The 1153433-nt window shown below is 33.7% G+C and overlaps 41 protein-coding genes, 2 long non-coding RNA genes and 2 other non-coding genes across 58 annotated transcripts; 21 read left to right on the forward strand and 24 right to left on the reverse strand.

The window, feature by feature from the left end:
• Positions 1-37417: 37417 nt before the first annotated feature.
• LOC137918868 (enhancer of split malpha protein-like) lies at positions 37418-38249 on the reverse strand. Its single transcript, XM_068761795.1, has one exon. The coding sequence runs from the start codon at positions 38200-38202 to the stop codon at positions 37726-37728; it is 477 nt and encodes a 158-aa protein (XP_068617896.1). The 5' UTR covers positions 38203-38249; the 3' UTR covers positions 37418-37725.
• Positions 38250-96157: 57908 nt separating this feature from the next.
• LOC137918870 (uncharacterized) lies at positions 96158-97905 on the reverse strand. The gene is made up of 2 exons (XM_068761797.1): positions 97733-97905; positions 96158-97622 (listed from the first exon to the last, which is right to left on the reverse strand). The coding sequence occupies exons 1-2, from the start codon at positions 97817-97819 to the stop codon at positions 97254-97256; spliced, it is 456 nt and encodes a 151-aa protein (XP_068617898.1). The 5' UTR covers positions 97820-97905; the 3' UTR covers positions 96158-97253.
• Positions 97906-153570: 55665 nt separating this feature from the next.
• On the forward strand, positions 153571-154660 carry LOC137918844 (enhancer of split mbeta protein-like). Its single transcript, XM_068761769.1, has one exon. The coding sequence runs from the start codon at positions 153571-153573 to the stop codon at positions 154285-154287; it is 717 nt and encodes a 238-aa protein (XP_068617870.1). The 3' UTR covers positions 154288-154660.
• Positions 154661-189444: 34784 nt separating this feature from the next.
• LOC137918800 (protein hairy-like) lies at positions 189445-191844 on the forward strand. 2 transcript variants are annotated; one of them, XM_068761706.1, is made up of 3 exons: positions 189445-189543; positions 189702-189853; positions 190488-191844. In XM_068761706.1, exons 2-3 carry the CDS (start codon positions 189716-189718, stop codon positions 191523-191525), a joined length of 1176 nt encoding a protein of 391 aa, XP_068617807.1. In that variant the 5' UTR covers positions 189445-189543; positions 189702-189715; the 3' UTR covers positions 191526-191844. The 2 variants fall into 2 exon arrangements, with proteins under 2 accessions (XP_068617807.1, XP_068617806.1); XM_068761705.1 differs by having other exon boundaries at positions 189705-189853.
• Positions 191845-193842: 1998 nt separating this feature from the next.
• Positions 193843-208982, forward strand: LOC137918792 (uncharacterized). Its single transcript, XM_068761693.1, has 3 exons — positions 193843-194214; positions 205570-205790; positions 207952-208982. The coding sequence occupies exons 1-3, from the start codon at positions 194097-194099 to the stop codon at positions 208846-208848; spliced, it is 1236 nt and encodes a 411-aa protein (XP_068617794.1). The 5' UTR covers positions 193843-194096; the 3' UTR covers positions 208849-208982.
• Positions 208983-356731: 147749 nt separating this feature from the next.
• TRNAS-UGA (transfer RNA serine (anticodon UGA)) lies at positions 356732-356813 on the forward strand. Its single transcript has one exon. It is a non-coding gene; the product is annotated as a tRNA-Ser (tRNA).
• A 352-nt stretch (positions 356814-357165) lies between these two features.
• Positions 357166-357258, reverse strand: TRNAY-GUA (transfer RNA tyrosine (anticodon GUA)). Its single transcript has 2 exons — positions 357222-357258; positions 357166-357201 (listed from the first exon to the last, which is right to left on the reverse strand). It is a non-coding gene; the product is annotated as a tRNA-Tyr (tRNA).
• A 4324-nt stretch (positions 357259-361582) lies between these two features.
• LOC137918856 (neurofilament heavy polypeptide) lies at positions 361583-453754 on the forward strand. The gene is made up of 8 exons (XM_068761783.1): positions 361583-361628; positions 384469-384952; positions 441690-441752; positions 443109-443306; positions 445684-445810; positions 447742-447932; positions 452378-452532; positions 453094-453754. Exons 2-8 carry the CDS (start codon positions 384785-384787, stop codon positions 453557-453559), a joined length of 1368 nt encoding a protein of 455 aa, XP_068617884.1. The 5' UTR covers positions 361583-361628; positions 384469-384784; the 3' UTR covers positions 453560-453754.
• LOC137918857 (malate dehydrogenase-like) lies at positions 394857-418725 on the forward strand. The gene is made up of 7 exons (XM_068761784.1): positions 394857-395103; positions 396254-396482; positions 401864-402008; positions 408347-408526; positions 415853-416053; positions 416747-416958; positions 418476-418725. Exons 1-7 carry the CDS (start codon positions 394857-394859, stop codon positions 418723-418725), a joined length of 1464 nt encoding a protein of 487 aa, XP_068617885.1.
• LOC137918881 (phospholipase A1) lies at positions 419174-439913 on the reverse strand. The gene is made up of 8 exons (XM_068761810.1): positions 439511-439913; positions 430313-430412; positions 428938-429086; positions 426113-426179; positions 423720-423907; positions 423196-423414; positions 419888-420041; positions 419174-419268 (listed from the first exon to the last, which is right to left on the reverse strand). Exons 1-8 carry the CDS (start codon positions 439569-439571, stop codon positions 419205-419207), a joined length of 1002 nt encoding a protein of 333 aa, XP_068617911.1. The 5' UTR covers positions 439572-439913; the 3' UTR covers positions 419174-419204.
• Positions 453755-456082: 2328 nt separating the features above from the next.
• ND-SGDH (NADH dehydrogenase (ubiquinone) SGDH subunit) lies at positions 456083-457669 on the reverse strand. The gene is made up of 3 exons (XM_068761678.1): positions 457479-457669; positions 457156-457366; positions 456083-456383 (listed from the first exon to the last, which is right to left on the reverse strand). The coding sequence occupies exons 1-3, from the start codon at positions 457631-457633 to the stop codon at positions 456177-456179; spliced, it is 573 nt and encodes a 190-aa protein (XP_068617779.1). The 5' UTR covers positions 457634-457669; the 3' UTR covers positions 456083-456176.
• Positions 457670-458935: 1266 nt separating this feature from the next.
• Positions 458936-481387, forward strand: LOC137918886 (brefeldin A-inhibited guanine nucleotide-exchange protein 3). The gene is made up of 24 exons (XM_068761816.1): positions 458936-459023; positions 460638-460771; positions 460856-460975; positions 461906-462083; positions 462964-463093; positions 463514-463693; positions 464222-464320; positions 465429-465656; positions 466550-466786; positions 467497-467549; positions 468539-468707; positions 469271-469385; positions 469756-469923; positions 470631-470802; positions 471521-471644; positions 472511-472688; positions 473836-473977; positions 475468-475678; positions 475879-475972; positions 476936-477088; positions 477709-477939; positions 478019-478192; positions 478282-480921; positions 481175-481387. Exons 1-24 carry the CDS (start codon positions 458939-458941, stop codon positions 481385-481387), a joined length of 6228 nt encoding a protein of 2075 aa, XP_068617917.1. The 5' UTR covers positions 458936-458938.
• A 109-nt stretch (positions 481388-481496) lies between these two features.
• Reck (Reversion-inducing-cysteine-rich protein with kazal motifs) lies at positions 481497-545716 on the reverse strand. The gene is made up of 18 exons (XM_068761568.1): positions 545365-545716; positions 531389-531532; positions 526781-526836; positions 494253-494321; positions 493707-493743; positions 492879-493061; positions 492163-492342; positions 491501-491727; positions 490556-490688; positions 490136-490277; positions 489374-489485; positions 488194-488347; positions 487166-487318; positions 486148-486333; positions 485474-485648; positions 483429-483574; positions 483116-483255; positions 481497-482932 (listed from the first exon to the last, which is right to left on the reverse strand). Exons 1-18 carry the CDS (start codon positions 545411-545413, stop codon positions 482297-482299), a joined length of 2922 nt encoding a protein of 973 aa, XP_068617669.1. The 5' UTR covers positions 545414-545716; the 3' UTR covers positions 481497-482296.
• A 6216-nt stretch (positions 545717-551932) lies between these two features.
• Positions 551933-553266, forward strand: LOC137918609 (uncharacterized). The gene is made up of 3 exons (XR_011106703.1): positions 551933-552046; positions 552855-553021; positions 553106-553266. It is a non-coding gene; the product is annotated as an uncharacterized lncRNA (long non-coding RNA).
• Positions 553267-557546: 4280 nt separating this feature from the next.
• ND-75 (NADH dehydrogenase (ubiquinone) 75 kDa subunit) lies at positions 557547-569323 on the reverse strand. 4 transcript variants are annotated; one of them, XM_068761429.1, is made up of 14 exons: positions 569266-569323; positions 568769-568936; positions 567857-568188; positions 566791-566932; positions 566289-566414; positions 565442-565537; positions 564364-564537; positions 563441-563606; positions 562687-562838; positions 562042-562248; positions 561471-561645; positions 560554-560716; positions 559346-559493; positions 557547-558402 (listed from the first exon to the last, which is right to left on the reverse strand). In XM_068761429.1, the coding sequence occupies exons 2-14, from the start codon at positions 568931-568933 to the stop codon at positions 558256-558258; spliced, it is 2193 nt and encodes a 730-aa protein (XP_068617530.1). In that variant the 5' UTR covers positions 568934-568936; positions 569266-569323; the 3' UTR covers positions 557547-558255. The 4 variants fall into 4 exon arrangements, with proteins under 4 accessions (XP_068617530.1, XP_068617532.1, XP_068617531.1 ...); XM_068761431.1 differs by lacking the exon at positions 569266-569323 and adding an exon at positions 569200-569243; XM_068761430.1 differs by lacking the exon at positions 569266-569323 and adding an exon at positions 569148-569166.
• Positions 569324-569940: 617 nt separating this feature from the next.
• eEF1beta (elongation factor 1-beta) lies at positions 569941-571356 on the forward strand. Its single transcript, XM_068761471.1, has 3 exons — positions 569941-570110; positions 570274-570526; positions 570954-571356. The coding sequence occupies exons 1-3, from the start codon at positions 570031-570033 to the stop codon at positions 571296-571298; spliced, it is 678 nt and encodes a 225-aa protein (XP_068617572.1). The 5' UTR covers positions 569941-570030; the 3' UTR covers positions 571299-571356.
• Positions 571356-575692, reverse strand: LOC137918634 (erlin-2-like). 3 transcript variants are annotated; one of them, XM_068761468.1, is made up of 7 exons: positions 575632-575692; positions 574229-574343; positions 573637-573717; positions 573449-573557; positions 572716-572867; positions 572272-572424; positions 571356-571976 (listed from the first exon to the last, which is right to left on the reverse strand). In XM_068761468.1, the coding sequence occupies exons 1-7, from the start codon at positions 575649-575651 to the stop codon at positions 571614-571616; spliced, it is 993 nt and encodes a 330-aa protein (XP_068617569.1). In that variant the 5' UTR covers positions 575652-575692; the 3' UTR covers positions 571356-571613. The 3 variants fall into 3 exon arrangements, with proteins under 3 accessions (XP_068617569.1, XP_068617571.1, XP_068617570.1); XM_068761470.1 differs by lacking the exon at positions 575632-575692 and adding an exon at positions 574566-574606 and having other exon boundaries at positions 571357-571976; XM_068761469.1 differs by lacking the exon at positions 575632-575692 and adding an exon at positions 574410-574515 and having other exon boundaries at positions 571357-571976.
• Positions 575693-576895: 1203 nt separating this feature from the next.
• On the reverse strand, positions 576896-583310 carry LOC137919011 (SET domain-containing protein SmydA-8-like). The gene is made up of 8 exons (XM_068761970.1): positions 583231-583310; positions 582587-582783; positions 581115-581338; positions 579831-580118; positions 578674-578917; positions 577549-577779; positions 577327-577415; positions 576896-577114 (listed from the first exon to the last, which is right to left on the reverse strand). Exons 1-8 carry the CDS (start codon positions 583272-583274, stop codon positions 576896-576898), a joined length of 1536 nt encoding a protein of 511 aa, XP_068618071.1. The 5' UTR covers positions 583275-583310.
• A 1157-nt stretch (positions 583311-584467) lies between these two features.
• Positions 584468-599688, reverse strand: LOC137918672 (protein lin-54 homolog). Of its 5 annotated transcripts, none has more exons than XM_068761540.1 (22): positions 599309-599688; positions 598974-599121; positions 598050-598135; positions 597672-597782; positions 596070-596247; positions 595648-595766; positions 594719-594791; positions 594512-594642; positions 593578-593677; positions 593338-593420; positions 592942-593016; positions 592510-592618; positions 591974-592066; positions 591042-591118; positions 590356-590670; positions 589568-589711; positions 589128-589218; positions 588409-588616; positions 587996-588107; positions 587276-587415; positions 586498-586696; positions 584468-584902 (listed from the first exon to the last, which is right to left on the reverse strand). In XM_068761540.1, the coding sequence occupies exons 1-22, from the start codon at positions 599354-599356 to the stop codon at positions 584891-584893; spliced, it is 2652 nt and encodes an 883-aa protein (XP_068617641.1). In that variant the 5' UTR covers positions 599357-599688; the 3' UTR covers positions 584468-584890. The 5 variants fall into 5 exon arrangements, with proteins under 5 accessions (XP_068617641.1, XP_068617640.1, XP_068617639.1 ...); XM_068761539.1 differs by having other exon boundaries at positions 591042-591115; positions 595992-596247; XM_068761538.1 differs by having other exon boundaries at positions 595992-596247.
• A 1176-nt stretch (positions 599689-600864) lies between these two features.
• CSN4 (COP9 signalosome subunit 4) lies at positions 600865-606623 on the forward strand. Its single transcript, XM_068762012.1, has 9 exons — positions 600865-601097; positions 601167-601243; positions 601315-601466; positions 603001-603104; positions 603189-603374; positions 604040-604158; positions 604324-604478; positions 604779-604995; positions 606030-606623. The coding sequence occupies exons 1-9, from the start codon at positions 601015-601017 to the stop codon at positions 606161-606163; spliced, it is 1227 nt and encodes a 408-aa protein (XP_068618113.1). The 5' UTR covers positions 600865-601014; the 3' UTR covers positions 606164-606623.
• LOC137919050 (voltage-dependent anion-selective channel-like) lies at positions 606618-610793 on the reverse strand. Its single transcript, XM_068762013.1, has 6 exons — positions 610686-610793; positions 609791-609949; positions 609484-609647; positions 609185-609412; positions 608414-608622; positions 606618-607129 (listed from the first exon to the last, which is right to left on the reverse strand). The coding sequence occupies exons 2-6, from the start codon at positions 609944-609946 to the stop codon at positions 607038-607040; spliced, it is 849 nt and encodes a 282-aa protein (XP_068618114.1). The 5' UTR covers positions 609947-609949; positions 610686-610793; the 3' UTR covers positions 606618-607037.
• Positions 610794-613107: 2314 nt separating this feature from the next.
• SmydA-3 (SET and MYND domain containing, arthropod-specific, member 3) lies at positions 613108-621612 on the forward strand. The gene is made up of 8 exons (XM_068761972.1): positions 613108-613234; positions 614751-614958; positions 615454-615652; positions 617123-617247; positions 618711-618937; positions 619810-619973; positions 620369-620561; positions 621213-621612. The coding sequence occupies exons 1-8, from the start codon at positions 613108-613110 to the stop codon at positions 621443-621445; spliced, it is 1476 nt and encodes a 491-aa protein (XP_068618073.1). The 3' UTR covers positions 621446-621612.
• On the reverse strand, positions 621522-624828 carry LOC137918658 (zinc finger CCHC domain-containing protein 9-like). Its single transcript, XM_068761517.1, has 4 exons — positions 624554-624828; positions 623525-624484; positions 622635-622742; positions 621522-621694 (listed from the first exon to the last, which is right to left on the reverse strand). Exons 1-4 carry the CDS (start codon positions 624689-624691, stop codon positions 621560-621562), a joined length of 1341 nt encoding a protein of 446 aa, XP_068617618.1. The 5' UTR covers positions 624692-624828; the 3' UTR covers positions 621522-621559.
• A 2883-nt stretch (positions 624829-627711) lies between these two features.
• Positions 627712-628878, reverse strand: LOC137918885 (uncharacterized). The gene is made up of 2 exons (XM_068761815.1): positions 628503-628878; positions 627712-628440 (listed from the first exon to the last, which is right to left on the reverse strand). The coding sequence occupies exons 1-2, from the start codon at positions 628557-628559 to the stop codon at positions 628036-628038; spliced, it is 462 nt and encodes a 153-aa protein (XP_068617916.1). The 5' UTR covers positions 628560-628878; the 3' UTR covers positions 627712-628035.
• Positions 628879-631677: 2799 nt separating this feature from the next.
• Positions 631678-633772, forward strand: LOC137918768 (sedoheptulokinase-like). The gene is made up of 2 exons (XM_068761665.1): positions 631678-632113; positions 632454-633772. Exons 1-2 carry the CDS (start codon positions 631833-631835, stop codon positions 633559-633561), a joined length of 1389 nt encoding a protein of 462 aa, XP_068617766.1. The 5' UTR covers positions 631678-631832; the 3' UTR covers positions 633562-633772.
• Positions 633773-634797: 1025 nt separating this feature from the next.
• On the forward strand, positions 634798-637173 carry heix (UbiA prenyltransferase domain-containing heix). Its single transcript, XM_068761662.1, has one exon. The coding sequence runs from the start codon at positions 635021-635023 to the stop codon at positions 636014-636016; it is 996 nt and encodes a 331-aa protein (XP_068617763.1). The 5' UTR covers positions 634798-635020; the 3' UTR covers positions 636017-637173.
• A 156-nt stretch (positions 637174-637329) lies between these two features.
• Ube4B (Ubiquitination factor E4B) lies at positions 637330-666997 on the reverse strand. Its single transcript, XM_068761626.1, has 20 exons — positions 666790-666997; positions 665994-666635; positions 664849-664990; positions 663216-663784; positions 662442-662690; positions 661210-661456; positions 656614-656787; positions 654705-654825; positions 652790-652921; positions 651998-652276; positions 650961-651134; positions 649711-649879; positions 648563-648658; positions 647913-648022; positions 647115-647253; positions 645938-646051; positions 645343-645463; positions 644468-644574; positions 639505-639598; positions 637330-638937 (listed from the first exon to the last, which is right to left on the reverse strand). Exons 1-20 carry the CDS (start codon positions 666811-666813, stop codon positions 638882-638884), a joined length of 3759 nt encoding a protein of 1252 aa, XP_068617727.1. The 5' UTR covers positions 666814-666997; the 3' UTR covers positions 637330-638881.
• A 697-nt stretch (positions 666998-667694) lies between these two features.
• LOC137918946 (serine/threonine-protein kinase mTor-like) lies at positions 667695-689112 on the forward strand. Of its 3 annotated transcripts, none has more exons than XR_011106710.1 (12): positions 667695-668091; positions 668519-669289; positions 670116-672697; positions 673605-673771; positions 674737-675022; positions 675095-676836; positions 677182-677341; positions 678657-678872; positions 679264-679635; positions 680376-680690; positions 681390-682141; positions 689042-689112. XR_011106710.1 is itself a non-coding variant. In XM_068761891.1 (11 exons), exons 1-11 carry the CDS (start codon positions 667869-667871, stop codon positions 681822-681824), a joined length of 7269 nt encoding a protein of 2422 aa, XP_068617992.1. In that variant the 5' UTR covers positions 667695-667868; the 3' UTR covers positions 681825-683710. The 3 variants fall into 3 exon arrangements, 1 of the variants encoding a protein (XP_068617992.1); XR_011106711.1 differs by lacking the exon at positions 689042-689112 and adding an exon at positions 683269-683710; XM_068761891.1 differs by lacking the exon at positions 689042-689112 and having other exon boundaries at positions 681390-683710.
• LOC137918947 (cytidine deaminase-like) lies at positions 686655-688576 on the reverse strand. Its single transcript, XM_068761892.1, has 2 exons — positions 688442-688576; positions 686655-688024 (listed from the first exon to the last, which is right to left on the reverse strand). Exons 1-2 carry the CDS (start codon positions 688476-688478, stop codon positions 687600-687602), a joined length of 462 nt encoding a protein of 153 aa, XP_068617993.1. The 5' UTR covers positions 688479-688576; the 3' UTR covers positions 686655-687599.
• LOC137919013 (serine/threonine-protein kinase mTOR-like) lies at positions 688528-689476 on the forward strand. The gene is made up of 2 exons (XM_068761973.1): positions 688528-688539; positions 689042-689476. Exons 1-2 carry the CDS (start codon positions 688528-688530, stop codon positions 689474-689476), a joined length of 447 nt encoding a protein of 148 aa, XP_068618074.1.
• Positions 689477-692635: 3159 nt separating this feature from the next.
• Positions 692636-695209, reverse strand: LOC137918814 (cytidine deaminase-like). The gene is made up of 2 exons (XM_068761728.1): positions 695075-695209; positions 692636-694657 (listed from the first exon to the last, which is right to left on the reverse strand). Exons 1-2 carry the CDS (start codon positions 695109-695111, stop codon positions 694233-694235), a joined length of 462 nt encoding a protein of 153 aa, XP_068617829.1. The 5' UTR covers positions 695112-695209; the 3' UTR covers positions 692636-694232.
• Positions 695210-695668: 459 nt separating this feature from the next.
• On the forward strand, positions 695669-696118 carry LOC137919014 (serine/threonine-protein kinase mTOR-like). Its single transcript, XM_068761974.1, has one exon. It carries the CDS (start codon positions 695669-695671, stop codon positions 696116-696118), a length of 450 nt encoding a protein of 149 aa, XP_068618075.1.
• Positions 696119-703016: 6898 nt separating this feature from the next.
• On the reverse strand, positions 703017-704952 carry LOC137918860 (cytidine deaminase-like). Its single transcript, XM_068761787.1, has 2 exons — positions 704821-704952; positions 703017-704406 (listed from the first exon to the last, which is right to left on the reverse strand). The coding sequence occupies exons 1-2, from the start codon at positions 704855-704857 to the stop codon at positions 703982-703984; spliced, it is 462 nt and encodes a 153-aa protein (XP_068617888.1). The 5' UTR covers positions 704858-704952; the 3' UTR covers positions 703017-703981.
• A 4469-nt stretch (positions 704953-709421) lies between these two features.
• Positions 709422-721597, reverse strand: mTor (serine/threonine-protein kinase Tor). Of its 2 annotated transcripts, none has more exons than XM_068761863.1 (10): positions 721261-721597; positions 720280-721077; positions 717607-720182; positions 716581-716753; positions 715917-716202; positions 713294-715177; positions 712868-713083; positions 711688-712053; positions 710780-711094; positions 709422-710393 (listed from the first exon to the last, which is right to left on the reverse strand). In XM_068761863.1, the coding sequence occupies exons 1-10, from the start codon at positions 721478-721480 to the stop codon at positions 709959-709961; spliced, it is 7269 nt and encodes a 2422-aa protein (XP_068617964.1). In that variant the 5' UTR covers positions 721481-721597; the 3' UTR covers positions 709422-709958. The 2 variants fall into 2 exon arrangements, with proteins under 2 accessions (XP_068617964.1, XP_068617963.1); XM_068761862.1 differs by having other exon boundaries at positions 720280-721095.
• A 966-nt stretch (positions 721598-722563) lies between these two features.
• Positions 722564-731592, forward strand: Arpc2 (Actin-related protein 2/3 complex, subunit 2). The gene is made up of 8 exons (XM_068761660.1): positions 722564-722747; positions 723289-723382; positions 723781-723880; positions 725677-725863; positions 726961-727096; positions 728364-728448; positions 728642-728849; positions 729634-731592. The coding sequence occupies exons 1-8, from the start codon at positions 722674-722676 to the stop codon at positions 729659-729661; spliced, it is 912 nt and encodes a 303-aa protein (XP_068617761.1). The 5' UTR covers positions 722564-722673; the 3' UTR covers positions 729662-731592.
• A 644-nt stretch (positions 731593-732236) lies between these two features.
• LOC137918763 (uncharacterized) lies at positions 732237-734052 on the reverse strand. Its single transcript, XR_011106708.1, has 2 exons — positions 733814-734052; positions 732237-732560 (listed from the first exon to the last, which is right to left on the reverse strand). It is a non-coding gene; the product is annotated as an uncharacterized lncRNA (long non-coding RNA).
• A 3120-nt stretch (positions 734053-737172) lies between these two features.
• On the forward strand, positions 737173-744872 carry LOC137918928 (UPF0047 protein YjbQ). The gene is made up of 4 exons (XM_068761865.1): positions 737173-737521; positions 737710-737846; positions 739356-739484; positions 740310-744872. Exons 1-4 carry the CDS (start codon positions 737365-737367, stop codon positions 740382-740384), a joined length of 498 nt encoding a protein of 165 aa, XP_068617966.1. The 5' UTR covers positions 737173-737364; the 3' UTR covers positions 740385-744872.
• On the reverse strand, positions 744464-794868 carry LOC137918929 (uncharacterized). The gene is given in 26 exon segments (XM_068761866.1): positions 744464-745105; positions 746245-746410; positions 746491-746550; positions 746995-747151; positions 748203-748363; positions 749393-749544; positions 750494-750661; positions 751034-751238; positions 751895-752137; positions 752810-753029; positions 760687-760754; positions 775907-775911; positions 777558-778332; positions 778743-779078; positions 780852-780948; positions 785798-785888; positions 786848-786947; positions 787532-787622; positions 787695-787776; positions 789944-790163; positions 791201-791297; positions 792341-792422; positions 793191-793293; positions 793811-793898; positions 794625-794706; positions 794780-794868. Coding segments are annotated over 26 exon segments (3945 nt in total). The 5' UTR covers positions 794802-794868; the 3' UTR covers positions 744464-745031.
• A 769-nt stretch (positions 794869-795637) lies between these two features.
• Positions 795638-815715, forward strand: PolrMT (mitochondrial RNA polymerase). Its single transcript, XM_068761682.1, has 24 exons — positions 795638-795857; positions 795977-796084; positions 796170-796740; positions 797519-797641; positions 797919-798093; positions 798514-798627; positions 799071-799232; positions 799973-800302; positions 800866-801006; positions 801484-801602; positions 802245-802419; positions 803397-803515; positions 804445-804660; positions 805140-805289; positions 806035-806244; positions 807716-807925; positions 808636-808790; positions 809708-809859; positions 811100-811259; positions 811884-812013; positions 812397-812525; positions 813324-813495; positions 814150-814241; positions 814536-815715. The coding sequence occupies exons 1-24, from the start codon at positions 795713-795715 to the stop codon at positions 814660-814662; spliced, it is 4185 nt and encodes a 1394-aa protein (XP_068617783.1). The 5' UTR covers positions 795638-795712; the 3' UTR covers positions 814663-815715.
• A 1331-nt stretch (positions 815716-817046) lies between these two features.
• LOC137919015 (protein KATNIP homolog) lies at positions 817047-831037 on the reverse strand. Its single transcript, XM_068761975.1, has 15 exons — positions 830964-831037; positions 830757-830849; positions 830277-830377; positions 828571-828759; positions 827145-827458; positions 826070-826252; positions 825013-825150; positions 824356-824641; positions 823757-823990; positions 823144-823321; positions 822078-822274; positions 820517-820667; positions 819369-819462; positions 818401-818516; positions 817047-817207 (listed from the first exon to the last, which is right to left on the reverse strand). Exons 1-15 carry the CDS (start codon positions 831035-831037, stop codon positions 817072-817074), a joined length of 2484 nt encoding a protein of 827 aa, XP_068618076.1. The 3' UTR covers positions 817047-817071.
• Positions 831038-831491: 454 nt separating this feature from the next.
• On the forward strand, positions 831492-833962 carry ArgRS (arginine--tRNA ligase-like protein). The gene has a single exon (XM_068761530.1). The coding sequence runs from the start codon at positions 831620-831622 to the stop codon at positions 833663-833665; it is 2046 nt and encodes a 681-aa protein (XP_068617631.1). The 5' UTR covers positions 831492-831619; the 3' UTR covers positions 833666-833962.
• Positions 833786-870648, reverse strand: LOC137918668 (monocyte to macrophage differentiation factor). The gene is made up of 4 exons (XM_068761531.1): positions 870308-870648; positions 866547-866737; positions 849202-849454; positions 833786-837683 (listed from the first exon to the last, which is right to left on the reverse strand). Exons 1-4 carry the CDS (start codon positions 870470-870472, stop codon positions 837498-837500), a joined length of 795 nt encoding a protein of 264 aa, XP_068617632.1. The 5' UTR covers positions 870473-870648; the 3' UTR covers positions 833786-837497.
• Positions 870649-871291: 643 nt separating this feature from the next.
• Positions 871292-872427, reverse strand: BORCS6 (BLOC-1 related complex subunit 6). Its single transcript, XM_068761817.1, has one exon. The coding sequence runs from the start codon at positions 872329-872331 to the stop codon at positions 871588-871590; it is 744 nt and encodes a 247-aa protein (XP_068617918.1). The 5' UTR covers positions 872332-872427; the 3' UTR covers positions 871292-871587.
• A 768-nt stretch (positions 872428-873195) lies between these two features.
• Positions 873196-900012, forward strand: LOC137918669 (ATPase family AAA domain-containing protein 2-like). The gene is given in 29 exon segments (XM_068761532.1): positions 873196-873503; positions 873908-873986; positions 874428-874512; positions 877020-877071; positions 877074-877149; positions 877777-877949; positions 878377-878460; positions 879166-879332; positions 879739-879812; positions 881872-882000; positions 884067-884147; positions 884836-884929; positions 885002-885095; positions 885852-886130; positions 887259-887395; positions 887739-887950; positions 888663-888769; positions 889450-889622; positions 890397-890577; positions 891497-891688; positions 892301-892457; positions 894022-894188; positions 894402-894550; positions 895771-895788; positions 896412-896599; positions 897815-897969; positions 898522-898706; positions 898975-899054; positions 899637-900012. Coding segments are annotated over 29 exon segments (3876 nt in total). The 5' UTR covers positions 873196-873410; the 3' UTR covers positions 899852-900012.
• Positions 900013-913930: 13918 nt separating this feature from the next.
• On the reverse strand, positions 913931-944946 carry LOC137918652 (protein jim lovell-like). The gene is made up of 3 exons (XM_068761504.1): positions 943964-944946; positions 918801-918929; positions 913931-915496 (listed from the first exon to the last, which is right to left on the reverse strand). Exons 1-3 carry the CDS (start codon positions 944691-944693, stop codon positions 914856-914858), a joined length of 1500 nt encoding a protein of 499 aa, XP_068617605.1. The 5' UTR covers positions 944694-944946; the 3' UTR covers positions 913931-914855.
• Between the last annotated feature and the right edge of the window lie 208487 nt (positions 944947-1153433).

Here is a 1153433-nt window from a genome sequence, read left to right on the forward strand (position 1 = left end):
CTGTGCAGTCATCTTAGCTCTTTACTAAGTAATATACATTATATTATAGGTAATATAATAGTTTATTCTGTTCTCAAATAAGAACAAAAGTATATAATGTAAGTACTGGGTGTTTGAGACATATAATTAATGGTCTTGATATAAACATTTGAGTCCATTGGTTGTAAATGTTTATGTGAATATGAATAGAAGATTAATTATGATGAGATTTTTTTTTGCACGTAGCAACATCTAGTTTCTCCTGGGGTTTACAGATAATTTGTTGTAACTTTTAGGACCTATCTTATACATTTTTGCGTCGACTATCAAGTTTTTGGATAAAAAAAAATACTGAAGTAACGTATCTTAAATAAGTTTTTTCGTTTTTGACCAGCTCTAAACTAGTCGTTTTACAACAGACTTGGTTGTTGTTTTGTAAGTGTATTGCAGCCATCGGTAGCATTTGAGTAGGCGGTCGCCTACGCGGGCCTGGTTGAGTTGACCGCAAGAGACCGATGCTCTTAACACGTTTCTCAAATGTCGCTGCCCACCCACTTTCACCAAAACACCCACTGGAATTATTTTTATTTTCGAGTCGTCACTGAAAAGGCGTGTGAACGCGCGCTAACGGGACTAAACTCGACTGACGTGCGTTTACAGATAACGTCGGTATTTTTTTTTAAATAATCTGTTAATGTTACGTTATGGCGAACTATTTAATTATCTTGTTTTTTTATTTTTACGGTTAAATATCTATTTATACTAAATTAAACTATATGAATCCTGCAAAAAACAATGCGTACTTGCATTTTCTCTGATGATCTTAATGCTGTTAGCCCTAAGGCTTTTACAACTTCATTGGTACTGAGTTCACGGAGCGGAAGGGTCCTAGAACTAGATAACAATGCGTACATGTATGTCACTTAATAAGCTAAAACTGTTTACGTTGTACTTCGTATATAGTAGAATCAAAAAAAAAAAACAATATTACCATGAAATAATAAATAAAATAGTAATAAAAATATTAAAGTTACAAAGTTTTTTAATGCACTTTATGATTTTTCTAAAGTTTTAACCTCTAATATTTACGGAATACTTAGAAAAGTTTCTGTATCGCATAATAAATTTAAAAAAAATTGCTAGTGTTGGTTATATGGCGAAAAAGACCGTAGCGTTCGTTTATTGCTTTTTTATGGAAAACACAATACACGTTTTTACGGCGAATATATTAACGCAATGGCAATTTCTTATAATTTACCCACCGATCCGAAATACCCCTTATCTTAAGTAAGGTTAATTACGATAATTTTGTGCAATAATGATAAAAAAAGTCGAAAGTCACTATCATTAACTAAATAAGTGCACGCAGATACTCATGTATACGTACGTCATAGAATAACAACTTTATCATAATTATAAAGTAAGTATATGATTTTTTTTATTCCTAAATTTTTGCATTTTATTAAAATAAAAATGCTTTAATTGCATAGTTACAGAAAAGATGACGTGTTAATAAAAATTAATATTGAACTATTTTTCTTATCAAAGGCAGTAAATTTTGATCAAATCGATAATTTTAATACATTTAGAATATTCTAGAATTATAGTTTTCACTAAATTCAATTTTTAAGGCCCAGCTTGGACTTTTATTTATAATTCTGTCAATATTTTGCCCATCTACTAGACAAAATTATCTAGGTGGCGTGCCGTTATCTTAATCTATACTAGGGTAACGCAATTTTTATCACCGCCCAATAATTGATACTTTGATAGGAATGGAACATTTCTAATAGGCGTGTTTAAATACGGCATTGTCAATTGCTTTGTGGAAATTTTGTGCCGCTTATCATCTAATAATCGAAACCTTTGTTTAGAAAATAAATAAAAATATTCACGTATAGTGGTTTAATCATGTATCGTAAATACTATTATATTTCTAAAATTTTTATTGTATAAGAAGATTATTTACACAAGAAACTAATCCCGCCATTTTTTATTTCGGGTTTCCCCCACATCGCTCTCGTATTATTAAGATAAGTTTACATGTTTATAAAGATTTCTTTTTCTGTGTGACGTTAGATTTTTATATTTGCGCTGTTAATTCCTTATATTATACGTATAAATTAAACCTTAAACAATCATTGGTGACTTTCAATTTATTATAAACAAATTCTTTGTGGTAATTATTTAAAAAAGTTATATGTATATATGTCTAATAATTAATATACATGTATATATATGTATATATACACATGTATACATACGTGTACAAATATGTAGTAGACATTTGGTTGAAATGGTTTAAACAAGGATTTTCACACCTTGATTGGTTATAGGTGTGAATCTAGCTTTTTAGGGGTGAATCTGTAGATTATTTGCTGTCAATTTATATATAAATATATATGTATATACATACATAAACAAACATACCCAAAAAACAAAAGTTTCAAAAATTATAAATAAGTTAATCTTCATAATGAATAGTACATATCAAAATTAATTATTGTTTCATATTTGTCTCTGCAGACTTTGTACTGTCAGAAATTATTGACCCATCGCGTTCAAATACAAAAATAAATTAATGCGACATATCTCAGAGTGATCACTTAATATTGGTTAATGAGAATCAGGTGAACATTGACTTCTTCAAGGCTTTTACACCTATTAGCAATCATTCCACGGTTTGTTTATGAGTGCTCAACTTTTTTTTAGCTTTAAACGCTTTTTTTTGATGATGTCAGTAAAATACGACGTCATCGATGTTTACTTGCGCTGACGTCATGGAATTCAGCCAGGGGCATCACTCGTGACGTTGGAGATACCAATGTGCTTTCCGATGCATTGAAATGTGATAACAAAGATGACTCACGCCTTCTTACTGGTAAAAGGATTTTATTTCTTCGTAATAACAGGTTTTGAGTTTGGTCAACTTTTTTATGAACGCCATGACTGATAATTTCAAAGATTTCTCGTATTTGACAGAAAAATAATTATCTTGAATCATTTAAAGAATGTTCATATTAATTACGTATTTTTAATATTTCAAATTTTTTTCACGTGTTCGTTAAGACCTGGATTGTTGAAATTAAAATTTATGAATATAGATAAGGTATTGTATTCGTTGTTTCTAGAAAGTTCCTGTTATTATTTACATTGGCTGACATTTAATCGCGGCGTCGGTTTCGACTTGCGTATTCAAGATTCGATAACCACATTTGGCGAGTTATCAGTCGGAATATTTTTAATATCACCAAAAAAGTTACGCTAAATTTTCCTTTTGATTATTGTATCCTAATGAATGAAGACATTTAAACGCCATTTGCTATCGCTCTATCAGTTATATATTCGGGTTAATGATCCCCGTTGTACTCACAATTGCTTGCACTTTATTGTAATAATAGGAATTTTCCTACATTAAATGACACGCGTCGGTTGGTTAATTTATTTACTAGGAGCGAGCGTACATGATTGCCCACTGACGCTATTTATGTGCATTTAACTGATAACTTCCTTGTGTAGCTATGCTCATATATTTTTTTGAGTCTCAACTCCAATACGACTGTGTCTTTTTGTTCTTGATTTTTAAATTTGTTTTATAAATATTTGCCTAGTTTTGTCATATTTCCTCTTTTAATTTTTCCACGCATGTGAAATTAGTGCGTAAACAATGTATGTGGATACTTTTTATTAGTAATCTGTAAAATTTACGTTTTTCTGTTTTGTTATATTTAAGGTTTCTTAATAATAAAATAAACTATTAAAGTGCAACTATACTTTAAAGAACACTGTGTTTATTACCACGTTTAGCGAAATTTTGAGTCCTCATTGTTAGGATTTAAAATTTCGCTTTGTCTTTTAAGAGTGCATGTCGAAGTAGAAATGACAAAAAAATGTAATATGTATTTTTTGGTATGAAAATTATAAAAAACTTTTACCCTTAGAGTAATAATATTTAACAATACATTGTCCACACATTCTCCTCAAATTAAAAAAAAATCACATGTCCAAAGAAAATATATATCCAGAAGATATAAGTTAAAATTGCACAAAAATCACCACACCTGATTATTTAATTAATATGGAGAAAGATATAAAAAGTCATAACATTACATCTGTTTGGTTATTATGAACATGTGAAAAAGCAGTGGTTTTTTAATTTAAAACGGCGATGTAATGTTACCATTTAAAAAGTACTTGTATAATTCATTCAGGCAAGATATTATCAAAGTTCCAGCTATTCTTATTCAGCTAGAACGTTTAACTTATATTAAAGGGCTTAGTTATTTAAATTCTTATATTTTAATGGCTGGCCTATACTGCTTCTAACCGTAATGAAGGTAAGATTACAAAATACGAAAAAATTAATAAATAAATAAAAATCTAGATGCAATCACCGAAGTAAAATAATTGGCAACATTAAATTGTTCAATAGAAAGAAAACTTTATGATAAATTAGATGATACTCACTAAGGCTACATCTGGAGGATTTTTTCGAGTGACTGACGAGGTTGTGTAAATTAAAATTATTTATTAAAAACATATTTATAATTGTATTACGTATTACAGACGAATATAAAAGTCAATACTAACTGTAAAACTACAAGTTACGTTTAATTTCGTCCTCTTAATCTATACGTAATGATAGGAGTGTACATAGTAAAGCCGGTGATTTAGTGCGGCGGGTGAAGAGGCACGTACTTGCGCCGGCGCTGTCGCTCGCGGGTGCGTACGTGATCGCCCGGCTGTATCGGAGGTCGCGCTTGCCACGCGACACTACTTACAAACACGGTGACCATTCTTTAGGCGAGACTAGAATTTTTTTTTAATTGTTACATTAACATAAATGTGTACTAGACAATATTACGCGGCAAAAATAAGATTAAGTGAATTTTAGCTATGTTTTATCAATTCTTTATTACTATAGTCTGCTTAGAAACATGCGGTACAGTGGTTACAGTTGAACGTACATATTCGTCCTACATCGCGCTTTTTGTGACATAACTGGACTTAGTTATAAAACCAAGATCAATCCCACAAAATGAGTACCTAATTCACACAGAACAACTGATTTTATTTATTAACAAATCCAAATAATATTATCACTAATTGAACATAAATTTAACTTGACGATTTCTTTGGTTGAGTGTAGTCATACGATAAATTATACCTGGAACCATATCACATGGTTGTAACTATTTAATGATTATTTATATTACATATGACGCATAAAATACAATAAGCAACATTGCGTAACCTTTTAAAATGGTTGTTTTTTTTTTAAATAAACTCAATCTTCACTTACCTTTGTCAATCGGACGAAACTATTCGATAAATTTTTGAATTAGGACTTTGTTTTATAAAGTTCTAGAAAAAATATTAAAAAGTTGATTAAGCTTATAAAATTATGAATAATGTTTGATACTAGTTAAGAGCTAAGTTTTTAAAAAAAATTATTTACAAATCGAGAATATTTATCTAAAATTATGTTAACACTACGCGTGATTTACGGAAATTCCGCTGCCGTGGCCGCACGCGCTGCGCTCCCACCAATCAAACACCTAGTTATATCTGACGTATAAACTTTATCGGAACGATTTTGAACGGGTTTTAATTTAAATATATTTAATAGACATTGAATTAGCAATTCGTATGCTAATACGTGTTGAAAGGCTTTCAAGTTGTGTCGTGTTTTTCAAATCTTGATATTATTGATCATGTTTTATCTTTGTTTGGAATTTTAGTTTTCCATATAAATTAACATATTCGTATAATTCCGAAGGTTATTATTGAACTTTTAATAAAGATTTTTTAAAACCGTTTTGATAAGATAAACACGGTTCAAACATAGTGGTACTGGTAACAAAAGGTAAGCAATTGTAAAGAGGTTATTTGTTTATTTACAAATTCATACTGTCCCTTGTTTCGTAGATTCGATTCTAAGCGATTTTGGTTGCTGATTAATAATATATTTAATTACTAAAAATTATATTAATAAAATTAATAATATAATTTGAAAGCATCTATTACCGTGAATAGCAAACTGATATTAATTACTGATTTATTCGTTATTTTCTTACTTAACACTTAAAAAAGTTGGTGCAGTAATATTCCATACTGATTCAGAATAATAATATTTCAGGTAATACATCATACATCTGTAATTAATATTAAATATAGATATCGTGGTAATAGGCGCTAGTGTATTTTACAAACACCAATTAAATAATCTCGTGTTAGAAATGCGCGTGCGCATAATACGTGCCGATTCGTCGAAAAGCAGGTACAAACTAATACAACCGAAGTAAAGAGCAGTCAAGATTTACGTGGGTGTGATGTTTTTAAAGGATTAAGATAGCGTGCGCCGTCAAATGTACGTTGTTACAGTTCATGACTCAGCAACGGTATGACGTCAGCAGCAAGATTATATACGATAATTTCTAAGCCGACGTTTTTATTAATGCATATACTTATATATACAATTATTTATATAATTACACAGCGTTGATGTATACATTATAAAAAAAAAATTATGTTTTTCTTGTATATATATTTAAGTAGGTTTTTACACCCACTATTGAATAATCAATTATGTTACATTACTAATGGTAAGTTATCACCGGTTCAGGATGCTGCTCTGCCGAGAAGGATCTCCTTTTTAAATGAAATTTTACAATGTTTGATGTTTACATTATATGTATACAATATCTATCATGCAAATGAGAAAACAAACCAAGATATACATTCACTTCGATCAACTAAGAACTTTTGAATGCTTTAATACGTTTTTTTTAAGAATATTCTTTTTAATTTTAGATTTAACACTAAGGAAAGGAAGTTCCAAGATATGTTTTGGAATTTTATTATATATGAGTATACTCAGATCTCTTGAGGATATCTTAACTTTCAAATGCAGCCGATTTCCTAAACAAAATAAAACCACATAAAATCAACTTCATAGGAACTTGAGTCACAAACTGGCTAAGTGTAGATTAAACTTAATGACGTCAGAGACAAGTATATGTGACTTAGGAGTCAGGCTATTCTCTGCGTCATGAGTCACTTGGTAAACCTCGGGCTTGCAACCATAAACCGGTTCCAGCTTCCTTTGAACACATAGTCAACAGATCCGGTAGTAGCGTCAGATGGTTATCGAGTAAATCCGTGATCTCGCACGGCACTAAATTCCACCGTATAGCACGTGATGTGAGAAATTTGCTGGGATTTTTAAATATGATAATAACTGCCGTGTATATGGAATTGGGGAATCACTTCACAAAATTTGTCGGAAAGCAAGTTTATCTATAAAAATACCTGTGATATAATAAGCAAAATTGTTATGTTTATTTGTCACTTTTAACTTACGGAAGAATATAATAAAATGATTACTAAAGTACATATTCAACACACTATATTTTCTGTCCAGTTTTCCTTTGTTTAGGTCTTTGATAATTAATAATAATGTGTACTTCGTAATGGGTGTAGAGATTCTTTTAATGTTTATATAGAAATCATCAGTTGTGAAGAACATAAGAATAAATAACTTAATAATACGTACTCAAAACCGACCGTAGTTTTTTAAAATAAAATTTTAAAATCTTTCGAGTTTTGTTTTAAATCCTAAATCCTTTCTAATCCTCTAAAGATGGACTCCAACAGATAAGTATTAACTTCTTTTTGCAATATTATTGCCAAAATAATAAAAAATAATTCTTCATAATTTGATTTTAATTTAGAGAGTGCAAGTAGTGTCAAAAATTGTTAAAGGTATAAAGGCTTATATGCTGGATATGTATGCGTTAATATCGGTTAATTATAAAGACACAAAAAAAGTCGTAAAGAATTTGTGCGTCCTCGGTTTTTTCCAAAAAACTCGTAAAGAATTTGTGCGTCTGCGGTTTTTTCACATCTTAATTTATATAAATTTTCGAATTATGTATTTTCTACAGTTTTTAAACGAACAATCATACTTAAGATTTTTATCTTATCTACGACGGTTACTTCATATTTTCCACAACTTTTTGTATCGCGGGGAAATCTTGTATATCATGCCCTTCCTACCGCTGACTTCGGGGGCAACGAAAGGGTTTTACGGCACTTGTAGCGGGTAAAACCCTACCTACTCCTTTTGTCAAAACTACAACACAACAAGGCTTATCATAGTTTTAACGATATCAGTGTCTCAACGTCTAAGGTAGAGCTGGAGTTCCCTGTTTGTTATCAATAAAATTCGAGCACAAGTACCTTGCGCGCCATGGCGGGCTAGGTCATAGGTCTGGTGGATATCCTACAACCTGCAGCCATGGCAGTATTATGGAGGTTGGAGGAAGGACAGGTAAAACCTCCTTCGACATTCAGGTCTACGACTACATGTAAAGAGCTTTGATGTTCCTACAGTCAGGTCGTAAGTGTGATATTTTGCCACATTAGAATATGAATTACATTTTAGTTGCGAATTTTTTTTTTAGTCTCGCAAAGTTTAATTTATACCGGAATTTCTTGACTATTATTCGAATTATATTTGTTATAATATAGTACTAGTCACGTAATTACAAGATTAAGCTAAAGTCACAGATTTAATAGTTCGAAATAGTATAGCTAGGAACAGTGGCGTACCTAGGGGGGGGGGCGGTGTTTGCGGTCCGCACCGGGCGGCACTTACCTTGGGGCGGCATTTTTTATATTTACTTATAGTTGTAAAAAGCAACTTTTTCATTTCAAATTTATTTTCTTTCTTGAATAATAAATGATTATTATAAGTTTAATATTTGATTTATATAAATTATGATTAACTTTATGATTCGAATGTTATTCTTCGGTGTATATAAATGCATTTTAGTGTAAATTTTGGATTCTAATTCAAGAACAAGAAAATATTTTTAATTTTATTGTATTCATAAAATTCTTTGAATTCGTAAAAGGATCTTTACGACTTTGTTCGGCATTTTTATCTAACTAAAATTTTTTGATGTCAGTTTATAAATGTCATTTCTTTTCAAAACTTTATATGATTACTTTGAAGTGATATATCAATATTTTTTTAAATCAAAAACCACTATTTGATTGACATATAATAGAAAGGGTGGCAAACTGGAGATCGCCCCGGGCGGCAATAGTTCTAGGTACGCCACTGGCTAGGAATAGATTATGTCAATGGCCTCTCGTGAGCAGTTAAAGGTATTGCAAAAATTTGTACGTTGTCTGAGAGAATCATATTTCTGTGTAAGCGATTTCCACTTATTTACTGACTCATATTGATGTTGAATTTAGCTTATAAACTCCTTCGATGTCTAGGTCTACGGCTGTGTATTAAATATTGTAATATTAGATAGATAAAGAGAGACTATGTGAAACAAAAAAAATAAGAAAAGCTAAAACTTATTTAAAGTAAAAAAAAACTGGTGATACTTTAGCCGGGGAATGTTTCAACACTTTGTTTTTATACGAGGATATTAGTTAACCCTTTTAAGGCTACGGTGTCAATACGTTTTCGATACCCAATCCTATGGTCATTTGTGTTCACCGCGCGTCTCGCTAAATATTATCATAGCTGCCGTTTCTTAAAAGCTACTTTTCTTGTCGGCGCGCACAAAGCGGCGGCGTCTGTCTTCCCGGTGGCGCCGAGTATGCGATCGTCGCCAAATATTTGAAGTCAAGTTGCCCGCCCTGACTAATGACATACATGTGCGACTCTATTTTTTTGCATATCTCGTGGACTTCGGCATTCCTTCCTTTAGTTAATAATTTACATTTTCAGAACGATGCCATTTTCAAATATACAAAGATTAACCAAGGAGTATAATCGATGCGACATCTTTATACGTATAAGGGATTCCCCTCTATATATACACATCACAATATCTTCGAAACCATAATATCTAAGAGACTCGAAATTTGATAGGAATTACGTTTTCTGATTTTTTTTACGGATTTTACAAAATTCATATTCTATTTTTTTCTATTCTCTTCTCGTTAAATAAAAGAAGCGGGTGAGGGATTTACTACATGGTGAGTTAAACCGTAGAAATATTCAGTTGTCTTTGTGGCATGTGCCGACAAAGAAAAAAATACAGAAACAATGATTCCCCTCTCAAAGACACGTGTTCATGTCTAATTCTTCCTAGAACTATAAACAATAACGAACGGAGGCTGTGAACAGGTACAGAGACAAGTGCAGTTGGGATAAACAAAGGCTGCTCGTACTTGAGACAGTTACGGGTCCCGGAGGGGTCGTGGTAATACAATGTGGCGCCAATTTTTTTGCCACTTTGCTTTAGGGATTACATTAGACAGCCGTTGGGAGGTGTCGGTACAAACGACGTGAAATGTCTGGCTTTTGTATTAATTGACAAGTGTCTGTAGGACGACATGCCACTTGAAATCTGGTAACTGCTAATAACATACTTCTAAAATAAAATCCTCCAGGGACTATTCTTTTGAACCCAGTTTTCTTGACATTATCATAACAATACATTATATGTTTCGATCACAAACAGGTTATGTGAAAAGGTTCAATTTAATTATTATTATTTATTTTGAAGGAATATGTATTTAATCACTTCGAGATTTAAATTTATTAATATGCATTACAACATAAGTAAATTGCAATTAAGATAATTAATATCAAATGTAATGACTTAATGAAATGGTCGATACCAGATCCGTAATAGAACAGTCATTAAAAAACTGTCGAAATATTGCGATTTTATACATTTTTAATGATTTTGTAAGTATTTCTAAATACAAGAAAAACTCATTTAATTACAAAATCGTTGACATTTTAAGCCACTGTCATTCCAAGGAAAGCGCGTAATATATTTGTTTGTTACAAGCTTACGGTTATTTAACCTTCACAAGTGATTAAACGTCGATTGAAATTTAAATTAAATCCTTGTTTTTGCACGATATTTTAGTTAAGTCTTTTTATGATTGTATTCTATTGAAGGTAAATACCACAATGGAAAATTTATAAACTAGTGGACTTTAATTCATTCATTCTGCTAAATCGAATAACCTCGCTACTGAATTAACAATGAATCGATTATCGTGTAGATTGTTGGAATGTATGGATGCGTAAGTTTTCTATTTTCGTAACAAATATTAACTGTTAAATAGAAATAAACTTTTGTTAAAGAAATTTATTCTAAAGCGGTCGACAAACGAAACGTTTGTAGTTTGAATGTACCCAATATTATTGGTGTACATGCCAATACAATAGTCGCATTGTTTTTTTGTCAAGGCACTTAAGAATTCTAAGAAGCTTGTAAAAATTGAAAACCCTTTTAGTTTGAATTGTCGGTTAGTAACACGTGCTTCAGCCGACAAACGGAACGTTGTCTTGGTTCCATTTATTATTTTTGAAGGACGCTAGAAATCATAAAACGCCTTGAAAGCCTTTAAAAATGCCGCCATTGTACAACTAATGATTTGAGACTTTTAAATCAAATTTTATTATAGAAAAGCCTTAATTTTACGGCGGTCGGGCGATTTAAAATGTTATAAACAGCATTGTTGTGTCCCAAAAGTTTTATGAATAGTTTAACTGTTATTTTATTAGAGACCAATAGATTTTATGTTAATACTACTCGGTATTTGTGATGCAAAACTATATATTATCTATCTTATATATCCAGATATTACGACACTGAACTATTTTCTTTGTTTGTACTACTAAATCATTTAGTAGAGAATATTTTGCCGCGATTTACTTATATTTATCTTTATAACTTTATCAGGTCGTTCCACCGTTAATTTTTGAATTTTATCATGAACTTTTAAAGTTTTCATGCATGTAAATTTTATAAGGTTGAGGTAGCAGTGGATAAGTCAGGTAGCGTGCAGAAGAGATGGCCGCAGGGTTTTAAATTTCTAGAGCCGAGACCACGGTCTGGCAAATGTATCATAAGAAGACGCTAGATGCGGCCGGCATTTTGTGAACAAATGTATACCATATAACAGTATACTGCGATGTATTATTTCTGAATTATCATGTAATAATTTAAGAGGTTCATTATATAAAAATTTGTAAAAACATAGTGTGAAGGATTTTGTAAATGATATTAAAGACTCAGAATTAATTACCCTAAAGTGACCACAAACTCTCCTCTGAGTTTGTTGTGAGCTCGTTTGAACTGTGGCGCATTTGAAACCTTTGTAGTTTTAAGTCGAATGATGCCAGTATAGTGAATCTCAATCTAATTCTAGTTTAGATTAGATGGATCTAATAGGTCTCTTCTGGCATTATTTATGTTTACAAATACACTAACAAAGGTCATTATAAATAAATAAGTTTATTTTAATATTATCCGAGTTATTCTAGAATTTCGATTCAAAATGTACCTCCGTAATTGAGTTACAAAGCCATGTATATTTTTTTAACGTATACAACCTATGGGGTGATATGTGTAGCATGTTAAGCGTTAAGGAAAAGTATTGCGTAAATCAGCTTGTCAGTAGGTAATAAGGATAATAAGAGGGCTGACCAGTAGCGGCATAAACGCACTTAACGTTTCCGTGTCATGAAAGCCTCCGCCGACTTGAGTTAAAATTATTATAATGTAGACTTTAAAGTTTTGAATAACACAACATCACATTATCTCGTTACCTAAAGACATGAGTTCCATTACCTTAGTAATTTCACTAACTACGACATCTTTTAAACCGGAAACCAATAATTTACTATTACTATTTAGTAAAGAGATTACACGATTCTCGGGATTAAATTTTATTTAAATCACACTTTGTGCATTAATGGTATAGGACTACCACTCCTTACAAATAAGTTTCTTGAGCATGGGCGGCAGCATCTTACGTGTGAAATTTCGTTTAATCAGTACAACAGCTATAAAAGCTGATCTTAGCTGAACTCTGGTGAAAGAAATATTGCTATCAAATTTCAAGCCCCGCTGTTGAGGACTGAGACTTGCGATCGTAGGTCGCGGGTTCGATACAATTTTATATCATTTACACTTTGTGCAATAATTATACAGGATTTTTTACTACTCACAAACAACTTTCCAGAGGATGGGTAGCGTTTGCTTCGTATTATAATAACACACTGCTATCACCAACCCGTCTGCCAAATATAAACGCTTGATATTATATCACCCCTTAGAAATTTTGATTGAGTTTTGTACCTTGCAGTGACCGTCACTTTGTGCAATAATTATATAGGACTGCCGCAGCTCACAAACAAGTTTCTAGAGGAAGAGCAGCAGCGTTTTCGACGTATTATAATAACACGGTCGATCGCCAACCCGCCTGCCAAGCGTGGCGATTATGGTTTATACATAGACATCTTTTGAGGACGCTTATTCCTTGCAGTGGGCGTCTATCGGCTAAAACGACAACGATGACTTGACTCTAGTCATGTAAGTTTTGTAAAAAAATCTTATAGACATTATTCGCAACCAGTTAAAAACAAGCTGGCCTTTCTTCGTAAATTACAGGCAACGATAACTTATAATTATTATAAATAAAATCGTTGCCGCAAGAAATTTGCCACTTCTCCCTGCCTAATTCTTTCCAAAGTCGTTATAAATAGCAAGTAAGAAAATCGAGGTTCCGGCTGCCTTGGAGTATAAATACTAAACGCCTTCTGAGTGACAATTCAAGCTGTAGTTCCCTCTTCAAGGTCTTTGTCCCAGGTCACGCTTGAGAGATCCGGTAATAAAGTAGAATATCCTGATGTAGCTCTCAAGTTTTGCTAATAACGAGGTTAAGGTTAAGTGCCATCTAAGACCTGCTGGTAGAAACCCGCGCAATGTAAGTGACCATTCGAAACGAAAATAAGAATGGAATGTTAGTTTGAATTTTTATTGTTCAAGGACAGCATTCCTTTATGTTATTTAAAAATGGAACAAAAGAATATAGACATAAATAAACTTTTAATCAGTTTGCATACAGATAATGAATTATGTATTCTTGGATTGATAATTATTGAAATTGAAATAAAAATTATTGAAACATAATTATTCTGGAATTTAAACCTTGTAATTTATGTAACGGTGATTTGAAATGTTCTTATTTTTTAAATTAAGAATTACAACGAATCAACTTTCGAATCCTTCAAGATATGTGGTCTTGCTATTACACCATTATACCGATGTTCGTTTTAATTAATCTTTGGTTAGATCCAACGCGGAGGTATAGATTAATGAGTGTTATTATTGGCTAAGCCCGGAGGCGCACAGAAGCTGCGTTATTTTAATGATAAATTGCTGTTTTTATTACGAGTTTAATTTTACGATACAGCATCGTGCAATGTGAATTTTGTCCGAAATGCTACATAGACACATTAGGACACATAAAAATCAATGATTTTCCATTTCATCATCATTATCATATCAACCGAACTAAAAGAAATAGGCTTCCCCCAAAGATTGTCATAATGTTGATGGTCTTGCATTTTTCTATTTAGTTAAAGATAAATTAATTTTTACTTTTTTCAAAACATGATGATATGTAATGATTTTGAAATAACTAAAAGAACGATGTTGGTAAAGTTTATCTAAACTAAAAGAAAAATAATAAGAGCACCTCATTATCCGATTTATCATTATTATTATATACACAGATAACAATATAGAATATATAAAGAGATTTAATGCAAGTTCATATCGAACAATGTCCGCACTTTGTACATTCGTCTAACTAAATATTTTTATTTATTCTCAATCGAGTGAAACTGGAGTATGTAGCAGCTTAAGCCGCGGCTCCCCAGGGAGTCTTTGAGTTTTATTACCTTGAAAGAGGTTTTAGTCAAAGCGCACTATACGCTCTGTTCGACGAATTCGCGCAATCTACAAATGCCACTTGGGCGACAGTGTACGTCAGATATTTCACAGTAAAACGAGTTTTAAATATAATAAGAATATTGAAATGGACGTCATCAAAGCAGTAAACTGAGTCAAAAAATGTTTGTAAAGTTCTGTTGGTAGTTTGTGCAAAAAATATTTTTAATTAGCCTTGCAGGTATTTAATTTAAAAAATATAATGGATCTTGAGCCGAGAATAAACACCTTCATTTGTCGAGAGGATCGACCGTGCCGTGATTAGTATCAGCTCTGTGGCCCGTTACGGCGCCCGTGCATTTACAGCGCCGATATAAATCCACTACAATCATCCGGATGCGTACAATCTGCCCCGCGGCCAATCCAAATACCTATCTTTATATCTCACTAATGACTACCGGGCATTGCTTTTTTTGTTGTAGATTAATTTTATTGATAGATCGAAGCCGAATCGCTCTGTCCGTTTTAAAAATAGAATACAACTTGTAAGATATTTTATGACCCACACTACTGTACTACGAAAGATTATGGTAAATGAGATCACAGTTTTGTAGGGTAATTTGTAATACACCTATTCCCCGATTTACACGGTAGATACGTTCCTGAGATAAACGTGTAAATCGAAAATTAAACATTTTCAAGTCAAAACCGTGTAAATCGAAAAGCTTGCATAAAATGCATAATTTTGCTGTTTAACAGTTGTGATTCTTTTCAATAATTTTAGGTATACACAGAAATAAAAATAAAATGCATTGACAAATTAAAATATTTAATATATTACGGAAAACTGTTTTTTTTTTATTAAATTACAATACATTAAACGAAAGAACAAAAAAGAAATTACTCTCATTCTTTTTTTCGGAATCGAAGGTTCGAATTCAGTTTCATCACTCGAAGTGATTTGTGCCGATTCGATGTTTGAAGCAGAAATATTTACATTATGAGAGTTATAAAATCGGTTATTAAAACAAAAAAAAAACTTTTTTGGAAAACCGTGTAAAAGCGAAAACATGTAAAATGAGTACCGTGTAAATCGGGGGATAGGTGTATTATATATATTAGCACCACGAAAAAAATATCATAAAAATTATTATACTTTGGATTAATTGATCTGTCGCTAAATTACAACGAGACTAGTCACAACTTTTAAAATTGATAGTGTACTTTGAAACGTTCACGTTTTATATTGCTGGCCACTACAGTCATTATTTTTTTGGTTTAAATAATTCTTGTGCGTTCTAATTAAAATTAGAATGCCGATTTGAATTCGGACGCCATTAGTGATGTTTATGCTGCCATTGCGTTCGGGTCCAAATTCTAGACTTTAAATATGTAATATATGCAATTACGGTCACTCCTGGCTATCATTTTCGTCGCTATCAAGAAGGAACAGATACTTGCTAGCCCGCTAAAGGCATATAACTTCATTGGAACAGTGTCTTCAGCCAACACCACCTCTCTACGAAAAAATGTTACAATAACCCAAATCTTTAAGAAGGTTATAAATCTTAGACTAATTTCAATATTTATCACTTAATAATTATAACGTTACAAAATCGATTTACAATATGTTAACTCACAGCTACATATAAAACTTCGATTCGAAACGAACTAATTATAATAACTTGAACATACTTTACGATACCTTGTCTTAATGACTTCATTACCCGTGATCCCTTATTAGATAAAATCTAAAATTATTTATTGTATAACAAATACAACCTTCTGATTTAATTGATTAAAAACGGTAGCAATGGCTTCTCGGTTCTAAGAATTTTTAATAGCAGTGAGTTATTACCTAATCGTCATCTTTTTACATTATTTCTTTTATTTTTAAGTAAAAAATTATTTCTAAAATGAATGCTTATAATATTTTCTTCTCAAATATTTAAGTTTTAATACGTGGACAAGTGATATTCGATTCACCTTACTTATAAATATAGACAATTTACTGTAATTACTATAGTAAAATCTATTTATTTACAAGAGTATAAATTAGCAGGTATATGATTCAAATTCTATTTAGAGAGCACTCCTATTACTAATAATATTGGTTAATAATTACTGTATAAGAGAAATAATTGAAAAATTTAAAACCAATCTCAGAAATTATTAATTACTTTTTCTACATAACAGAACAATGACAAAACCACGTGCCAACAAATCTTTTTACAATACCTCGATGATAATGATTTTTACAATTGTTAATGACAAATTAATGATAGAATCAATTTAAATCAGTAGTCTGTAAAATTACGTAAGCCATTTAGGAAACATGTGTTTGATAATGAGCTTTTTTAGTCATGTAATTGTTTTTGGTGATAAATGCTTTGAAATTAAATAGACTGTAAATTTGATGTTTTTAGTATTTTTTGGTCATAGAGAAAAATTCTACAACATTTATACTTTTTTTTAAGTACTTAGCATAAGTTTCTTTGCTATATTCGATTGGTGCTGGACGCTGTTAGTCATCCTAGCTTTTACAGCTTTTCGGATCTACGAGCTAATAAATAAGAAAATTAAGTTTCTTTACAATAACTAACTAGAGGGATCCCTCAGGAACTGTAAGATCCCAGATGTTTCTGTCTTAGGAGACTCTGCCTCACTGTTACCATGACTTTACTCATGCCAGCAATAGTAGCGCTCTCGTATTCTAGTTTATGAGGTACCTAGGTTGATGCTTCACTGCATGTAGTAACCTGGTGCAAGAGCCATACGGGACCTCGGTCTGGGCAGTCACTCTAAATGCTTTTACAAATGTTTTATTTAAAATAATTGATGATTCAAAAGTTCTTTTAAATGCGTACTTAATATATTAATAGATCTAAATAAAGCTATTTTGAATTTGAATTTTATCATTCCGATTCAAGACGCTCAAGAGAAATATCATAATTTGACATTTGAAATACTATACCATATTTAACTATAAAAGTTGTGCCTATTTACATATATATTTTGTTTTATGTAAACTATAATACGCACGGAACTAGGACGATAAAGCGGTTATACATATATATTTGAACATATTTTGTTTACTTACTAGTTTTTATTTTTTCTTCCTTATGTTGTGACTTATTTGTATCGTTTGTATTATTATACTGCATATGTTATCTGTGGACAATGTAGTCTTACATGTCAAATTTTTATTATGTAATTGTTTGTTTTTTCCTAAATAAAATAAAACTATAAAATAGATACCAGGTTACCATAATCATTACTAGATCGTGACTTGCGTTTATCGATCTAATGGTAACATATATTTAAAACTCATCAAGCTCTAAGTAAAAAGTGTTATAAAAAGGATCACATAGACCATTTGCGTTGCGCTACGTCTTAACGAAGGCGGTGAGAGGTTTGTACTTTATTTTTCTCATTTCCGATGTTGATAGATAGAAAATACAACGATTGAGTCCACCTATTCGACGAAATTGCGTCAAGAAGTCTCAGAAAAAGAAAAATAATGTTATAATTTTATGTTTCATTTACATTAACGTGTTTTTTTCACGACCTGTTGAATAAGACATGCTGTAATGTGTTTTCAATTTTATAGGATGATGTACTCGTATCTAGGTGCAGTTTTAACATTTTTTTTTAAAAATAATCTAACAGTAGTGTTAGGCTTTATACCGTAAATGTCAAAAATTTTTGGTACAACGAAAGTTTTTTTAAATATATATAATATTTCTCTCATCATATAGCATGTATAAGGGTTAAAATCCGTCATCATACAAATAACATATTACGTATTTCGATATACGGTCAACTGTACTAAATAGCCATAATTAAGTTCCATGGCTAATAAAATAAATCTTTTTTCGTTTTTTGCAGAATACCAAACCTAGTATATATATATGGTTTTGTATTTAAATTTTGTATTCATCATTACTTTAAACTTTTTTTATTTGCTTCACTAAACGTTTCGATTACACAAAGTAAAAACTATAAATAAAAAAGACATACACTAGATGTACTATTTTCAATAAGTGAATATGATATGTAGCTTTCCAATTCATTTATTTGACATTTAAAAAAAATGTTTTATTAAGTGTAATATTGTATAGTACTTTGTACGTAAAAAAATACAGAAAGCAATGGGTTACTCAAGTGAAATCAAATTCGTTTAGTCTGGCACCAACAAATAATTTACCGCCGCAAGTAGCTGACGGAGGCGGCCACAGATAATATACAATAACAAGTAACATTCGTCTGTGACTAATTGTGGTTTTATTTAACGTCACGATCGTATCGTATGGCGCATTCGGATGCATTAATCACAAATTCCATTTAAACTTAAATACAACTAAGTTGCTAAACTGCTGTAAATTGGTTTATGCACGTTTGTACATATTATTAAGATTTATTGCAGTATGTACTCTGCACCCTTCTACTTTGAACAACCGTACAATGTATATTTTTTTGTGGTTTTAATGTTTTAAATAATTACGCGGTGTTTCCAAGAACAAATTATTATAATAAATATCTATTAGAAATCAAATGTAAAAGGATGAGCGATACCGGTTATAATATTTTATGTTTTGATCTAATTATAACATACAGATTAAAAAAAAAAAACATCAAAAAATTTTAAACAATTTTTTTTATTTGATAAGTGAAATAAAAGTAAAATGTACAAAATGACGTTATTTTAAGCTTCTTGAGTATCATAATGTAGTCGCGTTAATTTTTTAATTATGAAATGATACGAATGAACAGCGCCAGTAATTAGCACTTATAAGAACTTACAATTCCACAGACCTAGCAATCAGCGCTTCGCTCGTGCTTGCCTGGAACACCCAAGAATGTTGTATCAGTTATGAATGAACGCAATTATTACATTGTTGATAAGATACTATAAAACTATTAAGATTATTAAAAAAAAAATTTAAATATTCTTCTCAATTATGAAAACGAGAAGAGTTGTGGTCAAAGTATCCTTTTGCAACTTAAAGAAAAAAAAACTTTATAAAACCTGTTACATAGGCATTAACCGTTATTTTAAAAATGGATTTACAGATGTAAGAAACAAAAATGCAGTCAGTCAGTATTCCCTTAAACACATAGACGTTTTCCTGAATTTATTAGTCAAACATAATTATATTAATATTTTTTCCATAAGTACGAGTATATCTATAATTTTAAATATCTTTAACGTGACGGTTTCTATACGAATTATCATTGTATAAAATATTAAACAGTAGATCAGTAATATATTACACGAAAAAGTACTTAATTTAGATAATATGACCATTAGTTACTTAATACGTAAAATCAATTAGCTGTCGAAACATAAAGAATAACCAAAAGAACAATTAATGTAAGTTAATCCGTGACGTGCGCCCGCCCACACGTAGTATAAAAAAATACGTCCACTAGCCACTATGGACACGCACACAACACAACACCGAAGCGTCACTCACACACAGAGCGGCGAAGCGTCACTCACACACACACGCCGGCTATTAGTATGTGAGGCGAGGACACTGCGCGTGCTCGCACTCGCTCCGCGGCTTCGTATTATTATTTATTGTTGAATAATGTGAATGGTAATGCGTGGCTGTTCACGATCCCGCACAACACCTGCCGTCTTTTCCCACAGTCGAGCTCGGGCGAGGCGCGAGCAGGAAGTGCGCGCGCGAGAGGGACGCAACGCTCGCGTGCACTACACGCGCGGGAATTGGCGCGAGCGGCTAAGACGACCGAATGGATACATAATATAGTTTGACCTTAAACGTTTTTGAGATACAGTTTCTTTTACATAATTATGTCGATACAATTAGTCCATCTATGTTAATGCTTTTATATATAATTAGATCATAATGTACGAGTATATTCTATACTATGATGTTTTATTATATAGTTGGAAAACATTTGAAATTACTCTCGGTGTTGGGTGACGCTCAGAACAGACGAAAATTATACCGACGGATGATCAAACAGTTCATTTGATCATTTGTTAGCAAGAAATTTTAAAGCTTTTACACCGATTTGAAATATGTTACATTAAGTTATTATTTTCTATTCGAGTACGACATGCCAATAATGTTTGGTAGTACAAAGTCTGCAGAGACAGATTGTATAGAATAATTTATTTTAATATTTAGTAGTCCGTTTTTAGAAAATGTGTTTTCTTATTACATTAGAAACACTAGATATTTTGATAGGGTGTACCATACATTAATTGACAGTAAATAAGCTTCACATTAATCTCTTTAAAGTTACACGGACCCTTCCGCTCCGTGAACTCAATACCGAAGAAGCTGTAAAAGCCTTAGGGCTAACAGCATTAACATCTTCAGAAACAATACCTCTTTATAGCTAGGTGTAAAAACCTATAAGCAATTACCCTGTGTAAATATGTTTTTTGTAGCAACATCATAAGGAACTTAATATAATTATTGTTATATTAAAAACTAATTTTGCCTTACTTTATAAAAATATTATTGTTATACCTGTTGACAATATTCAAAATGTCACAATTCGGTAATTTTTCTGTTAACCAAGTCTCTCTGTATTTTAGTATTATCTGAATTTACGTTTAGTTACTGATTTAATTAGGGTGCTGTTTTAATATTTTTTACAGCACGAAATTTATTTGTTGATCCAATAAAGATTTTATTGGATTATTTGTACTGTTGTAATATTTGGCATTAACATGTGTATTATGATAATTAATGAATCCATGTTGTATAAGAGTTCTGTTGGCGGGGTAAAATTAAATAACAGAGAGTCTGTTTAAACTAATTGTATTAACTAATTTACTTTTTGTACTACTTGAAACTCCAGATTTAAAACTGTATTAAATTTATATTTGTGCATAACTAATCTGGTATAACATGTGAACTTAAACTGTAGATGTGAGACATGTCGAAGTTACTCATTCTTGTTGATATAGCGGGAAATATTTATTAAGTTGATAAGGAAGCGAAATCATAACTTTCCATTTTTAATTTATCCGAAATTTATCTTGTTTAATGATTTTCACTTTCTAATCATTTTAACTTTTTTTTACGAAAATATAAATGAGAAGTCCACAATTGGATAAACAATATTGTTTAATGGCGCTTTATTAAGAGCGCCATTTAAATACTAGTCAAGGTCGTGTTAACCAATTGTACTTTTATTTGAGACCCCAATAAAATGTTTATAAAAATGTCTTGAAACCTAGAAAGATTTTGGATGAATAATAAAAAAATGTTTGGAAAATTAGTTACATATTCTTTTAAAACTACACTTTTTAAAGAAAATTATGAAATAATACTTATACAGATACAGATATATATATACAGATTCACAGATCTTAATGGGCGAGGTACGTGATATGTCTTTCAGTGGGCGTCTATCGGCTGACATAATGGTGATGATGAACGGAACAATAGGCAAGTTCTTCTTTGCACTGTGATGAAATTTATATCACCTCGAGAGTTACATTTTTTTTAAATAATTAGTTTTAAATTCCTCACTCATTTTGTATATATTTCATTTTTACGTACTTCAAACAGTTGAATGTTGGCTGTAATAAAGATTTGTTACAACCTTTTGCATAATTTTGTTTTCAAACTTTACATTTTGAGTTTGCACAAAAAAATACATGAATAGCTGAATTGAATAAGAAAATATTAGAAGAATATTACATTAAAGAGCATAAAATATCAAATTACAATGGTTTGCTTAAAGATTTAGTTAAGCACACATCCCTTGCAAGTTGAAAGAGAAGACGATGCAATTTTCCTCTTATACTTCATGTCAATAACACACAGGAGATAATGCATTGCAATAGCCACTACTCCAATAGGCACCCCGGATATTCGCAATTTAGTTTCGTTCAACCCAATGAATACAACCATAGTTGAGTTAACAATAAAAATTGCTCATCCCGTGCCTTCGACTTGTTTAAACTACAGCATCGAATTTCAACTTTAGTAGCTACGTAACAAATACTATTTTTGAGAAACACTATATTTATCTCGTATCCTTGGACGTTGTCTACCATGTAGGTCAGTTTATTAAATCGGGTTGTCACAAACCGGATGCGGTGATTAAGTTTCACAGATTTATAATAAAAAAAAATCTCTGAGCGCCGTGTACCTTATTATATAACTCATGTAGTTTTACAACACCCTTATATCGCCATTTAAAATGTAAAGAGTTATGCGGTGTCATTATTAGTTAACGTTCGTTGAAATTAAATATGGAACTCGATACCACGTCATGATTGAAGTTTAAGTCAGCTTCGTAATTTTAATAGATGTTACGGCAATTTTACGCCAGTCATCATTTCAGCAGGAGCACGTAGGCTTCCTGGACATAAGCCTCCATAGAGTTCCAATAGGACCGGAAGGTCCGATGGCCTTAACAAGGTATACCCACTTGTGGGCTGATATCATACGCAACGCTTAACGGTCCGTGGAATTTATTCCAGAACTTTAAGGCCCCAGATTCCATCTATGCTGCACGGTATGTCGCTTGCCTACTGCCTCTTTAACTCGCCAACACTTTACGCTACTTTAGTTCATCTACGATTTTCATACATTATTTAATATCGTAGAAAAATATAGCCCGTATACGGCCCGTCGAGCAACTGTGAGGTTACCAATTAAGCTCGGCGTGATTTCATAGTAAGAGAATTCTTTAAAGTGAATCAAAGCGTAGGATCAAAATTTCCATATTGGCTTTACGGTTCATTACCGACGGACCCTCAATGACGTGGTTTTTGCGACATTTGGCTGAGACTACAGTCAGTGTGGCCACCAAATGTGACCGTTGGTCAAGAAACTTGATCCTCGAAAGTCGATATCTTACGCCGAGATTCACGTCACATGTCCCTGCACATGGCGAGCCAATGGTTAACCGAAAACAGATTTACAAAAAATAAAACTCATTTTTGAAAAACACCGGACGTAAATTGGTTGTCTAACATTTTTTCTACCCCTTGGCAATCTTATGACCTTGCACGTGAAATATTATAGGAATTGCATTATTTTATTAATAGTTAAGAAATTAGAAATATTATTTAAGTAAAATGTAGTTTTGACAATGATAACAATTATAATATTTAAATGATACATTCTTAGTAATAAATAACTGTCTTAATAATTGTTATAATGACATTAAATAATTTTGAAATAAAATATATCAACTATCGAAGTTAAATGTATTAATTTTTTAAAATACTTTAAATATTTTATTAATAATAGTCATTATCGTAAAAACATAAAGTAAAAATGTTTTTGTCTTAAAATCTTTATATTTAACAAACTTCTATAGTTTTTCTTAATCTATATCTATCTAACTATCTATAATATTTCTTAATTGTGATACGCCCTACACCATTAAAACCGTTAATTGCAATTTAAATTATTTATATTACATCACTATTTGTCGAACTAATCAATGTAGAGATGGGTACATCTATAAATATGCCGCTTTCAATTCACGTAATCGTAATGAATGATCTCGGAACGCTTGAAATTGCCTCATAATGAGCGATAGTTAAACATCCAGTAGCAACGGCCAACAGCTACTCGAATAATAAATTAATAAATTCTTTAAGCATTATTTTCTTTAACAACGATGATTTAAAAATATATACAATAATTATATATAATATGTTCAAATATTTATATATATATATATATATATATATATATATATATATATATATATATATATATATATAATATTTAATGAATATAAAATATTATTATATCAAATTTATTATATTAATTAATCTATTAATCTAATTATATTTTATAGTTAAATTAATAATTATAGTTAATCTAATTTTATTATAAATTTTCTTGATCAAAATTTTAACGTATTTATTTTTAAACTGTATATTTGGTGACTGAGATATTCAAGAAATTACAATTCAATAGCTAGAGGATAATCTAGTCAAAATAAAATAGGATTGTTTGGGAAAAAATACGTTTCCTTTTTTTTTAAAAAAAATCATTTTTTTTAAATTGTTTTTTTTTTTCTGTCGAAACGTCACTGTTTTCTTAATGACATTTACATTTTACGCTGTTTAGTGTTGGCGGAGCATCGGAGGAGCATAGTCTAAACTTCTTGTAGTAACTAAGGTCGAAGATTTCATGAACCTCAACTCAGGCCGATGTATAGATATTTAGGATAGAGGATACATTAGTATTATAAGCCGCCGAGCTCCAGGAAAAGACTCTAGTTTAATCGGTCGCTTTTTTACTATTTTTCCTTATATTATAAAAGAGCTTCTTTTTACTAATATAATTTCTTTTGTATTAATGCTTTGTTGCACTAGAAACCAATTTTTAAATTAGGGCATAACACAAAGCCATTTCTTACTGTCCTTTTCACGGTTCATACAACTGAATTCGAACGTTCACAAATTACTGTTGGTTGTTGTTGTTTTATTGACATTATGATTTTTTCTTCTTATTTCGTTCTTGTTTCTCTGTCAATCTTGTGGTAAGTGTACTGTTCGTCTCGTTCGCACCCGTAGCGGTTGTGGTAGCGTCGCGAGCACGTGCGACGCGTTAAAGGCAGAGCGTTCCCACGGTCGCGGGCTCGAGCCAGACGCCCTCCCCTTGCGCTCGTGCCTCTTCCCCCTGCACCGCCCGCGCGCGTGATTCGGACACTCGTGCCAATGAAATAAAGTGCCCTCACAGAGCGATCCGATTGCAAAATACTATTTGATGATTTCGAAGCGATGAAAGTGTCAGACCATTTTTTAAATTATGTAATAACTATATTTAAAAGCGGTTTATTGACGGCTAAATAATGGTTATAGATAGTGATAAGATAACCCAAATAAATACATAATTTATCAATGGTAATAAATGCAATAATGTTATACTGTTTCTTCGTTCGCTTTTGTGTTATTTACTTAATTTTAAAATAAGAATATTAATATTATAAATTTCGAATTAGTTTTCCTAAAATTTTTTAATAATATTCATTATTATATGTTTTTTAATGTTGATTTGTGATTGCGATATTATTCCCAGGTTCAAACCATTTACGTTAAAAAAATTAAATTTACATAGAAAATTTTATAAACACTTATTATATTTTAATTAATTATTAGAGACGATTATTTATAAAAGTGCACATTCGTGTTGTTTATTTTAGAAAATGAATTTTAATTAATAAAATAAATTTATTACACCCTCTAACGTGCCTTTAGTTTAAGCCATTAAACATTGGCTTTGTATTGTTTAATGAGCCAACGCAATAAATTGTATTAAAGATGTTCAATCGATAAGGTTTATTAAGCTTATACAGGCTTGTAAATGGATATCGATAGTGTCACTAATAAAGGTATACTAAATTAATTAACCTTTCTATCTTTTATCTATTGGATTATGTTGCGAAACATTAACAAAGTTTATTTAGCGGAAAATATTTAAACATCTTTAACATGTTAAGTTTTTAACAGATCGATTCTGAATTGATAATAATTTATGGTTTTGATTTTAAAGGAAAAAAATCAACGCGTGTGTGTTTATTTAAATTAAATGTACTGTTAAAGAAATGTATAGAAATGATTTTCTCCAACAATTGTTGTAAGGTCATCCATAATGCTATTCATGATACAAAATTGTATTGCTAAAGAAACTATAAGTTCCGTGTAACAGTAGTAAAGCAATAATATAAACTTAAACACAATGGGATAAGGTTTAGTTTGTTTCAAATAATAAATTTAAAGTGACTATTTGTAAAACCGAAGCCGTTATGCGCAACGGAATATATAGTATATGTTTACGTAACTTAAGGGTGAATTTTCCGTTTCGCCGCCGAAGTGAGATTATGTATCGAAAGCCAGGAAGCACATTGTTAGGTCACGTTCTCACAACTCCCCTTATTCTTCGAGGGGGAATAAATAATTGCACTTTTTTCTGTCGCATATGGCCAAGGAAACGGTGGATTGTGCAAGATCGTTCCCACGGTACTCCCCCTGGGCATAAAGGGCGATCGGGGTCAAGAAAAAATACGTGCCGGTATAATGCGGGGGTTTCTTTAGCGCTGGCAGATGCACGACAACAGAGTAGAGTTACGCGTGGAATTGTGAAATTGTATTGATTGATGCGATTTTTTCAACTCTCGTATAACTGCTGCGAACACGTCGAACTGTCAGTGTTGCTGCTTACGTGAAATTTAATTGTTTATTTATATCTAATTATTATTTCTGATTAACATTTTAGAAATAAAGTATAAGGCCAACAGTTCAGAATTTGATCTTGAACTTTTTTATTAATGATTTTTTAATTTATGACTTCAAGCTATATATTTTTTTAGAGGTTATTGTTTAATTCAAGAAATTGATAACAGAAAGAATTAAATAGTTGATAATTTGTTCAATTTAAAGTAAAAGTCAAATTGACCGCTGCTAGGTATACCTACCACAAACATACCTAGTGGAGCCTATCCATGCTGAGTCTACCGACTCGTAGTGACCGTTTGAGAATTTTTCAGCACCTTTCACTGCACGAGCTATGTGACCTATCACTGCCATTTCGGACGAGCAATTCGTCCATCAACGTTGATGACCTTGGTTCTTCTGCGGATCTCCTCATTTCTAATTCGATCTGGCAGCCAAGCTTTAAATATAGCTCTCTCCATTGCTCTCTGCTTCAAATTAACATTTGTTTTAAATTATAATTTCTACTATACCAGCGGGTGGATAAATAAAAAGCGAGCGACATAAAAAAAAGAAATTGCACCTTTTCTAAGGCGTTACCCTGCATTTGAAAGCTCGTTGCGTTCCCACGATCGCTTGTGCCAGTTGCGCGTCTGCCATCAGTTTTTTATTTATTTTTTTGCGTCTCACTTTAAATAGACAATACCATTATAATTCTTTATAAATAAACAATATCTTTCTTTTTTACAATAAAGCTGTTAGATATAACCAGTATTAAAGAATTTTAAACTAATTTGACCTTTTTAAATGTTAGCAGCAACTTTAACATTTATTTTTTCATACGATTGTTTTTAAATTGAACTTGTAAAAAGTAATATTTGTTAAAAAAATGTTTACGCAAGTTTAGTATATAGGATGTAGGTTTATTAAGTATACTCTTAAAACGCTTGAATGTAAAGCTCATTTGTCAGCAAAAAGTTTTAAAAGCTTCAACACTTCTTAGACATTCTTTTCATATGAAATAATCTAAATTTCGAAAATGGTTTTTGTTACTGTATTATTAATTTATTCGGTACTTTTGATGTCATTGATTTTTGAATTTAGCACCTTAGTTTAATTGAAAGAATATGTAATAAAATTTACATTTTTCTAATGACGACTTTTGCTTATGAAGATAAAGTTCGAATTTGTGTAAAACGGCGTAGTGTTGACAGTTGAAAAAAAGGAGAGGTCGCCATTAGGGACGCGTTCCCACGATCCACGCGACACATGGCGCGAGCGGGGCGTGCTTACGCGTGATCAGCGGCAAAAAACACGCCGACTTAGCGGATCTATACACGAAGCTCGCTTCAATATTACTATTAAACCGGAATCATTTTACACTCGTTTTACGGTGAAATAGTTATACATTTAACTTTTTTAACAAGCGAAAGAATTTTAATGTGACTTATATCGATTTAAGTGTTAAACAAAATAGCGGAATGAGGTTAGCGATTAAAAACATTACCGATTTTTCGGATCTATATGCTTACATACATGACACTCCGTTCATAAATTTCTTTTACGGTGAAAAAGTTTCATATTTATTTAGTTTTTTACCTGACTTACATCCAGAGTCAGCTCCAGGGTTTTTTTTTTTTGGAACGGACTCTCACTGCTGGCATGGCCTTTGAATATTTAGGACAGCAGGGTGCAGAGGGCGCTTACCCTTTTTAAGGTAGCGAAGCTCGAGGATTCGATGTTACTACTTCACCGGATTGAGAGGTCGCTAAACTCTTAGATCGCTTTGGCTGAAACTCGGCTAAACTTCGACTTGGTTGCCCGCCTGTTCATCCACCGCTACTTACACTGCTGTGTTCTTACACCTGTGGGTACAGCTGATATATGTAGATTCCGTGTATTTCAGGTGGCAGGGCGCAGAAGGCGCCAACCCCAAGTCTTATTTTAAGGTAACGAAGCCCGGTGGGGCCCGCTTTGGGCTCGAGGTTTTACAAACACGTTTTCAGTGGCATGGGCTTGCATGTAGCTTTTCTGATAAGTAGTTTAAGCCTAAGGATTTTAATATTCATAGTTTTATGAGTTAATTATATAACGAAAACGTTGACATACCTCAATCGACAGCCACTCAACAGTTCCTCTTTTTAAATTAAACGTTAAACACAAATACAACGACGTATACATTATATGTACAAATTCTACATATTTCGATCATGGAAAGACTCTTAGGTGGCATAAAAAGATTTGTTTTAAAAAATACGCTTTATTTTAAAATTAAAAATAGAAGGTCGGTTATATAGTTGTAGAACAAGCGTACTCAGACTCATGAAGGATTTGTTAATCAGAATCAAAAAAGGATATTACCTGTAAGTAAATATTGCAATTAAAACATGTGTAAACAAATGGAAGGTCGTTCGAATTGTTCCAAATTCGAATTTCGAATTGTTTATGGCACGAGGCAGGTGGTACGATGAGCGAACCAACTGTCGCCGTTCCCACGGCCCGAACACCGGGCTGTCCAACTCTCTACGTCAGGGATGTCAAACTGAAATGCTAACTTGGGCCAATTAAACATTGCTTAACTTTGAGAAGCCAAAAATGAATGTTCGTAGAAATAAATATTTTTATTATGACTAGTAGTATTGTTTAATATATAAAGTTATATTTTTTAACGTCCAGATACTTAACATTTCTTTCTCTGATACTAATAACTTTTCTATTTCGGATGAAATTTTATTGGTCGAGACTACTTTCATAATTGATCCAACGGTTATACTAGCCGAGCCGAAAAAGTGATCACCTCGGGTTGCGAGTTTGACACCCCTGCTCTGCATGTATAAAGCCAGCGTCTGCTCGTATGCAAGTGTGTCAACTTTGCTAATTATAAATTTATTAATGTAATTCAATTTTACAATCTCCCCGTATCTTATCTTTTATTAGTGATATCATGAGTCATAATATACAACGAATAATGCAATATAGTAATCGTTTAAATGTTCGTTGAAAGTTAATACAGGTTTGTGAATAAATTTCAGGTTTTACGTAATACATATAAAGAAATTATATGTAAAAATATTACGTTTTTTCACATCTTCTTAAGGAAGGACGAACAGGTATAAATTATTTAAAGGGGTAAATGCGCATGTAAATCATTTACTTTTAATTAATGTATCTATCTATCTATCCATAAAAGTCATTGAAAACAAGTGTTAAGATTCTTTTGAAGTTTTTGCTGAGAAATGAGTTATATATTCGCTACTTTAATGCTTTTACACTGATAAATTATCTCTGTATTGTACATTAAACTAGTTTGTTTCAAAAATGAAGCAATCAACTTCCTATTTCTAAATAAGAACAAATAAAAAAACAAAAATATTTTCAACGTAAAATATATGACAAACCTTTATCGGCCCTTTATTATATTATGGCGTATTTTAGTACTTTATAAGGCAATTCATTGTTACTCGCTAATGTTAAACAAACAATGTAAAGTCGATTGTTGCAATAATTCCTACTTAGTCGACTCGACTAGTTGAGATGCGATGAATAGAAACAATACGCAATTATAGTACCGTATTGCTTATGCAATTGTTGTGGAAATGTCAGACGAGCGCGTGGATGGCGGGAACGCCTGTTTATTGCGTAACAAATACAGACTATAAATTAGACTATTAATACGTTTTAATATTTTAACACATTTTATTATCTGTAATTTCTTTACTATATTTTTTTAATAAAATCCCTGAAGCTATTTTTTAAATTTTTTCGCGCAAGAATTTAAAACTTATATTAAGACAAAATCGTTTAAAAGTGCATATTATTGTATTAAAAATTAAATAGGAGATATACATGCTTAGGGTCAGTATCATGCTGTTTTTCACGTGACAAAAAGTAGGTTTATAGCGGGGAAAAATTTTAAAACTCAATGTCTTGACTTTTTGAAATGCTTAGCAAAGTTTATTCGAAAGAATAAATATTTATTTCATTGTTTAATTTAATAATGTGGATATTTTATTTGACGGCAATTGAAATTAAGAAAAAAATTTATATTTTGGTAACTCTATCAAAATTGAAACACCTTTAATATAAAAATTATCGGGATATAAATGTAGTGTTTTTAAGCGATATTTTCTGATTTTATTTTATTTTGTGATTAATTATTACTGCTTATTTTAATCATTGATTTTATAACTTTAATATTTCATAGTATATTTGTCGACTGTCTACTATTTTACTTAATGTATGCTGTGTCTCCTTAGATACACATTGTTTTGTACTGTATTTTCAATGTAATTTGTAATTATTATTTGAGTAATAGTTTTTGGAGAAATGAAAAATAAAATTAAAGCTCATAATATTATTAATATATAGTTTAATGTTAAATTGTTGTTTTAGAACTTATTGTATTGTATGCGGTTGGAATCTGGCTAAGAAGTGAAACGAGTAATGCCCAATACATTACATTTTTGATTGTTTAAATACACATAGTATGTAAGTTAGAGATTCTCATTACTGAAAGAGTGCAAGAAGCCTTCAGACACATTATTCATTTAAGATGTGCCCGTTGATGAATGTGTTGACTATATCACTGTAATGAAAGGATCTTGGCTAATTTATTTTAAATTTTTATCTAGGTTAATTTAACCAGCAATTAATGCTCATGTAATAATATGTTTTTATTAAGAGTCGTTTAAACAGTTTTTCTATTATATGCATTTACTAACGTTTAGATATAGTTTAGATAGTTAGCATGTCTATGGCCACAGCTGAAAAAAAAAAACAAAAAACATAATTAATCTTGTACAATAAATGAAAAGTTAGCTTATATTACGTTTTGCTGTTGATGTGCTTATCAAGAATGAATAGATTAAAAAGAATAAAAACAAAAGTTTATTTCTAAAATTAGGTGTCATTTTAGCGCCATCTATCCGCAAATAATAAAAATAAAATTCAGAACATACATAAAAAAAGTTAAGGGGGAACTCGAGCGTTTGCAAAACAATCATTTCGCAGATAATAGGATCTACTTGGGTCAAAGTGTACGATGAATCGTGAGAATCTTTACCTTGTAATAAGAGGGTGATTCCTGTATATAATTTGTAGACGTTACGAATTCATGTTTAGTTGTTTTCGTGATGCCAACCTGGAAGTAACGGTACTTATCGATTGCATTGGATCACTTATATCCTCTCGTTTTTTTTATTTTTCAAAGAACTATTTACTGCAACCAGGAAATATTTTTTAATAATAAACAAGTGATTACTCGATGATTAGCCATAAACAGTGTTTACGTTTACATAAATTCAATATTATGTTCAATGATCTTCCGTGTTAATAATTATTTTATCTTCTGTGTTATCTGTGTTACATTAAATATGTTGTGTTTTGTGCAGTGCGTCTTAAGGTTTATGTAATTAACCATTAAATATGTGATATAAAAAAATATTCACAATTTAGTGAAATCATCAGGATCATTTGGATTTTGAGGGTTTGAGATTAGTACAGCATTGATGACGTCTAATCTAGACTTCTATGCTCTAAGTTCTCTTTCTTCCTAAATGGACTTTCTCTTCATAAGGTGCTTTATTGTTTATATAACTGAATTGGACACATGAATAAAATTTGTCTAGTTCATGCTAAAGAAATGTTTGAAGTTCGTGTTCGCTGGTGCAATCGGCGGTGAAAAGGTTTCTGAGTTCATACCACAAGCCAGTAGACGTGGGGTGGCTACCCTTCCACTAGGTGGACCAAGAAATAGCCAAGGCTGCTAGAAATCGCTGGATGCAGGCAGCGCAAGATCGGTCATCGTGGCGATCTTTGCGGGAGGTCTATGCCTTGCAGCGGGTCCATCAGCTGACGTGATGATGATAATGATTGGATTAAAAAACGAAAAAAAAGTAAATAATAAATTGGACGTGAATTAGTTTTGATAATCGTCTTAATTCCACAAATGACCTATCATTATGTTATGAATAATTCTATACATTAAAAGTTTCTCTGTAATTTGTCATTGTCGCCAGTTTAAAATCATTTTCGCTTATTATTTAATGTAAGTACCATATATTTAATTACCCGGTTACCAGAGTCCGAAGTGACAGTCATGTTTAAGAAATTTCATTATTGTTGACATTTTTTCTCAAGTAAAATTTTAACAGTTGTATAATGAGCGGCAATTGTCAACATATTTAATTATGGTGATTCACGTTTTTGTAGATTCTACTTAAGGCCAAGCTACTACACAAATTACAGATTATATCATATAAATTACTTTAAAAAAAACATATGAATTTATAATTGACAAACATGATGGTTTTTTTATAATCATTTTCTATCATGCTATCCATATTTATCTAAGTAGTTCATTACTTCAATAAGTTAAATTATTATTATTAATTGCTATTAAAAACAAAAAGTGATTATTATATTTATATGCAGAATTTAACAAACGTTATTTTTGCCCTGGTAATTTTAGCCACATACGTATCAGTATCAGTTTGAGCCGTAAGACTTATATATTTCCAAAAAGAACGACTGAAAGCGTCTAGCATCTTTTGAAAATATGATAGATTTCGAAATAATGTTGGCATAATTTTACCTGTCACATTGCACTCGTAATAACAGACGGTTTTAAAACAATAACAGTACAGCGTGATTGGTTACAAGTGTAAAAGCTTTAAGCAGGGGATGAATAGCTCGTTTGTGAGCAAAAAGCTTTTAATCTTTTACGTTTATTTTTAATCAACATGTATAAAGTGATCACTCTTCAATCAGTTTAAGTTTAATACGTAATAATTCTAATTTTGAAAACACTTTTTCTTACTATGTTATTTTTACGTTATTTATTATTTCAGAAATTATTAAGCTATAGGTCGTAAACTTAATTAAATTATTAAGTTTACGACCTATAGCTCGCACCTTTTAAGTTTTTACTGTAATAATCAACTACGCTGTATATCGAACAAGACTCTACATTATGTTTATTGAAACGAAATAATATTGCGAAAAATTCTGTGCGATTTATAGTGAATTATGGAGAAATAAATGTAGATCAGTGTTCTACGCAACAGTTACAATTGTGTTCGGAATATAAAGGAGGCGTTGGCCTTAACGGGCTCGGCGCCAGCTCACGCCACTTGACGCAGGACGCGTGTTGACACGATTACTGTACAACATCTGACCAAACACTGGATGATCTCACCGCCGAACTCGCATTATCGTTACACAGGTGTTAATTGCTACAATTGTTTGTTGTCTTTTGATAAGCACCGCACGTACACTGCCAGAACTCCGTCCGTCACATAACACACTCATAACGTTGACACATTTCTATTTGGGTGGCCTAAATATATATAGAATCGTAAATAAATGCCAAAAAATTGCCTCAAACATTTATATATTTTCCTATATATATATACAGTTATTAATTATTTTAATACCTACTCTTACAAGGAGTATGAAGTAAGTGGTAGTGGGGCAACACAGAGTGTAGAATACGTGACTCCTAGAGCCTAAAGGCGCAGCTTAGGGCGACAGATAACATACAAAAAATGTTATTTAAATATTTATAGTATTGTAAAACTGACTCTAAAATACAATTTAGTGGCATGTATAAATAGAATGCTTATAACATTTTTTCATTCATATAGTGTAAAAAAATGCTTCTCTATAAATGTCACTGGTTGGTTTAACAATTTTCATTTTATTTATGTTCAGTTATTTAATTTTAATGCACGGAGGAGAACCTTGATTTTTGGAACACAGGCGCATGCCTAGTACACAAGTCTGGTAACTCAATAATTAAAAAAAAATATATTGATGTGAACAAATATAATAAAAGTATCTCAAAAAGAATATTAAGATAGTTAATAAAGTTGCACAACTCGTTAATTTCTAATTCTGGAGCGAGTGAATTAATCGTGGCGGTCTTTAAAAGGGACGGTAAGAGAGCTGCATGACATCACTTCCACGTCAATTAAACTAAAATGCAACGAGCGTCGCTAAACAAGCGTATAAACCAGCCACCGGTATTAATTGAACTTAAACGGATCTTGTACGCAATACATAAACTTGAATTAACTTGAAAAAAGAACTGTATTATATAAACAGTGAGTTTAAATTTTTTTTTTTCAATTTCGGGATATCAATTATACTATTTATATCGGGCTGGTTATTTCACGGATAGAACAGATGACCTCCTGGGCGTTGAGGTTTTGGAGTCCACTCCAAAACCTCAACGGACCTGCAAGCGGTGCGTACGACGTCCAGCTACAAGGCGGACAGACAACGAAATCGCGGTAACAGCAAAAACCTTATCAAGTTCTTCAAAAAATGCTGGACGCAGGCTTCTCCCAACTGGTCATATTGGACAATGGGTTAGTCCTATCGCTGAAATATTAATAAAGATTGTCTACGAAATATAATTTACGGTTAGTATTCCCATGAAAGTATAATGAACTGTATTGTTTGCAACACCAACATTTCATAATGTGATCCTAATTGCATTTATTGATTGCCAACTATGTTCGCCAATTAAATCACAATCGCGAACTTATTACATTGGCGCCTTCATCTATCATTAATTAGCCATAAATAGCAATGACGTTTAGAAAATACACCAATTAAATTAAATATTATTAGTTTCGCAAACCCGCACGTGTACCAGTAGTTATGATAATTTCAAACATTCCAATATAACAATTGCGATGCACGTGAGCCTTTCGTTTAAAAAAAAAAGAAATAACCCAAATTTCGTAAGAGTTACGGAATTAGAAATAAGGGTTGCAAAAAATCCTTTCCAACCCGAACGTCCGAGTCCGTACACACGTGCATAGTGTAACAATGCGTCGATGACTCACGAGCGCTCAAAAGTTCGATGCCAAAGCTCCGAGTATTATTAAGAAAAAAAAAAACCAAGATAAGCGCTCGTCGTACCGCATCAAGGAATTGTACATCTGCCGAAATTTCTCACGGCTTCGCCGCGTAGGGTATTATTATGCCGAACTACTTCGCTATCAACCTACGTATACATCTCGGGGCCGTGGGTAATAGTGATTATGACAACTGGCCGCCTAGCGGTTCTAATCAATAGCACGCGATTAGCATATCCGGTTTTCGCGCGTTATCTTTCTCAACGGCCAGCTAATTACAAAATACGGTACACAGATTAATAACGAGTTGACTTTTAATAACGAGTTGACTTATAGTGCTGCCAATAATTTATAAACTCATTTTAAAATTCAATGCAAAACTTTATTTGTTATATTTTTATACAAATTTTACAAAGGGATGTGAAATGGATTTCTAACACACGCTTTAAAGTTTTAGCACAATAGTATTGTTACAAATACAATCGTAGACATAAGAATTTATTTCTATTATATTCACGAATTGCGTAAAAGTTTCTTTTAAACGCTGAAAAGTCGCTGGAAGCATGTTGCAACATGTTTAAACATTTCGGAACAGGTTTTGACTCGGTTCGCAGGGGTAGTTTTCACCTTATTCATTTACGCCTTTTTTTTCGTATCAAATGGATGTTAATGAGTAATCAAAAATGTTTGCAACTTTATCAACATAAAATGTTGCCATGCTAATTCGCTTTGTCTTTTTCAATATGTATTTATAATTTGTAATTGAATAAGAGATTATATTTCTTCCTCTGAACATCGAATTGTAAATTATAAATTTCTATTTAATTAGGAGCAATTTTAATTAAAAAAACAGTATCATATTATAAATTAACTTCTGTAGTAACTTAAGCTAGTTGTGACATTTTTTAAGTTACACTACAATTACATGAACGCAGTAGCGGACACTATATGTATAATAAAGTATTAAATATCTTTTTCAAATTCATTATTAATTTTATGGTTCAGGAAGTTATTTTTTTTAATTGTTAATTATTGTGAATAATCGAAACACCATTTAAGTCTTTTCATTTAGCAGATTAAATAAAAATTCAGTGAAATAAGTTTATCAATTTGTGTCCGAATTGTTGTAATTATTTATAACTAAATTTTTATAACGTTTTCAAAGGAGAAAATTTGGCGAAGAATATACGAATTTTGGAATACACATCTTTTCCCGCCAAAACTTTCAAGCCCTTTTCGTTAGTTCTTATCAGGAAAGGTATGTTGTATTTAAATAATTTTTACTGTAAAAAATAAAATGCATGAAAACTATTGCGAAAATACGACGTATAATTTCGCGCCAAAAAGTATATTTATATAATTGCTCGATTCTTATTGGTATAAAAAGCGCGGGAAATGAAATAACTTTATATGAATTCAGTAGCGTGAGTGGCCACGGGCCATGCACGTGCTGAGTCGTTTAAAATGCGGTCTCCGGAGTTGCCGAGCCGGTGTACAGCGCCAGAGATAAGTATAGCGCGCGCCGGCTTAACATCCCGTTTGACCACTTTTTGATATAGGCTCTAGAACGAGTCTTAAGACATAGCGGCAGGAACAGCCACTTTATATTAACAACGTTGAGATTTTAAATGTTTGCATGTGTTTCAGGAATTGTAATTAAAAGAAAGTAATTGTTTCTTAATTTTTGTTTTATTTTAACATTTAAAAATTATACTTAAATAAATAATTAAACCTAAAACAATTAAAGCTCAGATACGGATCACAATAAGCCTAGCCTAAACCTAAAATTAATTTATACAATACAAAAATATCACATAGATCAAAACTACTAAAGCTTTACTGGAGTTATCACGAAATATCTAATCTATTTATGGCACAATAGAACTATGTTTAAAGCTAACATCACAGACGGTTGAGGAAACCAACGGAGCAGTCGCTGGGTTTCACGGAAGACACTGATTGTTGTCGAAGTGTTCAGTTAGGCCTGTACCCAGCGGTCTTGGAAAACGGGATACTGTTGCTCCGCGGTCTGGCACTCGGTGTAACAGGCAGCCGCTGCGAAGTCGCTTTCAGATTTGTTGACGGTGGTCCAGAAGAAAGTGCCGGCGTCGGTCCTTGCAAAGTGCACAGGAATGTAGAATTCCTCGCGAGCGACTGGCACGAGGTCGTAGCTCTCGTCTTGATTGCAGACGAGGAATGCCGCGCCGGACTGGCATGCGTCCATTTCTTCATAGATCTTCCGCTCCAACATCTCGTTGCTGGAGTTTTGCTCGCTTTCATAGCACGTGTCGCATGCTTTGGGCGTCGTGCGTTTTGTTGTTTTCTTAATCATCTTCATCAGCGGCTTCAGGAGCGCTTTCAACCCGCTGTTCTTCACTTTATCACTGTTATATTTGTTCTCGTTCATCGAGTTGTTAGTCGAAATGATGTATTCGTTATTAGCGTAGTAAGACATTTTGGAAATTGGAATAGTTTCGATAGAACGTGTGTTGCTTGTGAGAGTAGAGGCGGGAATGTGGGGCTGTTATACCGGCTCGGCTTTTTATACCTTGCACGCCGCCCCCGGCACAAAAGCTTCGTGTATGTGAAAAGCTCTCGCTGCGCGTGTGTGGGTGCGTAACACAAGTGGAAAATATATCAGATAATTTATATTGTGCTTTTTCGTAAACGGTATCCTTTTTGTAATTATTTATAATAGTGTTATTGAATTGATTGGGTTCTTTATTGCTTGTTACTAACTTTTAATTGTGGTTGTTTAAATTTAGAGTTAAATTTAAGTGAAGACCTCTATATTAGTCAAATTGTAACATCAGTTCTGATTAATTAGTAAAGAGTTGTTTTTAAGGTTTTAAACAAGCTAAGAAAATTGCCATCCTTATCCCTATTTATTAAATAATAATAAAATATTTATTGGTTATGTAATCTATGTAATATAGAATTGATGAGAGTCAAATTTCTATGTTAAGTAATTCGGCCACGAGCTGTCACGAGTTGCCACGCGCCTCGGCGTGGGTAAATAGAGCATGTTGGTCATTAGCCCCCGTCCGTGTAAGAGTGGTGAGTTCACACAATGCGATTGTGATCGCTCGCCCCGCCGGGGTCACCGAGTCATGTCATGGGGTAACCCGACCCCTTTATTATGACCCCGGGTTGTTCACGCGCTTGACGTGTGCCATAATTTACGTGATGTATCATTATTTCATTTAACGTGATTTCGTCTATATTTTATAATTCTGCTTTTACTTCAATTTATGTGTAACTTAACTAATCAAGTATGCGTGTTATTCAAGTGGGTGTTCATTAGCGTTATGTTTACAAAAAGAAAGATTAAATTTGGGATGCCACCTACGCACATAATGTTTGGGCTCGTACAGGTCTGAACGTGTAAGATTTTTTTTACGACGTATGTCCGAAGTAATATAAAAAAAATAGTTTAAAAGAAATCAGTGTAGCGGTGAGAGTTCGGCGAGCCAATAGGACGCGCGGGCGGCGGCAGGTGTTCGGAATCGAGGCACACACACACTCGATCCCGGTTTAAATATACGATCTCTGAACACGTGCATCCGAAGGGGATGAACATACGAATAAACCCGCGATACGAAAGGGAGGCGCGATATTTTTTATCCATATGAATAGATTCACGACTCCTTCATATCCGAAATAGGGTAACGCAAAGGCTAATTTGGTTATTGAAAATTGAGGGGTTGTTCGTGGGAATGCTCTCCGCTTCTAGGTTCCCAGGGTTGCTCGCACATTTAGCTTTTTTTTCGGCGTCGCGAGTTTCGGCACGACAGATGGCAAGCGAAGGTTTTGCTTTTGTATAATCGTATGGGGTATTGGAATTAAACATTCCATTTTGATGGCTCATCGGGCTCGAGGGGCGAGGGGATGAAGATGTAAACAAGTGTAAAAGGGGTCAGTGGAACTCGGCGGAGACTGTAATTAAATGTCTATTAGAGGCGTTTTAAGATTATTAGGCGAGATTGTTAGGGACCCTCGAACAGTTTTTGAGTTTTTCGGATAATGATACAAATTAATGTATATATGATTTCAGAAGGGAAATTACGTACGTAATGGTTTATAAGTTGTTCATAAAAACTTATATTGTTAGATTTCATGCTGTGCATTATTACGTCTTGATTACGCATTTAAATCAAAATAATTTTTTATAAGTATCTTTACATCAATTAGTCTTAAGTTTATTTATCTTAAACAAGTACGCCAATAGCAAAACATTCTATTTTATTTTTATATTTACATAAGTGTAACATATGTAGTACAAATTTATATATGCCTATCGTAGGCACCGCTCTGGCCATAATTATACTAGTTTATATCTGAAAGTTTATATATTTATAAAACAGTAAAACAATATTAAGACTATAAAAAAATAATTATACAAACAATATAAAATAATGTGTACTTTCGAAAGTAATTTCAAAATGTAATAAATATATTAATTATTGTATTTAAAAATTATCATAATTTTTCTCTCGGCAAGTGTAGGCTAAACGTTGTTTATACTTTGCATTTGAGTGTATCCCGCACCCTTGTATTGTCCGTATTGTTTGGGATTACACTTGTCGTGTCGTAACGGTAGGGGAGTTCCGAGGGTGAAATTATTATACGGTTGAAGTAATCTCGACACGGAAAGGGGCTTTTGATTATGACTTAATGTCATATCTTTTTAAATAACTCCCGAATAATTTTTGTCAACAGTTTTAATTTCTCAAAAGATTCGTTTGAATTATAAAAAATTCAGCACATGCAACATTTATCATCGTTATCATTTTAGTTGTAAGAAGTCCATTGCTGGAAGAATCCTACAGATTTACAATTAGATCGATTGGAAGAACACTACATCCATACATACCACTAAATTAAATTCGATGTTGTTTTTTGACTAATTTCTTTTTCATTTATCTTTATAAATAAGTAGTAAAATTTTGGTCTGTTAGTAGAAGTAAAAGTGGGGTGCACTTTCTACTTGTGCTTAAAGAATTGACACAAAATAAAATAATTAGAAATCAAGTAAAAGTACTGATGAATGGTACTGCAAATATGGATCACGGTCCGCGCATTGCGCAAAGGGTGATCATGGGGGGGTTTCAGTGGGTAGGAATCCCACATAACCATGTCTTCCCCCCAGAGGCAGGGCATCTTGAACATCCGGAAGATTTCTCTCCGAAACCAAAAAAGAAGCCCTTCAACGAGTCTTGAAATGCTAATCGATTCTCTTGTACATAAAATTGCAGATAATTTCCGGAAAGATTGTTAATAGACTATCACGATTTCTCATTATGTAATTAATAATTCCAAAAACGTTATCAACGGTCAAATTTATTTAAATGCAACGCAAAAAGTAAAGTTAGTCTTACAAAGGTTCTATTGTATTCCAAGTGTGGGAATTTCGGTTACGACCTTCCATGGTATAATATCGGGGGTGGAAAATAAAGGGCGATGTATAAATCACCCCCTAATCGTTGCCTTTTTTGCATTGCACTTGTTGCGTCACCCGCACGATACCAGATTTCTTTGCAACAATACTGTGCAGCGTTCTTTATAACGACTATTAGAATATAGACTTTAATTGTATTGTTATAGATCATATTATATATCGACGTGTTTCTTCTGGCTGTATTTGTAAATTTGCAGTGAAGCATTCGAGGTGGGTTTCGAAAATTTCAGGGGTGGTTGAACAATTAATTGAATCACAGGTAAACTTATTTTAAATTTGTTAAGACTTCGTAGATTTTAAAAATGGATTAAAAATATCGTATTAATATTATGTTAATAACACAAACGATGTATTACTATTATTTTTTTAATAAAAAGTTTATATTTAGTATGTATTTAGTTTTTTTTTTAATTTACCCGATCCTACACTACCTCAATTAAATTTTCGTCGTTATTCCATTTGGCTATCGACATTCGATAAATATAAATGGTATATTATAAAATAGAAATTTTCTGTTGTATTAAAGACATTTTATTTTTATTGTTGTTTTATTTAAAAAACAAAAAGGAAAGAGAGAAAAAGATAAACAAAGGTATATAAAAATAAAGAATTATTGTACATGAAATTCGTTAAAGACCGCTGAATAAATTTCGGTTTCTTATTTCTTAACATCTGAGTTCATCCGTTGCTAACATGGCGGTATAATTATAGCATAACAAAACAAAACCGTGGCTCCCAAATTGATCAAATTACTATTCCTCTAAACCGGTGCAATAGCTTCCTTCATTTACGTTAATCGTTGGTTTCATGTGATCTTTTTTATTTTTTATGGCGTTATTAACTACGGGCTTTAATGCCGAGGCGTCATTAACGACTGGCGCGCTGCAGAGGTGATAATTACCCCCCACCATATCCGAACCTTCTCGTTAAGGTTGTGTTTTATTTTCAAATGGTACATGAGCCAGCTTTTTTGGAAAAGGTAAATAATACATTATATTTGATGGATAATGGACATGGACACCATTTTGTGTTTACATTTTCTATGGACAATTTTAGCCAAAGGGCGTTTATTGTTGATCCCAGGCCTCTCCCATAAATATGAAACAGGACGGAGTCGAAGCGGACTATAATTCACACGTAAAATAATTTAAATATTAATTGATATACTATGACAAGTTAAAGATGGTATATAAACAAATAATTGTTTGAATAATTACTATTATGTTTATGTTATTCAGTAGTTGCCCCTACATATTGTCAATAGTTAATGACCAGTGGCTGTCCATTATAAAAATCTATATAAAATATGTTTTAGAGAGATCATCATAATTAACAATTGTAATATATTATTGCAACACGATACTATTTATTTGGTTACATCCATAATGTCTTATTCAAGTTTGGATCGTCTTCAATCGTTTATTAGTTATAAGAAAAATGTTTCAACCACTTTTCTCGCGATTTTCTTGTAATTTAGTGAAGATATGAAAAATGGTAGCCTAAATAGTGGAGTCATTTTTGAGTTTTTCGCGTAGCTAATATTTTATGATACATTTTTATTTACATAGAATTATTATTTCAAGCAAGCACAGCGTAGGATGCTATCGATAAGGTTCGACTTTGTTAAGGTCTTCGGAAGACGATGGATACAGGCCGCCTCCAACCGGTACTTTAGAAAATATAGGGGGTTGTTAATGATCAACAGTGGACACCGTGCAGCTGAAAGGATGATTATGACATTACATGTATATGCATACACGGAAATATTAATATAGATAGTTGATCACCTCAAATCGAATCCAACTCAAGGTAATTAGATGTTTTAATTACGTAAGAAGAGGAATAATTGTTTTATACTCTCACATAAACAGGTGTTATAACTAGTTCACCGAGAGGAGGCTCGCTTCCAGTTTAAGATTTTAATTAAGGATTCGTCGCGCCCTGCGGGATCTAATGAAAAGTAATAACTTGTTCTCCGACGCGTACCCTGATGTTATCTTAGTTTTATCGTCGATGTGGTTTAAATATGGAATAAGATGGAAAGAGAATATAAAAAGCTATAAAAATAACTGGCTTTTTCAATGGCCTCAGTCGAAGAACTAGTTCATAAAAATAATATATACAAAATTTTATTTTATTTAAAACGACGGAGACTTAAATGCCCATCCGGCTGATATATATAATTTTAATATTGAACTCTTAAATTTACGAAGCTGTAAAAGCATAAAATAAACATACATACAAAAATAGATAACAATATTCAAGTTTGTATTTGTTGGGTGTAAAAACAAAAAAATAATTTATTACTGTAACAATATATTGTTTTAGCATTTTGGAATGTCTTTTATCAAATGAATAGAATCAAATGCCAAATTAGGAAATTATACTCTATATATATTCTCGCTATCTGACTGTAGGGTTAACATTTATAAAATAAATTTAATTACAATGAATAGAAAATGTTGTTTGATTACTTATCACTAGGATGTTGCTGGATGCGGTATGCGCAAGATTGGCAATAATAATAGAAAGAAATGAGTTGGCCCGTGAAATTATGTTGTGATAAACAAATATTCTAAATAGGATAACTTGATACAAATATTGTATAGTATAAAATTGAATATAAAGTCATACCTTTCGACGAATAAAATGAATTAAGTATATTTAACACTAAACATGTATATGTTTGTAGTGTTAAATTGACTGCTACGAAAATAATCAAAACTGTGTCCGTGCTTCGTATGTACGTATTGTTTCTATGGCGTACTTTGTAAGGCCATATCGGGGGTCGAGTATGGTGCACGGGACTGATGACCTGGGTAGCAAGTCTTGGCAGGTCTACTTGCGTTAATCATTGTTGTTTACCTTCACCAATCAGACCCCAATCCAGTCTATGATCCTGCTGACGCTGCCCGCCCTTTTCAGAAATGAGCCGATGCTCGCTCTTGACTTGTCTCTATAAACTGCTATTGATTGAGGCCTCAATCATTTTGCAATTATATGTCACATACAAATTCACTATGAATTTTACACTAATTATTTTCTAGACTAAATATTTCTATATACATACACACACACACACACACACACACACATATATATATATATATATATATATATATATATATTATATATATAAATACATTGGAATTTTCTTTCTTAATTTAACGTTGTATTATTAAAAGCAAAGAATGAGATCGCATCGCCGTTTTGGCCAACTTATAAACGTATTTTAAATACGTCGTCAAATATCAAAAAGAAAATCGTCTGTTAATGGCGTCCGGCGCCGTGTTTAAAAACAGAAATCCATTGGGTCATAATAAATACGAACTAATGATCGACCATTAGAGAGGGGAGCGAGATATCTTAGATGATTTTATTTTTACCTGACTAAATTAAATAAATTACTATTATCAACGTTGCCGCAAACGCGGACTGCGTGAAGGCAGCCAATAATTGTGCATCGAACCACTGACTTAGGAGAGATGGAAGTGACTTGTGTAGTTTAGTAAATATAATAATATGCCTTTTTATCATCACCTTTATTTCAGCCATAGAACATCCACTGTTTGAAATAGGTCTCCTCCACAGATTTCCAACAGAAATAAGGTTGTTTGCTCTGTTTGTCGGCGGAAGTTCTGCGATTCGCTTTCTGAACGGTGTTCGTTACTTCAAAACCTAGGTTCTAGCGGCTATCTATTGAAAGCGCTAAGCTTTGTGGCCTGCTCACTGCTATTTCGGCATGGAAGTCATTTGTCTTTGAATCTTATTTTCAATAAATAGTAATAGTTCAGCAGTAGACGTCTTACGACTGAAATAATGATGATGATATTTCATTTTGTAATCTGTTTAGAGAATTTTTAAATATAATAACTTATAGTATAGTTAAAGTACAATAAATGTGTTAAAGAAATTTTAAAATGAAAAATTTATTAAATTCACAAGAATTTTAACTGAAACAGTAACTTAAATAATAACGAATGAGTCTTGTCGGTAGAAAAGTGGCTTTATATGTAAATACGTAAAATATATAAAGTTACACATATTAAAATAATCATGTAAATTAATAGTAAGCAAACTAAACATTCATATTTAGCATTAACCGCAAAATAATTTAATACATGGCGATACTTAATCTTTATATCCGTGTATAAGCTGAGTTTATTGCGGATCCAGAAAAACGACATCCGCAATTTGTTACATACAGAACTATATAATAATGAACCGTTAGAAACTGTCCTGAGATTTTCAACGTTTATTTTTTTACTTATTAATACCTCTGTAAACGCATTTTTCAATAGTTTTAAATTTTTTATATTGATAAAGTTAAATGTTTTGCCAAAGCCACTTATTGACTTATAGATTTCATGTTATAGATATAACTTGCATCTTTGTAATCAGTTAGCGCTTGAATTTTAGCCCAGGACCCTTGATTATCGAATTCATAGGGTATTATATATTTATTATATATTGATAAAGTGTTATAGTTGTATATTGAATGACTTTACGTGTATTATGCGTACAAATATTTTGCAGCTTCTTAGTGAATTTGAACTTAGAGATTAGCCGAGATATGTTATTTAATTTAGTAGGGTTGATCATGATCAACCCTACTAAATTACAGATATTTACATACATGTATGTAAATATCTATGCACACGTTTATGTTGTTTATTGAAGGAAAGGGATTCTACGTTTGTTCAGTTCTATGGAAATAAACATATACTAATATTAGTGATATATAAAGTTTTATTTGCAACTAGCCAACCAGACAGACTTCGTATAATACTACCAAAAATAATTGACGATGTAGAAGTCGAATAAAGTAAAATAAATAAATTGTTTTTTAGGGTAATGACTTTATTTATTGGTTTGATATCTTGATACAAAATACGATCAAAATTTAATTTAAATATATTTATAAATATCGTATTTTGCATGACTGGCAATAATACATTATAATATTATTTTGATATTTTTTGGCTAAGATTGACGTCAAATATTTGACAGATGTTTTAATTTAATCTGTGGTATGTGTGGGCAAAGAAAAGTGTTTTTTTCCCATTGTAGTCTTTTCGTTCGTTTTTTAACTAATATATGAAGATTAGTTGAATTAAGTGAGCCGTTCAAGTTATATATATTTATTATGATACATTTTGAAATCGCAAGGCATTTTCAACTATTTATTATACAAATGTCATATCTTGTTAGCTTATAGCCGTTCATTATTTTTATTTCCTTATAAATTTTTTTCTTGTACAAATGCTTAAAAATCCTTATGGTCCTTTTTTCTCTTTTCTTGTGCTCCTGTAATTTGCGTAACCATAGCTAACATCGTGTTACCCTCGAAATTATTTATTACAAAATTAACACGTCAGTCAGGGGCTGTAGTTAGTTGATTGAGTAAAAAACTAACCCTTTTGTTGTGGCAAAACAGCAATTTAACCCTTCACGAGCGCCTTAACCCGCAATCAATCAGGTGGAGAGGCCCCTTGATTGTTAGTAATAGCGCCTACTGGTTACTTTCGTTACCGGGGATGGGTGGTTATTTTAATTGCATTTTAAAGTGCACTTTTAGGCTTGCAGCTTATAATGAGGTAGTGTACGTAAGGTGTAGTGTGGGGTATGCTGTAACATAAATAGATTTGTTCATACATCACCTTTTTTCTAAGCTTCACTAAGTTCATTAAGATCTTTGTAAATAGCTTAAGTGGTGTATTTAAAATCTTCGATTAAAACATAACTACAACTTATTTTTCTTTTCAGCCGAGAGACGCCCACTGTAAGGCATAGGCGTTCTCCAACGTTCACCACGATGACCAGTCTTGCAATCTCATTTTACTTATAATATTGTGAAGTTGTATACATACATTTCTTTGAATATGATATGAAACTAATTTTAAATACAAGATTTTTGTTTAAGGGTTTTTTATTACGAAACACTAATATTTCATTTGAGCCAAATTGTAAAGTCCTGTAACATTTGGCGCCAAAATCCTAAACATTTTCAAAAAGAGATCACGAATAACTTTCAAATTAATTAATTTTGAATTATATGTTTATCCCGAAATATATTCTAGTTCAATAAACGCTTTTAAGCTACATAGATGACGATGATAGCATCATCACCATCGTCATTAGCTATGGAAATACGTTTCCTCCTGTATCATGATCTAAGCTATGTAATTTAAAAAGATTTTAAGTAAATTTTAATAAGTGTTCGTATATTTTAGCAGATTTTAGTCTTGTTATTTTGTCCCACTTTCAACTTGCACCCAACAACGCATTGCGGTACTTAATTTCGCTTGCAAATAACATGCCTACAGCTTCGAGACACAACGAACGTGAGTTAATGTGTTGTCGGGTGAAACTACATTTATTGTAACACCTTTTTGAGGTAATATGGGTACGGAACGACTAATTATCGGCAATCGGTCTTACTGGTTGTTTCTCCTTAATGACTGAAAATTACCGCAGCGCACGCCTTCAGTACGAGCCGCGCTGTGGTTTTTTTCTCGCCATTTTTAGAACAAGCTACCGTTAATATTAAATACAACGAACACATCGTTCATTTTGTTTTCTCGATATAGCACGACCGATACTGATAACTTATATTGAACAAAAATACAACCTGAATTGTTTAAGATGTAGTGTTATAGTAGTGTCAAAAGTCGGATATACAGAAACCAAATCTGAAATAAATGTAGGTGTGTGCTGTACCGGGTAGAAGTGTGATACCATCTGCTTCTACTTGGATGGCCAGTGAATGATCGAGATGGTTTATTTACGTATATACAGTAAATATAATTTCGTCTCGAACGCTATGCACCACGTAACTAATGGCCAGTAAATACAAACTGGGATTCACAAAAAAGTGTTGTGGCCACAGTCGCTAGCAATACGGTTAGTTCACGCTACACAGGGTTACAGAAAAAAGCTACGAAATATTAGAAAGCGCATGTAAGGTCGAACAACTAAAGAATTAAATTATTTCTCTCTTTATTACCCTAGTTTTGGATGATGAATATAACTAAGTCTAGAAAAAACTTCAACCTAACCTAGAATCGAATTAATATTCCTAGAGTAAAAGTAAATACTTATAATTATGATCTACTCAGATCAGCGTGGCCGGACAAATTTACCCCGAGATATTCAAACCCCGGCTTCAACACTGTTGACAGACACAAATTTGAGAAATTAACAGAAAAACGAATCCTCCGAATTAATGAAATGTGATTGAATGATAATTCTTTTTATTACTAAAGTTTGTTCATAAACAATAAATCTCTAAGCCTTTATGATAGGGCCCCATCCAAAAGCAAGGGGACGTTAACGCTTTATCGCAACACTAAATAATAGTGATAAAGTGGCAAATAAAAAACGATACGAAACGAGAGATAAACATAATGCGTCATGGAGGGGTTTATCGTTTTGATAATGAAACATCGCTTAGCACAATAAAACCGGAGAGGCCGCTATCTTTCTTCGAGGGAGGCCACCGCGCGACCTTATCACCGGAGCCGACCTGTTCTGCTGATAAGCGGCTTCGAAACTCCTTGCTGAGTTGTTAAGAGAACGACAACCATTTGAGGACCGTTAAATTCATTAATGGCAATTTAATTACATAATAAACTTACACCCATATATTTTACACTGTAATTCCTTAATATTATTGTGATGTATGTATTTTTCATTTTATTTTCCATTAAGGTTCATTAACATGATACAAAAATAAGTTTTCTGGGTTGTTTACTCCAAGACTTCACTAATAATGCGATTACAAAGTAATGCTGCATTACTTTAAGTTCGTTTATATTAACACTAACACGACGTTTTTTGTTTTGATTGATGTCAAATAGTTGACAGGTTAATTAAGCTTATTCATATTATTATCTGCTTAGGATCATTTATTACTGTATACGCCACTTGTGTACGACATAAGAATAATACCAGAAGTGGCGAAATTGATGATGAGAAACTAGAATGAAACTGCGCTCTTCTGTAATGGTATCTCTTGACTTAAAGCCAAGAGGTTTCCGAATGAACCCTGATCTGAGAAGATCTCGCAACAAACTTATACGGGATATTTGAGGTAACCGATTTCCTTGATATAGTAGTAGAACAATTCTCACCCAAGCTTTGTCATTACTTATAAAATTCTATGTACTAAAATGAAATTTCTTAAGCGCTTCTTACTGTTTAATAAATGTTTTACATTCAGAGACATTAAAACAAAATGTATATTGTACAAAGTTGTCTACAAAAGAGGTACTAATTTTATAGGCTTTAAAGCAGTAGTTTTCAATCTTTTATATGCAATGCCATAGCTTAGCTTTTCTAGAATAATTACGCCCCCATATGTAGCATATATATATATTTTTTGCTTAAACTCGTATCGAGTTCCTTTTTGAATTGCTTGTAGAGCGTTGGAAAACACTGCTCTAAAGGAATTATCTAGACTTCTTGTGCTGTCTACATTGTTAATTTTCTTATATTTATCAACATTCTTGTGTACATAGGTCAGATAATTATAGCTTTATATATATATATATATATATATATATATATATATATACTATTGTAATTTTTCTTTGCTTGAAACTTTTCTCTGATAGAGTTAATATTGACTTCTCTTATAAGAACCAATGAAATTATTATTATAAATCATAAGCACTGCTTAAACAAGCGTGGTCTAACAGGGAAGAGAAAATAATTTCTGTATAATCTAGAGTGGATACAATTATATAATTTCAAATGCTTCCTTTAATTAAAGAGAATAATTGTGCCTAAAGAAATCGTATTATATATAAACTAATAATCATCACCATTTCAGTCTTAGGATGTGTGGTTTACAGTGTAAAATAAAGGCCACCTGTAGATTTCCAACAAGACTGGTCTCTGTATGTCATGTTCCGAAGATCCTGACAAAGTCCATCTATTCACCTTGTGGGTGAACCTCCTATGCTTGCGAGTGGACCTAGGATGAGCAAGTTTTTCCCTTCAACGTAAAACTATAACATCAGCATGAATTGGTATATGTTCTTATAGAGAGGACCAGCTACGTGTTTTGTCTCGTATGTTATAATTTTCCACTGTGTAGTTATTCTGTATATAGAGTTATTATTTAACTTGTAAGTGTTTTTTGCAGCGACTTTAATTTTACTCTTCACAGAGAGGATGACATGTTATATGAAAGAAAGATGTCGCTATGCAGAGGCTTGTAGGATAGAGATCGCCTAAGAATACCAAAAATTGTTTTTCGAAAGGTGTTGTCAGCTTTGCGATGGATGGACCACACGGTTTTCATAGAGTTGAAGAAGAGAAGGATCACGACTGCTCTGCTAGGATCTGATGACTAAGCTAAGAATAAAGAAGGTAATCTTATACATTATAATTATACTAATATTTTAACATAATAACATATTACCTTGCATCCATGGTCGACGCACATAATTCGTACGATAATTAAGGTTCTTGAACGTTTTAAACCACCCGACAATCGACCTGTGAAAACAAAGAGTCATCATCGATCATCGCCGGAATCGGTCCGTCCGTGAGCCGTAAAGCCGTGCTCCGAAAATTACTAGCCTAAGAAAATAAGAAAAAAAATCAGTCAGAAGATTTATTTAAGGGAGCGTAAAGATCTGTTTATGGTATGCGTCAGTAATTAAGGGGCGGCCTGCACACGTGCGCGATCGCAAAAACGAATACGAGAAAAAAGCTATACCTGTTCCCTTCTCGAGCGCGACAGGTCCGCTGACGTGCTCCTCGGGGGGCGGCCTTCTCAAACTTTTATACTCACGGAAAATTTATATCCGATAATACTCTTTGCAAACATCATAGCCTAATCGAATATGGGAATCGAACATAACCTAAAAGTTGATATGTTACGGACGATTATGTGGAAGCTTTAAAAAGTTAAAAGGAAATTCTGAATGACGATTAATTTTCCTTTTTTAATTATTATGCCATTCGAAATTTAAAAAAAAAATGTTCTCAATTAATATTCTTTTTTGTGTACCTTAACATTTATCATTTTACAATGAAATATAAAATATTTGTTTAATTTAATTACGGTTACTCAAAATTTTCTGAGCAACAGTTTTATAAGAAATAACTGTATAAAAAGTATTAAATAGGATATAACACTTTCCGTTTAATTATCTGTAAAGCAGACTGCAATTAAAACCTGTTTAAAAGAATCAATTATAAAACTATTTTGAGCTAGTTTTGACTAGTTTGACAATCAGTGGATTCGCGTACCCTTAATGTTATCTTATTATGCCTAAAATGACTTCGGTGTTCAAAGATAATAGCCGGCCTGGGGTTTCTTACCACCATTTTTTATTCGGAGTTTTTCGAACAACTTGAGATAATACTGCCTTTAGATATTGCATGTTAGTTGATTTGATTTGAGATGGCCTCTTGAACAAAACACTGAGCGTAAATTGTTTGAATGATGTCAAAAGTTTATTTATTAATTTCGTATCTCTTTGCTCTATTTTCTACCAAAATTTAGACAAACAACATTTACAACAACAATATTATAACGGTGGCTAAAATAGAGAATATTTACTTGAATTTAATGAAAATAATATTCTAATAAACTTACATGGATTGACTTTTTAAACTAGTTTATTTTCGAGATTGTACAATGAATGTAAAGAAATGTTAGAAATCAATTTTAATATAATTAATTCATTAATGTTAAAGCTAAGGAGCTTGGTTATTCAATCAACATGCAAACTAAAATTACAATACAATGAAGTGAAATTAACTACTTTCATATTTGAAAAGTGGCTTTGGGAAGTTATAAAACATCATTTGTTACGATCGAGATTACATCTAAAGAAATTCGTAAAGGATCCTCAATATCTTATCTGTAAAGAATGAACGGCGTATTAATATTAATCAATTTTATTCGAATCCAGGACCACAGCGGTATTGTATACGACTTGTTACTTCTCCAGGAACCATCGAATAACAATGTTATCTAACCATCGACGCGTGCGCCGAAAACAATCATCCATTTTTATGTCTATTCATTACGGTTTATGTTTTTTAAAATAAATATTACAAATGACTGACGTTTACAGTATGTAGTTATACGTATTTTTATTGTATATATAATTTTTTTTTGTAAAACAATTTTTTATAAAATATCTTCTCTAATTACGGAATCACTTCATCATAACAGTCGAAGGACGTCAACTGCTGGATATAGTCCTCCACCATAAATTTGCAATAAGACTGGTTTGTAGCAGCCTGCATACAGCTTCCAACGACCTTAAAAAGGTCTTTTGCCACCATAAGGATAGACGTCCTATACACTTAATTGTCGATGTTTTCCACTTCAGAACCTTAAGGTCCAATCGGCGATTCATTATTCGCGAGATGTGGCCTGCACCTTATCACTTCAACTTGCTAATCCGCTGAACTGTATCGGTTAGTTTCGTTTGTGTAAGGATATCCTCATTGTCGACACGACCTCGTAGAGAAATCCCGAGCATAATAGAGCATATTAACCATCTTAGTTCAGCAACTGTATCCTTGCCAGTAAGGCTCGAAGTGCCAGAAATGTCTGTGAAGACTAAGTTTCAGTGCCCGAAGTCACTACTGATTACACTCATTGATCATAAGCCTTCGTCTTGAGGCACTGTGGGACGAGAAGATGTTTCGGGTTTTTCCAAACATGGCCCAGCCGAGTTAGATTCGACGGAGCTCTTTCTCAAAGGTGGATCGGATCACCTAAAAATTCGCATTTACTTAACTAAAGTACATTTTGCCAAAACTTTAGAGAAATAAGCATTCGAGACTTAATTCATTTATAAAACGGTAAGTTACATAAAGTACCAGTTAGAATAAAGTACTGTTCAAATTAATTTTATAAACAAAGAACAGTCTTCGAACTATTCTTATGGCGGGATAAAAAAGTCGCAACAAAACTGTAAAAACTTTTGTAAAATTCATTGATATTGTCCTTAATTGGCGTAAGAGCAGTGCGTGTTATTATAATTATCTACAAAATCAAAACCCTTCGGCCCTATTAAGATATATTACCACTATTCGAGATTATTAATAACGTCTTGTTCCATAGCCCCTACTTCCTGTTCCCACTCGACGATATATCACGCGACGCGGGGGAGTCGACACGTTAAACGTTGACAGATACACCAGACTGCTAAGTTTTATTTGATCACTGTAGGGACGTGGGACATGTTAGAGATTCCGTTCGAAAGACTACGATTTTTTGTGGAGATTTGGTACATAATTTGTATGAATTCTGTGGAGAATTTTGTTGATAAATTTCAAAGGTTGATAGTAAGGGCTAAAACGAACTTAGACCTCGTAAGGTAACCAGTAACGCATTATAAGTCTGAAAATCTTTATTACAATACTCTCAAGTAAAGGCATTAACGACATGATGATTCCACACGTGTATATTTTATCTAAAATATTAGAATAAGCTGTTTAAAATATTAGGATAAGTTATCCTAATATTAGAGATTTTTTCCGGAGCCGGCCATTTATATTTTATATTATTCTACGAGTAAAATTACGCGTGCACTGCACAGTTCAAGACGGTATAAAAATAAAATTACTTACCAAAACTTGATCGATGTACAACTGGCTCAAAGAAGTTATTATCTTTTGTTTTGAAAAATGTCAGTATTTGTAACAGTAGTATGTATATATGTACATATACAGTGTGATTGGTTATAGGTGTAATATAGGCTTTAAAGGAAGGTATGCTTTGTTGAAGGTATGTTTTGTTGGCCTATTTGCTGCCACTTAATATTCGAAAAATTAATAGATTCAGGAATATTAAATAGCATTACTTAGATAATATATTGTAAGAATAAGCGTTTTCAAAGTTTGGATTAATTTATATTAAAATTAGGTATTGTATACTATTTCACCCTGAAAATTGTGTACTGCTAGAAGTTATTCGCCGGTCACATTTCACAAGAAAATATAAACTGAAGTTACTTATTTCCATTTATACAGAATAATTGTAAATATATGTTAATGCTTATGCTAAATATTAGTTATGGTTGCCAAATGGGTTACAGATTTACCCTTTTATAGCTTTTACACCTATAACCGATCACCCTATATACAATGGATTAATTTTTGGATTGAATTGAATTCTACAACTTATGGTTGTTTATTAGAATATAAAGTTTTATTCGTAGAGTTACTATAAAGAGCTATAAGTTAAGTTTATTGATTCGTCATTAAATAAAAAGAGGGCTGACCATATTAAAACCAGTTCATACGTAGTTAAATGTAACAAATGGGATAACCACGTTACACTTTTTGCCTTTATCTACGATCTGAGTCGAAATTTTGTGGTGTTGGTTACATTAAGGAGGCGCGACTGAGGCAATGGAATACGAAGATATGGGACGGTGATAGCTATCGCTGGCTTATCTGATCATGAGTCGGTTTGTCGACAACTTATAGTTAGGGACGTTTCCATCTGATATTGTTTGTTTGTTTTTTTTTTAGCACTTTTGGAATCATTGAGTTTTGAATCGTTTAATTGTATTGGACAAAAGTTATTAGGCTGTTAAAGTAGACCTACTATTTGTGTCAGGAATAAGAGAATATCGTTTAAACAATCTTATAAAATATTTAGAACATTTTAGTTTTTTTTTTATTTACGCTCTAGTCTTAGGTGATAATATTTTCTAAATTTATTACGACAAATTATATTAAAAAATAATTTTTGCCTACCTATAATCCGTATGACTATAGTAATATATACATATATTATAAGATTAAAACTTAAACTACCCTTAAATTAAAGTTAAATTAGGAGAGATTATCAATATTATAAATGAAAAATGTTCTATAAGATATCAGCTTCTAATAGCTCCTTTCAATTTTTTTATAACTGAAGATCGCTTCTGTCTTGAAAAAAACATGTACAAAATCGATGACTAGCCGTTTACTTGCCATTCTATCGTCTTCTTTCCTCAAAGCTGTAATAATAGAGAGTCCATTTATTAACTTAACTTCATGAGACCATCGAGTGGGTAACCCACCACGTAATCTGAACCGCTTAGTTTTCCTAAAGCCAGTAATTTGTCGAAGTTATCAGGTTTCCTGCAGGCGATGTGGTAAAATTAACTCAGGATTCTTTGGTAACATATTGTAGAGAGCCTAGTCCTGACCTGGACTGACCTTTGTACATCTTGCTGTACATAATATGCGTAATATTTCCTTTCAATACTACATCATAAATTTTTCAATCCTTTTTCAGTCTGCTATGGCATTGTCTTCTACTAAACAGTCATATTAAAATTTAAGCATGTGCTGTTTTCCGTATATAACTTCATCAAAAGTATCCAAGGCATATCTGCAATCTTCACAAAAGATATTTTCAAAATCTACAAAAAAGTATATGCACACGTTTTCATATAAACATTTGTATAACATTATAATCTTTTCACGCCACACTTGACACCAATATGTCGATGCATTCATCAAGGATTACTAGTGATGTGATGTTTATCGATATTGCCTTGCGAATTCAGGGACGGAGATCGCGAATACTGTTGTTGCGTGACAATGACGACATAATATTTTGCATTGTTGGTAAGATTATCTAAAGAATACGTCCCATTGTGTTGTTAAGACGTGATGCAAACGTTTGTTTGTGGATTTCTTATGATTTTGTTATCTATCTTTCACATTATAAAAATTGTGTAAAATGTTCAGTTAGATAAATGAAATAACTAATATGCGTGAAACATTTCATATTGCCTTATTTTTTTTACCTTTGGAATATTAAGCGTAATTTTTTGTTAGGGTAGCTTTATTATTTCCATTTATATACTGACTCATCGCGACATCTCTGGAACCTTAAAGTTTAAACACTTGAAATTAGGCAGAATAATACTTTTGCTAAGTTAAGCTCTGCTATGAATGGATTTTAAGAAATTCTACCCACAAGGGGATTTCAGGGGCTGTTCATTGAAAAAAGTTTTTTTTTGGCGTACGTTTTATGGGTATAAAAATTGGCCGGATATTTTTTTATCGTTTAAAAATTTATCAAAATCGATTTGATAAAGTACACCCACATAAGGCACCAGTAGCCACGTACCAGTTATTTCATTGATACTTGTTTAAATTAATTTATGTATGCGACGCGAATGCTTACCGAAAAGCTGAAAAGGTTTATTGTTATTTCACAATGAATAACACAAACATTTATACGCGGTCTAAAGAAATAATGGCGCGTTAGAAGGCGGCATAAGCGGAGCTTCCAAATGCCGAACCCTAAATCCTTCCTTATCGCATAGAGGCGATCTACGTCGGACGCGGTGTAGAGTTACAATAAGACACAAAACTACCGAGAAAATGCATTCAACGTAAGCCTTAACAATCCTCCGTTTGACCCTTGTGTGTAAAATTTACGCTTGAATAATTACCATTACTGATTTTTTTTTCTTGCGCCTCAGAAAAATTTAATTCTTCTGTATTTTACAATATTGTTAGGGTACACAGTACCGTATAAGTTATTTTTTTTAAACTTATAATAGTACAACGTAGTAGTAATCCCAACAGGACTCCTCTCAGACAAACACAGGAAGACGCTGGAAGCATCCCGATTACAACAAGTCCTAACATACGTAATTATATGTTATTTATTGTGTTTGAATATGGATATCTTAAAAAAAAAACACACTGATAGAATTGCCGTGGCATTGAGTAATAAATATATATAAACACACAATATATATATATATACACTTAGATATATATATACACATATATATACATATATATATATATATATATATATATATTTATATATATATATATATATATATATATATATATATATATATATATATATATCTTTATTCAAGTAGATATTTACATGCAACTTTGAATCGTCGATTATTTTAACATTATAAGTAGTAAGCTATATAATATCAATTATGTAAATGAGTCAACAAACCAAGTTCTACACATTTTGATCAACTAAAACTTGTGAATGTCTCAATAAGATTTATTTAATAATATACTTTAAATTTAAGATTTAAAACTAAGAAAAGTAAAGACTATGATATAATGTGTAACTTTGTTATATAAAAATTATTATACTTTATTATACATATTTATAATCCTTTACGTGAGTCACAGATACAAGTTAATAGGTGCGTTAGTAATAACTCCGATAATTACATGGTGCGGCTCTTTCGGGAACCACACTAAATGGGTATCCTATGAGAGTCCAAGTCAAGGTTCTCTCTTGAGGGAAGGGGAGTCGGCTTCGCGGGGGGGCTTCGCGGTCTCTTAATCTTTTATAATATTTAAACGGTCCGAGCAAAAGTTCCCTATAGGTATTCGGAGAAGAGATCCATATGTCCCCTGATAAGAAAGTGCATAGACTGGCACAGCGTAAGACGTCCACGGACGACCTTGTGGTCATCGGAAGGTATTTCACGCAGTTTACTTTTAATCGGACCTCTTCAAAATCTATGAGGAAGGCCTGTGTTCAGCAGTAAACATCTTACAGCTGGGTTATCATTTTCAAAATCCGTTTGTGTAATGTAATAAACTTTCTGAAATTTTATTTAAATAATTTGTTCTAATAACTACGCTTATTAGAATGTTAAATGTATATCCTGCATTTGAGTAAGACTAGATTCGCATATCTATACAGAAAGAATGTAAGTTTCCTGTAACGTTTTTTGGTTGATTCGGAATGTGATGGTTTCAAGTTCATCATATTGTAGTGAATTCCGACGGCAAGCGCCCGTCCGCCCCCGCCCGCCCGGGGCCACCAAGCGGCTTCACTTACAAATATTTTGGAAATATTTCTCCAACTTGTCCGCGTTTCATCTACCGCTTCTTTCCGTTTAGTCTATTGCATCGTTGTTAGTTGCACACATTCGTCTGTCGTATCTTCTTCAAATTTTTGTTCGTTTTTCGACTCTATCAGTGACCAATAGAGTACTAATTTGGATAATGATTAAAAATGACATATTATTCTATATCCGAAAAACTGTATGTTATCTAACAGCAAAATCTTTACGAGAAACTAAAAATGGTTGCGCGCAAAAACGCACGACCCCTGACAAGGAAATAGGGGTGTACAGTTAACGTTAATTTAATTATTTAATTAACTGTTATTGAATAATTTTAAACGTAATTAATTGATTTACAATTTGTTTAAAGCATTTTGACAACAGCTAGAATTAATATACTGCTAGTATTGGATTTGTGGTACCAAAAATTAAAAGTCAAAATTACCGTTGATTAAAAAATTTATTTAAAATTAAATTGGGATATTAAACTTTAATAAATATTTTATTTTCATTTTTGCAGATTATTTTAACTTTTTGATAAAAAGCGAGGGAATTTATTTTAAAAAAGCAATCAGATTTTGCCTATGAACATAACTATAATCTTTAGAGACAAAAGTTATTTAGAAACACTGACCTCGTGAATATTGTAAACAATTACTTTTTAAAAATGTATGTAATAAGCCTCTCAATATCTGACAAGCCTATAAGATTAAAACATGATCGGCTTTTTTTTAAAAAAAAAAGAAACATATTTTGTCGCGAGTATCAACCCTAATATTTATCTACCATCTCGTGCCACGTAATTTGACACTTTCCACTGACAAAGCCCACATTTACTCGACACAGACAGACCTATGGGCTGACGCAAAAACCGAGTAGAACTCTATTGAAAAAGCAATTAGTGTTTTTTGCGCGACTATTTCGCTCGAAATTAATATTTACAGGAATTTATTTTTTCGGTAAACGGTACCGCACGTGTTGAGTGCGGAGTTTTTTGGCGAAAGACAGCTTATTTTTCATAATTAGTCCGTGAAAGGTCTTTACGGTTTTAGTCGGTGAGCCAGAATGTTGAAGAATGTCAGTACCAAGTAATACGCCTACTTAGTTAAATTTTTTTTCTTCACTATTTGTTACATTGTGTACCTATTTATTATAAATGTGATCTATTAAACTAAACGGCAATTAAACAGTGAATATTTTTCAAAAAACTATTCAACTTGAATGTGACACCGTAATAATAAAAGAATTGTAAATATAACAAAACACCATCAATCAAACAGCGCGACACACTTGCCATTCGATTCCGCGATTGATCCGATGATATCGCAAATCGTAAGACTAGATCCGTATCTCGTAATCCGAACAGGAAGCTCATTGTGGATCCGCCAGATGCGAAATTCCTGTAGTCATACATGTCGTAATTGTGAGGCGCAGAATGCTCCCGTGGGCGTGGTCCGATTGTGCATTCTCTTTCTATAGTTCTGTTAGATCTAACGTTTCTTTGGTGTCTTTCGGGACTTTTGTTGTCTATGTCTGTTGGACTATGGATATATACACGCTTCAGTGGTCATGTAACAACGCCGCTGGTTGATGGTTTAGATCTTAGCAACAAAACTACTATTTTTTGTCTATTAAATAAGGAGATAATTGAAAATACTTACACTCGTTAACAAAAGTTAAGAGTTGGTGTGACCGTTTAACCTCACTTCACTGGATTCAACGGCTTTTGAATCTGAATATCATATAGTATGTTAGTACAAAAAGAAAGAAAATAGGTTTAAGTAAGATATCATTTTAGACGAACGACGATGAAGTGGCAATGGTTAGGCCACATATCGAGCAGGTTAGATGACGGCTGGGGCTTTAATCTTTTGGAGTGCAGGCAACAAACCGGTAAGGGCAGCGATCTTGTCACGATCGTTGGAAGACCCTAGATCTAGTCCGCATTCAACCGGACCTGTTAAAAATCCATGGGTACGTGAACGTTCTACGGCTGAAATGATTAAGAAAATCGCATTAAAGAGTAAATACGTGTTTATGAAAAAAACCAAACATTATACGTATCATCATTACATTAAATTGAGATTTAGTGATGGCTTGTATTGTAAAGTCGATGACGAATTCTGGGCATGTGCACTCTTGGTGTGAGATTATCTTTGTTTTATGAGCGGAAGGTATTGATTATTCAATGTGCTGTCGCATAATTAAATATTAATGGCGGGCGCAAAGTGGTTTCGGGTATTTTATTGTCACTTTGGTACGTAAAGTGGGTAAGAAATTTTATTTACAAAATTCTTTTTATAGGTTTGTTATATATTAACTTTTAGGTTACATCATCAATCAGACAGTCAGATAATTTCGCCAAACTACTGGTCGTATAGTAATTAGACGGTAAAAGACTTTCTGGACAAGCACCTACCAAGTCATCGGAAAAAGTCGACAATATCAGGGCTCTCGGATTAATACTGCTCTCAGGAAAGCAGAGGAAGGGCTTGTATGTAAAGAGCTTGTTATCGATTCTATCAAGTCGAACACAAAAATAATTTAAGTTATATCTCTATTACTACTCTATGGAAAAGACATAAAGCGGAACCTTCAAGTACTCCGTTATAGATCTATGTGTACCTATTATTATTTTTAAAAAATTAAAAAAACTGTTATTTGACTTTTCCGAATAGAACCTATCACGGTATACTGTTTTTAGAAGGTTTCTTACAGAATATTAACTGGAAAGAACAGGTAAATTTAAAAATAAATTATTTATACAGAGAAGAATAAAAAATTATGCAGTTAGAAAATATATATCCTTTAGTCAATAATTACCGATAGCTTGATAACAAGGAAATAAATCCTAAATACTTGATGATTTCGATACGCTACGAGGATAGCTAACAATCACGTATACTTTACGCTCTTCTATTATATTGCATAAAAACTTTAACATCCCTTTCAGTTATAAAAAAAATGTTTTAAAACACGCACCGATTGTTAAAAAGGGCACCGAACGAGCTCATTCACGCGTTAAATTGATATCGAAAAGGATTTCCTACTGTTTTCAAAATACTGGCCGTGCTCGGGCGGTGCACCTTGAGAAGGATTAGGAGCGCCGTAGAAGCTTTCTTATAGATTGTTTTTACAGCTTACAGAACCCTTTGTCGGTTTCGCGAATTACGAAGGCCATAAGAATAACATAATGCGAGGCGGCGGTTTGAAACGCCCTATTGAGGCAACGTTTTACGGTCGTTGAATGGTGCTTCGAGTCCTTTGACGCGGAGTCTACGTGGCCTTCAATAGACTTGTTTCTGTTTCATGCTTTAACCTTCAATGGAGACGCAAGAAGTGCCTCAGTCGCCTTCCAAGTGAAGTCTTTGTATACAACTCTTTCACAGTCGTCGGCAGCTGAATGCATTTGTTCTGTTCGTGTTAGGTGCGGTAAGGATTAGCTTGTGGAATATTTTCAGGTTTTACGGTAGGTTTTCAGGATGTTATCGGAGTTGTTAAGGTGAAACATTATGAACCGTGAGAAGTCGAGTTTTAGCCACTAGCGATATTGAAATTTAAAAGACCAGGGGTAATAAGAAACTCTGGATTGCAATGTTTATGAAGCCATATAAGCAGCCAAATCACAACCGATAGCGCGGTGAACATCGTGAACAAGGTGGTGGACATTAGTTTAGTTTGAGGAATACAGCGCAAAGAGAGGGTGGAACTGTAACGGGAACGGAAACGAGAAAATGCTTTAACCTTATTTTAGATTATGTTATATCTGTATTACAATACATTTTATATTTCAGGAAATAACATTTATAACAAATTGTATTGTAATACTATTTGTTAATTTGTTATTCGAAAACACACAACATAGCCTAGCGGATTGGTATTTTGAAGAGACGGTGGGCAGGGTACATAGGGCGCAGAACCGAGGGCCCCTGGACCTTAAGGATTTAGAGTGGATACCACGGACCAAAAAGCATAGCGTAACGTCTTTGGAAGGCAAAGAGTGAAAGTCACTTCTTAACAGGTCTTATTGGAAATCTTCGTAGGTGGTCTATGTAATCAGCAGTAGTGGACATCATACGGTTGAAATAATGACACTACGGCGCCTTTAAAGTTTATTTTACTATGACTAGTGCTGAAGACTTATGGTGTTATGTTTAACAACATTTTACATGTAATAAAGAAGAGCAATTCAAAACAACAGACAGTTATTAAAAAAACAGTTATTAAATCACATTTATTAAACACACATCAGTTATTAAAAAAAAACAATAGTTTTTTAAAAGTTTTATATACTAGTTTCACTCGGTTTAATGATATCTTTCATTTATACGGTTGATATTATTATGTAAACATCAAACATTATTAAATTTAATTTAAAAGTGTAACTGTTGAGCTTCCGGCTTTTCTTGGCTGATTAGAACTTTGAGCCGGTGGTAGCTTACCATTTATAAACTTAAAATAATTAACAATTCAAAAGTGCGTGTAAATTTGCCTATTCGGAAAATTAAATATTTTGAATTAAATTGAAGTAATATAATGCACACGCAATAAATGCACTAGGTATAAGGTAGCGCGATAACACTGTTTGCTACCGGCGTTTCGCAGGAGTGTGCAACATTTTTCACCGCGCTCATTAGCGTCTAATAAATATCCGACCCATTCCACGTGCTATTAGCGGGTTGCGTTGAAATTTAGCGGTAGGCCGCCGACGCTGTGTTTGCTCCCGGAGTACGGTAAATACAGCTTCTTGCGGCGTTCTTCTGTGACAAACCTTTTCAGATGAAGTAAATCATAAATTTGACTTTTATTTTTTTGTCCTTATTAAATACAAATTATATATATATATTCATTAAATTAATAAAGGTTCAGAAGTATGTTTTAGGGTAAATATATACAAGATGATCGGTTACAAGTGTGCATGGTGAATGTGCTACACATGAAAGTGCATGTGCTGTCAATTGATGTATGCAACACAATATTAAAAAAATAATTGGTTCAGAAATAATAAATAACATAGTGATAAAAAAAAATAAGAAAAAGCCTTTTAAAAATGTATATTACTATGTGTTAAAATTAATCATTGTTTATTATCTATCACTGCAGGATTTGTACTATCAGAAGTTACTAGCTTGTCGCCTTACAATAAGAAAAAAACAATGTAATGTGTTTTAGACGTATCACTTTATACAAGTCGATTGGAAACGGGTGAATATTCAACCCTTTATATGTTTTGCGCTTACAACCAATCATACTATATTATAGTATTGATATTATATGACACATATATACATAAAAAATACATTTGTATCTTTAGAGCCGGCCGACGCCTCCGTGTATTAAAATGAGTAGTGAAGATTAAATGGAACAGACTATTCTAGTAGTTTTTATTGTAATAGTAACCGAACTCTATATCTATATCAGCCTACCATAATATAGTAAGTTGATTACTGAATTCAGGTTATTGTTTACCATTTATAATTCTATATGCAATTCTTTGGGGAAATTACGAGTCATATTATATTAACAGAGTTTAAAACCTAACCTTTTTAATGTCGTTGGAAGACGTTGAATGCATGCTAATCTTACCAGTCCTAATGGAAATTTATCGGATGTAATAATGACGATGATCCGATGACTTTATATTTTAAAGTTATTAAAACTGAAAATATACCATTTTTTTATTTAAAAGAAGCCAAAGCTTATAGTTATTGAGACTGTCATCAATCAGACTTGATTTGATTTCACAATGTAACGAAAAAAAAAAGGTTTTCTATTTAGCATTTTTAGCGTAACCCACTCGAAGTAGCCGGAAACCATATGCGCACAAATATTTGGAAGCGGTTCGCCTGCGGACTTTTTTTTAAAAAAAAAAACTTTTTTTAAAACTTTATTTAATAGTTACTCTACCTATTGGATCTTTTTTGTGAAAAAGGGATGGCGGACCTGGGGGATTAGATACGTTTTGTGTTTTTTTTTATTGCGCCATAATTTTTTTGTCATCGATTCGTGACTGTTAATAAATAAGTATGGTAATATGAGACAAGATCGGAGCTTATATGTGTATTGTACAAGAAAATAATGTTTTTATTAAAACGGAGAATGCTTTTAATTTTGTGATTGCATTTTGACATATATACAAGGGTTATCTTTACGAGATTAAATAAAGAATATGAAGATTCTTAGATGAATGAAAATAATCCGCAATCGTAGCGTAGGAGATCTATTAACAAGGTCGATAGAGGCCTAAGAAAGGAACTTAATTCAAACAACATTTAGATCAGTAGGCATAGTGTAATTTTAATTTTGTTAACAATTAGCTATGCAAGACGGACGACTTTTTTACGGCCATCGAAAGATGCTGAACGCTGGCCGCTTCCAAATCCTACTGAAAGGAAGATGATGATGATATAATTTGTATATAGGTAATTTTGATTCTAAAGCCATAAGTTGAAGCCTACATTGTACACAAAGCATTAGTCGCGTATTTTTTACTTTTAAAAACATATTCTGCATGTGAACTCGACCATGTATATCCATATGCTTTGTAAATAACACGTAATAACAAGAAATCCACACCTCCAACTAACTGACCGTGAGTTTATCAATACAAAGCTCCAAGAATTATAACTGGAAGTAAGATTTCGTGCAGTTGCATTATTCGTTTGGATGCGACAATAAGAATGCATCGGCCCAAAGTGCGCCTTCCAAGTGTGTCCTATAAATAATACATTACACACCTCTTTGTTACCGATCTCAGTGTAAGGACGGATGATCTCTTAAAATAACAAGTGTTTGCTTCAATGATTATCGACAATGCCAACCTTAGCAGTCTTATAGAAGCCTTCTTACCTTGTAAATGTAAAACATTGTATACGTCAATTTATTATTACCTGAATTTAAATCTTACGTTATAAGGTTAAAGTTACATTTTGCTTAACGTTTTCATAAATTGTACTTAGAAATAGGAAAACAAATTTAAACTTTATGTTAACCGAATAAAGTTGTTTTTTCATTGAGTTATAAGGTATTAGTATTAGTTGAATTTGGATATAAAATAAAATGTGCGTGAAACATCACGGCCAAGTTGGTTCACCATAACATAAAGAAACATTCATCTATTGATGCTTCGCCGTTTAAATGGTTTTACACATTTATAATGCTAGCTTCGATAAATAGGTTGCATTGTGTAGGAGTTTCCTATTTTGTATCCAACTTATTGAATGAAAATAATGCTTCTAATTCTATTTCAATATTTAGACGATGAGTTATGAGAGCACTTGGTAAAGTTAGCGTGTTGGAGATTTTGTTGAATTGATATTGCTTTATTTGTTAAGATTTCTGATTGGTTTAAACAACCAATTCTGTGACGCCTTTATCCGGATTTAGTTTGTTTTACTGTCTCTGAATATTCATACAATAAATTTAAAAGTCTGTATTTCATTTAACATAAATTGATCATGCCCCTATTTACTATTATTTAAATAGCTGTTTAGTATTATTTTTCTATTCTATTCATTTATTAATTTTTAGATATAAGCTAGCAAGATATAGTCATAGATGTTTATACCTACAATATTCAGCATATTTAAATTTGTACCATGTTATATTGTTTATGATTTTGCTGTCAACTTAACATAAATAAATGACCATCAATTAAAAGTTATAAAAAATCTAGAAGTAATAAATATAGAGGAGCTAAATTTTATCCGAGTTTATATCAAGTTGAGTGGATCCGATATTTTTCTCAAGACAGAGAAATAGATAACATCTATTTCACATTTAATCAAAAAGTAAAATGATCATACCTATATAAGCTTTATTAATTATTTTTTTTAATTTGAACTGCAACCGTCTAATTAAAATCTGGTGGAACAATGTCTTTATAACTACTACTATAAAGCTAGTAAATTAAATTAATTATAACAAAATTATACGTTTAAAGATAAGTGTCATTGAAAAATTCCTAAGTAATTTGCTGTCAGAGATCTTTACAAGAACATGATTAATGCACAAGTGGAATTAATATTCGATTATGATTAAGAAAATGCGAGGTATGAAGAAGGAAAAAATAATCAATAATCTTATTTTACACTATTATTAGTCTCAGCTGCGAGGACCACGCCCTCTAGGAGATAATGACTGTTAAGACAGTCTGCATCACCTGCTTCAATGTATGAGAAGGTTGAAAATATAGACAGATTAAATATAAGATTTGTTCCCGCCCAAAAACCGATTCCGCCCAAACACAAAACAACGCGGCCACATCCAGAAGAAATGTGATTAGTATTGTGGTTATTAAATTTTTTGTAACAAGAATTTTGAAATTAAGATGCTAGTTGTTTTGATGGCTCGTTTTAAATTAAAACTTTTGATTTATTGCCGTGAAATGATATCGTCGTTATTTGATAAGATCAAATTTATTTTTAATAATTACTGCTTGCCTATTTATAGCAACAAAAGTTAATTCATATTTTGTTTATTAGTTGACCGTAGAAATAAATATATATAGTGGTTGTAGACATGTATGTAAATAATATTATTTTAGTATATATAACATATTTCCAACATTTGGTCAAGTTATAGCCAGCAAAGACGGTGACAACTGTCAGAAAATCTTTTGATCACATGAAAACGTGGATTGATGGCGACCACGAGGCTGTAGCCCCTTGCGTTGATCTGATCGAGTCAGAACCACGATCGATACTACAGTAGCCGAAGAAATACGCATCGCCGAAGACTGATACAGTCGTAATAACATAGTGTGCGACAAACTTTCCAAAAAAGGTCACGGTCCTGAGGAGAGATACAAAGCAAGATGTATTACATATTACTTATTTAACAGTCGCCATTATTAGAATAAAACAAAAAAGAACAAATAACAATGAGAGAATGGATTTTGCAGCTTGAGTTCCAAGATGTCCGCCCACGTAATTAATTTTCAACAAATTGGCGGCATCTCGTCGATTCACTAGTCAAATAGTTGTAGAGAGTAACGCCCAGGGTCTGCGGTACCCCGCCTCATCACGCCTGGAGTGCCACTCGGCGTTTTCAAAGGCGGTGCACAATTTAAAACGTGACATGTAAATTGTTTGGTCAAGATTACTGCTCCATTGTTAGAACGATCGGTTCTATTTAATACAAGAAATTGTATGGAGTGTGTAACTATTGTTAAATGCTCGTACAGAATGCCGCTTTCGTAAAGAAACATTCTGTATGTGTAGAATTAGTGTTCAGAAGCAAATAAATCTGTTAATACAGAAGTGATAGCTTAAGCTTGCATCGATAATTAATAGTTTATGGTAAATCGTGAATATTACTAATATCAAACTTGGCGAAATAATTATAGTTTGAACTACTCATGTAAAGACATTTGATGATAAATACAAGCAGTATAGAAAAGGTAACCTTACTAAAAAACCTTTGCTTGTATACTTCACAATTTGAATACTCAAGATGTCTTGCTTTACAACGAAGTTTTTATTAGAACGTAGAAACACTGAACTTTACTATATACTTTTAACTGGAAAATTAAAAATAAAAACAATTTGTTTGAATCATATTAATATTAGCTGATAAACACCGACGCCTCCCCCAAAGATCTCCTGTGATCCACCTTCTTGTGAACCTGCCCATGCCGACTTAAACCAAATACACAATTTAAATTATTCATTACGATTATTTACAGTAACGTCGTATTCAAGCGGTGACATTAGTTATCTCCTGTTTCTGTTTACAGTCGACGCTATTAACCTTGTATAGCTGTCACAGGTTCGTCAATCACAAGGCTTGCAGATTAAGGATTTGCGAGCTAAACTATAGTTTAAGCGAGATTTATTTTAAGCCTTGATAAATGATTTCTTTTTAATACATTTACTTAGCTATAATTTTCGATATATAATTATTCTTGTTCTGCTTCAAACGGTACATACCTATTGTTTTTTTTTAAATTCTTTTCCCTCATCCTACAACCTAACTTGTGATAAGGATTTTTAGGAATAAAAAGCTTGGCAATCAATACTCTAGTAAGTGACCACAAAAAAGATGACTGAGTTTAATGTAGGCTCTTGTAACGTTGCACGTAAGCGTTACAAAGGACTTAATTAAAATTTTAACTTAAAAATATGAACGCGAGAAATGTCACAAAATTGCAATACATTAAGAAATATTTGAACACTTGGCGGAGCACGGTACAAGTGGCGTCCTAAGTGGCGTGTGATCGTGGAAGCGTGCTATCGGTTTAGCGGACTTTTGTTTTTATAACAAATATTCCAATGCGCTCGCGCGCCATCCACAGGAGTTTAGATCCATTGCCCGGGAGAAGGATCCTGGCCTCGGTCGCGTTCACTACATAGGTGATGTCTCACGCACCGACGCACAACCTTTTGTGTTGGTTGCGTTCACCAACTTTGTGTCGTCTCACACGCCGGGGCTAATTTACGTTATATATTCTCGCCTCCGTTCTTCAACTTCGTTCTCGGAGCATCTTTAAAATCACGCCACAATCTTTATATCGCCTCGCATCCTAACGGGGCGAGTGTTGAACAATTGTTATAAAAACATCATAGTTCTATTATTATGTTTTCCTCATTATTTTTTAAATTTGTTTATCCCTTCTCTTTTCGTTTTACAATACTTTAAATTTTGTAACTCTGTTTTGACATTAAACAATGACTGTCATCAACTGCTTTAGGCTTCTCTTCTTCCTTCATCACAAGCCATCTCGGGGTTTACTATCAGCGGAGCAAATTGCACATATATTTATACATGTATAATTTAACTGTGACATCTATTCACGGGTGCGAGTTATGTTATTAAAATAATCTTCGGTCATTGAGGTTGAATATATTCGCACCCTGCACGAACACATTCTTTATTCCTTATTAAAAGCTTACCTACGTTGCAGTATTTAATAATAATGCACCAAACATCTTCGCGATCACTTTTAATATGAATAATTTTGGATTCAGTAAGGCTTAGCTAGTTGCAGTCACTATTTTCATAACCCAGCGGGGATTCCCCAGCTTATTAAATAAAATAACCATAGAATGTTGTACCGTTAGGCACAAAAACATTGATTGACATTTAGAGTCGACGTTCAGCCCAATTTTTTCTCCCTCTCCATCTCTCAATTTTTCAAAATTCGCTCTTCACCGTCGCTAACAATAGGACGTACAATGTTCTTATCTACAGAATCTTAAGTCGCGAGCTTGAATAGGCTCGCGATGTTATCGAGGTTCGATCTTAAACCCGACGGGTCCATAACTTTATATGGGACTTAAACAATGATTACCAGACACGTGGACGACTCTTGAAAAAAGTAATTGAGAGCCAACAACTTTCTGTTACCATAACATTTTAATTATCTATATTTTATGAGGTTTCATTGTGTACGTAATTAAAATGAATCCGAATGATGCGATTCCTCTTTATAATTTTATTATTGTTTATTATAAAAAAATAGTACTTTTAATACGAGCAAATTTAAGATCGCGGGAAGCCGGTAGAAGGTGGCGGCGTGAGACCAACCGTTCTTAAAGTGGAGAGCTTACGGGAATTGCAAGGCATAGAACTTTACAGTGAATGTCAGTTGGTTGACATAATAATGATGATGATAAAAAACGAGCATAAAGTATATGAAAGACTCTTTAAAATTGGTGATAGTAAATTATTAATATATATTATTTTCTATGTATTTGATTAATCAAATACTAAGTTAAAAGTACTAAGTAAGTTTAAACTTACCCAAAAGAAGAGAATTATTATTATAATAATGTACAGTTTCTCGTAAGATGAAAAATAAATAAACATGATTATTAATAGTCTTTAAAATTCTGATGAAATTGTAATAAATTGAAACGATACGATATGCACAACAAAAAGGAATAATGGTTTTAGTTAAGTACAAAGTCACGAGTTTTTTTATCAAAATTAAAAAAAACTTAGGCAAATGTATTTATTATCACATTTAATCACGCTCAATGGATTCAATTAAATGATTTGGAAGTAACCATTGTGCCGGCAGAATGTGTTCTTAAGGTGGTGAAGTCAAGTCATTATTTGTTAATAGTATAGAAATAATTGTGATTTATTCAAGCTAAATATCGTAAAAGGATGCGTCGACGCGTAAAACGTCACTTTATGTCTCACGTTATGGATGGTAATAGACTCTTTTGTAGTTTCATCACGATTATACAGGATGTTCTAAACTTTAACACATAGTTTTAAATAATAAAATACTTATTATGTACATTTAATAACAATTCGTTCCTTCAACATTAGTATGTAAAAAGCATAATATAAAATGTATTTTTTCCCACCATTTCTCTTGTAAAAGGAACAAACAATGTATAATAATATACATGTAAAATTATGTAAGTCCTTTCATAACATAATAACAAAAAAGTTGTTTTTAACTTTTAAAAAAAATTACAAAGCTCTTTAGCTTCTTTTGCAAAACATATAAAAGAAAAGAAATAGATATCAATAGAAAAAAAATCAAAATTCCTAAACGTATAATAAGAAAACTGAAATTCTTGGCAAAGTTTCCGCCCAAACCTGTGGAACATGTAATGAAACCACACAAGCCTGGGCTACTGACAGAGCCCATACTTAGTTACGCTGTAAAGAGATTTAGGGCTGATACCCTCAGTACGACGCCATCATAAACCTGGTGACGAAAAATGGTAGCTTCAAACATTTAGACTGGAATGTTCTGTTCGAATTACTTTTATTCATATTTAAATACGAAATTCTTGCCTACATTTTGGTAGCTATTCTATAAATTATCATGAATTCTGATGCACCATATATGTATTCAGTCTTTCGAAACTCTGACGTAAGTTTCTGCACATGTTTATTTATTTGACGCCAATCATGATCACTCCTTAAAGTAGTACTAGATTTTAAAAATTGTGGTAAACATCCTCGATTGAAGCGACTCCGTAATCCTAAAACAAGTTTTATACGATGCGAGTATGTGGTTGTTATGCGACAAGACGCGTGTATGGAGAGAAACTCGCCAACGCATCTGCATGAATTTACGGGAAACGTGCAGGATGTGAGGAAATACCTTATGTAATATCACATCCCGTGTTTCAACATTTATTAATTGGGTTAACGCATATTTTGCAAGGAATGTAAGTGTACCAGTCAGGTTGTTGTTACGTCATGAAAATAATATTTATAAAACAGAAAACAAGTTCTGATTGTTTTTATACGTAAGTAAAATCTTTGTGAAAAATGGACATCCTATATATATCGATCGAGGTGAACAAAGGGTGCACAAATGGACCGTTTAGTGAAATATAAAGATAAGTTCTCTTTAAAACTAAAATGTAAACTCATGCTTAGTGTCTTTACGTACGGTTTTTTCACGCACTTGAAATTGATTATGCATTTGTGTTAAATAATCAGTTTATGAATACACAAGGGTTGTAGTATTATTTAGAATTATTCTTGATTGAAATTTGGGTATATATTTTATTTTTATTACCTATCTTTTTATTAGCTAGAATTTAATTCATATAAATCAGATTTAAAAATACAATATTTAATTTCTTGCAATGTAAACAAATATTAATGTTTATGTGTTGAGTGTTTTGTGAAGAAAGTTAATATATTTTCTTTAATTTTGAAAATTAAGTTTCAGGATGACGCAATAGTACAATCAACTGTATAATGTAACATAAAAATGTTTAAAGCAGATGTTACAAAGCTGAGAAAACATCCTCATACATTGCTTCACGTCAAAACCTTCCTCGTTACGCCTAATATCATCAGAAATATGGACTCCATTGATATAATTATTGTCAAATGTCTACCTAATACATATTCTTGTACGCACGGTTGCATTTCTTTGCGGAATATAGAAATTATTTACGCCAAATGCACTAAATTGAATGGGCAAATCTTTGGAACGTGATCGTCTTTTAGATGCAAGGTTGAGGACAAAAGAGAACGGGATAAAGCATCATATTTATTTCATAATAAACGACAATTATCGTAAATTGATTTCCGAGTCGACAATGCGTCGACGCAGCTAACCAAACATTGGCCAAAAGGGATCGTCCGATGTCATTGTTGAAATGTTTAACAGTACAAAAGGCATCCTTCGCAGTTATAAGACGATGTTCTGAATGTCATGGAAAATGGTTTGTATTTATTATGCGTACCTACGGCAACAAATAGGTAACAATTGAATAATGTTTCTGTTATTTAAAATATCAAAATTTGTTATATATGGTTTATTTTGCTTATCAAGTGGATAGATAGCATAACAAGTAAACTGTAACTTGGTGGTAAGTGTTACCAGCTGAACATTACAACGTTATGCTTGCGAGGGATTAGAATTACATAGCTCTTACAACATAACATATAACATACGGATTTTATTAGGTGCTTGCGAGATACAATTACTTAGCTCTTACAACACAACATACGGGTCTCATTCTCCCCTTATTATTTTTGAATTAGAAAACACCTACGACTCAATTATCTTAAGAACAAGATGATTCTTTTAAACAAACTTTTGTGTAAACATCATCAGCTTATTGTTCGATATCCAAAAACAAATGAAATCCACCACTCATTTTCAAGTAAATACAAGCGAAGTTGATAATCTTATAATAAATATTTGTGCACTATATGTTATTGACGAGTTATCAGTTAATTTGGCTTCATTACTTGCAGATAACCAGATAAACGAACGGTGGACCGGTAAGAATGTCAAGGACGCGTGAAGACTCTGCATGCGAATAGCGCAAGACCTTGCAATTGATGCCTATCCGCTGATATGGTGATGATGAACTAGATAACTTCCACAGAGGTTGTAGATAAAGTAGAAGATAAACGTAGACGATCACCTACCCGCTAGTTTGATCAAGTTAATCAATAACTGGACTCTATCACTACAGACAAAAGCAGAGGGTGGGATGGGATGTAAAGAGCTTGTCATGGGTTCCACCAAGGGTTTCAAGATGGACACGACCTTCAAAATTGAAGAAACGACTGACAGAAAGGACTGCGGTATAAATAGGATACTAGATTGTGAAATGTAGTCGCTGCGGATATAAGAATCTTTAATGACATTTACACATTACTCATCTAATATCGGAAACATGTAATTACATATAATGTGTAGGGGTAGTGTCTTATATTAGAAGTTTCAGTATATTATTTAGTGTTTTACTGTTTGTATTTAGATATTTTTGATGCCACGAACTATATTACCGACTGGTTTTCTATTGTTTTTATCTCAGCCAAAATCAGATATTTTAAGGAGGGAATTAAATTAATTTTTAGAAATTACTACAAATAAACTTTCTTATAAATTAAGCACATCTATTGATTTAAGCGCAAGAATTCGTTTTCATAATTTGTATGCTAAAAAGAATCTCGCTCTTGTTGGTTTGTTCAGATAAAGTCGCAAGTGGATTAAGATCGGTATATTAATAATTATGAAATAACTTAAGAGTTGTTAAGTTGTTTAAGTTAAGCACAGGGCAGGTTTGTTCAGTTCAGTCAAAAGTCATAGTGTAACAGAAAGTAGATTAAAGATGATAACATATTTTGATTTTTTTTACAAAATATGAATCAGCATTTATTTAATCTACATTGCAATTATTCGAAATTCCGCAAACACTTATACGATAAGACGTCACGAAATTAGTTAGCTTTTTCAAATCTTTTACTTTGATTTTGTCCATTAGTGAAGACAATGAAATGTGATATTAAAAATCTGTTAGTAAAGTATTTTAAACATGATATTAGTCTATATGGTATGTATATATACGAGTATATGAATATATACGTTAATACAGGGGTGGCCATATTGCGGCTCGCGAGCCACATGCGGCTTCTTAATGATTATTTTTGGCTCCGATTGATTGTCGAATTATTTCAATATTTAAATATTTTTAACCTATGTCAGCTCCCTGGGAAATCCTGCTATAATGCATTAGTTTATACAGAAACCTAAGCAAGCGATATTCACAACGTGCGTTTTAAACTTGCTGAGTCCTAATGCCCCTTTATAGTTAGTGAACTGTAATTGTGTTAAAGAAATAAGACCTATTGGCATTCAAGTCAGCTGCAGAAATAAGTGAACTTCACATCGGTGTTCGCGAGTTGTATGACAAGCCAAACGAGTGGTCATCAATTAACCACCTACGGTTTCAATTCAGTTGCTCTAAAGTATGTCGTTCCAGTTAAAAACTAAATAACGGTCCAGGTGCGACTAGACAATTAGGGTATAATCACTATATTTGGAGTGCTGTCACGATTCTTCCGAGAAGCGCATTGTTGGCCGCCACCCAGTAGGGCAGTGTTTGCAAACGGACTGAATGGGCCTGGCCCAATATTTGCCTTACGAATGAACGAAACAATGCCTCCGTTGGGACAGTTAGCATTTTCTTGCGAGTCACGAGGACAATATTAAGGTTGAGTTTCACCGTAGCGAATGACGGTTATTTTTAATTTTAATAATTGTTTGTAAAAATATATTGTAATATTGTGTATGTTATTTTAATAAAAACTGTAGAGATGTGATGTAATATGAACATTGTAGTTCTAAATATTAATGTAAAATTTATTTTAAAAAATCTACAATTTTATATGGACGTCTCATTCAACTGCTAGTTTGCTATCAACATCCACTATGAAAATAGGTCACTTCCAGAGATTTTCAACTAGCAGTTGGAAGCAGCTGTCGTCTTCCGACGATCTAATCTAGGTTGTCTGTCAAGGTTGTGGATACCCACATCCTACGCTGTGTTTGCCTTTCTGTAGTCTCCATTTCAGAAATTTTAACTTCTACCTAGATATGAAGAACTAATGAGTTCAATGTGGATTTTAGCACCTATTTTTATTATAGTGAGGAATGGCGATATCGACTAACGTTAAAACACGACAATAGTTTATGTACAGTGAAAGTCAACCTTTTTTTGATTTTAGCGGTTATGTTGGCAACAATGTATGCACGTCGGCGGGCACTCCGCGGGAGGCGCCCGCCGCACATTTATTGTTACATATTTAAACGTCGCTCTCAAAACTATAATTCTTATAAAAGCAAATTTACTTAAGGTGTTTTCCATTCTGAAGTTTTTACTCGAACTGAACAATTGCAATGACATCTGTGTTGCTGTCCGGAGAAATTGATGCATTGGACGTGTGGATTTGAATTTAGAAGGATTTTGATTTTTTTATAAAAAGAATTACCTCCGTGGAAACAGACGCTTTTATTCTTCTATCATCGCAGTCAAACAAATCTTATTTGCCAAAACTAAAAATTATTACTGGTAACAATTGAAATATTAATACCTGTTAAGAAATTTTACTATGTTGATTTGAGTTTTGTGGGGACACGTTCCCGAAGCCATTAAACAAAGTCGGAATAAAAGCAAAACTAGTTTACTTTATCTATGTTAAAAGAGTCAACCGAAACTCCAAAGAACTATCTACTATAATCCTTAATGTTAATAAAAAAGGTAAGCTCACGAGCTACTTAGAAGCAAAGATAACAAGACACATCCTGTGTAGATAAATTTGGTTACTCCATGGCCGGTTGAGGTAGGACCACGGGTATTTTAAAAAGAGCCAACGACAAAAATGTCGTTATGTATTTTGGTTGTTGAAAAAAAATGAATGTCTCGTTTTAATTTATTCCCAAAGCGTTTATAACAAAAACGGATAGTTGATTTTAGATATAAATGGTTTATGTTGTAATACATTCAACATCATTCAAAAGCTATAGAATTGTCAATCAATTCTTTACATTTAACAATATTCGATCTAACCTATTAATATATTAATTCCATATAACCCTTTATAATATAAAAAGATGTTTAATTTTTAATAAGTCAATCCTTTTGTTTCTTTATTGATTACTAGTTGTTCTTCACCCGTTTCGCATAGACCCCCTTCAGTATTGTTATTTAAAAAAATCAATTGTTGGTCACTTTATCAAATTTTTTTAATGAATGTTCAACTCGTTTCGCAAGTGGAATTTCGTTGAATCCGTTATTAGCAGTCCTCTACTTCGCGAATTGATTTGGTTCAACCTATAGACGACCACTGCAAGACATGCCTGGCAGGCTGGTTGCCAATCGTAGTGTAATATTACTTGTTTTGTAGTCAGTGTCCTAAATAATTAACGCACAAAGTGTGAATTACTTAAGACTGTATCCCGGAAATCGAACCCGTGATCTTCTTGAAAGTCTCAGTCTACCGCTTCCAATTTTCTAATCCTTATGGTTTCCGAGTTTTCGTGATTAATAAATATATAGGTTATAAATACTTTGTAAGCCGATAAACGCCCACTACAAGGCATACCTCCTACAGATGTCGCAACGATGGTCGTTGTTGCGCGATCCGTATCCATACATAAATGACACACAGAACATATGTAGAAATGTATAATTAATATATAGATTTAAATCTTAAAAATAACTGTTAATTCATAAATTAATGCATCGAGTCGTTTTAAAGTGAGAGCCAATGGACAATGGGCACGCAGTATCACACTGTGCCATTATGCTCGTATTATATCACACCTAGCTTCGACGCGTCGCCACGATGGTGGAGAAGGGCTTCGGTGACCCGCAGCGATATTACCTCAATTGTTGGAACACGTGCTCCCTGAATGAGCCCTTAGGTGAGGCGATGTGACAATGCTATTTATGTTTCGCTTCTAATTGAATTACGACGGGATTTAATACCTAGTCCATCTTAATGGTTTATTTCTTAAACCCTTATTGGATTAAGGTTCATAATTTTATGAAAAGTTATTGTTAAGTTTAACACAGGTTTTAACAGATGATGTAAGAACATAGTTTTGATATTTAGGTAATATTTCTATATATCCTGTATATTTAACACATACTCGTAGTAACGCGAAACTTTTCTTAAGTAATTTTTTACAAAGAATGTTAAATTTCCTAAAAATGGATATAAGGAATACCATTATCTTATTGGGGTATTTCTATGTTTATTTCTATGTATATATATATATATACATATATATATATATATATTTATATATATATATATATATATATAAAATTATGATGATTATAATGTGTAAAATATTTACATTTCCAAAATGAACACTTATTAAATGTTAATATATGTGCAGCAACTCAGCGGTTAAGGAATGAGATTTGCGATTGTAGGCCGCGGGTTCGATTCCAGAATACAATCTTATATAGTTCACACTTTGTGCATTAATTCTATAGGATTGCCACTGCTAACAAACAAGATTCCCAAAAAACAGGATTCATTATACCACACTGCGATCAATAAACCCGCCTGCCAAACATGGCGATTATGGTATATCGCCCCATAAATATCTTTGGGGGGAGGCCGATGTCATGCAATAAGCGTCAATGTGCTGAAAAGAAAAAGTGTTAATAAGTGAATTATAATTTATTCTACATACGTAAAAATTAATAAAATTAATTTGTAACCGACTGTACTAATTTAATTTACCTTTTTCTTCTTTCTTATTTCTAATACTACGTAGAATATTTACAAAAATGAAATGTTTCAGCAAATGTAATGATCATTGGAACTTTGCACATTTGTCTGCCCGATTACAAAAAAACAATGTAATGTATTTCAGAGCAGTCATTTTATACAGAATAGTTCAAAATAGTAGTAAAATCTCTATGGCTTTTTGTTTACAAATGAGTTATATTGAATACGGTTAAAAATTAATTAATATTTTAAAGCTTTTACACCCATAACCAATCGTGTTGTATGTAAGTAAAAATGCAGATTTGTAAAAATCTTTTACAGCAAGGAGCAGACATCCTTTTGTTGGCGTATCGCACTACGTTTAATATAAACATAGTGGTGTCCTTGAGTGCAAGACACATATTTGTTTTGCCCGAAGCTTTAGGAATTGACTTGGATGTTATCTTTGCAAACAAGAGCGCGCTCTGTTTATTTATTGGGCATAAAATGGCCGCCAAGCGCGCCAAGTTGGCAAATAATGATGCATTTTGTTGGTATGTTTAGATTAGATTACCCGGATTTTCGGCAACATAAGGTAAATAAAACCTTTTATGTTCAAAAATAGATGAAATCGTATCACATTAAATGTATTAAGAGTTTACTGTATTAAATCGAAATATTTTGATGTGCTCTTTAAAGTAGCTACAAGCAGGAAAGTGAAAATTATTTACAAATAGTGGTTATGGTAGCCAAGCAGTGGTAGTCCAGCGTTAGGGGAACGAGAGGTATGATCATAGATCGCGGTTTTTATTCCCGAGATACAATCTTAAGTAATTCAGAGTTTGTGCATTAATTATATAGGATTACAAATTCTTACAAATAAGTTTCCAGAGGATGGCCAACCCACCTGCCAAGCAAGAAGCTTATGGTATATCCTACGGGAATATCTTTGAAGGGGGCCTATGCATCACTATCATATCACCTATATCATATCACCTATACATCACACAATAACGAGTGATTCTGAAGAGTACATATCGGCAAGTGTAGCGTTGGACGTCCACGCACGCAATGTGGATCTTATAGAGATAGTCGGAAGATGGTGGATGCAAGCCGCTTACTGATTGTATTGGATATTTATAGGAGAGGCTGAAATAATGACGATAAAAAGTTCGAAAATAATCAATTCATGTTTTGTTCGGATAGAGTTCGCCTTTTAACATAAGATATTTCATGAATTCTTGCGGAATCAGACAAAGAATTTGTTCACTCGAACATTCATCTCACACAATCAATTGTAAAAGTACTTAAACGATTTACTACTGCACTTGAATAGTTTCATCCAACAATAGGGATTCACTTAAAATGTACTCGATTCATATCACTGCGCGTATCCAATCGCCGCCTCGGGCTTATGTTCACAAAAAGGTTTCCTTTTCGATAATAAGGAAGTAAAAATTATACACTACGAGAGAGAATTGTATGTCTTCTAAAAGCGATTTTGCATACTTTACGCAATTTAATGAGAAACCTTACGTAGTCACCCATTCATGCTTGTGGAACGCGCAGTCCATTCATAAGAAGCCGTTTGATATTGCGTGCATGAAATACCTCTAGCTAAGTGCCTGTAAGTATATTAAGTGTGAAGTAACTTCCATGTTTTCTGGTTATTTAAGTGATGGCCAATTGATAAGTTCCTAAGTTAACACTGTATTTTTACTTAATTTAATACTTATTTTACTTTAATACTCTCTAAAATAAATGGGACAGGAGAAAACTAAAACATAGGGTTATAATAATTAAACTAAATAAAAAAATTGCGGTCTTATATCTCAAGGCAATTTCTTACAGACAACCATATTTGGAAACAGAAGGGACAAGTATAAAGTAGTCGACAAGTACATAGTACGAGATAGTTTAAATTGTGATAAATTTGTACTAGAAAAGTACATACATTTGTTTATAACATTATTTGGGCAGTGGCAGCGTAGCGGTGGAGTATTAAGACTTGCGATTATATGCGCGAATGCGCAAGTTCGATTTCCAGAATACAATGTTATATAATTCACAATTTGCATTAATTATATAGAATTGCCACCGCTCACAAACAAGTTTCTAAAGGATGGGCATCGACGTATTCTGCAATATTACCACGCTGTGATCGCCTGTGATCGCCTGTGATCGCCTTTGAAAATATTAAACCTTACTTAATTTATCACAAAAAAGCATTTAAATGAAGAATTTATATAATGTGAATGAATGTCTAGTAAAGATCGCTTCATATACTTCTATATGAATCGTTTCTTTTTTATTTAAGTTCTAATCTATGGTGTACGAAAAAGTGTAAATAAATAAATAAATTCTTAGCGCGGACGTTTAATTATTTTCTTACAAACTGCCAAAAGTCTCATTGCATTTGCACTGACGTCGCTAAATAAATGTGAAAAGTGTAAATGTAATTTAAAAAAAAAAAACTATTTAATTTTATTAGTTTGATAACGAACGGTCATGGTTTTTTTAAACTTTAGAGAATAGAAGTACTTTAATAAAAAAAATGTTACTTGTAGTAGACATGAACATTTAAATGATTTTGTAAAAGGATAGTATAACCTTATAAAAATTTATCTCAATGTATTAGGTGCAGTAATGTCGCTTTCTTAAGTTAAAATCACACGAGTACATTTTTAAAAAGTTTTTATTTTTTATCAACAATATATTCACCTTCGTTAGCAAGAACCTTTTGTCATCTAGTACACAAATTTTAAATGCCGGAACGGTAAATATAAAGAACGGTAAATAAACTAAAACTGTAAACGAAATTACTTACAGGTCCACATAATATTGACCACATAACATTTGACCTATGTCTCACCTTATGTTAAGCAAAGACGAGGTCTACGATGGTACATGCTTACTAAGAAGATACCTATTCACTCTTTATTTAAAGACTCCTAAGTGAGTTAGGTACAACAACGACACCAGGAGGGTGTTATAAAAGTAGTGGCAAAACGACTAGTGTGGGTTAAATGGATTTCAACGCTGATATTCAAAGCTGATAACGCTTTCCGATGGTAGTAGTGTTTTTCAGGGAATAATAACCGACCAAGTCGAGATTGGGTGCTGTGTGGCGCCCTTTAGTAGGATTACTAAATGCGTTTTAAGTGGCAGTCGAAGCAGAGGTTCACTCTCGCGGGGTCTTGCGCAGACAGTTACGTAAAGTTTAGGTTAGGCTAGGCGGCTTCTACGCTTTTCCCGATTAAGCCTAACTGTGTAGACCTATATTAAATGAAAAAAGAAATCGCCCGTAGATATAATAAAAAAATTATATATAAAGCGCTTTCAGTTTTAAGTAAAGTAGAATAATAATTTAAATAAAAAAAATTAAAGGTATATTCCGACTAGTATTGATGAAATTACAAATTTACACAGTTGATTTATAGTAATTCGTACCAATTTTCTGGAGAGTAAAAAGTGGTTATTCAGCAACAAAAACTGAAATTACAGGGACTATAATGAGCCCCTATAGCGCAGCGTGAGTCCGAAACACAATCAATAGAAATTTATTGCCCAGATTCGCAAAGGCTACGCTTCCTTTTGAGATTTCGATTGTTAGTCGGCGTGGATTTTTTTTTAATTTTTTCAATGCAGATAATAGTTCGGCGCGAGATGATGCCGCCAGCTATTATGCGTTTGAACCTGAATGACAGTTAAAGTAACGCCCACTTTTTTAAATCTTTTTGTACGCGTCTTCAAAAGTTTTTAAAGATTAAAGAATAAGGTGGGCGAATAAAGGTAAGGCATGGTCACATGTAAGCGGATGGCTGGATGAGAATTTTTATTATAATTATATTTAAAATTTCAAATTTATTTTCTTTAATTATCAACTGACTTATTTATTCACTAAGAGTTTTTCCTTATAAAAAATGTTTTTCACGTTAAAATTTACTAAACGAACTTTCACAGGAATATTTTACATCAACGAGAAACAAAAATAAATAAGAGTACAAAAAGCGGTCTTATTACAAACAGCTTTATCTCTTGGACAAACATTCTCCTAGATGTATCGTGTATGAATTTATGTATCTACATTTGTTTAAATTATCCTCGATGACGAAATTAAAAAAAAATTTATGGAAAATCAGAGAATCCCAGCACTACCATGTTCAGCATAAAGCCACCATTATCGTAGATACTCGTAAACAAGCTCGAATGACCCTCTAGTGGCCGTCTAACACGTGTTCAGACTATATGGTTACAGTTATGTCTAAAAATAAAAACGTTACAAAACCCGATACTTATCAATATAGATTAAACTTTAAACAGTAGGGTGTAAAGCAAAGTTTGGTTTGCAAAAATTTTGAGTACAATTTTAAAAAGAAGGAATATGATCAAGTGTTGTTGATAAAATTTGGACAATATTACTTAAACAGTAGAATGGAAATTCGTGTGTTTTGAAATTGGTGCTTACTTTTCCGACTCAACGGTATGGAGTTGAAAAATATCACTTGATTTTTAAGGGGCACTTTAAGGCAGTCTTGCACCGAATGATTGTGTTACGGCAATCCATCAAATCGTAGATTCGTATGTTTCTATAAGGCTTTTTGCCGCTTCGTCATTTCCTGTCCCCTAAGGGTATACTGCCCGGATTTTGCAGAGTACAATTAAATTTTTGAAAACTTTTTTCCTTTCGGTCAGTCGGCATTTTTTGAGGGATTTTGTAAAAACTGCGCAATTTTTTTTAATTTTTCGATTAGGTCGTAATGCTACGTCTTCGGCGGTCGACGCTTTTCAAATACTTTGGTAACTTTTTACCAATGTCTGCATAGGTTGCGATCCTTTGATGAAAGGAAAAAAATGCATATTCTTTGATATGCTTTCAAAAGAGTCTTTTTAACAGAAAATTTGGAATCGAGTATGTGTGTTCAATTTAATTTACTTGTTCCACTTTATATGTAGCTTAGGTTTAGACCGTCGTCATCGTAGCTATCTTTGGGGGTTGCTTATACCGTGTAGTGAGCGTCCGTCGGTTGATATAATGAAAATGAAGGTTGTCGAAAGATTTAGGCTTCCAAGTTATTAATAATATACGTACGACTGAAATCATGATGATAATTTCGTCGGTTTGAATATTGTGAAAAGCCTTATAAACAGTATAAAGCAATATTAAAGTGAAATTTAATTTTAAAATTATTTAACATCGTTAATGGTTAAGCCGCACTGTCCTTTAGTTGAATAAAATATTTAACAGGTTCATTATTAAAAAAAAATTTATCTAAAATTAAATTTATAGATTTAACCGTAAAAATTATATCGTATAAACTCTAATTATAGAGTAGTATAAAACTATAAAGTCTTATGTAGTAAACTATTTAAAAAATAATACAAATTTTTTTCAGTAATATTCAATTTTCATTAGAAAAGTCTTTATATGAAATTCTTAAAATAATGTGATATCACCCAAATGGACGTCACACGTAAATGCACGCTCGCACATAGTGTTTCTAGCTGGCACTATCTAGTTTGTTAATATGTCTAAATATACGGTAAAAGTCTTCTTTGTGTTAAAACATGCCAAAACGTTTCAACAAAGTCTATCTAAGCCAATATAGCTCACAAAGGCTTAGGAATATTTATATAGTTATATTAATTTATTTTTTGTATCGTATTGCGAACGATCAATTACTTCTGGGAGCACAAAACCTGTCAGCACAGATAAAAAGCAATACATTGTTAAAATTACAATAATAATTTCATTTTCTTTTCAGTCGATAGACGGCCACTGCAAGACCTGGCCAGCTTCAGAGATCGCCACCGCATCGTGGTGATCTTTAGTCTTGCCCTGCCTTTGTTTTCTCGCGATCTTAACTATGTCATAATTCCACATAGCGGTGATCTATCTCTGCAGTGTCTGAATATGTAGTAATTCGATTTTTTACATTTTTTCGATAGGGTATACCATCCATAGTTAACAGAAAATGACAAATACATTTACTCCTTAACTGCTTTTGCACGTAAAACCGGTCCCCTTGTATAGGCTGTCATTAAATAAGTAATTAACAAGTCTATAATATTTAAGCAAATGCTTATATTATTACTAATATAAATCATTGATAAATTTGGTGAAAAATAAAAAAATCGAAGGAAGTGTTTTTGCGCCATAACAAAATTAGATGCAATTAAAAAAAAAAGAGATAATTTTGGCAAACACGTCTAACCGTAGGCAGAACGCGTTTTTGTCAACACTCAAAAATCCGCCATTTCCGTTAAAAAAGGAATGCGAGGTAGTAATTTAAAACCGCACAAAATTGTACCCGCTACACACATGCAGTTATATATTTTTTTTCATTTGTAACTGTTTTTTGTACAAACAAAAAGGGAATGTAAGGTTGATGACACACAAGTTATTTTATTTTTGACACAACTTTTTTTTCAATATATTTTTATATATTTATATATATTTAATTTGCTATATGGATTTTTCTTCTTGCTATTTCAGTTATATTCATTATAATCTCTAAATGTGAGATGTACATTTTAAACAGGTTGATTGTTTATATATGTAATGTAGTAAAAACTTTAAGACGGTGAATTTGTAACCCTGTCAAGAAATAAATGGTGTCATAGATTTATTACGTAAATCATAAAGTGTTTTCAAAATTAAGATACTATATTAAAATTAGTACTATATTTAAATTATATATTAAAATTAATTAATGCCAAAAGTTATTCGCCTGTGGCATTCCAATAGAAAAAATATATTGGAAACTAACAAACATAACAAAACATATTCCCAGTGATCACTTTGTACAAGGCGATTGGAGATGTAAAATATTTAAAGTTTTTTTATTGACATTGTGTTCTACATTCACCCATTTAAAACTTTGAAACCTATAATCAATCTCCTTATATACGTAATTAATATAGTAATATGAATATTGTTCTACCACAAATAAGAAGTGTGTTAACAGCCTAACTAAGTGGATAGTTTCTTTAAATGTCTGGTTATGCATTCGCCACGTGTTTGTGATTTGTGCAGGCAACTAATGGATGTGCTTTAGCGCTTCCTTTACCGATTGCGTCAAATGCTACAGGTTGGTTGGCGCCTTTGTGTTTTGCACGCAACGTTTGATAACCAAACTTTTTAGATAAACAGGACATATGTCAATAAAAGATTACACGATTACATGAAAGTTCGTAAACTTTTTATTATTTATCACAATTTTATATACAGCGTGATTGGTTATAAGCGTAAAAGATTGACAGGGATGAATGCTCATTTATTATGTATATCTTTAAAGCTTTTACACCTATTTTCAATCACATTATACAAAGTGATAACTATGACGTAAGTGGGTAATTCTGCTGTTCACGATAAGCTGATTTTTTTCCCGAAAGTAGCACTCTTTCTCGAAAAATTTTCCTCATCCAAAACTAACTGATGGTTTTCTAGAGAAAAAAATCTGGATTTTGCTTTTATCTTTTAACTGTCCTATTTTGGTTTGACATTGATTTATGGGAAACATGTACATATTTAAACAAGTATATTTTAAAAATAAAGAGTGCTGAACACATATCCTTAAAAATACAAAGATATATATGCACCCTGCAAGCAATCGGAAGTCACTAAGTGTTGCACAACCGCACCTAATTATCTGCTCTTTGGTAATGATTTCCTGCGCACTTAACACGTCCTTGCGAAAGTCAACATTCGACAAAGTGTGTAAAACGAAATGTATTTTTCGTGTACAAGCCGGTTGTAGCCACTTCACGTTTACTTCACTCCAAATTCACTTCAAATGGTTTTTTTTTACTAAAGTTACGAAAAGTTTAACGACAATAATTCCCCCCTATATTTCAATAGAGCTGGTTAGAAGCGGCTTATATAACCATCTCCTTGGTGGACATTTTACTCTGCACTTGTTGTTTCGTGGTCTCAACTTCAGAACCTTAAAGTCCTAGCTATTTTTACACAGGGATGAATAACACGCGGCCCGCGGGCCACCTGCAATTTCGAAAATTTAATTTGTTTTGCTGATTTTCTTTTATTAATATTTAACTAAATAAAATATAATAATCATGTAGTACATACAAAACGAAAATATATTTTTTGGTGTGTATTACTCACACAACGACTTTTTCAAACATGCAATTCGAATGCGACCCGTATGCACGATTATTTTGTATTAAATATGTATATAAATATTTTTCTTTAATTTAAATATTTTCTTTTTACATCATTTATTCTAATTTTTATTATAAATAAAATTTGTTGATAATTATAAGTGTTATTTTATGTGCCAAACGTTTTTTAAATTTAAATTGATTGAAAAAATATCCTCTTTTGTGTAGTTAGACAAATTCCCAAGCCGTAAAATCGTTAAAAATCTTGTACACTGTAACAGTGTTCATATAGCTTCATATTTTATAAGCCTTTAAAATTTATTACACGATAATCCAAACGCAGGAGTTCATTGTACACAAATTTAACAAAATTTATTGCCTGCAAAGGATTTACTAGTTTTATAGAGCCATGGGAAGGCTCATGTTTTTCAAGCTTATCTTAGAGCTTACTTGTATGTACATCGTTATTTTACTATCCTTATGGACATAGATATTTAGACAGATAGTAGACATTGATTCTATAACATTGATGAATCTATAAAAAACTACTAAGCTTGAAAAAATTAATCTTTTAGTAAATTTAAAAAATTTGTTACGCACTAGCTCTCCCAAAAGCATATTATTCTATTTATTCTAATATTTCTATTTTTGAGTAATTTTTTTATACAATCATGAAAAAAAATACGAACTCCACTAAGTTTTTTGTTAGTTCAATAGATGGCGCATTTCGGACAAACGTAAAATTGGTTTTAAACATTCGATTATCATAATGATCTGTAATAACGTCATTTTGACTTCGACTTTGATTATTTCCTATCTTAGCTTTACGTCAACAATATTTTTTGATAAATTGTATAATCAGTTTGTTTCCGCAGTTAAAAGTTTGCATCAATTTTAAAATAAAAAATATTTCCTGTGACACATGTTGAAAAAATAACTAAAATTAACTTAAAAAAATAATTAGCTTACAGTGCTAGGATAATTGCTAGTTTATTTTAATTGAATATATTGCGGATGATAACAGTTAAACGTGTTAAGGGCGCCGGAAAACTCTAGATGCATGTTACCAGTCTTGTTGGAAATCTGCGTCCAACAGTGGCCGTCCCACGATTGAAATGAAGATGAAGAAATCAATGGAAGTAATTATGTCGGTAATTTCGCTCATAATTCGCTTACTTATTTTAAAGACTAAGTTCAGCCCCCATGATTTACAGAATGTGAAATAATTTCAATCCTTGTGTCGGTACTATTTTAGGTTTCAGTTGATACTTTATATTTGTCTGTAATAATACATTTCCATTGACTGTACTGCCGCTTTTTAGTCTCTATCTCTTGTCGACGCAATCGCAAAGCGTGAACGTGTCTATTTTAGCAGTTCAAGCGATAACGATAGCTATACTAACATGATAAGGTTTATTTTATTTTGTTTAATGTTCAAAATAAATAGTGTTATTTGTCACAAGTTGGTTCGCATACTATAGAGGAGAATTTTACGGAAGACTTGTTTGTTTTACATCGGGCGATCGAACAAAACACGTTTGCTGTGAATTTTAACAAGGCGGGCTCTGATTTTCACAGGTTCTTGGATGTCAATAAGATACCGAAGGTATTTAACGTTTGGTTAAAGTAAGTCGGCGGACTTTATTTGAACTATTTATTCACATGTTAGTGGTTTTGTGGCAAAACGATATTTTTTTGTAAAAGGAGGAATAAAAGATAGCATTAGACACAGTTTAGAGTAAATTCAAAAAGTTTTTGCCATAAGTATATAATGTTGCTCAAGATGTGAGAAAACCTATGGAATCATTACATATTATGTTATTCATATACAAATAGATAAAAATCGCCAAATGTGTTGTTAAACGCAAAAGTGGAAAGCTTGACCAATGCGGCATGTAGGAGGTTTCTACGGAGAGAAAAATTACATAGACCACAGTCAAAACATTACTTTTCTCATTAGCTGTCAAACATTTGACGTTAAAAAAAGTTGAAAACCAAGAACAAAAGACGTGTTTAATTATAGTGCCATCAAACATTACAATGAAAATGTTATCACTTATATCTTGCAGCGTACGAAATAGAAAATCCACTTTGTGATCTTTAAGGTCCCAACAGTCATCAGTTCTGTGCGTTATTTGGTCATCACTTCGGCCGTAGGATGTCGGATTTAGTCTAGCCTCGTAGAATATAAAACGGTTTGATAGCAGCCAGCGTTATGAATCTATCAACGTCTTTAACAAGGTCGTCAAAAATGTTGAATAATTTAATTAAATGACCACTGTGTAATACTGAATATATTATAAATACAATTAGTTTTAACTACTTTGATCTATATATATACTAAGTTGTATATAAAACATGTACTATAATCGTTATTAATTATGAAGAAATTAAATCGACAAAGAATTCAGCACATTTTTTCTTTTCTTTTCCTTTTGGAATGTAACAGGCAAATAATTTTGTACGAACGTAAATCTGGCGTAGCATCAAGTAAAAATAATAGAATTTGAAATTACACTATTAAATAATAATTTTTACATATTTATTTTCTTATAAAAGCATAGTAAAGCTTTTGTTTTATTTGCTATAAGATATATATACAAAAACGTGAATCGCAGTCCGTTTGTATAACGGGCTTACGACGGAAGTATTCAATAACTTAGATGACAGCAGAATTCGAGATAATCATTTGAGATAATATCGGGGTATCTGGTAGCAATATAATAAATTAACTGTAATTATCGTGTAACAGTTTAACACGGCTTTCGAAATATTATTACAGTGAGAATTTCCTTTCTACGCACGTAACTTCGAGTTTCGCTTTATTGCTGTGTGTTTAGAAATTCGATAAATCGTTTTATACTTTTGTGTAATGCCTTGGGTTTATCATGCCATCAATTAAAAAAGTTATTAACCAATATTTCGTAAGAAACCGTGGAACGTATTTTAGCGTGAATAAAGATTAAGAATTTTCATTAATTTATGTCAGCCAATAGATGCCCGCTACAAGGCATAGGCCTTTCCAAAAGATCGCCAAAACGACCGGTTTCATGCCGTCCGCATCAAGCGACCTCCGGCAACCTTTATTAAGCCGCGTCTACTGGCTCATGGTCACCGCTCGTGTAATTTTCAGCCCCAAATGCCGTCGGTTGCACAAGAAATATTTCCCACCAACTGCAACTTCCGACGGGCAATTCTTCCTGCTACGTAAGGTTGAGAGTGAATTGCTCTTACTATTGGACAAATATCCCTATTGATGAATGATTTTCGTATCTTCTCAGATCAGAGCGCGTTTGGAACCTTCAAAGCCAAATATTTTAAGTTTAACTATTCTATAAAAGAACTCAATTTAATTCTAGCACTTCTATTTGACACTAGTGATAAATGTAAATAATCCAAAGCGGATAGTAAAAATCAATCAATGAATACATAAAGAAGTTTTAGGTAAAGTGCCATTAATACTCTATTGTACTAAACTTAGTAAACCTGTGAACTCCGAACAAGATCCAATGCTTTGATAGTGCGTTACATAAAAGCTTTTGTTTAACACAAAGGCTCCGCGGCTATCCAGCAAATATTATAAGACTGACATGCAGTAATGTTATATTCGTACATTAAATTCCTTCTTGAAATAAAACTAAATTTGATTCTCTGATCTCTATAGAACCTCGTATTTGAGAATGTATTTAACAGCTTGCATATATTTGGCTGGTCATTATATTTTAATAACTAGCTAAATATAAGCAAACTAGTAAATTCATTCTAACTTTGAATTTATATTTTAATTTTGAATACGTTCCAAAATTCTTGCATATTTCGAGAGAAAATCTTCCGTAGTATTTAAAAATCTCTTGATATTTCCTTTGTTTCATTTATTCCAAAACTTTGATTATTCGACCTACAGCGAAATGCCATTGGTGGCGCTATAGTGACAATCCACAACTGGGTTATAGTCGATTGTTGTTAAGCACGGTTAGCCTTTAGGGCTTTTACATCTTTTAAGAGCTCAGGGTTCCTGGATTCCTAATCCGCGAGCTAATAAATTAAAAAAAAAACCAAGTCTGGTGCAACGCTTGACACATTGTACTAATTAATATTTACTCGATTGTCAGAGAAAGAAATAGATGTCTTCTCCAATAACTTAGCATAGCGTGGTCGTATTTATATGGATTTGTCGTACAGTAGCAAGAACACGTACAAACATGTTCGAACACCGCTCGAACTTGTTGTAGTGCGACTGTCTGTCGCGTCGGTAATTATATCTATCTAATATCTATCTATACATACATACATATATATATATATATCTTCCGTAAAGATACTAGGCAGTGAGTACTTTAACCTACTTGGCTCATGACGATACTTTTTATTTTTATATATTTCAACTGGCACTATAAGAAATGTCGCAGTCTTCTGGTTCCCGTAATGTTTGTGTGTAAGACATGGCATTACTTCAACTGCTGACGACGTTAGTGTTAGATTTTCTCACACTATTGTCTCAATTATTGTCACTAATTGTGAGTTTGTTTCTTTGAATAACTTGTCTGGGATTAATTAGCCATAATTGCAGCTGATTTCATGAGTGCGATAGGATAGGCCCAATTGTTGCTGCAGCATAGTTTCCGAAATCAGGCAAAGCCTTTCCAGCCGACACGTTCAACTGATCACCAGGTTCCGAGCAGACCCACGCTTCCGAGGTAGTAATCTAACTGTTCATACGAGTTGTACCGTCAACCTATATGATCAAAGTTTATTTCCTTCCTCAGAAAACGATTTCGTAATTTAGAATTTTAGTACTTATCTTACAATAAATTACTTCATTATCATTTCATTCAAAATTATATGAATGCAGTAGATGAACGGCTATTGAAGGTATCTTTGCAGTATCCCATAATGCGGGACATCAATTCCTACGTGTCACAAAATGGTCTGGAAACGTGACATTTGACAAAAGTACTGGACGTCCATTTAGCTGATATAATGCAACGCGCGGGCGAACGTTTAAGAATGATAAATCGCACGATATTTCTAAGGCCGATTCGTTCCGACCCCGCGATATAAGACAGGACAAAGGAGTATAACCATGTCGTAGCGTTCCGGGATCTACGTCGCACCGGCGAAGGACATGGTAATAGGGCACCGTGTAAATCGGTGCGCTGTGACGAATCGCAGAAAAATTTCGGTTTTTCGGTTATTTCTTAGGGATTTGTACGGGCTTTCTTCGAAGATTCGATACGCTGAACGGGTGTCAGTATTACAAACACATGTCTTTTGATTCTGCCCTGTATTGCATTGAGCGGTTCGCGACGGCTTTTCGTTTTCGCGTGCGATTTCACGCCATGCGACGCGTTACATTGATGTTGACTTACCTTCCGTCACAGCTGCTTGTTATTAATTTTATGGACCGACGTCTTGTTACACTGAGCAACGGCAATAGCTTTAGCTGTTTGGCTGATAATGAATTTATGTCACAAAATCCGAAGAAATAGTTCAGATGCCTCAAACATGGTACCAGAATCTTTTTTATGTATTCGAGCGTGAAAATCGCTACGGTACAAAACTTCTTCAAATGTGGCTTACGGTAGTGAAATGTAGTCTTTTAGTTTGGGACTCATTGTAAAATTCATAGTCGCTCATCGAGCAATTTAGAAGCAAATGCTTGCGATTTCTTTACGAGATTGAATCAAAGTGGTGGCTTTGTTTTATATAGAAATTGCAGTTGGCGCGCATAATAGATGGCCACTGGGGCTATAAGGTTCTGAATTAAAGATTACAGTATATATATGGATATAGCAAGCGTACGCTGCGCTTGCCAGACGTCCACCCTCAAGGTGGACATATGAATTTGCTGGATGCAAGCCGCATCCAGCCTATCCTATTGAAAATCAAGGGGAAGGCTTATATGCAATAGTGAACGTAGATGTTACAGCTAAAATAATGACCATTAAATATCTGCTAGACTGTATAAATGCTCTTGATTTAAGCTCGGCCTTTAATTTTCATTGATAAATATGTAATAAAAATAAAATGTCAATTCCCCCAATGTCTCTAAACGAAAAATTCGAATACATCTTAACGTTATAAAGAAAAAATGAGCGAGAAAAATGTTAAAAAATGCAGTTCACATGCTAATCATAGACGTGTTAATGTAATAAAATAAAAAATATCGCGTAATGAAAATATAGTAATTTCATTATTACTACATTCTTACAGAGAACAAAATAAAAAAGGGCAGTAGTTCCCAAATATCATTAAGGTAATAAGTCAATAAATAAATAAAATGATCGATCTGAGACGTTTTCTACACATTATTTGTTTGTAATGTTCTGGGAAAAGCCAATTACTTCTTTCCGGTACAGTATTAAACATTTTTTTAAAGAAATAAATGAAATGTTAAAATACTTAAAATCTTAATTATCCTAGACAGCAACTTGTCATATTTTTTTTTCTTTAATAAAAATAATATATAATAATATTAAACCTTTTCTTCTACTTGATTTATTTATGTACATTACTTATTGCAGAAATGGAAAGAGAGAAATTTAAATTTAAATTCAAAAACCCCTTATACGATGGTTTACATCTCTTGTTGACATCAAGTTGATTTTACCAGCTATTCGGATGAAGTGCCACAGACGTAAGAAAAGAAGGCGATTGAAACTCAACGGGACTAATATTTAAACATTGTAAAGTTACCTTTTTAATAACAAACAAAACTAAACATCATTGCCAGGTTGAGGCATCTTCTATAAATTCATTTACAGCAATAAGTCTTGTGTCTTTGACCTTAGCCATATGAATATTTTCTGGGATCATATTGTAAAAGCGTACAGGTTGTCCATAGAAAGATTGTCTAACTCAATGTCGAGTCTTAGGTACACAGAATTAATTTTTGCTTCTGTTATTAAATTTGTGTATATTACAGTTCCGAGAATAATCAAAAATGTATTAGTGACTTACAATAATTGCCAAAGAACGACATATTTCAATTTTTCTCTTAAAGAGAATTGACATCTTTAATTGTAAATAGAAAGACCATCAGAGCTCCTCATCTGCAGCCGAAGAATTGAGTATCGAAGAAGGCCCACAACATGGCCTTGGTGGCGGATTCGAGATGAACCGCAAGTAAGCCTTGGTCCGCTGTGATGTGCGAAATGCTACTGCTTGCAGTATAACATTCTCTGATTTTAACCATTGACGCACTTGACCAGCGACATTAAAATAACACGAGTATACGAAAGTGTTTCCTACATTTTAATAAAACGTGTTAATAATATCAATGTTGTTTAAAATAGCAGAAGTCCCTATCTTTGCCTTAGCGGAAGGAATATCTTACTAGGGGACATCTTAATGACACAAAGATTATTGAATGTCACAATATGTTATTATTGTCCATATATGTTAATTACGAACAGATCTCTAGATGAGTTGAGGTCACCGACGTAATTAAAAATTGCTCGTATAAAGTGGTAGGCGACGGGAAACATACTGGAAGTTTCTGGATGCGAGCAGCGCATGAGCAATCATCGTATCGAACTTTGGGGGAGACCTTGGTTTACATTGAGCATATATCAGCGGAGATTATGATGTTGATGATAGATGTGTCATCATGTTTTTAGTCTTGTACTGCATCCTCGATAATGTCGTCGTTCCATCTAGTATGTTGACTATTTTCTAATTTTCTCATAATATTTTCTTTAAGTCCCTAAGCAATCTTTCGAACATAGTAACCTAAAAAGAGTTTTGGAAAAGACTAAGAGTGCTCTGTCTTCTATCTGCATAAACTGTTAATGCTATTGAATAAACAGTAACCTAAGGTCACTGAAATGTTATAATAAAACTAATGATTACTTAATTAAAACTTAGTAAATAATTCCGTTGTAAAGCATTAGCATTTAACGCATTAAAGATAATTACTCCTAACAAAGTTACGCACAGATATTCCATAGCTAACCTTCATTATTGAACTATAAATCATTCCGGCATCAATGAGTGTCATTCTGCACCTGTTTTCATCATAGAAATACAAGATTTATTACACTAATGCGATATTGAATTGAAATGTTGTAAATAAACCATAATTTAAAATTTATAATCACCAATCATGACTTAATATCATTTGTCATTATTTCACGTAATCGTTTTAGTATAATCAGAATTTATTATAACAGTTACACAGGTGCCACAGGCGTTTATTGGATTCTTTGTTTTGTGGCTTTTATTGAATATGAAATTTTTTTAAGAAATTGAATGCATGTGTGGTATTTATTCATTGCTAAGTAATATATTATCATAATTAGTTATCTATTTATTAATATATTCCCATCATTATCCAGGTCATTAGAAGGCGCTGGATGCAGGTCACCTTCTGCTGGTCCTATTAGAAATAAACAGGGGAGGCCTATGTCCAGTTGTGAACGTCCTATAGTCTAAATGTTGATGACTATCCATTTAAAATTATATTTACAGTGACCACTTGCGTATTGTATTACTTATGAAATATGATAAGAATGTCAGAAATTATAGAAACTAAAATATGATCTATTTCTCCTGTAGTGGCATCATTTCATTTTAATATAAAAGTGTACCAATCAAGCTCTAATTTGAGAAGAACCGACAATAAACCTTCATCACGTGAGCATAGTACAGAATGGTACATGTCGCATATTTCTGGTGTTTAGCCCAAAGACGTACCGGTCACTTTAAGATGTTTTCTTTTCTAATTATGAGCAGCGGTTGTTATAGTTGTATGTTATATAGTTAAGATTAACTGCGTGTAATCAAACCTGAGGCTAAGATTGATCCTCATTCTTCCTCTTATAATCAATATTTTTGCTTCTTTTTATGATGGTTATCATTAAGTTATTATTAGAGCCTCGTAATAGTATCTACATCTTAGGGTTGGTATTTGTAATTGTATTAAAATCCATTACGTACTTATTACGTATTTCTACGTTAATTAAATAATGTGACCAGCCTTTAAAGACGAACTATTTTAATTGCATTATTTTTGTGTTTGCTGTTATTTAAAATTTTATTTACTTGTTTAATTCTACTAAATTTTGCAAAAAATGATTTTATAAGATATACTTCTTATCTCGAACTATTTATTGAAACGATCATAACGGTTCACAGTCCGATTAAATTGGAGTATGTTGATACGTAGATAGGTATAAGGCTTTTCAGGAGGCAGGCCAGGAGGAGCGGAATCTGCAAATGGCACTTAAGCAGCAGGGCAAGTAAGGTAAAAAAATCACAACGGTAATGAATGAACTGTATGTCAATATTTCAATCATTTTTAAGTGTGATTGATTTGCTGCATATTTATAAAACAGGTTGTGTTAAGAGTGTTTATTTAGTATATAGTTTTATATTACGGATTGTTATGTTGATTGTCAAGTTTAGTTTGGAAAGAAGATTAAAGTCATTCTAGAAACTGATTCATATGTTCAAAACCTGTTACTTCGATTTGAAGTCTTTACTATTGATAATTTGGTATTTCTGAATTTATAGTTTCCATACTTAGATAAAAAATACTTGAACATTTTCCGATTTAAAAGATTACAGGAATATATTCCAGCGAAATCGGTGTCGGTGATAGCTATGGTAACTGTAGCAGTTCCTAGGTTAGTTCAGTAATGTCTACCGAACGAGCTGAGATTCTGCTCTCCAGGGCGCCCTCTGTTCTTAATAAGTAGGTAATATATCAAATGAGAGCCTCTCGTGAAAACCCTTGTAACGAAATGCTTATGGAGAATCCGTTTGAGCGATCTAAGAAATCTATTGATTTAAGCCAAAGTTAACGAGGAAGTTCCGAGCACGATAACTGTAAAGTTTACACTAGAGCACTTTGAGCGCTTCGCCCCTATGACTCAATTGATGCTGTGAAGGACAAAAAGCAAAAAGTACTTGTAATTGAGAAAAAATATGAAAAATTACTTTCATAATAATATCTATTTCCATAATATCAGAAATACAATATTTTGTAGGTAATTTTTTTACGTAATATTCTACTTGGGTAGAATTGTACAGTTGTTGGAAAACACTGAAAAAAGATTAATGTAGAAAATAATATTGAACAAAAAAGAAAAAAAAAGTAAAAATAATAAAAGGCTACAATAATGTATTGTTTATTATCATAATTTCGACATAAATGCTCACTACGAGGCATAGGCCTCTACCAATGATCGCCACGATGTTACTTCAAGATTTTCATAGAATTTTGGGAAAGGTAGTACTAATTTATCATTTCTTGGGTGATTGTATTATTTTCCTAATGGCTGGCTTTGACTGTAATTTTTTTGAATTTTATTCAAGGCTTCATATTGAAACTAAAATGTTGATCAGACTGTTTGCAGTAGAGGCACCGGTATAGCAAATACATTCTTAATCGTTAGGTGTTAGAGTTTAGAAACGAGAGTCAGTACTAAGATATTCTAGAAGTGTCTCGAGAATAAATGACCTTCTAATGTTTTAAAAACGAGGTGTGCTTTATAAGAGTATAGAAGAGAAACAAACGTATTTTCAATTTAACTTTATTAAGATTCAGAGATCAAACGAAAGTCATGAAAGTTCTTATCAATAACATCAGTCTACAAAAGTGGCTTATATAACTTACTATCTAATTAAAAGAAACAATTAAGTAGGTTTACACTATACTAAACATTGACACATTGGAAGAATATAAAGTTCTAATTTTAAAATTTAAAACTAAATCTTAATTTAAGCTTAACATCTATAACTGGCATGCAAAGAAAAATATAATTAAAATAGTAATTCTAAAAGTTAAGATTGGCACGCTCGGCCTATTTCTGCTACGAAAAACCAAAATTTAAAAAAAAAGTAACACAAGGAAATGATAAGAAATCTAGAACTAGCTACACTTATATTCTATTAAAGCTTTCATGAAAGATATGTATACATTCATATCTAGATTATAAAGTAGATAGTTCACTGTGAATATTTGTAAATATAACTTACGCAAGACAGAGATATTACCCGTGTACAAGCATTTTATAACAATCTTTTTACAGATATACACAGTAAGTTTAAACCTTCCAAGCACATAGTTTACAAATAAAGCACATAAACTATTAAATCTCTATAATAATTCCTTCTTAAAACTAATTAAAGCTTTCATTCACGTGTATTTTTAAAATCACAGACGAACACTTATAAACTAATGGAAGACATCGATTGTTTAAAATAAACAAATACAGATTATACAGGAAGAGAAATGAAATTGCTAACCGGTTATTGGTGCTTTGATAATTACAGTGCAGTTGGGCTTTAAAGCTGTCTACCAAAATGCTGTCACAATTTACACTGTTTAATTATATCGAACAATTAATTTATAAAGATTGATGATGCCTCATTAAACTCCAAAATTGCAAATACAGCTAACAATCACAGACTTGAATCCTTAAGCAACATCACAATATGAACAACTTGAAGAAATATGTTGCACCAACAATCTTAGTTACTAATGCTAATGGAAGACATTGGTGTACTCTGCGATACGAGCACGCACTTAATCTAAACAATGGAAGACATGATTTTGTTTTCACTGCGCTAATAGTATGGAAAGTTTAATCTTTGATTGGAAAGCAAAGAGACAGAAGAGCAATGGAATTAAACTAAGCTATAGAGACATTAATAACAGAATTTACATACGAAACAGTTGGTCTTGGAGGCAGAGTAGCAGATTTCACGAACTTCGTTGGCCATATTGTCATTGATTTCTAGGTCCTCGGCGACGAGCTGGTACCGATTGGAGTTGATGATGTTCTGGTTTTCAACATTGTCAGTGTCTTCGACAACCTCCGGTTTGACCGGGTCAATAGGGAAGAAGTATTTAGAGAATGGTACTAAAACAGGTTCCTCAGGATATGCAGTCTTTTGTGATGGCAGGTCAGTGCGCGGTGAGGAGTTGGAGATTAGTTCTCCAAGTTTCGACCAGCACTTGTTAAGATTAACTCGCGTTGTGGTTCTCACTTCCCGCGGAAGTTTCAGCTTGACGCTCTGTAATTAAAAAACAAACACTAATTAGGACATTTTTGTTTAAATATCTATAATTTTTTTGGTTGATTGAGTGCGAAGAAACAAGTACAGAAAATATGTTTTTCAATTACCTGACGGTTTAAGAGCTTTTTCCAAGGCGATCGAGGCGAAGGTGCCTCCTTCTGCGGCGAAGATGATCCGTCTTTAGCGAGACACATTATTAAAAGCTAACTTTAAAGTAAACTTAGTGTAAACAATTACGACTACGTATATACAGGAGGGGCGTGGAGAGCGACACGCACACGCGGAGCGTCAGATAGGAATGATTGAATCAGGAAGGGCGCCGGGGTTTATATAGTGGGTCCCCTCTTAGCGCGTGCGACGGGCGAGGTACGGCGTACGCTTAGCACGCGAGCGACGGCTCGCGCCTACGGACTGGTTTTTACCAAGAACTCCTACGGATAGGTGCTTTGACGTGCCGCGACTTAGAATAGTCGTCCCTTACACTGTTTATAAAGCCTTAATGATGGCCACTAGTTGGAACGAGTGTTAACAAAATTAATTTTATTTTGAGGGGCTCCTTGTATTTTATTCTTTTTCATTTTGTATCATCATCTTCATCATCGTATCAGTCAATATATGCCCACAGTAAGGAATAGGCTACCCTAGAATCGCAACGATTCAGCGACTTCTAGCGAGTTTAACTATGGTTGCCAGTCCACCTAGTGTTCGTAAACATGCCGCATCTATCATACGTGGTCGCTATTCGAGAACCTTCGGTCCCAGCGGCTGTCGGTTGCAAATTTGGTATGCATAGTGTTAAATAATACTATGCATTATTATATTGCAGCGATTTCATGATTATAATACAACACAATAGGGACGTGGCTTGCATAATTCTTAATAATCAACCTTCCGTTTGCCGTCGGCGTCGGATTGCAAATTCTGAACGGAGTGACTATCGCAGAGTTATGAATCATGACCAGCTGGCGGTCGGATAGATAAGTTCCGTTGCAGATTTATCATAGTATGCCCGTGTCGCTTCCTGCGATTAAATCGTCTTTATACTGCAGCCAAGCGCTCGCAAATCACGCGCGCCGCTCTGATAAATCATTTCCTTCCATTACTTAAAGGATGCACAAACAATTATTTTAAATACTTTCTATACCTAGCTACTAAATAGAGCACAAAATAAATTAATCTCCATTTCATCATTTTCTTAAAATTAGTAAATCTTTCAGTAACGCGTATTACAGACCAACACTAATAAACTAATGGAGACGATAAAAGTTTAAATAAACAAATACAGATTATACAGAAATAAAATTAAATTGCTAACTGGTTATTGATGGTTTAATAAAGCTGCGCTACGACTAGCTAGCTACGTCTTCTTCGTTCGTCTTAGGAATGTTCAGATAAAATTATAACCTAACCCAGGAAAAATAAAAGTTATAAATTTTCTAATTCACAATAAACCATCGTTTGCTAAAACATTGCAATGAATACGTAACGATGTGCTACGAATTCGTAGACCATTCGTAGAAGTGACTAAACTGTCTTCACTTTTTACAAATTAGTTTTAATGTGACTATAAAAATCGAATACTTTATTGTTAATAATTCGATAATTGCTTATTTTAATTTTCAATAGATTAAACTAATATAGTACGTAACGCAATAAAAAAAATTTCAAATACTTTGATGAACTCTTAAAAATGTATATCCTACTTAACGTATGAGGATAAATTTTGACTTCCTTCCGTTAGCGAGCAAAAAAAACCATAAGAAGTTCATCACAGTCCAGTAGCTTATTAGCCCGTCATTTTTGTAAGTTTATATAATCTGTGTGGTGTAAAATTAGTAACGGAAAAAAAACTAATAAGAAAGTTATATTTTTGACTTCCGGTAATACTAAATGCAGGACTTTTAAATTACGAACTTAAACATTACTTTATTAATAAGAATCCTGTTTTTTTTTATAACTAGCGTAAGTTATCTATTTGCATAATTTAAAATTCGCTACGTAGACATTATAATTTTTATTTAATATTAAAATATAATTCATACTGGAACCTGTTTCCAATAAGAATCCACTTTCAATCACTCTATTGTAAATATATAAAGTGTATATATAATATTGAAGGATAATATTCTTTTTTGTAACTCTTTAAGCTTAACGGACAATGATACACAAAACCACAATCATTATACCCTGCCCATTGTTAAATACGCCAAATTTAATGAATCGTCCGTAAAAAGCTTCAAGGAATTCAATCAGTAAACTGGAACCGGTTAACATATTTTTTGTACATTCGCAGCTAACTGATTCTTTTAATAAGCCACGGTGACACTTTAAGCTGTCAAAGTGATTTATGACAGATGTCATTATAAAGTACGTTCTGCATGTAAATTAATTTAATGTTATCTTAATGACAGTGTCTAAAATTGGGAAACATTTTGATTGATCGTAAAATTTGTTTAAATATGTCAACACATTTTAACATTCGTATCTGTAGAGAATTTAAGGCAACATTTATTTTGCGTAGATATTTAAATGTCTTTATAATTAAATGTTAAAGGTTTAACCGGTTTAAAATATTTTAGTTTTATATAGTTTATTTTTATTATTTAGCATATTTATATGGTTGTCCTACTGTTTCATATGTATCTAATGAATTATTTGATGTACAAATTTAAATACAGTTCAATGAAACGAAAGATAATCAACGCCGGCACCGAAAGTCGTCGTAATTGATCCCCTCACACTCTCCGAAGAATTTTTCATAACATAATACTTTCGATAAAAGAAAAAAACAGCTAGACCACAACCCGACCACGTGCAGCCTTTGGCTTTTGAAAAAAGGAGGACAAAATCTTAACTTTTTTTGCCCGTCCCCACACAGGGTAGGGTTACAACAAATGGAACTTTGTATTTCGAACTTAACGTCAAAGCTTTTAACACTAACCGACACGGGTGGCTTTGTTCGTTTTCAATAAATAATTTTCACTTCAAATCAGATTGAAAATATGTAGAACCATAAGGGAATTTGCGTCTCGCGATATAAAATAAAATTGTTAGTGTCTTATTTCTAATAGTCATTGCAATTTAAATAATTAATTTTATTTTATTTCGTAAAAATCTTGTAAAACGTTATTATCTGTCAGAAGATTATTACAAAAATTTTAAAAGAAGTTTTTTATCAGCAAACTTGTAGCTTAAGTACTTAAGTTTTAATATTAGTGTGTAAGGTTCCCTAAAATTGTGAAATAAAACAAAATTAAATAAAAGGGGTAAAGCTTTATTAAAATGTGACAAATGGACAGTTGAATTTGATTGTAACATGTATACAGAGGGTAATACGTTAGTGTGTGTGAAGCGTGCACAACACACGCCTAAACGCTCCCTTACGTTGTTGTGCGTTGTTGACTTCGGGTTGGGGGATTTTGTGCCGTCAATTATGTCCGCGTGTCGAACTTTATTGTGTTGTTTGAATGTTCGACACTGTGTATCAATAACCCCCATTGTTCTTCACTAAATTGGATTCCGGAACGATAGCAGGAAACATTTCGTTGAACTGCGTTCTCAATTAGAATGCTAATGACTGCTATATATGGTTATGAATTTAGAGATGTGAAACTTGTTTTATGTGGACCACCTACGTAAATAGACGATTTTTTAAAATAATTCACCCATTTATTTAAATATATGAATATAATTTTGCTAACCAGTTCAAGTTTGTCACTATAATCAGATGTGTGTGTCACTATATATAAGTTAAAAATATCCATTTGTATTCATGTTCGCGGCACATAAATGAATTAACCATTCTTGGTTTTAGTTCGGCGAAATACATAATGTAACGACGGCAAAGCTTCTAAGGAAGTCTTCAAGATTAATTACAGTGAAGAGGGGTTGAGTGATTTCAGAACTCTACTGTTCATTTTCAGTGTTTCGTACGAATTTTATATTTAAACTAATTAACTGTCACTCGTCTGCTTCTTGCGGCGTAAAATGTTCTCATTTTTTATGAATACCGCCCCAAACCCTTGTGAAGGGAATTTTATAAAATCCGTTGTCTTCTTATATGTCATCTACTCGGAGAAAGAAATATCTTACTAAAGATACCGTAATGAGTCTGTATATAGGTAAAAATTCTTAAATGTATATATATATATATAAATTATATTAAATATTAATATATAAAATAAATTAAATAAAATTAAATATATATATTTATATATATATATATATATATATATATATATATATATATATATATATATATATATATTATGTACGGGTGATTAGTTATAGGTGTAAAAGCGTTAAAGGGGTGAATGTGTAACTCATTTGCTGTCAATTAATATATTGTGTACGCTATCTAAAAACAAAGATTTCAGCAATAACATAATAATATGGTAAAAAAATTGTTTTTAAAATTCGAATTACCATATAATACAATTAATTATTATTACCTACATGTCCCTGTACACTTTGTACTAACAGAAGTTATTAATCTGTCGTATTACAATAGAATTTCAAACTGAAACTAGAATTACACAAAGTGATGGGAAATCGGTGTAAAAGCTTCGTAGCTTTTTGCATGCATTCCTTCAAAGCTTTTACATGTATAGACAATTTTTTAAACATTTTTAGAATGATTTTAACATATATTCCGATATTTTGTCTTTGTTTTGCTAACCCTCCATGTTTAAGCCCTCTATTTATTTATCAAATCACATGCACTCGCTGTGGGTCGTCTGTAAAACAATCACGTGTACAGTCACGCGCCGACAATGCATTCCAACGCTTGCCCTATGCCATGCGGGTCGTAGTCCGGGAACCCCATCCAACGACCCTAAACAATTTCGAGTGCCCATAACATTTTTTTTAACTAATCTATTCCTGTACCTTTTGATTTGTTTTAAAATTTTATGTACAGTGTGATTGTTTGTAGGCGTAAGAAATTTAAAGGGGTGTGAATGTACAGCTCAATTGTCAGCAATTTGGAATGATCAATGATTTTTTTAAGAAATTTAACTCTTAACAATAGTAAAAACATAATCAGAACCATTGTCTACTAAATAGTATACTTAAAAAAGAAAACACTACCTTAAAAAACAAAACAGTTACAAAACTATAGGAAATTTTATAAGTAATTAAAGGTAGACGAAATTTATTAAAAAATAAGAGGATAAGTTACTTAGAATTACTTTTATATACATTTTCCGATCACATCTTGATCACTGTGAAGTACATCACATTAATTTTTTTATATATTAAAATGCGAAAAGCCAGTAACCTAGCTGTACAAAGTCTACAGGAACATGGGAGAATGTTTCTTATGCAAAACGTAACGCGTAAGAAACTTCTTATTGTTAAACCCATTGATCTTTGTTTAAGATGTAACAAACGTTATTTGACATCATATATTATATTCATCATATATTCACCCCTTTAAACCTAACACTGTATAAAATAAAAAAAAATTTTTTTTGAACACATATTATTTTCATAACATATCCTTTGGTATGTTAATTTTTAAATTTTCTACTGCAACAATAAAAACAGGTCGTAAATAGTTATAAAATTTGGTTAATATTATAAAACAAAGAAGTTAACATTACAAAACATAATCCAAATGTTTAGTTTAAATAAACAAACTTGAATCTAATGTCCCTCTAAAATATTAAGGGCGTGAACACACGAGCGAGGCACGCGTAGGCCGCGCGCGTCTCTCATTTAGATAACTCCTATTGTGTGCACTGGACTGCCGCTACTTTGTATGCAGTCTATAGTAGACAATCTTGATTGATTGTCTGTTTATGGGCTTATACAAAATAAAGAATGCGGAGTATAAAAGACAAGACTCTCTATATAATTATTGTTCCGGAAGCTCTAAACAGAATTTTCATTTTAATAAATTTTGTGTAACTTGTAAGTTGTTTTCCTGTTTACTTAATGTACTAAGCTAGATTAACCGCACAAAACTTCTTTTTAATTTTTTATATATTAAACCTGCATTAAATCTTATATAGAAGGCAAACATGATTAGTAATAGTATTATAGTGATTTTTAGATGACAAAAAGAAGATTTATGTAAAAAATAGTTATCTAGTATAATGTCTTAAAATAGTTAGTTCTTTTCATAATCAATATTTAATTTTCGGCAGTAGTACATAAAAAAATTGGGGCCAGTAGTTCTATATTTAAATGTACATTATATCAAAGCCTTGAGTCTTCAAAGTTGTTATGCAAAGCCTATTCCAAATATTAAATAATTGCTACGTATTCTTAAAAATAATTAGACAAGTAAACGTTTTGTTATTTAAAGAAGTGTGTTTCGGTAAAAATAAATCATAACCAAAAAACCAGAATGTAGGCACGTCTGATAATCATGCCTGCTCTAACACTCACCATCTGTCGAGGCATGACAGCGTGAACGCAAAGCACAACGTAAACAGCCCTTTTACAGTCACTTACTTCTGTAAATCCTGTAACGAGAGATCCTTTCCACAAACGAGCCGCACTCACACATCTATACAATGGTGTTCGTACGTCTACACGTACGCACACATGGGTAGAGCCAGCGCGTGTAAGAACGCGTGCGGGGGCACGCATACACACGCCGCTCGAGGCGGGCACACACGCGCGCTTCTAATCGGCACTTTCCTTCGCGTGGCAGGCGTGTGTGTAGCATCCCCGTTAAGGGGCGCAGGTGTTGCTTGGTGAATGACGCTGCCGTGGGAACTCGACTCAACCCCGAGTTCCCATGATCGCCGCCACCTGCCACCTGCCGTACTACGCATAATTCGCGCTCGTAAATGAACGGTAGTGACCACGTGTGTAAGTTTTTTTTTATTCACATCTCGGAGACGCGGAAGACCGGTGGGGCCCAATTAACTTTATCTTAATGACACCGATGCCTCATTGGCGATGTATCGAGGTGCGTTGATCAATTTCTCGATGCTAATCGATTATAATGGCGTGAGGAGACGATTAGAACTGCTAACGGAATAATTGTCTGATCGCTCAATTATGTCGGCAGAGCGCTCTGTTAAAATATTTTATGTTGTTCAGTCCATTCGTATAGAAAACTACACGATGTTACGTAACCCCGTCGGAGGAACCATAACTTTTTATTACTTTTAAGTTATGTTTGATTGAGTATTGTGCAAGTCACATCGAGTTGGGCAACAATTAAAAAAGATTCATAACGGCTTTTTAGTCATAAAATACGCATCTAAGATCTAACTATACCACGAGAGGTTAGTTTGGAAGTTATGAGACAAAGTTTTCGAAGAAGGTATTATCAAAGAATACTTTTATGGTAGTTTGTATGGAAATCTTGTTGAATAAAGTGATTAAAATCTGTATCCATGTTCATGGGAATAACCTGGAAGGCGTTAAAAAACAAAAAGTCATCACCGCAATCCTTTTTTAAATCATCATTAAATAAATAATTATTAATATTAAATACAAAGCCTAGAACCTCGGCATTCCTTTATTTTCTACATTTCGCAGTTTCCGAATTTATTGAAATAAAAGGTTTTTGTAGAAACTGTTTAACTCAAACTCATTTTGTATCATAAATTGTCTCTTGTAACAATGGCCATATACCCTTGCATTTTATTTTCTTTTGAAAAAACTATAATCACTATGTTTGTACTGATAAAATCTATAATAAAATATATAAAGTAATCAACACCAAACAAATAATAAAAGTTATATTTACGAATGGTGATAGCTTGCTTTGTTTATTCTTCACCTTTAAGTAATTCACTATATATATACTATGTACTGTGTAATATATATTTTGTACGGTGTGCTGTGTACTTCATATAACTATAACAATTTTATCAATCAAACGCATACTCCACATGGAATTCGCAAACAGTTTTGTAATTCAATTTGAATTAATATTAATGTGTAGTTTTTAATTGGCGCAATATAATAATTGATGTTTATATTCTATTACGTGTGAATTGTCAGCTGTGAATGACCTCATAATGAATTCCCTCCGTACGTGTCGATTCGAAAAAAAGTTTTTTGTGGAAATTTAAAAAATATCACTTGCGCATGTTAAACGAATGCATCATTCCATGCAATACAAAATATGTATATGTGAATATTTTAACAAGTTCACGTCGTATAATTATCATTCATAGTTCACAAGATGACCTTCAAATCGACCCTTGTATAAACGATTCCGGTTAGCGAGCAACTGAATTATATTTATGTGCCTGTAAAACCCTTGCTGCGGGCGGTTGTGCAGTGCCGTTGCGTGCACTACTTAACCGTCAACGGTTAGTCAATGTCTTCTTTGCAATTTAACGGTTACTTTGAAACTAACCATTACTCAGTGACCATAACTTGAACGATGAATATCTCGTTATTTTTTTTTATCATGGCCTCTAACGATCAACCTCTTAGATTTTATCAAGTATCAATAATGCTGCGCATAATGCGTAATTTAATTTTGTCACTCCCTTATTTTACTCCGGATAAGAAAATCAATAAAAAGTTAATTATATTCAAACACAGGAATATGGTAAAAGAAGCGGGGAAGAACCTATAATAAAATGATATACGTTAAAGTATATATTGTTGGAAAACCGATGTTTTATGACAGATTCAAAATGTTAAAAAAAAAACAATTGTAAAGTTTAGATTAATTACACGCTTAATTTATTACACAAGAGGTGGTAATAAAGTATTAGCGAGTTTTTCACGTACTTGCAGTCCTCTATATCAATCGGTTTTGTCTTTCAGGTAAAAGATCGTGTTTGGCTACCAGTCTCCAGTACCACGAGTGTGCAAATTACTTAATAAATCTTATATATTTGTAGACTGTATATCTGTTACTTTACAATTATCTATATGTTTGAATTCCATCATAATAATTGGCATCTCCTAAGTTGTCTGCGTGATATCCTTTGGTCACGCTTCTACTATTTGCATTTCGTGTTTGTTTATAATTAGTTATATAACATATTCCTAATTAGTAGAAATGAGTTTTATATTATCATTGTAAACTGTGACAACTATAAGTAGCATTTTAAATAATATAGATTTGCTGCCGTCATGTGTGAGGGTCGTTTTTTAAAAAATTGTAGACGTAAGAGCGTAACGTAAGACGTATCTATGTACATCGTCGCCTTGGTTACACCATTTATAACTCGAAGAATGGCTGGACCAATTTTTATGATTTTTCTGTTTTTGGATGTGTCTTCTTTGGGAATATATAATTTAGTATTAAAATGTAATAAAGGACTATTAAAAGTAAACAGTGAAAATATAAAACCAGTCAAAACATCAGTCTAGCCGGGCAAAAAATTCAAATTAAACATGTCGTGTAAATTTAAAAATCCGAATCCAATTCATTTATTAATTGTTAGGTGGAACGAAGTTCACAAAGTCAACTGGTATTAGAAAAAATAAATAAGAGTTCTTGAGATAAAGGTTGATACCTTTATCTCGGACTCTTTACTCAATATTTTTTTAAAGAATTCCTGCAGTTGTGTTTATGTATCTTACATATATGTATATATACGTCATGTATAAGTATTAAAAGCACACGCCTTAAAAGCATGGCATTTGGCAGAAGTTTTGTATAATAATATCCATGTTCCTATATTTATTCCGGTTGGAGAAAACTGTAACCTGTAAATTAACTATACTCATTAGTCCTATCAGTTGAAGTGTTAGAGTTTAGAGTGCTATTTATAACAAGATTTTGTATTTCAAAAGCATTTATTGCGTCATCATCATAATTTCAGCCGTGGACCTTCCACTATTAGACACAGGCCTGCCCCGTATGTTTCTAATCGAGCAGGTTTGAAACGGCCTACATTCAGCATCTTCCGACGACTTTAACAATATATATGTGCATCTTGTGGCTGGACATCCTTCTTTATTACTACTGCGCTAGCCGGTTAGGTCTCCATTCCAGAACCTAAAAGCACCAGCGGCTGATTCGTTACCGCTTCAAGTTGCGAATGTGGTGGGCTATGTCTGTTACTTTTGTTTATCTACAGGTCTCCTCATTTCTGATTCATCATATTAACTCATTGCAACAAATATAAGCTAATGACGCTGTATTTGATAAATAATTTCTCGTTGAAAAAACTGTCTTCGGCAATGAAGGCACTCTTTATATGTTTTCGCCAAAGGCTTTAGGAACGAAACTTTCGACTAAAAGTCAATTATTCACTCTGATGTGATCAAGTATCAAGGTATTTAAATTTTAAACTAAAACCTTTTGTAAAATCAAACATAAATTACCTTTAGAAGTAACAAATAACTAAGAGTAATAATTTATATAATGATTGTTACGGTTGTATAAATTTGCTTTCGACTGAATAAAATACATGAAAGTAATAAAAACGTATGATATATTTATGCTATGAATCCAGTTTCTTATTTCATAAACCTATAATTTCAATTCTTGTCTTTCTATTTGGAATACCCGAAGTACTAAGATTACTCTGTAAATACACATTTTGCGTTCTAGAACGACAATTATAAACCATCATTTTTTATTACTCGACCTGTAATAGACCTAAAAACAGTCATTAAGTTATATCCTACTGTTTTTGAAGTCCTCCATTACGAACTTGCATGTTTCTATTTATTACACAAATTGATCGGTCTCCGCTACATTGTATCAAAAAAATGTGAGCTACGAGTCAATTTGCGTTCAGAAAAATACTTTTTATTCTAGTCGAATAACACCTTGTGCTTAATGTTGTATCATTTTTACTGAGTTTTAATCCTCTAATATTAAGGAACTGCCGCTGAAGATTAGCATAATAATATCAAAGTAATGACTAACCTACATATCGTGCCAGTTTCCTTTTAAGCGACTAAACATGTTTTGTACAACAAAAAAATACAATTGTTATAATATAAATATAGTAAATTAATATGAAAAATACAAAAGAAGTTGACCAAATAGTAGTCATCACCTGGAAAAAATAATGGGCTCATAATGGCACACTCAAATCACATCTCCCACTGCCCATCAAGAAGATAGTTATGGATTCTGCGATTTTACCATGCCTCACCTAGGGATGCCAACCCTGCACGTTTGACCTGAAAACTAGTAACAAAATACAGACTACTCATCATCTTACGAGAAGAATGGAGAGAAGCTACTTCCATAACAAATTAAAAGACAAAATTAGGAACGCGGCCATCCGCAAAAAAACGTGTATATACTTACCTAATCTCTCCAAAGAAAGTGGAGCCGGGCAGGTCACGTGGCGAGGTTCGCTGATAACAAGAGGACACAAAGGGTTGTAAAATGGACGGGACCATGAAGTACCAGAGCGAGATGCGGACCTAATGACAGATGCTGTCAAAATCGTAGCTATGGCAGGTCACGAGAGCCTCCAAGTTGCCAAAGGTAAATAAAAATGGAAAGCTTTGGTGGAGGCTTTTACCCTGAGAGGGTCCATACAAATTTAGTATAAAATTATTATAACTATTATCTATAATTTAAAATTAGTTAATTTTACGTTATTTGTATGGAATAAAATAAAGCTTTATTATTATTATCTACACAAGAGTAGCTCTAGAAATACATACAAGTTGGATATATTTTACTTTATGCTCAATAAAATAAGTACCTTTTTTGTCTTACACATGGTTTAATAATAAACTCTCTTGTAATGTCTTGAAAAATCATGTAATAAATTTGAAAAGTTTTTCAAACAGATACTTTTAAAATCACGTATTAAAGAATTTTAAGACAGGTATTAATAACATTTGGAAAAATTAACATAAAAATACGAAGAAATTAAAAATGTCTGTTGTCTCTGACATATTTAATTTGTTTATGAACTATGTTTCGATTGCGTCATTTATTTTGTTCTATTGTCATTTCTTCACATATAGACTAGAATAATTGTATGTGTAAATTATTTTTTAATAAACTTTGTATTGTTTTCATGATTATACCAATGCGACAGTCTGTTCCGAGCTTAATATTCCACTAGCAATGTAAGTATAGCGCCTATGTAGATAATTCTTTATCATTACTACGGACACCTGGTCAGATGAGTTTTGTGGTTTAAAGAGAAAAAAAATATATAATTTCGCGTACACGATACACTCTTCTAGAAAGAAACATCATTCCCGTCACGAATCAGTTTCAGCTGTCAGTTTCTACATCGACAATTCAATGTTAATAAGAAATAAACATTAGCTCATATTCTATCGTGTTTTTATTTTATATTGACTACTTGACCAGCCAGCTATTTTTAAATATCATTTTAATATTTTGTGAATCGATATTTACCTAGAAAGCATAATATAACATAAAGTTAAATAATGTATTAGAAAATATTTCATTTCTGTCGTCCGTTACAAATGAATTTATGATTTTTATAGCAATCTAAATTCTAGTGTAATGTTTTTTCTTGAATAAATAAATTTTTACTTATCTTTAGTTGTTATTTATTAATGCATGTTTCCAAGTGATAGTTCGGATTTTTTTACCTACATATGTAAAAAAGTTTATGTTTTGATTTTTCTGAAATTACGCACGAACTTTCGTTCGAAAACATGTATTTTGGAAACTAAACAAAGTTGGCCTAACCGCTATCAAGCGATGCCGTTGCGAAACATTATTAAAACTACAATTTAAAACTATATTTTTTTAGGACAGTATAATGTTGAATACCGTTTGTTTTTGTCACTATAACTTTCCTTCATCGAGTGTAAAATAGGTTCATTTGGCGGTCATTGTTTAGACCACAGACCATCGAACGCGGCGTAACACGTCCACACAAAAAGTAGACGGACGATGTAGCCGAAGCCGTTAGAGGACTCTGAATGCAAGCCTCTTCCAATACATCTTATTGGAAATCTATAGTTCTACTGTGGACGTCTTACGGCTGGAATGTCCATGAGGTCTTATTACTAATTGGACTAAATCCGCTTGTCTGTTGTCGCCAATCTTTATGCTGTGACAATAGCAAAGCAAGGAGGAAAACGATGCGGGGAGAAGCTATGTGTCTATATATAATTAATAATTTATTTATACAATTTTAATTTATATAAATAATTCTATGGTAATTTATTTGAAAACGGATTTTCCGTATTATAATTCTGTAAAATTATATGTTTATGTTTAATATAAATTGTTTTCACTTTATTGAGGAAACCGGAATCCGGTGTGTAGTGTGGTATCGACATCTCGACCAATGGACAAATTAACTATTTATAATTTCACAATATATATTCAATACCAACATCGTAACTTTGATTATTTTTCGAATATCTTCTTCACTTAATTAATAACGACAAATTTATTTTCTTTAATACGTTAAGATTGTATGGTTATCTAATTAGGCAATCAATACTGGTGACTAGTGGCATGGATTCCATTACCATCATAATTACATACATAAAATTTTATACGACCGAGAAAATAAACGAAATTCAAAATTTATAGTGGCGTTATCGTATCTCTATGAAATTTAATTTATTCTTATGTTATCATTGAGGAAATTTGTTGAGAAATATTTTGTTGGAGATGGCAGGGTCGTTTGGTCATTCTATGGAGCTGCAGGTATTGTACTAGATTTTTTCATATTATTTTTATAATTAGGATATTTTTCCTTTTACACATTTAAATTTGACAAATATTAATTTGTGCAGCATGATTGGGAATTGGTGTAAAATTTGTAAAGACCATATCTTTACAAATTTTCGCCGTATTCAAAAAATCAATAGTTTTGTAGAAATATTAAATAGCGTTATTTATTAATAATATACTAAGATAAAACCTTTTCGAAATTTGAATTACTACGTATTTAAATTAATATGCTTATCGTATTTCAATAAAAAGATAATGTAACATATTTCAGAGTAATCATTTCATACAAGTGATTGAAAATAGGTGTTAAACATTTAAAGCATTTTGTTGACAAATGAGCTATAAATAAAGGAATGACCCTTGAAAGCTTTTACACTTATTTACAATTACCCCGTACGTGTGTATATCTTTTGACTTCCAAAGTTAATTATTAATTGAACAAATTCGAAACAAATAAAAATCATTCAAAGTAGTCAGTTAACGAACCAGAATTTTATAATTTTTAACGTTTTTCTAGCCATAAAGTAAGGACACCAGCAATACTTTTGTATAGGTATATTAGGACTTTCCGGTTCATAATTCCGTTGTAAACGCGATTTTGGAAAATGAAATATTTTGCGGTACCGCGTTTATGTCTTCTATGTTTTCTACGTTTGATATGTAAGGGTTAATATATAAGTTTTATCTAACACCGTAAAACAATTCTTTTACATTTTTTTTCTAATACACATAAATAATAAAATAGGTATAAAAGTCAATAAAAATAAGGTTTTAAATTTAAGAGGTACTGAACCTTTTTAAAGATATTTAAATACCAGGAAACGATCATTGTCTGCATGATTTCTTACTGGCCATTAAATTAATTTTGCGCTGTAATTATATAGGCCAGATTAAACAGCAGTGCATTCAGAAATAGCGTTTATAAAGCAAGACAAGACAGATAACGCACGCGTACAATATTAATGAGAATCCATTAAAGGCAACTACTCAACGGACACGCATGTATACGAAGCAGCGGAAAGGTCAAGATCTAACTGTGGCTCATCATTAACTGACACTAATAAAGGATGACTCAATAACGACTGAAATAAAACTGGCCCTCTAAAAGCGTTGCAAAAAACTGAACTGTCGCATGATAAACGCGCCAAAAAAAGGTAAGCAGAATCATTAAGCACACAAAATATGTTTCCATTTACACAAACGCTTCGAAGCGGTTATAATTTTGTATACGGCGAGTGTTTACTCAGTAAGAAGTGCTTCGGATCCGTAACACCTGCCTTGGTTTCCCACGCCGGCGTTCGGGCGACTTCGGCGCCGCTCGGCTATCTTCGGCCGTGCGCGTCCCCCGCATACAAATTACTTACAAAATGTAAGATACAAATAACATTTTGTTATCTGTGTCACGTGCAGTGTGGCACGAACCTAACGCATTTTACTCTACGTGATCTAACCTATCAATGACTCGTATCAAATATTTGTATTTTTTATTATTTAAATTACATTACATTACTAATTTTTCATTAGTATCTCTATAACGAACTAGTATGCAATGTTAAAAGACTCTCTTCAAAATTTAGATTAAAATTACGAGATTTTATTTTTAATATGTCTCCTCTACCACCGAGGGTAATTAACAAAGTGAACAAATCCTAATTCAAAGAAACAACGTTCTAGAAGTCTTTTATTTAAAAAGTTAAAGTTATAACTATACTTGTACAACTTCGTTATTTCCTTATTCGTGTTTCTGTAACTTGGTAGAAATTATTATCTGTGGTCCCATTACCTCTGAGTAAGCCAATTCCGGCCAAGCTGATCTAAATTGGCATTCATATGTATATTCTGAAGCGAGACATATTCTAGATTAAGTTAATGTTACGTTTCTAGATTTAGTTTTACTGATAACTAACTTCATCATCGAAAATTTTAGTAACCGAGAGTTTATTTTAGTAACAAGAGTGACAAAAACCCAAAATAAGAATCCATTGACTTACTATCTATTTTCTTGTTACGTCGTTTTAGCCAATAGACACTGATACCTCGATAAGGATATACTATAGTTGCCACGCTTGGCAGCCGGGTTGGCGATCGCACTGGCACATTATGCTATGCAGGATGCTGCAGCCAATGCTATAGAAACTAGTTCGTGAGCAGTGGCAATCTTATATAATTAATGCATAATTAATGAATTATATAAGATTGTATCTCGGAAATCGAACCCGCGATCTACGATCATAAGTTCCAGTCCTCTACCACTGAGCTACTTCTGATATATTTTTTTAAATTATTACTCTTAAAAATAAGCACAGTTCATTTCATGGAATAAAAGTAACTGTCCAGATAAACAAACTTAAAAACAACTTCTATAAATAGTGCGTCGTACAAACTTATTATTCGCGCCTTAAAAAAAAACAAAGTAAACACACAGTGTTGTATTTATAAAACTGTCGTCTCCGTTATAGTAAAGAGAATAAAAACTCGTATGTTTACGAACAACCAACGGCACTGTAAAAATAAAATGAAAAGGTCGATATAATTGGCCGAGAACAGGCCTAACTGCTAGTTAAGATTATTGTACTGTATTTTAGTGGAGGATAAAACAATTAAATAGAGCCTGTACCGTTACTGAAACCAGTCTGTAATGTATGCGTGCCCCTTGTGTTGCGGCCGTGAAATGCATCGAGTTAATCTATGGACCACACAATTGCTCCTTAGTATTTTTTTATCTATTTGTATAAGTCGAATATAAATTTATCCATACAGGCGTCTCTTGTAGTGACTTATATTCTGATTGTTATTTTTAATTTTTCATATGTTGCCATATAAAGACGTGTAAATTCGGATACTTTACAACACAATAATTTTAATGTGTTACGCAGTAATTGACTCATTCTGTTTTTTTTTTTTTAAAAAAGAATCAACTTATTTAGTATCAGAATATATAAAATACAGAGTATGACTTATGATTTATGACTGACTTAGTAATCATTATAAACAAAGCGTTATATTTTTGTAGATAGAGTATTCAGATTTATGAATTATAAGTGGACTTAAATATAAATGCATAACTTTAGCGATAATAGAGTACATAAGTATTTTATTATAATAATATAGATAACATAACATTTGACTTAAATACAAATGAGTATTTACTGATAATTTAAATATATTATTTAGCAAAATTTTGTGTTATTATGTTATATAACAAGGAAATTAATCAGTTCGAATATTAACAATAATTTTTAATTCAATAAATTGATATTTTTTAACTTATGTTCTTTGAATATGTATCAGTATTTATAAGTATATTTAAGTGGAGTTTTTTACATTTGTTTGTACATTAATTTATTGGTGAACCTTTCGACAATTTATCAAAGACTAAATAAAGATTACAGATACAAAGCCCGTTCCCATGACTTTATAAAAAGTGAGCGCATTTTCATTTCACCGTTCATCATTCGTCAACGCGAGTTCAAAAAATGTTTAAATATTTCATACATAAAACAGAAGTGCAATCAGAAGGCTAGAGCGGTTCCTGCGCGTTATAAATTGCATTTCGTGATCAGCTACAGTTACGATACTTCCTACGATAGTCGTTTTTTGCAATTTACGTCGACCGGCGTTAATTAAAAATCAATACGAGCGCGCAAAAAATACTCTTTGTCGTGTCTTGTACGTCGCGCAACGACGCCTCTCCCGCAACTAGGGTGCACATCATTTGTGATTATATAAGAAAACTTCCTTGTCTAATTTAATTTTTTTAATACCTTTACAATTGTAGCGTTCACGTGAGAAACTTCCGTATTACTGGAAACTACGATCGCAGTACTTTGTGGAGTAAAATTTATTTTTCTTTCTAATATGCCGCCTCCTACTGTTGGAACCAAATCCCATATAAAAATTACAATTAAATAATATGAAAAATCTACTAGTTAAATCTTTTTTTGTATTTTTATATGCGTTTAAAAGAGGTTTTATTTAATGTACTAAACTACTCATTTATTAAATTATTAGTTAAATTGTAAACAAATAATGAATTGCAATTTTTTTATTGGCCAGTCGCAATCTAAAAACATGTAATTAACATAAATTTCTTACAATCTTAACGAGAATGTTTGTTGAGGCCATGTCCTCCGTTTTCTAAATTAAAAGTATATTTTCTCTTTTATAATCATTCAGTTTTGTAAATAGCTTGATGACTGCTCGTGTGTGGTTGACAATATTTACGTTAAAATTTAAAGAAAAAATGTGTACGAGGTATATACTATACATATATATTGTAGTCTTTAAAATAAATAAAATGTTGTTACCCTACCGTAGCGCACAGAGCGCGTCCACCTGCTCGCTTCTCCCACGGTGTAACTCTGTTTTTTTTTTCCTTCATTGCATTTTTTGCAACTGTTTTGCATTTAAACCAACCACTTTCCTTCCAATTTTGCAATTTTCAACGGTTGCGTTCATCACGCTTCATAACATGAACGATCTTTCGTGACAAGAAATTATGGCTTAATGTTTTTGGGAATTTTGACTCTATTTTCGATCTAATGCGATCAACAAAGTTTTTTCTTTAATGTTTTGTTATATTATAATGTAGATTTTATACTACTTTTTATACTATAATAAACTATTAAATACAGTGTTCTGTTTACATTTATTTTTATATCTACGCAGGGATTACCAACGCTACTACGCAATATCTTTTATTAATCAATACGCGTTTTCTTTGATACAAACAAAACATTCTGTCTAAACCTCTAGCTTTGGCGACAGTTGTAAATGCCTGTAATGGGTGTACGTATCCGATATTATGTTATGACAACTTTGTCATAAGAAGTGAAAAATTGTAATTAGTGTAAAAGATATATAAAAAAATTGCAACCCTACTGGATGGTAATTAATAAACCGGAGTAATTAGAGTAAGTAAAACTTTTTCATAGCTTTCATAAGCAAAATTTGCTGAAATTTATTACAAAACAGTGCCTCACTACTACGTGCCATCAGGAAATTTGATGAGCGTCCTTCTAATTTATAAATAGAGTTATTCTGCATGGCTAGATTTGTGATTAGACGTAAACAAAGCCATCAATTTTTCTGTTCATAAAAATGTCCTTATAAATCTCATGTAGTTGGTGCAAATTTATCGAAACTTTGTATATATTACATAAAGGAGCTTTCTTTATAATAATAAAATAAAAAGAAAATTAAACATGTAGCACCCGTGTCCTTGAGTGCGGTGGTAGAGGACTGAGAATAACCATCGTAATTCGCAGTTACTATTCTCCGGATACAATCTTTTATAATCAACACTTGCCATTGCTCACAAACAAGTTTTCAAAGGATGGGCAGCAGTGTCCTTTGCGTACCTTATTGCCACACTCCGATTGCCAACCCTCCTGCCAAGCGTGGCGATAGTATGTGAAAAAAATCGTTAAAAGAAAATAAAGTCACTGTCCTAAAAAAGTTAGGGGTACAAGAGGACCCCAATAGCAGAGGGACCATAAAAAAATTGCATGCCGATTATGGTATACGCCCCGTGGATATATTTGGGAGACGCCACTGCTTTACAGTGAGCGTGTATGGGACGTATATGAAACGCTATATGGATAGTGTGTAAGGCAAAGTTAAAATAAAAAATGGACGCGGTATTTTCTAAAACAATTAATCCGATAAGAATAAAAAGTTAAGAACTATTGTTTTGCCGGGAAGGATATAAATCACGTAGAGTTAATTAATTTGTTTTACCATGCAGTAGGCGCCTATGGATTGAAACGACGACCTGTGTCTTGTATATTTTCATAACATTAACTTATGAAATCTCTTTTGTATTAAACTAATAGGTAAGCCAACATTAAGACGATAGCGTTACCATCTTTAGGATTTAGCTATTTGGAGTCCTCGAGTATCATGTTGCAATTGTTCTGAAAATTATGTAATACAAACTTTTACCTAGCACACTACAGTAATTAATAACAATAGCAAACACTTTTTGTTACGTCACCCTCATTATAAAAAGTCTTCTTGCAACTCATTGACAAGCCACGATGCTCTGTATTGTAACATAACACAAACGCAATTAAATCATAATTTAAATATAATTATATTATGTTAATTACGAATTGTGAAAGGAATTATTTACATAATTAAGACTATGTTACCGCTAAAATCTGTTATAGAATAAATGGACTGGTTCGCACAGCAAGAATTCGATTATCTACTTCACGTTTATATTAATTATTTTTTTATACTCCTATTAGATAAAAATTGTGTTCCGATTTTAATGTCGTCGTGAATAGAAAATGTATTACACTTATGAAATAAAATAAACATGATATTCTATTAGGAAGCCAGCAGTAGACATCTTAAGGTTAAAGTGATCTAATCTAGTTTACGCATGATAATCTAAAACAGAGGTTAATTGTACACGATTTCGACTTTGAAAAGAATTGCCAGGACTGCCTAACTTACTTATATTAATTACTAGATACCACAAGGGCGTTTTTCACGGTCATACTAGATAGAAACGTTGCTGGAGTTAATTCCACTACTTATTCTCTCAGCGTTAATGCTTTCCAAAGTGGTAGTAGTGATATTAGCAAGGCAAAAGCAACCCACACTTTCCACCCCCTTTCGGGCACCCTTGACGAGTGACAGCCCAAGCAGAGGTCCTCACGTGTGGGCCCTGATCACTCCATGTCTACTGAAGCTATCTAAGTGCTCCACGGCCTCCCAATCCGATAAAATAGTAGTATGTAGAGGCCTGAGCCGAGGCTGTCCCGGAAAACCTCGAGCTTCACAACTTCGAAAGAAGTCTAAGGCCATGGTTTTTCAGCGCCCTGCCACCTCAAGCGCTCGGAATCTGCAAATGCTATTTTTGCAGAAGCAATTGTCCGGTCTGAAATAGAACAAGGACTTTGGTGCATACATTATTTTAACATTAACATTAACGTTGTTGTAGCGTGTATATATACGATGCTATACTTTACAAGTTTGTAGCTTAACATCACGCAAAAGACTAGTGACAAAAATGTTTTTATTTATTCGAAAATTAAACTATGTATATTTACCTGAATGATCCATAATTGTTAAAAAAAACTCCACTTTGTTTTTAATATATTTTTGCAACGTTGGATGCAGTAAAACCATAAAACTTTCGATATCAGCAACTTAGTTCTCTACTATTTAACCGATTATTTTTGATAAGTAATATTTTATGTACAAAAATTAATTAAATTTCTTTCACGCAGAATGCTTCAGGTATTAAGTTCTACAGGAATAGTTGTTTTAAAAAATGTAAATTTGATACACATATGCGAAGGCTCCTTAGATCCAAAAGCAAAAGGGGTGATAAGTGAAAAACTTTTTTATTTCGTGATTTATATCTAAGTTTCTGCATACAATGGGAGCATTAAGATCCAGTAAATGTACAAAAACGAAACTAGTAACATTAGTTATATGAAAAAAAATCTTACACAGGTGTTCTATTGTTATTTGTGAAATATGCATGGGTATCATATTTTTATAAGCTATTGTGTCGCGAGGGCATTAGGGCAAAACTCTGTTTGGATTTTGGCCACTGCCTTTGTGTTGTTTTTTTCATTTCCAGCCGCTCTAATTCTCTTGCGTGAAATTTATTCAACGGTGCGAATGTAAAAAATATCATAGTGCACCTGATCCGAGAAAAAACATCAAGGCTCAATCTTTTTTTTAAATAAATGTCGTTCTGATTTCTGGCCAGTGGCAAAAAATAATGCAAATGTTATAACAATTTAATTTTACTCTTTATTGCGTTTACAATTAGATAAAAAGAGGGCAGGTTTTTATTTATGCGTAGATTTTAAGTTGATTTCTGAGTTCGTATAGTAGTTAGTTTTACCGTAAGTGTGTATTCTTGTAACCAGAAATATTTTTCTGTTCTTTCAATATAAAATTAAAAGAAAATAAAAAAGTGTTTTTTTATATATATAAATCTTGATTGATGCTTTAAAAAGAGTGAGAGTAAGATTTGAAGAAATAGAGTAATATTAGCAAATATGTCGATACTTTGATCAAAGTTTTTTTCAAATATTTTTCAGTTAGGATTTTAAGTTTCGCGTCTGCATATTTAGCCCCATAAAAAATAATACAGTGCTATTAAATAGAATAATCGCAACGGGCAATTGCCAACTGAATTTAGTGAAACCATCATTGGTTTAGAATAAATTCATTATTCATGGACGACATAGCCTAGGTTGCGGGCAGCGCAAGTTCTGACATCATGGCGATCTTTGGGGAAGTCTAGTAGTGGGCGTATATGAGCTCACATATTAATAAAGAAATTAATTGTATCTCTATTTAAAAACAAAATTTCTTGTTGGAAAACCCACAAAAAGTATTTTTCATTTTTTATTATTTACTTTAATAATGTCTCTTGCACTAATAGAACGTTCACTCGGTATTCGCTGACGAATTGGTTTAGTTCGTAACGTTAATCAGCCCGTTTGCGTTTGACAACGCTGTGACCAGCGACTAAGTTTGATTCCATTTTTGTTTTTGCGTGCGGAAGCGGAGGTGGGCAAATGTTACGTTCGCAGTATCTTCTTATGCGCTATACATATGAAACCGGCACAGTAATTTTTTTTTTCTTCTCCGGGTACGATTCAGCGCTTTTTTTTTCTTTAAATAGATTAATGAAATTATTATTTTTTTTAATTTTAGGGGAGACCCATATCCTGTAGTGGAAGTTCTATGGCAGTAATGACGACGATAATTTTACTGGTCATTTAATTTACCTCTATTTATCTACTTTTTTTATTTAGCGAGCGATTTTTTTTTGTAGCTATTGTTGTACGTCGACCGCAGGACTGTGTCGTGGAACTACCCAATTTGTGGGGCATTCTCATTACTCAAGGTATACGAACTTAGCACACTGGTAATATGTGTACAATATATACTGTTATGTTTTTATATACTTTTTATTAAAGTCATAAGTAAGAAATGCGCTGTTTGTTTATTCGTCAATTTATAGCTTTACCAGGTGTGAAGTGAAAGAGAGCTGAACTAATCCTATTCAGAATAAATAACCTCTAAACTTTGCGAAAGCTCACTTTAGGAACCTGTTTTCGAGTTTTATTTACTGTATAGGAATCAGTTTGTTTCATCGTTTCAGCTCATAGTCACATTTTTTGCTCAAAATAATATTCCATAATTATATTACATACTATAGGCGATATATACATTTTTATATCTATAATAAAACGTTTTTATTATTTGCAGTAATTTTTGATAACTTATAACTATTATCAAACTATGGAACTCCACACTGGCGAGTATTCTATGATGATCTAAGGATCATCATTGTAAAAACAAGTTTGGGAAGCACCTCAGTCATTTGATGATCATCCGGTCTCATCGGAAACGCGGCCAGATCGTTTATCACAGGGGACGACCACCCCTGATCATAATATACAGTAGCGTTACGGGAGTTTCTTCACCTTCGAGGTACGACCCTCATGGGTGTGCTTGTGTCGAAATACTAAGCGGGTATTACCGAGGAGTGAAAGCCAGGGCAGGATCCCCTCATGGAGCTCTTGTGCGAAGTAAGTGCCAAGGAGCGTTTATCGAAGCGATTCTAACTTCAAAGAGAGAGGCTAGATTTCTTCTGAGCCTTACTACCTCAAACCCGCGAAGTCAGTTTCACAATAAAAAGGGGAAGTCCTGGTTTAAGTAAAGGCGTTTACACTATGTTTCCTTTTGATTGATGGTAAGTTTCTATAACGAACATATTGCGTGAGCATAGTGGATTTGCCCGGCTAGATATATGTTACCTTTTTAAGTGTCAAAATGACGCGGTACTGTGTAGGATTTTACATCGCACAATCTTGGGTAACACTGACGTTTAATGTGCAAGGAATAAACATCTTTAATACTTTGAAATTATTGATTTATTACTTTTAGTCGTTTCTTATATCTTGATATACAACTATGTGCTTTTACACACCAAACACGAACTTTAATCTTTATAAGTCTATCATTATCCAATAAAATAAAATAAAGTAATTCTGTTCTATCAAAGGCTGCAATAAATTTAATTGCATTAAAAAGCAAGGAGCAAAGCTATAGCCACTCGCCCCAATTAACCTGAATTGTGTCTATGGTGTACATATTTATGGGTCTTTAAACGGCATCTCCAACTGCCAATTATATGTAATTTGTACTCGTGGATTTACCTCAATAAAAAATAAAACAGAACTGAAATTGCATATTTTATATTACCTATTTTAATTTTGTTTAATTTTTTAAAAAAGTCTAAGTAATATGTAGATGTTCTACTTTTTTTCACTAGAATTATGTTAGCCAGGCGTAAATATCGTCAACGAGAAACCTGACCTAATCTAATCAGATTAGGTTAGGTTTGTCGTTGAAATTTGCGCATTTTTGTTTACCGAAATTTAGTGATTCTAATTATTTATCAAAATTAATTATCAATAACAGTTATTTCAATTTACAAATGTCAACATCCGATTATATATACGAATGATTTTATTATAACGTCTCCTTTTCATTTAAATAAATATAAACGATTTTCCGCTTGCGCCGCGCTAACTCTAAATTAGCATTTTTTCTATTGGACGGCAAAAAGACTTGACTTCGAAACAGATGCCTATTAAGACAGCTAAATCGTAAAATCTAAGACAGAGATCATTATCATCATTAAAGCCGAAAAAGATTTACTTTTGGACCCCCACAGATGGACGGATCGGTTGAAAGCGGCCTGAAACCAGCGCATTCAGAATACCTTTAGGAAGGTATTATTCCTTAACAAGCTTGTACTTAAAGGTAAATGATTATCTGCAAAAGCAATAGTAAATAAATCGATTATTGTCAGTTTTTCCGTGACGTCCGACGTGGAAAATGCACCTCGGCTAGCTCGGCCTCGCGCTGCCATTGGCGGCCGCACAGCCAATAGTGAACTCGTACTCGCCACGCACGCCTACCTAATTTCTATTTTTGTATGCGAATAGAATCTCATTGCGTTCTGAAATCGAACGACTTACTTTTATGCATACAAACATAGTTATTTAAAATCACTATTGTATTAATTCTAGAATATCTTTGGCAGCTGCACAAATTACAAATTGTATTACAATCGTCAGCGTCTTCGTATACACAACAAATAATGTACACACAACAAATTTAAGCTCAAGTTCAAAATTCGTTTCTAATTTTAAATAGCCAGTTCAAAATTTATAATATTATATTTCATTAGTAAAATACATTAATTGCGTTAAAAACAATTGCTTTGTTTTATAAATAAATTTCGTAGTACGCAAGATATAACTAGTATTGAAAAGATCAATAACAGTCACCTTGGTGATATTTGGAGGAGGTATATGCCTACCAATGTGCGTATATCGGCTGATAAGATGACGATGATTGAAAGTATTATTGAGGACGACAAGGTGTTCACCCCGACACAGTAATGTATTCATTCACATTGTGTGATTTTATTATGGCTAACTTTGAAAGGTTTCACAGATTTTCAGAAAGTCAGAAATCTCGAAACCGCGTGTTGAAATTAGAATTGGTAAGTCAAAAATAATATTAAAGATAAAAACGCTAATATTCGATACTCTTTTATATATTGCAAATATTTTTTTAGAGGTAAAATGAGCTCAGTGTTGCTTGGTTTCGGAAACCACTCTGTAGAGAAAAGACTCTATTACTACTTACTTACCACTCAATATACAGTGATACAGGTACGACTGACAAGAACCGACATAGCCTGGCTAAATGGCAAGTTGGGATGCCAGTGGGCTACTAAGCCTGCAGTACAAATCGCCTCAACAGCCTTACAGCTCCGGAGTGTAGACCACGGATCGCCAAGTGTAGTGTAGGTTTTGTTGACCGGTTCCAACCAGTGATATCGCATAGTGGAGGCCTATATTCAGCAGTGAATGTCCCGTGGTTGAAATGATAAATATTCGTATAAATTTGTACCGTTCAAGTTTTATTCTTTTAAAGACATAGGCAAAACGTAACATTTGTATGAATTTCTAAAGAAAATTGTTATGTTACGGACCAACAAACCGTAATTATGTTTGACTATTATGGATTCTGTGTCGTTGTATGAAAACATCCGTCATTCTATTAAAATTATCTTGTATCTCATCGTATATTACAAATCTAATAGCATCCTTTTAAGCATTTATGTTTAAATGTATTTGTACTAATGGTTCACAGACCCACGTATAATATTATTACGTTCATTATAACACTCTGAGGATATGGCAGTGAAATCTAGATCGGACTTATTTCAAAAGCCAAATGAAACTTTCCGTTTAAAACACCGTATACAACTATAGTGAACTTGTACGACCTAATCAACGAAATAACTAAAAATATGTTCATAGAAAATATATCTGCGGTGGAATTAGGAACAAGAGGAATACAAACAACGAAATTTCTATAACATGCACACATTTCTGAAACAGGTTTCAGACGCAAAATTACGAGGATAATTTAAACTTTGGCTGTGTAGGAGTTTGATCAGCGAAGAGAGCATTTCGAAGAGATTTATATCGACAATATTATAATTTCAGTCGTAGGAGACCAATGCTGGACATAGGCCTCCGAATTTGGTTGTAAATAATTTGCAATATACAATAACAATGTAAAATACACTCGCTAAGCATGCCAAGCGTGGTATACATCTCTACTATTATAGATAGAGGTCTGCATGGTAATGTTAAAGTTAACGTTTTACGTACTCGATACACGACCTCTCAATCCACTATACGAGTCGAATTTCGGAGTCTTTTCATCTCTATTAGGCGAAAGGCATAATCCTACCAAATTTCAAAAGTCTAAGCATTATCGCTCCAGAGATATCGCGAGGCGTCACTAAATATCTGATTTAAGAATAATTGTTTTAAAAATTGTATAAAGTAAAATATTGGAAGATTAGAAAAATAGAAGTATGGTATGGCCATAAAAGTATGGTAAGTAATTAATAAAATAACAGTATATATAAATACACACATATATATATATGTTCTACTATGTGAGGTGTAACTCGTAACTTTAAAATCGTGATCACCCATTTTTCAGTTCAAACTTGGGTACGAAAAATACTTATAATATATAATGAACTTAAATGTTTAAACTTCAAAATACTTACTTAATACTTCATATAAAGCGCTTTATTTGGCCATTTCAGGGAAATAAGTTTTTGAATATATTTTTTATTATTGTAGATGTGTAGACAAGTAGCAATCTCAAAGTGGTCCATGAAAAAAAAAGTACTGTCATGTTTCACATGAAATAACCACAGAAAGCAGAGCAGTAATTACCCAGCGGGAGCAGTGGGGTAGCTCAGCCGTAGAGGACTGGGACTTGCGATCGCATGTCGCGGGTTCGGTGCCTGGTATACATTCTTCTACATAATTCACACTTTGTGGAATAATTATAAAGGATTGCCTCTGTATATGTGTGCCTGCCAAGCGTGGCGATTATGGTATATCCTTTCATAAATATATTTCGGAGAGGCCTTGCAGTGTTGTGGGCGTCTAAGGGCTAAAACGACAATCCAGAGAAAAATAAATATCACAGAGTACACACCTGTCCTGATTTGTTTCGGAATAAAAAAATGACATGACCAATGTCCATTTGTTAATGAAGCAATGGTTTCTGAGTTCATCTCATTACCATAACTAGATAATCCACGCGTAGCCTGACATTTGTTATAGAGCGGAAATTGGCTTTATACGCTTACTCGTTACGATACATAAAATGATTACGGTCCTCACGCTCACGCATCAATTTAAGTTTGTTAAAAATAATAAGTAAATATTTAATGATTCACAATTTAATTTCACCGTTAGAGGCCCCTTGAGAAATAATAAACCTAAAAAAATTTCTTTTCTGATTTATACATAGGTAGAAAACACATTAATTTTATATCATTCACTATATTTTATTATTATTAGGTACTAGTTTATTCACACCATTAACAAAATAATTTAAAAATAATTTTGCCTTTCATATTTTTGGATAATTGTTTGAATATGTTTTTAATTTTGTAAACGGTAATAGTGATTTTTTTTAAATGATTATTAGTAACGACATCTAGCGTATATTAAATAAACTAAAATTGTTGTGTTAGTCAGCCACGTGCGCTGATGTCGCTAGTTTTAACTTTTTAAACTACTAATACCAAACTATGTATCTGTGCAAAGCTTAACAAACCAATGCTTAGTATGTATGCTATAGATGTTCTTTGATAATATTACTAGTATATAGAAGACTACTATGTTATAAAATTTCAATAGAGAAATTACCTTATAAAAAATAAATATGTATATAAATCTATCCTTGTTTTAAAGAGAGCGTCAGTGGAACATTTTTAGAAGAACTGGTTTATGTAGATATTTGCAATAACAATATCGTAATAATAAATCTATTTAATTTACTTTCGATTCTATTTCAAATTGAAAATTTCAGTTAAGAACAAAAAAATGTATGTCCTACACAGCGCCATCTCTTATCATTTCTGAAAAATACTCTACCTGGGTGCCACGAGCCAAAACATCGCTATCTCTTTTCCACATATTGATGCTTATGTAAACCTCTCTTTCTATTCGCTTTACTAAAATGCCGTCGTGCGTCCCTCTCTTATCGCATCGATCATTGATCTTTGAAATTTGAATGCGGTAACTCGAGCGGCGCGCGCGCCTTTGGCCACCGACTCCCGTCTCTCTCACACGCGCGCGCCACTGTTACCGTTGTCTCGTGTTTCTTTTATTGCCGTTTTATTATTTCTTGTAGATGATCACGCGATTGTAAGCTGTCGCGCACACGTCACGTTATCCGTCCTTATTCAGTAAAGGCGCGAATTAGGTTTAGCGTCTCTTTCTCGCCGGCGCACGTCGTATTGCTGCCGTGCGTCGATGTTTTGGGAAGTGCACCCGCCCGACGTTCCCACGGTTCACCTTCGGCCGACTTCCTTACGAAAAAAACAAACAAGAGCGCTCTGTTGAAGAAAATCGACGTCTGCCGGTCGCGCTGAATGATTAATACAATTATGACCGCGCACGCCGCTACCTACTCAACTTGATAATAATAGCTCTTTGTAAAGGACGCGTGGACGCGGGCCCGATGACGAGGGCCGCTTTTAGATTTGATACACATTCGCCTAAATTAAAAACGTCATTTTGGCGCGAAGTGATTCATTATTTAGGTTCGTTTTTTTGCCTGGTTTACGCTGCTGCCCAATTGGCATTTGCAGATTCCGCAACACATTACAATTTCATCAGATTGGGTTATTTACGTACTGGGGAACTCAGATTCGCGTTGCAATTAGAAATAACGGTTTGCTTTTTGCATATATCTTTTTCAGTGGTTTTTGCGACTGTGAATCCAATTGCAGTTTTCATATTATTCTGACAAATATTTTATTTGATTTTATAAAACCGTAATCATTAATTAAGTTAATATTTTTTGTTAACAGTTTTAGTAGAATTAGGATTTCAGTAAGTTTTGAGGTTTTTAATCCGAATGTTGATAAAAAATTGATTTCATAATAAAATAAATATTTACAATTGGCTACATAATTAGCATAGTTTTATGGCAAAACGTTAAAAAATGTACTAGATTGAAATACAAAGTAATTTATTTATTATTAAATTCTTTTTGTACATTAACAAAATATAAAAAGAATCCAAGCTTAATAGCAAAAATAACTAAGTACAGTGGGCAGTTTTATAGCAGAATGAGATTTTTTCCTCACAAGCATTAGGTGGACTTGGTTCAATCGAAAAATAAATAGTAAGTAGTAGAGTTTTTTGACCAGGCTTACCCTGCTGCCCAAGCTGTCTCTACATATTACAATTTTACCGGATTAGGAGATCGAGTTCTTAGATCGCTTAAGCGAGCGTTCCATGATGTGCCTAGGTGCAAGGGCCCTGTAACTTGTCGAGAATACAGGTTAAAGATTTCGGCTTAATGGCGCACGAGATGGCCGTTCTTCGACTTGGTCAGTTGCCGTTACCTGGCTAAAATCAATACTAATTCCGGAGGGCTTTGGATCTGAGAGAAAAAGTGACGGAATAAACTCCAGCACACTTCTATGTTAAATTAAGATATTAATGATAATTATATCTAATTAGGACATCAAACATAGTTGGAAAACTTCCAAAAATTATTTTACACGGTCCCAATCGCGTGTAATTTATGATTCAGTGCATCGGAGCGAGGCGGCGACGCGAGGCAGATGGTGAATCTTCCTTTTATGCGGGACGCGTATTCAATCAAACGGGAGCTACGTTGTAAACATATGGATACGATTTTAAATTACTCATTACTTTTATAAACAGGATGATTTTTTGTAGATGTAAAAATTGTTAGAGGGTGAATGAAAATGCGTTTACATAATTAGGATTGCTACATATTAAAATTAATATTTTTTTTATTTTCGGTACCTACGGGCTTTCAGAAATTTTCAGAAACGAAATTTTCGTAATAGAAATTACGTTATACAGAGCTAATGGAAATAAATGAAGTTTTTTCCTGACAAAACGGCTATATTCATCCCTTTAAAGATTTTTCACCCATATCAAATCAACCTGAATACTTGGTAATTTATTTTCTTATTCAATTTAGATCGAAAAACCATCATTTTTATTAAAAATAAACATTTTCTTGCTGGTATTTTAAACATATAATATAGGCTTTGCCGGACATTATCATCAATATTCATGTAAGAATCTTTTTATCATTCGGTCAACTGCCTTAAAATAAATAATATTTTAAAATATTGAAAAATTGTTTTTAGAAAACATATGTAAACTAGGTCAATGACATTTTATTATTAGATTTCTGTATTAATTTACATAAAAACAGCGAAGGTTAACATGTTAACATGATATGGTTATTTTTTAAAACACATTTTGAAATAGTTTATTTTAATATAGTTTAAATTTAGAATACGAAATAAAATGAAAATAAACGAATTAATACGAAAATTCTAAATTTAACGAGCATTTATTTATTTTATATCTTAGTCATCTTTTTAGTTCAAAGAATATATAGGAACATAGCATCTAAGTGTAATTAAAATACTTCTGTCTGCTGTCCTCTCGACCATACACGTTGGTGGAATTTCGTAAAATTCATTCTCAAAACCTCTACTTGGCGAAAGTAACATTTATGCCAAACTTCAAGTACTTAAGTACTTAAGGCTTAGACCATATAGTTCTAAGAGATATCATAATCAGTCAGTACATAGGTGAAAATCTCTTATACATAGATTAGTGTAATTAATTATTAGTAATTGTACGTATATTTAATTCGACATTGATTTTATTATTATTATCGACTGTATGTAATTATAAATATTACATATCCACGTTAGTTCTTACTTTGGCCTGGCATGTGCTCAAGAAACAATATCCCTACTTGCGTGTACGCTAAGATGTCCCGAGGGAGCGTGATTCCCACGCTCTCCCCCTGTTCTTTTTATAGCCCACGTGTACACTTAATAATCTATACATAAATATGAATATATTCTTATCACAATGATATGATAGCCTTAAATTCCACCGTACTGAAGAAGCAAGAATTTTTGATTTTAGGATATACCGACGTATAATATTGTCTTTCATCTTATGAGGAATGTTGACGTGTTACCATGTCAGCTGGTAGACGGCCATTGTAAGGCATAGACCTCTTTGAAAGATTGCCGCGATGACCTGTCTTACGCTGCATTCAACGACTTCTTGCAACCTTGACTATGTCGTCAGGTCATTTCATGAGAAGCCTACCCACGTCGCGTTCTCTAGCTTATCAAACAAAAGATAACACCTTTTGGAAACTGACCCCAAACCTACGAATGCTAATTTTTGGTCGAAGCCACTAGAATAAGTCTAAACATTTACTTTTGAGAGAACGCATGATGATCATGTCTTTTTTATGACACCCACCAACCGCACTTTTGGTCTGCATCTGCGTTATATAAAAACATTGATATGCCCTAATACTGATTAACTGTCGTCAATTTGTTTATATTAGGTGGTCTCCGTCTGATAGGTTCATACCATCGCAGCCAGTTACACTGAAACTTGAGGACTACTTTGGGCACGGAAGGCTATCGTACAAGTACTCCGTACTTTCACTTTGGCATTTCCATCACAACTACTTTGCACCGCTAGTTTTACAGATGCCTCGCTTCCATTATCATCATAGTTCCAACCACACACATATGCCTCCCCCATAGGTTTCCAATAAGCGTCTACAGTCAATCTTATCAAGATCGTCTGTCCACTTTGTGCGTGGTCCTCTTTTGATGCGCTTCCCTTTCTACGAGCTACAATTCACAATCTAAAGGCCGAAGCGGTAATATGTTCTACGGTATGTGTACTGACACTTAAACATGCAAATCCGATGGGCTGTGTCGGTTTCGCGAAAGTATAATATTTACCGTCGCGAGCATTTTACTGCACGAAAGTACAGACTGTTAAATACTTTCTATATATAAATATAAAACTGTCTTTTCATTATTAAGTGTTTAATAATCAATCTGTAAGTGAATAAAATTAAAATATTAAATATTGATGCTAAAAAGTGCTAAATCGATACCGTATTTTATCTTAAAAGGTGATTGAACTAATATAAAATATTTGGCTAAAGAGACATGCCAAATTGAACTTGAATTGTATTTATCGGTGTCGTATTGCAATTTAAAAAAAATAACTTGTTTACATTGTGAAAATAATTCCAGAAAACTAATTTAATAACTAGAATGATTAAGCGCTACTCTATTTCGTTCAATTCAAAATACGTGTTCCGAGAAAGACCATGTTATAAGTCAATAAATCCTTTAAATTGTCGTAGAATTTTTTTGCTATTTTTTCTTTTTGTTTTCACAAGCATTAGTTGCGAGTATATTATAAACGCGTAAACACTTGCCTACAAAAGTCACTAATCCTAAGAAGCATATAAGAATGACTAGTATTTAAACTATTTATCTCTACATATTTATTATCTAAAAAAAATAAAATCGTTATAAATTTGATACGCATAAGCCATTTAATAGTTCGTAGTATTAATAACAAGTTCACAAATTTTGATTTTAATGAAGTGTATATTAAAAAAAGATATCAAGTCACTTTGCATTTATTTGGCTTTATGAAATTTTATACGCAGATAAGTTTTTTTATAAGATTTCAAGGCTAAAAAGTGGAAGTGGTTTAGATATTATCTTATTTTTTGGTAAGGCTTCATTCTCACGGTATTTTCAACGTAAAATGAGTCATTCTTGTTTTTTCGGTTCCGGGATTAATGACATGTTTCCAAAAATCCGTTTAATTTTTAATTGTATGTAAAAAACTGTCTTACCTACTAGGTCAGTTATATTTTTTTGCTTTTATTTTTGTAAACGAAACTTACAAAGTACGTATACATATATATACTTCTTAATTTCCGTTTTAGAGAGAAAGTGTTTAAGAAAAAACTCGAGTATAAAACTCGGTTTTTCAAGTTTTTATTCCGTAGTGATATGTTTTGAGTACTGGTAACCTAGCGGTAGAAGACTGTGACTTTCGATTGTGAGTCGCGAGTTCGATTCCCGGGATACAAAAAAATCATATTATTCATATTTTGTGCATTAATCATATAAAATAACTACTCCTCACTAACACATTTATAGATGGGCAGCAGCGTCCTTTGCGTACCACAATACTATAATTCGATTGCCAACCTGCCTGCCAAGCGTTGCGATTATGGCATATCCTCCATAGATATCTTTCGGGGAGGTCTACTCCTTGCTTGCCTTAGGCGTATATGGGCTGAAAGGAGGATAAAAATAGTGTGTATTAAAAATGGACGCCATATTTTGTGAACCAATTAACGGGTTAAGAATAAATAGTTTGGAATAATTATATTGGCAAGAAGGACAGGAATCTGATAGAGATAATTAGTTTATTTTCGAAACAAATATAGACAGAAGTCATTATCAACATATAAGCGACCTAAATAGTATACTTTACATAATATAAGTATTTTTGAATAATTAATGTACTTATTTCGCTTATACGCTATTATCTAATAAAATATTTATTAATATTATGTGTATACATGATAGTAATAAATATGTCCTAAAAATATATTTTGAATTACGTTTTTAACTATTTGTATAAAGTGTAATATATATAGTTGAGATAATACACGTGTACAAGATTGTTGGCTTTGGTAAATTTATTTATAATTATATATATAAATATATATATAAATCATATTATATATATTTTAATCTATATATAATTATTTATATTTTTTTATTTATTAAATCACGTAGAAAAACATAATTTTTTGAAACTTCTAAGTTTTCAACAACGTTAAGAATTGTGATGAGTCGCAGTAAAAATATTCATGATTTCAAACGTTTTTTCCTTTATGCACAAGGTACCATCTAAAGCAATCATGCACAAGTTCTAGTGTGAATGCTCAAATCTGAAGGAAGAAAAAAAGTCTTTTTGCTCTTGTAACAGGAGAAAATATGTTGCGAATGGATATTTTGAATTAACAAAACCCGCGAATACACACATGAAGAGATTCAACATCAACTGCACATAGCATTCTGAAGGGTGTTTCCCGTGGATATTAGAGTCCAAGTATTATTCATCTAAAATGAAAAATCAAAAATCTGTATTTTTATATCAAATTTAGTTACATTCAACTTCTAGTAATGAAATAGTCTCTTTTAAGAAAAATTTTTTTGCTTATATTAGTAGACTTCGCTTTTTCGGTGAGCTTTCTTCGAAATTATCATTACATTAATAATAATGATAATTTCATAGCCGTAAAATCATAATTACAATAAAACTTGGCACTTAGCGAAGCACTCTTCTACGCACAGCCAGTCTCGTTGAGTGAATTGGGTCGAAATAATATTTTGGACATGTGTGCAGTGTTAGACTGGACTTGTAAGGTTTAGATTTACTAGTTTTAATTCAATGTTTTCGCACGGCCAGGGTATGGTGCGATCTGCCGGCTTCCTTATTTCTCGAGAATTATTACATAAGTCTCTTTAGCATCTGAATGGACTACATCGTCGCTTTTCATGGCGTATCGGTGGTCAAACGGGCATAAATAAGCCTAAAAAACAGAATATTAGGTGAAGATTATGAAATCAAAGCTAATATAGACAAAAGTGAAGTTCAAAAAAAAAGAGATTATGTTAAATAAAAATTAATATTTCAATAGTTAGTAACATGTTATAAAAGCAGTAATAACTAGTGTGTGTGTGTGCGTGCATATATGAATACTATATTATTGTTTGTACAATGAGTTTTAATCAAAGTCATCATACTAACGCATTATAATATGTTCTTGTAAAATATAGGACCTCCCTGTGAATCATAACCAGTTGCTTCTGCGTGTAAAGTTCGCAAATGATACATGCAATGGCCATAAATTATTTGCAAATTATTTGCAACAGTATACCTGCGTCAATGTTTAGTTATCAGCAAAACAAATATACAAAGTCAACTTTCTTTGAAACAATTCATTGTCTTTGCTAGTACTTGGAAGAAGATTAAATGTTACATATTCCAAGGAGTTACACAAGCTCTTGGATTTTAACTATGTGAGTGTGATCTTTGAACATTCCTTTTTTTGCATCTCATTTTAATGGAATAGCCAAAGGCTTTATGGATCTATAAGAGAAGAGGAAGATGGAGCTTTTGAAGACTTATTTGTTTCACATGGACACTGAATTTTAATGATGGCAGGCGTTTGGGTGAAGGCTTTTGATAAGTGGCGTAGAAGGAAAATTACGTTCCGAACGCGAAACGAACGAACGTCTTGTTACTCAAGGAACTAAAAATGACCACGAGGTCTTTATCTATTTGTCTACAAAGATGGATGGAACTCCGAGATGCAGTAACATGCAAAAGACGACGAGACAAAGTCCATTCCAGACAGTAAAGTTTACGATGCTATACACGTAGCCGACAATCGCAAGCGATGGTGCATGTTCGTCAAGGAGAAAGTGATCCGTGGAGGGGGTCACGACCCTCAGCAATGAGAATAGCGACGCGAGGAGAAGACGGAGTTAGCAGCAAAAGCTGCTTATTATAATTTTAAATAAGTATTAATATAAAATGAAAGCAAGAAATGTTTAATAACATTGTAATTGTTTTGCATTGTTTTAATAAATGAAGAGGGATTGTATTTTTTTTGTAAAAAGTGATCCCGTTACATTATAATCGAAATTTATGTGAAATAAGGAGAACCAAAGACATAGATGTAGCTTGAATTGCTTGTATCCAATTGCAGTGGCTGGGGCATGTAGCCGATGTCTGTTGGAGCTGAAAGGTTCTAGAATATCGAGACAGCCTGTCAGATGGACTGCTGACACAGTTAACGTCACGGGATGCCGCTAGATGCAGGCATAGCGAAACCGGGGATCGTAACTATCTTTGGGGAGGCCTATGCTTTGTAGAAGAGGAAAAAAAGAAAATCGTTAATTTTTAAAATGAATTTCCTATAACAATTTATTAAAAAAGAATCTATCAAAGTTACAAAAAATCTTTAAATACAATATACTGTACATTTATGTGGCGTAATGCTTGTTTTATTTTTTATGTATACATGTTTTATATTATCTAAATTCAATTAACATAACGTTTTTATTATACCTAATTTAAATGAAAATTCATTGTACATATGTCCTTAGCGAATTACTTTCAAAATTTGATATAATGTTTTCCGTGTATGTTTATGTTTACGTTACGTTCATGTGCCTTAGAAATAAAAAAAAAACAAAGCGGTATGGCGGAGATTACAAAAAAATCTCTTCAACGCTCAATCTTCCGATGCAAACTGAGAAATTAAATATAATAAATTCCACTTCCCTATCGCGTGTGCTTGTCGGATTTTATTATAGGTTTCCAGATAACGCGACGTGTTACATCCGCCTCGCGGTGGGAAAGTAGACAGGTGGCGCTTATCACGTTACGTTACAGCGCTCTTCGTACCTGCATCACACAGTCATACCAATATGTTAAATGCATCAGAAGGAGAACTTTGAAAAGCAGCCAACATAGTACAGTTAACTAGTGATCTCCTTCAAGAACCGTGGCTCCGGAGGTCTCCAAGCTTTTAGTTTGTTACAGTTACTCCAGTAGAGCAATGACCATGACCAATTTCTAATTCCTCTACTCTAGCTAACATTAATAACCAAGCAACATTAACTAAGAATAACATTTCAAGCGCTGGGAGGAAATGTAACGGAAAAAACTTTAGCAAACATTAATTGAATTCACTGTGTTTCTTAGGCGTAGATCCTTAATTTCATCGAAATAAGCCCCATTTGTTGCTTTTTAGAAATTCGTAGTGCAAATACCACGGACTTCCTAAATCATTTTGGAAAAAACACTTTACGGACCTGATAGAATGAAGCTTTGCTCGTTAATTGCTCTATTTTATTATACAGAAACTTGTTTTATGCAATGCAATTACGCGAGAAAGAAAATATACATAGAACACCAAAGTAAAATTTATTACTATCTATTGTTACTCGGGATAGAAACTTGGAAAGCATGTAGCAAATATGTAAACTAACGCATGATAATTATAATAATCACGATTCTTTATTTCTATTGTAAAAGATGAATCTTACTTTTAATTAATCTGCTACCAAAACCAAGTGTTTCGTCGTTGTAGTTTCAGTCCATAGGCCATGGGGGATATACCGTAAAAGCCACGCTTGGCAAGCGGATTGGCGGTCGCAGTGTGGTATTATGGTACGCAGAGGATATTGCTTCTCGTCCTCTGGAAACTTGTTCAATAGCAGCGGTAATCCCATATAATTAATGAACAAAGTGTGAATGAAATTATATCAGACTGTGTCCTGGAAATTGAACCCGCAACCTGCGATCGCTGACCTCAGTTCTCTATCTTGGGCTACCACTAATACCAACTAAATGTATAATATATGTATATTACAATTATTACACAATAGGTTAAGTAGTATCTGTAATTTACAAATTGTACTTGGAAATCGATTAAAAAAAAACAATTACTTTTTAATTCATAGTCATCGATGGAATATTATAGATAGAGAGAGAGAATTTATATCGGAAGCTTTTTAAATACATCATGAGATTAACTAAAGAATATTATTACAAAAAATAATGTTTTCCTACCGAATAATAAATAAATGTAACCGTGTACCGGACGGTTGCGACAAATCAATATTACAAGCTATGCTTTATAGTGTCGGTGGGCGATAAATAATGAGCTATTGACCGCATCCGTTGGGATAAGATCATTAATTAGTCGCCTACAACTTCGTTACGGGACAGCGCCTGCTCTCCTCGGAACAACTGACGCCGGCTTTCATAATTTTATTTGCATTCACATGGCTTTTGTACGAATTCCGAACTTTTACGGCACTGAACATACGGCATAATTTCCTTTAAGAAGTTAAAACTGTAAGCATAAATAAAATGAATGTTATAATACGGTGTGCAATCGATTTCGCGTTTCCTTTTCGCCGTGCGATCGCAAATCAATTTGAAATAAGTCAACCTGGCACCGTCGGAATTTTCCAGAAACTTTTTCATAAAAACTGAAACCAATTAACTGAAGATTTGTAATAACAGTATGACGTTTTATTTCTTAAGTAATTTTTAATTTACGGTGATGTAAATGAAGTACTTTTTTCTGATTTACTCACCTGATCTGAAAAATAATTAATGTTATAACATGAATGTCTCGGAACCTCAAACCTAGGTGAAGTTGTAAATGTCAACTAGTAAACGTAAATAACATTCGCGATATAAAAAAACTTTTTCACTAAAATAATGTCTCAAACTAAATATAACCTAAAAAACTATAAAAAAAATTCACGATTTTCCTTTATTTATGATGTTGTAATAATTGATAAATAATTCTTACTTTTAGATATGATCATTTGATAATTTTATTTACTTCATGTTTTACTTTTTTATAACTTTTTTGATACTGTTTTTATTTAGATGTTAGAAATTGCTTTGGTGGTAAAATGAAATAAAATGTATGTTTTAATTTATATTACGATTATATATCTACGACTTATTAAATAACTTTAATAATGAGGCAGTGCCTTAAAGATAAAGAAGCAGCTATGCGTTCATACATATTAGTAACTTTTTTCAACTCCAGACCGGAAGTCGCTAACTGTTTCCTGCTGCGTGCGCTTAATTCTTTCGTTAAATACATTGCTTAATGAAGTGAGCTTGTTACTTATCTCTCGAAGGCCTGAATAAAATTAATATTAACTGGAATTTTAAGAACTTTAAATCAAGAATTAACTTTCGAATTATTTAAAGCATTTTGGTTTTTGCTAATTTACAGTAAGACACATAAAGAGCTTTTTAAAAAATAATATTTAATGAGAACCTATCGTTAATGAGCGTGTTGCATTGGTAACTTTTTAATTCGTTCTGGCTATCGTACAGAACATCTGAAAGGACCATATATATCCAAGAGATTGTCCAAAAGATACCACTTCCGCGGTATTTTTTTTTATTAATTTTAATTTGTATCGCTAGTGTTTTTTTGGCAATATTTTTTTTTCTCTTTTACTAAACGCAGACAGTTGAGAGAGGGTTGCCGCTATTTGATACGGAACTTTCTTCTCCCAGCTGAGAGGCACCACAGCGTTTTATAATTTTTACAATTTTTCTTACACAATTTTCTCTTATGGGTAAATACAGCTAAAATTTATACATATTACCAATACAATTTGGAAGTTTTACTTAATTATATATTAGTTAGTACATTATTTTATTTCAAGTCGCTGCCCAAGCGCTGCAGACCGTTAAATGCCTTGAGAATTAAAAAAAATGTGCCCGCTTAATAGTTGTGCATCTTCCGCGGTAGTTGATCAATAAAAACACCAATGTATCCAAACAACCGTCCCTATTTGAAAGGACATTTAAGCTGCTGTTAATTATTCTTTTCTTTTGTACGTAATTACTATTTTAGAAGGCGAAAGATGATTTATAGTGTGAATTGCTCAAAAATTGCCTATTTTACAGTGGACGTATCAAGATCAAGTAAGAGCATTCACGGAATCACTCCTGAAATTGTGTGTATGTTATGCCTTGAAGAAATAGTGGTAAATGTTCAAAATTTCTTTCAATGACGACTATGATCACGTCTGCTTGATCAAAACTACACGACTAAGAACATGATCGTTTATATAAATGTTGGCGATTTTAGAATTTCCAAGTTTTTCTAAGCATCTCTCTAACGAATGTCTTATTTTCTCTTCTATTTATTTGTTCTCTTATATTGCAATCATATTACAAATGACTTCATTTTAATTCCTTTTCACTACAATTACCGACCGATGATTTATTTTACTTCGAAACAGGAGTGAGAAGATCCAAAGACATCTGAAAGTAAAAGACATAACCCAGCGGATTGGTAAGATCAAGTGACAGTAGGTAGGCCACTTATCACACAGAATTGAGTGTCATTGAGGCTTTTAAGTTCAGGGGGAAAATGTGCTCGGAATAATGTAATGTCATCGGATGACGTAAAATGCACCATGTCCAGCAATAAACTTCCTAGGGCTAAAATGTTTGTTTTTGTTTTGTACATCATGTACTTTAAAATCTAAATTATAGGGATTATGTTTAGTACATATTTTATAAAAAAAAATCATATCATAATCATTTTTATAAAAATTGTAATTATAAGATGTATAAATGCCGATTTGTATCGTATATATCAGTTTGTATATATTTGTACCCTACATAGTTCCAATTAAAATAAAATACTCAAAACATTCACTCAAGCAGTAGTAGTTTGATTTCAGGTTAATTTATCATTAAAATTCTAGATTTAGATAAATTATTAACGAGTATAATAGAGAACTAGAGTAATATAAAGACAATCCACTTTTGAAAGACATCCGATGATTATATTTGATTTTTTTTAATAACAAAAAAAATTGTTTTAAAACCATGCTCTTATTTACACGCTACATTTGAATTAAGACGTATTAACACGAAGACGACAATTCTCACTAGTAAATACTGAGGTACGTAGCCACAAGGCCAAGATCAAGTTTAGTTCAACAAACATATCAATTGAATTGTAATTACAATAACACTTCAATTGCAAAGATCTGTTCTCTGATTGAATTATCTTACGTTAGTCACCATCCTGCAATCTCGACGGCTGTCAGCGGACCTTGGATGGATTGTGCATTGAAATAAATGAAACGTCGTAAAACAGGCAGTTGCGGGCATCGTTAAATCGACGATAAATTGTTTAAGACGAGTCGTCTAGTGGGGTAAGGGACATTGATTCCTGTTAACTTCAGATAACTGCAGAATTGTCGTCAACAGCGTCGCGTGATATTTTCTGGTTATTAAAAGATGACATCAACTGTGCGTGATATTACGTGGCAATATCGTAATGCATTCAATCGTTTTTAATAACTATAGCAGCCGGCATTTAATTTGGCACAACATAAAATAGAGATATAAGATTACTAAAATCAGTTGTGTTTAAAAGATCTTGACATTTCTTCAAAAGCATCATCAAAAAGCTTCGGTTTTAAGGGTACCGTAACTAGTAACTCGACTATGTTATGTTCGACTTAAAAATAGTGTCTTCTCATTGTAACATAACTTGGACACGCTCCTTGACCAATCAGATCGCACTAAATTGGAAAGCCGTGTTTACGTCGACTAAACTAAATAAGTCCGGCGGAAAGCATCGACGCGTCTTTTACTCGAATCAATAATAAGATCGCCTTTTTATTTTGACCTAGTTTACACTGCTGTTCGGTTGGAATTTGCAACTCCGCGGGTTCGGGGGCAGGGTGCAGTCTAAAACCTCTTTTAAGGGAGCGAAGTTCGAGGTATCCCTGGGGAACACAGTTCACCGAATTGGGAGGTTGTCGAGCACTTAGATCGTTTAGGCTCACGCTCCATGGAAGCTAACTCGGTCTCCAGGGCTTAGTAATTACTATTTCAACTCCGGGTAACTTAAATGTGTTTTTGCTATAGAATATTTATTTATTATGAGATGAATCCCCAGTAAGCTTTGTCATGTGATCTATAATTGCGTATTTTGGCCAACTTATCTTATGTCCTTTTTAACTCGATTAATTGTAAAAGCCGAAGGTGTATCTAAACGTGATTTAATAACCATTGACAATTACGTTTATTAGTCTTTATTCTCTTTTGGATATTGAATTTTTTTTGCGAGTACAAAGGATGTAAAAAATTCTTTAAAACGAATGTTTTGATAACTGTAAGCTTGTCCGACAGGCACTCTATCCTAGACAAATCAAACTGTGATCTATCAAAAAAGCCAAAAGAATTAGAGAGACTCGCAGACAACATTTTCCAATTTTCTGTGTACTTCTCAATTTATATTTTCTTATTTATCATTACAATTATGCAATTAGCGACTTGATCTTTAAATATTTTTGTTAAAAACAAACTTTCCAAATTGTTGCCACTCTCTGTAATAAATCATGTAGCAACTTTTTTTTCAAAAATATGTTTTAAACGAAACAATTAATCATCCATTTAAAGATACAGTGAAGTTTTACCAACCGAGTTGCCTGTTATAAAGCGGGATTTGCTGTAAGAAATTAACTTCGACATACGATCGAGCGTCTATTGAAACGTACATAATGGTTACTGGCTACAAATTAAGAACAAATCATGAAAGGAAGTAGACGGAGCATCTACCAATCGCATCGCAGCTGAAAGCACAACGGATGCCAGGCCGTTATTTCGCACCGTCGAAATAAGTACCGTTACACTGGTAATGAACTAAAATTCACTTTTGTGTGTGTGTATATATGTGTGTAAATGTGCAAAATCGTTTGTAAGTGTGGCTGCGTTCATAACAACATTCCGTGATACAATTTAAACACTAATAGTCTTATGCTTATACAATCTACTAAACTAACTACTAAAAAAGTAATTTTTGTTTCTTTATTAATAAGGAATTTCAAACATATAAACATTTAATTTATTTATGTATCATCATCATCATCATATGAGCCAAAAGACGCCCAAAACATAAGCCTCCCCCAAAGATCTCCATGATGACCGATCATGGTCCGCTCGTAGCCAGTACTACTCGTGACCTTGACTATGCCGTCAGTCCATCCAGTGGGGGCATACCCGAAGCTAAAATAAAAATATCAATTATTTTGCACACTACCTTACTTTACATTAACAAGCAAATGTAAACTTATGTTTAAATATGAATAAATAGATAGGTATATAAAGATTTAAATTATATACAACATAACCATCTCATTAATCTCTACTAATGATGTACGCAGTCGGTCTACATGTTAACAATTCTAAATAGAACAAAACCAATTTGAATTGCGCCTTTAATTCAGCCAATACAGAAACGATTGTCCACGCACCTTTTAGACCAATGTGTTTTGTAGGTAAATGAAGGCAAAAACGTAATCTGCTTATGCAGACGTCATTACCGCGGCGGACATTGGACATCGGACACAGTAAGTCACACAGACTGTCATACGGCCACGTTTCTTATACGTATTCCCACAGATCTTGCCCACAGGTGTCGGAGCGTGGTGCGCCAATTTAAATCGCATTACGATGACATCTCAATTGAAGATGGAACGGGCTGCAGAGCTTGGAAACTGCAGTGAGCTTTAGTGGCACAATTGGCGATTGGTCCACTTCACTTTTCAACAAGTCTAAATATATATGAGTTCAAAAGTAAACAGCGGACTATATCGTTGCCTAAAATAGCGGCTGCTACATTGCTAAATTTGGACTAACTGTTTATAAACGCATTTATTTATACACAAATTGAAACTGTACATTTTTAAATTTCGAATGAGTAACTTCAAAATTTTTTTGTGTATTATTAAATAATACTTACCAATCTTTGTCCTTGCATTACTTTATCTTGGGAAATTTTATTTTATTAAATATGAGTAAACAAAACAAAATTAGTTTAAAAATTAATATTAATAATAAAGGCTTAATTTTTAGAAACTAAACAGAATCTTTAAATTTGAATTAAATAAAGTGACGTGTATTAATATCTATGTAATACAGTTTTGTAATTTAAACAATTCGCCTACACATTACCTTCTCAATTACAAATCTCTCAAATGATCGGCTGTCAAGCGAGCAGTGTACTAATCATTATTAATTCACGCTGATAATACTCAACACATCGATCATGGTATCAATTATACAACACTAAGAAATAAGCTTGTAAAATATTTATATAACATGTCTGATTAATTCTAACTATATTTACACCTTCTCCGTCAACCTTAGAAAACCATGGAATTTAAATTATGCCGTAAGAAATTTGTTAATGTATCAATTTTGTTTTAGACCTGGAAATTAGTCAACGTAAAAATAAAAAATCGATTTTACATGTCGAAAATATGAATAAGAGAAACTAGACCTTTTAACAAGCTTCATAAACAAATAATAAGTGTACAGAGTGATTGCTTCTAAGTGTAAAAGCTATAAAGGAATTTATAGTTCAATCCGTCAATTTAAAATAGTTTCCGATATAATACCTAATGTAACGATAAAATAGTAAGAGAAAGCTTTTTAAAAATTCAGATTACTAATTGTTAAAGTTAGTTACTGTTTACTGTCCCTGTAACTTTCTATTGCTAGAAATTAATAGCCAGTCGCATTCCACTAAAAAAAAATTAAATGTAACATTTTTCAGTGTGAGCTTTTTCCTGACAAATGCTACCACACAAAAGCAAAAATATTAACACGTTTTAAACTTTATTAACACTTATAATCAATTACTCTGAATACATTTTTATAACGCGATTTACCTAATAAACTTTTTTATAATTTTGGAAGTAATAAACATAATCAAAGATATAAATAACATAAATATGGTAAGTATATTTAATTTGGTGGTAAAACTAATATCTATTTTAAATAGGAAACGCGTCTAAATCTTCGTAGCTCTCACGTAGTACGGAACGTTTCAGCATTATGGAAATAGGATCCATTAAGCTTGATTTAAATGTTAGTGCTGGTGTTGTGCCCTCAAGGGTAATTTGTCCAATAAAGGGCGCGCCATTAGTTGCAACAAATAATGCGCCACCGTATTTTAATGCGTAAATAGTGGTCCCGGAGGCAAGGATCGTTAAGGATTTCTTTCTTGTCCCGCCCCGAGTGACATGTCGAATCGCTCGTGGACTTAATTAAGATGCTCTTATCGTTTATCACGCTATCGTAAATTGAGATCTTTACAATGGGTGAGGTAATCAGCTAATTGTGCTCACGAAAACGCTTCAATACTTTTTACTAAGGTCAGCGCACTTGACCGGTTGCCAGTAAAGAACTTTGCAGGAGGCGAAAGCTGCTTTTAAACCATACCACGTACACGTAGTAAAAAAGACTAAGCGGACATTGATTTTATTTATTTTTTTACGAAAAACGAAAAAATAAAGAAACAAATTTTGCTTTTTATTTTTTTGTATTTAATATTTTTTATACCATTAGCTGGTAGTCCCCGAGTTGGTACGCCTCCCGCTAGGTGAGCCAACGACAAAATCAAGGTCGCGGGAAATAGCTAGATGCTGGCAGCGCGAGACCGGTCATCGGAGCGATCTTTGGGGAAAGCCTGTCATGCAAGGGATGTAGACATCATGACAGCTGACATAATGACGATATTTTTTTTTAACTATTTTAGGTAAAAGTAATGTTTACGAAGGAAAGTGACACATCACTTACAAAATATACAGATGTTTTAAAGACATCTATTGATATAGAAATCTGTTAATATATTATCTGTTCTATTGAATCTTTAAGCTGCTTTAGCAAAAGGAACTTTGAAGGCAATTCAATACAGTTTTTTATGAGTTTAATTGCTTTAACATGAAATAATGTACTACGAAACGTTTTTTTTGTTCAAAGTGTAATTGATAAACCGCTTCCCATTTGAAAATTTGACACCTTCAGATTAACCGCTCACCTGATGTTTTTGCGTAGTTTCGAATTTCGCACTCATGCCATGAGCGTGCGAACGGCTTTAATCGCCGGAGATTGACATTCTAGAGCTACCACGAAAATTCGACCTTAACGCTGATCAATACTTTCGAATAATGCTATTAACCGACTAAATTTCATAATAGACCCCATAACTGTTTCCAAATAAACACTTTAATAAAAATTAATTTTGTTCATTTAACATTCTCTTTTGAGTACTTCAGAAAATAAACACATAGATGTATAGGTCTAAAAAAAAATTACCATGGGCGGTCTTACAGCCCTAAATAAATTCTTACAGGTATTTATTTAGCGTGTGAACGTGACATATAAACCATACATTTATTTAAGTACGTGTATGTATACATACATTTATTTATATATAATACAACAACGCTAGTGCCTGAGAGAGAGAGAAATTTATTGATACGTATAGAATAAATAGTGAAAAAAAAAATTCAACTATTTTTTCAATCTTTGTTATTTTTGTACAAATATATTAATCAAGAAAATTTCTATTAAAATAGTTAATAAATAAAATTATCGTTATTAATAACGCATGTGTAAAATCATTAAAAACACGATATTTTGAATTTCGAGTTTATTTAGAATTTGATTACAATAGTAGCGATTACGTTTGGTTTACGTGAAGTTGTTAAAAAGTCGTTCAAATTCACATTGAGTACGCGATTAGGTAAAGTTAATGTCATGGAAAGTTTAGCCCGGGCACATTATTTGCACTACGCAGACCGGTGCACTTATAACTCGATTAACATGCAATCACATAGGTATTGAACCAAAAAAAAGGTTTTTTTTTTTATCACAAAGATACGAGACGAAAAAGGCATTTATTTTATTGTCATTATACGCCGTGTTAGTAAGAGTTTGGTGCTTAGTAGGCGTTTGTGGTACAGAAAAAATACTTTTTGATTCCATACATACTTTGGCGAGCGCTAATCTTCGGTATTCTATTGACAAGATTTTAGAGAGTATGCGTCGGAGTTACGTGAATAATTTCTCTCATCTATTTTAGTTTAGAGTTAGACGTACGGATTCTAAATATCATACAACGACAATCACATGGTTGAAATCCCTTTAAACCGCACTAAGCGTTTTGTTAAAATTTTTATAGTGCGAACAGCCAAGTAATGGAACAAACAATCGACGTCGTTGTTTCCAGATAGCTTCAAATTGGGAGTATTCAAGTGAAGAGGGAATACATGTAGACCTCGTTTTTGCTTACATTTATACCTATAACTAATGAAAAAAACAGTAAAGGTGTTTGTGCGTGACAGTTGAGACAAGGACAAAGGCGCCTACTTGGTCTTACTTAATATTTTTCAATTTTTTTCTATTTTTATATAACATGGTATTACATAATTATTAGCGCCAGTGCTGAGAACAAGATTAGTCACAAAGATAATACATATAGTCATATAGTGATTTTTATATATAAAAATTAAGTTCGTCATGCCAGTAAGTCATGACGTCTATATAACGACCAAAAATTCTAAATTTAATATTTTATCATCATATTGTTTTCACTCGTCATCGTTGTTACAGCCAATAGACGCCGACTACAAGAAATAAGACTTTCCCAAAGATATCTATTGGGGGATATACCATAATCGCCACGCTTGGCAGACGGGTTGGCGATCGTAATTTGGTATTATGGTACGCAGAGGACACTGCTGCTCATCCTCTGGTAACTAATTTGTGAGCAGTGGCAGTCTTATATAATTAATGAGAATGAATTATGGAGAATTGCAACCCAGAAATCGAGCCCCCGACCAACGATCACAAGTCCAGTCCGTACCGATGGGCTACCACAGTTCGTTACTTACATAGTTTTTATTACTTTTATAGGAATTGAAAATTGTGATTTACTCGTTTTTATAATGAAGATATTATTAGTGTATAATCCTAGTTGCGCAATAAAAAAGGTTCAAATTTGGCCATTTTTTTTACATTTAGTTGATGGCGGTTCATATGATGAAAAAAATATGAAAAAATTGGGAATAATCCATCACAGTATTTATTAAACACCTACGTCTATCTTACAAACATTTGTCGTTCATTAAAAAAACAAAAGAATTTGACTATTGAAGACATTAAACTAAAAATCAAAGAGGTCGTTCTGGAATAAGTTTTCTTTATTATGTTTGCGATGAGTAATAATTTTTGACAAGTCTATGAAAACAGTTCAGTAAATCAAAAATTTTGATTTACTACGTTATTCAGTTTTAAAAATGCTTATCTCTTTAATCTCCGAGCGTCAGTGTAACATCGTTTGTAGGTATGGTAGCGCGCGGCGCGCTATCTGTAAACAGTTATGAGTGGGTTTGGCGGTGGTGTCGTACGCGGTACTCTGTTTGCACAACTCTATCCGTGTTTGTACTCAGACGGCACAGGCGTGGTGGTAGGCGTACGCGAAACACGCTCAACCGTCAGGGTTGCCAGTGCTTCATGCTTCAACTATGCTATTTAATAATTTGCTTCGAATTTCAAACTCAACAAACCTTTGTATGTTTGGTTATGTTTCGTCCTCTACACATAATATTAACCGATATTTTTTATTTTTTGATTTTTATTTAAAACGCATTAACATGCACTAGTGAATCTTCAATTAAGATTATTAGTAGTAAGCTAGCAACGGCTCCGAATAGTGATCTGTTGAGAAGAGCAGAAATTTGGTTCACAGTTCTGAATATATACCAGTTATTCTAATTATTACCTATAATATCTAAACCATTGAACATAATATGCATAATTAAACTTGAACACCTAGTAAATAGGTTAATAAAAACTATATATACTTCGAATTTTACAAACAATAAATTAAACAGAACCAGAGGAACCATATAAAATTTTGATCTTACGAAGTTAATGTATGGAAAAAAAATCAATAAAGTTCAAGACGCAAAAAAAAACTAATTAATTGGCAACTTAATAAAATAAACTTGTTTTGATGTTACCTAACAAAAATAATAATTATATTAAATCTCGTCTTAATGAACCGAATATTAATTGTTCTTTATATGAAGGAAGAGGTCTAATAAAGCTCACGATAATATCATAATGTTAGAATTTATAGTCAAATCTGTAGCTCTAAAATGTAGCATTCATAATAAAAACAGTAACACTTCAAGTAATGCTGATATTATTCAGGATGTATTATTATGTAGTGTTGTATTTATTGTACTGTATTAAATCAATAAATTGCAATTACAAACTTAAAAAATATTTCTTCTTCATTATTAGTGTTTGTCGTACTAAACTTAAATGTAAATTTATATTGTCGTCACATAATTGGTAATAGGACAGTATTACATGAAGAAAAGGTGGAAAAATAATCAAGAATCCGTGGTCGAAAATATAGCTCGACTAGTTTAAGTAAGATATTAATCCTCGATTTTTCTTTTTCTTTCGAGGCCTTTCTCCATCTAGTCTTTTAGCAGAATTGAGAAATAGTTTTTTGTCAATTCAAATGAAGTAATTTCTACCAGATTAATGTCACATATATTCATACACACACAATGACAGTACGTATTTCACGATTTAAAATCTGTCACACCGAGCCATAAGTTTAAGCCGTCTATATTTTACCTTAAATCTGTATTTAAATATTTTACTGATTTATGCTTTAATGTTCGAATAAAAACGTAATATTTGAATTAACTTTACATATAATATCCATAAAATTATTGAATTATAGGAATTACAGTATCCATATTGTGTATTTTTTCCTAGTTTTATCTTTTATCGCAAATAATAACTTAATAGATAAGTAATGTTGCCAATTAATAGACGATTTGGTTTCCGGGCATAGCAAGGTGCAGCAACCTGTTTATTTCAGTATCATACCGATAACATGCGTATTTTTTATATCAAGTGCTTTGTACAAACATCAGCTTCATGTTGATTTTTTAACGATTAAGCCCTGATATTATAGCCAAAGTAAATAAGCCGCCCGTTCTGAGTTCAATACTCTCACAAAATATTCGGAAAAATGAAAAACACGTTTTTATCGATACTTGGTTAAATTGGATTGATATTTATTGATGACAGGGTGATTGGTTAAAGCTTTAAATGCGTAGCTCATTTGTCAGCAAAAATCTTTAAATTTTTTACACCTATTTCAAATCACCCTGTACAAGGTGATCACTCTGCAGTATGTTTCGTTAATTTATGTTTTATTCAATAACTTCTGGCAGTATAAAGTCTGCAGCGACACACTGTAAATTATAATTAATTTGGATTTGTAGTAATTCGTCTTTTAAAAACGCTTTTTTTACGTGTATTTATTTATTTCTAAAACCAGTGATTTTTGGATAGAGCGATTCATATATTGACTGCAAGTGAGCTATGCATTTAACTCCTTTTAAGCTTTTTAAGACTGCATTTTGGAGAGTCTGTAGCGGAATTACACCAAATAATTTTCCCACCACCTTTCTTCTATCGGACAACAAGACGCACGGAGTAAGCAGTAGGAGTGCAAGTAGCGGAAGTAGCTATATATCAGTCCTTTTCTTACTTAGGATGGACTTCCGCAAAGTAACACCTGAATCAACGAACATGGATTCACGAAATCCTTTACAGTTGAAATTCCTTCCATCGGTACTAAGCGTTTTACTTTTAATGTGAACAGCAAAGAGAGTACAGCCAAGGAGTGGAATTATATATTATAACTTAGGAGCCAATTATATACTATGACTAAGGAGTCTTTAAGGCAAGAGTAAATAGCTTTCTTATAGGCAAGCATATACCATCGTAGATCGCGTCAACGTTTGACATCACGCGAGGGAAGTCAACACTATGTACTTGTATACATAATTACTATATACTATATACTACCTTATAGATTGGTAACTTTCCCACAATTATAAGTAAAGCACCGAGCCGTTGTAATAGGTTACACAAGGATTTTTTTATAACAATATATCGTAGGCAGAGCTCTTGTTGAAACAGTTACTGCACTGAAACATAAGTTAAAATATAAAAACAATTACCTAAATAAATTAGTTGATAGTTCTTTTCTTTGAAACAAAAATACGAATTTAATTTGAAATAAATATTAAATTCCGATAATAATGTGTTAAACATAATTTAGAAGCTTGTATTAGACTGGTCTTAATATCATAGATAAACTTTTAATCGCTGTATAAATTAAAACACAAAATCTTTCTTTAGCATATTTTTAAATTGAATTAGTCAAGCTATATTTTTTGCTCACACGTCCTTGGCGGGCTAAAAATATTCCTTATTATTGCTCATTTCTAGACAGATTTTACTCTAATATTATAGCAAAGATTTTTATTAATATTTAATTTACGGATATGACCTGAGACGTGCGAATATCTTTCTCTTAAATATGTCAATGAAGAAGGTATATAGTTACAATAAGAGTTCACTATCATTTTAGAATGGCTACAATAAAAATGACCGTCGCAAGTATTTATATTTGTTATTTGCAAATTTAAATTTATTATTTGCGTATGTCATATAACAACCGTTTTTAACTTCATTTACAAAATAATTAAAAAAATATATGTTTTAAAAAATATATTTTTTTTTCGTTAATATAATAAAATTATTACACTATAAGCAGCTCTGATTCCAATGATATTTAAACGAAACACGTCTAATTTTATGTTTAAATTTGTAATGTAATCCCAATTCAGAGATTTTTATAGATATTTTCACCTCAGACAATTTTCTTTATATTTATCCGTTTACTCACTAATAATGAAGTAAAAAATAGATGAAAATGCAAAAATCTACATACAGGATGATTGCCTATAGCCATAAAAACATTAAGGTCGTGAATGTATAGCTCATTTTTTGTTAATTAATTGTAAACGCTATGCAAAAATAATCGGTGAAGAAAAATTAAATAACGTAATAATGATAAAGTAAACTAAAAGCATTTTTAAAGTTTATCTATCCTACTTATTGAAATCTGTCCTCGACTATATGTGTCTGCAGATTTTGTAGTGCCACAAGTTATTGGCCTGTTGAATCACATCTGAAAAGACGTTTTATGTGTTCAAAAGTTTTAAAGATTTTTGCTCACAAATAAATTCACTCATTTAAAGCATTTGCACCTATATCCAATCACCTGCATAAGTTGACATGATCTTAGCAATAACTTTAATCACTGATAAAAGGATTCTTGAGTCGGTGGAAAAATGTAAGTAAAAATTGTGATAAAGAAGACGAAGCGGGCAGTATTAACCTACTAGTAAACATTGCACAAGCTCTGCGAGACGCTCCACGTAATAGCATCCGGCTAAGCCGAGGTTCGGTTCCCTCGGGTACCCTAGAGTCAAAATGCTAAGCAGGTATTATCGACTAGTGACATCCGAAGGCGAGGTCTCCTCGTGGGGTCCCCTACCTCAGTGTAGTTACTTCATAGAGCGTCCGCCGACGCGATCTAAGAGCTCGTCGGCCTCTCAATCCAGTAAAATAATAGTGAGCAAAGATTCGAGTCGAGGTTCTTTCGCTACCTTGAAACAGATCTTAGGTCAGGCGCCCCCTTTGCCCTGCCACCTCAAACACCACGGAATTTGCAAATACCATTTGAAGAGCAGTAAAAGTCCGTACCAAAAAAAAAATTGCGGGTCGTGAATTTATAACAAAAATATTTATTTAACAGTTACGATCCCCGTGTAATCCACAACATAACAAACAATAAAATTTTGTTTATCTCTAGTTATATCAATGAATTAAATGTAAATAATATCTGTCTCAAAATATGAAAATAGTTTTAGCCCGCCAAGGACGTTTAAGCCGATGCTTAGCTAATTCTATTTATAATATATGCTAATAAAAATATTTTGTATTTTTATTTATATATTGATTAATAGTTTATCGGCAAAATTAAGTCTAGCGTATAGCTTCTAGTAAGCTTATAGCTTCTAAATAATGTTTAAAATGTTCTTATATCGGCTTTATTATCTAAAATTAATATTTACTTATTTGTAATTCATACTTAGGTTTCAAATGAATGAATTACCGATCAATTTCATTAGACAATTGTTGTTTTAGTTACAACAAATGTTTTAATTCAGTGACCGTTGAAACGAGAACTTCAAAAATAACAATAAAAAAGTTAACACAATAAATAACTTTTTATTTTACAGCAAACACTTAGAAAGTTATACTAATTTCAAAAATAATAAAAATAAATATAGTTCATGTTTACGTAAATAGAGATTTTAATTATGTAAATTATATAAAAAACCATATACACACTTTAATTATTATAATAATCATAGGAGAGAAAATAATCCTATATACATACATAAGAACAGTAGATATCATAAAAATATTGAAATCATTTGATTTCAATTGTTTTTTCGGAAACATTTTTAGTTTTCGAAAAGCAACCATATTTAATTTACTTTAAAAACTGTACTTGACTACTAGACTATATAATTATGCCATGTAACTAAAACAAACTGGTAAATTTAACTTCAAGTAATTTATAAAGTACATGAAATAATATTACCGGCTTCAGTTTACAGTATAATTAGTATATAATTTGCAATATCTTATACGAAAATTTCACTTGTGAAATACGCATATTTGTCAAACAAGCTAATCTCCAAAGTATGCATATAATGACGACACTAAGTTCAATAATGACGCTGTATAAAATATTTGTTATATTATTTCACTTCTACATCTCCTTAAAAGATTTTTATATAAACATATGATACATACTTCTGTTTAGAAAGTATTTACATCTCATACATAGTTTTCATCCTAGAGGGAACACTATAAATTAATAAGGACTTTTAATATTTTTGATAAGATATAATAACAAAGGAATAACTTGCTCGCAATAATACTGGTACAACAATATAACAAAACGGCTAACTTTTTTGCGAACATTCGCAGCTTTAGCGATTAAACTCAGTTACTTATGTTTTGATTCTACTGCCTTCTACTAGTATTTATTTTTAACATTATCTTTCGATATACGTGTATACGTATACATACATAAGGCATTTATCATTATGTACTGAATCATCACGATATCTGTGGACCCATGAAGCTTACACTCTTGAAGTTTGGCATGAATATTCTTTCTGCCAAGTTAATATTAGTTAAGAACATATTTTACGAAATTCTACCTGTAAATGGGGTTAATGGGGTGCTTATAAAGAATGCATATTTTTAAACAATAGATCTCGGGTATTCAACGTGACCAGAAGAGTTTTTTTGGCATGTAAAAATTACCAAGAATGGATTTAATACAATTCGTCAAAAGATAATGTCGGTAGTTAAAACAATAAAGTTTTTTAGTGTTAAAATAGCTTAGGTATACACTATGCTAAAAAACTTATTGAAAAAACTAATTGCCTATGGTAACATAAAAATATACTTTTATTTATATCTACTAATTATAACTATCCGTTGTTGTTTGTGACATAACGTAGAAGTGATAGAAAAGCAAGGAGCAAGTGGTTGTGGGTCCGAACCTGCGGCCCCGGGCAAGCGTTCCAACAAAGCGGTACCACGCGCTAATATATTCAGCGCGGCGATTGATGAAGTATAAAATTTCTTAGTATCGTCTCACTCACAATGGTATTATGATAATTTATCGGTTGGCTTGTGCCGGCCGAGTGTGTGGGAACACGAGCGAAACGGCCTTTCCCACGACATCGGGCCCAGAAGAAGAACGTCTCGGCGGCCACCAAGCGTGTCGTCGCTTACGACCTTAAATCACGCGTTACACACAGCGCCTTATTATTAAAAGGCCGTAACCGTCGAGTGGGTCGCAAGAAGCGGTACTTTCCGTCTATAATAAAGGCGCGTGTCGACACTTAAGACGTTTCGGTGTCTGGTTCCGTGGGACAGAATTAGAGTAAGTAGCGTCATGGAGTTTCCGACCGCACAATAGGTCGATGGAGTGTCGACTAGCGGTGTTGAGTACTCGAACACACCTTCGCGACACGATTGTTTTCGGATGACTAATTAAAGCGGTGTTTACATACCTTCCCAAGCCGTCGTGTTGATTACCATGACATCGACTCCCAAAGCTTTAACATATTTTTTTTATGATTTAGGTACAAAATTTAATATATTACGGTTATCTTTCAGGTGTATCGCTTGTGGAATAATTGCACTTTTCCATCTGGGTCAGGAATAATTTTAAAAAAGTAGTTAGGCGGTAAAGCGTGTGCAGTAATGTGTATCCGTCAGTCAGAGTGCGACGGAGGCGATAACGCACAGCGCGAACCTCCGTCGCTGCCGTCGCTCCGTCAGGGTTGACACAAAACCTTTTTTACCAAACAATTTAACTATATATATTTCTTTATCGATATATTAAAAAGCTAATAATTAATATTAATTTAAAACAACAGCAATTGTTCGAAATTTATAAAAAAAAATTAGGCTATTATAATTTTTTATGTTAAAAAATCATTGTAGTCCCGCGTAAAATGATTTCATTGTCTATTGTAAAATTGAAAAGTCTTTATATTGACAGCTGTTATAAATTGCCACGAGTCTTCTTCTGTGCAGTACCGTTATTGTGAGTTCCGATGTAGGGAAGCTTGCTTGCGTGTCTGTTAGTCACCCTCCTTGGGTGCGTGAGAAAGCGTGCTGGCCAGCTGCCGACTGCCGTCTCCCTTGATAACTTTGAATACAGCTGTTTCAAAGACGATTTTTTAAATAAATTAAATAAATAAAGTAATATCCAAAGAGATTATTACATTAAATATATTTTTTTATTAAAATTATGTACCAAAAACACTGAACCCAGAGTAAAATAGCATAAAAAATTGTAGCACGTGGTAATTATCGTACAGCTATAAGAAACAAAAATGTTATTTATTTTCTGATTAATTTAGATTTATCCTTCCATGATTCTAATTCTTCATTAATAGTTTAACCTTTGACCAAGAAAGAACATTACAAAACTTATTTTCGGATTTCTTCAAGCACATGGTAATTATCATTAGTTTCATGGATCTAAAGTACATAAACTTAATTTCTAATACAGCTAGATCTATATTCAGAGTGTGATTATAGATCTAGTTTTTGATTATTTAAACCTTACATTATGAGTTTAATTTTTAAATCAGGCAGAACGTAAAAAAAATCGTTAATTTTTTCGTCTTGATATTTTGCGAACAAATGAAGTATTAATAATTCAGTGCCATTTAAATTTTGATAACTGTTTGAAAAATTATAGGTGCAAAATTAAATAAATTATAAAGAATATCCGATCGCCACCCTTATTTTTATCACGGGCGTTTTGCCACAATCGGTGTAGGGCGCATAAAAGCGCTGAGGCGTCGGCGCGCGCGTCATTCGCTCTCAGACTGCCGCGCGCGCTACACCAATGATCTTGCCCGCGAGAGCCATGTCACCGCCGCACGGCGCCTACTCCGCGCCACTCCTCGAAGAAGAACCCGTATCCAGAACCTACCAGTACAGAAAAGTTATGAAGCCCATGCTTGAGAGAAAGCGACGGGCACGCATCAACCGCTGCCTCGACGAACTCAAAGACCTAATGGTCACAGCACTACAAGCGGAAGGCGAGAATGTCTCTAAACTGGAGAAGGCTGATATCCTGGAGCTTACAGTGCGGCATCTCCACAGCCTGAAAAGAAGAGGGCAATTAGTGCTGAAACCTGAAATGTCATATACGGAAAGATTTCGTGCCGGTTTCACACAGTGCGCGACGGAAGTGTCTCAGTTTATAGCGAATGCTACCTTGGCCGCAAATGCGATGCAAAGACAAGGGCCGGTCGACCCACAAGCGGGTGCGAGGCTTCTCCAGCACCTCAGCAATTGTATACGACGGTTAGAAAATCCACAAGTGGTTCAGCCACAGCCGATCGCACCCTCAGGTGTAGCAAGACCTACGCCTCTGCAGCCGATCGCTGTGCCTCCACCGCAATCTTTCCAGAGACCTTTGCACGAACGAGGCACGAAGAGGCCAGCGGAGGCGGTCGTCGAAGAGGTGACCTCGAAGCGAGCGTATGCACCGCCCTCGCCGCCGCACAGCCCCGCCTCCGAGACCGACTCCGCCCAGTCGATGTGGAGGCCCTGGTGACGGACCTGACCGCCAACACATCCTTGATCTCGCATGCTGTCCCTGGACTGTGTGACCGGACGTGTGATATAGTTACGTTGTTTAGCCCAGTTAACGTTCCTAGAACCGATGTGTGTTGAAAATCGGATATTATTTCCGTTCGCTTTGCTTGTTGAAGTTTTGTTTTTAATTTAATAAAGTAAGGTTTTTGTTTTTAAATTCTGTTGTTATTGTAAACCTGACTTCAACTTCTTCCGCATCGGATTTTTTCTTATTTGTTTAAACTTATGAAGTACCGTAGCACTTAAGTTAATCTGTGATATTCGTTGGTCGAATGAGCTGAGTAGTTCAAACCTGAAATGTTTGAGCGTAAGATTAATTTTTAGTATTAGGACAAAAGAATAATAAAACTGTGTTACAACTGTAGATATTGTTTCTTATAAACCCCTTGGAATTTTAACGAATCATATTCGTCTAATTAATAAATCATTCCAATTTAAGTAAACATCTATTCAAACTTTAAAGACGAAAAATCTGGAAATATATCGTATAATGATTCTGATCAATTCAAGTGAAATCGAAATTCACGATAGAGTTAATTAACATATGATTAAACGATAATCCAATGTTAAGATTTTCCCCAAAGGAATATTTTTTGACCGGTTTTACTAGCATTGCATCTTAATAAATCTAAATCCACATAAATAATTAAGTAAATCAATAATCATTGAATATAATTCACAAATTAATAAAATATTTTAATGCTAATAGCTTAATGAATAGTTATACATGGCATTTGCACAAGAAAAAATAATTATTCGCTAACATTTTTTAATTAAATTATAGATGAGCTATCAAGTTTTCAGCAATGTTGATCTTCAAATATTTTTAGTCACTAAGAAACTAGAGACGTCTTGTGTTACCGACATGTTATGGTTTGATATTGATAAATAAAACCAGAGTAAATTCTTAACATTTAATGTTAGTAAATACTGAATACATCTTAAATATGACATAAATATATTCTACGTAAGTAATTTTATAAGGAATGATATGAGTAACTCAAAATTTTTATTTCTACTCAATATTATTTCCGTATTCATTTAGAATTTCTTCCAGCTCTTTAATATAATAATGTTAACAGGGTAATGGCAACTGACCAGGTAGGTTTAACTGAAATGTTAAATAGGTATCATCGTCCTCGTCGTTTCAGCACACAGACAACAAGACGATATATCATAATCACCACGCAGACGGGTTGGCGGACGCAGTGTGGTGTATTGGTAAACAGAGTACTCTGCTGCACACCCTCTGGAAACTGTGTTTGTGAGTCGAGGCAAATCCCATAAAATTAATGCACAAAGTGTGAATTATATAAGATTGCATTTCGGTAATCGAACCAGCGATCTACGATTTCAAGTCTCAGTTCCCAACCACAGGGCCATCTTTGCTCTGTGGATATCAACGCATATCGATTGGCATCTGGAGCCAAAGAATCTTTTCGGAGGCCCTTGCGCCGGGTCAGTCAATTTAGCGTTCGTTGAAACGGCCTCAATACGATAAAGTAATGAAACGTACATAGAAGCCTGAATCGAGGCTCTCGGGGAGCCATACAACTTTAAAGATATTAAGGCTAAACGCCATCCTCCTGTCTCGAATCGGCGGAACTTAGAAATGTCATTTGTGTAGCAGTGTAAGTCAGGTCCAAAAACACTTTTTAAAAAATTAATTAAATCACTCCAAGCTGTAAACAAACGAGATTAATTAAAAATAATACTAATTTCGCTTAGAAATGAAGAATTATTCAATTAATTTAAGACGGTATTAAGATATATGTGAATAAGATATACAGTTGCCATATACATCCTGTTTTCCTTATCTTATTGTTTAAACTTTGGTAGCCAGTGTCTTAGTAGTTGCGAGTAATTGTGTCACTGTAGTATTGTAAAGTAAACAAATTTACAGCTTAGAAAAAGCAATCAGATCGATTGATGGTTTGTGATTAAAATTTTGTTTTAATTGACGTCTAATGATAATTTTTAACAACTTATATTACGTATATAGTATATAATAGTAGTAACGTTAGTTGCAGTGTAAAAAAACATTGCATATGATATTTTAGGTTAAAATATCGTTATTAAAATACAAGAATTTTTAAACTTGAATATTTACATGTGAATTATTTAAATTTATCTGAATCTCAGGAAAAGGTCAGTATGACCATCATTATTTCAGATATGGGACGTCCACAGCTGGGACATCGGCCTTTCTAATAGATTTCCATTAAGATCCGTGGGAAGCAGCAGCATACAGCGTTTTCATACTACCACACTAACTAGATTAACAAACACAATTTCTAGTATATTATCTATGATATAATATGTAACGCAAACTTTAGTATTTCGAAATGAACATACACTACTAGAATTCGATCTGTCGTTGTTATGTAAAAAATCTGTGTGGCCGTTACAATTTACCGCTTTTAGCCAAAACCTCTTTACAGCTACTAAGCTGCTCCAGCCATGGCCGTTACATTATTTATTTCACCTGGTTAAGAGGCCCTAAGGTAAAATTAGAGAAGGTTTTACATCTGAAAGCCGTGACGGCTAAATAATAATTAAGATATTTAACTGTAGGTGTAAAGGCTTTAGAGTGGCGTATGGTACACCCTATCTAAAAATCATAGATTCAAAAATAATAAATAACGTAATGGTAATATTTTACGAGAATGCGTTTACTAAATTCAGTTTACAACGAATTAATATAATAATTGTTTATTATATGTCCCTGTAGACTTTGTACTACCACAAGTCAGCAGAAAAACATAAATTAGAGTTCAAATTCTACTGCAAGTACGTGTTCACTTTATTTAAATTGAACAGAAATTGGTGTAAAAGCTTTAAAGCTTTTTGCTGACAAACGAGTTATACAAATATATCTTTCAATAATTTTCATATAAACAATGTGTACACAACTACATAGAGCACGTAACTTTAGTTATAGCTTTAGTTATATATATATATATATATATAACACTTATAATCGATATAAGTCCATGTTAATCGTGTGAGAGGTATAAACGCCTCGTTACCAGTAGTTAAATCTCTGTATCGGCCCCAGATTAATTACAGCGTAGCACTCTTAATCCGACGCGAAAGCATTCTAAAATAGGCGTCCGTTTCCCACAAACGTTCCCGCGTAAACACTATCGCGATGCCAGCGCGGGCGCACTTAGAAATTAGTTCGATCCAGTCTAATTGGGTCTTGTGGTTGCGTGCGCCACACCGTGGGAAGCTCCGGTGAAAATAACATGGATACTGGCAATTTGGGTTCGGTTATTGCCGTGAGATATTCGATTTAAAAATAGCAATGCATTCATTTTTATATCACGACGTGCACGGTTGTTTTTGTATGAAATTTAACAATAATATTAATACTCGGTTGTTTATTCATAAATACTAATAATCATTCACTTATAATCTATTCAACCAAAGTTGAATCCAAAAATTTGATGCCAAAGATTAAGTTATGGAAAAGCCGACGGAATCTGATAACTTTACATAAAAAGTGTAGTGTTGTTTTAGCAAGACAAGGATTGTATGCCCTTGCTGGGTTACTCCATATCTTTCGTCAAAAAAACCAATAACTCGGCGGCTTTTGAATCAAATAAGGTAATACTAAGAATGTAGCAGCTCGAAACGAAGATTTCGAAGGAATCCTGGAGCTTTGCTTCCTGTAAGAGTTTCAGTTTGGGATGCCCCATCTGATCTCTGCTCCCTCGAACAGACTAAATCTGCAATCAATTACTTAAGCAGCTGTGTAAAGTCAGGTCGTAATTTTTTTCTCATTATGCAATTATCACAAATGACGCTGTGAGGACGCGGGAGTAATTATGTATAATATCCTCGTCATAGAGTTGTAAGCAGTGTAGATTTGTAGCATATACGAGGGTCAAACTGAAAGTTCTTAGAAAATCAAAAACTAAGCATTCTAGCAAGTTATTAGTTTTATTATAACTTTTCAAAATAGCGTCCATTTACATCAATACATCGCTGCATTCGATGGAACCATTGAGAATTGCACCTTGCCCACTCGGCCTTAGGGGTCTCTTCGACGGCGTTTTGAAACGCAGCCACTGCTTCTTCGGCGTCCATAAAATGTTTTCCTCGAAGTTTTTCTTTTATTTTCGGGAATAAATAAAAATCGCAGGGTGCGAGGTCGGGGCTATACGGCGAGTGACCCAGTAATTCCACGTCTGAGGTCGCCAAATAGTCGATCGTTTGCCTGGCGGTGTGCGACGAGGCATTGTCGTGATGAAGGAGGATCCTGCTGCGAGGTCGTTTCTCTCGAACTTTTTCCAAGACAAGTGGCAAACAGTTGTTAGTGTACGACTCTGCATTAACCGTTTTCTGATCCTCTAAGACAACTGTCGCGTAATGACCTGTCTTTCCGAAGAACGAGGCCACCATCTTTTTTCCAACACTTCGACCTTTCTTCACTTTAGTTGGCAACTCTTCGGAAGGAACCACCCACTGAGCAGACTGTCTTTTGGTTTCCGGATCATAACAGTAAATCCAGCTTTCGTCACCCGTTAGTATGTCGAACACAGCATTTGAGTCACCTCCGTTAAATTTTTGGATCATTTCTCGGCACCAATCAACACGGCGGAGTTTTTGAGCCTCGGTCAAATTATGCGGTATCCAGCGGGCACAAAGCTTCCTGACCGCTAAGTGTTCATGGAGGATTTTGTGCACTTGACTCATACCTATGCCTAGACTTGTCCGAATCTGCTGATAGGTCACTCTTTTGTCAGTCTCTATCATACGCCGCACAACACTGATATTGTCTTCAGTCGTCGCTGTAGAAGGCCGTCCCTCACGCAAATCATTGGTGAGATTAGTTCGACCACGTTTGAATTCATTAAACCAGTTGTAAACTGTGGCACGAGATGGGGCTTCATCGTGAAAAGCCAATCGAAGTCTATCATAACTTTCTTGTTGACTTATATGACATCGAAAGTCATAAAAAATCATTGCACGAAAATTTTCTCGGCTTAAATTCATTCTGACGTGCACAGACAATTTTCAATTTGCCGCCAAATCGTAAAACAAATGACAAATGAATGAAATGTATACTCAATATTATTGGTAAAGAGTTCTATTTTCAAAATTTAAACTTATTTTTTTAATATAATGCTTTTAAGTTGCCAGTTCTAAAAACTTTCAGTTTGGCCCTCGTATAAATTAATGTATAATAATATGGAGTCAACGGTACCACAAGAAGAATTAAAAATTAATGTAAATGCGACTTATTTAATTTTGTTTGTACCAGTTTACTTGTTGTTAATTAGAAATAAAATACAAAATATACATCCAATTTTCCTTATCATATGGTTTAAAATTTCTACAGCGAGTCTTCTAAGTGCCGGTAAAAGCCTTCTGCACGAGCAATGGTGTAATTCTGTAACAAACATGTATAATTTCAATCGTATTTTAGTTTTTTTCAGAGAATCCGATGTTAAAGATTACGTTGTTAAAAAGCTGACGGAACCCTAAGTCTTGAAATAAAAAAAAATGTGAATTGTTTTAAGTTTGTACTGATTTTGTCATCATTGTTTAGTCTTTCAACGCATGCGGAATTCGCGTTAAAATCCGAAAATCCCAAATTCAATGGAACGCGGATTGAATTCTAAATATAATGTTTCACCCAAGGTTCTCCATCTAGTCACTTATCTTTTGTTTCATCATTATATTTTTGTTTATTATTTGTTTCCTTTTCATAATAATGAGGTTCTGTTCAGTATTATGTCTTACGAACAATAGCCAATACTAGAGTCATAAGTTAGAACGATTATGTTCAACTCTAAATGAATTACCTCAATTAAATTGAAACGTTAACATGATAGTAGGTAGGTTTCGTTTCGAAGAGATTTTATAATGGCAGTAATCGCTACATTAAATTAGGTAGAATAAATTTAAAATCTACTGATTTCTTGGTTCTTTTAAAGGCCGTCTAGAGAGCTACCACGACGTTAGTAATAGACGACGGTAACTAGATGAACAGAACAAATGGGACTTTGTTCAGAACTCGTTATTAATTTAAAAACAAATTGTTTGCTCTGTTGAATGTAAAGAATATTCATTTATTGTTATTTGTCATCACCATCATCACCATTTTATCTGTAAGACGTCCATCATCAGTTAAAGACTTACCACAGATTTCCAATAAAACCAAGTAGAAGCGGCCTGCGTCCAGTGTCATAATAATATTGATATTCAACCTGCTTGAATAGTCAAGTTCCCAAGGAAGTCGCTGGATGCAGGTAGTGCAAGGTCACTGGCGACTTTTGAGAGAAGCTTATGCCTTGTAATGACCGGCTGACAGAAAGATAATGATTTAACATTCTGCAGACCTCTGACGGCGCATAGACTACTCTTTATAGAAAATACGCTAGAATTTCTGTACAGAAAGCCCTGGATAAAGACAAAGTATTATGTTTGTTCAACGCTGACGCTGTTAAGTTCTGAGGTCGTTTCAGCGCTCTTTAGTTATACTGCGTAAGGCTACCCAAGAGAGCCGCTCGTTTCCATTGACAGCCCAGGCCAAGGTTCGATTCGAAGTTTTCTGATAAGGCTGATCCCGCCCCTTACGGTTACTATTTCTTACTGTAAAGAAGTTACAGTTTAAAACCAGTCTATTCGAAAGGGTGTTACGTAAATTCAGCGGCCGATTCGAGGCAGCGCGAATTGATACCTTTGACTTTTACTTTTTTTAAGTTACGCTATCCGGTAACCCGATGCGATTATTTATTATAGATTGGAGGGATTATTAAATTTCATAACCTTCGATAAATAAATTTGTTTTTAAGCACAATAATTTTACTTTGTTGCATTGAATGGAAGCGTTTTATATTAGATAGATTCTACGAAATATTTAACCTTTACATTAGCTTTACATTAGGCATATTGGACTCATATAGTTACTTCACGGCGACTGCATTAAAAAACCGATTAATTTTATTAATGTTTTATCTCAGTCACACTTTAATTTGAGATCGAATTTACCGTTTAATAATTTATCTTTTTAGAAAGATATAGAGAGAGTATTTCGGAGCAGGTTTTTTAAGCAAAAAAAGAATTAAAATCGCCGATTAACTTAAAAAAAAAAACAATGTCTATTGAATGTTTGCCCATTTTACAATTTGCTATGAACTTCGCGCTTTTGACAGGTTGACGCGCCGTAAATCGGTTGGTATTTATCAGTCACAACATTTTTTTTTAATTTCACTTAAAGCGGAACAGTCTAAAACATATTATTTTTATTTTCTTTTTGATAGCTAGTAAGCTTGCGGATGTTACAATTACATTGTAATATTTTTAAAGTAAACATCTTACTTGTAATACCTTACGAGTATAACATTACTCATACCATTAAGAGTCTTTAAAAAAAAATGAAACAGTGATATTTGCTCAAATATTTATACAAGAATTATTTACATACTACGGTTATGAAAAATGCTATCGGTTAAAAAAAATCAATACTCAGACTAATATTGTAAAAAAATTACGAAAGGAAGTTATGATAAAACCTCACTGTGCCAACAATAATGTTGTGACGATGCGTGTGGGCTCAATCATATTCTTTGCTGTTCACATTTTCTTCTTTGAAATCATCTGTAAACAATTTTACAAGAGAGTAGTATATAAAAGTGTAGCAAGAAAATACTTCTTGAACACTTTACGCATGCACTGAAACATTTTTTTGATAAAAATCTACGCTTAAATCTCTTTGTAGTGACTAAAATACTACCACAAATACCAATAATAGTATGCAAAGCGAGGCTTAAATAAAGATATAATACTTTTTCGAAAATTTATCATTGGTCATCCAATAATATATACTTATTAATTTACTCTTTCCTTACATACAGGAAATTAAAAGACATTTAAACAGGCTAAAAATAGTGTAGGCGGTCTTATCGCAGAAGTCAACTTCTTACAGGCAACCATTAGACAGGACACATCTTTCAACCATTTACATAACTAGAAAATAATAAAGTATTGAATAGAAAGATTTCTTCACAATATAGACCTAACCCAGATAGCGCAGTCGCTGCAAATCATTATGAACAATAAATTTACCATCAATACTCGTCAGTCAAAAGTGTCGCGTTCTCGCCTTTGTTGCAGTGACCATTGAACATATTTATATATTTGTTCGAAATTATATCAGAAATTGTAAACACGTAAACAATATATATAAATTAAATAAATACTCCATTTAAATTAACCATATTAATAGCTAGATTAAAATGTTCTTAGATTTTAGAATTCAAATTTAATTGCGAAGAAAATTAGTTGTTACAATAAACGTTTATGGTTATATGAAAATGAGGCGTCTTCCGTCCGATTCGGGTGTTTCATAAATTCACTTCTTGTATTTTAAATACAAGATGTTTAATTTTTTATTGAGCGTTCCTTTTTTCTTTTAACTACAATTCGTTCTTAGGTAACGTCGACTCTGCAAAAGGAATATTTCTACCAAATTTAAAGTCTCTTAAGCTTTTGGTTTCAGAACTTAGCTTGGTTTCGGTTGAAGTTGGTGCTGTTAGCCCGGGGGCTTTTACAGCTTCTTGGACCTGAGTTTACGGAGCGGGAGGATCCGTGAACTTGAAAATAAAACAGAATCTGGACAGACGCATTGCTGTTGTACGATGATGTTCGCACGTAGTGAATCGCTCTACCCGAGTAGAGCTATGTGTATACGGCTTGAGACGGCAGCGTGGACCACAGACAAGCCAAGGATGGATCCGGATCCAACCTGGGCTTGCCCACGCTGTTCGCGGTTAAGAAACGGGCGGCCGCCCCTTTAGAACCGGTATTGTGGTGGGTTTCAGAGACATCGTGAGTCAGCACATGCGGAATTATTTTATATATTCATATTAAGTATTTTTAGTTACAAATTTATATTTGTAAATAACTTACTAATTATAAAGAATCAAGACTATGCTATTTTTATCTAAAGATATTTATTAGAATTCGATAAACTCCCTTTCTCACTGCTAGAACAGAAATAAAGTATGCTTTTACTCTGTGAAATATTTTTAATAGTATATTAAAGTATTTTACGAAGCAATCTCCGCTTTAAAAGTTAGCACTTTAATGGCTCGTGTACAAAAACAAAGTAACGTCAAGTAATTAGAAACGTGATGACCTCCGCCTATCCGAGGCAATGTGGCTAATTGATTGCAGAAAAAAGTATTTCGTTATTGAGATGCGCTGTTAAACTGTTAGGAGATAGACGGGGATAAATGTTTCATTGTAATGTTGTAATGCAAGTAAATCGCTTAAAAATACATTTTATTCGCCATCACCATCTTTTCATCCATACGACGTTTACTACTAAGGACGTTTAGGAAGTGGCCTGTATCCAGCGTTTCCAACAACCTTAACAAGGCTGTTTGGCCATTTGTAGTTTCTGTACTGTGTGGGTCTGTGATGTCCACTCCAGATCCTTAAGGTCCTAGCAGCCATCTATACTGCATCTTATCTTAATCGTTTTACTTAAGAGTATTATATAAATAAATAAGAGCGTTGGGTAAGTAATCTAATAACTAAATCAATCTAAATAATTTTATTAGAATAATAACTCAGTCTGTAGTATTGTAATACTTTAGGATTAGTTCTTATCAAGAAAATTATCTTTAGGATGATTGGTATAGATGTAAAAGCTTTAAAGAAATGAATGCATAACTTAATTGTCATCAAAAAGCTTTAAAAGCTTCTACACCTTTTTTTAATCAACCTTTATAAGGTGATCACTCTGACAGTTATTGGATTGCGATAGACTGATAATTTCTTGTAGAACAAAGTTGGTTAAGTATTATAAATAATAAAGTTTGTAAACGTTTATAATTGTAAGTTTAGGTATAACTAACACAACCTTTATCATTAGATAATAAGTTGTTATTATAACAAAAGAATAAAGTTAAAAGAAAAACCACGTTGTCCAATACATGAGTCCAGTTTCATATCAAGTATTAAGATTGCGATCTTAAACATCAAAGCAGTCGGCAATATTTTAAAAATATTACGTCGATTGAACTTTTATACTTCTACTTGTACCGTTAACTGCCGTGTTAAATTGTATGTGTAATTTAATTATAAACGTTTTATGCAATCACTAACATGTAATTACATACAGGATGATTGTAAATAAGTATTAAAGTTTTAAAGGGGTGAATGTTTACCTCGTTTATCAGCGAAAAACTTTAAAAGTTTTACAGCTATTGCCAGTCACCTGTATAAAATGATCATTCGGAAACTCTATTGGAATGTGACAGTCTAATAAATTCTAGCGATACAAAGTCTGCATGGATAGGTAGTTAACAATAATTCAGTTTAATAATAATGATCTGAGTTATCCGAAAACGCTGTTTGTACTATGTTATCATGTAGTTGTTAATTTCTGAAATTGTTGATTTTTTGATAGGGAGTATGATACATATACAGTAAATGAGCATAACGTTTATTTTCATTCAAAAAACCTTTTACGTCTTTAACCCTATAAAATAACATTTTTTCATATTTAATGCTAATCAATCGAGTCGACTGAAAGTAAAATTTTTTTAAAAATAAAAAAGAGGAATATGCATTAAATGTCAAATTAATTTTGTATGTTAATCAAGCTACTATGTTGAGGTTCTGTTTTAGTCTAGTAAAATGCAGTGGGAATTACTTTATCGTAAACCTTTTCGCAAGTAAATCTGAATTTTCTTTTGTGTATTTATACTTTGAAATTAAAGATTTTAAATAGTAATAGTCGTATATATATAAAGACTTTATAGTGATTTAAACGTATGGTATATAATCTATAGTTCATTGTCATCATCATCATTCACTGCAAGACGTCGGACTTTCCCAAAATTTCAAACAGGATCGATTATCAGCGGCCTGCGTCCAGTATCTTCCGACGACCTGGTCGCCCACGACAAAGTCGTCAGATTTATTCGGCCACTGTTGAGAAGGCGTCTAAGCTTAATTTTTTTTCTGGAAACGTAAATAAATTTACCTTACTTTTTACTTTTTAGCTAATATAATACTATAAGTGAAGACTTGTAGCTTGTCTAGTTTAGTCTTCGATCCAGCACATAGAGATAAAGATGTCTATGACGAGATTTACCATAATCGCCACGCTTGGCTGGCGGCTTGGTGATAGCAGTATGGTATTATGGTAGGCAGAAGACGATGTTGCCCATCCGCTGGAAACTGGTCTGTGAACAGTGGCAATCCTATGTAATTATTACATAAAGTGTAAAATAGATTAGATTGTATTCTAGGTATCAAATCCGTGATCTATGAACTAAAATCACATTCCTCTCTCGCGGGGCTACCACTGCTCACGCTATAAGTACAGTAATACCCCACTTTACGCGACCCCGTTATACGCGGTTTCACTATAACGCGAATTGCAAATTTCGCGCTCAAATGCCTCGAATTACGCGAAAGAGTGCATATAAATATAATGTAGTCATCAACTTCTCTATGGTGTCTTGACCATCTGTCAAACAATTAAAAACAGTGTTGGGTGTTATGAACGTATTTTACAAGAACGTAAACAAAACGTTACCCAAAAGACAATAGATGTATTTTTCTGTAAAAAATAAGAGTATGTGTTGCATAAAGTGTTCCTAGAATTAAAGTGATTGATTAAAATGATTTGTATTTTTTTGTAATAATTTTTGACTATGTTTAATCATAGACCTCGTTATACGCGAATTGTAGTTAACGCGATATTTTTTGGAACGTATCCCTTGCGTAAAGCGGGGTATTACTGTAGAGACTTGTAATTGGCTCTCACTTTAATTTCTCTTATTATTATAAATAAATAAAAGTTTTGTCTACAAATTGAAATATTGTTGTATTTGAGATGTTTGTCTAAACATGCCGGTACCGGTTGGTGAGTGTCGGATAAAGGAATAAATTAAAGTATCGATCCCACAGTGGGCCCGGCGCGGTTACGTCAAGTCGCACGTCAAAGCTCGTGATTGCGGCGCGCGCCGCCGCCGTCACGCGCCCGTGGTCTCTGCACGAGCGCCCAGGGCCGTACTCGGATAACTAAAATATTCAACTGATCGATTCATCGCGGTTTTCCTGTTGTTAATTGACAATCCATTATTATTAAGTTTAAGCATAATCACACAATATTTATAAATTAAAAGTCAAATTCAAAATATCTTTATTCAAATTGTCATTTACATGCACTTTTAAATCATCGTTTATTTTAATATTTTGAGTAGTAACTTATCTCCGGCTTGGAATGCTGATTTCCTAAACAGTGCCTATTTAAAAATGAATAATGGCCGTCGCCATCTAGTCATTGCTTCCTCCAATATGAGGAATTTATAAATGACTTAAAAATAAAACGTTATCTTCCGTAGAAAAGGTCGTTCACGTTAATATGGCTATAATAATAATTACTTTCTTTGTTCACCGGCCAAGCCAAACATGCCATGCCATGCCATAAGTCGTTAGAGGCAGCCGTTGTCTTTAAAAGTATGCCTTTAACTACACAACGTTTTACATGGTTTTATTGAACACATGTTCGATTAACGTATGTTACTTCTTAAGGCAATAGCTGAATTTGACAATAATCTCGAACGAAAATAATCGATGTTATATTTAGAAAAAAACGCACCAGTAGCACATTCGAAATTTCCACACAATTTGAAAATTAAATTCAAACTGTATGCAAAGACTAATCTGAGTACTAATAATTATGATCTTTTTAATATATCAACAAACAAAAGTTTTGTTAGTAACTATTAAGTTCATAGAAAGCATATCTATTCTATTGCGCTGAAGTTTCAGGTAATTATTTTTTTTTTACAAAATATTTATATAGTTAATAAAAAACAATAATACTTCATGGGAATATTAAGTTGTATTCGATAATTAAATTTAATGCAATATTCACACTTCTTTACCCCACGTTAAAAAACGTTAAAATAAATTCTTGAGTATCGAGTACGGCCCTGCAGTCGGCTCGCCACGGGCGATAGTTTTCCCACGGTCGCGAACGCTCCGCGGCCAACAGCACTGCCATTTACATGCCCCCACTACCGTATTACACAATCAACATACCGTGAGCACGCCAATAGAGCCTGCAGTATAAACTTAAGTGCTTTATGCACTCGGCCGTATAATAATCGAGATCAGCCAATATAGATGCACGCGTATGAAACTCTGCCATCATATATTTAATTGGATAATCATTTACCATATTAAAAGTCTAATTAGATAATCAATATATCTTTTATAGCTTGAACAAGTTTTTATAGCATCTCCTATTTAGAGAAAAATGTTTATAAAACAACGCCGCAGTATTTTATTATTCGTTTATCAAAAGGTTTCACATAAATTTTCCAAAAAAAAATCAAAATTACTTATATAACCATGATCTTGGTTATCTAAACAATTTAATGTGTAAAAATGATATTTTATTGATTATATTTATAATACATTAAAATAAATTACTGATTTTGAAAATTCTATTAGCACGCGATAATGTCTAAAAGTAAATTTTGTCGAAACATATATTATAAGTATGTAATTTGTTATCGAATTCTGTAATTGTTATGATTTTAAAAGTCAATGATTAAAATGAATTCTTCATATCATATCGTTACGTTATCGTTACGTTGGCATGTATGTATGTACGCATGGCATAGGCCACCATCAAAGATATCTATGGGAGGATATACCATGCTTGGCAGGTAAGTTAATCACAGTGTGGTATTATGGTACGCAAAGGACGCAGCTGCTGCTCGTTCTCAGGAAACTCGTTTGTGAGCTGTGACATTACTATAATATAACTTATAATTAACGCATAAAATGTAAATTATAAAATTGTATCCCGGGAATCGAACCCGCGGCCTATGATCGGAAGTCTCTACCGCCAGGCTACTGTTACTTATATAAGTAACTGAAATCTAAATCAAGTAATATTAGTTAGAAGTTCGTGAATATTTTTGTTCGCAAAAAAACAAGTGTTTATTTAAACCTGTACCTTTATCTTTAGTTTGTGAATTTACGTAGTTTGGCATTATAGTAGATTATATTTGAAAATTCGTCCTTATAAAGCCCGTCTCTTGCCCATCCAATCAGTTTGGAAGCGAATTATTCAAGAGTAAACTTACTTTTTTCTTGCACCATCGTCTGCCTCAACGCGATAGCCGATATCTAGCGATACCTGGGTCTTCCCACTGGTCTTCGACCCTTCGGTTTTTCCAGTTACGCTACCTTCACGCTCCGATCCGATCCCATTCGCTCCAAGTGACCAAGCCAGCGGATTCGTTGAGCTTTATATTCGCCAATGATATTTGGCTGTGCTACTAAAGTCTCAATTTCGGCATTCTTTCGGAGCCTGCAAGATCCGTCTTGATTTCTCGCTGGTCCCAAGATCTTCCGCATGATTTTGCGTTCCGTCACTAGTAGTTTTTGTTCTTCTTTCAAAGTAAAACTAAATTAAAAAGTATAACCGAATCCGCTGCAGAAGTATAAATGACATATTTTTAGTTTACCAACAATTACACGACTTAAAGTTATTTTTTTTTCAATTAACGCAAAAATGCTACCAAGTGAGGTAGACGTTTTTAACAATCTTGGTGATAAGAAATTTAGAAGTTTAGGCGTCGCGCTCTCAACTCACTGCCACTTCCAATTGTCTGAAATTGTATTTGTTAATAAGGCCACGGTGACCTTCTGTCACTAAAAACAGATAAAAAATTCCAATAGCGATTAATGCCTTACTAAACAATGAAATGCTTAAAATGTACATTACAGCATTTAAGAGTTTTTAGTTGATCAAAATGTGTGGACTTTGGTTTGATGACTCATTTACACGAATGATATAATAAATTCCACATAAAAATTTTGTAAAATTTCGTTTAAAAGAGCAACAGTTGAGTTTCTGGCCGGCCTTTTTCATCAGATCAGCGTCCCAAGCCGGTGGTAGCTTATTACTTATAAAGATAAAATAATTGACTATTTGAAAACTCATGTCAATGCCTGCTTGAATAAAGATATTTTGATTTTCTTATAAATACGTATTTAATATACATTCATGTACCTCTATAAAGCTTTTACACGTGTAACCAAAGACTCCACATATCAATTTGAATTATTATACGAAGTTATCAATTTACAATTTTATATTACAATATGAATAAACAATGTAGTTTCCTATAGCACTAAAGAGATTTGCCTTATTTCAAAATTTATCAAACGATGAGCAAATTAACCATGAATGAATTCAAATTAAACTTGAAACTGTGGAAACTGGTTCCTGCGTAACGGATAAGAAGTCGTGTGTAATGTCACATATTTTATTCATTGCTTGATAGTGTCTAAACTATCTATACGAATTTACGAAATTACCCATCACATAACAATAATGCCTTCCTTATTATAAGCTTTACCTAAAGCCTTCAAGCTTTCTGTGTTCTCCGCATGCATTCATTTTTAACGTTATAGCCAGGGATGTTGGTCAATCTCGAAAGAGAGACTGTGTTACGTTGCGTGTTAGCATTTCATATGCCTAATTTAAAATTTTAGTTAAAAATATTTACGCAAGAAATGTCACATAAATTGCAATACAGTAAAAAAAAAATTTGAACACTTGGCGTGGGATCGTGGAAGCGTGCTATAGCGGACTATTGTTTTTCCAAGGCACCCGCGCGCCAACCACAGGAGTTTAGATCCATTGCCCGGGAGAAGGACCCTGGCCTCGATCGCGTTCTCTAGCTAGGTGACGTCTTACACACCGACGCACACTCTTTTGTGTCGGTTGCGTTCACCAGCTATGTGACGTCTCACGCGCTGGGGCTAATTCGAATTTACGTTATAAATTCTTGCCTCCTTTCTTCAACTTCATTCTCGGAGCATCCACCACAATCTTTATACCGCCTCACAAACTAGGTGCGAGTTTTATAATTATAATAACCTTCGGTCATTGAAGTTGAATATATTCGTTCCTCGCACTGGCACCAACACATCCTGTCAACTACTGGCACTTCCTGCTCTGACCTGCTGCGGTCTGACCAGTCCTGGGGCATCTTGCAGCTGCTTACCACCATGAACAGAGGAGTAGCGAACTGCGGTGTAAAATCAGACCAGGCCTTCTACCCACTACCCTTTATATACCAATATATTGTTCTTGTGTTGCCGAGTTCACAGTTTCTTTTTACCTTCCACACCTTAGGCAGACTTTAAATATAGAATCGGTACAACTGACATCTACAGCCTCATCTATTTGTAAAACACGCGTCCTCCCAAGACTTTCCTGTTTAATTTAAAGCCATTGCTACTTCAGTTTGCACATTTTAATACTTGTATGGACTACTTGAGGAGATATGTAAACGAACGATAAATAACCGATCTAGCCCAGAGAATTTGCAAGTTGAAGTCGCAGTGGGTCAGTAGTAGTCATACAGCGCGCATGCCAGATGGCTACTAGGGCTTTAAGGTTCTGAAGTGAAAACTAGGACCTCCGTCCAGAAGGTGGGCAGATGCGGGTTTTTTCCAACCGATCTTATCTAAGGGCAGACTTATGTCCAGCAGTAGACATCATCCGCCTGAATTCGCAACTTTAGGCATCATAAAATACTTTTTTAAATGTATAAAACAACTCTACAAAATAATTGATCTTTGACAAAATACACGCGTTTCTTAGAACCATAAAACTTCTGCTAAAGAAGCGACTATAAACTACGCGCAATAGTTAGTTACTTGTGCCGCCCATGCCATTCTGTTTACAGCCTAATATAATTCCTAATTAGCAAGTAGTTTGAAAAATTTTCAATTAATTAAAGGACTTCTTATATTTAGTTTCGCAAGGCATTTCGAAATTAAACGTGTTCTGTGTGGGTAATGCAAATAAAAATGCTAATATACCATAAGGTTCTTCATATGTGTCAAAGCCTTAAAGGGGTAGCTCATAAGTCATTAAAAGCTTTAAATCTTTTATACATATTTATATTCGCTCTTTATTGAATCATTATCATATCAGCCGACAGAGGCCTACTGCAAGAAATAAGCCTCCATCAAAGTTTGCCACAATGATTCACGCTGCCCGAATCCTGCGACTTACCGATACTTTAACTGTATTAAGTTATCACCCTGAAATAAGTTACATTAATTTATTTTTTATATTAGATTGCGACAGGAAAATAACTTCTGGCGCTACAAATTCTGCAGGGACAAATAGTAAACAATAATTATTATAAATATGTAGTAATATTTTTGAAAATGGTTTCTTTTTCGATATAATAATTACGATGTTTATTTTGTACGGAACCGTTGATGTTTGGATGAAGTGTATCATTAATTGACAGTACTTGAGCTTACATTCATCTCTTTAATGCTTATGAACCTATAACTAATCACTCCGTATTTAAATAAAATTATAAGTTTAGTTACAGTTGAAATGGACAAAAAAGTAAATAACGAAATGTTAGTTTCACGTAAAAAGCTATATTAATATTATTATATGTCTATATTAGTTAAAATCGCAGTCATTATCAAAAGTTGAAATTTCACGAAGCTATCATTGTTTAAAACTTTTGTTATAATTCGCGATTTATTGAGAAGAGCGATCGTCTCCCGTTCCCACGGCCAGGTTTCCGGCCGAAGCGAATTTTGACAGATAACTAAAGAATCACTAACAACTTCGGTACAGACAGAAAAAAAAACATTAATAATAAACAGTATTTTGATTAATTGATCTTTCGTTTTTTACGTAATCTTATACATCGGGTAACTAATTAAATTATGTTTTTAAAGAACTTAAGAGATAAGTTGTCGACGTGATTTATTATCAGCTGTAATATCATTTGTAAATTATTAAATACACTAATATAAAATAGAATGGCATTATTTATTACAATACAAGTGAGAAACCTCAAACTCTTTATGAGTTTCTTTCCTTTTGTTGTCTACTGCTCCTCATATGTTTATGCCCAATACGGTAATAAATAATGTGATGTAGCGGCCCGACCTGACATTCCCGGAAGAGTCCTTGAGCTTAGAAAACAACATCTTAACCCTAAACCCCCCTGGAGGGAGGACAAGGAATCCCACATAATCTAGTCCTCCTTCCACAGGGTTTCCTGAATATCCGGAAGATTCCCCCCCCCCCCCCACCGGTACGGTAAAGCTCCTTTTAACTGGGCGCAACTGCCCTCGACAACCTTGAGATTACTTAAGGTCGTCGGAAGACGTTGGATGCAGACCATTTGCAATCGTTTACATTGTAAATCTATGAAAGTTGCTCATGTCTAACAGTGGACATGGTACGGGTGAATTGATGATGATGAACTGTCCCGAACGAACCCAAAGGGAACCTCGAGTTCGTCTTTAACAGGTCTGACGAGTTTTATTTTTATCTCAATATTTTGAGACAAAATAATAAAGTAAGAGATTTTAAATAGGTTTGAATATTAATTATTCTATTTCAAGAATTTATATTCGCGTGATTTAATCGACCCGTTTTTGGTAAAACAAGTCGAATACAAGTATGATAAAACAGTTGTCTAGTTTTATTGTGTCCAGCGTAAAAAAAATTGTTGTACTCATGTAATTAAGTACATTATTTCCGTTTATTTGCAGAGAAATATTTACCTTTCTTGTTCACTGTTTTTACTACTTAATACTGTTTATTTCACCGCAAAACAGTATTAAGTATATCACGTCTAACTGCACCGCTTGCTTCTTGCTCTTTATTGGTACGAAAAATTTACCGTGTATAAATCTATATTCACACAAATCTGCTGAATATATTGGTTATACTGCATATTTAGGAATTCAATCTCTCTTTGTTACGTCAAATTTGAGGTTCTGGAATGGAGACCACAGGCCGGCAAATAGCGAAGCACGTCCACTTACATGTAGACCACTTCCAACCGGTCCCTTTGAAAATCTCTTTGAAAAGCTTCATGTTAAACTGAATTAAATTCCTAAAACTGACTCACCTGTAACTAGAAACGTGAATACCAATAGAAAACTTCAATTAATATGTTAATAAAACCTGTAGCTATTGATTTGATTTTGCATTGGTAATTTTTTTTAAAATATCAATAGCATTTACTCTCTTTGATTTAACAGTATACTGCTAATTGGTTATAGATGTAAAATCTCTAATATAATGAAAGTATAGCTCATTAAATGCTAATTACTGCATATTCAAATTAATTACTGTTTACTATCTGTCTCTGTAGTCATTTTATTGCCAGCGGTTATTTACATAGCTCTTGTACTTATTTGATGTAAACAACTAATTATCCTGTACATCTTTAAACTGATTAAAAAATATAAATCATCCGTCCGAATAATTTTACTTTTAAAATTATGAATTCGGTTTACGAATTTTAAATTCTTATGTTGTCTGTCCGAACAGGAGAGAATGAGCGGCGATTAGATCCACGGGCGCCGAACTACTTTGGTAAACTATCTACCGACACTCTTTTTATCATCGCCTTCAAGTTTTTGTGCCAATGTTTTTATTCATAAACTTTTTAGATTTACGAATGAAACGATTAGTTTGAGTTTAAGGTCATTTCGCTTTGTAGACAAGGTAATTAAATAATATTTAGTGCTTTTAAAATCATGTTTTAAATGTACTACAAGTTATAAGCCTCGCTGGCGATTTTTTAATTAATTATACTTACGATGATATTTTTAAATTAATCAAACAAGAATTCTTTAAAAGGTTTTTAAATATTATGATTTAATTTTTCACTAGACGAACAAAAGTAAACAAGGTACCCTAGCGCGCAGAACAGACGGCCGCTGGAGCCTTAAGGTTCTGGAAAGGAAACCAAGGATCTGTAAGCGCAAGCTAGGTCCACGCACAAGTTGGACAGAAGTCTTTGTTAAAGTTGTCGGAGGACATGATGCGGTCAAATTGTCCAAGGGATCAACACTCTCAACAATAACAGCGATCCACCATTATTTTAAGTTAATTTTAAAACTATTATTTTTTACGTAAAAAATATATAATTGCTATAGGACTATATACATGTACTGAAATACGCATTGAACAAATAATACTAGTTTTGCCCAAATAGTAGAGACTTGACAAAAATTAAAAAACCTATTTTTCCCTAATAAACGAAACGCTTTTAAATACCTACAATAGTAATAAAATATATTAATGAATAATGTATTAATCACATACAAACTTATTTTTTTAAGACTTTGGAGTTTGGTTACAAATTTATTGAACATTTCTTTGGGTGAAAAATCTGATAAGTATTGAGTTTCTTGTATAAAGTTACATATTGATAGGTTCACAGAACCCTTATACACTGTAATAATCGATTTGTAACTAATAATCGTTAACTGGCATCGCTTTCAAATCACATTATGTCGATTTTATAATCGTAATAAATGATAAACTCAACGCTGTTGCGATTGCAACTTCTTTTTGACGTGTACATATTTTTTAATTTCAATAAACGTGTTCGCTATGTGACATAATTGCTCCCCTGTGAGGTCCAAATGACCTCCTAAAGTCCTAAGCATAGCCACCCGAGTGGTTTTATAGGATATGAATCCCACACGGGGTTATTTTTGCTCAGGTTACATAACGATATTCTTCCACAACCCCTGAACCAATTCAACGGTCATCATTATTTCTGCCGCAGCATGTCCACTGCAGAATATAAGCCCTTTTACATAGAGCGGCACGTATCCAACGTCGCCGACCATCTATCTGAACAAGTGACGCGTAAAAAAATATATAATTTAATAAAACTTGCGCAAAAATATATGTATATCAGCGTGATTGCAATGTAAAATCGTGTAATTGTCGAAATTGATTATATAAGCGTAGACACATTGTCAATAAACATACGAGATTGTTAAAAAGTAATTATCAAAGGTGGACGATTATAAACAAGTTGCTGGGTATGAATAAGCACCCGACGGCACAAGGATATGACTGGTTGATCTTTAAGGATTTTATTACGCTATAAGGCGAATATTAGATTCTTCGAGACCGTGTTGTATTAAGTGTGTTTAATTCACCGAAATTATAGTAATATCGGCAAAGCTAACCTCATTTTATTTTCTTAAAAAAACTATCGAAGCTACTTCTCCGATATAAACAAAAAAGTTGCGCAATTTGTTATCTTTTGTATATGAGTGACTGAATTAAATAATTATATGGGTATGGTGTTTGATTAGAGCTTGTAAATACGCGATGCGCAGACCTTAATCGAAATGATAAGGATAAATAATGTGTCTTATTTATTATTAAGTATGTATAAGGTTTTATGACAAACTACTAAGCGACGCGGTAAATTTATCTCTAAGTAAATTCAAGAATTTTTTAAGCATAGGCTCTGCAAAAAGGCACATTAGCCAATTTTAGAATATATTCAAGATGTTTAGGGACAAATTGTTCTTATTTTAAAGATTTTTTTTTGTTAACGCAAACATAGAAAAAAATTAGAAACTTCTCTAAGTTTTTTCTCAGTAGGCGCCGCAGTACAAACTTACGTAAACTTAATTTTAAGCTGATGATTATAAATGATGCTATGCTAAGTTTGAACTATTTTAATAACATTGTTTAAAAATTTAAACATTAAACAAAAAGCTTTTAATGGATACATATAGCCACTCCGGCATAAAATGCTACACCATGATACCATATTTCGCTCACGGCGCCATCTTTTCAAACGAAAACATGTCTTACATAAGATAACTTCAGACGACATTTAGCAAAAAGACCCTGCAATAAGCCTCTAGAATTCTGGAATCGTTTGTAATAAATATTCTTATAATCGTAAGAGGAAAATAAAACTCAATATTAGAAAATTGGGTATACTTTAACTTTTAACATTGGCAGCCTACTAAAGTAAGTTTTATAGTTTTATATTTTTTGCAGGAAAACCTATCAATCTTGCCAAGTTACTTTTAAGAGCCTTCAATCGATTGATACGTAACAAGTAGTCGTGATTTAGACTAACAGTAATTAGATAGGCATTTCGTGATAAATCACGTTCGTAGACTCCAGTGGTTAAATAAGCATTTTATCTTTTAATGTGTGCATTCGTTAGAGAAAGCTTTGATGAACTCGATGCTTTGGTAAAAATAAAATTGTATCTATAGTTTATGCAGATAAATAATTAAATAGTATATAATACATTTTAAATTATTCTCAATTAAAAAGATATTTATGGTTAAATGATTAATATTTCTACTAAAATACTATTTTAGCAGAAAAATATATATCTAACTATATGTATGATGTTACAACTTTTTCAATATTTACTTTTAAATGCCTTTAGGATTATCACTGATAACGGCTCCTTTTTTAAAATCTCTCGCTTAGCCCTGAATGTCGTATATGGACATAGGTTACAAAGGTTTAAGTAGCCATTACGTTGTGGAGTGAAGACCACAGACCTCCGTCAAGTTGAACGATCGACAAGTTTTATTTCGTCGGAAGACACATGCTACCTGTCCTATTGGAACCGCTAGGGGTGGCCTCTGTCCACCAGTAAATGTCTTACGGCTGAAATAAAAGTAATAATGACGACTATTGCAACACGGGATTTCTTTTAGGAAGAGAAAGTCTACGGGCCGTATACCATTATCTTATATATCAATCCCATTCTTAATGTATACATAATGTATATTTTTCTGACCTTTACTCCTTCACCTTTATTTAGTTCATTATTTACGATTATTTCTTTCACCGTTTATGAATAGTGCTAATGTTATTCAGTTTACAATTGTGCGCATAACGGAAGTCTAACACAGTAATTACGATCTCAAACCAATTCTTAACACTTCACATATTACCGTCTGTGCATATACACATTCTTAATTTGAATGTGTCCCATTGTAAACACGTCGAGATCATGAGAATGCAGATCCAAGCGATGGATAAACGAAGTATGTAATATAATAATTTATTTATTATGTAATTATTACTCAATCATCAATTAATAAATGAAAAAAAAAATTGTTATTCCATATATATACATTTTATATACAAGACTGTTTTTTACTCCATACTTCGTCTCTGTGTATTTAATTTGTCAAAAATTGTGTCTTTAATATTTTGCAGACTGGGTAAAAAAACATTTATAGTATCAAAAACTTTTCCTGTTCACCGTATGAACTCTTGCGTTTTTATGGTTTTGATATTTCTTAAAAAAAAAACACGTACAAATTAATAAGGTAAGCAGAAAATAGAAGAAAGTTCATTAATAATATAATGTCAGCCTATAGATGGCTATAGCAAGGTATAGGCCTCTCCAAAAATCGCCACGATGACTAAGTCTTGCGCTGCTCGCATCCTGCGACTTCCCGAGACATTGATTATGACGTCGATCCGCCTCTTGAGGGGCCTACCCACGTCGCGTCTACTGGCTCATTACGACCTTAGAATAGTAGAGTAGAAGAATAGTAAGAAAAGGACCAAAATTTAGCCACTTCCGCACATGCAGTGGTAGTTGTGCAACAAAGTGCACCGCCAGTCAGCCCGCTGATAAATTCGTATACGGCAAACAATGCGAATTACACAACTGCCACCGTTAAACCACTCAACACGTATTTCACCCCTCCAAGAAGCTTCTTCAGGAGTTATGTTACATCGTCTCCTGTCCCTTATCGTCTCCCATACGCATTTATCAACAGGCTGGCGGGCGTTGCACTTTGTTGTACGACTACCACTGTACGTGCGGAAGTGTCTAAATATTGGTCCTTTTCTTAATTAGGATGGACTTCCGCAAGGTATCGCCTGATTCCATTAAATATAGAAGAATAGTAGTAGTAGAATAAATAGTAGAGTAGTAGTAGTAGTAGTTGTAGGATACATTATACTAGAGAATATCTCATCATAAAACTTTTCTTTTATTTGATTTCCTCGAAGCTGAGTTCAGTTGGAGTCATCGTCGAAATATGAGCCCTAATTTCGTCTAAGCGGTAATAGCCAGAAAGGCTAACAGCATCCAACACCAATAAAATATAGATATATCTGCTCATTGCTAGTTTTATTACATTAAAGAAAACTTACAGTAAATCATGTAGTTTTCTTACACTAGCTAATAAAATATATAACCACAACGATTAAATCGATCTGATAAAAGCTATACATGATTTTCAATTCAATCGAGCCACGCCCCTCCGCTCCAGTCGTGTGTGGAAAACTTTTCAAAGAAAATATGATTAATAACCATTTGTTACATCAATTATTTATAACTCAAGAACATTTGTCGTGAGATATTTTTACAGTACCAATGGCTGGCGTCTTGTAAAAGTAATGTCGAAATCGTTTATCTTGGCGTACACGACTACTAATTGCTAAAAGTTATATGTTTTATGGATTTATTTAATTATTGAGAAATTCTAATTTCTCGCTCTTACGCAGCTATATATGTTTTTACTCCATACTGTTTTCTTAGGACGGTATTATTATAGTGTGTATGCAAGTACTAGTCAATTTTATTTCAGATATCATCCAAGTTTTTGCTTAAAGGCTATGGTAGTTTTAAGTTAGCATTTTATAAGATTTTAAATAAACACAAACTTTACTTAATTTGTGATTTTTGGCAGATACTGAGGTATTTAATCAGAAAACATGGCAAGTTGACAAACATCAAATCATCTGATCTCAAATATCTCGTGTGTTTCTTGTGTATTGTACTCCTTGACTCACCGCTAATATATCTAGACTAGTGCTTCTGCGCACACTATTCTATAATAAAAATGCAAATCATTGGTTAATATTAACAAGATAATGACGCGTTCACACGGGGGCAACATGTCAGTCTACATATATCATTTACCGGGTGCAGATTAACGCTCTTGTCAATAACTTGATTGTTCCTACTTGCCTTAAAATTAGGCGAGTTCTTGGACTGCGTTGGAGGTCTGAGATCAAAGCAGTTTCTGTTGGACTATAACAGAAACAATGACAAAATATTATTATTGATATAGGATATTTAAAATTTTTTCATAACATATTTAAAAATTTAACTGCTATTTTCGCACCTCATTGAAAAGTTGGGTAAACGCATCTTTACACTTATTAACAATTGTTCATGCTCACTAAAAACATATGGAGCTCTCTATCTGATGAACATATTATATTATACACTGTAAATGTGTATGTACTGTACTATACATAATGTAAAATAATTTATTAATATTTTCAATTATATTCAACAATACTATTTGACAGTATTATAAATCCAATTTGAAATTATCTCAATATTTTCATTGTATTATGTGACTTTTACAAGTATATGTATAAAAGAGAAAGTGGAAAATATTATTTTAATAAGAATATAGTTTATGCTATCGATGTCCTATTCCTGCCTATTTGTGATTTCATTAATTTGCATTAAATTACGATTTATTAGAAATATATTTAATTACAAAAATAAATTATTTAAATAATCCATAAGGATGTCTTATCCTAACCTCAGCTTCGTTAACATAATAATACAATAAATCGTTATTCACGTATGCCACTTCAACGCGAAGTCATCATGTCCACTGACGGTACGCCAGACACCAAAACAACACACAACATTTGATATCCGTCACTCTATTCTGTTCCTTACTCCTTTAACTTTACAGACAAATATCCTTTACAAGGTTTTCATTCAAGTGTGTGGACTTAAGACGTGGTATGACAAGAGCTCTATGTGAGAACGGATCAGAGAGACCATTTCCCACGCGTGCCACGGTACTCTGTGGTAGGGATGCCATTATTTATATTAAAAAAACAACCGTTTTTAAAAATCGAAATTTTCGGTGTAAGGCAATTTGGACGTACTTTTTAAGATCTATACGAGTACAGGAAATGATTATGGTATATCTAACAAATCTTAACATAACAAGTGTTAAAATAAAAATGTGACATTCTGTCCAATAAATGGAACGCTATAAAAATAAATGATGCCAATGATCTCGTGTGTAAAGAAGCATTTTAATATCATATTTAAAGTATTGTCTATCGTTCAAAGGTCACACAGCGGGTGATGTAGCTTAGCACTCTTACATGTAAAGAGTATCGGAATTAAGAGATTCAAGATATGGCAAGAGGCTTTGATGGGTCCAGAAATATTTACATATCTTATGTTAGTGAGTCGATAGATGCGGGTGACTTAATACAATAGTAAACGGAAAAGGTTTTCTTGTACATAATTACTAAATAACTTTGATAACTTAAAAACAATCTAGATCATCTTAGCGACCATTACTTGCTGCATAGATAAGATGGCCTTAAACTATGAAATAAAAAAGAAATAGCAAAGCATTGTAGCTGGCACCCCATACTGCAAAAAAAAGTTTAACTGTTTTGAAAATAATGTAATGTGTTACCTGTAAACACAATACACATGATGGTTCATTATAAGTGTAAAAGTTGTACCTATAAAGTATTAAATGTATAGATCATTTACAGTCAATATACAAAATTATATATAACATAATAAAAAAAAAATTTCCTTAAAATTCGGATTACACGTTTTAATTATTGTGCATTAGTCGCTGCAAAAAATCAATTAATTTAACGTATTTAAGAGTGACTTGACATTATATATTGTGACTGTAAATAGTTTTAAAAGCTACGAAACTTTTTACTAGCATTAGCTAGTAGCACTTAGTAAACTATAAAGGCATTAATGCATAGTTTTAATAAACTATGCATTAATCCCTTTATAGTTTCATAACATATAACAATCTTGTTGACGTTTAAATAAGTAAAAAATAATTACACTACATTTACACTAAGTCTTACTTCAATTCATGGTATGTATCAAATACATGTTGGCAATCAACTATGTTCCATGATAATTATGATTGATGGTCACCCCATCAGCCATAGACACCCACGCCCGTGCATCCACCGACGTCCACTTTTAATGAAGCGAACTGATGCATAATACATGCAATAGTGTCAAGCTGTTATGTCGGATTGCATTTGATAACAAACTAAAGATTTAATTGTAAAGGCAAAATAAAACAAATTGTACGGCTGCCGTGAAATTGTAGTGAATGATTTCTATTATTATAATAAAACTACTAGATTATATACCCAGTAGGATACAGAGAAGACTATATTTATAATGATAATTATTTGGGTTCGCATTCAGGACGAAAAATACTTCAAAGCTAATACGATGTTATTGATATCTTCTATAAACCCTTTTAGTTTCATCTTTTAGTCTATAATTCGTCTACTTACTATTAAATACTTTTCTCCTCACTAAAAGTTAAGAATTGATGAAGAAAGTATAAAATTTAATGGGGTTTCTGCATATCCTTTACATTCGATTACATTCTTTGTCAGTGTTAATTGTACATCAAAATAATTCATTTAATTGCATTTCTGATTGAACCATTTATTTTACTATCCTTCCTGTTCATTATTTATTACTATATGCCTTTTACAACTAAGGACGTGACCAAACGAAATGCGAAAAAAGATTTTGCATATGCTATCCTAACATAAAAATTAAGTTTAATATTAAGTTAAGAGTAATCAGGCTAGTATGCTTTACCAAAGATAATTACATCACAACTAAACATGACATGATTACACATCTTCTCACAGCTTTGTGGTACAATGAAAATTTACGAAAGATTAATATGAAAATTCTTTAAGACGTAAGAATTTTATTTTACGATCTTGTGGGTGTCAGTAAAGAGCTAATTCGTATTCAACCTATGAAATTTAAAACGATTTCTTCAAACGTAAATATTTATACCATTAATACCGGCTTAGTGTAGGCGTCGGCACTTTGAATGTACTTGTCCTGTTACGCTTAGAGTTATATTTCCATGTCTGAAATTTATTTAATTAATATAACCTTTTTTAATATCTTTGTTTAGTTATTAGTTTCTTTAAAGTGTTTTAGCTAAAGAATAGATGTTCTTTCTTACATTTTTATTCAAATAATGTGATTCCTAGTTTAAAGATATTGTAACCATGAAATATCGATAAGTAAAAGTACGTAAAAAACCCATGTTTTTATTAATACTTTGACGAAATTAAATCATTCTTGCCTTTAAAGCGATTAAGCTACTTAGAGAAAATAAACATTATATATATGAGGTAAAAGTTTTTAATACTTTTGATCCTATTTTAGTAAATAGCAAATAAGCCCATAAGTTAATGAAGATTTTGTTGTTATATATGTTATACATAACTAACGGTGGTTTCTATTTCTAAATTACAAATTACAGAAAAAAAAACAAAACTAGTAAGGATCTTTAATCATCTGCAGAAAGCAATGGCAGTTTAAATCGTTTATCATAACCAATTAATTAAACTGTATTTGATACTCGTACCTACCACTTTTTTAATTAGTTGGTTTATTAATACAAATCATACGATTTTTATACTTTTATAAGGAAATAGACCAATGTAATATGCCCAGGGTGTTGAAAAACGTTTTTTTAGATAGGTAGCCTGTTTTTCAGACTATTTATATATTAATATTACAAATAATTGCTATATTTATAATATTTATGACATAAAACTTTCTGCTAAAGACGACAGAAACTGGTTAAAAAAACATGTTTAATTGCACCGGTCACTCTTCACAGTCAGACAAAACTGAAAGAACATTAGGTAAAAATATTTATAAATGGCAGATGTAAAACAATAAAGATAAGCATCTCTTGCGTATTGTGTTAAGGTAGATAATGCCATGCATTTCTGCAGATGTTGATAGTGCCAATGCACTGTTAAATATCAACGGACAGTTACAGTTTTTTTCGCACAGAAAACAATCGTTCAAAGCACACGACTCGCATTGTCTCTGCGCGCAAATCCAACACAAAGAAGCGACGGAAGTAAACAGGTAAAGATGAATATTAAATATGCCGCTATCTTTTGTCTATTGTCCTTAAATCTTGCGGCGAGCCTTTGCGTTTCGTTTTACTTGTACTTGTGTAATAACTTATTGTGTGCAAGAGAATGTAATTCTCTCTTTATTAGGGTTGCATAAAACTGAACGAAGCTTTCGTACAAACATATTCGGGCGATTTTATGGCATTTAATAACAATATCTTAGTAAATCCGTTAGAGGGAATTCCCATTTATTTATTTATTTAAATGGTTTTTTCACATTTTATGTATAACGGCGAGATTAATGCCGAAGGCAATCTGACAGTTGCAGAGGTTAAAAAAATAAAAAAGCAAAATCAAATTGAAATATAATAATCATATAAAAACTCCTATAAATATATAGTATATGGACACTACTTACTATAATTATATATAAACATACCATTTAGTACGATATGAGAAAAAATAAGTTTTGCCTTTTACCAATTTTAAATGTAATTGAAAGTATTTGACAAAGTTAACAATTATTGTCATATACAGTGGTACCTCGACATACGAGTGCCCCAACATGCGAGTTTTTCGAGATACGAGCCGACGAGCAAGCGATTTTTTGCTTTGAGTTACGAGCGAAATTCGAGATACGAGTTCGGTTCGGTAGTAACACGCAGTCGCGCCATCACGATCGCGTGCTTCCGCTGTGATAAGTTGTGTAGTGGTGTTTCAGTAGATGAGGAGATAGTATCTCTGGGGAAATCCATGGGTCTAGAGGTGGAAGAGAGAGACGTGAACGAGCTCATCGAGGAGCACACCCAGGAACTGACGACTGAGGAGATACAAGAGTTACAGTCACAGCAGCTTACTGAGGTTATGCAAGAAATTGGTTTTGAGGAGTCAGAGGAGGAAGTTATTTCTACAAGTGAGATAAAGGAGATCTTAAGAATGTGGGAGAGAGTTTCACAGTTCGTGGAAAAAAAAACACCCAGAAAAAGTTGCATAACTCATTTCCGGAACATTCTGAGAGGGAGGAAGAAACAAACCTCCTTGGACATGTTTTTTTTTTCTAAACGGCCTACAGGTGAAAGCGAGAAAAATGTAGCGAAAAAGGCGAAGACCAGTGAGGATATCTAATTTATTTCTTTACATTTTCTTTTTTGTTTTTGTGCAATAAATATTTGATATTTATAAATACGTTTTTATTATTCAAAACCACGTAACAAAAATAACTGGGGTGACATTTTGGAGTTTGGAACGGATTAATGGCAGTTCGATTGTTTTGTATGGGGAAATTTGCTTCGAGATACGAGTAATTCAAGATACGAGCAAGGTTGCGGAACGAATTAAACTCGTATGTCGAGGTACCACTGTACAATACAAATTTATAATTTTAAACAAAAATTATGAATAGCCATAAAAATTAAATCAAATAGGAACACGTGTATGTTCCTTTTTTAAATTGTATCGCGGTCATAAAAGTTCATTCAAAATTGCAAGATCATTATCAGTTAGACATCTGTTGCTGGAAACAAGCCTTCAACCAAAGAGGTCATTTCGTAAGGGTTTGTTTGTGATTTGTGCATCACAGACAGGTTTTGGAATCATAAATCTCTTGACAACAAATCTCTCCATAGCGTCATCATTCTAAAAAGTTTAGACGTTTCGATAGACTTTATATAGACATAGTAAAGTAGCAGAGGGCAGACCACTGGAGCCTTGAGGTTCTGAAGTGGAGACCACGGACTGGAAAGTACAGTGTAAAACGTCCACCAACAAGGTGTAGACAGCCATGGTTAGGTCGTCGGAAGACGATACTTCTTTTTTTAAAGTGCTATCTTATTACGAAGGTCGGCCGCCGTAAGAGCTATCTTAACGTTTGACGTCGCGGCTCTGAGCATCGAACAGGTGCTCTTTTCAAACCAATGACGTAAGTTATACAGCTAGGATATTCGTCTTCTACCAATACTTCGCTTTTATTTAATCTTAACCTGTACGAAGACTGGATGCTCCTCACCGGTTCTATAAGGAAACTATGGGGAGGCATAACCAATAGTGGATGTGTTACGGTTGGGTGATGATGATCATCGAGACAGTTTGATAGTGAACAATTGCTGAGAGGCTGTTTGATCGTGATGTTATTTCTTTATTCAAATTATTATCCACTTAAGATCATACAAAGTGATCGCTTGTGTAAGTTATAAAAATATTATAATACCAAAAGAGCCTAATTTAATAGAAACTATGATTGTAGTCATATATATATTATATAGTAATATGATTATACAGAGTAGGCACCCGAAGGTGGAATTTATTCCCAGCACATCATTTCCTAAGCATCGATGTGTTTTTTTTTGTTTGACTGTCAAAGGTTTGAATATTATAAAGTTGTGATTATGAGTGTACTAGCTATATCCTGTTTGCTAATTCTCTAACGTTGTTAATTAATTCATAATATTATTGTTAGACGTTGATGTGGGACTACGAAGAAATCATTGAAGATAGTGATTCGAAGAAGTGATAATGTCGCCAAGTCTGCAATTTGTGAGCCTACGCTCGTTAATCACACTAACAAAAGGGCTTATGTAAATTAGTTTTATATGTTAAACAGTTGACCACAATTCTACGTACTCATTTTGGAATTTTATAATATTATAGCTTATATGTATGTATGTATGATGCACTCTATTCAAAAACCTACAGTTTCAGTAACAACAAATAAAGTAATGATAATAAAATATGAAAAAGCGTTTTCAAAATTCGGATTACTACAAATTAAAATTATTTATTGTTTACTTTCCCTGCACACTTTGCACTGCGAGAATTTATTGGGCAGTAGAATTTGAAAAGAATAAATAAATTAATGTAACGTATTTCATAGCGATCACTTTGAAGCTTTAAATACAGTTTTAGAGCTTTTTGCTGACAAATGAGCTGTACAATCATTCTTTTGCTTTTGCAAAGCTTCTAGGTCTAAAATCAATCTTCGTTAATTATAATAAATTTCTCTTTAACTTTTTTGCCTTTCTTTCTTTTTGTCATAGGTAAATTTAATTAGATCATTAGCATACATATCTTCAGCTATTTTATACTTTAATGTAGCTAAGATCGACTGCTCTTCCCGAAACAAACAAGAAGATTCTTTCTCTTTGCATTGAGTTTAAACGCCACTAATTATAGCATTTGCAGAAACGTTTAGATTAGAACTTTTATACACATTTCTTAAAAGTATAAAGTAATCACTGTAAAATATGTTACATTAAACTATTTTTGTTTATTGAATTGCGAGGAGCCAACAACTTCCGGCAGTGCAAAGTATGCAGATAAAAAGTAAACTAAAATAATATGTAGTAATACGTTTTTTAAAAATCGTCGTCGTTTTAATCTATAGACGCCCAAAGGAGAGACCTCCATCCAAAGATATCTATGGGGACTATACCGTAACCGCCACTCTTGGCAAGCGGTTTGGCGATCGCAGTATTCTATTAAGGCACGCAAAGGACTCTGCTGCCCACCCTCAGGAAATTTGCGTGAATACTAGAAATCCTATATAATTAATGAACAAAGTGTGAATTATACATAAGAATGTGTCATTAGAATCGAACCCGCGATTTACTGCTTGATTAACCACTATTTTTTGGAAGTATGTGATACATAATGGAATATTAATATTAATAATTTTAATATTATCAACAATCAATTATTTGACTGCCTTTAAAGCTTTGACATATATAATCAATCAACCCGTATAAACATTAAAAAATATTTTTTATTAAGTTTGTTTATAATATCAAATATAGTTTTATTTAATTTGTTTAGTCTCAACCTCTAGTATCAGCGTTTGTATTTGGTTTAGACTAAACAACTAATGCGTTATCTCAAAGGCAATAACTAACCGTTATTGGAACTCTCGTAAATATTTAATCGACAATACCACCACGTGTTTAGTTTTTGGAATTTTTGTTCATGATACTAATTAGTAAAAGACCGTACCTTGAGTCTATTTTACAACGTTTAATACTTAAATTACTCTAAATGGTTTCCAAGTGATTGTAAACACTACGCTGTAACTGTAATTTTATTGTTTAACGACCGCCAAAAAGGTTTTAATGACAATGAAAACTATTCAAAGGACTCAGCTATCGGCTCGCGCCAAATCTCTACCTGGTTTGGAAAAAAAAGTTACCTCGCCGCCCGGGTCGTATCTCCTTCGACTATTTATTACCTATTTTTTTTTAAACTTTTGTCTTCATTATTTAGCAGACGACTTCAAAGTGGAATTAGGAAAGCCGCCCGGCATTTTTCAAAGTTTTTGACAATTAGCTCTCGTAAACAATGATCTTATTATCGAAGCCATTTAAACTAATAGCTTCAAATTAAAAAGTTTAATAACTTATTATGTCTAGTTAAATCGTTATTATGTCTAGGAAGTGATATAGAATGATTGGTTATAGAAGTAAAACATTTTATAGCGTTAATGTATTGTTTATTTGTTACCGAAAAGCTTAAAATGCAATAAAGTCTGCAGAGACAGATAGTAAAAAACATAATTTTAATACTAGAAGTTAGAATTTTTAATCAAATGTTTATTTATTATATCTGTAAGAGCATCGATTTTTTGACAAGGTGCCATATATTAATTGACAGAAAACGAGCTATACTTTCGCCACTTTAAAGCTTTCATACCAATTGGTATTTATCAATCATAGTGCAGATAACATTTAGTATAAAATAAAATTAACAAGTGCTATGGACACTTCAATTAATGCTATTAAGTACAACAATTTGTATAAAAATTAGGAGGACAAAGTTCACACAGATTGCTAAAGAGCACGTGAATTCTATAAGTGTAATGTGAAGATTTCAGTAATACTCTTTTTGTAATTAAAATCAAGAAGATTGCGAACATTTTTACAAAATAAAGTAACATATTTCAGAGTGATCAAAATGTTGATTGTAAATAGGTGTAAAAACTTTAAAGTATTTTTCCGGCAAGAGAGCTATTCATGTCCAATTTAAGTATCACCAAACATCCTGTGTATTTGTCGAAAAGATATACCTATATCAAACATAAATTAGAATGACAACATAGGTATAACACAAAAGTTAGTAGAAACTTTAGGAACAGGTAAAAAATAAAATATTTATTTAAATATGTAGATTACGAAATTACGAAATATAACAAAGATTATTTAAAAAAATAATAATTATGACGAAAAGTTATATTTATTTATCCATTAGTATATCGTATTATATATATGTATATATTGACTGGGTCGGATAATGTAGTTTCTATGGTAGTAGTGATGGTACTTCTGGCAACTGTAACAACAAAACAAGTACTACCATGATTTTTTTTTGCAGAGCGCAGGAATGGTTTTACAGTTAGTCAACCCCAGAGCCTCTATTTCGGCACTTACATATTTTAGCTTTAAAACGATGTTTGTATAAAAAGACAGATAATAATGCTTTTGAAATTAAGACTAATAAAAAATACAGTTTTAAAATGGTTAAATTCTCGTCCGACTTCTAAAAAAAAGGTACTGCTATTTATTCTGGCAGATAGCGATCATTATAGCACATAGCTATAGCATATATGTATATATCATCCACTAAGTGGACTGACAACATAGGTTAGGTCGCGGAATGTAGCTGGTTGCGGGCAGCGCATGACCTGTCATCGTGGCGATCTTTGGGAAGGCCTATGACTTGCAGTGGGCTTCATCAATTGAAAAGAAGATAGAGCCCATAGCAACAGATTGAGGTTCGAACTATTAGGGCAGCCGCGAATGCTCAACGCACTCCTTGTGCCAATCCTACCTGACGCGCTTGAGGACTCATTCGCCCAGTGATCCAAAGCCTAACTGACTTAGGCAGCTTCAGTGGACAAAGCAAACAGTTTGCAACAGAACAACTAGGAGATACTCATCTTTGCTGCCATTAAAATATATTTTAGAAATAGAAAACTAATTGCAAAAAGAATTTTTGTTCCTATAAAAAAATTAACTTAGCGCTTCGTTCGTTACATACTTAATCACCTACTTAACACCTACCAAGGGTTCTGATAACTATCATAACGGGTGTGTAGACAATAAATAGTAAAAGTTGCCTGTATTAGCATATTTTATGTCTTAGCTCTGCGTTTTAAGCCCTGGGAAAGTATGTTACGCATGCTGGAAACCCGATCGTTCGGCCACACGTGCTCTCGCTATGAATGGGCAAGGCGCAGGGTCGGGGGGACAGGGAGACGCAAGGGTCGCGGGGGAGACGCCGCGGGGAGAAGGCTTTTTTCAGGCAGTGCATTACGAACTACGGGTGAACGCGGGTGTCCCGACACGACGGGCTCCTCGGTCGAGTTTATTGTGCACAAAAAACATACCGTTGTATTCTCAGACTCCGTTTAATCGTTAAAAGGTTGGTTTATAACAATATGTATCGAAACTTGTATTTATAATTCCGATACAAAATTTAATATTCATATATTCAACTCAAATTGTGTTTCTGCCGCAACATTTGGATTATATATGCGTTAATTGAATTTAAAGGTATTCAAACTTTGTGTTTTATTGTAACAGTTACCGTCGAAATGTCATCGGAGCCTGCGCCGCTGTCGAAGACGGCCAAATATAAGAAAATCACGAAACCGCTTTTAGAGAGGAAACGGCGGGCGCGCATTAACCGATGCTTGGACGAACTTAAGGACCTCATGGTGGGAGCTTTGGAGGTATGTGACCGCTTGTTGGGTTAACACTTTTATATTCGCGATTATATTCTATGTTTACAATATAAACTTACATTTTACACATTTATAATGCTGTAATAGAGACATTATAACTAACATGAAAAGTTAATTTTAATATTTCATATAATAATAATATTTAAAATAATAGAAAAAGATATTTTAAATAATTGACTGAATTAAAAGTAATTTATGTGTTTATGAGGCCCATGACTTGCAGTGGGTATCTATAGGCTGACGTGAATGAATGTGTATATGTTATCCACAAGTATTATCGAATATAATTCGTGTAAATTATTTCATATTTCAAAATTTTCTGTCTTATTCTAATATCACCTAAATAGCTGGCGTCTTTTCTTTATCAACGAAAAATAATGATGAATTGAATATAAAATAATAGTAATAATATAATGTGAGCCATTCACACGCGTTATTTCTGCTTGCAACAAGTCGTCCTCGACTCTTGCGTGCGATGCGAAACTCGAATACAAAAGTACAGACCGTTAATAAACAGGACGAACCGCCCGCGCCCCCGTACGGTTATGTTAATGAAACGTTTACCCGGATAACGTGAGAAACTATTGCACCTGCACGCTTTAATAGGTTTAACCTTTTGCAGATCGATGACGACAACCTGAGCAAGCTGGAGAAGGCCGATATCCTTGAGCTGACAGTCAACCATCTAACAAAGCTGCACAGCCCGAAAGATCCCGTCGTAGAGGCGAAGAAGTTTCAAGCTGGCTTTGGACAATGCGCGGCAGAAGCTTGCAGGTTTATCATGTCGGTCCCGGACTTGGATGAGAAAGTCAGTCAGAATCTGATCAGTCATTTGTCCAGGTTGATAACGGCACAGCCACTAAGTATACAAGTGCCGGAGAGGCCTCCTTTCTCACCACCCACATCTCCATCGTCAGTTGTTTCCGACAGACATCAATATTATAGCGACCACGAGCGCTCGTCTTCTGACGCGGAAGATTCTGTTTACTCGAGCGACGGCGCGAAGCAGTGGGCGTATACGAGGCCGGTACGAGCGCAGCCGAAACCATATCCCATTGCCGGATTACTCACAACAGTCGATAAGCTACAACAACCGCCTCAAGACCACAGCGGAGTACCTCGGAATGATTACTTAAACAGAGTCCCAGCTGAAGCTAAAGACGTTATCTTACAAAAGATCAGACAGCATATAATGGACAAGAGAGGAAATGAAAACGTAGCTGCCGCTGACTTCAACGAACATCACGAGGCCAAATACGTACCAAAAGAAGAAATGTACAGAGGCGAATATGAATATCAAATTCCGTATCCCAGTAACAACGACACGTTAGACTTGAGAAAGATCAAATTACCCGCTGAAACGGCTGCCGAGGTCGGGTACTTGCCTAAAAACCTATCGCATCGTAACCTTAAAGAATTCGAACCGGCGCCCGTTCAAAACAAAGTCATTGCGCCGCCAACTCTTCCGGAACACTGCGAATCGCCGATGGACTACAGCAACTTACCGCCTAAGAAGAAAAGGAAACTAATCGAGTACCAGGAGTACAAAAAACAAGAGGAGGCTAAACGTCGATTGGACGCTTTTTATGCTGGGAACAAAGATCACCAAGGACCACCGGCGGATCTTGAAATGGACGTGAATAAATGGCGCCCGTGGTAGCACGCCCTCGCGCGATGTTAACTATCATTGTGATATTATCTCTTCCACGACAAAGCTTTAATTTGTTTGTAGTTTATATTTTTAAATGTATAGGTTAAAAGCGTATGTGCCTTAATAAGTCAAAGTCGAAAGACAGATAATAATTTTTAATGTGCCATTTAATTGATCTCGTCTTCCGAAAAATGAGTTTTATTATCTTCAAAATTAAAACACAAAACATGTTTAAGATTAAACTATATGCTCTTGTGCCTTATAAATATTAATGTTAGACCACTATTTATATTTATTAAGTGATGTGATTATCTTACAGATAAATAAAAAGATGTAATAAAATTATAAAATTTGTTATTCATTGACTTGTCGCTTTTGTAAAATATATCCTTAACAAACAGTGTAGTTTGGAAGATTCTACGGATCACTTCATCATCATACTAGCCAATAGGCGGCCACTGCAAGGCGTAGGCCTCCTGTAATGACCGTCACACCGGTCCTGCGCTACCTGCATCCAGCCACTTTCCCTGACCTTGACTATATCGTTGTTCGTCTACCGGCAAGAGGTCGCCACTCTAAAACCTTTTGGTCTCAACAGCCATCGGTCGCACAGGCAATGTGTCTTCCTACTAGCATGGTTCCTCCACGGATTTCCTCTCAATTGGCGTTTCTGATGCGCACTATCAGTTATTCGATTAAAATGACGATGAACGTCTGATTCAAGTGACTTAAGAAATATGCTTACTTCTGAATTTATTCTCTTAAAAAGATATATGTATAAAAAATAAAAAGTAACACGTATCTACAAGACGCAAGCAATACTTTATTGTGTTAAATGGCCTCGTAGCTATAGTAGAAGAGCCGTTCTAGACTAAGGCGGGTAACTATCTAAGTAACGGCTCAAGTTGTTCATCTTAGCTTAATACTCATCACTCATTTTACGCTTGTTAGCATCATAACTGTAGTCGGATAGTCATTTGTATGTGTACAATTAAAAAATCTTCAAAATTTAACACCTTTTCATTAATTTCAAGAAGCAATTTCGGAAAGGAAAAAAAAAACATGATTTCCAATAAATATTTAATTATATTTTGTATCCTTTTTACATAATTGTAAACAATGCTATATACTATTGTATCGTTATGAAATCGAAATTCTGTTTGTGAACAACGAACTTTAATTAGTGTAATCAACAATTTTTGTATTCAAGTAACGACATCTAGAAAATAAGTCGAATATATATTTCTTTTATTTTAGCGACATCTATTTTGATTTATAATAATTTACAAAAGGTCTACAAACGCTTAAACTTGTTTAGCGCCATCTATTTTCAATAGTTAAAGCTATCATGGATTATATATTTCTTTTCGTTTATACTTTACCCAACAGATGCTTACTTTCACAACTATAATTTTTTTTCATTTCCTGGGATGACTAAATTTAATTGATATCTTTCTTTTTATATTACTTTTTCATAAGTGTCTTAATAGATCTACTTTAACAAAACATAATAATAAATATGAGGGCTATAACATATTTCATCCTCATTAATAAAAGAAGGCAGAGATTTCTACAAGTGATTTGTTATAGGTGTAAAAGCTTTAAAGGGGTGAATGTGTAACTCATTTGCAATCAATTAATGTATAGTACAACTTAATAAAATATATATGGTTTTAGAAATAATAAATAATATAATGATACTATAGTAAGAACAGAGGGAGAGAGAGATTTTAAAATTTGTAGTAATATATTACAAGGTTTCAATTACAATATGTAGTGAAATTAGCTATTATTCATCTGTCCCTGTAGACTATATACTGCCTGATGTTATTGGCCGATTTTGATGTATGTGTGTAATTCATACTTTTTGCATTAATGATGTCATGATTGTCACTGCTCAGAGATAAATTTTCAGAGGAGTTCTGGATTTTCAGAGGCAGTAGCGTCCTCTATGTGGCACAATACTATACTGCGATCGCTAACCCGCCTACTAAGCGTGGCGATTTTAGAATGTCTCCCATAGATATGGCCGCTTGCAGAGTTCGTCTGTGGGCTAAAACGATTATTTTATAAAGGATTACGGGAAATAAGTGCAAGCACTCTATTGACTTTTGCTGACAAGTGAGTTACACATAAACTTTTTTAAAAATATCTTTTATTTACTAATTACTTTGTGTAAAGATTTGTTATATGTAATCTTTGGATTTTATGTTAATCTATTCGACGATAGGTGGCGCTGGAGATTGAAATAAAATCCCCGAGTTGTTTGTTATTGTTGCAAAGTAGTGGGGAGTACAAATCAACATCACGCACGTTTATTCATTCATTGATAGTTAAGTCGAGCGAGGAGTTAGTGACTGTCGGTAGAGTATCGCGGACACTTCAATGCGAAAAGTAATATGCGTTACACGGAATATGCAACGAACTATTTTGAAATGTAAATAGACAATCTGTCAAATTTGATGTTTAATTAAAACCAGTTGACAATTTACGATCTAGTTGGATATTTGTAGTGAATTAAGTGATGCTTCAGTGTTGTGAAATGTGTGTTCACCCAGAAAATTTGCCGTGAAGCAGGCGATGCTTGTTGGGGAGCAGTCGCCGGCGCCGCGAGTGGTGGCCGGCTTGCGAAAATTACGCCCAGAATTAACTCCCGGACCTGTGCCCACGCCTGCAGACCCCGACTTTAGGATTTCAGGTCAGCCGTAGCACTAACTAATCTTCAATATTTAAATAATACAATTAACGTTAATTCATAATTTGCTCTTGAATCAACCCTCGCTTTGAGTATATTACAAGTACATGAATTTAAAAACTTTTTGAATCCTTTTATCATGTATTAATCTTAAAAAATCTTCTTTAATATTATACGAATGAAAAGTAAATATTTCTAAATACTAGATTCATCAAAGTAATGCTTACTTCTGTTTATTACATTATTCACGACGTAGAAAAAAATAGGTAATTATTAGAACATAAACATAACAATTCGCGCGCCAAAAATGGAAACAAAACAAAACAAAAAAAAAACTTAACTCATTATCTGTGTGGAAAATACATTTTGTTCACAAGGATCCCTTAGTAATTAGCTATGCGAAGAACCTTTGATTACCTATATATTCATACCAGTTACCATATGTTTACTAAACTACTTTAAATAAATGGTGAAATTGTTCATAGACTCACGAAATCCTCTTCAATCTGTTTCCGTGAAATAACAACAAAATTTTTCTACATTCGCATAGATGCTATGAATTTTCATTTTTTTAAACAATGAACTTATTTATATGGGTAGGTCTTTATATTATTGAAATAAACATCGGGTTTGTTTTTCTTTAACTAAGAATTACAGATTAGCGTCTATTTTACCATTATATTGTTAATTACATAATAAAGATAAATCCGTCCGGACATCTGTCTTTTGCATGTGGAAAGTAGATGTGGTGAAGTAAAACTATACTACTATTACATTTACGCAGAAACAATCAACGAGTAAAGCTAAAGTCTAAACAGAGGTCTCCTCGTGGAGACCCTTAAGGCTACCGAAGCGATCTAAGAGCTTGACAGCTTCCTTATCCGGTTAAGTAGTATTCGTAGTATGTGACCCTCAAGCTTTGTTATCTTAAAAAAGATCTAGGGTTAGGCGCTCGTTGCATGCTTCTTGCCGCCTCGAACTCATGGCATCTCCAAACGCCTCATGGGCAGCAGTGAAAGTCCGGTCTCAAAAAAATCATAGGAACATTAAAACATTGATCAACTTACGGATACAGTAATATGAAGACATAGATGATTATACATTAAGAGCCATATATTCACCTTTTTAAAGCTTTTACATCTTTTAGCAATCACCTTGCATATTATGTGAACAACAGTTTCTAGAGCATAATACAGCGTCGATGTTTAAATAAAAAGAAATAATTATGTTGCTTTTCCAATGTTTTCCGATGACCTCTGTAATGTCGTCTGTCCTCCTTGTGAGTGAACGTTTTGATCTCCGTGGTCTTCATACTAGAATTTGGTTGGAGGCTAGTTTGGTTCACTTGTTGTCGAGAAAGTTGAAAACGATTCGAATCACGAACAAAGCTAGTCACTCCATGGAGTGCTCATCTAAGCGGCTTAAAACTTTGCGACAAAATTCTGTAAAGTAAGCAACGAGAGGTCTAGACTAAGCGTCTTCTATGGTCTTCAGATGAAACCATAAATGCCAACAGACATATTAAGCATTTGTAAATGACAAAAATAAAATTGTAAATATATAGAAGCGCTTGGCTGATCTCTGGTGGTTTTAACTATAGCCTCCGAATAATACTTGCATAGTTTTGTCTTGATGTGTTGACGTCTCCGTATGTATCTAGAATAAGTATGTAGAGTTCTCGGCCGTCAAACGTGAGGATGGTGGAAAATATCTGCGTCATAAATATACCATTTAACGTCTTGCGAACCAGCCTTAGCAGTGGTAGCTTAGTGGTAGAGGAACGAGATTTATGATCGTTGGTCGCGAGTGCGATTGCCGGGTGTATCTTATATAATTTACACAATTATACAGGATTGCCACTGCTCACAAACAAGTTTCCAGAGTATAGGCAGCAGTGCCCTCTGAGTTCTGCGATCTCCAATGTGCCAGAAGCGCGTGGTGATTACATTATATTCTTTCATTGATATCTTTGGGGGAGGCCTTGTAGTGGGCGTCAATAAGTTGAAAAGACGAAACCAACCCTATTTGCTTTAAAACAAAGTTGTGGATGTGTTTTATATAACCTTTTCACTTTTAGACTTAAAATGACAAAGTTTTTTTTTTTTATTTTTTCAAATATTAAAATTTAAAGTTGTCGAGCGTAGATGGATGGTTAGTATAGGTACAATATATTTTCTTGTCTTTAGAGTTTGAAGGCTACTGAATATTAAAGAACAACAGGTGATTCATCTTCATCATTATTGTTATTGCTACTGTTCTGCCGATGAAATTTGTAACTGTTTTTTTACATGTTGGTAATTGCTTTGACATCATGTTTGATAAGTTTGTGTAACTTTTTTTAAACTACTGTATGTTTCATGTACTTGACTAAAATAAATATAAATATGTGAATAATAATTATGTTAATTTCTAAGCGCAACATCCACCAGGTGTTGTTTTAAGGCAAAGGGTTTAGTATAAACAACAGCGTGCAGTTCGCATACGGCACCTACATACGCTTTTTCTGTTTTTTGTGACCTTACCTTTCAGTAAATGTTTGTTTTGGGACTGTCAACAACAACCTAATACGTAATGCCTACATTTAGCATAGACAGTGAGTGCTAAAAAATGTTAGACGAGTTACATGAAAAATCGATATAATCATGTTCACAGTGGTAGATCTTTCTTACTGAACTGCTACATTTTTGATGATATATTAGAATGAAGCGTGCAAGTATTAATCTGTTAACAAATTACAGAGTCGTAAGTTGAAATCATCGTCGTCATTTCAGCCATAAGACCTCCGCTATTGAACATAGGTCTCTCCATAGTTTTCTAATATGAATGGCTAGAAGCCCGTATTCAATGTATTCCGATGATCTTCACGAAGTAGTTGGTCCACATTATTGGTGGACGTACGAAGCTGCGCTTGCCGGTCCGAGGTCTGAACTCCAGAACCATAAAGCTTCATCTGTTCTGTGCGCTGTGTGGTCTGCCCACTACCACTTAATTTGCCAATACGCTAGGCTAAATCAGATTGCTTTTGTTTCTTTTGTTCGTCTACGATTCTCCTCATTCCTGACTTTATCTCGTAGAGAAATCCAGATCATAGGCCTCTCAAAAGCTTGTTGAGTGTCAAAAAGCGGTGTTGCATTAGATTTTGTATTTTTTTTTAATTAAATCCCACGCTGTGATTCAAACATATTGGAAGATATAGTTTCTGATCAAAAATCAGCCAATAATACATATTTATAATATTCATAAATGAGAACAACACATAAGTTTCTTTTCAATAAAACTACGTTAATTTATTAGTCGTATGTGTTCCACAACTGTTAATTATATAGTATCGTTTAATTACAGTGCTTATCACGGTGACGCGGCGTGCTTTTTTTAGCGATTTAATGCTTTTCATGTACAGAAAGTTGATTGCCCTCGTTCTCATGTAATTATTTTGAGTGACTGACATGACTCTTTGGCAATGCACACCCTATATATTACACTACAGGACACGCATTCCCTTGAGTACCAGAAAAAAACACTTTTGTTAGTAGTTTAGCATAAAATTAATATAAACAAGATACTGTGAAAACACCAACAATGTAAACATTTACTCAGCTATGTAATGAAGTACAGCTTAATCTGTACTTTAGCGTCGATTGAAAGGGATCCAGTTATTTGTATTTTGAGGACATGTCGCTACTTATTGTAACCGTAATTAAAAGTATGATTTGCAAATTGAAAACATAAAAATGGATAAAAATATAAATTAAATTATACATGCTTGGATAAAATTTTCGCCCATTACCCAGGGTCGAATTATTGGCAACATTGAACTATTCAATAGAAAACTATTTTATAACAAATAAAAGATGTGAATTAATCACATGTTGTGTGAATTAGTAATAATTTTTTAACCAATTAATATTTTATTGATAGACTATTAGTGTTTTATTTTATATTACACATTTTTGCTATGAATTTTACTTAAGCATGATGTTGCAAATTGTTTCTTTTTAGGTAAAAAACCTATTGAAAATCACTATACATTTACGATATTAAATAGAAATGTTCTCTAATTATTATTTTTTTTTAAATATCTATTGACTATGAAATATTTTAAGTGACACGGCTGACAACATTTAAAACATATTTTGTTTTTAAGTAAACTAGTCATAATATTTAAAATGTTTAAATGTACAGATATAACAGATATTGAGATCGCCAATTACATGTACTTCATAACAGTTCGATAATTAGCTTAATTAAACAATACTTTTAAATGTTGCCACTATAAATGATAGAGTTGGAAGTAATTAGCACAAGGCTGAAAATTATATAAATAAAAAGAAATAACTTGGTAGGTATAAAGGTGATTTGCTAAGATTGCCAGATGTTAATCCAAGGAGGAGATTGTCGATGGTGCCCAATAAAGTACCAGACGCAAATTCACCCTAAAGGTTTGAACTGTAACACCTTTTTGTAACATGATCGCCAGTAACAGCATGCCGACACAGCAGGGAGCGTTATTTGTGCGCGGCGTTCTTTGCTTATGCCGTTGACTGTACAACGCCCATTTTACTCTATATGCTATTGTAAAGGTTTATGACGATAATTACACATCAATGGGCTGTACTATGAACATTTATGGATGATTCACATGCATTATAAGCAGAGTGCTGCTGCATGTGATACTGTGAACATTTTAAAACATTTTCTTTCTTACTATTTTTTTATTTAAAAGATTTTAATGTTTAAGAACAACTTGCTTTTTAATACTCATGCTGTTAAGAAAATGGCTTCTTGTTTAGGTTGATTATCTAATACACGTGGATGTCATACAGCTGAAATGACGACGATTAAACTTATTATTTGAATTATGCTCTGATTGCTTATTACCTTATCACAGATAAAAAAAATGCCTCGTGTCCCTATTAGTGCATTTTACAACTGCATGTACTGACCGGGAAAGGGTTGGGCACTGAAGGAAAACCAGATTCTAATGACGAGAAACATAGTCTCAGTTGTTAGTAAAAGCATTAAATATAATCTGCATTTAAATTGCGTATAAGGAACGGATGTAGGAGGTTTGTACGTAGGTACGTGTTATTCTTACCGCGCTTGAGAGGAAAATAAATATTACTTTTATGTACGTGCTACATTTGAAAGAAAGTAACACTTGTTAGAGAGTCAAATGTTATGATGTTATTATTGAACCTATATTTGTAAATTAAAACAATGTATTTGAAATCATTTAACTTGAGAATCTATTCACCAATTTCAATAGAAATTTGAATCTGCGATCACCATTACTCTAATTTGCCACAGATATCGGTACTACCCATAATTAACCTTTATACGAGGGTCAAACTGAAAGTTCTTAGAAAATCAAAAACTAAGCATTCTAGCAAGTTATTAGTTTTATTATAACTTTTCAAAATAGCGTCCATTTACATCAATACATCACTGCATTCGATGGAACCATTGAGAAAAGCACCTTGCCCACTCGGCCTTAGGGGTCTCTTCGACGGCGTTTTGAAACGCAGCCACTGCTTCTTCGGCGTCCATAAAATGTTTTCCTCGAAGTTTTTCTTTTATTTTCGGGAATAAATAAAAATCGCAGGGTGCGAGGTCGGGGCTATACGGCGGGTGACCCAGTAATTCCACGTCTGAGGTCGCCAAATAGTCGATCGTTTGCCTGGCGGTGTGCGACGAGGCATTGTCGTGATGAAGGAGGATCCTGCTGCGAGGTCGTTTCTCTCGAACTTTTTCCAAGACAAGTGGCAAACAGTTGTTAGTGTACCACTCTGCATTAACCGTTTTCTGATCCTCTAAGACAACTGTCGCGTAATGACCTGTCTTTCCGAAGAACGAGGCCACCATCTTTTTTCCAACACTTCGACCTCTCTTCACTTTAGTTGGCAACTCTTCGGAAGGAAACACCCACTGAGCAGACTGTCTTTTGGTTTCCGGATCATAACAGTAAATCCAGCTTTCGTCACCCGTTAGTATGTCGAACACAGCATTTGAGTCACCTCCGTTAAATTTTTGGATCATTTCTCGGCACCAATCAACACGGCGGAGTTTTTGAGCCTCGGTCAAATTATGCGGTATCCAGCGGGCACAAAGCTTCCTGACCGCTAAATGTTCATGGAGGATTTTGTGCACTTGACTCATACCTATGCCTAGACTTGTCCGAATCTGCTGATAGGTCACTCTTTTGTCAGTCTCTATCATACGCCGCACAACACTGATATTGTCTTCAGTCGTCGCTGTAGAAGGCCGTCCCTCACGCAAATCATCGGTGAGATTAGTTCGACCACGTTTGAATTCATTAAACCAGTTGTAAACTGTGGCACGAGATGGGGCTTTATCGTGAAAAGCCAATCGAAGTCTATCATAACTTTCTTGTTGACTTATATGACATCGAAAGTCATAAAAAATCATTGCACGAAAATTTTCTCGGCTTAAATTCATTCTGATGTGCACAGACAATTTTCAATTTGCCGCCAAATCGTAAAACAAATGACAAATGAATGAAATGTATACTCAATATTATTGGTAAAGAGTTCTATTTTCAAAATTTAAACTTATTTTTTTAATATAATGCTTTTAAGTTGCCAGTTCTAAAAACTTTCAGTTTGGCCCTCGTACCTATTATATTATTAAAATCCCAGAAAATATAACCTAACCTAACTCTTTTTTTATATGATTTTTTAAACGTTAATGATATAAAGCGGTTATTTAACTGGAACAAATATACTTCTTTGGAAGATTTTTTGTTGTAATAGAAATCCATAGAATTGTTTTTATTTTAATGTGTACAATGCTTTTAGAAAAAATCTGCACATATAACGTATTTACTGATGATAGTATTTTTGGTCTAGTCCGTTATAAATGTGCTCGCTGGTCTAGTCAACTATCATAATATAATTTCAATTCGTATTATTATACGTTTAATGTTGAAATTTGACTGTACACTAATTTTAATATTTTTGTTATAAAAATTAATGGTTGTAGTTTTATCAATACATGTGTAGTATGGATTTCATTATTTTTCTTTTTGCACTTTTTTTTGGGAATATATAAACGAAGGTTTTCATTTCGTACGAATTTTTTAGAGTTGAATATATTTCCAAATTTATCATTTGTCATATGTATTTCTTAACACGAAATTTTTGGCACGCTTTTCTAAGAAAAGTATCGACACCGATGGCCGAATATCAGATACAAATAATGTGTATTAATGTATTTTTATCAAGGTCTCTTAATATCTCTGTTTAACAATTTAATTTACGTGCCATGACTGCCCGTAGCAAATGTATAGCCACTAATTCAGCACAAGATTGCTCGCGATTTGAAAGGAATTCAGATGATATTTTGAGTAGTCGTTGTAATGTAGCTAAATGTGTGGGCACCGGACAAACTAATTTAGAATCGATCGTAATGATTTTTCTAAGTTGTATTTGAAAATCGTACACAGTCGGACGTCTGTAAGTATAGGTCTTCTATTCACAAAACTCAAGCGCCACAAAGCTACGTACTTGCACTGTCTAAAACATGTTTGTTGTAGATAGGCTTATCATGGTCGATGAGACATGACTCTTCGATCCAATATTGACCCGTCCCAATGCCCGGCCGCCGGTCGTCTCTTGATAAAAACGAAATCGATGACACTTAATAAATGACAGGCAAGCTGCGTTAGCTGGCGCATCAAGGTTAGGTAGCATAGTTTTGCTTTATAGGCGAGATTTTTCGCCAGTGCCAATGCTTTGCAGCTGTTTACAAAGTCGTGTGTGCACAATTCAATTTGATGCAATATTTTTAATGCAGATAATTGCATAATGCCTTGCAGTGGGCGGCTATCGGCAGACATGATGATAATGATTCAATTCTATCATTTAATATTTCATATTGATTTGTGTGTTTAATTTTAGAAAGTAGGTTATGAAGCGAATGGAAATAACAATTATTTTCATTAAGTAATATACAATTACGTCGTTATTTATTAAACCATCAGTCTTCTAATACGATGTTATTGATTTTAAGCATTTAGAGTTTAATCAAACTAAAGAGACTACAATATATTCGGATTCTAAGACTATAACTTTATAACTTAATAAGCAAGTAATTTTCCAAATTTTCATAACAGTAAATGGCATGACGTTATATATATATATGTATATGTATATATATACATAGTTAAATAATAGTAAAATGTACAACGGCCGCCTTATCACACGAGGCAATTTCTTCCAGATAACCATGATATAAAAACACAAAAGGAATTAGTTAATTAACGTGTACATATATACAAAATATGCATATATACATATACTATACATATTCTCCTCCTTCCGCTGCGATTAATGGGATTATACCGTTATTAGGTCATTACCGTGTCTGGGCCTGCCGCCAGACAGTATTGTAAAAGCATTGTTATGATTTAACTTTAATGACTTAACTGTAGTTTATTCTATTGCTGGCAAAATATTTTTTTGGGAACGGACTGTCTATTACTGTTGCCCAAATGGCATTTACAGTTTCCGCGGGCTTGAGTTGGGAGGACGCAGAGGGCGCTTGGCTTGGCTCTTTTAAAGTCGCGAAGAGCGATGGTTTCTAGGGGAACCTAGACTCGGGCTGCTGCACGCTACTTTATCGGATTGGACTCTAATCTCATGTTGCTTAGGATATTGTGTTACAAATTCCTGTGCACTATCTATTATGGGCGTGTCATATTATCCGGTGAGCGAACTCTTGCGTTTGATAATTCATTCTGTCTACCCGTACTTGTATTATATTGTCATTTAAAAGGCGCCCCCGGTTATATTTATTTTGATAACACTATTCCATTGTTCAGACAGTTCGTCGTCTATTAATGTTAATAAAACTAAAATAAAATGACTTCATTTGTGTAATAATATTGTGTTTAGTGAATCATTATTCGGTGTTTGAGAGTTTTATTTTGAGGTATGATACAGAAAAAAATAAAGGTTGATCTTGTGCCTGTCGAACTGTCCGTCAGCTTGATGTTGGGTTGGTAACCTTAACCCTTTCCACTCCAATATAGGATTATAGTCTTGTTCAATTCGTTTCTGATCCGTTCTTGTATTACATACTATCATTTTCGATCGATTTGATTACGTTATAACTGTTTGGTTTTTAAAGAGAACAGTTACTGACGCTTTTACCTGATCATTACTTATGACTATAGAACAGCGAAAATCTAAATAAAATCTTTTTAATTTATTTATTTGTACACCATTGTGTGTATTGTACACCAAAAAACTTTAAAAAAGGAAAGGATATGTAACAAAATGACATAGATAATAATTAAAAAAGAAAAACTATTTATATGTATATACAGGTACAAGAGGCGGTCTAATCGTTCAAGGCGACCTTTACCAGACAAATTTTGGATGGAGATGAGAAACATCAAGGAGAGGACAGTTTAGGGTGTACATAATAAAATAAATAAACATTAAAATATACTACACTTGCATATACACTACGTGTAAAACTTATTCCATGAATACGAATAAATAAATGCTACACATTAATCTATTTTAGAGATCAAAGAATCTTGTTCGTATGTGTAAAAGTTAATACTAAAATTTTACGCCTAATGTAATTTGTATTCATCGATGAAACATACCTATACAGCTGTGTAATATTATTGACACCGCATACAATTGACACAGTTAGAAGAAAATACAATAGTGGATGCGGGTTTCCCACAGCGGCCCTTAAATTTCACTTTCGACGCGTTTGTCACTTTCGTTCGCTGTACATGATTGCTGGTAATCTTGAAAGGTTGTTGTGTAATGTTAGCTTCGCATTGCATATACATGTAAATAGCTTGCAATAACAAAGTCAACACATTAAAGAGTCTAAACTAAACATCGGTTATTACTAAACCCTTCTGCATATAGACCTTCTGTCGTCAAACAGTGTGTACTACCAGTATTTTTATATGTGACCAATATATCTATTTATTTATTCCTATCGCTTTCTACTAATTATAGATTACACCCAATGTAGTTGCGTATGATATTTTTAATAATGTATCATATATATCTAATTTTTCACTATAGTCTATTAATTAAGATACAAACAACCACTGTGAATTAAGTAAATAAACACGAAAATATAAGGTTAGACACAGCGTAGAGACGGTGTTACCTCGTGACACATAGAACAATGATGATCTCTACCTATCAGGACCACAACACAGAGGCTTTTAAGATCCAGGAATTATGTATTTAGTCACTTTAAATAGGTATTTAGCAAACAATACTAAGTTACAATTCGTGGCAACATGACATTTCTACTATATGTTACTATCATAAGCGGAAACTGAAAGGAATGAAACCAATCGAATATTAAATGTCGTGATTACTTGATAATCTTATTACTCTATTACTGGATTGCTTGCCGATCATGAATTTATTTAAGTCGCAAGGTAAAAATGAATATCGTAGGATATAATGTTAAGAATGAGCGACAATAGACTCTGTACTGTTTTGTTTTAGTTTTTTTTTGAAGTTTTTATTAATTATAGCAAAATAGATGCCATTTAAATATATGGTCTGTACGGTGAAATCAATTCGTATAAATCACAGAACACGCCATCTCCCGATCATATTGTAAAGAAATGCTGATGGAGCTACTTTCGCCACTTCTCTCGGTACTAACGCTTTCCTAATGAATAGGAAATATTAACCAGATATTAGCAACTAATCAAGCCGATGGCCTCTCGGTCGTTTTTGAGTCAGAAAGCTAAATGAGTTGTGAGGGTTAAGCCGACGTTCTCAGGTCCTTGCCAGGTTACTCCATGGGGCGATCGCCTAAACGAACTAAGAGATTGTCTGTCTGTTAATCCAGTAGTAGAATGAAGTGACCCGAACAGATGAATGAGGCTTCCTGTGGGGAATTTGACTGAATCATCAATTTTGTACTTCATGTTTTTAAGTTACAGCTATATATATTCTTACTGTTGATTGGTTTTTCGGTATTTATCTATCTTTTGGATCTTATAATGTCCGAAGATTTATATGGTGACCGGGTTGGTAGAACGTAAAGTTAGGCTATACGGAAGACCAATAATTCTTCCTTTTTAAAAAATGTTTATTATTAATGTAAAATTAAAGTAATCATAATTAACATCGTATTGGGTACATATTATTAGTTTTTAAGACTCTTAAGCTCGATACTTGTAGATGAATTAGGCACATGAATACCTACGAAATAGTTTTCAGTCAGGGTTGTCATCCGAGACGTATTCGTATTTCCGATTTCAATGTATCCGAGAAGACGGAACGTCTGATCGGTTGCTATTACCGTTTTATGAAGTGTCTAAATAACTTTGTTTTTATACAGGCGTTCTCAGACAGTACTACAATGACGACGAGGATTCGTGGGCGTGGGTGCGTGCAGCGGTGCGTAGCGGCTGCCTGCTGGCCTGGCGCGAGGGTACCCTGCCCCGCAGGCCTGCAGCCAGGCTCCCTCTGCGCCACTTGCACTTGCGCGCTGCCCCGAGACTGCCCAACGCGTTCCAGCTCTCTCGTTTACGAGATGACGCCTCCGTCGCCACTTTTCAGGTGGGATTATTGGCATTTTTTTATTTTTTCACTTTTTAACATACACCACTATCTCACTTTGCCTGATACGTTCCAAAAACACGGCGCAAATTGAAATGATGCAAAGTGAATTAAGGTTTTCGATAGCAAACCATGTGAAGACTCGAACATGTAATGAACAACGCAACTTCGAAAAAAAACTCAACAAAACGACGCTAAGCGAAGTATTGTTATATTATGTAATGTATACCAATACTAACACATATCATTACATTGTGATCTAATTTACGAAGTGTGCACATGTCCAGAAGTTTTAGTATTTGTTTCATAATCAATTTTCTTATATAAGTACTAAATAATTACTTACTTATTGTCGCCAATGTATTCGCGTCACATGAGCGACTGCTCAATAACTGTTGTAAATTTATGAAAGCATTGTCTCAAAACAATAGTCAGTAGCAGTATATCATCATAAACAACGTATGAACATCATTGTTAGGAATTGGTTTTTTAATTATATTATTATATTTTATTGTAATTACATGTTTGAACTGATTTATTAAAATTAAATCCATATTGTTAATTACACTCGATGACTTTGACGATAGAAAGTGGATTTGTATTCTGCAAAATACAATCTGAATATAAAGTCAAAATAATTGAAAATTTGAATTGAAAAAAATTTCCTCACGTTATCTGCTTCACATTGACTCTAATGTCAGAGAGAAATAATTTACCTGCCATAAGTTGTTACCTAAGTTAAAACTTTGAACGTGTTTAAGATTTAGTAGAGATCTATGGCAAACTAAATTTCTTTATGGATTTCTACTATTACGGATAGTCTGTACACAATAAAAGAAATTTTCATTAAAATAACATACTATACCAAATATAATAAAAATAAACATACATTATAACAATAAATTATTTATTTTATTTCACATTGTACCTAAAAAATTTAAAAACATGCTATTTTATCGTCGCCCACAGAAACCATTCTGTGCATCTTTTCAGACGTGTTACATATCTGTTTACACAATTTGAATATACCTATTACTCCGTTTTACGTGACCCACATTCAATATTTTTATGATGTAATAATGTGTACATTACGTAATGATTTACATTCAGTTCTCTCGTAGTCTTAAACAATAAAATATATTACTTAAAGGCTATTAAAAAAGTGTATATACGTAAAAATATGACTTTATAGTGTGTTTCACTAATAAATGAAGGCTATATTTAATATATTGTAATTATCGTTGTTTAATATTTTATAAATTCAAATTTAAAAACATAATGTTTCTTTTGAAGTAAGCGCTTTGGTTGCGTCGTTAACCTCATATATACTTTTAAGGTTTATTTAACAATATAACTTTAATTAGATATTTAAAACTAAGAAACAGAACGTGGTGATATCTTGTGTGTGTTACAAGTTTATTTTTATTTTCTGTATTTATCATGTTTCTATCACTATTTTTGATATAATATAAACATTTTATTAGAGATAATAAATTTTGATGCATACAACACTCTTTGGTTAGACAGTTAGTAAGATATAATTTTATACAAATATATCGAATAGTATATCCGTTAGTTATAGAAAGTTGGTGTCATCGTGCATTTGAATAAATCTGTTTTTATATAAAACACATTGCGACAAAAGCTTTCGCAAGGGGCTAACGTCTTCTAAGATGTGTCGACCCCTTACCAGCGCACCTTTCTCACGCACTCTTCATTTAATGGACCTCGACGTAACGGCACACACGTAAATCATAGTGCCGTGTATCGCGACCTTTTGATAGTCGTATTTACTGTAAAAAGGGCTAGATCACGATGGTGTCGACATTAGAATTCGTGTTTTGAATGCAACCCCTTATGTAATAGTACAGAATTAAACGATTCTTCGTTTCACAGTAAGCTCTCGGATGTTTATAATTTTTTTTAATACATTTTTTGCCTAGGATTTTGTAACGTTTTTTATTGATAAATTTTTTGGAATAAACTTAATAGTTATTAAGTACCTCCTTATAAACTAGCTTAATAGTCAGTTGAGTAATCTCGACCACTTGATTTCGGCTTGACGTGAATTTGTAGGACACCTTGTATATGTTTTGCGTATATTTTGTTAAAAAAATAGTTTAATATGAAGACACCATTAGAGTAATGTCTTTTGTTACAGGCATGCAACGAGACGGAGTACGCTCGCTGGGTACGTGCACTGTGCGTCGAAATATTGGGTCAGACGCCACTCCTCCAGGTCCGTTTCCTTGATGTATTGCCAGCAGCGGACACCAGTCGTGAACCAAAGAAAGAGATACCACAGCAGGAAACGCCATCCTGTCCCCCCAGACCGCCCCCGAGAGCGAGACGGAGGCTATTGACGTCGGAGACACAGCTGCCGAGACGTGACCACTCCCCGGCAGCCACGGACGAGGGCATCGTCGTGGAAGACGACGACTACGACTCATCGTCTGACCGCAGCCTAGACCTCTCGCTCTCCCTCGACGCTCTAAAGTCGATTGACGTGATCGACGCTCCAGTCAGAAAAGCCAAAATCATTAAATGCGATAACTGTAGCAAACTGAACGCCAGTCAACAGCATCATACATTGCCGCGTGTGTCGAGGACGGGCGAATCGGAAAAGAGACGGCATAGATACCTGAAACGATGGGAAGGTACAACTGGAGGGGCGGAGAGGGGCCGCTACGCACTCGAAGCGGCGCGACGGAAGACTGCTTCGTTGGAGAGTCGTGCGAGGTCATGTTCCCCAAACACGCACGAGGTAGTTTCGAAGTACGTCCCAGTACGCGAGCGGCGCGCTCTTTTCGAGTCGCTGTCAAAGAGTGGCGGTAGCTTAGCGCGGAGTAGTGAGCAGCTAGCGAGGCCGATAGTGACAACTGCTACGCCCAGGCGAGCAGCTTCTTTGCACGATCTTCAAGCGCCACCGACAAGGTCGGTTAGCGATTTGCGCCAGTTCTTCGAGGCAGTGGCCCGAGGCGCCGGGTCTTGCGGCGCTCGTCATAGCGCCCCCCCGAACCCCATTCCCCGCGCCTTCACCTCCCTCACCTGTGCATAATTGACTTCTTGTAAATATTGTAGATACGGCGTTAATCGCTACCTATCTCACTAAGTCGTTTGTTTTAAGACTGTTAAAAGTATTGTTATAGATGTATCTAATATAAATGAAACCTAATATCTATAAATATGTGTTTTATTTTTATTCCCTTAGAGAATAGAAACAAAAAGGTTTTTTCTTAATTACGTCGACACTTCACTGCTTTTAAAAGAATATGGCCTGTTTTGGAATGTTAATATGCCTAGTTTCTCAAACCATTATTAAATTTTGCATTCTTGTAATTGAGTTTATTAAAAATATTACAGAATGTTTCGCTGACAAATAAGCTTCATTTAACCTTTAAACTATTTTACATCTATAACCAATCACCCTGTAGATAAATAAAGACTTCTCTCCGTATGGTTCAACCATTTTCAATACACGTAGTTTATCTAAATTATTTCAAAGTAAATACAAAGGAGGGCCGTAACATAAAATGTCAGTGGCTTAGAACCACAAAGGTCGACCCGCGAGCCTCGATTTGTCCTTCGCTCGCTGTTGCGTCGTCGTAAAACATTCTCTTACTAAATGCTCTCTAAGCATGGCGCTTTAGCATTGTTTACATCGCAAACGTGTACTAACAAACATTACGGAATTAAATTTAGGCTTGTCACTTTAGTCATATGATGCAACTTATAACTACAAAGCTATTACATATTTTATTTATTTGCATCCACACCAGACTGAAACAAAAATATTTTTATCAAAAAAAAAATATATAAAACTAGTCACCAAGAGCATTATCGATATAAGCGGATACACATATTTGACTGAATTTTTTAATGAAAATAATAATAATTTAAATTGTAATACAAAAAAAATCGCGAAGTAAATTAATATTTGAAATCGTCATATACAAAGCAAATATGTATATATATATATATATATATATATATATATATATATAGTGGTAGCCCTGCGGTAGGGGACTGAGACTTGCGATTGTTGCGGTGGTAGGTTCGATTCCCAGGATGTAGTCTTATATAATTCACACTTTGTGCATTAAATATATGGATTGCTACTGCTCGCAAACAAGTTTCCAGAAGATCAGCAGCAGAGTTCTCTACGCACCATAAAACTAAACTACGATCGCCAACGCTCCTGCCAAGCGTGGCGATTATGGCATATCCTTCCGTAGAAATCTTTGGGCAGACCTTTGCCTTTCTGTTGGCATCTATGGCTTGAAAAAAAGTATGCCTGAAACTTTGAATTATAATAAAAATACGTAAATTATAATTAAATTCATTATATTAAGTTAATGTTTAAAATGAAAAACTGACAAGTATTTAAAACGAAGTTTATTTATTTTATTTTAAACATTTCAGCGTTGCTTTTTTAAAAATCGATTTGGTATACAATAAATAAATACAAATAAATATTTAAAAAAATTCCTTGATACTTCTAAAAGGGTAATATTACTACTAGGAAAGATGGTATCGGCAATGTCTAGCCGCTTTGTTTATAATTTCCATTGTTTAGAACCATGGAATGTCGGAGGTGGCGGGCCTAATGACTCCCTTGATTACAGATAAGATTTTGACTGGACTTCCGACAATGATAAGGGATGTGTCATTTGATAAATAATTAAGTAAAGTAACGCGGGAGGCGCAGGCGATGTAAATCATTGTGCAGAAGTCTTTTTTAGAATCATTGGTCTATATTTAGATAAATGACGTCATTTTGATTTTTTTATTACGTTCACCTCGGCATTTATTTCGACTATCATGTACTATTTTCTAACATTGCTATGTTATCACTTCAGCGTAGGTTGCGTCGCTAGTGTTTTTTCCGCCACTAATTCCAATGCTAATGGTAGTTTTGTCAGCTAGGTAAAACCAGCTAAGCAAGGCGACCTTCAGCCTTCTCGGGCGCCCTTGGATTGGAATGATAAACGCGTATTGATAGCTAAGCCGAGGTACCCTCTTGTGGGCCCTTGCCTCAGGTGGCCCAAACATTCGGCGGCCACTCATTCTGATATCATTGTTTGTGCTGTGAAGGCGCCAGTTAAACATCTCGAGAGATCGTTCGAGCTAACATACGTAAACGAAGTTACAGCTCTTCTGCGCTATGCTCCCCCAAGTCCGCGAAATCTGTAAATATCAACAAGGCAACCGTGTAAATCCATATAGAAAAAAAAACTTCTCGTATAATCTCTTTTGAAAATATTAGGCCAATGAAACATACCGAACATAAACAGACGGTATTAATTTCACCACAAAAATTGTTATTCAAAATACCAGGTAGCCCTCAATTATATGTATTATGTGTAGAGAATACATTCTAAATAAAAAAAGAAACAATGGTAGGTAATCTAGAGTATCTTACTTAAAAGTCAAATTAATAGTAATTTAATTTTTAATTTAATATTTTTATTGTACACGCTACAATACATTTATATTTTACTTTATATAGTAGTTATTAATTCAAAAGTTAAAAAGATAAATACATTTTAAAATAGTAAATAACCCATTCAACTGATCCTATGAGAAATGAATACAGAATATAGGCTTATGTGACCAACAGTAGGCGTATTATAAAAATATTTAAAATATTTTTTTTTAAAAGAGACTTGTAATGATTTACGCATGATAATATTTATTTTTGTTGATTAATTTACAAGAATGATATTACAATATTCAAATATTTTTTAAAAATTTCTTGTAAAAAGGCAACTGTTTGGCTGGCTCTTCTGAACAGATCATCTCTAAGCTGGTGGTAGCTTACCACAGTGTTAAAATAATCGACGGTTGAAAAGCACATGTAAATGTCTGCTTGAATAAAACAGCATAGTAAGGTTAGTTTAAAATCAAAACTGTGTAGCAAAACTAATAATTTCAAATAGAGCGCAGTCAGAACAAGATGTAGACGACACTATTAACGCTAATTAGTGAACATGCAATTATGTACATCGGCCGTAATTGAAATAACAACGTTTTAAATTTATAACAATCGTAAGTATTCTAACAAGCTATTAACATACAACAAAATTCTTCCGCAGATATTAAGATGACATAATTTGTGCAAAAGCATAATAAATATTACTTATGAAAAACAAGAAGGCAGTTAAGAAAATATTTAAATAGTAGAAACATTGTTAAAATCGAAATATGGTAAAGCATTTATTTATTCCCTAGTAAATCGGTAAAAATGAAATCACATCAAAAACATTAAATGTCAGATTACATTTCTCGAATTTATCACAAAACATATGCACAAGTATGTGTTTATATATAGGAATGTATAAAAAAGTAAATTAAAGTAATATACATAACGTTAAATAGATTCGTTCATTTTTGCACCTTTGTGGCCGGCAATTTAAAATAAAAATTATGAAAATAGCGGCGACTTATTTATGTTTACGTCATTACATTTGTTATTATTGTATTTTTTCTTTATTTTTCTGGTGGTGTGGCAAGAGAATGCTTTAAAGTGAAAAATTAAGCTCTAAGTAACTTTTGTTAAATATGACAATGCATATGTTATTAACATGTTGAAAGGCTTGTGTATTCGTTGAGTTCGTAGTACATACGAAAAATATTTTTTTACGATAACTTTGAATCAGCTTACATTAATTTAATATTCCATTGGTACAAAATATAGTGTATGTTACAAATAGATAGGTAAACTAATTGGTTAAAGGTGTAAAAGCCTTAAAGTGGTGAATGCATTTGCTGTTAATTAATGTATATTACTCCCTAGTCAAAAATGAAAGATTCCACAGACGTAATAAATAACGCAAGTACGATAAATCATTTTCAAAATTCTAATCATTATAAATTAAAATAAATTACTGTTTACTTTCTGTTCTCGTAGACTCTGTACTATCAGAAGTTATTCGTCTGTCACATTCCAACAGAAAAAATATATTAATATGACATAGCTTTTTGTTCACAAATATGCTATATGTTAATCTCTTAAACCTTTTAATCCAATATCCAATAACCCGGTATAATAAAATTTAATACTAATTAAATATAATTATTGAAAATTATGTATATAAATTATACACTAAACCTAAAATATACATTATAGAATATTTCATGTTTATTTTAATATACATACAGGTTTGATAGTGGAATACCTATCAGTTTAGCCCAACATACTTCTAATGTAAAACTACAAAATAAAAATAAACAAAACGTATAAATCTATAGAAAAAAACGAACAACGAAAAGAACGTAAGTTTGAAATTTATATAACAGATCCCTCATATGATGCTCCGAGAACAAATATTGAATGAAAAGAAATACGACGTCTTAAATCTAACGGACAACACTATCTCTTTCTAACATCAGTATACCATGTTTAATACGTCCAAATTAGCAGCTGGAATGCGGCCACATAGAATAGTGGCTACAACCTCACAACCCGTAATTCAATCTACAAAAAATATCAAACAAAGAGATAGTGGAGAGAAATAAGCACAAAGGGTGCCGAGGGATGAGACAGGTAGCGTGGATAAAACATCGATTTGGACACACGTGACGATGTGCTTTTGATGCTATGATTTATAATCTGTGACCGATTATAGAGAACGTTAAAATAGTGTCGATTTACAAAAATACATTTTTAATTCGTAATTTACACTCGATTTTCATTTTTATCTGTTGGTCCTACATAAATTTTCAATAAGACCAGTTGGAAGCTTGTAATGTCGCCTCTAGACGCCTACTGCAAGAAAGGCCTATGAAGATCTATGGCGGGATATATTATAACCGCTACTCTTGTAAGGTGGGTTGGCTATTGCATTGTGGTATTATGGTACGCAGAGGTCGCCGCGGCCCATCCTCTGAAAACTTTTTTGTGAGCAATGGCAATCCCATATAACTATCGCACAATATGTGAATTGTATAAAATTGTACCCCGGGAATTGAAACCGTGACCTGAGATTGCAAGTCTCAGTCCTTTACCTCTGTGCAACTAGTCCTCTAACAATATGTTCTGAACATAGCCTCGACAATGTTGAAATCTCCAAATCCATCATATGATGTCAAGAAATATTGAATGAAATTTTAGATTGATGAGTTCCTTGAATTGAAGCTTATTGCATTTCTATGGTAAAAATATTTTCAATATTTATCTTCGTTTTCTTATTATCTTCATGATTTTACATGAAAACGTAGAAAATAACGAGAAATTATTAACGAAATATGTATTTTAATGTATGTTAGGATTATATTTTTTCAAGGTGTTTATACTAAATGATTGTACGATATTATTAATTTAATCAAATAAAGGATCGCTTACGACGAATCTCATAAGAAAGCTTAAGGTCCTCCAGAAAGCAATGGAGATATGCTCGGTTTCGCTGCGAAATCGAATAAAAAATGAGGACATTCGCAAGAATCCAAATCACCGCCGTAGCTTAAAGAATTGCTCGTCTAAAATGACTGGTCGTGGAATATCACTCGTGCAAACGATGGCCGTTAGTACCAAAAGGTTCTCGAATGGTGACTACAAGCCAGTAGTCGCGGTGTGGGTGAGCCCACACACATCTATCTATATATATATATATATACATAAATGCAGCGCAAGACGACTTTTGGGACAAGGGCGTTTTTTGGGGAGGTGTATGCCCTGCAGTAAGTGTCTACCGGTCGATTTATTTAAATTATATATAGTAGAGAAATTTAAAATTACCCTGTATAAAAGTGGATTTTAAATTTAAAAAATTAGCTATGTTTTTCCTAACCGCAACCGTGTCACATCGTATTTGATTGACGCTGATATGCTAAAATTAGCAGCACAGCGTGACCTAAAGGTAGTCTCGTTACTATTTGGTATTTTGAATTAAAAAGGCCAAACACCTTCATTGCTTTCATATAATTTACACGAAGACAGGATCGTCTCGCTTATAGTACTGCAACGAATTTTTTAATGATCCTCAAACACAGGACCACTGTATTTAGAGGATCTTTCAAATATTGCTCTCACTACTGGAATAACATCCCACCTCCGTGTCGAAGTGAAAACGACAAGCCGAGCTTTAGATACTATAACTTTCCACAAAGTTTATAACTTACGTTATTAAAATTTAAAAAATATTAATATAGTTTTAAATTGAATTTACTACAAATTGTAGAAAATCGTATATTTGCATTTATATTTATTCATATAGAGCAGTAAGCACATGGGTAACTGTAGTAGTCAAAATCAGCGTTGTAGTACAGGTTAAGCTGTACTACTGTACGGTTTCCATTAATGGTACTGACCTGTAAAACCGTAAGACCTGTGTTTTAAAAATTTAATAGTAATACTTCTAATAGTTGTTAATAATAATTTAAAGCATAATTTAAATTTAAATACTTGTAATAATCGTAAGTCGTATGTAATAATTTTATAAAAGGTAGTTTAATTATTCTTATATGGCAACACTACTCGACCCCGTCACTCTTTTGTGACAACTTCCGGTAAAAGGATTGAGAGTGGTGGGATTGAAACAGCGTTTTGATTATTGAGTCGGGAGCTCGGTCACTCGTTCGATAACCATCGAATTGATAAGTTGTCTAGAGAAAACTATGCTAGTTGGCCTATAAGAGAATTAAAAGTAGAATAAAAGTATTTATTGTACTGTGAATTGAAGTTTTTTTTATACGTAAATGTAAGCCAAGGACTTCCTTTTTTCTTGTATCTGAAATGTAATTTTTTTTTAAAATAACGCTTACACGTGAGATCATAATAAAGAAATTTAAGGCGAGTGAAATCCTTTATGACCACAGCAGCCACCAAGCTACTACAGTTCGAAATTCAAAAGTAATCAATCTATATTTTATATTTTTTGAGAGCGGGAGTCTACGTTTGAAATCTGAGAACATCATCAAGCCCCAATAAACATCTAACCCTTAGGATGGTACCTCACAACAAAATTTATATTTAAAAATAAAATTAAACATTCGGTTTTCAATTTTTTTTTCGACTGCAATAGTTAGTGTTAAAAAAGAACAGTACAGTAAAATTTATAAAGGGGTTTTTTTTTCTTAATAAACCACTGTATAATTACACTATATGAACATTACTTATAATGCATTTTCTAATTTCGGATTACTACATACCATTATTAATTATTGTTCACAAAATATATTAATTTTTAAAGTAATATATTTTAAAGTGACACAAAAATCACTATATACAGAGTGATTAAAAATAAGTTTAAAAGCTTCAAAAATTTTTGTTGACCACTGATCAATCAGCTAATGTACCTCACACCTTGTGTTTTTTACGGACACAAGCAAATCCTGAAGACTCCATAAGTAATACTAAGATAATGACATTTAAATGAACCAAATATCTTTTGACCCACTTCAGACACGTTGACCCGCTGATGACTTTTTACTGTAGATGTAATCGAAAAAGCGACTGCACCCAGAGAAGGTATCAGAAAGCATTCGTGCGGTAAGCCTCAAGCGCTATCGTGTTACGTAAAACCAAGTCCCCGGACAACATCAAAACAAATACAACCGCTAGACAAATAATTCGGTCAGTGAATGCGATGCCCTTGAACGTGAATTAAGTTTTTTTTCGAATACCCTCGATCGGACGCAAGGTTGTTATTGTAAACAGAGTGTTTGGGTCACAAACTTGTCAAGTCTGTAGATAAACTAATCGAAAATGTTGACCGACATTCTCGTATCTCAAATAACGTTCTTTTTGACTGCAAAGGAAGAATTGTTATTGAATTATAATTTAATGTCTCTACTTGAACAACGTGGAAAAATTAAAAGAGCAACTCGTGTAATCTTTCTGGTTAAAGTAATAAAAAAGTAATTGTGTCGCAATAAAAATAAAGGAAACGTAAACAAAACAAGTCACTGGTAAAAACGTTAAACGAATTGCCTACCGATATTACCTGTATCCGCATTGTGGATAAACAAATGAAAGTAAAATAACATTAAATAACAATGCAAAATGTCTAGGCAGTCTTTCTACTGGCTCCAGGGCCAGCTTTAAGCGAAATCGATCTTTATGTTGAGAATACTAAAATTCTTAGTTGCTTGAGATTAATAACTTGCGTAACTTTGCTTTTATGATAACCTTCATGGCGCCAAACTTTTTACATAAACTTCCGTCTTGGTAAATAAGATCATACAAGACTCTTTAACGGACCGTTTACTGAGTGGTTGGAGTTTAAAAAAAATAATATCAAATTATGTCAATCAAGTCACGTATCACGCATGACATTATTGACATGTATTTATATCTAAGGTTCTTTGTGTATTTACGTGTACGTTTTTGTTCTTATGAATTTTATAAGAAAGAGGAGAAAGGTTTAATCTCACCTTACTAGGAAAAGGCAAAACTTCTTTATGACTAATATAGTAATAAATATAATATTGTGTGTGACGTTGAATTCTTCTATTTCTTCTTCTATTTAATCGAAAGACGCCCACAGCAAGGCATAGGCTTTCAATAACGATCGCTGACCACGATGACCTTTACTATGTCGGCGATCAACCGAGAGGTACCCCCACACATGCCCCGTCTACCAGGTCGTGGTCAACACCCTGAACCTTTCGACCCTGACCCCCATCGGTTGCAAGAGCGATGTACTTCGCCCACTGTCAATTCAGATGAGTAATTTTCCAGCTATGTCGGTGATATTGGTTCTTCTGTGGATCTCCTCATTTCTAATTCAATCTCGCTACGAAACTCTCTGGGTGACCGTGTGTTCTATCGTGAGGCATGTCGTGAGTCATGGCTTGTCATCACTGGCAACACACTTTGGTCAAAGACTTTGGTCTTCAGACATTGCGGTATTTTAGACGAGAAAATTTTTAGAAGCTTCCCGAACGCTGCCCATGCGAGTTGGACGGATATCTTTCGCGATGTCGGACTTACCAAACTGGACGGTTTATCCTGGGTATATATAATCGTCTACAACTTTAAACATAGCACATCCGAACACTACTTGCGTCGCATCGTGCCTACGATATGGACATTAGAACTGTAAACCCGGCATAGAGCCCCATTTACTTAGGTGAGTGTAGTATGAGGCGACAGTGATATCAGTTTCTAGAGAGTTGGCAATCGCGTCCTCTGCGTATGAAAAGTCCGCCCTGCGATCACCAACACGCCTGCCAAGCGTTGGGAATATTATATAACCCCCCCATGGATGACCTTTCGTTTTTAATTAACGAGTTAAAATCAGGAATAGTTGGACATCTATGACGGAAAAAAATTGTGATTTAAGATATGATTCTCTAATACTATTTCAAATTAAGGCTTATAGTAATATCTCATTATGATGTGTGCGTTAATTAAATAAGTACATTGCACTTACGAGTTAAACACACTGTTCTTATTTAAAACGAATAAAAAAAATCTCGGGTCATCTGCCTGTTCCATAAAACTAAAAAAAGGACGAGAAAAACAGCAATCAAGCAATCAATTTGATAGATGTGTAATTAATAGTATATTAAAGAAGCTAATTTTAGTTGTCGAGGGTACGCTATGGGTGGGTGAAATTAAATGATCTATTTTTATATTGATTTTTAGATTATTTATATTAACAGCATTATAAAGAATACACATTCTGAGTATGACTTTGAGGCTAGATTTATATAAGGTGATGGTATTTTAATAATTAACATACAGTTCAAGAAGTTATACATATAACATTATATTATGCATATATAAATTATTTTATGATATATTAAACATAATTTTAAATTAAAAAAATTGCGTTCTTCGATAAAGGGCTATAAACTGTTAGTTAATTTTGATCAAAAACTGCACACTCGTTATGAATTTCTAGTCTATCTAAAATTTGTATAGATCAAATTTAGTTTAAGGTTTTGTAATTGTTTCTGTCCTAGTTGTGATTAAGAAGTTGTGTTTAATACCAATTATTTTTATACGAAAACAAGTAATGAAACGTTTAGGCAATTAAAACCTTTCATTCTACATTAAGTAACAATAATTATGACAAGTAGAACAACGTGCCTATTTATGATATCTAAGCTTGTATAGCTAGAGTTCAAAATGCTGTGACATTTACGGCAATTAAATGTCACTAGGGATATAAAGCTGTTGTTTATAGCGGAGACAAAGAAATAGTCGACTAAAGTTCACTGGTATATTGAAATTTCCATTATTATTTTTATTTTACCTACCCGCTGGTCTGATCTGATCAAATCAATAACCGGACACACCTTAACTACTGGCATGAGGAAAGCAGGTGATAGTAAAGTATGGAAAGAGCTTGTTATCGGTTTCTTTAAAGTGTTTAAATTTGGACACAACTTTCAGAACAAAAAGACTAGTGTGGTGGAGTTTAACAGGTTAGGTTGGCAATGTTAGAGACACCTAACGAGCTGGAGCACAAAAATTAAAACACTTGGATGAAATATAGACACAGTTTATTCTAAAAGTCATCCGCCTACAACTTCAGATACATCAACGCCGTAATAAATTATTTGTCATGCGAATGAAATAATTATTACATAAACCTTTCACCACTCATTTGTACATGTTAAACATTGGTTTAAAATTAATATAAGATGGTCTTTAATTCCATATTCCATCACAACACTAAAGATTTAATACAAATTCATAAACACATATGTCATTTCACGACGTTCGCCATTTTTATATTTCATAATATTTTTCGGCGTGAGACGCGGTTTTAACAACCGCCTACAAATCATGCGCCGCGCGTTCTTAGATTTTGCGCATGCGTAGACCGATGGATTGATAGATAAGCGAAAGCATTTTGACAACTGTGATTATTTCGCTATGTTAGAAAAAAGAAGACATTAAATTTTTATCAACATTATCTAAGATGATGATTTTATAAATAATAAATACTTTTTCGTTTCGAACTTCCGTATCAAGGCGAAATTCTCCACTGTGTAATCATATTTTATAATAAAAAACTTAACTTATCGAATGATTAGAATGTACTTTTTGACATAAGAGCAATTGAGCTACATACATTTTAAAGTAATCTTTATAAAGTATTTATTTTAAGCTGTTATGTATTATATATTAATTACACGATTAAAAAAAAAATCTTATTTGATTTTAACCAAAAGCGGTCATTATGTTAAATACTTTACGATACATTGAAAATGTAAACATTATAAAATAAATGATGACCTGATGAGGAATATACATCGCATATGATTAATTTCTTATTTAGTTGAAACCGACAAGTTTAATTTTTTTAAATGTTGAAACCCGTTACCGTATCCGTGGGTACTATTCGAGATTGTCCTTCAGACGTCAAAACCGGTAAAATAGAGAACGCGGCCGTTAAAAAGAAAAAGTATTCTACGACTATGAGAAAGAAGTTTCTATGCGGGGATTAATTCCAAGTGCAGGCTACTAACAATCGGCGAAAGGGTATGCATGAAAAAGTTGGGAAGGCATAATCGAATTATTCTTGAAGACGTCATTTAACTGGTTCTTAGCTTTCAATAAGTATTGGATAAAGGGAGCAAGTTTGGGAACAATGATCTTTGTAGTAGTTCAATGGGCCATCATTACTGTCGTGTGACTTCTGGAGGGAATAGTCCAAGGAAACAAATTTTATATCACACTTACGTAAAGTTCCTACTGTCATTCCAGCGCTCAGCGGTTTCGGTATATTTTAAAATCTCGTTTAATATTCATGATTTTACTATATTAATTTCATAAAACTTTTTTAAGTTTAAAATTTAATTTATTAAAATTAATAATTTTTCTCTCTCTGCAAACTTTGTATTACAGAAGTTGTTAGACTTTCACATTATAGTAAAAAATCAATTAACGTAGCATATTTTATAGTGTATACAGAATGATTGAAAATAGTTGTAAAAGATTTAAAGTTTTTTGGTGAAATATGAGCTATACATTCACCCCTTTAAAGCTTTTACAGGTATACCCGACTACCCTGAATATTATAATGTTGAATATAATTATAAGAACACGAATTATTATAGAATAACAAGCATCTCGGCAAGTTTTAAATTATCTACTGCCTAGGTAAAAAATATAATAATTAATACCAGTAACGATGTAATTTTAGAAAGATATTTATCAAAATAATAATTTTTTCATTTGAAATGTTATTGTTTAAAAATCAAATTATTAGATCAAAATGTAGGCTAACATTTCAATTTATTCTTAATTAATCTGTACGATTATAGTGTCCAAGGATTGCGATATAAACAAACGTAACGGTGTTAAAAAAGTTTCTCAGTATATAATAAGCATGCGCCCATTGTACCCATGTGAATAGACATGTAGGCGGTCCGTTAGGATATTAACAAAAAATCTCTATCGCAAACAATGTAGATAAATATTTTAACAGTATGCAAATAGATTTGCGGTATTTCGATGAGTTGCGAAATGTTTGTTATATAGAGAAGCAACTACTTTCTTCTGTCGTTATATATGAACTGTGTACAGCCTAGATCTACATTTAAATAATTATTTACTTGTGGTTAATATCGAACCAAGATCTATTAATATTTTTTGACCTGACTTACACTGCTTTTTCATCGGTGAACAAGGTCTTCATTTACATTGTAATTATTCATATAATTTTAATTAATTTCCATACTCATCATTCGTACTTCACAGTATCTTTCATTCTTTCCCTTAATTTACTACTCAATATATTTCATTTCTTTCCATACTTTTCTTTCATACATCATCTCACTTTTCTTTGCGTTTCCTCCAGTGTGCTATAATTTTACGTTGATTATTTTTATCATTTGTTTAACAAGTTATTTATTCATAATTTATTTTCTTACTTAATCCCGCACTTAATTAACATTTCTAATATGACAGCTATTATATCACGCTTCTTTATTATTTTAATTATTCTTGCCCTTTGTTTTATTTATTCATTTATTTGTTTATTGTTTCTTATATTACATTATTGCAGAACTCCAAAAATTTTTGTCGATACTCCTCTTTGCGGTTTATACTGCTGGCCAAGCATTTACATATTCCTTAAGCATTTACAGATTCCGCGGGTTCGAATGCTGCCTCCACTTTGCTGAGGTCCTTAGTGAGCCAGAGGCGGGTGCTCAACGGATCCGTAATTTGATGAGTTTCTAAAAGAGTACACGACACAAAATAATTATAGTACAGTTTTAAATCAATTATTTCGATGAAGTGTCTATAATTATTCAGAAAATGTATAGTATACGATTGTTGATAATGGGTTCAACCTATGATATTCGCACACTGTGAATCAAATCGGGTAAATCATCGGTGAAAAAAAAAACGTCGCGTGAACTTTACATCTTAGGTTGCCAGAACTGATTAATACATAAGTGATTTGTTATGATAATTGTTTTGCCTCTATTTTGGCAATATTTAAAACGATATAGATGTCAAAGACGACGAGCTAAAGTCCGACGAGTAAAGTCGTATTGGACACATTTAAATTGGAAAGTTAAAACGTTAATCGTGTAACACGTGTCAGAGTCGAGATATCGTAGTTTTTTACGTAGATTGGACGCTACTGACCATCATGGTTTTCTTGGATCCTCCTAAGCAATATGAGACCTCCATGGTCTCCAAATCTGGTGAAGTCACTAAAGTAAGGCTTCTAGTCGTGGCTCAACCACCTCAAATCTGGTTAAGTTAAAAGACAAACGGTATTTGTCAATGACCAAAAACAGGCACGATATTGAACATTGCATTTAATAAAAAGCTGCCTGAAGGGCCACGAGTAGCTGGTGTGTTTAATTATAAAGACTTGAATCTCTCTTAGTGTTCGTGCGACGTGTATACCGATTTCCAGCGGTACCGGTTTTAACCGAATGACGTTTCAAAGCACCGGTAGCAAAAAGTGATTGTTTCCGATTAAAGTAAATATGATTGATTTTTTGATATTAACTATTAACGGTTACTTTGATTGACTCTGTGTTTGGCACTAATCGGTGTAACATAACTCCTGAAGATGGCCCGTGGAGGGGTGAAACACGTGTTGAGTAATTTGGTGGTGGCGGTTGTGTGATTCGCATTGTTTGCCGCATACGCATTTATCAGCGGGCTGGCGGGCGGTGCATTTCATTGCACGACTACCACTGCATGTGCGGAAGTGGCTAAATATTGGTCCTTTTCTTACTTTTGATTGATTTGTAGATATAAATGCGGTATGTTTCTTTTTTAAGGACATAAAACAGTCAAAATTCGAATATCTTTTTTCAAGCAAGCAATTGACATACATTATAAGATCAACTATGTAAATGAGTCAGTCAACAAACCAAACTCCACAAATTTCAGTTAACTAAAAACCCTTTGAATTCTATAATAGGATTTATTTAACAATGTACTTTTTAATGTACGAGTAAATTTAAAGCTAAGGAACGCAAGGTCTACGTTATCTAGTGCATCTTTATTTTATATACTAATGAACGGTTTTTTTTAACGTACCTAAGTAGATACCACTGCAACTCTACATCTTTTGTTGACTCATTCTGTTTATTTACCGGAACTTGCTGTTTCGGACTTAAGGTGCTATGGGGGATATACCATAATCGCCACACATGGCTGGCGGGTTAGCGAACGCAGTGTAGTATTATAGTACGCAGATGATGCTGCAACCCATCCTCTGGAAACTTCTTTGTAGACACTGACAAACGTATATTATCAATGCACAAAATGTGAACTATACAAGATTGTATCTCAGCAAGCGAACACGCAAACTACGATCGCAAGTCTCAATCCTCTATCGCCGAGTTATCACTGCTCAGTAAAGTATGGTATTGCTTACATACATACAGTTAGAAGTTAGTAGTTAGTAGTTAGTAGTTACTAAAAATGAATTAGTGGTGTTTACATAAAACTTATTGTGATTATTGTATGTCGTGTTTTAATTATTAGTTCTGTGGTTTAGTTAAATTATTATATCAGTTTATACAATCTATTCGATACGATGCCGAACAAATCCTATAAATCAAAAATATCGATCGATATCTATGTATCAAAAATTACCGTTATTCATATAAAAAACCTTTGAAGTCAAAGTATCGATAACATGTTGAATATTTATTTTACTCACCAAAATAGAGCCGTGATATAAGTCATGTTAAAACCCATCTAAACATTTCGTTGTTTTACTTTCTTTTCACTCCCGTCAAGATAAAAAGCATGGCTTATTTGAGAATGACCGTCTGGAGCGAGCTCTACGCTTACCGAGCTCATTTCGGCCGCTATAAATTCGAACGCACCTAATAAAATCAAATGTTTAAACAGAACGCCACTTTCGGAAACGGATGTTTGGGAAATCATAATTTTATTTACGTAAACCTTTATATTTTTGAATGATGCGTTAACGATACTAAGTGGTTATGCTCTGGATCTATCTAGAGATATGCGTCTGTTCCATTTTAAAGTTTATTACAATGTAATAGAGTTGCGTAATGCGGTCATACATTTAAACCAGTTTGAATTAATAGATAGGATAGTATCTGAGCAGCTGTATTGGCCCTCATTATTTGTATTTCATTCATAAGTATATATTTGTTTTATTTTGAATGCTGGTAAGGATAATAATGTAGGTAATGATATGTCATGTATTATTACTCAATTGTTATGCATTGTGTTGCTGCAATTTATTGAGGTTTGAAAGAAGTCAATTACAATACTGAAACCATGTTTTACTATAATTTACGTAATACTATATTCTATCATTTTGACTTTGATTGTGTTATAAACTGCTTAGACAGTGCTGTGCATTTTTTTTCTTCACACAGAGAAAATAAATTCTTTATTATGAGGTGAGGCGGCTTCTGGATCCAGAGCGATTTGTTCTATCTTAAAGAACTAGTCTCCTCTGCTCATTCTTCCCTCATTCTTCCCCAACCAAAGTATTTTTAAATATAAGGATAAATGATTGGAGAGACGCGTTGTTTGACTTTTAGCTCTTTGAGAATGTAGACATTAGCGCCGTGCTGAGACCCCGATACACTCGTAATATTCTTTGTCAACATCACATTACCAAGCCATCAATGGTCAAAGAGAGGATGAACTCTCTTTTACCGCACTCGTTTCAACACTTTAAAACAACAGTAATCTGTACATTTTACTGTTTTAAAAGTTTAAAAATAGAGGGAAAGAACATTAAAGCTTTCTGTCACAGACACCTGGATGTCAGAGGAAATTTTACCACGCAATCCTGCATCCATATAACATTAGCAGCGGATTAGATCTACAGCATGTATAACTTGGTCCTTTTTAACACGCGAGGTAATTATGCAAGCGTCCTTATGGTAACGGGGGGTACTCCGTATTTACCCTAACATGTTGAGGTACTAGGCCAACGCTGTTGAACCAATGGTAGTACGCGATACTTTTTCCGTGGATTTGACATAGACATTACGATTTTAGGTGGTAGAAGTCCGGGATAACCCTTTCCTTGTCCCCGCTACAGAACAGTATCCCAAGTAGGATGTTTCTTACTTAATCACGTTTTGAGTAAATCCGTTTTAAAAAAATAATAAAAGGCTTTATTTTATAAGTCCTTAATATATCGTAATTTAACTTAGATAGTACAATGATTGCGATGTTAATTATGGTTCATAGTTTTTATTTACAGTTATCTTGATGAAGATAATCTAACGACAGTTATTACGTAAAGAAATAATTCAATTTCAGAATCACAGACAATAGTTGAAATGTATAATTACGGTCCGTGTGGGAGTGTGGCTGCTTCAATTTGACTCAGAGCTGCCCAATTTAGTTGGTTTCGTAAAGAATACTCGGAGATGAGTCAGATGGTATAAATTAATCTCGAGCGACAGGCGATAGATGGCCCGGCGGGAACCAAGGCGGCTCATTACTCATTACTTACTTTTTAAGTAACAAACGAGCGTCTATGTTTTAAATCGTTAATGTGTTCTTTTTTGAATGCTTAAAACTACTTTCTATTTACGTCTAAAGTTCGAGGATATCGGTAAACCGTAAAATTAGAAATTATGTACAGGCTGATTGGAAATATGGGCAAAAGCTTTAAAGGAGTGAATGTATAAGTCTTTTGATATCAATTAATGTATAGCGCACAAAAATCTAATAATAAAATGAGAAAAATGCTTTTTCAAAATTAGGATTTCTAGTGGTTAAAATTAATCATTGTTTTTTATCTAATTCTTGTAGTATCTCTGCAGACTATGCACAGCCAGAATTTACTGGACTGTCGCATTCTAATAAAAAAATCTATCATCACATTAAACAGTGTGATTGGAAATAAATGTAAAAGCTGTAAATCATTTACCAACAAATGTGGCTGTGGATTCGCCTGTTTCAAGTTTTTACGTTTATTTTTAATCAACCTGTATTAAATAAACGTATGATTCATTATAAAATTAATACATTCATATTTTATTATAATATCACTTTATTTTCGTGTCTAGTATAGGTGTTAAGATAGGATAAGGATTGGAATGGAAAGCTGCAAATGGCTCACATAGAATTTTATTTATGTGCATTTATATGCAAATCTCAGCTAATTTCGATTCCAACTGTTCTTTTTTAGTTTAATTATTTTATTCGTTGTTCAATACGAGGGTCAAACTGAAAGTTCTTAGAAAATCAAAAACTAAGCATTCTAGCAAGTTATTAGTTTTATTATAACTTTTTAAAATAGCGTCCATTTACATCAATACATCGCTGCATTCGATGGAACCATTGAGAAAAGCACCTTGCCCTCTCGGCCTTAGGGGTCTCTTCGACGGCGTTTTGAAACGCAGCCACTGCTTCTTCGGCGTCCATAAAATGTTTCCCTCGAAGTTTTTCTTTTATTTTCGGGAATAAATAAAAATCGCAGGGTGCGAGGTCGGGGCTATACGGCGGGTGACCCAGTAATTCCACGTCTGAGGTCGCCAAATAGTCGATCGTTTGCCTGGCGGTGTGCGACGAGGCATTGTCGTGATGAAGGAGGATCCTGCTGCGAGGTCGTTTCTCTCGAACTTTTTCCAAGACAAGTGGCAAACAGTTGTTAGTGTACCACTCTGCATTAACCGTTTTCTGATCCGCTAAGACAACTGTCGCGTAATGACCTGTCTTTCCGAAGAACGAGACCACCATCTTTTTTCCAACACTTCGACCTCTCTTCACTTTAGTTTGCAACTCTTCGGAAGGAAACACCCACTGAGCAGACTGTCTTTTGGTTTCAGGATCATAACAGTAAATCCAGCTTTCGTCACCCGTTAGTTTGTCGAACACAGCATTTGAGTCACCTCCGTTAAATTTTTGGATCATTTCTCGGCATCAATCAACACGGCGGAGTTTTTGAGCCTCGGTCAAATTATGTGGTATCCAGCGGGCACAAAGCTTCCTGACCGCTAAATGTTCATGGAGGATTTTGTGCACTTGACTCATACCTATGCCTAGACTTGTCCGAATCTGCTGATAGGTCACTCTTTTGTCAGTCTCTATCATACGCCGCACAACACTGATATTGTCTTCAGTCGTCGCTGTAGAAGGCCGTCCCTCACGCAAATCATCGGTGAGATTAGTTCGACCACGTTTGAATTCATTAAACCAGTTGTAAACTGTGGCACGAGATGGGGCTTCATCGTGAAAAGCCAATCGAAGTCTATCATAACTTTCTTGTTGACTTATATGACATCGAAAGTCATAAAAAATCATTGCACGAAAATTTTCTCGGCTTAAATTCATTCTGACGTGCACAGACTTTTCAATTTGCCGCCAAATCGTAAAACAAATGACAAATGAATGAAATGTATACTCGATGTTATTGGTAAAGAGTTCTATTTTCAAAATTTAAACTTATTTTTTTAATATAATGCTTTTAAGTTGCCAGTTCTAAAAACTTTCAGTTTGGCCCTCGTATGTAGCCAAAATATGATATAAGTAAAATAAATATCTAAAACTATATAATAAATGTCGTCAAACGCGATTAGCACTGCTTGGTACAGATGAGTACCATTGTCAAATAACTTTAACAAGCTATAACTATTCTAGTTAAGTATGTAAGATAATTGTATTGTAAGACAAATGAAAACAGGTATAAAGAAATCGTAATTATTGTATATTACATTTAAAAAGATTTTTTTTAAAAGATGTCTACGGTTTGGTCTTTATATAACTTACTATCATTTACAAAAAAAAAACCATACAGGTTATTTAAATTGAACAGGAATTTTTTCTTAGCATACCAACCGGTTAATTTCACTCCGTCAAAGTATGAATTCCGATAGTTTATCTTTTGAAGAGATAAGAACAAAATCGCAAGAGTAGTTGTTCAGATAGACATTGCGAGATAACTTGTTAGATATCTTCTATCTAGGTTTACTAAAACGTACGGTATGGCTTTGATATGTTCCGCCATGTAGTATTCGACGTACAGCTAATTGGCAGAGGGGCAGACCGCATATTAGGCAGAGAAGATGGCCACTCGAGTCTGAAGGTTCTGGAGTAAGGACCATTGTTATGGTTTAAATATACATATATATAAGTTAAGACGAGATCCGTAGACGAACGAGAGTATCTGAGATAGTCCATCGGATAGACAAATTGGAAGCGCGCAGAACAGATCACCGCTTTAATTTTAAAGTTGTGGATGTTCACAAACAAAGTGAGCAGACGAAATTTATTGAAATACGTTGAAACCGGACGCAATCAGTCCTATTGAAAATCTATGGGAGAGGTCTCCTATCCCGTTAACTTTCTAAGGCTAAAATGATGATGACAAAATACTTACTATAAGAAATGTACAACTTCTCAATGACTTGCATTAAAGAGGTAAGCATGCGTTTACATTGAAACAAAATGTCGGTTTACAATTTACACGGTACGTATGTTTTTTTTTATTCTTACCATGTTTGTTTAGCAAACCGAGTACGATTTTTTATTTATCCAATTATTCAGTGTGTGATATGTAAATATTTACTTTTCGTCACTACTTAAATAATTTATACTTCAAGATGTTACGAAAGAAAAAATATAAAGTTATTAAATAGTTCCATAATTGAACACAAAGTATATTTGAAACTAGCCTAATGATTGGTTAAGAGCGAGGTCAGTCGGTCAACAGCACGTAATAATAATGCTACTTTTCCATTTCAATATTTATTACCACCTTTGACTAGCAATTAGTCAACGTAATTTTGAAATTAAGTTCGAAATTCAAATTTCAAATGATCACTTATTATTTCTGCAAGAACTGAATTGAAATATTTATTAATAATCATTATCATTACATCCTTTCGACACCTGCTACTGGCAATAAGCCTGTCCCATAGATTTCCAATAAGACTGGAAGGCAGCAGCCTACATCTAGTGCTTTCCAACAACCTTAACCATGTCATCTGTTCACCTGCGCTTGTTGGTCCTTGTTCTGCACAGTAAAACCGCTGTGTGGTGTAACCATTGCCTCCGGGCTATGTAGATTCTCTACTGAAAATTTAAATTTCTCCAAAATATTTTGCAATCAATATTTTAACGTATAATAAACAAGACGATATCGCAAATAAAGAATTTAAAGTGAAATAAGCGTTCATAAATTTCGTACTTTGTTAAAACCTTTTAGTATTGGCTTTATCGGGTTATGTGTACAAATTTTTGTATTGAATGTAAAAACGCATTACAGAGATCCATCTTCATGTTAGCCGATATACACCCACTGCATAGCATAGGTCTCCCCTAAATATCGTCACAATGACCGGCTTTGCGTGGCCCGCATCCTGCGACTTCGATGTCGATTTTCGCTTCGATCGGCTTGTGGTCACCACTTCGTGGTCGGGTAGAGAATATTTCGGCACTAACAGCCATCGGTTGCACGACCGGTTAATGCGCAGATTAATTAAAATGAATACCATATTTTGATACTTTAATGTAAAACAGATATAATTGAGAAACTTGTTTACCCAAAACAAAGGATGGTCACAGAAAAGGCGAGACTTGTTAATCGTATTTGGCGTATTAGGTCACTTGCTTAATCTGTTTTAATACTTTCTTGGCCACCTATATTAGGAGATTTATTATAATCCGCTTAAAATCTTTGATGTCCTTCTTCGATATGAATAGAGTGAAGGGGTATTCTTATTTAAAACGTCTGGTCGCGTTAATGTCGTCCATAGAAAATTGTGTTCATAACGTAATTACGTGCTTAAGTATCAGGGAAGAATTTTAAAATGATTTAGATTTAAATTATAACTAAAAAGTATGTTTATTTTTTCCTCAAAGAGATTTATGTTTTTTTTTCATAGTGTTTTAATTTGGGTTTGTTTTCGTCCGAAATAGGAAAATTAGTATGAAACAAGAATGAGAGATAACGTGAAGAAACAAAGCGGAAAAATCCAAGATATTGTGAAGGATATGAGAAAGTGAATGACAATGTTCTTGTCCAAAAAATAAGATAGGAAGAACGGGAGGTCCCCAAAAGAGGCCATTAAAGAGTAGGAAATTAAGTAGATAATATGACATTCTTACATTAAAAAAAAAGATTAAAAACAATTTCAATAAACAATTTAGATTTTAATTATTTTGACTTTCTGCAACTTTTAGGCAGACTAAAGTGTTCCGTATCACTTAATATTATATAAAGATTATTAATTTAAGGTTTAGGAAAGTAAAAATTGTTTTTACATCATATATTTATGACTAAACTAAGTGCACGCCGTCAAACAGAAATCATGTTATGTGTAAGCATTATTGTGTTCCGATTTTAGAGCGACGTAGCTATCGAAATTATTGGGCTAATGGCACTTGCTATTTCATGTCTGAAGGTAATAAACGAAGAAATGGTGTTGCGGTGGCTAATGTGTTACTAAATGTTTTTAGCACTACACAATTATAGTCGAGTTTTATTCTTCGAAACATGTACTTTCTGTCAGGTGTAAATTATATTTTATGTTTTTAAAAATACTTTCTCTTACATTTGTTTTGAGATAGTCGTGCGGTGTGGCTCTTAGCTTATCTTTGACTTGGACTAATGTTAACCAAGGCCGCCATGGTATTATATATCAAGGCGTATGCTCCATTGAAAGAATGGGCTCAAGTGCATCCGAGAGTAAACCTTCACTAAGGCTGCTACGCGTTTAATATGCGAATCCGTTTTGTAAACGAGATTAACTAATAGTGCTACTTAAACCGCTATGCCGCGTCTGATATGTGCGGCGAGACGCGGGGAAGTATCGACCGCTCAGTTCTGCGACGTTCAGTTTTTTTTTTCTCTCAGCTCCCACCTCGACGCGCTAGCCTAAGATACAGTACAGCGGTTGCGATATCACTATACTAAAATATAAGATAGATGACCAGTGGTAGCTCCGAGACAGAGACTGAGACTCGCGACTGTAGTTTGCGGGTTCAATTCCCTGTATACAGACTTATATAATTCACATTTTGTGTATTAATTATAAAGGATTGCCACTACTTACAGAAATAATACCAGAGGATGGGCAGCAGCGTCCTCTGCGTACGATAATACGGCACTGCACGCTTTATATCGATCACGTAATATTAAAAAAAAACATTAAAACCAATGACAGTAGTCTCAAAACTAATAATTAGCCACAAAGTCGTGAAAGTACAGCTTCAGTGCGAACATCTGGTACGGCGGCGAACAAAGAAGACCGCAGGCAGTCGTGCCGTCGGTAGCAAAGAAATATAAGACTCAGAGATACGGCAAAGTTTAAATATTATGTCACTTTTATTTTTTATCTACCTAATTTAAGCTCTTTATAGGATAATAGGTTGTAGTGTAAAAGCATTTAAGATATCTAATTTAAAGCTCATTTGCTGTTAATTAATATATAGATTAATTTCTCTGACCCAAAACCAATGATTTCAGTAATAATAAATATAATAATAAAAATCATTTTAAAATTGCGGTCACTACATATTAAAATTAAATTATGTTTACAATATGTCTCTGTAGGCTATGTACTGCTAGAAGTTAGTCCCTTTGCATTTCAATAAAAGAAGTTGTAATATATTTCAGAGTGATCATTGTGTACATGGTGACTGAATAAACGTGTAAAAGCTTTAAAGGTATTTGTTGACAAATGAGCTATATATTAATTCTTATTAAGATTTTACATCTATAACTTACAATTACCCTGAAAACGAAAATAGAAACGCTTGTAAATAGTATTTTTATAAAATAAAAATCGATAAACAGTCATTAGTTTAATGATAATTGATACGTCCTGTTTAAAACATCGCGGTGCCGCCAAATATTATGAAGTAGAGCTACCTATACCAAATAAATTACTTTGACAAGCATAGCCTTCAAACTGAAAATTGTCTTTACATCATTATCATCATCATATTGATATCAAATAGAAGCCTAATGCAAAGTCTTCCCCCAAAGATCGCCATTATGACTGGTCTTGGGTTACCAGCTTCAAGCGACTTCCGACGGCCGTGACTACGTCGTTGGTCCACATAGGGGAGCCACTCCATGTCTACTGTCTCGTGGTCGCTAATCGAGAACCTTGTTTCCCTTACGTCAAAAAGTATCTACCTGCAGAGTATTTTTAATGGTAGAAACTTCAAATAATCTTGGTATTAATTCTCCAAGATAGCTTATTGGATTGTTCTAGAATATTTTTTTTATTTCATTACCTACCTCCTTATGTTATGGCGTTAAATAAGAATAAATTATATTTTAATAGTACTTATTGACAGGTTTTTAACTCTACGCGGATGAGGCGGAAAGTGAGAGTGCCGGTACGCCTGAGTATATCGAGCTCTGTGCATCGTGATCACCGAGAGGAACAATTATTGAATGGCCATCGTATTGACGTAACCTTCGTCGTAAACGTCCTTTTACTTTCAAATATTAAGCAAAATGTTTATATACATTTACCGATATAAGAACGTGTGATAAAAACTTCTTATATTATATCTTATATATCTTATAATATAATTATATCTTTAATTTCAATTTACACAATAGGCTAAAAATAAATTGTGCAGAAGAAATTACTTAGAAAAAAATGGCGAACATAACCTAAGCCTTATGTTTGGTAGTCATTTTTTTGGAGTGGATTCCACGAGCTCAGCGTCCGATGTTCACAAGATGCAGGCCGTTCCCAACTGAACCTGTTTGAAATATATGGAGGAAACTTATGTCCAGCGTTGGACGCTCTATGGTTGAAAAGATGATAAATAAAAGAAAAAAATTAGTAAAATTATAATAATAATTTTCCCTATTATATAAATAATTCTCCATAACTATAATGATTAATAGCTACATTTTTTTATTTATCATGCAATAAAGTAAAAATGTAACAAAAAATCAGACATCTCATCTCGCTGGCAGCAAAGATTTTTGTTAATAATTTTACAAGTGTAAGAACAAAAATTGTATATAATGCATTATAAAAATTATAAAGATAATTTTTTTGTGTATCACTGAATAGATCAACAGTAAAAAATATCAAAATTAAAAAAATGTAAGCTTTATATAAACGTAATGATTTTTAAAACGATAGATGTGTATTTAAACAACAACACATATATTTTATGTGATATTATTGCGTTTATTCTGTCCGAGTTACAACATTTTGTTCGTGATACCGCGTCGTAACTCTCACAGTTTGAACCCGAGTTGGGCCATGCTTAAGTAAGCTTGTAATTAACCGACTTGGTTCCAGCTAATCGTCTTAATTGGGGCGTAACAGAGCATTGTCTACTTATTAAAGAGCGAGCGATGCTCTGATTAACTCCAGAAATGTTTTGTTTCGACTTCTATTTGTGTTTGCTGTGGAACATGTCTTTCTGATGTACATATCTAAAGTTCACATTAAATGAACAATTTTTCTGGATTTAAATAGAACATTTTTTTTTATTTATAACAAAACAATCGTAATTTTAATTCTGATGTTATAAAATTATATTTATAACGTTTTATGAAAAAGGTTTACTATCAAGTGCACAAGTAATATAAATAGCGATTCATAATAGTAACGGTTAGTAGTAGATAAAAAATCTAATTGACTTTTACATTGATTTTACACCAATGCTATCGGAGTCTTCAACCTTCTTACCTTAACCAAAATGTTATTATTATTACATAATGTAATTTACTATACAATGTAATATTATTATTCATTAATATTCAGTTGACCCGACAAATTTGGAATTTCTTTTCGACTTACAGTTAATGAAAGAACAGATATCAGATTTTAAAATTTACATAAAATTATTAATCTAAATGTATAGCAAATTTTTAATGATAATTTTTTTATTGAACAATGTCATATTTCAATACATGTTATAGGATAATAATGCCGAACGAATGCAAATCCATAAACATACAAATACTAAAATATGCTCCAGCTTTAATTGAATTATAATTGGAAACTTACACGTATATTGTACTACATAAACAAAAAAAAATTAAAGAAATAAAATTTGGTTTATATTTACATTTCTTCTTATATATCACGTTCCTTTCATTGCACTGTTCAATTAGGTCTTAAATACGAGCTTTGGGATTACTATCGCATATATAGTTAAATAATCAATAAACTATAACGTTTACATTTAAAAATTTCACTTGAATAATATTGTATAGAAAAATTTAAATATAGCTTTACTGCCCATTAAATGTTTAATTTACGATGCCTTCTTATTTTGGGAAAATATTTCCATACGCTCATACTTTTGTTATTTTAATTTAATAAGAACATGCGTACAGTTAATTGCTTCATAAATTAACCAATATCCTTTCTTAAGCGTGAAATAAAAAAAGTATTAATAATGTTGTATCTAAACAAGTTCTTGAATGAAACTGGTCCGGACAATACCAACAAAGAGACATTTCCGTCTCATTACCTCCTAGAAGCGACCGTCGTTATTTTAATACTGCATGAATTATATTAAAAGAAATCATAGATGCAAATATCACGCCGACAGCGTCCATTCCCACGGATGTTCGTACGATCGAGAATTGCGAAGGGTTCCGTTCTACATCGTTCTTTATTCATTCCCTTTGTCGGTTCTATTTGATTTTTTACCTCGAAGTGTCGTTTTAATGACCCGCACCCTTGCATGTTTACTTATTATCTGTCTTTGTTAAGATACAGTGGTGGTGATTTTTAGCTGTTGGAATAAAAATATCTACAATTGGAAAAAAAATTTATTCAAACTAAACACTAAAGTAATCATTGTACTATTTTTCAAGATTACACAATAATGGAATCATAGATACTCCTAAAAATTTTAAGTTATACTTGCAAACAGGGTGATTGATAATTGTTGCCGATTAATGCATACTTACCAAAAATAGACGATTTCAGAAATAATAAATAACGTAATGATAATACAGTGAGAAAAATCGTTTGAATATTTCTATTACAGATTATAACTAAGATATAATTATAGATTACTATTTGTCCCTTCAGACTTTGTATGGCCAGAAGTTATTGGCCTGTCGAATTCTAAAAGAAAAAAGTAAATTAAAGTAACCATTCGTTTAAAACTTCTACAACTATAGCCAACCCTTTTAATACAATATTGAATAATTAATAATTTTATGTAGGCGATTCACTTAATCATTATAAAAAATCGCACTATTGAATAAAAATAAATAACAATTATAACATAAATGGTGTATTTGATTTGTATTGGTGTAGTAAAAATAAGGACTTAAACGCTTTTATTAATTTTAATACGTTTTACTCCGGTCTTGCTGTGACATTTACGGGTAAGTTTACATAGATAATAAATGCATGTGCTGACATTTGGTTCTGTTATATTATCTATTGGGAATGGTCAACGTATTTGTATCACGCCACTTAAGAACCTGGTTAATGTGGTTGGTCTTGAACGGAATCTAGCTTAGATTATGATCGTGTTAGCCTTGGCTGATCGAAATAATTGAAATGCATGTGAAATGCGTTTCGAAATTCAAAACTGTAGGCATTTTATCCGATTGTCAATCTTCAGGAATGTTGTTTATCGTTTAGTTAAAACTTTCGTTGTAAGTCAATGGTTATTTATATCGGCAAGTGTCCGAATTGTTAGATTAAAACTTCTGCCGAGAAATATTGGGTGTGGTAATTATAATATAGGTCTACCAGTGAGCTAAACTTTGATTTTTTTGTCTAGGAAATGTCTTTCGATATCTTAATCGCTGCATATACTTAAATACTAATAATGTATTATTTATAAATATTTAATAATCGTAATTTTTTGGCCAATTGTAAATTTATGCAATCGTATCTGTGTGGCTTTCAAGTCAACGCCTACTGCAACGTATGGGCCTCTTCCAAAGATATTTTTGTAGGCATACAACAATCACCACGATTGGCAGATGGGTGTGGTCGCAGTGTAGTATTATGGTATGCAGATCAGCAGCAGCGTCTTGTCTATCCTCCGGAAACTTTTTCCGGGACCATGGGCAATCCCAAATAACTAATTTACAAAGTGAGATAGTTATTTGATCCCCAGAATCGAACTCGTGACCTACAATCGCAAGTCAGCCCTTTGCCAATTTAATGTAAAATAATTTTAGTAAATTTATCAAGATATTAAAGACGTTTTTACAAACAAAAATAAAAGTGTTTTTTCGTCTCCGATTCTACTTGCATATATCTTGCGATTGGTACTTCCTTGTGTCTTGTTACTAGTGTGTTATTTTATTGTTTTATGATAATATTCTCAATTGCACAAACATTTTCAATAAGTGAAACCTCTCTTTTTAGCGTGAGCTTCAAGGATACGAGAATTGGAGATTTTTTCTAAAAAAATATCGTGCAATTGATTGTTAATTTGCAGTTAATCATTAAAGTATAATGATCCTAGGGAGCTGCAGACTTCATGTAAACATAATATAAAATTTTAATTATAAGGTTCAATATTGCCTTATTGTTAATTAAATAAGTAGCTTACAGGGTTTATTCAAAACGAAATTACGGTCCCAGCAGACAATAGCAAAGACGAGAAAATTTAATAAACGAAAATATATAAAGAGAAATATGGAATTAAAAATTTCATGTCATATTTACAAAAAAGCTTCATTACTAAAATTTAATGATATTGTTATTAAAAAGCCGCAAAAAGCTTTGTGATTCACCGACGACGTATTGCCTTTTGTAATGGTTTGAAGAGCTCTATATCTAGTCAAATAATAGTAATTATAATAAATTTTATTTCAGAATCTGGGAGTCCATAGAATTATAGAATTACATAAAATGTACACTCGTATAAAAACTCAGAGGAATTATAAACAAAGAAAAAACTAGGAGGTCTTGAATAAAGGAAGACGAAAAAGATTACATCTACAACGGCGACTAAAATCCTGTCTTTAAATTTAAAGTAAAAATATTACGGCTTAGTAAAAACGATAAGAATTCTCTTTAGTTGAATTCCTAAGATATTTTTATGTTCGAATAGGATCCACGAAGTTACGTACAAATACCTCGTTACAAAATATGAACCGTCCACGCCGTCCCGCTGCCCCGTTGCCCCGTTCAATCACAACTCTCGCATTCCTTATCCGAATCAATTCATCTTAAAGACGTACCATTATGAAAAGTAACCCGACCCGCATTAAGGGATAATGGGGCATTCGTATAATAGCCTCATGGCCCATTGTACCACGGACTCACCCGTCCGTCAAACCTGGTACAGTCGCGAGGACTACCAAAAACGCTGCGGTAATTTAAACAGAATTACAACTGCGCATGGCTCACATGTTGTCAAACGTACTTGGCGATGACTGTACGTACATTAAACGTAAAGTCGGGTGCGTTTGAAAATTAACGCGCCTTTTTCTCCACTTTGAAAATTTTCGATTTATGATAGTGTTATTAAATATTTTGATTGTAAAATGCTTATTTACCGTTTTATTAATTTCTAAAGGCATTCAAAATAAATACATCAATTAATAATAAAATACCGAAGAGGAGACTGTTTTAATGCACTTACACTAGGTAGCATTATTTTTTTAACTTTTGATCCTTTAGACACCATCAAAGATTTTGCTTTTCGGACTGTATAATTTTGCATCGTTTTTATTTTTTTCTTATAAGATTTTTTTACTTTACAATAATATTATTTTATCTATTATAACCTTATGTATAATAAATAGAACAGTTAGCCTAGTTCTCATAAATGATGATTTTTTAATTTCAAAAAGGAACAAATATTGTGTACAAATATACCATCACCACTGCCGGCGAAAAGGAAAAACATCATTTATCGGAATAAAATTATAAGGAAAACAGGTGAACATTATCAGGTTGATAGCAAGACACAAAACAAAATACCTAGCGTCTCAGCAGGACCAGTGGACTTCAGTCAAATAACTGACATACAGGATGATTGGTTACAGTTGTAAAAATATGAAAAGGTTGAATGTATGGCTTATTTTTCAGTATTAAGATCTTAAGCTGTTACACATATTTCCAATCATTCTGAATAAAGTAGTGTAGTATTTTATCAACTACGAAACATTTTCTTATCGAATATCCTTCATTGCCCTGAGGCAAAAGTCTACGACCAATGTGTTACTAGTCATCACTTACGGACAAGAAAAACGTCTCTCACTCTGAACCCCATTGGCAAGTTCACAGTCGCTCCACGGGCCATGAAACGGGCTATGTTTAGGATTGCTACGTGAGATGAATCATAAATGGGAAGATGCAAATAAGAACACCCGACAGTCCCGGTGGATTGGCAAGTCAAAGGGTAGGGCGTCGAAGTAAGATCTGAATGAAGGCCACTGCCAACCATTATTTTATGGCTGATATATCGATAATATATGATGGACGATGTGTTACAGATTAAACAATACATTCATTACTAAAAACATATTTACTTTTATAAAAAAAGACAAGTGGTATTAATAAAGTAGAGAAAATAAAAAAATAATCCCGTTCAACGTGTTTTACTGACCTTAAACTTTTAAGTAAACATTCTTAATGCTTTCTGCGTTTCTCGTAACCGCATCGATATTGTAATGGAAAGTTTATAGCATATGATAGAGCAACATGTCCAATAGCGGATAATGGTTAGTTTTCCATTTCACAATCGAGTGAACACGACAAAAACATAAATTTAACATCATTTACGTGGCAATGTTTCGATTTCCTATAATCACTTTACAAGGAAACTCTTTCAGTAATTCATTACGCATTTTATCGATGTGCCAATTTTGTACAAAGAACTTTCGAGCGGCTATTGTTCCGTAATAAAGATTATTAATTTATAGCAGCATGATGCTAAATATTTGAATTGTGAAAGGCTTTATACTTAATTTACTTTCAATAGAATTTTTTCAAATCAATATAATTATTTTAACAGTTTAATCTAAAGCACTCTTCAAGAACGCTGAATAAAGGCTATTTCCATTCGGTTCTTTTTGGAAATCTATGGGGGGGAACCCACAATCAACAGTTGACTTCTGCGAATAGAATGATGATGGTATTAATATGTGATAGACACATTCCCCACTATCATTTAACGGAGATCAACAGTAAAAGTTCTACGGTTAAAATAATAAAGATGTTGATGATGACATTTCTTGCATATCCTACACGAAAAGGAGGGGCCTTTTGTGTAGCCAATACGAGATATATTAATTTTTAAAATTTACAATAGACTCGGCATTTCTAAAATATTTACTGCAAAAGGTCAATATGAACATGTCTTTCTAATTGATTTTCTTATCACGTATACACCATAGTGATTCATGACGGTGGCGTAAGTTATGGGTTTAATTCCTGTCTGGCTTTGGATACACTTTGTCGATTTATAAAGTCGTCACCGTTTACAAACGATTATGCAGAAACTGACATAGTTCAGGATCAAGCTCCGACAGCTATATGATAGCCGATAAACAGTAGAGGTTGGATTATTATCCGCCTGTCCTCTCTAGGAAAAACATTGTATCCTAGTAGAAACAGGAAAAAAAGTTTCTTATTTCGACTCTCAACTACACTGCTGCTCAAAAGATACAGGTGCCGCTTAGCCTAAACGTCTTATAAAGGAAGCTTGGGGTCTCTCGGAAAACTCATCTCAGGCTATTGCTTTTCACTGTCTTAACGGATAAGGATATTGCTAAGTTGTAAAATCGCTTAGGCAGTCGTTCTATGGAGTGGTCAGGTGCAAGAGCTCTGGAGATAAGCGTTTAGCAATCTTATATCTAACTCTTTAATTATAAAATATTCAACGTGGAGGACGGTGACGGTGATAGTTCTTGATAATTCAAAATATTTTTTTTCTAATAATTTCAAAATTGCTTCCGTCATATTGTATGTCTGGTACTTTACAGTTTCTCCTAGCTCTCTCTTGCTAGTTGACGCGTAGGTGTACGCTGTAATGCAATATGTATTCAATAGCCTTAAGTGAAGATTTACTCTATTTATGGACGCTAATCGTTATGCAGGGCAAATAGCCAGCACGCGCCTTGCACTTGGCCATGTTTTACACCTTTTGCCGATCCACGTCAACTTGATACATTATTTTATTGACCTGTACTGTATAAAATGTATTTATTTTTTTCTAGAGTATACGTTGAAATAACCAGGAATATCACCTACAGTTTTTGATCAACTGTGTACGGTATTACATACCTTCCGTATATTATCCCCATGGTATTATCTAATAAAATTAAGAAGTTTATAAAATAGAAAAACAAAAACAAATCGTAATATTGTGTGAAGGATTTAAATAAAGCATGGAAATAAATTGTTCTACTGTAGAATAAAGGATATTGTAAAAGTGACCACAGAAAACTTGTCTGAGTTTTAAACTTTTATCAGATTAGGCGCGTTTTAAACCTTTGTAGCTTTGAGTTGTTTCTATCTTTTTCTATCTTCTTTTCGTTACGTGTACAAGTAATCATTATAAACAATGTCATGTCGGTAATGTGATGAATAAATGTATATTTATATATTATATTTGCCATTGTTGATCAACAATTCTGTTGTAGTGAAGGTTTTACTTTCTGTTACGCGTAATATAGCATGGTTAAATGATTTTTTATTATTATTCAGTAAGTATCTCAGTAAATAAGATTTTTTAACAGGTGCTACACGTGTTTTAACACGTTCACTGCGGGCCCAATTTTGAAGAACTTTCAGCTGGTGCGGCTGAGGTCGAATCAGCCTCAAGCTGAACTTCCTAGTAGTGCGGTTGAGGCCTTTTATGCCTCATGTTCATCAATATTTTTTTACAATATTGAGTCAATGCTTCGCAGACATAAAGAAAGCTATATTTTTCTTTGTCATATCTCATACGGTTGAGTGTAAACAGCCGCCGCACTAGAGAGAAAACACGAGTTTTACGCGCCGCACCAGTGCAAAGTCTACCATGAGGCTGAATCGACCTCAAGCCGCAGTGAACGTGTTAATTAATAATATAGTTCGTAGTCCACCATAAAACAAAGTTCATTCTGTTTAGAAGCACGGGAAAAAATATTTTTGTTAACACAAGTTTTAAGTTTTGAATACGAGCTAATAATACCGTATCATATTTGATTCATCCTTAATCGGAACGTGGCCGGGGTCACGTATCCCCGTCGCATCGACGTACCTCACGCGAAGGGGCGGTGATCCCTCACAAGGGCGAGGCTGGAACACTCCCCACTGTGCCGTCATACTACCGGCATGCACCGTATAAATAACAAAAATATTCCATTTATATCCATCATGTCTGGTGCGAATGAAATTAATCATAAAACAATCTTTCAGTTGATACTCGTTGTACACTTATTTGTAACTAAATATATAAGTGCATACAAAATGATTAGTTACCTGTGTAAAAACTAGCACATTTGCTGTCAATTAATGTGTGATACACCTTATCCAAAATTGAATGGTTTGAGAAATGATAATTTGAATGTTGAATCAATGAAAAATGTTAATATAATTTTTATATTAAAATCAATAACTGTTTTCTCTCTGTTTTTGCAGACTGTTCTATACTAGCAAAAGTTATTCGCTTGTCGTGTTTCTATCGAAGAATAAATTAATGTTACATATTTCAGAGTGATCACTTTATATATTTTTGATTGAAAATAGGTGTAAAATGCTTTAAAGTTTTTTTGCTTACAAATCAGTTTTACATTCATCCGCTTAAAGCTTTTAATACTATAATAAAATACTTTACCTGTAATTGAATAAAAAATGAATTACAAAAACTAAATTAAATTATATCAAAGTTTGAATTTTTTAAAAACAATATTGTATTGCCAATTATAATTTTAATGGCTATGAATGAAATACTAAACGATACTTAAATCGAAACAATTGCAATCGATTATCTCACCTCGATTACTTTTAGCGATAAAACTGTTACATTCTATTGCAAAAGCTGTTCGAGCCTTGTAATGCGTTTTGATCGTGCAACAGTTTATGTTCCTTGACGGTTTAGAGCCGTTAAAATGCCACTCGGTGAGGAATAGGTATCTTTCATTCTAGGGAAATGTGATTTTATCTCCTAACACCGTGTCCAGAATACTATTCAATCGTAAATACAAGATCGTAAATATGTTGTAAGAAACATATAATGTTCATGAAAGTGAAAATTAAAAAAAAACACTTTTAGTATATTTAACAAGATATTTTCTGTTATTGATTTACGTGAAATATTTTATTCCCTAGGCAAAAAATATATATAAAAGGACCACACAAACGAAGTGAACGAACACTATGACCTAGTCAATAAAATAACTAGTAATAAATACATAGTATGTGGTGGCGATAAGTGCGTGAGGTATAACAGCAATAAAGTCTCTCTATAATTTAGTGAGACCAAATATTGGAAGTGAATTGCTCTATTAGATCAAGGATGCTTGTGCAATTGATCGCAAAATAAAACTCGACTGAGTTTCAAAGTGTCTCTTTTCGTTTGGAAAACCCGTTACCATGTTTGGCGTGAGAAAATATCCTTCATAAAAAGTTCAATTCAATTCCAATTGGTATTAAATTAGGCTCTTCCGGACTTTATACCTATTTCGAATCAACCTGTATAAAGATTCATACTTAAACATGTCAATTTTTTTATTGGAATACGACATACCGATTACTTCTGGCGTTACAAAATCTACAGAGACAAATAGTAAGCAATACTTAATTAAATTACTGAATATTAAATGCAGTAATCAGTTTTTTGAAAACACTTGGTTACTATATAATGATAACATTATTTGTTACTTCGGAAACCGTTAATTATTGAATTTGGCGTACAATACATTGATTATTAGCTAATGAACTATATATTTACCGCTTTAAAGAATTTACATTTAAAAGCGATTTTTGACAGCCTCTTATCAAAAAAACATAGCTGGTAAATTTATACATATTAATTTATAGTAAATATGGGCTTAAAACTTAATATATCAATATTTAGTATAAATACCTCCAGTATCTATACCACAAATTTAATAATTATCTTAAATTATTACCATAGCCACAAGGAGTTAATATTTATTTTATGTTCTTCGTCATGTTAATTCGGCATGTATTCATCATGATCATTTCAGCCACAAGACGTCCACCGCTGGGCAAAGGCCATACATTATCTACAGGAATTGTCTATATGATACCTATTTTTTGTAATAACTATGTTTTTTATTAGTAATAAAAAATAAATTACTATAGTCTTCGTAATAATTTTTTCCCTACAATTTTTCATATTTTGAAGAAGAGACAATTGGCTCTACACATTTTTTATTACATATCTGTCAGTGACCAGTAGCAGCTTTGTTACTTTATTAATATATAACAATACCGTATCGTACAAGCGGGCAAAACGTCCCGTGTTTATCTGATCTTTAGCGAGATATTTTGACAACAATTTAAAAGGACAATGCCCGGTCCATTGACGCATTGTGCTGACTCCGGATCCGATTGTGTCTGCATCTCTGAGATTACAGATATCGCCGTTTCGTGCTAAGAATGTCGTTACAGGAGTTTGCATGTCTGACGCGTCGCCTGCATATTCGATTGTATTCGTGGAATGTTACGCAAGATTTATTTTTGGCTTCAGTCGTTTAATGCTCTAAGTGCATTTGCTATTTGTGGAATTATAAAACTGCTCGGAATTCGTGTCGCAATCTTATGAAAAATGGTTGCAAGTTGAATCTATCATATGTTCAGATGATAAATGATTCAGACCTGAGAATAACAAGTAAAAGAAACTCAGTGAGACTTAGATTAAGATAAAATACATCATTTAATAAATATGGAAATAGTCTGGAAGCGAACGCATCATTCCCAAAGTATGCAGAAGATATTCTAGGAAGACTTTTACGATGTCGTAATCCTTAGCAAGAAAACGTTCTAGAAATTTGAAACATTGAAGATTAGTATGAACTTTTTATTTCGAAACATATCCACATTCGAATCAAATGTCGCCAAATTTTCTATAGTTGTCAAATTATAACGAAAGACTTTCGCAAGTCTTTAGTCTTTCAAAAGTCTAAGTTCACAGATACAAATAAAGAAAAAGTATTGAATTTTCTGGAAAAATTATATCCCAGTAACAGTGATTTATACACACGTAACTGAAAAAACAGTTATAAAATATATTAATTGCAAGAAAAATATTACAATCGCATGGCTTATTGTTCATCGGAACAATCAAAATATTCCCTCCAAATAAGCACACCTAATGATACTAGGATTCCGTAACAAGACATTTTACAAACACTTAGTCACACAAAGGCCTGTTTCCAAACAATTGAACTTCAAAGCAGTCTTTTGAAATGCGCTCTTAACTATGCCTTCAATTTTGTACACGATTTCGTCAAATAGTTTTGAAGTTGTTTAGGACTGGGAAATAGTATTCAATTGTAATGTGAAAGAAGCTGCTGAACTCTATTATTACGCATACAACATATTTAACATAAAATATTATATTATAAAATAAATATATAAACTTAACGCCTTTTAGTAATCCGTGCTATAGTCTCTTCACGTCACTCATTACACCACAGTGAATTAAAAATAGACGTCTATACTTTGTGAGAATCTTCCATTAGCTAGTAAATATGAACACAGCTTTCTAATTTAACTGATCCACAGGCTTGGCTAAACTGTATGACAACGATGAGTCACCGCGTTCTTAACGCAAAAAATACTAAATAAGTCAATCATTTTGGTACATTTTTATTTCACAGATTACGCGTTTATATAAAAATAATAAATTAATGAAGAATCATTGAATTTCTAGGAGATATATGTGTTTGAAGTTATCTACAACGAATTTTTCTGTACTTATTGAAAAAGCAATACATTCAAAGACAATGTAGGAATTAAAAATAAATAATTACATAAATAAAACATGCACTCTTTATTCTCAGACTCCTCGTATGCGTCACACTTAAAGGTCACCTTACTTCATAATCTATTGTTTCGAAATAATATTTCGGAGGGTTATTGTTTCCCACATCACTAGAACGCTGATGGATTACAAAGGCAGCTGATGACGCGGCAATTCGGACCACGGGTGGTCCTCCTGAATTACGCAGTCATCGGTTTGCTATTAATTTGTATTTTAGATTATGTACCGTTCGTGTGAACGTTAGGGTCGATCGGCGGTAGCCAATTTGCAATTGCCGTTGCAAACAAATCGTTAATAATAAAATGTTTTGGAATGAAAAGCGAAATCAATCGAGGCCCTTTGCATTAGTGAGTACATGAAAAATTATTTTACAGTGTTGTTTTGTTTTATTACTTTCTAGGGATCTATGTATAGGGATCTATGTATCGGATTCTATGTATATGGAATTAATTATAATATGTAATATTTAATGGAATCCGGAGTTGTCTTGCGGAAGTCCATCCTAAGTTAGAAAAGGACCAATATTTAGCCACTTCCGCACATGCAGTGGTGGCCGTGCAACAAAGTACACGCCAGCCAGCCCGCTTATAAATGCGTATGCGGCAAACAGAGTGCACTCTGTGTTTCGCACTAATCGGTGTAAGATAACTCCTGAAGAGGCCCATCAAATAACCTATACATTATTAAGCAATAACCCTGTATATTTGAGAAATGGTACAATCTTCTACTTTTCTTCAGCCAATATATGCCCATTACAATACACAGGCCTCTTTCAAAGATCACCACGACGACCAGTCTGTTACATTAATGTTTTTATCTATAAACACATCAAAAACTATAAATATTTACTTAAAACATAACATACAAGTCATTTAACATAACATGACGTGTTCATTATTTTATAGCTAAGCTTGAGACATAATACTAGTTGAAAGTAATTATGCAGATAGTACAAGCGTAATAAAATATAGAATAAATGTTTCACTGGCTTTTTGTTCTTCATTGAGTAAATTTATTTACAATTCGTCAGAATCTTTGATCGATGCGAAAGATATTTTTATTATATGTGAATCACACGTGTGTTTATGCCAATGGCATGTGAAGGTCGATGCAATCCAGTAATGTCAAATGAAAAAGTAGCATATAAGTTATTGCAATGAGACGCAGTATTGGCGTCTGTAAGAGGGCATAGTTACTCGTATTTAAAGGAATTGGCAACACTGTACGTATTCCCTGGGTGCTAAATGAGCAGCAACTCCAAGGATCAAAGGTTCAGTGGCCTAAGGACATTCAAATAACATCAAAAGACTGGTACGAAAAGAAATCGTAAACTAACATTACTTTATCCTGACAAAGCAACATGAACAATGACATTAAAGATAAAGATTTTTTGGGCGCTCCGAATCTCGGCACCAGGACGAATCCGAGGCGCACCAGGGACAGCAGTAAAATAAATGTTAGAGATGGGCGTATTTGCCACGACCGTCAGTCATGAGGAAGGGACTAAGAAGAATAATTAGATGCAATTTTTTGTGTTAAGTAATTCAATGTTTCTAACATCAAAATTTTGTTAAGGACACTAAAGAAGAGAATACGGGAAATTTATCTGGAAACGAACTGCGGTTGAAAAATAAAATCATATTCATTTCTTTCAATAAAAATTCATGGCGAATAATTTTAATAAAGACGTATTCTAGAATAGTTAACTTAGTTAATAGATATATTGTGTTGGTTTATGGTAGTTATAATGATATTGTGTTTGACCACCACTTTTATACCACCTATATCTATAATGTTGGCGACGTACTGGGTCATTGAGAACCTTTTTATATTTTTAATTGTTTTTTATATTTTTTACATTGACAGTCCGCGTCGCTGTGCAGTTTGGGCATGTTGATTTGTTCTGATAGTCTATTGTTACGTATTATTTTACTGTAACCTAGTTTTATAAAATTATTTTTGTATAATGTATGAAATACACGTCCATTTATTTTATTTTACACGCATATTCATCACCAATTCTGTAATATTGCATGTGATTTAACGGCCCAAACCGAGGTGCCCGAGGGAGCGTGCGAGCTTAGTTACGTAAACGATGTTTAGTTTAAGCGACTTCCGTGCTCTGGCCACGAAATCGGTACATGCAAATAACGCAGTGTCAATCCAAACAGAAAAAAGTACGCGCATACACACTCTGTCTCACACATAAAAAAACAATGAATGGTACTTAATTGTTTTTGTAAAATATCGTGGACAAAAAAAATATAATTTTATTGTTACTACTCAGATCTTTGCGATACAAACTTGTGAGCCTATTGCGTGTACCAGTAATTTAATCGTGTGCATAAAAATGTTATAATATATCTTTTAAAAACATGTTTTAGCATTACTTTTAGGTTATGAAATATTGAAATGTTTGTAAATAAATTACTGTAATCATTGTGTTTAAGAACAATATTCTATACGTGTTTAATGCAATATTTTTTATTAAGCAGATATTTATCGCTAGCAGATGTTGCGACCCAAATGGATTATTGCGTCACTGTTCATAACATCAGACAGCATTCATTTTTTTAAAGACTGCCAGTATCGACGTTTGTCTAATCAAACAATAAGCTTGCATAAGCGTTATTCAATCTTTCGACTAGTGTTTTCGAAAAATGAATCTTATGCGTAATGAAATAAAGATAATTTTGTGTTATTTAAAAGTATTGACTACAGAGGGTTAAAATGGAAAAGTGGGCTGTACGATGGTATGGGTTGACGAGTAGGCGATAAAAGGTCAGAATTCACGTAACCATCGTTACAGAGGCGACATATTTGCAAAGAACAGCTGTCAGTCAATATCTATGTACACACATTATCTTCGATCACTAAGATTCGCGGGTTATATTGCTCAGCGGGTAGCAAGTAACATTCACCGCGTTAGGGGCGATTTGATTTTGAAATTCACAAAAGCCCTGCGGGAAAGCACCTTAGCAGCTTTTCAATATTTCATTTAATTTTAGGCGATTATTAGTAAAGCTATTGCGAATTTTTATTGCATTCATATTATTAGTCGACGATTAATTGGATATGGCTATTGAATTATTTGTACAAAGGACTAGAAGGTAAATCGGAATGCCAAGTGCATTATTACGTTTCAACTAAATTTGTAAAACTTATTTTCAACGAATTATGTGGCGAATTATTACACGTTGAGATTTTTTTATAGCACCAATAGTTGTTGGGACGATTGAAATGCTGGAGATACGTACTTCATAGTCATTAAGAACCTTCAAACTTGTTCACTATTATTATTAGTCCGATCTACGCTATGTTTATCTAAGTGTGTATCTATGTTATGTTTTATTAATATTTTATTGTAATATAATTAAATCCAAAGATAAACAATAAATGTTAACCCTTAATATATAGTGACGACATTGTGCGTAACTTGGAAATAAAAAAAACGAAGATCTATAAAGATAAAGATCAATCGAAGTATGTTACAAGTGATGACTAAGATATATGGTTTCTTGTTTCAATTTTTTAAATTAAGGATTATATAGGATATACAAAACAGGATACAACCCAGGAACAGTATCAAACAATTTTTTTACAACAAGAAAGTGATAATTCTATGGTGCATTTTCAATTATGACATTGCACTAAGGGTAAAGAATTAAAATATAATTTTATTTGTTTTAAAGACATTAAGGTTGGGGTTCAAAATATCGATAATAATACTTTGTACTTTAATAGCATTATTATGAAGCCTCCTTGTTACAGGATTGTACAAAAAAGTATAATATTTATAAAACGTTAAAGAGTTATTTGGGACTCTTTTGAAATGACCACACACAAGGTCGATTATTTTAAGGTCGACGGAAAATAAGCAGGCAGCTTTCAACCGATCTAATTGGAAATATATGCTCGAGGCATATGTCCAGAATGAATGAATAGCATATTTGTTGAAAAAGTTTTAAAGCTTTTAAACGTGTCACTAAAATTGCAATTGTTTTCTATACCAAGGCTTACTTTACCATTTTTAAAAATAAAAATATTTTTAGTTGAACATCTATTAAAAAAAATCATATTCCACTTTCAAAAGTGATCTATACATCGTAACGAAATGCAGAACTATTACATCTATACAACTTTTACCAAAAACTCCGGACGTAATCGTTTAAACTGGCATTTAAAGGTGATAATTAAAAAATGAAATATTGACAATGTAATCAACCAGCAATAGACTACGTACGTGGAGTGATCAGATACCGCGATTGGATTAATTGCGCACATTCCACCGCATATATGAATTTATCATGCACGCACACACTGTTAGATTATGGAAGCCAAAAACATTAAAAGAGGTAGATACTTAATTTAATTTTGACATTATTATCAACTTTCGTGATCAAGAAAATAAATTTTCAGACTATACTATTATCGATTTGTAATACATTAAATGAAAGCAAGAAAAACAAAAAAAAAAACAGAATTAAGAGAAGAGCAGAATAACCAAGGTCACCGACGTAACTTGAAGAATTGAAAGAAAAGCTTGAAGAAAGGCGGAGAACATCGTCCGTGTAACCAATGGCCGTTAGAGCCTAAAGAATCTTGAGTAGCAAACGCGAGCCGGTATACGCGTTGACGAAGGTGGACCGACAACATAATAAGGGCGCTGGATACGGGCAGCGCAAGGTTAATCGTGGCTATTTTGGGAGAGCCCTATTCCTTATAGTGGGCGTCTATAGACTGAAAAGAAGAAGACACTTAATGGAATTAGGCGTTATTTTGCGGAAGTCGATCCTAAGTAAGAAAAGGTCCAATATTGAAGTGCACCGCCCGCCAACCCGCTGATAAATGCGCATGCGGCAAACAATGCGAATTACACAACTACCACCGTTAAATCACTCAACACGTGTGATTGCACGACTACCACTGCATGTGCGGAAGTGGCTAAACATTGGTCCTTTTCTTACTATAGAAGAAGACACTTTCATGTTCCTGGAAAGAAGCTGAGTAAGTGCTATCGAAACCGCTGTTCCATGTCTAAGGTAGCTGAGCCGTGGGCGTCGAAAGCCGTTATTCTACCCTATCTTGAAGGGCACATACCTAAAAGAGTGCTACTGAAACACCTATAACGCACTATAAGTGATCCGAATATAACCAATTCAATTGGTTACAGATTTTCGAAAGTCTTAACCAAAATTTGCCATCTTAAGTCATTACTTGTTAAGCACACATAACGTCGAGATAGAACTTTCTAGTTAAAAACCTAGACTTATGATCTCGCGAATAACTTGAAATTCATTATAAATGTTAAAAATTATTCGCAGTGCACAATATTGTCTATGAAATAGGTATAATACTTAAGCTACTTTAAATTGAATCGAAATTTGAAATTAGTACCAATATGTATTATAGATGGGAAAGTAATTGCGTAAACCCATGCAACTGTTTGATTTAACATGGCGTTGACGTGTTCACTGCTATTCACATGAATATACGTTGATATGTTTTGCCTCGACGTGAATTATAGAGTTTTGCGGAAGTCCTTTTAATTATATTTGATATGAGTGGTTACAAAATATTTTATAAGCAGGACTTAGAACGTATTTTGAATAGAGAATTAACAATAAATAAATTAAGTTAAACAAATGTATGAAAGCTAAAGACTAACTACTTACTACTACTTAATTGAAAATAGTAGAACTCTGGAGGTAGGGCGAAGGAAATAATGCGATATATGAAAAGGAAAGAGAGATATTATGAAGTAAATTAGAGGAAAAAATCAGTCAGGAAAAAGTCATTGAGAAGAACGAAAGATGAAAGACCCTGTCCACACACGACAGAAATTGAACGAAAAACCCTTAAAACACATATTATTTACTAACATAAATCTAAGTAGAACCAAGGTTATGTACGTAGAAGAATTACTAGTCTAAAGTGGCAGTAGGCAGCTAATTGTTTGTGCAACTGACGACTACTGGAGTCAAAAGATTCTCGAGTGTCAGCTACGAAGCGGTACATATGCTTTGGGTAGTACACCCACCGGGTGGACCAACTATACGGTCAAGGTCTCGGAAACTTACTAGAAGTGAGCAGCGCAAGACAGCGAGGCGATCTCTTGGGGAGGCCTAAGCTTTGCAGCGGGTGCTTATTGATTGACATGATAATCATGATAATGATTACTTTACAACACACGCAGACAAGCCGTTAATTGTTAAACAATAACGACGCTTAATCACTGACACATCGGCGGCAAAAGTGTGCATTATTTTCTACAGCGTCATTCAGTCTGCGCTATTACTTTCATTCATTTATGTCAATGGGTTGCACCTAACTGTCCATAGATTGCCTTACTTTTTTATTAAATACATTATATTATTGATAATATACCTAAATATTTATTTATTCATAGTCAATAATAATAAGATATTTTAATATTCAAAGTTTCTCTAAAATGTGACAACCCTAAACAAATCAATGATGCACGCTAGACAAGAATAAGATTATTGTCAACACACGATGCATCAACAGTATATACTAATTTATGCTGAAGAATTTGCACATGACGTAGTAAATATTTGTAAAACAACTATCTACGTAAGAATTCAAGGTCACGTGGAATAAATTTTATTGAAGTGTTTAAAAATCATCTGCTTACAATCAATACTTTCAAATTAATGAAAGAATTCTGACCAGACTCACCTTCTCATGACAGAGCCACCACGTGATCAAGTTTTATTTGCTAGCTAAGCGTATGCGCGTATGACAAAAAAAAAACTTACGTAAAATTAATAACATAAAATACAGATCATGAGTAAAATAAAGACATTTATGTATCTACAAATGTATACAGTCTCTTAACCAAAGCCATATTTTATACAAATTAAAATGTAGATGTACGCAAATCGGTACAAAAAATCCAAACATGAATGAATGTTCCTTGAAACTTATCCTTCGATGAACTTTATATTTGCATAAGAATTTAAAATGCTTGCATAAAATTGAAGGTGTGTACTTGACATGTATGGTAACTTTGAAGTTTTATTGGTCACCGTACCATCGCCTACTGGATTTTAATAATAAATAAACGGAGAGACAAAAGACATTACAACTAATGAACTCATACTAGCTGACCGGGTGAACTTCGTACCGCGTAACAATTAATGAGTTAAAACTTACACATAATTATTAAGAACATATTTAATAAACTTAAAGAAAATTTAATTTACTGTAAAATACAATATAATAATCCTTTATTAACTAACAAATATTACAGTTAATTAACAATATTATGGCCGCCACCGGTTTTCGGGTGTTCGTTTTGCCTATTTTTAGACCTCTGCTGTTGCTTTCTGGCTATCTTCTCATCTGCATGCTGGTCTTCTCTTGCGTTTACCTTTTCTCGGGTTTAATCTATTAAGTCTTTTGCCCACTGAGTTTTCATACATCTAATAGTATGTCCAGCCCATTCCTATTTCAGTCGTATTTCTTTTTTGTCCTTATCAACTTGAGACATACTTAAAATTTGTTTTTGATGTAATAGTAATAATTTTTTTATAAAAACTATGTATTTTCTTTTATTTATCCTTTATAGGCGAAGCATTTGACCTCTGTCTCGCCTGATGTTAAGCGAAAAAGAACTCTTTGATGGTACATCCTAGAGAAGAAACCTATTCACTCTTGTCTTGAAAAACCCTTAGTCATAATTGTCTGAAAACAAAAACGCCGATAGGTTGTTTCACTCTTTGACTCCTCACACTATAAAGACAATTAGCAAAATACTTACACTTATATTTTAATGACTATTTTAATTGATGGGTGTCATATCTTTATATATACTATCTTATTCCACTGGAAGACAAATTCAAAAACAGAAACATCATTAAAATATGTACAGCTGTTCTTTTGTTAAGTATGGTGTCCCTTAACGACTCCGTTTTTTCAAAGATTAATTGATTTTTGAAGCGATCATCGCTTGGAGGCACCTATAAACTTTGAAATTACTATAACGATCGTAAGTATATCTCATAAGAATGTTTATTGATAAATAAGCTTTTTAAAGAACAAGATCATTTAGAACAAGTAGATTATTTTTCGATAAATCCGACTAATTGTTTGTTAGTAAAAAAAACTCAAATGCTGTATAATAGTCACCATGAATTTAATCTGAGAATTAACATAAAATAAAACTCTTGCGTCAATGTTTACTGAATGCACACACCTTACAAAAACACGAGCCACAAAAAAGGCAATTTTTAATATAATAATAATTGCATGTTTTGTTTCAGTTGCGATAATTGTTTTTAATTTTTTTTATTGCATGTATTGAAAAATGTGTATTGACTATACGCACAAAGACTATTGTGTTTTTTTGTAATAGTAAATAGCAATGTGAATCAATTAGGGTTTCGCAAGAAGAACATTTCAGTTTTGTAAACAATATGGAATATACATGATTATTTTTTCAGACAGACTTTATACTACTGGACACGGGGCTACCCCATAGATTTACATTAGGAACGGTTGATAGCGGCCTGCATCCATCCGACCTTAACAAGGTCATTAAAATATACTAACTAATAAATAAAGGTGGTACGCAGAACAATTGTTTTGTTAACATATTTATTTCAAAGTTGTGTAGGTAAATAGAGTCTATGTTTAGACTTCAATCAAGGATTCAATCTCTGACTCAGCATACAGGGATTTTCGTGCTAAGCGTGGGATATGTTACAAGGTTTATGCCTTTGTCGATATCGCTAATAATTGATTCAAAAGAAACCACTTTACTTCCTCTAAAACTTTAAGCAATCACAGTATAGTACAAACAATAAAAAACTAATGTCATTACTTCCACTTTCGATAAAAAAAAACAGAATAACATTATTTTTTTTTATATGTTAAAACGTCGAGATGAACATTGGAAGTATTACATTTATTGATGTTGTGTAATACGCTATTTATTATCCGGAGAAAACTTAAGGTTTTCGAAAGAGAATAGATCTCACATCTCCTTAACTAAGCAATTTCAATTTTAGTATTGGTAGAAGTTTGATTAATAAAGATATTTTAATATTTAGTAGGCATAGGACTGCCATCGATAACTGAGTAGAGACACCATATTAAATTAAATCGAGAACCTTACTCAAACAGTTACATAACAATTAAGAACACCGCTAGACTTTCATAGTTAACTGCGTTACACTTGTGAATTATAAATAGCGTAAATATTTTTTTGCTGGCAAGCTCGGGATCAGTGAGCCCTGAGTTCGACGAAGCCAAAAGCTAAAAATCATTAAACATGGATTAATATTAAAAATTTCAGGTTAAACAGCCTTCAAGTTATTTTAGGAAATGTGACGAACACACATGAGGCAACTTGCGCAAACTTAATAATATGCTGAATTTTGTAATCAGTCAAAAATAACTTTTTAATATCGAATTCATAAAGCATTTTTATTATATTCTGAAGCTAATCATCATCATAATCATGGTCATTTCACATGTAGTAGATATACTTCTAGTACTATAGTTCTGTTGTCTGCTACTATGGGCCTCCCCTATGGATTTTCCATAGAACCGATTCTCTGCATTCAGCATCTTTCGAAGACTCTCCACTCCAGAAACTTAATGCCCCAGCGGCGTTAACTTGCTTGGCTATGTCTGTTACTTTCCCTTACGGATTTACTCATTCGATCTCGTAGACATATCCTGAGCATAGCTCTTTCCATGGCAAGTTAAGAGACTGTTACTTTGCCAGTCAGGTCCGAGTTGAGAGATCACGCTTAGTGCTGTCATCATTAGTTTCATCGTCATTAAATAAGTCAATTTAAACACAAAAAAATCTTTAAATTGTTACCTCAATAAATTTACTTCTTATTTAAACATACTACTGATAAATGTTTTAAAGTAAATTAATTTACGGAAACGATAATCTGAACTATAATTGACAAAATATAATTAAATCTCAACAAGTTACATATATAAGTAAGAGGTAACGGTGTATCAGAAACGATTTCGTCATTGACTTACGATAATGTTACAAACTAAGCTTCGACTAAAGCAGATTAAGTTTTACGTAAAAATCGAGCCATTTCAATAAAAACTGGCCCACGCGTAGCATTCGTAATTAACGCATAACAGTACTACTAAGTTATATCGATTAAGATATATCTTTGTTTAATATTTTCTTACATATTTATGGTTTTAATCTAAACCCGGTTAATTACACAATGCAATGTAAGTACCAATCGTTGTAGTATATTGTAATCAAACCCTAAATATAACATAAAACCAAAGACTATAGTCTAGTCGTGTTATTATTGTAAGTTAATAAAGTAAAAATAACAATTTTGTCATTAATAAAAAAGAACATAAACATAAATCCGATTATATTTTTTATATACAGAATGATTGGTGTAGAAGTTTAAAAGGGGGAAAGTATAATACATTTGTCCGCAAAAATCTTCAATTTATTAAGTGATCCCTCTGAAATAAGTTACATTAATTCATTTTATTCTGTTGGAATGCTATAGGCCTGTAACTTCTGTCAGTAAACAAACATCATATATAAAAAAGTAGAATGTGAAGTAAACTAAAATTTCAAATCATCATATACAATGCAAATACAATAATAATAATAACTAAACATGATCTGAAACTAAGATGTCATCATCATCATCTTCACCACCCGTGGGACGTTCACTTCTCAACTGATTCTTATGGCTAACCCTAGTCCCTGGCTAATAGTACAGAGAAGGTGACCTTGTTTCTTCTGCGGTTCTCCTCATTTCTGTTTCGATTTCGCAGCGAAACTCCGAGCATAGTTCTCTGATAAATAATCTGTGATACTTTGGAAATGGAGAAGTAGGATGATAGGCGTTAGTTGAATGACAATAATGATGATGTGAGTGATTTAACGGTCGCAGTTGTGTAATTCGCATTGTTTTCCGCATACGCATTTATCAGCGGGCTGGCGGGCGGTGCACTTTGTGGCACGACTACCATTGCATGTACGGAAGTGGCTAACTATTGGTTCTTTTCTTACTTAGGATTTACTTCCGCAAGGTAACTCCTGATTCCATTAAATAATGCTTTTGGCGCGAATGATTTTATGATAGTTGAAAAAAAAAGCATGAAAGACATTGTGAAGGAATTCAGAAGACAAACGTTAATTAAAAAATATATCTGAAAAACCCGTAATTATAATGTCCCTGTCCCATACCAAATAGAGGGAATGAGAGGCTCCCAGAACAGGGGGATATTTTAAAAAGCACAGTTAAGAAGAAACACAGATAAATAAATATAATTAAGCTTAAAGATTTGTGTTAGCATATGGGAGATGAGATAAGGATATTGCGCGACATTTATGACGCAAACTCAGCTATTTGTGATTCCTCTTCGTGACTTAAGTATTGCACAAGCTGCAAGCAATGGCTAGACAGTAGACGGGCATGCCTTATCTCAAATCGATATCGTAGACGCGAGGCACGTATACGGAGAATGTATCTTGCATCTTTTTGCGGATTTAGTTTACCTAAGTACGATTGACACGCAACATCAATATAAGACAGAATCACTTACATTTCTATACCAACTAAATACATAATAGTAACAAAATATATGATATTATGTTAATGCTATAAGTGGAATTATTGCGGATTGTGAGAGTTATCATATTCATAATTATGGCCGATAGCCTCTCAAAGGCGTAGGTAGGCCTTCATCAGAAATCACCACAATGATCGGTTTTACTCTGCTCACATCCAGCAACTTTTCCCGACCCTAACTAACATATATTATCGGTCTAACTAGTGAGGGCCATACGTCGAGTCACTATTGACCAATAATCATTATATGCAATTTTCTATGCTGATTCAACAACCTTTCAGACTTTCAGAACCTTTAAAAATCCTCTCTAGAACGAATTACACAACCGCCACCGTCAAATCACTCAACACCTGTTTCGCCCCGATTAATGCCAAATACTCGGTGTAACATAACTCCTGAAGATGCCCTGTGGAGGGGCGAAACACGTGTTGAGTGAATTGACGGTGGCGGTTATGTAATTCGCATTGTTTGCCGCATAAGCATTTATCAGCGGGCTGGCGGGCGGTGCACTTTGTTACATGACTACCACTGCATGTGCGGAATGCTAAATATTGGTCCTTTTCTTACTTAGGATGGACATCCGCAAGGTAACACCTGATTCTTCTCTAGAAGCTTTCAGCTTCAACGACTTCGATTGTGAGGGTAGATAATACAAATGATGTTTTTTTACGTGAATATATGGCTAATTTGCTGTCAGTTAATGTATGGTGCGCCCGTTATGCTTCTTAGTAAGAAATTACGTTTTCAACATTCGAATTAACATATATTAAAATTATTTATTGTTTATTATCTGTCCCTGCAGATTTAGTAGTTCCAGAATTTATTAGCCTATACAATAACATACTTCCAATATAGAAATAACCGGTAACAATGATAATTTCGTAAGGTAAACAATACAATGATGTTTATAACTAATTTATATGATTAAATTATTTATCATCAATCTTAAAATTAATACAACCATTTCCCGCCAACACAGCTTAGCTCATCCGATTTATTAGTTGCATTCCTTATTTAAAATCTTAACATTTATTTGTGTTTGATGTAGGCAGTCTTGAAGGTTGCGCATTGTTGGCATATGTTAGTCTTAATTTACTCCAAATGCAATTTAAAAGTAGAACACGTTAAAAAAAAACGTTTAGTATGTATTAACATGTCCGATATTAATTTTTCTGCGTAAATATTAATGTTTGATCGGTTTTAATTACCCTTTGTACATAGAAATCGTCGTTATTTCAGACCAAATACACCCACTGCTAGCCATAGAGCTCCTCAAAAGATATGTATAGCGTGATATACCGTAATCGCCTCCTTGGCTGGCGGGTTGCGATTGCATTGTGGTGTTATGGTACGCAGAGATGGTATGGTATGCTGCTGCCCCGCCTCAGGAAACTTGTTTGTGAGCAATGGCAATCCTATTTAATTACTTAGTGTGAATTATAAGACACTGCATTTCGGGAATCGAACAAGCGACCTTCACTCCCAAGTGTCAGTCCTTATCACTGGGCCAACATATTTCCAGCTATGTATTATATACTAATTGTATATTATAATTTAGTCATATTTGTGTTTATAAAATATGTGTTGGAAAAATAACCTCAATTAATACAAAAGACTTTCGGATAATCCTCTTCTATTTGACTAACTACGTAACAACGTCTTGAAGGATTCGAACGCACTGCGGGTTCAAGCAACAACTCAACCCTTTTTTCTTATCATCGTTGCCTTGCTATTAATACCCTTATACTTACCACCATTGAAGCAACAAACACGACATTTTGGTATTTCGGAAATATTAATATTTCCGAAATACCAAAACAAACGCCAGGAACGAAACCGTTATCACCACGATAGGTGGTCTTAGTACAAATCAGTGAATCAAATTTATGATTTAAAAGCAGCCGATAATTTTTGCGACGTTTTAGTCGAACGTCGATATTATAACAATTAGCTCTAAAGTATATACCGGTCGGTAAACTCGACTATCACAACTCAAGTAAATTGTATGTCGTAAAATGCCGTCTGGTTTGATATCGTTTTGGCGCCTCGTTCCGTCGCCAAGCAGTCGAGTGAAAACATAGGTTTAAATAAGTCCATACAATGAAATTTCAAGGCTAACGTTATATTCCAATTTATAAATAGTAAACATATATGTTTGTAATCATGATTGCAAATTTTTTTTTAATTTATGAAATAATATGATTATGATGACTTCTATTAAATAATTTTTAATAGTAGGTCATTCACCTTATACAAAATGGTACTTTTCACCTCTTTATATTTGAAGTTCGCCAAAAAAGATAACCCCAAAGATATCTATGGGGGATACACCATAATTGCCGCACTTGGCAGACGGGTTAACGATCGTGTATGTTACTATAGTACAAAGTAGAAACAAATGATAAGATAAACAGTGCAATACAAAAATGTATATTAGAACTAATTATAATACAAATAAATATGTAAATACTAATATTGAAAATAAGAGAAAAAAGAGAACTGTTATATATAGGTATATGTGATATATAGGATACAAAATTGACTAAAAAAGCTGTGATATACATAAATTTTATAAATAAACTAAACTGCAGTTATGGAGGATGGACGAAAGGATATTAGAGCGGAAGAGAAAAAATGACTGAATTATGGAATGAATAACAGAATGATAGAGATTGTGAAGAATGGAAGAAGAGTGAGAAAATAATAAAAAGGAAGTGAAAAGTTTAATAAAGATAGTAAATCCCTGTTCCCAACCAAAATAGGGGTGGAACGTAAGGACCCCAATAGCGGGACCACAAAAAAAAGTACATAGTAGACGCTGCTGCTCATCCTCTGGTAACATGCGAATAGTGGCAATCCTATATATTAAAGTGCTAGGTGTGAATTATATAAGATTGCATTTTAGGAATCAAACCTACGTCCTATGACCGCAAGTCTTGGTCCTTTATTGCTGAGGTACCGTTGCTTATGGCGTGTTGAAACGGCAGTTTATTCATTTTACTTCTATGAATAAGGTTTTAAGTTAAGATTTAAATTTATATTGTAATCTGCTTTTTAAAATAAATTTCAGAGCATAAAAAAACCCTAAATCTTCAAATAAGATGATGTCTAAGAAAATACAACATATTATCTGTTTGACTGGCCATATGCAAGTCAACATATAAATTGTTAAAAAAATATGTCACTGTCTCTTTAAAGTCAACTTGTATTAATTTTTTTTAATTATATAATTGTTTTTTTTTTTGTATATATAGCCAGTAATTCTATTTTGTGAATAACTGTTTCGTTACTGGTTAGTTCACAAAATAATTTCCTATCAACATGTTGAAACACTAAATTAACTACGGTTTTTATGTAATTGTGATAGATAATTCGCTAAAATAAACGACTGAGTACACCAAATTTGGCGAAAAACAACTAATTGTTCGTGTTTTTATCAGTGAACCAGTTTCAAAAATTGTTACCAACACGATATGAACGTAACTATGTGTTGCACACAGTTAATGCGGTGTAATATATTCCTAAATATTTGTTACGCATCACTTGCTGTTTCTAAATCAGAAAATTTATGCCCTGTAATGCTGCCTTCACAAAATGAATGTTATAAAGAAATAATTTTGAAATGAACAATACACCATAAATTAACTAAAACTGATTTTTTAGTATATTCATAAACAGGGTGGTTGGTTATACGTGTAAAACTATTGCAGGGGCAAATATTTAAATCATTGGGCAGAAAAAAACTTTAAGGCTGTTATTTACTACTGTTACATTTATTTTCAATTACATCGGATACAGTGATCACTCTGAAAAATATAACAATATTTTTTTTTCTATTATAATTCAATAGGCCACTAAGTATGGAGGGACAGATAGTTTACAATAATTATTTATAATATGCAGTGATCCGAATTTTGAAACCCATTTTTGTTACTATATTATTATTACCCTATTTATTATTACTCAAGCCATTAATTTTAGGGTAGGTATGGTACCTACACCCATGTAATAATTGACAGCAGCTGAATTTTTTTTTCTGATTATCCAATCGTCTGTATACATATTGAGAGTGTCCCTTGGTCTTTTAAATTTTTACGATAAGAAGTAAACATAGAGACATATTAATATAAGTTTAAGTAAACGTCGTATTTCATTTCAAATAAGTTATAGTGTCATACGGCGTTGACTCGGCGACCCGTAGTATATTTTGACCTCCGAGACGAGATGTCGCCATCGTTTACGATTGTAGAAAGCCACAGTATAAAGTTTTAATGGCTGTTGCTGTCGGCGAGGTAATGTCTCGATTCTAAATATTGACTTTAAACAACTGTTAAACTAACACGCTGTCCTTAAATTCACAAATTGCGTGAATAGTCCATGCATTTCGATAATTTGATGCTTCCTATAGCGATAGTAGAAAATACTTATGATCGTGTGTGTTTATTGCATCTTTCGCCTGCTCAGTTTGAAATAAAATAACTTATTACTTATATAAAGAGGAGAATAACTTGATAAGGAAACTTGACCAAGAATAATACTTAAAGCCTTCCAAACTATCCGTGTATTACGGCTCACTAAGTTTCCATTTCGAGAGGAAGGCCGACGTCCCAACAAAGAGTACAAAACAAGGCTGATATCATAACTTACCTCAATTCGTTGATATTGCTCTGGTAATACATGTGTGCGATGAAGTAAATGATGTAACGGTCCGAGGTTTGCTTCCTATATAACCTACCGTAAAGAATTTTATGTTAAACACCCTTAATATTTCAGCAATGTAAGAAGAAGGAGACTTGCGATCGTATGTCGTGTGATCGATTGGATTCTTAAGATGCAATCGTATATAATACACACTTTGTGCAATAATCATATAAGATTGCCACTGCTCACAAATGAATTTCCATAGGTTGGGCAGCAGCGTGATCTGCGTACTATAATACCGCAATGCTGTGGCTAACCCGTTTGCCAAGCTTAGCAATTATGGTATGTCCCCCCATAAATATCTTTGAGGGAGGCAGTGGGCTTCAATAGGCTGAAACGACGGCGACCCTTAATATTGTTCGAGCTTAAGCGTGATAAAGCTGTCAAATCAAACTACACAGCATTAGTCATTGACAAGTAAAATAGAGATATTCAATTCCTTCTTTCCATGTCTGCGGCCTGTGAACTTCTTTTTCAAATATTCATCTAGTTACATTTTAAATTTCATTACGTAATAACAATGACCTCGTTTTACTATTCTTTGTATTATTAAAGAAAATCCTCCTTATACTTTTAATAAGATGACAATAACTTTTACGGTTTGTTGTTTCGGCAAGAATATAAGAGACCAAACTGCTAGCATTGGTTTAATAAAAATACACATCTCTTATTTTATTAATTCACTAGTTAAACAAGTTTTTGTAAGTTCTGCACAATCTTCATCTAATTATCAGGAATCATGATCTTCTTTCTATAGGTCTTCAAATTTCCAACCGCCTTCAGCTATTGCCCACACAAATTTACACCACTTTTTGTCCAATTACCAAGTTGTGAAGGTTAAATAAAATTTTTCAGTTATAAAAATATTGTTATCAATAAAATATCTAAATATTATATTGTGATACACAAAGTACCACCAAAATCCTTGTATGTGCTTACTTAGCGTGCCTTTGTATATGCAGGCAAAGGTTATCGTAAGTTCGTGAATGCATTGCTATAATTAGTGAGCAATCACAGTTGCGTTTCGTTTATACGTATATAATAATACGTAATAGTAATATATAATTTTATATATTACTATTATTTAACTCTGAGCTATCTTTGTGATAGCAAATAGTTTAATCGAATAAACCAAAAGTGTTTGAATCGAGAATAGTCCAAATGACATCATTTGTTTATTGATATATTTAATCTTAGTAAATATTCTAAGCAAGCAGAAGAGATGGCGCTGGGTCCTTAAGGATGAGTGGAGACCACGGATTGACAAACACAGGGTGGGACGATCACCCAATGCCTCTCCTAACTGTCGGCTCTCGGTAAACGCAAAGAAAAATATATTGTAAACAAAACACCCTAGCGATACGAATTTGAATTAATTAAAAAAAGACTACTAAGTTGTATTTGAGGAGACCTGAGTCCAGCAGTGGACGTCTTGAAGTTGAAATGATGATGATGGTGATGAATAATTCATATTGATGTTTAAGTAATCATTTAAAAATTAGCGTAATCTTCATTTTTCCTTAGAAATGCTTTCCAGGTTTCTAGTATGTTTTTGCAATAATTTGTAGAAAGGTTATAGTTTTAGTATTTAAGTTCACGCATATTGTTTAGAATATAACATATATACAGAGGAAAGGCAGCTTCATTAAATAGCAGTCCGTAAGTGATGGGTATCGTCAAAAATTGTTAAAGACAGGATAAAACGTGAGGATAAAAATTAATTTATTCAACATTGGAACTTTTAACAGAACTTTTATGATCATCAATATGTTGTCTATTTATTTTTGACTCTTTCTTCTTTATTCGCAAGGTATTTTAGTTGTGGAGAAGAAGCAGGAAGAAACTCTGTAAGAATACATCTTTTAATAAAGGAACTGAGTAGCGATTTTTATTTTACTTACAGATATTGACAAGTCTTAGTTCCGTGTTCTCTTATTGCCTTGTTACCAAAGAAAAAAGTCACGAAACCTGCAAACTTAACACAGAATATCAATTTTCTCTATTAGGTAATCATTGTGATATTAAAGCCAATTTATGATTAACTTGACCGAACTGACTTGCACCGTGAAGCTCGGGTGCCAGACATTAGTTTGATAACTTAAATTATAATCTAAGTGGTTTCATTGTAACGGTAATTTTAATCCATTCCTCATATTCACTGCTCACTTTCGATTTCTTTAAATAAGTGACGAAAGGATTATTTTGCTAACGCTTAGTGGTTTTAGATAACACATGGACGTTAATTCTAAAATTTTATTTAGACTAAAAACGACAAGAGGCAGAGACATTATTAATAAAAATGAAGATTGCCTTATAAGAGAAACCATCATATAATATCCTCTTTGCATCATATATAGTGTTTATCTCTAAATATCATGAGTAACACAATTTGTTTAAAACTAGTATCAAATAGTCTAGTGTTAGGAGCGTTTTAAACGTGCTCTGTGCTAAGAAGAGCCCGCATCAAAGTCAAACAGGTGTTTTTGTGATCAGTTTTACAAATAGCCCAACGCAAAAGCTACCCTTTTGTGATCGGCTGGGAGTACCACTTCTCATCGGGAGAACATCCTGTGCGCTTTTCAACCATATAAAAGAAAAAGTATGTTTTCACTAAATAAAACACCAAATAATAATTAGTAAAATTTTTCACAACGTAGTTGTGATCGTGAATTTATAGTACATTATGAAACAATGTTTTGTAAAACAAAATTCTCTGGAGCCCGATTTGTACGATTAATAATTTACTTAAACCAAAATACGTGTACAATGCACAGACACGCGTACCATTGTTTGGCGAAAGATGGAGGAAGCTGTGTATCAAATTTATTTCTTCCTGTCTTCGTTGATTTGATGGTTCATCTTTTTCGACCTGCTTGCTAAGAAACACATGAACTTGAGCCCTCCCCTGTTCATTCCAATGATTTAGTATTGCCTTAAAGGGTGGATTTAAGTAGATAGTTTCTATAAATCTAAATAGTACGATAGTATGCCTAAGTTTACAAAGACAAAACTTGGTATTAATTAACAGTCTGAAATCTAACACATGCAAATAAATTACATATATGGTTATTATATATATATTTATGGTTAGCTGTCAGAATAACCGACCGCCGACAGCCAAGGCCTAGTTACGTAACGTTTATGGTTAATTCATGCCCTAACCGCGTGCAGGAATTTAGTTTACCTACAACGTATCACTACTGTATAAACAAGGAGCCGTAAACGAATACATCAGGTGTATATATTATGTATGACGAGTATAAAAAATCATTCGTAGACACATTAAGATTTTAAATAAGGATGGGCTACTGCCTACCAAAGGGACACTTCTAATGCAAATAAGGTAAATAATTCAACCTTGTTGTTCAGATTTGTTCGTTTTTCAAAAGTTTGATAACTTATTTTTTATAATAAATAAGATTATTGGAGATTATTACATGTCGGCATTGTCGTTGATAGATGCATAGTATAATTAATGAAAATAGTTTTTTTAGAGTAGTCACATATTCTATGAAATCGTTTATTTGTAAAAAGTAATTATAGAGGGAGGCAAAATACGCGCTATTTGTTGGGTGGTATGCATAACGGTGCATATCTTCCAATATAAGAAGGTTCTCTAAAAGTTTATTGTACTATTTCCTTACCCAGCACTGGACGTCCTAAGGCTGAAATGATGTTTACAAATTACATTTCGATGGAACAAACCATTCAATACTAATTGGAAGTGTGTTGTACTGACATAAGTGATGTTAGTGATATTGACGAAGTTGAAATCGCACACTTTTTTAAAAAAAAACACTGCAGGGTTTGTGGGAATCGTTAAGTTTTAATTTTAAAGTTATTTTTATTCCTGGTTTTATTTCTCCATTGTTACTATTTTTATAACACTATCAGAATATTAAATGAAAAATATATTTTAATATTCAGGTAACCAATGATCAAATATAGTAAAGGAATGGATTTATATTTATTTAGTTAAAAAGGTGTATAGAAACATTTTCTAATACGATATGCACCAATAATCAGTGTTTGAAACTTTTAAATATTTTCAAGTATTAATTATAACAGATGGCGGCTGGGCCCTAAGGAGATAACGGAGTAGCAAGCGCAATATTGGACGTCCACCCACAAGGTGTGACGGTATTAATATGGTCGTCGGAAAACGCCAGACGCAGACCTCTTTCAACCAGTCCTATAGAAAATCTCTGGAGGAAGCTTATTTGCGGCTGTGATCATGCATGGGCATAAATGATGGTGATGATAGTATTATTAAAAAAATTGTATTAAAAATGGCAAGCTGCACCAGTAGACTGGCTCCCCGCCAAAAAGCTCGCGGCAACAACGCCCTCGGAATATTATTATCTAATTGACATAACGACGCCGGACGGGAGTTATTTGCAATCGCATTGTACCACACATCTTTGCAATTGTTTATTGTGTCCATATCATAATGGATCTACTAGTTATACGGAACTCAAATAACAACGATTTAACCTCGATCAATATTCTCCCGGGGTAGATTTTAATTCGTTTCAAAGACAGGAAGCGTTTTACTTTTGCTTGAGTGATGCTTTTGCTTTGGCGATTTAGGACGAAATTATTGTGTGAATTTTAATTCAAACCTAAGTAGAAAAATATGTAGAAGATAGTAACTAAATCATTATCATTTCAACAAAATCTCTGTCGGTGAACATGAGCCTAACCATATGACGGGCTAGAAGCAGCTTGCAATGTATCATCATCTTCATGTCCTACTGCAAGCCAGGGTTTCAAGGTTCTCAGTGAAGGTTCATCCAGTAGGGGCTTAACCAGCTCGTGGTCACCACTCAAGAACCTTTGATCTCCAACAGCCGCGGTGTTCAATTGTAACTGTTTGTTTAACCTGTATTGATATTACATGTTGCAGCTTTTTGAAATCGTGGATGAATTTTTTTTGGATTAATGTTGTCAACAATTGCAAATGATAATGGTAAAGATTTCTATTCAATCACCTAGATTAATAAATGGACTTTAAGATACCGCTTCATATCGCGCAGGCGATTGCTAAATTGGAGGTTCCAGAGTCACTTGAAAGTTTCTTACTCATACTTCCTTCCAACTGATTCATCATATTGGAGGAAGGACGGCAGCCAATGAATCTTTGAATGAATTCTTTGAATCACGAACTTCACACAAAATGCCTTAACGTTAACTATGATATTTTGGTTAAATTAATATGATTTTTAATTTACGGTAAAGCGGCAATTTCTCTTGTTTAGACCTAAATCAGACCTGAATTAAAGCAATGTGTATTAACAAATTAATGCAACGAAAAAAATTCTCAGCAACAATGTATTTCTGTTTGTCTTTTGACTCTCAAGACAGGACATCGTGTTACGTAAGTGTTCAAAGTGCAATACCTTCTAAACCAGATAATACAATGTTTGCTGTAAAGCTTTTCATCTTACGTAGGCTTTAAGAAAGATTTATCATCAAATCAGGTTGCAATGTTATAATTTACAATTGGTATTAAAAAAAGTCACACGTGTAATCATGGGAAGAAAATCATAATCTAAGTAATCACGGAGTTAACGATAGATACATTCTTATATAACAAAGTGCGGCCAAGCTACTGTACCGCGTCTTTGGAAAGAATGGCGAGGTGGGGACTGAGGAAAGAAGATCGCGCTATCATTGACCGTTGACCGACGTAATGGAACAGCCGGTAGTTCCTCTCGCTTAGCCGCGCGTATATTTAAATCGCAGTATAGTGTTTACGGTTGCGTTGTAAGATGAAAACGCAAGCGTGGTATTACAAACTACATCTTAAAACTCTTGTAAGCGACATACTGCAATGATCAAATTTTATTTTATTGATTAAAAACTTATTTATTAAACTTACTTATTTATTACTTATATTTTGATTTGTTAAGTTACGGTTTCTAAAGTTCAAAACATCTCGATTTGCGTTTTTAAATTGAATTCTCTGCGAGTTTTGATCGACACACATACATATTTGATTCTACAAATAAAACAAAATTATTTATGACAACACATTCGTTAATTTATTTTAGCGATAAAACATGGGATATTACACCAAACAATATTGTTTAACAGTATCGTTGTACACAACAGACCCCACTGGGAGATCTTCTTTTAGTCACTTCATATTTTCCTTGTTTAAATAATGACAACATTTGTGGTTGAAGCGTAGGCAACTTACATATTTCAATACCACAATACTATTACAAAATGTGCAAACCGTGTCTAAATATCAATGAAATATTGATTTCTTTTCTTTCTAAATTTACCATAAGTATAACTCCAATTAATGTTTCTCTCGTTGAAAATTGTTTCGAAATAGTAACTGAATAATTACTAATCAAACGCCACGTACTCAATATAGTTTTGATAACAATTTATGCATATTTTGGTAAAGGAAAAAACAAATTCTTTGATTTGAGAGAGACCGAAGTCACACGTAACAATTGTGGTTTCCTCTCTAATATTTTTTTTAAATTAATGCAACCGTTTACCCTAAAGTTAACAAATGAATACTTGTTAACTCGCTATATTATAAAAACGTACATTAATAAGAAACAGATTAAGGTAAAATAAATAAATATTACTAAAAGGGTTGGATAAAATTACGAATACAATAGTTTCTAAAATATTATAATAATCATCACCATCATCCTATTAGTCGATAGATCACTGTAAGGCATAGGTTTCCGACTTCCCGCAACTTTAAGTATGTCGTCGGTCCATCTAGTGTAAGGCTTACACACGCCAGCTGGTAGAGCTGGTGATCTCCACCAAAAAATCTTTTGGCCGATCGGTTTGATATATTATCAAATATACTAGGTATAATATATATATATATAGCTTATAGTTGATAGGAATTACATAAAGTGGTTACATTATTTATGAACCGGTGGAAGTTTGTTTAACTAACAATAAGTTAATAATTTATTCTATTTTACAGTGTTACATTATGAATCTATTTGCTTCGCTCAAATAATAAAATGAAATAGAAAAAGAAATTACCTCGGAATATTCTGCAAAATCGTTTTTACGTTCACAACAAAAGAATTTCCTTTAATTGAATTTGAAATTCTGCAATATTTAATAGTGTTTTAGTGATAAAGACGTTCGTGAACGTAATAACAAAAACTAAGTTTGTTGTGAGGTCTTCTTAAATATGAGGGCGTTTATTATCTTAATCTCCTTTACTTTCATCTTGAAGTCTGCAAATGATCATTATAGTTGATTTAAAGCGGAAAATCATTAGTTATAATTAAAATTAATAATTAATTATATTAATAAATTAAAGTGTCTATAGTTTGTCAACCCAATAAAAGTATCACAGAATGACAGACAGAATTAGATTTTTTCATGAAAATTCACTTTTACATGCAGTCATTGATTTTGTTATTCATTTAAAGAAGTGTATGAAGCTTACAAATATCTTCGACAAAGTACTAGAAGATACTAGTAAAGCGGATGCTTGTCGACATTATCAGCACAAAACAAACTCAACTCAGTATCAATAACCAAACATCCTGCTAACGTGAAACATTCACTTTCTATTCAAGACAATTGATAAGGCACGGCCTTGTACATAATTGCAAAAACTCGTTCTTGAGGTGCCTTATAAACTTTATCGCGTTCGATTTTCTGTCTCTACAAGGTTTCACTCAAATGAAATGAGCGGTGACGGTTCTTTTTAACTTGAAACTTCAATAACAGGTGGTTAAAAATATTGTTCATCTAATTATTTAACCCTGTTAAGATGCTCAATAACCATTGAATGCAGGCCGCTTCCAACTAGCCTGATGGAAATCTATGAGGAAAGTTCTGCAGTGGGCGTCTTACAGCTGAAGTGACTTAGGCGGACGCTCTGTAGAATCACCTGGCTATCTCAACTTGGTCGATTGCTATTAGCAAACTAACATTACCACTTCGAAAACCGTTAGCACAGAAAGATGTTGTTGAAGCAACGCCAGCAAAACTTCCAAGAATAAAATGTGGTTACTAACCATCTAAGCTTGGTAAAAAAAAAAAATTATTTCGTTCCTCCTATTACAGTTAAAACACGGACTTTGATTTCTCTAATAATTTTCGACTTTTGCTTTTGTTTTTCGCGTTCATCTTTCACATTTTGTCCCAAACTTTTATTTAAAAACCTTCCTTGCATCATTTTTCACCCTTCACTAAAATTCCTACACCGTTTTATATTTCATTCTTTTTATTGTATTATTTATTACTGTTTTGCAGTAGCGTAAGAATATGTTGCGGCTATTGCCATCTCCCACCAGGAAGCAGCATTTCACACTCTGCTCTCTGTGCACTAAATACGGCACAGCGAATGATTATGTGCACCACTGCCTAGTCCACAGCTGGATCACGGGCACGCGAGAGATTCTCCTTGAGTTTAAATCTGTGTATATAATCCGAAAATCATTCATACCCCGTGTGATACTCCTTGGGAACATTGAATCGCTGTTGAATACCTCCAGTTTGAATGCTGTTAAAATATTGCGTTATATACGCAATATTTTTTTATGTTCATCAGAAATGGCAGTAAGTACGGCACATCACTTGTACAACCAACGGCCGTTGGGGCTGAAAGTTTCTCGAGTAACGATCCGGTAGACGCGACGTAATTATTTCTCTCACTAAGTGGACCGACGACACAGTCAAGCTCACAGGAAGTCGATGGATATGGTCAGCGCAAAACCATCATCGTTATTGTGGCGTTCTATAAGGGAGGTATGCGCCTTATAGTCAGCATCTATCGGCTAACATAATGTTGATGAATATGGTTACGAAGTTGACGTTTTACCTGATAGATGCTTAAATACTCAAAGTAATAAAAACTTTCTTGATGATTTATTATAGTAGAGCGTGAAACTCTACAGGCATTGTTGACTGAAATCACTGAACATGAAAAATGAAGTCATTGACCTCCGGGGTCATATAGTGTTAAGAATCATTGAGTCGTTGGCGCAGTACCAGCAATCAATATCGAAACAATAAAGACATTCGTTCCCATTATCGATACTTTGTCTTGTGCGCCCGGTTCGATATGTCATGTTCTTATTTGAGGATACAACTTGTGGACTTTTCAATTGCTTTCCGTTCTATATCTTTTATTTCCGAAAGATTTTGGTTTTTTATCATTTAAGCTACAGACATATAATATATCATAAGTAATTGTTACATAGTTGCTACAGAACAGAAACGTATAAATACACTGCGTTGAGTTTGCGTGCAAAAACAACGAACTTTTTGGTGTACTTTAACCTATTGTGTAACTAGTTTTATGTATGTTATTATACGTTATCAAAATATAGATAGTGGACATTATATTACGTTATCTCTAGTATCTAAAATAGGACTAAGAATGCAGTATATACTTAAAATTCGTATACAGTTTTAACCAAAATTTTTCTATAATTTTTATTTGTATGATCAAAAATAAAAGTGGAATAATATATATAAATTTTGAAATATATGGTGACTTGTTTATATGCATATGCCTGTTTAAGATTTAGGTAAATGTTTCTTCTTCTGTTTTTCGGCCGACAAACGTCTTCGGAAAGCATTGGCGTCTCTCAAAGCGTATATAACCGTGTCGTCTGCTCACCTAGTAGGTGGCTTAACCACGCCGCGTTTATCTGCTCGTGGTCGCCACACGAGAACCTTTCGGCCCCAACAGCCACCGACTGCGCGTGAGATGTGTTCTGCCCACTGGCATGCGCCACATCAGACGAGCAATCCTTCAAGTTACGTCGGTGATCTTGGTTCTTCTGCGGATCTCCACGTTTCTGATTCAATTTCCGTTGAAGTTTCCGTCGTTCCAAACGAAATATGAAAGTAATTCTGCATGCGTTTATTATCATCATCATTGCAACTATAGGATGTCCACTGCTAGATATAAACCTACCCGCAGATTTTGGAAGCGACCAGGTCCTTTGTTCACCTTATGACGTTACCTTCATCGTCACCTTACGACCTTATAACCCACTTCCAATAAAACCGTTGAATCCGTACGATAAAATTTCACAGATGGACGGACTATCTAGCCTAAGCAACGTCCCGAAAATCTCGAGCCGAGACTTCTGTGGACAGTTCTCCAAAATACTGAGAACAGCTTTAACCGTTTCATCCCTCTACCATCAAAAACCAAGAGCTGTAAATAATAAAGAAAAAAAAACTGACCGCTTACAATTTCATATAATCCTAACAGGATTTCCAAAACAAGTGCCGGCAATATTTTGGCGTTGATGTAGTAGGTATGTTTGTGCATAAAATCCTAACTGTAATTGGATCTGTCTAAATAGGGATATGAAATGATTATCGACTTTTATTATTTAACACTATAAACGTCACAGTCGTGACATTAATATTTGCTTAACATTACAGTTAGAGGACGCGTGATTTGCAACTTATTGAAATTAATATGTAGCAGTGAAATGTGCAGTCACGACCGTGTAAACTTTGTTGTACGAAAACATATTTATAATAACAGTATAGATTAATTATTGTTTCACTCGTATAAAGGGATAAACATACAGAAGAAAAATACATCTCTCTTTTTTATTACTAATTGCATAATGCTTGCCTCTAAACACTGTATTGTCAAAAACTTTTAACCGATCATAGAAAATAAACACGTATTTACACAAAAATAAGTTCTCAGTTTTGTTCACAGCAATATTTTAATAAGAATTATTGTATTTTCTTTGTAATTATATATTGTGTACCATATATGTTTTTATTGCAGTCCTACCTTTTTCTTTTTGGTTTCTGTTGACGCCTGATATTTGCCGCTCTCAACTAGTCCAATTGAAGTTCTCTGGAGGCTTATGTCTAGCAGAGGACTTCTTACGGCTGAAATAACGATAATAATGACTTGACAGCTAGAGAGACGTAACTTTTTAGCGTTTCATGGATTCACCGTACCGGGTCCATCGAGTTGTAGGAAGAGGAATTTAAATGTATTAGAATTCACTTTCACCGAGCGGACTCCTCTCTTTGCCTATCAAAATTTTTAATGATTATTGCTGCTTTGGAAACAGATCTGGAAAAGTACTGTTTGTTTTTCATAGGCCTAAATCCTGCAGCTGGTTACAGAATCATATTAGTTTACTAAGTGGTCTGTAGGTCTGTGGAAAAAAGAAAGCAGTTTTATTACTACTTCAATCTTTCGTTAACTCTTTCCATAACAAACTTTTTCGTGCTTTACAAAATATTAAAATTAGCCTATTTAGTAAAGCCGTATTATATTTACATAGGCGATATAAATTATTACTTACTAGAACATTACGCTCAAAATTGAGCAGTAGGTCGAAGGTCGCGAGCTCGATTCCCGGTTTGCATTTTATATAATTCAAACTTTGTACATTATGATATATGACAGCACTGTTCACAAACAAGTTTCTAGAAGATATAGAGCAGCGTCCTCGGCGTACCATAATACGTGGTGACCATGGTATAACCCTCCATATATATCTTGGGGCGATATGTCTCGCAATGGGTGTCATGTGCTAAAACTACGAAGACGACGATGTACAATATATGTGTTTTAAAAGTAGTATTCACATAGTTGAGGCATAAACTTCTTAATAAACTTCTCGGGAGTTTTATTAGTGCTCCGGTACTTTTTGAGAATAATTGACAAGAGCAGACAAACAAATACATTACTCAGGTGAGCTAATTGCACTAAAATGAGGAAAGGACAGTGTCACCATTGTTTTCCTTTACTGATAATTATGTTGTTACGCTTGACCTTTACTTTATGGTCTTTATTGGTACATAAAAACATTTTATAGAAGTTTACTCATAATAAACTTGTAGTGTTGCACATATGTACAAATACGATAAATAAAACTTCTCACTTATATATTATGACAATACATGTTACAATGTCAATAGAAAAAATTCTAATACTTTTCAAGAAACAAAATGAAACTATATTATATTAAGGCGAAACACATTGCTTGTTTTCGAACTTCAAATATTTCTATAAATTAACGGGTCCAAATTTATAAAAGTTTAAACGCAGAATGACGGAAAAATCCATTAATTAGTTGTATACGAGATCAGGATAAAATAACAAAAGGATTTCAATAGAAAAGAATTTCTCTAAAAGCCATTAGAATTAATGTTTATGTATAGTCAAAGAGTTTGAGAGTAAAATACGTTGCTAGCTAAAACTAAAATAGAACGATATGGTAGGCGTTTCCATAAATTGGAAGTTTGTTTTGGTTTAGTGAAATTTACGCATTTATCGTACTAAAAGAAATGAGTCATTGTTATTCTGTGCCATAGGAAAGGGAATCGCATAAATATAGATTTATTTTAACGTAAACTCAGACGTTATTTGTCTTTCGAATTCGGTTACGCTATTTGGACCGGTCGAATATGTTTAAAAATAAGACACTAAATTGATTCACTTCCGTTCACCAATCATTGCATTGACTTGTTGGTTCTTTATTATATGTGCTTCAATATCTACTGTATTTATATTATACAATTTGGGAGAAAATTCTACAATAATTTATTTATTTATTCAAATAACAAACGAACAATTCTTGTTGTTCTTCCTTTTTTCAGCTTTTTTTTAGTGATAACATTTCTTTAAATACCATTACACTAGTAAATACATGTTTATGGTATTAGTTTTAAAATTATATTATATTTAATTTATGACAAACTAAGCAGTAATGAAACAGTAATTTGATATTTGTTGATATAACCACATGCTATACTCATTGCTATATCAGTATAAGCCATGGCTTATGTGATTAAGTAGATAAAATATTATATCTAGAACTAAGGTCACCGAGGCAGGTCTAAGAATTGCGTGGCTGAAATGGCAGTGGACGGGGAACATCGTACATGCTACCGATCGTCGTTGGGGCTGAAAGGTTCTCGAGGCGACTAAGACCCGGTAGACGCGGCGTAGTTTATAGAGATAGCTCCCTACTAGATGGACCGACTACATATTTAAAGTCACAGGAAGTCACTAGATGCGGCGTGGGTGATCCGAGGTAGGATCAGTATCCTTTCTTAGATTGCCGAGTGGTCCACGCTGCCCTTCACACTTAACTCCTCATTTAGTACACTTCAGTATCACTGACCAGACAGGCGCGCTAGCCGCGAGTTCTGCCGGCCGACTGGGTCGCGCTGGGTTTGTGTCCTCGAGGGCTGGCTGGATGGGCTCCGCTGCTACTATCTCGCGGCCACTACCTTTGTGACTTCCTCGTCTCCCCGCCGAGTACTGATACGGGTTCGGAAACTCGAATCCTGTAATTTTATATAGTTCACGGACCCCTCCGTTTCGTGAACTCGTTTCCGATGAAGCTGTAAAAGCCGCAAAGCCAACAGCAAAAACTTCACATGAGACAATAGACTATTATAGATGCGGGCAAAGCAAGACTGGTCAACATGACGATCTTTAAGGGACGCCTATGCTTTGAAGTGGGCGTCTATCGACAGACAACATGTATGTAATATGTCTATATAAATTATAATATTAAAAATAAAATCCTACATGTGTCGCTAAGGACAAAATTAGCAGTTCTACAAAATCTATTATCTTTTTTACATATTTTAGTAAGGCACAAGCAATGTGCTCATTGAGAAAAGTAATGTATATAAAATAAATCTTTTTTACTCTTTTAAACTACAAAGCAAGTTAAAATAACACTAAACAGCAGCTATTGTATTGTTTAACGAAATTCTTCCTTCCAGAAATTAGAGGATTATTTTATAAAAATTACGATTAAAAACTTGTGCAACATTAACAAATATGATATAGTCATGTTTTATTTTGTAAAAGACTTTTATAAACATACTGTTTGAGTAAAAAAATATCTAATGAATTGCAGAGATAATCACAAAAAATACTATATGGGGATCTTTGAACTGTGTGTAGCGATATTAATTACAAAGATTTCTTTCGAAAACCATAAATAAAATAAATACTTCCGTCACTTCACAATTTATGTAAGCAGCTTCGGTAACGAGTTTAGGTCTTAAACGGTTTAAAGGAGAAAGTAGATATTAAATCATTCGACTAAAAAAATTTAACGAATTCAGAGAAACACTTTCTTTTGAAATTCGTCAGTTTAAAAGGTTACTAATGAACAAAATAAACGAACGAAGTGAAAACTTTATACATTACTCGGTCGACACGTTATTTTAAATGTCTTTATTAATGATTCTTTAATTAAGATATTAAAGCTTTATTACATCGAATTTCTGGCTCGAGTGCTTATTTTAAAATTACCATTTAAAATTTTACTGTCGGACTTTTTCTTTTGACGTCGCGCCGACTTGTAAATTTTATTTAAACACAAATATAAATTTTTAGTTGTTACAAATTTTTGTATGAGTGAGAAACGTAATAAAAATATCGGAAGTTCGTCGGAAGGAAAATTCATAATATATACTTATGTAAATATATATTTATATGTGTAATAATTAGTTAAATATTTTCTTGCATGAATATAATGAAAAGTAAAGTAAGAAGCCAACAAACAAACGAAAATTTGAAGTAGTATTTGAAACTTGAAACAAGTTATGAACGAAATTAAATCTTTTTACAACCAGTATGTAAGTACTTGTTTCAAGATTTAAATTTTTTACCTTAATTGTTTGTGATTATTTAGTAATACCACACATATACATATATTACTTAATTTATTGTGACACGACACTACTTACGAATGAATAAAGAGAATTTTTAACTTACAAATATTTAAGTTTTTTTTATTTTTTTAACAAAACTTTCTATTCATAAAAGTACTATTTATTGTTGGCAAGTAAATTTTGGTGGCTATTTTAAAACTTTAAATATTATTTATTGTAATTTTTGACTCTTTCAAACTCAAAAGTTTACCGCCCTATGGTCGAAACAAAAGAAACGTTATAAGTTTATTAAGAACAAGATTATACTGTAAAATACATTAGACGTGTGTTATAAAATCTAACATCTTAGAGAAGCTTTGCTTGATGGTCATTACGTTGCGTAATAAACGAGAGAACGAGTTTACGTTGGCGCAATGGCCCACTGGCTTGCAGGTGCGGCGCCATGCTGTCTGGCATGCCGCCATCTTGCTGAATATAAACAAACAACTTTTTTATTATTTTTTACAAAAGTACACACTGGCCAGACAGTTTTTTACACTTTTTTCAAATAGGAAAAAGACCAAGCTTTAATGTTTATTGCAAAATTCTTCGAAAAAGATAACACATAAAATAATCACATGTAACTTTTAATAAACAGTACAAAATGAGATATGTTTAAGAATATAAAACATTACTTATTTAAAAAAATTATTGCCGATAATGTTTATTTTTTTTAAGTAAGCCAGTAACGTTTAAAATTTAATTATGTTTTATAATACAATGGCTTACTTTGAAGTAAGTATAATCGTAAATGAAATGGTTACCAAAGCAATTTGTTAGGTAACATCTACGTGTACATAACATAATACGAAGTCTTAATCAGTAATATAAATAAAAATTAATTCTCAGGAAGAAGTTTCGTAATTATATCGGCAATTGCCAAGTACGTATTGCTTTTTTATTATTCTGTATATGTGTGTCTTATTACGTGCTTAATTACGTTGTACTCTCACTTTCAGCGCAAAGATGCATGAACTTACATGCCTTTGTGTGCCGAGTGTCAGTTCTTCAATTTCGGTGCCATTTTAAAAATTGAACACATAAAATTTTTAATTATAATTATTGTTTAACTTACATTGACATTAAATCTTTAATCTAATTAATCAATTTTGTACAATAAAAATTGCAACTTCTTGTTATTTTAAACACTCAGTACGCAGCCGTCTTGAAAATTGAGCTATTTCTATGCTATCCTATCTTTTGTTTCCTTAAGGCTGTAATAACAAAATCCCGTTATAAAGTAATCTTGATCAGTCCGGTGAGATCGTCCACGTGATAGTTTACTGTCTACTTTGCTTAAAACCAGTACTTTGTCTAAGTTATCAACAGTTATATGCGAGCGATATGGCCCAAATAGCTTAAGACTGGGTATAGCTTATTGTGGTGAACCTAGTCTAGGTCTTTAGTTGAGCGAGGATAGACTCGACCCAACAGAGGACTGAGAGTTGCGATGGCAAGTCGCGAGATCGAATCCCGGAACCCAATCTTGATTAATTAATACTTTGTGCATTTGTTACATGGAATTGCCACGGCCCACAAAGAAGTTTTCAATGGATGGGCAGCAGTGTACTCTGCGTATCATAATACCATACTGATCGCCAACCCGCCTGACAAGCGTGGCGATCATAATATATCCGTCTATATGATATCTTTGGGGATAGCCCTATTGGCTGGGACGACGAGTTACTATACATTGTATACGTAACATTTGCATTTATGTGTCAATTGTAAGTACTAGTAGCTCATTAATTAGCGTAAAGTATTGTAAACTACAACTTCCATTGATTGCGTTATGCGTCAATATTGTCATTTAACACAAACAAAAACCGCAATGACACTATTAAAATGCCTACGTTAATTAAATCGAATTATAGGTGAATATATTGTAGCGTTCTCAAAAGTTCATTGCCCCCAATTGGTACGCATTCAGATCAGTTTAATTGGTTATCGTTAATGATTAACAACGCTCCAATTGCCGCTTGGCAATGATAGCCGTATTGTGATTAGGGTGACCACACGCACTGCATTACACTTTTGGTGGACATTCCTAAATAATTACCTCTTATCTCTTAGATTTTCGTTTTTCATAAATACTTCAGCACGAAAAACTTATTACTATTGAGTTGTTATTAATTTTTTTCGATCAATGTTTCAGCCTTCGCAAGTTACGTTTCTATTTTATTATTATATTTTCCAGTAAATTCTCGTAACATCAGGTGAACTGTTTACTCATGTCCTCATTGAATAACAAATGTAGGACATCCAATGAAATATGACGCTGAAGTTGTATTCATTTAATAACCTACGTTTCACAGCTTAGTAATTATTATATAGAAAGCTTGTAGTTTTTCAAACATTCCACGGAAAAGCCATTTTACACGTCATAAATATTGACGTATTGTATACGCAGTCTTAATACGTGAACTACATTGTGTAAGTCACTGACGCGTCATCAATAAAGTAACTTGGCCGGTTTTTGATAAACTACATATTAAATTAATAATAATAAGCAAAAACTGGTTACTAAAATACATAAAAGAAGCAGTTAAAACAGATATGACCACTAAAATATTGTTAAATCAAAAACACTGTAAAATGTTTACATAAGTAAGCCTTAACATGCTTGTAAATTCAGTTCAGTATCTTTCAGACGCAGAAAAACAACTTTTTAGGTGAAAGTCTCTGTATAACAAAAATGTAACATACCCCTTACATGTTTTAATGTTCTCTACCGAAAATCAAGCTGATAACACAATAATACAAATATAATAAAAGATCGAATGATAGATCAGTTAGGATCACAAAGTTTTCCTATTCCACAGATCTCTTCGTTTAAAAAAGGCAAAACGTAAAGTATATTCTAATTTTAGAACTTTATGTCATATTGGCACTCAATGGTAACTCATAAATCCTGATTTACTGACAATAATAGCTGCGTTTAAATCTAACATAAATAAATATTCAATCTTTATCAAATCTTTTACTTGGCATCCCTCTCACTTCTGAGGTTTGTGGCTTCTCCTAACTTCGTCTACCAGCTATCTTCCTCGACTGCATCTCGTTGCTGCACTAATGGATAACTTCAGCTCTTAAATATAGATATTTTGAGACTTCGGCTTTTCGAATGTCGTCACAATGAAAGAAATGCAGTAAGAAATACGTTGCAAGCATTAAAAATGTAAAGGACTAAATTTTTTAAGAAATTATAATGGTATCTTGTGAAACAGCGAAATTAGTTATTTTTTTGTACTTGACTCTCATTGCTGCTTATATGGCATTTGCCTATTCCGCGGGTTACAGATCGCAGGGCGAAGTGGACACTTAGTACGAGACGTTTTTTAAAGGAGCAAAGCTCGAGGACTCCCGGAGAAGCCTCTTTTCGGACCGCTATATACTACTATTTCACCGGATTTTGGCCTCCACGAAGTGACTAAGCTCCACGACCGTCCACCACCACCAACCAGACCAAGTACAGGTTCCATGAACCTCTACTTGGTCTGATTGAACTTGACTGAGTTGGTATTGCCTGGCTACTAGCACTACTTATTTAACGTAAGTTATAATAAATCGCAATGTCAATTTCACGGTTAGAAAAAATCGAAAATTAAATGTAAAGGTGGTAAGCCCAACCATGACGCACAAACGGCACGCCTACAATGGTATCACGCAATGTTTAGTGCCAATTAATTACATAAAGTGATGTGACCTTACGCATCCCACTTCTTGTTGAAGAACAGAAATGTAATTTGTACAGTAGGCGGGCGTGTCCTTAATTTTACAGCAATCCTTAAAAAGCACAAATTACTAAAATTGTTACAATTTTTTAAACCTTTTTTTTATGAGTCGCAAAATTTTATTTAAAACTCTTGATATTTGTAATTAAATAAAATAATACCTTCAAATTTATGTTTCATAAAACATAGTTGGTTCTTGTATATCTTTTTGGCTCTATACTCCTTTACCTGTTATTATTCAGGCTTCAATTATTGTTGGGCGCTGTCAGCAATTCTAATTTTCACAGTTACGTGAGACTGAGTGCTTGCAGATACAGAATCCGCGAGCTAATAAATAATAAAAAACCTACGGGAGCCGCCTTACGGCTTATATAGGCTAAGTGTTACCTACTCTACTCAGACTGCCTGGTAGAGAATGCCTATACGGTAATATTGCCATAATTATACAATGCGTAAAAATAGAAATAAATAAAGGGACTCGAATCTTGATCATCGTAAGATCGTTTCAACTGAGATTCTAGTCATCTTGAAGATTATTCTTCATCTCTCGCACAGTAACGACCCGTTTCTCTTTGCATTCTAATAAACTTAAGAGAAGAGAGTAATGTCGTTTAATATTTTATCTCCAGTATCCGACTGATCTTTAGGCTAATCCTGTGGAAGTCGAAGTGAAGTCGGTCTGAAGGTCGAAGGCCACCTTTGCCTTAAATATATTCAAAATTTGCATTTATAACATTATAGATGTTTGTATAATCTATATAACAATAAGTAATCACAACAATTTCCATTTAAATTTAATAATCAACAGGCTAAAACGTATTACAATAGTTTATAGTAAGCGTAATTTGAATAAAATATTAACCATTTGTCGTTTCAGCCTTTGGACGCACATTGCAAGGCACAAGCCACCTGTCACTCATATATCCCATCATACAAATATGTATAGAGGCATATACCAAAATTGCCAAGTTTGGCAAGCGAGTAGACGATTGCAACGTGGTGTTATGGTATTCAGAGGATGCCGCTGCTTATCATATGGAAACTTGTTTGAAAGGAGTAACAATCCTGTATAATCAAGGCACAAAGTGTGAATTATAAACGATTATGATTCCGGAATCGAAACTGTTACCTACGGTCTACCGCTGGGCTACCACATTGACCCTTACCAATATCAATTTAGCTAGTTATTCAACTGCTAACTAATATTTACAAGTAATATTGTATTTGAAGATAAAATCACATCGTGGTACAAAACTTTATGTTATAACTTTTAGATGATGCAGCAATTATATTTTAACAACTTTAATTCTGCTCACGTTTATTCCTTGATTTACTTTTTATTCTCGGAATAATTGTTTGTGGCCATAACTGTTGCTAGCAAGGTATGTAAGTTGTTTATATAGAAGATGAGAGATTATTGATAATTTTTTTATCCATTTTTAATAATTTAATTTTTACGTAAACGATCTCCTGTTATATCTAAGAAATCGTTCATTTCTTAGTTTTAAACCTTTAATTTTAACTATTAATACATATCAAGAGAAATCTGTTTTTATTACGTATTTCTAGTCAAATGAAAACGTATTAAAAATGTAAAAATATGTATTTAACTATCCTCAATTTATAATTAAATAAAAATTATACAATAAAACAACAAAGCAGTAAATTATTTAAAATGTTTATATTAATTTGAATGAATTTTATCTGCGCTACTGTAAGTTTCAAACGTTCGACTACCTCAAAGGCCTCGCTAGATCCATGTCAAATGAATGTCAGATTAAATAATTCGTTTAAAACAAAGAACAAGGTCGATAAAGAGTAGCTTGCCACTAATAGGGATTGTGTTGTCGACACAAAACATTTTTTTAGAGGATATAAAATATGATGTAACTGTAATAAAAAATTTGACATGTTTTTATTACCAGAGACCGTCTGCGGAGGTTCTATAGCGGCGCCTATTTTCTATTAAGTTAAATGAGTGTGTTAAAATTACTCAGTTACCGTTTAAAGGCCTTATAATTTCTGAGAAAATAACGGCTAACGGTGGTGCAGATGCTGTAGATGAACGAGATCATGGGAGATGAGATGAATTATATATATCGTGCAGATATAATTTCCATAGGATATTGTATTTTAGAATAAGCAGACTGCACCAGTTATTATCTTGTCGATAATACCCAAAAAGTCTCGCCATTTCTTACATTTAAAAATTAAAAAAGAAAAGATACTTATGGAAAAATGTAAAAAACATTAATATTTATGATTGTAAAAATATATGCTGTTTATATTCATGAACATTTTGTTAACTTACTTGTTAAAATTATTTTCGAAACGTGTCGTTTTAATTTCACATTGGACAACAACACAACGCCTACTCAAAGCCTCTAACTATATGGGATCTCCGTGAATAAGTGACGTGCCTGTCACCTTGCATGAGAACACGCATGATCGTGCATCGCGTATGAAGGCTTCATTTGTAGTTATATGTAACGATCGTGATTAATAAAACATGAATAGGCAAAATTAATAGTTTCCTCCTTACCTTAATTTATATAATTAATTTCTTATAGGTACGTTAAGAATGCGATTCGCAAACAAAGTTCGAAAGTTGTCAACGCTTAAAAGTATTCTATAGTAGTAAAGAAATCATTTGCCAAGAATAAATTTAAGTCCTTTTTTAGCATCTATAAGCTTCTTAGGTAAAGAGAGAAGTCTGGTCGGTGAAGGTGAATAAAAATGCTTTCAGAGGAGGCCTTCTTAAATATATTACGCGGGTCGTCCACCACGACCACCGTACCTAGGTTACTACAACGCGATGGACCTGGCATCCGCACGGTGAATCCATGGACTGTAGTTACGTCTCTATAAAAATAAATTTCCAACTGAATTACTATTACAGAAAGGGTTCACCAAATCTGCTAATTATATTTAGCAATGATAAAACGTTCTTATGCAAAATCTTATAAAAAGGTATAGATAGATATACAAGTTACGACAACCAACGAGGTCGTGGTCAATTTTTTACTAGAGTTATGAATTGTCTCTTACACATTATGTCTACACTTTCGTAATAAGATTCCGCATAAATATAGAACTAATTACAATAGAGAAGCCACAAGACATCTTCAACCGACATACGTCTAATGAAACATGAATAAGTATTATATAAGGTTGAATAGATACATTGTAAGTGTAAAAGATATCCTATCCTCTACAACAAAAAAATATTACGCTTACCAATTTTTATTTTCTTTTGTATAATTATGTAATAAGACTAGAAGAATTTTGATCTGGCTGCGTACTTTGATCCGATAAATATAGTAATGCTATAAAATAACCTGAACACGACTACAACAGTACACAATACCTTAGATCTAAAGATGATGCAAGATAGACAGATTTCTAAGAGATCGAATCAGGAATGAGGACTTTAGTAGACGTAAATAACCGATGTAGCCCGGTGGATTAGCAATTTGATGTAGCTAGGTAAAAATGAATGCCAACGGGTAATGTTAGTCTATAACATAAAAAAAAAAGCTTAAAATTCAAATTCATATTCTTTATTCAATATACGATGGATTACATCTCTTTACATCGAGTTGATTATATGACATATTCGGATAATAAAGACCTGAGAAGAACAGGCGAAATAAATTCGGCAAGTCTATAATTACTTTTAATGATATTGCTTTCAAAAAACATATTTAATAAACATTAAAAAAGTCTAAAAGCGAACATATCGTCGCAAAAGTATGCTTGCTATCTTCTATGAAGTATTGTACAGTGTGTACCCTTAGTCCAAAAACGTTCTTTAACATTATTTTAAAATCTAGCAATGAAATTTTTCTGAACGCTTTCTAGGAGTCTATTGTAAAAGCGTAATCATAATGAAAAATAAAATAGAAATATTTGCTAACTCACTGAGTTATACAAAATTTGTTTTCGCTTTTGTAGATTGCGATATTGCGGTATATTGGACATACAATTTATTATCATATGTGTATTGAGTATCAATAGTTAATATTTTATTTTAATTTAAAAAACGGTGTAAAGAGAAAGTTAATTCAACAAAAAATATCAATAACGGGGCACATCTCAAATTGTAGGTAATACATTGGCGTTGTATTTACCGTGACCGGAAACCGGGTCTTCTTACTCCATTCGAAATATACTTACAATAGAGAGTATTAAAATGTAACTGGAAACACTCATTGTGAATCAGTATTGTGATTAAAAAAAACGTCGGCTTTTAACACGCGGCGCCGTTGGGGTTTGCGTAAAACTATACTATGTTCGACGTACGGTCTCGCTTGCATTTAAAATATTTTTAAGAATTTTCTGAACAACTTTACTTTTATTTATATAAGTAAAAGGAAAAGAAATTGTGTTTTTGTTATATATGTACAATACATTAATTGATCATAAAAACCTAAAATTAATTAAAGAGCAATCTGTAAAATATTAACTGTAAAACATAGCTTGATCATACCATATTTCATGAACTTTTTATTTATTTAGGTATACCGGCAGTGCACAAAGTTCAAAATTATGTACAATTGTACAATTATGCGTACCTGTATAGGTGACACAACATTTATAATTTACTATCCAAAACTTTATAAAATTAAGAAAAAAGAAGATAAAACTGATCGCAATGGCTTGCAGCTTTAGATATCCGAAGAGTAATGTCAAAATGTTTTTTCTGGCCTGTAATCTTCTTCAAGAGAATTGCTTGAAAATATTCATTTATAAAATCAATCATAGAACTTTTTATGTGTTTATTGAATTTTCAGACAAACAGCACACCAATATTTTCATGTTGTTATTCCGAATGTTAAGTGACACATCACGCTGTGGGCCACCGGACCGCAGCCGAAACAAAAAGGTCTTTATCTGGAAGCGTGGCGCCCGGCAGCCGTCTAACTGCAGTATTCGCTGCCATCTCGGCGGTCCGCTCCATAACGCTTTGTTATATTCGGAAGATTTGTTAATGTGTTAATAAAACTTTACTACCCCTTTTACTGGCACAAATAGATTAGACAACTAACAAATTTATCTTTATTAGGGTGTATGGCATCGTTCTTGTTGTTTGGCGATTACTGTCCAAAAATTCCGGTATTATATTGTAGAAAATTGGTCTGCTGTTGCATATAATTGTAGATATTCACTACCGCGATACATATTTATGTTAACAAACAATATTAGACATATATATGTATCTACTGTATTACGCTTTATAGTATCGAGCGCAGACGAGTACATCACTATATTGGGCATTACAATATGCTTAACATTGTTATAAATGTGATTGGTTATAGGTGTAAAATCTTTAAGGATTAAAAGATCAATGAAGTCAAAAATAACAAATGACGTAGTAAGAAAAAGCGATATCATATAATAAATATTAAAATTAATTATTCTTTTCTATTTGTCCTGCAAACTTTGTACTCCCAAAAGTTATTGGCCTGACATTGAAAAAATAAGTAATGTAACAAATTTCAGTTTGAAATTTTATACAGGATACTAAATAGGTATAAAATCTTTGTACCTTTTTGCTGACAAATGTGTAAAACATTCTTCCCTTTAAATTTTTTACACTCAACAAATCAATCTGTAGGCTATTAAATTGTATTAATAGTACTGATGGGTATGTCTTTATATTTCTAATATTATTGTTCGTTTTTATAAATCCATCCTTGTACAGTTATAGTAATTTTTTTAATGAACCTATGGTAGAAAAATAGGAAAGTAAGTTTAAAATATTGTAGTATACCAATATATTGAGACCCTTTTGGTACTAACTTTGTCGTTCTGGATTTTCTTGGCCTTGGCCTATAACATTCCTACAGAAAAAATAAATTAAAGATGCATATTTCAAAATGATTATACAGGTTTATTGGAAATAAGTGTAAAAGGTGTAATTTTTTTCTCTGATAAAGACAAATGCAATTTATTACCTCTTGAAGGCTATAGACAATGACTATGTCTAAAACAACTGGTTGGATTCATTGGCAAACTGTGTATTACACATATCTACGATATTATACCAAATGTAATGTATAAATATTATTAAAATTAATAAAAGAATGAAAATCACATGCTTAAACTTAGTTATTTTTCATAAAAAATCGTAAATCTTTCTTTAAAGCCATTATATAAATAAAAAACTCTCATCAATATTATCTTAGTGTACTATATTTCTTTCCTAAAAACATTTAAAAGTGAAAATATTACACTTCTTTAAATTGAATATGGCACTACGAAGCATTTGAAGTATAAAAAATTCAAAATATAAAAATCATAACAGTCAATCAACTTTTTATGATGATAAACCTTTTTTAAAAGATGTTCTTGCTTCTTGCGACGATCGTAAAAACTTACACTTTTTCAATTTCATCGATAGGAAACAGGTAGCGTTGGAAACGTATTAAAACTATTATGGCGGTCCTGGCCCTCAGTTTTTTAGTTCGTAGATAAATTACCTATTGTAAACCTTTTATTTTTATGACCTATAATTTCGATGATAGTTCACTAGACGACTTTTAACAGTTCAAAATATAATTTAAAAGTTACAACTATTCAAATCTCAAGCCGTTGAAATCATGAATCGGAAAATGGCTGTTAGTCAGGCTTGGTACTCCTAAAGGAAAATACCTAATAGCACCTAGTAAGAATCTATTTGATTTTCAGGGAATACTATAACTTGCCACCCCGGTATATGGTACTAAGGATTAATTTGATTCCATTAACAAATTATTTTATTACAACTCAAAATATCAATAAAAAATCAAAAATCAGTTCATATCCGTCCATAATTCTTAGGTATAATATTTTTTTTAAAATAATATTTTTTTTTAATCTGTGACTAATTGAAAAAAATATATAATAACTATATAATAAACACACACTACCAGAAGACAGCCTTAACAGGCCTTAATCCTTAATAACCTAGAGTTTCAATTTTGATACCAATCTTTTAAACCGAATGTTCACATTACTACTATTTTTTTGTAGGTACGTATTTTACTGTTGTATAATATTCTTTCCAACGAAATTTAAAAAAAATCTATTTTTCTCTTCATCTAAACCCTCAAGCAAACACAGTAATATATACTTTCGTAAATCCGGCTACTAAGAGCTAAGGTTCTGGAGGATGTTAACCACAGACTAGAAATAGAGTAGGTCGCCCGCCGACAAAGTGGACGTCTTTAACAAAAAGTCACCTAGACGCTTATTTACTAAGCTGATGGAAGAGAGGCATAACCTATCCAAAAGAGGATTTTTAACAGTTAACTTTTTTTGCTTTTAAATCTTTTGAAGCGCTGTTTAGGAAGCAGAGGAACGTATTTATCCCGAAGTGATAATCGTACTATAATAAGGTAAAAAAACAATGTTAGAGTTTAGTCAACAACCAACAAGACTAGCAAATTAATTCAAGTGACAATCAAAAATGAATAGATGAATTTAAGCTAAAATGTTTATTATGAAAGTCATTTACATGATTTGTATATATTGCATAACATTAGAGATAAGGCGTGATAAATATAAAACGAGATTGTAATTTATTTAAATGCATTCTAATTGATTAATCACTTCCGAATATACGCTCGGAGTTTGAATAATTTATAAATTACAAATGAATATTACGACGCTCCACCATTAAGAATGAAATTTACGGTTAATGACTATTGTTATTTCAGATTTCGGAGTTAGTGTTTAACGTCTTTTAACAGGCACGGTATTTACTCCGTATATCTATATGTATTTTTATCAACACACTGCTTGATCAGAAGCCGGCAATGATGATCATCAAAAAGAGGCTAATAGAACACAGGAAAATGTGAAAAGTATGAAATTCTTTAAAAATGTAAACAGAGTTTTGTTAAAAAAGACGAGTTTATCAGAACATACTTCAACTTGTTTTTTTTTCTAAATGTGTTCAATATTTCTTGACAATACAACAAATAAAACTTATATGTATATAATATAAAGATAATACATATTTAAAAACATCTAAACAGCTTCCTTTGTTAGATTAAAATTCGAAACTGTTCAGATTTTCAAGTTTTTCGATCATATTCCTAGATATTTCTTATCATTTTGAAATGAAGTAGAAATAAAGGTTTCAAAAATTAATAGATGATTCGCTAACCACCGTTTGTCGATCGCTATCTTAGGCTAACTAAGGCAGAATACCGTTACTAATCCAATAACTCAGTAAAATGTTATTACATTTTGAGGGCCTTTTTTTCTATTAAAGTTTTCATTTTAATATTACTGTGTTTCGGTTTATGAGTCGCAGTGGATAAAGAAGTTGATTTTTTATTTCAAAATTATTAGAGAAAAAGATCATTAGTAATGGGATTTAAAGAATTTTCTCAGATATTCTTTTGGATTGACCATAAATTAAGCTTTTTTTTTCAGATATTAATTTCAAAAATAAGCCGACCGTAACGTTGGCATAATAGCGTAAAATACTATCAGTAATAAACATCTCATTTTGAATCGTTAAAATTTTAACGACCTAAAAGTAGAAAAGGGCATTACGATTGTCGTAAACCATTGCCACCCGTTAGAATCTGGACAGATGTGTTGTATAAACTCATTTGTGTAATTTGGCATCGACACTTAACAATTTGGTCGTAAAAATATAATTGTTAGAATCTATTGTAGAAAGAATTCTAATAAAACTAGCCGTTGAGAAATTTAGTAATAAAATCGTTTATACATATCTGCGCGGGAATAATAAATAATAATAAGGTTTAATAAAATAAAAACGTTTCTTGGATTGTTATTACATATTACATTGACATTATGTTGACTTAAAGACGCAGACACATATCAGCATCGCAGTTAAATCACACCTCGCCTCGGTGAGAACGAACTACTATATAAGCGCTATACCGAGCAGTTTCTCCCATCATCGTGTCAGCTGATAGACGGCCACTGCAAGGCATAGACCTCCCCCGAACATTTCCATAATGAACAATCTTGGGCTGTCCGTATCCAGGGACTTCATACTTACATTAATATCAGAGTATCTACGCTAGACAGAAAAAAAGAAGTGGATCTATAATGTTATAGGGAATCTCTCGTACTCCCCTTTCTGATTTCGGGACAGGGCATTTACATTTATTTTTTTTAAATAATTCTCTTCGTATATTTTTTCATATTTCTTTACTCTTCTATCATTCGTCATATCATCTAACTTTCTTCATTTTTCATTCTATTTATCTCTAGAATTCCTCTGCATACTAATTTCTTTCATGCATCACCTCTCTTCCTTCACTTCGTTCCTCAAAAATCATAGGTTTAGGTAATCATCATATTTTTTTCGCTTTTAGCTTTATTTTTATGCTATATTGTCATGTATTCTTATTTCTTATACATATTTTACACAGACTATTATACATTTAGTCATAGATACATTTTTCAATTTCTTTCTAAACGCCATTTACAGATTTTGCCAGCTTGAGATAGAGAGCGGGAAGCCTCAAGCTCGTTTACATGATTGATTTGGGTCTCCCTCGCGATCTTCACCTTGGGCTAATACATCACATACATTATTACTGGAATATGTCATAAGAAGCGTTGCTGGAATTCCTTCCGCTACTTTATTCTCCGGCGTTAACACTTTCCGAAATGGTATATTTGCTGCAGAAGTTCTCCCGATTAACCAAAGTTCTCGTCTCTCGAACGGTAAACACATTTTTGGTTAGTTCGATTTTATTAAGCATCCGCCTAATCATTCTCAGAACGTGACGGTCTCTTCATCCTGTAAAATAAATAACAAAAAGAATTTGTTTTTATTTTCACAAATATGCGAAGAAGAAAGAGCTTACCACACACCGGTCACGCTTATAAGGAACCTTATGTTTAGCAAAAACAAAGAGTATTTTTTTGAATCCTGCAGCAGAACTGTCATAGTCACATTTGTAAATAATAAAAGAAAAATATCGTAAATTATCATAATCTTAACAAGAGCTCACTGTCTATGTTGACAGTTTCAAAGATTAGATGATAGAAGACTTCACACCTAATATGTCATCAATCTTACATTTTTTATAATCTCGAGATTTTACTGATTTCCGAGAAGGAATCATTTCACTAACATGTGGCCTGACATTTGGTGCATTGATAAATATTGTATCATAATATACATATAATGTTGAAGTTACAACTTTGTACCTTATGCCATAGAGTTCATTTTTATTTACAAGCTTATTTCAAATATGGTTTGCGTACGTGATTTTTCACCCTCAGTATGGTATAAACGCCTGAATAAACAAAAGAAAAAATACTTGAAAGTGAAACCCTTTTTTTGTATGAAAAGAGAAAAAAGCTTCTTTAATACGTTTTATAAAATATATAAAAAAAAAAATTACATTAAATCTCATTTTCTTTAAAAATATTATACTTATTGGAGAATAATAAACGACTTTTCAACAAGGTGAAACTCGAACTTAAGGTAAAAAATATTTAAAATAAGCCCTATTTGGCTTATTTTAAATATTTTTTACTTTTTTTTAAATATTGACATAATACAACGAAAACGTAGTAACTAATACAGTCCTTAGGCAGAATGCTTTTTAAGACTAATAAAATTAGCTAATATTTCTGTCTTGGATGGAGTACACTTCATAGGTTTTAAATGAATTATCAATAATTTCAAGATTTCCGGGAATAAAGTTATGTATATGCAACTAAAAAAAAACAGTTATTTTTGTTGATTATAAGTATGTAACTCATGCTTAATCAAATAATTTACAAGCTAAGCAAGGAATATAATCCCATAAAAATTGATAAATTGGTACTTCTCACACACCAAACGAATACTTTACGAAAAGCATTTAGGAAATAACATTTTTTTTACTTCTCCATAGTATTCTATATTAGTTTTAAGCATTTGTGCCTAGACCTTTATCTTTGTCATCTTATTTCAATATTGTTTAACACTGCACACTAGTTTAAAATGTTTTTTAAACCTAATTTACTCTATGAAACAGGAAGTGTGTATAGTAGAGTTTTGTTACACAATATATTTTATTGTAATCCCGATATAGAAATAAAAATTATCAAGACGTCCTTATTATAAATAATACGAGATATGATGTTTTTGTCTCTCGTGAAATATGAAATAAAACAAACAAGAACACACACATTTATGGATACCATATCGGTCCGAACAACTAAGAAATATTTATATGTATGTATTTATTTATCATTAGTACAGCTTTATTTTATTTTTGAATATCTACTCTCATAGATTATATTACTTGCAATAAATATATTTTTATGAATTAAAATTTTTGGTCTCTAATGAACACTTACATCTTTGTAATTACAATGTATTCTTTCTCTTCATATATAATGTTGCTGAGAATAGGAATAGATAACCGAGGAATGTCTAACGGAGTACAGTACCGATTAAATTTCATTTAAAATTATGACGTCTGATGAATATTAATCACAAGGAGAACCGAAATATCAAAAGAAGGGTTGTTCTGCCACCGCGGCTTCTTATTTCAACAGTGATAAATAACTCTATATAGTACTCCACATCGATTTTAATGTGCAGACAATTTTAATTGAACTTTAAACGAACAACAGAAGGTTCAAATTGCCATAACCAATGAAAAATTAACAGCAAAATGAACTTGTTTTCTTCGTCCTTCACCAAAACTAATTCCAGTTGCTTATTCAGATGCTTCCCCTCGATCCATAAATAAGGATTATGGCAGATTAAAGTAAAAGTTATATATTACAGGGGTATATTTGTTAAGGAAACCCCCAATAAAGGAGCAACGTCTGTAACCTGTTTAATGCGATATACAAATACATGCAAAATATTATTAAATCACTTTGACTTTTTTTTTGTTGTGGCCGAAGCAAAATTCATTTTTTTTTAAATCCATCATAGTATCTGTTATACGTCATTGTGTAAATCAAATAGTCAATTTTTAAAAATATTAAGTAGTGAATTTCAAATTAATATTACAAGTGTTCAATCTCCTCATGACAGTTAACATAAAGAGTTACCCACAAATAAACGTCGTCCTCTGTGTTGCTCACTAAATGAAAAAAAAAATCAGTTTTGATTATACGCTGATGACGACGAATCGAATTTAGTATGACAATTAAGAACGATAGCACGATACTTTTCTCTTGATACTCTGAATATTAATTATAAGTTTAACGCTTGTTCCTCTGAGTAAAGAAATAAAAAATACAATAAAATTTGCAGTCGCTTTTTGAACTTAATGAACGCTCCTAGATCCCAACCTAACATCATTACTGGTGGAAATACTTAAAAATTGTTTTTAGCTAATCTTTATTTACCAAAATAAATATTAGTAGTACATTTTAAGTCTCTGAACCTTATGGTTCTAGAGATATTGTGATGAGTCAGTATATAGATCGAAATCAGATGGAAAAATTATGCATGTCTACCTATATATATATATATATATATATATACATTGATAGGTATATATGTGTATATATATATATATATATATATATTTATACATTGATAGGTATACATGTATATATATAGATGTATATGTGTATATATATATAGTATATATATAAATGTGTGTGTGTGTGTTTGTATACATACATACATAATTACACCAAATATAATGGATATTTCTGCAAATTATATTTGAAAGTGTAATCATAAAGAAAGAAATATTTAATTTCTAATAATAAACGTGTAATTATAAACAATTATATAATCAATTATAACAACCTTAAATTTAATGGTTGTTTCTACAAGTTGTAGCCGGGGCGAGGGCCATATAGGTCACAGGTGGGTGTGGACCACAAGCCGAAAATTATTGGCCATTCATTCTTTACTTTCGAAATTACGGCACAGCAAAGAAAACGTATCGAATCGCCAACATCGTTGTATGATATTTATAGGAGCATTACACGAACTAACTTCAACCATACGAACTAAACCGCATTATTTTCTTCCGGAATATTATAATCACTTAATTTTAAATGATCACATTAAGTTTTACCTTTTAATAAATAATCTGGATTAACTTTTGTTATTAAATTTAAATTACAAGACATTACTTTAATTATGTCATATCTTTAATGTTAGTTTCACATACTACTTTTGAATAATTCTTATAGAGTTTTAATTAATTAAAAAAAATTTAACTAATAAATCTTTTCACTACGTTACCTCCTTGAATAAAAAACTAAATTAATTCTCACTATGTTACTGACTATCGTACTGCTAGATGCATTTTTGTAACGTTATTAAACTTTCTAGTGGCCAGTATTAATTCATCTCCATAAGCCTTATAGAAAAAGTTCTTAAATTATCTTTTATGGTTCGAAATTTGAATTTATTTTAATGCATTATCTCGTTATCCCATCTACGGGATCATCCTTTACCGATATAATAGGACAAATAACAACCGATTTAATTAAATTTTATGATTAACAAAAAAAACAATTATTGAGTAAGATTACGATCTTTTTATGTTTGAAACGTGGGTTATTATTAATAAGATTTAACTTTTATCTCGGTGTGTGGCGTTCTATTAACTTTAAACCTATTACATAAATAAATTTTCCAAATTGATTTTGTGTATTATATCCAGTGGTGTACCTAGAACTTTTGCCGCCCGGGGCGATCTCCAGTTTGCCGCCCTTTCTATTATATGTCAATCAAATAGTAATAGTTTTTTGAGTATAATATAAAATATTAGACTTATTAGACATTAAACTTATAATAATAATTTATTATTCAAGAAAGAAAATAAATTTGAAATGAAAAAGCTGCTTTTTACAACTATAAGTAAATATAAAAAATGCCGCCCCTAGGTAAGTGCCGCCCGGTGCGGACCGCACCCACCGCCCCCCCCTAGGTACGCCACTGATTATATCAATTCAATGTGTTTATATTTATTACAAGTCCCGTCTGTTGAAGCATAGATCCTATGTGTTTTTAGCTAAGTCATAAGTACTCGTTTTTTCGTACCTTTAACGTTCGCATTAAGACAGGCAAAAGGTAATTAAGTTAACTTGATGTCATATGCTATAATAAATAGGGACTCTTTAAAATGTAGTATTATTATCATCACTTCAGCCATAGGACGTCCACTTCTAGGCATAGGCCTGTCCTATAGATTTCCAATAGGGACAGTTGAAGGCGGCTTGCATCCTGTGTTTTTCGATGACCTTAATAAAAGGTCCATCTTGTGGTAAGACATCCCACGTTGCGCTTATCACTTCATGGTCTTCGCTTCCGAACCCTAACGGCGTCTTCTACGTGCTATATGACTTGCCTGCTGCCGCTTGGATATGCCAATTCACTGGGTTAGCCCAACCTGCCTTCGTATATGAATCTCCTCATTCCTAATTCGATCACGTAGAGAAATAACAGGCATAACTCTCCCCATAGCTTGTTGTGCGATGTTGGTAACTATTAATTTTACTTTATTTCATTTATCATGAATTTCCAACAAAATTATTATTTATATATTAATAGAATAAGGTTACCTCAAGTGGAACATAATTTTATTTTTATACATTTGACATCAAAAATTGTGCAATTTTGCAAATATTCCCACTCTGTACATCCCGCTTGACTCACCATGTGACACATTTAGGGCATCACCGGTATTATGATCATGTCCTTTAATAGAATCATTGCGCTACATTGTAATTTTAACTTTACTCGGCATACATTGCTGTTAGTGATTGAAGGTATAAATATTAACCAAATCTAAGCGGGCATTGGTTATAAAATTTGAGCACGTTACGAAATTACGAATCCCTCCGCTGCAGGGGAGCATCGCTCTGGCAGCTCCACGCGTAGACGTATTTTTAGGATTCGTATCTTGTTATTAGTCATTCTCTATCGCAGCTGCTGTTCATTACATGTTTCATTAAATAAATTGAACATTTTATTATAAACAAACCCTTTAAGGTCGCATACAATAAATAATGTAAGTTATTTGAAAAAAGCTCGTGTAAAATTAACTTTTAGGTCTGTTTTAATTTTAGGAGTATTTTAAAGTCATTTAAAGTAGACATTTTCTTTGCATTTTATGTAAACGCGTCCATTTTATAATTATTTATAAAGACTATATCTAAGAGATTTCTACTTATGTACTGAGTCATCAAGGTTTCTTATAGAAACATATACCGTTGTAGGAATATTCTTTCTTCCTAGTAAAAGTCAGTGAGTAAGTAAATAAAAATGGATTCGCTGAAATTCGATCCGCAAGGCTTTGTTGAACATTCATTAAAAAGCCTATTTTTAAAGTATATCTCATATAATTACAAAACTTGGCCAGCATATTTTTTGGCTATTACATAGAATTTTTATAACACCTTCAAACGGCGTGGCGTTAAAGAACAACTTTAAGATTATGCGAAACGGGAATAACTAGTAGATAAAATATTTTGTGATAAGTTCACAATTTGATCATAATTGTATATGTACTTTGTACTATGTACGCCTACAATAGGTAGACATATTTAATTTTGTATTATATTGTACGAAAATAATGCAAAATATGCTGTGCTTTCCTATTGGCGTGCAGATTTAGAAAGAATAAATAAATATAATTTCTTTGTTTATGATATGAAAATGTTTGAATGCTAATGTTCTGTTTTGGATAAACCCAATAACAGCGCATGTATCGTGTTCCGCGAAATGCATCGCGTCGTTAATCTGCATCTGGTTTTGCTGAAGCACCGCTGCCAACGACCCGACCAGATATGGCAATGCGTGGGAGACTCCTTAGCTCTCAATGGCCGTTATAAAATCACTTGACGTCGGATATTTATTAACTTTTACTCTTAGAAAGATATGGTTTAGACTTTCACTCGTAGGGCTTTTCGCAAAGATCTCTTTTGCAGAAAGGCCTACAAAGACGTCGAGAAAAATGACTGAGGTGAATAATGTTATTTTAACCAATGATAACGCACTGCTGCAGAATTATGATTAAAAAATGTTACTTTGTCATCAAATAAACCTATTACCATCATCATAACGTCATCATCTTCATCTATATCTTAGCCGTAGGTGGTCCACGGCTGGACAATGCTGCCTTCCCACGTGTCTTCCGGGTGGAAGTCTACCGTCGAAGAAATCCTTTATATTATCTATTTAATACAGGACGAATATACTACACAAGATTAAAATGACTGATTAAATCAATATTTTATTATATTGTGACCGGAACAGCTATACCGCGTACACAGGCATAGCTAGGCACTGAGTCGCATACTTCAAGGCGGACGATACCGATTTGCTGTGAATAAATTTATAATAAAGTAATTTTTTCTGTAATAAATGTTGAAGACGGCTTCTATCAGTTTCAATAGATAAATCAACTAAATGATTAACTGAAATGATTAACTATGTTTGGCTTACTAGCCAAAATCATTTCACCGGCACAAGCACGTCCAGCCCGATCATCTACATACATTTTATTTTTGAGTCAAAAGTTTTTCCATAATTAGGCAATATCTGGCCGCATTACGCGATAAAGGAAAAATTAATTTAATACGAAGTTATAAAGTTAATGTCCAGTGTTCAGGCCACGTAGCACGCTGAACAGATTGTTGCAAGCGTCTTAAGATTCTGGAGAGTCTACAAAGCGGCTAGCGCAGCGTAGGATGTCCAACCACACGGTAAAAATGCAATCTTATAAAGGTCATCTGAAGACTTTGAATACCGATTGCTACTAACTGGTCCTATTGGAAATCATTTCATCCGTAAGACGGTAGACATCTAATGGTAATGATACTGAAGTTATTAAAGTAATCTTCAAGATATCGCAAGAAAGTATGTAGAATTTAGTAAAAGAAGATTACAATGAAGATTCGAAATTATAAAAAAGTATTGTTACCCAAGTTTCTGAGGCAAATGGAGGTCATTATTTATAAAGTGAAAGTTCCATTATCAGAATAAGCAAAAACAGTTTTGTATCAACGAAACGAACCAAAGCTGCCCTGGTCGTTCATATTAAACGACGAAATTGGATTAATGAACTTTGAGCATTAATCCCTTGAACATAAATTAGCTGGAAGTGAATTGATTACAAAGCCCGCTTTGCTAATATTTACTAAGCCGCACATCTGCATTTAATCAACTGACAACGCATCTGACTGGACGAATGCTTGTCTTATTTTGTCTGGCTTCTTGACTTGTTTGTGTGCTTGTCTGCTATGTCAATTGCTGGTGCCCCCCAAAACGTATGTCCATTGTCCTCTGACGTTACGATACAGGAAGTCATTTTGATAATTTAAATTCGTTTTTTTAGTATTTTTTATTTATAAATATTATAACCTTTTATTGGGATCCCTTAATCTAATGAAGCAAATTCAATGATATTGTTTACATTTTGCTTCTCATCCCAAGAGACGGTGAAGGTTTGAAGCCGATGCCGAAGCTAAAAAAATCCACTAATTTGACCAGGAACTCAGCAAACTCTTCGTGTATTAGGCTAGGTGGTGCATAGTAATTGTAGAAATGTATTCCATTAAATTTGGCTCTTTCAAATCCAGAACCATTATTTTGATTACCCTGGAGAGGTTTAGTGCCACATGCCTATATGACAGCTTTTCCTTCCTTATCGGTGATCCAGTTTAGGCTACTGATGTGCTTACTGATATCAACTTATTATTATTTATTGATACATACACACGATACACACGAGTTATTTCTTGCTTCGTTTCGGTTGAAGTTGATGCTGCTAGCCCGGGGGCTTTTACTGCTTCATCGGAATTGAGTTCACGAAGCAGAAGGGTCTGTGAACTTTAAAATTGAACAGAAGCTGGACAGACGAATACTAGTTGTACGATGACGTTTGCACGTAGTAAACCGCTCTACTCAAGTAAGGCTGTTTATGTTGTGTTATGGGGCTTGAGTCGGCAGCGTGGACCACAGGCAAGCCAAGGAGGACCTGGTTCCAAAATCGGTCCGCCCACGTTGTTCGCGGTTAGTGAGTGGGCAGCCGCCTCGTAAGAACGGTGTGGTAGTTTCTTCTGTACATTATTTATCAATAATTTTCATTTAATTTCTTTTATTTTCTTTCATCATTAATTTTCACATTTTTTTTCTTTATAAATACTAAACACTAGTTTGTATCAGTACATATAAAATATACATAAAATTACGCATTTTCTCTTATATATTCCTAGTATGTCTCAAATCTACTTTAGCGTTGACACTAAATAGCGCAAATTTGAGCTTTCCTCTGAAACACTGAATTTTTAGCTTTTATAAAACTACATCATCATCATTTTAATCGTAAGATGTGGGCCTGCTGGATATTGGCGTCCTACTTAAATTTCCATTACGTACGGTTGGAAGTGGCTTGCATTCAGCGTATTCCGACATTAACAAGGACGTATAGAAAGGATCCAAAAATAAATAATAAGGATCTTGATTGGACAATGATATGACCGATGAGCTTCTGGACCATACATCAACAGGTGCATTGTCTCGTTACCATAAAAATGCCCTATCGTTAGCGGACAGTGGAAAAACGGTCAGACGCCTGCTGTTAACCCTATCGAAATGTCAAGTTAAAGGAACATTGTAATCGATGTTCTAATTGCCTTCGCTCGTATAATTGAACACATGTTCACAGATAATACAAAACGTTATTGTTTATTCAGTGGGAGAGGATTACAAAGTTTTTTTTTTATCTATCTTTTCGATATCTTCAATTTGTTTTTTTTTCTATAAATTTTGGTTACGTCTATAATAAATGCGCTGAGTGAATATTTCAACGTAATTGTTACTAAATTCATGTTTATTTTTTTTCTACAAGTTAACTAACTGTCATCATAAATTTAAATTTACGAAAAATCACCAATTTATTAAAATTTATAAAAGGTTGTATTGAATTTGATAATTGGATATAAGCAGCTGCAGCTTAACGGTTTGATTACCGGGATACAATCTTATGTAATTTACACTATGCATAAATTATATAGGATTGCCACTGTCCACAAAAAAGTTTCCAGAGGATAGGCAGCAGCGTCCTCTGCGTACCATAATACCACACTGCGATCGCCAACCCGCCTGCTAAGCGTGGCGATTATGGTATATCCTCTCATTGATATCTTTAGGAGAGGCTTATGCTTTGCAGTGGGCGCCTATAGGCTAAAAGGTTCTGTACTAAACTAAATATTTTTCTGCTAAGCGTTTCAAGAAAAAAACTAGAAAACAATTTTTTTGAAGTTAAAACGCTCTTTTTGTGACCTATAAAAAGTTTGTGAAATATAGAGTTTAGAAGAAAGAGATTAGAGAAGTCAGCGTCCAGAAATTCTACTAATTTTTCTTCCTTATCGATAGAATGTTACTTGTCTGGGATTTACAAATTCCGCGAGCTTGAAAGGACAGAGTGCGGATGACGCTTAGCCTAAACTTCGTATACGTAATTTAGATTGAAGACTCTGACTATGAAAAGTCGAGTCGTAGCATCGCAAGGGATTAAACATTAGTTTTATTTTCAGAACAATTTTAGCAACGAATCCCTAATAGCGTTCGTCTAATAAGAGTCACGATTTATTCTTGCAAGCAAGTTGATGCTGTCAGTTCAGGGGCTCTTACAACTTCATCGGAGCTGAGTTTACGGAAAGGAAGATTCCGTGAACTAAAAAATAAAATTATTACTGGACAGTCGCACTCCAGTTGCACGATGACGTTCGCACGTAGCAAACCGCTCTCCCGGAGTGTTGTGTACGCGACTTGGTACGACTGCGTGGGCTACTAAGCGAACCAAAGAGAGATCCGGATCCTTCCCCGGTTCCTCCACGTTGTTCGCGGTTAGGGAGCTAGCGACCGCCCCCTCAAAGCGGCCATTGAGGAAATGTCACTCATACCTAGGCGATATTACATCTATTTATTTGTATAATATTATTGTAAGTCTTAAGGAAAACCTCCTCTGCTCTTCTTGCCTCGAAAGTAAGGTTCCTGTTCAGATATCTAAAGGTAAGTTAGTCCAGCTAAGCTGATTTAAGTGGGCTGCCTTTGAAATCAATGAGGAAGAATTGAATGAGAATAATAAAAAAAATTCACGACGTCATCGCCATACGCATTGTGTTCGGCAACGGCGATACATATGAACGTTCTAACATCAACTAAAGTAGTATATACTACTAAGATCGCGTAACGTGTTATCCGACAACACAGCTCAGCGTTCGTAATTGATACACGTTCTACAATTACATTTTTATTTCTAATCACGTACCTACATTAAGAGTTGCCGCGTAATAGACGTAAGTAGATTACCTAAGCACGCGATCGCGGTTCCGCTTGGTAGATCAAGGTCTTTAGGTTGTGTCGAGTTTGCTTAACGGACGCTGCTCATTGGTAAACAGGGACACGAAAACAATGCTTATTACGCACATGGATATAGTGAATTTTAATTTAACTGTTTTAAAATATCTGCATTGTCTTAGGAAGCTAAGAAAAACATTAAATCAGAACTCTTGTTCACACGACATGGAACGTGTGTGTTTATTTATTAGCATTACTTGACTTATGAAAAACATTATTTGCTATCTTAACAACACTTTTGAGTTTGGAACATTTGAAACAGAATGGCGCCTGGAATAGCTTGTTGAAAATAGGAATCGGCTTTTGCTTTTATTTTAAACTAAGAATTCAAAACAAAATTATTAAAGTATTGTATAACAACCACTATCGAACACCAGCAACACATTTATGTGAACAAACTCAAACATTGAATTTGTAACAATTTTACAAAAAATTAAAAAAAAAAACGTGAGAACCAATTGTTATAAAACAAATTTCAAACAACACGGGGAAAGAACACCATATTGTTGAAAGGAGTATAGATGTACAATAGCATTTGTGCGTGCTGCAGTTTACATAGTATCCATCCGCCTGGTTTTAAAAATAGTTAATACATTGTGATATGATTTGTCTCATTTTACGTAACTTAGCATAAGTTTTATGAGAATAAATTCTTTAAACCCTATCATACTAATTTACTAAGAGATATGCAGTCGAATCAGTAAATCCTGGGACGTTTCTCAAAGCAGCAAGAACCATCATCTCAGGAGTTTTTATGAGTAAGTACAACAGAATAAATAGACACCAGGGCCTTGAGATTCTGGTGTTGAGGACCATGGATCGGCAAACGTAGCGTAGAACGTTCACTCACAAGGTGAACAAAGTACCTCGTTCAGGACGTTGAAAGACATGCAGGCCTCTTCCACCCGATCCTATTGAAAATCAATGGATGAGACCTATGTCCAGCATTGGTGGACATTTTACTTCTGAAATGATCAAGTATGTGAATACTTTAAACTTTACACATAGTTATATGTCTGTACAAGGTGTCTGTTGGAAATTCTCTGGACTTTTTCCAAAAATGACCAGTATTCTTTAAAAAACCTATCACGTCACTAAAATTTATTTAAAGATCAAGTAATAGTAATCATTTAGCTTATAAATAATCCAAAGGATGATAAAATCCACCACAAAAGTTATTGTAAAAACAATGTGCTTAACAAAGGATAGACATCAAAGCATGTTCGTAAAATATAAAATCATACTGTCGGCATATTGAATATGGCATGTGCTGCGCATCCCGATGCCACGTGTGGCTACTGCCGTTTTTGCTTCGCATTCCTTTGCCAACGATCTAAAAAAAAAGTAACCGTCTGATTTTGTGTCATTGTAATTGAGAACACGTCGATGTGGGCGAGGCCCAAGGACAAATCAGACTTGTTTATATGATCACTGATAACTATCTACGCGTGTCAAAGCCTCTTTACATTTGCTTAATGAATCTCGTTGTGTAGGTACACATATGAAAAATCTAAAATATCCTCAGCACTATTACAAAACTTGTGTCTTTGCATTAGCTTAGTGGATAAGCTTTATTACCTATGCCTTCATCATTCATGTTTGCATGAGAATATAGGTGATAGTAATTTTTGGACCAAATTTTTTTTTCTGAAAATCACTAATGTTTATAATAATATCAATACTTACTATTTAAGCACTATCTTAACTCGTTTTTTTTATTGTTATCGTTCCGATATTTTACGTTTTCTTCTTTTACTTTTAAGGCATATAACAACGCATGCATGAAAATAAAAGAAAAAAATCTAAGAACTTTTACATGCGGTAAAGACAAATGTGCACATCTTTGTTTAAATTTGTCACAAAATTCTATCCTTATTAAATAAACTAAGCAAAAAATAAAACATAAAGACATTAGTACTTACATTTAATAATGAAGTAAATACATAATAAATAATTTTAACGGTAAATACACAATGGAAGCTGTGTAATAGCAAGGAGTTCAATTCCAATGAAACTAATGATTGTTTTAAATGTCAAAGAGATGAGGCAGACCAGGCCACTGGCGGATTGATACTCACCATCATTGTCATTTCATCCTTCGCACGTCCATTGCTGGACAACAACCCTGATAGATTTTCAATAGGATCAAAAGCGGTTTGCATCCAGCGTCTAACGACGACGTTAACAAAGTCGTCGTTCCACCACGTGGGCGGACCTGCTCCGTTGTACTTGTAGGTCTGTGTGTTCTTGACGGCAGAACCCTAAGACCCCAGCTGTCATCCGTTCTGAGCGCTATGTGGCCTTCTAACTGTCTCTTTAACATGCTAATCCACTGTGCTATGACGGTTACTTCCGTTCGATCGGTTCGCCGAGATCTCTTATTTTCTGATTCGTTCTCGAGAAGAATTCCTGGGGGTACTTCTGTTCATGATTTATTGAGCGGCTGTGAGCTTATCAATAAGGACTAGAGAATTCTTTCCTTTTCCTATAAACACTATTTGTGCCTCGTAATAAATTTCCTTATCCTTTTAATTGTCCTGCGCGAAATTTCCACTCCAAAACCAAAGTTTGCTTATAACGTTATAATCTACATGCAGCAATCTCTTAGATCAAAATGTCGTCAACATTTTACGGCAAAATGGCTGTAATCTTGTCATCAGGCTTTCAAGTAACGTTCAATTTTCACTTTCTCATTTTCCAAGACACTTTTGCTCTTAAGGTTGTTCTTTTATTAGAGTTCTCAAATTGTAGTGAAATCGTGTCGAATTCGGAAAAGTTAAGTCGTTGGAGATACAAAACGCTATCAGTAAATGTATGGTTTTATGTATCGCTTTGCCCAGTTGCAATATCTATTATCATCATAAATTATATTTAGCAATATTAAGCACAAATTAATATCTATTCATTGATATTCGGTTACTGTTAGGCTAGTTTTTTACTTAATTAGATACTTCAAGAATCAATTTTTTAGCCACTTAAGTAATCGATACAATAAACGTACGACAAAATTTTTGTGTGCGAAATAAAATTTCTCATAATGCACTATAATTTAACTGGATAAGTTCATTCGCCTATAAGCAATAAATCATCTTTGTCCGCCGGCATAGCTACAACAGCCTAATTAAAAAGTCAAGTTCACATTGATCACTAAAAGGTATACTGTAATACGCGACGCCTAATTCATGTAATACATTTGTAACGCAAGTTGACGTTGCAGTGGGTAAGCCACAGCGCGCAGTACAGATGTCCGCTGAGTTCTTAGAGGTCTGGAGTAAAGACCGTACAATATGACCAGACGATCTAGTTAAATATGACGTAAGTTTGAAAATCTATGAAGGAGGTACAACAATGCACTTTCTGTGGTTTGAATAACGTTGTGGATGACTCTTAATAAACGTGAATCGTAGGCATAGTATAGTAGATAGGTGTCAGAAGTAAACACCACTATAGTGCCCATATGGACGTGCAAAACTGTCTTGGAAATCTTAGTTTTATGTGGTCAAACAGAAGAATAATACTTGATTTTAATTCATTACTTTAAGTCTAAGTTGTGGCCATTTCGAAAAGATGTTAAAAATAATAATAAAAGATTTAGAGGCAGGTAAGTTTAAAATGTATACAGATTGAAACCAAGCACACGGATAGTAATTCATTTGTATTTCTCCTTTTGGCTATATCAAATTATTTATTTTCTTTTCTTATGCCTACAATAAATAATATTGAGTAAATAAATAAACGTAGCTATAGGCAGAAATTAGTTAAATAGTTTGTGGAACCGAATACAAATGTCGCAATTGTAATAAATTGTGTAAACCGTTGCGTTCTTGTCGCGTTGGTTAAAAATATCGAGGGATTAGTGCGGAGATGTCAAATGAATTTGACTTTTTTATTTCAAAACAGTTTCCGTGCGCGACGTGACTGCATGCACGCAAGACGTCGACTTTCTCTTACAATTTACACACTATCGAGTTTTAAATCTATTTAATCTTGGTTCAGGGACCAAAGAGACACGGTATGTCGCAAACAAACCTATCATTTGACGTCAAAGCACTTTTGGTTGTTTATCCCAAGTAATTTTATGAGATTATTCATTACCATCATTATCATCATTGCAGCCGCAGGACGATCTCTGCTTTGTATTAGCCTCCCATATTTATTTCCCATAGGGCTGGCGGATGTATGAAGTGTCCGTTGTCGACCTTAACAAAATCTTTCCTTCGCGTGCATAACGACATATGCTGCGCTTGTCGAACCGTGGTCTTCACTCCGGAACTTGGTCTCCAGCGAGCATCTGTTCTGTGCGATTTATGGTCTGCCCATTGCCACTTCGACTTGCCAATCTACTGGGATACGTCGGTAACATAAATTCGTCTACAGAACTTGTTATTCCTGATGAAATATCGTAGATGAATCCCGGAGTAAGCTATAGCATGCTATAGCATAGCCCGAAGTGAGAGACCACATGTTATCACTACTAAGACAGTGAAATAGTAATTACGAATTTTGAATTTTAATTGTGTTTATAGCTTGATATGTATTTCACTATACACACATATACAAATATGTTAGTGTTAGATAGATCAATTCTTCCTAAGTTTAATATTTAATTAATCGTTAGATAGTAGGGTCAACTTCAGTGTTATATAATAGCAAATAATTGCACTAATCTAGTAGACTATTGGAAATCGACAGAACCGACTATGGACGTCCAACGGCTGATTTCTCAACGCATAACAAATCATGATTTTAAGCGCCGTCTGCTTCTTTTTTAAAACAAAAGACAAGAATTTATTTTAACATATCGTTAAAGTTTTCAAATTAATAATTTCGTTATTTTTATTTTCATTTTCTAATATTGGCCAATATTAGAAAAAGAAAATAAATAATTTTAACAGAATTTATGATATAACTGTTATATTTCACTTGTTGGAAACACTAAAACGAAACGTGAATACAGAGAACATTAATAAATACGTGTTGTACCAACTGTTACCATTTAGCAATTGTGTTAATTGCCGTCAAACGTTCCGCAAAGTCTTATAGTACTATTTTTTAAATGAAATTTAACTGAAACTTCACAGAGCACGAAAATAACGTGTAGATTATTTTTAGTAAATTTTAAAATTATGTCAAAGTTATGTCACGCTGTGATAATCTTACCCCAAATCTACATAAATTTAAATAATAACTTTATGTGATTTCAGTCGCTTCGTCATTTCGGGCGAAATGGCAACGAAACAAAGATTTAGAATGCAATTACTACGCCTAGATAAGGCATTATATAGTGGCATAATAATTTGCTAATTAATCGTCAAAATAGCAATCATAAGTAACTGCCTGAACAAATAATATGCCAGTCATCTGACCACTTTATGTTTAATAGTTATGTATGTATATATATGTTCATAATTATAAAAGAGGCATGCTTAATATGTAATAAAATATAGGTATTGAAAATACTTATTTTTCCTTAATGTTTTATTAATTTTATTGTGGTTTTAAATGACAATTTATCCTAAATTTTAATTATAATTATTTAGGTTCGCAAATATTTTTAACAAGCTCATTAAAATAAAATAATATTTTCTTTTATATTTTCTTACCTCCACGTCATCATTTTAAACCTAGGAGCGCGTTATATATAGACCTCCCTCAGATTTCCAATAGGTAGGAAGCGGTGTATATCCAGAATCTTCGCTGTGTTTGCCGATCCGTGGTTTCTACTCTAGAACCTTAAGGTTACAGCGGCAATCTGCTTTATGCACATATGGCCTGCCCATTGGCACTTTAATTTGCCAATAAACTGGGCTATATCGATTACTTTCATTTGTCTATGGATTGTAACAATATTTAAAAATATTGATAATAAAATTAATAAATAGATCAGTTTATCCATAATGTTATGTTTTCATTTGTTTTCACAATTACTGTTTCCAGTAATATACATATGCAGTAGATAAATAATTATTATTTAATTTACTAATGTGAAAATAATTTGAATATGACATGGAGCACCATTAAACGACCATTTCTAGTTAATTTATATCTTTGTTTATTCCAGTAGAACAAACTAACACTAGAATAACACAGACGGCTCCACTCAGCTATTATTATATCATTAACGTCCGTTAGAGTTCGTCTCTGGAACTGGGTCTCGAAATATCATTTAGTGGTTTCCTCGGCACGATTACAACGGAATGTTACGGGTAACTATTGCGATTGAGGCCGCAATCAGTTATTTATTAGCAGCGCTTTCCTGTACATGATACAGTCGGGCACGAAATGCTATGCTTAATAATAGCAACATTAAGTCGATGATATATTTTGATCCAATAACCCAGTAATACCGACTATACCATATTCATCCGACCGAGTTAATACATCTCTATTTCACACACAAAGTGTGTACAGACCAGTAAAGGTGATGATAGATCGTAATGAGCTTCTACAATTATAAATATATTAAAAGGTGCGTTCACACATGAGTTTTTCGTTTAGTTAACAAGATTTTCAAGTGGCAGTTTATTACATTATAAAGTAATTCAATATAATATGAATATATCTGGCCCTCTGTAACTTGCTTCGTTTTTTCAACTGATAATAAAAAAATTGTCATTGTAACCATAATAGTAATTTTTGATTTTGTGACTTCCGACATGTTTAAATCACCGATTAAATAGAAATTTGTCCAACAACACAAAATCCTAGGGTAAATGGAAACAAACATAAAAATAAAAGTACGTGTTTACACCGTGAAATTAACAGATGTAAGTACGTCACAGGTTCGATTCCCGGGATATAATCTTATATAATTTACACTTTGTGCATTATTAATATGTTTTTATTGCTCAGAAACAAGTTTCTCGAGGATAGGCAGCCGCGTCCTCTGTGTACATTTTTTTTATAAATTCTAATTTGTATACAATATTCTTTTTTTTCGCTTTTACTAAACGCAGACAGTTGGGAGAAGATTGCCGCTATTTGATACGGACCTTTCTTCTCCCAGCTGCGAGGTGACAGCGTTTTATAATTTTTTACAATTTTCCTTACACAGTTTTCTCTTATGGGTAAATAAGATAAAATTTATACATATTAACAATACAATTTGGAAGTTTTACTCAATTATATATTAGTTAGTACAATATTTTATTTCAAGTCGCTGCCCAAGCGCTACAGGCCGTTAAATGCCTTTCTGCGTACCTTTATAACTCAATGCGATCACCAACCCGCCTGCCATGCATTATGGACTATCCTCCCGATCCTCCCTTGGGGGAGGTTTTGCAGTGAGCGTCTATAGGCTGAAACAACAATGACGATACATTTTAGCTTCATATAAACGCATCCTTACCTCGTTATTATATTGGTTCCTAACCAATGATATAAGTACTAACGATTTTATACTAATGATACAGTTTAAATGCTTATACTTCAAAATGTTTCATTTTCATCACGTCAGCTGCAAAAGGAAGAACGTATAATTATATTATAAAAGACTCAAAATGTTTACACTAAATATATATCTATTAGTAAGTCTTGCACGGTTAACAAAATAGTAAAATGAGTCACTCGCAATTGTTAGTGACCTTGGTTGATAAAGCAAAATTCTCCTATCTCATATTCGTTGTTACCTCTGTGCAAACACTATTTGAAATTTTTTTTTAATAAAAAATTATTGAATTTTATAATTGCAATAAATTTTCTAGAGTTGTTAATGCCGAACCTGGTATTAAAAATGCCCTATGAAAATAATTTTAAACGAAATACAAAGAAAATATCTAGTAAAAAGAACCCTTCCAAATACATAAATAAGTTCAAAGGGGCATTAAATCGACCTCGTAGAGTTGTATTACGCAATCTAACATACGAGCGTGTACTTAATGTTTACGACCTTTATGTGTAAATCGCGAATTTATATTACCCTTGCCGCCGAATGCGTAAATAATTTCAATTCATAGTGTATTGTAGTTTATCTGTTTTATTTCATAGTTTCAATTCGTTTTAGCATAACTTGAAATCGTATAGATAAAAACGTGAAATAACAATTCGTCGCGATTGCTGTTACGAAACACCAAGGTCGGGTAAATTGATATGTTAGGATTGTTCCACCAGATGCTATTGTCACCAGGAATCTAATAAATCTTGGACATGCATGTTAAAAAATTTATCACTAATTGATATTCTTATTTTACTTAAACAACCAATAAACAATTATCTGTGTAATATATTATAAAATCTTTAGACGTAGAAAAATAAACTATTAAAAAAATAATATAAAGGGATAAATAACTACACATTTAAAGTGAATAATGCATATACAAACTATTTAAAACGATTAAAAGTATACGTGTTTAAGATCAAAACAGCCGAAATAAAACATAACGAAAGGAAAGAAATATCATATTTTGCCTTTTTTTAAGAATAACATTCTAACATTTTTTTTAATGACAATGACGTTATATGAAGACTTCTGAATATTTACGCTCGCTAGGTCGTTTTTAAAATATGTATTTAAAATATAAAATTTTTTATTCGATTACCTTTAAAAACACTTAGATGTTTTTAAAATTTCTTTCCTTTAAAAATTTGTTTTGTTTATATAAAAATCTAAATTAAAAAGTACATTACTCAACATTACATCTATAGGATTACATCTTTTATTGACTTCAAGATAAGTCTTAAAGAATAAAACTTAGGGAGACTACTTAGTTTTTAAAATTTGAATAGTGAACATAAAAAATAACATAATATAAAATAACTGCGCATACGTGTAGTTTTGGATTAAATAATAAAATAATTTATTTTAATTTTTACAAAACTGCAATGAACTTTTATAGCGATAGGATTAGCTAGGGTTTTCCTTACTATGGCTTTATTCCTATTATAAGAAAAAAATTCGTCCCACCACTAGAAAAATCATATCAATCCTAATATCGTAGCACTTGTCGGATTACCGAGCGCGCCAGCTGACCGTTCATTCAATATAACTCAAATATAGCTATTAACATTCGCTTATTATTCATGAATTTACGCTTACGCAAGCACGAACTGAAGCTGAATTGATATTCGAGAACAGGACCCGTTTGACTCGACGACGTTGATTGATTTGCTGTGTGAACAGGCATTGCTATATTGTCAGTGGAGAAGGGTTAAGTTGCTAAAATTATGTACCGCTGTTCAAGGCATTAATGTCTTCATATTATAAATATTAAAAGCGACAAGATGACAGCAGATTGTCCTATCTTTTTTACATTTATCTTTGATGCAAATACTCGCCGGAAAGACATGATTCTGTAGTAAACTTCCCAATGCAAATTTTTGCTGTGTTTGGTTACGTTGTTATGTGTTATATATGTATTACATCAACATTCGAATATAGCATATATGGATTACACATGTTAGATTAATTTTAGAAATGTAGATCATTGCATAACCTTTTGAAACTAGAAATACATTAAATTTGTTTCAATAGCAATACTTTCTTGTTGTCTTTTATAAATACCGCTTACCTATAAGCATGGAAAACTCCAACATTTAAGGCGGTAAAGAGCACTTAAGGCGAAAATCTTAGATCTCGTTACATAAACTAAGCTTGGAGATCTCCCATAGGAACGTTGGTTTGGATCATTAAATTATTTATCATACAAAATTGGAAGCATTATTGAAATAGTTTTATTCTTCTTTATATTGCGGTGTTCTATATTTAAAATAATCCCTTCAGAAGCACATGCAATAAAATAACCATAATCACCAAATTATTTTTTCATTCAAAGTAATTTGATACTTTGCTTGCAGCTAAAAAAGTTAGTACACGCTTCAGAATTCGTGTCGATCTCGTATTTGGCTAATTTTTAAAATCACAGAACATGTTGTTTTAAAATTTAATTGACCGTTAATGATATTTTCAGAACAGTTAAAAAAAGCAAATTTTAGCTGTTATGTTCGATTGCATTTTTTTAGTAAACAAATTTTGAAGATAAATACATAATATAACGTAACAATTATTTATAACAAATTCTGATTACTTGCTCGTTTAAGCAGAGTACTACATTTACAACACCTTTATATTAATAGTAACTAATAAGTGATTGAAGCCTTAAACAAAGCCCCATGCACACAATTAATGTAATAACCTCCTCATTGCTGACACGGAGTAGTTATCATATTTATTAAGCTGTATCACCTGTTCTTATCTATGGCATCGTGTAGTGCATCGCAAAGAATGGTAGAAAGTCACGAGCAGATTTAGCACGACCTATTGACGGAGCTATTGATGCAGATGACCCCTTGGATGTTGGCCCTCAACTGGTTCAGACATCATCGGTTGTTTGATGTGATAGCCGCCCTTTCTAGCTACGTGGACCAAACTCGACTACTCGGAACAGACAAATGGTAGAAACTGATTTTAATATTAATATCGTGCATTATGGATTTATTGATGAGCAGTATGTTCAGGGGCGAAAAAAGAGTAAATTTGGGTTGACCGACGAAATAGTTGAGGTCGCGAAAAGTCGCTGGATGCGGGTAGCGCTATATCGGTCATCACGAAAATTTTTGTCTGCCTTTCAGTGGGCGTCTAGTTGCTGAAAAGAAGAAGTTGTCCACGGGACTTACAGTTTATTCTTCCAGTACTGAATCTCTAAAGTGTCATCACGATATCAGTCCGCCTTCTTCAAATTCTACGTTTCTGACTCGTTACTGAATAAGTAAAAGCAATTGACCAGTTCTGTTTCTGGGCTTTGTCGTGATTTTCTGATCTTTCTGCTCAAAATTTATAAACAAGCTTTGAATTTTGTTTTTAATCCTCAATATTTTGTGCAGCTGCAACTTTTCTTTTTCAATCATATACACTTTATTTATTTTTAACGGAATCTTGTTGATAACTCGGTTATGTAAATTATAACGATTATTTTGTATGTATTTCATTGATTAAACGTTATAAATTTAAAGTTTGTCTTGTAACAGTACTCATTGTGGGACTTGTGTTTAACCTCGAGCTGTAATCTACTATTAGGATCGTAAGCGAACTGATGGATGTCTTTCAGATTTCTGTCGGTTTCTTTATAATGTTTGGAGAGACAGTGTAGGAATTTACGTAACGGTATAGAATTTAAACAATATCCGTTACTGCTAGGATTAGAATTGGCGATCGTGCTAGACAATGTTTAACCACTATACTGTCACTGCTCAACCAATTAAATTATATTTAGTTACAAACATTTACACGTAAACTTAAAATTTCTTATTACTACTTATGAATAGTCGATTCACTATCGATCTTTTAGTTTCTTGTTGATGCGATTTTCAGAAAGTTATTAGTATTAAGTTGAGTATTCCATTAAATAGCGTATCAATCAAATTCATCCTGATAATCATGATTAAGATTATACCTAATACATTGTTTTAAATGAACAACATAATACGAGATTGTTTATATTGATTTAAAAGTATTTTTCCAAATACTATATTCTGCAAACATTTATTTATTTTTGGTTACTTGAACTTTACATCTATCTTCTTAAAATTACTCCCAGATTAATTAAGAATTGAATTGAATTGTTTCTGAAGATGTTATTGCTGTTAGCCCTAAGGATTTTACAGCTTCATCGATGCTGAGTTCACGGAGCGGAAGTGTCTGTGAACTAGACGTTAAATAAGACTTGCCTGGATTGTTCATTTATAATGTTTTTACTAGTAAATAAACACACAGAGATTATTACATATTTATTCGTTAATATTAAATACATTACGCAACAAAAAGGATGAAACAACACAAAAATTCTTATTGATTGTACTGCCGAGGAGCCGCAGCCGCTCATCAAAATAGTCCTGACCGAAGAACAGCGATGTCACAGTGTTTTGGTCAACCTTCCTCAAAATATGCCGAGTTAGCTCCTTTTGTCAAAACAGTGTTGCTAACTGTAAAAATCCGATTTCAGATCATTAAGAGACTCATAACTATTGTATTGATTGAATAAATATGTAATTTATTCATTCATTCTTACATTTTAATAGTTAAGTGATTAGTTAGTTTTCTTTTCTTCATCACCGTCATCATTTTCGCCGTAAGACGTCCACTGGTAGACATAGGCGGCAAAATGTTTTCAATAAGACTGAATAGAAGCAATTTGTATCCAGCGACGAACCTAACAAACGTTATTCTTTTCTTCGATCACATCAATCATAAACAAAAATATATAAGTTAACAATGAAATCAATAATTCGTTTAAATACAAACATAAATATAACTTCATTTATAAACGCCAAATAACTTTATTGAATTTTGTGGAACATGCATTATTATAGTAACTTAAAAAAAATAAGCAACCAAATAATTATATCTCAGGACCTCTAGTGACGTCCACACACTATATGTTATATATAGTGTATGGTATACAAGATTAACTAACCGTTGCTGGAAATTACTCAAGTGCATTGACTCCTGTGCAGCCCAGAGATTATTCAAATATTTATATATGTCAAATAATCGTTACATGTATGGCCACCCTAAGACGGCTGCATTGTTTTTAAGTAAAGCTGCGTGCGAACCGTGTGTCCTTGGAAGGTAGCCACGTGTCAACTTATAAATACCCGGGAGTCGCATGGCGTTCTATTATACAATACTAGTTTGGCCATACTTAAGAATTTTGTTTCGGGATTATTATAAATTATTTAATATCAGGGTTTTACGATACCTATGATTTTTTAGCGTAACGTTATCTATATGTTGTCAAAGGCAAGACATGTATTGGTTTTATTTTATTAGTAGTCGTATATTAAAAAATAATTCATGTCTAAAAAAAAATATCATTTGTAAATATAAACTATTATTTGCCATATTGGCGTTAGTCGTAATGATCTTAAAGGATTGAAGATGACAGAACGCAAAATGACTATTTCTCCTTTTACTAGGTATGCTCGTTGACACTCGTGGGGATACTCTAGTGGCTTGATATGTTACATTGAAAACCATCAGATTAGATTGCAATCGAACTTTTATATCGCTTCGGTGGTTCTTCTATGGAGTAAACAGACGGAAAGGCCGAGATCACCTGTTTTTAAAAGTTACTCATTACGTGTTTATAGTGTTCCGATTCGAGAGAGACGAACTTTGGCTCTATATGTAGCTTTAGTTAATCTGCATATTATTATAAGTTTTAATTCAGCTACTTAAAATAAATAGGTGTGTAAAAAAAAACTCCGGTAATGGTTGCGTAAACTCGTTATCAAGGGTGGACTAAGAGATATTAATAAAATACATCATCAAGGTAATAAGATTATATTGGAGAAAGTATTGAAAGTTGCCACAAATTATTTATTTTGCTCACCATAAATGAATAAATATATAATAACATCTATTTTCACATTAACCGGTTATTGTTTATTAACTGAAGTCATTTAAGTGATCTTTAAGACCATATCATGGAATAAACTTAGCAAAGAAAAATAAACAAAATTTATTTAAAATTTAGGAATGTCCCACGTATAGCATAGACCCCCGACACTACCGGTTCCCTACGAGTCACTCGCAAGTTGGTTTCCAACAGATGTGAGTATCCCTTTGTTGAAATCAGCTGTGAAGGGACCGGTCACCGCTACACCCATTGTGCCAGCATTTAACCGGCACAGATAAAAAAGAATTTTAATTTGAAACGTACGTCTATGCTTGGAGTTTTTATACTTCAATTTAATAGTAAGTGTTTTATTTGCGACCTCTCTATTCTCTCTTTGACGACTTGCTATATTATAAATGGAAACAACTTCCTTCTACGTTTACTATAACTGACAGGTGTTGGATGCAATAATAATAAAAGCTCGAATAGGTTTCTTGTAAACAAGATACGATAATATTTAATGGATTCAGGCGTTACATTGCGGAAGTCCATCCTAAATAAGAAAGGACCAATATCTAGCCACCTCCGCACATGCAGTGGTTGTCGTGCATGAAAGTGCACCGCCCGCCAGCCCGCTCGTAAATGCGCATGCGACAGACAATGCAAACTACACAACCGCCACCGTAAATTCACTCAACACGTGTTTCACCCCTCCACGGGGCATCTTCAGGAGTTGTTACACAGATTAGTGCTAAACACCGAGTGAGCTTAGTCCGCTGTCGCTTTGTTATTTATATGTCACCTCCTCCCCACCACAACTTAATGTCACGTGATCGACCACGTGGGTATTTTTATTTTACCCTCTCTTACGCATTTGTTATATTTGAGATTTTACGTAATAGACGAGTGCCCCGACCGATTCCCCAGACAAACCTGCAATAATGGAGAGGAGGAGACATTGACCTGCTCATTAAATACAGGTCCACTACCCGCGTGTCTTATTATTTCTAGCCGTTCCAACACGTCCATACGTAATCCTTTGCTACAGGTGTGCAGCACGTCATAGGAATGACCATGGGGCAAACTATGTCCAGTCTCTAATAAATGTTTAGAAAAATGAGATCTTTCAGGGCGATCATTTCTATATGCGGAAATATGCTCCTTATAACGAATGTTGAAACTTCGACCAGTTTGGCCCACGTACACCCCTTCACACCCACCACACTTCAACCTATAAATACCCGACTTTTTGTCAACCTCTGTTTTTTCCTTGCCGTTGCAAATCGCACGCCGAATAGTGTTGTTGGTTCTGAATGAAACAGAAACGCCGTTTTTTCTTAATATTTTAGATAATTTTTCGGATATTGGTCCCAAATACACTAAACTAGACCTACAGTTTTGGACATCGCGCTCAGGTGTCACTGAGTATAAAAGGCCCCTCACTCGCTGGTTCATCTTCTTCCTAATTAAACCATCCACCATTCTCCGCTCGTAGCCATTTGCAACAGCTATTGCATAAATAGTATTAAGTTCTTTATTATATGCTGCTACATTTAACGGGTATGTCATCAATCTATTTATATATGAATTGAAGGCCGCAAGCTTATGTTGCCAAGGATGACAAGAAGAAGATGGAATTACCAAATCCGTATCAGTTGGCTTTCTATATATTTCAAAAACGTGCTGACAATGTTCCTTTTTGATCGTGATATCAAGAAAGTTAATTGAATTGTTAATTTCAACTTCTAATTTAAACTTAATTTTTGGATGAAATTTATTTAAATTAGTTACAAAATTGTCCAAGTCTTGCCTTGTACCTGTCCAGCATATAAGAATATCATCCACATACCTATAATAGTAAAGGATGTTACTATTACCCACAATATATTTATTCTCATAGTTGTCCATGAAGATCTCCGCCATCAAAGGGGATAACGGAGATCCCATAGCCAATCCTTCACTCTGTCTATAATAACTACCGTTAAACCTAAAATAATTTTGTCGCATGCAAATTTTTGTTAACGTTGCTATTTCGTTCAGCTCCTCCGGATGCAGTGCCCTTCTCTCCAATAGATCTGATAATAATGATAAGCTCTCTTGGTAAGGGACATTGGTAAAAAGATTATCTACATCCAGAGATAAGAACAACGAGTTTTCTGGTAAGGTAACATCCTTTACTTTATTTATCAAATCGAGAGTATTTTGTAAACTATATTTTGGAGAAAATGCCGATTTTGATTTTATTATACTTTTTAACTTTTTAGCTAACTGATATGCTGGACAGCCAATGCATGAAACTATCGGACGTACCGGAACATTGTCCTTATGTATTTTAGGTAACCCGTACAACACAGGTGGCTGCGGATTCATCGGAACAATATGTTTTGATGAATTTTCGTGACTAAAAACGAACTTGGAACTATCTATAGCTTTTTTGATTTCTGTGTTGTAGCGGGTTGTTGGGTCCGAGCGCAGAGCAACAAAATCACCACTGTGAATTATATTATTGACTTTTCCAATGTAATCATTGTGATCTAAAATAACTATACTATTACCCTTATCAGCTTTCGTAACTATTAAATTATTGTCTCTAATTTTACGTTTTAATGATTTCGCCACTCTGATTTCGTCCACAGACGTGTTACTAGGTGAATCGTGCTTTTTTAATTCCTCAGCCACCACCGCCCTGACCGTATTACTTTTACCATTCATCACGCATGCTATCTCCGAATCTATTGCTAGTTCCTCCCTTTCTTTTTGTGTTAGTATTGGTGTTATGTTATATTTGCTACCCTTCTCCAGAAATGTTAACTCTTTGTTGGTTAATCGTATGGTAGTCATGTTTTTTACCCGTGGGTAGAAAACATGATCAGACTGCCCGTCACCATTACCGGCGCTGCCACCGTTATTACATTGCCCTACTTCTCTATGTACACCACCATTTCTGCCACCGGTTCCACCACCCTGTTGAGCTGATGTTAACCTACGTAACTTATGAGACTGAATTATGTATTTATCATGCGCTGCCTGTGAAGCGAAATCTCTTGCCTTTTGGTCTAAAAGGTCAAATTCCACATTATGTAAATTGTAAACTAACTCGGTATGTAATACCTTCAAATGCAATTTCAGATTATCTCTAATCTTAAACCACCGGCGAGATTCCGCTTCTAACCAGACCTTCTGAGCCTTACGTATAGCCATATCAGCCGCATGGCTGACCGTGTTGGAACGGATATTAATATAACCCGGAATTACATTTAACCGCTTACACTGTTGGTTAAACCAAACGTTTTGAGCTGCCACCCGATGTAACTTAGTTAATTTAATGTATAACCTCGCCTGTTCAGCTAGGCATGCTGATCTTAAATATTTAATGGATTCAGGCGTTACATTGCGGAAGTCCATCCTAAATAAGAAAGGACCAATATCTAGCCACCTCCGCACATGCAGTGGTTGTCGTGCATGAAAGTGCACCGCCCGCCAGCCCGCTCGTAAATGCGCATGCGACAGACAATGCAAACTACACAACCGCCACCGTAAATTCACTCAACACGTGTTTCACCCCTCCACGGGGCATCTTCAGGAGTTGTTACACAGATTAGTGCTAAACACCGAGTGAGCTTAGTCCGCTGTCGCTTTGTTATTTATATGTCACCTCCTCCCCACCACAACTTAATGTCACGTGATCGACCACGTGGGTATTTTTATTTTACCCTCTCTTACGCATTTGTTATATTTGAGATTTTACGTAATAGACGAGTGCCCCGACCGATTCCCCAGACAAACCTGCAATAATGGAGAGGAGGAGACATTGACCTGCTCATTAAATACAGGTCCACTACCCGCGTGTCTTATTATTTCTAGCCGTTCCAACACGTCCATACGTAATCCTTTGCTACAGGTGTGCAGCACGTCATAGGAATGACCATGGGGCAAACTATGTCCAGTCTCTAATAAATGTTTAGAAAAATGAGATCTTTCAGGGCGATCATTTCTATATGCGGAAATATGCTCCTTATAACGAATGTTGAAACTTCGACCAGTTTGGCCCACGTACACCCCTTCACACCCACCACACTTCAACCTATAAATACCCGACTTTTTGTCAACCTCTGTTTTTTCCTTGCCGTTGCAAATCGCACGCCGAATAGTGTTGTTGGTTCTGAATGAAACAGAAACGCCGTTTTTTCTTAATATTTTAGATAATTTTTCGGATATTGGTCCCAAATACACTAAACTAGACCTACAGTTTTGGACATCGCGCTCAGGTGTCACTGAGTATAAAAGGCCCCTCACTCGCTGGTTCATCTTCTTCCTAATTAAACCATCCACCATTCTCCGCTCGTAGCCATTTGCAACAGCTATTGCATAAATAGTATTAAGTTCTTTATTATATGCTGCTACATTTAACGGGTATGTCATCAATCTATTTATATATGAATTGAAGGCCGCAAGCTTATGTTGCCAAGGATGACAAGAAGAAGATGGAATTACCAAATCCGTATCAGTTGGCTTTCTATATATTTCAAAAACGTGCTGACAATGTTCCTTTTTGATCGTGATATCAAGAAAGTTAATTGAATTGTTAATTTCAACTTCTAATTTAAACTTAATTTTTGGATGAAATTTATTTAAATTAGTTACAAAATTGTCCAAGTCTTGCCTTGTACCTGTCCAGCATATAAGAATATCATCCACATACCTATAATAGTAAAGGATGTTACTATTACCCACAATATATTTATTCTCATAGTTGTCCATGAAGATCTCCGCCATCAAAGGGGATAACGGAGATCCCATAGCCAATCCTTCACTCTGTCTATAATAACTACCGTTAAACCTAAAATAATTTTGTCGCATGCAAATTTTTGTTAACGTTGCTATTTCGTTCAGCTCCTCCGGATGCAGTGCCCTTCTCTCCAATAGATCTGATAATAATGATAAGCTCTCTTGGTAAGGGACATTGGTAAAAAGATTATCTACATCCAGAGATAAGAACAACGAGTTTTCTGGTAAGGTAACATCCTTTACTTTATTTATCAAATCGAGAGTATTTTGTAAACTATATTTTGGAGAAAATGCCGATTTTGATTTTATTATACTTTTTAACTTGAGTGAATTATATTATTGACTTTTCCAATGATTACATTGGAAAAGTCAATAATATAATTCACAGTGGTGATTTTGTTGCTCTGCGCTCGGACCCAACAACCCGCTACAACACAGAAATCAAAAAAGCTATAGATAGTTCCAAGTTCGTTTTTAGTCACGAAAATTCATCAAAACATATTGTTCCGATGAATCCGCAGCCACCTGTGTTGTACGGGTTACCTAAAATACATAAGGACAATGTTCCGGTACGTCCGATAGTTTCATGCATTGGCTGTCCAGCATATCAGTTAGCTAAAAAGTTAAAAAGTATAATAAAATCAAAATCGGCATTTTCTCCAAAATATAGTTTACAAAATACTCTCGATTTGATAAATAAAGTAAAGGATGTTACCTTACCAGAAAACTCGTTGTTCTTATCTCTGGATGTAGATAATCTTTTTACCAATGTCCCTTACCAAGAGAGCTTATCATTATTATCAGATCTATTGGAGAGAAGGGCACTGCATCCGGAGGAGCTGAACGAAATAGCAACGTTAACAAAAATTTGCATGCGACAAAATTATTTTAGGTTTAACGGTAGTTATTATAGACAGAGTGAAGGATTGGCTATGGGATCTCCGTTATCCCCTTTGATGGCGGAGATCTTCATGGACAACTATGAGAATAAATATATTGTGGGTAATAGTAACATCCTTTACTATTATAGGTATGTGGATGATATTCTTATATGCTGGACAGGTACAAGGCAAGACTTGGACAATTTTGTAACTAATTTAAATAAATTTCATCCAAAAATTAAGTTTAAATTAGAAGTTGAAATTAACAATTCAATTAACTTTCTTGATATCACGATCAAAAAGGAACATTGTCAGCACGTTTTTGAAATATATAGAAAGCCAACTGATACGGATTTGGTAATTCCATCTTCTTCTTGTCATCCTTGGCAACATAAGCTTGCGGCCTTCAATTCATATATAAATAGATTGATGACATACCCGTTAAATGTAGCAGCATATAATAAAGAACTTAATACTATTTATGCAATAGCTGTTGCAAATGGCTACGAGCGGAGAATGGTGGATGGTTTAATTAGGAAGAAGATGAACCAGCGAGTGAGGGGCCTTTTATACTCAGTGACACCTGAGCGCGATGTCCAAAACTGTAGGTCTAGTTTAGTGTATTTGGGACCAATATCCGAAAAATTATCTAAAATATTAAGAAAAAACGGCGTTTCTGTTTCATTCAGAACCAACAACACTATTCGGCGTGCGATTTGCAACGGCAAGGAAAAAACAGAGGTTGACAAAAAGTCGGGTATTTATAGGTTGAAGTGTGGTGGGTGTGAAGGGGTGTACGTGGGCCAAACTGGTCGAAGTTTCAACATTCGTTATAAGGAGCATATTTCCGCATATAGAAATGATCGCCCTGAAAGATCTCATTTTTCTAAACATTTATTAGAGACTGGACATAGTTTGCCCCATGGTCATTCCTATGACGTGCTGCACACCTGTAGCAAAGGATTACGTATGGACGTGTTGGAACGGCTAGAAATAATAAGACACGCGGGTAGTGGACCTGTATTTAATGAGCAGGTCAATGTCTCCTCCTCTCCATTATTGCAGGTTTGTCTGGGGAATCGGTCGGGGCACTCGTCTATTACGTAAAATCTCAAATATAACAAATGCGTAAGAGAGGGTAAAATAAAAATACCCACGTGGTCGATCACGTGACATTAAGTTGTGGTGGGGAGGAGGTGACATATAAATAACAAAGCGACAGCGGACTAAGCTCACTCGGTGTTTAGCACTAATCTGTGTAACAACTCCTGAAGATGCCCCGTGGAGGGGTGAAACACGTGTTGAGTGAATTTACGGTGGCGGTTGTGTAGTTTGCATTGTCTGTCGCATGCGCATTTACGAGCGGGCTGGCGGGCGGTGCACTTTCATGCACGACAACCACTGCATGTGCGGAGGTGGCTAGATATTGGTCCTTTCTTATTTAAGATACGATAATTTATTTTGGTGTGTACTGGTTCTAAGAACCGTTTACAAGATTCACAAATTGAATAATTGTATCGTCCCGAGCTAGACTGCTATGAAAGACGAAATATTTAAAATTCTTTTTCAATTATTCGTATTTTCTTTACTTTTGATTATTTATCATTTGTGTAAGTCAAATGGAAAACGATTGAATAGTTAATTATAATGGACTATAATACAATTAAACCCTTCTAAGGTTATTTTAATATTTTTGTGTCTAGCCAAAAAATTCGATTGAGTTTATAGTGTATGTAAATCACTATTATTTATATTTTTGTTGTTCTTATACAAGAAGGCAGGTTTCTATACAAGTACTGACTGTTTTATTGATACATTTCAATATGAGCACAAGTATCACTAAACACTTGAATAAATGCTGCCTTAATCTCTGTTTCTTTAAAGATCTTACAATCCAGCAGCTAATGCCTTGAATATCGTCTCGATAATATTTACTAAAGATTAAAGTGAATAAATGCAACGACCGAAACGGCCGCCACTACCAAAGAACTGCATCCGATCAAATCGATTTGCAATGTTCTATTTAATTCTAACCGCGAACTCGGTTGATTCAGGTATCAACCAAATAATAGACAAGCTCTTTAATAAACCATAACTATTAACATTGATGAGATTTCATTTAATTCGGAATTCAAATAATATCAACGGAAATTCTCGCAACGGCTTGACACGTTTATAAATCTACCGCAGACCTTGTCACACTGGCAGGCAAGCATAACGACAAACTATTTAATAGATCATTCATCTTGTCACAATGTTCACTTAAATCTCGTAAAAATCCATTCAACGCTATCTGCGAAGGCAAAATATCAATTTGTTATAACACAGATAATAATAAGATGTTTGACTCGACAGTGAGTTATTTTTACACCTTTGTTATAGTGAGATCGGTTGCGTGGTTTGTAACTTTTTTTCACCTTCGCGTGTTTCCCATCAGTGTGGAATTAACGAGGAATACATTTCGTCTACTATTAAGAAAGATAAATGTGTCTACGACGTATGAAACGAATGTGTATAACAGCAAACTGTTAGACGTAACAATGAGTTTTAATATTGTAAAGTATCGTGATGAGCATTGGTTTATGATACACCGTACCGGTAGCGCTGGTTACCCACGGTTTTTTTATTGAAAACATAGAACGATATAAACATATATTAATTTATTAATTATTAACAGTACAGTTTTTTTGCCTTTGTCAATAAAATTACACACAATACTTTAGAAGAGACTTCCACTTCCGTTATGTTTACTATTTGCAGTTTACAAAGTGTCAATGAATAAAGTGCATTAACAAAAGAAATTTCCAAGAAGGACGTAAAGTCATTGTTAATAAAACATATTTAAACTATTGACATTTTCACTATTTTTGTCACGTAGATCTACAACTAATTAATAATAGCTATTGTCAAGGATAAATTTAGTCACATACAATCTTCTTATCATTCACAATCGGTATACTGACGTTTATACCTCACGAACATCATTTTGCTTTGACGGTGTTCTTTATAAAAATACCGTCTTAATAGATTTGTATAAGATAAATTACATTCAATTGATTTTGTAAAAAAGATAATTGATATAATGAAAAAAAAGTCGAGGACACGAATCTTCTTCAGAATTATATTTATACTACGTTAAATTCATAGTTTTTTATGAATGTGATTTATTTAATGAAGAGCAGTGGGCAGGTCATATAGCGTGAAGAACAGATGGTAACTAGGGCTTTGAACACGAACCTGCAAGTGCAGCGTGGGACTATAAGGTGGACAGAAGACTTTGTTCGGGTCGACGGAAAACGCTGGATGCAGGCCAATCTCAACTGGATCAGTCCAATATTATCAATATTGGTTTTCTTTGGGTCAGGCTCATGTTCAGCAATAGATGGCTAAAATGATAAGGATTACAACTGTTAAAGACGTAGATTGGTCTTCACAGACACCAATCGGAATGCTGGTGCTGACAGTCCATGCCAATGTAAGGGACATTACAAAGAACCTTACCGATCATCTCTGATCTCATACTTCTTTAGCTTGGCGATATCTTAATCCGATGGAATATCTCATAGCCCGAGCCGAGGCCACTATTGAATCAAACTTAGTTACCGTATAGAGATTTTTGGTGAATCTGTAAACGCCAATAGGGAAACATAAAAAATAGAGATTACTACACATACTGTCATCCATAAAATTGTTTTGAATTTCGTTTAGTGATATGTAAAGTAGTTTGTTGTAAGCTCTCCTATTATAAGAGCACGTTTAAAACTCTCGTAGCTTTAAGCCCTTATGGAGAGAGGAAATTTGTGAGAAGAAGGAATTTATTCTCTTGTAGTATTCTTCTCGTAAGGTACAACAGAGCTGATGATAAATTACTGTCAATACGTTATATAAATATGTAAATAAAATGCTAAATTAATAGAATAATTTAAATTTTAAATCTATTACAGAACTCAGTTTTTTTGAAATTACCATTTTACTCCTATATATTTCCTGTTTAGTATTGAGTATCCTCCAATATAATTGACATAATTTATCTTACATTCTACAACCGCTAAATTTCTAATAATTTCGGATCAACAACAGGACAACGTATAGAAACGCCGATGACTACCGCCCGCATTACTTTAATCAATATTTGTTATTGCTATTAAAATCTGACATCCACTGTCTCATGTCTATGATAAATTTATTTACTACAATTAAAGCACGTAATATTTTACGAAGTACATCAAGGCATTTTTTACAAGCTTTCCCATGATTTGTAATAGCTTTGTATATATTGCCTCTGTTAGAGCACAAGCCTTCCCTCACAGGGCTTTTTTATTTTTATTAATACTCTGTAATATTTAGAGTTTAGTCGTCGAACTCAAAAAGAGAAGTCGGTCGCATTATGTACAGTGTAGATTGATGGATATCACGTACAATGTTTCAGATTTTTATTCCCATGTTTTTCTTTGTCGTCTCATATAATCAGAGAAAATGTAATATTAATGTGATAAGAATATTATATACTAATATAAATATCAGCAAGCACAGTATAAGATATTCACACGTAAAATGGACAGTCGACGTTATTAAGGTCGCCGGAAGAACCTGGATGCCAGCCGCTTCCAATCGCTTTCTATTGGAAATCTATGGGCAAAGCCTATGTCCAACTGTGAACATATTACGGCTGAAATTGTTTAAATTACAAATAAATTTCGAAGGGTTTTAATTCTGAAGTGAATAACAATTCCTGAAATTTAACTGAGAAGATGTCCTGCGTATGAAATAATAATGATGATGAATATTAATAACATAAATAACTTAAAGTGTTTCGTTACCCGGGAATGGAACTCGCGATTTACTTGAGTCATTAATCAATCATCAATTAACAGTGAGTCTTTTAATAAGACCACGTCTTTCTTAAATAGCGTAACATAATCTATGATATGGAGTCTTGAAAAGTTACAGACTATTTAGCTTCTAGTTTCAAGCTAAATTGCATTTATTGTTGGATAAAGTCGTATAAATGATATTAATCCACAGTACAAGGTTTCAGACGAATTGACTGTTCAGGTTGTTGACCCTTGTAACCGATATCTTAATTATCCGTCCAAACAATTAATCTGTAGTGCCCTCAATTAATCACAACTTATTTTTAATTTCACGCATTGGTACTGGAGCAGTAGAATCGAGCTGTGAAAGTGTGCCAACACTAATGAGCCGAAGTGCCTAGTTAGCACAAAACAACGCCACAGGTGAAAGGTGTCTTGACCACTCAGACGTACAGCGTTTGATGAAATACTTTCCTCTTTAGAATTAGCATCGCCGCAATCGATTGTTTTTTGAGGTCATGTTATAATGTAAACAAAATAGTCAATTATCGAGGAAGCAATTTGGTTAAAACAAACATACTATTTACGAATATTTACGAACAATTTAAACAGCTTATATCCAATGCCTAAAAGTGATCTGAAACGTCGAAGTACATAGTGCTCAATCATTATTGAATATGAGAAGTGCATAAAAATAACAACGTAAAACCGATTTACTATTAGTGTAATACATAACTCGAGTAGTCAAAATTTTTCTTACCCAAACACAAACATATTGTTTTGACCTGCTTTCGAATAGGACCTATATTCAATAATGATACGAATCTTGTAAGGATTGAATAATCTCAATTGTTATATAGGGTACGGGTCGAAAACAATCTCATGAAGCCACTGATAGTTATAAAGTCAGAGAAGCATTAAATTCATACGACATGTAACATCAATCAATTTTATGTAATAAAGGATATTAGGTTTTGTAATATTTCTGCCTTATTATTATTGTTTATTATAATTGTATAGTATTAATTTTTAATATTATATTATTCCATTTACAATATTATTATTATTTGAAAGCTTTGGAAATCTATGAGGGCGTGGATATAACAGGTCGTCCTACAGCTGATATCACGATAAAAGAATTAAAAATGAAACTAAATCATTTATTTTATTTCTGTAAAAAATCGTTCGTAATTTAAATTACAAGATAAAACTAAATTAGTCATAAGCTCAAACGAATATTTTTATGAAAAAAATATAATCAATCAATATACCAATTTAAACATATAGACAATGTCAAGTTTAAAGATATCAATGAAATACTGTTTTGGCAGCCGGAAACATGTGTAATCATTTTATAAAATTAACATATTCCTCGATAAACATTATTTTTGGGAAAACCCTGTTTTTATTTCATTTACAAACTATATTTGAACAGAAGATTTTTGCACCAGTTGTAAAAATAAATGTTTTAATAAAACTAGATTTATCTAAAACGTAAAAAGCAATTCAGCCTCTTAATCCTAACGATTACATTAAGATTACTGAAGAGTACTAGAACATAATTCCATTGTGCATACCAATTGTTTTTTTTGTAATGAGAGACATATTCAAAATACATGCGGGTCTCCTGATTGTAAATTACTGTGCCCTTGATTGTTTCTGAAACGGCACTCTAAGAACAAAAATAAAAGTAGAAATTTAAATTCTATGTTGGTTTAATATTAATATAGTGTATTTATTGTTATTCGCGAACAAAAAACTTGGAAAAAAAGCTTCACACAAATAGATAAATAAATATTGTTATTACTACCTACTTATTATTTTCGTACACGACCCAAACAAATTTGCGTCCCACGTGAAAGATAACAAGCAAATTGCGCGTTGTGAAGGACGATAACAGAATCATTAGCCGCGTATAAATAATAATTTTTAAAAATAATAAACTAATTTAAAAAAAATAATTATCCAATTTCTGATATTTTAAAATGAGCGCGATATTCATAAAATGGTAATGTTATGCAGCTTGCCTAAAACCAAAGTTTTTAAAGCCTTTTACATTATATAATCCTTTAAATAAGTGGTTAAAATTGTGAAGCACGTTTTAGTATTGTTAAACTAAAAAGAGTTTAGCCTAAAAATAAGCAGTGGTAGCTCAAAGGTAGAGGATTGAGTTTTGCGATCGCAAGTCGCGGCTTGGATTCTCGAGATACTAATATAATTCTCACTATGTGAATTAACTATATAGGATTGCCACTACTCACAAACAAGTTTCCTGAGGATAGGTAGCAGCGTTCTTTGCGTATCATAATATCACACTGCGATAGCAAACTCGCTTGCCAAGCATAGCGATTATGGTGTATCCCCTATAAGTATCTTTTGGGGAGATCTATGCGTTCAAGTGGTAGCTATGGGATGAAGCTACGACGACGTAATTACACTAAGAGATTCACACCATTTTAGTTAATAGCCGAGTCAATCTCTCAAAGAGTATTATATTGTCATAATTTCAGCTTCAGGACGTCCACTACTAAAATAAGCGACCAATATAGATTTCAGATAAGCAGTTGAAAATGGCCTGCATCCAGTTAGAGAGTATTTAATAATTTTTAAATAAAAGTAAAAATTTTGCAGCGAAAGTTGATAAACCAAATAACATTAAAATATGGGGTTAATACATTTAGTATTAAAATCGTTAATACAGTATAGAAATAAGATATTTTATTGAAAACAAAAATAAGACAGAATCGTCAGACATATGTTAATAAAATATTGCACACTATAAAATTATTGATCATTCACACGTATGTATAAAACGTCATGTAAACAGACATGGTGCGATCTACTGCAAAAATTTCCTTATTTATTGTTGCAAAACTAATGGAAACTTTGTAGCTTGTTCTATGGTATTTGCTAATTATGCACTAGAATCATTACTTTATTAAATATTATTATATATAATAATTGCTCGTTACATCGACGACCGCATTGTTGATTTATCAAGGCTTTTATACCATTTTGTCTGGCCATAGATTTTTTTTTATATATATGTATTTTTCTTCACGAAACTGTCGGTGTATTGTTATGTTAAAAATATGACATAGGTGAAGTATAGGTTATATTTTTTGTAATTCAAGAGGTATAAGACCGTTTTATAAAATGCATTGAAAAATTAACATCAATAAATTAAATTATACTTGTTAATTTTTTTCTGGAATAATACTTGATAATAATTTAAAAAAATCAGATACGTCAACAATGTTTTAAACATGGTGTTAAATGTTGTTTCTGGTTACCTTACTAGGATAGCATAATTATATTGCAATTGTACTCAACTACGAAAGGATTAATGTGAAATGTCAAGTTGTGGTGGCAGCGAGCGTGTTCAAAACGGAAGCCCGCTTAAGCCTAAAGGTTCGTGAGTAGGCCGCGGCTTGGCTAGTGCGGCATGGGACATCTATCGAAAAGTGTCCTCCTTTTACCGCTACCAACCAGTTCTGTAAGACCTCGATAAGGGAAGTCTGTGTCCAGCTGTAGACTCCTCACGGCTAAAATGTTGATCATCATCATCAACATTATCATCATGTCACTCGATAATCGCCCACTGCAAGGCACAGTCCTATCCCAAAAATTTTGTGCTGCATACAGCGACTAAAATTATGATTATAAAATAACTAATTAAAAAAGAATCGACTATTTACTGTTTTGAAAAACTGGTAAACAGTTCAATGAAACCTGATCTGAACGTTGACTAATGGACCCTGAAATACAAAATGATTTAACATTAATAAAAACGAGATGCGCCAACTAAAAAGCCATGAAGGCTATAGGTTGATTGTTGTCATAGAGTCCGTTAATAACAAAGAATTTTAAGTCCCATTGTGTATCAGTGGGCGACAAAATCCGCGGCGTCGGCAACCGACCAGGAAGTGGCCGTTAGATTAACGCCCGCAAACCATGAAGGTCGACGATAAACGTTTCCTGACCGAGTGCCGAGCTATCCGTGGGAAGAGAATGCTATCACAAATGTTTATAATTGTTTTCTATACCTAATGCAATGTGCGGACACGGCAATCTCATGGTAATTGAAACCGGCATCCTTCATATCGTCTGTCTCAAACCGTTGAATAAATACATCTTATTCAATTCATATTCTACATAATCCACACAAAGCATATGCTTATAATCATAAAGCAATATTTATATAACAAATTATAGAAGAGCTCATAATAAAAAATGATTTTGCTAATTCGATATATACATCCACAATAAGAAATATTAAATTAAACATGAATATAAATGGCAAAGGCAGGGTTACATTTTGACCCCACCATGTAAGCGGGTACGGGACGTAACTACGTAAGCCCTTACCAATCCGGTAATAATAAAACTATGTAACGGCCAAAGTCAAGGCTCTCTAGGGAGCTCTCGGGTCTAACTACTAGACTATGGCACCTTAATCGCGCAGTTAAATCATAACAATAAAAAAAAACCATGCCCTGTTAATGGATGATACCTTTGAAATTTTAATTCAATTATATATTTGTAGTTATTTTATTACAGCTCTTGTTGTTAAGACATAAGCCTAGAGAACTAACGGCGGACCTACAAAAGATTTGTACATGAGAACAATCCTTCACATTTTCAGCCCTGGGCCATACCGGTTTCCTTTCCTTTAACTTTTATAGTAGCAGTAAACACCATGTTATCGTAGCGATCTTTGGGGGAGGCCCATGCCCTGCAGTGGGCGTCTATCGGCTGAATAGAAGAAACATTATAACTTTTAATGTTTCCCGATTAGTAATGACATAATAAATCTAAACTTTAGTAATAAAAAGAACTTAAAACAATTGAATAATTGAAAAAAATAGTAACAAAAAATTATGGGAGTAAACCACACACGATTGTTTATTTTGAACCAACAGGGCCGCATCAGGCATATCGTATTTCCGACCCCAACCGTGCCGCCGCACATGGCACCAGTTCGAACAGCCTATTTACGTACGCGGTCCAAACGGAACGCCTTTCCGAGAATCGCGAGCCACTCTTCTAAACCAATTTATCTTCCGAACGCCACGAAACATCAAGATGACCCGGCAATCTGTTAATACAAGTATCGGGTTACTGAAAAAATGAGTGCTCCGACGCAGCGTGAAGATGATATCTATGTTACTACCGCCGAATATTGGACGCGGGATTTATTTATATTTTTTAAATCAACACAAAAATTTTGTCTATATAACGCAATAACATGCATTGTATTTTACGATCACTACTCTCGACCGAGCCCGTACTCCCTCGTACATATTGCTATTTTAAAATGTTATATCCATTTGCCTGTTGTTTAATGTTTACACTGTAAGAAATTATAAAAATTTTAACATTAAAATTTTCAATTGATGTATCCATATATATAACCATGTACAAAGATATGCCAAAACAACAGCAAAACGAAACAGATAAAAATAAAGTACTACCTACCTTATATATGTTAATACTGAGTTGGAACACACATCACTTCATAGCTTTTGCCGCGGGCCGAGTTTTGGGTGCTGCAGTAGCCTTCGTCACAGCCACGGGTAGTGCAGTGTCCACAGAGATCCAGCCGAGACCAGATAATGACAGAACTCGATGACGACCCCTGGATTTTAACACAAACACACTGCCCTAGTTTGTGCTATATTTGGTGACGCCGAACTCTCCGCGTGCCACCAGAAAGATGCCATGCCGTGCTCTAGTGATAAAATCTGTTTGGTGTCACACTAAGGTGTCCTGCAACTTTACAAGAATGAGTTTACATTTCCGCGAACCAGTCTCTGACAACGTTGTGTTTTGTCGGTTCTAAAATCCGTGATCCCCAGCCGTTGAACAACTAAGTCCGTAGTAACTTGCACAGTAGTTTCATTTTGTACTTCGCCAGCACCATGAATGAACAGGATTTTTCTACGTCTCTGCATCTCTATGATGTTGATGCTAAGATATAATGTGTCGATTTGTTGTTTGCAGCAAGTTATTTTTTTTTTAGTTTGTCTACGACAAAACTAATTAGATGCGATTTTATATTCATTGTAATGCTTTATTATTACATGAAGGGCCGGTGTTGTAGTTTATTCTGTGTTTCTTATGGGTAACGTGTTTACATAACACGTTAACATATAAAATAATATTCCCTAATAGTAGAAGCCGATCTTTGCGATAAACATTGACGATTAAGTTTTTGTTATACAAAGACTTATTGTATTAAATATAAAGCTATTTTTTAACATTATGTATTGTATTGTAGTTTTTCTGTGATGTTTTGCTGTTAGCCCTAAGGCTTTTACAGCCTCATCGTAATTGAGTTCACGGAACGGAAGGCTCTGTGAACTATAATAAAAACTAAAGCATTCGTGTTTTCGAACCTACATTAGAGAATCTGATGGAGGATGTGGCAGTAAAGACTAGGCCTTTCTGATCGAGTCTGTGTGTGATGGTATAAAGAGTGTAGAGTGAAAATTGAAGGGCAGCGTGTGATGGACCACTCGGCAATCTAAGGAAGTAGTACTGCGACGCGAAGGAGGCATACCGCCTCGAGGCGAGGCGCGCTCAGACCCATAGCTGGAAGCGTTTCTGCGAGAGACAGGATCGCGAGACCATGTGGGACGGGATTCACCGTGTGATGCGTCGCACGGAGGTGAGGCGAGAGGACGTCCCCCTCGTCCAGTCAGGTAAAGTGCTGGACGCAGCGGGATCAGCCAGGTTGCTGGCGGAGGTTTTCTTCCGGGAGGATGACCCCGGGAAGGACAATGCGGACCACAGAACTGTAAGAGCTAAGGCCGATGAAGTCAATTCGGGGGACCATGTCGGAACATGCGATCCCCCGTTTACGATGGAGGAGCTCCGATGGTCCGTATCAACCTTCAATGCCAAGAAGGCACCTGGCTCTGACGGACTCACCGCGGACATCTGCCGAGCGGCCGTCGCCGTGGACCCCGTTCTGTACCTCGCGCTCTCCAACCGGTGTCTCGCGCTTTCCCACTTCCCCACGAGATGGAAGGAGGCAGTGGTCGTAGCGTTGCGGAAGCCGGGTAAGGAGGACTACACGCACCCGAAATCCTACAGGCCCATCGGACTCTTGCCGATTCTCGGCAAGGTCCTAGAGAAAATGATGGTCCGTAGGATCCGGTGGTACACTGCACCGTATGTCAGCAGCCACCAATACGGCTTTATGCCGCAGAGGTGTACCGAGGACTCCCTATATGTCCTGATCCAGCATCTGCGAACTCGGTTGAAGGAGAAGGAGATCGCAGTGCTGGTATCATTGGACATAGAGGGAGCCTTCGATAACGCCTGGTGGCCTGCTATACGGTGCAGACTGGCAGAAACTCGCTGCCCCGTGAATCTGCGGCGCCTTGCCGACAGCTATTTTAGCGATCGCAAGGTGTCCGTACGGTACGCGGGGGCAAAGTGGGCCAGAGAGACCACCAAGCGGTGCGTGCAGGGATCCGTAGGCGGCCCAACCTTCTGGACCCTCCTCATCAACCCTCTCTTGGAGGAGGTGGTAAAGACCGGGACACACTGCCAGGCGTTCGCAGATGACATCGTGCTGGTCTTCTCGGGGCAGAAGGCCCAGGACATCTCGAGTCGGGCTAATGCCGTTCTCGCCCATGTTCATGAATGGGGAGTCAGGAACAAGCTGAGGTTCGCACCACACAAAACCAAGGTGATGGTGCTAACCAACAAGCAGAAGTTCGACTACCCATTACTGAGCATGGGGGGCGAGCCGCTTGGCCGGACTGGGGAGGTCCGGATACTAGGCCTCACAGTTGACGATAGGCTCACGTTCAACAGTCATGTGAAGAACGTGAGCAAGAAGGCACAGGGCCTCTATCGTCAGCTGTGCAGGGCTGCGAAGGTATCTTGGGGTCTGAACTCGGAGGTGATCAGAACGATGTATCTGGCGGTACTGGAGCCGACGATTTTGTATGCAGCGAGTGCATGGGCGCCGGCGGCTAGGAAGCTGCTGGTCCGCAGGCAGTTGGACGCGGTCCAGCGGGGCTTCGCGCAGAAGCACGCAGAAGCACTCGGCCCTTATACTTGCCGGGTTGCTTCCCCTGGACCTTCGGGTCCAAGAAGCAGCCCGCTTATTTGAAATAAGAAAGGGTCATTCCCGGCAGGTGGTAGGGGACCGAGACCTGGAGGTACCGGTCAGCTACCTGAGACTACCGCACCCGTCTGGTCAAGTTGGTGTGGAGTTCTCCTGTCGGGGGGAAAGTGCGGAGGAAGTCCGACTTGCCACCGCGGCTGCCGACTTGGTAATTTATACCGACGGCAGCCGCATAGAAGATAAGGTGGGTGCGGCGTTCTGCGTCAAGCGGGGCGCCGCAGAGCTGTACACAAAAAAGCTCAAGTTGGGCAACTTCTGCACCGTATACCAGGCAGAGCTGCTGGCTCTAGCTGAGGCAACAGGGTACGCGGCCGGCGAGTCAGCGCAAGCCTGCGCCATACTGAGCGACTCGCGGTCCGCCCTCGAAACTGTCGCAAGATCGGACACCCTCCACCCCTTAGCGTTAAGAGTGAAGGAGAATGTGAGGAAAGTGAGAGAAAAAGGGAAGGATGTAAGGTTGTTTTGGGTGAAAGCGCACGCGGGGATGGAGGGGAACGAGAGGGCGGACCAGCTGGCCAAGGAAGCGGCCCTGAAGAGTAAGAGACGACCTGAGTACGAGAGATGCCCCGTTTCATTCGTCAAGCGACAACTAAGACAGGAGTCGCTCGACGAATGGAACAGGAGGTATGTGGAAGGAACGACGGCTTCGGTGACGAGGATGTTTTTCCCGGACGCCGTCTCAGCCTACCGCGTGCTCCGCAGCATCGAGGTGGACGCGGTCTTGGTTCAGCTCTTCACGGGGCACGGGGGGTTCTCTGAGTACCTACATAGGTTTAAGCTCAAGGAGGACCCCTCGTGCTTCTGTGAACCGGGCGTGGACCAGACCGTGATCCACCTTGTGGCCCGGTGTCCCGCATTCGGGGGACTCCGGTTCGGCTTCGAGTGCCGGTCTGGGGTTCAAATCAGGGAGGAGTTAATAGCCTCCCTGATAGGCGAAAGTGTAACTAGGAACGAATTCCTCAAGTATTGCAAAACAATAATAACACAAGCAATACAAAAAAACAAAACTAGGTAAAAGAAAACAAAAAAGACTGAAGTAAAATAAATAATAACTATAAGTAAACAACTGTGATAACATACCTAGTAAATAAGATTTGTAAAACAAAATAAGAGGATGAAAGAAAGAAGAGTAGAGTAAAAGGGCATGAAAGAAAAGAAATATAACATGATAGAGAGAAAAGAATAAAAGATAATAAGATGAATGACAGATGATTATGGAAATAAAAAACTTTGTGAAAAAATATGTAAAAAAAGGTCCCTTTCCCAAACCAGATAGGGGTACGAGAGGCCCCCAATAGCGGGGGTCATAAAAAAAAAATCTAAGGAAGTAGACCAGAACATTATGTCACCATGTTGATCTATAAATATGCATAGCATATGATATCATATCCATAGCATATGATCTATGTATATCCACAACATATTCTTAGCGACCATAGTACATTTTATACTCAAACCTGATTCACATGATTGCCTTTTTATACAATAATATTAGGTAATAAGTTTTTCATAACAGACAAATTAGATATTTCTATATCTATGCAAATAATTATATCCGACTCTAAGACATAAATTACCTTAACAAAAACGCAATATCTTTTCGTCAAAAATCGACTACAAAACCACCGGCTAAGGAAAGTTAAAGATCGTCGTCTGATTAAAAAAGTTTATATTTAATTATAAAGGCAAAACCTAAAGCTCTACAAGACGAAACTAAATACGAAAGTAAAACATTAGCAAAAATGTCAATTTAATGAATGTAACAATACGCAACAACGGAACGACGTCTAGAGAGAAGTAATTCAATTTCAGCAATAATATAAAGCTTTCTGCGAACAAATAAATATCATTATTTTAAATCGCTCATTGTATTATACAGCACGAACATAGCCATGTGTTTTTACAGTTAAATCTCTTATAATAACATATAATGTTCGAAATTAAATTTTTCTCGGTCATAGTTACGGGAACGGTGTATTACATAGCAGGCACGCTGTTACTGTGATTGTTTTAATTTTCTCACCCGCCTGTTGTAATTTACGGTACATTACATATAATTTAATGACAATGCCCAATTTCCTTTGCGGTTCAACGACACGACATTTTGGCGCCTTTTTGCGACCGCTAGCCTTTGTCCTCCATTTTGAATATCCGTTTTAGTTTCCCAGCAATTGGCGCGAATAGAAGTTGCTATTGTATCTTACGTCACGCATATAAACATCTAATAAATGGAAATACGGTTATTTTATTGCATGCAAAAGATAATTCTAAAGTAGCATACATTTTATTGCTCTCAACAAAGAATAATTAAAAATTATATCATCGTAGAGTCTTTTACAATACAAATCAGTTGAACGAATATAAAATGATAGTTCATAATAATATTTTTTTTTAATTGCTTACGATTTTATTTATATTCACAAATAATCGGATTGGACTGAAAAAAATTCATCACATGATACAGTGACAATTTTGTTTGGTTAGTGAAACTTGTGACTGAAAAATTATATATGTAACTTAAACTAAAATTGCTTAACAAGCTAAACACTAGCATAATTGTTATGACAATCTGCGTTGTAGATTCCTGTATCATAGTAACTTGCTACCCACGACATGTATTCACCTATAAAGACGAGTTTACACGCGAGGTCGACCGTACGCGGAAGAGTTTGTTATGTAAATATTTTCACGATACGAACATAGTATACAGTTACATCCCCTTTGTGTTTGTCGGTCACTGACATGCCGACAACAGGGGCTATTATACACCCATCTTTATTTTCTAAACAAGCCAAAATTGATGCATAAGTGTCTGGGTGTTGAAATTATAAGTAAGTAATTTTGACACATAGCGTTCCCTGCGTTGTACTTAAAAAGAGAAGATTTAAAAATAAATGCTATATAGACCTATGGTAAAATTGCAGCTTTTATCACGAACTATCAACAATCGTTGAAGACGTCATAGATCTGACTGTTAATGTTATTTAGTGCTATCTTTGTTTTGTTTTATTTAACCTATTTGTATTTTCAATTAAAGATTTTGACTGGAAGTCACTGAAAATAAGGGCCTACGAGGTCAATGTCTTTGAAAATATTTTTTACCCTGAACGAATGAAGAATAAATGATCAAATTCAAGGTATATTTTTCAGGATTTTATAAATTATTTTATGCAATTAAAATTGCAAATTATTTACCATAAATTAAATGATTGCATTTTCAACTGGCAAACGTGCATTTTTTTATTTTTAATACGTCTATACAGCTCCTTATGTAACCCGTACTTCGATGTAAAAAAATTAGTTACCACTTCATTTTACGGGAGAAATAAATTTTGAATATCCATATGTTTTACCGCCCTACAAAGAGTTGGATACCAATGGCAGGACAATAAACATAAAAAGAAATCCTATGCAATAGGCCATAAAAAGTAAATCGGGCGGACTGATAAAACACGATTTCTTGCAGACAATCATTGGATGGACTTGGTTAATAAGGAAAAATAGATCGGACGGTCCACAAGCAATAGAAGGTGTTCAAATAGTTGTACATACATATCTTAAAAGAATAAACCCGACTTTCAAGTTAAATATGCTCGGTATGCTTTATAAGTTTTTTTCAAGTATTTTCCCGTAAGTGACTTGGATGCATTAAACAAAGTTGATGCTGTGAAAAAAGATTCCTTATTCGTCACAAACATATAAGGGTCCATTGATTCTCTAACTTCCGGAGACTCTTTCATTCCATCGCTACAGTAACGGTAAGACATTTAAGGAGACATATCGAGTGAAGCCGCATAAGTAAGGTATTTCCGAGCCGTGCCTCCACATCCTTCATCGGCTATATTTTGATTCCTTCGTGTAAGAGACAACACGACTAAACATTACAACGAAATTATACCATAAAAATCTAACAAGAAACAGTCATATCAAATACTTTTTGCGAGGATTCGTATGATCATCTTCCGTAAATCGACGACTTCCTGTTCAACGTTCAAAATTTATTCTGGTAATGTACATCTATTATAATACGATTTACCTAAGATATTCATTATTTTAAAATTTTGGGACGTATTATTCTTTTCTTATGAAAGATTTTTGATTGTCATTTTCTTAATTTTTTAACAATTGAACAGTATTCTAATATCAGAGTCATAAGCAAAATAAGATTTATTTAATTTTATGTGTCCTTAAGTAATAAATTTCATTAATCTTAACGTTGCAGATTATCTTTTTTTTAAACAAGATGATTAGTTATAAGTTTAAAATCTTTAAGGAGGAGAATATATATCTTATTTAATTTCAATTAGTATATGATTCATCCTATACTATCAATGGAATCAGGAATAATGTATCGTAATAAAAAAAAATATTTTCAAGACGGATTACCACATACTAAAATTAATTTTTGTTCAATCATATAAAAATGAAATTAGTATTTTAATGGGAAAAATAAATTAATGAAGCTAATTTCACAGTAATTACTTTATACATTATGACTTAAAAATAGATGTAAAGGCTCTAAAGTTTTTTACTGACCAATCACCCTTCAAAGGTTTTACGCGAATATACGATATAAGTCAAAAATACAACTATTTTATAATATCGTCTTAAATTTTATATTGATTAGGAAACATTTACGTGTATATTCATCCTAAAAATAAGTAAATTATCTGTTGTTAGTGAATATTTCGATTCGATTTCATTCGACATTCAATGACAGTTGACTGTTGACAGCTGTCACGGCTTTAACAGCATAGAACTTTGATCATCACTTACGATCCGATATCGTCAAAAAGAAGAATAACTGTGTTTCATAAGTCACGGGTTCTTTTTGCATTGAATAATTTTTTTTAATTTTACCGATTTTTAGTCAATTTTACAACTATCGGTTCTCTACGATGGTAGAGACATCGTAAAAAAATTATTATAAAATATCATCAACGCTATTGTAAATTGTACGAGGTCTGACAACACCACACTCTTGATATACAAAAACATTTATCTCCTTAGAATCTTAATTGCATCCAGTAATAATTAAAGTACATTTTGTTTTATTTTAATGGCGATGTAGAAAATGCATGCAGAATACACAAAAAGCTAACGCCACTAAAAGAATACATCGCGATGCTTGACAACGCCTTATACTGAACAGTTGAATCTCAATAGTCAATAATCTCAACAAAATGATGTTTCAACCTCCAGCGATAAATTCTATAAGTATCTGTGGGCGCAAATATTACTTATGATACGTAATCGGAAAAGTATAGAGAAAATAACACAAAACCACGTTTCATTGAATATTCATAACTGTAACGATATTGCAATAACTATGGGTAGGCGTAAAAAGGCTTGCGTTGTGTATATAAAAAAATTCTTTACTCAGACCAAATTATACGCAGATCATGAGAGCAATAAAACAAGTTTGATATACGAGGGTGAATCAAAAAGTTCTTAGAAGTGCATATATATGAAACCTTTTTGGATCAAGTTCGATATTCAAATTAAAGAGTGTCTATCACATTATATTTATGCAGACTGTCACTTGTTTTTGTCAGTTCGTTCGCATGTAATAAATTTTTTTGTGCAACGAGTTGCTAAAAAGTCAAAATTATGGATAAAAGTGAGTTACGTGCGGTGATAAAATATCTCAGTTTGAAAAAAATGTCTACGAAGGAATTTTTTTGGACATTCAGCAGACATTAGGGGGTGATGCTGTACCCTATTCTACGGTTGCGTACTGGGTGGCTGAATTTAAAAGAGGTAGATCAAGCTGTGAAGATGACCCGCGTTCTGGGCGGCCTTCTACCTCCGTTACAGAAAAAAATGTCAAAAAGGTTGAGAATCTGGTTTTGGAAGACAGAAGAATGACTATAAAACATATAGCTGAGATCCTAAAGATATCTTTTGGTAGCGTTCAATCCATTTTAATTGATTCACTGGGGTTCAAAAAAGTGTTTGCAAGATGGGTGCCACGAATGTTAACCGACGAAAACAAAAAGCGACGTTTGGAAATTTCCAAGCGTAATCTCGAAATGTTCCAGCGTAATTCGGATAATTTTTGCCGTCGTCTTGTCACCATGGATGAAACGTGGGTCCACCATTTTGATCCTGAAACTAAAAGACAAAGCATGTCTTGGAAACGACCATCCTCTCCATCCATTAAGAAATTTTGAGTTGCTCCTACCGCTGGCAAAGTAATGGCATCTGTGTTCTGGGATAGTGAAGGAATCCTTTTTATTGATTACATGCCAAAAGGCCAGACGATTACTGGACCCTATTATGCAAATTTAATCCCGAAAGTGCGTGAAGCGATTAAAGGAAAACGTCGTGGAAAACTGTCGTTGGGCGTGTTGTTCCTTCAAGATAACGCTCCTGCTCATCGATCGGAAGTTGCGCTCAACGTAATCCGCTGTCCTGGCTTCAATCTCCTTGACCACCCACCGTATTCTCCGGACTTAGCCTCAAGTGATTTTCACTTATTTCCAAAATTAAAAGAGGAAATTCGTGGAACAAAATTTCACGATAATGACGCGGTTATAGCTGCCGTAGAGGACTTTTTCGAGAGTCAAGAAAATAATTTTTTTAGAAACGCGTTATTCTAAATGCATTGCATTGGAGGGAGATTATGTAGAAAAATAAAATATTATTATTTAAATGTTTGCATTTTTTAATATTGATTCCAAGAATTTTTTGATTCACCCTCGTACAGTGATAACTTTGGCGTTCATTAAATCTTTCAAGTAAACTACTCAGGAATTATTTACCTAATATAAAAAGCTTAATTAAAATTTAAGTTTAGTTGTCAATACGACTTAACACCTATTTACGTTAAACAAACACTATAGAAATCGGTTTTAACATAGACTATATCATCAAAAAATGATGCACTAATTACTTGTAACTTTTAAAGTAGTGAAATGTTAATAGTATTAGTCTTTAAATATTTGCACTAAATCATGGTTACCCTTTCGGTATGCCTGTATCACAAACACAAATACAAACAAATAATCATGATCGATGCTTCTCTAAAGGATAATATTGCTAACGAGAGATTCACTGGATCATATTCACCATGACGCAGGTTAACTAATAAATTGAAAAGTTCCTTTAATGAGACTATTTAGCTGAAAAATAATTGGATATTTAAAGTAACATCTAGTTATGAGATATCTTACAAAAAGCTTATATTCGGGATTGTACATTACTAAGGGTACTATCTAAAATGAACATTGGTATCCCAGTGATAGACGACTGAGACTTGCGATCTTAGGTCGCGGCTTCGATTCCCGGTATACAATTTTGTATATTTCACACTCTGTGAATTTATTACATTGGATTGACACTGCTCACAAACGAATTATCCTCTGGGATAGACAACAGCGTCCTCTGCATTTCATAATACCACACTGCGATCGCCAAGTCCCCTGCCCAGTGTGGCTAAGATTATGGTATGTCCCCCCCCATTGATATCTTTGATTTATCATGACAGCGACCAATGCCCATATTAAGTAATAGCAGTTCCAAGGTCTGTGTCTAGAAGAGGACGTCTTACGACTGAAAGATCATGATAATGAATGGCAGACACCTTAAAGATTTTGAAGATGCCTGTCGTTGAAGTTACATTTCTTTCTATATCACATCATTACATTTTTAAGTAATTAATTCATGACCATTAATTCCGTACTGCTATTCATTTAATAATGATTAACGGTTGGGTCAAGAAGCTTTTTAACTGCCGATCGCACGCGCTTCCCATTATCATTAATTCTCATCGGAATTCATTAATATAATAGTTCATTAATGTTTCAATTTGTAATGCATATTTTGTACCTAAGTAGGTTAAAGCTAATAAATTTTATAAAAAAAAATATTTAATATTTTTGTGAAAAATTTACGTATTCATACGTAAATTTTTATCAGATACGTAAAAATATCAGAAATTTTATTCAGTAAGAATTTTTTTTCTAAAAGTTGTATATACTTATATTATATAGTTTTACTTTCCGAAAAGATTATAATGGGCCAGTTAATAGAAATCGAACATGACGAGGTTTAGTCCTCTTAGGCACCTTTTTTCCTTTTCTGGGTATTCTAATTTCTCTTCCTGAGAATTCTGAATTCGTAATGATTGAAAATCCCAGCCAAGTCTCTAGCTCCGCCGCCAAAGCTGCCTAAGGCTTAGGCGGCCTCCTGATCAAATATGTATGTAACGGCCCGAGCGATGACTTTCGAAGGAGCTAATGAGCTTAGTTATTACTAAAAGTTAAGAGAAACGAAGTTGAGAGAAAGCGCCCTCAGCGGAATTTAAATACGATCCAATTCAGTTTGTGGAATCATATTCCATCAAGGCAACTTTTGCAACTTTAAATAAAAAAATATTGAAAATAGTATTTTAAGTCCAGAAGATAAAATGCATTTTTTCACTTAAAAATTAACTCAAATTTTAGATGCCTTCTCGCAAATCTCACTTCGATCATTCTTCTTTTATGTCCAAAACTCTACTTTTGAATAATCTCCAATCAGAATTACAGAGTCAGCAAACCGTCGTATGTAGAAGGTTCGAGACCTATTGGCAGAAGAATTGACGTAAATTTCTTGTTGAATATTAAGTTATCAATATCATATCGGCCGATATAAGTCCACTGCAATATTATATAATAATTAGACATGTAATGTAGGTAGGTATGTGTATATTCTCCCATTCATATGTTTATTAGTAATTACATAACATGTAGAGTAATTATGTATATATTGTATGTAGTACATTATATGTTTTGTATTTTTTTCTATTATATTTAAACACCAGCTTTCTTGTAATCAATGCACGGCTCTCGGTTGAATAGTAGAGAATTACTAAAAGACAGGGATGAGCAACACGCGGCCCGCGGGCTGCTTTCAGATCTTTAAACTTGTTAAAGCGGCCCCCCTTAAGAAAATTTAATATATTTATTTTATTTACTTTCCCACCTCAATATATGATTACAAACTTTCTTATAACAAAATAGTAGTTCATACTAAACCAAAGCAATCTATTTGTGACCAGTTACTCGCACAGCGACTTATTTAAACATGCAATACGATCGCGACGCCCCTGCGCGATTTTTTTAAAAATTAACTTTTTTTAATTTAATCTTCTTATTCTGATGTTTATTATAATTAACGTTTCGTAGAGTATTAATAAGTGTTAATTTATGCGCGGCCCACCAAACAATTTTAAAATTTAAATTTACAAGATATTTAGACCACTGTTGCATCAATTGTAAAAAGAGTATAATAAAGAAATAATTAAGTAATTAAACATTAAAAATATTCTTTTAATAAATCGTTCCTTTATTTGAAGTACGTCTTATAGTTCTAAAAATATGGCGTTTCACTCTTATCTAAAAATCTAGTATAATTTTTTTTAATTGTCTTATTAATTTGACATGTGTCTTTCAATACGAATAACACGTTAATGTTATTTAACAAAGTTGACAATTGGATTCACTGTCGACCATATAAAGCGTACTACCTGACCGACTCTATAACGCAAGCCTCTGTGCCGGTGTCTCGTATTACACATCCAATTAGCCAAGCTAGGCAAGCTCAGTGGCTTGCAGACAATGGAAGTGCGGGTCGACGCACTCGGTGGGACGACAATATGCCAATACTTGTGTACCACAAAACAACACGCCAGGCTAATCTCGCGTCGTAGGCGGAAACGGATCAGCCCGACTTGCGATCAGTAATTAAGCGTTGAACATTTCACGCTGTTGTATCGCACTAGTCATTCTTTGTCAAGGTTATTTGAACGTCAACAAATCTATTATTGTCACTGCTTTAATACCTTCTTTTCAATTGGTCCCTCACTTTGACTCATGACTCTTAAAATTCAATGACTCTGAATTACTGAGTCTAGATGTTACCTTTTTGGACATTAACAACCACTGTTTATCCGCCGGCATATACAGTTTCAGTGAGTTTGAGGTGATAAGGCATCGAAGGCTGTTTTATCAACATCGTCATCATCATTATCATTCAATTAGCCATAACATATCCTCTACTGAACATAATTTTTACCCACATATTTCCAATAAGACTGGTTGGAAGGGTCCATAATGTAAATAAAATTCTTACTAAAATCGTATAGAATAAAACAATTTAGTTACATCGTCAGTTATATAAATAATTTAGATACACTTAAAAATTTAAAATTTGTAGCGGAGGCCTATGTCTAACAGAGGATTTCCTACTGTTGAAATGATGCTACTGTAGAGATTACTCTTAGTTTTCGTATTAGATCATCATCATCATCACAGGCTATTTAAACTATTGATTATATTGATAGACAAGAATAGATTGTGCTGCCTGTATGCATGTGCTGCCGAAACACAGTACTTCATCTGGAAAGCGTGGCGAAATGGGGACCAAGGAAAAACATGAGCCATTAACATTGACGGCGAGTTGACGGAACGTCGCAACGTTATTCCGACGATATTCCTCCTCTCCTCACCGCGCGCATACCTAAGGTACGGTACAGCGGTGTCGGTAGTACGTTTTATTCTTAAGGTCACGTAAAAGATCAATTATTCATCTGATATTAAGTGCAAGTTACTTTTAAAATGTGTTATTCGCAAAATGAATTACACTGAAATACAATTAATATTTCTCATTTCATTTCCATCATTAAAACAATACATTCACAATTATAATATACATATTGAATATGTATAACAGTTAATAACCATTATTAAAAATAAGACTTTAAATTATTTAACTAGCTAGATCATAATCGTAACATACCATTTTCTTATCTGAGCACAAATTATCATTTCTTGAACAAAGATAAAACATTTTTAAATTGACCACTTTTTGTTTCTTTTTTTATAAGAGTTTAAGCTATTGACTGTACAAAGGATGTCATGTAATTAGCGACGGCAAGATGTGACCTTATGACTCAGGCCGACATCCTGAACGCATTAAACGGTGAGCAATAGGCTATATATTTAATCAATGCAGATAAATATGCGTTCGTTTGTAACGTCGTACTTGAGTGCCCAGCTGTCTGATAATGCGGTTCAAGATGAAATCCTCGTTTCATTTTTACCTCGTTCACTATAATAACTAAGGAAATATTATTATTTTTATATTAATTTTCCCGTTGAAACTTATTAACTGGATTTATTCTTTGAGAAGTCATCTAAGTTAGTATGACGTATATGTATAATATCAAAAGCAAATTAAGTGTTATTGACTTTTTGTGACTGACCATGATTATTAAAGTTGCTTTTCTAACACAAAGGTAATTATATTCGCAGATGTTTGAATTTCAAGAACCCAGACATACATATTGAAAAATATATTTACAATAAAAGACCAAACAAAATAATCTTATTACAAAAAGTAACACATCTATAAAGCAGAGGTATTGTATTATGATTAAGGTTTTTTATGGCTCTCGTTGCACCTGCTTTTGTAAGGCAGGAACGTTGCGATATCGAGTTAAAAGTTTTTTTTTCAGTTTTTTATTTATCTTTCTCCATTACATTCTATACAATTTCTTCCATTCATCTCATTTTATCCTTTTTCGTCCATCACCTTATTTCCCACATCTACATTCCTTGTTAATTTTGGTTCTTATTACAGTATCTTTTTCGTTTTATTTTATTTATTAATAAATTTTAATCTAGAAATTTTGTTATCTGTTATTTTACTTTTTATTTATTAAAGTACATCGATGTTCACTTGATATCTTAAAACATTAAATGTTCTTATGGTCGGACTTTACCCGATTCTTTATTTTAATCCATACTATGGTCAAGGTTATCATAAAAGAAAACTCATAAAGTTAACAAATAAAATAAAACTCATATCAAATAACTAACGACATCTTGTTTTCCCTGGGGTAAAGTTGTTTCCGCTGACATTACAGCTAGTTGAATTGGCTAATGCTATGGTTTGATTTGATAAGCACTTATGAGTATGACAGTACTTGAAGATGGAACCGTAATGTCTAAACTGTCTTTATTCCTCACAATCAGTGTAACGTATAAAGTGAGTATTACATAAACTAAGACTTGTAATTATAGTTTAAGTACACTATAGCTGTATGTAATTACCTAGAGTAGTTATTCATGAATGTAAATAAGTAATTATAAACAGAAAAGAGCAAAACGATTTACGTAATGATTTTTATCTTTGTACAATATTGCATTTATCGCACCTTTAAGTAAGATAAAGATTTTATTCCTGACATCGAGTCGGAACTTGATTACTAAACTATTATTTACGAGTTCCTAGGTCAAATTTATCATTTCCATTTGATTTTCCAAAATCCACAAGATTGCATGCAGGCAACATCCAACCAGTCTTGTGGGAAATCTATGAGGAAAGCCCATGTCCAGTAGCTCCGATCCTACGGCTTGCTCAATCACCATCATATCTGAAATATAAGGCATTGATTTATTTTTTCTATTGGACTGCAACAGGTCAAAAACTTCGAGCATTTCAAACTCTATTGGGTTTTGTCTCTGTAAGCATAGTTAATTTCTGTATTAATATTACATTATTAATTATTTATGAAATCATTGAGTTTTGAATAGGTACACCTTACAAACTGTATGGTTTCGATACATTAATTGGCAGCAAATGAACACTACATTCATCTTTTAAAACTTTGACACCTATCGATGCCACCACCTCATCTCTCTTAGAAACGAAGAAAAACTAGTAGTGTGTATAAACTACTAATATTTCTCATTATTCCATAGAAATCACGTTGCAGATTCTTTAGACTAAAATCTTGACTAATGAAAAATGTTTCTATAAACAGTTTAATCTGTACAAAATATCAATTCATGTTACAAGAGTTATTTTTGTATTAATTCAAAACAACCATATCACGTTGCCTTTTCTTTAACGTAACATAATAACAGTGATTGAATGGAAACCGCCTTTATCATAAATATCATAATTGTTTATTATTCAATTCATTCTTAGCTCTTCGTAATAAAGTATAAATTTAATTAATCATCCATAATTCACTCATGAATCAACCTGCATTCATTTAACACTGCACGCCTTATACGTGTACTAACCGTGGGTTTTATAAATTCGATCTCCTTTGTTTTGCTTGTTTTTTTTTAACAACATTTGCAAAGCGCATCGATATCTGACTGTTACATACGTTCTTTAAACGCGAGTTCATTTGCCTCTTAACCTTAAACGCTTTAATCGTTCACAGTTAATTTCTTTAAACTCGTTAATTACAAACGCTCTGTTGCGAGGTTATTAAAAAGGTGCTTAATTAACAATGTAACCAAATAAGTGTGTATTTCCTTTAACATGAGTCATCATCTTCGTAAGCCTTCAGTAATCCACGTCTAGATGTACCCATCTTCCAATTCATACTTCCTATCCCGATCTCTAGCTTCAAGTATACGTTCTGTGCAAGCTGTCTAATTTTTGTTTTATTTAATTAAGAAACCAACCGTACTAGCGAACAAAATATTGAAAAATATCATTTTAATATTTAGACAGATTGATTATAATTATAAAATCTTTGAAAGGGTGAATGTATAATTCATTAATGTGTAAAAAGATTTAAAGTTTTACAACTATTTCTATTTCACTCTATATAAAGTAATTGCTTTGAAATATGTTATATTAATTAATGTTTTCTATTGGAATGCGACAGGCCAATGTCATCTGCGAGTACAAAATCGGCAAGGAAAGGTAACAATCAAGAAATAATTTTTATTAAAAGTAATCTTAATTTTAAAAATATTTTTCTTCAAATATTATCATTACCTTATTTATTATTTCCTAAAGTATTGATTTTTGGATTGAGTTTACTTTAAATTGCAAATGAACTATACATTCATCCGTATACAATACATTTACACCTATAAGCAATAATAAAAAGATAGAAAATGAAAGAAAGGGTAATTAATATACTGTCGATGATGAATAATAACATATAGCCGGGACATTTAACTAAAATAAGACTGACCTTCACAGATTATGTCTAAATCTTGCACGAGTATTCTTTTCTTTTATTGTGAATTTCTTCTGCAAAAATTATACTGAGAATTAATCTTTCAACGCACTTTGTCTAGCTATGGAATTAAAATTAATGACATTATTAATGCCTACGTTTTCACTTCATAAGTAACTATAAAAAGCAATCGTGTTCAAATAGACATATGGGTAAAATGGAGACATGTTCTTGGTAGGTAGGTTAGTTACAGCTTTATAATTTGAGCGAGGCAAACTACTTTGTCCAATTAATGTAGCTAAAAGTATACCAAATTTTACACTAGAATGGTACGAGTTGGTTTTATTAACCGATAAGAGATGCTAGGTTCTAGAGTCGAGATTACGATGCGTTAAGCGCCCCGTCAGCGCACATAGTGGTAAGTCGACTTTTTAAAGGTCAAAAGAAGCTGGATGCCGACCACTTCCAACTTTTGGAAATCTCGGGGGAAGCCCACTTCTTGCAGTTGACGACCTACAGCTGAAATTTTGTTAATTAGTATTACAAAGTCACAAACTAATTACCTTCAAACATGTTTCTATTACATTTGTACAGTAACTTCGTTAATTATGGCGGCACAAGGTAATGCTTACGAGATAATATTTAACAGGAAATTTACTCGTCATCATGGTAATGTATTGTATTGTTTCTGATGATATTAATGCTGTTAGCCCTAAGGCTTTTACAGCTTCGCCGGTACTGAGTTCAAGGAGCGGAAGGGTCCGTGAACGAGATCCATGGTAATGACATCGTCGACCTTTCAACGAAAGACTATAAAGTGCTCATAAAATATATATATATTAACAGGCTCTGAAGATATAAAAAAAGGTTTCTTATTATATTTTGGTAAATAAAAACACGATGTAACTACATGAGTTTTTTAAAAACCGAGTTGACAATTCAATTTGATTTTTTAAACGATCGTAACAGCCATGTTTCAATTATTACAACATCACCATTAACAGGCCGACGTAAAACGTACAAAGTGTGCCATTTCATTATCGACCAAACAACCTATCGCCACTCAGGTCCTTACCTAACCCAAATGTTATCGATAAAACAAAAAGTTTATCTGGACATTTCACTTTACTAATCTTATCGGTTCGGTTTATCGGACGGCTTTAGTCACGGCTGGCCACATGCTTTCGGTATCTCGTGTTTTGGAAAGTGGCTCTTCAATTTACGATATGTCGGAAACAGTTTCACTCGAAAATAATTTAATAAATAGAGTATCTACGATGTCTACGAATGATACCAGTAGGTTTTAACAGTGTAATTTATTTCAAGAACTTTCATTTTCAAATTAAATAAAAAAAAGATTTTACATTTTTTTTTTAAATTTTGGCATTTATAATAACAAAATTATATTGGAATGACGTCTTCCACAACAAGGCACACAAATGCTGATAACCTAAATAAGAAAATAAATTCAAATAATATTAACAATTTATAAATTTAAAATTAATCTAGTCATCTTGAGTTTTACACATTTGTATATCTCTTTGTAGTCTATTTTAAAGCATCGCTTTTAGTTATTCTTTCGTAACCTCATCCATATTATTAAAAATAGGCCCAAGAATGTTGCATTCATCTGTTTCTAATTTTAAATGTCCATGAACTTCGAAACAGCTTAAAGTTTAAAAATACAAACTAATTATCAGATCTCACACAGCCATTACCCTTCCCAAGGTCTAAAAGCAGATAAAATCAAGCAACGAGACGCAGGAATCTTAAAATAGCAAAGGTATGAAAAGTACACTTCATATTTATGTTTTTAATGGAAGTAGAAATACTTAATTTTGTATTATTAACCAATGGGATAATAGACCCAGATCAATACTCATTACCGCCTTAGGCGGTTTTGTACCAACGGATTCTTTCTTTTTGCGAGTCTTGTTAATACAGATTGTAAATATTCTTTTACTGTCAGTCCCTTGAGCATTCTACCTGCATGACTTAAAACGAGCTTTAATACCAAGGTCATTTTTTATTTTGGATTGTAATATTCAATTCTGTAAAACGAAGTGTATAAACTGATTACATCACTTTGATAATCCTAATAGTAACGGCATGTTTCAGATTTTTAACGGCATGTTTCAGAGTATTCAAAATTATTTTATACAGCAAAAGATTTTTTTAAAAAAATCTCAAAGGAAATTCCATTTTTTTCTGGACCAAACTTTCGCTGCAGCTCAAATTTGAAATTACATTTTCAGTTACGAGGTAAAGTTCATTCTTTGACAGGCCTAAACCTTTCAGCATATTATAGGGAGGTTTCACGGTTAAACCTCTCGTTTCTACTTCCACCGCATATAAATTCAATATTAATTTAATCCTAGTTATTTCATTGACTGTTGTGATCTTTACGTATATTTGTTTCCTAAGGAACTGTAAAATCCATTAGAACAACGGTTTCAAAACTACAGTTTCGAAATAAGTAATAAAAAGTAAAAACGTATCTATATTTAAATTTAAATTTACATAGTTTGTGTATAAATTCATATTTAAATGTTTCCTATATTAAAGACTTGAGTTTTCGAAGTTGCTTAGTAAAAAAAAGAACAAATATTTGTTTCACAATTTCTTTGCTGTTAACGTAACTCTAGCGTTTATTATAAATGAAGTTGTAGTTTTTCCCCAAAGATTCTATCCACAATAACAACACATATAACATCGTTTTTAATAAAGGCTCATAGAAAAGATTCTTCAAAATATCTTTTAGTTTTATATCACTCTGCGACCTCTCCGCGATCGGATTAAAAAAGTTTATCAACATTGACTTGTTAGTATTATCTGTACATTAACGGATATCCTTAACACAATTGTTAAACGGAATGTAGAACGTTACGCCAATTAGCTGTGTAAATGATTTTAATTACCGATCTACGTTCAATATCCTCGCTTCCTTCTTTACAAGTTTGGTGAAAAAACGCGACTCGTGATGGCGTTGACCTTTTAATAACATGTGTATTTTTTACCGCATGTGGCGGGCGCCTTTCTGTCTTTCTCAGTTGGTACAAATGCAATTTCTACCAGTGATATGACTAAACAACTAGTTCCAATTTATTCTATTAATCTACATTTGTCACGAATTATCCGTAAATTCTATTACTCGTAGATAGAAGTGATGCTAGAGTTTCTCCTTCCACTTCTCCTTTCCCTACCGCATACAAATTCACTATGAATTAATTTCTAGTTATTCTATTGACTAGATCGTAGTATTTCTAAGAATAAATCCATATCTATTTTCTAAGAAACAATAAGTTCTAATTAAAAATATTCCAAACCATTTAAATAGCTCCTGTACTTTTTTGCCACCTCTTTTCAGCTGATAGACCCCCACTATAAAGCATAAGCCTCTCCCAAAAATCGCCATGATCATAACCTTAACTATATCGTCGGTCCACCTAATAGGGTACCTGCTCACGCCGCGTCTACCAGCTTGAGGTTACCACTCACAAATTTTTGGCTCCAGCTACCCGAGCCACAGGATTTTTAATATAAAATAATATTATGGTCATTATAAACATTAACTTAATAACGACAAAATTATCAAAAAAAGATTAGCTGTTCACAGTTTCAAAGCGTACGCATCAACGCTTACGTCAATGTACATATCAATGGATACCAGATCATCATTGGCATGTTACACCTTTCTTCGAAATTGTACTTGCGTACGTGATTGTTTATATGCGCGCACGCGTCAAAACAACTGTGACGTGTGACGGGGAAACAATGAAAACGCGTTCAATGAATACGTAAATAACTATAGACAGTACCGCCAAACAAACACTCCTAAATGTTTGTTGTGTAAATTGCATTATCTGTGTCCTCTGCAAACAAAACAGTCTTCCGGCGGTCCGAAGACAAAGTATGATAATAAGACCGGCGCCACAGCCTTCTATGTACCGTAGGTCAGTTCTTCATCTGTACACAGACGATAAGGTATCATTAATTTTAATATATCATTACAAATTGGGAACTCCCTTAGTTCTATAGTGTCATTATAACATAAAATTACATACTTGAGATGCAGCATATTAAGTCAGGATATCAATGAATACAGGTTATTTAATGGTTAAATTATACAAAGCCATTCAGAAAGTTTTACTAAATTTGAGGTACTAGCGATTTATAAAATAGAATTATTAAAAATTAAAAATGAGTTTCTTCCAAATTTAAATTTTCTTCGAAGTTGTCTTCCCAGCGTTATGAAATTATCATGTATCAAAGGCAAATACATCTACAGATTTCAATTATATTTTATGAATATAACTCCTTCGAAAGCAACTGTTCATCGCTGATATAACGAACATGAGTGCGCTATTTAAATTAAAAAGATGAAGAAATAATTATTCATTTGACCGAAGTTATGGAATAAAACGTTCTACTCTTTAAAAACTTTAAGTAGTAAAACCAATCAAATGCGAAGAAATTTAACACAATCTGCAGAAAGAATCGAAGATTGTTTTAGGTATTTTACAGAAGCTCTGGAAATAAGGAAGATTTACTAAACACATCACTGGTAAAACTTTTGGGCCTTACAGCCCTGACTTCGCCTGATGTGACTTCTGTTTATTTTTTAAAAGTAAAATACCCGCTCGTGGGGATATACAGTTTTCGTCGCGGAAAGGTAAGCTCACTGCTTTCGAGCAGGCCTTTATTATAGACAGGGAAATGTGCTTTGAAAATTAGTTCAGTGGCTTGAAACTATAAATACATAGTATAAGTCGATGGCTGTTTAAATAGAAGCCATCGCTCCTCACCGTCTTTTAAAATAGTGTTAAAAATATAACATGAAAAGCATGCCCATATTTCTGAAAGCTTTCCGAGTGCAACACGTATAAAAGATACATTAATTTTGATGGCTTCATTCGAACATTCATTATAAAATAACCAAAGCATATATTTTAGTAGTAAGAAAAAAAAATCGATTTTCTATACGAAGGTATTATTTATTTTTGACGTTAGTAATTATGGAGAGAAGGAAATTCCTTTTTAAATAATATAGTACGACTAATTGAGCAAAACAGAGTTCAAACCAACAAAAGTCAATTATGCGTAATAGCAGCTTTTGTGATATACGTTAAGACAAATGTTGATGAGTATTCTTAGGCCTATACCACAACAAATTATAACAACCTCCTACCGTGACAGTCTACTATTTTTCAACAGAAGAAGGTATTAGTGAGGCAGGTAGATATTTACCAAAACGGCTTCTTTCAGATATAATAAAACTGCATTACAATAATTTTTAAATATTTTCTAAGCGAAAAATTATAGCATAAATCTTTTAAAAACGATAAAGAATTGAAAAAGACAAACTAAATAGTAGCAGCATACATATATAATAACAAAGCCTTCCCCGAGAATCGCCCCGGTCATCTTGTGGTGAGTTGTACAATCCTAGGAGTAAGTGGTTACTTTTTAATTTTATTTTTAATTACAATAACACTTTTTTTCTGCCGACAGACGTACGTTACAATATATCCCCCATAAATAACTCCCACAGATATTTATGGGGGATTTACCATAATAGCGACGCTTGACGGGAGGGTACGCGATCGCAGTGTGGTATTATGGTACACAGAGGACGATGCGATTGGGACGATTTAGTGAGCAAAAGCAATCCTGCATAATTAATGCCCAAAGCGTAAATTATATAAGTCAGTCCTCTACCACTGAAGTACCGCTCCTTAATATATAAGTATACATATTCTTATAGTATTTAAGTATATATACATATGCTATTTTTGTGATAGTAATTAAAAGCGTACATACGTTAGGTACCTAGAAGCTCGTTTCACCAAGTGGCGACCAACGACTCACTCACTGGCAGTGAAATAATCTCTGTAACTTCACTCACGTCATATGTTTGTCGACATTTTACCGAAACAGTCCTTTATTTTCTGTTAACGTTTCTTTTTAAAGCACTTCAAGTAAAGCCTATTAGAATGCGTGAATATTTGTAAAATCCAATAACTATAAAACGTTGAAGAGAAAGAACGCTTGTATGGAGGATTTAATCACCTCACCTATCCTTAAATTTCTTGTCTGTGTCCTATTGGATATGTACAGTCGCAAACAGAACCTAACCTATCCTAAGACGAACTAAAGTAACTGACTTAGCCAAACAGATTGGCATGCTAAAGTGCCAGTAGACGGAACACACAACGCGTTGCGCAGATTATCGCTGGAGTCGTAAGGTTCTAGAGTGGAGACCCACAAGGTGGACAGGAGAACACTTCCTACCGTTTCTATTGGAAATCGATCGTAGCTTGCGGGTTCGAATCTTATATAATTCACACTTTGTGCATAAACGGTTGCCCCTGCTCACATGTTTCCAAAGGATTGCTAGTAGCGTCCTTTGTGTACTAATGTGTGTGTGTGTGTGTGTGTGTGTAATACCACACTACGATCGCCAAGTCTACCAGCTAAACGTAGCGATTATGGTAAATCCTCCCATAGATATCTATGAAAGACGCCTATGAAAATAAAATGTATTATTGTTAATAAAAATGAATTTAATAATTAACCACTTATTTCAATGATTGTACTGTTTACGTTTTAGTAAACGGTGTCTAATGCAAGTTTTACGACGTATCCCCATACACTTTTGTTTTTACGTCCCGCGAGTGCCCGGCCTTAACAGAGACGTAGTAAAGTTTATGCTCTTGGTTTTTATTACTAGCTCGGTGGCGTATTAACGACCCCTTTCAAACCGTAAAAGGTTTCGTCTTAAGAACACGACCGGGTTGAAATTTAAATAGGATTATAACTATAGCTGCAGGGAGCACGGACTGTTGAGACAATTCAGCGTTGACCGATCGATGTCGGTAGATAGTTAATTAATTTTAAAAGTTAAATTATACAGGATGGCACGTAATAGGTTTTAAATCTTGAAAGAGGTGCATTTTAAGGTCATTTGCTGCCAATTACTGTACAGAACAGCTTATCGAAAAATCACTGGTTTCAGATATAATTAATTATTAATGTAATCAAAACTGAGATGACTGCTTATAAAAATTAATTATTGTCTACTATTGTCACTAATATTGTTGTGAAGTTTCTTCCTGTCTCTTCTCTACAACTATAATATCTTGCGAAGCAGAGTGGTGTCGAAAAGAAAATGGATTAAAAAAAATATTTGATAATAATTTGACGATCATATATAGTTCTATTAAGTTTCAATGATGAGGAAACGAATTTTATCTTATATTAGGGATACATACTTTATATTCCCAAAAGTTATTGACTTGTCAATTTAAAAAAAAAATAATGTAATATATTTCTCGACGGAACCTTTAAGCAAGTGATTAGAAATAAATGTAAATGTTTCAAAACACATGCGTTCATATTTTTCAGCAAAAAATACAAGTACATTTATCATTAACAAAAAAATCTTAATATTTTTGTACGTAATATTTTAGTTTCGTTTACATTTTGCATAGCTACTAAATATTTTGAAATTGAAAACCAATAATCACGCTTAAGCTTGTCGTCTTGGAACATATTGTATGGCGCCTATTTTCAGTCCGTTAACTTCATAACAACCAAAGTAATATTTACACAATTCTGCTTGGCAGTAAAATTAAATGTCGTAACGTTCACTAAACATAAAACAAGAGAACTTTCATATGACTGTATTGATTCTTTTCTATTATTATAGATTCGTTTTGTTTGTGTAAGATTAATGGTTGATTCTAAAAATGTTGATTATCCAAAAAAGTACTAGAATTGAAAGTTTTTAGAGTATACAACAGTGTCTTTACACTTCTTTAACTATATTTTTTATAATTGAAGATTGGTTTAGTGCTGTCTTCAATTTCAATGATTTATCGTGAACATAGATCTTGTTACTTATTTTGACTTGACTTAATTTTAAAATAACAATTCTACTATCAGAAGTTATTTTCTAATATGATCTTGGAAATTTATGCTTTTACTAAGAATATTTCCAGATGTCAAATGTCTGAGTCAGAATCAGATTACAGCTAACCATGAAATAGTTTTTGTTCTACCCGATTAAGAGTTTATCATCATTACCATCCCTCATAGATCTGCGATAGGACCAGTCTAACGCGGCCTGCCTTCAGCGTTTTCCGACTTTAACAAAGTCCTCCACCTTGGTGGACGTCTTACGTTGCGCTTGCCAGTCCGTGGTTTCTACTCCAGAATCTTGAGGCCTCAGCGGTCATCCATTCTTCGCGCTATTTGTCCTGCCCACTGACATTTGCCAATTTATTGGGCTTTTGTAGTTACTATGGCCGTAGTTGCTAAGTTTCAGGAATTATTATTTCACTTCTGAATTAAGACACTTCGAAATTTTTTTTCTAACCTGCCTGCCTCCAGCCTCTTCCGAAAACCTTAATAAGTTTTTGTATTTGCTATTTTTTATATATTTATAAAAGCTGAACAATTTATGTTTTAGATCCAAAAATTCTGTGAATTTGAATTCAATTTATATTGAATAAATTTAAAAGATTTAAAACTACAATCGATTGAAAAGGTAAAAAAACTTTCTTGTTCTACACAATAACAGCCGCAGAAGGTCGTGCACAATTTCCTGATTCGGTTTATGTAAAAAAGTAACTGGCAGACAGTTTTTCTGCGTCTAGTAACATCTAAAATCTGCCAATACTATTTGATCTCATTGGAGATCTATCCCGTCCAGTTATAAATCTCTTAACATATTCATTAATAGCGTTCTCAAATATAATAGAAACAATTCTATTTGATTATAACTAATTTTAAATCGCAAAAAATATTCTTATGTAACATAACGTGTATGCATGTGCGTATGATGAGGGACGTCACAATTACGGAAGCTCTCAGAAAAGCAGTTGATAGAGATATGTGGAGGCATGTTGTTGAATTTTCGACCACGGTTTTCCAAAAAAGTTGCGACCTACTGCAATTATTTCGCAGTAATTTTCATCAAATCATTCCTATGACGTCCGTTGCTATATATAGGGCTCCCCATAGATTTTGAAAGACCTATTGGAAGCGACCTCTGGCATCTTCTAACGACTTTAACAAAGTCGTCTATCACCTTGTCTACGTCTCACGCTGCACTTGCCGGTCCGTGTTACTCACTTTGGAACCATAACGTCCAAGCGGCTGCATGTTCTGCACCCGATATGGACTGACCACAGCCATTTCAATTTGACAATCCACAGGGCTATGTCGGTTACTATATGTCCATCTATTTGCAAATTCTTAAAATATTTTATGGACAATATTGCTCTTTATTATTCAATCTACTACTTTATTATGTTTACGATGGTCATTAATAAAATTACAATAAGATATGCGTATCATAAATTCATAAGAAAATTGTCGAGACAACTTGTTTACAAATATATTAACAAATACTCGTACTCTTCGATAAATATTAATTGGTATTTATTTACTAAATAATAATTTGTTAAGCACATTACGTTAATGGTGAAGGTGATTAGTAGGATGTTTCGTAGAAAAGAGAAATGTCCGGGTAAATAGTTTTTGACAAACATTATAGAGATTAGATTATGAATACTTTGTAAGTTTTCTTTGTACTTAGATAACCATAGTTTCTAGTTAAAAGCTATTATACTATCAAATTTGAACTACTTATGTAATAAAATACAATAATACAGAATAGAAAATTGTAGAGCGATTTTTTTTTAGAAAGTGGCATAAACCTGTATCAGTCATTAAATATTAACCTATCAAGGTTATATTACAATATAAAAGTTAAAAAAATTTTTTGTAATTATTATTGCAACAAATTCCTGTTTGCATTTCACCCATGATATATATCAAAAACATCACTAAGAACTGCAAAGAAAGCGCACCTGACTCGTCCGCGATGCATAGGCCTTTTTATAGATACATCTACTTTTAATTATGGAAACCAAGCATGTACAACTGTTTCTCTTTTTCGCTATACAATAAAGTAATTTTTTATTAATAAAAAAAACATATCAAATAACTGAATTTTACAACAGAGGATTAATGGAAACAAATTATTATACCTAGAATTTTTTTATTAGAAATAAACAATATTTACTTTATATGTATACAAATTCCTAAGAGATTTTATGCAGTTCATGTATAAGTTTAAGTAAAATGGACTCATATTATATTTCTTATCCTGTAGAACGTCATGAAAAGTTTTTGTTACTTTTGCTGCCATCTGTTGTTGAAAAGTATTAAAAGGAATAACTGCCCTCTTGCGTCAAATAGCAAGACTAAGACAAATAGTAGTTTCGCAAGCGCTGACATAACTTTTCACAAAAGAACAAATAAGTATGTATAATAAAAATTATTATTTTCACGATAGATGGCAAAAAATTATTTTAAATTGTCTTAATTTTATTCGTTTTTGTACACTTTTCCAGTAATAATATTATGCTAGTATAGTTCTAGTCTATGGCAATGCTAAAGGAAAATTGAAATTATATTACATAACTTCATACATGTAGGTTAAGCCAAATTGGTTTTTTAGAAATAAATACGCGTGATTGAAGGACATTGTATCCAAAATTAATACGTTTTATAAATTACTTCATGAATTTACATACTTAACTACATTTTCTTCATTTAAATTGTCTTTAGTATACCTGATTTTAACATTAGTATACGAAGCTGCGGTGTCCGAGTGGTTAAGGAGATGGACTTGAAATCCATTGGGTTCTACCCGCACAGGTTCGAATCCTGTCCGCAGCGATTTTTTTATGCAAATTGAATTTTTAAAAGTTTTACATTTAATTTTTAAAAGTAAATTAAATTTATAAAGTAAATTTACTAAATGAATATTTTGGTCGTTGAACTTGAAAAAAATAACTTCTTTAGAATTTATTGTCTACCTAAAGTGCTCTTTAATCATATAACAAAAATAATTCATTACAGTATGTCAAAATAGTGTACCAATAGCCAAATCATAACTAAAAAAATTGGCATTAATGACAACAAAAATTATTTACGAAATACTAGGAATAAAAAAAATCAAGTAATTGACAATTTTTATTGAAATTGTTTGTTCATGATTTTTCAAAACAAAATCGTGACAAAAAGGGACTCCTTCGAGCCGGATTTGAACCAGCGACCTATGGATGTCAATGTTAATATGTACCTCTACAGTCCACCGCTCTACCAACTGAGCTATCGAAGGTTGTTAACTTTAGGTGAAATTTTGGAACATTTAAAAATGATTAAAAATATTATTTTGTTAACATTTTTATAATAACTGTTCTCATATTTAATTATAGCTTCATTATTTACAACATTCTCTATAGTTAATAAAAAGATTTTTAAGATTGCGACATATTTTTTGTGTTTGATATTTTTTAACAACGATCAATATGCAACAACATATATTGATAGTAACACATTTCTAAACTTTACTATATGCTTCTTTATTTTAAAAGGTCTTAGTCTTGGTCACGGTACAAGTAAATTTTTGTAACGGCATAATGATATAAAACTTATAAACTTAACTAACTAAGCTTATAAACTTATCCATTGGAGAGCCATATGTCCAGCATTTGACTTGCTACAGATGAAGTAATGATAATGATGAAAAACTGTTGCAAAGTATAATCTCTAATTCTATTAAAATAACACTAACATCAACAAAAACGTCAGAAAATAGACGCCCGTTGCAAGGCTTATGCCTCCTCCAAGAACCGCCACGACGACCAGTCTTGCGCTGCATGCGTCCGTCGACTTCCTGCAACCTTAGCTATGTCGTCGATCCACCAAGAGTTGAGCCCACGCCGCGTCTACAAATTCATTGTCACCTATTGAGAAACATTTTCATCTTTTTGTAAAGCAAAAGTATGTAATTATTAACTTCAGCTGGATCACATTTATGGAGCGGTAAAATTATAACACAGACTATAAATAGCATCAGTTGTTTATGGCCGATATATAAACTCGAACGTTACCTTGCCGACTTCTTACTACTGTTGTAACAATTCATCTAAAATGAATATTTTGATACTAAAATAATAATTCTTTATTCCTCATTTATATGGTCCTTAGCACAAAATAAAAAAAAATTAACCCAAAAAATTATTGCATCAGGCGATCATCTTTACCCTTCGACGACACATTGTTATCTTAATTTAACGCTTTCTTGTCCATCTTTGACCACTAACTCGCTTAATGGAACGCGATGATATAATCGATGATGAAGCACCCGGACGCAGTAGGTTTTTCTGTTCACTCTGACCCTCGAGAGACCTGGGTTATTATTCCCGGGAATCATTAGCCTGAATGACAAGACTAATACTCAAGGAATTCTTACACGCAGAAACCCTTTACATAATAACGATATATGATGGTTGTTGTTGAATTATTAGCTTTATTCTGGAAATCGCTTATAGATAAAACCACATTAGACAAAATCCCAGGACTTGTTAAGATAACTACGGCTGTTTTTGGCTCTGTAGTATTGGTCCGAAAGTAATTAATAATTTTTAGAAACCAGTCCAAGCCGCCTCCATAACTTCTTTTCTCTTTTATTAAGATAATAAGCGTCGTGTGTGTTAAAACCATCGTACTTGAAGAACGGCGCCTATTTACTTCTGTATTATTGTGGAGATAGTTCAGCAGCTGATATTAGTTCGGTTTCTTTGAACAGACGTATTTGTGTATATGTGTGAATGTGAAATGTATATGTGCGAAAAGAGATTTATACTTCTCTCCGACAAATCAAACATCTCAAAAATCCAAAAAGCTGTACAATAGTGTCGTAAAATTGTTATGGACTTTTGTATCGATTTTAGGTTGTGGAATGTTTCTATTAAAACCCGAATAATAGGTCATCAGTATCGTTACTAAGCATAAATGAAGTGCATTGCCATGACTCTCTCCACACCCATGGCCTCATACTCAAAAGGAACCTCGCAAAACCCTTACTCTACAGATTATTTATTGATTAAATATATTATTATTTAATTAATAAATAATCTATATTATTATTAATAAAATATTGTATTTAACACATCGAAGTAATCAATTGTCTCAATTCTAACAATGACCCGTGTATGCAGGTCTTTTTTAGAAGCTATAATAACAGTGACAACCATGATAAGAACTATTTGTATTTAATACGATTTCCAAGTTGTAATTCTAATAAAAATATTAATAATAGTGCTACTATTATTTACGCTTTTATATTTAGTCGTACTTCATATAAAAATCCTGGGAAAGCTCTGCAAAGTGGGGGTCGTGGAAACAAAATCGGCCGATTCTCCCCTCATCTCGCCGTGCACATGCCTAAGGCGTGGTATTGCGCTTTCGGTATCACTATCTACAAATGTTCAGACGTACATACATAGGTGTAAACAAAGCAATTTTTGACTTAGTTGTTTGATTGCAGTAAAAAGATACAAACAACTATGTACTTTATTGCGAAGACAAGTATTATTATAATTACAAAATTCTTGCTAAAAGTGTAACAATATTTTGTTTACGATATTTTAAATATGTTTTACTAACTTTCATCCATAGATTTAATAAAAAAAAGTTGTTTTACTTTACAAGTGTACAAGGTTAGATTTATAAATACAAATAATCATGAAAATACAAATTTAACAGTGTACAGATTGGTTGGTTACGGGTGTAAAAAAATTAAAGGGGTAAATGTCCACCTATTTCCAATCACCTTAACCTTTCTGTAAAGAATGATACTCTGAAATATGTTACATTACTTATTTTTTCTACAATAATTTATTAGGCCAGTAACTTATGACAGTACTAAGCCTGCAGGGATAAATAGAAAATAATCATTAATTTTATTAAGTAGTAATCTGAATTAAAACAGCTTATGTTTTTAAATTATCATTGTGTTATTTTTAAATTATGAAACTATATTTTAGGAAAAGTGACATCCTTTCTTTCCATGGGAGGTTGTCATCGACGTTGACTTTTCAGCTCACAAACGCCCACTGCAAGGCATAGGGGGACACCCAAAGATATCTATAGAAGACACCATAATCGCTACGCTTGGCTGGCGGGTTGGCAAATGCATTGTTGCATTATGGTTGGCAGAGGACACTGCCATCCTCTGAGAACTTGTTTTGTGAGCAGTTTCAATCCTTTATAATTAATACACAAAGTGTGAATTATATAAGATAGTATGTCTACAATAGCGACTTACAATCGCAAGTTTCAGTCTTCTACCGCTGGGCAACCACTGCCTATATACAGTGTGTGGGTGGTGATATTTGACATATACATTCACCCTTTTAAAATTTATTCACCTAAAATGAGCAATCCTGTATTTAAGACTGTTTGTGTGTGTTTGATGTTTATTTGATTTTTATTATCTGTGTGATTTTTTTTTATATTGATGTTTATTATCTGTGTGAATAAATATTTACGTTTGTGTTCAACACTGCTCGATGAATTAAATTCAGAACCACCTAACAAAAGAGAGAATATTTAGATGTCAAATTGAATATTTTATATCCGATTGGTTTATTTCCGGTCGATCTATTTCAACCAGCGCGAATCTGACTTAGCGACTAACAGGGCACTGACCGCCGGTATGCAAACACTCTTGCCGAAAATACACCACTACAACAAATACTATTAGGAAATTTCCATTGATGCTTGACTGCAGTTGAACTCTTTTGAAGGAACACCTTAACTTATAAATTTTCGTATATATCACGTGTTCTTATGTAATTGTGATTTGATTAAATCACAAATAGCGCATTTCCAAAGGTATTTGTTGTACAACATGTGCTATTTTGCTAACAAGCTTCAGTATTTTGAGAAGAATGCAGATTCTTCGTGAAAAAACATCTGATAAATGTGTAACCCTTAATAAAGAAAATATAGATTATGTATTAATTTTATTTCTTTTATTAAGTATGAATAAAATGAACTTCATTCGTAACAAAGCTTCACGGCTCATTTACGTAACCTTTCAAATCATTAAAACTTTAAGAAGTTTATATCATTGCCTTCAGCCCCAAGACACAACTGAGGCTTGACGTCATCAGTATCATAGCACAGCCGCCGATGCTTGTGCTATTGTCAAACACATATTTAATTACCAACGTGTGCAGTGCGGCACGCGCGATTAGCTTCACAAATTGGCGTAACGGTTAAAATTATGTTGAGCTATTTATGTCTTTAACGCTCAAAAAATAAGATATAAAATTGTATAATTGTAATTTTTCGGTTATGACGTTCGTGAAAGCTACACATGGAGTGAATTTTGGCCGATCCTGTGTCGTATAGCGCATGCGCAAAGATCATTTTGCAAGCGCGTATTTCGTCAAAGTAAGGCGGCGCGCCGGCTAGCGCGCTCGCCCGCCATTAGGCTGGAGCCTGCCGCGTCTAATGAAATAATACAACATTTAAATAAAAAGATGTCTAATCCAGTGCTAACTAAAACTGTGTGACAGATCAACATGTCAATTTATATAAGTCCTTTCATTTCTATGTGAGAGCGTTAGAAACGTGTCTTCCTTTGTATGTTTCGCGATTGACTGATTACGAATGTGCACCGATTGTTTTGATGAGGTATGTATTAAGTTTAAGGCCCAAGGTCGTCCTTGGACAATGGCGATTTAAGGCCTCACGGCATATGGTCATATGTAGCAAATTACTTAGCGTGACTCTCTTAATTATCGGCAAATCATTGCTTTGTTTTGATGACCTTACCTCCGATTGTTGGTTTATATGTATATTAGTTTTATTACTAACTAATACACTTAAATTAAATATAAATAAACACGTGATAAATTATTATATTGTTCAGTAAGAAACAATTATTTGATTTTATTAAATAAAACCTCTACGCAGTAGAATGCTTATATCGTAACCGTAAATGGTTTTCGGCTATCTAACGTGACTTTAAAATTTATGTTTAAGCGTGTACGTGTAAAATACTGAAAAAGAAAAGCCTGTAATTTTTTTTAAATAATCTTTCGATGATGAATTACTTGGTTGTGAATAAAACGTCACATGAAAATATAGTGCGAAAATAAATCGTATATAAATTTAATTTTATATGTAATCAATATTTTCGATCTTGTTCTTATACTAGTGTTTACTGAATAATTGAGATTAATTCAACAATTTAAAAATAGATGATGCAATACGCGGTTTTAAAATCACTCAATTGCCCTCTTTGTCCTTATAGAAACTACGTAGGATTTCTTGTAATAAATTCTAATTTGAATTTTACTAGAAACGTATGACCAATGTTACGATTCACTGGGCCCTTGCGAGTTTTTAGTTTTCATGAGATTTGTATAATTTCTATCAAATAACATTTGTTAGGCTTCTTCGATTAAAATAAATCATCGTGTGTAGTTTAGTTATTTTATATTATATAGTGAACAATAATTCTTAAATTTTATTGATTTCCTTAATTTTAAAAGAATTAGAATAGGTATATTAATAGTATTAGGAGGACCGGAAAGTAACGTCGTTTCTTTCGACATATCTTACAGAAAAAGAGATTAATTTTTACCGCCCCGGAATTGAACATTTATATACTAGATGGTAAAAGGTTGTTAATAACGAAGGTGAATATAATGTTGATTAGAAACAAAAACTTGTTAAAAATGTAGTTTTGTGAATTTAACTTAAGAAAGCGACATTACTTTCCGGACTCCCTAATATTTTAGGTGTATATTATATATCTTGTATTCATATATTTTTTTTAAATTAATAGGTAATAAAGTTAAACGTTGTTTTTTTTTTAATTTAACGTTTTTCGTGTGCTTGTAAAAAATAAAAGTAACCATGGACTAGAATTATTAAGATGAACGATGCGTACAATCCCCAGACACGGACGTCTCTATCGAAATCCTCGAAAACGGGAAATGTCGTATCTCTATGGATTTAGACTCTTACCTGTAATCATTATATACGAGCGTACTTCAAGAAATCGTGAAATACTTTCGGGTGATCTGACTTTTATTGATTTAAATGGACGGGAATCGTCGTGAACTTTGAGAGACAGCTTTTTATATTAAGACGATCGGCTTTTTAAAAAAAATTTTATATAAGAAGATCATTAGTCATTCATAGTTTAAGCAATGACTAAGATAGCACCATTAATTTATGGTTCAATTCGCCAGACTTTTTAAGGCTCCTTAAGGAATTTACTAGTTGATCAAAAAGTTACTGTTATTACATTGAGATTTTATTTTATTAGGGGTTGTACAGGCTTATATATCTGTTTTTGTATCAAAAGCTTACACGAATAATGGACCATTTTGATTGTTGATTAATTGAGAACCTCCTTGAGGCTTTTATTAAACGCCGCCCAATGGTTCTTGAACTTTTATCGCAAAGCACTTACCTGAATTAGACTTTTAAGTCTCTGTTTTATCTTACCTATGAAGTTAATTTTTATTTTATATATACGATGATTGTTTATAGATGTAAAAGCTTTATAGGGATGTATGTATAGCTTATTTGGCAACAAAAAGGCTTTAATAAAGCATTGACACCTATTTTGAAACAATCTGTATAAAATTATTTCTTTGAAATACATATGTGACGTTAGTTTTTTATTGGCATGCTACAGGTCATTTACTTCTAGCAGTACAGATATGAATAATAATTATTTTTAATGTATAGTAATTCGAAATTTGAAAACGCCTTTTCTTACTATATAGCAAGTATTATTACGTTATTTATTACTACTGAAACCATTGATTTTTGGACCGCGTTCACTATACACTAAATGGGCTGTAGATTTACCCCTTGATAGCATTTACATCTATATATAATACTTTATAGTCTATCTTTATTTTATACATAAACCAATTTTAGGTAGTTATTTATATATATTAAATAATAGACTCGGTTTTATTTATTTTTTATTTTAACTGGTTATTTCGTTGCGTAAGCATGTTTTCTATCCTTAACTTTTAATCAAGTCTTCTTTCTAGAGTAAACATCAGAATGAACTTTGACCTTATTTGTGAAGTTTTATTTTTCCGCATCTAAACTTGCTTCTATAATGTGTCTTCTCGAAATTTCTTTTCATTTAATTAGTTTGAATCACTTAGGCTACTCAATGATTCGTAAATAATAATTATGTCAAAAATTAATTAAAAGTTATTAGTCCTAAATATGATTATGGTTTAAAGAGATATCGACAGGCTTCCATTTCAAATCGCTAAAATCGTTGAAACGTAAAGATTACTTCAAAAATAGTCCTTCACGCTTATCAACGAAGTTTTAATTTTGATTTTCAAGTGACTAAACTCGTAAATCAAGAAATTGGTTTGAATAGTAGAAAATAAAACTTGTCTTCTGATCAAACTAAACTCTTTTTATTTTTCTTTTAAATACTTTATAAGCATATTGGTTATCTATATATATTGAAAATGTTAAAATGAAGAAAAAAAAATAATTGAATAAATCCATCAATGTCATATCAAACCTGTACACTCAGAATAAAATTTGAATTTTTTTGGAACCAATACTATGCTGTAAGGTTTTTTTTTTTAACAAAGTAAAACATTTTCTTAACGGCATTATTGAAAATGTGCAAATAAAATCTTGTACAAAAAGTATGTGACACTTGCACTGCAATTTTTAAAAAGTCACAAAGTGAACGCGTGCCTACATTTGTTTACAATTAATCTCACTTCGAACATCATTGGGAAGTCCACAAGTTGCCTCAAGTTGCCACATAATGACCAAATGGCTGCTGAACTAATGGCCACCGGTGATTCTAGGTTCTAAAGAGTCGACAGACGGGCAAACACAGCGAAGGATTTCTACCTTCAAGGTAGACAAACGTTCTTTGTCGTCGAAAGACACTGGATGCAGGCTTCAAACTGCTACTATTGTAAATGTAAATCTATGGAGGAGGCCCATATCCAACAGTGGACGTTCTACCACTGAAATGATGGTGTTGAACGCCTTTAACATGAGTCACTGTTGTTCGAACTAATAGCTAAGAGCTTGGCACAGAATCTTTACCCCTCTGCGACCTACATTCATGTACAAAGACGGAACAATCGCAGCAAAGATAAACAGTAGAGTGCAAATGGAAGCCATCCGAAATTAAAAATCCACATTTTGCAATGCGCTAAAGAGAATTTATAAACATTTGTCAACGGCTCCATCACTTATTCCCTAACGGTTCTGCTATTCTTCCATTACTAATTTAGGTAGTAGCAAGAAATCTTAAATAATTGAGTAACTGTAAATATTAAAAGTAATTTATATATTGAATTTTCCACCTACGTACAGACTCATCACGATATCCCTGGAACCATAATGCATAGAGACATGAAATTTCGTATAAATTACTCTTTTGCAGGGTTGAGGTGGGATAAGAACGGAAAAACCTCTTGAACTAAACTTCTTGTAAGTAATTTGGTCAGTTATATTTTTTAGGCTTGTTTAAAATTGTTAAAAATAGATTTTATGAAATTTCACATATGCACATATATTAAAAGGGGGTTATTTAATTGCACGGTTACTAAAAAAAAACACTGTTAAAAAGTTGAAGAAGAATTGCATTGGCTGTGTTAGCCTCCCTCTATTGGGGAAAAGCTTCGAAATGTGCCGTAATAAATCCATCAGGCGATAAGATTTTGGTCACCGCATTATTGTTTATGTTTTGTTTTTTTTTTTCTTGACAGACAGTTTTCGCACAAACAGTGGGAATATTACATCATCATCAACGTATCATTCACAGTAGGTCCACTAGGTAGGCCTTCGCCATAGATTTAAGCGAATTTCAGCGTCATCCGACGACTTTAACAAGGTCTTTTGTCCACCTTGTGTTTGGCCGTCATGTTAATGAAATTCTCCTAATTTTTTGTAAACCTCATGGATTTAAATTGTGTAAAAACACGAGTAATTGATAACAGTCTTGATGAAGTTTGAATCTTTTATATAGCACACAACCTATATACCCATTCTTAATACACACAATTCTAGTTCAGTATATAAATATGCCATTCAACTGGAAAGGTTAATTCAGAACGGAGCCGTTCGCGGGTTTAACATTTCTATTGTGTGAAGCGTTCGTTTAATAACTGTTCCCGAAGTGCTTACAAATACCTTTGATATTTATGCGAGTTATTAAGGTTAGGGGCGTGTTCTTTATAAAGTCTTTAAACGTTTGCTCATGACTAGTAGAAAATAAATGTGAGTATTAATTGTTAAAAATCGTTAATATCATATCATTATCGTTATTCTATTCCATAGGAGATCCACTACTGGACAAAGGCCTCTCCATTGACTTAAAACAAGACCGGTTAAAAGCAGCCATCATCTAGTCTCCCAACGACATTAACAAGATTTGTCTGTCATATACCTGCCGAAAATTCTTAAGTGATAAAATATAATACATTATAAATAACAATTCTTCATTTATTACTTTTTAGTTTGATTGAGAAAAAAAAAACTCAAACGCAGTCTTTATCAAAATAGATTAAAAGATAGATCATAAAATAAAGCAGCAAATCCATGGTTTTGGATACTTTTTTAGTTTAAATTCCTTACGATCTGAATTAAAGATAATGAAAAAAAAAGCGAGGAAGGAATTTATCCAGGTAAATTTGAAAAGAATAAAACATGGAAAAACTTACGCGGCTGGGTAGAGCATTATAATACAAACAATTTAATTTTTTCATTAAACTACTTTTATTAAACAAACTAGAAGTTTTATATAAACTTCTTTATTTGACAAATAATATTATGTAATCCATGTATGTCTAAAATATTAATTAAACTAAATGTGATTTATTCACTTATTCTTGAATTAGATCGAAATGATTTTTTATGTAAAATACTTAAAACAGAGTTTCCGAAAAATCTATTTTATTCTTTTTAATTGAAATTGTCTGATAAGCTGGTTTACTTATGGAAGTTCTCTTTGCTTGATAGATAAAATGTTTAGTTCAATATATATATTAGATAATTGGTATACAGTTTGAAATCTTACATAAGTTAAGCGTTTGTATTATATTATATATTTTAAAATTAATCAACCGAATGTTAAAAACTTCCTGTATGTCGGCAAAAAGAACTATTTTATTAGTATCTTTCGATGTGTTTTAGAAAAACAAAGAAGAAAAGAAGGCAGTGAAAAGTAGCAAAAACAATTTCTATTAATTTTAAAGCCATGTGTGAACCTAAAGTTTGAAAAAATTCTTGTACTCTTTTATATAATTATGCGTAAAAGACTTTATTGGTATCTATCTCATCACCGTTGCTGGACATAGAGCTCCGCAATATATTTTTAATAAGACCCATAGAAAGTGGCATGCAATCTTCGTCTCTCGACAACCTTAACAAGGTGGTCTGTTGTGTATATTCTGGACGATGATTCTATACTGCGCTTGCTGTTACGTGTTCTCCACTCTAGAACCGCAGCCTTCGGCAAGCTCATCATTCACCACCAGGCAAGTCATTCACCACCAAGTGTACACTTGGTGGTGAATGACTAATTCCACTCATAACGCTCTGCTACATAGAATTTAGTAGTACAAAAAACTACGCTTGTGATCATTGAGAGAATATGTTTTGTTAGACCAGTAATCATATTAGTTACAGTAGACATGATTATATTGGATATAGCTCCCCTCCCCCCTCCTAGATTTTCTATATGAGCATTCGAAAGCGGTCTGCCTCTAGGTTCGGCTGACGACATTAACCAGATCGTCTGTACAACATGTGGTTGGACAGACATTGGTAATTTTTCGCTGCGCTTGCTGGTTCTTAGTCTTCATTCCATAACCTCAAGGTTTAACCCCAGTTTTTTTCATTTTCTTTTAAGCCAATAGGCGCCTACTGCTAGGCATAGGCGTACCGCGTAGATAGTCACAGTAATACGCTGACTTCTCACGATCCTTACTATATCATCGATCCACCTAGCGGAGGGCCTACCCACGCAACGTCTACCACCTCGTGGTCGCCAATCGAAAACCTTTCAGCCCCACCGAAAATCGGTAGCACGTACAGTGTGTTCCACCCACTGCCACTTCATACGAGAAGTTCTTCGAGCTATGTCAGTGACCTTGGTTCTTCCGCGAATATCCTTATTACTGATTTTGAAATCCGACCATGGATCTCCTCAAGTTTACTTATCAAAAATTTCTTTCATTTACTATCAGACATAATCCTTGTTTGTCTCATCTCTAAATGCGTTTAGCATTTAATTTTTACACGATACACGATTTACAACCACAAGATAACAAAGTCAAACTTTTGTGTTAAACAAAACAAATATCGCGTAGAGTTTCGATTTCTAAACTTCGTATAGATTACATCGTACACTGCGTGCTTCCGGGGAAGGTTTCTGTTAAAGGAAAACCAACAAACGCACCACATACGATGCTTTTGATGTATAGAAACCTTTGCGATAATTAGTACGCCCGAGTTTACTTCGCTTTATAAAGAAACTTCAACCAGCTAGCATCCACATGCGACTCCTGTGGCGTGGAGAGGATATCTAAGGAGTTTATCACCAATAACTTGGTTTTTTAAATAGAAAGTACCAAAGTAAATGTTTTTTATGTGTTGCTTTCGAAAGAGTAACTGTTGGAGATTTCAAAATTAAAATGGCAATTCGATGGATTTATTTTGATAATCCTGATAATGAGTTTTAATGCTTCCAGGAAGAACAGACCATTAACAAAAGATATTTAAAATGAATAGCATATTATTACAGCATACAAGAGTTTTTAATCAATAGGAATGTGTGGAACTTGGTGTGTTGACTCATTTGCAGATTTGATATAAAGTTTTAAAGTCAATCATTGTTAGATTTTATTTAAAAAATCATCTTTTTAATTTGTGTCTCTTCTAAGCAGATTCGTTCAAGCTACTCCTTATATTGTTAAAATATTCGACGTTTTAAAAGTGCATGCAAATGCGTACTTGTTTTAAGATATTTTGAATTTATTATTAAAGAAAATGCTTTTCTCTAGTCGTTATTTCACTATAGTAAAAAAAGTTAAAGCTATCTATTTAACACTGCACTCGGTCTTTATAACTCACAATGGCCTAACCGCGATGGATTCGAAATGTGACCAATATGCGGACGTGTGTAATGTCCGCGGTTGTTTGGCGCGCTGCGGCAGTCCCGGAGGGCGGTGCGGCGTGACGTCATCGCCCCCTCCCCTTGGCCGCTGTCCATAGCCCGGCAACTGCTTGTATAGTTAGGATCAGAGTAATTTACTGATTGTCACAAGATTATTGCATTATCATGCAAAAGCATACTGAAATCCGATTCTACCTATCCAACCTCCGCGATAAACGTATTTTCTGTTGACCTGTTTATGCACCAAAATCAAAATTTGACAACAAATAAGCCAACTTCGCAATCACTAACTCTGTTTCTAGAATTTGTAAGCTGAAGAGTGTACGGTAAGTGAAGCAAAAACGACATCATAATCAAGCACAAATAAAATAATCTAATTGTATGTTGAAAGATAAATAAATAAAACATATGAACGAAATAATGCCTGAAAGAATTTAAATAATAAGAATTTCTTTATTTTATTTTTAAGCAAGCTATCATTGAAAATACGGTATAAAACAATTTGTATATATCTCTAAGTATATATAGCATGTATTACTTAAAAATATATATTTAGCCAGTAAAAAAAAATAACCTTTAGGTACTGTGAAATATTAAAATTTAAAATTCATAAGAACCGAACCGTAATGAAAAATAGTCAAATCTTATATTAATTTTACAGTTACTATTCTTGAAGTTTTACTTAATGTAAGTAAAACTTTTAACTTAGCAGACTAAGTTATTTGCTCGTTCACTATCAGAGACGGATTTGAAGCAATGGAATTGAGTGAGGAGTAACACCCTTGTTATGAAGTTACATCATTGCACTTTATACAAGCTACTTTCTACCGGTGTTATAAATCTATGGTGGAAGCCTATGTCCGGCTATGAACGTCTTACGGCAGAAATGACGATGATAACATTAAAAAAGGTGCAAATATTAATGTCATATTAAATAAACTACACATTGCTGAGGCCAATATTTAAAATTTATTTTAACGATCAAAACAACAAAATTGTTTGTCGTAAAGTTCACGTTTGATTGTATCGGCCTTTGTAATGTAAATTGCCACTAATCGAATTTGGGACGCGTTCCGAATTTAAATACGGGTAGCTGTTAAATATGGGATGAAAACATCCATAACGTTTCATTCTTTTGGTTTATTAAAAATAATCTATATAAATGAAATTAAATGACCGAATGTATTCAGATCGGTACGAGGTGGGCTTTTTATTTAATATTATAGGCACGAAAAACAGAGAAGTTTTGTAAAATAAAACAGTTGTTGCGAGGAAAATAAGATTATTAGATTATAAATCATGTAGTAAATCAAACACTGTTCCCTTGCTGTAAACATCGGTAATTTAACTAAAAAAAAAGGCGTCTCAGGACGCCGTACGTCTGAAATTCGTTACATTTAGTTATTTTCTATTGGACTACGACATAACTTTAACTTTTGACAGAAAAAGGCTGTCAGGGCAGCTAGTATAGAATAGTTTTTGATCCAATCTCTGCGTTATCCTATTAGGTGACGTAACTGAATTATTGGTATTTATGTCATACAAAATGAATGAATTTTTCGTCTAATTTTGCTATTCGTAGGAGTATTCCGAACGAAAACTGTTAATTAAGAGGGAGCTACTTTCAATCAACACGTACCCATTACGTTTTAGGCGGCGTTCTATCTTTTGTCTTTTTTTGCGCTTTTGCATCGTGAAAATCTCCTCTGAAAAGTGTAGGGAGCTTTTTATTACTGGCCTTTTGACGACACACTGTGTTTTGTGTTAATGTTTGCAGCATACTTTCGCATGCAAATATCTTAGTTATTTTTAGTTTTACATTTCGAAATTACAAGTTTTTAACATTACTATATAGATATTAATTTGTGTTTACAATGATTTGTGTAGTACGTAATTGAATTAATTTCTACGAACAAATGTAAGCAGCGCCAGCGGATGGGTAAATTGCAGTGATAATGGGCAAGTTACATGGTCCGCAGAACAGATGGCCGATGGCGCTTTAAGGTTCTGGAGTAGAGACCACGGACCAGCAAACACAGCGAAAGATATCTATCCACAAAGTGGACAGATACAGGCCGCTTCCAACCGCTCCTATTGAAAATCTATGAGAGAGGCCTATGTCCAGACGTGGGCGCCCTATGCTTAAATGATGATGATGAATTGAATGGAATTAGTCATCTGATTGTCTTTTAAAAATGAACTCCTTGATTGCATAGATAATATTTAGAGAACATTAAAAATAATCTACACCGCCAATTACTAGTTACAATATCATAAACCGCAGGATACTCGCGTCTAAGATCGATAATTATATTTACCTGTCCGCTGTACATGTAATGATTTTATAACCTTTTTTTCCTTTTAAAGGTCGCTTACTTTATGGTTACTGCGTACGATAAGCAAATTCGCCTCTATCTAGTAAATCATTGTCTTAATTTTCTGCGACATACATTTTTTTAACATCCATTCTATCTGCAGTTTTGTTGGCACTCGTTCCACAAGATAAAAATCTTGTAATGGCGGGAGTGGTAATAAATAAAAAAAATGGTCTTTAATATCGTGACTTTAATTACATGACTTGAATTTAAACATCATTTAACTTTCAAGATAATTAATTAGATGTTTATGATTTTAATACGATTACTTCAATGGTATAAGTTTGTAACATTTTTGGTTCAATAACACCTTATGTGGTGTATAACATTTTACTTTTTATTTGTACATCTTGTTTCGTTGTGGTACAAATTCAGTACATTGAATATAGTAAGATCATATAATTTTCGATGATAATATTTTAGTAATCAAATCAAGCTGTAATAAATGTGACTCTTGCGTCCATGAAGCATTCTAAAAAAGTCTCCCCCCAGCTCGGTGGAATGAATAATGTACCAGGCTGAGCTGAAATTCCTACGAAAGCCCATAAGCTTATTTACTGCAAAATGATTTCGGCTGACCACTTTTTTACTTCAAAATCGGTGAAGCTGTAAATACCAATATTGGCATTTGTCCATAACAAAAAAATCATAAACAAGTAATTGATAAGTGCTACTAAAACCTCAACATGATCAAAATTTCGAATGTATCACACAAGATACCATAAGAAATTTTACACGGTGAACGTATAAAATAAAACCTTATATCACACATAATGTTAAAAATCCGTAAGAATGTTACAAAACTGACGTAATAACCGTTTCGCGAACCTAAGCAAGTTATCCGACGGAGCAATCAAGCGGAATTCATCTCGTTCGCGCCTCGTCGCCGGAGGTATTCGGGAACAAATGACGTGTAACAACATGAGCTGATATTACGCCTCCGTACGATGTTATATAATTTCCTACAATTACGATTCATTTACATCATGTTACTCCATTGACGTAGTTCAAATTCTTGATACATTTTTTTATCTTGTCGTGACATGGGTAGAAGTTCGGGTTAATATTTTCACCGGTTATTCTTTAAGAAGTTTCAACAAGGTTCAACCGGTTGGCGATTAATGAATTTTTTTCAAGTGACTTGAACTGCTGCTCAAGTAGCATTTGCCATTCCGCGGGTTCGACGGTGTAAGACTCAGAGAGCGCTTAGCCTAAAACCTCTTTTAAAGTAGCGATTCTCGAATGCTTGATCCACTTACTGAGGAACCTTCCCTCGCCGTAAGCACAACAGGCGATGACTAACCCTTCATGCAGTAACCAGTAGACACTACCACTGTGCTTTCACTAGTGTTTTTGTTACAATTATATAGATGGCGCTAATATTTCTTCTTTACGACTCTTAACTATTTTTATTTATGCCTATTAATATAAGTATTCACAATGCATTGCTTTTAGTTGGCAATTATATCCGAATAGTATCCAAACTACCAAAACTATAAATTTTAGTTGATTATCAATACTTTTTTGAATTTTGTATACAGAATGATTGGTCATAGTATATTATACTAACCTATCCTAAAATCTATGATTTTAAATATAATAAATAGTGTTTTTTATTTTAAAAAAATAAATATTTAAAAAAAGTTTTAAATATTAAGATGCTTTATATTAAAATTATATATTGTTTACTGTGTCTGTGAAAAATAAATTAATGTAACATATATCAGTGCGATCTCTTTATACATGTGATCGGAAAAGGGTGTAAAAACTTTACAGTTTTTTTCCCCTTTTTCCTTCAGCCATTCTGAACATTTTAAATGCGGCACTACATATGTTTCCGAGTTCCCAAAACTATGAACATATATACGACCTTATGCGTAAGATCGGTATTAATTATCCAAAATTTGTTACTAAAATCAATGTTATCTGTTGACAGTTCGTCGTTGTTCGGTTCGGAGTCGTGTCGGAAGACAAAAGATTTAATAACCCGTCCAAACACTGAAAAAAAATGTTTTACAAAGGAAGAAATGAACGAGACTCATTTTCCCGGGGTCGTGTTTACAAAAGAAAGTTTTTTTTTCTTTTTATTTACCGCGGTAAAGATTACAATGGTATCACGTGACCTATGTTGTTACGAAGGTCAGGTAATTTAGGTATGGGCTCATATTTTTATGTTTAAGCTTATGGCTATTTACTTACATGGACGTTTCATTATAAGCGGAAAGTCACATTTAAAATATAATATCGTTGAAATAAATAGAAATATTGGCATTTACAATTTTTTTTACAGCTTCACCGGGAGCAGAATGTAAAATGCAATTTATTTTTAATAAATACTTTAATGATATTAGTGTTAGAATTTGTTAATTTAAGAATAAACGAAAATCAATGGAAAACTGAGCAGTTGGACGCTGGTCTGGATGTTATATAGTATAGTATATTGTTATAAACAATTTACGATCATAAATACAAGTGAAAGAAATCAACTTTAAAAAACGAAATGTACACAGTTGTTCGATAATATTCGACTATTATGACCTTTTTTTTGTGGAAAAATCCTGCTTGGGTTACCCCTCCGCTGCGGGGGTAAAAGTGCGAAAGGGTATGCCGGACTCCTGCCGACTAAAACCCCAAGGATCTCTTTAACGCTTTTTGTTAAAACTACGGGAACGCTTTTGCATACTACCGTAGTTTCAACGGCGGTGGCCTAGTGCCTCAACTCCTTAGACTAGAGTTGCAGTCCCCCACCCATCATAAATACGCGGGATTTAATTCGCTTGCCATCGCAGTGCCAGGACATACTTGCGGCGGATCACCCCAGGTCCGTCGCCAGTTACTTTTATGACCTATACCGACCTGAGAGGGCTATTCCCGGGATACCTCTACGAAATAAAATCAAAGATCCGTAGATGATCCGCGGACCGGCAAGCGAAGCTAAGCTCGTCCTCCCACAAGACAGAAAGCCTTGTTAAAATCTTCTGAAGACGCAGGAGGCAGGTTGCTTTCAGTCGGTTCATTAGGAAATCTATCAGGGAAGCCTATGTCCAGATGTCCTATTCCACGACTGAAATAATCATGTTTACAATCTGTATTTATGTTATACGATTTAAAAGAGAATATATAAAATGTTCCTACCCATATTTTCATCTCTTACAATGCAATAAATTTAAGAATGTTTTAGTACCAATCTTTACAAATTTGCCCCTTTCCTGATATACATGAATAGTTTATACTATACGAATGGATTGTAAGTCTCCGACACAAAGTAGTTGAAACTGCTCAGAAGTACTTAGATAGTAGAATTCAAAGTATAACAATATAAATTATAATAAAGAATGCTATTTTACAAAATATCAAACTTTTTCTAGTTTCTATCAAAATGCGCCCTTCAGGTATACTTATTACGACGTATAAAAGTCACGATCACTTTAAATGATCACACGTGGACAATAATATGAAAAGGACGGATTATAGATAAGTAAACAGAGATGGTGTTAATAACACATTAAAAACATTTAATTGACACGCAGATTTACTACATAACTATAAATATGAGGCATACATACACGAAGCTAGTCAGAAAGTGATTTACATCATAACATATAATAATAATTACATCAAAACAAATGACGGTGTTCAAAATAGCAAACAACAGTTTCTTATATTAACTCTATTCATGGTCTAAACACCTCTATGATATATCAAGAGACGTGACGTCATGTTGTCTTTCATTTATTTGATAGCATGTTTCATATGCATAATCAGATTTTGTTACAACGTTTCACAGAGATTAAACTCAACTGTAAATAAAATAACTATTCAAAAATAAGTAAACAATAATCATAGCAATATCGTATCATTATAATTAAGTTTTTAAACTAAAATGTTAAAAAAGTAATTTTTTTTAATCCTCATTTATTGTCATACAACTATATGGCCAGCATTAAATATTTTAAATATATGTTTTTAATAAGAACTCTTCGAACGAGCTACGTTTTTATTTTTTGACAATCTATGTAATAATATTAAAATAAAATAAATTAATAATTTATGTATCAAATTCTGATCACAGATTTAAATATAAACGGCTACTTTTGGAAGCTTCTCACTATTTAGTAAGTTAATATAACTCGATTTTCTTTTTTCGAGAAAGTGGCTTTTCATTATGTCAAAAATCAATAGTAAGATGCATGCGACGCTCTTCATTGTTAGTTATTAATTCAAGCGATGTCGAGACAGTCGATTGATCCCGTAGCTCTAGGTGTCTGGGATAAACTAGTACGTAAAACCAGTCAGTCAAATCACATTTTAATAAATTAACAGTAAATAAAGGGATTTACAGCGAATCCTTGAGATTCCGTCTCTTTAAACGTAGTAACGAACTTCATGAAGATTCTTATTGTAAAGTAATACAGCTTATAATAATATATCGAAGTTAATCTAGAGAAAATGAAGACTCATTTTATTCATACTTTATTAATGGCCTAACATATTTGACACAAAAACTTGTTACACAAGTTGATTGGTTATAGGTGAACAAATTTTAAGAGAATATATTTACTCTCTTAAAATATAAAATATAAAGCTCATTTGCTTTCAATTAATGTATGGTTTACACCTTATCTAACCATCAATAGTTACAGAAATAATTAATATTTAGGATTAACAAATGTTTGCAAAATTTTTTTACTACATATTAATTACTATCGTTTACTTTCTGTCCCTGCAGACTTTGTACTGTTAGAAGGTATTTGCCTGAATAATTATAATACAATAGAAAATATAAATCAATTTAACATGTTTCAGAGTGATCACTTTAAACGATACTTTGAAACAGGTGTAAAAAGGGCTATACATTCACCCTTTTTAAGGCTTTTATAGCTTCAATTAATCATCCTGTATATGTTATTTTTCACAAATTTAAGCAATATTTAAAATAAATAATATTGCCGTTTTGCATGACCAGCGCCGGAAATGCTGCAGTTTCCGGTGCAGCCGCTCGCGTTCTATATTCCTTCCTGCATTTTGAAAGCTTTTATGTCATTGTAAATATATTGTCTATAATTTTGTTGTCATTTCGGTAAGAGCTTTCATGGAAAAATTTGCAAGAATCGCATATAACGGTGCAAAATTGTAGAATTAATAATCGTAATGCATTTTAAAGTGCTTTTGTATCGTAATTCGTCATTCTATAGTTACGTTGAAGTAATAAGATACTTCATATTACCACAAAGTAACTTAACTTATTTATTAAAACATAAAGTTGTTTGACATTTTAAAAGTTTAAATCAAATTACGCAAGTTATTCTTTTGGAAAATATTATTAATTACGTATATACCTTGCCTCCAAGTAGTAACTTATAATGTTAAAATAATCGTTGATTAAAAAGAAAGCGCGTGTAAATGCCTACTTGAATAAAGATATTTCGACTTTTGCGCAATATAAAAATCATCTATAATAACATATTAAAATGAAAAAATACATTATTAATAAGTCTCGCACTGTGCGAAACAGAAAACTTATTTACTTATATATAATTAAAAAATTAAATTGATGTGATCACTCTGAAATACGTTTTACCTGTTTTTTTCCGTTGTACCACAAGCTAATATAACCACTTCCGACTGTACGAAGTCTGTGAGGGAAGCTCCTAGTACAAATAGTTAAATACGCTTTTAGTTAGTGATATTTTATGCTGCTCGCAGCTCAGCACCAGAAAACAGATATAGTGTTATATAATACACGTTGTTTACATTAATTATATAGGAATGCCACTGCTCACAACTTTCCAAAGGATGGATACGCAGATGCCTATCAAACGTGGCAATTATGGTATATCCTCCCGTAGGTTTCTTCCGGGAAAGTCTTTTCCTTGCAGTACACGTCTTTGGGCTGAAGCAATGACGACTATATACATACATAATTCAGTCATTAGGTGATGCATGTCAAGTCTTCAGAAAGTATCACCATAAATTTATTTTGTTATGTGTATCTTGTGGGTTCATTGTCGATATCTATTTCACTTTATTCGCCTGGGATTAGAATGTTTGTACTCCACAAATTATATAAGATTATTACTAACACGTGTCAACGCTTTAAAAGAGTGAATATGTAGCTCATTTCTTTTCAATGGTACACCCTCACTGTAAATCAATGAAATCAGAAATAATAAATAAAATAATATATAAACCTTGTCAAAATTCAGATTACTACGTGCAGTATTATTTATTATCAGTCCGTGTAGAGTTCATATTGCTACAAGTATAACGCATTTCAAAAAAGATTCAGAGTGATAATCATATGATCACAGCGTAATTGGAAATAGGTATCACATTAAACCTTTTAAAACTTTTACACCTATAACCTTGTAAATTTTAAAAAAATCAGCTTGCCTTAAAACAAATATCTTTATTAATTTACGATTCACTTTTACGAAAATAGTTTTAATTCAACTACGAGAAACGATTAAAGAAATTCAAATATTTATTCAGCCAATTTTCTAATAAAAATGCATCTGGCAGGCAAAAAACAGAAAAATGTAAAAATAAATCCAACAAGTTAGAAAAGTAGCTTTTAATTTGTTGGTTACAGTGGAATAACTCGTGGGACGCTACTCGGCCTCGCTCTGGAACTAAATAATATTTTTGCTCCATCAAAGTTAATTTTGAACGCAGCGTCAAAAGCCTTATGAAGTTTGTAACTTTAAATAATTGAAAATGAAAACAAACTCCAAGCAACGCAAACATTGACTAGATGAAACACGTAATATATTTGTTTAAGGTTTCGCGGGTAGAAAATCGTATAGCATTTTAGTAGAAAAATATTTGTGTATATACAGGCGAACGTATTTGTGCATGTAAATAAATATATTGCTTTTGAGAATATATATTCGAAACAAAAATGTCTGCTGGTGAAAGTTATTTTGGATATGGTTTGTTTTTGCCAACAGGCCAATAACAGCACAAACTCAGGCAAGGACTACAAAAAACTACAAGCAGGAGCAGACAGTAAAAAAATAATTATTTTTAATATATAGCAGTCTGAATTTTGACGACGATTTTTTATTGCCTTATTTTTATTTTACTATAGCAGTAATGTCACTCTGAAAAATGTTACAATAATAATTTTTACTATTGGTATTCGACAGACCGATATATTATTATTACGTTATTTATTATTTTTAAAAAACATTTATTTTTGGATAGAGTGTATCATACATTAATTGATATAAAATAAGCAATACATTCATAAATTTAACCTTATACAGCCATAATCAATTATCTTGTATAATAGCAGCATTAACATGTCTTTAAAGTAGACGAAATATGAGAACATTCAACACAACAGTAAAAATCGTGTATAAGGAAAAGTGATTGTATAGCAAGAATAAATAGGCGCAACAAAACGAAAGCTCTTGAAGGCAACGAATATTAAAACATCCCTGTGCGATGTCAGTGATTCCGCTCGTCATTTCGCGCATGAGCGGATCACAAAGACCGCCAGAGATTTGCACCGTACTTTAATATCATCCCATGATCTTTGTCGTTTTTAAATAAATATTTCCCTTTTAATTGTTTTTCGAATAACATTGACATTACAAGTTAATACAATCTAATATAATTCAAACTTGCATTAAAATTTGACGATTATGGTATATCACCCCATAGATATCTTTCGGGGAGGCTTAAGCCTTACGGCGAGCGTCTTTACGCGGAAAAGACCACTATATCTATATTTTTTAAAATGTATCTTGTTCATAATTTTTACGTAAGTTAGGCACGGTGAAAAAAAAACATTAAAATTTAAAAATATGTAAATAAAGAAGTACGAAAAAATAACATAATATGTCATCAATTTACTGAATATAATATAAAATAATATAATATTAAGATATAATATCTATAAATTTACAATTAAATGAAATATCAATAATTTTATCATTGCCCTGTCATGATCATTAGTCATAGTTACACATTAGCCTCCCCCATAGATTACCAATAAGACTGGTTGGTAGCGGCTTACCTCCAGTGTTATCCAACGACAAGGTCATAATGTCCATCTTGTAGGTCCTAATCGATACTTTTAAAGTAAAAAAAAATTATCATTATTAAATATTTTTCTGACCTTTTTATCAGACTTATTACGACGACATTAAAAGTTACGCACAGGAAGATGTTAAGAAAAAAAATAAAAGCTAAAAAATACAAAGTTTGTTATTAAATCTTCTCTGTAGGTACTACGAATAAACGTAAACTTGATTTTAAACTGACCAATATAAATTATTTTAATGACTTACTAAATCTATTTTGACTTTATTATTATTATATATTAGTTCAAAATGCCTATGTTAAATGTTAAGCCGTTCGAAATTTGTTTAACAGCTGCATCTAACCAATCTGTAGCTATCTGAAGTTTATACCTGCCACTCAACGAAGCAATCAAGTGAGTCATTTCATCTCGTAGGCTCGCCGCCTTGGGGCGTGACTATATTCTATAGTTGGAACCCTGCCCTGCCAATTTTAAACAGAGGGAATAATTATAGTTTTTTTTCTACAAAACATTTAGTAGCCTTTCATGTTATAATTGTTAGGTAATGCTTTATATGTGCATTATTTAGTCTCCATTTATTATGACTGATATATTATAATTTAATCACATAGTTGTATTTTTATAACATTTTGTTATAAACATACTACCATGTTAATAAAACAATATACGATAAATTTTAGTCACTTAAGAATATGCTTTGTGCGTCAGAGATTTTACATATAAGTAGAATGATTTTATTCGTTATCTAAGTATTTGTATTTTATTAAACTTAAGTTTTTGCATAAAGCAGTAAGTTCATATGGTGCTTACTTCACCTTTTGTACACAAAGGAGTATCTGTAATAAATAAGGAGTATTTAGAAAAATAAATGAAAATGTTATAAATATATGTTGCTAATTCTTCGCAAATAATTTTTATTGGATTAAGAGTAGGCAACATAGCGCGCAAAATAGATAGGGTATCATCATGGAGGCAGACGACCTTGTTACGGTCGTTAAATGATCTAGGTGGTGGGCCCGTTATAACCGGTCTATAGGAAGGATTATGTCCAACCGTTGACGTTTTACGGCTGAAATAATAATTTTGTAAAAATTTAAGAATATTTTCAAACAGCTTGTTCAAAAAAACCGGGACATACTCTTAATGGTAGTCATTTTTTTTATAGAGACAATTAGATTTTAGCTAGTATGCCGCTATAGCTGATAGCAATAAATTAAATCTGCTAATAAGACTTACAAATTTACATTTAAAGCTGTGGACCGGAATTTTTTTTTTCGCTTATAAGTGAAAATCATCTTGTTAAAGAAAAACAATAAATAGACAAACAAAAATATTCTTAGGAACATTGCACACGATAGGTATATATAATATATAAATCAGTTTGGAAGATACGCTCTTATGTATTTAAAATAAACAGCTTAGTCGATCAATTTTTATTGAATGAAGGCCCCGCGACCCGCTTCGATTGTGACGGGCTGATATAAAAGGCCACAGCCTGGTACGGGCTAATACCGTACGACAAATATTACATCCTGTTGGATCTTCGCTCGCTACGTAAACATCAATATTGTTCAAGGGGAAACATTTTGCTTTACTCTTCCTTGTGTAAGAAGTCTGACTTGTTTTTGATTCTCAGTTTATTAACCGATTTAGTCAACAAATGTTTTCCCGAGGAACCTCCATAGTTAATTAAAATATAATATAAGATATAACATAACAATGAATGTTTAATAACTTTACAATACTATTAAATAAAAATTTTAATTCGTAAGAAAATTTCATATTTGGCAACCTTTCCGAACTTTATAGCATTTTTTAATTTGGTAGTTCAGCGGTAGAGGATTAAGACTTGTGGTCATAGGTCGTGGATTCAATTTCCGGAATAAAATCTTAAATAATATACACTTTTTGTATTAATTACATAGGATTGCCGCTGCTTACCAAAAAGTTTCCAGAGGATGGACATCAGTGATCACCACTTACCATAGTAACACTGCGATCTTGCATGAAGAACTCGGACCATGTTAAAGTCGTGGGATCGAGCTAGATGTAGGCTGCTCCGGTGTTATTGATGATGTCCAGCTGTTTTAAGGCTGAAATGATGATGATCTAACTCAAAGCTAAATTTAACTCACTCAACGGTCTAATTATAGTTATTTCAATATTTAGTATATTAAGTAATTTTTGTGTATTTGCTTACAAATCTATTATTTAGGTATCCTTTTTACTGTATTGTATACTTGCAGAATACTATTAAATAAAATATAAAATAATTTAAAAACGTTAATTTTTTTCAAGTATTCCAAATTTTATTATTCAACTCAGAACTTGATTTATTATAACGACCTATATAATTATAGTATTAAGACTACTTTAAAATATAAAATACAATTTAAAATGTATGTCATAAAGTCACTAACATAATATTGGTAATTATAACATACTTCCAAAATAAAACAGTTTCGGAGAATATTTTTGTTTGAATTTTTATGTTTGAAACTCTTCCTCGTGTCGTTGGACCAACAAACAGTTTGCTTATATTCAACCAAACACAACTATTTATTTTTTAAATATCACCTTTTGATGAAATATGTGTCTATCATACGATAATCGTTTTTCAGTAATGAAGCTTTTTACAACATTTATTTGTATTTTAAAAAGTAATTTCAAAAAGCTTGAACTAATTCAGGTTTCTCGGCAGTCGCAAGCTAAAAACACTCTAGTACTTACAATTCCATCATAAAACGTGGTATTGCCGCTCTGGCTCGACATTAAGCTAAAAATTTGATTCGACGAGGTAAAACGAAAAGTTTTTTCGTCGGCAGTTAATTGGAGCGCCAGAAGAGCATCGATCAACTCTTTTCACATTCATCGTTCCGGATAAGAGGCAAAATTTTATTTACCTGTGTTAAATCAACCTCGGTTACACTTCGGTTTATTTTTGTAATTTTATGAATGCAAATCCCTGGATCATTGCCGATGAAATCCAACTACTTTTTAACAATTTTGCTTAAATTGATTTCTGTATAATATTGTGTATTTATATATATATACTCTGTGTTTGGCACTAATCGGTGTAACATAACTCCTGAGGATGCCCCGTGGAGGGGTGAAACACGTGTTGAGTAATTTGGTGGTGGCGGTTGTGTGATTCGCATTGTTTGCCGCATGCGCATTTGTCAGCCTGCTGGCCGGCGGTGCATTTCGTTGCACGACTGCCGCTGCATGTGCGGAGGTGGCTAGATATTGGTCCTTTTCTTATAAAAATATCTGATAAAACTGCAGTTTGTAGGGGCACTCACCGAATCTGTTGTGAACAAGTTTCGCTGCCTTAACAGAAGTTTAGAACTCGAAATCGCAGAATGTGCGAAAATCACTCAAGCAGTAGTATAAGCCAGTCAAAAAATCAATATAATGTTATTGTCAGACATGTTTCTCGCACTAATTTGACGTTATGAATGCTATTTCGTACTGTTAATTTATTTTTGGTGCAACTCAATTAGTGATACCTTCTTCAATATGCCAATGCTTTCGAACTGAAGCCAGAATATTTTAATTGTGTTTCTTTTTATTTATCAATGCAATCGTATTGGAGAGATGTAAAAATATCCGCAAATAGACTGTTTGTCAGCTAGAGTACCAATTAATTTGATTTTCGATGCTTAATTAAAATATTTGTGTACTAGTTACAACGGCAGCATAGTTGTTGAGGACCTTGACAGTAGAGATATTCTGTGACAAATATAACATTGTCACTAGTTACAAACAACAAAGTGAAACATTGTGAGAAAATTGTTTAAAATTCAGAAGTAAAACTTCGTAATATATTACGTTCACACATCCACGAAGTAATCCCGGCTGAGAATGAGAATTGTTACGTTTTTGTGCATTCCCTCCAAGCTAAGTTCCCTCCAAGACTATTACAATATCATCATTATCATCATGTCAACCGATAGAGGCCCATTGTAAGGCAAAAGCTTTCACAGACGGTTACGATAACAGTTACTGAGGCCTTGACTATTTCATCAATCTACTGGGAAGCCTACCCACACCACGTCTACCGGCTTCGGTCACCACTCGAAAACCTTTTGGCCCAAACAGCCGTCGAACTGGCAATGTGCCCTGTCCACTGCATACATTCAACTTTCGAGCTTTGACGCTGACTTACTTCTGCGGATCTCCTCATTTCTAAAAAAAAACATTATTTGCACGCCTAACCCTTTGCAAATCCAGAGGAATCTGTCGGTCACTAATTGCGGCGTGTGATTAGACCCCCATTGTACTTTTTTCTTTATTGTTATGCAACCATGTATATATTTTCTAGCGTGTAAAGTAAATTGAATCAAATTAATTGCATCTATTACGGATTTACGTAAACTATCTACGCTGCGGTGCTGCAACTTTGTTGAAATCTAATTTTCCACGATAATCCATCGAGCTCTGAAGGCAAACGACGGCTAAATTGCAAATTTAAAGACTGACGACATTTATACGAAATCAAGCACGGTTTACGTCATAGTCTATAACAATTTTTATTTTAAGTATTGAATATCATCTTCACAATTGGTTTTTTACCACAGCTTCCCTGTTGTCTCCACATGTCCAGAAGAGACTGTGACCTTTTCTGACGGCTTCGGAAAAAGATATGACTAGACTTCTATTTTTTTTTTTAAATCTACTTTTGATTCATTAATAACATCTAATTAATATCAGAATTCATCTCATTGCGTCTTTCATAATCTTAACGACGCAGTAGATACTTAACTTTTGAATCTCAAACAGTTGTGAAATATAAATAGTTATATTTAATATTTCCGCGATAATTTAAATAAGCAAATTTTTTGTCGTTTTAATGTAAAAATATAGGACATAATTTTTTAATGTATAATACAAGCTTTTTTGTTACAGATGCGGGATCAATTCAATCTGATTAACAACGCAATGTACAACTAGGTCTATTACAAAAGCAATAAAGCAATTTAATGTAGAAACCCCGTAGTATATTTAGTGACGCTATAAAAAGTGCTAAAAGTCTAGTCGTAGTGCGTACAAAATCTTCCATATTAAGTCTGTAGCGTGGACGTTGTGAAAGTGCAAAATGATTTCTATGAAATTTGTGATAGAGTTTATTTCGGGTCGCGAACGATTCGTTCGCTACTCGGTGTCAATGTTGGTTGGTGATGATTGTGCGTAGTTAAACAGTAGAAATAATGATAATACGAAGATGCCACAACGCGCGTCCTCTTCGTCCAGCTTAATGCGACCTTTCGTAGTGTTGGCCCTGCCCGGGATGTATTTGCTGTACAAGTACAACCAGTATAGGCAGCAGCAAATGGAGACCGCACGGCGCCGGGTCACCGAGCGCGAGCTAATGCACCTCAACACTAAGATCGTAAGTCGTTTGTTTTTATGAGACTCTATTTTGTTTTTATTTTTATTATAATTTTTATAAGGAAGAACCTCTGTCAATCAAAAATCAAGATATGGCGTCTGCAATTGAAAGGTCAGTGAGATTACTATCATGTAAATGTAATATCAGCAATATCATATCAATTAATTTACTTATGTGTTGGTGTTTTATTTAAATAAAGTGCTAGTTCATTGAATTATATTAACAACTTTAAATTTCCTTTAAAAGCAATATAAATAATATATGTTTGGCATTGTCTAGTTGCCAAATAATAGATCAATATAATACTTAACTTATATATTTTATATTCTATTCCAACTATTAAAATAATTGAAACACGTCGCAGACAAACCTGTGTTTTACAAACTTGTATTTCCTAGAATGAAAGCCAATATTAGAGGATTCATTTTTCAATGCGCGGACACGTCTAATAAACCCTGAATAGTGGTACCAGTTAGTGATCTCTTCGTATGTGAAATCAGATTGGTTTTTCATCACCATTAAATTCTTTTTAGTCACTACGTGGAACATCTGCCAGACATCTCTACAATTATGCTAACATCAGCATGTTCGTAGATCTCAGAGACAGAAGGTCATTGACATACAAAATGAAAATTGCTTTAAAATATTTAATAATTGTAATCTACTACACTTAGTGCATATTTAAGTTAATACTGATTGAATAGGCTGTGAAATAAGTTAACATCTAATATCTACATAAAGACGAATTACCAACTAATTCGTGGTTGGAATGTTAGTATGTTACTGCGGTCAGTCAAGCGTTCAGAAATCCTGGCCGTCATAATTGCATAAACCGCTACACGTGTCAGCATGCGGCCCTCGAGGCTGCGGCTTAGTTAAGCTATTGGATTAATCGCATCGTTAATCTCATGCTATCACGTACAACCAATCCTATTTGAGAGTGTACCCGATAAAAATCTATTATAAAAACGCTGAATTGTCTTATACACTGTTCGGTACTTATGAACTGTATAGTATTGCAGTTCTTAGTATAAATAGACATAAGATTACACAATATAACAAATAAGTGCTTTTAACTGTATCTACTCATTTTAATATAAAAATTACATTTCACAGGACATTTATGAATGAACTGAACTACTTTTAAGTGGCCAATATTTGTATACACAGATTGATTTGTATGTACAAACATACAGACTCAACTTTATATTACTAATAAGTTTTTAACATTTCTAAAATAAGATATTAGCCAATATTTGTTTTGTGTTGAATTATAGTTTTTGTATATACTTTGATATATTGTGAATATTTGTGCACATCATTTTAATGAAGAAGATTCCTTTTTACCAGATTAAAGTTTAAGTTAGTGGCACATACGATGTCTGCGGATCGAAGGCGAAAGAGGTCTGAATCCGCTTAACCATAACCTCTTATATGGTAAATAAATTTGAGGATTTCCTTGGATACATAATATTAGGCCTTTACATATATAAATAATTTAATGGATTGGGAAGCCGCTGAGGTCATAGATTTCTTGACTAGACGTTTCATGGAGTTACTACGCGTGAAAGCCTCCGAAAAGAAACCTCATATAACTTGAAGGTCAGCGCTTATATTAGTGGCATTGACAATTTCTGGGGGCAGTTCTAAAAGCACCTAACATACGAAAACTTAACTTAAACCTTTTTAGTTGTCGTCGTTTTTCTACATAGAAACCCGCTGTAAGGTATATGCCTCTGCAAAGATATCTATGGAGGTATATAGCATAAACGTTACGCTTAACGGGCGAGTTGGCGATCGCAGTGTAGTATTATGGTACATATAAGACGCTGCAGCCCATACTCTGCAAACTTTTTTTGTTAGTAGTGGCAAAACAATTAATGCGTAATTTGTGAATTATATATATAACATTATTTTCTACGAATCGAACCCACGACTAGCGAGCGTCAGTCCTCTATTGCTAGTCTACAACTGTTCTTTTTTAGTAACTAAGCTAAAGTATTTGCTAGTTATATCGTTTCGGACATTACATAGGTAATATTTTACCAGATTTGGAGGTCACTGACCTCTTTGGGCCGTTTCATAGGGTGACCACGCGTATGTTTTTCCATGCGGAATTCTGAGCTTGCGCTACCACTTAACATGCGTTTGGAATTTCGATTCACAAGTAACCGAAATGGCTTGAAAAGAAGATTCTAAAAAACTCATCAATCACCTAAAACTTTACGTAGTACAATACAGCGTAAATACAGATTTTTTGTTTGAAAAAAATTAAAAACAATGAAGGAATAGAAACATTCACAGTGAAAATGCTTGTGAGGTGTGCAGGAACACCTCATAGGCATTTTCAACATTCTGATAAATATTTATCAGTTACTAGTAATGTTAGTATATTTGTTTACCGGAATATATTAGGCCATTCGGCTTTCCCCAATTAGCAGTTATGAGTAATTGCTTCAAATCAGTCAACCTTCATGGACATTTGCCATGCGCTGGTTCGTGATATATCAAATTAAAAATAAAACATTATTCAGAGAGCTTTTAACATTGCGCATATTGTACATATATATACGTATATGTGTTCTTATCGCCAAGTTCACGATTGCTCAACGAACCAATGGCTATGCTCGAGATTTCTGTACAAGATCAAATCAGGAGTGAGGAGATCTATAAATGTATGAAATGAAATAACAAAAGGAATAACACAGTCGAAATAGTAGTGCTTAAAGGTTTTGGTGCCGAGACCACGTATCGGGACTTACAGCCTAGGAAGTCCATTCAAGATGGATAAACGAAAATACCTATTAGTGGATGTGAGGCTGAAATAAGGTTTATTAAAAATCTTGAATAAACACTGTAAATGTGGCCTTTTAACAAATAACACATGGTAACCATTCCGGGCAGTTTGGCGTAGGCCATCGATGGGCGCGGTCGTCACGCGATTTCGTGGGCTAATGCGTGACTCACTATGTTTCGTTAGAAATATGAAAAATCCTAGTTTTGGCCATTGATGGTCATTACTTATATAGATAATCGGTTTGGAAACTAATGTATATAAAATAAAACTTCTCCATTTATGTTTCGTTTGAAACACCTTGCTATTAACTATTGTAGTATAATATTTTTACATGGAGTTAATAAAATCTAACATCTGAAAAATTTAAAAAGCTATTACCCAGTGCAATAGGGAAGACAAATAAATAAGACGTAATTCATTTATTGATTTAATCTATTAATAATTAAAAACGAGTTATGAACACAGCAGCTGGCATACTGTAGATCAATGCGCAAGCTTAACAAGAGATATCCTGTATTTGTTAAACCTTAGTTAAGTTGTCAGAAAGATTATGTAAACTTCCAATGTTCTGTCCCAGAACAACAAGTTAACAACTTGCAGGACATCGGATGACGATTGCTTCAGTTGTAACTTAGGCTCCGGTAGAATTACTGCTCTCCTGAGTAGTTGAGTAGTTAGTCTCTCGGAGTCCCAAAAACGACTCAAGGGGAATAGAATAGAGTCGCAAAAATACGGAATAAATGGGTATGCGTGGGTTTAAAAAAAAGTTTCCGAATAATGAAACTTGACTACTTATAAAACTATGCCTTCTATTTGATATACTACAAGATTTTAATAATATACGTAATTATATTTTCTTTCTAATGCCTTATTGTACTCTATTTTTTAGTTTGTTTAAATAATAACGGTCATCTTTTTTATTTTACAGCAGTTGTCAATTTACTGAATGGTTTGTGTAAGGAAAGAAAAAAAATCTAAGAACAATTTTAATTTTTTTTTCTGACAATTATAACCTTTGTGAATTATCAAAAGTAAAAAAAACTTTCGACTTGATCTAGCCGTTTCCGTGTTTAGTGCTTAGCAATACATTTCATTTTTTTCAGTTTCATTAGCATTTCATTGGCCACATCGCCAAAAAATTAAAATGTATCTTCTTAAAATGAATATTTCTTACACCGGTTGCGAATGGTAATATATATAACGTGCACACGTGCCAATACAGTGCCATAGTGGGAATAGTATCCGCTTGATCCTTTAGTTTCATGAAAGCCCTATTTATATAATAATATTTTAAAATTTCAAAAATTAAAAACATTCCTTTTGAAAAGTTTTTTTTTGTCTTACTTCTACACGTAAAATTTTATGACAAGCACAACAAGCAAAACAAAATAAAGAGAATTTAATTCTCTTTTTCTTAATCTTATTTAGTACTATCTGTCCAAAATGTTAGATCAACCTAATTCACTATACAAGACAGGCTATGCCTGATGTAGTGTAGTTTCGATAAGTAGTAAATTTTATTGTAATTCCGATTTGATGGCCATAAAAAGTAATGTATTTTGATTACCGTGCTGAGAATATTATTTTTATACATAACATGAAAATTATGTTTTCAGTATAAGAAACATGGAGGATTGGTTATTATGTACAAATGGGATTACCTTCTACTTAACACTATATTACTTTTCAATGACGTAACCATCAAGAAACAAACGCTTCTGAACTAATTATATAAAAAGGTCATGAAGAGAATTCATCCGAATGAGAATCTAGAGAATTAAACATTCACTTTTATTACATTACCCAACAAAAATCTGTTTCAATAACATTGCGTAACACTAAAGCACGAAACCATTGATTTTTACGGTCTACATTTCACCATAACTAATATAACGATTACGTTAACATTACAAAAGAAATATCACCATCGCTATCTTTTATTCGCGAAAAAATTGCGGACTACTTTAATGGTAAATATAAGTAAAAAGGATAATATAAATGTGTGGGTAAAAGGTATCATGAAACACATGAGAGCGATGTAGAAAATTAGTGAATATGTCAGTACAGTATACATGTATGTTTTGTCTATATGTATACGTTAACTATTCGTTATTTATCCCGCTTCTGTACATACTATGATTGTCTAGAATAAATTGCGTTGTGTGATAAGACCGCCCATTGTACTTTTTTCTTTACTCTTATGCAACTATGTATATATTTTCTAGAGTGTAGAAAAAAGAGTATTGTTGTTGTTACTGCGGCATCCGCAGGGAGCGCTCTAGCTTCCCATTAACATAGAATAGGCTGTGCACCTCTGCGTCCTCCCCTTTTGAACCTCAAACCTACAAATGCCTCTTAGTAAGATCAGAAAAGGTCAGGAAAAAAATTACAACACCGTTCTTAGCCAAACACTCGTTCGCTCGTACTTAAATCCGAAATGTCAAAACAAATTCAAGGTCTAGCTCGGACTAGGACTACTAGGACTACTGGGTACTATCTAGGACTAACTCGCTATGAAAATTCAAAACACTTTTTTTTATAAATATAACAGGCAAAGAAACTAATGACTCAGATAACGTAAACTATGTACAATACTGACATTTTATTTTTATTACTATCTATGCTATATATGTTATCTTACATGAAAATTTTGTGTTCTTTACTCTTGATTCTAAGATTAAAAACACCAAAGAAATACAAAGTTTAGTGTAGATACTCTAGAGAAGAGAAAGCTTTAGCATCATTTTATTCTATGTAATTATTAAATATATTTCAATACTGTTAGATACACACTAAATTCTATCGAGTAAGGACAATAAGCGATTGTTCGTTCATGTAGGGTACGTTACCCTCTTATCTTCTTGCGTTCGTTGTACTTCTTATCCGGAGTTATATAATCAAAGGTTTTACCAAAGCGAACGTAAAAGAACGTTTTTCCGTCACGCGACTTCCTGAAACAGGCGTCGTGATGGATCACGATATTTAGCTAATTATGCATTTCACTATCGCAATTTTAGATATTTCATGGCGTTTTTCTGGTCTACGTGGGACCAGAGTGCCGCGGCTCGTCCGTGTGCCCATGTCTATTAGGTCTGCTTGCACACAAACACATACTCTCAAAAACACGCACGCAGGTATACGCACACAATATAACACCCGCGCGCACACGCATAAACTCACGTGGATCCTACTTCGTTCGGGTCAACTAAGAAATATATTTTTTTTATTGTTGAAGATTTCTTAACTTTTTTTGAAAAAAATTGTGTGTATTCTTTATTTTTTGTGTTTATATGTTTTGTGAACAATTTTCTCAATAGTGACACTGGTGGTAAATCCATTTATTGTAGTGGGTTTCCCAAATGAAAAATTTCAAATATATCATACGCCTTTTGGTGAGTCTAATAGCAAATACATCACTGTACCGTGCCTTAGGAAAACGCGGCGTGGTGGTGGTCTATGTAAAAAGAGCAGTAGTCGTGAGCGTTGACGGCGGACCGACGGAACGGAACAGAAAATGCTCCCCTTGCCTCACCGCGTCTTTGCCTAAGGCGCGGTATTGCGGTTTGACTACTATTGTAGTGTAAATGTGCAATGTAAGATTTTTAGAAATGTTAAAAGTGATTAGTCACATAATATAGTACCACACATACAGATTTTTTTCAATATTTAATATTTCGAGACCTATTCGGAGTATGTCTTACGTGATTCTACAGTTTAGGATATTTAATGTAACACTAAATGAAATTAAACAATGTTTCCTTAACCATTTCAATTTAAAATTAATTCTTTCTTTAATAAAAATAAACTCTATCTAAAAACTGTTTAGAGTAAATAGAGTGTACAATTTTTATATTCTCACCAAGTAAAATTTGTTTTAGCTATCTAAAAATTTACTTTTATACTGCAGTATTTATTATAAATAACATTAATTTTTTTATCGAAATACAACAGACTATGTCTCCAATGAAATAGATAGTTACCGGATTAGTTCGACCGAGGTCGAGGGTATGATTGCTAGTGATGGGAACTTTGATGAGAAAAATCAGTTTGTTAATAACGTGTCTTGAAAGATTTATCAGAAAAACATTACTGCTCGTATTAATGAGTCATGATTAGACAGAATAATAACTAAAGGCGTTATTTTTCAAAAAAAATTATCATTAATGTACCTAAAACATCTCCGAGCGCAATAACTTATTTTAAGAAATAAAAATAAACTCGTAACGTTCAAATATTCACAAATCCCTCACGGGCCTGAGTATACGCTTACATATTAGTTTCACAAGATATCTTACTTCTTTTCTTAGGTATAAATGTATATTAAAACAAGGGTTTTTGATTGTTCAAAATATGTGAAACTTGATTTGTTGACATTATACATGGTTGATATTATAAACGTGAAAAAATGTTAAATTTCATTTTAAAAAAGCATCTGTTTCTGGCTGGCTCTTTTCAGCAGATCAACATTCCGAATCAGTGGTTGCTTACTACTTGTAATGTTAACAGTATCGGCTATTCAAAAGTGGACGTAATTGCCTACTTGAATAAATATATTTTGAATTTTAATTGAATCTAGAACATTTTTTCACTTTATTGAAGTATAACAGTTGGTCCAAACGTACATAAAAGAATCTTTGTCGGTGTGTGTGACGAGTATCCAGTTCCTTGAGATATAAATCAGTTAAAGAGTTCTAACATTTATTTTTTTTCTCTTATACTTTTTCTTTATCCTACGTACGTAAAGATAAGATTTTTCTGCTCTGCATTCAACTTTTTTTAGTTATCTTAAAGATTTTATATTAAAAACGAAATTCTTTGGTCGATTTATAATAAACATTATATTTAAAACATTTAAAACTCTGTTAATATTAACTTTGATAGATAAACGATTTATAAATTCACCATAAATAAATGTAATATATGTATATTAATATGTTAGGCAGGGGGAATGGGTACAAATGTAGAAGCTTTAAATACATACATGTATGATAAGTTTAAAGCGATCACTCTGAAGTATGGTCCATAAATTCATTTTCTCTATTGGAATGCGACTAATCAATAACTTATTATATATATATAATCTGAATATATATATATAATAACTTATTATATATATATAATCTGAATATATATAATATATATAATTATATATATAATCTGAATTTTGGAAACGCTTTTTCTTACTATATTATCTTTACATTATTTATTATTTCTGACACCATTGTTTTTGTAAACGGTGTGTACACTAAATGACAACAAGTAAATTGATCAGATAAAACTTATTAGGAAAATGAGGAATCTTTAAATTATTTTCATGTATTTGTTTACAAACTAACCTTTTTATGTACAATTTCTACAAAATTGACAGAAAAACTATACAACAATATTTTACAATCAATCAGAATTTCCTTATCGATAGCATAAGACATAGTAAAACAACACTATTGTCGCCAATGTCCGCTCAGCTGAATTCAATAATTGGTTGTCTCGGTAGGACCATAGGTCGAAATCTGTTGACTCATTGTGTTACGTGAACTGTCAACGATTTTACCCAACTGTAAATAAGTTATTTTGACATTTATTTCTAATAACGAAAATTATTTTTTGTTTTTATTAAAAGATATTTTTATGATGGTCTTTCAAATTTTTATTTGATGAAATATTTATCATAGTACATAACGTCAAAAATCATAATATTACCTGCAACAGTTTTTCAATTTCGGTCCGAAAAAGTTTAAAAAATCAGAAACATTTGTATATAATTTTTATACTTCAGCCACGGATGTCTTGTTAATTATTCTTTCATAAAAAATATTTTGAAATAGAAATTTTTTTTTCAAATGAAAGTAATATTTATTATTTCTAATAGGTTTTACTAAGCACCTTTGAAACATCAAAACATTAATATTAAGTACATTTAAAGTAATCGTATAATTGGTCCTAATTTTCTTTATATACTATTGCGAGGTTCGAAATGTTGTTTTGCTGACATTTTTTAATGTAATTAAATTTTTATTTCTCCTTCGAAAATCAGTATGATACAAATTTTAGGCATGTTTGTCTCCTTTATAATATTTATCATAAACATGTGATTTTAAGTTAATTTTTCCTTAATATTAACTTACATATTACTTTCAAAATATATACATGTAAATTTTATTTAGTTTCCCCGCTAACAATAACAAGAGCATTACTGTAGCGGAAATATGTGAATAACATACATTAAAACCTGTTAAGATGTATATATAAAGATAGTTGCATGACATCGGAGTAAATCCTCACCACTACATTATTTATTTCCGTTACACAAAAGTCTCAAATACTATGCGAATACGACCATGATAGTTCAGACTGCACTATTAATACGTCAGTGCCAAGGTAAACCGTTGCCCGGAGCACTTTCCCTCTCGACCCGGTCCATTGTTCACAGACTATAAATACCTTGGACGGCTATCGAACAGCAACAACAAATCGGAAATAAATTATAGTTCATCATTGACACTAAGATATTTTTATTAATTTATTCAAGCTGTAGCGTTCACGTAAGAACGCTTCGTATTGCTGGCGACTACGGTCCTAACGCTTGTCTTAAATCATTCCAGCTCGTTCGAATTTAAATTGGAACAAGGATTTGAATGCGGACTCCGATAGTAATGTGTGTTTACTTGCACAGGTGCTTGTTCACAACCACCCGCTAAACGCTTATAAGGTTATACAAAAATAAGCAACATAGCAGGAAGGGAAGAAGCGGCATGCAAGGGCGTCTTGCGTGGACAGATGACTTCGTTAAGATCATCGAAAAACATTGAATGCTTCCAACTGTCTCATTAGAAATTTATGAGAAAAGCCTATATCCAGTAGAGGTCTTGTGGTTAAAATGATGATGATGATACAAAAACATAAAGCATTCTAAGGAAACTCGTAAAAGATAATAAGGTCCTAATATTATTTGTGATAAATATAAAAAAGACTATTTTGTACTCTTTTCATATTTCTCAATTTTTAAAAAGTTGATGACTTATGAAAAGTCAGAAATGTTAAAATGATGACATTGCACCACACTCCGCAAATTTTTAAGTAATTTAATCTGTTAACCAAAATTTCACAATGTTCGCTTCAAATTTCATTTCCAAATCTAGATGTTTCTGGGCGAGCGTGTTTAATTTCAAGACTGATAACTTTGTACGTTTTTATGCCAAATCTAAAGATGAAAAGGAATGCCAGAGAGCTATCGTAGATATACCTCCGGCTAAGGACGAAGTTTGTCCTGAACCATGCGAAAGAAGAAAGACGAAGAAAGGAATTCTACACAGAATTAAACTAAAAATTTTAGAAGGCGGCAGTAATTTTGGCAGTATGTTTTATTTAACATTTATTAATCTAAAAGTTTGTTTTTATTTGTTCTTTTACATTATTACTAAACTTCTTTTACAAAGCGTGTCAGTTAACAATTTGGGCGACGTAGAAATAAATTGAAAAAATGCGTAAGAAATAAAAAAAAAACCTAATTAACTATTATAATGTATACATATAATCTATATACAGTAAACAGTTCAATAGGAAACAAGTGTAAAAGTTTTAAAGGCGTGGATTAAAAAAAACTTTTACCCCTCTTTCCAATCATTCTGTATTAAGTGAACTTTATGAAGTATGTAACGTCAATTTATTTTTTGTTGGAATGCAACAGGATAAAAACTTCCGATAGGTCAGAGTCTACAGTATAAGTTAGTAAACAATAGTTTTAATACATAGTGATTCGTATTTTGAAACGATTTTGCCAACTATATTATCTTTATGCTATTTATTATTTCTGGAACCATTAATTCTTGGAAAGGGTGTACCATATATTAATAGATTACAAATGAGATTTACATTTACCGTTTTAAAGCTTTTACACCTGTTTCCATTTGCCCTACATAAAAGAGATTTCCACTTATGTCTTAAGTCATCTTGACATCTTGGGTATCATAAGGCTTAGAGAATTAGAGACTTGGAATTTCGTAAGAATTTTCATTTTGCCCATTAGAGTTCAGTTAAGTACAGATTTTACTAAATATCTCCCGCAAGGAGATCGAGAGGGCGTTCATTAAGTTTGCGAAACGGGGAAGGGGATAGCTAGTATCATATACAGAGCTTTTGCCAAAATTATTAGGCATTCCCATAAAACACGTGCACCCCAAAATTTTATGAAAATATCACTTACCTGTTTAAAATTTAACGGCAATATTAAAATACTATTTTAAACTAAACATACATATATAAGGTTGAAGAAAGTTTTTTTTTAAATGTATAAGATATGTTTACAAACATATCTTATTTAAGACAAATGTCTTGTTTTGACAAGTTACAAGAAGTATGTCCCTGGATGCGGCAGCTTGGGACCAATAATCGCGGCGATCTTTGGGTTAGACCTTTGTCTTACATTTGGCGTCTATCGGCTGAAAAAAAAGAAAAATAATCAGTATATTTTACTTATTTATCAAAATTAAGTGAATATCTTGTAGCGCCATTTCATTTATTGCGCTGTGAGGAACCAGAGACTACAAAGAAGAGCGTTGTGCAGGCAGAAGAGAAGAAGGAGATTGTGTTGCAAAAGGCTCTGCCGCCACCCAAGCGCAAAGCCTTACCTCCACCGCCTCCTCGAGCCGGGCTCCAGGTATCGGTGCTTGGTGCAGAGACCAGCGTAGGACAATACATTGCATTATTGCTTAAGCAGTGTCCAACTGTTAAAAAGTAAGTTTTTATCAGAACGTTCTAATTTCGTGAGTTAATTATCAAGTTTATGGAATTATCATAAATATACATATATTTTTCTATACATACATTAAGAATATCAAATGACTGTATGTCTTTTATTTGACTATTCAACTTAAAGAGAAATTTGTCTTTGTAAAAGATTTTTTTCAAATTACATCATCAAGAAGATAGAAAGAAAAAAAATCATATCATCAGTATTTCAGCCATAGGACGTCTACTGGTAAATAAGTCTACTCTCTCTTTCTTTTTTTGTAAGAATGGTTGAAAGCGGCAAGCATTCGGAGTCTTCCAATTACATTAACATGGCCCTTTGTCCTCCGGTCTATGGATTCCACTTAGGAACATTTAAACCCCAGCGGACTTTTGTTCAGCGCGCTATGTGGCGTGCCTATTACAACTTCAACTGCACATCCGCTGATCATTTCTAATTCAGTTTCGTAGCCTAATCTTAATTTACGGTAATAAAATATTCTATTTTGTTTCTATAAGATAGTAAGTATCTATATTTTTAATGATTGGCAACAGTGCAGATGTTCTGTAATAATTTTAAGCTTCTATTGTTTTCGCTGATACCCAAAGCAACCGGAAATCCAGTGAACCTTCCAAACTACTTTCGCATGAACTTAGTAAACAGGTAAAAATAGAGCGAGCGGTATATAAGTAATAAAAGGATTTGGAAATTCAATGTACATAAATATTAAAGTACAGATTACTTATAACATAAAGTTCAAAAAATATTTATGGTACTATAATACACAAATAATGCACTTAAAATATAATGAATAGTATATCCAAATATTATATATGACAAGCGAAAATACAGAAATATAATACTACAGTGACAAATATGAAAGCCTTCTTGCCTTTTGAGTAATTGATCTTTTCCACAACCGTGCAATAGAATCAATAAATAATTTATGTAAAAAATTAGATACATACTATACTAGAGCATACATAAAGACGTTTTATAGCAGATTCTCTGATGATTAAATATAAATATTGTATGCTACTCTGAAAGTGGAAACACTTACTTTCTATTGACTATCCTCATTCTATTTTCAATTCATTTCAATCCATAAGAGACGTACTGCACGGTTTGTCTGTGCAAAAAATAAATGACGATACATTGCCTATAAAACTTTCGATTTACCCCTGCCCTAAAACTTCTGTTTCATAAATAGAAGTGGTCAGGGATCCATGACGTCATTCGCTCAAGCCGCGGGTCATAAAATCGCTCGGTTTGCTCCCCGGAGACCTTTCGGCTTATACTCAGCGACAGGGGTGTCACAACATGGATCTTATTCCCACCAAAACTTGAAGTTTATTGCGACCCGCGCAGGGTATCTATTTTACGGACGTCTGAATCTCCCCTGTATTTTGGAGACTTATAATATTAAAAATTCTCTTTTGTTTAACGATAATGCAGTTTTATTGAAATATACATTTGATTTGTATCCACTTACGTAATACTATCAATAAATTAGAGCATTACATTAATAGCTATAATAAAAAGTTATCAGTTTTTTTCACAAGGAGTCTAAGGACTGAAATCTAGTATGGATATTTTAAAATCACGATTTGTAAAGTTTTATTTCTCAAGATATGCCAATTTCTCTACGATGGTTTTCAGTAATATTTATAAGCATATTACTCAAAAAAAATGAGTCCCTCAGGAAAAAAAGCGTACTTTGAGAGCTCTGGAAAACGGAAACCGATACCGTAAACGGCTACTAGATAAGCATACATTTTTATGAAAACAGCCATATAGATTCACTCATAGCGTGACTCGGAAGAAATTTGTTGTAGCGTGACAACCTACGCAATTTTTAATAGCTACTTTTTGCTGGAAAAAATCTGCGTATTCAGTCCATGGTTCTTAGAATAGTGGTTAGGTATCCAACTACTATTGTATACAAGTTATAATATCTATTAGAGCTTATAAAATCAATTGCGACTTTATGACTGAAATTTAAAATTAACTTAAAAGGCCAGTACAGTCTTCCGGGAAATTATTTTCATTTCCCTTCAAAACACTGGTCAAATGTACATCGCAATGGTGTGATAATGGAATTTATAATGTGTTTTAGTAAAGCAATTAAATTTTACCATGAATGAGTGCTATATTATTCACGAGTAAAGTCAGGTGTTTTGGTTTCTTAATTTCATTTTTGATTTTTATTCTATATTTATTAGATATATTAAAAACGGTGAAGATTGAAATGATCCAAACGCAATAGCTATTTATTTAATGATTATAACGAAGAAACGGTATTTACAATCCGATTTATCATCCTCGTCATAATTTAAGCCATAAGGCGATCACTACGGGACATAGGTCCCCCCGTGGAACTGTTGGACCAGTTGAAAGCGACCTGCATCCAGCTTCTTCTTAACAAGGTCCACCTTGAGGATTGACGTCCTACACGGCATTTGCTGGTTCATGGTATCCATTTAAAAACCTTTATACCCCAGCGGCTATGTCTTCTGCGCGCTACATGGCCTGACAACTGCCATTTCAACTGCCAATCCGCTAGCCTATGTTTCCGTCGGATATCAGTTCTGATTCTGTCTCATAGACTGATCTTGGAATATATATATATATATATATATATATATTTATATATGTATATATGTATATAAATATATACACAATTGGCAAGAGTGGTGCCTTCTATACTAGTTTTAAACTTTTATTTTATCGATGATAGAACATTTGTATTAAAGTGGGCATAGGTTATAATTCAAGCGATCAAGACATGACGGATGCATAGATCATGCCAGTTTCCTCACGATGTCTTCTGGTTTAGTCAGGTTGTTAAATTCACAAAGATAATGTTCGTAAGGATCAATTACGTGACCTACACGTCAGTCATTTACCACTTGGCAACAATTGCCACATACCTTGCTATTTCGAGGTAATTTAAAAATTCTTGTAAATACGTAGGATGATTGGTTAAGGGTGTGAAAGCTTGTATTGTATGTGTAGCTCAATTGTCACCTGTTTCCTATTACTCTGTAGAAAGTGTTTAAATAAGTTGTATTAATTTGTTTTTTTCTGTAGGCATGCGACACACCAATAATTTTAAACAGTACAAAGTCAGGGATAGATAGTAAACATTTTCTTTTATTCTTTTAAACTAATGTAATAAACATCCTGTATATTTGATTGCACGCCAAAAAGCACTGAAATTTTGAATAGATTCATATTTTGTTTTTAAAGTAAGTACAACTAAATTGGCAATACGTCTTGGCGACTAATAAAACCGCCGTTGCCTATTCACCGCACGTGGAACCACTAAGTCACGGAATAGGCGGGCATCAAAGATTTACACAAACCTTAGACGCACTGTTATATGGAACGTTCAGCGAATGTAATAAAAGGAGCATAGATTTTACGAGTCCGCCCGCCACCGCCGCGACGGTCGCTGTTTATCATGCTTTTTATAGCGAGCGAAGTGATAATACAATATATTACGTTACACAGACTGCCATTGATAAAATTTCTTATAACTTACTATACTTTAAATATCTGTCGTATATTTTTATATCGCCGTTTTTTCATTGCTATATACATTTTTGCTCTAACTCTAAAATAAATAGTAAATATTATCATAAGTTATTTTTATGAAGTAGTAACTAAAGACATGGAGAGAGCGATGCTCGGAATTTCATTAATCAGAAATGATAAGATTCGTAGTTGAATGAATATTATTGATACCCAGCGGATTGGCAAGTTGAATTGGCAGTGGGTAAGCATAGCGCGCAGAACTGATGGCGGATGGGGCCGATGGGTTCTAGGTTGGAGACCACGGACAAGCAACGGCAGCATGACGTCTAAGTCATGAGGAGGAGAGACAACCTAGTTAAAGTTGTCGGAAAAAGCTGAATGCAGCCTGCTTTAAACAGGTATTTTTGGAAATTTTTAGGGTTTTTTTTTTGTCCTGTGGTTGCCCTCCAGAACTTTAAAGACTGCGCGGCTATTTGTTCTCCACGCTGTGTAGCTTGCCCAGTGTCACTTCAACATACCCACACGCTGGGCGACTACCCTCATAAAATCTACTGTATTACAACAGACTATAAGATTTCATAAGAAATAATCCCCTTGTTTATATGCATATAGCATCATTCAACTCAAGTTTAATGAAATAAATGAAATAAAAATATAAACTTTTCTTGCATAAATACGTATAATTATTTAGATAGAAACGTGGAAAGCTCTCTCTAACTGTTCTCATTTCCGTGTCAAGTGGCACCGGAGCGCGCTGCCTCGCATTTGCCAACTGCTTTACAGCCGCTGCACACAGAACAAATAGTTGATGCATTATTAGTTCGATACTTACATGGGCTAGAAAATCTTTATAATGATAGATAATGAAGTAGTTTGAGGACGAAGGTTTTTGCCCGGTGTGTGTGTTACCTGTGACGTCATATCTGAGACGTAGTCGTTTACGATGAATCTTATAAGAAGACAACACCTAGAGAGCGAAGAAGAGGGCTGTGAAGATAGAATAGAATTAGACATCAGCAGATCGCAGAAAAATCAAGGTTAAATTAACGATAACATTAACGATAACATTTTGAAGTTCAATAGAGCCAACCACTTTTTTTTTTTTAGTTAGAATACTTACACGCTAACACTAATAGTGGAAAACTTCAAAATATGTTTTATATGATTGGTTTTTATTAAAACGAAACTATTTTTATAGCTTAATTGTAAAAGTATAATCAAATATTGGATATTTGAATCCATATATGCAACAGCAACTCTGTTTAAACTTTTATTAAAAAATAGCCAGAGCTTATCGGAATTCATTTTAATGGATGAAAGTGATTTTAAAACCCACCAATTTTATTAAAAATTTTCGTTTTTCATATTCTAGGTATGAAATGGACCTATAGGTCCTATACAGTGTAACTTGCTATATGTTCAAAAGCTTTAAAGGCTTGAATATACAGTATCTATAAATCAATGCTTTCAAAATTAATAACTAACATAATTATAATATAGTACAAAAATCCGCTGTCAAATTATGCATTATACATATTAAAGTTAATAATTGGTTACTGTGTCCCCAGGTTTTGTCAGTAACAAAATAATAACAAGTTCGTATTTCAATAAAAAAAAAAATATTTATTTATCTAATTTCCGAGTGATCACTTTATACAAAGTGATTGAAAATAGGTGTAAAAGCTTGAAAGCTTTTTGCTGACAAATGAGTTATACATTCACTCTTTTAAAGCTTTTATAACTAACCAATCACCGTTTATACAAAATTACTGTTCTTTTTATGTCCAAAGCAAGGTTTACCTCGCGGTTTTATTTTCACTGATACGTAGAGACCGGAATTGAATTTCAGATTACGGCTGTACGAAGCGAAGTGCCCGGATCCATATTGTCAGCGCAATCTCTGCAGCGTGGTCCAAGATTTGCAACACATTAACACCAATTGTCACATACAGGCGTTCAGTTGTGCTTGCTGCGACCTCGAAAGATGCTTACAGGTTTTGTCTTCATATTAATCATCAATATAATTCGTAATATAACAAAAAATAATTATTTAATTTATGATTTTACTAAAATACATATAGGGAAGACCTCGGATCGGCAATTACAGCGTAAGGCCCACAAGGATGTACAAATGACCTATTTCAGGTCCTGTGACAACTCCGCATGTAGGCTTTGTCCAGCTGTGGACTCCCATGGCTGAAATGATAATGACAGGTCATGGAGACCACGGATCAGCAAGCGCAGCATAGGATGTACTTAGCCACAAAGCCGACAGATGACCTTATTAAGGTCCTTGGTAGACGCTGCTGATGCTGACCCCTTCCAATCGGTCTCATTAGAAATATTTAGGGGAGGCCTACGTCCAACAGTGGACATCCTATAGCTGAAGTGATGATTATGATACGTCATTACTGATTACGTATAATTCGACGACTCGTGGAAAATAATATTATACGGTATTAAATGTTTGACCCAATTCATAAAGGTCTCTCGGAAAGTTCAACGGTTTACCGTAATTATGGCAGGGGTACATGACTGAGTACCTTTTCTCTTGAGAGAGAATGCGGTAGTATCGCTTGTTTCAACCTATCGACACATTTTTTATTGTGAGCAAAAACAAACGAATTAGATTGAACATCAATGGTATTTGCGTCTCGAAAATTAAATGTTACATGATCTCTATCTTTTGTGAAATCGGTACGTAAAATTAAAAAATTATCTTCTTTTTTAAGTACGTCATAAAGCATGTTATGTATGTTATATGATAGGTAACATTTTCCTCACCTACGTACGATATTTGCATATTGGAGATTTCAGTTGGCCTCGACACTGCCGAGCCGGTCGGGTCGAAACAAGTTTGCTCCACTTCTGCAACTTTGCTATCGGCGACGTAGCAGTTGCTTCAATGTTGTTTAGCAGTTTACGTTCGTAATGATTCAGCATTAAATTGGGAAGTTTGTCAGTATTCCTTTTGCAATATTACTGTAATTTCTTTAAGAATTTGTTCTACTAAAATATTCATTCTTAGTGATTTATCGGCGTTATTAGTTTCAGACCATTGGCTTGCGGTAGTTTAATAAGCTTTTAGATTAGTCAAAATAATAAAAATATTTTTTGTATATACTCAAACTTTTTTTATGTGGTGAATATACCGCATAAAAGTCTTACGTAGAGAAAAACGAAAAACTCAATGAAGTCAAAGAATCGCTAAAACATGTAACCATTATCCTTCTTATTTAAACAATATCCGAATTTCCTTATGGTAAACTGATTTCATCACTTGATACTATCTCTCACACGTTTATATTTTTTTTCTTAACATGTAGCCTGTTATCAATTTTTGAGACGATTGTTGTTCCACTAGACGCTTGTAAACATTTCGGTAGTTAAGATATACGATATCTTACTTACTTATTATTTATCAATGTCTGTTTTAATTTGTTTGAGATTTTACACCACTCAAAAAACGCACAAATTAAATAGCTTAAAAATATGTTTGAGTGTTGATACATAAGAAACACTTCTATACCAGGGTGAATCAAAAAGTTCTTAGAAGTGCATATATATGAAACCTTTTTGGATCAAGTTCGATATTCAAATTAAAGAGTGTCTATCACACTATAATTATGCAGACTGTCACTTGTTTTTGTCAGTTCGTTCGCATGTAATAAATTTTTTTGTGCAACGAGTTGCTAAAAAGTCAAAATTATGGATAAAAGTGAGTTACGTGCGGTGATAAAATATCTCAGTTTGAAAAAAATGTCTACGAAGGAAATTTTTTTGGACATTCAGCAGACATTAGGGGGTGATGCTGTACCCTATTCTACGGTTGCGTACTGGGTGGCTGAATTTAAAAGAGGTAGATCAAGCTGTAAAGATGACCCGCGTTCTGGGCGGCCTTCAACCTCCGTTACAGAAGAAAATGTCAAAAAGGTTGAGAATCTGGTTTTGGAAGGCAGAAGAATGACTATAAAACATATAGCTGAGATCCGAAAGATATCTTTTGGTAGCGTTCAATCCATTTTAATTGATTCACTGGGGTTCAAAAAAGTGTCTGCAAGGTGGGTGCCACGAATGTTACCCGACGAAAACAAAAAGCGACGTTTGGAAATTTCCATGCGTAATCTCGAAATGTTCCAGCGTGATTCGGATAATTTTTGCCGTCGTCTTGTCACCATGAATGAAACGTGGGTCCACCATTTTGATCCTGAAACTAAAAGACAAAGCATGTCTTGGAAACGACTATCCCCTCCATCCATTAAGAAATTTCGAGTTGCTCCTACCGCTGGCAAAGTTATGGCCTCTGTGTTCTGGGATAGTGAAGGAATCCTTTTTATTGATTACATGCCAAAAGGCCAGACGATTACTGGACCCTATTATGCAAATTTAATCCCGAAAGTGCGTGAAGCGATTAAAGAAAAACGTCGTGGAAAACTGTCGTTGGGCGTGTTATTCCTTCAAGATAACGCTCCTGCTCATCGATCGGAAGTTGCGCTCAACGCAATCCGCTGACCATATTCTCTGGACTTAGCCCCAAGTGATTTTCACTTATTTCCAAAATTAAAAGAGGAAATTCGTGGAACAAAATTTCACGATAATGACGCGGTTATAGCTGCCGTAGAGGACTTTTTCGAGAGTCAAGAAAATAATTTTTTTTCACAAAGAATAAGGAAGTTAGAAACGCGTTATTCTAAATGCATTGCATTGGAGGGAGATTATGTAGAAAAATAAAATATTATTATTTGCATTTTTTAATATTGATTCCAAGAATTTTTTGATTCACCCTCGTACGAGGGCCAAACTGAAAGTTTTTAGAACTGGCAACTTAAAAGCATTATATTAAAAAAATAAGTTTAAATTTTGAAAATAGAACTCTTTACCAATAATATTGAGTATACATTTCATTCATTTGTCATTTGTTTTACGATTTGGCGGCAAATTGAAAATTGTCTGTGCACGTCAGAATGAATTTAAGCCGAGAAAATTTTCGTGCAATGATTTTTTATGACTTTCGATGTCATATAAGTCAACAAGAAAGTTATGATAGACTTCGATTGGCTTTTCACGATGAAGCCCCATCTCGTGCCACAGTTTACAACTGGTTTAATGAATTCAAACGTGGTCGAACTAATCTCACCGATGATTTGCGTGAGGGACGGCCTTCTACAGCGACGACTGAAGACAAAATCAGTGTTGTGCGGCGTATGATAGAGACTGACAAAAGAGTGACCTATCAGCAGATTTGGACAAGTCTAGGCATAGGTATGAGTCAAGTGCACAAAATCCTCCATGAACATTTAGCGGTCAGGAAGCTTTGTGCCCGCTGGATACCGCATAATTTGACCGAGGCTCAAAAACTCCGCCGTGTTGATTGGTGCCGAGAAATGATCCAAAAATTTAACGGAGGTGACTCAAATGCTGTGTTCGACATACTAACGGGTGACGAAAGCTGGATTTACTGTTATGATCCGGAAACCAAAAGACAGTCTGCTCAGTGGGTGTTTCCTTCCGAAGAGTTGCCAACTAAAGTGAAGAGAGGTCGAAGTGTTGGAAAAAAGATGGTGGCCTTGTTCTTCGGAAAGACAGGTCATTACGCGACAGTTGTCTTAAAGGATCAGAAAACGGTTAATGCAGAGTGGTACACTAACAACTGTTTGCCACTTGTCTTGGAAAAAGTTCGAGAGAAACGACCTCGCAGCAGGATCCTCCTTCATCACGACAATGCCTCGTCGCACACCGCCAGGCAAACGATCGACTATTTGGCGACCTCAGACTTGGAATTACTGGGTCACCCGCCGTATAGCCCCGACCTCGCACCCTGCGATTTTTATTTATTCCCGAAAATAAAAGAAAAACTTCGAGGAAAACATTTTATGGACGCCGAAGAAGCAGTGGCTGCGTTTCAAAACGCCGTCGAAGAGACCCCTAAGGCCGAGTGGGCAAGGTGCTTTTCTCAATGGTTCCATCGAATGCAGCGATGTATTGATGTAAATGGACGCTATTTTGAAAAGTTATAATAAAACTAATAACTTGCTAGAATGCTTAGTTTTTGATTTTCTAAGAACTTTCAGTTTGACCCTCGTATATCTTGTAATGCCATGTAAACACGAACACAAACGTAAATGTATCACTTAATTAATTCAGGCACAAATCTTACAGCTCCATATTTTGGATAAATATTTAAACATAGAAAACACCATATTTTTTGAGTATGAAAGAATAAATGTCCGATCCAATCTCGTCTATCAACCAGACATGGGTATACAGAATAAAGGAAACAAAAAAGAGAGAGTTGTTTATGTTACATCGTTCTTCGATTTATTTCGTAGACCGTAGTATTTTCGCTGTTCTGAGCCAGATAATTGTGTGTTGCATTTAATTGCTTACATTTGTTCATCGCCTTTTACTTCTTCTGGAACTGGGCAAAAAATGGTTATATCTTTAATAATTATTTTGTTTGTTTTGTGTTGCAAATTTTAGTAAAACTGGTTCAAGATGGTCGTAATAACAAGTAACGATTCATTATAATAATTATGTCTCGCTGTTTTATAGCCAACGCCAATATGAATTCAAAATTATTTTTTTATTCTAAATATATAAATGGCGCTACACCAAAGAGGTTAACAATTTCTTCGAGGAGGTTGCAATAGTATCTCATTACAATAACAAGTTTAGTCGTAGACGCAGCATAAACAAACTATTTTCGTATTCTTTCCTATCGAGTATTTTTTTTTGACGCCCGCTATTGGGCAACTCTCCTTCCACCCCCTATTTAACTAGGAACAGGGTTTTGTATTTCTTAATAATTTTTTCACTTGAATTTTTATTTTCGTTCTCGTCTTCCATAGTACACAATATTTTTTTTCCTCCTTCTATCATTCTACAATTCCATCTTCCTTTCTCAATCATTCCATTCCTTTCGTACATCCTCTAACACCTCAGTTTTCCATTTCTATTACAGTATCACAGTTTTAATTGGTTTAATTATTTTCTCGTGTACATCAATTTTATTTTCCATTTTTTTTAATATCAATGAATCTATTTTAATAACTTTACAATGTTTTATCCACCTATGTTTTGTTCCTGTCTATTGCATATTGTGCAACTTTCCTAAAGAATTTGAGGACGCACTCTCTTTTATCCTTTACATCGAATATATTAAAAAGCTATGTAAACTTGCTTCGATAGAGAAATATCACTAAGAAACAATAACGTAAAATAGCGAAAGCCCAAAACACCGTCGGCAACAATGGCGGTGGAATGAGACTTTCTTCGCTCGATTTCTTTCATCGGTCATGCATGGCGTTTGCAGGCGAGGGTGCCGTCGACCCCAGCGGCTGCCAATCAATACCACAAACGATCCCCAACCGCGAAATATACACGAATCTTCGCACAAATCGACGTATTACCTAAACTTGTTACATAACTCAATGTAAACATTTTTTTTCGTGGTTGTAAAGAAGCTAATATTTTGTGCTTTTACATCAGTGAAGCCCATTTTGTTTTAAATATTGAATATTATATATTATCTGTTTTAATATACAGAAATTTAAATACTTATTCCTCTATTAATTGCAATACCAATGCCTTGTAACGTTTAACACTCAAGACAGATATCTGGCTCTACATACATGTCTACGATTTTTCTTTGAGTATGTAGTTTAGCGAAAGTAAATTGGTTTGAAATTCACGGTATATTCATATCACATTTGTGTCCAGACCATATATAGTAAAGTTTAGAATAAAAAATTGATTTCCGATAATGGCATCCTTTTAATTAAAATACGTGGCTACGAGGGATCCAAACGCACTTTGATCTGAGAAGAGTTCTCAACCAACTCACTTCGCACATTTTTATCATCCTCACAAATACCGTTTATCACTTTAAAATCCTTGCTAGTTGATTTTCACTGGTTTATATGTGACATTTAATTTTATTGCACAATAATTCGAACACATTATAAGGGCGTTTCAATTTTCGAAAAATTCTGCTCTAACATAACATGTTTTTAAATGAAATATAATTTTTCAGGTGTTCCAGAATTAGACAAAACTGTTTTATCATCCTCATCATCAATAGCCGTAGAGCACCCACTGCTCAATATAGGCCTGTACAACGGCCTGCGTCTTCTGTCGACCTTAAGAAGGTTATCTTACTGCTTGCCGATTTGTGGTCCGGACTCCAGAAATTAAAGACCTCAACGGTCATTTGTTCTATGCGCGATATGAGCTGCCCACTGCCACATAAATGTTCCGCTAAGCTGTGTCGGTTATTAACAACTGTATAAAAATTGGAATTTAAAATAACTTTGATTTTTACTTTCTTTCTTAGAATACAGATGTAGTACTTATGATGGACGACGCATGCGCCGCGGATCATTTTGAAAAGCGTTTCAATGATCAAGCACCCATGGTGAAGCGATACGCGGATGTGATTGCAAGCGAATGTCCAAAGGCTTTCATCGTAGTTTGTACCACGCCTGTCGACTGTATGGTGCCACTGGTCGCTCAGGTTGTATTTCTTTTACATATATATGTTTTCATTGTATCACCTTGTGACGTATTTATCCAGGGTGATTGGTTATAGGCTTTAAATGGGTGAATGTACAACTTGTTTGATAAAAATAATACAATAAATATTGTAATAATCATACAGTAAAAGAGGCGATTTAAAATTGGTATTACTACTACATATTATAATTAATTGTTATTACCGGGTCCCTGTAGACTGTAAACATAGGCTGGCAGCGAAAACTTATTTCAGAATGATCACTTTATACAGTTTGATGGAAATAGGTGAAAAGGCTTTTTATTGACAAATCACGTGTACAGCCACCTCTTTAAAGTTTTTACATATAACAGCAGTAACATTTTATCTTGTAGTAACTCGTGACGTATTTATTAACAATTATTTTAACAGTTTTAATAATATACTTTATAGAACAGATAAAGCTAAGAACATTTAAAACTACATAACTTCCTTAATGCTAAGCTATTCCTAAGAATACAAATATCTGTTTTGTAATAATCACCTCCTCTGAACTAAAAATCAGGAAACTATTAGTTTTAAAAAAAGATTCCAGACGCGTTGGCGGAAGAATTTTCATAACTTCTCCTTTGTTAAGAATTAAGTAGTACGTATATAAGTACGTTATATGTGTATGTAGTATACTATTATTTAAGTACGTATTTATTGATACATAACAATTTGACGATATCATATATATAAAAGATAATAAGTATAGAATTTTTTCTTTATATCATTTATTAAAATTAAGTAATTTTTCTATAATATTTACACACCTGCTAATTTGTTATCTCTGAACCACTTTAGGTCGACTGATAGAGAACGCTCGAGGTATTAAATTCGCTATTACATAATATGTAAAAAGAGTAAACAAATAAAGGAATTAAAGAATATATAAAACCTCCCTGTATTATACTAATTTAAAGACACTCCGCGTTTACGCAAGCATGTGCAATTATTATCGGCTACTATACTGCCGTTAGGCAATGACATAGAACTTTACGAACTTATAACGTTGGATCATTAATACTTTATCGATGTGATATGAGTCATTAATTCCTGAGTATAGACGTAATAAGCGTTTTATGAATGGCCTACTAATACTTTGATGACGTGATTGTTTCATAAAGCCTAATTAAATTGTACGCAGGGTGTGAACAATGTAAACTGGGCTTTTATTAATTTTCTATTTACACTTTAAACAATACTGTTGTACTTTATAAAATATTTTTCATTATTAAGTGCATCTCTTCTTTATTTCTTAATATTTTATCTGTTATTATTTATGAGGCCGTTCATAAAATAAATTAGGTCGGTTACACGAGGGGACGGAAGAGCGGTTTCAGGAAAGATGACGATAACAGTTATGATACCTCAATTCTGGTTGAATTATGGTAGCGGTGATTGTATTTATATGTTTTTTTTTTTATTAATTTGAAAGATATAACTTGAATTTAAAAAGTTTTGTATGATTATCCATAGTTTTCAGGGGGAGAGAGGGGGTCTTGCTTTTACGACATGGAGAAGGTCGCAGAAAAAGTAGACGAGGCAGAGTGTTAAAGACAAAGATGTTAAAATAATTGGATAAACAGCCTTTAATATATGCATGCCGATGACTGTACAAGTCACATCATTTAGATATTCCATCATATTATTAATAAAAGTTATAATACTCGCATAACATAGATGTCACAAATGTGAGAAAAAAATTCAAATTCGAACACATTCTGAGCGTATTGTTATGTGACGTTGTAATCTGTGGTCGTGGATCTCGCTGCAAGCGTTTTCATTATGACTGATGCATTGCGTTCTGCAACGGAACGGATAAAAGCTGTTATTGCGATTGTGCATCGTGTGCACTGCAATCTCGCATTTTGTATTAAAATGTTCGGTTTACTACCTAAAGTAATATGATAAATATTTTTATAAAAGATTTCAGCTGTATGTATTGTTTTTAGTTTTTCGAATGTGAACCAGATAAACACGAGTCTTTTTATCATCACTATGTCAGCCGATAGACGGCCATTACTAGACAGACCTCCTCCAAAGATCGCTAGTTAATTTCAACGACCTTGATTATGGTCGGTCCACGTTGTGTACGTTATGGGAAATAACGTGCATAACGCAGAGAGAGGCCACCACGAGCCGTTGTAGTGGCCACTCTAGAACCTTTCGTGCCCGATTAAGATCGGTTGTAAGAGCGATTTGTCCCGTCCACTGCCACTTCTAACGAGCAATTCTTCGAACTTCGTCAATGAATTTGGTTCTTCTCCGAATCTCCTCATTTTTGATTTGATGTTATAGCAGAGCTCCTAGCTTAGTCATCTCCATCGCTGTCTAGGTCATCTTAGAGCCTTTCTGTAAGGCCAATCGTCAACGACCACGTCTTCGATCCATAAGTCAGTACCGACAACACAAATTATTCAATGACCTTCGTATTCAATCATTACGTTATTATGGAGATAAAATATTGATGAGTCAAATATTAATCATAAACTGGTCAATTTTTTATTATACTTGATCGCCATCATAATCTGTTTGAGTTATAAAATAATTTTGTTAAATCCAAACAGCATTTTGAACGATTCCTCTCTTACTTTAATCAAATTCACAAAGGTCTTTCATCTCATGAAATGGTCCGTTCTAGCTATCATTAGGCCAATCGACAAAGCCATCAATTTTCCGCCAACGTTTTTGTCCCATCTTGAGTAACGGTGGATCACGATTTTTTTTTTCATTGCCTTAATGAATAATAATTTGGCATAAAGGTTTTAAATATTTCATTTATTATAATTATTTGATTCACTGTACCATTTATTATAGGGATAAATACATTTAAAATTCACAAATTTTATAATAGAAAATTTACTGTTTCGGAATGTAAAAGATTAAAAATATTTGACCATAACCAAATGAAATTATTGACTTTATATAACAAGATCAATGTACTTCACGCAATTTTTAATTTTCACGTAATTCCTCATATGTCTTATATATAAGAGGTTCTTACCTATGTCCTGGCTCATCGCGATATTTTTTTTTATTTGATTATTTAGCAGAATTATTACTTTACCAAACTTACTTTTGCCGAGTAAAGTTCAGATATTATGAATATGTCCTCAACCGCCTTGTGTGAAGAATTTTGTTCATTATTAAAAATACATATCTTCAAATTATAGTTCTAATGGCCAAAATATTTTCGAGGCACGTTAAAAACTACCAAGAATGGATTTTATGAAATTACACCAATGAAGAAATGCGCGTCACAGATCTCTTAAAATTACGCCCATGAGGAACACATACGTCACAGATCTCTCCCAATGATTTCCACGATGATCGGTTTTGAGCTGCTCATATGTAGATACGTGATTCCCGTGAACTTGACTTTGTCGTCCACTTAAATAGCTAGTATATGATATTCAATAAAATATTTAATAAATGGTTATATGACAGAATACAAAGTCAAAAGTCCGAAGTTTTTGTGTTAGCTCTCGTTACTAATGTGGTCGTACCGTGATAGTTAAATATTATAACGGCGGCTAAATGAGGCCAGTCAAATTTTTCTAATGGCGCTGTTAACTGTGTCGTGAAACTGCGTCATTGTTCCCTTATCGCAAGGCAACTGAGGGCGAGGTCCACACGAGATCGCGAAGCCTAAATCGTGAAAGTGGAAAATTAATTTGTTAATTACCTTCACCAAATTATAAATGTACTTCTATCACTATATGTATAATAATTTATCATAAATAATAAATCGAAGGAATGACGAATGTATAGATGAGAAAGTTGAAGTATTTTTAGAAACAAATAGAGACAGAATAAGACATATGCTGGTCTTCTTCAAAATTACAGTTTCTCTCTTTTATTCATCATCATGCCCGTATCGACAGTCTATCGCTACGCCCACTGCAAGGCATAGGCCTCCCCCAAAATCGTCACAATGACTAGCTACTATACGAGACTTTGTCTGTGTCGTCAGTCCACTGATTTTTTATTATTCATTGCCAAAACTTCTATGTGTGTTTACCTTCAAAATTTAAAAGCAAAACATCCTCAACCTACGCTTTACCTTCTGAATCTACATTTTTATGAATATTAGGCTGTTAATGATATACGCCAGTCTACATAAAATATAACAAATATTATTCCTAAATATATGTTATGCTATAAAAACAATATTATCAAACTGGCAAGTCAATTAGTAAAGTTATTAATAAAAACAAATATAAAGTTTCTTTCTGTCACAACTGAATATAGATGTATGCTTGAACTATGTTTTGTAAAATAGATGTGACGCAAAATGTCCTTTGTTTGCGGATATCATCCCGTGGCGACAAGACAATACGACTATAAATAATTACTACGTAATAACATAACCATGTCTATACAACTGTTAAGGCAACGTCCTCAATAATTCCGCCCTTTGTTTTCAAATTAAATTCAAAATAATATACAATCAAAAGGAGTTAGTTACTGTAGGCGTGATATGTTACGCATGTTATTATTCTAAGGAAATTGAGCAAAAAATAGCTCTACATAAACCAATGTCTGACGTCAGCGTCGCGCTACGAAAACCGAAGTCGTTTTTGTGTAGACCCAAACCGGAGCCGTTTTAGCGTTGACGCACTGGAAGTAAAGACGTTTGTCGAGGCGATTGTTCACAAAGCCAATCAATTTTATAGGCCCATCAGGTTTAATTATGTTTGCTAGAGCGACTCCAATACGTTTTGGTTAGTAACAAAATGCTTATTTGTATGTTTTTGGTTGTTCATTACGAAGGTATTTTCCCGTGTTTTGATAGAAAAATTATTTTGATATTTTATTAATTATTAAGTAATAGAGCTAGGATAAGGAAACACCATGTTTCTTTTTTGTTTCTTTATATAGTTAACTGAATATGAATTATCGATTAAAATAGTTTACAACACAACTATTGTTACTTTATTTTACATCTTGTTAATTGTAGTTTGTAGTTAGTGACGACTGGTATAAAGGATAATTATATAACGTATAGAGAATACACGTGTAATTATTGATGACTTACTGACTGCTATTACATAAACATGTAATGAAAATAAAACATATAATATTAAAATATTATCATAATTTCAGCGGAGAGAGGTCCAATGATGGACCTAGGTTTCCCTCGAAAATTTTCAATAGGACCGGTCAAAACCTTGTACGTGTGGAAATCGTGCACTGCTCTTCCAGAACGCTCCCACTACCATCTGTTCAGCATGGTTTATAACCTGCACATTGCTACTTCAACTTGCAATTCAATGTAAAAAGGTTCCAAAAGGAACAAGTAAATAAAAAAATACGAATCCATAACATTTACAAAAAATGCAGTCACTGTACATATGAAGTTGTAGTACTCCTGCTTATATTAAGAAACAAGGCAGTTGAACTTTAAGGAATATAAACGCTAATTAAAACTTTACAGCGAAATATTTTTAATAATTTAATAATATCTTCACATTAACAAATATGAAAAAAAATGTCTCTTAACCCTCAGGGTTTCAAGTATTTCTATAGTTCAGTTCACAGCGGAACGAACTTCCGTGTTAAGTTTCAACGCTTACAGCAATTCGCTAATGAGCCGTGAATTACACAGCGAATGCTTAATATTTTTCGTCACATATTAATTAAAAATATATAATATTACACTTTTGTATAATGTACTCCACCAGAAAAATTATCTCGAGGTCGGATAGAGAACATATTGCAACAGTCTTTAAAAAAAGTAGGAAAACAACCGATAAATAATCTTATTTCAAGTATTATACGAATTAGTAACAAAACGAACGCTATGTTACTGCGTTATCGCATTGATATAATTAAATTAAGTCAATGAAGACGCAATCAGATTAATTTGTTCTGGAAATACGAGCGTCAAAATCCTTTTATATAACGCTTTTATATTAAGGTTTATTTAATATAAACAGAAATTTGTAAATTGTCACACACGCCCGCAATACACACACGCAGGCACACATACAAACATTATTATTTAATGGAATCAGGCGTTACCTTGCGGAAGTCTATCCTATGTAAGAAAAGGACCAATATTTAGCCACTTCCGCACATGCAGTGGTAGTCGTGCAACAAAGTGCACCGACGACGGGGCGACAAGTCACTGTGTTTGGCACTAATCGGTGTAACATAACTCCTGAAGATACCCCGTGGAAGGGTGCAACACGTGTTGAGTGGTTTAACGGTGGCAGTTGTGTAATTCGCATTGTTTGCCGCATACGCATTTATCAGCGGACTGCATGTGCGGAAGTGGCTAAATATTAGTCCTTTTCTTACAAACATTATTATTATGGCTGTCTGTTTTTTTATATTGTTGTCTTACAGAGTGTCCTAATACAAGTCTATAATACACTTTAATGGGGTCTTTAAACACGGTTTTATCGTATGTAGTTATTACATGATGAATTAACATTTTAATTTTGATGTATTGTAGATAAATTAATTTACATTTACTTTTATACAATTTCTTTTTTATTTGATGTTTGGCAAGTGTTTATAATTTTTTTATTAATATGTATGTAATAAAATGTTATATTTATGGTAACAAAAACAAAATTTAGTATAGTTTCTTTATTGATTAAAACAAAATCACGACTTTCCAATATTTAATTTCTCTTCATGATAATCATTACTTTTGCCGAAAGACGTTCACTGTTGTATATAGGCCTCTTCCATAGATTTCCAGTAAGACCGGTCGGCTGCATACTTTTTTGTAATTATTATTGAACCTATCTGTAAGTCTTCTAAAAAGAATCTATAAGTAATAAGCCTTTATAGTAAATAGTAACTTTTATATTGATCGATCGATCGATATATGTATCTCTTATATATCATATATACCATATCTACCACTGCTTTATGATTTCCTGTCATAACCTTTATCGACTTCGAAACTTCTGAAAAATTGTAAGCGGACGAGATAAACATTATTAATAACCACTGTGTGTTTATAAAAACTTTACTAAATAATGTTAAATTCGTATTGACTTCAGTGTTTAGGAGAAATATTACAAAGGTAATGAGATGTTTAAAGCTGTGGAGGAAAATTTTGCCTAACGCTTAGGTTTAAAAGTGTACCTGAATTTTTTTTATATTACTTATTCAAAAATTGATTGTACAACATAAAATGGATAACTTGTCTTATTGACGAATCTATCCCGTTGTTGCACGTGTTCGAACTATAAATGCCTCAGATCTGGCGAAATCAGACAAAAATAATCTACGTAATCAGTACTTAGGCGTCTATTGAAAATTAATAACATTATATGTGATTTCTAGACGCTAAAAGATCTTGGTTGGTACAATCCCCGAAGGCTATTGGGATCACTGGCAGTCCCTGAGATGCGAGCCAGTTCTTTGGCGGCTAGAGCCCTTGGTCTGGATCCGAGTTACACCAAGATTCCATGCGTGGGTGGTACCGAAGGAGAATCCTTAGTGCCATTGTTCTCGAAAGCTGTGGATTATTACGAGTTTTCCAGGGTATAAATTATTACTTGTATTCATCACTTCATTCATTTTTTTCGTAGTCCTAACGTAACCTAGTTTTATATCAGTCAATCCGTTATTTACTTTACGAACAAAGGAAAAATCGCGTCATTAAAATTGCGAGTATAAATTTTGAAATTTCTTATCTTTTTCCTCGCCCGGTGGTAGCGAAGCAATCAAATGCAAATGTCAATTCTCATGACAATACTCCCTGTTCTAATTTTATCTTTACTGTTTTTACTCTATACAGGGTATTTGGTAATATGTGTAAAACCTTTAAACTGGTAAATCATATCTTACCTGTCAAAAAAAAGGCTTTAAGGCTTTTATACCTATTTCCGATCGCCCTGTGTAATGTGATCATCCTGAAATATTGACGATAAATATATTTAATGATTTATTTCCAATTATTTTAAAATGCAGTAATTTTTTTAAACGCTTCTTACCTTATTCTTTACTACATTAATTGATAGAAAATGATGTGAGCAATGGTGGGTGTATAACACATTCAGCGCTTTAATCAACCTAAATCGTTTTTTCTCATACACTTAATGTAAATAAACACAAAATAAAAAAAAATATATATCAAAAGAAAGCCTCTCGACCACGGTCCGCCAGTTCATCGCCGGCTAATCTTTTCAGATGAAAAAATACGAGTACGATTCAAAGTGTTTTTTCATATTCCAGCAAAATGCGGAAATGTTAACAGAAACAGTGCGAAATACTCCCGTTTCTATAATACGATGTCACGACTCATGTGTGAAGGCAGCAGAGCTTAGTGAAGCGCACGCCATAGCCGGACTAGTGGCAAAAATTGCAAACGCACTACTCTGCAAAGATATCCCTCACGTCACTGGCTTTTGTCAAATGAATCCCGGTCAGGTTTTATTCCCTTCAAGGTAAATCTATTACATATAAACTTTCAACACGTTTTTAACGTCAAACCTTTAACATAACATTCTTGAAACGTAGCCCTCACAAAACGAATAATATTAAACTGTCTCTTTTATAATGTTATATTCGTCTATTGTCGGGCGCTGTTAGCCTTTCCGGCTTTTGAAATTTCATCAGACAAAGGGCTCGCGGATTCGGAAACTATGTGTTGGTAAATAAACAAACAAAACCTTCGTCAGATGTAACGCCTGACGTGTTATTACTAACTAAACGATGTCTACTCAATTGTCGGAGGGCGGTATGACCTCCTCCTCTTATAACTTTCGGTAGAATTGGTATCTTAGTTGGTAAGTGTCACTCCAACACTAATGCCCGCTTTTATAAGTGATGTTGCAATACTACTTACTATCTATCACTTGCAAGAATGCCCTCACTTTTAAAACTTCATTGAATTGTGACCAAAACATCTTACCGCGTAATGTAATATAATGTACCATATTTATACTTTTGTATATTTGTTACTTTATATATTATGGTTACGATTTTATAGAATAGTATGTGTAAAAATATTTGGAAGTTTGGTCATGTTTGTGCAAGAAATGTATTTTATTTCCCTGCACTTTCTTTTCTCTATCATGTTTTTATCTTTCCCACAAGAATGTAAAACGAATATTTAATATCGTGTTTCTGACAGTCTGGCTTATATTTAGACATAAGAAAATGTTTGCGGAGAAACTTATACTTATAATCAAATTCTAAAGATAATAGAACCATGAAAATTAATATCATTACGATACCATAATAAAAATTTATTCTCTGTAGCCAAGTCGTTTAATATAAAAACAATAACCCTCGATCTAATTTTAAAAAGAGAATTATCGTAGCGAGGAAAAATTCAATTGAACGCAGACATACTTTGTCAAACCCAGTCTCCCTATTTCATACTTTTTTCTCTGCTCGTATTTCCATAACATATAATATCTACATACATATATGATTACAATAGGGTTAGTACTTGTGATTCAATTGACATTTGCTTTGAAATTTACTGTTCGGATTTAACAATATTTTTAAATACTGATCCAAACACATAAACACTTGGTTCTCTATATTAATAAAATTTTATCATCAGTAAAGAAAGGCACTGTACTGATCCAAGTAGAACGTAGCGCAGTGAATGATGTCTACCCACAAGCTGGACAGACGACCTTCTGAAGGTCGTCAGAAGATGTTGGATCCAAGTTGCTTTCAGCTAGTCCTTTTGGAGATATACCATGACGATGATAAAACATACCAATCGTTTCTTGCATTACTATAACGAACATTACTTTTAATTCCTATGCAATAAAACATCTCAGTAAATATAAAAAAATTGCTTGACATTTTACAATGTTAAGATACATGACCTGATTGTAGACCTATATAATCAAGTACAAGAGTCTGGTGTTGCCAAAAACATACTTAGATTAATCGAATCACTGGACTTTATGGGACTATCGTACAGATAATGTTTTTTATACAGTTTTTTGGCAAACGCTGTGGAGATTAGCGGTTCAGGAATATCAAAGAATCTGGGCCTGCCCAAGTTGTCCGACACCGAAACCACATTGATGAACATTGCATTGACCGAATTAAACTACAAACAAAACTTGGTATCGAGTTGGTACAGTAGGTATTGTAGTTCGTCGTGTCGACTGGATGCTTGTCAAATACAATTTTTTACCCCAAAACACTATGAAAGGTTCGATGATTGTGCATACGCAAATATGTAACACAAATATTTATTTACAATAGCACTATTTTTCGTAACACCCAAAGTTTGTGAATTTGCATATTTTAATTTAAATCTTAATAAAACTTTTACAATTTTCTGTCTTACTTTTCATTTTCTTTGTATCTTTCGTTTGAGCTTCAACTGACTATTGCACATAATTTAATATTCTCTTAAGAACTTAAATTTGAATTTCGCACATACATTTATTCTAATCAAAACAATTTGAATTATAATAATGCATATAAATAATATTTTTTTGTATAAGCGTACTATATTTATTAATATGATAATTTGACCGACGTAAGAAATTATTTCTCATAAATTAAAATTAAGTAACTTGTACAAATAAAAAAAAAATATATATTCTCTGAATGCTAATTTTATCAAATAAAGGATGTGAACAAAAATTGAATATCTAAGGCAACAGTTTGTATTTTTTTAATTTAACAACAACAATTTTTAACAACGTTTAAAATGTTAAGGTCCATTTCTTGCAAAGGGCGGCTTCTTATTTGTTTCTAAATACATGATTCCTCTAATCCTGCGGAAAAAAGTTACATTATTTTTACAAAACCATACTGAATCAAAGATATCCATTTCATACGTAATACAAATCAATGTTATTATGATGATGATGATGAATTTAAATAAGTTTTTCTATATAAATAAAAATTAACTGCCAAAAGAAAAAGTTGCTAACCGTTCCCATTCGGCAGAACTAAGAAGATTTTTATAAAAAAAATGCATGGATCTAAATAAAATTTATTCATTCAGTGCAAACCACAGAGTAAATAAACCAAACCATAATCGCAGTCAGTAAATTTAGATCAGGTTCTTTTTTATTGTACCTATATTTTTCCTTTGCATTTTTTTTTCTTTAACATATACTTATTTGACTATTACTACTACTAACTATCTCTGCACTAGCCAAATGGCTACTTTGTAGAAAATACCTTTGTCGTTTTAAACATTGTATAAAAATTTGATAATAGAACTATAAATATTTATTTACCTTTGACGTAATGAAATCCAATAAAAGGCATGTTAAAAACTACGATTGGTCAATATAATAATAAATAATAATAGCTTTTGAGTGTATGAAGTCCATCGAGGCAAATAGTTTCGAATAAAATAGTAAAATGAACATGTTTAAAACTTACGGCGGTTGAGCTCCTAATCCCATATATCCGTCAACAGTAAAATTACAATTCCGCGAAGGATTCCTCCACTGCTTACATAAAGTGGCGGGAAAACCGGAGGGATTCCGCACAGACTCCGCGTAATAACGCCAAGCACGAATGTGGCTACAACCATCTGAAAAATTTACTCATAAATGAATCCATTTTTGTCGTGTTTTATGCTTGCTATATTTTTTGTACTCCACGAACAAACTGTATCATTCGTAGTTTCTTTAAATAATCAAAATTATCTTTGCTGTTAATATTATCACAACCATCATCATCGTTTCAGCGGTAGAACCCCCACGGTTGGACATAAGCCTTCCCCGTACATTTCCAATAGGATCCGTAGGAAACCTTTCGACAAGATCGTTTGTGGGTCTCCATTGCAGATTAAAATATTATCAAATTATTATATCATCATCAGATGTCTACTGTTTTACAGCTAAAGATTATAAATCCTTAGGAACTATGCACTAAAAAATTATGAACGTAACATATTTAAAAAGTGTGATAATGGTGACGGATCGAGCTGATATTCGACTCTATTGGGCGTCATGAAATTAAAGTTCTAAGCGCGTCCCGAAATAACCCTGCCCCAAGTGGGGATACTCTCTCTAGAGACCATGCGCTTATGTCACTTCAAGAAGCGTCCGTATATATTACATAATATCGCATTGACATTTTTACTTTAAAAAATTGCAGATTTTCCAACCCAGTGAAATAAATACTAATAAACCGACCTTCAAAAGCACAAACAACACAAACCTGTTAAAGCCGTTGATATGTACGCACCAACAAAGTAAGACGTTCTCTGTTGGACATAGACTTTCTCCACATACTTTCAATAAGGCTGATTAGAACCAGTCTACGACCTGCGTCATTCAACAAACTTAACAAGGTCGTCTGTCAATTGTGATGGTCATCAACGATTAAAAATTTTAAGCTATTAGATAAGTTAAATAAGACTAGCAAAAATTACGTAAAACTGACGTAATGACTGAAACACAAAAGTCTGGCAGAAACCATATATCGAATATCGCTACTATTGCTTAAACGAATGTGCGATAAGCAATCCGCTATTGACATTCGTACTTTTACGATCTTTGGCCGGACGCCAAACGGCGTGTACGGTCTGCTTTGCCGTGAAAGGTGCTTTACAAGCTACGCTTGCATTGCCGAGTAGGTCACGTGACCACGTTAGGAGCAGAACTCTTAGTTAACTGTCGGACTATCTAGGAGTAAAACTGTGAATAAACTATTTGAACTGGGACGTTAGTAGAGATATCTTCGTCTTCAAATATATTGCCGATAATTCTTTAAACAAATCGCGGCTCTACTACAAGATTTGGTGTGTGGAGTACTATAATTTAACTGATATCGTGACGTAATCTAAAGTGTTTGTAATTATTGGATTAAAAATTGTCTCTAGTGCTATACATCAAAGATAATAATTTTGTATAACGACGGCGTTATTTCAAAAACGTGTTTAAATTGGGTCATAACATCAGAACAAAAGTATTACTTATTGCTTATCAAAACAATCTACACCGGGCTGTTTAATAGAATGAATTACGTTGAAAGAACATTTTGCCATGGTATACAGAGTTATATAATTTTTAAGAAGATTAGGTAAATATAAAGGTTTCAGTACATACAATTATAACTAGGCCATAGAAAGGTCCAAAAGGAAATAAAAAATGTTACAAAATTATAAAATAATTTTTATCGGATGCTAAAATGTCACGCAGTGCATGTTGTTAAAATTAATAATACCTACCTTTAACTATCTAAATTTAAATGGAAAAGCCATATAATTCAATAATTCTAAGATGAAATTAACTTATAATTAAGATTTTTAAAGCTATTTTAACACTAGTAATGTTTATAACAAGGATCATGGATTAAGTTTTGTGTAAGTATTAAACCAGACAGTTGTACATAATTCGGAATAAGTTGATGAACCATTAAACAAGTTGTGTAAGCAAGGCGAGACATAAAACGTTATCGTAATAGCTCCTTCAGCACAAATAATCGTATTCGGCGTTGCTTGTAACAACCCCCTTCCTCTTTCTACTGTGCGTCCTCGCCCCTGCAGCATCCGAGCCGTGACGTCATAGAATCGATCGCTCGCAGCCGAAACACTGTTACGAGAGTTTTATCTCGTACAGAGGTAATGAAGGGTGCGCAACTCGTAAAGCCTTTGTTCTAAATGTTTATCAAGGAAGTCTGGAGTAAAATATTTTTATTTTAAGTTTCAAATAAACATCCGTTCTACCTGAATTTATAAAATACACAAAAATTAATTTGTTCTCCTTAAGTTAGTAGTAAGTTAGTCTATAATTTCAGCCACAGAACATTCACAGATGGCCATGGGCTATCCCATAGATTTCACATAGGACCTTAACAGGGTAAATATGTGTTGGACGTCCGTAGCTGCACTTGCCGGTCTGTGGTCTCCACTTCAGGATCTTCAGATCCCAGTGGCTATTTCTACAGCGTGGTATTTGACCTAGGCTATGTCGGTTACTTTTGTTTCTATGGATCTTTTTCTCTCGATCCCCATATTCCTGATTCGATCTGGCAGAGAAGCCCCATGCATAGCGTGACTAGACCAAGCATAGAGTGACTGTGAGCTGTCCGGTAAGGCCCGAAGTGAAACCACGTTTCACTGCTGGTCTTACAAGTCATGGTAACATGCATTCGTAAGCCTTAAGGCACTCGTCTTAGTTTACAGAAAGGTCGATATAAATTATAAAGTAGATTTTAATATTAAAGTGAACAAACGCAGTGTGTTTTAGTAAAATGCTCTCTTTTGTGAAGCATTTTAGATGGGTTGGGTATATATACCATAATGTGTTATCTAGTTCATAACCACTCTAAGGCTAGTATAATTACAGGAATAATAAGACTCATGATCTTAAATCTTAGATGCAACGCAAGATTTTGTAATTCAAAATCCACAACATATCTCGAAAGTCAACATAAAAAATGCTTACCATTAAGAAAATGTTCATGTGGCAATGAGAAACCACCTATGCACATTTCGTTCCTTTTTGATAACGAAAAAAATTTATGCTAGGTGTGATCGATGTGGTGTGAATTATGTTTACGGAGATTATTTAAAGTTGACTCAAATACCACAGCGACTGTTTCACTCTTGGCTTCCGAATTCAAATCATCGCAAAAATTATTCAATTATTCTCTAAATAGTATTTTGGCCATAGTGGCCAGTAATTCCAAGCGTTCTCAAAACACCCTTTAACTAATTAAAAAATCCATGTACTCACAAAAATATCTAAATTCCATATTTTTAATTAACTGATCGAACCAACACCCGGGCTGAATCCAAAAGCCATAATTAGGATAGAAGTCAACGTCGCCGATCGGAGTCAGGAAACCGAAGATTCCTGGGTTTGTGTGCATGACGTCAACGAACGCGGCGTCTCCTTTTGACAAATGGCCAGTTTTATCAGTGAATGTATACCCTGGATATGCGGGATCCAAACCTTGAAACAAAATGTAGTAAAAAGATAACATAACCACTATTAATTAGAATATTTATAATAACCACTATTAAAAAGAAGACTTTAAATTATATGACTAACTAGGTCATAATCGAAATGCGTCATTTCCTTAGCTGATCACAAATTACCATTTCTTAAGCACATATAAAATATCTAACATGTGATAAAAATAAACTATTTTAGTAGAGATTACAATTAATTCGTTCGAAATTTTATCACTATTCGGATATAAATGTCGAAGAAATGTTAATATTTATTTTAATGACAATAATAATCTCGTGACTAACCTGTAATTCTGCCAATTTGCAAGCCTCTTCTCCTCAATGTCTTCCCTGCAAAGCCAGCTGCTTCAGCGCCCAAAGAAAACCCCACTACGTGCAGTGTCGATGCTCTTACGCCTATGGAATCCAAATACTGGATAAAGTCGGCAAGTTTTGTTCCCATGTAACGCGTGTTTCGGACAGCCGAAATATACCTGGAAAGAAAATAGTTTATTGTATTTATATGTCTTAATTATAATAGACATATGAAAAATAATACTACTTTTGCTAATAAAAAAGTTTCTTATTTAAACTACAGTAATTCACGTTTAGCATTTCATCTTATCATCTTCGCACATTTTTTAAAAAAGTCTATTTAGCTCTATAATTTTACTAACACGGGAAGTGTTGGACTTCCTAGCCCAAATTATATACAACATGTTATAAAGCAAGTGGCATTGATGTTTTTATTTTTCAAAACTTTGAATTTTCTTAATATAGTCTTGAATGAGATGCTATCGAGTATACGTTTGTAATAGTTAGTAATTTATAGATCAAGACGTGCTTTTAAATATTTAATGGAATCAGGCGTTACCTTGCGGAAGTCGATCCTAAGTAAGAAAAGGACCAATATTTAGCCTCTTCCGCATATGCAGTGGTAGTCGTGCAACAAAGTGCACCGCCCGCCAGCCCGCTGATAAATGCGTATGCGGCAAACAATGCGAATCACACAACCGCCACCGCTAAATTACTCAACACGTATTTCACCCCTCCACGGGGCATCTTCAGGATGTAACATAACTCCTGGCTAAATATTGATCCTTTTCATACGTGCTTTTAAGTTCACGGACCATTCCGTGAACTCAGCTCCGATGAAGCTGTTAAAGTCCTAGAGCTAACAACATTAACAACACCGGAGCATAAGTCAAGACGTACGAATAGTGGTAAGCCACTCAGTGGTTCGATTCGTAGAACAGTGTTATATGTATTGAAAACTCTGTACATTATATAGGATTCACACTGCTTACGAACAAGTTTCCAGAGGATGAGATGCAGCGTCCTCTACGTATCATAATACCACATTGCGATCGTCAACTCGCCTGCTAAGCGTGGCGATTATGGTATATCCCCCCATAGATAATTTTGGGGGAGGCCTATGGTTTGCAGTGGGCATCTATGTATCTAAACAACGACGACGACGTCGAGGATTTTATTAGTAATTATATAAAGTAAAACATTTTACTTACTGTAATTAGATGCAGTTAAAATAGAACGCAAATCCGTTGGGAAATCCGCTAAAATTTCAAGCTAAATAACCTAGATGCTTAAAACCCAATTTCACCTTGAAGATTTGTTTTTTCATATTTATATCAAAATAAAAACATTTTCGTTTATTTTTATAACAACACGTGTTTGTTGTAACATATTAATAAAGTTAATAGTAATTTTTTGCCTCTTTATTATACATATTAATATGATAATAAGTTAATTTTGAAATAATGTAAAAACTTACGGAATTATTTATAAACTGCGCAAGAAGTGTCGGTACGAGAACATATAAATTGCGTGATGAGAACATTGCAAATATATTATTATGTAATATTTAACCATAGACTGTCATTGACATACGGTGTGCTTGGATTTAGGTGTAAAGGAGTTAATATTTAGCTCCTTTGCTGCCAACAAATGTATGGAACACTCTATCTAAAAAACAACCGTTTCAGAAATAATAAACTAAAAAAGCGTATATAAAATTCGAATGTTCACTATCTGTCCATGCGGCCGCAGTACTGCTAGAAGTTACTGCCTTGTTGCATTTCAATAGAGATATTAAATTAACAAAATATATTCGAGAGTGATAATTTTATACAAGGTGTTCGTAAATTACAAAAGCTTAAAGCTTTTTGCTGACAAATGAGCATTACATTCATCTTTATAAAGCTTTTGCGCCTGTAACCAATCACCCTGTCGATGGCTTAGTTAAATATATTAAAACATTGTTATTTTCATAAATAATTACTAGTCTATATGTGTAAAAAAATCGTTCATATGCATTGAGAAATAAATAATGCGATAATGGGAAAAATATTAAAGATGCACGTTAGGAAATTATGGAAGCGGCTTCATTGTTTACTAACAGATTAATTAACAGGAGGAACTAGTTTTGGACTCTCTACCTCAACACATAAAGGTGTTATTTGTCCTCTCACTCGCAAAAACTCCATCTCAACTCAACTCGCAGTCAACAATAACACTCGCACATAAAAGCGCTTTCCATAAGAAGCCATCGCTTTAAGTTTGGGCAAATAAGTAAGTAATAAATTCAAATATAATCTATAATTACTAGGTGAAGATAAATAATGATTCAATCAATCGTTTAATCGGCTTTTTATAACAATTTAGATACTAATTATTCTTACCATGGAAACACGATAAGTCGTGACCAGTCTACGGCAATGAAGTTACAATCCATAGCATCAAGGTAAGCTGAAATAAAAAAATCGTTATAATGTATTGGGCATTCGGTAGCAAACAATTTTTTTAGTCGATACAACCTGACTATCGATCGTCTACATAAAACCTATATAAAACTCGATTCTATTAATAATATGAGCAACAGATCTTATTCTTTCAATTGGAATATCATCTTGATTAATACGTATAATAATGACTATGGTAGTAATTTATTTATTATTTAATATTTAGGAAACAGGCCGACTAGTAACAAACTGACGAATGAAACAAGACATCGTAAGAGACCCCGAGATATATTAGGGGGACCGAAAATAATGTCGCTTTCTTAAGTTAAATTCACACTACTTTATTTTTAATCAATAATATATTCACATTCGTTATCAATAATCTTTTTCCATCTAGTGTACAAATTATCAATGCCGTAGCGGTAAAAATCAATCAATTTTTCTGTAAAATATGTCGACTGCCTTATGGATTGGTGATTATACACTGCACCTTCCGGACTGTGGTCTAAAGTAAATGTAGTGTTATGTAACAGGAGAAGGTACATATACCTAAGATCATTATTCATATATAAATATTCGTTTCATGATGACGGGAGATGCTTTAAAACAATATATATATATATATATATATATATATATATATATATATATATGTATATATATATATATATATATATATATAGTTGGTTTGCTGTGCGTGTGCCAGGTCTATGGAGTTACAGAAATGGGAGCTAGGTACAGAGATTGAGAATGATCCTACGAATGCTTTTTTATTAAATATATTTATAACACAGACATTAGCGTCTGTGCTTTCGATTTTACAACATCAGTTAATGTTTCACTATTGTTTTTGCTCACGTTTCTGGGTGTGTCGCAGTGTTTAATAAGCTCAGTTACTTTAGTCTCTTCTTAAATTATTTCCGGACTTCAATTTTAAGCTATTTTAAACTTTTTTCTATCTATTCTATCAGTGCTACTTTGAAAGCCCGTTCCAGAAATGAGCTGATCCTCGCTCTAGACGGGCCTAAATCTTTCAGCAGCTTGTAGAGAGATTTTGCCGTAACACGTCTCGCTCCTTCTTCCACCGCATACAAATCTACTATGCATTTATTTATATATATTTGGTTTATAAGGTCGTAGTACTTTTTTACCGCAGTTGGATGGTCTTTAGGTATATTTGTTTACCGAGGCATAAGAAATAAACCCCGTCTAGAAGACGTCACTATCATAATCTCGGAGCTATTACGTTATTTACGTTGACTTATAAATATGCAAAAATTATGAATAAATTAATAATTTCATGGCGTGTTTAACATTGATTGTTACCTCGTGGACCGTGATTGTGTTGTCATTGTAATTTTAACTTTAATATTCGCACACTAAAATAGTGACATAACTACTCTGTTTCTGTGGTAAGTCCCGCAAGTTAAATGAATATGCATTATACGTATTGTTCATTTGTTGTCAATAAATGCATGGTAAACCCTATCCAAAAATCAACAGTTTTAAAAATAATAGATAACGTAATGATAATAGAGGATTATTACATATTAATTATTATTAATCTATCTGTCGCTGTTGATTTTTTACTGCCCGAATTTATTGGCCTATCGCATTCCGAAAGAAAAATACAATTTTCCGTTCCCCCGCTATGCAGGGTGATTGGAAATATGTAAAGAAGCTTTAAAACTTCTTGCATCTATTACCAATCACCCTATATACGTATTTGCGTAATATTACCCTGTATGATCTTTTTTACGCAGATATTATAAAGTTCCACAAGATATCTTAAACTTTCGTTTTCTTAGTTTTAAATACACAGTATGTTATTTTATAAATGTCATAACATTCAAGAGTTTTTAATTGATCGAAACATGTAAATCTTGGTGAACACGAAAAACTGTTAAATTTAATTTGGGAGCAACTATTGAGCTTTTGGCCAGCTATTCTCAACAGATAAGCGTTCCGAGCCGGTGGTACTTACTACTTATTATGTAAGTGCCTACTTGAATAACAAATATTTTGAATTGAATTTGATTTGACAAATTCGTTTAAAATTTATAAAAATTAGCTAATTACTTACTTTCTACCTCAAGTTCGTGAGCCGCGTGAATGGCTTGAAGTACTTATTTTATAATTATAAATAATAAATTTATTAGGATTATCAATACAGACATTTTTACAGTAGCGCAAAAGTTTCGTTTGATAATAGCAGAGTTATATACGAAAGTTTCTTTACAAAGTATTGACAGGGCTTAATATATGATAATAGAATATATATCAACATTGTACACTCGCCTAAAATAGACTCAGAAAAATAATCTGTGAAAAGTAACCGAGATTTCTTTTTCAGAAAAAAAAAGAAAATGCTTTACAATGTAGAACTAATCACAACTTTTCGTAGATTGACAAATTTGGTTCCTTACCAATTTGAAAACTTTGCTAATGCTGTGTAAGATGTGATAAAATTTTGGCAACGCTTCTCTTCCAATATAACTTTTCTGAATTTTTACCTTCTTCTATGCATTTAATATGCCAATACTGTTTACGTAACGAAATTTTATATGTAACATATTTTCATGAAACGTTTGTTCGAAACGGGAACGACGTTAAGAGAATTAATAGTAGCTTTATTGTTTTATATTCGCAAGACTGAATGAATCACCCGTTTAGCAGAATATGCACTTTTACATCATTATTAAGAGCAAATGATCACCGTCACTTATCCTTTACAAACAAAAATAAACACAATTGGAAATATTTACCTGATCTCATGGTCAACGTGCTCGGACCCGTGGTAGCTTCCGAGAATCCCATTATGTATATAACCGTTGGTCTCGATGCGTTAAAATCTGTCCGTAATAACTCGCCGAAGTTGCCCGAAGGGACGGATAAAAAAGTGTTAGGGTGCGCTCTGTAATCCAATAACACATTGCAATTAATAATTACTGTAGTGCTTTCGAAACCGTTGTACCACGCCTGGAGTATGCGCGCGGTGAGACGTGACAAGTATCGGCCGATCCGTTGCATCAGTCTGAAGGCAACGCCACGATACAACACCCCCTCCCCCTCTTTCCTCGCTTTCCTAAAGCGCAGTACAGCGATTTTGGTAGGGCAGTAGTGTATATTACTTGAGATATATAGAGCAAATCATTTCCTTTATGATAAATTTAATTGCTGAACTAGTATCATTTCACTACACTTAGGGAAAATAAATTTCCTTGGTTGGTAGGGTAATGGCAAAAGTGCAGGTTGCTCGCTATAACTACAAACTCGTAAAAACTCCACGATGACCCGTGAGAAATTATACGCAGAAGTACGATAAAAGATAAAATTCGTTTATTCAACATTGGAACTTTTTATAAAATTCTTATTAATTATACACTAATTTTATCCATCTACTTTATTTTTACTCTACTCTGCTTCGCAAGGTGTTATTATTGTTGAGAAGAAGCAGGAAGAAACTCCACAATAATACTTCTTTAAATTAAATTTAACACAGATATATACATATACACTTCATCAGATATAGTCTTGACATGAACATGAAATCAAAATAATCATCTTATTGATTCTAATCATTTAAATATTCGTTTATTAAATACTAATTTTTTTCCATTTATTACAAATGTATTAGAGACTTTGCAGTGGAATTTTTGATATAGCCAGAGTCGAGTATTTCCTTGCACATCAACATCACTTCAGCTGTACGCCCACTGCCGGATATAGGCCTCTCCCATAAATTTCAATAAGACCAATTGGAAGCGACTTAAGTCTAACGTCTTTCTACTAGCTTTAAAAGGTTGTCTGTCCACGTTGAAATTAGTAGACGTACTGCTCTGAGCTTGCCGGTCCGTAGTCTGTATTAAGACTATAGATTCTGCGCGCTATGTAGCGTGTGCACACTGCGTGGATTAAATCTTTGATTCAGTTGCTAAAGGTCAATTGAGTCTATAAATAAGATCCACATAAGATTGGCTCTATGGTCTTCGATTCACCAGAGATATGCAAGACATAACTACGTCGCCGCGATAAAGAGAGAACCAGTTTAAAAATATTTCTTGTTTGTTCATAAAAGATGTAGCCTCTATGAACAAATAAGGAAGACTAACATATACAACTTATATTTAAAACACACACCTCGTAGCGATTTTGTACTGAATATCAACGGTGTCATCTCGTTGACAGCAAGAGTTACACTCTCCGACCGGTGCTGGCATAAAACAAACTTCTGCAGCACCTGAAAAATAAACATGGATTTGAATCAATAAATATATTGTTTAAAGTATGTTTATGTATGAACAATCGACTACAATGTTTTTATTACAAATATTTATTGGCACGGCAACAGCTATTTATACATGCAGAATAATTGGTTATAGGAGTATAAACTTTGAGGAAGTGAAAGTATAGTTCATTTGTCAGCAACAAACTTTGAAACTTTTATACCTATTTCAAATACAGGGTGTATTTGTGATCATTCTGAAATATATTAGATCAACATATTATTTCTATTAAACAGCTACAGGCAAGTCTGCAGAGACAGATAGTAATGAATGATTAAGTTTATTATATTAAAAAGACTATATTGTTATGAATTATTTCTGTAACCTTAAAATTTAGATATGGTGTGCCATACATTAATTCACAGCAAATGAGGTATGAACAGCAGTAATCACGAGTTTGATTCCCGGGATACAATATTATGTAATTCACACTTTGTGCATTAATTATATAGAATTGCCACTGCTCACATACAAGTTTCCAATTGATGGACAGCGGTAACTTATGTGTGTCATAATACTACACTGCGATCGCCTACCCGCCTGCCAAGCGGGAACTGATTATGATATATCTCCCCTTCAAATATCTTTGGAGGAGGCCTATACCTTGTAACAGACGTCTATAGTCTGAAACGACGACGACAACGAAATGAGCCATACATTCACCCTTTTAAAGCCTTTACGCCAATCACCCTGTTAACATATGTAAATATATTTATTTGAATGTTTGTAATGCACAATTTCATGCTTGAATTTTACGAATACATAAATAGTCGAATAAAACTAATAAAATTGTAATACTTAATAAAATTTTCGAGCTTAATAAATAATTTAAGTAATTTTTTTAATTAATGTACTTATTTACTTTACTTAATTATTACCTAAAATACACTTTGAACATCAATTCAAGAAGAATTAATGTTTCTAAATTTTTGTGCAAATGACTAAATGTAATATAATAAACAGATCGATGATGAATAATCAAGCATCAAGTACTTTTATCTATATAACATTTTATTATAACCACAAAGCAACATAATCAAGTAATCATACACGTGATCTATATTGCTTTCCGGATAAACAATTTTAACCGTTTAAACGCTATAAATTAATTTCAAACGTTATAAATCTATTATTTTGTTATTTAATATTTCCTAGTCGTTCTATTTTGGTCTTGTTTTGAATTATTTACGTGGGTGGTGTTTTTATATAAGCCCACACAACTAAGGTCAACGAGTACTGCGACCTATTAAAAAAATAACTGGAAATAAATTTATCGTGAATTTGTGTGCGTTGGAGACAGGAACAACATATATAGCAGTGAAATCTCTATAACTTTCTTAAGGGATTTAGGGCTGTCAAGAGCGAACAGCTCATTTCTAGAACGCTTCTAAAATAGCATTAGTGAAAATGTAAAAATTAAAAGGAATCTCATCGGTGAGTGAACGCATTGCTTTGGAGGCCTCCTTCAACCTGCTACGCGTAACTTCAGCCATGAGTAACGTACCTGACCTCTTTTCCGATGTACCCGGCACCATCACAGTAAATCCATAAAACGCAGAGCTATTCATCATAAAAGTGAAGATAGTTAATGGGTTTTGAAAAACGTCACTCCTATGCTATTAAACATAAGTATTTCTGTCTACTCAAATCATCTTTATCACATGATATTTTCCATGGCAACTACAGATCAGAAGTACCAACTTAACCTTTGACCTCGAGCCTCATACGTCTATCGGCGTATCGTGCAATGAAGTTGTATACATAAACAGTGTATTTACACTGCATTTACGGTGCATCACGCGATAATGATGTCCTCCGTAAGTGCACAAATGCATTGTTCATAACAACTATAATTCAATGACTTGCATTTTTAAACCGGCTTGTTACTATCCCAGAACTTCCTACTTATCAGCTATTGTTTATATTTATACTATTAAAGTATCAAGATTTGAATTCTACATATACTCGCCATTTCTTGACTAAAGATTATAATAATACATAATATACAAGACGTTTGATGATATATAACTTGTTTTTCATCAAAATGCTTTAAAGCTTTTACATCTATATCCGAATATCCTGTATAAAGTGATCACAATAGAATTGGTTACATCAATTTATTTTTACTTTTAAAATACGACAGGCTAATAACTTCTGGCAGTACAATGTCTAACGGGACACAAATATAACAATAATTAATTGTAATATGCAGTAATCTGAAAAGTTTTTGGTACTATATTATTATCAAGTAAATTATTATTTTAGAATCCATTAATTTTCAGGTAGGGCCTACCACACATTAATTGATAACAAATAAGGTTATGTATACACATTTAAATAATAACTCTGTATAGTGTAAAAGTATCAAGATTTAAATTCCTAGTTCCTTCGCAACTTCTTGATCACAGATAACAAAACACGTTTTCGGAAAACAGGATGTAAACGTCGATATTCAATAAATATTTACTGTTTTAGAAAATTTATTTATATTGTTTCTTGTATTAGCTTTATAGCTAAAACGAGAATAAAAGAATCCAGTTACTATTAGATTAAATTAGTTTCCGCATTTTGTTTTGATCGCAAGTTCGCCGTATGCTAGTGTCGAAATACAACGTCATCATTTTGTTTGTTACGAGTTAGTTTTGGTTAAAGAAATAAATATTTTCATTATCAAAAATATCAAATTAAAAAGCTAGGCATAATTACTTCTATACATATTGTTTGATGGTCAATCACAGTGGAACTTAGTCTCAATTTTACTCTATAAAAATATTTATGTACATTGCTCATATCGATTAAAAATTAGTAAAAATAATTATTTATTTTATTGTTATTGAGAATAAACGGTACATACTAAAGTCTCATCGTAAAATTCGATTTCTTTTCGATAATAATTAATAATATTTTCATGAGGAGAATAGAAATTAAATTATTTTAAAAGAAAATAATGTTTCAAAGTGGACAGGCGCTCTTGTAAAAGTGGTTGAAAGCAGACTGCTTCGAACCAGTCATATTACACTGATTTTCAACACATATTATTACTATATACAATTCTGGACATCCAATTGCTGTCTACGTTAATACATCTATATCACTTTTGTTGTACAATATAGTAACAAATTAAAAATGTTGTTATATTTCAATATGGCGACCACTTTGCTTTATCAGTAACATAAGAGAGTTTGAGCAGAAGTACTCCAGCGATAGATGACTGAGATTTTCTATCGTAGGGATACAATTTAATATAATTGACACTCTGTGCATTAATTATACAGGCTTGCCATTTTCACTAATAAATTACCAGAGGATGGGCAGCAGTGTCATCTGCGCACTATAATGGTCATCGATGACCATTCCGCCTGCCAAATATGGTCATTATGGTATATCCCCCCATAGATATTTTTGGACATAGCCTATTCATTGCAGTGAGCATCCACAGGCTGAAACGACGATCAGTAATTAAATCTTGTAAGTAATAATTAAATAAGTAATTACAAATACGTTACAAAAATTAATTCTTCAATTATAAGATATCGGTTTAAAATTATCAGAACCAAAATAAAATTTTGTGTATTATAATATAGGAAATTATAAGTAGATGTATAGTTTCCTGAATTAAATATCTTGTATGTGGTCTGATCGATCGATGATAATCACATCGAAAACTTTGCAACAATATTGTCAAAAGTTTTAAATTTATTGCAAGTACGTTCTTCATGGGGTATTCATCAAAAACCTGAGAAGGCCCTATATCTTATTAAGATATTGAATGGATTGTACTAATTTATTATACGATGAGAAGGACTTTATGCCTTCTTATCGTATAATAAATTAACACAATGGATAAACTATAAAGTCAAACCTTTCGTATCTTCGGTTGATTTATTAGAAGCATCCCCATCCATGTCATGGAAAGTGAACTTAGCTAGCCACCTCTATGCCCCAGAAGACAATATCTCGCCGATAAATTTTGTCTGAATTGCCAATACTGGTCTTGTAATAAAACCATGGAACTTATAACTATATTGAATAACTTATGTAGTTTATTGAAAAAATATAGAAAGCCCTTAATTTCAATTATATATACATATATATGAAACCAAAAAATTGCAGCCCATTACTTATACTTTACTCACATTTAGATTTGATATTTGGACTTCAAGTATAGATGTCTTTTTCTTCTTCTTTTCAGCCCGCCGCTGTAAGACATATAGGCCTCTCCGAAAGGTTACCCAATAACCGTTCTTTCGCTACCCGCATCCAGCTAACTATTGTCTATTTGCTCTATTTGTTGTGAATGATGTTGTGCTGCTAGCTGGATTAGGCTTTATACAGCTTCATCGTAATTGAGCCCGCGGAAACAGTGGTCCACGGACTAAAAATTTTACGCTGGGGATCGCACCTCAGTTACGACGAAGACGTCTACACGCGGAAAACTACAACCGTATAGGTGTATAGCGTAATGAGTGGGGAGTTGAGTATGTAGCACGAAGCGAGGACTACACGGCGATCGGGAGAGACACGGGCCTCTCCGGACCGCCCTCGCTTAAACGCGAGTTAGGCGGACGCGGCCGCCGTGTCATGTGTAGGTGTGTAGTGCATGACATGTGCATCGAGACCGTCGGGGTTCGATGTGAAGGGTGCGTCATAGCGTTGATACGGGGGAGCGGATGTTATTTAAATTCCGCTTTAAGGGCGGCGAACCAGCTAACTGGCTAGGCTATGGCTATTAAAGCTTCTTCGAACTCATGGCTCGCGGTTCCGATACCGCGAACTAATAAATTAACAACAGATCCTCGTCTACGTTGTCAAAGAAAAATTCACATCTTTTATCCGAAGACTTCCTCGATCTTTACTATGTTGTCTAGCCTAGTGGAGGCCTTCCCACGCCGCATTTACTGAATCGGCGTCGTCTCTCAGGAACCTTTCGGACTAACAGCCATCAGTTGAACTTGTTCTTATAAATTACATTTAGTTTTATCAAACACCAACTTTAAAACACTGACGTTAAATATTTTTATCTTATTTGAATTTGATTTTGAAAATCGCAAATAATACAGATACAATGAAACTATGTGCTCAAATACTTATGATAGATGATCTTGTTTAACAACGAAGAACGCTGCACGCAAGATGCTTCCAGCTGTGGAGTTCTCGCGACCGAATTGATGATGACGATGAAGGTCTTCTGTATCATTTGTACAATGTATTTAAAGGATGTACTCTAAATTGGTTGACAATAATTTTAAACGAAAAGTGGTAATATTCCTAATTTTTGGTTACATGTGCGACGTTACGGTCTTAATAAACTTCACATAACAGATTCCGTAGAATCTGTCACAAGTAAAGCTTAGTCTACATGTACTAAACCATAATGATTCCTTTGACAAATCCTCCTGAACGGAAACTTTTATTTTGATGTGACAAGTTATTTCATTATATCTCCGCAAACGTCATAATTAACGAATGTGAACAAAAAGAGTTCAGTAAATAATGTATATTGAGAAATATTATGAAAAAAGAAAGTACTATGTAGTCGCAGCATCAACATCAAGCTGCGAACCCGTTTGCTTCACTGTTACATCTGGCCTATTATACTGTACGGATGTGAGGCCTGGACCATAAAGGAAGACCTTCGTAAGCGTATAGAGGCTTTCGAAATGTGGACATATAGACGCATGCTGTCCATAAGGTGGACTCAGAAGGTGACCAACGTCGAAGTTCTGAAACGAATCGGCCATATACGCGCACTAATGCTCACAGTAAAACGAAGGAAAATCGCTTACTTGGGACACGTTCTTCGACACCAACGATACAATCTCCTTCAACTTATCATGATGGGAAAGGTCGCTGGTAAAAGGAAGGTTGGTAGGAGAAAGAAGTCGTGGCTTCGTAACATTAGAGAGTGGACCGGAATCGCCAGCGCTGCTGAGCTACTACGCAGAACCAAAAATAAAGAAGAGAGCAGGAAGCTAATAGCCAACCTCCACTAGTTGGAGAGGCACTTCAAGAAGAAGAATAAATATTAAATAAAAATTTTCATATAATTTGCGATCTATTTTAAAAAAAATAATTAAGATAACAGATGATTATAAATAAAAATGTTGAAGTTTAATTATATAAAAATAACAGATCAGAAAGACGAAGGTTTAGTTGTAATGATGTATTGAACCATCCAATGGTGGATTTTCTTCGTAAAAAAATATATTGTAATAAAATCTTTCATTTATTATAAAAAAAAACATTTTATTAATCAGAAAATAGTTAAATAGAAATTCAACATTTTCCATATAAAATAGGCATACATAATATAGGGACCCAGAATAAAAAAAAAACAGAGAAATACGGCGTGATATTTAAAATAAAAGGAAATATCTCGAAGAGAGTACTTCATTTTCAATTCAATGCGGCCGGATAAATAATCGTTTAAAACTGAATGCATTATATTTTTATAACCTATATATTGAAACCATGTCCATTAAACAAATTAAAAAAAAACTCGACATCAATCAACAGATGTTGTGAGAATGAAAATAATTAAATGTTTTTTTTTTAAACTATGCTTTATCTTACGACGTCATAAACTTCAATACGATTTTAAGAAAAATAATAGAACGTAATATTAAGAAATCAGTCTTCTACAAAAAAGACTATTGTTTTTTTTTTGTATATTGTAAAAATATTCGGTAAAACCTTTCTTTAAACATTAAAAATATCATCAATATATTTATCTATTATTTCCATCACAGTGAGACTGAAGAAACTAATTTATTGGATTTCCCAGTCCGATAAGAGATAGTGAATGCTACCAATTTGTCTGAAGACATCGATTAGCGAAGCGATTGGGAATTACATAGATCTATCTCTTTCATTCCCGATAATGCTGTATCCGGAAATGTTTATGGTTATCCCATGAATTATGTACCAAACGACTAAATATATTTTATATTATATTGGTATTATTAAGCGAATCTACATTTGAGTTTGCGATATTCGTTATAGAGAGACAAACACTAAGAAAATAACCCAAGACAAGTGTGTCATCATCATCATTTTAAACAAAACGTTTGTTCGTCTGATCCTCATAGGCATCTCTTGTAGATTTTCAATAGGACCATTTGAAAGCGGCCTTCGTCTTGCGTCTTCCGACAACCTTAAAATAGTCACCTGTCAACTTTGAGGATGGACGCTCTACTCTGAGTCTGCCGGTCCGCAGTCTTCATTTCAGTACTTTAAGGCATTGCCACTTTTCAATCCACTGTCACTTTCGTACATCTAAGGCTACGCCATAAAATTTAAATATTTTGTCTACATGATGACTCGTAGTGTAACGTTATCGTGATTAAAAAACGTATATTAAATACTTAAAAAAAGGCAAGAAATGATACGTGAACAAAAAATTTTCTTCGTGTTTAAATAAATAGTCAGATCAATTACGTATTACAAACTGTTCATTACTCAAAGAAGATCTGAGTGCATAATATAAGCAATTTACTTACACGCAAGGTCACATTAGACAACTGGATTAATCTGTCGATATATGTCTATGTATACATTATTAAAAACAAACGTAGAATAGTGTATTCGCATCTTAAGGTTAATCTTAAACTATTTTCTGAATTATTTTACAGAGGCTTGAATTTTGTAGTGCCTGAACTTACAGGCCTTCCGAATTTAAAAAAAAAATAATTAATGTAATAATCAGCGATATAGGAATGAGACTTGCGATCATAAGTCGCGGGTCCAATACTCGGATTACAATTTTGTATAATTCACATTTTGTGCATTAATTATGTAGGATTGCCTCTGCTCACGAACAAGTTTTAAGAAGATGGACAACAGTATCTTCTGCGTATCATAATGCCTTACTCCGTCAAATCACCTGCCAAGTCTATGGTATATTAATGAAATATACAATAAATAAATAAGTTTTATAATCAATAAATACTGACTGATACAGCTGTTACTGATCTTTCAACCGAGCGCAGTGTAAAATTGAACTATCAAATGTGAAACGATTCAATAGTCATTGTTTTTTTATACCTTTTACAAAGTATAAGGAAAGTTACAAAAGGTCAATGTCAAGTTTCAATTGATATAACATATATTTTGTTCTTTCTAATGATTGGTCATCTTCGTCGTCGTTTCAGCTCTTAGACGCCCACTGCAAGGCGTAGGCTTTCCCCAAAGATATCTATTACGAGAGATAAATCAAAATCGTCGCGCTAGGCGTACGGGTTGGCGATCGCTGTGTAGTTATGGTACACATAGAACGCTGCTGCCCACCCTCTGGAAACTTGTTTGTGGCAGTAGCAATTCTATACAATTTATACACAAAATGTGAAATATTTACGATAGTACCATGGGAATCGAACCCGCGGCCTGTGATCGCAAGTTTATCCACGCATGCATATATTAATATTTATCCTCGACCGCAGGGCTACCACTGCTAATAATGTGTATTAACAAGTAACAAGTTAATGAATTTTAAAAATAATATAACTTTTTAAATATTTTACTAATGTGTCAATTTTCACGTATTTCACGTCCTTTAAAATATAATTTCCGTCATTAAACATAACTTAGAATATAGTAATTGAAAAATAGACAAAAACAAGAGTGGTAATACAACATCGATGTCTTTATAATATAACTAATCTTCTTAATATCAAAATAATTCTTAATTCACAAGTGTACTATTCAACTTTGAATAAATTTTCCAGCCAGCAGGTTAAAAAAATTAATCAACATAAGCTTAATTCTATCAAGTGTAATTTCAGTTTTTATCAAGTTGGATCCCCGGGGCGTTTATCTAATGACGAACATAAGTGATTATTTTAAAGTATTCTAAGTAGATAATAATTATACAAAAATTAAAAGAATCTTTTTTGTAAGTTTGTTATACTATGTACTTAGCAATATTTAATGAAAAATGAAACCTTTTTATTTATATAACATTTATTTAAAGAACCGCAGTTATAATTTGTTTTAAATATTTATATTAATGTTTTGTAAATTATTATAAAGATTACAAAATAAGAAAACAACTCACCTATAATCACGGTCATTATCTGGCACACCGAGGCATTCATCTTGCAAACTCCAACATGCATATGCAACACAAGAAATGCTTCAACATACAACGGGAAATCATGTCAGAGCGCTGCAACCCCACATTTTCCCCGCCTAACAAGCTCCGGCGTGAAAATTTTCACAATGCCGCTTTCATGAGGTTCCGAAACTCATTAAAAACTTTTTTTTCAGTCTCCTCCACTGATGTCTAAGCGGCCAGTCCGTTACGTCTAATTACCATGTGCTCACTAAGTTCTTACGAAGAATACGACCTTATATAAACAGCGTGACGTATTTTATTTTACATATATAAAGGCCGGTTCTTAATTTGAATTCGAAATATAATCCACGCTGTTATCGACTACAGATGGTTGTCGGGCGAGATACTTTCAACGACTGTTGTCAATTTTTCTAAACGTAAACGGTGTCTACTCAATCGGTAATTGATTGCGCAATTTGCTACAAAAATTTCCTTTGACTAGCGTTACTCAATTTGTTTATTAGCATTTGCATTAAAATCTATTTAAACCGACATCGAAAACGGTTATTTGCAATAATGTAAGATACAATTTTTTATATGTAATTAATATATACATTAGCGACACCGGTCCGTCGCCATCATTTCGGCTTAGCATTTAGCAGGAAAGGCTCCTAAAGATTTCCAAAAGGATCGGGTGAAAAGGGCCTGCAGTCAACATTTTCCAACAACTTTGACAAAGTGGGACACAAATTACTATTATTTAATTAAATGTTTTCTAAATCCATAAAGATTTAATTTTAAATAGTATTCGTAAGCATGACTGAGATATTTAAATGGCACCGTTATTTTTGCGATTTCTTAGCATGTTAGATCTACCGTCATGTGTCTTAAAGTGACGTCGACGCGCTATTACGTATTTATTTCATTTCAAACCATGCGTAGCGATGTACTATTCGAATCGCATCGGACTGTCTCACTATACACTGTTCGTTTAATTAAAGTATGCATGACAAATGTTAATATAAAATAATGGCAATTGAAATTTATCATACGTTATTTCAGCCAACGTCCACTGCTGGGAATAGGCCTCTCCCATAAATTTCCAAAAGAACCGGTAGGAAGCGGTTTGCATACAACGTCTTCTGACGACATTATCAAGGTCGTCTGTCCTTTTTTATATCTGTAAAACTATTTTCATACAATATTCATATTTAATTAAGAGATTCGCAAACCAACAAAATTACCGGCATAGCCCAGCGGATTAATAAACTGAAACGGCAATGGGCAAGCCACACAGCGAGCAAAACTGATGACCTCTGGAGCCTTATGGTTCTAGCGAAGATTACGAACTTGCAAGCGTGCGTAGGACGTTCACCCACAAGGAGGACACATATCCTTATTAAGGATGTATTCCGCTTCAAGCCAGTCCTAGAAATCTATGGCGGAGGCTCAGTAGTGGCCATCCCATGGCTCAAATATTGATATGTACATTTACATTTAAACGTAAAAGCATTATAATTTATATTACAGCATCACGACTTTACGTCATATGTGAGTAATGAAAAGCACCAAACCCGATTAATCGCCCGTATAACAAAGACTGCCTAAATTTAATTAGAATCTAGTTAAAGCGGTTGAGACGCTTTATTAAATCCGGTGTTTAATCGGCTACCGGGTGAGCCGGTTATATGAGGTTTCAGAGATGCTTAAGATGCCTTATCGCGCCGGTATTTATAGCCGGCCACGATTTATAACGTAAACACTTTTTTTTCTGTTCTTAGTTCAAAGCATTTATGAATAAATTATGTGTAATAAAAATGCAACTTTATGTAATTTGTAACACATGGTTTATATTTAAATATACATAAATTTGAATGTGCAGATAGCGAACAATAAATAATTTCAAAACGTAGTAATCCAAATTTTGAAAAGGCTAATTATTAATATACATTATCATTATTTTATTTATTAGTTTAGAAACCGTTTATATTTAGATACCCATTCATTAATTGACAGCAATACTTATAATCGATCTTCCCGAATATTTATTAAAAACAAATCGAAAAATTATAAAAGAAATAACATTATAACAATAATGTCGGTAAAACAAATTATTTTTATTCATTGTATATCTCATGTAAGGCAGCTACCTAACAAAAAATTCTTTCATTTGTTACAGGACAAATTGCTCAATAAACTTGAGGAAAATGAGCCCGAATTAGCTTCGTCGCCCGAGGAAGAAGTAAGTAATGCAATAATTTATGTCAGATAAGGTGAGACGAATCTAAATGAGGACCTGATCTATTATTGGCTAGCTTCTATATTCAGATAATATTTTCACCACTTTCAGCATCAAAAAAGTACATAAATTTAAAATAGGAGTCTTTTTTTGCTTTTTATTTTTGTTTAAATATTTTCTGTCGTTGCCAAATTGTGTTTGCAAATTAACATTTGCAACTCCTTCGGGCGTGGTAGAGCGCTGAAGGTGTAAGGCTTTTTTACAGTAACTTAATGTTTTACTAGGCTTTGGTGAGCGCTAAAAAATAGCGGTCGAAACTTATTAAAGCGTTTTGTTACTACTTTTATAGTGCAAACAGCCAAGGAATCTAACAACTTAACGTTGTAGTTGTTTCCAGCTAACTCTAACTTGAGAGTCTTCTAGTCAAACATTTACTATCGTAGACCACATCATCGCTTAACATCAGGCAAGACAAAGGTCAAATAATTTGCCTATAACTTACAGAAAAAAAATTAACTCAAGAAGTCTTATGTGAACTTCTGTTAATTAATTTATTACACCGGTTTATATCGCCGCCATCTTCTAGGTCACTCCACTCAGATGAGGTTTCATTGATGCAAGGACCTCCAAAAATTACCCCGGCTTTGGTCTCATACGAAACACGTTTAGCCAATCGTAATACCTTCTTAGGTTGCCTAAGAATCTTAAATCTCGTCTCGATCGGTTACTATAACTATTATTTCAATTTTTTTATTATTTATTTTGTTTCACAAAAAATGCAGTATTGTTAAATATTGCACCATATAATTGTGTTCGTGCTTACATTCACTTAGATTATAAAGTAAATAAACTAATCATAATTGATATAATTTCACTATTAGCCAAGTTACATTATCTCATTACGTCGATATTAATGTCGAGGGCCAGGGTGAGAGGGGCCTCATTGGCAAGCCCATGGTCGCTTTACGAGACATGAAGAGAGAGATCCGTATACGAACGAACGTAACTTACATAACATGGTTAATTAAAGTTTGAAATAGCAGTGGGCAGGCCACATGGCGCGCAGAACAGATGGACGTTGGTACCTTAAGGTTGGGGTGGAGACTACGGTAGAGCAATCCCAACAAATGATATCCATCTACGAGGTGGAAGGATGACATTGCTAAGATCTTCGAAAGACGCTGGATGCACGCTACTTTCAAGGAGTCTTATTAGAAATTTTTGTGGGAGGCCTATGTGTGCCTACTAGTGGACGCCCTACGACTAAAATGATGACGATGATTAGTATAAATAATGATATTTTTAAATTTTTTTTAGAAAAAATGGTGGAATAAACTGCAACATTTCCTTGTTTTACAGTGTGTAATTTGCGTAAATGCAAAAGCAACGATGCAGACCTCGCCGTGCGGGCATCGCGTCGTGTGCAGGCGGTGCTTTGTGAAGACCATACAGATGGCGGTGAGCCAACGCTTGTTGCCACTTCGCTGTGTCATCTGTCGCGCCAAGATATTGCGCTTACGGCAAGCTCCGCGTCTTGTTACCAGCAAGAGTTGGCAAGTGAGTACAGCTTCCTATTATAACTATAATCTGATTCGTCAGTCGGAAGAAACGAATGTTGTGTTTTGTTTGAGTCCTTGGAATTTAAACAAAAATAAAAAAGTCAAAGCCTGTTTTCACTCTACCAAAACCTACGTTGGTTGTTAAGGTCGTCGCGAGACACTGAATGCAGGCTGCTCCCCACCGATCTTTTTATAAATTTACAGTGAAAACCTATACGATCGTCTACCACTGAAATGATGATGTTGCCTGTCGGGAATAGAACTCGCTATTTCGAATTCTAAACCACAGTGCTCAACTACTAAGCTGGCACTGCTCTGTAGTATAGAGATGGATGCGAAAATAACAATTAATTTCAAGCAAAAGAATTTTACGAATTGCCTTTCTGAAACAACTGTGTCATGGACAATGCCACGAGACCTTGTCAAATTTAACTGAAAAGTAGATATTGATCGACCATAAAAAATTGTCCTGTCTCGGTGCTACTGCAGCTTCATTCATTTACTTGTAAAAGTTAACAGAATGAATAAATAATAAATTATTTTAATGCAAATTTGCAAAAGTTGAATAAAAAATATACATACTTACATTGTGAATATTCATTAAGTTATTAAAAGTTATAACGTTTATAATTTTAACAGAATTTTTTTATTATAAGTATTTAAAGACTTCAGTGTATTTTAAGACATTCTAGTTAGTTTGCTGTCAAAGATGTAATTAGTTAATATAGGTGGAACGTGAGGATTACAAAAATTCAACAAACTGCACTATTGCACTTTACATATTTGATTTGAATTCCTTTCAACAAAAACACACATACACTATTGCAGTTTTCATAACTACGTTGCTTCCCACGGATACATTAAATAAATAAAACAACAAGACGCGATTTAACGGAACTTCTTGGATAAAATGATGAAGTTTATTTCAATAACAACTAAGTAGATCAGAAGATGCGCGGCTGTTTGAATGAGTGATGTTAACTGTACGCGGGCCGAGCCGGACTGATGCTCTGCCCAATGTGATGTGATTCTTCATTTCCGCACAGACCACAAAGAAATCGATACTCAAACATCTGTGGTCTTTATAATAGTGTCCTACCTAAGAAGTTTCATACATATCTTTTAAGATCGATTTTTAAGTCAATCATTCACCGAAAATCTTTTGTATTTTCATCTATCCACGCGTGTAATGATGATCCCTCTTATCTATAGTTTTTACTACCCTATTCACTGTGGTTTCTTTCGAAATGTAGTCCTCCGTTCGTAATTCACTTTGTTCATTTTCAAACATATTTTTACCTTTGATTCTCGACCGCTATACCTTGCTGTAGAGCTTGAGACATTGCGTTGTGTACTGCGGATGGTAATGGAGATAGACACGCGGAGTTGACACAAAACTAAATCAGAAGGCTTTCGATAAACATATGGTTAACCTCCGTATGTGTCGTAGCTAGCGACTATAGACATTTCAACAAGTGCTCCTATAACAGGAATGGTAATGGTACAGGTGCTCCGCTGTCGTTATCATCACAATCTTTTTCTTGAAATCATAACATGACAGAGTATCTACGAATTCACACACGGAAATATGACATATGTAACTATAAACATCATTTGCTTTAAACTCTCTGAAAACCGTCACTAAGCGAGTTGATATCATAAAGTAATAATATTATTACACTTTACAAGACAGGCCAGTCACTTGTCAGTTTTCAGTGTCTCAGAAATGAAACGTCTTCTTTTATTTATTTAATATAAATAAAAGAAGACGTCGAGTTAAAGAAACTCTGTCAATGTGAAACAATTTTCGAAATGCCCAAAAACAAGTTGTACGGATGCGCGGCAGTTTGAATACGCGATGTTTGCGTTACGCTGACCGTGCCGGACCGACGATCGGCCAGTGCGGTGTGATTCTTCATTCAAAGTCTGCAGGATCAAATGTATATGCAATAATTAATTTTAATATAAGTATATATAAGCAATATAAGTATATAAATATATATATAAGTAATCCGAACTTTAAAAAGTATTTTCTTACTATATATGTGGGAATGAGGCTCAATTTGAACACAATCTTTAACAACGGAAAATGCTTTATTTTCTTCTTAAAAATAACATGACGTCTGTCCTTCAACCCATCGCGCATAAACCTCTCCTGACGTACATCGTTTTTTGACAGTCGTAGGGATACCACTCACATAAAAATAAATCTAACTAATCTATTACAAAGTAATAAACTATAAACTTAAATATTCCCAAATATATTACTACATTATACACAATTTTTAAACCATTAGTTTTAAGAGGGTGTACCATACATAAAGCTTTTACAATTATTACCAATCATCCTTCATAATATTTTTTCTTAACGACAGGTGTCGACTGCGGGCAGCAAGTCGTGGGGTGTGCCCGGGTCTGTGTCCAGCTACTCAGTAGGTGCGCGTTCGGTGCCCGCCTCAGCATCCTTGTACTCCGTCACCAGCGGGGAATCTTCCATCTCCGGTAAATCTATCACGCTATTTCTAATAACTTATTATTAGTGTTCAATATTTTAAAACAAATAATAACACACAGAAAAAATAAAAACCAGAGTCTTTTTAATTTCTTCAACAATTGAAAATTATAAACTAAATAGAACCGGTAGATGCGGCGTGGATACACCCCCCCCCCCCCTTAATTGGACTGGCAATATAGACAAGGTCGCAGGAAGTCGCTCAATGTGGTCATCAAGCTGATCTTTGCAGGAGACCCATGCCTTGCAGTGGCTGCCATGAGAAATAACCTATACATTAACTCCTTTAAAACTTTTACATCTTAAACCTGCATCCCTGTCTATATTTGGACTATTTTAAAATGAAAAATAAACCCAGACATTTTAAATTAACTGAATAGTGGCCATAACTATTACAAATATACGTTTCGGGAATAAAATAAAAATAAAATAAAATATTTAACAACATAAATTGCTTGTCTAGCCATTAAGGTGCGTATAACGCTTCGATCCCTGTACCATGTGGACATTTGTCCGCGCCACGGACGTGCTAAGACTAAATGTACTTTGTTTTTTTGTTTTTGACGTATGTACTTAAAGTTTTTGTGAGGTTTTTTCTCATATATAAAAAAAATGTTGAGGTAAGATCATAATTGACGTAGTTTTTTAATAAAAAAAAATAGTAGATAGGTCCTCGTATATGTTGGTTACCGAGACATATACAAGCGCCTAGTGAAACATCAGTCGCCGCAAAAACTGATCACGGTTGTAAGTGAAAAAAAATAATTTTTAAAGATTGCGATTATCCTTAAGTGACGATAGCAATTTTAAACCAGTTTACTACTAGAAAATTCGGGTATTGGCAGGAATTGCTAGTTGTTTTCTAAGGTTATGCAGTTCCTAATCACCGAATAAAAATACTATAATGTTATTTTTTACGCGGTCAAATAGCTTTGAGCTTCTTACGCTTTTCTGTAAAAAAAAATAATAAGGTACACGTAATATGAAAAAAATAGAAACAAAATAATTTCTGAAATTTTAGTTATTATTTAATAGAATGAGTACTACTACGTTAAATATATACGATAGTTACGGACACGGTAAATGATTACAACATTGTTATTCTATTTTAATTGTATTATTCAAATAATTATATTCATTTGAATAGTAATTATTACAAATGTTCTCTTCACCTTCACCTGTGAAGGTCTTCCTGTGTCTCAGACAATTAAGGCTTGATGTTTTCACAAACGTATTTGTATATATTTTTAATTCTAATCATATTTTAAAACTGTTATTATAGAAAAGATTCATTTGGTTCCGTAACAAATTAGGCTCAGATTGCTCTAGAGGCGTTCTGTAATACGTCACCTGAAATTTTATATTTCTTGCCCTCTCATTGTAAAAACGTTACTCTTTCTGCGACCCACTCTGGAAAATTAACGTCACAAAAGCTAACGCTCCTTTGCTCTGAAAATAATAATTAAAAAAATTCTTAAATGTCCTAAGATAATCTTAACATAAAGAAATAATATATGTTAACATAAAGTATTAAAGTATCTTAACGGTGAACGGCCCCCGTACACATAGTAAAAGATGACTATAAATTAACGAAATTGGAAAATAATTTGGTATATTTAATTATTTATCACTAATACCTTACTAATAATACATTATAAAGCTATATTTCCTCGCAATACACTGCAACAAAGTATAACGTAAAGCGATGATAACAAAGTAGCGAAAATTTGATACTCTCGTGTTAACGCAAAACTCGGAAACGGCTGGAGTACTTCCCCATTTTTTTTCATATCCTCATTAAGAGGCATGAGAAAGGTCATCTAGTAATGAAATAGTAGCCTTTATTTCGACCGATACTTGTACAATATATATATACACGAATAACATACGCATCCCTACAGTGATGTACTTAATGTTCTAGGAGTGTCTTCCGTGTCGTCAAACAGTGGTGGCAATGTGAGCAACAGCTGTACAACCAAGCTGTGCGGTGGCTCCAAATGCGGCGGCGCTTGTCTCGGGGCCGTGCCGCGACCGCCGCCGGCAACAGCGCCGCCCAAGCCCCGGCAGCCCGCGTCCAACTCCCTGAGGCGGTCCCAACACCACAGCATGAAGGTATACTTGCTAAATTCAAATTTAAAGTATTCTTATTTTAGTAGGTAGTTATATGCACTATTGAATCGTCAGGTATTTTTGTACATTGTAAGTAGTAAGCTATCACCGGATATAAATGTTGATCTGCTGAGTAGAGCCATAAATTTTAAATTTTGATGTATACATTACAATATCACCGTGTAAATGAGTAAATATATATATACAAACTAGTTCAGATCACAAAAGACAGCATTGCTCATCGTCATCATTTCAGCATTTATCTACTGGACCTGGACAAGATAGGCCTCCCCTAAAGATTTTCAAATAATGCAGTTGGTAGCGGCCTACATCTAATGTCTTCTGACGATCTTAAGATAGGCAGACGACTTTGATGTGTCCATTTTGTAGGTTAACGTTCTACGTTGCGCTTGCCGATCCGTGGTATCCACTCCAGAATCTTAAAGCTCCAGCCCAGTGGCCATCTGTTCTGTGAGCAATATGGCCCATTCACTGCCACGCCAACTTGCTAAACAGGTGGAGTATGTCAGTTTCCTTCGTTCGTTTACCAATTACCGCATTCCTGGTTCGATCTCCCGAGTTTCAAGTATACCCCTCTTCATGGCTCAGTGAGATACTGTGAGGTCGCCAATGAAACACAAAACCTGTCAGAGTCCTTTATTGCTATTTTGGTATTCAACATTCAAACTGTTTTAAGGCAGCTATTCATGTAAATAAAGGTGATGTCGCCGATAAATCTTAACTCTCGAAATTTTGACCTCAAAAGATGCTGGTTTCCCCATAACTATAAAGACATAGTACTTAACCACTAAATCACCACCGCTGTTAACAACTTTGAGTAAATTAGAAAATATTATAAACCCCTATAATTTTTTTGTGTTCCTAAATAATTTTAATAAAATTCATTGAATAAAAGCGAATATTCGCTTAGTACTAAGCACTAGACTCAAATGCATTGCCGTAATTCAATCTACGACCTTAAATAATAATTTCGGCTAAAATTATAATACTCGTGTTTTAAGGTGATGAACGCAGATATGACGTTTCCACTGCTTTTGGCATTATGGAAATCTGTAGAACTGTAATGTTATGCGCGAACCTTGTTATAAGTCACTTGTTAATGATAATGAATATTCAGTTTTCGAAATGAAACTTTAAAAATATATTCATTCATATTCATACATTTTTTTATTATTATTGGCTACATTTCTTACTTCGTTTTATCGAAAGAACTAAATAATAATATCTTTATAAAATGTCCTCTATTAAATATGAAGAAATTGCGAAATAATACTGTTCCCTATAAATGGAGAATGCGTAATGGATCTCGATGTATTCACTTTGTTTCTTTGTTATAAAATGTCACTCGTTAATGGAATCGAGTTTTTTTTAACATAGCTCTTAGCTGTTTTGTTATAAATCCTATTTATTTTGGTTTAATTAAGACTCACAAAAGGCATTTTTTTTCAGTAGTGTATCATTTGCATATTTTTTTCTTAAAAAGTTATGGAAAAAATGCCCCTCAATTTTCGTTTCTCTGTTAGCTTGGCCTTCATTTACTAATCTAAATTTCCTGATTGCATAATTTCACGGATTTGTTGTTAAATGACCGTGCGATTTAACTTCCCTTTACATATGTTTAAGCACTAAAATTGAACGATATTCATTATATGTCTATACAATACAAGGAACTTAAGAACCTTCAAGATAATCAACACAAAATGTTATGCGACAAAATTAAGGAGCACAATAATATAGATTACTCGAGTTTCCGGAGGACGTGACGACAATAAGACACATCACGTCCATTAGATACAGCCATCGTCGCGGAATGCTAAACGTGTATTATCAACGAGTGACAGTCGAGGTCCCCTCATGGGAGCCCTTGGGCCTGGTCTGTACATAGAGTGTCCAATCAAGACCTCGGTCGTCTCCCAATCCGATGAAATAACAGTATGTAGCAGTTCGAGGCTCCTGGAATAGCATAGAATTCAGGTTGGCAATTGTCACAGACGCCATGGTGGATTACGAACTTTTATAGTTTGTGGGGAGTTTTTGTTTTCACAAACATCATTTCTAAAAAGTTCTTTTATCTGTTTGATTCTTTTCATAAATATTTAGATAGACTATTATTTCAATATGAATGATTTTATGCCAAGCTGGCACAGTTCATTGCTTTTCCATTACTGAAGTTGAAACCTTCCTCTCTGTAATAATGTAGATGTATATCTAGCTGTACGTGTATTACAATTTGATCACAAAAAAATAAAATGTTGAATCTTGTTTAAATTTACTTACGTATCTAAACCTGTGTATAACATAAATTATTTTTATTAGTCTATTGTTAATGTTATCTTTCGCAATCTATATAGAGACACACGAACTAAGACAAGTTTTTTTGTCTCTGTCTTTTAGGCAAACTTTGTTTAAATCATTTTGTTTGAATTTTTAGGCGAAAATAAAAGTCCGTGACGAAGTTAAAGAAATATGTCCGCCATTTTGTTCGCCAAATGTTTAATAATTTTATATAAATACTTTTTTATTAGTTTATGAAACTCGACGACTCGAGTCAAGTAGACAGCTAAAGCGCAACAGTAGTAAAACTCATGCACCGCGCAACTGTAAAAAACCTTCATAATGTCACTACCACAGGTTTATAATTCAGCAGGTTTATATATGCAGCTCCTATATCGCCGTTTCAGCCCATGGATGCATAAGACATGATTCTGTCTTATAGATATCTATGCAGGAATATACCATAATCTAGGCAATCTCAGTGTGATATTGTGGTACGCAGAGGACGCTGTTGCCCGTCCCATCCCATCCAACTTCTTTGTGAGTAGTGGCTATCATGTATAATAAATGGATAAAGTGAGAATTTTAAAATATTGTATTCCGGGAATCGAACCCGTGACCTACGATCGCAATTCTCATTACTCTATCGCAGAGTTACCTCTACTCTATTCTTACTATAATCTAAACGCTATATTCAGTGTCGTTAGAAGACGCTTCCAATCGGTTTTATTACTTATCTATAGCGGAGGCCTATTTCAGTGGACGTCGAATGATGATCTAGTTAATATATTTACAATTACGATTTATAATAATTTGATTAATTTAATTCAATATTATTTGTTGTACACTCTAGAATACATGTAAATAGTTTCATAACAATGAACAAAAAAGTACAATGGGGGACGGACTTTTCACACGAGGCAATTTCTTACAACCTTAGTATGGAAACAGTTGAAGTATGAATAATGGGTAGCTAAAGTGTACAAAACACATATACGAACATGCAAACATATGAATATAACATATATACTTATAATTAATAGGTAATGTTAAAGCTATGAACAATTAAAGGAGTCGTAATACTCCTTTATTTTCGTTTATAAGAAACCTGCAGATTGTATTGTTATGCAGAATGTCTTTTGGTCTTATTATTTTTTGACTGCCTCTTGTACTGGTATGAAAGTAATAAAGTATTTTTTTAAGATATGTGGCGTTACCTGGATGAGATCTTGGTATCCAGAGATTATAGTAAATCCCTTCATAACATGTGATAACGTCTGTAGCTGCTACTGCTACTAACTACAGACAATTATCGCAAAACCGTTAACCCATAAAATTTATAAAAATTATATTTTTACTCAACTAATGGCCTCATGTTTCACGCATTGTAATTTACATAGTCGACTTGTCCATTTATCACCCAAAAACGCCTACGTCCAGAAGCAATATGGTTACATCCATAGTTATATTTAGATATGAATCTCAATATATTATATGTTCTTACCATATATATTAGTTATTGGGTACACGCACAATCGGTCGGTATTAACTTTCATCACAGGAGTTACAAGAAACACGTATTGTTGTGGAATTTCTTCATGCTTCTCTACAAATATAACACGTTATTAAAAAAAATTGAAGATCAATAAGTCCCGTTATAAATTTCAATGTTGTTTAAATTTATTTTATCTTTATTTTTATCGTATAAAAATATTATCTATTTAATTTTTCACAGGCGCTATATTATCCGTATTATAGACTAAGTATTACTGATTATTATTGATATTACTGATCAAAAATTGTTAAAAGTTAGCTCTCGTAGAAATACTATACTTATACGATAAAGTAATCCTTTTGTGAAGTAAGTTTTCCTTTTTTTAAGTATCTAAGTCGAATCACTAAACATTCGTCTATTATTTGTAGTTAATAGACTGGGAAATAGATAGTCACGAAATAATAACGACTAACTGTTCTCTTTGAATCATTTTCAGACAATTTTCGGTTCAAGTTATTTTGAAATAAATCTTTGAATTTCCTATTTAAATAATTCCTATTTAATTCTATCAACATTATACATGTGTGTATATGTTTTGATAGATCGCTTTGTAATTTTTGCTAACAAAATTATATACTTTTAATTTTTTCTATTTCAGGTTCGACTTCAAGAATATCAAATGCATAGTTACACGGGCGGGCCCGCTGGCGAACCTTCCGGTAGGCTTCCGCCCATCAGAGAATTCCAGAGGGAGTTCCGCGAAGGGCGACGCGAAAGTGCTGCGGCGGCTTCTTGTGCGTCTACTCGAATCAGGTTATATGCGCATGAGAGATCACAAAAGAGAGTTGGTGATCATTTATCGATTTAAAACGACGATAAGAACAATAAATGTTCTGGAATGGCTTCAACCAAAGTAAAGAAGTTTTTCAAAGACATCTTTAATTTCTTTTGCTTAATTTCATCATCATCATCACCTTTTCAGCTGTCAAACGCCTACTGCTAGACATACATCTCCTTATTTACAATAAGATCAGTTGGGAGCGACTTGCATCCAGCATATTACTAACAAGGTCGTCTGTCCACCTCGTGGAGGTCCGACGCCGCCTTTGCCGATCCGTGGTTTCCATTCCAGAACCTTCAGGCTACAGCGGCTATCAGTTCAGCACGCTATGTGGCCTGCTCACTGCTACTTCAACTTGATAGGCTTTACTTAAGCTTAATTAAAAAAAAGAAACAAAAATATAGATTTTATATAATTAAACCCTTTGTCGTTTTATAAAAGTAAGGCAAAATATATCGACTATTGATTCCGTACAGCCTTTTATTTACAAAATGTAATATACAAAATTTCAAATACTTTTTTTTTCATTACAGATGCGCCCAAAAGATAGTTACGCAGTTAGAAAGTTCTCCACAGAAGGATAAACAACATTTCTTCTTACCTTTTAAGACTACAAACGACGAATCCCCAAAATCTAGAGACCACAGCAAAGAGACTGATAAGAAAAAAGATAACCCCAAAACTAAGCCCAAAAGAGAAGAAAAGAAAAAGAAAGAAGAAGAAAACACGAAGCCGGCAGAAAAAAGCAAAAAGGACGAAAGCATCGATAACAAGAAAAACGAAATAGCGGAAAAAAAGAAAGAAGAAAAATTAAGATTAAAAGCAGAAAAAGAGGCGAAAAAAGAAGCTAAACTGCTGGCTAAAGAAGAGGAGAGACAAGCCAAGTTATTAGCCAAAGAGGAAGAAAGGCAAGCTAAGCTTTTAGCGAAGGAAGAAAAAAAGAAGGCTAAGAAAGAAGCAAAGTTAGCAGCACAAGCAGAAAAAGAAAAAGCGAAATAAAGATGCCGTTTTAAATGTTTACGTCGTAGAAAATCGTAGCCGTCTTTAGGTTTTAGATTTGAGATCGTTATGAGGTATCGTAAAACTAAAGAAATAGAGTATAAGAGTTTTCGGAAGGCCATAAATTTCAATTTACTACTTACTAAGATTCGGTTAGCAGTATTATTTTATGACAATTAATTTTATTTTTTTAATAACTACAAAATAATATGGTACCGTAGGTATTTTTATGATACTAAAGTTTTGTTATAACATTTAGCTGGTTTGCAATGTTTCCTCTTCGAATTGTTATCTAATTAGAAATTTGTATATAGTTTTAAATTCAAATGTTATTATTAAAAGCAATCTGTAACGTGTTGAGTCAAATTTGGAAATAAATTGCGAAGACTGAGCGAACGGGATATTGAAATCATATCGTTTTGTAATTTACTTATGTAACAATATTATTAAGAGCTCTATGCATTACTATACTGCCCTTAATTTTCCTAATTTAAACATTTATACCCATTTCAATATTTGCCAGATCTGTCAAATAAATGGGAACTAAGCACACCCAAAATCAATTTAAAAACATCATGTTGTTTTATATATACTATTCGTGAAATGCAGTTATTACAATTTTAAAATCATTTTGTAATAAAACAGAATTGGTATAATAAATAGGCAAATTGTCAAAAATTAAAAAATTGCAACAGGCAACCCAGTAAAATAATTATTTTAGTATGCAATCATATTCTCTCATATTTACACAAATTATTTTAATAGTGCATGCTAAAAACACAATTATCTCTTTAAATATATCTCAGATATCTTATTTAAGTTAGCTCTCCGGACCTACCAGTCAATAAAAAAACAGGTAAAAAGTGGAAATTTAGTGTCATATCAAGTCGCATTACTACCATATAAGTGTTGACATTAATTTTGTAAGGATCCCTCACATCGGAATAATGTAAATCGTTAGAAATTCCTGTAAAATAAATAACAATGTTACCATACTTTATGCATTTTCTTTTTTATTTAAAGTAAAAGAAATACGAAACTAAAATTAAAAAGTAAGATAGAAATATATGTAGTTTTAATATCCTGTCGTGATATATTAATATCCTTTTATACCTCATACCATTTAAAGGATGTCCAATAATGTCTTTGAACTTACTGTTTCTAAATAGCCTCATGGCTTGTTATATACATAAATATATTTACGCAGTGATCTGAAAAAGGTGTAAAAGCATTGAAGTGGTAAATGTATATATTTGGTAAACCCTATTCAAACTCAATGCTTTCATGTTTAATAAATGACATAATAATAAAGTAAGAAAAAGTTTTTTTAAAATCTAACCTAAATTAATTATTGTTTCTTATACAGGCCACTGCTAGAAGTTATTAGCCTGTCATAATGTATGTTACATTTCAGAGTGATCCCTTCATATTCGCTTTTTATTTATTTTTGACAAACACTACATGAAAATTTCCATATAACAGAAATCCCTCCTTGTATATCCTATACATTTATTATAGGTAATATTAAATTATATATTATTCAACTAAACTGCTTTCTTGGTTAAATGTTATACAGTAAAGAGCACTTCAAATTTCCTTAAAAACTTATGGTTCGTGAATATAACTGTTTATAATTTCTACCAATTATATTCAATATTAAAATTTATACCATGCGAATATAACATACCATGAGTGGTAGACATAAAAATAATAAAAAGCGCCACATTTTTAGTCTTCTACAATTCCTATTCTGCATTGGTAATATTCAGAAATAGGATATTTGATTGCATATATTTACCTTAAGTAATATTGTTAGGTTTTAGCGAAAATATAATTTAAGTATTTTGTGAATGGCCAAGTGACACTTAAATTTGCTGAAACACGAGACAAAAAACCTCAACCTGTGCATAAGCAGTTATTAAAGCCACCTCCATAAGTTCTTATGCAATGAACAACTTTTAGACAAATATACATGTGATTATTCAAACTCTACTAATAATTCTTGATATAATGTAGTAACATCAACAAGAAAATTTTCTTTGAGAGAGACAGTAATTAGTTACAGGTGTGGTAGAGAAGAGGTAAAAGCATGATTAATCTGTTGTCCATTACTGTACGGTACACAACATTGAGAAATCAATGGTTTTATAACTAATGTAATGATTATACAGTAAGAAAGAAATCAAATTACTGCATATTAAAAGTAATCATTTATTATGTCTGTCCCTCCAGACTTTGTACTGTCTGAAGTTACCGGCCTGTCACAATCTAAGAGCAATATTTCATACTTTAAAATGATCACTATATACAGTGATAAAAAGATGTAAAATCTTTAAAACTTTTTCTGACCAATGAGCTATACAACTAACTCCTTTATAGCTTACCCATAACCAGTTTATGTTTTTAAATAAAATTTGTAGCAGTAAATTATCTAGCAAAAAGAAGAAAAAGCTGCTAATACACATTTATTTTAATTTTATATTCAATAAAAACAAGTACTTAGGTATTTTGAATAAATATAAATTAACAATAAATGTTTTATTTATCTACAAGAGCATATTGCATGATACACTTGATCACTAAATACAATCTATACCAGGATAAGCTCCAAATCATTTTAATCCTTATAATCATCACCAACACGGTTGTGGATGTCATCTCCAACTTGCTTGTTGATACGCAAGTATTTATTAACCATTGGTCTGTAATAGTAGGCCTGGTAGTCCTGGTTTTCTGACATTCTCTTTATTATTTGCTTTTCCAATTCCCGGAGTTTTGCTTTCTGTTGCTCCTCATCAAGGAAGTGCATAAATTTCTCATAATCCTGTAAATAAAAATTTGATGTTACTGTAATATGATAAAAAATTATAATTTAATTATATTAGATACTCTTAATCAATAAACCTGTTTTTGTGTAGTAGATGGGGCTGCATAAAGAAATTACAAAATACATGGCAAGTATCTGAACACCATAGTTTGTAACACAATTAAAAAGTATTTTTTGATTTGATTATAGGAATCACAAAAAGTCTCAAAGGACTTGTTTTGAGTTCTTTTTTTGTTACCATGTACAGTTTTTTCACTAGATGAATATTTTTTCAGATAAATTTATCAATTATGAGCCAATTTGATTGAAATTTTCATATACCGAACAAAAGTGGGTGTGAGTGAACATTATTTAGGCCAAAGGTTTTGACTTAATTATATTGAGCAAAATAAATAAGTAAATACTATTATGAGTTCCTCAAAGCTATTCCTTAAAAAATGAAATTTACAGACACATGCAACATTATGAGAGATGCAATTTATTTCATTTTTGGTAAAAAAAAACATTGACAGTCCTGGCTTCTTATTCAAAATAACACTTGTGATTCTTCTTTTGTTTTATTAACTCACAGTATTCTGTCTCGAAAAGTCAACTGACTCTGTAATAATCGGCAATATAATAAACTATTTTAACATTAAATGAAATATATTTTCAAGTGTATATAATAACTTGTCTTAAATGTTTTTACTATAAAATAAATAATGATTTCACAAATAATGCTAAGCAATAAGTTTGCATTATATCTATATACGAATGGTGGAAAAATTACCTGCTGTGGGTTGTTGTGGATGTAGCGAGCAATGAACCTTGTTATTGGGTGACGATAATATTCCCAATGTTTCGGATTATACCCATCAGGAATGGGCTCTAACTGCGCGGGGCCAATGAACACATTAGCGTAAAAAATAATTGCAGTTACAGGAATTAATCCGAGCATAGTATAAAAATGGAACATATCCTTGAATTTATGCCATTGCCACCTGTGTAAAATTTTATGTTATAGTTACAAATTAATACGATATCACAACTTTTTAAAACCTCACTTATATATTAAGAATTGGTTAGGTAATCAAGACTATAACGACGATATACCTCGATGGTTGTAACGCCATCACCTTCGGGCCATGGTCCCCGTTGAGTATTTTACTAGTAGAAAAATTCACATTTTGTACTCTAATTCCTGGTTTTGTTTGGTTTTTTAATAAATTAATGCCGAAAGATCGACCTAAAGCACTCCAGGACACCATTTTTCTATTATGATAGTTTTAACAGTGACAGTTAGTGGTGAGTCCAAGAAACAGCGAAGAAATCGATGAGCAGCAATATCGATTACATTAAAATCACTAGTAAATAATTAATTTCTGTTTTTAACAACAAAGGAAGATAAACCAGAAATTAAATCTTAAATAATATCTTCAATAAATATTTAAAAATGTTACTAAATTGATGTATATTTTCTGGATATAAAATAATTAATAAAATTGAATGAAAAAAGTGAAAAGATTTGAATTTCTTAATAGTGATTGATATCGAACTTTCTCATAACATTTTGAACTTATGTTAATTAGCTCAAATTTATTAAATTTTGTCACGGGAGTTATTACAATAATCAAGTGATAAAACGTTTGATTTGATTATTATAAAGATCTTATTGCCAGTTAAGTATAACGATAATTACGTAATTATTCTTAAAGAGCACGAGAAGTATTTTTACAAACTTCTCTGTTTACAGACATTAATTCCGAATTTTAGGCCTTGTTCTACAAAACCTTATTTTTAGTATGTACATTTCTTATAGTTTTCGACAATAACTTAAAAAATGTCTACAGACAAATTTGGTTATTGAATCGAAATTCTTAGTAGAAGGTGTAAGTTAAGTTAAGGGTGTAAATAAAATAATAATTTAAACTACTTTTTCAAGGCCTAAAATATCAATATTTAAATAGTACGTAACCGAAATAGAGGATTTATGAGAAAATCTAAATTAATTTTAGTGTAGCCAAATTTTTAAAAATTATTTTCTGCCAAAAAAATATATTTAGTATGTATGTAGAAAATTGTCATTCCTTATTTTTTTTAAAAAATGTAACTTTTATGTAAATCTATAATTTCGTTGTCGTTGCTATGATTGTAAACAATAAATATTAGAGTATTGTAATGAACCATTGCGTTAGATTAATTATCATACTTTTTAAAGAAACTGACAAAATATATAGACAGTAAACTGATAAAAGTTTGGCATGGTGATACAACCTGTTGATTCAATTTTAAAAGAAACGTGATGTGTAGAAAGTATAAGGGTATTGATTTTTTCCTGAGCATGCTCACAAATGCGTACGCTAAATTTCAACTAGTGATAACTGCGCACCAAACACCCACTCGCGTACAGACGACAGAATAAAAGATAATGGCTTAAAATACTAAAAACAAATATAAATTACTTTTACATTACAGTAAATTTTCAGCTTCATACAAGTTTTTCGTTTTTTCATCAAGTACAATCTTACACAGTAAAAAAGTGTCTAACAATATGTTTGGTATCCGTGATTGATATGGAGGAACTTTTGCAAGAGATTTTTAAAGAAGCTACAGGACCAAAGCTTACAGCACTGAAGAAATCATGTCAGGATGCATTAGGTAAGAAGCACCAATATTATTTGCTTTTGTATGTACAATATTGGGCACATAGTGATAATATTATAATTTGACAGTTATGTTCCGATTTATTTATACTACTTGTATTTAAATATAATTTTTTCTTTGTCTAAATATTAGCTGATCAGTAAAAACTACGTACGTCATCTATAAAATTGCGATCGATGTCGCGATTGTAATAACTTTTATTACTAGTAATTAAATCTACACTCTATTTTGCTTTTTTTTACATTTTCATTTTTAATACAAAATAATACAACTTTTTATTTAATATTATTGTGGTATAATATGGAGAAATAACTTGTCTTATAATAATCAAGAAATAGCATTAAGATCTTAAAAATGTAGAAGAATTGAGTGTAATAATACAACTGTGTATGTAACATATTTTAGGGTTAAAAGTCTAATGTTGCAATAAAATGCATTGCCGCGGTCATCTGCATTGTTTTGCGCGGTTACCTTGACCTTATCGGCAAATTTTTTGTATATGGGGAAGGGGGAGATCTTTAAAAGATATCAGTAATTTTCTCATAACTTTTCAAAAATAAATATTTTGCAGCTTAATTACTATTTATAGTAATTTGAGCAGAGATAATTAATTCGTATAAAATCAATGTGTCAAAAAAATTTTTTTTTGTGTTCTTCTAATTGTGCCGGTGTGTATTTATATCTATGCGTATATTTGTCCGAATAAGCACAATAAAGTGTTTTTAAATGTCCAAAGTACAAACCAATTTTTGTGCTTGTTTTTTTTTTTGGACAAAATTTCACTATTGATAAAATTATACTTTTAGCATTTACAAATTGTACACGGATTTGAGAGGACAGGGCACAGGTGCGTCGTAGCCTAAACCTCTTTTTTGGTACCAAAGTTCGCAGGCTCTCTTAGAAGCCTCGGCTCAGGTTGGAATATACTACTTTATTACCGAATTGGAAGGCCACAGAGCTCTTAGATCCCCTAGCTTGGCTTAGGCTGTTACTCAGAACGCGTTAATTATTCGGATTCAATGGCGCCCAGCAGCTCCGATTATTCAAGTGGTCTGCTGCAACTGCCTGGCGAACATTACTACTGCTTTCGAAAGCGTTAGCACTGGAAGAAGAATTAGCGGAAAAAAACTCCAGCCACACTTAATTCTATCTATATTAATGGTCCGTAGTCTGATCATGATATTAAGATTATCATCTAGAACGATCCTTAGATATTTAACTTGTCTATGGTTTCCTATGTGTAACTAATTATTGTTAAAATGGTCTATTTTTTTACATTAATAAGTACGGAATTCAAAATATGCACTGAATCTTAATTTTTATATTGTAAATAATAAAGACTACACAATACTGGAGAATGGTAAGTCTCTGGATGTGGGCAACGAAGTACCGGTCATCGTGGCGATGTTTTAGGGCGGCCTGTGACTTGCCGTGGGCGTCCATCAGCTGAAAAAAAGATGTGTACTTATCTACGGATCGGCAGTCACTCACACCGGCCGGTCATATTGGAAATCTATGGGGAGGCGAAGGTCCAGTAGTAGACCTTATCGTTTTTTAAAGTTGACTTTAAAAAATTGGGCTGTCTACAATTTGGATGTTGTTTTGTAGAAGTGCTCTGTATCCAAGAAAGCAACGGGCGCCGGCCATCATACGAGGTGCGGCGCGCTTGCCTGCTGCCGCTGCAGCTGGCCCTCGAGACCAAGCGCCCCCGCCTCGTAACATACGCTCTCCAGGGCTTCCATGTGAGTACAACTATACACTATACATGTGCTTTGTCCCTATTAAGTAATAGTTTATACTTATTATATACATATATTTTTTTTTAGAAAATACTTCGCGATGACCGATTTCATAGAGGTATAGAACCCGAAGACGATTCGCTATGGATGCCGTCACAGCTGCTTTGTGCTACTGCTTCGGTTATGTACCATTTGCCAGATACTCAGGTGACGTAAAATTATTTAAGGTATTACCTTTATTAGCGACAATTAGATTGAAGTTACATCGATTCTTCCGCCAATAAATCTCGAACTTTCTCTTTAAAAACCTACATATTTTTGCAAACCCGTACGCTTCGTGGCAGTAGCAGATTACGACTGGGCTGAAATAAGCAATGCAATAATAAAGCATATGCAATAATAATACATGCAATAGCAAAGCAAGCAATAATAATGCAATGAATAAAGCAATCAGACCAAATTTGGTGGCCTTTCACACCTGAATAACAAAATTAATAAAAAATACAAAATATTTTAAAAAATCAAGATTGCTATTAAAGTACTGTAAAACAGTTGTTCATTAAAAATAATGAAATAGTTATTTACTTACAAGTGATGCAAATTTATTACAGAATAACGTGCGCGTTTGAAATGTAAGTTATGCTATTCCTGTTAAATTTAGACTTAATAAGTGTAACATACGCGGTATTTTGTAATGCTATTTGTTTGGTTAAAAATGAATATAAAAATATTTTATTTCTCTATTCGCGCCTCATAATTTGGCACGGCCTATCCCCGTGTTTCAATGATTCGTGATCGCTACGGTGTATTGTTTACAAGATGTTTTTTCACGTTTACTGAGCGTAGACTGTTGGGAGAGGGATTACCTCTATTTACTACGGTACTTTCTTCTTCCAGCTGCGAGTTACGACAGCATTTTATTACACACAAATGAAAAAATTCAAAACGTTATTTTGTTCCTACGTCATTTTATTTGAGTCCCTGCCTAGCGCTATGGATCGTAAATGCCTGGAGGTTAAAGACAATGTGCCGGGGCAGCTTATCAAAAGATTCTACAGTAGATTTTTCTTGAGGAGGTCCGGTAAGTTGGACGAAAGTATGCCAAGGTTTTCGCGATGGATCACTATATATTTGCAGGTGCAAATATTCCGCATGTACCTATCGCTGGCATTATCACCGCGTCGCACGCTGAACGGGCGGCTGTGCGTGTGGGCTTGCGGACGCTGCGGGGAGGCGGCCGGCTCGGCGCCCCAGGTCGCCGCAGCAGCCCGAGCTGCCGCAGCGCAGGCTCTTCGTGCCTACTGCATGCAGCTAGGTAAACTCTTTCAGCCCCCTATCCTCTCATCTTCTTCCGTTCTTCTACTATACCTATTAGATTTTAGTTCTCTTAGAACTGTCCAGGCCTTAGAGGTCGCTGGCCATTACAGTCCCCGTTATTCTTCCTTCAAGTTATAGAGAACGATTGTCGAGAGACATTACTTGATCTTGAGTTGCTGGAGAACTATTATAGCAGCAATATGTTATTCATCATCATCGCCACATTTACATAACCTTTCCGCATTTTTCTTTTTCCGTCAATCAACACTGGTTATACTAATGCTACGATCTCTCTTTCTCTTATTACACATATGTATAAATCTTCAAGCTGATCTGTCCACGTGGACACGATAAAATGTCGAGACATTTTCTCGTCCAATATATACACTGCCTTAAGACAAAAGTGTGTTAGCAGTGATGATTTACGACACTGAAAGGTGATCTGTCACTCTGAGCCATGGAAAGGGTAACCCTTTCCGGATTCCTCAAAATTGATGGTAGATGAAAGCTTATTGTACTAGAGTGGGAAACATAGTCCAGTTAACACAGCGTGTAAAGATCTCCCATAAGGTAGACAGACGACCTTGTTAAGGTCGTCGACAGATGCTGGATGAAAGCCGCTTTAAATCAATCCTATTAAAAATCTACTTCGTAGGTTTATGACCAACAGTGGACGTCCTACAGTCGAAATGATAATGCTGAAAATCCATCCCCAAATTACATCTACATTTTAATCCCTGTAACTCACATATTATTCACCAGGCGTTGATGCGATAAAGAACGCATCTTAACCTTCAATAGGAAAAGTTTCAAAAACAAATTGATTCTGATAGTAGATGTAGAACATCAAATAGGTCTTTTCTATTTTAAACTTGTAGATGAAGAATGCCAAGAACTACTCTCCGAAGGGTCTCCGGTTGGCCGAAATCACCTGGTGGCAGTGGGATGCTATAGTGAAGTGATACCAGTGATACAATATTTGTGCGGTCGGCTCACAGAAACGCAACTGTAAGAAATAAATTTATTACTTAGAACTTTGAGGTGGCTTATACAGAATGATTTATTATACGTGTAAAAGCTTTAAAAGAATTAACTGCAAATTATTTATAATGACAATATAGCAAAACAAGTGTTTTTTTTTTATTCTAGATGCTAAATTAATTATTGTTTACTATCTGCCCCTGTAGAATTCGGAAAACCATAAGTTTTATTAACGTGTCGCATTCCAATAGAAAAAACGCAGCCTACTTAAAACGATCACTTTTGACAGGATGATTGGATATAGATGTATAATCTTGGAAGCTTTTTGCTGGCAAACGAGCTATACATCCACCCTTTTAAAGCTTTTACTTCTATAATCAATTACTCTGTGTGTACATGTCAAAAGTATATGAAACATACGCACAATATCTGTGTTTATGATTTCAGAGTACCAAAGCAGAATCCATTGGCCTTGTTCTTTCTGGATTGTCTGCTGACTCTCATGTCTAGTCTCTCGGAGCGAGTATGTGGTAACACACACTTCACCACCTTTCTGTGGCAGAAGTTCTGTCCATCTCTTATCTCTTTCCTGGGAACTCCGCGTGTTGATAAGAATATTAAAGCAAGGTAAGACACTTATTATATTCAATGTTAATTTTTTATTTATTTACAACGTGTAGCGACGTTCCCGCCCACTAAATATTGAACGTTCCCGACCGCAAAATTGAACGCGATATTCTCTGACAGCACTCTTTCACGCGCGCTACTTGAAGACATAAGACCTGCCTTAAAAATATTGATCTTTTCGATTTTATTGTGGATCTATAACTTACGCTACGTATAACCATTATAAAAGTCAACATTAATTGTTCAGGTTTCGACAGTATTACTAACAAGTTAAGACAATATCCCAGAAATGTATAATATATCGTGTGTGTTGTGGTTTAAAAGAGACTATAAACAAAATGAAAGACAACATTAAATTTAAAATATCGTGTTATTTTATGCCATTAAAAGTTTTTGCTCGATCGCCTGCCAAGTTAATGTTTAGCTACATAAAAAATGCTATATGATATAAATTTTCTGTTTAACTTTGTAGCAATTAAGTGGCAAAATATTATTGCTTTAAAAATTATTAAATTTAATCGTATTTAGGGAACACGATGGACACTTAGTGGATGATTCTGGCAGGGGATCTGGCGCGTTAGTGTGTGCGCCTAGCTTCAACAGCAAGCAAGCTAAAGCTATATATAGGTAGGTAACACATTAACAAATGTATGTTTATTTGTAATTTCCTAATAATAGGACTATGGTTTTAGTTGTATAGTGCAAATATAAGAACTTTTACAATCGTTTTAAAATAATTAATAGTAAACACATCTTTACCTAAGAATTAGTATGACTTCTTAAAGTTCGTCTACGAAGACATAACTCAATCTTCCTAATTCACATAAGATCATTTATATTGGCCGTTCGTGTAAGAAGCTTGTGTAAGAAACCCAATTTAATAGAAACAAGAATCAGATTGAACTCTCCTATGGCATCTTCAACCTGAAAGCAACGAGGGTTCCAAATGTACCCTGATCCGTGAAGAAGCATTACAAACTCAGACAGGGTTTTTTTGTAGTCACTTTAACAATGTTCTTAATACATTTATAGACATATTTACTTTATAGAAATCACTTTTGGTATTTTCAATAATTCTTCATTCCAATAATGTTAATATCTGTCAATGTACAGTTTTTAATACCCAAAACTATCGAAGTTCAACGATACTATGAGTATAATACCAAGTATGTTACTCATACTTTGGAACAACAAATCAGCGCAGCATTGCATGTGTGATCACCTTCTCAAGATATAGTGGTATTAACTTAGTAACTGATATGCAATAATGCATTTCAGCGGCAGAAGTAGCCATAGTAATCAAACAAATTGTTACAAAAGAAATCTCAAATGACACAATCATACTTGGTGCAGTCTTTTTGTTCCGGTATTGTTTTTGGTTCTATAAAGTTAGCTTGAGTGAATCCATCACTAGCTAGCTAACGATTTAGATCAGCTGGACTGACTTACCAGTATATAACATGATAATTCTTTGATTACACTATATGAACTAAAAAATGGAGATTCCTATCAATAATTCCACTACCCACGAGAGGGCGTTAGGCTCCCCCAATGGGAACTTCTGGAATAGTCGGATCAAGATAAAGTGCTATTTTGGAACTATTCATGTTTTATGACGGTCTAATAAAATATTGTGTCATGGATGGCTAATACTATATTTCCTTGCCTATCTTTCATTTATCGCCATTTTTAAATGTTTTATAAAAATTCATAATTATTGAGTCACTTTTAACAGCATAGCCAATCAATTGGTGCGATTAGTTGGATCGATTTCGAATCTTCGACCAGTGCTGGAAGCCCTGTACCACAGAATGTTATTGTACCCGCCGGTAACGCACCGTGTGGAACCTTTACGAAGCGCGCGGGACCTGCTGCAGCATCCGAAGCGACTGTGCCAATTGGTGTTGCTGAAGAAAACTGACCGCCTGGAAAGACACAGCGACGATATGGCTATTATCAGATTGTAAGTTACATTTTGTGTTACTGAACCTGTATTTAGGTTAAATAATATATTATCCGAACACGACATGCTTGTAATTAAGATTTTCTAACATTAACATACTTCATATAACAATACTAATGACCGAGACGACAGTTATGTCATTTTCCTAATAACTAAAGACTATATTGTAATTCTTTCAACTCAGTGCTATGGTATTTACTGTACTTCACGGTAGAAAATACGACGTATCGAAGGTTATTATTCAATAAAATAACAATACATCAAACCGGCCGTGCTTTCTCTGAGGTTTCAAATTCGGAACATTTACCCCGTTTAATGAAAACTCAAGCTAAGGTCCTCTCTTAGCAATCCACGTGTCTGTCAAAGCGACAAAAGAGTTGATATAGAGGTTCCCGTGATCATGATTAATATAGTTTAATTCGGAAAAGTCACTAAATCAATAAATGTCAAAGATCAAATTGCATCAGTCAATGATAAGTAAAGAAACATCTTGGTTTTCATTTTACTGAAATAAATTTATACAAGAAACATTACTATATATAGCAGTCAAATTTTTTATAGATGTTTTTTCAAAACTTATGATTTTTCTAGAAACTATCTACTTATGGTGCAAGTCGCACACCAACCATTTTTTGTTCAATCTGTTAATGTTAGTTCTGCTAGTCCGGAGGCTTTGTGCAGCTTTATTTTCATCCAGCACGACAATTGACCGGAGACGTTCGCATGATCGAAAACCTATGCGCGTGTAGGTAGTGTAATAAACGTGTGCGTGTAATACGAGGCGCGAAGTGACAACTAATCAGTGGCAGGGATTCAGACCCACTACCCCCTGATGTGAAACCTCTTGATACAGCAACTACTATAGTGAACTAACTAAAATCTTTTTCTTCTAGAATAATGGATGGAATAGAGGATTGCGGACGTAGTGGTAATCCAGAAGTAGTGGCAGCTGCTGTTGAATGCGTGGTTGCGTTACTCGATGCTCTGGAGAAGCTTTGCTCCGGTTCTAACGATTATTTATCTTCAGACATCGCTACACTTATATTAATGCACTGGCCGAAGCTACAAGATGCTGATTATACGGGGCCGTTGACCTACCAGACATTAGCTAGATTACCTAGTCCATACAGGTAAGATTAACCTTGAAAACTAAACTTCTACATTTTTTAATGATGAAATGTACGTTATTTTTGTTGGAGAAATAGCCTCAGTAATGATTTTAAAAAGTGTACTATGTTAAATTTTGAGAACACATCACTAATATAACTTTGAAGATTTCACGCTTACACATTTAGTAAAAAATATATGTCCTTTAGTGCTTTAAAACGAAAATCTATATCAAATGTGTTACGAGATAGCTGAAACGTGGTCTATCACTGTGGGCCACTTTGATAAGCTTACAGGCGTTCAACAAGCAATGGCTATGCTCAGGACTTCTCTACTAGATCGAACCAAGAATAAGGACATTCGTAAAAGAAGGTAACTGATATATATCCGAGCAGATTGGCATATTAAAATGGGAATAGCTGGCAAAACAGACTCCCTCAGCAGTCTTTGAGGTTCTGGAATTGAGACCACAGACTGACAAATGCATGTAAGACACCCGCCCAAAAGATGGACAGATGACTTTGTTAAGGTTTACGGAAGACGCTGAATGCTAGTCTTTTTCTACCTGTTCTTTGAAAAATCTATAAGACAAGCCAATGTCGAACGGTGGAAGTCCTATGACTGATATGGTAACAGTGACGACATAGATTTGAAAAGAAAATATTTTGATCAAGATGAAGAACAATTCAAATTCTTTTGAATAATATTCTAAATAGAATATTATTTGTTACAGAGATGTAGTGGCTGTTTTACAAAGCAACGAAGAAAAGGAACACGATTCTTCCGGTAATAGCTTTTAATCATTTTAATGTATAATTCGCGCATATATATTTCCAGACGAAAATTCTTAAGAAAATGCTTTTTTAGAATTCCTTAGATCATTCAGATTAATTTTAAATTAAATTAGTTTCCTTTTATAAAAATAAAAAAACAAAACAACAATAGAATTTTTTTAATTTTAATCATTAGTTTACTATGGAAATTTATCTCATAGATCATCTTAGTCGTGTTCTTTATCACTAAAGGCCGTGTCCGTCAATGATGCTCTGTTTTCGTATCAAACTATTGTGCGCCTTTTTCAGTGGTAATAGGAAGGTATGGGGATAGGGATCTGGGATGCGCCATCTTGGGCATGATAGCGCATCCCAGATCCCTATCCCCATCCCTTAGCTGTTCTAAAATTCTTACGCCTTCTATGTAACTTATATATTTTTTTATATTGAAGCGTAAGTGTTAAACTCATGTCAAGTCCACTTTCGAAATCCCTCCTTTAAAAATCAAATTGCCCCCTGTGGGGTATGGGCCTCACGTTGGGAAACACTAATATAAATCATCTTAATCACGTTCTGCACTGAATGTCGTGTTCATCTATAAGGCTTTAATGAAATCAATGGCGTTATGTTTCAATATCATTCTTTGTAAAACCCTAGACTTTATAAGATTTTTTTTCATTTTGATTAGACAAACGAATATGTAATCGTCCACGTGGTCATTTACTGTTTATCATCCTTATAAACAGAAGTTTGTCAAAGTTATCTGGCAGTTGATGTAAGGTTGCTAAAATGACTTACTTTTGTTTGAAGTTTATTGTTGAAAACCTAGATCTTCAGTCTTGCGACAACAGACTTGACGCATTTTCCTTAAATTTTTGTTAAACACCACAGTTCAGTTCAGCCCCTGTCTGGTACGATGCACCTGATATTCTTCACAAATACTATTAGTTAAGAGCTAATAGATTTGTTTGGGTCAAAAATATGTATATCCATACATTACAGATACATCTGGACCGGAAAACATTAGTTCTGGAAGCGACGGCGAGGTGGACTCTGACGCGGACAACGTGTTCCTACCGACGCGCGCCAGCGACCCGTCGCCGAACAAAACGCACAGTGACATCTTCGACGAGAAAACTAGAGCCGTTCCGAAGACTTTGAACCTTGGCAGGTAAAACAAACTTCTCTTTCAGACACATAAAATGATATATCAAAATTTAATAACTTTTCTTTTTGTGGGAACGTTCCCTCTAAGTAGAAGATATGTTAGAGTCATAGAAACTCGTTAGATACGAGTAGCGCAAAACCTGCTAACGTTATCTTTAGTGGAGGATGAATTTTCTTTCATAACAGGTCGTCCAATTCAGCAGTGTCTAACTCTGCAACTGAAAATTTCTGATCTACAATGAACCATATTATAATGCAAGTTGGCAAGGAAAAAGTAACTTATTCATTTATATATACTAGTTTGTGTAGTGCTACCGCTATCGCTGTACTACTACCCCTTAAAGTACGACCAATATTCCCCTCCGTTTTGCTGCGCACACACCTACAGCGCGGTACAGCGGTATCGGTTGGACTATACCATAAACTTGCTCATTTAGTTTATACAACGTTCAAGATTAAGATAATGTTTCAAGGCGCCTTAGATTGACGCACAAAATTTTTAAAGGATTCTAATTTGGAAGGTTAGTAAACGTGAAGAGGATTATTAAAATACTTTGCTAATTTCAGGTGCACCATAACTGAATGCAACGTAGATCTCGAAAGACATAATGCGAGACAGTTTGTTAAGACTCTGCAAAATTCTTTGTTGCCGAAACTTATTAATCTGAGAACTTGTATAGAAGTAAGTAAATTTCACAATCACCACCACTTTCTCTATCAACGAAAAAAATGACCTGCATATTTTATAACACAATTTTTATGTTAAAAAGTAATCTTTGTTTTTATTACCCTTAAAATCATATGTAATATATAATATTATTAATATTAATGTAAAGTAATATTAATGTTGTAAAATCAGATTTTATCAGGATTTAATTAAGAGTATTCTAAATTGCTGATTTGTCCTTCTGATGAGTATTCTAAAAGACTACGAAAAGTTTAAGTTCTTAGTTCTTAAACTGCTCTAGGTAAAACTCGAGATCTACCTGTGGTTCGATAAAGATCGGTTGGCTTGTCAAAAAAAGTGTTCACAATCAGAACTTCTGGTCTAGGTGGACGAGACGATGCAAGAGTTCGCTTCAAAGTGTTGCCAACATAACGCGTCTCAGCCACCGGCTACCTCCTGCATCATGAACGCAGACGGCGTCTACCTGGCCACGTACGCAGCCCTTTTGCTCACTTTGAAACAGAGACGCATCAAGTATTACATCCAACCTAACGTAAGTTACTGACTATAGCGATTGCATATTCTTAATATTTCGCTTTTGCTTTTCTGTACATCAATAACAAAAAACACTATTTATTACAAATTTGTTTATTAATTTTACTATTGATTTTATTTAATTTTAAATAAGGTCAAAGTTAATAAACGTAATCGTGAAGTCTGGCCAATCAAATAGTATGTAGTGTTAAGAAAATACTTAAAAATGTATGGTATATAATATACAGGGTAATTGGAAGTAAGGGGTGAATGTAAGGCTCATTGTTCAGCAAAATATCATATACTATATCATTTCGTGCTACCTACCTATTAATATAACATTGACTCTGAGTTCATTGAATGTTTATTTTAATCATGTTATTCTGTAATAAATAACGTAATGATAAAAGAGTAAAAAGAAGCACTTTCGAAATTCGAATTATTACTTATTAAAATTGGTTATTGTTCACTATCTGTCCTTGCAAACTTTATACTAACAGAATTAATTCTCTTGTCGCATTCTCATGGAAAAATTAAATTAATGTAATGATTGGAAATAGTAGTAAAAGCTCTAAAACTTTTAAATGCCAAATTTGCAAAATTTTCAACCCTTTACAGCTTTTAGACATATAACCAATCAATCTATCGATAATGAATGCTCTCTGCCTTACTTCCTTAAAGTTTCAGAAAAGAATTGCTTGATAACTTTATTTGCTCTACTTTCAGAAAGTTCAAGTTCCTTTAACGGAGGACGAGTTCGTAGAAGAGGTTCAAGGCAGCGGAGTCTTGGTATATTTGTCGGCCACGTGGCTCCGGGAATTGTATCAACAAGTTCTTTCGAATGATTTGCTCAAGGACGTTCCATCGTCCGATCATCCACTTATACACCTCTTGTCAGGTAAGATACTTTTAACATTTGGGATTTAATTAAACCCAATACTTTATTTCAGCATTTTTTTTAACGCCTGATCTTAAAATGTTCTGAAATTACCACAACAGAAAACTTGAGTTTTACCAAATTTAGCTATAGGAAGATTATAATAAGTCGATTCTTTTGAAATATTTAATATTGGTATTTAATTGTACAAGATCGTTAAAGCGTTGCTAATCCTTCCACCATTGTTGAGCAGTGCTTGCTCAGCTATAAGGACTGAGGCTTGCGATCGTAGCTTGATTCGATTCCCAAGTTACAATCTTATGTAATCCACACTTTATGCATCTATAAAATAGTTTACAGGATTGCAACTGCTCACAAACAAGTTGCCAGATGATGGGCAGCGGTGTCTTCTGCGTACTATAATACCATACTGCAATCGTCAACCCGCCTGCCAAGCGTGGTGATTATAGTATATCCTCTCGGAGATATATTTGAGGGAGGCCTATACCTTGTAGTGGGCATCTGTGGACTGAAACAATAACGATTACAACCATAGTCTTACATAAATGTATTAAAATGTCACATATTATGTGTTGAAACACAATAAGACCTAAAATTAAAAAATAGCATATTAATTCTAATATATACCGAATCCAAAGATGTACATATAAACAAATTGCATATAACTAAGAATTAAAAAAAAGGATTAGAACATTTTGATTACGATGTATACTTGCAGATCTCGGAGGCTTGGATCAAAATCCTGTAATGTCAGACTGGCAGAAGCTGAAGGAGGTGTCAAGGTTATACAATAGCTCTGAAGACTCTCCTCAGCACCAGGCCAGCTTGCGGTGGGCACGAAGGTAAATAATTTTCGTAGCTACTTACCTCAAAATTAAATTTAATATCCAATTTTTCTTATTCATGTGAGACAAATCACAAACGCTGCAAATACATGTATAATAAGAGCAATAGCAAAATTATTTTATGCTTCTGAAACCGCTGTGCCTCGCCTTAGGCATGCGCGCGGCGAGAGAGGAGGAGGGAGGGACGATTAGCCGTTTGTTAACACTAGTAGCAGTGTCGCTGTTGCATATTTTTCCGTAGTCCCCACCTCGCCGACCTTTCCTAAGGCGCACAATAAAGCAGTTTGGGTAGCACTATATAAACATAGTTTAGTCTGCCATTACAATATCCAATGTTAAATTAATATGTAGATAATTTATTTTAGCGATTAAAATATTAGTTAACAATAATGATCAACTGTTTGCGAATTTAAAAGTTGCTTGAACTGGATTCTATTCTGAATATTGAATGCCACCTCGAGACCTACACCACGGCCCTTGCACCCTTACGTTGCTGAATAAAGTGTGATATACTTATATACATCACATAATACTTGAGCAAGCACGAATACACCCTGTATTCATGCCTTCATAAACATTGAAAGCAAAAGCCCTAGCTTATTTGCGGTCAATTAATATTTAGAACACTTTATCCAAAAATCAATGGTTTCAGAAATAATGACCTAGTAATAATAATAATATATTTCCGAATGATCAGTTTTTATTAAGGGCGGTTAGAAATATTAAAAGCGTTGAAAGGATATAGATATCTTAACATGTAGCTCTTTTATACCTGGTACATTTAGAAAATCTTTATCTAGTTACACTTATATTTTCATCTTTGTACGTATACAAAGATATATGAAAGCCTGTGGTAATTCTAGGATCCTGACTTGCATCTGGGACTCTATGGTGACGGTGCTAAGTGTACCACTAACCGGATACAAGAACAAGAAATACAAGCTGCATGGAATTATTTCGAAGAAGATTAACACTTTCGCCAAAAGAAAGAGAATAGCGTGGGAAGGGTTAACTATACAATGCCTGGAGGGATTGCATAAGGTAAAAGCTTAGTTTAAGCTCTTGCTAATATCTCTCTCTCTCTCTTTCTACCAGAATTCGAAACAATTTTAAGCTTATTTCATTAACTACATAGAGTCTGTTTGTAAATACTGTTACTGGCACAAAAAGAGTAATTTAGAAATAAATGGAATTATATTACATGCATTCGATTTTTAAATAACAATATGGCGCTAAAATTAGAATATTTTTTTTAAGTTGAGTTAGACCCTTTTAAAGGTCGGGATTGCAGTATTTGCTTTACACCTTACTTTAATTACTCCCAAACTACCTTTTTCGACTTGCTCAAATGTCAAAGATTCGTTAATCGCACTATTAAGAGGTACAATGAAATGGCAAGTTAGTACTTTCTTTTAGTTTTATATTGATTGTAGTAATTATAAAAGATGGAACAATTAATAGCAAAGTAAACCTTATCAAAACTGCACAAACTGTAAGTAACAATAATCTACGTAAGTTTCTCGTGGTTTCTTCTTGTCCTATTAATATAATAGAGTGTAGTCCTATATTACGAGTGAACGTAACTTATAGCGTAAATTACAGCTTCAAATTCTAATCAGACTATTCAAGGTGGGTATTTACATGCAGTTTAAAATCGTCAATTGTTTTATCATAAAAAGATCAATCTTGTGCGTCCGCGAATAAGCTAACAGCTTGCAACGCCGACCTGCTGAGAAGAGCCGGGAGAAATTCTAAAGTTGCTCTTTTAGGATCTTTCAAACCTCGTAATGAACACACTCTTCAGTCACAATTTACTAATTTAGTAAAAATTTGTACAAAAAAACCAGCTTTATCATCTGACATCCTCCTCTTCGCAATGGCAAATACGGTGTGTTAGATTATGACCTGTGTTCTTTCTTTGAATGGTTTGTGCCTCGGCTGTAGGAACCTTTCAAGGTTGATAGGTCTCATAACCTTACGTAATGAAATTCAAACTATTATTTCAAATTGTTTGAAAGTTTAATAAAAAAAAACGTACACGAGCTATGCAGCTACTTTAACGTTGTGTTATAAACTATGATTTTATTGAATCGTAAATGAAATGGATGAAACTGAAGCCAAAACCAACATCGCTAAATTAAAAAATGTTAGTTTTAATTTTTCAAAACTTTTATATTATTTTTTCTAGGCGGCCAGGATAAGTAACACGTTGAGTCTGCAAAGTCGCTGCAGCAGTATTCTGGCTCTACTGGCCAACTCCGCCATATCACAGCCGCCGAATGGAAAGATTCTGGCAACACATGCTTTGTCACTCGACATACTTATAGCTGGTAACTATCATAGTTGTCGTTAACCTCTTTTGAGAGTACTATATATGCGGGTATTACTGTTTTACTTATGTATACTAGAACCAATTGTTGTCTACCAAGCTCCTTGGATACTGAGAATTTTTTGTACTATTTTGAGTTTCCAGATAGAATTAATTTACAGAAACTTTGAATTTTAGAGCCGTGTTTAACTTAACCATAATGATGTTTATTAAAACAACCTCTAACAAATCCACAATAATCCCTGTGTTCCACAATAATTGTAATGGAGCGGTATCCCAGTGGACTGAAACTTGTAATTGTTGGTCGCGAGTTTGATTCCCGGGATACTATCCTTACATAATTTGTGCACACTTTGTGCATTAATTGAATGGGATTGCCACTGCTCACAAATTTCCAGAGGATGAGCAACAGCGTCCTCTTAGTTCCACAAAACCACACTGCGTTCGCTTATTGTATATCCTCCCATAGATATCTTTGGGTCGACGACGACTAAGAATTCCTATTCCCAATACAATACATAATGTAAATAATAGAGTAAAATAATACTTAACACACACAATTATGGTTTTATATATTACTTTATCGTTTCCCGGCCTCTCGGCTAAGAATAAAGTGTAGTATTTTAAACTGATTCTTGTAAAACAAGTCCCATAATATTAAGACCTAGGTTAGTACTTAAAAGTTACTGTAAATAGGTTTGATTATTAGGTCAATTGTTGATATGCAAGAAAGTAAACGATAAATGCTAGTAAAAATAGTAAAAGGTAAAAATACATGTATGCCAAATGCCAACATTATCAAAAATATAAATATTAATTATTTGAAATATAAATAAATAATGTATACAATAACATTTAAGTTACGTTAGTTCAGTAAAAAGTGTAGAATGTAAAAACCTAATTTAGAAGAGATGATAAAAATAATCGTGATTATAAACTCTTTAATTGTTAATAATAGTTAGGATAGGCCTAATAGATAAGGCCGTAAATATTACATAAGAAAAATAAGAAAAATATTGAAAACTTAAAGGAAAATGAAAAGCGTATCATTAAATACCCATAAAAATTGTAGCCAATCAAATTACATGCGAGTTGCTGATCAATGGTAGAGGTATAAACTAACTGATACGAATAACATACAACTTTTACGCATTCGACATCTTTATTATATTTTTGCTGTGATTTTAAAGTTAAATATTAGCCTTTCAAATTAGCATAAGCATAATACGCCTTATTACAAATAAGTACCTGATATTGTTGAGGTCGTGAGGTTCTTGGAGCCTTAAGATTCTGGAGCAGAGACCGTAGATCGGCAAGCGCAGCGTAGAACATCCACACACAAGGTGGACAGACGAGGCGACATTATTAGGATCATTGGAATACTTTATATGCAGACCGCTTCCAGCCGGTTCTATTGTAAATCTATGGTAACGAGGCATTGGGCATCCTTCCGTTGAAATGACGATGATGATTGTTGTTTTTTAATTTCAGGAGGTTTAGAGTTAGGCTCGAAAGCGCCAGAGTGTTGGGAGCACATATTCGGTGCGTGCCATTATGTGTCAAGTCTAGAACATTCGCTGTTTGGGCAGCAAGGGAACAATGCCACGCCCATTGTCGCGATGCAAACCGGCAGGAACAAGACTGTGTCGATACTTCAGGCAGACGCCAAGCTCGGTCTCGACGGCAGGGACGACGAGACATGGTGCGTATGCTGTCCTTAATTTGTTCCTAGGGTTGTTCGACAGAAATAAAGATGATGAAAATGCAATCCATATAATATGGTTGCAAGCACTGTAGGCTATTAGTAGTCCAGTCTCGCTCGATTAAAATGATTTTTGATTCATAAATTGTATTATAAATGTATTTTCTTCTTAAATCTCATTGATAGGAATATGTTTGCAGTGTGGATGTATTCAACTTTTTACAACCAGTACTCGAGAACAACTTCAACAACGACATGTCGGTGGCGAAGATTGTTGAAACGTGTCGACAGGAGGTAGGTACTTACAATATTCGAAAAGAATAAAGAAGTCATTACTGAAAGTTTATTACTCTAAAAGTCTTCTAAAGACTTGTAATATCACTTTTAGTAGGTCTTTTATTTTTTTATTAAAGAAATTATCTAGGTGCGTCTAGAAATTACTATTTACGACGGCGCGATTTCGTGGATGGTTATAGCTATACAATAGCTACACCAAGTATTGATGGATCTTGTTTAAAGAACGACATTATAGTAGTACCGAAATTACTGTACTGCGCCTTAGGTATGCAGGCCGCGAGACAGAGCGAGTTTTGGCCGCTCTGTTTCGTCAGTCAGGAGTAAACAGCGCGACGGCGGCGCTCATGCTTTTTTTTTACCATCATTACGTCGCGCTTTTGTACGGTGCAATATAAACGTTGGTACCAGTACAGCGGAATGGCTGGTATAAGAAAACCCATAGCGTATATATCTATGTGCTGTAAAATTAAATGCAGCATTTTGTACTTTAAAACCCTATCTAAACGTAAATATATCTTACAGGAAAAACGAATCAAAGAATAACACTATAGTAAGTAATAACTTACCATCGAGTTCTTCTTTCAAGCTAAATAGAATTTTAAATCTAAAGCCCTCTCTTTTTTATTGCTGATAAATTTGAAGAAGTATGATGCCTTTTGGAATTTAAAACTTAAGGAGCTTCGCTGAGAATACTTCACTTCGTTGCATTAACTAAACTTGTGAACTTCCCTCGGTCACTTCAGCTCTGATCGTTTCCTTGTTTCATCATGCCCTTAAATCACTTCGGCAGATGCTCTTTGGAATGAGCTGACGTAAGCACATACGAGTGGTGATCAAGGCAACGTCACTTACTCCATACGAGCTTAAATTTATGATTCTATGGTACATGTGAGGACCAAACCACGAGTATAGGGATATGATGAAATGCATTTACATATGAGAGAATGTTGTGTGCGGTAGAGCGGCAATGTGATATCGGGCGCCGGGGCGGCGAGGGTTTGCTGCGCGTTGTCGGCGGCAGCGGACACGCTATTCACGCGTCTGGCGGCCACCACTACGCTGCCCACGCTGCGCGCAGCTTTGCAAAGACTCGTTGCGCATCAGCACCGCTTGGTAACTATCCTTAATCTTTGTCCAGAAACTTTGTACTCTCTCTGCAGTAAGAACGTAGTATCAAAAAAAGTTGCATAAGCTAATTTGAACGCGTGATACTGAGCAGAAGTAATAGCACAGTAGAAGAATGCTGAACGACACGGAAGAAAATTCTTTTAAAAGAGTAAGATAATGTGATGTTAGCTATGAATAGAACAAAAATATCCCTTTCTTATCGTTAAAGGCGATTGATTGAAAAGTTTTGTATTTGTGTGTTTGAAACAAGGACCCTCCATACCCTTGTGTAGAAGCATGTACAAAATCCGTCTATAGCTTCTCGGAGTAAACAGCGGCGGGGGCTAACGCGTAACTGTGGTTAAGTCAATGATTTCTTTCTTTTGAATTTGCCAACTTTTTCTTGTCAAATTGGTTCAAAATCACTTTCGTCAGTTGAATATATTACTTCGCTTATTGTACAAGTCTACCTATTTATTTTTTGCAGGTAACTAACACAATTACATTCCATTTTTATTGAAATATTAAACTCCTCAAAAATATTTCCATAATAAACTTGCACAAAAACGGATTTTTTTATATGGTTATCTGAAAACATTAGGATTTGATTAATTTTGATTGTACAGCTATTCTCTGTGTGGGAGCAAGACGTCGCGAACAATAACTCTGTGTGGTGGCGACGCGGGATGCGTGGTGCTGGTGGTGCAGGAGGCGCAGGGGGCGCGGGGGGTGGCGGGGCAGAGGCAGCGCGCGCCCTTTGTCGCGCTGGAGACGTAGCGCTACGCTGCTTACGTGCAACACGGCCCCTCGCCCACCGCATGGCGATATGGACAGTGGTCGGACCTCATTTCATGCAGGTTCGCGCCGTTATAATATAATATTATTCTAAGAATTTACATCTACATTTTCATTATGCCAAAAAATATATTGTTACAGGCAGCATGTCACAAAGATATTCAAATATCTAGTCTGGCCATACAGTGTCTACACGACTGTGCAACGACTTTGCTCAACCAACAAGTGGAGCTCCCCCACTTCCATTTTAACGAAGCTCTGCTCAAACCTTTTGAAAATTTACTTTGCTTGGAATTATGCGATGATGACATACAGGTATTATTGTATATTTTACGACATTTTATACCAAATATGCATTTAGACTCTTTCATCAAAATTTGTAATATGACTTACTTTATTTCTAGGAACAAATTATTTCTTGTATATGCGAGTTCGTTGAGACAAATCGCATGGAGATTAGATCCGGCTGGCGTCCCTTATTCAATACATTAAGGGCAGCAAATAATTCGAACCAATATTCAGCTATTTTAGAAATATTCAAAGTTTTTCTCAATACCGATAACACACTTGTTTTCGCTAATGCTGCACTAGACTGCATACTATGTTTACTCAGCCATATAAAAGGCTTACATTTCGAAGAAGTTCAGGCAACAGAAGTTAAAGCAAAAAAAGCTACAATTTCAACACAACCTAAACCAAGCTTAAGTCTAAAATTCTCCAAAAATAGCAAATTTATACCACTATGTGAAGAAAAATCAGAAAAAGTTATAGTGGACATGTGTAGAGAGGCGCTATTGCATTTGGAAAGCTGCGCAGACATTCTTACAATGATGTACAATATGCCTAAATGTCCGATATTTAACACAGGAAACAGAATCAAAGGAGATATGCCACTCTCTGTCGTTGATCCAATAATACCAAGTAGTTCACTAGATGTTACTAAATATATTACAAATGAAAACTTTGAAGAAGAATTAATTTCGTATCGTAAACTGTCAACAAGCTTGCATCCTTCTAATACTACAAACTCGTGTTTGTTAAAACTGGATAAGCCTAGTAATATTCTTAAAGTATGGTATGTACTCATCGAGGGTCTGATATCAGCAACTGTAGTGTGCTCCAAGAAAAATCAACCGGCAGCGATGGAAACTTTATTTAAATTACTAAAAAATACCGCCGATGTGCCTGGTTTACATTTTGGCTTGCATTGCATTAACCACCTTCTATTACCAATGGTCCAAAATTGGCTTAGACAAATTGCCAACGTCAACACCCACTGGGATACAATCATGCCAAACTTTAAACAGTGTTGTGGCATGACCACTGACACAATTGTCGCGTTTCTTCACCAATCACAGCAAATAAATATTGAACGGTCAACTACCGATGAGAATAATGATGTAATAGAAATTGAACCGATAGAAAATGCAGAAGCAACATTTGCGTTGAAACAAGTAATGTTGGTCTTAGTGGAATGCATAGCGCAACCTCAAGAACCAGTTGCAAGGTTGGGCGCATCATGCATTAGACACATTATACTCACATCAGGACACTTACTAACAGACAAGCAGTGGGAAATTGTATGTACCAGTCTTCACAGAGCGTGCAATGTTAGTCTTAGTCCTTTGAAACAGATAACTTATGCTTTTAAAGAAAACTCAAACAGCTTCTATGGTGACTTGGCTATGGTAAAAGTGGCTGCGAGGCGCGACTGTTCGGTCAATGATAACGTAAGGCTACATGCAATGGCACAGCAAGTATTTCTTACCGAACAGTTAAGGGTTGATAATATAACAAAACCCAATACGAAGAATAATAATCAAAACCAAATGCTAATAGATGACCGTAGTTATATTTTCCTTATATATCTGCAGGAGTCCGTCAACTCACTGAACCCTGAACTGTACACGGTGAGGATACCTTACCGTGGATTAGTCGTTGGATTATTGGCACATCAAATACTGATTCAGATTATCGCTACAGTTCTCATACAAGCATCGTCAGACGTATTTCAAGGGATCAATAACATTCTGTTGGAAAGCTTGAAAAGTGGGTCCAATGTTTGTAATTATAAATTTTTCTTAAATAAAGATAACGTAGACTTGCTCCTTAAAAGCTTGGAGATGTCCTACATGAGAGCTATGCAATTTGATTTGCGGCCCGGATTAAAATTTTTAGTTCAGAAAGTCTCTAACTTGGAGCATGCAGCTAACCTTTATAAGCAAACAACGTCATCGTGGTTAATTAAAATCATAGCACTTACTGAAATATTCTTTAGCGGTGTCTATACGTATAAACTCAAACCAAACGACATATCGATAATTTTAAATAATTACACATCATCCTTAAATTTGACTCTTGAGTATGACAGATTTGTTAGAAAAATATTTGATTTAAAAACCACTTGGGAGTTACTATGTAATAATTTCATCAAACATACAATTAGTGTGTCTGATTTTGATGAGATAGATAACGTTAAAGATAGACTTTCGTGTAGTTCCGAAGAAAGCGAATCGTCTTCCAATAATTACGAACAATATTACGCACAAGAACCAGATTGTCCTGAGCCATCGGCGAATAATTCTGATGTTGAAAATATAAACGATGAAACTGCAGAAGAAGTAACTAACAACCCTAAACCGTTTACTTTTGCTGACTTTAAAATGAATAACAGCAAGAATAAAAATGAGAACGAAACATTGGATAAAAATTACGATGAAACAAATAGAACTGGTAATTGCGTGACAATTGATGGAGAAATCAAGAATGTACCTATAACTAAAACTCATTCTGACAAAACTAAACGTGAACTTATTGAAGGAGCTACTCATCGTTCGTCGAGTAATAAACCCGGTAATGTACAAAGTCCTTCAGAAACCACAATTGGAAGTACGTCCAGTGTTATAGGCAACCACGCCCGCAAAGTAAACATTACCATTTGCGACGGCCCTACATATGCAACCAGCAAAAACTCTGAGTCAATCATTCCTCCTCAACCTGTGCCACCTGAAATTGAACAGCAAAGAACGTTAAGCATAAATAAAGTAAGAAAAACTTTTAAATTATTGAGCTTGATTTTACGACTAATGCAGGCTTATAAAGTGTTTTAATATTACCTTCGCTAAATACACTCTCATATTAGAACTACCTTCATACGACGAACCTTATATTCACATATAAATAATTGATTGATAGATTAAAAAAATATTATTATTGCCATTAAGATCTTTTAGTCATCATATAAAAAACTTTAATGGACATATTAGAGTGATGTTTAACATACAATTTTTTTTTCAGGACATAGACGTAAGACGCGCGTGCTTACAAAGCATACTGATGGCGTACTTGGAGTTGGTCCTTACATTTCCATTGGAAAGGTTCCAACTCATCAACCCAGTCCTCAACAACGGGTTCCTAGTACTCGCTAAAACGGTCACCGAACCGCAAATACTGGAGAGAATAAATATATTTTTCGATAAACAGGATTTATCTGAACTTAACTATAAGTAATCGATTTGTGATAGTATAATTCACTATATAATTATATAATCTTCTTTGCAGTGTTATCGTATAAATAAAACCAATCGTATCGAGATTATTTGTTTTAATACTCCTTTTATTTAGCTTTTAGCACATAAATCTAATTTCTTTTATAATATTTTTATTAACAAAATATAACAAATCAATAAATTGTGATACACTATTTGGTATTTAACACTACGTCATAAATTGTCTTTTATACATTTGTTACATACAACATAAGTCAGTTCGTTATCTATACAAATACGTTAGCTAAAACAATGCAGAAAATAATCAACAGGACCCTTTGAAGTGTGTTTTTTCGCCTCGTCTACCGGCCTGTGGTTGCCACTAGAGAACCACCGATATGCCATAACTTACAATTAATAATAATAATAATTATTAAATTGTCTATGATTATTTATTAACATCGGTATATAATGATAGATTTGTGAAATTTTTAATACTTCAATTCCTACTTGACCTTTTGAAATATAAAGTATGTGTGATAAATATGAGTGTATAGCTAAAATAGAACATCAAACGATGGCACAATGAACTCACAGCAATATAAGTAAAAGAAATCTAAATGTACAACCTTTTCATATAGTAAAAATAAAGCTACACGAAGCGTATATCATTTCTACGTTGTCTTTACATTCGATATATGGCACTCGTATTTGGTTTATACTCTCACTTATTTTAAATATCTATTTACAAAATATTAATACTTAACATCGTCAAACTTAAACTCCCTAGATTCATACAAAGATTAATGAATCAAAAACATGTCAGATGAAACATCCTGAGATTTAATTCTTTTCTTCGATTGTAATGTCGTACAAATTTGTACCATGTCTCTATTGTCATAAAGATATTTCTCAAACTAAATAATAAACCCTATCTGTAAACAAGAGCTAATAAACATGTAAACAATAACAAAACTATTGATATGTGCACAGCTGTGGCGCTCTGAGTCGGACTCGTGTGTACCGGTATCGCATAGGACAACGCACACAACGCCACGTCACTTTGTATCAACGCACTTCCGCGGTTTATCAAATCTCCTAACTTCTCAGCTTCGAGCACACACACATTCAACTGTAAATCTGTAGGATTGTCTAAAAGGGATTCCACTGATATGAAAAGTTCCATTTCAACCGTCAAGTAACCCCTTAAAGCGCACTCGGCGATCTTAACATGCCTTTCTAAAGTCTTCAAAATATTATTTAAATGAACAACGTTATCTGATATGTTTGTTCCATATAAAGCTCTGTCAAATTGTTTTTTCGCGTATAATACTCTGAGGGCTCCTCCGCATTTTGGACAGCAAGCGCCGGGTGCAGTGAATCCCAGACAATTTGGTCTTTTTAGTGGTGGACATAAGATTCTATCAAATTCGCACTTTGGTACCATTAGGTCTGTTATAGGTCCTACTGCAAAGCAAGGTCCGAGGTAATCCACACTGACGTATTCTGACCAAGCAGCGCACTCCGATGCATAGGTGACGCCGTTTACGCCGCAAACAGTTCCAGTCTAAAATAAAATGATTGGAATTAAATGTAAAATCTTTAAAGACAGACCTATTGCTTTTATTATTGTATAGTTCATTAGTGTCAAAAAGTTTTTGATGACATATGAGTCACATATTTGACCTTTTTAAACTATTTAAAGGTTATTTTTTACACATATTGTTATGTTAATTTATCAAACTCTTACCGTTGCACATCCTTTAAGGCAGTGCCCCCAGTAGGCGACTGTGGCGTGGCTCATGACGAGGTGGCACGGGCTGGAGTGAGTGCGCCCTTCAGTGTCGCACACCGGCATCGCTGGCTGGGACTTGCAGTTTGTTGTATTAACTATAACAACAACAAAATAATATTGTAATTAATGAGATAACTAATGTTAATTTAACATATTTAAGAAAAATTGGGTTATGGGATGCTTTGTGGTGTGGTGGTGACAAGACTCTTCAAAAGAGGATATCAGCGAAGATTATCTCTAGAATGTCCAGAAATAAAATGAAATTAACCGCAAATGTGCTGCGGGCAGACGTTGGAGAGCTGCGAAAGGCAGAGAGCAGGGCGTGGCAGGCACACGTGGCGACGCGGACAGGTAGCTCGCGCGCACGCTGGAGCCGCGCCGAACTCGATCAGCGCATCTGGTACACCAGCGCACCTGCAATCATATATCTTATATATAATTAATCACCCAAAAGAAGTGAACTGTGCCTAAAAATCGACTATTTTTAATAAATTTCGTAACGATCAGCAAAATGATGTTGATTTGGTCGATATACAGAACAATTGGTTACTGGTGCAAAAGCTTCAAAAACTGTATAAAATATTCACTTTGAAATATGTTATAATACTTTGATTTATTTTTTCTATTAGACAGGACAATAAATTTTGGCACTTAAGAATCAAGGACAGATATTAAGAATAATTTATTTTAATACGTAATAATCAGAATATTGAAAAGGCTATTGCTATACAATCATGATACCATTTATAATTTCTTAACACATCGATTTTTGTATAGGGTGTACCACAGTGGCGTAGCTATGGTATTTGGGGCCTGGGGCAGATTGGGGCTTGGTCCCCCCCCCCCGTCCCAAAAAGGGAAAATAATTTCAAAATTCAGAACAGAATGTAGTTAATATATTTTTTTTTGGTTCAAAGTAAGAATAAATATATATAAAATAACATTAGATCTTAATAAAATTTGGGAAAATTTAAAAATGAACATTCCTTGCTTTTTGGCCTGCAAAGTCATTAATCACATTTTCAAAATTAACAGTGTCGACTAGTTCATGTTCTATTGACATTATTGCAAGATTCATTAAATAATCTTGCTATAACGTATTAATTTATTATTTTGTCATTTAGGGCCCTTTTAAAAAACACTATGTGTTTTGCGAATAAAAGGGGTAAACACTGTGTATATTATAATTTGTAACTGTTTACTCTTTTTTAATGTTCATATTATTTAACAACTTTTTTAGCACAAAAATAGTAAAATTCGATATTGTTTTTATGTTATTAACTTTAAATTATGGTTTTCATTTTTATTTTAACATTTCATTATTCAAAAAAAAAATAAAAAAAATTATTTTCAACTTTGGTGCCCCTGCTTATGGTGCCTGGTGCGGCCGCCCCGCTCGCCACCCCCTAGGTACGCCACTGGTGTACCATACATTAATTGGCAGCAAATGAGCTACAACACCCATTTACCATTTACCCTTTTATGGCTTTTACACCTATAACCAACAACCCTGTATATAAGTGTAAATATAGATTTTTACCACCTATCTAACTGATCGCTGATATTATTTACAAACAATTTGCCGAATCACAAATCGCGGGGTCAGTTTCGACAGTAGGTTTTGATACGTGTGCCACAGTTATCTTCTAGCTACCAATCAACCTTTGTTACACACGATGTTAAATGATCTCGTATTTTCTATGTAAAGGTCTAGATACTGGTAGATTTAGTTTATCCAGCGAAAAGGCCTTCATTCTCGTGGTCACACCTACTTTTGAGGTTTCTTTTAGCCCTCATCCCCCTTCTCTTGTCGTATTCGTTCAAATGAGCAGGAGAAAAGGGAGTCACAGGTCACGAACAGTTTTCTCTTTCATGATGTTACGGGTTTATATTATTGTGGATTTAGTTTATTGAGCTTAATGAGCTTCTGTCCTATATTTATATATAGGGGCTTCTTTTAGTTTAACCTCGTCGTCGAATTACGTATAAAGCCTCGTGTATTTACTATTGCTCTAGTGTGTTAGACTTCTTATTAAATATAAGCTCCACAACGTTTCCTTTAGTTGATACATCATCATCATTTCAGACACAGAACATCTAGTATTAGATATAAGCCTGTCCACAGATGTCGTACGCTGTCCTTGCCGCATGGTCTCCACTTTAGTACCACATAGCCTCAGCGACCATCCGTGCTGCATCACCTGCTGACGGCTACTTCAATTTGATAATCCACTAGGCAATGAAGCTATTTTTTTTAATCCATAGAAGAAGAGAAATTAATTTTGTGGTGGGATTAAACTAAGAGTGGTTTACTTGGCGAGGCAGGCGTTGGGATGGTGACGCGCGGCAGCTGTGACGGGTATGTGGTGCGGCGGGCAGTTGCACGGCAGCCCCGTGAGCAATGCAGCACGGCCGCAAGCCCGCCGTGCACACACTCTTTCACCCAGCACGCACTTGCATGGGTTGCACTCCATGTAATACTTCTCACCTGACAAACAGAACATTTCACTTTAAAACACTAGATTTATTGAACACAACACTCACATAAAATACAAAATCAGATTTAGAATACGAGTAAAAATGAAAGAGGACGTACTATAGTACTAAGTAACTAAACCATACTACTTATGTATAATTATTATAATTAAATATATTGAATAATTAAAGAAATAAAATTTGATTAAATAATTAAAATCTAGACTATTTTAGTATGTGTATTAAACATATACCTTTCTTTTAAGAAAGGGGATTACTTAATGTGTGACCTGGAGCCCCTGGAGCCCTGGAGCCTTCTTATAAGGCTTATTGTAAGACGTGGTGCCTTCTCGGTTCCATATGTCATCACTGGCAACACACATTAGTCAAAGGCCTTTGTCTTCAGACGGTTGGGTGTCTAGGACGAAATGTTTCGGAGCTTCCCGAACGCTGCCCATTCAAATAAAAAATTAATATCACAATGTTAAATATATATATTTATTACTTCTTACCATCTTTAACGACCTTGTCATGTAGTCTGCAATTGGTAGAGTCGGGATATATCGGCGGTAACTGCTGACAATGCGCTAAACTGTGACCATCGCAGCGACAAACTTTGTAGCACAAATCGTTTCCGTAACACGGCACCGGCACTCGAACCCACGACCCGGTTGGAACCATGTATGAACTGCCATCACCTGCAATCATCATTATTTCAGCTGTAGGACGTCTAATACTGAACATAAGCCTCCGATAGGTTGACCATTCGCGAGTGGAGATTTTCGCAAGTTTCAACTTCTCTTTTCCTTACTGTCAAACACTTCGCTATCCTACTTGCTTGTCCTTGACTCCGAACACGAAAGATATTTACTCTTGCACACGCTCACGAACGCATTCGATATGCTATGCTAAATATTGCATCACTTGGAAATAATTATTGTGTTTTCATTTAAATCAATAATTTTTTACACAGTTCTTTATCGTTTAATTTAAAATTTTGCCTTTTTTACCAGTTTTTTATTCGGAGAAAATTTGTGTATTCTTGTATGAGAAATAGTGGTAACCCAACGGTAGAGGACTGAGACTTGCGAACATAGGTTGCGGGATCTATTCTCAGGATACAATCTTAAGTAACTCACACTTTGTAGATTTGTTATATAGGATTGCCCCAGCTAACAAGCGAAATTCCATACTTGCCAGTCCACCTGCCAAGCGTCGTGATTATGGTATATTTCCCATAGATATCATTGGGAAGGCTTAATAAATAAATAATTAGATGATAAACATAGTGTTAATTATATATATTTAACATACACATAATTTATGAAGTGTATAGTACTATAGACGTTTTGTATTATTTTTTCGCCTACTATCTCTGCGTTACTCTAGTTTGAAATGGGTATAAGGAATTAGGCCCATAATAAAAACAAGTAAGTAACATAAAAACAAAAAATATGTACTATGAAGACAGTTTTTGCTTTCCGAATATTGGAGATTTATTAGCAATAATGACGAAAGCTCGTATCTCACCCAAGGGGCAGCCGTCAAGGCAGGCGTAGCGTGCGCATGCGGCACCGTGTGCACAGTTTCGGTTGACGACGCACAGCTGACTCGCATTGCACGGCGAGCCTGCGCATGGCGAACTCACCACCTCGCGCGCCGAAAGCAATGCCGGCTCCGTGCCTGAATACACATAGCTTAAACTTAGAAATATTTAGGAAAGAACAAAGTAAAGTTTGCCTGTCTTTATTAAAGTAGGTGTTTATATGCATTTTTAATCGTTAAACATTTTTAAAATTATAATAATAGTCCAGTTATCTTGCTAGCCAGAAGCTCAATAACTGCCCTTTTAAATAAAATTTAACAATGTTTGATGTATACATTATAATATTATCTCTGCTAATGAGTCATAAGCCAAGAACTCCTAAATGCTATAATCTATGACTCTTTTTATAATATACTTTTAATTTTAGACTTAAAACTAAGAAAAGGGAAGTCTAAGATATTTCGCTGAATTTTATTATGTATGCGTACACTTAGACCCGCAAAGGACTTGTTAACTTTTTAGAAACGAAATTTAGGAGTAACGAGTTTATTTTTATTTCTTATATTTATTCAATATCCCTCCACACAATTAAATATATAATAAAAAGCAAGCCATGATTTACAACTAGGTATAAATGTAGATTTATAGGTGACATTTTTATAATTCTGAATTGATTTCAATCTTTTATCAGAAGTAAAAAAAGACAGGATGAACTTAGCGATCTAAACATCATCATTAGTATCATTTCAGGCGTGGTGGTTTCTTTAGTTTTTTTTTTTTTTAAGTCAGTCCTATAATTGATATAATGGATAGTAATAATTATAAGGTAAAATATTATCGTTATACAAAAAGATTCGTCGTAGTGTTTTATGGGTCGTTTGACCATTTTCTTTCATCTTAATCGACTCTAGCGAGTGCGTTGATTTTTGCAAAGCGTAAAGGTGCACACGCGCTTGCACATAGGAAATGTAGTTTAGCTATAACAGCAAATAAAAAACATTAAAACACTAACTTGGATTCATAAAGTCGTGCAGCGAAACGCAGGGCGGGCTCGAACGTGCAAGACGCGAACACAGCGCCGCCGCCGTCAGCCTCACACGCGACCAGTCCACGCACGCAGACACCACGCGCACGCAGTCTTCCGCGCAAAGCAGGCTGCTGTGACCCTACCGTCACAGTACCATGTCACACTCCACACGACTGACTACTGCTATTGACTTATAACTGAACATACAGGAGTGAAATGGAATCTTCTCCCTCATACATCAGTTCCGCAATAATAAGAAAAGTAAGGAGTTAAGAAAATATGGCAGACGAAAGTAAAAAATAGAGGGATAAGTTTCAATATCCCAGCACCAAGTAAACTTTACTTCATCATCATCATATAAGCCCTCTGCAAGACATCGGTCTCTCCCAAACACTGCCCCGATATCCGATCTTGCGCAACCTACATCCAGGGAAACCTTATAATAGTTATCCTAAATAAATCAAATAGTTTACAAAAGATTTTATTTCAAATTTATATTATTTATTTATTATACTTTCTTTGTAATGCATACAAAGGTGAACTTAATACCGAAGGCATTCATTTCCGGTTAACCTTTTAGAATAATTATTGACGGTAGGTTTAATCTTCATCATCTAGTACAAAACGAATAAGTAACATGTGATAAGTAGAATAAAAAAAATTTTACTTAATCAAGACCTTGCTTAAATGATTACGATATATACTTAATCTTAACATAAACAGTTACAATATAGGAACAAAATAAGAAATAAAAAATAACTTGTATTAATATATACATACAGATATAATATCTAATTATTGTGACGATTTAGTTTATGCTACATGTTATAATACAAATTTTCGCTTTGAATGCTTAACGATATTCATACTAGTATTTATTGGTGATGTTATTACAATTAGGCTTCTACTGTTGCAATGCAGGTTTGATTTAAGAGAAGTAATATCACATGTGAAACTTTAATAGTGCTACGTAATACGTACGCGCGAATATCGTTTTGTTTCGTTAGTCCAACAGTTGAAAACCTTTTAGTAACCTCTTTCAGAGAAGAAGCTTGCATCCGAAAAGCGGAAATATCAAAAGGAAGGCTTGCTATAAACTACTCGATGATTAAATTATACGACAAATATATTCTCAAACGACATATCCATTCTTTAAATAACTTACATGGTTGCTACATGGCTTCACGTGCAGCGTACAAGCCACGCTTTTCCAAAGCTCTGTCGGGCACTGGGAAGAATTTTTCAGCGGCAACGTCAATCCAGATATGAGAACAGAGCTGAAAATATTCAATGTAATCCTTTTAAAACTCTGGGTACATAAGAAATAAACAAACATACTTTTCTACATAACACAGACAATATAAAAATTAAAGGAATATATTATAGTTTTAAATGTAATTGAGAAAGATAATTGTTATTAATAACAATAGTACAGGAGTTGAGTATTTATTCCATTTCATCAGTATATTATATTAGTACTATTCGAATAACAAAATTCCATTAAACAAATCATCAAGTCTCGCTTAATTTCTTAAAAAAATGACTTAAAATTAAATGGTTTATTTATAGCAATAGCAATAGTCACACCAATTCATAATATAAGTTTGCATTCGTTTCATATAACGTTATACAAAATTAAAAATATTAAGGTAGGCGTACGGCTCTGTCCATGAATATGCTAATTGAAGTCTAAACGTTATCAACTAAATAAAACAAATAAAAATAATAAAGGGATTTCTAAATAATAATTAAATAAGAAACGAACAATTTGTTGTACATAAAATTAGTAGTAGGTAATATTTTTACTTATATATTGTGGGAAAAAAGAAAAGTAAATGTTGTTTTCCTTCAATATATGACGATTTAAAATGTTCACCCTTTGTCAGAGCAAATACAAAGATTTACGGATAGGCTTCAGTTGTCTTACCCCTTGTCTCTCCGCTCGGCGACGGCGACGTGCGCGTTGAGATCGGCTTGAGCGGAACACGCACGGAACAACGTGGTAGGCCGGTTGTTCAACTGGCTGCAATACGTAAGACCCGCGCAGCCCAGAGAGCACGGTGCCTCCACTGTGTACACGTAAACAATCGTTATCCCGATATTGTGACACAACTTTCCTTTTGACATATGCTTTGTTGACAGTGTAGCGTGGTTAGGATTCACTACTGTAGGTCACAGGTTTGGTTTCCGCCAAGCCCACACTATGTTAATGGGTTTTAATATTAAGTTGATTCTCACGTGACAAAAGAAAAAATTATAACAGGAAAAATGTAATTAATCTCAAGCAGAAGTCTTCCCAGTGATGAAAGCATGGTATTAAAAATAAATTAACGATTATGATCATAACCTTCCTCGATACATTCGATCAGCTTCATTTCCTGAGGATCCACCAGGCAATCGCTGTAGAATTTTTGTCCATTGGTCGGCCATCCGATATTGAAGGTTTCAAAACAAAGTTTCTTGCAGTTTATTGTTACAGCCTGAAACAAATCATAAAGTGTATATATTATTTTATAAGTTTTCAGTTTGAGTAATTCTATTTCTGATCAGAAATTAAACAAAAAATTTAATACATTAAAACATTTAAAAATAATAGATAACATCAGCTTGTAATCAATACTTTTAATAATCTTATTAATCTTTATAAAAAATATTCCTTTATCTATCTTAATTAATGTATCGCAACTGTTATTGAAGCATAGCTGGCTGAAAATGTCTTGGACATTACTAATTATAATAATACTAATAAAAATAAATACAGAAAGAGAGTGAAGAAAGTTATGTTCGCCTTTTAAAAGACATCTATGGAAAATATGTTTATTCTTTTAGTAACGTAACTGAAAAATTTTACATGGATACCACATCACCATCATCATCATTATTTCATAGAACGTCCACTGCTGAACATAGGTCTCCCTTAAAGATATTCTTCGATGCGGTGGTCTCCACCTCAGGACGATAAGGCCCCAGCGGCCATCAGTTCTGCGCACTGTGTGGCCTGCTCAGTGCTACTTGAACTTGCTAATCCTAGCCCATGTCCCATGTTACTTATGTCACTTACTTTCGATCGTCTACTGATCGTATTTCTTATTTACTTCGTACAGAATTCTCCTTGGCTTGTTGTGACTGCAAGCTTGCCGATTACGTTCAGAGTAAGGGACTCCGTGTTAATTTAAGACCCTTTTAAGAAACATTTAAGCATCTAAAGCTTTACTTTAAGATGAATGTTTTAGACAATTATTGGGAACATTGTCAACTATCTACATTACAAATTATAGATATTTTAGATTACCTTCTCGCAGCAATGCAGTTTAGCTGCGTCGTACGGTACGAAGTTCTTGGTGTTAACGGGAGCGTCTTTCCTCAGGAAGCATTGCCAAAGCTCGTCATGTATGGCGGGGGCTCCGCAGTTGAGGGCCAGAGCGTCAGCTATCTCCTGTGACTCGCCCGTGCGGTGCAGTACCTCCTCACAATTTTTACGGCACTCCGGACTAGCGGACTCCTGACAACACGGAAGATCTGCGCAGGAAAAGGATATAACATGTGAAAAATTTTAAATAACTTATTTATGTATATAGCCCAGTTGCTAGAACAAATAAGATTTAAGCTCCCTTACGTAAATAAGGCTTGTCTTATCAAACTGATTCGTTGGCCTCAACGAGAAATTTATTAACGACATAGAATTGTAGGGACTTATTGTGGTCTATACTTAATCTTAAGTCCCGTAAAATAATAAATAAACATACGCAAGTCATCAATATTCACTTCATTAAGATGGCAATCATTATAAAAATAAGTTATAACGCATCTGTTAAAATTTTTGTTATTGTACATCAGTTCTTGTGAATCGAATTACTATAAAAAACACTTGTATAGGGATGTGTATAGGAAGAGAACTGCTCAAAGAGAGACAAAGTCTCACATTTAGTCAGGTACATGTGTGAATTTGCTTACACTTCGATGTATCTGTGTGAACGGTAGAGGCGGTGAGGTCGTAGAGGCAGCGCAAAAGGGCCGGCGAGCCGTCGCAAAGCTCGGCTGCGTGGTCAGTGAGCGAGGAGTCGAAGCGGCCTAACCCCACGCGCCAAACTACCCGCTCGCACGCCTCGTGGCAGCTTAGCGACACCGTCTGCGCTGCAAGCACTCGTCCTTGAAGACATTGCTATTTTGCCATACTTATGTATCATTTGGTGGTACGCAATAAACAGAAAAAAAACATTATAAAAAACAAAGCGACGAAATTTTATCTATTTTTTATTTTACATGAAAGACCTGAAATTTTTATTATAAAACTTTGAGGGACGAATGCATCACAAAGCTTCAAAACTTACGCACTTATTTCCAAAGATCATTAATAAAGTGATCACTCTGAAACTCTATTACACAGTACAAAATCTGCAAGGACCAATAATAATCAATGACTATTTTTTAAATGTAGTAATCCGTATCTCGAAAAGGCTTTGTCTTGTAATAGTTACGTAATTTTTATTACTGAAACCTTTTTTAACTTTTGAAACATGTTTTAGATAGAGTGTACCACATAATAATTGACGATATAAGACATACATTCACCCCTTTAATCGTCAATCGGAACCTGGCAGTCGTCTGTGTATAAACACATATTTATATCAATATCTGTAACATTTTGAAGGTGAACAAAGTCTACTAACAACAGCACCACTGCGCCTCTTGCTGGCGCTGGACGCAGTCGAAGAAGGCGATCTCGTCGGAGCGACGGCAGACGGGAGCAAACGCACGAGCATCCGCTGCTGTCGCACACGTGATCCGGCACTGCCCACCGCGCGCCATGCCGCAGCATGTCTTTCCCCACCATCCCGATCCAGACACCACTTCTTCAAGAAACAACAAAAATATACATCATTCTTATTCTTTTGTCCAACTTGTTTTATAGAAGGGAATATAATTTAATAATTATATTCCCTTCTATAAAACAAGTTTACACCTAGCACAGAAATCAATTGACTGAACAAATTTGAATTACAAAATATTTAATGCAACTATGTCAACTATTATGTGTGTACATGCTAGCTATCAGACGCACGCATCGTGAACTTAATAAACCCATCTTAAATCCTAAAATTAAAGCGTCCCCTTGACCCCCTTGCGAGTGAATTTTTTTAAATTCTAAGTTGTCTTGTACTCTGCAAAAGGAATATTTCTACCAAATTTCAAGTCTCCAAGGTTACAAAAATATCGTGTTGAATCAGTTCATAGGTGGAAACTTCTTTTATCATATTCGTGTAACACACCACAAAGAAGTTTTGACATACCTAACTAAAAATTTTGCCGTCACCAAGTCTATATTCATAAAGGGATAAATGTTGAATAATAATAATCGTAATGAAATTAAAAACAAATCATTTTTTTATATATTATATGCATACTAACGTTTTTTTTTTGTTTTTATTATAATAATCGACGTCATATTTTTTTCCAAGTGCATGCAAAACATATTAAAATCAAAACTTTTATCTCACCCTGAATTGTTTGGTTCATGCATATCCAGAACTCGATCTGTAAAAAACGACAATAATCGACAGATAGTAAGCACCTTTATGCTTGGGTTTGTATTTTGTACTAGCCTATTACGCAGCGGTAACCCGATAGTCAGGTTCATTGGTAACCCAAGAACGATGTAAAGACATCCCCAATTACAATACAATACCGATAGGCGGTTTATTGACGACTGAAAAAAACCATTTCACCATGCGCAGGAGCTCAATGAAATGAATGAGATATCGCCTTACCAGTTCCCTCTCGATGGTATACAATTGTCTAAATTCATTGCAATTACCCGATTCAAAAATGGAATTGAAAAAATGTATGAAAAGATTTTAAAACTACACTGCCTATATTATGATTAAATTACTTACATTTTTAATATCATACCTACGTATAAAATCTATAAAAATATATTTTAAATTAATATATGTACTTGGTAATCACGAAATAATATTTCTAGCTCGTTGTTCTAAAATCAAATTTATGTAATTTATTATTTGGGTTATTAAATAAGTACTTACTAAGTCGGGTGTACAAAATTTGTAAATATTTTGTATTCTATCCTCACGAATTGTCGAGCCCACTGACATCTGAAATATTAAAAACATAATTACAACATCAAATAGAAAGATTTCATAAAATCGAATTATTTGATCTAATAATTTATTATCTGTACTACGTGTACTATACTACTATCAAAGAATACGCTTTGATGTATTTCAAGAAGACACAAGACATAAATCACTTTATGACACTCGCCTATAATTCATGCCCATTTTAAACATTTTAAATTAAGCGTTTAAACGATGACGGAAGATCTAAACATCATTATTTTGTTTACGTTGCTCTATAATTTATAGGATATGTTTATAATAACGCACATGTGGACAATCAGCGACACGGATTTTTTAAACATCGATAAAACTGGAGCATCGAACAATGTTGTCACACAGGCCACATGTGTTGTTCGGATACATTAGGATTGTCCAATGAAATTAATTGATACAAAAAGAATTCTCGTCTCGTCTCGAGTTTCTAATTACTGCGGGCGGCTAAATTTGTGTTTCATTATGTGAGAGATCCTATAATTAACTCCGAACATCGTCACATACACGTCGCAAGTATATACCTAAATATTTTAACTTCCGGGATGACAAATATACATATACATATTTTTAATTTTGCTTTGTATTGCGAAGTTACACTGTTAAAAACAGATTTCACTATTCTTTATAAATATTTCATAACAGCATACTTCGTGTGTAGTAACATGTGATATTCACTGCTATATTGATTTCATATTTTATTTATTTATTAACGTTTAGGTGTAATCTAGCATAAATATAGCCAGGGCTATATAATATTTAAAATGTTTGCTCTTGGCGTGTGTATTTAGAATTAATAAATAAATAATCTTCATTTCAGTCGGTAGACGTCCACTGCTGGACATAGGGCTCCCACATAAATTTACAATGAGCGTTAAAGGTGGCCTGCATCCAACGTTTTCTCACGACGTTAATAGAGTCGTCTGTACACTTTACGGGTGGACGTCATACGCTGGCTGTATGGAAGAATTTGAAATCTATTTTAATGACCTTTTTCATAAGATATCTACCATCGTCTATAAAATATTTTATTGTATTTGAATAATAATTGATCTGTTTTGAATTAAAAAATCAAATCATAATTATACTTGTTAAAAATTTAAACTTATTACTCGAATTGTAAAGATTTATAAGCATAAATATGAAAATGACCTTAAAAACGATATAGTTAATAAATATTATAATACATAGTTATAGATCACTGGACGAAACTAAGTAAATACGAAACATAAATTTGACGTCTCCTATCAAGTTGGGATCAGCATAAGTCTACAAGGGGATTGGCTATAGATGTAATAGCTTTAAATAAGTGAATGTATAACTCTTTAGCTGAATATAATACTTCCTTCAGTTAAAGAACCTCATTTCCAAAACCCAATGGTATCAAAAATAATATACGTTATGATAATATACTTTAAAAATCGATTCAAACGTTCGTAATAATACATATTAAGGTTATTATTCTTATTACTTTTGTTATTGTTTACTATTTGTCTCGGCTAACTTTGTACTGCCAAAAGTTATTCGCTTGACGCGTTTAAATAGAGTTTCAGATTGATCACATTATAGAAGATGATTGGAAATACATGTAAACACTAGTTTTGGTGATGAATGAGCCATGTATTTCTTCCTTTAAAGCTTTACACCTATAGCCAATCAACCTGTAAAATAATTTAACAAGAAAGTATAAAACAACTTTAAATTTTAAATTCAACATTTCTTTAATCAGCAAATGGCAAGTTGTTTTTAAAACTCAGTAATGATGCATTTTATTGCTGTTTTCGTTATCGTAGCACGTTATCAGCGCAAGTGTAAAAAAGGTTATCGCACTCCTCTGTTCCACATACCGATAAAGTAACGCACACTAATATTATTTAGTTACGAAATATGACCCTTTTATCTTAAAAGAAAGAAGCGGTGGATTTATACGTTACCAGATTACGAGAAATTACAAGATGTCATGAATCAATGTTTGTTATGATCATAATAATACAGAACAATGTCGCTAAAGAAGCAACAGGGAAGGCGAGATTTTTCTACGAAATCGAATCAGGATTGAGGAGATCCTGAAAGGAACAAAAGTAACCGATATAGCCCAGGGGATAATCAAAATCGCAATGGGATACCTCCCGGGGCCTTAAAGTTCTAGAGTGGACACTTCGAACCGACAAGCGCAGCTGTTGCCGTGCACCCACATGATGGACAAGCGTCTTGTTTAGGTTGTCGGAATACGCTGGATTCAGATCACTTCAAACCTAATGGAAATTTATAGGCCAGGTCTTACAGATAAATTGATGATGATGATGAATGCTGAACAACACGGATGCTAATGAGGACCTGGTTAAATTTGCTATAATTTTTTTTGGCAATAGACATTTTATATCATAGATAGTCCTATAGCACTAATATGTATAGAAGATACTATAACTGTCAACATATATTACGTATAGTAGTTACTTATGTGATTTAATAAAAACAATAAGATGGTACATTAAAACCTGCTATATTGAACACGGCGCCCCATTGTCCGTCGGACGCTGACAGAATAAGATCACATGTGAATATTAAGTTCTATCATGCAACACTTCGACGATTAACCTTCCGACGCATTTTCGCTCTTTAGGGCAAGTGCACACTGGTGAGACGAGGCTATGATTTCGTGTCTAACATTTTATAGTGGCATTACACTTCTCTTAATTATGCTAATAAATATATAAACAAGCCAATAGACGCGGCGTGGGTTGGACCCCTACTAGGTGGGACGATGACATAATAAAGGTCGCGAAAATTCGGATGATGCGGGTAGTAAGACCGGTCATTGTAATGATCTTAGGGAGAGGCATAAGCCATGCACCTATCGTCTGACATGAATGAATGAATGAATACAAAAATGTAATGACAACTATTTAAATATTAATCATTCTGCAGAAAAAAAAATATTTTATCTCTGCAGCAAATTTATTCGCTTTATTTACTACTTTGATACAATTACAGTGATCATTTATCGATCGTTTACTTCTACATTTTACATTTAAGAGCGTTATTTGACAGTAACTACAATCAAAATGATTTCTTCAATGACGACATACCGCAAGATCACTTCCGCCATCCCGTATTTTAAGTATTTAAATCAAAGTCATTAATTTTATTTATCGAAACAAAAATCACAGCTTGGTTTCATCGACCGCTGGCAAATGCTCTCTGATTGCGACCAGTCCACCTCTAACTCACTCGGGTAGCATGTTTCTAATAATTATCAGAAAATTTAGAATGTATGTAAAGGGCATTTAAAGTACACGAATTTATTTTTAGATAGAGGGTACGGAATATCGTATTAATTACCAATCCTTAACCACCAGTATATCCATACATAAGAGTGTATAAGGAGTGTATAAGGAGTGTACTTAAAAGTACGTGAGTACTTGGCTTTACATTAAGAGTTGTCGGAACAATGATCATTGTATACAAATCAGATGTCGTTAAAACAACTCTAATTCGGCCCACACCATCGGCGAACATTGTTTGTTCCGTTGAATTTGTATAGCAAAACAGATCAATGTAACTAAAATGTATGCATCAATTATGTTAATTAGCCTGTTAAATATCCTTTAAATTAAAACGTTGCTCATCTACACTTCATAGTATAATAAAAGCATTTTGCATTGATCTACCTAAAGAACAGTTAAGTACACGAGTGGTATAAATGACAGTGATGTAAATAATTTAATATAAAAATCACAAATGTAAACAAAAATATAACTCCTTTTGAATTTCTTTACTTCACAATATCTTCCAATAAGCATTAGAATTGCTATATACCTTAATACTGCTTAACTCCGTTAGTAATATATGTAACATTACGACTATGGGATATTGCATTTATGTCACCAAACTACGTGCATAAGTAATATGGCGTAATACTGCCGATATCACTAACATTAATTTGGTGATTACGATAAACTTCCAATAAAACACAGTTTCGCAGAATCTTCATCATATCTTCAGTTTAAGGACGTTAACTGCTGGACATAATCCTCACCTAAAGATTTACTACTGGACAGTTCGGAAGCAGCCCGCATCCAGAGCCTTCTAACAACCTAATCCAAGTCGTCTCTCCACCTTACTAGCGAAAGTCATACGTGAAACAGCATAACAATGGCCCTCTACTAAATCTCTATGCCCCCGAAGACTCGGTATTTAAACTCACTAATACGAATTAAATATTTCCTTATCCTCCGCAATATTTTTTTTAAAAGCAATTTTACAACGTGGTAATGCAAACATAAATGATAATAACAATGTCGTTATAAAATTACAAGTCGCTACTTTGTGTCATATTGTCTTACGAACCGCTAAGTTAACATAAGAGCTAATGAATGAGATCTAAAGAATAAATGAAAGAGCGGATTAAAATTGAGATTATATAGAATTCGCTTAATTATATATTTATATATTATCACCTAGACATTTGTCGAAAATACAACGTTTTAACAGGAGATATAGTTAAATTTCTACACTTTACTACTTACATTAAATGATTAAAATTAATTCATTATTTTGAAATAATCATTTAGGATTATATTCACCAAAAAGTTCTTAACATTTTTTTATAAAGTTATGTAAATGTACTTTTGTTTGGTTATTGTATACTATAAACAATCAACATATAAAGAATGAATAAAGTAATGTTAATAGGTGAAACAAACACGACTGAGTTGAATGTCATCCAAGTGATTTCGTTTATAGACAGAATACCGACAAGGCAATCGGCACGCATTATTATACAATACACCTTTACATCGAACTCAATATTCAAAACGTTAACGCGTGAGAATCAAACAACAGAATTGAGCCATATGTCGCATCGGCTTAGCTTGATGAACGTAACACGATAATAGAATATATTATTCACATGTAGAAAGCTATCAGCCGGTATGCATCTAGACTATTAGTAGCGCGTGAAAGGAGCGATTTCTATCTTAGATTAGAAGTGCATTAATATAAAAGTCTTGTTTGTCGTCGCTGCGTTTGTTCCTTAAAATTCCAATTTAATTTTAATTCCGCATACTAGAAATGACGGAACGATTGAATGATAGAATGATTTTGAATGATGTACTTTTGTCGTCTTAAAATATAATACACATTTTCATATTCAAAAAGAAATATGATCCACGCCAAATAAAAACTTTTATTTCAACATGATGAACATGTACATCTAGCTTTGTAAAACACTAGTTGCTCAATAATTTATCTGTTGTAAACAATTTATTTATGTGTGTCGGAGAAATAACCACAGTAGTGTTACATAAAAACTGATGTTAGCTTTGCCGATATCACTTACAGTATTTTGTTGATTATAAACTTTCAACACAATTTCGGAAAATCCTCTTATAACTAAGGCTAACAGCGGAACAATATCTTAAGGAATGTTACTAACCTTCCTAGCGGTTTAAGCAAGAAAGCTGTAAGACGTTTTTGATACCTTCTAGACTTAGAAATATTTGTCGTCTCCTAAACAAGTACTTTTTAATATTGAGGTGATTACAAAAAGTTCTTATCATAATTTTCGTATTAACCTATAGAAGCCCACTGCAAGGCATACACCTTCCCCAAAGATATGAAGGAGGGATATACAGTGATCGCCACGCTTGGCAAGCGGGTTGGTGATCGCGATGTGGTATTATGGTACGCAGTGTATGCTGCTACCCATCCTCTGGAAAGTTCTTTGTTTGCAGTGACAATCCTATATAATTAATATTTAAAGTTTGAATTATATTTAAAATTTAATCCCAGGAATCGATCCTGCGACGTATGATCACAATTCTGAATCCTTACCGCTTGGCTACCACTGCTCATCGCATTATAGTTATTAGTTATGTTAAGATTTATTTACTGAGATACAAGCCCCATCATGAACATCATAATTTTACCCGAAAGGCGACTAAGGCTCCACATAGGCCTTCGCCCTAAATTTATAGTAAGACCAGTTGGGCGCAGACTATATCCAACATCTGTCTAGTTTGTGGGTGAGCGTACCGCTTAACGATTGCCAGTCCATGGTTTCCGCTCCGGAACATTAAAGACTCAACCGCCATCTTTTTTTGCGCGCTATGAAGCATACCTATTGTCACATCAACTTTAATCAAGAAGCAAACGATTTTACAACGCACGTAATAAACGACGACATATTAAATCAATTCTTTATAAAAAATTCGAAATATTAGTATATTATCAATTGGTCTAGTGTGGAAATATCTTAAAAGAAATATTCAGTTATTCTTAAAATTGGATAAACGTCCAACACAAACATCGGTTATTAGACGTATAAACTCAAATACCAAATTTAGATCAAGATTCTGTCTGAAAGGATCGTTCCATATGTACGAGATACCGTATAAAACGAATTGATATTTTCTTGTATAAACTATTGACGTGGGCCGGAGCACCGGTACCCAAATGAAATTGTAACAGAGTAGGCAGATATTTATTCGAAAAATGGAAAGAATCATCCGAATGTATTCCGTTTTAGATTATATATTTTGGGCTTTTTTATTTTTACATCGTACATTACGTCAATTCCCCAGATCATTTAGTAATGCAGGTGGCTATGATCGGGATTAATCGAGAACATTGAATCAAGAATTAGAAGATCCTCAGACCAAAGAATATTACTGACCTAGCTCAGAGGCTTGGCAAGTTAAAATAGCAGTGGGCACTCCTATTCCCGCTTTACATTTACTACCAACATAAGCTGCAAGTATTAACTAAAACAATACTGCCAAAGGTACTATAAGTAGGTAGATACATACGTAAGTTCGAGGATCGAAAATTTTTGTTTTTTTCGCCCCTGACAACGTCGGTGCTATTAGCAAAGTTTTTTTCTGGAATCAAAATAGTTCAAGGAAATTTTGTGCGTAGTGCAGCCATTCACACAGTTACACGACGTATCTACGTGAATTTCGTCACCACTTTTAATTACACAGGATGATTGGTTATAGATGTAAAATCTTTAAATCTGTTAATGTATAGTTGATTTGTCAACAAAATTCTTTAAAGGTTTTACACAATTTTTCTTTTCAGCCGATAAACGCACACTGCAAGGCATACAAAGATATCTATGGAGGATGTACCATCGTCGCCACGCTTGGCAAACGTGTTGGCGGTCCTGGTGTTGTATTATGGTACGCAGAGTTGCTCATCCTCTGGAAGTTTTTGAGCAGTGACAGTGGCAATCCAACGCGCGACCTGCGATCACAACTCTCTATCCTCTTCCACTGGGCTACTACTGCACAATACACTTACTTAATGACATAATTCAGAAATATATTACATAAATTAATTTATTTTACTAGAATACGACAGGCTAGTAACTTCTGAGTGTACAAATCTGCAGAAATAGTAAACAATAATTAATTTTAATATGTAGTACTCAGAATTTTGGAAACTATTTTCTTACTATATCGTCATTACATTATTTGTTATTTTTGAAACTTTTGATTTTTGGATATGATGTGCTTCGACCCTTTAAAACCTTTACACCTGTAACCAATCACCCAGTTTAAAAAAGGTTTAAATTAAACAATATATTGGAAGATTTTGGAAACAGTATAATATTTTAAACCGGATAGTATTAAAAAAATTATATTTAAATTAGTCAAAAGTAGTACTCTTTAGCTTAAAATAATATCCAGCATTACTTGTTGAAGTTAAGATACCAGAGGTAATTAATTTTAAGTACGATATTAAAACTCGAAAATAATTTGAAAATAAAACAAAGCTGTCAACACAGTAATTGAAACTGAAAAGAAATATTATAATTCGTTCAGTTCCCGCTATATATACTTTCAATATCTTTTTCATCTAAAAATAATTACGTATATTAAAGGACGTCGCATTTAATATTTCAATATGGAAAGAGCACGACGCAGTGGAAATAAACGTGAGTTTATTTTTATGCATGTGTCTCCTGCATTCGAAAACGTATCTTATTATTCAATCCGCGGCAACCATTTGTCAATGGCGACAGAATAAAAAGTGTTCCGCGGTATCGCCGCGTTATAGGAGGTGGTCTCCCATGATATTACCATGGAGACAATCGAGGGGATGTTGACATCATTGGCATTGACGCGTCGACAGCCAACACGTCCTGTGTGGAACGTGTTCCGAATTCACCGCGCGCTTTACGTACGCTTCCTGGAAATACTTTCATATCGTAATGTAACCACCGCATGGTCTCATCAGTACCATGAATTAATTATCATAATTTATTTTAATGTTATATAACTTTATTAAAATAATAAATGTAATTAATAATTAGATAACATATCGTTCTTATTTATAGGTTTAGTCCAAAAATTATATAAAATGTAAAACATCACAAATCACGTTTTAGTATTATTTTTCTATTATGATTCGTTAAGCTATATACAGGATGGTTGGTAATAGATATAAAAAGTTAAAGAGATGAATGTATGGCACATTTGCTATCAATTAATGTATGGCAGACCCTATCCAACAATCAAAGGTTTCAGAAATAATAAATTACGTATTCATGATAAAGTAAGAAAATGCGTATTCAAAATTCGGATAAACACGTATTAAAATTAATTATTATTTATTATCTATCGCACAGACTTTGTACTGTCAAAAGATATTAATCAGTCATCACTTTGTACTAAGAGATAGAATAAACTCTAGACATAGGTTTAAAAGCTTTAAAGCTTTATGCTAACAAAGAAGCATTGTATTTCGTAATTGGTGTATTGTATATATTAATATTCATTTTCCGTTCAATTGTTAAGTGTGAAGAATTGTTATATAAATTAATAGTTTTAAATAAAATGACATATACACTGTATCCTATTTGTTAATTCTGCAACATTGGCCCTACAGTTTTATTCTACGAAAACATAAATATTTTTTGTATACTAAGGGACTGCGTTAATAACACCAAGGAGTCTATTCTGCGCGACATTAATATCAAAACTAAATTTTCAACCGTCTGCTTGCCCCAAGTACTGGAATTTTCAGCCCCATAACCAGTAAGGGACCTAAAACTATACATGATGTCAAATGTCTAAGAGGTTGAAGTCTCATTTACTGGTCGGACTAAATCCACTCGACACTTGACACCAATCTTCGTGCTGCGCTCCATGATGTCAAAGGCAAGTAACAGGCATAACACAAGGAAGATCGAGATTACTCCGTATCCAGAGGATCGTGACCCTCAGGATAGGACAATGATAAATTATTCGTTTGAATTTCAAATTTTAATAAATGCTTAAAATTTCATAAATACTTTAATGATCAGTTCTTTATGAAAATTAAAAAAATGATTATACTAATTTTGTTTAAGTGTGCCGGTTGAACTTGCAGAAGAAATTTAATATCCGTTTTTGCTTCGGTAATCAACGTAAAAGTTTTCAGTTCGAAGCCAGATGGTCTCCAAACTACGCTGACTATTTCTATTGATTTTAGGCGTGAAAACCTTGAGAAAAGTGCCTTAATACACTGAGGAAACAAGTTTCGTTTACTTCCACTGCCATTGAAACGGAATCAAACCATTTTGTAAACATTTTCGACGAAATTGAATTTTCGTTTTCGAAAATCTTTGTATTAGTTAAACAAATTAAATAAAAATTCCATCACAACAATAACCCTGTGCCTTTGATTATTACTTTCTGGACTTTATTATTATCGTCTGGAAAAAAAACGCCTTTTGCAATAAGACTGCCCCGTTTAAAATATTTTTTGGCTTATTTCTTCTGGCTTCTTTTTAAAACTCGTTGATGTTACAATAAATAGTAAATAAAATACTCCAAAAGTGTCTATGTTTTCCCATACAACATGATAAAAATACAGAATATAAAAAGGAGAGTATAAAAAGCAACAGGAAGTAATAATTTTGAGTGAGCTTCTGCCAAATAACGCAAGGTAAGAAAACATGTTTGGGAACCCCAACCGTAACGGATAGACTTATTCATAATAAACAAGACAATGAATCTATTAAAATTCCGAACGCAAACGCTTCGGCCATTTAGCTTACAGCCAATGGCAATGGGAACACTAATATTTTGACACACCTATAGAGTTATAGTACTTAGGTATTACTTAACTTCTGGGTGGCGTTAATTATCTTTACTAAATAATTAAAAAGGAATATTAGTTTTATAATACATGCTTCTGATAAAGATTGTGAAATTTTTTTAACACAAATATTAACAGTGTGCAAAAAATTAAAAGATGTTTACTTATTACTATCAATTTGACTTAATCGTATATATATTTACTTTTATTCACTAATTATTATTTTTTTATGTTTTATGTTATAGCTTAGTAATCTAATCATCAGCATATGCTATAATGGATGCAGGTTTTGAACCGGTAATATTGAAAATTGGGGGAGGCGTGTTTCTATCAGTATACATACTTCTGCTGAAATTATGACAGCGAAAAATCTTTTTATTGATTAATGAAAATGAATAATTCAGATTTTAGCAACTGAACTGAAACTATCTGTCAGAAAGACGTGAAAACTTTAAAGCACATTTACAAATAGACTTATTGGCAATGGGCGGCAATAGAAGCATCAAGTCTGTTAGCAGCGCAGTATAGAGAAGCAGTCTCGTTCGCCGCTAATTAAAACACAAAGGACACTCGGTTGACACAATAAAACAGCGGCCGCTGTACTACAGCACTCAGCGCGTGCCCTAAATAGTTTAGCAACTGGCCGCCTTTAATTATTGCCACGGGGAAACCGACCGTTTGTGGTAGCCTGCCTCCAGGTTCCAGGGCTGCTTCCTCAAGTGCACGCCGCGTTTTAAAATTAGCACGACTTATGCAGTTTTATTTATTAACCTTTACGATGAATGAGATGAAATGATTGATTAAGAAACTAGCACTTCATATATCCCAAATGTGCAACGCGTGTCATAAGACAACTAATAATGAAATGGGTTTTTCCTATTTTATAAATCGAACTTACAATGCTGTCCTAGTTGTCGGATTCGTGACAGGCTAAAGTCTCTCTTAAGGTGATGAACCTCGAGGGTTCCCAGGGCAGCTTAAGCTCGGGCTGCTACGTACGACATATATATATATATATATATATATATATATATATATATATGTGTGTGTGTGTGTGTATATATTGGAATCTTTTCTATAGTAATATCCACTTTTATGTGTCCATACATGGGGTAACTCTACAGACATCGATAGAGCCTTCATTGTACTTACATTAGCTGCAATTTAAATTATGTAAATATGTGCATTTGTACTCAAATATCCTAGTTATTTTACTAAACAAATTCGAAATCCCAGATTGAGAGAGATATTACAGCATTAGTGAAGTGAAGTAGAACATCCCTATATAAGAAAAACTGCTATGTGATGTCCATTACTATATATAATAAATTACCATTGCATATAAGGAAACTACTACAAAGGCTATTTTTACATAATTTAAGGATACGGTTAGTAGATAAACACTACTATACTGTTAAGTATTTTTTAGATGATATTGAATAGAATAAATACGTTATGTATATAATAAATAGTAGTTATAAATAGAATTGTTTTAAAACAGGTATAATACCAAGTTACTTCTGCACGCTGATATTGACTAAACATGTGATACTTATATTTATAAAATTGTAACAACCACTTAACCATGTTTATGCAAATAAAAATATTTCATTTCATTTCCATTATTTCACTACAAATTTTCCAAGATTATACACTCTCACTTCAAATTCTTTATAAACATCTACACATAACATTTTACCACGGAACTTTAATTATCGCTACCATATTTTATGTTACCAAAGAACCCAAACGTAATTTTAGCGGAATATTTTTAATTTTCTTATATCCGTTTTGCTGGCCTTATCCTGATTGTTATCACTTTTTATGTAGTAAATTAGATATAACAGACAAAAAAACTTTTTTTTTTAATAATTTGACATGTTTACTAACAATATGTTCAATAACAATACGAGACTTTTTATTGTTCTTACATCGTACAGATTCTACACCGTTTCTCTTATAATCTTTCCCCAATTGTATGCAAAATGTTAGGTTATAGGTGTAAAAATTATAAAGGTTTTACACTATATACATAGAGTAGCTCATTTGCGGCCAATAAATATCGTAGAGAGTATTATACACCCTATACAAAAAGCCCCTGTTTACTAAATAATAACGTTATGATAATATAGTAAAATAAATCGGATTATTAGCATATTAAAATTAATTATTGTATACTAGCTTTCACTGCAGAAGTTATATTGGCTTTTTACATCACAATAAAGTTTCAGAGTGATCACTGTGTATGTAGGAAATAATTGTAAAAGTAAAAGTTTAAAGCTTTTTGTTAACAACAAAGCGATTCATTCATCACTTTAAACACTACACCTATATTCTTTTATCCTGTAAATTTGGGCGCTTAAAACCGTCTTAAATCCAGAAACGAATATTTACTTAGAGTTTCGTAATTAGTGCAGATTCTACACGGTCTCTTTTATAGCGTTGTTTTGTATCTTCAAACCCAAATACATTATTCTCGATAAAAGCAATGTGAATTAGTGTAAACTAAAATGCGTAAGCATTAAATTCAAACTTCAATCTATGATGTAGTCATAAATCAGCAGGTTTGATAGCCCTACGCCTGTGTCACTCCAATATAGTGTCGGGTCGAAAATAGCGAGTGCGGTAGGGACTCGGTAATCAAAAGACAGAATCAAATTGCCGCCTCCATCTCTTTGATGTTTCTTTGCGTGTCGGTCGCGTCGGGAAACATTCCGACTCATTTTACATACGATCGCGCCGTACTTTGCAATTAACATGAGTTTGCGTTGCCAATTGGAAGACCAATGTCTGTAGACATGTCTTTACTTCATTACTCTAGGAGTTTATTTTTCAACTTTACTTATAACCCGAGTTTTTTTTGGGGCAAAGAAAACTTCGACGGTAACGAAACTTGCAAAAAGAACCGAAAAAATTGAAGAGTTTAAAAAGATCACTTTAAAAAATTTTAATCGTACAATATTATTTAACTTATATATACATGTTAAAAGTCATCGTGTTTATAAAAAATTAAAAGTAATTGTATTATTTTTTCAAAAGAGGGAATGAGATGGGGAGGAAGAACAAAAAATCATGTACCAACTTTTGATTATAAGCTTCCCCACAAAAAATAATTGACAAAAAACCTTTACTTCTAACAATTGAAATAATATCTATAACACAAATATTAATAAATTAATTTTAAATGCAAACTAAACGATACAAAATTGTATCAATGTCCTTCAGATATTATTCGATGCGCGATGAAATATTACATATATTTTAGTTATATGACAAAATTAGCAATCAATTGAGCCGACATTCGATTCTTTAGGGAATTATCAAAGGGTAATTCTTAACTTTAAATGCTAGCCATAACCGGCCCAAATCAGGAAGCAAGCCCCTGTACCTAGTTACTCTCTTTATCATCTACTTATACTCACTAAAAGCATGACGTCCTGCGATCCAGTGAAAAAAAAATTGTGACAACCCCAGCCGAGAAGCTTTCGAGCTTAATTACTAAGGCGATGTGCCTTTAGCCATGACACTTCAAATCTGATGAAGTTGTAAATGCAAATTGCACAAATGCAAAATTGCACAAATGCAGTTTAATCATGATCATCATCATTTTAGCCGTAGGATGCCCACAGCTGTACATGGCTCCTCCATAGTTTTAAAATGAGAGCTGGAAGCAGCCTGCATTCAGCACCTTCCGAAATTTTTAACAAAGTCGTATGCCCGCCTTGTGGGCGGACGCCCTATGCTGTTCTTACCGGCCCGTGGTCTCCACGCCAGAATTCACTCCTTAGACCCCAACGGCCATTAATTCTGCGGGCTATGTGGCATACCCACACCCATTACAACTTGCCAATACGCCGAGAAATGTCGGATACTTTCGTTGTCCACGGATATCGTCATTTCTGATTGGTATCTTATAAAGAAATCCCAATCATAACTCTCATGACTCGTTGAAATTTGCAAACACAGTTTGCTTATTGACGAGACTAAAGAACATAGGTTTTTTGATATATTAAATTTCAATTAACAAGGCTTACAATACTTCATAAGATAGTAAATTGAACAACCTACTCGGCGTATAATCCCGCGTAGCACTTTTGAAAGCGGTTTGAAAATACATCTTGAAAACAATACACTAGTAGAAACACTACTTCTGTCTTTCTATTCAGAATATAGAACCACTTGTTTTCTGCTTTTGCAAAAGACAAAGTGGTGTATGTAAAAACAGCTAAAGAGCAAGCTCTTTTGAAATAATTTCATTAACATAAATCGTTAACATTTTTAAATGCAAAAATAACGTCAACGTCCACCGTCCGGTCATAATAATTGCGCATTAACAATGATTTACGAGTATAGCGCATTGCGAAAACAATCTGAGCGAATGCGTGAAATGAAGTTGAGTTATCGCTGTCGCGGTGACGCTACCCGTTGACTCTAAATAAGCGAATTTAACCAATAAATCACGCTGGTTGTTATCCGTAAGTGTTATTTAAAACAACGCGGACGTTTACGACGCTGTGTTTACTAAACTCACGTCGCTGGAGTAATAAAGTTTAGGAGGAGCGTTCGAGACGTCACGGCGACGTTGACAGGCGTTGTGATTAACGAGCTGGAGCGATATGCTCCCCTAAGCAGTGAGGGGGGAGCCTCCCCTCCATTGCCTCAAAATGTCTTCTTAGTTTTGGGAAGCGATAAAAAAAGCTCGTAATTCTCATCCAATATCAGTGCTGTCTAACTAATCAGCAACTTGTGACAAAATAATCGTACTCTTTTCTCTTAGTACATATATTTCCAACGTTACGTGTGAAATATTTTAATTAAATTCAAATTCCACAATTCTTAATTCAACATTAGATGGATATGATTGCCAGTTTTTGACGGCAAGGTGAATCTACCACTTGTTCCGATAATCAATACCTGAGATCTAAGAAGAACACACGCCATTTTTAAAGAATATTAAATTTTATAATTTATTAACATTGGAAAAGCATGGAGGCGAATATAACACTGTAACAGTATGCTAATTTCTATAAAGTAATTTACGGAGTAAAGTACCCTCAGGAGACAAACGTTCTTTAGTTTTTTATTTTTAAATCTAACAAAAGCTTTTTGAATATTATTTGCAACCTTACTATCCACAGAAAGATGATCTCTACAAACTAACTCACGTATATAAAATTCATGATTCCTTCTGATATTTACATTAATCAAAGTTCCTATAAAAATTTGTGGATTGTATACATGTTCATACATGTATTGTGAAACAACAGTATGAATCAGTAAAAATAACGTTTGCATGTCATAAAAATTGAACGCAGAAAGAGAACTTCTTCTAGGCTAAGATTTGTGGTGGATAGAATCGTCGCTCTGGTAAGATAACGTCCCGATTATAGCCCGTGCGGGAATCATTTAGCTGAGTGACTGTAAGATCTAGAATAAGCGACTTTAGCTGTCTATTATATTAACCTTAGTGAAGCTGTTAATGCTAATGGGTAAATAGCATTTGTTTGAATAACAAAAATAATAAACGTCACACAGTTCTTAAAGTGACTTTATCAAGAGTGCAGTGATACCTCCGTAGAAGCAAGAAGAGTAAAAATACATTACAAAAGATCCATAGAAATGAAAATTCAAAGGCTCGTCTAAAATTACTAATAAATATCACTAAAAACCTAGGAATAACTAACAAAGTCTCAGAGACAAGTTATTGCTGGACTTGTTAAACTTAATGTCAATGATGTCTATTGTATTGCACATACTAAATCAATCCTAAGGGCCATATAACTTTCAGTGATGTAATAATTTAAAAAATATATAAAATTATGTTCTACATTAACTCCGTTCGCGTTTGCTATTCTCCATTAGACAAAAATGAACGATTTACTAAAAAATATCACACAGGCTTCAATTACCGTTTGATCTTTATCTCTCGTAAATATACGAGGAAAACTCATTACACTATATTTCAGAAGATTTCTTTGAAGTTATATTTCGCACGGCGACCACGCGAGTTTAAAAATATATCACATCACACCTAACCTCGCCGCAAGGTGTGAGTGAAGTGGCTGTCCTCTACGGTGCAGAGTCGTCTCAATATATAATTGACACGGTAAACTAATGTTCCCCGCAAACATTGGCAACTTTACGAGACGACGAACATAATACTACACACTTTTTAAAAAAATTATGTGCTAACCATGAATAACGTGCTAATCAAAGTTAACAGTTCTTTTTCATTATATAATACAACATCGAATGTTCGAGATTTCTCTACGAGATCAAATCAGGGACATCGAGATTCGTAGACGATCGGCAATGTCGGTTACTCTGTAATTGGCATGCTTAAACTTTTAAATTAAAAATAGAATATCAAAAAGAAGAAAAGATACGTAGACAAACGAAAGTGCGAGACATGAACTAACGGTTTGGTAAGTTTAAGTGCCAGTGGGCAGGTCATTTGGCGCGCAGAAAGACTGGCCGTTGGGGTTTTAAGGCAAGCGCAAAGATTTATGTTCAACTACAAGGATAGACCACCTTGATCATCGGAAGACGCTATATGTATTTCCAAATGGTTTTATTGAAAATCTATTGGAGAGGCAAATGTCCAACTATGGACCTTTTATAGCCATAATAATAATGATGGCATTGTCTTACATTATAAAATATATTTTGCAATGTACATTATTCCCCTACACATTGACAATTTTGGAACAAAGCGGCATTATAACATAACTATTTTAAGTAATTTAGTAGAGTGAAATAAATGATTAAAATAATTTCAATATATATTTTATTTAAAATTACCTCGCTTCTGTTGCCATTTTTATTATTATATTTATAATGATATGGCACAAAAGGAATTCACTTGAAGAAATTCTTTAGGAAAATAGTTAAATACTGGTCGATTAAGGTTCCATGCTTTGAAGTGCATGTCCTAGAAATGGGGCGTTGTGTGGACACCGTGTGGAGCGCTGCGCGACGTCCCACGGTGTCGCGGACGTGGGCCGGTCGGTCGGACAGACATGAAAGGATTTCAGATGAGTCTATTTTCACCCGCTTTGAACGTCCCCGGCGCATTAGTTTGTTTGCTTTCGCAACTTTCAAGTTGAAGGGGAATGAAACATTTGTGTTAGTGAGGGATTACTCTATTAATAGTACGTATGAGCTTTGTCTAATTGTCGAGTCTTTTGAGCGATTGACTCGAGGGTTATGAAGTGAAATAGAGAAAACTATTGTACTATTTTTGTCGTCCTTAGATGAGAATTTAATGTCACTTTATTAAAGGGACGATATAATTTTGAGTTAAAACATTTAGTCGATCTTTATTACTACGTTGTAATCAACCGCTTGCAATCATTGTGGTCATACAGACATAGACTGATAGTGTTACAATATAATTATATCTCATCATGGAAAAAAATGCTTTATAACAAATTAAATTTCATAAAAACCTAAATTTCACTCGCCCACTATTTAGACTTATGCGTGAAAAATTTAAATTAAAAATAAATTCAAAATTTCGTTTCTCAACACACGAGCGATGGAATAAACAACATACAATCGGATGATAAATACCTCAGACCCGAAAAGGACAGACGAAAGAAACACAGCATGAAATCGTTATGATTTTTTTTAAAAGAATATATAATCAGATATTTAATTAACATTGAGATAACAATACATGATTGCTAAGATGTAATGTCTTCTATGAAGTCACTTACGGTAAAGTAACTCCTAGCGCACAAGCGTTCATTGATATTTTTTTTTAAAACCAGCGATAGAAGCTTTATGTTCATTATTGTGAATTAGTTAGCTTAGCTTACAACTTGCTCATAGAAAGATTCGCTAACTCAATGAAGTCTAGTTTTAGGTTATATGTTTATTATGTGTATAGGGATAGACTGTGTGATTAAAAAAATACAATAGTGTATAAAGAACATTTAATACTTAACTTAAGTGTCTTAGATAAGCGTAACGCAAGCCGTGGCATTTTTGTCATGGTAATTCTTATGTAAAAGACACCTATGAATAGTACATTTTAAAACAAGAGTGCCGAAAGCTATAATATATCGGCAAGCAACGCTTTTTTTTAAATTTAAATGGAATTAGCCACTATTTTTATGTTTTTTTAACGCTTTCTTGTCCGCGTTAGACCGCCAACTCCTAATGGAAAGCGACAATGTGTCGAAGATGAGGCACGCTGACTAAGTAGGTATCTATTTGCTCTAAACTTTAATAGACCCGGGCTATAATTCATGGGAAATAAAGAAGCCAACAGATCGTTTCATACTCGGGCTTTGCGGATCAGAAATGTTTAGTAAAGCGCTTCGTATTGGAACACCTCAGTAAGCGAGTGCATTTTTATGAGTTGCCCGAAATTTTAATTTAAAAAATTCTGTACATTATCGCATTATCAATCAATTATGATGGTACATTTCATTTCATTCGTAATATCTCTTTCTACAATCATTGTATCGAAATATAATATTACAGTAGAAATCAATATAACAGTGATGCACAAAGAGCCACTCACAAATAAGACCTCCCACAGGTAAACTTATATTTAAAGTATTAGCACAGGATATGCAATAAAAAATTAAAATTAATTTAAATTTCTTCTAAAGTCGCTTATTAAAATGTTACGAAAGTAATAAAATTTTCATAATTTTTCAAAGATAACAAAAGCTAGTGAAATTTCATCTTGTTTTAATTCAATCTCAGTAATTTATTAAACTACTCATACACATGAAAAATAGTTTGTCTGCAAAAAGCTTTACAACTTTTACAACCATTTCAAACCTCCTTGTATAAAGTGATCACTATGAAATATGTTACCTTAATTTATTTTTTCTATTGTACAGGCCAATAACGCTGACCATACAGAAGTTTCAGGGACAGATAGTAAACAATAATTAATTTTAATATGTAGCGATAATCAGAAATTTTAAAACGCTTTCTTTCATGTAATTGTCATTACATTATTTACTACTTTTGAAAACATTGATTTTTGGATACCACAATGTCATATTCTAATTGACAACAATTGAGCTATAGATTTACTCATTTAAAACTTTTAGACCTACAACTAATCAACCTGTATGTAAAAGATAAATGCATTATTCAGAGAAAACATCCGTATTACTAAATTATAAAACATGCTATAAAAATCCATCAAAGCGAGGCGCTTGCCTGCATTGAAAAAAAAAAGTTATATACACTTTTAAGTAAAGCAAACACACGATATTAGATAAATCTTTCAACATCTGCCGAGCAATAAATCTAACATCAATATTGGTACAATTTATTGAAGCGAGGCAGCAAAATCGTGGACGTCGGGTAAACGCCGCTAAAGTTGTAGCTACGTGATGGGAATCCGATGAATGGCGCGGTATCGGCATCCCGATCACGCCGTCGAATTCCCGGTACGACGTGCGACGGGACCGTGACGAGATTGTCACGTTGCACGTCCACTGCCACCACGCTGCATTATAATAAATCTGGACATCGGACAAACGATCATTCAAGTGTCGGGGAATAAAAATTGTTTGCGTCTCATTTTTACATACCCTAGTACAGTTTAGATTAAATCATCTTTTATATTATACATGGTGACTGGCTATAGGTGTAAAATCTTTCAATATATAAGTACATTCCCCCGTACTGCTAAACGGGTGTGTACCCACTATTTCCGCAAAAATTTATAAAGCTTTTCACCTATTTTCAATAATTCTATACAAAGTGATTACCCGGAGTAATCTTTAGTAGTCTTTACAAGTAAACTTTAACTATAATTTTTGGCAGTACAAAATCTGCAGCGACAGATACTAAACAGTAAATAATTTAAATATTACTTATCCGAATTTTGAAAAGGCTTCTTACCATATTATCATTACGTTGATAATTACTTTTCAAACTATGATTTTTATTTTCAATTAAAGTCTTGTGTCGTATGTTATTCATTCATTCCTTCTGGTTTTCAATTATTTATTCAAACATTTAATCTTTTTTTTTTACAGATACTATTATAGCTATTAATAAATCTGTTGTACTACAAACAATATCACACACCCCGTAAATCTTTTAGGGATCAGTCATAAAATATACGAGTGTAATTATTAGCTTTTTACATACAAATGTTATTTACTTTTAAAATAATTGTAAAAGAATAAGGGACTATCCTAACGAATTCGTGATGAACACCAACGTGCACGCTGTGGCAGAAATTGTTGGAAAGTCTATTATCACATCAATAAATCCACAATTAACGAATATTTTAGTACAAATATGTCTTGCTAGTTTTTTTATATGCGGAAAAAAGTGTACCAGTCAAAGGATGACGCATTTAATTTGTGTGTATTTTATATTTGTATATAATCTCAGATGGCGTTAAGCATTCGGACTCAAGTTTACCCGGAAGGGCCAAAAATTGATTTGATCGACTGTTATTGCCTGGCTAATATAACTACCACTTCGGAAATAGTTAGCGCGGGGATAAGTGTTGGGAAAAACTATAACAACGCTTCTTTGTAATGGAAGTTAACGTCCGCTGTGTCGTTCTATAGAAAAAGAAGTATAACCTCTATTTATAACCTCAAATATTTAAACCATATAATTTTTATTAATTAACATTTCAGCCGAAGTCGCCCCAATACTGAGAATATAGCTTTAAATGTTTAAAGGTTGAATAAAATAGTAAATAATCAGAAATATCTGCCATGCCCAATTTTATTAATTATAAGTTGCCTGTAATTATTTCGCACTTACCGTCTGCCCAATGTTTAATTTACCTTAATAAAAGTAATTATTGGCGCAGCAGTTCAGCTAGGAAGCTGTGTGGCCGGAATAATAATGAGCACAAATGTTATTTGTTATAGCAAATATTCTTATATCGTTGTCTCTGTATAATAGGGCGTTCAATGTTTCTTTATTTAAAAGGTATCTTATCTAATTGTACAAATTTTATAATGCTATACAAAATAGACAACAATTATAAATATATTTAGTTGACTCTAGTGATTCAATTATTCGCATGATTGTTAATGATAATTTAGTTAGGTAGTAAACATAACACCGTTATCACCCGGAATCCCCGTTAAAAAAATGTATTTTAATGCTTCTTTCATATAAGACGCATATATAATTTGTCTCTTTTTCTTTAGGGTGTTTACTTAAGGTGTAAAAGCTTGTAAGGGGTGAATGCAAAACACATTTACTGTCAAAAGTATGGTACACTCTTTCCAAAAATCAATGGTTTCAAAAATAGTAAATAACGTAATGCGAATAAAAAGAAAATATTGGCCTGTTGCATTGCAGTAGAAAAAATATATTGATTTAATATATCTCAAAATGATCACTTCATGCAGGGTGATTCAAAATAGTTTTGAAGCTTCGTACTAACAAGTGAAACATAAATTCACTGTTTTAAAATTTTTACAAATGTAACCATGTATATAAAATAGACGCACGACTAGCGTTCGATAAATACGATATCTATTTAGATATTTAACTTTAGAAACAATTAATACCTCTAAACTATTTTTCTTTAAAAGCATTCAGATAAAATTTAATACAAAATAAATGAAAGATTGTTGCCATAAAAATAACTTAACGTCGTTGTTCGTGCGTATAAATTAATCAAATGTGTGAATTACTGTTTGGCGGACTACAAGTAAACACGGACGTGATTAAATTTAGAAGCAGCCGGTGCGGCCGCGACAAGTTGGGTCATACATAGCTACATCAAAGGCGCCGCAATCTTTGATCTAGTAGCCTGAAACGCACTCTGACGTACTTAACTGAAATATTAATAGAGAAAATTAGAATCCTCACCGATTACGACACCGTTTAAAAACGTAAACCGCTAATATAAATAAGCTAAGTTACGAGACCACGGGTACAAGCTGTTCGTTTTTATGTACCGTATTGCTACCGACTGATATAAATAAACTTATTAATTTATAACTTAGTCTGTGATGATTATATACCTTATGTCACTTTTTTAACAAAATTCTCCAATTAAAACAATAATTAATGTTAATATATAGTAATCCGAATTTTGAAATACTATATAATGACATTACCATTATATAATTACGTTATTTATCATCTCTGAAGCCATTGCTTTTAGATTGGAAATCGAAATGCGACCGGCCATTAACTCCTGGCAGTGCCATGTTTGCAGGGACAGATAGTAAATAACAATTAATTTTAATATTATATGTAATAATACATTGAAAAAATCAAATGAGCTGTACATTCGCCTTTTATATACATAACCAATCATCCTGTAGTATACTAATAAAATTTCATAACTTAACTACAATGTGCCTTACATTGGTAATTTATTCATAAAAAATTTATTTATATTTTTGAATCCGACCCAAATATTGTTACGAAAAATGAATATAAATTTGGAGGTGTCATTAGCTGAGATACTTACATAATATTTGCCGGTAGACACTGCACTTTAAAGACCCATAAGCACAGGGCTATCGAGAGTTGTCAAAAATTATTTTTGTCTGATTTGTATGTTTCTTCATATTTGAATATATTATCATCAGAATAATACATTTTTATACCCCATAAAAATAGGTATTGGAAGCCAATACTCAGTGAGCCGCGTAAATAATTACGCTTGTACCCTCTCGCTGCCAAGTTTTCATCCCCAAAACGAATAAATTAAATGACGAAAACTAAATGTTCTTATTTGCAAACATATATGACTCTTTTACATTTTATTGTTCTATTACAGATTTCCATCTGTGTACTGATAACGATATGTTTGAAACCAACTAAATTTGAAAACAGACTTGAAATTTGTTAGTAACAATCCTTTCTCTATAGAACCTCTATAGGTCGGAAAAGAAAGTTTATGAAATTAAAAAAGCGGAGCGCTCATAAAATTCGCGAAGCGAGCAAGAGATAATTTTTCTTGCTGATCAAATGGCATTTGCAGATTCCGCAGGTACGAAGCGGCAGGACGCTTAGCCTAAGACCACTTTTAAGGTAGCGAAGCTCAAAGACTCGCTGCCTCAGTACGGGCCACTACATACTTTCACGACGAGGTACAGTTAGTTTCTTATAAATGATCAGCAGTAACAACGAGTGAGGGGCTTAAAAATATTGTATAAAGGGTTTATTTATTATTTTTCCCAAATCAACGCCGAAACTGTGGATTAAAAATTAAGATTATGATACAATTCAAAATTCAAATTATGATTCCGTTACTTAGGTTTTAATATTTTTTAATTCAATGACAAATTAGAAAACATGCACATATTGTTACCCCTTTCGGTTATCATTGTTTTTTTCTTATTCTGTCTACGCTATACTGCTACGCTTCGTAACGTCTCTTATGTAGATACATTTCGTTTTTTACTGCTCGTTCTTTACAAATAACTCTTATGATTTTATTTATCGTGCTAAGTACCTCAAAATCTGGTTTTGTGGAGTACTTTTTCTGCGTAAATCTTAAAATGATGTCGTGTTGTAGCATTTACTAAGACAATTTATTTGATTCACGTTAGATGAATATTGATATACAAAAATATTACATTTCAATAATATAAACTGCAAACCCAAGATTTTTTTGTTAAAAGTTAGTAAAAATTAAATTTCTTTTTATAATCTTATAACAAATATGTGTATCTTTTATAAAAACATTATTAGAGACGTTAGTATAGATATTGAAAATTTTAATCCTAATACTGACGCTTTTTAAAAACAAATGAGGTTAGATATTTATTCATAAATTTCTCGTTTTTTCTGTACCATGCTGTGCACACATAATTTTGGATTTATCTTAGACTCGAAGCAAATTTATGGTAAAAAAATTATTGTGTTTTAACTATACCCTGTTGTATTTGCCTTATAAAAAAATATTAAAAATACTTTAAATGGCTTTCAAAAATGAAAAACAACTTCATTAATTAATGTTCATATTTGTTTTAGCAAATTCAAATTAAAAATTTCTTTATTCAACATTTAATGGATTTTATTTACCGCCCGTTCCGATGAATTGTCTGAGAAGAACAAGCGAAAAAAATCAGCGGATATTTTTTAAATAACGTAAAGTTATATATTTAATAAGCATTGGCATAGCTTCGAGACGAACACATCATTGCCAAAGTATACCTCAAAGTATCTGTAAAATAAGTAACGCTTTTGTAAACGATGAAAGAACCACAAAACGTTTATTGTAAAGAAAAAATATTCACTATTTTCACATAATGGTCACATATTTGCATACTCCACTAAAATTTTTATTTCACATGCACCTGCTACGCTAATTAATACATGTCGTAACAGCTCGCGTTCCAACTGTCGGATATTAGTTGCTGAAATTGGCCTGTCAAATGCCTGCCCAACTCTATATTTTCTTTAAAATAAATAATGGATGGCAATCTGGCAAAGGCTAAAAATGTTTAAAAGTTTCTTTATAATTACAAATAAACTAAAGGGGTGAACGTATAACAAGCAACTAGTCAGTTATTGTATGGTACACTCTATCTAAAAATCAATGGTATTAGAAATATCAAATAATGTAATGACACTAGTTAAAAAGTGTTTTCAAATTTCGACTAATATTTATTAAAAGTAATTATTACTTACTATCTATCCCTGTATTTACTACCGAAAGATTATCGGCCTGTCGCAGTTCAACAAAAGAAATAATTTAACATATGTCACTTTATACAGAGTTATTGGAAAAAGGCATAAAACACTTGCCAGGAGTAAATATATAGGTCATTTGTAGAATAAAGGCTCAACTACCTATTTCCAATCACCCGTATATGAGTCCATTACAACTTAATATTACATAAGGTATAAAAAATTACTTTTACTTCACATAAAACCTCTTTTATGACGACTTAAATAAAATATATTCATGGGATGTGTAAAGTATGAGAACATATAATGTGTACAATTAAAAAAATGCTTTTTTTTTTCAATTTAATAATTCAACTAATTACTATTCACTTAACACGGCCTCTACGTTTAACGGCACTTCGAAACATCTGGCGTCAATAATGCCCGATGTTATACTTTATTCAATTGAATGACATCTGTTTTTATACCAGTTTAAGAAGTGCTTGTTTCAATACCAAATATTTTTGACCTGCCTTTAAAGAAATATTAATACTTCTCATTATAACAAATAATAACTACTCAAAATTATAAAATTTCTTGTGTCAATTACAAGTGTTATACCATTTAATATTCAGGTTGATTGGATTTAAAGGAGTAAATAAATATGTCATTTGCTCTAAGTACTATGGTATGCCCTATCAAATATCCGTAATTTCAGAAATAATTAATAACGAAATGATAATATAATAAGAAAAAGCAATTCAAAATTCCCATTTGTATTTTTAAAAATTATGTATTATTTAATATCTGTCCCCGGAAAATTTGTACTGTCAGAAGTTATTGGCCCTTTCTATCTAAAAAGAAAAAATAAATTAGTGTAACGTATTTTAGAGTAATAACTTTATATAGCTAGTTCGGAAATAGGTGCAAAAGTCTTAAAGCTTTTTGCAAATAAATGAGCTATATATTTATTCCTTTTCAGGTTTTACACAGAAATCTATGTACAGATTTCTGTTTATTACTTTTTAAATAATATTATATATTATAAAACCTAACAGTTTTATGAGGTAATTAAAAGATTTTAGGAACAGTACATATTAAAGCACGTAAAATAAACCGCATAGTTTTGAAGAATATAATGACATATGTAGTAATTTCTCATAAGTTCGAACCCACTTGCGAAAAGATTCACGATCAAGTCGTCCCTTTTAACAAATTCTCACGTCGTACACACACATGTTTGCAGTATATTACAAGGGTTACATGCAATTCACTGATTCAGTTATGGGTTGACAGTCCACGTTTTTCGTAGTCATTAGCTATCACGCGGTCAATTAATTACAATGTTAATCAAAAAAAACTATTAATCTTTGAAATTCTAGTTAGATTTTATAGTTAAATTAATTATGGTTATTTTGAGGTAATTCAGACAGAGACTTCATTCAGTTAAAACGCACACAACCAAGTTAAGGTATATGGTCACAATTTTTAACTTGTTTAATTTTTTTTGTTTATATTTTACTTTTGAATGTATCATTTATTATTTCGCTTTTTAAAGAAAAGGACACTGACAGTTGTAACACAGTACAGCCGCCTACGAATTACTAGAATTAAACATCCTGTAATTTTAGATATATCAATGAAAATGAATTTAAATCAACAAGTAAGAAAACAAAATACAAGATGTAAAAGTATCCATTGTGTACTTTTAATGACGTTGTTGCAAAGAGAAACACGATAATGGATCACAGTGGCAATAATTTACTTTATAGTTGCAAATGTTATTTTTTTATTCTCGCAAATCTGGAATTAAGTATAAATAAGGGAATCCGTGACATCAAACTTGATTAATGCTGACATTTACAACTATATTCCTTTTAAGCATTATCTCTTATCTACCGTTCATGTTGTTGTTATGAAACCAATATCTGGTATAAGGGTGAATGCATTGCTTATTTGCATGTTTCACTTTCTTCAAAAAGTAATGTTTCCAGAAATAATAGATTTTCTATTTCGAAATTCGAATCACTACATATTAAAATTAATTATTGCTTACTATCTTTCCCTGCAAACTTTGTACTGTCCGTAATTATTGGCCTGACGCATTCCAATGAAAAAAAATAATGTAACATATTTTAGAATAATCAGTTTATACAGGAAGATTGGAAATAAATGTATGCTAGAAAACTTTCTGATGACGAATAAGCTATAGATTTACCACTTAAAAGTTTTTACACCTATAAACAATCGCCGTTTTTAGCGAGTAATTAAAATTTTGTATACTATCAAACTTATTAAAAGATTTGTGGAGAATTAGACAATTTCCGGGGTAATTGTTAGGCCAGGCTGAATCGTCAGGACGAACTAGTCAATGTAATGACTTAATGGACACGGCAGCCATGTTGCACAAGGGGACAATGGGACAGGGGTAATGACACCAGAAAGTCGTTACTTTAATAGCTGTTTCATTGGACATTTTATTGGGGTTTTCCTGATGGGAAAACTCGCTATTTAATACAATTTTAATCATTTGTTTAATTTGGTATAACTTAGGTGTTTTAGTTTAAAATATTACCTAATATCATAGTCATATTGCCTGCGAGCTGGTTGTACTTTGCAAGGTCGTAGTCCAAAGATTGTGTAAGAATTAATTAGCAATCTCTTTCTAACAATGTGCGTTTACATCAGTCACCGATCACTTAGATTACATTAATTTATTTTTACTATTGGAATGCAACAGACATATAACTTATCTTAACACAGTCTACAAGGACAAACAGAAAACGATAATTAATTTTATTATTCAATTATTCAAATTTCGAAAACGTTTTTCCTTACTATTATAATCCAAAAATCAATGGTACATCGTGCGTACCATGTATGAATTCATCACTTACAGTGGGCATCTATACGTATATATATATATATATATATATATATATATATATATATATATATATATGTATATATATGTATATATATATATATACACACATATACATATATATATATATATATTTATATATAAAATACCTATGTAGATATAGTCAAAAATACTTATCATTATTAAATACTCTTCCATATATCCTTTTAAATTATTTCACATAAAGCGACCGTTGGGTTAACCATTCACAAAGAGCTTAATAAGCCAATTTATTTAGATTGCCTTTGTCCCGATCGAGCATATTTAAAATTACGAATGCAATGAAACGTGGACACATTTGTTACGAGTTATTTACCTACACTCATTCATTATAATCATTTCAGCCGCAGAACATCAACTGCTGGACACAGGCTTCTTCCATAGATTTTTGAAAGAAACAGTTGAAAGCGAACTGTGTTCAGCGTGTTCCGAGGATATTTACAAGGACTTCTGTCCACCTTGTGGGTGAATGTCCCACGCTGCGCTTGTCAATCCGTGATCTCCACTCCAAAATCTTACCACTTTTACTTATCAATGGGATATATCGATTACATTTTTTTTTAACTACAGATATCCTCATAGCCCGCTTCATGACTCGTTGAGCAATTGTGAGCTCGACGAGACCATGTTTTAACAAATCATCATTACAAAACACGTTGGTCGTGGACTTTATACTTTAAGCACAGAGAGATGTATTAAACAAGAATATGCTTCGTAGTTTCCCGGACGCTCATTACCAAATTAAAATTTTTGTCACGTATTACATGCAAATATTAACAAAGATATATATTCAATTGATGTAGCGATAAAAACCCAAGATGCAACTATACTTCCGTCCGACCGTTTATTTGCTCCAACAGCTGTATTTATCCGTCATCGTGTCGATTATAATCGATACTAAATCGAGCATAGAATGATGCAGTCGATCGTAAGGTATTCAAAGAGTGTCGCGGTGAAGGAAGCGACTGTCACGCTTCCCTCTCTAACGAGACGGAATTAAATACGAATGTAAAGAGCGCACGCTCGCTACGTTTATACATTTTAATAATTTTCCTTTTCATTCAACGGACGAGTCTTCTTGGAACAGTTCACAACGAGAAGTGATTTTTAATTAGCAACAAAAACTTAATTCGGATATCACATAATTTATAATAATATATCTCTTCCTTACAAAAACCTATGTCTCACTTCTCTCTTTTCAGCCGATGAATGCCTACTGCAAGGCATAGGCTTCCCCAAAAGATATCTGTGGGAGGATGTACCGTAATCATCACGCTAGGCAGGCGAATCGGCGACCGCAGAGTGGTATTATGATACATGCAGAAGATACAGCTGCCCATCGTCTGGAAACTTCGTGGGCAACGGAAATCCTATACAATTAATGCATAAAGTATGAATTATATAAAATTGCATCTCGAGTATCGAACCCGCCATCTGTCGAATAGATAGGTCGAAGTCTTAGTCCTCCATCGCTTGGCGACCTCTGCTCAAAAAACTTTTTTTTACACAAAATTTAAGAACGCGTCGATTAATTTGGCTATTTTTCTTTTTCATATATTCATTTAGGCACGATGAAAGTTTACGGTGATAAAGATTTACAAAACCACGCAGAGGCATACAAAAACACCACCAAGCTGTCAAAAATTTGACATCAATCAAAAAAAAGTGTTAAATGTATATAAAGAGAAAAAATTGGGTACTATAAAACATTGCAATATACTAAAACCAAAGTCGTGAACAAAAATTAAAACAAATTTAGTAATAAAACGACATCTATTACTAAGAGATTAAATGAATAAAGTAATAATCCTGAATTGGGTAGTGATTGACAAATAATTTAACCAGTACAAAATTATTGGCGCACATACTAATAAACATAGAGTAATTGGTTAAAGGCAAAAAGCTTTAAAACTTCTACACCTATTTCCAATCAATAAAGCGATCTTCCTGGAAAATATCACATACATTTATTTTTTCTAATGGAATGCAACAGGCCAATTACCTCTGTCAGTACAAAGTCTGGAGAAACAGATAGTAAACAAGAATTATTATATATTTTTACCATTACGTAATTTTTAATTCTGAAACCATTGATTTCTGGAAGAGTGTACTATAAATTAATTGACAGCATACCAGCTATACATTCACTCCTTTAAAGCTTTTCTATCTATATCACCATGTATAATAAAACCGAAAAACATTTAAATTTTACGAACGTTAAATACAATGACATCGATTTATAAGACAATTGTTTAACAATGATTATTTAACAATTGTATTACTATAACATCGATGCAAAGCGCACTTAACATTAAGACAATGGTGTCAATCGCGTGAAGCGACACTGTGACTTGATTTTTAATACCAAGTACGCTCATATGCATACGAATTTAATTTGGTAAACGTACGCACATTGACATTATACCAAGCATTCCTATTAATCTTTTTTTCTTTCTTGTATTTAAATCATAAAGATTAAATTCATCTCCGAGTAATCGGAAGTATCATTTTTAACAAAATTATTTTTAAGCTAAGTTTCGATTTTATCAAGATTTTAATACTTCGAATTAAAACGGTTTGCCATTACTATTCTAGGACAAAAAAAACATAACATACATATTTTTAGAATTATTTACCTCCTTATTTATAGATCGAACTAGTCTATTGTGTTGAATTGTAATCTGTTTCCCTCGGCAGTGGAAAAATACAAAAAATATAGCATAATTTCCATCTCTACAGTAAACACATATTTTTTGGAAATTGGATATCACATCACCATTTTTTATAAGTTCCAGATATACAAAATATAATTTTTATAATATGTATATATAATAATCTTTTTTTAAATCAAATTATCTATAAAATATAACGCAAAGGATGACTAAAATATATTAACAAAAACTGTAACTTCGTGCCATAAAAGAATGTATACACATATTATATGTGGTCTCTCTGAAATAAGTCACAATAATTTATTTTTCTGTTGGAATGCGGCAGACCATTTCAAGCCAACTTCAAATTCTAATACATAGTAATCAGAATTTTGAAAAATCTCTTTCCTTCTATATTATGATTACGCTATTTATAATTTCTGAAACCATTTAATTTTAACATACTGTATAGACATATATAAATAGAGCAAGAGAGCAAATGAGCTTTACATTCACTCTTTTGAAGCATTTACATATATAATCAAACATTCTTTACAAATATACCAGAAAAATAAATTGTCAACTAGAAGTCAACTTCATAATTATTTAAATTACGTAAAATGCTACGTAACCTTATAAAAACGATTTACCTACATATTAAGTTACCCTTATAAACACAGCCCTTAGGTCTACGGTGTAAGCATTTTATTTTTTAAGCTATTTTTCATATTGTGTTACTTCTAAGGACAATAATTGTTTATTCCACGAAATAAATTAAAGAGCTCTGAACCGTCTACAATGTCGTGACATTAAAAAGTGGGATGACCTTAATATGGACCGGAGCGTTAAAAATATCACCAAGAGAAAAGTTGAAAGGAAGCAATAAATCGACTTAATTAGTCAATTTCGTTTTCCGAAAAGTTTTATAAAAATCATTGTAGGTATAAAGAATCGATTTTAGAGTTAAAGGCGTACACCTGAAAACTTTCTTATTTTCAATTTTTATTCCAAAAAAACTGTTAATTAAGGCCTGCATAATAGATTTATGAAACGAAAAACAACTTTCTATATTACAAATAGAAATTAAACATAAAATTAAAATAACAAAACTTCCAAGGTAATTTTTCTAACACAACTTGCTTATACAAATCAAATACATTATATAAATCCTTTTGCGAAAACAAAATTAATTTTTCTCTTAAAATTAATTTACTTTTAAATATTTTCCATACTATGATTGTCTGTAAGAGTTTGCCTGGTGTGATAAGAACGCCCATTGTAAACTATTTAAATGTATCCTAGCGTGTACATTAAAGAATACTTTAAAAAAAAGTAAAAATATCTAGGTTAAAATGACCACCGTAACAACCACCAAACAAATGATTTCTTGATAACTTTTTCATTATGGATACACCACACCTTGAACATAAAAATTCTATGACATTAATGTAAATATACCTTTTAATCACTCCCTTTGTCCTATACCAAAATTTTCAAATATCAGACGGCATAAAACCAACCTTTGACTACATCACCCGATTGCCACATGACATGGACATTTTTAGCCACTAAAAATATTTTCAAAATAGAATACTGAAACACCTATATGTACACAGAAAAATTACTTATTAATAATATTATACACTGTACTGTAAGTGTGCAAGACAGATGACCACTGGGGCCTTTAGGTGTCACAAGGTGGACAACCTTGTTTAAGCCGTCGGATGACGCAGGAAGCGAGCCGCTTCTAGCCGGTCATTGGAAATCTTTCGGGAAAGCCTTTGTCCTGTAGTGGACAACTTCCGGTTGAAGTAATGATGATGTTGACTTGAAATCTTATGTTAAATATTTTATTGGTTTGTGTACGCCTACAATGTTACTTTTTTATTGTATTAAATTACATAAAACTTATAAAAGTATGATATCAGGCGTCCATAAATAATAATAAGGTATGATGTTGACGTTCCTAAATCATTGTTTTTTAAATAATGAGAATATAATAAGACCTAATTTTTATTACGGTCACCCATATTGAAAATTTATTCTAATTCCATCAAGCTGAACTATAAATGACTCACATCAGAATGCAAAGTATTGCTTCAGTCAATACGAAAACTCCGCATAAATGGCAACGGGTCTCTACAACTGTCACGATTGAACATTTAAAATATAATCTTGTTAAAAATGATTTCACGTACCTTTTCACAAACACTCCGACAAGTACCTTCAGCTTTAGCGCAGCAAGCGGAGAGCTCTGTAATGATAAAACACAAGATATAATTCGAGTGAAGTTAGAAACGGACGGCTGGATATGTCAACGTGAGGCAACAGCTGGGCCCGTACCACAATAAAGTGCCTGCGACAGTTACAGATGACACTATAAAGCTTTTGATCTATTCCTCATAGCTCCAACTCGCGTCTACGATATTGTTCATGTTTACTGGAGCTGTAGCAATAATCGTTGATGGTTGTCTAGATGTTGATTGTTGCCTTTTACTTTGATGCTATATTTACGAATATATTTCTTGGTTCTAACACTTTTTGATCGTGTAATAAATCCGTAAATTATTATTATATAAGATTAAAATAATAATGGTGCACATTTTTATTAAATAAATTAATACATGTTATTAATTTTGTATATTTACGTTACTTATCCTACTTAAATAAATATAAAAAGTTTCTATACCTTGCAATCGAACGGAACTGCGAAAAAAAACTAGTAATTTTTATTTTTTTTTGTCTGACTAACAGGATATGAAGATATCTTTCTTCGTATAGCTTTAAATGCCATTCGAGAAAAAGAAATCTTTTTGCTGTAGATGCGATAGTTTTGTCTTATAATGGGTTTTTTCACTTTTATCTAATTTGCTCTTTCCTGGCGATCTTTGTCTAAGAGATCGCCGCTATCTGAGTCGTTTACCGGGTAAGCCAAGTGTTGTTTTGCCAATTTATTTATTTATTTACTCTTTATTGTACAACACAAACATAAAAAATCACAAATCGCTGGCTAAAAAAAAATAAAATGCGGGCGGTTTTGTCGTAAAATTATATCGAGATTCCTTTCAGACAACCTTTAGATGGACTTACTTAAGGAAACAAAAGTGAGATATCAGATGTTAAAAATGCATGCACATACAGACAAAATAAAATACTAAATAATACATGTAAAAAAGATATGATAACATACTGTTATAATACATAGAAATAAATAAATGTGCACAGTGATAAGAAGAAGTATACACAATACTCCAAGATTTAAGTTTTGTAATCACTCAGAGATTCAACTCATTAAGAAAAATAATTACACGAACAGCTAAATCAGGTACGATAGAGGTAATCATTACATGCAGTTAATTGGATACTCTTCGGTAATTGAAACAAATCATAAACGGGATGTTTCCTTCGAGTATCTGGCTTACTATGTTGTAAGCTCGCAATTATCAATCGCTTATCGGAAGCTGGACAGTCGACTTTATGCGATGCAAGAATAATCGATTAATTATATAAATACATCATTTATTACTTGGATTAGAGAAAGCGTTCGCTGTATAGTTAGTCGGAAACAACCTGCATAATGCTTTTCCCCGGAGCTTGGTCCGGCAAAATTATAGACGCGGCTAGATAAGGTAGAGAACGACTATCCAACACTGATTGCAGATTCGTTGAGACTGGATTTGTCGAACGCGCCTACTATATATAAAAGGTTTTTCACAAATGTATTGACTCATCACAAAATCCAATATTGCCAAAAAAGCCTCTTAGATTGTAACCATAAAGCTTTAGAATGAAAATTAAATCACATATTCATAAAAGTGTAAATAATCATTGTTTATTATTAAGACATTAATAAAATTAAGTAATCAATCTGAAATATGTTTTACTTATTTATTTTCTCTATTGAACTGCGTCAAGCCAATAAATATAGACCAAAAAATTTGTCTACCGGGACAGCAAATTACAGCGAAAAAAACAAAGTACAACAATATATAAATAGAGTAAATGAAATCATTTGAAATACCAAGAAATGTTTACATAATAACAATAGAATGTTGAACATTAACTATTAAGGAATGGAACAACTTCAAAGATTCCGATGCTCAAAGCAAGTATCCGTCTATCTCGTCTGCTTAATTTACTTGTCTGATACAGCTAACTCTTGAGATGCGATTGCGATTCCAGATGCGACTAATTCGCTTCATCATAAGAACGATTCAGGTCAAGTAATCTTATTAATCAATTCATCCATCAAGGAAGCGATTTATAAAGGAAATCTGTAATGTATGAACGAATTGTCTATTATATCACACAGCGAAGGACGTAATTAAAATAAATCACCTACTCCTGCGATGTGCAAAATCGGTACAATTAAAAATAATGTAATGATATTTCAGACAACTTTTAAATTAGACATCTTAAACCAATGGACGTTAATGTGTCATGTAAGTGAATTGATAATTAATACAGTGATTAATACTGGTTTTGCATACCGTGGTAATAAATGATCTTATATATACACAAAAAATGTGTATATCAGCCATGTGTTAACTACTGAACATAGGCCTCTCCTATGGGTTTCTAATAGCATACAGCATTTTCCAAAGACCTGGACAAAGTCATCTGTCAACCTTGTATATGTGGACGTTCTGACCTGCACTGGCCGGTCTGCGGTCTCCACCCTCTGGAGTTTGCAGACGGCCACTTTGTCGACTTAAAAGCAGCTATCGATTCTGCACATTGCCCATTGCCACATGAATTTAACAATCCGAAGGGCAATGTCGGTCAATTGCATTTGTTTAAGAAGCTCCTCATTCCTGATATGATCTCTTAAAACATTCATTTCCAATTAAGATTATCGTGTACAGGTCCTTTTTCTTTAAGTATAAGTTAAAAAAAATGAATTCAAATAAACAAACGAATCGTTAGCGATAACCATTTTTCTAATAAACCAAATAAAAGTTAGCAATTGCATGCGTAATATGGTTATGGGTTTTAAAAAGGGATTAACGGGCACATAACAATGGAAATCGAGTTAAAACAGAGAGGATTTCTCATTACGTATTCAGTACATCCAGTAAATAAATTAGCAATTTGTTGGGATCCATGCAGGGAATATGTGATTCAAGCGTGTGTACATTTTTATTGTTAGACTAAAAGATTTTTTGAAAATTAAAAAAACCTTTATACATATGTAATATATATATATAGCCGAAATCGACGACTTTTTAAAATAAATATCATATTCTAAGTTATGAAACCGATTTATTGGAAGCTATTTCGTTCGGGAATAAGTTCATAGCGTTTTTCTCCGCGTTTTTTTTTTAATTTTTTAAACAAAAATCAATAGTAATTACTGTAAATTATTCAATTATGTATTCACCGGTGCTAACTACGACCTCTTTCCGCCTCTCGACTAATTTGTCGTTGTCGTTCCTAGAAGACGCCGAGTATCAAAGTTCTTGAGCCACTTGTTAAAGTCATCTTCATTGAAGAAAGTTACGCCCGAGTCCCTATAGTGAGTCTGGCGTTGATGTGAAAAGGTATGGTGTTAACCATACACACGGGATCTTTTTTGTTGTTGACTTTGCTATACCGCTTTCGAATATGTTGCAATCGTGCCGAACAGTGAAGAGACGGGCTGTTAAGGTTTTTTTTTCGCCCAAATTTTCCATTCCTGAGCAACAATAGTGGTGATGACCACCGTTTTGTAGAACAGAAACCCCTTCGTTTCATCAAAATTAGATGTAAAAAAAGAATATTTTTTTTCTAATATAACGTTTTTAATTATCTTGACGAATGATCCCCAACGTTTTATATTAAAACTACATTGAACTATTTGTTTTAAATCTCGATGCGCATTTCGACGGGAAGTCTAGCGATTGCAAGTCTGTAGATACAAGTAGCCGATGTACACACAGATCGTCTTACGCCATTACATCGCATCTGCGCGTTTATTTCGATGAATCACCCGTCACACGTACCATTACTGCATAGAAATTGAAATGTTATCAACTTGTAACTTATCAAGCTCGCCCGCCCGCACTTTACTGCCTTATTTATTGTTTGATGGCATCCGTTCTGTACGCGAGTACATCTTGATGTACTTGTAAATAATTTTATAAAGTACGAAACACGACTTTATAAGCGCACACTGTTTATAAAAGCAGTTTTACAGAGAACAAAACAGTTTTACAGTACTTGAGAATCATGTTAAGTGTAACACTTCAGCGTGTTGGCATTACCGCATAAAACATAGCTTTATAATAATTGTGACTACAATTTTTTATTAAATATTTTTCTGTACTGGTATAAGAGTATGAAATTTTTACACTATAATATTACAGGAATGAGAAAATCTGAACTAGAACGTAGGTAACCGACATAGACCAGCAGATTGGCAAGTTAAAATGACAGTGAGGAAGTCTTTGCAAGGTTTTTTAATGGAGACTAGAGACTGAAAAGTGCAGAGTAGAACATCCACAGGCCGCTTCTAACCAGTCCTTTTAGAAAAATATGGTATAAGGGTATGTACTGCAATAGACGATCTTCCAACGAAATTATTATAATAAGGTTTTATACGTTGTTATGATATTGTTTATTACCTATCGCATCCCAATAGAAAAAATAAATTAATGAAACATATTTCTGTCTGATTATTAAGGGTATAGGAAGTAGGTGTATAAGCTTTAAATCTTTTTGCTCACAAATAATCTATACATTCACTGCTTTCAGTTTTTACATCTATAACCCTGTGCAACTATAAATATTGTACACAGTGTAATTTATAATAAAGAATAATTACTTACCTTGTGACTCTGCAAAAGCCAGAGTAAAACTGGCAAAGAAAAACTTAGTCCACCACCAGCAGCCGTTTTGAAGAACTTTCCTTGTTCTATCGGACATATTTCTGCATACCTTCTTCCCCGTGTTTCCTCGAGTTCCGGAATTTTCTAGAAAAACAATTTTTCAAATTAAATGTCAGGTTTATAAACATACGTCGTTCATCGCTCGTCTGTCTTTTATATCTCTAGATATCAAAGCCGAACAGTCGACCAGTGGTCGTTAATATATCGTATTACTGCTTTTATCGCCTCACTATTACATTTCTATAACTTGCGGACGCTGAAAACAAATTGTGATGTCGTTTTAGCTTATGTATATGTTAACTTTTTTGACTGATATTCTACTTCATTTCGCTTTGATATTTATGTGTTTTATGAAAGCGTAACGAATAATGGAATTAATCATATTAAAATAAATAAATAATAAAAATAACTATAACCTGTATTCCCAGCATTATTCTTATATCAATACAGTGCACTGTTGCAAATCTAAGGAGGAAGCCAACGTTCAGCAGAGGACGTTTTACGGTTGAAATAATGACGAAGTGTCACTCTTTCATTGGAACACTTTTTTGCGTACCTCAGTCTTAACTTTTCTCTTCTTCCCTTTCCTTCTCCTTTACTTTTCCGCTATAATTACTATTTTACCGCTCAACTGCCGTTAATCCACTAAGTCTATTTCTATTTACTGTAGCATATATGTAAGTCCTATGAATCTTTTTCTGATCCTATATTTAAAAAATCACTACAAATTATTTATTTGTTTTATTTTCATTGTTTTACTCGTTTATTTAAACTTTCACAAATCATTCTACTGCAGTTTTATTTACTTACATTATTACTAATATTTATTAGATAAGCAATGAAATTATTTTTAGAACAGTCATAGCCCAGCAGTAAATGACTGTGACTTCCGATAGTAGGTCGCGGTTTCGATTCACGGGATACAATATTTTATAATTCACACTTTGTGCATTAATTATGTATGATTTCTACAGTCCACAAACAAGTTTCCAAAGAATGGGCATGCTGCTGCCTCTGCGAACCATAATATCACACTGCGATAGCCAACCCGCCTGGTGTGGCGATTATGGTATATCCCCCATAGACATCTTTGAAGTAGACCCATGACTTGAAGTGCGCGTCTATGGGCTGAAACGATCACTAAAACTATCTTCACATATTTAATTTTAACTGCAAAAACGTGATTTGGTAAATTTTCAAAAAAGAAACATTTAAAAAAAGAAACAAAATCTCAAAGTATAAATAAGATCATGTCGGTAATAATATAATACATATTCGCACATGTTACAATGCACACATTATTTTAAAGGAATTTTTTTAATTGATCTTTAAATAAGTAAAAAGAGAAATAGAGCATACTATATACCAAGTTCGAATTGAAAATATTGATTTGTTTCAAAAAATTAGAAGGCGAAATTTAGGCGTTACGAGTTTATTTTTGTATAATATTTACCATGTATAAGATTTTAAATTTTGCCGGGTAACTAATATGATATTAAACTATTGTTAAAATACCAATTTCTTTAATAAAGTCTCTCAGGGTATCTCTAGCTTTTATGATATATGTATATTCAGATCAACTCCTTTTTTAAAAATAAAAATAGAATTAATTTCGGCGGCCTTACCCCTTAATAAAATACCGTAAGATAAAATGCTATGAAAATACCTAAAACTATATGTGTAGATATATCATCACATAACCTCAAAAATCGATGTTAAATCTTTTCGATGTTAGCTTTTTTGTATAACTTGCCTAGTCGTGAAGATCAACACGTTCATTCATTTTGAACAAAATGCCAAAAATAAGCCGAGCAAAAGTGTAATCCTATCGTTGGCTAATATTTCACACCAATGGGCCACCCGTCTTGCTCCTGTCAGGACATAAATCTCGCAGGGTGCGAGGTCGGTCCGCATCCCTTCTGCCAGAACTAAGCTCGCCACGAGGGCTACAACCAAAGAAAATAAAGCTTGAATTATTACGATTTAAATGCATTTTGCGATAAAGTTACCAAATGATGTCTATTATTTATATGTTTACCAGATATGCAGTATTGATTGTATAGCTTAAAATTATTCTACATCTTTATTAATTGAAATTTTTATAACACGGTATATTTTTAATTATTCTTTTTTCCTGAAGTAAAAATCACGAACCAGTAAGCGCAGCGCAGAACGTCTACCTCCAAGGTTAACAGACATTTTTGTTAAGGCGAATATGAAAACTGTATTTAAACGAGCCACGAAGAGTTATACTTGGGATTTCTTTACGAGATCGAATCAGTACTGAGGAGATCGGTAGGCAAACGAAAGCACAACAAACGACATAGAGATAGACTAGGCCACATAGCCCGTAGAACTAATGGCCGCTAGGGTGTATGAAGTAAATTCAGGCGAGGACACCACGAACCAGCTTAATCAATTTCGGGCGTCATCTAACAAGACGGACAGAGGACATTGTTAATGTTGACGGGAGACGCTGGATGCAGGCCGCTTCCAACCGGTCCTTTTAGAAATCTATAGGAGGGCCTATTGTTAGTGTGTATATAGGTTGAAATGAACACAATGACAGTTTTTGCTATATAAAGATCGACCTGTTACACCTCCGTAGAAAAGATTGCTTGTTTACTATATTAATTATATTGTTATTTTTGTCCTCATTATAATTGAATGTATGGATATATAAATAAATTTATTTGTTGCATTTATAATAAAAATATTTTGAAAACAAAGTTATTTTTTTCTAATAAAAACATAATGTTTACGGTGTTACAATTGCGATAGTATTCATATAATAACGCCTTAGAATCATATTATAGTCTTTTACGTCAGTCACTTCAAAAGTGAAACATTTGGTATTTCTACATAAAAGCATTCTTGCGTTTCCTATTTTGAGCTGCGGGATGAAGCTCTCGTCCTAACATCTCAGTGGTCACGTGTCATTACTAAACGTCAGCACTGTCATCGTAGACAAACTACGTCTTATCTCTAATGGTAAGATTATCATTATTCATATATATTCGTACTAACTGTCCCTCGCTCGCGTCGCGTGGCCCGCACTGCCTTTTGTTGGTTTAAATTAATAAAATCTGTTCTTGGTAATTTTTAATGTACTAAAAAAATATTTTAGCCAATTATACATATGATAGTTTGAAAATATGCATTTTCAATGCCTCCCTGCAGATGCAATTTCGTGAAATTCTTTCTTACCTGAATTTACTAGGCGAAAGGAATATTCCTACCTAAATTTGAAGTCTTTAAGCCATATGATTCCAGAGTTATCATGATCATTCAGAATATAGGCGATTTCTTATATAATAATATGTTTAGATAATACAATATTAAATCCAAATTAATCATGGAACAGCCTTTGCGGAGGTTCCTGAAGAAAAGATGTCTAGTCGAATCTCTCCCACTCTTATTGACGTCAACTCTATTACACTACATCTTTTTTCTTTGGACTACGTATTTTTTTTAATTATTTAATGAAATAACCTGGAAGTGAACACATCAATACCAAGGTTAAATCATTAACAGTATATTAAAGCTTAGCACACAAATATCCTTTGACATTTTTAAATCTTGTGAAAGTAGCTTCCTGAACATTATCAAGAATCCTATTGTAAAAGCGTATATATTGCATATAGAAAGTTTTACTTAATCGATGAAAACTAGTCGAAGGTACACAAAATTTGTTTTTGTTTCTGGTATTTATAATTTGTAACGTAATTTTTTATGGACATATTTTCATACACATAATCAGAAGAAACAGATAATACTTCAATTTCTTTAATTTTTCCTCTCAGAGGTACTTTACAACTGAAATTATAAATAGATAACAATCAATTTAGTTGCTTACATGCTCGGCAACGCTGAGCGACTACAAGAGAAAACACCTAAGTTCCAATCGTAAATGAAACTTTCAGCACAAATCACCAAGGAACGGAACAGACGCAAATAAAAATGCTTTATTGTCCTCCACGGAGAGAACTTCCGAACAAGTAAGCGTTGCGTGCCACCGGTAGAACTATGGAAGTCGTATTTGAAAAACTTTCTACGTATTGAAACAATGCCACCTTATCGGCTGTGCGGCGCGTAGGTACCTACAAATTGTCCTCGTGCTGTAGGATACGAAGTTTTACGCGAAGTTTCAATCATTCATTTTATTATTTTCGTTTACCATCTGCTGCTTTCTTAAACTTCTCTTGTAGAATAATATTCTGGTTAAAAATAGTCGAAATTTATATGTATTTATTTTATTTAATATTCTTTATTGTATACGCTTGAATTATATACATTTAAATAATTTCTCTCTTCAGTCTTACTAACAACCATGGTATGGAAAAGTTACAAATACAAACAATGGGCAGTTAACGTGTACAAAACATTCATATATACAAACGTATATACATAAACATTTTTTAGGAATTTACAGGGTTTAGTATGGATTAAGCGTTCTATAACCTTAGACAGAAATGGCAGGATTGATATTGGTCGGAAGTCCGACTAGGTAGAAGGGTTAGACTTACCAAGTGATTTGAGCATTTTTTCAAACTGTTGGGAACGTCCCGCTAGTAAAAGAGAAATTAAGGATATGGCAAATAATTGGTAAGATTGTCAAGAACAGTGAGGATCATTTTGAGACCCCGAACCCGAGTCCCTTCCAAATGCATGTATGTAAAATAACAATATAGTCTACTACTACAATAAAGCTAGAAAATGTATTGCTGTACTACTATTTGGCGTATTATAAAAGTGACCCCTAAAAAGACGGTTTGAGTTTGTAGACTCTCCGCAGAGCGCGTTTTGAACCCTCGTACTTTTAAGTTGAAGATGTCATATAAGGGAAAGCTCAATCAGATCAAAATTTTTATCAAGTTGGACTCTTTCAGCAATCGTCTCGTGACATATACAAAATGTCAGGGTAAATAAACATATGTAGATATTAATATTGATTAAATGAATAAATGAAAATAAGCGAAAGTTCTTTCTCAAACGAAAATTTTTAATAAACCTATTGCAGTTGAATTTATGATAGATTTTTACTCATAAAGTCCATTTTTACTACAATTCTTTGCAATCTTTAAGATTATTTGAGTTCACAAACTGACCAATGGTATATTCGTCAACAGCAGAAATCTACAGATTTAATACATATAATATTTTATCTGTCAATAATCTAACTTGCCTCTTTAATCCAATGAATGATGATATTTTAGGGTTATTTTAAATGAAGATACGTTTGACGAAAATTATTAATAAAGATGTATTTTCATTTCAAGTTTCATATTACATTTATTTCGTTTTGTTTTATCCAATAGATTCTTTGTGGTCACGGCACAGAACTTAGCACGGGGTCGGCTACAAATGTTTATTATAATTACACTAATGAATATATTATATTCTTAGACTAAATTTATGTAATTAGGAAATTTACAGAATATTGTTTTAATACTAAACGCTAAAATTAATATATTTTGTTTTTCTAAAATTAAAAATAAGTGTAAAAACTCTGCGCCATATACCTGACGATCCAACAGGAAAACGACAAGAAATACTGGAGTTCTGTAACATCGTTCATTAAAATATTACTTAACAGAATCACTACGCAAAGCGCATTTTAACGAGACAACTTTAATCATATTTTTACGTATATTTTCTGTATAAACTGTATCATTAAAAAAAAACTCGCACCAAAACCAAAGTATATTTTTTTTCAATACGACCATTACTTGATAATTAGTTTTCAAACGATATTTTATAATAAAAATTAATTTAAGAAATTACATACCCCATCATTACTGAATCTCTAAGCTTACATATGTAACTTACATACATAACTAATTTGGTAAAATATTTAAATTTTTTATTCAGGCACATAGAAAGTCCCATAGGCGAGAAAAAAATAAAAAAGCACAATAATGGTAAAAACTATACTTCGCTTATCCCTCTGATACACCATTGAGAGTAGCAGTGGTAGGCAGGCGATAGCGGACTGTGACTTGCTATCTTTGCTCAATTCCTGGGATACTCTTATATAATTTACACTTTGTGCATTTATTGTATAGGATTTCCGCTGCCCACAGGCAAGATTCCAAAGGATGTGTAACAGCGTCTTCTTCGTACTATAATACCACACTGCGATCGCAGACCCCGCTTGCCCAGCGTGGCGATTATTGCATATTCCACTATACATATATTTAAGCCCATGAATTCAGTGGGTGTCTTTTTTAACCCTGGCCGTCAAACAATAAACGTGAATCAAAACTAAAAAGCCTTACAGCATGACAATGAAATTTAATCTATTGCCAAGGTTTTACTTGCAGTGTACGAAATATAAAACGTATTTAGTAATATTGTCTTTTATTAAGACATTTAATTAAAATCTTTACTTAAACACGATCCATTTGTATATAGCGAAGTAAAACAGGCCATCAATATATTAATATAAACATTATTAAATAAAACAATCAATCTTTTATTCAATTTCCGCAGAATTATATTTTCAGAGAGTCTTGGGAAATTACGGAGCTTATAAAGATCATCTCCGAGATCCAGAGTAACACAAAATTCTCTATTGTTAATGCTTACAAATCTCCCTTTATTTCAAAACCTTGTTTATTTCGTTTCATAACAATATGAGAAAAAAGTAATTCAGGGGAGAAACATTGATATACGTTTCTGCAAGGCGATTTGTTATACGAGTAAAACCTTTAAAGAGATGCCAGTATAGCTTATTTGCTGTCCATTAATGATTCTCCATTAAAATATCCTAAGAAATAATTTAAAATCTAATGGTAATAATACATTTAGAAAAAGGGTTTCCAAAATTTTGATTACTACATATTTAAATTAATTATTGTTACTTAAGTTCACTTTCATATAACATGTTTGGAGAAAAGTGCAAAAGCTTTGAAACTTTAAGCTATTTATTCACCCTTATAATGCTTTTATATCTTGTATATATACAAGCGTAGTAAATATAATTGACGATATAATGAATAGACTATTGAAGTGAGAATTAGTATTTTCTACAATATTATTTCATTATGATTTCTATATAGTAAGAAGGCTATAGTCTCAATGATGCTCCAATATTAAAAGCTTACATAACCTGTGCGGTTAAACATTGCAAAACAGTAAAAAATAATATTGTTTTTAAGAAAAAAATTAGTATCTTAAAGAAGACTGTATGTAGTGGAATTAGTATTAGTAAAGTTCCTATATGATAGTATACAATACAGTTATATTTATATACTAGTACGGTATATATCTGCCACCAAATAGTAGCATATATACATATTGCTACTGCGATTTTAATTTGTTATCAAAACAGACCTATTCAAAAATTATATAACAATTTATTTTCAAAATTCGAAAATAGAACCCTTCATTAATATTTTCACGACAGTTACATCATTCTGTCATTTATTATTACAAATTATTCGGCCACTTAAAATTACTTATACTACAGTCAAATATGAATAGTTAATTTTAAGAGAAACGACACATTTAAGAAGTAAATATGCAATTATCAAGGAATGGGTACTCACGAATGAAAAGTTTAGAAGAATGATGGACTTTCTAACGCTACCATTTTATCATAATTACAATTAAGTAGTTACAGTTCTTATATCATTTCATTAACCCCAAAGCAAGATGTCGATAAACGTTTTAAAGCGTCCAATTGCGTAATTTACCAACGCTGCCGTGAGTAAAGGCCGGCCCGTCTTTAACCGGCATAAAGTAACATTTAATTCATACATCAAATTTGTTGGATTAATTTTTCAGATCTTTATGTAAAATACAGTGTATTATAAAATACATATCTCGCCGTCGTTTCTCAACTAAAGACAAGAACTGTCAATCACACTTTTTGCCTTGTTATAAAAATGCAGTCTGCGAATGACATATTGAATAAGTACTTTACGTGGTACCGAAATGTGTAGATGAAAAATAGGCCAAATGCTGAATTACAATAGCATAATTGAATACGACAGTGATTTATGAATTATGGATGACTTCTGAATTTATTTCGAAAAGTGAAGAATTTTTTTTTCATTATTATTTCAATGACTTATAAATAAAAATAATATTTATTAAAGACATGGATATATATTTATAGTGTAATGGATGTCAGCTGAATGAAAGCTATATATAGGGTGATTGGTTATAGATGTAAATGCTTTTAAGAGTTAAATATATATATCATTAGTCAACGATTAGCTTTAAAGCTTTAACATCTATTTCCAGTAACACTTTCTAAAGTGTATTAGAAGTAAAACTTCTGGTATTACAAAGTATGCAGGATAGAAAACAATAATTTATAAAACGCCCTTTCTTCCTCTATTACCTTTACGTTATTTATAATTTCTGTAATCATTTATTTTTGAGTAGAGTGTACCTTACAATAAATAGCAATAAGTAAGCTGTACATTCACCAAGTTTTTACACCTATAACCAATAAAGTCATTACAAATTGGTCGATATGATTGAAAAATTGTTATAGATCTCGGTATCTCATAACATGTACGTAATGTATAATAACTCTTGTCTCAAAGATTAGAAGAGGAATCTTATACTGTTACAGAAGTCTTTGGTAATGAAAATTTTCTTCCTTATAGAAATTTTATTATTAATGTATTAGATATTATGTATATTAAAATTACAAATTGTTGAATTTATAGAAGAAAATTGTTTGAACGAATTTTTTTAAATAATTTTGTCATCAATGTATATATCTTATACAAAAACCATTTAAGTGGCCATCTATGTGGTTTAAAATTTCGTAGGAATATTCCTTTTGCCGAATGGAGATTGGCAAAGATTCTACAATATAAGCGGGCTGAGAGGGCGTTTATTAAAAAATGTATATTATTGAGCTATATCATTTTTTGGCATTTTAAATTTATCAAAAATGTATGTCAAGATCTTATGAAGATTACTCTTTGAAATAATATAAGAAATATACACGTTGTGCTTTAATGAATATATATTTTTAATTGAACAAAGGTAGTCATGTTGTTAACATGTGATTTTTTTTCGTCAATTTATCCTTCATATCTTCGGGAACATTATTTCAAACAACGCTGAAGGTTTTCAAAACTCGCCTTCATGTTTAATTATTGGAACAATCGCAATCTTAAATATCTATCTTAAATCAAAATCTTAAATATATGTTAGTGTGTTATGGCAGCTGTTTTTATAATTATTTTCACCAAAGGAATTACAGACTGAATTTATATCTTTCAAATACAGAGTTATAAAATCTTTTCAATAATTCTAACGAAAATTAAATAAAGAATATTTCTTCATAGTAACTTTGCTTCGCACATTTTAAATTCTTTCGATGGCGTGCAATTCCTTTTACACGAACGACCAGGGCGGCTATTAAATGCGACAGCTCCACGAAATCGATGCGATCGTCCAGTGGACAAGCCATTTAAATTGTAGCACTCTAGTAGATAAAAGTCATGAAGAGATACTATGAAGTGCTACAGAAATAAAGCTATCTATCCTTCTAATTTCGTAAATCCTCTTATAAGTAGCGAACAAACTGTTTTTATGGTGTATTTTCAAAAATAAACCAAAAGACAAAAATAAACAACCATCTCTTTTGAAAAATACAGTTACTTTTTAAGGTAAAACATCATTACATTTATTACAAATTGTCTCTCACAATGACGAAGACCTCTATATTTAAAGACAAAAACGAAAAAGAGGAATAAGGAAAGAACGGAATTTTTTTAATATAATTTCAACTGGCACGTTGTTCAGGAGAGCTATATTCCAAATTTAAATTCAAAATATCATAGGCATTTATACACACATTTTAATCGTCAAGAAAAGAAAAAACTCAACAGATGCTCTTTTTAAAAGAAATGTATACATCAAAACATTATTTCCATCAAAATTTAAAAAAAAGGGACATACAATAATAATATGTACAAGAAATATTATATATTTTAATGTTTATATAAAAATTTAGCTAAGTTTGATGTATATAATGTATACATCAACTAATTTTTGAAATTTAGATTAATTTTTGAATTTTATAATGAGATTTATTTACAAACATATATAATGTTTTATTCTAGGTTTAAAACTAAAATAAGGGAAAAGCATGATATCTCTCGAAGAAATGAAAATATACTTTTCAAATTTAACAAACAATTACAAAAGAATATAACATTTAAAATTAGGTACCAAAAGAAAAAAAGAAAACCATTATTCCACAGATAATAATTAAATTTCAGTTGCAGTTTCATGTTCCGGTCCGGCGGGACACTCGGTTTCCACTCACCTGCCTGCCGCAAGACCAGCATTTTATAACAAATGGCACTTGTCACATATTAATAATTGAAATTTTCTGTAACATATATTTATTTTACAAAGACCTAAAATATAGTTACTGCCAACTTAAAAGCGTTTTTAGGATCAAGTAAATAAAATCGTCTATCGCATTTACCAACACCTCTTTGATATAAATGAATTTTTTTTTGTAACAGACGAATAAAATGGTCGATAATGACAAATCGTCGATATGGAGCAAATATTCGGTTCAATTCGTATGACGTTCCTGTCGGAAAACACTGACAGAGACGATTGAAGGATGTCGCATTCATCGGAAGATGTTGTAAGTCTACGTTACATGTATACAGAAAATAACTATTGATTGAGTTTTAAGAAAAACAGATTAATTTTATTTAAATTTTGATTCTTATTTATTTTTCAGGCATACGAAGATGAAACGAATTATTGTAATTTACTAATCATTCTAATAGTTGTTATAGAGTCAACGAGAACTGTGCGCATGATCTATATATAATATGGAATTAAGAGACTCTCTTTAAGAGAAATTTCGTGAAAAAATAACACGACAGCCACAATATTCAATATGTGAATTACAATCTGGTCTATGTGCCTAAGAATATTAATAAATAAAGTACCAAAAGCGATGTATATAAGATTATCATAAGCATTAAAAATAACCTTGATTATTTTTTTTCTAGGGTTTATTGTAATTGGTAACCCTTACGTAGGCAACCGTGTACAGTATTACAATCTCTGGATTATAATTTAAAAAAAAGAAATTTATTAAAAAAATATTTTATAATTTAAGAGAATTTTTAAGTGATAATAATAGCTTTGGATAATAATTTTTCCTTACTGTAAAAAGGATGTTGTAAAAGAGTTTACTAAGTTTCTTGAAGGCTCTTCTCAGATCTGCGAGAATTTGCATTCGTAGCTTTAATTGCTACGGTGCCATTAAGTGGAGCTCAATTTGATTCTAGTTTCTATCGAATTAGGCTCTTCTGATATTATTTTTTAATGACGTATAAAAATAGTCAAAGTAAATGATACTATGTGGATGTTATTGTAAAAAAAACATAAATTAGAGGCTTTCACCGTTTTCAGCTCTAGTAAAAAAATAATTTTACCAGGCCACTTGCAAAATTTTATAAATTAATTAAACTCGAAAATTCTACTGTCGCTTATTGATACCGAGCCTACCATCTATACGGGCGAAAAATGTTTCACCCTTGAAAAAAACAGGCGAAACTCAGCTTGAATGAAATGCTCTACTATTGTATTACGAATATTGTAAAAGAGAGCACAAAAAAACATTTGATTTTGTCGTGCGCTCTCCTCAAATCAGGGTACATTTGTAGGGAGACCTCGCCCGCAACTTTAAATTGAAAGATGCCATTAAAGAGACTTTTGTAATATATCAATATTATCAAAAGTATGGGCAAAGCGTTCTTCATTGTTCATAAATCAAATTGCGATTTGATCAAACGTTTTTAATTCAGCTGCAGCTGCATAACGCAAATGCGATACCTAAAAGCCTATTTCATCACAACCCTTAAACAATAGGCGCTCGATAACGCGGTAAAATAGGAAGCCGTTGCATTAATGACGGGAAGAGCTTTGTATTGCGATAGTGGCGCTATCAACGAAAGATGAATGACATCAATTACAAATTCATATCGCTAAATGGATTATCATTTTAATATTCTTTTTTTATGATTTTTAAAGATATATTTGTCAACGAGCCGATTAGACTGTAGATTTACTATTTTTATTTATTCAATATTTTTAATACCGTATTTACACATGTTTAATATTTTATTTTGCTTTTTAGACGCGCAGGCGAAGTTCTAAAAGGCTATAATTTAGATTTTTAGAACAATTAGTATTTTTTTATTAATAATTAAATAAAATTACTTTAAAGAGAGCATATCACTGCTAATGAGTGGATGTAATAATAAAAACAAAATATTACTTAATGCACTTTAATGTTAACTTTAATGTTTCTTTAAACTGTAATTTCAAAATCTTCATTAGTTGCGCAGATATGCATGAAAACAGAAAATGTGTCGCAGAAAAACTTTTCTTGTTTATCAAAGTAGGTAACTTTACATATGAAGCTATCCCGTCTGTGTTCCTATATCAACCAGTTGAACAGTAGTAGCCCAACGGTAGAAAACTGAGACTTGCGATCATAGGCTGTAATAAACAACACTTTGAGCACCTGCAAGCGTGGCGATTATAGTAAGCATTAAGCGTCTATGTGCTAAGACGATGTTGATATCTACCACAGAAAAGTAATTCATCAGGTTGGTAGATTTTCTAATTATATTTTTCTTTCTTTGGTCGTATAAAATATGCTTATAGCTATTTTTATACATTGAATTCGTAAGTACATTTTCAAATAATTTGTATTCCTTGTAATACTCTGCCGCATACCTTTGTTAAACTTCGGAATTCTTAAAACAAGAAAAATAAAACCTTGTGTATTGCAATGATCCATTTCTATATTTTAAAGTCGCTTCGATATACCTTTAATTAATTAATATAAAATAAATTCTTAAAATACAGACATCACAAATTTGTGAAAGTTTTTCCATTATTTTATAAACACTTGTATCAGTAAAATAATCATTTTTTTTATTTGTGCTAGCTCAGGGATAGTGGACTGAGACTTGCTATCGTAGGTCGCATGCACGATTCTCGGATTACAATTTTATGTATTTCACATTTTGTGCATTAGTTATAAACGATTGCCACTGTACACAAACAAATTTTCAGAGGATGAACAGCAGCTTCTTCTGCGTACTATAATACCACACTGCGATTATAGGATATCTCCTCGTAGATATCTTTGGGGGAGGCCTCTGCCCTTGCAGTGGGCGCTTATGAGCTAAAACAACGATGACAATTCTACTTTACCGTCTGCGTCTAACCTTGCTATTAGCAATATCATTAGCGCCGACGGCGGAGGTAGCATTTATGCAGACGTTAAAAGCAAGCTCCTTGATCATTAACAATATTTTCACATAAAATATTTCTTTTATCCTTCTACACTAAAAGTATTTTTTATAGTTATTGAAAAAATCTCTAGCATTAAATTATGCCCACTATAATACAGTAGCAATAATATGTAGATGTAATCTGTATTTTTTTTATTTACTACCTTAAAAATAATGTCATACTAGTTATTATGCATTGGTACCTTTTACTCCGTATAATATAATAGTTTGCTTTGTAAGTGTTCTTAACTGTTAAGTTCCAAAAGATTAATTAAAGATGCTGGATACAAGCCGCATCTAACAGGTCCTATTGGAAAAATTTTGGTCTGTCCAGGCATAGACTTCCTAAAACCTAACTGATGAAGAGAAAACGATTTTTTTTAAATTTATTGTAGATAAAAATCAGCGTGCAAGTAATTAAATTACTTTCATAATAGAACAGAAATAAACTTATTTAAAAACTGATAATGTCTTTAAATAAAAAATTAATAAAAAACTAAACATGTTTAGTGGAAGTAAAGGATTAACAAGAATTACAAATTGTAAAGACTAACTAACTAAACTAAATAGAAACTAACACAAAAATATTAAATGTTTCTCACATACCCGTGTCGTTGTTTTTTCCTGTATCTTCGTTATTTTTGACAGAGTACATCTCTCATGTTTTTCTCTCTTCAAAGTGTACTACTTAATACCTTATCTTTATAATGTGTACGTAATATTCCCTCTTCTCGGTAACGATAACATATACGCACAACACTAAATTAACTTTAAACACTACATTCTTAGAAAAATTAACACAAAATATTTAGGGTACATGTGAATTTTTTATATGTTAAGGTTTTTTTAAGGTAGTTAAATATTAAAGGAGATATTTATCCACTTATTGTCTCTTTCGAAATGCGTATAGCCAAACTCGCGCGCTTTTTACAGCTCTAAAAAATAACCCAACTCACAACCTTTCTCGCGCCAAATTGACGCGTTACTAAATAGACCGGCATAAATTCATTCAACTTCACGAATGGAGAAGCCATCCTCTTCTTCCGAGTGGTTTCCTGGCTTATGTTATCCTTGTCGCGCGCTTCCGCTTGATGAACCCTATTGAGCTCGTTAGTCATTAATTAATTCTGCATAAGAAAATTACTTTTAATTTAAACGGTACACAGATGTGACCGAAACAGAAGCAAGTGAAATATTGTACACGGTCAATTTGTACGTACTTCTTGGGCGGGCTATTAGAACAGCTTTAAATTTAATTAGAACCATTACCACGCTATGTATTTTTAAACCTCAATATTTTATTTCATACGAAACGAACGTTATAAAATATTTCAATTTGTTATAAATAATAAAAAAATATATGTAATTTAACTTTGGACAATTGGAACTCTAATAAAATTGAAACTTTTCGAAAACAAATTGAAATTTATGGTTTTTGAACTAAGAAGCTTTTAGAAGCGTACGAGAAACGCTCAGTTCGTATTTTTTCATTACAGATAAGTATACGGAATGAGGATGAATAGCTCAAATATCTCGCATATAAAATAAACTTAGAAAGATATTCACGTAATGAAAATTTGTTTGAACTCCTTTACTAAAACGTGAATACATAAATATAATAACCATAGCTGGGGTAACATGCTATAATTGTAACATTAGTAATGATTTCATTTGGTATTTTGGATAGTTGTTTACTGAGACGAGAGTAGATATTTATTTTCCATTACTATAAAGGTTTATGTGTCGCTACTTTGAACCTTATTGGCAAACTCATACTCGCTTAACGGGCTATGGAGAACAATATTCGGAATGTCTCTACAATATCAAATCAGAAATGAGTAGACGTAAGAGAGTAACCGACCAGCGGATTGGCAAATAGAAGTGGTAATTGACAATCGAAGCATATATCTCCAAGGACCTTAAGATTTCGGAGGGTACCTTTGTAAGCAGCTGTCATGTCAATTAAGAGTTAGAACATGAGTTTTTAACAGACGCGGTACAGCCACCTAGTGAACGCTGGAGCTTTTATGGAAGATGGATTTACAGAAAAATCGCGGCGTTACGTAATTTAATAATTTCATAAAAAAGTATTAAATTACTAAAACACGCTTGCCGGTCCGTGGTCTCCACTTCAAAACCTTAAGGCCCCAGCGGCCATTTGTTCTACGTGCTATGTGGCCTGCCTATTGTACTTTAACTCATTAATCCACTGAACTCTGTCAATTACTTTGGTCAGTTATAGATCTCCTCGTTTCTGATTTAATCTGATATGAGAAATCACGAGAATAGACCTTTTTCATGGCTTTTTGAGAGATTTATACACCTTATTATATTACTGTCGAAAAATCTTCGATAGCTAAATATATTATCGAATCAGAAAAAACAGAGTAGCCGTTTTTTATATTTTTATAATTATAAGCCTTATTGGCAAGTGCACAGTCGCCCAACGAGCCGTGGAGATTTGCCTAACGAAACTGTCTCTTAACAATCTTTACTATATCTTTCGTACCGAAAAAAAAATGGATATTAATAAAACTACACAGATTTAAATAAAAGGCCGCTGGTGCCTTAAGGTTCTAGAGTGGAGACCACGAACCGGTAAAGGCAGCGTAGGACATATGCCCACGAGATGGAAAGACGCCTTGTTGAAATCGTTGGAAGACGTTGGTTTTAAATTTTTTCAACCGGTCTTATTGGAAATCTAGGGGACTAACTATGTATATCAGAGTAGAAGAAAATGAAACTCGAAAATCTTTTTTACAAAACAGACTATTTCTGATGCAATGAGAAAGTAATAGTAGTATAATACCAATTTATCCATACATATTCAAGTAAAAATTCATATACCTAGTTTGATGACAGTATTCTATGTATGCAGATCAATGTTGACACACAAAATTGTAGCCTAACAATGTGACTAACGAACTAGCAAGCTGTATTGATTAATTATAAAAATCGACTCCGACACGGTAAACAATTTTTGATGGAAATTAAAAATATATATTTACATATTACTAATTTATGTTTCGTACTAGAGCGCTGACTATTAAAGTACTTGGTGTTTTCCAATTTAAAAGATAAATAAATTAAACGTCTTTTTAGAGAAATAAGCTTGTTTATTGATTTATTGTCTTAATCATTCATGACTTACAAAAATAAGTCGTGTTTTACATTTACTGCAGAATATTTGTAACTACCTCGGTCACTTTTGTTCATCTAGTCATCAAATTCTTGAGATGACGAAGTATTCTTTTTCGCTATTGGGTCGATTGTACTGAGCCGAAGAAAGCTCATACCGTTTGCCGGGTTCCAAAGACAGTGACAGTGACCGACCATGACCTAATGGTATCAGCAGTATAAATAATAAGTGTGGAAATTGCGACTGATCATTATTATATTATTATCCATTGAGTGAACGCTAATCAGGGACAAGAGTAGCTTTAACCTAACTTTAGTAATAAAAAACAGGTTTATTCGCTTAGTAAATAAAGAATAAAATGCATGTGGCTAGCCCTTGTTAGCGGTAATCAGGTAGCCGCTGAAAGCCCGAGCACACGCGTGGGACGTGCACTTGAATACTGTCTCATGCAGAGACTTAAGTGTCAAGGGGCGCCAGCTTTCTGTGTCGCTACAGAATTCTAATTTTTTTTAACACAACTCCATTTTAATGTTATACTATAGTAATTGTTTTCACTAAAGAGAAAAGATCTTTATTTTAGTAGAGTTAGAATCATACACTGCTATTTATACATATAATATCAAAATCATACAACAGTTAGACGTCACAAAAATGTTAAACACCATAAAATGCTCTGATTTAAAATTTTATTACTAGTTAATCATATAAAGATACTTTTACATTAAGGGCAAAACATTAGTCTATTATTATATAATATGCACATGTTAATACTTTAAAAGATGACTTCATAGCTCATTTGGCTACAAAAAAGACTTAAAAAAACATTTGCACTTATTTCTAATCATCCTCCTGTGTAAAAGGATCACTCTGAACAATTGTTACATTTTTTTAATATTGGAATACCTCGAGTCAATATCTACTGCAGATACAGATAGTGAACAATAATTAACTTTAATATTGAGTAATCTGAATATAGAAAACGCTTTTTATTAATACATTATCATTACGTTATTTATTGTTTCTCAAACCGTTAATTTTTAAATATGATGTTATTGGTTCTGTAGGGTGTGTTTATTGACAGCATATAAAGTACACATTCTCCTCTTTGAAAGTTTTACCCTTAAAAGCAATCAATCTCTATGTTTTAGTTTAAGGAATCAACGTATGTACCCTACCCATACCGCATCTACCGTCCTACCATCTCAGTGCCATATTGCATAATATTAAATATTAATAATATCAAAATAAAATTATGAAAGGGTCATTAATTTTAAATAATTATTTCTTAAACTATAATAATACGGATAGCAAACCGGGTTACGGTTTCCTGGTAAAAAAATGTATACAGGTAGGAATTTCAGTACCGTGATACACTCAAACCAATAACGGTGCACGCTGATTTTGTTAGCGGCGATGAAGGGAATCCTACCAATGCATAGAAAGCAGTTTCATGAATAAATTTACACGGCTCGCATTCGCATAAAAAGAAAAACATATATATGCTATTTATACTACTTGTATAAATAGCAATGTTTTTAGCAACGTTATATAGCAGTAAGACGACGCTTAAAATGTTTATGAAATGTATTCGCCGGAAAGAGTTAATACGAGAAAAGATTTAAATATTATTAGTTACTAATAATATGGTAAGGATGCCTGACGGAAAATTATCAGTCTGTTACTATTTATATATAATATTGTTTACAATCTGTCCATGCGAACTTTATACTGCCAGAAGTTAAGGGGGCTGTCGAAATTCAAGGGAAAAAATGAAATAATGTAACATATTTAAGAATTATCACTTACAGAAATTGTTTTATTAGAATAAAATAACTTTCATTTTTAAAATTTAATTATTATTATAACACATCCTGAAATAGGAATTTTCGGCAAAGATTAAAAAATATATTAGTCATGTGTAAAAGCATCTTTAGATTCTTTAAAAATTTTTACTTCCACTACTATTATCTGTCTCTTTCAATTATTTATAGAAATTGAAAGAGCACTATATTGAATGTTTCGGTGACTCCGTCTAAAGATCAAAATTAACATTACTAAATAATTTTGTTTAAATAAATAATAAATGTTAAGTCATGTTTATATAGCAACATAATAAATAGTTCAAACATACTGAAGTACATAACATACACATATTTATTATTTTTATCAGCTGAAAAATAAATTCCACCTTATTCACAATTAACATGCTAACTTTACAAATACGTATTCTCGGTTCGTAGGATAACATAGCAAATATGTAACGAATAGGAATAGTCATACAAAACATATCATCATTTTAACGACTTCAACGAACAAGTCTTTATTATTTATTACGCCGTAGATAATAAAGTTATGTGAGTTGTTAGTTCAAAACATTAAAAGGATCTAATATTTAAAACCATAAGCCGCCATATTGAACAAAATGTTCTCCGCCAAAATTTACGAGGACAGAGAGCCCACAATCTTGTTAGTAGCATCTGTGTTCTCTTACTCCAAACATACGTAAATGCTTACGCTTTTTGACAAATACGTTAATCAGTATGTGAAATCGATAATATTATTTTCTTTGTAATATACAATTTTCAGATTTTAAACACTTTACCATAAATATATAAATTTTATGCCCAAATAACAATGGCTTTATTTTATTTATTTATTTTCATCATCCAGTGATGGATAGGGTAATATTATTACTTAACTTAATTTAACCTTCATAAAACAAATATTTTCAATTAAAAACTATCCAATCTGTTAGCCATCGCAAAATTATGACTTCCTTATTGCAAATAAATATCGACCAAACGTCTCTTGATATTATATCCGGATACGGTGTAGTGGACAGATCTTATCACTGACCACCATTTTAATGTCCTGGTTGTTGGTAATTATATCCTGTAAAATATAAACGTTTTCCCAAAACAGAATAATTCACGACCAATTATCATATTAATAATTGTAAAATATTTCAAAAATCGCCGGAACGTTACAAATAGAATTAATAAAGCGGTATTATTCACAGACGTTATTTTTATGCAAAAATCGAGAGCGAACGCCGCATAAGCGACGTTGATGGATAGAGGCAAAGGGGCAAAGTGAAACGAGCCGCGTCCGTCGACTTGCTTCATTTCCTACGTCGCACCGAACTGACGCGACTATTTACACATCCAGAAGTAAGACACGACCTAAGAACATTCAGTTAATTCTCTTGTTCACCTCGTGTACTATGCATGTAATATCATTAAAAACTCTTATCATTTCATTGTAGTTATCCTGATTTTCATAGAAAAATCCTGAGCATAGAGCCGGCTCATTGTCCATTAGCTCGCCAACATACCGAAGTGAGAGACCACTTTTCATTGCCAGGTTTTACATATACGGCTAAGGTATATTTTCAAGTCATTACACTAACTTATACAGAATATGATTTTATATAGCTATTGCTCTCAATCATCCCAGTAATATGTAGTGGCACGAGCCGAGGCACCCCTTGGAACCTTAAGGCTTAAAATGAGTGTTAAGCTATACACCCTCTGCCCCTTCCATCTCGAACTTACGGAATCTTCAATACTACTTGAGCAACAGTTAAATTTTTTTTGTTAAATTAAAGACGTTGCTTTTACTGATTACATGATGATGAAAAATGCTGAACAAGTAAACACGTGACAGCCTTGTCGTTAAATACTATCGATTACAATCGGAATTCTCGACAGGCGCAATTATGAAACATTATCCATACACAAAAATAATATTTATATTCGAAGAACAAAAAATCCTAATTCACAGCGCTTATAGCGGGCTTTACGTTGCAACTTTTGACAAAATTAGCTGTCACAAATATTACTATATTTATCTGAGAGATAAAAACACTGTTCCATTTTTAAAAACAACTAAGATTTTAATTTTAAATGACACGATGGGTCATAACCATAGCGAAATATTGATTTTAATAATAACACATTTTATACAGTTTACAAGTGATTATATTATATGGGGTTACAAAGATTTCTTATCATTCATAGCAGTGAATGGGAAAGAATAAAAAACCAACACCGACCATGCGAAAAAGAAACTATTAATAATAATGAATATCTCAAACAAATGCATGAACAGTCACAAAAGTGGATAAAATCTTGGCCAGACACGGTGGAGGTAAAATAAAGAAACGATATGTTTTAAAATATCATCATTCACATTTCAGTCGAAGAACGTCTTCTGTCTTCTTTCCGAGAACTAGTTGGAAGCGGCGACATAGCGCGCAGGTCAGATGTCCCTTGCGGCCACAAGTTTCAGGAGGGAAGACCAGGACCAAAAAATATCTAATAGTCTGATAATAGCCAATGATCGGATACTTCTGAATCTGAAAGCTGAAGCGCCCCGTCTGACCAAACACACATCTTAGTGACTTCCAAGTCCTGAAAAATTTCAAATGTAATGACCCAAACCAAGACTTTCGATGGAGCTCTCGAACTCTATTACTATACAGAGGCCTAGGGTGTGAGCCTTCACCGTCCAATCGCCTGAAAGCTGTTGTAGCTATGAAATATGAACAGGGAAAACATTTGGCAATTTGCAAAAACACGTTAAAATAATAAAGTAAAGTTAAGATCATCGAGGCGATCTTGGGGGAGGCCTATACCTTGCAGGGGCTGATTATCGGGTGAATTGATGATGTTAATTACATCACATAATATCCGTTGTATCTAAAGATATGCTTTTGTTGCAAAGTTTCACACATTCACTGCAAGGTCCATTTTTGTGAACTTTCTGCTGGTACATTTAATCTACTCAACCTAAAACCGATCGCTTTCGAAGTTTGGGACACCACATCTGCTCAAAATTTACCTCGAGGCTTATTATTCCACATGCTGCAGGGAACAAGTCTGGTTGACTTAAATATCTCAGTGTAAAAAAATTATATACTCGTACAGTATGAAATACAGCAGACTTTTTATTACAGGGACAAGTCGAGCTTTATAACAAAAAAGAAAAACTTAATCGTAAAAAAAACCTAGCTGAAATACAAAAGTATGCTTCAAAAAAGAATAAAGATGATATCACTGTCGCACTGAAACAGGCAAGGCAAAAATTATTCGAAGATAGTTGCTATGGAAAACAACTGATAAGGTTTGAAGCAATTTTTACAGCAATGTTTATTATAACCTTTAGAAACATAAACTAAACAAAATTTCATGAAATTTTCTTTCCCAGTTGTCTTATACAATCAAAAACATTAGAAGAAAGAGACGCACAAGTTGAATTTCAAAATAAAATAAAACCTAGCATTATTTTAAAGGAAAAAGATATGGTATTGAAAGAGAAACAACAGAATGAAGATGTAATCAAAGAAGAAACGAGAATACTCCAAGAGAAAAGAGATGAGATTAGAAATATTGCGGCAATTAACAAAGCTACGTGAGTACATTTTAATAAATGTTATTACTTTACTTTATTACTTGTACTTATAAGCCTAAATGCAAATGCAAGAAGATAATGAAGATAATGCTTTCTAGATATGAAAGATTGGTTAAAAAGAAAGCACGGGATAAAATAATGGAGAAAAATAATGAAATTCAAAATATGCTTATAATCGAAAAACTTTTAAGAAACGAAAAGAACTTTGACGAAAATAACAAATCCGTGAGTATATGCACAACTATTGATTAATATTATCTGTAAAATATTTCTATTATAATACAAAATATTGTGCTGAAGGTTAAAAACAAAAGCATGTATGAAGAAAATATTGAATACAGTAAATTAAAGAATGTAATACAACAAAATAGAGTGAAAGAGCTAGAAACAAATGATCGTATTGATCAAGTGTGGCGTAATTACAATGAAAGAGTGCGTTATAAGGAAAAATTGATGCGAGAAAAGGTGATATATAATAAGCTTTATTAACTATTTTATTATAAGAGAAATAGATTAAAGAAATTTTATTGAGTATTTGAGTTCGCAAATTACCAATATATAAAGGAAATACTCTAAAATATGCACCATATTTTTCTGTTTAAAAATATAGAAAAGTATGGGACACGTTTTATTGTGGTAGAGAAAGCAATATAGTATTATTTAAGTGTCAAAATTTCACATCTTGCGTAAAAGAAATGACAGCCGAAATCTTGCCTTTAAAAAGTAAATAAATAAATCCTCCATTGGTCTGAGTGTACGTATATATAAAAAATATAAATAATATAAAAAATTATATTAAATGTAAAGTTCCACAAGATATCTTAGCCTTTTTTTTCTTAGTTTTTAATCTGTAATTAAAAGTGTATTTATCAATATTAATAAATATTATTATACGAGTAGCATGCGTGGAACCTGGTTTTTTGATATTATAATGTCAATAATGTTTGTTGTTATTATAATGAGCACATCGATAATTGTCAAATTGTTAAATTTAATATAAGAAGAGCTATTATTAAGTTTCTGGCCGGCTCTTCTCGGCAGATTTATATTTCAAGCAGGTGGTAGCTTACTACTTACGTCACGCACGACTGACAAAACGTCACATAGGTAGTGTGGGACAGGGATAATGCTCTACGAAGCCGAAATTAGCCGATTGTCTCTTTCCAAAGGTCGATGTGCAATATTTATCGGGTACTGTAAAATGTTATAAAATCGATTATTAAAAAGTAAATGTAAATGCCTACTTGAATAAAGAAATTTTGAAATTTTATGTATAAAATCGAAACCTAATGTTGGCTTTTGAATTCCTCCTTTTCTTTTTAAACAACTTATCTTAATATTAAAATTTTAATTATAAACTACCACTAAAGTATCGCTTTAAGGCTCGGAAAGAAACAAATGATTCTCATATAAAACAAATTCTTTACAAACAACTAGAAGAAATGATAAAGAAGAACGGAAACAAATACAACAAATTTGTTGAAATAGGAATGAAACGTATGGAGGAAAGGTGAGAAAATTTGTAAATAAAATTTCGTTCACTTATTGTCCGATAACGGTCAACGGATTACTTGTGCTTGTGATGTATTTGAAATTATGCTGCTAGCCAACCTGGGCTTTGTGCAGATACATCGAAATTGTGCCCGTGGAAACTTAGGTCCACGAACTAAAAAATTTAGCGCTGGAGATCGTACACACGTGGAGAACTATACCCGTGTAGGTGTTTAGTGTAGTGAATGAGGTATATTGTAAATAGGACGAAACGAGAACTACTCGGCGGTCGGAAGAGACACGGACCTCTCCGGGGTCAACGGATAACTTTAAGGTTAGCAAAAAGAACATTAAACATACTCAATGGGACCAACATGCCCTATAAGTTGTTCCGGCTTTATTAAAGAAATTATTGTTCAATCAAAGCTTAAATTATTAGTTTTGGATTTACATGTCTAAGCTGATATCGTTTCTACAGTTTATTAAAAGAAAAAAAAGAAACGAAGAAAATAAAAACTCAGGGTCAAGAGTGGAATAGTTCAAACAAAGCGAAAACAAACGACAAGAAATTAAAAGTTCCAAAAGAAACAGATCAAGTACACAGTAAGAAGTCGATAAATTCACTTTCATGTTGCCATTGTGATAGGCAAACGCTTATTTGCAACTCAAGAGACAAAACTAATAAGGCAATATTGCGAGGTAATTCTGACTAATTTTTAAGTGGTAAAATAATGTTTAACATATCAGGTAAAGAAATTGCGGTAACTAATGGTCAATGCAATGTGAGACGTAAATGTAACTTTATATTTATAAAAAAAAATTATTAAAAGTTTATTTCTTTTTATCGTTTTATGCGTTTATTATCCGAAATCCACTTCTGACGTTTTTTCCGATTAGATTTATAGCTAAGTGTAATCTAAAATAAATAAAATTTATTCATAGCTATATCCTAGCAATGAAGTGAACTTAACAAGCTCAGGAGCTGTAATAAAGTCATTAATTGAAGTAATAATTTTTTTTTTCGAATAGACTTTGATGAGCACATTCAAAACGTCAAAACATTAATAGAATGTACATTTAAAACATATTTATACAAAGTTTTTTTGCCCATGTTTTTCTTTATATTCTCCTGCTATGTTCGGAATGTTGATATTATGGAGAATTTAGAAAGAAACTCGAAAATTATTATTTCAAACAGCAATTCAAAATACCGAACACCGTACTTTGCTGTCTTCCGATTCCAGTATTACTTGTAGTTAAGGCATGGGCTCGTTTATGCTAACTTATTTAAAATCAACTTAATGTTGATTCTTCCACACAATCGAACTACGTGATTAGATCCTCATTATATTGTCCATGGTAGCTGATCAGCTTGGACTGGACTGACTTATCTCGATGCACACCCCTTTACATAAGACCCCTATTAAATAAGTAATTATCTTTTGAAATTACCAGATTGTTTTTTTTCTAGATTTTTGAAAAAACTCACGTACTGTTGATACTGACAGCCTTTATTCGTCTATGTCAGTGCTCCGCAACCGTTGGACACTGGTGTGCCGTAGGTCGGATACAAGTATGCCGCGGTAAAAAATGATAAATTAAAATCTTTTATTATACATATTTTGGTTTTAGAGACAGTGGCACGTCACCTTCACTCGTCTCTTAAATTTAGCTTTTCGGTGTGCCGCCAAATGCTAGGAAACATTTTAGTGTGCCGTAGATGAGAAAAGGTTGCGGATCACTGGTCTACGTAATGACTTAGAGTCTTTGATAGCGGTAACCAATAATACGACTGGTAATTTCTCCACACGAAAAACAACAAAATAATTAACAATTACTACAGCAACGAATGGTGATTAGTAAAATCCAAGTCATCATCCATGTTTCTTTACAGAACAACCGACCTTTGAATTTTTGACTCGTTCCAAATCATTATTAAACGATTTGAAAAAACGTCAAAAAGAACTATCACCGTGGAGCGGAACGAAAGCAGCTCATGAGCAATTTACGCAGCAAGCCAACGAAATTCTAAAGGAATGCCAATTTAAAACATTGGCGCGAAAAGTCATAAACGTAAGTATAATTTTTTTATACACCACTGACGTAATCTCTTTTTATTTTATATAGGCACACATACACACAAATTTGATTGTTTGCATATTGTACGCATAAACAACCCTGGCCATAATTATACTAGCTTATGTTCAAACTTTTTGAACGAATAATTTTTTAAAAAGAATGTATTAATAAGATGGGACATTAATAATCCATGTTAAATTAATTACAGACAAAATTTTGTACGTTCATTGCAGTGATATGGTATAAAAAGATATTTTAGTAATAAGCATATTTCTTATATAGTTCATTATTTTATCCATAAAGCGTCCACTGATGGACATTAGCCTCCCTATATATTTCTAATAGGAAACGTCCTGCATTCAGCGTCTTAATTCAAAAACCTTCAACAATGTCGCCTGCCCGCCTTGTAATTGGACGTCCTATACTAATCCGAAGCTTCCACTCCAGAGCCTCAAGTCTCTAGCGGCTATAAGTAGAAAGTTAATAACAGTTTTTAAGGTATTATCGTAAACAAATGTTTTAATTTATGCAATAAAGAAAACTGAAATTACTTTTTTTATTACAGAAATATAAAAAAGATCATTTATTGCAAGTGGGCAACTCATAGATCCTTTAGTAAAATTGTATCGGAACAAAGGGGAAATAAAATAAAAAATACAAATTCTACAATCATCATACATTTTATTTTATTCTATTTACAAACATATGTCCTTACAAAAACTCCACGATCCTTTAATCCTTTCCTTACGCATTCCAATGAACTATTGATTAATAATTTCAATTGAATAAAATGTTTATTTTATGGATAGTCGGTAACACTGATTGCGCTTAATCTAAATAAAAAATAAATAACTTCAATGTACAAGTACAGTCGGTAGCTTTAAATTGGTTCACTAAATAGCGAAGGAATGCGCTGCCGACTGTACCGGATGCATTTCTGAAGTATTTTCACCGTAAAAATGATTGCAGAAAGGCAATTTTTTTACTAAATACTAATTAACGACTGCTTTTGTCTAAGCGTTTAAGTGATATAAGGATTTTCATCCAGAAGTTCTAAAACAATTTTAAGTATTTACCATTATAATAAATACAACTTTAGAAGCTTGACACTTAGATAAGAGAAATCGAAAATATTTTCTTTCAACACACTAATATTTTATTTAAAAAAAACTTGATTAATTGAATAACGGTGCAGTTTACCATGAAAGCTAATTATAAACATTGTATTAAGAAACCGTTTATTACAATATTAATAAAAAACGTGAAGTAATTTTATTCTGTTTAACCAAACACTACAGATACAGTATTTTCTACGACTATTAATTTTGTAATTTAAAAGCACTGAATTAGTGTGTTGAATTATGTTGCTACACAGTCTAGTATGTAGACTGCTTTTGTTTAAGAACAGCCTGTACGCACTTAGCCATGGTCGGGGAAGCCCGACTGATGGCATCAGTCATGAAGTAATCCTCGAGAGTTTTCATCTGGACATCCAACTTGCCGGAAACTGGTTTCTTAAGACTCTGTACAAAGAATACATTTTAATATATTAGACTTAAAGACAACTAAAAAAATTTTTATATGTATGCCCTGATAATTGAGTAAATTAAAATTAAAATAAAAGTTATTTGCTAGGTCACAGACCAAAAATAAATAAATAAAGGATGTTTTCCCATTAACCTCTTTATTCATAATTTTTTGTCTGAATATTAATATAATAACATTTTCTGCTCTAAAGTTTACGATATTTTTAGTTTAATTATACCCTAACAAGTTTTTTAAAAAAGATTTATAAAATGATTTTTGACAGTTAAGCAGCTTTTGTAAGGAAAAAGAGTTGTTGGTATTGTTTCTCACGCAATTTTTAAATTTATTTTCCAGATCATTCCTTTTTTTGACGAAGGGTTAAAAAAAACTAGCGTCACATTTATTTTTATTTTTAAAATGATGAATGAAGTTAATTGTCAATAGCCTTTCTGTAATTAAGTTCTTTAGGTATAAGTATGACGGCGACTGTCTATACTGCGCGTTATATTGCTTGCATATTGCCATTACAATTTGCCAATTCTCTGGGCGTTGTCGTTCACATTCGTTCGTCTATAGATATCCTCATTCGTAATTCAATTTCTTATTGAAAACTCTAGCTCGTTGAGTCACTGTAAATTTGGATCTATATTTTATCTATAGTATTTCCTCCTTTGAAATTATGGCTGTGACTTCAAAAAATTATGGATAAATTATAATAGTCTACTTTTCTTTTGAATCTTTGTCTGCGCATAGGCCGTGTTAAGTTATCCGAATCACTCGCACCATACCTCCCAGGATTTTATCGATACAAAAGTATTCTCCACAATAAATTTGCACTCTTATTTAAGGTAAATTTGATTCTAAATATCTGATATCTGCTAGTCATTCATTGAACCCTATCTGGTGCTATCTTTTAACATTTTAAAAAAGTATACAAACCTCCGCCAACGCCCTGGCCTGCGCAAAGTAGTTGTTGTTCTGAACATCGCCATACGTGACGAGGGCGGGACTTATTTCACCGAGACGGCTTCGCACTTCATCCAGGTTGTCGTATGGCAACTTAGTGCCGACCACTTCCGAAAGAGCCCTTTTCAAGAAGAAACAAATTTGTCAATACATATTCATACATCGATCAAGATGGGGAACCGTTTTATTATCATCATATCAGCAGACAGACGCCAACCGCACGGCATTGCCCTCCCGCAGAGATCGTCACAATGAACGGTCTCCCCGCACTTAGCATATCCTGTCTACTTTAAACAAATGCTTAAGATTTTTTTTAAAAATTACACATCAAAAATATCGTAATGCCGATACATATAATATCGTAATGACATAAACAACACAATAAGATGCATTAAAATTTTAAAACCAATTAGAAGCAACGAAGATGTGATTAAAAAATAAACACAAATCAAATTTGATAATTAACAATAGGAATGTTATAACCTTAAATGCATATGGTAGACCTACTGGAAGAAATTTCTGGTTAGAAATAAGTAGTGCCTGTTGTGTCAGTTATATTTGTATTGTTACTTTAGTGTTTTTATTGTGTACAATAAACTGTTAAATAAATAAATAAATGGTCTGTAGTTATATCATCGCTAAGAAATTATAAAGACTACTTCAATTAGTTACTAATAGATAAAATTCACTCAAGATGATATAGTTTATAATCTTGTCCATTTGTATTCTGGAATTTTTTCGATACACAAATTCTTATTATAATGGACCAACACTTCAACCTTGGTATACTGTGATCAAAAAGTAAAGTAGAAATGTCATTTAAAACTCCCCAGCAATAGGACAGCAGGTGATTGATTTTTTCCTAGGTTGGTAGAATTGTCTACAACATTTAGGAAAGTGTATGTTTAGCAAAAGTTGAAATATCATTTCGCTAAGCCGAAACCATTTTGAAGAATGTTGTGTCTCAAACGCGTTAAATCTCGATTGGTGCCAAAATCGCTCAATTTTTTCCCGCAACCACAGTATTCGCCTGGTTTGGCTCCGTGCGACTTCTGGCTATTCAACAAATTCAAAAGGCCAATGCAGATACGCTGTTTAAAGGAGATAAAACCGAATCGAAGAAGATCTTGAACGAACCAGAGAACAAGTTGAAAAAAGAAAGTATGAAAAGCGCATATCACCTGATGATCTTCCAATCCTCGCGCGCCTTGCCTGGCGGCGTGACTGCGGGCAGGGTCTGCTGTGCTCGGCCCTCGGCGTTCACGTACGTGGCACGCTTCTCCGTGTACGCGGCCCCAGGGAGCACGATGTCTGCGATTGATGCACCAACATCTCCATGGTGTCCTTACATAAACAGAAATAAATATAAAAATTAATCAATCGAAATTTATTATAAAATCATATTTTTTACTTTTTTCATCATAAGAACCAAAGACATTGAAAATCCATTGGTACTTTCCATCTTAACTCATAGTAAATACTGTATATAATAATAATAATAAATACAGTCAATCCAAAGTCCTAGTGCGGTCTTTTCGCAGTTGCTTTATTTAAATTAAATTTAATACTTTTTTATCTAGAGAATATAACAATCACAATGCAAATAAGTGAACAAACCCAATTCCACACAATTCGATCAACCAAAAACTTTTTAATGTTATAAGAATTATTTAATCTTCTTCTAACATAATTTCTTCTAACATAAGTTGTGGATAACGTTCCACAACTTATGTTAGACCTACCTGTATTTCGTTTTAAATCAGAAATTAAAACTATATTATTAAATAATTCTTAAAACATTAAAAAGTTTTTGGTTTCCTACTTTTATACAAACGCGTATACTTAGACCCATGAAGGATTTAGAACTTTTTGAAGAAGTAATTATGGCTTTCAGAGGTTTTTTTTATTTCTTGTATTTATCGTGACCGAGTTCAGTTAAAATATCCTCCTTAATATTTTTAAAGTCACTAGAAGGAAGTCGGTATATGCATAAAATAATGATTTATTTCATATCAGAAAAAATGGCTGCAAAACAGAATTAAAAGTGTTAATAAAATGTCATCAGTTGAAAGGCATAAATTAGAATAAATAGTCAAACCTTGGTAAATAACGACAGCGTCTTTGGGTAAGTTTTCACGCGAAACAACTCCGCCGTCAGCGCCGAGTAAATAAACAACTTTGGGACCAGAGCTGAGCTGAGCACCCACACCAGGCTTGTAGCCAATGTCCAGGGCTGCCACCTGCGATGCTGTACGTTGCAGCACATTCAACACCTAGATAAGAAGACAAAAATACAACACTACAGAAATAGTAAGGTAAAAATTCTTATTATTCATCAATGATATCATAAATGTTGAATACAATCATCATCACCATCATCATGTCAGCACATAGACGCACAAAGATCGCCGTGGTGACCGGACTTGCACTGCCATTACTCAGTGACTTCCCGCAACCTTTTGAGAACCATTTATGCAACATCGCCCTCTTCATTGCTCTCTGTGCCTTGTCAAAAGGCTGTCGTAACACTATTGACATAATGCATAATTATCGAATGTTTTTTTAAGTACCCTTTTGATTATGTATTTATTACATTTGTCTATTTTTTGTCATAACATAATTTTCAGCACTAAAAAAAATATGTCACAAGCAAAAATTGACATCAGTACCTTCCATTTTTTATCAGGAAGTTTGTCTTGCAGGCGCAGGGCCAGCTCTTGAGTGTAAGCCAGTAGAGCAGCGCCCTCTTCTGTTTTGAGCTGATCGGCACCAAGAATAACGACTGGCCGCTGGGCTTGCTCCAATTTGCGCTGTAACTCATGTCCAGATGTTCCAGAGGCTAAATCCTTAACAATTGACGCTGAATCACCTACATGCTGCAAAATAAATATACAATTTGTACCCTAACACATAAAATTAAAAACAAAAACAGCAATTATAATCCGTTCACGTTAAGAATAAAGTCAATAGTTTAAAAACTTTCACTGGATAACTTATTATCCTAAGGTAAAGTCCAATCTAATTAGCGGCAGAGGAACTTGAGTGAAAACATAAAAAAGTAGCGATGGTTATATTTATTTACTAACTTTTTATTTACTTGAATTATCAAATATAGAATAATATAGTCTTCACAGTTATAGACACTCTCAATCATTACGTATTTTTAAAATTATTTCCATTGAAATGATAAAATGTTAGATATGTAGGCATTCTTTTTGTTTTAATAATTAGTCTGTGATTATAAATCACTAATAAAAAATTCTGTTCATATCATTGGTGAAATAAATAATATGAAATTTAGACAAAGTATTTACCGTGTAATCATAGGTAAGGTCAACTTTCGGTCCAATGAATGCAACGTCCGTCTCCTTGTGTATGAAAGCCTTCCTAATACGAGTGTTGAGAAGGGGCGCTTCAAAACGCACATTGGCTCCAATCAGAAGAACAAAGTCTGCGTCTTCAACATCTATAGAGTTTTCATAGAATAATCATATTATTAAGCATTAAATTTTAAATATGTAATGCATGCATGCAGGTAGGAAATTCAAAATGCCGAAAAACTGTATACACCATTACATGTTCCTTAATATACCCCAAGAAACACATAATTTACAGAAATAGAGCTGATAAATGATATCAATTCAATATATATTAGCTACATGTTGAACTTTTTTAAATGACCTATTTATAAATTTCATTTGGCATTTTATAAATCATTATATAGCCTATTATTAAGAACTTTACATCTTGCTGATTCTAGTATTTGTGTTTTATCACTGCTTCTTCGCTATGCAGATCCGTTTGCCAATCGGCAAACCCCTTTTTTGCCATCTCCATTCACGTGTATTGTTTGCGAATCTAAGGTTTTTAGTTTAATCTACTTCTCTGGGTTGACCTGGTCTTATTGAAAATTTAAAAGTGGAGCTATGTCATGTAGTGGACATACTACGGCTGAAATAATAATGATTGGGCACGAAAGCTAATATTTGAGTTACATAGACCCTAGTATTCTTTTCACTACAATAAATAAATTAAAATGACGAGATGAAGAGAAAAAGAAATACTTACTGGCAATTCCTGTATTCAGCAGGTAATTCGAACGAAGATCAATTCCGGCGCCCTCTAGCGGGAAATATTGTTCGGTGCAGGCATTTTCGGAACCGAGCCTATTAAGCAAGTCCTTCAGAGCCACTAGTGATTCAGCATCAGCCAAGTCTCCGGCCACAGCTAACAACTGTGAAGTTATATATTCCATTATTGTTTTTTTTTCTAATATTTTTTTTTAATTTATAATTAAATATGGTTTTTAATAAAGCGTGCAGCTTAACAACTACAATTAAAACTGGCAGAGTTTAAGTTGGTAAATTATAATCAAAAATACAAACCAAGCTTGTTTGCTACCACAAACAACTAGTTTAAATTGAGTTGCAATCTATACTAAGAAATCTGGAGACTCTTTTAGAAGAAAGTTTAGTTAAGGAATTATTACGATACGTAATAGATATATGACAATCTGATCTATATATATAAGAATATATTATGAAAAATAGCGATGTATGTAGATCCAGAGCTAGAAGTTAGAAATAAAGGTAAGCTTGTTATATCTTTCTCTAGGATTCATAAAATTAGTAACCCTTATATGAACAACTAGATACGGTATTACAAAACACTCTCATGTAATTTCATAAATTATCTTGTAATATATTTAAGAAGTCCAAACGAAAACTTAAAAAATTTAAGTGGTAGCAAATGAATGATTGATTTGTTCTATTACTTTATAAAGATGTTGTAAAAGTGACCACAAAAAAATCATCGATCTTTATTGTGGGCTCTTCTCAGATCACGGCGCGTTTATAGTAGCTTTAGTACAAATTATGCACTTCTGGCATGCTGAGAAGCCAGAGAATGACGTACAAAAATGGTCACTAAAACTTATAGGATCAGTAGATTTTATTATAAATAAATTAATTAGATTAAAAGTGAAGAAATACTTTATCAGGTGGGCAGTCACGGAGGGCTCTTGCAGCTGCCACAATAGCGTCCTCCCATTCCACAGGGGTGAGGTTACCGCGGCTGTCCGTCATCAGAGGGGTCACCAGCCGCTGACGTTTCAATCCATCGCACGCAAAACGAGATTTGTCCGATAACCATTCTTCGTTTATCTCCTGTTAAATATGTAACATTTTTATAGACATCAGTTTATGGATTAATAATTTATGCCAATTTTTTCCTTGATAGTTGCATGTGTACATACATTATAATTAAAAAAAAATATTTAAAACTCAAAAAAACTCATTACTACTTTTATTCTTTAATATATATTATAATTAATAATCAAGTAGGACAACCCGCAACTCACAAGCCACATTTGGCTCTTCGAAGGATTTTTTTTAGCTCTCAATAAAATATTCTCTTCACATTTTTGTGTTATAATTTTTTTAATAAATATTATCTAGAAAATCAAACACTGATCAGTATTAACCAGCGTCCGAAAACAAAATTACTGAAAATTTCTGTTACCAATAAATGAGTAAACTTTAAAGAATTATCTATAATTATTATTTTTACATTTCTAATACCTTTTGCATACCTTTCAAATATTTAATAAATATTAATTATTGTTCACTACCTGTCCCTGCAGACTTAGTGCTGCCAGAAGTAACATATTTCAGAGTGATCACTTCATACAATGTGACTTAAATAGATGTTAAAGGTTGAAAGAGGTAAATGTATAGAATATGTGTTAGCAAAACCAATCACCCTGTATTTTTTATGTTTCTTTAGTTAATTTTTCTTCTTCATTGGATGTCATTTCACCTATCATCATTTATTTATCACTGCATCTTCTAAAGTATTTACCATTAGCGAATATGTTCAGCACTAAGAGTTATATAAATAAGGAAGTGATATTTATAGAAGATCATCATTTCAGCCAAGTCATTTGCTGGACATAGGCCTCCTATATAGATATATATATATATAGATCCCTGTAAGACACTTGCATCCAGCGTGTATTGTAGACTGGGTATATTTATTATATACAAAACAATGAAATAATACATTACTTACCTCGTTAGTCCTGGGCAGAATACGCAGGACTTCGTTAGTTCGCGTCGTAACTACAATGTTGCTACCTAGGGGATCTAAAACGTCTACTGAATCAATCTGTAAAGAATATTAAACATCATTCATAGCATCAAACATTACAAATTAATAAAATGATTATGACGGTAATTCGCAAAAATAAATGACGGTACTTCGAAAATTTGTTAAATTTGACGGCAAATAACAATGCATTTAACGGAATCTGCAAGCATCACTCTTCTGGCAGCGGTAGCTGCATCACGCGTTAATATGAGATAATATTTAAAATAAAGAACATAACACATAAATTATATTGTCTCGTATGAAGTTATTGTTACTGTTGTTAGCCCTGGGAGCGCTTTTACAGCTTCATCGAAACAGAGTTCACGGAACAGATGAGTCCGTGAACTATTCAAAAATAAAAATAGGCCATCGTATTTCAGCAATGAATGTTAGTGTACAGCTTGGAGGGCAAACTAAAGATTTTAAATCTACTGATCCTGCCTCGGATCGCCCTTCGCGTAGGCGGGGGCGAGCGGCCGCACCCGCATAAGCATCGGTGTGTGTAGTGTGGTGCTTGGTTTTATTACATCGCACGCGTTTGTGTTGCAGTGTACAGACGCTAGTAAAGTAATAATTAAGTTACATATTATAAGTTAACACTTTGTTTAAAAGTGTGCTTATATGTGTAACAACTATCATAAATTAAATTACAATTATTATGATTATTACACAATTGTTCCTCGTCTATTACATTCTTTTTAAACATGAAGGTGAATAGAGCAAAGAACAATAAATTAGACAAAGATCCTACATTGCTTATATTACTTACCCTTCTTGTTTCCCAAGGGCGAGCCACGAAACTATAAGGCTTCGAAGTCAAGGCACCAACGGGACACAAATCAATTATATTACCCGATAATTCTGACAAAAACATTTTCTCCACATATGTTCCAACCTGAAATTAATATTGAATTCAAAAAATAAAAAACTAAAATGAATAAAGAAATAAATATTTTAACATGTTGAGTTGTAAGCCTAGCTTACTAGTCCATATGATCCAAGCCGAAATCGAGAAAATCAATTATTTTTATTAATTAAAATTTACATTCTAAAGTATATAACAGGGGTGGCCAAACTGCGGCTCGCGGGACACATGCGACTCTGAACGATTATTTTTGGCACCGATTGATTGCAGTATTATTACAATATTTACTTTAGCTTAAAAGGTTCACAACTAAGCCGCGTAGCCTACGTCAAAATAATCGATATTTTACATAGTAATTTAATCAAAGTATTAAAATTTTTATAAAAAAATATTTTTCTCCCCTTACCTGCATGTCTGAACCTCGGCCAGTTGTACCCAAGTCATCAACACCAGCTACTTCAGAAGCGAACCGTATGCACCGAGTGCAGTGAATACATCGCGTCATGATTGTCTTAATTAGTGGCCCAACATCCTTATCTTCAACAGCCCTGTTTGAACATTCATTAAAAACTACTAAAATATTTATCTATTACATCTATTGTTTTTCAGCAATTTAATTTAGAAAAACAATAAGAAGCCCTAGAAATGTATTGATGTCAATACTCTCTCAAGCAACAGCCACACAAGTTGCAAAAGTTATTATTATTCCAAACAGAGATTTTTTTATCTAAATGTTTTTTTTATTTCATAAGTCTTAAATGACCTTAAAACTTATTTCATTTGAACACTCCAATGACATTATTAATAATTAATGCACTTTTATTGTCAGATCATGCCCTGATCTCGATATCGATAACTATAGCACATACCATATTTCATTTGGCAAATGAAACACTAAAACCATAAATTTGGTACAGTTTGGTTATGTAAGCATTATCTTTATATAACAATTATTGAGCTATATATAGAAGCAATGTGTGATATCAATTCTCTTTGAAATAAAATTAAGCCAATCTTAGCCACTCTTACTCTTCTACCCAATATATCAAGTTAATGAGCAAGGTAATACTAATACAATGCATTAAATTTATGTATTCCACAATATTAATTAACCTTCGTAAAGGTAAAGGGTAATACTTGGTGTGCTTATACTAGTTATATGCTGTATTTTCAAAACCTTACATAAAAAGTATTACAAATAATATATAGGCATGTTTCTTTAATCATATTTGTATATCTATTTAAACTGATGTTTATCTTCCAATATATAGTCTGATTGTGTAACAAATAATTAATATAAATATTTAAAACTTTTTTATGATTTATCACTACTTATATTATTTCTTAAAATACAGATTTTTAGATAAGGTGACACCTTATCTAAAAATTAATTGACAGAAAATTAGTTACACATTCACACTTTTACAGTTTTCACACCTATGTCAAATTGACCTATATAGGGACATATTTACCGCTTTCCAGAGAAATGAATATCAGTGAAACGGCTCTTATCAGATCCAAATGCCATTGACTGATCTTGCAGGTCACACTCTCCACCCTGATCACAAATTGGGCAATCCAATGGATGATTGACAAGAAGAAATTCCATTACTCCCTCACGGGCCTTCCTTGTCAAGTCAGAGTTGGTTTTCACTCTCATTCCTTTCATCACAGGCATTGCGCAAGCTGCCACTGGTTTAGGGGACTTCTCTACTTCCACAAGACACATCCTGCAATTGCCCGCAACTGCCAATCTCTCATGATAACAAAATCTTGGTATTTCTACTCCTACTTGTGCAGCTGCCTGTTAAAAAGATAAGATTATGTTCCAATTATAATAATATTCACAACTTTATAACAGTTATCAACAATCACCTCATCACTTTAATTAAATAACATCACATTTTGTAATAAAATAAAAATTTTGGGACCGCAGATAAGAGGATTAGTTCTGACTTTGAAGCCATGTTATTTATTTATCACATGTACAACACAATGAACAACGAAACAAATATTTATGTTCCAATAGGCTATGCTAAGCACTTTCACACAAAATCAAAACATTAACACATCATCATCATAATATCAACCAATACACTTCTATTGCAAGGCAAAGCCCTATCCCAAAGATTGTTACAATGACAGATCTTGAGCTGCCCACATCCAGCAAGTTTCCACAACCTTATCTGTGTCGCCAGTCTAGCTAAAGGGAGACATAGTGGTAGTAGTATGTAGTTAGTTATACATAGACTACTTCCATGTTCAAGAATATTACTATTATTGAGTATTTCAATTTTCATCATCCATAAAAATAAAAAATCTCAATACATTTTCAAGTACTCTCAACATTGTAGCAATTATTTACAAAATAAATTATAAATTACCTGTAGCACTGTAGTGCCTGGTGGGACATAGACAGGTTTATCATCAATGAATACTTCTACTTTTTCAGGCTGAGGTGCGACTTCAGCGTAGCGACGAGCAGCCAACGGTGCAGCGCGAGATGGGGAGCTTAGCGCAAGCGCCCTTGTCAGCGGCTGGCGCAGCATCCTCTGCATTAAACATAAATCAATGATCAACAACAAAAATCTACCGACTAATTTAATCAACACATTTAACTCGTCTATGAATTATATTTATTTTGGAATAAAAGGATAATTTAACTGTTGAACATTGTTAAAAATGTAGAACAACTTATTATAGCATAATCATTATTTTACTAGTAAATTGTCTGTTATTGTTACATAAGTAGAAGTACCTAACCTAAATAAAAACGAATATTACTTATACTAGCTTTTAAAATCAACAAACGAACGTAATAAAGACAGAAGATGGATCTGAGGTTTTCAATCTATTTGCGCAATTAAATTGGAAAAAGTACCTATGTATACTTTAAGAATTTCAGCAAAATTTAATGACAGCTGACAGCAAAATTCAATGAGATGTCATATCCAATTTGTTGTTTACCACATCACATTTAGGGGTATTGAAATCAGGCACATGAGTACATATATTTTTTAGCTAAAAATTAAAGTTGTTAAGAGAGTAAGTAATTAAAATATTTTAAAGGTACAGTGCTGCACATACTTTTATATAATAAAATTCTTCCACAAAATCACCGTGATCTTATCAGAGATATTCTTTGGATGTTGTCAATATGCTGGTAACATTTCTAGCTCTCACTATTCTTCACATTCCGATATGAAAAAATTTTACTGACTAACTCGGTAAATTCACTGCTATAGTTTTCTTGATTATGCATACTCTGTTTAAAATAAAATTAATATCTTATACAAGAATTAACAATAAAGAAATTATTTATTCGAATAATGTTACTTACAACAGGATTTCCGCAATAAATTTTTTTCATTATTATTTTAACGTACGATTTTTGATAAGCTCATTTTGATATAAAAAAAATATCCGCATCAGAATCGAACAATTACTCTGTTTGTAATTGTAAGAATTTTTTTGGCTGCATGGATTTGATAATTTGTCTAACAGTTATGTACAAAAAATAATTAGTCTTTGGTTAAATTTATGGATATATATTTCGTACTTCTTTCTTTCTCTTTGCCTCTCGCTTCCACCAGTTGACCGTTCGTGTCCACTTGCTCGAACAAATTTTTATACAATTTAATAAAAAATGGCATTCGGAGACGTTAAAACAAGTCAAGGTCTTAATGAATTAAATGGATTTTTGGCCGACAAAAGTTACATATCCGGGTAAATATTATAAAGTTATCATTACATAGTAACCACGTCAACCTTAAATTGTAACCTCTATATTTAGGCGTGACGATCTTTTTTTGAGTTTATCATATTATATTTAAAACACTAAAGGTGTATATTTAAAGTATGAAACCTCAAAATGATAATTTCTTTTAAGATATACACCAACCCAAGCCGATGTGAAAGTATTCGAGCAAGTAGGAAAAGCGCCGGCTGCAACTCTTCCACACGCGCTGCGTTGGTACAATCAAATCGCGTCATATTCGGCGGCTGAACGAAAAAGCTTCGCTGAAGGAGTGAGCCCACTTAGCGCAGGGGCATCTACCACAGTCGCACCATCCTCTTCCAGCAAAAAAGACGAAGAAGATGACGATGACGTCGATCTTTTCGGCTCTGGAGACGAAGAAGAGGTCTGTTCTGATTTTTGACAGCCATTAATTTTATACTTATTAGGGACATATACCATTATTGGCACAATTAGGATATATTATGTATAAAATAAGATCTATTTGCAAAAGGGTTGACTGCTGATTTTATTTTGAGTAAAGGGCTCATTTATGCTAACTTATTAAGCATCTTGGTCTTCAACTAATTGTGCATTAACAAATGGTGCTTCAACTGACAATGGGAATTATGGTTAGATTATCTAACTGTTCTGTTTTGTTACTAGTAGACAAGTTAGATCAGCTTGGACTGAGGTGACTTAAGAAACGAGGATCCTGTGTTATTATACAACTTTTATGAATTATGAATAATTGTCATATGTGTCAATATTTTTGTAATGACACTTAAACATACTCTATTTGTAGTTTTAAGATAAATTATGGATACTTACAGGATGCTGAAGCAGCTAGAATCCGTGAAGAGCGTCTTAAGGCCTATGCGGACAAGAAGGCCAAGAAACCAGCCCTCATAGCTAAATCATCTATAATCCTTGATGTTAAGCCTTGGGATGATGAAACAGATATGAAGGAAATGGAAAATCAAGTTCGCACTATTGAAATGGATGGTCTCCTGTGGGGTGCTTCCAAACTGGTTCCTGTTGGATATGGTATCAACAAACTACAGATTATGTGTGTTATTGAAGATGATAAGGTGTCAGTGGATCTGCTGACTGAGAAAATCCAGGAATTTGAAGACTTTGTGCAGTCTGTTGACATTGCAGCATTCAACAAAATTTAAGTGATGCCATTGTATTTATAAGGATACTATTCAATAAAATCACATTTATATACATTAATTTTATTTCACTTGTAAAAAAAGCTATGTACATTTATTTTAGAGAAAAAATTTAAGCTTACTTGTAACAATGAGAGCTCTTATTAAATAATATCAGTGTATACTTTTGTGTCAAAACAAAGTCATATAAACAAACCACCACTAACTACTATCCAAACAAACGACACCACAAAAAAATCATCCTTTACTTAATGACTAGGAATAATTTTTACAGAAAATATTACACACAAAATGAGGATTTGAACTCAACTAATATTCTCATTCAACATGTACATTTTTTGACATATTTTCACCAACATTCGCTTGTAAAAACATATTTGGTATGTCACTACCAAAATAGATCTTGTTATTTAATGCAAGAGCTTCATACTTCTTCAGTTCTAAATATTCTCGAGTCAATAGCAGTTTATTTGCCTCAGCTTGTTTCTGCAGATGGTAGTAATCTGCTTCTGCTTTAGTTTGTTGTTTTGCTCTGTGTATATTGTCTTCTATCAATTCTATCTTCTGTAAAGATTCCTTCTCCATAATTTTTTGGTCATACTGTATTTTTGCTACTTGTGCCTCCTTTTCTGCTTCAATAATTGCCTTTCGTCGTGCCGTCTCAGCTTCCTTCTCTACTACCTAAAATAAAAAAAATATTTCTATATATGTGTAGTATTGCCATGAAAAAAAGAAAATAATTGATTTTTACTAATACTGTTTATTTATAACAGTTATAAGTTATTTTATCTCAAATTCAACTCAAAACATTTTACTAGTTCATAAACCTAAAGCTTCTACTGTCATCATAAAATCATCATGTCAGCTAATAGCCCACTGAAAGGTAATGCATAGACCCAGTTCACATGTTTAGTGAATTCCTAAGACTGACTATTTAGACTACATTTAATAAAATTCATAATAAAAACTTTAATACCTTCTGATGCTGAGCTGCAATAAGAAGTTTAGACTTTTCAGACTCCATAAGTTCATAATTCTTTCTGATGGCTTCAGGAATTTTTGGTTTTGTGACTCGTACAGCTTGCACTCTAAGACCTGGTGCCATTTCATTTAGATCTTTTTGCAAAGCCTAAAATAATATATATTATTTTAATAGAATCTCTGATAACATATTTTTAAATAATAAAACAGTAATACTATTCATAACTACAGTTAATAGTTTAATGATTGTAGAAATACACAGAACATCTTTTGTTAACTTCATATCAGTATGATTTTTTTTTTATAAATTTTAACTTTATTGAATAAAAAACAATATTTCTATTGTACACTATTATAATATATTAAAAGCATATTAAAAAAAGTTTCTAACAGCTTATTTTAAATATGATATTATTAAAAATTTAAATGTGGTACTAACTGTCCTTAAGTTCTCATCTATCTGGTCAAACAGATCAATGTAGACTTCATGAAGAGAGTGTGCACTACAAAACTGGTTCAGCTCATGGTGTACTTTGTTGAATATTAATGTCTTATCATAGTCTGCTGTAAAGTTGCGTACCACATCTAATACTGAAATAGAAAATAATAGATAAGGTTTTAACTATGATATATGCTCAATCTGGCCTACCTGTGGCCACTTATAGGTTCTGTGCCATCTCAAAATGAGTCCAGAGTCCCTTTGTTGTGAAAACCAGCTTATTGAGACAAGACAAAGCCCATGTGTGGCAAAGCACTCAAAACATTGAGAACAAAAATAATCCACTCTTTAATATGGTACAAATTATTATATATCATGAGTTGAAAATGTGATCATCTAGGATCTTGGTTACAGAACCATGATGTGTAGTGACACTGCATTTCATGTAAGGAATTTGAGAAGTATTACTGTAAAAAAATCTAGACTAAACATGTAAGTGCCTTCTTAAGCTCACTGATCCTCTTAATGTTAATGGAAAAATGTTAGAAAATTACAAAAAAGGTTTTACATTTATATGCTGCACAGATATCTAATTATTAATATAAAACTGTTGTATTTGAAGTTTGCATGCCAAAAAATCATTTATCACTCATTTTCAATAAAGTTTCATGTTATTAACTGTGACTTTAATCAAACTGAAAACACAAAACATTATTAGTATAACAATACATACCCATATTTGGTTCCAATTTGTTGACAACCTCAATTCTTTCAAAATAGATCATAACTCCTCCACTTGTGCCACAGGGTACATTTTTCACTTCATCAGTCTGCAGTGTAGTCTGAGAACACAGTTTTATGTGAATATACAACGGCAACACTATCAAATAATATACTGCAATCATTTTTTTATATGTATACCTGAATGGATTTGTAAGAAGTTAGAAGTGGTACCATCATATGGAAACCAGGTTGGCTTGTTACTGGAAGTAATGCACCTCCCTGGAATTATACAAAATTATTCATCATAATTTATTGTAGAAACAGAAAAATAACTTTTATTTACAGTTAATAATCAGAGACCAAGTATTCAGACACAGTACACTTTTGTATCAAATTGTATTGTACCAGTGTCCATAATGCATGATGGTGAGATAGATAACTACACCAGCATATCAGTACAAGTTTTATGAGTTGTTATTGTATGTATGTTAGTAATATGAGTGAGTATTATGAGTTTAAAATGTTTGTGAGAATAATAAAGAAAATTAATTGTAAGTTAGATATAGATTGAAAATAGACTATTAAAATAGATCTTTGTGAATGAGCTATATTCCGCAGTTGACGTCTTAAGGCTAGTGACGGATATATCATTAAGACATCGCTATTAGACGAAAATAATTATAGGTAAATTGAAATTCAATTGTGATTGCAATTACCGTATTTTAAAAATTCACCACTTAATAAAGAAATGTATATTATAAACGATTGAAGATTTAAACCATTAGCTTACCCTGTAATAAACACCTAAATGTCCCTCTTCTACCTTGTGTAAGGAAAAATGCACTGTTATACCCACAGCTAATATTACTATAGCTGATATTGATGAACGATCCGCCATAATTGAACTGGAATGATTTTTAAGATTTAAAAACAATACCTAATTCAAGAACGAGAATAATATTATTAACTACCTCCACTATTTAAAAGTAGTTCTGAACTATGAAGGTAAAAGGACAAAACTTTAAAAAAAAATTACTAGAATTTAAAACACAATCTCGACAGTACTAACTACTACTCAAATGCATTTAAACAAATTACGAATTGATAATAATGAAAATCAAAATTACATTAAATCCTTATCGTCTCGTTATTGTACTTTAACAGTTTAATTTTGACAATGACACTTGAATTTATGTTACCATCTAACTTATGTACCGTCAACTGTGGCAACCTTACTTTATATGGGCAACTTGACCTACGACGACCGCGGACACAAATATTAGTTTAAAACCATTTTTTGTTACACGAACTGTATTTTGTGCATTTTGGTAGATTAGATTAAATTCTGGCAGCCCAAAAAGTGTTTTACTCAGGTAACGTCGCTATTAGTCCAAATATTGTCATTTTTCTCCGCATCGGTCAATTTGTGTTTGTGCAGCTCCCGAAAACTTTTGAAATTTTTAAGAAAAATCGAACTTAAGGTAAGAGCTTGGTATTGAATAATAATAGTTATATTGTCATGTAACTGTGTATTTAACGTGCAAACAGTTTCAACAACTAGTTCTGTAATAATGAACAAAGGTAATGATATTTAACGTTAGGTCAAAATACCACAGCACGATTAGTGGCATCTTTACCTAATAGTAGGGTTGTCGAATTAGGAAATTCGTTTAATGTACAAAACATATTAATTATTTATTTAAAAAATCGGTTAATAGTATTGTTTTTTAAAACCCTTTTTAAATATACTTTCATAAATATTCATGATAATATTCGGCTAGATTACAAATTTTTCGTTTTTAATTGCAAAGACAGCTTATGTATTAAATTAATTTTCATCTGAAATTTTCTACATCGATACAAGGACCAACTTACACTGCGGTCAACCCCACATATAACGAAAGCACGTGCAAAAGAAACAGTTGAATAATTTCAAGAGTATTTCCAAAATTAAATTAATTAACAAGTTTTACTAACAATACTTAGTTATTTTTTAAATTTAAGTTTTAATTAGATAATAAAAAATAATACAATTTTTTTGTTTTTATTTTTTTTAAAGAAAGTGACAGCCCTGAGTTAATCCATAAAATAACGTAAGAGTCAGGAAATCTTTAGTCAACTTTACCGTACATTAAGTTAATCAATACAGACAAAAAGTAGTCTCGATACCATGTAGGTGCTTTTACTACTCACATGTAAGAGAATGACTTCATAAAGTAGAAATTAGAATTAATTCACAAGTGCACGCATTTATTCAAATTATTAAATATTGGACAACGGGTAAAGTTGCCAAAAACTTGTTAACTTTACGCAAACTATGATTTTGAACTTAACAATCGATCCATTAGTTATTTTGTAGAATTTTACTGATTAAATGTAGAAACATGTTCAGTTTAACAGATTATGCAATGATGGAAAAGATAACTCATGTCTTGTTTCGACAGTTTCATAAAATGTTGAAAAAAAGGTATAGTTGCCACAGTTGACGGTATTTATTTATAGCAGATTTTTGTATACAGTTCTAAATTACAAACATTTAAAATTTTGAACACTTCCGACTTAAACTATTCCCTCAAGATAGACCAAGTAGTTTTTCATGTTTGTGTTCTCTTTAAAAAATTACTTTACAACAGATATGCTCCGTCAAGGTTATTATCCTTAATAATCTCCTTTTTTCTGGATTTTTTTATTGAAAGTTCATCGTTTATAGTCTTTGTATATTGTTTCATGTTATATTTGTGGAAGAAAAGAAATAAAAACCTCCTCCACCCAGTGGCGTACCTAGGGGGGGGCGGTGGGTGCGGTCCGCACCGGGCGGCACTTACCTTGGGGCGGCATTTTTTAAATTTACTTATAGTTGTAAAAAGCAACATATTCATTTCATATTAATTTTCTTTCTTGAATAATAAATTAAAATTCTGTTCCCAACATTGTAATTTTGTTAAGAATTTTTTTAACAATTTCAATCAGTGTCGGTAGTTGCGAAAGAAGCTTCTCAAAATTGAAGTTAATAAAAAATTATCTTCGTTCTACAATGAGTCAATTAAGACCACAAAATCCTGCAATATTGCCAATAGAACAAGAAATTACAAATAATTTTAATTTTGAGAGCATTATACACGATTTTTCTACTCTGTAGATATTATATAAATATGTTTACGAGTGCATACACATATGTCTAAAAAAATTTACTCTGTGTATTAATTAATATTGATTAAATAACTTAATAATTTATTTATGTGTATTAATTTATAAAAAACCACTATTTGATTGACTTGTAACAGAAGGGTCGGCAAACTGGAGATCGCCCCGGGCGGCAAAAGTTCTTGGTACACCACTGCCTCCACCTTGTCATAAACAAATACTGCGCGTGAATGTTTGTTATTTAAAAATAATCCAAAACAGTTTAACGAAAGACTAGTTTAATACATTCATATATTATTTAACAATACATCATTTAATTTACGATGGACAAAGATGCTGTTTTATTTATATCATTCTTGGATGTTCTGTCGTCATCGGTTGCTCTTAGCAAGACTTCCGATATGGAACACTTCAAAACTCTATACTCCTCAAGAGCCTTAGCACATAAATCGCCTTCCGGTGAATTTCTAGGTTCTATTAACAGCATTTCTAAAGATTTCTTTAAATATTTTTCTGCTTCTTGTAATTCCACCTGTCAAAGAGTAAAATTACATTAGTTTGATTTGCATAACATACACGTTTTTTTACAAAAAAATATTGATTAGTATTTTATTAAAAAACTTATTATTATTATTATAAAAAATATTGGTTATTATTTTATTAAAAAACTTATTATTGTTTATTAGAAAACACTTAAACTACTTTAATATATTGACGAAATTCACTATTAAATATAATCCTTACCAAATATATAGATCTATTTATTTCTCTTCCATCAAACAGCTTCTTACTTAACATTACCATCGTTGCATGAAGCTCGTATAAAGTTATAGCTGAAATTGTAAAGTATAGTACAAAAAGTATATCACGAATGTTTTAAAAATATCTAAGTACAACCACACCTTAATTTATTTTTTTAACCTATCTTAACATTTTTTACTTCGGAGAATTAACTTTTTTTCTCACCTTTTATTCTGCAAATACCTGGGCTTATTTTTTCAAGGACATTTAATAAATCCTTGCACAAATTTATTTCACGTCTCATCATTTTTTTAGTAGGTCGTGGTTCACGGTTTATAGAATCCCTTAAAATGCCAGCAAGGCGTTGTTTAGCATCGAGCAGTAAATAATGGTTTGGAGCAAGCACCAGAGAAACATTTTTAATATATTCCTCTAACTCCTTTTCATCCTTTTTATCTGGCGGATTTTAACAATTATAGTAGATTAATTAAAAAACCTCGGTTACTAGTTTCATGTTAAAATTACAAAGACTAAAATCAGAGTCCCCACATAATAAATAAAAAACTTTAAATTTAAACATTATATATAACATCAATGGACATAGGATGTATCGATTTCCTACTTCATGTGTGTGTTCAATGCAAATAACCTATTATAATATTTACTGATTGTGAGACATGAAAAATATACCTATCATTTTGTTAATTTTCCTGTTATCATTTTCAATGAGTTACCATTGAAGAAATTTATGGGGAAGCCCATGTTCAGCAATGGATGTCGTAAGGTTGAAATAATGATGTTGGCTACTAGTACGTTACCGCCATAACTTAATTTCTCTTCCTGCTTCATGTGTCCATCAGTGCAAATACTTCAATAGTATATACTTTGTATGTGTGTGAATAATAATATTAACACAATAATATAAGTTGCTAAACAAGCGCTTAGCTTACTTTTCATATTTATTTCAATTAGTGTTTCATAAATATTTGTCATATTAATGTAAATGTTTAAACCATAGAATTGTTTCAAGTACGTAAAAATAAAATGTTTTATCTAAACACGAAGTATAATCTAAAACTTTACTAAAGATAGCTATTTTCTTTTAAATAATGGCAATCATTTTGTACACGCGCCCTTCTTGGGACAAGAATGAGTTATGACGGATTTCTACTGATTAAACCCCCGTGATGTTTCTCTATCATTGCTATTTGACAAGGACACTGGAACGTTTACACACATCCACAGCCAAGCCTGCAGCTCCATCTCGGGACGAGATAAGTCTTCTTCTCCTCTCAAGGAATGGTGCGCATAATAAACGAAGCGCATCACTTCTAAACCTCTTCAACTTACTTATGCTTGCCAGTTTATCCGAACAACATTGAACCTTATGTCCGATGATGGAATGTTCATATTTACAATCGCAGCTATGGCATGACCACATTTCGTCGATACTATGAGATATATATCCTATTTTACACCCAGGACATAAAGCAGAACTCATGTAGGTATCCATTTCTGTGATATCTTGACATCTTTTACACGTACATTTAAAGTATTTCCCAATTAACAAATGCTGTTGGCGTATGGCGGTCCCCTAAAATTTTAAACCATATATTAGTGCACAATGAATCTTGATATATTTTATAATAAACTGACGTAGGTTCACGTTTACAATCAACTTTGAGTTTGAACTCTTTCACAAAAGTACAGGACTTCCTCTCAGCACGATCTACCGAGAAATCTTAGCGGAGCGTATATCGATGAAGTTAATTACAAAATGACATCAAGAATGTTTAAAAGATTTTGTATTACTAAATTAATAATTACCAAAGCATGAAAAATTAATAATCTGTAGCCAATAAAACAAATTATTTTCCTCATTCATAAATACGTAATTGTGTTTAAGTAGATACAAAACATCATATTCCAGTTTTAACATCTAAGGGAAATATTACGTCATCGAAAAGGATAGTTACCAAGGAAAAAAATGTTCATTTACATCGATATAAATACGTGCGAAGCTCGAATGAACAAACACATTTTTACTTTGGACTTCGTGTTATTACTACCTCAAGACCTACCGGCCCCAGGAAGAATCCCACAACCAGACAACCTTCATTTGATAGATTAATGTTATTATAATAAAACTACATTAGCAAAGTTAATAGTACTTTTGTCCATCATTATCATCATGTCGGCCAATAGGCATTCACTTCCAGACATAGATTTCACGCGTCCTTGAGTATGTCGTTGATCCACATAGAGAGGTGTTTACCCAAGCCGCGTCGACCAGTGGACCAGCGTGGTCGCCACCCAAGAACCTTTCGGAACCTTTTAGTCGTCGTTTGTATTAACGATGTGTCTCATTGCCACTTCAGACCAATAATTATTCGAGCTACGTCGGTGAATTTGAGCTCCGTGCATAGTATTTTGTCCATGTTTACACAATATTTATCATTTATTAAAATTCGCATATTATTTTCAAGTTTCATAAAATATCTTGATACCTTTAAAGGATCTGTGTAATTGTAGAATATCGTTTCTCCTTTCTGTATATTAGTGCTCGCATGACATACTAAGTCGTTGTTATCATTTATTGCTATATGTGTGTTACCCACACAATCGTGCGCCATTAATGCAGCTTTCAAATATACTCCGCGGAGTAATTCCGAACACCCAATCGCAGGTACCACGGGTCCTCTCACTTCAAAGCTGTTCACATCTACAGCCGCACATATTTTTTGCACAAAGCTTTCATCTTCAATCGTATCTAGTAAGCCGAGTGATTTAATAAACTGAAATAAATTTTATCATAGAAGTAGATAATCAAGAAAGTTACGAGAAAGTTCAGGCAATGTAAAAAATAAACAAAACCAACCACATTTGTTTAGTATAGTTTAAAGAGAGTTGAAGGAAAAAATGATTCTTTACAGAAACCGTTTTTAAATAATACATTTATGCATTGCATGAAAAGAGGTGTTTTAAATAATGAAATAGACAGCTGTCATGTGCTGTGATAATAGTAGGTGAACTTTTATATCATATAATTAGATATCAACATGGGCAAATACCCAAAATTTTTAAAAAATAAAGTAAGAGATTAGACTAGCAAGAAGCACTGTGTTATGTATGATATGAGTACAGATAATGAAACCAATGTTATCATTTCGCTTAAACCATACCGCTAATTTTGATTCTATGTCTTCGTTTTAAATCATTCTCTGAAATTTAATAAAGGTCATTATTGAACTTTAAAAATATGTATAAGTAGAGATGGGTAAAATAATGAGCTTATTTGTATTTTTATGATTTAATATCTAAAATAATCCTTAAATAAATATTTATGTACTGTATGAGACAAATAAACTGACGTCGCTAGTCGTTGGACAAAAATGTTTAAACAAATAACAATTCAGATTTTAATAAAATCTGCATTAATTTGCGTTTTAATTTGAATACGAATTAGATGTATAAGAGGTTAAATATATACCAAAAAAGTATATATTAAAAGAACTTTTGTTATAAAAAAAATTCCCATATTTCCCATTATTGCAATGTCATGCCAATCAGACCAAATTTTGCACTTATTTCATATACAGTACCCCGCGACAAATATTGCACATCGACCTTTGGAAAGAGACAATCGGTTAATTTCGGCTTCGTAGAGCGTTATCTATGTCGCACGACTGACAAAACGTCACATAGGTAGAGTCACTTTCCAAAGGACGATGTGCAATATATCGCCGGGTACTGTACCAAATCTTTATTATATTAACATTTTGTACAAATACCTTGTCTGTATGTTCACAGTACTCCCAAACAATGGAATTCTTTCTCTCATTTAAATGTGTTTCGAGTTCCATAAATTCATTCCAAGCCATCGTATCAATATTTTTTTTTAAGATGACCCTAAGTACTAAAAGAGAACCAACATTTTGCACCATAGTCATTGGGTTAACGCCCTTTGTCAGTTTGATATTTCTAAAGAAATCACACTCCAATTCATTGTGCCATTCTGAAAAAGTTGTACAATACATTATTACAAGAGATGTTTTTTCTTTAATTATTGTTCATTTATTTAATAAATAAACAAACCTTAAATCTATTTTGTTATCTTATACTAAAATAGAGTAAGAAAAGTACTTCAAATATTCGAATAATGACGAATTAGTCACAATTACATCAAAACTAGATTATAACGACTCGAGATTATTAAGGATGAAATATCCTATCGCCCGACTGAACCGTTGTATCGCAAGTTAGATATGCGCGCTTTCCTTTCGCTACAGCTAGAATTTTTGTTCACAAAATACTGAAAGAAGTGGCTTTATACTCGCTTCTTTAATGTAGGTACCGCGTTAAAAGTTGGCTCAAAAATTACTAACTGCGCAGCACTATTTAAGGCTTCTATGACTATAAGAAAAACAGTAGGGAGTGTGTTTATTGAGTAGATTTTTGAGTTTTTTAGTTACAGATAGCCAGGAAAAGTAGGGAAAACTTGGAAAAAGTGTTATTCACTGGAAAAGTAGATGGAAGACGAAACGAGGCCGTAGCCTCATGCGCTGCAATACACACCACCGAAGTCCAGCACAGTTTGCTTAATATACTAGGCCACAAAGTTTCTTAAAAAGGTCCTCAATGGTGAGGAATACGATACAAGAAAAAAATTTGTGTCATTGACAAAAGCCATTTGTGTGCTGGCATTTACATCTTCTCTAGGTTTGTAATAGTAGAACACTTAAGTCAATTAGCTTGAGTTCCTTTACACGAACTGAGGCTTGCGAACTTTGGGCTGTTCCATAAAATATTCCACCCGATTGGAAGACTACCATAGATCTTTAGCCATGAGATCGAGTTAGGCTGGCGCTGGCCGCGAGGGCCTAACTTCGATTAAATAGGGTGTTACAGTCGTATTATGAAAAGAAATGTTTTTTGCCAATTAATTCAAAGGAAATTTGATTCAAAACCACTACAACTTCGATATCCGCATAAGAGTAAAGTACAATATTTGCAGTAACAGACACTGATTCAGCTCGCTTTCAACTGATTCTATTAAAAATCTACGGCGTAGGTCTATGTGCAGCAATTTTTGGTTAAAATGATGATTAACAGAATTTACCTTAAAATCTCTATCATAAGTTTACTTCTTTTTACATCAGATGTGAAAAACTTTTTGGAAAGGCAATAAAAAAGAAATGGACCCAAAATCACGTTTGTATTAAGTTGCAAACTGTACAAATAGCAAATGATACAGTTTACTTACTGGTCAGTTGTTGAGGACATCCATCACCAGGACATACGGGGGCGACGGCACAGTTTTTACAGACAGAGAATTTACTAATCAGGGGAAGGTAGCAATTGTAGCATACTAACGCCGTGTCGCTATGAGGACCCAAAACGAATGGATTGTCCCAAAGAATAGTCTCGCCCGCTTTCAAATCTTTTGCAGCCACCAGGTACCTTCATATTGCGAATTAATAAACAAACAAAAAAATCTTGAATATTTATATTTGTGAAATATATTAATAATTTTGGGTTCCAATATATAAAAGCCATGTATCTTAAATAAAAATAGATATTTTGTCATAGTATATGTAACTTCTATGTTTAAAAACACTAGCGCGCCGCACTGTTTCGTGAATCCTCGAAGAGCTCAGAATAAGGATTTAACTATCCGCAGTATGCTTGCGTAGTATCCTCAATTACACGCTGCACGGAGGTGCTCCGAAAATCCAGGAAAGTAAATAGATGTCGGCAAAGTAGATAGTCTTTTTAAAAAAAATGTAAATAGCAAAGCTGCTAGAAGACGGTCACCTATTCGCTGGACTGACGCAGTTATCAAAATGAGCCTAAGAAAAACATTTTTTAATATTTTAATTAATAATATTATAGTTAATAAAGACAAACCTGCCAAGAGTTTGAGAAAATTTCACTTCATATTTTTCGCTCATTTTAAAATTGATTTGTCTGTCAATATTTTTACAAACAACAATTACTACAACAGAATTGCATTCGGCACACGTGAACGGTCAACTGAAATTATTAATAGCAAAGCTTGTCGGAAGTTAAATATAGCATGTTCCGCAAAGTTTGTTTTACCTTTTAACCCAGATTTAATTTTAACGGTAAATAATATATTCATATGTATACTTCTTACGATATCGAATTACGTTGCAAACTTTAGAAATATTGTATATCATAATAAAGAAAACTGCAAATCCTATTAATTTAATATTGGCATATACAGGTTGATTACAAATACATTTAAAGAGGTGGGGTCTTGCTATTGCTGTCATTTAATGTATGACAAAAATCAATAATCAGAATTAAAAAAATTACATAATGTTAATATAGAAAGCAAAAACGTTTCAAATTCGGATATTAAAAGTAATTATTGTTAACTGTCTATTCCTGCAGACTTTGTACTGCCTGAACTTATTGGCCTGTTTCATTCCAATAGAAAAAAGTTTTCACAACTATAACCTATCTCCCTGTATAACCTTTCAGCCAATAGATATCTACTGCAAGTGCTCTACCAAAGATTGCCACGATGACTGGCCTTGCGTTGTCCGCATCTAGTGGCTATATCCTACCGGCTTGTGGTCACCATTCTAGAACCTTTCGGCCCCAACCGCATCGATTGCACCTTGTGTAGTTGTTTATATTAAATTTATAAATATCATAGAGTTTTTGTAGATGAATGAAAAAAAAACATAATCCAGATAATTAGCAATGGGAAGGCTATATTGCGCAGGCATATACGGCTATATGGCAGTGCCTTAAGGTTTTATAGTGGAGGTTGGGACCCGCTAACACAACGTAGGGACATTCGCCCCAAAGGCGGACAAAGGACTTCGTTAAGTTTTCGGAAGACGCTGGATACAGGAGTAATTACATTTGGAAGCCTACGTTCAGCAGTGGATGTCGTTCGGCTGCAATTATGTAGTACGTAAAGATTTATTATGAATAATGTTACCTTAGTATACCCTTGCATCATTTGTAAAAAAATACACGTGTAATTCATTTTGGGCAAAACTGATTTATAATGAAAAGTCTTAATGAAAAGTTCAGATAAAATTGTTTAGTATTAAATTAAAATAAAACAAAACAAACTTTATAATATTGCATTTATTATATTACTATGTAAACTCTTACCTTGCAAGCAAGGTATCTTATGACTAGTAAAATATTAGATTTACATGTTCTGTACAGGCTTAGCATGCCACCATTAAAATTATTTAAACAAATATAAAAAAATCTGTCATTACCCTAACAAGTTAGTCACTCAATTCCATATATGGAGTACCTTTATTATATGTACATACGATTCAATGTCAATCTATCATGAACAGTCTTCTGCATTACATCAAATACTTAATAAAAATTTCCTCTATATACTAGTAATGAAATATAAAATGATAAAATATCTTATTCCAATAAAAACCATTAAGATTGCACCTGTATAATTTTACTAAGATATTTTAAATGATTACACATATATCACATGTTCTTTACACTCCTGTTTAAAAAGGAATTAGATTTCAATTCCCCATTATTCCGATGAATATCACGAAGGACCCTGAAACAAAAAATTCTCTATTAATAAATTAAATATTTGTTAAGAATAGTTATCATAGTAATTCCTTTTATCAGATATTTAAAGAAATTAATAATATTTGTCATGATTTCTTTTGATTAGTCAAAAAGTTCAGTCACTCAAGAAGTTATGGAGAGGGCTATTATATTCTTTGAAAGACCGAATCAGAAGCGAAAGCAACTGATATAGCCCGGCGGATTGGCAGCAGGCAGGGCTCGGAGAGCGCAGAACAGCTGGCCGCTTGGGACTAAGGTTTTGTATCACAGGGATCGTCAAACGTAGCAGTAGGACGTCCACGCGTAAGGGACGACCCCGGACGCAGGCTGCTTCCAGCTGGTCTTATTGAAAATCTATGAGAGAGGCTTTTATCCAGCAGTGGACATTCCACACCTAAAATGATAATGAGGAAACACATATGTACAATATTAATTACTTTATCACATCACATGTTTAAAGAAACCACATGAGAGAGATCCCCCCCCCCCAGCTTCGCGTGGTCAATGCATTATACGAGTGTAATTTTATAAAGTCCGGTACTTGATAATTATAATGCCAACTAATGTTCCTATAACCTAAAACACATTTTTTACAGAACATTTAAACTCACTTTCGGGTGGATTTTCGTAAAATTCTCAGCTGACCTCTAATCAGTGAAAGAAAAATTCTTACCAAATTTCCTTATAGACTTACGGTTAAAGAGATATCGTGATGAATCAGTACCTAGGTGGAAATTTCTTTTTATATAAATATATATAGATAGATTAAAATTGTGTTGATAATTTATTAGGTCAGGGAAAAAGTCTGATCGCAAATATGCACTATGTATAAACTTATTTAACTTAATAAAATTTCTTAAGCCTTTAGCCATTTGTACATGGCTATGATGACTTTAAAAAAATACATTTTCAAATTAAAAATAAAGTTAATCGATCAAGAAAATTCGTTTTTCTTTCTGTCAAAATAAATGAATCTATTGAAGAAATTTAATAACATCTTAAACTTTTATTTCAAAAAAGGAAAAAATGCAACACAAACTGGGATATAATTTGTAACATAAACATCACCTAATTAAGTTTAGCAAAAGTAGCAAAAAGTAGATTTAAGCATTTTCAATCTGTAAATTTCGACATCAAAATAGCATCTCGTCCAGTTACGGATAAAATGGCCGGATTTAACCAAAAGAGGCATATTTAGTCACTCAGCAAAGATTAAGATTGTTAGGCCGGTAGGTGATGAAGCATACGCCTTATAGCGCTGCACCTTCAAATTTCTACCTGTTTTTTTCTGCCAGTCTCTTTAGTAAACGGTGTCAGCTTAACATCAAACGATGACTGCCTAAACTACTCATCGAAGTTTTTGATCAGATATCCCAAAATTTGTAAAGCAACGGCATCATTTCACTATATACAAGATGGCAAAAAGTCATCAAAGATGTCACCTATACACATTGTTAAATGTTAAACTAAAAAATTTATGTCTCGCATATAAACATATTTTTAATTTAAAATGCGATGAAACTTTTTCTCCTACCTATTATATAAATGTACGATTAATTTATTTATATTAATTTATTATACATCATCGAGTAGCGCGAGTGGCGTGGACTGATGCGAAGCGCTTATGATGTCCTGCAGGCAGCGTGCGAACTCGTCTATGACGTCACGCACAGGGTCGCTGTCCTCTGCGCCATCCTTGCCCGCCCCGTCGCCCCCCGCCGCCAGCAGACACTGGCACACCGCCGCTATCACCTCTGGCGTTATGAAGCTGCACGGTTGCCTGCGGGCACGACACCAGACCAACTTTAATATAAATCTCTTAGTTAAAATAAAATTATTAAAATGTATTAGTTGTTGTTATTATTAAATGACAGTATCAGAGTGTGGAGATCTTATGTATGACTTAACTAATCGCTCGTCTGAAGTGGCAGAAGGCGGCGGGGCACATCGTTCGTGCAACCTTCGAGGCCGAATAGTTATTCGTCATGGGTAAAGGTCATGGGTAAAAGGTACGGAAAGTTACATACGAGCAGCTGAAAGCAGCCGTGTTGGTTGTCTTTGGAAGAGGCCTGTGATTTGCAGTGATCTGAGGTTTGAGTGTTCCAAGACTGTTCATCATTTTTGTTTCAATATAGCAGCGAAGCTTGAGCATAGCTTCTTTTGTTGCTACTCTCTGGGTGATCATAAGCGTTTTTATAAGATCCATTGTAAGCACCTACGGTGCAGATCCGTAGACCATTATTGGCAACAACTCCTGGTCAAACACCATCTTCTTCAGGCATTGCGGTTTTTAAAAGCTACTGCTCTATCCTAACACTGGTAAGATAAACGACATGTGTGATGATAGGTGTTCACTGACTTGAGCGGCATCAGCGGCGGTGGACGGTAGAGCGTGTGGCCGGAGGCTGGTGCAGGCGCACGACGTCGACCTCGCTCCAGTGTCTCTTCCACGTTCCGGCACCCGACGCATTTGCATATCGACGTGCAGGCTATTTTCGCCTGAAAAGCAAAAAATCATATGAGCAATGCTCTAAGTATCTCGTGGTGGTGCAGTCCAGCCAATTGATCATAAGGTGGTTACTAGTGATAGAAACGACAGAATCTAAATGTAAATTATATTATCAAGTTATCCAAAGGAGATGACACAAATAATAATAACAGCTTATCATTAAGACCATGGTATAAAACAATATCTTAAATGTTAGAGAAACAGCCTGAAAACACAAGGTATAAAAAATGTTGTAGGCAAAAAATCATCCTTTGGTTTTCAAAAATATGTAAATATTATTTAAAACAAAAATCATAAATTACATTACTTAGCGTCATTAAGTTCAGTTTGCAATGTACATAAGTAAATACTGGAAATAAAAAAAACAGTGATGGTGGCAGTTTTTTAGTTTCAAGTCAAAAACCTATAATTGAAGGCAATAACAATTCTCATTATGAAATCTAAATGTAAGTTTTTGACAATAGCTTGGCGAATGATTATACATAAAATAAAAATAATATAAATTGTAACGTGTTATATATATATATATATATTAGTATAATAAATTCTCAGTTATTAAAAGATTTTTACCTCATAACATTCACAATAGTTTTTGAGACAGCCACTTCGTTTACAGTTGCAACCCTTATTATGCCGTCGAACTGTTTCGGGGCCGCCAACTTTTGCTTTACCGATTTTTGGTCTTAAATAAAAATATGAGTTATTTCATTAAAACACACATTTACAACAATTAACGAAATAAAAAAAAACTATGCAAATTGTACAAATAAATAAAAATTGTGCAATTTATATCTTCACTAAATAAGTAAACAAAATTAATATAATTTGGGGTCAAATTTGCCTAAACTTAACCATTACTACAGATTAAAGAATCATAAATATTCAGAGATACAAGCAATAAAAAATATGGACAACTTTTCTAGTTTGTGCATAGAACAAGATGACAAATGCAAAAGCAGTGCAGTTTTAAAATAAAAATTTACCTGAATGCATTTGGGTTTCTGTCAAGGCACCCTTTGATGGCCTTATGTCGTCGTTCTTCATTTGCAAGGTTATTATTACAGTTGGTGCAGTTGCAGCGGTTACAAAACTCGCCGTTCGCAAAGCACTCGCAGTACAACTTCAGGCATTGAGATTTTGTGCAGTTGCATGCTTTTCTTGGTCTCAAACCAAGCTCTGTTGTAACAAGGTCTGTAGAAAACACATGATCCTATTAAATTACATGAAAACTATTAACATACTAAATTCAATGTACAGCATTAATATAACAAAATGTACAATTTATCAGTTAGCGAGCAATCGACAAGCTAAGAATGCTTTTGCACTGGCACAATTTGAATCAATTTCTGTAGTTTTGTTGTGGATACATTCTTTGCTTTTTATGTTGCTCAATGTTTACTTCCAATCAGCTCATTTTTAACCTTATTTCTATTTAGTAAGTGATTAAAATATCTTACAGAAGTTATAGATAAAAACTGAATACCATGGAAAATTCAAAGAAATAATTTTTTTTTTTTATTAATGCGAAAAAGCTTGAAACTATTAGTAATTAGACATTGGTATAATAAAGTAAAAAGAAACTGTCGCTTGTCAACGCATCTTTATATTACGCAATTAGTCAATGTCGATGTCAAATTACTAACTACGATCATCTACCTCTATCACTTGCTTACAAAAGTCTATACAAAAGGTGCGCACTGACCAGATTCGGAAAGAGCCTGTGGTGTCCTTGGCGATTGGTACACGCTTAACATATCTGCTTCTATAATATTATTCACTCTTTGACTGTCATCCTGTAACAGTAAACATACAAAGACGGATTTAAAAAAACATAGTACTTGTGTGTATCGGTTTTAATAGGCAGAGAAACTTTTTCAAAATTTGTAATTCTTCATAAACTTGAACTATATTTAAAAGTTATGCAAAAATATACAAAAAATTACACAATTTTTAAAAAATATATTTCTAGTATTAAAAATTAAACGCCTATTTTGCCTATAGTTTGAAAACCAAGAAAATATATTTTTTATAATAACCCAAAATTGAACCAAGATCCCATATCTTGGGTATATTTTACAAATAATTGAATGAGCCGCATGTACTCTCAATTTATAAATTAATATTGATCAATTATAAACTTACGTTCGCAGATTGAGAGTCGCTCATGTTCATATTGTCAGTCTCTTTACCGAAATTGGACGGCACCACTATCAGCGGATGATCTTCCGATCTACCGCTCGAGTCGTGCTGGTCTGTATTTTCATTGTTTTCTTCGCCGTCCGAGTACTGGCAATAATTTAATAAGAACAATATTTAAGTATATTAGTAGCAAAGTAAAACCTGAGGAAATTACTAGTAACCTATGCTATGACATACATAAATTTCGAGTCTTATTAAAAATAATAGTGTTGGCCTCTTTTAAGTTTGAATTTAACAGCTTTTTTTAGACCGCGAACTAATATTGTGGCATTTGCAGATGTGTTTCTCCTCCCACATATGTTTTTTAAACAGAGTTCCATCTGTTGTATTTAAAACTATTCCATCTATTGCATTTAAAACTACCAAACATCCCACAATAATTAATATTAAAATCACAGATTACAAAGATCAAAAAACTTATCTCTTTTCTTGAACTAATCTCTTTTAATCTTGTTTAACTACCATTTGTACCAATGACAATCATCATCACCTTTTTCGAAAGACGTCCACAGAGCTTAGGCCTCTATCATAGATTTCGGAGCGGCCAATTATTTAATTTTACCTATTTTTTTAATTTCTAGATAAAATAGTTATATACATATGTATATATATATATATACACATACATATGTATTTATACGTATATATACAAATACACGCACATATATATAAGTGTGTGTGTGTGTGTGTGTGATAATCATTTACACTATATGCGCATAAGTAATACATACGAAATCCCGTTTAAATTCCACTTCCACCTCTGTAACAGAGACTTGAGGGTCTTGAGTGTCGACCTGCATGTCAGCTTGCAGGTCAAGATGGATGTCTGTCTGCATATTGGGGTGCATGCCGGGCTGCATTATAGACTGCATGTCAGTGTGCACTTCCGATTGTCCTTCGCCTCGTAGTGCGTCGGCGACCAGCGCGCGTAAGGCTGCCTTCGAATCGGTTTCTTCTTGTCTTTCAACAGCGATATCGTTCGCACTTTGTGGTACTTCCGACATTGGTGATATTGGTGCCAGAAGACTTTGTGATGATCTGTTAGTCTGTACAAAAACAATTTGTGTCACAATTGAGCATAAGAAATTGAGTCTTCAGCAAAAAAAGAAAACTCGGTGTTTGTAATAATTGCTATATCTTATAACGAATTTCTTTAAAAGATTTAGCAGGTATTTGATGCCACTGCATCTTGGACAATATATTTAAGTATAAAAAACAAAATATTTCACAAAGTTTAGTTAATTTTTTTAAAAAGAGAATTATAGAGCAATATATTAGCAAAGATTATAAATAATAATAATAAATAATTTAAATCACAAAATGATGTACTACAAGGAAAAAATAATCGAATTTAAATCTACCAAACAAAACTTTACCGAAAAAATTATAACAAGTATTTTAAATAATGATAACGCACCACTACGGAATGCGACGGCTTATTAACCAGTGGAGCTATCCTCACTAACTTCTGCTGGGGCTTCGTCGTGTTCACTGCTAAATAATAAGATTTTAAATTAAAAACTTCAACTCTCTCCTTGACAGACATTCTCCAAGTGACTTTTGCTAAGATTTCAAATTTAAAATTTTATTTATAATTTTCGAATAAAGAAACAAATCATTGAACGAATTCAATAATGTCAATGTTCAAAATTCTTTCCATTTTCTAAAGTTTGTGTAATTCTTTTGAATGTCAATTTTAACAATCAACCGAACGCGTATGTAGTTCAGGTCAATAGATGGCGCTGTTACAATTACGAATAAGATGTCATATCTTTTTTCTACTAACCTTTCAATACGCATTGTCAAGGTGTATCTATTTCTGAATAAAATACAAAACGTAGAGATTTACAAGACCATTACAATTTCTATTACTTTTTACTAATATTATTTTTAATCCATTCACTTTGCAAACAAAATCTTGTTTATGACTGAATTTTAAAAACAAGTACCATTACCTAATAGATTTACTGGTGACTTTATATACTTAGCAACGTATATACAATTAGATTTTTTAAATTATGTTCAGTAATAATCGTGATGGAATCAAACAAAAGTTGAGCTAATGTTATAAAATTTTGGCCAGCTACCTTCCTAGCCCGATATTTTATATTTAATTAATAATATGTATATCTCGGTTAAGTAAATTGGAGCATAGCGGGAATGGACACTTGGCATTTTTGATGATTAAAAAGATTTAAAAATGTGTGTTTAAATATGCATACATTAAATATTCATGATGCAATGTAGGCTAAATGTCACTTCGTTGTGGAAACCAGCCCATTAAAGCACAGAAGACAAGATGTTCCAATCCAGCTGGGCACCATTTTAATTTAACCGGACCATACATACTTTGGTTTTGGGTTCCAGCATTGGCCAAAATAACCATAGGCGGCTGTTGACCGCTGTTGGACGATTTCTCCGCTGACATCTGGATTAAATTACCTACAATTTTTACATCATGATAATATACTTTTCTAAATGAATAAAATTTCAATTTATACACCAAAACGCAAATTATTAATAACTTTAATCTATAAATTACTTAAATCATGTGATTAAGTTTAATTTCTATAGTAAACCGAGAGTGTAGCGTTAGTTGATTGTATTGTATATCTAAGGAGCCACAGTTAAGTGATGTCATGAAATCGAGCAATTTAAAAATTGTCTCCAACATGGTTTAATTAAACTTATAAATCCAATTTTTTTGTGTTTATTGCCTACTTTACAACTGTCTCATTAACCTAAATCATAATTAAAAAAGAGCTGTAATTCTTAATACCATGTTAAAATTAAAAAGAGTAGATCACTGATATATATATATATATCTCAGTGATATATATATATCGATTATTAAACATAATTATTGAGTCATAACAATATTTTACCCTTGGCATCAGTCAAGAGGAAGGTTTTAGCTGGTATGTTTATAGTTTGCTGTTGTTTAGGTTTAGCGGGTGCTGGATTTGAATTTGTAACCAGTCGAATGTACTGTATCTGTAAAAGTAAAAGAAGATATTATCAATTTTGATAAATCACAGAATTGTGAAATTAATTATGGAATAATAAATACCCACAAACTTTTTAAATTATTCTGTATGTTGGTAAATATATTTATAGTTGATCAGATATTAAAAAAAATATTTGTTTACCCAATACGGTTGCCAGTCATTGAAATTGCAATTTGTCCTGTATTTTTTTTAATTGCTTTGTATTTCCTCATATTATTGTAATTTTTGTTTGCAATCCATAATAAATAAAATAAAACTTTGATAAATATGCCTTTTGAACAGATAAAACAATGTAATTGAATAACTTACACCTTTGCCTGGGACATTGATTTGATGTAATTGCGTCCGTGGCCCTTCAACAATTATGTTACCCTCTTTAGTAATCTGAAAATGTTAAAAATATTGTTTTAGAATTATTTAACTTTTACAATTAACTACAATCTGTAAAAAAAATTTAAGTTATTTAAATTTAAAATTTTATGGGATTTATATTTTAAAATACGCATCTGATCACCTACGCTTTATGGGCTCAACCAGCATATAAAAATAGCATGCGACTTCATACATGACATTATTATTCAAATTTTTAAGCCTTTTCTCTTCAGACAATGGGTTTTTGTTACATTTACTAATTGAATCTAAGATCGTCAATACTATTGTAAATGTTTAGTTACTAAATATTGAAAAAAAAATACATGTTTTTACTTGTGCCTTGGGTGGTGCTGTTGTTTTCAATATAACATTTTGCGTTGGATTCGAAGTTATAAGAACTTTCTTTGTGGCAGGACCTAAAAGAACGTTGAATATCATTACAAAGCCAATAATTAGTTACTATTTAGCAATAAAATAATGTTTCAATGTCTAAACCAATTAAACATTGCACAGAATAAACGTGAAGTAGCATCATAAAATAATTATTTAATAGATGCTTTGTAATGTTTATACCTTGGGATGCTTGTGAAATCTTCTCAGGTGATTTGAAAGCAATTATTTGCTGCTTTTTGGCAAATTTTACTCCTGACTTTGTTGGTGTAGCCAATAAAACCTGGAAAAATATTCCTACTTATAATATCTTCAAATTTGGAAAAAAAAACTACTTCAGATAAAGTAATTTTATTACTTTCTATTATATATGTCATATAGTATTATTCCCGTTACATCAGACATGTACATAACAAGTGTCTTTTTATTTTGACGAATGTAAAAGAAACCAAGGTTAAAAATTTTCAGATAAATAGGCCAGCTAATTACAAGATCTAGTAGCTGAATAACACAATTTAGAGTAAATATTTTAAAAAATAAACATTTCATTTTTATAATGGAATGCACGTTTGTATTGAAATAATTATAAGATGATAATGAAAGAGTGAGATAGACAACAATAACTGCTTGTGCAAGTGAAACAACAAACTACATCAGATACGGACGCCGATATTAGTTCTTTATGTTATCTCAGTAAGTCCCATAAATAGCTATAGATAAACACTCATAAGTCTTAATAGGTTCATTCGAGACGGGATGTTGGAACTAAATATTAATAATTCCGTGGACAGAGCGACGCTTCTATTGCGTCTTTCCTCAAAGAGCTAAGTATAAAGACCAGACTGTACACAGTCTTCTTCTTCTAGAATACTTTATTACTTTGACCACATTACAGGGAGAAGCTGGGATGGTGGAGGATAAGTGGAGATGACAGACAACAGTTGTCGGTAATGTGGATGTTAAAAAGAACATAGTTAGCAATTTCATAAGCGTAGCAGAAGGTAACGTGCTTGGCCATAACCCTCAGTCATGATATCTTAATAATATAAAAATATTTGATATCTTATAAATAAATGGTTACATTGTTTTATATTGTATTGTTTGTATTGATAATTACCTTATTTCCTAAAGTTAATGGTACAGTTTTCTGTTGCATAGTAACAAAATGGGTCGGCGATTTGGCGCTGGAGACAGGAGTTACATTCGTGAGAAGCGTCTGTGAGGTATTCACTTCCATATTTGGTTGTCCTAAGACAAACAATTATCATTAAAGTTCATCAATTCTATCAAAAATTAATGAAGAGTAGATTAATCAAAAAATTACCTTGTAGTAAAAGTTTTGTTATTATTGGTTTATTCTGATGAGTAGTTACATTTTGTGTCTGCAGTAGCTGCGTCTAAAAATGTATCAATCAATATTAAAAGATTGTTAACTACAACCATTTTTAGTAAGAGAACTTTGATCTTAAAAATACATAGGTCAACTTAATACCAGTTTTAAGCAAATATATATAATCAGCTTTGTGATATCTTTATAATTTTTTAAACCAGTTTATATAATACAAACTTTCATAAAAAATTCTTGGTCATATTTTTTAAGTTATAATGGTCTAAGTTCCAAATCAGGGTGCCGCCCAATAGCGGGACAATGAGCTATTCATAGTGGCGGTAACATGTCCTTAATGGAAAAATAATAATAATAAACAGGACAATTTATATAATTATCTATACATTATATATATCCCAAAGAGGACACTACAATTTTTTTTTCTTGTTAAGGGTGCAACATTCTATAAAAAGCAAAGGGGAACCTATGGTGCTTGTATCTAATGGATTCAGGCGTTATTTTGCGGAAGTCCATCCTAAGTAAGAAAAGCACTACTATATAGCTACTTCCGCTATGTAGCAGTAGTTGTGCAATAAAGTGCCAAACACCGAGTCTCTAATCAGTGTAACATTGCTCCGGAGGATGCCCTGTGGAGGGGTGAAACACGTGTTGAGTGATTTAATGGTATTAGTTGTGTAATTCGCATTGTTTGCCGCATGCGCATTTATCAGCGGGCTGGCGGGCGGTGCACTTTATTGTACGACTACTGCTGCATGGCGGAAGTAGCTATATAGTAGTCCTTTTCTTACTATGGTGCTTCTCTATGAATTTATTTGATGTTAAGAGGTGGCAAACTAGTGTAATGTTAATACAAATGTTACTCTCAGGTTTTATATACTTAATCAGCTTTTTAAATACGTAAATACCTGTTCTCCAGTATTAGCCCGTATATATTGCACAGTAGGCATTACTGTCCCTGTTGTCAATAATTTTAATTTTTGCGGCCCAGCTGTTGGCATCATTACGAGCTGTTTACCGATTTGAGCTGAAAAATTATAACGAAAATACGTTTGTGATTATTAATGTTTTATAATTACATTATCTGGCCAGTGACTGTAAACATATGTTTCAGTTGATGAAAATTTTAAATTGTATATTTAGATATTGACAATTTATTCCATATTAAACCAATTATGTTGAAATTAAACCAGATTATTTTTATATTAGGTACTGTAGCAGTAATTTTTTGGAAAAATTTAAATTGACTTACTTAAAACTGTATTCCCTTTAGTATTGCCTTGCATGACACCGGCCAGAGTAACTTTCTTAAGAAAGCTATTGTTCTTACCGGTAAGCAGTGCTATGGGTTTAGGTGCTATTGCAAATTGTTTTCCTGGTAAAAATGTTTTAGATGCCTGAGGCATAACAGCAGGCTTAGGTGCTATAGGCACTTGCCGTGGTGCCGATGTGTGTACCTCAGTTTCGTTCCTTTTAAGTTCGTTAGGACGAGGCGGCGAAAACGGCGTCTGTAATATATAACAAAATTTTTTATACAAAATCAAGACAGGTACTTAACTATGGCACAATCTTCTGAAATGTTTTTTTTTTTATTAAAGCAGGGATTATTTATTCTTTATTACAATAAAAAAATATATTATAATAAAATACACAAAGTAACAAGACAAAAAAAAATCAAATGAAAGGCAAAAAAGCATAAAGTACTAAGAGCAGTTTTATATCAAACAATGGTTTCATCCAGACAACCATAAAATTATTTTGAACAGCTGGCAGAGACATGTCTTTTGCCAAAATAAACACATATCTCAACCATCCATAAACACCCTTGAATATAGGGTCTCTAGTATATTTCATATTAACATTAAATACTTCCAATTTAAAAATGTTTATAATAATCGAAAAAAATAGTTTTTCAAACTAAAATTATATTTCCTTCTAAAATATTAATAATTCTTATAACAAGTTTGTACATTACTTATACAGTAACTTCAAAATTTTTAATTAGAACTTTTTTATTTAATTGAGTCTATTCAAAAACCTTGTTTGTAATAAAAATTAACTATAGATTATGTCAACCTCTGGGAAACTGATTTTTATGTTGCCTAGTTAACATCCTGCCAATCATGCACACATGCATTTTTCATTACATAGTATGGTTATCACATTTTATCACAGTCTTAAATATTTGATCCATCAAAAAACACAGCTACAGCTCGTACAGGCTATTAAAAACTTAAAACATAGAAATTGTTTTATTAATCTGCCAGTAATTTCTCAATACATATTTTTAATATATTGTTTATAAGCCAAAATTCTTTTTTCTTTTATAAAAATAGTGAACACACCATTATAAATGTATGAAATAAAAGTAAATTTGAAATGTTAGGCAATATAAATTTCGTCTTTACAACTTAAAAAATCCTTCATGGAACTAATAAGTATATATTAGACCTTCTTTTTCTTAGTTTTAAATCTATGATTAAAAGTATGTTATGAAGTAAATTTTTTAGCATTCTAGAGATTTAAGTTAATTACAATTTGCGAAACTTGGTTTGTTGGCCCATTGACATAGTTGATATAATGTGTATACCAAACATTGTTACATTTCATTTAATAAAGCAGTTTTTCTGTTTCTTGCCAGCCCTTCTTGACAGATCAGCATTCAAGCCAGTGGTAGACTGTGCACGTAAATGAATACTTAAATGAAGAGAATTTGATTAATCCACACAATTAATAAATGATATACCTAATGTAATATATAGACATCAATCTTGATTGCTTTGTAAATAAGTTTGTTTAATGGTCACTTTACCAATGTCATTTTCTCAGTTCAGACAATACAACTTAATTATTTTTCATTTACATAAATTAAACATATATAAACAATACTAAAATCTCTTTGTTTTTAAAATTATGCAAAAAAACATTTTACCTTAACAGTGATCATCTTTGGCAATGTATGATCTTGTTTTGTTGTTGTTATGTGCTGTGTTGCTTCAATTTCTATCATGCTGTCAGATTGCGATGTAAGAATACTGTGCTCCTGAAAAAAACAAGCAGGTTAGAAATTAATGTAGAGGCTTTGACATATTTATAAACAAATAATAAAACAAGGAGCTGTTTAATAACCATTATGTGTTACAGTACCATTTATGCAATAGGAGGAACAAGGAGGAACAATAACATAGATAAGGTTGCGGAAAGTCACTGAATGTGGGTAATACAAGACTAGCCATTGCAGAAAACTTTGGGGGAGGACTATGCCTTGCAGCAAGTGATAAAAAGCTGAATAAATGAAGAAGATACCTACACTTGAGTCTATAGAAGTAGTCAAAACATTGCTTTGATCTTCATGGTCCTCATATTCTTGAAGTGTAAACTGTTCGCCTATAAAATCTGAAAACAAAAGGTCATTCAGTTAGCTATATTTACAGCTCAATGTCAAACTGCATACTTTGTATGTAATGTTTATTATTATTTCAAACTTAATACAGGTCAAACTTATGTGATGGCAATACCAAGCTTCCCTGAACCGAGTGTATTGTGGTTTGTCTCACATCTCAGCAGTAAGATCAAAATGATGTTTATGTTGGAAATATAACATATCAATTTTATATTACAATAGTTTAAATCTAGCAATATTCATTAATGAAAACAGGTTATTTATCAAACTTCATTATCATTTGATCTTTACCTTTAATTACCAATATTATATTAAATTATTCATTACTGCTTATTAAAACCTGTTTTCTGTTTATAATTAATATTTAACTATCCAAAAACACTGAAAAGTATGGTCTCAACCAATAAATATTTTAGATAATCAATAACAAGCAAATTTCTTGATCATAAGTATAGAAAATTATTCAAAAATATAATATAATTACATTACAAGCATGAAACACTACAATTTGTTTTAAGTATGTTAATCTCTTTATTCTATGTGTTGTACATAAATATATCAATTAATAATGTTCCTATATTAACAATGTCTTTTAACGTTTATTAAAAATTCGATGACTTTGCTTTAGCCTAGTTAATAAAGTCAGTTTTCCATGATAAATCATCTCACCTTTTACTATAACCAGAATGTCTTTATCAGGTAAATGTATGATATGTTATCTTAAATATCAAATATTATAAATCTAATTTGTATTAAATAGTTAGTTAAGCTACAATAGTAATTTTGATAACAGTGGGTGTGAATAACAACACCAAGATGCATGATAAATACCTATGATTTCTTCACTGCCCGTATCCATTAACATAGGCTGCTCTTCAATATGCTCAAATTCCATGGGAATACCACCATCGTGTCCACCGTGTTCCAAACTTATATGTGTCTGATCAACAACTGTATCTTCTGGATGTCCAAAGTCAACCTAAAATGGGCAATCATTTACATGTTGATTAACTTTGTTCACAATAATAAGTCACGAAAGTAAAGACTATGTTGATTTTGAGTAGGAAAAAAATTGAAATTAATAAAAATATTAGTGATTCATGTAGTAATTAGGTTGTATAATAATGAACAAAATAAAAATTTCAAAATAGTTATACAGTACTCACTCCCATAGAACTGTCCAAGTTCAGAGCGTCACTCAAATTATGATCCATGTTTAAAAAGTTATAAATCGACTTTTTACATTTATTATGATGAAATAAATTCACCACATTGAGCAGTAAAAACCGCGAAAAATCGAAAACATTGCCGAGTTCAAAGAGGCCGCCATTTTAAGTTGTCAAAAATCTCCGACCCATACAAATAGCCACGGTTGAACACAAATTGTCAATCACAAACACTAATATTTACTTAAACTGTACGGATAATAATTTAAGCAACTCTAAAGTAACAACATAGAATAAAATGTTTAAATTCACGTCGTAATTTACATCAAACGTATTTAAATCTTATACAGAAAAATAATATTCTACGACAAAAATTCTGATGGCGCTTCTTTCAATTTTGTAAAGATGTCAAATATGACCAACATTACGAAAAGATTACTATAAACAATAAACTATGTGCGTTCAAATGATAAGTATTTTAATGAATAAGATTAAGTATTTACGAAGTGATTTTTAATTATTAAAATAGTATTTTAAGAAAATTATCAGTGTACTTCAAATTGTAAGTTAACGATTTTTGTGGTGAATAAATATAAATAATACTATGCGCAATATTACACATGAATATGAATAACGATGACTGAACTATCTACACATAAATTTAATTAAAAAATTATTAAATTGTTATTTGACTAAGAGGCAAAATAAATACAAATCATGAATAATATTTCATATATGAAGTGATAAATGTATGGGCTCGTTTTCTTTATATCTTAACTTTTAGTTTTTATATAACAGCTCGTTAGTTAAAGTATAGCACATAGTAGTAACAACATAAAAGTAGCAACAACATTTCAGGCTATTTTTCATTACACCACATAAATAAATATATATAAAGTGAAAGTTATCTTTTAAGAAAATCTTCGCCTTTTGGCATTGTGTATAGTACAAGAAAAGGCTATTATGTTTCTTCGGAGCCTTATTTATGATAACTCATTCAAACATCACATTGTTCCGGAAATTTATTAAAATAATGATACGCATAAATTACGTTCAATTATTAAAATAAGAATAATTATATATGTTAGGCTCTAAATGTACTTTTTTGTTAAACAGGGCTTAAAATTTCCGATCGCTGAGAAAACTTAGTCTAAACTTCTACATAGTAAATAAATTCGCATGTTTAGGAAGCTTCATTTTGAACCATTATTTTGGTTACTATACGCAACAGAATTGTCTCCAAACCATTAGGTCATTTGTGTAGACTTTCAATGAAATGACAACATGCTAAAATCTCAGAGAGAACCTCGCCTGCTGTTGTCTCGCAATGACCTTTTAGCATTTAGTTATACATAAAAGTTTTACTGAATAGAAATAACGAATCGTTTCACAGAATCAAAACTTAAAAAGAGCCTATTAAAATTAGTAACTGTATGTGTCTTTGATAACCAATGAAATAAATGTTTTAAATATCGATTAAAACTTTAGTTTTGTTATTGATATCTATGAGAAATTCGAATCTGTGGTTTTTTAATATCAGTATCATAGAGGAACTATACTAGCGTATGAATGTCATTGATATGGTTATTTCAATGTTTATTTTATTCGGAAATAATTTCTAATTGATGTTAGTCAAAACAATTCAAATATAGTTGCTTAAAAGATTGAATTTTTTAATTTTGATATTGAAATCCTTCCTAAGAACAATGCCCATAACATTGCAAGGTGTACGTCAATATTTGACTGAACTGCGAAATTCAGGCGGTTTGCATAAAGACCAAGCAGAAAAGTAAGAAAAAGTAATAAATACACCAAAAATAAACTAAAGCAGTTATTTTTACTTTACATAACTTTTCAGGTACCGAAATGTGTTGTTGGAAATTCTACAAAGCCCTACAGAGCTGGCGGAGTCTTTAAAAGCATTTGTTGAAGCCAGTATGTAAACAACTTTTTTTTGTATTAGTGTACAAGAATCGTGATTTATTTCCTTTTATATTTTCCCGCAGTTGTTAATGAAAATGTAAGCCTAGTAATATCCCGTCAGTTGCTAACTGATGTAAGCAGTCACTTAGCATTGTTGCCTGATGAAGTGTCACAAGAAGTATCACATTTTGCCTTGGATGTTATACAGCCACGGGTTATATCTTTTGAAGAGCAGGTATGAACGAATACTAAAAAACTCTTTATTTCCCAAAAACCTGTACATAAGAAATAATAATGAAATCCACTTTTCATAAGTTATAAAACAAAGACAACTAATTTTCGTTACAAAAAATAAAAATGACTACTATAGAAAAATATGAAATTACAAATCGAAAAATCAATTTTGTCCCTCAATTGTATTTTGTTATATAATATTGTATGGATTTGCAAAGAAATTTGTAAGAACCCAAACTTTATGTAATAGTGTATTTATTGTTATTGGTGAAGAACCACATTTCAAAAGTGTGTAGTGCCAAATACATAGTTAATTATTCAAACTAATCGGTGTAACATAACTCCTAAAGATGCCCCGTGGAGGGGTGAAATACATGTTGAGTGATTTAACGGTGGCAGTTGTGTAATTCACTTTGTTTGCCACATGCACATTTATCAGTGGGCTGGCGGGCGGTGCACTTTTTTGCATGTCTACCACTGTATGTGTGGAAGTGGCTAAATATTGGTCTTTTTCTTACTTAGGATGGACTTCCCCAAAATAACGCCTGATTCCAATAAACCAATTGAACAAACTTTGTCATCTTATGAATTCGTAGTATTCATTTAATTTTCAATTTCTGGAAATACAACGTAGCCTTTTCCACTATTTTTAGTTGAAATGACTGCCTACCTCATAGAGCATGAAACTGGAATTGCACTAAATAAATTTTTTTTCTTTCATTTTTGTCCTGCTTCTTCTTCCTTATCTTCTCAATAGCAGCAATAATTAAGCTATGGTGCACACAATAACAGGTTTTTTATGCAGACAGGATTTTAGTATAACAAGATCAAAATAATTAATGTTATTGTATAAAACATACATTAGAATAAAGATATTCATTTATTTTATTATGAAGATATATGGTATAACAATATATTAAATTTGTTAACACATTAAGGACCAATCAAGAGTTATTTTCATGTTTCATGTTCCTTCTGTTATGGATGGATCACAAAATAACCCATGTTATAAACACTATTTTTATATGTGCATCCAATTTTACAATTTCTAAAAATTTCGTACCAATTAAAATTTTGAGTAAAAAAATTGCTATAATTAATAAAAAATTAATGATATTTAGAATGCATCTTATTGTGCAATTTCTGAAAGTTTGACAAAAATTGTTTCATAAATAACAAAGTTATGATCATTATAGAACATAAAACTTTGCCCCAAAACATGTGGTCCCAGTTGTGGCTTATAAATTGTTTTTGGTCCTTAATGTGTTATTTTTCAATTGATTTTAAGGATACTTCATTTGTTTTACTATTATTATATCATTATTAATTTCATCTACCTGTCACCACCCTTAACTTTTCCTTTCTACCTCTCAAAAGTTTACCAAGTAGAGAATGCCCAGTTAAGTTCTCCATCACTAAAAGAAATGTTAATTATGAATATAATAAATACCAATTAAGAAAATATAAATTAAAGGAAATATAAAGAAGTAACCTAAAATTACATATGTAGATTAAAATGTAATTTATTTTATCAGGTTGCAAGTATAAGGCAACATTTGGCAGATATTTATGAGAGGCATCAAAATTGGAAGGAAGCTGCAAATGTTCTTGTAGGAATACCCCTTGAAACAGGGCAAAAGTATGTACTTCTTTACTTAATTATATACGAGAATTTTTAAAAAATTAATGTGTTTACAATTAATGCCTGATATTAATTTTTCAGACAATATTCCGTAGATTACAAGTTAGAGACATACTTAAAGATAGCCAGACTGTATTTAGAGGTTGATGACCCAGTTCAAGCTGAAGCATTTGTTAACCGAGCCTCACTGCTGCAAGCGGAGACGACAAATGAGCAGCTACAGATTTATTACAAAGTATGCTATGCTCGAGTTTTAGATTATAGAAGGTACTAAAGTGCAAAAATAATTTTATTAAATGATAAACAAATTATACTATATTATTGTGGTCTTTCATGGATTCATGTTTGTCATGGTCTCTCACCCTTAGATTCATTATAGTAACACTCCAGCGGTTTAGGAGGTTTAAGTAACAGTGGGGAGGCCACATAGCATACAAAACAGATAGCTGCTGGGGCCTTATGGTTCAGGAGTGGAGACCACGAACTGACAAATGCATCACAGGGCGTCCACCAACTTAGTGGTGGTGGCACCTTCCCACAATATCGTTAAGGTTAAGAGACACTGAATGCAGGCTGCTTCTAGTTAGCCATATAAGGGGGGTAGCTTATGTCCAGCTATGGACATTTTGTGAATAAAATGATAATGATGATTGTTTTACCAAAAAAATCCAGCTCTGCATTGTGCTTGCAATATCACTTCCTCAACATAAATAATCTTCAAAACAAACCACTACATTGTTTGCTGAAACATTGAACATTACATTGTTTTATTCCATATCACTTTTTATGGTTATTTAAAACTACTTTTTTCTAATTTTAATAGTTTTAGTTAGAATTTATTTTTACCACTATAATAGTCTAAACAGCATGTTATCAATAAATAAATAAAAAAAATAGCAACAGTTGAAGCTCTTTTACAAATAAATTTTCAGGAAATTCATAGAGGCCGCCCAGAGGTATAATGAACTGTCATACCGCAATATTATTCATGAGGATGAAAGAATGACCTGTTTGAGAAATGCCCTCATATGTACGGTACTGGCTTCTGCAGGTAATAAACATATTTTTAATTATAAATGTTATATCACAAGAGAAAATTGTAGAAATTACTAAGGAAATTTGATAATACTTGAAAAAAATTCTAGTCCATGTCCCAAAATTAGGAATTATTCAAACAAACGATAAAATAATTAAATGTGATAAAATTAACTTTTAGGTCAACAAAGATCTAGAATGCTTGCGACCTTGTTCAAGGATGAGCGCTGCCAACAACTACCAGCTTATTCGATTCTAGAAAAAATGTATCTCGACCGCATTATTCGTCGCTCAGAACTACACGAATTTGAGGCTTTAATGCAAAGTCATCAGAAGGTAAAAATGAAGTTGATACATGTTTATGAATTTATATGTTAGATTCAGTTAATCTAGCACATAAATTCATAAACATGCACTTAAAAATATACCAAAATTTGGTAGCTTGCCTGAGATGCTCTAACCAAGTGGAACAATGATTAGTTATTACTTTAAAGGAGAAAATGCATAGCTCACTTGCTGTCTTGTAACTATAAAATTAAATTATATTATTTAGTCTATTGCTTAATTATATTGTTATTAAGAATTGTTTTTAAAGATTAATGTTTTAGTTGTTGACTTTATTTTATGTGAACACAGGCAACAACCTCAGACGGCACTACGATCCTCGACCGAGCTGTTTTTGAACACAATTTGCTGTCTGCCAGTAAACTGTACAACAATATAACGTTCGAAGAACTGGGGGCTTTGCTGGAGACCCCTCCCGCAAAAGCCGAGCGCATAGCAAGTCACATGATAAGCGAGGGACGAATGAATGGATATATCGATCAGATTAGCTCCGTAGTACACTTTGAAAGTAACTACATTATTTTCTTTTATGTATTTTTTGCATTATATTCTATAAATTAATGCACAACATAGAGTTATAGGCGGCATATTTATTCGAAGGTGTTCTCAGCACGACTTTAACCCTTTCGCTTTGATTTAAAAATCATGTATGTAAAATAGGGAGGCGTAAGAATATTAGAAAATATTGCATTTAAACTAGTTGGAAAAAAATCAATATTAATTTCCTGGGATTAGCCACTACTAATGATAGTCACCCTAATAAGTACTGATGGGTCTTATTTGCTTGCTTTACATTTTGGAATTTTACCTACGACGTTACCTTTATGTTTACATAAATACAACCAAACCTATATTTTGTGCGGTGGAAAAGAAATATAAAATATAAGGGATCAAAAAACTTCTAGTACCTATAAAAATAATTTTTAAACAAAATTAAAAAGTTTTTTTACTGTCAACTTTCACATAAAAGATAATTCAAAACCTTTCGATTTAACTAGGAATTGCTAAAAACATGTAACCATTATACTTCATAGTAAAACCATACGCTAACTTTCTTGTGTTAAACTGGTTTTAAACCACTTTCGTCAATTGAAGATACTACCTTGCACTCCTTTAGAATCGATTTTATTTCAGTTACCATGTAGTACTTGATCTGTTTTTGCAATGACTTGTTTCACTAGACGCTTACATGCCTCGGTAGCCGAAAAAAATACATCCCACTATCTTTTTTATTGATAACTTCGTCAATTTTATTGAAATTTTCATTTACCGCACAAAATGTATAAATACCACCGTACATTGCAATAACTTCAAGTGTGTATATATAAGTACCTCTTATCGTGCTATGCACAATTAACAGCAATAATTTTAATATTCCAGCCCAGTTATGACTTACACTAATTTCTATTAAACCTACGAGCGCTAGTAATGCTATTCATTACATTTTTTTCGATAAAGGTTTAAATTAACGCGACACTATTTGCGCACTTATCTTGTACTATACCACTCAATAATTATTTTCATTATTTATTTCTTTTATAGCTCGTGAGATTCTACCACAATGGGACAAGCAGATCCAAAGTTTGTGTTACCAAGTAAACAGTTTAATCGAGAAAATCGCCGCCGCCGAACCAGAATGGATGGCGAAGATCATGGAGGAAGAAATGATACAGTAGACTATTCACTGCTATTTATTAATAAATAATAATAAAGAAATGAGTAATTAATAAGTTTTAATATTATTCAAACATTGAATCAATATCATTGGAGAGTAACATCCTAATAATAAGACAATATTTATAGTTACATATGTTTTTTGTTAGAAAGAATTTTTTTTTAAGATTTATAAATGATAAAGGAAGGTTATGATTATTCCAAGAGTGTAGAAAACAAATCTAATATAGTAAAATTAATTACCGCTTTAAAACAACACAAATAATAAATAAATACGTTTAAAATCGCGGTAATCCAAGCAATTTCAAAGTTTTCTTATCATGACACCCATGGTCTTTTAGATGAGACCTTGATTCAATATAGTACTGACATAGGTTGCATTATTGAAATTTTATTATTACATTTTTTTTACGCATGCATGTAAAGGTAATTAGGCGAATAAAGAAAACAAATAAATACTGATTCCGATAACTATTCATTTTATTCTCAATCAATCAATAAAGAACACACCATAGGTGCTTATTTACAAGGTAGTATACTGACGGTAGTGAATTATTTGAATTAATTAAAATAATTCAGCAAGATAGGATGCTTTGCAACACGCGTTGCTTAGTAATACATAATACGAAAAAAACTATTACAAGGAAGCTAATGTCCACCATAGAAATTTAAAGATTTGGTGGCAGCTCAAACACTTTTTTGGCATATTGCACAATCTAATTGCTGCATTACACGCTCAAGTTAGCTATTACACAGGACACTGAGATGCTTGAAATGATTTGGCTAAATATGCTTCCTTTTCTCATTAGATATAATAGTGTATGTGGCATTATGTATTATCTACAAAACTTAAGCACCATTGGCTTGAGTAAATGCCTAGGGCTCCAGTTCGAACGCAATGCCGACCTTGTGGCCGCCGGCGTTGAAGTTCTGGCCGTCGATGGCGGCTGACAGAGTCAAGGTCACACCTGAAATAAAGATTTTCATTTAAAATGAAAGCTAGTAAATTATTAAAGTGATTTTGCACATAAAGTGTCCTATCATAAACATTGTTTTGACAAGGTAGGTGTTGTATTCTACATCATTAGGACATTTCAGACTCAAGATATATCAGCATACATGTCATTATTTCAGTGACATCAACTTACATATCAACAAACAACTTTGGAAGTTTCATATTTATGCATAATTAGTAACTCATCTTTGCTTAAATTGTGATGGCGAAAATAGCTGTTTAGTTCCTTTATACAAGAGTATTTTATTACACTGTTTAGTACATTGTTGAACCATCATCTGGATAGTAAGCATACCTGTTTATTTACACTTTATTGTACACAATAAATAATAACTAAAAGAAAAAGAAAATTAATATGGAGGTACAGAGGTGGTCTTATCACATGAGACAATCTCTCTCAAACAACCTATGGATCAAGATGAGAGACATGAATGAGAGGGCAGTTTAGGGAGTATGCACATATAAATACATACATCACTGCACACACATACATTTATTCAAAATATACTTATATAAAAATATATATTATAATTATAGATAAAAATTCTTAAAATCTCAGAAACAAGTGCCTATATTTTTAATCCAATTTCCAATATGATAAATGGATTTTACATAACACTTTTAAAATTGTAGTATTTCCTACACTTGAGATAACACAAATGATAACAGCTGAAATAGAACAACAAAAGATCATGTGCCTATTGATAAAGGAATAGCAAATACACTTGTTACCATTATAACCACAAATGTTCTATAAAATCTTTATACTTTCTTATTTATCAAAATAATTATCTCTACAATAGTAACTACATTGGTTATATTCATTAACATTTTAAAAGCTAAGTGAAAAATAAAGTATCTCTCACTAAACCTTTTAAGCTATGGGGGTCACTTTAATATTCATAAGAAATATTTCCCACGAGTCACATATTACAACTATCAAATGTGAGTTGTGGAGAGGGCCACACCACAACTGGACATCATGGTTTTCAAATCTAATAAAAATGTATAAGTTTTTTCAACATGTTGATATTGCTTTTTGCTATAATGCTGAAACTGGGCACTAAAACTAATTTTAATGTTATGTTTAAATTACCAAATTTTATGTACTTCAGGATGTAAATCTTAATTAATATTATAAGTGATTTCTTGATTTTGGCTTTGCCCAATTGGAACAGTATGCCAAGTTCTTCAGTGAATTTTAAAACATAAAATCTGTTAACAACATTTTTCTTACCAGGACGTAGCTTCTGTTGGTAACCAAGTCCAATAAGAGACTTGTTATTTATCTTTGCGTGCAACGACGCATCTGCGTCGAGTGCGAACTTGGCGCCGACTCCAAATAGTGTGTCAGCTGATCCCGCCGTCCATTTCATGCTGATACCACAGTCAATCTTCTCAGACACCTTCTGGTAGATAGAACCACCAAAGTCTTTTCCATTGTCACTGTGAATATTTTAAATTTCAAACACAGTCTATCACAATATTTTCATGGATAACAATTGGCATTTTTAAACTCACAGGCTTATAATTCACTTAATTTTACCCACCTAGGCTGGAACTCTAAAGTAAAAATTTTAGGCATTATTTCTCTAACTTTTGATCTCGAATTGCGACATAAGTTACATTTATCCTAGCACTTTACCAATTTGTAGTTTTTTAAATCATCACGACAATGCATGAAATACTTATTAGAAAATGGATAGTTAAAATGGCATTTTAATTTTTGAATACAATAGTCATATATTGTGAGTGAAACCAATGAAACATTATTTTCAATACTAGTGTTACCAGTCTATGGTAAGAAATGAACAAATATGTTATGTAAGGCTGAAAAATCAATGTGTCCCTATACACACATGACCTGACCTACTTTGTTCACCATTAATTGATTTCTTACATTCATAACATCATGTTAGTAACATATTAGTAACAAGGGTATGAAATTTATTAAAATATTCAATTTATATCATTTCCATTTGTTTTTTTTTTTATTAAAGATACTTACACATTGGTGTGAAGAGCAAAATCATTGGTTTGGTAACCAAAAGCAAAGTTGTTCTTATTAAATTTGCCTTTTTGTGTGTCAAACTGGCTGTTGGCACCAGCAAGCCAGCCTTGGTACTTGAGGACTGCAGCTACATCAACAATGGGTCCAGCCATATCCAAATCCAGATTGGTATTAACAGCCACTGTTTCATTGGCAAATGAGGTCTTCAGTTTACCAGTCTTGCTCCTAAAGAAAAAACAAATTATTTTAAAATGAAGAGAACTAACAATGTCAGTATAATTTAGTAATCAATTTACCCTGTCTGAGGTGCAAAAGTGCCTTCAAGAGTCATCTTAAGGCCAGCAGCAATCTTGTCTTGGATGGTGATATCGGCAGCAAGTGTGTTGTCCGTGTTCCATTTTTCCATGAATGTAAGACCATAGTCCTTCACTGCATACTTAGATGAAAGGCTGCCAAACACCTGAAATAAAAATACTTGATATTAAATCAATTTATTGAGAGCATAATTAAGGACACAACATATTCATACTTTTAAAACCCATAATTCATTCCTACTAATTTCCTTCCACTGCATTAATGAGATGTAGAAGAAATAGTCAATACCTTGCCACTCTCCTGGTTGGAGATGATGCCACTGCTAAATTCAACACCAGATTCACTTTTGGTCTTTAAGTCCAACTTGAACACACCAAAGTGATAGCCTTTGCTGAACACATCATTGGCTTTCTTGCCAAGATCTGCGTAGTATGGAGGTGCCATTTTCTGCAAATAAATTTTGTCATGAATACCTGTTATCAGCTATTGTTAAAAAAATTAAGATATTAAGTAATGTTGAATAAATCTACCAAGCAATAAATTGAAGGATTTTTATGCTTTTTTGAAATATCAAAGAATAATAGACTTATTAGTTAACCTCTCAACTTCGTATGAAATTAAGATCGTATGAGATTCTTTACAATTTTGGAATGGGATTCTCATGAGAAAAATGATAGCATCTTTAAATTTGGGGAACCTTATCGCAGATTAGCGCTTTGCGCCAGCTGTGTCAGGGTCGGCTTTGCAAATTTATATGTCATTCAATAACGGTATTACATAACACGCAGGTATAACAGGTCCCGTTATTATAATTCTGTCATTATTAAAAAAAACGGTTTTGGTAAATTTGTTATACGAATGCTAGTATGCCGTGGCCTTAAACTTGACCTATCGCCAAAAGATTTTATATTGTCATTACGAGTTTTATAGTTATATTGGATAGAAATTGATCATTACAAAAACTACATTCCCTTGTATACCTTATTAATAGCAATGAAACTTGAACAGCCGAGAAAGTTATAGACGAAATAGTAGTTACTTCATAGTAAAATTGAATAAAATTGCAAAAATCACGTGTATGACGTCAATAGGTCCCCGGCTTTACAGTAGTTCTGCTAATTTATGCAAAATTATCGTATAATAAAATAATGTATTTAGAAATAATAACAAAATGTTCACTTACTTTGTATTAGATTACTTCACTTACTGAATCTAGATAAACTGAATACTGCGAATTCCTACCAATAACTTCACCTCCAGCACCGCACCAGAAGTCAATTTTAGTTTCCAAATAAACCAGACAGAGGGCAGTTTTCGCCGGATATAACGATATTGACATATAAAACTAGTCGAATAACATTACAAAACTTAAAATTCATTTATAACAAATATTTGAAACTATGGATTAAATTATATTAAGAATTATAATTTTATATACGGTATCAAATTCATTTGTTTAAACTATTTTTATGTATAAAGGAAATCTATTGACTAGTCTCATGATGTAGATAGAAGATAAAATATGGATGTTATTTTTTAAATAATAATTTAAACAACATCAATTAAATTAAATACCAATGGAAGTAGTTTTATAAATTGAATGTTATAGGATTTAAGAATTATTTGAAAATATTTCGAAAACACTTTAAGGTTTGGTTTTGTCTATGCCGCGAAATTTTGAAATGATTAAGATGCACAATTTTAATGACGCAATTATGGAGTTCAATCAAGAAGCCATACATACAATTTAAATGTTTTCATATTAACAAAGAAATTTTTTCACATATATACTTACTATACCGGAAAATAATGCTTTATTACAAAACTTAATATACTCTTTAGGCTTTTTACTACACCAAGGCTATTTTGAAACTGTATAGTGTAAACTTACAGGTTCCGTATTGTCGATTTCATTATCGCCATCTTCGGAGGGACATTCAATTCTTTCGTTATATTCGTTCTTACATATAATCTTTTCTCCCAGTGTACCATCCTGTTCACAAAATATATCTAAAATCCTTTAAGATCTAATGATTTTTTCTCGAGGAGAGTAAACTAGGGATGCAGCAAGTTGAGGTTTTAATTTTACAGACTAACAAAATTAATTTCTTGAAAAGAATCACAAAACAACATCAAAAGTTGTGATCGATATACATATAATGAGTTCAACATTACATTAGTTGTAGTCCTATCAAAATTTTGATAGGACTATTAGGATTTTGATAATATACTTGCCTGTACTTCCAAACAAAATCTAGGGGAAATAAAGGCTAGAATAGGTAAAATACTCACTTCACGTAAACAAGGGATAGTTTCTTTTGTAATTACTGCAGAAACTGTAGGTAATTTTAAGTTATCGAGTAAAGCCACACTTCCTGTTCGGCTATTAACACCAAAGATAAATTCAAAAATTGACATATTTATGAAAAAACTAATAAATATTTGTATAATTGAAATATTTTAAATTTATCATTTGACAATGTAGGGTATCTAGATCACAAAAAATTTTGAATTAAACATTTCTAATAGGTTCATCGTTTCGGTGTATGATGTTTTATAATAAAAACATTATTGCACTCTAGTTATTTAATAAATATTTGTTTGCTGTGTTATTCATATATTAAATAAATAATATGAAGTAGAGAGTAGATAAATAAATTTCTACTTTGGTAGTTAGTGAATTATTAGAGACATATTTCGGTTCTTAGACATTTCTCAATAGTATCATGTTTTATAAATCGAATACATAATACAAATATTATACATAAATAAATGAATTTATTTGAATTTAAGTAATAATTCTTACAAATGTATATCTCTTTTAACGTAGATATTTATTGTGACAATGTCGTATAACGTCGACTACCATCTACTTTTATTTCTTCTGTAACTATGCTGAGAAATTGTTCGAGTGATAAAATCGCTCATTGTACTTTTTACAGTACCCAGCGATAAATATTGTACATCGGCCTTTGAAAATTAATTTAAAAATGTAAGGTTTGAAATAATTTGCATTTTAGACGAACGATGGTTTAGTACCTAAATCATAATTTTGCGGAGCCGTTGATAGCAACTAAGTAATATTTACATTTTTAAGACAGTGGCCATTCAGCAATACAGAGCGCGCGCGCCTTAATTCACCCCACGCGATTTGTGTGGATTTTCATTGCAAACCACCGCAAATTTCATTCTTCATTGTCTCTGAACATTAGAGAGTAAACACTAAGTGTATACAGGTGATAAAGAAGTAAACATAAGATATGTCAAAAAACTTTAAACAGATTAATAATTATTTTATATTACATTAACGTTAGTGTTATTTACAAAATCATCATCATCATTTTACATCATCAGCCGTAGGGAGTCTACTAGTGAACATAGGCCTTACCCCATAAATTTGTAAAATGATGTCGCGTAAAAATATGCAATTCAAAGTATGAACCAAGTTTGGTACCATACATGCACGTACTCGAAATTTGAAACGTTCCGATCCTCTGCTAGTTTATTTTAGCCGCTACTGTTCGTTCGCCAAACTGTTTCAGTCGCTTCAATCTACACTCGTCAGCCACGGTCGATGTCTAATACAACGAACACAATTTATTATCATGGCCTTTTCACATTATGACGTATTAAGAAACGACAAATATGGGCGGTACTTGATCGCAAAAAAGGACTTAGATAAAGGTGAACTAATATTTACGGATTTACCGTTCGCTGTGGGCCCCAAACCAGGTAAGAACAAATGATGAAATCGATTTTTTTAATAAATTTAAAAAAAATGAATACAACCTATTAAAGTTGTTAAATGGATTCTGTTTACATCAAGAATCATCGAGTAAATAAATAACAAATTGTAGTCAACTTTTAACTTTTTTTAAACATATGTACCGCTTTATTTATCCATAAAATATAAAAGCTAGTGTATATTGCAGAACATTTTAGCCCCTATAGTTCTGATAATCTACTTCTTCGTAAAGAACATATTTCTGGTACTATGCCGGATTCCGTATGCCGAAATCACGTGTAGCACCTGATTACTATATTATCAGAAGGTGGTGACATATTTTTGTAACTTTCCTTATTAATATAATTAAAAATTAACTTACCCTTTCATTTACAGATTTTGAAATAAATGTGTTAAAATTAAATTGTATCTGACTTCATTAAGAAAGATTAGAATAACTTCGTATCAAAAAAATAAATTAATAACAATTACTTATTAATCCATTTCATCTCAACAGTGCATTTCATGTTACATGAATTATAAAGGAAATTGTCATTACGTGCGATAATAACTTTATAATAAATTTGCCATTGTATACACGGTGATTGATTATAGGTGTAAAAACTTAACGGTGGGTAATGTATAGCTCATTTGTCAGCAAAAGAACTTGAAAGCTTTAACATCTATTCCGAATAATGATATATAAAGTGATCACTTTGAATTATGTTTCATTAATTTCTTTTTTTTTTTTCTTTTTTATTGGAATGCTACTGACAAACAACCTATTAGTACTAAGTTTGCAGGGAAACTTAGTAAATTAAAAAATTATACTTTATATATTTTTTCTACCGGACTATTACTGCTGCCCAAATAGTATTTGCAGATTCCGCGGTTTTTAGGTAACAGAGGTGCTAGCCTAAGACCTCTTTTAAGTTAGCGATGCTCAAGGCCTCCCCGAAGGGTCTAATTCGATTTGCCATATAATACTATTTTACCGAATTGGGAGGCTGTCGAACTTGTACATCGTTTCGTTGGAAGCTCCATGGAGTGACTAGGCACAGGAGCCTCCACAAGGAGACCAAGGCTAGGCCTGTTAGACGTCGATAGTACCCATTTAGCATTCAGACAAAAGGGCGCCCGAGAGGGCAGAACCACGGCTTGGTAAGTTGCTATTGCCTGGCTAATGTCACTACTACAACTTCAGAAAAGGTTAACACTAGTGAACAGGTGGCAGAAGAAAGTTCAGTAACGCTTTTTTCTAATATAATCAGGGTTCGGGTCTTTTGTGCTATACGACCCGACCTTCGTTCTCGTCCACACAGGTTGGTTTTTGAAACGCGAAGTATTTTTTGTGTCTAAAATCCTTTTATTGCTGTGTTATCAGTAAGTTACTTACTATTTCTGAAACCATTGAATTTTGAATAGTGTAAGCTTGACGGCAAAGGAGCTATACATTCACTCCTTTAAAGGTTTTCCTTTATATCCTACCACCTGTATAAGTTAATGATTTTAAAATGTGGTCAGATACTCCGCCCCTGTGTCTCAGTTGCTATTGTCCCGTGAACAATACGCTATGCTCGCGCTGCGGTTGGCCGGTCTGCAATGCGGAATGCGAGCAATCAACACACCACGTCGAAGAGTGTGAGGTTTTTTCGAACGTTAAAGTGAAATTTCAACGCGTGGACGACTGGACCGCGAGTGCTCCCCAACTTGATTGTATCACGCCGTTAAGGTAATGTTTGTAAATAAAACAAAATTGCCCTGAGGATAGCCAATAAACACGCATCTTTTATTCAAATTAGCTATCTTTCTTCGAGGATTACTAAGATGTAATTTATCGTTACCGGAAATCATGATTTTAATATTTTCAAACTGCTTGAAGTAAAACTATATTAGTCCTATACCATTTTTAGTGGAGAAAAAATTATATGAAATTTAATTTTTTTTCCGTTAAAAAATGGTATTAAAGTAAATTTACTAAAGTAAAAATTAAAATAGTAAATTCCCTTTAAGGAGGATGTGGCTATGGACCTGAGCATAATCCTTGGACGTTTTAAGTGCAGGCATGGAGCATGATTAACGTTATCGTGTTTAAGAATATAGATGTATCAAGATTAGTACAATTAATTAGTGAATACAATGAAATTACATAATAAATTATACTATGTGAACTTCATTATTAACATTTTGTTCATAACTGTACTTATTATATCTGTTTTACCGTTAGATTACTTCTTGCAAAAGAAAAGGACACAGTAAGATGGGAAGAAGAACTAGAGGTCATGGAAGTGCATACGGAAGCTCGTCAGCAGCGTGTCACGTGGCGTGTTGACCAAGTGAACATTGTAGACTTCCTGGTGGACCACTGCAAACTTGGAGGGAGATTTAGCAAGGAACTAGTGCAGAAAGCTTGTGGGATACTGGAGGTAAAAAGCTTTTATTCTAATCATGTTCATTTATTCAGCTGCAGGCTGTTAACAGCTCGACCCAGGCTTAACCCACAGATTTCCTATAGAGTCGGTTGGCAGAGGTCCGCATTCAGCATCTTCTTCTTCAGACAATCTTAACAGGATCGCCTGTTCACCTACAGGGTGGAAGTCCTATGCTGCGCTTTCCGGTTCGTGGTCTTCACTCTAGCACCTTAAGACTTCAGAGGACATCTGTTCTGCGCGCTATGTCGCTTGCCCACTATCATTTCAACTTGCCAATCCGCTTGGCTATGGTGGCTACTCCATTCTTATATCCTAGTTGATATTTAAAATTTTAATAATACCAATAACAGAGTAAATAATTGGATTCGAAACAGTCATAACCTATGGCAAGTTCGTTAAAATTTTGGATGATTTCTGATTTAAATATACAATTTTATTGTTTAATAATTATTTGTGTATTATGTAATTCGGTTAGTATCACAATAATATCAGTATCGGCGGCAAACGGAACTACTATTTTTCGGTTTAAAAGCGCGGCAACTAGTAAATTAAAAAAAAAAACTTTATCAATCTAAAAAAACGTCATCTCATCTACTTGATTATGGTCCCAGATGCGGTCTTGCATATAACATCGTATTACCAATCTATGTCGCAATGCACCATCGGATAAATGTCATGTATGCCCAGACAATAGTGTCATTAATGATTATTGGCCTAAAAATTTCAGAAAAAAAGAAGTTTAATAGTAAAAAGGCAAAACTAAAATTTAAACAAAGCCAACTTCAGTCGCAAGACTGCTCGGAAATAATATTTTCTTAACACAAATTATAACCGAGCGTGCTATTATTATATATGCCAGACAATGGCAAATGCTATACGACTTCGATGTCAATGAACTTTAGGAGTATTTTGTAACCGTTAATAAAATAATTTTAAGGCACTTAAGAATTATTTAAACTCCTTAAGGTATTCGGGTAATGCGATAATTCATTGCAGTTTTGATCTGGAAGCACAGTGATAATTAAATAAGCATCAAATAAATAAGAAAACATTAAACACGTTTTTTCTTTGCGATTTTAAATCAGAAATGAGGAGATCTGCAAAAGAACCGAGGTTACCGACGTAGCTCGAGGTATTGCTCGTTTAAAGTGGCGTTGGGTGGGGCCCATCGCTCGTGCAACTTTTCAAGGTTTTCCAGCGACGACCACGAGGTAGACGCGGTGTGAATAGGCCTCCCACAAGACGAACAGCCTATATAGTCCCGGTCGTGGAAAGTCGAAACGATCTTAAGGGGAGACCTCAGCCTTGCAAAAGGCGTCTCTCGGCTGACCTGATCACTAAGCGGTGCTTGGCTATCTCAACTCCAGAACCCCTGGGCCTGCCCTTTGCCACTACATCTTGACAACTCGCTTGTCTATGTCTACGTAAGAGTTATTAAAAAAAGCTACGTTTTTCTCCGTTTAGGTAAACGCCGTGGAAATACCATCACGTGGAGGTTTCAGCATACGAGCGATATACCCACGGCTAGCCATAGCAGCGCATAAATGCGTTCCTAACATTGTCCATACCATTCTTCAAAACAATTACAAGTACGTATTACAAGTAAGTACACAAGGAACTAAGGTTTAAGAGGTTAGTGAGTTTTCTTTCACCAAGTTATTATAATCGGCGCCATAAAAGTAATCAATATTCCTAACGGAGATTATGAATGGCAACTTGCCAATATTCGAGCGGTACTCGTTTTTCTTTAATTTTATTTATCTAAATTTAAACTGACCGAATGTGTTGTCGGCTAAAGACATTAATTTGACTATTGTATGAAATTCATCTTGTACTTTATAATTATGTCGAATAAATTATGCGCTTGCTTGAGTGCAGTCATTTGTTTTTTTGTGAAACCCGTACAGAGGATGGCAAATTCCATCAAGCTTTCACAGCAGCCACATTTCAGTCCTAAATCTTTTTTGGAGATAGTTCTGATACACTTTTTATATCTATGTACCGTGTCGGTAAACAATTTCTGACAAATATATTTAATTGCCGTAAATATGTTCAACGAACGAACGAACGACCGGGGACCAATATTATAAGTTTGATATAACATCAGATAATTGGCTAAGGGTTAACTCGAAGAGAGTAATATATCTTGTAATTTATTTACATAAATAACTAAAGCCCTACTCTTGTGCTTCTAATTGTGTAAGTAATTAAGATATGAATTTATTATTATCATCTTCTTTTCACTTGTCGAACGTCCACAGCTGAACGTGGCTCCCCTCCCCCCTCTTCAAAGATGGCCTCAAAACCTAAAAAATGTTACAATTGCATTAATAAAAAGATTTCATATTTTAAACTGCGAAAACAGTTAAAATAACTCTTTTTACGATTGATGGTATACACTTGGCTCGATTCTGTCTGCAGAGTATCGATTACATTAGTTTAATTATGGAATATGTACGATCTGCATTTAAAATGCTCAAATTTGTGATGTGCTTTGACTTTGCACAAAAAGTTTAAACTACTCGTAATAAGCTTCTACTAGATAAATTGAAGAACTTAGTGGATCAGTGCGATGATTGGTTATTGGTACAAAATCTTTGAAAAGATGAAGCTTATTTGCTGTCAATTGATGTGCAGCCTATGCAAAATCAATGGTTTCAGAAATAATAATTACCGTAATGATAGGACAGTAAAAAAAGGTTTTACCAAAATTCGGACTAATACATATTAAAATAATTATTGTTTACTATCTTTCACTGCAGACTTTTTACACAAAGAATTTATTGACCTGTCGGATTCTAATAGAGCTTCGTTTTGATCACTTTATACTGGGTACCCACTAGGTAGACCGACCATATAGTCAAGGTCGCGGGAAGTCGCTGAAAGCTGCAGTCAAGACCAGTGCAAGACCGATCCTTGTGACAACTTTTGAGGAAAACCTATGCTTTGTAGCGTCTATTGGTTGACTGGAATTAATGAAATTTCCAAGTGCTGTAGCTTTCATATTATTTCTTCGTCTGGTTTTATATTAAAGTTGTATCGATATTTCCAGGGTTGAAATACGAGCAGCGGTGCCCATAAAGAAAGGCGAAGCGTTATATTTATGTTATACACATGCCCTTTCGCCTACGTACATCCGTCGAGAATATTTACTTGAATCCAAGTTCTTTCAATGTGACTGTCCACGTTGCGCCGATCCTACAGAGTTGAGCACCCATCTGAGCACGCTCAAATGTAACAAATGTGATAATGGTATAATTTTATCTACGAACCCTTTAGGTGAGACTGAATTATCTAGCACTAATACACAATTATCACCGTTAATATTATACATTAGTCGCCGTTGTATCTGACATCATGTTCCTCCATCATGGCTGTATGGCCCCCATATATAGCCCTCAGGCTATATCCGGGAAGTAAAAATGTCTCCTCCTCGTTCTCCCCAAGTAGAAGCCAGCCGGAACCTTGCTTCTCAATCTTACCACCTAACCCGAGTAAAGGACTCTATCACCAAGGGAACCAAGAGAGCACGTACTGATAATTATAGGGTCTTCACAGATCTGGTCTTTATCTCCAGCCCGGTTCATTATTCAGGCGTAGAGTGTTATTCCCCACAACCCCAAATTAGTGCAATGCGACCCCACTTTGTAGAGGGAACGGCGCATCATTACACCTACATTCCTCTACTTTCCCGAATCCACATCAGCTCCATAGTCCACCTTCTTCCCTCTGAAATGTGCTTACTCAATGAGTCCATTCAATGCGGCTATCTAGGGCCAGTTCTACACTTATGCTCCTATACCAGCTCTACAACCATGTGGTTATTGTTTCCACATGGTCTACCCGAGGTGCAGCTTGAAGCTCACTGTGAGTAACCAAGTTACAATGCCTCTTGATGAAAACTGGTTATGTGAGGTTCCTACCCACCAAAACCCCTTTTGTGGTCGTTCTCTATGTTGGTACTAAGGACCATAGTAACTATATGGGGAACTTGGTTTCTAGCAACAGACCGTCGCGCTTTGCTCTTTAGCTGCCACACTGGAACCATAAAGTATTCAGTCTGGAACAGCCATGCTTCAGTCTTCAATACCGAGGTGTGCTTTTGTATACCACGGTAATAGGAGATTTAACCTTACATATTTATGTTATAGATAACGACGCCCAATGGCTATGCACAAAAAAATCGTGTGGTTTTAAAACTTCTGGTGGGGCTATTTGCAAGATGTTGGCAGTTGTGCAGAGGGAAGTCGATCAGCTGGATGCGCTCGAGCCTAACCTGCAAGCTATAGAACAGAGAGAGGCTACTATCAATAAAGTACTGTAAATGTTTCTATTTATTTTTATTGTAAATAAAATCATAAGTTAAAGTGATCTACAATCAATAATTTTAATTGATAATAGGTCTAATAGTAGCATTTGCAGTTATATGAATAAGGCTAAATTTTATTAAATCTTGAAACTATTAATACAATGATCATTTTTCAATTTGACAGTTGCGCGAAACTTCAGAGAAAGTATAATAGTACAAATAACAAACAGTTTCAATCATATTATCATAATGACTTTTCAAAAAATTTAAATGTAACTGTGAAAACAAAACCTGAGGTGAAAAATTATGTTTCTAAGAGTAACTATATTTTATCTATATTTAAAGTAAAATTACAAAAATACAAGATAGATAATAACAGATTAAATGATTTTTGTTTCTAGTACAAATCGATATTCCACCCTCGTCATTCGATCCTTCTATCCATTAAACACGCGCTGGCACAGCTATATGGACGCGTCGAGAATAATAGCATCGACGAGCTTCCCGACTTCATCCTGGAACGGAAAGCTGAGCTATGTGAACTCGTGCTCAAAACTCTGGACATCATTACACCGGGTGACAGCAGAATTAGAGGTTATACTTTAGTAACGCTGAATGTTTTTGGAACTAGCCAGCTTGAAATTCAAATAGAAAAATAATAATTACAATATTCGTAAATAGGACACTTTTATTTTATGCGGCAGTTTAAAAATAACGTTTAAACGTCATTATGGATTTAATATGATTATTAATGGTTTGCGATGTCGTCGTTGCGAGAAAACTCTTATTATTGGTATTCTTAAAACTTCCGATGTCACGTGTCCCTAAGGGCATATAATAATCGCATAGATATTTAATCAACAATAGCAATATTTTAGAAGCCATAATCCTGTGTATTAGCCAATATAATTCGTTGTCTCACTCGCAGATGTTGAGTGTAAAAATTCTTATCATTCACCATTTGCACCCCAGGATAAATTATTTACAAAATCACTTTCATAAAATACCAATATTTTACGTTAAGGTAGATATGAATGACCTATGGATATAAAATATCTTTTTAATTATAACCTGACACTATGATTAAAATAAAACATGATTTACAAATGTCCATATATCGATAATCAGAATATGTACATGGTAACTATTTTTTCTGTTCAAAAAGCTAAGAATGTCGAAAACTTTTTTAGCAATCTGTAACTAGTAATTAAAGAACCAATACCATTAATATATTTTTGTTCTCAGGAATGATGTTCTATGAACTGCATGCACCGCTAATGTATTTGGCACGGAGCAAATTCAGTGCTGGACTTATTACAAGGGAAAAACTTAAAGAGCACTTGCAGGACTCTATACATTGTCTATCTGAAGCCAGTACAATTCTAAGTCGAGAAGATCCGCAAAGTCCAGAAGGCATAACGGGACAAATTGCATCCCAATGTTTAGAACAGCTTAAAGCAAGTCTTGAAGCATTATAGTAACAATTTTTTGAATTGAAAGCGAGAAATGCCAATAACTAGTTGCAAGGCCTGGCTTCAATAACACACGTGTAAATACATAACATTTTATTTTTAGGAATATATTTCATAACACTAAAATTTAATTTTTTTAGGTTTCCTAATTTCTTCTTTAACAGTGCTTTCTGTTTTCTGGATTATATCTTCAATGTTGTCAGCTCCTTGCAAAGTCTGCAGTTTGATTGAAGTTTCTTCTTTTTTATCCTTGGTCTGAAGAAAAATTTCAATTTTACGTTATATTATACAATTTACATACATAAGTTTTTTTTTACAAATGATGTCTTATTGCTGGGTGCATCAATCCCAGATGATGAAAAGATGTGATGCAGCCTTTGTCTGTAAAACAGAGTAATAATAGCCTAAACACATTTGTTATAAGCCCCCATCCATTAATAGTTTCATCATCATCATTATTCCAACCGATAGACACTCACTGTAAGGTATAGGCCTCCCTCAAAAATAGCCACGTTGATTGGTCATGCGCTTTCCGCGACCTTAACTGTGTCATCGGTTCACCTATTGAAGACCCAAGTCTACCGGCTCGTGGTCGCCACTTAAGAAGTTTTCAACACTAGGTCAATAATTATAATTTTCACCAACGGTATGATGCAAGCACAAATATCACTGTTTAAACTACATGCTGAGAATTAACACAAAACATTGTTTTGTGATCATGAGAGCAAAGTAATCATTTGATGTTCTACCCAAAATATGGTTCTACTTACAATTTAAAAAAAAACCTTAAAACATTGCAATTGCATCATGTTTTAAAGTAAATATTACAATACATGCAACATTTTTGACACGGTTTTTACTCTCTTGAATATTATGATTGGTCTTGACGGGCTGGTTTCCCCAGCCAACAGATATTTCACCCATTTTGTATCAGGATTGGCTATAGTCTAGCCAATCCACAAATACTATGACCCTTAAACAGCCTACTACTTCAAGTCAGAAATAAATGGCAGAAATATCTAAACATTAGGACAGTGTTGAACAAGGAAAATTTATCCAGAAAACCTATGTATAATTTAGCTATTTAATTCATTGAAATTGCCTCTATAACCTAACAAAACAAATGTTAGTTAAGGCAAATATGTATGTAAAAATATATATAATAATTTATGGTAATAATTTGTTTGTTACTTACAGTTGGACAATCTTTTTTCAGATGAGTGACATCTCCACATAGCTTACAACAACCACCATTAGGATAAAGCCCTTTTGGATTATCAGGGCATTGGCGAGCAATGTGACCCTGTAAAATAAAATACATGTTAAATAGGAGACAGTTAATTATAGTCATTTCTAAAGTATAAAGACACTATTTTATTACAACTAAATATCTAGTCTGGTTGAAAAATCTAGCATTGTAGAAAATTTTTGGAAATATTCATTATAGATAGATGGAGCATATAATATTGAAATCAAGTTGTAAGATTATTATTATATTTTTAGTATGATGATCAACAAATTGCATGCAATCATTTATGAAGCTAATTCAAAATGCCATATGTTGCCTTCAAAAAGACTTAAGAATAAGTATTATGAATTGAGATTTAAAAAATATATGTTATGCGCAGAAGATTTAACTTTTCATACATGTCAGATATTTTGCTTTATAAAAATGGTGCATGTTATCTGTAAAGCTGTTTTTTTATTCTTAGAAACAAACAATGGTAAGAGATATAAAGTTTAGACGAATTCTCAAGACAGTAGTAAAGTAGCTAGTGCGGCTTTGCAGCTTTTTACAACAATATTTGTTTTTGCTGGTGGACATTATAATATACTTAAAATGTGGTTTATGTATTACTGTATGTAGTTAGGTTTAATAAATATGTGCTTTAATGGTTATGTACATTGGATTTTCAACCCTTTTTATTATTACTGCCTACTGTTTTTTCTTAGTAACTAAGTCTTCTCAAAAGATGGATAGATAATGGAATTTCCCTATTGTATATTAGTATAGTATAGTCTTTCTAGACAGCAGTCACAGTAGAGTCAGTAGAAAACTTTAAATACATAAATAAATAGACTTACAGCTTCTTTGCAAATAAAGCAAGTAGCAAATCTAAACTCTTTATCCCTCTGCACTTTACATTCAAATTGTCTATGCTCAGTAGAGCCACATTTAAAACATACTCCTTCAGCACTATCTACTCCTGGGATTTTAGTTTTCAAATCTGGACAATCTGAAAGGTTGTGGCCACCTTTCCTGCAGTTATAGCAAACATCTCTTTTCAATCTAGCTAAAGCTTTTTCAGCTCGTCTTCTCTCCAATTTCATATTCCTTTGGACTTCACTTTTCGGTATACCTTTTTTTAACATATTGTTCTTAAGCTCCTCAAGCCGTTCTGCATCTTTTTTCATTATTGGGAAACCGTCATACCTGATCAGTTCAATTTCTTTACCATTAATTATCAATTGGAAGCTTCGATCATTCATTTCTTTTCTTCTTGTGGGTTGCTGACCTTTTTGTAATTTTTTTTTGGATTTCTGATTATTGTTTATATTGCTATTTTGTTCAGGCTGTGAATCTGTTATTTTGTTATCTGTATTTACTTCTGTTGTAGTTTCTTCTGAATTATTACTTGTTGTATGTTGTAATTTTTTATTCTTACGTTTCTCTTTTTTTTTAACATTATTGCTTTGTGCATTGTCAGAGCTCTTTTCTGAAACAAGGTTGTTGTATAAGCTTTCTGTTTGAATGTCGGTTTTATTTTCATTATTAGATAATTCTTGAGTTAAAAGCTTTGTTTTTTTCTTCTTTTTGTTTTGTATCTTAGCATCGGTGTTAAGTGCTGGCTGAGGTTCATTTAATATTTGAGCATTTGTAGTAGATTTTGGCTTGTCGCTTTTCTTTTTTTTAATTACGGTATTACTCTTTACAGAATCTTTCTTCGACTCCGTTTCTGGAAAATCACACCAAGTCGCTTTTCGCTTTTGGACCTTTTGTTCCTTAAGAAAATTGGTATAATTTTCTATTCGCTTTTGTTCAGCCTGAAATAAAAATATAAAAACATGAGATTCAGGAATGGTGTAAAGAAACAAGAATGTTAATACACTTACTTCTTTTCTTTGTTTTGCTTCCTCATTTTCCTTTTTAGACTGAACAATTTGTTCTTTCAATACTTCCCATGGCGTGCTATCTTCAGGTGCTTTTAGGTTAGAAGATTTAGAACCTTTTGCTCTCGCAAATCTAGTCATGTTTTTAATTAAACTTATAGATTTATTAATTAAATGTGGTATTAATTATAGATAAAAATATTTAAAACACGTGTTTTTGTTACATTGACATTTTTACAACTTGTCAAACTCAAATATATTTTTCTTTGTCACTGTCAAACGTTATTCTGTCAATAGTTTACTGTCTGTGTGTGGAAGGCAGGCAATATGAAAGGCAGATAAAACATTTAAAATATATAAACTTTAATTTCTAGTAAACAGTATATTAGCGAAATACTTAATATTTTTTACTCTTTGAAATTTCATAGAAAGCAATTTTAGTGAACCCACTTTAGCAGTTCTAAGTGCGGTGAGCTATCGATGTTGATAATTATGGACGACTGAATTATTGATGGCGGTATAAAACACTAGAACGAATCTGGGATCCTTTCATTGAATACTCGCCCTTTTAGTCCCTATGGCCTTTGGATTGCAAGCTCGATAGTCAGTTACGATACCGAGTGGTATACTATACTTTCCATCGCGTAAGGGAGGTAACAAAAACAAAAGACCATAATGGCCTGAGTCTTACATCATCATTGCCATTCTTTCACTCATAGCATGTCTACTGTTAGAAATATGCCTTCCCCATAATTTCCAATAAGACCAGTTGGTAGCGGCTTTGATCTTCCGTTAACCTTAATAATGTCATCTGTCTATACTATGGGTGGACGTTTAAGTAAGCTGCACTTGTTGGCAAAATTTATAACCTTTCTATGTATAACTAACTGTTTTAAGATTCTAATGCCCAAGGTCATCGAGGCAAATTCCTCCTTATGATTGTCCAATTTGAGAACAACTGAGCTAGCGTAATTTTTTACTTATAAGACGAACCAGTCAGGACAGTATGTAGGTGATAGACCACAGATATAGTCGTAGATTTTTTTTGTGGCCACACTTGAATCTTTATATTTTATCGCCTAATTGTAACACCGAGAGTCCCGATTAACGTGATATTATGAATAATCATTGTGAACAGACGAAGGACTCCTATTAACAGTTAAAATGTAACAACAACTTCCACCTAGAATGTAAGCTGGAGTACAAAAGGACCGTGAGAAAGCTTTGTGATATTATTCCCGTAGTTGCATAAATAGCCTTGTAACTTTGAGAATTAAAATTCTGTTACGTTTCGTAAGGAAAAGCCACGTGGCTTACTTGATACAATAGTCTTTTATTTCATTCAGGATAAAGAACCTTTCTCTACTCCAAAATAATCTGGTACAAGATATTGTATTTCAAAATTCTATGTAGCACAGCACTATTATGGGCTGACAATATCTATTACTACAAGTAAATGCCCTGGCTACCTGTGTCTGTTAAAAGAAAAATTCAAATTGATCATCATAATTTAAATAGTAATACGTTCTCATGTTGACATTGATATGTCCACGTTCATCCGATCCAATTGAATTAAATCTCAAAACATTTAATCTTAAATGAATTCTTCCGCTAACCTGAATATACATCTTAAAGAAACATTCTTGCAACTGCATGTACCTGTGTCACTAACATATTAAAAATAGATCAGTTTACTATTACGCCAAAACGTTTGCTCAGTTATTCCAAGAACAGAGTTTCTAAAGATGGGTGGTCGATTATAGAACAAATCATTAATTATATTCACGTGGTAATAATGTAATTTTAGTCAAAAATAAAGAATGATATATTCATGCACTCGTAAGCTATGCAAAATTATTTAAATTGCTGTGTTTCGATTTTATTGCATCTTGTATTGTCTCAACAGGCTGGTATCCATAACTAAGCGACACTGGGCTCATTTGTGTCGGGAATTTTTTTAAAGGAAGTACAACAGTTTTTGCTTTTTCATTAAATTAAACTATTATGACACAAATGACAACAATTCAAAAGCTTACCGAGTTCAGAAAATATGGCAGAAATGTGTTAGAAAGGAGGGGATCTACCGTAACCATCTAAATTTAGCTAATGACATGTCATTCTGTAATGACACGATGTTAAAATGCCAAGTGAGTGCTGTGTTATTCATTTTTAAATATTTAATTGATATTTTATGGCAGTTTGCCACATTTTCTTTCTAATGCGAGAGATAATTATTCACATTAACTCACTAGTACGCCAATTTAAAATCAACCAACAGGTTCAAAGCTACAAGATTAGGAAATTTACATATAGACTTTAAAAAAAAACTGCAATTTTATCGACAATAATAAAGCGACATTTTTTTATTATAATTATGTAAGTGTAATATTTCCAATGCTTATCGTGATTTCCAAAATACTTGAAATCTAAATAAATCCCGACATGCGCGGCCTGGGAGCTCAGTATCAGTATTAACAATGGTGAAGCTAAACATACAGCGGCTATTTAGGTTCCTAGCAGATTAGCTACAGTGTAGAGGAAGGTACATCAGCTGATTCGGAGTCAAAGAGGGAGGGATAGAATTGGTATTGCCATGCGCTGCTCTCGCTACCATCCTCATATATTTTAAGTTCACAAGCTGTAAAAGCTCTCGGGCTAACACCAACTACATCAAAAGCGAAAAAGTCCTCATATAAGGGTCGCACAGACCTCAACCATAAAACGCCGTCACCGACTAATTTCTCGATGCTGTTGACTGTTTTCATAACTTTTTGAATCCATTTTATTATCTCTATTAAGAAATATTAGTATGTAAATTAAAATTAAGTAAATTAGTATACAAATTATATGAATTATTGTTGTTAAAATACTAAAAATATATTGTTGTGGTGTTTCTTTCTGGGTCTTCTCCACAACAATAACAACACGCGAAGGAGAGTGGTCAAAAATAAAAATAAAAAGTTGACAATCTATAAGAGTTCTGTTAAAAGTTCCAATGGTGAATAGAACAATTTCACTTTTTATACCGATCATTATAGTAATTTGTGGAAAAACTAAACAATATTGAAAATAATATACTTCATGAAAAAAGTTTTCGATGATCAAAATACAAGCCATTGTAACAAAACAATCAAGTAATTGAAATATGTAAATGTGCTGTTACATCTGATAATTATAATAGTAAGGAATATTGCATGGTCTGTATGACCTATTTACGTTTCAGCAATTCTGATTTATTATATATATATGCTGTTATACATTTGATAAAGTAGATAAAATAATCATAACAAGATGTGAACAGTTGTACTAAATTTAAACATTATATGTAAACTGTTTAAATTCGTTCTTGCTACAACTAGATTAAACAGTTGAAAACGATATCATGACTACAAACCAATCGTAGGTAGTATCGTCTACCTATAAATCGTGATTCGCACACTCGTATATGTTGTCAGATGGAAGTTTCAAAACATAAAAACGCTTTTTTATTTGGATTTCCTTATATTTGCATTTAAATTAGCTTCTATTAATTGCACCCAATCTTCATATTGTTTATTGTCTTCTTCGTCTAATTCATCACAGAATTTATCAATATCCTCATCTTTAACTTCTTCATCTAAGTCATCACAGTTCTGTTGGTTAGATTTTTTGAAAGCTTTGTTTTTCTTTGTCTTTGGAGCTGCAGGTGGAATTTCTTGTGATTCATCCTCTACTGCAATCTCTTTAGATATTTCGTTATTCGTCGTTTCTTTAACATTTGTTTCATTCTGTTCGCCTTCGCCAGTGGTGTCATCATTTGTCGTGTCCACTTTGCTTTTATTTTTTACTTTCTTATGTACTCCATCTTCAATGTTCAGATTTTTCTGCGCTTTCCTTTTCTTACCCATTATCTGAAATAAAGTAAAACTTAAAAATAAATCATTATCTAAAACTTATGAAATATTATAAAAACCTGCGCTTCATTGTCAATCGTCATATAACAATCACATTCCATACAGGTCATTATCATAATCTCAGCCGATAAGACGCAGACATAGGTTCATGTAAAGGTCGCAGCAATACTTGGTCTTGCACTGACCGCACCCGACGACTTCCCGCGAAATGCCTATGTCGGCGGTGTAGCTACTGATGAGCATTTCCATGTCGCGTGTACCGTCTAGTAGTCGCCACTCAAGAACTTTTGTTCCCAACAGTCGTCGGTTGCACAAGCGATATGCCCGGTCAACTGCCACTTCAGACGAGCAATTAATTATTCGTGTCACCGCGGTGACCTTAGCTCTTCTGCCGGTCTCCTCATTTATGATTCGATCTCGCACCGAAGCTCCGAGCATAACGATAACATATTACAAATATTCGTAACTATATTTATTGACTTTACTAATTATTATAATTAGTTAAGTTTATATTTTTATCTCTTATCTTGATTTTATTGTACGCCACTCAAAGCGCTGCAAAGTACACAAGTCCAATTTATTTATGTAACTTCACACCAATAAACTTAGCGCGATTCCTCTGCAAGTATCAACATTTTATGCTTATAATAAATTTCCTATATCGACATAACATACACATGTTCTAAGAATACTAGACTACTACCAGATCTTGTAGGTTTACGTATAAGAAAAACAAAATAATATTATTTTTCCGGAATTCTGAGCAGTCTGAAATTAAAATAAAACGAATGCACTCATTTGTATACAACTAACCATCCGCTAGCAATTTCCGAAGTAGGTTATCAAACAAAAACGGATTTTGAACTAATTACAACTGCAAAAATATTAGGAAAAAAATAGTTCCTTTGTTAATAAATTAACTAAAATACACCTAATAACCACACTTTGTGGCGATTTTGTGTCAGGTTATTTTTTAAATGTTTTCTGGATTATCTATAAGAATATAAAGTTTTTAGCTAAAAGATTGGTATCATAATTTAAAAAAAAATGTATATGTTGTTATTCATAGAAATCAAACCATAATTTTTCTTTCAGAGATCAAAATACATATAACAATGTATACAGTGATATACAAACGCATAAATTCAAATGATTTAGTAGAATCATCTGGTTATTTATTACGCCGCTCATCTATTGGCACATTAAAAGTTTATTAGTATCTATCTACAGCCGTACATTAAAATATTTTTTCCCACGAGCGAATTGCTATTTGGAAACGTTTCAACGGCATTAACATTGTGTTTATTAAACCAAAGATGTCAAACTCGGCTGATAGTCTTTCAGCTAACAACTTTTCTTCTAGTTTTTTAGAGTTGGAAATCGCGATCTTGAAGTACTAGAACTTAACTACTACTACTACTACTACTACTACTAACTAAAACTTATCACGACGTCGGCAACACACGGTAAACTATATTATATTGTTCCGAGCAATGGAGGTCTATCACGTTCATGAATTATTCATGTCTCTGATAGACGCCCACAGAAAGGTATAGGCTTCTATCAAAGATCAACCAGGCCGGTGATCGTTTTTGCGCTGCCAGCATCCAGCGACTTACCGCTACCCTGACTGTGGCGTCTGTCTACCTAGGTGATCCTATTCATGCCACGATTACTGGCTCGTGGTCGCCATTGAAGAACCCTTTGTGTACTTAAGATAACAAGGGAAAAAGTTCACCGATTTAAAAGTCCTTACTCAAACATCTCATCAGTTCTCTACAAGAGTAGACAGTTAAACTAACCTTTCTGATTTAGATTTGTTCAGATGTAGTTGTTAATGTTATGTTGTATGATTCATTCAGTTTGTTTTTTGAAAATCACATGCACAGTTAACTTTCAAATGCCTGTAGAGGTGGTAATCTTTGCAGTTTTAAAGTCAGGCGTATCCTGGAGATCACGCTTAAATAAACTGTGTACTCGGACAATCGCTTAATTGACGAAAATCAAAATGCGAACAGAATATACGACGCGCCCGAACTAACGACACACAAATATAGAAAAAATAAATGAAAACAAAAAATAAATATTACAAATTTTGTTCCACAGCGAATGCAATGAGCTCCCGGCCAACGACAGTCGCCAATCACTATTCGCAGCAATAGCACAAGGAAAACTATTCTCACCGCTCCTTTAGTCTAGCTAATAAATAAATAACGATAGTTTAAAGATTAAAATCTTCCAATGGACAAACTGCCCTTTTTGCCACTAAAAATATGCAAGTCTCTCCCTGATAACCCGAAAATTTAATAAAGTAGGGCTCGTAACATTTAGCGCGGTACATGACGTTTTGTTTTGAAGGTATGATACAAAACAAGTGCTTGCCCATAATTGTTGGGTGAGCCAAAGTATTATAAGAGATATTCTGGATACGTGGTCGTATATAAACTCTAATTTTATTCGATACGTGCCCTTAAACTGGAATACTCCAATGCTTACGCAAAAATGACGCAAGCGAGAGACAGCACCTGTCGAAACAGTTGTATTGTTGCATAAAAAGACGGTCAATAAGTGATATATGGAAATATTTGTAATAAAACGCAATCTTATTCATATTCTACGTATTACCGTAGTACATAGGCCTACCCTATATTTCCAATAAGACAGGTTGAAAACGCCCTGCTACCAGCGTACCGAAGAGCGATACCGATATACAGGTTGGTTGGTGTACAAGCTTTAGACAGGTGAATTTATAGCTTATTTGCCAGCAAAAAACTTTGAAGCATTATTTACACTTATTTCCAATGATTCCCGTATAAAGTGGACACGCTAAAATATATTATGATCAAACAGTATAGTTTATACCTTCTGGCGGTATAAGTCTGCAGGAACATATAGTAAACAATAATTAATTTTAATATGCCGTAATCCGAATTTCGAAAATACCGTTATTTAAAAAAAATCAATCAAATACAACGCCAATATTACTTATTATATGTTTATAAATATTATTTGGGTATGTTGTTTTTATCATTTATACTATGTAGATAGAAACAAGTATCGGCTTGAACGAAAACAATACTCGTCTATTATCGCAGAGATAAGTCACAAGAGTTTATTTATTGCTTTTCATTAACGGTGAGCCCCTGGAGCGCAATACCGAGCGATAAAAAAATCAACCGCACGATTACTGTCATATATATATGCAGAGTTTACGTTTTACGTAACTAGAGACGCTCACGCGAATATTCCTTCGCGTCGGCGGACCGCTACGGACGTGTCGCTAGCCACGCTCGCAGCGGAGTGAACGATTGACCATACCGAGCTCAACATTGCGACATTATAACTACTGTGTTCACATAAAAAAGTGTTTTATAACTAACTACTCAAAAATGGCCGATAAAAAATACGTTCTAGGCATGGACATTGGCACAACATCAGTTAAAGTGTGCGTGTACGATCCCCAAACAAAAGAACTAATCGCGAAACAGAGTAAGGACACCGCCGCAAACATACCAAGTGATCAAGGCATAGAAGGGAATAAACAGGATGTTCCAAAAATAGTATCAGCTGTCCACTACTGTGTGTCCCGGCTCCCGAGAGATGTTTTACGACATGTCACTAAGATTGGCGTCTGTGGCCAAATGCACGGTGTTGTGTTGTGGAATACAGGGTCAGTAAATTCTAACTTCTAAGATCATGACCGTAGCTCGAATTGTTGGTCTGAAGTGACAGTGGGCGGTGCACATCGCTCGTGCGGCCCAAAGATTATCGGGTGATGATCACGAGCAGGCAGATGCGGCTTGGACAGGCCCCCTGTTATGAGAACCAAATACTCTGCGTGCGGGCAACGCAAGATAGGTCATCATGGTGATCTTTGGGAAGGGCATACGCGTTATAGAGTGCGCCTTTTATATGCTGACATGTTGATGATAGGGAATTACAAACTACTGCAGTTCCTAACAATATTTTTTAATTTTTGACATAATTTATGATACTTTCTTGTTTTGCAGAGCTTGGGAAAAAATTGAAAAGGATGGAGTGGTAATGCGTTATGAGGCTACAAGAGAAAAAATGTCTGCCCTATATACATGGCAAGACACTAGATGTAAACCAGAATTTTTGGAATCATTGCCGAAGCCTGATTCTCATTTAAATTGTTATTCCGGATATGGCTGTGCAACTTTATTATGGATACTGAAAAATAAACCAGAGAAACTTAAGAGCTATAATTATTCTGGGACAGTTCAAGATTTTGTGGTGGCTATGCTCTGTGATTTAGAGAATCCTGTGATGTCTGATCAAAATGCTGCAAGTTGGGGCTACTACAATACAGAAAAAAATGAATGGAATTATGATATCCTCAAGTCTGTCGACTACCCTGTAAATCTGTTACCTAGGGTTGTCAAGAGTGGGGAAATTGTGGGAGTCCTAAAATCATCTTGGAATGGAATTCCTGAGGGAACTCCTGTGGGTGCAGCAATGGGGGACCTGCAATGTTCCATTATAGCAACACTAGAAAACAGAGAAGATGCAGTTTTAAATATCTCTACATCTGCTCAACTCGCCTTTGTAGTTAATACTATAGAAGATTTAGGCTGTAAAACTGTGGAACACTTGCCATATTTTAATAGCACATATTTAGTAGTAGCAGCCTCACTAAATGGAGGAAATGTTCTCGCAACATTTGTAAAAATGCTTCAGCAGTGGATGTTAGAATTTGGATTTCCTATCCCACAGTCTAAAGTATGGGAAAAACTTATAGCTCTTGGTTTAGAGGCACCAGCAACATCTACTATGAAAATTTGTCCTCATTTGCTTGGTGAGAGACATGCACCAGCCTCAAAAGCGGCTGTTGATAACATAGATCTTTCAAACATCCACTTGGGCAATGTTTTTAGATCTCTTTGTGATAGTCTAATAGATAACTTACATATAATGATGCCCAAAAAAATTTTACAAAATGCAAACATTAAAAGAATTGTAGGCAATGGTTCTGGTTTATCTCGAAATGCTGTGCTGCAACGAGCAGTAGAACACTATTATAGCTTACCATTAGAATTTACATCCGGGGGTGATGCTGCCAAAGGTGCAGCTATTGCTGTCCTGGGCACAGACTAATTTACTGTGATTTTAGAGTTACTTTATATCAATAAAATTAACCAAGAAGTGTAAATTACTAATATTAAAGTGACCTAAAAAAAACATTTTTTGTTATAAACCCTGGACACATATTATTAAATTTCTAGTTAACACAAATTTTATCCTATTTCCAGTTTAGATTGTCCTATGTGAAAATTTTCAAATATAGAGAAATTTACTGTCCGTCTAGTTTATTTAATATCATAAATAAGGAACTATCGATAAGTTGCTTTACAGCAATATCTAGTGAAGAAATCTGGAAATCATGTTTATATTTGGCCGTGTAAAAATATTGCGTAAAGGTTGAATTAAATTGCATAACCTCAATCAAACGTCCAAATTAAATATTTACCTTATTTATTTTCATAATAGAAGTCTTAGGAATTCGATATTTTTGATAAATGTAAACGCACTAACCTAAATTAAAATAGTAATATTTACCTCACAAATTTAATAAACACGTATTTTACTCCACATTTGCGAGGAATTTTAATTTATAAAGACAATTAGTAATTTGAAATCAAAATAACATTTACTCACAAATTAAATACAAATACAGATACCAAATTTAAATTTGTCTACACACATGTGTCCAAAGCTTCCTCGATAAGCGTTAATTTTTTTGGAATGTATCGATTAATATCTAATGAATCGATTGAACCAAAATCAAAGGAATGAATATTGAAACATTTTTTATTATTATTTTTTTTGGTTATTACAATTTGCCGAATCGAATTGTAATATTAAATATGATATCCAGAAATAATTTGGTTTATGATATAATTAATTACGATCTTGATAATTGATCGCTTAAAATTGTATTACGTTACGCTATATAATTAAGAGAATTATATATAGATAAACTTGAATCCAAAAAATCTGTAAACATTTAAATAGTTTGTTATACGACGATTATAAATAGAATCTATAAGTTGGTAGTATTTAAATTAATACGTATTTTTCGTGCTAAGCGCATTTAGTTTCGTTTATATTTAACTTAAGTAATATTTATTCTCAATTTTTTTTTCGTGGCTGGGGCTCGATGTAAGAGTTTAGTATTTTAGTTAAAATTTTCTGACCTATGTAATTGAACAGAGTTAAAATCTTTCTTTTAGTTATTCGCTTTTCCTTTCTGCTGGTAGATGGCGTTAATTTGCTTTTAAAATTAATGAATCTATTTTTAACTGGTACATTGCGTCCGCTGTCTATGTTTCGTTAACATATTTTATTAAAATATCTATGCATTGAATAACGGTCGTGGTTAGAATATTAAATGTTTACCCGAACTTTTCATTTTGTGATATTTTATAAATGAACGTAACGTGCAGTCAGTAAACAATATGAATTAAGACAGTTTTTTGATTGCTGTTTTGACGATATAGCAGATTTATTTCGGAGGTTATCAAAATACTGTAGTCTTTGAAGTTATTATTTTACGATGAAACCAAATAATAGCAACGACGATGATATGGCCACGGCTGAGGGAAATCTTTTACAGCCACCGACAGAAGAAAAGCTATCCTCTAGAAATCCATTAATGAAAGTAAGAACATACGTGTTGGCTTTGCGGCCGTGGTCTTTAAGTGGCAGCTTATTACCTACCTTCTTGGGTGCAGCGTTATCCTACAGACTACCAGGAGAAAGTGGATTCAGCTGGGTGACGTTACTCCTTACGCTTTGTACTGTTATTCCAGTGCATGGTGCCGGTAACGTTGTGAACACGTACTTTGATTTTGTGAAAGGAATCGACAACCGTAAATCGGATGATAGAACTCTTGTAGATCGTATACTTAGCATCGACGAAGTGGTTTCATTAGGGGCTATACTGTACATGGCCGGTTGTGCATTTTTTTTGCTTCTAGTAATTTTATCACCGGCCAGAATGGAACACTTGGCGCTGGTTTATTTCGGTGGGTTGTCATCTTCGTTTCTTTACACGGGTGGCATAGGTTTAAAATATATAGCTCTTGGTGATATTGTAGTTCTAGTCATTTTTGGACCTGTTGCTGTTGTATTCTCATTCTTGGCACAAACAGGGAGAGTTGACTGGCCTATCATATACTATGCAATTCCTCTTGCTCTCAACACTGAAGCCATTCTACACAGTAACAATACCAGAGACCTAGAAATAGATAGTAAAGCGGAGATTGTTACATTGGCAATTCTAATTGGTAAAACTGCTTCCTCTTTGCTTTATGCATTTCTATTGTTCACTCCTTACATAATGTTTGTAGTTGCATCTGTCAAATGTTCGTTTTGGTTCCTGTTGCCAATGTTAACTTTGCCACGAGCATTTGATATAGAGAGAAGGTTTAGATGCTTGGAAACCATGAAATATGTGCCACGCCAAACTGCTAGGTTGAATTTCTACTTTGGTATGCTTTATATTATTTCATGTTTGTTTGCTTACAGATTGCCATTCCTTACAAATTAATAAATAATGTGGTATTATATAAAAATGTACTTACTGAGCTTATGAACATTGACAATGCTTATAGACTGTCTTTACAACGTTACAATGTCTTCAGAGCAATTTACATGCTTTGAGACATGACCATAGTTTTAGGGCTCCTATGTGCTTAATAATATTAATGGCCTCGAATTTTAAATATTTCACCATACATAATTTTTTGTTGGACCAAAAGTATATTAATTCTATTTCTGCTATTAAAATCTGTTGCTGTATTTGTAAATATGTTTCTTTAGTTCTCTTTATTTTTTATCTTGTACATACATGAATATTTAATTTGAGTTATGTATCTTTCAGTATTTTTTGGAAATGTTAATTTTTCAAATTTTAACAAAAGCATTCTGTAATATTATTAATTGTAGCTAAGTTTAGTAACTAATTAACCATAAAGTTAGTTAATATCAAACTAAATTAAATCTATTTAATTTCATTTTTACTAATATATTTCATTTTAGCTATTTACCATGTTCAAATTTTTATTTTGTCTGAACTTTTGGCAAGTAATGTATTGACTCCTTTGTCGTTAAATCTAAACAAAGATTTAAGTCGCAGACTGGAGAATGTAAGATTGGAAGTGTTGATAAAAACGCTTAGTCTATACAAATGTAAAGCAGCTAAATTGTGACTAAAATAAATTATCTATTTATAAATATGTTCTACGGTTTGTGTTTTTATATCAGTGTTACTTTTTTAATATTTTTGTCTTTTAGCATTTTACTTAATATTTATCATTACTCCAAAAGCTAGCATTCTTTGGAGTATTTACATGTTTAAGATCATGCTGACGATGTATAAATTATTGAACATGAAACATTTAAATTTAAGAAGCGAAAAAAATTAAATGTCAATTCTGTTTTTTTTTCTGTATATTCCATCAGAATTATATTGATTACACTTGATTAAAGGCTAAATTTTTTTATAATAATAATTTGTTTCTTTGTTAAAGTTATATAGTTTCAATATGTCCAACAAAATAGTAAAAGTTTGTTTATAAATATATACATTTGTCCTCTAAGCTTGTTGGTAGTTCCTTTTTTTAAGAAATGTGTAATTCAATAGTGTCATATATATGTGTATCATGATATCAATAATTTCATGTGAAAACTTATCCTTAATGTTAAATTGTTAATGTTAATGTAATCATATCATAAATTGACAATAAGTTATTTATTCAAATTTTATATTCGTTTCATAATTATATTGTATATCCAATTTAAAAGTTTTTCATTTTTGTTTAATAGGGGACATAAAAATAAAACAATACACTTTTATTATACTTTACTGAAATAACATAAAGAGACCTTTGTTATAAATTCCTCAATAATAAAGATAAATACAAAGAAAATTATCATACAATTGAGACCATTATTATTATAAAAATGGGTTTTACTCAGGAATGCCCTTTATTTATGTTTGTCTTGGCAGTGATTAAATAAATTTTGATTCTCTAACACATCATCACATACTGAAAATTAATTCAAAATATTAACTAAAGGAACAAAATCATTATAATCAAAAGAACTAAAGCTGTTGCAGAGAGACTATAAATTATATCACTGCATCTAATTGAATCTTTTACTATATATTTTACAGATTTGCATAAAGATAAGTCTTAAACATTCCTATAGGTTTTATATATTTAGAACATTAGTTACTAACATATGAGAGACTGATCGACTTTAAAAATATTCCATTTATGTAAAATGCACTATTAAGAAGTTTATACACTAACATTTTGTAATTGTGTAAACAATATTATTCGCCTTGAGCTTAATGGTATTTATTTTGTTTATCATCTATACAAGTAGGCCTTAACACAAGGTTTTCTTGTTATTACAATTAGTGTTCATACATTGCATATCAAAGACGCAATTTTAAATCATTCAAGCTAAACTGCTATCATCACTCAATAGAGAGTGTATAATGGTATTGCTACATGATAAAATAGTTTATCATTTATAATTAGTTGAGAGTTCAACCATTAGTTTTTAATGGAATAAATGATTCAAACAAAACATTGCTCAGATCATTTGAAAATTAAAAAACTTGACAAGTTTTTACAATTTTTGGTCTATCAAACTGATTAGTATAACTCATAGTGTTCAAGCCAACCGACCACATCCTTTCCCCGTTTTACAAACAACAAAATTTAAGGTAATGCAATTTGTAATTGGCCCACGACTAGTAATTATTTTCATGAATATTTTTGTAATTTACAATGAAATAACACTGATCGTAATTATGCAGGGACTTAATATATAATTTTATATTAGATTACTAAATATTTAAAGGTCTTGGATGTACGTTGTAGTAGTGATATCCAGAGATCAGATATTCTGGTGCAGGTAAATATAAAGTTTAAGTATTAGGTTCTTACAGAAAGCACTTTTAAAGAGCATTTTGCGAATAGACCTGATCACCACATCTCTGGTGATATCTACTATAAATAACAGTGCTACAATTATTTGATAAAATTAGGTTTCTTTAGAAGAAAACTGGTTATATTTATGAATCAATAGATTTCTATAGCATTCATGTAACTAAATGGTTATTCAAGATTTTAATTTTTTGATTTTAAATTCATGTGATGTCTTGTTACTGTTTTTTAACTACCCAGCAATTTTGACAGATTTAAAATTTTATTAGTTGTGAAGCAAAGGATGCAATATAACCGGTTTTGCCTCAACTTTATCTCTCCTACTAGAATAACTTGCTTACATTAATCTCACATTCATGTATCAGGACAAAAGTCCAAGAAACACTGCATTACCAGCATTTAGTCTTTATGTATTTATTTATATATACATTAACTGCTTGGGTCTTTGACACTTACAACGATTTCTTCTCGCGTTGCCACTGGATAATTCTTTCTTTGAGTTCAGAGGCTAAAAAATAGAAAAGTTTATTGATTCATGTATACAATTTGGTAACACTGAGTTATTTATATGACATTTAAAACAGATATTACACACAATTGATGCTTTGTTTTATATATGATTTATAGAAAACTTTCTATAAAATCTTTACCAGCCAGAGTTAATACCGAGCTCTTTTAACTGCACTTTTGTAAGTGTACAGAGGTTACTTGATGATAATTTTTTTTAATTTTTTTTTTGCGACATATCATTTGATCTTATCCTATATTAGTATGGCATTAAGCATAGTGCAGTTCTTTTAAGTGCTCAAATTTTATTACTTCTTGTGATATATTTATGTATGTATTAATTGAGTGTAAATGAACAATGAGCGTTGCATTGCGTAAAATCAGTTTATGCAATCTTACCTAGTGTGACTAGTTAGTCACACTAGCTTAATTGCGATTAATTGTGCATTTTATGGTATTATCGCTGTCCGGGGAATACAGTTACTGGTTATAATGCAACTACTCAATCTTTTTAACTCGGCTTTATGGTCACAAAAAATCATTTAATATTTTAAAAATATTGTATTACCTGGGCGCAATTGGTCTTCAGTCAGTGGTTGCCTATTGAAAGGATCTGTGGCACTGTTCAGTAGATGCCGTAAGATCACCGATCTGTCCATTACCTGGTTGAATACAAGTATTTGTAATTAATAAAAAAGCACGTATCTTACTACCTTAGTCTCTTTTGAATAGCGGTTTATGACTTAAATGCATGTTTTGGCCAATTTTCAAGTTTTTTTTTTTAATTAAATGGAACCAGATGACAGATATTGGCAAGAATGCATATTCTTGGCAATATCTGTCAGTTCTGTACACGTTAAAGCATAAAATTTTATAAATAATATGCATAAGACAATAAACTAATTTCGTAAATATTAACATTTTAAGCTTAACAACATTATGAATTTATTGCTAAACGTGAATGTATTGTAAATAAATAAAGTATAAATTAGTCTATTGCAATCAATATTTTTTGTGATAGTGTTCACTTTTATATTATAACACAGAAATATATTTTTTTGAAAATATTCGGTTTTAAAATTTCAAGCATACTTTTTTTGGAAACATGCTTAAACCTCTATTGTCATGAAATGTTAATTATAACAAATAAATGATTTTGTTTAAAAAAATAAAATAATTTAACTTACGAACTTTTAACAGAACTCTTATTGATTGTCAACTTATTATCTATTTATTTTTTAATCTTTTTTTTTTGACTGCTCTGCTTTGCAATATGTTATAGCTGTGGAGAAGAATCAAGAAAAAACTTCTCAACAATGTTTAGCACAGATTTATACACTTTATCTGATATAGCTTAAATCAAATCAAAATAACCATGCGATATCATTGCAATGATTCTTGTCATTTAAATATTAGATTCTTGAATAATAAGCCTTTTTTTGCAAATTTACTTCTCATATACTTTTGCATTTGGTAAATGGTAGTCCAATAATGTTTTGCAGTATTTTATTAAAAAATCTGATTTCTTTTCTTACTCTGATTCTTTCTCGGTGTCTTGTAAATACACTATGCATGTCCCCTATTTTTTGGAATTTTGTAATGATTATTGTATATGTACAAAATATCATAATAGATATATTCTGAGGCCACTGTGAGAATATTGACCGCATAAAACTGATCTTTCAAAGAGAGCAGCGGCCCTAAGCTGTAAATAGCACAGATGACTCCCTTTTGTAAAATAAACTTTTTTTTTAAATATCCGGACCCCTAGCTCAAAACATCAATCCATCGGATATAATGCTGCGGAAATAACTAAAATACACAATCCTAGCAGTATGCAGCACTAAATCTGACGGCAAGAGACTCCATGTGAAGTCTCCATTAAAATATGTAATTGATTGTGGCACCTAGGAAAATATACCATAGTTTACCTAGTTTAAAACATAATAATTTATTATTATATTATTACGGGTGTTTAATTTAACATTCGATAAAGAATTTTATGTATTTAGTAATTTCTAGCATGTAAAACTAAGGTCTCTACCGTAAACCAATTCAATATTCTCGAAAGAGCTATGTTCAAGTCGTCGAAATTATCCGTTTTCCTATCTACATCAAATAAAAGAGATGTGTCATCTAAGAATAATACAATCTAGCAAAATTTTTGGACTAAGAATTGTAAATCTTTTATATATATTAAAAATAATGTAGGCCCCAATATTGAACCCTGCTATACACCCCCTGTTGCTAATGAACCTGGAGAATGATTTATTAATTTACACAATTTTCAATCTGTTATTTAAGTATGATTTTAACAATTTCAGTGCATTGTCTTTTACTACGAAAAATTATATTTTATATAATAATATATCGCGATGGATGCAATTTAATGTGAATCCACCCATGCTTGAAATAAAAATTAAAACAAAATAATACCTGCACTAATGGTAGATTTTCCCTCTATAAATATAAATTGTTGGTTATGGAATAAATTATTAGAGTTGAAGTGTTCTAGTAACTGATTGAACATTCATCCTTTGAACCTGTTTTAAATAGGGGTTTAATTTCACTATAATATTTTATGTACATATATGCTAAGTGTGGTGCTATGACATCAATTACATAATTAATAATTTTAGGTGATGTACCCCATTATTCTTCAGCGTTTTTAAACTTAATAGTTTTATAGCTTTCAATGATATTTCTTAAATTTATAGTTCTGAAGTTTAAACCTCTGATGCATATATTAACATTATTCTAAAGGTAAATCGCAGCAATATGACGCGAGGTATCCAACTCCGCCGTCGTTACTATTGGTATATTAGTGAAGAAGTTTTCGAAAGGTCACTCAACCAGATTCAACCATACTACCACCATGAACTTTTAGAGCATATTTATAATCTCGAGTATTATTCATATCCGTTTCACTATTAATTATTTCACGTTATCTTAATTTTATTGCTCGACAGTTTAATTTTATTACGGAAGTAAATGATTTCTGCCATAATACGTACTTTTGTAAAAAATATTTTAGAATACTACTTTACATAATCAAAAATTAGGGAAAATTTAGAAAAATTCTTCATACCACATAGCTCATATAACAGGTTGTCAAATATCTCCCGTCCGCTTTTTTGCTCTTTATTCAATGCTTTATAAAAAGTGTTACAGTGATCGGATTTAGTTCAAATATGCGCCGTTTTGTTCGATAATCTGTTTCCATATAGACGGCAACTTCATAATACCTCCCTCGTAGAAGCCCCCCTCCTTATTTGCGAAGAACTCGGACAGCCACTTTTCACAAACCTCTTTTGAGTTTAACTTTACACCACCAAGGGCGTTCGCCATGGACAGAAACAGGTGGTAATCACTTGGCGCTATGTCCGGGCTATATGGTGGATGTGATAAAACCTCCCATCCGAGCTCCCGTAGCTTCTGACGAGTCATCAACGAAGTGTGTGGTCTGGCGTTGTCCTGGTGGAACACTACACCCTTCCTGTTGGCTATTTCTGGACGCTTCTGGTCGATCGCCTGCTTCAAGCGGTCCAGTTGTTCGCAGTAGATGGTAGAATTAAGCGTCTGGCCATATGGGAGCAGCTCATAGTGGATGATTCCCTTCCAATCCCACCAAACACACAGCAAAACCTTCCTGGCCGTCAATCCCGGCTTGGCCACTGTTTGGGACGATTCATCGGCCTTCGACCACGACCGTTTTCGCTTGATATTGTCGTATGTGATCAATTTTTCGTCGCCAGTCACCATCCGCTTCAAGAATGGGTCGAGTTCGTTCCGTTTCAGCAGCATATCGCAGGCGTTGATTCGGTCCAGAAGGTTTTTTTGCGTCAAATCATGCGGCAACCAAACATCAAGCTTTTTTTTGTATCCAGCCTTCTGCAGATGGTTTAAAATGGTTTGGTGACTAACTCCCATCTCCTGGGCGATGTCACGAGATGCCACATGCCGGTCTAACTCATGATTTGATCGGTATTTGTCGTCACAGGTCTTCCGCCGGCTGGCTTATCCATGGTGTCGTTTTCGCCGGCTCTGAATCGTCGAAACCATTCCTCCGCGGTTCGAAGTGATAGAGTACCATCCCCCAAAACACCATTAATCTCACGGAACGTTTCTCTAGCGGATTTGACTTTAACGAAGGAAAACTTTAAAATAGCGCGAATTTCGGCGTTAGTGAACTCCATGTTTACACGTCTATAACTGTTGAACGCAATATCAAAACTAATCATGCATAGCGTCGTTTTGTAGGTTATGTCAAGACCTTTCAAATTATGTATAGTATTGCCAGATACGAGCTCTGTAGCGCTTTGTACATAGCCGCGAAATTCAAAAGACAAAAAGGCGGAAGGGAGATATTTGACAACCTTTTATTATAAATCTGCATTTATATATGCCCAGTGTAGTCCAATCACTAAATACATTACTATTATTAATTTTATTTTCTTTAAATATGTCGGAAATTCTATCGTTAATAAAATGTAAAGGATCTCTGCAAAGAATGCTTTCATTGTGGTGTGAAAAATCAAAATTAAGAATAACTTCATAGACACATGTTTTAAATTGATTAGTACTGTGCTGTCAATGATCGAAAAATTATTTCTCCAGGAGTTTAACCTATTCTACCCTCAAAAGAAGCCATCTAAACGAAGTGAACTGAGCCAAGATGAACAATAATTTGACTCTCTATGGCAGCACAATTACAAAATACATTATCTAGGCAAGCGGCTGACGTTGACGTAATTCTAGTAGGTTCATTAAAAAGATATGTGAATCGAATAAGTTAAAAAAATGTAATAACCTACTAGCTAAGGAGGAGCTTGCATTATGTCAATATAAAAACGCCACAGATAATCAAATTGTTCTTGGTTACTGTAAATTATCTTAAAATATCCTCCATAATCATCTCGAAGTCCTTATAATCCGCTATTGGGGTTCAGTAAATACAAGTGATATCATAACTCAATACACGAGATATCTATAACACAGTCTACTGGAATGTCTTTGCGATTTTTTAAATTCAAAAGATTTTTGACTATTATTATGGACCCTTCATGAATAGTTATTTTTCTGCAAAAATAACTGGCAATACTATAGTTTGTATATTTAATTAATAATTTTGAATCCTCTAGCCAATGCCAATGCTCAGTTAAACATAATAAATCAAAATCTCCAGTTTATTGCAGAAGAAACCTTGTTGGAGAAAATGTTTTGGTGAACTAATTTTATTAAACAAGGTCTAACCGTTGTCGATACTCAGTTTTAATTTAATTTATTTTTGGGACTGTATCATTAACAAGATTATTAAAATTTGAAGTACGCAAGAGTTTATCTCTGTTTTCTGGTTTTCACATTATATATATGCATATATATATGTATAATCGGGTCCATACATATATTATATGCTATAAGTTTGGCAACCTCAATGTTGTAATATTATTATTAAACAGATTAATAAACAAAGATAGCCTATAAAATGTTAGGAACCTTTGCTTATACAAATCGTTATTTTGTTTCAATACCTTTCCAGATGGTAATAAGACGGGATCTGTCATTAATGTGTCCATAAGTGGATCTCTAAACTCTTCTGGGGCGTCAGCAAATTCGTCGCTCTTTTGTTGATTTGAAACTGGAAAAAAATTTAAATCCTAGTTAGATTAGATAGGACAATGGCCAACATATTTATATTACTATCCATATAGTATCATTTACAGCGACCACTTGTACGTCACGAGAAGTATGCCAGACAAGCCCAATTTAATAGAAACTAAAATCAGTATGAACTTCCCTATAATCACAATGGATTGTCACTTAGGCAATTTTTTTATAATTAAAAATTCAATACTATAACAATTCATTCCTAATCACTATTACTCACTACCATAAACATTTTTTTTTGTAATGTTTACAATATTTTTAATACAGTAACTAACTACTGTTCAAGCAATTCAATCCTAAGCTTGATTATCATTTAAACATTCTTCACACAACAACATGATTTCATTAAAAGTTTTAGTTTTATGAACTTCCTGCATATATACACAGTTGCCCACAAAAGGTTTAATTTTATAAAACTTATAGAAAGGTAAAACAAGCTTATTTTTATTTTCGGTGCTACCCTAACATCGCCATTTTTATATACATAGACCATATTGTAAAAAATATGTCGACCATGTACCGTCATCACACTTTCTTTCTACTAAATTCTTCAAGTCTCTTCTCTTTTTGTTATAGAATGCACAAACAGCTCTCTTTTGTGACACAAAAGTTGTACCAATATGTTTTATATTGTATTTTATTTATATTATAACGCTATACAATATGACATAATGGTGTATAACATGATAATATTCATACAGCCTTTCATTTAAAAATAATAAGAAAGCTTGTTACTTACGAGCAATTTGATATGCATTGTCAGCGAGCGCCTTGAAGCGCTCGATTTCAGAAGGCGTCTTGATACAAGACTTGGCCAATCTCACAGCTGCTTCTTCAAATAATGCTTTGCGGAATGATCGCTACCGAGAAATTTAACATATTATTTTTAGCTCAAAATTAATATCGTTATAACGATAACACAACAACAAATCAACTTCTTACAGGGCTTAGATTTTTATCAGTATCTATTTCATAAATACATATGAGATTCATATTTATCTAAAGATGTTTTTCCTTGCTATGAAAAAAGAAAAAAAAAAGACTAAAAATGTACTTTTAAATTTTTTAGAAACCCACCTCTCCGCGCTGTGCCTAGGCGCGGTATAGCGGTTTCGGTGGCGCTATGGTTATTATATTATTATCAATATCATTTGTCAATTAGGAGTACCAAAAGAAGAAAGCGAGCAACAACAATAATTGGGTTTACTACACACTTCGAAAAGAAGAAGACAACCATTGTCGATTGATTATGAATTTAAAAAAAAAACATCATCGGCGGTAATTTGTACTAAGGTGCCAATTTAAAGCATATAATAATATAGTGAGATAGTAACCTCGTCAGCGGCGAGCGCAGCGTGAAACTGCGGCGTGTCGAGGTGTAAATAAATATCTACGAGTTGGCTCAGCAGGCGACGGGGCTCCCATCCATACTTTTCTGGGCGACGGACCTGTATGAAAAATAAATCTTTAAAAAAAAATTGAAAATGTCCTTATTGAAGAAGACTTTTTTTGAATAATTCATTTTTTTAACATTAGATGTAGTAAGCTACCGCCGGCTCGACATGCTGCATGCATGCATGCTCGACTTTCAGCAATAGAAAGTCAACAGTTACTCTTTTTTAAAAAAAAATTAATTTTTGTATAAATTATAATATCAACCATGTAAATAAGTCAACAGAGTTCCACACATTTCGTTCAACTAAAAACTTTCCAATGCTACAAAATTTTAGATTTAAAACTAAGGAAAGAATGGTAATTTGTTGTGGAACTTTATTATATATGAACCCATGAATGATTTGTTAACATTTTGAAGACAAAATTACGGCGTTGTCTTTTTTTGTATTTATAATGTGTCTGTCACTACAACAATACCTCACTTTACGTCGTGGTTACAGTTAAAAAAAAAAACACGAGGCAAAATTAATTAAGATTTTCCATAACAAACCATGTAAAGATAGAAAATAGGTTACGAAAGGATTACGAAAATACTACTTTTTAAAAAGAAAATTGAACAAAGTAACCTTTTAAAAACCTTTAATATATTTACCGTTTTAGTAACCATAAACAACAAAAAAATTTATTATTTTTTTTCAAAAAAGCACAAACACTGCTTTTACTTTCTTATAGAAAAAAAAGACTCAAAACAACGCAACTATCTAAGCAACGACGCAACTTCGAGAAAAAGTAAAACGAAACGACGCAAGGCGAGGTATTGGTATATTTTATGTAGGATTTTAGCGCATAAATAATTTGTTATTAAATAATATACGCCTTAGTATATATTATTTAACGCAACCGATGGAATACTAATTCAATTTTAGTAAAAAAATTCAATAATAATTTGAAAATATGTAAAATATTTAATGTCTTGAATAGTTGTTCTATCACATTTACACACCTGTATATAAGGCGTTAATTGCGTCTTTACATAATGTGTAAAAAGAGTAATTAAGCAAAATCTTCTGGTGGGAATATAATAATATATGACAAAATTAAAAGGTCAAAAATTACCTTAAGATTTTTACACTTGGGCCCGCACAGTTGTTGTAGGTTAAAATTCAGCATAGAAGCGAGTCTGTCAACCAACTCAGCACGTAAAAATGGCTCCTTAATTTCTACCGTCAGATATTCTAGCATGTCCACCGTCTCCCTAAAAATGTTCATAATGTTAAATTAACTTTTTTTGGTTACATTTACTAGGTTTAATTTTACCAATTCGCTGAGCTATGGGAGTTACTGTTACTCCTAATTTGATCCATTAACAAATTTCGGGCATAGTTGCATAATTCTCTCCAAGGCTCGTTGAACCCTTGTCAATGAGAGAAAAAGAGAATTTCATGTGTAATTTATTATTTGCCTAAAATTAATTGAATTTTGCTTTAATTTGTTTATTGATCAGTGTTATTATCATTGCATTTGTAACACCATAAAAAATAAGTAATCATGAAAATCTTAGCAAAATACTTAAAAGCTCTTACAGTTATTTGTAAACAAACTGTACAAAGTGAAATATGTTACATGATATTACTTTTTCTGTTTGAATGCGACAGCACATTAATTTGTGTGCAGGAAGTCCGCAGTAACAGATATTTAACGATAATTAATTTTAATATGTAGTGATCCAAATTCTGGAAACGCTTTTTCTAACTTTATCATTAAGTTATTTATTATTTCTGAAACTATTTATTTTTGAATAGGTCATACCATACATTAATTGAAAGCAAATGAGCTATATATTCATCAGTTTAAATTTTTTTTTACTTGTAATCAATCAGTCATACTATATAGCTCTTGTAACTCTTGTAATACCTGGCAAGTGTGAGGTACGAACGGCACTGGCGCTCGTCTTGAGCGAGCGCCCGGGCGCGGGTTTCGGTGCTGGGTCCACCCTCCTGCGCCTCGTGAATTCGCTTCAGGTACTGCATAACATAAATATTACACTTAAGAATATTTTGCACACTTATTATTCGTTTATATCTACATTACACTTTAATAAGGATAAGCAAGGATAAAATCTGACATGACGGTAATAACGATGTAAGGACGTGTTTACATTGATGGTAAATGTGAATTATACTTTGCCACACTCGTGAATTTTATTAAATTTACTTTTTAATAATGCAGCTGTGTGTAAAGACATCCTTAAATTTCTTTATAGTTTGTTTAGACACACTTAGAAGTAAAGTGTAATGTCTTTTAATAAACAAGTAATATTATTAAGTTTTAATGATAATAATACTAATAAGCGAATATAATCGTCAGTCTCTGTCCCTGGCTTATAAAAAATCCGTTGTGAGAGGCATACCGTAACTGAACAACGGTCAAGGATGCTGCGAAAAATAAAATATTTTGTTTTTATTTTTAATGAAACTAAGTTAATCACTAAGATTATAATATATATCCGTTACAATAGTATTATGTTGACAAATTAAAAAAGATAATAATTAATTTGTACCCACCGTAAGACACTCGTCCAATAGGAATGTTGTGTCATTCATTAACATATTAATGAACTTAACGAACTGTCGGCCTGAGCGAGACTCCTTCACAATAGCCTGCAATTAGTTACTAAAATTACAATAGTTGTGAAAAAAAATTAGGTCATCTGTATATCTAGTATTGAAAAGTTACTTATTTATTTAGAAAAGCATACCAGAAACAGATACATTTAAACGGTACAATTAAACGTAAATACAATTTAAAATTATAGTTAGAAAGGGATAGATTATTGTGCAGATTGGCGTCTTGTCTTCAGTGATTGTTGAATGGTTTGTATTAGTAGATAGTGTAGATAGTGAATATTTATGATGGTCACAATAGGGTCGACATGTTCGAACGAGGAATGAACAACAAATTTAAAAAAAATGGCACCTACACCTGTTTATTTAGTGTGTACAACATTCACATTACTTCAAGTTTACTTTAGATGTTATGGATAATTCTTTGTGCATGCCTTGAAGAGGACAAACTGCTGCTCACGTACTACTTTCTTGTATGGGGGTAGCACCCAATAGAGTTATCCCATCTAGGATCACCGAGATGCCACTTTGAAATCGTAGGCAACATCAAGCGTCAATTGTGAGGAATAAAACATAAAATCGAAAACTAAAATAGTGTTAAGATATTAATAATTATTTAATATATATAATATAATAATAATTAATAAAATAATCAAGGTCAATTTAAACAAGAATAAAAATATAGGATAGCAATAAAAGTAACAGGATAAGGTAATAAAATAAAAATGTTAAGGAGGAACCAAAGATCTATAAACTATGAAAAATATATATTTGAGATATATGAGAAGATGAAAGGCAATGCAAAGAAGGAAATTTAGAATGAATGAGGTTAGATTATGTGACATATGTTAGAAAAGTGAATAAACGATCATGCAAAGACTAGAAAAAGAAAAATGTAAAAGTCCCTATCTCACAATAAGCTAGGGGTGTATGAGGGATATAATAGCCATATAATAATATTACTATTATATACTATATTTTAACCGAATTTTTTAGGTAAATTTGTCAATGCTTCTTTTCGGAATTTGCCAATATATGTTGGGTAGTCTCAACGACAATCATCAGTTATTATACAATATAACACATACTTGCTTGTGGATAGGCCTCTCCCACATGCCCTTCAGTATGATGCTGATGTGGAAGCGGATGGTGAACTTATCATAGAACTCTGTGCTCTGTCCTGTTGTCTCTATATCTGTGTAGAACTTCATTAGGGCGCTTGGCAACGCCGTTTGAGACATCGGGTGGTCCATGAACCTGATACATTAATTGACTGTTTTCAAATAATTTTATATTCCTATTGATGAGATATAATAATACTCATTAAAAGGAGAGAACTAATTGTAACACTAATCTAGATCGGTACAGGATCTTTGATGGGTGTTACGTTTTTGATATCTGTTCCAGAGAATTATTTATTTAAAGATAAATAAATAACTGCACACTAATGACAAAAATAATACAAAAATGATTTAGTTGTATACATCACAAATGCAATGTAATTGATTAGAGTTATATCACTACATATATAACTAGAGTTGTCAGTATCTTTATAATGCTTATGCTATTGTTTGAGGGGTGATAATAAATAATACAAAGTCAAATAATGCGCTCGTCATGGGCCGAATCGAGCTAGGCTCACAGATTATCGTAAATAGATATAAATGACATTTATCGCTAAATCTGTCATAAAATTCGTTAAATACAATTTTTTTTATTAAAAAACGAGAATTGTTCCTAATAAAAAAATAAAAAGGAGGTACATAGCAATAATTTCATTTTATCGTACCATACTAAACACAAAATTAAATGTTTTAATGCTGTAAGATCATCAATCAAACCACAAAAATTGTGTTACGATTATCATTGGTATGCCTTCTATTTGGTTACAAAAACTATTGACATTTCTATGAAGTCCATAGTTTTCAGTGAAAAAAAATAATTATTAGTAATATGTTTATGAACGCATGATTCGAAATTTGAAATGCAGTTTTTTTTAAGTATTAAAATAAATTATAATGACTAGCTGTGCTCCGCCCGCGAGGCTCGTACTGCGTTTTGTGGGATGTAAAATCATAAAATCTATTCTCTGTAATTTTTACTATGGAAAAAAAAATCCTGGCCCAGTATATTACCCATACCTATAAGAGCTTAGTTTCAAAATCTGTGTTTTTTATTGAACTCCTTAATACATCTTGCGGGTGTAATTTCGTAAAATCCTGCCTAAACTCTCTCCTAACTAATCTCTAATTCAAGTCTCTAGGCCTCATAGTTCCCGAGGTATCGTGAGGAGTCAGCGTATAGGTTAAAATCTGTTATATATGTATATAGACATTACCTTTCATAGACATTTTTGAGCTTCAACGGTATGGAGAGGTTGATAACAAACAACACCTCGACAATCTTAGCCATCAGGTACGGGTTCTTTATCAGGCGGGAGTGGCAAATGGCGGTTAATAACCACGTTATTATTGGGTCCTCGATGTAATCTGCGACAATTTGCGGTACGTATCTGCGAAGAACGTAAAGAAAAATCGATCAAAAGATATGGAAAAATAATGTTCACATCTCTGTTAAACAACATTTGCAAATACTCCTATTTAGGACCGTCTTGGTATTGAACAGGAGGCGACCACCGAGGGGCTTTTAGTGTGTAGGAAACATACATTGGACTGTCCTCCCCCAGGGGTTGGGTCTTGAACATTCGTAAGAATTCCCCCCCTCCAAAAATAAATAAGCAATACTACCCCCGTCCCGCCGCGCGCTACCCTAAGGTGTGGTACAGCGATTTCGGTAGCACTATAATACACAAATGTTTGATATTAGCGAAGGAACCAATTGCCAGAAAGTATTATTTGGCCACAAAATCGTATACCTTTTAGAGTTTACAATTTGTTTATTAAGATTCCAAGTAGTTGCCTAAATATGTCTCTAGATTTCGTTAAAAAATCAATTCTTTATTACTTCATAAGGTTATGAGTTATCTTTCAATCAAGACATTTTCTATTAACCGTTTAAAAATTTAAATTGCGTTGTGATAACATCTTTAATACTCGACAATTTGTCTTCTTGGTTAGTGTTTGTTTCGTAATATAACTAGAGAGGTCACAAAAAGAGTGGTGAACGGTCTCATTGTGATTGATGAATCTAGAGAGGACCCTCACAGAGAATATGGCGGGGAATGTGAGATGGCCGCGCAATAAACTTTATATTTCTTCAGTACACAACTAGATAAAAAATTATAAGTACGCACATACATCAGCAAATGGATGTAGGAATATCTATTAAAAAATATATTTCAGGTGACATTTTATGAATGGCCTCTTAATTGCACTGATTCATGGTTAGTTATTTTCGTAAAAAAATCCAACTTACTGTACAGCGAAGAGCATGAAGTCCGCGATGTCCTCCACATACCACTCAGGGGTGGCGCGGAAAGCGTCCGCTAGGGCCCCGCTGCGAACGGTCTCGCCGCCGCTCTCGTTGCCGCTGCCGCTGTCCGGGGCTTCGGGGCTCTCCAGGTCTTGCGCTCTGCCCGCATCTCGCGCCGCCTGAAGCTGCTGGGTCAGCAGGACGCATACCGACGAGTAGAACTGCAGGCTGCGTCGCATCAACTCGCCGTCCAGCAATGCTGTCTCCGCACACTGCTTAGACCTGGTCCCCGTATCAATTTGTGTTACAACACACAATAATACGTCAAGTTTATACACAATGAGCAAAGCGCCGCTTGGTTGTGGAAACCGGCTCTCTAAGGCCAGAAAAGACAACACAAAACTATATAAAAAAACACGACTCTTACATTTGTTCACTGGCTAATATAAGTATAATTTAAGTAAAAGTATGATAATTGTCATTCAGTCACAAATGGACATCTCCAAGGTGGACCACCTTGCTATCGGAAGACTGAATGCAGGCCGCTTCTGCCTATATTCAGCTGTGGGATAAAGGCCTCGTTTCTACGACTAAAATAATAATGATAATCATGACATTGCATTATTATTACTATTATAAATTGTATCTTCATATTTTCAGATTATGAGATTTACATTTTTATTACTTTTAAATTACTATATCGATTTATTTACTTAGAAAGATGACATTTATACTACATAGTAGTGTGTGTGTGTGTGATTGTGTGTATTTATAGTGATCTCGTTAGCAGGTCACCTCTGTAGACGTTTGATCTGCCGCCGCCATCTACGCAGCAGCTCGCGGTTTCGTAGCGCCGTGTAGTTGTTCCGCCACTGAGGCTCTGTGGCCATCAACTCCTCTATCACTTTTTGCAGATCCCGAAATGCTCTGAGGAGAGTTAAAGACCAACATTGAAATAATTATATGATATACAAGATTGTACTGATAAGACCCCATGTGAGTTGAAACTTCTCAACATTAAATGGCTTCCACGTGCGATTGCCAAGAAGTCATCGCGTTACAGGGAGAGAGGGTAGGGAGCTGACAACTTGCATAGTAAGTTTAAGTAGGCCTTCTTGAAATGCACGTGCGTTCACCTTCACCGCTCAGACAGTTCTCTCTAACCAAATTTTAAATGATTTTATAAATGCCGCTTTAGAAGCTTGTCCTAAAAATGAGCAAACATTCGACCTTGATGGCCGTAAATCCTTCTGTAGGCTGAAAAGATTTCGCTGTTATATCTAGTAAGTATTCTAAAGTAAGCGAAACGTTTGGAATAGAAGCCATTTTGAAAGTTACATACATACACTTCGTTTAAAGTATTTTTAAAAAAATAACATATTTCTAAAAAAATTATAGTCTGTGAAAAGTAACTCATTGATGTAAATTGACTGTCAGGAGAACTATTTCAATCGATTCCGTATAAAGACCAGGCTCTCTACCAACGGCTACAACTACAAACTTTCCAGAAGACATACCAGATTTTCTGGCTTATTTAAAAAAAAAATAGTTTTAGATAAGGTGACCATATGCTCATTTTTTCTTCAATAAATATATTGTTAATATTATTAATAGGAATAATTTATGTCAATAATAAAATTTTAAATTTAAGTGATATTGTCTATTATCATTTATATTTTGATTTATCTTTCTAACTCTCATATATATAAGTTATACAACATGTATTACATCATTTTTTAATGATTTATAAATCCATGTACAACGTAACTAGTATATGTGTAACTGTAATACTGATACAATATACAAGTATTTAACATACGATTCAATCATGTAAACAAGACATATGTGAGATACATATATCTTGTAGCTTTACTATGCATAACAATTAATGAGGAAACGTACATATTCGTGCCCGCAATAATCAAATTCCTTCCTCACGTTAAGATCGGTCAGTGTGTATAATATAGCGCTTCCAGATAGACCGCAGTGCAGGCAATAAATTATAAACCAAATAACAATGACGTTAGGATGCTAATTTGTTTGCCAGCGTTATTAAGGTCTATTGTCTGCAACATACTTAAGACAATCGATTTTATTCGATGTATATCGTTGTCATCGACCCATCACTTAAATTGTTACTGCATAACACTGATATTAAACAAAGTAACCTTTTGTGTTATATCTGTGTGATATGAAATTGTGCACATAAGTATCGTTCGCATAAAAATAATAATAATAAATTTTTATTTTTAATACCTTTGCGTAGATATTAAGGGGAGTATGTAATTTCGTTTTTGTCGACATATTTTACAGAAAACGATTGAATTTTACCGCTTCAGCATTAAAAATTTGTATACTAGATAGCAAAAGGTTTTTGATAACGAAGGTAAATATATTGTTGATTAGAAATCAGAACTTGTTAGAAATGTAGAAAGCGACATTACATTACAGTTTCCCCAATTTTTCTTTGTTTTAAGTGTATAATATTAGCTGTCTCCGGCCCGCTTAGCGAACATATTAAACGCTCTCTCAAACCTTCATGCAGGTGGAATTTTTTAAAATCCGTTCTTAGCTGCCGAGACATCGGATTGAGTCAATACATATGGGAAATTTCTAATGTAAGGTTCTTTTGACCAGTTACAAATTTCAGACATAATCTGCATATCTTCTAGAAAATTCTATAAGATTAATTTTAGAAAATAAAGATTACCTTATGCGACGTTGGTGGGTTTGTAAAGCTGGAATCAATGCAACGTGGTGCATGTGCAAAGTGAGGAACCAGCATACCGTCTGGAACTTAGCTTCTGGCCATTTGTGGTTTGGATCTTTACCTGGTTTAGGAACGAAAAAAAAATTATTAGATCACACCCGCACACGATCATACATCATCATCATTTTAGACGTAGCACAATAAGTCCGCTACTGGACCGGTAGGTAGCGGCCTTCAACAGGGTTGTCCGTCCACCTTGTGGATGGACGTCCTATATCGCAGTTGCCGATTCGTGATCTTTACTCCGGAACCTTAAGGACTCAGCGTTCACATTTTATGTAACTCGCACACTACCACAACAACAAGCCAATCTGCTGCTGTGAATGTGATTTTCTCATTCCTAATTAGATCTCGTAAAGAGATTACGAAAACAGCTCTCTCTATAGCCAGCTAAGTGACTGTTAACTTGACAAAATAGTCCTGAGGAGAAAGACCACGTTTTACTGCCGTACAGTGCAGTTCACATACGATACGGTATTAAAAAAACTAATGTATAACTTAGAAACTGAAATAGAGTAGTATACATGGCTAGTGTATTCTATTTATTGTGTCAACGCATAGGTGGGATCTTAGACAAGCGCAATCGTCTATTTAAGATTTATATTGGATATTTCACGTTATTTTTAAATGATTACCAACGTTCGTACATAACGACAAAAGACATATGATCGACAGACAGTCCAACAGTCTATTTTGCTAAAATATTTATATAGATCAGAATAGGCCAGATTGGTTTTACTACTAACATTTAACCCTTGTTTGAATCTCGAATAATGTGATTAGATTTCAAAATTCGTAAATAGTGTTGATACTTGTGAATACATGTTTTCAGTGAAAAACTGTAGAAGCTTTTACTCGTCGAAATAATATCAGGCGGCCCACTAAATTTTGTTATGGGTCTGAATCAACTAGACAAAGCTAGTGTCGCAGTAACAACGTACACCATTGAAACAATTAGGCGATCAGTGTCGGGATTACTGATTAATATAATTGCGCGTGGGACGTCCATTACACCCGTTAAAATTGGTACAAAATAGTGTCGAAGCATGGGCAAACAAACTGTCAAGGTTTTCTCGTGCTAAATATACGTATTTAAATTTCTGTTAATTACATTCACAACACTGTAATCTATCAAAAAACAGGTTCATGTCCACAAAGTTGCTCAACAAACGACGGAGAGAGCTATTCGCAAGATTTCCCTGCTATTATAAATAAAATTAGGAACGAAAAAAGTAAATGACATAGCCCAGCGAATTCGCAAGTTCAAGTGTGGACGTTGGGTCCTTATGGTTCATGGACCAGCAACCGCAGGGTAGGACTTCCACATGCAAGGTGGCTGGACGACCTAGTTAAGATGCGCTTCCAACAGGTCCTATTGGAAATCTATGTGGGAGACCTATGTCTGAAATGATCGGGATGATGATGAAAGTGTAAGTACGTGTTTTTATTGTATTCGATATAGAATGTATAAAATCATTAACAACGTTGACGTAATATCTCAAATAGCGAGTACGAACGTAGTTGATAAAGGCTGCGTAGTTCATAGCGACAACACAATTAATTTGTAATTTTTATATAACAGTCTGCATGGCTATATAAGAATCTCGTGTACCATGTTTTTAAATACTCGAATGTGATGTACGCTAAGTCTCTTGGCACGTAACGGTATAACAGTTTTAACGAAATAATGCTATAGGGAAATCCTAGCACAGATCTTGAAATACATAAGTAAATGTCGTCAAAGAGCCGTGCCTTGGACAACCGAGAAGATATTACTTAGTTAATTAAACACAAGACAACAGGCGTGTATTCCAAAGTTGCCTTTAAATTGCTAACTAATGATACTTACTTAGTGCATCGAGCCACTCTTGCGCTTCTTGCGATGTGAAGTAGAGGCGCGTGTCGTCGTGTATGTCCACCCAGGTGTTAGGTTGGAACGTGTAAAATGGATTCACACGTTCCAGCTTGATACGAACAGACAACAGCTGTAGCACCGAACACACGTTGAGCATGAACCCGTCCCCTGTGGATAATCAATGTTTGTTTATCATAACTCATACACTTTTTCCATCCTTCATTCTCCTCTTTTTCAAAATTTTATGAAATGGTACAGAAACAATGTAAATTTATGCAAAACGACTTAATATTTTGATTAAATGTTAATAATGAATATGACTTTGATAAAAAATTAAAATAGAGTAACATAAAAAAACTAATCTTGCAAATTATTTAATAAAAAATAATTATAAAGTTTAACAAGCTATGCATGTGAATTATCTGTGGATGGACAAATATTATATTTCGTTTTAATAAGTATGGGCCAGTTGATAAAATACGTAGTAATGAAATTTACTAAACAAAACCAATGTACGCATGTATTTTTACACGGGGAGTTAACAAGAAAGAGGCGATTTGTTTATCGTTCTCCGAGCGACGTCGCAAAACCCTCAAACAATAAACATACGCTTCTTACTAAAGAGTCGAATGGAATAACTATCTCGCAAAATAAATAAATTGGAGTAAAGCCAATTGAAGCTAGTGATGTAGACGAGGTGAGCGACATGCAATGAAGTATATAAATCTATTTTTGCACTCATTAAACAACCAATGCCCCTCGGTCTCCGAGATTTAATCAATGCTATCGATGATATCGTATTAGACTCGAGGCAAAATAAATTATTAAAAATATTACGGTTTTGAAAAAGAAAACAACTCATTAAAAAAATATAAGTATTAATTTTAATAAGTATTATATGTAATATATATACTTCTTCATTAGATTCGCTCATTTTGTCTGAAATAATAACAATATCTCTATACCAAATATTACTAAGTTGTTTCATTATTTTTTCAATGTAACCAAAATCAGCCAAATACAAACAGTGCAACCATATAGACTTTATTACAGGTATATACATATATATATATATATATATATATATATATATATATATATATATATATGTGTGTGTATATATATATATGTATATATATATGCGATAAGACTTTCTCAGGCCTAATATGTTTAATGTTTTTATATTATTTGGGCGATTAAACATTGGTTTGTTTTTTAAAATTTACATAACAATTTTTTTTAAATACAAATCTAGATTTGATGTTGTTAGAAAACTTCCAAAAAATGGCAATTCACTTTGTTTTATACATGAGAGAAACACCAAAGGTGTCGTGAAAGACGATCCTGAACTCGTTTAAAACTTCTACAAAACAACAGGCAAGAGCATTACGTAACAAATGATACGAATTTCATCAACTTTCATTTATGTTAAAGTTTCAAACAATACATAACAGATTTTGTCAACGCAATTTTTTTAATTAATATATGAATTGAATAATTATGCCATAAAAATTAATTTAAAAGAAAATTGCAATTTCTTTCATGACATAAAATATTACAAGGGTTTTTAAAGTAATGTATAGATGAAATTAAATAAAATTTAAAAAATAAACATTAAACTGAAAACACATACAAAAACAGATTTTACAAATTTTTAATTTTAACATAATTTTGAATTCGCTAGAAAATCGTCGAATCAAACCTGGCTGGGCAGCGTTCGCTAAAGTAAGAAACAACTCGTCCAAAATCACTTGCACTGAGTTTATTGACAAACTCATAGTAGCTCAATGAGTCATAGGAACGAGGAGATCTGTGGACCCACAATAGTAACCAACATAGCCAAGAGGATCGGCATATTGAAGTGGCAGCGCAGCGGGTAAGGCTAGGGGCTCTGAAGTACCCAAGGTCGGCAAGTAACCAAGGACCGGCTAGCACAGCGTAGGACGTCCAAGTAGGACAAGTAGACAAGTTGTCGGAAGACCCCGGATACAGGCCTCTTTCACCCGGTCCTGTTGAAAATCTATGGGGGCCTATGTTCAACATTGAATATCCTATGGTTTAAATGATGAAGACGATGAGAGTGCGTTAAGTAATTTTTTTAACATTGATAATTGCCTAATGGATTTCAGAGGTTCAACGGATTCGAGGTTCTGTTTCATTAGATATTACACCAGAAGGCTGTCCAGCTATTATGTCGCTTAGGAGGCTCGCAAAGAGGCCAATCACCAATTATCATTTCCATTTCAGGTTGCTCGAGATTTACGAACCTCGGTGGCTAATATAAAATTGTAGATGTATACCACTGAAAGGTAATATCCTGAATACTTAAGTAATTTATATACTTATTTAGTTACTATATCATATTCACTGCAGTCGTAATACATTCATAATTGGGTATAGACCTCCAATATAAAATTCCAATTGGACCGGTTGCGATATGATGCAGACTACATCCAGCATCTTTCGACAATTTTAACAAAGGTCTTGTAGGTTGGATCTTGTGGCCTTTTCCAGGTGTCCAATCCTGAAGGTTCTAACGCAAACGCAAGCCCAGCAGTTTCTTCTGCGCACTATTGCTTGGCTAATGCAGTTTAACTTGCCAATTTTCTGTGCTATATCAATTACTTTCATTCGTATACGTATCTCCTTATTTCTAATTTGATCGTTCGAAATTTCGAAAAAAGCCATGGCTCTCTCTGTACGCTTGGGGCCCAAAATAAAGAGACAACGTTTTGTTACGCCAGCGTGTTTCAGCGTGCATACCCCATGCATGCATATTAGTCTGTTGGTTCCAAATCGAATGATTGCTATTACATTTTAATAAAAAATAACGTTTTGCGGTCTAAGATTCATAACATGTAAAGCTTGCTAAACTAACCTATCTTAAAAATATACTAAATAATGTGCGCACGAGTTATATTTGGATAGAAAAAAGGTTAACAAGTAACATATAAATATTGATGTCCATAAATGTAAACAAAAACATTATTGCTGGTAACGAGCCAAGGGAGTCAGTGTTGACGACAAAAGTCATTTATAAACAACTGTTTTACAACTGAACGGATAAAATGGACGCCAGTCACCGAACATATTTTAATAAATACTGTAATGGGAGATATAAATCGGCAAATTGCACGTATTATGTTTTACCACCAGCCTAGCTTACCAGTCCACTCGGGTCAAGCCAAAATAAGGAAATCAATTATTTTTATAAATTGAGATTTATATTTTAAAGTATATAAAATGCGGTTATTTATATATGAAATAAAAATTAGTAAATTTTACCGTATAGCTTTAGCGATATATCGAACGAACTGACAACTAAAAGTTTTAATTCCATTTGAAAATCACGGCGTCCAGTTGGACAAGAGAGCCACGCGTTCCTCTTCTATGTGTGTTTTGTTTGATAAATGCAATATGTGGCTTATGGAAAAAGTTTCCAAAGGACTAACTATACGCGACTCGCGGGATACACCCATGGCTAAAATGATTGAGTGAGCCGCGTGGCCTATATGGAAATAATAGATTTTTAACATAGCGTCCCACGTGTTAAAACAGACTAGGCTATATTGCGAATAAAAAATAAATAAAAATGCATGGTAGCACAGTCTATAAAAATTAAAAAAAATATTCGTATATTATAGAGCAGCGAGATGAATTTTCAAAGTTCTATTTTAGTACGTGGAGGTTAATGACAAGCTGCATACTACAAATTTGGCTACATTTAAATAGTACTTATAAATGGCGGCATACACTATTTTTCAAGTTTCAATGAATAGTCATTGATAAAACAATTAGCAAATACTTTTTTATACTTTATTTACCTGACGTAATAGATAGGCAAACATTCAAACTAGATAAGTCCAATATTGCAAAAGAGATCCATCGTCGAGTCCAACTCGGCTATCCAGCGCCTTAAGATGAAGGTCTTCGAACAATGTGTCCAATGATAACTTAAGGCGGTAAAACCTAGCCTCATACATATATACTTGACAAGTTCAAGGTCGCTCGACGAGTTATACATTGTATCAGGAATTAGGAAATGACTTGAACGAAAGCGACAGTAATAGCAAACCGGATTGGCACGATATAGTGACAGTGGGCAATTCACATAGCGCTTAGAACAGATGGGCGCTGTGGCCTAAAAGTGAAGACCATTGACCTGTATGTGCAGAGGACATCTACCGATAAGGTGGACAGACGACCTTGTTAAGCTCATCGGCAGACGCTGGATATTGGCGTCTCCAAATTGGCCCTATTGGAAGTTTATGAAGAGGCCTATGCCGAGTGTTGGACGTCTTGCTGTTAAAATGATAATGAATTTAATTTATTCATTGCATAGCAATAATAATCTAATGATAAGTTTATATGAGCCTATCGTTTGTTAGGTACGGACACGTTCTCTTTGCTGTCTTTTTAATCATCTGTCTTTTTCACTCACAAAAATGCGGTTGCCAGGCGAATAAAATAATTAAAACATTCAGTACAGAAAAAAAATATTGGTATTTTTAGACTAATAACTCTTATCAACTATCAAGTATAGATAAATGCTATAAATAGATAAATAACTAGGTTGTATTAGTTACTTACCAGCAAGTGACCGCTCGTCAGTGCGAAACCGGACTCTATGCTCATTCCTTTGCAACAGTTCTGCAAAGTATGTCAGGAAGGGTTCCCTCGCTTCTGGGCAGAGAAGTATATTGTGGCAAATAGTGTGCAAAGTATTCCTGCTGGCTTCCACTTCCCGCTGCAGGGCAAATGCGAGGCTTCGGTCTCCTGTTCCAGTTGCGAACAGGCGCTCCGCTAATCGCGGATTCTCCTCCGCAAAGAGTGATGTCTGTGATGAAATTACAATAATTAGAAACACTTTTATTTACTAAATGTTTTATATTTCTGGATGTGTTCTTTACTCTCATCATTAACATCATGTCAGCCGGTAGATGCTTACTGTAATACTTACTCCATACTGATAGTCCAACCCCAATGATTGGTCTTACATTGCCTGCATCCAGTGATAGCGGGGGCCTATCTACATGCCACTTTAGCATAATACAGCGGCATCGGTTGGTTGCACGAGCGATGTGCTTCAGATGAGCAATTCTTCGAGCAACATCGGTGACCTCGGTGCTTTCGGGAATCATCCCATTTTAAATATCCATCTCACAGAAGTTCTTTCCTCTCAGTTGCTGGAAACCGTGGAAGCGCGCGCGGTGACAGAGATATGGCTAGAAGATGGTGGTAACCTATTTTTCGTGCGGTCAACTATAACGTACTGTCAGCCACCATAATGAATGAGTGTACGAGATGAGAAAGAGAAAGGGAAAAAGAGAAGGTAAACGCATCATCTGGGCACTTATACAGAGGTTATATTTATATGTGTAAATTGTAATAGTAAAATTAAGTATCAAATAAGTTCATCATCTGTCAATTATTGTTTGATACACCCTATTCAAAAATCGATGTTTTCCGAAATATTAAATAACGTAATCATAATATATAAAAAACAAAAAGCAATTTCAAAATTCGAAATACTACATATTAATTATTTTTTTCTATCTATTCCTGCTGCTTAATAATGCTAGAATTTATTGTTTTGTCGCGTTGCAATCGTTTCAGAGTGATCACTTAGTAACAGGTGGTTGGAAATAGGTGTAAAAGCTTTAAAGTAAAACCTTTTAATAAATATACTATGTATTCTCCCTGCATTTGAAGCTTTTCCATCTATAACCAACAACCTCATAGATAGTTTTATATTGATTTTAATAAGTATCTAAAATAGCAATTATTATGTGTATACGATAATATTTAAATCGAAAACTCACAGCGAAGAATGGTCCCAGAAAACTCGCTCTTGCGATTTCTCGTCCCGGAGCTGTGGTAACAGGAGCTGGACACAGGCTCGGTAGGCGGGCGATTAGAGCGCATATCGGACGAAGAGCATGTCTAGGGCCCGCGCGCAACTCGCACAGCGACCGCAGCGCCCGCAAAGCAGGCCCGTGCCCTCTCCCATCCAATGGTGACACGCTGCGACGCATCTCTTCCCTTATGCCCATTAAAAGTGGCACAAAAACCTAAATAATATATTAACATTATCATATAAACAACAGGACATCCACAGCTGGACAAAGTTAGTTGTTGTTAGATACAAACATAAGGTATGCAGTACATAAGGAACAACAATAAAAGCGCATATATTTTTGAAAGTTGTAGCCGACAAGTAGGTCGGCAAAATGTTTCAAATGTCATTTTATGACTGATATAATACACCAGAATATTTACATGTGCATATAAATTTCATACAGGATTCTTGCCACTGTCACCGTTTGCGTCAGATGCCTCTACTTCATAAAATATTCTTGTATTAAAAATTTTAAATCATGACATGTTTACTCCTCTTGGGCTACACCGCACAAGAATATACTTGTAGTGTTACCATAGTTTAGCTAACAATAATCAAAATGATCACATTGTAAGCCACTTAATGTGTTCAGAACGAGATTTACTGTGAAAGCAACTGATGTGAAAATTTGATAAATTTTCCAGAGTGGATAAACAAAACCTTATACTGAACTTAATACATTAAAAAAAAAATTTACCTCCTCAAAAGCCTCTTGATCCAGATATGTTGCCAGAAGTAATTCAGGAATTAGGCCAAGTGGGCTTCTTCCAAATAAAATATAAGGAAGCAAAGGAGATTTTCTACTTTTCTTCAAATTGAATTTTCCCCGCAACATTAGCACCAAATGGTTAACTATTAAAGTTCTTAAATTTTGTAATAAATCACTTAATGGCGGTTCTGAGCTTTTCTTTGGATGTTCCCTTTCATATAGATTGATATTATTATAAAATCTTAATAGATAGCTAGCAGCTAGGCCTTGTTTCAGTACAGGCTTAGGTGAAGACAAGGTGGGTGCAGGACATTCTGCTTTATCTGTATTTGCATCTGTTTCAGAGCCAAGAGGCACACTTGTCAAAACATCATCACTACAATCTTCGCTTCGTTTTTTTGATGTTTCACTTATTGCTATCAGTGTCTGGTTTAATGGATCAGAACCATCCTCAATTTGAGATATAACATCCATGAGAGCCTCTGAAGCCAATTCTTCTAAACTTAGTTTAGGATTGTCAAGTAAATTTGCAGCTACTGTTGGTACAAATATTCCTCCTGCAATATATTTAAGTAATTAATAAAGATACATCTAACAATTAAATGTAACCTTAAATGTATTCGTGGATATGTTTTCTGTGCATTAAATATAGAATAACATAACATTTACGTGAATTCTTAACATAGAAATTTTTCTTATTAATATGAAAGTGAAAGCTTATTGGAAATATACTTAAACTTTTTAAATTTCAAAATCTCATGTCTTACACAGTCAGAACTTGTGTTTACTTATTGTAAATGGACTAACTTATTTTGTGTTGTCATTATGTTAATTAATTATTAAGAATCCTCATTGTAATTAGCTTAGCTTAATCATGAGTAATTTACATTCAATAGTAAGTGTTAAAACAATTTTGTAACAATAAATAATTTCCTGATGATCTTAAATATTCAAATATGTGGTTTGTTTTGTTCCAGAATTTACTTACGCCATAAAGTAGTGTTGATATTCCACATATCACCAAATTTTCCAACATAGCCTATTATCATATATGTTTTTACAATCATCATCATTTCAGTTGTAAGACATTTACTACTGGAAATGGCCATTCCCATAGGTTTCCAATAAGATTCATGTGAAGTAGTCTGCATCCAGGGTGCAATACGTTTGAATATTAAATAGCATACTTTTATCCATAAATTATAATACATTTGAAGATATATCTTCTGTGCATAATAAATATTTATATGATATGCTTTACATAGGAATAAACCTTATTAATAATAAGATGAAGGAGTACTAATACTGATGTTTTGACAATGCATTTTTTATGTATATAAATATGTACATACACACATATATGTACATAAATTGTTTTTATGTATGTAGATATAAAGTGTCATTGGAATGTTGTTTCACAACACTACAATGAAATGAAAACGCAATGTTACACATGTCCTTCTCCAAAACCTAAGTAGTGCCTTGTTGTTAAAGAAAAGGCATTTCTATCACTCATTTTTGGATATTGATAATAGTGATATAAGATAAAACAAACTACAACTACAGAATTTAGTAGGGTAATGTAAGTTGAGTTTAAGTTATAACTTATTCCTTCACTCACCAACACTGTCTTCTGACCAGGATACCTGAAGAATTTTTGAAACAATATGACGGAGTTGTTCCTCTGTTAGCTCCGTGCAACTCACTGTCCGTGATCTGTGAATCTTTCTTGCTGGAGATAGTGATAGCTCATTATCTTCTACCTGTTGCAATAATCATTGAATATTATATAGTATGTTCAGTGTTATTAGATACAGAATAGCTTTAAAGGAAGTAAATGTATGTATAATTTTCTTTCAATGTATGATACACCCCATCCAAAAAAAATGGTTTCATAATCAATGTATAACATAATGATATATATATAAATATGTGTTTTTAAAACCAATTACCTGTATAAAAAATTAATCATGTTTTAATATCTGACTCTCCTGACTTTTTGCCGCTAAAGTTATTGCCATGTCACATTTTTATTGGAAAAAAATAATTTACATAACATATTTTAGAGTGCTCACTTTATAAATGGTGATTAGTCATAGGTGTAAAACTCTAAAACCCTTTTTCTGATAAATAAGTTATACATTTACACCTACACCTTTAAACCTTTTATATGTACAACCAATTATCCTGTAGAATGTACATTAATTGACTCAAAGGGTATTTTACATTTACGGCTGGCAAGTTAACAGAATATTTTTTTTGTTTGATGAATGAACAAAAAATATAAATATAAATAGTTAATTTTTAATGCTATCACAATGTATCTAGGCATGTATCCTGCTCATTTAGTTATAAAATTTACAGCCTACCTAAAACAATGCAGGACACAGGGTTTAGTAGGGAAACCCACACAGCAATATTGTTCTCACTGAATGTTACACTAAATAGTATTATTAACCTTAACTCTGATGACTCTAGCTAGATAGCTACATATAACAGTGTTCAAGATTGAACACTGTTATATGCCGTCTCTTTAGAGTGGCTCCTGCGACAATTTTATTACTGTTTTAAAATTATTTTCTGCAATCACTAATTCTTAAGAAAAATTACTAACAAAATCATTTTTTTATACTCAGAAAAAGGGCACTGATTCATTGTGAGTGACTCAAAGAATACTGTGTGTTATTAATAGAAAACAATCATCATGTCAATATTATATATAAATAATTATATTTAACATAGAAAATAATACAAACAAGTTATTACCTCCATTGGTTCTTGTTGTGACTGTTCTGACTGTGAATTTCTTTCTGACACATCGTCAACTTCCATGGAAAGAGAACGACGCGAACATGTTGGTGAACCAATACTAGTTCGCTGTCGTACTGGAGGAGGTTCTACAAATTGTGGTGGAGATATAGACCTTGAGGTGCTGTCTTCACGTGTTGATCCCCCTTCTGAACCACCAACTGTTGACTGGGGCAAACTACCAACATGCACAGATCCACAACTTAACAATGCTTCATCACCCATGGAGTCAAAGCTATTATATTGTCTAGTTTGAGAGAGATCAGTCATCTTTGTGTCTGGCATTTCATCCAGCAAATTATTGTTAGTTTTTTCAGTTACAATCAATCCATCAGCTGGTATTTTATTTTGATCAGTCACATCATTGTTACTTACACCATCTGAAAAATTAGTCTCCTTGTTTGTATTACCACTATCAGACGATGTATTTGATTCTGAAGAACCTCTTGGTGATGGTGACAGACGAGAAGGTGGTTGTTGAATATTCATAATGTCTATAGAAGGCAAAGACGCCCCTGGGGTAACTGGCGGACTACTTGTAGCAGGTACTGAAGCAGCACCACCTAGAGCAGCTAACCGCGCTAACCGACGACGCCGTATCTGCAACCAAGAAAGTGGTATCTTGCAGCACGTGTAAATCTTTCACGCACACCAATATTAAACATCGCCACACAAACGCTTTGTTTTGTTACGAAATTAGATTGGCCATACGCACTACGCCAAGGTCTGTAAACAAAATAAATATTCATCTTACCTCCTCTTGACTCAATTCACTCATGATGTATGTTATTTCTTTACGTAAAGGCAATAACTAATATAATCACTTCACAATTTATGCCTGATAAAAGCTCGACAAAAAAGAACAACGGAGCAAAGCACTCAACGTCAAGCAGTCAGTCACCTCTTTGGCTCAGCTGAGTCGAATGGTTATTTGACGTTTGTACTTGATGTAGATGACGAGAAAGTATTGAAAATACACGCGTCATCCTCGTACCGATGATATTATTTCCAAACAGTCTGAGATTAATTATCTGTTTAGATTTTAATGTAGTTATTATAACTGGCAACAAAACATAGTTTGCGTAAAGGCAAACATAAATAGTCAGCTTTTTACTGCCACAAAATAAGTTATTTTCAATTCACTTTGTCATTATAACAAAATAATATAAGTGTACCGAATTAAGTTCCCATCAAAATAACACGTACGTAATAAATTAATATACACATTCAACAGCAGTGAATTTTGAGATAAAGCAAAGCAAAAACCTTTTACTCACGGCTATTATAAATTTTCGTGAATATTTCACTTTTAATAATAAATGTTTATTAAAAAATAATTTATAATTGATGTTTCAAATAGTGATTCTTCGACTATTTTTTGTTTTTGATGACCATTGTAAATACATTTAGCTCTATTTGTAATCTCTGACAATTTTGTCTAAATTATTAAATTTAATGTGCTCATTAAAATGATTTCCGCTTATTTATTTTTATATAAATTTCTATATATTTCTGAATAGACGGTCTTCGGTATATATATTCTATTATCCCAGTATTTTATACCTAATATGACATCTGTCAAATAATGTTTTTGAAAAATATTTTTTATTGGCTACATGGTTCCATTGTTTACATTTTGCTTGAATAATTTGGAAAAAATAATATGTAGTATTATTCATTATTAAAAATTAATGTAAAATGTAGTAATGATGAATGTTTTACATATGTATGTGACAGCATTTGTATCTAATTGCCGAAAGGCTCTTTAATCGAAAGCAAATTATAAAAAAATATGAAAAGTTTTATGAAATATTTCCTTTAATACCAAACAAAATGACGAGCTATCAAGTAGCAGATTTGGTTTGTGGATTAAAATCAAGACACGCAGAAACCAGGCACAAGGCAATACGAGAACTGTTACATTTTGCTAGAACTGATCTACGAGAGATGTCTCAAGATGCATTGAATCAAGTTCTAGATGATTTCAACCAAACCATACATGCATTGACTTCAAGTTACGATAACAATGAAAAAAAAGCCGGCATACTTACTATAGGTAATTTTGAGGTTATTTCGTTAAACTTTTATGATTACACAAATGTATACTTGCATAAAAGTTGATGGATGTATTTAGCTATATTAATAGTAATTAGTAGTTTTTATTATGATATAATTATTTACATGTAATTGTAGAGAATGTATATTTTATGATTAGACTAATATAGAATATATTAGTCTAATATTACAGATTTGTTTACAAACTTCATTATGTTGATTGAATTTGTCTTACCGTCTTTAGCAACTTAAACAGTTCATTGAGTAAGAATGCCAAATTATCACTCACCAGTAGCATTCATGAGGATATCACCATGCATGTTCCTTTGAAAGACATTATGCAAAAGCTTAATCCTAGCCATATCACATAATATTTTGGCCATAAGTCACTTTATTTCTACTTTATATTCTTTTCTTTTTTATTTTAGTCTGTCTTATTGGAGGAGATACAGAAACAACAAAAATAAGATTGAACCGCTATGCCCAGTACTTAAGAAATATATTTCCTTCTAATGATGTCAGTATTTTAGAACTAGCTGCTAAAACAATGGGACGTTTGGCTATATCTCTTGGTGTTAAAAGAGGAGAGTATGTTGAGATTGAAATTAAAAGGGCATATGAATGGTTGTCTGAAGAGAGAAGTGAAAGTAAAAGACTGTCAGCTGTATTAATACTACGAGAACTTGCCATTGCAATGCCGTCATACTTTTATCAACATATTGGTGGATTTTTCAATAATATACTCACTGCCCTTCGAGATCCCAAAGAACAAATTCGGGAAATGGCTGCTAAAACTCTAAGAGCTGCCTTTGTTGTAACATCTCAGAGAGAACAACCAGACCAAAGTAATAAAGCACACTGGTATTCTGAATGTTATGAAGAGGCTATGACATCATTTTCTGATCAAAACACACGAGAAAGAGGATTGAATAGAGATGAACATGTCCATGGTGCTTTGCTAATTTTCAATGAACTTTTGAGATGTTCTAATGCAGCTTGGGAGAAAAAATACACAATGCTCATGCAAAAGTTAGATGCAGAACAAGATGTGTCTGATGAAATGCTCTCTTTAAGTTCAAAAATGCATAATGTCTGGACATCACAGAATTTCTCTGAAGAAAAATATATTCCTATGGGCATTTTTGAGTCAAGTATTTGCAGAAAACTAATTGTTGAAAAATATGAGAAGATTGCATCTGGTAAGTAACTTTAATCATTGTTAATTAATATTTTGTTACTTCAGTAAAGATTAATATATTAGACCTTGGAATTATAAAATAGCTATTATTTATTTAAAATTTTTTGTAGGGATTTAAATTAAATACTTTTGAAAAAATAAGTTTCATTATATTGAGCAGTTGTAAGACTTCTCAGGTATTTCTTTGTATATTCTTAGTAATTAAGAATAAAAAATTGTTTTAGTATGTACATGATTTTAGTAGTATTTTAACTCTATATCTAATATTTATGCTAAATTATTATTTAACATTAAAAATTGACCACTTTGTTACTGCTATAACTATTCAGTGCAAAAATAGATTTCCTCTTAGTTTTGAATGGCAGGCCTCAAAATTGTTATTCTTCGTGATGCTGATTCATAAGGAATCCATCTCAACCAAGATAATTAATGAAATGCATTTTATCAAGCTTCTACCTCTTTTCTTTATTGCTAGGTAGCTTTGCTTGCAGTTAACTTATGTAAAGTCTCTGATGAATTCAAGTTTATATGATTCTAATCTAAATTATATTAAACTTACTATTAATGTAATTGTTTAATTTCTCTCAATCTACATTGCATTACGCCTGACAAAAAAAATTTAACCCTCATAAGCAAATGATATTGAATTGTAAAAATTGAAGCACCTGGTGATCTACCACACTCCAAAGTAAATAAAATGTTATAAATTGTATCAAAGATGGAGGATACAAACTTGTCCCTTATCAATGTCCTATTACATGGTTAATAAATTTCTGCACTTTAAAAATATAGTTTGTAACAATTACAAAGGTTCTTGTTAATTTCAGAGGTAATGGCACAACAAATATCCAGATCACATAGTGTCCATCAAATGCTATTATTGATAATACCAAGATTAGCAGCATTAAATCGAGAAGCTTTTTCAAAGAAACATCTCAAGTCCACTATAAATCATTTAATAACATTTTTGAGAGGCAGGGATAAGGAGAAAGCCATGGCATTTACGACACTGGGGCTAGTCTGTGTCGCAGTAGAGGGTGATATTCAGATATACTTAAATAGGATTATAGAAATCATAAGACTAACATTACCAGTGAAAGATGTGCCAAAGAAACGTAATGGCACTGAAACTCCTTTGTTTAACTGTGTAACATTACTAGGGTTTGCTATGAAAGAAGATGTTGCCAATGAAGTAAAAGAACTGCTTGATCCTTTGTGTGCTACCGGTCTAAGCCCACAACTAACGACATGTTTTAAAGAACTTAGTCAAAATTTACCATCTCTGAAAACAGAAATTACAGATCGTTTACTTAATATTCTGTCATTAATTTTAAGAAAGAAACCATACATTTGCAACAATTCAGAACAACATTTTGTACACATATTATCTAATGCTCTTCTTGGGGAACCCTACGACGCTAATAAATTAGTTCTAGCCTTGCGCACTCTAGGAGCGTTTGATTTTGAATGGAACAATACATTAATGTCTTTCATTAGGAGGTGCACAGACTATTATTTACAGAGTGAGCAACACGACATTCGTTTGGAAGCCGTCAAAACAGCAGCAAAGCTCTTGATTAAAGCAATCGAAAGATGTGCCCAAACAAATTCGCGTACGTTAAGTTTGATTGTAGATGAATCTCTTGGGAAACTTTTAGCTGTTGGTAGATCCGATTTTGATCACGAAGTTCGCTACAAAGTGCTTGAAATTTTTACAAATCCAATTTTTGATAGATATTTAGCAAATGAAGAACATCTAAACTGTCTCTTTGTTGCAATTAATGATTCCACAACTGAAGTAAGCGAATTGGCTCTTTGCGTAGTTGGTAGGTTGAGCAACATAAATCCAAGTTATACGACTCCTACTTTGCGACAGTTCTTTGTACAGATTCTTATGGAACTGCAATATTCCGAGTCCAATCGAAATAAAGAACAATCTTTGAGAATGGTTAACAATATCATATCCCATGCGCCTAGAATAACTCGACAATTTGTAGATATAATACTCAAAGTTCTTGTACCGAAACTAAAAGAAGAAACTGGTAATTCAACTATGGTCTCTACTATTTTAAAAGCAATAGGAGATCTCGCGGAAATAAATAGTGGAGGAAATGCTTTAGCTCAATGGCTACCTCAACTAATATCGGTGCAGTTAGAAATACTGGCAGATCCTAACCAAATTGAAAAAAGAAGTGTGGCATTGTGGTCGTTTGGGCAAGTAATCAGTGCAATGGGATATGTGGTTACACCGTACATGGAATATCCTCATCTAATGGACATGCTTTTAAGTTTTTTGAAAACAGAACAGCAGGCCAGTGATCGCAGAGAAACAATACGTGTTTTAGGATTACTAGGAGCTTTAGACCCGTACAAACACAGAGTTAATCAGGGTCTGATTGATTTTCAAACCGCATCCACTCTAATTCCAATACCAGAAACAACTGCTACGTATGACAATTTTGACATGAATGTAAGCGATATGCTAGTAAACATGTCACCGTTGGTTCTAGATGAATTTTATCCAGCTATAGCCGTTACATCATTAATGAAGATTTTGCGTGATCCATTACTAGCAAGGCATCACGTCAGCGTGGTGCATTCAGTTACTTTTATTTTTCAAACACTGGGAATAAAATGTGTCCCATACATTTCTCGTGTGACCCCAACTCTTTTGTATGTAATTCGTACAACCGATAATGGAAACTTCCGTGAATTTTTGTTTACTCAACTGGCTCAACTGATATCTGTTGTGAAAATTCATATCCGAACTTATTTAGAAGACATATTCGACATAATTAGAGAATATTGGACTCCTGAAAGCCAATTACAACCGACATTGATTTTATTGGTTGAACACATCGCGACAGCGATTGGTACCGAATTTAAAATTTACCTACGAAAAATATTGCCGAATATTCTTCGGGTATTAAAATATGATAGAAGTAAAGATAAGTTTTTAACAGAAAAACTATTATTAGCTATTCAAAAATTTGAAAATAACTTGGACGATGTTTTACTATCTGTCATTCCAGCGGTTACAGCTTTGTTTGATGGTCGGAACATTCCGACCTCTATATCAAAACTAGCAATGGAAACAATGGAGCATTTATCCATATATCTATATTTAAAACCTCATTCGGCTGTAATAATACAGGCTCTAGCGAAAGTTCTAGATAACAACCCGTCTCTCAGGCAAACAGCCATGAATACGTTATGCGCATTAATAGTTCAAATGGGACGCGAGTATATAGATTATATATCGTCCATAGACAGAATATTGTTGAAGCATAAGATTCAATATCCTCAGTATATAGTACTGGTCACACGCTTACAAGTTACATCCACACTCGCCTCGGATGACGATTACTTGGATGAAACTCGGACCAGGTTACGAAATCAGAAAAATGATGTGAGTTTTATTTTTGTCTTCATTACACTTATCTTTAATAAGAATTTTCATGATTATGCTGTATGATCATTTTTTATAGCATAGGTTTCCTCCCCGATCTACCTCCTCTTTAATGAAAAAAAACTGCTTATTTTGTCTAGTTATTTAATTATACCAGTTTTTTGGTTATTGTGTACTTCATCATTTCAGTCCACTGCTGGACACAGGCCTCCCTCATCGATTTCCTTTAGCACCAGTTCGAAGAGGCTTGCATTCACCGTCTTTTGACGACCTTAATTATGAGATCTGTCCAGCTACTAATAATAACCACGAATTAAAAAAAAATTATATCTCTGAATGCCGTTGCGGTTCCGTGATTCTTAAATAATAAAAAATACAACTTAATCATGACTAACTTAGTGTCAGAATTGTTGCCCTACAGTCCTAAATAAATTAGTTCATACTCATGCTTAATCTATATTTTCATGTATTTCATGAAAATAGATTTCATAAGGCCTTACTTTTCTTTAGTATCGCTACCGTCTCCATTAAGAGCACCAATGTTACCAAATTTTTGTTGTAATTTGTGGTAATAATGTTATTAGATATTCTAGCTTAGTATCTTATTTAAATTACAGGACTTTAGTGACCTATTTGTATTTTGCTTCATTATTACCCCCGGGGGATAATCATAACGTTTGGAGGACGCTCCTGCCCATCCTCTGGAAACTGATCCCTCTATCGCCTCGTGCGACGCCCAAGGCATGGTGGGCCTGATCTAAGCCGGGCCCACGTGACCAACAACGATAGTTAAGGTTGCAGGAAGTCGCGGGATGCGGGCAGTGCAAATTCAGTCATCCTGCCTGTCTTTGGGGAGAAGTGAGAAGTGTATTACAAAATAACATGTTACTGTTCGTTTCTATTACAGGTAATGACTAATATGAATGAAACACAAGTTCAAAAGTTAACATTAAACGTGAAGAATTTGCGAAAGTGCTGGTCAGTGCACAGCCTTATATCCAAAGAAGACTGGCTGGAGTGGTTACGACAGTTAAGTGTCGGATTTCTCACAGAGTCAAACAGTCACGCCATCAGGTAATTTTTGATATGTCGTTTTACATTTTTACTTCGCCTTTTTATCTTAATATATATAAATCTCGTGTCACAATGTTTATACTCAATGGACTTCTAAACCACTTAACCGATTATAATAAAATTCGCACACCATGTGCAGTTCGATCTAACTTGAGAGATAGGATAGTTTAAATCTCAAATTATAGTCGCAATTTTAATTTATTGCTAATTATTGTCTGTTATTATTTGACAGTCACAATTATCTGTTAACTCCAAATGATTCTAACAGATGTCGATACCTTTCGACTGGGTTGAGTAAGTAATCAATAGATGGCGCTGCTATAGTAAATCTACGAACGTGTCATATAAGCTACATTTTAACAGCATAATTACCACGTGTTGTTGACGCTATAAAATTAATTAAATTTATTTTGTAGTGAACGAAATACCGTATAATTCAATTATTTCCACTTTTTAAATTTTCACAGCAACGTGTGGCCGGGTCAGCTAGTATTAATATATATTTCAAATTGACCTTACTCTTGTTTTAAGATCACTTATGTTTTTAAGGTTAGAATATAATAAAAAAAATTATATAGAATACATTGATTTCATAGAATAATGATAAGATGTGGTTTTTAACTTTAAAAGTAATTTTATTTCTGGCTGAAATCAAATTATCACTTAAACTAGGTAAATCCTTTAAAAAAACAAACATTGAGAATGTATGTTTTTTAAACAGTTTTCTTTGTTTTTTTTTCTGTGTTTTTTGGTAGCATCGTACAGAACTAACTTCAATTGTCTCGGGAGTTTCTTTCAGTTCAATTCTTGGCATATATCATTAAACCATACAAACTACTGTTAGGAATATCCATTTTTTTTCCAAGTACGAAATTAAATAAAATATTTAACAAGAATATTTATTTGAAACTTTCATCAGTGTCTAATAAGTTTGTACTGATTTTTTATTCTCATGTTGTTCACAGGGCATGTTCTACTTTATCACAAAACTACCCGCAGCTAGCTAGCGATCTGTTCAATGCGGCGTTTATGTCTTGTTGGACCGAACTCGGCGACCAGCCTCGTAAGGACCTGGTCGGGGCTCTGGAACGAGCGCTCACAGTCCCAGACGTTCCCGAACTAGCGCTAGCTGTACTGAATCTAGCTGAATTTTTAGAACATTGCGAAAAGGGCGTTTTGCCCATATCGATAAAATTATTAGGTGACACCGCTATTAATTGTAAGGCATACGCTAAAGCATTGTACTACAAGGTACTTGTATATTTTTTCTTTATTTACATTGAAAAGATACAATTAGTTAATAAACTATCATAATTATTTTAGGAAGAGGAGTATCGCCGAAACCCCACGACACAAGTCGTTGAAGCTCTTATACATATAAATAACAAACTTCAACAAAAAGAGGCAGCGAATGGTTTACTGGAAAAGGTAATTACGCAAAAGAAAAATGGAGATTGTTCCCTTAATGTTCATGTGCGTTGGTACGAAAAACTACATAATTGGGATCAAGCGTTAGATTTATATGATAAAAAATTAGAGGTTGAACCTCAGGATTCAGAATCAAGACTAGGTATGATGAGGTGTTTAGAGGCATTAGGGGAATGGCGGAAGGTGTTTAATGTTACTGGTGACCACTGGGATAATATGACAGAAGATGTTAAGAAGAAATTTGCCAAGATAGCAGCGGCAGCTTCATGGGGCTTGCAGGAATGGGAAAGTATGAAAAAGTATGTCGATTGCATTCCAGAAGATTCACAAGACGGAGCATTTTATAGAGCAATTTTAGCTATTCACGAAAGTCAATGGCCCGAGTCAAGACATTATATAGATTCGGCAAGAAGTTTACTCGATGGAGAACTTGCCGCAGTATTAGGAGAAAGTTACCAAAGATCGTACGGAGCTCTTGTCAACGCGCAGCTACTGACAGAGTTAGAAGAAGTTATAACATACAAGTTAGTGGAAGAGAGAAGAAGTACAATACATAGAACTTGGTGGACGAGATTACAAGGGGGTCAACGTTTGGTTGAAGATTGGCGGAAGATGCTTCAAGTACGGAGCCTAGTCATGACTCCACGAGAGGACTTCCAGACGTGGCTAAAGTTCGCGTCGCTCTGCCGTAAATCAGGCTCTATTGCACAAGCTCACAAGATTGTCCTTTCCATTTTAGGTTGCGATCCCATGTCAAACCCCGACGTATTGTTAAGAATGCAAGACCCAAGGATCGTGTTGGCTTACAGTAAAAACTTGTGGGAGGCAGGCAATAAACGCTATGCCTACGATGTCCTGCAGAGATTTGTAGACAACTCTGAACCCGACAACGAAGACCATTGCAAATTACTGGCCAGATGTCATTTGAAACTTGGCTCCTGGTGTGAATCCCTTCAAGAAATTAATGAGTTGTCGATTCCTGAAATTTTAAGAAATTACGCAGCCGCTACAATGCTGGCGCCCGATTGGTATAAGGCATGTCATGCGTGGGCGTGCATGAATTTTGAAACAGTTCTATTTTATAAGCAACAGGATAACGTTTCGGAGAGCAGTCTTGCTGGGGGATCTGGAGAGAAAAAGGTCTCCAGAGCGGAATTTATCAACACGCATACAATTCCAGCAATTGAAGGATTCTTCAAATCTATCAGTTTGTCTAATGGGAATTCCCTTCAAGACACTTTAAGGCTATTAACACTGTGGTTTGATCACGGTCATCACCCGGCTATTTATGACGCGTTGTTTGAAGGGATACGACAAATCGATATCAAAATATGGCTCCAAGTCATACCGCAGCTTATCGCTAGAATCGATTCTCCGAGAAGTTTAGTCGCGAAGCTGGTACATATTTTATTAATCGATATTAGTAAATCGCATCCACAAGCTTTAGTTTACCCGTTAACAGTGGCCACAAAATCTTCTTTCGTGACGAGAAAAACTGCTGCTAATTACATTTTGAAGACGATGTGCGCTCACTCGCAGAATTTAGTTAACGACGCTGCTCTGATATCAGAGGAATTGATTAAAGTGGCCATTTTGTGGCATGAGCAGGTTTTCATCGCGCTGGATGAAGCGTCAAGGTAAAATTATTGTTTAATATTAATGTTCGATACAGGGTAACTGGTTATAAGTTAAAGGGGTGAATACCTCTTTTGTCAAAAAAGCTTTTACACTTATTACATATTAATGTGTATAAAGTGATCACTATGAAGTATGTTACATTACTTTCTAGAGGAATGCGATAGGTCAATAATTTCTGGTGACACAGGGGTGGATAGTAAATAATAATTAATTTTAATATGTAAACCCGAATTATGATAACTTTTTTTTAACTATGTCATTACGTTATTTATTATTTCTGAAACTATTGATTTCTTGATGGGGTGTACATACATTTTGATGTTTGAAATAATACTTTGTCGCAGGTTATACTTTAGTGAAAAAGATTATAAGGGAATGTTCAGAACCCTGGACAAGATGCACACAATGTTGGAACGGCCGCCAGAAACTCTCAAAGAAGTATCGTTTCTTCAAATGTATGGAAGAGATTTGCAAGAGGCACAGAGGTGGTGTGAAATGTACAAGGTAAGAGGTCCTTTGAAAATACACTTGTATTATTGTAACAAACATGGAGCTAAAAATATGGAGTTCAAATTCTGAGAGATTAATTTATCTCGAAAAACAGTAAGAGGTAAACAGCAATAAACATATTTTAATACCTCACAGTTTTTTACATTTGTAATGATGCTAGTAAAGTAAGTTAAAAATTGACGATTGTTTTCAATTATCGTAAATTCACCATATAAAAACTTTGGAAAATATGCTCTAGACAACAAACGATAGTATCCGAAAAAAAATATTGTTTTTATGTCTAAAATCAGTAAATTAATGCAATTGCATAAATAGAACATAAGTATGGAATCGTGTAAAATCATTAATTCAAATAAAACCTCTGAAGGTATTGGTAAATGACACTAATATTTTAGAGTAGACAGATTTAGGAGTAAAGAATGGCTGTTACTAATGGAAGGCTTTATTTTAAAGTTACTTGGTTATTTATACATTTGCGAAAATAATATCACATAGGTTTCCTACAGTCGCGCGGCGCATGAGCTGTAACTCAGGACTATAGTCCTGTTACTTTTTAGCCATCTTTAGCCTGTCAATGTTTTGTGTTGTCAAATTAATTTCTGTTGGCTTGAAGTGTAAGGTAGGTTTAGCAATTTGGCGATAATTTTATCGCCATAATGTCGATATATCTATAAAAGTTCAAGTATGGCAGCTTCAATATCATCATCATCGTGATAGTTGATAGACGCGCACTGAAATGCAAGGCCTTGCGGTTTTGAGCTGCACGCATGCATCGACTTCCTTGCGAGATCGAATTTGAAATATAAGATCCGCTAAATAACCTAGGTCACCGACGTAGCTTGAAGAATTGCTTGCCTAAGGTGGCAATGGGCGACCGAAAGGTTTTAACATGGGGAACACGTACCAATAGACGCGGCATGCGAAGTCGCGACATCTCGCGTTGGAGGATGCGGGTAATACAATACCAGTCGCCGTGACGATCTTTAGGGGTGGCTTAAGCCTTGCTGTGGGCGTTTATCGGCTGCCGTGACGATGGTATATGGAAATGCTGGTTCCACATGATTATCATACGTTTTTGTTATGTTTTTCACATCGGAATAGATCGGAATAGGTTTCGTACTTCGACATAGCTCGAAGAATTCGAGTTCGTTTGAAGTTGTAGGGGGCGGAGTATATCGTTGGGGCCGAAACGTACTCGAGTGGCGACCAGGATATAGATCGGTATACGTGACGAGGCTGCGCCTCCTTTAGATCGACCGACGACATGTTGAAGGACTTGGAGATCTTAACATTATACTTTTTGTTCAAGGAAACAAATGAAGAACGATATTTAAACGAGGCATGGGATTTGTACTACCATGTGTTCCGGCGTCTGTCAGCCCAGTTCCGATCGTTGACCTCACTGGAGCTGCAGTACGTGAGCGAACGGTTACACAAGTGTCGGGACTTCGAGCTGGCCGTGCCCGGCTCCTACGTGCCCGATGAGAGCATCATCCGAATATCACACATTAAGAGCCAACTGCAGGTCTGTAAATTTTTGCAATGTAATTTATCTTAAACCTACTAATTAATATCTTTTCAGTACTTTACTCACCTTGTTAATAACAGAATATAACCACGTTCGTCGTTCGTTTATCATTTCAGCCGTACAATGTCCTTAGATGAACATGGCTTTTCCCATAGATTTCAAATAGGACCGGTTGAAGCTGCGAGCATGGAGCATCTTGCTATTATTTCTAAAGTCATTGATTTTGGATATGATGTACCATCAATTGACAGCTATCGATTAATGCATATTTACACCTTTAAAGCTTTTAGACATATAACCATTCAAACTGTATACATTTATAGACTGTAAAAAAATTTCTTCTTGATGACGAGTTGACAAAAATCTTTTTTAAAATTTATTGTTACAGGTGATAAAATCTAAACAAAGACCGCGACGCCTAACAATCCAAGGATCGGACGGCAAAGAGTACATGTTTCTTCTCAAGGGTCACGAAGATCTTAGACAGGACGAGCGTGTGATGCAGCTGTTCGGTTTAGTCAACACTTTGCTCCAGTCCGACACGAACACCTATAGGCACGACCTAGCTATACAGCGGTACGCTGTTATTCCGCTTTCGCCTAACTCCGGCCTCATCGGCTGGGTGCCACAGTGCGACACGCTGTACAATCTAATCAGTGATTACAGAGACAAAAAATCTAATAAACTCGCTCTCAATACCGAACAACAAATCATGCAGCGAATGGCTTCCGATTACCAAAAGCTCATGTTGAAGCATAAAGTAAGTTTCTTTTTTATTAAACCAACGCCTTACATATCTTAATCAGAGATTTCCAGATTTTTTATCTGATAGACATGCATATGCAACATTTGTACCATATTGTCAAAACTCAACAAAAATTACAAGTAACAGTCGCTGACCTTAAAATATTATCTGGGTACATTGATGCGTAAAGTCAAGCCAACATTTTGATCCTTCACTATCGAAATCAAATAATATTTGGACCACTTTGGAAAATAATGTTTTAATAAGAAAAGGACTAATATATAGCTACTTCCGCTATGTAGCAGTAGTCGTGCAATAAAGTGCACCGCCCGCCAGCCCGCTGATAAAATGTATATATTATTAAGAAAAGGACTAATATTAGTCCTTTTCTTACTTAGGATTGATTTTCGCAAAGTAACGCCTGAATCTATTAGATAATGTTCTAATAGTTGTTACAAAACATTGCTTTATTTTGTATGTATTTTTATTTATTATCGACTGTATAGAGTCGATGGTCGGCTCTCTCTGTCACCTTCGAAACGGAACGCTAAACGCATATTGATAAATATTGTAATAGCTCAAGCTGGCGTCGCCTACGTCTTGCTACGTCAGCTTATGTGTCCAGCCGATTAATGAAGCTCCCCCTCAAGCGACTGAAGGACTCGACAGTCTTGTAAACTTGTAAAATATCTAATGTTACGGTTCGCAAAATTGACACCGTATTCATTGAAATAACGCTATTACAAAATTTTCAGGTAGAAATATTCGAGTACACTTTATCACAGACGCCGGGCAATGATTTGGCACGTCTACTTTGGCTGAAGAGTCCATCTGCAGAAGCATGGTTCGAGCGACGTACGAATTACACTCGTTCATTGGCTGTTATGAGTATGGTGGGATATATCCTTGGCCTGGGCGACCGGCACCCCTCCAACATCATGCTGCATCGTGTATCAGGGAAAGTACTGCACATTGACTTCGGAGATTGCTTCGAAGTAACACAGACCAGGGAGAAGTTTCCAGAAAAAATACCCTTTAGGTTAACCAGGATGCTTATCAATGCGATGGAGGTAAATCTATTAATTAAATATTAGTGTCAATACTATCAATCACATTCACATTGCTGAATTTCACGTAAAAAATATGGGTCTGAAAGAATTGTAGTTACTTGACAAGTTCTTCTCTATAAAACCAACACGGACCTGGCAGTAGTATCTGGAGAAAATTGGGACCAATGCATAAACATTTATTTAAATGTAGATTTTGTTATTACCTTATTACTATAATTACTTTATTACCTAAAGAATAAAATATATTTATATTCTTGGTGTTCATTGTGTACCTTTCTGAAGGGCTTTTTGTATTTTTTTTTAAATTGAAATGGAAACCCGTACCGTACCGTAACATTATAACTAAAATAACTTTAACTACAGATATTATTTTTCTCAAAACAGGGCGTATTTGGAACCGTTGAGTTTTAAGTTGAAGGGTGCCATTCCAGAGCAGCTCAATTTGATTTTAGTTTTTAACAAATTGAGTTCTTGTGGCCTTCTCGAAACATACACAAATGATCACCGTATACTTTGTCGATAATAATATGAATAAGTAAATAAAAGTGTATTAACCATCAGCTGATGGTTAATACACTTTTACACGTGGGTAGCAGAGAGATGAACGTCAAGCGGAACTTCACTAGGCTAATAATACGGCAATATATAACCAACATCTATGTAATTTAAATAAAATTAAATTAAATATCTTCTCTCCAGGTAACCGGCATCGAAGGCACTTACCGGTTCACGTGCGAATCAGTGATGCACGTACTGCACAAACACAGAGACAGCGTGATGGCCGTGCTCGAAGCTTTCGTATACGACCCGCTACTGAACTGGAGGCTCATCGACAACGATCGCCATTCCATCACAGAGTCGTCATTCTCTTCCGACATCGATTCGTCGTACTCCCTCCCCAGCAGGAGCAGGAATCATTTACACTACGAGTCGCTAGAGATGCCACCCGAAGCGAACCTCAACAAGAGGGCGCTTTCTATACTGAACAGAATACGGGACAAGTTGACTGGCAGGGATTTCCCCCAAATAGAAGCGGTCGTTAGTGTTCCAAAACAAGTCGATATGTTAATAAAAATTGCGACCAACAATGAAAACTTGTGCCAATGCTACATTGGATGGTGTCCGTTTTGGTGATGACAACTTGACATTTCACAGATGTCAAAATATGGTTAAGCCTGTTTGAAAATGTATATTAAGATAAATGGCCGTTTTAGCAATGTGACGAAATGGCGGTGTATATTTCTTATTTACTTAAGAATGTAATGTTTAATTACTCTACGTATTAGTAGTTGTATAATTTGACCGAAACCGCTGTACCGCGCCTTATGAAACACCGGCGAGATGTGGTCGAGGAAAAAACGGCATTGACTGTTGGAATGGCTGATCTCCTCCTCCTCTCTTTCCCCCTCCATCTAGCCTCCTAAAGCGCGATACAGCAGTTATTGTGAAGTGTGAGTATCATCGAAATACAGAAGAAATGAGCGAATTACCTTGCTAGATCTTTTTCTTTCATATATTAGTTACTTTTTATATATATAAGACAATTTCTGTCGACTATATAGGTGCACGCTAAAAATAAAAACAATGATGCGTTGTTCTGAAAACTGAGAAACGCCTTTTAAAATTATTATTTAAATTGTCGATTCCTTTTAAAACTTTATTCTCGCATATCGTTTTTAACACTTAGACATTACAAAAAAGTTCACAGCTTTCACCTCAATAGACACCATCATAACACCATTATTAACTGCGCTATCATATGTCAAGGTTAAACAGCTCATTTACCGACATTAAACAAGCGCGGCACAACACAAAGTACAGTTATTAAAGAAATTAATTTCTTTACATATACATTAGTTCCCAGAGCTTCTTTCTTTGACAAGAATACAATTAAAATTGATTTGAGACTGATGTTCATAAAATTGAAAATATGTATGTAATTATAGATATTGCTTTTAGTATATAAAAAATATTATATTGGTGTTTATCATTATTATTTGATTCAACAATTGTATCGATTCTTCGATAGCAACAGATTGGCAAGTTGAAGTGAACAGATTATCGCTGAAGGGTTGTAGTGACATGCGCCCCGTAAGACTTAAAGTCGTCGGAAGACGCTGTATGCAGACGGTTTCCATGCCGTGTTATTGGAAAACTATGGGAGAGGCTTATGTCCAGCAGTGGGCGTCCTACTGCTGAAATATTAATTATGATTATTACTTACAACCTTATTAAAAGGCATTAGTATTTATAAGCCTATTTATTTACTATTTTTGCATTAAAACGTAAGTAATAAGTTCCTGCCGATTTAAAGTTAATCGAAATACGTAACATGTGTATAGATCTAGGATCGGATGATTTCCTTAAGTTATCTTTTGCTAAATATTTATAGCGGTTTTAATGAGCTAAATAGATTTAAAGAGATTTTTGCGGTTCATCAGCTGACATAAACGTCTAGTTTGTGGTCTGTCTCTCTCGCCCATTCGCATCTCAGGATATTTTCGATGATTCCATAAGGTTTTTTTTGTTTTTAATATTATTATTTTTGCAAAACTATTAATTAGTCATTTAATTGCAGCTCGCGAAAAATTAAAAATTTGAGCAATGAATCGAACTACCGAGAAACATGGCCACCCATAGTGTAATATACCTTACAAAACTTTATTATACATGCGTAACCTAAGACAAAGAATTTTTATCTTAAGAAACAAAAGTTCTTTCCACAATAAGCTAACATTTCATCTTTAGGTAATTATAATTCCGACTGTCTCTGGTTGTAAGTGACCCGACAATGTCAATTACTCTACCTTATCACCCAATTATACAATTTTAATCTAAAGATTATATTTTTTATTAAAATCGTCTTATGTCAATATATCACAAACTTAAGACGTCAATACCATTCTTGGTACTGCTTTATCAATGTGCAACTTATGCATGTTGACTTGTTTATAACATTCACACTTCGACGAATATTTATTTGCCTTTATAAAATCTAAGAGTTCTGTTTTAATTTCCACCTCTTTACGAATAAGTTATATACGTTTGTAAAAAGATGTTAAAAGGAACATTGAATAATTTGAATAATATGTAACCAGCCAAGGAAATAAAGCGAATACTGAGCAGTAGTTATATTTTATTATTATTTAATAAAACATCTGTATCAAGGTATTTTTGGAACGTCTGTGGATTGTACTAGCAATGTGCCCCGCCCATTGCAATTTCAGACGAGTAATTTTTCGAGCTAAAAGCTAATCCTAAAAGTTATAGCTAAGATATAAAGCCAATCGCGAATCAAACACAACAAATTACCCGTTATTTTATTAATTGGGTGCGAAATAATTAGACTAACCGCGTAAGGTTTTCCTCCATTTCTGTTCAGAAATGCGAGCTCATACAGAGCGTCATACGCGCATATTTAATTGCTTATAAAATATTACGCATACCTAGGACACCAAGACATACTAATAAGTCCATCGTCGACCAGCTCAAGATTAAGATGTGGATGTCTACAATATGTGTGTAAATAAGTATAATATGTATAATATATATACCAACGAGTCCACGACTCAAGTTAATTTGGCCATTTCGCTCGCAGACAAAAAGAAAACTTTGAAACCACTGGTTATAGAGAAACTAAACGGTATAAGACCACGTGAACGATCATCGACCCGCTGTTTTGATTAAGGAAAATCAATAACTTGAACATCCATTAATATTTTCCGGCGTAAAACAAAATACGACAGTGTGGAAAGAGCTTATCATCAATTTAGTGAAGGCGTTTCAAGACGGACATGGCCTTCAGAAATACAGAAGTCTCATAAGGCTTGGATACACGGCGTACCAAATAAACTATTTTAATGTGATTTAAGGAACGATTGTCGTTTTTTCTTGTTGATTCATGGCGGTCAGTAATACGTAGTTATTACGGGCGTGAGTTGAGCACACGAAAGGTCAAGGGTGAATCCGTGAGAGCTGTCACTTGATCCGAAAATCTTAAAGTGGATGTTGAAGTGCACATTATGGTACAGAGTGCACTTGGACTACAAGTTTCGATATAATCATATACAATTACACAGTGAACGATCGCTAAACGTCGTTCCTTTATCTTGTGCTGTTGGAGACCAGAGATATTAGTGAAACATTTATTCTTTTAAAATAGGTTTTTCTATGCACCTTCGATGCGTGGAAACATATAATATATATATTTTTTGATTTGATTTAAATATATATTTATATTTATTGGCTCCAATTGTCTCCGTATGCCAGGTACGGGGCGTTGAACTTATGGAGAGAAACCTGGCAAGAAATTGGATATTTACTTTTTTAAACGCCAACTAAACAATGCTTTCATCTCATAATAGTTTAAATTCTCCAATGACTCAGCATGATACTAATCTCTGGCATGTTTGTCACCTATACTTATATTAAAGTGGAGTAATAAATCCAAGATACCTGCCACGATCTCCAGAACCTTCCAAAGCATCAATTACTTTCAGTTTTCTTACTGTCAAAGTATCTACGTGATAAAGCAACCCGTAATATACACTGATAAAACACAAATACATTAGAAAAACGTTATTCTTTCTATTTATTCAGCTTGATAGGTTTCAGGAGTAAACATTTTGAAAGGGCTGAATGTCTAGGTCATTTGTCGGCAAAAACTTTTTTTTTCGTCTATTTCCTATCGTCCCTGTATAAGGTTAAATTTACTCTTAATTTTATTCTGAAATATTTAACATTTATTTATTTTTGCGATAGACCAATAACTTCTGGTAAGATAGTCTGCAGGGACAGATAATAAACAAAAATGAATAAATTTAATATGCAGAAAGCCGAATTTTTAAACTATGTTATTTATTATTTCTTAGATATGGTGTACCTTACATTACGTGGTCGCATATACGATAATGCCTTTTTTATCTTGAAAATGATCACAGATTCGCTTATTCTAGTTTTTCGATGTCTCCGATTGATAAAAGGGCAAAAGGTATTTAAAAGACGCGACTGCTTTATATTTGTACTAGCTGATCCCGCGAACGTTGTTTTGCAAAAAAAATATTTTTAATTTTCAATTTAAAAATAAGGGTTGATCGTAGAGGGGTGAAAATTTAGGGTTGTATGTATTGTTGTATGTGTTTGTATGTTGTATCATAAAAAAATAAAAACAAATCATTTCGTCAAAAAAAAAATTTTAAGGGTGAACAACCCTTATCACTTAGGGGTATGAAAAATAGATAGTAGCCGATTCTCAGACCTACTAAATACGCATATAAAATTTAGTAAAAATCGGTCAAGCCGTTTCAGAGGAGTTCAAGTTCGAACACCGTGACACGAGAATTTTATATATTATATTTAAAAAAAAATTAAAAATGGATATATGTTATAAATAATAAATTTAGTATCACTAAGTATATGGTATTAAACAAAGCATTTTTATTAATGGGTTCACATCGTTTTTAAATATATTAAATAACTACCAAACGTTTAATGTAACACTTTATAAACACTGTTAGAAAAGTTAGCCTATATTTTTTAAGTGGAAATTACACTGATCAATTGAAAATATACAGGAAGTAATGCAATAATATATATATAATAGTTAACGGATTATCATTGTAGAGCAGTATATGCTATTCACGGATACAAGGCTATTTTTATTTATATTATTAAAAGAAGTGCTATATCTTATATAAACTACAACGAAAGGCTTAATACCAAAACTATTCACTTTATTTTGACCATATGGGCAGTGCAGAGATAAATTAATAAAAATGATATACAATGAAACAAGTGTACGTCATAAAAAGTAAAAAGATAACTAAACAATAAAAGCCTGTCATAAATATTCTTATTATAATTATTACTTATATACATATAATATATATATATATATATATATATATATATATATATATATATATATATATATATATATATATATATATATATAATAACAGTAGCTATCCCACGCCCGCTTTACGAATTTTATGAACGCCCTCTAAACTGCCTTGCAGTTTGATTTTCGCAAAATCTGTTCTAAAAATAAAGGTACTTAGCAAAATGAAATTCTTACTGATTTTCAATTCCCTACGAGAGAGAAAATTTCGTATGTAAATATATGAACATATGTAATAGATGAATATTTATGCCTTATACGCGTTCAGAAATTTAAATAAAGTGGGTTCGGATTATGGCGGGAACTCGCAAGTCAAATTGCTATTACTTTTTACATGTCATTGTAATAATTGAAAAAGCGTTATGATGTACGTAAAATGATAAACCTTCCCTATAATTAGGTTATGTCAATTTTACGAAACAATTTTTTTAGAAATATAATCGATTTTATTAGTGAAATGAAAGTATTTTCAGTAGTTGTTGTCGTAAATGTTGTATGACCTGTTGACAGTGAAAGTGCAAGAAGACATGTTATGACGCATGGCATGTCTCCTTTTCACATGCTTATCCCGCTTGTATTACAATTATTTATGTATGTATGTATGACGTTTGACACAAATCGACAGTGGTAAAAGATTTTTATGTTTATATGCTGCTTTGAGGGATATATTAAATTTAAATATGTATACGATCGCAAATTGGTAATGTAAATAAAACAATCAAGTCATTTACGATAACGGGATTCCCTGCAGAAACAATACTTATTGTATAAGAAATAATCTAATGTTTTAAATAATGAGCTTATTGAATTAATAATATCCGTTTCGTTTTACCAACATTTTACGTAAAATAACTGAATAATAATTCTATCCAAGGAAGTCATAGGAGAATGTTTAACACAAGTAAAGTGTGAAATATAAGTAATGTAACAATAATGTTTGAACTTGTAATAATTCTTTAAATTAGTCTATTGTAATTAAAAATAATTGTAATTAATAATTTGCAAATATTTTATTCAATTACGTTATCCTTCATGAAACTCTCAAACGCTAAAGGTAGTAACTTCGATAGTTTAGTACATAAAACTTTATCCATGGGAGGTTTGCACAAATAAATATCTATATCACCATCACTGCCGCGAAATTCACTTAGCGTCTGCCTGCATACGCCGCACGGCGCTGTGAAACATCCTTGCTGGTGGGCAACGACGGCGACCATTTTGAACTTTAAGTAACCATCACATATAGCTTTGGGAACAGCTGCACGCTCGGCGCAAATACACGGTGCGAAGGTTGCATTTTCTATATTACAACCGGTGTATACTTTAGATGCCTCTTCAGTCAGAATGGCGGCGCCCACTGCGAAATTTGAGTACGGGCAATATGCATTTTTTCTTGCTGCAGCTGCTTGACGTATTAAGTCTTGTACTGTTTCATCTGGAGAGATAATTAAATAATTAATACTAACATGATAAACGTGTACGTAATCGTAAATGGATTAGCTAGGTTAACCATATATATTAATGTTCAAGGCGAAAAGAGACAAGTAAATAGCATCACCTTACAGAATGCTTTAGCCAAACGACATCTGTTTAAGGATAAATTAGTAACAAATATAAGTGATCGAGCTGTAGAATAATTTTACGAGAAATATCGCTATCTGATGTTTATTTGAACGCCTTTCTAATTTAGGTCGTGGCGTATTTGTAAGTGCCAAAATAGAATACTGAACATCATAGCATTTCGTTATTGAATTTTAAATCGAAACTCAAATAAAATATTTTTAATAATGATTGTTTTATTTTAGGAATACATGTTTAAATTCAATGTAATTGAACTTTAATTTGTACTTACTCAAGGACGTGAAGTCAATAATTTCATAATTATCCATAGGGGCGCAAATGTTTTCGTATTGTGCACGTGAATAGCCGGGCCGTGCGATGTTCGGAGCGGTCAGTGTCCAACTGATTAACCATCACCTAATGGTTAATACACTTTTATACCTGGGTAGCAGAGAGATTAACGTCAAGCGGAACTTCATATCAAACAAATGCACTTTATCATTCATGTGGGCTAAGCCAATTATACGGCAATTCTCTGATCGCTATTATTTATAAATTGTACCTTTAAAAACAATTTCAAACGATTACAAAGGGAACCGATGTTCTGAATATCGGGCATAGAGGAGTGACAGTCCAAGCTGAGGTCCTTTAGTGGTAGCCTTTTAGTCTAGTCACTCCAAGAAGCGTCAGCAGAAGCGATCTAAGAGCTCGACGGCCACCCAATTTGGCAAAACACTAGCCCTCGATATTTGCTTAAATAATACGAAGGGTAGCGCACCCGAAAAGTAAAGCAAATGAGATATAATAGAAGGAATGAATTAAAACGTTTTGCTGTTATATAACCAACATCGATGTAATTTAAATAACATTAAATTAAATGTCTTCTCTCCAGGTAACCGGCATCGAAAGCACTTACCGCTTCACGTGCGAATCAGTGATGCACGTACTGCACAAGCACAGAGACAGCGTGATGGCCGTGCTCGAAGCTTTCGTATACGACCCGTTACTAAACTGGAGGCTCATCGACAACGATCGCCATTCCATCACAGAGTCGTCTTTCTCTTCCGACATCGATTCGTCGTACTCTCTACCCAGCAGGAGCAGGAATCATTTACACTACGAGTCGCTAGAGATGCCACCCGAAGCAAACCTCAACAAGAGGGCGCTTTCTATACTGAACAGAATACGGGACAAGTTGACTGGCAGGGATTTCCCCCAAATAGAAGCGGTCGTTAGTGTTCCAAAACAAGTCGATATGTTAATCAAAATTGCGACCAACAATGAAAACTTGTGCCAATGCTACATTGGATGGTGTCCATTTTGGTGATGACAACTTGACATTTGACAGATGTCAAAACATGGTTAAGCCTGTTTGAAAATGTATATTAAGATAAATGGCCGTTTTAGCAATGTGACGAAATGGCCGTGTATATTTCGTATTTACTTAAGAATGTAATGTTTAATTACTCTACGTATTAGTAGTTGTATAATTTGATCGAAACCGCTGTACCGCGCCTTATGAAACACCGGCGAGATGTGGTCGAGGAAAAAACGGCATTGACTGTTGGAATGGCTGATCTCCTCCTCCTCCCTTTTCCCCCTCCATCTAGCCTCCTAAAGCGCGATACAGCGGTTACTGTAAAAAATAGGTTATTAATAATTTTAATCCGATGCTTAGTAGATGACTCTCTTCCCGATTATGAAGTCACAGTCGTACCCGAAGTAATAACCTAATTCTTGTGATTTGGCGTACAAGTTTTCTGTTAATGGAATAGTCAATGTTAAAGTGAGTATCATCGAAATACAGAAGAAATAAGCGAATTACCTTGCTAGATCTTTTTCTTTCATATATTAGTTACTTTTTATATATATAGCGGTCCGCACCGGGCGGCACTTACCTTGGGGCGGCATTTTTTATATTTACTTATAGTTGTAAAAAGCAACTTTTTCATTTCATTTTTATTTTCTTTCTTTAATAATAAATGATTATTATAAGTTTAATATTTGATTTATATAAATTATGATTAACTTTATGATTTCGAATATTATTCCTCGGTGTATATAAATGCATTTTAGTGTAAATTTTGGATTCTAATTCAAGAACAAGATAATAATTTTATTTTATTGTATTCATTAAAATTCGTTGAATTCGTAAAAGGATCTTTACGACTTTGTTCGGTAATTTTTCGTAACTAAAATTTTTTGATGTCAGTTTATAAATGTCATTTCTTTTGAAAAGTCTATATGATTACTTTGAAGTGATATATCAATATTTTTTTTAAATCAAAAACCACTATTTGATTGACATATAATAGAAAGGGCGGCAAACTGGAGATCGCCCCGGGCGGCCAAAGTTCTAGGTACGCCACTGGGCCACCCATAGTGTAATATACCTTACAAAACTTTATTATACATGCGTAACCTAAGACAAAGAATTTTTATCTTTAGAAACAAAAGTTCTTTCCACAATAAGCTAACATTTCATCTTTAGGTAATTATAATTCCGAATATCTCTGGTTGTAAGTGACCCGACAATGTCATTTACTTTACCTTATCACCCAATTATACAATTTTAATCTAAAGATTATATTTTTTATTAAAATCGTCTTATGTCAATATATCACAAACTTAAGACGTCAATACCATTCTTGGTACTGCTTTATCAATGTGCAACTTATGCATGTTGACTTGTTTATAACATTCACACTTCGACGAATATTTATTTGCCTTTATAAAATCTAAGAGTTCTGTTTTAATTTCCACCTCTTTACGAATAAGTTATATACGTTTGTAAAAAGATGTTAAAAGGAACATTGAATAATTTGAATAATATGTAACCATTCAAGGAAATAAAGCGATTGCTGAGCAGTAGTTATATTTTGTTATTATTATTTAATAAACCATCTGTATCAAGGTATTTTTTTGGAACGTCTGTCGATTGTACTAGCAATGTGCCCCGCCCATTGCAATATCAGACGAGTAATTTTTCGAGCTAAAAGCTAATCCTAAAAGTTATAGCTAAGATATAAAGCCAAACGCGAATCAAACACAACACATTACCCGTATTTTATTAATTGAGTGCGAAATAATTAGACTAACCGCGTAAGGTTTTCCTCCATTTCTGTTCAGAAATGCGAGCTCATACAGAGCGTCGTACGCGCATATTTAATTGCTTATAAAATATTACGCATACCTAGGACACCAAGACACTAATAAGTCCATCGTCGACCAGCTCAAGATTAAGATGTGGATGTCTACAATATGTGTATAAATAAGTATAATATGTATTATATATATACCAACGAGTCCACGACTCAAGTTAATTTGGCCATTTCGCTCGCAGACAAAGAGAAAACTTTGAAACCACTGGTTATAGAGAAACTAAACGGTATAAGAGCACGTGAACGATCATCGACCCGCTGTATTGATTAAGGAAAATCAATAACTTGAATCTCCAGTAATATTTTTCTGAGTAAAACAAAATACGAGTGTGGAAAGAGCTTATCATCAATTTAGTGATGGCGTTTCAAGACGGACATGGCCTTCAGAAATACAGAAGTCTCATAAGGCTTGGATACACGGCGTATAATGGAAGTAACATTTATTCTTTTGAAATAGGTTTTTCTAAGCACTTTCGATGCGTGGAAACATGTCATATATATATTTTTTTTGATTTAATTTAAATATAAATTTATACTTAATGGCTTCAATTGTCTCCGTATCCGAGGTACGGGGTGTTGAACTTATGGAGAGAAACCTGGCAAGAAACTGGATATTTACTTTTTTAAACGCCAACTACACAATTCTTTCATCTCATAATAGTTTAAATTCTCTCATAAATCAGCATGATACTAATCTCTGGCAAGTTTGTCACCTATACCTATATTGTATAGGTGGTGTAATAAATTCAAGAAACCTGCCACGATCTCCAGAACCTTCCAAAGCATCAATTACTTTCAGTTTTCTTACTGTCAAAGTATCTACGTGATAAAGCAACCCGTAATATACACTGATAACACACATACGTTAGAAAAACGTTATTCTTTTTATTTATTCAGCTTGATAGGTTTCAGGAGTAAACATTTTAAAAGGGCTGTATGGCTAGGTCATCTGTCGACAAAACCTTTCTTCACATCTATTTCCTATCATCCCTGTATAAGGTTAATTTTACTTTTAATTTTATTCTGAAATATTTTACATTAATTTATTTTTGCGATAGACCTGAACCTAAAGTCTTCAGGGACAGATAAAAAACAAACATGAATAAGTTTAATACGAGTATGTAGAAAGCCGAATTTTTAAAAAAAGTTTTTTAAACTATGTTATCAATATGTTATTTATTATTTCTTAGATAGGGTGTACCATACATTATGAGATAGTATAAACGATAAAGCCTTTTTAGCTTAAAAATGATCACAGATTTGCTAATTCTAGTTTTTCGATGTCTCCGATTGATACAAAGGGAAAAAGGTATTTAAAAGACGCGACTGCTTTATATTTGTATTAAAAAAAATATTAAAAATGGATATATGTTATAAATAATAAATTTATTATCATTAAGTATATGGTATTAAACTAAGCGTTTTTATTAATGGTTTCACATCGTTTTTAAATATATTAAATAACCACCAAACGTTTAGTGTAACACTTTATAAACAGTGTTAGAAAAGTTAGCCTATATTTTAAAGTGGAAATTACACTGATCAATTGCAAATATACAGGAAGTAATGCAATAATATATATAATAGTTAACGGATTATCATAGTAGAGCAGTATATGTTATTCACGGATACAAGTCTATTTTTATTTATATTATTAAAAGAAGTGCATATATCTTATATATAGTACAACAAAAGGCTTAATGCCAAAAGTATTCACTTTATTTTGACCATATGGGCAGTGCAGAGATAAATTAATAAAAATGATATACGATGAAACAAGTGTATGTCATAAAAAAGTAAAAAGATAACTAAACAATGAAAACCTGTCATTAATATTCTTATTATAATTATTACATATACATATATATATATATATATAACTAATATATACATATATATATAACAGTAGCTATCCCACGCCCGCTTCGCGAACTTTATGAACGCCCTCTAAACTGCCTTGCAGTTTGATTTTCGCAAAATCTGTTCTTAAAATAAATGTACTTAGCAAAATGAAATACTTACTGATTTTCAATTCCCTACGAGTGAATACGTAGGTGAAAATTTCGTATGTAAATATATGAACATATGTAATAGATGAATATTTATGCCTTATACGCGTTCAGAAATTTAAATAAAGTGGGTTCGGATTATGGCGGGAACTCGCAAGTCAAATTGGTATTACTTTTTACATGTCATTATAATAATTGAAAAAGGGTTGTGATGTACGTAAAATGATAAACCTTCCCTATAATTAGGTTACGTCAATTTTACAAAACAATTCTTTTAGAAATATACTCGATTTTATTAGTGAAATGAAAGTATTTTCGGAGACCTGTTGACAGTGAAAGTGCAAGAAGACATCTTATGACGCATGGCATGTCTCCTTTTCACATGCTTATCCCGCTATTATTACAATTATTTATGTATGTATGAATGACGTTTGACACAAATCGACAGTGGTAAAAGATTTTTATGTTTATATGCTGCTTTGAGGGATAAATTAAATTTAAATATGTATACGATCGCAAATTGGTAATGTAAATAAAACAATCAAGCCAATTACGATAACGGGATTCCCTGCAGAAACAATACTTATTGTATAAGAAACAAACTAATGTTTTAAATTATGAGCTTATTGAATTCATAATACCCGTTTCGTTTTACCAACATTTCACGTAAAATTACTATATTTTTTTTATATTGCTTTTAAAACAAATCTTAAGGAGGTAAATAAATCACGCAGTCACACCACTTACATGTATATAATAATTGTAATTCTATCCAAGGAAGTCATAGGAGAATGTTTAACAAAAGTGAAGTGTGAAAAATAAGTAATGTAACAATAGTGTTTGAACTTGTAATAATTCTTTAAATTAGTCTATTGTAATTAAAAATAATTGTAATTAATAATTTGCAAATATTTTATTCAATTACGTTATCCTTCATGAAACTCTCAAACGCTAAAGGTAGTAACTTCGATAGTTTAGTACATAAAACTTTATCCATGGGAGGTTTGCACAAATAAATATCTATATCACCATCACTGCCGCGAAATTCACTTAGCGTCTGCCTGCATACGCCGCACGGCGCTGTGAAACATCCTTGCTGGTGGGCAACGACGGCGACCATTTTGAACTTTAAGTAACCATCACATATAGCTTTGGAAACAGCTGCACGCTCGGCGCAAATACACGGTGCGAAGGTTGCACTTTCTATATTACAACCGGTGTATACTTTAGATTCCTCTTCAGTCAGAATGGCGGCGCCCACTGCGAAATTTGAGTACGGGCAATATGCATTTTTTCTTGCTACAGCTGCTTGACGTATTAAGTCTTGTACTGTTTCATCTGGAGAGATAATTAAATATTTATTACGAACAGGATAACGTGTACGCAATCGTAAATGGATTAGCTAGGTTAACCATATATATTAATATTCAAGGCGAAAAGAGACAAGTAAATAGCATCACCTTACAGAATGCCTTAGCCAAACGACATCTGTTTAAGTAAAAATTAGTAACAAATATAAGTGATCGAGCTGTAGAATAATTTTACGAGAAATATCGCTATCTGATGTTTATTTGAACGCCTTTCTAATTTAGGTCGTGGCGTATTTGTAAGTGCCAAAATAGAATACTGAACATCATAGCATTTCGTTATTGAATTTTAAATCGGAACTCAAATAAAATATTTTTTAATAATGATTGTTTTATTTTAGGAATACATGTTTAAATTCAATATAATTGAACTTTAATTTGTACTTACTCAAGGAAGTGAAGTCAATAATTTCATAATTATCCATAGGGGCGCAAATGTTTTCGTATTGTGCACGTGAATAGCCGGGCCGTGCGATGTTTCGAGCGGTCAGTGTCCAACTGATTAACCATCACCTAATGGTTAATACACTTTTATACCTGGGTAGCAGAGAGATTAACGTCAAGCGGAACTTCATATCAAACAAATGCACTTTATCATTCATGTGGGCTAAGCCAATTATACGGCAATTCTCTGATCGCTATTATTTATAAATTGTACCTTTAAAAACAATTTCAAACGATTACAAAGGGAACCGATGTTCTGAATATCGGGCATAGAGGAGTGACAGTCCAAGCTGAGGTCCTTTAGTGGTAGCCTTTTAGTCTAGTCACTCCAAGAAGCGTCAGCAGAAGCGATCTAAGAGCTCGACGGCCACCCAATTTGGCAAAACACTAGCATGTAGTGGCCTCGATATTTGCTTAAATAATACGAAGGGTAGCGCACCCGAAAAGTAAAGCAAATGAGATATAATAGAAGGAATGAATTAAAACGTTTTGCTGTTATATAACCAACATCGATGTAATTTAAATAACATTAAATTAAATGTCTTCTCTCCAGGTAACCGGCATCGAAAGCACTTACCGCTTCACGTGCGAATCAGTGATGCACGTACTGCACAAGCACAGAGACAGCGTGATGGCCGTGCTCGAAGCTTTCGTATACGACCCGTTACTAAACTGGAGGCTCATCGACAACGATCGCCATTCCATCACAGAGTCGTCTTTCTCTTCCGACATCGATTCGTCGTACTCTCTACCCAGCAGGAGCAGGAATCATTTACACTACGAGTCGCTAGAGATGCCACCCGAAGCGAACCTCAACAAGAGGGCGCTTTCTATACTGAACAGAATACGGGACAAGTTGACTGGCAGGGATTTCCCCCAAATAGAAGCGGTCGTTAGTGTTCCAAAACAAGTCGATATGTTAATAAAAATTGCGACCAACAATGAAAACTTGTGCCAATGCTACATTGGATGGTGTCCATTTTGGTGATGACAACTTGACATTTGACAGATGTCAAAACATGGTTAAGCCTGTTTGAAAATGTATATTAAGATAAATGGCCGTTTTAGCAATGTGACGAAATGGCCGTGTATATTTCCTATTTACTTAAGAATGTTTAATTACTCTACGTATTAGTAGTTGTATAATTTGACGAAAGCCGCTGTACCACGTCTTATGAAACACCGGCGAGATGTGGTCGAGGAAAAAACGGCATTGACTGTTGGAATGGCTGATCTTCCCCTCCTCCTCCCTTTTCCCCCTCCATCTAGCCTCCTAAAGCGCGATACAGCGGTTACTGTAAAAAATAGGTTATTAATAATTTTAATCCGATACTTAGTAGAGGACTCTCTTCCCAATTATGAAGTCACAGTCGTACCCGAAGTAATAACCTAATTCTTGTGATTTGGCGTACAAGTTTTCTGTTAATAGAATAGTCAATGTTAAAGGGAGTATCATCGAAATATAGAAGAAATAAGCGAATTACCTTGCTAGATCTTTTTCTTTCATATATTAGTTTCTTTATATATATATAAGACTCTGTCGACTACATAGGTGCACGCTTAAAAATAAAAACAATGATGCGTTGTTCTGAAAACTGAGAAACGCCTTTTAAAATTATTATTTAAATTGTCGATTCCTTTTAAAACTTTATTCTCGCATATCGTTTTTAACACTTTGACATTACAAAAAATCCACAGCTTCTCCGCAATAGACGCCATCATAACACCATTATTAACTGCGCTATCATATGTCAAGGATAAACAGCTCATTTACCGATATTAAACAAGCGCGGCACAACACAAAGTACAGTTATTAAAGAAACTAATTTGTTAACATATACATTAGTTCCCAGAGCTTCTTTCTTAGACAAGTATACAATTAAAATTAATAAGAGACTGACGTTAATAAAATTTAAAATATATATGTAATTAAAGATATTGCTTTTAGTATATAAAAAAATATTATATTGGTGTTTATCATTATTATTTGATTCAACAATTGTATCGATACTTCGATAGCAACAGATTGGCTAGTTGAAGTGAACAGATTACCGCTGAAGGTTTGTAGTGACATGCGCCCCGTAAGACTTAAAGTCGTCGGAAGACGCTGTGTGCAGACGGTTTCCATGCCGTGTTATTGGAAAACTATGGGAGAGGCTTGGTGGGCTGAACTATGGGGAGTGGGCGTCCTACTGCTGAAAATATTAATTATGATTATCACTTACAACCTTATTAAAAGGCATTAGTATTTATAAGGCTATTGTTACTATTTTTGAATTAAAACGTAAGTAATAAGTTCCTGCCGATTTAAAGTTAATCGAAATGCGTAAGATGTGTATAGATCTAGGATCGGATGATTTCCTTAAGTTATCTTTTGCTAAAAATTCTTAGCGGTTTTAATGAGCTAAATAGATTTAAAGAGATTTTTGCGGTTCATCAGCTCACATAAACGTCTAGTTTGTGGTCTGTCTCTCTCGCCCATTCGCATCTCAGGATATTTTCGATGATTCCATAAGGTTTTTTTTTTGTTTTTAATAATATTATTTTTGCAAAACTATTAATTAGTCATTTAATTGCAGCTCGCGAAAAATTTAAAATTTGAGCAATGAATCGAACTACCGAGAAACATGGCCACCCATAGTGTAATATACCTTACAAAACTTTATTATACATGCGTAACCTAAGACAAAGAATTTTTATCTTTAGAAACAAAAGTTCTTTCCACAATAAGCTAACATTTCATCTTTAGGTAATTATAATTCCGAATATCTCTGGTTGTAAATGACCCGACAATGTCAATTAATCTACCTTTATCACCCAATTATACAATTTTAATCTAAAGATTATATTTTTGATTAAAATCGTCCTATGTCAATATATCACAAACTTAAGACGTCAATACCATTCTTGGTACCGCTTTATCAATGTGCAACTTATGCAAGTTGACTTGTTTATAACATTCATACTTCGACGAATATTTATTTGCCTTTTTAAAATCTAAGATTTCTGTTTTAATTTCCACCTCTTTACGAATAAGTTGTATACATTTGTAAAAAGATGTTAAAAGGAACATTGAATAATTTGAATAATATGTAACCAGTCAAGGAAATAAAGCGATTACTGAGCAGTAGTTATATTTTGTTATTATTATTTAATAAAACATCTGTATCAAGGTATTTTTGGAACGTCTGTCGATTGTACTAGCAATGTGCCCCGCCCATTGCAATTTCAGACGAGTAATTTTTCGAGCTAAAAGCTAATCCTAAAAGTTATAGCTAAGATATAAAGCCAAACGCGAATCAAACACAACAAATTACCCGTTATTTTATTAATTGAGTGCGAAATAATTAGACTAACCGCGTAAGGTTTTCCTCCATTTCTGTTCAGAAATGCGAGCTCATACAGAGCGTCGTACGCGCATATTTAATTGCTTATAAAATATTACGCATACCAAGGACACCAAGACACACTAATAAGTCCATCGTCGACCAGCTCAAGATTAAGATGTGAATGTCTACAATATGTGTATAAATAAGTATAATATGTATAATATATATACCAAAGAGTCCACGACTCAAGTTAATTTGGCCATTTCGCTCGAAGACAAAGAGAAAACTTTGAAACCACTGGTTATAGAGAAACTAAACGGTATAAGACCACGTGAACGATCATCGACCCGCTGTTTTGATTAAGGAAAATCAATAACTTGAATCTCCAGTAATATTTTTCTGAGTAAAACAAAATACGACAGTGTGGAAAGAGCTTATCATCAATTTAGTGAAGGCGTTTCAAGACGGACATGGCCTTCAGAAATACAGAAGTCTCATAAGGCTTGGATACACGGCGTACCAAATAAACTATTTTAATGTGATTTAAGGAACGATTGTCGTTTTTTCTTGTCAATTCATGCCGGTCAGTGATACGTAGTTATTACGGGCGTGAGTTGAGCACACGAAAGGTCAAGGGTGAATCCGTGAAGGTTGATCCGAAAATCTTAAAGTGGAAGTTGAAGTGCACATTATGGTACAGAGTGCACTTGGACTACAAGTTTCGATATAATCATATACAATTACACAGTGAACGATCGCTAAACGTCGTTCCTTTATCTTGTGCTGTTGGAGACCAGAGATATTAGTGAAACATTTATTCTTTTGAAATAGGTTTTTCTATGCACCTTCGATGCGTGGAAACATATAACATATATTTTTTTTGATTTGATTTAAATATATATATATATATATATATATGTGTGTATATATATATATATAGATATATATATATATTTATTGGCTCCAATTGTCTCCGTATCCCAGGTACGGGGTGTTGAATTTATGGAGAGAAACCTGGCAAGAAACTGGATATTTACTTTTTTAAACGCCAACTACACAGTTCTTTCATCTCATAATAGTTTAAATTCTCCAATGAATCAGCATGATACTAATCTCTTGCATGTTTGTCACCTATACCTATATTGTATAGGTGGTGTAATAAATTCAAGAAACCTGCCACGATCTCCAGAACCTTCCAAAGCATCAATTACTTTCAGTTTTCTTACTGTCAAAGTATCTACGTGATAAAGCAACCCGTAATATACACCCGTCGTTTCTGTGAGAGGCAGGATCGCGAGACCATGTGGGACGGGATCCACCGTGTTATGCGTCGCACGGAGGTGAGGCGAGAGGACGTCCCCCTCGTCCAGTCAGGTAAAGTGCTGGACGCAGCGGGATCAGCCAGGTTGCTGGCGGAGGTTTTCTTCCCGGAGGACGACCCCGGGAAGGACGATGCGGACCACAGAACTGTAAGAGCTAAGGCCGATGAAGTCAATTCGGGGGACCATGACGGAACATGCGATCCCCCGTTTACGATGGAGGAGCTCCGATGGTCCGTATCGACCTTCAACGCCAAGAAGGCACCTGGCTCTGACGGACTCACAGCGGACATCTGCCGTGCGGCCGTCGCCGTGGACCCCGTTCTGTACCTCGCGCTCTCCATCCGGTGTCTCGCGCTTTCCCACTTCCCCACGAGATGGAAGGAGGCAGTGGTCGTAGCGTTGCGGAAGCCGGACAAGGAGGACTACACGCACCCGAAATCCTACAGGCCCATCGGACTTCTGCCGATTCTCGGCAAGGTCCTTGAGAAAATGATGGTCCGTAGGATCCGGTGGTACACTGCACCGTATATCAGTAGCCACCAATACGGCTTCATGCCGCAGAGGTGTACCGAAGACTCCCTGTATGACCTGATCCAGCATCTGCGAACCCGGCTGAAGGAGAAGGAGATCGCAGTGCTGGTATCATTGGACATAGAGGGAGCCTTCGATAACGCCTGGTGGCCTGCTATACGGTGCAGGCTGGCAGAGACTCGCTGCCCCGCGAATCTGCGGCGTCTTGCTGACAGCTATTTTAGCGATCGCAAGGTGTCCGTACGGTACGCGGGGGCAGAGTGGGCCAGAGAGACCACCAAGGGGTGCGTGCAGGGATCCGTAGGCGGCCCAACCTTCTGGACCCTCCTGATCAACCCTCTCCTGGAGGAGGTGGCAAAGACCGGGACACACTGCCAGGCGTTCGCAGATGACGTCGTGCTGGTCTTCTCGGGACAGAAGGCCCAGGACATCTCGAGTCGGGCCAATGCCGTTCTCGCCCATGTTCATGAATGGGGAGTCAGGAACAAGCTGAGGTTCGCACCACACAAAACAAAGGTGATGGTGCTAACCAACAAGCTGAAGTTCGACTACCCATTACTGAGCATGGGGGGTGAGCCGCTTGGCCGGACTGGGGAGGTCCGGATACTAGGCCTCACAGTTGACGATAGGCTCACGTTCAACAGTCACGTAAAGAACGTGAGCAAGAAGGCACAGGGCCTCTATCGTCAGCTGTGCAGGGCTGCGAAGGTATCTTGGGGTCTGAACTCGGAGGTGATCAGAACGATGTATCTGGAGGTGCTGGAGCCGACGATTTTGTATGCAGCGAGTGCATGGGCGCCGGCGGCTAGGAAGCTGCTGGTCCGCAGGCAGTTGGACGCGGTCCAGAGGGGCTTCGCGCAGAAGATCGCGAGGACCCACAGGACCGCGTCCCTGCACTCGGCCCTTATACTTGCCGGGTTGCTTCCTCTGGACCTTCGGGTCCAAGAAGCAGCCCGCTTATTTGAGGTAAGAAAGGGTTACTCCCGGCAGGTGGTAGGGGACCGAGACCTGGAGGTACCGGTCAGCTACCTGAGACTACCACACCCGTCTGGTCAAGTTGGTGTGGAGTTCTCCTGTCTGGGGAAAAGTGCGGAGGAAGTCCGACTTGCCACCGCGGCTGCCGACCTGGTAATTTATACCGACGGCAGCCGCATAGAGGATAAGGTGGGTGCGGCGTTCTGCGTCAAGCGGGGCGCCGCAGAGCTATACACAAAGAAGCTCAAGTTGGGCAACTTCTGCACCGTATACCAGGCAGAGCTGCTGGCTCTAGCTGAGGCAACAGGGCACGCGGCCGATGAGTCAGCGCAAGTTTGCGCCGTATTGAGCGACTCGCGGTCCGCCCTCGAAACTGTCGCAAGATCGGACACCCTCCATCCCTTAGCGTTAAGAGTGAAGGAGAACGTAATGAAAGCGAGAGAAAAAGGGAAGGATGTAAGGTTGTATTGGGTGAAAGCGCACGCGGGGGTGGAGGGGAACGAGAGGGCGGACCAGCTGGCCAAGGAAGCGGCCCTGAAGAGTAAAAGACGACCACAGTATGAGAGATGCCCTGTTTCATTCGTCAAGCGGCAACTGAGACTAGAGTCGCTCGATGAATGGAACAGGAGGTATGTGGAAGGAACGACGGCTTCGGTAACGAGGATGTTTTTCCCGGACGCCGTCTCAGCCTACCGCGTGCTCCGCAGCATCGAGGTGGACGCGGTCTCGGCCCAGCTCTTCACGGGGCACGGGGGGTTCTCTGAGTACCTTCATAGGTTTAAGCTCAAGGAGGACCCCTCGTGCTTCTGTGAACCGGGCGTGGACCAGACCGTGATCCACCTTGTGGCCCGGTGTCCCGCATTCGGGGGACTCCGGTTCGGCTTCGAGTGCCGGTCTGGTGTTCAAATCAGAGAGGAGTCAATAGCCTCCCTGATAGGCGAAATTGAAACAAGAAAGGACTTCCTCGAGTATTGTAAAATAATCATAATACAAGCAGTAAATAGAAATAAAACTAGGTAAAAACAAAAGAAAATAAAAATAAGACTGAAGTAAAATAAATAATTAATTGTATAAGAAAACAGCTGTGATAAATTACCTAGTAAATAAGAACTGTAAAAAATAAGAGGATGAAAGAAAGAGGAACAGAACATAAGGGTATAAAAGAATAGAAATGTAATATGATAGACAGAAAAGAACGGATGATAAGATGAACAAGAGAAGATCATGAAAATAAAAAATTTATGTGAAAAAATATTTGTAAAAAAAGGTCCCTGTCCCAAAAATCAGATAGGGGTACGAGAGGCCCCCAATAGCGGGGGTCATTAAAAAAAAATATATATATACACCCGTAATATACGTAATATACACTGATAAAACACAAATACGTTAGAAAAACGTTATTCTTTTTATTTATTCAGCTTGATAGGTTTCAGGAGTAAACATTTTAAAAGGGCTGTATGGCTAGGTCATCTGTCGACAAAACCTTTCTTCACATCTATTTCCTATCATCCCTCTATAAGGTTAATTTTATTTTTAATTTTATTCTGAAATATTTTACATTGATTTATTTTTGCGATAGACCTGAACCTAAAGTATTCATGGACAGATAAAAAACAAAAATGAATAAATTTAATACGAGGGTGGATTGAAAAGTACTTGGCCTAACACAGATCCATTCAATTCTAAAAATCAAATCTACACACATTATTTAGTTCAGTTCAGACTAGTTCATTGTGTGAAGTCTTACTTAGCAAAATGAAATTCTTACTGATTTTCAATTCCCTACTAGTGAGTACGTAGGTAAAAAATTCGTATGTAAATATATAAATATATGTAATAGATGAATATTTACGCCTTATACGCGTTCAGAAATTTAAATAAAGTGGTATTGGGTTCGGATTATGGCGGGAACTCGCTAGTCAAATTGTTATTACTTTTTACATGTCATTATAATAATTGAAAAAGGGTTATGATGTACGTAAAATAATAAACCTTCCCTATTATTAGGTTATGTCAATTTTACAAAACAATTCTTTTAGAAATATACTCGATTTTATTAGTGAAATGAAAGTATTTTCAGTAGTTGTTGTCGTAAATGTTGTATGACCTGTTGACAGTGAAAGTGCAAGAAGACATGTTATGACGCATGGCATGTCTTCTTTTCACATGCTTATCCCGCTATTATTACAATTATTTATGTACGTATGTATGACGTTTGACACAAATCGACAGTGGTAAAAGATTTTTATGTTTATATGCTGCTTTGAGGGATATATTAAATTTAAATATGTATACGATCGCAAATTGGTAATGTAAATAAAACAATCAAGCCAATTACGATAACGGGATTCCCTGCAGAAACAATACTTATTGTATAAAAAACAAACTAATGTTTTAAATTATGAGCTTATTGAATTCATAATACCCGTTTCGTTTTACCAACATTTTACGTAAAATTACTATATTTTTATATTGCTTTTAAAACAAATCTTAAGGAGGTAAATAAATCACGCAGTCACACCACTTACACGTATATAATAATTGTAATTCTATCCAAGGAAGTCATAGGAGAATGTTTAACACAAGTGAAGTGTGAAATATAAGTAATGTAACAATAGTGTTTGAACTTGTAATAATTCTTTAAATTAGTCTATTGTAATTAAAAATAATTGTAATTAATAATTTGCAATTATTTTATTCAATTACGTTATCCTTCATGAAACTCTCAAACGCTAAAGGTAGTAACTTCGATAGTTTAGTACATAAAACTTTATCCATGGGAGGTTTGCACAAATAAATATCTATATCACCATCACTGCCGCGAAATTCACTTAGCGTCTGCCTGCATACGCCGCACGGCGCTGTGAAACATCCTTGCTGGTGGGCAACGACGGCGACCATTTTGAACTTTAAGTAACCATCACATATAGCTTTGGGAACAGCTGCACGCTCGGCGCAAATACACGGTGCGAAGGTTGCATTTTCTATATTACAACCGGTGTATACTTTAGATGCCTCTTCAGTCAGAATGGCGGCGCCCACTGCGAAATTTGAGTACGGGCAATATGCATTTTTTCTTGCTTCAGCTGCTTGACGTATTAAGTCTTGTACTGTTTCATCTGGAAAGATAATTAAATATTTATTACGAACAGGATAAACGTGTACGCAATCGTAAATGGATTAGCTAGGTTAATCATATATATTAATGTTCAAGGCGAAAAGAGACAAGCAAATAGCATCACTCTTACAGAATGCCTTATCCAAACGACATCTGTTTAAGGAAAAATTAGTAACAAATGTGATCGAGCTGTAGAATAATTTTACGAGAAATATCGCTATCTGATGTTTATTTGAACGCCTTTCTAATTTAGGTCGTGGCGTATTTGTAAGTGCCAAAATAGAATACTGAACATCATAGCATTTCGTTATTGAATTTTAAATCGAAACTTAAATAAAATATTTTTAATAATGATTGTTTTATTTTAGGAATATATGTTTAAATTCAAAATAATTGAACTTTAATTTGTACTTACTCAAGGAAGTGAAGTCAATAATTTTATAATTATCCATAGGGGCGCAAATGTTTTCGTATTGTGCACGTGAATAGCCGGGCCGTGCGATGTTCGGAGCGGTCAGTGTCCAACTGATTAAGCCAAATGATCGTTGATTAGATACCGCGCTTTATGATTGAACGTCCCTTCTGGCTATTGTTTGAAATTGACGATTGATCACAACTTTTTTTTTTATTAATTCTTTAGGATTCGTTACCTTATATAAGTGACTCATACTAAAATGATTACGCATAACAAAACAATAGACTTTTATGTGACGATTCCACACTTTTATATCACATATATTATCGCTATTAACAAAGACCATTCTTTTGTTCAGGTTGCTGCAATATTGTACAGCGATTTTATATTTAACTAGAATATTTTAAACAGATTTCTTTTAACAGTAGTAGCAAGTAAGAGATAAAAGGAGACTAATTACATTAACAAATATACAAATGGAAGTTATTGCATTGGATGTTACATAAAGATTATAATATTTATGAAACCGCTCGTTGGTGAAAGTCAAGGTGATCAGTCTTACTATCTTACTGAACTAAATGTTTCGAATAACCTTCACAGAGATTGTATATTAAGGAAATGTTTTCAAACCAATCGTATTAGTGTTACGCATTTACAGTGAGTGATGTCGTTTTGTAGTCAAACAAAACTAAATAAATAGTAAATCAGGACACAAACATATATTAGATACACATAAAGTAGGATGGAGAATATAGACTGTATATCAGTTGAACCTGGGGATTTAAATGATAGCGGTTTATGTAAGAAGTTATTTATTGATTTCCGCAGCGCATTTCCTCGTTTTCGAACTCATCTTATCGCACCGAGCAGGTTTTCATACATACGCAATCCTACTAACGATGCATACCTATGCAGAAAAGTCTTCACTTCTCCTCTTAATAAAAGGAGCGTCGGAACCGTAAAGTTCGCTAACCTTACTTCTTACATACTCTTCACCTAAATCGGACAACGGTATTCCCTAAGTTCAACACCCAGAGACTATGGGGTCGAAGAAGGCGAGTACTGACAAATACAGCCCCTTCTCCGCACCTTATGACTGTTATGGTCTTTGGCTCCGTCGCTAACTATAATGAAACCGTGGAGAATGATTAATAAAAACATCGCAATACCGGCACTCCTCTTCCTCTGCGACTTCCTCCCCGTTGTTGTAGTATAGGCAGACATGTCGGCTCTGTTCCGCAGCCCGTGTGCTTGGTTTTGAAGGTGGTTCATTAAGCCCCATCAGAGCGGCCACTACATGCCAGAACTGCAAGCTGGGCCGGCCACTCTGGATCCCCTTGCCACGACAAAGAGAAAGTTCACACTGTCCCAAATTATCTCCATCCGCACTCTACCTAATACCTATATACCTGGTCTTTAGTTTTGTAGTAGTAGCTTGCGGTCCCCGGTTCCGCAAGCTCAAACCCGATGAAGCTGTAAAAACCCCGGGGCTAACAGCATGAATATCAACAGACACAACGTAACCTAATTCTCCCTATTCTCTGATCAAGACCAAATATAGACCTTGGATTAGTGGCGTTCCATCAAATGCACGTAAACTATGATTGGAACATCGGATAGTCTGACCCTCGTCGGCTCTGCCTTTTACGCAAACGAGCGGAACGCACCCCAATTTATTATTTAAGAACGCGTCTATTTTTCTACTTCCTCGTTAGGTTCTGTGTATCTCGCTCTCGTAGCTTCGGCCGCTGTAGCAACAAAAAGATTATTGTAACTCAGATCGAGATTGTTATGCTGTGATATTGTGTTATACGTTTCCTTATATCGGATTACCTATAAAGAACGAGGGGCCAGTACTAACAACCACTCGTCATAAGAAATGATCCATTTATTTTTTCGATTCGTCTTGTTCTCTTTCTCTCTCATATAAGTTATAGTAAGTCCAAATAAAAAAACTCGGAGACTACTTACTAAACCCTTGTTATCTACTGTTAATTTGGACGTAACTATGAAACCATAAGTAACAATATAAATTGAATTACGATTTATTTAATTTCACCATATCTTTAAATTTGCAGTGTAGATTGTAGAAACAAGGCTAATAAGAAAAATAATGTATCATTCATTACAAAATAGTCAATTTGAACGTCTTCTTGCTGGTAACAACCGCACGACCCGAGACAGCATTTAGTTGGTGGAACCAATATCGTCATTTCAATTGTAAGACGTCCAGTGCTGGACATAAGCCTCGCAAATTGATTTTCAATAAGACCGTTAGGAAGCGGATGCCCCAGCGAAATACGGACGGCCTTAAGACAACTTTGCGTCTGTCCACTTAGTGAACGGACGGTCCCAGCGCCATCTGCCTGCTATATGTCCCGCCCACTGCCGTTCCACCCTGCTAATAAACGACAGTTTCATTCGTTCTTCTCCGGATCTCATACCTTAAAATTTCTCATTTCTTTAAAATAGTTTTTTCTAGATCACTCTAGTAATGTTCATAGTCACTATTTTAATTCCACAATACATCGTCTGTGATATATCTTATAAGATTTGTAAGGTTCCTATTAAATAAAATTAATTCCATTCGTAATTCGTTTTATTAAAAAAATAACATTACTTTACTTCATATTAGTTAGGTACGTCTTACCTACTAAGTGGTGATAGACAGGTTTAAATTAACAAACTAACAGTTTATAATAATAGAAGCAGGTAGGTTCCAAATTTGAAAACTTTGGATTGTTAAGCAAACATAAGTCATTCGCGTTAAGAATTCGAACATCATTGTCCGCTGCTCTAGCCCTGCCTCGTAATGCCTCACTTAAATCTTCACGTTTTATCGCCTAATTTTTATCCCGGGAGTCCCAACCGATGATCGAATAATCATGTTGACGGAGGCGACGGAGTTCGAGTAACGGCTAATTATCATTCTGTTTCATTCACCTCTTCTCTTTCTTTATTCTCCAGACACTTGGCAACGGTCTGAAGAAAATTGATAACAAAGAAAGTAAAGAAACGAATGGACACTGGATCTCCACGCCAGTGGGAATAAAAAACAAAAAACCAAACTTATACACGACGAAACTGTGAGAACCATGATATTATTTACATACAGGAGTACAAAAATACCTACGTAACTTTGACAGTACAAGCATTTCGTATAGAATAGTTATACAGTTACTATACTGCACACAAGTTTTTTTTTTGGATTGTCTCAACTCTCATGGTTGTCTATTCCTTAATAATACGTCGGGAGTAGTCAGGCCGCCATCTATACTAATAAGCTTTGTTCTTAACGCGAACGAACTATAATTCATGGAATAATATTATCATTTATTAGATCGTGCACACGTACCAAAATATTAACTATTTGGTGTTACATAGAAGTAATGTCCATTGAAAAAAAAAATTTCGAACATTACAAATTCTAAGAAAGTCTAAACCATCAAGATTTATAAAAGTGCTGACGAAACCACTGTACCGCACCTTAGGTAAGGTGGGTGGGCCAAGGAAAAAGAGCACGAGGCCGAACCTCCCTCGTTTCACTGAGCGGTATATATAATACCCAAGGTACGGTGGTACAGCAGTTTCGGTAGCTCTAATAAATCCGTACTTTTTTCTTAAGCCCAAACTCTACTATATGTGCAGGAATCTTGAAATCGGTTACTATGCGGTAAGCATACTTACACAATTAATTAATTATTAATTAATATATTTTCTAGTCTCAAATACATTTGGTTCTAATATTTATTTCAATTATTCGATGTACTCAAAGTACATACATTAATATTGTATTAATAAATCGCATACTATAATCATTACACATATTGAACTATATGATTGTACAAATGTCATTAGATATTTAATTAAATCATAATTAAAATTATACAAATGAGTGCCGGATTAGAAATATTATTTGAAATATTGTACTGTAAGCAATAAACCGTAAATCCCTGTACATTCTGTTAATGTAATATATTCATTTAGTTTTTTAATGAAAAAACCTAAGTCACAATAATGAAAATACACACAATTCGTAATTTCTTTGGCAGTGCGTAAATGCATTTTCACTTCACATAAATAGTAAAAATTAACTTAATGATAAATTTAAACCAATTTTTTAAGAGTTAAAATGGCGTTCGAAGCTATACCTATTTTCTGGTTTGGTGGCAAGCTTTTATGACTTATTACTTGCGGTGATAGGCACCAGATTCATAATTATTACTAACAAACGTGCTACGAGTACAGAGTGATAAATTGTAGTTGAGAAACCATTGAGCTGAATGTATAGTTCATTTGCTATTAACTAATAATGTATGTTACACCCAAATTAAAATTTCAAAAATAATAAGTAGCGTAAAAATGAAATAGTAGGAAGTAGCGTTTTTAAAGTACAGATTACTATATTAAAATTAATAAATATTTGCCATCTGTCTCTATAGACTTTGTACTGCCAAAAGTTATTGGCCAGTCACAATACAATAACAAAATAAATGAATAAAATATTTGAATTTGGAAATAGGTGTAAAAAGTATTTTGTTGACAAATGAATTATATATTCAACCCCTTCCCCCCCCCCCTTTAGTTTTACAAGCAATCATTCTATATATGATGTATGAGTCACCCTAAATCCGCGTCAAACTGATATCGGTTAAAGGTAGGAAGTTGCTAAGCTCAGAAAATTTATTAAATACTCTTCGATTAAAGTTGAAATACCGTAATTTATAAGACATCGATTATTTCAAAAGCAGGCCATTTTAATATTACGGCCGTTTGCAAAGTGTGAGAGAAAAATTGAAATGTAATTAGTTCTAGTCATAATAATAGAAAAAACATCACAGGGTATACATTCAATCACTTTTTAAAAGGCAATAAGTAAATTACTTTTTTCGTTCTAGAAAAAACTACCTGCCCTACACACGATTTTTACTTGACGCTGATTTATGGAAAATTCAGAATATAATAACATATGCAAAAAATTATCTAATATACAATACACAACAAGCTTATGCATCTACATTAATTATTATTTGAAGCTTTGCCTCTGTATAACATTACGAGATTATATTTATTAAATTTTATTCGTAATAACATTACATACAAGCAATAAGTAGTGAGCCTGAACAGCCATATATAGGTTACCAAAAGGGACACCAGCCTACGTAGCACTGGCAAAGGTTTTCGTTGCTGGTGGCTTGTTGTATCAACAAATCGACTTGTTTCTGAACTGATACACAGGACAAGTCGTCAATGTGAGTGAAGTCACGGCCGGTAAGCTTATCCCTGACTCTGTTGACGATAACCAGGGCCCTCTTGTTAAGGTTGGTTTCCGCTGGCTGGTCCAACGTAACAGTGACACCTATTTGTGGTTTGCTCCTGCTTGTTAGAGGTGATGAAGCTTCTGAAGTTTCTGCGTCGCCTCTGGAGCGTCGGGCCGCATCGATTAGCCGCCAGTTCAGAAGAGGGTCGTAAACAAATGCTTCGAGTACCGCCATCACACTGTCCTTGTGCCTGTGCAGCACTTCCATTACGGACTCACAAGTGCGGCGGTATGTGCCTTCGATGCCAGTTACCTGAGAATTAAATTATATCATTATCATTTAAGCAGTAGAACATACACTGCTGGACATAGGCCTTCTCCAATACAATCGACAGTGTGTAACTTGTACTGTGATAGCTACAATAATAAATGTGACTAAAATGTCATCGTCATTTTAGTCTGACGGTCACTGTAGGTATGTTTGTGCTATTGTTAACCCCCATAGACCTCCAACAGTACCAGCTGGATGCGGTCTGTATCCAGTGTCCAATGACCTTAACAGAATTGTCTATCCACCTTGTGTATTACACTAATATATATATATATACTATACTTAAACATTTATCGTCTTAGGTATAAACCTAAGACGATAAATGTTTAGATCTACTAGATTATAAATATTAATCAATATAACAATACCTCCATAGCATTTATGAGCATCCTTGTCAGCCGGAACGGTATTTTTTCGGGGAACTTATCCCTTGTGACGGCCACTTCAAAGCAGTCTCCGAAATCTATATGAAGGAACTTCCCAGTGACACGATCCAGCATGATGTTGGAGGGGTGCCGGTCGCCCAGTCCAAGGATGTAGCCCACCATGCTCATGACGGCTAATGAACGAGTGTAGTTTGTGCGACGCTCGAACCAAACCTCTGACGAGGGACTTTTCAACCAAAGTAACTTGGCCAAATCGTCGCCCGCTGTGTGTTCCAACGCGTGCTCAAATACTTCGACCTGCAAATAATTGTCACTTTAATTATACAATATTTCCTAATGATTTTTAAAACAGATAATTTTGCATTAAATAGTATATCGTAAGTAATTGTCATGCTCCTGTCTAACAGGCACCGAAACCGTACCGTTATTGTAATGGGAAGGATAATTACCATCACAGTAACAAATTGGGTTGGCTTTTCCTATTGATTTGATGATGGAATTAAAAATGTAACAAGCTCAATAGTCTGTTTAACATTACACTAATTTAATTATAAACTGTTATTCATATGTAATGAATGCATAACGTTTATGTGACAGCCGCCACAAGATCTATTGGGTAGGAGGAATGCTCAAGTCATCATCAATAGAATTGTCTGAATGGGCTTCTAGTTTGTGACTTTAGAGGCAGTTTCACAAATAAAACTGTTAGTCACCGAAATTAACATATTTAAAAAGTCATTTCAGTTTTTTTATTGAGTCCTAAACAGCCGGGTAAATGTGGTGTATAAAATAGTTCGTATTTTAATTTATAAGCATATAGATGATCGATATAGATCTTTCAAATCTCTTACGTTTTCTAAAAAGTATACATCATGTCCATATAAACTAACCTTTTGCATCAGCATTAATTTCTCCAAGTCAGATGCCATTCTCTGCATTATCCTGTGCTCGATGTTGAGCAGGCACTTGCGCTTCTCCCTGTAGTCGCGTATTAAGGAGTGCAGAGTGTCGCAGTGGGGCACCCATCCGATGAGGCCAGAGTTGGTGGAGAGCGGTATGACGGCATAGCGCTGGATGGCCAAATCGCGCCGGAAGGTATCCGGATCGGCTTGCAGCAGCGTATTAACCAGCCCGAACAGCTGCATCACCCGCTCATCTTGACGCAAGTCTTCGTGGCCCTTCAGCAAAAAGATATAATCTTTGCCGTTGGAACCACGAATACATAGGCGCCGTGGCCGCTGCTTTGATGTAATAACCTGAAAATTAACAAATACTTCATTTTAATAACAATACAAACATTAACATTAATAATCATGAGTCATAATGTCATCATAATCATATCTGCTTATAGGGGCCTACTGCAAGTCATAGACCTCCCGCTGCGTTGCCTGCAACTTCCCGCGACCTCGACAATGATTTCGATTCACCTAGTGGAGGGCTTTTCCAATTCACGTCTATCACAACTATAGTCTTCCTCCAAACAATCTTGTTCTTTTATGGTATCTCATATTTTCGCCAAGTTATTTCACTACTTTTTTTTAAAGCGGAAGGTAATGTATTATATAATTGTAAGTGTAAACGAGAGTAATAAAGGTTATCTTAAAGTACCTGCATCTCAAAAACACTAATATTTGTCACTTTTGTATTCTCTCTAGTAATCAATACATTACACAGAGCACTATAGTGCTGCTGCTAGCGCTATACCGCTACATCGGTTTTGCGAGCGACGAAACGTAAAGGAGGGAGGGGGGGGGGAAACGACCACTCCTTACCACCGCCAATAACGTCGAAATAACGAATTAACATGAGTTGCTACGCTCGCGAGCACTGTTCAAAGGGAGTAATAAAAACGATTAGAGGGCCAGGCCAAGCCGAAGTCTCTTCTTGAGGACACTGACGCTTGGAAACTCCATAGAACCACGTGTGCGAACTGCGAGCTTAGTGTCACGCACAATGTCTGGTAAATTAATGGAGAACCCGGGGTTTCTTCCAGAAGTGGCAAACCCTCCACTACGTGTACCGAATATATAGTCCAGGTCGCTGATACTGACGACTCATAGAAGTACAAACCTGCAGGCTGCTCTGTATGTGAGCAATGCGGATCAGGTCGGAGTCCGGCACGTAGGAGCCGGGCACGGCCAACTCAAGCTCGCGGCAGCCCAGTAGACGCGGACTGACGTACTGCAACTCCAGTGAGGTCAGCTGCGGAAGCTGCCGGCTGATGCGCCGGAACACGTGGTAATACAGATCCCACGCCTGGTTCAAATCGCGTACCAAACCTGATTCCTGAACAGAAGTAATTCTTTAGATACTTTTTGATTTTCATTCATTCATTCATTCATGTCAGCCAAATTTAGCAGAAAAATGCCATTCGTTCAGCAGAAGGTCAGCTAAGAACTTTGGAGTTAAAAGACCTATTTTATCTGAATAAAATGACAACAATAAAACCATATGCTTAATGAAATACGGGAACATAAAAATAGTCAAGTTATTAACCTTATATCTGTTGCACCACTCCTGTGCTTCATTAAGGTCTCTTCCATATGCCTGACTGAATGATGCTTCTTTACTTGTCTGGGGACCCCTTTCCAACATCGCATGCAATGGCTCGAGTGTCTTAAACATTGCTTTTACATCATGTTCGCTGAAATATAATCTCGAAGCTTCCTCCAGGGCTTCATGCCACTGCTCGTGCCAAAGTATAGCCACTCTGATGAGCTCCTCAGAAATCATAGCGGCCTGGTTAACGAGATTGCTCGAATGAGTACACATTGACTTCAAGATCTGATTTGCAGCATTCTTTCGTGCCACGAACGAAGACTTTGAGGCTACGGTGAGGGGGTACACTAATGCTTGCGGATGCGACTTCCCTATATCGATCAATAGCGAGTGTATCAATTTGCCTACGAGAGCTCGCGGTGTGTCAATGCGTGCAATCAGTTGGGGTATCACTTGGAGCCATACGTTGATTTCAATTGTTCTAATACCTTCTACTAACGCTTCGTGAACAGCTGGGTGGTGACCATAATCAAACCATAACGTTAACAAACGTAATGTATCCTGCAATGAGCTGCCATGAGATAGATTAATAGATTTAAAGAACCCTTCAACAGCGGGAACAGTATGCTGTTGTATGAATTCGGGCGCCGTTTTCTTAGCGCCTGAATTATCGTTGTTAGTCTCTTGGTGTTTATAAAACAGAACCGTCTCAAAGTTCATGTAAGCCCACGCGTGCCATGCTTTGTACCAATCGGAGGACAGTTCCGTCGCTGCTGCGTAATTGCGTAGTATTTCAGGAATAGAGAGCTCGTTTATACCTAGCAGTGATTCACACCAGGATCCAAGTTTAAGATGACACCTCGCTAGAAGCCTGCAGTGTTCGGCATCTCCTGTCTCTACTGTATCTACATAGCGTTGCAACTGATCATAAGCCAATTTCTTATCGCCTGCTACCCACAGATGTTTCGCATATGCGAGGGTCAACCTTGGCTCATGGGTTGGCAGGGGTAAATCTCGATTTTTACTGGGATCTGTGCCCAGTAACATAACTAAAGTCTTATGAGCTTGGCGTGGTGCACCACTCTTCCTACAAAGTGATGCAAACTTAAGCCACGTGGCCATATCTTCTTGGGGTGTCAGCACCAGACTCCGCACTTGAAGTATCTTGCGCCAATCTTCAACCAATCTTTGACCACCTTGCAGTCTAGTCCACCATGCCTGCCTTATAGATTCCCTTCTTTCATTCACCAATTTGTACGTGATAACTTCTTCCAGTTCAGCGAGCAGCTGAGCGTTAACCAACGCACCGTACGCACGCTGATAACTTTCGCCGGCTACTGCGGTCAATTCAGAATCCAGCAATGAACGGGCCTGGTCTATATACACCTTTGATAAATTATAATCGCCTTTATGAATGTTTAAAACTGCTCTATAGAAGGCGCCATCTTGTGTATTTTCTGGAAGGAAACTGACATAGTTTGCCATGGAATCCCATTCGTTCATTCCCCACGCTGCGGCGGCGGCTAATCGGGCCGCCTTGAACTTCTCGTCGTCGCACATATTGGCCCAACGTTTGGAGACAGTTTTATATAGTTTAACCCACTCTCCTAATGCTTCAAAACATCTCAGTTCTCCGAGATAAGCATCCATGTTATCTGGGTCTGAAGACAGCTTTTCATCATACAAGTTTAGTGCTTTTTCCCAATTATGTAATTTCTCGTACCATCTTATCTGAACCTTTAAATTCGCATCACCTGCTTCCCGTTGAGCCATCACCCTTTCTAACAAACCCTCAGCTGCCTCTTTTTGTTGTAGTTTGTTGTTTATATGTATAAGAGCTTCCACAACTTGCGAAGTTGCCCCGATTCGAAATTCTTCCTCCTTTAATACAAACAATGAATTATTTGTACACTGTAGATAAAAGGGGAGAGGATAAAATTGGTATTTTGTATAAATTTCACTATTTACAAAGTGAATTTTGAAACTTTTCCAACAGTAACATTAAAAAAACAGGTTAAATAGTTATAGATGTAAAAACTTCAAATGTTGAACATAGTTTATTTGTCACCAAAAAGCTTCAGAGCTTATGCACCTATTTCCCCCAAGTATTTGAAAATAAGTGCTAAAGCTATACAGCTTTAAAGTGATCACTCCGAAATATGATCCATTTATTTATTTTTTCTATAATAATGCGACCAATAACTTCTTGCAATACAAAATCTGAAGCAATTTGCAGTAATAATTATTTATTACATGTAGTAATCCAATTTTTTTAAATCTCTTTATATTATGAAGGGTTTTAATTTTATTATGCCAATCTCATAAGACCATAACAAAGCACAGAAATATAAAACATAATATTTACAACTCAGTAATTCGAATTTTGTAAACGCTTTTTCCTTCTATTTCATCATTATATTATTTATTATTGGACACCTACACATGCCCCCTTTGCTTTTACAGCTATAACTGATAACCATTGTACACAAATATATTTTTCAATGCAAATTCATAAAAAAGAATAAGCGATTTTTTTGAATCGTACCTGGTGGTCTCATGTTTGTATGAATATCAAAAAAGTAATTAATTTTTAAATTAAGTATTTATTATTGGAACATACCTTATAATGCAATGCCTTAGCATATGCACGGCAATGCATTGCCCGTTCTCCTAGCAAATTGGTGGATATAGGCAGAGCTCCACCTTCACAATGTTCCATGAACTCTGCGAGATTCAAAACTGTGTGGGCCAGCTCAGGCGCATCGGGAGCCGTCAGAGCCTGTTCCAAGGCGCTGGACAGATCTGCACGTGAAGTGTTGTCCAATTCCGTCCAACATGACACAAACGCCGCATTGAACAGGTCACGTAGCAACTGTGAGTAATTATGGGCTAAGGCTAAACAGGCTCTGCAACAAATAACATGATGATGAATTAGATGAATGTGATAAATAATGCCCCAAGATATAGTGTCCAATGGGACATTTCGTTTTTCAAATTTAAATTACAAAAATAATAGAGGTCTATTATTAAATATTTATTTCACAGTCGCATTCTAATAGAAAGAATTAAATTATAATTATAATATGTAACATATTTCCGTGTGCTCATTTTATAGCAAAGGGTTCAAGCTTTTTGCTGACAAATGTGTTATACTTTCACCCCTCTAAAGCTTTTACACTTATACTGAATCACCCTGTACAATGATTCGTATTATTTCGATTCATATTATTTTATAATGAGTCATATTATTTTCTCAACAAAACTTTTCCATTAGAGAATCATACCTGAGAGCAGGACTGTGCGATTCAGTAAGAAGGCCTATACTAAACCGGCGTAGCCACTCCAGCCAGTCATCTTTAGAGACACGACTGCTGACCGTCCACGCTACCTTCAGGTTGTGAGCGTTCACGTACAGCTTGCGTATCGATTGCGAAGTGTCAGCAAACACAATGCGAGCCTGAGAAAATGCACATTACACAGTTGTAAAATTTTCATTAATTGTTTATATTACACTATATAGTTTAAAATATTATAATTAAATCTTTCGTTTGATATTATTTAATATAATATTCTTCAATTACTATACAATATATTATACAATACATAGTTAAAAATAATTCCACCTATGTATATTATATGGCTGCTCAAAATATCTCTGGAAAAATTCCTTCCGCCAAGCCTCTACTTCTTCAAAATTCTTAGAGGTAAGCTAAAAATTCTATTCGGATTTTGGATTTTATCAACTTCGGTACGAGCATCGACTAAAGTCGACGGCAACAGGTGAATGCGCAAACCGGCTATAGCTTGCCGCCACACCGAGCCCGTCTTGATCTTTAACACACTTGTGATTTGATCTTTAACTTATGATGAGAGTGTTTGACATTACTAGCTGATACAAATACGCATTATGTTCACCTAATGTTATTATAACAAACTGTAATTTCAGAGATACGTTAAAATTTCTTGGCTGACGACTAGAGTCGACGCTTGGCTGTGCGCGTTCATATTACGGCCGACAAGCACAATACCGAAAAGAGACGTTAATTTTTTTTATTATAGGTGTTATAGGTATAAAACTCGGCCGGAATATTTAAATTAAGTTATCACGTTAAAAAATCACCCATAAAATACATAATATTGTTCAAATAAGGCCAATGTTTAGTAATGGATGTCTTCCAGCTTAAATGATGACGATGATGGTTAAATATTTTGTGAGTCATAACCAAGAAGTCAAAGAGCCTCGATTTAAAATACTCATAGATGTCATTTCATAGACTAATAAATAAAAAAGAACCAAAAAACATATTTACCTCTTGATTACTATTTCTTGGTTTTCTACGAGTGCTTTGCAAAAAATCGTCTACAGCCAATGTTGATGAAGATTGTAGCTTCGATAGTAATAATTCATAGTTTTGATGCTGAATTTTATGTTTTACCACAACCTTTTGGACCAAAGGTATAAAGTCGGTGTATTTTCTGCCTAGCTGAATTATTAACGCACAGAGTGTGTCCATAGCAGTTGCACGCAATGCATAACAAGTATCCAGGCTTCTAACAAGAGGATGGATAATTCTAGAAACAAGCTCACTATAGTTTAACGAATCGGAAAGATAGTCAACAGTCTCCATGGCTACTTTTGCTACTGGTATAGGGCAATCTGTAGCATCAAATAGCTTTACAATTGATGGTATAATCAAGTGCATGTAGTCATCTAAATTATCTTCGAATTTTTGTAATGCATACAAAAGCTTCTCTGTAACAAATCTGTCTTTACTTGTGTCATGAGCTAAAACTCTTAAAATATGCGGCATCAGTTGGGGGAGATAAACTTTAAATTCTGATCCCAATGCAATAGCAATATGCTCTACTAAGAGTATCAATGTTGGTTGTAATGGACTATTTGGGGTCCAAAATTCTTTAATTATATCAAATATTTTATCCAAATAATTTCTTATATGCTGCTTGACTATCGCTATTAGCTTAGCGAGTTGTGTAAAAAGAAATTCTCTAAAATTATTGTTGTCAGTTGCTCGAGCTACATATAAAAGACTGGGAGTTACTCGTGAAATGTACGGAACACATTTGATACCTAATGATTGGAATATAAAAGTGACAGCTTGTACTACACTTGTGTGATGCTGTTGTAATGTTGGATCACGAAGTATTCGCATGAGCGTGGAAATCACTATGGCAGGGTAATATTCATCTAACACTGGTGATGACATATTAACCAACATTTCACTTGTAGTCATATCAAAATTATTTTCTTCTGCTTTGCTGTCTGCAACAGGCACTAAACTAGAATCTGGCTGTCCATCAATCAATCCACGAGTTAATTTATGTTTATAGGGATCTAAAGCGCCTAATAAACCTAAAACTCTAATAGTTTCTCTTCGATCTTTTGGTTGTTGTTCAGTTTTCAAGAAATTCAAAAGAACGTCCATTAAATTTGGATATTCAGTATAAGGAGTGACTACATATCCTGTTGCACTAATCAATTGTCCAAAAGCCCACAAAGCGACACTTCTTTTATCGGTTGCACTGGCATCAGAAAGCAATTCTAAAAGTATGCTCAAGAGTTCTGGTAGACACTTCTTTAAACCACTGTTATCACCATGTACATCAGCTAAGTCTCCTATAGCTTTTAACACACTAATCACTACACCAGGATTTGAATCAGACTCTTTCAGCTTTGGTACTAAAACATTTAGTATTGTCTCCATATATGGTTTTACAAGTTTTGGTGCATGTAAAATTAAATTGTCAAGCATCCTGGCTGCTTGTTCTTTGTTTCTACTCATTCCAGAATGTTCCAATTCCGTAAGAAACTGTATTAAAGTTTTACGAAGTCCAGGCATTATATATGCTGGATTGACTGTACTCAGCCTGCCTATTGTGCATATAGCTAATTCACGTATTTCCAAATGTTCATCATTCATGGCTATAAAAAGGAAGCTTAAATTTTCGATTTGTGCTAGGTGTGTATTAAATATAGCAGTTAGCGATTCAAGAACCCAATAGCGCACTTCATAGTCTGGATCTGTGACTGATACTACAAGCATCTTTCCTACAACTTCAGCAGTAAGCATAGTGAGAGTTCGAGACGGATTATTCATTGTTCTTATGGAGGAATCAGCCAACAGTTTTGCAGCTGTTTTGACAGCTTCCAATCTGATTTCTTGTTGGTCACTTTGCAAAAAGTGATCAGCACATCGCCTCACAAATGTAAGCAGACTATGCTGACCTTCAAATTGGAAAGTACCTAAAGTTCTTAATGCTAGGACAATACTCGCCGTGTCATGGGGTTCAATAACAAGACTCATTGTACTTTGTTCCATGCTCCTTGGAACACCTGGGTGAAGAAAGGGCTTATTGCTTAAAACAAGTGAGAGCATGTTCAGTAAACCCTCAGATATTTCTTCTCTAAGTGATGGCAAGTTTTGGCTCAATTCTTTTAGACATATAGTTAGAGATGGACTCAGACCAGTAGCAAACATTGCATCAAGGAGTTCTTTAATATCAGTAACAACCAAATCCTTCACAGCACTTCCAAGTAGAGTTATGCATGCGAAGATTGATGGGTCAATCCATATTCGTTTCTTGCTTTGTGAATCTCGGACTGGCAATGCTTGCTTTATAAAATCCATTATTGTGCGAAGATAATTTTTAATATCATCTTCAATAGCTGCAGCCATGAGACCCAATGTTGTGAATGCCATATTTTTATCTTTTTCTCTGCTGCGAAGCGATGTAAGCAGATAATGCATAGTAGAATTGAGGTACTTCTTCAAAAAAAGCTCTTTATTAAAAGCAGCCAATCTTGGAATTATGATAAGCAGAATTTGAGGAACTCCTTGAGCTTTTAAAAATCTCTGGTTCATTACATCTACAAAAAAAAGTTTATAAGTAGATTAGATAAATTTTCTTATTTTTATATTTAACACAAAAAAATGTTTAAGAGTTATATGATACTATAACATTACCTTGACAAACTCTATCATATTCTTCATTAAGGAGTTTTCTGCAGACTTCTGATTCATAAATTGGAACTGGATATTGCACATTCTCCGTCTTAAAACCATCACAAAGATAACCTCTTTTTACTGAGGGGCTGTGTAATTTTGAGCTAATAAAAATGATATCATCTGAAACTGTTATATCCCTTTGTGTATCCAAACTCTGCATTAATTGGGTATACTTTTTTTCCCAAGCAGCATTTGAGCATCTTAAAAGTTCGTTAAGAATGAGTAGGCCACCATGGACTTTGTCTTCTTTTGTGATGCCTTTCTCTTTAAAAGGAATATCTTCAAATGATACCATAGCTTCTTCATAACATTGTAAGTACCACTGTGGTTTTGCAGTTGACTGTTTTGCCGTTTCTCTCTGAGCAGTAACAACCAGGCCTGCTCTAAGAGCTTTAGCAGCTGCTTCTCTAATTTGTTGTTTCGGATCCTTTAAGGCTACTAGTATGTGGTCAAAAAATCCGGAAACTTGTTGGTAGAAATAGGTAGGCATTGCAATAGCCAATTCTTTAAGCAATAAAACAGCTGAATGTCTTCTACCTTCATTTCTTTCCTCTGACAGCCATTCAAATGCTCTTTTAACTTCAAATTCTACATATTCAGCTCTCTTTACCCCGGAGACAGTTGCTAAACGACCTACTGTCTTTGCAGCCAATTCCATTACACCAACATCAGATGATGGGAGCAAATTCCTTAGATAATTGGCAAATCTTGTAATTCTAGTTTTGGTTGTGTCACAATCTCCACCAATGAGGCATACTATAAATAAAAAACAATCTTCGCAATATTAAATTTTGTTAATTCAAAGTAAATTGAAAAAATATTAAATTATTATATAATATTTATATAGAGCTTTTAAAAAATTAATAATGTTTTAAAGACTAAAATTCTAATTTAAACATTAAATTTAATATGTAATGAATGATTATTGAGAAAACTTACCGATAGCCAATACTCCGCCTTTTTTCTCGTGAACGTCATTGCTGGAGACCATCTCAAAAATTTGGTGGTTGAATTCATCGAGAAATTGAGTGAGCTCCTCTTGGGGCACCTCACGTAGCTCTGTTTTTGCATAGTGATAAAGTTCTCGTGCTGTTTTAGTTTGTATATCGACATTTCGAGTCTTCAAGCCAGCCACAAATTGTGTGACTTGATTTGACATTGTAACGTGTATTTAATTCAACTCATAGCAACAGTAAGAATAATTGAGTATTCCATAGTGTGTTGAGGTTTACTGAATAAACCTCAATCTCGAATAATAAAATGTAAATATTTTTATTTCGTGCTTCACATACAGTATGACACAACGCAATAAACACACGTTTTCGTTGTGTTTTTTATTTTATTACCTGTAATCATATAACAGTTGAAAAAAATAATTTTGTTGAACTTATTTTTTCATTTTGTTAAACTTATTTGCTATTTAAACTTGAATGAAAAACGTATTTATTATACATAAGAATTCTTATTAATTTCTTTGTTTTAATAAATAGTAAGTATCTGTACGTTGTCAGAGTTTACCGGCATATTTCGGCGCTACCTTAAAATATATACAATATCTTAAGCCCACATACTTAATATTATTTACTTGATTAATTGATATTGTAATTTCGTTAGCTAGAACGCCAAAAGTTCTTAAAACGTAAAAATACCACGTTGCCAAACTTATCTAAATAAGTCCCAGAAAATTGAAATTGAATAGAAAATTGCGGAGATGATTTGTTTTATGTATATAATGTTTTACACTCCTCGTGGTTGTTGATTTCATATCCCTTTTTTATCATTTTTGATATTTCTTTATTAATCTCAAAAGCTAGCTTTCTTGTTTTCTGGTGACTTCATTTCTATTGTTAAAGCGTAATTTTACTTGACGATGTTTACCTAAAATTGTTATCAATATATCAACTACTAGTATAGCAAAGTAAAGTAATTCTAAAGAGATACAAAGTTATTTGAAAATATTACATTTATATAATAACAAAATTATAATAAATAACATTTTATTGATTACTGCAACAGTTCTAAACAGATTGTCCGCAGAATATTTCCTTTTGAGTTTATCATGTTTTATGGGGTATATTATAATAATTGTCTAACGAAGAAAAGAGTTAATATTTCTATTTTCGATAATAAAATAAATATTTTACGCAAATGATTGAAATAAATGTAGGTTCTGTGTCTATGGTTACATGGCCGATTTTTCATTCATTTGAAGCTTCCTATTCTTTCTCTATTCTACCGTATAGATACTTGTGTACGGGCGGTCGTCGTTAAAGATATCCGTGTAAATTATTAAATGAAGGTGCTATAAGTGTTAATTTTATGAAAAGGCTGTAGGTTATAAATTGTTAAATAATGATCTTGCTGGAGATCAATAATAGAATTATAGAAGAAACTCTAACAGTTAAATATAAAAATGCACTGGCGCGGTGAGTACGTTACGTTACGTTAGAAAGTTTACCTGTTTATTAATAATTACGTTAATAATGTTAGTGATGAATATCATGTTGTAAAAGTAAACTGAACATAATTCTTTGCTATTAAATTGTGTTTTATTAGTGATTTTTCTATAACCCCTTTTCAAGAGTCATAATCTTGACAAGTGTCAAATACCATTACTCCAGGGTGGGCCCACGTTGGCTAAAGAAATCCTTAGGATTTCCTCAAATGCGCGTATTCGGTTGTTTCTTACATTTCCTCATTTAAATGTAATAATGACGTGATACCGTCCATATCAGCGTGGATGAGTCATGATGTTTGTGCTTACTTGCGGGGAGTGCGGAAACGTCCCATAAAATGTTTTCGGATTCCAATGGGTGTAAACAATGCATATTAAATTTGATATGTGACGGTGATATGCTGGAACAACAATGTAGGGATTTAAATGAACATGTGTTTACAGGATATGAGTAATTGTGAATTGGGTGTTGACTTTTGTTTTATTGTTAGTAAAGATATACAATGTTTTAGCTTAAAACCTGAATCTATTGATGTGACTGTTGCCGATTTTGATGGAGTGCTCTTTCATATATCAAATGTTAATGGAGATAAAACCAAAGTTAGGGTATGTACTCATGTCATTTGTTCTTATAACTTACTTGGTTTAAATTCCTTTTTTGCAGAAAAATGGCTTTATTAATGAATCTTTAATTTTAAACAATAACAATTTAAAACAGTGAGTTATTGCTATATTTTTAAGACTATTTGTGTTAGTAGTCAATTGTATAAATATGTAAAAACAATTAATAAAATAAATAATAGTTTTACCTATTTATTTCAACATTACTACATAGTATAACTTTACATAAGTTCCATCTCTTGGTTAGAAAGTGCAAAATTAAATACCTTATCTTTTTGTATTTGTACACAGCTCTAGCCATAATTATGCTAGCTGATATATAAAATATATTTATGATAATGAAATATTAATATATTTGATTAATATAAATTATTATTTTCTAGGTTAGTATATCATTAAAGTTTTATAAGCAGTTAGAAGAACATGGTGCAGATGAACTACTTAAAAGGGTATATGGACCACTACTCACTGAAACAGAATCGGGTAAACTTACAAATATTTTATTTGCTAAAAAATTAAATTACTAATGATAAGTTGCTTATACACAAAAGATTTGCCTGACTTAGAAAAAATTACCACAATTTCTGAAGGTGAAGGTGTGGCCAGTGTGTATTGCCAGTGATGACTTATGTACTAAGTACTGAGGTATACTATAGTAATGAGATTTGGTCGTTCACAATGGGTATTATTAGAAGCCTTAAAGTCATATAAAGAGCAATAAAGAGGGCTATATTTAAAGTTATGCTGTGAGATTGAATCAGAAATGTGGAGATGCAGTAGAACCATTGTTACTGATGTAGCTCGTCTGTTGGTGCATTGAGCAGGTCACAATGCTAATGGATTGGGGCCGAAGGGTTCTCGGGTGGCAGCCACAAGCTTGTACATGCAGAGTATGTAAGACCCTCACTAGAAACAATGATATAATTAATGTAGGAAATTGCAGGATGGAGGTAGTGCAAGACCTGTCATTGTTTAGATCTTTGGGAGAGGCCTTTGCCTTACTGTGGTGGTCTATGACATGATTATGATGACATGTAATAATTACATATTTTAATTAATTTATGACTCAAATTCAAATCAATATAGGTAAATATTTATGTACAGAAAAGGTCTCTAGCCATGAATGGATGAGTTATGTCATTGCTATTAGAAAACTTGATATTATTTATACAGCAAGATTAAAAATATCTTGAAACAATTGATTGATTATCACTAGTAAAATGTTTAGTGTAATCTCAGCTTAATTCTGTTAATTTTTATCAGCAATATAATATTTTCTTAGAAATCCATTGTTCAAATTTATATTCAAAATAGTATTTACCATAAGACTACTTATTATAAACCACTAAAATCTGGATCTTACATTTCATGAACAACAATTTAAAAATTATATAAATGTGTTTATGCACGTAATACAATTTTGAATATATTATTGTTATAAACTGCTGTGTTAATAATACTCATAATACCAATATATCACATAGTTAAATACCAAATTTCTTTATTTAGTACAGTGTTTAACGAAGCATAAATGTTATGGTTGATGAACGATTCTAACCTACTTTTTTCTTGTCATTAACAAAGGATGCACTTGTAGTTTGATAAGCACATAAATTCTGCAAAAAATGCTTTACAATTTTGTTAATGAAACATTATAATTACAATATACTATAAGCATTAGATACGCTGGAACACATATTAAGTGCACTGGAATATAATTTTTGGACAAGTGTTTAATATAATTTAAAGGTTAGGTTATTAAAATAAAAAATAAAAGTTAAATCCTCTTTTTGATAACTTTATCATAAATAAATTTCTGTAGAAACAATTCTAAATGGAAGATATAGTATAAATGATAGGCAAAAAATGAATAAACAGAATGAAGTATGGATATTGTATTTAGTTCAGATGTATTATCTATTTACATTATTTATTTTTCACAGCAAGTTACAAAAATCTTTGTTAAAAATTTAGTACCAATGTAATATATATGTACATTAGTTCCTAAATCAGACATGTATTTTTTTAAATAGACCACAGAAGAAATTGAAGCAGTACATTTCAGATACAAGTTTTATTAATAATAAAGGTGATTTACTCTCCTTTACATGTGTGAGAAACCCACATATATTTAAACAAGATAAGATAAATTGGTAATCAGTTGGTGAAAATTGATATGTGGACCAGAGTATTGAATATTTTTATTTTTAAAATCATTTATGTTTTGTAAAGTATTAAATAAAAAAATTACAAACAAGTAATTAATTATATTTTTACAGGCTACAATGTCTCTGTCCTTCTGGATATGGAGAATATTCCAGATGATTGGGAGGACATTGTGAAAAAAGTTGGTCTACTGAAAAGAAATTGCTTTGCATCTGTATTTGAGCGCTATTTTCGGCTGCAGGAAGACGGTGACGTCAGCCACAAACGCGCTGTTATCAACTATCGGCAGGACGAAACATTGTAAGCGCTTGCTTTAATATAAGTTTTTGATATTTTGAAAGTTATTTATTCCATAACTTGATTTGAATGTCAAGAAAAATGTGCTTATATTAAAAATGTATTCAGACTTAATTACCTACACTTGGTGTCTGCATATTTGTTTTCACAACCTTGCAGCCCCATGGTTGTGAAAACCGAGACAAGACATAAGTGCTGGCTTATTATTGAGTGCAGTACTAAACCTGTTTCAGTGAATTAAATAACAAATTACATCACAGGTTAAATTACAAAAAAAAAAAACAAATTACAGACAAGATTTTATTTATTATGTATTGCCCAGATAATTAATAATATTATGTATAAAACCAAGCAATTAAAAATACAAGTACAGAAAGAAATAATTTTTGAAAATAAAAGCTGTTCAACTATTAAATCTATTTACATAAATACCTTATTTTAATTTAAAAAGTTCATATGTAATTATAAAATGAACTATATATGATTTTTTTATTAGTTAGCTGCTAATTGTTCATCAAAAAAAAATATTTAAAAAGATATCTATTTCTTCTATTTCATAGAATGGCAAATGTTGAAGTTTAGGCCTTAGGAGTGTCAAAGATTTGAGGAGATAATAATTCTTAGTATTATATGGATTCACAGTGCATGTTTTGGGTCCATCAAATAATAAGGAGTGGGGTCAGGCATGGTGCTTTAGCTTTTGCTATGACTTGCATAGAAGATCTAAAAAGCCACCTTGTTATGCATTACATTTCACCTTCTCTAATCAGACTCCTCTGTCTAATTAATCAAAATTAGATTGATCCTGTCAATGCTGCTTTAAAAGTCAGAATTGAATAAGCATTCTATATAGTTGTGACACTAAATTTCTGGTTTAAATTGCATTATTCATGTCATATTATAGTTATAATTTGTAATGTAGCAATTAAACTTAATAATAATAGATGCATAATATACATAATTAAAAAATTCAAAGTAAGAAAACTTTGTTTTGTGTGAAATACTTTAGTTTGTCAGGTCCTTCATTTAAATACTACCAATATAATATAAATTAAGGTAATTTGTTTATATTAGTTAATACATGTGTTTTCATTTTGTAGATATGTGGAGGCTCAAGAAGATCGAGTTACTGTAGTTTTTTCTACTGTGTTTCGTCATGAAGATGACATGGTGATCGGAAAAGTATTCATGCAAGAGTTGAAAGAAGGAAGAAGAGCCTCACATACTGCCCCCCAGGTATGCTGAATTAATAACGATTTTTTTCTTTACCTTTAATTTTAAATATTATGTTTTTCAAATCTACTTTTCTGTAAAGGATATTTAGTTGGACTTTGAAAATAGAATGTACAGAAGTGTGACATATTCTAGATGGCACAATTTTACTTTTAAATTATATATTATGTAATTAAACATGTAAAGCTGATATTTTCATAAAAATTACTAGGAAATGAAACATAAAATATAATATCATATATTATTATAGTACTAAGTGACAAGTAGTGGGCAATGCTATAAAAGAAAATAAGTACTTATAGAAACTATAAAAATGATAATTTTTTAAAGTTATTGATGTAAGTCTTAATGTTTAAACTATATATAAATGCTTTTTAAAATCTGGATGTTTACATGAGGACTGTATCACTTATCATAGTTGTTTTTAGTTTCACATAAATAAATATATACATAATTAAATGTGAATTTTAAACACAACTGGATTAATATAATTTAGTTATAAACTACTTTGGATAAAAACAAACAAAATATAAATGATAAGCATTTATAGCTACTAGGTCAACAAACACTGCAACCTTGCAGTTGTTTTCAAAAAAAGTTTCAATATTATCTAAGTAGGCAACAACATATTTCACTAAATACTTTGTTGAAATAATTTCTAATTCAAATTTTAGGCAAAGGAGTTTCAAAGGCTTTGCTTACCACTATATCAATCCAAATATACATTGAATGCAATTTTTTTCACAATAGGTTTTATCTTGACATTGTTTTGTTTTTATTATTAGTGTAAACCTCAACCAATCTTTACATAGTTACATATCCATAAGTATGGATTGAATTTTCACTGTTTTATGTATACAAAACATAAAAATACGAATTAAAATTGGGAATGAAAATATATTTCATAATTATTCAATGCTCCTGGATATCTATGTATATTTACTACTACATTTTTTTTAATATTGACTGGACTAAGAATCAGTATACATCTTAGATATACAAATGTCTCACAACTATTAGATTTGATGAACTTTGTATTCCCCCAATAGTATTTTATTGCTGTATGGGATGTTTCTGTAAGCACTGTCAAAGTTAGAATTAAATATACTATCTATGTCAGGATTAATTTTTTAACAAAAAAATTGTGACAAAAGTCTGTTTATTCTGATTGGTGAACTAACTTCAAAATTGTGTAAGAACTAAGTTCAAGTTTGGTGTATAACGCGGCATATAAAACAAATAAATTACATAAGTTTTGTAATTTTTTCAGGTTTTATTTTCACACAAAGAACCACCTCTAGAACTTGTTGACACGGATGCAAAAGTTGGAGAAAACATCAGTTACGTTACATTTGGTAAGTCACTTTTCAAATAATTGAATTGGAAGGCGCTACGTAAAATTTCTTCATCGTACTAAATATTGCTATAATGACCGGTCTTGTGCTATATGTATTTAATGGCTTCCCACGACCTTAACTACGTAGCTGATCCACCTAGTGTTGGTCTTAGCAAACCAGAGCAAAATAATGAATATGATGCTTTTTACAGTGCTGTTCCCACGGCACACGTGCGCTGCGGCGCGCGACAACACCATAGACCTGCTGCACATGTTCCGCGACTACCTTCACTATCACATCAAGTGCTCGAAGGTGTACGTGCACTCGCGCATGCGCGCTAAAGCCGGCGACCTGCTGAAGGTGCTCAACCGCGCGCGACCACAGTCCTCCACGCGCCCCACCGAACGAAAGACCATCACGTAAGTCATGTTTACTTTGATGTTTCTTGTTCTTCAATTATTTTATTCCCTGTTAGTCTTGTCTCTTGCTTGCTGCTTGTTGTACCTTTTTTTAGGCCTGAATTTCCCACTGTTTTTTTCTTAGATTAATTTTTAAATTTTGCTAGTATATTTTTTGACTATTACCAAAACTTGAATTGCAGCCAAGTTCCAACCATAAATTAAGTTATTGGAAACGCGAGACATTGTACTTAATATGGAATATGCAAGTTTTTACGAGTGACACTATGTTTCTATAAAATTATTTGCCTAAATTGATAGGTGCTAATGCAGATAAATTTTCGTGGACTCCGCTTACGAATTGTGAACCTCATTTTTTGTCTCGCCAACGTGTCAGACTCCTGTCGAAACTCTCGTGGGTACCTGGACCCTTGTACACTAATTTGTCATGCTTTAAATAAATTAATAACTTGTTAATATTCATATTACAGGATAAAGGATATGTGATATAAATCCTAAATTTGTTGTGGGCTCTTTACATTCTAGTGCATATTTCGAACTTTCGTAGCCACCTATTTTTCGTTGAAGGGTGTCATTAATGTTTTATTTTTCGGCTCTTATATCATTCAACTCGAGACACTTAAGTGATTATGTCCAAAGTGATTCAAAGTACATGAAATTAAATAATAATCATTAAAACTGAATTTGATTTTGAACAATTCGTTATTTAGTTTTTTCCAGATTTACAATGAATATATACATGTTAAGACACACATTTAATTGTTTGTCCTTGATGTCTCTCCAGGGGAAGAACATTTATAAGGCGAGATTGAGTGTTGCGAGCCTGCGGGACGTAGGCGCCGAATACAGCGTAGCTGTTCTCTCTCACCTCTAACGTGCCACTCCGGTAACATCTCCAGCCTCCAGCGCCACGTCGTGTTCACTGCAGATGTATTCTTACTTATAGCTATCACATAAGAACCAGATTCCTTTGACTTTTCAGAGATTTTATTCGAGTGGTCGCGTTAGCCGATCCCCCGAAGCCCCCACAATGTGCGTATTTCTCATATTTACCGTATAAAGACGATCACTGTGTACTTCGTGTTGATTTTCGTGTATTTATTAAAAAAATATATTCGTCACAAAGTACTTACAATGTATCTGCCAACATAATATTCGAAAACTGTTTGCCAAATATTGGATATGCTCAATGTTATATCATTAGATTATTTTGCGAGCGCCAAACGAAATGTGCACATTGTATATGCAGATATTTATTGTCAATAAACTCTTGAAGCCTAGCCTAGTGAAGTCAATAATGTTGCCGTAGTGTTTGTTGATAAACAAAATTATGCTTTATTATTATTGAAATGAGAGTTCTATTTATAGTGATGGCACTGCGACGTTCGTGATTTGGGTTCCTAAATCTATAGTATACACTCTGTCATACAAATGCATTCATTGATCACAGTAGCAGCCATCGGGAGTGGACCTTTCTGTTAGCTTATTTACGTAATTTTGTTGATGTAAGTTATGCAATTACCGATCCTCATGTAGAGTAAAACTGTATTATAAAATGTAGCCTATACTAACTGTTTCGATTTACAAACTTGTTAAAATGTAAATGTCTGAAGTGAGAGACAGGTCATGCACAAACTTACGAATTTTTCAATGGTTATGTTAAAATGCACTTTACATCTCTTGTTTGATTGCGCTATGCAATAACGCGAACAATAATAATTGTAAAACTATTCTCTTACGTTTCTAGGTAGGACCCATTCAATTATTAATGTAAGGAAAATTGTATAAATAATTCCCAATAGATACTTCCATAGACAAGAGAGTTTTATGAATGAATTATAATGGCCTTATTTAAAAAAAATAGAATTGCTCGGTTTGTTCAAGCCATTTCGAAGACTTGGTTCGATAGTGTCGCTAGTTTAGGTCGTGCTGTGTTACAATCGGGTTACTAAAGTGCAATTTAATCATTCACAAATTATTTGGATTCCACTACGCATTTATTTTTTAATGGAGTACGGCTCTGTAATTTATGTTATTGCGTTATTAAAAAGAAAATTAGATTCACTTTTTTGTAATATTAGTTTAAATCATTTTCATATCTACATAATTTGAAATGCTACCTACAAAATTGCTCAACAGCTGACCAAATGTAACAGAATCCTTCACTTATTGTTACAATAATTTGAAATTCAAAAGGAACACAAAAGGTTAGCAAATAAGGTCATTATTTTATTTATATGAGGTTATGACAAAATAGGAAGTCATGGACTGAAAGCTTAAGAATATCAAAAAAAATGTTTTTGAAAGCCAATGGATAAAATTCACTAAGTCATACATGTAAATTAGATATAATTGAGGCATTGGAGCGTCATGACAGCCGGGAAACTAACTTTGTTCGGAATAAGGACATCATCGATTAGAAACAATTAACTATTTAAAGAATGTAGCTAACTTGAATTTTATGTAATTTTTATTTGCAAGATGTATTATTTATGTATTATAATGTGTAAGTTAAACATTGCTTTAAAGTTATTGCTTACAATTTGATCATTGTTTTTACTGACAGTTTTTAACGCGAGATTATTTAAACTGTGCAAAATGTGAACGTTATTTGTGAATATGTAATTATTCTAGTAATCTAAAATCCGTTTATACTGTGTTTTTTATTTTCTAGATTAAAGAAGACATTTTACTGCAACAAAATATTAATTATTTGACTCTCAATACAGGTACACGATATAACAGAATTGTTTTCATTTTTATTTACATTTTCGATACCTGATTTTCGTTGGGTATTATTTACCACTAAGAAATCGAAATGGACAGGCAAGCCAACACTATTGTCAAACATCTTTAATTCTTTTCAATACAGACACTACATCCTTACCAACTCATTATGAAAAACTAATAAATATTTATCAGACATGTGTTCTGATTTCAAAATCTTTAATTTTATATTTTGCTATAAAGGTATATACTGCTATACATATAGGGGAAAGAAGGACCATGGCTGAAAATAGAGAAGGACAGATGTAGGTGTATGATATTGACAAAGAGGGTTTACAATATGGCAATGGTAGTAGTAGCAAGGAATACTAGCAAATAAATAACACGAAAAACCTAGTCGAGAGAAGTTAATTTACATTATTTTTGTAAGAATAACCCAATAAGCGCGTCACTGTATTGACATGCTAAGTAGATTAGTATAATTTCACCTCTGCTATTGATAATCATAGGTTTTGAATTAATTTTTAAAAAAATATCTAACAACAGTCTAAATATCTTTGATATTTTTGTAATAAAGTGTTATAATAGTATATCACATAGTATACCATAGTTATCGCATAGTTAGTTGTGGTTAAGTTCAGGGACAAGTAAGACATATCATCAAGTGTATTTTTTAATACTTGTATAATCAAAAACCCGTTTACCTAATACATGTTATTATTATAGAGATATATTTTCAAAGATTGATTGCAAATCCATTTTAATACACATGGAGATTCTTAATAATTATATTGTTAAGTTATGAAATTTGTAAATTCTAAAAATCCATTTTATTTCCGGACGGAGTCGGCGACGTGGGTGACTTTGGCTGCCCGAGCTTAGATAAATTTGCCACTTTTGTTGCAAATTTCACAAAGTTCGATCCTGAAACTTGGGGCTCGGGCTTCTGTCCGTTCTCCGGTTGAAATGAGGCGTCTAGTGAACCTGAAAATATAACGAGCATTATTTAACAATTATTTTTATTTATATATTATGTTGAAGAAATATCTAAAGAATATTTGGGTGTTAATAATTTGTAGTAGGTTTTTGAATTGAGGTGAAAAAAAATTTGTACATATACTTCACGTCAACAGCCGATAGACTTCCACTGCTAAGCATAGGCGTTCCTCAAAGATCGCCACGATGACCGGTCTTGTGCTACCCGCATACAGCGACATCTCGCATCCTTGACAATGTCGTCGCTCCTCCTAGTGAGGTGCCTACCTAGGTAGTCGAAATTCGAAAACCTTGAGCCTTAATGGCCTTGTTTATACAATTTTTTTTTAATTTTTTATCGCGGGTTATGTTTAACACTGGCTGCCTTATATATGTTACATCATCAAGCTTTAAAAGAAGCTTCATAGAGTTATTTGTCGCACCCGAGACCAATGTATATAGTATACAGTACCCTGTAAAATAGACTTCTTCAAGCCACATTTAGCATTCTACCACAATTCAAACGGTTGATGTCAGATTTTTCGTATGTATATATATCGCTTTGTCATACAAGATATTTATAATATGTTGTTCTTATACGATATAAATATCGCTGCTTCGGATCTGATTTTATAATTATTTGTTAACCTGCCAATGGGTGACAATGTTAATAGTTGCTATAATTCAATTTATAGTTACACTACAATATAAAGAGTACGCTTTTGTTCCTCAATAAAGTAGATAATAAGAATTCACAAGCGAGAGCCATCATCGTTGATTTTTAGTAGGTATGTGTTAATTGATTGGAAATGAGTTATGTGTTAACTCATTTACAACTTTTACATAACCAGTCACACTGTATAGTGTCTTCGCGATAATGCCGCAAGAAATTGTTTGTATTAATTATATTCAAATTAAAAATATACACACTAAAGAGTTGTAGTAGCCTAGCGGTAGGTATGAGACATGCGAACGTAGGTCGTGGGTTTCACACTGATTGCCAACCCGGCTATCAAGCGTGGCAATTAAAGTATATCCCCCATATAATTTTTTGGGAAGGTCTATGCCTTGCATTGGGCGTCCAGGAGCTGAAACGACAACACTTTAGACAATGGCAGACATAGTACCATTTAGGGATTCTCTACCAGTCAACCCAGAGTGACGTAGATATAAGTAAGCAGATATGTAAATGAGACAAAATAATAATAGCAAAAAACTACTAAAGTATGTTTGTTCAGTTCAGAAAAGAATTAGTTCCTTACTCTGTTGCGGTGACATGATGGAGCTGGGCTGCGAGCCTTGCTTGTTGTCCTCCATTATAAGTGACTTCTCATGCAGTAGTTCCAAGGCTGACGACCGCAGGAAGACAAAGCAATGTTTATGTCACATGAGCATTGTGCCACTTTATCTTATCAATAAACAAACAGACATCTGACAAGATTAAATTTTCTCATTACATATTGTAATAAAATAAACAAGCAAAGTAAGTACTAATTAGCGAACATGGAGTTCTAGCGTATGTAACTCGATTTGAGAGCCCACAACAAACCGGAAAGGAGTTTTTTGGTCACTTTGAGAATACCTTTAATACAGTAGCAAAGCATTCACAAGATTTATAACAATTAACAATTCGCAATTTAATAGGATTTTTTTTTTAATATTTTTGTTCAATATCTTAAATTTATTATTTGATAATTAAAAGACATTACATGGGAATGAATGTATTGTAGGTTTTTGATTGCTTAGAGTGCTTGTGAAACTGATAAGTAATAATAATTAAGCGTAACGAAACCGTGTAACGAGAAATGGGGCGAGGGATAGTAGGCGATGCATGATTATAATTTGAGTGAGTGTTGTGAGAATGATAGAAATTATGAAGGTTGAAAAAGAGTAATTGTGAAGGATGAGAGAAGGAGGGTGAAATAGGAAGATTTATATCCCTGCCCCAAAAATAAGATAGGGGAAATTAAATGAACAAACTATAATAATGTATATACATTGCTATTATTTTGTTTGTTAATATTACTGTACATATAAGTCAATTGCTATATATATATAGACTATGGCTCGGCCTCGCTCATATAACTGAGTTCTAGACGCGATGCAAACATTATCCAATAACGACAAAAATTCCTGTGGCCGCTACAGTTGTAAGATGGAGTTCGTTGAGATAACATTGTTGGTCAAGTTGCCTTTAGTGTTGCTTATACGTAAGCAGCCGAAACGTGGAAGGCCCTGAATTGGAGGCGACACAAGGGGGACAGATGAACTAGTTATTGCCGTCGGAAGACAATGTGGATTCTAACTCCACAATTGGAAAGCTATAGGGAAGCCTGTCAGCGATGGATGGCCTACATCTGAAATGATTTTACAGTTACACACTTAACCCGCGGGCTTCGACCGACGCCACTCTTTCAGCGAACTCTACTCCCTTTAATCAACTGTCTTGTTTGTAATGCGACTCGCCTATAAGAACCGCAACCGAAATGCCTCCACAACAGGATAACGCGTTCACAAACGGCGTGCTATTTGATACGTAGCGAAAATTTTTTAGGTATTGTTTCCACAGGTGTATAAGTAGCGATGTAAATATCAATACAGCATTCGGTATTGAACAATCATACCATTTATTTTACATGAAATTGTCAATTCAGTCAGCAGGACCCCTACTTCCAAATGGTGACCCCGAGGTGATACTAGTAATGGTAGAGCATCAATACTCGATTCCTAAAATATAATACAATATGATACGTAATTGAGACTAATTGGAAATATTAATTTGTAACTAGTTACTTAATGATACACTCTGCCTCGATCTTGATTCTATCCGTTGTTATTCTGAAATTGTGTATGTTCACATAATATAAACACGCAGTTGTGAAATATGTACGAATATAGCTAACTAAATACCGTCTTTTAAAGACATGGCGTCCATTTTGGAATCTTGAATTGTTTCAAGTTGCTGCCGAAACTTCGAAGTGATCTTCCGTCGTTGATAATCCGCTTCAATTTGTTGTTTGGTGCGTGGTATGCGGAAACGGAAGCAGCAGCACAGCATTACAACTAATAATAAATTTTATATAATAAAATATATCGGCAGCAAATACGCAACGCTGATAAAATTGCAGTCTAATATATTAGGGGAACCGGAAAGTAATGTCCCTTTCTTTAATTATTTCTAATGAACAATTTATTCACCTTCGTTATCAACAACCTTTTGCTATGTAGTGTACAAATTTTCAATGGCGGAGGGGTAAAAAACAATCTGTTTTTCTGTTAAACATGTCAACAGAAACTTTCCGTTCCCCCTAATACATATTAACATTTGGCGTGACTTAAGAAGAGAACAAAAATAGGTACGTACCCTAGGATAAAAAAAGTATTTTTATTAAATTTTCAAATATGGAACATAAATTGTCATAATTCAATCATCTATCGCATTACTATCATCATATATTTTAAATAAAGAAAACAATATAACTATTGCATTTTATTATAAGTTAAAGCATTATTATAATTGACTTTATTTTGAATTTAGAAGAAAGTTAGACCATCGTTTAAACGTCTTATTTATATTGTCACTATACTATAACAAAATATTTAAGTGCTATTATTAATTGATCCGTTTCATAAAAAATATTGAGTTTGTTCGTGTTGCTGATTTCTACTAGCTTAGAAAAATAACAATTTAATACCTTTTTCAGTATAAGCGTCTTAATTTCCCAAGGAAAGCTATCCTAACGTTTTTTTCGTGTGAATGAAGCTCAGTTGGTAAGTTCATATATTAATTTAATAACACTAGTTCTTTTAAACCAAAATTATTATTTACCATCACTTACCGATCGATGTTATTCCAGCTAAACACAAGAATATAATTTGCCAGACTCTTATTCCACAAATTACCGGTCTTTCTAGCCACTCCGGCTCAGCTGAATTTTTGATAGCGTCCATTAAAGGATCCATTTTTATTAAGCAAAATATTATTCAGAATGAACAATTAACACGTCTCCAAACTCCTACTAACAAAAAACTAATTATTCCAATTTCGCGGATTGGTTACTAGCCGCACCTATGTTATCACCCTGTGGCACTCCCTGTTTCATTTGCAACCGTGCTATCGACATGTTCACTTCCATTTCTATTTAAAACTGCAAGTAATGTTAATCGGTGTTATATTTTAAATTTTTTAAATTTAACTTCATGAACTTGAGTGCTGAGAAGAAGTGAAAAATCTAGTTCATAGTATTTTTGATTTGAATTTCCCTCCTAATCACCGCAGTTTTGTGGGTTTATATATGTAAAAAAAAAACAAATATTTATACATAAATATAAAAAAGTTAATGCATTTCTTAGTGATATTATATTAATTTAGTTGTCACGTAACAGCAAAAAATGTGCCTCATTCAATACATAGAACGCTTATATCTTATAGTGTGTAAAAAATATTTTTAGTTATTTATTATCTTTTTATAAAGACAATTTACAATTATTTTACAACATAAAGTGGTTGATAAATTGTATTAATAAACTTTTATAATATTTTATAATTGAACAAAAAAAATTTGTACGTTGACAACATATATTCGATCGTTTTTCTCTTTCATTTAAACTGAAGACTGTTTCATCTTCCCGCAGAAAATAGGGTGTCGAATCTGTCTTATAACCTCCGCGTTATATTTATTACTATTTAAAGATCGAAGATGTATCTTTTATGATAATAGTGATTTAATTTGTGTAAAGGTTGTTCTGAGTGATGTTGTGTAAGATCTACCGTGTTCTTGCGGTCATTCTATAGCATTTTTAAAAATTAAACATGGCCTCGAACCGTGGAATTCAGATTGGATCCGCGTGGTTTCAACGAAAGCTAAACTTGAGACCGCAACACCGGGGCGTACACCTTGTGACCGAGGAAATCCTCAAGCAGGTGCCTGAACTCTCACAATTTGCGGTCGGTCTCTGCCATATCCAAAGTTAGTATTTGTTAAGACAACGTTCTTGCCGCCGACGACCTGCATCCCCTCCCACAGTCCTATCAGTCATTTCAGAATTTTCACCGCTCTCTTTGAAACATGCTTCTATTTTTTTAATAAACTCAATAAACATAAATATTTATTTCGAAGTATTACACCAGCTGATTTAGGGTTGTAACTGTTTACAGTAATGCATACTTCGGCAAGTCTTGCACTTAATGAAAGTTGGGATCCTGATGTGAGAGACGATATGGAAATGATGCTTAACAAAATAGTTCCAGAGGGCCTTCCTTATCGCCATTCTTGCGAAGGTCCCGATGATATGGTAAGGCAACAAATTAACACCTAGTATCCAAGCTTATGTTCAGTGTTCTATATTCAAATTTAGGTAACTCTTGTGTCTGGCATTAATGACAATATTTTTGCACTGTTGAATGAGTTGAATGTTTATCAACACATTGTGGGTATAATAGTTATCCAATTAGAACATGAATGCAAATGAAGATATGTGATATTACAAATCAGTTAATCATCTAATATATGTTAATTACCGCAGGCCTTGAATAATGAAAATCAGCTGGTATGTTTTCTGAACTAAAGAAATAGTAAAAAATAATATTCACAAATATATTCATAATAGAAATGAAAAAATAAGTTTTTGGTGTAATCATTTCAATTTAATGTAATTTTTTTCAAAACAATTAATAAAAGAACATACAGTTAATTAAAGAAGGCACTAAACCATTTTGTAATAACTGTAAGTTGAATATCAGCTGGATCTATTTGGAATCATTCAGAAATTATTAATATTACATCTTAAATTAAAATTTACCATAATTAGATATGAAAATTATTACTTGCTGTACTAAGTGCCACCAAAGTTTGTTTTTATTTATTTTTGAATTGTTCTAAATTCAAAGTGTGCATTAAAAATATGTACAATTAGCAGCCAATGTCTATTAACTAACAACAGTTATATACAACATATATAAAATAATAAATGAACTGTTCTGTTGTTCTTTTATGTATTTATTGAAAAGTTTTGTATGAAGTTGATAACACTGTATCTACAATTTTCATCACTGAAAATAATAGTGACAATTGATATAGGCCACAGAATAATTATTGCTAATGAAGCCTGTTGTTTCATTTCAACATTTTATGGTGGAAATTTGTTCTTTAATCCTTAATTTTATTCCTAAATATAACACTCATTAAACAATACATAACAAAAAAATAACAATTGAATCATCAAGTAAAAGCTGCCATTTGTATTATTGACTTTTAGATTGAAAATTATCTGGTTATTACAAATACTGTTTTACTGCAACTGGCATGTTATAATTATTACATTATAGCAATTGTATAATAAAATAAATAATGTCATATTAAATATAGATTAGTAACTTATATGGCTATTTTAAATTCTTTTTTTTTTTCAAAAATAATTTCTTATTGTTGTTAAATCCTTAATATTGTCTGTTTTTTGTTCCTAATAGTGTCTTGTTTAAACTGTTGTTATGAAAAAAGTGAATATGTATAGCTCATTTTCTGTCATTTAATGTATAATACACCATATTCAAAATATATGGATGTAGATACCAGATGATTGGAAATATATGTAAAAGCTCTTTGCTGTCATGAGCTCCACCCTTTAAAGCTTTTACACTTATACTATATTACCAAATATGTTGTAGATATCTATATTTCTTATATGTCTATATTTCAAATGAACATTATTTAGTTATTATTAAAACATTTCTGTTGCTGCCAATCTTAAAATATTTACATTGCTGATATGTGTTTTCTTAAATGTGTTCTTTTTTTCATACAGCCCGCACATGTGAAAGCATGTTTCTTAGGTTCATCTTTGACAATCCCAATCACAGATGGAAAGTTAAATCTTGGTACATGGCAAGGAGTTTGGTTATGTGAACATAGAAATCATGCTGGCAGTCGAAAGGTATGTATAAATTTGTTGTAATGTTTTTATTTACTTTTGTTTCATAACATTGACATTGAATTGTAAGCAGGTATAAATTGAATTGTCCTAAATAATAAAGTAAACAATTAACCAATAAATAAAACCAATTCCTTTAATTTTTTTAATAGTCAGGTAATTGTTGTTGAAGCAATATTTCTCAACTGGGTAACATTTATAACTAAAGATTGTAGGTTATATCAAAATTATATCCTTCTGATAATGTCTTTTAAATAAAGTTTGGTTATTACTGTTAGTGAAAATTAAGTTGATCGACTTGAGTTGGCTGTGTGCGGGCCGCTTCAAAACCTGTGTTTTTGAAAATCTATGGGAAGGCTTATATGTTCCAGCAGTGTGCATAATTGTGATGATGATTATTTGTAAATAATGCAATATTAATATACACACATATATATATATATGTACATATATATATGTATATGTATATATATATGTATATATATATATATATAAAAATAAATAACTTATAGTAATTAAAATATAAAGAAATGGGATGAATTAGTAAGTTAGTTTTAAAATTAAAACTATTGAATATTACTTATATATCAGTATTAAATGTAATATTATGTATCTTTTGTATATAACCATGTACATACGTTTACATATATAGATTTATATGCATATATGTATATTTGGATGTTTCATCTGATTAGAGAAATTAGACATAATTTGTGTGTGAGCAGTTGGTAATTTTAAGAACTTTGAATTTTGAAAAATGTTTATGTGCTGTACCTATAAAGTTTAAGTATGTATGTATAGATAACAAAATTATTTCCTTGTCTGCAGGTTGTGGTAACGTTATCAGGATGTCCGCGAGATTCACCGCTATCGCCTGTATCTGCGGCGTCTTGCTCCAGTTAGGAAAGAGGGGGGGGCGCGACCCCCCACACCCACTCCCACTCGCGCCCCTCCTCCAAAAGCACGCGGAGGTAAACCCCGCGAAAATACCTTTTATAACCCACTCATAACCTAGATGTTAAACCTTATTCTTACCTTGAAGTGACAATATGTACATAAGATAAATATTTTGTAACACTGAATGGCAGTTTGCATGAATGACTACTGTTATCAATGCTTCGGTACTTCATTTAAGAAATAATTAGTTCTCATCTATAGTATTGTCATTCTGTGCTTTCAGTTACATAAATAAACATAATCACCAAATAAGAATTCAAAGCAATCCTTTTCCAAAACATTGTTGAATTGCCATGCAGTGTACAAATCCCTATTAATGTTACATTCAGTTAAAGTTGACTGAACCTGTTGTATTTGTACATATAAATGTGCAACTATTTTAAAGTATACACATATGATTGGAGTTGTTTTGTTATTGCAATGTGTTGATATGTACATAGCACATGCATGAACATTGTAACATTCTGCTTTGTAGGATTGGTTGTTGAGCAGGTTGGTGCGCCAGCTATTTCAAACACAATGGAGTGAAAACAATACATAGATACAAATAAGAATGAATTTATTCGTAAAATGATCTATTTTTCGCTCATGCACCCATTCAAATTTTACCATAAAACAAATCTAATGGGGGACACTTTTTTATCACAATGCAAGGTAACACTTTTTACATCAAACACCAATTTTATTACACAGATTTTGTATGTAATCGCACTGGTTAAAAGATCATATATGTTTATAAGGTGCATATTTTAGAAAATAGTTAAGTACTTTGTATCATCTATAGATAGCACCCTTCTATCTCCATGTTAGGTTAGATTTTAATAAAACTTAGAACATGAAACATGTCCATAGCTTTAAATGTATCACACCCGTTGTATCAACGGGTCCTTTGTGGAAGGACAGAGCGAAAAGTTGATCCACTAGTGTGTACTAGAATATCATTACTCTTAAGGTCATTTAAGTGCCTCAAATTTATGGGGGGTTTAAACATTTATATGCAGACATATTTAGTAGCAATGAGTATGGTGACAGTCAAATTGTCAGACTGATTTGTTTTTCTTTATTTAATATTAATGTTACACAGAAGAGAGGTAAGAAAGTTTTTGCTTATCTTTCAACTTCGTTACTTTCAACTTAACCACTGAATTTAATTATTTTGATGTTTTCATATATGTACTAATAACAAAAGTATCGAAATAATTGTAATAAACAAATTAAAAATATTAATTCTCTGTGTCCAAGTCTCTTACTGGGAAATTATCTAAAGGAAATCATCCTGAAATTTGTTATATTTATTATATAGTCGGATAATCAATTGTTATTACACATAACGAATTATAAAAGAGTGTTGTCATTAATGTCTAAGTAATTTGCATGGTTAATGCCGGCGATAATGTGCGACATCTCTTCAATTTATTATTAAAAATGAAATCAGTTTAATGTTACTAAATTTTACTTTTAAGAAATTTGGACCAGTGGCGTTAAATTTATTCAGACAAGCAGACATTTGTCAGTTATTTTTTGGAGGCACACTGATTTGCCAAAATTGTAGGTTAGTTTTTTGTGCATTTTCTCCACCCCTTGTAACTTTATTTTCAGGAAGAAATTAAACTAAATTACTTTTTTGGTTCAATGACAAATTCTTCGGAAAAAATATTAATTAATGTGTTTTGACTTACAGAAAAATTAGAAATTTTTTGGAAAAATTACCGAAATTAAATTTTTATTTTTTTTTTAATTTTCATTTTTTTTTCATTAAGGCAATTTTTAAATATTTACGAATTTATCCTTTGGGGGCACCGAGTGCCTCCCATGTGCCCCAACATTAAAAAAACCGTGTTTATTTAAATGAAAATGCACTGGCCATTTAAACTTAGTTTTCCGTTAAGTATGATTATTTTATGAATAAGTATAAAGTACATTTTGAAGCCATCGGGGAATTAAAACAAATGTTTGGTTTCGCGTTGTAAATTGAATGCGTACGTGTATAGTTGTATGTCTTCCTATGTAAGTTGCGTCAAATAAGACCAGGTTAGCGTAATTATGAAAATAATTAAAGTTCGTGAACGGTATTAAGGGTACGACACCATCTTTTTATCCGACCACAACATATAACTTAGGCTGTAATGTTATCAAAGTAAGCTTCAATACCGAATCATCGGCGGCATAGTGGAATATAGGTGTTAATATAATAATATGAAATGGAGTGTCGTTTTTATTAGGGGCTGGAAGGTAGATAGTAATTTTATGATTAATTATTTCATTTTCTTGAATGTATCATTTACATGGCCAGTACGTGTTTTGTTATTAAAAAAAAATTAAAGGTCAAAAATGTCAATATATTAGCAACTTTGTGTCAAATTTTTAAAGTTGGTCGAATAAATTCTTTTTCTGTATTTAAAAAATTGTAAATCTTTTAGTTGGCAATAAGCTTATGATATAATTGTCTTTTGCGTTTCGTTTTGAATGTACTTGGATCGTTTTGCACAATGTAATGTGGAGTATGGAATAAATAATGGACACACTGGCTGATTTACGTCGATACCGGTTGCGGATGTTTGTACTGGCCACACAGGGCACAATCTATACACGCACAAAGGCCTGCCGCGGTAGGCGCATATTATTTTGATAACGCATTGTACAGAGTAGATGTCACAGACATGACCGGTTGGTCTCGTGGACAATGTTAGACATTCGCTTAGAGTTCACGATCGATTCAAAATCGCAATGTCGAATTAATTTTCTTGTGTACAATTTTGCGGCTTCGTGATTTTACTTGTATCGCTTTGGGTTTGTAATGAGTGAGCACAAATTATCAATTAATTTCACGTTTAGATTTCCATAATCACGTATCTAATTTGGATAGAGCATTGGAGAGGGTTTCGGGTGGGTATGCGCTGTTTAAAGATATTAAGAGTTGTATATATTTTTTGCATTAAAATAGCATACATATATCTGTATCCATGTACATAATAGTGATCCATATGTATAAAGATTCGAGTGCTATTTGTATGGGTGTTGGACATGCCACTGCCATTAACGATTTGCCTGTTTACAATATTGGATATGAGGTTATTCGGCATGTTATTGTCATATTGATGGGTTTTTGTATTAAAAAAGTCACTATACCTTATAAATATATATGTAGGTAAAATTAGTAAAATAGTAAGTTTTCCAAAGTGAAATGGCTGTAGCGACTGGCTCGCTTAGGTTTACCTTACATTCCTTTTTATACATAATTAAGCATTTTCCATACATTCCGGGGCGGTGTTTATTTTGTCGATGTAGTTAAGTTGGCTTGTGAATACCAAGGACGAACCTGTTTTAGGCTGTTTTATAACAACGAATGTATTGTGTCTAGAAATTACCTTTAAGTGTATTTCAACCTGTTTGTTTGTTTTACAACCTTAACCTATGTACAATTGAAAGCGAGTTATTTTATATCCTATTTGCGAGATATTCTCTGTGCGAATTCAATGTTCAATTTTCAAATGAAATATCAGTAAACTTTACTGCCAGATATATTGGTAGTGGAAGCATGTGATACTTCACATAGATTTAATACATATATAGATATAAATTAATAACATGGGTCAAATAAGACATACATATATATATATCAAAAATACGCTAAGTTAAGCACGCTGCACCTTTTTTATATTGATCATATATATAATATATTAAGAACAAAGTCCTTTACAGACTATCATATGATTTGCTTTAAGAATAATTAGGTTGTATGTATTCGTTATTTATTGATTCAAACATTTTGTAATTGTGGCAGCTAAACTGTTCATTTTTACGTCTATTTGGTTTTAAAATGAAAAACGCAAAAGGGTTTGTACCATATGTTGTTTTTTTTTTACTTTTTTTTTGTTACTATGGCACATGACCTATGTTTAATGGATTATATTAGCATGTAATAACTGTTCGATTTTTATTTTATATATGTATAACCAAAAATACCAGAATTTTGGATTCAAATTTAATTAAATGAAACAAATTTGAATGTACACCGGTTATTTTCAATCGTGCGACCAAATAAATGATTTAAAAATTTAATAATTTTTAATTAAAATTAAAATAACGAAGTCACTTGTAAGAGCACGAATTTTAATGTACATCTGCATAAGTAAATTTATTTATTAATATTGCACATAGGAAATTGAGGTTGTAAACAAGATTAAATAAAATAAATAAAATGTGAGACAAATAATTTGTGTGTATATTGTTTAAGAACAATAAAGATTACGGTATCATTGTATGTACAGTTTGTTAATTCACAATTTCTTAGGACCTTGTCAGTTGTAAATTTGTTGCTTTTACCGGCTCACGTGGGTGACGAGACAACAGTCACGTTGAAATTTACTTGTAACATAACTTGTACAATATAAATATTATAGATCCACAATTATAAAAGAGATTAAATATTTGCAAAAGTTAACTTTGTGTTTTATTTTTTTTTATTACAAAAGGTTTTCCGTTAAATCAGTCAATGTGACAAAGTTGACTACTTTGTTTTCAGCTTAAAATAATAATAATGTTAATTAGATCTACGTTATTTGGTACGTAATTTTAGTAATAATTCAAATTTCACTTTGATGCTTTTTCGTCGCTGTCGATGTCATGCGGGCCGGGATCGCTGCCTGGAAACGAAAATTTAAGAACTATATTTCATTTTTGGTACCATGTCTTGTTTTATTAAAAGAGCTCGTAATGATATTCACTACAATTGTTATTTACCTCTGAAATGTAAAATAGTTATCTAAGATTTTACTTTAGGGTGTCAAAGAAATTACTTCCTTTCTATTAAAAAAGAAGCTAATGGATTTGATAATTAAATATTTTTTAATCAAAATAATTTGATTTTTTTTAAATAATTTGAACTAGTTTACAAAACGTGACATTAAATAAAGGTTTAAAAAATGTTCAATAACTATAATAGTGATTTTTTTCTGTCAAACTTAATATAGCAATTAATATTTTTAACCACAGCCTTACTAAAGGCCGTCAACGGCAAAAGATTGTATTTTAAAAATATAAAACATATTCTGTGCATATATGTAATTTGTATGAAGAAACTACCGATAAGCAGTTTTTAGTGACATAAGACGCTTGTATCTTTAAATGGATATTTGAAGAGTCCGTTAACCGAATAAGGGTTAGAAATAGTCTAGGTAAATAGAAGAAGCATTATTTTAGTATCTAGGGGTATTGAAATAATAAGAGACGGGACAGAATACGTGGCGCGCATCAGATGAGGCCGATCTAGATCTAGCGGTAGTGTCAGTCCTTGACAGTTCTCTCGAACCGATGTGTCAATGTCAGACGAACTTTTTTTTTCGCGATGATGGCATCAATGATGACCGCCACGAGTTCTTGAAATTAAACTTATAAAAAATAATAGCGGATTATTTAATGTACTAGAAGTTATTCCGAAGTATTACTATATACGGTCATGGCTGAAAAGCTTTCGAAACTGTGGGACCAAAAATGTAAAATATATTGCGATATTTTCCGGTACAAATTAGTGCTAATTTTTAGAGTAATATTCCCGTAAATCTAATGACCGGAAAGTAATGTCGTTTCTGTTGACATATTTTACAGAAAAAACGATTGATTTTAAACGCCCCGGCATTGATAATTCGTATACTAGATGGCAAAAAGTTGTTGATAACGAAGGTGAATATATTTTTGATTAGAAATAAAAACTTGGGAAAAATAACTTCATGTGAATTTAAGTTAAGAAAGCGACATAATTTACTTAATTGTTAACTTTGTACAGTATGAATTTTTCAAGGCTTACTGTTCAACTTTGATTGTACAGCTAGAAGATTAGATTTAGCTTTGTCTAAGGCTTCTCCAAGACCCGTCTTGATCTGGGTGAATTCCTGCGTCACGAGGGACAATCTTCCGAGTAAATAGTTCAAGTTATCGTCCACTTCCGCCATGCGTGTTGTAATCAGACCCACCTGGGATATAAAACGTTTTATTTAATTAGTACAAGTATACACCGTGACAGTAAACATATATTGATCGTTCTCGTCCTTACTTTTTCCTTCATGCTTTCCATAGTTGCGGCGCTTCCATTAACATATTGCTCGGTTTGTCCCTGCGAAGCCAATGCGAAACAATTACCTTTCGACGTAACGCTATAGTTAATTAAATGCAAATTGAATTAGCACAGTGGATGGCATATGAACGAATTGAAATAAACGCGGATAGAATGTGGAGTTATTACTGAACTGAATTGTGTGCAGTATCTATGTACTAGAATTCTTGGTGAATGAAATGACAACATTTATATGTAGCAGCTACACAGGACACTTAGAATAATTAAACGCTAATGTAATGTAATAATTACCTCGCTGAGAGCTATTTAATAAAATGTACTTTATAATCTTTTTTAGTCTTTAATCTCTTCTTTCAGCATGATTTTAGTTCGTAATTTAAAAAATAACAATGTGAAGTTGGAAAAGTTCTACTATTTTTTTAAGTTATTAATATTGTATTTGTAAAAGTTTCTTCGAATTTTGAACATAGTATATAAACTCACCGTTAATTTGTCAAGCGAAGCCTTGCTCGCGGCGAGCTGTTGGTACATGCTGCCAATTTGGCGCCAAACTTGTGTCATTTCTGATTCAATTTTCGAAGTCAACGCAACCATCGCGGCCATTTGACTACCCACAATTGACGATTGTGTTTCATTCATCCTTTTAAAAAAATGTAAATAAATAGTCAATGTTCAGCTTTTATTGAATTATTTGTTATTTTAATGTATTTATATAGCTTTTGTATATTGATTTTATCACAAAGAAAACTTATAAAGAAAATTAAAAGAACAATTAGCCTATAATAATGGTGATCATTATTGCATTATACGTATTTACTGTTAACCAAAGTTTATTTCAACATTAATCCTAGCTTATATGTTTATTTAAAATCTAACCTAAATTTATTACACTAGAAAAGTAACCCCGTTAGAAAATTTTTATGAAAACTGTACTTTAAAAAAAATCTTGTATCTAAAAAATCCAGAGATGCGAATAGGCGAATAAGGTAGATAAAAATATTCGAGTCTATAAGAGAGAAGACAAATACCTAAATTATAAAAGGCTTTTGCCCAGACAAAAGTTTAAAAAATTATAATTTTTTGTTAATTTATCTATTAGTAGTAATGTTTTGCACAAGCAGCTTTCAGAAATTCTTAGCAAAAAGATTAATTAATATGCATCGCAATAGATAATCTCTGGTGACGTCAAAGTTTTTATTTAATTATAAATATAAACCAGAAAATCAAGGAATAGTCTATTAAAAATTTAAAATGTGTCATTTGCTTATAAATTGTGCATCGTACTTTTTATTAGATCTTATTGAAATTGACATTTCCCGCTCCATGACCCCTTACAAATCTCTATTAAAGAAATTAGGTTAACTGTACTTGGGATCGTAAATAACAATATAATCAATAAGGGTTTCCTAATAAATTGAACATCCAATTAGGAAATAATCACATTGGTCAAGCGATTGCTGTTCAGAAGTTTCTTTGGCTTTGAAATGTTGTAGTTGAAAATGGCTGGATAAAATGTTACACTACCAAATGGAAATAATTTTAAATATAAACGTAAAAAAACATTTGAAAATGTTACGGTAACCAAACATATAAAAAATTATTTTAAATTATTGTTATAATTGATGTATATAATGATTTTATTGTTTAATCTGAAATAATATTTATTGCAAACAAAATACATTTGGACGTACCTTTCGTTTAAAGTTTTATTCAAATATAGTGTCTGTCCTTTGACGAGCTCTCTCATCTCTAGTAGGATCTGATGCATGCCGTGGTCGATGCGTTTTTTATTTGCGATAACGTTGTCTGCTGTTTGTAGGATTACATGTTCGTTTTTGGATAGGGCTTGGACCTAGAGTGGAATAGACAAAAATCATCATCACCGTCTCTATACCAGTCGGATATCCACTGCTGAACCTAGTCATATAGTTGGGCAAGGTTATATCACAATGAAGTTATTATTTGAGATTAGCACTACCTGTTTCTTCATTACCATGGCTAATAACCCGGTGGATGTACCAGACCTACCGGGGACTGGAGGTTTGGTCTCTTTGTATTTACTCATACAGGGATAATTGTCACCATGTTTGCGGGCGTAACTTGTTTTTAGTTTGAAACGTGTTCGGAGGATGCTACTGCCCATCGTCCGTGAAAATTTTTCCTTTGGCTCTTACGCCAACTAGAGAAGACGATGGGAACTATTCTTTGAGCCGTTCCCTCATTTTAGTGTCATATTTGATTCCAACATCCTAATTTATTAATTTTATTTTAAGAAGACGTACAGTGATAGAATGTAGTAGAAAAAAATTAATGGTCCTTTAGTTAGTAAAAGTAAATGAAATTAAAGTTAAACCATAACATACACAATTTTAACACAATTTTAAATATAAATATTTTTTGTTTCTTTATTTAATTAATAAGATTGTAAGATACAGCTTATGGTGTCAAATACTTGGCGACTTTTGAGGGGCGGACATCCTGTGTCGCCAGTTGTTCTCACACGTCCGCGTCTGCTTGTGTAACTAATGAGATAATTTAAGCTGATAAATAGCATTTATCAGCGGACTGGCGGGAGGTGCACTTTGTTGCACGACTACGACTGCATGTGCGGAAGTCGCTAAAGATTGGCCCTATTCTTACTTAGGATAGACTACCGCAAGGTAACACCTAATTCCATTAAATATAATTTAAGCTGTTTTCAAAAATTTTCATTCTATCTCCCATAACCGTATAGACCTAGTGAATACACTGAACACTCACACTCTTAAAGGTAACGAACGGTATGTGTTTAGTGAGAAAATAATTTAAGTTTAAAATGAATTTGGATGTTGAAATGATTAAGTAAAAAGCCGTCGCCTATAATAAAGTTTGTGAGTATAACCTCGGCGAGTAGTGTAGCGTAGCTCCGTGCGATGTCGTTGTAGGCGCGTTCGCTCATGGTGTTGCTCTGGGTCAGGCTCTTTTGTATGTCCTCGTTTGTCGTCTGCAAGCGATCTCCCATCTCTCGCAATTTATTAGTTAAATGTGTTACAGCTGCAAATCAAGAATAACCTTATTAGATACCATCAGAACGAAACTTAACAGAATGGAAAATTCGAGAACGAACCATTAGGTCATATCTATAAACCATCTACAATATAAATCATCAATAATTTATAAAAAAACCTCATCGTCATTATCATAAGTACAAGACAATATTGAAACCTTAAATTCTACAAAACCCTTTTCATCGTCATTGGCAACCTCACAGTCCCTCAAGGAACCATGGCTTTTTCATGGCTACATTGGGAATTTCTCGAAGAGATCAAATGAGGACATCCGATGACGAACGAAAAACCGAGATAGCGGCACGAATTAGCGATTTGAAGTGGCAGTGGTCAGGCCACACGGTGACCAGAACAAGTGGCCGCTTGGACCTTGAGGTTTTTGGGTGGAGTACACGTACCAAGTGTAGTGTCGCTCCCAACCAGTTTTTTTGGAAACCCATGGAGGAGGCCTGTGTTCAGCTGTTGACGACATTTTGCTAAAATAATGTTGATGGCAAAACTTTTGCGAAAACGTATCAAAAGAAACGTTTATTTATACATTTGTTTGCTGTCAGCATATCCTCATCAAAGACACCAAAGAAAGCCTACTTGCGAAGAACCGCATTGCGTTCGCACTGACGGGTAGATGGATATCTAAGATTATAAGATTATTATAATTGTTATCCTATTAGCTTTATTTGACCATTTGTATACCACAGCCTGGCTATTGTTAATTTTTTCTTTATCATCAACATCATGTCAGCCGATAGTCTACAAGGCACTGACCGTATCCAGTGACTTTCCACGATCTTCAGTTTGTCTTCGGTTCCCCTAGCAAGCCCCACGCTGCATCTACGGGTTCGCGGTCGTCACTCGATAACCTTTTGGGCACAACTAAGTAATAATAAACATATAATATAACTTTTTTACATAAACAATAAATCAATTATGCTTACAGTTGTCATGGTATTCAGTGAAGTTTTGTCTGATGCTCTCTATGCCCTCTAGGGTTAAGTTCAGCGCGAGGTTAGAATCCTCTCGACGTGGCAGTTCCTTCCAGGTACTCTCGGCATCCGACAACAGCTGCTGAATTTTCTTTATCTCCACTTCTTGACGTTCCATTACTATTTGTTAAATTATATTGTATATTAATAATCCTTTATTATTATTAAAGCTAAATATTCTTTAATCCAGCCATATATCCTTTAATAAAATGACGTAGCTAACTGCTTTCAGTTCTGTCATTTAATGAAATCATCCTACTGTTTAAGCTTCCTTTTATTCTCTTGAAAAAGCATCATGGTTCGAACAGATTATATACTTGAGATCGAAAAATGATGTTACTTAAGACACGTGAATGTAGAATAAAGAATATTTAATTTTGAATTTATATATCACACCGGATTTTAAGCGAAATTGAAAACTGTTGAGTATATATTTTAGGAATAACTTCTTGAAATAAATTGTTTATCAACAAAGATCAAAGTTTAACTCACCGCCAGTCATCTTGTTGTGCCAAGCTTCGTCTGCGAGGGCAACTTCGCTAAGCGGCACGAAGTCCGTGGGCACTTTGTTCACGGTGTCGTTGTACTCGTTCAGTTTCAGCTCGTACTTGTTCAGCAGCTTCTCAGCCTCGGATATGTGGCGCTCGAACGGATTGGTCTCGGCCATGACGCCTGAGCACACGGCTTGCAAGGATTCCTTAACCAAGGACAATTTAAAACGTGAATCTTTCTGCCTAGGTGTGATAATTTATTTCATCATCAGGTATCAGGTAGTAACTAGAGTGTATGCAGTCAATAGAACATACTCGGACGAGTTCTTTTTGTGATTACTTTTACAAAATCTTTAATACGTAGTAGTTAGAGCAATCATTTGCTAGGCTTTATTTTACGGTAATGGTTTGTTGATTATTACAAGTCTATGAGCGAGCTCTCCAGCTGTGGACGTTCTGCTGCTGAAATGACGATGAGATAGTTTTTAGGAAAATTATGTAAACATCGAAAGCAGTCTAGTCCCTGATGGGAATAGATATATAGATTTTAAGTGCCTTTGTTAAAATTGACAATTGACAGTCGCTCAATCAGCCATGGAGAGGTCTGTACTGTCTATAGAAGAACGAAATTAACTGTGAATCTCCAGCGAATTGGTAATTTGAAGTTTCAGTGGGTAGGCTACATGGCGCGCAATTTAAAAAAAAGTTTTATGAAGGTCGTCAGAAAACATTGAATGTAGGCCGTTTCCGATCGGATCTATTGGGAGTCTCTTGGGTAGATATATGTCCAACACTGGACGTCTTACGGCTAAAATGACGATGATCAAATTAAACAGCATCAAATCATTATATTTATACTAACACTGCTCAAACTGTTTTTCAGCACTGCAATCTCCTTCTGTATGGCGTCTAGCTTTTGGTCCGTGCTGTCGAGACGCCTGCTTACAGGGTCCTCATTCGTTGTCAAGTTATTTTCCACATCCGCCTCGGCTGCTAGAGATTTAATATTCTTTGTCACCGTGGTGGTGAGCGATTCAATGGATTTCTTTATTTCATCGAGTGTCTCTTCTGTCTTCTTACGTTGTACTTTTTCTCTTTCTTCTTTCTAGTAAAAGACATTATATATTAGTAAATTTGTAGATATATTAGATTATCTATGAAAATTTTAATTAACAGATTAAAAATACTGAAATCAATTTTCAATCACATGGTGATTGATTATAAATGTACGAGTAAAATAGCTTTACCCCTTGTCATTTACAAGCTTTATAGATCATTCACTGTGCCTTAACGTGTGGTACATACGATTCAAAAATCAATAGTTAATGTGATTTATAATAATATGAATAACGTAATGATAAAATTTCAAGAAAGAGAACTTTGAAAATTTGGATTACTACATATTAAAATTAATTATTGTTTACTATCTTTCATTGCAGACTGTACTGCCAAAAGTTATTAGCTCTCGCATTCCAATAGAAAAAATAAATTAATATAGCATATTTCAGAGTGATCACTTTATACCGAATGATTGGAAATAAGTGTAAAAGATTTTTGCTGACATATAAGTAAGCTATACATATACCGTTTTAAAGTTTTTACTACACTGTATACCTAATTATCGAACGTTTTCATCCATATATATTTACAAGTTATCTATTTTTCATCATAATAATTTCAGCAAATGAGCTGTATATTCATTCCCTTGACGATTTAACTCCCTTTATAATGAACTTGATCACCTGTATAATGTCTTTTCAACAAAAGTAAAAGTAACCTGTAACAATATCGTCTCCACGTTGGACAGTCGTTCGTCTAGCCTAGAGACGATGCCCTTCATGGGTTCCAAGGCGCGGTGTCTCTTCTCTAGACCGGCGACCATCTTTTTTAGCTGCTCGCCGAAGGTCCTCTCGCGGAACTCGTGCCTTTCAAGCTTGTCTTCAGATACGCGAAACATGTGGATTAAGGAGAGCATGGCGTCGCGTATATCTTCCGTGCTGTAATTTGAATTCATAATTATTTATCTGCATAAGGTTGTTAAAATAACGTGGCTTCATCCGACGATTGCATGCGGAAAACAAAAACAAATCGTAACAAAATTAAAAATTATTACCACAAATATTTAACATGATGTTTTTTAGTACAAGTTTTGCAGATACGTGTGTATTACGGTAAGAGGTATACCCAACAATGGCTCGACCGGCTATTTCCGTCAACTTAGCCTCCCCTTACAATAGGCCCTTAAATCTAAATGAGACTTGAACAGTTCCGCCTTATATGCTAAGAAATAAAATGACTGCAAATTGCGAGTCTTAATTTAAAATTTAAAAGTGGTATTACGGGTTTTTAAAACGTAAATGAACTAAGGCACATGTTTAACAAAGGCAATGATTTAGTAGTCCGACGGACTGGATGAAATGTTATATTACTTATGTATGTATTTTATATAATTATGAAAATTAAGATATACTTTATTATGGGGCAGCCTCTCCGAACTCAATTATACGTATATTTTACTAAAAAGAATTGTTCGGCTATTTATAACTGCAAAGAGAGATATTAGAGATTCCCCGAAAGATATTCATTAAGAAATTTGTATTATAACAGTTTTTTTCAATACATATTTAATAACATATCATTTATGCGCTAAAAATTAAAATATTATATAAAAGTAGTGTTAGACACTTGCTAAATACAAGAAATAAAAATAAACTCATTACGTTTTAATTTCGTCTTCAAAAAGTAAACAGACCCTTCATGGGTTTGAGTGTACGTAAAAATAATAAAGTTCCACAAGATATTTTAGGTCTTCCTTTCCTTAGTTTAAAAATAAAAAAGTATATTGTTAAATAAATCTTACTATAGCATTCAAGAATTTTTGGTTAATAGAAATGCGTACGAAGTGCTTTTTTTATTTATAGTTGATATTATAATGTACACATGAAAATGTTAAATTTCATTTAAAAAGAGCAACGACTAAGTTTCTCATCAGCTCTTTTCAGCAGATCATGATTCCGAGCACCACCGGCTCGGCTAGCTAACTATTTATAATGCAAAAATAATTGACGATTCCAAAACGCAAAGCATGTAAATGACTACTTGAATAAATATGTTTTAAATTTGAATCGCCTAGTGCTAATTGTACGAAATAAAGAAGGGCTCGATCACTCAGGTATTTTTTTTATATTCGCATCTTTTCTAATGTACAGAAAAATTTGCGAAAAAAATGAACACAGCTCCTTTCTTTTCCATACAAACTACAGAGTCAATTAATACGTCTATCAGTAGCGGACAAATGTTTGATGAACTAAAACTAAGAAAGATTGTATTAGTGTGAAAATAAACAAAAATATCGTGTACCATAAAACATTACAATTATAATATAATAACACCACTAACTTTCTTATGTTTACGACTGCTTATTTTTAGGTTATTGTTGTTTAATATTTTTTATAAATAAATTGATCGTTCTACTATGTCTAATATCTAATACGTTTAGTACATTTATATCTTATCTCATCGAATAAAAGTTTCATAACAGCGCTTATATTAAAAAATAATAGTAGAAAAATTTTAAACGTAGATTTTATATTCACAAATAAAAACAACATATACTTTAATTAGTACATCATTAAATAAAAAAATAGACAGACACTATCCTGCTTCTTGCGCCGTATCCCTCAATGCCGCGGTTTGTGATCCTTTCCCGAAAGTTTCGCACTATGTTACGTCATCTTCACCAGTGTGTGTTGCTTCGATTATTGTGGTAAGTCATTATCATCAATATAAATAATAATAAGAGGAATCTTAAAGAATCGCCGTTTTAGCCCAAGGCATAGACTTCCCCCAAAGATATCTATGGAGTTGGCGCCACGCTTGGCAGGCGAATTGGCGCTCACAGTGTGGTATTATGGTACGCAGAGGACGTTGCTGCCTATCATCTAGAAACTTGTTTGTGGGCAGAGAAAATCCTATACAATTAATGCAGAAAGTGTGAATTATACAAGATTGTATCCTGCGAATCGAACCCACGACCTACGATAGCAAGGATCAGTTCTTTATCGCTGGACTACCATTACTCGTAGAATAATTGTTAGTACTTTTTTGTCTTACTACGGAAGTTATTTCTACAAACTCGTCAAAGCTCATTATAGATATAATTTGTATGTAGGTATGTGTAATTTTATTATTTACGTATATATGCATTAAATATGTATGTAATAAAATTTACGGTTAAAAGTTAATTTAAAGTTATTTAAGGAATATAAATGAGACAGCGTACTTATTCAAACAAGTTGCTGCTACAGATAACAAAAAAAAAATCAACACAAATTATCTATGATTGTAAATCATAATAGACAGTTATACAACGTACAACTTATTACATAATGTCCCTAAGAGTTAAACAATGAGGGCTTATATAGCGAGAAAGGTAGTTTGTTACGCAACATTCCTAAGTACTAAACGGTACAGAAGAATTCGACTTTAAACCGCCAAACAACTTATGTAATGGTCGAAGCTAAAAAAAGCATGCAGGGCACGATTACCGTGTGCTTATTTTTATAATCAATTAATCCGATTATGTCTGAGATAAAAAAATTAAGTGATGCTAATTAATAAACTCAAAATTAAAGATTGCATTACAACTTTTAAATATTCTATATATACTACATTTGCCTACTCACCTGCCAAAAGCCTACACACCTGCCACAGTCTATTAAGACAAAAAAAAAATCAAACGCCATACACAACAATGCGACAAATCTCCTTGTCAAATATTTTTATCGATAATATATTATATTTAAGCTCATCGGGCATATTTAATAAACATCCTTGCCGATAAACAAAAAAAAAATAAGAAAAAGATATAACATGGATAAGAGCAAAAATCTCGGCGACTATTTGTACAGAAATGTTTACAATCCCCAAGATCCATCAGTCAAAACTTGGTAGGCATACATTGGACCCACTTAAGATTACCAAATTAAAAAATTAAGTCCCAAGTTCTGTTGGCATTATTGTTATGTTATTAATAAAATATAGCGTTGCCCCCAGCGTCCGAGATATTGCTTGATGCTGGCAGCGTAAGACCGGAGATCGTCGCGATCATTGGGGGAGGTCAGTGCCTTGCATTGGACATCAATTGGCTGACATAACGATGATGATGAATACCTATTACATACAATCCTTATCTTCTCTAATAACATGGCCAAAGTAGTAGAATTTCTACTTACTGAGTGTGTTTATCAGTTCCAAACATATGTAAATATGTACGTCGTGAATTTTATAGTATTTAATAAATGATTTTATATTTATTATCGTTATTTTCATTTTACCCGTAAATCCGTAATGTTTTTTATACTCACATATTATCATAAAAGTGTTCTCTACCGGTCGATAACGCTGCAAGCGAAAATCCAGAATTGAAATTAAAATTTCATTGATATCGTTGTCGGAAACCAAAGTACTGCGGTACATTGTGGTCTTTGGCGAATGCTCGGGCACTGAACTACCTCCGGCGCTCATTAATCTGATACACTATTCCGCCTCGGGAAATTAAACTCAAGGCGTACGTTATAAAAATTGTAACGAGAAACCGAAATGTGAAAGATGTACATGTATTTATTACATTTCTCCTTTAACTTCGAGTCGTAAAAGGGTGTTGAAATCAAAACTTAACCGCCTACGATGCAATAAAATCTCACATAAAAAGTTCAATGGGTAGCATTCGGATAATCCATCGGCATTTCTATTCATAGAATTAATCGAGGAGCGGAGAGAAGTGGATGTACGTGCGTATGTTATCTTGGGTTCCATTAGCCGTTCAATGGAGATTTATTATGTTCTATTAACTCATGATTTAGGGGGAGATATAACTATTTGTAAAGTTATTTACGACTTTCTACCGCCGGTCGATGTAACAACACCAAGCGCGACCTACCCATCCAATTCAACGGACACCGAAAGTATTTTATTTTATTAAGTAAAGGATAGTACCGACACACGTTCATATGCTATTTTTAGCTCTTTCGTCGGCTATAATAAGTTGAAACTTGTAGCCACGAAAAAAGTTCTTTTTTCGTTGATATTCTTTAGACTGGAGGTTTATTTCTATCCATAAATAATTCTAAGAAAAATAACTTGGGAAAAATTTATCTAATTAAGCTTTTCAATGGTGCGTATCTGTGTTATTACACTAGTAAGGAGTGCCCATGAAAATGCCATACAATGTCATTGAAAAAAAAAACGTGTTTCAGTTTTATACATTTATATATAAGGCATTAATGTCCCTACAAACTAAAACTGATTAAGATATTTCCGCTTATAGATGGATCCCTCTACGAAATCGAATCAGGAATAAGGAGATCCGTAGACAAACGAAACTAAAGTAAAGGCAGCTACCTACTACCACATAGCACAGCACTAGTTACAGGAAGCCGCTGGGGCCTTAAGGTAGTAAACGCGTCTTAGCTTAAGACGCGTCAGAACATGCAGACGATGCAGATCGTTTCCAGTCGGTCCAATTGAAAATCACATATTTTGGGAGGAAGGCCAAAAGTCCCACAGTAGACGTCATACGACTGAAATTATTGACTGTCTGTCTGACTGACTGAGTGTATGGATTGAGATTTGCTTTTTCAATAAGCAGGCAAGTAACCACACGATATAGATCCTAGTAGCAAATTCACATTTGATTCTAAAGTCTACAAATTACTGATCGATAAATCGAAAATCAAATAAAATGAATCAAAATAATTACTTAGTAAATATAAATTGAACGCACGTACAACCTAAATTATAGTCTGTGGTGATGCAATCTAAATACTTTCATAATCAATCTGTGTTAGTAAAGTCGAATTGCATTTGTGCAGATACTTCATGCGATGTAACTCGCGCAGTTGACGTCATCCGCGGGTAAAGTGATGCTGAATGAACCAATGTTAGAATCCTAATAATATTCAAACCAATTGATCAGAAAGATATTTTATTTTCATATACAGAGTGTTTGGTTATAGATGTAAAAGCTTTAAAGTGATAAATGCATAGCTCAAGTTTATACATCTGTTTCCAATGCAGTCACTCTGAAATATGTTAAATTAGTTTATTTTTGTATTGAAATACGGCAGGCCAATAACTTATAACTTCCGGGGCAGTACAAAGTTTGTAGAGTCGGATAGAAAATAATAATTAATTTTAATATTTAGTAATACGCATTTTGTAAAGCTTTTATTTACCATATTATTAATAAGCCATTTATTATTTCTTTTTTAATACTACTTTTAATAAGCTTTTTACACCTATAATCATTCTGTAGATATAAAAAAGAAAAGTATTTATGTTACCAATTGTCAATTTTGTTTTGTCTCAAGAGCGTGAATGTAAAGGTATAAATATTTTTTTAAATTTACATTTGCAATTTTAACTCTCCTTATTTTTTAATAATTACCAATTAAAATATTTATACATATAGGTAATTTAAAATGTTTATACTTTTTATAATGTCGATACCAGTGAAAATGATTTATTTCAAAATTCATTTCTCGTAATTAAAATTAGATTAATAAGAAATTTTACAATAAATTTGTGTTAAATATGGCTATGAATATTAGCCCTAAGAAGGACCAACCGTGTATGTATTTTAGTAATATTTTTTGATTTGTGAAAAGAAGAGAAGATAAAATATAAAACCCTTTCTATCTTACAACTACAATATATAACTATTAATGCTATTAACTTAAGAAATAAAAATACATTCTTTAAAAAAGATTAATTATTAAGATCAATTTAGACAAGTTATCATGCATGTACATGCTCTCCGTTCTTGGCATGATTTCATTTATATATATAAACATCAATGTGTCTGTCTGTGTATACTCGCTAAATTCAGAAACCATACATTCAATTGCTGTAAAAATTTGATAAAATATTGTGTATCCCTGGGAAGGTTTTTGAAAAACTTATAACTTAAAACTTATAACTATAGCTAACTAACTATATATATTTATGTTTGAGGTATTAAAATTGCCTTATTCCAGATTTTTTATTAGATGCATAACAGTGAACCTAGTAAATCTAGTTATAAAATAAATGTAGGTGATTTACAAGGGAAATCATGGCGACCTTTGGAGGAGCATTAACATTGGGCGTCTAACGACTGATATGGTAACGATGATGATGTAAAAGGCATTTATTTGATAATTACTGTCCTGGTTTTTGACGTACAAAATCTGGTATAGTAGAGCATTTGAGCTTTTTATTTCGAGTCATAACTTTGTACATTTCATTCGTCTATTTTTCTTGTAATGTAATATTCTATTTATGACGATTACTAAATAGATATTGCATTGGTACGTCTAGATGACCTAGATAAACTCTTGTTAAAGATAAATATAATATTTCTGTATGCAATAGCATCTGAAATAAATATTAATATTAATAACAATAAGCAGCTCGAAATTTTATAGGTAGAAGCCACGTACTGGCAAACGTAGTGGTAGACATCGTCTCAGAAGGTAGACAGAGGACTTTGTTAAGAACAGCAGAAAATGATGCATGCCCTTACCAAGTGATCTTTTGGAAATTTAAGAATGGGATCTATGATGGTGAAGCCTCGGCTCAGACTGCTACGTACTACTACTTTACTCGATTGGTAGGCCGTTGAACTTTAAGATCGTTTCGGCGGACCTTCCATGGAGTGATTAGGCTCAAGGGGACCTCAGCTTGGGCAGTAAAGCGCCCTATTGAGCCTTATGTCGGAATGCTCGGAATGCTAAGCAGGTATTATCAAGGTGTGACAGCCTAACAACTCTTTTAAAGTCACTCAAGTTATACTTGGAAGAAAAATGATATCCAAAATGGTCATAGAGTCTTTAAAGGAATGATTTGCTTCTACAATTAAATTCTATTACTTTAAAATATATTCAGTATTATATATAAGTTTTTATAACGTATACACTTGTAGTGTATACGTTATAAAAACTTATATACGTTATAAAAACTTTATAAAATTTATGTAATACATATAATATGCCCGGTAACTGATTTTAGGTAAAACGGCTTTAAAGGGGTGGATACTTAGCTTATTTGCTGATAATTAATAAAAGGTATACCATATCCAAAAATCAATAATTTCATAATTAATTACACTTTATTATTAATTACGCATTAACATTAATACCTAAAAACAGTTTACTGAATTCTAATTGAATGCATATTGCAAATTAATTAATGTTTACTATCTGTCCTTGCCGACTGTACTCCCAAACGTTATTAGCTCATAGCATTTCAATAGAAACAATAAATTGATATAACATAGTTCAGACTGATTATTATATATATTTTTCTATATATTCAACCTTTAAAACTTCTACTCCTATAGCCATTTAGCCTGCATAAATCACGCAAAAATATTATAATGGCATAATATGTGGTAACATATTATGTCCGGCCAAAAGGGGTAGATGAATTGGATAAGTCATGGTAACTATTTTTATTACTAGCATATATATTTTTAACGTTTTAAGAATGCATAGGACGGATGTATGCATAGAATGTCACCTTCGCAAATCTACATTTGCCTCTTATAAAAAAGTTGCATAAATTAAAAGTTAAAGAATACTGGGAAGCGTTTGAAACGGGAAATGGTATACTTACGTGACATTCCGACAATGTGCCGACGGACTCCATATCAGCAATACCGCGGCGGCGAACCACCATACCCTCTGCGGAAGAGACGTGAATATATTAACGACGCGAGTATTAAAATCAATTGACAACATTGGAACAGGTTTAATTTAAAATAATCGTTTGTGTATATTATATAATATAAACATAATATTAAATACATATATTATATACACTTTTCGTAAATTAAACTACATGCATATGTCTATAACTATATTCATCCATAATAAATAATTTTTCTACGAGATTGCCCAGCAGAAATTAAAACAGCAGAGGGCAGGCCACATAGACGCGCAGAACAAATGGCCGTTGGAGTTTTAAAGTTTTGTAGAAGAGATCAGGGGCTAGCACACGTAGCGTAGCACGTGCTGCACCCACAACACGACCTTGTTAAGGTCGAAAGGTAGACCCTAGATGCAGTCTGCTTCCGATAGGTCCTATTGGAAATCTATAGGAAAAGCAAATGTCCAGTGGACGCTTTATGACTAAACTGATGATGGCCACGATAATATTACGATGATAAAATAAAGCATTTTATCATCATCAGCTTATTCAACATGTCTACAATTAATTTACAACCGATTGTTTATAGCGTGTTTTATTATTATTTAGAGAACCTTTTTGACTTATTAATTCATCATCATCATATCACCCGATAGACGCTCACTGCAAGGTAAAGGCCTCCTCCAAAGATCGCCACGATGGCTGGTCTTGCTCTGCCCGCATCCAGCGACTTCCCGATCCTTAAATATGTTGTCGGACTACCTAGAGGAGACATTTACTAATTGATTTTAACTTATATGTTAGCGTAATTATAACCAGCGCTGTGTAGGCCAACAATTTGTACATTGTATGTTATACGAAACCTATATAAACGTATTACGTTTCTCTGTTGGCGTGCTTAATTAAAATAAATATATAATCTGTGGTAATTTTATCAAACATTTAATCATAACCTCACAAAACAAATACTTAGGTATATTTTTTTCATAGATTAAACGCATTAATTTCTTAACAAACGTTAGAGTATTTTTATCTGTTATTTATTTAATAATTCAGGATATATTTTTTTAATTTATCTTACTTTCTTCGTTGTGTGTGTACACGATAAATACTCAATATAATTTTCTAGTGTGAAATAGATAAGCAGGTCGGGTTATCGCTTGATCCCACTTCTAACCGCTTAATATTACCCTTACTATTAATATTTACTTAGCAAACGTTTGAGAGAGTTTTTAAATCTAAAATAATTTTTTTATAAATATTTATTGTCATTATCAGATGCCGGTTGTCCCCTGGCTTTTATAGGTAAGAACTCTTAGTCCAGGACTTTTATTATAACTAACTGACCATTGCGGTTGCATTAGATGGGCCACCGCATTGAGATGCCAAGCGCTTAGATCGCTTGTTCAATGAACTTTTCTCTAAGAGAATATCTAGATCTTATATTATAGAATGTACGAATAGCTTTCTTTTGTAGCCACAACAAAATTTTATTTATATCAGCACCATTATCGCACACAAGTAGCCATAATGCTGTGAAAATGTTTAAAATAAATGGAATAATATACTAATCAAGTAGTACTAACTGTCAATTGACTTTTTCCATTGAATTTTTTCATTGCATATAAAGGGGAACTAAGTTTCCTAAGCTTGTAACGAGTTAGCACAGTTTTAAAGATCGCATACAATACAAAGTATAGAAGTTTCTCTTAACTCAATCGCACAAATTATTCAAAGCAGACGCAATCCCTAAAAATAATAGATTAAGATTTCAGGTAAGTTTTTAAACTTACTTTAAGTATTTAAATAATCAACTTGAGTAAAGGTTTCCTAATGTCCCACTTTACAGTCGAGAACGTAAATATATATTATTAACAATTTCATCGACGCCAGATACCACCTAGACGTTCTAGTCTGTCGCAAAGACAGAGCTGCAACAAATTCAGTTTATACTTAAATGATTATTTAATGATTATCAATAACTTGCTAATGTCATATGCTATATAATATTAACTCATATAAACAACATACTACACAAAATTAGACACAAAGCAACGGACAAATAAAAAGAAACTCCAAATGATTCTAAATAATTCCAATGCATTAAAAATTGAAACAGAAGTATAGAATCATGAAAAAGCACTAAATTCTGATAAGAACCCACACCTAGATGATATTTGAAATGAAATACTTAAACTGAAAACCTTTTTCATCTTCCATAAAGTTATTATTAACCTATAATTAATTTGTAGTGATTCTCCCAATCATGTCGGATGTTATAAGCTACTGTATCATTAAAAGGGACATGTCTAACATGTCAAACGATGTTCTTACCCGGCAGCCATGACAGTTGTCGCTGTAAGGCGAGACAACTTCTAAAAATAATTTGTCAGTTTTAACTACGACACTCATCTCAAGCTCCGGTTTAAATTAGTAATCAAGCGATTGTCAGATTAAAACTGCAGGTAAATGTAGGCGGTTAAGATTTAAAATCGCATGGCGCAATCTGTACCATATTGGTTTACTTATTTTATAGAGTCTACCTTCTTGTCATTTTATTTAATATTAATTCTATTTTAGAGCGACATTAGTTTAATGAATACAGTGTACCTACACTTAATTACGACGCTTCCGCTAAAAATGGAACCGGTGGTTTCTACTTGCATAAGGCGTTGTCAGATTTTTCTACTTTGGTATCCTAAACTTTTCAGTTTTTTATACATATTTGGTATATATATAAACATATTTGGTACTTTTTTTATTGTCACTCACACCATTTATAAGTCAAAATGGTTAGACTTCTTTTGATGATTTTTCGTTACTGGATTTAATTTCGTCAGATAAATTATCTTGGAGAAAATGGAGATAAAACATATCCCAAATCAGTTTATCCTTTGACTATTAAGCAGAAGAATGATCGCCGGGTCAACTAGTAACTTTACATAGGCAGAAAATCAACAGCGATGACAACCCGACTTACTTTTGTCTGTTTGTACAGAATAAAAAAGTGTGATATCTTAAAATCATAAAGCTCAAATTAAATAATCTAAATCGAACTAAATAACTTAATATCGATCATCATTTGTTTTAAAAATTACCTGTATCTGATGAAATTAAATAAAAATTGTTAGGGTAAAATTGGGTTAGCGATAGTAGCGTAATTTTTCGGAACTTTTTTATGACAAAGACTTGTGATCTTAGAAATAGACAAAGAAATTTCAACACAAACTCCAATGTTTTTATTGTTACCGCATGCTATGTCTCATCACGTCATGAAAGATTTCTTCCGCGTTCACAGAGATTAATGAATTTGTTTATTGTTTTTCCGGTGCGGATTGAATCTCTTTAAGATCGCTTACTTATGTTATACTGCAAAAGAAAGGCTGAATCAAATCATCTGTTCCTTTGAATGTAATAGTTTAAAGTAACTTCTGTGTTTTCTTTTTTGTTTTCTCTATTTCTTAAATAATAATACTTTCTAATTTTCAATAAGCCATAATTTATATACTTGTTTATATATAATCTTTTCCATCCACGAATATGTTATGTATCATTATGCATCGCAAGTAGAAATAAACTTTTAAGTACTTAATTCATAAAATATTTCTCTATATATAAAAAAAACTATAAAAACTGCTGATCAGTGACCGGTTTCCTCTGGATGCACTACACGCGACCACTCCGAATCAATTCCTGCCAATAGTCTTTCTTGTTGTCTGCAAATTTGTCGCAGTATTTTCCTGCTTTGCTCACCTTGTCAGCCAGTATTGATATAGCATTTACTATATTTTATCCTAGTACTTTATCAAATATATACCCATGGAATAATAATTTCAAAACAAACGGACTATTTTACAAAAAATGTGTTATAAAAATTTGTTTAGAGACAGATCCTCGGTATGACGGATTAATAATTTGTATTCCTGTACACAAACCCACTCCCTCATCCTGTATACATACCCGACTATTCTGAAAAGTTGATGTCATATCATAGATGAGATTACCAAATGTCGTCCACTACTAAATATTATTACACACATTGCACACATTATTATTATTATTACACACATTATATATTTTAACACATTATTACTTTAACATAACGTATAGAAAAGCAATATCTTAGTTTAGTTCGCATCAAACGTAGACAACTATATATAAAAAGAAATATTTGATTACTTTGGAATATTAAGAAATAATTTCATGTATGTATATTACATGCCTCCTGTCTCCATCCTTGGCGCCACTATCATGGTTTATAGAATAGTCAAAGGCCATGTCCCCTTCAATAAAACTAATCAGTTTTGTGGATTAACTTTTACGAAAAGTTTTAAATAAACTAATGATACATTAATTAAGGTCTACGACTACGGTACGACCAGTGGGCATTTCGGGCAGTGAAACGTGCTCTTTCACTTCGGGCCACATTGACAAGCTCACGGTCGCTCATTGAGCCATGAAGTATACTGCATATTATTCTACTAGGTCTAATCAGAAATGAGGAGATCCGTGGACGAACGAAACGAACAGCGGATTCGCTGTTCTGGGGCCTTAAAGTTTTGGAGTGAAGACCACGGACCCACAAGCGTAGTGCAAGTCGTCCATCTACCCACAAGATGACAAACAAACTTATTGAGATCGTCGAAAGATGCCGGATGCAGGCCGTTTCATACCTGTCTTATTGGAAATTTATGGGGAAGGCCCATGTCCAACTGTGGACGTCCTATGATAATGACTTGTAATCCATGTCAAGTTGACCAATATAAATTTTTAAAATTTAAAATCCGGATCAATCAAGCATAGTTTTATTTTATTTGAATTACAAATCGATAATAGCTTTAGGATTTATATAGATGTGGAATAATAATAATTAATAATATTACTGTACGAATAAAACGTCTCTAATATTGTAAAAGTTATAATAATTTTGGTTAACTTAGATCTTATTCACTCTTTTGTTTCAGGTACCGCGCTTATTAATGACAATTGGTGTTTATAGAATAAGAAGCCGTTTGAAATAAATCATCGAGATAAAACACGCTGTTCGTGTTTCGCATTGCGTACTTAAATTCGTTCCGACGTCGCAGTCGCTATGGCGACACGCACAAGTGGGACCATCAAGATGTAACAAGCTACTTACTGTCACAGTGCGTATATTTTGTGAATTTGCGTAGAACTGTACCGAATTTGTAACGTTTGACTTTACCCACCCCACTACGCAGACAGTAAAAATATAAATAAAATTAAAATAAGCTATTATTTCTGTATAAGTTAACAATAATATTTACTACAATGTTTTATCTCTCTAATTTTACACTTTATAATATCTACACTAGGTTTAAAACATTATTTATCTATCATCATTCCTCTCTGTTCCTCATTATTCCTCTCTGTTTTTCGCTACTGACCTTCATTTTCGACCAGATGCTTTTTAAAGAACGTCCTCCGATAGTTTTGATTATCGTTCTTTGCTTCTTTTCCCGTCACTGACAAACCGCTCTGTTACTAGTCTATTTCATTTCTCTTAACTTATGTTTTGTCAGTCTCCATTTCAAGGTTTTCTTTTATTCTTAGTCCCAGGTTCTTTTTAATTAAGAAGCCTGCAGATAGTACAGATGCTTAGTTCTCTACCAAAAAATATGCTTTACAATAAAGTGACAAGGTTTTATGATGCATATTAATGGAATAATATACATTAAATTATCTTCTTCGCGTTTCTACTTATTTTAAAAAAAGCTAATAACAGGTTTGTAAAGATCTTAAACATTTAGACACAATTGTTTTATATAATATAATCCAATAGTAATCGTCGTGGCATAGCTATGTTTGGCTCTTTTGAATCGGAGAGCACAAATCCAGGACCCCGCACAAGGACATTTACGTCCAGTCACTCCACGAAGCATCTACCTATGCGCTGAGCCTTAATGCTTTTAAATGGCTTCATCATTAAGCTAACTTAGACAAAGTAACATGATAAATACCAAAAGACATACATGATTTAACAATAGAAGACCGTATTGTAAGCCCTAATGTAATATGTAAGCGTGTTGATTAGTGAATATAATACTTAAAAATTTTAGAATTTTTATTCAAGCTTATATCTCCTGTTTCGATGGGAGAGGAGCATCGGCCGCGTCGTTCCGTCAATACGCCGTCAACGCTCGCGGCTGCGGTCATCTTAGATTTCATAAAGGGCATCTTTATTCTTCGGCCCCTGCTTTGCATTATAGCAGCTGCATTCATAATTTCTATTAACTGCGCTCGGCAACTTGCGTTTGTTCTTGCCTTAATCACTACGTTGTCGCTGGCTAAAGATTAATTCTTCATATCATTATTAAGGTTCATTATTCAGGTATTACGCGAACATGAATTTTTAATTCATGCACTTGATGTTGTAGTATAAAGCCTGAATTAATTTTATTATGTTCCCTATAAATTAAGGATAGCGTATGGAAGAATCTAGTGTTTATTATTATGACGTCACTGACCGCAAGATGAGCAATAATCTAAACAGGAACTAGGTACAACAATAATTGCTTGTTTGGAACAAGTTGCGATAGTCGGCTATGGTGCATATTATAAACGTAATTTTATGATTATAATGCCTTTTTATGTGTACATAGGATCACAGTAGGTCGTCTATCTATTAACCATTTTTAACAGGATGTATTAATACTTACGGCCTTTAAACATATCAATTAATTTACATTAGCATAATTAATTTAAAATATAGTTGGGTCATGTTGTGTTTATCGATAATCACAGATGCAAAATGTGACGATTATAATCATGTGAAATCTTTTGTTGCATTCTCTGTTGTTGATCTAATATTTACCTTTTCGAATTCTTACGATTATGTATAGTTGTAAAATAAATCCTAGTTCAGTATAAGCTCAGGGAACCATATTATTTTTAATTTTTTCTCAAAAAATAAAAGGATCAAAAAAAAAGCGAAAGCGAATTTCATGAGCAAAAGATCGAAAAATGTATTATCATTATTACAGCGATAGGAGGTCCACTTCTGGACATAGGCCACACCGACAGATTTTCAAAAAAACCATCAACGGGGGTATAACAGAATGCAAATAAATAGAGTTTGTTAATAAAAAAGAAGATTTATGGATTTAAGAACTATTTTGGTCTAAACATGATCCCGTCTGGACTGAAATACCTTTTATGACTATTTCAATTTAATTCAAACTGCATCCTGTACTGTTCGTGAGATCTCAAATGAATAAAAAATGAAGCATTTTTATTTTTTACTCACAGGATAAAATTGTTAAAGGTTTTGTACTACTAATTGTTAGCAGATCTGTGTTGCAGATAATATAATTTTTTACAAAATTTTAGGAATACAATAAGAAATTCTGAGATTTTATGGCGTACTTTTAAAATTTGTTTTCGATATAAAGAATGTTTCCTATCATAATTAATTAGAAAAAAAGAAAGGAAAGGGATATGTTAAAAATTAGGGGAGTACTAAAGTGACAAAAGAAAGTAATCAGTTACAATCATGGCATGTATAGCATAAAATGACAAACTAACCTAGAAACCAAACGATGAAAAGGGTTAGTGGGGAATGTAAATTGGTAGATTTAGGAGAAAGTTAACTGATATTATTTATAGTTATGGTTAATTATTTTCTAACAGAAAATCACGGATAAAACGAAAAAGGCAGCCAAAATAGGGTATCAACATTTCAGTCAAAAAAGATCAACCATAATAACAAATGGACTACGTTCGAACTGCAAGTTGAAAATATGAAGCAAAAGGCTTCATTACATAAAAGTTAGCGAACATAAAATTCACTTCGGTCTCGGGTTCTGTATGTAAAGTAATGTCTAACGGACTTTGATAGTAACGGTAGGTAGCGCATAACTTGAACTAGAATATTTACAACGAAAGGACGATGGGCCCGTGGTACTTTACTGCTTTTGTTGCTTATGTAGAAATAATAAATAAAAATTGATCTTCAAACTCTCCATTTACATAAATATATTAATTCTTCTTCTTTATATAACGTAAACGTTTTCACAAAACAAAATACAACTTAAACTTATAGAAGTATGTTCAATGGAATAGTTTTTGGACTCCGCGTCCGTGAACCCGATGAGGCTGTGAAACCAACAAGCCACGACTTCAATCAAAACCACATCCACCTAACCCTTGCGAAAATTATGGTAATAGTGTTCAACGTGTTTCTATTATATGATAAGCGACGTGTACTTCATTTTAATTCAGTAATATTTTCAAATTAATATTAAAAAAACTTGATTATCCTTCAACCAGGAACATTACAGAAGGGAGTAATACGTAAATGTACATCATTGCTCATAGTCCTTTCAGCCGATTTCTTCTGCTGGACATTGCCCTGTTCAAATAGTGTAGTGTTACCAGCTTCCTACTCGAGATTAAAAAACTGATGAATTTCAATAACAGGATTGACTACTATATTTATTCTACGAAACATGACAACGATCATTACAATACCCATCTTACAACAAAACCAAATAGTATATTGAGATTATTATTTTAAATAATTTGTTATTTGACTCCGACCAGCTTTCAAAAGGGAGTATGTAGAAGTATACATCATTACCCAATATCATTTTAACCAACGGATCTCTTCAGGACATTGTCCTTTTGTAGAGCCTGTCAAAACATTGCAGTGATTTTTAGCTTCATGTTCGATAGAGTATCTGTGGTGTAAGACAATATTTATGACTATTTCCGTCAGTGTCTCGGACTATAATTAACGCAAGGGGCGAGTGGAGAGGATACATTGTGTTATAACCGGTGCGGTGTGAGGATGTTGTTTTGCACGCGTCTCGATATAAAATATATTCTACAGTGAATAGTGTCTATTGCACTGTCTGTTTAGTTCATATACTTATTAAAGGTTTTGTCGGAGCTGCATTTTTCTGTATGGTAGCTCTATCACCGCATTGAATTTCTTCCGTGTCGACCGTGACGACAATGTCAATTTAAAAATAAATTTTAAACTTACTTTAAGATTAAAAACTGTTCCAACTCATAAAAAGCAAAGGTCACTATATTTTGTATTACCAAAGTACGGGTCTTCACATTAGTCCTGCACTATAGATGTCAGAGAGTTCTTAAAACTCATGGCAGTCTTAACTTATGTTTTAGAGCTATACTTTTGCTTATTATCAAATTTATATAGTCTATATATGTAACTTAATACAGTTTTATTTATTTAAAACCAGGAAATTTAAATTCAAAAAGTCATTACTCTTCATACGATAGAATTCATTTAATACATCTTATTGTCGACAATGTACAAGTTATTCGGATGATAATTGCATGAGAAGATAGTGAAATAAAATTCGGAGTTACTATTTTGTTTAAATAACAAAAGCTAACATATTTAATAAACATTGAGATAGTTTGGAGGTGAATACATCATTCCCTAGGTGCGCTATCTCGTGTACAGTCGTTTACAGTGTAGTAACCCTCAGAACAATAACATTCTGTAACTTTTTTTTCTTAAACTAGCTTCTTAAATTTGAAAAATATGAAAGAAATGAATCAAAGTCTAATTTACTTGAATTATTTTGTTAAACACATAACTCGTAACCTCGTTTTTGTTTTGTATAAAGTGTGAAACCCAATTTTTTGTACTCGTATAACAAAAGCAATATATTTAATGATGCGGTTATCATCCGTCAGTAAACATGAGACCGTGATGTTTGTGAAGATAAGACGTTAAGATTGTTTAAACAACAAACATACATATCTATTGCGGCGTTCCCAATATAAAAAAAAAAAACTTAAATTTACAGACAAACTAATAAAAAACAAAAACAAACTTTAATAGGCGGAAATAGTAGTTATGTTCATATATATTAATATACAGAATAAAAGGTTGTACGTATAAAAGGTTTAAAAAGGTGAATAAATAGTTCATATGATTTAAATTAATGTATGGGACACAATTTAAAAATTAATGACTTCAGAAACAATATTTAACTAAATATCGTTTCCAAAATCGTTTTCAAAATTCATATAACTACTATTTAAATTAATTATTGTTTACTATCTGTTCCTGATTTTATAGCGCCAGAAGTAATTGGTCTGTCCGCATTTCAGAGCTATCACTTTATACTGGTTTAATAAAAATTGTTTTAAAACTTTAAAGCTAATTGCTAACAAAAGAGCTACACATTCACCCTTTAAAAGCTATAATAACGATAGCTAATCACCTGTATGCTATTTTTTAAATAAATTAATATTTACTTGTTAAACTACTAGACATGACATGAGTGGAACATTTAAATGATAATTTACATAATATGCTCGTTATATGTAAAACTTGTAAACAATTAATACGCAGTATTATACTGTACAGTGTGATGTGAATCTTAAGCAAAAAGCATTTAGTCAATTAGCTTAATATTTTCGTATTTTCTGGAATTATTTATTTGTCACGTATATCATTATGCTATTAGCCTGTTATTAAATCTAAAAATGATTATTGTCATTTTTATAAAGTCTTAACAGACAAAAAATAATTTTCTGAACATTTCTTTGTTGGAAATTAAAATATTTGTTTGCATATTACATTCACATTGTTGACGTGTGTAGAGAATTAGATAAATGTCTATAAAGGGCACACAAAGATGACGTTACTGACAAAGGGAAAGGAATCTGAGATTAGAAACGCTGAGTGTAGACCTTGGCCGAAATCCAGACGAATCGGTCAGGCAAAATGCTGTGCAGCGGGTATTGCCTTACGTGGACATTAGTTTAAAGGATTACGAATTATCTTGAACGCACGCTATTTATACACACTACGCGTTCAGAAACATTTGTCGGACGGTCATCTGTTATTGTAATGAGGTCGCGATTACATGGCAAAATTAAATTGATATCTTCTTCCTCGCGTATGTGGTTCTTCGCTTATTAAGGTCTTCAACTTTCACCTACTATAGTTTTATTCTCCTCTTTTGCTCTGCTCTTTTGCTGCCCAAGTGCCATTTACAGATTCCGTTTAAGGGCTCGAGGGCTTCCATGGAAGCGTTGGCTTGAGCTTCTACTTGCTACTGTCTCATCTCATTGTGAAGCCGCCGTGTTCTTAGATCACTTCGGCGTACACCAGGAGACGCTACTTAGCACTAGGTACAAGGACCCAACGATAGAACCACGGGTTGGGCTGTCGCTCGTCGATAATATCCGTAAAGAAACCATAGGTGCTCGTTTTTGCCAGTAACGCATGTGAACACTACACGTATCAGAATTAAGTGTGGTAAGATCTTATAAAAAATATGCAGCTTAAAACCTTCATCAAACCAATGATTTCACATAAATGCTCTAAAAGTTTACATGTTTTAACGATATTTTGGAATACCTTGATCCTGTATGTAAATACTTAAAGAAGGAAGATGACCTGGATATTTTAGTGAATTAAAAAATAATTTAGTCGTCGATCTCTTTTGCATAAGCTTGTCTATTTGAGCGGCACTACGTAACGTATTTCTCCCTTCGTAAATCAGAGGAATGGTATTTCTGTGGTCTAGTTCAATTGCCATAAATGGTAAAAGTATTAAGATAATTTTGTTTAGCATTTAATATCTGTCATCATTACTTTTAAAGAAAAAGTTTTACTTGCCCTGTTCTAAAATCCATTTTTGGTGAACGGCTTCACAGCTCCCTTTAGGGGGGAAATTCGTAAAATCCGCTTAATTAAAAAAAAGTTGCACCTCGAAATGAATATTCTTACCAAATTTCAAGCCTCTAATATAGTTTCAGAAATACCTTTTGGGCCAGTACATAATTGCAAATCTCTTTTACACACATCTATATATTTATATATATATATATATATATATATATATACATATATATATATTATTAAAAATTTTGATTAATATAATTAATTTTGCAAATTCGAAGATCATAAACATATAAAAAAAACCTTAATATAGTGTGAAGGATTTTAAGTGATAATAAAGCTTGCTATACATGTTTTAAACTATATATACCACTATATATTGTTAAAGTGACCACAAAAAAACTCTGTGAGGTTATTGTGACCGCTTCTCAGATCAGAGTGCGTTCATTGAGACGTGATCACCATTAAAAATACCAGAAGTAGCTGATCTAGGCAAGAATATGAAGGCTTTTTCCAACCGGCGTTTTAAGGTTATGCTAACTTTTAGCTATAACTACCAACTAATAAAACAATACACGACATTAAAAACTAGGTAAGACCTTAAGACGGCCATTGTTAGACATAGGCCTCCTCCATAAATTTTGAATAGGTACCCTTGGGTGCGGCCTGCATCTATCGTCCACCGACGATCATTACAAAGTTGTATCTTGCCCGTGGTCTCCATCGCATTACCTTAAGGTCCCAGATGCTATCTGTTCTGCCCGCGATTTCGCCGGCTCAATACCAATTACCACTCGTTATTTATTAAAAGTTTTCCTCCAACATGTTATTCTGACTTATGATAATTAGTATCGCATCAGAGTACATTAATATAAACACATATTATTACATGATTTTCCGTAATCTTAATTTAATTTCAAATACATTTTTGTTTTCAATTTAATTTAGGTTATATAATTTACTCTGTGGTTAATTATAATGGTAAGATGATATCAAGGTTTGGCTTTCCAAGAAATAAAACATGTATACGCCGCGAACACTAAAAGAGGCGCGAAAACCGCGGCCATCGGAGCTTGGGGCAATAAACTTTCATGTCGATGGCAAGGGATTATTGATGAGACAAGAATTTATGACAACTCTAAATGCGTGCCCTTCGAAACTCGAATTTTTAGGTCATCTATACGTTCGTAAACGATGTTTGAAAGTGAATGGTATCTGTGCTTTCTTTTCTAGTATGTACATATTTTATTTATTTATATGTGAGTATTCTAGAATATCAAGATATATTTAATTCTTAGATTATTATAATTAATCTAAATAAATTATCTCTCGCGTTTTAAAAGAAATGTTTATAATACATACGCATCATGCTTGTAAACATACCGCTTAGTCCAGTAGTTAAGTATTGAATGTTTGTTATGACTCTATTAACAAACCGGCGATTACATCTATTAAGAAATATTGCAAATCACCCAAGATATCACTTAAGAATTTATAGATGCATAAATATTTTTTTTTAATTTCTTATCTTTTTTAAAGGTTAAAATATTATTTAGTAATAAAAAATTATATTAATAAATTAATATTATAATATTCATTTACATTACTAAATGCTTAAATAAAAACTTACCAAACAGTTCATAGTGAAGTGGGTGATAACTTGAAATTAAAATAAAGATGCACGATTTATTTGTATTTGAGATAAATACAGTCGCGTGGCCGTAGTGCGCTCGCGCGCCGTCGCTCGCGGACTGATCGATGAACTTTGCTGCGCCGGCGCTGCAAGCTGGGTGAACGAATGATGCTTAACATATATCTCTCGATACATACTCTTTACATTACGACCTCACGACACGACCACGATTTGCATGCGGCAGCGGTTATGGGTAAACGAGGAATCAAAAAATCGTCGTTGCTAAATAATCATGCTATTTTAACTTTTTCAAATTTAGTTTAAATATTTAAACATAAATCGAACAGAGGTCGCTAATATAATGCCAAGTACATAAAAAACTTGGTATTTTTCAATCTATTTTATTATGTCAATTTGACATAGTTACATATGTGTTAACGATTTAAAGGAGTGAATGCACATCACATTTGTCAGAGAAAGGTATAAAGCTTTTACACCTGTTTGTAATCAATCTTGTTCTAATAACAGTCAAATACGTTACATTAATTTATTTATTTTATTGGAATGCTACAGGCTAATATATTATTGCAGTACAATGTCGGCAGAAAAATGGGACAGATATTAAACAATCGATTACTACATTAGTTATTTCATAAATTTCGTATGTAAAATATGAATGTGCAAAAGTAAATGTATTTACAATTAGAAAAATTTAAAATATATATCGCGGCGTAAACATTACGCTTCCTTTTTATACAGTAGTTATTTAGTTTCATAGTTAATTCGTCGCTATTAATTATTTCCGAAACCATTTTAAACTTTTTACATCTATATCCGATCAGCCTGTACAGAATCATTCGTGCTTACGCTAGACAACTTAAGCTTCAGATTATGAGAGTAACAAACTTATTACATTTTTAACAATTATTATATTTTTTAAACTGTTTACTCTTTGTTGTTGTTGTCTGGTAGTAATCGCGTTTTGAGGTAAAACCGCCCTTTATTTACACTTCATTTTAACTTATAATATGAGATTTGTTAATATACAATAAAGCATAAAAATATGTAAACACGAAAATCTAAAATATGTCAATAAACGAAATATGACATAGAAAATTCTGCATAAAAGGTGATTTTTTTTACAAAATATTGTCAGCCCATAGACGCCCATTCCAAGGCGTCTCCTCCAATAGTATAAATCGGGGGATGATATATCATAGTCGCAACGCGGGTTGGTGATCTCAATGTGGTATTTAGGTACTTGGTAAGTTGTTTGTGCGCAGTGGCAATCTTATATAATTAACGCACAAAGTGTGAATAACATAAGCTTATCGAACCCGCTACTAACATTCGCAAATCTAAGCCCTCAATTGCTGGGCTACCACTGCTCAAACAAATATTATATGTATTTAAAACTGCGCCATTTATCCAAATTTTGTAGACGTCTTCTGCGTCATGTTAAACAATAATTTAAAAACGTAACATCATCATTATAAATCTCGATACCTTTTGTGTACATATAAATAGTGGATAAATGTATTATTCGTATTTTTTATGCAATACAAATTTTTTTTGAGCGGGCAACTTAACTTACTGTTTATATGACTTATAATATATACATGCAAAGTTGACTATACGGTTTTAATTCCACTGTTGTTTTCTGTTGCCCGTGGTCGTTACACAATACCTTCGGTTACCACATTCATAACTATTCAGTAGTAAGACATCCACTGCTGGATAGGTCTTCTCCATCGATTCTTTAATCAGTCCACTGTGTTGTGTCTCCGTGGTCTGTACTCCAGAACTTTAAATTTCCAACGGTCACCTGCTCTGCATGCTGTGGGCTGCCCACCGCCACTTAAACTTTGTAATTTGCTGGGCTAAGTCCTCATCCGATCTCTTAGAGAAATCCCAAGCATAACCATGTCTTGTTGAGCTACTGTAAGCTTGCCAAGACTGGAAATTAGAAACCACGTTTCTGTACCGTAAAGAATCTATCACTATTGTTTTACGTTAATAAATGGTTAATCGAAACATTCATCCATTCCCCAAATAAACACAACACACCGCTATCAGATAAGGCGTAGGACGTTGCTCCACCAGATTTCGGTTAAGTTAATAGAAAAGATAGTGGGTCGGCTGGCGTTTAGCGCTATCTCTGATGACACATCTATTAGCGGTTTATGATCATCGCACGAATGATATCATATGTGAAAGTAACTAGTTTAAATTTGCCCATTTGCAAAATAACTGCTTTCTATTCCAACGTATTTTTATGTTTCATTTTAAATGTTCTTTATATTAAAATATGTTGCTAAGCAAACACGAGAACGAAAGGACCAGTTCGCTAATTTTCGTAAATAATTTTGCAGACGCAGAAAAGATATCTACAGTTTCTTTATAAAAGATGTAGAAATTACGAATAAAATAATACTTGTCTTTTCCTACACAAACCACAGAGTAAATTAAAACAGCTGTCAAACATTCGGAAAGGCGTGATAGGATGTAATCAAACCAAAAAAATCGTATATCATGTATGTAATATTTCAAAGGTGCACAAATAGTTTCGAGGGTTGTCAGAGTTTCTAGGAATAGGTCAATCTGATCGTGCTTATCTAAATTGATCAATATCCAAATGACAGGAGTTGCAGCCCAGCAGTAGAGGACTGAGACTTGCGATCGTAAATCGCGGGTTCGAGTCCCAGGATACAAACATTTATAATGTTATAATCTTATATAATTCACACTTTGTGCATTAATTATATAGGGTTGCCACTACTTACATACAAGTTCCCCGAGGATAGACAGTAGTGTTCTCTGCGTACCATAATACTGTACTATGATCCCCAACCTGGCTGTCAAAATTCACAATTATGGTATATGCTCCCAAAGATATCTTGGAGCAAGGCCCTGCCTTGCAGTGGACGTTTATTAAAACTCCAAATGATTACTCCCTCATCATCCGACTACTAGATTCTAGAATAAGTTTACGTTAAGTTTCTTTATTTAATTTCCTCCATTTCAAATAAAAAAGAATTACATTACTGTAGTCTGGTAGTGTACGAAATAGAAAATAATTTCATAAGTAATTGTTGTTATTAGGAAATTAAAAAAATAAGTAAAGTGATCACATGGAAATAAATTTTATTTCTATTTTTTCTATTTCTCTGCGACTGGCTGTTAACTTTGCCCGTTACGGCGTCTACCAGCTACTTAATTAATAAAATAATTTGCAATAGAATTATCCTTTAAAGATAAATTATAATCCAAACATAAATTATTAACTTTTTTCCTTGTGCTCTATTTTTCAAACTATAACATAGTCTTAATTATTATCCTCGTAAAACTGGAAAATTTATTGCATGTATTGTGTTACTGTTTACGAAACCAATTCCATAAACACTGTTACGCATTTAGAGTTCTTGAAAGGGTAACATTGAAACGGAAGTTGGAATGTTATGTATACGAGCTCGATGTAATGGGGAATAAAACAAGCAATAAGGCACACAATTATATTGCTTACACAAACATGTCTGTACAATAAATAATAAATACACAAGGTCAAGTACAAACTAAATAACAAGAAACTGTTTTATTCGGTTTTCGTGCTCCTGTGAACTATTCGCTTGTGTCTACTGACACAGCCTGCTGTTCTGAACTTCTTCCCACACTCCTGGCAAGTGAACGGCCTCTCGTCTGTATGCGTCCTGTTATGTACTCTCAATATATCTAGAGTGTTAAATCGCTTCCCACACGTCTCGCAGCCGTATTTCCTCTCATTAGCGTGATACACAAAGTGCCGCTTATACTGAGCTAAAATGTGGAAAGTCTTACCGCATACCTCGCAAGTTTTCTTAGGCGTTGGATTGTGCACAGCTTTATGTATGACCAAGCCGCTTTTGAACTTAAATTTCTTATCGCACAGATCACACGAGTACGTTTTCCCTTTGGAGTGCGCGTCCAAATGACTGACGAGGTTTCTCGTATGTTTGCCGCAGACTTCGCAAATCTTCCAATAATCATATTTCATTTTACGTGGCCTCTTTCTTTTTCTGCGCACTTTTTGTTTTTCATTTTTCACTAAAACATTAGATTTTTTCTCCATCATCAAAGGGAATTCATCATAATGCATGTCCGTTAATTCACTTTTATCGACCTCATCTTGATTGTCTTCGACATTATCTTCGTGAACTTCTGTTGGCATTTCTATTTTAATTCTATCCGCTGCATCGTTTTGTCGAAGCTGTCGATCAACTTCTTGGCATTTCCTTCGAAATTTGTAAGCTGTTTCCAATTCCTTTACACAATTCAGACATATCTGTGAAGGTAAACTATCAGACTGTTCAACCTAAAAACAAGTTTAATTTCAAATTTAAATCTAAAAAATTTATAAAGATTTTTAAAGCCCGTTCTTCGTCTTTTATATCTTATCACTATTATGTTTTTTATGAGTTATGAAATCGTTAACAAATACTTAAACAAATAAATCATTTCACTCAGAAAAATTAACTATTATATGGCCAATTTCTATGTCGAACACAATCGAAAAGGGATTCTATAATAATAATTAATCATTTAAAAAAAATAAAGACGTTTCAGAATACCGTTGTGTTCGATGGTGATTCAAATGTTTGCAAATATACTATATAAGAAACGAAAGTGTGGTAGTAATGTCTTCCTACGACCTTGTGTAGATGGATGGACCACTTAAGAAAATTAAGGTCCGAAAAGCTATGTCGTAATAACGAAAAAAATTACCTCAATTCCGCCTATAAGCTTTAACTTTTGCGCCAAATCAACTCCTTCGTCATCTTTCTCTTCAAATAGACTAACACAACCGTCTTCGTTCGAACAAGACCTGCACTGGTTGTCGTCACATTCGTATTTCGGCTTCACGTTCAACATTTGCTTCAAGTCCAACAGTTTCATGTCGTCTTCGCAGTCCTCATCAGCGACTGCATCTTCAATCTCTAGCATTCTATCTTTTTCCCTCTCTTTTAAATTTTCGTTCTCCAGTTCGACATAATGCGCGATTGCATCGTAATATGGCCATTGTTCGTTAAGTATACCCTTGTTAGCAAATTTTTTCTTCCACTGCGGATAAAATGACACTTATTACTAAAGATTAAAGGCTTAAAATATTGAGAGCACCACGAGATAATTTTAACAGATTATCTTCTGCTGATCTTGTACATAAATTTAACTTTTAGAAGGTATACTTAAAGAGATGGTGACGTTAATTGGTTGTTAACCGATCGATAAAGATCAGCTTAGAATTTTAAATGTCGAGTAGCCATCGGCAATATAATACTGTGATCAAAAAGTAAGGTGAAATTGTCATTTAAAAAATCCCGGGCCTAATAAAGAGGTATTTTTTTTCCTAGGTTGGTAGGATTGTCTATAGCATTTTGCCAAGCCTCTGTATCTCAAAAGTTGGAATTTCATATTGAAGTATGTTTTGTGCCTCAAACGCGTAAAATCTCGATTGGTGCCAAAATCGCTCAATATTTTCTTCGGTTCTTTGCGACTTTTTTTTGCAAAAAACTTGATTTAAATTTTTCGCCTCCGTATTCGCACGATTTGGCGTCATCCGACTTCTGGTTATTCAGCAAACTCAAAAGGCCAATGCGGTAACGTCGTTTTGACATGATTGAGGAGATGAAAACCGATTCGAAGAAGTTTTTAAAGACTTTGCCGGTAAAAGACTATTCCGACTGTACTGGAAGCGGTGGCAAAATTGAGTTTCCTTCTATAAACATATACCTTACATTTTGGACACAGCATTGCACCAAAGTTGGTAATTTATATTTGATATTTTGTTAACATGTTAAATATTCTTTCGGATTCATTCCGAAAACAAACAAGTGGACAAATTAAAAAGTAAAATTATATTAAGTTTTAGTGAGTGTGCATTATACAGCGTTTAACATTAATTAAAATACGTCATGTAATTAATACAAGTACAGTAAAACAACGGTAATAAACAAATGGTACATATACCGTACCAGATATATATACGTTTCGTTTTACGTGTTCTGATGCATTATTCTAAAGCGGCAGTTGGAGGGGCACTTAAATTGCAAGGTCCTATTGCGTTGTACTGTACTGTACAGCTGGACTATCGCAGTTCGACATGATGTTAATGAGAGAAACCAGAATAAAATATTTCGTAATAAAGCGATTTACCAATTAGTTCACGCGTGTGGTCAGTACATTTAAGAGTAAATAAATGACAAATGTAATTTAGTAACTGTTTCATCACCATCATTTGTATCATCAGCTGTACGGCGTCCACTGCTAGACATGGTCCTCCCCTGATATTTTCAATAAGACCTGTTGTTCAACTTGGGTGGAGTAACTATTTACTTTACGTTGAATGTCATTTTATATAAACTAAAGAGATAAAGTCTGTGTTTGGTGTGGATTCTTCTCCGATCACGGCTGATTTCGAGCTCCAGTACTTTTTAGTTTATGGATGCCATTATTGAAAAGCTCAATCTGATTCTAGTTTCTATAGTTGGGTCCTTTTCTCATAACGTACATAAGTGGTATACGATTTTATATGGATGATAAAATGAATTAATGAATATAACAAAGTAATCAATGAGAAGTAATCGTGAAAAATAATGTAAATTAAATGTACCAAAGAACTTAGCTGACAAGTCTAGCTTTATAATTTCTTTATCTACGGAACCCTTTAAAAATACGGAATGATCCACCTACGTCAGCGCGGATAGGAGCGTCATGACGTAACAGTTTAAAAATAGGCCAGCTCTTAAATATTAAAATAAAGAAAAAAAAAAACAGTTACTTGTCATCGTTCAGGCGCGCCCTTGACACAATGCTTTCTCACTGCAGCAATCTTACCTTAAAAGTTTTCAGCAAATGCGCCCAGATCTCTGGAATGTCTAGCAGGCTGTGATCCAAGGGTATGCCGATATTCCGGAGCTTCTTCTCAACTTCTCTAAACAAAATTGTTTGTTAAAATTCATTCATACACAAAACGTTATCAACATCATCATTGGATTTCCTATAAATCATTTTTTCACCTTGTTGGTTCATGTACCATGCTCTATCTTTACTCCAGAATCATGAGGTCCCAGCATCAATCAGTTCTGCGCGGTATGTGACCTGCCCACTGCTAGTTCAACTCACTAATTCTCTCGACTATGTTGATTACCTTCGTTCGTCTACGGAACTCCTCATTTCTGATTTCTCGTAGAAATATCCTGAGCATAACTTTTCATGGCTTATTTAATTAATGCGTGCTTGCCAATAAGGCCAGAAGGGAGAGACCACATTTTACTAAACGTTATATTTTAATTATAAAGTGAAGATCATTAATTTGTAATAAAGCAGACCTTTCCACATTGTTTTGAAAAGAATGTGTCATAAAGTGTCTCCTAAAGAGAGCTAGCGCACATTTAACAATGGAAAAGTACAAACTTTAAAAACAAAAGCATCTCTTGCGAGAATTTTTATATTCTTTTTTTTTAATTCATAATTTGGCGCAGTAGATAGATAACTTCGCTACAGAATAAGAGTTAACAAATCGTTATATATAACAAATCGTTATACAATCAAAAAGACGGGTCCTTAACTAAACACAGTTTATAACTGGCACAGATGCCAACGACATACTATAATTAAATATTGTTAAAATTTAATATAAATGAAAATAAAATATAATGTAACAAATTAAAAAATAACTGGAACTTTCATGGTTAGCAGGTCATGCCCTACGTCTGGTAATTTATTGTACCACAATGGTTAATGAGTGAATAATTAATAATTTTCACTATGTGAAACGTGCTACCGAAACCGCTGTACCGCGCCATAGGTACGCCCGCGGCGAGAAGAGAGGAGTATCGACCGCTTTGTTTCGGCTCCAAGCCGCGCTGCGTTTTCATAAGGCTCGGTATAGCAGTTAATTTAATTTATCAATGAGTTTCCTCATTTATAATTCGATCTCTTAGAGATATCCCTAACATAGCCCTCTTGTGGTTGTTGTGCAGGCCATTTTTAACTAGTGATCTTGAACTTTTAATAAAAAATCTATGGGTGATGCCCAGACGAGACGTCCTATGGGATGATTCAATACCGATACAAAAATGTCATTCACATACTGGATAATTATACATATTAATTAGATTCGCTACTTAGACTATTATAGTAGGTTTTGCTAACAATTATTTCCCTAGGTACGACTCTCTTAAATTAATAATAATAATTTAATTCGACACATATAACAATATTACGATAGATAAATGATATTTATTTATTTAATTACATAATAATTTAATAAAATTTTAATTGTCATTAAATTTAACATAATTTATGGACTCCCGAGTAAAAGCCCCAAGGCATGACACGCTTCTCTGTATTTTTCTCCGTCCAGCCAACCTTAAAATTAGGTTGGTCATTTTTATTAAGACGATCTTAATCACAATAAACCCATCACCGGGTATAATAAGTTAAATATTATATTTCCCGCGCATACTTCTATTAACTATTTTAAATTATGAACGGTTTACTATATCGTGCGTAATTAAATCCGGAACGATGTATTTGTTAACGGCCAAACAGCGTTATTACGCACATAACACGGAATCGTAAACACGGGTTGTTGACGGTTTAAACATAATAATTTTATAGCACCATCGAGACAATGCACCGGAACCAAAACCAGAAGCAGAACAAAGAACCGTTACGGAGAATTGTTTATGTTTATCAACAATCAATTTCTTTATTTACGATAAATTATTTAAAAAAATTATTATTTTCGGTAGAATTGTAATCGACCCACCGACCACAGAAGAGTTATTGATTATTAAGAGGGGCAAGCCAAAAGTGGACTCAACACGAGTTTAACCCTTTCGCTTTAATAATAAAATTATGTATCTTACTTAGGGGGACGTAAGAAATTTATAAAGGCTAAGGTGGGGCATGGAATTAAAAAAAGCTCGGAAAATACTTTTCTAGATATTATAAATACGAGAAAACTACAAACTCAATAAATAAACATTATCATTGAATGTGATTTGTCAGTCATATAGAAAGATTTGAATAAAATATTAAATTCGTATTTTTAAAGTACGAATATTGAAGTGGAACTCTGTAGTTTTTATATATTTGTATTAAAAAGCAATTCATCGCCTTACGCGTGTCGCAACCATCGAAGAACACAAAGATAAAGGTAAAAGATAGACAAAGAGCGGCCTACTTGCTTTGAGACAAAGAGATCTAAGATGAGTTAGCTAGTCTAGCCGACGTGGTCACATTTAGCTGGAAGAGTGCTCAGTTATTTCAGACGACCAACAAAAGAGGCCTGCAGAATGTTTCAGTCAAACAAACCAAACAAAGAGGTAAAATGATTTGCGCTCAAATATTATGAACGCTTCATAATAAAACCTGTTTTATGTTGAGCGATATTTTTGATCGCGACCTTCAAATTAAAAAAAAAGAAACGCATGTCAGTGGCAATTTACAGGATGATTGTTTATAGGTGTAAAAAGTTTTAAATGGGTGAATGCATTTTGCATTTTTTCATGATTTGTTTTTGACACCTTTTTCCTATACCTCTATATAAATGATCACTTTGAAATATATCACACTATTTTTTTTCTATGATAATGAGATAGGTCAAGACCTGCAGAGACAGATAGTAAATAATAAGTAATGTTATACATATTAAAATTGTAATTGTAATACGAATTTTGAAAACGCTTTTTACTTTATTATCTTTACGTTAATTATTACGAAAACATTGATTTTTGGAAATGTTACACTATACATAAATTGAAGTCAAATGAGCTATATATAAAGCCCTTTAATGCTTTTAAACCTACAACCAATCATCCTCCTGTATGTAGAAACAATTTCAAAAGAAACTGATGTTTTTAATGTTTTTTTTAATACATCAATGACGAACAGTGAACATACGTTCAACGCCTTTGGAAGCAGGTATGCGTAAATCAATTAGCATGTAAGTGGTCTGGTTGCAAGTCCGCGCGCCATTACTGGTCGTTATTGTCTGCAAGAAGCTGAGGCATTTGTTCAAATATTAAAATCGCTGCCAGTGACTAATCAATTTGGTATTTGTATTAACCTATTTAAAACATAATCAATATGGTATTTGCTATTTAAGATAATTACCAAAGTTATATTTTGAGAACATTCTGATATTATCGTCTTTTTTGGTAGGACTTTAACAGCTGCCCAGTGGCATTTGCAGATTCCACGAGATTGAAGTATCAAGACGCACAGGGCGCCTAGCCTATTTTAGCCTCTTTTAAAGTAGCTCCTAGGTAATTCTCGACTCGTGCCGCCGTGTAATACTATTTCACCGATTTGTAGGTCGCCGAGCTCCTGGATCGAGCGACTAGACTCATGACCCCCACGAGTGGACTTCGACTTGGGCTATCACTCGTCAATAACATCTGCTTAGCATTTTGATACAAGGACGCCCTAGAAAGATGCACCTAGGTTTAGACAATTGCTAATGCCTGGTTAAAAAGATATCCAAGACTTTTTTATATTAACCATTGTCACACCCTCACTGGTGATCTTATGTAAATATCGTATTAAACGTTAATCTGGCCAATAACTTGTAAAAAGGATAAGTTAGTATATAAACTACTATATTAAAAATCATGAGGACCGCGCCGTTTTTAAAGCAGAGTTTGTACAACAAATTAATATCGAGTAAGTTAAATGTACGTAAATTCTTTTAAATATAAATTCATATATTATAAAAATCATGTACGTTATATATTTATTTGTAGTAAAATTTGTAATGTCTTAACATGCCATGGGAAAGGGTATGCTCGGAATTTCTGTACGTCATCAAATAAGGTATGGGGAGATCTATAAATAAACACAAGCAACCAATACAGCCCAATGGATTGATTAGTAACAGTGGCCACACATCGAGCCACCGTCGGACACGATGCATCGAACATTACAACACATTTAATCACGACAGCGGCGGCCACGCCCCCTAGCCTGCGTTCAAGCGAAGGCGGTCAGGAGAGGCTCGTGTCGCTCCCGACCGCCGAGTAGTTGTAGCTTCGAAAAACTACACTACACTTTAGTCACAACACTATACACCTACACGGGTATAGTCCCTCTTCATACGTACGTTTAGCCTAGTGAAAACTTATAGTCCGCGGACCTCCTGTTTCCGCGGACTCAATTTCGATGAAGCTGCACAGAGCCTAAATCGGCTTGCAGCATAACATCAAATGCAAGTAACAGTGAGCAGGCCTGCTGCTTCCAACCCGTTCTTCCAATTATTCACCAAAAATATTTTTGGACTACTTGTCATATGTTTTCAATATTATATTCAATAAATATATCTGTAATTTTATATACTACTTCTTTAATTACCTTACGTATTAAAAAAAATCGTTAAAAATACAATTTATAAAAAATGGACCATATTATTTATTGATAGTAACTAAAGAAAAGGGGTGGCAGCCCCAATTCCATAACTTATATGATAATGTTTTGGCAACTAATAAGGCAGCACACAAAACCGACATTAATTACGGTATATCCAATATTCCGTTGATAACCAGAGATTTCAAAACCAATTTTGTCACAACAGAATATCCTCATCACCGTAACATATTACCTATTAACTATATACAACTATTACCTCTTTCTCTTACGATGCTCTCTATTTTGTCTATGCTCTATGCTTAGTATTTTGCGTCAACTACCAGTAAAGTGGTAATGTTCTTACAGTCATCTTTAGTTTTTTCGACAAGTGTCAGTAAAGCTAATATTGTTTTTACAGCTTGTTTACTCACCTCCATCCCTCGCTTTGGTCCTTCGAACTGTTGAACAGATGTCGCAGGTCCGTACGTGCGCTGATCAGATTAAACACCCATTCCTCCTGCCCTGTCGCAAATCGTTAGTTGAATTGAAGAAAGCTTTGTAGTTATTTTATCTATGTGTCGCCCCTTTAAACCCATATATAACTGAACATCTAGTGTCTGTCTAGTGTCAATGTAGTATATATATTAATATAATATAATGTAAAATAATATATTATAATATAATGTAATATAATATAATAGAAATGGCCGCCTAAAAACAAATATAATATTATCTAGACCTGAATCTAAACTTTATTTGCCAACATATTACCGGTAGGTTTCTTCAGGACAAAGACAAAAGATTAAAGATAATTCTGCCATTAAATTGTAGCGTACAAGCATACAACGTCTGTTCCCTCATAGCCATCTGATATTACTAGCTAAGAGTAATATCACAATTGATAAGAAATATTATCTTGTATTACGGGGCCTTAAGGTTCAAGATTGGTGATCAAGCGCAGCGTCCCAACGTCCAACCACAAGATGGACCGACGATTTTTTTAAAGTCGTTAGAAAACATTGGTTGGTGGGCAAAAATTCATAGTGTAGGCGACTTATGTCTAGCAGTGGACGTCTTGCAACTAGAATGATGTTGATGACGTCACTGAAATAAGTTCTTTGTCTGACAGCACATCTTCACCGGATGTAAGCTTTGAGAAACATTGAAGGCGCTTAACCTTTACAGTACTAACTAAAGGGTCTCTTGGGGCCTTGGCTTAGGACATCACATTACTGGGTAAAAGAACCATCGAGGGGGGACTCCGGACTGGGCTGTCACTCAATATCATGTGTTTATTTCAATTCTAATGAGCCCAAGCCTGTCGAATTAAGAATCGAACCTTTGCCATTTTTAAGTTATGGACATATCTGGACCTATATAGGTATATACCGGTTGCAGTCTTCATTAATAATGTCTACATCTAAACATTATTGGCGATTAAATTTAATATATAAGGACAACGAATCTAAATCAATACTCACAATCGACAAGTGGGTTCAGGCTGCCTTCTCCCAGATAAAGTTCGAAAAGCGTGTAGTAAACCCAGCTCTTGTTGTTGGTCGCTTTCGCCTTTTGGTACTCCTAAGGGACAAGGACCCTATTATACATAATAACTATTGTACTACCGAAACCTTCGTTGAAGAAAATCGTTATCTAGGGATAGTCTGTATCATATATACAGGATGATCAATTTAATTTTGTAAAATTAATTAAAATATAGCGAGCAGAAAAAATGGCGGCTGGGGCCTCGATGTTTTAGAGCTAAAGGTAGTCCGAAGACGCTGGATTTAAATTCAAAATATATGGTCAACTATTTTATTATTATAAGTAATAAGTCACCACCGGCTCGCAATGTGGAGAAGAGCCGGTTAAGAACTCGACAGTTGCTCTTTTAAATGAAAATTAACAATGTTTGATATATACACTATAACATCAACCATGTAAATGAATCAACACGCCGGATTCCACAACTTTCGATCAACTAAAAACTTCCGAATGCTACAATTTGTTTTATTCAATAATATACTTTTAACTTTGGATTTAAAACTAAGAACAGATGCAGGCCACCTCTAACTAATCCTGTCCATGGGGGAGACGAATGTCCAATAATGGACGTCATGCGACTGAAATGTTAAGACGCTGTTGATGCTTTAAAAAATACTTACAGAGTAAGTTGAAGCCCACTTCCTACATATTTCTCTTCCAGTAAGAGTTCTAGGGAACTCATACTCGTCGATCATAATTGCCAACAGGTCGCTGTACAGAAAAAACTGTTATGGAAAAAACTTTGAAATAGAACTCCCTCGGATAAGGAATAAAAATACTTACTTCCAAGCCCATTTCTTCTCTCTAAACAACCAATCGTTTTGCAGGCGAATCTGTATGAAAGTCTCCGTGATATCCTTAGACCCTGTACAAACAATATAATGTATATAAATAAAGATAAATAGTCAAATGTTTTGTTGAGCGCAAAAATCAAAAGTGATTCAACGGTTTCAGCTATTTTTTTCTATAGTTTTGTTAAAGCACTTTAGGAACTCATTCACCTAGTTATTGCTTGGTATCATCCACATTATTTCAACCGTAAGAAATCCGCTACTGGACATAGGCCACTTCAATATCCTGAAACTTTCTAGATACTGTATAAATTGTATTGCAACCACATACAATTTGCAACCAATTTTTTATAATAATGATTAAAAATTTAATATAAAGGGATCGTTGTACTTTTCATTAATTAAGTTGAAAAGTGTGCACAAGTTCATAAAAACCCAAAACTTAATCGCGATTCTAATGTACTTTTTAAATCATTATATGGTTAAATATTTTTACATATTAATAATTATTATTAAGAGCAGCGAAGGACGTCAACCACAAAGTGAAAAGACAACCTTGTTCAGGTCGTTGTAAAAGCCTGATGTATGAAAGACCTAAATCCAGCCGTGGGCATCTCAAGGCTGAAATTATGATGACAAAATACACTTGCCATTTATAGAATTTTATGTCTATTTATTTTAATCAATTTTGACAACAATAATGAATTAAATACTACTTAATCAACTAAAAAGTTTTTAAAATTATAAGTATTGTTGAAAAAACAAAAAACTAGAAATATCTAAATTTGGCTACGGAGGTCTATGGTGTCACTTCTTCTTGAAAAAATCTTGCCTATAAAAAAGTTTGTGAGTCCTTGGTTATCATGATTTATGAATGTGTCATAGGTACATTAGGTGAACAGAACACGTGGCCAAGGTCGGCACAAGTTCCAATACATCGTGAATTAATCACGGCATTAGATGCAATTTAGACATCAACTTGTACTAGTTGCGGCAACCAACAATAAAACGCAAGACCAAATGCCTGCGAGCTTTATAGCTCTACATACACAAGGCAATAAGGTTTTGATACGATAATATTTGCATCTGTTCGTTCTATTTATAAAAATATAGAGAAATGAATGATTTGTTTTCATTTTAAAATGAACACTCGTTTTGAATATTTAGTTTTCTTTGGAAGTTTTTAATGCCATTAACTCGAAATCGGCTGAACTGATGAACGCAGGAAGTCGCTGGATGCGATGAAGACCGGTCATTGCAGCAAACTTTAAAGAAGACCTGTGCCTTCCAGTAGGTGTTTATCCACTCGCATGATGATGAAGATGTATAATAATCGATTTCGATGTAATCGATTAGAAAACCCTTATAGAATAAATCGTATAAGACAAAAAGTAACGATCTATTTTAGTATTTTGCAAGCGTTATTCTTATGTTTAGTGTTCTTAGAGATTAATTATATTTGATAAGCGATATCATAGGTTCACATTGCTGACCTCCTTAAAATCTATTCGTAGAATGCCGTGCTACAAACTGTGTTTGTATAAACAGTATAAAGTCAAGTGACAATTTATAAGGCATCGTTCATACTTAAACAGGTTGTATTATATACCACAAAACACAGATATGGGAAAGGCGTTCACTTAACAGTGATAAGGAGCACTGGTCAAGCTTTAAACGCGTCGGATAATTTGATAATAATGTAAAAAAACTTCAAGTTGTAGCTTATTATAGAAAGCACTTTTGTATGAAATAAATTCCGGAATTAAGATGAGGAAGAAAGACGTATAACGATACTTAGGCAAGTAACAAATTTTAAATTACTTAATAAAAACTAAAATTAAGTAATTACAAATTATCATTTTAGCCGTAAGGCGTCCACAGCTGCATACAGGCCTTTCTCAAAGATTTTTAATAGAACCGGTTGGAAGCAGGCTGCGTCTTCCAAAGACCTTCACCAGGTCGTCTCGCCACTTTTTTGGGTGGTGATCTGTCTATATGATATATATTTTACTACACACGTGCCTACTTTATATATCTGCATAACTTTAGGTTGACTACTATTGATTTCCATTATACAAATTGTAAAAAAAATGTATCCTACATTAAGCCGGCCATTACGTATTATGTAATGACCGACTCAGCCATTACATGTATATTAAGAGTAAATAGATAAATAAATAAGGAAACTCTTCAAGCAATATAAACAACATAAGGTATTCATGTATGTAAAACAATATTTACAGTGAAATTCATCGCTATAATTCTCTTTACGGTCCTGGCTGAATCTTTTCTTGAAATAACTATTGGCCTTCCTCTGTTTGCTGATGAATTCAAAAGGTGATTCCGTCTCTAACCTCACCAGGTGGTCGGGATCGAACCTCAGATAGTAACTTAACATTGTTTCATAAAGTGGCCACTCTGAACTATCTGTTCCCTTTTTCAATTTTATTCGATGCTTACGCTGCAAAAAAATTAACAGTGTCTTTTAATTCATAATCAACAATTACTTGAATGAAATTCTAAAAGAAAATATCTTAATATAATGTTTAAGGCGTAAATGTGTATAACTAATGTCATTGTCAAATTTATTTCATTATAAACATTATTATTTATTCCCAAAAACAGGGCTACATTTAAATGTAACAGAACTTCTGATATGCGGTCAGAAGAAGTTTAGAATTTAGATATATTCCACTGCCTATTTTTTCTATTTGGTGGACTTCTACTGTTGGACATAGGCCTCCACCATAAATTCCTAATAAGACCTATTGGAAGCTACTTTAACAAGGTCATTTGACCACCTTGTATTGAGATGTCCCCCACTTCGTTCGCTGATCCGTATTCCAGAACCTAAAGGCCCCAGCGACTATCTCTCCTGTGCGCTATGTGGCCTGCCACTGCAAATTGCTAATCCCCTGGGAAATGTAGGTTTGCTTCGTCACCACATACTACCTACTGCAAGGCTTAGGCGACCCACAAAAATATCTATAGGGTCATGATATACCATATTCGTTACACTTCGCAGGTGGGTTTGTTATCGCTGCGTGGTTTTATGGTACACAGAGGACGAAAGATGAAAACTTGTTTGTAAGCAGTGGCAATCCTAGATAATTAATGCACGATGTGTGAATTATAAAAGATTGTAATCCGAAAATCGAACACGCGACCTACGATGGAAAATCTCTACCCTCTACGGTTACTCACTGTCGATTTGGTTACTTAAGCCACATTAAAAAGAAAAAGGATTAAGAAATACGGTATCAACAAAATTCAAAACAAAATTAAAAAGCCCCAAGAAGAAGTGTTGACTTATTATGGAAAACACTAAGGTATGTAAAATTCTTTTGCTATTTAAATGACAAACTAACACTGCTTGTGCATCTAAACTTACATGAAGATTCGAAATTTGGATAGGAAAACCTTAATGGCAACTCCATAGATTCTTAGCGTATTTATTTTTTAGGTAAATATGCATCTGAACATTTGATGTACACTTACATTAAATGTGGTCCTTATATGATGCCATAAACCTTTTAAATCTTGTATGCAACAATCACATGGCAAATCTAAATTTCGCATTGAATTTTCCACAGTTCTGAAATTATATTCTTATGTAATGTATCATGTAAACGTAAAGACTATTATTAATTGTCATAATACTAATTTCAATAAATATTTTAAGTTTTATATAAAATATTTATATGGGCGTACATTCACAGCATTCCATGGATTTATCGTCTGAGTGTCCATCGCGTTGTAGGGATATGGGGAGCAGAGAGCTCGGGGCTGATGGCCCGCGTACCAGGTTTGAATAAGGGCAATTGAAATGCTTTGGTAATTATTCACCTTCACAGACTAGACTTCCCTTTCTACCTAACTAAATTTAAAATAATTCTACCAACGCAAATTCGAAAACACTTTCCAAAAATAAGGTAATATTCGCTTTTTACATGTCTAAAACTTCCAGCAGGTTATATAGAGATATATATATCTCTCGCTCTTTTGCAGACGACATTGTAGTACTTGTTTACTTTAATTGCATGGCCTCTAGGAATAATTAGTGTGACAACCGCTCAAATCATACAAACGAAACCGCGGGAAACAAATTTTAAATTTTACGAACGAGGCAATCGGGGCTGACGGCGCCACAACAAAAAGGGGTAAGTATGGTAATTAAGTTACTTAGGATCTATTTTTAGTCCTTCACTAATCTTTAACTGCACTGGTTGGTGGTGAGATGTAATAAAATACGGACTACAGTAGAAGCTAGTACTTCAGGTGGCTTTTATTTTTTATTTACCTCGCCTTCTCACCCCCGATGAAACGTATAAAAATTACTGCACCGTGACAATCAAATTGTCGCGAGTTTTTTGTCTCGGAGCGATAAGAAACAATAACGAAGCGATAGTCGCCGCCTTACCGGGTGTCGAAGTATAGTTACAGTTGAGTGATCTCATACGTAAGCGTAGAGTCACTATACCTCTGAAGCCATTGTTTCGTCGTCGCCATGAATAAACACATTTTTGAGAACAAAATGCAACTTTTAACACTTATTGTATTATATGTACATGTTTCAATGTTCAGTAAGGCAATGTTCCTTGAATAAAGGGATAGTAGTAAAAAATTAAACATACATACCTCCACATACTTTGAAAATCCAATTTCCTGTCTTTAGAGTCTGATATTGTGTTGATCAACTTTAAACGCAGATCATCACTCCCTAATAAGAAAGGACATATAGATTTTTAAATGAATCCAAATGTTTAAGAAATTGTGTATATTGGATTTTATTCACTTTGTCTATAAGTCGCAAGTCACAGAGTTCATATAAAATCATATGGATTCTGCACTATATTAAATATTAGGTTGCATTCACACCTAAAATTTATTTGTTAAAATTGGTGTTCATAAACAAGTGATCCAGATAACCACATATAAACATGTGAGTCTAAGTTAAAAAAATTTTAAATATTGTATATATGTATAAGTAGACATTTGCATGCATTTTCGAATTATCAATTCATTTAACATAACAAGCTACCACCGGCTCTAAATGCTGATTTGGACGAGTTTAACTCTCCAGTTACTCAACAGTTGCTCTTTTATAATAAAATACAACTATTTATAATATGTACATAATAATATCAACATATATTTTGATCAACCAAAACCCTTGATTGCTATAATAAGATTTATTTCATAATAAATCATCCTTCCTGGTCATCTTTTTGAAGACGAAATTTAAAAATCTTATAAATATTCTATTTTTAGTATTTATCATATGTTTATTACTTTCTTTATATAAGATTTTAAGCTTCGGAGAATAAATAATATCATGCTTGAGTATCTAGAGACATGTAAGTGTAAGTATTTCCTTTTAACACTTTAACTTGTCATTAAAGCCATCTCCATATTTTCTAAGCTAAATAAGTTTAAATTTAAATAATTATGCAACCAAATTTCATCACTAGTTTTTAAATATACTCACATGATTCATATTTATCTAAAGTTTTGGATTTCCCATAGTGTTTATCAAATAGTTTGTAGAACTTCCAGCTCTTGTTTCTAGTTTTTTTGGCAATTTTGTAAGTCTGAAAAAATTCATTAAAACAACGTTCAAAACACAATGAAAGCAAAATATTAAAAATTAAGAAATTAGCCATACATAAAATAATAATTTACTTCAGTTATAAGAAATATTTTGTTCTGTTATATTAAGATAATTAAGTAATAAAAATAATCTTAATTAGTAATAATATACATTCAGATTAGCGGTAGCTACCTTATAAACAAAAATACTGTGTAAAAAAGGTATTATTTATTATTTATGAAGAAAATCAATTAACAATGTAAAGGATTTTTTAGGACAAAATGTCTAAGCTTGTAAAAAGTAAAAAGAGCTTACAGCTCTTTTTAGATGAGGGCATATTTGGAAGGAGTCACATTCTGGGTTGACAATTTACACAGGGGATCTCAATTTTATAATAGTTTCTATGAATTAGGGCTCTTCTCACAAACTGGTGATAATTATGAATAATTTGATGTAGATAATAATTAATGTTATTTAAAATTTTAATAAATTAATGGATTAAAAAAGTTGACACTTACATCATAAGTATATGACCATTTTTTCCTGACATGTTTCACAGTCATTTCTTCAGGAAATCCATTCTCCAGTAGTATTTTGTAAAATTCCCTTTATGAATAAAAATAATTAGTTTATTTTTACAAACAGAAAAAACAAGAAATCTTCAAAAGTGTGAGAATAAAGATGAATAAATGATGTATATAAAGAATTGTGCAACAAAAGAGGATACAAAAGCAATATTAATCCTTGCTAAATATTGAGACAGTATTTTTCTACTGCTAGTATATCTTTCTACTGCTAGTATATGATTAACTGCCTCTGTTTTTTGTTTGGCAGAAATCATATAAAAATCATTCAAAAATAACAGCATATATTTGCCAGATGTTATATGAAGGTGCCGGCACTGATTGCAATGAATGTTAACCATATTAAAGAAATTTTAAGATGCTTTTAAAGGTGTACTCTATAAAAAATGGGCATATTACAACTTTTTTTTCAAAAAAAAAAAAACTATCTGATTCATTGCATGATTCTGTAATTTTCACATTATCAATAAAAATTTAAACAACTTCGTACAGTAATAAATTTATTTCAGTGCACTATGCACAGTCAGATTGCCGCAATGCAAACACATCCCAAACAATGACTGACCGATAAATTGTGCATTTTCTGGTATTAACGCTGCCTGGCGCATACAGTATACTTATGGTGTATTACAATGAAAACAGCTATGCCTGGCAATGTAGACAATTTAGATAGGATTAATTATTAACACAAAATTGTAAGCAAACATATTGATACTTGAATTAGTAACATCACAAAGTATTTACTTACCTCCAAGGTTGCTTTTTCTTTTTAAATAACCACTCGTTCTCGAACCGCAATTCCACAAGTTTACGGCTTAACTCCGTACTCCCTAAAAATATTTAATGTTTTTTCACATACCTTAATGGGAATATTATATTAAATTAAACAATGATCATACTAACAAAAAAATGTTTTGTCGTCCATATTAGGTACAATGCTTATTGTACTAAATATGTGTTTTAAAATTCTTATATAAATATTCCAATTGCATTCACAAAATATTTTCAATGTTTTTAAATGTATACAAGTTGTCATGTCAATATGTCATTTTTGACAAAGTACTTAAAAGTGAATAACAAAGGAGCGGCAACATTAAAATTATATTCTTGATTTTTACAAAATAACCATCAAATAAAATTTAAGCAAGAGCTTAAAGTAGTTTATTAAGATCATTATTAGGAGGTAAAGGTTTAATATGCTTGCTGAAACTAAATCAATACGGAATTAGATTTTTTTCATTACAATATGCAATTTGTTCATGTTAATAAATCAAATAAGGATGTCTCCGTTTTGAAATGCCTAGCTTTTTGTAACATACTTTTGTAATTCTAATGAAGCTGAAATTGATTTTTATGACTCTAATATGAAGCCATAGCGCTGTTTATAATTACACTTTATTTTTTTGTATTATACATATTCCTTTATAACTACTTAAATTTTCTGTTTAAAAACTACTTCTACCGATTCTTTGACTTTTTTCATATTTTATTAGAAACACATGATTTTCGGAAATTTATATAGTTTCATGTAAATATTTATGAAAAAACTACGGTCGTATAATAATTGATTGGCAATTATTTACTTTAAATACTGTAGCCTCTTTTATCTAAATAATTTGCGTGTTTTTAAATTTTACAATAGTTCATCGATTGAAACAATCGGCCTAACATGTTTATTGCTAGTAGGGTCTATATGTGTATAATATGTAAACATCATATATTATCTGTGTTTATTTTCATTCTCGCGTTGCGTGCTTTCAAATTCACGTGGTTTTCCTAAATGTCCTATATTGTCGGCATGTTGTATTTTGCACGTTTGTGACCTATTTAGAAATAATGCATCGAATAATATCAGCGAAGAATTTCTACCAGAGTGGCCTTCATGGAATCGTTTTACCTCACAATAATTTTAAAACTGTTAACATTTCTAATTTGAAATGTTCATTTTGTCAGAAAGTTCTTCTCGCCGCAAAAAATTCAGGTAAAGATTGATTATATTAAACAAAACATGATTGAAAACTTATTTGATAAAATCGTTTCGTATTATTAAGTAAACATAACCTTGTTTATGAGTTGCATAACTTATCGGTAAAATTTTAGAAAATGTGTTTTCGACGAGACATCTATCAACAAAGACAGCCAGCGTGAGAGCACATAAAAGGAGAACGAAACATAGCTATTATAAAAAATATGGGGAGTTACTTGAAGGTTTGTATTTACTTCAAAACAACACAAGTATTTTTTCCTTTCTATGTATTCTCTACTCAGAATATGTACTATAACATGATTCCAGTGGGCGAAAAAGCAATGACAGAAATGAAAGTATCAATTAACAAATTACATGCCACACACTTATCAAAATTAGCATCAAGTTCTGTATCGTTGGGGCAACTTCACAAACTTTCAAAAAAGTCATTAGAAAAAACAAATATTAAGGTTGATCAAGAGTTACTTGACAGTGTTAAAGACAAAATTTTAAAGAAAAATCCTTCTTTGCCGATTGTATCAAAAGACATTATGTTGGAAGATGACAAATGTGCATTGGTTTTTACACATCATAAAATATCTTCAGTGGAAGAAAGATTTAAAACTAAACAGTACATAGAAATGGTCAAAGAGAGCTATTATAATTTTCGAAAGGCTACCATTTATGACCAGAGGTTACAGGATTTACATTATGCTATCCATGAGGGTATAACTCAAGAGTTTGATGTTAATTTATTGTCAGGAGTAAAATCTGCAGGTGGAGAAATAGAACCACAAGCTCTTCCAAAAAGTCCCCATGCAGTATTTAAAAAGCTATTTGTAGACAATAATTTAGATGAGTTTGATCAGGAACTTGTGCATCATATGTCAAATATTTCGTAAGTACAAAACAATTATAGAAGTGAGTATTACTGTAGAAATAAAACCATATTTTTTTACTTAGCTATAAATTATGTATATATTTTTAACATGAAAGATAAAAAAATATTGAATGAAATAAAACCTAATTATTAGTGCATCTTAATTTTAATTGCAATTTAACCTTTGGTGCCAATGGTGCACATCAAGTCATTAATTACCTGTTCCATCATTGTTTTTTATACACATATGTGCCAAAATAACCTAAGTTCTTAATTATAAGTGGTATGTGCCAAACATAATTCTGCAGTTTTATTTTTTTTTTGTAGAATAGCTTGTGCAATTTGATATAAGTGTACATCACCTTATGATACATTTTTCAAACTGTGACACTGTTTGTGTTTCAATGTTATTTGCCAGAGGATGTTCAACGTAGGACATAGGACTTTTTCATAGAAACTTGTAAATGGCTATATTTTTAAGTTAGTAATATGTCAAAGTAAATATTTTGTTTATGAGTTGAGATAAACTATGAATATAAAATGGTGTATTTTGCTTTTTTTCTGGAGAAGCTTTTAAATTTTGTAAATTACATCAACATCATGTTATACTTAAATATTGTATAATTAATAATATTTCTAGTTAGTGATTTGTCTTTTTTTAATAATAAATGTAGATTTCAGATGTCAGCATAGATATCATTACTTTCTTAATAAAATCATTGCTTAAAACAATAAAATGAATTCCTATGACAAAAAAATGAAATATCAATTAACTTTTGTACTTTGTATATCATAGGCTTCCAAATGGGGCAAATATTTGGAGTGACACTGCCTTTCATAATGAAGTGGAAGAAGAGTTTGATGATGGACTTAATCACACAATCAGTATTGATGACCAAAAACTAAATATTAAAAAAGCGTAAGTTTCTTTTTATCAATTGTATTTTTGATTTTATATTCAATACATGGTACAGTGGTGAGGGCCCTGCTTGAGGCTTTATATTGATTAAGATGGAGGAGAACCATGGTCACAAATGTAGAATCTGTAAAAGCAAACCTGGTTATATTAACAATTTCTAAATATGTACAGACTGTTTGGTACAAATTGGGAATCTTATTATAGAATTTGCATTATTTATTTAAGATATTAAATCAGATAGATTAAAAATCACTAAAATGGTTTCTTATTTTTACAGTCAACAAGCAATAAAGGAGAAAAAGAAGAAAAGAAAAGAAAAACGAAAGGCTGCACAAGAGATTAACATGAAGCAGACTACTGCAGAACTAGAGATGCAAGGCAAACAGGAAGTTTTGGAGAAATTACTAGCAGCACATGTACAATTGATGTGTTCCCTGAATATGATGCATGAGGTCAGTGTAAAATCACAAATTAAAAATTATATGGATTGTTCTATAAATCAATGTCAATTCCAAATCATGTGATAGGGTAGGTTGTGTGCAGAGAATTAATTAAAAATATTACATCACTTAATTTTGACAACACAATAATCGTATTTATAAACCCTTACCTTTAAATATTTTTTCTGCTTTTCATTTAACCTTTTTTAACAAACAAAAATTTATACTGCAATAATTTGCATTTAAAAGAAAATAGAACTTTTTGTCAACCTGTGTAGCACAACCCTATTAAAAAAGTGTATTTAAAAAAAAATTCAGGCATTACTGGCCTTATCATCAAATTACTTCTTGTTGTTGATTTATGGGATATTGAATAAAATGAAAAGGTTTTTTAATAGGCTGAATTTTATTTTAATTTTTATTGATTTGTAGGGTCAGCAAGTTTTACAATACTATAGGAAAAGAGCAATTAAAGCACCATTCAAGCATCCCAAAGTTACAGATGTAAAAATTTACAACACATTGTTACATGGATTTGCCTCACAGGTAACTATTTTCTTAAACATGATGTTTTGGTTTAATACAATGATATCACATTAGCTTGGAATAATATATCAAGATTTAATAATTTATAATATACTTACCATTAAAAATCAATCAAATTATGCTTCACCAGTAATGTAATGGTGCTGAAATACAAAAATATTTATTTAGCACTTGAAAACATGCACACATTTTAAAATTTCCTGTGTTTTTACTTTGGAAAATAATAAATTAAAATGGTTATACTTTTATCTAGTATTTCTTGTAATTTCTCGATTTTAGATATATCTTTTAAATATAGAGGAATTTGTTTTCTATTGTACTTTCATAGAAACTTATCCTTTGTACTTCACATGATTTTGTATAAATCTTAGCAATGTTTATAATAATTCTACATTCACAAGATTTATTACAAAGTTTGTAGTGGTAAAATTGAATACTTCTAGGGAAATATGGAGAATGTCAAAGAACTGAAGTCATTAATGGAAGAAGATGGGGTGCCTTTAAATGCACAATCTTATTCTGCAATTTTTGAATGTGTAGAGAGAAGTCATATTCCTGACAAGCAAACAGTATTAGAATTTTATTATCAACAGATGCAAGAAAAGGTATTGTGTTGTATCTTAATTTTTTTAATAAATAAATTTTTAACCTTTAAATAGAATATACTGAATCATCACAATGTCTTTAAAACATTAAGACATGTAGTCTTAAAATTCAATAGGAATATATGTTTTGTCCACTAGAGGCCAGCTTAAAACGGATTTTATTAAATTCCATTTGCAAGTGGGCTAAGGAGGCATTCGTTAAAAAAAATTCTTATTTTGCAAACTATAAGTTTTATAGATATGAAATTTGGCTATATTATGTTTTTGGCAAATTAAAAATTATCAACATCTTATAAAATTCTACTCACAAAAGGCAGTGCGGGCCATGCAAAGCAGGCGGGTGACAGCAACTGAACACTAGACTTTTATTCCTGTAATGGGCAGTTCCACTTTTTTATTTATTCATTAAAATCAAAAACAACTCCATCTCAAGACTAAATTTTAATTGTTAAGGAGTGCTTATTCGCTAAATGACTTAAAAAGTCAAGCAACTGTCTTGGCGTACTGGGTATTTCATTCATCAATGAATTAAAACTTGTAAGAAGGGCTTTCTTTTAAAGCAGTCACCATGATCATTTCACCTAAAGGACCTTAATTGCTGGACATAGGCATTATAGATTTACGAAAGGTTCAGTAAAAAGCAAGTTGAAACGTGTACAATACCTAATTTATATAATTGTTTCTTTTATAAAGAAAATGTATTACTTATTTCAGATGACTTATTTAGTTTTATTTGACAGGGAATAACTTTAAATGATCTACTGGACAAATCTAAGTTCATCTATGATCAACGTGAAATGGTTCTTAAAGCAGTTCGAAGGATTCAACCCCAATTTGAACCATGTTATACTCCTCCAGATCTTGATTACAATTGTCCTCTTTTAGAAAAGTTAAATTTAACAGATATGACAAACAGACAAGGATTACTCACTTCACCGGCAGATGGTTTACTTAGTTTAGAAGAGATGCGTAAAAAAGGAGAAGTGCAATTAGATATGGAATTGGATGGAGAGATTGAGGTTCAAAATATTGCTGTGGAGGATGTAGAAACTGAAACCGTTAAAATTTATGTAAGTTAATTCAAGTTTACTACTACAATTTTCTATTGAACTTTCCGCTATATTGTACTTCTCTTATAATCTTTGCTACTATATCCTAACTTGTGTTAAGAAATACAAGAAACTTACAGGATGTCCCATAAATCAACGTCAAAGCGAAATCACCGCTAATTTGGCCTTGAAATCAATTAAGTCGCGTATTTTTATAATTATTTCAATTAGAAAGACAATTTTATGCACTTAAATCATAGTTTCTTACAAAAAAGGCTGGTTTCGCTGTGATATCGAATCAAAAATGAGATCCATAAAAGAATTAAGGTCACCGACGTAGCTCGAAGAATTCTATCCTTGTCTAAAGTGACAGTAGGCGGGACACTTCGCTCGTGGAACCGATGGCTTTTGGGACCGAAAGGATCTCGAGTGGCGACCACGCGATATGGGTGAGGCCCCCCAGTATATGGACCGGCGATATAGTTAAGTTTGCAGGCAATGCAATACTAGTCTTCGTGATTATTTTAGGTGATGGTGATGGGTTTAGATATGTGAAAATTATATAAAGCAAAAATTTTTTTCAGAGAACAAAATTACGAGAGACTGAAAAAGAGTGGCGGACAGTGATAAAGGAATCATTTGTGAGGAACTTGGGTACTCTGAGGTCACAAAGCAATGCTTCGCACTGTGCTGTTACTATATACCCATATCTTCAAGTGTTACAGGTAATGTAATTTAATATTAATTTATTTTTAATTTAAGATGCAATGTTTAAATAGTACTTTTTGTAGCCAGTATATATGGTCAAATTATTTTCAGTTTTAGTTAATTATTATGCTTACAATTATTTTTTAATTAACATACTTACCGGGTTGATTTTTATTGGTTTTACCTTTTCAAATGATTGAGAATATTTGTAACGATTTTTCAAAAATTCGTAATGTATATGCAATTACTATAAAACCAGAGATCCTAAAGTTAGATACATATTTCACTAAAATCAAAAATTAGACATTGATAAATATATGAAATTAACTATTTTTCTAGTCTCGACTTACAAACAAACATGTTGATATTAAACCTTATTGATATTAAAGTATTTCTCATAATAAGCCAACACTTCCCATTCGAGTACAGTCATCTGACTATCTGTTCTCCATTTATAATTATATATTATTGATGAGTATATATTTTAATTGCAGCCTGATCAATTTGTAGAGCTAATTATGAATGAAATTCGAAAATTGGTAGACGGCAGCGAAAGTTATAGTCCTACACTAAAGCTGTTGCAAAGAAATTTGGGCACCCATGTGTACCAGAAGTAAGTACATTGTTATTTTCCAATTGTGACCAGATTCATATATATATATACATATATATATATACATATATATATATATATACACATATATATATATATATACATATACATATATATTTAGTTTTACATTTGTGTATATATGAAGAACTTGTTTTAACAAAAAATCCTCAAAATCAGAACAATTAATTTCCAAACATCTTTATCGTGGACAAGCAAACCTTTTTGCAGAGACTGTGGATAATGATTTTTTTGAATTTACAAAGAGATAAATAAATATACCTCGTCGTTTGACTTGAAATGCGTGAGGCACTTTATTGACCGCCATAGCGGGTACAGCGAATTTATTTTTGTTCCTCAGTTACATTGATGGATATCACTATTTGTTTAAAATTTTCATTGATTTTTATATATGTACATTAGGTTGTAGTATATTTATATTATAGAGACTCCCGTGGAACCATGTAGGTGGCTCAAAAAGCAATTGTTTTTTGTAATTAAAAATAAGTTTATTGTATATTTACATAAATTACAATTTTATTGTAATTAATTCAAATTGTAAGCGCTTTAGAAACGTAAGCGCTTTTTAAGCGCTTTTTAAACGTAGACCCGTAATTTATACATATATTAAATGTTTTCTTCCAGGTATCAAATTGACCAATATCGACAAAACGGAGTATTAAAGAAGATTAAACAAATTTACGAACAGTACTGCGAGTGGTATTTGAAACGTCAGCCAGTCGACGGCTCCAGTCAGCCGTACAACGCTCGGCAAGTGTGGCAGTTGCTCGAGAACCAGAATAGAGATGGTGCTAGTTTGGTCAGTGCATGTCTTTAGATATCTCTTTCTTCATCTCAGTTGTAAACTCTCGTCAGATTAGCCATGGTGCCCCACTACTCTCACTATGAGTCGCTATTTAGCTCGGTGTTTGGTGGAATTAGTGCATTCATTTATTGAGTGGCAGTTTTAATGAGATCTGTCCATCTTGTTGGAGAGCGTCCAAGAAATCGCTTGCCTTTCACTTTGCCTTGCACTACCAAATGTTATATTGAGTGCAGTAGAGTATGTACTTTAATAATATCAATAGTTGCCGGGCTTTCTTATCATTTAAAAAATCTTTTGACCGTAATAGATTTTTTTGCATGTAAATTTAACATGAAAGTTATAATAATAAAATAGCAAAGCTAAAAAGTAATATAAATAACTAAAGTTTAAAATAGCATTATGAAACAAGTTGTTTAGTGTCTATAAACAAAACTAATTGCTAAAAAAAGATTTAAACACCATAACTAATTACCTCAAATGTTAGCGTCGACACCTTTTAATTCTAGTATCGTTTGATCTTTGAAGACAAATCTTCTTGTAATGATATTGCTACATAAAAAACCGCCATATGTGAAAGTTCCCGCGGACGTCGTCACAACGCTCAACCGTTTGCTCGTCTCGCTCACTCGCACGGCATGCACTATACGCGCTCTTGCTTGCGCCTTGGCCAAGGCGCAGCACGTGCGCCCGCGGCCGTTACAGTTCTCGGGGAGTCGGATTTTAACTAGGGAACGATGCGCAACCTTTCCAAGGCGCATTATTCATTTACCGGGCACAAATAATGTTAATTATTCAATAAACGTTTTTCCACATCACATACTCCATATATAGTTATAAAAGTTTGGGATTATAAATTTTAATAATATATGTTTATTTCTACACTCATAAGTATGTGACAATAAATTGTTATTTGCTGTATATATATGTGTTTTACATGCATATAATTTAAATATGTTTCATTAATTTTGCAGGATTTGGAAGAGACACCATGGCCAATGGATATTCGACAAAACATTGGAAAGTTCTTATATAATATTATTATAAACGATGTTAAAATCGACGTCAACATGTTTAAAACCAAAGCCAAGCAGTGAGTTAAACAATTTTTATTTGTTAAATGTATTTAGGAAATGGTAGACTGATAGTATAAAAGTATTATTTTTACTTCAGTACCTAGACTGGTACTTTGATATAATTATTGGATTAGAACAAATAAGCTTATCCTCTCTCTAAGTGGAGATTTATGCTTCGGTAATAGGAATTTTGATGGAAAAAATATTATTTAATTATTTATTATTACTAGCAGTTGTTAAAAAAAGGAATTTCGCATATCTGTTCTTAGCTGACTTTTGACTCGAAGCCTTATAGATTCACAGATATTGTTACGGGTCTCAGTACATAGGTGAAAAATTTATATATATTATTATAACTATATATTTGTTACCCATTATTATAATAGTAATTCATTAATATAAAGCACTACTTTAAGGTTTAAACTTTACAATTAATCTAAATGTGGTTTATTGATTCATTTACATGATTGATATTATAATGTATACACCAAACATTGTTAAATTCCATTTAAAAAGAGCAAATGTTGAGTTCCTGACTGGCTGTTCTCAGTATATCAGCATTCCGAACCAGGGGCACCTTACTACTTATAATATTAAAATAAACGACGATTCAAAAGTATAGTTCTAAGTAAAGTATATTTCTACTTGAACAAACGTGTTTTGAATTTAAATGAATGAATAGAGCTGTTTATTTTCAAGTCTGTAAAAATAAAATTTACAGTCATGTTAGTAACTTCTTGTGGTTACTTAATGTTAGTATTGTTAGCAATTCCTATTTTCTTCTTTGGTGTAGGCCTCCTCTATTATTATATATTATATAAGTAATTTTTTTGATAATTAAATTCTATTAGTCAAAATGTATTAAAATTATAAAAGAATATATAGCGAAGCTGTGGTACTACGTGCCAGTATTGAAAATAGTTAAATTAAAAAAAAATGTTACTAGGAAGAATATGCCAGGCGTGTTCAAGGTGCATCGGCACTGGGGCTGGCAGGTGCGGTTGGAGCTGAAGCCGCACCCGATAGTGTCCCGGCTGTACGCAGTGGCAGCGCGACCCTCGTTGCACCTGCGGAGCACCCTTGTGCCCGCGCTGGCGCCACCTCCGCCATGGCGCCGTCATACCGCTGGCGCCTACCTCGTCACCGACACACCCCTCATAAGGTAAAACTCACAAATAATTTGAATATATTTTTGTAACTGTAAGTTAATGTCAAAATAGATTTATTACAAGAGATCATTTCAATAATTTATAATGAACAGCTTGAAATTAAGTTCACGCTAGTTTATAACACGCCGCCTAGTTAGAACAATTAATAATAAACTCAGTGGAGATTTTGTATATTTTTTTATTGTTTTAAAACAAATTTTTATTTGCTTAAAATTAGAACAATTATTTTCCTAACATATTTAATGTAAACATGTATCATAGCCATTTATAATTGAATTTGTAAATTTACGGACAGGCATGCAGCGTATGGTGTCCATTCAAAAGTGTTTATGTAAATTTGTTAAAGTCATGGGATAACTTTGAGTGCAGATCGCTTCCAACTCTTAGATATCTTAGGTGGAGGCTTATGCCCAACATTGGATGTCCCACTGCTGAAATGACTTTGATAAATAAAATCATAATCTATTTCTAGGTTGTCATTCAATGTCTCAAGTCAATTAAAGCGATTAGAAGAATCTCCGCCAAATGCACTGTATCCCGTATTAGACAGTCTCAACCAGCTGGGGGAGGTGCCATGGGTTATCAACCAGCCCATTTTAGACTTGCAGATGAAAGTTTTCAGGTAAAAATAAAATTCTTGTATTTATTTTCATATATGATTTCGCTATTTTGGCTTAAAGGCTTCTTAAGTAATATTTAGTTTCTTAAAAAGATTTTAGGGTTATTACATTAGTGTTAGTGATAAGTGAGTTGTTAAATTAAAAAAAAAATTATAAGCACTTCAACAATGCTTTTGTTATGTGTTATAATAGACTAAGATATATCTCCACAGTTGACAGAGAGACGCTCTTTGGCAACTATTCATATATTTATTGTTATATGCTAACAGCATTACTTATAACATATCATTACATGTAAAATATAATCCCTGATATGTATGGCATGCCACTCAAAGGTATGCACCGAATTTTCTGAATAGTAACACATAATTTATTAACAATTAATAATTAATATTGCAAAAATAAAAAATAACACTTAATTGTTAAGCTAAAATCTATTGAAAACCCCTATTTTCTTAATGTAAGTTAAAGATTTGTTCATAATTACCATCACTTGTATCGGATTGGTGAGTTGCATTGGCAATGGGCTGGTGCCTTAAGGCTAGAGTTTTGCACCAGAAATGTCCACCCATAAGATAGAAAGACGATCTTGTCCCGAACGTCGGAATATGCTGGTTGCAGGCCACTTATAACCGGTCATATTAAACTCCATGTTAGAGGCCTATGAAGAACAGAGATGGATGAAATGATGATGATGTATCGAGATCTTTGAGGTGATTGTATTCAAAATGCATTATATCGTTTTAGATCGGGAGGTGACAAGAAACTGGATATTCCTGAACCATCGTCTGCATTGAACGTGGAGCAGTTTACGGGAGGCGGGGCTCCGGGCAGCGAGGGAGAGGTCAGCGCGGGCGCCGCATTCAAACGCCGGCTCGCGATAAACCGCGCACGCGCCGATATGCATTCGCTTTGGTGCGACGCACTGTACAAGCTCTCCGTCGCAAATCACTATCGGTCGGTTTACTGATTTAATCCTTTCTATTTTTATTCATTTGTATCAATCAGAATTTCTTAGAACATATTGATGATAAATAAATAATTTATAAATAGCCTAGGCTGCGTAATATTTTTAATCTAACAGATGTGGTGTAATATAGGAACTATCGTTTAAGAAACATGTTCCCGACAAAAGAGTCAGTCACAACAGTCCAAATAGGCCCCTTATATAGCGAATATTACTTTATTCTAAAGGCCACGCATCAGAGTACTGTTGTGTTATATATAAAATAGTTCTCTCATTACATATGTTTATTTATAATGTCTTCTTGGTTCTATATTTACTTAAATTCCACTATAAGGGAGACTTCTGGTTAGACTAGTAGATAATTATAGAATAATAATTATCTAACTTTTAAAATTAGATTAAGGTAGGTATAGGTTGGAAATAGATGTAGTGTTTATCTGTTTTTTTAACTTAACGTATGTTATTGCCTGTGATTTAAATTGCAATTTCTCTCGTTTTCTTTGTTAATCGCTTTGTATTTTCATGTCTGTAAAATTGTAAATTTTGTGTAAACCTTCATATACGAAATTAATAAAAAAAATCACTAGAATTTCTATAAAAAATCATACTACGTTTTGCATTGTTTTTGTTACAAAAGCAAATAGTGGTATATATCATTTGCAAAAAGCAGTATGTATAATAGTTTCCAAACTGTGTTTCAGTATACATGTTCTAAACGACTAATACTACGTACATATGTCTTAAGGTAAAACTCATACATACGCACTTACGTTTTTCATATAATAAAAAGTTCAATGGGGATCTATGAGATCAATATACCATAGAAATAACTCTACATACGACATTGTCTTAAAAAAGAAATAAATAAATTGTGTATGTATGTTTGGTTTTGACACTATTATATATATTCAACTTAACAGTATTTTAATATTAAAAAATCAATCGGGCTTTACTATTATATGAAAATATTGCCAGTCTCAATGCTCTGTGATCTAAAAATATAAAAATAGTATATGTTTTGTTAACAATAAGAACATGCGATATTATTACTTAATAAAATTGTAATATTGCTTGCGTTATAGAAAACTTAATCACGATTCATGTTATTAAATTGTGTGGATGGTATTTAATTTAAAAAACTTAAAAATTTGATTTTATACAATTTTTCCTATGGTTGTCAGAGAGCCAAGACTACTATCTGGTTTTGCAGCGTTTTAGGCTAGCTTCTCAATCGTATTGCTAATGAAATAAATAATTTTTACAATTATTTTTGGATGCAAATTTTTTATGAAGGTACTTTTTGACCAAAGCTGTAGGTCAGAATCTGTTTACGTACAAAGTATTGTTTCTATAAATTCTATCTACAGTACTAAATTACTCCTTCAAATGCAAAATTAATAACTACATCTCGATGGAAAAAGCATTGATCATTAGAAATTATAACATCTGTATGTTTTACAGGGAGCGAATATTCTGGTTGCCGCACAACATCGACTTCCGCGGGCGCGTGTACGCGGTGGGCCCGCACGTGTCTGTGCTGGGAGCGGACGCGGCGCGGGCACTGCTGCAGTTCGCGCATCGTCGCCCTCTGGGCCCGCACGGCCTGCGCTGGCTGCAGCTGCACGCCGTCAACCTCACCGGCACCATGAAGAACAACACGCTACACGAGAGGTAAGTCTTTTTAACGAACAATCTGAGCATTGCACATTTCTTCCCGAAGTTGTTCAGGTAGACCCACAGGGGTCCACGTTAGATACGATCATATTCACAAATCGTAAGATTTATCTGCTTTTGATAGGGAAGAATTAAACTGATGATTTCTTCTAAATGCTGGACTTCAGCCATCAATGTAGACTGATAATATTTTAACAAGCCCACTGTCTGTTACTTTTAAAAACTTGCATTTTTATATATTTGGTACTTTTTTGGGTACCTTTATAAATATTTGCCTTTTTTTTGTGTGATTGGCTAACTTTAATTTTCTGACATCCATTCGCAATACGAATAATTAATTAATCACAAAAACTGCTCAATATTTACTTTTTTTCTAAAACTATTAATCTGGGTTTGAATTTAGCGGCAACGCAAATTTCCGTAGTTCTGTCTAAACTTTACATTTTTTAACCGAGTTTTTGGAATATGGTGGCAGGATGTCCATCAGGCCCAGTGAATCCAGGGTGCCCAGTGCATTGATTTTCTTTTCATTCATTGAATTCCTTAAAGCATTCTTGCATCTAGCATCGTAAATTTCATTTCTTAACGTTATCATAAAAGAGGGCATAAAAACTTTGCCTATAGTCAATAAAAATATATGTATCCCTGCAGTTTTAGCACTATAATTGAAATATTGATTTACTTTTAGTGTCTAATATCACTTCTAGGTATGAATATGCAAAGAGTATAATGGACAAAATTTTGGACTCCGCTGACAATCCATTAGACGGTGAAGGATGGTGGAAAGAATCGGAGGAGCCTTGGCAAACTTTGGCCTGCTGCATGGAGATTGCGAACGCCGTGAGATCGCCAAATCCAGAAGGTAAGAACTTAATGACTTTCAAAATTATTTATTATGGTAGACTCATGTCTTTGTAGATGCTGAATTGTTAGCTGTAGTTTAATTTTATTAGGAAACATTTAATTTTTTCATTTGTATTATTTAAAAAAAAATAATTATGTAAAGTTGATTAAGTGAGCCGATGCAAGGCATAGCCTTCCTCCACAATAAGAAAGTTATGGTAGTCTTCACGTTCACGTTGGCAGTGTAAGGAAATGTATAGACAGTGTCCAGTGCCCCGATAATCATAGCAAGTTCAGCCTGCTAAAGTATTACATTACAAAGAAGTTTTGAAGAAATGGTGATTTTTTTTTAGATTGCAGTAAAATGTGATGCCACTTTTTCCTCATTATGTACATTGCTTCGAATCTGAATGATTTTTGTTGTAATGGTGGAATGCTAGAGAATTCGTTATCGTGTAATATGTTTTTGAGTAGCATTTTTCGAAATACTGCAACGAGTCCCCATGAGAGCTAAGTCCATGTCTGCGCTTTCAGCACTTTACTCAAAGTTATGTCAAAGATGTTCTAGTTAACGGATGTTTAGCCATAGCATATTTACCTTTATTTATACCATAAACACGATGGCAATGTATAAAAAATAACACTTTTACTCAGAATCAAATTTAAAAGGTAGATTTACATTACTGTCTGGAGTAAATTTGCCATTACTCGAGTTAAGGCAAGAAAGTAGATGCCGATTCAAACGCACGATGCTCTTTTATTGGACGAGGAAACTACTAGCGCCATCTATCGGCGCCGTCTAAAACTTTATACATATACATTTTGTGGGTCTTTCATTATTAAAAAAATATTTTAGCTTTTTGTTAGTAATGCTTTTGATGATGAGTTAATGTATATGTTTATATTTTTTACATATATGGTTGTTATATTTGACAGAGTACATGTGCGGGTTCCCGGTGCACCAGGACGGGTCGTGCAATGGTCTACAGCACTACGCGGCGCTGGGTGGCGACGCTGCTGGAGCGGCTGCTGTCAACCTGGCGCCGCTGCACCGCCCGCAGGACGTCTACACCACCGTCGCAGCCATGGTCAGATACACCACACACCTACTCATATACAGCTTTTACACCTATTAATATATTATAGGAGTGTGAGTATAAAAGCTTATAAGGGGTCAATCAATTGCTTAACATATAATACTTTGTACCATACTTTGTATTCTGATTTATTATATATTTACTATAGGCAATAGAACATTTATAACAGGAAAAATTGTAAAATTATCCTAAAAGTAATAACTATCAAGTATATTGCCTCAGGTTCTTCTCAATAGAACCAACATTTCTGGCAGTAGTCTATGAATAAATACACATTTAACTTTGAAGTTACTTAGCTATGCTTATTCAAAAGAATATTTTTTTATTCAAGGAGTGCATAGGAGTGCAATGGTGCTCTTTCAGACCTTCACTCACTTCTTTAAGTGAATGTCATTGATATTTTATTTGGAATAGTCCTAAATAAAAGCTTACGTAATATAACATAATCCTGTTTGTTGTTTCCTTAATTAAATAGTTAAGATGTTATACCTCGTACTAGTATTTTATTTCATTCAAGCATGATGTTAATTTAGAAGCAAAACGGTTGCGGTTTGCTCATTGATATTTATATAAAGCATGATCCTTTAGTCATAAGCTTGATATGTTTGTATTGAGTTACGAGCGATATGTAAAGAGTAGTAAATTAAAAACAGGTATATAGTGTTATTGGTTATGGGTGCAAAATGTATAGAACGTTTGTCAGCAAAAAGCTTAAAGTTTTTTACCTATTTCCGATCACCTGTATAAATTGATCACTCTGGAATATGTAACATTTGTTAAGGTTTTCTATTGGAATGTGACAAACTAATAACTTCTGACAGTACAAAGTCTAGAGGCATAGATAGTTAACAATAATTAGTTTTAATACGTAGTATCCCGATTTTTGAAAACTCTTTTTTTACTATATTATCATCACATTATTTCTTATTTCTGAAACCATTGATTGAGCGAACATATCAGCTATACCCACTTTTAAAATTTTTACACGAATAACCAATCTCTATGTATGTATATTTAGTATTATATTACGAAATATTTATTCCTACCTATCCTGTTGATGAAAATCTATGGAAGAGGCCTTTGTTCTATGGCAGAAATGATGATAATGATTCTTAATCGTGTTATCATGTAGCTTAAATAAAGAATATTTTTCATAGAAAATTATATGTATATATACGATGATGACTTATACTTTAGTTGAAATATTTAAAAAAAACTGATTTCATTACAGGTAGAAAAAATGAGAGCCCGCGACGCAGCAGCCGGCGTGCCCGCTGCAGTCGTTCTTGAGAACTTCGTCAGGCGGAAGGTCATCAAACAGACCGTGATGACCACAGTGTACGGTGTCACCAGATATGGAGCACGTCTGCAGATTGCGAAACAGTTGAAAGGTATTTATTACAAACTCGGTTACTGCTAACCAAGAGATTCATTTATCTCATATATTCATATTATTTTTCACATAGGACCACTTGAATGTATCATGGGATAAACTAAAGACGGATGTCTAGAATTTTCTAAAGTAATGATAACAAGTTTCTTAAAAGTATTGCCTTATTATAGATTGCTAATGAGTTGAAATCTAGGTGAACGATCTTTCTACGACTTTTCAATGCGTATGTAAAAATACATTGAAGAAGAAAGAGCATATTCTTTATTAGAGAAGATGTTCCTCACCTATAAAAGAAGCGCATAAGTGACTTTTTACTGGCCTGCCACATTTCAATAGATAAAATAAATTAATGTATCATATTTTAGAGTGATCACTTTATGTGGCCTGATTGGATATGTGCGTAAAAGCTATTTGTTGACAAATGCGCTATATATGTATTCACTTCTTCAAAGATATTTCGCCTATAGCAAATCAGCCTGTATATTTATTGCAGGTTTTATTTACTATGAATCATGGGTGGTATTTTACATTAATATCTTACTTTTTATCTCCTACAATTTAAGTATAAAAAATAATAGTTTTGATGGCACATGTACCTAATAATAAGTTTTCGTTAATCCAGATATCGAGGACTTCCCGAAAGAGCACGTGTGGTCCTGCTCTCAATACCTCACCACGAAAACGTTTGACAGTCTGCGGGAGATGTTCACGTCTACGAAGCTCATACAGGACTGGTTCACCGACTGTGCTAAGTATGTAATGTTTTAACTTTATTCAATTATTGAAAACAGAACATCTGTATTTTTCTATATTTGTGAGCTGCGGCCATGATACAATTCACATTATTATAAAAATCTGCATTTTTATAATAATGTGAATAAATAAGAGTCGAGTCTCCCCTGTATCCCTGGGGGTCCACCTGGACTACTCTGGGAACTAAGGGTCTAAAAGTACATGCGCTGCTCTCATTCGGCAACTTCCTGTCATCTTTACTATGTCGTCGGTCCACCTAGAGGGTTGCCTACCCTTGCCGTGTCTACTGGCTACTAGTCGAGAAGCTATCGGACCAAAAGGCCTCTGTTTATTATTTTAAAGAAAAACTGTTGATTAATTCAATAGTGTGTGTTGATTACAGATTGATCTCGGGCGTGTGCGGCGAGAGTGTCGAGTGGGTGACTCCGTTGGGGCTGCCCGTGGTGCAGCCGTACCACCGCCGCGCCACATACTACCAGGCCCAGAGCTTCACGCCACTCGAATACCAGAAGTAAGTACCGATTGAAGGTATGCGGTGTTAAATTGAATCATAAAATCTTTTAACTATTAATAATGCTTATAATTCTGAGTGTACTCTCAATTACTTTCCCACCTATTCTATTGATATTCTATGGGGGTAGGAGCAGCAGTGGACGTCATACGGCTGAAAAGATGATAATGATTCTCAATCATGTTTTGAGTGATGTATTTACATGCAGTAATAAAATAGTTTTCTACGTAAATAATTTATGTATATATCATAAAGTTTTGAATTTTAGGAAAATGTTTATAGAATCCTGAAAATAACTTATTTTTTTTTCAATAACTTCACATAGTAAACTGATTTAAAATTGCTTCTCGGTTACTTAAACATCTCAGACTTGTTAAGGGTTGGTTTCTTTTAGTCACATTGCAGTTAGTTTTTAATTACTGTGACGGCAGCTGTTAGCATTAAATGCTTGTACATATACACTTGTACATTACTTGTACATAACTTTTATAATTTAAAACTTTTACTATTAATACAGTTGATTGAAAATTTAAAATACAACATAAAATTGTATAAACTTAAAACAGGTTTCAATATAAATAAAAATAAGTTTATAAGCACAAGATGATCGATCGATCATACAAGCTTTGCTTAGGGAACACGTTTTATTAAAAAACATTTGCCACTTCCGTTATCTGAAAGAATAAATTTAAAATAAAAGGTTGTCTAATTTTTTAAAACTGAACATTTGAAATGAGGGTCGATTTTTTTTTATTTAAGACCAATAGAGTGTTATATTAATAAGTATTTATTGAACAGGCGTCCATGCACGATGAAGCAGCGCAACGCGTTCCCGCCCAACTTCATCCACTCGCTGGACTCGACGCACATGATGCTGACGGGGCTGCACTGCGCCGCCGACGGGCTCGCCTTCGTGTCCGTGCACGACTGCTTCTGGACGCACCCCGACACCGTCGACCGCATGAACAAGGTGATTACTTCACTGCCCATGCATTTTACTGGTTCGGGACGCCAGCTATGTAGCTGTAACTGTACTCGCTTAAGAAAAATTTAAGAAAATAGATAAATAAACATTTCACACATCAATACTCTACATACAAAACTATAACAAAAAAATGTACACCAAAGAAAAAACTAATACAATAAACTGAAAAGAAACTTATGTGTAATCAATGTGTGTAGTGTGAAGTAGGTAATTAACGGCACGGGCAACTAGTGGGCAACTGATTTGAGAGCAATATGTTTAATGCGAACCGCGCCTCAGGTGCAAGAAGTAACCCGTACAACCAACATATCCATGGGACACAAGTAATCACGACTTAAACAACTTATTACAGTGTAATTAATTAATCATGACATAAATAATTACGCCTAATACCCTCTGCAACGCCAAGAGGCTAACACGTCAGTCTTCCGCCTAGTGGGATGCCTATCCATGCAGCGTCAATCGACTTGTGGCCGCTACTTGAAAACTTTAGCTCCAATGACCGTCGGTCGCACGGAAACGTCCCCCGCCCAATGCTACTTTAGATAAAAATATGGAATGTAAAATTATATCAGTATATTATATTATTTTAAGAATTGATAAAATGAAAATCACATATTGTTATACCTCCTGTTTCAGATTTGCCGCGAGCAGTTTGTGTCGTTGCACTCGCAGCCTATTCTAGAGGACTTGTCCGAGTTCATGCTGAAACGATACAGTTACGCAGAAAGGTGAGCTTTGAGTAACATTATCTAAATTCATATGTAAAAAACGTTAAAAGATATCTTAATTTTTATTGACAAAAGCTTTTTTTAACAATTAGGAATGCATAAAATTGGCCCGACAGAGTAGTACTGCCATGTATAATGTGGACAGGTGAATTTATTAAGATCCTAGCGCTGTGTACGCAAGCTGCTTCCAACTGGTCCTCTTGAAAATCTTTTCCAGATATTCCAGTACCGTAATTTCCACATTTTATCCAATGACTTTTTCAAGTTGTATTCATCAATTATTACTATTTTCAGTGAAATTGACGACTTGGCCACTGGCGCGGGTTATAAGAAACGGGTAAATAATTTACTGCAAAAAGTACCAGAAAAAGGTGATTTCGACATTAGGAATGTTTTAAAATCTGTCTACTTCTTCAGCTAATCACATTTATTTTGGTTTTATGCCGAGATGTGTCAACGTTTTGTTAATACAAATATTATTTATACATCAATATGTGTTACATAACATACATATATGTTCCTATGTTGTATTATGTTATTATTAACATATTCTTTTTGTTGATTTTGAAAGTGACCAGACGGTTTAGGCGTTCACCTGATGAGTGATTTGTCTTTTCTATCAGAGTTCTACCAATTGTTATAGCTTCATCTAACTCATGCCTGATTTGCAATAAATTTTAATTTTAAGCAATTAATTGAATGTCTATCAAACTTAAGTTTTACGTTTGAAGGATTAAAATATATATTTCATGATTATTTTTATAGTCACAAAAATAAAAACCATTTTTGAATGCCAATCATATATTAAGTCCGCTTTTACACGATGTGCGTTATAGTTAAATAAATAAAATTTCGTTTTCGAAAATTGTAGCGGACTTGTTAGTCAACATCTTTATAGTCAAAATGCAGATATATTAACATTTCTAAAAATCTTTATTAGATGTTAATTAATTTTGTAAACCGTTAGACTGCAACAACTATATGAGTCTTTTTATTTGATTGTTACACAAAAGTATTATGTATGTTACCATCATATGATTGTAATATGACTTTACCACATCCATGTGTTGTTTTTAAATCGTCGCAATATTGTTTTCATTACAGTTATAATAACGTTCAATGATTTTATGCAAAAGTCACCATGTATGTATTTTGTAAATTTATCTACAGATATGTAAATTGTCTAGAAGTTTCAGGCTTGACATGACAGTATAATAAAAATACTGCAATTTGCCAATTATTTGAAATTCGTTTTAATAATTTACTGGACATGGTATATTTTAGTTACTTCATAAAGTGTAAATTTTAGTTTACATATCGTCTAGTTAGTTAAAACATCCTAAAATTTACGAATGGTGTGTGTGTAATTTGGCCAGCTTGTGACCTCGTATTTACATTGGTGTTTTATATTCTATAAAGCTAGTAGTATGAACTAAAAAACAATCTGTGATTTAATAGTGTTTACAATATAGTAATGTCAACTATTTTTGTTTTATTGCCATCAATTATTTCTAAAACATTTTACCTAAGAGTATAAATATCTTTTTAATTTGATTTGATTTGATTCACAATGCTAATGATCATGATATGACAGAAATCTCACAGAGTATGGTTAAGTTAAAAAATTCCTTTGCAACTTCCAAGTACAGGGTCGACAATATGAGTACACAGTCCTAACCTTAGGCATGCTTTGCCACTGCAAAATTAAAAATCTTTGGACAAGTGAAGACAAAACCTCAAAGTGCAATGAATATGACATGTATTTCATACCATTTGCTCTTAAACGCACGCATTATATCAGTAAAGTGAAATTGATAGAGGCGATCTCTCAATACAGTGTCATGGAATCTGGATATGCAATCTAAACAATTGTGGATACTATCTAAAAATGCCAGTGTCTTTAAAACTTATTCAATTCTTCTTACTTTTGCCAACCTCAATGATATGTAATCCTTTTCCGATAATGATATAGTATATCCTTGGACATTAATCTTTGAGGGTATGTATTATCTCTTTGGATATGCATTTTTGAGGTTACATATATCCTTGGATATTCTATCTGATGATAAATAATGTTCAAATAAAAACTTAGGGTTTCAGTGGAAAATTAAATAAAGTCCTTTCCATAAATCGATATTTAATTCATACAAATGTTACCATTAATAATTACGAAGAATTTACAGCGTACAACACTAACATGTGTAATTCGAAATCTTTATAATATTTTCAACTTAACATTAACTTTTTTTTCGTTTTTGACAATTACAGTTATTACAAAAGCAAGTTAATAGAAATAAATATTTGGCATTAGTGCAGTCTACGTTGTTATTTTAATTCGTGTTTCTCTACGTGCCTTACATTAGTCGTACTAAATTAATAATTTCGAATAAACTGGACAGGTACAGAGCCGTCATGAAACATGCGGCTTTTGAATAACTTGCTATGTTTATTCCAAGTAATTAACTTATATCTCCTCATTATTAGGGAAAAAAAAACTAAACACCGCTACTTCAAATTAAAAATCCTTTCTTTTTCGTAAATGTTATAAAAATGGGGCTTTGGCGTTTACACATAGTGCCATTAAAGCATCCTTAACGAATGCTTACATTCCGTCGTTCATAAACAAACAATTCTAAAGTGCATTCTAATATATAACCTCCTTATCAATTTTCAATCGTAAACCATTCTTAATATTCAAATTACGGAAACATCAAGTAACTTGTGTACTCAAAAACAGCAAAATTTATATTTTTCGCTGATACAACCGCTTCGCACAAAGACCTCTAAGCTGATCGGTCGAATGAATCGTGTAGAACGTACACCGGTACCGTTACGTGTTTGTGAAATGTATGTGTTTGTTTGTTTGCGCGCGATGCTGGCTGTGGACGCCGGTGTAGGGGCGATTGTGCGGATCAGCCGATTTACGAGAACCGCTCGTAGTCGAGCGACGGGATTCCGCTGTGGGACTGTAGAAAAAAAAAATATAAATATTTTAGTCTACAATTAGATGAACAATTCATCGTATAGTACACTTTTTAAACATTAGGGGAAAATATGTAAATCAGTTCAAAATCATCATCACCATCTCGAAAAGAATGAGATCATTATCATCATTTCAGTGGTAGAACTGCTGTACATAGACTTCTCCATAGTACCGGTTGCAGGCGGCTTGCATCTGGAGTCGCTCGTCGACCGTGACAAACGTCCTACGCTACCCATGGCGGTTCGTGGTCTAAATTCCAGAATCTTAAGGCCCCAGCGGCCATCTGTTCTGCCCTATGCCACTTCAACTTTTGTTCGTCTACGAATCTCCTGATTTCTGATGTGATCTCGTAGAGATCTCGAGCATATTGTACTACTGTTGAACTAGCCGAGGACGCCAGAATTTTCTAAAGACCACGTTTCATTGCCATAAAATAATCATTTAACATATGATACACTATGTACGACGTATTCATTTTAATATGCATTTCAATGTACGAAATATTTGATTAACCTATAAATATTATATAATAAACGTTAGGGGATCAAAATTATTATATTACTACAGGCTGTTCGCGTTAAGAATGCCTTGTATCATCCCCGTCCACTGACATTGTCCGACCAATCAAAACGTTCCTCATTAGTCGTTGCGTTCCAAAGTTGTAATCACTTTAGACATTTTAACTGCTTTAGTAGGGTAGTCCACCTTGTGGGCGGGCAATCCTCGCTGCGCTTACTGGTCCTAATTATTACATTATGAGTGTTAGCGAATTGATTGAAATCGGAAGTATTATTTTTATTAAAGATTTAAAGTTTTGTTCATTAAAGGCAGTCCTGTATTTATAAACATTATCCGATAGTTTGTTACTACAAATCTAAACTTTATTAATCCTTTATACCATGTTAAGATTTTAACGCAAATGGAATCATAACACTTGTCGTGTCGTCTCGCATAAAATATTCGACTAAGTTGTTTCCTCACTTATCAGACCTAAGGAATACTTTAGTAACGCGACGAGCAACCTTCATTATTCTACAACTAGAAATGACAGACGACATTTATACATATAATTTCTAAATAGTAGCACATTAGTCTTTTGTTAGTAAAGTAAGTACATTGCTAACAAATTTGTATACAATTGAAGTTGATTACGATACAAAATATTTAATCTCTTACCTTTGTGCCAAGGCGTCGACGTCGACGTCGCGCAAACAAATCCACTGCGGGCTTATCTCTTCTCCTTTCACACAATCCAGGATGCCGTTGTACACTAACAAGTCGTCTATATAGATCTACGCGTAAATAAAAGTTTAATAATTTTTTTAATTACCTTGTAAATCTGCAAATAGTTGGTATTTAACAATCACTATTTTTTTTTATATATTAATTTCTGGGTAGTGGGATCGAGTAAGTTTATTTATTATTATTCAATTATGGGAAAAAAACTAATTTATAAGTTACCCTATATATAGCACTGTATTTTATGTATCATGTCTCGCCAGTCTAGTTTTTTTGTCTTATTTGTAACATATCAAAATTGTTTACTAAGTAATATAATATGGACACAAAGAATGTCTATGTGGAATAAGATAACACCAAAAACGCTGCAAAGTTAATTAATATGCGATCGTCATGTACGTTAAGATATAATAGTCAATAAAAACATGCTTTTTTTTTAAAAAAAATATGTTTTGTCCACCAATAGGAATTTTTTTGGAAATTTTTTCCTTGAGCGCTGATCACTTGTAGGCATTTTAGGATTATCCAGTCATTACGAAACTTCCTTCATAAAAATTTGACATATGCTCTGTTAAGGAGGGTAAAATAAGGTTGATGGAGATTTATGACCTGCTACCTCCAACTCGGCTTATTGTGCACAAATTGAACACGGGGTATGTCCCCGTTATTTTAGATTCGTTTGCATCGATTCAAGCCGATGTTTCAAAGACTTTTCTCGAGCTTACCTTACTGTGAAGACGTTAACGCTGTTTTGCTTTGCAAATGCCGTTTTAAGCGGCAGGATTTTAAATTCAAAGTCTTTTTCAATTTAACTACACACGTGAACTCGTTCGCTTAGACGGACGCTCAACGGGTTAACTGTATTCGACTGCTATTAAATATAAATAAACGAACAGTTCACTCACCCCGAATTCCTTCACCCCGCGGGTCGGAGTTTTCCCATAGTTCCATATATTCATACCGTATACAGACACCGGGTAATCGAATACGAAGAACACCCTGCAAATGTAATGTTATTTTGACACCGATTAGTCCAGAATAGAATAAAATATTAGTACTGTAATGATAATCGTAGGTTTTGTATCGCCAGATGGAGCAGGGTGCAAGAATTAAAATTTTCCGGTTTTCAAATGCTTATACCACCTAAAATCCTGGATATTAGTAGCATGTTATTAACTCATACAAGAAAAAGAGATTTATATATATTATGAGTACGTTTGTGAGAAATTGAGAACTGGTTGTGTAAACCAAATATCTAAATATGCTACCGAAACCGCTGTACCGCGCCTCAGGCATACGCGCGGCGAGACGGGGGGTATCGGCCGCTCTGTTCCGTCAGTCCGCCTTCAACGCTCGTGGCGGCGATGCTCATACCCTATTTTCCAAAGATCCCCTCCCTGTTACCCAAGGCTCGGTACATAGATTTCGGCAGTACTATCCTACTAAAGTATCCCTACCTAAAAGCGATTTTAGTTCCCAAGTGGATAAAGGTTAAGACCATCTTCGATCACCAAAGTGAACTAGAAAGAATAGCAATACTAACTGGTCTCATATTGTTGTGTTCGTTAAAAGTAGAAGGGGAGATCCACTGTCGTTATTGTGTCTGTAAGAATCACTGCGTTCTGTAGGAGATCCCATGACCCATCAAAATAACGACGACCGCGAAGGTTCAAATGGTGCCTGAACAAACACTTAGAGTCTACCAGAGGGATATTTAACCTAATAAGACAAAAAAAAGTCGTGTCGAAGCCATGCAAAAGAATTTCTTACTATTAAACTCTCGGGCTGAACAAATCTTTAGGTATTATTTTTTACACTTATTCTAGGATGCGATATATATAGGCGAAGTCTGTTTTTTTATATTTGTTCCCCCGATGTAGGTACTCAGGGCCATTGCTGGATACTCTTATCGTCACTGAACTAAAACTTTTTGTACAAATAGGTTACATGCCTAAGCTCAGCTGTTATGTCTAATGTTTAAAAAGAAAAGTGAAATCTTAATTATTATCTGTTATTAAGTGAACCTTGCTAGTGGTAATATTAACATAAGTACCGGTTGAGCGTTTTCGGCAGCACGGGTGCAAGCCAGGAGTGTTGCGCGAGTGCTGCGCGTGAGTTGCATCCGTCCACCAGACGAGAAGGCGTTCGCACGTCACGCCCCGGCAACCGTAGCACGTTCACGCTCGCCGGGTGTGCGCACACGTCTGCGTCATCATCACCACCCTCATTATTTCAATCAAATAACGTCCACTGAAGATTGTCGTCCCCTAGACTTACAATAGGAACGGTTTGAAAAAACTTATATCGAACGTCTTACGACGATCTTAATCAGTGTCATCTATTCACATTGTCGTCGGACATCATACGCTGCGCTCGCCGGTCTGTGGTTTCCACTCCATAACCCTGCCACTTCAACCTACCAATCTGCTGGTTAGTGTACCTTTTTTTTAAAATGGCCCCCGTTATTGAGGGCCTCTCGCTCTAACCCTATCGTATTTATTTGACAGGGCACCACAATTTTGTTGATTTTTTCACATAATTTTTTATTTCTTTGCTCATCTTTCATTCGTCATATGATCTTTCTTTCTTCGTCTTACGTTCTACAATTTGCTAACATTTCATACCATATTAGTTTTCCTTTCATACGTCGCCTCACTTCCGTTACCTCGTTCCTCAACAACTACATACAATATATATATATATAATACAATCATTTATTACTTTTATTATTATTGGCTTACATTTTTGCTTTGCTATTCAATATACTTATTTAATTTCACATTTTATTACAATTAAACACGTTTTTGCTTATTTACATAACTTTCTGTTTTATTTATTTCACATTAGTGTTTTACTTTTCCTCCGATTTTGGTTAGTGTTCCTTACAACTCTATCGCCTTTTGTAGAGTAAGGAAGTGCGGACGCGCACAGGGCACTCAAAGCGTACTGCTGTCGGAGACGGCGAGGACATGACCTACTGTAAAAATGTCCCTGCCCTCGTGCGTGTGTATTCTCTCCGTCGGTATAAGCTATCGGCTGGGAACTTTGAAGACAGTATAATCTACAAATTAGGAATACGTTAGAGAAGGCGATGCCAATCAGCTGGGCTATATTGGTTAATTTTTTCGTCTTCTCTTTAGATTTGATTTGAAAATATCGGTTAATAAAAAAAATATAATATAACATATCCTAGTTATTGCAAAAAGTTATATCAATAGTATAAATAACATCAACTACTCACAGCGGATTATTTAGTTCAAAACATAAATAAATATATAATTATACTTTAAAAAATGACCATACAGCCCAGTGGACTAGCCCAGTTGTAGTGGCAAAGGGCAAGGCGCATAGCCCATACAACAGACGGCCGCTGGGTCCATAAAAATTTGGAGTGGTGACCAGCCCCTTTAAAATACATACAGGATAGTTCGGCAATGGACGTTCCATAGCTGAAGTGATGATGATGATGAAACCTTTAATAAAATCGTCTTGATCATGAAACCATGTTTTTTTAATATTTGCGGTCCACGGTGACTACCATCGGTTTTCGAACATTATCGGATGTAGCAATTTTTTATGTCATATCTTTTTATTAAGAATAACTAAAAACATACTTGTCTCCGTTACTGGTATGAGGTTTCCTTCCGGGTCGTAAAGCTCCACACCGGTGAGTCCCACGTAGTAGGGGTCGCCCCACGTGGAGAATATACTGATCTGCAATACGAAACCGGTGGGGACCCCTAAGTCTATGCTACGCCCGTACAGCGGGCTATCCGGACGAGGATCTTCACTCTCTTTGGTTTCACTACATCTGTAAAGGCATAAAAACTATTAAGGTTTTTAACATTCATCGTTTAATAATGTTAATTCGGAGAATACCGCAACGTGAATTGATCTGGTGAAGATCATGGGGCTCCTTCAAAATATCAAAAACGAACACCGAAGGGTTTTGAAAGAGTCGAAATATCTCATAACCTTTTCCCTTCGCCGAAGAGCAGGGTTCTTTATGTATCCTCATATGTGTAACTGTTGTACATATTACCCTACAAAACAAAAAGAAATAATTTTTCATGACACACGACTGCTCTCAGAGAGACAATGAGGCGTATTCCAACATAAAGATCATTATAACAAAATTTAAAATGTCAAAATCGAATTAAATAAATATGTTAATAGTAATATAACACAATACACTATGTTAAATAATAATTTATCATTTAAAAGTGAGTGCAAGTTACGCTTGAAATGAGCAGTGGATTCAGTCTTGCGTACAGGTATTGCGAGTTTTTTTTTTTTGGTACAAATTGATTTTAGATTTTGTGCTAAGTTTTATTCCGTTCCGCTGACCAGAAAGGACACAGCAATCTCGTTCGTTATATGTACAACGTGTATTAGAATTGACTCAGTTTATTGCAGATATAATCTGCGTGTATCTGTCAAGTCTTAACGAAATCAAGACGTAGTCCTGAAAATTTAGTAATCTTAGCTTCAGTTATGACTTCACTATGTTCATCAGTTAGGTTTACGTCATTATTGTTTCGTTCATGTCCAAAGCTCATAACAACTATTTTATTTAAATGTATTAATAGATTATTCGAAAGTGAGATAGTAATTTGCAGCAAAGCACTAGGTTTAGTGCTGCTACAGTGGAGCTACGGCTAAAATAAGGGCATTTGTCACCTATCATCTACTTCGGCGAGGTCCAGCTGTTGCACGAAGTCGTAGCAGGTGTCGCCAGGCGCGCGTCGCAGCAGTAGAGGGCGATAGTGCAGAGCGTTGCCGTCGAGGTACAAACGCACGTGCTTGGCGCCGATGTATGACATCTCCATGCTGCCGTTGTAGTTCCACACCCTCACACCTGCTCACAACCCGTATCTGCCTTATCAATTCAGTTGCAAACTGGCCGTGAATTAATTTCGGCTTATAGAAAACCTAATTCTCTTTTTATTTCGATGTCGTATTATTCTTGAATTTGTATAGTAATAACATGAGCTAAACAATGTGCCTACAGGTAAGTCAATGTCAGGGTAAAAAAAGGGAAAAAATTAATTTATGTTGTAAAATTGCGTAATTATTGAAAATTAATTAGTGAAGGTAGACAAATATAAATTGCTTGTTGATGGGAGCAAATAACGACGCCCCACAGAAGAAGAGTTGTCTAATTGACCTATGAAAACGTTGTTACGCTGTCAAAAGAGTCATAATCTAGAGACAGGTAGAGAAACAGTAATGACCTAGAACGTGACAAAAGAAGAGCCTTTTTAAGATTGGATGGAAGAGTAACACAGCTTACTGGATATATAGGTGGGCTCGTTGAGCTCGACGACGATGTGACAAAACTTGGAGCCGGGCGAGAAGTTTGTGTACCACATGTTGGCAGCGTCGGTGGTGATGTTGGTGCCGTTGAAGAGACTGCGGCAGTCGTGCACGCCGCCGCACTCGTCTATCTTCTCGTCGCTGATGTAGGCGGAGTAGGCGTAAGCACGTTGTATTCTCACAGGCTGCTGGTAGCACAGAATCTCTAATCCTGTTCGTAATTAAATCAACCAATGCAAAAGTCTTTTTTTTAATATGATTCGTATAAAACAATTCAACAATGAAATCAGTCGACCGGAGAGTTCAATGCTAAGTAATAAACTGGCCTCGGCAGAGGGTTGCTTTAAACCACAACTTTTTTTTTATCTGAATGTTTCAGCTTCAAGTGGGCATAATGAAATAGACACTTGTTAACATATGCTTGATGCATACTATTTTTAAGTGTTATGAGAAGAAAATACTGATATGCCACGAAAAAAATCCTTGACTTACATAACGTCTAAGAAGCTATAGCGGTCTGATTTTCTTGAAACATCAGGATCTATTCGTTTCAAATTATTTGTAGCCGCCACTTACCCGTCAATCCTATAACATGTTTCTGTCCCCAATTCGACATCAAGATTAGTTTTAACACCTTCGCCAAATATTTCGTTGATTTCGTCTCTTTGATTTGTTTTGTTTTCGGCGAGGGCGGGCTAACTCGTGGACTAATTTGCGGGCAGTCGTTGGCGGTCGGGGGCCGCTTGTCCACGATGCTGGCGTAGTCGTTCACGGAGTCGTTCTCTTTGAGTAGCGATTGGAAATTTTTGTCGTTCGAAAGTATTTGTTCTAATATACTCGGATTCTTTGTAAAGAGAATTGTCTGGAAGAGATATTTTTAATTGAATAGAACCATTATTTTGCTCTAATCTAGAGATTCATAACCTGTGGTACAAGTACTCCTGGAACACGGGATTCTAGGTATAATAGATCTAAATCATTTTGTCGAAATATTACACAAACCCAGTACTACTTAATGATTGTCATTAGAATATCCTTGAAAATGATTAAGAAAAAAAATTTGTATCATTTACACAAAAGGAGTCCCTTTTCAAGAGTTCCTTTACAGTAACGATCTACAAACCATACGCGTCCATAAACGTCAATAGGGGCCCACGACATAACAGTTTTGAAAAAAGGTTTGCAGTTTATACCGTGGAAGCTACAAATCTAATTCTGATACGAATCACTTACGTCTCCAAAGGTTGGCAAGAGGCCTTTCAACTCCCCGCTGGACCTCGCAATCTCTCCTTGAAATATGACTTGGTCGTCTAGTTTAATTTGTACCAGACGCACGCCACGCGTTGAATGTATACGTGACTTGTTGTAGTTCTGGAAGAATAAAATATGTTCTAAGACATGATATTAAATGTGAGTTAAAAGGTCTCTGTTGTTTAATGGCAGAGGTACGAGCGTGGTGACAATCAGCATCATCATCAGCAATACAACGGTATTCCAATAGCATCGTTTGGAAGCGGCCGTATAGTTTCTATTTATATTTCACTTACTATTTAATCAAAAATCCTTATGGACTGCTATATTTTTATTTTAATTAAATTTGGCACAACTTGTTATTTGTCGTTTCCTATGTAGAAACTATTATGGGGCACAAAAACGAGTTTATTTAAGCCTCATAATAATTTCTCTTAATAAAATTCAAAAGATCTTCATTCAAGTACACATCTACACGCACTTTCGAATGGTGGATTATTTTAACACTATAAGTAGTAAGCTACCACCGGCTCGGAATGCTATCTGTTGAGAAGAGCCTGCCAGAAACTTAACAATTGCTTTTTTAAAATGAAATATTATAATATTTTATGTATACAAACCAAGTTACACACACTTCAATAAACTAAAAACTCTAAATGCTACAATATGATTTATTTAATAATGGTCGTAGTCTTTTCAGTTTATACTGCAAGGTATAAGGCTCACCCATATTTGTGGGTGGGGGGGACATCTGTCTATGGGGGATATACCATAATCGCCACGCTTAGCACGCGGGTTGGCGATCGCTCTAGGATATAATGGTTCGCTGAAGACGCTGCTGCCAATCCACTGGAAATTTGTTTGTGAGCAGTGAAAATTCTACATATTTAATGTACGAAGTGTATGTATTTAATTACATAAGATTATATCCCGGGAATTAAACTCGCTAGTATCAGGCATCTATCTTTCGGCTACCACTACTCAGTTATTAAAAATATACTTTTAATTAACTTTTTTAATTATCTAATTGTACACTTACCCACAGTCGAAGTAAAGCCAGTGTGGTGCACTTGGCCAAGAGTATGCTGAGAGCTATTGGTACGTCGGTTGGTACGGGTGCGCTCCAAATGTGCTTGTCATCTGTCGTCCGTACCACGCCGTCCACTATGCTCTCTGTCCGACCGTGCTTTGTACAGTCACCGGTGTCCGAATCTGACCATATCTGAGGTAAATAAATTTTAGAAATCGTAATTATATACAAAGATTCGACGCTCAAAATATGTAATTTTTATTATTCAATATAAAATTGTAATTGAAGAATTCATGACTCGTACCGAGTCTTCCGATTTGAGGAGTCATCATCATAATTTCAGTAATAGACGACCATTGTTGGATGTCTCGTCCACTTTGAGGAGAGCAACCAATAGACACAGGTTTTTATTTGTGACTGCGTACAAAACCGCCCCCACTTAGTCGTTTTGGCAATTCGATCCAAAGGTGTACTATACTGTATTATGATGATTAAAATTAATTGAATTGAATTTATTTTTAATCTTCTGTAAATGTATTCTGTTTTTAACCTTGTTGTAGTTGTAATTCTATGACAGTAATTAGGGCTCTAATACAAGTTACATAACATCTTTGTTATACGTTAGGTTTAAAGTTCACTTTTACTATTCGCTATATAAATTCAGACCGCATCGTGTTATGATGAATGAAAATCTTAATGCAGTTGGATTCATTCACTTTTTGTGTGATAATTTTTATTTGCCAAACAAAAAAGAGATAACAAGAGTTCATTGTAAAAACCAATACAGTCGCCTACAAGATGTAAAAAGCAAATTTCCTAATCCGATGAAATAGTAGCACGTTGCGGCCCCAGGCTCCCTCGGAAGCCTTAAAAAAGCTTCGCTGCCTTAAAAAAGATCTTAGGCTAGGAGCCTTCTGCGCTCTGCCACCTCGAACCCACGGAATCCGCAAATAAAATAAAAGTTTTTGTTCTTGGATAACTTTAAATCTTATGAACTACATAGTTATCATAGACATTATTCTTTGAAAAGAAGCCCGTAGGACACCTTAATGTGAAAATATGTCAATCAAAACAAGCAACATACCTTTTCAATGTTAACAACTTCTCCGTTCACATCAAATAGTTCAATTCCATTTAATCCAACTAAAAATTTATCGCCCCAGTTAGAGAAAATCTTTATTTCCAACAATCTGCCCTGCGGCAACTCCGGGATAATAAAATGATTGTTAAATTTCATATGCACTGGACTTTTTCTCTGATCTGATTTTGATGTAGAGTTTTGTGAATCTTTGTTCTTTGGACTGGAAGGTTTCTTTGACTTATTGTTTGTTGAACGAAAATTGGATATGTATTCAGTGGAGAACAAATTATTTCGTCGTTTTATTGTTTCTTGAGTTTCTAAAATAATCGTGTTTGTAAAATAAAGAGTTAAGTAATAATTAATAGTTTAGGTTGGCGTGAAGTTGCTGCGTCACAGCGTAAGACTGGTCAATGTGGCAATGGTAGAGACCGAAGCCAGTGCAGTGGGTGTCTATTCTAATATCTAAACGGATATGATGATGATAACAATAAAAATAAGAAATGAGAATGAATTAAGTGATCTTCTAAATAAAATTTTTATAAATGTACATAAATTTTGTAGGAATGCAACGATAATAATAATAATATATCTCTATCTCTATATATTTAATGTTAATTAAATAAACAAAAAAAATCAAAATAAAGCGAGCATCAATTAAATTAATGTATTGAATTAATTGAAATATGTCTCGTCTCTTGCTGATTTTTATTGTATCTATCAACGAAATCTGAATTTTTATTTCAATAATTAAATTTAGATGACGTCACACTGAAACGGTTAGAATATTTTCTCCAATGTTTGAAATTAAAACTATATAATACACACGAACTAAGAGGTATGAACCATAGACCTCTTTAACGTAAATACAGTGCTACCGAAATCGCCGTACAAAGCCTTTAAAAAGTACAGCGAGGTGAAAGCCTTCCTTCCATCTCAACACAAGGCATGCCTTTAGGCGCGGTACAGCGGTTTCGGTAACACTTTACTTACTTTAACCCTTTCGCTGCGTGCGTCGCCTACATACAAACCTCGCCTCGACCTGTTTGTACGAGGGCCGCTTATAGACGATATCTACGCAATGATTTGTGAGTCTAAGTAGAAGAAAGATCATGTGAAGTATGACAGAAGAGCATGGAAATAAAAAAGAAAAGAAAGTTAATCATTAAAAGATAAAAACGTCCCTGTTCCGTAAATAAGATAGGGTAACGCGAGGCCTTCAATAGCGGGGGCCATATAAAACTTCTATAGACTACGTTAGTATATAGCACTTGACCATCAGCCCTGCGATATGTTTTTACACATTGTGCACATCGATCACCGTTTAGCAGGGCTAGTCCGACAGAGCACAATGCCGTAGCGAAAGGGCTGAGAAGATCTATGGTAAGCACCATGCCAATGGTCAAACAACATAACATAGTAATATACTCACTGTGTCCAGTAATGACGTCATTGAAGTCATTGTCTATGATTTTGTTCATTCGCATATGACGAGGTGTAACGTAGTGCGGCAGGAGGTCGGACAGGAAATCATTGGTCACGCCGGGCTGGTTCGGGGAGTCGCCCCAATCTAACTTATTGAACCGAACGTTCAAATTTTTCCTCTCGCTCTTATTACGGTCTAAGGGTTACAGTAAGTTAACACATAATATAATTATAGAATGCATAAGTCGATTTTAAATGAGATATATAATCTGTAGACAATGTGATTAGTATAGGTGTCAAAGCTTTAAAGGGGCGAACGTGTAGGTCATTTGACCTCAAGTAATGTATAGTACATAAAATTAATGGTTTCAGAATGAATAAATAACGTAATAGGATCGTTATCATAATATGAAAAAGCGTTTTCAAAATTTGAATTACTATAAATTAAAATAATTATTGTTTCTATTTGTCTTTACAGATTATGTTATTGGTTTGTGGCATTCCAATAGACAACATACTCCTGTAACCAATCACCTTTATAAAAATAGTCGTGTTAGCTACACATTTTATAGCTCAAGAACTTCCGGGCCAATTTGTATGATTTTTGTGTTATCGGATTTTTCCATGTCCGTAATTGAATAATAGGTATAAAAATATGAATCGTCAATTAAAAACTATATCATTAACAAAAAATGAATCAAAACATAAGTCTCGCCATGTAAGAATTAACTTAATAACTTTGAGTAAATTTCATAATCAGAAATACGTTCATTTATTGACGGTTATGCAAGAGGAAGTTCGTCGAGTCAGCTAGTATCGTTATAAAATATATGTGATTACTATGCACACGTTATACGTTTTCCAAAAAAGTTAAAAACACCTCAGTAACAAGCAAGCATCTGAGCTATAGGTATTCCCATTAGGTCGACACCCCTAATGAGTACTAGAGCTTTTAATCGTGGCTGTATGGGATACAAAAGTAAAGAGGGGATGTTATGAAATACTGTTCTTTCCATAAATAAATATTATTTAGCAGTCTATAATGGTCATCTTATTATTAAATAAGCATTAAATATACCTAATTCGATAAACGAACTGCCGGTTAGATCTATGAAAGTTAGCAATAAAATACTTTTTACTTTTGATTCTTAAGTCATAAAAGGTCTATCTTTTATAAGATATTCTTATATAAGAGTAATGTACTTAAGTAAAAAATCCATCACTCGATAAATGGGTAGGACCCAATAATCTAACTTTTGTAGAAACAATATCTATAATATTTGTACAGTTCCTTAAAACAAACTAAATTTCACCTCTTTTTATAATAACCGTGCATGTTGAGATTCGTTTATAAAAATGCTACTTATAAGTATATAATGAAATTCGTTATAAAATCTTAAAAAAATAATTGCGTCTTGGTCATTTATTCAAAATCTTTTGAGTATTTCGATTAATTTAATTAACAAGTAGGTGTGTAGAGGTTAATTTTCAATTTCAAGTTATTCCTAAAACAAATGTGCTGAAACACAACTTTTAGAGTTATGTGTATTTCTTTTTCACATTAATTTCATTTAAAGTCACATTAAATATAAATAAAAAACTTTGTTCGGAAGAAAAAAAACATACTTGTCTATTTTTTACGACAACGATATTTATCGTTTGGTATTTTTTTGTGTTTTAACAAGTGAAATAAAAGTTTTATGTATAGTCTACCGTAACAGGGTCGTAATGTGCGGGCAGATTGGGCAAGAGGATGCGTTTTCGGCTTCTGAAGTAAATCAGTTGTCGCATCCAAGGATGTTCGTCGGCATAATCTGAATCAAATTTTTAATTATATTACTAATTAAACATTTTACTCATAAACGTTTTTATTTTTACTGTTTTTAATTTGAAAAAAAAAATACTGCTTTAAAATATCATTTGACTGTACGAGGCAAAATGCAAGAAAAAGAAATTAATAAATATTATTTATGCAATTGCAAATCTCTGCAAGAGGGTGGACAATGGACTAAAAGATATGTATGCGGGTAAATGACACAAATAGGATTTGAATTTAAAATATACATAACACATACACCTATACATATTTTGCCTATGTTTACTTTAAACAACATTGTATAATATAAACGATATTAATTTCAAAGATATCATATTAAACAGAATTTACTAATACATATTGACAAAAATTATTACCTGTTGTCTAATCTAGGATTTGGAGTTTTTAATTTTTCATGGTTTGGAGAAGATTCACTACAGCTGTTTTTAATGTGCGTCTCTTTAATTTTCCTAAAAGAAATTGCATTAAGTTCACCATTTACTTTTACTTTACTTATTAGTAACAAATATGCAAAAAATAAAAGTATAAACGAATTAAATATAATAAACGATTTAAACACTTACTTTGTAATGTCTTCAAGCCTGACTGTATTGCTTTCAGTCATTGAATATTTAAATCCATTTTTGTTATTTGCCATCTTTAAGATGTTTGATTACATATTTAAAACTGATCATTTGTTATAGAAAATGAAAACAAAATGCTTCAGCCGAAAACCACTCTATTTTTTCTGTAAAATATAGAAATTTCAGGTAAATTGCAAAACAGTATTTTATTATATCCAATAATTATTAATACTAGTTACACATAGTTATTAATTATTTAAGTCTGAATTGACTTACTTTTTTGAAACCATGTTGTCGCTGTTTGTTTGACCTTGGTTGCGATAGCAACATTTTACATAATGGTATTACTTCTACAGATCGTATAAAATATGTTTATAAAATTCTTGATTTATTATTTTAAAAAAAAGGATTATCGTAAAATTTTATGCACTCAACTAATTCTTTAAGTTTAGGTATAATAGAATTTGTATCATAAGTACGTTCCAATTTTCACAGCATCTCATATTCGCCTGTCAGTTTAACAAAAAAAGTCCACCTGTAAGCTGTACAAAGTAACCTATACAGCATTTGGAAAATAAACATATTCTTTTTTAGTGTATAGTGCGTAGATGTGAAATTAACACTTGTACCTAAAAGTTTGTAATAAATTACTAAAAATGTCGGATATTGACGAGAAAAGCCTAGTGGAAAGGACGACTCAAGCAGAATTAGATGCAAAGTCTATTGAGGTAGATCTTGACCGAATAACTGAAGGAGATTTAAGTTCTGTGGTGGACTCCCGCTTAGATCAGTTATTATTAGAGAACGAAAAACTTAAACATCGTCTGACAATTATTGAGAATGCTATTAGAGCTGAGCGTTCCTATCCAGGTATAAAACTTGAAAATAGGAAAAGGCCAAAGCTAATTACTGAAATCAATTCAGTTGAAGGTACTGTATGTATATTGGATGAATTGAAAAAGGTATTTGAAATAGCAATAAGATCAGCTTATCCTGATTTAGATGACCCACCCATTGTCTTAACACTTTCAAGCAACAATCCGAAATTTGGGGACTATCAGTGTAACTCTGCTTTGGCCATCACACAACTTTTAAAGGGTATGAGTGTGAAGACTAATCCTAGGGAGGTTGCTAATAACATTTTAAACAAGACACCATCATCGCCCCTTATAGAAAGGATTGAAGTGGCGGGTGCAGGATTTATAAACATTTATTTAAATAGGAGATTTGCAGAGCATGTGCTGAATTGTATCCTTCAATATGGTGTTAAACCTCCACCAGTTAAAAGAGAAAGAGTAATTGTCGACTTCTCATCCCCAAACATTGCTAAAGAAATGCATGTGGGTCATTTGCGGTCTACTATTATAGGGGATAGCATTTGTCGTATATTGGAATTTTTAAATCATGATGTTTTGCGCCTGAATCATTTGGGTGATTGGGGAACTCAGTTTGGTATGTTAATTGCTCATCTACAAGATCAGTTCCCAGATTACAAGACCCATTCACCACCAATTTCTGATTTGCAAGCATTTTATAAGGAATCCAAAAAAAGGTTTGATGAAGACGAGGAATTTAAGAAGCGGGCATATTCTTGTGTGGTTCAGCTTCAATCTGGGCAATCTGATTACATAGCTGCTTGGAAATTAATATGTGAAGTATCTAGGAGGGAATTCCAGAAAATCTATGATCGCCTTGACATCAATATTATTGATCGTGGAGAATCATTCTATCAAAGTAGAATGGATGCTGTAGTGAAAACTTTAAAAGAAAATGGATTTTTGGAGGAAGACGAAGGAAGATTAATAATGTGGGGTAATCCTGAAACCCATGAAGGTATTCCTTTGACAGTTGTAAAATCTGATGGTGGTTACACCTATGATACTTCAGATTTAACAGCTATAAAACAGAGAGTAGAAGAGGAAAAAGGTGACAGGTTTATATATGTAACTGATGCTGGCCAGTATACTCATTTTTTGACAATTGATGCTTGTGCTAGAAGAGCTGGTATTCTTAAAAATTTACAGAAAATTGAGCATGTGGGTTTTGGTGTTGTACTTGGAGAGGATAAAAAAAAATTCAAAACAAGGTCTGGTGATACTGTTAAACTAATTGATTTACTTGATGAGGGACTTAAGAGGTCTCTTGATAAATTAGTAGAGAAAGGCAGGGATAAGGTCCTAACCCCTGAAGAGTTAAAATGTGCTCAGGAAGCTGTTGCTTATGGCTGCATTAAATATGCCGATCTCTCACACAACAGGGTCAATGACTATGTTTTCTCATTCGATAAAATGTTGGATGACAAAGGTAACACTGCTGTTTATTTATTGTACGCAGTAACTCGCATAAGATCTATTGCTAGAACTGCCCAGATTTCAGAAAGTAAATTATTAGATGAAGCTAAAAATTCTGGTTTTAAACTTGAACATGAAAGTGAATGGAAATTGGGTAAGGTACTATTAAAGTTCCCTGAAGTCATTCTGAAGGTTGCAAATGATTTATATATTCATAGTTTGTGTGAGTACTTGTATGAAATATCTTCATGTTTTACTGAATTCTATGACAAGTGCTATTGTATTGAGAAGGATAAAGAAGGAAAAATTATAAATATTTCATATGAAAGGCTTATGCTTTGTGAAGTAACAGCTAGAATTATGGAAAAATGCTTGAACATTTTAGGAATTAAAACTGTTTCTAAAATGTAACTGCATGGTTTAAAATATTCATTTTTATAAAGTACTTTTATGCATAAAACCTAAATTGATAGATTCATTGATTTAATAAAAACAACCAACAGATTGTAAATTTTTATTTAGTTCCCAAAAACCTCTACAAAACTATACCTGGATCCATTATTAAAGTTAACATTCACGAAAAACTATATATGTATTTGTAAGAAAATTATATAGAGCATTCACTGGGCATTCAATTAGGTATTTGACATATATCTTAATGGCTACATCAATACATTTCTTACAACATTAAAATTACAGATAAAAGTTTCAACACAGGTATTTCAGCAGCTAGATCTTTGATCCTTAACCATAATATTTAATCACATTATTCAAAAATGCTGATAAAATGCGACTTATCTATTTGGCTATGTCAAAATATAACCTTTTAAATATCATATATAAGAATCATTAAAACAAATTTCTCTTACTATTTATATGAGATTCTAATAACAGATCTCTTTTATATTATTAACTACATAATTCCTTGATCAAACAAAAAATATTGAGATTAAAAATCTTATATCCAACACCTTCTATTCAATTTCTACTACTAATTTCATTCACACCTAATCATAGAAGTTACCAATTCCAGTGTTTAAAATTTTTATTAAATGTTGAAGAAATTTAAAGGACTATCAATCCCCAAATTAATGATTTTTGACAAATATACTTTTTTTAAATAGAAGACACAATATGACAAATCTAATCCTCAAGTCAAAGCCAATGCCTCTATTTAATTTTTTTAATAATTAAACATTTTCCTGGAAGACTTTTGAAATAAGAGGAATTAAAACAAATATTTCATTTATACATTTAGATGTTACGAAAAATATGGGATAGTGAGACTATACGAAATTATTTATAATTAACTGAATATATTTTAGGAAGATGTAAGAAAATTACAATTATTTTGGAGATACATATTGTAATTATAGTATATAGCCTCATTTATGTTGTGTCTTTCATTAAATAAATTTACAATTTGAATATATTTATTTTTGATTCATTTACATTTGTATAATTTTGAAATGTTATTTTGTTAATTTTTATGATGGAAGTGTTGATAAAATATTTTATTACCCTGTGATATCCGTGCATAGCCAGCAAGTATTATTTTATGCACTGTAAAAGAAACATTAAAAATTATGTATAAAAATAAAATCAACGTAAATTACGTTTTCCTACAGCAGTAGATATCATGATGTACCTACATCAACACAATATGAAATATTTGAAACGGCAATGAAAGTTCTGAACTTTTTTTATAACTCCTATGATCATCAGAAATGGTATACTGCAGATGCATATTTACATAAACACATTTTACAGCGTTGGCTCATTATGGAAAGCATTTTTGAATCTGAAAAATCCTAGAAAGCAAATAGGTCATTGTAATGGATAATTATACCACATTTGTGTGCGCAGCTCCACTCAGAAAATAATTCCTTTGTAAATTACCTATTACATGTGTCTAATTAAAAAAAAAAAAACAATGCACAAAAATTCTTCCAGCTAGGATTTGTCACTTAAGGAACTTCAGACAGTATAATGGAAGAAGCTTTTCCGAATAAGCCTATCGAGCTTAGAGAAATTCTCTGACACAATTTAATAGTCTCTAAAGACCAATTCTCTAACCTAGTTCAAGGAGCTAAATTATTTATATTATACCACTAAAGCTGCCTATTCAATTTCCTTACAAAAAAAATGTGAATATGCATCTGGTCATTAGATTTCTGGTTATAATTTTGTACAACATAGAATTGTCAATGTATTATAGAACACATCTGTTTTCTTATTTTTAGTAAAATAAATCATTTATTAAATCACTAATTTGTATACAATTACAGCAAATTTTTGACTAGATTTGTTAACAATGTCATAGTATCACTCAAATATTGACACGGATGAAAAAATGATCAATATTATAAAACTTTTGAGTATTCAATAATCAAATATGGATGTCAATATAGTTTTGTATTATACTGTTTCATGGTAAAAAAAAACTTACTTAAAACAAATCGAAATTCTGAATTTAAATTTGATTTTTTTTTAAAGATCAATATTTATTTTAATTTTTTAATTCATTTTTAAAATATTGTTATTAATGTCAATTATTAGCAACATTTTTTTAATGCTAGTTAGTAAAATGAGGTGGGATTGCTCCTCATGATAAGGTGCCGTCGTTTATAGGCAATACATAAAAGTTACACGCTTAAACGGAAATAGATGACATTTGGCGCGAGCGACATTTTGTCCCAGTTTTAAACAAACAATTGTTTTCTCTATGGGATTGCGATATCCTTCTAACAATGCTCTGTTGCAACTTGACGTCAGAACTTTGTTTATAGCTTCAATACAATGTACATTAAAAGTTACTACTATGTTACAAGTAAATATATTAAAATTATTTATACCCACACATTACGTGATCTTTAGTGAGTTTGATTATAATTAATTCTAAATACGTAACGCGTCGAATTTCATTGTCTACTCCATAATAAGACGTTGTCATGATATGAAAGAGGTACTTCAAACATTACATTTAATAACACGAAGTTTACATATTGAGCAAGAGTTTTTATCTAGCTTGGAACACCTGGAAAGGACCGATCAAAATCATGAGTACGACAATGGGGAGTATTAAAACATCATTTACAATAGATTTTCACAGACGCACCCAACTATACTACACTGTATTAGGTATAACGAACTAATCTAAGGAAAATTCACATAGAGATATATAAAAGATCTCACAGAAAAACGGGGTTCGTATAAGTATAGATATAAACGTCTCTAAAAACTCCAATACGCTTTAAACAATCTAAAAAGGATTGGATTGGTCTCGAGATTTTGAGAAACTACGAACACTACAACAATAGTACAATACGATTCAACAATATTTTACAAAATATACATACGTTTCAATCGTTTAGTCTATTTGGCCGAAGACGGTCCACGTCGCATTGTTAAAACAAGGCATCCGGACTTGCGCACCTGATATTGTTAATATACTTGAATCTTCAATAAACCATTATACAGTTTTTATAACATAAAAAAATTTCGACACCATTTTTTTCAAGTAGTAAAACCTAGCTAAATGTATACTATAATGTCAAGTAGTCGCGTAATTTATTTCGTCAAATAATATCCGATATACTATTAAAATTCAACACATTGCACATCCAGACTGCAAATTAAGTAAAGGTCAAATCCCGCGGAAGGTAGGTCCCAATTAGAGTACATGAGTCATTGACACAGCAAGTTGTTTGTGAAGTTCTTGATCAACCGCTATAGAATACGTACTAAAGGAAATCATTACGTATTCCTATTTAATACTTAAATAAAAACTACTTGAAAAGATCCCTTATTAAATAAAAAGAACTAGAATTCCGCAAGGAAAACATTTTTCACCCAGTTTCAACAACGTCGTCGTGAACCATTATGGTGCGTCTAGATAGATCTACAAGTTTGCTACAAACCCTGCGGTCCAGACAACCTAAATTAAAACCTACATCCAGAAAATAGACATCCTGGAGCGCGACTTACAAAGTCATATAATGACCACAAAATACTTAACATGATAAAATGGAATTGGATACTATTATACATCGATACTCAACGTGAACAAGTTTTTTTATTCACAGCCGACGGAAGTGCGTCCCATGTCACCGGGCGCGACCGACGCCTGACATTTCGCAGCTGTCAAGTGTATGAAACGCGGCCTCGCTGCCGTGTGTACAAAAATAGCTTAAGAGGGGGGCTCAGTTAATCGAGTCGGAATAGTTCAATGGGGCAGTCTTTATTAAGGTTTTAGTTCGGGGAAGAGATGTCGGAGGATGGCTAAGTAGTGAACCGTGGCGGCCATTGCCACGAACACGTGCCATATCGCATGGGCGAACGGTATGCGACCGTCCGACTTGAAGAAGAACACGCCGGCAAGATACAGCATTCCACCCATTTTCAGGTCGTGCATCGCGGGGAACTGGTGCTGAAAAAAAAAAAACAATTTTATAATCAATAGCGACACTTATTAATGTATTCATTAACATGTACCAACAGTTAAAAATGCAGGGTGATTGGTAATGGGTGTAAAAACTTTAATAGGATTATTGTGTATCTTATTAGCTGTCAATTAATATATGGTCCAATGCAAAAATCAATGGTTTCGGATGTAATAAATAACATAATGATAATATATTATATATATAGCAAGTAAAAGCGTTTTGAAAATTCAGATCATTATATAAGATTAAAGATTAATATAAGATATAAGATTAATTTTTGTTTCATTACATCTGAAACGCCATTTCGATGTTAAATTCTTTAAATCTGGGAACAACATTCTTATTTCAAAATGAAAATCTAAAAAAAGCCGTTAAAACCTTCCTGAATTTTACGACCCTCTCGAATATTACGCTTAGTGACACATTTCACCATGTTTATATACATAGTTTTCAATTTTCTGCTAATCTTTACTTCGGGGATTGGTTAGATGTAATAAAGTTTTAATAGCTCTTATATTAATACGAATTATTTTCGCTTGAGTTGTCAACACTATTTTATGTTTATGAATGTAATATTTATTGTTTGTGGTTATATACCCCACATTGTAGTTACAGGGCTTATATGCGGATTTATTTAGTTTACATCCATGGGGATCGTTGCAGTGAGGCCATGTGTTCAGATTTAATGAAATCATTTTAGTCAAAACGAGGACAAGTATTACATAAGACAGCTTATTTGTATTTAATTAAGAAACATGCCTTAATACTCAAACATATTATTCTATTTAGTTTAGTAAAGTCTAATGATATCTATGAATGTTATTTAGGTGGTTTAAATAGTAATTTGCTATTAAAGGACATCTACGAAATTAGTTACGCTATGGTAAACAGGTTAGGTTGTTATTACAATAAATACAACGTGTTAAATTTTTTATTTACAGCCGTAATTTGGACCTGTCAAGTGAGTTTTAAGACTCGGTGAGGAGCCCGTAAATAAAGTATGCTATTATTAACTAGATGGAACGACGAGACAGTCAAGAACGCGAAATCGAGGCGATTTTTGGGGAAGACCTGTGCCTTGCAGTTGGTGTCTATCGACCGATATGGTGTAACTACATTCCATATTTTTTTCAATTAAATTATTTTTGTTACATGTGGTCATGTTACTATATGGCAGGTTAAGTAATTACTTATTTTGTATAATATATAAATAGTTTCAAAATTCCTTTTTTTACTAAAAAGCGCGTGTAAACTTGATTTGTAAAAAGATGGTATTTAAGGGGATTCTTCCGTAGGATGTTCCAAATTCAAAATCCCTTATTTGCATTCGTTACCTTAGAACATGATGTCGTACATAGAATCGGAACACAAAACATGGCCCACGTTTCCTAACATGACGGAGACAAAAATATGCACCGACATGGTGCACGCATATATTTTATATATTATTGGCACTATGGTGTTACATAATATAGTTAACACTAAAATATTGAAATGACAGATTAAAATTGTTTTAGCGGCAAAATTACTAGCTGTCAAATTTATTTTCCTTAAATTATCTGTATACGATTTATTCAAAGTTAAATTATGTGTGCTCAAATTTAGACATGCATATAATATGCCAGTTGGTCCAAACGACTTTTTTCTGGCAAAAGTAATTAGCGTGTTGAATTTTATTACAAAAAAAATAATATAACTTATTACAGAGGGATGACTTAATTTTAAGATAGATAAATACTTCAGACGCAGATACGGTGCAAGCGTAAAACGACAATAAAAAATTATAGCGCGTGAACTGTGAAATGCATAGTTTCAATAGCCATTACATTTTCAAATTTTTGTAGGTTCAATGAAGTTATTGCCTTCTGCAGTGTATTAGTAATATTAAAAAAGTTAAATTCGATCGCACAAATTGTTCTCAAGTTATGTGGTGACCAAAGGAAGTAATAATTCATATTTTTTATACAGGATTATTGGTTACAGGTATAAAAGCTGTAAGGGATGAATGTAGCTCATTTGCTATCAATTAATGTAAGGTTGACCTATCCAACAATCAACGTTTTTACAAGTAATAAATAATGTAATGATAATATATTCAGAAAAAGCGTTTTCACACTTCGGATTACTACAGAAGTTATTGGTCAGTCGCATTCCAATAGACAAATAACATATTTCAGAATTATCACTTTATACAATGTGTTTGGAAATACATGTAGAATCTTTATAGCTTTTTACTAACAAATGAATTAAAATTTTACATCTTTGAAGCTCATCTATTATCAATCCACCAAAAAGATTGATTGAAGAATGAATGAAAGATTAACAATTTTAATTAATGAATTGTAAATAATGAATTTTCAAATGAACGCATTAGCTAGATTAACAAGTCGGGAAATTTTGGCAAATTTGTTTGTCGGTTTCGTGTTACTAACGCCCATCTCACGCGTGATAGCGTGATGCAAAGTGGAGCATCGACTAGATAATGGGAACTGTGGACTTGACCTTACACGCCATGCTATTACTCGGCGAGCAAGAGAAGTAAACGTGTTTGATAATGTTTCGCACGAGACAAAACATTCACCGAGTGCTAAATAACATCTATAAAAAAAAAAACAAATAAATAGCTAAATGTGTTCCAAAAACAAATTTGTTATTATTAGATAGTTATTTTTTAAAATTTTCTTTAAGGCACGAGGAAAGTTTCTATCGTGACAAAAAGGTTAAAAATTGCATGAAAAATAATAAAGATAACAATTCTTTCTTTTTAAAACATTACAGCTTAACAACCAAATATTTGACGTAAATCAAAACAAAAATATTGCGTGTTAGGATGTTATTAAACAAAAAATATCACATACCATAAAACAAAACAAACAGCGTGTGAAATCAAAAGAATCAGTGTGTGAAAAGAAATCGTTTCTCTTAATGCATAAAATCTATAAATCTAAAAGTAAAATATTAATAAATTAAAATTTTTTGTCTTTTTGTGATTTTTTTTTCTTTGAGTCTCTGTGTTTAGCACTAATCGGTGTAACATAACTCCTGAAGATGCCCCGTGGAGCGGTGAAACACGTGTTGAGTGATTTAACGGTGGTTGTTGTGTAATTCGCATTGTTTATCAGTAATCACTGGCGTGCGGTGCACTTTGTTGCACGACTACGACTGCATGTACAGAAGTGGCTAAATATTGGTCCTTTTCTTACCTATCCAATTATCTACAAGCTCATAGTCACCACTCGAGAACCTTTTGACTCCAACGGCCCTGGATTGCACGGGCGATGTAATATATGCTACAATAATAATTGTCCTATTAAAGATAATTAATAATACTATATGTATTAACTTTAACTAGGTATCTTTATACCTTTTGTTATCTAGTTGCCTTGACAGATTCATAGATTTTATGCATTAAGAGAAACGATTTCTTACTATAATAAGATTTGTATTTCACACATTGTTTGTTATACGTACGTTTACTTCTCTTGCTCGCCGAGTAATAACATGGCGTGTAAGGTCAAGTCCACAGTTCCCATTATCTAGTCGATGTTCCACTTTGCATCACGCTATCACGGATGGGTACTTAGGATGGACTTCCGCAAAATAATGCCTGATTCCATTAAATAATTGGATAGACTCCGCAGTAGGTTAACGGATGGAATGGTCAAGGTCGCGGGTGACTGTATATGGGAAGCGCAAGACCGCTCATGGTTACGATCTTTGAAAGAGACCTATGCCTTGCAGTGGGTGTGACATGATGACGATGATGCTTGTGTTCCGGTTTGACGTACCATGTAATGTTTTAAGGTAATAAATGCAAACATGGGTTTGTGATCTTACAATATCCTGCGGATCAAACTTAGAAAACATCTTTATGAGAATCAAGTTTTGACTGAATTTGAAATTAAAAAATGCGTAAAAGTATGCCTTAAAATTTGCTTGTGTTTAACTTTTAATCTTTTTAAAATCATTATTAGTATATTATCTGAAATAATTTGGCACTTAACCTGCAATATTATTACATAACCACATAGGCGTATCTGTTACAAAAATAAATTAATAAATAAAATTAATTGAAAAATTAGTAATGCAGATAGTAATTATCATCATCATGTCATCCAATAGACACTTCTGCAAGGCGCAGGCCTCCCCCAAAGATAGCAACGACGATCGGTCCCGCGCATTCAGCGATTTTTCCAATATACAAAGTCCAGGTTTGGTTTCAAATGTCAACATTTAATTTTGTACTTCTTTATCAAATCAATTTTTTTAATGTTTTAAATCTTAATCAGATATCAAAACACGTAAACGTTACCGTTTTTAGTTATTTTGTAACTATTCATAGAGCTTTTATCAGATAAAAATTACTATAGTTCGAAATAAATAAGCCGGAAGTCATTAAATGATGCAAGATTATTCTATCTAAATCAAAATCTAAACATTATGCTAATCTGTGTCCGCAGAGCTCATACAAATTATTCTAGAACATTATTTCCATGATAATTGTTGTTATGCTACAATGTTGTATTATCATTTTAGCCGCGGGATGTCCACAGGCCTCCCTCGTTGATTCGCAAAAGGGCAGGTTGGAAACTGGCTTCATGTGGCCTAAAAAAGGTTGTGTGTTCTTGTTAAGACTAGTCCATCGTCTCCACTCCAGAACCTTAAGGTCCCGCGCTATATGGCCTGCCCTATATAGCCACCCCGTTAGGCTATATCGGTTGCTTTCGTTGGTAACTAGGTTACATGAGGTATATTAAAAACATAGAACCAAGGTCTCTAGTTATATTAACTAAAGTAATTAAATAACGGCTAGTTTTAATAAGCAGTGTTTTAAATAGTTACAAGGTTATTACTATTACACACGACCATTTATAACCTGTGGAATATTTTGTAATCTGGAATTAATACGAACAGGTAGGTCACGGGTCAAAGTAAAACGGCTCGAGTTAACAAACGAGATCATCTGTGTAATTGCTCGGGTCATGAACTTGTTTGAAATTGGAATACAGTATTTCAATGTGTAATTAAAAGAAATAACGATTGTGTTTTTTAAACATTATTATTTACATTTTGTTGCGGTCGTTCCAATATTTATAGGCACTTGGGAAGTTTACGACATTTTCACTTCTATTTCCCCCTGCAAGGCATAGGCCTTCCCAAATATATTTACGGGGAGATATACGATAATCGCCATGCTTATCAGGCGAGGTGGCGATCGCAATCTGGTGTTATGGTACGCAGAGAACGTTGCTGTCTATAATTAATGCATAAAGTGAGAATAATGTAAGATTGTATCCGGACAATCGAATCCACGACCTACGATCGCAACTCACAGTCCTCAACCACTGCTCAATTTTATTAATAGTGCAAGGATATGAACGATTTATTTGTGGCAAACTCGCAACACGAGGCGTCGTGGGTGCACGCGCCAAGCTTTCCCTTTTTACATTGATAATCAGCGCTATTGCAATTCTGCAGCTGTTATGTTACGCGATGAAAGCGTGTCGGGGTCAGAATTCAAACCGTTCTTACGTTTCATTTATTTTTAACTCTTGTATTTATACGTTAGTTTGCTCTATAATTGTTTTGGTTAAGTTTAAATACCATATTTATTGTGACATATCTCTTTTAACCTATTTGAAGTTTCTTTAACGGGGTCAAATATTCAATAATTTAGTAACTTCGGCTTCACTGTCACGTGACTCAATACGTGTTTACCGTGTCATTATAGGCTGTTCGGAGCATAACCTGTTCTGATAAGACCACTAAAATACAGGTTGATTTGTTATATTAAAAACATTAAAAAGGTAAATGTATAGATCGTTTATTTTCACCCTATGCAAAAACCATTGGTTTTAAAAATATTAAATAACCCAATGTTGATACAGTAATAATAAGGGTTTTCTAAATTCGGATGACTACATGTTAAAAGTAATTTTGTTTTATTTGTTAGTATAGTATATATAATTATATAGTAATAAATTTATACAAGTTGATTATATGAATCTCGTGTGGTATGTATTTTAGCACCATAGGTATTAAGTTTCATACTTGCCAATTTAGCTTTTATAACGTAAGTCCACGTAACCACGGGACCGTAATGATAACTTTAATCAAGTAAATGCAACGAATAAGGAATAACTCCACTGTAATAGTGGATTCGTATATATTCTCAATACAGTAAGCTCAATAGATGATATAAACGATTCAATAGTTAGACCGTTTGCGAGCCAATTTGTCACTTGAAATCTAGAATTGACTAATAAAAGAGTGTTACAAATTGCATCCTTGGACGCATGTGCTCCCAACGATACTGTATACAAAACTTTGCTTCATACATCTCACTACACCTTGAATATAAATGTATGGAAACATGTAAAGTAAGCACAACACAGTAGACACAAACCTCAAGTTTGAATTTAGTTTGAGTTTAGATTATCATATTTAAGCAAAACATTGACGAGAAAAACCTTCAACAATTTTTACATTATTGTCTAAATCACAATAATGTATAGAATGACGTCATGACGAATAGTTACTTACTATAAATAAATTCATACGTCTTTGACATGCAAGGAAACTGTGAACATTGTAGATATTTATATGTCCCGGCTTAATTTAGAAAATTCACAGTATTTTAATTTCGAATTTCGTAATCAATTAAAAATAACGTCTTTAGTAATAAGCCTGAAAGAGTCAAAAGTTGGATCCTAAATTTTCGCATTCTTTGTTATAAGGGGCATGCGTTGGGTACACGGGGATATTATTTTTCTTAATAATTTTTAATTTTAATCTCTTATCCTACTCAATATCTTCCTCACATCTTTCTTTTATTCGTCACATAATCGATCATTCCTTTTCAAAATTTGTTGTCCTTTCTCAGATCGCCTTCGTTACTTCGCTTTCACCTCCAGAATACTACCTTTTACATGTTTATTTTGTTTACTTTTATATTCCATAGTCACACAATTTTCTCGTCTTTCTTCGTCTTACTCTTTCAATAATGGATATATATGTGAAATAAGGATAAAGCGAATAGGATCCATGAAGAAATGACGTTGAGGTCTTCTAGATCGGACTTATACTATTTTCGATGATATTGAAACGTATAATACTAATATAACTTACTGTTAACAACTTAGCCTGGAAAACGAATACATCTACATAAGTCCACGCAACTATAGTGAACAGATACTACGACCTAGTAAACGAAGAAAATCTGGGAGCGTGATGTTTAACTCAAAATCGTCGAACATTCCAAAGTGCTATAGATAATTTTGATAACTCATTTCTGATCATCATTTATATAAAAGAACATTGATGTTTAATTTTTAATCCCCTTTAAGAAACATAAAAAGATATCGAAATTAATATGCTAATTAATAAAAATAATTTTATTTTGGAATGCAAACTAAGTAACAACGTTATTTAGACCTTTAAAAGACACTCGTAACGAAAACGCGAGAGGTGCAAAATTGTTCACGCAAAGAAAAATAGACTCGTATTGAAATAACAGCGTGATAGCCGATTAGGGTTTTGGTCTCGAAATCTGGAATCGCGACAGTTCTGTATAAGCGACAAAACGGTTAAAGTTCTGGTGTGGCGATCACGGATATGCCAGCGCGCAATATAGGATGATCACCCACAAGGTGAACGGAAGACCTTGTAGTTTGTGAAGAGACGCCGGATGTAGCTCGCTTCCAATCGGTTTTACTGGAAATTTATAAGGAGTCCCAACAGTGGACATATTACGGCTGGAATAATAATGATGATGTTTATTTCTTATAGCAACGAAAGAAATACGAGCGCATGTAACACTATAGCTCATGCGTCATACAACGTCTACAGGTAACGGTTTCAGTTACACCTAAAACACTTTCTGGTTCTTGCGTGATATGCTGCTAGTGCATATCTTTGTCACGATAACTTCAGACGTCAGTGCTTCGAAATCGCGCATATACTTGTGTGAGTGTATGGAGACTAATAATACGAATAATATAAGTTGTAATGTGTGCTTTACACGTGGTGCTCTTGATAAAGTTGTATGTGATTAGCTTTAACTATAATACAAGGAAAATAGCCAAGCTATAGCAGTTGTGTACTACTTTGGTTCAACCATGAAAGTCGGGACAAAACAACGCCATCGCATTTTCAAATGAGGCATAAGTTTTTATTAGAAAGAATATTTCTTACTACTTCATAACATAAAATTTAAAACTGCTAAAATCAGGGTGATACCAAAATAAATTTTTATTAATTTATTTAGTGTAAAACCAATAATTACCACGCATCTTTATTATTAACAATACAGTATTAAGTAGCCATTTATTTTGGATGATTTTGCACGGAAAGAATGCAAACTTGTACGAGAGAAATCGGGAGGGTTTTCTACAATCGTAGGTAATGTAGCTGGAATTTCTTCAAATACTTCTGCTAACATGAACACTTTCCGAAATGATAGTAATGATAGCCTGACAACAGTCGATCCAGCAGACGGTCAGTATTTTCGGAAACCCTTGAATCGAAAAGCTTAACGCGTTGTGGGTGACAATTTAAGCAGCGGTCCTTTCTCGGGGTCAACCTCGTGCCCGATCACGTCATGGAGCGTATGCCCAAGCGACCAATGTAACGAACCGAGTTGAGATTTTAGTTCTTAGTTACAAAGCACCCTTTGCACTTCCATCACATCGAATCTGTGCAAATAAGACAAATAGTGTCCTTCCTTCCCAAACACCATTATAATCTACGCTATAGTTTTAGGTTATTGTGGTTTAAAAACTCTTTGCAACTGTTAATGCAAATAACTACGCAACAACAGCTATAATGATAAATAAAGGAAAAAAAAGATATGATTTGGTAATCATTGTTCTTGGGCATAATCAAGACTGGCTGACAAAAAAGTTAGGATATATAAAACTTAGAAAGGGACTAATATATAGCTACTTCCGCTATGCAGCAGTAGTCGTGCAATGACCGCCGTTAATCTACTCTTAGACGAGATTCCATATATATATATATATATATAGAGTGGTAGTTGTGTTTCGCATTGTTTACCGCACGCGCATTTATTAGCGGGCTGGCGGGCGGTGTACTTTATTACAGACTATTGCTGTATAGCGGAAATAGCTATATATTAGTCCCTTCCTTATATAGGATGGACCTCCACGAGGTAACACTTGAATCTATTATATATATATAAAACTGTTTTTGACGACATCGCAATAACTTTCAGAAAAATCTCTTTTTAATCTATACTTAAATAAACAAGGCGGCCGTGACAAACGAATTTGTATGCCCGTACTTTAGTGTTATTGGTTCACTTTTTATCAATATAAAAATAGTATAATGTTATCTAAAACGGACGCGTACCTCCGGGGTTGAGGTCGAAAGGTAGCTGGTTGCTGCGGACGGCACGTTTCGCTTGTTTATTTATGGAGCCGGAGTCGAGGCCTGGTTTCATTATTCATTGTGTATTCGAGTAAAATAAATTCAGTGTTTTTTATACCAGATCGTACTTGTCCACAAGAATAGCCAACAAAGTCGCGAGGCTTAACAAAACTTTTCTGAAGGGATCGTTGAATGAAACAAAATTCGCTTTATGGGATTCTATTTCTATACAGAGTGATCGCTTTGAAATGTTTACTTTTTCTATTGTAATGCAACAGGTAAATAACTTCTGGCAAAGTCTGCAGGGATAGGTAGTAAACAATAATTTACTTCAATGTGTAGTAATCCCAATTTTGAAAACGCTTCTTCTAATTATATTATCATTACGCGATTATCGCAGAAACCTTTAGATAGTGTGTACCATACATTAGTTGATAGCAAATGATCTATACATTCGACCCTTTAAAGCTTTTATATCTATCACGCAGTAAACGTTCACATTCACATTTTTTTTAACAAACTATTGTTTACAGTTGATTAACTAACATAACATTCTGTTCGTTAACACCGAAATTGTTGGAAAAACTAAGGCAAAACAATAGATAAAAAAGAGCCTCTTGCGTGGTGGTGGTCAGGGTTATTTCGTGGAAAAGCAAGAAATGGGTTACACCGGACTTAGTAAAACCCTTATGACGTTTCTATTGAACAGGGCCGTAGATAAGCTTTCACACTTCTACACCCCCTGCGACGGCTGCAGCCTAATCTCGGGGGAAATAAATTTCTCCTTCTCCTCCCAAAGAAAGGCGCAGCAAAACCCAGCGCAGTATAATTCTAGGCTTTTTCACTTAACGCAAGCAACGGACACTAGAGTTTGAGTTTGCCACCCACAAAATTTATTTTGAAAGTATAGGCAGCACCCACTTTATATCAAGGAGTCGGCAAAGTATCGACTTTTTAAAAAATAATAAATCGACTTTTTAATGCTTTAACTAAATTCGAACATCGTACATGTAAATTTAAATTTTATAAGTCTTGTTAGGCTTTTAAAGAATGTAAAAAACATATTAAATCTATTTAAGATAATAATGTAAGTTAGGACGAAAGCAATAAGGCATTAAATAGCGTGATATCATTAAACACAAACTAAGGAGATATAGGATCGCAAAACACACACACACACATTAAGCGTAGCATTACACTGTATTATGTGAAAGATGATTCGCGTTGACGGCATTTGTTGGGAAACATTCTGAACGCTGTTGTCATTCTGCATGATATGTAGGAATTCTTTTATACTGAATAAAACAGATAAAATGAAAAGAATGTCTAGCGTAAAAGAACAACTAACTTAAGAATATGTACTGTATTTTTAACTTGTGTTCGTACTTCACGTCACTGTTTATATTTCAAGGATACTTTTTTTAAAATACTGCAAGATGAATTGTAAAAGTAATAATCGATCGATATTTGGTTTCATATTAAACGAATATAAATATTAAAACTGTAGTTGTATTTAGTTTTGTTTTATTAAAAAACAAAGCCGATCAACTAAAAAAAAAAAACAAATTTTTAAAAGTATTAAAATCGACTTTCTCAGTTAAGGTATGAAGCCACAAGTATATTTCATATATCAGGGCATCGAATATAATAAAAATTTGAAGACGTATTTGATGAAATGAGTGTGAAAAAACAAGAGTGAACTAAACTTCTGAACGTAAAGACGTTATTGTCTTATGTGACCTAGCAATGCTTGTAATTAGATACTCCAGCAAGTCAAGTTACGGATGGATTTAGTTCTTGTAGTAACGGGATAGGATAAAACTTTCATATGCTTTCTGGTTTCCCGACCTCTATTAAATTTAATATTGGTAAAATTTTAAATCGACTAAAATGTTTCTATCAAATTAACTCAAATTTAATAAGTTTTTTACTTATGTAATTTAGTAATAAATAAAAAAAACAACAGTTATATCCAACGATTTGATTGGATAAGGGACGCGGCTGCTTTCAAACTAACGAACTATAATAGTGGATTACATGAATGATAACCGAAATGATAATGAAAAAAGAGCCATAACAAGACAAAAAGCAAGCGTGCAACGAACACGGACGTACATTTGACGTGACAATGATGGCCGCCGGCCCCAAGCCCATGACCAAGTAGAGCAGCAACTCCAGCATCTTGTACCGCTCGTGGAATATCTGCTGGTAGGTGATGCCCAGGACCGCGAGGAGCCAGATCGCCCAGCGCAGCTCCCGCAGCATCCAGCAGGAGAGCGTGCCCACCGTCAGCCAGGGGAAGTAGGAGCTCGCGATGAATATATAGATCATTGCGCGGTCGCACCGGTGCAGGAAGTGTTTCATTTTACTGCAAAATTAGTTCGCATTTAGCTTTGCGGTCGTGCTTTATGCAAATTAGGTGATGCATGGCGTATGGTTGTGATATATTACGAATAGTTACGATTAACGTACGAAGTCTTGATGACTTTTTCGAAGATTTGCGCAAAAGCATTTCATTATGTTTATTTTAAATAGGAATGATTTATAATGGAAACATATTAGAAAAAAAAAATTATTGTTGTATTTTCTTAAAATGAATACAGGGAAGATATTAAAAATGTACCAACAGCGAGCGTCGTATTGTAGTTTTTATTTCTAAGCAGGTGTACCTGTTCACAAGTTTTTGCACGAGTTATGCATTTAATAAAAAATCTGAACAAAAAAGCAGTTTTGGTACCTCAAACATTAAGCGATAAAAAACAACTTTTTCAAAAACCTCTACTGGGATATACGTATCTAATAATATACAAAATTTTTACAGCTACTGGATATCATCTAGTTTTTGAATCTATCAAGTCCAGACAAACAGACATACAATAATTTTTTAAAATATAGGCCTAACAGTGCCCACGACATAGTTAGCGTGGAATTTTACAAAACAATTATACACAACAACACATTTCTTATTACATCAACTACCTGCAAATGTAGGTTCCGTCAAAATAGGTCACGTTATTTCACACTACACATTACATATATTCATATATAGAATACATATATTAGAAACAGACAATTTTTTTTAGATTATTAGTATTAATTGTTTTTTGGCTAATACTGCTGTCCTAATGGCATTTGTAGATTTCGCGGCTTTGACGGGGCAGGGCGCTGAAAGCTCTTAGACCAAAACCTTTTGTAGGGTATCGTCGCTATAGAGCGTCTTTGAAGAACCTCGACTAGAGCTGCTGCATTCTACAGTTTCAGCAAATTAAAAGGCCGCCGAGCTCTTAGATAGCTTAGACTGAACTTAAGACCAACTTGGGGAGGCCACGGCTTGGGTTTTCACTAGCCGAATGTATTGTAGTACAACTTAACGTGTATTACTGCGCTAAATTTAAATAAGATTTGCGGTTAATTTATTAACTTACTTTTACATGTTACATAATATTTTTACTCCATTTTACACATACGTAAGCGTCCGTGCCTTTGTTTTTACAATTACATTTTTTTTTATTTTATTTTGCTCGTGTTTCTGCCTGTTTGTTTTCTTTAAGTCGTTTAAAGTCATTAACCCTTAAATGCATAATGATTAAAAACTGTCACATACCACTTAAACGTAAAATGAGTACTCCCCCTAAAAAGTAAATGCATAGTGTACAACACTATCTATCTGCAACGTAAGGTTTTTAAATAAATAAGTATTAAAAAAATTGCATTTTTTTCTATTCTTCCATGCATTGTATTGTGTTTATCTTTATCTTTAAGGGTTAAACCGCTTTGAGACCCCAACACTGGGCCTCACCTCTGAGGGACTCGTCAGTGCGGATGAGTTGAAGTCTGGCGTTTCCGTTTAGAGATGCCTAAGGTCTAGGCCACGGTTCTTTTTTAACTTTATTACAATATTGATTACAAAATACTTTGTATGTTAGAGATAACTTGCAATGCTATTAACATTAACAACTTTTAATTCGTATTTGAAGCAAGATATTCTCTAAGTAAAAAATAGCAAATTCTGATAATAAAACAACGAAATATAAAATTTAATATTAAAATGACTAACACGTTTCTTCAATTTCGCAGTTTTTACGAATGATACTTGAGCAACAAGGTCGTCGTTATAATCGGTTATGATAATCTTAATACGCATAGTTACATTCAAAGATTTGGTTTCCGTTCACAGCAAAATCAGGAAATCGGAATTTTATTAAAAGAGATTCACATTCTAAAGTATATAAAACGTGGTCATTAATGCACGGTATAAAAAGTAGTGACGTTTACAGTATAGTTTTAGTTATATAGCGAAAATCCTAAAACATTAAAGTTTTAATTAGATGTAAAAATCACACCGTCCAGTTGAGTAACAGGGCCATGTGACTTTTCTATGTATGTTTTGTTTGGTACTTGCAATATGTGGCTTTTGGAAACGTTTCAAATGAATCCATAACGCGGCTCACGGGTGACCCCTGTGGCTTAAATGGTTCAATTGAGAAATGGCTTATCAATGACCTGCGAGGCGCGATTTAAATTTTAAATAATTTAATAAAAAAGATGTGCCTGAACATATTGGAACGATGTCAACAACATCTTTCATTTATAAGAGAAATGAATATATACAATACGTAACACTAAAAGCGTTTTAATTTTTTTTTCTGTAGTTAGATTTTTTAACTACATACATTTGCAATTCTGGCGCTCTGTTAAATTAAATTATGTATGTTTTGTAAGAAATTTGTCTTTTCGCAAAATATATGTATAAACTTGTAATAGAATCTTTTTTGCTGTGTACTATTTGTATCTGGCTGGTTTTTATTTAATTAAAAAGGTTACATTTTTTAAAAAGAAACAAATTACTTTAATTTTGTTTCGATTTTTTTTTCATTTATTATTCTATTTAAATGTGTGAACCTAATGAAGAAATTGGACATGTTTTAATATTTTCATTAAAGAAAGGTAAAATTGCCTTATAAGTACGAATAAAATAGACGCAATATTTAAAATAAAGTGGATAAAAACCGGTAATCATTATTTATGATGTAGCGGAAAAATTCAAAATTGGATAACAAAACAGTTTTGACCCATTTGATAAAAGCTGAGTATTCAAAAAAGCTCCATAATTGGATATCAAGAGAGCTCGCAGAAAGAAATTAATCGACCGTGTACACTCATTTGTTATTCTTTATGAGACGTCATGTAGCCGAACCTTTTTTAATGAGATTTATAACTAGCGATGAAAGTAATTCACTTGAAAAGACAAGAACCGATAAAAAAGAATCGGTAAGGCTTCACATACTGTGGCAAATCCTAGATTAACTCGAAATAAGATGAAGCTGTGTTTATGAGGGGAATAATAGGGCATTGTTTATTATGAGCATTAACTGCCAGATGAAACCGTCGTTTCAGATTTCTACTGCCAATAACTTATAAGATTGACGCAAGAAAACGGCCAGAATTTATGAAAAGATGTATGCGGTTTTTCTTCGTGATAGCGCCTGACCATACACATCTAAGACCTCAGGTTGGCAGGCAGGTGAAAATGTATCCACCATATAGCCGTGACCATGCACCTTCACGTTCCCACCTGTTTCCATCTCTTAGTATTTTTAGGCAGTGTCAGGTTAGCATCAAGAGAAGACTGTTAAAACTACTTGTCGTGTTCTTTTGATCAGAAGTTTAAAATTTTTACAGCAACATCATGTCAAAAACATCATCGACAAAGACGGCCACTGAAGGCAAAGGCTTTGCCCCAAAAATCGTTACGATGACCGGTCTTTCCAAGACCTTGACTATATCGTCAATCCGCATAGTGGGGGACTTACTCGGGTCGCATCTACCTGCCTCATGGTCGCCATTAGAGTAATCTTTCGGCCCCAGCGGCTACAAAATGACAAAAAGTCATTGAACAATATGTAACCTGTACACTAAAGTTATATCTACATAACGGTTGATGAAAAATGTCCCGAAATTTAATAATAATCTACGAGTTTTTAGCTTTTGTTTCAAGCCCATCATAATCGTCGCGTTCCTTTGGTATATCGTCATCTTCTATTGTATTCAATTACACATTCCGAACAAGCGGACATTGTCTCGTAATTTAGTAATTGTTGATTAGATTGTCATTTTTTAGATGTAATGACTGTATTTCAAATGAAACCTTGTTGTTTTACGTATTGAAAGCCCTAGGCAAGGAAAATAGATAACATTATCTCACAACACTAAACTCACAGCTAAACATGAGCTAATGAATCGAACAAACGTTCGGCCGAAACAAAAGAACTCTGGTTTCAGAAAGCTTACTATAGACTTCTTATGTTAAACTAGGTCAAGACACTTGTGGCGGTATGCTTTGAATCGTATAATGGTAAGTTATTTCTGAAACAGTTGTTTAACGAGAAAACGATGACAAAGAACACAGTAAGAATTATACAAAAAACCCATATGTAGGAAAATTAGTTAGGGGTGTAAAAGCTAATGATTTGTATTACTTCTACTCTACAAAGAAATTCAAAAATTTGAGAAAAATGCTAAAATAAAATTTAATTTCAAAAGAATTACAGGTTTAAACTATTCAATACGAAACTCAGAAAGATGTGATAGCTACTATTAGTATCATGTTCAAGGGGAATCCCCAAATTGCAAAACCGCACTCCAAAATTAAATCACAGACATCTGGAAAAGTTAAGGTAGATATGCCCTCTAGATGGATACAGCTCAGCACACGCTTGAGGAGTGTACAGCTTGGGAAGAGCTGCGCCGAGAGTATGAGAATGATCTCTCGTTACCAGGTTTTGTTAAGGCGACGGTACAGAACGAGTAGTCATGGAGCGCTGGTAAGATCTTCTACGAAAAAGTGATGTCGCAGGAGGAGGCTGCCGAGAGGGACAGAGAAAAAACATCTGAGCTCCCCGTCCGCAGTCCAGAGACCTGGACGTCGAAGGGTGTTACACCGCACCTTTTTTCAACCCTCTTAGCATGACCTTGTTGACGGAGTCCGGTGATCCGCCGCAAGTAAGCAGTCGAGGTACTGGGCCACCGCCGTTGAAACTGCGGTAGTATGCGAAAGCATTCCCGTAGTTTCATCAAGAGGTGCTCAAGAAACCGTGGGGGTTTTAGCCGGTAGAGATAGCTTTGAGCGATCCACAATTTTTGGAGTTTATTTGTATTTTTGCTTTTTGGATTTAAAACAATCCGCACTACTTCTCAGTTGCGCAAAAAGAGACCTTACAGTACTACACTATATTCATGTGACATACAAGACAATGCACAACTTGTCTCTTTGGTTAATGATAACAAACTAGTGCATGGCATTCATCTGTCAGATGCGTTCTCTTGCTCTTATAATTATTGTTCTTATTTACCCTAACACTGCATGTTTTGAGACTGATTCATTTAATTTGTGATCAGGCATGTTCGCACAGTGTTTCCTTTTATCTGGAACTTGATGCGTTTCAGAGACCGTGGGCATGCCATATAGCGCGCAGAACAGATAGCCGCTAGGGTGTTAAGGCTTTGAAATGGAGAGCACGGATAGGCGAGCGAAGTCTAGAACGTCTACAAAGAGGTGGATAGACAACCTTGTTAAGGTAGTCGGAAGACACTGCAAGTTAATTCTTACTGGTGTTATAGTAAATCTACTGGGGAGGCCTATGCCAACAATGGACTGCCACAAAATAATTACTATTTTTTTGTAATCTAACAAATATAAAGAATAGATAAAAATGTAATTCCTATTATACTCTTTATAACAGACTGACAAAATTCTATTTCTATTAATAAAATTACGAACTAAAAAAACAGTTCTCTTTGAACAATATGCCATTGACCCCGCCGCCAGCATATACGTATAATAAATTAATTTTATGGTTTCGTAACGTTTTAACATTTAGCATATAAAGCAAAAACTAAAATAGTATGTAAGTCATATACTATTCAAACAACATTTTTTTTGTTTAATTCTATAATATTGTCAAATGTACAAAACGTGATGTATCTCTAGATAAATTGAAGATTCGGATGCCATATTTATCCGATTCGTTAGCTTATTACGGAAAGCACCTTTGTATTAAAAATGTCGTGAAGTTAATGGTAGAGTGCTACTGACAACTACAACTGTTTATACAAATATGACGACATATATCTACTTGTACGAAGACTTGGATATTAATTTCTTTTGTTAATTTATTATACCTACTTACATAATGAAGCCGTCTCCATAACATTGGGCACATGCATCTGAATAACGGTCTCGATCTGATGATAATTTACAATCTTCTTTAGATCACGCATATTAAATTTGTGACATTTTTATTTTTAACTAACCATAATTTTTTTATCTCTTTTATCAAACAATTGTCGTTATTTTAGCCCATAGACCTCCACTGCAAGGCATAGGCCTGCTTCAAAGATAATCTATGTTTGGATATAGTATAATCACTACGCTTGGCAGGCGTATATACCATCCTCTCCAAACTTGTTTGTCGGCAGTGGCAACCAGTAATTATTACACAAAGAGTGAATCCAGGAAATCGAACCCGCGACCTACGATCACAAGTCACACAGTCCTCTATCGCTGGCCTGCCACTGCTCATAACCGTTACGTAATGGAAAATGTTATAATTACTTACACACTCAGTACCAAAATAAATTCCCCTATATATTAAATTATATCGAAGTGAAGCCATGCGGGCCTGAAGGTTGACTAAAAGAGTACCTACACGAAAGATAAAACTTCGTTGTCATGTCACTTTAAATCAATCGCTCAACAGAAGAGAAACTGGTAAAGACGTTATTGTACTGTCTAAAATACATTCAAACTATATACACAAAAATTAACACCTGTCTGTCTAGATTTATAGTGCGATTTATTACAAACATAAAACACAGTTATAAAACACGGAAAGACTTTCGTTGAATGTTTATAGTGTCAAACTTGAAAATCCGCATTCTTCATATGGCCAAATTGTTTATAGCTCGTTCTCGTATTGGATAGACACCAGTATATACCATGTGGTGTATGAAAAACCTTTACCGTTAACACCATTAGATGTTAAATTCCAATAAAACCGATCGGTACCGGCCTGTATCCAGAATTTTCCAGCAAGCTTAACAAGGTTATCTACCCAGATAGACAGATCGGCGTAGGATGCCCACTCATAACCTTATGCTCATGCCGGTCTGTGGTCTCCGTACTTCAGAACCTTGGCTACAGTGGCGTCTGTCCTACGTGATATATATGACCTATACACTATCATTCCAGTATACCAATCCAATAGGCTATGTCGGTTATTTTCGTTTGTCTAGATCTCCTAATTTCTGATTCGATCTCCTAAATAAATCACGAGTATAGCCAATTGAGTATGCCAAGCCCGAAAAAAGATGACGTTTCTGTACCGCAGTAAAGTTTAACTTAGTAAACAAAGAAAAAACACAGAGTATTTATATATTTATCCATCTCTCTAGTACAAGTGCTATTTGAAGGCTTATATGGTGAGGTAGAAAATAAGTTATGCTTAATATTCATACTTCACGAGCACTTAGGGTTACGTTCCAGCAATGACGCAACAACACAGGTAACCTTGTTAGCGAGCTTAACGGTTAAATGCGCGCGAAGCCTTAAATCGCCTTCTGCGATTAAGTTTATTATTGGCCATGACCTTCTATAACTTCACTATGTACATATTTACGATGTAGATCTTTACTTTCATAACATAAATAATATTTTTTTTGCTGAGGATAAGACCGCGTCGTCATTAACACTATCGACTTGGAGCTGATTCCGTAATTCACTTGATCTGTCCATTGCAAAGTGGACAACAATTGAGACATCAATAGCGTCTTCTTAGTTTCTCATAATGTGACAAAGGTATTTTCAAATTTGAGTGTAAACAATTTCAGTGAGTGAAAAATGGAGACATCAGTGAAGCGCTGAGTTCCCCTTTTTCTCCAGCGCCACATTTACAAGATGATAATACTGTTCTCTCTCTTTTATCATTCACGTTTCTGCATCCGTGACTCAAGATGGAGCAGAAAGTTCTTGGAGTAAAGACCTCGTTTAAAATGAAGTGTATAGCGCCGTCCTTCCAAATATAATTAACTAGCCGTCCCACGCCCGGATCGCGTGACCCGCGCTGCTTTTTGGATGTAAATTTATAAAATATTTTCTTGATAATTCCTAAACTGTCCAAAAAATATTCTTAGGCCAAAGCGATAGTTTGAACCTAAGTATTTTTAATGAACACCCACTTAACCTCTCTTGTTGGTGCTATTTCGTTCTTAGCTGGCGAAAGGAATATTCCTATTAAACTTCAAGTTTCTAAGCCTTATAGTTCCAGAGATATCATGATGAGTATAGATAGAAAACTATTCGGGCAAGGCAAAAAGGATTTTCAGCGATTCTCTTAAAAACATTATACATCTATCATAGTATTGATATAAAAATAACTATTGATCTTACAAATAATGGATATAAATAAAACATATCAACTTTATGTATTAATAATATTTAAAATAGGTTTACGTCGGCCTTATTGGCAAGCTCACAGTTGCTCAACGAGTCATGAAGAGGAGATTGTGCCCGGAATTTCTCTGCGACATCGAATTAGGAATGAAGCCAGTAAACGAATAAAAGTAACAGAGAAACGTAAAGGGATTTGCAAGTTCGAGTGACAGTGGACAGGTCGCATAGGCAGCAAAACAGATGGCCGCTGGGGCCTTAAGGTTTTGGAATGGAGACCACAGATCGTAGGACATCCACCCACACGGTGGTCAGATATCCTCGATAGACGCTGCAGGCCGCTTCTAACCGGAAATCTTTGGTAGAAGAAGCCTAACTTTAGCAGTGTACGTCATGTAACTGTAATTGTAATGATGGAAATATACCAATATTTATATGATAAATGATTAATTAATAAATATTTTAAACAATTGTACAGTTGATTGAGTAATAATGTAATTTTTTTTTCAAATTGGCACGCCAACAGGAATACACAATATAAGGTTATGTTTTTCTTTTTACAAAGTATAAAAATATCTTTGCCTGTTGCAGTAGTGTTTGCCACGTATACAGCCGTGTTATCAATGACAAAAACAAATATGTCAAGATCTAATACACTTTCTATTAATATATTTATTAGTTATTGTTGTGGCGGTCGGCAGCTGCTAGTGCGCGTCAGACGTCATGCAGGGAAGCATATGAACAGATGCTGTTGACTGCAAAGTCTAATGTAACTGTCAACTGTAACCGCATCCGGTCCTATCAACCGCGTTCCGGTACTCACGGACAGATGAATTGTGTTTCTTATCTTTTGGGACACATATCATATAACGTTGTAGACTATGGCAGTTGACTTTAATGTTTTTTTTAGACGTCAACGTTGTTTACCATGGGATTGTTACAGCCTCGTCAGTCACAGAGCCCGGTTAGAATTTTAATTCCTATTACTGCTAGTTCTGCCTACTCTTCTGAGTCGATAGGATTTTATGTGGCACATCGGCGGTTGACTTGAATGAAAAAAAAATAGAGACTAAGTTTAAGGAATGGAATTCGTGCGATCGTAGGTCGCAGGTTCGTTTCCCCTGATACAATCTTTCGGAATTTACACTTTGTGCTTTAATTATATAGGATTGCCACTGCTCACAAACAAGTTACCAGAGGATGGGCAGCAGTGTCTTTTACGTACGATAGTACCCCGTTACAATAGATAATTAACTAGGTCATATATTATTCCAGATCCTCAATTGTGAATACAGAAAATATGAGATATGAAAACTTTATGAGTAGACTGTATTAATTTCAAATAGGCACGCTAACAGCAATACAACATATATGTTCACATTAGTTTAAAAAGCAAATACATAGTACAAACATAAATGTTTGGCTATTGAAGGCATAGACGATCGACAGCAGTCCTGCATAACTTAATACCACACAGCTATCGCCAACCTGTCTGCCAAACGTGGCGATTATGGTATTTACCCCATAAATATGACGGTGATTGTATGCCTTGGCCATATTTAGGTACTTGTAGCCTATATAATCGTTAATAACTAAATAATACAGAAAATTATTGTAAAGTGCTCTATAAATAAGTAAAATAGCACAATCTATTGTATGTTAAAAATAATTATAGTAAAAAAATATTTTATACTTTCGTTGAAATATCACTATAGGGAAAAAAAAGAGTATATGATTTACGAAAATTGGTAAAGCCTTATAAGTTATTTATAATTATAATATTCTATGTAATGTTTTCGATAAGATGAAAGCAGGTGGCTTTTGAGATTTTCGAAGGATCAAGACGGGACGCAGATGAAACTTTAGCCTACGCCTTTTTTATAAGTTCAAGGGTTCCTTTCAGATTTTGAGCTCGAGACGCTACATTCTTCCTCTAAGTAATACTAACACGTAATTATCAGTGATATAAAAATTTTAAAAACCAGCGCGTGGTCATATGTTGTTGCGATGGTTTTGTTATCTTTAAAGAGTCTATTACCATCTTTAAAATATATTTATATGCAATTGCTTTTAGTACTTTATAAATAAACAAAAAAATGAACGCGATTAATCACTTAACGGGCATGGAGCAGCGGATAGAGTTCTGTTTACTCGCCGACCGTATTTAGACCAGGTTATGTTATTAAAATATGGAATGGCCGATACATACAATGAACATAGTTCTTTTTGCTATTCTATTTGATATCGATAGAGTGATTTCCTACAATGTATTTTTTTGTTTGTATTTTTCACACAGTTGGGAAATGATTTGCCGCTATTTGATAAGGATCTTACGTCACGTATATATTACTATACAATAAAGCACTTGTATATATTGGTGGCCTCTCTCTCGTACTTCCCGTTTTGGGTACACGGGGACTATTTGTAGAAAATATATTTATTCGGATCTTATTATTTCCGGTGACATTTTTTTAACTTCTCAGTGTCATTTATTCATTCATCTTTTAATCTTAACAAATTATTTTATTGTTTTCGTTACCTCACTTTTGGCGTCATCCTACCAGAATAGTAGATTTACTTTTTTCTCTATTTAAATTCGTTTATTGATTTTGCTTTATTCTTACATTTACATTCCTTTACAATTAAATTTTTACTTTTCTATCTTGTCTAGTCTTATACACATGTTTTTGCCCACTTGTTCCTTTCAAGTCTCTCCTAGGGATCCTTCTGCAGTGCTCTAGGAAGGTCCCGCGACTCTCCTCGTTGTTCATAAGTGACGCGATGTTCCTTTCTTAGACCGCTTGTTTCAAACGAAACTGGAAATCCATTCTTAGCGCGTAAAATACGGCACAGATGGTGATCAGGTGGCTCCAATATGTTAAATGCTTTAAGGCTTAAAATAACGTGCCGGGCCAGTTCGTCAGAAGATTCTGAAGCATCTTTTTTGAGCAGGTCTGACATATTGAAGGGTACGGTATACAAAGGACTTCTCTATGTGTGATATGGTTACGTCTTTTGACGTAGAATCAAATCGGGAACAGTAACTGCGCAGGTGTTGAAAGTCTGTACTGTGGAGTAGTCACATGAACAGGCATAATTAGTACATAAATACACTTACGTACATAGTTGTATGTAACATAAGGGTAATAATTATCGTTAGTAAAAAATCAAAAACGCTTATAATCCTTTCAAAAAAATTAAATTTTTAATTAAAAAACATTTTTCTAAATATTCAAAGTAAGTACAAACTTTAGATCGAGTAAAAGTTTAATACATGCAAAGCCAATTAGATCCAAAGTGCACTTGGAAGATTGAACTTAAATTGCTTTCCAGTTGCAAAGGTCTCCGATGTCGTTAGTTAAGTGAATAAGAAATTAAACCGCCGCTGCGGTAATGGCCCGACCTCTTGAAAAATTAATACACCACTTCAAGTTTTATACAACTTGAAAATTAAAGAATACTTTAAATTTGTTGGTCACTGTTTATATTTAACAAATCGTAGAAGTATCCATAGTATATCATCGTAGCCTAGTAAAGAATTAATACCGGGATTCATTTTAGCGTATTATGTTTTTGGAGGTCTCTCACTCCTCTTGTTTTGTGTGGAACAGGGACGTTATAATTTCGGTTTAAATATTTTTTTAGTTTTGTTTATCAATTATTCTTTTTCCTTCCTTTCTTCATATTTTCATTCATCTCGTTCTGATTTTCTTTCATATATCACCTTTTTCCCCTCATCTACATTACTGGTAAAGTTTGATTTTTATTAGAATATAATTTTTTTTTAAATTAATTTATTTTATTTAATTATATCGATTGCTATTTTTGATCTTACACATTGTTTTGTGTTCTTTTAGCCGGGAGTTATCCAAGCCCCATTTTAACATATTGTGTCATCAAAACGAAAGTTACTTTTTAAACATGGTTAATTTTTATTGCGATATACCAATACATAGAGTATTTTTTTTGTCATTGACATGCACTTTGCTCTTCAATAGGTTTTCCTCGGCCTCGAGTTGAAGGTATTTAGTTTAAACCTCTTTACATTAACTAAGCTAGGAGGTTCCCTCATAAGCCTTGGCTCAAACTATTATATCTTATGTTGCACAGGATTATGACGTCACTAAATTTGTCAAAGTGGCGTTTGATACTAAGAGAGGTCCATTGTTTGGTCTGTTACTTGCAGTAATCATTCTCTCTTAATAGAATTCAATTATTTTAAAATAAATATGACATCCAGTGATAAGGTTGACAGACGACCTTAAGTTCGTCGGGAAACACTGCTTATAGGCAGCTTCCAACAGTTTTTGTTGGAAATCTATGGGAGAAGCCATGTCCAGCAGCGGGCATTCTATAGCTGTACTGATGATGATAGTCACAAAAAATTATCATTATTACAGTACACCTCAAGCTCTGTAATTACGATCATAAATCGCTGGTTACATTTCCTGAAAGCACATGTGTAATATGTTTACTGTTTCTGAGCACCAGTGTTATCAAAGAAAAACATTATAAGAAAATCGATGTGCCAGATAAAGATAACGAATGAAAAATACGTAATATCCATCAATCCGCTATAAGCCCGCTTGATAGATTAGACTGTCCGGTTGGTCGCTGCAAAGAGGTTTGTGTTTCACCATAGGGAATATTATAAGTACAGTTCAACCAAATTTACCCAATATCGTGAAAGACTCTATTTTATATTAGATTCGTGACTATACTATCATATGCTATACGGTGATGTTTCTTTAAAAATAATGCCTAATTAAAAAAAATCGTAATTAAGTCATTATTTTACAATTGTTTACACCCTGTTTGCACTTAACCTTTGTCTCATTCAGTTTACTTTTCTGTCTTTATGTAGTATTTTGTCGTGTGCGTTGTACAATATCTAAAATATTTCAAAAGGCAAAAACTTGTTATAATTTCTTGTGTATGTCTCCCATTACTTTGTATCCAATTTTAAGTTTTATTGATGAAGGAAAATGAAATTAAAAAATAATTAGCTTAAATATAACGTAACCAGTCCTAATTTAGGGCAGGAGTAATTGATTAATTATGAAAATAATAAATAAAATATCACAGTACAATTTTGCAAATAACCATCGCTTTATACATTGATTCTCTGGCTGCTATGTTCGGATATATATGTCTGAACTCGCTGGGTGCGTACAGGTCAGATTCGCTCGAAATAAAGTAGGCTAAATTCTATCAAATCTCCTTAAAAATACAGTTTAAAATCGCTTGCTCGGGATGTACTACAGACCACAGGATCGTAAACAATAATATTTCATTTGTCATTTAAAAAAATTAGGTCCTGACACTGACAGGCGCCTTGTTGCGGCACACGAAGGGTTAATGCTACTAAAGACTCCCCCCCCCCCCTGACTCTAGGTGGACCGACGATATAGTCAAGGACGCGGAAAGTCGGCGGATGCGAGCAATAAGACCAGTCGTTGTAGCGATCTTTGTCGGAGACCAATACTTTGCAGTGAACGTCTATCAGCTGATACTTCATGAAGTGATGAATGAATGTTGAATGATGATTCATGAAGGCTCTTCCCTTACATTGTTTTTTTATTTATTTCCGGGAACATATACTCATGTGTTTTGTTATTTATTATTACTTTTAACCGTATTGTATCACTGTACGTTTCCCTAAAATTATTAGATAAATAAATACTTTGTGCGTTATCATCCGTAAAATATGGTGTTAGGAACATATAATCGGAATAGTTAAGGAAGTTCGCATCACGCGAGGCCAAATATCTATCATTATTCCATTAGCGGCGTTCAGAAAAGGCTCGCTTCGCACGCTCTTCTTATAATACAACACACGAACCCAAGGATTCGTTAATATTTAAATTGATACTTCTCTTTCTAATCAAATGCGAAAAAAATAATCACTTACTCCATAAACATAAACAAGTTAATTAGTTAATATTAACTTTACTCCGCTTACTATTTAAAACACAGGTAAGGATTACATTTAATTAAAATTTATTAATATATGTACAATGTTATGGAAACATTATTTCGTAAAAAATCGTTCCCTTTAATCAACGCTTTTTACGACAATTAGAGAAAAGCATAATAATACAATATGACTATTACTAACATAAACATGTATATATTTCAAAACTACATGATAGTATGAAAATAGTATGAATTTACAGTCACAGCAGAATGTGACGTTTTATTTTAAGTTTACTATCGCAAACCCAAGCCCAAACCCTAGGTAATATCTAACCGACGAAGTCGAGATTAGGTTTATTCTGGCGCCCTTGAATAGAAATGCTAAACGGGTATTATTGACTAGCTTTTTTATACTCGTGGGGAAATCCGGTATGGGATACCCCTCAGCTGCACGACAACGAAAGGGTTATGCCTGAATCCTACCGGCTAAAACCCCACGCGGTCTTCTTGAGCACCTTTTATTGAAATTACGGGAATGCTTTGACATACTACCACAGTTGCAACGGCGGTAGCCCAGTGCCTCGATAGCTTACTTGCGGCGGATCACCCTGACTCCGTCAACAAAGTCTTGCTAAGCGGGTTGGAAAAAGGCGCGGTATAACACCCTCCGACGTCCAGGTCTCCGACTGCGGATGGGGAGCTCAGATGTTCTTTCTCTGTCCCTCTCGGCGGCCTCCTTCTGCGACATCACTTTTTCGCAGGTTATAATGGCTCTCCATGACTGCTCGTTCTGTATCATCGTCTTAACAAAGCTTAGTAACGAGAGGTTATTCCCCACAGTATCGGTAAGTTCTCGGTGCAGCTCTTCCCACGACGAGAGCTAGCCTAAGTCGAGGTACCCTCGTGGAAGCCCTTGTCACTTTATGGAGCGTCCGCCGAAGCGAAGTAAGAGCTCGGCGGCCTCCTAACCCGGTGAAATTGTAGTATGTAGCAACTTCGACACCTTAAATAAGGTTTTGGGCTTAGCGCACTCAGTGTCTTGCCCTCTTGCGCTGGCGGAATCTGCAAATGCCTTGGCCCGCAAAGCAAGTCAGATGAAAAAAACCATCGCTAATGTTATTCCGGTTTGAAAAGAAATTACATCTTGTGACTTAGAATCAATTAATTCAAGTAATTCGCGTTATTGTAAATGTTAAATACGTTTTAAAGATTCTAAAATAGTACTAAGGTATCCTCATTGAATTTATTTCCTTTTTTTGAATTTATTAATCACGTTTTATAACTGTTTGCGAAATAAAGAAAATTTTCAAAGAATGTGTGCCTTCAGGTTATTTCAATTTTTATTGAAATGTACATTTGTCTTATTTATAAATAACATATAATCCTTAATACTTTCTTTCGTCTGTTCTTCTTAGGTCTGATGCAACAAGCTTGCTCACACAACTTGATGTAAGCAATAGATGTAATCATACGTTGAATTTTTTTTTATTTTAAATATGGGTTATGATTCGTTTTAGATCAGAAAACACTATTTTCTTTATAGCCTTATACTTTAAAAAAATACTTTGATAAATCATTAAATATGTGTTTAATGAAATATTAAAAATAGGGCAGATCAACTAAAATGAACGCTTGAGATCGATCCGAGTCAAAGCAACGTACATATATAACAAGTGTTATTCGTTGACCCGCTTAAATAAATTTTATATTTTTAAATCAAATTAAAATGTATGGGTTAACCTACTGTATATCACAGCAATATGTTAATATAAAATTACGCGTTAAAATAAAAAAATAAGGGTGAAAAATTTAAATGTTTTTAAAGAGTTTTACATTCATTAAGAGTTAAATAAAATTCATCAAATACTTTTAAGAGGGTCGTATTAGAGTCCCAAGTTGGCTCAGGGCAAAGTTCGTGAGAGTACCATTTACAAAGCTTTTAGAGAGAGATGAAATGATGGGTCCATGACGCATTCGCACACAAAGCACTGCTATCTTCATTCACATAGGTTTTAATTAAAAAGATGGATACGTACATTTGTTTCATTTATTAAAATTATTCCATGGAAACAAATATGTTAGCAATATTTTTTATTTGTATCACGTAACCACTTTTTTTAAGTTTTCACATCAAATGCATACGACGGACGTCCTTTTGGAATTAAATTTCATTGATGATAATCAGATTTATTATATTGTTTATATATATACTTACGTCTGCGCAAACAGAACTTAACAAGGAAATGTTTTAAATTAACGATTACCTTCACACATAACCCTACATTAATTGCCAGTGGTAATTATATGTTAACGTACATGAAAATTGTAATTGGATGCATATATTACTTATCATCAGAAAAAAGAATGAATAAAGTATACTCCTGAATCAGTTGTAGCCCAGCGGTAGAGGACTGAGACTTGAGATCGCAGGTTCGATTCTCGGGATAGTTCTATACATAAATCACATATTGTGTGTATCTATTATGTAAGATTGCCACTGCACACAAACAAGTTTCCAGAGGATGGGCAGCAGCATCTCCGTGTCCTCTACGTACTATAACACCATTCGGCAATCGTCAACCAGCCTACCAAGCATATATATCTTTGGGGGAGGCCTACGCCTTGCAGTATGCGTCTACAGGCTGAAACGGCAATGACGACGATGTACATTCTATTTCATAATTTTTTATTTCAGCGTTACAACGTCCATAGCTGGACATGGGCCTTTCACAGAGAGTTCCAATAGGACCGGTAAGCTGCCTGCCCCTGGCATCTTCAGTCATTAGTCGCTATGCTACCGGTGATATAGATTAGCCCCCACTGTCTCCTCTTGTAATTGTTGTAAGAGTCGGCTAAGGGAAAATTATTCACGGACAATACGAAGCAGCTTCTCCTGAACCCACATGCCAAGCGTGGCAAGAATCTGCACACAGACATTTTATAATAACTAATGAAAAACGCCACATGTATTTAAAATTTTTATTCTGCATATTTACCACTGTTAGTGGTCGTCACTGAAGAATCTTTCGCCCAACAAACATTGGTTGCGCGAGAAGATAATAGTAGCTATTAAAAATAGATATGTAAGATTACTTACGTATCGGATCGGCAGCAGCATACTGAGTGGAAGGTGGTTGAAACGGCAAACAGCAGGCACAGCGCTAGCCCGTACACCACGGCTGCGATGGCTTGTGGCGCGTTAACAGAACGCGTGAGAAGTTCCCGCGCCCCGAACGACGCCGGCGCCACGCACAGCGCGTGCGTGCAGACGTTAGCTACATTCTCCACCTATAGAACAAACGACTATTTTAACCGAAAATTTAAATATAAATATATGTGTGTGGTTTAGATTATATTTTAATTAAGCATATTTTTGATTATTTCTTTTGGTTGTAGGTGACAACATAGTGTGAAAGAGTCGAAGGACGGTATAAAGTGTCTGTGTCTAAGGATGATAATTTAATAAATACAGTAATACCCCGCTTTACGCGACCCCGTTATACGCGGTTTCACTATAACGCGAATTGCAAATTTCGCGCTATAGTGAAACCGAGAGAGAGTGCGTATAAATATAATGTAGTCATCAACTTCTCTATGGTGTCTTGACCATCTATCAAACAATTAAAAACAGTGTTGGGTGTTATGAACGTATTTTATAAAAACGTAAACAAAACGTTACCCAAAAGACAATAGATGTATTTTTCCGTAAAAAATAAGAGTACGTATTGCATAGTGTTCCTAGAATTAAAGTGATTGATTAAAATGATTTGTATTTTTTTGTAATAATTTTTGACTATGTTTAATCATAAACCTCGTTATACGCGAATTTCAGTTAACGCGATTTTTTTTGGAACGTATCCCTCGCGAAAAGCGGGGTATTACTGTATTTAAATAAGATTTGCTGCGAATTTTGTTTTCAAATCAGAATCAGCCGTATGATATCCACTGCTCGATATAGGTTCCTTTATAGAATTCCAACAATACATTAAAACAACGATTTTATAATAAAATCATTATTCAATTTTTAGAAAAATGATATTGGACAATGTAACCATGACCGCGAATGCAAAAATCATTTTTTTTACTAAAATTTTCAATCAGATGCCAAAGTGACCAGTGACTTATTTACTTTTTTTATATTAAGTTTATTTATCTCCCAGTCACTCCGCGTAAGATCCGTCCAAAGTTTAGTCTCTAAATGAACTAAATAGACTATCAGCCCAAGACTAGGGTTCTCAGGGGAGCTCACGAGCTCAGTTACTGCCCAGAGGCGGCAGAGCACTAAACACGCTTAGTCTCACCACTAAACCAATGTAGCTGTTAATGCCAACGGGTAAATATCATTACAAAATTATCCATGAATAAAAAATAGATTTTGAGTATTGTTGCAATGACTTCGGCCATAGACTATCATAGCTCCATAAAAAATAGCGAGAGGTGTAAAATCGATAGAGGCGATCAATAATCATTTTAATTTCCTTTAATTGTGCCGTTTGGAAATTTGATTTATAATATATTCATATTTTGGTTGCTGAGTATAGAAAGAAAACCTATATGTGTAGTAAAACAAAGTTGTTTTTTGTGTGACGGTTTATCAATGTTGCCATCTTTTCATATACAGATTTTGTTGGTTTGAACGCGCAGGGTGCAGAGGACATTTAGCTTTTGGCCTAAGCCTAATTTTACCCCATGGCTTCTCCTGCTCGGACCGCTATATACCACTTTATTTTCGAATTGGATAAAGTTTTATGTAAAATAAATGAATGACAATCATTTGTATCCATCTAGAACTTATAACGTTTTCAATATTCTATAAAGACGCGATACCTTCTCGATCACGTTTATCTTTCGTTATTGTAGCATGACAATAAAAACCGATTTAGAAAAAATATAATATGTATTGTTATTTTTTCATTATTCGTAACTTCGTTAATGTTACTTAGTGCAGATTTGATAATAATGGTATTTTCTGACGCTATACAACATGGTTGCACAGACTTATTAAGACTAGGGGCCACTCGGTAATTAAATTTTTTTGGTTTTATTCTGGAATAGAATTCAATATTCTTCGAATGTACGAGAGTATTATTTTGGCTGTCGGCGGGCCACCGGTATTCGACCGGCGAACCGCGGTCTGTGCATCCATGCTATACACTTTGATCTAGGATCGAGAGATCTAAGTTTAATGGCCAAATGATAGATTTGTTAAGACCTTTTCACATGTTTTCAAATAACCTGCGAATAATATGATACTGTATGTAATAATTTACAAAAAAATTTCAATCGTTACTTTGCCTCCTTTTAAGACGTACTTATTTGAGACTTTTTACCAAATGTATTTATTGTGTTTCTCTTATTTCATTAATTGTAGTTTTAAGGTTCACTATCATTTCAACCGTAGGAGTTTCACAGCTGGACACACGCCGTCGCGGCAGATTTCCAGTAGGATTGGAAGCAACTTATGTCCAGTGTCTTCGGACAACCTTAACCTGATCGTCTGTCCCCATTGTGGTTTGGCGTCTTATTCTGATAGCTGGTGTGTAGCGTTCGCCCCAGATAGTAAACCCCCTAGTAGCTATCAGTTCTGCTCATTACATAGTCTGCTGACAGCCACTAAAACTTGTATTAGCGATAGCGAAACTGTCATAATTCAGCGGATTACCGCTGAATTATAACAGTTTCGCTATCTACCGTTCTCCATATTCTTGTTCCGATCTCGTTTATAGCACTCTCCATAGCTGGTTGAGCGACTGTGAACTTGTCAATTAGTCTTGAAATTAGAGACAAAGTTTCACAGCCGTAAGTCGTGACTGGTAACACATGGTCGTAGACCACGAAGGTTGGGGCACTGAGGTACGAATTATTTAGTAGTTTCTCGGACACTGCCTAAACGAGTCGATTTAGACGATTGATCACTTTCTCAAAGTTGAACTTAGTTTAAGTTAAACAGATGACTCCCAGATAGAGTTCGAAGGTTTTACATGGTATCCACGATACTTGTAAAATACTTATTAAGAGATATACAGAGGTTTACATCGATCCTTCATTGAATGTAAAAAAACATTGTAAAATGGAATGGACAATATTTTCCACCACCTTTTCGGTATTAAAATAAATAAATTAGTTTTAAAACATGTTTTAATAAATTTCATCAAAATTGAAAAGAACACGCGAAAATAGCGCGCAATTGGCACTATAGGATTACGTTTTGAAATTTATCTTCCATTTAATGATATTATCTATATATGTTAGATTAATAAAATTTAAATTTTATAATTATTTTTAAATGTAATAATTTAAAAAAAAGTATTAATAATTTAAACTAGTATATAAATGCATTATTTGTTAAAAAAAAACCTTTCATACATAGGCAAAAGTAAATTAAAATTGTATGTCAATAACTTATATTTTTTTAATTGTGACACAGCATTGGAGGTAATGCCGATTGAATTTTTTTGTTATATAGCTAGAGATTACATGGTCGTATTTTAAAACACAAGCTCTGTAGATTGTGTCACATATCACAACATTTAGACCTATACGTATTATTAATGCAAAAATACGTATTGTTTACAAACCATAAATTCATTGCCATTCTAATCATTAGTTTAAATTTAATATTATGCCACACATTAACACCGACATAAAATTTAGAGAACAGCTAATACTTTTAAGACATCTTGAAAAACATTAACGGTAATATATCGCTAAAAGTTATTAAAAAAATGTTCAATTAAAAATAAAAAAAAAAGATTCAACTGGTAAAAACCAGCAAAAAAAGGCATAGCATCGTATCCGATTATTTGTAAATAAACTACTTCAATAAAAGATAAAACTTTTACTTTAAAAATAACTCACCGTCGTTGGTACATAGGCTTTGTTAGCAGTTGCTCTTTCATTCATCCATTTCACAGACTTAAGCTTTTCCCATGGCAGATCGTAGTGGAAGTAAATTTTGCTCTGGTTGAACTTAGATTTAAATTTCATTATTATCACAGAGAATAAGCTTACAACGTCACCCATTTGCCGTACGTACTAATACAATAGTTAAAAGTTAAATGGTCATGAGACCAATAACATTACGCTTAATATTATATTGATATTAACAGTCATCGTAGTATTTCAATTTAAATTTTTTTTACACATTGTCAAGAAATCTTATTTTTTAACCATCCTAAACGACTTCCCACCACGCTCTGCAAAAGGCGAAGGCGAACTGTCAAATCGAATGAAACCATAAACAAAGTATCTCAGAGGATACAAAGAGTAAAGTTATCGATGCATCGCTTTTACATAATCGATATTTGTTATTCAATATTATTTTCTGATTAATGAACTATTAACAAATAAAAGCAAATAGATATAATTCCGTTTATTTATATTTTAATCGTGTTTTCCAATGAAGTCATCGTTACGACAATAACTACACAGTGTTAGTTTAAATTATATATTTGTCTGATTTTATACTTAAAATATTCTTTTTTGACAGCTATTATAGACAAATTGTGGCTAGTGATTTAAAAATTGTTCCATACAAAATTTGTTTATTATCTAACATTAGACCAATTGGAAGTGAGTGAATAATTAGTATTTTAATAATATAATCCGTGACATGTTTATATTTTTTCATATCATTTTAATTATACAGAAATATATGTAATTTATATAAAAGTATTTGATTATTAAACTAAAAAAATTAGGATTATTTTAAAAATAATAACCCCACAAGTATTTATTGTATAAAGGGGAAGATAGATAAAACCACTTAAATAAAATAACCTTTATTATTGTACATTTTTTAAGTTTACTCCATCCATATTTAAAAAATTAATATTAGAAAAATTTATAATAACAAACTAAATATTAATATCACTAAATCATAACTTTATACAACTCTTTTTTGTAATATAAAAATACAATCACCTATTATTAATAAATTAAATATATTACAAATAATACTGCAATTAATAGAACAATTTGTCAGACAATGGAAATAAAACAATTGATTTATATTTTTACAAACGGAACCGTGTTTATGATTTCTTGTTTTTCCTTTTATACAATTAGGAGGACAAAAGGGACAACGTTCATTTGATACACATAATTAATTCTAAAACAGAAGCTAAAATTCAATGGTCTTAGAAATTGTTTTCAAAAATTTGCAATAACCTTTTGATTTCAGCTATCCTTGCAGCTTGTGCTTGAACTGGAATCATTGCTTGTGAAACTTCTTCACCTTTAGCTAAAATGGTATACATGCTTTTTATATTATTGTCCATTGCATCACAAGTTTTACCTACAGCATCTTTATACACATCCATATTTTCAGCGGTAAGTGAAGAATTAGCATGAAGAATGTTTGATAAATTTTCTATTAAATTATCAACTGATTGTGCTATCTTTTGAGCTTCATATTCAAGATCATTTAGAACAGTGATATCAATTTGCCCAATCTGTGGTGCTAGGATTTGTCTATACAATTTACCAGATGGTGTACTCGATCGGGAGACACTGGAGCTGCCAAACACAGGAGTTTCTCCTCTTTTAGCGATGGGACTAGATAATTTTATTTTGAATTCTAAGTCGTCAGCAACATAATGCGTCATATCACCTTCGTATCGTACATGCCCACCAATATCAAGGGGAAGCTTATCCTGCCGTCGATTTTCGGATGGAAGGTCGTAAGGTCTTGATGGTCCGGCACTTCTTTGGTCCTCACTTTCCTGCCCTTGGTCGGAATTAAATGATATTTCGCTATAGGAAGCAGTCATTCGAGCAGAAATCTCTTCATCTATATCACCATTTTCTTGCTTTTGTGATAAATCGTCAACATTTCTATCATTTTGCGCTGGTGATAGTGAGCCACTGGTGTTTTCCGACATGATTTTATTTTTCTAATTATTAGAATGTGAATCAATATGGTTTATATTCTTATTGTAAACACTGAAGCAGTTATTAAGAATTATTCAAGTTTTGGCATTACGATATTACAATGACAGTGACAAATTGACATTAATCATATCTAATATATGTTGTTCATAAATGTGCACTTAAGAATTAATTAAAAAAAAAACATATAAATAAATACTAATAAAATTATCGGAATATATCTTATGGATCTACATAAAATTATTATTAGTAAATGTAACCAAAAGTATATATAATAAATTTATTGTCCGATTTACACATGGTTCACCAACAAGGAAATTATCAAGGTATTAAAATATTGTTTTCCAATAAAGCTATTAAATATAAGTAAAAGTTTTTACGGTTATGGAAGCAGGATTTCTTGATTTAAATTTAATTTAGACTCGATACTTGGAACGTTTAACTCAGTTTTGCATTGGTGAAAGACTTAATAGGGTCACCAAAATACGGTATAAGTTAACAATGTCGTTCCATGATGCCGTATTGTATTTCAGTTTCGATAATGAATTTACTTTAAAATTTCCTTACTTCAAAAAAACAACTTGTTTATTTAACTTAAAACTAAATTAACTATTTTTGTAATCTCAAACGTCAAAACTAATTTTTGGGAATACTTGTTGTATCCAAACAACTTAGAAAAATGTCAAATTTGCGGGAATTTTTGACAGTTGTCAATAAAAACAGTGTGTGAATTCATTTTGAAATCATCATCGATTAATATGTTAAAAAATATTTACTTGTATTAAACATTAGTTTTAGAAAAAGTGAGGTAAGCTACTACGAGATGATGTTTTGGTTGGGTACAAACATTACGAAATTATACTGAGCGCAGGGACTACACGGCTTTTCGATTAACATGGCGTTCTGTAACGACATGTGCGGACGATAACGTTCGCCCTTTGTCGTGTTAGCTTCTATTACGAGTGTTCGAGTGATTTCTTTTGCTTTGGATTTTACCTAACGTTTTATGTCTGTTACATAAGCTAATTGAGGGCCTGATCGTATTGTTACGGCAAAAATAGAAACCACTGCAATGGTGAAAACCCGACGCAGTAATGGAGAGAATGGGGAGGTTGTGGAAGGGAATTATACATTAAACGACGTTGCCAGCGTCTCTGATGAGAAGGTGAACATTCTAGAATGATATTATAATGGTACAGATCAGTTTGCACAATTGCTTTGTTAAGATTATCATTTGTAAATCAACTTCCTGTTCCCATTTTCCTCTTAGTGTAGGTGAATCGGGTGGTTGCTCAAGTTGCATGAGCTTTCAATGCTTTCTGTATAGAGAACCATTTGCTCAGAATTTCTTGTTGTCCTTCTGTTGACTTCAATATGTAGATTGATGTGATGTCATCAAATGCACTGAGTTTTTCTTCTCTGTACTTTGTGTTATCCCAACTTTATTTTCGCATATGTTATTTGTTAGTAATGCATGAAAAGAAAATTTAGAAAATTTCTTGTAATTTATTTCAATTTAATCTAATGCTGATTAAAGATGTTTTTGTTATAAATAAATTTTTGCCCCAGGCATCCAATTGGTCTCCACGAGAGCTTAGAAGTAGTCAATATAAAGTCAAACGAAAAATACAACACTGGCCAACTAAATGTGAGTTTCACATCTTAATGAAGCTAATTTTGAAGTAGTCCTTTGTTTTTAAATTAACTTATAATAATTTTTATGTAGTTTGACTATTGTTTTGATACAAACACAACTATTATTGAAGTTATGTATCATCAAATTGATTTTTGTGATATATAGGTGTGTTACAGAAAAATTGTGGAAAATTTGTATCATAAATCTGCATAAATTGTTGCTCTGTGATTTTTTACCCTAATTTGTATTAAGTTCTGTATATTTTACAATTTTAATTATTGACAACACAGAAATATGTTCATTCCCAGAAATCAAACCTGTATACAATTTGGAATAGAGACAATTTTTTAAATTCTATACTTCTGATTAATATTTAACCTGTTTATACATTTCAACATTAGCTGTTTATCTTAAATTTTAGTAATTCTAATTACTTTTATTTATTGTATATAGATAGCCGAAGTAGACTAAGAAGAATAAGGATGCCACAAATAGTCTTTCCAGAAAGTGACACTGAACCGGAGAAGTACTCAAGAAGGTAAATTTTTATACTATATAGTAATAAGTCATTTAGTGTATTATTGCCGATGTAATGATGAAATTCTGTTTGAGATTTTAAGTCTTTCCTATAGCAATGGTTGTTCCTACTACCATGTAATAAAAGAGAGTAACTTCATCATCATTATTTCAACTGTAGGAGGTCCACTGCTGGACAAAGGCCTCTCTCATAGATTATCAACAGGACCAGTTGAAAATGGCTTACATCCAGTATCTTCTGACAACCTTTACAAGGTCCATTTCATTATAACTCTTATATGACTTGAAGGCAACATATTCAGTTAGCTTAGATGGAGCCTCTGCTCTCTACAACAACCAGTTTACTTGCATTGCTACTACCTACCCTTAAAAATATGAATTGTCCAACTTGTGTGTTGACATCCCTCACTGCACTTCCCAGTCTGTGGTCCAAATTCTAAAACCTTAAGGCCACCAGCATATAACTTATATCATAGTCATTTTATGTATAAGCTATGTATTGATGCTTTAACACAGTTGGAAGGTGTAAGTATATACTGCACTTGTAACCATTTAAATTAAGACTTTTGGTTGGAATTTATAAGTAGCTTGAATTTATAATTTGTAATAATTTAATAAGAAATACAAAAACATTTTGAACTTTATTTTGTTTGCAATGTGAATTTATTTGATTTCTAGTTATATACTTTTGTTAACAATGGCTACAATTATGCTGTAAATTGTTCTGGATGGAAGTTATGTTTAGGGGTGTGCTTTTGTATCCGAGAGACACTATATATTATTTATAATTTATCATTGTAAGGTGACCTTCGTGATATATAGCCTTATATTCTTTAAAGAGTCATATATTGTGTATGATTTTAATAGTTTCTTAAATTATACCTTTTGCAGTTATAAATGGTTATTTTTAATGAAGAGAACATACATGGCTGTAATACAAGCCAGAGACAGCTTGGTAGATGGCACAAATTGTTTAGGTTTTAGATTCCAGTGCAATTCTGTTTTCACCCTATTTACCTTCTCATATGTGAGCAATGGATATGTGATTAAAACTTACAACTGTAATAATTGTTCCTTATCACTTTATTGTTGTTAATATGTGATGTATTCATTTTCTCTTCTTTATTTAAAATTGACTCTTAAGTTTACAACTTTAATAATAACATCTTTTGTTTTTCTTAGTCATTTTGATAACTTACCATTAGTGTCCTTTTAGAGAAACTGCCTGTATTTTCTTCTGTTTTCTAAAATTTTTGTCACCATTATTTCAATAAGTTAATAATTTGAATGATTGTCTATATCATTTCTTCAAATTGATTGTTTGTTTGTTACTGTCATATATAATTAGGCTATTAATAGCTTTCTATTGTTAGCCCTAAAATGGTGCACTTCTATGTATAAGATTGGTGGCCTGCATTAAAACCCAGAACAATATCACCCATCTATTGTAGTAATGGAAAGAGCTTTGCTAAGAGTTGAATTGTGATATCGAATCAGAAATGAGGAGATCCGAAGAACCAAGACCACCGATGTTGCTCAAATAATTGCTCGTGCAATTGATAGCTGTTAAGGCCGAAAGGTTGTCGAGTTGCGACCATGAGCCGGTAGACGTGACGTTGGTGGAGTCCCCACTAGGTAGACCAGCGATAAAGTTAAGATCGCGGGATGGCGTTGGATGCGGGCAGTGCAATACCAGTGATCGTGGCGATCTTTGGAGGAAGCCTATGTCTCGAGGTGTTATCAATCAGCTGATATGATACTAATATTAGAATCTTTACTCTTTGCATTGTCAATGATTTTTTCAGATTAAAGTAATTTAATGAGATGTGGTAAAGCTACTAAAAAAAACTTTCTATGTTTATGGAGAGGCAATTGGCACAGGTAGGTAAGCCCCTTAATAGGTGAACTCGCTGAATGCGGACAACGCAAGAACCGTCATAATGGTGATCTTTAAGGGAGACATATACCTTGCAGTGGGCTAACAGATGGGTCTTCCCACTGTTAATAGTAGGGAGAACATATGTTGTACTTTTAAAAATCTATAGTGCTTTTTGATTCGTGAAAATGATAACAAATCTATTTTTTAAAGTTGTTTAATATATTGCATGAATAAGAAAAAAAACGAAAGATTTGGTAATAGGCATTTAAGATATTTATTTGATATTTTGTAAAAGGGATCACATATTTTTATCGATACTTTGTAAAAGGAATCACATGCTATAGTTTAGGAATCCTTATCAAATTGTCTTCATAATTCCTTAAAGTACCCTTCAGAAATTTTACTGATTTAGGTCACCAAAAATGGTCATCTTCATTTCAGCTGATGGACGCCCATTGCAAGGCATAGGCTTCACACAAAGATCTTCTCGATGGCCAGTCGAGATTCTGATTGTAGACACATAAAATCAAAACCGATGTTTTTTATGTTATACTATAATGGGAAACACATTTTTAATTATTAAAATAAATCTAATAGAAATTAAATAACATTTGAACATTTGGGAATAGATCTCGACAACTGCGGGTTTTCTTTGCTGATGATAATGAACCAACAAACAGAAGAGCATGAAAATTCGGCACAATCGTGGACCCAGGAAAAACTACATGGAAGACAGTGAAGATAAACCGATACAGCAAAGTAAGTATCTCTTTTTAAGGGGATCAACAAGCCTGAAATAGACAGGGGACTTATTTATGGAATGTCATTGCCTGTGGCATACTAAGTGTGGATTGATAACTAAAAAAACTGTCAAGGTCCATTATGTGGAAATAATTTTAAGCAAGTAGGCTTTTCGGCCCAATTTATTGTTCTTAGATCTGACCATTTCCATGCGCACAAATAATTCCTGGGTTAACGGGTGCACTACATTTAATATTACACTTTAATTTATAATTTCATTTTAAGTAACTATAGATTGCCTTTATATATTCCTTGGTATTTGTTGCCATCTTGAGAAATTTATGTGTTGCCATATATTATCCCGAAGTGCCTACAAGAGCTAAATAAGTAATAATATAAATAGTAAATACGAAGGATAAATTAAGTGCACCATGTGCTGTGTACACTATAACGCATTGAATTTTATTAATAATAATACATATGTTTTTACATAAATTACAATGTAGAAAAAATATGTGTACCACGATATATGATCATACGTTTAATCTATAAGCGGTAAATTGAAATTCTAGTTCCCTATTATCTTAATGTTTTGATTTCCGTTTAATGTAGGTATAATTTGTGAGCTTAAAGGTTCTTTTGCAGATGTCAGAAGGAGTTGTCGCAACCGTAAACTTCTCCACCAAACATTCAATGAGAGCTGGATCACCAATGAGTTGAAAGTAAAAGGCTATCCAGACCTCTACGGCTTCCCTGGCTCCAGCTCATCTGACGAGTCCACATCCGGCGATGAAGCTGCAGTCACAAACAAGAAAATGGTTAATACTTCTTACACATATGATGTTATTTATTTTATTATCATATCTCCGACCTTTTCTTTCTCTCATTCTCCCCCCCTCCCCCCCTCTCCTCATACCCTCTAACTCTATCGCTATATATATATATATATATATATATATATATATATATATATATATATATATATATATATATATATATATATGCGTGCGTGTGTATGTGTATATATATATATATATGTTTATATTTATGTCTATCTTTATTCATATCTCCTCTTACTATGAAACTGTCCTATATAGTGTATAGGACAACTACATAAAATACTAATGACAAGTATTTAATACTTATGATTGCTCTAAGTGAGCACACAGTTATAACAACTCATTAAATACAATTTATTACAATAAATAAAGAGTAAAAAATGATTATTATTTTTTTTACTTTCAGACTCCAAATCATCCAACTAATACCGATGAGGACACACAATTATCGCGTCAGAGAAGGACTTCAGCTAGATTTAGCAACAAAAAGGTATTTGTATATACATTCCTTCATAAGACATCTCTAATAAATAAAGTTAACTCAAAAATAGACAACAAAAATTTAAAATGTCATAGGATTAAAGACTAAGGTCCTGAAAGAGACATCAAGGACTGGTACGCGCCGGAGAACGTTCACCTAGTGGTAGACAGGTAGATAGACGATTTTGTTAATATCATCGGAAGATGCTGGATGCAGGCCGCTTTCAACTGGTCCCATTGAACATTTATTGTGGAAGCTATGTTCAGCAAACGTCCAATAGCTGAAATGATAATGATGATGCATTTTTCAATGGCTTTACTCCTGATGTTTAACATCCTAATGTGTTTGTGATATTTGTTATGAATTAATTTTATTCATACTTATCTTTTTTTATGTAAGCTTCAATAAACTATGTTTTTCTATGATTTTATATTTATTGTATGCAACATGCATATGATTATTTTAGTAATATGTGTTAGTTTAAACAACTTAATGCTTAGCAAATACGATTTAAAGGTATATATATGACTAAAAAAGTGTTATATATTAACAATCAATGTTTTAATGTTTTAAAAATATGTAGTCTATGATTGTGATGGTGAATATAATTTAGGCCGGTTTTGTTATTAATTATAAAATTTGAATAAGGAATATCATATTTTTCTTCAGGATATTTTTTTTTACTGTTATTAATATTCTTTACTATATCCATAGGATGTAACAGAATCAGATTCGGAAGAAGAAGTAAACCAAACTGTGATAGAAAAGAAGCCGCAGCATGATAATAAATTGGATAACAAACAAATGGACTCTGGAGACGAAATAAAAAAAGAAACAAACAAAAGTGACTCTGAAAAACAGGATCAAAATCATAATGAAAGGTTATTTTTTAATTATATTTCTATAAATGATTTTATGCTACCTATCTTATCTAATATAGTTCAAAATATTGCTCATCTGAAGTTGTAGTGGGTATGCCCCACCCACACTATTACAGCTGATGGTCAATGGAGCCGAAAAGTACGTTGGGTAGAACTCTCACTAGGTAGACCAGCGACATAGGTGAGGTCGCGAGAACTCATTGGATGCGTCCAGCGCAATACAGGTCATCGTGGCGATCTTTGCCTGACAGTGGACGTCTTATACCTAACGTGATGATGATCTTATATAACTTAACTAGAATTTACGTTAAAAAAAAATCAATACATGTGCCAGCAACCAGTTCATACTATTTCATTAATATATACATGGATCACCTTACTAATATTAACCTACTTTTGTTATCAGTAGTCAAGGACCAGCAAAATCAACTAGAGGGAGAGGAAGAAGGACTAAGAAAGAAGACAGCCAACAAGAGACAGGTAAGTTTATGTTGAAAATTATCAAATGCATTTTTTAAAAAAACATCAATTATCATTTTAAAAAATTTGACGCATGTAAACGAATGTTTACATTTCTTTACGATTATTGAAAGTTACTAATATAATCAGTCCCTTGCACCTGTTCTACACAAATGTGGTTGAAAGAGCGCTATATTAACTGTAAACAGTGATAATTATAAATGCAAAAGCTAAAGATATATAGCTTATTTGCTGTCAATTAATGTATGAAAAGCCTTATCCAAAAATCAACGGTTTCAGAAATAAATGTTCGAATCGGAAAATATTCAGGCTGCTAGAAGTAGTATTAAAATTATTATTGTCTATAATATATATTTGTAGACTATAATACTCGAAATTATTGGCCTGTGGCATTCCAGATTAAAAAATAAATTAATGTAACATTTTTTTTTAAATTGATTGAAAATCGGTGTAAAAGCTTTGAAGATTTTTGCTGACAAATAAGCTGTTCATTCACCCATATAAAGCTGTTACCACCATTACCGATCGCCTTGTATATTACCTATATTAAAAATCCTTCATATTAACATTACAATAGCTTTTATAAAGACCTTTGGTTAAATAAGTCTTTTATAGTCAAAACCTCTTTGGAGCTCTGCACATTTTGACACATTCGCTATATGTCAAAATGTTTTGTCAGATATAATTTCTAGTTTTAACTTTGCGTATTTTGATATTAGCAAAATTTAATGTTTCTCTATAATAAATGAAGTTGTGCTATCATTGACATGAAGGAGCAGATGAGAAAAATTAAAGCGGTTATTATTTTTCGATTTTTATTTTCAACCAATGTTTCTATTAAGATCGTGTGTTTTCTTGTTTAATTTCATTGAAGTTGTTATAGTATTAGCTGGTAGAGTTCCAAAGTTATAATAGGCTTTTATCAAATAAAAAGTTATTAAAAGATTATAATTATTACGGTAATTAGATAATAGCGAAGAAAATTCGTAGACGAATGAAAGTATTGAACAGGTAGTGGTAACCTTACACAGTGCGATACGGATGGCCTGTCTTAAGGTTCTGCAGTTAAAACCACTTACCTACGACGAGCAAAGTAGCTGCCGTTGCTATGGATGTCTATATCTCTCATATCTGTCCGTCGATCAACTTGTGGAAGACGGTTCAATCTCTCACGGTACCCCAAATAATGAAATAAAATTAAAAAGTAGCTGCTTAACGATATATCAGTTACTTAACACTGGGACATTGGAACATGCCGGGTGTAGGCTGTATCCAACCGATCGTATTGGAGGCTTTTGTCTAGCGTCGGACGTTCTAAGACTCTAATAATGAATCGATTTAGGTGTAGTTTTGTCATTCCGGGCGCTATTTGACTGGGAATTCTGAAGACGTGGTCACTTGATGGATGTCCAAGGGAAAGTAACTAGCCTCTAGTGCCTAGTCACTGGAGCGTCACACTAACTGATCTAAAACGTTTCGTAACTTCTTTTTTAATGTATAACAATTTATAGACTAATGCCAAGAGGGAATTCATCTTAAATCACGTTTTGGACAAGGAAAGAAATTATTAGCTTACTCTATATTTAAAACCAAATATTTAAGGCGTAACTTTATTCGAATATACTTTTGTAATCAAAACGTAATAACCAATTGTTGAATCCTTGTGCTCGAGCCATTGAGTTTCATCATATGAACCGATAGACAAAGGATAGCTACGATGGCCGGTCTTGCGCTGTATCCAGCTCGAGTTTAGTGACGAAGTTTAGGTTAAATGAATTTAACGCTATGAAAAATCTTACGAGATACACAGAAAATGAAATACAAAAGTAATGATAGAGGTTAGTTGATTGTACAATACATTAAGAGAGACTATTTACAATTTCCGCCGGAAACCAATGGCATCGGTTACATCACTGATGGCGCTCGAATTCAAATAGGCGTTTAAATTTCGAACGCGCAAGAATGATTTAACAAAAAAGTATTGTGGGCGTAGTGGTCAGTAATATGTAGTGTTCTCCCGTGAACGCTACGGTTATAGATTGAATACAATTTGTTGCAGCTTCAGAGTGTTCGTCTTCGGAGTCGTGCAGCGAACTGGCGCTGGGCCGGCAGCCGCGCCGTTCCAAACGGACCCGCAAACCTAAGCCGGCGTTCGTGCAAATCGCGCCGAGGGAGACACGAGGCCGAGGCGAGTTGTGACTTTGTCTCAATTTTATTAAAACACACCTTGCTTATACCCGGCAACGATCGTAACAGAAAAGATAACATCGTCACTGTCAAATATAACCTTGGAATTGAAATATTTAAAAATAACCTTCAAGAACATTAAAAAATGGGGTGGAAGGGGCTGGCTATAGCCTAGTTTTAGCGACGACTTTAAATCGTACAATGCAGTCTCAACCTGTGCTACACGTGTACACATTATTATAATGTGTTCTTCGTCTTTAATATGTATTTTAACACATTCCATGTGATGCGTGTAGGACCCAGCTGCACTTTACATTCAGGCCATTTGCAGTTCTCATTGAAAAACAAAAGATTCCTAAAAAAATAATTGTAAGGTCGAATATAGATAACTTTATATCACGTATGCGCGTACGTAGTGCATATTAGTCAACCATACGTCTGAAACGACTTTTTTTATTTTTAAAGCGTGGACTTATACGCCCCACGTGGCCTGAATGAAAAAAAAAATTGCCGTAGCAAGGAACGTATTAAAATAAAATTCGAATTAGCCTGATTTTATGTGATAATAATCATTTATAAGCGACAGCATAAAATTAAGAGTACGTTAGTTCGTAATGCGCCACGTAGTGTAAACAACTAACAAGAAACTCAGAGAGGGTTTATATTTGTTTTGATGATGACCAAAAATTTTTCTTTAAAATTAGAACAATTAATTTCTCAAGATCTTTATCATGAACATACTTTGAAAAAAGAGTAATATACTTTTTGACAGAGCCTGTGTTTAATAAATTTATTATAAAAAATATTTTTTATAAAAAATATTTGTTATAAAATCGTGTATATTGACCAACGAACGAAATATACTAGATGAGTGAGGCATTTATTTTTATTCCATAGATTTTTATGTCACTTTTTTTCTTAAATTTACATTTATTTTTATGTAACATACATTAGGTTGTCGTAAATATATTGTTAGTATGTTAGTGTCTTTGCATTTATATATCAGTGACTCTCGTGACCCATCATATATATGGGACGAATAGACCTTTCTGGACTACAAAAAAAGGAATCAAGCAAACAATAGGCCACATAATATAATGCTATTAAAATAGCTAAATAAACTAATCGCACGGTGTCAATATCGGTCAGTTGACGGCAAATTTTGAACAGCATGTACTTGCACACTTTGTGCATTAATTATATAGTATTACCACTGATCACGAGTTTCCCGAGCAAATGGGCAGCAGCGTCCTCTAAGTACCATAACCACACTGTGGTCAAACGTTTGTTATATCATCCCCCTTAGATATTTTTGAGGGACACCTGTGATTTGAAGTGGGCTTCTATCCGATGAAAGAGAGATTATTTGAAAGTAAACCCAATTACTAATAGCTTACCATGATGCTAGACTACTAATGTTGGGTTGATAAAATGAAATACATTGCGGCCTTAATAAAAAAAAGAACGTGCTGAAACGAAAAAACGTTGAGAAGCTCCAGCAATAATGCTTAATCTAAACGATATTATGATTAGTAAACTTTTCATAATAGCGTCAATATCTACATTTCTTAAGTGCACATTAATAATATTGCTTTGACTACGATATCTTTAAATTTAATTCACTACTTTCTTATGTTACTATATTAAAAAATTATAACAAAACGAGTGTATTCGAAGAATTATTATATGTTCTGTAGCAAATTATAAAAGTATATAAATTTTATAAAAATAAATCTCTTATTAGCCTTAGTTGATTAAGGCGTTACCTATTTTTTTAATTTAAACAATTAATTTTTAAAAATATAACGATTTTTGAAGATTTGCATGTTTGACAGTTCGCCTTGAATTTCGCACGTTTGACAGTTCACTGCGAACTTCACGCGTTTGACATTTCACACGACGGTCAGCGTTTAGTGATCATTAAGTTAATTCGTTCCTTTCACATTTAATGAATAAATATAGTGATTATATTATATGTACGTTATTTTAACTATTAGGAGACGAGCGGCTAATTATTTATATTTTGAATTAATTGAATTGTGAAAAGTTAATTTATTTCTTTTTCAGGTAAGACATTTACAATAAGAAAAAAACCATATAGTTTAAGAGAGAGAAAACCGAAAATCCTTCGTAGAAAAACCATTAGATGTAAGATGATTGAATTTATTATTATCATTATATTTAATTGTTAAGATTTGAGGTTTTGCTTATAAAATGCATATAGGAAAATTTGTGAATAGTCTTTAGGTTCTGACAAATTTGCCGATCTTTATTGAATCCTCTATACCTTTTTATCAGGCCTTTTTTATTGACAGGGTTTAGCTGGCTCTCGTTTTCAATTATATGGATTTTAATACCACATGACATGTGACTCTGAACTAAATTTGAAATTGAAATGTTTATCACACTGAAGGCTGTTCCTAACATTAATCAGATGTGAATTTTTGTACAATATTTAATGTTACTTACATATTACTATAGCAAATAAGGTTTTATTTTAAACGATTTTAAAATCGATCAACTTTCAATTCTTTATTATGGACTTATATCACAACGACCATCTGGATGACTCTTTATATTAAAATTACCGGAATCTTCTTTATCATTTCATCTATAGGATATCTACTGCTGAACTTAGGCCTCAACACATTAACATCATAATTCTCTCTTAAAAAATTTCTTATGTGATCTTGTAAAGAAATTTTCAAGATAGTAATGTTGAAATCAAAACTGTAAATTGTTATCATATATTTTCTTTATTCCTTTCACTTTTACAGGAAAAGTAGATAGTAAGGTTGTTAGTATAAATTGCTAAGACATATATTTACATTTCCAGCTCAGTCACCTTCCAGCAGTAGCAGTAGCAGCACCACAAGCTCCGATACAGAAGAGGACCTCAATGTGTCTATGAAAAATAAAACTAAGGGCAGGTATGCACTATCACAATCAAAACTATCAAATTATATTGAAACACAGTTTATAGAATGTTATGTTGGTTTCAGACAAAAGTCAAAATCTATGGATGATAAGAAGACTGACAGAGCATTAAGGGACATCCAGCCGGTTGAAGTTGATAGAAGTGTTAGATTCTATTCTGTGAGTATCTCTTACATCCTGTTACAAAGGTTCTTCAGTTCTTCGATCAACGTTGGCAAGCTCACAATCACTCAATGAGTCAGGTAGAATATTTCTCGGGGTTTTTCTATGAGAACGAATCAGGAATTAAAACATTCATGGACAAATGAAAATAACCAACATAGTCCAGTGAATTGGCTTGTTGTAGTAGCAATGGGAAGAAATATAGCAAGTAGATGTTTAAGATCCGCTGGGTCCTTAGGGTATTTGAGGGATGGTACTTTCCAACTTCCTATAGGAAATCTATGGGGAAGGACTATATCTAGTGGACATCCTTTGATATGACTCATAGTGATATCAATGACATTTAAATTAAACTTTTTTATTTATAATTATAAATCAAGATTAAGATTTTAGTAATAAGCCATTTCAAGTTTAAATTATATATACCTCTTTATACTATTTCATAAAAAATTAAGTTATATATTTAATAGTTTTTTTACCAGGTAAAAAACTATGTAACACGTAATTTATTGGTTATTCGTTTAGCATTTAATTATATTTATATAGTATAGTATTTTTCAATATATAATTCAGAACCGATTAGAATAAGTAATAAATAAAAGTACTATTATATTCATTAACAATTTATCGAAGTCCGCTTCACTTACACATTGGCATCCCGGGACTTTCTATTAATTATGTTTCTGATACCTGACGATGATCAACATGATATATATGATTTATTATAAACATTTGTTAAAATTTTCATTATAGGTTGGTGGTTTAGAAGAGCACATAAAATGCTTACGCGAGATGGTACTATTTCCGTTGATGTATCCAGATCTGTTTAATAAATTCAAAACGAGGCCAGCCAAAGGAGTTTTATTTCACGGTCCACCCGGTACCGGTAAGACGTTACTGGCAAGGGCTTTGGCAAATGAGTGCACTCTTGTTGGAGGTAGAAAAGTTGCTTTCTTCATGAGAAAGGGAGCGGATTGTTTGAAGAAATGGGTTGGCGAAAGTGAAAGACATCTCAAGTTATTATTTCAACAGGTAATCATTTTTTGTATTATGTTTAGCTAGGAATAAGAGGAATTATTTATAGTAAACAATCTAGATGGTTCCGTCAAGGGCCAATTACCAGGCCATTATTTTGTTTATTCCTGCGGTTTATACTAGGTTGTTTTGAAGAATGTTTATGTAGTGACCGGGTGTAAAGGCCTGTCTTTGGCTTGGGTTGTCACTTGAAACCCTTACAATACTCTTTGGATTGATAGAATACATAAATACCAAAATATAAAAGTAAAATATTGTTTGAAAAATTAATGTTGTTATCTGTGCCATGTGGAATTTTAGATAGAGAATAGGTAGTATTTTTAGTAAATTATTTAACTAGATTAGACCAGTGGGTAGGTGATTGTTCATGTGTTCTTTTCCTGCATACTTACCATACAACCAGCAGATTATGGTGTGTAAAGTGCCAAGTTTTGATCTTCAGTTGGTTGATGATGAATTTGAACATGAACTAAAAGTGCATATTTAGAACTGTACAGAGTTTTATAAAACAAGTCTGCCAAATAGATCATTGCATTGGTATATTGTATATGTTATTGGGACTTGCTCGCCTTGGGACTTTCTTAAATTCAATATTTTTTCTGTTTGTGTTTGCTTCACACTCTCCTCTTCCATTCTGCACAATGGAATAAGAGTAATAACTTCTTCCATTCTCCACATTTTCTTTCATACTCTTACCACATTAATGCATGGTATGACTATCTAACAATCAATGTTTTCAAAAGTAACAAATAACATAATGATAATTGAATGAGAAACATTTTCGAAATTCAGGTTACTACAAATTAAAATTAATTATCTTTTTATTTTATTCTATTAATTATTAATTATATTTTATACTCTTTCCCTGCAGACTTTATACTGCTAGAAATTTTTGGCTTATGGCATTCCAATAGAATAAATAAATTAATGTAAGATGTTTCAGAGTGATTACTTTGTAAATAGTGATTGCATATAGATGTAAAAGCTTTTTGCTGAAAAATGAGCTATAGTGTTCATCTCTATAACCTATTACTTCATGTGTGATGATCAAATATAAATATTATAGTAAGCATAAAATAAATGTGTATTCTTTTTATACTCGAGTGTGTGCTTTTTATATTTAAGGCAAACAAAATGAAGCCTTCGATAATATTTTTCGACGAAATCGACGCGTTGGCTCCCGTGCGAAGCGTGCGACAAGAGCAAGTACACACCAGTGTCGTAGGCACCTTGCTGGCCGAAATGGACGGCCTCTGTGACAGGTAGAAATTTTATATATTAATTTATATCAAAATTACAATAAAACACATTTACGTATTAATGTACACCAAAATTACAATAAAAACACATTTATGTATTAATTTACACCAAAATTACAATAAAACACATTTAAAATGAAATGTTAGAAATAAAACAAAATAATCTCTTGATTATTTTGTTTTCAATTAGGTTATATCTGACAAAGTGCATGTGCATAATTTTTTTAAATATATTGTGAAAAAATAAAATTTATTTAAAAAGCTGACAATCATGATTCCTGTTATAAGTATAATGTTGAATAAATTAATTTTATCTTTATCTATAATAAATATTTTTTTTTAACAGAGGGGAGGTGATAATAATAGGGGCAACTAACCGTTTGGATGCAGTGGACCCGGCGCTGCGGCGTGCGGGCCGCTTCGACCGCGAGTTGTACTTCCCAACGCCGCACGCCGCAGCCCGCCGCGACATACTCGACATATACACGCGCGAGTGGCGCCCGAGGCCTAGCGAAGACACCTTAGATCACATAGCCGATATCACCAGCGGATATGGAGGTTTAATTTGCTTTTTTATTTCAATTTATTCATATCATCATTCACATAGGTCCAGTAGAATTAAAGACATAGTTAAGGTTGCGAGCAGAATAGAGCCTTGAGCTGTATTAAGTCATTTACAGTGACCACATTTGAACGTCATATTACAATATTATATCATCATTTATCAATATATCAGCCAAAGGACATCCACTGTTGGACATAGTTTTTCATAAATTTCCAATGAGACCAGTTTTTTTTAAGGTCCCTTTTGGGACCTATCATCTACCTCTACCTTTTTATGGGATGAGGTCATTTTTTTCGTTTAAATTTTATGTTTTTAAGCTCACGATTCTTTTTTTGTAGGATCTCTCTTTTATTTTTTTAACAATCCATATATTATCTAATGTTCATATTGTTAAGGGGTCTGTATCTAGTATCTACCTTGTTGAACTTCTTACGTAATCCATCTCCTTTGATCTTTGCTCTGTGGCCTGACCGCTGCAACTTCAACTTGTTTTACAAGAATTTTCTAAAATAGTCTTCTTTTAAGTCCCTACAAAATCGGCTCTGTCACTGCAGAGATTAGCCGGAGCTAAATTACAACCTTACAATACAATATTTAATTCTGCTAACATATAACGGTGTCATGTGTATGTAAATAATTTTTGAACAGCATTAGAACTAGTGTGAATATCTAGTGAACATTTTACAACCTAAACAATTTTTACAGGTTCGGACTTGAAAGCTTTGTGTTCGGAAGCGGTGTTAAGAGCTTTAAGAAGAGTCTACCCACAAGTGTACGATAGTGAATATGCCCTTGTCATTGATCCGAAAAATGTGAGTGTAGTTTATTTTTTAATTTTCTTATACATACATCACTTGGTAAGTATTTAACAGCTTTACTGCCAGTGTCTTGAACATTGGAGTCGGGATCAAAGTTTCTTTTTTGTTGTTTCATTTGTTTAAAAAGGATTCTCAAATGTTGTTAATTGAGTACCGTTTGCTCATATAAGGTAATTAAATTAAGAAAATAAGCAATCTAAGGCACCGCGAAAGAAATTTTGTTTATCAGTGCCGTGTCTTGCGTTTTTTGGCACGTGTCAGTCTTTCTCGTAGTCATATTGCAGGAGGGTGGTAGTTGTGTAATTCGCATTGTTTGCCGCATGCGCATTTATCAGCGGGTTGGCGGGCGATGCACTTTATTGCACGACTACTACTGCATTGGCGGAAGTAGCACCGGATTAAAAGACAGACCTGCGGCGCTTAGATACTCCATGACCTTGGCTCCGACTAATATCTAAAGCGTAGGCATGGTGATAATAGTTTGATGACATTAAGAATGATGTGAATTATTATTGTCCGTTGGCCTATGTTCCATAATTATCCAAATTACGATCTTTATAAAATATCATTAATTGGTATTATTAACATGAATGAACTAAATGTTGTTTTTGCTTCGATTTCGGTTAGCAGCATTTTGTAATAGTTAAAATTGACAATAGAAGTATTGATTGCAGGTGGAGGTTCAGTTGGAAGATCTCCAGCGTGCAATGGCTGGTATGGTTGCGGCTGGTGCACGCAGCGCTCCACCGCCAGCACGCCGGTTGCCTGCGCATGCGCATGCATTACTGGCACCACAACTGCGTGCGGCTGCTCCTATACTGCGCAACCTTGCGCCACATATCAAAAAGTTAGTATTTCGTGTAATCTTGGTAAAAGATCGTCATTTTATTATGCGGCCTATCTTTAATCTTCTGTGACGAGACGAGACTGTGACGAGGAAATGGGTACCATCCATTGTCATCCTTTTGATGAAAAAAATTATGTAGGCTTATTAGCCACAAAACAGTGGTAGAGTTTCCAGAGGACGGGCAGCAGAGTCCTCTGCGTACCATCATACCAGACTGCGGTCGCCGAGCCACCTGTCTAGCATGGTGAATTACGGTACATCCCCTCAAAGACATCTTTGTGGGAGGCCTGTGCTATGCTATGAGCTGTGAAGAGACATTATGTTGGGCACCTTCAAATTTTACAATAATTTTAATTCATGTCCTATATCCATTTTTTATAAGAAAATGCATGTTATTTATATGGTAATTCCACTATTATAATAGGAGCTATAAATTTAACACATATATACTTAATCAGTATGCGGCACACTTATATATATATATATATATATATATATATATATATAACGCTAATTTCCCAAGATCATGTATACATTATAATATCAATCAATAATTTATTTAATAAAAAAAGGTATTTCTTAAGATATGTTGTAGAACTATTATATGTATATACACACATACCCATGAAGGATTTAGGAAACTTGAAGACCAAATTTAGGCATTACAAGTATATTTCTATTTTTAAATTTATTATGTGTCTGTCAATATTTATTAACATCGGTATTTTCTAAAGTACGTATGATTGTTAACATCAGGAATGTTTTGTCATTTAGTGATTTGAGAGTGACCGAGTGTGGGCTGTCGCCGAGCGTCCTGTTGATAAGCGGCGAATGTGCGGAGACGCACATCGCGCCCGCCTTGCTCGCGCAGCTAGAGCACTGCACCGTGAAGGAACTCAGCATGTCCACTCTGCACTCGGCGCTTGCATTCACTCAGGAACAGGCGCTAATATCTGTGAGTATTATTACAATAGGCATTTGATTTGGCACGTCGGAAATAAGAACAAGTTATTTGACAGGCAGCAATGTGCAATTAAGACAAAATTTTAAAAACAATGTATATACATAAAATTATTTGACGATTGCGTAGTACTCTGCAATTGATTTGTCACGTCGGACACAAGTCACACACGTTACTTTTGTCTGTCACAATTCGAAACAATTAAGCTTTCCAAAACAGTCTGTTGCTTTATTTCGTAATTAGAATATTTGTTTTCCACTTTGAATTGCATCACACTACACGTTTTACTATTTAAAAAAAATTTTGAAGGTAATCGCGATGATGTAGTACCGGCATTTGATTTACCACTTAAGAATCAGCATTAACTAGTCTGTACACGTACCAAGCTGTCAGAACATGGACATTAACAAGACTACGCTGTTTAAAATTTAACCTCGATGTGCCAAATCAACTGCCGTGTACTATATTTACTAGATAGCCGCCACAAGTTATACAACCAGTAATCTATTTGTATTACAATTATGTACATTGCAGAATATAGGCCTCCATAGATTTCTAAAAGAATTGTTTGGAAGTGGCTTGTATTCAGTGTCTTCTGATAAACTTAATAAGGTCGTCGGTCTACAGTGATGTTGGACATTCTGCACTTGCAGGTCCGTGGTTGCACCAGGACCTAAATGGTCTGCCCATTGCCACTTCAACTTTGCAATCTGCTGGGCGTTGAGTTTTTCATTGTCATCATCATTTCATTCCATTGCTGGACACAAGCTTTCCCCATGGTTTTCCTACAACCTTGTCCTTTCCCAACGCTTCTCCACTCCAGAATTTTAGGGCTCCAATGGCTATCAGTTCTGCAAATTACTCGGTCTGCCCACTAACATATCTAATATTAATAACATTAATTATTTTATAGCTGTTCTCCGAATGCCGGCGTGCGGACCGTGGGTGTGTGTTGTTCGTGCGTGACGTGCCGTCCGTGTGGGCGGCTCTGAAGTCTTCAAACAGCACGGCGCTTCTGATGCAGCTGTGGCGGACGCGTGCCGCTGGCGACAACACGTTGCTGATGGCCACAGCTTCAGTACCACACTCCGACCTACCCCCAGAGGTACCTAAATGATATACCTTGATGTACTCGACGATGGCTTCATAATGTCAGTCGATAAACGCCCACTGCAAGGCATAATAGGCCTCCCTCAAAGGTTGCAATGATGCCTGGTCTTACGTTGCCCATATTCAACAGTTTCCCGCGACCTTTACTATATCGTGAGTCCACATAGTGGGAACCTGTACAATTTTTTGTGCTACAAAAGAGAGCAGTTTGTGTTATCAATAATATGAGATATAGACACTGATACATAATGTTTCTGAATTATCTTGTAATAAATTAAGGAAGTTTAAACAACAATTTGTTGAAGTATGAAGGATTTTTTAAGTGATAATAAGGGCAAAATAAAAAAACCGTCTGAGTTTCTTGTCGGCTCTTATCATATCGGGGAGCATTTGAAACTCACGTAGCATTAAGTTGGAGGCATATTGTAGCATATATTATCAAAATATCAATTAATTATCCCTTTTTTATTTATAAGTTAGTTAATACAGAAGCTACACTAATTCCAGCTTTATTATTATAGTTGAACACGTCTACAGTATATACAAAAATAATTTAAAACATGTTTCTTGAAAATATTTATCAGGTAAACAAAAATACTTTTTGCAGATTCAAGAACTGTTTCCGGCATACAAAGACTGTGTGTACAGGGTGCGTGAGCCGACTGCGTCTGAGGTGATCAATTTTCTGAAACCGATCATAACAGAAGTGCCGTTGGAGCCTCCTGTTATGGAAAATAACGAACCGCCTCCTCCATTACCAAGAGGTATGTTTATCTATTACTATATTCACTTTACCCAACATTCTTCTGCGATATGGGAAGAATAATCTGAAGTGTCTCGTGTAATGTACAAATTGACTAGCCGCAATTTGTCCTCCTTCTTCTTTCTAATATTATATTTACCATAAAGAGTATTAATTTATATCGAAATCGAGTGACAATAGCTTTTAAAAATAACTTGGTTCTATGGTGACTTTATGCTTCTCCTTTATTCTAATCTGGACTAGATGTAAAGCATTGGTTTTTACCTCCAAATGTGACTATATACAATAGGTGAGATAGACATATCATGCCGTCTCATGTTTATGGCGTAACCAAATGTGTTGCTGCGTAAATATTTATGTAAGTAAACACCTTTTTTAACCTTTAACTGTGGACGCGCGGTCTCACAGACCGCTTGCAGTTTGTAATTTTTGTGTTTACCCCTTTCCCCTTGCTCCCCGCATTTAATGCTCTCAGTAGCTTCAGTTTTAGCGCCCAAACGTATGATAAGATAAGAGATTGTGTCGGCTGCCATAAATTAGGTGAGTTATTTTACTTTATACTTTAACCGCGGTCTGTCGGACCGCACGTCCACGATTCCTGCGTAAATAATATAAACGGTGACTTTGTTCAATTTGATTGTTTTATGTTATTTTCTTTCAAAATATCAAAGAATATTGAACTAGAAGATGGCCTTTGATCATTTTATATCGCATTCTTGACTTGTGTGGTATAAATGCTCATGTACTACATAATGAGCAACAGAGCAAAAAAATAAAAAGAGGAGTATTCCTAAAAAAATGGCACGGTCTTTAGTCATATATGCATGCGGAACGAATAATAAAAGGAGACGAGCAATAAAATCAAATATATCAAACGAATTGAAAATGACAATGAGGCGAGTTTTAGGCGCAGATATGCTCCTAGATGAACCTCCTAGCCAGGAGAGTGATTCATTAAAACGAAAAACATGTCGTCTTTGTCCACCAAAACCAAAAAGAAAGTCCAATTACACTTGTATAGATTGTAGGCAGGTCATATGTTTACAGTGTTCCAAACCCTTGTGCAAGGACTGCCAATAATTTTAAACAATTGGATCAATGTCAAAATTTTTTTAATTTGAATTTGAGAAGACTTTTATTCGTTTTTATTTTAGGTTAAACCTTAGATTTATAGTTTTGATTGTTATTTCTTCTAAAAAGTTTAATTCGTTCGAGTTTTTCGTCCTACAATTGATCTATAGTAAATGTATGCCAAAAAGTGTCTTTAATTGTTATTATGCTTTATTTTATTTACAAATAAAGAAAGATTGATTAAAAGCATCGAAATTATTTAATTTCAATATACATAAAAAACGAAAAATACAAAAGTGTACAAATAAAATTAATATTAACGTAATATTTGGACTTCAGAACATAGCGGTCCGAGAGACCGCGCGTCCATGGTAGTGTGACAAAAAAATGACGTCCATAGTTAAGGGTTAATAAAAAAGGGTTACGCCGCTTAATGAATCAGGCTGTACAACATTTGTTTATGGAATATGTATGATAGAAGAATTTCCCTCTAGCCCCCCCTCCGCCGCCTCCGCGTGAGAGTGCCGAGGAAGTAGCTCGACGCAAGCGCAAGGAAGACTACAAGCTGCGAGAACTTCGGATATTCTTGCGCGACATCTGCCGGAAGCTTGCTTCTAATCGACGCTTCTACAAATTCACGAAACCCGTTGACCTCGAAGAGGTAAGACATATCTTCATTTAATATTTATAATGGAGAACGTAATTTATAAACACTTCTAACTTAGCTATATAAGGATTCTAGGTGCTAGGTATATTACCTATGTTGATATATACAGGTTATGATTCTCAGCATTGTTTGCAAAAATTCTTTTATACCTAAAATAAGTACAAAAAATTGATTGTTGATCTATTAATCATTTTTGTTTGTCTGCAGGTGACAGACTATCTAGACATTATAAAGCAGCCAATGGATCTGGAGACGATGATGACGAAGGTGGACATGCATAAGTACAACTGTGCGAAGGAGTTTCTCGATGATATTGACCTCATATGCGCCAATGCGCTGGAGTACAATCCTGATAGGTGAGAATTTGCTATTGAATACATATGGAGTATTTTAATCTGATTTCTGTGTTACGGAAGTTGTTTGTAAAGAAGTATGTATGAGAGAAAAGAGTATGTTGTGTGCTAAGGTTTTATCAATTCTGTAAATCCATCCCTTAAAATCTTGCCACCTGCGTTTATTGTCTTATTTAAAATATGAACTGTCCATATCGTATGATCTATGTAGTATTATCTATTAAAAATTTTCTAGGGGAGTGTTGTATCCGTATTTCAATGTAAAATTATAATTTTAATGTCATGTGGTGGCTTTTAAATAGGTTATTGTACCAATTTAACTAACTTTTACTATAAACCAAATCTAGTGTGAAATAGAATAATAAAATAAAAAATGATGATAATGATGTTATTGTTAGAAGTAAGTCGAGAAGTTATCCTCTGAAATCAGTGTGTAAAAATACTTTTTTTTACTGACACAATGACAAAATTTAATTATATATATATATATATATATATATATATATATATATATATATATATTTAAATACATAAATATGTCACGACAGTACATAAGATTTTGAATTTCAGAACCCTTAATTTACATCTTTATGATAAAAAATTGAACAAATTTTAATTTCTTATAATACAGAGTACCTGTGTGTAACTTATCAGAGGATAATTATAAATTTAAATTTATGTATTGCATGTACTTTGATGTGACCTTTTGAAGTTCTTACTTGATTTTATCTTCTATTATCGTGTTTTAGCGTAATGAATTATGTCATTAATGACCATTTTATTCTCATTATTTGTTTCATTGATGATGTTTGTTTACATTCATCATTGTTTGCACGTTCCATTTAAATTTACATTCTTACGTTACTTACCTCAACTTCCAGATAATCTTTAATAAGAATCAGAAATATTATAAAATTTATTTGCCTATTAAAATTGTTGTAACTGTCATTGGTGTTAAATTAATATTAGGCATTGCATTTTTCGTAAAATTTTATCTTGATATTTATTTTAAAAGAGTGCATTTTCGATGTTTTAGTCTAATTTGTAACAAATCATTCCATTATTTAATTTTACTGTCCAATTCTTCATGATTAATTTAATAAAATTTTAATGTTTTATTTAATTTGTATATTCACTCACCATATTGGAATTTCATTTTACTGTGTACTAATGTTCTGTTCACCTTTATGTTCTTTCTCCACATTTCCTGGTGCCATTCAAAGGGCTAGAGGGATGTATAGGTATGAAAAGTTCGCAATCTTATGTAATGGTATTTAATAAAGTTTTTTATTTAAATAAACTAGTGTATGGAGGTAACTTGTGTATGTACTTAATCTACATCCTCTAACCTTTTGTCCGTTTTCCGGACATCATATAATTTGCTCGTATTTTGAGGTATTTAGTATAATTCGCTTCTTACGCATGCTCATAGTAAGACAAGGTAGTTTTTTAAAAGCTCCTCAATAATTATTAATAGCACATACCTTTTTGTTTTTATTTTTAAGTTGCTTATTTAAATACTAAATTATTATTGATTTGTCATAAGAATTCATTGGCAAATGCATCATAGGATGTTCAACCACAAGATGGACAGACAGCCTTGTTTAAGGTCATTGAAAAACGCTGGATGCAGGATCCAAATCCTATTGAGAATCTATTGTCCAACTGTGGACGTCCTATGGCTGAAGTAATGATGATAAGAATATCTGTACATTTTAATTTTTTTTAGGCTCTAGAATTATGATAATAAATTGCAGTTGCAATCTCTGCTTAAGAAGCATTATCACTTACGTAATAACTATATGGCATGTTATATATAAGTTTACTCGTATATATTAAAAATTCATATATATATTCTTGCCAGAACATCGTCGGATAAGCAGATACGTCACGAAGCGTGTTCGTTGCGGGACCACGCGCACGCTCTGATCGACGTCGAGATGGACAGTGACTTTGAGCTGGAGTGCCAGGACATTGCCAAGAAGCGGCGAGAGGAAGGCGCCCAGGAGGACAACGATCTACCAGACTTCATTTACACTGCTTCCAATTTACGTGAGTTGTTTGTTTAGAAATGTATATCTGTGCTAAGTCAGCAAACAGTCATACTAGGCTAATCTGGACGCTACCCAGAAAGAAATTTCCTCACTACCCAACCTTTACTATGAAAAGTGTTCTAGTCTAACCTAATGTATGTACATAACTTTCAACTTAAATTAAAACAAATAGTGATCTGTCAATGTAATCTAAGGAATAAAAATAAACTTGCTGTACCACCAAGTTTTTCACAATGGTCAATGTATATGATTTTATAAAAAACTAACAAAATTCAAGAATTTTATTAAGCATAGGTTCTGTATAAGGACTACTAAATGCTGGGAAATTAATTGTTTTTATGTTCCGGATTGTTTTAATGTTAAAACAAATATAAAAAAGCAAACTCCACTGAGTTTGTTGTTAGTTCTTATCAGTAGCGATTATAAATGAATGTCACGATCTCTTAAAAAATGATTTTTCTATGACGTCCAATATTCCTTATACCTTAAGATAAAAATATATGTCCAATATCACACACCACTAAGGATTTATGACATGGAAAGATGGTCTTTCTCTTCGGACTTCATAGACAAGTTCAGTCGCTCAATGAGCTATGGAGACGAACACCCTTTTATTTATGAGAAAATTATTAGATAATTATAATTAATTGTCATAGCTCTAGTGCTATTGGTAAATTTAAGTAGTAGCGGGAATACGTAATGCACAGTCAAAATGGCCGCTGGGGTCCCTAGGTTTAGGTTCGAAAGTGGCTGAAAGTAGGCCGCTTCCGATAGAGATCTATGGGAGAGGCTTATGCCCAGCTCTAGATGTCTTGACTGCTGAAATAATGATGACGATGACCAAATATGCTTCTGTTTAAAATATTTCAAATTTTCATAAATAAAGCTAGTGTTGTGTATAAATTCCATAAATACATATGATTCTATAGAATTTTTTATTTTCTCTGTCCATTAATGTCGGTCGGCATGTAACTAAGCTCAAGGAATCCCTTGAAAGCCTCCACTGTAACATTTTGTATTTAATTGGATTAAGTCAATTACTTTTATTACCCAAGAATTAGACTGCAATTAATATTGTGTTTCTCATTGAAGACTTATACTGAAATATGATGTTCGCTAATATTCAAGTGAATGTTCACTTAATGTCATTTTAGGTATGTTTTTAAATGTAAGAACATTAATATGATATTAAAAACAAAGTTTTCCTTCGCAGCAGAAGGTTTCGACTCAACGGCGAATGACAGCAAGAACTTGCGGACGCCGCAGAACGGAGACAAGAGCGAATCTCATTCGGCGAAGCGGAAGCGCAGGAGAATGAACGCCTGGTCCAAAGGATTGGTTGTGAAACGACAAAAGACTTCACAGAAGGTAAAATTACTACATTATCTTGAAGGAAATATATTGGTGCAAAAATGCCCGATGTAGATATAAGGGAACTGCACTTTAATGTGATAAGTATGGCATTAATCCAATGATTAGTTGTTCAGTCTTTGTTAACTTATTTAAATATTCGTTGTTTCTAATAATTGTGGATAAACCAGACTAGTTATACTTAAATATGAGTTAAACAAGGTGTAAGTTGGGCCAGTTATTTTCTTTTATGTCTCCAAAGTAAAACGCACAAAAAAGATCACTCAGTTTCGCAGAAAAGTAAATATTGATGTTTTTAAATATGTGGAAAAAACTTGACTCGAGAAATTCCCTGTGTCTCACGAACAACATATCTATATTAATGACATAAAATATTTAGTATCCCTTTATAATTTCATAAGTATCTTATTTGAATCTTAATATTAACTTTTAATCATACAGTAATTACCTAAACTTATGAAATAAAGAGTAAACGCAAAATTTCAATACAATGTCATCATCTAATTACGACTTGTTCTGTAATATTAAATACATTCGAAACTTCTGCAGACATTTAAAGACACGAGCATGGCAATTACTGACGAGGAGTCAAAAGAGAATAAGCCTATAACTTCGACCCCGCTGGCTAACGGTTCAGCCACATCTTCGGGCTCCGACGACGACGCTCCCTTGCGGCGTCCGCCCGACGACACGCTGCTCGCCGCTGCGCCCACCAACCGGCACCCGGCTGACAGGTACATTATTCTTCAAAATTTACAAACACCCTACTATTTTTCCACAATCTGAAATACCAAAAAATACACGCGTTTTTTATTTTAATTTTAAATTGACCCAATGTTAAATACATTATATACAACATGACATTTAGTTAAGTACCTAGAAAATATAACACACTAAAATTTGAGATATTCCACATTTTCTATTTAAACAGGATTATCAAATAAAATAAATTAAGCAATATTTTTGTTATACCATGTATCAATCATGGAATTGTTGTTTCAGTCCAACAAAAGCAGGTGAAAAAACACCATCAAAGACATCACCAAAGAAACGAAATTCAGGGCACGAAACTTCAAGTGGGGGTAAGTGACATATTTATTTATTTAATATTCTTTATTATACACGTTAAGACACATTAAATAAGTTTTACAAAAATATACAAAAAAATACAATGGGCATAATTTAATTTAGGATTATTTTATTCAAATGATATCAATTCCGCGGCAATTTTTTTGACAATATTAATTTCAAAGAACAGACTGGTTACATTAATGAGTGTGCGCGCTTCTATGTAACACCTAACTTATATAATTAGTCTTAATTCTTCAAACGTTTATGAATGTTAAGCTCTATTCAGAGAGAGAGAGAGCGAAGGCATATGTGGCATACCTACAAAAGGTACATCGGTAACATGTAACTGGAAACTTAGCTAATACGAATTGTGACCTCTGAACATAGGTTGGTTTGAGTTCTGCACAGAGGCATATACTGTGTAAATAAACACATCTGCCCCCTGCAATAATAAATAATGAAAAAATAACGTGTAACGGGCTGGCCGATTTTAAGTCATCTCGTGAGGTAGCCCACGAAATTAGTAAGGGGTTTTAAGTTTGTTTTGAACAATTGAAAATTTTGGTTTTGAGTATATTTCCTTATTGTTTCAGACTCAGACAAAGTACTGATAAACAAGACTGAATTAGATAACATTCTGTATAAGAACGCGAAGGCATTACGAAGCATCGGGCTGGAGGCACTTCTCGACCTGCACACGCAGCTCAGCAAGGCTGTCCACGCCTACTCCGCCAAGTACGACCGCACGAAACTACCGCTGGAGATGCAAACGATCGTCGGCAGGTACCTGCAGCTAACTAGAAAATGAACCAAACCAAAGAGCAATCGAAAATAGCTCTTATTGCTGTCTGTCAAAAGTTCAAAGTAGCATACCCATCCAGCATCACATAGATATAAGAAACCGAACTGACAATAGATTCGTTACAAATACATTATCGATTTAAATTATTTATCTGTACAGTGTGTCTATTGTTGACATAGATTCTAGACATAGATCTTTCCAAAGCCGTCCAAAGTATTATTGACAGTATGTTATTCGGTTAAAACAATGCTTTTGACAGATGGCCCTTTTCATTGAGATGTGTAGAATAAGGTTTCGGTGTTGGAATATAACATTCCATGTTTTTAGGAAAATTCTTAAAGTTCCAAGAAATCACTGCCCTAAAGTTACGAATGTTTGTTGGTAGTTTACTCTTTTGTGATGAATTGTATAGAAATATTTAATTCTTGTTATTGTAAGGCGCTGTCTGTCTTTGTTTCGTTTAATGTTTCTTAGAGTAATTCTCATAATACATATTAACCAATGGTTGCAGGCCTTCCCATATCCCTGAGTTCTACATTCACAGAGTATACAGGGTTTAATATGTATGATTCGTTCTGGTATTTATAATTGTATTTAAAACCTTTTACCTGAGTTAAAATGTACACAATGAACATCAAAGGATCTCTGATAGGATATTCAAAATATTTACAAAGGATTTACTAGGATTCCCATTGTAGTTTTGGCTCAGAATTATAAATCATATATTTTAACGAATAAATTCTTCTTGTCATAGATAACAAAAATAGTTTTTTTTTATACAACAGGTCTTGTAGATGAAATAATTCAATTTTAAAAATAGAAGACTTAAAAACTGTTAGTATACAAAATGATTGTATTGTTTGTGATATCAATGTACCAGAAAATATTTAAATCTGTAAATAATGAAAAAAAAACCACTAGACTTTACTTTTCAACAAAGGTAAGATAATCGGATGCATTTTTGTTAAAAAAATATTGTTCTTAGAAGAGGAAGGTTTGAATGTGTTATTTATACTTGATGATTGTAAATAAGTGTAAAAGGTTTAGAGAAGTGAATGTATAGCCATTGTGAGTAGCAGCGGTCAAAGTTTGTTACAAATGAGCCATACATTCCTTCAAATCTTTTATTTGTATTTATAATCATTCTGAATAAAAATTATCAAAAGGAACTGTTTTTAGAGTCCGCACTTACATATGAGCAGGTTGTTGTCTCATTTCCACAAGTAGGTATAGTTATCTGTCACTTTTCCATTCAGAAAATGGTTTAAAATCCAATAATAAAACACGGGTGTAATTACTATGCCGTAGTCTTGAGATATTTTTTAATAGTAATCAGCATTATATAATTTCAGTCATGGTCCACTGCTGGACCTGCCTGCTGCCTTACCCAGAGACTTACAATAAATGGGTTGTAAATGAACTTCATCCGGCATCTTCCAACGACTTTGACAAGGTTGTCTCTTCTGAAACTGCCACCTCACCTTTTCAATCCTATACATACATGGCTATAATTAAAGTATCCCAACTTTAGTTCATTTATAACTTTCCTCATTTTCGATTCGATTTTGTAGAGAAATCACACACAGCCAGGATCAGTTGAGCGACTAAGCTTACCAATGAGGGTATGATTGGACAAGATATGTCTTGGTCTCCCAAATGCTGCACAGCCAGGTCTAAGCGTAATTAAAAACAAAATTCTATAGATAAAACAAATTAATAAACAGTTAAAGATATTTTTTTAAAATGATCTAATGCATCCGAATATTCGATCTCTGTTTAACTGTCTTTGTATTAAAATTAAAATGATTAATTAAAAAATTAAATCAACACTCCGTTTGTATGGACCGTATAGAAAAAGCCAAAATTATATGATATCAATAGTATTATAAAAGTAGATATGAAATATAACTGTACATAATCAATTTAATAACTGGATACAGATAATATAAATTTGAAATTAATCTAAAATTTTACTTCGATAAGTTTGTTTAAATTTTTAAATATTTCATTAAAAATAAAGTTAGTTCATTGAAATGGCGCAACAGGCCGTAGCGAAACGTTTCATTGGTTTTCGAAAATAAAAATGAAATATAGTTGGGCATTTTACGCAGGAATAGTTTTCAATTGGACTGTCTGTTAATATTTATTTAGTTACCATTTTCTACAGTAAAAAGAGTTAAGTAAATGAATTTCTATTTAAGTCCATCTTTCATGATATATTATTAAACAAGAATCGATTAAAATTTAAGTTTTGCTCGTACCTTAAGTGGATTATAATTTTCCCGCTAAAAGGCGTATAACAATCGAAAAAGTCCGCCAAATTTTGTCATAGCTCTGACGTCATCGGTCACGTGATTTCTCTCGCGGTGTTCGCTTTGTCTGGTATTTATTCAATATAATCAGTATATATATTTCTCTTTATTGTGCATATAACTGAAAGAAATTAATAAATAAAAAAGTTAAATTAAATAAAAAAAATTTTACAGGTTTCGGTAGCTCGAAAGATACTCGAAAATAATTTTAAATTTAAGCCTAATAGAAATACACGCATGTAAAACGACGGCAAGTTTTTGTGTCCATTGCTATCAAATATGTCAAGAGTTGACATTTTATTTTCCAAATTTTCGAGGCGGAGTGAAAAAACCGCTTGTGGATTCTCATTTACCGAAATTTATTTTTATGCAAATGTAAAGGCGGCTTAAATAAATAACTAATAGATTAATAAATAAAAGAATCTCGGAATCTTCTTCCTGCAGACAAGCAGTTAAATGTCGACTTACTTGTACAAACAGTGATGCGTCTAACTCGCCTATTCGCCTCTTCGATACAAAGGTGCTCTCCATGTTAAGCCAGCTCTTTATGTTCGAACTTAATATTCCATATCTGTTCATGACAACTTTTAAGAAATAAAAATTTCCTTAGTTTCTTACAACCCTTTAAGGTTTTTAAACCAATGACTAATCCCTCGAAAATTTTTCGTAACAAGCCAGAATAGGTGAAAATGTAAGCGAAGTCATAATATTAATATCACCACAATCAATATGAATTATTTTAAAAAAACGTGAAGGCGGCTTTAATGATTTTAAAAAAAGGATAAATTAATAATGATAACTATTTTAAAATTTTTTATTTGCGAATTAGAATTATTTCGATAGAAAAGTTTATCCATATTAAGCTAACACTTCTTTAGGTAAATCTACATTCAAATATCTGAATTCCATTGACGAGAGAATTCCAATCGCGTTACCATATCATAAAGGTATTAAAGAATAATTCTAAATTTGAATTGATGTTTATTTAAGTTTTATGAATTCTTATTCTATTTCTCGAATTGTGTATTGTGAACATTTTTACTGCCAGTCATTTACGATTTTAACTTTAGACTAAACTTATTAAATTAAACATTACTAATAATAATTATCGATGTATTGATGTAATTTATTAACGAACAACGGTATTTTCCGTTGGCAAATATTTTTAAATTTTCTAATTATAGGCAAGATGAATTTAGGCTATATAAGTCAATTGGTATTTGTTGGATCTTTGATTAGAATAGCAGATAATGGTATTTAATTATATTGCTAAATAGCAGTGCACTGTGTTCTGTAGCGTTACAGACTATTACTTATCATTAATAACGATACAAACGATTTGAAATTTCTAATTGTATTTTTACGAATAAAAATATACGTAAATAAGGTTAAATTTTTTCCCATAATAATTCAACACGACCACAGGAAACATGAAAGAATTAAAAATATATATTATTTCTAATCCGCACTCAAAGAGATCATGAACTCTTTTTAAGACTGGTTCAATAAAAAAACTCAGCGTTATGACCATCATACAGTATCCGGCGATAAATATTGCACATCTACCTTTGGAAAGAGACTGTCAGCTTCGTAGAGCGTTATCTCTATCGCACGAAAAATAAACAGTCCGGTATCTATTAGGAGCTGCTAAAACAAGTATAAGTAGCGTTAGGTTGTGGTAAAATAAAAAAAAATGTTCAAATTATGTTGTATTTCGCGCGACAGAGATAACGCTCTACGAATCCGAAATTAGCCGATTGTCGCTTTCCCAAGGTCGATGTGCAATATTTATCGCCAGGTAACGTACAATCGTTCAAATAATCCATATGTTTAGCATTTTTTTCTTAAATTAATAATTATGGTGTTTCATTTTGTACTCATTCAACGCGAATTGGTCCTGAACATGAGACACTTTGCCGACAGAAAAGAGACCGAAGTGAAACGATCTTTTGTAAATAATGATTCAAATTCAAAATATATTTATTCAAGTAGGCTTATGTGCACTTTTGAATTTTCGATTATTTTAACATTATATATAGTAAGCTACCATCGGCTGTGAATGCTGATCTGTTTAGAAGAGCAGGACAGAAACTCAACAGTTCCACTTTTTGTGTCGATCAAATGTCTTTCTATATTATTTCTGGACGCGTATCTTGAACGTTAATTTTTCTATAAATCTCTACACGTACCTATATTTTCATTACCAATGATCGAAACAGGTATAAACATTTCATGAAAAGGAAACCACGTTATGAATGTGCTTCTGATAGAAGTTAAGGCAACCGATGTTGTAGTTCTTGTTTATGTATCGATTTGTAAATCGATATAAATAAACCGATGGATTTAACCCTTTCGTTATCAGCGCCGGAGATAGCCGTCATCCAGCTTGTAATGTGTAAATCCCTGTTTTAACATTTATCACAGCCCGTTACTAAGAATTATTCTAACTTCCATTTTTAATTAATTTACCGGTAAAATCTGTAACACGAATGAGAAAATTCGAACGTCAGCTTACCGCCAAGCAATATGAACACTTTTTGGCGCACATGCCCGGTTCAGTAGCGTCACTTCGGCGAAACGGACTGCGATGAAGAAAGAGTTAATATCCATCTGATGTAAAAGTTTTAATGTGTTTGTAAAAAAAAACTTAAACTGTCCACTTCAAGAAAGATCGAAATCGGTCTCGAAATTTCTAGAAAAAAGACAAGGAAACAGGAAAATGCATATCTGTCACATCAAAGTTAAGGTATTTGTTTATTTATTTTTACTCGTGCGTTATGTTCATTGTAGTCACAATACTGACCAGATGTGTCATATACTTCTTTTTAATCGATAGACGCTCACTTCAAGGCATATGCCTCCCCCAAAGATTGCCACGATGGCTGGTCATGCGCTTCCAGCGACATCTCGATCCTTAACTGTGTCCTCGGTCCACCCATTGTTATACAACAGGACTCAAAATCTCTCCATCTTTTCTGATCACTGCCCTATGTAAAGTTATTACTTCTGATTTAACAAATGGTTCAGTAGATATTGAAATTAAAAATATATTTTTTATTATTAATTGATAATAACTATTTTTGTTCTAATTAAACCAATAAAAAATTTTTATGTCTTCAAATGGTACCACGTTATCTATAATATCCGAATATTCTTATTTTTCAGACTAAGATTCGAACGATTTGACATAACTTTGTAGCTGTTTTTTATTTATTGTTACCATAACCATCACTATTATGTAACTGTCGAAAATAGTTAATACAAGAAAATGTACTAGACCTTATTTTTCGATGAGCCAAACCAAGTGCCGGGTATAGTACACCTTACTGTATTCGTCAGAGTTAATACCAGACAATGTACACCCTAAGACATTGCTTAGTCTATCTATAGTTTGCGGAGTACAAACGCGTTTTCTTGCTATTTGCTGTTTGTTAGAAATACTATCTAACGTGCTTTCGGACTTCTGCATAAGCTGAGAAGGTTGTGGTGTCATAAGTCATCCTGTTTCATCTACAAGCAATCAATTTGAACCTCTAAGCGAACTGTCATACTATCTGAAACGTTTTTAGATTTTTCAAAAATTTCTGTTTCATTTTTCATAACATCATTTTATTTTTGATATAACTTGGTGTGTTTCTCAGGCAAAGACTTAGGAAAATTTAGTAAAAAAAGTTTATGCAAAAGTACTTTGCGATTTAACATAAATTGTTACTTGCACACCTTTTATAAAAATAGCCCCATGTTGACATTTCTTTACAACTATAATTGACACCCACTGATCTCATCTATCTATTTCACTTGCAAAAATTTAGTGGAAATAGCTCTATATTAACTATGTCTTGCGAATATAGTAGATGTAATCAATTTATCATCAATTTGTTTCGTGTATTACTGTCGATGGGTTATTAAAAAAAAAATTATGTTATAAACGATGGGTAGCAGCGTCCTCTGCGTACTTCAATTCTACACGCAGATTGCCCACTCGACTATTCAAGCGTGGCGATTATGACATATCTTAGACATCTTTGTGGGAGGCCTTTTCTTTGCTGTGGGCGTCTATGTGACGACGACAGAATGTATCCAAAAGCTTAAAAAACTGCATATAATCCAAAAAATACGGTACGCATTAAGTACTGCCGGTATTTATGAATTAGATCAAAATTTTAAACCTTTCATTATGTTCAAAAACATTACTTTCAACATGGAGAATGACTAAAAAAACTCCGCCATTTTCGTTCACTAACAAAATTCATTTAGCCATTAGGTACCTCACGAACATCTAATTTATTGAATAGAAAATTAACAATAAATTAACGACGTAATTTAAGCTGTATTTTTTGTGCTCACTTCTTGTGGTATGTTGAATAGAAAAACAATTTAATAATGTTATATTTAATAGTTTCTAACATGTTTATCTTGAGGTATATCTGTTCTGAAACATCTCGTGTGCGTCTCCATTTCTCTGCTCACATACCTCAGGCGGTGACCAGCAATTTCGTGACCACTAACTGAATCATTAAATTAATTTAACTCTGTACTTAAATTATTTTCATTCACTTGACGTAAATTAACATAACTAAGGTTGTATCGAGTTTATAGCAAATATTTAAACCCATTTGCATCGTATGAAAATATATTTTTCATATAAAAGTAAAATTCATGTTTGCACATTTATTAATAATTTTGTGCGGTATATTTGTAATGTGGAATGCGTATATCCACTTCACAACGTTTAATTTTAAAATTGGTAAATAGATATTTTACTTCGCTTTTAGTTTACAAATAAATTCAGTTACCAATAAGGACAACCAAAATAACGAATCCTCGCCAAGTAATGTAACACTTGTCAGCATCAGTGGTATTCTGTGCGATCATATATCAGATCATACGGCATATGTTAAAAGCTGCTTCGTATATATACGCTCCTGTCATAGTGAGCAGGAAATTTAGCGTGTATATACACCTTTATGATGCAAATGGGTAATAACGTAAGGCATAGCCTGTATCAGTGTTTAAGTAAACTAAAAACATACAAAACCGTGTGATATGAAACGAATAAAGGCAATGTAGAAAATGTACACAAAGTTACCTCATTCCGGGATGGAATCAAATGTATAATTATAGAGTATTTGAAATGTAGAATGTTATTTGCCATAGTTCACCTACTGCGTTCCAATATAACTCTGCGTTCTTATTTGAAAATTATATACCAATTTTTTTTTCATTATTCAATAAATAAATAATTAAAATTATAATGTGTATCTAATAATTGGCGGAACTGTAAAGGAACGCTCAGGGCTTACGAATTTCTAGAATAAATTTCGCAGCTAGTAACACTTGAATATATTTCCACTTAACTGAACAAATTTATAATTTTTTTTTAATTAGAACGATTTGTGAAATGTTTTTTTTTACCGGATGCTTATATAAATATATAAAAGACATCGTGAAAATGTTACCGGATTCGTATTCGAGTGTTACTATTTGCGCACATATAAAACGAATCTGCTTGCATTTGCTCAATTTCATATGTTCGATGACCTTGTAAGCAATTAATGTCCACCGTTTATGTTAGTCGATAATTTTGTATTTATAAAAATGTATATTAAATTGAAAATAAAAGGGTTTATGTGAATAACGCTCTGTGTTTTTTTTTTGTTTGACCTGACCATCATCATTTAAACCAGGGGTGAGCAACATTTTTACTCACGGGCCAATTTAAATTTTGAAGCTTTATGACGGGTAGCACATTATCTAACACTTATTAATAATTTACTAAATTTTATTATAATTGAACATTAGAATAAGAAAATGTACAAATTGTAACGAAAAAAATTAAAAAGGAATAAATATTCTAGAAAATTTTAATGAAAAACATTGCACCGTTTTTTCAATAGAAGCGTATATGTAATACGTACTCAGCTTTCTAACCGTTTAACACTCAGTTTTGATTGGTGGTTATTATAAATTGTTTCGGTTTAGTATGTACCACCATTTCATTATAATTAATTTTAAAATAACAAATTGAAGAGAGAAAGTCGATAAAATAAGTTTAATTTTAGAAATTCTTGGCAGAAATGTTTGACGGCCCTTGGACCGCGTGTTGCACATCTCTGATTCAAACAGTAGTTGCCTACCTCTAAAGATTTTGAAAACCACCGTCTGGAAGCGTCTTCCGGCGACCTGAACATGCTAGGTGGACATTGTACATCCGTATCGGTCGGTGGTCTCCAGTCCCAAGCGTTGAGGCCCTAGCGACGAAAATAATATGTAAAGACTCGAATCGTGGCTTCTAGACAACCCTTGAGCTTGGTAATTACCTAGCTTATATTTATTGATACCTGCACTACTTTTGCAGGCCCGATTTCAACTACCAAAACAGTGTAAAGACTTAAATAACCAACGTGCTTCTTTCGTCTCGGGATAGTAGATGAAAATATGTAACTAAAAAAAACATGAAATATAATCTCTCTAAAGCGTGTACATTATAGTAAGTGCACAATTACTAGTCGTCTACTGAGGTATATGAAAGTCAGGACGGGGGAGGTTGACGTCAAGCTGTCAGTTCTGTAATATCTCGTGTGCGTCTTGTCAACTGCATTTTCACACGTCTCGCTGCCTAAACACTTGCTGCGCACACGCTATGATCACCACTGCTGCACTTGCTGCGAGAAGTAACAACATTAGCTTTCATATTTTTGGTAAAATGAAAACAAATTCGCACCACCGGCCGTAAAGGCTCTGCCAAGGTTATTAATACAACTTTGTAAAGTGTGGAATCAAAAGGTTTTATTTTAAATTCGGTTTAATGGCCTGCACTGTGGAGAAAATGTCCAGATGTATAGGGTTTCACTGCGATGAAGACTGTCCATTGCAGGGGGGTGAGCTAAAAGGAACTGTACTAATCTGCACTGATTCTATTTTTAACAGGAAAGTCTGTCATAATTTCTTAATAAAATATAAAAATTAAAGTGTTCGTTTATATGTTTTACATGTTAAATAATATAAGTTTAATGATATTTAACCATGTTAATCTCTATTCCTTTTTAAAATAGGCATTGGGTTGACCGAATAGCTTGCAGAACAGATGGCTGCTGAGGTCTTAAGATTCCGGAGTAGAACATCCACACATACTATGGACTGACGACTCTATCAATTTCGTTGGAAGATGTTAAATGGAGACCGTTTGTGAACATAATGATTTTTTGCTAATATTAAGTTACATACGTCAATACTGACGATATTTCGTCAGTTGGCCGCTGGAACAAGATTCCAGAGTAGCACATCCATTATAAAGTTGGACAGACGACCTTGTTACAGTCATTGGAAGGTACGACGGCATCGACAAAACGGAAATTTTTCACGGACGCCGTCTCCCGCGTGCTCCGCAGTATCTAGGTGGACGCGCTCTTCGTCCAGGTCTTCATGAGGCATGGGGGGTTCTCCCAGTACCTTAAGTAGTTTAAGTTCAAGGAGGACCACTCGTGCTTTTGTGAGCCGGACGTGGACCAGACCGTGATCCACCTGGTAGCCCACTACTGATCCATATTTGGACGACTTCGGGCCGACTCCGAATGCCCGTTAGCATTAAGATTGGCGAGAACTCTATGGCCTCGCTAATCAAAAACGAGGAAGCAAGACCAACGTTCCTAAAAATGTGCAAAACTTCCCAAAAATTGCGGAAAACGTGATGAAAAGAAACAAAGGGTTGAGCTAAAATTAAAAAATTGTAAATAAGAGTGTGAAAATAGATAAATAAATAAGTAAATAAAATAGTTTATATAAAAATAGATATAGAATAGATCAAAAATGTGATGTAGAATAAAAACAAAGTCCCTGTCCCACAATAGACAGAGGAACGTATATAAAAAAAATTCACTGGAAGTAGCTGAATGCAGGTTATTTTCAACTGGGCTTTCTGGAAACATACTACATAGTAAATATGTTCTAATATTAATTTCACAAAATTTACGTCTACGTCATATTTCGTTTCGTTATAGTACGTACGTCAATAGCGACGATATTTCGACAGTATTGACGTATGAACACAAATTGGTTACAAGCAAAACATGGAACCGTAAGTTGTTTAGAAAATAAAAATCTATAATTAACGATTTCAATACACGGGTCAACTTTAGCATATATGGCTTCATCTCATGTAAAGCTTCGGAGCAGATTAATAAAAGTTGAAGTCAAACATTGTTATGCAAAACATGCGGTCTCGTTTGAACATTTAATACCTTTGAAAAGTTTGATTCTGCATGCGCAATAATAATTTTGTATATTTAACTTTCAATCATTTATTGACGTAAGGATCTATGATCACGTTTTTCATAGAATTAAAACAGTTGTTTTATGTTTTACAAATTTTGTTTCAAATTGTAAATATATTGAATAAAGATTATTTCGATTTTAATTATAAAAAGGTTTCAAAAACATTTTAACACATGCGCTATTTTTAATGCGATTTTAATATTTTTATTCCTTTTTCTTTATTCTTTATATGGCAAGTGCAATCTAAGTTAACTTTATATTTTAATTTATTATTGTATTTATAATTATGTATTATATTGTATTTATGACTGTACTGTACTGTATATAAAAGATGAATGCTATACATTTGCATGTACATGTGTTTGCTTAAATGTATGTGTATTTTGTCTTTATCACTCTACTGTTCTGTACAATGTAGCTATTGAAAGCTTGGCTTTTTGTGTGAGGAAAGATGCGCAAGATTTTGTAACAAAAAATTTAAGCCACACATATTAGTAAGGATTGTATGGACTGACCCGAACATTTTGCTTATTTTGTCTATATAATTAGTTTGCCTTAAAACCCTTTGTTTATCATGTACAGATGCTGTTTGCACGTTGGCATTTACTATTTCATCGGGTTTTACGAAGCGCGTGATCTCTCTAGAAAACTTCGACTTCAATAAACCGCTAAGATCTTCGGTTAAGTTAGGCGGATTTTTTTTTGAAGTTTCTTGGCTCAAATACACTTGAAGGAGCCGAAACTTGACTTGATCGCATGCAACTTTATATAAGAATAGAAACAAAATGTAATTAAACTTGGTCATTAGTATTATTTACAGGATCTCTGAATAATGTCCGTTAATGTCTGTGGGAGGCTTTATCACTTTTTCCTTCAAGCCTTATAAAAGGCATTGGCAGCGGATTCGATGTTCGACCGTAGGTCGTAGGTCGGCGGATATAAATCTGCTTGCGCTTGACGAAATAGATTGAAAAATTCCAGCTGTTCCCCAAAACGTTGAATCAATACTAACTTTGTTACGCTACTATTACATTAGTATGTAAAGGCACTTAGTGCTCTTATGCTTTTCATTATTTCTAAAACCATCGATTTTATATTATATGTCATACATTAATTGACAGTGACACGTTGCAGGATTGATCCTTTAGGCAATTTCTATACCGTGTGATCAATATTTGTCTCTTTGTTAATTTTAAGTCATTTAGAGGTGTAGATTCTATTTTCGTAAAATATCTTTTATTTAGGTGTACATGCACACTTATTGGAATTCTAAGTAAAAACTTGTCGTTGAAAAATTTATCGACCTTAATAGATGTGATAAAAATAATGAGAAAATAGTTGAGTTGGTAACAAACGCAGTAACGGCGGCGCTGGCTACGGGCGAAAGGCGAGATGACAAAGTAAAACATCCAAAGTGGTATTTCATAGTTTTATTTTTTACACTTTACTTCTGTGACCGTAAACGAATTTTTCTACATCGCTCCATTTCATTTCAAATACACGATAGAATGATACTAAGAACATAAATATTTTTTCGTATTATTTTAAGATCAAATAGATAATCTTTTTTACATCCTAATGTAACGATTTCATTTAATTTAATTTGTATATTAGGCAAAATACAACAAATTAAATTACACAACTTATAATTAATTATACTCTTTATCGGAGAACAATTAGTCTAAAAGCTTAAATTATTGCAATTACAATATATATAAATACTCGTAACAAAAATGAAGGAACTAAATATTTGAAACTAGTAAATTAATTAAATCACAAGTTTTATCAACTAAAAATACTCAATACCTTAACGTTACGTACATATTATTATTTACGTACTTACATTTGGCTCCCAATGAAAATATTTCGTAAAAACTTGAAAACGCGCCTCGAATTTCAAATTATGAAGTCAAAATATGAGAAAAAACAATTAGTACTACTCTAGTAGGCAAAGTTAACAGGAACTTCCAATCATTAAAACAATCAATAAAGCAGAGTCCAAGCAATGTCAAAGCCAGATGTAATTTGTAAGACAAAAAAACATGAAAGAACAAAAAGTACTTCGAAAATGTAATAAAACGTACCTACTCCTAACATCATTTAATCGTCGTACATATCATTAACAAATAACAAAACTTAATTAAAACGTTTCAATTAAAACTTTAACAAAATCACTCTAATACTGCTGAATTTGTACCAATTAGGTAAAATCTACAAATCGACAACACAATATTTCGATCACAAGTCACAACACAAGTGAGGTACAGATTAAAATAAAGGCGCGCAACACAAGAGCCAGTGCAAACGGCGGTCGCCGACAAATTCTAACCTCAATGACATTTTGGCACATCAAATATTCCATACCGTCGAGTCGTTTACGTTATTTAATGAACATCAATCTAGTTAAACACCGGCTAATACCATTATCTCTTTACATAACTACTTTACAAAGTTCTTGCATCATGCAACGTTAAAAGTTTAATGAATTTTATATTAGTTTTAATATCAAAACATTTGATATCCAGTTAAAAGTGATAAAACAAAATAAACTAAGCGAAACCTCTGTTAAACTATAGGTACATATTCAATTATACATTTTTTTAATATATAAAATCCCTGTAATGATAATATTGTTACATAATGACGTGACACTAGGTGTGAACTACTGAAGTTGCGAATTTTTGCTTCTCGGGAGTTACTGTGATAAAGTGTATTGTACAATTATATAAAATAGAGTCGTAAATAGTGTTCAGTCTTCTGTTAAAGAGTTTTGCGGTTCTGTAATATGTGACGACGACTACGGTTCATTCATTTTGACAATTTAAACGTGACGTGAGTCACTCGCGGAAATAATTCCGTTCGAAAATCACGCGGTGAATTTTAGTGAAACATGGTCACGTGACTTGTACAATTCTACAACACAAATATATTATTTATACATTAGATATACATTCGTGAACATTTCTAATTTTATTTGGAAGAGAAAACATTAAATACTTTTAATATAGCTACAAATCAGTGATGTTAACTAAACCACATTTACAATAAATCCCTCGGTGACGTCACAGCTACATCACGTGTCACTAATTATGTATTCGATTGTATACAATTACCTAAAACCAGGTTGGAATAAACCATTTATTCTAGACCTTCGTATTATTCACTAAAAATTTTGAAAGCTCCTTTTTATTTGAACATTGAGTGCAGATACTTTATTTGTCTAAACCGGGCGCGCACTGTCATGGTAATGTTATTATGTTTTGATGACGTCGATGCGGTTGATTTTATTATCTGTGATCGAGAAATTGCCTACGTCACTCGGTCGACGGGACCACCCGAGCCGCTGCGTACCTGTGCGAATGAGATCACGAACTACTTAATTATCCCGTGCCTACGATTCTTTAAAAATTAATCAGTGTTCAAATAATGCTTACGATTATTGTAATATAACTATGAGGGTGAAAATTTATAATTAATTGGTAGAAAATTGAAACGACAGTTTTTAGCGGTGTATTTTTTAATGATCGATTTGTGAGTTTGCGTGTGTGTGACTAGTGCGTCGCGGACTTCCCTCTGATCTGTCTGTGCCATGTATCGACATCCGATAGCCGAACGGTTCACTGTATTCACATCACTAAAACTACAACAATTACAAATACACTACTATTTATCATTTAGACACAGAATGTCGACTTAATCAAAGGGTAATTCAGTTATAATTTCCATTAATTACCAATTATCTATTTACAATTAAAAATTGTTTATAGTCGAATATTATCTATTATTACGAGATATTTTACAAACTTTGGTGAAATTCAGAAGTAAACTCACATATAACATATCTACATTGGGATCTTTTCCGATGATATACGGCAAGATTTCATTAGACAGTCGCCACTTAATTAGAATAAAACAATTAAAATTGATTACGAACTAATATCTTAATAAGGAATGTTTGTTTGGAATGTTAACAAGACGTACGCCGCAGAATGAACAATCACAACACCTTCCATACTCATTGCACTCCTTCGGAATAATAAATAACCGCCTATCATTTAATCACAAAGTTATAATATACATTTACAATATTAACACATCTTTTTAAATATAAATTTAACTAATATTAAATGCGCGCTCGGGGCCGCTTGACATACTTTCTAATACATTGTTCGACGGTGCGAGCGAAACTGAAACTCTTTCAGTGTATTGCAGCTAAGTTCTTTGAACTTTATCTTCCAGATAGTGTTTCACGATAAAGACTGGAGATGAGACTTAGAAGCCCAACACACTGAATTGATTTCAGTTGCGTCGTCAGCGGCTACGCGCATCGCTAATATTGAAGTCGGATTCGCATTTTGATAGTTAAACGTACATGTTAATTAATACCGAGATGACGGCGTTTACATTCCTAGGTGTTGTAAAATTTAGTCCTGGCCGTTGTGATGCAGAAGAGTGCGATTGTCTGGAGGATGTGGATGTGAGGGCGTACGGTAAGTGTCGCCCTCTTCATCCGCCGAGTTCTCTTTCGACCTGTCACTCTTACAATCCTCCTCTTTCGTCACCCCGGACAGTGAGTCCAGAGCCATCGGCATCGACTGATAGAGATCTCGAGCTTTGTCATTGGGCGGTAGAAGATGCAACATGTTAAGGGGCATGGGGAATCCGGGAGGGAATTCGGGATAGAAACCTTGTTGGAAGGGATTGAACATTGGATTCGAGGCGATATCTGGTTCCGAGCTGGCTGGTCTTTGGCTGGTGTTCTGGTGGTCGTCTTTGTCGTGGTGTTTGGATGGGTGGTTGTTGTTGTTGTTGCCGGAGTTGAGATTGAGTACGTCTAGTGGCCCGCCGATGCAGTCCTTCCGCAGCTGTTCCAGCTTCAAGCTCTTGCCGTATTTACCGCGCACGTACATGAGAAGCGAGTTATATGGTATCCCGAAGATCCGTGATGCTTGGCTAGTCGTCATTTTCTTGTTCCACACGTGCTGCAGTGCCTCAGTCAGTTCGGCGTTGGTCCACGAGCGAGGCGGGCCGCCGCGCGGGGCGCTGTGCTGTCCTTTTGGTCGCCCTGCCGACAAACAAAAATCGTTGTTAATCAATAGAATAACATAAAGTATTTTTAAAGCATCAGTTAAATTACAAGTTTATAATTAATAATATGAATATTATAACGAGCGTTTTCTTCCACATAACCTTTAGAAGCTTAAGTGTCAGTCATGTCCATAAATATACTATTAAAATTAAACATCTATACGTACATATATTCTCATAAGATGGACAGAAAGGAGAGGCCTATGGCTGAGTTTAGAATAAATTTGTACGTTTTTATTTAGTAACTTGCTACTTTTAACGATTCTTAACTTCAAATACAATATAGACTTTAATGTTAAAAATGTAACAATGTGACGTGCCCAATAAAATATAATTTGTTTAAACATTCTAGGCTTGTTTGTTTTTCTTTTATTATAGATTATTCGTTGCAATACGCCCAGTTTTGAATCTAATTCAAACCGAACAAAAATAGTTTATACGTTTAATCACGAAACTAGAATTTGTTTTTTACATAGTCGTTTTATATTACAATTGAACTTAAAAATGATAAAACTATTAATATGATATGGATGTAAAAAATGAGGTTTTTTTAGAAATTTGTGCTATTTTATTTTCAAGAAAGATGACACTGATTCTGATCCTAATCCTCATCACTGTACCATATGATTGTCGACTACAAGATGGCGACAAGACTTTGTTAGTTTCGAAAGACGCTGGATCCTAATTAAATGAGCAAATATATAAATATAGCAGTCACATGTCTCGACAAACCGCGAGTCACCGCGGGTCGTTCGTCAGCAACCGCAAGTTTAAAATTAAACGCCGATAAAGTCGTCGGAAAAGTTCTCGCATGTATTACGAAACGTTAATTGCATTACGAGGGGTAGAGTTTAGTGATTTACGAGCGACGAAGTGCGGACGCACGACATGTGCCGTGTAGCCGCTATTAGCGGGGTATCTAATACCCGTGTTTCGGCTGAACCGTATTTCGGCTGAGCCGGGATCGCTTATTAATTCGCGACCCGCACGCGACTTGTCGGACACGGCGACGTCTCCCTGCAACTCTGTGCTATAATTTCGACGGATCACGTTAACTCGATACTGATCGCGGGCCGATGTATCGATGTTTCATTATCAAAATTTGTTTTTCTTTTAATAGTGTTCGCGGGTCACGCGACGTCGGTCGGAAAGAAAATTATAAGGACGTTCCTCGGATAGCTCGTTAGAGCGCCGTGCATGTGACGCCGTCTCGGCCGATGTCGCTAATCGATCGACGTGTATTGTGCGCGTCTAGGGATGTACTTTAATATATCCAAAGATATCGACTTGTATGAATTATTTGGAACATAAAGTTTAGCTAAATGGAACAAAAAAATCTTTTTTTTTTAACATCATCATGGTTACCATATCAGCCGATAGCAACAGGAAATGGTTCGATAGTGTAAACGATTATTAAGTGGTTATAACACTCGGAAATTGAATTAAATTGCTATAGCTACTGTACAAAGGATATTATGAAAATGGTCACTAAAAACCTGGTCTGATGGTTCTGGGCTTTTTAACTGAAAGATGCATATATGAGAAGGCTCGATTTATTTTTAATTCTTTTTACGTTTGCTGTCTGATTGTTGATGTTGATGTTAACCGCGATATATACGGAGAATTGAAATTTGATAAGAACACGTATTCCTTGCACCTAATAAAGATAAAGAGTTTTAAGTAATTTCACTCGAAAAGAGGTTTATAGGGGCATTGAACACACGAGCGGAGGACAGTTAGTAAAATATACCGACCGAGATATTCCAGGAATAAATTATTCACTGTAATGTTTATACATTCTTTACAACTTTATATTAAATTGTCAAATACATAATAATGCACGCTTTCGAACTATTTTTTCAAGAAAGGCTTTTAAAAAGTTCATTTTACCACAAAACGGCGTAATGCTAAATAATCTGTCTCTTTAATCGTGAATACTTAGTTGTAGTGCTTCCAGAAAAGTCCATAGGCTCATTTTATTTAAGGGTAGTAAGCTAATTTGCGTTATTTATTTTAATTTGCTAATTACTTTATAATTTAATAAGTTATTACAGATATTCGATGAATGCGATTGAACGGGTGGCAGCCCTGGTGAAGCGACGCGGCCGGGGGCATTCAAAGCATACGTTAGACTCGCCGCCTGTTCCCCTATGAGATACACTATCAGATCGTCTTAATAAACATTCACTGAGAGACAATGCGTTTAGCATTCGCGGCAACTACGCTGCAGCTACTATTTAGCTTATTTAGCATGCTATTTGCTATTGTTAACAGTTTGCGAAACGTATAAATTTTACACAAAGATTAGTGACTGTTATCAATGATATTTATTACAGTTTTGGTACAAAATAAATAATTACGTAAAAATTGTAATAATAAAATGAAACTTGGTATTAGTGTTTATTGTTTATCGGGTATTTGATAAAATTAAAATAATATTTATATTTTTATTCAAGTAGGCATTAATCGCACTGTCGAATCGTCAATAATCCTAATATTATCAATGGACAGCTACAAAATGCTAATAAAGCTGATCTGCTGTGAGGGAGCAAGCAAGAAACTCGACAATTGTTCTTTTTAAAGAATTAATAATGTCTCTTTTAAAAGACTATTTTCGAAGTGTACATTATAATGGTTGATCCATGTAATTGAGACAACAAACCTAGTTCATTAGTTATATATCCATAAGAATTATTTTAAAATATACTTTTAATTTTAGACTTAGAATTAAAAAAATAATGGTCTATGATAAGGTTTAGAAACTTTATTAAATATGCGTTAAATAAGACCCATCAAGGAAAGACAAAGAAACATTGAGCAAATACGATAAAGATTTTTGTAATACGTTTGTAATTCTAGGTGTTGATGAGTGAAAATGAGATATTACTGGTTTTTGTATTTCAAAACCACACAAAGGTATCAAGGTGATGTAACGTCTGTCTCCCTCCATATGTTATTATGACTTATCCTCGTCTGTGTTCGTGATAGTATTGATTATGTCCGAGGATCTTATCTCTAAGGATAGTGCAAAAACCGCAACTGTAAGGTTTTCATCATACATTTCTTATGTATTTTGTTTAATGAATATATATTGTTTTACAATTATTTAATTATTCATTAGATTCTATAGATGAGTTAGATCTTAATCTAGCACTGTTTTGTTTTGTGAATATGGTAATGCAGCTGGCTTCCTTTGGAACCAGTTAAATTTTTATAATGTTCTAGAAACATCTGGTATATTGAAGTATATTGGGTTGTGATTGTTTATAGTGGATACTTACATTTCTTCTTGACATTAGTGAAGAGCTGCGCGTCTAGCGGCGGCGCGCGGTGTTCCACGTCCATGAGCGGGTACATCTTGTGTTCCATGCCGGGCGGAAACAGCCCCAGCGGAGAATCGATTCCAAACACTGTGTGAACAAGTAATATACATTAGAAACGTAAAAAATAACAATTGTGAACGTAATTAAGTTCATAGCAGGATCATTGTTTCTGTTTCATTTCCCAAAGACATCTAGGCGGATATATAATTGCCACTCTTGACGGGTTGGCGATCGGAATGTAGTATAATGGTACGCAGAGGGCGCTGTTGCCAATCCTCTGGAAGCTTCTTTGTAAGCACTGCCATTCGTCAATTAGAGTATAGCTTTAAGCTAGTAGTATATTGTTGCGGTTTAATTATGCGTAATAGTGAGATAACTACACGTGTTAACATATTTCACCATTTTATCATAATGGAATATAAATGGTTATTTAATGTGACTGTTTTTTTTCTTAAATATTGCGATTTGGGTATATGTAACAATTGTTTGAATATGTATCAAAAGTCATATTAATTTATTTTACATTCACGTACAAACTGCAAGGTTTTAATTTAGTTTGGAAAAGCCTTGCCCTGACTTCCAATTTTTTTTTATTAACACGAAATAGTAACTTGTGTTTTGTTACTACCTTTACGTCTGTCTACGTATATTGCTTGTACTGTATTTTATAATACAAAATCTTTTAAAACACTATTATGTAACGTTATTGTTGGGATACATATTAAAAAACATATTAAAATACTTCACGTACAAATTGCATGTTTTTAATAAATTTTAGACGAGTCTGCTTAACTTTTTTACCAACTAAAATTGCAACTTGTGCAATGTAATTTACAATAAAAATCTTTAAAAATGTAACAGCTATGTTGAATATTTTAAGATTTATAGCCATTTATTTTGTTTAAGTAAAGACGCACTATTGCATTGATTTCTGGTGATAGAGCAAGACCATGCCTCTATAATCACTACGGACATGTTATTGGAGGAAGCTTTTAGCTTTCGTTGACACAGAATAAAATATTAATAATTTTACAGCAATACTACTAGATATGTAGTCACAACGTAAAATTTTATGAAAATGGCACTAATTTAAGATCTTTTGCTGATACTAGTCAATTTGAAAACTGTCAATTAAGTTTATAAGCAATTTTATATGCAAACCCTATATTCTAAAAAGTAAATGGTAACATGCAATAGATCACGTCTATTCTAATGCTACATTATTTAAGTGCGGGCAATAACGGTGCCGATTGGAGTGCATGTAGTGAAAGGCACGGGGCGACCGTACTACTGAACCTTGGATAAAATTATTAGTTCCGCTACTGGCCGCTAGATGGCACTGTGAATCTTACAGGCGTCCACTGAGTGATAATAAAAGCACTCGAGAGAGTCTTTACAATTAGATTTGTAAAGAAAAATGAATGGCTATAAGCAAGTATTGGTTTAATAGTAATAAATAAATTGTTTTTTTATTTTAATGGATACCTATTTTTTGTGTTTAATACTTAATGAGAAATATTAACAATAAATTCTAGTAAATAAGCTAATTTCAGGAAAAAACTTTTTATGATGGTAGGTTTCGTTTGGAAACAGACTGTACGACTGTGACGTGTTTATCTCCTTATTAAGAGAAGGTTATAAGTAGTGTTCAGATTTGAAGACATTGTTAAAATTTAAATGACTTAGCATACGATTTAGGTGTCAAAATAGTCAAACGTAGTTTTAAAAAGGGCGTTTAACATAACTGACATTCACGGGTAGCAACGGTTGCAAAAGCTAGTTTCGAAGGTTTGTCTCAAAATACCGCAGTTAAATAAAAGTTACCACAGGGGTTATAAATGTAAAAGTTTATGAAATGGATTTATTTAAAACAACTTAATGTTGCGTTGTTTTATCAGATATAGATAAGCTCTGTAATCTTCTAAGATATATTAATAATTAAAAAAATATTTGATTTGTATTGTAACCTAAGTAATTATTTTGATATTGCTTCTAGATATCGTACAAAATTCTTTATTATCCGCTTACAAATATACCACTATAATTCATGATCTAATTTAAAATTCACAACTGCTGTATTTAACAATTTCTGCCTAACGAAAAATGACAAATCGCCATTTTCTGAACGAGAAATTGTATTAAAAAAGTTATATTCCTAATGTAACCGTAGGTGTTTCAGCTTCTCAATTTTAAGTGTATCATTTGTTATAATCACTTTATGTTTTAGAACAGCCGCTACAATGAAAAAGTATTAAAGATGCTCGATGTTACAGAAATTAAGTTTTTTTTTCTTTAAGTTTACAAGGTGGTTGATTATAGGTGTAAAACCTTCAAAGGGATGAACGTATAACCTATTTGGTGTCAATAGATGTATGGTAGACCCTATAAGAAATATATTGAGATTTAAAAAATAATAAATAACTTTGCGGTAATAAAGTAAGAAGAAGCGTTTTCCCAATCATTTATTGACTTTGTACTTTAAGATGTTATTGGTCTATCGGCATTATAATCTCTATGTATTTCATTTTTAATATTTTTTGTCAGAGTTAGTTTATTGGAAAAAAAAAACATAAAAATATTTTCAACGTAATGAATGCGTTCGGTAAGTCACATCTGTTCGGGTAAACAGGCGCTCGCCTGAGGTGTCTGCATAGCCGAATGCGACAAAATCAATAACTCCTGGCAAATTGAGAGGTCCTGGTAAATTCTGGCATTGCTGTGTATCATAACACGCCCACATTTTATAGTGAAAATAGTTATAATAATCTCAAAAGCTTCGTCGTATTTGTAGATATAAAATATTGTTAATAACTTTGATATTTCGCTTTTAATCAAACTGTTATTTATATAAATAATTTAATTTGCTCTATTTCGGAACATGTAAAAAAGCAAGAATAAAGCCTTAAGGATTACCTGATGGATTAAAATTTATATTAAAAAAGTTGTAAGGTGTTCCACAGACGAAACTTTAAGTTTACTAAATACTTATATTTGTTAGTAAATGTAAAATATAGATATGATAAGGATGAAATAGCCATCAAAGATAAATGAATTATAGTTTTAAGGATAGTGTGGTATCAATTTGTCATAAAAAATAAAATGGCGTAAATAAGTAATAAGTAGTAATAAGTCTACGTGTTACTTACGTAGATCAGTCAGACATGTAATACGATCTATTATACGAAAATTGAAGATTATAAATATACATGTTTTTGTATAAACAAGTAGATAACATAAATGCTATGTAGGAAGGTATTAGACAAAATTAAATAAAATCGCGTACTTGTTTGTTTTATAAATAAATCAGAGATTACGAAATTAAGTTTAACAAGGACGAAAAGTATCAAATAAAAACAGCCTAAAACCTACAATAAGAGATAACAAAGGTAAAATATATAAGTCTCAAAGCACTAAATCACCGAGTCTAGAATGCCGCCAATGACATCAACTCCTATGCAGCACTAATGATAAAATTTAATCGAGTAATAAAACTAACTGAATTAGATTTAAACCTACTCGTACAAGCCCTAGTGCGCAATAGTCACCTGCGTTAGAATTAACGACGGTAATAACAATGTTATACTAAAATTCAAGATATTATTTCAATATGTATTAACAAAAAAAAATTACAGCTAAAAATATATTTTGACTTTTCAACAATAGATGGCGCTATAACTAAAATTCTATACGAAAGTTCTTCCCTTCAATTATTTTGATTTCAGAATGTATCTCATGTAGTTGTTAGTACAGAATATAGCTTGTGTTAATATTTGAAGTCTATGCTCGTGTAAATAATGAATTTCGGAGTTGGGCCGCGGTTGGATACTGGAAATGGGAAGTGCAATAGTTGAATCTGAACTTTGCTGTTTCGTCAGCTTAACCCTTGACCATTAGGTTCCCTGTACTTGTTATGAATAATAACTATTCGTTGTAATTAAAATTTGTATTTAATGTCGTTTTACAGATAATGAAAAAGACAAGCTAATGTCAAGATAGTGTTTTATAATAATTTAAATAAATTATTACTTCTGCTTTTGTATATCTAATTCGTAAAATTAAATGAATTCATAATTTAATTAGAAAAACTGTCTTTTTTCTTTATTATGTATATATTATTTAAATATCAATACACGATAGTTGGACACCACGTATTACTTTACGTGTGGCAACACTGCTTTTCGGAGTTTTACTGCCGCCGTCGGATATGAAACGAACGGATAATTCGTGTCAATCGTTAAAGCACTCGTTAGTCTCCGCGGTGCTTGTTATTTGCATAATTACCGCCAATCACTACGCCCGCATTAATATTGCATGGAAATTGCTCAAAAATAATATGTGCTTACGGTTCGCGACAGACGTTTGCGTCCATGACAGTTTTGGTTCTATTTTCAAAACTTTTTTTCTTCAGTTACAACATGAACAGTTTACATTAAATTGTCATTAAACTATGTACAATTTAATATTAAGGCGATGATGCGAAATCTCTGGTGTATGGTTACCGTGGAAATATTCAGAAAAAATAATTTAAGTTTTTTTTTTTAATTTAGGAGGTTCATTTTGTTTTTTTTTTTTAGCAAATCTTTCGGAGGAGCAATGTTTAAATTGACCTATGACTATTGCAGATTAAAAATTTTTATTGTTCTCTAAAATATTTGACATAAATAAAAGACAAAATGTTTAGACTAGTAAGTGATATTACTAAAATAACAGAATTTTTACTAACGATCGATGTGAAAACATAGCTGTAGAAAATGTTTACACCGGTTGGTAAAGTTGATTTTTATTTTAAAATAACTATTTCCAGGAGAATAAAGTAAATCTTGCGGTCAATTAGTCGTGCCGTCGCCGCCTGGCTTGACGCTTTCTAATTCTAGACCGTCGGACGCCTTCACAGAACTACCCGACCATAAACAATGTTTTACGAAACACACCACCGTCCAACAGTTGCAATACGTTCGCATTAGATACGATATTTTTTCGTGAATTTCACAATTTTATTGCATTCGGACAGTTTCTAATACAACCTAATTCCGCCGGTGAACTTTGAGTAAGTGCAGCGAAGTTGACTCGAGTTGTACATCGATCCGCGTCGCCCCATATGCGTATTGAAAACGAAAGCCCACGCCAACTTCGCGCCCAACCTCAACCCTTTCGCGCCATGTGTACTCTTGTCAAACTTTACCCCGTTCATTCAAATTTAACCCTTCACACCATCTCTTTCTTGCAAGCGTTACGCACGTGTGTTGTCTCATGCGACCTCACATGCGTATAACCCGCCCAAAAGTATCGTACACCGCTAGGAAGAGAAACTGTTTGGAAGGGATGGTATTTGTAAAGTCGGGTTATATGCATTCACGTAACGTGGTCCGGGAAGGGAAGTCATTGAGCGCACACACGGCGGGAAATCGTGTAGGAGTCGCCGCGTGTTGTCTATGGTCAGGCAGCGCGTGCCCGCCATTTATTTTGCAACGAGATTTACAACTATAACTGTAAATTAACTTTATCGAGCGCAGCCGAAACTAGGTCGTATGGAATCAGCATTAATTATCGTTCTAATCTTAGGAGCGACGTCGAATCACAATAGATCACATGACGGATAGCCGCGCGGCAAGGACGTGAAAGTACTTGTCGAACGCCTTAGCAATCATAAATGTGAAGCAATTGGGTTAATCTATTGTTTTTCAGAGAAATACACGCTCGCCGATGTGGGGAACGATTAAACTGGAAAGAAGTCTAGGCCGCGGCGATGGGCATCGTGTCCTTGCATTGTTCGAGAGGATCGCGTGACCGGTGTAGGTCCCCGTTACATAAGTAATCAGGGGTGTGCAGGCACGAGCCGAACACCTTGACGCGCGATTGGAAACGGCCGTACGAGAAAAACCGCATCGAGACGAACTCAACCGTGTTAACTTGGTTTTGCTTCAGATTTTCATTTACATATAGTAACCACAACAATTATAACCAATAAACTAGTCTTTTTTAGGATAATTTCAGTATTAATGAAGGCCTTTAGATCAGCTTGGCTAGACTATACTTAACCAGAGACATTACGAACCCATAAAAAAAGAGATTAATTGTGGCCTCCTCGATTTCAAACATTATCATTTTTCCATATTCAGATTGCCTCAGATTTTGGCGCGTTTGTAACCCTTGTAGCTCTAAGATCAACGATATCGTTATAAAGGAGCTTAATTTCTTTATTATTTCTATGAAACTGAAATCTGAATTGTAGAATTTGTACGTGTGAATATAATAGGTTTTTGATGTCAGACTGAGGAGTTTAGGGGTTAAGGACATAATCTAGGTTCGAGGGTAAGTCAGCCTATGATATCAAAAATTTGTGATATGACATCCACTTATAAAAATAAGACTTGATTATTGTAGTTAATTGCTTATAGACTGTTAGGCTCTATATGTAGCCTTGCGATCATTGGATCTTGTACTTGAGTATATATTGATTTACACTAGTACATCAAATAATCGATAATTAGTTATTATTTATAGTGTATTAAAATTTTTGGGGATAGAAAAAAATAATAAAATATAGAAAAAAGATTTATATAATTTTAACAGAAGCGTTGAGGCTATCTATAAACACGTACAATAAATGTATATGTGGTTTTAGTAAAAAGTATTCTGGCCGTTCCTACATATAAAATAACTATGTTATTATTGAAAGTAATTTAAAAAATATATTCTGAGATAAGAGTGCTTGCTATGTTAAGATTAAAAATTTTAAGTAAGAAAAGGACCAACATTTCGCCACTTCCGCACATGCAGTGGTAGTCGTGCAACAAAGTGCACCGCCCGCCAGCCCGGTGATAAATGCGTATGCGGCAAACAATGCGAATCACACAACCGCCACCGCTAAATTACTCAACACGTGTTTCACCCCTCCACGGGGCATCTTCAGGAGTTATGTTACATCGATTAGTGCCAAAAAAGTGTATAAAACTTTCTGTAATAAACAAGTATTATTTTTTTCTATCGTAGTTACCACGTGATATTTGTATTTATTTATAATTTACAATCTGGTGTACGTCAAAAGTTCCGGGTTCGATGAAATGCCTAAAAACACTACTTCGAGTTACTATTGAAATTTATATATGAATCATTCAAATGAATGACGGTTGTAAGGTCAATTTTAGTTTTATGACGCATGTTAGTATTACATAGTAAAAGGAAATGAAGTATGTTCTCTTTAGTTGTGCCAGCTACCGTTGATTAAAGAAAATGGTTAGACTGATATCGTAGTTTTAACAGTTGTGACGGCATTTAAATTTGGTTTGTTACAAGATAGTGTATCTGATATCAAGCACTTTAAAATATCTAATACAAAATATAAAAAAAACGTTTTTAAAAGAAAAAAAAAATAGTAGAGATATCACTTTCTTTTTCATATTACTTAGAGCGTAAATTAAACTAGACTACCTGTCAAACAGTCAAACGTAAAACATAACCTGAAAAGGCAATGTTACTACAATGTATTTAAAAATCATGTATTGTACAAAACAGCTATGCAATTATTTTTACATTATTATTGTAATCTTTATAATCATTATTTTAGCAATATAAGATCTATTGCTAAACATATGTGGGAGCCCATAGAATTGCAATAGGGCCGGCATTGCAGTGTACGCATTGGAATAGTAACTTGGAATAATAAGTTATCATTGTTTTTTTGTTATAAACCGTATTTAAGAGTATACATTGTAATTATTTTTTTTCTATTCGATTACGATAGGCCAGTAACTTTTGACAGTTTAATATCTGTCAATTTGTTGGCGGCCAGTATCACATACGAATGTGGTATTCACCAGTGTCGATTGATAATTACATATAATAGTACGTGTATAAGTTTACAAAATTAATGCAAAATTTAAGAAATTCGCAAAAGAAATCCGTTCAAATTTTTACTTTCGACGATTATGTAAACAAAACGTTGTCACAAATAAAGAGTTTCGCTTGATTTATTACACAGACTTTCATTATAACATTTATTGGAGTCTTAAAAGCGTTTATTGAAGTCGATATATCGCAACACAGGTATCGGTACGGTAATATTTAAAATTAATTGGTCGTTATATTAAAGAAATATAGAGTGAAAGTTGACAACCCTTTACTTAACAAGATCATATTAGCGAAATCACGCACGGCTGGGAGAATTCATACAAATGAATTACATTCGCATAAGTGTTAATTTAAGCTCCATCCAATTTGGCTTTTAGCTATTGAAATGCGTTTTCGTTACTTTCCACATTACCCGCATCGCGTGTGAAGCTGTTTGGATCTCTATTGTTTTCGGGCGGCCACCAAAAACGGAGAGCCGCTCGTTTGTGCCCGTAGTGACGTCCCACGGTTTTGATACTTATTAATCATCGATAATTTCATACAAAATGTATAATATAACAACTAATCCGTCGATTTCTCGATCCTTTTTTATGTATTATTTAAACTCTACGAATCGCCACAGATATTTATTACCTTTGGATGAAGTAATCGATAGAATAAAATCGATTATTTATCCATATTTATTTGTTTTGTAATTTTACTCTTTGCTTTTACAGTTTAGAAAACAATGAAATACATTTTGTATTTAACAACAAACGCAGAATCTGCTATATTTAATCAACGTTACCTTCGTTTAATAAGAATGTTATCTACCATTGTAGACACAAGGGTACTTTTAAAAATATTTATCTGATATATTCCGTTTTTAACATTCGTATTATTAATTGACATTATAAATATCGATTCATCGCATCACTATCGATGCCCTACAAAGTGTTGGTGGCGCTTTAATCTCAGTCATTCATTTTTTTTTTCGATGGCCGATTTGTTCGCGCCTATTCAGTACGAGGCGTTCACACTTGATCGTGAAATTGGCCATTGTTATTTTAGAAATCGTTGTGGTTGTGTTCTAATTAGCTGGATTAGTATTCAATTTATTTTTTAATGGGCTAAGAGATCGATATTTATTGAATATAAATTTAAATTAAGTTCATAAGTAATTTCGATTTGTATCAGAACTTATTTCATTTTATCATTCACGAATAATGTCGGAAAGAGATTCGATTTTTGAAAAGGGAACATGTTTATGAACTACGCTATTTGTCATGTACGCGAGTGACTGAAACAAGGTTTAAATAAAGAAAAAAAAAGTTGTTTTGCACTATTAATAAACAATTTTTCAAACATATTGTTTTATCATTATGTGCACCATTAGCAACAATAATAATAATTAAATAAATAGCAATACAGAACTGAACTATATTGTAATATAAACGTTCATTCTTCCCATTATTTAACGCAAGTGATTTATTATTTGGTGACATTCTTGAAAGCATTTTTTTAAAAATGTCTCATAAACAGCCAGGACGTAAATACTCTGCGATATTGGACGATTATTCATTTTTCAAATGTCATTTCATTCTTTCGGTTTATTTATGAGGTACGTTATCGATAAAATATAAATAGAATTAACCGGTTCTGTACTGATCATGACATTCTTTATTTAATAAGTAACTGCAAATGTTTCCTCTGACTAAAAAGCCGATGGATCTTTCGAGGTACAAATGAGACGACCGGCGTAATGCTGTACAATTTGTTTTTTAAAGTTCTATTTTTCGCAGAGATAACATTATCGATTTATGGGCAGTGCATATGATTTTTAAGTGTATAAACGTGGCCGTACTTTCATGACCGAGATTTTTTTTTTCATTTAATGCTAAGTATAATATATAAATGAATATAAAAATATTTTTTATAAATATTAATATAGTAAAAGCTCTAATGTCTATTTATAAAAAATGTTTTAAACTTTAATTTTGATCAGCAATTTAAATAAGAAAATCGATTTCAAAGTTAATCGTCGTACAAAACATTCTCCCACATCGAGCGTGTATTCGCGGCTGTGGCTTCCGGTGCGTATGTAATCTGTCTACGCGAAATAAGAAACACGAAACGATTGCGGTCGATCGCGGGAATTGATTTAAACATGTTACACGTTAAGAGTAAATAAAAATCGATTCGCTTATTGTACTCGAATATCGACTTTCTCTGTCCGCGACAGTAGCATGCGTTGAAATTACTTTACAAGTTTTCTAACTGTAAAGGTGGTTGACTTGATAATAAAAATAATAAATCTATTCTTAGATTAATTCTCGATTTATCACAAAGTCGATTATTAACAACAATATAACGTTAATTGAAAAAGTACCTTCGGATAGAAAGTTAAGATTCTGCGTACTAGTTTAAATTATTTTTTTTATCTAAGTTAACACGGGTTATGTAAATTACGCGCAATAATGTTACGCCGCCTTTGTTTTGTTATGACAATAGGTATTTAATTATTATTTCATACTATGTCATAAAAATGTTATGTGTACATTGTTTTATATGCAAACATGTAATAAGTAGTCTAGTTTAAATATAATAATACTTACGTGAGCTATAAAAACATCTTTTATTTAAAATATTTTATTTATTATGTGTATAACGAACTTTTTAACAGGCCAGTAATAGTGTTCGTTTTTGCTTCTCTGATGGAATATAAGAGACATATCTTTCCCTGAAAGAAAGATGAGGAGATGTCAAAAGTGCCATCGACATCGATTAATATATTATCATAGTACAATTTACCCTAACAACGGCAGCGACTCTCCCACATAAGTGATGGCGTCCGAAATGAAATCTGCGTTCGAATTTTAATTCGAGCGCGAAAGAAAGATAAACATAAAAGTACTATAGCCGTAGTGGCCAGATGTACAAAAATAACGAAAATAAAAAGTTTTTTTACAGTTAATATATTTTTTCCTAAATATATGAGAAGGTCTGTTGTTTATAGAGCGTTTATAATTATTTCCGTATAGTCACTGATCTCGTAACGCCGCGTCGAGAGCCTATTGATATAGACGGAGTATTATAAAAAGTTTAGATTGATTCCAAATTGCTGTTTACGTGTGTGGTTGGCCACAAAACTGATTTGTTCCCGACTCACCGGCGCTATTGAGTCATGTATCTATGATTCATGCGTGGTTAATATTCAATGTAATTGCTCATTACACTGAATATTATTAAAATTACCGAGAATATTTTAATGACAATAATATTTCTAAGTAAAATTTAGAACAAATGTAATTGTGTAATCGTGTTTATGAATGGGATGTACTCATAAGTGCGAATTAAGTTTACTTAGTACGTTTGCACGAGTTGCGATGCTTTTAAAATAACAGATGTGAAATACTAAAAAAAGTTATTGATAGAAATTTATTTGAAAAAAGAATTTATAAAGTTTTTTTTTGTTAAAACGGCAAAATTGTTCAGATATATATTAGCAGATTTTTCTCGTAATAATTTTGTCAATCTATTTAATATATAATTGTATGTATGTATGTAATAAGAAAACATTTTTAGTAGCTTTCTACTATAATATGGTATAAACATATTTAAAGTACGCATTAGTTTATTTGGATATGTTTTTGTGACTGGATTCAGTAGCCTGGCAATGTTGCATTAGGTTTTTGAGATAATAACAAAAATATACACATTTTTTAAGTTGAAGTAAAAATTAATAAGCGCAATTTTTTATATGATTGTTATATACGAGGCTATTGAAAATTTAAATACCTTTCCGGTACGAAATTGTGGCTTCCCGCAGTCGGTTGCGCCCGCCGAAACTTTATAATCGCAGGACACGTAATCTGATTTCGATTTCTTACCGAGCTTTTTGCGGACATAAAAAGTAAAGTCCACTTTCGGACTCTAGCTCCCCTTTGTGTCTTAACATCTGTATTTAGGAACTGCAAGTTGTGTCTGCGGCTTCTTTGTGCCCGAGAAAATTACATTTTACATTCAGCTCTTTTAAAGTATATTTATTTTTATATTGTTAATATATTTACGCTACAAAACAGGTTTAAATGCACTCGATGACGTTTTTTATTGGTATTTACATTTGATTTAACTTCAGGTTTTACAAAGAGCTGAAATTATGTGTCGTTCTCATTAGATTGTAATGCATAACTTATTATAACGTAGTTTCGCTTTGGGACGTTTTTGTCAAAATCATTTAACTGGTTCCGAGAACCGTTTGTGTGAGCTTGAAAGGCAGATTGAACCGTACCTAGTTAATAATTTGAAAGATTCGCTCACAATGCTCAACGCGCTTGATAATTACTACCTACAGGTGATACGGAATGGAGTCTAACGTTTTCTTTTCTTATATCGTGGACATATTATGTAATATGCCACACTTATGATGAATATTATTAAAAGTCAAGCAGGGACAACCATTGGATACGTCACATTGCGAATTAATATCTCAATCCGGTATTAAGGTAGAACATCGTGGTTCTGCTCAACTCAACAGTGCTCCCTTAGGGTGCCTTCGAGTATTACTAATAAGAATTAGGTTTAGACCTTAGGCTATTTTTTCAACTGTGCCTTACATTCTTAATAATCATTATACAGTTTAGAGTAATAAGGCTACGTTTCCGAATTAGATCATAGACTTTAATTTCTTTTTACAGTTCTTCTCCTGCCCGATTTCCATGACGTTGTGAAATCGAATAACATAGATGCATGACATGTAGTTTTTTTTTACTTTCGGTTACTTTTTTTGTGTTTTATCTGTGTAGTTAAATCTGGATGCGTGAGGCGGTCATTGTGCCGAGAGAGGTCCGTCGGCTCTCCGAACTCTACACTCGTGGTTTCATTTGAACTTCATTCACGACGCGTTCATTCAAATTTCGTATTTAACGCGCGGAATCAATTTGGAGCGGTGTCGTCGACATGCAGCTACCGGTAATAAAGGCGGGCAATAACTGAGTGAAAGGGAACGCGGCTCGCTCGAATTAAGGATGAATGGATTATGGAATATTAATTATTGAAGTCGGCCCTCGCGGCGGGGCGATACGTCCATGCGTGCACATCAATCTCGCTCCGAATTGTGTGTCGGCAGCTCTTTACCGCGAACAAAAAAAAAGTCGAGGCGAGCTTTTTCTCATGCCGCACAATAGTGAGGTGGGCATCGCTCTTGTTATTAAATTCGTATAAAATTAAATCTAATGTGTGACTCTTGTTCCGGTTGCGTGATGGGAATCGCCGGTAACTGTTCTTTGTGAGATGTTCCGACAAAACAAATACTTGAGCGGTGTTACTTTAATACTCTGCTATTCGCCATTACTAAATTTGCTTCGTCTGTTACAATTTAAAATATCTTTTTTCAGTAGACATTAACACGCATTTTCATTCATTTTGATCAGTTCAAAACTCCTGAATGATTTAATAAAGTTTTTTTAGTAATATACTTTGAAATTTAGATTTAACACTAAGCAAGGGAACATCATAATATGTTTCGGAACTTTATTACATGCGATACGAGTATTATTAGTCATTATATTTACCGTGTTCATTATTTTTTAATATAAGTTGTCGTCGTTTCAGCCCATAGACTGCATAGGCCTCACACAAACATATCTGTGAGGGATATACCATAATACGTACCACGTACGTGAATATTGGTAATCCTTTATAATTAATGAAAAAATTGTGATTTTTTTTTGTTTTGATTGTATCCCGGAAATCTAATGCGCGACCTACAATCGCAAGTCTCAGTTGAAATTATGAATTCAAAAATTCAGTTTAATGTGATTATTTATAAATATTGGCAATGGAAAATGTTTAATAAAAACATGACAACGCAGTACATTTAACACAATGAGTTTTTATAAAATCTGTTATGGAATGTTTTGGGGGAAAACCAACTTTTTATGTATTGTTGACAACCCATTTGTTATTCAAGTTTAATTATTTATACGGAATAGCTGTGTTATATATAGTGACGTAAATTGAAAACCAATTAAAGGTCCACCAAACCACTTAGAGTCGGTATTTGGGTACTGCTGGAGCGGTGGCTTTTGTAATGAGTACGGAGTGGCGTGGACACTAAGTAGACCAAAAGCCTTAAAGTCGACAAAGCAGGCCTCTTTCGACACAAATTCTAAGTTTAAAATTAGCCGTAATTAAAAATTTTCTGGCGATGAGAGTGTTTATGAAAATAATAAATGTTATTTTTCTATTATAATCATAATAACTGCATTGAGAAGTTAAAAAACGAAAAATTCTAAACGCAGGATGCAGGCAGTTTCATACTGGTCCTATAAAAACATTATTTGGCTATTTCCAGTAGTAGACATTCTACGGATGGCATGATGATGATGGTGATGAATTATTAATTGTAGCACTAAAGCTACTGGCATTTACGGTAACGTTTTTGAAAGAGAAAGCCTCCTGTTAATTCAAACCATTGGTTTATATCCTAAACTATATTTAAGTCCACGTACGATTATCTCCTAGATATAAATAAGGCTTAATGTGTCCAGCATCTACATGCAGCTAAAAGTACGCGGGCGAGTAATGATATTATCCATACTTATTTTCCCATTACTCATAGTTCCGTGAGTAAACGCGCTTCGTCAATGGAAGAATTACACATTCACATACGTTGGCGTCGATATATGCGAGCTACGTTCCGTTATAAGGCGGTCGCCACGTTTTACGTATTTTACGCGGACGCAATAATATCAAGCGGTAATTTATATTTACGTTAATAACTTACATGTTACATTTTTATCTCTATTAGAGCATAACGTTGACATTGACTTATAAATTTTTAAACCAAACAGATTTATGGACAAAGGTATTTTTGCTTATTCAGCCACATAAAACAACATTATAATTTTTTTTAATTGTTCTTATAATAATAATTGTATTTTACTTAACCTGTATGAGTATCCTAAATAAAGCATACAAATATAAATTTTAACTAAATCTTCATCATTTTATATCACGTATATTTTTATTGAATGTTATGCTATTTATATTGCTTGTTATTTTAGGCTTAAATGATAATAAATGTACTATTCTTATACAAAATCCATTAAAATCGTATACTAAAGTATGTTATTAAAAATACTTTATCATTATTTAGCCATCAGACGTCCACTGCTGGTCATGGACATATCCCGTCGATTTAAGACTGGATGAAAGCGGCTTCTATTCGTCGTTTCGCTAAGAACTTAAAAAGTTCGTCTGTCCACGTTGTGGGTAACCATCCTACGCTGTGGTTTCCGGTAAAACATACTTATGATGAATTAATTAATACACCTAATACTGGTATGGAATTTTAGGTTTAAAGTATTTGAAAATAAATCATTGGAGTAGACTGCTAAGGGTTTGGTCAATCAAATCAAAGACTTTCGTGCAAGCAAACACGCCGTGCTTTAGCCTCGTCTAACTCTCACCTCTCGACTCACCTGCTACATGAATTACGAACGATAGAAATGTTCACATAAATTATTGTTACACTACGCGGTCCGTATCATTATAAGAAACGCCCACTGAATTTCCACAGTGATGGAGATTAAACAAGTCGTTTAAGTCGCAAATCGAACCGGCCGAAGGAAAATTATTGACGCTCCAACAATGCGGCCGCTGGTCACTGCCGCATACACGGCTCGTAGAAATTGCTACAAGTAATTGTCACTTATTTATGCTTATGTCAATGCTGTATATTAATATATTTTACTATATTCATAAATCAGTTTTACAGTATTATTATACATTTATATATATGGTGTACTTAGACACGCATTGCCAACGACTTTTGGGTTATCTTTACTAATGATGATTTCCTTCACCGTTACAGATTTTATGTAATTAAACCTACTTACATGGTGAAAAGCTATTATAAGTTACATTATTATTCCCTTGAGCAGTGATAGCCCACTCAGTCAACAGCTGGACTTAGACTTACTCAGGACTTTAAGCTTCTCAAACAGAGCATAGTATTTAAAATGTATTTTCTAATATTAGTTATTCGTCATTTAAGACAGACTTAAAATTTTACAAAAAGGAATATATTTTTTAAAAGACTGGTTAAATGTATGTGTTAATTGTGTAATGACGACACATAATTAAAATTAATTTTACACTTATCGTGTTACAACATGTTGGACATTAATTCGACATTTCTACATAGAAAATCGTTTTGTTCAAATTACAACATATTAAGCATTATAATTAGCGCAATGCTATTAGAATAGCATGTTATTAGCGTTAAACAAGTTCCATTTAAAAAGAATATATTTGAAACGTTACAACATATAATATGTTATAAAATAAAACAAAGACAGTTTAACGTATGTAGCAATATTAGCCTTTTACATGGAACAATAATATGCGATTTACGACACGAGAAGAGAAAGTTTTGTCTAAACTAAAGCTAATATAGCTTATGCAATGCTATTTGTGAATAGTGAGTGCTAATATAAAAGAAATCAAAGACAACAATACATTAGAACTTATAAAGTAATGGTAACTTAGGTGTTTCCAATCAAGCAATTACATGACGTGTATCGCTTAACACGTGGTCGGTTGTTGAGATTGAAAACCAGGGAACTGTGTTTTTGTATTGAATTTATCTTACATTTTTCCCCGTTTCACTTTTGTTCAATTTTGTTAATAATTTTCAATCAAATAATTGAACAAGAAGATTTATCAATAAATATATATTAATTACCAGAGTTTTTTTATATACAGATGTATATAATAAAATTGGCAATTTTTCTCGAAAGTCATCATCATAGTTGTCATAATAATTATCATCATGTCAATGGATCAGAACGATGACCGGTCTTACACTGCTCTTATCCAGCGACTTCTATATATATATTAGAAACATATATTAGATACGAAACGATGAATAATTATTCACTATTTCGAAAAGGCTTTGCTAAGTTTATTTGAAAAATCAAGACATTGATCGATTATTTAACTGATATATTTATTAATTTGTTGCGCGTCAACCGCAAGTTACATGGTTTTACTCGTGAGCAGTGGAAGCAATTAAAAAAACACGTCCCATTGTGGCGCCGCAAAAAACTATATATGACACATTGTGCAGCTTATAGTGGCAATTAGCTCGCTCTTGTTTGACTTTACATATATACGATAAAATAAATGTTTTTTCTTAATAATTTTCGAATATTATGTTCAATAAAGAGATCGTAGGGTAATATTAAAGGTAATATATTTTTAATTGGCAATTGCAGTAGCCTTGGGATTCTGGAATGGTGACCACAAGTCGGCAAGGGCAGCATAGAAAATTCACTACGTCGACAGGGAACTTTGTTAAAGTTGTGGACGCTGGATGTAGGCTTTATTTTATATTTATGGAGGAAGTTTATGTCCAGAAATGGACGTTTTATGTCTATATAAGACAATGATGAAATAATTTAACTTTAGAAGGGATTAATTACTTCGATATTTTTTTTAATTCTAGCGTGACTAATACTCCAGTTATAATGATAATGTCTAAAGGTAATTCATAAAGTGATTTACGAACTAATTGCCATAGAATCGTTTTTACAACCGCGGCACGTTCTATATAAATCCCATAAAAAAGTCAATTGTGCACAAAGTCAAGTCGCAAGTGGGTCACTGGTACGGGCTGCGGAGTCGATTCAATGTAAATGTGCAAGCGCAGAATCCAACGTCATCCTTGTGCGCGCAACACCGTGTTGCAAATTAAAAGAATATCACGCATGTACTACAGTTATGTTATCTTTGGCTGAAATAAACATGTATTTTATTTTTTATCTGTTACAAATTAAAAGGTATTCATTAAGGTTTAAATTTAGAAATTATTTATCATAATATAAATTTGAGAGACAACTCTGTCGTAGGTCCATCTAACGAGAGGAAGGCCTAAGCTTGTATACCGCCTCGTTATCGCAAATAGAGATCCTTAAGGCCTCGTAATTTGTAAATTTAACCAAAAATTTATGTCTTGGTGTCATTTGACTTGTAGCATGGTATTCTTTATGTTGAACACCAAATAACTTTCGAACATGGATCTAGACGTAATCCAACTGGAGGTCCTGGAGGTCTCAAAGCCCTCAAAGTTATCTGTTTATGTATGATGTATTAAGGTATTAGAAAATTTATGAAATTAAACCTGTTTTCGTTTGTAAATAGTTATTTACAAATAAATAGAACAGCTAAGAACAGATTTTATTAAATTCTACACAGTAAGGGGGTTTGAGGGAAGGTATGGCCGGAATATTTTTGTGGCATGTCAAAATAACTACAAAGATTTTTAGAAAATACAACTTTAAAAGGCAACAAAGACCTCGCAAACCGGCTGGGTTACAGCTAGTAATTAAAAAAAATAATGTTACAAGTTTCACACCAAGCGAACATCAATAAATATCAATGCAAAGTAAGTATTAACCAATGTGTTGCGATTTATGTTTTATATATATACATGTTTATGCATATAATAATAGAGTATACGAAAAAGTTCTATAACATTTTTTTTATATTTGTTTTGTTGTTTCATAAAAGTGTGAGCTATTGTTCCTTGCGTGCGCGCAGTAGCTGTCAATGTCGACGTTCAGTTTTTTCTACCATCGTCGAAGGTTGTGTCCTATGGCCGCAGACCTCGCGTGTCCAGACGTGGATTCATGTAACTAAGACTACTTGTAATTGTGAGAATAACGCTTAATTTGTTAGCAACGATTAAAAGAAATGGTGGTTAGTTGATTCCAAGAAATCAACGTCAAATTACAAACATTTGAAATCAGTTAAGCATAATGATAAATTTGTAAAATCCGAATAATGTTTCCAAAAATATCTAATCTATATTTTTTAAACAATACAGTAACGTATAGCAACAAAATTTGTTGCCAGCGTAAATGTGTACTTAAGATAATGACTTGCAAAACGAAATTATATAAATAATTTTCTGAAGCATTGACTAGAATAATACTTCGAATGTGTCACTTTTAAGACATATTCAAGAACTTAAAAAAGGGTCTTACTTTTTATAAAGTAATAGTATTTTATCTATGCACGCATTATGCAAAAATGGAACTAATAAATCAGAATACTATTTTCATTGTTCTAATATTCTAAAGAGTTTTATAATAAAAGATTGTAATTATATAGAATGTTTAAACAAAATATGATTGCGTATTTTATGTCCAAAATTTTATGTATCTGAATTTGATTATAACCTATACGTAATCATAAGTATGACGCATATCGTTCTCGTATTTTTTATCTGTGAATAACTTCTGAATAAATCTTTGGTGTCATCCTATCAAGTTATGTCAAAGTTTTACTTAAGAAATGCGCGGGAAGGAGGGTATTTTTCAAAGTATTCGACAAATATAACTGTAAATCATAATTCAGTTCGACGGAACCGGCTATTGACGCAATAAAATTGTCGAACTTTTTTATAACTCGATTTAATATTTCCGAGTAATTACCTTACTGTGTGTAATCCATCGGATACATTTTGTATTGTGAAATTAAAACTCAATTTCGACTGCACTGTATGTTTTCGTTTCACTGGCAGTGCGTACATGAGTGTTAGGAGGGTAACTATTCAAGCATGAACTAAATTTCTCGAAATTGATAAAAAAATCTTTATTTTGTTGTATTTATGTTACACCGATTTTAAGCATTGCATGTTTCAAAGCATAATTTATATGAGTTATAAAAAAATGTGTGCCGGTTTTTTATTTTTTATTTACGTCTTAAGCCTAGACATTCAAATTAAAAGAAAAAAATTCAAGTCATAATTAATGCAAAAATCGATATCACATAATCGATTTTGTCTTTTGACATATTCATTTTATTTTATTGGCAAAATTAATCAAAATAAGGTAGATTTTGTTACTAATCATTTATCATCGCATAAAAACGTGTGGACATTGCAATAAAAAAGTTTTAATTACGTTAAGTAATAACAGTTATATTGCATCCTGTATCGGCGTATAAACAATATCTTAAGTGATTTTTTTTAAATAGTAATTACATAATTACTTGAGTTATGGTTTATACGGATTTTAATTTTAAATGAAGTACTTCAGACTGCATAATACTGCATCTTTCTTTGATTTAAAAAAACAGAGTCATTAACACTAGTTTAAATGGTCTGAATTGGGTGTGGGGTGTATTTGGTTATTGTATCATCTAATAAAAACACATTGGACGTCTAGATACAAAGTGGAATGACTTTGTTAAGATCGTTGGTAAACTCTACATGCAGATTAATTAGAACCATTGAAATTGTGGGGCAGGTCTGTGTCCAGCTGTGGACATCAATACCACTATAAAAGAACAAGGAGCTCTAGTGTTTTCGAGATAATTAAATAGTGATTTATCGATTTCACTTTTTTTCACTAATACGGGCGGCTTAATTGAACCGGTGGACGTGAACACGGTTTTATAATCTAATATATACAATTCTCGTGTCACGGTGTTCGAACTTGAACTCCTCCGAAACGTCTTGACCGATTTTTACCAAATTTTACATGCGTATTCAGTATGTCTGAGAATCGGCTACTATCTATTTTCCATACCCCTAAGTGATAAGGGTGGTTCACCCCTAAATTCTATTTTTAATTTTTTAAACAATTTTTTTGGTTTTTATTATGATACAGCATACAAAAATACATACAAACCTAAATTTTCACCCCTCTGCGATCAACCCTTATCTTACATTTGTTAATTAAAAACTTGAATTTTTTTTTGCAAAACAACGTTTGCGGGATCAGCTAGTTTTCTATAAAATAATCGGTCAAAGTGTGTCATGAGTTCATCGAAGTGGTATATTTGATTCTTATTTTGGTCCGATATGCCTTGGACCTTGGAGACTAATGCATTAGTGTTAAATACATACAGTTCTCTTTAATATTCTTACGCTTGTAATATTCCAATTGAAAACATCTTGTATCCAAGAGATGATCCATCTTGTTTAATAATTAAATACGTCGGTATTCCTAAGACATTTTCTTTTAAATGCCGATACGAGTTAATATATTAGATGTAAATGTAAATCAAATTCCATATAAACTATCGCAAGTAATAATCTAAGACAATGAATAATAATATATTTTAATTTAATATCTTGTTTATTGAACGAATAGTTTCAATTTATGTAAATATAGAAAGTGTAATTAAATTTATTTTACTAGCTAAAAAATATTTTAATTATGTTATTTGAATAGTTATAATCAATTACATTGTTATATTTATTATCTGTGTTTAAATCTTTGGTGAAATGACAAGTTATGTCAGAAATTTACTAAAGAAGAATGCGCAGGAAGTAGGAAATTTTAAATTATTATGTGTTCTATTTACAAATCCAATAACACACGGTTCCAAATAGGAATAGTCGTAAAAGTGAGGCTTCACGCGAGAAACGTCGGGTCTGTACCGCCGCTCGATTTATGAAGTATAATTGTTTTAAACAAAAACTATTAGCCGTGTAAGTGCGCAGCAATTGTGACAGACATTTACAACTTAATGACGTAAATGAGCGCTTTAAATGAAATAATAAAGCGGAGATCGAATTCGGAATTGTTTAAACATTCGAAGTAGGGAAGTCTTCCCGCCTAGATTGCGGGCACTGCCAACCCCTTATTACATTTACGCGCCATTATTAGCCGCAATCATGCCGCCAGCACACACGGAGATAGAGGAAACGATAAAATGGACATTTATTGTAACGATCCGTGGACACGGCAGTCCGGTAGCTTCATACTTTATGACAATTGAGATTATTTGATCTCGAATTAGTTTTTCTAATCAAGACTATTCTAATTTGAAATGGATATAGTCTGTGTCGCGATTATTTAAGTTTAGAATGTTAGAACGTTTTTAAAGAAAAACAGTGTATCTACAATCTATGAATGATAAGGGAATCAAGCAAAATATCCAAAACTCGACATCAACGCTTTTATTTCTTATACCTTATACCTTTTTATTTCTTGTACCATCTTTACTTTTCAAAGAAACTAAAAAGTGTGCGTGCGAAAATTATACTCATATATTAAGGAAAAAAATATATCGGGATGATCGATGATGAAGGATGATCTCTACATCGTCATCATTGACCTAAACGAGGTGTGACCACTTTGTGGGTAGATGTCATACGCTGCGCTTACTTGGTTCATAGCGCCTGCTCCTAAACCTGGAGGCCATAACGACAATATTTTCTTTGTGCTATGTGATCTGACCACGGCTTCTTCAACTTGCCAATCCCCGCTTGTCTAATCATGCATCGGCAATTTGACTTTATGAGCTAAGTCATTGTCTATTAATATAGATGACCAAAAAATGAAGAAACAAAAATATAACGCTTGCATGCTTTAAGTGTGATTTTTAACCTGGTATTTCTAGTATATGTAAATAAAAATGAATCGAGAAATATGTAAACAAGCTCAAACTTCGGCAACAGCTCGATCTTTCAACTAATTTTAAGATTCTTGTGGAGAGAAATATGGTTAAAATAGCTATTTTAATTTTACATGTAAACCACGGTGTAAATTAAATCATATGTCCTAAAGTGAACTATAAATCGTAAAAACATAACGCACTGAAACGCGGTCTCTCACCTCGATCATCTCGTCTTATTGGCAAGTGGCAGTCGCTGAACGAGCCAGGGTTATACTCAAAATTTCTTTAGGAGATCGATTCACGAATGAGATCTGTAGACGAATGGGCATAGCCGTCATATACAATTGGATTGGCATGTTTATGTGGCAGTGGTCAGACTACACAGCTGCAGAACTGATGGCCGCTGGGTTCTTAATGTTCTGGAGTGGAGATAATGGACACCATATTTAAGGTTGACACGGTTGAAGGTAGATGCGGATCGCTTGCAACCGTGTTATGCCCTGCAGTACCCTACGACTGTAGTGATGTTAAAGATCAAAACCCTTTCACAGTATGACGTCAACTAGTTAAAATTAAAATTAAGCGAATACTAAAATGAGTTATAGAATGTAATGTTTCGAATAATAAAGAAAATCTTAATTAGTCACTTGAAGATCATGCAAAATGTAAAACGCGAAAAATGATACACGAGTAGAGCATGGGTTAGGGCAATTTAGATTCGGACTCCAAAATGAACCGACAAGTGCGGAAACGTTCAAAAACTCCCCCTCGTATTTTAGTTTCCCTACGCACGTCGCCGGGGTAAGGTGAGTGCCTACAACCCTTCATTACCACCAGGGTTGGCGGTTTATAAACGCGTATCATAAACATAACATCATTGTATTGACAACTCACACTGCATTTAATTTTTTTCCGATTTATCTTTTTATTTACTTAAAAAATTGTGTCGTATTTATATGTTTATTAACTCAGCCTTCCATTGCTAGGCTAGGCAACATAGGCTTACCTCTTAGATTTCCAATAAGAAATGTTAAGAGTTTTCAGATGTGTTTACACTTAATTTATTCCGCTGGTATGAGTTCGTCTTTTTTGTAAAAAAGCTGTTATTGTTATTTAAAAACTCTACCGTATTTAACAGTATAAAAGATAAATCAATGTCCAAGGGCCGCTGACAAAAATTTGGGTAGAACCTATTGTTATAGTTAGGGGTATCACTTATCAGGTAAACATTCAGCAACTTTTGTAATTTTTAAATAAAAACAGACGCAGAATTGACAGCCCTGAACAGTCTACGCCTATTACTGCGCAATCAAGCACTCGGCACATACGCAAAACTAAGGAAACAATAAAATAAAATTGACGTACAAAACCACTCCCTCCACTAATTCCTATTCGGACTTCGGCGGTAAAAAAAAATTACTTACCACAAACTAGAATTCCAAGTGTTCTTATTCGAATAACGAAATATTCGTCATGGAAGATAGCGAATATGAAATCTAATTGAATTTTAATACAGATATTTTACATAAATTAATATTTATTGCGATTATCATAAGTGAAATTGAAGAATATGATATTTTATGTCGGTACACTGACCGAAAACATGTTACATTTCTGACATACAAAAAAGAAAATATTCAATTAAGTATTAAGAGAAAAATGCTTAACAGAAGGAAATCTAATAATTAATAATAATAAGTGAAATTTAAATGAGAAAAGCATATATTAAACGCAAACTGGACGGAAATGCGTGAGTTCCAGTTTTATAACAAGCTGGTTCTGTTATCAAACACTTTTACGATCCGTATATCGCTGTGTAGTATTCATTTAATGTGCGGTAGATTAAATATGTCATGAGTAAGAAGGTAATGGGCTGTGCAGTTAAATCCGTTGTTGATGTCAGGGGACCGAAACCTGAATGGTTAATCTTAACTCTTACGAGAAAGTTAACTGCTCGGTTAACATACCTTTTCACATGGGCTTAGTACAAAAGATAACCGAATCAATTTCGCTACGTTCATTAAAAAAATTAAAAACATTTAAATTGTCATTTTACTTTTTTTTTAAATTTTAGATCTATGGACATTGAAATTTTCGATAAAGCCAATAGAATTTTATTTTGATGTTTTTTACGCATTATAAATATAATGAATGAATTAATTAGCGAAGAAAAAAAGAAACAATAGACATAACGTTATGCTCTTTAAAATGACTAAGCTTCTATAAGATTAATGACGACAAAATCAAAGAGTGATCTTTGTGTTCAAGTGCAATATTCGCATAAAGTACCTGTAGCATTGAATATAAATAGCTTTGCATCGGTCATGCGGTGACAATGAGTGAACGAGGTCAGTTTTTGCTTATAATTATTTATTTACGAAGCAATTATCCATCCACAACGGCATTGTTACAGGCGACCTTAGTTTTTTTTACCCGCGAGTGTATATTGCACGGATCAACGTCGTCAATTTGCAAGTGGCCAGTCATAACACGGAATACATTGTTAATGCAAATTAAATAATTTTTACCTAATAGTTTAATTATTCAGTCGAAAATCGTTCAGCAGAGCGAAGTCAGAGGACATAATTTATTAACGACAGTGAAGGTAATGCATATTTATATATTATTTTTCGGGTAGTATATGTAAACTAATACATATTTCTATCGAGATCTTGCGTATGCATGAATCTCTGTACTTGTGTGGGCCCCGAAAACTTGAATAGTATGGAGTTTTCGACAGGTTGTTCTCAGCAGAGCGACATACAGAGTCGGTGCTAGCTCAATGCGACTGCTAAAATAATCCACGATCCAAAATTTCGTGTCAACGCCGACTCAAACAAAGCCATTGTGAATTTGAATGATTGTTTACTTACTGTGCGGTGGAGTGAGCGAAAGTGCCGAAACAGCTGCAGGCGGCACGGGAGGGAACATGTCCTGGTGCGGCGGGAACATCCGCGGCGGCGGCGGTACTTCTGCTTCGGGCTCCTCTGGTTCCTGCTTGTGTGATGACGGAGAGCGAGGCCGCGCGAGTCTGACTGCTTTCAGGCCGCTGGGCGAGCGTCGCATGGATAAGTTCTCTGGAGTGTCGGACTCGCCGGAGCGGCGGCGCGGTCGCGCTTGCTTGCGGCGCGGCTGCGGGCTGGCCGGGCTGGCGGGCGGCGACGGTGCCGGCGTGGCCCGGGCGGGGCTCCTCGCCCGCGGGCTCGGCGGCGGCGAACGTGTCGTCTCGCGCTCCTGGTCGGCTAACCCGCGCACTTGCAGCGACTCTCCCGCTCTAATCACCATGCCCAGCTGCTCCTGCGCCACCGACACCTCCCCGCGGTACATGAAGTCCACTACCGCCTGCACCTCCCATCCTTGAAAGTCTTTGAGCACTATCACGGGGTGCTTGCACGGGTTCTCGCTGAATATCCTCCGGAAGAGCGGGCTGCAGGCGCCGAGGAGGACCTTGTGGGCGCGTACGCGGCGCTCCGAGCACACTAGGGTGACGTCGACGAGGGTCTCCGCCTGGAGCAGCGACTCGAAGGCGCTGAGCAAGTGCGCCTGGTGGTTGTTCCAGCGCAGGCTGTAGTGCTCCTCGGTGACGGGCGGCTTGACGTCCATGGCTCGCGGCGGATAGGGCTCATGTGCGGCTGGCGCCGGGAGCGCGTGCGCGGCGAGCGCCGCCTCCGCCCGCTTGCTACGCGCACTTCAACCCTTTACGTTTAGATTGCGGCCGCGGAAGCGAGCGTGGGCATCACACGTAAAAGTTTCGGTAGCACTGCACAACACTGAGAGTACGCAGGAGCGAGTGTCGCGGACGTGCGTCGCGGGCGGCTCGCGAGCGCAGAGTGAACTAGAAGACGAGCGCGCGGTACGGCGGTGTCGCTCGAATGCCGATTGCCGACGGTGCGTACTGGCGGCGGGCACTGGCCCCGCCTTCGGGACCGCCCCGCCACTCACACAGCGCCGGGGCCCCGCCGCCCCGCCGTCCCGCTGCCTTGCCGCGCCGCGCCGTCACCCGGCATATGTGTCACAATACTGCCGTACCTACTCACATGTGACGCCTACTTTACTCCACTCATTTTTACATACCTACATACAACTTCAGGGGCTAACGTAAACCTGGTTATGCATCTACTACCCAACTTACGAAAAACAACTTTTATTTCGATTCGCCTCCATTGAACCATTTATGACAATCGTATTTATAATAAACTTGGCATTACACAAATTAGATGAACTGGCGAACTTCGTATCATCTATGTACATTTGTGTAAAAATTTAATCAAAAGATAATAAATATTTTTTTAAACCATGATAAATGCAACATATACTTAATAAATTTAATGTTTTTTTAATATCACTATATATTTTTTCTTTTATTTTCAGTGCATGCGTACGTAAATATATCCAAATAGACTTGTTATATGGCATATAGGTGACTCACCAGTAAGGTACACTCGGACCGTCTCCGGGCAGGTAATATCAAATAACGGGAAAACGGACCACTTCATTGAATAACAAAAGAGGATCGCTGCAATAAAAGATTCCGGGAAGAAGTTATTAAAAGGTTCTGCGGAACTTATATTATGAGAACTTACAACTAATTTGTTAATTATAGATGCCATGTAGGGAGATAGCGAATTTGGTCGAACTATTATTAAAAATTTAATACTATAGAATCGTGTTTTATTATACTTTTAATATTCGTCGACGTCGTTTCAGCACATAGAAACCCATTTCAAGGAAAAAGCCTCCCCCGAAGATATCTATGGCAGGGTATACCATAATCACCACACTTGGTAGGTAGTAGCAGGTACACAGAGAACGCTGCTGCCCATCCTCTGGAAACTTATTTGTGAGCAGTGCCAAACCTGTATAATTAATTCACAAAGTGTGAATTACATAGGATTATATCTCGGGAATCGAACCCACAGTCTGCGATCGATCCTTAGTGTAAAATATTTAATCTGTATTTACAAATCTTAAATGCAGAGGCGTTCTATAAAATTCTACAAATATTATAACAAAAATATGAAGTCAATAAATTAGTTTTACTTTTTTAAATTTTACTTTTATATGTTTAAATAATTAGATTTATAGATCGTTCTATAAATTAATGACAACGTATATGTAGTGTTGAATGAAAAATCTAAAAAAATATTTATATAGTGTATTGATTTATTTAAATGTATTTAGCAAAGTAGAATGTTTTTTTTTATTGTAACCTTTTTCCATAATTTCGAAATTTAAAAAAAAAGTAAATGTCACAATTTGATAAATGATAAATAAAAAAAATATATGTAGGAAAATTCACATGTATAACATATTTAAATATATTGTATAAGAATAAATAAAGTATTATGAGATTAATCCTTTTCTTTTAAAAAAATATTTATCTTCGTAACTGACGCATTTTAACGTAATTTTCGACTTGGCCGAATACTAGGACATCATGTGTGTTGAGGAGCTTAAAAAGATACTTTGGAAACATTATATTAGAATATCTGTCCCTAATATTTTAAAAGACAAGAAAAACTTATTACCATACAATTAGAAATTAAATATTTAAAAGAATGAATATTGTAAGTGTAATTAAAAAGGTATAATCCTCTTATTGGTTTACGACATTCCGAAAACATTTACTTTTGTACTATTTTCTTAGAATTATTCAAAAACAATATAAAGGATGATTTTTTATATTTGTGAAAGCATTAAAGCGTGAATACATATCATATTAACTGTCAAATATTTGAAGGTCTATCCAACAAACATAAACACAGAATAAAAATATGTATAATATTAAGAAAAATAATTTTCAAAATTCGGATTAGTACATATTTTAATATGTACTAATCCGATCATACTAATTATTGTTTACTGTCTATCTTTGCAGACTTTGTTCGATCGAAACTTATTGGCCTGTCGTATTGCATTAAAAAATATAAATTATTATAATTCAGAGTGATTACTTAATACAGATTAATTATAAATAGGTAAAATAACTTTGCTGCTGTTTGCTGACAAATGAGCAATACATTTACTCCTTTAAAACTAAAATCACCCTGTATACGTTTTTCAATTAGTTAATAATGTCTATACGCCGAAACTGAAATTCCAGTGCGGATTATAGAGATTTAAAAACTGTAATATATTTGCAATGACATTAAGATATGGTTCGTATGTTATTCCAGCAAGACAATTAATAAATCGTTGGCAATTAAAAAAGCATGACGATAGACTGTTAAAATGTTACATCACCTACGTTTTTAATTGTTTTTTTTTAATAACAATTACTAATACGTCATTTCCGTTAATCGTACAAATTACTGGTTAATTGCAATACTTAAATCTAGTTAGTTCCTAGACATAATGTAATGGTACATATAAAATGTACATTTGAAGTAGAATTAGTAGAGAGATTAATATTTTTTTAATAATATAACAATTTATTTGTAATTTTTAACTAACATTTGTGTTAATGTTCATATACAACGTAATTTAAAGAGATTAATGCGTAATTCATTGCATAGCAAAAATAATTTAAGTTTTACACCTATTTCCATCTAACTAGCTTGTATAAATTGATCACTCTGAAATATGTTAAATATGTTTTTTTCTATTAGAATGCTATGAAAACAGATTTTGAAAACGCTTTTTCTTAGTATGTTGTCATTACGTTTTTATTTCTTTTATTTAATGGAATCAGGTGTTACCTTGCGAAATTCCATCCTAAGTTAGAAAAGGACCAATATTTAGCCACTTCCGCATATGCAGTGGTAGTCGTGCGACAAAGTGCACGGCCCGCCAGCCCACTGATAAATGCGTATGCGGCAAACAATGCGAATCACACAACTGCCACCGCCAAATCACTCAACATGTGTTTCATCCCTCCACGGGGCATCTTAAGGAGTTATGTTACACCGATTAGTGCCAAACACAGAGTCGAAGAGAGCTTATTCCTATTTCTTACTTTCTTGTTTTTATATCCATTGATTGTTTTGATAGGTGTGCCGTGAATGTGCTATACGTTCATCGCTTAACAGCTTTTACACCTATAACTTAAAGTACACACAAAGTATAGTATGTCATTAAAGAGGAGCTAAAGTAAATTCCAGTTTCTTCTTGCATTCTTGTCATAACTTATACGAATGATTCAAATTGGACAATACTTATTATTTTATGAATAAGAATTGCTCGTCTGAAATGGCAATGAGCGGACAACATCTTTTGTGCTGCGGATGGCTGTTGGATCCTCAAAGTTGATGACCACGAGCATGTAGACTCGACGTGGTCAGGCCCGACCAGGTGGGCCGACGATCATAAAAGTTGCTGAATGCGGGCAGTGCAATATCAATCATTATGGCGAACATTGGAGGTCTATGTCTTACAGGCGTCTATCGGCTGAGATAAATGAATGAATGAATGAATTTTATTTATATGTATAAAATGAATGTTGGTCTGTCTATCTCTCTGTACTCGTTAAATTTAAAAACTATGCGTCCAATTGTCGCGAAAATTTGGTAAATTACCAGATATATCTCCGGACAGGTTTTTAAAATATATATTTTATGTTGAATTATTAAAGTAAGCACACGTTGTAATACAAAGTAATGTTTTTTTTAATCTTTCGCTATTTTAGACATGCAGTGTAAGCAAAGAGGTTATTTAACTCTTGTTCTAGTTAACAATGCAGTATGTGATAGTCGTGTTATTTTAGCAGCTCAAGATTTTGATAAATAAAATTTCTAATTAGCGAATATACAACTTAAATGTTCATAACCCGTTCTTCGCATGGATGACTAATTTCAAGTAGAAGAGAATATCACCATCTGAGTAATGAGGATTGTACTGAAGACACTTGAATGCATTTAGATGGTGATTGTTTCCTGATGGTTATCTTAAAGATCTTAAAGTTTTGACCAGATTATAATGTTAAAAGAGACCAAAACCTTCTTAAACACACACTTCTTAGTCCGCGCATTAGTTCTTCTGCGAAAAATGTTATTTAAGTTTGCGTCCATCGAAACAATTTAAGAGCTCGTCGGACTTTTAATCCGGGTAATACTAATACCGACCCTCTTGGGCTAGGCGTCCCTCTGCATTCTGCCACCACGAATCGGGAAATCTGCAATTTGTTTAGGTAGCAATGAGACACCGTTCCGAAGAGTTATTTAAGACCGCTTCGATCTGTCGAGCTATATCAGTTCATGCACATAGTGTGCATGTAAGTGCTAAATATCTTGAGATATGTTAGCGATAGTACAAAGGAGGTAGACAATCGTCTTGCCGTCTTTTCTCAAATATCTCCTGTGCGTCTCCACTCACGTATCTCAGGGGATGACAATAGTGCTACCGAAACAGCTGTACCATTTGACAAGCGCGGCAATGTGGAAGTCGAAGACGGAAAATATTAGTGCCGCCGTTAGTGTTGATACCGGACCGACGGAACAGGGGCCCTTACCACTCCCCCCCCACGCTTACACCAAAGCATAGCGTTTTGATTGTAATTTTGCATAAAGTAGTATAGAAATATATTTTATTTCTGGGATCGATGTTCGAGATATAGATGGGAAAATAAAAATAAAAAAAATTGAGGATTTTGTGCAATCTAAAATAAGATAATAATAAAGTTATTGTAAGGCGAGGTGAACCTTAAAAAAGATTAATTAAAGTATTAATCAAATAAGACGATAAAATAATGAAACTTAATTCACGCAGTCCTAACTTGAAATAACGTCGGCAATTTATTTACATTTCTCGGTGCGTTTCGAGTGATTAAATCGAAATAAATCCATGTGTAGTTAATATGGTTAATAGCCGGATCGCGTGGCTGTGTAATAGGGCAGGCGTTTTGTTGCCACCTAACTGCCATTACACGTGCCACTTGTACTGGCCGCCCGGAGAGGTTGGCTTTATTGTATGTTCGACTTTTGAAAGATCAACGAAAGAAAAAAAAAGTCAATTGTCAACTTTTCCCGCCTTTTTGATTATTAGTAGCTGTCAACACAGACTACGTGCTGTCAAAAGATATTGATCTATCCTAGTCTATAAAGAAAAAATAAATGAAAAGAACGTTTTTTCAAAGTTCAAAAGCGGCATTGCTGCATACATACTTATTTATCTGTATTGGGTTGCAGAACCCAGCTCAGCTAGTATATCTAAATCCAAATATGTATAATATATATGTTATAGCTAATTCATCAATGAATTTATTGGTTATAATCAAAGAAACGACTGCATATATAAATATGTTATTTTTAGTTATAATAATTTATGTGTATTGTATTTTTAGTTATAATATAATACATAATATTATATGGTGAATAGCATGTTTATATGCCTTTTATTTTAAATTAGAAATAGGCGTTTTTATATACTCTGTGATTTGTTTGGGAAAAGAAAAATGTTGTGTTTATATTATGTTTTAATACTTTTCTCGCAATTGTTTTTTTGTTTTCCTCCATTTTTCTGTCCCTATAAATCCTTCTTGATGCGAATTAATAAATATCAATATCCGTTGTCACTACGAATGCCGAAGCTATCTAAAACCTTGACGGCCTCTTAAATAGGTGAAACAGTAGTATGTAGCGCCGTGAGCCGAGGTTCGTTTGGGAGCCCACGGGCTTCCCTAGCTTGTAACGGATCTTAGCCTAGGCGCCCTGCGGTCTTGAACCCGCGAAATCTGCAAATGCCACTTGATCAGCGGTGAAAGTGTGATTCTACAAAAAAAAAAACACGTTCTCGAATTTTGTAATTTGCAACACATTTGTCAAAAGGATTATTCATTGTCATTTGTATAAATAAATTAAATTACTTACATATACTTTTTAAAAGCTTTGTAATGTTTTCAATCGTGGACATAACATTCAGGGCTATAAATGACTACAAAATTCTTTTTTCGATAATCAATTTACATGTCAGTTTTTTTACGATTTTTTTTCTTTTAAAGATGATGGCAATGTTTGTTATAATTTATACAAAGTGTGTGCCTTTGAATATATATATATATACGATTGTTAGTAGTCCATTCAATGGTTATCTGAATATTTTTTTTTATTTCAAAAAACGTATTTCGTTTAGAACGTTCGTTGTACTTCTTTGGCTTGTTAAATGTGAATTATTTATATGACAAAGAGTAAATAAATAAATCACATTCTTTAATCACTATTTTATCATTATTAAATTTATTTATTGTTTATATGCGTTTCGTTGAACGTTTAAGAAAGAGTGAACAAATTATTAATATTATTTAAATGGTCTCACTCCATACTTAGTTAATTAGTTAAATTTACCTTTTCATGAGCGATGATAATTACGATATGTAATGCGTGATTTAATAAGAACCGGATTGTTTTAACTTTTAAATATTAACTAAGTTTGAGGCGTATTAAATGTAGTGTGCTGGTGTGTTACCTGGTTAAATTTCATAATTCACGGAATTGTTTTGGTATAGCTTGGTTATTGCAGATTATATTGTACGAGGCATTTAATTTTTAGAGCAGCATATAATTCTTCATCAGCGCTGTTACACTGTTTTCGGCAGAGCGCTAAAAGCACAACCTAGACTTAGCTTAAAGATGTCGAACCGTTGGTGAATACGTGTTAAATATTTGAACAATAAATGTTGCAAAATAAAATAATAAGGAAACCTAGAATGTAGTGTTTGAGGATGGATGTATGGCTAATGGAATGAAAGAGAAAGACTGAGAAAATTGTAGAATGAAAGGAACAGTACGACAGATAAGATGATATATGAAAGAGAAGAATGATAATAATATAAAATAGGAATAAATTACTAGAATTAAAAAGTCCCTGTCCCACACAAGATAGGGGAACGAGAGGTCCCCAACAACGGGGACCATTTAAAAAAAAACCGTTGGTGAAAAATTGCAATATGAACTATTTTTGAGGCAATAATTATTTGTTTAATAAAAGCAATGATTTCTATTTAAATACTTATTTAATTAGACAGTGGTAGGTCAGTGACTGAGGCTTGCGATTGAAAGTCCGTGGGTTAGATTCCCGGGATCCAATCTTAATTAATTCACACTTTGTGCATTAGTTACATGGCATTGCCACCGTTCGCAATCAAGCTTTCAGAGAATGAGTACCAGCGCATTCTGCTATCATAATACCATAATGCGATCGCCAATCAGCCTGAAAATCGTGGAGATTATGGTATAAACCACCATAGATATCATCAGGGAAGCCTATACCCTAAAATGGGCACCTATGATTAAAACGACTATGACAGATTATAAAAGTGTAATAAATCAAGTATTTTATTTACTTTTAATGGATAAAAACTACTAATTACATATTAATTAGACGACAAAAACAGAAGTTTTTCTGTTTTTTTTTTTAATTTATGTGAGAAATCATGGATTTTTTTGGTTCTGAAGTTTGTCTGCTTTATTGATTTTCTCAACACTTTGTACATTCAAGGCTAAGCAAGCGCCATAGATTGTATTTGTTATCTGATTCCGTTTGTTTGTCTTAATATTATTTAATGCTGGAAACAGCGTCTCACAAAAATACGGGGATAAATATATAGAGCCTTAGCTTAATCTTTTATGTTTTAACTTTATATAGTTATATTATAACTTTATCACGAAATTAAGTTCTGGTGTTAGCACTGACAGATTCGCCATCATTTTTTTGTGCTTAACGGCATCGATTCGAGATGTTACGTTATCGGATTGGTAGACCGTCAAGCTCTCAGTTCAATTAAGCGAATGCTCCGTCGATACCTGTGACTTGGGCTTCGAGAGATGACCTCGACTACAGCTGTCATTGATACATTAAAGCATTCATAATAGATCTTACGAATTCTAAGTGTGCGTACTTTTTACCCTGAGTTACAACTCATAGTTTTTTCTCATCTAATATAATCTGTAAAAAGTCATGCATCATTATGGATACGTATTAAAGAAAATTATCGATTAACGTTTAAAGTTGTTGTAAAATTCGGCTCAGTTTCCAAACGTAACGTGTGGAACTCCCCTCGGTTCGTGCTCCATACATCAAAGGGAATTACCTTTACGTGTTTACCATTAGTATGTGACCACGTGCGATAACATCTGGTATAGGGTGACCAAAAGTTTATCAAAAAATCAGGGATAAGTTTGGATAAATTTCAAGTTTATTATATAACAAGTTAAAGAACAATAGGCAAGTTGAATTCGCAGTAGACAGGTCACACAATACCCAAAACGGATGGCTGATGGGGTCTCTAGTATTTAAAGCGGAGACGGAGCGGAGACGGAGCGGAGGATTAGCAAGTGGAGCGTAAGATATCGGAAGACGAAGGTTTCATATAGATTCCAACGGCAGGAAATTAAAAAAAGGAACATAAGCGTCTAGACATAGATTCAGAAGTGAAAGTCCTTCGGCTAAAATGATGATGATAAATTAAAATATATGTGGATAATCTTTAATAACCAACACGGAGTGATCACTTTTAATTGAGATTGTGCCATTCTCTTTCTCTAAATTGAATTGTTACAAAAGTTAAAGTAAGGAGACTGATACTACATACTTGTGGTTGAACTAAAATCCTGAAGTACTTTCGTCAGCTCTGAAGATCGCTAATAGTTATTTTATGACGTAATGCGGGTCAGAGCTTGTAAATATATAATGTAATGTGTTAAATAAAGATAGATATACCACTAGGAGGACATTGTCAAGGTCGCAATAAGTCGCTGGTTGCAAAGCCGATCATTGTGACGATCTTTGCGGAAGGCCTATTTTAATTTGTTACTAATAATAAATTGTTTAAATGAAAAGCTTGTTTTTAAATTAAATAAAAATTTACCTTTAAAATTGTAGTCACCCTAACCTGACCTCACTTAATAAAACTCCGAACATGATTCCCACCCAGTTTTTGTAATAACGCATTTGGAACCCGATTTTTCCTCGCTACATGTTTATTTGGCCCGGCGTTTTGTGGCGCTCGCCGCCGGTGTAATTGGACTTGGAGTGGAATTATTTTGTCGCATTATGCAGAAGTGGTCACTACACGTAATGACATGTTCGTGATTTGAAAAATTTTTCCATGCGTTGGTCGTCTTATAGGGCTATCAAAACCACTGTACCGCGCTATAGGATTGCACGGAGAAGTGGAGGCTGGGGAAAAAAGAGCGGAGAGCCCTATACCTAAGGCGCGGTACAGCAGTTTCGGTAGCACAATACCCCTAGATATATCGATTTTTTAAACGACATTTTAAACGTTATAAAATGTTTAACTGTTATAAATATTAGCCTTTTTGGTTGTTCAACCTACCGATTAAAACACACATTGTCTTATATATACAGGATGAGTGATGCTGGGTAAAGTGTTGGTGCTAAGTACAGCTCATTTGTTGTCAATTAATGTACGGTACAACCTACCAAAGTAATGATTTCAATAATAAATACGTAATGATAATATTGTGAAAATTAGGTTTATTTCACATTAAAATTAATATCTGTTTCCGTAGATTTTGCACTGCCACAAGCCTGCCTCATTTTAATAAAAAAATTACTTATTTCTAAGTTGTCGGTTTGTACAGGGTGATTAGAAAAAGGTGTAAAAGCTTTGCAGCTTTTTGCTGACAACTGATATATTCATATAAGTTTTTACACTTTTAAGTAATCACTTAATGATCAACGACCATTTAGAATTTTTTACCTCGATTTTTTCAATCACAAAAAAAAAACTAACATTTTTGACTTTTGATTTTTCATAATTAACAAATTATTTGTGTTTTAGTAGTGACACAGTGTAAATATCAAGAATATTTATGTGAACTATTTGGTGTGAACGGCGGAAGCTAAAAAATGTTTTCAGGCCTTGCCGTCTTGGCGTAAGAATGTATAGAGCAACAGCTAAGCAGAGACTGTTTTGAGGTAAATGTATTTATACATCCTTATATTCATAAATACGTAAAAAATACTAATTACTATTTAAGAATCTAATTGTTATGGTTTGATCTATTATTGCTAATTATTATTAAAAAAAAGTAAAATCGTATCCTTCAATCAATCAATTTATTCTAGTTATATTGAATGCTACGTATGTTATTTTTCGCAAGTGCAACCGATGGTTGTTGAGGTTGAAAGGTTTGTTGAGATTGGCGACCACAAGCCGGTAGACGCGGCGTGGGCAGGCCGCCCACTGAGTGGACTGATGATATTATTAAAAGAAGAAGTCGTTGTTAACGGGCAGCGCAAGACAGGTCGTCGGGGGATCATCTATGGGGGCGGCCTGCGACTTGCAGTGGGCGCCTATCGGCTGATATGATGATGACAGAATTTTAATCTCGCAGTGTTGTCAATAAACTGTATTGATCGACGTTAAAAAGGAATTAACATAAATTTGACAGTTAAACTGACAAAATATGTCTACACAGTTTTATAGTATATCTAATGTAATTATAAAAATTAAGTTACAATAAAAGTGTTCATTGAAATATATTATTTAATTATATAAATAAAACGATTACAATTTTTCGCATCTTTGAAAAATAGAGTAAAAAATCTTTGTTACTCTGTGCATCACCCATGCATGTTATGTTCATATCACTGGCTGGCCGTTGAAGGCTGAAAACTGAAGAAAAAAAAAATAACACGTCGGCACTTGTCTGCCAAGTTGTACGAGCTTGGCACTTAGATTAGTTTCCAAGTTCTGTACTTCCGAAAGTTTTACGGGCGTTGGGTCGAACATAAAAAGCGAAATCGTCTTCGGATAGTCTTTTTAGGCTCTTCCTTTCTTTTGTTGCTTTTGTTGTTGTATTTTTGTGTATCTTTATAATGAAGAGCGATCGCTATGCTACACAATCGTACTGTCATTCCTGTGCAAATAATTATAGCTATGGTTAACAATTTTATTATTATACAGAGTGATTAGTTATTTATATAAAAGATTTAAAAAGCTGAATGTATGTATGTATGAAAAGCTTTGAAACCTGTTTCTAATCATTCTGTATAACGGCAGGTAATTTGAAGCAATATAAAGCCTGCAGGGACAGATAGTAAATAATAATTAATTTTAATTAATTATGTTATAATTACGTTATTTATTATTGAATAAGCCTTTTAATATTTGGATAGAGTGTAATTGTTATTTTAGCCCAGAGACGCCCAATGCAAGACATAGGTTTCTCCTTCAGATATCTATGGAAGTATATACTATAGTCGCTACACTTAGCAGGCGAATTGGAGATCGCTACCTCACTGCCCATCCTCTAGAAATTTATTGTAAACTGTTTTAATTATATGTAATTAATGTACAAACTGTGAATTATATAAGATTGTATAACGGGAATTGAACACGCAACCTACGTTTGCAAGTGTCAATCCTCTACCGCTGGGCTACCCCTGTGTATAAGGTGTACCATATATTTATTGCCTGCAAATGAGCTTTACATTTACCAATTTAAAACTACTACACCTATAACTAATCTCCACATACATTATATAATGCATGTAACATAATAAATATCAAATGATATATTTAATTATTTAGACAACACTCGCTATCTTTTAAATTATCGCTATAACATATTGATTTTTATTCAACTATTGAAATTCTATATCCCTGTAACTATTGATGTAACTGCCATAATTATTATAATAATTTATTTCAAATTAATTTGTATTTTTCGGGATTCATGAATTAAAATTATTTCGTGATAGCAGTGTATGAACGGTTTGAGAATGTTCAAAATACGAAACAGACTTGTGTAAATAACAAAATAAAATACAACAATATCATCATCTTAGTTTCAGTCATAAGGCGTCCATTGCTGGGCATAGGCCTTTTCCATAGATTAAAAGGCGATTGGTAAGCGCGTGCATCTGGAGTCTTTCGACGACCTTAAATTGGTCGTTTGTCCACCTCGTGGTCAGAGAAACCACACAGCGCTCGAGGAGAGCTATTTAGAGGAGATTTTCAAACTTTTACATACGTTTATATTAAATATTTTTCTGCAATTTTTAAGTATAGTAAAAGTATAATGTCGTAAAGATATTCACAGATAACATACTAGATATGTCAATGGCGGGAAATGTCATTTGAAAAAGGAAAAGAATTCGTTTGAATAACTAATACCTAGTTTGAATAAGTGAGACGCGTTCGCAAGTTGCGCCGGAGGTCGGTGACGTGTGTAGGAGCCGCGGGACGCCATAGACAACGCAGAGCGGGGCAGAGAGCGCGGTAATGAATCAGATGTGTATCGGTCGACGTGTGAGAACATACGGCCAAAATACACGCCGTAAATATTGGCTCGCGTGAGCTTGTACGAGTCTTAAGCAGCGTGTAGAACTGGCTCTATTTGAATTTATTTATTAATCCTCACTTTGTATTATTTTTTTATTTTTTGTTATAGTAAACTATACGCTTTAATAGATTCTTTACCAGACAAACCAAATGTGATTGAAAAATAATAAATAGGCAAGTGTTTGCATGAGATAGAAAATTTTTAAAAAATAACACCGTTATATAATTTATTAAATGTAAACCTGTGTACAAAATCCTTACAGATCGAATGTTCTTTTTACTCTTTTGTGTTAGCTTTTTTCTTACGATGTGTTATTTATTTTCTCCATAAACTCCTACAAGCCTCGGAATGTTGAATTTGTCGCGTTGATCTATCTATTAAAATAAATAAATGTAATATATTTTAGAGTGATTACTTTTTCCAGTGTAATAAGAAATATATGTTAAAGATATAAAGCACTATTTAAATATTTTAAGCCTGTAACCAGTTATTTTGTATTTAGTGGATAAGAATTTTAAAAATCGGTCATGTCTGTACGTTGTTGTGTCTGTACGAAATTCGTGCGCCGGCGGGCCCGCCCCGGGAACAAAATAAAAGTTTAACCCGGAGCGCGATAAGCCTCGAAATTTTCAATGTACCCGCACTACGGCTAGCCTTGCACCTACCTAGCTGTACTGCTATACGTCTGCTGTAGCTTTTGGGGAATGGGAAATGGCTTTGCAAATTCTCGTTCGTGCTTTGTTAAGAGAAGCTTTTCACCTAAACATGTGAAGTACTATATTATGAATAATTAACTCATCGATTTCGAAAATTCTCTGTATATTTTTTTATCATTACCTAATATCATTTATTTATGGAGACTCCTGTTATTTTTAGACCAGAGATGGGCAAGTTTATTGATAGTCTGAGCTATTTTTTAAAAGCTTGAAATTTTGCAAGAGCCGCAATTGAATACGCATTCAAAAGGTAATGAATATTTAAAAAAAAATATTTTAGAAATTAACACATTATCGTTTTAGCTGTAGAATGTCAACCACTGGATCGTTGGTCCATTTTATGGATGGTCCTCTTGTGCTGCACTTGCGGTTCGATGATGTCTGATGTCTACTTCAGAACCTCAAGGCTCCGGGCATCTGAACTCTATTTGTCCTGCCGAATGCCACTACAATTTGCCAATCAGCTAAGCTTGGTCGGTTGTTTACGAATGCCCTCGCTAGATCTCGTAGAGATATCCCAAATATAGCCGTCTCAATGCCTTATTGAGCGGCTGTAAGCTTACCAGGTCTGAAGTGAGAGACCACGATCCAATGCCGAGATTCATGTATGATTAGTGGATGTAAAATATATTTAAGATACTTTACCTTTTTTTCTTTCGAGTTTTGCTTGACTTCTTTTGTAAAAGCTCTTTAATTTTTCAATATAAAAAAAGTTTCAAATTTGATGGTATAATTCAAACAAAAGGTGTATCAAATAGAAGTGCCAAGTATCGACGAATTAAATACAGTACACAGATTTATTTAGATAAAATTCGAACAATAGCAAATGGCGCATTTGAACCTGTACCTTAATAAGCCATCACTATCATCATTTCAGGTGTAAAACAAACTGCACTGGACATAGGTTTCTCCCATGGATTAACAAGCCGTGAATTTTTTTATAGCTTTCGTTATTGGGGGACCTCTAGTACTCCCCTGTCTTGTTTAAGGACACGGCACTTACAGTGTTTTAATGATTCTTTTCTCATTCTTCTTTTACTTTTTCTCTCTTCTTTCATTCTTCTTATGATCATTCATTTAGTCTCCTAACATAATTCATTCAATCTTTCACACTCATCCGTTCTTTGTTTCTATGTTTTCATTGCATTTGTTCCATCACCTCACCTCTCAAGTATCACAGATATCAGGTTTCTTACAACCTTATTTAATGCTTATACTATCTTTATTAATACATTTGTGCGTATTTTCACGTTATTACAGTTTTTCCTTTTTCTAATTTTCTATTATATGTACATGGCTTCAATTTTGCTTATTCGACCTAATATGTGTAATGTTTTATTTTTCTCGATTGCCACTTTTATGACCCTTCTGCAATACTCGAGAAAGGTCGGTTTAATTTCATCATTGCTCATTAGTGAGGCGATGCTCTCTTCCCTGATCTTACAAGCCATGGATTAGAACAAAAAAGTTAAACGTAAACAACGCAGTTGCAATCGAACTTGTCGCCACCATAACTGAACTCCTTGGTAAGACACGGAGAGAAGTGAATCCCCGAAGCTGACCCTCCGAAAGGGACACAGGATGAAAATCTGATTTTAACGTACTGCAAAATGAAGGTAAAACATAACATGAAGTGAGATAATATTATTCCTGGCTGTAAAGAAATCAAATTTTTTTTTCACAAAAACAGATGTAGACGTTTATAAACCACTGGTATTTGCTGCATAAAGAATGTCAGCAACGCATGAGTCTTGTTAAACAGAGTTTCGGAAAATCCGCCAAAAATACAGGAGTGTAACAACGAAATAAAACGATGTAGATTTTACACGTTTCGCACATGAAAGGGTTACAATGGAGCTAATGTATGCGCGGCGATTAAGCCGTGTTCACACGGTCGCCGGGGGCACGTGCGGACTGCGCTTGCTATTTGTTTTACGTGAGCTTCGGAAGGGTGAACTCACGTTTACCTATTTTTACTTATTCTAAATACTGAGTGAATTTGCGATGTTTCTGGTGTAAAAACATTCGAATACCTGACAATTCAGGAAGGCTGTCTATAAGGGTACATAAGGGTGTTTGGTATGGCTTAGACTGCTGCCCAAGGAATTACCAGATTTCGTGGGTTCCTGGGACAGGCTACAAAATCTTTTTTTTTTTAATGTAACAAAGTTTGGGCTGCCCGTAGAGCTTAGGCTTTGGAGCTATGTACTGCAATTTTGCTAGAACGGACCATCGTTATTGTAATAGTTACCAAAGATTTTAATATTATGTGTTCATTGATTGTTCTTCATATTGGGTGATTTGAACGTCATCACCGTTGTTATCATTGCAGTAGTACAACGTCGACTGCTGGACCTAGACCTCTATCGTAGATTTTCGTAAGGACCGGTTAGAAGCGGCCTGCATCCAGCGTAATACAGCCTTAACAAGGTCATATGTCAATGGCAAAGAAACATTAAGTATATCAGGATGGCAAGCCTTAAAACAGTGATGGGTTTGAAAGAGTGGAGTTTGGTTGCTAGAGAAATGAACGAATTTTATATAGATCAGTTTTTCCCAACGGGGCCAACGCCCCACAGGTGGGGAATTTGACTGTTAAGAGTGGCAATTAGAAAATGCACTCAACACAAGTATAATCCTTTTGCTAGTATACATATATAAAAATATTAAAATTAAGTCCTATATATTACATAGAGGGGTTATAAGAAAGGAATTTTAGAAAGGCTTAAGTGGGGCGTGATACAGAAAGGGTTGGGAAGCAGATATAGATTGATCCATACTTAGATAATAATTTATTTATTTATATTATAATCTAATTTTTATATTTTATACTGATCACTGTGCCATAGGAGTACAATTCATTATCAATTAAAAAAAATCATTTACACTGTAATTGTGTTACTAGTTCAATAAAAATTTTAAATGTATTACGTGATTCTTCTGTATCCAAACGTTCGAAAGCACATCTTTATTTTGGGCGTATTATCTCATCATCATGATCATGTAAGCCCATAGACGCCCACTGCCACCCCAGACAAGTTATTTTTCGAGTAAGTTCAGTGTTCGTTCTTCTGGGACCTCCTCATTTTTGGTTTCGATTTCGCAGCGAAATTTTGAGCATAGCTCTAGTCATTACTCTCTGGGTGAACTTGAGCCTTCTTATAAAGATTGTCTCATTTCTTGCAAAATGAATACTAAGACAGGTAAGCTTGTAGTTTAAAATAGAATAATAGAGTTAATATTTAGTAAATAGCTTTTTATTGAGGTGTCGATATGTGACCTCAATCTAGAAGTGTAGATTCGTGCACCAGTGAAATGAAACCATTACAAGATCATGTGAAGAAGTAACAGTGACGTGTTTAAGTAAGACTTCAAGTTACACGAAAATATCACGCAAGGTCCACGTGAATATTACCATTTACCTGGCTTCCCAAACATACAGTGTTACCGCGTGGAATTTTCATGAACCGTAACTAATTCCCAACAAATACAGCACACACACTAATGCATATATTAGTTATGCACGTGTGATACATACATACATTCACTTGTATACAATGACCATTTGGGGCAATAGCGTGTATAGTATTGTTTTCGGAGTAAAACAAATAATCAGTTTTTTTGTACCTGCATCTTTTTTTGTATTCAGTGCCCGTAGTCAGGTAAATTTGTTACACGAACCACCGGGGTTTAGCAAATGGAATATAAAAAAGGGTAAGTATGGACTCATTCATTATTTGACGACGTGATAAATATTTTACATATATCTAAAGAGTCTGAACTTAAAGACAATCTTTTTAAGCAGATTAAATTTTTATTTGGGATCCCAGGATAATAATTACTAAACCTAATCCCACAGTTCGATTTCTACAGGGACCCTCTCAGAAATAAAGCATACAAAACGTATACTTATAGTATGCCAAGCGAAAGAATTTGAAACGATTGATGTACTCGAAATATAATTGCAACGTTTAGATAAACAGAATAAAAATTTTACATTGAATCCATAGATCGATTTTTGTTAAACTGATATTTAACCAGCCGCCGTCAAGTAGCTAAGCAAAAGGGTGCAATCCTCCAAAGTAATACATATTATTCAGGTCCTAATATAAGCAACGGAGGAAGCCTTCGTGCTTTGCTATCTGAACTTAGGTCAAGTTAGCGTATTTTACAAATGCCAGTAAGGCAACAATGACCTTCGACTTAAAAAAAGGAACAAGGATCGTTACCATCGTACATGTACCCTCGTAAACAATAAAAATCTGAAATTATAATATAAAATAAAATAAATAAATACATGAAGAATAAGTGCGCATATGAAATAAAATAGATATATAAATACATCGAGATATACAATACATATAAATTGTAAAGTAGCAACTAAGGAGGAACGGCGAAGGATAAGAAGCAAGGTATGAAAGGTAAACGAATGGATAAAAATGGAAAATAATGTGACGGATAACAGAAGAACGAGTAAGATATTTTAAGAAGGACGTAAGAAGAGTGAGAAAATAAAACAAAAGAAAAAAAAAGAATAGAAGAAACAGCAAAACTGGCCTTGTGAACCCAAGACATGAGCTGTAAGTGTTAGATCCAAAAAAAATCTGTCCCCGTGTATAGGGATCGCCAGCCAATAATCGGGTATTCTAAAAAGAAGCGTGAATAAAGTAGAACCAAAAATAGTGCAATAAACAGTATAATATAATATGATAATTATAAAGAAAATATGTGTTAAATTTATGAACAATAAATGCAATGTTGCGAAATAAAATAGTAAGGAAACCTAGAATGTAGTGGTTGAGGATGGATGTATGGCTAATGGAATGAAAGAGAAAGACTGGGAAAATTGTAGAACGAAAGAAACAGATCGACAGATGATATGATACATGAAAGAGGAGTATGATAATAATAAAAAATATATGAATATATTATTAGAAACTAAAAGTTCCTGTCCCACACGAGATAGGGGAAGGAGAGGTCCCCAATTGCGGGGACCAAAAAAAAAATAGAAGCGTAATGGAGTTTTCTTCGCGATTTATTCTACTAGCGCTTTCCAAAGTGGTTGTAATGTAAGCCAGGCGATAACAACCGACCAAGTCGAGATTCGGCTCTGTCCTAGTGTTAGTGAGTACTCCAATTCCAAGCCTAGGTCTCTCATGGATGTCTTTTGTTTAGTTTAGTCACTTAATTCTCTCCCTGCTTGTTAGTCTTATCCAGCCTAAGCGATTCAAGAGCCATTGGCAGCTTCCCAATCCGATGGAACTGTTGTATTTGTATGAAGCAGCTTGAACCAAGGTTGTACATGGAATTATCAAGTTTTGCAGCTAAACTTTTGGGTTAAGCGCTCTATGTGCCTTCGCGACTCGTACCCGCGTAATTTGCAAATGCCATTTGGACAGCAGTGAAAGTTTACTTAATAAAAATATTTTAAATATTGTTCATTTCAGTGGTTTAAAAAATAGAATAGCACGTCTACCAATGTAAAACAATGAAGAGATTAACTTGGGGTTTTTTATGATCGCACGAGCATTGTTTGTACATTCGGACAGGCCACACTCGAACACATATAACAAAAAATTCTAAGCAAACTATTGTTTGGTGTTATCGCTTCCAAGAAGCGTCATGTGTATATGGCGAAACTCAGGTAAGTTTCGTCTATTGTCTTTATGTTTCGGAGGACAAAACGAAGGTACATAGTATTTGTCAGTGCCTTTCTAATGTATAGGATATATGCTTCACCTACTCAATTTGAATACGCTTTAGGATTCCCTTACAAACTTTAATGATTTTCGAAGTAACATTTTACCTGTACAATGGCCTCATAGCACTACACGTTATTATTTAAATTTCATTGTTCATAATTTTTCATTTCTCGTAATTTCATAATTTTCATTATTGTACCTTGATAGTCCGGCGGTAAAGTTCAGACTCGCGATCGTAGGTCGCGGGTTCAATTTCCGTGATACAATTATATATAGGTCACACTTTACGTATTGATTATATAGAATTGCCGCTGCTCACAAACAAGCTACCAGAGGATGGATAGCAGCGTCTTCTGTGTACCATAATACCACACTACGATGGTCAACCTTCCTGCAAAGCATGGCGATTATGGTATGTCATAGGCCTCCTCCAAAGATCTTCATGGTGACCGGACTCGCGCTACCCGTATCCATCGACTTTGCGCTACTTTGATTATGTCGAAAAATTAAATTACTTAAAACTTAAGTCGAATATAGAAAAGTTAATAACTTTAAGAAAAGAAATAAGTAAAAAGAAAGTTCTGCATGTTGCGTTTAGAAATAGGCTATGTCATGGCGATAACCAATAAAGGTCCACACACTTAAAACCCGTGGTTTTACTACGAAACACACGAATTCGGAAGTTGAGATAAGGGCATTAATGGATTGGCTGACATAAATGTGACGTCACTACACATATTTCAAACGTCGCATGTTACTGCTGTCTAAATAGTGACGACCCGCGGATTGCTTGGAACGCTAGAACAAGAGGGTTCAAGTTAGATTGGAAATATACCCAAGGAGGGTAATCAGATAACTCAAGGGTTACATTTAGTCAACTACGCGTGGTCCGGCTCACGCGTTAAGGGTGAGATTACGATCGCACGTATTAGCATTTTCTGACGGTACATGTTTTTTTTTTTCTAGGTTATATGTCTTTGAGGTCATGTGTTGTTTGCGCGCTACACGCTATTTTAATGCTGGCCTTTTTTGATTGCTAGTGTGCTTACAAAAAATAAAACTACTAAGTTGTTTATTTTACATTAAAAAACACTTATTTATTATTACATCTAGTATGAAGTATTAATTATTAGAATGTAGTTATAATTATTAACACTTCTATCTTCTTCACTCTGTACAGAGTCAATAGTTATAGCCGTGAAAGCCTTATAGAGAACAACGAATAGTTCCTTTGCTGTCAATTAATATAAGGTACACCGTAACCACAAATTAATGGATTTAGAATTATTCATAACAAAATAATAATTATATAATAAGAAAAAGCGTTTATAAAGTTACAATATATTAAAATTAATCATTATTTACTATCTATTACTGCAGACATTGGACAAAAAATAAATTAATGTAACGTATTTCAGAGTAATAAGATACAGTATGTTTGGAAAATGTACATTTTACAATTTGATGTATGGTAATAGTCTCTCGTCGTTCGTAGGTGGGTAACTTAGATCACCTTTTCTGGACTGACTTGCCTTGAGACGCCTATTCTTCTGTTGGATCCGAAATCAATAGAAAAAAAAAGAAAAAGAGGCGTCTGCGCCGATAGCCTTGCTGGCTGTTACAGCTTCGTCGAAATGGTCAGAGTGGCCCGCGAACTATACACCTAGAGAACTTTATAAACTGGTATCACATATAACTAATTTCTTAGCCAGTAGTTGCCACCCATTAGAAGTTGATATTAATCGTCCTCCATTAGTTTAGCCGTTAACTATAAGCGCGACATTAGTTTAACAGGGGCTCGTAACAGTCCCTAGAACTACAATTTAACCTAACGTTAATAACTGTGTTAATCGCTTCCAAGTTGGACGTAAAGATTAATTGATAACTCTGTGTTCAATTGACGTTGTAACTTATATCATTTTATAGTCTGTATATACAAACACAATGTTTATTTGAGTCTGTGAATTTAGTTACGTATAAAAAAAATTGGTATTCGTTTTTATATATATCTTCGCACGTAAATACGTACTTCATTTTATACAATTAAAGTTAGAGCCTTAAGGTTCTGGAGATGAGATCACGCTGCTCAGCATAGTGTAAGACGTCTCCAGAAGATTCTCGCCGGGAGGCGCTGATTGCTGGTGGCTACAGCTTCTATTGGAAATCAATAGGCAAGACCTCTCACCAGCACTACACGTTTTACGTCTAAAATGATGAATATAAAAATGAATATCTCAAACCTTTTTTATATTTAATGGAATCAGGCGTTATTTTGCCGAAGACCATCCTCCATCCCGTTCAGTTAAAACAAGACATAACTCCTGAAGATGCCTCGCGGAAGGGTGAAACACGTGTTGGGTGATTTAACGGTGGTGGTTGTGTAATTCGCATTGTTTGCCGCATGCGCATTTATCAGCGGGTTGGCGGGCGGTGCACTTTGTTGCACGACTACGACTGCATGTGCGGAAGTGGCTAAATATTGGTCCGTTTCTTACTTCTTTTTTCTATTTTCAGAAACCTATCAAAGTAAATATTATATGTGAAAATTAACGTCAGCGTATTTGTTATAGTAAGTTTGTGATTCTTCAGTCTTTTAAAGTTAATTTTGTACGCTGTTTTTTTTAATGAACATCAATACACACGTAATTATAAACCATTAAAGTTTTATTGGTACAATTAACGAATATGGAGATTTGTGGCAGAACGAACGTTAGCGACATAGTCAATTGTCATTGGAAATGACTGAATGCAGATAGCCTAAAGAGGCATTAGAAATCTTCAGAAAAGGCTTGTGTCCAGCCGTAGACATCATCAATTGCCATAGTCCAGCGGATTGGCAAGTTGAAGTGGCATTGGGCAGGTCAGATGGTGTGCAGAACTGATGTCTCTTAGGGTCTTAAAGTTCTCGGGCGGAGAAACTTTGGGCGTACATCTATAAAGTCGAAAGACGACCTTATTAATGTCGTCGAAAAACGCTAAATGTAGACCGCTTCCAAATTTTCATTTTAGAAATCTATGGGAAAGGCTTGTCTCCATCAGTGGACATCTACTAAAGAAATTATACTGAATAAAGAATAATTGAGATAGCCCAACGGATTGGCAAGTGAAAGCGGTAGTGGTCAGGCCACATGGTGTGCAAGACAGATGCTTGCTGGGTCTTCAAGGTCGTCAGAAGACGCTGGCCCCAGGGCGATTCCAACTGGCCATATTAGAAAACTATGGAGGAGGCTTATGTTCAGTAGTGGATATTCTGCAGCTGAAGCGATGATAATAATTAAATATACTAAAGTATATTTTCAGTTACCTATTTATTATACCGCCTTCATAGCCAAGGTTATGTCAATGTTAATAATTTACTGCCAATTAAGACAGGTAAGAATCGGAAGATATTTTGCCATTTGCTGATTTATATCGCACTATAATTGTCGATTTTTTTCTTTCAAGATTCAGAGGCCTTGCCGAAATCAATGCGATGTATCACCATTAACATTATTTCAAAAGTAAATCATAAAAGGATGTACACGAAAGACATTCAAAAATAATTATTTCGCGTAAACATGTGAACGCTCGTAAGTATTGCTAGCTAAATAATAAGCCCCATAAAATGTCCTGAACAAATAAAAAAATGGAACACATTAGTCTTAGTTTTATGAGGTTTGCATGCACAATAGACAAAAATATGACGGCCAAAATATGGGAGTATTGTTCGAACTGTTTTAGTTTGCTTTCATGTGACAATCACCGCGCATATGGGCAGTTAAATTTTATTGGTTGCATTGTATAATATATTCGCCGGTGAAATTTCGAAGTATTGACCGTGTAATAAAATTTACCTGAAGCTTAATTTGGTATTGCAAATGTCCGCTTGGTACCTAACTAGTGAATGCAAAAAAAAAAAAACTAATTGTACTTGTAATACAAATAATGTAATAGTCATTTTTAAATAAAGATTGATAGTAACCTTTATATTTCATGATTATTTCTACAGTTTTCTAAGTAATAAAATAATAAAACAATCGAGTTAGGTATATATATCTTTTTATTGCTTGTTTATACGTTAATACTAGCAGATTTTTCTTTCAATTTCTATATGCATTATATATGAACTTCAATATTATATAAGAGATTTGAGCCAAAGTATACAATTGTACCGTTTTAAATTATAATCCTCATATAGGCGATACGTGAATTGAAAATATAACACGTGGAGAATAAAAAGGCCAGATACGGTAGACACCCTGTAACAACACCGCGTACGGCTCCACAAAACATTCCTAAAATAGAAAAGCCTGAAAAAAATGATACCAGAAGTTTCTGGCTAATCAGTTGATTTATTTCGTCACGGCTTTCACTAATGAGGAAGCGAAGAATAGTTATAATCTTCTTTTACTAAGTAAAGAGGAATGAATAGGTCATTTGCTGTCAAATAATGCATGGTACAAACTATCCAAAAATCAAACAGTAAGAAATTTTTATTAATTCTGATAAGTACATAGTAAAAGTAATTATTATTTACTATTTGTATCCATTCATACTTTGTATTGAACAAGTTATTGTCCTATCGTATTCAAATAAGAAAGATAAATTATTGTTAGAAATTTCAGAGTAATCAATTTACATATTATAAAAGTAACACGTGTAACTTGTGAGTGTAACAAAGAGATTTGTTTATAGGAAATAAAACAAATCGGATTTTGTCGATAAAAATAAATTCTAAAAAGGAATTATCGTTGAAATTGTGAAATTCGTAACGACGATTGCATAAAGCATTAGAAGCGAAATCTTACCGGATCAGTGGCTACAAATCACTTCGTTGTTAAAGGTGTTGATACAATAATTTACGGCCTCTAGAATTTGAGACAATAAATTGGAGTCTAGCATAATATCGATCACGCGAAACCTTTTAATGAGGGTTATAGAACTGTTTCGGGGCTGTGATTCATTAAGGGCGATACATTGCCGGCGCAAACGGCCCGCCAACTTGTTTTTTTGATTCTAGAGCAACGATGATTACTTTACAGAAGCGACACGTCGTACAACGTAGTAATTTAACTTTATAAATAAAATCATACTTTTTAATTGACACCATCCATCAACCCCCATGATACTATTTAATAATCATGCGTTAACAAATTATGACGAAAACATACAATAATATTTTTTTGAAAAACGGATTCACTGTAAAAGATGTCATAATGCACTATTTTTTTATTTGAATTCGATATGCTAATATCTTCTGGCCGTGTAAAGTTTGCACGAACAAAAATTACTTTTAATGTGTAGTAATCCAAATTTTGCAAACGTTTTTGTTTATTATATTATCATTACTTTATTTAAGTTTTCTGAAATCATTGACTTTTGTATATATGTTGATTGACAGCAAATAAGCTATAAGTTCACCCTTTTAAATCTTTTGCACCTATTTCCAATTACTCTGTATATGACATGTAATCGACTTCTATTTGTAAAATGTTCTACAAGAAACAATTATCAAATTATCGAATAAAATTAAATGCACGGTTATAGTTTTTACCCAAGTGTGCGTCTGTTTTAAAAGGCGTCTTCTATCACCCGAATACGGATGTATCGCTACATTCGAATTTTCATAATACATCGCTGGCACGCGAGCCCAACACACGTGCCTTATCCACGACAAATGCAAATGAATAAGCTTCATGTTAAATGTTAACAGGATGATTCTTACACTAGAATTTTTTTTATTCATTTTATCGCTGAAATCAAAATAAGTATCATGTCTGTCAAAGACTATAAAGAAAAAGTATATTATATCCCAATCCTATGAAACCGTAGTATGTAATATTCCGAGCCAAGACTCCTCGGGAAGCCCGCAAGCTTCTTTACCATAACAGAGATTTAGTCGATTTCACTATTCAGTCCATAGATGCCCACTGCAAAGCTTTTCCCAAAGATGATGTTCTATAAACGCTACGCTACTCTTCTGAAAACTTGATTGTGAGCAGTAGTAATTTTATTTAATTAATACACAAGATGTAAATGATATAAGATTGTATTCAGAGAATCAAACCCGCGACCTACGATCGCAAGTCTCAATCCTTAACCGCTGGGTTACCACTGCTCATTTATTCGATTAATTTTTATTTATATTCATTTATTATTGTAAACAAATACTTAGAAACTACTTAGAAACTACCTGGCATATACTGACTCCCAAGTGGTATTTGCAAATTCCGCGGTTGCTCTTTGGGGAGAGCAATTTTTGTTTTCATTTCAAATGTTCAGGGGTTGGTGCTACTAATCGTCCGCGAATATATTTCTGTTAGCTAAGTGTTACTGCTACAGGGGGTGGAAAGGTCGAGAACTATTTTATGTTAGAATTTCGAAAAAAAAAATTAGGTACTCTTAAATAATATTATTACATGTTATTATATGTATTAAAGTAATAAATACTTTTGTAATTATTTGTATGAATCATGTATTTCGTGTGCGGCGTAGTGCGGAGTGTATTTGGCGAATTTGTAAAGAAAAAGGAACACCCTGTGCGGTGGTTGAGGCGGCGCAAATTCGGGCGGTGCCAGGCCGCGCCGGTTCAGCTGCATAATTGCCCGTCTGTCTTCCCGTGTGTGTGTGATTAGTAATCTATGCCTCACGAAAAATCTTTTCAAACTTTTAACGTTTCAACTCGTACGCTGTTTGCTTTACCCCGGTTATTGTTACCTTCGTGATACGTACTTAATGTCGCCGAGGGAGACGTAGGCTTGCGAAGTATTGGAAGGATTGCTAACTGGCACGGAATTTACTTTGAAATAACAATTACTGAAGACTTTGCTTTAAGCCATAAACAGATGACGAATTTTTAAAATGATGTTTGTCTGTTAAGTGGGGTAGCATGGACTACGCATACCCCGGAACGGGCTATCTAAAATAGTGCGGGGGAAGATGGCGTGGTGATCAGGTATCACACCTACCATACCTTGATCTCTCACAACGCACAGAGGGCGATCACCGGGGGGTTTTAGTGGGTAGGAACCCCACATAACCCTGTCCTTCCCTCAGAGGTAGGATATATTGAATTCCAGAAAGGTTTTCCCTCAAAACAAAAAAAAATTGCTGTAGAGTACTATAGTGTCATCATTATTATCCACAGCTATACGTAGGCCTCCCCTAGAAATTTCTATTGGGACCCATTGAAAGCGACCTGCATCTCGCGTACTCGAGCGATCTAACCTTATTTTATCTTAAATTCCTTTTAAAAAATAGTGACACGTCATTTGCGACCTTGTCTCTTCAACCATAGGTGAGGCAATGTACATTTGAAACTAACAAGAGACGCATCCGTACATCAATTGCACACAGTTTTAAACGCGGGAATAATTAAATTTTTTCTGCTAGAGCCAGTAGACAGGGCTTGGGTACCCCCTCCCCCCCAGTTGGATCAAGGTTGCGCGAAGACGCTGGTTGCGGGCAGCGCCATACAGTGACCTTTAGGATAGGCCTGTTCACAGGCTGATGATGATGGCTAGAGGTAGTCGTATTTAGTATCACTGGTACTTCGAACTTATATCTTCGCTCCACGGTCCCCGTAACTTTAATGACAGGTATTAACGAAAAGCTTGGGGTTTTAGCAAGTAGAAGTCCGGCATATCTCTTTCACTGCCCCCGCATCGTGAAGGTATGCCGTTAAAGATTTAGACAATCGAGGATATTTAAATATTTCTTTTAAAATGGTTAGTTAAAGTTGAATGTTGACGATTTAATCGCTTTATTTATCCCCGCGGACAAAAAAAAATTATGTTATCAAATTTAATGATAATAAATGTAACCGTAGGTTTCATTGACAGATTTAGGATACACGTGTACATTTTTTGTAACAAGAAAGTGTCCATAAACACAAATATTTTGGAAAAAAAGGAAATATCTATAATTTGTAAAAGATCGTCGTCTCGAGGCAGCAGATCATCAGTTAAGCTGTAGAACGTCCATTTCTGGACAAAGGTCTCTCCCATTAATGTTATATAAGATGGGTTGGAAGCCTACATTCAGCGATAGGTGCAGGCCTTTATATCAACTTGCACACAGCGTGGGGTGTGGACACGATTGCCGATTCGCGGCTTCTACACCTGAGCCTTAAGGCTTAAGGTTTGATTTGAAGTCCTGCGCGCTGTGACGTGGCATGCCCACTGCTACTTGAAAATCTGCTGGTCTATGGTGTTTACGTTCATTCGTTTACGGATCTTCTCACTCCCGATGCTATAAAAAGTTAGAGAAATTCTCCTCCGTGGTTTTTTGAGGGACCGTTAACTTGTTTAGGCCCGAAATGAGAGACTACTTTTCACAAACGTAAGTCTTCACTAGGAACACATATTTGTCGTTAACATAGGATGGTGCATGTAAATTTATTACATACATTATCTACAGGATCCTTAAAACTTGACCATAATATATTAACTGCAATGGTAAAAACAGAAGTTTCATCTAAAATGTTACCGTAAGTAACTTATCTACACTATGTAGAACCTAAGAACGTTTCGACGCAGGCCGTGCTTGGTAACGCTTCATAGTTCATTGCGTGTGTGAACTATTAGTCACAGCGGGTAGAAAAAATGCCATTAGCAGGGAGGTGGTCGACCGTTGTCATAGCGTAAAATTACTTTTCAATCGAACTGTAGCTTCAGTGCAGGAGCAGTTTCGAATAGTTTTTATGAACCGAATCCGAGCAAAGCCTTACATAATTTTTCCTTTATGAAACTTTGAATAAATTGCCTGTTTATATGGCGTGACTTAAATGGCCCAAACTAATCGTGGGCTACGGTAAAAACTTACGTTAAGCAATCCGGCTATCCGTAGAATTATGATGTTGTGCTGAAATAGTATAGATAATCTCTCGATTCTATGGTCGATTAATTTGCGAGTGGCCCACTCGGACACACGGGTCTCGATGTCGCCGAGTCGCCGCGGTGCACGTCGACCGTGGGACCGGCAGCTGCGTAAACGGAACGCAACTGTGACGAATCGATTAACCAGAATCGATTTTTCAACATAACGGTAGCCGGGCGATTTACATCTCGATAGTTACGTCGCAATTTGTGAGCGTGATCGATGAAATTCTGTATTGCGGGTAAACGTTTGCTCGTCGGCGCTTCGATTGTCATTTCATAAGCCACGGCGACGCAACGGCACGAATGCAGAACTGTATTGTCGGCGACCAGCGAAGAGAGAGCTGCGGTCGCCGGCGGGTTCGCTCCAGTTCAGGCGACATGTCGAGGTGCGCGCGGAGCAGAGGGGGTCCGGTGCAATTGGCGATGTGACACATTGTCGCCGATCGCACGATTTCACTGTCCGGCGAGACGTGACGAGTTACGCGTGGTCGCCGTTTTTATTTCTGCCAATGACGAGTGTCGAGGCGTGGTGCGGGCCGTACAGACCGACCACGGTAGCTCTGCATTCGAGTTCGTTCTTATCGCCACGGGGTAAAGTTCACGTCGACTTTGCCGGTTGATGTTATAATCTTGTTGCTCTGTAACCGGTGTAGAGTGGGAGTGATATGTTTTTTCCATCCGTTACACACGCCCACCGTACGTTTGTAGCGAAATCGTCAATACGGATGTAATCGATTTGCGATTTCTTAATTGGGTTTCATCATGGCCCGGTTACGTTTTGCGAAAGAAATGGTGTCCGAAATTGATTATATAAAATGGCCCGTATTAACCATGCGACATGATTTAAAAATTTTACTAGGTTTTATCTTCTAGGATGGATTTTTTCTGTACATCATATTTTTGGCCAAAATATGATTTCCTAGCGGGATCAACGACATAGTTTAGGTGGAGGGATGTCACTCGAGGCGGGCAGCACAACACAGGCCTTCATGACTATCTTCAGAGCAAGCCTATGCTTTGCTGAATGTATTTGACGATTTGTAATTTTGTTTATAGAATAAACTAAAACTTTGTTAAAAATAACCGAATATGAGAAATTAATTTTAACGAAAAATATTATTAAAAAATCATATTTTGAATATATCATAAACCGATAATTTATTATTTTCGAGAATTGTCATTTTTAACATTTTTAAAATTTATTTGAGAAAGGCTACTTATGCGATAAATACCAGTGTAGTCGGCAGCGTTACTAAGTCGGTTTAATGACAATACACACTACATGCACATTTAGTAAAACAAAATCATGTGCAGCGAAGTGTAAATAAATAGCATTCAGTAGTGTCATATTTTTTTTTATAAAAAATATTTTTACCGTCTGCATGTAACAGTGTGCGATATTGTTCAAAACAATAAGCAAAATAGAGCATTGTTTTCCGTACTAATATTGATTCCTTTTTTCTTTGTAACACGTTTCTCTCGGTTAAAGTGCGGACAAAAAAATTTCAACAAAGCTGATCATAAACCTCCTTAGTGTACACCCTTGTATTGTGGAGCCTCGTATATTTAAAGTACCTTTTCTTCACGTGTTCATTTTCTCACGATTCTGTCCTTAGATGTGCACTTCTAGATACAGTTTGTTTACGGGTCGAAATTAATTTTCTAATTATACAGTAAAAAGGCTAATCTACAGAGTAATTTGTTTTAGACTAAAAGTTTTGAGGTGAATGTATTTTGCTGTCAATTAATTTGTTATACAAACTATCCGGAAATAAATAGTTACAGATATAATAAACAATGTAATAATATATGGAAATCTTTAAATCGTTTATATCTAACCAATCCAGTCCTGTATGTACTGTAGTTTTTTTTCTTGGTCTGTGACAGACAATGAAATTCTGACAGTACGTAGTCATTTATAGCAGCTAGTTTATAAAAATATTAGCATGTAATCGATATTCGAAGTCGTAATATTCATCGATTTAAAAAAATCGTTTACGAATTCTAGTAGTTGTAAAACAGATATTTTTTTTTAAGAAGCCTCGCGAACAATGGCCGGCGTTACGTTTTTTTTTTTAAAGCCAACTAAAATAAATCTTCATTATTAGATATCGAGCGCGATCCGTCGCTCCGATTCAACAGCAACGTAATTGTCCTTAAAATTTGTGAGGCAATCCCGGCGATGTATCTGCGCGATAGAGTTCATCTTGTTATTTTTGTCCGCCGCTCCGTTTCTGACGTGACTGGCACATCTGAGTCCGTAGCACGCGCCGATCTCCCGCCAAACGGGAGGTCAATGAACTTTTATCTGTCATAAAATTTTTCTTACGTATATTTACATCTAATATATGTATTTAGATACTCTGTATTATAAATTTATTTCATTAGTTGAAATTATACTAAATGAATTTACTTGCTCTTACTTTAAAACTTGGTTTTTAGTGACCTAAGTCTTAATAGATGCCATTTAAAGATGCAAACATGTTATGTTTATTATATTTTATGCAGGTTGATTTGCTACATGTGTAAATGCGTTAAAGTGGCAAATGTACAGCTTATTTGCCAGCAATAAGTTTTAAAGCTTTTAAACTTATTTTCTATCGCCCCCTTTAACTGTAAAATAAGCCCCATTTTTTTCAATTGAAATACAACCAGGCAGAACTTATGGCGGTACAAAGTTTGCAGATAATAAACAACCGTTAATTGTAATATGTAATTATTTAAATTTGGAAAAGGTTCATCTATTAAATATTTTAAACATTCATCTATTAAAGCTTTTACACCTATAATCAATTACTCTTTATTAGTAGCAGATTATAAAAAAGGATATCATTACTAATAACAATGTTTTAATACAGTACAAACTAAAATGCGTTGAACTTTGTAAAATGAATTTTGTTCAGGAATACCTTAGGAATTGTGCTTATTTTCGCATAAGCTGATAGACACCGACCTCAAGGCATAAGAAACCCTTATGGGTATCTTTATAGATATCGACGGTCTTTTTTATTTTTTGTAAAATCGACAATTATGTGTCGTTGATATCTATTCGTGGCATTGAACTGAAGGTGACGCAGGCGTCAAAAGTCGACGGATCCTATAAGAATGAGCGGCGACGTCTGGACACTGCTTACCGATCCACCTTTTCTTTCTAATCAAGCAACATAATCGTGTGTAGGCACTCTGACATATTAAAAAGGCGAATCATCCGATTACATCGGGCTTATTTCCCAAGCTATTTTTACTTGCACGTAATGGCCGACTTATCGACATAGACACATCTCGATACTATCGATAACATTCACACGTTGCACACGCTCTAGCCGTCTTGTCAATAGAGATGGGCTGGCGGGTGCTTTGTTGTTATCGTATCGACTATCGATATCGAGTTTTCGATGGCGGTCCTGTCACTCAAACTTTTCGGCGTTTTTGTGCCTACGTGGATATATCAGTGCTACGGTAAATTATTGAAAACGGTCAGTTTGTGAAACGACGATTTTGATTATTTCTTTTGAAATAAACTAAATTTTATGATTATGTTAGTGGGTCGAAAGTACTTGTAAGGAACTGTAGCTTATGATTGTATGACTTAAGTTTGCTTCTCGATATGCGTACCATTTGTTCGTTACTTACCCTATAGTTTTTGATTAATTATTCATCATTTGAAAAACCGTAAAAATGTATGATCAAAAAATTTTCAGTAGATACTGTCATTTTTCTATCGATATGATTAATTTTGGGACTTAAAATCAAAATTTGGAAGACCCATAATGCGGATCTTTCTATAAGCAGAGTCTTCGCAGCGGATTCTAATACATTTTTGTATACAACAACAGCCTTGTCTAAGAAAGACATATTTTAGGAGAACAGTTCCTTTTGTTTTCTACCCATTAATTTAGTGCCTATGTTATATATAATCTGTTTGGTTGTCTGTGAGTCGCCAATATGAAGTTAATTTCTATGATATCATCTATAATATCTCAATTTTTTTATTTATGTTTTATCTTCTTGATGAAAATTATGAACATAAATTATTATTTGACATTGTTAAAAAAAATCTTTATCTTATCTTTTCTTTATATTAAATATTTAGTGGTAGCCCAGCGGTAGAGGACTGAGAATTGTGAGGTCGCGGGTTCAAATCTCGGAATACAATCTTGTATAATTCACACTTTGTGCATTGATTACTTAGGATTGCTACTGTTCACTAAAAAGTTTCCAGTAGATGCGTATCATAATACCACAACGCGATCGCCAAACTTGCCAAGCGTGGAAATTAGGGTGTATCCCCTTATAGATATCGTTGAGAGAGGCCCATGTCCTGCAGTTGGTGTCTATGGGTTGAAAGGAACAATGTTAATTATAACAAGAAAGTCGGATCACGCTGAATGCAAGAAGCTTCTAACCGGTCCTTTTCCAATTCAGCAGTGGACCTTCTGCAGTTGAAATGTTGATGATGATGACCATGACATATTTATTAACCGTTGTGATGGACAAAAATTAGTCATTTTAAAATTTTCCCATATCGTTTGATTGCCTGCAACAGATGATAATAATTATATTGATAGTATTAAGTTGTGTAAAGACGCGGGCTATCGCGCCCATCTGGGGCGGTCGCTGCCACGGACTTCGACATGTTACAAACCTTTTTTAACACTTCATCCTTTGTTGTAAATTGCGTTCAATATTAAGCGATAATTATGCAAAGCGCCAACGGATGCGATATGCCATCTTTGTAGTAAAGCAGGAATGTTATATACGTTTTTATAGTGCAGCGTGTAGTATGGTAAGTAAAATAAAAGAATAGTACACAATTAAATAACCTGTTTGTAGGCATATAATGCGATTCTACATAAAAAAATATTGCCGGCGTAAATGTAATATCTACATTGAAGTCGGCGAAATGCCTTGTCCTAGTCTTACATCAAGAAACATGCAACATATATCTTTACAGGGATGTATGGCTCATTTGCTGTCAATGCTAAATGTAAAGTTAAAATTAAAATTATTATTTACCATCTGTCATTACACTACTGTACTGGCCTATCGTATTTAAAAAAAAATAAATCAATGTTCCATATTTTAGAGTGTTCACTTTATACAGAGTGATTGAAAATAGATGTGAAAGCTTTTTGCTCATATATGAGTTGTATATTCACCCTATTAAAACTTGTAAACCACTGTCCCTGTAGGTATGTATATGGTTCTTCGTGTAACGCGTGGTTGGATTTAACATGTTATGCAGTAAGATGTTACATAATGTTAACTTTAATATAGATATTCTATTTATGTAGGCGTGACTGCGTTGTAGCATTGCTTGATTGTTAAAAATTGATAATAGTAGGATAAACCCCTTTAGTAATTCCTTTATCAATATCAAATTAACAAAATTGGATTCGCAGCTAAATACTAGTCTGAAAGGTTAAAATTTTTTTTGGAAAATTATAGATAGAGATAACTTATTTATTTGGAATTTCACGTTTATAGAAGGATCCAAACGCTTAACACAAGTTATATCACCTAGAAGACATCAATTAAAAATATTAACAAGTTTTCGATAAGTATGTCTTTTAATATAAATACCTTTCTTGTACTATAATGGAGAACCGGAAACAATATCCGTATACGCACGGATGTCATATTGTTGTATAAACAACAAACTCTTTTAAGAAATACGTTCATGCTATTGTTTTTTTAATTTGATTTGGGGATTGTCCGTAGATGTAACTTGTTATGTTAACATATTAAAAAAAATACCATGTCTCCAATCACTAGAAAATAGATTTATATTTGGAATATATATAATTTATACAGTACAAATACAATATATACTTAAAATATATGTGCTTTGCTTGTTCCGTTTATGGGTGCATCTTAATATAATTACAAGTACCAATGACATTGACTTTTTTTAAGGTTCTTCTGTAAATCCACAGTTCAGGCTAATTTCATTATAAAATGATAGGTATCTTCCACTACATTGCAATTACATAGTTTGGAGAGGTTACTTTTTTTATCATCAAAGCTACAACTGTTCAACAGAATGTGATCAGATCTAAGACTCATGATAGTAATAAAATAATAGACGAAAGAAACCAAAATATTGTATTATCGATGAGTAACAGTCCAAGCCGAGTTCCCCTCGTGGGGGCCCCTAGTTTTTGTGACTTCATGGAGTGTTCAGCGAAGCGATCTAAGAGCTCGGCGGCCTCCTAATGCAGTAATATAATAATATGTAGTGGCCCGAGCTAAGGCTTTCTCGGGAATCTTTGAGCTTCGCTACTTTAAAAGAGGTTTTAAGTTAGGCGCACTCTGCACCGTGCCACCTGAAACCCACGGAATTCGCATATGCCATAGGACAGCAGTGACAGTCCGGAAAAAAAAACCGATTGAAATGATAATGATATTATAGATTCAGATGCATTATTATAATCCTTACCTTAACGGCTAAGTTTCGTATTTAGAACAATGCCATAGTATTCAGTAAGACATTTCAACGACAATATAACAATGCAATAATAAGAAACTATTTTAATTATTTTTATAGTAAGACAGGCAATAGGAAGTTCAAGTAACTTGATGTTAAGTGCTGTATTTAGTTTTTGTTATCGATACGGACCGATGTTCCGTGAAGAGATCCTCATTGTTTCTTGAACACAGTTAGCATTATTCCCTAGGTAATACTATGACCACATTTAATTGCTACCATAAGTACGAACTATGTTTAACTGGATCTAGACAACAATGTTGTAAGCAAGTATACTCTAAGAGTAAATACTGACCGAATGCCGGATAAGAAAAAAGATTGAGAAGGCCACACTCGCCTCCATTATAATGGAAAAGGATGTAATAGAGTCCGTCCTCAAATTCTTTAGGAAAGTTGCTCAATACGTAATTAATAGGAATAAAACATAGTTAAACATAAAATATTGTAAGTCTCATTATATATTTAATCATATTAAGATAGATTTATTGAAATTAAAACAAAAAATTTAAAAATCTGTGATACAAATTGATGTACATGAGAAAAATAAATAAACTAAATAAAGCTGTGATACTGCAATAGAAAAAAAAATAACTGAAGTGTTTGAGGATGGATGAAAGGAATGGAATGATTGAGAAAGGAAGATGGAATTATGGAATGATAGGAGGAAGAAAAAAAAGATATTGTGAACTATGGAAAACGAGGACCAAAATAAAAAATTCATGTGAAAAAATAGTTAAGAAATAAAAAACCCGGTTCCCAACAAAATAGGGGTGGAACGAGAGGTCCCAATAGCGGAGGCCTATAAAGAAGAGTAAATACTTTACTATTTTGAGTGATTATTTATAAACGTTTCTGTTTTATTCTCCTATGTTATCAATCATAAAACTGACGTACCTTCATCATCATCATATCAAACGCAGAACGTCCACACCTGGATGTAGACTTTCATAGATTTCTCAAAGGCTCGGTAGGAAACGATCCGTATTCAGCGTATTGCGACGATAAGTTTTTCCGTGGCTTCTACTCCATAACCTTTATAAGTTGTGTGAAAAAAAATTGCTATCGCCACGTGCCAAGCGTGCAAGGCTAGAATTAGCACATACTCTCCATATGATCAATTAAATATATGATACAAAATATGCAACAAGAAGTGTCGTAAAAAGATATTTATGTACTAAATAAACCATTTACCATTAAAACCTTATATTAAAAATAATTTTTAAATTCAATTGTATTATCGTAAAATAAAGGTATTAAAAAGTTTTTATGTTAAAATTACAGAACAGATTACGCAAGGGCTATCTGGCCACTCGGTTCGACGACCCTGAAAACATTAAAAAGTTACGGACAATGCGAAAAGTAGGTAAATTTGAAAACGGAATGTCAATAGCCGGCGGCCGGCCGAACCTGCCCCACGCGCCCTTGACTTGCGGAGATAAAAAGGGGGAGATGACCGACGGGGGAGGAGCGCACTGCCCTCTGCCCGCCGCGGACTTTACGACCACTTGTATTAATCCGCGAACTTGGCCACTGCAATCGTGTAAACAATATTCTTTTTGCGTGTATTATTTCTCATACAAAAACATTGTTCTGTAGTATTTTTTTAAACCTTTTCAGCACTAATAAGATTAAATGCGTGTATATCACAGTAAAACCAGTTTCTCATTAGAACGCGTTTTGCCTAGTTAGAACCAATTTTTACTAAATGCTTTTGTCAAAACTATTATCTATCACTCTCATTAAATAAAACTATATGTCTACGAATTTTAGTTAAAACCAGTAATAGAGAAACTAATTTGGAATTGAAAACGATAAATGAATATTTTTAAAATATTTATTGAAAGGTTTAATTTTTTACTTATTAAGACACATTTTGAGCTGCAAAAGTAACCAAATTCTTTTGCAGAAACAATTTTTAGAACATGCTTTCTTATATATCATCGTCGTTTCAGCGCATAGGCACCCAATGCAAGGCATAGGCGTTTCACAATGATATCTATGGGGGGATTTAACACAATCGCCACGCTTAGCAGGAAGGTTGTCGATCGTAGTGTGGTATTATGGTACGCAGTGGACTCTGCTGCCTATCTGCTGTGTTGGGTTACCACTGTTCACATTCTTGCTTATGCATTTCTATGTAATAACTTCGTTCGGAACAATTTTAACTATCTCAAAAAGGAGTTTATTTAATATCGAGTTTAAACTGATATTCAACTTTGGACATTGCCTCATTCTTTTTCGTTAGTTTTAACAAAGGCATTTAAATATTAGTTATAACCAGGGAAAAAGCGTTTTAATAAAAAATTGGTTTTAACTGGGACATATATGGGAAGCTTGAATATTTTACGGACTTAGATATACAGTGGTACCTCGACATACGAGTACCCCAACTTAAGAGTTTTTCGAGATACGAGCCGACGAGCAAGTGATTTTTTGCTTTGAGTTACGAGCGAAATTCGAGATACGAGTTCGGTTCGGTAGTAACACGCAGTCGCGCCATCACGATCTGTTAGCAGCGTGCTTCCGCTGTGATAAGTTGTGTCGTTATGTTATTCACCGGTGTTTCAGTAGAGGAGGAGATTGTATCTCTGGGGAAATCCATGGGTCTAGAGGTGGAAGAGAGAGACGTGAACGAGCTCATCGAGGAGCACACCCAGGAACTGACGACTGAGGAGATACAAGAGTTACAGTCACAGCAGCATACTGAGGTTATGCAAGAAATTGGTTTTGAGGAGTCAGAGGAGGAGGTTATTTCTACAAGTGAGATAAAGGAGATCTTAGGAATGTGGGAGAGAGTTTCACAGTTCGTGGAAAAAAAACACCCAGAAAAAGTTACAACAGGTCGTGCATCTGACCTTTTTAATGACACTTGCCTAACTCATTTCCGGAACATTCTGAGAGAGAGGAAGAAACAAACCTCCTTGGACATGTTTTTTTCTAAACGGCCTACAGGTGAAAGCGAGAAAAATGTAGCGAAAAAGGCAAAGACCAGTGAGGATATCTAATTTATTTCTTTACGTTCTCTTTTTTGTTTTTGTGCAATAAATATTTGATATTTATAAATACGTTTTTATTATTCAAAACCACGTAACAAAAATAACTGGGGTGACATTTTTGAGGTTGGAACGGATTAATGGTAGTTCAATTGTTTTGTATGGGGAAATTTGCTTCGAGATACGAGTAATTCAAGATACGAGCAAGGTTGCGGACCGAATTAAACTCGTATGTCGAGGTACGACTGTATATATATTCGCTTTGGGTAATAATGAATTTAAAAGGCAAACACCTAATAATACAATTATTTTTTCTTTCATGTACCATTAAATTATACCACGAATGTTAAGTAATCTGTGAACCGAGTACGGTTATATAGTATATAGTAATATTTACGCTTAAAATAATCCTGCTGGTAATATCTATGTACATTTGTTCCTTTTTCAAAAAAGATGAAAATAAATAAATTAATGAAAACACGTATTGTCTGTAAATACAACTTTAATGATTACTTCTCATTCTTTTATCATTTAACTAGTTGTCCTTCGCACACTTTGAGTGGTTTGTACAACCTTCTGAAGATGTAATTTCGAAAATCTATTTTTAGCATGAAAAAAAAATATTCTGGCCAAGTTACGTAGCGTTATGAACTGAAGTTTGATAACATGCAGTTAAGAATTTCAAAAAATTTGTTCTTAGATATCTCTAATTAACAAACGCAATATTAATAATAAATTTCAAGTATCTAAGCTCTATGGTTCCTGGGATATCGTAATAGGTCAATGCATAAGAGGAAATCCCTTATATATATATAAATAGATTATCTCTTACTAATTTCACCTACTTTCTTTAACTCCCTTTATTTCTTTACCTTCTAAAAGGCAAACTCGTAAAAAGTCTAACATTAAATGCGGCATTGTACTTAGTATTAAAAGTATGTTAATAAATAAACAAATTTATGAATGTTTTTAATCTTTGATTCATGTGTCCATTTTGTCTGCTGAAAGTGAATTGTGAAATAAAAAGATAAGATTTCCGAACGTAAACTTCGTTATGTTTTTAAGCAAACGAACAAAAATGGCGGCGTTGAGACGGAACAGCTGATCATAAAACTGTCTCCACCCCTCGGCCGCGTGGCCGTGACCCCACTAGTGAAATTAAAAAGAACTCTCTGGGTCACTGGCACTCTGCACTTAAAATGGCTACAGTTTAATAATTGATTTAGAAAACAAATAAGCTCCGTGTTGTGGTTCATAAAAAAAAGTTTCAGAACACTTTATAAGTTAATTTAAAAAGGTTGATATGGATCGAGCGTTTTTCACTTAATACTTTGTAAAAGTTCTTGTAACTTATGAGTGCATGTTGGCAATTTTTTAGAAAATAATCTTTTTTTTAAACTATTTCACAAGCCATTCCATGCTTTTGAACTAATATCAACAAAAATTAACTTAAAATTAAATCTTTTGTCATCGTTATTTAGCTAACAAAACATTAGAACAAATTTTAGGTTATATTCGATAAAGTTTTGTTTGATTCGAGAAATATCAACTGATGTCGGTTATATTGTAAGTCGCCTACTCTTTTATTGGTAAAGTATCAACTTCTTTCATTTACGTACAAGAAAATAAAAACCATGCTGATAGTAAAACAGACAAACAATACTTTAAACACTAAATCTTTTCACGCCACTGCACGGCTTAGGCCTCCTCCAAATATTACCACAATGATCTGCCCGTATCCAGATTCCTGAGATCTTTACTATGTTGTCGGTCACGCTAGTGGCCTACCCACGTCGCGCATTTCGGTTCGTGATCGCCCCTCGAGAACCTTTCGCCCGCAACGGCCAGCGATTGTACGAACAATGTACCTCTTCAACTGCCAGTTCAGACGAGTAATTCTTTGAGCTACGTCGTGCCGTTTGACACACGCTATGTTTTTGTAAAAAACTTTGTTTTAAGGTACTCATAGCTAATGCAGGACAGTGTCTGTCGGGTCACCTAGTGTATATTAAAAATAAGCATTGCTTTGACTCTATTTATTTTGTATCCGAGTACATAGGTCTAACTTCGCTAAAAATGAAGAGCTATTTTTTGCATAGTCGTAGCAATTGAGTTCATTATTAATGGTTTTATTTTCATAGGTGACTAGAATATACACTATTGGTTAGATGATGGGCGCCACGGTAGTTTATCTAGATTGCCTGCTACTCTTCTCAGATAATAACGTGTTATGAACCCTCATGATTTTAAGATAAAGGATGGCGTTGTAGTGAACTCTTCTGGCATTCTCATGACGTTCATAAGTGGTTACTGCAAATGATATATAAATTAAATATTCTTACACAGATGTAACACTATGTCTGAAATAAAACAACTAACAATTTATGTTACGGCAAATGCATTCAGTAAGCATCATGTATTTCACGTAATACAATTATTTCTCAATTTCCTTATCGGAATATCATAGAGAATAGCGAGCTTGTTAAGCAATTAAGGATTAATATAAACGCGGTCCCCCGTGCTCCCTCGAGATGCGTTGCAGGGAACATTGAATAGAGAGACCGAATATTGCCGCAGTTTTAAGTGTTCGTTAAATGATTTCGAATTTTAAATTCACGTGTCTATGGTATATTAAATGCGCCAAAGAATATTTTAAAAGTTACTTGGAATTAAACGATCTTTTAAATATTTTTGAACAAAAGATTTCTAAATAATCTTTCGTTGTAATAAATCTTTTAGAGGGTTTGTAATTAAAATAAAGTAGCTTAGAAGCTGTGGTTTGTGTGGAGTTATAAAGAATTAAGAGTCTCGGAATGTGGAGACGAATCTTCTGGTTACATATGTTTAGCGGATTAGGAATGAACTTAGCACAATACACATCACTACACTACCACGCGCACTATGGTTTCGCTACTACTTTTGTAGTGCGAACAGTCAAGGAGTTAAACAACCAAATATAAGTTTTTTTAATGACTTCCGCTATGTTAGGCCTCTCGTACCCCTAACTTATTTTTGAGTTAGGGACTTTTATTTATTTTTAACAATTTTTTCATATGGTGTTTTTTATTTTCGTGCACTTCTTCCATGCACCTTAAGATCTTTCATTCCTTTACTTACTTTCCACATTTCGCCTATCTTACCCTTTCATTTCATTTCCCTCTTTTCCATTGCCTTTCATCCATCACCTTAGTGTTTACAATTTGATTTTTTATTTTATTTTACAGTATTTGTTTATATACATATTTTTATTGCTTATTTTTATTTTATTTACAGTTTTCTTATTTTATTCCTTTTTATTATTTGAACAGCAATTCTCTTAGACAACTGAAGGAACTCTAGACGTGTCTCGTCTTCCTTGATAAGCGAGGCCACTGAGTCCTCGCTAACCTTAATGCCTAATCGGCATTCGGAGTTGACTATCAACTATAACTTAGGAGTCTTTATGTAAAGTGTCAATAGGTTTCTCTTAAGTAAACATGTTTTTCGTTATCGCTTAACATCAGGCAAGACAGAGGTCGAATGCTTAAACTGCAAACGATTAAAAAATAAAATAAAACTGATATAGTTTTTTCCTTATAGCCTTGAAAAAATAAAGCGTATATTTTAATTATACCCATATCATTTAAATCACACTTTATAATTTATTGCATACAGGTTGATAGTGTATCGGTGTAAAAGTTTTTAAGCTTTGTCATCTATAACAAATCATCCTGTAGTTTTATGAACATTGTTTAAACGTTTTTTAGTTATTTTTCTATAATTCTATAATCTATATTCTCATATTTTTTGTACAAGTTATGTAAAAACTGGCAACGTACCGTGGATTATGAAGCGATTTCTATCCGCTTTGTAAGAAAAAACTTCAATCCACTAACGCTATCGACTAACTAGAGTTATCTCAGGGGCCACGAAATCTGCGGGAATATAGCTACATAAATAATTTCGATACGTAAAATGTCATTAAAAATATATACAAATTTGAATAAGTGTGCCAGTAATTAAAAATGAAAAGTTATAATATTTCTTATTGTACTTATGTTAAACGTGTGTGAAAATATAAATAGAAAACTTTTAAAAGCAAGTTTTCGTTTACGATATTGTTTTTAAAAACATCTAGCGCTGGCTTGGAAAGTTAATGTTGGTTGACTACATAGTGTGCAGAACAGATGGCCGATGGAGCCATAAGATTGTGAAGTTACTGTAAAGGGGTTTCACACTTCGAATGTTGGTAAGTTAAATGTCGTTCAACGAGCCATGAATGCTATGTTCCTGATGTCTAAACGAGAACGAAATGGGAATGAGGAGATTCATACAAGAACGAAAATAACAGAGACCAGTACATTGGAAAGTCTATTAGGTTGTGGGCAGATCGTAAAGCGTGCAGGACATATGCCAGCTGGATCCTTATGGACTGGAGATTTCAAATCGCCAAGCGCGACAAAGTGGAGTTACCATCTTAAGAAAATAGAAAGACGGTAGATATGGGCTGTTTCCAACCTATCGAATTAAAAACGTATAAGGGAGGCTTACATCGATTATTGGATAAAGTCCTCGCCCGAAGATTACCTGAGCAATCTGTTCATAAATCGCTATTTCTATAGCCCGATATTATAAAGTCGGAGGCCAATGTCCACTGCGTTCCATTGATTCGGCTTTCTTTAAGAAATCACGTCGGAGGCCGGAAGGCGATTCGTCCCGCGCTACCCGGACCAGAACGTTCTACCTTTAAATGCACTGACCATTCTTCACACCTCAGATCACAGATCTTTCGAAAATACACTTTAATAGCCTTCGCACAAAGTTAAAATTACAATAACAAAGTATGTATAGTGTCAATTGATTTGTAGAGATATAGATCTTATGTTGACTAGATAAGGTCCATGTTGTGAGGAGTGATAGATTAGTTAATGAAGTAGCGTGATGTGTTCAAGCATTTCTAAATCCAGATTGTTTTTTCACACTTGAATGATGCAGGGGTGTTAGGGAAGCGCAATGTCATTGCCGACTATCTGTTGTACACAGACAAAAAATTCCTTACTATGTTAACTAAAAAAAAGAATAAATCAGGTTTAACCTCTGTTATAAGTCTGTATTTTAACCTCCGTATTAAATAACATAGCCAAACGGTTTAAGTTAACTATCATCATTGTCTCTGTTTCATCTCACAAATGGACATTTTTATTTAAGTTAAGCTTAAGGACTTACTGAAGCCTTTAACTTGGCTCACTTTCTTAGTTTTAAGATCTACTACCAATATCCGAATCCAGAATGTGTGAGATTTGATGTCAATAGATTTACGACGGTATAAACTTAGTGCATTGACAAGAAATGTGAATAATAAAGGACGTGTGTTCAATTCTCGAGAAGTTTATAATTGTTTGAACTTCATATGTGAAGGAAAAAAGTGAAAACACAGAAATATTTTAGAAGCAAACATCTAAAAGAAGTCTAAAATATGTATTAACCAAACTCGTCCCACGTGGTGATTTAGAGCTCATACCTTTTCACTTTGAAGGAGAGCTTGTGTATTTGCAGTGGAACTATACAACTATACAGTGATAATGCCTTTAAAAAAAACTTACAAATATATATTCATCAGGATAAACCTCAAGCTTTCGACTACAATAGACACTCGAGTAACGCAGGGAGTCTGATTATTATTTTACCTTAATCCATCCGTACCTGTTAATAAGCAAAAACACGCCCACAGCCTTTTAAAAATATTCATATAGGAGGCGAAAAGAAAAAAGCAAAAAACGCTCACGTCCCCGCGGACTCCCCGTCGGGTTCATTACACATCACAGCGAATACCAATCAAGTCTTCATTAGTCGCCAACCGAACAATCAATATTCATATCCCATGCGGAATCTTCCCATGCGAACGCCGCATACGAAAATAATAAAAAGCGAAACATGATAGATGGTCTAGCGACTGCGCCCGCAATGCAAAACGAAATTAAAAAGAACAAGTCATATCAGTTAGCGCACACAGAGGCGAAGGTTTTTATTAAAAATTTCTACATATCTCGCGCGTCTTCAGCGCTTTATCTCAGCTCCCCAACCCCCACCGGAACGAGACGGCTGCGGAAAACCCGCCCGAGAGAAAAGGACGCCGGCGGGCTGAATACGAAAATTATAATTGCCAACTGTACGTAAATTAACACCGTGGATTTGGCGGTTTTGTCCCCTTCCAACTTGCGACAACTCGGCGCGTGAGAATGAGACGATGCGTGTTTGTGTGTGGCGGGAAAGAAAGAATGATTTACATACATGGTCCGCTCACAAACACAATAATGGACAGAGGAGCGGAAAATCGAAGGAAGCCGGGACACGATCGGTTTCCCGATTTGCTTTATGCACCGACTGCGCGACTGTCTCTGCCCGCGCATCCGCCCGCGAACTGCTCCGTGCTTTCTTTTACCTCCACTTTAAAATTACAACTTTATTTTAAAAGCTTATGCACATCAGGTCAATTATCCCTAGAGTTTATAACTTTTTATATTCAACATAAAACATGCATAGTTTTCCCCCTTCAAAAAATAATGATCGAGATTTATCTGCTTAAAAACTTAATTGCAGATAAAAACTAAATTCTTTGTTGTGCTTTTAATATGTTACAAAATTATTGTATATTTTATTGATTTCAAACTTGGTGATAAGTAATGTAATGGGTTCAATAAAAGTTATTAATGAAAAATCTTTTATTTTGACTACCTTATTATACATTTCAAATGTTGTCTCTGTGTATTCGTATTTGGTAACAACTAATGACTAATTATTTTGGATATGAGTCGCTCTATAGGAAATCGCTTCCGCATAATCGCTTCTTGATGCCCCTCTTTGGTTAGCCATGCGTGTTGTCAATGTGTTACTAGACGCTAACTATGTGTATAAAATCTATTAAATATTGGCTGAATAAGTTGATAACGTCACGAAAAATCTAGATTGTGAAAAAAGGAGAAAGGCGTTCAGATACTTTGTAGGTTTTGGAAAGATTTCTTTTCAAGTATTTTTATCACAAAATTATTATTTATTACTGTTTAAAGACAATTAAAGCCGCTGAGGAATACTCTTAGACTCTAGCAATCGAGATTATAAGAATAGTGGAGTCATTGTTTCGTAAAGAATTCGTTTGGAATTCCTCATACGCCGTGTCAATTCTTTCGTACTACGATTTTCGCTAACCCATCATTCTAGATTGTGTTGTTGGAATTTCTTCCGCTATTTTCCAACTCATTCCGAAGAGGTAGCAACATTAGTCAGGTAATAGTAACCAACCAAGTAGAGGTTTGGCCCTTTCTAGCGCCCTTGAGTAGGAATGCTAAGCGGGTATTATCGATGATTGACAGCTCAAACCCTGGTACCATCGTGGGGGTCCATGAGTCTAGTTACTTCAAGGAGCGTACGCCAAAGCGATCTGATTACTCGGCGTTCTCCCAATTCAGTGAAATTGTAGTATGTAGCAACTCGAGCAAAGGCTTCCCAGGTAGCCCCGGGCATCGCTACCTTAAAAGAGGTTTTAAGCTTAGCGGTTTCAGCGCCTTACCCCCTTGCACCCGCGGAATCTATAAACTTCACTACGGCGGCAGTGCAAGTAAGGCCAAACAATCGTGTAAATTAGAATACAAAAATATTGTCACTCTACCATCGGTGAAGCACATGGTGATGAGATCATGCACTAAAGTCAGTAAGATAAGTGACATTCGTCAATCAGCACTTACCTTCTCTCTAAGAATACAACAACGTAAAACGTAAAATGTTTATTGTACGTCTAAAGAAGAGAAAAGATAACAATGTGAATATAACAAAGATAAAGGCATTGGTGAAGGTACCTTCATTTCAGTAATTACAGTGAGTCAAAAAAATCAGTCAATTGAATTTAATTTAAGTGAAACAATTGACGTTAATTCAAATCGATCATTATAAGTAGCTGGTTTGTCGACAACTATACTGTAAGAAACTCTGTTACTATAAAAAGGGTGGCCAAGCTTTTAAATAGTTCGAGCAGTTTATCAAAATTTGAAATGTTTCACGGATCGTAATAGGATACGTATTAAAAAGATATGCAAAAAGGTTTTAATCATATTGACTACATATAAATAAAAGTAAAAAAGGTATGTATATTTTTATAAATATTAAAAATAAAACAAAATTTTACATCTATTAAGAATTCTTAACAATTTTGGCGAATAAGGTAAGGCAGCAGTCTCGGTGATTGTTTCAGATACTGGTCAGTTAATCCTTATCGGAGTTTGATTTTCAGGGTAATAATTTGTTCAAATATAATAACACAAAAATTAAAAGGTATATCAGGTACGTTTGTTGAGAGCAACAAATATTTTTCAAAAGAGCCGCATGTTGGCCACCTCTGTACTATGACATTAAAAAATTATTTTTGGCATTTTTTGATAAACTTTTGTATGGCGCCGATTATATAATATACACTATTATTTCGTGTGATTTGTATTAGATTTCCTTATATCTACGAAATTTTCATAAAAATGTGGCTTTGGAAGAAATGTAAGTATAAGTAATAAAAGTTATATTAAGAGTATACGTAAGCTGGGGTCGATGCCCTGATGTCACAGCGTATTTGCGACGATTCAAATCACTTATAACTCGTCAGTATAATAAAAATAAATACACAGATTCTAAGCTATATTTAAACAATGTTTTATTTTTAAACATTATATTAGTATTTTACTAGTTTAATATAATTGCTTAGTTATAAAATATGTGGAAGATAAATTGCAACTTTAGGATAGAAAGATTGAAGGATTGACAGATGTCGGTAGGCCGCCCAAAAGCTGCTGCCAGCAGCGCAAGATTAATCATCTTGAAGATCTTTAGGGATCCTATGAATTGCAGTATATGTCTATTGGCTAAAAAGAAGAAAAAGAAGATTTATTTATTTCCCAACCATGCCTGTAAAAAATATTTTGTTAATACTAAATTGTGTGTTTTGTCATTTAGATATCTATGGTTGGATATAAAACATAATCAACACGCTTGACAGGCGGGCTGTCGATCGTAGAATGGTATTATGGTACGCAGAGGACGCTGCTGCTCATCGTCTGAGAACTTGTTCAGAAGAGTGAAACATAGAAAAATGAGAACTATATCCTGGGAATCAAATCCGCGACTTACGGTTGCAAGTCTCCTCTGCCGCTAGGCTACAACTGCTCTATAAAATAATGTTGACAAACTATCGGAACTAGTTTAAAAAAAGGGGATTGCTTCTGAGAGTTCGAAATAGTTTGACAAGTTTCATACGAAATTTTCGTTCACATAAAACAGCTAGATCCAAAATCAGAAATCCGCACCTTCTTTCTAAATTCTAGCATTAAAGTTTGTCTAAATAGAATTATTGTAAATAGAAATAATGTATCAAGAATTTTAGTCATTGGAAAAAAGATCTTTTTCTAATATGAAATAACATATAGTTGTTTTATTTTGATTTGACGATGACTTTAAACAAAAGCCTTTTATTACGTGTTCCAACTATTCCAGTTTCTTATAAATAAAAAGTAATTAGCGTTTTTATACCAGGAAGACATGATTATTAGATAGGTTTTGCACATCTGTGTTTATAGCCAGAGATAAGCTATTGTGTTACTTGGAATTATGTAATATATTTGCATTTCTTTCAGTGAGTCATATTAGTCTAGTACCATTACTAGCTGTGACATCTTTGATTAACCTAATTACTATTTTTTCCACAAAATATTATTCAAAATGACCACTTGTGCAAGTCATAAGAAGAATATCAGAAAAGCTCAATTCGATAGAAACTTGAATTAGATTGATCTCCCCATATCATCCTTCCACTTAAAGCTGGAGCGCTAAAGAGCTCGGCGGCATTCCATTCTATTGAAATGTAGTTTTCCCAGCCGATGTTCCCCTGGTACCCTCGCGCTTTGCTATCTTAAAACAGGTCTTCGAACCTGATCTACAAATAAAATTTAAAGCTAGTAGAAGAAGCAGAGAAAAGAAAGAACTCACAATAAACTCAGGCGGTATTTTTGTGGTTACTTTTTATATATGTACTTAATATAGTAGTAGAATAATTCCTTTCCTATGACGTCCTGTTGTAACTATCGAGAGATACCCGAAAAGTAATATTTAAAAAAGGTGCGAAATACTTTTGTGCTGTAACACATAAAGACAGGTATAATCAATTAACCCAAATTGTTGCTGAAAAGCGCCAAAAAATGGCCGCTCTCCTCATTACTGTTAATTTGCGAAATGTCAATCCGCCATTTCTTAAACAGGCCGAGAAACAAAAGGAAAATTTCGGGAGAGCACGAAGTCGAATGGAGCCGGTTCGTTCCGCCCGTCCAAAAATACATTATTACAATCATTAATACATAGGACAGTGTATATACGGAGCGTGGCACGCACAAAACAATGGCGCGGCGACGGTTGACCTCGCGGTGCCTCCCCATGTCTTGCCTCCCGCGGTAGCGCCGCGTGCAATTAATATGCCGAGCCGACCGCGTGTACTGCGACGCATCATTCTGCATACTTGCTCATTAAAGTATTACATTTTTTGTTAGATAAATTATTTCACCAGCATTATGTCAGCCGATAGATGACTACTGCAAAGCATATGCTTTTCCAAAAGATCACTTTAGTGACCGTTCTTACGCTACCCGTATCCAGCGACTTCCTGTAATTTTAACTATGTCGTCGCTTAACCAAATGGAGGGCCTACTAACACATCGTATACCAGCTCGTGGTCGCCATTCGATAACTTTTCGGCCTTAGCTGTTGGTTGCACTAGCGTTGTCCCATTTCAGACGAACAATTCTTCAAGCTACCTTGGCGCCTTTAATACTTCTACGGATTATTATTACGGATTATGATTCACATTTTAATTTCGCAGCGAAACTCCAAGCGTAGTCATTATATATCTATGTATAAAATATGTGGTGGTATTTATTTAGGTAGCTTTCACGTGAAAACTTTTAAATTCATTTGAAGACAATTTGATTTTTATATCCATTCTTATTATGTACAAAGAAAGCATTTCATCAAAAACGTTATACGTTTTTTGATTATTATGTCGTAAAGCGACATTACTTTAATTATAGCGAATAGTTTTTTGCGAACTATGTAATTAAATTACGTTAATTAATTGATTTAGCTTGACCGTTAGGCCTATTAATCAAATGAAATCCGACTTCCATATTGCTAAATCATTTTCTGCTTTGCCATCGCTACTTAGCGTTATTAGCATAGACTTTGATATTTTAATTAAATAAAAAACTTTACTTCTGCGGTAGGAAGTCCACTGCTGGGCAAAGGTGTCGTTACAGATTTGCAATAAGGCCTGTTAGAAGTATCTTGCATTCACCGTTATCTGACGACTTTAATAAGGGGGATCTTAATCTTGTGGATGGAATTCCTACGCTGTGCTTGCTTTATAATTTCTACCTTAGAACCTATAGGCCCCAGTAGTCATTTTTTCTCTGCACTACATCACCCACATTTTATTATATTATTGCAAATTTAACGTGTCAGCTCTCTGAGCTATGTGAATTAATTTCGTTCGTCTATGGGCATCTTCATTTTTGATTTGGTCTATTAGAGAAACAAGTGGTACAACGTTTCAGTGCTATGCAATCATAGTTGAAAAGATTCTTTAACATAGTTAAATAAAAATAATAATGGTCTAATTACAAGTATCAAGTTGCATTAATCTACACATAACCCGTCCAAGTTTTCTTTTGCGAAAGAAGAGAGAGAATTTTTGATCAATAATTGTCACTGGGCGGCTCTCCTCGCCCCGCCGAAGCTATGGGGGTTAGGTGGGGTTCCGCGGGGGGTGTGAGCGGGCGGCGGGGGCGGGGTAATTACGAGTGCGTTTTGTTACCGAGATGATAGGCGCGAAAAATGGCTTGCGCGTGCCTTTACGTGTCTCCTCTAGTTTTGAATATTCAGAGTCGGCCTCTCGCCCTGATGAAATATTGAATAGACGGTGTAATTTATTCTCCGAGGAGTTTTCGAACGGTCCTCTCTCCGTTCGGATATTGAAATTAGGCACTGCTTTGCTTAAAAAAAGCGTTTGTTTGACGGCCCGGCGGCCGCTCGCTGCGTCCGATAAAGAGAAACTGAATCACATTTTAATAACCGCTATTGAAAAGAATTCTCTTACAGTTTACTCGATATCATTAGATGCGGGTCATTTTTATATAAAACATTTGACAGTAACATACACTGATCAAACCTGCAATTCTTTGATTGACTTCACATTAATAACTACACATATTTAAAAAACATTAAAAGACGCCAGCCAGGTAGTCTGCATTGAAATATCATTGTCAGTCGGGTACATACTGCCAAAGGCAACTGTAAAAAGTTTCATTGTTATGTTTTATGACACATAAGTTTTTTTTTTTGGTATTACACCTAACTCACCTTTTTTTTGTTTTGGTTGTCAAATGTTTCACGGCAAGGGAAGAGTGTTTTAAATTGCTCTGTGGTTTGTATGGGACAATAAAAAATGTTTTATACTATTTTCCACGTACTACTATGTATATATGAAAATAAATTCGAATTGGTGAAACCGATTTTGAGTTTTGCGCTTACACATTCGAATTCATTTTTATCAAAATTATATATCTGGATGACAAACGTGTTCATGCGATGTTATAATACGATATATTTTTAAATCGTCGTTTCTGGCCATAGGCGCCCACTGCGAGGCTTTGGTCTCCCCCAAAGCCAAGCTTGGCGATTATTATATATCTATAGGGTTTATACCATAATCGTCATGTTTGCAGATGGGTTAGCGTGTGGTATTATGTTATACAGAAGACGTTGCAGTCTAATCTTTGGAACTTGTTTGTGAGTAGTGGCAATACTACATAATTAATGTACGAAGTGTGAACTTTTTAAGATTGTATTCTTGAAATTGACCTCACTACTTACGATCTCAAGTCTCATTCCTCTATGCCTGGGCCACCACTGCTAATTATGTATAACAGCATAAAATAGTGAAAATAATATTTTTCTTTCCTTATACAAATCTCAAATTAAAATAAATTAACTGTTCTTATATGTCAAACAATTGACGTCAATCCAAACCAAAGGGGCGCATTAGGATGTAATATTAAACTAAATATGTTGTTTTCCATAAATCATAACAATGGAATTATCACCACAATATTACTTGTCTTGCAGTAATTATTTAGGATAGACACATATTTTGTAAAAACCTCATTATTACTCTGGCTATTTCTCCGCAATTACATGAAAACCATGTAACAAAGTTTTAACGTCATTTAGCTATATCACATATATTATAGTGACCGTAAAGTAATGTCGCTTTCTTTAAGTTAATTTCACACGATTATATTTTTAACAAGTTTTTATTTTTAATCAACAATATATTAACCTTCGTTATCAACCAAACCTTTTGCCATCTAGTGTACAAATTTTCAAGGCCAGAGCAGTAAAAATCAATCGGTTTTATTGTAAAATCAGCAATCACCGGACAGAAACGATATTTCTTTCCGGTCCTCCTAATATATAAAACGTAAGCAAGATATGTGATACAGATCGTATTATTTGAGTATATACTTGTGGTTAAACAAATATAACAAAAACAGTCTCAGATATGTCATTATTCAACTATAAACAAAAAGCTTTTAGAAAAACAAAATGGATAATTTGTAAATATTCGAACAGAGGCCTATTCCCACGGAGGCAGGCGATGCTTTCCAAACGTAGGTAGCCGGACGTAATGTTTCTAATCCGGCATAAACGCCCGAGCACAAAAACGGCCTTAATTGACGATTCATAAATTAAGCTGAAAGTGGGGTAAATAGGAAGAATGTCAAGTAGTGTGTACAGACAAGCTATTGCACTTAGTGAGCTCGCGAATATGCAAATTCACGCTCTGCTCCGACGGCGGCGAGTGTGCGCCGTATGCGGAGGTCCGAACAGCGAATCCGTTGAGTTGTCAAAAAAATGTACATGTGTCATAAAGATTTATTAATTAAAAGTATCAAATGAGTGTTACCTATTAATCTATGATTAAATATATTATTTCACAAACACAAATTGGTAACTATGATTGCTGAATTTTGTGAAAGCAAAAGTGAATGTCAATATAAAAACTTATGAAACGTTCGAAAGAATTTTTTCAACTTCAATGTTGTGATAAATATAACAATGTAACTCAAGATTTGGTATGTTTCGAAAAATAAACAAAAACACAAATAAACGGAAACGTATTGTAAGAACTTTTTAATTTACTCAATCGAGCTATGGATCAATTTGATAGTCAGACATATCTTGTAACCGTAAAAATACAGTGCAACTCTGTCTTTTAAGATTCATATTTTTTATGAGCCATACAAGCTAGTAATACTTTAGCGTCGATATTGTCGGGACTTGAACAGCGGTAAATATAAAATAATGGCATCATATCAACAGTAGTAGAAAGTGCATGACTGGATGTAAGCCTCCTTTATAGATTTCCAAAAGGACTAGTTAGAAGCGACCAACGTCTTCCTACGACCTTAATAAGGTTGCCTGGACACCCATGAGTGAATGTCCTTCGTCACGCTTACCAGTGGTCACCTGGTTCCGCAATATGTAAAATCATCTAAAAGGTTTCCAAACAAATACGGCCTGCTGTGTAAGAATCTAAAACTAGATAAATGTATTTCATGTAAAAAATTATTTCACCGAACAGTTTTTTTTAATAAAAAAAAATATACAGTTTATATTTTAATTAGTCTCTACAGTTTCCTTGTTACGCGTAGACAGCATCCTAAGGAGAGGGCGGTTAATGAATAAAAAAATTCCGTTTTTTCTCCATAGCTCAGTGATTAGTTACCCTCATAATGATGATAATGTGTTTGTGTGCGTGGGTATGAATGTGTGTAAACATGGGGGGGGGGGTCGGGAATTTTTAAGTTTCACGTGACGTTTGATAAGGGTTGATTATAAACGCTGATGTTTTATCGATCGAGGTGTTTGTAGTAGCGTTTACTCGTGTAATGTTTTTGATAAAAAATTATCTCATTGAATCATTTTTAACTAGTTTTTGAACTATTGTCTAAATTTAACAATCTTTCTTACTATGAATAAACGTTTTAAATTTGTTTTTCGAGTACTGAGAATATTTATCTAAAGGCTAGAGCTAGCTTAATATGGAAAACACTTCAGTATTTGGGTAAAAATACAGGATTTCATTTTTAAACATTTCCTAACATATAAATATTGTGAATGTAGAATTGAACGTTCAGACTTTGAATCATGATCGAACTTAGAATAATTCATTTACTTCCTTTGCATTGATAAAGAAGTTTTTCGTCAAACTTTTCATGGTATCAAATCTCGAATTTAACAATGGTGTCTTTACTTTTTTTTTTTAAATTAAGCGTTTTAAAAAAAGTAATTTGACCTTGTTAATGAATGAAATATCTATAGAGCATATAATATATAGCGGCACAAAGAACAGATAGCCACTTGGGTCCTAAAGTTCTGGAGTCGAGACCACGAATCGGCAAGTGCAGCGCAGGATGTCTACCCAGAAGGTGGACAGAGGATCCTTGTAAATCTCATCAGAAAACGCTGGATCGAACCAGTCTTGTTGGAAATCTATGGACAAAAACTATGTCCATCAGCGAACGTCTTACGATTGAAATGATGATTTAATGTTTTTCTTTTATGATTGAATGTTGTTTTATCATATTAGGGAAAAAAATGTAAAAATCAAAATTGAACGGACAGTACAATTAAGAATTGTATTACTCATAGCGAATATGAAAACAAAATGATATTGAAGTTAATTAAATTAGATGGAAATGTACGTATGAGGTAAACCGGGGCAAATAAAAACGCGGCCAATTTTTCGGGCTCGGTATAATGTTGCCGCAAACGGAGTGTCAAGGTAAACCCCCGCCGAAATCGTCTAAGTATCATACATATAAGACGCCGTAACTGTACCGCCCGAAGAAATGGGGACTTTTTTACTTTCGTCCCCTAATCACGCGTCCACTTTATTATGAACTCCGGTATATCTTACAAGCTCACCCGTATTTTTATTAGAATGTATAGGAAAAGGGGGACGCGGTGGATCTTTTATTATCGGTCAATGTTCAAGTAGGGATGTAAGAGTGACTCAAGTTAAATTAAGAATGTGGAACTCGTCGTGTTTTTTTTTCTTACTTCACTCACTTTGTTTGTTGACGGAGACTTTCTTGACATTGCGGAGTTTGTGAACGCGTGTTTTTTTTTTTTTAATTCTTGAGGCATCCGTGTGCACTCCCTCGCGTTACACCTCGACGCGATCCGGAATAGCGCGGATTATTTTTTACGGCGTATTATCCGATGGAGAGAGGTAGGTGTGTTCTTTGGATTACGACCTCTTTGAAGTCCCTGATTGAGGCTCTAAGGATACGTTTTGTTTGCTTTGGTCCATACCCTTAAGGATTTCAATTTCAGGTACACAGAGTAATAAAATGTGCTCATACCTGGTTCCGTTATAGTCATGTCCGACGATCTTTTTATTGTACTCTGTGTACTGTATGGATCTTCGTGTGTTTAGAATGGTAAATGATAATGTTACTCATAAAATATGCTAGTATAGTAGAGTGTAAGGATATTTTAAATTGATAATTCAGCTTGTGAATGAGCTATACTGTAATAAGGAAATTTGTGAAAGTGATGACAAAAACCTGTTGTTAGCTTGTCCCAGATCTAGACCTAATGGGTACCCTTGTAGTAACGTAGTGAATGTCGCTATAATAGAGGAGCTGAATTTGATTCTAGATTATATAAACTTGGGCTATTTGAAACGCCAGAACTATTTGCTAATAACGTTTAAAAGTGATATCTGGAAATTACATAAAATTTATATGAATAAAAAAATAAATATTATAAAATATTTTTGAGATATTTAAATGATGGCGATGAAACTGAATAGTTTTTTTTTTAATACAGCCCACTCTGTTGAAACACCCCGGACACAAGTTGAAATTTGCGGATAATGCGCAAAGTGTAAATTACATAAAATTGTATCCAGGCAATCGATCTCGCGATCTTCGACCGCAAGATCTCTAACTTTGGGCTACGATTGCTGATATTTATGTATGAAATAATAAAAACGACACTTTCCATTTGTTATATAGCCATGGAAAGGCGTAAGTGGAAGTGGGCATAAGATACATTTGACGCTACTTAGACAGCGGATGGATAAAAATCGCTGTACAAGGGAAACGACCAATACTGACCAACTTTATATTATTATTAAATTAAACTAATATTGTAATTAAACTAAGGCAAATAAATGTAAAAAGCAAAAATAAACAAATTAAGGCAGAAGAAAATATATATAGGATCTTGCAGGGTAGGCAATGGAAGTATGGAGATGTACCAAAAGGAAAAGTAAAAAAGGGTTGCAAGACATTTTAAAGAGCAATGAATAGAAGACATTGAGAAAGATGATTAATGAGACAATAATATAGTAAGGTTGAATGAGAGGCCCCTAAAAACAGGGGTCATATAAATAATGACCCACTGTAGGCTGACAGCACAGTACAAACTGCAGGGAAGGATCAGGCAGATAAGACTAAAGATAGGAAAATATAGAAGCAGCTGGCGGAGGCTTTTACCCTAATTAAGATACATATATACCACATGATTTAATTGATTAACCATGACTAATAATGGAAATAGAAAGGTAGAAAAAGGATAATTAAACTGCTAACAATATTAGAATTGCCAGTGATATGGTATAAAGGCTTTATTATCATTAATATTATATGAATAGTTATTATGTCAGTGGGCAGATGATCTTAATAAGATTGTAGAAAGATGCTGGAGGCAGGCCGCTTCCCATTTGTGTTTTTCGAAATCTTTGGGGCAAGTCTATGTCCAGCAGTAGATGCTCTTTTCCAGCAGTAGATGATTTATTTCAACAATTTAGATCTCACATAGTAAGGCAGTGAAAAAATTGTTTACAACCCAAAGCTATTCATGCTAATAGTTGACAGTACATAAACTAGCTAACAGATAATAAAGCAAAGAGATTAGCAGTCATTCAACCGATCACGTTCGCTTCTAGGAAGACACAAATTTGTCATTGAACAGAAAAAAACAGCGAGGAGTTACTTAGAAAAAAAATGTGAAGTACCGCTGAAACAGGTTGCTAACTATTTACCACAGATAATAAATATTGAACCTTATAATAACAACCTTATGATTCATAATATTTGAATGGCTATAATAAAAGGTGAAGCGTATCATCTTAATAAGTCTTTATTCGCGAAGATAGTGTCACACCGTCTTTACGAGACTTGAAATAAATTAATATAGAGTGAACTTAAAGTTATTTGATGTACAGTAAAATTACAGTAAGAATGCAGTGTTATTATCCGCTGGCTCAATTATAAAATCATGTTCACAGTGACTAGTTTAAACATACATGTTACATGTTTTGTTCATGACTAATAGACCATTAGTTTTGTAAGGGCAGTTGAAAATCGAGATTCAGGCTTTGTATTGTATTTACGTTAAGAAAACAGTATTTGGAAGCTTACTTCAACTGATCAACGCTAACATGTACTTAGTAGTGGTTGTGAACATATATTTACGTGGAGTTTCTTCCTGCTTCTTCTCCACGACTATAACACCTTGATTACATAGACAAAAATAGATTAAAAAAGTTGTCGATCTATAAGAGCTCTGTTAAAAGTTCCAATGTTGAACGTTAATTAAATCTTATCTTTACAATATACTATGGTCTAATTCGTGAAGGGATATAGCTAAACTAGGCGAAAATAAATTTTATTTATCTAACCGTGATCAAATTACTGTAATTATATTGAAATTGTTCGGTACTAAAATAGAACGCTTCTCGTAAATCAGCGTAAAACCGAAATCTGGTGTAAGGTAAGGTGGTAGCTAATTCAGAAAATTACTTAAGTGAACGTTGTAACTTTCAAAATGACTCCCATTAAAACGTTTTTATTTTTGTACACTTTAAATTTTGTACACCCTGTGAAGTTCTTTCTAATGGTCATAGGACTATAAATATTTACTTAAATTTGTCCGTCAGTTACCAAATAGTTAATCATATTGAATGAAAACATGTATTTTGTCATACTATGTACCCGAAATTATTCTACATCTTATTATGACCGATCTTGTAAAAAAAATGGTATCAAAGGACAGCGTGTAGATTATTTTTATTGGTTTAGTCAATACCTGGCATATTACTCGATTTTGATATTGATTTATAGAACATCCTGTATACACTATTCAAGTTAATCGAAAACTCGAGCAATAGCATGCAATGGAAGAGGAGACTGGCTACAATAGTAATCAACTCGATGTAATTTCGCATTCGCATATCAACACGTCGCGCGCCGGAAGGCGGCATTCGTCGCGGCGCAGTCTGAATTGCGGAACTGGGATGTTGGGTGGCAAAAAAAATGAGTTCGTGGTTGTTTGGTAGGGGAAATGAATTCGTAAAAATTTTCCGTACACAACTAGTCTAGATTATGTATTCTTTACAATTTTATTCGTACAAATTTCTTAGTATTTAAAACTTAAAAAGTCTAAAAAGTAAGAGCTCCCTTTGCTAATTAAAAATCGAAATTAGAGGATTTTAAACTCACAATTATATTTAAAACTACAAGTCGTGTATAAAAAAACTGTTATAAGTTTATTAGCAATAGGCAAAGGTGTTGCCTCTTCAAGTATTATTGAGATATACACACATATATAGATAAGCGTAAGCTGGTATTAACTTTTAAATGAATATTATAAGAAAATACAGAATGCCTAATTGTATCCCATACAAGGTTTGGATGTACTTTTCTTATAATATCATCGAACGAATTGAATGATGCGGTTTCCGGCTGGAAAAATTATTATTTAGGGTATACACAAAAAATGTTTAATTTCAATTATAAGAAGGACCGGAAAGTAATGTCGCTTTCTTAAGATAAATTCACACGAGTACATTTTTAACAAGTTTTTATTTCTATTCAACAATATATTCACCTTCGTTATCAACAAACTTTGGCCATCTAGCATACAAATTTTCAATGCCGGAACGGTAAAATTCAATCGGTTTTTCTGTAAAATATGTCGTCAGAAACGACATCACTATCCGGTGCCCGTAATAATTTAACTTTAATTATGTCACATTAAAATTTAATTAGTCGATAATTTGTTAGCACATAGTGGAAATATTATATAATTTTGATAATCAGGTTTATTTACATGAAAATATCAATTAATAAAGAAATGCCGTTTTACATAAGAGACACAAGTACACTGGAAATAACAAGAAATTTGTTCTGCTTATTTGCTCACAAAATTAGTAACTTTTTTGTGGACAACTGTGTATTAGAATGTACACTCTTTTCTAACATCTCTGAATTACCGTTTAATTAATTTGAGAAGTTCATTTCAAAAACTTGTCAATAATTTCTGTTACAGTATAAACGATTTTTAAGCGATAACCAAGCTTACGAATGTAATATTCTAATTAGTTATTTACCGATATTTGCGAAAATTATAACAAAAAAACCCCGTCTGAGTTAGTTTTGGAATCTTTTTAGATGGCGATTTAATTGACATACATATATAATATTACTAGTCGCTTTCTATCGAGATGGACTTTCACACCTACACCGCAATAATCTATTTGTGAATAATAACATATATATATATATCGTATATATATATATATACGATATATATATATATATATATATATATATATTGATTGAATAATTTTGAGGAATGAGTTCAAGGTTTTTTTGGTTTTATATGTATGTTGGTTGTAATTGACAAGCATATTTTTATCATATACTGAAACAAGAAGCACTCTTTACTGCAAAAAGCCTTGTTAAGCACGCTGCTTCCAATGGATCCTATTATAAATCTTTGGGACAGGCATTATGACTGAGCTGATAATGTACAATCAAATTATTGACTATTGTAGTGTTAAAGTGACGTAATGGAAATTATGTAGTTATACGTAATTAGAGGCCGAAAGTGTGTCATCGCCCAAACACCTATCTGATAGCCCTTTGATGAAATATACGCGATCAGCTCGATTTACCACTCGAGCACGTCGTTGAAGAAGATGAAAGCCGGTAGAAGAAGATGTATTTACATATTTATAAATTATATGGCTTGGACGTAATAGCAGCGGCCACATTACTAGTGGCGTCAAAATTCTAATCCGCGTTCGAATTTGAATTCAAACGCGTAAGAATTATTTGCCCAAAAGTATTGGGGCCAGTAATAAGAGTGTGAACACTACATAGTTTTGCTATTAAATTAATGATAATAATTACACTAACTATAATAAAATTATCTTGCTATTACAATCAATCAACTCATTTATGACGTAAAAATACCGTTTACTTTCGAGTACTGCTGTGCATACTCTGTCAGTAAATTATTAACTTTTATCGATCGATCGAAATTTAAAGTAACATGCATATTCGATATACATAAAAAGCAGAGATCACGATTTTAATTGAAAAGTTTAATTAACGTTTCACTCATTAGTCGTTGAACTTACACTTCACAGTTTCTTTTGACGAAAGCTTTTTAAGTCATTGGATATGTTATAAGCTTTTACGAATTCGGAACTCAATTTTTTAACAACACGTCATTCGTATTATATAATATTAAAATTTAGTTTGTAAATTAACGAGAAATGAAGCATAGCATGTTGAACATCATAAAAAAATCCAAAAAATACGACACACAAAAATTATAGAAAAAACTAACGCCGTAGATGGGCTAGTACAAGCTTTGACTCTTTAATGGAATGGATTAGAGATTTACAAAAAATTACAGCGTGGAAAGGTCCACTTGGCAAAAGAAAGAGAGGACGACCCCGCGCACGATGGGAAGACGACGTAAGGTCGCTGGTGCAGATTGGTTCCAAAAAGCCAAATCTAGAGAAGATTGGGCATCCTTGGAGGAGGCCTTCACCTGCAGAGAGGTTCTATCAAAATTTTAAAAATCAAACCATTGACTGTAGTCACTTTTTAATTTTATTAATTTTTTAAACATGTTTTATTTTTAAGTTATTATTATTTTTGTTGTTCTAAGTAATGTGTACTCTTTCTAGAAATAATAAGCTTTTAATTTTATTTATTAATTTGTAAATAGTTCATGCTTGTTTAACAGTACAGAGTTACCGGTCTTGTGTAGCATTTATTGAGGCGTAACATCAGAAACTATGTCTATGTTTTAACGACCCCATGTTTGCTGACTTAGCATAATATTTTATTTCATCGTCATTTGGCTGTAGGACGTCCAAGGCTTGACATAGACCTTCAACGTAGATTTTCATTAGGACCTGTTAGGAGAGGTTTGTAATCAGCGTCTTCCGAAGACCTTAACAAGGTTGCTTGTCAACGGAGGGCCTATTCTGATGGCCGATCTGTTATCTTCATTGTTGAAACTAAAGACCTCAGCTGCAATTCGTTCTGCGTGCTATGTAGCCTGCCCACTGCAACTTTCACTTGCCAATACGCTGAGCTATTTCGAATACATTCGTCTATATATCTACTTATTTAATTTTAGATATCAGTAGACGTTCTACTGCTAAAAGAACGAAGATGCTGAAATAACTATTCAATTAAAAACTTAACACAACTCTGAAAACTTTGTTATTACGCGATTTCACAACGCAATCACGACCACCATATATATTTTTTTGTAATTTTTATGTATGTTATAAAATATTCACGATTTAACTCACTAGTTTATAATGGACAATTCATGTTCAATAATCATGTTGTATATAAGTTTTTTTTGTAAAAGCCACAAGGCACATCGGGGAGGCAGGTGCGTTGAGCGGAGCGTGAATCCTGCAATCAAAACGGAAGCAGCAGGAAATTTGCGGTCGACTCGAAGATGTGGAGCTCTCTGAACGCTTTAATGTATCAATACGATATAGCTTCACACTTACAAGCGTAGGCAGTGAATTGAAAAATAAATAGTTAAATTTATAGGCATTATACAAACTGATTGTGAACTGTTGAAGTAAATTAGCTATGGTGTTTCTATTAGGTATGATAATTTAAAAATAAAACCTCGCTTTGCTTGCAGATATGCCTACCGCTGGTTTGCATAAATTAAATCAATAATTGGACATTACTACTGAGGAAAGAAAAGAACATGGTGGTATTGAAAGAGCTAGTCATTGATACCGTAGCGGCTTTCCAAGACGATCTTCAGAATCGTTTAAAAGTGACCGCTTAAGCAAATATTGCGGTACAAGGAAGTTATTAATTTTACTTTGCTTCCTTCATGTTTATATGGTTTTATTGATACGATATCAATTTCATTCTTTAATATTTTGTCGTTACTATTCTCTTTGCATCTATCTTTTCTGTCTATAAAAATATTAGCGAAAATTAATTTACGTTTAGGAAATCATTTGTTCATTCATATTTATTTATATAAAAATTAGATTAATTGTCATAACTTTATGCACAGAGCATAGTCTTACGCAGAGTAAGACGTCCACTCATAAGCTGTTCAGACGACATTAATAAAGTTCACGTTAAATAGTTAAAAAAAAAATCCTATTGAAAATTAGCAGGGGAGGCCTATTGATGTTCTACGGCTGAATTGGTGATGATGAAATATTCCTTAAATAACGTCGACATACAGGGTGATTGAATATTGGCATAGCTTTATAGTAGTGAACGTATAGCAAGTTATTAACGATTCAACTAATGTATGGTACTCCCTGTCCAAAAATCAAGGGTTTTGGGAATAATAAATAACATAATTACAATATAGTAAGAAAATGCGTTTTCATAAAGCGAATTAATACATAAGAAAATTAATTATTGTTTACTTTATATCCCGTAATGAAATATACTGCCGGAAGTAATTGGTCTGTCGCATTGAAATAGAAAAAATACATATATCATTGTGATCGCTCGACACGCAGTGATTCGAAATAGGTGTCAAAGGTTTGTGGCATTTTGCTGAAAAATAGCTATGCATTTTCTCCTTTAATGCCTTCATACGTTTAATTAATCAGCCTGTTTATCGATGTATTTTTATTATTCTGTTCTCGATATAAACAGCGCAATTTAGGTGGTTCAGTGAACTTTTTCCTAACTCCGTGGAATTCGTTGGTAACATTTAGAATTCGTAAATAAACACAATTAACTGTGCTCGTGTTAATAGAGCGGTCGCCTTGCTCGCCTCGCGTCCAACGGCAGGCTACCGCTACACTATCGCGGCGATTAATCTACGATTTTAGAATGTGTGAACACGGCCTATTCTCTGTCACTGCCCCGTTAGGCCCCCTCTGAAAATAATGAAATGCTCGTACATTGTACGACACTCTGATTACTGTGTGATGACATTTTGTTTTTATTTCTTTTTACCGATTTTTCTTTTTTCATTGCGCTCATGTCTTAAGGGTAAGCATTATTTGCACTATTATATAAGTATATTTCTTTCCAAAGCAAAGTATGTAAAAATATATTAAATTATATTTATTTTAAGATGAATTTAAATAAAGAGACGTATTCTATTAGATTTAAATAAAATTGGCTTCCAGTAGTTGCTACTATTAAAAAAAGTAATGTGTTATTTATCTCTCTCTCTCTCTAATAAATAATGTTCTTGAGGTGCTTGCCAAAAATTTGACATTTTTTATATTTGTAATAGTTTATACAATTCGTGAGTGTGACGTTACTAAATTTCTAGGTAGACCTGCTCAAGGCTTCATGCTTCACTTGGCTGTATGCCGTTTAAAAGGCATTGTTTTCTGCCAATATAAGGCAGCACAAGGAGAGGGACGGATTTGATTATCGTTTTCCGTGAAGATTCCAATCTATGGCTTGCTTTGGTATATGGTCAAGACTACAAGTAGAATTGGGTTGGACACGCTTTGAATCCCTATGTAACTAGGTTTTAATTCAGTTCTTTTTGCGCCACGTGATCTGTTGTTACTTCGATTGTGTATTCTTGGCACTTCTGTAAGAGGTCAGGATTTATTTTTTAAAAAAGGTATAATTTTTTATTATAAATTTAAGCCAAGAAACCTTTAATCAATTTAATTCAAAATTTTAAACACTGGTTGTTTTTTCCGTATGAATCTTAGTCTTATTAGAATTTACGGAATCCGCAATCTTGACGGACCAGAACTCAGAAGGTGCTTAGCCCTAATTTACGTAGTTGGCTCAAGCGCTACCTCTCTGCTCGGATTAATCAGTTACATGTAATATTACTATATTGAAGTTTGGCTTATGGTCTTATTTATTGGCTAAGCGAAATATAAATAAATGCAAAATGCGTACAGGCATGAAAGTAGTGCGTGTTCAGGGTTTGCTTCGAAGATGGTATCGTATGGTTTCGTTATTAATTACACCCGAATACCGTTGGTGGAAGGGTTTCCCGGGCGTATTAACTAGTGTGATTTATTGCCTAAAAACCCACCGCACGTGCTGATATGTAGTTTCGTAATACGCGCACTGATTTTTACGATTCGCGACACGCAAACCTCATTCCTTATTCGAAATTTTTTTTTTTCAGTTGCTCTTAAATTATCGGTTATTCTAATTTAAATGGTGCTCGCATGTTACGAAATAACTAGTAGCATTCATTAGTTTTTTTAATTTCAAACTGGGTTAGAGGAAAATCAATTTGTAGTAATACAATTATGAATTTGTGTTTATTTATTTATACACAGATCCTCGGAATACGTTGCGCTTGGGCCGCTTTCAGTTGGACTTTTTGAAAATCTTTGGGTTAGGTCTATGAGTAGAAGTGGACGTTCTACTAATCATATGGTGATGATGATGTATATGGATTATTCAGATTAAGAATATCACTCTTGTGGATTATATCATTTAACTATCTATGAAAAAAAAATCTTATTCGTGCTGACAAAAGCTAAACACGTTTTATAGCTACGCTTATGTTATAACGTCTTAAAAGTAGTTTATATTGAGATTAACTACTTTAGCTAGATGGCATCATACACAAATAAAATTGTAGCATATTATGAAATCTTTTTCTTGGTGTGGAAGTATTAATTGAAATAACTCCAGTATCCATAATAAAGATTTTAGCTGCAGAATGTTGACTGCTGGTGAATGATGTCTCCCATGTTCTCTTAATTGAATAATCCGCATGAGTGTATTCTATCTACCTGATGAATAGTCGTCTTACGCTGAGCTTTCTAGTTCGTCTTCTTCACACCAGAAACGTTAGTCTCCGACAGTCATATATTTTAAGCGCTATGTGACTTGTCAGTGCCCATAACGAGTTCATTATTATCATAACACATTGTTTTACTATTTATTTGTGTACAAGAATCATGCTAATGCGATTTGTACGGTGCATATATTTATTTGTAATATATGTTTTTTTATTCAATGGAAATAATTAAATTCGTATAACGTCAGTAACTTTTATAGCCTAAGTTTCATTTAAAAGCTATAAATTGTTTAAATGTAAATAACGTTTAGCTTCTAAACTTAGCGGTTTGGCAAATTAATCCAATCCCCACGTGTCGAGTGTCATTTTCACCGAAGTTTACGATAGTTTTTGTTCGCGAGCGGTTCAGTTTCGGGTGTTATTCGTGGGGTGATGTTTTAAATTGCCAAACTAAAAGGTTGCGACGCTAACTTAAGGTTACGTGACTTCACATCGTCAACTCCGGGCCGCTACGAACTTTGCGAAATCGAAGCGATTTATTTATACATTTGATTTAAGGGTTCGGAAGCCATAGTGGAGTTATTTGAAATTGGTCAGTGTAACTTTCAGTGCAATCTAATGTATGATGAAAATAATTACTGTACGAGTATTTTATTAAAACATAGTAAACGCGGCATGGTTTGGTCTGACCGACGATTTAGTCAAGATCCTAGGTGTGGCTGGATACGGGCAGCTCAAGGCCGGCAATTGTGGTGACCTTGGGGGAGACCTATGCCTTGCAGTAAGCATATTTTTGCTGAACTGATGATGATGAGACTAAAAGACATTTATCTTCAATGCGTGTTATTATACAAAAGCGGCTATTGATATGGGTAAAAATTTTAATGTTTTAAGCATTGAAACGACTTTAAGTCAGCAATTAAATTCATTTTATCTTATGGTCTCCAGATTTTATCTTCTAAGTTACAGTTATTCAATAAGAAATGAAGAGAGCTATGCTCTGTCTGACGGAAGTTACTAACATGGCCCATAACATGGATCAAGGATTGGCAAGTTGAAGTAGCAGGGAACAGACAACATAGAGAGCAAACAGATGGCCCGTAAGGCCTTAAAGTTATAAAGACGAGTCCACGGATTAGGAGCGGCAAGCGTTGCTTAGGGCATCCACCTTCGAGGCGAACTGATAACCTTGTTAAGAACGTAAGAAAAACGCTGGACATTGACCGCTTATTATCGGTCTTATTAGAAGTTTATTGGGACATATAGCACTAGAAGTCCTAAGGTGACATTACGAATCTTTAAAAAAAAAGGGGCTCTGGCAAATGTGCTTGGCAAGTGTGCTTTTACTAAACGGAGGATTGAAAAATATGTTACGTAATACAAAGATGGCACTTGAACGATTGTATCTCTGCTATATAGCTTCTAGCAATCGCTTTAACACATTCCGACTCAAAGAGAAAACTAAAGATAAAGAACGTTGACAAAAGTGTTTATTTGTACCTAAGAAAGTCTATTCTACTGTAAAAATCTATTAAACACTTCTCAATCGAAACTTAGATCTATGTTTGGTAGGAATCCCCTCCATCAAGTATTTGCCATTGGTTCTTCCGTTACGAGATTGACTCGTTCCTTTTCCAGAATAATGATATACGTAATTCCTTGAACAGGTCATTCTATTTCACCCCGACGGAGACGTGAGGTCGTGCATTAGAGTATGCAGATCAGTCTAGAAAAACTGGTGGTCGATCGCGAAATTCACTTAAAGGCGTCGAACGCGGGCTGAATAATTTAACCAATGACAATCCGTTGGCTAATTTTAGCGGCAAATGGAAAAAGTGGTCAAGCGCGAACTGGCTCTCGCTATGTGTTCTGTACATATAAAATAAAAATTTAAATCGGGTACGACCTTCTTCTGAAATTATTATATAAATAACCTTAAGCCTTAAGAGAGTATTTAATGGAATCAGGCGTTACCTTGCGGAAGTCCATCCTAAGTAAGAAAAGGACCAATATTTAGCCACTTTCCACAATGCGAATCACACAACCGCCACCGCCAAATTACTCAACACATGTTTCAACCTTCCACGGGGCATCTTCAGGAGTTATGTTACACTGATTAGTGCCAAACACAGAGCCTTAAGATAGTAACCTGTAGCGTGTTCTGCCAGGTTCTTCTCAATATAATAAACCTTCGAATCTGACAAAGTAAAAATATTATTGGTTCAAACATTCTCCATATCAATATATGGAGAATGTTTGAACCAATAATATTTTTTGTGAATATAACTTCTTCTTTTCAGCCCATAGACACCCACTACTAGGTATAGACCTCCCACAAAGATATCTATGGGGGTACGCAGAGAACGTTGCTTCCCATCATCTGGAAACTTGTTTGGGAGCAGTAGCAATCCTGTATAATTAATTCACAAAGTGTAAATTACATAATATTGCATTCCGAGAATCAAACCCGCGACATACGATCGCAAGTCTTAGCCTTGCACCGCTTGGCTATTGTTTATAAACATATATACAAATGTAGTATACATTTAAATAAATGTGTTGACATTTCGAAGGTGCCTAGCAAAGCCATAAATATTCAATAAAAGTCATAAATACTTTTTTATTGATTTGTATGGCCTTCTTACAAAAAGGCGGTGCCACAGGAAAAGTCTACATTGTAAAAATTTTTTTTCAAGAGATAATAAAACTGGGGTATGAATGGTTCTTACTACAGAATAACGGACGTTTGTAAAAGGGGTCATAAGTCTGGTTGATTTTTTTGGATACTTCTTAAAACAATTTGAGAGATCCTTCGAAGCTTCACTTTAAGTTTGGGAACTATAATGATATCCTATAATAGTGGATACTTGACACAAGTTTCTATTAAGCTGAGGTCTTCTGTAACTTACATTTGTAGGTGTGGTCACTGTAATCGAATCTCAGAGAAAAATATAGAGATTAATAATAACAATATGATTGTTCTTTGTCTCTGTTTTATATAAGATAATACGTTACGAGGAACCCTAATGCAGTGCGTCGCGTTTGACAGGTCGCCATTGCTCCGTAAAGCAATTTGCGCGGGAAAGTGACGATGACTGCGCGACGACTTGCTCCGCCATATTCAGTTCGTTGTTATTCTATAGATATTGTACATAAGGGCCTGCCTTTTAAAGGTTATAAAACATATTGAATTTTATTTTGTAATAATCTATTTCTTACTTTTCCAAGTATTACCAAAAATTATGATATTGATTGTGGTGGAATTTTTTATATATTCAAACTGCTTTAGGAAAAACCTACAATTCTTGGAAAATTACAATATCTCAGAAAATGAAATTTGACGGTGAGGTTGATGAAGACTGATACTGTATGTAATAATTATTACATTTTATATGTATGTACAGTGGTTTTTTTTTAAAGAACGTTGTCCTAGTCATAAAAAATAAAAAAAAAATTATATATTACTATAAGTAAAAAGGACCCAAATCAAGAGTACCATGGTAGCGAGCACTGAAACTATTCTAATAAATAATGGTAATAAAATAAAGTAAAATAAGAAAAATATACGGAATAAATACAGAGGGTATACAATACACAATACAGACAATATAAATATTGTAAACTGTGATTATATGAATGTAATTGAATGTTTTCTCCATTTATTCTATTAAAAAGTCCAATTATAAAATGATAATATAAGGCAGATTTTCAATAACACTTTAGTTTTGTTTAGTAGGATTACTAACGACTCAATTAGCTCTATATAGATCCTAACATACACTTAATACCACAAAACCGGAATATTATTTTCCGTGATTGGGGCGGCGTATTAAAAGTTGAAATCCGTGATATTATGATAACAAAATTTGCTAATAAACTGATTATTTCGGTGTATATCTGTCAGACCAGTCCTGATGATATCATATCATGATTAACTCAGTCGGAGCACGTCCATAGCTGGACTTAGCCCCCTCTCGTTCGTAGATTTCCAGTTTGTAGAGATCCAGCGTCTTCCGATGACCTGAACTAGGTCGTCTGTCCACCCTAAGGTGGAAGGCGTCAGCTTGTCGACCCCTGGTCTCCATTCCAAAACTAATACCTTAGCAATCATCTGCGCGATCTGCGCGTTATGTGAGCTGCCCATTGCAAATTCAACCAATATACATATTAATTGAAAAATAAATATGTATAACGGATTTTTTTTTATCTATACTAAACTTTTATTACGAAAATATTACTGTCATTTTCCAGCTTGTCATGTTGTTTACAATATGTGCACGTATATGTTTTTTTTATTTATTTATCGTAATAGAAGCTACACATTCAAACATACACACATTTCGATGTTTATCTGTATAGTAGATTCTTACAAGGCATTCTAGTACTACCGAAACCCTTTCCGCTGCTTTCGGTAGCGTTAAAGTGTCTTTTTATTTATTAAATGAAATTTATAGGTTAAATTTTCATGACTTTATTTTATTTAGTAATTATATATATTAGTTAAAAATAGTATTACTAGATGATTTCACGGGTAGTTTGTGTCGACTCCATATCGTTTCATTACAAGCGGCAGATAAGTGAGGCCGGGTAAGTCCGTGTATCGTGAACTTTCATTTTGTTCACCCCCGCCTCTTGTACTTTACAGTGTCTTGTCACTTCCCACGTTTATCTGTTGAGATAAGGCTATATGTATTTGATAGCGGCTATCTAGTGAGTTAAGATCGGTAATTATATTGAAAGCTGATACATGAAATTTGCTGCTAAATTGTAAACTGATGTTATCAGTAATTACATTTTATCAAATGATTTAGATCTTTATTAAACAATATTTAACGTTTGTTGAAAAATTGGAGTGATGCATATGTCTATCTGTTTACGCAGTATTGTTAAAATGACTTATTGACATCAGATTTCTAATATTTTTTTATTTGTTATATAATCTTTTTTATATTTTCATATACATATTTAATATACGGTCTTTTAATTATCTTTATGGTTTGTATTGGAAAAGAGTATCGTAGTTTTTACCATTTTCTGCGCAATTAATTGTACAACTAAAATAATAATGAATAAATAAATAAAGACCAACTTCAAGTCAAGGCGCCCTCGAGCTTTGCGCTTAACAACACATTGGTCGATTTATTTTTATATTCATATATTCATGTATTCTACACAGATCAAATGTAATTCTTTTGAGGCGTTTCGTAAAGGATAAATCTTATTTTTAACTTTGAAACTAGAATAAATGCAGTTAAATTGTATATAGGTGTAAAAGTTTTACGGTTAATGTATGGCTCGTTTTCAGTCAATTAATGTATGGTAAACACTTTCCTAAATCAATGTTTTCAAAACTAATAAATAACTTAATAATAATATAGTTAGAAAGGGTGTTTTCAAAATTCTGATTACTACAAATTAAAATTCATTATTGCTAATTATTTTTCTCATCAGACTTTGTACTGCCAGATGTTATTAGCTTATTGCATAGAAAAAAAAAAATAATGTAAAATATTTCGGAATGATCACTCTATACAGAATGTTTGAAAATGTGTTTTAAAGCTTCAAAGCTATTAGGTTATAAATGAGCATATATCATAGTGCGCATTTATCAGCGGACAGGCGGGCGGTGCACTTTGTTGCACGACTACTGCTGCATTGGCGGAAGTAGCTATGTATTGGTCCTTTTCTAACTTAAGATGGACTTCCGCTAAATAACGCTTGGATCCATTAGATATCATAGTGAACGTTTATCGGCTAATAGACGTTCACTGCATGACATAGATATTCTCCTAAGATCGCAACAATACTGTTCTTACGCTGTCCGCATTCAACCACTTCCTATAATCTTGATTGTGTCGTCGGACCAACTAGTGGGGGGCTTACCCAGGCTGCTTCTACCTGCTCGTATTCTAGTCAAGAACATTTGGGCCCCACTCTCACTTCAGACGAACAATTCTTTGAGGTAAGTCGGTGCCTTTGGTATTTCTGCAGACCTTCTCATTTCTCATTCGATATTACAGCGTAACTCGGAGTATAGCTATCTCCATTGTTCTCTGGTCGACCATGAGCCTTATTATGAGACTTCGCGTTAACTACCAGGTCCCGCATTCAGGCTAGACATTCCCTTTAAAGCTTTTATAACCAATCAACCTGTATTCAGCCTTATAAAGCAACACTAGTGTTATTTTTAGCATATAAAACATGTTTAATGACTACTTTCATATTCGGACCTTATGGTGCATAATTTAATGCGTTTATATAAGCGTCTTTATATATGCGACAAGATCTTATACTTTCAATTTCTAACGGATGCAGTAAATCAACGCATGCATAGAGGGCATTATCTTGTCTTAGTTATCTAGTTTACAGATAGTCGCGGTTGTCTGTTAATGAATGCGTTTTCATAACATGACATCATGTTATGTTACATAGTAACATTTATTTATTTATCCCGCGCTGTACTGAGGCCGAGAAATGCGCTTGAGTCACTCAACGACTCTAAGATAGGCATCGTACGAAACATATCGCAGCCGTTGAAAACAAATCTGCTTCGTCGGAATCGAAGTCGGCTCATATATTACAGGAGTCATTAACCTCTGATCATTCTAGATAGAAGTGTTACTAGAGTTACTTCTGCTTTATTCTTCCAGCGCTTTCCGAAGTAGTAGTAATATTAGCCAACCGATCAAATTCAGGATTCGGAATGCTAAATTGGTAGAATACACGAGTGACAGTACAAGCCAAGGTATCCCTGCGGGTGAATTGTGTCTAGTCACTACGTGAAGCGTCTGCCAAAGCGATATAGATATCTACAGCCACTGATTCCGGTGATATTGTTGTATGAAGCGGCCCAAGCTACAGCTCTCCAAAGAGCCTTAGAGCTTTGCTCCCTTAAAAGAGGTTTTAGGCTAAGCGCTCTAAGCGTCTTTCTTTTTCGCACCTGTGGAATTTTCAAATACTGCCTAGGCAGCAGTGTAAGTAAAGTAAAAAAATGTCTATCTTGTAAATAAAAATATTACTATTAAATATACAACAAAGTAAATAGTTACATTTTAGTATCAATGATTATATGTACTTATTTAGTAATATGAAAGTGAATGTCTTACGGCTCAAATGATTATAATGAATTACTAGTATTTATATTTATACGCGTAAATAACATGCACAAGATTCGTATCTTCATTTTATTCAAATATTCGTATTATTATACACACAGGATTATTTACAATGACCACTTGCGAAGTCATGAGAAAAATGTTAGAAGAGTCCAATTTGATAGAAACTAGAATAAAGAGCTACGAAGGTTTCAAACGCGCTCGAATCTGGGAATAACTCTCCACAAACTCGAAGGTTTTTTTGTTATGACTTTTATAACATTCTTAATAGAGTCGTAGAGCAATTAGTTCCCAAGCTTTACGTTCTTAAAGGATATTTTTACAAGTTTTGGGAGCGCAAGCAAGTAGCACAAGCTTGTAGGCACAAAGGTATATAAGCCTAGAGGAACGAACTTATCCTTATTTATAGTGACAATGGCAAGGCATAATAACGAAAATTAAAAAATAGGACTGTACATAAGTGTATTTTTTTAATTTTTATTAATTACCGTCATAATATTTTAGAAACGGCCTGCGTCCACCCTCCTTTGCCCTCGATCACAAAGTTGTCTGTCCATCTTGTAGTCCACAAGGTCGAATAGTGGACTGGTAGAATGCAAAATTAATGAGCTCTTAGATCTTATAGAGAAATCCTGAAGATAACCTTTCCTCTTTTTTCTCTTTTTGAATGTGAGCTTGCCTATTGGACTCGCAAAAAAACATCTCATAATATGATAATTGCGGAAGCTTCCATTTGACTGGAAATCATATTTTTTCTTATACATAGAAAAGTAAAATTAATTTTACTACATAACAGCTAGAAGATATTTCTAGATTGTAATGAGCGTTATGACGTCACAAATACGTGAATATAATTTCTAGAACGTGTCATTTATTGCTTGTTTAGCGATATCATACGTCGGCGCGTAGTGCAGTTGCAATTGCCATAGACTTATAAACATATCGATAGACAATATTCAAAAACTGAAATCGAACTATTTTGTCGTTATTATTTTTAATTTTTTGTATGTATTTTTTTTATTTTTATTGACACTTTATAATATAAATTAAATACTTTATTATATTTTAAACGGTTTTTAAATTGTTCATCTAAAAACAATTTGTTTCCAAATTTCCAAAAAAATTTTGTATTTCAAAGACATATTTTATGTTAGAATTTTAAAATGACGTCAGAACAGTTGTTAAAGGAAATAATAAAGGTCCTTTTAAAGATTAATGTCACTTGTGACATTACGAATCCTTGTTTACCATAGTAAATTTAAAAAAAAAATTGTGGATAGTTTTGATCTGTGCGGAAATCTCAATATGGTATTATATTGTCAGATTACTGGCGTGATCAGTATTATGACACAAATTATATTTTTGATTTTCACTACCTCAGTTCATGATACTTTTATTTTTGTTAGTAAAGGCACATAAATAATGTTTAAACATACTTATAAAATAAACAGAGCAAATATTGAAAGTAGAGCATTCATTAATTATATAAATGTATAAACATATTTGTATTGTTGTTTTAAGTAGATATGACAGAGTTTCCTATTTTAATGTAAAGCATATAAGAATTTATAACTTAAAAGAAAAGTAAGCTGTTTCTTATTAGTATCTATTTGATTTGTCGTAAGTTGCGGCTTCAGTTCTAGCTAGGGGAACATTGTGTGTGAATAACATTGCCACTTTGCACAAATGGTGGACATTATGATGAAACCCAATTTGAAAATGTCGTCTTCTACTGTTAGACTTACATAGACAAAAATTTTAAAAATCTTTAAAATTATGTAATTTCAAGAACTGTTACATCACTTGTGTAACGATCAACATTGTGATGAATATTTAATGGAACCAGGCGTTATTTTGCGGAAGTCCATCCTAAGTAAAAAAGGATTAATATTTAGCCACTTCCGCACATGCAGTGGTAGTCGTGCAACAAAGTGCACCGCCCGCCAGCCCGCTGATAAATACGCATGCGGCAAACAATGCGAATTACACACCGATGTTACATCGATTAGTGCCAAACACAGAGTGTTTATATATCGCTGTAACATAACTCCAGAAGATGCCCCGTGGACGGGTAAAACACGTGTTGAGTGATTTAACGGTGGTAGTTGTGTAATTCGCATGCGGTGCACTTTGTTGCACGACTACCACTGCATGTGCGGAGTGGCTAAATATTGGTCTTTTTCTTAATTGTGATGAATGTCATATGTCTCGGAAAATAGAGCAAAATATTATTTAAAGAGTCGCAAAATGTTACAAGCTGGAGTAGAAAATTTGGCAACTTTTCTTGGAATTCATGTAGGCTATGATTTTGTTTCTTAGAGCTTAACCAAATTTTAGTTATGCCTTTATTTGTCGAAATGTGGTAGAAGTTTCTTCTCGTTGCTTTTCATTACTAAGGATCGTGATCCTCTGAATATGTTTCCCTGTTCCTGTCTTTGACATCACGGAGCGCAGCAAGTACTAATAGATATGACCCATGTCCCTTTACAACATTTGGCACAAAATTCTGTACTTTAATTTATTCCTCGATTTTTTTCACATCTTATTTTGGCAATCGAAAAAAAATTGTCACTGTTAGTATATAACCATCTTGATAATTTTAATTTTTAAAATAATCTTTACAGTATCTTTTATCGACCTTAAAATTAAGCTTTCTATCTGTGGTGTTTGATAAATACCTCTGATTTGAAAAGAACAGACGAAACTTATTTTTAAAGAATATGAAATTACATTTTAAGTAAACGTACACATAATTCGAAATGTGCGCTATTTTCTGTCATTCTTATTTTAATGTTTTGATTGTTTTAATTTTAAATCTAAACGAATTAATTTATATTTGTATTAATTATATTTGTAGTTAAAAATTGTAATTGCTAATAGATGTGCGTAGAAATATGTGTAGTTAATAGAGACATTGTTAGTTGAATATAAGTGTTTATGTCTCGTAAATAAATAAGTACGTAAGGAGGAGGTGAAGTGTCAATACTTGTAGTGTGAATTCTACAAGGCAATTGACCAAATATACACTTTACGATGTATATTTGGCCAATATAAATATTTTCTCAGCGTTCATGGAAGAATTTTATTAAGTTGTCGCTTTGCAGAGTTTTCATTACTGAGAGTCGGACCTAAATAGAAACACTTATTCATGGCCCGCTCTAATAGATATCTCGGAGCACGGCCGTCGCAACATGTCAGCTGAATAGACGCCCGTATTCTTACTATTTACATATTTAATGACGTAAAACGTCGCTGAGCGCTTGCTTAATGAGATACACTATCGAGCCGCTGAATGAGCTCCCCGTCGCAGCTGAATAGAGCACTTTAAGGACCGTTTCGACTGAGACAGTGCGAGTTTTGTAGTAATTAGTGGCGCTGATTATTTTCCGCGATGTTTTATGTCAAATAAATTGGAAAATATTAGCCGTATTATGTGAAAAAATGATGACAACTTTAGCTTGTTTTGTTACGTTTTCTAAGATTTTATAACCTACATAGCTTCACCGAATTTGGAGAAGCTATTCAGATTATAATTTCGCTTTATATGTAATCCTCGAGAGATACTTGCTTGAAAAGTCATAAAGAATTTTTGATCAGCTGCACCCTCAATATGTTATCTCAATGGATTCTTTAATATTGTACACACAGGTTGTTAAATTATAGTTACGTCACAGGCATTAAGGTTTTGCAAACGATATTTACCACTTGGTTTTTACTTCACCGTTTTTTTTTTATCAGCACTAGAGTTCTATTAGAAGTCACGGCTCCTGTCGTTAAATTATTTATATCATCGACCTTGGCCGGTTAAGTTTTTTGTTACTTATAAATTCTTATTGCCCCTTGACAATTACTTCTCAGAGACAGAGTCTTGAGGGCGCAAAGCCTATGCCTCTTTATAGTTACTCAGCTCGAGGGTTCCGGCTCTGAACATTCAAGTATTTATTTTACTACATCAGTAGGCTGTCTGTATTTTTTCGTCGTTAACTACAACTACAACATTGTGTCCGTTAAAAATACAATTTCACCGGTGTTGGGGTTGCATAGATTTGAAAGCGCTTAATCTAGATCTTTTTATACTAAGCTCGTAGGCTGCCTTCGAAAGTCTCCGCTCAGAACTTTAAGTTATTTTACTGGCTTAGGAGGCTGTCAGTTTTTTGGTCGCCAATGCTATGCGTCCCTTATTATTAACACTTTTATTGGTGTTGATAAACCAGAGCTTTGAAGGTACTTCGTCTATATTTATATGTAGTAACTTTAAACAAGGTCTTCCCCGGGAAGTCTCAGCTAAAATCGTTACGATAATCATTTCAACGGCTTCATAGACAGCTAAACTTATTACTAATACTACAAGAATGTTTTTTAAATTAACCTGTATATCCATATTGTTGTCAATTGCATTAAGTCCAAATTAATTTTTTTTAACAAAATGCTAACAATCGTAGATAAGAAATCATGTGAATTTATTAACTTATTTTCATCTGATCGATAACTATATAATTATTATGAACATATTATTATTAAAATAATTATGCATTTATAGGTTAATTGATGTGGGTATAATTTTATATAGATTCTGCACCCAATATTAAACAGTGGTAAAAAGTACGTATCATAAATGAATGTTTGATTTCATCTTATTGGAGGACATAGTCTGTCATGTCTGACTTTTTTCCGCGGATTTTTCATTCAAATGGATATAGTTTCTTAATAATATATTCGTTTGTATCGTTATGGCTGGAAGTTGTAAATTAATAATCAACACTATGATTGTGTCTAGAATTTTATTTCCTAATATTATTTCTAACATTATTATAATAATTAAGTGTGTAATGGTTTCCCATAAATCAACGTCAAACCGATATCGGATGACAGGCCATGTAGTAACAAATTAAATCGTCACAATTGAAAAATACGTGAAATTAAAAAAAATATTTTTATATCAATCTATAGACGCTTATTGTTAGGCATAGGCCTAGACCTGTCTTGTGTTATCCGCATCTAGCGTCCGGCAACCGCATCTCTCGCGACGGCTCGCGATATTAAAACCTTTCAGCCCCATGATACGTTACTTCGGAGATCCTAGTCATTCTCCAGGTCTCTTCGTTTCTGAATAAAAAATTGCAGCGACGCTCCGAACATAACCATTTAAGTTGTAAACTTTGAAAGGAGATAATGTGGTACATATTGTTAAAGTCGAGTGAAGAAAATGTAAATAAAAAAATAATGAAAAAAATTATTGTAAAATACTTCCCTGCCCCAACAATCAGACAGAAGGGACGAGAGGCCCCAAAAGATAGTGCCATAAAAAAAAGTTTAAAAAAGTCGGTATAACATATTTTATGTGTGAGGAAAAATAAAATTTAATCGTTTGAAATACAGATGGTGTATCATTATCACAAAAATGAAAATTGGCTTTACAGAAATAGTTCGGTTTGGTGCAATAATGAGGGCGATTGTCATTTGCGCCCTATTGTTCACTTTATATGGAGTTGCGCTTGCGCATGCATCGACTGCATTTGGACACATCTAAAAAGGCGTAGATCTACGCCCGCGGCTTCGCTTTTTCAAACAACCAATATTACTTGAGCCTTATTTTTACTATACTAATGAAGGGAATGAACTTTACCTGTCTATTATTAAGGAAGATTGCGTTGTGTTAGACAGGTCAAGTTATTATGAACACTTACACGGGCCCTTACGTATGGTACATTGTCAAAGTTACAGCTCTCTTCTCGTTTGTTGACTTAATTAGTAAGTTGGATATGTGAATGGCATAGCAATGCATTCCATTATTTCTCAGCAAATCTAAGAGCATCGTTATGGTGGAGATATGGTCAGAGACGGCTTTTAGTTGCGCCGGGATCCTTTGGAGTTTCAGACTAAGGTAAATTTCTTTAATTAAATTGTTTATTTACGTTATTGACTTTTGTAATAAACTAAATGTTTTTAACAAGCTGTGCTATTGGAATTCTATGGCGGAGGCCTATGTCCAGTAATCCACGTCTTATAGCGGAAATAATGATTATGAAAGGCTTTAAAAAGTTACGACTTTAGTGTGTACGCAAGTTCTAGTCATTTTTAAGGATACGAAAGGAAGTAGACAATCATCAATCCGTCTGTCCTTAAATATCTTGTGTGCGTCTTGTCAATCATGTCCTTTCCCTTCTCACCGCACAGAAACCTCAGGTGGTGACTAGAACTTCCCCGCATTAATAAAGTACAAATTTATTATTCATTAAAATAATAATATGGTAATGTAGATTTTTTTAAATTATTTTTTTATTATTTTATAAACTGTTTGTTGAAACCTCAACAAATAAACTGCAATTATGACTTTTTTTCGTTCTACATAAAATATATATTAATAAATAAATAAATTACAAATAAATATATTATCTTTGAGATCTGACGATTGAATTATATTGATGTGTGAGTGTGTTAATTAAGTATTTGCGAATCTGTCTGCATATAGGTGAGAGAGTTCTAATTTTAAATACACTCTTTAATATAGCATTGCTATTTTCGTAATAAATCACGGTTGAAGGAATAAGCAGTGTTTTAAATTCATAGTTATAATGCAAAAATATTGATGACTAAATTACCAGTGGTAGTCTAGTCGGTTAAATGCTTTGACTTACGATCATATGCCACCGATTCCATTCATGGAGGGTATAAATTTGTATGAACTTTATAACGATTTTAAGTTTAAGTTTATATATCCGATGACCAAATCAGATTTTGATTTGTGAACCTTCAGTAAGAAACTTATGCGCACTGAACTCACTAGATCGTTGTAATGTGAACAATATATAAGGCTGATATTTATTGAATTTTTGAATTGCTTTTATTGAATTTATTTTTGGTCTATTCCTCGAAAAGAAAGGCAAGGAGATAAAGCAAACAGAGCCATGGCTTGAGACTTCTCCTCATTAGCAGATGATGAATGATGGATTCAGGATACTTAAACGTAAACTATGCGAAGTATCACGTTGGCGGCGTCGGGTGTTCCGCGGTGCCGGGTAGCGACCGATTTATTAGCAAAACTTCGAGTCTCCAGACGGGTTGGGCTAATTGAAGCCATCCGCCGTCGCTTGTTCGGAGCTTGTTAAATGTGTTTACAGCGCTCGCGATGAGTGAGTTTCATCATTTTTCTGCATGTTCCTCATTTCATTACTTATTGCCAACCGTTTCTTGATTTTGTCACGAATTACCAACTGCAGTTTCATCTCTTTACTTATTGCCAATCTTATTCCTGTCGTTAGTTATTATTGCTAACCTTTGTTTTATTCGTTAGTTATTGCCAACGATTTCTTCATTTCGTTAAGAATTGCCAAGTGGTTTCATCTCGTTACTAAATGCCAACCGTAGTTTCCCATAAAGTGGATAGACAACCTCTGTTGAAATCAGTGGATGCAGGCCGAAATCTACGAGACAGGCCTTCGTCCAACAGTGGGCGTCCTACTGCCTGATGATAAATGTTTTTGGTGGCATATGTAGATATAATATATACAGGATGAATGGTTATGTAAAAGCTTTATAGGTTGATTGTATAACTCATTTCCTGTCAATTAATGTATTCTCACTTCACTCGCGGCAAAAATCAATGGTTTCAGAAATAATAAATTCTAATTACTACAAATTAAAATTAAATATTATTTACTATCTACCTCTACAGACTTTGAATTGCCAGAGGTTAATGGCCTGTCTCAATCCAATACAAAAAATGTTACTTATTTCAGAGAGTCACTTTATATGTCATGTACAGCATATGACATGTCAGCTATACATTCCCTTAAAGCTTTTATATCCATAACCTATCACTCTGCACTTACAACTGTTCTTCATTTGTTTGTTAATGCGTTCATGTTAACAAAGTATCTGACAGTTAACAGTTTAGCATAGAATGTAAGTAGGAAGTTTAAATTAGTTGTAAGACATGTCCTCTTATCTCTTAGTTTAACTTTGGCTTACTTGGTTAGTAAACAATGACAAGATGAGCACGTGGTTCACATAAGCGAAAAGGCTTTTGGGTAACCGAAATATGAAGAAATACCTGAGGTTTTGTAACAAAAAAATTAAGTCTAGAATAGTTTTATCTTCGCTACCCTAAGATGAAGAAAGCAATTGTAGTAATGATATCTGTATTTGATTTGGAACGTCAGTAATATTAATATTGCATAAACACAATCGATTTTTATTATTCTTTGCTTATACCAAACTATCTAAGCACTGTGATATTGAAACATTCTATGAAATAGAATTTAGATTTTTAACAGTTTTTATTGAAAGATCTTAACTTATAGTGAGTTGATGCACGGACTAACAACTGCAGTTTAAGACATTCACGCACAAGACGGACAGACGAGTTTTGTCACAGTTTTTGGAAGACACTAGATGCAGACCTCTTTCATCTGGTTTTATTGGAAATGTTTTGGGGAAGCCTATGTCCAGCAGTGTTATATGCCTAAAATAATGATGATGATAATAACATTTTATGTCACCTAAATATCATTTTAACTGCTCCCAAAATATTTATACTCCTGACTACTGCAATTTTTAAATAAAACAATAGTTAATTAAATTGATATTCAGTGTAAATAAACTCCTGGGTAGTTTCAAATTAAAGCCGTCACCCCCCAAACAAACATCGGTCATACATCAAGCCGAAACATAAAGTCAGATTAATTAACCAACGCCTTACATAAAGTTGCGTGCGCATAGACAATACAAACACGTAATAAAGAATCAATAAGACTAAAACCATGTTAAATCAACATTGGGCGAAGGCGAGCAAAGACAAGAAACGAATCCGAGAATTTATGGTCGAGTTTTCGCAGAGCTTGCGAACGCTAGAGGCGGAGCGCAAATGACGCCGTTATATTTCATTGTCACCGACGCTTTGTGTAAGCCTGCTCGGGTAGTCCGTCTGCACGGCTACGTGTGTTTATCTTAATACTCTGCAGACGCCCTGGTACATACTGCGGCCGTTAGTTACTGTGGCCGGAATAGAAGAGGATTTATGTTGATTCCAAATTAATGCAAATTAACTAAACTTAAACTAAAGACAAAATGTAGCAATTATTGCGGTACAGTATACTTGACTAGATGCACGTCCATCGGCTCGAAGTCACCGCTCGAGAACCTTTCAAATTCAAATTCAAAAATTCTTTATTTATCACATGATAGATTACACCTTTTTATATAGGTCCAGCAATGTGCCCAAAACACTGCCACTTGAGATGACCAATTCTTGTGACAGTGGCCTTGCTTCTTCTGCGGATCTTTTAATTTATGATTCAATCTCGCAACGAAGCTATTCCCTTTTCACTGCGCTCTGGATGAACTTGAACCGTCGTATAAAGTCCCGATGGATTTAAGATTAAACGGCCCCGTCTCAGATCTATATGTCATCACTGGTAACAGATACTAGTTAAACATCTTTGTTGTCAGAAATTAGTTATTTTGACGGTAAATAGTTGTGGATACTGGCAGCGCAAAAGCGGTCAATATGGCGGTCTTTGGGGGAGGCCTATGGTTTTCAGTGGCCCTCTATCGGCTGACATTGAAGGTCTAATACAGAAATAAATTTATAATTAAATCTCAATAGAAAAACATTTTTTTATCTTTAACTAAAAAAATCTTTTCTTGTAAGAGTTTCAACGAATTTTAACACATTTATAATACACACACAAACTCCAAATACTCGAAAACATTAACGAAAATAAATATTAGTTGCATAGGAAGTAATACAACTTTTTTTATATTTGAATTTTTGCTTATGCATTACTTTTAATTATTTTAACAAATAAAACACATAAATAGCTAGTACAGCCACCAGTGACATAATAGAAATAAATACATTGTAAATTTAAATAAATAAAAAGGAGATTACATTATAATCTTTAACGTGCACAACGAAAAAAATGCAGCGTAGGATGTCCACTCATGAAGGAGATCCATGTTCTGCAGTTGACGTCTTACGGGTAAAATGACGATGAAGATGATGATGAAGAAACTCTATTACGTGACGTAAATTATTTAAAAAATTAATGAATTATTTTACAACAGTTATATTAATTTTTTATTCGAATAAATTTCATCATTGTCTTGTCTACAGATTATGTGGTCTATGATCGTCATTCTAATTTTGTTAGAAACGCGCCCGCACCCGAAAAAGGCGCGAAACACACGCGATATAAAAAATAGCGGCGTGCGATTTGAACGCGTGAATTATTGTGTTTTAAGTGGGAGCGATGTTGCTGCCGGCGAAACGGTGCATTACGCAGAGGGGCGGAATAGCATTTGGTTTTTGTTTCACTTTACGTTGTTTAGATAATCTGTAAAAGATTTTACACAGAAGCGTTGCCGGAGGTTCTTCCGTCATTTCTACTTCAAGTGCTAATGCTCACCAAAGTGGTGGTAATGTTGGTAGCCAGGTGATAGCTACCGACCAGGTTAGACCTGTTAGTTGGGTAATATTGGCGTATGAAAATCCCAGCCGAGGCCCCTTGAAGAGGTCCTTGTCCCTAGTCATTTCATGGAGCGTCCGCCTAAGCAATCTGAGAGCTTTGCGGTCCAACCCGATGAAACTGTAGTATGTAGATGTGCAAGCAGAGGATCTCTAAGGGTTCTCTGGTTTAGTTACCTTACCAAAGATTTAACCTGAGCGCCGTCCGTGCCTTACCCCTAATAGGTTCGGTTGGTGCTACGGTTTCTCTTTTTTATACATATACACCAATACCTCGCTTTGCGTCCTTTCCCTTTGCGTTTTTTTCGAAGTTGCGCCGCTGCTTAATAAGTACTAATTTTAACTGTGCGTCTTTAGATTTTCGAGGTTGCGTTGTTTTGGGTTCGAGTCATTAATTTGTTTTTTCTAAAAGATTGCAACACTTTTGTTTCTAATTGCGTGCTATCAAAACTCGGGGATTCCCTTTCTAACTAAAAATCAGCGCAATTTTAATACAGTTTTATTTTCACTTTGTTTTGCTAATTTTAGAGTTCAGATTCAATTACATATTGTTGTCCTTTTTTTAAAAAGAAAATAATAAATTTATATACATTGTTACGTATTGTTTCTGATTACAAAAAAGGTAAATATTAATCCAATTTATTTATTGACAGAGTTATATATTTTTTTTTATTGTTTACTTTGTTTAATTTCCATTTTAAAAAATAGTATCTTCGTGACTCTGGAACCTATCTTCGATCTTTACATGGTATGCTATAGAAAATCTTAGTTCACTTTGCGGCGTTTCAATTTGCGTCGTGTTTTTTGGAAATTAACCACGACGCAAAGCGAGTTATTGGTATACATATGAAAGGACTTTACAAGATTTAAAAACGAGTATTAAATATGACCATTTTATTTAAGTTTTTCTTCAATTTGTTTCTCTGTAATTATTTTCAAAAAATTTTTTGACGAAATCAAAGTCAAGTTGAACCGTCAGTTTTTTTAATATTTTTTTTTCTGGCCGGCTTCTTTTAGGATGTCTCTCAGCATTCCGAGCCGGTTGTAGTTCACCACTTATAATGTTTAAATAATTGACAATTCATAAGCGCGTGTATATGCCTACTTGAATAAATATATTTTGAATTTAAATTCACTATATCATTAACAGGAATTAAAGCAACAATGAAGAAAAAATTCTAAATTATTTTTTATGGTGTTCCATGACACATTTTTATCTGTATAACAATGTAGTGTTCTTACTTGAGCTCATTACAATAACGACAGTACGGTAACAACCGACAGTCGGTCAATCAAACCGGGCGGTGGATTGTAACCGCCAAGGATATGCAAAAACTCCTCCAGTAATGACATAGTTTTTATATGGAACACGGACTTTATGTTCTCGACAGTTCCGTTTTTTTTTTGTCATGTTCTGTGTTTATATATTTGTTAATGTAACCGCGTTGTAAAAACTTAATTATCGTAGAGTAGACACATATTTTGTAACGAACTGATTTTGTAAAAGTTGTTATTGCTGATAGATGAATATAACTTAATTATTTGTGAAAGACTGTAGACGTTTTTATGCTGTTAGTCGAGTATAACAAAATTCCCCATTGCGTTGTGTGTTGAAATCAAGCAAATAAGTTTAGCGAAGTAAGAAGGCAAAAATCATGAAACGAAATGGTACCTATATCTTATAGCTAAATGAAGATAAATTCTAGAAAAATCTATCCCGATTTTTTTACATAACGCGAAGAAGCTTTTTAACCACCTTGTTATAATAGCAGAACGATGAACATTACATATTTAATATATATGTAGCTTCTGTGTATTCAAACCTATTAGTCATAGAGATAGTGTAGATAGATTAATAACATAAAATTTAACGTAATTAATAAGTATAATAATTAAGCAAAACAAATAAGTAATGTAAGCTGTAATGTTTAGAGAGCTACATTCAGAAAATTTTTACGATATCAAAACAGGAACGAACATCCACCTATGCTGAATGTACGCCGCCTGTAACCATTCCTTATGGAATTTATATGAAAATCCTGTGTCATATTGTCACGATGTAACGTATGTATAAAATACAGGGTGTCTAATGGCCGATTTATGTTATCAAATACGATTGTTTAATAAAGTAATAAACGATGTAGGAGTAAAGAGGTGCCGTTGGAATTATAGACCATGCGGATATTTTATTCACGAGTTTCATTGGTCAAGCAAATATTGTGCATTCTTTTCGGTGCATTTTGTAGAGTTATATTCTTACGTGACTCTTCGTCGATACACACCCTTACATCCTTGGAATAAATTTTGAAATCCACGAACCCTTTTGCTCCGTGAACTCAGCTTCGATGAAGCTGTAAAAGTTCATATTTCATCATATTTGATCATATATAACAATACACTATAAAATAACTCTACAAGTACGTTCTTAAGCAATCGATCGACGAAGCGATTTTATAAATATTTAACGTATTATTTTAAAACGAACAACTAGCTTAACGATTATTGATAGACCAATGAATTTTAAGCTGATCGGTTTTTACAAAACTCATGTATCCTCTATGGAGTACGTACAGGTTTACGGCTGGGATTTGCATACGTGCGCCTATCTCAATATTGATCGATGCCTCGGTCTCGTAACTTATTATTTAAAATTTTCAATCTAAATTAAAATCCTTTACCGGAGTATGCAAGGGATGCTCCGTATAATAAAGTTACGTTTTTATTTATTTTAAAATTTGTGTCCGTTTGATTTTATTCAATTATGATTTCTTTACTTTTATCATCGTCATCTTCTTTATTTCATCATTTTTGGTAGGATTTTGTTCAGCAGTGGACATTCTACTACTGCTCAACAAAAGCCTCCCACTTTAATCTCCTATACGACCAATTGGAAGCGAATATCCAACATCTTCTGACGACCTTCTTAACGTCCACTGCTGTAGGTCTCTCTTATTAATTGCCAATAAGACCCGTTGGAAGGATTCGACATCCAGGATCTTCTTAACAAGGTCGTATGTTCGCGTCGTGGATCACAGGCGAGCCAAAGAACGATCTGGATCCTATCTCGGTTCGCCCACGCTGTTCGCGGTTAGAGAGCGGGCGGCCGCCCCCTAAAAACAGGTGTAGTGTTTGTTGAGTGAATGTAAACTTGTCTATGACTTCTTTCAACCACGGCTGTCAACAATATGTCAAACAGAGTAATACTTTGAATGTAGTATCACACTCCACACACATCCAAAGGTTGTCTGGTAGAGATCGCCTGAAGCAATAAGACCGCCTCTTGTACCTCTTCATATTTTTTTTATAATGTATGTATTATTTAGGTATTGCATATGTTATTTAATTGTATTTCCTTTTTGCTGTATGTTTTTATGATAATTTGGTGTATAATATAGTGTAAATAAATACTGCTACATAGCGGAAGCAGCTATATGTTAGTCCTTTTCTTACTTAGGATGGACTTCCGCAAAGTAACGCCTGAATTTATTAGAGAAAATAATCTCGCAGAATTTTTTTCGTCTGTTCTTTTTAGGTCTGTGGCATTTTATCCGAACATGTGGTAGATTTAACTTGGTGTGAACATAAGATGTAATCCATCGTATTTTAATTGAATCTTGAACAGTTGAATATAAAAATGATTAAAATTAACATTAAGTTAAGATATCTGTCAATTTAAGTTACATACATGTCGTTTAGTTTCCTTATAACTACGAGGTCGTCTTTGGACACACAAGGGAAACAGTTTTCTTGTCGTAAAGCTGCTTGATACCGTTATTCATTTTGTTTATGCTATTGGTTAAATAGTAAGACATTGTATGAGTGTCTCAATACACTAGGCTACATTAAGATCTTATTCTAATTCTCACGAGTCGTGCAAACGAAGCAGACAAAACGGGTCGTTTGTTAGACAAATATATGAAGCGTTCAGTTTATTGCGTCGAACTATTTTATGTTTGTAATAACAGTTTATCGCACCGCAATCCCAACATTCTATTAAATCTTTATCTATAATAATATCGTAGTGATAAAATGAAACGGCGCCCGCTAAGTTCCACTTATGTGACCACAATATCGCTTTCGCATATCGGAATTGCTAATAAAGGCAGCGAATGTGTGCCGCGGCGCACCGTACGGGGAATCGCTGATCTGTTCGCTCGGGATTTGCGCTAAATAATGAGACCTTATTAAGCTCTTACCATAAAATATTTTCATTTGTTATTTATTACCAATAAGATTTACAATTTTTCAAAGATAATATAAGAAACCACCCGGGTGTATACCATGGTAACAAAATTGGCATTGAATTAAAAAACATCGTCAACACAGCCGATAGAAGTCCATTGCAAGACATCCGGTAACCGTGATTATATAAACTAATTAAGTTAAAAAAATTAAAACTTCATAATCAATAATGCACTATGGCAATAAGTAAAAGCGGGCAGTGCTGGATGACCGGCACCGTGGTGATCTGTGGGGGTCAATGCTTAACAGTGGACTTCCATAAATGAGGAAGAAAGAAAAAGGAAAAGAAAAAGAAAGAGTAAAAGAAAATCTCAGTTTAAAATGGTATTAGAACTATGACTATATGTGTTTAAGTTCGTCTTTTATTGGACTATTTAAATAGAAATTAATAAGTTTGTTTCTAATGTTATTTACCGTTATACTGCTCTGAAAAGTTGTAGATAGTATGTTAAACAATCATATTCTCATTAAAAGAAGTTTTGATTTATATACAAACTGTCTTTACGAGATCGAATCAAAAATGATAAGATCTGTAGACGAATGAAAGTAACTGAAATAACCCAGCGGTTTGGCGAATACTGACGTGTAGAACGTCCACGTATAAAGTGGACAGACGACCTTGTTAAAGACATTCGAAAATACTGGATGTAGATTTTATTGGAAGTCTATAGGGAGGTGTATGACGCCGTAAAAATTTTCGCTTTGTCAATATTTTTTAAAAAATATGAACAATGAAAGACATCAATATCATCGATTTAATGTGAAAATCGCTGGTGCAACTGATGGCCGTTGAGAAGGAAAGGTTCTCGAGCATTCGTGCTCGTGGCCGCCCACTGAGTGGACTTACGACATAGTAAAAGTCGTGGGCAGTCGCTGGATGCGGAAAGTGCAAGACCGGTCATCTTCGTTATCTTTGCGTGAAGCCTTCGCCCTTCAGTGGGCGTTAATCGGCTGAAAAAAAAAACAAGAATGGGAATATAAATATTTAACAACATATGCCAAAGTTAAAATTGTTAGACAATCTAGATGTTAGTATTTATTTATGTTACTATACTCAATGTATTTGTTCATTAATTAAATATAATAAAAGTTTGACAACCTCTGGCGTAGAAAGCCTACATGTCATCGCTTTAGTCACGACGCTGGTTTGCATCCGCAAGCCGGTAGCGGCGTTCGATAACCGGCACTCCACCGCTCGCCCGATAAATGATACAGATATTATTAAAGGTTTAGAATGTGGAACCTATGACGGGCACGTTATCCATATACAGGGCGATTGGTTACATGTATAAAAGCTTCAAAAGGGTGAATGTATAACTAGTTTATCAGCAAAAAACTTTAAAGCATAAGCAAAATAAAATTTATTATTTCTAATTGAATACTATCGTCCAATAGTACACTATAATTAGTAGTACACTATAATTAATTTAAATATACGTTAAAACAGTTTTTAATGGAATCAGGCGTTACCTCGCGGAAGTCCATCCTAAGTAAGAAAAGGACCGATATTTAGCCACTTCCGCACATGCTGTGGTAGTCGTGCAATAAAGCGCACCGCCCGCCAGCCCGCTGATAAATGCGTATGCGGCAAACAATGCGAATTACACAACCGCCACCACAAAATTACTCAACACGTGTTTCACCTCTCCACGGGGCATCTTCAGGAGTTATGTTACACCGATTAGTGCAACATAACTCCTAAATACACGAATCGGTGTTTAAGTTTTCTTACTACATTATCATTACGTGAATTATTATTCGAGTTCATTGACTTTTGGGCAAGGTACACCACACCACACATTAATTGATAACATATCAGCTATACATTCACCACTTTTAAGCCTTTACATCTAAAAACTGTTATTATGTACACTATATATTTTCTATAATCATTTAATGCATTTTTCATTAAATTAATTTATGTAACTGAATAATATCATAGTACTTTTGGAATATTTCAGTGTATATTTTTATAATAATATTATATAAAAGCTCGACGGCGTTTCAATGCGGTAAATCAGTCTTGTCGAATGTAACACCTAAGGTAACGTCTGAATACACTGGATGCGAGTCGCCTTCAACTGATTCTATTGGAAATCTATGAAGGAGGCCTATGTCTAGTAGAGAAAAACCTTCGGCTGAAATTACTATGAAGAATTCTTCTCTTATATATCTTGTCGTTTCTTAAACTAAAATATATTCCAAAGGTTCTCTGGAAGCATAATGCCCCTAGGCAGTAATTCGCTCACTTGAATCGAGTTCGCAACTCGCCAGGTGAGTCTTGCCACTACGAGGCATGTAAACTATTGGATTAGAATACCACTCCCATCTTATGGAGCCATGCTCGCATTCTAGTGATATGCATATTCATGCTTGCATATGAACACCGATTATCGTGTAAGTATCTACGATCGCAAAGATATTGGCGTCCGATCTACTTCAATTAACGTGATATCTACATTTGCATATGTAAATCTAAGTATTTCGGTTTGCTTCTTATTAATTAAGTGGATGAACTTTTTAGTCTTTTTTATGTATATGTCTTGAATATATACTTGAATACATTTTAGATGTTTAAAGGTGTAATTTTAATTATTTATGCTTTATTTTACTTTCTAGGAGACAGTCTTTATTGTGTTGTAGAAGTAGATTGCAGAAAGAGAGAGAGAGGGAGAGAAATAACGTCAGAGCTTCTTATCCGCAACCGGAGACCTGAACGTTATACCACGCGGAGTATACAAAGAGGTTATACCACGCCTTCCTGCAATTCTCTATCACAAAGCCTTGACGGATTCGAGATAATCCGTCGAACGAATTCAAGGGAGTCTTGTTACGGGTCCGCTTTGGAACAAATGTCCTTAGATGGAGGAGAGTGAGAAATTTATCTTTTCGAGTACTCGTTTCTTCTTACCATTTAGCGACGGTAAAGGAATATTATAATTCATAAAAAAAAAAACAATAATTGATAACCATAACACTTACTAAGCTACAGAGACGCGCTAAAGTTTTGTAATAAATAGAATGAAATAGTTATAGTATACATAATATTATATAATATTGATAACTAATATATTTATATATATAACTAACTTGTTTTAAAAAAATAGTCTTGTTTTACGTATTCCTTGAATGTGCACAATTGTAAGATATTAATCAGCTTTTCATCTTTTATTAAAATGTAATAAACAAAATATCAATTAGGATTGAACAGTAGAATGTTTATAAGTACTTCCTAAAATAATTTCCGGGTTCAACACCGTTTTACTTGGCGAGCGAATTTTGATTCGGCTTGTGAAACGCTGACAGCTTAATAAGCGCATGACCACGACTGCGAAGTAAATAAATTAAATGCCGTAAGAACAGCTGTTTAATAATTAAAGTGTCCGAATCTATTTTATCATAATTTAATAACAACTCACTAGGCTTAGGCTTCCGGTCATTTAAACGTAAGCAAGCCTTTTGCTTCGGTTAGATTAACGTTAAAAGTTTTCAAGCGCCATCATTTTACTGGCGCATAAAATGTAGTGTGACCATAAGATTTATTTTTGGAGACTGGTATGTTCTGTATGAAGTGTAGTGTGACCATAAGGATGTATTTTGAACACGGGTACGTTCCGCATAAAGTGTAATGTGTGTGGATGTATTCTTGGAGACTAATTTGTTTTGCATAAAGAGTAGTGTGACCATGAAAAGGGATTTTTAGAGACTCGCGGATCTTGTTTATAAACCGAATTCCTAATTAGGACAGGCACGTTGTCCAATATTAACGACGGAAGCGATGCGAGAATTTTTTAAATAACTTTTTACTCCCTGCGGTAAGGCTTTTCGAAATGCTAGTAAGGTTTATCTTCCAAAGTTCTTCTAATAATCAAAAAATAGCAACGGACCGAGCCAAAGCCGTAGCTCTCGAGTAGCCTTTGGGCCCTGTCTACGGAGGGTCCTTTTAAGTGGTCAAAGTGTATTAGCTCCCCACGATTCCTCTAAAGGCCTTTCGCTAATGGTTATGTCGCTTTAAACCTAGTGACTCTATCAATGCTTACGGATAAAAAAAATGGTTTTAACAATTAGCTAAATGCGACGAAGCAATAGAATAGTCCGTTAAGGACATGATAACGGTAAATATAGCCAACGTATTACATGGGATTGTGTTTTTGAATTAGTTATCTTATTACTTGTGCATGCACTCATTATTTTAGGTCTTACACACACTAAGGCTGGGCTTATCGAGCGCGCAACACGTAGGAGAGACGTGCTCAGATGTGACGTAACTGTGTTTAATGAAACAATATAAAAGTTTAACGCGAAAGCAACAATCGTCCGGGATCTCGCGTCGTGACCGTTTGAGATAAGTGGACATGTGGGGTTACACAAGGGGCGTTAAGGTGTCCGTTCACTATGGTGAATGAAGATTACCAAACATCTCTGATAAACAATATAAAAAGCTTATTTTGTACTGGACATCAAGGTATCCACATATTTAATCATACTTTGGATAAATATTATTTTAAGAAATTTGTCAATTAAAAATCAACACTGAATAAACATAGTTCGATTTAGGCTTCGCAAGAATTTAATTTAGTCTAAATTATTCTTTCCAATTAAGTGCAAATTTATTTAACCAACTAGTTTATTACTATTATTGGTTATAGAGTACTTCATAGCTTACTAAAGAAGAAAACTAAATGTCAGAATATATTGATTGGAAGAAATTGTCAGATAGAAGAAAATGACAGGAAAAGAGGAAATTGAGATTCTGATAAAGGATAAAATTTGTTTTTCTTAGATTAAACAATGGTGTGTTTACATGGAGGCCAAACATATCTAATGTGACAACAGCCTTAATCCACTCATGCCATTACGGATAGTGTACACGTTACGCGTTTATGGACCATTTCGCTGTCATTACGTGGTCTTATAAAATGGCAGGTATTTAGACAATGGTAACAACTGGACGTTATCTTAAGTTCACAGTAATTGCCGCAGCGGCTAGGAATCGTTACTACGTGTTTGGTGAATATCAAAACCTTAGTATATGGTACCCTCTAATACTGAAATTACCTCTATAACGCGGTAAAATTGTTCCGCGTTATACGAAAAAGCGTTCGTCCCTTATAACGTACTCATATGACCTCGTAGGTTTATGTTGCAGAATATCATTACAGTGTATCGTGAACTGATTTTAGTTTCTATCAAATAAGACTCTTATGAAATTATAATTTAGACATGTGAATGTTCACGTGGGTCCTATTATGATCGTATGTGTATAATTATACGAATAATGCGTTGTGAATAAATAATTCACGATTTACCTTTTTTTTCTTATGGGGATTTAAATTGATTAAGTTTGGGCTTTTAAGGTTCTGGAGTCGAGACCAGGAATCGGCAAGCGCAGTGTAGCACGACCGGATAGAGTCCGCTTACAGGTCTTATTGGGAATCAATGAGGGTGGCCAGTAATGGACGTCTCATGGCTAAAATTATAATGAAATCGAATTAATATTCTCTTTTATGGAATAACTAAATTATATAAAATATAATAATACATAAAAAATTATGTGTGTTTTAGTAAAATAACACTAAACCTTTAATGAAAACTTATAAAAGTGTAACAATAAAAACAGTTAATTTAAAATGCATTCTGCAAATGCAAAAATTTTATACTACAGAAATATAACAAGAGAAATCCTCGCGTTATAGTGAATATCCACTTGTTATACGGGGGACATAGAATAAATCATGTCTATCTATAATATAGCAAATCATAGATTTTAGTTTAATATGAAATTGAATTTGTGATTATTTTGATTTTCCAAGGTACATCTCTCGTGCAAGCGACGGCTGTTGGGCTCTAGTTTCTTTCGTGGCGACGAAAATCAGGTAGATGCATGGTTAGCCCCGCACTAGGTGGACCAACGGCATAGTCAAGGTCACAAGGAAGTTACTGGATGTGGGTAGACCAAGGCCGATCATCGTAGCGATCTTTGGGGGAGGTCCATGTGCTGAGGTCAGCGTTTATCGGCTGATATGATGATCATGGTGATGATATTTAGATTTTAAGTGATGAATGTATCTTCATTTTGTATGGCAGTTATATAAACTGACTCGGCGGCTCTAACTTTTAGATATTTATATTCTTTAGACTTCTGTCCACTTACATATATAAAGTAAACAAAAGAACACACTGGTTTAAAGCAAATTCTCTTTACGGTACATTTATTAATCCAGTGTATGTTTTTTTATTATATTAATTACGCTTGTACCTTTTATCTGTAAGTCCGCATCTAAAACATAAACTAGTGTAATGGAAAGCGACTATTAAACGGTAATATCGTAAATTGATTTTAATGTGGACGCTTTTACACCGAATGCGGTATAATGGCGAACGTATAGTGTTGTAAATAAAGTAATTCAGTGGAGTCGGGCCGTGCGTCGTGCGCGAGCGGTGATCAGGTGTTACCCAGTACCCTATAAACACGAAATCGTAACACCACCGCTCCTGATACAGGACGATTGGTTTTAACATACTTCTTTAACTCGATACTTCTTTTTTTGGAGTGTGTTACAATGGTTATGAAATGAAAACAGCTATTACAATCTTAATAAAACAATAATTAAAAATTATACATCTTTATTACTTTGTTCTACTATAAAAAAGTGACAGATACAGAATTAAATGTTTTAATATAGACTAGAAGACCTTACAAACAACACACTGTCATAAGTCATTGGCCTGTCCAAAAAAAAAAAAAGTAAAGCGATTTTCGGTGACCACTTTTTTATAATTTTGTTAAGTTAATAATACAGAACTATTATTACTTATTAAATTCTTACACTGTATGCAACATGTAATAATAGTTATTATTATTTTGTGATCAATACTATAATTTCATTCTCTCCAAGAAAGTTTAACCAAAAATATTTGTGCTACAATGCCAGATATACGAGTATGTGAGAAATAGAAAGCATGCACACATATATAGATAAATAAAATAAGAAGATAATTAAGGACACACATAGAATAAGGAACGAATATTGTAAAAAAGGCAGTGAGTAGAAAAATAATGTAAACAGAATAACATTTAACAATAAGTAATCTAGGAAAATAAATGGTGTTCCAGCGGTAGGGGACTGCGACTTGCGATCGGTGGTAGTAGGTTCGATTCCCGAGATAAAATGTTAATAATTTACACTTTTTGCATTAATTATAGGATTGACATTGCTTACAAAGATGTTTCTAGAGGATGGGCAGCAGTGTCTTCTGCGTACCATAATACCACTTTGCGATCGCCAACCCATAGATATCCGCCCATAGATATCTTTCGGGGAGGCATTATACTTTACAGTGGCCGTCTAACGGCTGAAATGACATATAGACTAAAAAGAAAAAAAGAAATTCGCAAATAAAAATAAAATGTAGAGATCAAATGTAATCAATGTAAAAGGTCTCTGGCTGCAGAGATATAACGGTGGACTTTAAAAAAATAAAATGTGCAAAAATGTTGAAAATCGAATCTTTCTCCTTTGGCCTTTAGCTACTAATTTGGCGTTTAATTTTTATTTATGTGTACATTTTTTTGGTTATTATGTAATTTACATGCATATATTTACATTAAGGATAATTTCAATGCATCCGTTTTAAGACGTGTAATACGTTTTTTTATTCAGAGCAATAAAATATAAATGAATTGAATACAATTTATCGTATGATTCGTTTATCCATTTTATTAAAGAGTAAGAATCATTTACAGGGACCACTTGTTAACGTCCGCTTGTAAAAGCTCAATTGGATAGAAAGAGAGATTCGCTACTTAAAAATGGCAGTTACAGATCCCGCGGACTTAAGGCGTACAGCTTAAGATCTCTTTTAAGGTAGCGAAGATTGGGAGCTCCCGGAGAAGCCTCGGCCCGGGCCACTACTAACTAGTGTTTTACCAGGTTAGGAGGCCGCTTAGTTCTTAGATCGCTTCGGACGCACCATGGAGTGACTAGGTTCAAGGGCCCCCACTAGGGTTTTAATGACTTTAATAATCTGTACACTCTCACAGCAGTTTGTTGTGACCAATTTCACAATATCCTTAAAACAGTTATAAGGCTATTAATTTCCGAAGTCTTTTATCACCTAAAATCCGACACATTATAATAATCTACATTTTTAAGTTTCGGCTTAAGAAACATATCAAAAAACTATATTTTTTTACATGATAATTTAGAAACATTGTATATAAATGTATTGCAATCTCGCACAGTTGCCGGCAAAAGAGTTACTAATTTTATAAAGCCAAGAGAAATGTAAGGAAGCTTATCGTTATTTCTGGTGATAGCCTTGAGAAATTCGCTATATTTATTACATTTGTGTTAATACAGGATTGGATATGTGCATATGCTTAAAAAGAACGAATGCATAGCTCATTAGACACCCACTGCAAGGCTTAAATATCCCTCAAAGATCGCCACGATGTCTTGCGCTGAACATATCCAGCGACTTCCTGCGACATCTAGTAGGAGACCTAATTAATTTTTTTTTTATATGAAGTTATACGAATTTCGAAAAAGCTTTTTTATTACTACATTGTCATTAAATCATTTATCATTTACTATACATTTATTGACAGCTAATGTGTTACACATTCATCCCTTTAAAGCTTTAACCGTAACCAATCACCCTGTATGTTTAAATAAACATTTCCTGTGTGGTGTTCATTGGCAATGCGCGCACGCATGTCGACGTCGCGCGTGGGCCGGCGTACAGAGCCTCGCTTTGTTTATTACAAAATCAGGCTGTATAATGTGTATAATGTGTTTCTCTTACGGTACATTGTCCTTGCGATTCCGTGGGCGCTACCGATCGCCCACGGCCCGGGCGTGGACCCGCTGCTAACAGGTTCCTTAATTGCAAAAACTGTATTCGTACCGGGCGTTTGTGTATTATTAATTGGTGCGGCGTGTCGCATTGAATCATGTCTTTGGTGGTATGTTACCTAAACTACGATAGAAATAAATATGTTATTTGCACAGTTATTAAAAAGGCATAATATTCAGTATGCATTAAGTGGTTTTTATAATAATTAATTTGTAAATATTTTTAATGTATGGCCCTTTTCTTTTCTTTATTTTTTATTTTTGTTTTGCTGTTACATAATGTATAGTATATATGATTTTTGGACAAGGTGACCATAGCGTTTATAGTTACAGATTATTGCATATTAAAATTAATTTCTGTTTCCTATCTATTTCTGTAGACTTCGTACTGCAAGAAGTTATCACCCTCTCGCGTTCAAAAAGAAAAAAAGAAAATAATATAACATATTTTAAAGTGATTACTTTATAAGGATGAGAGGTCTTAGGTGTACATTTATCTAGAAAATAAATAAACCTTTTGTGGGAAACTCCGTACAGTATTAAAATGCATCCCATATAATTATCTAATAATAAATTTAAGAAGTTCGATAAACAAACGTAAAAAATCGTGAAAGCTTGGTAATGATTTTCATTTATACTACGTTGTGGGCACTTCTCAAATCAAGAGGATTTGGAACCCACGTGGCTTTAAATTTAAAGATACCAGTAAGTTCAATATGATTTCAGTTATATCATACTGGTTTATTGTGGTGTTTTTCTGATAACGAACATAATTAGTCACTGTAAATAAAATGTGGATAAATTAAAATACACTATCAACCACTAATCAAAAGGGTGATTTTGGAAATTAGTTTAAAAGCTTTTAAAGCTTTTCCCTGACAAGTGAGCTATACATTCATTGCTTCAAAGCTTTTTCACTAATAAACAAACACCATACACATTTATAAATTAAATTACGTGTTTATGGTCGCATATACATATAAAACTCTTTTTTTCCGCAACAGTACAATGCTACAAAGAATAATATTGAATATACGGAGTACAAATCCCGACGAGAATGGTCGCTGAGACGGGTCTTCCGCTTTGTGTTTTAAATATTTTAGAGCACTAAGTATGCATGCGATGTAACATTTAATGCTAAGTTGCATTCGGTTAGCAGACCATAAATACACCTTAGCGTCGTTCGGTAACCGAGTATGCAGCGCGCATGTATGCGAGCTTCAGATGTTTTGTTAACGTATTCATGTATTTATGAAGATCAATGTCGAGCAACTGACGTGAAAAGATGAATACCGAGGAGATATTGAGCGATACAAGCGTTGCGTGAGTCGATACGGTTTGTACGTACAGGGTGAGATATTTGCAATGATAATATTTTATATTTATCATTGCCGTGTCCCGTTGAGTTCGATACATTAATGTTATGTTACTACTAGAGATAAACATAAATAATGCTAGAAATATAACAAACAAATTTACATATATCCGCGAAAAAATCAAAGCTTATACTAACAAATAAAACATATTATCATATTAAAGATAATAAACGAGAAAAAAGTTTAAAACTAATAAAATTAAAAAAGAGTAACAATCGAGCTTTTTTAGTAATTAGGACCAATAACATTACATATAGATACATGTCTATATGTGTGTTATATCAATGTCTTGATTGTTCAAAGGTGCCTAACAAAAGCCTATTCGAAAAAATAAATATTTGTGTCATTACTTCAATAGCTTTTATGCGACTCAAGAATTATTAAGCAATTTTTCTTCCAAAATTTTCTTTCGCAAAATCCATCTAGGTCATCAATTATCTTCAAGGTGTTTAAACTGCTGCATATATTTTAAAGTGGTTATAGAAATTATTAAGTGAACGAAACATAAGGTTAAGCTGTAAAAGTAAAGATTTTCGTTATCACCATTTCAGCTTAACGAAAAAATTTCAGCAGACCGTCCACTGTTGGACATAGGCCTGCCCAGATATTTGCAATAGTACTGGTTGGAAGCATCTATTGTTTTTAAGCTTAACAAAGTCTTTATTCATCTACATTACTTATTGTGTATTTACATAAATACCCTTTATAAGTACTATTATCTTTTCCTTACTATGGTTGTCTGTAAGAGATTGCCTTGTGTGATAAGACCGCCCATTGTACTTTTTCTGTATATTATTGTATCTGTATATTATGTATCTCATCGTGTACAATAAAGAATATTAAATAAATACTGTCTTGTATGATATATATAATGTGTCTAAAAGTGAGTATAAAAATATTTGCAGTGAAAATCGGTAGCATAGAAAACTGAATGAAAAGTGCTAATATGAAACACCATGCCCCGTTTAGTGTTTATAAGCGGAATGGCTCGAGTGTAGTGCGCCGCGTAAATAGTGCTTGTAGGATTATCATAGGGTTAGCAGCGAGTACACCGGTGTCGGCACTGCACGCTTTGCAACACTGATTATCAAGTAGCTAAATAATGAAATAGCATGCAATGCAATGCAATAGCATTTGAATAACTCTCTTACTTAGTTCCGTATGAACGTGATAATATCAAAGAAGATCTCCTCTCACTCCTTCTCCTTGCGATGTATTCCTAGATTTTTTTTTGGAAATTACATCACGTAATATTGTACACTATCTGTGCTGGTCTTCGCCTGTTGTGGTATCGAGCGTGTTTAGGAACTGATCGGATCAACATAGTTTTTGCCCAGTGGCCACCATCCACGTTTTCGGTGATCAATTTTTATTTAATTGTCAGATCTTACCGTCTATAATTACAGAACAGAACTATTAACAATATTACACTTTCTTAATTTATGTGAGACGGTTATTAGATGAGATAATACGTATAAAGTCATAAGTCGTCACCATAAATTGTTAATAGATATCTTCATATAATAGAACCGTTTTTGCTCGTAGTCAAGGAGCGTAAGGCTCAAACCTTTATAATGTTAAATAAAAAAAAAATTAGCCTACCTTTTGATTTTATCTATAACTGGGATTTACTACATTCCTGTTTTTTATAGATTGATATGCAAGCCGATCTATTCTCTAAATCAAGTGGCAATCGGCATGCCACTTCGAGATAGCCCCAGCGACTTTGTTTGGAAGACGACCTGTGGTAGCTTTCAAGCGGTTATTTTGTAAATCTATATCTAGCAGTCGCAGATTTCTGGTAGACATCCTACAGCTGAAATAACAATGATAAGGTTGATGAAGTAACCAAAAAAATTGTACCTGAAATTTATTGCCCAAATATTTATATATTTTATTAAAATAGAATTAAATGTCAATAATTTTTTACAAGAAAAAACGAATACGATTTGTAATTATGAATTAGCATACTCAAAGAAAGAAGTACTAATTTTGGTGTCAAAAACTGTTACTATTTTACTAAGACACGACGATAAATATTGAAGAATCATTAAAAGCTATTGAAATTCAATACCATTACTATGCAAATATTTTAATGCCAGAAAAACAGACTGGGGACGGAAGTCCAGACTCAGTTAGCCAGTTATTTATGCAAGCCTGTAACAACCGTTACAATGATCATGCGCAAGGACTCGGCCGGTGCACACATGTCATACAATTAACGAGCCAGCACACATGCGAGTGTCGGACGTGCCCGAGATCTGCGCATGCGGCGGTACAGTCAGCGGCGTACCGCGATCGCCCAGATACGCTATACGTGCTATACAAGCTTTAGCTATATGAACTAATTAGCATAGCACATAAGTTTAATATACCTGTCAATGTTAATTTTAATTATTTTCTTTTATTTATTTTGTAAATATAGTGCTAATGCTTAGTTAATAGTACGCATAACTTTTATGAATTTTGTGTACTCTTACGAAGTAAACGTTATAAATAATACAAATATTTAAATAAAGTAAGATAAATAAATATGGATATCAACTAATAACATTATTACATCAACTTCATACACTTTTTTACACTAAGGATGTTTAGTTCCATAGATGTTACAGGTAAAAGGTGTATAGAATAAAAGGTACAGTCAGCTAGGTGTAATATAAATAGTAGAATATTAGTTGTTTCCTTGCATTTATTTTATAATAATAGTAATGATAATAAAAACTTTAATTTAATTCCTTTTATGTTTGGTAACTATAGGTGAGACACGGTAGTATTGCTGTATCCATATTTATTTTCTTGGCGGTTTAATTGTAGTAAAATATAATAAATAAAATAAACCTTAATTACTATTTAGAATTTTATACGTATTCAAAAATTTACAGTTGGCACCTTTAAAATTAGTTACCTTATTAATTTCTTTTAATCTTTACTTATTTTTTTTTCACACCAATAACAAGAAAAATGTAACGCAGTGCATCTTATATTTAACATATGCTGCCAACCATGCGCATTAAAAAGGTAATTAGCAAAGTGCTTGTCAGAATGGGATAGAGAGAAGTGTAACAATTGTACTAAGGTTAAATTAATTATACACTGATTACTTTTTTGGAATTATGTATACGACGACGATTTGAACCTTATAGTAAATCATTAATTTAAATGAATGAACTCCCGTAACATTATTACATAAGCATGATAATTATGTAAATTGTTGCGTGAAGGCTGTTAGTTTAATACAAAAGGTACAATTAGCTGTATATAAAAAAGTAAGAATTTTATTTCTTTTCTTGTTTTTGTTTTATAATTATAGCACTCAAGTTCAATCAATTGTGTGCACATGGACTTTATGTATGTTGTGTACTTCTTTAAGTACTTGTAAAATCTTAAGAAAAATCTGAAATTTTAATAAATAAATACACTAATTATTGTACAATAATTACATGAACTATTACATTAAGAATGCCAAGTTTATAAGAAAGTGTAGCCAGATAAAAAATCTAGAAACTGTTTAATCGGCTTTTCAGAGAAGTAAGATATAGTAGAGTTTTGCCTGATGAGCAAAGCAGTGCGACTTACTAAGGGTCACGGGTTGAGTTTTCGACCTGCGACGTACTTTGTTGTTAATAATATAACACCGCTACGGCTTACGAACAATGAAGTAAGACTTAAGAAAATTAATGATAAAAATCCAATGCAACTTTACTTTAAGACGTTGAAGCACTAGGCCATCGTCGTTAAAACTATGGTAGCTAGCGAAGGTGTTCTTGTAGAAGAATAGCATATCTCTTTCGTCCTCCAATGAAATATCCTGTATATGATTTCACGCGAGAACAAGCAAAGCTGGAATATCACCAGACATAGCTTTTAGACAGCTGACTGAATTTTTCCTGAAACTTGGTATTCCATGCCGCTATCTAGAGGGTTATTACAGTCCCCGTTGCAAACCTTAGGTGTAGTATAATAAAACAGCTTATGAAATCAGTACCTTAATTTCTAATTCCGCTTGCAAATACGGTCCCGGCTTTCAAGTGAGTTGATTTGGATTTATTCAAAACACTAAGTGCGGTGAAAGTGGCCACCCATAGCTAACGAATCAACTTCTCGCTATCCATGTAGGCTATCGTTATTCGTGACGCCAAATCATCTCGTCACGGAGTAACACCGTGCCATGTCTAAGTTACGGCCTCTCTATGCATATGGGGAAACCTCTCGTTAGTGGGAAAGCGTTTGATTGATGCACGAGACTTAATGTATTCAACATCGATGATTGGTTCCACCTCGGCGTACTGGACGGGTTTTTTAATCGGTATGAATCGGTCCCGTATCTCGCTGATTTATGCGTAGCGTTTGTTAGGATTGCCGAGACCCCGTACTAAGTCACTGCCTGCGGTGACATGGATAAGGTAGTGTGTTGTTAAGTTTTTAATGTTCCCGCTAAGACGTACATTTCCTTTAAGAAAGGATATGGATCGTAATTCACCAAGCAAGAACAATATTAAATCTTTAAATGGGCCGGTTTTTCTTACAGCGGTCTGAATAAATAATCTTTTCCTCCTACATCTGGGAGAAACATTGATGTAATAAATTCTCCTATAGTGTATCTATTTCACACTCTTTCCTCTTCCTTGAACGTATACCACTTCTTCCGATGCTAATACTTTACGAAGAGGAACAGATGTCATCATTTGTCGCTCTTGTGTATCCTTTAGTCGAAATGCTAAACGCGTATTAAGTGACAACCTAAGCCGTAGTTCCCTCTCGGAGGCTTTTGCATGAAGCGTTCGTTGGGTTTAAAAGTTCGGCCGTCTCCCAATCCGGTAATATAGCATGCGATGTATCGAACCAAGCCGAGGTTCCCTAAGAAGCCATCCAGCTAAGTTACGTAAATGAAGTTTAGGCTACGCCTTGCTCGCGGTATCTGTAAGTGTCAATAAGGCTATAGTGTAGATTGAGATCGAAAAAAATCACAATTCTTACTGAAGTAACTATTATGCACCTTTTTACAGCAACTTTGCAAAGATTATTTTTAAACCTTTTTGAGGTTGCCGATACATTAGATATTCTACCGGGTCAATTTTAGAACATTAAACGGTAACTATATTTAAACCCTGCGAGACAACTCATTTGAGACATCATGAGATATGAGATTATCCGTTATATCAGCTCTATGATTGTGCAAGCTAAATGTTAAATCGACACACAATGATGCACTATATACTTATGTTCTCATTGAGAGCAAATAAAGGGCAGTATTTAAAATTGGCTCATACCTTCCCGTACCTGCGAATTAGGATATTATAATTAAAGGAGATTGCGTTATTACGACGTAACTTATTTATTCGGATTTCTTTGGCATTTGAGATGTAAATTCCAAAAGTACTGTTTGCTTTTCGGAGTTTCAATTGTTTCGAAGAGGGAGAGAGCGGAATGCGCTTAGCCTAGATCTTTTTACAGTAACTAATCTAGGCCTTTTCCTCATACTGTTACATAATTTGTTTTATTAGATTGAAGACCAATTACGTACAATCCTTGTTATGTCAACCGATAGATGTTCATCTCCCAAAGATCGCTTCAATGCTCACATCTTTGACTACATCGTCGGTCCATCTAGTGAGAGTTTAACAACTTATATGTAATTTCGTATTTTCACTATACATTTGCATATGAAATTGTCAATAATATTTTGTTTGGTAAGTAAATTATTAATTAAGTAAAAGATTAAAAGTAATTACGTAAAAATTAAAACGAGTTACCTCTAAGTTGATCAGGAAATAAATGATGACGCGTATGTGATCATAAGTTTTAATTAGTATCGAGGTCATTGACGTTAGTATCACTCTGCACGTTTGTTCGCTGCGCGCCCGCGGAGATAATCGGCGGATATTACTTTACGCAATCACTACAAACATTGCCAGTAAGGAGGAATAATGGTTTACTTTTATTAATAAGTGAAAGGTAAATAAATTGGCTATTATTCTCACGTTCGCGAAATTACGCATAAGCTTAATGAATTTAATAAATTGTCGAATTTATTTGCTTACTTAGTAAAATATTTTTTTTTAATTCCCTTCTTTTGTGACATATGAAATTGTTTTTTTTTTTATTAATTCTAATTTGTATCGCTAGTGTTTTTTTCACAATAATTTTTTTCACTTTTACTAAACGCACACAGCTAGAAGAGGGTGTCCGCTATTTGATACGGATCTTTCTTCTCCCAGCTGCGAGGCACGACAGCGTTTTATAATTTTTTAACAATTGAAGTTGTTTTAATATTTCGTTATACTAACCTATTATTGTTTTAAACGTAAAACGTACGAGTACATCAGAGGCTGCATATATTACAAATAAGCCTGGTTGAAAGCAGCCTTCAGGTCAAGTCATTTGTCCACCAAGTCGGTAGATGTCCTGAGTTTTCACTCCAGAACCTTAAGGCTCCAAGGCCTTGTAGTAAGTAAGTACTATAAATACGAAAGCATTATACTAGCTGTTCTGTTACAAATTTATATTTAATAGTGTCAATAGACAGTGTTTAAACAGGAAGTGCTCTCGGAAGGTTCTAGAATAACACGAGATGGGCTTGGTGTCGAGTGAAATAACGGAATCCGTACGTGACTGAAGTGTTACGGAACGAACTTGCGCCCGCTTAGCAATGCTCCGCGATAAGCAGATGCAAGCGCGGCTGGGCACGCGAGGCCGCGGTCACTTCCAGTGGGCTTTAGTGACGTCTGTTATTTAGAACCTTGCTCGTTGTAATATTGACTGTGAACAACTTCTGTATTTGTACAAACCCATCGATTGTAAGACAACCAATAGACGCAATGCTTTAATGTTACGTAGTGCAATTATATTCAATGAGGTTTCATATAATTTAGAACTTGATTAAGGTTGTCCGAAGACGCCGGATCTAGGTCGCTTCCAACCGGTTCTCTTGGAAATCTGTAGAGGAAACCATATCCAGTGGAAGATGTCTTACGACCGAAATGGTGAATGATGAAACTTTGTTTTTTTTTTCTATACTAGTAGTTTTTGAATGAGATGCACAGTGTGTAAATTATATATGGTTTTTCATTTTATTATGTGTACATTATTATTTATTTTTATTTCTATACATAGGAATTTGAAGTACATGTTATTTTTGTGGGTAAATACTAGATAGATAACTGTCCCCCACTTGCTTCACGTAACCTGTCACTACCTTTCGTGGATGTACTTACAAAATATGAACTCTAGTTAATTTTTTACATGCCAAGAAAAATATTACCGTGTTACTTTACTTATACCTATAAAAGCTACGGTTTGAAAAAGTATTTTATTCATGACCTCTCTTGGACGCTCTTGCATTTGAATTCTATTAGTGAAAAGAATATTATCATCAAATTTCAAGCCTGTAAGCCTTTTCGTTCGCAAGATATCGTGATGCCAGTGTATAGGTGAAAATCTCTTATATATATGCAGGTAATACGAAGAGGCTTTTTTCAGTTAAGTTGTAGCCTACTTCGTCGTCATAGTTTCAGCTCATAGACACCCACTGCAAGGTATAGGCCTTTACCAAAGATATCTATAGGGGGATATACCATCATCATCACGTATGGCGTTGGCCATTGCAGTGTGGTATTATGATATGCAGAGAACGCTGCTGTCGAAACGTGTTTGTAAGCAGAAGCAAACTCATATAATTAATCCATATAGTGTGAATTATAAACGACTGAATCCTGGGAATCGAACACGCGACCTGTAATCACAAGGCCCAATCCTATACCGCTGGGCTACTACTCCTCGTACTTAAATTTTAATTATTTGTTTTCATATTAATCTGCAAGCTTTTCTAAAATAGTAAAAATAAATATGTGTACATGTATAAATCTATGTATTTAAAAAAAAAAGTCTTGTGGAGTTTCTTACTGCTTCTTCTCCACAACTATAATATCTTGCAAAACAGAGTAGAGACAAAATGAAAGAGATTTAAAAATAAATAGATAATAAATTGTCGATCAATAGAGTTCTGTTAAAATTTCAATAAACGTATTTAATATTTGTCTTTTTATTTTTTTAAATAAATTAAATACTAAGTACATAGTTTTATTGTCTCTACGATCATATGATTCGAATAAAATCCAACAACATTCAATGTAAGTCTTTTTATCTGACTGTAGTTCTATTTAAACAGGGCCACGTTGTCATTAAGTTACGACTAAATAAGTATAACTTTGTTAAGCATTCTTGTGTATACGAGTAGCAGTTAGCTTGTAGTTCTTCAAACTTAAGGTGAGATGCGCGTTAATTATTCTTTTCTTATCCAGAACTAACTCAAGTTCAGTAGATTTTTAATGAACTGCGCGAACTATTAATTGCTGTTTTCCTGATTTGTTAAGAACTACAAACAGAAGATGCCTATGAACGTAAGTTTGATTAATTCTTCGTTCACGATGTTTCTAAGACGTTCGTTGACAATACCTTAACACATTTTAAATTGTTATTAGATTAATATATATAGAAATTCATTTTGAAGTATTCGGAAGAATATTTCAGATCCAGCAAAACCTTTAGATACCTGGTTATATTTTGGGATTTACAATCATGTGTTGTATTACTTCCGAAAACATGGCCACGTTTTAGAACTTGCGCTATTCTGTTTGAAATCAGTAAACGTCGTCTCGTTTCAGGATTTATAAGAAATTTTGTTTGCTGTGTTACTTCCTAACATCTGGCCATGGTGCATTTATTTATTTAAACACTTTTAAAACAATGTATGTATAATGGCGAACTTAATGATGAAGGTATTTCCTACCAGGGTAGCAGTGGTTTGGGCAGCGTTGAGGTTAATTAATAAAGGTTGGTAAACTAAATGGTCTACGACCTGTGTTATATCCACGATATATGACTTGAAAAACCTGTGCAGGTTTTTAAACCATGCAAATCCTATTACGTATGGCTTCCGGGAACCTGCACACGTTTTAAAATCTTTACGAAACCTAACATGTATGCCTTCTGAAAACCTGGCCGAATTTTAGGATCCTTACATATCCCGTTATGAGTGAATTGTGAAACCTGGCGACGTTTTAGGACTTGTGAAAAAGCCACGGCTTTGAATGACTTCCTAGAATAACTTAAGATTCACAGACTTGTATACGGTTGTATTCTCTATGGTTAGCAATATACTTTCCAAAACCTGGCTTTGCTTTAAGACCCATACAAAACCTGCATCATTTTATTTGCTGGAACTTAATCATATTTAAAGACTTAAACACTCGTAATTTATAGCTTGTGGCAACGTAGCCACGTTTTAGATCCCGCAGAGACCATCACCTGTGTGTATCACAAAGGATGTCTCAAAAAGCGCGCCTCGGCAGGAAGGGACTTCTAAATGTCAACGCGAGCCCGGAACGAGTTCCCGGTCATAATATATTCCATCTACCGTAAGAGCATATCTTTAAAGCAATACCGACCCTATTCGTTATCATGGAACTTGTAAATGCAAATCAATTCACTATCCTACATCCAGCCCGGTTTCGCTATAAATAACAAAGTTTTGATTAGAGAAAATCCCGGACGGCGCATGTATATTCATATGGATATTAATTAGTGCGTATGAAATAGAATGTGGTAATAAGCTGTCTTTACTATCATCGCTATTGGTATTTCCAATTATAGCGGCCGAGTAGATCGGTGCGAGTACTGGAGTTACCGCTTCATTAGAATAAATGCCTTTATCAAAATAAATTTACAATGTAGTTTCACAACAAAAGTTTCTGACTTATGTCGCCATAAAGTTTAAATCTTTACTTTTTATAATTTCTTAAACATACGTTTGAAAAATAAAATCGATATTGTTTTAACCTAACAATATCTACAGCGTGGATGAACCAAAGTTAGATCCGGATCCCTCTTATCCTCGCCTGTGGTCCACGTTGCCATTCCAAGCCGCACACACAACATAAACATTAAGAACCTCTACTCGGGTAGAGCGGGTTAATATGCGTGATCAACTTCTAGCATTTGGAACACGTCCAGCTTTTGTTTTGTTTTTAAGTTCATAGACCCTTCCGAACTCAGTTTCGATGAAGCTGTAAAAACCTCCGGGCTAACAGCAACAACTTATTAAGTCTGTAATATTCTCTGTGCTGGAGAAAGAGAATACATTATTCTCTTTTTTCGACCAAAGAGCTAAGCTTGTCACTTTGTAAATCACAATAGGGAACTTTAATATCAACAATACAAGAGCTTGGTTATAATTTGGTGGAACAAATAATGAAACATTACAAATTGAAGTCAATGATTGTGCTCTCGAGGGCCGGTAACTGATAAGGCCCAGGAGTTAAAGATGTGTCTCCCTCTTATTCATCCAAATTGATCATCATTTCTTTTTCTCTGCAATCTCTTAGTCTCTCAATGAGCTAAGGAGAGGAGTTTGTTCAAGATTTTTCTCAGAAATTCCGGAAGTAACCAATAAAGCTGTGAATTAGCGAGTCAAAGTGATAGTTGGTAGGTTACGTAGGCAGGTAGGTAAAAAGGGTTAGTCTCTAGGGCCCTACAGTTTTGAAGTGGAGACCACAGATCTACAGGCGCAGAGTAGCAGGTCCAGCCACAAGACAGGCAGACGACTTTGTTAAGGTCGATATATGACAGAATAAATAATTCTGCTTAAAGCTCCGGGGGTAATGTTGTTAGTAATATCTTTGTATGGCATATTTTAAAGTTGTAATCATATTTTTTTTTATTTAACACACGTTGGATTGTCATCTTTTAAGTGTCGAGTCATCACCTCCTTAGATTATAAATGTCTCAGTGGCTCTGTGACCAATGTATACGATTTTTCCGAACACATCCTTTTGTATTGTGTTGCCCTTTTCTATGGGCAAGTCAAGTAAGGTACATAAAATTTTTTTTTTGCTCATGTTATATTAACACAAATTAGACAATTTACGTATGGCATTACATTTTTTAATTAAATAAAGATATTTATATTAAAAATATGTCCAGTCTAGACGTTTTGTAGGTATGTGGTAACTGAAGCATGGAAAATGTGTAATTATAATAAACGGGCGTCATACGTGACATGATTATACGAGGACATGTATGGACTTATCTGTAAGCGTTCTCTAAGTTAAATTAATATCGTTACACGGGGACGGCATTCGGTAAAACTAGAAGCTGTTTGTACTGCATTAATTACAGACGTGCATTGGGACCAGACGGTGATAAGATAAGTTGAGATACTTCGAAGGTTTCATCATCATCCAGCGGTAGCAAATAGCCTTTTGGCCTCCGACGTGATTTTTTAAGGATAGCCGAATCGATGGTACGTATTGGAGTGTCGAAGGCTTTATAGGAGAGGCTTCAGAAATAGCGATCTATGAACTGGTGGTTCAGCTATTCTTTTCCATCATCATTATTTCAGCTATAGGATGTCCATAGCTAGATATTGGCCTTTCCATAGATTTATTTATATTAGTAGTACCTTACGATCGTACATAGTAAATATATGTTAACGTTAGAAAACCGCTAACTGGAACCAAATAAACTAAAAACCGCTAGAGGAGTAATATGCCCAATTTGGTACAAAAAAAACGGAATTAAATTGAGCTTCTTATAATGGCATTCTTTATAAGCTAGAAGGGTCCAAATCGCATCCTGATCTTTGTAGAGCCTACAATAAATTCAGTATCCTTAATAGTGACCAGAGAAATTAATTTCCTATCCAAATTATCACTTAACAATCCTACGATCTTATTGAAAATTTTCGTTTTATATTTTTTTATTACACGTTAATTAAAAGACAAAATACAGGTGTGTGTTTAGAGGAAAATGTGAAAGTGTGAAATTTGGACAAACTTCCTCACCATGATCCTTCGTCATCATTTCAGCCATAGGACGTCGCCTGCGGGACATAGGTTTCCCCATATGTTTCAGACCTGTGTGAAGAAAACCTCTGTGAAGGGGCCTGTAATCAGCGTATTTCGTCAAAAATAACAAGGTCGTCTGTTGACTTTGTGGATAGGCGTTATACACTGCGATTGCTCGTTCCTGATTACCACTCCAGAATCTTAAACCTCCAGCTGCCATCTGTTATGCGTGCTATGTGGTCTGTCAAATGTCACTACAACTTGCCTATCCATGTATAATAATCTACGTAATGCAAAATAGACTTTTAAGAAAGCATCAGATTCCTTTAAAGTAGGTATGACTTTTCTGGAAGTATTAGACCTTTGGCTGTCACCAACTGAACGAAAAGACAATGTGGTTCAATCTTTTGATATATAAATCTAGTTTGGTGCAGGGAGCCGGTACCAGTACCCAATAACAATAAAAGCAAGCCTCGTCTCTCATTACGAGCGGCATTGACATATCCTATCGCGGAATGGCTGTTAAAGTTTCCGTTATTTATTGCACACACTTTCAACATAAACGCCATCAAGTACTTCCTACAATAACGGCAAATTTTAGTGTACTGTTTTTACAATTGCTTTTAAATGAAAATGAAAAAAATATTGTTTTGAGCGGCTATTCTCTGTTTGATTGGTTGAAGACCATAAACTTAATCGAAGTGGAAATCTGTTGTTAAAATGAAAATATAGCACGCGAACTACTTATATTTACTTTTTTATGAGATGTAAGAAACTATATATGTATAATAATAGTTATGCAACTTCCTACACACTAAGATAGATGGCTGCTGGGGCCTTGGGGTTCTGGAGCGGAGACCTCTGATCGGTAAGCGTATGACATTCACCACCAAGGGAGACAGGTATCTTGTTAAGATCATCAGAAAACACTGGATGCCGTCTAAGAAAATCCTACGGGCTAATGTATAATCTTAAACAATGTTATAATAGAAGCAAAACATTTTACTTAAAATTATACTTATAAAAAATATTTTTAAAAAAGCTTGATATCGCTAGAAACTCTTCACTACTTTGTTTTCTATTATTTTTGGTACACACACATTATATGTGTGAACTAAGGAAGACAAGCCTTTATTCATTGTTCAAGTATGATAACAAATATTAATATAAAATAAAAACATAAAGATAATAATAGCAGTGGTAGCCCAGCGGGAAAGGAGTGAGACTTGCGATCGTAAGTCGCGAGTTCGATTCCCGGGGCACAATCTTATAAAATTAACACTTGGTACATTAATTGTATAGGATTGCCACTGCTAACAAACAAGTTTCCATTGGATAAGCAGCAGCGTTCTCTACGTACCATAATACCACACCGCGATCGCCAACCCTCTTGCCAAGCGTAGTAATAATGATATAAACCACAAGGGGGATATCCTCCATAGATATATTTGGGGGAGGCCTAAGGCTTTTAGTAGGCATCTATCGGCTGAAAACACGGTTACATAAATTATTTCAAAAATTAGATTCTTGGTTAGGTTTTTTTTCGATATACGAGTAAGCGTAATGCAGAAGTAAAAAAAGTGTAAAATGGTGATTATGTGTAATAAAACCACACACATATAAAAAAATAACTCATCAATTGCTAAGCGCAAAACGCAAGTGCAGCGCGAATATTCGGTATTTTTTAAGAGCACGAGGATATTTTTTACTGTTAGAAAAATCGAATCTTTGCGAAAGAAGGGAGGAAAATGGTAATAGCAATATATTTCTTTTGTTATACAAACTACAGAGAAAATTAAAGCCTAGCCTACCCATAAAAGGAAAATCATCATTTTAGCCCTTAGCAGAAAAATCAGCCGATAGAGACCCACTGCAATGTATAAGGCCTTCTCCAAAGACCACCACGATGATCGGTTACCTTTACTGTTGTCATAGCTTATAAATTGACAGAAATCAAAACCAAACGTAGAAGTAATCAAACAATTTTCCAATTAGGTAACACAACATGCATAACAAATAAAATTTGAATAAATTACTTTGAAATTAAAAGGCATTTCGATATCAGACATTTATTTGAAACTTGTTACTTTGGTATTTCTTTTCTTGAAAAGAAAAGAGTTTCTACAAAAGAGAGACATTCGAGCTATTGACGGCTTAGAGCTGCGAATCTCCTTGAGGAATATATTTATAATAACATCTTGTACATTTACAATAATTATTTTTAATTTAAAAAAACTAAGGGACTTACATAATGTATTTATAAACACGGTGAAAAACTGACTGTACTAAAGTTTCGTTTACAAAAAGTCTCTATTCATTTGCAATAAACAAAATCAGATTTTTTATTTAAAAACCGCAAAACATTGGATTACGATAAATAAGATCCAAAACGCATATTAATTTATATTTAATTTTATAAATTATAAGAACCCTTGGCAGTGATGTCGCCTGATTACTTTGATTTCATTTAGGCTATATCTGATAAAGTGTATGTGTATAAATCTGTGTTAGAGTTAATTAAAAGATGTGATGTTGAGGAGTTTCTTCCTGCTTCTACTCTACAACTATAACATCGTAGAATAAATAGATAATAAGTAGACGGTCAATACCCAGTACCATTGAAAGGTTCCGATGTTGATAAAGGAATTTTATCTTTTATCTTTACCTTTGAAGTATGTGTTTGTAGTGCACCGTAATTGTCGTTCACGTCGACCGAATTCTATCGTTTACATGTCAAAGGAAAGTGCAGGTCCGAATGTAGAGCAGCGTCTCGTTAATACAGCCGCCGACATCGACTTCGTTTTTTATTGCAAAAGGATGTGGGGGCATGTAATTGATCCCGGCTAACGGTGATCGTAAATTCGTCATTTGATTGGTGTTTTTATTTGTTTTCCAATAAAATTCGATTCATTGCTATATCGTGTTTTATGCAAGTTTTTAATGTTGATCATATGTTTTTGATGGTGATTATTGCAAGAGATAAGATTTATTTTTTAATATGGCAATCACAGACTACGTTTCTTTTATATTTATAGCAACACTTTTTTAGTGTAGTGGTAGTAAGCAGACCATAACGCGCAGAACAGACGGCCGTTAGGGCCTTAAAGTTTTCGAGTGAAAAACATTAAGCAGCCAGCGCAGTATGGAATATCCGCCCATAAGGTGTTCAGACGATCTTGTTAAGTTCGTTGGAAGAAGCTGGATGCAGGCCGCTTTCAACTGGTCTCATTTTTTTAATCATGAGAGGATAGGAGATTTCTAAGTAAAGGATCAATATTTAGCCACTTCCGCACATGCAGTGGTAGTCGTGCAATGAAATGCACCGCCCGCCAGCCCGCTGATAAATGCGTATGCGGCAAACAATGCGAATCACACAACCGCCACCACCAAATCACTCAACACGTGTTTCACCACTCCACGGGGCATCTTCAGGAGTTATGTTACACCGATTAGTGCCAAACACAGAGTCAAATTGACTAATCGGTGTAACATAACCACTGCATGTGTGGAAGTGGCCAAATATTGGTCCTTTTCTTACTTAGGATAGACTTCCGCGAGGTAACGCCTGATTCCATTAAATATAAGAGATTTCTAATAACAATCGCAAGGAGCCTAATTAATGATTTTGAATATAATGATTATAATTTAATATCTGAGAAAATTTAGTAAAATTATAAGACATGACGTAGTACATGATAGATGTCGGGGTGATATTGTATCACGGGGACATCTCGCAATTATAAACAGTGCGTACCGGTCGTCGGAGTAGTGAGGTGGAAGCGCTATCGATATATCGACATGTCGACATCGAAAGATTTACAGCGGACGAGCGGCGCACGGCGCACGGAGAGCGTACGTGTTAATTAATAGCGAATGAGCGACCCATTAAAATCGCTGATGGCAGGGAAATGCAGCGGGCCATCGATAGACACTAACTGTACCTGCCTCCCCTCCTTATCGTTGCATCGGAATCCTCCAGATAAATCCGGTTGCGGTCACAAAATTACTGAGCGAGCGTCTCTGTTCCCTTGTTAAGGAATTCTATTAAAATGTTCAAGCCGAGTGTTCTCTTGCAAATTGTCAGTGAGTAAATGTTTCTGTACAGTTAGGATTAACCCACATATCTTCTTGTACAAACATTGTTTTAGTTTTTTAAAGTCTTTTTTATCTGTGGACGTAAAGGACGTTTGCTAATAGACTTTAACAATAAACACAAAGTTTAAGTAAGGAACATGAATGCACATACTCACTATCACTCCTAATGCCAATCTAAACAGAGGCTTGTTTTCTATTACATCTTTTGTTTAAATTAATTGAAAATTGTTTTATTTTTTGTATAAATACATCTCTGATAGCACAAATTTTAATCAGAGTGGTTTCTTATGATACATACTATAAAAAGTTGCAATTTATGTTTGTAAGGTTAAATAAATAAAAAGCAATTTAACGAATATTCTTTAATAAATGTTGCATTAATGTTGGCAAAACTGATGTGTCATTTGTGACTTTGATATATATAGATTGATTAGTAATAGGTGTAAAAGTTTTAAAGAGTGTTATACCTTTTGATGTCAATTAATGTATGTTACACCCTGTTGGCGACTGACTGGGCCGCTTAAAACCTATATTTGACAGCTTGTGTCGCTAAGTGTCCTACGTGTGCTTTTGTTTCGGGCAGTCTATTGTTACGCGTCAATTTACTGTTACCAAGTTATGTAAAATTATATTTAAATTCCAACCACCGTTGGCATTTATTTAATCCGTTTATACAGACCACACGCTCGCCAAGACACCCTAGTAAAAAATTATAAACTCCAAAAATACAAACGTAATGATAATATAGTGACAAAAATCGTTTTTACAATTCGAATTACGACATATTAGAATTTACTATGGCTTGCTATGTCCCTGCAGATTTTATACTACCAAAAGTTATTGAATTTCTGCATTCCAATAGAAAATAAATTATTGTCTCATAAGACTGTGATCAAAAAGTAAGGTGAATTTATAAAAAAATTGAAAAGTTGCACGGAGCCAACTCAGGCGTGGTTGCAGAACGATATGAGTCGAGTTATTGACGTTTGTTGTCCGTAAAATGGAGGGATTTTTACGCCAATCGCGTCGACTTGACGCGTTTGAGACACAAAATAGTTTGGCCTGTGCCAAATGATATTCCAACTTTGATAAACAGACGCTTGGCAAATGTTACAGATAGTCCTGCTAACCTAGGAAAAAAATTACCTGTCTTCCTAATGATATAACTTTATATATTATGATATGATGAAGTATGTATAAAAGAAATGACCTATATTTGATGAATGTTGATTTAAAGTTTTCACACATATAATCTCACATCCTGTGTACATGTAGAATATATTGATGTTTAATATCTAACGTTGAAGTACTTACTTACTTACTCCGCTGGCTCAGTGACCCAAAGTGGGTCTTGTCCTCCGAAGCGAGAGACTTCCACTTTCCTCTATCGTCTGCCATTGGTTGACATTCAATTCGCGCAAGTCTGCCACAACGCGATCGATCCAGCGATACCTGGGTCTATCCACTGGTCTTCGACCCCTCGGTTTTTCCAGGTACGCTACCTTCACGCTCCGATCCGATGCCATTCGCTCCAAGTGACCAAGCCAGCGGATTCGTTGAGCTTTATATTCGCCAATGATATTTGGCTGTGCTACTAAAGTCTCAATTTCGGCATTCTTTCGGAGCCTCCAAGATCCGTCTTGATTTCTCGCTGGTCCTCCAACTTTGAAGTATTTCATTCTATTGACATGTACTCTAAAGTATAGTTGTCTAAACCACCTCAATTAAACCAGTACGAAGGGACCGCTATCGAAACCAATAGTAGTAAATCAGAACGCAACCTTCGTACTTCCGATTGCAAATCAAAACAAGAACCTTAATGAGCTATCAGATAATGTTCGTTCCATAGTAAACTTAACACAATACGTTACGTCCGCGAAACGCAAACGCACCGGACAGAACAAAAAGCTACCGCGTCATTAGTCTAAAAGCGTTTAGTTAAAGATACAGTTGATAAAAGACTTGCGAATTTATTTTCGCGTCAACGCGCCAGTGTGGACACGGCATTGTGCTCGGACGCCGTATTCATATGCCAACACTCGATTTATGCATCGAAAAATTATATTTGCCTGCACCAAAATTAAAAATAACACTCTAATATCCTTAACTTTTATACAATAGAATCGAATTTCGCCTGACCATTGTCTTTGCGGGTGTATAATATATTTGTGATCTGATCAATGGGGACAGTACCTCTTTGAAGGAATACGAGTTTCTTGTTTATTGCCTTGGCAAATTTAATTACTATCTCTTTGAGTAATTGCTCGCTTGATGGAGCTGCTTGATGATGCAGATTGTTCGCATGTTTATACGCAGCTGCATAATTTGATGTTAAAAAGAAGTTTATTGGAACAATAAAGATATGGAGCTATTTCATTTAGGTATCGCATTCAATTAGAGATTTTTGACTGAATTAAAATAATTGATTTTCGATGTTTTATTTATATCACTTATTATTATGATCCCGTCTCCTGAGATGATGAGTTTATTATGATGAGAAGTATCTTGATATTCGATATTGAATTTCTGATCCACGTTTTGTTGTACATCTTCCAGCATATAGTGACCATTAAGATATTCAACAGCGACCACTTATGTGCATTATGAGAAGAATGATCAATTTGATAGAAAGCAGAATTAGATTGTATGTACCTATAATGGCATTTTTCACCTCAAAGTTACGCGGGTTCTGAACGCGCTTTGATTTGAAAAGAACCCACAATAAACTCAGACGATACACGACTTATGGTCGGTATAGAAAAAAGTAATTCATAATAAAATATAATTTTTATACAAATGTTTTTTTATAAACTTAGACTAGACTAAACTAGAGGCTGGAGCTAAGGTTTTATGGAGACCACCGACCGGCAAGCGCAGCATAGGATGTCCATCTAAGAATGGGTACACAACCTTGTTAAGGTCGTCGGAAGTAATGGACATATATTGAGGAGGCTTGCGTCCTGTAGCGGACAACCTTCGCTAAAAATGACAACATTCAAAAATATTCTTAATTGAGTAGTTAGATTTCATTATCAGGTTAAAAAAATGTTTGCAATGTAGTAGAATTTTTTTATTACTTTCTGATTGATATGTTTCTCAAAATGTAATAAGCATTGTTATTCAGATAATATCTAGTTAATGTGAACAATAAAAATTAAGTTTAATGTATATTTATTTAGGTAGAAAAGTTACTTCCTAAAATAAAGCGATTAGGCATAGTTATCTAGGGATCTATTGTTGTTGAAACTGGAGGCCTTAGCTCGCCGGGCGAACAACAAAACAAGGCGTCTGTTTACATAGCTTTGTTTATCTACTAACAGTCGCTCGGAGACTAAGAGTCTCCAATAGTCAATTACGAGCTAACGATTCGTCCGGAGAGACAACACAATAGCGGATCATATTACTCGATATCAGTTCGCTGGACGCGCAGAGATCGGAGATAGACGGCTCCTTTGCGATTGCAGCGCTACGGTGCTGGATGCGGATCGGGGGGCTTTGAACTACGACCGAACTTTCTAGAAAAGATAAACTCCTAGACGAGATGGAGATTGAGTCTGATGTCCATGCGACTGCGGCAGCCGGTAGAATCAATACACACGTCGGAACTATGTTTTTAACTGTTGTTTTTATCTGGAAAATAGGATTTTGTAAATACGTAGAATTAAACAGTGCTTCTATGGAACTCAATCCACACATATTATCTCATATACGATTGAAATGTGTTGAGAAAGATTCAACAGTGGCAATTTAGTATCTTGAACCTGATTTTGTGAAATTTTTGCACAGAAAAAGAAACACGGGTTTTTCGATCGTGACTAAAAAAATGTATATACTTAATCCAATTCTTCCGTTCTTATTTATACAATAATATTATTGTTTTCGTAGTATGTACTAATAAAAATCGAGTCTTTTGTTAACTTAGATTAGAACGTGAGCATTTTTAATCATAGAAGGCACGGGAGAGTTCATAAACAACGGAAAAGTTTAAAGTGTCACGGTAAAAGTAAGTTTCACGTGCTAAGGTTATGAATGATTGCCGAAATATTGCGGTGCTGAGCATATGAACATCCTTCCCTGGTATCACATTTCTTCTTCCTACCTCTTTACTGTCTCCGTTTCTGTGCCATGGAAAGTTGAAGTAGAATATTCTAGAAAAAATATCATATCTAAGGATCTCAGGATCAATATATCCTTAATAAAACCTGGTTGAATGTCACCAACTAATCAGATTTTTTTATAGTTTCTTCTTCCGATTGCATTAGTTCCCTCCGTGTCTTCTTAACAATGGTCCTATAGTTGTAACGAATCTTGAAAATGATTCTATTTGTAGTAAACATTCCTATTTTCTTCTACATAACCGTACTGCTGTTGGATCGACCGAAAATTCTGTAGTTGAGGCGTCCAGTGAATCAAAGGTTTCAACGTTAATTATTCTATGGTTGATCAAAAGTTCTACGAGACCCGAGGTGTTTGGCTACAGCGAATTTGACTACATTCTAGCGCTAGATGAGAGCTTTCAATCTTTGGTTCATTTATACGAATCCATAGATTTTTCTGAGCTACTTTTAGTAAGAACAGGCACAGGCAAGGTTTTATTCGTTTCACTGCATAAAGATACAAGTTCTAAAATCATGAGTTATTTTAAGATTAAAAACACGGCCACGTCGGTTCCACGCGCTATGTGGCTTTTTATAATTTGTGGCTTGCTTATAATAACCAAGCTCTAAATAATTAAATTACTAATAAACATACCTTTTCTATTTGCCAATACGTTTGGTTCGTATTAAAATCAATCTTGGATTTCAATAACAAGACAGACTGAAATACAATTTAGTTATATTAAATGCGTTACAAGACGCCATTTGCGGTTGGTGCTAAATCAACATTGATATTCTCATTAACATTGTTCGGTTATCAGGAACGAAACCCGGGACCGGTCCGCGTCGCGTGCGTACGGAGAAAGTGTTTACTAGTTTCAGCTGAGGGAAGTATGATTTAAACTTAAGTTCAATGCACAATGATATAATTACGTTTTAACAGTATTTTGAATGGTTAATTTTTGTTATTTCTTACAAACATTATAAGCTCATGATGTAAAAGTTTTGAAAAATCGTAACTTGATTATCGAGGCACTTCAAAAAAGTAAATATTCATGTTTTTAATTTGCCTTTGTTATTCATTTGTTAAAATTTGTTAAATATTGCCAAAGGTTTACAATTGAAAAGACCTGTTTCACATTGGCACTTACTACATAGACACAAGTTATTTATACATGTACTTGTAATTATAAAATTATTTATGTTATATCCTTTAACGTTACGCAATATTATTATAATTTCATCCAATATCCTCAATGTGTGTTACCAGTAATAACAATACAGGAATCTAGTCTCTACTTCTAGCCTTACGGCTTCTCACCGAGTCAAAGAGGACTCTAAGCTTACAACTTCGGGAATAGAGAGAGTAGTACTTAGCAAGTGATTAAGTTAATGTGGAAATGGGCAGGTACATAACAAACTAAGAACAGATTGCCGCTGGGGCCTTCAGACTAGAAGCACAGCATAGGATGTCGACCCAGATGTTGAACGGTGGACCTTCTTGAGGTCGTCGAAAAACGCTAGATGCATGTCGCTTACAAACGGTCTTATTGGAAATCTACAAGTAAATCCTATACAGTCAGTTCTCGATTTACGACGGGATTTAGTTCCATAACTTCGAACGTAAGCCGAAATGGTCATAAGTCGAATTTCATACAAAAATAAATGATATAATATGATAGACATTTATGTATATATTATGAGCAAATATAATGGTTTTTATTTCTGATTTTTAATTTTTAATTGTTATTATTTTAGTTGGTTAATTACTACTATTAATTATTACTATTACTACATACATAAATAAGTACATAGGAATTATTCTGGCTTATGGTCGATTCATCTGAACTACTGATATTCATTGCTGTCTCTTGAGATTTATCAACGAATGTAGTAGTAGTGTTTTTTGTTTTTATAAACAAATACAATTTTGTTTGGACAGTTTTATTTTTCTTCTCGTAATAAATTTCATCATAACAGGCAATTGCTTGGTGAATATTGCGTTGTACCTTCGAAAATCTATCGTTGTCTAAGTCCATATTTTCAAATATTTAAATTGCCTCAAGAAGTGTGCAAGATTATATTAGATATATATGTGACGAAAGCTATAAAAAGGTTGATACATTGTTTTAGAAAAAAAATTATGAAATTTTTTCGTCGTTAGTGCGAATGGTCGTAAGTCGTAAGTAGCACAAGAACTAACTGTACTAGCAGTGAATTTCTTAAGGCTATACTTATAATGATGATGATAGAATGATGTCTGGTTTTAAGAATAAATTATTGTTAACGTTGTAGTTTTATTCTTTAGGCTCCCACTGTAAGGCATAGACTCTTCCTAAAGATATCTCACTCGAAGCTTCTCGCCGCTGTTAAAGAGAAATTTAAGTAAATTCCCCTCGTAATTTCAACGTTAGGACACTAACTACACATCGAGCCCCTGTCGGGCACGATGCACCGAATACGCATCCCTTGAATATCCACGACAATGGCGGCCGCGTCCGCACTCGCGTTCGAGCGAGAGCGGTCAGAAGAGGTCCGTGTAACTATGCTATTATCTATTCATGTTATTATCTATCTATCTATGTTATAATTTTACTTATCTAAGTTATTATATATCTATCTATGTTAATAATTCTATCTATCTATATATCTATCTATTTTGTTAGATATACTTTTTAATTTTTTGGTACAATTTTTTTTGTATAATAAAATGTAAATAGATAAATAAATATTTACGGACAATTTACATTACTGCAGATGTATTTATACTTTTTTTAATTCGGAAATAAATTGGTTTATTATCTTCTACAATGTTATATAAAATTGGTCCATTTAGAATTTGACTTAAATCATATACAAACAAAAATCATCCGAGGATTTCATCTTTAATGCTTCTTCAATAGTATTCTTATATATTATGTAAAGAAAATAAAATCGTATTGAAAAATTAATAATATTTTTTATCAAAACTTTGAGTATATACGCATGTACTAGTTTCTGCTTGAGTCACGAAAGGAGTAACAATATATATATATATGAGTTACTAAAGTTGCTTTCACTATGAAAGCAAAAAGATAAGATACCTCAATATTTGCCTGTTTTATAAAATAAATTAGTTATATATATATAGTTTTTATAAAAATTTAATTATGGCGTAATTTTTATAAAACAATTGAGGAATGCAAAATAATGGTTTCGAAATGTAAAGGAAAAGAAAGTTGTAAGCGTGAGTATCACACGGTAATGTTGAATTTTATAGCGCTAAAGAGAGTTTTGTATATCAAGACCTGCGTAATATATCTTCGAAGGTGTTTCCATAATTACCATATTAAATGATAAACATATTAACTTAATTGACATAAACACGAAGTAATTCCCTTGTACGCGTATCGTTGGAATCGGTGAAAGTGGTCCTTTATTGAAATGACTGCATTTTAATGATTCCAGTAACACGACATTTAAACGTATGGTTTTTAAATGTGTATGCGTATGTTTTATTATTTCCTTAACGGTTGCAATCGATGTGAGTATAATATAATATAATATAATATAATATAATATAATATAATATAATATATAATATAATATAATATAATATAATATAATATAATATAATATAATATAATATAATATAATATAATATAATATAATATAATATAATATAATATAATATAATATAATATAATATAATATAATATAATATAATATAATATAATATAATATAATATAATATAATATAATATAACATAGTATAACATAAAGTTTATTCCAAGACAGTAAATTAAATATTAAATTTTATATAGAATTCTCGAAAATATATCTAGACATTCTCAATACTAAGGATCTATTGAAAATTCCCAACATCATTTGATTTTCCATAGAATTACACGTAATCGTGTAACGACTTTTTAATTTAAAAAGTTTCAGTTGAACCTACGTTCTTTTGCGTTACTCTATCGATGCCTTTTAAGGTTTAGTTGACACAAATAATCGTGTGTCAACTTCTTAAATAACGATATTTAATGTCAATTAGACGCGGCGTGGGTCTCACACTAGATGGACCGACGACATAAGGTACGGTCAAGACATAAGGTTGCGGGAAACCGGTGAATGCGGGCAGCGCATGAGCGGTCATCGTGACGATCTACGGGGGAGATCAATGCCTTTTTTTTATGACCCCCGCTATTGGGGGCCTCTCGTACCCCTATTTATGGTGGGACAGGGACTTTATTTGCAATTTAATTTTTCACATGATTTTTTTATTTTCTATCTCTTCTTTCATATTCTACTTTCTCTTTCGGTCTATTATCTATCTTTCATGCTACATTTCTACTTTTTTACCCTTTTGCTCTGTTCATCTATCATTCTTTCCTCTTTTCTTATTACATTTTTTCATTTTACATTTTTATTTTACATTTTTACTTATTTTCTATAATACTTTATATTTTACATTTGAGTTTTATTTTATCACATTTCTTATTGTATATTTGGATTTTTATTTTTTTGTATAACGTTGTTAACTATTTTCTTGCAACAAGCGAGGAGAGATCAATGCCTTGCAGTGGGCGTCCAACGACTGAAAAATAAAATGTTAATGAAATATCTTTATTATTTAAATTATTAAGACTATGAAGAGAAGGATTTTAGGTTTACGATTGGAAACTTGGGATCGGCAAGCTCAGCGTAGAACGGCCGTCCACAAAGAGGATCGAGACCTCGTCAAAGTTGTCAGAAGACGAAACAGGCCGATTCCTACCGATCCTATTCAAATCTTTACAGTAGGTTGTTCAGCTGTGGTCGTGTTACTTCTGAAATGATAATGAAAAATAAAAACAATATTAATACAATCCCTTTCCTTACAAATAAACAACTTACTGTTAGGAAACATACTAATAAATATTCGATTTCTAATATATTGCTATAGTTGACACCTATAAATTCTTCGCCTTTTATTCAGATGTCATTTTCACTGTAACGACTATGATATATATGCTCGTTTTACATTTGTATGAATTGTAAAACATATTACTTCTATTTATGATTGCTTCAAAAACTTCAACAAATTTCTCGTAGTTTAAGATACTGTATATAATAAAAGGATCAAAATTGTTTGGTCATCAGCGTTGTTTTATGCATATATAGGTCATATGCCCACTTCAAAGTATAGGCCTCCCCCCAAGAATATTAAAGGGGAATATACCATATTCGTCGACCGCAGTGTGGTATACGCAGAGAACGCTGCTGCATCATATGGAAACTTGTTTGTACACAGTGGAAATCTTATTTAATTAATGTAAAAAGTGTGAATTATATAAGACTGTATCCCGGGAATCGAATCCGCGAACTACGATCGCTAGACTTCTACCCTTGGGCTACAGCTGCTCGATATTGTTTGGTACATATATATAATTAAATATTTCATATTACAATGTGCGCGATCCAGCTTTCCTATCGCGCTCTGCAAGCTATCATAGATTTCAACTGCATATGCTATTAATCTCAAGCCCGCGGGAAAGACTTTCCATTGCCGTATCTATCATGTAACATTACAATGCATGCGCCTACAATTTATATAGAAAGTGTTCCGATGGTGCGACCACTGTGACTTCGGACTTTGTACCTTTAGCATGTGATATTGAATTTTATAAGAAAGAATTATTATACTTATTACGTAAACATACAATTTTTAAGTACTCAATATAGTTTTGAATACGCCAGCTACTTTTCAAAGAAAAAATACAATAATGCAATATTTGTATGCAAAAAATATTTTTTGCGATAACACCCTTTTAGTTTTAGTGACCCATGGGGCTAACATTGTTATCGCAAAAGAAAAAAAGGTTTTTTTAAAAAATCCAACGTTTGTTTGGACCCACATTCATATTTTTAATGGATTCTCCTAGTGAATTAGCATATCTTACCTCCGAATAGACTTATGTATTGACAGTAGCAAACATAATAAGGCAATAAGCGAAAAAATATACGACACATTTTTTTCTGCAAATTTTTGACTCAGAATTTCTAACCTACATACTGATCCAATATTTTTTTAATTTCTTCTTAAATTCCCAAGATCCAGAGATCCGGCTCAAAGCATCAATATTCGATGCTCCAGAATTCTGTTTGACTTGAACTCTTATTTTAGAAAAAGGTATTTGTTTAATTATATAATTTGTTGGACTGGATTACAGTGCTTCCTAATAGGAAATATTTTCCACGGAGTCTCCCTGAGGAGTCTTTGCTGCGGCCACTACATTCTACTTTATTACCGAATTAGCGTTCAATGCACTTGAAGTAAATCATGACACCGTGTTGCAGACTTTATCGTTTCTTATCACAACGCCATCTATGGAAATATTTTGTTACTAGAGCTCTAATTTTAGTTAAGTCAGAATGGCACGTGAACATGCACGTACGAAGTGGACACAGGTGGGCCGTGTAACGAGCACCATGATCCCATATGCTCTCTGCCAAGAGCGTACAACTAAGTAGTAGAATCACTGAAGTTAATAATATATACATTTTGTAAAATAATTGAATAGTTCAATCTATAATGTCGACAAAATTAGATATAACGCCTGTTGTATAAGGTAAGAAGTTACGTTGACTGTGGTCGTTGTTGGCAAGTTTTCGTGGCGGCGCTTGTAGAAAGCGAGATGTGCCTGATCACGGGAGCTGGTCCGCGCCCGCAGACATCCTGTACGCCGTTGCGAACTTAATGACGATGTCCGCCTCACAATGCTTGACGCTTGCCCACAGTACGCTTATGCAATTATGTGTCTATATCATACATACAGTGCTTCCATTTTGAGGGCAAATAATATTTAAAAAATATAAAATAATTATCTTCAAGAACTATGAACGCCGTCGTTGCAAGTGGATATTACTAAACGCCAATTTTATTATTAAAATAATAATAACATGATTTCAATTACAACAAAAGTGAAATATGAAGTAACCTTTAATTTCACGTCATCATATACAATATATTATAATAATAACCAAACAATTTTGAACTAAAACTTAGAGACACGTATATTAAAAATTACATAATTTTATAATTACTGAAAATTGTTATAGTACATTAATTATTTCTACTTAAAAACTGAAGATTATTACGTGCATCAACTATAAGTAACATCATCATCATCATTTCAGCAGTAGGACTTCCACTACTGGACATGGGCTTATACCACAGACACAATAATATTGATTGGAAGCGTTTGTAAATGTGTTGTGATGACCAAAATTATATTAGTGATGTCGACAAAGGTGATATATATATATATATATATATACACTATAAAAACAGTATTGCTTCTATTTCTTCGACATCTATATTAAATTAAAATAAACTAATGTTAAATATGGATTTAAAACTTTATAGAGACAAATAAGTACTTCAAACGTGTATCGTTTCATATTTAAGTCGTTCGACTGAATTTTGTTAAATGTCAGACAGTCTAATATCTTTCAAGGAGAATTAAGAAAAAACCTTTCTGATAATACTGTCGCTGGACAATTATTATGTAGTTATTTGTTATCGTACAATTAGATTTCACTTCAAAGAGCAATTTGGAAATAAGTAATATAATAAAAGATACATCTCGAAAACTATATTTATGCGCACTACAGATTACTGATTTGTTTTAAAATAAAACATCGTGGATAGAATGTAATTATTCAGAGCATTACACATATTTTTCTTGAAGTCTATTTTTGTAGAATTTACATACACGCAAATCGGCCAGTGGTGACCAAAATTGATTCACCGCTGGAGCCTTAAGGTTCTAAAGTGGAAATCACAGATTGGTAAACGTGGTGTAGACGTCCACACACAAATTGGACAGACGACCTTGTTAAAGTCTTCGGAAGATGATGGATGCAGGCCGCTTCGGACTGGTCCGTTTGGAAGACTGAGGGGGAAGCCGATATCTAATGATGAATGTCGTAGGGGTGAAATGATGATAATAATGATGAAGGAAAATGAAGAGTCAATTTTCTTTTATTACTTTTTATAAATAGTCTAATTTACATATCAATTTTTGTAACTTATGGAAGTACGTTGAAAGTGTTTGGAATAACATGACGATTGCTTATGTTTAAGAACTTTGGAGGAGTAAATGGATCGGTCATTTACTGTCAATTATATGTTGCTATCCTATATTAATAAGTGGTATATGATGGTGTATGTCCTATGTAATAAGCTCAGTGGTAGAGGATTGAGACTTGTGACCCCAGGACTCGGGTTCAAGTCACAGGATACACTCCTTCTTTCTCTATATTTCACACTTTGTGCATTAATTACATAGGATTGCCACTGCACATAAACAAGTTTCTAGAGGATGGATAGCGGCATCTGCTTACCATAATACCACACTGCGATCGCAAATACCCCTGCCAAACGTAGTGATGATAATATATCCCCCTGTGGGTATTTTTATGGGAGGCCTTGGTATTAGGTATTACATATTAAATTAGATTGTTTACTATCCGTCGTTGCTACACTTATAACTGCCAGAAGTTATTGGCCTGTCGTATTCCAGTAGAAATAAAAAATACCGTGACATATAGTATAAAGTAATCACTCTGAAAGTGATCGCTTTATACAGCTGATTGTAAATATATGTAAAAGTTTAAGTGCTTTTGCCTGATAAATGAGCTTTGATGTCCTTTTAAAGTTTTTACATGTATAACCAATGACTCTTTATAATGTAGATTGTTTTAACTTTTGACGTCAATAATTCTTTAAATTTTATTTAAGGTTACCTAATCTCGTTGTTACTCGGCTTTTGTTTCTATAGCTCCTATATAATTTAAGAGAGCATAGCTGGCCAGTTATTCAGTATCTGGCTGAAGCATCGCGCCACCGTTATGCGCGACAGTTCGCCAATCAGATGGCCCTTGGTGATATTATGTATTATTCACTCCATTTCCCTATACTAATTACACCAAAATCAATTAATTTATAGTGATCCGAAATATGTGTAAAAGGTTTTAAGAGATGACTAGCTCATTTGCTGTGAATTAATGTATGATACACTCTATCTAAAAATCAATGATTTCAGAAATGTTAAACAACATATTGGTAATATAGTATGCGTTAAAAACATTTTTCTTCTTCTTTTAAGCCGATAGACGACTATTGCAAGATACAGGTCATTCTCAAAGATGACTATGTTGACCGGGACATAAATTAAATACATAATATTACCAATCGTTTTAATTATTGTTTTATTTAATTTTATGTCGATCTGGCCTTTTCTTGTACTTCATAGTTATTTATCTGCATCAATTACGAGTCTCCCAAGAGTCTTGGTAGCTCCAGTGAAAGTTTTGGATCGAAATCTTTTTTCCGCCCGCTTTATTTTTTTGTCGTGAGTATTTAGTTTGCAAAGAATAATATGATCTGTTATTTAAAAACGTCTTTTAAAGCGTCATGGCCATTTTCAATGTAGAAAAAAAATGAGTTCCGCATCATTGTTTTAAATTAGAATAGGTGTGTAATATAAATGAAAGATAAGATTCGATTAAAAGGTAAGAGTCATTGATTAATCATATTCCATACATGGCAGGGGGAAATGAGAAGTGCCCAAAAAGGAGAAATTTAAAAAAAATCTGGTTTTGCAACCAAATACAATTCAATAAACGTTTGTGCACTTAACAATGTCCTTGAGCACCCATATCAAGGGAATAAGAAAAAACAAATTAAAGAGCTTTAAATATCGAAAAATAAAAGCGTGAACAACAATACTATCTAATATAAATTAAATAAATTGAAATATATGAAAAATTATAATATATTCAACATAGTATTGCAAACTAGTGTGCCCATTTGTGCCCATTTGTCCCTATAACATACAGTTATAGTTACAAATAAACCAGAAAACTGCATCTGGAAACATAAGTCACATGGAAATGCAGCGTACTGTAATATCATACATCGTGTAGACAGTATTCTATATGAGAGGCTATAGTTATTAATAGTTTTCCACATTCATTGAAAAACATGATGGAAACTGATGAGAACTAGCTTTATGCAAATTTGGCCAGTCGCTTTATTTTGTATGCAATGTTATATTTCAACAAGGCTTTTAACAACTGGTATATTTATAGTTTTAAGGTATTGTAACATAAAACGTAGATACTATATTTGAATAAACTGATTGAATGCAAGTATTAATTTATATTTACTTGTATATTTTACATCCAACTTCTGTAGTGTCGATTTCTAAAGAATTATAAGTAAATATTTGGTTTAACTTGTAAGTAATATTCTTAGATTAACTTTTTATGTTTTTATGTACTAATGTTAAGTGTTTTCTGTATTTTTTGCAGATCTACTTGCAATAGAAGCAGGTAGTGGCGGAGATGTATACGATCGTCTATTGTTATATACATTTTATTTAAAAACATTATTACTAGAAAATTTAGGAGTACTTTAACGGGTGGTCCTAAGTACATAATAGTAGATAGCGGTTGAGGTATATGGTATAAGAAATTTGCAACCGTGCCTGCTTCGATTATTCTGGGAATGCAATTCTTGGAACACTAAAATAATTTTAAAAATTTTTGATGAGCGCCATGTTACTTATATTTGTATTTCATGAAATAGCTTTGTATTTAAGATGATAATATCACAATTCACATCAGGTATCTACATCTTACTCTTTAACCATTATATTGTTCAATGGAATCAGACGTTAACTTGCGGAAGTCCATCCAAAGTAAGAAAAGGACCAATATTTAGCCACTTCCGCGCATGCAGTGGTAGTCGTGCAACCAAGTGCACCGCCCGCCAGCCCACTGATAAATGCGTATGCGGCATAATGCCAAACACAGAGTGCACTAATCGGTGTAACATAACTCCTGAAGATGCCCCGTGGAAGGGTGAAACACGTGTTGAGTGATTTGGCGGTGGCAGTTGTGTGATTCGCATTATTTGCATAAAAATATAAATAAATATACACATTTTTCCGGTAAGCAGTGGTAGTCCAGTGTTAGTGGAACGAGATTGTGATCATAAGCCGCGGGTTCGACTTTGGGATACAGTCTTATCATATATAATTCACAGTTTATTATTTTAATATGTAAAATTGCCATTGCTCACCAACAAGTTTCCGGAGGATGGGCAGCAGTGTCTTCTGCGTATAATACAGCGATCACCAACCCACCAGCTAAAAGAAGCGATTATGATATATCCCCCAGTTTTGATGGAGGCCAATGAGTTGCAGTGGCCATATATGGGTTGAAACGATGAGCACAATTGGCCTAGCGGTTAAAGTGAAGGTCTATGGTTCTATTTTAATTTTTTTTTTTTTTTTTACTGTTACTAAAATATAATTTAACTTAAATATTTAAACCAATTTTATAAACTTATTTCCAAACGATAATAATTACTAAAACTTATTTTCAATGAAACAAATTTTCAATAAAAAGACTATATCGGGATATGTCTTACAATTGTAGCAATGACATTTGACTATTTTTGTTGCTAAAACTGACAACGTTGGCCGCAGGAATGGTAACTTCTTTACAAATTCCGTAACAAACATGTTTTTTTTTATGTACGTCTCTTCAATTTTTTTTAAAAATTATAATTATATAAAAAATAATAAATAATTAAAAGTCGTCGACATGACTGGTAACTAACATTTCATTATTTAAAAAAAATATATTTTTTTACAAATTTCAAAGGTCCAAGAGGTATTAATATCGTAACAATTATTTGAGAGTACCAGGATATCATGTGTTGTATAGAGCTTAATTGCGCGGTGGATAGGGAGTTACGGCCGATACGTAGCAGCGGGTTGCCGTGCGCCCGCGACACGCGATACCGCGCTCTCTCTGATGCCCGAGTAGCACATAGAATAATCCGAATCGGCATTTAAAATAAATAAATAATATCCTGTTGTAAGTTACAATTAGATTAAGAAAAAAGCATTAAGAAACAAACAGTAATTCATCGTCGTTCTCATGTTAGACATGCCACTTTGACCATTTAGTTCACGGCAAATAAGAAATAGCCCAGCGAATTGGAAAGTTATACTGCCAATAGGCAGCACAGCGTGGAAACAGAAGGCCGCTGATCCTTTAAGGTTCTGGAATGTTTGAATATTTTCAATATTTGAATATACAATATACACAGGACTTTAAACCAAAAATCGGCAAGCACAGAACAGTACTTCCACCGTCGAAGTGAACAAATGAGTTTATCCTCGAAAGACGTTGAATGCAGTCCGTATAGCTTGAACGAGGCTTATTTTGATGTTCGTGTTTTAGAGATTCCTTTAAACACTTATTGCTTAGGAAATGTTTTGTATTATAAATTATCGTCATCATTTCAGCCATCCTGGTGGTATAAAATGCCAGAGGACATAGGTTTCTATAATAGATTTTAAACAAGACTGGTTTGAAACGGTCTACATCCAGCGTCTGCTGACGACATTAACAAGGTCTTGTGGGTTACTCTTGCCAGACCATGGCCCTTCTCCAGCACCTTAAGATGACTTCGACCATCTGTTCTGCCACTGCCTGTTCACTGCCACTTCAAGCTATCTTTATCTCTTATAGCTATATACACCTACTGCCAAGCATGGACCGACTCGACACACTCGGCAAGCGGGTTGGCGATCACAGTTTAGTATTATGGTACGCAGAGGATTAATGCACGGAGTGTGAGTTATTTAAAATTATGTATCAGGAATCGAATCCGTGACCTACGATCGCAAGTCACAGTCCTCTACCGTTGGGTTACCACTACTCCGTGGAAATGAAAAGACTATTACGTTAATAAAAGAACAATAATTTTTTTTCTTATGTACATACGAATAAAATTTCTTTGGTTCAAAACCTTCATGAATTGATTTAAGTAAACTTTTCTGTGACGGATGCGAAAATCTTTGTAGAATTAATGGTATTAAATAAATATGTGAAACGGTATTTCTAAGAGAATAAATAGTGTTGCAATAACGAAAGATTTATACATGTTTCAAAAGAGGTAATAAAAAAAATTACAATCGGGTCTTAATTTTCATAAGTCGTCTATAGAGAATGCGGCTGGCTACACCCAATCAGACAATGCTTGATTTAGCTGCTACTACCATAGCCGTTACGCCGTCCTACGCACCTTGCGAGGCCTTTACCATGTGATTCAAACTGCATTTAAACCACTACACTCCTTACACTGTTTTATACATTTCTTGCTGAACATCAAAGGTTTTTCGCAAGTATTTCACAAAAGCGGCAATGGATGCGATAGTAAAATTTAAAGAAATCTCTACAGTTGTTAGTTCGCGTATCGGGTAAGAGAGGCGCAGTCTCTGTCACCCGCCAAGATACTGCCGGCAACGATATGTTGGTTCGGACATACGCCTTCCAGCATTAGCGCTCCTATATGCGGGTACTGTTATTACATTATCTTGTATTACAGTTACGCGGAACAATTTCTCTTAGGGAGTGCATTTCGTAATAAATGATTGTTCTCGTTGCACGTCGATGTGGTTGCGGCCTTATTTTATAGTGTAATTGTACATACGCGGCGTTATTTATTGTTTTCCGATGAAAACGGTAAGCTGGCATTGCGTAAGGTCTTATTCTACTTCACTAAGCAAGAGGAAAAGTTAAACACATGCATTTTTATATTTATTGCACTGTTTCTGAACGGCAAGGACATATTAAACGTCATATTGTTGTTATATATTTTACAAGCTCATATAATTTAATTACAATAAATATGTGACCATTACGAAGTTTACCTGTCATTTATCACCATACATTATAATCATTTCAGCCGTAGGAAGTCCACAGTTGGACAAAGAACACCTCCATAGATATCCGGACCGACTGGAAGCATCAATCAGCTTACAACGACCTGCACAAGGTTTTCTGCCAACAACGTGGGTGGTAGACCTTCATTTCTCTTGTCGGTCAGTGGTTTCTTACCCAGCACCTGTCCACAGCCACTTCGATTTGCCACTAGAGTCACTATGATATCTCTAGGATCATAAGGCCCTAAGGAATATTCCTTTTTATGAGTAAAGGCCAGTTAAAAACGGATTTTACGAAGTTCCACCTATAAGGGGGGTGGAGGAGACGAGATGAGTTAGCGCATAAGTGTAAATCTCTTATATATGTGTAGATTTATTAATATTGTCTTTATGTACATATGTAATATTTATGCATACGTATTTAAATTCATTAATATTCAAGCATAATTAAATGATCGATGTTTAATGCTCAAAGATACCTTACGCGATATTATTTGGCACGCCTATTGCCAAAGAGTAAATATTAACATGTGATGGTTGATAACGTATGCGCACTGTTTATAAGTTTAGCTGATCAGTCAACGACTAATTAAAATGAAGGAAGCACGGCGCGGGTTACGCAGATATTGTGATAGGATCTGTTCATTGCAAAACTCGCGAACACGTCCGCGCCCGACACCTCCGTATCTTGTATCTACTCGCCTCCTACTAAATCCTTAATTAAGAATAAACTGGTGCTGAATGCACAGTACGTTCCCACCCGCCCGTTGTACTCGGCGCGTGTTTTGACACTTTGCAATTGTTTAACAAGGCATTGCTTTCTGCGGTTGGCAAATCGACGTCATAATTTTGTACCCCGAACTAAGTAGCCTTGTTGCTTTCGGCTGCATATTACAAAAGTTCTATTCCCGGATATAGACCACAGAGGTGATTGATTATACATATAAAAGCTTTGAAAGGGTAAATTTATAATTCATTTGCTGCTAAATAATATATAGTACACCCTATCCAAAAATCAATAGTTATAGATATTATTAATAAAGTTATGATAATGTTGTAATAAAAAGCGTACACAAAATTCGAATTACTGCATATTTAAATTAATTACTGTTTCATTCTTATCGTCATTATTTAATGGCATTGCTAAAGTAAAACGTTTTACACTATAATTGTTTTGACGAGTTTTTTAATAATCTTTTTAAATCCATTGCGAACGTGATATATTCTTGCAATCGATGACAGCGCCCGAAGAGCTAACTTCGACTAATCAATGTGAATACATCTTTCTAATTTACTATAATTTAATTGGTCAAGGGGCGTGGTTAAGTTGTGTGATTTTTTTTAAATAATAGATTATTTCATTAAAGCAAGTACTAAATATATTTGTATGTCTCTTTAGGTTCAAAACGTAGAAACATATTGTTTTGTATGTCTTTGTGATACCGTCGCGTTTTGTGCGTGTTTTGAGTGTGGTATTAATTAGTGATTTATACGTCGCCGCAATAAAGGAAAGTGTCTCGGAAACAATGGATCTTACGCAATTACCCGCATGAGGTGTACGCAAATTAGTCGTTTGTTCCGTTACAGAATCATTGTATATACGTTTCCTTACATTACGCAATGGTTTTATTGGTGTGAATTGTAATTATTTGCTAATGGTTTCCAACACGCCGTCGTACTTGTTTACTCGACGATTCGTCGCGAATAATTAATTACATGGGAATAAATTATACAGAAACTGATTTAGGTGAATACTGAAATATATTAACTCTTTTAGTGCGAAGGAGCGCCGTCGCGCTTCTATCGCTAGTTATGAAAGATCTCAGCGTCGCGATAGCGCTCCTTTTGACAGATCACTAATGGCGCTCGCAAGTGTGTAAAAAAAGACTGCACGGTTTTTGCGCATGAAAATACACGCATGTAAATAAATCTTGTTCATTTTTAATATACCTATACTTTTTTTATAATTTCCTTGTCAATAAATATGTAGTATTTATTTTTGTGTTTTTATTAACATAGTATAAAATCTTCTGAGGAGAAATTTGAAAATTATGAATATTGGTGTATAATAACCGCAATCGTAAATATTTTCTTGTTCATATAGATTATCTATAAAAATGCACTTTTTACTGGTATTTTTAGCACATATTGGTGAAATATGTTTGACACTAAAAGTGTGAACTCTTTACCTATACATTTTTATTGTAATTAGATTTCAATAATCACATACTGTGTTACCGGTGATGATTTATGGCAGTAAAACGTGGTCTCTCCTCAGACTTCATTGGCAAGGTTAAACTCGCTCCTCGAGCCGCAGAGAGAGCTATGCACAGACTATTCTTTACGAGATTGAATCTAGCGGATAGGCAGGTTGAAGTAATAGTGGGTAGATCAGATGGTAGTCGTTTCCGATTTCCCCTCATTGATGAATTTTACAAACCACAACGTCTTCACAAATACTGGCGTACAACCTGAAGATAGCAATATAAAATAGGGATGAGCTAGTAATAGCACGAGGAGTAATGTCAACCAAGACACTAATAATTAAAACTTTTACTTTACTTAAATTTATTTTTAAATCGTAGGCATTATTTTAAGAGACTAGAATAACGAAGCTGATTCAACATTGACATCCAGAAATGTAAGAAATACGGAAATAATACTTGTAATTGTAAAAATAAAGGCACGCACGCTTTTGTCTGTGGAATATAGATCCAATAAATAGAAAAGATCCGATAGCGCGCAAAACAGATATCCGTTGTCAGATGATCTTGTTAATGTTGTTAGAAAACGTTAGACGCAGGCTGCTCCAGTAGAGGACGTAAAGCTGATATTATGATGACATAAATAGCTATAAAATCACATCATATGCATCATCAGCGACATTATTTCAGCAAATAGGCGCCCACTGCAAGGGTTAGGCCTCCCTTGTCTATGGAGGATATACCAAAATCACCACGCTTGACAGGCGGGTTGACAATCGCAGTGTAGTATTATGGAACGCAGAGAACACTGCTGCCGATCCTCTGGAAGCTTGTTTATGAGCAGAGGCAATTCTATATATTTAATCCACAAAGTGTGAACCTATATCAGATTGTTTCCTGGGAATTGATCACGCGACCTATGATCGTAAGTTTCAGTCCTTTACCGTTTAGCAACCACTACTCAAATAAATATGGTTCGCAACATTTTTTTCAGGTATATTTAAATATATAAATAAAATTTATGTATTACTGATCAAGCCTTCCATTACACTACTTGTATTATGAAATATGTTTATTTACAGTATTTTAATATTTACTTGTTCTATAAATAGTTTTATTTAGTCTATCGATATTGATAAAATTACAACAACATAATTTAAGTCGAATCTAAAATTCTAGGAAGCAGTACGAGAGAATGGCAAACGACAAATGCAAAATAAGATAAGGCGCACACGAAATGGGTCGTATATGTGAGATCAACAGTTACACGTCGATGCATAGTATCGATAATGCAAAAGATATCCAGCGAGGCCCAGATTTGTGGCTTCATTCCGACACAGAATTATGGCGACTCTCAAGACGGGTGAGATGTGACGCGGGCACACGCTAAACAAAATAACAGAGATTGTACACGCGATTCTGAATTAAAAGAGCAACTATAATACATATATAGCTATCTATGTTGACAAAAAGAGACGAAGCAATGGTTACAAAGCACTTAGAACGAAAAATATTATCTGTTATTTACAAGCCATAAGTATTCATCAATTATACATAATATATAATCATCAATATTTTGGCCAAAGGACATCAACTGCTGGAAAGTCTTTCCCATTGCCTTCCAATAAGACCGGTTGAAATCAGTTCGTGTCTTCCGTCGGCCTTAACAAGTTTGACTGTCCACTTTTTGAGTGAACCTTCTACGATTTTCTTGCCGATCGGAGATCTTAGAGTATTTCGCATAAAATAATTGATTTGGAATTCTTCGATAGCTAATGGCAATTAAGTAAAAACTTTAAAAATATAAATGTATCTGCATTTAAAGTATTATAATTTTTATTTTAAACTTTGATCTTAATTTTAATTCTAATAAAGTCTATAATTTTATATGATTTTAATGAATTTTAGTCGTCGCCGTCGTTTCAACCCATAGATGCCTACGGCAAGGCATAGGCGTTTCCAAGAGCTATCTATGGGTGGACATACCATAATCGTCACGCTTGACTGGCGGGTTGGCGATATGTGTGGTATTATGGTACGCAGGAGATGCTTCTGCCCATCTACCTGAAATTTATTCGAGAGCAGTAGCAACCCTATGTAATTAATACAAAAAATATGAATTATACGTGATTGTATCTAGGGAATCAAATCCGCGATCTGGGATTGCAAGTCTCAGTCCCCAACCGCTGGGCTACCACTGCTCGATCGAATGTTGTGCACATCTGTTATTAATATAAATATTAGTTAACCTATTTAAAATTCCCAAATACACATCTAACAGTTTTTCACCCTTAGAGTGGATCATCGCGATATCTCTTGAATCATAAGACTGAGAGACTTGAGATTTAGTAGGAATATTCCTTTAGCTAGTAGCTGAGTATAGGTATAAAACTTAGCCAAAACATTTCTTTGGAAATTTTAAAAAATTAATAAAAACGGACTTAAATGAAACACACACAACATGCAGTATGGGCCACGTAAAGCAGGCGGGAAATAGCTGGAAAGGATGTATCATCATAGTATAATAATTGTTAAATAAACAATGGGATTTTAAAATGGTGACCTACTTTATAATGCTTATTTATAAATAAATATCTAGGTACAACTTTGCTACTTGAAATGCTTTATGTTAATATCGGAACAGTTAATTTTTGGGAAAATCTCAGAAGACAGTGCATTTGAAGTCAATGTTATTGCTGTTAGTCTATATGTTTTAAAACAAATACCAGTTCATAACATCAGTACATGGAAGACGTTCGCAAAAAGATGGACTATACCCGTGTAGGTGTATAATGTAATAAGAGTGTAGTGATGCAGAGTGTGAAGCGAGAACTCATCGGCACTTATAAGATAATAAATTAGTTATGGATACACAAGGAATAAACTTTAAAAAAGTCTTATGTAATACATTATTAACATTTTTTTATCTTTTAGCGGGAAAATCTTAACAAATAACACTTTTTTTCTTTGAAAGAAAGATAGGATTATTTGTGATTCTAACACACTAACACCCCCTTGACGGTCATCCACAGGTACTTTGTAGCTATTAAGAACTTAATCCATGTTTTATTTGTAGTTGAAACTTTTGATATCATGACGTGATAGCCAAACTTTACCAAAGAAGATGTGGAGATTCACCTAGTGGTAAGTAACTAACAGAAAGGTTATGAGAATCCACATTACTCATGCTCTTCGGTAGTCAAAATACAAGGAAATTAGTTAGAAACTCGACCTGCAAAGTTTGCAATCATTTTTGCCATATCTACTGATGAACATTGATCTCCGCAATAGATTTCTGATAACTCGTTGGAAAACTAAGTAAGGTTTTCTCTCTGCTCTCTGCCTTGTGGTCAGCAGTTGTACGCTGTGCTTACGGATTCGTGATCTCTACTCCAGAACCCTAAGGCCCTAGTGGCTTTCCATTCCTTGTGCAATGTTGCCTTGTCTGCCCATTGCCACGTCAACTTGCCAATCCGCTAGACCATGTCGGTCACTTGTCGGTTATTCGTCTAGGGATCTCTTAATTTATTATTCAATCTATGATCTATGATTACGATAGACAGTCCTAATAAGTGTTCGTTTGAGCTTGAGGGCTTATTAAATTTAAAATGTATATCAAAGTAACCACAAATTTCTTGAATGAAAAAGTTCTGTGGGATTCCCACACCACCCACTTAAATTCCCTTGCACGCGGACCACCTCATCATATCCTTAGGAGGCTTTGTAAGAAAAACCGTAATTTATAATTGTATAAAACAATGAAACTAAGGATACAAGCATATTTCATTGTTATTAACAAACTAGCGATTACTTTTTTTGATAATTCCTGAGTCAATTTTTTATTTATTTTTATTTCAGAGTGTGGTAGTAGTTTTGTAAAGTGAAGGTTGTCATCTATTCATATCATACCTTATTGTTAATGAAGATGTACTCTAGAATCGTTACTTTAGTTAAAAGCAACAATATTACATTAAGTTTATAGTACATGTAAGAATATTGTAAATTTGAAAATAAATAAATAAATAATTTAAACCAAATCACTTCACTCTCGTATAAAATCTTAGAGAACAATTTTGTAATTTGATCGTTTATACCTTGAATATACTCCTTAATAGCGGTCAACAAACTCCGATCAAGGGATTACCAATTATAAGTTTTTCACAATACAGTTTAAAATGAATTGTACGTGATGAGGTCTTACTTCATCTGTCCGTTTCCCTGTCCCGGGTTGATGTGTGGCCAGTGCGTGTTGCAGACTCCATTAGAGACACGAATTATGGCCGGCTGTCGTGTTGAGCTATGCTGAGGGAATGTTGTGTCGGCCACCGCCATTTTTACATATTCAAATATCGCAAGGTGCAGCGCTTATTCTTGGTTTCGCAATTTTGTATAGAGCTTTGTGTTTGTAATGTCGCTTCTGGTGTATTATAGTGTTACACTATAATACTACCGAATAGAGTAGGTACAATTTGCCCGATTACCTAGATCCATACATCTAAATGTAGATTTTAAAGGCGTGTGTAACTTATTTATAATAATAATTCATTGTCTATCTATATTTTTAATATTTTGTTAACTTTACTAAATTTCTATTTACAAACCACCAATGAAAACTTTCATAGTTTTTAGCCAAGATTTTTGTATAGTAATCGATTGTATAAGTGGGATTTAGTAGTTGGTTCAGTAGTTATTAATTAGTTTTAGTGATATACAACTAATTAATAATCTTTTCATATCCTTCCTAATCCTATTAATACATCTTGTTAGCGCTCTGGGCATTTATAAAACTGTTAAAATAATGTCATTACATTATTTTAACAGTTTTATAAATGAATCGTCGCTCCTTCTGCCTCCCTTTAAATACATTTCATTCTTCTATCACCTGCTCGCCGATTACCAATATAATGAGTACGTTATAAAAATTGAATTTATCAGTAAACTTAAATTTCTATTTTTAAAGAGAGGTTGATATATTTAATTTTTAATTCTTATATTGTAGCATCCTATTCAGTCAGATCAATTGTGTCCTTTTTGTTTTTACTTCCAGAATCTTCTAGAAACTACCAAAAAATTACCTTAATAGTAAGTCAAATTTTTTTGTTTATATTAAAATAGCTGACATCTTACAGCGTCTTATAGACCATATACATAGTATCATCAACGTTTCAATTTATTTTTTAATCCCGGAATGTCTAAAGCATGCATTGCGGAATAAACGTTTAACAAGTATACTTAACATATTTACCTTTTATATGAATGTCCGTAAACCTCTAGACGCACGGACCCCTCCGTTCCGTGAACTCATACAGATGAAGCTGTAAAAGCCGCAAGGCTAACAGCAACAACTTCTCCAGAAACAATACAATACAATACCTCTAGACGTATACCCACCCGTTACTGCGTATCTAATATAGTTGAAACAAAGACAATTGTAAAGGTTTCTTTAATTGCGAAATTGGGTTTAGATTTTATATCAGTAATTAATATTATTAATCCGACTGATTTGTTCACTAAATTGATCGGTAATTACAAATCTGTCAAAGTTAAACCGAAGCAATGCCTTATACGTTGACATAACAATAGGTTACCTAAACAAATTATAATAACGTACATGTATGGCGTAAGCTGTTGGTATAATATGAATACTAGTTTCACCCGCGACTTCATTTGCCTAGGCCCTATGCGTAAAGAGTAACAACTCAAGTCGAGTCGCCTGCTCGAGGCCCTGGCAGCTGGTCACTTGGAGAGTTTCTTCCATCCAGTTATAACAAAGATTTGAGCCGAGGCTTCCAAAGCAGTCCATGAGCTTATTTAAGGTTTAGGTAACCGCCTCCCGGACTCTCCCTTCTCAAATCCAGGGAAACTGTAAAATTTCGTAAGGCAACAGTGACCACACGTCATAAAAAATATTTACCTAGAATTTTATTTATGGTCGATGTTGAAAGGTTACCATTATATAAATAGATAATTGAAATACAAAAGTTGCCGTTTTTTTCTTATCAGAAACTCTTCAAAGTAATTTTCGGAATGAAGTTCAGAAGTGACATTCCACAGGTAGGCTGCTTAGTTTGATTAAATAAACCTATAAAAGTATACAATGAGTAGCAAAGATGATGTGAATACTACCGTGTTCATCACCTATACGCGCTTGTAAACTTTGTCATGTCAACTGACAGATGCCTGCTGCAAGGCATAGGTCTGTCCTGTAGATCGTCATAATGACCCTTGACTACCGGGCGTGGACCAGATCGTAATCCACCTTGTGGCCCGGTGTCCCGCATTCGGGGGACTCCGGCTCGACTTCGAGTGCCGGTCGGGCGTTAAAATCAGGGAGGAGTCAATAGCCTCCCTGATAAGCGAAAACGAGACCAAAGACGACTTCCTCGCATATTGTAAACAAATAATTAAAAAAGTGATACACAGATACAAAAAGTAAAGAAAATAATAGAAATGTAAATAGATAACAAGAAATGTAAATGTGATAAAATGTGATACACAAAATGTGATATTAATGTAAACAAAGAGAAATAAAAATATAAAATGTAATGTGTAACGAGAGAGGAATGAAAGGTCACAGAGCGAAAGAGAATGAAAGGAGAAATGTGTAAGAAAACTGAATGAAAGATCTTAAGAAGTATACATGAAGAGAAAGAAAATAAAAAAGATGTGAATAATTAAATAAATTTGCCTGTAAAGTCCCTGTCCCACAAAAGATAGGGGGTACGAGAGGCCCCCAATAGCGGGGGCCATTAAAAAAAATGACCCTTGACTTGTCAAGCAGTTCAGCCGATTTTGAAATAATCTTGGGTTAAAAACTTTTAAAGAACTTCCTTTTTAAAATGAAAACAAATCATTAATTTCTCTGTTCATATAAATACGAACGAACAGATGCAAATATTAACGTATCAAAACCTTATTGCATGTAGAGCTATAAAGCTCGTAGGCATTTGGGCTTGCGTTTTATTGTTGGTTGCCGCAACTAGCACAAGTTGAGTTCTAAAGTATTTATGCATCTAATCCCGTGATTAATTCACGATGTATTGGAATGTGTGCCGTAAAATCGTTGTATTGGAGGTTTTCGTAATACGTTATTACCTAACCACTAGATTGTTATATGTATTAACTTTGCATTGCTGAAAGGCGAAGTTAAGTAACAAGATATATAGCTTATTTGTGGCTTATCAAGCTTGATGAGTTATCGATATTAGTAGCTATATTTATCTTGTTGGCTAAACAAGGTTTTAAAAGGTTGAATGTATAGCACATTTGGTGTCAATTCATTTATAGTACAACATATATGAAAATGTTCGGAAAATAAATCAAGTCAATAGTTTGAGAAATAATAAATAACTTAATGGCAATAAAATAAAAAAGCGTTCTAAAATTCGGATTATTACATATTAAAATTAATTATTATTTAGTACATGTCGCAACAGATTTTGTACTGCTAGAATTATTTTGGCAATTTTATGTAATTTATTTACAAGTGATTACTTTATACAGAGTGATAAACTTTTCGGTAGTGGCAGAGGACTAAGACTTTCCAATCGTAGGTCTTATATATAATTCACACTTTGTGCTTTAATTACATGAGATTGTCACTACTCACAAACAAATTTTGAGATGATTCTCTGCGTACCATAATATTACATTACGATCACCAATTCGCCTAGTGAGACGATTATGGTATAGCCCCCATAAATATCTTTGAAGGAGTTCTAAGCCTTGCAGTGGGTGTCTATGTGTCGAAACGACGAGAAACTTTTACACCTTTAATCAAACATCCTATATATCAAAAATCGTATTACGCAAAATAAAATGAAAACATTTTTGGTGTACTTAACAGTTATTGACATGAGGCAGGTAATTTTTTGAAACCACGAATTTTTTGTCAAATTACACAAATTTTAAGTAGCTCCGACTTTAGAGAACATACGTTGATGGTTCTGTTTTCAAATACAGTAGCCATGTTCATAGGCGAAGCGACTACATTTAGTCGTCGTGAAATATATAATTTAATTTTAATTTGCGATTTAATAAAATTGTTAGCTAATTTTCGCGAGATATTTAAATAATCATTATTAAAAAAAAACTGTAATATTCATGGAAAACGAATATTCTAATGAAGGAAATTGAACTATGAACAAATTTTTACTTGAAGATAAATATAGATAATACAATGTAGAGGTTCATAAGTGTTTTAGATAATTAAAAGTTGGCAGAATTCCGTATCAATTGTCAAATCATTAAAAAATCTTTCAGTTATTGAGGGATTACTAAGTTGCTTTTTATTCGAGCATCACTATTTTTTGCATTACGATTATTATTAAAAGTATTCACTTAGATAATTAAAATTTATCCAGGATTAATATAGACTTCTTAAATTTTAAAACTCGTGTGATAATCTTTTATTTAGTTCAATGAAATTTTGATGTTTGACATATTTGTTTATGTTTATTTAACCGCTAATCGCTACGCTTATGACCATCTGCTCACTGTAGCGTTGTTCTTTTCGGCGGCACTCCGGCCGCAGTCGCAGCACACTCAGAACAAATTAATCATAATTAGATGACAATGCATTTCGACGCGGTGCCGGTGCAGTATGGGCGCGTGCGTTAAGGCCTCTTTACACTAGGAGAGTAGACATAGTAAATTCAAGTCAGTGAAGAAATATAGATTTCATAAAAATATTTGTGTTTTTAGTCATAGTTTGATGACTTGTAAGTGCTGCCTGTTGGCTTCACAGGGTTGAGGGTACATGGCGTTAAAAACGCTTAATTGGTATATAATACTCTATGAGAAATTCCATCATATTAATTAAAGGCTTCGAGATGAGAAGAATAATGTTGGATGTGCACTCATAAGGTAGATGAACGACCTTGTTAAGATTGCCGATGGTTAGGTCTGCTGAACATTCCTAACAACATGTAATAATCATGGGAGCAATGGCCTTCAAAAGAGAACTTCAGTCTCTATCACTCTACCGCGTGGCGAGGAAGCCTCAACTCGGGCCGTTACCTTATTTATTTCATCGGATCGGCAATTAAGAATAAATGGAAGGCGTAACGTCCAGCTGGACGTGAAATATCGTCGATTCCGCGTTAGGGCCACCGCGGCGGCGCTCGCTGAATATATATCACCGTTGCCGATAGCATCGCGGCTTCCTCGTGCCGAACAATACGCTCGCCGCGTGGCCCTCAAATTGACTTTTGTTTGGACCTGTTAGTCCGGCCCTATCAGATGCGTAGCTTTCGCTAGATGGCACTCGCTTTACTTTTATTGTTATAATCTGTCCTTTGTCTATTCAGTGTTCTTGGAGTGAAATATGGCGGCGGGATAAGTGAAGCGAAATTATTGCCGTTTGTAATTTTAGCATACAGGAACCTTACATGTTTTATTTATTTATCAATTGTACATATTTCATCAAACTATTATTTAGACTGTAAGAATGACGTATAAATTTTATATTTATAAGTAAATATTAATTAAAATATGTCATAGTTTTTTGAAATATATATAAATAGAATAAGCCTTTATTGCTGTTTACACATAGTACATAATTTACAGTTATTTTATCGTCCTTACAGTAAGTTATCCTTAGTTACAAGCTGATTATACACATGTTTATATATGTATTTTATAGACGAATGTTTTGAAATATATCGGTCTTAAATAGTACCACTTCGGTGAGACGGTACAAGAAATGATTGATAAGACGCACACGAGATATTTAAGAATAAGATTGCTTGACATTTGTCTACTTCCCGCGTCGTGTCTATCACATACATCAGACTACGACTAGAACGCGTGCACGCTAATAATTTATTTATTTATTCATTTTATTATTCACATAGGATTATTTACAATAACCACTTGTGTACGACATGAGAAGAGTTTAATTTATATGAAACTAGAATGAGATTGAACTCTCATATAATGGCATACTTTAACATAAATCTACGAGGGTACCTCAGGCGCTGTTATTTCAAAAGAATGTACAACAAACTCACACGTGTTTTCTAGATCCCTATATTATCCTTAATAGACAGTAGAGAAATTTATTCCCACGGATTATTATCACTTTAGAAATTCTACACATTAAAGTGATTATTTACAAATAGATTATTTTGATGTTTTTGTTTATTTAACTTCTTAAATTTTTAAACATTGTATGATTGTATAAAGTAACATCGTACATAATTGACAAAAATAGTAACTAATTTTATAATTTCACAGAAATAAATAATAATTTATGTAATAACATACAAAGATAGTTTGCATCAATTTAAATTCAAAATTGGACTATTTGTTTTGTAATAGAAACTGAAGTTTTCAGCACTAGTTCTTTGGTTTTATTTGTTCACTTAGATTTTACTTAAATATATTTATTAGTTGATTTAACGAAAAGAGTTCAGAATCACACTTAACCAATCGTTATTGCAAATTTTTAAATTTCCAAAAAAAATATTTGTCTATAAAAACACTTAGAAAAGACACGTCTTAAACGAGAAAAAAAACTAAATGAATTCTTTAAGAGAACTTAATAACTGGACTAAAAGGAATTTAATAAGTAACAAAACAAAACGCAAAGTTACAACATTATATTGCAAACGAACTTGGAATGGTAGAAACAAACGCGTTCGTAAACTATGACGCCCACGCTTCTGATTATAGCTTTATCATTAACGGGCGAGCATTGGGTATAAAATAAGTAGAACATAACATTATCTCGCAATATCCGTGTTCCCTGGCGATATTATATCATGCGGCAGCTCCGAGCGGCAGGTAAAGCTCGTGTTACACCGCGCCGACCCATAATTGTACCTTTACATGACTTAAATACTCAAAACGACTCTTAATCTTCCACTGTCCTGGTATTACGTAATATCGTTTTATACACAAATGTATTACCACCCTTATAGTGATATAATATTAATGTCATGTTTTAGCTTTATGATTTTTTTGTTGACAAAATGGACGCCAGTTTTGAAAAAGCATAACAAGATCGGCATATTAGTAGCATAACGTAGATGAAAAATTGAAAATTGACTACAAAAAAAACTTTTAGCCCATTTGATAAGGCTGGGTATACAAAAACCTCAGTTATTTGAGTACAACACGAAGTCTGAAAGAAACCTAATGAACCGTGTACTCATTTGTGATTCTTTGAGACGTTACACAAGTTTCTTTTAAGCCAGTGCATAAATCTAAATACACCGGATTCAGAGGTCATTATTATCGTTATTTCAACCGTAGTTTCGTCCATTGCCGTATATCTATTCGCCATAGATTATCAATAGGAACGGCTGGAAACGCTCTGCAACCAGCGTATTTCTACAACCTTAATCGTATGTCCTCATTGTGGGTGGAGGTACTGCGCTTAATTCGCAGTCTCCACTCTAGAATTTTCAAGTTTCTGCGTTTATGTTTTATATTTTATGTAGCCAGCTTACTGCCACATCTATAGGCTAGGCTATAGGCTAAACTGTACCGGTTACTTTCGTTCGTCTATAAATATTCTCATTCCTGATTCGATCTCGTCGTAGAGTTAGTCAGAGCATGAGCCACTTGAAGGCTCTTTGTGATAATGGGATCTTACCAATAAAACTCTAAATGAAAGACAACATTTTATCACTGATATATTGGACTGAGACCTTCATCTTGGGGACAAGTATTTTGAACTTGAAGATCTCTCTTTCTCAATGTATTAAATTTTGTTACATGTTATTCGTATTTTAAATGTTATTTTAATTACATATCCCGCTATGCCGCCAGTTTAACAGGCAAGTGTAGATAATGCAGTAATACCGATAACAATGCACACCTCGCGGGCAAGGAGATTGCCGTTTGAAAGTGGATTTCATTAGAGCACACAGAGTCCGGGGGCTAGAGGCACGGACTTCTCACTACGGTCATGATTCACCTTTGAGAGTCTGCCCGGGTTGATTCTAATATAGACGAAACTAGGTCATCGGGTCTGTAATACACTTGCTATATATATAATTTTGCTTGCCTTATGTTTTTATTTAATAAGTCTATTTTAGCACAATCGAATTATTTATATATCAATTAGGATTATTAAGCATAAATGTGAATGACGAATATATTACTAAAGCAAGAACGGTTTTTGAATGTTTATTGAAATTTTAAATTATTTTAAAACTTTTATAAAGTGAATAAATTTTAGTTTTTTTTTTGTTTAATGGCCTCCGTTTTAGGATTCTCTCAATTCGCATGCTTTGTGTGGGTCAGGGACGTTACAGCATTGGGTAATTTTTTTTTTCAGTATTTATATTTATTGTTCCTTCTCTTTTCATTCCTCACAATTTCTTTCATTCATCACATTTTGCTCTGCTTTCGCGTCATCTTATTTCTCTCATCTACATTAATTGTTAAATTAGGCTCTTATTACAGCATCTTGTTTATTTTTTGTCCTTCAAAAAATTTTTATTTGTAATTTTACTTTTTATTTATTTATTAAATTACATCGATACTTCACTTGATAATACTTTGCAACATTTTGTGTTCTTAGGGTCCAGCTTTAACCCGACTCATTATTTAAGGCTTTGTTTTTGTTTCTAATGTAGAGCGGTATTTGTCGTCCCCTATGAGGGAGGTGACACATAAAAGTTAATTTGACCGGAAAAGGTCAATACGGTTTAAATTTTATAGTGTTATCAAAAATCTAATTATTTCCAAAATTTTAATATTTATCAGATAACAGTTAAAAGTTAATTAGTATTCATTATATTAATGCATATAAAACACGCATTTTATATTTTCATTGTCGATTTTATTTCTCATGTGAACACCACTACTTTTACCAATTTGTTCCATCATTTGCGAAATATGTAAATTATTAAATATTACATAATAACATGGATTCCAGACTTTAAGACGTATTTGTCAGGAGTTTTGTTTTATTATCAACTTTTATTTCGCCTGATCATCGCCAGCGAATATTTGCCACTTTCATGTTAAGAAAAGAAAACGAATGGAAGACAGGAAGGAAGGAAAGGCAAGAAACGAAAACTTTGTCTTGAAGTGAAAAAAAATATTCATTCATTACACAATAAAAATTTATCGTATATTTTTTCTATTTAATAATATGAATACATATTCGTGGACGTGCTTCTAGGTATATAACTTATTTTTAGTCAAAAATAAATAAATGACATGGTAGTATTATCGTATTACATCTACATATGAACGCTTGTTAGGCAGCTGCGCATTATGCTGTCTATATCAGGTTTCATTCCTCTAGGAATTTCTCATTCTATGCAAGAAAAGGACCAATATTGGTACTTTTCTTACTTAGGATGGACTTCCGCAAGGGAACGCCTGATTCCATTTAATATTCATTCTATGCAATCCCACACAGATTGTTTAGGTTGTACGAAGTTACTTTATTTGACGGCCATTGCTTGCCTATGAGACACACATTGGAGATGACAATGAGAAGGCGCTTAAGTTTCTTTTTAAGCACCCTCATGATCATTATCTTCATATGAGCCTTTAAGCGCCCACTGTAACCATAGGTCACACCTTAAGATCACCACGATTCGGTCTTGCCCGGCTTGCAATCAGCGACATCTGCTCGGAGTGTTACAAGTATTTTTTCCTAATTTGTAAGGCTATTTAACTTGTTATGCTGAAGTCTCCAAGAAGTAACCAAGCGTAAGGACTCCCGAGAAGGGATCTTGGCATGAGCTGTCACTAAATAGCCGACAAGCTATTGTTTGCCTGTTCAAGCGTGAAGCAAATCTGATATTATTTTTTTGGACTCTGTATTTTTTGCCGTCAAACCTCTCCAACCAATCGCCTTTCCTAGATTCTTTCTCTTTTGAAAGTGACCGAGAAATCGAAAAATTTGGCATTTTGTGGCATTAACTTTATTATAAACTGAAGTAACCAATTATCCTGTACACATTGATACAGTAAAAGCTTTAAGGGCTGAATGTAAAGCCTATTTCTCAGTAAAAGACTTTTACATATATTTCCAAATAACCTGTACAACATGATCACTCTGAATATGATAGTATAATCTATAGTTTCTATTGGAAAAGGACAAGGTAATTAGTTCTGGCATAACTAAGTCTGTAGTAACAGATCTAAACAATAATCAATTTTAATATGTAGAAATCTGAATTTTGAAAACGCTTTTTCCTATTATGTTATCATTACCTTCTTAAATTATTTCTGAAACCATTGATTTTTGGGTAGAGTTTATCATATGTTGACAGCGAATCCGCTATATCTAATATATAAAATTCTCGTGTCACGGTGTTCGAACTTGAACTCCTCTGAAACGGCTCGACCAATTTTTACCAAATTTTATATGCGTATTCAGTAGGTATGAGAATCGGCTACTATCTATTTTCCACACTCCTAAGTGATAAGGGTGGTCCACCCCTAATTTTTTTTTTAATTTTTTAAACAAATTTTTTGGTTTTTATTTTATTATGATACAGCATACCAAAATACATACAACCCTAAATTTTCACCCCTATACGATCAACCCTTATTTTTTTTTTGTTAATTAAAAACTTTTTTTTTTTTTGCAAAACAACGTTTGCGGGATCAGCTAGTTTACTTGTATGAAGCTTTTATGCCTATAACTAAATACACAAGTTTTATCATGTCAAGAGTTGTTGGTAGATTAGCAAGTTGGAGTACTCTCTGTTATAGCAAGAATATGTTTACAATATATAATAGTGTTAGAAAAACATTTTAACAACTATTTTCCGGTCATCTACACGTATATATTTACATTACTTGTACATATGTTATAATATAGATAGGATATATTCCTGACCATAACTCTAGTGGAGTGGTTTACGTAGTTCGTTCCTGTGACGTGCATATTTATAGACGCTAGTGCACCTCTAGGGCTAGGGAACTTGCGCGAATGTGACCTAGATGCGATGCGTGCGGTTCTTATGACATGAATTTTTGTTTTACATAAAATGCATACTTAATTTTGACATAAACAAACAACTTTAATATTTGTGTAAATTAATTTTAAAATGCTATATTATTAACATTTTATATTCTTTATTAAAGAGCGATAGAATGTTTCAATACAATGTCTAAACACTTCCTGTAAATCATTTATTTTACTTTTTTTCCTATAATATCACTGTAAAAATAGATAAAATCCTGACTATAATTAATTTAATACAATAAGTAGTTCGTGTCTAGCTTTGTTATTTAGAGAGCCGTTTAATATGTATCTGCTTCATTTAGACATTAACATTTAGATATATGCTAAAAAAATTATGAACAAGATTTTGTACAATAGGTATCTTTTTTATTTTGTATTTTCTTAAATAAAACTAATATAAATATATATTATTTCTTCTTGAAGTTTCAAGCGAGCTAGCTATTGAGCTATAGTAGAATCGCCGTAGTGAGACGGCACTTTCGCTATTGGCGGTCACGAGCACCGTGTTCGCTTATTAACGCTACAGGGGCGATATATCACGCCCGCCCTCACACGGACGAGGCGGCGACACACGCTCCATAACTCCCACAGCCCTTACAACCGCCTAGATATGTCTAATGACGATGCGGGGGCGTATGTGTAGGTTTTAGCTAACACGACTTCAAATACGTTGTTATGACTAAGCAGTCACGGGAATATATTTAATTCAATCTGATATTTTTTAGGACCAGAGTTTCAATGTTGCCTCATTAGAAGATTCCGCAGTTTCGAGCTGGTAAAGACTGCCTAGCCCATGCAAGCTTGCGGGCTCCCCGGTGAGTATCGGCTCAAGCCACTACATACTATTATTTCACAAAATTCTGAGGTGACCGAGCTCTTGACTCGCTTGAGCGTACGCTTCATGGAGTGGCCAGGCTTAAAAGCCTTCAAGAGGAGACCTCGACTTCGGCTATCATTAATCGCTACAATTATTGACAGAAAGAAATTATTGGTGATTCTCTATCCTATAAAGCGTATAACGGCATAAGCGTCTTCAGATTAGTTACACAGGAGACCATCGGAATAAATCGGCAAAACGGCATTTAAACTTGACATTCTTTACCAACGAAGCAGAGGTAGAAACAGCAGCTATTAAGTGTTCATATAACGAAGTGGTAAAAAATGGTAACAAAGCAGAACCTGTTATCATATGAAATGAATGCAAGAAAGAAAAAGTTCGTGCAATCTAGCTTGAGTAAAGCCTGTACGCAATCATCTCATTTGCCGCATACTGCAAGACGTCTCCTGTGGACTTAAATGGTCTGCAGGCAATCAAATCTGCAGTCTTTCTAAGAATAAGGGTGTCTCTCTACTAGGATTGGACTAAATGGAGAATTTAAAGGATTCAATCAAAATGAGATCCACCAAGACTTTAAGAGAATAGTGTTTATTATATTTTTGCCGTAGGACGTTCGCTGCTGGACATGGATAGGAAGATCCTATAAATTTCCAGTAGGACCAGTTGAAAGTGATCTGCATTCAGTGTCTTCCAGCTCCCTCTAGGACGTCAACTGTCCTCATGAGTGGACGGGACGACGTATCCTGTACTTGCCAGTCCATGGTCTCCACTTCAGAGTCTTAAGACCCCAGTGGTGTTGGTATAATTAACATGAATATCAGATTAATGTGGTTAAAATCAGGTGTTGCTAATGTTTGTGTAAAATTGCATCATATCAGTTGATTGACATCGCGTGCTAGATATAGACCTCCCCCGAAATGCTCTGGCTGGCAGCGGAAATTCTACGGTTTATAATTGGACCATAACTATGACGTCAGTCCACTAAGTGGTGGACCAACCCTCGCTGCGTCTACCGGCGTTCCCTGAAAAAGTAAGCGTCATGATTGTCGCGAAAATATTTTATGTTAAATAAGTTTTAAGAGCAAAAAATTAGTAAGTTTCGATAACGTGTATTCAGAGGTAGACAATTGTGAAGACTTCTATGGCATTGTGTTGCAAGTAGGAAGTGATTTATTTGGAGCGCGCGCCGTCTATATATCTGAGGATCGTGCGACGTAGCGAGCCGATCCCGGTTGTCCATTTACAGCGGATTGTTTGGTCACACGATGAGCTATAGCGCACGGGCCCGGTTTTAACGAGTGTCCGGCGGCCACTTGTAATTTGTACTCACCGGTTTTTTCACTGAGAAGTCTTCATCAGTCTTGATTTAATGGTTATAGTCTTAACAATTCAGTGGGATAAGATCTTAGCGTCGAGTATAATAAACAATACGGGAAGTCTTAATTTGACAGTTTTCTGTACAATAATATTCAGTTATCATTTTTTTAAATTAAATATAACGACTTTCGGATTTTTTGATTTTGTTTCTAAAACTATCCTCGTTACGATTTTTTTGGGAGTTTGTAAGCTTTAGGATATGTTACATAATTTGGCATAAATAACTTAATAACGTTTACCATTCATAACTGCACCGGATTTGAAATTACATATCACTAAAAACCCTTAATCTAATCGCCTTTTCAGTAACTATAGTCCCTTCATGTTTACGATTTTGTCAGAAAATATGCTTTCAACTGGTCACTATGAAATTATTTTTTTACTAAGGGACGATTTGATTGATAACGGGGCGTGGCTAGTTAAGCGAACTAATATAAATGCTTTATGCAAATTGTTATAGTGCTAACAGAACGGCTGTACCGCACCTTAGGCATGCGGGAAGAAGGGGGAGTATTGACCAATCCACTCCATCGGTCCGTCTTCAACGTCAAGACTACTAATGTGAGGGTGTTGTTAAAATATATTTTTTTAATCTTATATTTTTTATTACGTTATATTAAAATTACTTAACAGTAAGATATAATATATGTTTTAAATGTGTATATAGCGTGGAAGTGTGAATTAAGTTCGCTATTCTATCAAGCGAATTTTATCTTAACTTTCAACCAAACAATCAGGGAACTGTTATTTTAATATAATAACGTGCGGAGGATATATCGTCTCAACAGGCTGGCCGAGTAGAATATTGCACGCAGGGTTGGCACTTTATAATACATCAATGATGAATAGAAACATTACTTGGATCAACATCATCACCGTTTTATCCAATAGATGGCTAATACAAGGCATGGGCCTGCTGTCTTACGCTGCTTATTATTTATTGTTTATTATGTTAGTTTTTATTATATGGGTAGATATTCCGAATATCACATCACGGAGTAATGTATTTAATTATTAACCTAAAGCTTTACAACGAGTATAATGAAGAATTATTTTTACGATTCACATGTATGTGATGTTAGGTATTCTTCAATTAAACGACACTACAACATGCAAATAAAATTAGCAGTGGTAAATCAGCGGTGGACGACCGAGGATTGCGATCGTCGGTCGCAGCTTCGATACCTGCAATACAGTCTTATTATACACATTATACATAAAGTATTACCATCGCTTTCAAACAAATTTATAGAGGATGGGCAGGAGTGTCTTTTGCGTACCCGCATGAAAAGCGTGATGATTATGGTATATCCCCAAATAGATATCTTTGAGTGAGACCTATACCTTGTGATCGGCGTCTATGGGCTAAAAAGACAGAATGCATTATCCAAAAAAGTAATTTTTTTTTGCAAATAAAACTTCACATGTTTATGTCGTATCAATCGATTTTAACATAATATTCAATTTGTTTTCTATAGTTACCAGAAACTAGGTCTAATTTTTGATATTTCATACATTTTAGGTAATTTTGATTTCATATTTTCCCTTTTGAAAAATAAACTTGACCTTTCAATCCATTATTATTAATAAAATCGTAATATCAACCTGTACCTTTCAACCAGCCAATAGATGGCGTTGAAAGGTACAGGCCACCCTCGAAGATTGCCATCAAATCACAAGTTGCGAGCAGGACAAAACCAGTCATCGTGACGATGACTTGGATTTGGGGGTGGCCAACGCCTTACAGTGGGCGTCTATCAGGAACATTTTAGCAGGTAAAATTGAAATTATCAAAAATTCAGATTAAATGAAGGTAAAAACTAAGTCTTACGTTGGCAACCCTACAGTTGCCTAGTTCGGGTGCGCACGCGCATTACGGCCAACGTGACTCGCCCCGGTTTCCATTAAAATGCCTGCCGCTTCCAACTGTACCCCATACTCGGTGTACTCGTGTACTCGCTGTATGAACGTACGATTAATTATATCCATCCGTGCTCTACCGATGCTTCGTATAATGAGTTCAACTAATTTGTATTAGCGTTAACTAATATGATTTGCGGTACGAAGTGATGATAAATGTTTCCAGGCAGACGCGTCCAAAGTATATTATCTAAAGAGGTTTATTACCAAGTGATTATCGATGCCGGCTGCTTTTATGGACGCTAATAAAACAACTAAAAGAGAATTTGGTGCAGTGTATCATTAATCCAATAAATATTTACCATTTATATTAAATGAGGATTTAGATAAAACGTTTACAGTAATGGAAGAAAATTAATGTGCATTATAAACACAACTATAATTATACAGGCAGATCGATTATGGATGTAAAAGCTTTTTTGGAGAAAATAAATAGCTTATTTGTTAGCATAGCTTCCAAAGCCTTTGCACCTTCTTCCAATCATTCTGTATGTATATATCTATACTGTCTATACTTATCTTAAACAAGATAAGATTTGAATATAACATAATACATATTATATGTGTAGATACCACTAGGTTCTTGATATATTCTCAACAACTATGATTGACGTTGAGGAATTACTACGACAGCTGAAATTTCAATAAGCGACTGCGGGTGTTACAAATAAATAGAAATGGAAATACAAAAATAAAATAAACTGAAATATACTTAGTTTTATTTCAAGAATATTATTCGCGTAAATTAATGAATCGGTAGCCTTGTCTACAGGATCGGGTAGACGTGGCGTGAGTAGGCCTTCCAATAGATGGACCAACGACTGATCATTTTGGCGATCTTCGGTAAAGGCTAATGCCCAATAGGCATCTATCGGCTATAAAGAAAAAAGCTTGTCTTTGTTCATTACAATATTAAACATAATAAAAACGCTTTAAAAACGAAAAATGTTAAGTACATGAGGTTACCACTAGCAATAAAGAAAAGCTAGTTATACCTTTGTGGACAAATTACACGGTTTTACAATTCACTTACGTAAAATGTCTCTCAATAAACATGTAAAAAATTAAAATAACTTATCAAACATACACTTTTAAAAATCTATTACATGGTGAAAGATATTTAATTGATAAAAATCTTCGAATCGTCATCAACTACTGTACAAGTAATATAGGATATTGTAAAAGCGACCACAAACATAAATCACATCTGAGTTTGCGGGCTTATTATACGTAAAGGTTCGTTAAAAATTCGCACTAGTTTTAAGTTGAAATATGTAAATGTCATCTTCGTTTCTGCCACAGTATGTCCACAGCTGGACATAGACCTCCCCCGTAGACTTTCAATGGCATCGGTTGAAAGAGGCTTGCTCCTTCGGTGAATGGTGCTCCCCTACCATAAACGGGGCCTTCGGAGTCGCGTTTAGGGTGGGGGCCCTAAACTGCCACTAGTTTCGGCGACTCTGAGGCGGACGATGGTTCGACGTGGTCTCGAACCATCGTGATAGCACCACGAGGGTTTCGGGGGTAGCGTATACACGCATACCCTGGGACGGGCTATCGAATGAAAGCACAGCGCGAGGGAAGACCGCGTGGCGATCCCTGACCGGGAAATACCGGCGTCCTCCGTATAGTGCAGAGGGCGACTACCGGTAGGGGGGGTTGGTGGGTAAAAATCCCACATACCCCTGTTCTCCCGCCAGAGACGGGGCATCTTGAATACCGGAAGATTTCCCCCACCGAAACCAAAAAAAAGGCTTGCATCTAGTTCCTACATGTCATCATAGTGAAGCCCAATATATTTTTATCCTTTATAGGCGAAACACTTGACCTTTGTCTCGCCAGATGTTAAGCGATGACGAAGTCTACGATGGTACATGCTTGTCTATATGAAACCTATTAACTATTGTCTTGAAGAATCCTAAGTTATAATTCGAGTTTATTTCAAACTGGGCTCTATGGGTATTCTTCTCATGTGAAGAAAGACAGAAAATATCTTTCTCTAAAACTAAACCTAAATCTTAATGTCGTTGTATACTTTAATAATAAAATCTCACTTCTTGTTTCTTGGCAAGATCACAGTCATTCAACGAACCAGGAGGCTTTGCTCGGGATTTCTGTACCAGAGAATTATGAACGCAAGGTTCTGGAAGTAAATGAAGAAAATCAATATAGTTCACCGAATTTGAAAATTAAAGTGGCGGTGGTAAAGGCATATAGCGCGCTGAACAGATGGCCGCTAGTGCCCAAAGGCTCTAAAACAGAATTCACGTATCATCAAACGCAGCGTATGACATTCACCCAAAAGGTTGACATTTGTACATGCTAAATGCAGGCTGTTTCAACAGGTTTTATTTAAAATCTGTAAGGTATTCCCAGATCGATATACGAGTATTTTAAAGCATCAAGTTTGTCTTATGAAAATTTCCTTAAATATCAATAGCAATATAATAGTTTATATGGATTAACATAATGTAGATTAGCTAATATTAAATCTACACTTCGACCGTTCACTTAATACCATTGTGAGGCCTCGTGAACGCCTCCCCGCATCCGGTTCTTATCTGGTTGCCACTATTAGTTGATAATAGGCAATAAATAACGACTGCTACGTTCACGCTCCTCCACTACTGATCATCGATTGTTCTCGGAGCACAGCAAGGCCGCAGCTGGAGGCTTTTATTGTTCAACGCCATGTCATGGCAGATGGTGTTGCGAATGTATCCGGGAAAAGAAGTGATCGGAAATAAGTAACATTTTTAATATGGAAAAACCCATTGTCTTTTGAAGTAAGTATCGACAAAAAATGTAAAAGCGCCCTATTATACATCTAATATCTAATATATAAAATTCTCGTGTCACGGTGTTCGAACTTGAACTCCTCTGAAACGGCTTGACCGATTTTTACCAAATTTTATATGCGTATTTAGTAGGTCTGAGAATCGGCAACTATCTATTTTTCATACCCCTAAGTGATAAGGATTGTTCACCCTTAAAATTTTTTTTTTATTTTTTTGACGAAATTTTTTGTTTTTATTTTTTTTATGATACAACATACAAAAATACATACAACCCTAAATTTTCACCCCTCTACGATCAACCCTTATTTTTATATTGAAAATTAAAAATATTTTTTTTGAACAACAACGTTTGCGGGATCAGCTAGTATTATATAATATAGAAAATTGCAGTCGAATCTAAAGATGTGTTTACACATGTTTACTTTTTTGTGCAAAAATTTTTCCTAGTAAATTTGAAACTTTGGCATTAACATATTATACAAAATAGAATTTTACATATTTTTTAAGCAATCGGTAGTATTCTTCGCTCGTTCATTTTAGACTGACATTTAGGCATCAATAGAAACGCATCTTTCATGATGACTAACCAATGAGACAAGTTTCTAATTTTTTGGTATTGACACTGTGTGGCCAATACTATTTAATTATTGGGCTATTTTTTCAATGATTTGTTTACTTAATTTATTCATTGTTTTTTATGTGACTGATATTTAAAATAAAAATTGTCTTCGATGGTTACATATTCGCAAATTTTAACTGATGTTTAAAATTAATAATGATCTTTGTAGGTTATGTATATACATATCTGTCGACCATGACAGGTAACACTCTTTTGAATTTAATTTAAAAATAGTTATTAATTACGAAAAAATAAAACTTAATATCTTACACGAAACATTCAACATCTTAAAATTTCACGTATTCAAATAATATTGATTAATTTTTTATGAGTAAACGTTAAGTACATTTCATGAAAAAACGAATCGCAATTAATTAAGTGATCGCTTAACTATAAAGTTATTATTGGATAAAAAATGAGTTTTAAAATTAAAAATATTTTCACCTCCAACATAAAAAAAAACTTACACATTATATTATAAATTACTGTCGAATGTAAGCATAGTGTATAGAGCATAGTAATTGCTCCAGAACCGGTAACAGTAAGAGGCTTGAGGTAAGTAAGGCCTGCGTTTCAATCGTCCACTGCACGATGCGCCTTACAGTAGATATATCAAACGCACCTGGAAGTCTCTATTACACTGTGTAATTTAACTCGTGTGCTCGCTCCACGCCAATAGGTGGTTAATTATTGCCATAGATTATCCGTTTTGCCCGTCAGTATGCTTTTGTATATGTGAACATTAATCTCTACAGATGCACTCACTTTTACATATACAAACGACTTCAAACGGAACGTTTATTTCAAAAATTAATTTCGATCAATTCTTAATCTGTTTCTTAATTTTGAGTTTCCGGTTTTCTTAATGGTTACATTTTTTTCTCATGTTATTTTTATATTTTTAACACGCAAAAGCGTTTTGAGAAATATATAAAAGAATGTAAGTTCTAACTTTTATTTGGCGAACTAAAACTGCAGGTGACATACCACGTAGAACGTGGAACAGATGAGAAACAGCCGTCGAGTCCTTCAGGTTCTGGAGTGAGAACCACGAACCGGCAAGCACACCGACGGACGTCCACCCACGTGATGGATATAGCTTGTTAAGATCTTCGGAAACCACTTATTGGAAACCTGTGGAAGAAGTCTACGTCCAGCAGTGAAATGATGATGATAATGTAGTTTTATTTCCCTAGGCACTTTGTCATCAGCAATATAGAATCATGTGAAAATTAATTAAGAATGGTTATGATATGGCCACTAAAGCAATATTTAATGGAATCAGGCGTTATTTTACGGAAGTCCATCCTAAGTAAGAAAAGGACCAATATTTAGCCACTTCCGCACATGCAGTCGTAGTCGTGTAACAAAGTGCACCGCCCGCCAGTCCGCTGATAAATGTGCATGCGGCAAACAATGCGAATTACACAACTACCACCGTTAAACCACTCAACACGTGTTTCACCCCTCCACGGGGCATCTTCAGGAGTTATGTTACACCGATTAGTGCCAAACACAGAGTCACACTCTATCAGCGGGCTGGCGGGTGGTGCACTTTATTGCATAACTACGGCTGCATGTGCGGAAGTGGCTAAATATTGGTCCTATTCTTAAACTAAAGCAATGTCACAGCTGAACAAAATTTGGAAATGTCAGCGGTTTCCACTCCAGAATCTTAAGACCTTAGAGGCGATCTATTTTACGAGCTATGTGGTCTGACGACTGCCACTTTGACTTAACAATCCACTTGGCTTTGCTACTTCTTTGTTGATGTTACTGCTGTTAGCCTTAAGGCTTTTACAGCATCATTGGTACTGAGTTTACGGAGCGGAAGGGTCCGTGATTTAGAAACCACTGAGCTATGTTAGTTACTTTAGTTCGTCTACGGATCCCTATGTTGCTGATTCGATCTCATAGAGAAATAGCAACGTAGTTCTGTCCTTGGCTCGGCGAGCGACTGTGAACATGCCAATGATCAATAGTCGACTGCAAGGCATATGCCACCCCAAAGATATTTATGGGGAGATAAACTATAATCGCCACGCTTGGCGATCGCAGTATAGTAGTTTTGTACGCAGAGGACGCTGCTGCCCATTAACCAATGTCTTGGTAGTTTAACACTGAGCTACCGCCGTTCTCAAGCCACAAGGAAATCAATGCCATACAATAACAAATACTACAAGATCAATACAACACCTATATTAAAAGAGTCTTGTTTCTCAACAGTGAGAATATTAACATACCAGTATGGTGATTATATGTTACAAGTTATGTACATGCTACATGCTTAGGAGCAGTGGTAGCCTAGCTGAAAGGCAGAGACTTTAGACTAGGTAGCGGGTATATTTTCCGGGATATGTCTTGTATAATTCACACTTTTTGAATTAATTATACAAGAATGGCACTGCTCACAAATAATTTTCCAGAGGATGGGCAACAGCGTCCCTGGCCACTGCGAGCGACACTGGTCGTTGTAACATTACTCCTGAGCATGCTCCATCGAAGGGTGAAACACGTGTTGAGTGAATTAACGGTGGTAATTGTGTTTCGCATTGTTTGCCGCATGTGCATTTATCAGCGGGCTGGCGAGCGGTGAACCTCATTGCACGACTACTGCTGCATAGCTGAAGTAGCTATATATTAGTCCCTTTCTTACTTAGCATGGACTTCCGCAAAGTAACGCCTGAATCTATTAGATACCGTAATACCACAATACGATTGCCAACTCGCCTGCTAAGTATTCCGATTATGATATAACACATAGATATCTTTGGAGAAGACTATGCTTAGCAGTAGGCTTCGATGGGTTGAAACAACAACGACAAGCATGGGATAAGTGAGAAGGTTTATATTTTTTTACTGTCAAATACTGAGCTGAATTCTATAATCTAACAACAAAATACAGTAGAATAACACTTCTTGTATGCAGTAGTGTCCCTGGATATCCCCTTTAGGGGTAACAAAAAAAAATCAGGTAAAATGGAAAACATATAAACTTTACGTTAATATAGTTGTTAACATATGACATTTAATAAGCAAAAATCAGCAGTAATCTGTTCCTGATATACTTAATTACGCATCTCTGAAATTTTCAACGCCCTCCTGAAGGAATTAAATCACACGTCACTCAAATCACGCACAACCTCAGCCGTGACAGCCACGTCACGCGAGCGACGGCCCATCCATCACGCACTGTGTTACCACGACCACCAACTTAGTAATTGCTGTAAAATTCTATCTTAACCTTTACATATAAAGTTTAAAATCGTTTAACAAAGAACTACTTTAAAAATGTACTTTTTTATTTTTACAACTTTATATTGCAGGTAACTACAACCGTAAAACTATATGGTTAAGAGCGAGTTTAGTTTGACTTGTGTGAAAAGCAGCAGTGGTGTCACGGTATGCGAATTTTTCGCGACACACGTTCAGGGGGTCGCTGAAACGTAAAATTGCGATATAACTTTATTTTTGAACATCGAGATTGACGACTTAAGTAGGCGATTCATGAGACGCGTTATATTTCATCTTGTCATATGGTTTTATCTCGTTATGGTTTATTTAAATTCGAACTTCTTATTTTTCTACCTCATACTTCTCCCTTCTTTTAATATTTATTTCATTGATTCAAAATTTTTAAATCGATAAATAACACTTCGAATAAATAATTCCTGCATCGGTACTTCTAACTGCATAGTGATTTATTATAGGTGTAAAGAAGTTAAAAAACGTGATTGTATAGCTGATTTGTCATAGAAAATGAGTGTGTGTGAGTGATCCCTCTGAAATATGTTACATTTTTTTCTTATAAAAAGCAAAGGGTCAATAACTATTAGCAGTGCAAAATCTACGGGGACAGATAATAAACATTAATTAATTTTAATACACAGAAAACCTAATTTTATAAACGCTTTTCTTGCTATAATAACATAATGTTATTGACTCTTTCTGAAACTGTATTTTTATATAGAGTGTACTATATATCAATCAACATCAGATAGGCTATATATTCACCCTTTAAAGCTTTTATACTTATAACCAATCATTCTGTATAAATAAGTATGTACATTTATTTTTAACCTGAAATAATTTAAAAGTTAAATTAAGTAAATTATATTACATCCGAAATCTAAAATCTGTTTCCAAACTAAAGAGCGTAGCCCGAAAACATCAAAACAATAATATAAGGTAATCTATTATTATTATAAAAATATAATTTGAAAAAGGTAACACTCAATTTTAGTACACAAAAAAAAAATAAAACACACGCAGCAAATGTCCGCGTCGAGTCGTAATGGGTGGCAAAACGCTCGGAGTCGATAGAACTTATAACTTTGCACCCGTGTATTGATTAAAAAACCAACATAAATTAGCGAATTCGGGGCGAGCGGGGAGCGCGGAGACGGCGGTTGTTGTCAAAAAACTTTTATAAGTGTTTATGTGTACGTCCGACCCCCCGCCCCGCTACCCGCCGTCCCTGTACCCCTCCCTGCGTTTCCTCGCGCCGCTGACACCCTTTCGCGTATACTCACATTCGTATAAAAGTCCGGAGGTACAGTCTAATGACAAAGTGAATCCCTGATTGAAATTATTTTTAATGAAACTTTGATTTATGTGTTCTTTACATATAGTCCGTTAGACGCTCTAAAATATTGTTTTATCATGTGTGTATTCGGACTATAATCTCAATTTTATTGAAAAAATACGTCTGATTTTGAAAATAATTCATTGACATGCGTGGTAACAGTTTTGTAATGCCACTCATGATAGCTTTTTGACACCCTTTTACAATTACTTTTATTTTAATATCCTGCTTTTTTGTATAATTAATATATTACTAAATATTTAAACGTAAAACAAAAGAGATTTGACGTGAAATCGCAAGCATAACGGCGTTGAATTAGCTGTCTGTAATAATAATAAAATCGTCTTTATAACAAAGAATTACGAATTTTAACCTGATACTAATGACGTTGTTTTTTTATAAATAAATCACTGTTCTTGTTAACCGTACACTGACATACAAGAACATGTAAATTAAACACCGGCGCACACAGGCACGCACACAAATAAAAACGTAAAGAAACACCGCGGAGAGGAAGAATGTATTAAGAAAGCGCGACGGAGATAGTCTACTAATTAACGCTACGAGCTTGAGCGGGACGGCGCTACTCAACACGCTAATTAAGAATACAAGAAGAAAGACGCGTTTTATGTACGCTCGGATTGTGTCGATGTGTGCGTTTGTTTTATGTGTGTTGACGATTTTCCATTCGAAAGATAGGGATATACATGTTTTTATTAACTCATTATGTGAAAAGTTAGAGAGTAAATAAGTCTATATTCATTGGCAGTTGAAAGCAGAAGATAAGAGTCTGAAAGAGTTAATCATTTTGCAGTTGATCTTGCGTTTCAGTAACATAGTACGTTAAAATTAAAAGATGTATACAGCACGGTGTAAGATATTTAACATCATCAATAGTTAGGATAGAAAATATCGAAAAAGAGCTGTTGTTTTTATAAGTAGAATTATTTTTATTGGGCTATAAATTGAAGTTGATTTTTATATTGCCAGCTTTGAATTCAATATCTGACATTTTTTATCGATTATTTTATCTTATATGTAGTACGCTACTTTTAGGTCGGAATGCTCAACAGTTGTTTTTTTTTTTTAAATTTAGTGTTTCATGCATACATTGATATATAAATCATTTACATATGTAAACAATTTATGTTCCAGAAATTTTGATGAATCAAAAACACTTGAACGCTGTAATCGTCTTTTCTGGCCATAGATAACGCAAGGTATAGGATTTGCCAAATGTTTCTGTAGGGCTATATATCATAATCGCATGGCAGGCGGGTGATCGAAGTGTTATTATGGTACGCAGAGGAAGCTGCTACTTGTCCTCTAGAAATTTTTTTCTGAGCAATGGCAATTCCATATAATTAATGCACAAAGTGTAAATTATGTAAGGTTGTATCCCGGAAATCGAATCCGTGACCTACGATCGCCTCTGTCCTCTACTACTGATCTATAACTAATTCTGTACACTGAACACAATAATAACATTTATTTAATTATATACTTGTAATTCAAGAAAAGAAAGGTCAATTCGATGAAGGATTTGTTGACCTTTTGAAGATGAAAGGCGCTAGGAGTTTGTTTTTTTTTAGCATTTATTATGTGTCTGCCAGTATTTTTTATAAATGTTTCAATTGGGTTCTAATCGTGTTTTATAACTTTATTTGTATTATTACTGTTCTATTTCCTATTATGAAAATACTGGAATGTCAATTTTCAATATGACTTGTGATAAATTATTGCTATGAAAATATAAATCACATTATTGCAAGTCTGTGCAATGTATGTAACAGGAAATTTATTTTTAATGTAATTGTTTATAATTAAGACATTAAAACAAAGTGATTTTTCTGATATATGTTTCATATTTTTTCTGTTGTATTGCTACTGGCCTGTAACATTTGACAGTAAGAAATCTATTAGAGCAACTATTGCGTCATATAATTACGTTTGTTCTAGTTATGTTAAAATGAATATCGGATTCGTTCCGCGCAAGGTATTGGGCCGGCAATGCGATATCGTGACATGATTCATTGATATGAATGTTAAAGTAAGGTTTAACCTTTTATAAAGGTGAGTTTCCTAAAAGGAAACTTATTTACATTGTGATCGAGGCTTAGGAATACGATTTAGACCTCATGTATATGTGGGTATGTTAATTAGCATTGGGATGAAATTATAACTAGAAAATCAATTCTGTTATAAAAGTAAGAGGGTAATTAATATTAATTATACTTTAATTGAGTTTAATTAATAAAAAAACAGTTTTAATTGCATACGTTTTGTGTATATTATATATATTATTAGAATCAAGGAGTGTAATAATTTACTTACATTATTTTACTGTGAATTTTAATGGCAAATTGAAGTGACTGTGGGCAGGTCACATAACGCGTTCTGTCCGGTAGCCACAGGGACCTTAAGATTCTGGAGTGGTGACCACGGGCTGGGCGCAAAGGAGGTCCATCTACAAGTTGGACAGATGACTATATTAAGGTCGTCGGAAGACGCTGTAAGCCGCTATCAGTGTTATCTAGTTCATGGATTCTTCCGCTCCTTGAACTAGATAAAAAAGCCATAGGGCTAACACTAACATCATCAGAGAAAAAGTAAAAAGTATCGGTGTTATTCGAAGTCCATAGGGGAAGCCTATATCCAGCTGTTGACATCCTGAGGCTAAAATGATGAAATAAGAAAGAGATAAGTCTTGAATTAATTTAAATAGCGAGGAAAGTAAATTTGGTGACATATGAAAATTGGTAAAATATGAAAAGGTTTAATACAACTTAAGTTTGGACGATATAATATATTACATTGTAAGTGTCAATTTATATTTTCTAGATTCGATTGTATTTATTTAATTCTATGGGACGTTTTCCGCAAACAGATTACTTTGCGTTCATTTCTAGCTTAGTATTAACGTTTTTTTTTTGAGTCCCAGTTATTGGGACCTCACGTTTACTGCTATCTTGGGAGGGACAGGGACTTTATTTTTTATAAAAAAAAATTCTGTTATTTTTATAGTTTATTTCTCCTCTTCCATGCATCACATTATCTTTCGTTCTTTTCGTCTATCTTCTGTCACAATTTCTTTTGTAATTTCACTTTTTTTTACTTCTTTTTAGTGTCAGTTTTGGCTTTACTATAGCATACCCAACTTCAGGCATTCTCGGAGAAAGCAAAGGCGGTGGCTTTGTAGGATGTTACTCTTGAATAGTACGTGAGCAGCAGTCTCTCCTCTTTCATACCCTTCACAGAAGACTGTTCGTGGCACCTAAAGTAAATAGTAATAACTTTAATATATCTAATATAATAAACAAGTAATAACTTGAAAGGAAAATGACCAATCGAGCTTTGGTGAAAATAAACATGTTTCCACAAACATTATCCATAAGTATAGAAATTAAATGGGATTGTATGTTCTACAACATATTTTTTAATCAAATCTTGATTATTTTTTTATAATACCATTTTATATTTAACTGTTATTAACCTAAAAAGGTTACTATCCCACTGCAGGGAAACTAAACTTAACTTGTAAGAAATTACGGTTGAAACCAACACGACTCAATGACAACTAAATTGGAAGATACTTATCAAACATTGAAGATCTAATCGTTCTTAAGTAAACAGAAAAAAAAATTATAATATCTGAAGAAATAAGTGGGTCAAGTTCATAGGCAAACGTCCGGTCAAGGGGACTTCGATTAACGTTTTTTTTTCGTTGGAAACTTCTAACTTTTAAACACAGTAAAGTGGTTTAATGCGTTTACCTGTTGGATCTGTGATTAGCGTACTCTGTTCTCGGGTTCGATTGCAAAATTACTCTATTATATGAGTAATTGGTTATATTTGTAAAAGCTTCTACAGCGACTGAGCTGCAAATCAACGGTTTCATAAATAATGAATATCGTATGATTATATAGCCAGAAAAAACGGTTTCTATAATTCGGATTAAAATTTATGGAAATGAATTATTGTTTACAATTTTTTCTTGAAGTTTTTGTATTGCTAAAAGACATTCACCTTTCACATTACAATCGAAAAAAATAACACAATTTTTTTAAAGAGTGAATACTTTATACAGGATGGTTAGAAATAGGTATAGAGGTTTTAAAGCAATGACACAGATGACAAATGTACAGCTAATAATTTTACCCTTTTAAAGATTTTACATCTGTAACTTGACACTTTTTTCAATTTTTAATAGCAATAATTAGTTTTAATACGACCAATCAGACAAGAAAGTACGGATAAAAAGAAGATTTGTTATTTTTAAGATTATTAATTTTGTGATAGTGTGTACCATGCATTACAGCAAATTAGCTATTCAAAATTTTATATATATAGATAATCAACTATAATAATAATGTTTATACTTAAACAATGAAATCTGTAAGAGCCAATGGATTTCGAAAAACTTATTATAAAAAGTAAAGCAATGTGCAAATATGAAAAATATCATTAAGATTAGACTCAGATGTCGTTTTATTTATATAGAAAGAGTGGCCAAAGGACCCGGTGCATCGTATCGGCGGTAATGATCGCTTTTCGCGCTGGCGAAATCTTATCTACCCAAGTCGCGCGTTTATTTGTTTTAAGCTTTCAATGTGAACGAATGAAACAGCCTTTGTATAGTCGAATTACAAAAAACGTCTCAAAACTTCAATTGGGTATTTAGAAATGAAACTAAATGTAATGAAAATAGGATAGGAATTTGATTGGATGTGAAATGTTATACAAGTTGCATATACCCATCTTGCTCTGAGAAAAAGCTTGTAAGAAAGTAAAGAATGGTGGAAGAAAGGGGGAAGGGACAAGCGAGGAGATATGTCTCAGAAGCGGCGTGATGAATTAAATTTTTAGAGGGAGGCGGGGTGGCATCGCCGGTTCCGTCGGTACCTCTGCATCCAGATATTCACGTCACTATAATTTAGATTAACTGCGATTTTTCGATAACTCTACAACGAACGTTCTGAACTAAATCGTAAAAAAATTAAAAAAAAATCACTCTTGAAATTAAAAAATTATTTTAAACCATGTGACGTTAGTAATGAAAAAATAATATTTCTCATCAAACTCTATTTTGGAAGCATCGTTATTAAATTGCAAAGGATAAATTAAAAAGATCCCCGCAAAAATATACAAATAGACGGAAAATGAAAAAAAAAACTCTGTTTTTAAACGTCGAAATATTTGGCAACATCCTAAAATTTTCCATTTTCTAATACAAGAGTCACTCTATATTTTTTTTATTTGACTTTTTGTAATTAAAATTCGCCGAGGTTTTCGTTTCAGCGGCAATTACTTGATCACATCCATTGCGGGAGTAACGACTGCTAGAAAGGGACATAGATATAGTACAGGAGTACCAACTTACAGAATTGATAAACAAGCTTACTCTATTAATAATTATGAGTTCATCTAACAACTAAAACTACTTAGTATACTAGGTATTTTGGTACCTTTACTAATTTAAATTTATTTAAAGATGCATTAAAACGAATCATCAATATTTTAGCCGCAGTACATCTGCAGCTGGACATAGACTGCCTCCATAGATTTCCAATAGGATGACTTGCCTCTGCCGAAGTGTGCTTGTCTCTGTGCTTGCTAGTTCGTGGTCTCCACCCTGGATCTGATCTGCTAAGTATGGACATCTCACTGCCACAACAACTGGTCAATCCTTTGGACTATGTCAGTTACATTCGTTACTTTACGGATCTCCCTATTTTTGATTGACTCTTAGAGAAATTCCGAAGATATCTTCCTGGCTCGCTAAGGGACTGTATTTGCCAATGAAAGTCCGGTCCAAAAAATAATAATGATTTATTTATATCAAGATGGTATTTCGTCGTTCCGATAGAATATTACAAAAAAAAAAACATTAATATTCAGATAACTTAGAAGTGGAAGTGAATCGCAATTAGTTGAAAACATCGCGCGACCCCACGTGTGCATGCTCGGCACGTATGAGCCCGCTCAATGGGACTATCCGTACAAAAAACCAGTGAATCGATATCGCGAAACAAAAGAGTAACCCTCGAAAATGCTAAAATCGATGCGAAGAAGTGTCATTAAAGAACCCCCAAAAATTAAAACCCCCTGTTTGTTCACGCACACATTCGTTAACCTAATAAAACTCAACGTACGCACACATCAACGATAATGAACTATACACAGACGGATGTTTTTTTTTAGTACACAATATATTTTACATTGCATATCTATAATATTTTATATCAAAAGTTGGTTATGAAGTTTTGTAATTGAAATAAATTTAAATACGTTACGTAAAATTTTAAATTTAGAATTTATACATAATGCGAAATTATAGTTAGTCAACCATTTTTGGTCCTATAAATTTGATTTGTTTTTATATTATAATAGTTAACTCGTTTTAACCAATTACTTAAAAACTCACAATAAATTAGTAATAACTTTCTTAAAAAACAATAATTTTAATATTTAAGTTAAAAGGCTTAAGATTAAATTTTATGAGAAATAAAAAAATTAAGAGGCTGCTATATAGAAAAATGAGGCATTTTAGGTATGTTTTAATGCGAAGGCAATTAAACCGAGGGAAATCGCGGACGATGCCGTTTATGGCCCAATAAAGGGCACGCAACGCTTTCCTTAATGCCGCCAACTTTATGCGAATGTTTGTGCATTTTTTTTTACTTCTCGCATTTTGTACCTCCCTATATCTCTAGCATATTTTTAATACGCCGCCATTAATTTCACCGATATGTAACTGATATTAAATCATTCAGTTTAGTTATTTTTCGTTATCTTAGTAATTTAAATGTTTCTGTGTATAAGAGAAGATTCAATCTCTTGTACTTCTGTTTTAATATTGAAGTATTTTTAGATAATTCTACAAACTAAAATCTACGCACTTTGACTTTTCAACTACAACAATGTAGTTTACACTATGAAGAAATACACCCTATACTTGTGAGTATCACTGTGTTCCGATTTTTGTGGTGCAGCTAAAATTTCTGGGACAGTCCATCTAAAAACAATAACAACAAAAACAAACAATAACATAATTTAATGATACGTAGACTTATTAATTATTTATGTAATTACGGACTAGATAAAAGGTTTTTGCCATTGTTTTAGTCCGTGAAATGTAAAACCATTTTTAATGTAATTTTATGGATAAAATCAATCTGTACGAAGTGAAGTGAAGTGGTCTATAAAAATACACTAATGGTTTATTATTTAATTTGTACCATGGTGTTTTAGTTAATTAAAGATATGACATAAAAGAATTGCATAAAAAGGCAGCGATGTGTATCTACGTATATGTTCTGCGCACAGGATGCCGTAAGGCGGCGATGAGTTTTAAAGTTTTTAAGGGTTCGCCGAAGATTGCGTGCCTTGATTACCGTCCCCCCGTCCTGTAGGTGGGGGCACTCCCTGTCCTCCACACACGGGGTCCGGGCCGCCGAAAACACACCGCTGCCCTCCCATTTTTAAGGAGGGAAAATTAAAAGTGTAGTATGCGTGTCAACGTTCTTGATAGTTTTAAGACGTAAACGATGAATCAATTTGGACCAAATTCTAAAATTGTTTTATTATTAGCATAGGTTCCACTGATATCTCTTTATGAAATACACTATCAAATAACGTAATGTAATATCTTTTAATTACCTGACAAAATTTATATTAAAATAGTTAACTTTTATTCCAGTTCTCTGACCATGAATATGTTTAATGATTGTGTATTTGAAACATAATTCGTTCGCTACAAATTATTAGTTGTAAATTAATTTAGTTCATTATTTTGGAAATAATAAATAATACTAACGCGCGTAAGATGGATAAAAGACAGTCAAAAGACGTTATCAAAATAATGCAAAAATAACAATCGTCATGTATTTGGTACAAATATGTTTGTGATGATATATAATAAGATATATGGTTGATTGTACTTTTGAAAAGTATGTATAACTTTTGAACGGCTTTTCGCCATCTATTTTAAAAAAATTATTAATCTATTAATTTTTTACAAACCACCATAAAACCGTATCCATGTAAGATTCTAAAGATAAAATTAATTTATTCATCATTGGAACATTTAACATATCTCTTATTGATTGTTAACTTTTTAAAATCTATTTTACTCTTGACTCTACTCTGCTTCACAAATTGTTATACTGTAGAGAAGAAGCAGGAAGCTGTTATTATCGTTGTTTAAGCCCTTAGGAAAGACCTATGCCTTGCATGTCTCCTATCTTAGAATTTACCGTAATCACCACGCTTGGCAGGCGGGATCGAAAAGTGACATTATGATACGCAGGTGACGCTACTGCTCATCTTCTGGATATTATGAACAATGGCAATCCTCTATAATTAATACAGTGTGAATTAAATATAAGACTGTATTCCGGGACTATAGTACAGTTTAGTAATCTTTGTTTGGCAATCGGCATCAAAGTGGTACTGACAAACACCAAATTATATTGTGGCTTATGATTTAGATAACTCTCTTAATAATCCGTAAATAGTCAGTATATATATAATATTTATACATTTTAAGTTAAGAGCTAAAGTAAGGATGCAAAAGAAATTCGAATATAATTATTGAAAGTGTCAAGACGTGTTAGTTCTGGTGGCGGCGCATGACATGTGCGCCGCGAAGGACAGGCGTCGCGCGCCCGTTCATTTGCGAGCGACTGTAATTTCTTGTGTCTGAGACGGTTAGTGCGAACATCTTATTTATATCGACTTTCATCGAAATATCGATTTTAATTATATTAACAATGACGTTTACGGGTAACGATCGGCATTTTTAATCAAGATTAGTTCTTTCTTCTTGTTTATAAACAGCATTGTTTCGTTATAATATTCAATTTTTAAATTTCTTAGTGATACCGTTATCGAGATATCGATTTTATATTGACAATGATGCTTACAGGTGAAGATAGACGATTTTTAAGGAGTTTGCTTTATGCTTCTTATTTATAAAGTGAAATTAGTAATGAAAAACCTAAAACTTAGTATTGTTATTATTAAAAATGCTATATACGATCTGTTCCCTGTTCGGATAAATGTTTAGGACCTAAAAAGAACTTGCGGAGGAAACTAGATGTGATAATATTATTTAAAAAAAAAAAACTGATTACATATTTAATACACAGTGAAATAGTCTACGAATACATGGTCCCAAGATGTGCGACACTTGGCACATAAATGTTCTTTGATATATATTTTTTAATTTAACTATAGAAACTTTCTGAATATTATTAGGAATCCGATTATTAAAGCTACATTGCTCATAAAAACATTTGATAACTCTTTGAAGTCTAGTTACATTTAACACTTACATTATTAAAAACATATGATAAATTATTTCTTTTTAATCTTAGCATATTTTATTAGCAACCAGTGACAGTTCATATCGCTATTAGAGTCACAGCTATCAGCTCTCTTTTTAAAGGGGGAATGTTGGTAAAGTTATATGTAATTAAAACAGAAAAAAATATTTCAACCATGCGCATGGAAATGCGATATATTAAAACAAATTTAAAACAATCTTAAGAATCTTACTCATATTTTTGATGTTTGTCTAAAAGTGTTATTAATATTCAAAATATATAAATATTTAAAGAATACATTAGGCAAATTAAATCTTAAAACAAAATTGTATAATGAAAAAATATTTACTTGCATATTTTTAGTGTCTTGAAAATGATAATTAGTAGTAAAAATGAAGAATTATTCAAATAACGTAAATGACAAATTGTTTTGACAGTAGATAAGGATGAATATCTTTCCTGTTATATTTGAAGGATCGTGAAAAAATGTTGGGATGTATTCCAATAAAGTACATTAGCAATAATACGCACACATGCAAACACTAATGCCTGTGGAACGTCATTACGCGTCACCCTCGGAAATTAAGAAAAAAACAAACGCACACGCGCGCAATGTAAGGGCGCGTACACATCCGCAGCCTAATTATCGGTGCGGAGGGACTTTGCATAAGAAAGTATTGCGTTTTACGACGCGTGTCGCCCGCCCCACGGCCCAGATAAAAAATCTCCCATTTCCTTAATTCGTTTATCGGGGCCTGCGAAGGCTTTGTCTCCGATCGATGAGCGACTCCAAATGAGCGCGGAACGTGACGCGAGTGTGAAGCCCGAAGGTGACGACTACGTTTTTTTTTTATTAAGGCAACGGCGATGTTTTAACTGACAGTGTTACAGGCGGTGCGATAATTGCCTTTTGGTTCAATAGATTATTAATTTAGCCGATATAGCCATGTCACAAGTTATATTTTTTTTTTCTCTTGATACGAATTTTCTTAGCAATTTTAGTTTAAAATCAGATTCATCATAGAACGTTTCCCAAAAGCCACATATTGCAACTATTAAACAAAAAGCACTTAGAAGAGGATGGTGTGGTTTTAAAATGTAATAAGAGCGTTAATGTTTTAGGCCTTTGATGTATCGCAATAGACCGCATTTTATGAGTTTTTCGATGTCAATTTCGGTTAATAAAAAACAATAATTTCGCCTTGGCCCGATTGGAGTAATACGCTAGCTCACCGGTGAGTTTTAAAACATACGTATTAAAGATTTACATTCTGTATTAAAAAAAATGTATGTACAAGCACATACAATCGGTGGTGAATGTCTTGGTAGTGATTTCTTGTTATAAAAAAGAAGTAAAAAAGAACACACGCGTGCCACGAAAAACTTTAGCAATCAGAGCCACCCTAAAACAAACCCCGCAAAAGTCAATAAATTAAAACGGGAACACATGTACACCCCCTGGCGAATGGGAACGAATAACTTAGTAATTAAGAAAGACATTAATCACAGATTGGAGTTGCGTTTACTTGTCGTCGTCCGATTGACAAAGTGCGTTATGTCATGCGTGCGCCGTAAGTTCCCAAAAGCCTAGTCACTCCATAGAGCCTAACTGATTTAAAAGCTCGGTGGCCTCAAAATCCGGTGAAATTGTAGCAGGTAGCGGCCTACGCCAAGTCTGCCTGTGCTCATAGGCACTCGAGCTGCGCTACCTTGAAACAGGTTTTAGGCTTAGTTCCTTCTGCAAAGGCCAAAAAAGCCCATTATTTCCGACATATTTCTCTCCTGTTACATAGTTTCGAGGCTTCCATGGGTTTCCAATTTCTCTCTTTGACTTTTAAAACAACCCTGGATAAACTATGGCTTTTATGTATATACATATATATAGAATATACGAGGAAACCTCATTAATGACATATCAATTCATTGTATCCGCAAAATTCTTCTACTAGACCACATAATACCACGTTTGTAAGGTATGGGCGTCTATGGCTATATTCGAATGTTGATGCGCGCTATTAGCCGTTCTGGCTTTTACATCTGGCTTCATCGGACTCAGTATGGGTGTGTTTCATTCTCTCTCTTTTATACGTGTCTACTATTTGTGCGCCTTTCGGAATATAAGCTCGTGCCGTACAGTAGGTTGTCACTACGTAATTTCATCGTCATTATCATCATGTAAGCCCATAGAGGCCCACTGCAAGGCTTAGGCTTCCTCCAAGATCGTCACGATGACCGGTCTTACCCTGCCTGCATCCAGTGATTTTCCACAAACTTAATTTTGTCTTCGATTCATAGACTCGTGAAGGCTATTCAAGAATTTTTAGTCCTCAATAGCCGTCGGTTACACGAGAGATATGCCCCATTGATGATCAGTTCATCAAGCTACATCGGTGACCTTCGTTCTTCTATTCATCCCCTCATTTGATTCTATCTCGTAAAGTAATTTACAAGAACTAATTTTATCATGTAAAAAATAGACAATACTTTTAATATAAATGTCGCCATATATGTAATGTACAAATTCCACTTGATAGTAGGGTAGCAATGTAATACAGATTAAAATAAATGTTATGCGTGCTTCGGTTGGGCACTCGGCCTTACGAAGGCGATTGTCAGCCAACAAATCTCGCTATTGAATGCTTGGTAATGAAGTTTGCAGTATATTTGTATTTACATAAGTTCGCCAGCGTAGATTTATGCGAGACGCGTTTAGTGGTACTTGGGTTCCGTAAAATCAACTTAATACATTGCGACTATAAGTTTATCCGTGAAACGGTGTCACCCGATTGTCAAATGGAATGAATATTTTTTTACATTGTATTATGTAGTAACACCCGTTATTAGATTGTATATTAATCTCAATTTGTAGCGTATGTTATAGTTGAAAAAATTCTGGAATGGGAATAAATGATACGACAATCTATATCGTCTTCTATATCTCATTAAAACTTACACTATAATTTCTTGGATTAAAAAAATTGACTTTAGGAAAATCTGCATTTATTTTCTGATTTTATATTAGTCGAAAATAAAATAGCACATTTGCGGTCGATTATTGTTTCAAATTGTAGTTGTATTACACTCATTGAGGTCGTAAAGTTCGTCGAGTCGCGACCAGGAGCCGGTAGACGCGGCATGGTTAGGTCCCCCCCCCCCATAAAGACCGACGACCAGACATCGTACCAATCTTTGGGGAAGGACTATGTCTTTGCAGTGGGTGTCTATCCGCTAAAAAGAACAAGGAGAAGAATGCTGAGCACATCCTACACAAAAATAAATAAAATTCGATTTTTAAATTCCTATAACTACGTATTAAAAAGAATTATTGTTTACTATCTGCCCCGCTGTGTAATAAATAAAGTGATCAATTTGAAATATATAATATCAACTGTATTAAATAAAATGTTATCAAGAATACATTGACACATATGAAGTAATCGGATATTCGGATACTTTTTAAAACATTTAGTTCTGGATTACTGTGGAAAGCAAAAAAATAAAAAAAAAAAATTGCAAATAACAAGCTTAATTGCCTAAGACTACTATATTTTATAATTTAGTAGTTTTTTTTGGGCGGAAATAATTTCGCTCCATTATATATATGGTAAATAGTATTCGAAGATTTGGGATATTAAGTTGCGCGTTAAAATTTCTTAAAATATTTAATTATTTGAATATTAACAAATCCACCTCGTTCTTGAAACTACAAACATTTGTTTCGTAGTTATTTCATGACATATAAAGATAAAGCATATAAAGATTTTATTAAATCGGGAATGTCCTAGATTTCCAAATCATGGTGTACCTATTTCAACTAGTTCTTACAAGAATTTGGACACCTGCTGTACTTTATATCACGATTTCCGCTCCCCGCAACAACAACCTATTCGATTTCGTGCCAGCTCTTGTCCGGCATGACTGCGGTTGGGTCATTAATGTTTATTTATTATAATATTCGCAGTAGGCCGTGAAGTATCAAATACTGCGGCCTATTTACGAGTACTATTTTCGACTATGATTAACCTTGTAATTGAGATTTAACCTTAAGCACATTAGTCTACAGTTTAATTTCGTGTGATTTAAATGTCTTGGGAAATAAATAGTAATGCGTGATCAAAAGTTTTTTCAAATTTTTTTCAAATTCATTATGTTGTATGATATAGTCGAAATACCTGTGAGTACAGAACTTGAAGCCTTTTAGGTACAGTAAAATAAGTTACAACAGTAAGTTAAGTCGTCAGCGCAACTTGTACAGTTTACCTATTTATGGGGATATTTCTTAGCAGACTATGTTAATGTTATTTCTTATTAACAATAATTACAGTCAGAACGGATCAAGATTTGTATATATATTCATTGAATTTAAATTAAAACATAAAATCCAATTGCTGCGTTTTTTTAAGTATACCTATCTTTTTAAATGGAAAACGAAGAGTTTGTATAAGAAAAATGTGCATGATATTTTCTTAATTAGTTTGAAATTATAAGTCATGTCCTTTTTTTTTGGTTTCCCGGAAGAATATAAAGAAATAAGAAATTACAATACTGATAAATTCATCTACTATCAAAGATTCTTGATCACTGTTTGTTGTTATAGAAGCGGTACACATTAGTTTGCATAATATTTTAAGACAGGTCATTTATCACACATTTTATTGTAATACCATATTTTATGCAATAAATGAATTTAAGCATCATGCATCATCACAGCACATATATATTTATATATATTAAACGCGGTTTCTCTCTTCATCTGTTATTGGTAAACTCATAGTGGCTCAATAAGCCATGGAGTGAAGAGATTCGTAGACGGACGAACCGACAGTCTGGGGGATTGACAAGTTGAAGCAGCAGTGAATAGCACAGATAGTGCACAAACCGCCGCTGCAACCTTACGCGTTTGAAGTAGAGATCACAGCCGTCAAGCGCAACGTCAAGAGTTCCATACGGTAGACAGGTGACCTTGTTAAGGTCGTCGGAATAAGATGATTGCAGTTGATGTCCTATGGCTGAAATGATGAACAATGATGAGTTTTGAGAATATCCATTTCTTACTTAAAAGCGAATGGAACATTTCATTCTAATGATGTATATAAAATAAACGTCTTGTGTTAATGTATTATATCGCTGATAATAAAGAAATCAAGTCGTTTATTTTCGCCTATAGCTTGGTTATGTTTCGCTCGATATATCTTTTAATATCAGATAGCATTCCACCCAAAAATTAGGGCAACGTTCTCACCTATACAAAAAAAAATTTGTGAAATATTCTACCAAGATTTTAAGGGTGTCCCAATGATCCGTATTACTATAGCTGTAAATACGAATTTCGCGTAATAATGTTCGTAGAGGATTGCATATTAACATGAGGGAGTGGACGTGACATTCATTGTTTGACGAGCATCGATCTGCCCTTTGCTATGCGAGGCGTGAACCAGCCAAAGTTCACGGGGATCTTTTTCTTTTAAAGCCAACGCTCAAATATTGCGTGCGCTGCATTTCCGGAATGAGGAATATTTGATTACGCAATATGTATAATCGAACAAAGATGAGAAGTATGTTATTTCGATTATCTCATCAAAGACAATGGGGAAATTTTAAATTGTCAAACTTGTAAATAGTTGAATTATGCTTCATATGTTTTATATTATATCGACGGTTAACAATATTCTGACCCGATTCCAACATCTCTAAAGGCACCTACTACAGGTTCGGTGTTGGTGCATTATATCACAATAGCTTAGCTAGTTGTTAAAACTTATAAAGTTTTTATTCATGTCTTAAGGAACATCTAATGTGTTTTTGATAACTTTTATTTGCATTGATTTCCTTAGACTCGTCCTTAAAAATTATTTCTTATAGTGCTACCGAAACAGCTGTACCGCGCTTTAGGATAATGCTTAATCTTTTAAGGTTATGGCGCTCATGATTTCTTAATCATGAGCGCCACTTCCACGTACGTTGATGGCGGACTGGCGGGACGAAGCGGCCCATGCCTCCGCCCCCTCGCCGCGCGAGTACCTAAGGCGCTGTACAGGGCTTACGGTAGTCTAAAAATCATTGATTGAAATGGATAGTAATAAAATTAATATTTTATTTTGACTTTCTTTTAACATTTTCGAAAATATATTAATTTTTCTGACTTACACACTAAATAATTATAGTGTCCAATATAGATGAGACGTATAGAAGCGGAAACGTTTTATTTAATACTTTTGATTTCAATGTACGCTTGGAGACCAATTTTTAAATTCCAGACAAATTGCTTAAACCGTAAAATAACCCAAATAAAAGTCGAATACGTGTACATGTACTTCAGAAACACCCCCTGGCGTCGATCGGTCTTTAAACGTTTCGACGCATTGTTGTACACTCGAACCACTCCATCACATCCCTCATCGGCGGCGGCAAGAAGTATTTATTGAACAGTCTGTGTCGCCTTTTGTACATGTTTGCAAATTCGATTAGGTCGTTGACGTCTTCTTTTATCCGCCTTTTAAATTTGCCGAATAGTTATATAAATATAACTACGACAGTTAATCATTTGTTCAAAATATTAACAAGTTAGCATTATATATGAATTGTAGTGTTTGTAAAATGAAGTAAAATGTTAGACGGATGAATTTACAGCTCATTCGCTGTTTATCTATGTATTATGTTTATCTAAAATCATTAGTTTCTTAAATGATAAATAAAGTAATGATTTAGTAAAAAAAAACGTCATTAAAATTAGAATTACTACAAATTAAAATTAATTATTTAATTATTTACTATATGTCCCTGCAGACTTTATACTGCTAGTGGTTGTAGCCTGTCACTATTCAATTGAATAAAATAATGTATTCAGTGTGATCACTTTATGCACAGTGTTTGAATATAGGTAGTCAAAGCCTAAAACGGTTGAATGTATTATGTCTCATTTGCTCACAAACGAGATTCGTCAGCATGTCTATATCAAAGCGTTATTTATAATTATAACTGTGACTGTAATAGCAGACAATAACACTTAAAATAACTAATTTCAGTAAATAATTCCTTATAATAATTCTTTGTACGACTTTATTAATATATTGTTTTTATGTTATTCTCTACATTTAATACACGAGACGTCAAAATTAAAAAAATGATGATTTTATATTGCTATTTAAATTAAATTTACACATATCAACTCACGCTAGGTTAAAACAATGTTAGGAACATTGAGGTATGAAATCTTTTTACATTAATGATTTATTTTTTTGGTGGAATAAAATTCTTAATAAAGTTAGTAACTCTTTTTAGGTTGTGTAATACACACTCATGTAAAAAATCACACTTCAAATGATCATAATAAGTTCAAGAAGTTCATTAAACAAAGACTTCTAAAAAATTCTTTTGTAGTATAATGGATTTTTAATTAATAACAAAGCATCAAAATGAATTGCTTTATAATTATGATAAGGACTTTGTAATAGTGATCATAAAAAATGCCGTATGAGTTTGATGTGGATTCTTCTCCAATCAAAGCATGTTTGGAACTGTCGTGGATTTTAGAGGAAGTATTGAATTATATTGAGGAGCAATCTGATTCTTGTTTCCATCAAATTGGGTTCTTCTGTAATTCTTACCATGATGTATAAAAATCGTGATTGTAAATGATTCTATGTGGATAATTATATAAAAATATATTTTAGTAGTTGATGTTTTATTTTGAAACACCTGACACACATCAAATATATTTATTCGTGAAACGTGCGTAGACTTATTTTTGAAAAATATCCATCCATTATTATTTTCGTGCGCATTATACTGTTCATAATTTTTTATATCCCGACTTAATTTAACGAAAGAAGAAAATCTACAGGGGACGTCGAATGCGTGGGCCACACAGGCATACGTACGTATACTTAGTCAGTTACACCCCAAATTAATAGCATCCCAACAAAAAATGCCCCCTATCTTACGAGGGGGGTGGGGTTCATTTGCATATATGTCTCCCTGGCACCCTAAGGAGCGGGCGCGGATGTATTTTTAATTTCATTCTTATCCCTGTGCTTAAATCATGAGAGCGGCCATGCGTGCGAGGGGGGGCCCCCCATGGCAGCCGCCAACCCCCCATCGGCCGCTTGCTTGCGTCATACGTCGCTAACCACGTACAGAGTAAAAGAAAAGAAATCTTAATAAGTTTGTTAGGGTGCGTTCGTTTCGTGTGGATGCGGCTTCATTTTTTTCCCAAATATACTTCAGAAAAACCTAAATAGCAGTGTAAAGTATAAATAGTACCTAAATAATTCCAATTCTGATAGAAATGTGTTGATAGTGTCTTACTATTTACTACAAATTCTAACATGCACCTTTTAACTACTTTTAACTCTTCCAACATATTATCAGTAAATACAATACTCCATAAAGACATCATCATTTCAACCCTAGGACGTCTATTGTTTGACCAGAGCTACTGCAGGGACTTATTGTCGGTCTCAAACAGGCTGTACCCAGCGTGTTCTTACGACCAACCGAACACCGTCTTTTGACCAACTTCTGAGTGGAAATTCTATGCTGCCAATTTCTGATCCGCGATCTGTACTATATTATTCTTTATTCTTCTTTTATCTTTTATGGTTTATACAGAGCCCGCTATCGATTGATAGAAGTACATATGTTTAGTATTTTAAGTCTTAAGACTTGACGGTTTCTTTACGATTTTTTTTCTTTTATAAACTTAGTGTCTACTATCTATATTCTACAATTATTTTTATCCGCAGAAAATTTAATGTGTATTTCATAGAACGTATTAAATTCCTTTGCTTCTTCTTCAATACGAAGTAGTCGATGATTTAGAACTTCATCCAAATACTTATTCAAATTTCGAAATTCTTTATCCAATATGGCATAACATCTGTCATTGACGTAAAGATTACTATACAATCTGTTCGGATGATAAATGCTGAGAAGAACAGATGAGAGAAATTCATTGGAACATTTATAATATAAAAATACATATTTATTGTACATGTACGAGTATTTACCTTGAAGAGAAATACATAACTCTCAAGGTACACATGAGGTACATAGCATCCTTTAGCCTACAAATGTTATTTACCTTTTTTTAAGCAATTGAACCTTTCTGAATATTCTTTGGTATCTTGTCGTAAATGGGTATATATCGCCTATAGAAAGAATCACTAACTAGATGAAGTTGAGTCTTTAATAGATAATTGGTTTTTGCTTCTGATATTTACAATATGTTTATGTGAACAAATAATACATTTTAATATTCTTTTAATTTGCCTCTCAGACAATTCACGATTCAAGTAATAAAAAAATGAATATATCTTTTTTATGCTGGAAAAACATCGTATATTTATTAACAAATGAATACTATGCTTGTGAAAATATTATGAATTTTTGAATTAAAATTTAACATGAAGCTATAACTGACCTTTTAATACAGTAGATGCAGTAAATATCGACGCATACGTATCGAGATTAATCAGTTAGATACAGTAAGACACAGTCTTTTTATAATAACTTAATGAATGACAATTAATTTAATAGATTATTTAAACATAGATACACTTTAAACAGGGAATTATCTTCTTTTACCCATTATCATAGCTTTAATGTTATTTTTAATTATTTTATTGAATGTTTTCTTGTTCTGGATCAATTCTGTTAGCATAAAAATAAATACAGGTGGTTTTAACGCTATAATCTTTCAAATATAGTGATGTAAAAAAGTATGTACATATTTACATTGGTTAAGAGGGTATTGTAAGCATATCCATACAAACCTTGTTACGAATTACGCGCAAGGAGAGGCGGCGTACAAAAAACGAGCGCCGTTTGGGCAAATTTCGTGGAAGTTTTTCTTCCTGCATGCTATTGTTGGTCGTTTGTTACGTCATATATATGCCCAAGTATTTTAGAGTGGTGACATTAATGCTAATATTTTTTTTGTTTGGTCCCCATCTTTAATATTTTTCTTTCAATTTATAGATATCGTAAATTATGTAGTCTATTTTTGGTATATTGGCTACTTTTAACTATTAAATAATTATTTATGTATTGACTACGTTGAATAAGATAATATATATTAACAATATAAATAAGTGGGAAATATTTTAGTTCCATTGAAAAGTAATGTCAAATGAAATTTGTATCGAAAGACATACGATATCTTTTTCTTCATTATAGAATTTCTTAATTAAAAATAGAAACCTAAATTTTCTGCTTACTTTTCAAAATTTATTAGAGAACCTTGAATAAAAATGAAATATGGCCGCATTTTTCTTCCCTTTTTATAACTATAGATAAGAAAGTGGTACATTCACGTAAATAGTCATATAAAAACACTTATTAATGTCTTGTACTGCTGTGAAGATTCTAATTATAAACTTACACTCTTTTATACTCTTCGTCGTTTACCTATGGGGATATACACAAAATCGTCACGCTTGACAGGTGTATTAGCTATCGCTGTGTGGTATTATGGTACGCAGAGGACACTACTGGCCATCCTGTGGAAACTTGTTTATGAGTGGCAATCCTGTATAATGTACAGTATGAAATAAATATAAAATTAGTCCAGGGAATCGAACTCGTGATCTACGCTCGCAAGTCTCACTTCTCTACCGCTGGGCTACCACTACTTAACTTAACAAAGACATCATATATACTGAACAAAAGATCTTAGAACAATTGCGCGGAAAACTTCTCGTATTGGTATTCTAGTTTATTAATTCAACAAACATTTTCTCCGAATATAAATAAATTTAAGATATATAATAAGTCTTTTAAACGAAGCAAATTTTTTGAAGAGATGTTTTTCATACTAGGTGCGACAGTAGCGCTTACTTGATGGTGAATAAAGACCTTCGTATATCACCGAATGTAAAATAAATTGAAATTTATTGAATCGTACATAGAATTGATATGATTTTACATCCAGACATAAAACGTTTGACAAAGGCCTCCCATTTAAAATTTCTAATGCGACCAGTTCGAAGCGGATTGCATTTAGTGTTAACCAGATCACCTGTCCAGTCCAGTCCTACAAGGCGGATGGTTACGCTAAGCTTGACAGTCTATGGTCTCCAATCTAGAACTTTAAAGCCCTAGCGGCCATCTGTTCTTTCCTCTATATAGCCTGCACACTGTTACTTCTATTTGCCAGTCTGAATTTGTTAGTATTATTGCACAAATCTTTTTATTACTGATTCGATCTCGTAGAAACATCCCGATCATAGCCCCCTCCTTGGTTCGTTGTGAGGATTTTTCCTTTTGCAAATGTAACGAATTTTTAAATTAGTTTACCCATTTTGACAGAAAAAGCACATTAAATATATTAATAGTTCGCAAAGAAAATAATCTTTGTATTTAAAAAAAATACAAAAATAAAATAGTACAGCTAAAGAGGTTTTATTACAAATTTATACATTCTATAGGCCTAAAGAAGTTTCCTCTGTCGTATTAAATTATTTAATTTATTATTGCTAACTTTTTGTTTTCTATTGTAAAACTTTTAGTGGTCTTGATAAATCGAGTAAGATTTAGAAACACAAGTGTATATTTCAAGTAGTGAGACATTAAAAAAAAATCTCAATACGACTAATGCTACTTCTAATATACCCGTATACCGATTATATCGTTCCCTATTATGCTTAGTATTAAAATATACCAGAGTTTCTACGATAAAACACAAAATTAAAGATCATTAACGTTTTAAATGGAAGCTCCCCAAAACAGACAGCCCTCGGTAAAAGGGGTAAAAAAACTTGAAAGATAAGTCGGAAACCGCGACCTTTATAATCGCATCAGCGAGCCAAGAATTGTGCCCGTTAATTATTGATAGAATGAAACTTTTATCAAAACTTCACGAGCAGAAGCTGGATTTATTCGAAAGCGAGGAAACCCTTCATAATGCCTGCGAAAATATTAAAACAAAGCCAAGGTGCCGGCCCCGCCTTCACGCAGGACGGGTTCCGTATCTACAAAGAGCTGTTGAATCTATAACATTGAATTCTAAGTATTCATATTTATTACATAAATATTTAACAGATTAAAAAAACGCTTTAACAAAAAAAAGACAGTGTAATATAGTGTGAGTTATCATAAAATCAATTAAAAAAAATTGTTGTGCTTTGACGAATATTCGTCGTTGTTTCAGGTGATAGGCTTCCACGGCAAGGCTTAGGCATTCTTCAAAGATCGCCACGATGATCGGTCTTGCGCTAATTGCATACAGCCGCTGTTTGCGACCTAGAATACATCGTCAGTCCACTTAGTGGGGAACTAGCCCACTATAAAACGAATAAATATATTTTATTCATCAAAGAAAGGTATATTTTTATGTCATTAAGACGTTCTTCAGATCTTCGACAAGGTTTTTTCAAAATACAATGTTTTCAGAACATGAGAACAGTTGTAATTTCTTTATGAATCTTTTGCTGTAATTCAGCAAGTGTTATCGGATAGTTATAAAAACTTCTGCTCTTATGATGTCCCCATAAAAAAAAAAAACTTCGTGATGACCACTAAATGACACTTCGTTTCTCGGAAACATCTCTCGAATGCCATTCATGTTGGTATTGGATGTAGGGCAAATAGCTCTTAATATACTTGATATAAATAATGAAATCATATTCTTTAAGCTCTCAGAGCTTAGCTTCTTCTCTTTCTTCTTTTCAGCAGATGGATGCCCACTGCAAGGCCTTCCCAAAGATTACCCGTTTTTAATGGGGTAGCCGTTCGCTCCCTTTTCGCGAAAAATGTGGGCGAACCGCGGTTGGATCCAGATCCCTCCTTGGCTCCCTTGTGGTCAATGCAGCCGTCCTAAACCGCATATACACAGCATCAACACTACTCAGGTAGAGCGGTTAACTACGTGCGAACGTCTTTGTGCAACTGGAATGCGTCTGTCCAGTTTTTGTTTTGTTTTTAATTCGGCCGACCCTTCCGATCCGTGAACTGTGTTCCGATGAAGCTGTAAAAGCCCCCGGGCTAACACCATCAACATCAAGCTAGAATAGCAGGCTCAAAGATCAAAGTTTTGGTTGCATGAAGTTTATTAAAAAACAAAAATGAACTTTAATATAGTCAACTGTGTATTTTTTTAATCTAGGACGCCATAAAGAAAAAAAAATGCTTGATAGATTTTTATTGTAATATTCGGAATTCAAGCCGTTAGTCTTTGCGATAGACGCCATTACAACTCTATAGTTCGTCAAGATGATCCGAGTGGTAGCGGGCGGTGATTAATACAACGCGTCTCCCTCAACGGTTTAATCGTTGGCTGGCAACATTTTTACCCAATTTTTGGGCGAGACGCCCGGCGGCTGCCTCCCGCATCTCTGCCACCCACCCCTTTCTTTCGTTAAGATAAATTATCCCGCGATCAGTACAAGAGTGTAGGTTCAAATTGCCGCCTTTAAAATTTAACGTTCGGCCTAAATAATCCGGGCTCACTCTACTTTGTAGCGCGACCTTTCCTGATTTTTAAAATATTCGTACTCTCGACTTTCTTATTAAAATCAAAAAAGATTTTTCCTTTATAATCATCATTTTAAAATCATCATCAGCATTATTATTTCTAACATAAGGTGTCTACAGCTGAACATATACCTCTTGAGGACCTATCAAAAATATAACGTACTAACATAACATTTATGTGATATATATATGAGAAATTTTCTAGATAATATCTGACGTTCAAATAATTATTAAACTTCATCGTTCATTATTGTATAATTTATTGCAATTTAAACGTATCACAATCACAGTCGCTCAACGAGACGTGGCGAAGTCTGTGTTCGAGATTCCTCAAAGAGAACGAATAAGGAAGCGCTCAGAACAGATGCCCGCTAGAGCTTTTCTGGAATATAGGTTACTTCTATTGGAAATTTATGGGAGGGGGGGGGGGGGGGGCTATGCCTGCCTTATATATTGAATAATGATCGTATTGATGAATAAATATGTTCATTATTAAGTAAGAATAAACCGTACAAACCGAAGTTTCCACGTCTCAAGTGATTGTTTGTAACGATTTCCTCTAATTGTTCGGTATTAAATTCATCAAGGCCGCCCCGATTGTTTTGTCAAGATCGATCCATTTGTTATTTTGTTTGTTATTTGTTATATTTAACGCGGTCCTCGCCTCCTGTAGCGTCGGTTCGTTAATTAATTCTTTGATATTCGAGTGCTCGGAGTATGGTTTCCTTTATTCTCCGTCTAAAGAATAAATGTAATATTTTCGAGTTGTAACTAAATAACCCTTTTAACTTCGGCTCGTATTTAAATCTGATTTAAATTGATTGAAGACAATTAAAACGGAAAAGATAAACGATATTTAAGAAAAAAAAAACTGTTATTTATTTAGATTAAAAATTCTTTCGACTGTGTAATATAATACTGGATATAAAAAATTGACATTCAATTGAATTTTCTTTCGAAATATGTTTTTACTTAATTGTATTATATGTATTATGTAATTGTACTTTGTATTAAAAACCCTATTAGAATAATAGAACGGAAAAATCTCAACAGAAGCTCACGTACTGTTTAGTATGCGTTCGGCCGCGAAGTACGCAAACAGAGGGTTTCTGTTACATGTGCGGGTTGTCGCATTTGCGACACCTCAAACTCGCCCTTTAGATAAACATACACCGTTTAACTTTTCCCTATTTCACGTTTCATTATTTTCGTTCTTAAATTGAACTTTTTATTACTCATTCTAGAAATTATTGACAGTCAAAAGCCGAACACATGATCTTGAAAATAGAATTTGACTAAATAGATGCACTTTTGTTTTTAATTATTCATTGGTAACAGTAATAAATATATATCTATTATTTATTACCGTCACTGTCATTGCAGTGCTGAACACAGGCCTCCTCCATAGATTTCAATATGATCAGTTGGTGGCCTGTTTCTTCCGATCTTAAGGGCGAGCAAGCCACACAGCGCATGGAACGGACGACCGCGGGGCCATAAAATTCTGGAGAGGAGATAGCGGATCTGCAAGCGCAGCTCATGACGTGCGACTTATTTTATTGAAAGTCTTTTGGGTAGGTCTATGTCCAACTGTGGACGTACAATTGAGAGAGAAATGATGGTGATTGTTGTATTATATATAATGCTATACATGTGTATATATATGTCTATACATAATTTTATAGCAATTTATTAATTTAAAGTACATATTTTATCATAAACTGATTTCTTTGATTAATATGTATGTTTAAATATATATAACGATAAAAAATATCTCCGAGACAAAATATGTGTAAAATCTTGGTTTCAATGACCTTTTCATATGTTATAAACGTAGGTAAAGAGTTTTGCAAGATGTAATTGGATATTCTGTACAAATATCATTAAATATTTTATTAAGTTTCAAGATTAAACTAGTTATTAATTCAGACATACAGATTCATCCAGATACTACGTATTAGATATGTTATCTAAGTACTACTTTATTAAACTGGTACACAGTTATGTGTATATAATAAATAATGTAACCAAAACCGCGTATATTTACTTAGGGGTGAAATACAGGGTGATTGGTTATAGGTGTAAAAGCTTTTAAGCAGTAAATAGAATAACTCATTTACTCACAATTAATGTGTGGTACACCCCATAGAAAAGGTTGCATTGCAATGGAATACATTTATATGATATATTTCATAGTGATTACTTTATTTAAGGGGATAGAAAATGTGTTTAAAAGTATCAAAATTGTCAAAAATTAGTTTCGCTTTTACAGCTTTTAAAACTGTAATCAACTACTCTGTATATTATGTGTGTACTTTTAACTATGTAGTATACGAATGTAAGTTTCGAGTACATTGTCATTTTTGTATTAGAGATGTGTTAAAAAAATTGCTCCAAGCGCCTACCTAGCCAGCAATGAGATGTTGACTAACCCTTGACGACGAAAGCCTCACTCTAACATTTGCAATTAGATGAAGGCACCGAGTGTCACTTGAATGAGGCTTATCGGGTGGATTACGTAAGTAGCCCGAGCGCCGACTTAATAATATTACCGATTCGCAATGCTCGTGTTTATTTTACCTTTTAATAATTCGAAACGCCGTAGCCACCTAATTAAAAACGCCGTGGAAAAGTGCGCTTAAAGTGCATTCAGAGGAGCGCGGTTGGAAATAGCGCCGGGAGAAATACTCCCCGACCATGGCATGCAAATTGCATGGCCTACATTTACGTCAACACAAAAACTGCACTCCAATGCGCTCTAATTCCGGTATTTTTCGCAGAAATTCAGCTATTAAATACCAATTCCAAGTTCCACTCTTGTATTTGTACCGCTAATTGGCCGAAGAGCGACCCGCCCGGCCACAGCTCCCGTCCGTGGCCCGCTCGAGTGCGTCATGTTCAAAATGCACTTCTGTCCCTTTGCCGTCGAAGTCATGTGATTTATGCAATCGAATTTTCTGGAAACCGGCTCCGAGTCAATTGTCTATTATATTCTTAATAACTTAACTAACCCCAACTCTAGCCATACTACTATACTTATAATATTCATTTCTTATTTACTTTTTACGTAATAAACAGTTAATATAGTTTGTTAAATAATATGAGAAACAATCGGTTTTATAATTAATTGATTAAAATATATGTATGTATCATTAATATAAAGACGGAAATGACATAACTTTAAACAATGATGATGAATGGAAAAGGCGATTGTAAATGATCAGGAGGTCGTATTCATATAAACTTTCAACAGTAAGATGTCCACAGTTGGACATAAACCTCCCCCCGAGATTTCCGGTTGAAGTGAAATCGGGCTGCATTCAGCTTTTTTGACGACCTTAACAAGGTAAGAATGTTTTTGCCCACCTTGTGTGTGGAAGTTCTTTGATGTGCTTGCCGATTTGTGGTCCCTACTCCATAAGTTTAAGATGTCTGCAGCCATCTGATCCTTCTGCTATGTGACCTGCCCACTCCTACTTGAACTGGCCATTTCGCTTTGCTATATCGATTCTGATCTTTTAGATAAATCTAGTACAAATCTCCATGGCTCGTTGAATGAGCCAATTTGCACAGAGTGAGAAACCAAGTTTTAACGCCGTTACTTACCCTTCGGTCGTTGATTTTCATCTCAAAATATTGAAGAGTTTATCGGAGAAGATGTTTGATGTGTAAGATGTTTTTTTGTTTTCCGAGAAATTCTTATCAGGTTTAATCAAAACATCTCTGATGCGTTTAAAGTTGCTAGCTGATTTAGGCTTAGTACAGGTTCATCGAAATTGCGTGTGGAAGAAGAGGTCCGGGGACTAAAAATTAACGCTGAGTGATCTTATACAAGTTACATTGATTACGTACGCAAGAAGTGGAACTGTACCCGTGTAGGTGTACAGTGTAGTGTAGGTTATACGAAGATAAGACTACTCGGCGGTCGGGAGCAACACGGGCCTTTTCTGACCACCCTCGCATGATCGGGACTAGGTTGCTGTATCGGAAGTATAAGTGTGATGAAAGTTCGGTGCATCATGCCTGACGGAGGCGTTTGATATCAAACTTCACTCTGCGCCCCACAATGCCAAAGATACCTCCAGGTAACGTAGAATGATATATACGAAGGTAACTCTGTGTCCAGGGTATCACTACTTTCATCAACGAGAAAAACGATGCGAGGAATACAAATTAAATACAATATTTATAAATTACATACGAATTTAAATATGCGGACTCAATTTCGAAGAATTTCATTATGATCGGTATAGAGATTTATTAAACTTGTGAACATATATTTTATCATCATGATTATCGTTTCAGCCTTAGGGCGTTCACTGTTGTACATTCATCTTCTCCACAGATTTCCAATTGGACCAGTTGGAAGCGGCTTACAGTGGTCTTTAGACACATCTTAAGAAGGATATATATATTTTTTTGAAATTATTATTTAGAAACCATTTACGCATTTGTTATAAAACTACTTGAATTTGTATAAAATCGTATCGTGATTTAATTTTCGGCCTAAATTTCGAATTTCTACGTTACAGAACCTTCGTACATAAGCGTTGTATCTAAGTTACGAAAGCAAATTAGTTGTAGTATTACAATATTACTAAAATAAAATTAATATATTATTCCATTGAAAATACATAAAACAGAATTTGATAAACAGAACCTTCCGTTTGCATATATGTTGTAGAAACCAGTCCGGGTTCTCATTACTTGATAAACCCATCGAAATTCTCCAACACGTTAAATGAAAGATAAAGCTATGTACGCGGCGTAACTGAGTAATTAGCAAAGATGAAGGCAGGGATAAAAAAACTCCGTAGCGACCTTTCGTGTACCTCATTAAAGCCGGGCTTCACATTAGGTCCTCCTAATGAATGTTGATGGACGCCGAACCACCGAGCTCGCAACTCCATTACGGAATTATCTCACGCTAATACAGCCTTTGTTAACACAACTTACGGGTTATTTTTGATAAAATGATAACGCCGATTCCCGCGCAGTCTTAGCGCAAGTACAACCGCACAAGTAATTACCGCGGACACGGAAAAATCTAATCTCTTACACGCACACACGTAACGCGTCATCCGGCGTCTTAATTTCCGAAAGAATCACCCACACACCGACAGTCGCGGTCCTAATATAAATTAAGGATCCCCCTGTAATATATGCGATGTCTATGTGTTGGTATTGTAAAGTCTTAAAAATGAGAGGACGGAGGAATCTTTAAAAGGGTAGGACTTAAGTGGGGGGCACCCCCTTGTCCTCATTTGCCCCCCTCTTTTAAGGGTGTTGTGCTCCGCGCAAACGCGTTATACGGCCTACTGCTTCTCATTGTTCGTTGTTTTGGTTCAATATTCGGATGACGATAAAGGTGGGTTAAGTGTTATTTCAGGGAATTAATTTTTGTTACTTTGTTCGTTTGGCAAAAAAAAAACTTAATGAAAACTATTTGAAACTCCCCATTAACTAATTCATTAGCTATCTAATATTAAAGCTTTCTACAACTTTATAATTACGAATCTTATTATATATATAGTACGTGTAATTCATTTAAGTATCACAACACCTTATTACGCATACGGGTTTAAACACTATTGTCTAATTATTAGTAAAGATGTTTTTAGTGTAGAGTGTTTATCATGTATGTATAGCATCGAATATTATATAATTAAATATTTTCTTTTTAATATTTACTCATCTTCCTACTAAGGTAGTTATGTCACTTGGACACCCCTTTTGGTTGACCTGTGGAGCATGCGTATAAGACAAGTAGTCCGCAGTTGCCAAATGTATAAAAGGAGTGAATAAATATAAATAATCAATTAGTTGAGACGTCATTGCACGAAAATCTGGTACATAAATTCGCTTATAATTTCGAACTTAAAAGCGGAACATTCCTCAAAAACTTTCGTACTAAATGTATTGCATTCGAACATTTACCCGTGTATTGTTTAGGTAGCATCATTGTCACGCACGTGCCCGGTTATTCCATTACAAAACTACGTCTTTACCACCGATTATTTTCAATAATAACTTAAAGAAATTTATTTATTTTAACCCTTAATAATATTGTTATAAGAACTAGTGTGTTATTTCGGGACTCGTCCAAACTTTTGTCGTGGTATACACTCATAATGACATTTATTAGAAGCCGTATTCTGTACATGACAATAATTAAAACCCATGCACGAACCGCTGTACCATACCGTACCACTCACGTGATGCTTTTAGCATATTATTAGGTAACAAATTATTGGGTAGACAACGAAAAACATTAGGAATTCGTTGGCGGTTTTACCTTCGCCTCACAATTGTTATTATAAAAAACGACCGATATAAGACCGCGCAGTTCCGTGGCTTTAGTCATGTAATGTCTTTGCCAATTTTTTTTTATATTAATATCATCTGACGTTTCTATTTCTAATTTCGTTTGTTATTCTAGTTTGTTTGACATTCTGATTATTTATCAAAATCTGTCAACAGTGAACACGCTTTTAGGTTAAAATACAATTATTAACTATACTTATTGAAGTCTTCTTTTAAATTTTGTGGTTGCTAAAAGAAATCACTTGGCATCATATTTTGTGTGACAAATGATAATGAGTAAATAGAATAAATAAAAAACTATATATACTGAAAGAAACCTTTTTTTACAGTGTTTCTCAGTCTTTGCAAACAATAATTAATTTAAGTACTCATATGTAGTATTTTTCTAACTATATTATAAGTATGTTATATATTAGATAACCATTGTTTTAGTGGTAGTGTGTGTCATATATTAATTGGTAGAAAATGAGCTTTTAAAGCTTTTATTCCGAAAACCTATCACCCTGAGTAAAATAAAATATTAGATGCGAAACGATGAACGCCCCATTTTTAACCTTGTTCAATTAAACAATTAATATAAAGTTTTCAGTTACACAAAGTTCGGCATTGTTGTACCTAAGTCCTTTAAGTTAATTACTTGTAACACGCGGCCGCATTTCCTATTCAATTTATCCATAGGGCTGTAAAAAATCACCAATAAAACCCGTCAAAGAACAGTCGCAAAACTCCACTGACAGCCCCCTGTGGCCTTCCATAAAGCAAAAGTGACGTCCCTAATGCGATCGCTTCACTAATTATACCAGAAATTTTCAAAAATTCCCTGCGCCTCCCTCTTCTTAACCCATTAACCAAAACTTTGGAAACCCGCACTTTTCAAAGAACTCCGCCCCGCAAAGAATATACACGTAGATATATCGCATGACTTTCGTTTAATGCCTACAAGGTGTAAAAACAATGTCCAACTTGAATATATGCCTCTAAGAAAGTTTTAAGAAAATAAAAATTTTAAGTATGAAATATTGACTCACACTGGCTCAACGAACCATGCACAGGAGGCACAAAGTTTCTGTACAAATTCGAATCAGGAATCGATTCGTCTTCAAAAAGTTAACTAATCATCCAAGTTTTAGAAGATATCTTAGAGCTTGCTTTTTTTTAAATCTAAAATTAAGAGTATATCATGCAATAAATCTTATTATTATATTAATCAAAAGTTTTTTACTTGATCCAAATGAGTGCTTGGTTTGTTTATTTATTTATATGATTGATTTTATAATGTACACATGAAAAAATGTTATATTTAATTTAAAACGGCAGCTCTTGAGTTTCTAGGCGGCTCTCCTCGGCATATGAGCGTTCCGAGTCTGTGCGCCACTACTTATGATATCAAAATATTAGGGATTTCAAAATTGCGCGTAAACGCTTACTTGAATAAAAATATTTAGAATGTGAATTTGTGGGTCACATAGTGTGCAAATCAGATGGTTGCTAGAGTTATGAGTTGGAATGCACCGGTAATCTAGATAAGGTCGTCGAAAGACGCTGGATGTAGGCAACTTGCCACCAGACTTATAAGAAATCTATGGGGTAGATCTATATCTATCAGTAGACTTCCGACGGATGAAATACTGATGATCACGTAGAAAGTTTGATTGTGTACCAATTTTCAAAGTTGTGTAGGTTATTTTCGTTCGTATTTTTCTGATTCTATTTCGTAGAGAAATCCCGAGCATATCCTTCTCAATATATATTATAGTGAAAAGTATAAAAAGATTAAAAAATTTGAAAATATTTTTGTCTCGTTTACTTTAATATATATCACGTATAATTCAATTTAATTGAAATTGTATTATAGTTTGGTACAAAGTTATTAGAAAGCATGGACACAAAATATCTTGGCCTGGAAATCTAAAGAGGCTTCAGTTGCCTAATTTATTCATGTAAATGCATTTAAAAGCCGGAGGCTATAGGGTTCTGGAGTGGAGATTACAGGTAAGTGCAACGTAGAATGTGCACCTAGGTAGACCGATGATCTTGTTAAGGAAGGAGAGGCTAGATAAAGGCAGCTTGCAATCAGTTCTATTGGAAATCTTTAAGCGTGGATTATGTCTAGTGTAAATACCAAAGCAAATCTTTGAAATACTATTTATCGTATACCTCTCCTCTGAGAGACAATATAGGTTGTATCCCTTAAAACACGAATAGTTAACCGTCTAAATGTCAATGACGATAAAATGGAAAAAAGTTCTTTACAAGATTCTTTTACTCGTCAGCAGGAACGTTGTTAACGCGATATCGCGAAGGGTTTTCGAATTAGACAACACCATCACAAACTATTGAATTTAGACTCTAATTACGTGTATTAAGGTCGGATATAGTGTAAACGTACCAGCAATGCGGCACGGTAGTTAATGTATTAGTGTTCAACTGATAAGGGTTGTAATTGAGAAAGTGACTGATGATTTGAGTTTGGGATTTGCATAATCTGTTCCTAACTAGGCACACAACAGCGCTTGTGTTAATGTATTCAAAGGTGAAGACGACTGACGTGAATTTGGAGCACCGCTTTCAGTGTAGTGTGTTTGGATTTTCAACGATCAATTCTAATTTGAATTCGTACATACATTGCAATTTTATTAGGCAGTTTAATTTGGAATGCATTCACGGGATAATATTAATCATAAGAAACATTGTTAATGCAAATTTAAATTTTCTTATGTCATAGCGAGAACGGGAACATTAAAAATAAATAGTATATATATAGATTCCCATAAATAAACGTCTAGTCTGAATCGGGTAGGGTAGGCAGGTAGTACTAAACTTACAAAATGAATTAAAGACATCTGTTGCACATAATTATAAAATTACTGCAATATAATAAAGGAAATGGTTTCTATACACATCTTGATGTTACTTATATTAGGAAAATTATGAATCAGTACTTTTTGCCAGACATACCGTAACTCTTCTGTTTCTTGGTTTGATTGATAGACTATTAGATAAATAAACTAGACAATTAAAAAAAAAGTAAATATGTATTCGGGCTATAGCTGATTTATCAACGATATTAAGATAGAAATGTAGTTCAACTGCAGCAAATTACATCTGAGGTAAACAAACAATTGGAGACATAGAAAGGGTGAGCACACACGGGTCGTACAACGTGCCAAGACGCACATGGATGCCGCTGACAGCCTCTGACTTAGACAGATGGTCTTATTGCGAGACCGTGCTACGATACTATGGACTGGAACTTATTTTTATTACAGAAAAAAAAAATTAACGAGATGATTTATTATTTCTTAAATTCTTGACAGCAATTGAGGTATATTCAAGTCTCAAAACAACTGGAAGAAGATTATGAATGAGGTTAACACCGACAGACAAGACTATTTAAGCAGTAAAGGAAGAAGAAATACTTCTACAAACTTATTAACTTATTTTTGGTGAAAAATATTAGAAAAAACATATGTAACTTGAAACGGTGATGCTGTGTGGCACGGCCTCCTCTAGGTAAATCGATGATATAGTCAAGGTCGTGGCGATCTTGGAAGTAAGCCTGTGCTTTGCCGTGTTCGTCCATAGGCTGAAAAGAATAAGAAATATTGAATGTAATAATCATTGAAAGTATAAAGATGCCCTAAACCAGTCAGTAGAAAAAGTTATAGACGTTATTTGGAACGAATCATATTTTTGGTCTTGTTGCTGTCTTATTTTAGTCTTGTATAAATCATTATTTTTTTAGTCGTAAAACGTCAACGTCTACGGAAATATGCCTGCATTATAGATTTCCAATAAGACCGGTTGTCATCCAGCATTTTCCCATGATCCTACAAGGTCATCTGTCTACCATATGGATGGAGGTCTTCAGAACTTTAAGGCACCACCGGCCATCAATCCTGGGCGCCATAGAGAATATATATGTATAAAGTATCTTCAACTGCACAAATCACATGAGATAAGATAGTGCAAGTACTTGGTAACAACGAAAGAAACATGTTAGAAAAAAGCAGGATATGAGCGCTATGAAAATTTTTGCTACAGTGAACTCCTCAACCAATAAAAGAAGAAAAGCCAAGGATCGAGACGCTTAGAAGAACATTATGGCTGAAGTCAAGACCGAAAAAGTGTTGAAGCACGAACAGAAAAAGAAATATTTTGAAGGAAACTGAACGGAATTTTAAAATTCATCTATGTAACGTCACCTTTTTTGAATTTGATTTTAATTTAAAATTCATTAAAAGAATCTTATTCACTAAACCGGTTGGGACAAAAAGAGTTTTCATTTAAAAAGATATTTTAGTTCGTCCTTTTGCTATCCCGATTTTAGTTTGGTCTTTATCATCGTCATATATGACCAAGAACATTTGCTGGAAACGGATTTCCTAGCGTCTTGCGACGACCTTATCAAAGTTGTCTTTTCACCTTGTAATTAGAAGTCGTACGGTGCACCATACGAACTGGTGCGTAGCGTATAAACTATGCATGAAGTAAATTAAAAACCATATTGATAGTCATTTATAGTTAACCTTTCATATACATGTATGTATATTTTTCTTTGTTTACATTTATCTTTTCGGATAAAAAAGTAATAAGAACTTCAGTTTTAGTAGATACTTAATAAATTTTAGCATAAGAATATAAAGAGGTCTTTAAGAGGGAGCGCACTCCATCCTTTCTTAGCACTTACTTGCGGCGTTGTCGAGGACACGCGTGTTCTATCGCAGTATCTCCTAACCAATTGAGTATGTTCACTAACACTCATTAAGCTTCGTGAGACAATAATGTATTTTATTTCAAATAAGTTACGGTATGTTTTCGTTAAACTGAACTTTCTTTTAAACCGATCTGAGAGTAGCCTTGTAATTGTGTTATTATTGATTGTAAGACATTGAATGTGTTATCACTAAATTGTTACTAAGCTATATTGAAACATAAGATATGAATTTTTAAAAGAGTCATCATTATTTTCAATACATAATTAACTTTATATTTTAAGGTTAAAGTAAGCGAAATAATTTACATGTGACCACGTCGAAAGCAATCCTGAATTGTTTATGAGCTGTAACTAGGGGAGGAGTGCGGTTTCGATAAACGGCGAAATAAAGCGGAATCGTTGAGACCAATTATTTTTTGCCTCTGGAAATTCGAGACTTACGAAATTCGAATCGCTTAGCGAAGAGGAATTATAGAAAAAGCTCTGCGCATCTTCAAAGGTGGGCTCCAACCCTTTGGGGCTGGACGGAGGGGTGAGGGGCCGCGACGTGGGGTGGTACGCACAGTAATATAGAAAACTTGTGTTAGCCCAGTTCCGCGCCTTTGTAACATCATTTTGGCTCCCGCTATACACGGTGCGCACTTTCTTGATCCTGGTTATAATTTTTTATTAATTTTCATCGTAAAATTATTAAAGCAGTTTTGAATTCCTTCTTAAATTTATCTCATCGATGTTAGATTTGATGAATTATGTGTTTATATAAAATATAATACACCTTTAAAAAACGATTTTGTAGTGTTTGATTCTATAAGTATGAAAATTAACACGTAACTATCTAAGTGCTTAGAGAAAATATCACTCGTGAGGTTACATGTAGCTTGACGTCGCTACTTTAACTAGTGGAACGGCCACAGAGGTCAAACTGAAGAGTGTGCCCAGTGTGATGGTCAACATTAGAAGAAAATATTTTTTATATATAAAATCCACACGTTTCTTCTGCGTTAAAGTTATTTCAATGTATGCTTACTTCTTGTAGTTTTCCTATTATTTATTTTTGATTACCTAAATATGCCACCAGGGATTCTGTAAGATCAATTTTTAATTTCACTTCCAGTCTGTATTTATAGAAAAATTATGTAAAGTAAATCTACAGATTGACAAAGAACAAAAGATGAAGTATATTAAATAAAAAGCTTAAAATGAAGACAAGTATCAAAACCGGTTAAGCCAGTCACAACTTTATAATTTAAGAAGAAGAAACAGGCCATAAGAAATAAATGTAAAGAAGGAGAAGAAACGTTTGAATCCCGAAAGGGTTGAAAGGGGGTGCGAAACGCCCCCACCTGCACGTATACGAGCGTAGACAATTAACTCGAAAAGAGATTGTAAAATTGTTTCTGCGCTTATTTTGTTTATAGCAAATTTATATGTTCGTCCGTGTATTATTTTTATTTCATTATCTGTAGTATACTTTTGTAATAATAAGAAATTTCTGCGAAGCGTGAAACGTCCATACATAAAGTAGACAGACAATTTTTTTATGGCTCTTAGAAGACGCTGAATCTAGACTGCGATTGGAACACGGCCACTAATAAAAGAATAGTATTACTAAAAGTAGTGGAAATTACTAGTTTAAAGCCAAACTACAGACAATCTTAACGTAGAACGACATCCCACAAGGAGAACAGACGACCCACAGACCTTGTCAAGGTCATCGGAAAATGCAGGCTGCTTCCAATCGGTCCTATTGGAAATCTGTGAGGGAAGCCTATGTCCAGCTGTGGACATCCTACGACTGCAATGATAATAATGATTTGGCTGTTCTGTTAAAAATAATCTATTGGTAACGTGTTTTTTTATTTCTCTACATCTGTTATTAATATCATTTACGAAGGTGATCTTAAAGTCTGTGTTGTATTCTTTTTCTACTCGTTCATAATATATTTTACTGCACTAAGATTTAATTACATGGCCCCTACTTATTTACATAACATGAAATTTTTACCGACTTTATATTGATACGTACCAAATGTTTTTTCGTATAAATATTTAAACATTTTGAATCTAACAAAAAACAAAACATAATATGCACAACTCTAATTTAATTTTAAATTTAAAAATAATATGAGTATGCAATTTATATAGTAATTATTAAGTTATACATGGTGGTCGGTAATAGATGTGGTTTATGGTGATTGGAAAAATGTGTAAAACTTTTAGAGATTTGTGCTGTCAAATGAACATTCATTCACCTCTTTAAAACTTGCACCTAGAACCGGTCACTCTGTAGATGTATGTTTTCTCGTGTATGTGTGAAAAGATTTTCTGTTCATATAAATGTACACTTGTGCGGTGAATGGTCGTAAATAAAATGTATACCTGAAAATGTAATAAGAAGTATTTATTCCATTTGAAACACTGAAGAATTCCCGTCGACTCCAATGTTCCCGAATTAAATCCTTTATCGCACGCAAAATCCCATTTACTTAACAAACGTCCGAGCGACAAAGACACTGAGTTGAAAAAAATTTAAGCCCGAAGAAGGATCCTCCAATCGAAACTCAATACCAATTAAAATGGTCCATTTTGCCCTCACTTCCTCAGTGGTGAGTGGCCCTCGAGATAGTATTTAAATTAAGGAATATTCTTATTGAGTCGTCCCAAGCGTCTCATTTAAATTAAGCTTTTTGAAAAAGTCTCATATCTTCTTTACCCGAGGCGCACCGGTACATCAAAGGGGGCGTGGGTGGTAACGGGGTAAGGTATTTTTCTTAGAAGAGAGCGGGGGAAGAAATGCGTAGCGACTCACACATTTGTGCGTGAGTAAATACCCACCCACACAGAGCCGACAGTTGTATGTAAAACACTTTAAGAAGCGACGAAGAAATGCGAGAAGCTTAGCCGCTACAGGGTGCTACCAAATTAATTATTACTTTGTATATAACTAGCTACAACAGCAGGATTCAAGCTCATGAATTTTATAAACCAGTCTCAGTCCAATGAAAAATATAATAAATAAAATATAACACTTTTTATAATTACTATATTTATTGATTTAATTAATAAACATAGACTCTGAAAAATTTTGGATACATAGATACATATCTACACGACATCTATTTTAGTCACATCCTAACACGTCTTTTTATTTTAATTTACGTAGAATATTTAACAGCTACAGAGAGATATTTAATTTGAATCCTTTATTTATATTGAAAAAGTTGTAAGCTGTTTTTACTGTTCTAATCGCAAATATTTCACTATTTTTATCCATAAGAATGTTGACTGTGTCTTTATGAAAATATGAATGAATAAACAGCAAAATTGGTGATCGAAATCAAATGCAATATCGTATAGTTAACCTATATTAGATAACGTATTATTTCATTAAAAGAGTTTAAGAGAGACGTTAGGTATATGTTCGGTGGGCGTATGTCGTATGGGGCGTGTCATGTGTGCTTCGACTCCCATATATACACATATCTATTCTACTTTGATACTAAATTATGGTGCTGAATATAACGTAAAAAGATAAATAGAATAATGTATTATAATATTTGTGATATTTTGTGGCTATGCTCGGGATTTCTCTGAGAAATCAAATCACAAATAAGGAGATTCGCGGACGAAAGTTGTAAACGACATAATCTCACATGAAGTGAAGACCACGGGTCACAAGCAGGAAAAACCTTGTTAAGGTCGTCGGAAGATGAAACCTGTGGGAGAGGACTATGTCCAGCTGTGGACTTTCTATAGCTAACTAATGCTGAGAATTTGTGATAAATGTGTTTTATTAAGGTGCCTTACGTTGTTTATAATTGCTTTCATGTATATTTTGGGACCATCTTCGATTAATGCAAGCGAAATGAAAATTTCTCTCAAATCAAACCTAGACAAAAGAGAAGTAAAGAGCAATAACAGCCTGATAATATAAATTGAATTAGAAGGTCTAGAAACAAAACGTTTTATAAAGTGTAACACCTAACCCAATAAGTGATATTAAGAAAAGGAAACCAATGTTATGTTATCCTCAGAAGAATAAGACTAGGAAGTGCTGCAAAACTTAACTTAATCTTAAATATGAAACTAATAATCCACCAGAAAGATCAAATGTTTTACCAATGTGTTATTTCCGTACTTTCAAAAAAAAGCAAAAACTTAGGTTACAAGCAAAAAAATCGTAATTAACTTGAAGATGGTCTAAGGGTAATGAAAAAGAGGGTTTAACTCTAGGAGACTAAAGAGGAAAAAAAAGCTCAAAGATCAGAACAATGTCACTAGTATGTACCTTAGAGTGACAAGACACACATGCGAAAGGCCCGATCATTTTACCAGAAAATAAGATATTTGATGAAAGTGCATACAAGGATGACAATGGAACGGGAAAAACTCAGCAGAGAGCAGCTGAACCTCATCATCTAAGATAGAGAGAGACGGGGAGAGATAAAGAATGCCTACACCAAAGTTATAAGGCTGAAAGTTATAAGGCCTACACCAAAGTTATAAGGCTGCCCAAAAAGGTTTATGATAGACTTTAAGCTATTGATTGTCTACAGAAGGTCTTAAGTTTAAAACCTAAGTGAAAGTTTGTTTTTAAATAAATTTAACGTAGAGTTAGTATGAATAAAAATCAATTATTCTTTTCAATTTTGTGAAATTATTTGCATCATCCTGTTGAATGGGGGTAAAAGCGAAAGGGTTGCGGAGGCGATCGTCTCCCTGGCCGGGGTGTCCACCGCCTTCTTACAACCTTTTTACAGAGGGGGACGCAGAGTAGACAGCGACAGAGATATCTCGAGCTTGTGAACCAGGAATATTAATAATGTTTCATAAATTAATTTTTTTTTATTATAAATGTATCATAAGGTCATTATAGAATGTATGATGATATTTAATTCATATATGTGATGTGAAAATGTAAACGAAATTTTTGACTAATTCAATTCATACATTTAATTTCATGTTATTTTGTAATACATATAAATAGTAAAGGTTTAGTTACTGTTTTACGAAAGGTTAGTGGGAAAGGTTTAGTTACTGTTAACGGACTCGCTATAGTCTGAAATACAATTTGTTATAATTATTAATAATGAAACTTTTTGGAATAAAGTTGGTCATTAACATAAGAACTACCAGTAACTTACCAATTGTAAATCATGAATACATTAAGTAGACGCATCGACTGTTTAAATTATATAAGATCTTAAAGAATGGAGTGTACAGAGTAATTAAGAATATATTTCTTTTTCGTCTCTGTCAGCGGGAGAGCTGTCGCTAAGAATGTTGTATTAGCGGAGCGTCGCGGGCCGAGGGGGTGGTTGGCGCGGGAGGGGAGGGGCAGCTCCCCCCTCGGGGGGTGTAATTGCAAAATAAAATTAGCCGGAACGGGTACGTGCTCAATTTGCGCCTCCCAGCACTGATTTGTTTTCGCTCTTGCCATGTTTCTTGCCCGGCATCTACGCCGCTCTGTGCGGAGTTTTCTTAGCCTATATATTATTGATCCGGCGTTACTCACTGCCATATTGTTCCCGCGGACGGCTTCTCCGCGTCGGGCACGATATAATTTCCTCCGCGAAAGCCTTTGTTTGTGAGCGCTTTTCGATTTTTAGACGTCTCGCTGACGACGGGCGAACAGTTCGCTCTTGCCGCAAGTGTATATAAAACACTATCTCGAAATATACAGCAAACTCTGCTATTACGTTATACCGTCATGAGACGTCTAACGAATAAAAGTTTTGTTTTAACATTTTACACTTTTTGTGGAAAATAATGACAGTCCGCACAACAACGAAACGTAACAGTGAAAAGTTAAAAAAATTTCCACAATAATTATTCCGAGTCGAAGTTCCAAAGTTGAAATAAAATAAAGCGGGCGCATAGTTCAGTTCATTTAGAGTCGAACTTGGTTAAGAATAGTTGGTTGACAGGAATAAGCAACGAGAGACCTCCGGGCGCCGCAAAAAACCCGGCCGTGATCTCGTCCGCGATGTTTAAAAGCCGGCCCGAACTTCCAGGGCCGGACTGCGGAGTCAATGGCTTTTTTATTTTCGCGTTTTCTTTTCATTCCGGTTGAACTTTCCCCAAGTTTTATTTTGAGGAAGTTCCACGAGTGTCAGTTTGGCGTTCGCCTCGCAATTTTCCGCGTCTCGCGCCGATAATTGCGGACGCAGGTGGGAATTTTTTTTTATTTTTTTTTCTCCACTCCACTGCTTAATTTCGAGCGATATTACTATTTCGTCGCGGAACTCGTCCAGAACAATTTGAAATGTACAGTCGGAGTGAAAAGTGAAACTTATTTTAACAATGAGGTTGATAATAGTGCAAGTTTAGTCGTATGTTATGGATTAGAGGCAAGTGCGTTATCTGTGAGTGTCGCCACACCCTGCTTGCGTCCTCACACACGCCTCTGAGCACTGTCAGCTGTCAGCCGCTAAGGCCAGCGTCGACAAGCCTATCGCCACCCATTTACCGACACATGATACACGTGACACGCCCACCGCGGCGAACGCCCACCGAGTGTGTGCACCGCACACGTGCCCCAGATTCGCGCGGCCGTGTGTGTCTCACATGTGGGCGTGCGTGACCCACTGCGCATGCTTCAAGGCGTGGCCTCCCCGCCGTGAACGTTCACGTGATGCCGTCACGTCCTCTGTGTGCGACGTGACAGCTATTTATTCACTCCGTCGTAACGATAAATGAGTTATAATTTATTTTTACTCGCAAAAGGAAGGGTAAGGGAGGCCTCCGCTTGTAATTAATGGCCAAATTGGCTATTCCGAGTATTCTGGAGCCGGTAATGAGGTGAGATTGAGATTAAAACTCGGCTAAATGAGCTCCGTGAAGGATTGAGGACGGAAAAACTGTGTATAAAGCCGTATCTGGAGAAAGGCGCGGAGCACGTTCGTATTGCATAAATTATTAATCATTTCCGGTTTGCGCACCGTATTTCCGGGCAAGTTAATGAATAGTTTATTGTTTCACATCCGGAGCATGATTCGACTCTTTTTTACCTCGGCTGATCTCGAAGAATTATATTATGTACTTATTTTTATTAAAAAGTAATTCAGTTACTGAAAACCTATCTAGATGTTTACATTGAATATAGCTATCAAATTTAAAAAAGGTGGGACATGGTCGGCACTCTGCTTAGCCACACTCTTTCTATTATTACATTTTAATAAATTATAAAGCATTTTAATAAATCTTAAGAAAAATCAGATAAGATTTTTGTTACAAAAACTACTCTTTAATTAAACTGATCGAAGTATCTTAATACATGTTTAAAAGCAAATGTCATTACTGAAAATGTAGCCGAATGTTAAGATAACATATCGATATCACTTCGTCACATTAATATGTCGATGTGTAGTAAATAAGAAAGCTGTGTTCACATTGACCAGTTGAAGTAAGATCTTAGCCATGAAAAAACGTGTTTTTTGTCATATTTAGTTATGAATACCTCAACTATAGTTCAAATAGTGTAGCTATGTGGAGATATTGTGTACAAATCAATCTAAACAGTCTGTACATTATTAAAATAAGTATAAGTTAAATTATAACTTATATCATAGTCATAGTATCATCATTTAGTTTACGTAAAACGCTATCAACTACGCTAGCCTATGCAACCACAGTTGGTGTGATTTAAGGTACCATCATCGTCATATCAGCCATAAAACTCCCACTGCTAGACATAGGTCTACCTCCCATATATTTCCCCATATAACATTTTCATACAAGTACCAACAATATTGGTCTACAAAGTTACAGATAATAAACATTCTTTTGTTAATTATAGTTTCATGTAATAGTGATTGTCGTAAATTGAAAGTAAATGTTTTGCCATATAAATAACATCTTTAAGAGGTTACTAATAAAGATGATATTCGTATGGCACGGGTCAATGCGTGTTCTTGTGTGTTGACAAATATCCTCACAGCAGGTGGTAATACTGTCATCAACAACTGTCGACCTGGCGTGTGGGGCAGATGCAGGAATTCAGGTAGCAAATGACTTATGTCTTGATAACGGGCCCCAGCAAATGATACATGAATACGTAACACGATTACCTTCGTATAAATTTAAAAGTTCATCAAGCAAAAGTTTATAAAAATAAATCTTACTGCACTTATATTACAAAGTTTGAAATTTCCGGAGATACATCGAACAAAAAGTAGATTCGTAAACGAACAAAAGATAGTGACATAGCCCAGTGTATTGCTAAATTGAAGGGACAGTAGGAAGACAGATGGTACTGATTACCTCAAGGTTCTGGATTGGAGACCAAGGACCGGAAAACACATCTAAGGACGTCCATAAGGTGGACAGATGTATTTGTTAAGGTTGTCAGAAGATGCCGGATGCAGACCGGATCCAGATCGAAGCTATTGGAAATCTATGGGGGATGTCTAGCAATAGACGTCTTATATCTGAAATGGCCGTGGAGAATATTATAACAGTTCCACACAAACTTGGTTAAGGTGATTATGCACATATAATCGGAAGCTAGTTCCTAAATCTACTAGATTATCTTATTTGACTTTAACCGAATCATCTGTAGGATGTTTTTTAGTAATTTATTAACTTTAAAAAGTGAATCAACACAAATAGGCAAAAGCGGAAGTATATATGCGCAAACGTAAATTTCTAGATAATGATTGGACAGAATTAGCTAATAATAGAAAATCGAGTGCGTGGTCATTTTATTATACAAAAAGATAGAAATGAATGTGCAAATCAAAATGTGAAATACAATATACATTTATACAATGATACGCAAAAGTAAACATATCTAATTTTAATTGCTGTATGCAAAATATTACAGTGATGATTCGCGAAAATTTACAAGTCTTTTGTCTTTTGTCTACTGGCAGAGATTTCGCCTTTATTGTCGACATAGGCAACTCGTTTCACAAGAGTGCAGAATGAATAGCAAATTATTAGTTGAGGAAACTAGCTGCATGTTCGCGAGTTTCCTCAACCTTCTTCCTCACCTACTCTAAAGACCGGTGTACACTTTCAAAGCCCTGCCGATAAAAACAGAAGCTCTAAACGTTAACTAACAAACCACATTTGTCCACGACGAAAAAAACAGGCCAATGTACAACTGTCTTGACTTATTAATCTCTACGCATTAAAGAAATCATAGGAAAATTCTATAGAACTTGATGGGTGCTATATATCAGATCATGCCGCATTCAGAACCGTTGCAGACATGCATGTATTTAAAGTTAGAGAATGTCATAATAGGGTAGCCCAATATATATACCATTCTAGTTCCTTATAAGTTAGGCTCTTCAGGCACCGTTCTTATGACGTCACATTTTCAGCAATAGGATGTTCACTTTTTTATATAGGGCTGCCCATAGATTTACGAAAGCACTGCTTGCCAGTGGCTTGCATCTAGCGTCTTTCGACGTCCTCAAAAAGGTCGTCTCTTCACCTTATGGGTGTACGAGCTACTCCTGAACCTTAAAGTTCCAGAGGTCGTCTTGACTGTGCGCTACATGAATTGTCCACAGGCACTTAATCAATAAAATGTATACCGTAGCGATATTGAATAAAATTTTAAAATCTCAACATAATAAGAATGTACTAGCTCATATAATTTATAGCGAACTATGTTCACTGTATTATATTTAATTTTCATTTAAGAACATTTTGTTAGAAAACTAGATATAATAGTCAAAACGTACATGATAGTGCGACCTATTATCGACCACTTTTTAACTAGTGTTAAAAAAAGTTATAAAATTGCAAAAATATTGTCGATATTAAATGAATATCGAGTATAATTTATGATAATATTATAGAAAGTATACTGGCGCGATTAAACAAAAGAATCGAACCCAGAAAATTGTGTTGAAGGCGGTTAGAGTATCAACTAACAGTTGCCAACCTCCGACAACTATGCAGTTGATTAAACGGGACATGGACAACTAGTTGGCCCGCAAACATAGCTTTAACACAAGACTATCGTAAATGCAATATTATAATACTGCAAGATTATAAAATTATACTAAAATGCACACAAACAAATTTGTTTTTCAAATCAAAATTGAACAGAAAAAATTTAAATTAAGAATCTTTACATTTTTATCGTGCTCAAAAGAGTAATATTTGACATTAAGGAAACTATTGCATTTAAAAAATGTAGATTCTTTTTTCAAAAACTTCAATGACATTTATTCAATATGGCGGGTCTATTTCTTTTATTGAATCTTATTCGATTACCTCTGTATAGACTCAATCAATAACATTATAATTAGCATGATTAACGGATGAATTTATTTAAAATTGTGTGATCGGAAAATCAAGTTTGTTATAATATATTTCGATGTACATGTGACTTGTTAAATCTCTGTTGAAACACGACATTGATTTCCACATCAGTTGGAAAACAATTTTTTTTAAAAAATGCCTACACAGTATGACACTAATAAAGATAGATCTAACGTAACTAATCGGGATGTGCTGTATGCTACCTTATTGGGAGTTATTAATCAAATACGTCACAGGTCATTAGGGTTGTCAAAAATTATTTACATAGATGATACACATCTTAGAGATTACGTCATGGCTTTTGTACAATGATATTTTTTTACGGCATTGATAAATGCCGTTTGTCAGCTGGCATTTAATGATTCATCTAGCTCGATTGGCAGAGCGCTAAAGGCTTTAGCCTAGACTTTACAGTTACTAAGTTCGGAGGCTAGTAACATTTGATTTCTGATGACTAGTGTTTATACACCTCTACGACATCCTGGTCAAAATTTTTGTATTAATTTAGTTAATAAATTCATATTATTATGTTATCCATATGTCAATTATAGTGACCACTTGACAGAATTTAGGAAGCCCATTTTGATCGAAACTAGAATCAGAATGAGCTCCTTACTTAATAGCATACTTCCTTCCTTTCTTTTAGTCCTGAGTAGTGGTAGTCCAGTTGTAATAACCGTAACTTGCGATCATACCTCGCGGGTTTGATTTCAGGGACTTATATATAATAAACACTTTATGCATTAATGATATGGTATTATCCTTGCTCGCAACCAAGGTTCCAGAGGATGGACAGCAGCGACCTTTGCGTACCATAATATTGCGATTGCCAACCCGCCTGTCAAGTGTAGCGATTATGGTATATCCCCCCATAGATATTTTTGAGGGAGGCCTATACCTTACAGTGGGTGTCTATGAGCTGAAACGATGGCATCCTTCAACTTAATGCTAGAGGGATTTCAAAAGCTCTCTTATCTGTGAAAGACCCACAATAAACTCTGGCAGGTTTCTTTTGTGATCACTATAAGAATATCTTTAATACTAGGGTAGAGAAATTCATACCTAAGGTTTATTATCACTCGAAAATTCGTCAGACTATGATAGAATTTTTTTATTATTTATATAGTGCATGATAATTCCATAACAGTACTTTATTTCCAGGGATAAACAGTAATCAAAAGCTGATTTTAATATGTAGTAATCCGAATCTCGATTACGCTTCTTTACTATATTATCACTACGTTATAAGTTATTTCTGAAACCATTGATTTTTGGATATGTTGTACATACATTAATTGACAGCAAGTCAACTGTACATTCACCGTTTAAGATTTAACATTTATAACTATTCGCTCTGTAATCATCAAGATTGTGTATGTTTTGTTGAGTAAAATTGCTTCAGTTTAAACTAATTAAATGGCAAACCATAGGAGAAGTACGCTTTTATAAATTAATTGATTCATACTTCAGTGTTTTCTCAGGCCGGTTTGTATAACAAAAGAGTATCTGTCAGTCAGTAGTATATATTCTGAATTCAGTTACGTCGTTTGTGAAAATTTACAAAAGAAAGTGGTTATTTAAAGTCTAAGTTACTTATTCAATAAACTTAATTTTACTTAAAGTTAATACACAAAAAAAATATTTTTCTAAATAACTAACCGAGACCAAAGATTAATTGACCAGTTTGAAGAGATTAGGATTTCTCGAGCTCGTATGAAGAGCTTCGTTGTGGGTGATTCCGAAGTATTGTTTTAATCAGATAAATGTTACTAGTTAAATCTGTAAAGAGCTGTTACAACATCGTTTAGTTTAAAAAAGGAAAAACATACATTAATAATTTTTATTTTTATTCTGAATTCTCTTCATATTATTATTCACTTTTACATGTCACTGTCATAAATTTTATTTTCTAGACAAGAGCGAGGCATCTCATTGTATATGGTTCGGTATATCTATGGATATATTTAACAGCATCCTTAGATACAAAATATTGAAAAGCAACATTTGATCATAAATCCGAATTTTTATTTAGTAAAACTTTTTACACGACACTTTTTTTTTCTGGAGGAACCTGTTTTAAATACGTTCTCGAGTTTTTTTTATTTTATTCATATTATTGTATACTTACAAGGTCATTTACAGTGATAAGTAGAAAGAACAGATGAATGCTAGGAATCCAATTGAATTAAAACAAGAATCAAATTTAGTTCTTTAAAAATGGCATCCATAAACTTAAAGCTAGTGTTCGAAACGCGCTTTGGTCTGAAAAAAAAAACCAACTACCTACGTTTTATTATTACAGAAAATAAATTGTTTACACTGTAATACGATTCTTTACAAGTTTTTGTTTAACGTTTTACTTTTTCTGCAAACTTATCAATAATAATTTAAAGTTTATACTTATTGTTGCATTTAAATTATTGTGTATTTATTATTATATATATGTTTCTATATACACGCCGACTATCCGTCACTTGTTTATATACTATAATGTGTACACTAAAGGTTAATAAAAAAGATTCTATTTACTAGCGTAATATTAAAATGTTGTCACAGCTCTATGTCATTCCCGGTGGGGTAAAACAAAGACGTAGTGGCGGCACCGTGGCCATTCATCACCGCCGATATCTAGCGGTCTATCTAACGCTATCGCCAGGAATCTGCGGGGCTATGATTAGTATTGTGAGCATTATTTTAATACTCGCATAGCCGATTTACAGGAAGCTCCGGTTTACGCAATTTTGTTTACTGCTCGATAAGTAATGCCTTTAAGTACTACCAGTTTTTTACGCTCGAAGCTACACCAGCGCTATGGTGTATATAAAGATATTGCTAAATTTTAGGACTTTTTTAATAACTTTGCTTTATAAGAATGTGGAGGTCAAGGCAGGTTGAAGTGGCTCATAGTGGACAGAACAGATAGGCAGACAGCTAGGGCCTTAAGGTTCTGTAGTAGTGACCACATACTGGCTTGAAAAAAGTGGGACATCCACGCACAAGATGGACAGACAACTAGTTTTAGGTTATCGGAAGACGTAAGATGTGGGCCGCATTTTGGAAATTTACGAGGGACATTAATGTTCAACAACGGACGTCTTGCACCTGCAATAATGTTGCCTATGTATTTACTTTGCTTGTAAGAACTATTTTACTATTATATAATCAATAACGCAAACAATTATCTGTATCTACGCATCAAAACTGGTCACTGTGTGATTATCTTTCTAAATATGAATGATTTACTGGTCACGGGACATGGCATATGTTTTTTTTAACACAAATAATCGTACAAACACTGTCGTAGGGTTAATAATAATGGATATATTGTAATACATGTCGATTAAACTGAAGCTAATATCGAAACAATGTTCACGATATTTTTATATAAGGTTCACTTTTTGACACAGTCGATTACACATACTATTAACTATAAATAAAGTATATATAAAAAATTGAGCAGGGTATTTTTTTTAAAGTGAACACTTTATATATGAAAAGTAAAATTAAGACTAAGTTGCTCCGTGATTCGTCGGTTTTGACCATAAACGCCCACTGCAAGGCTTAGGCTTCGATATCTATGGGGGGATATACGGAAATCTCCATGCTTAGGAGGCGGGTTGGCGATGCAGTGTATCATGGTACGAATAGGACGCTGCTGTCAATTATTTGGAAATTTATTTTGTGAGTAGTGGCAACCCTATATAATTAGTGCACAAAATGTAAACTATGTAAAACTTTATCCCGGGAATCAAACTCGTGACCTAAGATCCAACGTCTCAGGTACTGCTCGATGATGTACTGGTCGACGCTGAGATTAATAATCAAGTATTATGTATAGAAGTAATTATTTCTAGCTTCCGTTTCTAAATTATTTTAACATTGAAAGTATCTCTTTCCTTGAGCATATTATTATTAGGTTATTAATAAATGTATTAAAATTCGCGATCGTATCTTATACGGACTAAATCATTTATTTATTGGAGGACTTAAATGGTCGAGTTGAAGTACAAAATAAAGTTTCTTTTTAAGTTAGTATTAATATATATGAAATTTACATTTTTTATTACAGTTTAAATTCAATTTAGTATGATGGTAAATAACGCAATCTTATTTAACACTAATATAACAATAAAAGAATACATCTGAAAGGAAATGTAACAAAAAAAGTAAATTACTAAAAATTAAACAATTTATACAGAGTTACAGCAGGTGGTTTTATCGCTCAAGGCGATCTCTACCAAACAATGCGCGTATTGAGATGAAGACATGAAGGAAAAGGCAATGTAGTGTACATAATATAAATAAATCTTAGGATCTAATATTTTAGTACTCCTGTAATATAAAACAGGAATTAATTCTATACCGTTTTCGATAGTAGAACATGAATTATAATACCGTTATCTTGGTAAGCAAGGTACAGCCATGTGTGGCAATACAGCTCCGGGCACCATGTAAGTGCTTATCTTAGATTATCTAAATCCAACAATAAAACCGAATGGATCGCAGCCGAAGTAAGGAAGATTAATTCGTGTCGCACCAGGCATATGAATAACGGGCCGTGACTGATGGCAGTTCGTACACGACACACGGGAGAGCATCTTTAAATCGTACGTCAGGATATAATTTATTATCCGCCTTGTTGTAGGAGGCAACTTAAAATTAAACTTGAACAACTACCGGTTGTAAGTTGTTTAAAAATTACGGGAATAGACAGGACGGACATCGTTGCCCGGGGAGCTGTTGAGTGTACGCGTTCATTACAATTTATATCTCGCCGAGGCGCGTACTTGTTTTAGAAGCATAGTAAGGTAACGTATAAGTTAGTTAACAAGTGCCTAAGGATACGCAAAGTACAATAATTCAGTAGTGTAATTCGAGTTCGGTAAGCCTCTGTTGACAAGACCATGCTCGCCTAGCCAGCTATGGATTATGGTCAGAAGTAATAGTCAAGGTTGTACGGTAGCGAGCGGATAGCGTAATAGGTGGGTACCTTAGGGCGGGGTAAGATAACCGCGCCGACGTTGCGAAACGAACTCGGAATTCGCTAGAGTGGGGACCAACAACGCACACGCTCTCAAATACACCAATTGGTCCGGTATCTGACACGTTGATATATGCCGCTATTAGAGTCGAGCCGCGAATTATTAACACAGAAAATGGTTTCACTACATAGTGTGTTCTGTGTTCGCGTGACGTTGCAATTTTGTTGTCTAACGTATTGGAATTCGATGACGTTATTGCTAGAAATCTATTGTCGGCTAGAAGTAAAGGAATACTATTTACAATTGTTAATTGCGGGTTCAATGACCTTTGTTTGCAAATAGATCCATCAAGAAGAGAAATAAGACTTTCACTGTTTGTTGACTGCCTTTTTCTTGTTACGTCTCTAACCAACTCTTCTGTTATTCTATTGGCTTTTTTTCTTTTTGTGCGGTTGGCATTCAAGTCTCCATTAAGACGTATACTCTTGAAAAAGTAGTCAAAATCATGGAATATGTTGGAACGAGAGAAGGATCTCACAGTCAAGAGCCACCTTACCCTCTTCGAGATATTTCGCACGCGTTGATTCACTGGTACGATCACCTATTCACAAAGCTGAATAACTCTCTGAGCTATTCACTTTATCCAAGATCGATAACACCGTCTTTCTTAGAAGACTTGTACTAAGTGAATAATGCTCACGACTAAAAAAAGTGTTGTGAATAAACTGGTATACACGCTCTGTATTCTATAAGGTAATGCTTGTATCCCAGCAGAGGAAATATCACAAGGTAAATACGATAATAATTTCAAACATCGTTTCCGTTCCGCTTTATGAAGAGGACATTGTTAGAATACACATGATAGATATTCAATGGGATCATACATAACTTGTTGGTTTTACTTTCTA

Source organism: Battus philenor, unplaced genomic scaffold (assembly GCF_028537555.1).
Source record: "Battus philenor isolate CCGP_79_NKW_IND1 unplaced genomic scaffold, ilBatPhil1.0.hap1 SCAF_15, whole genome shotgun sequence".
NCBI lineage: Eukaryota > Metazoa > Arthropoda > Insecta > Lepidoptera > Papilionidae > Battus > Battus philenor.

Coding starts and splice junctions, on each gene's coding strand:
- LOC137918868 (XM_068761795.1), bottom strand. CDS start 38,202: ATGTCTTACTACGCTAATAACGAATACATCATTTCGACTAACAACTCG.
- LOC137918870 (XM_068761797.1), bottom strand. CDS start 97,819: ATGTGTCTCGCTAAAGACGGATCATCTTCGCCGCAGAAGGAGGCACCT. Junction 97,623..97,732: donor AAAAGCTCTTAAACCGTCAG/GTAATTGAAAAA, acceptor TTTTAATTACAG/AGCGTCAAGCTGAAACTTCC.
- LOC137918844 (XM_068761769.1), top strand. CDS start 153,571: ATGATCTTGCCCGCGAGAGCCATGTCACCGCCGCACGGCGCCTACTCC.
- LOC137918800 (XM_068761706.1), top strand. CDS start 189,716: ATGTCATCGGAGCCTGCGCCGCTGTCGAAGACGGCCAAATATAAGAAA. Junction 189,854..190,487: donor TCATGGTGGGAGCTTTGGAG/GTATGTGACCGC, acceptor AACCTTTTGCAG/ATCGATGACGACAACCTGAG.
- LOC137918792 (XM_068761693.1), top strand. CDS start 194,097: ATGCTTGTTGGGGAGCAGTCGCCGGCGCCGCGAGTGGTGGCCGGCTTG. Junction 194,215..205,569: donor CCCCGACTTTAGGATTTCAG/GTCAGCCGTAGC, acceptor GTTTTTATACAG/GCGTTCTCAGACAGTACTAC. Junction 205,791..207,951: donor CCTCCGTCGCCACTTTTCAG/GTGGGATTATTG, acceptor CTTTTGTTACAG/GCATGCAACGAGACGGAGTA.
- LOC137918856 (XM_068761783.1), top strand. CDS start 384,785: ATGCCACAACGCGCGTCCTCTTCGTCCAGCTTAATGCGACCTTTCGTA. Junction 443,307..445,683: donor TTACCAGCAAGAGTTGGCAA/GTGAGTACAGCT, acceptor TCTTAACGACAG/GTGTCGACTGCGGGCAGCAA. Junction 452,533..453,093: donor TGTGCGTCTACTCGAATCAG/GTTATATGCGCA, acceptor TTTTCATTACAG/ATGCGCCCAAAAGATAGTTA.
- LOC137918857 (XM_068761784.1), top strand. CDS start 394,857: ATGTTCGCTTCAAATTTCATTTCCAAATCTAGATGTTTCTGGGCGAGC. Junction 402,009..408,346: donor ACCTCGAAAGATGCTTACAG/GTTTTGTCTTCA, acceptor TTTCTTTCTTAG/AATACAGATGTAGTACTTAT. Junction 416,959..418,475: donor CAGGTTTTATTCCCTTCAAG/GTAAATCTATTA, acceptor TTTTTTATACAG/TTTTTTGGCAAACGCTGTGG.
- LOC137918881 (XM_068761810.1), bottom strand. CDS start 439,571: ATGCATGTTGGAGTTTGCAAGATGAATGCCTCGGTGTGCCAGATAATG. Junction 429,087..430,312: donor CAGTACAAAATCGCTACGAG/GTGTGTGTTTTA, acceptor ATTGGATTACAG/AGCGCACCCTAACACTTTTT. Junction 419,269..419,887: donor GGATTAGGAGCTCAACCGCC/GTAAGTTTTAAA, acceptor TTTTTTCCGCAG/GATTAGAGGAATCATGTATT.
- ND-SGDH (XM_068761678.1), bottom strand. CDS start 457,633: ATGGTGTCCTGGAGTGCTTTAGGTCGATCTTTCGGCATTAATTTATTA. Junction 457,367..457,478: donor ATGGCGTTACAACCATCGAG/GTATATCGTCGT, acceptor AATTTTACACAG/GTGGCAATGGCATAAATTCA. Junction 456,384..457,155: donor TCCACAACAACCCACAGCAG/GTAATTTTTCCA, acceptor TTTTATTTACAG/GATTATGAGAAATTTATGCA.
- LOC137918886 (XM_068761816.1), top strand. CDS start 458,939: ATGGAGGAACTTTTGCAAGAGATTTTTAAAGAAGCTACAGGACCAAAG. Junction 459,024..460,637: donor ATCATGTCAGGATGCATTAG/GTAAGAAGCACC, acceptor GTTGTTTTGTAG/AAGTGCTCTGTATCCAAGAA. Junction 466,787..467,496: donor AGATTACCTAGTCCATACAG/GTAAGATTAACC, acceptor TATTTGTTACAG/AGATGTAGTGGCTGTTTTAC.
- Reck (XM_068761568.1), bottom strand. CDS start 545,413: ATGTACTCTGTCAAAAATAACGAAGATACAGGAAAAAACAACGACACG. Junction 493,744..494,252: donor AATTTTGTACACCCGACTTA/GTAAGTACTTAT, acceptor CGTTTTTTACAG/ATCGAGTTCTGGATATGCAT. Junction 489,486..490,135: donor GCCGAGCGGAGAGACAAGGG/GTAAGACAACTG, acceptor GAATATTTTCAG/CTCTGTTCTCATATCTGGAT.
- ND-75 (XM_068761428.1), bottom strand. CDS start 568,942: ATGCAGAGGATGCTGCGCCAGCCGCTGACAAGGGCGCTTGCGCTAAGC. Junction 566,933..567,856: donor ATTCATTTCTCTGGAAAGCG/GTAAATATGTCC, acceptor ATGTTCAAACAG/GGCTGTTGAAGATAAGGATG. Junction 566,415..566,790: donor GCCGAGGTTCAGACATGCAG/GTAAGGGGAGAA, acceptor TATTAATTTCAG/GTTGGAACATATGTGGAGAA.
- eEF1beta (XM_068761471.1), top strand. CDS start 570,031: ATGGCATTCGGAGACGTTAAAACAAGTCAAGGTCTTAATGAATTAAAT. Junction 570,111..570,273: donor GACAAAAGTTACATATCCGG/GTAAATATTATA, acceptor ATTTCTTTTAAG/ATATACACCAACCCAAGCCG. Junction 570,527..570,953: donor GCTCTGGAGACGAAGAAGAG/GTCTGTTCTGAT, acceptor GGATACTTACAG/GATGCTGAAGCAGCTAGAAT.
- LOC137918634 (XM_068761468.1), bottom strand. CDS start 575,651: ATGAAGTCATTCTCTTACAT. Junction 574,344..575,631: donor ATGAAGTCATTCTCTTACAT/GTGAGTAGTAAA, acceptor AAATCATTCCAG/TTCAATTATGGCGGATCGTT. Junction 572,868..573,448: donor CAAATTGGAACCAAATATGG/GTATGTATTGTT, acceptor TTTCTATTTCAG/TATTAGATGTGGTACGCAAC.
- LOC137919011 (XM_068761970.1), bottom strand. CDS start 583,274: ATGAGCGAAAAATATGAAGTGAAATTTTCTCAAACTCTTGGCAG. Junction 580,119..581,114: donor ACTGTGAACATACAGACAAG/GTATTTGTACAA, acceptor AATTTATTTCAG/TTTATTAAATCACTCGGCTT. Junction 577,115..577,326: donor TAAATAGATCTATATATTTG/GTAAGGATTATA, acceptor ACTCTTTGACAG/GTGGAATTACAAGAAGCAGA.
- LOC137918672 (XM_068761538.1), bottom strand. CDS start 599,356: ATGGATCATAATTTGAGTGACGCTCTGAACTTGGACAGTTCTATGGGA. Junction 593,678..594,511: donor CATTAACTTTAGGAAATAAG/GTAATTATCAAT, acceptor ATATTTTTCCAG/GTTTTATTGGCTACACCAAC. Junction 591,119..591,973: donor TGCTGGAACCCAAAACCAAA/GTATGTATGGTC, acceptor CTTATTATTTAG/CAGTGAACACGACGAAGCCC.
- CSN4 (XM_068762012.1), top strand. CDS start 601,015: ATGCCCATAACATTGCAAGGTGTACGTCAATATTTGACTGAACTGCGA. Junction 601,244..601,314: donor AAAAGCATTTGTTGAAGCCA/GTATGTAAACAA, acceptor ATTTTCCCGCAG/TTGTTAATGAAAATGTAAGC. Junction 604,479..604,778: donor TAATGCAAAGTCATCAGAAG/GTAAAAATGAAG, acceptor ATGTGAACACAG/GCAACAACCTCAGACGGCAC.
- LOC137919050 (XM_068762013.1), bottom strand. CDS start 609,946: ATGGCACCTCCATACTACGCAGATCTTGGCAAGAAAGCCAATGATGTG. Junction 609,413..609,483: donor ACTTTTGCACCTCAGACAGG/GTAAATTGATTA, acceptor TTTTTTCTTTAG/GAGCAAGACTGGTAAACTGA. Junction 608,623..609,184: donor TTTGCTCTTCACACCAATGT/GTAAGTATCTTT, acceptor AAATATTCACAG/TGACAATGGAAAAGACTTTG.
- SmydA-3 (XM_068761972.1), top strand. CDS start 613,108: ATGGCCTTTTCACATTATGACGTATTAAGAAACGACAAATATGGGCGG. Junction 614,959..615,453: donor GATTGTATCACGCCGTTAAG/GTAATGTTTGTA, acceptor TTTTACCGTTAG/ATTACTTCTTGCAAAAGAAA. Junction 615,653..617,122: donor AAGCTTGTGGGATACTGGAG/GTAAAAAGCTTT, acceptor TTCTCCGTTTAG/GTAAACGCCGTGGAAATACC.
- LOC137918658 (XM_068761517.1), bottom strand. CDS start 624,691: ATGACTAGATTTGCGAGAGCAAAAGGTTCTAAATCTTCTAACCTAAAA. Junction 624,485..624,553: donor AAGCAAAACAAAGAAAAGAA/GTAAGTGTATTA, acceptor TTTTTATTTCAG/GCTGAACAAAAGCGAATAGA. Junction 622,743..623,524: donor GCTTTATTTGCAAAGAAGCT/GTAAGTCTATTT, acceptor TTTATTTTACAG/GGTCACATTGCTCGCCAATG.
- LOC137918885 (XM_068761815.1), bottom strand. CDS start 628,559: ATGATAATGACCTGTATGGAATGTGATTGTTATATGACGATTGACAAT. Junction 628,441..628,502: donor CGATTGACAATGAAGCGCAG/GTTTTTATAATA, acceptor ACTTTATTTCAG/ATAATGGGTAAGAAAAGGAA.
- LOC137918768 (XM_068761665.1), top strand. CDS start 631,833: ATGGCCGATAAAAAATACGTTCTAGGCATGGACATTGGCACAACATCA. Junction 632,114..632,453: donor GTTGTGTTGTGGAATACAGG/GTCAGTAAATTC, acceptor CTTGTTTTGCAG/AGCTTGGGAAAAAATTGAAA.
- heix (XM_068761662.1), top strand. CDS start 635,021: ATGAAACCAAATAATAGCAACGACGATGATATGGCCACGGCTGAGGGA.
- Ube4B (XM_068761626.1), bottom strand. CDS start 666,813: ATGAGTGAATTGAGTCAAGAGGAG. Junction 652,277..652,789: donor CAGATCAAACGTCTACAGAG/GTGACCTGCTAA, acceptor TACGGGGACCAG/GTCTAAGCAGTGTGCGGAGA. Junction 646,052..647,114: donor CCAAGTGTAAAAATCTTAAG/GTAATTTTTGAC, acceptor TTTTTCATACAG/GTCCGTCGCCCAGAAAAGTA.
- LOC137918946 (XM_068761891.1), top strand. CDS start 667,869: ATGACGAGCTATCAAGTAGCAGATTTGGTTTGTGGATTAAAATCAAGA. Junction 676,837..677,181: donor GCGCTGGATGAAGCGTCAAG/GTAAAATTATTG, acceptor ACTTTGTCGCAG/GTTATACTTTAGTGAAAAAG. Junction 677,342..678,656: donor GGTGGTGTGAAATGTACAAG/GTAAGAGGTCCT, acceptor TTTTTGTTCAAG/GAAACAAATGAAGAACGATA.
- LOC137918947 (XM_068761892.1), bottom strand. CDS start 688,478: ATGGATAATTATGAAATTATTGACTTCACGTCCTTGA. Junction 688,025..688,441: donor TATTGACTTCACGTCCTTGA/GTAAGTACAAAT, acceptor TTATCTCTCCAG/ATGAAACAGTACAAGACTTA.
- LOC137918814 (XM_068761728.1), bottom strand. CDS start 695,111: ATGGATAATTATGAAATTATTGACTTCACTTCCTTGA. Junction 694,658..695,074: donor TATTGACTTCACTTCCTTGA/GTAAGTACAAAT, acceptor TTATCTCTCCAG/ATGAAACAGTACAAGACTTA.
- LOC137919014 (XM_068761974.1), top strand. CDS start 695,669: ATGTCTTCTCTCCAGGTAACCGGCATCGAAAGCACTTACCGCTTCACG.
- LOC137918860 (XM_068761787.1), bottom strand. CDS start 704,857: ATGGATAATTATAAAATTATTGACTTCACTTCCTTGA. Junction 704,407..704,820: donor TATTGACTTCACTTCCTTGA/GTAAGTACAAAT, acceptor TTATCTTTCCAG/ATGAAACAGTACAAGACTTA.
- mTor (XM_068761862.1), bottom strand. CDS start 721,480: ATGTCAAATCAAGTCACACAATTTGTGGCTGGCTTGAAGACTCGAAAT. Junction 713,084..713,293: donor AGTGGTGCAACAGATATAAG/GTTAATAACTTG, acceptor ACTTCTGTTCAG/GAATCAGGTTTGGTACGCGA. Junction 712,054..712,867: donor ACATACAGAGCAGCCTGCAG/GTTTGTACTTCT, acceptor GTTAATTTTCAG/GTTATTACATCAAAGCAGCG.
- Arpc2 (XM_068761660.1), top strand. CDS start 722,674: ATGATCTTGCTGGAGATCAATAATAGAATTATAGAAGAAACTCTAACA. Junction 723,383..723,780: donor GAGATAAAACCAAAGTTAGG/GTATGTACTCAT, acceptor ATTATTTTCTAG/GTTAGTATATCATTAAAGTT. Junction 725,864..726,960: donor TATCGGCAGGACGAAACATT/GTAAGCGCTTGC, acceptor TTCATTTTGTAG/ATATGTGGAGGCTCAAGAAG.
- LOC137918928 (XM_068761865.1), top strand. CDS start 737,365: ATGGCCTCGAACCGTGGAATTCAGATTGGATCCGCGTGGTTTCAACGA. Junction 737,522..737,709: donor CGGTCTCTGCCATATCCAAA/GTTAGTATTTGT, acceptor AACTGTTTACAG/TAATGCATACTTCGGCAAGT. Junction 737,847..739,355: donor GCGAAGGTCCCGATGATATG/GTAAGGCAACAA, acceptor TTTTTCATACAG/CCCGCACATGTGAAAGCATG.
- PolrMT (XM_068761682.1), top strand. CDS start 795,713: ATGCATCGAATAATATCAGCGAAGAATTTCTACCAGAGTGGCCTTCAT. Junction 804,661..805,139: donor ACCGACACACCCCTCATAAG/GTAAAACTCACA, acceptor ATCTATTTCTAG/GTTGTCATTCAATGTCTCAA. Junction 806,245..807,715: donor TCCGTCGCAAATCACTATCG/GTCGGTTTACTG, acceptor TATGTTTTACAG/GGAGCGAATATTCTGGTTGC.
- LOC137919015 (XM_068761975.1), bottom strand. CDS start 831,037: ATGGCAAATAACAAAAATGGATTTAAATATTCAATGACTGAAAGCAAT. Junction 823,322..823,756: donor CGAGCCCACCTATATATCCA/GTAAGCTGTGTT, acceptor GGTTGTGAGCAG/GTGTGAGGGTGTGGAACTAC. Junction 818,517..819,368: donor GCGGGGTGAAGGAATTCGGG/GTGAGTGAACTG, acceptor ATTTACGCGTAG/ATCTATATAGACGACTTGTT.
- ArgRS (XM_068761530.1), top strand. CDS start 831,620: ATGTCGGATATTGACGAGAAAAGCCTAGTGGAAAGGACGACTCAAGCA.
- LOC137918668 (XM_068761531.1), bottom strand. CDS start 870,472: ATGGGTGACGTTGTAAGCTTATTCTCTGTGATAATAATGAAATTTAAA. Junction 866,738..870,307: donor AAGCCTATGTACCAACGACG/GTGAGTTATTTT, acceptor TTTGTTCTATAG/GTGGAGAATGTAGCTAACGT. Junction 837,684..849,201: donor CCATCATTGTCACGTCAAAT/GTACGTCCGTGT, acceptor TTTTTTTTTCAG/CACCAGTTCCCCGCGATGCA.
- BORCS6 (XM_068761817.1), bottom strand. CDS start 872,331: ATGTCGGAAAACACCAGTGGCTCACTATCACCAGCGCAAAATGATAGA.
- LOC137918652 (XM_068761504.1), bottom strand. CDS start 944,693: ATGGACGTCAAGCCGCCCGTCACCGAGGAGCACTACAGCCTGCGCTGG. Junction 918,930..943,963: donor TTCGCTCACTCCACCGCACA/GTAAGTAAACAA, acceptor TTGTTCACACAG/TGTTTGGAATCGATTCTCCG. Junction 915,497..918,800: donor CACTAATGTCAAGAAGAAAT/GTAAGTATCCAC, acceptor GTTTGTCGGCAG/GGCGACCAAAAGGACAGCAC.